At 40.5% G+C, this 1,153,433-nt stretch overlaps 1 protein-coding gene, 1 long non-coding RNA gene and 1 pseudogene across 4 annotated transcripts; 2 read left to right on the forward strand and 1 right to left on the reverse strand.

Annotated features, from left to right (window-relative positions):
- Positions 1–15,055: 15,055 nt before the first annotated feature.
- On the forward strand, positions 15,056–15,944 carry LOC112322921 (small ribosomal subunit protein uS2 pseudogene; annotated as a pseudogene).
- Positions 15,945–80,393: 64,449 nt separating this feature from the next.
- Positions 80,394–868,414, reverse strand: PTPRM (protein tyrosine phosphatase receptor type M). Of its 2 annotated transcripts, XM_045187759.2 has the most exons (32): positions 867,608–868,414; positions 674,555–674,677; positions 577,689–577,960; positions 552,740–552,818; positions 535,447–535,562; positions 504,294–504,468; positions 499,372–499,665; positions 400,663–400,971; positions 393,801–393,910; positions 386,821–387,022; positions 383,953–384,055; positions 359,386–359,659; positions 358,380–358,416; positions 351,876–351,950; positions 323,475–323,607; positions 236,634–236,785; positions 232,654–232,728; positions 227,565–227,752; positions 185,459–185,546; positions 170,707–170,783; positions 166,836–166,872; positions 139,071–139,168; positions 116,730–116,846; positions 109,787–109,941; positions 109,394–109,529; positions 107,590–107,739; positions 106,723–106,896; positions 105,577–105,708; positions 98,675–98,800; positions 96,914–97,077; positions 90,903–91,038; positions 80,394–81,143 (listed from the first exon to the last, which is right to left on the reverse strand). In XM_045187759.2, exons 1-32 carry the CDS (start codon positions 867,678–867,680, stop codon positions 81,090–81,092), a joined length of 4,434 nt encoding a protein of 1,477 aa, XP_045043694.1. In that variant the 5' UTR covers positions 867,681–868,414; the 3' UTR covers positions 80,394–81,089. The 2 variants fall into 2 exon arrangements, with proteins under 2 accessions (XP_045043694.1, XP_024436128.1); XM_024580360.4 differs by lacking the exon at positions 351,876–351,950 and having other exon boundaries at positions 867,608–868,172.
- Positions 868,415–1,083,021: 214,607 nt separating this feature from the next.
- Positions 1,083,022–1,094,001, forward strand: LOC128779442 (uncharacterized). Of its 2 annotated transcripts, XR_008425373.2 has the most exons (6): positions 1,083,022–1,083,200; positions 1,083,569–1,083,756; positions 1,086,273–1,086,341; positions 1,088,961–1,089,183; positions 1,092,806–1,092,989; positions 1,093,895–1,094,001. It is a non-coding gene; the product is annotated as an uncharacterized lncRNA (long non-coding RNA). The 2 variants fall into 2 exon arrangements; XR_011650516.1 differs by lacking the exons at positions 1,092,806–1,092,989; positions 1,093,895–1,094,001 and having other exon boundaries at positions 1,088,961–1,089,769.
- Positions 1,094,002–1,153,433: the final 59,432 nt, after the last annotated feature.

Genomic DNA, 1,153,433 nt, shown 5'->3' on the forward strand with positions numbered 1-1,153,433 from the left:
AACTCAAGGACAACAAAGATAACCCAGAGCAAGTACAAGGAAGGAAATAACCAAGATCAGAGCAGAATTAAATGACATAGAGACTAAAAGCACAATTCTAAGGATCAATGAATCCAGGAGCTGGTTCTTTGAAAAGATAAACAAAATCAACAACCCTTTAAGCAGATTCATCAAGAAAAAAGAAGAGGGGACCCAAATAAACACAATCAGAAATGAAAGAGGAGAGACTACAACTGATACCACCAAAATACATAGGATTGTGAGAAATTACTATGAAGAACTATATGCCAAGAAATGTGAAAACCTAGATGAAATGGACACATTTCTAGAAAAATATAACCTTCCAAAACTCAATGAAGGAGAAGCAGAATGCCTGAACAGACCAATAACGCCTGATGAAATTGAAACAGTAATCAAAAAACTTCCGATGCACAAAAGCTCTGGACCAGATGGTTTCACAGAAGAATTCTACAGAGCATTTAAGGGAGAGCTAACCCCCCATCCTCCACAGATTATTTCAAAAAATTCAAGAAGATGGAAGACTCCCAAACTCGTTTTATGAAGCCAACATCATACTAATCCCAAAACCAGATAAAGACATAACAAAGAAAGAAAACTTCAGGCCAATATCACTGATGAACATAGATGCTAAAATCCTCAAAAAAATATGGCAAACCACATACAGCAATACATTAAAAAGATCATACACCATGATCAAGTGGGATTCATCCCAGGGATGCAAGGGTGGTACAATATTTGCAAATCAATAAACATAGTACACCACATAAACAAAAACAAAGACAAAAATCACATGATCATATCAATAGATGTGGAAAAAGCATTTGATAAGGTACAGCACCCATTTTTGATAAAAATACTCAGCCAAGTGGGAATAGAGGGAGCATTCCTCAACATAATAAAGGCCACACACGAGAGACCTACAGCCAACATCATACTCAATGGACAACAACTTAGAGCTTTCCCACTAAGATCAGGAACAAGACAAGGATGTCTGCTTTCACCACTCCTATTCAACATAGTACTGGCAATCCTAGCCACAGCAATCAGACAAGAAAAAGAAATAAAAGCCATCCAAATTGGAAAGGAGGAAAGGAAACCATCATTGTTTGCAGATGACATGATAGTGTACATGGAAAATCCTATAGACTCCATCAAAAAACTACTTGACCTAATAAATGAATTTGGCAAAATAGCTATATACAAAGTCAATACTCAGAAATCAAAGGCATTCGTGTATACCAACAATGAATCATCAGAAACAGAAACCAGGAAAAAAAAATCCCATTTGATATAGCAACAAGAAAAATAAAGTACCTAGGAATCAACCTAACCAAGGAGGTAAAAGACCTGTACTCAGAAAACTACACAACATTGAAGAAAGAAATTAAGGAAGACACAAACAAATGGAAGCATGTACCATGCTCATGGATTGGAAGAATTAACATCATCAAAATGGCCATACTACCCAAAGCAATTTATAGATTCAATGCAATCCCTATTAGAGTACCCATGACATATTTCACAGATATAGAACAAACACTTCAGAAATTTATGTGGAATCATAAATGACCCTGAATAGCTGCAGCAATTTTGAGAAAGAAGAACAAAGCAGAAGGGATCACAACACCTGATATCAAACTATATTACAAGGCCACTGCAATCAAAACAGCCTGGTACTGGCATAAAAACAGGCACATAGACCAATGGAAAAGAATAGAGAGCCCAGAAATAAACCCAAGTCTCTACAGTCAATTAATATTTGACATTGGAGTCAGGAGCATAAAATGGAGCAAAAAATAGCCTCTTCAACAGATGGTGTTCGGAGATCTCAACAGCTATGTGCAGAAAAATGAAACTCAATCACCAACTTACGTCACATACAAAAATAAACTCAAGATGGATAAAAGACTTAAATATAAGTCCTAACATCATAAAAGTCCTGGAGGAAAACATTGGCAGGAAAATCTAAGACATTCCATGCAGCAACATCCTCACAGACATGTCCCCTAAAGCAAGAGACATAAAGGAAAGAATAAACAAATGGGACCTCATCAAAATTAAAAGCTTCTGCATGGCTAAAGAAAACAGCATTAAAATGAAACCCTAGTACATTGTTGGTGGGAATGCAGACTGGTGCGGCCACTGTGGAAAACAGTATGGAATTTCCTCAGACAACTAAAAATGGAACTGCATTCTGAACCAGCAATTCTGCTGCTGGGATTATACCCTAAGATCCCTGAAACACCAATCCAAAAGAACCTATGCACCCCAATGTTCATAGCAGAACAATTTACAATAGCCAAGTACTGGAAGCAACCTAAGTGCCCATCAGCAAACGAGTGGATCCAAAAACTATGGTATATTTACACAATGGAATTCTATGCAGCAGAGAGAAAGAAGGAGCTTATATCCTTTGTGACAGCATGGATGGAACTAGAGAGCATTATGCTAAGTGAAATAAGCCAGGCTTGAGGGACAAATATCATATGATCTCACCTTTAACTGGAACATAATCAACAGGAGAAAAAAGCAAACAAAATATAACCAGAGACATTGAAGTTAAGAGCAATCTAACAATAGCCAGAGGGGAGAGGGGAGGGGACAGTGGGAGAAGGGTTTTCAGGAACTACTATAAAGGACATATGGACAAAACCAAGGGGGAGGGTGGAATCAGGGGAGGGAGGTGGGTTTGTCTGGGGTGGGGGCATCAGTGGGGGGAAAATGTAGACAACTGTAATTGAACAACAATAAAATAATTAAAAAAAAAAGAAAAAAAAGGAAATATATTCCCCCGATTCATTTCGAAGGGGGAAAAAAATCATGAGCAGACTATTAGAACACAAAAGAAATTGTTCACACTATATTAAGGCAATACTCAAAGGGCAGTAATGACAATGTGATCTCACTGTGGGATGGAGTGTGCATGTGGTGTGGAGCACACAATAGTTACAGGAGGGATCTGGTCAGATCACTGGGCAGTAGGAAGGTAACTCTAAAGCCATGTGGGAGAGCTGCCTTCCCCCGAGTTGGGGAGGAGTCAGGAAGTGCTGGAGGCAGCTGGAGGGAAACAACATGATAGATTTTCAAAACCCTGGATAACAGTAGACAAGCTAGCACAGCTTGTGACACACCAAGTATGTGCCAGGCTAGTGAAATGTTCCGACAAGGAAAAAGACCCTTCTACTGGCTTCTGCAGCGTATAGGATTTGGGGCCTGGAGTTTTAAACAGATGGCACATGGAGGCTTGTGGCTTTTTTCCTTGCCCTTGCTCTCCTGGTAGGGAGCCAGCCTGTGGAAGCTGAGCCCTGCGCTGGGCCCCGTCCCTGGCTGGTAGCGGCCTCTGGGATGTTCCAGCCCAGGAGACGCTGCAGCTCCTGGCCCGGGCCCAGACAACACCCCTTTTCAGTGCTTGGATGCGTGGGCCAGAATGCTCACAGGCCCAGTGCAAGTAGCCTCAGGTGCTGAGGACCCTGCAAGTGGATCTCCCTTGCACGATTGGCTGCAGTGGTCTGGCAGCAGCCCTAGGCCCTGGGAGGGGGAAGAAGCTGTGGCAAGGCAGTGGTGACACTGGTCTCACAAGTGTGCACGCCAGGGAGAGAAAGCCTAAAGACGCAGAGCCATCACTGTTTGCACAAGGGCACTGGGCCCGAAGGAGGACAGATAAAAATGTGTTAGCGGAGTGTCTGGACACTGATTCTGGTTCTGAGGGTGACTGGCTTCTTTCTGTGTTTTGCTGAAAAAATTGGCCTGGAGCCAGGGAGTCCCCAGCTTCCCCAAACTGGGCAACGTCTTAATAAAGATCTTTTTCCTTCCCTATCCACCTTTGTGCTATGTCTGTGTACTGTGGCAGGCGACCAAATCCCACTTTGTTACGTAACACAAACACCACAGGAAAAAAATTTTGGAAATATGCCCAAGACATAGGAATTGTAGTCATCTCTAGCCAATACGATTGAAGATGATCTGTATTCCCTTTTGTCGTTTTCTGCATTGTTTACATTTTATTTTACAATATGCATGTAATATATTTTTCTCCTAAACTATAAAGCTAGGCAAATTATTTTCCATTGTATTAGTAATTTTTGTAGAACTTACAATATTCTAGTTTGCAAGAAACTAAAATAATGCTGGAAAGATGCTATACAATAGAGGTTGGATATTAATTTTTAAAAAAGAATATCTCAATTATTTATATTAAAATTACACTCTTATTTATACTGGTGTCTCATATATTGCTGGCAGGTCAGTTACCCTCATTCTGGAGAGAGAAACTATGTATTATTCTGATGGACATAATACAGCTGAAGTTACTTTTGGACAAAGACTAGCAGCAGCTCTCAGAGTCTGAAAAAAGCCCCTCGATTTTAAACCTGCATTTTTTCACAGTTACAAATGGTTGGTTGAGACTCATAGTAAGAAGATTTTCCTGAGCTGTAACCTACTGGGTTGTGTTTTTTAAAAACATGTAATTTGAAAATTAAAATTATCTTGTTCATTTTAGTCTGGCAGTTTCAGAAACTAGATTGTTTCAGATGAAAGTATGTGAGTAAGTACCATGTCTTCTTTTTAATCCTATGGTAGTTTCTAAATTTACTGCTAATATACAAAGAAGCTGGAAATTAGCCTAATACCAAATGGGGCAGAACACTTACTTATCTTGACGAGAAAAAGAAAGATACTGTGGGAGCTGCCCAATGTTACATTAAAAAATGAGCATATTGCTTACTGTATGAATTAATTTGGGATTATACTCCCTGTTGTTTGGATTTCCTGTTTTTATTCATACTTTCCACTTTTCAGTGTATGTGGGCAAGCTCACCATTAGCTGATGTGTGGTGCCTCCTGAAGAATTATTGAGGCACAAGTAACTCTCTGTAATTCCCTTCTCTAGAAACGATTATGCTTTCTATCATTAACTGTTTCCTTGTGCTTCACTAACATGTTCCATCATGGAATCAACTGTCAGACTATTTTATCTCATCTCTAGTTGCCAGTGTTTTTAATAGAAATTCCTTTCTTTCAAAAACCCTTTCCTTGGGGTTCGAAATCTGCTTACATTTTAACAACTTTTCTATTGCTTTGTTTACCTTCTTTCAGAACTGCTAAAAGGATTGAAATAAACAGGCCTTTTTTTTTTCTCCCAGACACTTAATGTGGGGTTCCCCAGGGCTCAGGCAGCCCTCAGCCATCTTCTCTTTTCCTTTCATGCTGTCTTTCCAGGTGGTCACGCAAGTTCTGAGTTTAAGTACCATCTGTGCTGCAGCCTTAGACTTCTCTGCCTTAGACTTCTCCTCTGAGATATGGACCAACAAGCCCAACTGCCAGCTTCTGCAGAGAGACAGCACCCTAGACCACAGTGTGGGAATGAAGGCTGTGGGGGCTGGGGGAGTAATGGAAATTATTTTACTCAATCTTTTCACTTCACAGAGGAGGAACCTGAGGGTAAAAAGGATTCAGGGTTATGTCTACTTGGCATTTTCAGAGAACTGTCAGTTACATTTGTCAGAAACATGGCAAAATTAACATGTCTGAACAATTTCTCCATTTGCCCCCCAAAACCAGCTCCCTATTCTTCAGCTTTTCTTGTGACAGTAGATGGCATCATGATCCCCCAATTACTTAAGCCAAAAACTAGGAATCATGCAGGGCTCCTCACTTTCATTACTAATCCCTCTGCAAGTCCTCTCAGTTCTGGTGAAACACATCTTGTGTGAGTCCACTTCTGTCCATGGCCACCATCCCCACCTTGTCTGGGCTGCTGTCAGTCGGTGCCTGGACCTCTACAGCAGCTCTCTTTCACTCCTGCCTGATTCCAGCCTATTTGCCAAAAAGCTGCAGAAGTGACCATGTTAAAGTGCAACTCAGAACCAAAGGGACTTAGAAGGGTGTCTCACAGGCTCAGAGAAGCAAAGGTGATGGCGAATATGAAGAACCAGGGGGACCCTGGGGCTGACATGTGGGTTGTGAGGAGCTGATGGAGCACAAAGTTACAGCGGGGGAGTCAGGCACCTGTGCGGGGCCTCACCAGCTCGCCTGTGCCTGAAGCCGGGCCAGTCAGTGCTGCCTCTGTGATGGGGGCTTCAATGCTGGGCCTCGTTGGTCATCGTGCCTGTCTAGGGTGCAGTCACCACTGTGTCACTCCCCAGTTATATGAACCTAGACATAGCCCTGAACCCTGAGTCTGGCAATGACATTGGATGAAGGATCACTGTGCTTCCTTCCAGCTTTGTCTCTTCACCAGCCTGTGACTCAGGTCACACTGGGGTTGTGTCTCTCTGTACTTTACACTCAAGGCCATTCCTGGTGGCCAGAACTAATGCTGTGTAGTTTCACTGAGGCCCTGGATGGCCTGATGTATACTTTTGAGGTAACAGTTTTTCTTTGACACTCTCTCACTTTCCCTCTCTACCCTTTTTTCTTCCCTGGCAGCCGTTATCCTCAGTGAGCCTGGGGTGTTCAGGCTGCTGCTTAGCTGTCAAGGACCCCCTGATTTCCGATGATGCTCCCAAGCCCTGTGTGGGCAAGAACCAACACTGCAAACTTTTCTCCTCCTGCTACCATTAAAACTCACTCTTCGTCATGAAAAGGACCTGACTGACTTCCCCATTGTATGTCTAGAGTACAAACAAATGAATCCCCCTCCCCCACCCAGAAGAAATCTACAAGGAGAAGAAATCAGGAGTGGAGAGGACAACAAAGCTCTGGGTGCTGGAAAATAGAAGGAAAAGTGGGAACTGGCTTAGCAGACTAGAGACAGTTGAAAACTATGCCACCCGTGGGGAATGTGCAGGGTAGCTTGATTCAGAAAACAAAACAAAAGAAAATAAGGAAAGCCTCAGGAATTGTGAGTGTCAGGAACTTTGCACAATGGAAGCAAGTAGAGCTGAGAATAGGGCTGTTTGGGAATCTGTGTAGGAAACAATCCTATATGCCGTGCCCACTCCACGTAACTGAGTGACTCCCTCTCCTCAGCAGACTGTAGTCTTACTTTCAGAGGAGTAGAACCAGGGGAAAAGAGGGTGATTAGACAAAAAGGTATATACCAGTTGATGAGAACCTAAGCTCCCTTCCCCCAAGTAACTTCAAGGTGTTCACAGCCAGACCCATACCTCCCAGGGTCCTCCTTGGTAATTGTGGCCCTCAAATGCAGTGGTTAACTCCACTCAATGCACAGTGGAGCCTAAGAGTCCATAAATAATCTCTCCTCCACATACACACACATATAGAACTGCTAGTGAAACTTTTTCAGTGCTTTACCTTTAAAGAAGGCAGCCAAAGATTGCTAGACATTTGAGAAACCTGTCTCCACATGAAAGACAGAAACTAAAACAAATAAAATAAGGAACTCAGAGGAGACAGTGACAACACAGGAAACAGAATATAAGTGTTTTTTTAAATTATAATTTAAATCTTCATAGTTCTATGAATCTAGGATAATGAGTTCATCCTTCATCAGGAGATGGTAAAACTCTGATAGAGGAATTAAAAATTGAATAGAAGAGTTGGATAACAAAGTGATGATAAATCTCCCAGAATGTAGAACAACAACAAAATATGTAATATAGGAGAAAAATAATAAGAAAATTAAATGGTCGTTCCCAGAGCTCCCACAAATAGACATTTCAGAACTATAGACTAGATAGAAGGTATGGGAGAAAAGGATCAGACAAATGATTTATCAGAACTGAAAGATAGGAGTATCGAGCTTAAAGGGTTCATTGACTATTCAACACAGTATATGAGGGACTTCCAGTCAAGATGGAGGCATAGGTAGTCACGCTTCACCTTCTTGCACAACCATAGAAAGGATTACAACTAGATCTCAAAACAAGTAACACCCTGAGCTGTCAGAAAATCGAGCTGTATGGAAATCTGACAACCAAGGATTTAAAGAAGACACATTCAACCAAATGTGTAAGAGGGGTGGAGTCATGAAGGTGGATGGAGAGGCACGGAGGGCAGTGGCAGTGGCAGAATGGATGGTCCCACATTTACATATAGTGGATAAAAATTGGGAGGGATACCTTTAGAGTGAGTGATCCCAGCCCCAGGCCAGACTGCGCAGTCCAGGGTTCCAGTGCCAGGAAGATAAATCCCCATAACTTCTAGTTGTAACAACCAGTGGGGGTTGGGGCAGTGGAAGAAACTGATGGATTTTCAAGAGACTTTGAAAATCCTTTAAAGGACCTGCACAGACTTAAAACATATGCAAACCCTCCTACTCTGGAATACACCATCAGGGCAATAGCTGGAAGGGCACCAGTCATATATGGTGGATAAAGTGACTGTAAACAGGGTGAGTGCCCAGCAAACCTCCAGAAACCAAGGCAGCGGCATTGTCCCCTCTCCAAGCCCTCCGCCCACACAGAGCCACAAAGTGGTGATGCGTGTTGCCCCTCCCTGGCGATTACCTAAGGCTCTACCCCACACTATTTACAGGTGCCTTTTCTACAGTAGGCCACTCTACTAAGACAGGAAGTCAAATCAGCTCTACCTAATACATAGAAACAAATACAGGGAGGCTGCCAGATGAGGAGACAAAGAAATATGGCTCAAATGAAAAAACAGAATAAAACCCAAGAAAAAGAACTAAATAACATGGAGATGACCAAACTATCACATGTAGAGTTCAAAACACTGGTGATCAGGATGCTCAAAGAACTCATTGAGTATGGCTACAACATAAAAGAAGTGAAGATTACATTAAATGAAATGAAGAAAACCGGGAGACAACAGTGGAGGGGATGAAGCTGGGATTCATATCAATGATTTGGAACATGAAGAAGAAATAAACATTCAACCAGAACAGAAAGAAGAAAAAGTAATTTAAGAAAAAAAAATGAGGACAGTGTAAGGAGCCTTTAGGACATCTCCAAACATACCAACATTCAAATCACGGATCTAGAAGGAGAAGAGGAGGAGCAAGAAATGAAAACTTATTTGAAAAAATAATGAAAGAAAACTTCCTTAATTTGGTGAAGGAAATAGACATACAAGTCCAGGAAGCACAGAGAGTCTCAAACAAGTTGAACACAAAGAGGACCACATCAGGACACATCATCATTAAAATGCCAAAGGTAAAAGATAAAGACAGAATCCTGAAAGCAGCAAGAGAAAAGTAGAGAGTTACCTACAAAGGAGTTCCCATAACACTATCAGCTGATTTCTCAAAATAAACTCTGCAGGCAAGAGGGGACTGGCAAGAAGTATTCAAAGTGATGAAAAGCAGGGACCTACAACTTGGATTACTCTATCCAGCAAAGCTATCATTTAGAATGGAAGGGCAGATAAAGTGCTTCCCAGACAAGGTAAAGCTAAAGGAGTTCATCATCACCAAGCCATTATTACATGAAATGTTAAGGGACTTATCTAAGAAAAAGAAGATCAAAACTATGAACATTAAAAAGGCAATGAATTCATAACTATCACGAACTCATTCTAAAAAAAAACAAACTAAGCAAACAAGCAGAATAGGAACAGAATCATAGAAAAGGAGATCATTTGGAGGGTTGTCAGCAGGGAACAGGAGTGGGGAGAGTGGGGGAAAAGGTACAGGGAATAAGAAGCATAATTGGTAGGTACAAAATAGACAGGGGGATGTTAAGAATAGTATAGGAAATAAAGCCAAAGAACTTATATGTAAGACCCACGGACATGAACTATGGGGGGGGATGATGGTGGGAATGGGGGTCACCAGACAGAGGGGGGCAAAAGGGAAAAAACTGGACAACTGTAATAGCATAACCAATAAAATATACTTTTAAAAAACAATGTGTGAAAAAAATCCATGCAAAGTCACTTAGCATTAAATTTCAGAACACTAGGAAAAAGAATAGATTCCTAAATCCTCTAAATAAAAATCTGGTAATAGAAAGAAGGATCAGGAATCATAGATGGCAACAGACTTCCCAAAAGCAACACTGGATATTAGAAAAACAATGAAGAATGCCTATTTGATTCATAGGGAAAATGATTCCCAGCCCAGAATTCTATTATCTACTCAAATTATTGATCAAAAATAAAGGTGGGGAAAAGACATATTAGATGTGCAAGGTCTCAAATTTTGTTCTCCATGTGTTCTTTTCTTGAAAGCCCCTGGAATAGGTCCTTCTTCAGATATGAAAGTGTGCCCAGAGGGGACGGCACGGGGCCACCGGGGTCCAGCAGGGCAGCACCGGGAAAGGCACGTGATGGGCAGGACCTCTGGTTAGAACAGGATAAGGGCTCCAAGAAGGAGGTCCTATGAAAAAGATGAAATTGATAAGATTATCTGAAGTATTGCAACATACTGAGAAATTATATACATATGAATGGTAGAGAATTTGAGGTTAAATGAAAAATAGATACAAAGGAAACAACAAGAGTCACAACAATAAAATGGTAAAAGAAAAATTAACTACTGTACATATATGGGTCAGCTGTGAATAGTATTTACCATAAGAATGTAAACCTTCGTGTGTGAGCGCACCTGCATACATATATATTTTTGTGGGGTTGGGGTAAAAAGGAGCTCTCTTCATTCTGTAACAGAAACTGATGAGCACTATCTAAAAGCTAAGAGAAAGATCCAGAAATCACAGCACCCACATTTTATTTAGAATTATGACTGATAAGAACAGAAGAAGCTAAAAGAGAGGTTGCCTTCGCGGAGTCAGAACTGGCAGTGGGGAAAGGCTGGGGAGGGGGACTTTTGTTTTGCTGTTGTTTAAGCCTTATAAACCACTTGGCTTAGAAAGTGTTTTGGCTTTTTAAAGTGTTTTATAAACTTTACTCAGAAGGGAGGAGAGGACAAGAGAAAGGAGGGAGGAGGGAAGGACGTGTAAATTAGTTTATGTTAAGATAATTATGATCTACAACAGTTTAACACATTACTGTTCCCAAGAGCACTTCTGTTTTAAAAAGTGACAAGAAAATATGTTTACACTGTAACCCAAGAAAATGAATCAGGCCCCATTAGAGGTAAACGGGGGATACCTGTGGGAGCCGTGTGAACTGAGGAGATTACCCAGCACCTTGTGAAGTACATGTGGAAGAATGGGCAGAACTTGGATGGCTGGAGGAAAAGGGAAGTGATTCCAGAAGTGAGGGAACTAAGGATTTGTTGATCTCCACACCTCTACAGCCTGGCGTACAGGGGGTGAGTGCAGGGAAGACGGAGCCGAGCCCCGGAGTGGGAGGTTCAGGGAGGTACCTGGCCTGACCGGGGAAGAGGATTGGGGTGTAGACAGGAAAAAGTTGGAAGTATGTTCGTTTGCTTGTGTATGCGTGTGTTTGTTTGGGGTTGGGTGTAGGTACCTATTATGAAGGGCCTGGGAGTTCAAATTCAGGAGCCAGAGGTTTTGCTGACTCACCAAGAATAGGATGGTGATGATCTGGGGGAAATTCCGAGTCCTTTCCTAACTCATGTGGCTCGTGCAGAAGATATGGGTAAGATAAGTATTCTCAGATATTATTTGTAAAATTGCCAATGGGCATATCATTTTGGAAAGTAATGTGGTAATAGAGGCCTATGAAAATGTTAACACCCTTTCGTGCAGCCATTGTATTTCTGGGTCTGTATCCTGAAGCAATAATTCCAAATCTAGACAGATTTTGGCACAAAGACTCGCCCTGCAGTGTTATTTATAATGCAAGGAATAAGAAATAATCTTGGTTTACATATTTGCTTCTTTTTTTGTGCATTTTTAATAACAATGTAAATGTATCTCTGTGCCTAAATTTTTCTCTATGTTACAGTTGTTGAGCTGCTATTAAAATGTTTATAAAGAATGTGGTAACATGGAAATACTGTGTTAAATCATAGGAAAAATTAAACAATATATCTATAATTATCACAGCCTATTTTTAAAAACTATGACAAACAGAAAAACTAAAAACAATACAATGAAATATTAACTGCAATAGATATATGAGTTGTTTTCTTTCTATTTTCATGCTCTTTTTCAAATTTATATAATAAACACAAATTGTTTTATAAGTGAAAGCATAATAAATGCTTGGAAGCAAAGGTCCTATAACACTGACAGATTTATATCATTGAAGTGAAGTAATATACAACCTCTACAGAAATATTCCAAGCTTTGAAGTCCTTTCTAACATATTTAGCTACTTTTGTTTCTGAGCAACTATATAAAATATTGAATTTAAAAATTAATCACATCTCTATCTACAGAATTATTGTGTATGTCAAGTTCCTCTGCATATTCTGGGCTAGTGAATAGCTTTTTCCAAGTGGTTCAAGAAATTACTATGCTATTCCTTTTAAGTCATTTGATAAAGATTTTTATTAGATTTTCTCCAGGCTATGCTGTGGTCATAACTAGCAAACCTAGCTGTCAATCAAACTGAAATACTCTGGATCCAAAGGCCACAGAGCATGTTCCCGGCAGTGCTCTGCGCATCTCCCTGGAAGCAAGGTAATGTCAGGCGAGAGGGAGGCCTGTAGATGGTGCATTCTAGAGCCGACACTGAGCTAGTCAGTCTGACAGAAACGTTAAAACGAGGAGAGATCTGACACATTTGACTGAAATTTCTTTTCCTAAAGGTAGCCAGGCTCCGGGCCTTGAGAACTGTTGGAAATTCTGAACTGTCTCGTATCTATTGTTACCATTTTCTTGTCACTCAGAAAAGGCTAGATGGCTTTTTCTCCTCGCCTCACCAGTAAATTGGTTGTGTAGGATTGTGGTAGACAGATGAATATGTTATTCCTAAGGCTTTAGAGATTTCCCAGAGCTCAGAGCCTTATCAGCTTTAAACCTGCCCTCCTCTGTACCTGGTCTTTACATATTATTCACATTACTCAGAAAGGTGCTACAGACACTTACCCAGTGCTGTGTGAAGAAATGGTTTTCACTGATTATAAACAAGTATTTGTCCCAAGGCGCATTTTAGCAGCGCCCATAGGTTGAGGAGATGGCTGGGCACCGCGCATTTCCATGTGACTAATACTGCACAGAACCACAAGGTGGCTCTATAGCTACAGCAAAGGTTCTGTTAAATCCCAGAAACTTTCCCGGCTAGGAATCTTCAGCTTGCAGCAAGCACTTGTCAGACCTGTATGTGGCACTGTTTGTGGTGACAACTACTCCAGTAATCTGGTAAAGTTCTGTGATTTTTCCTTTTTATTTAGTGATTTCTTAATTTGTTACTTAGGTGACTTTTGTTTTAACAATCAGGATACTGACAATATATAAAAGCATAATCTGTAAATAGATATTTTTATACAGCGATTTCAGGCACCATCTTTTTCTTACACACTTTGTTTAATGGGGGGAAGATAAGCTGTGCCTAAAAATCACAGAACATTTTTTTGTCCTATAAAACCCCAAGAAGATATTTCTCATTGCAATTTTCAAAATGGATTGGTTTCTGCTATTAATAGTCAAGAAACACACTGTTCCTTATAGCCCAACTCAACTGAACAGCACTTAATTCAAGGTCTCGAGGGTAAAGGCAATTTATGAGGGCTCAGGTAGCTCTCCGCTTCCCTCATGGAGAACAGCGTGCTCCTGAACAAACTGGGTGCAGTGCTGCGGTAACATAAGTGGTGGTGTTTGTGTGGGTTGTTCTAGGCAAAGTTGCCTTTGCTCCAAGACATGACAATGACATCTAAGACATTTTCACTCGGTTCAGGAGAGTTGCAGAGCATGAAGCATGAGCCTAGGAGACTTTCAGACTGAGGGGGTAGGTGGTCATCTCTCCAAGCAGATATGACATGAGAAATGCTGAAAGGACCCACCGTACCTTCTCCACAATCCTACCTTGGCAATGACCAGCAAGGTACTCAGAGCCAACTGAGACAGATGCAAGCTGGGGCACCTTAGAATCACATCACGTGGTTCTGATGTATGGGTTTATAGTGTAGGGTGGGCACGGACAGTGATGTTTGATGCCCCCCAGCCCCGCCATGGTGATATTCAGGTGCAGACAGGATAAAAAACCAATGAGCTAGTGACTTAAGTGGATAGAGGGTACTGGCGCAGGAGACATTCCTGTCACCCCCTTGCCACTTAGCACCTTGCCCGTATTTGAGAGATTGCCCCACAGCACCTTGACCGCCCAGAAGGCAGAGAGGGCAGGATTTGTAATAGCAGCTTGGGGCTATTGGAGACAGGCAAGGTAACTTCTACAGGAGGTGTTGGGCCCCCTCTAGCCCTGACTGTGGGGCAAGGAGAGAGAGAAATAACACCAGCCATCGGGATCCTCAGTGCATCGGATGCGTGCACCTGCGCTACTGCATTTAATCTCATCACTGCCCTGCAAGGTGGGCATCGCCCCATTTACCACAGTTGAAGATAAGCATCATTTGGTGATTCTCTATTTTGCCCAGAGTCACATAGGAACAAAGTGAAGAGGTGAGGCCTCCACAGAAAGCAAGCCCAGGATGAAAGGTAGAGGAAGCCTGGGAAGACAGGAGGCACAACAGTGACTGGCACCAGCCAGCAAAGGGGCGTCAGGCTCCAGTGACACCTGGCCTCAGTGCACAGACTTGGAGGCAGCTTCATCTGAGAGCAGCGGCCCCACTGTGCCTGGAGCCCTGGCCTAGGTCCTAGTGTCTAGGTTCCCATTTTACGATGGAGAGACTGGGCCTCCGAGATGTTAAACAACTCCCCCAGGCTGCCACAGGGAGAGCAATTGGGCCAGGATGTGGCTTCAGGCGCCCCACTGGACATCCTCACTCCCTCCCTGCAAGGCTCTGAGCTCCTTTCCTTCTGGAAGCCTTTCTCCTTCACCTTCTGGATCCTTTGTTTTGCAGGTGCTCTTAGCACCCTCAATCTCCGCCCCTCCACCGGCTGGCTATCTGAACCCTGACTCTCCCCAAAGCCTCTCAGAGGGGCACCTGCCCACTCTGTACCCCCAGAACTATAGGGCCCAGAGGTGGGGTCAGCATTCGCCTGCTCTCCAATCTGTTTCTGTGGCATTACCAACTTCCCCCTCTTCAAAAACCTTTGCTCACAGCTTTCTGTGCTACCAAGGGAAGGGCCCGTATGGCCTTGTTTTCAGTTCCCACGTAACTTATAGGGAAACTTTCACAATGTCCAGAGGCCCTGATGTCCTGCAAATGAAGGAGGAGGATGTCCTCAAATTCCTTGCCGCAGGAACCCACTTAGGTGGCACCGACCTTGACTTCCAAATGGAACAGGACATCTACAAAGGGAAAAGTAATGGCATCTACATCATCAATCTGCAGAGAACCTGGAAGACGTTTGCTGCCAGCCCATCCCGTTGTTGCCATTGAGAACCCCGCTGATGTCAGTGTCACACCGTCCAGAAACACTGGCCAGCAAGCTGTGCTGAAGTTTGCTGCTGCCACTGGAGCCACTCCCACTGCCTGCCACGTCACTCCTGGCACTTTCACTAACCAGATCCAGGCAGCATTCTGGGAGCCGAGACTTCTGGTGGTTACTGATCTCAGGGCTGACCAACAGCCTCTCACCGAGGCGTTGTATGTTAACCTGCCCACCATCGCTCTGTGTAACACAGACTCTCCTCTAGGCTATGTGGACATCGCCATCCTTTGCAACAACAAGGGGGGTCACTCAGGGGGTCTGATGTGGTGGATGGTGGCCTGGAAGTTCTGCACATGCGTGGAACCATCGCCTGCGAACACCCACAGGACGTTACACCTGATCACTACTTCTACAGAGATCCTGAAGAGATTGAGAAGGAAGAGCAGGCTGCTGCTGAAAAGGCTGTGACCAAGGAGGAATTTCAGAGTTAATGGATGGCTCCGGCGGCTCCCAGGTTCACTCAGTGGCTCAGCCCAAGGTCACTGACTGGTCCAAAGGCATGCAGGTGCCCTCTGTGACAACTCAGCAGTTCCCTACTGAAGGCTGGAGTGCTCAGCTGCCACTGCAGACTGGTCTGTAGCCCCCAGTGCACAGACCATGGAATGGGTAGGAACAACCACGGGGTGGTCTTAAGCTGGTCTTTCACAAACTTAACAGAACGGAAATAAGGTTGATGGAAAATAAACAGTTTCTATAAGTTGAAAAAAAAATCTCTGCTCACAGAATTTGCCATTCATTTTTTTTCACTTGCCTATACCCCTTCTGTGCTGTGGCTCCTGCACTCTCTGCCTATCAAAAGTCCCACATTCCCTGAGTGAGCTCACTGTCCCCAGTGCCCCTGTGCCCTGAACTCCAGTGACCTCAGTCTTGATTCCACATGAGGCACACGCAATATCCTGGACTTTTCTAATACCAGCTGGCTCCAACTCTACAGATCTTAAACTCCACTGGTCCCTCTCAGATCCTTTAAGCTGGTAGTTCTCAAACTTTAGGGTATATCAGAGTCTCCCAGAGGACAGTTAAACACAGCTAGCTAGGCCTTCCCCCCGAAGATTTTTATTCAGGAGGTCTGAGATGGAGCCTGTGAATTTTCAGGCTCCATCTGAATTCTGCTGCTGCTGCTGCTGACACTTGGGAAGCTCTGCTTTGAGCCCTTCTCAGCCCTGAGAGCATATTTGAATCACCTAGGGAGCCCTATAGACCAGCTATGCCCAGGCTCCACCCTAGGCTAATTACACCAGAATCTCTAGGGATGGGGCATTCCCATGCCTTTAAAACTCCCAGGTGATTCCCGGGTACAGTCAGCATGGAGATATACTGCTCTAAGTGTCTCCAGCCACATCTGTTTCCTCAGTCCTTGCCTTGCTTAGCAAAATTGCAGTCCCAGATCAATCCAACTTTGTGCTTCTAAGGCTGGGCTGCTGAACATGCACGATCACACAGATTCGGACCATTACAAGTGTAGAGCTTCTGCTCTCCGCTGGGTACTCAGTGCTGCTCAGCAATCTTTTGACGGGTCCCTCGTCAGCTCTCTCCCAGTCCCTGTGACAAGTCTTTCTCCTGCTGGCTCCTCAGATCCTCTGCCTCGGTAGCAGGACACCAGTAAGAGAACTTCTAAACCTCAGTTGTCCTATCTGTCAGAGGGTGTTCCTAGTGACACAGATGATGGTGCAGTGCCAGGCATACAAAGAACTCACCCACAGTCTCGTTAATGTTGGGTTATGGCAGTGTTGCTTATTCTCAATAAAGGGCCCCACCACCAACTGCATAAATAGCTATGAACCCCTCAATTTCCTATCTGCCTGCCTCCAAATTTTTATGGAAGTGTCAGAGTAAATATAATCTCTTCCTGTCATTTCTGCCTAGGTCTATTAAATATGAAATGTTATCATTCTGGAAAAATTCAGGAGTTGGGAAGAAGCTCTCTGCCCTTCTCTCCACCCCCTCACTCACTCCCACAGTGGGGAGGTTGGGAGAAGGAATGAGTCCAGGGGCCATTGCCCATTTCTTTCTCCATGGAGTTGCTGTCCCTGGAAGCCAAAGCTCTTCTCCTTGACCACACCATGTAAGTGGCTTTCTCTGACACAGGATGCTGTGATCAGCAGCTGGTTCCTGTGCCTGATGGGGGAAGACAAAATGCCACTTTCAGTGCTGAAGTCAGGAAGGTGTGTGTGGGGTGGGGTGTGGGGCAGAGTGAGAGGAAAGGCTCTGGGCCCCATATCTAAACAACGCTCTCTTAGCACAATAAATCAGGTTGCTAGGTCTCTGGTTCCTTATTTCTCCTTTGGTTCCTCATAGGGAGGGAAGGAACACAGGGCTGTGATTAATTATTTTCCCCAGTCCCCATCACAAGCTACATTTCCCAGGACCCCACCAATCTAATTTTTCCATCTGTGCCCTGGATCCTATCCCTTCTCCCTTCCTCAGTGACAAAACTCTCAATCATCCCTTCTCCTAAATGCATCTTCATCCTCTCCCTTTCTGCAGGTTCTTTTCCCACAGCATTTATATCCATAATATTTGTATATATAATATACATTTATTAAATATATAAAATGTATTTAGTGTTCGATAAATTTATATAATATATAATTAAAATATTACTTTTAGTCTTTTCCTCTTAGGAAAAAGAAACCCCAAACCAAAGCGTTTACTAGATGTGCCTCTCCTGCTCTCAGCCTGGCCAAGTGCACATGCTGTCTTTTCTACATTCACCCTCCCACCTTCCTCACCTCCCATCTCCTCTTTAACCTGCATCCTGCCTGTAGCTCCAACCATTCAGCTGAAACTGCTCTCACCAAGGCTACCCCTTCTTGTAGCTAAATTCAGTGCTCATTTTTCAGTGCTTATCTTAACTTATCAAGTCTGCAGCACTTGACACTGTTGACCCAACCCGTCTGCTTGATGGTCAATTCAATTGGTTTCTTTTTCTGATTTTCCGTTTGAGAACTACTTGACCATTCCTTCTGTCCACCTCTTGAAGCCTCCTTTTTCTTTTGTGACCCTCAAGTGCCGGTTTTCTCTGGAGTGGGGCCTGTCCTCTCTTCCTCCCACTCTTCAGCCTTTCTTCCCCATGGTCTGAGACCGTGGACAGCACCCTCTAATCTCTCTCTCCTGGATCACAACTCCTGCCACTGTGGACCACCCTGCCTGGGTATCACAGAGGCACCTCAACCAGAGTCTGAAACTGACCTTACTGTCTTTGGCCTCCCCCTCCCCCCACACCCCTACCTTCAAACACCAACAGAGAGGAAATGCTTCAGCACCTCCCCATCACTTACATCAGCGTAGGATGGGGCCTGAGGTGCATGACATTCAATCCAACTATCTGTGTGGCCTCTTCTCCAGCCACCTCCACTTGAGCTTTCATGCCCCAGGAAATGGGAGCTCCTGAGGTTCACCTACAGGCTGAGATTTTGGGCCTGCCATGCTTTGCTCAGGTGGTTGACCCTGCCCAGCATGGCCTTTTTCATGTGGCCTAAAGTCTCAGCCTGTCACCATTCCTTCTGCGAAGGAGTCCCAGGGCCCCATCTGGTTGGGTTGGGTAACTCCTTACTGATCCCCTAACACCAGGTATATGTGTCTAGCATGTTACTTAAAGCATTGCATTGTAAATTGTGTTTCCTCCTCCCCACCTCACCCCCCATAGATTCTATGAGCCCCTTGAGCTCCTTGGGGATTCTGCATCCCCAGTGCCTGACTCAGAGCTTAGTACCAGGTAAGTGCTCAACAAACAGCTCTACTCAGGGGACTGAAGGCCAGATGGGTGTATTGCATAACGGTGGCTCTGCAGTTTAGCAGTTGGGTGACTTTGGTCTTCATTTCTATATCCATAAAATGGGATGAGAAATTTAAATGAACTAGTGCTTGATGAGTGGTGGTTGGTGGCTGGCACTCAGTAAGCATTATAATTGATGTGGGTGTATTCTAGATTCTGTGGGGAAGGATATGTTTACCAGGCCACCAAGGGACAGGGGAAATGGTTGTTTTGCTCTATGGGAAGAGAAAGAAAGGCACAGGGAGAGAACAGTATGAGGTGAACTCTGGGAAAATGTGTGCGTAACATATGCTTGTTTAATCAAGAAAAGCAGAAGCTTCCATTTCTTTACCCTAATGCCATGTTGGTGTGTGCGTGTGTGTGTGTGTGCGCGCGCACTGTGTGTGTGAATACTCTGGGCTTTTTTATATCGGGAGTTTGAGCATGAGACTGTAGAAGGATATGGCTTAGTATTTAAGTACTTTAAATCCTAGATTCCTTGTTTATAAGTCAGAGATTATCATGCTTCTTTTATAGAGACACCATAAGAATTAAGTTATGGTTTTAAGACTTTTCTTAACCTTTTTTTGAAAGGTGTAACATAAGGATAGAGCATCATAGTGATGTTATCATGAGCCAGGCCTATAAACCTCAAACTATGCATCTTGTGAATTTTTTTCTATTTTTAAAGATTTTATTTATTTATTTTTAGAGAGAGGGGAAGGGAGGGAGAAACAGAGAGAGAGAAACATTGATGTGTGAGAGAAACATCGACTGGTTGCCTCTCGCACGCCCCCAAATGGGGACTTGGCCCGCAACCCAGGCATATACTCTAACTGGGAATTGAACTGGTGACCTTTTGGTTCATAGGCTGACCCTGAATCCACTGAGCTACACCAGCCAGGGCTTTAATGTATTCATTTCAAACCACACTTTTCTCACTAGCTGTCATAGATGTCCAGATAACTCTAAATATAATGAACAATGATAAGAATAAATGGAAACTGAGTCAAACCTCAAATCTTGAAACAAATGGTAAGAAGTCATTGTATATGACTCTGTTATAAAAGTAAATCAGAGATAACAAGTATATGAAAGTTATTTCAAATAATGATCACTTTGTGAATTATTTTTAAGATTAAGGACATTCCCAACAAGAACAACAACAAAAGTCAAGTGTTTTTTTTCTCTTAGATTTGCTAGATCACCTTTCAAAATACCTGCACAGAATTGAGGCGAGTCGTACTGAAATTACCGGAGACGCGATGGACTCACTTCCCTTTGCTAAATGGGACAATTACATCAGGACACATCACATTCTACTGCCTTCTCCATGAGACCGGGTTGTCCCCAACATTCCCAGAGTGGCTTGTCTTATCTCACCTGGAGAGGTAGGACTTAAGAAGCCAGATGGCCCATTACTACCAGTAACCACCCCTGAGAAGTTCTTGGATACGATCAAAGTCTTAAACTCTGTCGACTCTTCTTTTTAATTGCCAATAATCAAAAAAAAGTACTGTCTCTAATACTTAGCATTCATGTGTTTATCAGGGGGAAATTGATGATTATCTTACACTCTTTCTCAGGTCCTCAGTGTCATCTTTGCTAATAAGGAAGGGGAGATAGCAAGGGGGAATATACGGAGAAGAGTAACTTAAGCAAATGGCACAAGGATGCGAGGAAATGAGAGAGAAAGGGGGCTGGGAATTACACCCCAGGCCACTGGTATGGTTGACTAAAGACAACTGCCCTGGCCCGGGATTTGGCCCCTACTGGGTATGTGACATGAGGAACGACTGGGACATCGGAGGGCTTTGTTGTCACTAACAATGTTCATCAACAGTGAACTTCCTGTCTAGATCTGAGGGTCAATCCAGAGAGGCATTCATTATGTTTACTCATTCATTCCATCAACACTCTTGAGTACCACATTACAGGAATCATTTAGCAAAAAATAAAATAAAGTTCAAATTCACAGCCTGTTTTGGCTGAATCCAGATAATTCTTCTTTATCCTGGGGCTTTTGGTTTATTTCCCTGCTGCTTTGGCTCTTGCCCTCAAAACACTCAACCTGATTTTCCAAGGTGATGACAGTGGAACTGAAGATGCAAACAATCAGAATGAGGCTACCCTGGCTGACTAACTTGCATGTTTGAAGTTATAATATCACAGCCTCCAGCTCTGATTAGCTTAATGAATCTAGTCTTCTGATGACTGAAGGAAAATGTACTCCTGAGTGCAAAGGATGGTCAGGTTTTCATTAGCTCCTGGCAGCTGGGAGCCCGTTGAGGAAGGCTGCATCCAACGGAAGATTTCACCAATGAAGAAAAGAGATTTAAATGGCTTGACACTATATTTGTCATCAAAGTCTCTAGAAAAGAATCCATTACATAGCCCCATCCTCAAAATAAGTGCCCCAAACTTACCAGCTCATTCCTGCCCCCTCTTAGAAAGGCCCCTGAAAGAGGCTAGTAACTGCACTAGCCTCTTTCTCTCCTACTTATTCCACTGCTGCCATAGACCTATATGGCCAGATTTGAACAAATTCGAAGTACAAATATCATCAGTTCTAAGGTGAAGGCCAATTTCCTAATTTTCTACAGAGAACTCTGCAGATTTTGTATCAGGAAAAAAGTAATTTTTAATGTAAAACACTGAACAGTGTTTCCTGATGTATCAGAGCAGATCAGAACACACTATTTCAATAAGAAACACAAATGCCTCCTCCAAGAAACTTAAAAGGAGCTCCTGCCTTTAGTCAATCAGCAGCACCCAAGAGAACCATGCTGGGAAAGCCACATAGGCTGGCTGAGCGCGAGACCACAGGGAGGTGTCAGCTGAGCGGAGACCAAGTTTTTATAAAAGGGCACATTATAGGGCTTTCCTGTTGATCAGTCAGAGCATCAGTAGAGTGAGTTCCCCGAGGCTTCCAAGCACGCAGTGACTCACTTGATCTTTCAGTTCTGCTGATGGGAACTCTCAAGCTGCCAGCCTTGGTCATGGGAATTACTCATGTGGTTTCTTTGGATGTGGGAGGACTTCTCAAGCTTGGCATGTCCTAGAAGATGGCATGGGTCCACTAGAATAGTGGTATTTTTCCCTCTGGAGAGAATGGGGTTTTGAAAATCACTGTGCTCTGAAGCAATCCTCTTTAGACTGTGGGGAAGGATGGATCCCTTCATATAGTACACAGATCAACAGGCTACTACTTAGTGAGATCTGCCCACGTGCTGGCCACCATACTATGCATTTTCTCGCTTAAACCTCTTAACACACCTGTGAGATTGGTGTCATTATCTAGATTAACAGATAAGGAAACTGAGGCTTTGAGAAGCCACATGGCCAAACCAGTAATGTGCAGGCATAGAAAAGTATACAATAAAATAAGACACCTTGATGTTAGTCTTTGTGGATTTCTGTGGCATAATATCACCTTTCTGGTCAGTTTCAAGGTACCAAGGGTTTACCATTGGCTCACAAAACTGATGCGTATTTAACCATGAACTCCCCCAAGCAGATGGAGCCAGCTCCAGCACAACCCTGGCTGCGGCATGACGGCACTTCTGCGTAGTCCTTGAGGCCCACCACACTGTACGGCCCTTTACATAGACAGACGTGGGTTCAGTGTGGGCAAGACCAGTATCTAAAGCAGTTCCCCAGGATGTAGAAATGAAGGTTTAGTGATTCACTAATTTATACAACAGACATTTATTGTTTCTGTACATTCACCGAATAACCAAGGCTAACAGGATTTTACTTCTTCTGAAAGGATTTTGTGTCACGGAGGAGTGACAGATTTTACTGCCCCGCGGAGGTCATGGCTACTCTCTCCCCAGGTATTCTGTTTGGTTCATAACCCAGCAGACAGTAATGTGAGAAGGACAGGCATCAGGTTTGCCATTCATGTCGAGTCCTGTGGGAATTCAGCAAATAGAATGGAGAAATGGCTTTGGTGGCTCTTCCTTAGGAAAGAGTCAGGGCAAAGCAATTTAGAGCAAAGCAGAGCATTTCTTTTCTCCTATTTGCTCTTTTTAATGTTGTTAGCCCACCCTGATCCCAAGAGAGAACTAAACTGGATAAGAAGACATGTCAAATCTGGTACAAAGGGAAACCTAGCTGCAGCTCCGCCATGTGTCACCACCGGGACCCACGGTGTGCGTTGGTGCCCTGCCCACCTCTGCCAGGGAAGCTGACAGGGCACACAGGTCAGCCAGGTGAGTGTTCTCTTCTGCAAGCTTCTCATCCTTTCTGGAGAACCTTCAGGCTGTCTGTCAAAACTCTTATTACTCCACCTTTTTTTTGGTCAGTGTTTGGATCTCACAGAGAAACAAATCATCGAAGATCTTATTTCCGGCTTGTTTCATCCCCTCCATTCTGAACTGTGAAGAATGAGTTCTGTGAATAACTCATCAGCTCTTCCCACAATCTGGACTCACCTTAACAATGTTAACAGCAGTGCAGACCAGCTGCTGCGTGGTGCATCACTTCTAAGAATAAAATATAACTCTGCTCCCTGACGCAGGTTTCTAGGCCTGCAGCTTCGCTACTGGTGCCTGTGAGTGGAGAGCTGGGCACCCCCAACCAGTGACTGTCATGTTCCCCGCCCAGTTCCACGGCACTGTGTTCCTAACCTGCCCTGTTATCGAGAAGAGGCTATTCCAGCGCTAATGCTAATACCTAGTGTGCTGGGAGGGACCGTTTAGTCGTTTCCCTGCAGGGTCTCCTTTCACCTGCTGTTCTATTTTACAGTCCACTTACATCCTATTGCAATCAATAGACACATCAGCATGTTCTGCTGCAACCAGGCACGTCGGCAATCCAGGAGGTGGGCTCCCACAGGTCCCTGGCACGGCGCATTAGGCAGTGGGCCAGCAGGTTCACATCCGAGAAAGCTCTCCATCTCATTAGTTTCTCCCTGTACAGCAAAAAGCATGGTCATCTAGGTTATAGCAATCAGGGCAGAATTGCTCACGATTGTGATGGGAGATGCACTAGATTTCGGAGACTTTAGACAATGCTGTTCTGTGAACTGTAGCGTTTTAAAACAGAGTTAATGCGGGGATGGTAAATGAATTTATCCAGTCCAGAGGTTTTGGTTCTGGCTACCTTGTTCTGAAGGGGAAGCTGAGAAATGCTTCCAGGTGTCAGCATTAGATCATCAATAATTTCAAGGAAGCTCTTCTCTGGGCTTAACAGCAAAACATAACATGTTGCACAAAAAATCAGAAAATGTTTTTTGCTCTGCCAAGAATCCTAGCAGGAGCTTTAAAAGTCAAATAGGATTTGAAAGCCGAGAAATCTTTTTATCTGCAAAGTTAAACTGGGCCTGAGACTAACGCTGAAATGCCCACCTTGTCTGGACATCAGTGGATGGACAGGGATACGCTGTTTCACAAGGCTATTATTGATCCTGCCATTCATCTCGTTTTCAGTGGGTCATTCACTCGTTTTCACTGAGGGAAGCTAGGGAGCCAAATGGCCGGACGGCAGTCAGACTCAATGTTCGCGAACAGTCTTTGAGCTCAGTACAGTTCAGTTCGACACACAGAGAATCTGCTAAATTTCAGTCACTGTGCTGGGCCTCAGATTGGATTTTGAAACCTCCTGGTTTATAGGTTGATGGTGGAGGGGAGGGCAAACAGACACTTAAAAACATAATTTCAATAAAATGAGACACACGATTGTTGTGTGCACAAAGGGCCCCCGTCAGCCTGTAGTTTGCTCCGGGACTAGGAAAATCCTCCTGGGTAAAACGAGTCCTAAGCAGAATCTTGGTCTATACCCACAAAGACTCTGGGTCGCGGGCCGGCCTGGCCTGGCTGGCCTCGTCAGACCTCCTGGTGGCGGCAGGGACTCAACGCCCTGCGTGCTTAGCCCAGTTGGGTGGAGCCAGGTGTGCAGGTTTCCAGAACTGGCTGTGAGATCCTGGTCCTGGGGTTGGGTGAGAGAGTTCTGGAGAAATCTGGGGAAGATGGAACTACTGCTAGTTATGGGAGGAGGCAACACATCAAGATGAGATGCTGCTGTGCTACAATGAGTTTGTCTGCTTCCTGATCAGACCTTCTGACCTCGAGGACACACGTGAACAGCTTAGAACAGTTTAGCCACAATCAGAACTTTAGAAGCAGTTTGCCTTTGAGCTTTCGGAAAATGGCGGGGCTCCCTGGGCCTCCCTCGTCTGCCTTCCAGGCCCCTGGACAGGCTGAGTGTGAGCTGTGCAGTGGGGTCTGAGAACTCTCTGTGTGAGGTGGCTGGAAGGGGGGACACACTCCCTCACCTAGGCTGGTCCAGGCTTGGCTTCATTCTGCCTTCACTCATGATGGCTTTCCTGCAGAGACAGCTCCTGGGATGTGAACCACATCCCAGGGAGGCCTAAGGAAGGGGCCTGGGCCAGGGCAATGCCAGGGATCCAGACCTGACTCACTGCACAGGGCTGCAAAACTCAGCTGAATTGTCAAGGAGCAGCCAGAACCCTAGAGGCCTGCTTTCAGCTTATTCCTGCCCATCAGCCTCCAAACCCGAGGGATCACTGATGTCCCTCATTCCCCCCTGTACTACTTCTGTGGCTGTCTGGGCAGTGGGCACGCCAGAGCCCATGTGTTCCTTCCCAGAGCAGGCCAAGTTCTGTTTAAGTTTTTGCCCCTCCACCTGGCAGGCCACGTGCTTCAGGGAAAGCTGGCCTCATTGCTCTAAGGGTCCGTGAGGCCCCTTGCCTGGAACAGGCCAGGAACCCCACCATGGTCCAATGCCCAAGAAGACTCAGGGAAATTTTCCAGGGCACTTGAGGAAAAGCATCATCCTCGCTCTTAAGGGTGAGCCACAGGAAGAATATTCATTCTCCCCGGACATGTGGCTAGGGGCGAGGCCTGAAGCTACTGCAGCCTTCCAGCTGTCCAGCCTCCCAGATGAGTTCAGGTCCTAGTGAGGCTGCAGGGAGGGCGGAACCAGGAGAGCCCATAGGGTGGGGTGAAGCCAGAGTCTTCACAGGTTTCCCTTTCACTGATGTGGGCCAGTAAAATCCAGTTGTCGTTTAGGCTGATTCTAGTGGGATTTTTGTTTCTTGCCTCCAAAACATTCTGACAGAAGTCATCTTTTGCTTACTGAGCTTGCTAGAGATTCATTTAGGTATTGCCACCTGACTTACGTGAACCAGCCTGGCCTCCCATACACCCTCCACACAAGGGCAGAGGGAGGCACCAATATAACCACCCTGCCCCCCCTTTCCACAGTCTGCCTTGTACACCCAAAAAAGTGCGGGTTGTCCCAGTGTGTTTCCTACGTCCAGCACCACCTGCCTTCACTGGGCTTCTCCCAGTAAGGCTTGGGATGAACAGAGGCTGTGGGTTCACCCACTGCTCTTCCTGGAATCCTGTCCGCACTCCCCTGCTTGTGGGGTGACTAACAGTGCGGGCTCTCCCTGGCCTGAGCGCGTTGCATGGAAAAGTGCCTCTCAGTGCTATCACCCAGGAAGCCCCTGGCTGAGCAGGGTGACTTGGTTGCCCTACCTCTCTGTCCTTGGACTCCTAACACAAGGCCAACTCACATGTCCCCTCTTCCATGTAGCACAGACAGTGGCTGACCAAACATTTAAACACACATCTTTCTGCTGCCCAAAGCTCTGCTCTTTCTACTGTATTCTGCAGCTTCTGAGCAACTACCAGGCCCAGCTCTGTGGGCAGTAAGCATGAAGGGAGATGCTGGAAGTAAATACATGTTTAGAAGGTCTTATATATCGGGAGGTGTGTCTATGTGTTAAGGAAAAATGCTACATGTTACAACTAGCAAGAGACCAGTGGGGATGGTTCTGCAATTTATATACAGACAACTCCGTGGCTGTTTGGGAACAGGGCTGGCCCTGGAGTTCTAACACCCCCTATGCAGCAGAAAGGTCACGTCACACTGGCAAGTTCTGTTGGCAGGCCCCAGCGTGGTGCTGATGTGGGGACTGACGTATGGGCACAGGTCTGTTAAAGAGTGCCTAAGCTCTTGGCCAAGAAAATATAAGAACATAAATCACATGTTGCTTTACACAGAAATTGCATGTTAAAAATTTAATAACCACACAACCCTCCTTAGTTCTTTCATTACACTGTGAGAACATTCCCTCCTCCTGGCAAGCGGCTGCCTGCCCTAGAAGGGTCTGGAGATTTGTTTGTACCGTTCTTCCAAAGTGATGTAAAAATAGTAAAGGCCGTCAATAGTGACTGATTAATTTCAATAACATAAATAATGGTTGTAAGTGCAATTGAGAGAGAAATGCTTTCCTCTCTGATTAATCTGACCCACTGGGCCACCATTAGCACAAGCATATTAGAATGCTAATCAGGGAATAAACGAATGCAGTCTAGCTCTGCTGGTCTTCCCCAACACTGCCCACCCCCCTCCCCCACTCTCCATTCCAGTTCCAACCCTTTTTATCTTTTGCACTGTAACCCAGAACATCTCTCTGGCAAAGAGGAAACACACTTCATCTTCAAAGCAGGCTCCTCTCTCAGAGCTATCACCACCAGAGAAGCATCTTGTTGTAGTGCCTTGGATGTTGCTCTTGATGCTTTTAAAGCTCTGTGTGACTGTCGGCAGGTGGGTGAGTTGGTGAAATTGCTAGATGGTTATCCCCATTTCACAGATTACTGGGTGGAGGCACTGAGAGGTAAGCTGACATCCCTGAGCAGCCAGCAGGTGGGAGGCAATAACAGAAGCAAATGTGCCCCTCCCCATCCTACATTCCAGCTGTGTTTCTCCAATAAACTACTGAAAGACTTCCAGGGACATCCCTCCTGCTGGTTGACCCTGCTGTCCCTTCTTTGGATCATCCTCTGGGCTCCTGGGCCACTTGCTGCCTCCTCTCATGCTCTCTACCTGTCACACAACCATGCCTGCAGAGCCACTGCTTTTCATCAGCCATTTGGAGCTCTTCAAGTGCTTTCTTTTGTTGCAGTGGGCAGGTCTTAAGGCCTGGGGCAGAGTGCAGGGGACTGACTTAGAGGGCCAGCCACTTCTCATGGAGCCAGACCTGCTCTTCAAGCCTGTGTCATTGGAGAATGTGCATTTAGTGCTTCCTTCCCCATCAAGCCAGGTTCCAGCTCACGTCGCAGGGAGCTTACTTTCACAAGAACTGACTCTGCCTGGCGAAACTAGCCCCAGGCTGCCCTTTCCTGCACACTCACATGCACATGCGTGCCCTCTGGAAAAGTTCTCCAAATCAAAAAAGGACATTGTGTCCTTTACATCCATACCTCACACGTATAGAGGCTATCTCCAGAGTCTGTCCACTGTCATTCACTTCTGCTCTGAGGTCCGAGGTCCGAGGCTGCAAGATCCACACTCTTTGTCATGCCGCTGTTGGAGAGCCACAACTCCTACACCGGCCCCGAGAGGGGGCCATCTGATGGAAGAGTTTTCAAAGGCTGAAGTTATATCCAGAGATTGGTTCTAGTATTTGCACTGGTACATGAAAACTTTATATATAGTATATTTTATATATATTTCATATATAGTATATATTATATTATATTATATATACTATATTATATATAGTATATGTTATACTATATATAATATTCAAATGTTTTCACTATAACTCAGAGGACAGATGGATTCTTTTCAAAAACAAAACCAGAAAAAGAGCACTAATTGTGTAATTCTATAGTTTTCATAAAGAGGCAGCATTTTCAGTATGTCAGAATGTGTAATTCATCTTAAATTGAAAGCCATTTGAAATGATTTTCTTTCAGGAAGTGACAACCATGATCTGTCTTGCCCCTGGGCAGCATGGCCGTGCGGTCATTCCAGAGGTCAGCCTCGTTTCTCTCCTGTAACAACGCAGACGAGGTGCCGTGCGTTTTCTGCGGCAAAGGCCGAATTCTCACCGAACCATGGGGAAATGTGTATAGCACTGACATTTTTTTTTGTTACCATCAAGACAACAAAAGACAATTTTTCAAGATCACACTTATCTATGCCTTAGATTTCATGTGTCAAATTGCAGTAATTTCTTAGGAGAGTGAAAAATATTCACTGCTCAAAAATAACTTTTGAATGGTTTTTTCCCCCCTTTTTGAGCAATCACTAAACTTCAAATAGCCACTGATGAATAGCCTCCCTCCCCATCCTCCTGTCAGATTAAAAGAAAAAAACAAAAAAAACCACCTTCAACTAGCAGGAAATATGACAACATACACTGCATTTAAATTCAAGCAAAGAGAAAATCTAGATTGTATATTTTATTCTGCCCAGGGCTAAGGAAAATAACTCGGCAAAGAAGTGTCTTCTGTAAACAGAGCATTTTTTTCTTTTCCAATAGTCCATCTTCTTGAGAAAGCTGACATTTTCTGCAGGGTCTCCTCAGACCTCCACATCACACCCTCAGGCAGTCTAAACCAACCCCAGGCCAGGGATCACTGGAGCCAGGCCTACATCTAGACCTGGCCCTGGTCACAGGAAGCTGCTTCCCTAGCTCACCTCTTACTCGAGGACTTTAGTCCCGGGTGAGTGTAAGCTGAGTGTGGATGTGCAAGACTTGGTGAGGGAACAGGGCTTGATTTCAGCTCCCACTGACCTATTGGCCAGGTGTCCTCATACAGGGTCAGTCTGCACAACCCTAGAAGGCAGCCTTGAGGATTAAGCATTCTGAAGATTCTTCACAAAACCTCCTCACTAGATTTGAGAAAGGAAAGTACCCTCTCTCTTCCACAATGCAAGCAATGCATCTTTATGCTTCCTTTCCTCCAATCTTTACATTACAACAACTCTCACCTTTGAAGTGGGTATTGAGGTAAGGACTGCAAAGTATAGATTTCCCTTCACCTTCTTTTGGAATGAGGAAGTTACTGAGACAAACTCCCATTTTAAACTCATGCTCATTATCCGCTTGCTCTTTTCATTCTGAAGCTAGATCTTCAGGCTGACATTGTCTTGAATGCCTTTCTGCTCCTCCCTCTTCTCAGCTCTTGTTTGGAACCTTGGAGCTGGACCAGCCCTCATTGCTCTAGGGAAAGAAGCGCTGTCACAGCATGATGTAAGCAGGTCTCTACTGTGAGCCCAGAAAGGATGAGGAGGATGAGGTGGGTGTGCTGGCTTAGGGGTAAAAATCGTTGCTGAGGGGGTTCTACCGTCTTGAAGTAACAATGGGACAGTGGAGAAGTCATGGGCCATGACTAATGAATGACAGTCACCTAGGAGAGGAATGTAGAAGCAGCTTTTTCCTGGTGTTCAGGATTTTTAGAGATGAACCGAAGTGACAGTCTGTGTTCCAACCCCGCTGTTCTCACACCTGCACGCGAGAGGCAGACTTCTGAGACCTCCAACCAGGACTTAACAGAGGTGATGTCTACTTTACTGCCTCTGGGAGCTAAAAATGGTACAGAAAGTTGTTAAGATTATGCTTTGTTTTATAATTTAGTTTCTAGATAAATATCCACATTGTTTATAATCATCACCAAAAGTTACATCTTTCAGCAGCAACCACATTGGTCTTCAGGATATACCCGGGGTGGGGGGTGAAGTCTGCAGGACTCCAGTGGGAGGGAAGTGGGGAAGAGTGGCTTCCTGGGGGAGCAGAGTGTTCAGTTTCTCTGAGCCACTTTCAGCATATGCTTTGTTCTAGCTTCCGCCCAAAATGACACCAGGCTTCTATGCTGATGATGAGATCAGACAGCTATGGGGGTGGGGATCTCTATACATTTTTTTGACACCAAACACAACCAGCGCACTCAAGCAACCATGAGCATGAAATACAAGCCCCCAGAAGATGCCCAGAGCCATTGCCACTGATGGACAGAGTCTAAAAACACAAAATAGAACAAAGAAACTCTTACTGGGAAGCAGGTTGGGTGACCGTGTTGATTGTTTTGGCTGCTGCATTGGCAAACTTCAATCAAACAAAAAAGATTTGAACAAAATAATTAAAAGTGAACTTCAAGCCCTCTTAGTGGTTGAATCATACCTCACCAGGATTTCTGTAGATGTGGATTTCCTCCATAAACCAGTAGTTGGTGCAAAGAAAACAACCTCCTGACTGATAACTGTTTTTACCAAAAGGAGTTTTCCTTGTAGTTATGGTGCTCTTTTTTTTTTCAAAATTCTCAACCCAGTCTAGGAAGGTGTGTTTTGCTTATGTTTCATATATTATCAAGTCTGTGGTTGACAATGATAATTCTTTTGAATCATCGTATAATCCTCCCTCCCCAAAGAGTTACACTGAGTATGACACAGAATTAGGTTAGAATATAGTAACATAAGCAAGCATAAGAGATGTGTAGATCATCAAGTCATTGAAACTACCATTATTGAAGAGGGCCGATTAGGTTCTGCACAGAGCTACCAAGTGGCCTTTTATGGAAAGCAGACAGCCATGGTTGGAAGGTTAAGCCGAATACCACCCCCACCCTGAGAGGCAAGCCCAAATCCATCCATGCCAGTGTAGGTCCAGAGACTTCTGATCTGCAGAAACCCCGTGGTGGGTGGGTATAGACAAAGGAAAGTGGGGATCAGCCCTAACAGGGAGCACTAATGATGGCAGCAACTACATTACTGCCTTCAACAATGTAATTGTTGGGGTTAGGGCAGAATTTACAAAGTTCTCCTATGATTGGAAGGACCAAAACTTCAGCCCAAATATGGCCCAATTTCACCTGTGCAATATAGAAGTCCCAATTTCAGAAAGACCAAAGGAACTAAGTGATAAGACATCTCAGAGGCAAATGACCACATCAGATGTGACATATATTTCCATTTTGGCCAATTATCATTGCAAGTCCCAAAGGTCTTATACACAGTGACTTTGGAGTTTTCAGACACCCACAGAAAGTCTAGCCCTGGTGGGGTGGCTCAGCTGGTTGAAGCGCTATCCTGTACACCAGAAGGTTGCAGGTTCAATTTCTGGTCAGGGCACACACCTTGGATGCAGGATCAATCCCTGGTCATGGCACTTATGGGAGGAGGCCAATTGATGTTACTCTTACACACTGATTTCTCTCTCTCTCTCTTTCAAATCAATACACATATCCTCAGGTCAAGACTGAAAAAAAAAGTTCTGAAGCATCATGTCTCTCTGGAACCCTGGAGTAGGGAAGGGACCATGTTTGTCCCTAGGCCAGCATCATCCCCAAATTGGGAGCCACTGCTTTGGGGTGTCTTTTGGCCTGTAATGGAACCCCTTGTGTGGTTGATACTCTATGTAGGGGTGTCCAACCTGCGGCCCAAAGGCCGCACTCATCCCAGGATGGCTATGAATGCGGCCCAACACAAAATCATAAATCTACTTAAAACATTATGACATATTTTTGTGATTATGTGTCACAATGTATTTAATATGTGGCCCAAGGCAACTCTTCTTCTTCCAGTGTGACCCAGAGACGCCAAAAGGTTGGACACCCCTGCAAATCACTCTGGACGTTAACACATTTTTTCTCTTTTGACTTAAATTGTGCTTTCTTGAAAATTCTATTCTTTGTCCCTACTGAATAAACCCAAAATGTAGGTCTATTTTGTCTTCTTTTCAAATCTTTGAGGACAGCAATAATGTTTAAATATTTTCATTTGCAACCTTAACACATGGAGTTCTCTCAACTTCTCCGCATGGCATGGATTCTGCTTGCATTTTTGCATCAGACAGTCTTGAGTTTGAAAACCTTGGGCACATTACCAATCTTTCTGAGCCCAAGTTTTCTGCTTTGTAAAATGAGGAGAGGAACATTGTAATGATTATATATTACTGCAAAATATCATGGGTTAAGAATATTTATTTAGGCTCATGATTCTTCTGGATGGTTCTTCTAGTTTAGCCTGGGTTAGCCAGTCTCGGCTTGCGCCTGTGTGTGAGGTTAGCTGGCTGGCTGGCTGCATGCTGGCAGGTGCAGGGTGGCAGACCTGACAGTAAGACTGGGCCACGTTGTCTCCCAGGTTGGCCATGTTCATACGGTGCGAATGCTCTAGGAAGACGCAGTGAACACACCCTTTTAAAGCCCCTGCTTGCACCCCATTTGCTAACATTCCATTCACCAATTAAGTGACATGGTCAGCCAGGTTCAAGGAGTGGAGAAGTGGACTCAGCTTCTTTACAGGAAGGGTGGAGAATTGTGGGTGTCTTTTAAAAAAAATTAATTATTTTTTTCAGTTATAGTTGACATTCAATATTATTTTGTATTAGTTTCAGATGTACAGCATAGTGGTTAGACAATCATATAATTTACAAAGTGTTCCCCCTGATATTTCCAGTGGCACCATGCACAGTTATTACAATATTATTGACTACATTCCCTGTGCTGTATTTTACATCCCCATGACTATTTCATAACTGCCAATTTGTACATCTTTATCCCTTCACCTTTTAAGTAACAAGACTCACAGGGTATTGTCTACCCCGGTTAATAGGGTAATTGGTAAATACTTCGGTGTTCACCGGGGCGGGTAACGCTGGTCGCTGCGCTGTGACGCTGTACGTGGGGGAGGGACCAAGAGGGAGCAATGGTGCCCGCTCCCCTCTCCACTGGATTTCGTCACTCCCTCCGCTACCCACAATCAAATTGGGCCCCTCTGGTGCTGGCTCCTGAGTGGGTGGGCTTGTGCACACTCCAGGCCCCTGTGGGTCCCTCCGACGACCTCTCCTGTGAGGCTGGGAGTCTCTCCTGCTGCCGTCCCAACCCCCAGGGGTGTTTTCAATCAGAGGTCTGAGGCTTTATTTCCCCGCGCTGGAGCCCTGGGTTATGCCGGTCAGCTTCGTTCCCCGTCGTTCGTCCTGGTTTAGCTGTGCACGAGTGTGGGGCTGTGGGGTACTACCTGCCGCTCTGCCTGCCCCGTTCTCCGCCACTCTGAGTCCGGCCCTCTTGGTTTATCTGTGCGCGAATGTGGGACCACAGGGTCTGCTTGTGGTCCGACTGCCTGCCCCATTCGTCCCACACTCTGCCAGTCTCAGTCCCGCCACAGCCTCGCGAGTCCTCTCCACCCCGGCTGCCCATATCCGCCCCTCCTACTGGTCTGGATGAATGTTTATTTTTTATTTCCTTGGTGTCAGACTTCCTTGCCGTTTGATTTTCCGTCAGTTCTGGTTGTGCGAGGAGGCGCAGTGTGTCTACCTATGCCGCCATATTGGTTCTCTCTAAAGTTCTCTTCTTATCTGTAATTTTAAACCTGTTTCTGTTTTGTTTATTCATTTATATTGTTCCTTAGATTCCACCTGTAAGTGAGATCATATGGTATTTGTCTTTTTCTGACTGACTTAGTTCACTTAGCATAACACCCTCTAGGTCCATCCGTGCTGTCACAAATGGTAAGGGTATGTTCTTTTTTATGTCCTAGTAAACTCATTGCATGTATGTACTACTACTTGTCTACTGGTGGCACTTGGGCTGCTTCCATAGCTTGTTTCTGTAAATAATGCTGCAATGAACACAGGGATGCATAGAATCATTTGAATTTGTGTTTTGGATTTCTTTGAATGCATACCCAGAAGTGGAACCACTGGGTCATAAGGCAGTTCCATTTTGAAATTTTTGAGGAACCTCCATACTTTTTTCCACAGTGGCTGCACCAGTCTGCATTCCCACCAACAGTGCATAAGGGTTCCCTTTTCTCCACATCCTCACCAGCACTTGTTTGCTGATTTATTGATGACAGCCATTCTGACACGTGTGGGGTGATATCTCTGAGTTTTTTCCCTGGCCAGCTATCTCAGTGGTTAGACTGATAAGCCAAGGTTACAGGTTCGATCTCCAGCTAGGGCACATACAAGAAGCAATGAATGAATGTATAAATCAGTGGAACAACAGACTGACGTTTCTCTCTCTCTCTCTCTAAAAATCAATAAAAAAATAAAACATTTTATCTCACTGCGGTTTTAATTTGCATTTCTCTGATGATTTGTGACACTGAGCATAGGTCTCTCGGCCATCTGTATTTTCCCTCTGGAGAATTGTCTGTTTAGGTCCTTTGCCCATTTTTTAAATTGCATTGTCTGGTTTTTCTTGGTTTGGGGTTGTATGAGTTCTTTTTTTCCTATTTTCTTGTTTAATTTAATCATGTTAAGTCTTATAAAGATGCTTGAAGTAACGTGAACACCTTACTGTTCACTGTTTCTGCTATACTTAAGCAAAGGATACAATGCTTGTTTGAGTGAAACAAAACAAAACAGAAAAAGAGGATCTATTCCAGAACACTAAGACTGAAAGCAAACTGTCAAGTGTTTGGAAGACAGATGTCCAGCATGTGCTCTGAAGGCACTCTATCTAGGTGGAATGCCCGTCCTAATGAACACCCACATCACTCTGAATACTCTGCAGCTCACTCTTGGGTGGCAATATGACAGCTGGTAAAGGAAGTGTGGACAGATCCACATTCTAGATAAAGTTCCTTGTACAGAAGATCCACAGAAGCAAGTGCAGTCAGATATACAAACCTCCCCCAAACCCCTCAGTGATCACCACCAAATTCCTTCGTAGGAAGACTTCATAGAATATCAGGGGATTTCTAGGGTATGCTAAGATCAGGTTGAGAGACTCTGGTTTACCTACTCAATCTGAATAATTTAGGCAGGAAAGACAACTTTTCTGATGTTTTTCTTCAGACATTGACTGTACCTTTCCTACAAGGCCATCAATTAACACCTAAAGACTTTTGAAGAGAAAATTTCATTAATTGTTTTCTTTCGTGAGAGCTGTTTTTCTCCCTCCTTGTTTGGAAGATTTCCAGTACTTTGCTTCCATCTGAGCCATAAAATTGTCCATTACCTTTGGCCAATCCTTTTGTCTGGATTTATTTATCAGTTCTAGTAGTTTTTCTTTTTTAGTGGAATCTTTAAGGTTCTCTATGTACAGTATCATGTCATCTGCAAATAATGACAGTTTTACTTTTTCCTTTCCAATTTGGATGCCTTTTATTTCTTTGTCTTGTCTGATCTCTGTAGCTAGGACTTCTAGTACTATGTTGAATAGAGAGGTGAAAGTGACATCTCTGTCTTGTTCCTGATCTTAAGGAAAATGCTTTTATTTTTTCTCCATTGAGTATGATGTTAGCTGTGGGTTTGTCACATATGGCCTTTATTATGTTAAGGTGTGTTTCCTCTATTCCAACTTTTCTCTTTATGTGGGTTTTTATGATAAATAGATGCTGGATTTTGTCAAATGCTTTTACTGCATCTATGGATATGACCATATGATTTTTATCCTTTTTTTAATGTGGCATATCACACTAATTGATGTGCAGATTGTACAAACCTTGCATCCCAGCCATAAATCCCACTTGATCATGATGTATGATCTTTTTTAATGTATTGTTGAATTTAATTTGTTAATATTTTGCGAAGGATTTTTGTATCTATGTTCATCAGGGATATTGGCCTATGATTTTCTTTCTTTGTAGTGTCTTTATCTGGTTTTGGAATTAGGATAATTCTGGCCTTGTAAATGAGCTTGGGAGTCTTACCTCCTCTTGAATTTTTGGGAATAATTTGAGAAGGATAGTTGTTAATTCTTGTTAGAATGTTTGGTAAAATTTACCTGTGAAGTCATCCATTCCAAAATTTTGTTTGTTGGTAGTTATTTGATTACTGCTTTAATTTCATTAGTTGTAATTGATCTGTTCAGGTTTTCTGTTCTTGATTCAGTTCTGGGAGACTGTATGTTTCTAGGAATTTATTCATTTGTGGGTGTCTTTACAATCTATCCAAATCTCAACCATACAGTGATGGCACCATGATTAAATATGGGATAAATGCAAAGGGCTGAGCAGAGAGCTTGGCACATAGTAGGTATGCAATAAGTCTTGGCCTTCCTCATCCATGACATTTTGTCACCTGTTAGTGGAGGACCCTGTTGACCCCCAACTCCACAGGATCTTCCAGTCAGGGATGATGATGGGGTTACATTGAAAAATTGCCTGGTAAAATTCTGTTAGTTTTTAAGAGATATGCAGGATATAAATTTAAGGTGTTGTGACATTATTATAGTTTCTCCATTCTGGCTGGGGCTACAAAATTAAAACTATCAAGTATTATAGGACTTTCATTGTATTTTTCCTATCAAAGTACTGGATAGTAAATTTAAATGGGAGAGTCTGAAAGTAAGATGATCTGTACCACTTGAGAATTCAGGTCTAAACCCTGAGAAGTTTGTATCTTTTTGACAGGGGAAAATGACTTAGCAGTTTAGATTCATGCATAAGGGTTTTTGCAAAGGTGGTAAAAATAGTTTGTGGAAGTGATCCCTTCTTGGGAAATTTTATTGAATGAAATTCAATGGAGACCAGTCTTAGCTGAACTAGAATTGTTTTCCCTGTCTTTTACCATTGTTTCTAAGTCTATATCTTTCTTTTTCTCATTTATTTTAAAACATGATTTTAAAATATTAAAGTAATATTTCCCTTTCCCTTTAAAGATGCTTGTTCCAAGTGGAGAATCTAAGATTTTTTTCCACCCAGCATTTAATCTGTAATTTTGTAGGTTATACTCATTTGTAGATTTTAGAAAGTGCCTTTTATTCTTTTCTAAGTGTTAAAGCAATTTAGATTAATGGGCCTTGGACTCTTTGATATCCATTTTTAAGGCATTTCAAAATGTGTGGAAGACAATACCCTTTCATATGTGAGAAGTAAAAATCTTGGCAGATGAAAGACTTTTTTCTTTTTGTTTTTGCACAAAAGAAATCTTTGGAGTTGCAGAAAAACTGCAAAACAGAGAGGAAAGACTGTCCTTATTATAATTTTCTCTCCCCTGCCCCCCTCTTGAGAACTCAGCTGCTCACAGGAAATGGGAAAGGGTGCAGTATGAGGCTGGCTGGCTCCGTGGAAAGCCTGACAAGAGGAGAGCTAGGCCGGTATTCATCGTGAGCCACCCCCAAGCTCTGCACCTCATGCTCATCACTTGTTCCTGAAACAACATGTTTGCAGAGGCTAATATTCCATGCATGGTCCTTGTATCAGTGCATGGCAACTCTATGAGGATCGATGTTCTCTAATAAAGACTGTGGCTTAGGCCCCTGGAGGGTAAATTGGTTGTTAGAAGCCTGAGTGGTGCTGACAGACTGAGGTGCAGGGCCTTGTCCCCCTGATTCATTCAGGGCAGAAGCGGTGCCAGCAGTTGTCTGTCACTCCCTTTTGAATAAGGACTGTTAGGCCCCAGGTTTCCACCATACTTGAAGGGGGCTTACAGGAGGCCTGACTGACTTGCTGGCACAGCGTGGACCTGCTCTGCATCTGAGTCCCTGTGCATGCATTTCTGTCCATGTGTGTCTGGTGGAAAGGATGGTTCAGGGTGAGGAGAAAAAGACAAAGGAGTCACACAATTGTTTACTGCACTTGTTCACAGACTCACCCCTTTTCTTTTCTTTGATGGAGGAAAATGCCAGAATGTGGTGAGTTACAGTTTGGTGACTCGGAGCAGAAACACCCCAGCCACACCCCCAGGGAGGGCTGTAACCAGCAGAGACTGGGGGTTGGGAGGGGAAGGTATCTAAGGGGCCTTGCTTACTCCCTTTGGCTCAGGGCCTATGACATCCTTCACCAGCTTCACTGGGGTGTGATTAGAGTCATGGGGTTTTAGGCTCAGGAAAAGTCACTCCAGAGTTTCCTGATAGGAAAACTACCAGGACACAGCTTATTGTTTTTCACTCCAAGGACATCAGATTTTGAAAGATTTTGTTTATCAAATTGCAAAGAATTACTTCTAGCCAAGATGGAGGCATAAGTAGATACACTTTCCCACTTCACACAACCAAAAGGGGGACAACAAATTTAAAAACAAAACATAACCAGAACTGCCAGAAAATTGAACTGTATGGAAGTCCGACAACCAAGGAATTAAAGAAGAAACATTCATCCAGACTGGTAGGAGGGGCAGAGGTGGGCAGCTGGGGTGGAAAGGACTCATGGCAAGATGTCAGCCAGTGGACCAGGGTGGGCAAGGTGGTGGCTGGCAGAGCAGGCGGTTCCACATTTGCTTGCAGATAAACCAGGAGGAACAACTGGGGATTGAGACAGACCACACAACCCAGGATTCCAGAGTGGGGAAATAAAGTCTCAAAACCTCCGGCTATAAAAACCTATGAGGGTTGGGGCAACTCCCAGCCTCACAGGAGAGTTCATTGGTGAGACTCACAGGGTCCTAGAATGTACACAAGCCCACCTATCCAGGAATAAGCACCAGATGGGCCAAATTTGCTTGTGGGTAGTGGAGGAAGTGAATGAAAGCTGGTGGAGAGTCAAGTAAACTACATTGTTCCCTCTCTGACCCCTCCCCAACATACCAAGCCACAACAGAGTGACGTAGGTTGCCCTGCCCTGGTGAATACCTAAGGCTCTGCCTCTTACAAGTAACAGGCACTCCAAGACAAAGAAATATGGCATGAAAGAACAGATCAAAGCTCCAAAAATAGAACTAAATGATGAAGAGATAGCCAACCTGATGCAGAGTTCAGAACACTGGTAATCCAGATGCTCACAGAAATGATTGAGTATGGTTTCAAAATAGAGGAAAAAGTGAAAGCTGTGCAAAACAAAATAAAGAAAAATACACAGGGAACCAACACTGATGGGAAGAAAACTGGGACTCAAATCAATGGTTTGGAACAGATGGAAGAAGTAAACATTCAACTAGAACAGAATGCAAAAACAAGAATTCAAAAAAAATGAGGAGAGGCATAGGAACCTCTGGGGTAACATTAAACTCTTCAATGTCCAAATCCTTGTGGCACCAGAAGGAGAAGAGTAAGAGCAAGAAATTGAAAACTTATTTGAACAAATAATGAAGGAAAACTTTCCCAATCTGGTGAAGGAAATAGACTTCCAGGAAGTCCAGGAAGCTCAGAGAGTCCCAAAGAAGTTGGACCCAAGGAAGCACACACCAAGGCACATCATAAGTACATTACCCAAGATTAAAGGACAGAATCTTAAAAGCTGCAGAGAAAAGGAGACAGTGACCTACAAAGGAATTCCCATAAGACCATCAGCTGATTTCTCAAAAGAGACCTTACAGGCAAGAAGAGGCTGGAAAGAAGTATTCCAAGTCATGAAAGGCAAGGACCTACATCCAAGATTACTCTACCCAGCAAAGCTGTCATTTAGAATGGAAGGGCAGATCAAGTGCTTCTCAGATAAGGTCAAGTTAAAGGAGGTTTTTTTTTTTTTAAACATATTTATTGATTATGCTATTACAGTTGTCCCATCCCCCCCCACTCCACTCCATCCTGCCCACCCCCTCCCTCCCACATTCCCCCCCTATAGTTCATGTCCATGGGTCACACTGATAAGTTCTTTGGCTTCTACATTTCCTACACCATTTTTACCCTCCCCCTGTCTATTTTCCACCTAACATCTATGCTACTTATTCTCTGTACCTTTCTCCCCCTCTCCCCCTCCCACTCCCCTATTGACAACCCTCCATGTGATCTCCATCTCTATGGTTCTGTTCCTGTTCTAGTTGTTTGCCTAGTTTGCTCTTGTTTTTGTTTTAGGTGTGGTCGTTAATAACTGTGAGTTTGCTGTCATTTTTACTGTTCCTATTTTTTATCTTCTTTTTCTTAGGTAACTCCCTTTAACATTTCATATAATAAGGGCTTGGTGATGATGAACTTCTTTAACTTGACCTTATCTGAGAAGCACTTTATCTTCCCTTCCATTCTAAATGAAAGCTTTGCTGGATACAGTAATCTTGGATGTAGGTCCTTGCGTTTAATCTTGGGTAATGTAATTATCATGTGCCTTGGTGTGTTCCTCCTTGGGTCCAGCTTCTTTGGGACTCTCTGAGCTTCCTGGACTTCCTGGAAGTCTATTTCCTTTGCCAGATGGGGGAAGTGCTCCTTCATTATTTGTTCAAATAAGTTTTCAATTTTTTGTTCTTCCTCTTCTCCTTCTGCACCCCTATACTTCGGATGTTGGAATGTTTCAAGATGTCCTGGAGGTTCCTAATTCTCTCCTCATTTTTCCGAGTTCTTGTTTCTTCATTCTTTTCTGGTTGGATGTTTCTTTCTTCCTTCTGGTCCACACTGTTGATTTGAGTCCCAGTTTCCTTCCCATCACTATTGGTTCCCTGTACATTTTCCTTTGTTTCTCTTAGCATAGGCTTCATTTTTTCATCTGGTTTTCGAATAGATTCAACCAATTCTGTGAGCATCTTGATAACCAGTGTTTTGAACTGTGCATCCGATAGGTTGGCTATCTCTTCCTCGCTTAGTTGTATTTTTTCTGGAGCTTTGAAGTGTTCTGTCATTTGGGCCATTTTTTTTTTTGTCTTGGTGCATCTGTTACTTTAAGGGGCGGAGCCTTAGGTGTTGACCAGGGTGGGGTAATGCTGGTCACTGTGCTGTGACGCTGTACGTGGGGGAGGGGCCGAGAGGGAGCAATGGCGCCCGCCTCACTCTCCTCCTCTGGATTTCAGTCTTTCACTCCGATACCCACAATCAAACTGGGCCCCTCTGGTGCAGGTTCCCAAGTGGGTGAGCCTGTGCACACTCTAGGCCCCTGTGGGTCACTCCAATGACCTCTCCTGTGAGGCTGGGAGTCTCTCCTGCTGCCGCCCCAACCCCCACGGGCGTTTTCAATCTGAGGTTTGAGGCTTTATTTCCCTGAGCTGGAGCCCTGGGTTGCGCGGTCTGCTTCGCTCCCTGCCGTTGTCCGGTTTATCTGTGCGCGAATGTGGGGCTGCAGGGTGCTACCCACTGCTCTGCCTGCCCTGCTCTGTGCCACTCTGAGTCTGGCCCTCTCGGTTTATCTGTGCGCGAATGTGGGGTCGCAGGGTCTGCTAGTGCTCAGACTGCCTGCCCCGTTCCTCCCACACTCCGCCAGACTTGTTCCTGCCACAGCCACTCGAGTCCTCTCCACCCTGATGCCTGTCTCCGCCCCTCCTACTGGTCTGGATGAATGTTTATTTTTTATTTCCTTGGTGTCGGACCCCCTTGCCGTTTGATTCTCTGTCAGTTCTGGTTGTGGGAGGAGGCGCAGTGTGTCTACCTATGCCGCCATCTTGGTTCTCCAAGTTAAAGGAGTTTATCATCACCAAGCCCTTATTATATGAAATGTTAAAGGGACTTATTGAAGAAAAAGAAGATCAAAAGTATAAACAGTAAAATGACAAATTCACAAATATCAATTGAACCTAAAAAACAAAAACAAAAACAAACTAAGCAAACAACTAGAACAGGAACAGAACCACAGAAATGGAGATCACATGGAGGGTTATCAGTGGAGAGGGGGAAGGGTGAGAATTGAGAAAAGATACAGGGAATAAGAAGCATAATCAGTAGGTAGACAATAGACAGGGGGAGGTTAAGAATGGTATAGGAAATAGAGAAGTCAAAGAACTTATATGTATGACCCATGGACACGAACTAAGGGAGGGAATGGTAGAGGGAATGGAGGTACTGGACAGAAGGGGAGAAAGTGAAAATGGGCAACTGTAATAGCATAATCAATAAAATACATTAAAAAATATAAAAAGAAGAAAAATGATTGTACAGAATTAGGTTAGAACTGGAGATACTCCCAAGAACCCCCTAAATTTGAAATTTATTATAATGCATCTCATTTTGTTAGGTCATTGAAATTTTAAAGATATCAAATAAATCTTTTTCCTTTTATGTAACCAAAACATATCAATAACTCTCAGTAGATGAAGCAATGACAGCTGCATAAATCTGGGTCTCCCAACATATACTCCAAACCTCAAACAGCAGAAAGAGCCAGTGCAACCTTGTGTAGCCCCAACAGCGCAGGAGGACAGAGAACCCTGAACCTAAACCGCCAGTGAGCACAAAAATAAACGCCAAACCTCAGCAGGCTGTTTTTCACGTTCCTAAGTCAGGACGCTGGAAAGAAGGGAAGCCTGGGAAAAACAGAATGAAAGAGAAGTGATAACATTGTGGTAGGAGTAAGACTAAGCTGTGATCACTTAGACAAAAACATGCAGATTGAGGGGGCATGACTAGAGCAGGCAGTCTTCAGAAGAGGTCACTTTGCGGGGGAGAAGCTGTAAAGGAAGGAAGACGCACTCTCTTTGGAGAATGGGTATATGGAGCAAAGAAGCCAAAGCGAGAAAACTGTGGGGCTCTGTAGGGCAAAAGAGAAGCAAAAAACATCACCCATGCTCCCTCTCCCTGCCCCCAATTCCAGCAGTGAAAGAAACCGCACTTCCCTAGTGTGATGGAAGAGGTGCCCTGCAGGTGGCATCTTTAAGCCATTCAGTAAAATGAATAGGGAAACTACGAAAGATATACAAAACTGCTGTCACAAAGAGAACCCTTGAGCTGATAAAAATCTACTTCCCCCAATCACAAAGCAGAGCTAACTGCAACATAACACTCAGAACTGAAGCAAGATTTTAGGTTACAAAATCCCACCTTGACTCAGAAGTTCAAAAGTTAAACCCTCAACAGACAGGAAGGAGCACTGAAAAAAAGGTAGGAAGATGGTTAAAAAATTCAAGTGATATAAAGAAAGAATTAAAAAAATGGCTCAAAAAGAAAGCAATTGAAATGCATGAGAGGTCTTTCTCCCTTTCACAGGATGCTTTAAGGGTTCTGATTTAACAGTTTATCACAAACTAATGCAAAACAAACAAATAAAAATGTGTGCAGCCTTCAAAAAAAATGAAGGAAAAATTTCTTCAACAAAAGGACTTATATATAACTATAAATCCATTACTACAATAAGTCAGAAAAAGGGTGGAAGAATAATATTTTTATGCTATATGTCATAAATTATGTTTTGTATATTTTCACAAAAGAGAAATCAACCAACAGTGGGAGGAGAAGGGAACAGAAAAGCAGAATAATCCACATTGATTGTTTTGTGACTAATAGGAGACATGGTAAAAGATAAAACTGAAATAACTAGAGACTAGTAACAGTTACTGGTAGAACGTATGAGTATAAAGTTAATCACTACAATAAACTTTATTTATTTATTTTTATTTAATCTTTATTGTATTTTTTCCATTACCCTTTAGTCCCCTTATTCACCCCCAAGCAGCCACCACATTGTTGTCCATGTCCATGAGTCCTGTTTCCTTTTTGCTCAATCCCTCCACCCCCTAAACTTCTTCCCCCCACTAGCTGTCATCCTGCTCTCCCTTTATGAGTGTGTCCCCATTTTCCTTGTTAGTTCAGTTTGTTCAATAGATTCCACATATGAGTAAAATCATATGTTATCTGTCTTTCTCTCCTGGGCTTATTTCACTTAGCATAATGTTCTCCAGGTCTATCCATGCTGTTGCAAAGGGTAAAATTGTCTTCTTTTTAATGGCCAAGTAGTATTCCATTGTGTAAATATTCCATAGTTTTATCCACTCATCTACTCTTGGACCATTGAGCTGCTTCCATATATTGGTGACTGTAAATAATGCTGCAATGAACATAGGGGTGCTTATATCCTTTCTAAATAGTGTTTTGGGTTCCATCAGACATATTCCCAGAAGCAGGATTGCTGAATCAAAACGCAGAACCATTTTTTATTTTTTGATTTAACTCTATACTGCTTTATATAGTGGCTACACCAGTCTGCATTCCCACCAACAGTGCAAAAGAGTTTCCTTTTCTCCACATCATCAGTACTTGTTTGTTGATTTATTGAGGGTAGCTATTCTGACAGGTGTGAGCTGATATCTCACTGTGGTTTTAACGTGCATTTCTCCAATGGTTAGTGACATAGAGCATCTTTTTATATGTCTATTGGCCATCTGTATGTCCTCTTTGGAGAAGTGTCTATTCAGGTCCTTTGCCCATTTTTAATTGGGTTGTTTGTTTTTTTGGTGTTAAGTTTTGTAAGTAGTTTATAAATTTTGGATATTAACTCCTTATCAGATATATCGGTGAATGTTCTCCAATTCTGTGGGTGGTATTTTTGTTTTGTTGCTGATTTCCTTTGCTGTGCAAACACTTTTTAGTTTGATGTGGTCCCATTTGTTTTTATTTTTCCTTACCTGAGGAGATAATATCCAATAAAAAACTGCTACATGCAAGGTCTAAGATTTTGCTGCCTATGTTTTCTTCTAGGATTTTTATGGTTTCAGGTCTAACATTTAAGTCTTTGATTCACTTTGAATTTATTCTTGTGTGTGGTGTAAGAAGATGGTCTAATTTTTCTGCATGTATCTGTCCAACTTTCCCAACACAATTTATTGAATAAACTATCTTTAGCCCATAGTATGTGCTTGCTTCCTTAGTCAAATATTAATTGACTATAAATGTGGTGAATCACATTTACTGATTTGAGAATGTTGTACCAACCTTGCATTCCCAGACTAAATCCCATTTGATCGTGGTGTATGATCTTTTTATGCATTGCTGTATTTGGTTTGCTGACATTTTGTTGAGGATTTTAGCATCTTTGTTCATCAGGAATATTGGCCTATAATTTTCTTTCTTTGTAGTATATTTTTCTGCTTTGGAATTAGGATAATGCTGGCCTCATAAAATAAGCTTGGGAAGCTTCTATGCCCTTGAATTTTATGAAATAGTTTGAGGGGAAGGGTTAGCTCTTTTTAGAATGTTTGGCAAAATTCACCTGTGAAGCCGTCCAGTCCAGGGCTTTTATTTGTTGGGAGTTTTTGATTACTGCTTCAGTTTCATTAGGTATAATCTGTCTATTCAGATTCTCTGATTCTTCTTGATTTATTTTTGGATGATTATATTTTTCCCAGACTTTATCCATTTCATGTAGGTTTTCAGTTTGTTGGCATATAGTTGTTCATATTTTCTTACAATCCTTTGCATTTCTTTGGGGTCAGTTGTTATTTCTCCTCTTTCACTTCTGATTTTATTTATTTGGGTTTTTGACTTCTTTCTTGATGAGTCAGGTTAAAGTTTTGTCAATCTTGTTTATCTTTTCAAAGAACCAGTTCTTGGATTCACTGATCTTTTGCATTATTTTTGGAAACTATTTCACTTATTCCTGCTCTGATCTTTACTTCCTTCCATCAGCTCACTTTGGGTTATTTTGTTGTTCTTTTTCAAGTTCGTTTAAGTGTAAAATTAGATTGTTTATTTGAACTCTCCCTTGTTTTTTGAGATAGGCCTGTAATGCCATGAATTCCCCTCTTAGGATTGCTTTCCCAGTGTCCCACAGATTTATGGATTGTTATGTCCTCATTTTCACTGTATGAAGGCATCTTTTGATTCTTCTTTGATCTCATTGTTGACCCATTTATTGTTTAATAACATGTTATTCAGCTTACATGTTTTTGTGTGTTTTCCAGTGTTCTTGTGATTTCTAGTTTCATAGCATTGTAGTCAGAGAAGATGCTTGATGATTTCAATCTTCTTAAATTTACTGAGACTTGATTTGTGTCCTAACATGTGGCCTATCATAGAAAATGTTCTGAATGCACTTGAAAAGTATGTCTATTCTTCTGCTTTGGGGTGAAATGGTCTGAAGATATCAATTAAATCCATTTGATCTAGTGCGTTGATTAAGACAGCTATCTCCTTGTTGATTTTCTCCCTGGAAGATCTATCCATTAAAGTCAATGGGGTGTTAAGAATTTCTGACTATGACTATATTTCTGTTGATCTCTCCCTTCATGTCCATCAAGATTTGCTTTACATATTTAGGTGCTCCTGTGTTGGATATGTAAATGTTTATGCAGTAATATCCTCTTGTTGGATTGTTCCTGTTATCATTATATAGTGTTCTTCTTTGTCTCTTACTATAGCCTTGGTTTCAAAGTCTATTTTGTCAGATATAAGTATTGCTACCCCAGCTGCTTTTTCTTTTCTATTTGCATGAAATATCTTTTTCCAACCCTTTACTTTTAGCCTGGGTATATCTTTTCATCTGAGACAGGTCTGTTGGAGGCAGCATATATATAGGTCTTGTTTTCTTATCCATTCAGCTACCTATGTCTTTCTGTTGGAGCATTTGTCATGTACATTTAAGGTGATTATTGATAGATGTGTATGTAGTGTCATTTTATTATTAAACTGTTTTCCTCTGTTCTCTTCCTCCTCCAACTTCAGCAACTTCTTCTTCCCCTTCCCCTTCCTCCTCCTCCTCTTCTCCTTCTCCTTCTCCTTCTCCTACTCCTTCTCCTTCTCCTTCTCCTTCTCCTTCTCCTTCTCCTTCTCCTTCTCCTTCTCCTTCTCCTTCTCCTTCTCCTTCTCCTTCTCCTTCTCCTTCTCCTTCTCCTTCTCCTTCTCCTTCTCCTTCTCCTTCTCCTTCTCCTTCTCCTTCTCCTTCTCCTTCTCCTTCTTCTTCTTCTTCTTCTTCTTCTTCTTCTTCTTCTTCTTCTTCTTCTTCTTCTTCTTCTTCTTCCAAGCCCTTTAACATCTCTTGCAGTTCTAGCTCAGTATTAACAAACTCCTTTAGCTTTTTCTTGTCTGGGAAGCTCCTTATTTCTCCTTCTATTTTAAATGTTAGCCTTGCTGGGTAAAGTAGCTTTGGTTGTAGGTCCTTGCTTTTTATCACATTGAATATTTCATGCCACCCCCTCCTGGTCTGACCTGTTTCTGTTGAGTAATCAGATAGTCTAACTGATGCCCCCTTGTAGCTAAACTACCTTCTTTTCTATTGCAGCTTGTAGGATTCTCTCCTTGTCTTTAAGGCTTGTCATTTGAATGTTGATGTGACTTGGTGTAGCCCTCTTTCAGTCCAAATTGTTTGGGACTTTCTGAGTTTCCTGGACTTGTGTGCTTTTTTTCTTCACCAGACTAGAGAAGTTTTCAGTCATTATTTCTTTAAATAGGTTCTTGATCCCTTAAGCACCCTCTTCTCCTTCTGGTATTCCCATGATGGGGATGTTGTTACACTTCATGTTGTCCAAAACATTTCTTAAGCTCTCCTCATTTTTTAAGATTCCTTTTTCTTTTTGCTGATTTACATGGGGTTTTTTTGTACCTTGTCTTCCAAATGACTGATGTGATCCTCTGTGTCATCCAGCTTACTGTTTATCCCTTCCAGTGTATTTATTCCAGATACTGCATTCTTTGTTTCTGACTGATCCTTTCTTATGGTTACTATGTCTTTTTTCACGCTGTTCAGTACCCTTATAATCATTACTCTAAACTCTCTATCTGATAAGTTGCTTGCTTCCATTTCATCTAGTTCTTCTTTTGGAGAATTCTCTTGTTCTTTTACGGGGGGTCTGTTTCTTTGTCTTCCCATTTGTCCTGCTTCTTTGTATTTTCCCCCTGATAAAATAATGAGCCATTAGACCACAGGTGGCAAACACAAGGCCTGAGGCCCTAATCTAGCCCTCCACCTGGTTTTATCTGGGCTGGCACCTTGTTTCTACCCAACACCAGTGTCGAGCTCTCGCTTAACTGTTAAGGAGTAGTTACATTTATACAGTCCTAAAATTACATTTGGCCCTTTGAAGGCAACCCTGAGGCCGATGTGGCCCACAGTGAAAGTGAGTTTGACACCACTGCACTAGACAGATCAGTTGTTAAACTAGTCAGTCTGTAATCAGCAGCCTGTCTTAAGTACCACAGAGTGGGGAAGAGTAATTCCTATGGGCGTAGCTCTTGCTTCCTTTCAGGCTGATGCCCCTTGGAGAGGAGTACTCTGGCTTAGAAAGAAAGCTCCTGCAGTATGGGAAATGACTCAGCATACGGATCCTGTTCATTCAGTCCTCTCCCCAGAGCCACCAACCCCAGACTCTCCTCAAGCACCTCTAGTCCACTCTGCTCTCTCTCTGCTGAAGCCCAGGGTAAGAGACTACAAACAAAATTTTGTGCCTTAGCCCTTTAAGAGACTCTCTGCATATCCAGCAGACCCTGCTGCTTTTCACAGCTGGATATTATCTGGGTTCTTTCCTGTCTGTGGTTCTGTAGTCCAAGGAGCCCAGCTTGGTTTTAGACACCACACTTCTCAGAGGAATCCCACAGCCTCGGGAATATCTGTCCGCCACTTCAGCTGCTGCCCATGGGAACCCAGCCAGCCTTCTCATGTCTCCACACTCCCTACCAGTCACGTTGTGCTGAAGTGATTTTTTTCTGTCTGTCTATGGTTATAAGGCTTCTCTCCAGCTAGGTTCAGTTGGTTATTCAGGATGATTTCTCTACAGTTCAGTTTTAGTTCCAGATTGATCCTGGGAAGAAGTTAGTGTAGGTTCCACTTCTTCCTCCATCATCTTGGACCCTGATTTAGAATAATCTTTAAACTTTTCTAAAAACCAAAAGAAAATTAAAAACTAAAAGAACAAAGAAAACATATCTTTTTTAAAAGTATATTTTATTGATTATACTATTACAGTTGTCCCATTTTTTCTTCCCTTTATTCCCTGCCACCCTGCATCCCCCCTCCTTCCAGGCTTCCCCCACCCTTAGTTCATGTCCATGGGTCATGTTGGGAACCATCCTGCTTGGTTTCAGAAGCTGTAACCCCCCATGGCTAAGGCTGAGTAAAAAGACCTTGGGACCATAAGCCACTAAGGGAACAAAACTTATCCTTCTGGCAGGGGCACAGCCTCTGCCCCCCTTAGTTGGCCCCCTGCTTGGCCCCTGGAGGAATGGCTGGATAGTTAATGATGGGTAAGATTCCTCAAGGGAGGGACAACCTAAGACAGGCACTGTCACAAAGGGGCCATCAGGGAAGGACTTAGGGGACTGTGGAAAAGGCGTGATGGACCCTCATCCCTTAGCTTTGTCATAGTGTGAGTCCTCATTCTAAAAGGACTGTAAAAAGTCTAATCTCTTGGCTGCCCGCATCCCCCATCTGATTCAGGCCTGAAACAATGCTGGAGGGTGGTGCAGCCCTGTTCTGGAAAGGGCAATTCCTGGGGGGAAGGGGGGGGACGATCAGGCTTAAGAAAGAATGCATAAAATCCTGTGAAACCTGCTTTGCTAAGAATACCCTCAATTTAAATGATAAGCGTCCCAGCATAAAATGAGTTTGTTTCCCAAAGTTTTATGTCCCTTTGATGTCACTTTATATACCTGACCCTGACTCAGAATAAGCCCTCATAGTTCTTTGAATGTTATCTATTTCTTGATCATTACTGCCTGATGATGACTGATGGACTTTATGTATAAGCCCTGTATTCCTATGCAAACTAAACCAGATAAAAACCCATTGAGAAATAGGCTTAAGGCCTTTCTCTTCTGAGAGACTGGTTGGTCTTTTCTCCCCAAGCAGATTATGTCTTGGTAGACATTCTAATCCACAATATCCGGGGGAGCTTTGCTGGATGAAGCTCCTCCACAGGGTCGTACATATAAGTTCTTTGGCTGCTACAATTCTTATACTATTCTTAACTTCCCCATCTATTTTGTACCTACTATTTATGCTTCTTATTCCCTGAACCTTTTCCCCCATTCACATCCCTGCCTCTCTCCACTGTTAACCTTCCATGTAATCTCCATTTCTGTGATTCTATTCCTTTTCTAGTTGTTTGATTAGTTTGTTTTTGATTTTATTTTTTAGGTTCGGTTGTTGATAGTTCTGAGTTTGTTGTAATTTTACTGTTCATAGTTTTGATCTACTTTGATCTGAAGGAGTTTTCTTCAATAAGTCCCTTTAACATTTCATTGAATAAGGGCTTGGTGATGATAAACTCCTTTAACTTGACCTTATCTGAGAAGCACTTTATCTGTCCTTCCATTCTAAATGACAGTTTTGCTGGATAGACTAATCTTGGATGTAGGTCCTTGCCTTTCATGACTTGGAATACTTCTTTCCAGCCCCTTCTTGCCTGTAAGGTTTCTTTTGAGAAATCAGCTGATAGTCTTATGGGAATTCCTTTGTAGGTAGCTGCCTCCTTTTTTCTTGCAGCTTTTAAGATTCTGTCCTTATCTTTAATCTTGGGTAATGTAATTATGATGTGCCTTGGTGTGTTCCTTCTTGGGTCCAACATCTTTGGGACTCTCTGAACTTCCTTGACTTGCATGTCTATTTCCTTCACCAGATTGGGAAAGTTTTCCTTCATTATTTGTTCAAATAAGTTTTCAATTTCTTGCTCTTACTCTTCTCCTTCTGGTACCCCAATGATTTGGACATTGAAGAGTTTAATGTTGCCCCAGAGGTTCCTAATCCTCTCCTCATTATTTTGAATTCTTCTTTCTTCATTCTGTTCTGGTTAAATGTTTATTTTTTCCTTCTGTTCCAAATCATTGATTTGAGTCCCAGTTTCCTTCCCTTCACTGTTGGCTCCCTTTGTATTTTTCTTTCACTTTGCATAGCCTTCTTGTCTTCCTCTATTTTGCATCCATACTCAATCATTTCTGTAAGCAGCCTGATTACCAGTGTTTTGAACTCTGCATCAGATAGGTTGGCTATCTCTTCATCACTTAGTTCTTTTTCTATAGTTTTGATCTGTTCTTCCATCTGGGCCATAGTTCTTTGTCTCAGTGCTCCTGTTATGTTGTAAGGCATGGAACCTTATGTATTCACCAGGCAGGGCAACCTAGGTCACTCTGTTGTGGTGCTGTATGTGGGAGAGGGGTCAGAGAGGGAACCATGCTGCTTGCTTGGCTCTCACTCTGCTTTCAGTCACTTCCCCTGCTACTCACAAGCAAATTGGGCCTTTCTGGTGCTTATTCCAGGGTGGGTGGGCTTGTGTACATTCTAGGACTCTGTGGGTCTCTCCAATGGACTCTTCTGTAAGTCTGGGAGTTTCTTCCACTGCCTCAACCCCCACAGGATTTTACATCCAGAGGTTTTGAGGCTTTGTCTCCCCAGGCTAGAACCCTGGGTTTCATGGTCTGTCTTGCTCCCCAGTTGTTGTTCCTGGTTTATCCTCTCACAAATATAGGACCACTTGGTCTCCAACCACTGCTTAATCTGCCCAGTCCACTTGCCACCAACGTTCTGCATGTCCTCTCCACCCAAGCTATCTGTCTCTGCCCTTCCTACCAGTTTGGATAAATATTTCTTCTTTAACTTCTTGGTTGTCAGACTTCTATAAAGTTCAGTTCTTTGAAAGTTCTTTATTTTGTGTGTTTTAACTGACTTTTGTCCTTCTTTTGGTTGTGTGATGAAGCAAAACATATCTACCTATGCCTCCATCTTGACCAGAAGTCAAAAAACATATCTTAATATACAAAGAAATATAGTATCTTCAACAGAATGGTCTAATTTCAACATAAAAGACTCTGAAATACTTGAGACCAAACACAGACTTCTAGCATCCAGAACAAATATTAAGATATCCCTTGTTTTTGGATAGGACTACTCAGCAAGATAAAGATGTCAGTTATTTATATTTTAAATTTGTAAATTTAATGCAATATTAATAAAAATACCAACAAACTTTTAAAACCCAGACAAGTTGACACTAAAATTTATATGGAAAAATAAGGAGGCAGATATAGCAAGAACTTTTTTTTTAAATAAGGAGAACTAATCATATCAGACATTAAGACATGCTGTAAAACTTCTCTAAGTAGAGCTGTTACACTGGTGTATGAAAGACAAAAAATGCTGTGGAGTAGATGAGAAATATCAGAAGTAGACTCTATGACATATGAAATTTTAGTATGTGATAAAGGTGGCATTTTAAATCACTGGAGCAAAAATGAACTCCTTAATAAGTAATGGTTAACCATTTGGGAAAAGATAAATATTAGATCCACATCCACACCATACAAAAAAAATATCTGTGTTGGAGGCCCAACTCTAAAAATATTAAACCACACAATAATGATAAGAAAACATAGATGAATTTCTCTATAAGCTATAACCTGGGTATAGGGAAAAGCTGTCTGTTACTCAAAATCTAAATGAAATAAAAGATTGATAAGTTTGACTACATAAAAATAAATTTTGCATATCAAAAGAAAATGGAGATCTGGGAGAAAATATTTGCAATTATATGAGTAACACACACATATAAATATATAAACATATATAAAAATAAAAAATATATACAAAATGTACAAAAATGTTTCTTAAACATAAGAAAAAAGTTCAATATCACTCTTAATAAGAGGAAAGCAAAGTGAAACTAAAATATACTGTTTCTCGCCTATCAGATTGGCAAGTTAAAAAGTGTATGCTATGATCTGAATGTGTTTCTCCAAAATTCACATGTTGAAACCTAAGTTTCAAGGTGATAATCTTGGCGGTGGGGGAGAAGTTGCTTTGGGACATGATAAGTCATGAGAACAGAGAACTCTTGGATGGGATGAGTGCCTTTAACAAAAAGACTGAAGAGACCCAAAGAAATAACATCAAATGAAATAAGAGAAGTAACAACACTAACACCAAAAATAAAACTATATGTATATATACAAAGGATTGTAAGAAAATATTATGAACAACTATATGCCAACAGACTGGACAATCCTGATGAAATGGATAAATTCCTAGAAACATAAAATCTTCTAAAACTAAATCAGGAAGAATCAGATAATTTGAATAGACAGATTACACCTAGTGAAATTGAAGCAGTAGTCAGAAAAACTCCGAACAAACAAAAACACTGGATTAGATGGCTTTAGAGGTGAATTTTACCAAATGTTCCAAGAAGAACTAATAATGGCTATCCTTCTCAAAATTTCCCAAAAACTTCAAGAGGAAGGAGGACTCCTAAGCTCATTTTATGAGACTAGCACTATCATAATTCCAAAACCAGACACTACAAATAAATAAAATTATAGGCCAATATTCCTGATGAACATAGGTGCTAAAATTCTCAACTAAATATTAACAGACTGAATCCATCATCACATTAAAAAAATCATATACCATGATCAAATGAGATTTATTCCTGGGATGCAAGATGAATACAATATCTGCAAATCAATAAACATGATATAACATATAAAAAATGAAAGATAAAAATCACATGATCATATCAATAGATGCAAAAAAAGCATTTGATGAAATCCAGCACTGATTTATGATAAAAAATTTTCAGTAAAGTGGGAGTAGAGGGAACATATCTCACTGTAAAAAAGGCTTTACATGACAAACCCACAGCCAACATCATATGCAATAGGAAAAAGTACAAATGATCCCCTTAAGGGGGGAGCAAAACAGTGATTTCTGCTTTTACCACTCTTATTCAACATAGTATTGGAAGTCTTTGCCACAGCAATCAGACAAGAAGAAGAAATAAAGGCATCCAAATTGGAAAGGAAGAAGCCAAACTGTCTTATTTACATATGACATGATACTCTATAGAGAACCCTAAAGATTCCATCAAAAAAAAAACTACTAGAAATGATAAATAAATTCAGTGAAATAAGAGGATACGAAATACATATCCAAAAATCAGTTGCATTTTTATACACCAATTATGAGCTATCAGAAAAGGAAACTAAGAAAACAATCCCATTCATAATTACTTCAAAAAAGTTAAAGTACTTAGGAAAATTTAACCAAAAAAGTAAAAAACCTGTGCTAGGAAAATTATAAGACACTGAAGAAAGAAATTGAAAAAGATACAAATAAATGGAACCATATACCATGTTTATGGTTCAGAAGAATTAACATCATTAAAATGTCCATACTACTCAAAGCAATCTACAGATTTAATACAATTCTTAACAAGATACCAATGGCACATTTCAGAGAAGTAGAACAAATATTCCAAAAATTTATATGGAACCACAAAAGACCCCAAGAAACAAGAACAAAGTTGGGAAACAAGAACAAAGTTGGAGGAATCATGCTACTTGATATCAAACTATGCTGCAAGGCCATAGCAATCGAAACAGCATGGTACTGGCATAAAAACAGCCACATAGATCAATGGAACAGAATAGAGAGCCCAGAAATAAACACACACCTTTATAATATTTGACAAAGGAGGCAAAAACATACAATGGGAGAAAGACACTTTACTCAATAATTGGTATTTGGAAAATTGGATAGATAAGTGCAAAAAAATAAAACTTGACTATCTTCTTATTCCACACACAAGAGTAAACGCAAAATGGATTAAAGAATTAAATGCTAGACCAGAAACCATAAAAATCCTAGAAAACATGGGCAATAAATTTTCAGACATTTCTCTTAGCTGTATTTTTTCTGATATATCTTTATGCATAAGGGAAACAAAAGTAAAAATAAACAAATGGGACTTCATCAAACTAAAACGTTTTTGCACAGCAAAGGAAACCATCAACAAAATGAAAAGACTACCTATTGAATGGCAGACCATATTCATCAATATATCTGATAAGGGGTTAATATCCAAAATTTATAAAGAACTTATAGAACTCAACACCACACACACAAAAATAAAATCCCCAAACAACCCAATTAAACAATGGACAAAGGACCTGAATAGACATTTTTCCAAAGAGGACAACAGATGGCCAATAAACATATCAAAAGATGCTCAATGTCACTAATCATTAGAGAAATGCAAATTAAAACCACAATGAGATATCACCTCACACCTGTAAGAATAGCTATTATTAATAAATCAACAAACAGCAAGTGCTGGTGAGGATGTGGGGAAAGGGGAGCCCTTGTGCACTGTCAGTGGGGGTGCAGACTGGTGCAGCCACTGTGGAAAGCAGTATGGAGCTAAATCAAAACATTAAAAATAGACCTGCCTTATAACCCAGCAATTCTACCTCTGGGAATTTATCTGAAGAAACCCAAAACACTAATTTCAAAGAACATAAGTACCCTCATATTCATTGCAGCATTATTTACAATCACAAAGATACAGAAGCAGCCCAACTGTGCATCAGTAGATGAGTGGATAAAACAGGTATGCACATTTACATAATGGAATACTACTTGGCTATAAAAAACAAGAAAATTTCACCCTTTTTGACATTCTGGATGGACCTGGAGAGCATTATGCTAAGTGAAATAAGCCAGTCAGAGAAAGACAAGTACCATATGATTTCACTCATATGTGGAATCTAATGAACAAAGTGAAGTAGCAAGCAAAACACAGACTCACAGATAGGGAGCAGGCTGACAGCTCTGGGGTTGATGTTGAGGGGTGGATGGATGGGACAAAAAAGAAAAAAAGAGAAAGAAATCATGGACAATAGTATGGTAATTGTGGGGAGGGGGGTGGAGTGGGATGATGGAGAAAAATCAAATAAATAAATAAATATTTAGAAAATAGTCTGAGACAGCTCCCTCCCCTTCAACCTTGTAAGGATATGACAAGAAATCTGCAACCTGAAAGAGCCTCACCTAACCAGGCTGGTACCCTGATCTCAGACATCCTCCAGAATGGTGAGAAATCAGTTTCTGTTGTTTACAAGCCACACAGTCTGCGATGTTTTGTTATAACACTCCAAGTGGACTAAGACAGTGTAATGACATGTTCTGTTGGTAAGACCATGGGGCTGAAGGATTTGCTTCCTTTGTTCATGTGGTTGTTAGCAGGCTTCTGTTCTGAGAAGCTACTAGGCTAACGTATATAAGACTTTTTTATTCTATTGTTGCAACTTTCCGGGAATTGTGAAATTGTGCCAAACTTTTTTTTTTATTTAAAAAAAATTATTCCAGAACTACACAAAATCTACCAAAGTACCAGTGAAAGCCTTTGATCCCCATTGATAAGCAGAGCAGCCACACAGGCTTGGTGTATATCATCCCCCTGCTGGTTTACTGCTCCTAAATGCATAGTTTTATTACACTATGTTAAGATATTGAACACTGGCTGATTTCAGGAGAGCTAGGGATCTTAGACTGTGAGCCATGATTAGTCCCTTTGCTTTGCAGATGAAGACATGGAGGGGGTTTGCCGCTGTCCTAGAGACATAGGAGCAATAGCTCCCTGAGACTGGCTGACACCACTGGGGTGGGAGGAGAGGTCGGCACAAGGCTGGAGGGCACTGCTTTCACCACCTCCCCGGGAAGAATCCCCTGCCACATCTTCCCCTGCCCAGACCTGACCAATCTCAGTTTTATTGACATTGACAGCTTGAGAGGTTAAAATATAAGGTTTATCCTTTCCTGTCCTGTGCTGGTCTCACCTTTTATTGGCCTAATTCTAACACGTAGCTTGAGGTCAAGGCTATCAGATGCATAGCTTTCCTGAATGAAAAACAATGGATTACCGTTGTTTGTGGGGCCACGTGACAGCACTGCCGCATCATTAGGGAGCACGCGTAAGTTTCTAATATCAGCAGCGATAGTCAGTATTCATGTATTCATTTGTCACTTGCCCTGAAGTTTCTCTCCTTCTGCTCCCATGATATTTTACTCGTCATCTTCTTCATGTTTTCTTCTTTCTCTCTGAACTCTGCACAACAGAGGTGAAAAAAGAGTTGTTTACATCCATTTACCAAAAACTGGCAGAAAGCTCAATGGATTTGTTTGGATTAATCTCTTGCAAACATACAGGCATTTTTATATTCAGAGTCTGGACTTTTCCCAACTCCTTCCTCATCCTCCCACTGCTCCCCCCAGGGAATTTCTCAGGTGCTGGAAAGGAGCCAACTCTTAAAGCTGCCTGAGGGCAGCCTGAGGTGGGACTGCTCCTGTACTAAGACAATCATTCTGGAAAATAAGCCAGGGAAATCCAAAGCACCATCTTCCCCATTTTTAGAGAGCTGGTTCTGACATTTTTCCAGCTTGCAGAGGTGGTGTTTGGAGAATGTTTCAGTAAAATGTTCATGAGTCACACAGGCTCTGGAGTGAAGTACCAGGGTTCAAATCTCAGTTTACTGGGGAACTTGAGAACTTATACAACTTTAGCCTGTTTATCTGTAAATAGGCTAATTAATACTCACACCTAACTCGGAGTGGCGGTGAGGATTAACTGAAGTAATGAATTCAGACAGCTCAGACCCATAACAAAAGGCACATAAGGCAGGCTCTCCTCTCCTCAAGCAAAGTGTGTTTGGACCAGGCCCAGCCTACCACATGGAGAGCTGGGCTCCAGGAGCCTCCTTGCTGTGCTCCCCTTTTTATACGGCCTTTGTGGGGTGAGAGCACCAGACCAAGCAAGCCAGGACAGTGAGGGTCTTTGTGACAATGAGGGTGCCCTTGCTGGAGGAGATGTTAGCCGCCCAAGGGAGCTGCTGCCTATGCTGATGGCTTCCAGAGACCCTGTGCTTGTGGAAAGGAGAGACCTCATGCAGCCCCTCCTGTCTTCTGTGGGGAGAGGGAGCCCTTACTCCCAGATTAGTCCCCTGCCAGGTGAGGTCAGCAGAATTCTAAAGAGGTCCCCCCAGGATTCCCATCTGTGATTAACCAACTGAACACTAATCTAGATATGGCTCTATTAAGGCTTTGCAATTGCAATTAAATCAGCCGACTTTAAAACAGGAAGGTTATCCGGGATTTTTCACTAGGTCCAGTGTGATCACTTGGGCCCCTAAAAGTAGAGAAACTTCTCTGGCTGGAGTCCACGAGACACGGTGAGGCAGGACAGGAGGAGAGATGAGGTAGGTGGGGAGGTCAATGAGATTCCAAGCTTGGAAGAGACTCATTTGCTATTGCTGGTGTGAAAGGGGTCAGGAACCAGGGAATGTGGTGACCGCCGGAATCTGAGCATCTCCTCTGGTTGCAACCAAGGAAATGCCCCATGCCAGCAACGAAACAGTCCTACATTCCGTGGAATTGAGTCCTGCCAACAGACTAAGTGACCTTGGAAGTGTGTCCTCCTCTAGCCCCACTAGGAAAGGATCCCTGCCAGATGACACTTTGACTTTGGCCTTCTGAGAGCATCGGGGCACCTACACCATGCCTGGCATATGGTAGACACTCAAAGGTCATCCTGAAATGGACTCACTGCCAGTCCAACCCAGTTTATCTCTATTGTGGGTGGGGAGCCCAGTTCTGGAGCTGGAGATGGAGCTGGAGCTGGGTGGATACACCCAGCTCAGCCAAGTGGGAGAGTGACCACATGAGGCTTTGCTTGCTGATAGACCCAGTGAGGCCCCTGCTCCAATCCCACATTCTGTGCTTACCTTCTATTCCACCCATTGCCCCACTTTGAGTGCACAAGCCAGACCAAGTTCGACTAGCCCTTTAGGAAGTAACAGCTCTGGGAAGAGCATCCAGGTAAGATCACCAGAAAAGATGAAACAAGTGGAAGGAAAGTCAGTGAAGAACAGCTGTCAATGTCAGAAATGACAACAAGAAAAGAGTGAGAGGTAACAGAATGAGAGGAAATGAGGTGACAAAGAAGGGAGAGATGGGAGACCCAACAGGCAGCCAAGACAGCCAGTGCTGTGTGGGGGAAAGGGACAGGGGGAACAGTAGAATTCTAGAGCCCACCATGGGGCTGCGTGTTCTGTCTCATTAGGAGCTGCCATCAGGACCAGTTCTGTCCTGGGGGATGGGCCAAGTCTGTTCATTTTTCTTTGTTCCCTAACTGGCAATTGTCACTTCAGGGAGAACTTGTTGGCCGTGGGCTCTGCCTCACCAGGGAGTAAGGGTGTCCGTCTGTGCCTGCACTTGGGGAACCTGAAGCTCTGCTTTCCCTTCTGAGCAACATTCTGGAGGAGAAGGCTGGAAACAGGTTCTGGCCTTGTTCCTGACACTTGGGACTATATGCGAAGAAGTATTTTCCTTGCTCCCTTCTTTCTTTTGTGCCATTAAGATTATAATAATAAGTGCAAACATGTAATGTCAGCCAAGGTTCCAAACTCACTACACATGTTAGTACATTTGATCCTCTGCACAACCCTGTGAGTCAGCGTGAGGTTATACCCCTTCTGCAGAGGGGAAATAGAGGCCCAGCGAGATGAAGCAACAGGTTAAGGTCACTCAGAAAGGGCAGAGCTAGACTTCAAGTCTGCCACTGCCTCCCATGCCTGGCCTACCTGGCACTCTGTACTTGGAGGTGTGGTACCTTTGGCTTGGTTATTGTTGTTCTGTTTACATTGTGTTAGCAGCTCATTTATTTTACACCATAATAAATTGTGGCTACTTGATGAGGGAAGCGGAATTTCTGTGCTTCTGCTGTTTGGGATGTTTACTAGTTTGACTGAGATTTAATGAGTAGAAATAAAAAATGCTTTCAGTGCATATACATTATCAGGTAATATATATTCAAAGCAGGATATTCAAAAATTAAACATCTGCTAAGACACATTGATTTGTGTGGGAATGTTATTGCCTCATTCTGATATAAATTTCTTGGTAAAATCCATCAGTCTGTACTTACAAATTGGCTTTCAAGTTCTAAGGGGGAGCCTCCCCCCTGGATGAATGAAGTGTGTTACATGGCATCAGTAAGCTAACATGCCATTAACAACAAGGAAGATAGGAATCACAGCCGAGCCCTGGGCACAATGGTAAGTTATGGGCATGTTTTGTGCTTGTTGATGGAAGAATTTATATAACGGCAATCCCGCCTTCACGGTTGCTCTACTCAGTCAGGCTCCGGCTGTTGCCAGCCGAAGCCCCCACCCCGCTGACTCCCCCACCCTGAGGAATTGGATTTCAAGTCACACCAGTGACACTGTGACAAGTGGTGAACAGAGTGCACTGCTGTAATTCATCAAAGCAGGCAATTTCATGACTGTGAAGGGGGCCACCCATACGTCACCCCAGTACAGCAGGCTGGGACAGGAGGCGCCAGCTCCTGCCTTGGAAATGCGCCCCATACTCTGATTGGGGTCAGAGCACTCTGCCGCTGCAGCTTGGTTCAGCCTCCAAGCAGGAGGCATCAGCAGCCTGAGGGGAGTGAAAAGAAGAAGCTGAGGGCTCTTTCTCTGTCTGCCAGGCCAGGCAGGGGTAGCTAGGGAAGTAGGTCCTGAACCTCCTGCTCACTGGCGAGCATTCTTCCCTAGGAAGACAGACTTAAACCCTCCTCTTCTGGAACACCAATGCTGGGTGCCTGCTCAAGCAGCAAATGCACAGGGTGTCAGTTTTGAGTCTGTGAGGAGCCCTGGTGCCCTGGGCTTTTATGGAGGAGCAGAGAACTCTCTATTTCCTACATTTAATTCAGGGGAGAGACAAGGTTTGGAATCAATTTTTTATATTACTATCATATTACAACTTTGCCTCATTTAATGAGACACAATCTATTATCAAAAAGACACTGTGTGCTCATTATGTGCCTAGCATCCCTCGGGGCTCTATGGGAAATTGAAAATGAAGTCAATATGCCCCTAACTTTAAGGAGCCCCAAGACACACACATATGAACACCAAAGAAACAATGCCAGTGACGCACAGGGAAACGTGGAAGTAGCTGTCCAGTGGCCAGTGGTGTAACTTGAGAGGAGCAAGAGGTGATGGCCTGAGTGAGCTGGAGGGCCTCCTGGACGAGGTGGAACATAGTGCTCCTTGCCTTGTGAGGTGGGCAGGCTGTGTGTGGGGGGGGAGATCACCGCACGGGCCTTTTCTTCCTTCACCCCAATCTCTTGGAAAAGGGTTCGCCTGAGTGACTGACTTTGAATGTGGAGATTGAAGTATTCTGGTTGGTGGAGTGGAGGCTAAGGGCTGTGGGCAAAATCCCAGAACAGGGCACAGAACCTTATATGTTGCAACAGAACAGGAGGTCACTTTGAGTGACAGACATGTTGCTCCAGAAGAGTTAGGAGGGAGGGAAAAAGAGAGGGATGGAGGGCAGGACTTACACGATCTATTTAATGTACAGGTTTTATATGATCTCATTTACATGATTTTTTAAAAACTGTTGAGTTGATAACAGCAGCTATCATTTATTAAGTGCTTGTTAGATGCTTTTCATACTAAGTTAGAATGTTTTTGGTTGTAAATGACAGAAAACACACTTGAAATTTTTAAATAAAAACAATTTTCTGGGTCACATAACTAAAATAATATAGTGACTGAATGTGGCTTATTTGGGCTTTGGCTCAGTTTCTCTCAGCTCTTTCCCCTCTGCCCTATTCCATAGTTGGACTGCTTTTCAGCCTGGCTTCCTTGGTGGCCAATGGCTCACATGTCACAAGAGCAAAATTTCTCCTCCCCAAATCTTCTAAGTCCTGAACCTCACTCTGATTGGACCAACCCAGATCACATGCCCTAGGTCACATGATTACGATTAAGCCAGTCAAGCCTTAACCTGGTTAGTCTCACTCAAACCCCAGGGCTGCCACATTTGGAAAGGATGCCAGGGAGGCAACTCTCATTGACAGGGTCTACAACATACATATTATTTCATTTAATTTTCCTAACAACCCCATGGTATGGTCATTTGACTTTTATAGAGGATGAGACTAAGGCTGACAGACGAAGTAACGTGCAAGATCACTTCTCTTACTAGTGAAGAGCTTGACTTGAATCCATGTCTGCAACTCCCCAGCCCAGGCTTTAATCACCGTATCTCACTGCCTCTCACTTTAGAGATGGTTAAGTGCATAGCTGATTGGAAAAAGGCTGTAATTACACAGAAAAAGGCAAAGTGGTGGAGGCAAGAATGAGGGCTTGCCTCTGGGCAGGGTAGCTGCAAGACTCTCCTGAGGAGGGGTGAGGTGAGAAGGGCCTGCGAGCAGGGGCTGACTTCAGGGGATCTCTGTGAACACGAAAGGCCCGGGGAGAGGGTGCCTATTGGAGTCCAGACGAGAACCACGGTATCGGAGTCCCAGAGGCTGTACAATGGGCTGGTCAAACCTGAGACCTAGGAATTCATCCCTGGTAACAAAGTGTCCTATTTTACGGAAATGAGGAAACCGTCGATTCTAAGATGCACCCATTTTGTGGATCACTGAGTAAAAAAATTACTGCTAATAAGACTGACTGTGCTTTTTAGCACTGCAAAACCTTTTTTATATTCTTGAAAGAGCAATTTTGGATTTTATAGACATGCATTTTTATCACATGCCACTCTTGTACTTACTTAAAAATTAAACGAATCTGTGAAATACATCAGTTAGGGCCTTTAAAAAAACTTCTCCCCATTCAGCAGCTACATGAAACTATTAAGAATCTTGTTTGGGTTCTGGGCACGGACCTGTGTTCCCCATGGTGACTGGGCCATGAAAAGCTGTAGAGATGTGACATTTCCTATAAAGGTGTTTCGGGGTTTGGGGATTTTTTGTGTCCTTTGGTGGCATTTCTAACAGGGACAGGCAGTTCTGCCTCACATATCACACTTTGAGGGTATCTGCCTCTGGTAGGTCACTTAGCTATTGCTTTGCAAAAAAACATTAAATTACAGCAAGAAATACTTGCTTTGCTCACATCAGATTTATGCACTGTGGCTTTGTGTCCACCCTCATCCCAAACACAGTAGTTTTCATTTTAAGGCTGAATCATAGTGTGAAATTTTCGAGGATATTTTTAAGTAGCAATTGTCCTGGCCGGGTGGCTCAGCTGGTTGGGGTGTCATCCTATACAACAAAAGGTTTCAGGTTCAATTCCTGGTCGGGGCACGTATCGGAGGCAACCAATCGATGTTTCTCTCGCACATCGATGTTTCTCTCTCTGCCTTCCTCTCTCTCTAAAATCAATAAACGTATCCTTGGGTGAGGATTAAGATAAATAAATTAATAAGTAACAATTAAACTCACTGAGTACAGCCAGTAATGCCCATAACTGGATTAAAGGGATGACGACTATGCGAAGTACTTTAATGGAGTAAGCACATGCAGAGTTAATGATGGCCACAGCAGGCTGCCATACCTGTCTCCTGCCTGGCAGTATTGTAAGAAGTGTCCCTATCTGATTCCTAAAATGTGCATCTTAGAGTCTACTCAGTGTGACAGTTACTTAAGCTTGTAGATCCAGAGGCAGGAGAGGGCGCCGCCGAGGTGGAAGTGGAAGAGCAGGGCAGCAAATCTAGCCTGCACATTCAAATCCCTGGGGACTTTGACAATGACCCATGCCCAGACCACATTTCCAGAGATGCTTATACAATCATAGGTCTGGAATGGGGAATCCTGTATCAAAATGGTCTAGAAGCTCTCCAGGTGATTTTAATATGTCAGTTTGCCATGAGGTTCCCAAGGTTTCTAGGAATGGAGGAGAGTGGCTCCTATCAGGGCTGTCCCTGCTATCTGGAGCTGACTGAGTCCCTGCTCCAAAGCACAGACCCTGGAGGTGCGTGTGTGGCCGTGGCCCCTGTGGATGGCCCGGCCTAGGGAGAAGGCCGATGGTCCCTTTTTCTCACTCTGAGGAGCACAACAAGTGTGCCAGGACAAGATGTATTTAGGTTTTGTTTTGCAGCCCTACCCTCCAGGGGGAACCAGAGAGGAGACATTCTGAGGTTCTCATCTGTTGCCCCTTCCCATTTCTGTGTTAAGTCCAGTCAGACCTTGTATTTCCTGCTCAGAAGTGGCAGGTTTGCTGCAGCCACTCCCCTCCTCATTAGATGACGATACTGGCTGATCACAGTGCTCTACACTGAAGCCACGGGAGCCCAGCAGCCAGGCCGTCTGCGGGCACCGCCCAGCCCCACTGAGGCCCCTGCCAAGGCGCGCAGCGCAGATTGAAGTGGGGTTAGATTGGAAACCAGGCTCTCCGGCTCCCTAAGTGATTCCCTGGCCTGAGCAATTATTGATACTTAACAGGGGGTCAGAGTAAACTTGAGGCCAGAGCTTCCGGTGATCAGAACAGGAAAGAGTGAAGAGTTTCTGCCTCTCGCCCTGGCAAGCTTTCCTCTCCAGCCCTTTCCCCTCTGTACCTTTTGTCACCATCTCTTCTGCATCTGGGGCTCTTCCGCATCTCGGGTGGAAACTGTAAGTTCTGCTCCCGACCTCCCAGGTCCTTAATGCCCAAGGTCATCTTCCTGCTCCTGTGTTCCACATTAGGGAAGTTCCAATCCAGATGTTCAGCTTTCTACAATTGTCAAACCGGAGTGTTTACTTGCTTCACTCATGTATTTCTACCATGTTCTGTTTGGAAACCTTTCATTTACTGCTTTGGGGAAGAAATTAGTTATGTAGAGCAGAGATAACCCTAAGGACTAAAGATAGGCTTCAGGGTGTCCATGGAAATGGAAAATGTAATGTTTGTGGGAGTGCACACACTTTTTTAAGTGGGAGAGAGTTTGAAACTTTTTTAGATTCTCTAATGGGTTGGTGGTCCAAAAATGGCTAAGACCCTTTCTGTATTTTGAAATTTCATGTTTCATGTTGATGTTAGAACTCATCATGTTGCTTCGGAAGTTTACCAGAATTTACTGAAGAGCCATGATGGAATTTAGTGTCAGCCATAGGGAGGCATAAATCAGAAGTGGATGAGGAAGAAAAAGGAAAAAACAGGGATTGGAACATTAAAAGAACCTGAGACTCCTGAGGCCCATGCCAGCATGGTTTACAATGGCCAAGAGGGGGAAACAACCCGAGTGTCCATCACCAGCTGAGTGAATAAATAACATGTGGTCAGTACATTCAATGGAATATTACTCAGCTTTAAAAAGGAAGGAAATTCTGACACAAGCCACAACATGAACCTTGAAGACAAAAATACTAAGTGAAATAAGCCATACATAGAAGGAGAAATATTACATGAGTCCACTTACATGCCTGGAGCGGTGAGAGTCACAGAGACAGAAGGCAGATGTGGTCGCCATGGGCAGGGGGCAGGGGCTGGACAGTTACTGTTTAATGGGGGCAGAGTTTCAGTTTGGGAAGAAGAAAAAGTTCTGGAGATGGTGGTGATGGTGGTTGCTCAACAATGTGGATGTGTTTAATGCCACCGAACTGTACACTTAAAATGATTAAAATGATAAATTTTGTGTTATATATATTTTACCACAATTAAAAACTGGAAAAACAATAAAAATGCTCTTGAGGCCAGGGTCAAAGCACCAGCATCCCACATACCTGTTACCCTGTTACCGGCGGATCACGAATCTGGCTCTGAGCTCTTCTGCAGCCAAGTCTCAGGCACTTTTCCGGGGAGAGTTGGGGCTTACCTGACTTATGAAGCAAAACACTTTGTTATAACGGCCACTTAAGCACTGACAATTAAAACCAATACCTATTACACGGTCATTTGAACATGTGACAATTTGCTAATGCTTTTATAAGCTAATGGGATAGGAAAAAGAAGGTGAATTATGTTTAAGCTGATCTATATAATTTAAAATGAGGGTAATATCCGATAAATTGGTGCTTTACAAAATAAATGGAGCCACTGAGATAGTGTGAGGAAGGCGGGGAGACTTGGCTGCATGGACACGGACCCCTCATTAGACCAGCAGGTTTGCTGGAAACCAAGCATGCCACCTCGGGTTGGGAGGGAGAGCCGGTTCTTGGGTTCCAGCACCAGGAAAATCTCCCTTCAGCCCTGTGAGGATGCCACTAGCTTCCCCTCTTTGTTAACCGTCCAGGAGCTATTAGGCTGATGCCCAGGATCTAGCGATCCTGGGAGGATGTGGAAGCCCTAAGGCACAGCCCTCGAGCTGTGTGTTCTCTGCCAGGCTGCAGCAGACCCCCAGGAGCCCACAGCTGCCCTTGCTGGCCTAAGCTCTCTGTGGCCTGGCTCCAGCGCTGAGGTACCTGGAGTGTGGGATCCTCTGGGAGTCACTAGTCCTGCAGTCCTGGTTCCTGCTGGCAGAGTTCTAGGCTTGTTTCTCTTGTCACCAGCTCACAATCCTTGGAGGTGGCAAGTCGGCCCAAAAAGTCACCCTGAAGCAGTGGTCACCTGCTGTCCTAGCGAGGCCAGGGTACTCCCTCATGCCAGCTGCACTCTGGGTTGGACTCTTAGGAAAGGACCCCTTGCATCTCTTCCAAGAGATGGCTCCCCGCTCCCCATCTCTGTGCTGGGCCCACTGTGGTTCAGTGCATGCCTGGGGACCACTCTGTCACATTACCCATCTTCAGGTGCTATGACTGAGGCCACAGGGCTGGGTTTCCCTGACTCACAGGTGCTGTATTTGCTGGCCTGTGGGTAGGGCAGCCCTTCCCTGGGCTTCCTCCTAGGGAGCAGGATGCACCCCAATGCCTTGACTCAGCGGTGGGGCAGGTGAGGGAGGAGGCCTCAGCCCCAGCACCCCCCACAGGCCTCCACTTCTCCATCCTCCTGCCAGGTTAGTGGGGCAAGAGGATGTTGGGCTGGTGGGATGGGAGCCAAGGGTAGCCGGCCAGTGGGTATAGGAGTAGAGGTTGCCACTTGGCCTTCCAAGCCCAGGAGGCCTCTGTACGCTGCAGTGCTGTGTCCTCAGAGGACAAAGCTGGTGGCCCTGTGAAGCCTCCACATTTCAATGTTCATTCCAGATGGCCAGGGGCCCTGGACAGAGGCCCAGGAGAGTGTGGGGCCCAGTTGTGTGTCTGTCGTGTGTGTCGGGGACTGAGGTGGCCCTGAGAAGCCCAGAGCAGACATTGGCTCAGTGCCTACTCTGGGCGCCTCAGAGTCCTTGCATCACGGGTGTGGGTATCCCACCGGGGAACCCCAGTCCTCTCAGCAGTTTTTGTCCGGCCTGTTTTCCAAGGCCACTCCGAGCAATGCTACAGCAAAGGGATCTTCTGGCCTGCATTGTGTGTTCACAGGCTTGCCGGCTGGCTGTGTTCCCCTTCATGTTATGAATTAGCTGCAAACCTTCTGTCTCCCGTGTGGGAGTGAGTGAAAGGAGGCTCCTCAGTGGGAAAAGCCCTGGAGTAGGACTGCCAAGTCCAGACTAGTCAGAAGACAGTGGTTCATTTTCAGATTTTATCTATTTTTTTTTAGAGAGAGGGGAAGGAAGAGAGAAGGAGAGGGAGAGAGACATTGCGGTGTGAGAGAAACATCCATCAGAAACCGCAACCCAGGCGTGTGCAACCCAAATTGAATCGGCGACATTTTGGTTTGCAGGACGATGCCCCAACCCACTGAGCCACAGACCATTCAGGGCTTAGACAGCAGTTCATTTTCAATAAGGGAGAAAAAAGAAAGAAGAAAAGAACCCATGTATTGTCCAGAACTATGCCAGTTGTCAAAAAGTACCCAATTGAGGTGTCCAGGTGCAGAAATTAAGACAGAGATTTGATAAATTGCCCAAGATCCAACAGTGAGAGAGCCAGGTGGCTGTGACTTGCACCCAGGAGGTTGGCTTCTGAGCCCAGATCCTCTAGCAAGGGTTTGAGGGAGCTGTGGGTGCAGCTAGTTCTGAGGTCAAGTCCTGCAGATGCCCCTCTGTGATGGGCCTTTCAGGGGAGCCACATCCCCACTATCTCTACCCTTGTCAGTTTCTTTGCCTGAAAAATGGGGCTGATTAAGCAGCCTCCTGGGATGATTTTTGGGAAAAAAATGGTGCAGCTGGGGAGGACAAATGAGTCCAAATCATCTTTTCTACATCAGGAAGAAGGGGCAGCTGTCAGCATTGTTCTTAATTAAGTTAGCTGTGGTAATTACATTTTCACTTTATTATTTATATTAACATAGAGGGAAAAAGGGGCATCTTAATGTTGCTTTAATGAAACAAGAGACAGCCTCCACGGACTGCCAAGTTGAGCATCTGTGCCGGGTGGTGGCGTTATCTTTGTGTACAGCCCAGCGGGCTGCTCTCCCAGCTCAGAGCCTGGGGGCCCATCTCGTTCGCGAAAACAGCTGGAGGAGCCCGGAGTCCACACTGGCATTGCTGCCTAGCCGCAGCGATAAAGAGCAGTTTCTTTCTATGTCTGCCCATTGTAGTTATTTATACCAGTTGACACTTTATTTACCACAATTTTTACTTTATCCACGTGAAATCTGTTTTGATAGATAGGATTCTTTATGGCTGAAACCCATAGTGGCTGTGTTTTACATTTGTGTGGCTCTTTTAATATCCACCATATTACCGTGTCTTTGTGGGAAACAGAGGGAAACCCGGCCGTGTCAGCCGGGTGAGCGGAGCAAGGACAGGCAGGGCTGGCCAGGCAGGCCTCCTCACGGCCCGCTGTGGCTAGTTCAATTTTGTTTCCATCTGACAGGGGCACCAGGGCTTTGGAACAGTCTCTGTTCTTCAGAGAAAGTGGAGTGAATCTTTGTCCTGTTCTTTTTCCAAACACACTTGATTAATGTCCAATGAGGCCGGGTTTCCACAATCACCTGTGGCTTGAGTGGTGCATTGAGACTTCCACAAGCAGAGAGGCCTGAGGGGCTGCACTGTTCCTCTCACAGGAAAAAATGAGGGGGTTAGACAGTTGTGCTCCCCCTACGCATGATTAGGCAATCATGATAAAGTGGCTCTGAGAAGCTGTGTCTTTATTGAGTGGGTTCCAGCTCAGCACTAGCACAGTAAAAAGGAACAGGAAGTTCAAGGTGGGGTCAGAAACAGCGATCTGGTACAGCCTTTTCCTTGCAGAAGCTCCCCCAACCTTCCTAAAGAAAGGAGGCGTGGGACCCAAGGCCCCACAGAGATGGGAAGGGTTTGTCATAAGACCAATTATCCAGTCTCCTCTGGGCTGACGCTCCCATACTGCCTGACGCGGGTGTTTCCTGAAGGACGAGATCCCACTGAGACACAGTGAGGGGTGGGGGGGGATGGGCAGGGGGGTGGGGGTTCTGTGCGCTGCAGTGAGCTGGAAGCATCCAGAATTGGTCAGCGTGGCTTTGAGGTTTACACAAGCAAATGTTCTGTCATTGTTCTACAAGTGATCTGCCTCTGTCATTTCATGCTGCCAAGAAAAAAACAAACACTCTGATTCCCACTTGAAATCTTACAAAGGTAAACCTGAAACCCACAGGAGTTGCCTGTACGGAGGGAATCCAAGGCCAGGGATTTCTTCCTTTCTTCCTTTCTTGCAGGGCCAGGGTTTTCAAGGTGTTTTCCCAGTGCACTCAGGCCCCTGCGGAGGCAAAGGCTGAGCCTGGCTCGGGGCTGGGGGCCAGAGCAGAGGACGAGGCGGCCCGTGCACAGGTGCAGGCTCTGGTGGCTGGAAGATTTCTTCTTTACGCTGCGCGGTCTACTTCCTCTGGAAGGGAAGGAGGAGAGTTTTTTGTTTTGTTTTGTATTATTGTGTTAAAATCTACATGACAAAATTGACCATTTTAACCATTTTTTGCTTGGCTGATTTTTTTGGACTTTTTAAAATTCATGTTTAGAGAAATTTTAAAGTGACACGTAACATGATATTAGTGTGGGTGTATGGACATGCTGCCTCACGGCCGCCACGGTGAGTCTAGTCAATATCCCTCGACACAAAAGTTCCAAAAACTTCTTTCTTGTGTTGACAACTTTTATGATCAACTCTCTTAACAACTTTCAAATATACAGCACAGTATAACCCTTATTCAGCAGGCTATATCATGCCCCCAGGACTTATTTATTTTATAACTGGGAGTTGGTACCTTTGAGCCCCTTCCCCCCCTCCCACCCCTCCCCCACGACTCCCCCATAGTGGTGATGGTTGTACACAATGTGAATGTCATTAATGCTGCTGAACTACATTTAAACATGATTAAAGTGGTAACTTTTAAATGTAATGTGTATCTTACCACCAAAAAAGAGAAGAGAACTGATAAGCAACATGCACAAGGAAGCGAACATTTACTGGGCGCAGAGGAGGCTGTGGCACTAGAAATGGTAAAGATAAGGGAAAGCAGAGCTGTTGCAGAGCACGGTCCCCAGGGGGCCGTGGTAACGGCCTTACTCACAGGGCCGAAGTAACTCCCTGGAACAAAGTCGGGAAACCTCTGAATTAGCCCAACCTCCCCATTTTATAGTTGAGGAAACTTAAGTTAGTGATAAGGCTCTTCTCATTTCTTCCAAACTCCACTCCCATGTTTAATTCTGATCAAACTACCATGCCTCTGGTTGAGATTCTGCCCTGATGACCAAAAGCAGAAAGCAGGTTTGAGGTCTGTGTGGTGAGCCCAGAACTATAAGGGATGCGACATCCTTTACATTTGGAGCGTTGCTGCCTCCAGCCTCCCACAGCCTCTGCCCTCGGTCAGCTCAAGTGAAAGGCCAGGCTACAATGTCCATCAGGTCATGGCTGAGCTATGCTTCCTGACAGGCCTATTGTTAGGGTGTCCTCCGAAAGATGTGTTTGAGCTGGGACCCCCAGGGCCCGTGAATGTGGCCTTATTTAGAAATAGGGTCATTGCAGCTGTGATTAGTGAAGATGACATCATACTGGAGTGACGTAGGTCTTTAACCTAATATGAGTGGTACCCTTATAAGAGAAGAATCACAAAGACACATAGACACATTAGAGAAGACAGTCATGTGGTGACACATGCACTAATTGAAGTCCTACAACCGCAAGCGAAGGATCCCAAAGAATGGCCGCTGCTGCCAGAAGCTGGAGGAGGCTGAATCCTCCCCTGCGGGTTACTGAGGGATCATGGCCCTACCAACAACTTGATTTTGTACTTTGAGCTTCTGGCACCGAGGTAATACGTTTCTGTTGCTTTAAGCCCCCCAGTCTGTGGTGCTTTGCTTCAATGGGCCAGGAACCTAATCCACCTGTGCTGGTTAGGGCAGCCTCACGGGTGGGCGGGCCAGTGGGCAAGCTCAGAGGTTCAATCACTCACAGTCCACGCTCAGATGTTTGCCCTATCCCAGAACTGTAACTAACATGTATTTTTAAATTGCCTCACTTTTAAATGTTAAATAAATATATTTTCAAAGGAAGCTGTATGTCCCCATAGTACATCAACACTGGAGAGAAAGTCTTGTTGGTCTGTAATACTCTTCTCTCATTAAAAGAAAAAGACAAAATTGGGGATTGAATGCATATTTTGGAGCAAGAAAAGAATGTCAGGACAGGTAATATAAAGAATAAAATATTGGAGTTATTCAAAGAAAAGGTGGATTTCATAGACTTTTCCTCATCCTTGTTATTTGTGATAAACAGTTACATCTATGTTGTCTATGGACATCATGTCTCTTTGGTAAGCAGATACAGATATGGACCAGCAAAAGCACGAAGAAGTGGCTTGAAACTGGCAAGTCAGCTAAAATAATCTTAGTTTAAAAAGAAATTGTGCCGTGAGTGAGACAGCGTAGATGGCAAGTGCGCAGTGAAGCAGCCATCGGTGAGCTTTAGTGCTGTCACACAGAAGCCAATCAAGGACCATCCGAACCTGTGTTCCCTGATAACAAATTAGTCAGTTATGCTGAGAAGAAGACAGAGGGACTCCCAGACAGACTCCCTCTTTTCTCAAAATGAAACCCTTGAGTGCCTCCACCCATTATAATGAGATACTAATAAGACATATGTCCATGAGCTTCCGATATACTTATAGACCAGACTAACCAATCGTCAATATCGCTCAATAAGCAGAGGCCACATACAAAATTCAGAAACCACTTTATTCCTGGAAAAGACTCCAACACTCAGACTCCAACACTAAAGATAAGAACCTAAAGCCCCATGATATAACAACTGAAGCTTCCTCGTGACAAAAAGAAACTCACTCTGATGATCAGTGGCTCAGGTTTGAATCACCTTGGTCTGTTCAGTGACGTCCTGACCAAGAAGCAACAGAACCCAAGGCCTGCCATCTCCCAGTGGGATCAAGGCAATATTCTCTTACTTTGGAATCGAGTAAAATTCTAGAAAAGTGTAAAGTATCAGTTATTTTACACATCTGGAATCCTAGGACCATATAAAACACATGACAAGGGAAATGTGCAAGAATAAGAGTGACTATGAAAAATGGAAACACATTAAAGCCACAGTATCATTATCATTGTTACTTCGTTTGGTGGAATGGCATTAATCAATTTTGTAGTTTTTATATTTTTGGTGTGACCATTTTGCATTTAATGAATCTTAAAACATTGAAGGGAATTAATATGTTAGATTTGAGATTTTAATTAAATCCCTAAAAGTTGCATTAAAAGTTTAATATTATTTTGCATTGGTTTCAGATTAATAGCATAGTAGTTAGACAATCTTTTATTTTACAAAGTGTTCCCCCCAATATATTCAGTACCCACCTGACACCTACATAGTTATCAGAATATTATTGACTATATTCCCTGTGCTGTACTTTACATCCCCGTGACTATTCTGTAACTACCAATTTGTGCTTCTTAGTCTTTCACATAGTCCCCCAACCTGCCTCCCCCTTGGCAAACACATTTGCTCTCTGTGTCTATGAGGCTATTTCAATTTTTTTGTTCCTTAGATTCCACATATAAGTGAAATCATATGTTATTTATCTTTCTCTGACTGATTTTAATTCTCTTAGTATAATACCCTCTAAGTCCAGCCATGGTGTTGCAAATGGTAAGATTTCATTCTTTTTTATGGCCAAGTAATACTCACTGTATATATGTACCACCACTTTTCTATTAATTTATCTATTGACGGGAACTCAGGCTGCTTCCACATCTGGGCTATTGTAAATGGCTGCAATGAACATAGGGGTGCATATATTCTTTTGAATTAGTGTTATAGGTTTCTTCAGATAAATACCCAAAAGTGGAATCACTGGGTCATTTAAGAAGTTCCATTTTGAATTTTTAAGGAAACTCCATACTGTTTTCCACAATGTCTGCACCAATCTCCATTCCCACCAACAGCACAAAACTGTTCCCCTTTCTCCATGTCTTCACCAGCACTTGTTATTTGTTGATTTATTGATGATAGCCACTCTGAAGATGTAGATGGTATCTCATTTTGATTTAAATTTGCATTTCTCTGATGATCAGTGACATTGAGCATCTTTTCATATGTCTTCTGGCCACCTGTGTATACTCTTTGGAGAAGTGTCTATTCAGGTCCTCTGCCCATTTTTAAATTGTATTGTTTGTTGTTTTGATGTTGAGTAGCATGAGTTTTTCATAAATTGTAGATATTAATGCTTGATCAGATGTGTCATTGGTGAATATGTTCTCCCATTCAGTAGGTTGTTTTAAATTCCATTTAAAAAAATGGAATTTATCAAGTTGACATTGGTTAATAAAATTATATAGGTTTCAGGTGTGCCATTCTATAATGCATCATCTGTACATTATATTGTGTGTTCACTACCAGAAGTCAATCTTTCATCACCATTGGACTCCTCCATAGGGCATGAGCTCAACAATATGGGTTGACAGGGAGTTGGGTGGAGGGGGCTAATGCCGTCCTACAAGCTGATGCAATTTGGAGGATAGTGCTTGATGTAGAAAAGATAGTGTCTGTGAGTGATATGGGAGGACTCAGCACAGGTACCCTGGTGGCTGTCCCTTCAGTGTTCTCCTTGGAGCCACACAACTCAGTCTGTCCTTGCATGTCTCCAGTCCACCCCATTTGCATTCCTCCTGCTGTAGCCCAGGGTGAGTGGCTGGGAATGAGATTTTGTGTGCTGGCCCTTTAAAAGGGCACCTGGGTTTCTAGCAGACTTCCATCTCTCCATGGTAGAGAGAATCCCACTGATATAGCTAGATGTCATGTGGTTGCCTCTTCCTATCTCTGATTCTTCAGGCTGGGGAGCCCAGCATGGAGTTGAGACCTCAAGTTTCTCAGGGGGAACATTTGCAGCTGGGATATCCTTTTGATTCTTAGCCACCCTTTTTGCATCTCTACTCTTTCTACCAGTCTTGATGTGGCTACTTTTGTAAATCTTTGTTTATAAGACTTCTGTTCAGCTAGTCTTCAGATGGTTAGACAGGTGGATTGTTCTATAATTTAGCTGTAATACCCATTTGGACCTGGGAGGAGGTGAGTATAACTGCCACCTACTAAGTCTGCTGTAATTCTTATGTTTCTCTGCACACGTGTGTTTTTTTCCTCTGCCTGCTTTTAAGATTTCCTATGTGTCATTGGTTTAAGCAATTCAGTTATGTATCTTGGTGTAGTTTTCTTCATGATTCTGGTGATTGAGGTTTATTTAGCTTATTGAATCTGTAGATTTATAATTATATCAAGTTTCAAATATTTTTTTCTGTTATTTTCCCCTACTTTGGGGAGTCTCTAACAGTTCATGGATGCTCTGTTTATTTTTGTTCAATCTTTTCTCTGTGTTATTTTTGAATGATTTCTATTAGTGTCTTTAAGTTCACTAATTTTTTCTTCTGCAGTCTAATCTGCTGTTAACCCCGTTGTGTGTGTGTGTGTGTGTGTATACACATGTATCAAGCTTTGTAGTCTTCATCTCTTGAAGTTCTATTTGGGTATTTAAAATATCTTCCATGTCTTCACCTAAAAATGCTAAATCTTTTCTAGCTTATTTATCACTTGGCATGTGGTTATAAAATAACTGTTTTAATGTGTTTGTGTACTGATTCTACCATTCATGTTATTTCAGGGTCAAATTCAATTGATTTATTTTTCTCCTCACTCTGTCATATTTCCTGCTTCTTTGTGTGGATTGGACACCAGACATTGTTAATTTTACTCTTTTGGGTGGCTGGATATTTTTGTTATCCTATAAATGTCGAGTTTTGTTCTGTGATGCAGTCAAATTACTTGGAATAGGTTTGATCTTTTCAGTATTGCTTTGTAAGGCCAAACCACAGCTGTGTTTAGTTTAGAGATAATTTTGTCCCACTTACAGAGGCAACATTTTTCTGGCTTCTCTATCCATTGAGAATAGGAAGAGTTCTGGCCCCAGGTGAACTCCAAGTGCTGTTACCTGTAATCTTTTGGGGGTTCTTTGGCCTCAAGTAGTTTCCTTACATGTTTATCCTGATCAGCACTTAGCTGAAGACTCAAGGGGACACTGCAGACCTTCAGAACTCCTTCTCTATGCAGCTCTCTTATGTCTGTTACGCAGCTCTGCAAACTCTAGCCACCTTGGCTTTTTCAAATTCTCAGCTCAAATAAAGGAACAGTTATTTCAAACCAGGAAGACCTCTGGGCCTCAGCTGAACTTCCCCTGTCTGCACCCATAGTCTGGAAGTCTCTACAGGCTGTAAAGCTGGGGCAATTCTAGGGTTCACATAATTTGTTTCCTGTGTCCTTCATTACTTGATGTTCAGTTTCTTGAAAATCACTTTGAAAATATTTTCCCCAGTTTTTTTAGTTGATTCAGTTAGGAGGATAAATATGGTATTTATTAGTCCAGCTTGTCTGGGATTGTAAGTCACTCAGAGAATGGACCAGACATTTTCATAAATTTAAAGAACAAGAATGGCAGGAATAAGGCATAGAGAAAGCTAGCAGTTGAAGAGATTGAGGTCAGAATTTGGCATGTTTAAAAAAAAATATTTCAGAGGTGAGGGAGTTCAAGGTGATAGCTATAGGGTGGGACTGTCAGTTAGCTCAAGTGGAATATGAAAGGCACTTGTTGGAACTGAGGAAATATTTGGAATGTGAAAGAATGAGTTTTCTCTGCTTGAGAAAATTTCAGAGGGAGCCATTTCCTTGGGTGTGGAGGAAAAAAAGCCTCATGTTAATCAAGGCTGTGGGGAAAGTTTATTCACAACTGATAAAGTTTCCTTAGGGCATAGTAAAAATGACTGGAGGGTAATGTCAGCAGAAGCTGCTGGGACAAAAATCAATAGCAATATGGAGAGGACAGCATAGGAGAGGAGTGAGCCTTGACTGACAGGCTGTTTCAGCTAACCAGGTACCAGTTGATGTGGGAGGTCTGAAGTAGGATGGCAGGTGTAGCCAACCTCCCAGATGGCCTCCAGTGATCTTCCAGTGTGGGGATTTGTGCCCTCGTGTATTCTGTCACACACTGAATAGTTAAGACTTTTGTAGCCAAGGAGATATGGTGGAGATGACAGAATATGACCTTCATGGCTAGGCCTTAAGAGAAATGATGGCTTCGGACTTGTTTCTTTTTGAGTCACTGGGAGAACCAGGTCATCATGCTGTGAGGACACTTGAACCCCCATGGGCAAGCCCTCCTCACGTCTCAGGTGACTGTAGCCCTGACCTAACATTTTGAGTCATTTTCAGTGACCTTCAAGTCAGAATCATTTAGCTAAGCCACTCCTGAATGTCTGACCCACAGTAACTACATGAGATAATAAATGTTTATTGGTGTTTTTAGTATTTAACTTTTGGGGCAATTTGTTATTCAGCAGTAAATAACTAGCGCTGCTGTCTCCTCACCCAACACAATAGTCACAACCAAGCAACTGGGTCTTTTATTTTTGGGTTTTCCAGACTAATTAAATGCTGACTTGGCACAAGGAACTGGGTATCTCAACAAAACCTAAAACACAGTCATAGGTTTGGATCTAGACAGTGAGCAGAAGCTAGAAAGACTCTGAGGAGAACACTGGTGGGCAGCTCATGCACATTGTTGCTTACCTGCTGGTTCGCCTTGTTGGTGTGGGAGCAGCTGGGACTGCAGCTGCCCACCTTCTGAGTGTGAACACAATATAGCTGCCACTTCACTTGCCCTCTATATTTTCCATAAAATGACCGCTGGGGCCTGATTCACTGGACATAAACATCTATAGAATGGAATCTGGAAAATGTAGCTCAGCGACCCTAAGTTGACATAATGCAAAGCCACCACTGCACCCAAATGGAATGCTGTTAAGAAGTTTTCCATTTTCAAATGGGGTTGGGAGATCTGGACAGCTACGTGCAAAAAAAGGAAACTCAATCACCAACTTACACCATACACAAAAATAAATTGAAGACTTAAATATAAGTCGTGACAGCATAAAAGTCCTAGAGGAAAACATTGGCAGGAAAATCTCAGATATTCCACACAGCAATATCTTCACAGATATGTCCCCTAAAGCAAAGGACATAAAGGAAAGAATAAACAAATGGGACCTCATCAAAATAAAAAGCTTCTGCATGGCTAAAGAAAACAGCACCAAATTACAAAGAGAACCAACAGTATGGGAAAACATATTTGCCAATGATACCCCAGACAAGAGCCTGATCTCCAAAATATATAAAGAACTCACACAACTCCACTCCAGGAAGCCAAACAACCCAATGAAAAAATGGGCAAAGGACTTGAACAGACACTTCTCCAAGGAAGACATACAGAGGGCCCAGAGACATATGACAAGATGCTCAGCATCACTAGCCATCAGAGAAATGCAAATTAAAACCACAATGAGATACCACCTCACACCAGTCAGAGTGGCCAACATAAACAGATCAACATAAAAAATGTTGGAGAGGATGCGGAGACCAGGGAACTCCAGTACATTGTTGGTGGGAATGCAGACTGGTGCGGCCACTATGGAAAACAGTGTGGAATTTCCTCAGAAAACTAAAAATGGAACTGCCTTTTGACCCAGCAATTCCACTGCTGGGACTATACCCTATGAAACACCAATCCAAAAGAACCCATGCACCCCAATGTTCATAGCAGCACAATTTACAATAGCCAAGTACTGGAAGCAACCTAAGTGCCCATCAGCAAATGAGTGGATCCAAAAACTGGTACATTTACACAATGGAATTCTACACAGCAGAGAGAAAGAAGGAGCTTATAGTCTTTGCAACAGCATGGATGGAACTGGAGAGCATTATGCTAAGTGAAATAAGCCAGGAGGTAAGGGACAAATACCATATGATCTCACCTTTAACTGGAACATAATCAACAGGAGAAAAAAGCAAACAAAATATAACCAGAGACATTGAAGTGAAGAATAATCTAACAATAGCCAGAGGGGAGGGGGGAGGGAACAATGAGGGGAAGAGATTTCAGGAACTACTATAAAGGACACATGGACAAAACCAAGGGGGAGGGTTGAGGCGGGGGAGGGAGGTGGGTTTGGCTGGGGTGGGGGGATTGGTGGGGGGAAATGCAGACCAATGGAATTGAACAATAAAATAATTTTATAAAGTTATCATAAAAGTCAACAAAAACTTTCGATGGCTCTGATATCTGCACAGATGCCTCACACTCATTAATATATATAAAAAAGAGAAGGTATCCTAGTTCAGGGCCATGTCAGAAAGTCAGGGAGGGATTATCTGGTTTTCATAGCACAGACATGGAAGTGCCTATTGAGGATGCCACAATAGAGGGGAGCTCAAAGTATGGAGAGAATACAGAGAAGGGACACTTAGCTGAGAGTTTAGCTTCTTTTGTTTGCAAGGGGCAGCAACTTACTCTGTGTATTCAAAGTAATGAGATTCTCAACCATGCTGCAAGGAATCATGGGAAATCCCCAAAAGCAACAAAATGTCCCTTCTCTTCTATCACTATTTCCTCTAAGGAGTGGAACCAAGTGAAAGAAAGAAAAAAACCCAAGCAATCCAAGTCTGGAGGAAACTATGGGCTTCAATGTGATGCGGTGGGGGCGGCGTGTTGATAATGTAGGCATTGCCCAGAAATGGGTTGCACGGTCAGACTCGAAGCTGCTCTGACAGCGTGCTAAAATGGCTTCTCTTTCACCCCAGCTAAAGGAATGAAGACCAGAGCCACCTATGACCATGTAGAGAACTGAGGGCCCCCACCCTTCCCTGATGTCAAGGCCCAGCTGGCATACAGTGGGTATGGCTTTCCATCCCTGTGATGAGGTTCACAATAGCAGCTTTTAATGTTTTAGGAGCTTATCAAAGAGAACATGGTGAGACACCATTGTCCTAGAGAAGCTTGAGCAACAAGGCATTTAGCCCAGATTCAGCTCAGCAGCAGCCAACTCTTCCTGAGCATGTGTGGAGCTCCCCCAACCTGGGGTCGGAGGGCGGGGCGGGCAGCTGGGTCACTGACATCAGTGAGGACCGTGTGGACTGTATACTCAGTGCAGTGAAGCTGTGCAGGCCTAAGATGCAGACCACAGTTTTAGTCTCCTCGGTGGACAACCTCCACCCTTGGCATCTCTGCTCACCAAGATCCCCAGAGCAGGCAGGAACACCACCCTCAGGCCTCCCAGCTTTCCAGAGTGGGTGACAGGGCTGCTCTCCCTATCACAGCAGGAGTGGGATTTCCTACACCAGGTGTTGGAACAGCGGTGCCTGTGCTACTGCTGCTGTGCCTCTGCCTCCCCGGGTGCTGGAGGCACCTGGCACCAACCACCTGGGATGACTTTGGACAGGTTGTTTCCTCTCTACTGACCTGAGTTCCTCCAGCTGTAAGACTGCTTCATAGCTGTACCCAGATCATCCGGTGGCAGGGAGGATCTGCTACCACCTGCGGAAGCACTCTGCATGTTTCAGGCACAGAACTGGCATTTGATAAAGATTTGTCCCCCTCATCTACTGGGCATCACTTAACATAGCCCCGAAGTCAGTTTCAACTGATGTGGTAAGTCCACGGCGCAGCTTCTTCCTCCTTCAGAGTCAGGCGGAGCCCTCGAGGAGAGCAGAGCAAGCTGCCCTGCAGGATTTCCCTCCCCAGGGTCTGTTTAGCTTTGTGTTCTGCCTAAATGCACTCTGACCCCAGACCCTTTAAAAAGTGTTCTCTCAGCAAGTTTCGGGTTTGAATGAGGCTTGGAGAGGACAGATATTACCCGTTACCTGAGCTAAAACAGAAAAAGAAGAGAGGTGGCTTCTGGTCACAAACTTACGGTCCTGGTGTCTGGCCCAGTGCTCTCTGTCATTGTCTGTCCACCGGGTGAGAGTCCAGTGCCCATGCAGACTCTGTGGCTCGTGTTTCCTCAGCACCAGGGGAGGCTCCCCGGATGGGCCTAAGCTTCTCACTGGCAGAAGTTCTACCTCAAAAATTTCAACTCTACCTGTGCTGGGCCAAGAGTTCCCAGGTAGTGACCAGGAGAGACAGGAGCTGCTCCCTCTGCCTGGGACACTAGCAATACACCACGACTGGTCTTTTTGAGTTGAGTATTCACACAAGTTAACATTACACAGTAAACCATTTCCTGAGCTTAATAAAAATGATTGTCACTCACTGTGCTTCACAAAAATTTCCTTTAATGAATAAATAATTTGATGAAATCAAAAATATTTACAATATAAACAGAAGGAAAAGCTTTCAATCCACGGATCTGATCGTTGAGATTTGCATTTTTGAACTGAATTCCTGCCAAGCTTTCCCCTTGGAAACAATACAAATCTGATAGAAACAACAACTCATACAACGTATCTTTGTTCATTATATGTTTATCTGTTAGTCTTGGAAAGCTACATAAGCTTATATTATGCAACATGTTAAAATACAAATATTACCTAAAATAATATATTATCATAATGCCAGGTAGCATTCTCCACAGAACAAAAATGTACACTCAGTTGTAACAATAACAAAGGTTCACGGGCCACAAAATAATACCCCAAAGGTACAAATTCCTTCATAAGAATATAATTGTGCTCTTGAGTCGACCAGACGTCTCCGCGGCTCTGACCAGCCACTGCCGGCCGCTGTGCCGGCCGCTGTGCCAGCCGCTGTGCGGGCGGTGTTTCCGTCAGGCGGCGGCAATGCTGGGGACTGGGCAGCGCAAGCAGTTTTATACATACTTTCCTGGGCTCTTAAAAAGAGCCAATTATGCAAAGCAAAATAAGCATATTGAGAAGTCTTGATCTCATCTACACAAACCCAGGGAACATCTTGGCTTTGCGGGATGAAAGGGCTTGTTTGCGGAGTGTGGTGCCGTCAGCCAGAACTCAAGTATTCCAGGGCCACCTCGTAGCAGAACTTGTACTGGTCCTGGAAAACAGACGGGAGAAAATGTCAGCTCCGCGATGTCTAAAGGCTGTTTCTAGTAAAGCAATTATGCCCGATTGGGGGTTTAATTGGAAGAAATCAGACGGAGAAGAATTTGAATCAGAGATAAACAGAAAGTCATGGCTCTGAACTATAAATGTTCATTGTTTGCGGATGTTCCCCACAAAGCCTCGTGAAAGATATTCTGATATCTATGCTCATTGGAGTTCCTGGAAAGTTCCCGACAACCGAAACACACACATATGTTTGTCTACACACACATGCTCTCCTGCATATCAACACGCTGAGCACAAAGCATGGGAAAACCAAGAGGTAGAAGGGAAGATAATGAGTGCTGGAGGAAATGCCTTCCTGACTTGCCCATTTAGGGCCTGCAGTAAATAAATGTGGCTTCACTCCTGGCCCAGCTTTATCTTCGATGTTTGGTCATCAGGATTCCTCCATTTTATGAGAATTTTTGAAAGCCTCCTTGACCTGGGCTCTGACTTTGAGAAGTCCGTAGTCCAACGAGGAGGATGAGACAAGTGACCCACGACAACCCATGGGGCAGAGATAAGCAGGGCCCATGAACAGTCCTCCAACATGGGTGTGGTGGAAGAGACAGTGGGACTTCCTAGGGGAGGTCTGGAAAGAGGCAGGTAGGTAACAGGAGGGAGAGAAGGAAGGTGTGGAGCTGGGGTGGGTGGCCGTGTGCCTTGGTTTGCCCAGGACAGAACTGGTTTATGCTTGTCCCGGCAGAAGCATTGGCAGCCTCCTCTTTACCCTCAAGAGTGCCCCAGTTTGAATGGTTGAGTATATGGCCATCCTAACTGGCATTAAAACAGGCACTCCAGGTAGAGGCTGCAGGATAAAGAAAGGCACAGAGAGGCAGTATCTGAGCTCCTACTCAGGCAGTGACTTCAGTTTCTTTGAGCACAGCTTTCTTAGCTCACGGACCTTGGCCTTATCAAGCTCCGTGTGAAGTCCTGGTCCACCCACCTGGGGTCTCAGGTGGCAGGGGGGGGGCATTCTGCACCTGTGCTCGTGCACTGTGCTGGTGGATGCTCGTGGGTGTGGCCTCTGAACCAAGCAGAGGGACTCAGGGGCTGGGGATGCAGCAGCCCAGGGTCTGGGGCAGAGGGGCTCTAGCTCGGTAAGAGACGAACTTGTCTGAGTTGTGCGAGTCAGCGCTGCTGCCTCCTCACCCAACACAATGGTCACAACCAAGCAACTGGGTCTTTTATTTTGGGGTTTTCCAGACTAATTAAAAATAAATTTCTCCTTTTTTTTATGTGCATCCTAATTAGTCACAGCAGCTTCCTTTTCTTCACCTGTTAACCGCTCTCTAAATGCTCTGCTAGTCTAATCTATTTGTATGCAGACAAAGGCCTAGCTTACCTGTCTGTGTATAACACACCCGTCTTTGCTGCAGAACCTGACCTACAGTGGGAGAGTCAAATGTTGGTCACATATGTAAGTGATGGCAAAAGGTGTAGCAGCATTTGATTCAACCCAACCAGCACTAAAGGCTAGAGACTGGGATTTCAAGGGACAGCCCGAGTCCTCAGGGAGATCACCATTTAGAGGTGAGGACAGAGGGTAGGGTAAACAGCTCATTTCCATGTAGTGAAGGTGTCACAAGATCAAACACCGGTAACAGTAATACCGACCAGGATGGCTAAAATAAAAAGAGGCAATAACAAGCATTGGTGCAGATGTGGCGCAACCGGAGCCCTCAGGCCACTGCTGGCGGGAGTGGAAATGCCGCAGGCACTTTGGAAAACAGCCTGGCAGCTGCCCGAAAGGTTAGACACAGACTTACCCCACAGTCCAGCAATTTCATTCCCCGGTATATACCCAAGAGAACTGAAAATAATGTTCACACAAATACTTTGTGATTTACATTCCAGTATTTTTTATTTCAGCATTCGATACTTTTATTTTCAGAAATCACTTGAGTTTCACTGAGCTGACCTATTGGCTATGAAGCACTCCATTAATTTCTCCTGTTTTTATTATTATTATTTTTGTGAATCACAGAGACAACTTTTTTTTTTTTTTAAATGGAAATCTAAGAGATCTAATTCCTTACTGGATAAACATGATTTTGTACAAACCTAGTTGTGCAACTAATTTCAGTGCCTGCTATGAGCCCATCCTTTTGACACATGAAGAAGCTAAAATTTCATTTAGTGGGAGACATGGCTGCTGGCCCCAGGCCCCAGGCCCCAGCACTGGGAGGGAAGGGGTCCCGGCTTCGCTGAAGGGGCTGCTGTGCTGGTCACTGAGGCTGCTTTGTCGCGGGCGTGACTGTCATTTCCAAAATGAGTTCTCTCTCTCTCATCTCATCCTTCCTAAGCAAGCTGTCAGCCCCCACAGATTCTGTGATGACTAGTTTCTGAATCGGAAAAATAAAAGGAATGAGAAGAATGATCAGAAATTGTCATGTCCCCTCCCCCGAGCAACTCAGGAAATGCCCGGAATCTTCCTGCGTTGGAAACTCATCACATGTGATCACCTCACTCGTTCTTGCACTGAATAATTAAACCACATGAGCGATCCCCGTGCTTCATGGAAAAAGATGTTTTTGTCTCGGTCCCAAACTCTCGAGATTCGGGCAGCATTAGCTGGCTTCGGCGTGAAGAAGTGAGGGGACGAGGGCCTCATCCTTGTGTAGGATGGTACCCAGGGGGACTGGCTAGTCCTCTCCAAGACCTGACCCCCTTTCACTCCGGACCGCACTTCCTGTTCCCACAAAGAGGGAGACAGTGAAATCTGAAAGGGCACCTAGAAGCGAGGTTATGTTTGAAAAGCCCTTGCTCGCTCCGCTCCGTGAGGTGGCTTTGGGAGCCGCCTGAAGGGCTCCGGCTGTGCCTGTCACCGACCGCCGCGTGCTGCCGGGCCTCCAGGCAGCCTGGCACTTCAAACCCCAGGCCCCTGCCTGAGATGATTCAAAGAGAAGAATCTGCTGGCTCACCTGTGGCAAAGCTGCCCTGGGGCTGGTGTACCTGCTTTGTGAAACTAAGACGAGGATCACAGTTTTAGCTGGATCCTGTGCTGACAGATCCTTCCATGTGGGAAAAATCCTGACTGATGCCCCTGCCAGGAGGGGGAAGTGGCCCCCGCATTGGGTTCACGGTTGCCAGCCAGGTCAACTGGGCAACCAGTGCTGTGCCAGGAGACCCCCTGATAAGACAGCTGCGTGCCTCTGACAAGGAGCGGACTGGGTCATTATTCCACCCATACCTTTAAAAATGCACAGCAAACCTTCCTCCCTCAGAGACCATGCAGTCTGTGCCGGTTCCTGCTCATCCCTGTCGGCTGTAGCCACAGCCTCCAGGTTCCAGAGGGCAGCTGGGGAAGCTCAGGATGGATGTGGGTCTGGGTGCAGGAAGTAAAGTCCAGTCACTCAGCAGATATCTACCGGGCACCTCCTTGGAGCCAGGAGCCTGCTGGTGCTCAGCAGTTTTGCCATCCTCTGTCTCAGGAGATCAGAGTCTGGGGCAGAGAGATCACCCGATTTGCTGCCCTGATATGCAGGAAGACCAACCCTAGGGGTCCTAAGAGGAGTGCGTGGCCGGGGCTTCTCCTCGAGGGCTGTGAGCTCCAGGGGCCTGGTGGCAGTGGCAGGGCCAGGCCAGAGAGAAGTGGAATGCCACCTCAGATCGCCAGCTGCAGCTGGTGGGGGTGCAGCTCAGGGACCTGAGAGCACATCTCTGACTCCCCAATTGAGTCCTGTGCCCTTTACTCCAACATGCACACCCACACCTACACACGCCCACACACGCCTATACCCACCCCACAGCCACACCCACATACACATGCCCACAACCACACACATACATCTACACCCCTCACACCTAACCCCCCTACACCTACACCCCCCACATGTATACCTATACGCACCCCACAGCTATACTCAAACACACTCACCCACAACTACTCACGCCTACATATACACCTATATACACCCACAGCTACATACATACCTACACATCCACTTAAATACACACTCACACCTGGATACCTATACCTGCACACACACCTATACCTACACACACCCACACATATGCCTACACACCCTATAACTACACCCACAACCACACGCACACCTATACTTACACACATCCCCACACCTACACACAGGCACACACCCACACCCTTACACGCGCTCGCGCCCACCTGGGGGAGCTGGAGCCCTGTAGCACGTGCCATTTTGCACAGCTCACTGTACATGTGACACAAGGGGAAAGGGGCACTGAGTCGGGTGGCCAGCTCTGCCTCGCAGTGAGGGGACACTGGCAGAGATCGGAGCACAGGGCCCGGGAAGGTGGGGAGGTGACCCTGCTGAACCCCGATTCTTGCCTGCAGCACTTTAGAGTCACAGGCCCAGGTCAACCGGATCAGGGTCTCTGCAGTGGGCCGAGAGCCTGGAATTTTTTAAGGCTCCCATTAAAAAAAACCCAAGAAACCACCGCTGTCACAGAAACACAGACCAGAACGGCGGTTGCCAGAAGCTGAGGGGCCGGCCAAATGGGCGATGGTAGTCAAGTGCGTACATTTTCAGTGTTAAGAGGTTTGGGAGTGTCAGGAGCAGCGTGGTGGCCACAGTCAACAAGGAAGGACCACACACTCGAAAGCTGCTGGGACCGGGCACGTCGTGTCTCCTCGCTGCACATGTGCACACACATCAACTCTGTTAACTGCCTTGGCCTTGGCGACTTTGGCCATGGTTCCCACTACATCCCAGGGCGCTGAGCAGTTACACATGTATCTCTAGGCAAGATATGTCCCTGAAGACTGTCTCTCTGTCAAAGCAGAGCCCTTGAAACTTCAGAAGCCAAGTGAGGAGGACCAAGGAGAGAGGGGAGCTATTTGTCGAGGCAGCTGGTTTTCCTACGACTATCCCAGTTCAAAGGAGCTCAGGCTCTCAGACTGTGGGTCCCACCTGCCCCCTGGGACCCAGTCCTTTGATAAGGGCTGCAGGCTGGCTGAAGAGATGGATAACTTTGAAGCTGGGCTAAAACGGGTAAGGAAAGGGTACCCTGCCCCTGCTGGCTTAAAAAAAAATCTAGTTTGGTGTTACAAATTATTTTGTTTCCTAGCAATCAATTGGCTTTTCTCCAGAGCCCCCAAAACTAAAAAATTGAAGAAATAAATCTGTTAGGGCTTTCCAGATCTGTCTTGAAAGTGCCATCTTCAGAACGGATGGATGGATTTTCAAACTCAGAAGTAATTTAGAAACATCAGAGCCTGAAAGGGAGAGAGATGGACCCCTCTCTGCACACTCATCCCACTGTGGCCGGGAGGGGGTGGGGGGAGGCTCTTCACGTTTTGAATGAGGGGACTGCTGTGTGATTCAGCCTTTGCATGTGATACCTGGGCAGGTCCAGCGGGGCCCAGGCCAGGGCTCTCCCCACTGCATCCCATCTGGCTCCCCGGGCCAGCACAGAAGTGCACTCCAAAGCTTTCTGGCACACACTTCACTGTTCTATGAAGATGCAGCTAAGAAGATTCAGCGCTCTGCACTTCTCAGCAGCTGGCACAACATCGTGTGCTCAGGAGGAACTCAGGTCTCAGATGGCTTTTTATGCCCGACAGAATCGTACCAGACTTTATCACCCTGACCTGAATTAATCCCCTTTGCCAATAGACACATGAGTGAGTACATGAGTACCAACTAAACAGAAACTGTACTTAAAGGCAAAAACCAAACAAGTGACAAGAATCCTTATTTAATTCAGGAAGCTTGGAGCCCACTGCAAAGAGCACTGTGACTTTTTTTTCTCTGGTCATCAGGTATTATCTTGCTAATATTCTCTGTGACAAATTTATCAGACATTTTTCTCAGGAAATTGCAAAACTTTCCTACATTTCTCAGCCCCTGACCTTCCTCTAAAACTGGGGCTGACCCTCCAAGTTCTGGGCACCCAAAGATACTGTTTTCTTTGGTTGAATTACACTTAATGACAGAAGCCTCTAAGTACTGAGGTGGGACCAGAAGCTCCCTTCTGGTCCAGCCACCCAGGTCTCCATTCAGTTCACGGAGAACCGTCCTGTCCCACCGTCAGCACTACTGATGGGAAAAGCCGCGAGGGTCTATCCTAATTCACGATCTGTTAAATTTAGGCTGTGCTGAGGGCGAAACGACTTTTTTTTTCAAGGTTAGCTTTGCTCAGGTACAACTGAGGTTTGGAAGCTACACCTCTGTCTGTGAATCAGGGCAACACCAAATGAAGTAACAGAGTATTTTAATCTACATGTGTGCATTTTTTTTTCATCCTCTGCCAGCCTTCTTGTCAGCCTTACCCTCAGGTCGCCCTTTTCTCAGCTGCTCCCAGCCCCGGAGATGGAGAATGCTTTAAAATTCATGGTGGGTCCTGCCTCTGGGAGGCACGGGCTCTACGGACCACAGACACTCTCACCAGCCTCTCAGCCCATCCACGTGAGATTGGTGACATGTGACGGCACTTGGAGCGGAACTACTGGCTGCTAGCGGCCACCTCCTGCTGCAGGCCAGCGCCTGTGTATAACTACCTCAGACGGGATGCTGGCTGCCCGGTGCCCTGTGGACACCTACATTGTCAAGAACCAGCTTTCTGGGCGAGAACCAAGATGGTGGCGTAGGTAGACACACTGCGCCTCCTCGCACAACCAGAACTGACAGAGAATCGAACAGCAAGGGGGACCAACACCAAGGAAACAGAAAATAATCATTCATCCAGACTGGTAGGAGGGGCGGAGACGGCACTGGGGTGGAGAGGACTCGTGTGGCTGTGGCGGGACTGAGACTGGCGGAGTGTGGGACAAATGGCGCAGGCAGTCCGAGCACTAGCAGACCCTGCGGTCCCACATTTGCACAGATAAACCCAGAGGGCCGGACTCAGAGTGGCCGAGAGTGGGGCAGGCAGAGTGGCGGGTAGCACCCTGCGGCCCCACATTCGCCCACAGATAAATCGGACGAACGGCGGGCAGCGAAGCAGACCGCTGCGCAACCTAGGGCTCCAGCTCGGGGAAATAAAGCCTCAAACCTCTGATTGAAAGCGCCCCTGGGGGTTGGGGCGGCAGGAGAGACTCCCAGCCTCACAGGAGAGGTTGTTGGAGAGACCCACAGGGGCCTAGAGTGTGCACAGGCCCACTTACTCGGGAACCAGCACCAGAGGGGCCCAGTTTGATTGTGGGTAGCGGAGTGAAGGACTGAAATCCGGAGGAGAGTGAAGCGGGCGCCATTGCTCCCTCTCGGCCCCTCCCCCACGTACAGCGTCACAGCGCAGCCACCAGCATTACCCCGCCCCGGTGAACACCTAAGGCTCCGCCCCTTAAAGTAACAGACGCGCCAAGACAAACAAAAAAAAATGGCCCAAATGACAGAACACTTCAAAGCTCCTGAAAAAATACAACTAAGCGACGAAGAGATAGCCAACCTATCGGATGCACAGTTCAAAGCACTGGTTATCAATATGCTCACAGACTTGGTTGAATCTATTCGAAAAACAGATGAAAAAATGAAGCCTATGCTAAGAGAAACAAAGGAAAATGTACAGGGAACCAATAGTGATGAGAAGGAAACTGGGACTCAAATCAATGGTGTGGACCAGAAGGAAGAAACAAACATCCAAGCAGAAAAGAATGAAGAAACAAGAACTTGGAAAAATGAGGAGAGGCTTAGGAACCTCCAGGACACCTTGAAACGTTCCAACATCCGAATTATAGGGGTGCCAGAAGGAGAAGAGGAAGAACAAAAAATGGAAAACTTATTTGAACAAATAATGAAGGAGAACTTCCCTAATCTGGCAAAGGAAATAGACTTCTGGGAAGTCCAGGAAGCTCAGAGAGTCCCAAAGAAGCTGGACCCAAGGAGGAACACACCAAGGCACATCATAATTACATTACCCAAGATTAAACTCAAGGACCTACATCCAAGATTACTGTATCCAGCAAAGCTATCATTTAGAATGGAAGGGAGGATAAAGTGCTTCTCAGATAAGGTCAAGTTGAAGAGGCTCATCATCACCAAGCCCTTATTATATGAAATGTTAAAGGGAGTTACCTAAGAAAAAGAAGATCAAAAATAGGAACAGTAAAAATGACAGCAAACTCAGTTATTAACGACCACACATAAAACAAAAACGAGAGCAAACTAGGCAAACAACTAGAACATGAGGGTTGTCAATAAGGAAGTGGGAGCGGGAGAGGGGGGTAAAGGTACAGAGAATAAGTAGCATAGATGATAGGTGGAAAATAGACAGGGGGAGGGTAAAAATAGTGTAGGAAATGTAGAAGCCAAAGAACTTATAAGTATGACCCATGGACATGAACTATGGGGGGGGGAATGTGGGAGGGAGGGGGGTGGGCAGGATGGAGTGGAGTGGGGGGGAAATGGGACAACTATAATAGCATAATCAATAAATATATTAAAAAAAAAAAAAAAAAAAAAAAAAAAAAAAAAAAGAACCAGCTTTCTCACCTAGGCAGTTTCCAAAACACCTTCACAGACATCATCACATGGGGTTGCTACAATAAGCCAACACTACCCCCAGTTTACACAACTCAGACCCCAGAGAGTTAAGTGCCTTGCCCAAGGAGACCTCCATCGACAAGTCAACTTGTCTGAGGCCATACCTGAGGCAGTAGCAGAGCTGCCACTAGATTGGGTTTTCACCGGCTTCCCCTAGGGCAGGACGAGACAGGGGCAGTCTGGGGGGTACAGTCCTTTCCCTGCAGAAGCTGATGTGGTAAGTGCTGATGGCTACGGGAGTCTGCACCTGGCGAAACAGGTGCCCCTGTACCACACTCCCCAGCCTGCATGGAGCTTCTTGGAATGGAGCAGCTCACCAGACATGAGAAACCCATCTTGGGAGAGCAGATGCTTCTGCGGAGTGACCCGGGTGTGTCCCAGAGTCAGTATGGTTGGTCACCATCATCACTCACCCGAGCACTGCTGTAAAAACGACTTCCTCAACTGTATCTTGTATCCCAACTCTCTCTTTAGTCTCTCTGCGACGTTTTACGTTTCCCCCATGGCTGCAGTGCTGCGGCCCCCGGACCAGAGGCTCTCCGAACTTGTTGGCAGTGCGACCATGCTCGCTCTGGGCTGGCCGTTCCCCCCACCTTGAATTCGTCCCCTGTTCCCTTCAGATCCTTCCTCCACAGACAGAAGTACAGAAACCTAATCTAAAAGCGGTCCTCCTTTAAACCATTCGACTATTCTGAGTCACAGTGGTTGGCATTTCAACAGCTCCACACACACAAAAGGGAGTTCATGAAACGCTCCAAGAAAATAATTGCAGAGAGTCCTTTGTTTCTCAACTGCTCTAATCCTTTTCTCAGCTATGGCCACCATAATTAAGCGCAGTATTCCGGATGTCAAACTACATTCACAGATTTTATAAATATTAGGTGATTAAGCTATTTATAAGATACGTAACTTGAAAATCTGGCATTGCATGTGCTATGATTATTTCTTCTCCCTGAAGACTAAGTGCTTAGCCACGTGGAACGGAAACCTGTAAGATGTTCACTTGAGTTTCAACTATTTCCACACTTCAAATGCGCTGAGACAAAGTCTCCTTGTGACAAAGCAAAGGGGAGAAGAGGGAGAAAGACCCTCGCAAGCGAAGTGATTACATTATGTTTTTGAAAATGAGCTTCTTCCTCTGTGAATCAGTTTCCCTGCCAAACTGCCACGTGGGGTCTCCTGAGAACTGGGACAAAGCCTGGTTCACGGATCGGGATCGGGGGTCGCGGTGCGGGGGCACCTACCAGCAGGTCCACCATGTTGGGCTTGTTGTTCCGCAGCGTCTTCACCGCGTGGAAGACGTCCACCGTCCGCTGGTGCCGCAGCATCTCGCACACGATGCTGAGGGCGCAGAAGGTACCGCTGCGCCCGCCCCCGTTCCTGCCAGAAGAGGAGTTAGACGGTTGGACGGTGTCTGTCCTTACACTGCACACACCCTGCGGGGCTCGCCCCCTAACCGAGAGGAGCGGGGGGGGGGGGGGGCTGGTGAAGCCTCCCACGCCAGGTGCTCCCCCCCAGGGCCAGTCCTTGTCACGAAGCGGATGGAGCGCATGAGCCTCGGCGCTGGGCCCGTGGTTCACCTGGTTGGAGGCGCGATCTGGCACATCCTGTTCCCATGGCTTCGCCCCAGCCCTAGATTAACATTAACTTAACACAGTGCCTTATCAACTTTTATAGAGAGATCCCGCCTCGGGAAAATTTTCGATGAACAAACACCTCATTTAGTACCCGCCAGGAAAACTGGTGGTGGGTGTGAGCTCTGTTCAAAGACGGACTTGGCCTTAAAAATATCCAAGTTTAGACATACAGGACCCTTGCATACATGCCCACCTTGCCCTGACGGGCACATCTTCCACCACCATAGTGCGTCAGCAAAGCCAGGAAATTAGCACTGCTGCAACACTATCACCTACACCGCGACCTTAGCCAAGGTCATCAGTGTCCTTTTTCTGGTCCAGGATCCATTCCAGGATCTCACCTCGCACTCAGTGGTCTTTGTCTCCTTCGCCTCCTCCAGTCTGTGACAGTTCCTCAGTCTTGCCTTGTCTTTCTTGACCTTGACACTTCTGAAGAGTACGTTCAGTAATTTTTTGGAATACGAAGTAGAATATAGATGTGGAAAGTAACCATGATTCCTATCCATACTTTGAGAAATCGTTACAAAATACTAATTATAGAATGCCCCTTCACTTGGGTCTGTCTGGCGTTTTCTCAGGATTGGAAACGGGGTTACGCATTGGGCACAGAAACCACAGGAGGGCTGTCGCACCCTTCAAGGGGTTCACGGACCGTCTGTTGGTGGCGATGGTGACCTTGGTCATTGATTTAGATGGTGGGTGCCAGCAGATATTTTTCCCCGTGTAGATATTACCTTTCTCTTTGTAGTTAATAAATACCTTGGGAAAGATACTTTGGGATTATGCAAATATCTTATTTCTCCTCAAAGTCTCACCTACTGATTTTAGCATACATTGGTGGCGCCCTAATGATCGCTGTGGTGTTTGCCTAATTGATTTTCTACCTCCCTTTCTCCTTCAGCATTCTACTTTAAGAGAGAGCTGTCTCTTCTTCCCCATTTCAAATTTGAATTTGCTTGTTTATTTTTATATCACTTATGTCAATTTAGACTTATACATATTTTATTTTATGAGCTAAATTCCAGGAGTAAAGATATTTATTTTGTTGCTGAAATTGTTCCAGCTTAGGCCATGAGGTGCTCCGTCAGGCTGGTTCCCGTGTTCTTTGGAGAAGTCTTCCTCCTTTTCCGAGCTCATCCTTACCTTGTGGAACCACAAGATGTTCCAGGCCCATTCCGTCCCTATACCAGCTCTAGATTTACCAAGCTGGGAAACTTTTTTTAAAAACATAATTATCACCATCACACCTAAAATAAATAAACATTACTGTTTTAGTGTTTCCCCAGACAGAGTTCAAATTTCCTAGGTTGGTTCTTACATTTTCTTATGGCGGTCTATTTCCAATCCATATCCAAGCAAAGTCCATACATGGCATTTGGTTGAAATGTCTTGCAAGTTTATTTTAATCTATAAGTTCCTCTTTGCGCTCTCTCTCTCTTTTTTTTCCCTTTTGGCAATTTATTTCTTGAGGAAATGAGGTCACTTTTCCTGTAGAGAGCTCTGTATCATTGTGTCTCTGAATAATTTAACATGTTGCTTTCTGATCCTGTATTTCCTGAAAATTGGGAGTTAGCTCCAGAGCTTCGTTAAGAATTTTTTTTTTTTTTGGACAAAGATACCTTATAAGCATACTGTCATTACAAAGCAGGCACAGATATCAAATTGTTCCTTTTTTTGTGATGTTAAGATTAATCATTGTGTTCAAATGTCGGCTTGATCAGTTCCATTGTTAAGTTCCAAGTCAGTTTTTTAAACAAAGTACAATATACCTACAATTAAGTCCACAAATGATAAGTATATATCTCAGCTGTTACAAATGCATACGCCATGTAACTACCTCTCAGATAAAAATACAGAGCCCTGGACCCCCTTCCTTGTCGGCACCATTAGTACCCCAAAGATAATCTCTGTTCTCATGTCCAGCATCACAAATTCCTTGTCTGTTTTTGAGTTTTGTGTGAGGGGAATCATATACTACATGCTCTTCTGAGTTTTGCTTATTTCACTTAATATATGTGTGAGAATCATCCATGTTGTATCAATGTTCTTTTATCTTGCTGAAAATAATTCCATTGAATGGATATACTACTGTATAATTTATTTCTTTAACAGCTGATGAATGTTTGGGCTGTTTCTAGTTTCTGATATTATGAGTAAATCTGCTATAAACTTGGTCACAGTGCGTGCATGATTCATGTCCGTGGTTGTATGCCTAGGAGTGGAAAGCTCAGGGAATGGATTTACTTTTCTATTGAGTAGATGCTGTTAACAGTTCCAAAGTGGCTGTAGCGTATTTACCTCCTACTGGCAGCGTGTGGGAGTTCCAGTCACTCCACAGCTTCACCAACACTTGGTATCATTATCATTTGCTTGTCTTATACATTTCAGCCATTCCGGTGAGTATGCACTGCCATCGGATCCTGATTTCAATGTGTGTTTTCCTGAAAACCAATGGTACTGAGGACCTTTTCTAAGCTTATTAGCTACTTAGATATTCCTTCCTCCCTCCCTCCCTCCCTTCCTTCGTCCTTTCTTTCTTTCTTAAATGAAGTTCTTGTCAAGTGTTATGCCCAAACATTTCGGTTGTCTATCTTTTTTCCTAATGACTTGCAGTAGTTCTCAGGGATTCTGGCGACGAGTCCTTTGTCAGGAGTATGCATTGCAAAACTCTTCACGAGCTCTGTGTTTTGCTTTTTCACTCTGGTGTCTTTTGACGAACTAAAATATACTTAACTTTATTAAGTTTAATTTATCAATGTTTCCTTCATGGCCAATGTTCTTTGTCCTGCGTAACAAGCACGTCTGTGCTTACCTCATGGCCACAAAGATTTTCTCCTAGAAACGTCATTGTTTTCTTTTTCACATTCCGGTCTCCAGTCCATCTGGAATGACTTCTGTGTGTAGTCTGAGGAGGGACACCAGGCATGTGGGCGGTCTTTTCCCGCTGCCCTGCAGTAGGTGTGTTGCTGTGAGATTTTGTTGTAAGCAGGCGGCCCTGAGGTGTGCTGAGTTCCTGGATTTTCTCTTCTATGCCATCAGTCTATTTTCTGTCTTTTCACTGACACCCCACTGCTTTTCCTCCATTAGCTTTTCACCTCATGCTTTCAGCAGCTGTTGGAGACCATTGTCTACATCCATCACTTTCATCAAAGATCAAAAAAATGGTGATATCTAACATTTATTCTGGTTTTATTGGCTGAAAGATGTGTATAAAGAAAAAAAATCCCCTATTTGCTCATTCTGAGTGTATGTGGCTCAAGGAACCATTCAATTCATAGCACCTGGAGGTGTCTTGGGCCAGGACACTCTGCCCACAGCCATTAGGTGGCGCTACACTATGCTGAATAGATGTCCTTACCTGAGATGACCAGCAGGGAGCTGCTGTGGTTCAAAGCATTCCTTGCTGGCCTATACTGGAGGACACCGGTTTTATCTAACTTTGTTTCTCACAATTAAAAATCTTAGATTTAGATTTGTAAACCTAAACAACAATAAACACTCTTACCAGGCCTGGGTCTCATTGCCACCCGTATATGGAGAGAGCAAGAGGCAGCTGCACAGGAACCACAAGGACTTCATAATGGGAGAGAATGATTCTCAAAGAAAATCAATATTTTCTCACCAGAAGAAGGGGTGGAAACAACCAATACCCACTACTGTCCACTACAGTTAAATCACAGCCCTCTGTCTGAGGTGGCACCTTTGGGAAGGTGATGTGATTGTTTACTCTAGGGCCACTGCTGTGTCCTGGGAGATTGTAGTCGGTGGTTATCTATGAGGTACAGTGATGTAAGCCATCCTTGTATCTTCCCCTGAGGTTCGTCCTGGTGCCTCAACTCCTCTCACTGTGATTTAGTCCTTTGGGTTACAGCACTGGCCCTTGTCTGGCCCTTGTAAGGAACCTACTAACCAAATGGGGTACCATGCCTTATGCTCCTAGTTCTAGATGCTGGCGGACTCCGCCTGCAGACGTGGGTATCTGCAAGCCACTTTTAGTTTTTCAAAAAAACTTAATAGATATACTACAAACTCTAACTAAAATGTCAATTTTCTTTGCTAGGATTGTATCAGCTCCCACTGGTGACCCTCTGATCTTATTCTGATCAGAGTTTACATCCGAACTTAAAATTATAAATAAAAACGGGGATGGGAGCTGTTAATCATTCCTTCCTGGCGTTTTCTTGGTAGAGATGTTTTTAATGAACTGGGTCCAAGAAAAGGAAGGGGAAAGCAATCAAGGGGGAGAGGTTTATAAACCAGATTTTCCGGGGACAAAGAGGGTTTATAAACTAGCTTTTCTGGGGGAGGGTTAAGTCTGAGTAGGTTCACGAGATTCTTTCCAAGGGATTACCGGTTTCCTGCAGGATGACGTGCCGCGTTTCGGCTTGTTGAGAGGCAGGGCAGGGTTCAGGCTGCCAGGAAGGTGCCCCAGGGCTCTGAGTGGGGGTGGCACTGGTGAGATATGGGCACCAGGTGGACAGTAACCCGGCCCTTACCCAACTTGTCTTTTTAAGTAGGGTTAGTGGGCTCAGACTAAAACTTCATTTTTCCTTCAATTTGGAAGAGATCCCATTGTATACTTCTAATCACACTCCACTGAAAAGAGCCATAAGCTTAATACTTTAAATTTCTACAAATTCTCTAAACATCTTCCCTAATTGCCATGACTTTCTAATTGCCTGCTCCATTAAGCCAATTCCAGCTGGCTGATTAGCTACATATCATCATCACCAATGAGGAAATGCAGGTGAAAGTGCTTTGAAAAACCTGGAAGTCTCTTTTCAGTGGCTCTTCATCTAGGCTGAATGTTGAAATTACGTGGGAATTTTAAAAAGCACTGACCTGAGGGCCCTATCCCTGGCAATTTTGATTTAATTGGGCTTGTGTGTGGCCAGGGTATAGACTTTTTTGTTTTTAAACTTCCCGAATGACTCAGTGAGCAGCTAAGGCTGGGAGTCGCTGCTCCGCAGCAGAGCCTCTCCCACTTCAGCTCCTGCTAAAACTGGTGGCCGGGAGGACACCTCCGGAGACACAGGCTCTAACTAAATCTTCCCAATATGCACATTTCCAGGCCCCAAACAAAACAAAACAACAGAGAACTCTCTTTAACACCACAAAGGAAAAAAGAGATTGTTCCTTTGAAGCTTCTGGCATGATTTCCAATAGAATCGCCCACTGGTGTGATAGTACGCTAGCTTTGCTGGGTGGGAGGCAGCCCTGATTTGTGGTGTTTGCGATTTCTGTGATGTGAATACCTTTTACTATGGATGGTTTCTCAAGCTACCAACAGGTTAGAAAGTTCAACCAGCTCAGAAAATTCCCCACAGTGTTAACAGTTGGCCCTCAAGAGCTGGTAGGAGCCGACAGAGCCCACCCAGGTGTTTCCTTTGGGAGGGGAGGGGTTCCCAATCACAAGGTCAGGTTGTTTTTATAGCATGACAGCTCATCCAAATGCAAAATGTGCCTTTCTGCAAAGCGAACCCACCCTCATCAAGTAGACTGACCACCTCCTTTCACTCACACCTACTTATGTCTTTCCCATTTATAGTGAAATGAGATAGTGAACTAGAACGAGGGTCGGCGGCTGCTTCGGCGATGCACAGCTCTCTCACACTTACAAGCAGTGCACAACTGTGCGGCCTTCCCCGCCATTGTATTCCTCCTGCCACTTGTCCACCTGGCGAATGAGCTTCAGGAAGGAGCGCTTGGACACCGGTGTGTCCCTGTACATCGGCCAGCCCAGGAACTGGAACTGCTGCACCATCCGGTATCCGTCCTGGGGCTGGGGAGAGGAAACGGGCACTATTTACCGCACTGAATTCCCGAGGGCGGCCCCCACCCGCTGGGTCCTCTCTCAGGAGCAGGGCGTTGCCGAAGGGGAGGCTTGCCTGTAAATAACACAGGGCGCTCCTGCTGGCCTGGGAGTTATGAGTTTTAATATTAAGCTGTTATAAAAAACCAGGTGTTTTAAATGACAGGCCAGACAAATAAAAGTGAAGCAGAGGTCTTACAATTTTGCGAAAGCCACGTGAAAAATAACACACAACAGGAGCACGGACCACATTATGCAGTAACTGGCAACATGTCTTTAGTCCAATGACAGGTAAATTAAAGGCGAAGCATGAATTATAATCAGGATGTTTGTGAGCTTAGGGTGTTACAGACTGCACTTTTCCTGTGAGAATAATATGGTTTTTCTTCTTGGGGTGCATCTTACTAAGATATCAATAATTAATTTACCTTTAGTCCCAGTTAAATGGAACTGCAGTGTTCAAGAAAGTGTTAAAAAGGCAACAGTTTTAACCCTGCTCTGACTAAACCATCTGCACAGGTGATCACGCTTTTCTCGTTGACACACTTTCTTCATCGGGCTGTTCCTTCTCCTTCTCCACTTTCTCCCCTCCCTTGGCCTCTTCTTCTCCCAGACCTCTTGCTGATGGAAGCCCCAGGCTCAGTCCCTGGGTCTCTTTCTCTTTTGTCTCTCATTTGATGATTTCATGGCTTTAAATATTCCAGTAAGTCACCAATTTATACTTCAGATCAGACCTCTGTCCTGAATTTCACCTTCAAAGATTCAAATGCCAACGTGGTATTTCCACTTAGGCATCTAATAGTCATGTCAAACCTAGTATGTTTCCAGCTGAACTCTTGACCCTCCTTTCACGTGTGATTGTCCTGCCAGTGTCGTTTCTCACCTGGATTCTTGTAACAGCCTCCTGATGGGCCTCTCTTACAGTCTATTCTCAACACAGAAGCCGAAGTGCTCCTTTTAAAAGGTAAATTATAACATTTGATTCTTCTACTCAAACACTGTACTGGCTCCTTATTTCTTCTGAGCAAAAGCCCAAATCCTTGCAGTGGCCTTACAAGGCCCTGCATGATCTCTGCCACCCCAACCCCCTTTCCCTTCAGGTGACCTTAGCTTACTGTGCTCCAATCACATCAGCCTCTCCACTGTTGCAGGAACCGCTCCCCAGGGCCTTTGCACTGGCCACTACTTCTGCCTGGAGATCTGACTCCACAGAACAGTGGACGGCTATTCCCTCACTTCAGTCAGGTCTCTGCTCACACTGCACACCTACTTAAGTAGAGCCTTGCTCTCCCTCCTGTGGGTGCCCTCGCGTGTTCTACCTCCCCACTTTTTCCCTATATCATTTGTCAATTTCTAACATGTGTCATTATACCTGTTATATCTATTACTTATTGTCTGTCATCTCCCATTCGAATGCAAGTTCTGTAAGATCAGGGAGCTTTGTTTTCTTCACTGCTCTATTCCATACTCCTAGGGCAGTGACTGACACCGAGTGAGCGCACTGAACATTGAATGAATGAGGAAATAATGAAACGGCAATTTAAGTGTGGTTGGCCATGATTCTTACTCTGGATGCATTATAAATACGGAATATCCGGCTGATGATGTCTTCTTCCAAATCAGCAGAAACAAATTCTACTTGGATCGGGCCATGTCTGTGAACTCCATTCTCTGGCCAATACTGTGGACACAACTAAATTCAAAACGAAGAAACATGAGGTTATTTACAAGAATAAGTTTACTCTGAACAGTTTGGGTAAGGTCACTGCTGACATTCAGTAATTCTTAATACTTCCTTGATTCACTTAGTTTTCTTTCTCTTTTTTTCTTTCAAGAAAGTAGACCTGAGGACTTTCTTATGGGCTGATTCCTCAGCTCCACCTGTCCTCCTTCTAATACTCTTCCCTTCATTTTCTCCGAAAGCATCGTTAAGCCAGCCACAAGCAGCTCTGCTTTCCGAGGAGGTCACGTGGATGCTGTTTCACACACCTATTGTAAGATCCCTTTTGCTGCTGGCAGGAACTCTTACCAGGCCCTGGGGAGATGTCACTAGCTGCCATTACAAGAGCTGAGATACTTACGATGGCACACATACCTGCTAACACCCAAACCTCCACCCTCCCCTGGGCTTGCACTGGGATGTATAATCACTGTGGGGAACAGGGCTATTCTGTGACAAGATACTGACAAGTGCTGGGCTGCATTTTCATGCTCTGGTCCAAAGGCTCCCAGCTGTGATCTAGAAAACCTAGTGTAATAAGAGTACATGCTTTACCTGAAGGTGGTTTTAATAAAAAACACAATTTCCTAGAGTCTTGCACTCCAAGTACTGGTGATACTAGGTCATTAGGATTTTTGCACAAACGTAATGTGAAGCACAACTCGATGTTCAGCGCGGCAAGGTGACTTACAATACAGGCACTTGCATTTGCACCACCCCATGGAAATACTGAGTTCACAGACAGGGGAGAGAACACCCAAGATCTCTTCTTCTCACCAACCTATCAGCCCTAAGACCCAAAAGGCATTTAAAGTTGGAAATTAAACTTCTTTTGGACTTAATATTCCAGTGACACCTCGGGGAGTATCGTGCACCTTTTATCTTTCCAATTTACCTGAGGGACAAATAGCTGAGCTGAGGAAAACAGGAACGACTTTATTACTTTATAACTAGTTTCTGTTGGGCCAAGAACAGGTAGAAAACATATCACCTCATTTTAAGCAGAATGATGAACCACAGCAGAGTCCACTAGCTGGATTTCCTTTTCTTGATGACTTTTATTTTCCAAAGGATCTAAAATCTCATTGGCAAAGGTTGATTTATATGTAAGATTGCAAGACAGTTTGCAGTTACCAGTAGGTGAACCTAAAGAGCAATCTTCCTCTTTCTATTGTAAAGAAGTCAGGGGCTTGGACTTTATGATCAAGAATGAAACTAGGATAACTAAGGGTACTTTTTAAAACTAGTTTAGAAATTAATATTATTAAAAAATTGTATTAGTTTCAGGTGTACACCCCAATTGATTAGATATTTTATAACACACCAACTGATCATTCTGATAAATCGTGTACCCATCTGACACCACACATAGTTAATAGAATATTTCAGACAATATCCCCTGAGTTGTAATCTACATTCCTGTGACTGTTCTGTCACTACCAATTTGTACTTCTTAATCCCTTCACCTTTTTTCACCCAACCCCGCAACCCCCCTTTCACCTGGCAACCACCAAAATGTTCCCTGTATCTATGAGTCTGTTTCTGTTCTGCTTTTTTATTTTGTTTTTTTTTGATTCAATTATTGATATATATGTTTTTATTGCTATTCTGTTGTTCACATCCCTGACCTTGTTTTTCTTCTTTCTCCTTCTCCTCCTCCTTCTTCTTCCTCTTCTCTATTTCTCTTCTTCAACCTTTTTCTTCCTCTTCTTTACCCTTTTTCTTCCTCTTCTTTCTTAAAGAAGACCCTTTAACATTTTATATGTTACTGGTTTGGTAGTGATAAACTTCTTTAACTTTTTCTTGTCTGGGAAGCTCTGTATCTGTCCTTCCATTCTAAATGATAGCTTTGCTGGGAAGAGTAATGTTGTTTGTAGGTCCTTGCTTTTCATCACTTTGAATGTTTTTTGCCAGTCCTTTCTTGCCTGCTAAGTTTCTGTGGAGAAATCAGCTGACAGTCTTATGGGAACTCCCTTGTAGGTAACCAATTGCCTTTCTCTTACTGCTTTTAAGAGTCTCTCTTTGTCTTTAACCTTTGGAATTTTAATTATGATGTGCCATGGAGTGGGCCTTTTTGCATCCATCTTGTTTGGGACTCTCTGTGCTTCCTGGACTTGTACGTCTATTTCCTTTACCAGGTCAGGGAAGCCTTCTGTCATTCTTTTTAAAAACAGGTTTTTGATTTCTTGCTCTCTCTCTTCTCCTTCTGACACCCTCATGATGTGAGTGTCGGTATGCTTGAAGTTCCAGAGTCTCCTTACACTCTCCTCATTTTTTTAAATTCTTTTTTCTTTTTGCTGTTCAGATTGGGTGTTTCTTGATTCCTTATATTTCCAAATTGCTGCTTTGATTCTCAGCTTCATCTACTCTACTGTTGATTCCCTGTAAATTATTCTTCATTCCAGTTAGTGTATCCTTCATTTCTGACTGGTTCTTTTTTCTGGTTTCCATGACCTTTTTAATGCTGTGGCAGTTATCTCTTAAGTTCATCTATTCTTCCCTTAAGTTCCTTGAGCATCCTTAGAACCAGTGTTTTGAACTCTGCATCCAGTAGATTGCTTCTCTCCATTTTGTTTAGTTTTTTTTTTTTGGGGGGGGGGGAGTTTTGTTCTGTTCTTTCACTTGAGACATTAATTTTTTTAATCCTCACCAGAGGACATGCTTATTGATTTTATAACAGGGGAAGGGAGGGAGAGACAGAGAAAGAAACACTGATTGGTTACCTCTCAGAAATGCCCTGACCAGGGACTGAACCCACCACCCAGGCATGTGCCCTGACTGGGAATTGAACCTGTGATCTTTTGGTTCACAAGACCACATTCCAACCAACTGAGCCTCACTGGCCAGGGCAGGGGATATGCTTCTTTGCCTCCCCATTTTAGCTGCCTGCCTGTGTTTGTTTCTATATACCAGGCAGAGCTGCTATGTCTTCTGGGTTTGGAAGAGTGGCCTTATATAGTAGGTGTCCTGTAGGATCCAGCGGAACCACCTCCCCATTCACCCAAGCTGGACACTCCAGGTGTGCTCCTATCTTCCCTGTGGGCTGTGTACCCCTTCCTGTTGTAATTGAGCCTTGGTTGCTGGCATGTCGATGGGAGGGATTTACCCCCAGGACCACCGGTTTCAAGGACTGCTATGACCACTACGGAGGATCAGCTGTGTAGGGGCCTGCCCATGGAGCAGAACACACTTCAGCAGGGCTCTGGTGCCTGCTGAGTCCTCCCCTTGAGTGTGTCTCTTGTGGAAGTTACTAGGTGGTGCTTTAACATAGTCTGACACTGTCCACTCAGTTTTGCTGGCTCTGGGGCTCCCAGGAGGTACTGGCCAAGGTCAGCAACTGCCTGTGTTCTGCCCAGGGCCACCCAGCATGAGCTACAAAGTGATCTGCAGATGGCTGCTACTTGTTCTGGGCTTGGAGGTGCCCAGGAGAGGCCAAGCTGAGAATCAAGGCTGGCTGTAGCTAATGCCGGGCCTGGGGACCCTCAGCAGGAGGTATGGAGCATGCTGAGGCCATATGGCACTTGTTTGAGAGATTTTAGGAAAGTGTGAGGGATGAACCAAGACAGGCTGTTTGTATGAAAAAGGCACTGGAATCAGCTTGGGTGGGCCCACAAATTGGTGGGGCAAGGCATCAGAGAATCACTAGGGTGGGTCAAACAGTATGAGCCAGGTTGATGGAGTCTCTCATATGTTGCCTGCCTGCTGACGCTATTGCGGGAGGGCTCAGAAAAAGAACAGTAGCATCTGCCATCACTTGTGTGTGTGAGAAAGCTGCCTCTCCAGCACTTGCCCTGATGCCAGACACTTCAGTTCCTCCCTGTATGTCTTTGGTGCCTTTCAAGCTGCTGCCCCTGTCAGTGCTGGAGCTCAGAGCAACCGAGTCTGAGTAAATCCATGCATGGGCCCTTTAAGAGAAACTGCCTGGGCTCTGGCCGGATGGCTCAGTTGGTTAGAGTGTTGTCCATACACCAAAAGGTTGTGGGTTTGATCCACTGTTGGGGTGCATATGGGCGGCAACTGAGAGATGTACCTCAGTCACATCTGTGTTTCTCTCTCCCTTCCTCTCTCACTAAAATCAATAAAAAATATATTGTTGAGTGAGGATTTTAAAAAAAAGAGGAACTTCCTAGGACTCTGGTGGCCCTTGGTCTCACTCAGCCACAATTCTGGCTGGTTTTTACAGGCAGAAGTTATGGGGACTTCTCTTCCCAGCACTGGAACCCTGGGCTGGGTGGCCTTGTGTGGGGCTGGGACCCCTTGCTCCTCAGAAGGGAACTGTGCAGTTGAGATATCCCTCCCAATTTTTATCTATCACATGTGGATTCAGGGCCAGTCAGTTCTGGTGTCTCTGCCCTTCCTGCCAGTCTCCATGTGGCTTCTTTATATCCTTAGTTGTAGGACTTGCATTGAGTTAAGGTGGTTGTGAATGACGGTTGTTCTGCAATGCAGTTTAGTTGTACTTTTGATGTGGTTGTGGGGGGATTCAAATACTGTGTTTACCCATGCCGCCATCTTGACCAAACATTTATTTATTCTTAAATAATACTTTCATTAAATTTTTCCTTCCTCACCAGCACTTGCTGGTGACAAGTTATAAAACCAGCTTATCAAACTACAGCATGCTAATGTTTATTTTCTTTTTGATATCCAGGTGGACCTACTGTTAAAATTAATAGGCATTGGGATGGGAAGCTGAGATGGTAATAAAAACCCTAACGTGCACATTTGAACTTTCCTGCCCATTTTACTCCTGACTGAGCTAGCTTTGCTTTTTGCTTGCTCTCTCAGTTCAAGCCCTGATCTAAAGCTTGTCCCTTACACCAAAGAAATATGAATGGGCCTGGCTGGTGCTAGCTCTTGGCACAGTGCATTCTGCACTCTGCCCAAGTAAACCATGTAGAAAATGGCTTAAATGGTGCATAACACATCCATGAACTGGACCTATAAATACTTAAAATAGTTGAGTGCTATTCTTATGCAATTGCAAAGCCTTTAAGTTCAAATGCTCAGTTTAGTGTTCTCTAAAAGACTGACTCCCAGGAGCCTCTTTTCTCTCACTCTGAAAATCACTCTCCCTGCTGAATGGAATTGCGGTTTCTTTGTCTCTCCTACCACTGGCCAGGCGAGGCTTGGTTTGAGTCCAGAGAGTTTGGGTTTAGAATGCAGCTTTAGAATTCAAACACTGGTGTTCAAAAAGAACACACAGAAATCACTAACCTCTGGCTCACTAATATGAACAAAAGAGTATTATCACTACATTTCAGGATTCACATTAGGGGAAAAAGAATGATTCTGAAGAGGCAACAAGTCCCTTATTCTATAACTGTCTTTGACTAAGGAATCTTGAATTAGTGAAATTTAACCCAGGACTTTGCAAGTTAGAAAACCAGGATCCTTGGTTCTATTTCAAGTTGTGTCTTTGAAGCTCTCCGAGGTGTGGTATCTGCTGTCTTTAGAAACGGCTGCACCCTCCAGAGAGGATCAATGGGGAAGACTTCTAAAACATTTAAGCTTCTTAAGCAAAAAAGACTAGATAAGGACGAGGATTATCATTAATATTTCATTAACTTTCAGGCTAGAGCCTTAATAACATAATGTAGGTGTCAAACATAATTAAAAGCATTACAGAGTTGAAGTGAGTGTCCACGCCACTTATGGTAGATTGATGTCAATGAAATAGATTTTATGAAGAAAAAAATATTATCCAGTTTGAAAGCTAAAATACGTCAGACCTTTTTTTAAAAAATAATCTAAGAACTTATTTTAATGAAAATTTAAAATGACATGTTTATTCAAAGTTGTTTATAACTTTAGAAAAGTATTTTTAAAAAGTGATAGCCCTTAACACTGAAAAATTAAACTCATTTTTTAAAAATTGAAAATTAAAACTGTAAGTGAATGAAGTAAAGTAAAACCATTCATATTTTTTCAGGCCTTATTTTATTTTATTTTTTAAATAATTTAGGTTTCTAGTAGATAGGAAATGAATTCAGGTCCTGAACGAGTTTACCTTAGAGCATGCTAGGTTCGAACGCAGCGCGGCTGTCCTGGCCGTGAAGCCTCTGACTGCACGGCCGTGCCGAGAGCAGTAGGCTGAGCTCCTAAAGGGCCACTGTGCTCATGCTTGCCTGACGAGTCTCGTTAAGAAGGTGGTTTGTAACCCCATTACTAATATTGGGTCATTACCGTCCATTCTATCTCTTTATGTTTAAGAAGAAGAGCTATGAAAAAAACCCATTTATCATTCTGAGCTTCTATTTCTTTTTAATATCTTTATGAGAGAGTTGACAAAACTAATCGCTGTCCCTTAAATTCGCCTGTAGGGCTCCACTGTCACTTCGGCAGGACAATCTCCCCGATGGGACCAAGGGCTGGGTTAGATGCTGGCGTCCTTCCTGTTTTCCTGGTTTGCTGGTCAGTGACTTTGGCTTTGCGACATTCATGTATTCTGCTCAGCTCGGACTGGGCCCCTTCCCTGTCCCCCTCCAGTCAATATTTCCATCCTTTCTGACTCTCTCTTGTCCTCTTACTTCCACCATTTGTAATTCCAGCCTGTCATTATGGTTTCAGATTTTCTGCCCCAATCCCTAATTCCATCTGATTTTTAACATTCATATTTCATCATCTCTAGTTCTTAATCCTCACCTGGCTTTTGTGACCTGGTACAGAAGGCCACACTTCTCAAAGTGTAAGCAAACACAGATTTACCCTGGGCAAGAGCTCCGGCTGTAATAACTCATGAGTCTTACCTGGGCCGGATCTACGTCATTTAGCATAACTACAGACGTGCAGTGGTAATCCAGGACCAGTCTCCAGAAGTCTTTCACTGTGTTTGGCAAAGGATGCTGCGTGACTATAAAAGCTGAAGGCTGTTTATAGCTCTGCAAACACACAAGAAAGATCCAAATATACCAGGAAATGTGAAGGAAAGAAGCTAAGGTTATTCTGTACACATACACATTTGTGACATAAAACACTGAACGCATTAACAATGGTTGAATGCTATCGCCATTGTCAATGCCAAAATAGACTAAATGGAAACTTCTCTGCAGAATGGTATGATTTTCACATGGACACTAAGAAAACAATAGCATCTTATAAAATTGTTGCTACATCTGGTAGAAAAGCAACATTGGCCTTGCACATAATTATTTTAATAAAGAAAATTTAACTTTAATTAAAAAATGTGTACAATTAAAACAGTTCTGCTTTTCCTAACTATCTTCCCTAGTCATTTATATGCGTGACGGTGTTACTTATTTTTGCATTAAAAGGATACACATGCTTTTTATAGCTCTGGAGAGCTTCAAACAAGTGTAAGTACCCTTTTACTGATACTGCACCAACAGAATAAAATTTCCATATTAGCACTAAAAATACCCATTCACTTTTCCCATCAATTGAATAGCAAATGTTCATTCAATTAGGAGTAAATTGACTGACAGGAAGTAATGACTTGTGTACTATCCGTACTGACAGGCAATTTTCCCCCATGGTAATTACTGCCTAAATTAAGAGGAAAGGGGACTCAAGCAAAGCTGCCAACCATATTACCCCACTTCACTGCCTTAGTGACCTAATAGCTGTCTCTTGCTCTCTGGCCAGCAGGTTAAAAATTTAAGTGTTCAGAGAGTAAATGGAACATGTTTCATTTTTCAATACTTTGGGACTGGTGGTTTCCAAGAGACCAAGAATGTTGGTGCTGGCAAAAAAACACATATAGAATATGAAATGCACTTTGTTGAAAAAATAGTTTCTGTCTTAAAAAAAACACAATCCCAAACCAAGGGCAGATGAGTCGAAGAAGACCCAGGACGCACTTGGTCATCTTCCCAGTTGTTCCCCCTTGACAAAAATCTCCCCGTTGCCTTCTGAGGGAAGGTCAGTGGGCTTACGTCCATGAGGGCAGCATTGATGTAGTTGCTGCTCTCCCCGTCGATGGTGATGAGGAAAGGCAGACAGCGGTCTGGGGGCAGGATGTCCATGCAGCGGTTTTTCTCGTGGTTCCGGGGCAGGAGCGCAATGCTACAGTCTTCCACACGCAGCGTCGGCGTTACCATGTTCAGGGTCTACGTGACAGAGCACAGGCACGTGGGGAAGGGAATGCTGGGTAGCGTGTTGTCTCAATTCAGGCTTCACATCCAAGTTCCTTGCAGCCTGAGTACAAAATGGTCCCTTCCCCAACCTTCTCCATAGCCCCACTTACACAGTTACATATTAATTTCCATTTTATCTTTTTGGATTTTGTCTATAGACAGTGCCCACTATGGCTAGACACCTGGGCACTTGGGAGAAAGAGGTCGGGTAGGGTTTGGTCTAGTGCCAGGTGCATTTAGACTGAATGTGAGTATAAGGAACTCTTGCCAAGCAAGTGCTCTGAGTGTATCTTGCTTGTTTTGGCTGCACACACTTGGTGTTGTGGGACTGCCTGGTATCTGCTTTTAAAGTGGGGAAATGGTGTTGCTAGACCAGCAGTTCCCAGCCAGGCAACTGACCCTGTGGGGCACTGGCAGCGTCCACACATGTTTTTGGTGGTAACAACTGACGTGGTGGAGGTCTTCTGGTGTGCAGCTGGTAGAGGCCAGGGATGCTGCGAGAAATTCTATAGGACAGTCCCCACAGCAAAGAATTATCAAGCACCAGATACCAATATTGCTGAGGATGAGAAACCTGCATTGCCTCAATGGTTTTGGATCTGACTTAGACACATTTCTTGAGGAGCAAAGTCACAGGCACTTGCCTCTCCCGTTAGCATGACTTACCCGAAATTCCTCTTTAATCTGGCTTGAATTTGTCTGTGGATCCAGTTTGTTCATGTCATAATACAGAGACCTAACTTGAGAGGCAGGGATGGAGGTGTCTCCACAAAGACAGGCTTCTAGGATGGCGTCATGGATAAACACGTATTGCTCCTGGGGACACAGATGGGACATGCTGGTCATGGGGAAGCCAAGGTAACTGAGAGATCCAGAGAAGGCGGGAAGACAGCCCCTCATGGTCAAGGAGATGGAGCAGTGTTCCGACGGAGAGAAACCAACTGTGAGGGCCTGACTGCTAGGAGGGGGTGCTCCTCACAAGGCACAGCCAGCACATTATTGAGTGGGCACATGTGACAGTTTAACGGAGGAAGAGACAAGCGTCAAGTGGACTGGCTAAAACCAGTCGGACACTGATAGGTACTAGAGCAAGCACTGTAATGCTAGAGTAACTGTCGCTAAAACGCTTTTGTAATTCTGATCCCAAGAGTTTGAAACTCAATATTTTAGATGAGGAAATGAGCAGAATCTTATCTATGGTAAAAAGAGAATTGACCAACCAAATGAATAATGCAAAGAAGGTCCAGGCAAACTTGACATCACTGTGAAAAAACAGTTCTGAGCACTTAGAACTACTTATTTTGAAACATTAATTAATGTGATAATTACAAAAGTCCTTACATGTCCAGAGAAGAGCTCCTGTTTGTCCATACAGTAAGCCCACAGTTTAAAAACGGGTCCTCTGGTTTAGAAATGGCACTGATTTTCCCTACAATTAATTCCTGAAGTTTTACCATAGGTATTACTGACTTTTAATTATGTGAGATGTGAAAGAGTCTCATTACTTTTTATTTTAATTTCTATAAATAACCAGGACTCTTCATTCTCAGAAACAGCCCACTGCTATTAAACATCATCTCGAAGAAGAGGAGCAAGTGCGAAAGTGGATGAGGCAAAGCGTGATTAACTGTGAAGTATATTAAAAACACATTAATATCATTATTATACTTAAAACAAAGAATCCCTATTCCAAAGCAAAAAATGCCAGGAAAGCAGCATTTGTAGTTTCTGCTGTTTTTCTTTGTATTAGCTAAAGAACAAGAAATTAGGTTTCCCAGGGGCTTGTGTGAACTGTGCGCACAATCAAAATGCAATGGTTTCTTTCCATTCTTCTTCTACTTCATGAATCATACTTAAAACAATCAAATATTTGTAAAAATATGAATTTCCTAGGAGCAGGATGTAATATTTTTGCTCAAAAACTTAGATTCCTGAGACACCTTGAACTCTAGCTGATAGAAGGATTATACTAGCTGGCACAGAGCACTTCTACAAAACGGGTGAATTCCCACGATGCCGGCCACTGGGCAGAACTTTCAGGGACCAGGAGAAGAACAAACTGTACGGAGATTACCCTTTGGCCACTTGGCAAATGCCTGGCTACACTCAGGAGTCGTCTTGCTCTGGTTACCAGCTAGTTTAAGGACATAATAAAAAGAAAGGGCACTGGATACTCGAAGCCTAAACATAGAGACTCTACCGGGCTCCTTGACACAGAAACAGCAGATTTAGGCTCATGGCTGCAGATTCTGTTACCTGGGAGACTCGTGGCCTTTCTGTTTGTTTAGGAAAAGAAAACAAAAGGAAGAAGGGAGGAGGGAAAGAGAGGCTGCCAGGAATATCACTTCTTCTAGGCAGTTTTGGAGAGAGAACTGCCAGTGTTCCTTTCCCCCTTGGCTCTGGGGGCGGCGGTGCAGAAGCCCCGTGCACCAGTCCAAGAACTGACGGGGGCTGGCGGGGAGCACGGTACCTCTGTCTGCACCATGTTCACTCTCCGTGACCGCAGCTCCCTGACACAGTTGTAGATGTCCACCACCCCTTCCCGTTCCGCCATGTCCAACATGATGTCAATAACGATGAAACAGCCAGTCCTCCCGGCACCAGCACTAAACGGAGAGAGATGTCTGTTAGAGGAGGGAGAAGGACCCCTGTGCCACTGCTTTAAAAAAAAAATCTTACGATGGTGAAATCACACCATATAAAGTGAACCATTTCAAGTGTACCATTCAGTGGCATTTCACGCATTCACAGTGTTGTGCAACCATCGCCTCCATTGGATTCCAACGCATTCCCACCACCCAAAGGAGACCCACAACCACCGCCCACTGTGCTTCCTTCCAGAGGCCCCGGGTGTGCTACCTACCTGCAGTGCACCACCAAGGGGCCTGCGTTGGGTGGGCTCTTGGATTTGACCTGCCGGACGAATCCCAGCAGTCCTGTGGCATGGTAAGGGACCCCATGATCCGGCCAGCCAGTGAAGTGAAACTGTCTGATCTCTCGGATTTCATGAATGCCCCTCTGCGGTAACCGGTCGGCACAATGCAGGAAGAGAACAAAGGAAAATACGGATGAGCAACCGGGAGAGCATCAAGTCCCCTCCGCAGTCAGTAAGCCTAGGGTCAGCGCCTATGAGTGGCTGGGAACAAGGCCATTCTTAGATTTCACACACACTTTGAAAGCCTTATGGCAGGCAGGAAGATATTTGTGGGGTGACAGGGGAGGCGATGTTGGGGGAAATGCTAATTGACAGGCATAATTCCAGAAAATGGATGGATCTCTTTGATTCTTTGAAATTCCTTTCCAAAAACTAGATTCAGTTAACAGTTTATATATCACTCAGATCCTACTGAGTGAGGTGTGAGCTCGCAGAGAAGGAGGCACAGACCAGGGACCTGAGGAATTAAATACTATCTATGTGCTCAACAGATGAGCTACTAAAACGCAGGACCCTTGTTCTCTCCCTCCCATAGCCTGGTTCCTCTGTCCCAGGTCCGTGAGCAGAGCACACAGCGTGGGTGCACGGAGAATGCCACTGGAGGAATGGATGAGGGCTGCTTTCCAACTACATATATCAGAGAACTAATTTTCATTTGCAACTTGTTTTGTTAGATTTCTCTTTTTATTTATTTTTATTTAATTTTTTTACCAGTTCATTTTAATTATATTTTTTCTATAACCATTTATGCTCCTATACCCCGTTCCACCTCCACCCAGCCTCTCCGCCCCACAACCACCACACTGTTGTCTGTGTCCATGAGTTCTTTCTCTGTTTTTTTTGCTCTACCCCTCCACCCCCACAGCTCCCCATCCGCTCCTCATCCGCTCCCCACAGCTGTCAGCCTGCTCTCTATCTGTGAATCTGTCTCTACTTTGCTTGTTAGTTCAGTTTGTTCATTAGATTCCAAATGTGAGTGAAATCATGGTATTTGTCTTTCTCTGACTGGGTTATTTAAGTCAGCATAATGCTCTCCAGGTCCATCCATGTTGTCACGAGGGTAAAATTTTCTTTTTTAGTGCAGAGTAGTATTCCATCATGTAAATGTCCCACAGCTGTTTTACCTACTCATCTACTGATGGACACTTGGGCTGCTTCTGGATCTTGGCTATTGTAAATAATCTTGCAATGAACATAGGGGTGCATATAGTTTTTCAAATTAGTGTTTTAGATTTCTTCAGATAAATTCTAAGAAGTGGAATTATTAAAATGTCCATACTACCAAAGCAATCTATAAATTCAGTAATATTTCTATCAGAATACCAAGGGTGTATTTCAAAGCACTAGAATATCCCCAAAATTTGTATGGAACCACAAAAGACCCCGAATAGCTGCAGCAATTTTGAGAAAGAAGAACAAAGTTGGAGGGATCATGCTACCTGATATCAAACTACACTACAAGGCCAAAGTAATCAAAACAGCCTGGCACTGGCATAAGAACAGACACAGAGATCAATGGAACAGGATAGACAGCCCAGAAATAAACCCAAGTCTCTATGGTCAATTAATATTTGATGGAGGAGGCAAAAACATATAGTGAGCTAGAGATAGTTTATTCAATAAATGGTGTTGGAAAAATTGGACAGATACATGCAGAAAAATAAAACTAGACCACCTTCTTGTCACATACAAGAATAAATTCAAGATGGATTAAAGACTGAAGTGTTAGACTCAAAACCATAAAAATCCTAGAAGAAAACGCAGGTGGTAAAATCTTGGACATTGCTTGTAGCAATATTTTTTCTGAGATATCTCCTCAGGCAAGGGAAACAAAAGGGAAAGGAAACAAACAGGACGACATCAAACTAAAAAGGTTTTGCACAGCAAAGGAAACCACCAACAAAATGAAAAAAGAACCCACTGAATGGAAGAACATATTGGCCAATGATACATCTGATAAGGCAGCGGTCCCCAACCTTTTTGGCACAAGGGGCCAGTTACATGCAAGACAGTTTTTCCATGACCCGGGGTTGAGGGGGAGAGGGGTGCTGGAGACAGGGGTGCTGAGCTCAGGCGGTAAAGTGAATGAAGCTTCACCTGCTTGCCCTCTGCTCACCTCTTGCTGTGGGGCCTGGTTCCTAACTGACCACGGACTGGTACCAGTCCTCGGCCTGGGGGTTGGCAACCCCTGTGATAAGGTGTTAATATCCAAAATTTATAAAGAACTTATAACTCAATACCAAAAAAACCAATTAAAAATGGGCAAAGGACCTGAATAGACACTTCTCCAAAGAGGACATACAGGTGACCAGAAGACACATGAAAAGATGCTCAATGTCACTGACCATCAGAGATGCAAATTAAAACCACAGTGAGACACCAGCTCCCGCCTGTCAGAATGACTATCATCAATAAATCAATAAACAAGTGCTCGAGGGTGTGGAGAAAGGGGAACCCTTCTGCACTCTTGGTGGGAATGCAGACTGGTGCAGCCACTGTGAAAAGCAGTGCAGAGTTATCTCAAAAAATTAAAAATAGATTTCTCTCTTTAAATCAGGTAAACATTTAATCCATCCGCCGACCATCTGAGTGAATGCGATGCTTCCTTCAGGTATGATGCCAGGTGCCAGGACCACAGAGACAGTCAGACAGTGCCTCCTGTCCAAGAGGGTGTTGCAGCTGGCTTGTGGGAAGCAGGCATGTGGGCAAATACATACCATGGCAATCAGATTTGGTGGGAATTCTATGTTGGATCAGTAAGTTGAGGTGGGAGAGTTGTCTGCCACTGAAATGACGGGAAGGCAGAAGGAAAAAAGACCTTAAGTTTTGTTTTTAAAAAATTTACTCTTTTTGAGAATAATGAAGTTGATTTATGTCCATTATTTTTTTTCTAGCTATGAACCTGTCTGATAAGACTGAGTCTTAAAGCCAAAGTTTGTTTTGAAAACAAAAATTACTTCCAGGATCAAGGCTGGATGTAAATTTGAGACCAACTTAAATTTTCTCCCTTCCCTCATTTGATGACTGTTTACTGAACATCATTTCTGTGTTAGGGCCTAGGTTTGGTTTCAGTTATTTTAACATTAAATATACACTAAGCTTATCACCTTCACCATCAGTCATTGTTCACACAAACTTAGTGAGCAAAGAAGAAATTCAGAATTTGATGTGCTTTGAAAGACTAGAAGAGGCCAACAGTTAAAGGTTTTAAGATAAGGCTCGACTGCTGTAAGTGTATTAATATGTCTTAGTTTAATAAACCACAGCGTGGAAGCTTTATTACTTTGAAAATCATGCACTTCTTTCTTTTTAAATCCTCACTGGAGGACACGCCCATTAGTTTCAGAGAGAGGGGAAGGGAGGGAGAAAGAGAGGAAGAGAAACATCGATGTGAGAGGGGAACATCGATCAGTTGCCTTTTATATTCTGTATGTGGGATGACGCCCAAACAACTAAGCCACACCTGCCAGGGCAAAAACCACGCTATTCTTTAATAGAGTTTAAGCATCAAGGAATGAAGCCATCAGGTAGTCGCAAATGAAAATCAAACTGTTATCTGCTAAATATGTTCTGTGACCCCTGGGTAACATTGCAAGGTGGTTAGGAGCCCACATTTCTTTAAGTATATTTTATTGATTATGCTATTACAGTTGTCCCATTTTTTCTCCCCTTTATCCCTTTCTCCCCTGCATCCCCTGTCCCTCCAGCATCCATCCACCTTAGTTCATGTCCATGGTTTGTACTTTTAGGTTCTTTGGCTTCTCCATTTCCTATACTGTTCTTAGTCTCCCCCTGTCTGTTTTGTACCTACCAATTATGCTTCTTATTCCCTGTACCTTTGTCCCCATTCTCCCCTCTCCTGCTCCCTGCTTGTAACCCTCCATGTGATCTCCATTTCTGTGATTCTGTTCCTGTTCTAGTTGTTTGCTTAATTTGTTTTTGTTTTAGGTTCAGTAACCATGGCCACAATTGTCAATCCCAAAGTCTCCATCAGAAGACAAAGGGTTGAACTGGGTCACCTTCCTAATCCCTAGAGAGTTCCCCTGGCTTTATGTCTGATCACTGGCCAGTGGTGATCCCACACGATTATAGGGGAAGCCTATAATACATCTTTATTCCAAAGACCACCAGTGGACGTTTCCCTGATCCCCCCATATATTGTTTGTTTATTTTTATTTTTTGAGAACTTCCTGTTCTAGCTTTGCTAGATTTCCGCTCCAGCATCCTCAAGTCCCAAACTCCATTCCTCATGAGATGGGCCCCCAACTAATCTCTTTAATACTAACTTTCTGAGCAAGTTAAATGTCAGTTTCTAGGATGCAGAAAAACTTTTCCCAAAATAAACCTTCACCCTTTTATATGTTCAAGATTAGCAAAGGAAATTGCTTCTGTGATTAGTGATCACAGCACAAATACTTCCCAGTTTGGTATCATTATATTTTTGTTTATTTTTCATTGTAGTAAGTATTAATGTAATATAAAAAGTTATGTTCACTTCATCTTCCCATGTAATTTAATTGAAAGGAAGAATCGAAGACACACACTAGTGCCTAGCCCAAAGTGTGTTCTTAGCAAATATCTGCAGAAAGAATGAATCACTGAGTGCATGCGTCGTCCTGAGACGGCAGGTTCATATTCCCACTGCCTTCTTCGAGGCCCAACCACCTCCTAGGTAGAGAATTCAGTAGCCACTGCCAAACTTCCTTTCTGCCAGGATAGGAAAGGGAGAGATTCCCCAGACAGCCTAGATCCACGGAGACTTTTGAGCTCCCTCCTCCTGACACAATGGACACTATAGAGTATTTAATATCTGGTTAACTTGGAGTCATCAGCAACGTGGAAAAGGAAGGATGAGAAGCCAATGCAAAACAGGACTTTGTCAGTTTCAAACTGCAACATGTCTGCTTGTTTTGCAGAGTGGAGCCCAAATACATTTTTCACCTTAGGTCCCTTGGTGCAACATACTCTCAAAACAGTCCACTGTAGAACTCTTACAGTTTATGCTCGACTATTTTTCCCCCCTTCTAATGAAAAAGTTTGGAATCTACAAGAAGTGCTCCATGGAAGTGCTAATGATTTGTTTTCTTTAAAGATTCCAATTGCCCAGTTAGAAAATCACTAACTTGTCATTTTGATTTTCCCAAATGCCAGAATAAGCTCCTTGTCCTTCCCCTTCACCACCTCTTCACTATTAGTCTGATGACTAAAATAACTGGGTATTTCTAAAACATTTCTGTGCAACTGGCAATGTAGGACAGTACAAAAAGAAGTTAAAAAAAACCCCAAAGAAACAAATAAACCCTTCTGTTAGCATCAGAGATGCATTTTCACCCTATTAGAAAACAGCTGACTACTGTTCAAAGAACTTCATGTTTAAGTGATGGCTTTGGATGATTTTTTTAAAAATAAAAAATATCGAGGGTCTTTTATCGCTCTCTGTTGTAATGCAGTTATTCATTAAGTGCTCTTGCCAAGAGCCATACAGAAATCCTCCATATTTCTCCCTGCCCCAATCCTGCCTAAAAAGGAAAAAAACCGACATCAAAGTGTGAGGTTCAGAACTTGAAGAATTGAGGCAACTAGAACTCCACGTTCTTTGAAGTCCCCATGCCTCCTGCTTGCTTATTAAAAATGACAGGCTAAGAAAAAAAATGGTATGAGAAACAGAATAAAATAAAGTCTTTTCAGCCTTGTGATTCTGTGACAAATATGGATTTGAAACCCAAGATGGGTAGTTCAAAACATAAGGGTAAATTAGCCAGTAAGCAGATGCAATTTCCTTGATTCCCTAAACTGGCCTTGCTCATCCAAAAAGCGCACTTGGGTGCAGTGTGAATGTAGAGAACAGAAGGTGGCCAAGAGCCAACTGTCCAGCAGTCCCCTGAAACTCAAGTCCTGAAGGGAACCTGCTACTGTTAAATGAGCACAAGCGTTCACTGAACAAATTTGCAACAAAATTGCTATGTCAAGTGTAACAGGGCCGGCTCAGGTCTGGAGAATCAGCTCTTGATTGAAAAGTCTGTGGACCTCAGACACAAAATCATGTGTCCCCTTCACTGAAGGCAGGATGAGGATTGGAAGGCAGAGTTTCTCAGCCACATCACCTCCACTTTCCCCACAGCCTACCTGTGACACTTCTCTGGATGGACTGCAGTTTGCTTCACTTCCGGCCCCTCCCTATGTCAGCAGAAAGAGGGGGAATAAGGAAATTCCCTGTTATGCCCTACAGTGCTTCCCAGAGAAGAAGCCCCATCCATGCACATGGGATGAGGCAGAGGAGAGCCAAAGCAGAGCATTCACGACCCAACACCAGCAAGTACAAAAGGCTGAAACCAGCATGGGAGTGAGTATGAATGAAGGTGCTGGTTCATGCAAGAGTATCTTATGTTTCCAGATAAGTCACTGCTACCTGGAAAATCCACCAGTTTGTATGAAGCCAGAGAGGCCTGAAAAGCCTTAGAAGTAGAGGGATTCCAGGAGGAGTTAGGGCCTCAGTCTCAATACTGATACTAACTCACTGCTGGGAAACCCATACGCACATACAACATGAAAACACTTATCACACTGTGAACGAAGAGAGATAGTCGGCTGAACAATATCAACCAGGTTCAAAAGAAAAAGGAAATATACAGATAGGCATTTATTTTTTGGTTTAGTTGCAAAATATAGATTCTTATGAAATGGGAATGATTTGCTTCAAAGATGAAACTGAGCTCTTATAGAATCAGAGAGTGAGATGCAATCTTGAGAAATTACTGATAGAGCCTACCTGCGTGCAGGTGTGCCCATGTACAAAGTATCCTCATAAGTTAATGAGGCTAGTACCACTGTCTGACCATGGCTTTTCCAAGTACGTAGTGTGAAAACTCACCTTTTCAACAGCAAATGTTCTTATCACATATTCTGCCAGCAGCTCTGTTTCTATTAGGGTAACTTTAATATCTTTATATATCTCCGTGTCATCTGGCCAGTATTTGCAGCATTTGACCTTTAGAAAACACAAAGGAAATAAAGGGTTTAGGGTGTTTTTTTTAGTTCCCCAGATGATGGGTCACAGTATGATTTGTATGACAAAATTTGCACATAAAAACAGAATTTAAGCTGTATACTACAGAGCAAGGTTTATTTTTTTAGATCATGTATGCTTTTCTTCCCTCTCCAGAAAAAAACAAAATTTGAGTTATAGGAGGAGTAAAGCCTAGGAAAATGGTCTGAAGTTAACAAGTTGTATTTATACTGCAAATATCCCAGTTACAGTAACCATTCATTTCCTGTTTATCTCTACTTGGGGAATGGCCTGGAAAAATAAACTATGAAAGGTAGCTTGCAATATTTTAGCTCCTTAGAATTTTAAATTCCTTCTCGTTTCAGGAATCGATTGAACATTTTTGAGGAGTGAGCAGGAAATCAAAACCAACAGTAAGATTAGATTTTTTTTTTCCTGAAGAAGGAAGGAGCTCTGTGGTTTTCCCAAGTTAGAATTACAGATTCATTTTAATCTAGTAAAGTCAATATACAAAATTTGGTAAAAAGATGAATGCAGTCTTCTCATATTACTGAAAACCTCTAATCTAAGGATTTTTCAGGTGGAAGAAATTTGTTAGACTTGGCCCCTCCTAGGAGTCTTTTCCTTTTAGAGCAGCAGGAGGCTGGGCAGGGCGCTGGCCCAGGGTTCTGTCCTTAGCCTCTGCTGGTCTGTCTTGAATTCCTGCCGCCAATTCTCCATGGATTAACTTCTGTACCACTGGCCCCATTTTTCCAAGTGCTGAATTAGATTCTCACTTCTGTGGGCATTGCCCTTGCAGGTCCTGCTCATTCTTTGTCCCACATCAACTGCCCTCCTTCTAATTCCCTGTACTAACGATACTATAATCCCCCCAGTTACCGGGGCACAAAATCAGAGATTCTGTCTCCAAAACCTAACCAACTGCTAAGTGTAAGACATTTCTAAAATATCTCAAATATGTTTTCCAACTTTTCATTCCCTTTGCCACAATCTTAGTTCAGGCTCTGCATGTATGTTCTATGCATGAGTACCAGGAAAACCCTTCCACAGGGTAATGCCAATGGCATTTACTTGCTCTGCTCCATAAGCTTCTATTTCCAACTACTGCTCATGAAACTAAATAGAAATTACATTTGGCCCAGAGTGTAAGGATCTTTTTGATTTCTCCACAACTACCGTTTTTACCCTCATCTCTTATTACTTTTGTTTCTATCCACTTATGTTCAAAGACAAGTGGTTTGCGTGGTCCCCAAACAGACCTCACGATCCAGGCTCCTACTCATGCCCTTCCTTCTGGTTAGAATGTCCTCCTCACACCCGCTCATCTGCAGATGAGTTTTATCCTTTCATCAAAGTATGTCTCAAAAGCCACACCCCTTCAAAGTCTTTCCTTCACAGATGGGAGCCCTCTCTCTTTTTGATCCTCGATGAAATGTGCGTGTTCTGCTAGGATGCTTGATACCTGCCTATTACCTGCCAGAACGCACAGGCCATCGTATTGCGTATTTCTGCACACCCTGCAACATCCACCATCGTGTCCCATAGACACTAAATGTGCAATGGGTACATGTAGAAGTGAATCACAGAGAAAATCATAGGGTCAGTGTAGGAAGGAAAATCCCAGATTGGGAAAGTTTACAAAAAGAAATACCAACTGAGGTGACCTTTCTCAGGATGTCAAGTACCTTAGTACTCTAATGCTTCCAGTGTGGTACTGTCTGGCCATTGTCTTAGCCGCTTCCATCTGAATGTTTCTGGCAGCCGATTCAGTGAGGTTTTAGATAAGCCTCTCTACCTCAACTAGGCAAGACGGATGTAAGCCAGACACGTTAGGAATTGCAGCATAAGACAGAGACGGTCCCTATCCTCACTAAATTTTTAGTTTCCACTGGGAATCTTTTTTTTCTCATGAGAATATTACCTGTGATTTGACAAAGTATAAATACTTATACATATTATGGTTCATCCATAATATTTCAAAGATTTACATCATGGAGCTAAAATATTCCAGAATAAGAGAGAGCTCTAATTTCTTCACTTCCTTTCCTGGATGCGAAGTAAATCTGAGAAGAGCATGCGTATTTGTGGAGATGTCTAATTTCATTTATAGAAAGTCTAATTACTTTCACAATGCTAATTAACAAAGGTGCTTCTGTGGTCCTCTTTATTGGGGGACTTGTTTTGATCTTTTTGTGACTTCAATTATGGAAGCAGAATATAGTGGTTAGATACAAAAATTACAAATAGAGCATATATGTGCACTTCTAAAATTAAACATTCCCAATGGAATGAATATACAATTAAAAAACTTGTGTATTTCCCTGAAAATTCCAAGAAAACACACACAAACACACCTGCAACCTATGTTATACTAGGTGTATCTTATATAATAGAAGTACCTTATCAGGATGCAACCCATATAGGACATATATCACTTTCTAATTTATCTCCTTTCCTCCCTGCCCCCAATTTTCAATAAATATGCACGTGTGTGTGTGTGTGTGTGTGTGTGTGTGTGTGTAGTGGTGCTTCAACGTATTGGAGTCCAGGGAAAGCAAAATCCCCTGAAATTTATCTAAGTCTGAGTTCTCTTTGAGACTGTTCTTCCAAAGAGCTCGGGTTCCCAGGGAAAGCTGATTCTACAGAGCTCCCCTGCCCACCCCCCTCGCGCAGCCAGATGCAGCCAGACGCCCCCACATCAACAGCTGAAGTGGCCTCGAATCAAGAGGTTGCCAAAGGGCCAGCCAGGACCGCTCTTTCAACGAAGTGAATGAACCCTGGAAAGAAACCCTGTCTGCTCCGAGACGCTAGGTAAGATGCTAACTCCGCGCCGCCCGGTTGCCTAAAATGAGTGGTAATTAAGCAAACGGAAGCCTTGGGTTTACTTCCTTCCAGATCGTATTTATGGACAGAGACTTCCCCTCTGCAGAGCACCTGCGTAGGCGGACCCAGAAGAGGCAGCCGAGCCATTTCCAATCCTGCCCTCCCCATCTCATCTCCCGGAATATCCTGAAATGGTTTGCCACATCTGTTTTCAGCCTACTAAAAACCTTTCTAAGTTGGGTTCCTTTTAGTATCTTTTTAACTGCTTGGATTTGTGTCAAGTTATTATTTTGCTTAAAAAAGAAAAAAGAAAATGAGCAGGAGGAGGAGGAAGAATGCATGCTTCTTCTGGATGCAGACATTCTGTGCCTGGGGAGTTTGGGGCTTGAGTTGCCGCCCGGCTTCTAAGGTCTACATATAGAGAGATGTTAAGACCAGTGCTTTTGTGGCATCTCTGATGGTGGCCAGGCTTGGCTGCCTTCTGGAGCCCTGTGCTACCTGCACAACGTGTAGGAGAGGCTGTGCCTCCCACGAATCCTGATCCTAAGGCAGCAGCCTTTGGCCCAGAAAGGGAGGCCCTAAGCAGGTTCATTAGCTGGGTGCCCCAGCACTGGTTCCATCGGGCCATTGACCAGGCACCTACTACTGAGCCTGCGTGCCATACAGTGGAAGGCTGTGGGGTAGCGTGATGTGGCCCCTGCCTGCAAAGGGGGATCGTTGTTGGTTTTAAAATTCATAAAACAAAACACTACAGAAAGCAGAATGACCCCAGGATTTCTAACCGCCTGAAAAAATTCTTCGAGGTAGGTCATTTTGAACTGCAGCCCAGGTGACCCCCAAGTACAATAAAGTCAGAGGAGCCCAGGCAGGCTGGGACTGCAGCTCCCAGGCTGGCAGCACATTACTGTGACCTGCAGGGCATCCCAATGTCCCTAGAGCTGTGGTTGTCAAATTCCAGCGGCAGCAGGACCCCTGCAGGGCCTGTTACAACAGGTCTGAAGACGCAGGGCCCCAGAGTTTGCACTTCAACCCAGCTGCCAGGCGATGCTGCTGGCCTGCGTACCACACTTGCAGTAGCGGGGACTTAGACGGCCCACCTGACTGCAATCTGGTTCTCGTTAAGGCTGATGTGAGCTTGGGTAAGTGTCTCAAGTTTGCTTAAGTTTCTTTACCTGTAAAGAGGGAATGATTTTAGTTCCTATTTCAAAGTGATCTAAGATTAAGTTAGGGGTTACCAAATTTGTCTGTCCCTTAGAATCATTTTTGGGGGGTGGGGTATTAAATTCCAAAGCCCAAGACACACTCCAGGCCAAATGGATCATAATTTCTGGGGTGAGACAGAGGTATTTGTGGTTTTTCATTGCTTCTCAGGTGACTCCCAAAGACAGGTGAGTTTGGGAACTACTGGATGAAGTGATGTAACGCAATTAAAACATCTGCCCCAGTGTGGGCTCATTGTAAGTGCTCACAAAATGCATATTTTATTTCTAAGTGATAATTTTGTGATCTGGACTGTAGGCGACCACAGAAATGTAGAGGGCAAGGGGCACATTAAGGGGCAGGAGAGTTGAAGCAGGGTTTTCTGGAGAAGGAAGAAGGTAAGCTGAGCATCGCCAACTAAGCATGGTTTATGGCGGAGAAAAACACGGGTGAAAACAAAACAAAGTGCTTCCTTTGAACCTCTTTCCTGCCAACCTCATTCCAGGGACTGAGGAGACTTGAGAGAGTGGTCAGCAGGTGTGTTCTCCCACTAGGGTGGTCTGATGAACACCCAGCAGAAATTAGGAAATGGTGTCTGTGATTCGGGGGAGGAGATTCATATCAAAGGAAGCTATGAGGCATCACAGAAACAGCCAGTTTCCAAACACTCATTTTCAAGATCATTATAACTGCTGTACATAAGCCTTTCATGCTTGGATTTCACTGTTTGGAATCGCTGCCTTCTCACATCTGGGCCTCATTTGGTGGCTTAGAGAGGGCAAGTGACTGGCCTGAGAGGAGAGCCAGCTCTGGCCAGGGCTGCTCACCATCCTCTTCATTCCTTCCATTTCCTCGCATCCGCAAATGAAGAAACAAAGACAGGCCCAGGGAGGGCAAGTGACTTGCTTCAGGGAATAAGCTAGATGGTGTCGAAGGGGAGGCCATGGATCTAGGCTTGGCTCCAAGCACAGGGCATTTGGGGAGGATGAAACTCAAGGCGTATCATCCTTTCTTCAGTCTTGCCAAGTGTGGCTTCAGGAACAGATGCCAAGTAGAAAGCCTTAAAAATGACTTGAGCTTTTTTGCCTTTGTGTGGGTGAGAGACAGTATGTGGGATGGATGGGCACGAAGAACAGAAGCGCCCTCTGAGACCATCACTCATTTTTGTCACTGATCACGAATTGCTGTTCCTGCTGGTGCCCCCCACGTCAACTGCACCAGTTGTGGAGAAGAGCCTGGGGCAGAATGAGAAGGTCTGTTTATGTGCAGGGGTCCAAAGACTAAGAAACCCGTGATTAAGAAGGATTAATGAACTGCATATTAGCTCTTCAGTTGGGGCCACCATGGTGTGATCTAATAAACTTTACTTTAAAGGGGCAGAACAGAGAAGAGGGGGGCAATAAAAGGTGCTGGTAGGAGTTTTGATACCTCAAGGGGGTTTCAAAAATCTCAATCTCTCTCTCCTAAAGAGAGACATCCAAAAAGAGTGACGGCAGTTCTATTAATAGCTGTGTTCAGGGCCAGCTGAGCACAGCTCTGACAGTGACAGGGGATAGATAGCAAGAGCAAAAAGCTGCTTGCTAGGAAGTGAAGATACCAAAAGGAACCCCAGCCAAGAGCAGCTGCCAGAGGGGTTTCCAAGAGAACAGATTTATTGTATCCAAATTCTTTTTTTATTTACAGAGCTCTCACAGCAATAAAAACATTCACTCATTTAAATATCCTGAAAATACAGATTACTTTGGTCTCTGTGTGATGAAGAAGATGGAAGTGCATTTGCTCTTTTATTGTATTTGCTCGCTTGTGACTTATACCCCTGAGCCTCAGTTTTGTCATGCATGGTATGGGATGATGCCATTGAGTTCTTGGGAGGTTGTAGAGATTAAGTGAGATAATATGTAAAAAAACTTGGTGTAAGTACCTGGCTTAGAACAGGTTTTCCAGCATGTTCCTTCCAAACCTGTTCCATTTGGCCCTGCTGTGTCCCTTGGGCACCAACCTTGAAGCCAATTTCAAAACTGGCACAAAATCAAGAGCCTCTCTTTGGGTTAAAGAAAAAGAGTGACATGCAAAACAGTGTTTTCTGGGCAGTATACAAACATAAAAAGAAAATCAAGAGCTTCTGACGTGTGGATGGCTTGAATTTGGGAAAATCGCTGTATGGCCTGAGTAGGTCCAGCGTCCACACCACCGGGCTCCTGCCTGAAGTTCCTCCCATGGTTTCTGGTTTCCTACCCCATCTTCCAATTGCATCTAGTAATCAATATTATTAATTGATAGACATATAATACTTACAGTAAACACAAAGTAACATCCACATCTAGATATTTGTTTTATCAGCTGTAAAGAACCATGTGGCCTGATGCCTCTCATGGAATATTTTTTAATTTAAAAAAATCTGTTTATTGATTTGAGAGAGAGAGAGGGAGGAGGAGAGAGAAACAGAGAAACATCCATTGGTTGCCTCCCATATGCGCCCTGACTGGGAACTGGACCCGCAACCTAGGTATGTGCCCAGACATAGGTTGAACCCACAACCGTTTGGTGAACGGGATGATGCTTCACCAACTGAGCCAGGCAATCCAGTGACATCCTGGGTGGTTAACTCATGTTGTTACTATGCTCAGTATTAGCTGTGTGACCAGTTCACTTCTATAACCCGGCAGCACCCCCACAATTCTCTAATCATGTTACCCAAATGCTATTCCCTGATCCTCACTTTTACAGGATAAGGAAGCAATTTATGTGACATTTTCTTTTCGGGTGTGAAGGGGGTTCTTTAATTGGATTTTCCATCAAAGAAGTATCCTGAGCTGCCCCACACTGTCACTGTTAGAAACTGGGCCCCAGAGAAACCGGGCAGTGGCATAAGCTGCGACATGCTGCCCTACTCTGGTCTCCAACATATGGCAGATGTTCAGAGAACACATTCTGCGGCACTGAATTCTGTTGGTGTGTTAGCCTACTGAATTAAACTCTTCTTTACTTAAATCCCTTAATTAGTTTAACTAAAGTAGGACATGATGCCTTGCTGCTTGGCTAATCTGAAAGGACTGGTGTGCAGACTACAAGACCACTCACTGGATTACTCTGCCGCTTTGGCCCTCTTCTCCCGGGAAGCCCCTAGCATTTCCTCACATACTGACTTAACCAGATAACCTCAAGCCTTCAGGGACAGGCAGAAGATGAAGTTAGCAGATTTGGAAAGAAGAGAAGGGGAAATAGAATTCTGCACTCAAGATAGGACATTATTTACGTTTTTCCAACAAATTATTCAAGAATAGGATGTACCTGTAGTGTGCAAAGTAAAGGGAGAAAACCCCCAATTTTCAAGCACTCCTGTGAGCAGAACAGAGGAGGAGGGCTCCTGCAGCTTTCAGACCATCCCTCGTTGCATCCGATCACACCGCGAGAAACTACAGATCACACACTCGCTGCCCGAGCCGCTGCGAGTGTGACTGGGGCTATGCTGTAAAGACTCTCAAGCTGTTGTGCATTTGTCCCAGGTGCGCTTGTCCAGCTGTCCACATTCAGGGCCCCGACCCTCTTAAGTGCTTTAAAGACACTAGGGCAGGTGACCACCTCCATGCATCCCCAAGACAATGGCAGGTAACGTTAGAGGTGGCGAGACAGCCAAGGATCCAAGCTCAGGCCAGTAAAATCGTGAATACACAGGAAGGCCAGACACTGATGAACATGCGAATTTTTCCAGGGCCAGACAACTGCAGCACCGTAGCAAAAGTGTCTGCTGAGGGCAAGCACCAGGGCTTGACAGTGGTGACCACCATGGTGGTGACCACAAGAGTGGGCACCCCAACATGGTCATCTCCCTGGGTTTGACTAGAGAATGTTACAGAGCTGAGCTGCACGCAGCTTGTAGTTACCTGGGGCACCAGAAGAGTGTGTTCCAAGAAGCACCTGTCACTCAGACCTACATATTTGCTTTGACCCTGCAACACCCTGCCACTGTGGCACTATTCGGGATGGCTGGTACAAAAGCATCAGATGACTTGTGGCACACAAAGAATGGTCTCCACGCCTATTTAACAGGTCATCAATATCTGGTAAAAATGACGGCTTTTCAAAAAAGAGACCCAGTGAATTGCCAAGAACGTAATACAAAAGGGTTAACTAGGGAGGCTACATATAGATTCCTGTCACATCAAACGAAGCTGCGGTGAACTTCACTCACAGCATAATGGCTGTGTTATATGTGCACGTGTGCCTTCAGATCCCAGTCTGTTCACTCAGTGCATCAGAGGCCCGGGGCAGAGCAGCGCACAGCAACGATCCTTGTACGAAACAAGTTATGTTCCACCGCTTATGCGTCCCTTTGTTACCATTCTCCGACTCTTCAAAAAACATTCACTCGATACTCTCTAATACTTTCTAGGTGTCCAGCCTTCTGGGACTCACAGATGAAATAACCTAGTCTTTACTCACAGAGGCCTATGGTAAGGGAAGGCATAAAGGCACCCCAAAATGGTTTTTTTCTTTTTTTTTAAATATATTTTATTGATTATGCTATTACAGTTGTCCCATTTTCTCCCCTTTATTCCCCTCTGCCCTGCACCCTCCTCCCACCTGCATTCCCCACCTTTAGTTCATATCCATGGGTCGTACATATAACTTCTTTGGCTTCTACATTTCTTATACTGTTCTTAACACCCCCTGTCTATTTTCTACCTACCATTTATGCTTTTTAGTCCATGTATCTTTTCCCCCATTTCCCCCCCTCTCCCTCCCTGCTGATAACTCTCCATGTGATCTCCATTTCTGTGATTCTGTTCCTGTTCTAGTTGTTTGCTTAGTTTGTGTTTGGTTTTGTTTTTTTAGGTTTGGTTGTTGATAGTTATGAGTTGCTGTCTTTCTACTGTTCATATTTTTTGTCTTTGATAAGCCCCTTTAAGATTTCATATAATAAGGGGTGGTGATGATGAACTCCTTTAACTTGACCTTATCTAGGAAGCACTTTATCTGCCCTTCCATTCTAAAAGAAAGCTTTGCTGGATAGAGTAACCTTGAACGTAGGTTCTTGCCTTTCATGACTTTGAATACTTCTTTCCAGCCCCTTCTTCTATGCAAGGTCTCTTGAGAAATCAGCCGATAGTCTAATGGGAACTCCTTTGTGGGTAAACTCTCTCCTTTTCTCTTACTGCTTTTCAGATTCTGCACTTATCTTTAATCTTGGGTAATGTAATTATGATGTGCCTGGGTGTGTGCTTCCTTGGGTCCAACTTCTTTGGGACTCTCTGAGCTTCCTAGACTTCTTGAAAGTCTATTTCCTTTGCCAGATTGGGGAAGTTCTCCTTCATTATTTGTTCAAATAAGTTTTCAAATTCTTGCTCTTCCTCTTCTCCTTCTGGCATCCCTATGATTTGGATGTTGGAGCATTTAAAGTTGTCCCAGAGGTTCCTAAGCCTCTTCTGTTTTTTTTGAATTCTTGTTTCTTCATTCTGTTCTGGCTGAATGTTTATTTCTTCCTTCTGCTCCAAATCATTGATTTGAATCCCGGCTTCCTTCCCTTCACTGTAGGTTCCCTGCATATCTTTATTTCACGTTGCATAGCCTTCACGTTTTCCTCTATTTTGTGACCACACTCAACCATATCTATGAGCATCCTGATTACTAGTGTTTTGAACTGTGCACCTGATAGGTTGGCTGTCTCCTCATCACTTAGTTGTATTTTCTTCTGGAGCTTTGCTCTGTTCTTTCATTTGGGCCATATTTTTTGTCTCAGTGTGCCTGTTACTTGTAAGGGGCAGAGCCTTAGGTATTCACCAGGGTGGGGCAACTCACATTGCTGTGTTGTTGGGGAGGGGTCAGAGAGGGAAAAATGAGGTGCTTGCTTGGCTCTCAGCTGGCTTTCAGTCACCTCCCCCGCTACCCACAAGCAAATTGGGCCCTTCTGGTGCTGATTCCCAGATGGGTGGGCCGGTGTACATTTTAGGACCCTGTGGGTCTCTCCAACGAACTCTCCTGTGAGCCTAGGAGTTTCTCCTGCCACCACAACTCCCACAGGTTTTTTCAGTCAGAAGTTTTGAGGTGTTATTTCCCCGCACTGGAACCCTGGGTTGTGTGGTTTGTCTCACTCCCCAGTTTTTCTTCCTGGCTTTTCTGCATGCAAATGTGGGACTGCCCACTCTGCCAGCCACCACCATGCCCGGCCAGGTCCTCTAGCCACCACCTTGTCACTGATCCTCTCCACACCAGCTGCCTGTCTTCACCCCTCCTACCAGTCTGGATGGATGTTTCTTTTTTAACTCCTTGATTGGTGGATTTCCATACAGTTCAATTTTCTCGTGGTTCTGGTTGTTTTTTGTTTTTAATTTGTTGTTATCCTTCTTTTGGTTGTGTGAGGAGGCAGTGTATCTACCTACACCTCTGTCCACCCCCAAAATGTTTTGATCCTTCTTGTACACAGCTGTATGTCATACCTCTACATTTGGATTGTAAATATCTCAAAATCAGGGATCCTTGCTTCTGTTTTTCTGGCCCTAACTGATAGAAGGCCAAGAGGTCCTCTGATAACTAGGTAACTAGTTTCATGAGCCACAAAAGCTGTAGGAGAGAGAAACAGACTCCAGGGGGTTAAGGTCTCTGACACCGACAATAGCGGAGAAACAGGAGGTGTGAGAACAAGACATGAGGCTGACCCTGTCTTCCCCCAGGAAATTCATTAATTCATTGTGACAACTCATGCAGAATTCAGAAAAAAAAAGAGACAATGGTCTGCACTCAGAAAAATAGCAGTTTGCTGTTTCCAACAAGGCCAAGAACATTTCTAAAACTGTGCAAGGATGTGTGAGCAAGGGAGTGTGAGCGTGCATGTGTGTGATACATACATTTGGGAAGAACCTTTTTTCAGGTACAGGGGATGTACCTGAAAGGAAGTTGAAAGGAATCTAGTCTGATTACCCATGTAAGTAAATGTGAGCAAGGGGAACAACTAGCCTTAAAAAATGCATGTATGTACACACACACAGACACCACATTTATCTGCAGGGACAGTAACAGAATAAAGTTTACAGAAGTTGGGATTAGCATTAAAGATATGAAATTTTATATTAGGAGCCTCATTATCTTAAGCTTTAAAGTACAGTACATACTTGCTAATTTAAAATACTTAATAAGCCTTCAGTGAGATGAAAGAACAAAGTTATGTGGTTTTCTCCTTTTTTTATTTGCAAGTATTTGTTTTCCTTTAGTTTCACATTATTCAAAATCAGCACCCAATTTGTCATGACATCAGGGATGTGCTTCCTAGTTAAATCAATTTGTTTCACAATTGTACCTGTTTTTGCATGTCCTTTTCACCACAGTTTACCTTTCAATTAGATTTGCTATCCAAACTGGATTGAGGGACAGTAAGTGATAATGAAGACTCTCCCTTGATTTTTTGGGGGGTGGTGGTAAAAGAACTATTTCTGTGCACAGCAGATCTTCTTCTAGAAGCAAAAGTCCCACGTGCAGTTACAGGGACATGATGGGTGTGCACAGACATCTTTATTGAACGCCTGCAGGAGTTCTGCAAAGGAGCCGTGTCCTCCCCAAGGCCCCTCCCCGTGCAGGGAGGAAACAGCTGTGGCACCGCTGCTGATCATTGCTTTCAGAAACAGAATGTGCTTGGAAGGTAAGATTGCTTGATTGTGCCAGTTGCTAAACCAGTAAGTTGTTATGCGCAATTTTGAGAAATTTTGAAGAGAAGATATTTTCTCAAAATCATAATTTACTGTAGTCAGATTAGCTCATTTTCAAAGGAAGGTCTGTAAATTATAGACTGAGCATCTTTTACAGTCTGTATAAATTGAATATAGATAGCATGCTGAACGAATTCATCCCATTGGTACCTAATCACACACTGCAATATTCTCCTCTAGATTTTCTTCAAAATAGCACAGAAGAAATAAAAATGGACGGCTCTCTCCTCAGGAGGGGGCACGCATGTCCTTTTCCTGACTCATTCCCTTTTGAAAATCCAGACTCTGTACTCCTTTCCTAGGGCTGGTGTTCGGAGCAGACACAGTGAGAGCCAGGAGGGTCCAGCGGCCATGTGCCTGGTGGCACGTCTGGGCCGCAGATGCGTCTGTGATTTAAAGGGATCTCTGAGCCAAAATGGAAACAATGAATAGAAAAATTCTTCATAAAAACATGGAATTTTGGGTTTCATTCATCCAATTTCACTTCATTCCAGGGATGTGTAAATGAAGGCTGAGAGGTGAGAGTTCATTTAGACACCACACTCAGCCCTAGTTGTGGTTACTTGTCCTCATCAGTCAGTTCTGTGAGGACTCTGGTACTGGTGGTCCCAGGATCCCCAAGCACCTAGGTCCTGCTGCCATCGACTGAGTGTTGCCTGCCCCTTTCCCTAGTCTTATCTTCTCTCCGAGAGAGGAGCAGGCCAGCTCCTGCTCCGGGCTAACCCCTTCACCTGTGTCCCTGACACCTCCCAGCTAGCGCCATTCCCCCAAGTCTCAGCCCTGACCTGCTTTTATCTTCACCAGGAAAACTGGGGTTATAGGAGAGGGAGCCAGTCCATATTTGTTGTGCGTGGTGTGGTGACATTTACTTAACCCTCATCTGTCTCTGTTCTCCAGGCTCAGGAAGGATGTCCCTCACAAGGCTAAGCTGCAGACTTGCACTCTGGATCCCTCCTCTGCTGCCTCCCTGGGAAGCATGCTCCCTCAGCAGTCTGCTTTCTAATGTTGTAATCTCTCCCTTGCTCCTGATTCTTTCCATAACACATACAATTTTTGAAGGTCTTCCACCTTTAAAATAGCCTTAGATTGCAAATACTCCTGTTTATTCCTTTCCCCTCTAAGCTTCTGATAAGTTTAATGTCAGTCTATACATCTGTGTTTTCTGCTCTTGCCTTGACCCTACAGAGTGCCTTCAGTCCTCACCATTTATAGAGAATGTATGTTGTTTTTTGGTCACTCAACATCACTTCATCCATTCATCCTTCCTAATATAATATATCCTTGACTTCCTTTCGGGGAATTACTTTTTCTCCATGGTGTGTGGCTTGTCAAGTAGGGGCTCTGGATAGCAAGGGGTGAGCTCATGAACCAAGCTGGGGGAGTCAGATGCTCTGTCCTTATTCTTCGAATCCTGAGCACAGTGAAAAGGCTTGGAAATTGTTGGCACTCGGCACTCAGCGCCAGTGCCAGCACCAGGACCAGACTGTCTGGCCGTGAGGCCCCTCCGCTCCCTGGCACTCTGTGCCTTTTCCCCAGTCTGTTTTCAAGCCTTATTTTTCACACCAACACTCCGAGCTCCTAATTTCCTTCTAATAAATCTCCCTTGGCTTAAACTAGCCTGAGTCGATTTCTGTTGCACCCAGTCAAAGAACCTGGATAGGTCATTCCTCTCAAACTACTCAGGCAAAAGCTTACCAATGACATTTTCCCTGCAAAATCCAATGACTGTTAAGATTAGATTAGATCTGCCATTAGATTACGGACCGTCTCTCTGCAGCATCTCCCCTGCGTCCCTTTTCCACGTCAGTCCTCCACTCGGTCCTTCAGGGCCTCTCTGCTACAAGACGAAGCCCAGTTCCTCACGTGCCTGTCTAGCCCTCTGCGACAAAGCCGCCATTTCACCACACTTCCTCCTCTCTCCATGTCCGTTCTGAATATAACTGCCCTTTCACTGTGGGTCCTGTGGTTGCCTCTGCCTGGAACAAACACCCTTTCCTCCCTTCTTTGCTGGTTAAATCCTATTTGTTTCTCCATGCTGAGCCCATGCCCCACTTTCTCTGGGACCCATTCATGGACAAACGCCTCCAACCTCAACTCCCTTCTTTCACGAATCCATAGCACTCTACAAAACATGGTAAGTTCTATTTATCATAGAATTTAATCACCTGGCTTGATTCTCCATTCCTGTGGACAGAGATATGCTTAATTTACCTCTGTGCCCCAGACCTTTGTACCACACTCACTGACTTGTGCACTGTCCTGTGTAGCATGTTCCTTAACTGAAGGAATGTCCTCCTGCCTTAGCTGTGATGCTCTTCTGTTACCTTCCCCCTTCTCTTCTGTACTTTCAATCTCTTCTTTCAACCGCACCTTCTTTTCAGATTCTCAATTACGCTCACGTCTGCCTAACAATGCACACACACACACACATGCGCGCGCACGTGAACACATCAACCTCTATAACCACATCTTTGACCCTGCTCCCTTCCGGGGCTGCTGCATCTCCTTCCTTTGACTCACTTCTCCAAGGACAAGTTCACTATTGTCTCTACCACACACACACCCACTACTCCATTGCCCTCGGGTTTGTTGTTCCATCACATCACTGAGACCTTGTATGTACCGAAGGGCCTCTCAGTTGTTAACAGGGAGGCACTGTGGAACTGTGGAGAGAGCATGGGCTTTGGAACTAGCCAGACCAAGATTTAAACTCTTGCTCTGTGCCCTTGGCCCAATTATTTAACCTCACTGACTGAACCTTGCTTTCTTAATTTTTGAAAATAGGAATCTTTCTATGTATCTTATTGGGTAGCTGTGATAAGAGAAATACGGTTTGTTCAACCATTTATCAGAATGCCCAGCATAGAGTAGGCACGCAGTGTATTTTCCCTACCTTTCTCTCTTGAGTCCCGTGTACCAGCCTCCATGCAGCTGTTGTCACACTGCTTCCCTTCTATTTCCCGTGGAGACTCTGGCTCCTCATGATTCTGGTGCCTCAGCCTATTTCTTGTGCTCTTCTTTTTCACACTCCATTCCTAGCTGTGCCCTTACCTGCCCCTAGATACGTTGGGTTGGCCAAAAATCTGTATGGTTTTTTCTATAAAAGATATATTTTTCATTTTCACTAATAAATTTATGATTTGGATATTCTGAGCATGTCAGCTGTCTCCTGTGTGGCATAACACTGATCGTTCTCAATTAACGTCTCTATTCGATTGCTATCAACTTCAACTGGTCTACCTGACTGCGGAGCACCACCCAGTGAAAAGTCTCCAGTGTGAAACTTTGCAAAACACTTTTGACACGTTCGATCAGTCACAGCACCTTCTTCATATACTGAACAAATTTTTTTTGTGTTTCAGTTGCATTTTTACCTCTCTTGAATAATAAAGCACAACACGGTGAAAATGTTGCATATTTTCTTTGATCTTCAATATTAAAATGACTATACAAAAATTCACCAATTTTGATAAGTTTTTTTTAAACACATGCTGATATGACAGCTGTCACAATACAATGTAATGAAATTGTTTTGAATGAAGTTAAAGACAATTAAGTGCTACTAGAGCCACCTTATGGAAAAAACCAAATGAACTTTTTGGCCAGCCCAGGAGATTCTCCAGTGCTCTGCCTTCAGTCCTCTCTCCATGCTCCTGCTGCTGTGATTGTCACTGGTATTATGCATGTTTGTTTGCCTGTCTTTCTATGCCTTAGAATGTGCCAGGTGTTTTCATCTTGCTATCCCCCGTCTAGTCTAAAGCCTAGCACACAGTAGGTGCTCAGTAAACAAAGGGATAATCTCACATTTCATAGTTTGTTTTTATGTCTTCAGCTCATTATCCTCCCCAAGCCTTTTGGAAAGCTGCACATTATTGTTCATTCACCATCTCATACTCAGCATGTCAAAAATGAATCATACTGCCTTTTTCTGATGCCTGCTCTTCTTTTTGGAAGAGGTGGGGTGTGTGGGAAAGGATATTCATTCTTGGTTAATAGCCTTTACATCAATCCAAGTCACAGTGGTAGAAACCTTGGTTCATGTTCAAGTTCTTTCCCCTTATCAGCATCTTGCAATAACACCCAAATTATGTAGCCCCATAAGCTCCCAGGGTTACTGTACAAGTCTAGCCCATACCATCTCTCACCTAGAGTCTTGCTCTAACCTAACTTGTCTCCATGCCCTCTGTAACTTTTATAAACCTTTCTTTAGTGGCCACTGGAACTGACTTTTAGCAACACTAATTAGAAAATATGATTTACCAGCTCAATGCCTTCTGTTAGAAGAAACACACACACCATCCACTCCCTGCATCTACCTTTGCTTACTCTAAGGAAGACTCCCACAAGGAGTCTTGTCACTGGCGCGGCCACTCGCTCTTTCCCTGTCTTGCTATTTACTCTCCTTGCTCTGTTTTGTTTTTTCCCTAAAGTGATTATGGTCGCATTCTTGCCATTTAAAGCTTTCTCTTTTTAAGGTCCAGCTCCTCACCACATTCGCTGTGAGGTCCTCTGAGAGTCCCTCAAGCAGAGCTGGTCTCTTCCCTAGTGCTGCCAGCATTCTGAGCTACAGGCACTCTAGTTAACTGTTTAATGGTTACCCATTCCCACAGTCCATGTTCTTTAAGGGCAAGTGAATTATAAATATCTTTATATTTCTGTGCCAGGTATATAGTAAGTGTATCATTAAATGTTGGATATATTGCGCTAAAAAGGTATCAGAAAGCCTACTTTGAGTTAATTAGTGAGCAAGCCAAATCAGGCTCTTTGGTTGATTTTCTAACTTTTTACACAGGGAAACTGAGATCTTTGGGCAGGGAGAACCTCAAAGGTCATCTCTTCTGGAAGAGCCGGCTGCTGTGGAGGGCTCTGTAGAGGGACCCTCTCCTGCCTATGACAGCATGGTGAGCACCTTGTTTCCTGGGTGAAATGCTGGGGGGAGGTGACCTGAAGGGTGGCAGGGCCTGGGAGGGGGTTACGGAGGGAGGTGAGGCTTGGGTCAGCTACCTTAATATGCTCATTGAAATGGCTGACAGTAGATTGAAATGGAGAGGAATGTTTGTTGAACAAATATAAATTAACTGAAGTTAGGATTATAATTACGCAGGTCACAAAATATACATCTTAAATACCCAGTTCATTAAAAAAGATCAAGAAAGAAGAATTTCAGCAATGCCTATGAGAAGAATTCGTCTTCCCATTCATAGATGGGCTTGGTATCTTGGAAGAACTCGAGAGATTTTGCAGCATATATCATTATTGTTTTGTACCGTTAGGCACTGCCTACATTGTTCTTAGAATTAAGCAGTACCTCCCCATTTCATAAAGGGGCTGCTTGCTGCTTCTTGCTTCTTCCACTGGTCCTGCATCCAGTGGTGTCTGCAGAAAAGCAGACGTTCTTTGTGGCGTGTGAAAGGGGCACTGGAATCTGAATATACTTCCCTTGTGTGTGAATTAGAAAGTTAATTCTGAGGTCTAGTGTTGGACTTAAACTTTTCTTCCATTAGTTGTATGACAAATGTTGTGGAAGTAATTACAGGTCGACCCCTTTGGGTGGGCAGTAATCTTCAGAGCACCCACTTAGGTGGCTCCCTCCCATCCTCCGCATTGATAGAGGTGAGCCTTTGGGTCCCTGCTTCTTTTAGCTCCCCAACCCTTTCTCACCTGTTATAAGGACTATTCAGAGCAACTCCACAATAATTTTTCTGCATGACTATGAGGTCTCATTTGGATTTTTAATACACAGTCATATTCTAATGAGGTCTTCATAAAACTGACTAAATATGTTTAGGTATCATTAGTTTAAATTACCGGTGCAAAATCTCCTTTGGGAGTCCCACTGATTTTGTTATAAGACTTTCGGCAGATGGATTAGTTCAGCAACAGAACAGAGTTTGTGAATCTCCACACAAACGGTGTAAATGGGAATGCCTGGGGAACGGGCGACTGGATGTAAAGTTAAATGTCCCTCGGGTGGGTTCGTTAAAGAGGGAAAACAGTCACAACACATTCCAGAGCGATTTAAATGCCAGGTGTGCCGCCGTCGGGCAGGTGCCAGGAAAACTGACAAGGGTCCCTTCCCAGAACACTCGGCTGAAAGGGGGTGCTCAGCGGTGACAAGGAAGTCTTAGATAATGACAGGTCTTGGCAGATGTACCGGGGACCCCGCTGGAGGGAAGTGCAACGTCTGTGTCTTTTGCACCAGGTGCTGCAGCAGGGAAGGGCTCCCAGTGGCTCCAACCCTGGCAATTACAGCCGCCTGATGCAGAGTGCTTCGGGGCAAAAATCAGGGGAAGCGGTTCCCAGCACTGACTTAATGAATCGGCAGCAAGTCTGTGTAAACAAACCAGCATCCAGCTCGCTCATGCCTAATTCATGAAGGACACACCATGTGCAGTAAACATGTAAGTAGGTAGTTGTTGCCCTGAAAAACCATGTCATTTCGATGTTTTCGGTGGTTTGTTGTTGCCGTTTTTAAGCATGGAAAATGGGGAAGTCATCTCTAGACAAATGTGCAGCATTAATAATGGGAAACAGCCTGGAATAAGGTCAACACCTTGTCCTGGAGGGAATGTGACCTGTTGTGAAACCCCCCAAATCACACCAGACGTTTCAAGGACAGATGCCATTAAATTCATTACTAATTGAAGACAGGCCCATCCAAGGGGCTGATGGTAACACGGTGAGGACTCTTCAGAGTTTACTATTGTCCCCACAAACCTGGTAAGGATTTAGAGGGATTAAAAAAAAATCACCTAAAATTTCTGAGTTACTTTAAGCCTATGGGCATCCATTCATCGGTAAACATGAAACCTAGTCACCCTCTGCCATTCACTGCACAATTTTAGCTGGAGTCTCCATGGTTATTGTCGGAAGGAATAGTTTCCATCCAAAACTCAATAGTGACCACCCTGTATGGGCCAGGGCCAAGTGGGAGGAATAGAGACCGCCACTGCATGGCCTTTGTATTTTTGATGTTTCTAAACCCAGGGAACTCGGAATGAAACCTGGCTCTCTGCAGGGTGTGCTGTGTGCGAGAGACAGTGAGGTTTAGTGTGGAAGTGTTTGTTTTTTATTTGTTTTATTGCACAATCTGCTTTTTACTTTTTAGCCAAGTAGTCTAGGCCAGACTACTATGCTGTCCTCATCTTTCCTGAAAGAAAAAAGGCTTATCATATAAAAATAGTTTCCCTCCTAAGACACTGATTCTGGAGCATGTACACTTTGGCATTTCAACTAAGGAACAAAAATATGTTGTTGTTGTTTTTAATCCAGTGGTAGTTATTTTAAATGACTTTTTACTTTACAAAATAATTTACCCTGGGATTATTTTAAGTGAGCTCTTACGCAAATATATATCATTTTGAGTTGGTGACTAACTTTCGAGGAACACAGTTTTTCTGAAAGCGCAGTACTGAGAGAGCAGGCTCCGGGTATCTTTTTCTCCTTATCGTACGTGGGCAGTCAACAAGTATTTGTGAAATGAGTGACGGGTTCAGAATTAATAATACCTATGAGGGGAAGAAAGCCAAGTACATGAAAACAGACAAAATATTAAGCCTAGCTATTTCATAGTAAACCTAGCTTATGCTCTCTGACACGAAGTGGGATGAATTCTCATTCATTCATTTCCTTGGGCATTTGCTGAGTGCTAAGAGGGAGAGACCAAAAATTCATAAGCCCGTCTCTCTCCTTAAAGGAGCTTGCTTTCTGGGGAGTTGGTAATTTTTACTGCTTTCATAGCAAAAGAAGGTGGATTTGGATTGGGATGGAAGAATTGTCAACACCACTGTGGGTCTCAGGTTTGTTGGGGGGAAGATAAGGGTTACGTTAATACCTATATTTATTAAGTCTTCAGAATGGGGCAGGAACTATTCTAACCACCTGATATATGGAAATCTTTAATTTTTACAAGCACTTCATAAAGCAGGTGCTGACGTGACAGGTCGGTGGTGAAGAGGCTCGGCAACCTGGTAGGCTGGTCACACAGGGAGCGCCGGCTGCCCCAGGCTCCAGGCTGGCCGCCCTGTCTCGTCATCTCCCAGCAGAGAGAGAATTGAAAGACGTGGTTTTTACACTTTAAGTACATAAAATATTGCTTTGTAAGTTTCTATACATTACATAATGGTCTCATAGAATCACCTCTCTTGTCACTTTATTTAAATCCTTTATCATAGAGAAAATTTTATATTTTAATACAGTCATATTTTCCCATCCTTTTCTTTTTTCCTTTTTATTAAATTTACGGGGGTGACATTAGTTAATAAGATTATACAGGTTTCAAGTGTACATTAATACTTTGGTATCTTCGATGTATTCTTAGAAAATTCATAAATATTTTCCCCTCATATTTTTTTCCTAAAAGCTTTAGAGCTTGGTTATATTTTGGTTTTAATCTAGTATTCGTTCTTGGGTGGTCTGTGGGGATGGCTTTTTTTTTGGCCACATGGATAACCAAATTGATTGAAAAGCTCATGCTTTACCAGTACTCACACATTTTCCCACGTATGTCTGTTCTCAACATCCAGGCTCTCTGTCTTCACCTGTTGTCCTAGTTATCGCTTCCCAATTTGTGGTGCCCTTTCTTATGTCCTTGTCTGGTTTTGATATTAAGGTTGTACTAGCCTCTTAAAATATGGGGGAGCAGTCTTTCTCTCTTCTCTTAGAATAATTTTTATAAGATTTGAATTATTCACTCCTTGAATATTTAGTAGAACATACATGTAAATACATTTGGGACTGGTGTTTTTCTGTGGGTTGATTTTTAACCATAATTCACTTTTAAAATAATTTTTATCTATTCAGAATTTCTGTTTCTTTTTGAGTCAGTTTTGGAAAATCATATTTGTCAAGAAAATTGCCTAATGTATCTAAATTTTCAAATTTATTGTTAGTTATTCATATTATCCATTACGATAACAAATCTTTACCCTGTTCATAATATTGTTAGTTTTTGGTTTTCTTTCTCTTCTGATTGACAGATGTTTGTTTACTTTATCAGTGTTTTCACAAAGCCTGTTTGATTTTGTCGATTTTTATTATTTTTTCTTTGCTTTTATTTAATAATTTATGCTCTTCTGTTTATTTCCTCTTTTCCTTCTTTACTCTCTTCTTCATGTGCTTTCTTGAATTAGATGCTTAGTCTTCTAACAATAACATCTAAGAATATATATATATATCCTTTTAGGTACCACTTTATTTGCATCCTACAAGTTTACTATATGGTACTTTATTATTCGTGGTTCTAAATATTTTCTGATTTATGTTAGGGTGTTTTACTTTGGCCCATTAGTTAGTGGAAGTGCTTTCTCACTCATATCCTAAGTGAAGAAAGGTTTGCCTCCTTGTTATTTCCTTGATCTGGTGCCCAGCTGCCTTCCTTTTTCCGCATTCCCTCCTGCACCCTGTCTGCCCTTTCTGTGCAGGTTTAGGTTTTATGTGGCAGTCTCAGTTCTAATTCTTAGCACTCCACAGTTCCAAGACAGTCTCTCCCACTGAACAGCAACTCCAAACGTCCCCTCTTCCCAGCCCTTGGAACCACTGTTGTGTCCTCTGCTTCTATGAGCCTGATACTCTAGGTGACTCATGTAAGTGGAATCATGTAGTATTTGTCCTTCTGTGGCTGGTTTTTCCATTTAGAATAATGTCCTCCAGGTTCATCCATATTGTCATAAATGGCAAGATTCTCTTCTTTTTTTAAGGCTGATTGAGATTCTTAAGAAATGATACCTTTATGGTATCTGCCCCAATATGTCGATTCTAAGCTGATCTCTAGGCTGCCTTTGCTGAGGGTAAATCTCACATCAACTTCTCTAAGAAGTAATGGGTTTTTGAGTTGGGCAGAACCACGGAGCTGACCCTACTATAAAACAAAGGAATTGCCCTCTGTGCATTTTCTCATTGTTAAATTTCACTTTGGAAATAATCCTACAGCATGCCAGTCCCGGGATAAGAACTACTTAGTGTCCTGGTTAAACAAAACAGCACTCATCAACAGTTGATACCTTGGGGCAGATGTGATCTGCCCCATTTCCATTTTGCAGGCTGGAAAGTGGAGGCACAGGGAAGTGAAATCTAAGCAAGGGATGCTGGAATTCTAACCTAAGGATTGAACCCACTGGTGCAAACCATTGTTTCCAGGTCCGTTGTCCTGAATTAGGGAATGTAGTTATGTGTAATGTAGCACCCATTGAGTTTTGACACCCGACAAACAGCATTCACGCTTAGAGGTATTTTTATTTGCTCAATACAGCCAGTTGACAACTGCTTTTAAATCTTGAATGCCTTTCCTGTCTGTTGCTATCGCAACAAATGAAAGCAATTCAGACAATGTTTACTGATAATTTATAAGAAAGTGCAGCAAGCAGTAGGAAGAGCTGTAGTAATTAATGTTTTCTGGAGTACACAAAATACTACTTGAAAGCTTGCTCTTGCCTTGCTTCGTATTACAGCCAAGCACAGAACAGACAGGGAGTGTCTTACTCACCCTCCCCACTTCCACGAGGTTGGTCACCATCACTATGCTCGCGGTGTTTTCGTGCCACACCATCCTCCAGAAGTCGTAGATGGTCTCCTGCATCGGTCCTGGAGCAAAACAGGACAGAGATGTCATTTCCTTTCTGTGTCTGCAACTGGAAAACCTCTGGCCTTGCAAACAAATCACATGCAGTTCTCCCAATTTTATAGATGGACTCAGCTCTCCTTTCCAGTGTGGACGCAACAGGGTTCTCTTTCTGAAAGAGCTCCTGTAGAAATATTGAATTTTTCACTTACAGTTGGATTTTCTCATGTTATCAAACATATCTGCATTTGAGCTCTTTCTACCCCTTTTAAACTACTGCCATTAAGAATGTTACTTTTTTCCTCATTTAGCTATTTATCTCCGTAATACTCAAGAGTGAAATTTTAAAACATGGAAAACATTTCTCTTCCTGCTAACAACTGGCAGATATCCCAGGGAAATGGTATGTTTACGAATGAAATAAGCCTCTATAGGTAACATGTCCTTTTCTTGTTTCTAATAATTTTTTATTCTGTCAATCCATTTTGGGGGGGGCCTGACTTCCTAAAGTGAGAGAGAAGTTAAGAGTTTTAAGCAGTTGTACTTCCTGTCACTGAACATGGTTAGCCTCTCCTTTCTTAGCTGTTGGAAAATCTGAAAATTAAAAACTCTTTCTAATGGACTGGGATAAAAAAAGTGAAAAAATATGTATTATGAAATACCTGTGCTATACATACTAGCAGGTATAGAAAGTTGAAATTTAAAATTTATTTTAATCCATATTTTAGAAAATGCCAAAATTCTATTTGATGATCATAAATATTTGGGGCTTAAAAGTACAGTATAAGTCTTTATAATTTATAAGAAAAGCGGAAGTGCAAGGAAATGAGAGGAATACAACTTTGAAGGCATGGAGCGTCACATGCTGTACGTGGCATTAGACAAATATTCAGGTAGAGGCTGGGACCAGGACCCAGCTGTGCTGTAGCGTCTTGACATCACAGGCTACTGGATTTGGAGCTCAATATTGAAATTTGAGATTTGCCTCTGCCTTTTTAACTGACTGTGATTTGGGGCAAGTCACTTAGCCACGGTGAACTTCAGTGTCTTCATCTTTATCTACATGCTGATTTCAATAACACTTGTCAGGGTTATTCTGAGAATTCATGGACTTAATTCACACTCAGGAATTTTATAAATAGCAAAGCACTAGAACTCAAACAAGGTGCATTGAAAGATATTTATTAATGGTTGTTCCTTGGCTGAGGCTTGGCTATTGAGCAACGGTGGCCCAGGTGAGGGGTCTCTTCAGTCACCTCCCATTTCTCTTGACCAATTACCAATTGGTTCTTGTGTAATTTCTTTCTTCTTCCTCACTGTCCAAGCCTCCTTTCTTTCCACAATACAAACCTCCATCACTCCTCCTTGTGCTTCTGGCTCCGCACTCTTATCCTCCCCAAAAGGCTGCACTTCCTGATATTGCTGTGTCTACTCCCTGTATAGAACCTTATATACCACCTCCCAGGAAGCTGCACCTGCCATTTCTGCCCCTGTCCCTTGGCACGTGTATGCCATTCTCCTGATGTATAGGCTGAAGATTTTTGTGACTTAAATCTAAGGTCATGGAGGAGGCAAGTAAACATTGGACCCATCAATCACTACATTTCTAGTTTGAAGAGAGGTGCATCTATTGTGTACTTAACAGCTTGTTACTTACTCACAAGATATAAAATACCCCGAGTCCATCTTTGTGCAGATAGTCTTCCCAATGTGACCCATGAAATGACGGAGTGGCTCAGACACTTTCCAACTCCTTCATTAGATGCATGGGCCGATGCCACCTATTCTGAAACTGCCGGGAATAATTTTGATGACAATGGCTACAGTGGATGCATCAGATGTTTCGGCATCATGGATGACGGAGTTGTGCTGGCAGGAAGAAAAGCTATGTCTCCCCTCAGTGCCCCACAGGAGTCTTCCCAGAGACATTCTAGGCTATAGGGCCCAGAGTGCCCTATAAGTGCAACTCACTTGCTCTTTCTTAGGGTTAGACTCCCTTGTGATTACTTTCAAGTTCCCCCTGGAGGACAACATGGCTGTTGTTACTGCAATTTTCTGATGGCATACCTGGCCCATAGCCTGGCTCAATGAACAAATGAATGAATGGATATGTCTGTGAGCATATACCTAAATTGTATTATTTTTTATTAAAATGTTACACTAAATATATATAAGTATTAAATAATAGTATTAGTATATAATATTCACATGGTTCCCTTTCTTGACTTACATTTCAGAGGTTATCTGTAGAAACTTAAAAGCACATTACCTTTATTCCTTTCCAACCCATTAAAAGGGCGGAGGGTATCTTCTGTAAGATCTGAGTGTCCCAACTTAACTCAGTCCATTCCCCTAGGTCACCAGAGTGCCATCCTAGCCTTCCAGTGACTGTTCTCCACTGGGGGAAGTGGATCTCAGTCCGGGCTGCATATGACAATAACTGTGGAGTTTTGGAGAAATTCTGATGTCCTAATCCAAGAGACTCTGATTTAGTTGGCCGGGGTGGGGGTTGGGTTTGGGTGTATCTTCAAATCTCCCCTGGTGGAGAACCACAGATCTGCAGCATTAGGGCGTGTGACTCCACCTTCTGACTTAACTGCCTGGCGGTCTCCTGTGAGGTGTAATTGTGGAATACCAAGGGTTTGTTTGTTTTGAATCTACTGAATAGCCAAACCCTAATACAAGGTCTTTGAATCTAGGAATCCCATTTCTTTCAGAATTAGAAGGAACTTCACTCCTAAAATGTCATCTAGGAACACAGGTGTACCACCTCGCCATTGGGCTGAGCATCAGCTAAGGTGATACGGGTTTTTTTTTTTTTTTTTTTTTTTAATATTTACAAAGCTAAATTTGGGTTAGCTTTAAAATAAAGGCTATTTATAAGCATTATGGCTCCCATAGGAGAAGACATATGCTATAGTCTTTATGATTTTTACCCACTGACCTGGACTAAAAAAAAATTAGGCTACAAAAATGTATTATGTAGGTTCTTTTCAATCTAAGTTTAGGCACAGGTATCCAGAAAAACTACAACAGCTCGGGGTTAAAATCTGAAAATGAATTCGAACACAAAGCTTATTCTAAGTTGATCCCAGAAAGGCAAAATAAGTGCCAGGAAAGGGGTCCCCATCTCCCCTGGTGCAGTTTGGCCTTTTTCTTCCCTGCTTCTCCTCTCCTTCACCTGTGGGGCATGGTGCACAGTCGGCCTGCGAGAGGGCCCCCTTCTCCACACACAGGGCCTCACCCTGATCGGCCACTGTGGCACTTCAACAGTAAAACTTCTCAGGCCTGGGCCTGATTTCTTTTCTCTTTGACATATTTCAGATTATTTCCTGAGATCTGAATAAATTATAACTCAGAGATACATTTCTTCTGACATCAAAAACCACAATGCAGGTTGAGCAGGCAGACTTGACTGACATCAAGGCTACTCCATTTGATTTTAGCAACTCCTAGTGGGTCTGTCTGCGTGACTGGCAGTCAGAGCCAATGCCGCATCTGCCGTCGCATGCCTGGCACACAAGGTGGCGCACAACGTGGTTCCTGCCTGCAACCCACGCCCTCGCAGGGCAGAGACTGGGGAGGGAGACCAGGAGAGGGCCGGTTTTCCTCTGCCCCAACGTCCGTCTCCCAGGGCTGGTGGGGCAGGCGCCCTCGCCATGAGGAGAACAATCGATAGAGAGATCACTGGGAACTGCTCACAGAAAATAGACAACTAAACTCCCAAGACAAAGAATCCAAAACAGCAGGCAAAGGACTGAACTATCTCCCTCCCCCCAGGTGTGAACAGCTGCCATCCACAGACCCAGTATTTGGTTTCTGCAGTTTCTGGCTGGGTGGGAGCCGCCACAATTGCTACGCCTGTGCATTTACAGATGTTTGCACAGTAGGCAGGAAGGTTATTCTCAGCAGTCATTCCCCTATGGGATGGAAGCATTTGAAAGGTGAGGTCTTGAAATTTCAATAGTATCAGGCCAGTAATACATTCCATCTCCTTCACAATAGTTGGCACGCACAGACCTCTGCTGAGAAGGAAATGTGTGGAGCGGCCGTTCTTACCACCACCAAGGCCTGAAGGTACAGCCACAGAAAAGGGCAGACAGAACCAGAGCACAATAAAGAAAAATGTAAAGCAATGAAAAGCATAAGTGAGAGATATTCAAGGATGGACTCTATTGTGTAAGATGAATTCTCTAGTTCATGAGAAGTAACATATATTAAAAATTAAAATTTGAAACCTTGAACAGTTGACTTGTACCCCTTCTTTTCACACTCTGATTTCTATGCAGTATGTTTTGTGTGTTAACTAGAGCCTCAGGGAAGTCAAGGTCCTTTAAGCTCACAGTGGCATATTAGAGATTTTTTTTTAAGGGCAAGAAAGATAGCACAAATATGAACTGGTATTCAATCATAAATAGAATAATTCCTAACTCCTTTTGTGCACTTATTATTTCCCAGATTCTGTTTGAAGCATTTTACATGTATTAACTCTTTCAATTTAAACACCACAATCCTATGTAATAGGTGCTACTGTTTCCCCTCATTTTACCGAAAAGTCAGGTAAGTTACCCAAGGTCACAGGGCTGGTGAGGGAGGAGCAGGGCCCTGAGGTCTGACCCCAGTGGCACCCTGCTCCCCCACTGCCAGGCCTGCATGTACAGTCATCACATTCCCAGTGAGGATAAAATAGAAGAAAACCCATGCTAACCACTGAAAACAACCTCCTTAAAGGTGTTTTAGGATCGGGTTAGTTCCTTCCTTTAAACCTTTCAAGGTCCCACAGCTACAGAATAAAATGCACCTTCATGACCACACCTAGCTCCCCAGTCCCCTTCTCTGTCCACTCTGTAACCTCTCCACTCATCCAGAACACAGCATGTTGAGCTGCCTCCAGAGGCCTAGCCCAAACCACATAATCTGCATTCCAGACAAGCCTCACAAGCTGCCAGAGCTCTTCTCTGAAAAACAGCATTTTCCCACTTAAAGGTCTTCCAAGGGGTCCCCACTGCTCATAGAGTAAAACCTGTTTTCTTCACAAAGGCAGATGTGGCCCCACACACTCTCTGCCTGGATTGGGTTTCCAGCCTTGGCTGTTGCTGTCCCATGGGCCACACCTCCCTGGCCACCTTCCTCAGACCTCATCCCACTCATGCTTCGGTTCAAGCCCATGTGTCCTGCTGGTCTCAGCTTGGCAGACTCAATGCCACTCCCTCAGGCAAGTTTTCCAAGACCCAAGTCGTGACCCCTATTTCTTCATAACATTTGATGTGCTGCCCATGTTTTTCATGCACATTATCCTCGGTGGCCTGTGAATGTGGATGTGCCCATCCGGTCACACAGTTTCTCTGTGCCCTCTGGTCTCACGCCTACCTGACTTTGCTCATTCAAATTCCCTTCCTGGTCCCAGTGGAATTCGAGTGTGCAGCCCATATTTAGAGGTAAGCACTTAGCCTGCTCTGTGCCAGGATTCTGTGATGTACGGTGAGGGATGCAGAGGTGAGTAATAGGAATATAGCCCCTACTTTCAAGAAGCTTGTAGTTGTATGAAGTAGAGATAGGCAAGGACATAATAAAGTGCAGTAAGGTAAGCTTTGAGGACACTTGAACTTCGAACTCACATAAAGTGCAGTAAGGTAAGCTTTGAGGACACTTGAACTTCGAACTGAGATAGGCACAGCTCTGGAGACACATGGAGATTTTCCAAGGAGTACGGAGTAGTTTTAAAAGTTTTAATTTCCAGGTACGTCTACATAGATTCTGCCAAAATGGACCTCACTGAGGAGCCCCCATGCATGATGATCTTTCTTGCATTTGACAAAACCCACCTCAAATATTAACATGGGGCATGACCCAGGGGAAAAGAACCTACAATTCTGAAACTAAGAGATGGGCTGAAATATTGAAACTCACAGAGCTCCCTGCATTTTCTGTTGAAACATATTTCTGTTAAGGGTAAAACTTGGGTGTTAGGAATGGGGCATTTGGTTCAGGATGGGATGCTCTGAATTCAGAACACTCCAAGTGGTACAGGCTGGTAATGCTTCTGCTCGTACACGGGACTGGAATTTTTCGCAAGATGCCAAATTTTATCAGATAAAACCCATGGACATGGTTTCATGTGTTTTATTTCAGGTTTGATATACTTTAATCTGTAAGATAGTTAAAATGCCTTTATCGAATGTTATAAAATATTTATTCTAAATGTATCCATCCTCATCTTATCTCAGAAATATTTAATATAGTCTATCTCCTATTAACAAATGAACTTATATAAATATGTGATGAAAATTTTAGAGAGCATCTTAACATTTTCAGTATATGATTTTTTTCAAGCTCCTTTTGGGGATATGGAAGCAAAACCTTTTGAAGAGCACTGTCAGTAAGCGGTGTTCGAGCACCCCTGTGGTGGTCACAGTCAGGGAGAGGCTGTGTTTCACTGGAGAGGAGGCGGAAGGAAAAGCATTGCTGAGGACGGGCACATGCAATGGGCTCCAATGAGTGGATATGACTGACAGGTAGGAACGAGGGTGGAAGGTGGGTTGGCAGGTCCTCCAGGCAGAATATCCAGTAGGAGTGACTCAACGCTACCTGAGAGGGGAAGGGGACACACGTGGAGCCATCTTGTGAGAAAATGTGACATTTAAAAAAATCGCGGGTTTGTATTTTATGAGTAGAAGAAGAGATTAAAAACACAGCTAGGAAGAAATCTTTTAGATTGAAAGCTTGGGCAAGTCAGAGGAAGAAGGCAGAGGAAGGAGCATTTGGTGGTCTGAACAGGCACTGGGGAAGGCATGGGACCTGCAGAGGAAGTTTTCACAGGTGTGGGCTCATGTTTTACAGGTGTGACGAGGTGTCCGAAGCCAGAAGGAAGGAAGGAAGGAAGGAGAAGAAGGGAGGGAGGGAGGGAAGGAGGTGAGGGAGAGGGAACTGGTCCCAGTATGCAGGAACGCTGAGCCGAGTTGTCAAAAGGCCAAGTCAGAGGGAGCCTGAGCTCTCCTGTAGGATGCAAACAGATGTCAGTCTCCACAGTGGAAGGATCTACTCTAGTCATTGAACAAAAACTCCCAAGACATAGAAATGGGTTGAAAATGACAGTAAAGAGATCATGCTCCATATTGATTGAGAGGTAAAAGTTTTAAATATTTTGCTCCAGATATATTTAAAAATGTTAAAATAGCCTATTCTGAGGATGGCTCCCCGGGCATCCAACTGGCCAGTGGAGACCAGTGGTGGAAATGTCCAGGCTGAGATGTCGGGAATCCCAAGTGCAGCGGCCATGGGGGCCCGGGTAGTGAGTCTGTTTGAGAGGCACAGGGAGCCTGGGGGGTAGGTGCTGGGCAGGGTGACAGGCCCCAGCTGGCCTCACACAGATGGCACACCCAAAGCTCCCAAGTACAGGGATGAGGCTCAGGTGGGTCATGGACAGGCTTACATTGAGTCTGACTGGGGAAGGAGCTGCCCTTGGAGGGCAGTTTTGAATGAAACTAAGCAGGATTCTTGCTGTCCCTAGTGCATGACTGTTGCTTTGTCAGCAAAGGCTCTGGGCTGGAAAGTAAGGGGGACCGAGAGGAGGGGTGACAAGGATGGTGGACAAAAAAGGCACAATGTCGGTAAGGGCCAGATGCGTTTTACATGTCTGGCCTCATTTACTCACCCCCGCCACTGTGTATGTTGCCATCTTCAGACGAGAAAGCCTCGGGAGACTAAGAAACGTTAATGCTGGGATTCCAACCCAGGTGCCCTTTACAGTTTCTCAGGATGACCTGAACAGACTGGGGGTCTTGTTTGTGCACATAGGTCCTCTAACACCAGATGTGACTAGTTCTGTGAGTGCGTGGTGTGACTGTGTGCTGTGGGGTACACGCTTAGTGCCGAAGTGCAGACGGAAGGGGCCGTGACCCTGCAGGCAAAGTAGCTGTGGAAAACCTAGAAGTCCTTGCTACGGGCACTGGCCTGCCTTGGGCTCGGTCAGCTCCTTTGGCATCCAGTTCACTCCATTGGCACTGAAGACCACTGAAGGTGGAATATGGATGTGGAAAAAGATGAGCCTAAAATTTCTGAGTTTATTTTAAAGCTCTTGCTCATAAATAAAAATGACCCCATGTGCTCGATCTATTATGGTTGCTGTTGCTGCTGGCGATAATCTAGAATGAGTATTATGAATCAGTTATTCAGTATTCAGAGCATTAGATGTCCCTTCAGTGGTTTCTGAATAAGTTTTTACTAAAAAACTTTATGTGATTTATCAATACAATGCTTCCATAACACCTACATCTATAATTTCACATTAAGTGGCTTTTCATTTTTGCGGGAGTGAAATCTACGAGGTAAAATAATGCCACCTTGCTTTACAGACTGAATCTGCCTGCGTGTCACGAAAGGGATAATGGCGACACAGAAAACAGTTGGCTTCTGCACTGATAATCCTTAACAACACTTACTTGACAGGAGCATTTGCTCTCCCCTGAGGCTACTGATGTTAAAATCATGGAATTTTTATGAATAATTTTTGGTTTCAGCTGCAGAAAAAGAAAAAACCCAAGTTGAGATGACTGGGTACAGACTATGTGATTTGTTCATTTTCCTGAATTGCTAAGAATCCCCCCACTTGCCCCATTAAAGAAACAATAAAAATCAACTAATGAGTTAGAGGCAAACACTGAGAATTGTTCTATGATGGAAATAACTTGGGAATACCGTGTTTAACCTGCACTCAGAAGTGGGACAGGCAGCATGTTAAAGTGGCATTTTCCGGGGGTAGCTCTCACGTGAACGCCCTCCGTGTCTGGGCTTTCTGGGTTGGCAGTGTTCAACAGTCCACTGGAATTTTAATGTAGTGACAGTAAAAGAGGAGAGAATAGGCATTGGAGCCGTAATAAAATACACATTTTTATAGGAGCAGTGTCAAAAACGACTGAAATACCAATTTAAATAGTGTTTTCAGTTAATAAATTTCAGTGGTTCCCGCACTGAATGATACCTCTCTTCTTACTCTGGAGTCGCTTTTCCCACCGCCTGAGCCTTCTTCCTTCACCTGGCTCGCTCTGGTTAGCAGCTCCTTGCTGATTACCCTATTTCGTCTAAATTGGCTCACAGGTGTGTGCTCTTCTTATAACCTAAAACTAGGCATAGACTTTCTGCTCTGTCCATGAATAACATTTCCTCTCAAACATATAATCTGCATGCTGATGTTTACATTTCACTCATATCATTTCCTAAAATTTCCCTTTCGGGCTGAAATACGAAAGTGTCAATGTTAACTGCAAATATTCATGGGTTTCTCTAGGTAATTAGTTCCATGGACTGTGGGTTTCCAGGTGCATTAAAGAACATATGAAATGCTGACTGGACACCAAAAGGTCATGTCAGATTTAGTTAAAAGAAAATTGGTATAAAACAAACAGTAATGGATAGGCTGTATATAAATTCTAAAACAGCTTCACCAAACAACAAGTGTTGATGAGGATTTAGAGAAAATGAACCCTACCTAGTACACCGTTACTGGGAATGCAGACTGGTGCAGCCACTGTGGAAAGCAGTATGGAGTTGCCTAAAAAAACCCTGAAAATGGATCTGCCTTATGACCCAGTGATTCCCCTTCTGGGAATATATTTGAAGAAACCAGAAACACTAATTCACTGCAGCATTATTCACAATAGCCAAGATTTGGAAGCAGCCCAAGTGTCCATCAGTAGATGAGTGGATAAAAACGTGTGGTACATTTACACAATGGAATACTACTTGGCCACAAAAAAGAAGAAATCTTACCCATTTTGACAGCATGGATAGACCTGGAGAGCATTATGCTAAGGGAAATAAGCCAGTCAGAGAAAGACAGGTACCATATGATTTCACTCATATGTGGAATCTAATGAACAAAATAAAATAACAAAATAGAAACAGACTCAGAAAGAGAGCAGACTGACAGCTGTCAGAGGGGAGGTAGTTGTGGTGAGAAAGGTAAAGGGATTAAGCACAAAAACCCCTCATAGGCACAGACAACAGTATTGTGATCATCAGAGGGAAAGAGGGGGTTGGGGGGAGGTAACCCCCCTCTTATACCTCCTCCAAACCCCTCTTTCCCTCTGATGATCACACAGGGTAAAGGGCGGATAAATGGTGATGGAAGGAGACTTGACTTGGAGTGGTGAACACCATATAATGTACACATGATGTATTATAGAATGTACACCTGGAACTTGTATAATTTTATTAACTAATGTCACTCCAATAAATTCAATCAAAAAAAAGAAAGAATAGCTTAGGAAACCACTTTCTATAGTATAAGACATAACTCTTCAACCATTATCTCTTTTTTGGTTAATAATCTGATTTTTATCTTATTCATTTATTCAATTAAAATAATTATGAAATGTTTAAAAATAAAAAGAATAAAGAATAATATAGTAGGTATTATTTAATATGTCTTAATAAAGATGAATTTAATCAGTAGCCATTTTCTTCCCAGGAAATACAAGAAACTTAGTATCTTTCAGTTCTCATCTTCACTTTTCCAATTTTCATATCTGTATGTCTAGTATCTTAGTTCCAATGTGAGTCCATCCTACCTTGATTCTTTCCTGGTATACATTTTTATAGACCTTCATAGTTTTGATTGTGGTTTTTCTTTTTTAATTTTTTAACTTTAAATAATTTTTTAATTTTTCAATTACACTTGACATACATTATTATGTTAGTTTCAGGCATACACCCCAGTGATTAGACATTACATAACCTACTAAGTGATCATCCTGAAAAATCTCCCACCCATCTGACACCATACACAGTTATTAGAATATTATTGACTATATTTCCTAAACTGTGCATCCAAATGACTACTCTGTAACTACCAATCTGTACTTCTCATTCCTTCACCTTTTCCCCCCGTCCCCTCAACCCTCCTCCCATCTAGTAAAATATTCTCTGTATCTACGAGTCTGTTTTCTGTCCTGGTTGTTCATTTGTTTTTTAGACTCAATTGTTGATAGGTATGTATTTATTGCCATTTTGTTATTCATCTTTCTGACCTTTTTCTTATCCTTCTCCTTCTTAAGAAGACCCTTTTACATTTCATATAATACTGATGTGGTGGTGATGAACTCCCCTAGTTTTTTCTTGTCTGGGAAGCTCTTTATCTGTCCTTTGATTCTAAATACCAGTAATAGCTTTCCTGGGTAGTGTAGTTTTGGCTGTAGGTCCTTGGTTTTCATCACTTTTGATATTTGGTGCCAATTTCTTCTGGCCTGTGAAGTTTCTGTTGAGAAATCAGCTGACAGTCTTATGGGAGCTCCTTTGTAGGTCACTGCTTTTCTCTTGCTGCTTTTAAGATTTTCTCTTTGTCTTTAACCTTTGACATTTTAATTACGATATGTCTTAGTGTGGGCCTCTCTGGGTTCAGCTTGTTTGGGACTCTCTGCATTTCCTAAATGTGCATGTTCATTTCCTTCACCAAGTTAGGGGAGTTTTCTGTCATTTTTTTCACACACATTTTTAATACCTTGATTTCTCTCTTCTTCTTCTGGCACCCCCATAATGTGAATGTTGGTATGCTTGAGGCTGCCCCAGTGCTCCTTACACTATCCTCATTTTTTGTATTCTTTTTTACTTTTTGTTCCGATTGGGTGTTTTCTGCTTGCTTATCTTCTGAATCTCTGACTTGATCCTCTGCTTCATCTACGCCACTGTTGATTCCCGGTCACATACCCTTCATTTCAGTTAGTGGATTCTTCATTTCCGACTGGGCTCATTTATGTTCTCTGTCTCTGTTTTTATGTTTCCTATCTCTTTGTTGAAGTTCTCACTAAGTTCATCTACTCTTCCCCTAAGTTTATTGAGCATCCTTAAAACCAGTGTTTTGAATTCGGAATTTAGGAGATTGAATGTCTCCATTTTGTTTAGTTCTTTTTCTGGAGTTTTGTTGTTCTTTTATTTGGGACATGTTTCTTTGTCTCCTCATGTTGGCAGCCTCCCTGTGTTTGTGTTTATGTATTAGGTAGAGCTGCTACATCTCCTGGGCTTGGTAAAGGGGCCCTCTGTAGTAGGTGTCCCGTAGGGTCCAATGGCAGTCTCCGCAATCACCCAAGCTGCACGCTTGAGGTGTGCCCCCCATATGGGCTGTGTACACCCTCCTCTTGTGGTTGAGCCTTGACTGTTTTTGGCACATCAATGGGAGGGATTTACCTCCAGGCCAATTAGCTGCAAGGACTGGCTTTGACCATCGTGGAGGATCAGCTGTTCAGGACACAACCCCCCCGAGCAGAACTTACTTCAGCAGAGCTCTGGTGTGTTCCGAGTCTGTCCCTTGGGTGTGTCCCTTGTGGAGGTGATTCAATGTTCTAAGTTTCTTAGATGTGGTCTAAAGCTCTCCACCAGCTGCACTGGGCTCCTGGGGCCTCCTGGGAGGTGCAGGCTAAGTTCAGTTGCCATCTGTCCCCCTCTTTGGGGACATCTGGCATAAGGCACAAAGTGATCTGCAGATGGCTGCTACTTGTGTTGGCCTGGGAAGTGCCCAGGAGAGGCCAAGCTATGAAGCAAGTCTGGCTGTCACTAGTGCCAGGCCTGGGGCCACTGAGTGAGAGTATGCAGCACGTCAAAGTCCGATGTTGTTTGAGAGATTTTAGGAAGTCTAAAACATGATCCTAGACAGGCTGTCTGTATGAAGAAACCAGCAGAAATGGCTTGGGTTGGGCCCACAAATTGGGTGGGGCCTCATGGAATCACCACGGCTGGGCTAACAGTGTCATTCAGGTTGACAGAGTCTCAAATATGGTGCCCACCTGCTGGCTCTATAGGGGGAGGCTCAGAAAATAAATAATGGTCTCTGCCAGCACTTCTATCTGGCAGAAAGCTGCCCTCCAGCTCTTGCTCTGATGCCAGACCACTCAGTTCCTCCTTGTATGTCCCTGGTGCCCTAGCACTGGGACTCAGAGCAAGTGAGTTATGCTGACTTCTTTTCCTGCAATTGGAACTCTAAGCTTGAGGGCTGATGTGTGACTGGGACTCCTAGCTCCTCAGGGGGGATGTCTGTAGACAAAATATCCCTCCTGATTTTTATCCTCCACATGTGGGCATGGGACTAGCTCATTCCATCTCTACCTCTCCTGCCAGATTCGATGTGGCTTCTTTATATCCTTATGCATGTTCAGCTAGACTTCAGGCAGTTCTGAATAATGGTTGTTCTGTAGTTCAGTTGTAATTTTGATGTAGTTGTGGGAGGGCTTACTTACACTTTGACTGGAACCTTGTGGTTTTTCTTAATTTACATTTTCTAGAATAAGGTTCATGCATTTCCACACCATTCTTAAATATGTCTCAAATCACAGCAAAAATGGATAAAGAAGCACATTAAAAAAATAAACTGAAAATAAAATGATCCAAGCATTCTGAGTGCTTTCTTCCTTTCCCACACCTGGAGTTTTAAGATCTTTAAACAAGGAAATAAATGAAAATAGTGGCTTCGAGACATAAATTTGTCAAAATATTTTTAGAACTTTTCTTTTTTCTTAAACAGAAGTTACATGTGTTAAAATTAATTCAATTAAATATTTCAAAATAAAAGATCACCCTTGGGAGACTTAAAATGAATTATTTCTTATACAGAAACACACACATACTCCTAACCATTTAGATTACTTGTGTATTAATAAAATCCCCCCCCCAAAAATAAAAAAGACATTTAAAAGATAACTTTGGTTGCTGTCACACCACATATGCCATATGATGACTTAAATCACAGTCATGGGTTTTGTTAAAAAAAAACACACAACGTATTTTTATCTATAAAAACACTGGCATACAAACTCAAAACTGAGTTTCTTGAAAGTGATGAAAATATTCTAAGTGTTAAGAAAACTTAGAAAAAAATCTTTCTATTTGTAAAATAGAAATGGAATAAGATTGGTCTGATTGTGTTGCTAGAAAATTTGTTTTGGAAACTTGTTAATAAATTATTGATCATAATTCTTAATATCCTTTTTATTTTCTCCTGTGTGAGTAGTGAGGCTTTGGGTGTGGGTCAAGGTGGGGGTCACCTGAAAGTGTTTGAAGCCATGGGCATGATTACTCACAGTGCAGTGTTTATGTTTTATCGCCTGCATGTAAATATTTCACTGGGTATCTATTTTTAAGAACATAACCATGATGCTGTTATATCACTTTACAAAGAATAATAATAGTTGAAAATCACTGTATGTCCATCAACTATTACTCTGTGGTCCTTTTCCTAAGCTGACATGCAGTGATTGGGGGACATCTGTATTTGCTGGGACTCCATTGTGTGAAACTGATCTCAGAAGTGGTCTGTAGGAATTTCTTTCAAGTCAGATCTACTCTGTCCACTACTTCCTAGATACAGATCATGATTGGCAACTTTTAGGCATATGATCAACCACTAGCCAAGCAGAAGACCATGCCTGCCTAACCAGCCCCACCCAACACAAATTAGTTGCAGAAACAGGCCAAGAGCACACATATTTTTTGTTTACTTGTCCTGGTTCTGTCATTATTATTCTCTTTCCCATAAAATCATTTCTCAGCTCCATTTAGTTCTCCAATGGTTTCTTAGTCTTCCAAAGCTCCTCTCTAAAATATCCTTGTGTGATTCCTACAAATTGATTACAAAGCCCCTTGGGAAGGACCTGTCTGGTCAATGGAATTAAGCTGTTTCCATTTACGTGCAATACAACTTTGTGCATTAGGAAAGCTTCAGACACATGCAAAGGCTGGTGTCCTGTGCTGCTATCACAGGGGCCCAATTTCTACAAGACTCTCAAAACTGAAGGAAAATATGTTTCTCCCAGTTTATAATATAGTTTATTGTCTTTCTAATCTATGTTTGTTTTTTGTTGAAAAGTTTAGAATATGATAATTTTTATACTTTGGAGAAGGATGAAGTTTGTTGGTAAAAACATAGTGGTTCCCTTTGATACATCTTTCTGGAAGGAAGCATTAACCTGTGCAGAATGTATTAGCTTTTATGAAAGCTGTGAGTATATACTATACTTAGGTTAAAGCCTGAACTGCCTATGTGCTTTTGAAAGATAGGCCTCTTTTTTATTTTTAAATAAAGAAACTTTATTTTCCATCACCTTATTTCCATTTTTTAAATATATTTTATTGATTATGCTATTACAGTTGTCCCATTTCCCCCCATTTATTCTCCAGCCTGTACACTGCCGCCCACCTGCATTCCCCGCGCCCCCCCCCCTCCCCGCTTTAGTTCATCTCCATGAGTCATACATATAAGTTCTTTGGCTTCTACATTTCCTATACTATTCTTAACGTCCCCCTGTCTATTTTCTACCTACCATTTATGCTACTTATTCTCTGTACCTTTCCCCCCTCTCTCCCCTTGATATTCCTCTGCTGATAACCCTCCATGTGATCTCCATTTCTGTGATTCTGTTCCTATTCTAGGTTTTTGCTTAGTTTGCATTTGTTTTTGGTTTTTTTTAGGTTTGGTTGTTAATAGTTGTGAGTTTGCTGTCATTTTGCTGCTATTTTTTATCTTCTTTTTCTTCCATAAGTCCCTTTAACATTTCATATAGTAAGAGCTTGGTGATGAAGAACTCCTTTAACTTACCTTCATCTGGGAAGCACTTTATCTGCCTTTCCATTCTGAATGATAGATTTGCTGGATAGAGTAGCTTGGATGCAGGTCCTTGCCTTTCATGACTTCAAATACTTCTTTACAGCCCCTTCTTGCCTGCAAGGTTTCCTTTGAGAAATTAGCTGATAGTCTTATGGGAATTCCTTTATAGATAACTGTTTCCTATTATTTTGCTGCTTCTAAGATTCTCTCCTTATCTTTAATCTTGGGGAATGTAATTATGATGGGTTTCCTTGGGTCCAACTTCTTTGGGACTCTCTGAGCTTCCTGGACTTCCTGGAAGTCTATTTCCTTTGCCAGATTGGGGAAGTTCTCCTTCATTATTTGTTCAAATAAGTTTTCAATTTCTTGCTCTTCCTCTTCTCCTTCTGGCACCCATAAGATTCAGATGTTGGAACATTCAAAGTTGCCCTGGAGGTTCCCAAGCCTCTCCTCATTTTTTTGAATTCTTGTTTCTTCATTCTGTTCTGGTTGAATGTTTCTTTCTTCCTTCTGTTCCAAACCATTGATCTGAGTCCCAGTTTCCTTCCCTTCACTGTAGGTTCCCTATTTTTCTTTATTTCACTTTGAATAGCCTTCACTTTTTCCTCTATTTTGTGACCATACTTACCCATTTCTGTGAGAATCTTGATTACCAGTGTTTTGAACTGTGCATCTGATAGGTTGGCTATCTCTTCATTGCTTAGTTCTATTTTTGGAGATTTGATCTGTTCTTTCATTTGGGTGATATTTTTTTTTTTTTGTCTCAGCAGGCCTGTTACATTGTGAGGGGTGGAGCCTTAGGCATTTGCCATGGTGGGGCAACCTGCATCGCTGTGTTGTGGCACTGTATGTGGGAGAGGGGTCAGAGAGGGAACAATGGAGCTTGCTAGGCTCTTGGCCCAGCTCTTATTAATATGTGATTTTGCTTCAACACCATATTTGGGAACTACTTTAGGCCATTTCTCTCCCCATCTCTACCCTACTTAGCAGGTGAAAAAGTGAGACCTAATGAGACCTAGATCCACTTCCTGTATCTTAAGACAAATGGGCACAGTTTTGAATAAGTTTTCAAAGTGTTACTTTGGTTTCTTGCCTTCTCACCCAAAAGGATGCTTCTGAAAGTTTCCTGATGTAATGCCCCTCACTGCTATTGAAAATTGGAGATTGCATGCACTGAGCTATGTCTATGGAGTCCACATATCTCTATTTTATTCATTTATTCGATTTATTCTCTCTTTTCTTAAATAAAAGTGATCCCACTTGTATAGTGAGAAAATCTTAATTAAAGAAGATGGAGATTAATGAAAGCTTCTACTTCTCTGGCAGTGGCCCCCGAGGCATGTGAACATAGGCTTTTCCCTTCGCTTTCCTTCTCCTTGACAGAAGGCAACCAGATCCTACAAGTCACCAAACCCCGCCACTCCAAAGGCCGCCACTTTTTTCTCCTCGGTTGCTTTGTCTCTGTTCCCTTCTTTACAATATGAACAAGTACACAGGATGGGTTTATAAGCGTTTTCTTTGGAGACAGGCCTGATGAATGCTCTGTGACTCAGCCAGCAGGAGGCTCTTGTGGTGTGAACATCTGTCACATTCTTCTCTTCTGAAGTTACAAACATTTTCGTGTGCGCCTCTACCTAGATCTTCATGCAATACTGCTGTACAACCTTTCTCAGGGATCGAATACCGAAGGTCCCTGTGGTAGTGGTGTCTCTATGTCTGCATCATAGAGCAGATTGTTGCCACATACTGCCTACTAACCCTTTCATTGTTTTCTGTGTAAGACTTTCTCTCCAGAGGCCTAATCTTTAACCCTGTCACTCAGTCTGATTTGTCTGCCTTTATTATTCTGCTTTCCATGTCAAGCATAATAGCAGCCTTTGCATTGCCATTCACAGTGGTACCACTGAAAGCTGGAAATGTTTATTAACTTCCAGGGAGTGCTGAATATAGTCCAAAAAGAATGCAATCCACATAATGGTTCTTGTAGATAGATGGTGTTTCCAGAAATGCTTTGGAACATTTAGTTTCAAGTCCTCCTAGGAGTCAGTCACCCCCTAATTGTTTTTTATATACAAATGTGTCTTTGCTTATGCAACATGGTCACAATCAACTCTTTGAAACTTGGCCCTAAAATTTCCTTCCATATACAAACATGCTTTATGTCAGTAACTACGATAAGACGTTTTCCCTCCAAGAGGCAATAAAGCAGTGTGGTTAATTAGAGTGTAGACTCTAGAGTTAGACTGGCTGGGCTCCTATACTAGCTCTAAATACCCGCTCAATAAATATTAGCTACATTCTTATTATCATTGTGATTATATGGGTTCCAAAAGGCCCATCTCTCCGCTCCCACATTTGAGTGCAGATAAACTGGGAGAAAAAACTGGGGAGTGAGACAGACTGAGCAACCCAAAGTTCTAGCATGAGGAAATAAAGCCTTAAACTCTCTGACTAAAAAAACCTGTGAGGGTTCAGGTGGTGGGAGAAACACCCAGCCTCACAGGAGAGTTCATTGGAGAGACCCACAGGGTCCTAGAACATACACAAAACCACCCACCCAAGAATCAGCACCAGAAGGGCCCAATTTGCTTGTGGATAGCAGTGGGAGTGACTGAAAGGTGGCAGAGAGCAGAGCAAGTGGCATTGTTCCCTCCTAGGCCCTTCCCCCACATACAGTGTCACAACACAGCAGGGTGGGTTGCCCTGCTATGGCAAATGCCTTAGGCTCCACCCCTTACTACATAACAGGTGCGCTGAGACAAAAAAAAAAAAAAAGACTAAATGAAAGAACAGATAAAAGCTCCAGAAAAGATACAAGTAAGTGACAAAGAGATAGCCAACCTATCAGATGCATAGTACAAAACACTGGTAATCAAGATGCTCACAGAAATGGATAAGTATGGTCACAAAATAGAGGAAAAAGTGAAGGCTATTCAAAGTGAAATAAAGAAAAATAGACAGGGAACCTACAGTGAAGGGAAGGAAACTGGGACTCAAATCAATGGTTTGGAGCAGAAGGAAGAAATAAACATTCAACCAGAACAGAATGAAGAAACAAGAATTCAAAAAAAATGAGGAGAGGCTTAGGAACTTCTGGGGCAACTTTAAACATCCCAACATCCGAATCAGGGGTGCCAGAAGGAGAAGAGGAAGAGCAAGAAATTGAAAACTTATTTGAACAAATAATGAAGGAGAACTTCCCCAATCTGGCAAAGGAAATAGACTTCCAGGAAGTCCAGGAAGCTCAGAGACTCCAAAAGAAGTTGGACCCAAAGAAGCACACACTAAGGCACATTATAACCCAAAATTATGTTACCCCAAATTACCCAATTACATTACCCAAGATTAAAGATAAGGAGAGAATCTTAGAAGCAGCAAAAGAATAGGAACAGTTATCTAAAAAGGAGTTCCCATAAGACTGTTAGCTGATTTCTCAAAAGAAACCTTACATGCAAGAAGGGGCTGTAAAGAAGTATTTGAAGTCATGAAAGGCAAGGACCTGCATCCAAGATTACTCTGTCCAGCAAAGCTATCATTTAGAAGGGAAGGGCAGATAGAGTGTATCCTAGATGAGGTCAAGTTAAAGGACTTCATCATCACCAAGCCCTTACTATATGAAATGTTAAAGGGACTTATTGAAGAAAAAGAAGATCAAAAATACTAACAGTAAAATGACAACAAACTCACAACCATCAACAACTGAACCTAAAAAAAAGAAAACAAAACTAAGCAAACACCTAGAATAGGAACAGAATCACAGAAATGGAGATCACATGGAGGTTTATCAGTGGGCAGGAGGAGAACAGGGGGAAATGGAATAAGAAGCATAATTGGTAACCACAAAATAGACAGGGGGAGGTTAGGAATAGTATAGGAAATGGAGACACCAAAGAACTTATATGTATGACCCATGGACATGAAGGAAGAGTAGGGAATGCTGATGGAAGAGGGTTGCAGGGTGGAGGGGAATAAAGGGGAGAAAAAATAGGACAAATGTAATAGGATAATCAATAAAATATATTAAAAAAAATAAGAGCTGGTTGTTCACATAGGCACCAGCACTGTGTAATTCCTGAAGTTGCTGCTGTATTCCCAGCCCCGTACTGAGCCAGTCACCTGGTAGGTGCATAGAAATGTTTGATTAATTTTGGATGAACTAGGTCTGAAAAGAAATGGCTTTCTTTACAAGGGTCTATGGTGCAGGTGGCCTGGGGACGCCAGCACCAGGGAAACTACATGGGTACTTAGCTACAGCTCTATTCTTTCAAAGGGCTGAACCTGGAAGAAAGAAAGATGTGACCTCCTATATTTCCTCGCTCTAACAAAAGGCGCCCTAGGACACCAGAAACATCATGTTTCTCCTAAGTTGAACATTGCATACACTCTATTAAAATATAAATGTTAGTCCATACAGCTGACAAATACTTTTGTCTACATGACTCATTTGAACTTACATGAATGAAGATCACTTAAATCAATTTGTGCTTTAAATTTCAACTGTTTCAATTACAAAAGAGAAGAGTTGGGCTTTTGAGTTTTAAAGTTTCTGCCAGCTCAAAAGGATTTTATGCTTTTCTACTTCAAATGAGAAACACCTCTGAAATACTCTTAAAGATTTAAAAAGTATTTGTTTTAAGACAGTCTAAAACTAGGTAACTGCTTAACAGCAGGGCATCATTCATCTTCAAATTATTCTGTATTAATTTAGCTCCCACGGCTCCATGGGTATGCATTCCCGCTGTGGCCTCTGTAGCAACATGGGTGGATGTTACCTAATGTCACCTTTTTTTTGGTTTTATCTTTTAATTTGCAACCTGACTTTAAACATTCTCACTGTTAATAAGCAAGTTTACTAAGAGCACAGGGATGAGAGATGTCTATGATATGACCTTTTAGCAAATTGGCCAGTATCTTTTAAATTTAATTTGGTGAAGAGCAACTATTCTTTGAAAAGAAGTTTGTGGATATGCTGTTGATTGCAATTGTTCATTTTTCCTTGGAAAAATAGAGATGGAAAGTGAAGTGTGGGCTGGTCCTGCAGGGAGATGTTGGCACTGTAATTTGGAATACTTAAGACCTCATGAGGGTTGCTCTTTGCCTATGTATAAATCATACTCCCTCACAGCCTCCCTGGTTAAATTTGGACCCTAGAGAATACTTCACTTTACAAGGCAATACTTGTAAATCAGTCTCAAATAGGATTGAGTAAGCGAATCAAACATTCTCTGCCACTCCTGACAATGTGGGGACAACTTAGCCAGGAAGAGCAAATCCAGCTGACATAGAATTTGTACTTCCGTAGCGAGCTGCACTGGAGCTTGGAGGAGTAAAAACAAAAGGTGTTTATGGAAGGCTTAGCTTTTGACTTAAAAAACTTTTTTTCTTTCCATTCTACTGAGAGACAATTTCAAGTGTTCACCCCTATTTGGAGACCAGAACGCAGGAGACAAAAGCTTCTCTGCAGAGTGCGCAGAACTTGCCGAGTTGCTCTGAGGAGTCTTGGCTACAGGCGTGACTTACTGAGGAAAGTTGTGTCTTATTCTAAGCACTGTTATTTACTGCTTCAGATGCCTGAAGGGAATTCTGTGCTACAAAAATATAAACCATATTTATCTTTCTGAAAACCCTCATTAAAAATGTTAATAGTACACAGAGTATGTGGAAGAAGTGTGGAAGAAAAACAGATGAACAGCAAACAGAAGGAAGTCACTACAGGAAACTTTCAACTCTTGTGTGGAGTTGAGGTTCTGCAGGTATTTCCACTATAAGTCTTCACTCTCTGCATTTTTATTAGCTTCACATAAACGTTTGTTCCTAGGTGAAAGTGTCTGGAGGAAATTTCTTTTAGGTTTTTCTTTTCCAAATTATCAGCAAATTATAATTATGAACACATAGAACTGCTTTTATAAGGTGTGTATGGGGTTGGGGTTTACGTGCAAGGAGGTTGGAGACAAGCATTTAGTTTATCTCCAGTGTGGAGATAAGCATTCAGTTTAACGAGATGTAGTATCTTCAAAAACAGTGCCTCGATTTACTGACTTGTGTAAAGAAAAAGTGTTAGTAAGAATAGGAGATGACTAGCTCTTAACTTAGGAAAGAAATAGTCACAGGTGCTGGAGATAAAAATCCTCAAATCCACCCAGGTAAGTAGATGCTTTGTTGGGCCAATATGAGATATCCTTTTTGCCTAGTTGGACTCCTCTGTTGCTTAATTGGTGTCTGGCACACAGTAACTCACAATTCATTCATTCATTCATTCATTCGCTCTGTAATTCTTGTGTTCTCATTGAGCATCTGCTCCTAGCTAGCTCTCTACCAGGCAGTCGGCAGCTATTTGTTGAACCAATGAATGCACTCTGGTGTTCTTCTGGCGCCAGGTTATGAGGCAACATGCTGCTGAGGGCAGTCCTCTGTGATGGACAGTGACGTTTTGCATTGTAAATAACTGTCTCGTATCTGGTTTCCTATGTAGTTCCTGTGGTCTGTGCCAGTGTGACCTGAAGTCCTGAAAGATGACACTGAGCATCCAGAGGCTCTGAGCATCACAGTTGTTGTAATTTTCACTCCGCCTTGTTGAAATGCACACATTTTACTCTTCTTGAGCATAGGTGCCTTGGCATCCACTTCATTTCTTTTGTCTGAACAGCGCTAACTTGACAGCGTTGGCTGCTGCATTGGAGTTCTGAGCTTAGTCTTGAGATCTCCAAGTAGGGTCTCGTTTTGCCTCCATCAGTATTAGCCCTGTGCAGCACCCTTGTGGCGCCCCGGACTAGTGGGTGCCCACACTGGTGCCCGATGCCTGTGTAAGAACAAGGAGATTCCGGATGCTTAGTGTCATGCTTGAGGATATCTAAGACAATTTTAACTAAGAGGTATTTTCAGATATGACTATTATAGAAGATTTGCCTTTTTCAAGAAGCATCGTAACCAAGTAGGAAGGGGTTGCACCCTAGATTTCATTTTATCAAAGATTAACCATGTGATTTTGAGGGGTGTGCTTTGCAAAGCCCATGAAAGAGGCAGCATGCAACCCACAGGCAGCAACGCAAGCCTGCGCCTCTTCTTTAGGGCAAGAATCACACGTTCTCACGCATTACGCGTCCCTGTCCGCACACTGCAGGCACGCTGCTACATGTCACTTCTGTTTTCAAACCCTGCTTCTCTCCTCAGAGGTCTCAATTCTTCTACTTATGAAATAAGAGGAGTAAATAGCAAAATAGTCAGAGGATAGAAAATACATTAAATTGGTTATAGCACCACAACTAGTATATAATAGGCACGTAATATTTATTAAATGAATAGACAAATAAAAATGCTGAGTTTCAGAAAGAAAAGTGTTGTATCAACCCAAATTACTAATATGGAAAGAAAATGTATGTATCATTTTTTATTAAATGAGAAGGAAGCTCACTTAAAAATCAACATTTGGGGCACTATATTTAATATTAGGAAACATATTTTAGTCCTATGTCACCTAGATTATTGAATAAAATAAAACCTACACCTGGCCCACTGCTATTATTGTTGTCTGAATTATTCATTTCTATCCCAGATTTTTCTGGGTTTACTCTCTATTATGTTTGTTAGTTTTCTCTCCAGGATAATTCCATGCTAATTAATCTACTTAAAGCACTGTTTTCACCACTGTGTGGCTTAGAAACAGTCTTTTCTCTCCCTGCCTTTCTGCCTTTCTTTAAACAACACCCCTTATTCAGAGCCTTTGAACAAGTGTCCTCCTTTTACCTCTCAGTCCTCTGCTCTTGGCCCCTCTGACTCAGGGGCTTTAGCTGGGGCATATAGTTTTTCAGACTGGGCTTTATTAAGTCTGTAAATGCCCGAACATCTATGTAAAAGATGTGTGTGCACATAGGAATTTCTTGAGAGAAGATCCATTTCAAGAAGTGATTAAGAAGACTCAAAATGCCACAGAGGTGAAGAGTTTTCCCACCTCACACCCTCTGCAGGGGAGCGTGATCCTCCCCACCCCCGGCAATCTTCCCACTGGCCAGGCCTCTGACCAAGGAACCCATATTTCAAGGCTGGCTGAAGACGCGCCTTGCTCTCCTCACCTCCACCCCCAGCCCCATGCCTTCTACCCCTTCCTCGCCTCCTGGAAATCCCAGCCAAGTGCTTGGTCTCCACCACCTGACTGTGATGTGTCCTCCAGATTTCATGGGGCATGGCTGCTCCCCCTGAAGGAATTACAGGCAAGTTCCTCTGGCAGGACCCTCCAATATTTTTGTGCTCAACCCACAGATGAACTTGGAAGTGAGGAAGAGGGATTCGGTGCTGGGCAGGCTGTGCTCATCACAGACTTACACAACAACCTGTCCTTCCACAACGAACTTTCATCATCTTTCTTGAGTTCTCGAAACAGGAAGTTAGTTTCAAAGATAAAAAGAACACTTCTCCAGGGCCCCCTCATTTGCACACCATGTGGCTGGCAGGTGTTCTCCTGAGTCATTCTGGATGAGTGGTTCTAAATGTGTGCCTCCAGCTCGAGGCCTGCACAGTCCCTGTGGGGTGTCTGGGTATCTTGTCATTGTGAAATATGGTAAAGTCTGGGCAACCCGACCGACCTGCGTACTCATTTGCCTTCACTGTGAACCATGCTTTTGAAATCCCAGCTCTGCCCTTGGCTCTGAGGGTGGACATGGAGTAACAGACGTGCTTTTTCTCCTTTGATCCCTACTACACCAAATCATAAATCCTGAATGTTACATTTGTATTAATGGCTGGTTAGGCAGATGCGATGAAGTGAATACTGGGTCATCAGTGTATTAGCTGGCAGACGGAAAACAATTCAATGGAAGGGAGACAGGAAGAAAAAGCCACAGATCTGGCTTCAATGTGGTACCTTCAATTTGCAGAAACAGTACCATTATTATCACAGGTAAAATCAATTCCTGGTAGAGAACTCAATAAAGTCGAGGGAGGGGGAGAGATTGAATAGGTAAATTCATGACATGCCCTTGTATTGAAGGAACTTGGTGAAAATCTATGTATTTTGAAGTCTTGGGAATATAAGTGGTTGTCAGTAAATTGGACCATTCATATACTATCATGGGTTTCTGCTGTGAATAGATTTTAAAGAATTATATCAGTGCAAAAGAGAGGGGGGGAAAAGCAGAGATTTAAAAACTGCATTTGTCTATTAGTTTTATCACCTGTTTTGTTGGACTCTTAGAATCAGGTGTTTGCATTTTTACTTTAACGAAGGCAATCCATGAGCACGTAGTACCTGTCCATGCCAATAAGGGCAGAGGATCAGAAATCTTTGCTACTGGCAATCCAAGACCATCGGTTATGTTGGGCTTGGAGCATGCCGCACAGGTACACCTCATCGTATTGTGCTTTGCTTCACTGTACTTTGTGGGTGGTGTGTTTCTTACAAACTGAAAGTGTGTGGTAAGCCTCCATCAAGCATGTCTGGTGGCCTCATTTCTCCAACGGCATTTACTCACTTTGTGTCTGTGTCATATTTTGGTAATTCTCGCAATATTTTAAACCTTTTCATTGTTATATTTTTATGGTGAACTATGATCAGTGATCTTTGATGTTACAGCTGTTTTAGGGAGTTGTTACATCATCACCATCATCAGTATCATCATCAGTAGAGCCTGAAGATGTGACTGAATTGCTTCAATGTCATGAAGACTTCAGTGAATGAGGGGTTGCTTCTTATGATTAAGCCAAGAAAGTAGTTTTTTTTTTTTTGAGATGGAATCTACTAGTGAACATGCCATGAAGACTGTTAACATGATGTCAAAGGATTTAGAATTTTACATGAATTTAGTTGATAAATCACAGCAGGGTTGTGAGTGATTCCAATTTTGAAAGAAGTTCTACTATGTGTAAAATGCTATCAAACAGCATTGCACTCTACAGAGAAATTGTTCATGAAGGGAGAGTCAATTGATGTGGCAAACTTTATCGCTGTCTTATTTTAAGAAGTTGCCACAGACTCTTCAGCCTTTGGCAACCACCACCCTGGTCTGTCAGTGGTCATCGACATCAAAGCAAAACCCTCCATCAGCAAAAGATGACTCCCTGAAGACTCCGATGTCGGTTAGCATTTTTTAGTATGGATGTAAAAAACTAACAAAGGGTTTCTCCAAAGGCATCAATTGATTCAGTTCAGAGGTAGCAGAATATAAGAGAAGGCACCAGTGCTGGACTAGGCACATGTCTTTGTTGCATCTCAGATGTTAAGAGCTTGAACCAGAAAAGCTTGTGACCTGAAGACCTTAGCAACTCCTATGAAAGGACCTGTCTCAAGCTGGGTACTCTGCATGCCACATTTCTTCAGACTAGCAAAGCTACCTTGGAAGAGGCATTACTGACTTCATTTCAGAGGAGGAAGCACCTGGAGGTCAAGCAGGTTACCTAGACGCAGTCGTAGAGCCTGTCAGTGGTGACGTGTGACTGTGGACTCTACACTTGGTATAGAGGGGTGTCCAACCTTTTGGTGTCTCTGGGCCACACTGGAAGAAGAGCTGTCTTGGGCCACACATTAAATACACAAACACTAATGAAAACTGATGAGCAAAAAAAAAAAAGGGCTTAAGTAAATGATGACTTTGTGTTGGGCCGCATTCATAGCCATCCTGGGTCGCAGGTTGGACACCCCTGCTAGACTCTACACATGGTGCCACACAGGTGCTGGCTGGGGCTGTCAGACCTAGGAGGATAAGGCTCCACAGTAGCCCCATTTTAGCCACACTGAGAGTTTTCCACCCCATAGCATTGCTGTACAACATCACCAGTAGGGAATAGCCAAATGCATCTATTTAAATCAATATTAAAACTTACAATTCGGTTCCTCATTCATAGTAGATACTTTATGACTATCAGTAGCCACATGTGACTAGTGGCTACCAGATTGGGCAGCACAGAAAGAGAGAGTTTCTACCCCAGCAGGAAGTTCTACTGGGGTTCTGCTCTCTGGCTACAACTACCTCTTCTCCTATCTATGACTCTTTAACTGAACCTGGCTTCCTTCCCTCTCCTTGTCCATTGGATACCTCTGACCCCTCCACCACCAAGCTTACACATCCCGACCACAATTTGCTTGGCATCCTTGGCTCCCTTATTTCTTGACCTTCTGTGTACAGGCCCCTGCTAATCCCTAGCCATCAGCAGGTCACATCCTTTTGATTTTCCTGCTCCTGTTTCTAAGATATAATGCATTAATGGAAACAATGATAAAATGGAGAGAATGTGTGCCCTTTGACCCTAAGTGGGTCCTCTCTACTCCTCAGCACTTCTTTAATTCATTTTACATTGACTCACTAACTCATCCTTTATGATGCCTTGTTCCTGAAAATCTCAGAATTCCCATGATCCTTATTCTCCATAGATGACTCGCCTCATAGTTGGTGGGGGAGATGATACAAAAACCAGGCCATGAACTTCCTCAACATGTTTCTATAGCTTTACTTTGGTTTTTCTTTAGCCAAAGTGGTCTACCATCTGCTTTCCACCTACGAGTACAAATTTCCTGAACTCAGATCTTCGCTCATGGTGTCCCTGCCATTTAGAAGTTCTCCCAGTTTCACCTCTGCCACAAAGCTGTTTTCGGATCATTGCCTCTGATCCAAAATATATTTTCTTCTCCAAGTTCCCCTAACATTTTCTCTGTACCTCTCACAGAAGTTTTTAATTGGTATCATCCTTTCTGGTATATAGGTCATCTCACAACTTCCCCACTAAACCACAACCAGTGTGAGAAAGGCAGCTTGCTGATTCAGCTGCATCTCTGGCAGCAACCGACACTGGGCTTTGCAGAGAGGGAATTCAGTATGTATTTATTTAATAAATATATATGCATGTATTTTTGCAAATGTTAGATTAATTTCTAAGGTAGACAGATTTAATTCAATAATGAATTGATGAACACAATTCTTCTAATGTTCGCCACATGAAGTTCTAGCTCAGCCATTACATTACCAGAACTTCTGCTGATGAAACAGGGTGTATGTGTTGGTGGCTAGAGCTGCAATGAATGGTGCTATCACAGTATGCAAATGTTCTGAGGGAGGGTGGAGATGATAGAGACCAGGCAAATAACCAAAGAGACATCAAAACTGAAACAAACTTACCTTGAGTAGCAATATAATGATTGGGTCGATGATAGCCCTAAAAATAAATGAGAAAAAATATTTGACAAGCTTAAAATCGATAAGCAGCACATAAGTCACATGCTAGGTTTGCCAAAATGAATGGACTCACAAATACCAACATTTGCATCCCTTGAAAGTTAAATGATCAGACCAAGTACTACTAAGTTCCTCTTAATAAGCGAAGGTGCATCAAATCCAACAGTTCTGATGCTTGCAGAGGGGGTGTGGGTAACTGAACTGCACGCTGGTTAGGAGATAATAGATGAGTAATGAACACCAACAAATTACGGATTCTCCGAAATAATATGACCATGACTACTATTAGAGTACAAACAGGCTGGGAATGTACAACAGATTTTCATTTCTGTTTGGGTGTTATTGGCAATGTGCCAAGGTTTTAGCACATATTCTGTTATATTGGTATAGGCAGTTCTATCAATAGCACTTTCAACATCATTCTTAAACACTGCTAATGCCACGACATGATGCTGTGGCATTGGCCAGAAATTTAAAGAGACAGACATTCTATGAGGCCCCTTCCTTTTATCATGACCCTATAAGAAGAGGAAAGATGAAAACTGGCCACATAAAAAGGGAACAATGAACACCGTAGAATCAGCATTTGGGGAGGTAAAGTCAATTTAGAGAGAATTACACACAGGTAACACATAGTATCATCAAGGACCTTAGTACTTTCCATTTCTGTCCCCTGAGATGACCCAAAACACTGTGCCCAAAGCCACATGGAAAACAGAATGAGGAAACTTAAAGAGGAAATGAAGATTTTTTAAAAGACAATTTAAATGCGTATCTGTTAGACTTTTTTGCTCTTAAAAACAGTTTGATAATAATGAACAACAAAAGCAAACATGCTCTTTAGTACAACTGACTTGTGCAGGTCTCAAATATAGAATCATGGTACGTATAAAATAGGATTATTTAGATGATCCCTCATTTCCTGCTACAGCTGATCAGGTCCACAAGGCAAGACCCTGGTCTGACGCATTCACTCTACACATCAGTGCTAGCAAGGTGCTAGCGGACAGGAGGAACTTATTTGTTAAACTGAAATAGTCCACATAGTCCATGAATGACCTATATTGTGAAACACAATGGTCATTTTTCAGTCCTCTCCACTTGACCTACCAGCAGCATGAACTCATTAATCCTCTTGAAATACTTTCTTCATTGGCTTCCAGGATATAACACTCTCCTGGTCTTCTTTCTGCCTACTTCCCTGGCTGAGCTTGCTCAATCCTTTGTTGGTTCCTCCCCTTCACCTTGATGCTGAGGTTGGAGTGCTCAGTTCTTGGACTCTTTCCTCTGTCTACACTTGTTGATCTCATCTAGTCTCATGGCCTTCAATACTATCTGTACACGGGTGAGTCCAGCATTCTTACTTCCAGTCTGGGCCTTTCCCCTCGAATCTTGAGGTGATATCAGTTGCCTACTTAACACCACCACTTGGATGTCTAACATTTATTTAAAACTTAACACATATAAAACTGAACTCATTTCCTTCCTACCTTCCACCTGGATCAGCTCTTCCCACAGTCTTCTCAGATAATTGTAACTCGTTCTCTTGAAGGCATCCTGACCCCGCCCTTCCTCCTGTCCCCATGGCCAATCTGCCAGCAAATCCACTGTCTCTACCCTCAGCATAAATTCAGGGTCCCACCATTTCTCACCCTCCAGTGCCGCCACTTGGCCAAGACACCATCATCTCTCTCTGATCGCTTCCACAGCCATCTAGCAGGTCTCCTTGCTTCAACTCTCGCCCATCTACTGTTCATTCTCCTCTCAGCTGCCAGATCATGTTGCTTCCTGTTCAAATCCCTCTTATGCCTGCCCACCTCACAGTAAAATCCAAAATCCTTATGACTGTTTCCATTACCTGGCCCCGCAGCATCTCACATCTAATCACCTACAACTCTCCCCATTCACACTACTCCTTGCCAGCTTGTTTTTCTTCAAATTCACCAGATACCCTCCATACCACGGCCTTTGCACGGCTGCCTTTCAGCCTGGAATGCTCTTCTCAGGCATCTGCATGGCTCAGTCCTTCATCTCCTTTGCTCAAATGTACCTTCTCAGTGGAGCTCTGAGCCACTCTTTATTTTCTCTTTATGGCTTTCGTTTTTGACACAGCTCATACGCCCATCAATATACCTTATAAAATTAACTGACTCATTTCATTTATTGTCTCTTTCTTGTGATTGGCTCATCAGCTCCATTATGTCAGAGGCTTATTTTTTTTTGTTTTAACTATGAAGTGTTCACAGTTATAACTCTAGGACTTAAGACAATAACTGTCATATAATAGGTACTCAACAAAATCTTATTAACTAATAAACTAATTAACTTAATAAAGGAGCCCTGAATATTGACTCTTTTCTTTGTTAAAATTAAAAGTAATTAATCTGGTATTTTCATTACTTTCATGTCTTTCTTCCTCTGTTTTGCTACCCACTCATTTTTTTAAAGCTTAGTTCCAATTACTCCACTATAATGCTTAATCTAATCACATATACTTCTTCACTCAGATTCATCAAACACTTAAGTGCTTACAATATTTTGAACATGTACCATGTGCAGGGAAACAAAGATAAGCAGGACACTGTCCCCATGCTCAAAGGCCCAGTAGAGGTGGCAGGAGCTGACGCTGGAGCATGAAGAAGATTGCCTTGGAATATCCCAAAAGCAGGGGTGCTATTAAAAAGATGTTTCTTACTTTATCTTCTAAATTGTGAGGCTTGGGGACAAGGTGACGTGTCTTGCACACCTCTGAGTACTCATGTAAGGTACTCACTAAACACTCACTAAATAAAACAATGAGTGTGATGCGCTCCACTCAAAAAAAATGGAACTTGCATTGAGTATGTTTTTGGTCACTATCAAAATGGTATAGAGATCTTCACTGCAGGAACGAGATACGAATTATTGTGCAAATTATCTTCCAGGCTCCATACTCAAATCTCAAACCAAACTGTCACCTCTTCCAAGTAACAGAAAAAATAAAAATCTTATAGTTATTTTTAGGTGAATCCTAGAGAGTGTGATGTGAGGACTTTTAGTGGCATCTGAGTAATACCCAACTAAGAAAATAAAAGAAAAAACATATAAAATCTGTCCATGGAAGTACTGGTGGACTAGGGAGTAGTGTGACGGCCAAGCAGAGAATGGCTTGGGAACTGTAAGGTGGCTGAAATCTGTTTAATGTAAACACTTGGGCCATACAGTTAACAGCAACTTTCCCTTGATTTTTAGTCTACTTTTGATTTTATTCATTCTTTCAACTGGAAACATGCTGTCTCCTAAAGAATTTATTCTAATGTAAGACATTAAGTTAAGATGATGCGGAATGAACAAAGAAGCAGTCTTCAATAATTAAACCGCCTGCATATTTAATGGCTTGTCTTGCGTGCATTAGAAGTCCTGGTTAACAGCTGCAGACTACTTTGAAGGCAACTTGAAAGCGTGGTGATGACAAGAGATGTCAAATCATTGAATTAGGAATTAGAGAGTTTTGTCCTATTAATATGCAAACAGATTTTTTAACACGTCGAATAATCAAAGTTGTTGACAAAAAATGGAAATAGCATTTTCTGAGTCCACATAGAAAGGGATGGCAAAACGGCACTGAACATTACAGAGCAGTTACCAGTCAATAGGCTGGCATGGGAAAGAGTTGCCGAATCCTCGCCCTACAGTTCTGTGGTGTGTGTACGGGGCAATGCTAACGTGTTTGCTTCTGGTGCTAGACCGACATGTGTCCACCAGTCTTGTGGCAGACACACCATGTGGTCTGTGTCAGAATAGTGGGGCTTGCTGACAGTTTCTGGGTACATACATCGATATAATTTCCATTGATGTAGTCTGAGTTGGTGTCTCCTTCTATGGTCTGCAGCCTCACACGGGAATGGTCATCTGAAAAAGAAAAGAAAAACGATGGACAAAAGCTACCTGTGGAGATGCTCGGAGCCCCAGAATATAAGCACATTCCATGGAAATCATCCACATCCATTCTGCTTTACAGATAAAGAATTAAATACTACACAGTTTCCACACCTCCTATTTGTCTATCAAGACCGAAGAATTATAATTCTTTGCATTTCACAGTAAATCTCATTCACTTTTTCTTTGATCATCTACAGATGTGTAGAGCTGGCAGAGGTTTGAAACTTCTACATAAGAGTCCTGTGAATCACAGGAGAATTATTTCTTGGATTGAAAGTTTAGTAACTTCACTAAATCACATACATGCCCTGAGATTTTGAAGGTTGCCTGTGACATCCACCTTGACAAATGATGGTTATAAACCACAGCCCAGCCTTCTGGGAGGTGCGGACGTGGTTCTAACCTCAGTCATCATCTGTGATTTCTCTGAGCCCTCCCTCCGCACCTGAGGGCGTAGGCAGGTAGAGCAAGGCTGTCTCCCATCAGTCACGGGAATACCTGCCACTCAATTGTGCCAGCAAACCTGAGCAACACGTCTGGGGGAGGGAGTGACCACACAGGCTGTTTTGCGGATGACATGAAACACAGACTGTCAGGCACGCTGTCCGGCACGCAGCAAGGACTGCACAGGGCCACATCTGAAGTATTAGTTAGATATATTTACATTTTTTTCTGAATGAAAAATTTTCTCCATAAATACCGCCGAGATAGCTCAATTATTTCCTTGAAAATATATATTTTAGAAACAAAAGTTCAGAAAATCCTATGAAGGCAGGGGTTTTCCTGTTTTGCTTACTGCCCTACTCTGGACCTCTAAATTAAGACCTGGGATGTAGTTGGTCCCCTTCCCCACCCCCCAATTTTTAAAAAATGAATACAAAGTGAACCTTTTGTTTTTTGAAAAATTATGTGATTTAAAAATTATTTTCCTAAATTAATGCTGTTTTTAGCAGAGGAACACTTCCTTCCAATTAAAGCTTATACCCAAACTCAATATTTAGAACAGATAAAAGCTAGCTTCTCTGAAAGGGGAGCACTTCCAGTTTCTGAGGAGCAGCATGAAAAACAGTCAGCCAATCTTCACTTCCAGTGGTGCTGGGCCAGTGAAAGGCTCTGCCTCTCAGCTGCTAACTCTTTTCGACAATTTACTTGGGTTGGTGGGTGAGAAATTATACCCCAGCTGGAGGCAAGGGCCAGGAGGTTCGCAGGTGACAGACCATTTTATCCACAACCATTGGAGTAAAGGGTCGATTTGGACTTGTTCCTTGGCTTGACATGCTAATGCGTACAGGTCAACATTTCATATTCGTCCCTCAAGTTCACCCCCTGTGGATGAATGTTCTGTTTGTTTTCACGGAGGAAATTATGTGAAGTTTCTAACCTTCCTTCATTGATGGGACTTTTCACTTCAGTTCATGATTGATAGTCATATTATGTCATGTCAGTGCCTAATAATTAGTGAGGGCTCAATAATTTCACCTGGAATGTGGTGACAAAGTGGGTCAGACAAGGAGAAAACCCTGGAAGGAGCCATGACTTCCTGCTCTGCTCAAAGGATAATACAGGGAGTGGTTATATGCGTGAGCTCCGGGGTTGGTGTGCAGGTTAGAACCCCTCACTTGTGATTCTGCACAAGGTGTTTAATCTCTCTGTCTCTCTGTGTGTTAGTTTCCTTATCTATAAAGTGAGGGTGAAAAGTGCCTACCCCCTGGGATTATCGTGAGCATTAAAGTAAAACACAGACAGAGATTAGATAAAGGCCCAACGTGTAGTAAGTGATGGATAAAGGTCAGTTGTTGCTATTTTCATGTGCTGCGTAAGAGACACCACATTTTTCTTCTAACTACCTTTATAGTTGATGCCCAAACAGACAATAGTAACTCAGGAATGGATACGTATGTAGTCAGAATTTTTCTCCTGGTGACCTGCTTTAAGAACTAGTTTCCTAGAATATATTTTGCTTAAAACCTTAGGCTCCCTGTCCATAGATTGCTCGGGTTGTGGGGGAGGCGAGTCACTGAGGCACAGGGTGTGTGTGGATGCTTATGGCTTTTGTATTTGTTAGGAGAGCCGGTGCACACACACAGCTATTTCAGAGTGGAGCTATAAGCAATTCCACTGGTAAAACCACTTGAGCCTCCTGAATGAAGGATGCTACAATAGAACTGAATCATGGCCATTCTACACACACGAGGCTTTTAGTCAGCTCCTCTGGAGGGAGATTAGGTTTACCTCCCTGTACTCCCTGACTTTCCCTGGGCAGTTTTTTAAAAGGCAGGCGCCGCATTAGAGCCTCCCAATCTTTAGAAGCAGGGCTGTGTGAGGATCTATTGCACCTCCTTGTCAGAATCCCCTGTCACAGTTTATTTCTCTCAGACCTTCAGGATAAATGTCGCCCATTCCCTATGATTTACCATCCTTGGGCTTCTCAAATTGTTCAGGAATGTTCTCATTAGGGACTTCAATCTCTCACAAGACTGCTCTCTCATCTCCTGTAAACAGCGCCTTTGAAATAGAGTTTCCCCATCATCTCCTACCATTCATTCAGTTAACCCCCAATTTTTTAAAACTTGGCTGCTACTTCTCTGAATTTAATTGCTCTACTCCCTTGATGATGGAGCCAGACCCATGTACAGCATATTTCCTGAGCAGACTGAGATTGTTTTTATTTCTCTTTATATGCAGAGCAGTATATTCTCTTTATTTAAAGTTGATTCTACTAGTTTATAACCTCTTGTGGTCAGACCACAGAGCGCCCAATCTCAATTTCCACAAGAGCACCTCTCACCAGGCCGTGGAGCCCGATTCCGGCACAGCGGCACTGCCGTTCGCAGCGGTCCCGCCTAACACACAGCAAATGAGCACGAAGTACATAACTCTTCCCACGCTCGTGAATAGGGCGTCCTGACAGTCACCAATCCAGCGTTAGAAGGGGCAAGTAGGGATCAGGTGAGTTTCACCGGGGCTTCCCAGGGTGTCGGTAAGGGTCCTGCTGTGGACTTGGTTAGTGGTTCTATGAGTGTTTACTTTACAACAATCTATTAAACTGTATATGGATGTTATGTACCCCCCTTTGTACCAATATTTCCCTATTTAAAAATGAAAGAGCTCACATTGAGGACATTATGCTAAGTGAAGTAAGCGAGTCACAAAAGGACAAGTACTGTAATATCCCTCAGATGAGGTACCTAGAGTAATGACCTTTGCAGAGATAGGAAGCAGAATGGTGGGTGCCAAGGCTGGGAGGAGGGGGAACAGTGACTTGCTTAATGGGGGCAGAGTTTCAGTTTGGGAAGACGAAAAAGTTCTGGAGATGGTGGTGGCGGTGGTTGCTCAACAATGTGGATGAACTTAATGCCACTGAACTGTACACCTAAAAATACTTACGATGGTTAAGTTTTATGTGTCCTATATTTTACCACATTTTAAAAACACCAGGAGTCCACGCTCTCCCTCCCTTCCTTGTAGAACACCTCTTTGTGTTCCCCTCTAGCCCCAGATGTCCTAGGAAAAGTCACTTTCAAAGGTGGGAAGGGTATATCTCATGGACTTGCAGACTGACAGCGTCCCAGAGTTCCCTGCTGGTCCCCATTCCCCGATGAAAAAAGGGCAGAGGTGGCAATGGCCCAACAGCTTGCTACTAGAGGACAACTGTCCTACATTATTCATGCATACTTAGTAGATATGTTTAAGAATTACTGAAATGAGGTTTATGGGGTATTTTTTCTTTTGGTGATAAAATCATGGTACATGGTAAGAATTAAGGGAAAGTGAGCTGTCACTTGTATCATTACTGTCAATGACTTCATTCAAGACCTGATAATGTCTCACCTGGACTATTTCGGTCTTGCCTCTAGACTCCTCCCTCTCTAGGGTATCTGTGCTGAGATCTTCTTTTCTAAAACAAAATGTGTTCTATCCCCACCTCGTTTAAACCATTCACTATCAGTAGAGAACTGATCATCAGTGGTCTTACAAAACAAGGGTATGACACAGGCATTAAAAAGGATTACAAAGAATTACTCTGTCTTTACCTGGAAGGATCCCAGTGACATATTGCAGAGTGAAGCAGAGCAGGTTACAAAGCAGCAGGTCTCATGAGAGTCTGTTCACGTGAGATGCCCTGTGTGTGTGTGTGTGTGTGTGTAGGAGGGGTAACCGAAAGGGTGGGGTTCCCGCTGGGCGGTAAGGTTTGGAGTGACATCTAACTTTCATCTTTGTGACTATGTGCTACTTCAATTGTCTATACAGCTCACGCTAACGTTATAATCAGAAAGAAAAGCAAAGACCTATCTTTATTTAAAAAAAATAAAGCCATCAACTTCAAAGCATAGAACAAAAAGGGGATTTGAAGGAAACAGAAAAAAACATTAGCAGGGTTTGAATTTGGTTGGTGAGGTTCTGGGCAATTTTTCAGAAGTTTTCATTAGTGTACAATTTTTCTTTAATGTGCACGAATTGCTTTTATAATTGTGAAAAAAGAAACCTATTTATTCATGGATGAGTGGAACGTGATCAAAATCCCACCAAAGTTTATATTATAATCACAGCTCAATGTTACCCATGAAGAAAGGTAACAACAGTCTGACACGTCGAGAAACAATCTGCATCAAGGCCTTGTTGCCATTCCTCACATTTCTCTCAAAAAAGGCTTTACTGTATGAAATAGGACAAAATTGTATTTTGGGGGGTAAGAAACAGGCAAATAAAACATGTTACAAAGCATAACAAACCACTGCTCACTGTTGAAAGATTATAATCTGCTGGTGCTTTTCCCCATGTATGTTCGCACCCATGCATGCATGTGTTTACGTGTGCATGAGTCTATGCATGCATTTATGCAGCATGCATGTGTTTACATGTGCACGAGTGTATGCGTGCACTTATGCACACATGCAATTATGAATGAGCATGCACGTGTTACACATGTTTGTATTTATGAGTGTGCATGCGTGCATGTATTCTTGTGTGTGTGCATGAGTGCATGTTTGCTTCATACAATGGAAGTGAGGTAATTTGAGATTTCAAACAGGTTTCTATGCTCTAAGCCCCTAAAACATGTTACTTATGCCCTTTTCTTCAAGTAACACTATCTTTGAAATACCACTAAGTAGCTTCAAATATTTTAAGATTTTCATATTAAACATAACAGATACGGGCAACAGGCTGGCTTGCGTGTGATTCGATATTCCTACAGCAGCAGAAGTGCAGTGTGTCACTGATAATCTTTCCCCTCCTACTTATTCACTCTTTCTGCTAAATGTGGATGACGTATTTAAGGTAAACTGGAATCACAGTGATCTAAGTAACATTTGCCCACTGAGACGAGATTCAAAATTAACTTTAATTACAAATGATCTTCAAATAATGGTTTTGCTCTTCCTGTGGTCACATTCTTGCTGCTACACAGGTTTCCCTGTACAAGATGTAGAAAAACCACGTGACCTTTGGGAGTGCCTGGTGTCTTACTCCTTGCTGACCCCTACTCCAGCCTGACATCCCCGTTTGTGCCCACTGGTGCTCAGGCCATGTGTGTTCTGAGTATGAAGCAAAAAAGGAACCTTTGAGCATAGTGGTGGGTAGCTCGTGTGAAGCTTTATTCTTGCTGTCGGTTTTAGGTGTTCCTAATTCAGTCCTGCCTTGTGTCTCTTTTTCACCTGATGCTCGGTCAAAGATTCTTACTCATCATTCTTCAGAATCCTGGCAGAACCCCTGACTTTTATTTTGCCTGGTTTTTCTAGATTTACTTTTTGCCTTTCTAAACATTGTGTATCAATCTGTTTCTCCTTTAGTCTCATCCACCTAAATTTTAATGTCAAAAGCTCTCCCAGATGGCCTATTCTTATGTAACTAAACTCTGTTCACCCTCCCTCCCTTCACCTGCCTTTATACCTAAGCTGGGTCCAGAGGTAGATTCCTGAAAAGTGAAACTGTAGGAGTCACTCAATTAGCAGAGAGAAGCATGATGCTATTGAAACAAATTCCTGGAAATGTATCTTCAGCAGGGGCATCGAGACTGGGTTATTGATTAAAAGTATCGGGTGGGGCAGAGCTTTCAAGCTACCTCACAATTAGCCAGGGAAATGGAGTGGGAGGGCATGAGGGACCCAATCAAGATCAAAACCAAAGCTCAGAAGGTACCCCCTCTCTTCCCCTTAATGAAGCTGTCTATCCTCACTGTCTTCACTCATTTGCCTTCTCAGTCCTCACCCACTCCATTCAAAGCAGCTCTTGCTAAGTTCATGCATTACCCTCAGGTTGCTACATCATAGTCTTCTCTGCACTAATATTCCAGCAGAACAGCGACACGCCCTGTGCTCCCTGGCACAATGCTCCTCTGTACATGTTAGGTAGTTTTGTCTCAGCATGCCTCTTATTAAAGCCCCTCTAGACTCTCGATGCCCTCTACGTTCCCTGAGCAGATAATCTCACCCCGCCAATGGCTTCAACCACATCTAAATGCCCCAAATTTACTAATCTATATTCGGATCTAGACCTTCCTCTTTCGGGTTCCAGAGCTGTCTATGTAACTGCCTGCTTGACATCTCACTTGAATGTTTCAAAGGCATCTCAGTGTCCTCAGATTCCCCTCAGAAGTCTTCCCTGCTACCACCAACCTCCTACCCACCTACTTGTGAGCTCCCCTTCAAATATGGCTCCCTTCCAGGGTTACCCATCTGAGTAAACAGTCTGTCCATCCATCTGTCCGTCTATCCCCCACCCATCCATCCTCCTGCAAGTCAGAAACACCCCTGAGTCTTGACTTCTTTACCCCACATCCTATCCATTCAGTTTGGCCAATCACGTCTCTTGAATCCATCTACTTCTTTTCTTTGTAGTCCACATTATCATTGCTTCTTGCCTGGGCTACTGAATCTCTTAGCTAGTTTCCCCTTACAATTAGTATGTTTTACTTTACAGCTGGATTGAATTTTCCAAAGGCAAATTTAATTAACAACCCTCACCTCTTCTCAAAAATCCCTTTAATGAGGTTTTCCTTGTTCTCGTAATAAAGACTAAAATCCTTAATCTTCCCTAGAAGGCTCTGCAGGTCTGACTTGGACTTCCCTCCCTCTCTGGCCAGCTGCCCTCGCCCACCCCTTCCAGCTCCAGCCACTTGGTTTTCCTTCAGTTCCTCAAACTCAAGGGTTCCCGCATGTGAAGAGTCTGTTCACAGTGGACACGGTCTTCCATTTCTTGTCCTCGGGGCAGCCTTCATACCCCTGAGTAAGTCAACTGCCATTATGCAGTTTCATAGTTCCATGTACCTCTCGCTTTGTGGCTCTTAACTTTACTTCACTTATTGGTATAAGCATTTAGTCCAACACAATCACTTAATCTTCTCCTCCCACCCAAAGGGAACACCAGCTTCCTGAGGGCAGGGACTGTGTTCTGACTCACTGCAGTCGCCCCAGCATCTGCACATTTTCCACCTCTCCCTTTGGTCACGCTCACTCTGCCCCAGCCACATGGCTCCTTGGGACACTCTGCTGAGGCAGGGCCACCCCTCAGGGCCTCTACCTTCACCCAGCTCCCTTCCTCACCTGCGTCAGGTACTGCTTGCATCTTATGCGCTCAGGGAGACCCACCTTGACCACAAATTTGAAAGCCGCAACCTTTGTGCCACCACGTCCCTTCCCTGTTGTGTTTTCTGTTACACGTCTCACTTCCTACTGTACACACTATACAGTTTACCCAGTGGCTGTTTCACTGCCGGCCCCACGTGTGTGCTAAGTGCTATGTGGGCAAAGAATTCTGTTTTGTGTCCTGCTTTCTCTTTGACACCTGGGATAGTGCCTGGCATGTAACAGGCACTCATTAAATATCTGTTGAAAGACTTCCTTCAGCTTGGCATGGAACAGGGCACACATCAGACCAATATGTCTGTGCTGACTGGACCACAGAAAGGGGCAATGGAGCCTGGGAAAGTTCTGCAGGTTCTGGCTGTTATCTCTAATCACCTGCCCCTGGAGGAGAGGTCCCCCAATTTAAGGGGCTGCTGTTAGCTGGGAGATTTGGTGTATGTCTTAAGCTCTGAGTTAATTATAATTAGGAACTGCTGAGAGTATCAGGAGAGCTATCTTTGTGTGTGTGGTGTGCTAATGGTGGACTGGGTACTAGTTTATATTTGGAAAGGGCTAGCTCAGCAAATTTATAGTATAAATAAGAAAAAAGTTTTACTTAAGAGCAAAAGCCAATAAACAGTTTTTAAGCACCACTGAAAGCATTTTATATTCAAACACTGTTGCAAAACAGTGAATGTGATCATTAGTAGCTCTTCTTATGTTCTCTGAAAAGCACTATCAAGAATCTCTAAGATGTTGACTGAATCCCCCCATTGCTCATCCTAGTTAGTGATGTTATTCCCAAGGCCCAGGTGCTATGGAGCAGGCTTCCCAGTTAGTGAAATCTTCTTTCTACAATTATATACTTTTTTAGGGGGCAGGGGAGATGGTGATAGTACTCTTCTTCTCTATGACTTAAACAGCCGATGTGGGTATACACATAAGCGTGATTAAGATAAGTACTTTCACTTTTTTAATTCCTCAAACCCTTCCACAACTCTAACAATACTGAGGATATTTTTTCCACTGCCGTAACTAAAGACACGTAGACAGTCTCAAAGGAACCAGTTCCAAATGACGGTTCTCAGAGCAGCTCCAAGCACCGGGGGCTTCATCAGGGCCACCTGGGAGGCTCACACCAGACTGGGGCCAGTCCGCAGCGAAGTAACACTCGGCCTGGGTGGTGTGATGTGAAGATTGGTGCCAGAGAGTTCTGGTATGAAGCCAATAGTAGTGGTATTTCTGCAACCCATTTGTGGTATTAAACTCATCCTAGTTGGCTGGGGTGGAATAACAGTAATATCTAAGGATACCCTCTTTTAAAAGCAGGAATAATGGTTTGGGAGGTGGTCTGAGTGATATTTCAGTTTATGCCAGCAGACTTGTACAGACAGTCATATTAATAACCACAGGCAGCTCTAACAGGACTTCGGGAAACAGAAACTAGAGGAAAAGATAACCATTTGCAACAACGTGAATAAACCTAGAAGGACTTAGGCTAAGTGAAAGAAAACAGGCATAGGAAGGAAAAAGCACACTATCTCACTTACATGTGCAATTTAAAAAAATTAAATATACAGAAACAGATACAGAACAATGGTTTTGCCAGGGGCTGGGGTGTGGGAAGCGGGAGATGCTGGTCACAGGGCACAAAGTTGCAGTTACATGGGGCGAACGAACCTCGAGATCTACCGTGCAGCCTGATGACTGTGGTGGATAAACCTGGAAATAGGCTGCGGGAGTAGATTTCAGGAGCTCTTACCACACGCATGGCAGTTGCAACTATGTGCGGAGAAGATACATTAATTAGCTCGACTGCAGTAATCATTTCACTATGCACATTAAATCATCATGTTATGCACCTTAACTATATACAGCTTTTATTTTAAAAGTACGTGGAAAAAGAGAAGCACAAGTGTGTGCAGGGAAGGCATCCAGATGCTATGGAAGCAGAGAGGTCAGGTTGAGAAAATGGACAGTGCAACAGGCAGATAAGTTTCCCTCCCTCTTTCAGGACATTATCCCCAGAAAGGCACCGAAACAATGCAACCTGGGGGAGGAACACTGGCTGAGCCTGGGAGGGGTAGAATGGAGAGCAGGCGAGAGCTGGAAAATCAGCCCCAGAGATCAGGAGCGGAGGCCACAGCTGGGCAAACCACCCAGAAATGGAGCTTAGAGTCCCAGCTACGAGGGATCTGTCCTCCACCCGTGGGCTCAAACCAGCCATTTGCCTGATGTGAAAATAAAGGCTTATTGGAATGTGACAGTCCATCTGTTCACGCACTGTTGATGGTGGCTTTCAGAAGCGGGGCTGAGGAGCTGCGCCGAGAGCGGCAGGTCTGCAATGCCCATGCTATTTATTATTTGGCCCTTTGCAGAACGAGTGTGCCGGCCCTGCGCTTGGATGTATTAATAGGAGGGAGTGCCTGACTATATTTAATCATCTTTCTCTCACGGTGCCTAGCACGGCGTCTAGCACGGCGTCTGGCAAACAGTAAGTGATCAATAGATACTTGGGGAATGAGGGGATGAATTATTGGATCTACTTAACCACATACTCTTGGTCCAGCTGTGAGGAGAAATAAGGTAGAGTAATGAGATTAAACATTGCTGTGGAAAACAGCAGTACACACAGTCCCCAGAAGGCCCAGGTGGAGGGCAGGTGGGCAGGAGGTCTGGAGGCTGAATGGAACTTTATAGGAGAGAACCTGCTTGGAATGCCTCAGTGAGCTAGCTGGCAGACTCTCCACAGAAAGGAAGCAATCTATGTTTGCCTGGCAGCGATGCCTCTACCTGAGTCCATGAAAACAAGCTTCTCTAAATAATTAAACCAGAAAATCATTTTTTAAGTCACAAAGTGACTCCTACCTATTCATATGATAACAGGCAAGTCACTTCACCTCTCCATGCTTCAACTTGAAAATGAGGACAACCCTTAGAGAATTGAAGTAGTTTATATTTATATAGAATTTGTGGGTTTTAAAAGTCTTCATGAGAAAAGACAGTGTAAGTTTTGATTACAGTAGTGCTGGGAGGTAGGTTAGGCTATGCATATCTTTTGCTGGGGCCCCCTTCCTGCCCAGTACTCCAATGTGCTGGCCAGTGCCCTCCAGCCATCCCGCAGAACCAGACCACTGGGATGCAGGCCGCGCTGTCAGCTGCTGCCTTTCTCACATCCAGCCCATTACTAGATGTCCTCTGACATCTGGTTCCCCTGAGCGCCCATTCTGAGCTAGGTGACAATGAGTGATGATAGGTGAACAATTATTACAAATTAGACGCTGACCTCCTTATCTTTCTTCAACAATAGACATCAAAGAAGAACTTCTATAGAAGGCAACTCTCAAATTTCTGTACGGGGGACATGGGGCTCAGTCTGGGGCTAGAGGACTTAGCTAGAAGCTACCTTTCAACAGTGAGCGCACAGTTTTTACTTCCGTTTGTGTATTTATTTGGGTTGGCCGGGGGAGATGAAGGAAGGGAAGGGAGGGAGCTAAAGTCTCCTTAAGTCGTCTCTCATCACTGCCACTGGCCTATGAGGACTGCAGTGGTGACAGCAAAAAGTTCAGGCAGTGTAGCAAGCTGGTGGGGACCAACTGTTACTGGTTAGAAGAGCTTCTCTTGGGTTGAAATCCTGCCTCTGTATTTATGCCTTAATTTCCTTGCCTGTAAAATAGATATAATATCTCTTTCACGGTATTGTTATAGGGAGCAAGTAAGTTAATACGTATAAAGTGCTTAGAGTAGTATCTAGCATGTAGGAAATGCTCAGCAAACGGTGGCTTTTATTGTTTTCATTAATCATTCAAAAGTATTTCTCAAGTGTCTACCAAGTGCAGGCTTTAAACTATGCCTCGGGAAGAAGCAGATGCAAAGCTGTATTGAAAGAGGCCACTGGATCTCTGAGCACACCTCAACTCACACCCCGATGACGCTGCCTCCGTGCTCAGCTGCAGGCCCACATCCGGGATATAGCAACCTCAGGGCAAAGGCTCATCCACATCCCCTTCCACTTGGTGTGTGAGCGGGGCCAGGGCGCTGCTGTGAATTCCCCATTTCACCTCCATGAATCCCTTTGGAGTTTGTCACAGAACTGAGGGAACTCCTGGGAAGCATTCTCTAAGCCACAGGTGGCAAACACAAGGCCCAAGGGCTGAATCTGGTGAAAATGAGTTTGACACCCCTGCTCTAAGCCATTACATCAAGTCTGGAATCTTTTACCAGTGCAAACCTTCAGTGGGCTCCCAGAGAATATGAAGGAACTTGGAATATCTATATTGGTCAATTAATTCTTCCCACGACCACTCTCTGGCAAGAAATAACATTTTCCTTCGCTGAGCCTTGGTAGCATGGTACACATGGTTCCAACACAGAGCTGTGCTCTTCGCGTTGAACTAGAGTCACAGCACTCCTACGGCCCAGTCTGCTCTGTCTTGGGAGCAGGGACTTCATCTCCATCACCATGGAATCCTCAGTGTGGGCCAGAGTCTGGTGCTCCATAGTGTTGGCTGAATTCACGGAGGAGTGTTTAAGCCTTAGATCTCAGGGAACCATCTTCTATCTAAAAAGGATTCTCACATGACCAAACAAAGCATTCAGCTAACCGACAAACAAAATACTAGAAGTTAACACTTGTCGCCTGTAAAACCAGTGGTCTGGCTTTATGAGTGGCCAAAGGGAAAGCAGGGCGTGCTCATGCTCAACCAGGATGGTTCACAGATATTGTGTGTAAACCCTGCTCCCCCTTTTTAAAAAAATAAAATATACAAATACACTGCAGATTTTCACTGTCCAATTCGAGAGTCACTAGACTCATGTACTGTATAAATGCAAAATGACTAAATAAAATACAATTTAAAGTTCAGTTCCTACCTGGAAAAACTAAAAATAGAACTACTATATGACCCAGCAATTCCACTCTGGGTATCTATCTGAAAAAAAATGAAAACAATAATTCGTAAAGATATCTGCACTCCTACGTTCACTGTAGCATTATTCACAACAGAGAAGACATGAAAGCAACATAGGCATCATTGACAGACAAAGGGATAAAGATGTGGTGCATATTTGTATATATATGTATATACATATGTATACACATGGAATATTAGCTGTGAAAAGAATGAAATCCTGTCATTTGCAACAACTTGACAGACCTAGACTGTATGACGCCAAATGAAATAAGTCAGACAGAGAAGGACAAGTATCGTATGATTTCACTCATCTGTGGAATCTAAAGAACAAAAGGAACTGAACAAAACAAAAAAGAAACAGACTCACAGATACAGAGAACAAAGAGGTGGTTGCCAGATGGAAGGGGGTGGGGAGATGGGTGAGCACGGTGAAGGGGAATGAGAGGTACAGACTTCCAGTTGTAAAATCAGGAAGTCAGGGGATGTAAGGTACAACATAGGGCATATAGAGTCAGTAGTATAACAATTGTGGAGTGCTGGGTGATTACTATGTTTATCAGGGTGATCGCTTTGTGAGATAAAATGCTGAGTAACATTTTATCGTGCACTTTAAAGTCACATAATATTGTATGTCAACTACACTTCAATTAAAAAATAATAAACAATGGTACAGCCATACCAGGAATATTACTCAGTAATAAAAAGGAATGAATATGCACAACAACCTGGATACATCTCTAGAGAATTTTGCTGAGTGAAAACCAGCCCATTCCAGAAGGTTACATAATGTACAATTTACGCTGCGTGCTTGAAATGACAAACTTACAAGAATGAAGAAGAGATTAATGGTTTCTAGGGATTAAGGGAATGTGTGTGGTTATAAAAGAGCAATATCAGGGATTCTTGTGGGGCTAGATGCACTGTACCTTGACTGTTATCACAGTTAGTACCCCAATTATTAACTACATATTTTTTGCTATATACTATAGTTTTACAAGGTGTTCACATTGGGAGAAAGTGGGTAACACATATACATTGTCTCTGTATTATTTTTACAACTACATGTAGCTCTGCAGTTATCTCGAAGTAAAAAGCTTAATTAAAAATAAAAACCAAAACTCAGTTCCTCACTTGCACCAGCCACACTTGTGTGCTCACCTGGTGCGCGGACACAGGCCGTCCCCCGTCACGGCATCGCCGTGCTGTGCTGCCCAGAATCTCCATAGCCCTACTAGAAAATGTTACTCAGGCAAATACAATTTAATTGCACTTTCACTATCAATAAAGCTAATATATTGCTCCCTTGGACTATCCAAACCTTTCAAGTTTGTTCTTTTGTAAGTAAGAAGACATGATGAGCTAGATGCTTTCTGTGTCCATTTCCACATTTTTTTTGTTTTAATTTACATATATTTAGAAATAGTATTAATTCTGTTAGTAACTTGTGAGTACTTGGTGCAGACTGTGTGACTTAGAGCAATTCACTGCAGGGGATGGATGGCTTCAGCCCTGGGAGCAGGAGGCTCATCAATCCACCCCGTGTCTCAGCATCGTTACGGAACATTAATGAGGTTGGGCTCAATTTAAAAACCGTCCAAGGCATTATGGATTGGTAACATTCAGTTCCACAGGAACTGGGAATTTCTGAGATATAATCCTAGCTCTTTTGCTAATGAGTGTTGTGACGTGGGGACTATCATTTAACTTCTGAGTTCCAGTTTCCTGTCCTTAAAATGGGGCTATTACTGACCTACCTAACCCAAGTGTCTGGAGGATTAATGAGTTAATGTGTGCAGAGAACTCTGAGCTCCTTGCAGTAGGGCGTGCTGCACATCATCATTTCTGTTTATTCCCATGCAGCAGCTGGGTGACACTAGGACGGCTATGTTTACTCCTACAATGCATTTTCTTTCTCAGCATTTTAACATTACCCACGCTGCCCAAGCCTTAAATCTACAAGTAAAACTAGCCCTAAAGCAAGACACATTGACAGAGTGGGGGTATTTAGGTAGTTTTTCCTTCCTTTAATATGAACATGACACCAGCTTTTCCGGCAGGACGAAGGCAGTAATTGCACTGTAAATTCTCACCGCGTGAGGCTGGTGGTCAATCTGAGCAGATGCGAAATAAAGGTGTACCACAGCACAATTACACCGTCAATACTTACACGCAATGATATTCCCATATCTGTTCTTCATCCTGTTCTCATCTTTCTTAGCAGAGTCCCATGGTGCAGACTGCCCTTCAAAGAAGCTCTGGGAGAAGGAGAAAAGTGACAGGAAGAATTATAATTTGGTGCAGTAAACACAGATCTTAACAATGGGGGATGGTCTTCAAAAACATACAGGGGTCATGAAGGAAAAAGAATGTTTACAAAATGACACCGATTGATTACTCAAGTATTTTATATTTTAAATATTTCATTCAGCTTTTTGTTTACTTTTAGGTAAATGCTGCAAACACACATGGGGCTGAAGAGTGATCCCACAATTCATCTGCACCGTCCGTTATATGGCCCATTAAAAATGCTGTGTGGTTCATTCCTATCCTACTTCAATATTTAACACAGAAAATGGAATATTTTTTCAATTTATGAATTATATTACCATTTTTCAATATTCTCCTAAGAGATATAAAAATATCATTTTTCTTCCCAATTGCTAAATGAAAGAAGGTTATTTTTGGTTAAAACTGTGAAAGTAGGTAAGCTAAGACTTTATAACTTCAAGGCTAAAATATTTTAATAAATTCTGCTAGAGTTTTCCCTTCATTTTTAATGGAGCTTAGATGCCCATTTATTTAAGGATTTGGCATTATTATACCCTGGGCCTTTAATCTTCATGTTATTAGACAGATATGTATTTTTTTCTGTTGAAGTTATAATGAAAATGTTCCTCTGCTGGGACTTTTATTTCCACATTAGTCCACAATCCATTCACCTTCTTGTGGCCAACTACATAAGAAGGTGGTGAGAAGAAGGATGGTACAAGAAGCTTGATTATAAATCTGATTTCTTGTCTTTGCCACAGCTACTCTTATACTTCTTGGCACCAACTGGGAATGGAGAGAAGAGGAGAAAGGAGACATACAGACACAGCAGATAAATGAGCACCGTTCTGAAATGCTTAAAGAGCCAGGAACCCTCATCCTCAAACAGCCCCCAGATGGTTTTCCAAATACTCGCTTTAGAAATGGAACTTTTTTTACCCCCCTAATCTCCATTTGCCCTATGGTGTTTGGCCATCAAAGTCATTTCCACCAATTACCAAAATTCAGGGATTGGTCTCTGGTTATTATTCCTTTTTTATGGGTCCAATTATGCCTTATTAGTTCAGCTGCTCTCCAGTGCTGCTGCAGGAGGGAGGACTCCCCAGCTCCCAGACCCTGCGGTGAGCCCTGCCCACCTGCACGTCACACACACCGGACCACGCACATCTACTGTCTCTGCACACGACTGCGGACTCCCTGAGCACAGGGACTGCGTGCCATCACTTTGTTCGCACAGAGCCCAGGCTTCACAGTAGGAATCGGTCATTAGTTGTTAAACGAATTAGCACCTTTGGTGTTTGGTAACAGTTTGCGTGGCTTTGATCTCAAAATAAAACCTTCCTTCTGTGGCTTAAGTGTGAGAGGGATTTGAGTACTTGGACAGCCTGTATATGCACAGTTTGCAGATTTCATTCTGCCACAGTGTGTGAAGTCCACACCTTTTTCATGACCGGCTGTGTAACTCTGCTGTTGCCGTACAGCTCAGCCCTCATCAGAGACTGGCTGGAAAGGAGCAGTCCCACCGGAACCAGCACCTCCACACAACAAAACAGCAGGAGAGCACACCGTTGTATAGTAACGCTAGAGTGGAAAAGCTAATACCGCTCTTGGCTCAACACGACAGTTAGAGTTTTAAACTGTACATCTCAAAGTAAGGCACCTTAGTCGTAATCACCATTACCACCTTATTAGAATAATGATTTTCACATTATATTCATCATTTAGAAAAAGCATGGGGGCAGACCAGGATCCCATAAACTACATACCTACAGCTATATTAATAGATACACACCATACATTGCTAAATGAAGGGTAAAACACTACACAGGACAAATACAAGTTAAAACTTTTTCACATTATTAATACATTAAGTAAATAGAAATACTAGCATTAAAGCACTAGTTAATTCCATCTAGAACAGGACCATTATTTCATCAAGGGATTTACTGAAATATGTAACTTCTATTCTGCTATACAATATGCATTTAAAAATAGCTTTAGGGATTTTAAAATTATACTCTTTTTCTGAATAATGTCTTTGTTATTCTATGAATGACTTTTATAGTTGAGTAATAACTATTATTTGACTTTCCTTATAACAATTTAATTCTACTTTGAGTTTGTCATGATGTAATTACCAATTGCATTTCCCTCAGTCTTTTCTATCCATTTAAAATTTTTCAAATTTGGCTTTTTGGTGGAAAGATGAAGAAGATCAGTGACTTCGAGGGGGGATCCTGACATCTCCAGCAGATCCACGGCCACTAGTCAACAGCATGTGTGTGTAGGGGTGGAGGGGTCAGTGATGAATTAGGAAGAGTCACTCGTTCAACGAGTAAAAGAAAATGCTCCTAAGTCACCTGAGGCAAAGCCACACGGGTCCCTCCCCACTCCTGACACCCAGGTGCTCCTCTGTGGAGGACAGCGCTCACATCACAGCTGTGTTTCTTTAGCATTTATGGTAATGATAGGACTTCGATTAGCCCTGGTTTTTAAAACATTATTTTAATTTGATTGCTTTCATTTACCTGATGATCAGGAAACAGACACAGATCAACAACGACAAGAAAAGCAAACTCCTTACATTCGGGTACTCCATGTAGTTCCTGACATGCTCTCATAAGGGTGGGGCCCGAGTGCTCACTCCCAGCACTAGCTATGGTGAGCATCAGTAGGCGCTGGTGGAATGAGCAAGTCCATCGAGCAACAAACCCTCACAAGTAGTGAGAGACAGAGATGCAGACAGACCACTACCAGTCAAAAATAGGCTGACTTGGGTCAGACCTCAACACCTCCTGACTCTTAGGCCACTGCTCTTGGACTAAGAGCACCTCCCCTGACAAGGACTTTGAAAAGAACAGTGCTAAACCTTCTTAAATACACATGGCTAACAATCTCTTTCCGCACCTTGACCACATATCTCCTTGTTTCTTTTCTTTTTTAAATTTTTAAAAAAGATTTGTTTATTTACTTTTAGAGAGAGAGGAAGTGTGGGAGAAAGAAAGGGAGAGAAACACTGATGTGAGAGATATATCAATCGGTTGCCCCTCACATGCCCCGAGGCCTCAACCCAGGCCTGTGCCCTGACTGGGAATGGAAGTGGTGACCTGTCGGTTTGCAGGCTGGCAGTCAGTCCGCTGAGCCATGTCAATAGGTAATTGTTTCTAAATGAAGCTTTACAACAAAAGAATATAAAAGATGTCAAGTAAACTTTGTTTAGCTGTTGATTACTTTTACAAAATAGGAAAATTTCTTATCTCCTACGATAACGTGATCATCGCAGGGAAGCAGCCAGCGGCAGGGGAGCCCACAGAAGAGGTCGTTCTTGCCATGCACCTCCCCAGCTTCCCGTCCAGGTGTCGTGTGAATCATTTAAGTGACAAATGTATTCTTTTTCTTAAACAAAAGCAAAACAACAAACAGAAAGAGCTGATCCAAGAAAAAGATCAGATGGCTGGTGCCGTCGTAGTCTCCCGCCCCCTATGGACACCGGGGCCGGACTTCCACTGTCTGGAATGGTCCTGCTGCTGTTACACAGCCTATCTCCCCAGAGACACGTGTGAGTGATCAAGACTACATGTCCTTGTTCTCGGCTTAGAAAATAGGTGATAAGCCTATGGGGAGCCCAGAAAGAGAAAAAGTGAACTTCTAGATTGAGTAACTTGACCTTTGTTTCCTTTTGATATGGAGATTTAAAAATTTTTTATTTTTAAGATGGACCCAGTTTTAAATGTTATTGATTTCTGTTAGCATATTGTGAAAATATCTGAGGAAATATTCACCTTAGACTTTAGATTCCTTCTTGTCCCTGAAATAGTAAAAAAGTTAACGGTGTATATTTCTAGTTAGAAGACAAAACTTTATCTGTACCTCTAAGACCACTAGGCACGTGGTGAAGCTGTGACGTGACATGTGGGTCTTTCGCATTATAAGTGCCTAGTTGCTTTCCTGGCTTGGGAATTCTGAGCAAGGATAACCAGGGCGGGAACGCAGGTCATCAGTGCTATAGAACACGGCTTCCTGACTGGTCCAGTGAGGCCTGGGCGGGTGTGGCACGCCAGAGCGGGCTGGGGTACATCCACTCTTTGTCCTCCTGGGAGACCGAAGAGACTGAGCATTCTCTAACTATCCTGTGACCCACCTCCTGTTTTTTTTCTTTTTTTGGCAGACCATAAGATAAACAGTCACTAATAAACCCACAAGCAAAATATGCCTGAAATAAAATTAGTTAATTTTGCTAAGCAATCATTCTACTATGTCCTATTTTACATCCTTTTTAGCTTTTAAATACTGTTTAATAAATTAAATAATCAACACACATTTAAACAATTTTATCCTGTGCATCTTTGGAAAAGAACAAAAGGTTCTCTAGCTATTCTTATTCTTTTCCTTTTTTTAATTGAATTTATTGGTTAATAAAAGTATATAGGTTTCAGGTGTACAATTCTATAATACCTCTTCTGTGTGTTGTACTGTGTGTTCACCACCCCGGTCACGTCCCCTTCTGTCACCGTTCACCCCCTTTACCATCTCCTGCCTCCCCCACTCCCCTTTCCCTCCATTAATGACTTTGCTGTTATCTATCTGTGACAAGTTTTTTTTTTTGCTTAATTCCTTCACATTTTTCACCCAGTCCCCCTACCCGCTTCCCTCTGATAGCTATGAGTCTACTTCTATTTTGTGAGTTTATTTTGTACATTAAATTCCACATAGAAGTGAGATCATAAGGTTTTGTTTTTTTCTACTTGGCTTATTTCACTTAGCATAAAACTCTCTAGGTCCATCCATGCTGTTGCAAAGAGTAAGATTTTCTTATTTTTTATGGCTGAGTAGTATCCCATTCTGTGCATGTACCACAGGTTTTTTTTTTTTTTTTAATTGTTATGCAATTACAGTTGTATGCCTTTTCTCCCCATCCCTCTACCCCACCCCAGGTGAACCCACCTCCCTCCCCCCTCTCCACCCTCCCCCTTGGTTTTGTCCATGTGTCCTTTATAGTAGTTCCTGTAATACCCTCTTCCCACTATCCCCGCCCCCACCCCCCACCCCCGCCCTGGCTATTGTTAGATTGTTCTTAACTTCAATGTCTCTGGTTATATTTTGTTTGCTTTTTTCTTCTATTGCTTATGTTCCAGTTAAAGGTGAGATCATATGGTACTTGTCCCTCATTTCCTGGCTTATTTCACTTAGCATAATGCTCTCCAGTTTCATCCATGCTGTTGCAAAGGGTATAAGCTCCTTCTTTCTCTCTGCTGCGTAGAATTCCATTGTGTAAATATACCATAGTTTTTGGATCCACTCGTTTGCTGATGGGCACTTCGGTTGCTTCCAGTACTTGGCTATTGTAAATTGTGCTGCTATGAACATTGGGGTGCACAAATTCTTTTGGATTGGTGTTTCAGTGTTCTTAGGGTATAATCCCAGCAGCGGAATTACTGGGTCAAAGGGCAGTTCCATTTTTAGTTTTCTGAGGAAATTCCATATTGTTTTCCACAGTGGCCTCACCAGTCTGCATTCCCACCAACAGTGCACAAGGGTTCCCTTTTCTCCACATCCTCTCCAACATTTGTTTGTGGATTTGTTTATGTTGGCCATTCTGACTGGTGTGAGATGATACCTCATTGTGGTTTTAATTTGCATCTCTCTGATGGCTAGTGATGCTGAGCATCTTTTCATATGTCTCTGGGCCCTCTGTATGTCTTCCTTGGAGAAGTGTCTGTTCAAGTCCTTTGCCCATTTTTTAATTGGGTTGTTTGTCTTCCTGGAGTGGAGTCGAGTGAGTTCTTTATATATTTTGGAGATCAGGCCCTTGTCTGAGGTATCGTTGGCAAATATGTTTTCCCATACTGTTGGTACTCTTTGTAATTTGGTGCTGTTTTCTTTAGCCATGCAGAAGCTTTTTATTTGTACCACAGGTTTTTTATCCATTCATCTACTGATGGTCACTTGGGCTGTTTAGCTGTTATCTTCAAGAAAACCTAAAGTTGTATATGTTCCTTTAAAACTATGGACATTGAATTTCTTAATGCTGTTTTTTTTTAAAAACATTTATCATCCAAGTATACATTTTTATTGATTTTTGAGAAAAAGAAACATCGAGAGGTTGCCTCTCATGTGAGCCCCCACTGGGGTTTGATCCTGCAACCTAGGTATGTGCCCTGGCCCCTCGCCAGGAATCAAACCCACAACCTTTAGGTGTATGGGATGATGCTTCAACCACCTAAGCCACCCAGCCAGGGAGAATTTATGAATGCATTAACAATTTTATTCAGAACCAATTTTCTTGGGAAATAAGTTAACCGCCACAGATTTTATGAAGTATCTAGAGAAGAGCCCATCCTATCACATTTGTTGGAAGTAAAGCCAAGCAGGTTTCGAGTCCTTCTAGTGCTGGGAAGGAGAGAACTCCCTTCCTGAAAGGAATCAGAACACCTAGTCCCGAGCATGTGCCAATGGCTGGCTTTTGGCCACTGGGGATACTCTGCTTGTTTGCTCCTTCCTATCCCCCATGCCCGAAACAAACTTTTATGTTCAAGTTTAAGAACAATCTCTAATTCCTTAATTTTTCAGTTTTTGCTTGACAAGAGTATGAGTAGGTTCACTAAAATCAAATTCAACCAATGCCCAGGGGTGGCTTTGGAAAACAGGCCCCCGAGAGAGAGCGATGTGACGAACAGAAGCATGGCTAACCTCACCATGCGGCAGCTGGTGGCTTCCCATCCTCGGGCCACACAGGGACAAGCCTGGGAGACAGACCGTGATGTCCCACACTCCCAGCACACTTTTTATAGCAGGGGTTTTAAACATAATATGCACATTTAGTCAATATTTAGTGTTTAAGGCATATTTTTAATATGCAGGTACAATTTAACACACCAACTCTGGACTTTTTATTATTAAAAAACACTTTATGTATTTTGGGGATTTGAGTTAATGGTCTCACTGTACCTTCTGCTAGAATTTTCATAAATATACTTATGTTTGATTCTACTTAAAACGTAATTAAAGTGTTTCCTCTCACTACCTGAGCTCATACATACTGAGAAAAGGCCGCAAACCTGGGAACAACTCTGAAAGAGTAATAAGTCTCCGAAACAATAAAAATGAAACCAGGCAAGCTCCAGTGAATACCAATGACTCCTCCACTTGAGGAAGCTGCACTCTCCGTGGGCACAGAGCAGAAGGAAAACGCACATCCTGCACACTGGCATTTTTTTCTGAATACGAAACATGTTTTTGTGATTCAATAACCTCCTTCCCCACCCCTCACACCACCGTCATTTTCCACAGCATATAATTATACACCTCAGTTCCCCACCTCAAGAGAACCTTACTCCAAAATGATGTAGTCTGTTAAAAATGCCACAGCTCCCAGATATTAAAAAAGGAGGAAAAAAATTCTATTCAACAGAAAAGCTGCCAGGAAGCAGAGGCTACAGGTCAAGCCTGCACATAACATACCGTATACTTTGAGGCAGTGCAGGGTCAAGTTTTTTCAGAAGCTTCAGAAATGGAATTTTTCCTCCCTTTCTCATAGGACTAAAACTGTGCACATAAAGTAACTGAAATCTTCATCCTAAAAGGAGGGAGATGAACTCACTGGGGCATGCAAAGCCTCTGAACTGTCTCTGTTTTGCTCATCATTCTCTTCTGGTTCTCTCAAGCGCTGCATTTTATTATGTCCACAGAAACTCCTTATTGCTATCGTACTAAACAACTGAGGACACCTAAAATGGCCTGATGGGCCACCGAGTGGAGTGCCAAAGAGCAGGTGGCCCCAGAAGCTCAGGCCCAGTGGCAGCAGTGGTCACCAGTCATTATCCAATGTCCTGGAAGGAGGCAGCCAGAGGCAGCTTGTGATGCTTACGGGCAAAAGTGGTGGGGACTGGGTGAAAACAAGACTCTAGGCACACCAAAAGTGTGCGGCTACAAAAATTAAAATCTAAATGCGAACATTCTGACATATTTATGTTTTTAAACCCTCACCTGAGGGTGTTTAGAGAGTAAGGGAGGGGGGAGGCAGGGAAGGCGGAGAGGAAGGAGGGAGGGAGGGATAAAGAGAGAGAGAGAGAGAGAGAGAGAGAGAAACATTGATTGGCTGCTTCCTGTGTGCACCTGACCAGGGCTTGAACCGGAAACCTAGGCACGCACCCTCCCTGGCTGGGAACCAAACCCACAGCCCTTTGGTGCACGGGATGACGCTCCAAGTAGCAGAGCCACCGGCCAGGGTGTGAACACCGCAATATTTTTAAAAGTTGCTGTCCATCTCAGCACTCCAAATGGCCACGTTTTATTACAACTTAATTCAACTCCAAATTGTGCAGAATTTTTGTGTTTTGCAGGATCCAGGCAGGTGATGACCCTGGCAGTAGTTGTCACATTGCCTTCCTTCACCTAGCATCTCTTTCTTTTTGATGACTGAACTGAGGTTTGCAGCCTAAAAAATTACCTGATATTTTCATGCCCAGAAACATTACACCCCCTGGATGTTTTGGCTAAGCTTTAGAACATGTGCTTTTATTCTATTGACTACTACTGAGAATGAATGACTTTTCACAGCAGTATCATATTCTTCCTATTGAGTCATCTATCAAGTCAGGCTTTTTATTCCTCTTACACAGATAAGGAAATTCGGGATCAAAGGCATAAAGGGGCTTGCCTGAGATCATGCCAGCCATAAGCAGAGGAGCTGAGACCCAGAACCAAGGCTGTCCAGCTCTGAAATTAGTGCCCCTCAAGCTTGGCCACAAAACTGGCCGACGACACATGGCTTTGTGTCCACTGTACTGCACTGTGCACATGTGGCATTCTGAAGTCACCCTTGCCATGGGTCATAGGCCATTGAGCATTTCTGGTTTCCAAGTTTTATAGAATAAGCCCGCTCAACTACTGTCTGCACAGTGGTTTCCCAGGGGATGTGAAGCCATGTGCACCCTGGAAGGACCCTCTGTCCACCGGCTTTTCTTTAAGTTTGCCCAATTTCAACCTCCCCTTCTTTCTGCAGTGATAAAAAAATATATCGCTGAAGCAATAAGCTCCCACTGATGATGTGGCATATCCCTTAAGTGGATCGAAGCAGACAACATCTGCGAACCACTGATCAAGGGGCCAGAGAGAAAGAAGCCCTCTTTCACTGAGTGACAGAGGGCAAGTGATGAGGATGGTCACTGAGGAGCACTGGCTGTTGCTGTGCTCTCCTTGGACAAGGCCAATATTCTGTTGAATTGTTGAGATGGATGCACAGCAAGGTGGCTTTAAGAAGAGGGCTATTTTGATGTACTTGGGGTGAGATCTGGTCAAGCAGAATAGCTGTTCAGGGACAGTCAACCCTTTCCTGGCCTGCATTCCTCTTCCCTTTGTTCCCCGAAGACAGCTTAATGATGAAGGGCCCCAGTTCCAGCACTGACCAGCCTCCTTGTGTTTCTGATGCCTTCTCCGGGCTGCACACCTGTCTGCCGACACGTGGTGAAGTTCCCACCCCCTGGTGCTGCAGAGGCAGCTGAGAGTTTTGGGGAGTCCCTGGTTCCCTGGCACTTGCCCCTGAAGGGTGATTTCAAGGGCCCATCATGAGAAGGATATTCCTCAGTTTGAAACTTGAAGGCTGCATTTGCAAACTCCTTCTTCTAGAAGGTCCTGATAGAGTCTCTGCTGCTTCCTCTGCAGTGAAGACTGGGGTAGTGAAGGGGCTGGGCTGCAGGGATTTACGGCCATGTTAATATTCATTATCTGAAACTTGGTCTAAGTTTACTTTTTGGGCGTGGACACTGCCTATCTCATGATCGTGGTGTGTGCCAAGAGATTAACCAATTGTGTAAAGATGTGGGAACTTGGACTTGCCCTTTAACCTCGCATTACCCTGACAACTACAAGAGGCCACAGTAATTGGATGGGGTGTCAAAATAGTGATGTCAATGAGCAGCTTGTCACAAATGGTGCCGAAAGAGAGCTGCTCTGTTTACAAGGCCGGTGAAAATATCTGATTCCATTTCTCTGCGGTTTCTGTAAATCACTCTGGGTTGAGTCCTACCTCCGGGATTGCCACCCACATTGAGAGAGAGCGATTTTCATTTCCCTTCAGATACAGATATTGCCAGGGTTTGAGATGTTAATACCACTCAAGGACTGTAATTTCCTCCACCTCTGCACCTGCTTTGAAAGAGTGATTTTTTTCAGGGAGCTTGTGTTAAATGTGCCCAGATCTTCAGAGATGAACAAGTCTCTCCTTGGCAAAAAGCTCCCCGAAAACCCCTAGAGAACAAATGGGTGTTTTTGCAGAAATGTAGCTGCTCCTTTCCTTCTGAGAACAGCCAGAAAAGTTGAGTTCCTATTTATCATTATCGCAGTAGCTTCCTACCTGGTTGCTTTACCTCCCTCCATTTTACAAACTTCTCCCAGAGTGAGCTTTTAAACATACACGTGGGTACCTGCCACTTTCCTATTTGAAAACCTAGCAAGTCTCCCTGCTGACAACACGGCTGTCACAAGGACTGGGGGACTCAACACGTGCAACACACCCAGAGCCCACACAGTAAGTGTTCATCAGGACCAGCAATTACTGTTCTTGTTCCAACACTGAAGCACGAGACTTTGATGACAGGAAATCCTATTGACTTGCTTGCCATTTCTGTTATTGTTTCCTTGACAATAGTCCTTTTCAATTTTTTCCTCTGTGGCTCTATATTTTCCCTCCACTGATTCTACACAGTATTTAGAAGTGGGGTTATTGTTGTTTTGTTCTTGCCCCTCTCTTAAAAAAATCAAACATTCTTTCCAAGGTATTTTTTGGAGCGCTGTGAGTTTCTAAATGTCCTCACCTCAGAAATCACAGCCCATCACATGTGACGGAAGATCCAAGGATACTTTTTTAGACATGACAGACTTAGAAATGAGTTAAGTGTAGCAGAAAAAGAGATTTGAATGAGAGATTTGTGACTCTCTTTTTGACATCGATTAATTTATAAAACCTATCAGCATAACTACCAAGCTTTTTCTACAGAATTAAGTCATGACAATTAAAGATAAAAATTTAGATGGAAGAAGTATTTTAGAGATTTGGAAATCAAGGTTAGGAATGCTTTTCAAACAGTTCAGTGAAGAGTAACTGCATCTCAATTTACGGTGTCAGAAAGTTCAGTTTCTACTCTTAAAAGCAAACATTTTTATTGAAAATTAGAACCAATGATGAAATTAAAGTCACAGCTGCTCTCCTTTATTGACTGATGTTTAGCCAAACATGTCTTCTGGAAGGTTTTGGACACCTTCACTTTAGAGCAGGGGTATCAAACTCATTTTCACCAGGGGCCACATCAGCCTCACTGTTGCCTTCAAAGGGCCGAATGTAATTTTAGGACTGTATAAATGTAACTGCCCCTTAACAGTTAAGCGAGAGTTCAGCAGTTCCACCAGGTAGAAACAAGGTGCCAGTCCAGATAAAACAAGGTGGAGGGCCCGATTCGGCCCGCAGGCCTGTGTTTGCCATCTGTGCGTTAGAGGTCCACAGGCTACTTCTTGTAGGAAAGTCTTAGCTGGTAGCCTCAGCCTATGGGCATGAGGAGGAGATTCTGAACATGGTCAAAACCATGAGCCTGCACCAGGCACAGAGCAGAAGCCCTGGCACGGTGGGAGTTTCTAAGAGTTGCCCATCACCCCTCCAGAGAGACAGAGCCACTCACAGCCTTCGTGCGGAGTCCTGAAAGAGCTAATTCACCTCCAAAACAGATCAAACGTTAATGGTTAAAATCATCTTACTACAGACCTTGGGGGGAAGGCCTTATTCATCAGATGTGCTCCCTATAAACTGTCATCGCCTTATTAAGATAGTTTGAGATTGGGAAGTTGCAAGTAGGTGGGGGAAAAGATGAAACAAGAATCCTGAAGGCAGGCGATAAAGACTAAGGCCTCAGCAGTCACACACAAGTTCTTCCCAATATTTGTGTACCAACTTCACCATTTTCCACATCCCATTACTGTTTCTTTCTAATTTATTTAAGGATTTAAATTTAACTACTGTATATTTAAATACATTTAATTAGAAGACATTTCATATCATTGTAGTAAATTGAAAGCCAAAACATTTACCACAGGTAATGACAATAGAAAAGGTAAATAAAAACCAAAATAAAACAATGGGCTGTACTGCTTGTCTATGTGCTGAGCCCGAGGCCTCTTCTGCTGGGTGAGAGAGCCAAACCAAGGCTCACTGATGAATGAAAAGACTGAAAGAACTAACTGGACAGGCAATCACTTTCTTGCCCATGTAATTCAGTGCTGTGTATTATTCCTTGGGAGTGAATCTCCTAAAAAAATCACTTTGTACATCATAGGTTGGTTACTTAGCACACGTGGGGAGAACTATGAATTCATCATCAGTCTTGGCTCACAACAAAGGGTATAGAAGTGGGAAGAAGAGCAGGGGGTTATTTAGGACCAGAAGACTTGGGTTTAAATCCCAGCTCTGACTGATTCCCACGTGTGTGGCCACTGGTCAGTTACTGAATTTGTTTTTTAATTTATTCAATAGAAACACTATAATAACTTAAGTTACTTAATGGAATTGCCTTCAGTATTAAAACCAATGAATGTCAGCAAAGAACATGTGAGGAACTTATACACATGAAGTGCCACCCAACTGGCATGTTACCAGTATGATGTACGGAACCTGTAGAACCTCCACGGGAGCGCACAAGTGATGGCGCAGGAATGCCTGTCCCCTCCCTGAGCGCCAGTCCTGCAGGGGAGGAGCGGAGCTTCTGGCCTCCTTTGTTCCGAGCATCTACCTATCTCGTGGGAGGTGCTCTATAAGTATTAGTGAATAAATTGATGACAATTATAAATCAGCAGATCCTTAAATCATAAATGTACTTGAATTTTTGAGGTCTGGTTCTTAAAAAGGGTTCTAAAATTATATGATTGTATGTAGTTTTTAAGTAAATTGCCGCCATGACTGAGAGAGTAGTAACAAAAAGGCACAATTTACATGGAGTGCACTGTACTCAGAATTGTAAAAATTTCTCTGATGTTCTATAGTATAATTTTTGTTTTTTACAATCACAATCTGAAGGTAAGGATAACAATTAGTTTAAGTGAACTAAGGTCATATGCTAAAAGGAAATGGCCAAAAGTTGTATTTAGAATCTGCTGATGCTTTAAAAAATGAAGAGATGGCCCTAATTCAAGGAATCAGATATTAGATTAAAACTGTGGGGGCACATGGTTCAATTTTTTATTTAGAATTATAAGGTTTGGGACTAAACTAAGATAAGATACTTCATGCTATTAGAAGCACTGCCTTAAACCATTTTAGACCAGGCAAGAGAGATGAAAGGAAACTTGCGGGTCAACTTTGAAATGCGAACAACAAAGGTCTAGCGCCCTTGGAGGACCTTTGCCGCCATCTCCATCATAAAACAGAATGAACTTTCACACAGTATCCTGAGACTGTTGGTTCAGCAAAGAAGATTCCTGAGCAAAGATTTGAATTTTTGCCAAGAAATGTAATAAGGAAAAAACTTTGACTCAAAAGATTTTGATTACCTAAGAATTATTGTTGTGAAATCACAATAAGCTATCAGTTCAGTAGTATTAATAAGAACAGATAATATTAATAGATGACATTATTAATAACACAAGATAAGTGCAGCATACTCACCTTTTCTAAATATTACTCTAAATACAGATTCCAAATAATATTCTAACTATACTAAATACAAATGCTAAATACTATTATACACTATTGTATATCTGATATTTATAACACCGGTTGCATTGATGTTGTAACAGACATGAACTTCTCCATTTTTTCTTTGTTATAGTTGTAACCTATGCTCATGGTAAGTGACTCCAGCACATTTAAAGCATAGGTTAAACCATATGATTATTATCATCGTATCATCATCATCACCACAATGAGTTAAGACATCATTATGTTGGTAACTAATACATTTGAAATAAATTTTGAATTATGCCAAAGAGTAACTAAAAAAACCTTTTTATTTGGAAACATCATAGGTTCACAAGAAGTGGCAAAGGCAGTGCAGAAGGGTCCCAAGTACTCCTCAGTGTCCCCCAATGGCTCCCAATGGTTACTACATAACTGTAGTGCAGTATCAAAACCAGGAAACAAAAATCGGTCCAATGTGTTTAAGCAGTTCTATGCTCTTCTGTGGGAGGGGGGTGGGTGTTTGCATTTCTCTGGCATAAAAGTTGGAGAGTGGGATTGCTGTGGTGTATGGTAAGTACACATTTAGTTTTTTTAAGAAACTGCCAAACTACTTTCCAGAGTGGCTCTACATTTTACCTTCTCACTAGGAGTTTATGAGCAACCCCGTGTCCCCACGTTCTCACCGGAGTTTACTGCCGTCCCTGTGTTTTATTTTAGATGCTCTAATATTTGTGCAGTGATATCTCATTTTGGTCTTAGTTTGCATTTTCTTAATGGTTAATCATGTCGTGTATCTTTTCATGTGTTTATTTTCCCTCCCTACACCCTATCCTCTTTGGTGAAGTGTCTTCCATGTCTTTGTCCACTTTCTAATTGAATTATATGTATTTTTACTGCTGTGTTTTAAGAGTTTTTATATTTTCTACATATAAGTCCTTTGTCAGATATGTGGGTTGCAAATATTTTTCCCAGTTTAGAGCTTGTTTTTTTATCCTCTTAACACAATATTTTACATTTTTAATCTGATGAAGTCCAATTTCTTGATTTTTTTTATGGATCATGCTCTTGGTGAGATGTCTAAAAAGTCTTCACTAAGTATTAGGTTCCCCCAAAGTAACTTTAACTTAAAACACTGCAGAGGTCTTTAATGTCTTATAGTTAAGTTAATAAATTGGAGAGTAATTATAATTAAGTAATCAACATTGAATCAGTGACTGCAGTGTTACTATCAGTATTTAAGCCATTAGGAGATATGTTCATAAACACATCTGTGGACCCCCATGAGACAGACTTTCCAAGATGACTCTTAGGTGTTCTTCCTCCCTTACTCCACTTTTACCTTGGAATGAGTTGGGAGATCATCCCAATTTCCAGGGTTACTGAATGTGTCGTGCATCCTTTATAGAAAGGATGGGGTTGCTGAAAAGACTGAGGCAAAAGAAGCTACTGACTCAGTTCATGGCTCATTCAAGCTCCCTAAACAACCTCAAGGGGTTCCAGCCTGGATGCTCTCTCCCTCACTCACCTCAGCCACACTGAAAGTGCTCAGCAGCATACGTGGCTAGTGGCCATGGTATTACACAGTGCAGACTTCTGTCCTTAGAGGGGGACCATGCTCATTGGATCTGACAGTCATGACAGTAGACCCTGCAACAAGCATCTTACTGTAGGCTGAGGAACAGAGAGCAGGAACAAAACAGTTCTAGAGGCAGACAGTGGAATGAGGGAAATCTTCGTGGATCTTCCAGGATGCACAAGAGCCCAGGGTTGTACTAATGAATGACTAGGAAAGGCTGAGTGAAAAAGGAGCAGGAGAAGCTAAGAAGTAAAATGGAGAGAATGAAACCATCGACGTTAAGGTAAGTTCAAGAAAAAAATCATAATGACAGTTTTCTTCTGTGACTTTCTATGTTTCATTGTTTGTGGGATGGCCCTTCCTTCCCTTGCCTTGCCTTGCCAATTGATCTAACTATTGTAACTCAGCTCAAACCTATTTCTTGCACACGTTTTCTTCTCCAGTTTCCAATGATCATTTTTTTTCCTTCAAAATTCTAGTGTAGGTATGTGTACGTGCCACTTACATTTTCTTTACAGATCGGATATGTAACATTTTATGTTATTTTTATCACAATTACACTATGTACACTTGAAGGGAGGCCCACGTTCCCGTGCTACACCCACGCAGTAGAGAGCTGAGTACAAAGCGGGTGGCTGCAGAAGCCTCGTTTCAGGAACTACCTTAACGAGACAAAGCCATTGAACACGACCCTCCTAGAACATGAACAGTAATGGCAGTTCTATGATGACGGGCATGTTCTGCATCTGCACTATCCGAACAATGGCCACGTGCCACACGTGGCTACTGAGCACTTGAAATGAGGCTAGGTTGATGAACTCAATTTTTCCAAACTTTATTTAAATTAAATTAATTTAGATTGAGATAGCCACATGTGGCTAGTAGCTGCCACACTGGACAGCTTAGGTTATGATTTACAGGGAACACACCCACAGGGCTGATGGGTGGGAGCTGCTGGAGGATTGCCTAGCCCAATGTCTCCGGGAAATCTTGGCTCAAATTGGAAGATCTCTCAGCCTTCTTAAACGAGAAATATTTTTTTCTCAGTGTTAGCGGCTGAGTTCTCTCCCCTAACAGGGTGGGTTCATTCTCCCAATCCCCACCCCCTGCCAAGGTCATATGTTGAAGCCTTAACCCCCAGCACCTCAGAATGTGGCCTGTGACTGTATGTGGAGACAGGGCTGTTGAAGGAGCAATTAAGTTAAATGAGATCATACGTGTTGGCCCTAATCCAACATGACTGGTTTCCTCATATGAGGAGAATTGCCCAAGGGGATGACCATATGTAGTGGCACAAAGCGGGTGGCCGTCTGCAAGCCAAGGAAAGAGTCCTCAGAGGAAACTTACCCTCTGGGAGAAAATCTGTTATTAAAGCCACCCAGTCTGTGGTATTTTGTCGTGGCAGTCCTAGCAAACTAATACATTTAGCACACACAGAGATGAACAGTTTCTGGTCACGAATGCACAACCAAACTGAAATGAAATTAAACTGAAGTGACTGATGCATAATCGGAGGCTAATACGCTAATTTAAAATGGGGATATTTTCTTTCCAAGTGTCTGCTATGCCCGCGGTGCAGTGTGCAGTGGCACTGGCAGAAAGCCAAGGCTGATGCTAGCTGGTGAACACTGGGTTGTAGTAAGCTAAGTGGAATGTTTTGTGGGAGTGAGTCACCTAAGTGTGGAAACAGAAAACCGGACTCTGGCAGATGCAGCTCTCCTGCAGGCTGACAGTCAGTGCTGGATGTACACACACACGATGTGCTCCTCTAAACACCTTTTCCACGTGAACACTCATAGCCTTCATTTCTTGAGGTGTTATTATCACTGAATTCTTAGTCCAGCCACAGTTCACACAAGCGGGGAGACGTTCTGTCTCAATACTGTAGTGCTGTGATGTGGTGATAAGAGACCCACTCGCAGAGGCAGACATCCCCACTGCCAAAGCCTTCAGGACACAGCATCGGATGAAAGAAAATGTGGTTCAACAGGGCTTACCGTGGCCATTAACGCACTCCTCAGGTAGGACTTATTTTGTAATGATTTAGTGTGGGCAACCCCGGCAGCCAGAATTAATTAAGAACTACACGGGGATGCTGAAGAGCCAGCAGCAATCTGCAGAGTCTTGGCAGTTAATTAAGGGTCAGAAAAGGGTCTTCTGCTCTCGCCAGCTCTGCCTGCTCTGCTGGGCCTCAGAGCTATGAAGTCTTACGCACATGCCGACTTCATGCCTTTTCCACTTCACATTCCTTGTGGTAGAAGACGACCTCCAGAGAGGTCATTATTGCATTGCCATCCTTCCCAAATGCTCATATTTAGATCATCCTTGACAGAAGAGAATATTTTCCAGGATACAAGACCTTTGAAAAAGGGGATTTCACAAGCATCCTAGAGTCTGTCTGTTTAGGCTTGCTTTTAATGCAAGTTGCAAAACCACTTTGCCTTTAAACCAGTTACGAAAACCACTTTGAAAAAAAAAAAGTAAAAGGTGCATGTTACCTACATGAATATGTATCTGGGTGGAAAACCAGGTCAAGAAAAAGAGTGAACATTTCAATGGGCAGGAGCGTTTCAGGCTATGCAACACGTGCAGAGTAAAGACATCGGCCACAATGATGAATCTACTTCTTCCCTCCTACCCCTCTCACATCTGAGGGTGATATTCAGAGTTCACAAGGATGCCATTTGGCATGCCCCCTTTCCTAATTTTAGCAGCTACATGCAATTTTGCACATACCCAAGGACTTCAAGGAAACTGATAGGCAATTACACTTCCACTGAAGTGTATAATGTGATCAGGTCTTACATTTATTTATTTTTTCATTTTGCCTCTGCTCTCACTTGACTACAGCAGCAATCCCTCAATCAGAAGTGAAGGCTGAGGTTTAATGACTTTATGTATAATTTAGTTTCTTACAATATGCCTCTTCACTTTCTATTTTGCATAAGCTTAGGAAGTATGTTAGTTTATCAGATCTACAAGGACACCAAAGATATATATTTCAGCTCTACCTTGTTATCCTACAACATCATTTTCTTAAAGTATATTTTAGTGATTATGCTATTACAGTTGTACCATTTTCTTCTCCTGTTTATCACCCGCTGCCCTGAACTGCCCCATCCCTCCAGCATTTCCACCCCCCTCCCTAGATCCCCGGTCCCACCCTTAGTTCATATCCATGGCTCATACATACAAGTTCTTTGGCTTCTCCATTTCCCATACTACTCTTAACCTCCCTCTGTCTATTTTGTACCTATGATTTATGCTTCTTATTCCCTGTACCTTTTACCCCCATTCTTCCCGCTCCCTCCTCACTGTAATCTCTATTTCTGTGATTCTGTTCCTATTCTAGTCGTTTGCTTAATTTGCTTTTGTTTTTTAGATTAAGTTGTTGATAGTTGTGAATTTGCTGTCATTTTACTGTCCGTAGTTTTGATCTTATTTTTCTTCGATAAGGTCCTTTGACAGTTCATATAATAAAGGCTTGGTGATGATAAACTCCTTTACCTTTACCTTATCTGGGATGCACTTTATCTGCCCTTCCATTCTAAATGATAGCTTTGCTGGATACAGTAATCTTGGATGTAGGTCTTTGCTTTTCATGACTTGGAATACTTCTTTCCAGCCCCTTCTTGCCTGTAAGGTTTCTTTTGAGAAATCAGCTGACAGTCTTATGGGAACTCCTTTGTAGGCAACTGTCTTCTTTTCTCTTGCTGCTTTTAAGTTCTCTCCTTATCTTTAATCTTGGGTACTGTAATTATGATGTGTCTTGGTGTGTTCCTCCTTGAATCAAACTTCTTTGGGACTCTCTGAGCTTCCTGGACTTCCTGGAAGTCTATTTCCTTTGCCAGAGTGGGGAGATTTTCCTTTATTATTTTTCCAAACAAGTTTTCAATTTCTTGCTGTACCTCTTCCCCTTCTGGCACCCCTAGATTCAGATGTTGGAATGTTTAAAGTTGTCCCAGAGGTTCCTAAGCCTCTCCTCATTTTTTTGAATTCTTCTTTCTTTATTCTGTTCTGGTTGAATGTTTTTTTCTTTGCTTTGTTCCAAATCATTGATTTGAGTCCCAGTTTCCTCCCCTTCTCTGTTGGTTCCCTGTGTGTTTTTCTTGATTTCACTTTGCATAGCCTTCACTTCTTCCTTTATTTTGCATCTGTACTCAATCACTTCTGTGAGCATCCGGATTACCAGTGTTTTAAACTTTGCATCTGATAGGTTGGCTCTCTCCTCATTGCTTAGCTCTTTTTTTGGAGTTTTGATCTGTTCTTTCATTTGGGCCACATTTGTTTGTCTCAGCACGCCTGTTATGTTGTAAGGGATGAAGCCTTAGGTATTCACCAGGGTGGGGCAACCCAGGTCACTCTGTTATGGTGCTGCATGTGGGGGAGGGGTCAGAGAGGGAACAATGCTGCTTGCTTGGCTCTCGCCCCATTTTCAGTCACTGCCCCCGCTACCCACAAGCAAATTGGGCCCTTCTGGTGCTGATTCCTGGGTGGGTGGGCTTATGTACATTCTAGGACCCCATGGGCCCTTCCAATGTACTTTCCTGTGAGACCAGCAGTTTCTTCCCCCTGCTGCAACTCCCACAGGTTTTCACAGCCAGAGGTTTTGAGGCTTTAGTTTCCCACATTGGAACCCTGGGTTGCATGGTCTGTCTCACTCCCCAGTTGTTCCTCCCAGTTTGTCTGTACTTGGGTGTGGGACTGCCTGGATTGGTGCCTTGCTGCACGTCCTGTACTGCCTGTACTGCCCATCTCTGCCCCTCTTACGGGTCTGGATGAATGTTTCTTCTTTAATTCCTTGGTTGTTGAACTTCTATACAGTTCAATTTTCTGGCAGTTCTGGTTGTTGTTTGTTTTTAAATTTGTTGTTGTCCTTCATTTGGTTGGGTGAGGAGGCAAAGCGTATCTACCTATGTGTCCATCTTGGCCAGTAGTGTCATCCTACAACTTCTTTCATTAGAACTATGCCCTCAAGTTAAATTAGGTGCTGCAAAATATTACAAAAGCTCAGACCAGGAGATAGCAGATGCTTTTGTGTTTTGCATTTCTTCCTAAATAAGTTTTTTTAGGAAACTTTGTCTGCTATACAAATAATATCTTCACAAAGACTACAGGCCTTTAGTTTTCATTAGATCCATTATATTCAATACATTGATTTAGGTAATTTCTTAGATTTTTTCATTGGCTATTTTTATGGGGTATTAGGCAAAAAAAAAATAAAAAGAAGTGACAAAGTAACAGTGTGTGCCACCCATTCAGAATACTAAAATAAAATATTATATATTAGGAAACCAAAATCCTACTGTGCAGACCTGCTCATGTGTTTCCATAATCTTCTTCTATCCTACTTTGCTCTTACTTACATGAAGTTACAGACACACTAAATATATTGGCTCTTCCATTTAAATCATCATTATCTGAAGTCTTTAATAGCACCTACTGTGCTAGTAACAGAATTTGAAAATGTGCTACTCTTCTAGTAGCACACCTATGTGTCCAGCTCACCATGCCTCACGGACACAGAGACATGCACACACAGACTCAAACACACAAAAAATAAGAGGCTTTTAAAAATCTTGATCATGTTAAGCTTTGCCTTTCTTCTGGAGGATTTTAATTAGTTGGATTCTGAAAGTTTGTATAACTGGGAGATTGACTTTTTGAAACATGTTTATTTCTACATATTGAATATTGACAAATAATTTGTATCTCTTTTCTACTGCTCCTTTACTTGATCACATGTACTGCACTTATTGTAAAAAAATATTACATGTTTTAAGTGCAATATGGCATACCATTGGTGCCAGCGCCAAAGGACTAATGCACTTTGCTCTCTCCACCTCCTTCCGCCAAGCCTCTCCAGTGTTCTCTGCAGCACCTCTGCACTTAAGACTGACTCGACACTTTGAAATAAAGTGACAACTGTACACACAAAACACATAAAACAAAGTTTATAAGATTAAAGTTCTTACATTAAAACCACATACTTATGTTATCCATAAACTTAATTTCCAACATTACCACCATTTCTCATTATTTTGGAAAATTGTGATCTATCATTTACAGTTAGAGGTTGTCAAGCTTTCTGGGTATCCGATATATATGGGATCCCTCTTCTGATCATCTCATCTTTTCCAGCCCTTCAGGTTTCATAGGGTCAAAGCACAGGGTAATGATGGGAAATATTCTCCTTCTTTCTTGTACTCAGAAGGTGGCATGGGCCCTGGAGTCAGATGTCCTGGGTTCCAAATGCAGCACCCTTCATAAGCTTTTTGACACGTGTAAGAGATTGAACTCTCTAAGCCTCAGTTCCCTCCTGTGCATAGTGGGGTGGGTGTGCTGAGCTTCAAATGAGATAACGCATGGAAGTGTTTTGCCCAGTGCCTGGCCCATGGCTGATGATCAACCTATTATTATTACCACCATGAAGAGGTCCACTATATGGTTCTACTAATTTTCAAAAACATGAAATTATAATAATTGGTTGTTGGATTTCAGTATCTCTGTCCTTTGCTAACATATCACAAGACATCCAATAAAGAGTTTCGTGCCCAAAATAGTCAACCACTATTCCTTCTAGGTGCTAAGTATAGTGCTGGACATTGTGGAGACTATAACAAAAAACAGAAGGCCTCTTTCTTAGAGGAGAAACAATCCAGTTGTAACACTCACGAATCAGAAAGCAAACAGTAAAGAGCAGCACACAGAGGCTAAATCATGCAACATGGACTCTCATGCACTATAAAGGTTTGGAGAAAGGAGAGATCAGTGAGGGCTGAATGAGTGAATGGGGGAAGGCTTCATGGAGATAGGACTTGACCTGGTCCTTGAAGAACCAACAAAGAAAACTGAAAAGGGAGAGGGAGACAGAAATGGGCTCCCAGCACAGGCAAGTGATGCCTGCCACAAAGACAAAGGTATGGAAATGAGGGGAGGGAAGGGAAGGAGGTGATTTGACCCAAGTGAAAAAATTTTATGACGAAAGAAGGGGCCATAAGGAGAGGTGAGATGGAGCTCACCAATGGAGGGGCTCATAACCACCCAGTGTTTTAGACACAGGGTTTGTTAACAGGGGAGTGAATAAGATTTAAATGGGACTCAAAAAAACAAAGCCCGGGGATGGTATAGTAACTGATTTGATCAGAGATGTTGGCATGATGTCTCTGGCAGTGATCCAGTAATAGAGAGACCAATTCTGTAACAAAGTGGAAAAAATCTATTTATATATTTACACATAGACATAGATATATACACACACTATCAATCTCACAACAGCCCTATGAGGCAGACATCAATCCCCTTTTCTAAAGGAGTTGGAGGTTCTCAGAGGTGCATCAGAAGGGGCATCTTCAGCCAACTGCACCCTTACATCAGGCAGCACGAGGACACGGGAGATACCTCTTTTTAAATGTGCATGCCTCACATTTCATAACCACCATAGCAAAGTTGACTGAATGAGAGACTTGGATGACAACGGGCCTGAACACAAGTAACAGGGGTCTTCTTTCAAATGTTTTGAGATTTTAAGACTTTCTGTCCACATTCGTTTCATCTAAACAACAGAACAATTCCTTCACTTATTTGCTTTTATATTTGTTTTTCTGTAAAGGTCTGAATATAAGAGAGTCTCTTGGAACCACTAAAGTTTTTACTTTTTCTTTATCAGCCTTCTCATAAATCAAATGGACATATTTGAAAGAGGATGCTTTGATTTTTATTATCCATTTAATCACAATTTTAAAATTTTGTACTAATTTTTTATGCAGTCACTTTCTGACAGCACCTACCAGTTGCAGGTTGCAGAGAAACATGTTTTCCACAATGACTACAGGCTGAAGAATAATCAGATATGTCCCCAAAATTAAGGGGAGATCCCATCAGGGATCCTTCAACTTGTGATGCTAGAATGGTGTCTGATGTTAATCAAAATCCCAGGATCCCAGGATCTCTTCCTTGATTAATTATGTACGCAAGCTCTTGGCAATGACATTGCAGGAATATTCCTGTGGACAAATAACTCTGATTCTTATTCACCTTTGCTCAAAATTTTCTTTCCTTAGAGGGTGCTCTGGCACTCACAGTGGTGGACAGGCTTGGTTCGTAAGGCTCAAAATTGTCCAACAATACTTCTAGAGACCTTGTGGGAAAGCGCATATAGGTCTAATTATTTAACAAATGCTTACAGGAATGGCATTCTGAAAAATGGTCTTCCCAGAGCAATGCTAGCACAGCTCAAGCACTGATTAAATTGTTTTGACATAATTGCCAGTTCACAAGAATCATGACAGCCACAACTCAAACATTTTGGAGGCAGAAGTACTGGAAAGAGTCATATGGGACAAGCACTGGAAAAGCAATTATGAATAGTCATTTACTTTATGGGAACACTGATGTCACCTATTGGCATTAAAAAAAAAAAGCATTAAAGTTATCTGACCAAAGCAGTAATCATGGCTGGAACTCAAACAAATAAATTAAAAATTTTATTTAGGGAAAAATAGATCAAATTCCATGTTCTGCAACCCACCCAATGCTCTTTAGAATGGGTTAGGGGTCAATAATATTAATGAGATCTGTGCCAAGCTATAAACAAAAAGTTGGACAAATTGGACATCAAGATCCTCAACAAAGCATAAACCACGAAGACTCCGTGACAGATTTACTCCCTACAGCAAAGCAGGGAGCAGCACAACAATGAGCAAAGCCAGCCAGCTGCATCTACCAGTGCTGCCCGGCACTCCGAGCACAGTGACATGGTTTCAAGCACACCGGGAGCTGCGGGACTAGACGGGAAACATTATAGGACTGCACGCTCACAGTCAAAATTAATGTTCAGAGGAATTTTGAAAGGGCAGAGGAAAATGGGCTAACTATATGGGGCTTCTCAGCAAAGTACTTTCCTGTAAGTTTTAAATTGGATATCCAGTTCCATTTCCTCTTTCTTTCTGTTCATCAGACTTACAGTACAAGTTGCACTGTTTCTAAATACAGGCAGCCTTGAACTACAAGTACACTTATCAAAGACCTATATATCAATGATTACTATTGTACCTGCTGATTCCCAACCACTGACACTGGAGATGATGTTTCCACTGGGGCAATCTTGTTTAAAAAATTAGAGTTTTCAGACAAAGAATCAAAGGCTCATCAGTGGAAGGAAGGGAAGAAGAAATGGGAGCTGTGATGAGAGATGTGTGGGCCTAGCTGAAGTCCAGGCTCTGGGGCAGTGACAAGAGGGTAGAAGATCAGTGATGAGCCTAGGCAAGCATGAAATAAGAGGGAAATGAGCACTAGAACATAGAATCCGATTTTTCAAAACCATTACAATTCATTGAGGAAAATCAAATTAGCAAGGGCTTCACACCAATGATCAAGACTAGAGGGATCCACTTAGTAAGGGCAATTAGACAGGAATGTCCATTCCATTTTATACGTATAACCTATGTGGAAATGCAAAAACGCAAAAACCTGGAGGGCAAAGACAGAGGTAAATGGTCTGCTATTGGATGAGAGAAACGCAATAACTGGCTACTGCAGAAAGCATCTCCAATAATGGAAGGATGGTGGCTGAGTGTGACAACCGTGATGAGTATCAAGAGCAAAGGGTAGCAGAGGTCCATGTCGCAGCCATTGGGACTATGTGACAACCAGGTAGAAAGCATGGTTTTAGGATATAAGAAACAGATGGAGACTTTGGTAGATTCCTAATTCCTCCTGGAGAAGAAAAAAAAAATAGAGGAGGTCTTAAGGACAGAAATCAAGTGCCCATCAATAAATGAATGGATCAAAAAACTGTGGTACATTCATACAATGGAATACTACACAGCAAAGAGAAAGAAGGAGCTCCTACCCTTTGGGACAGTATGGATGGAACTGGAGAGCACTATGCTAAGTGAAATAAGCCAGGCAGTGACGGACAAATACCATATGGTCTCACCTTTAACAGGAACATAATCAACAAAACAAACAAGCCAGCAAAATATAACCAGAGACATAGAAATTAAGAACAATCTGACAGTAACCATAGGGGAGGTGGGAGGGGATAATGTGGGGGGTGGGGGGAAGGGCTTTCAGGAACAACTGTAAAGGACACAGGGACAAAACCAAGGAGGGGTGGAATCAGGGGAGGGAGGTAGGGATGGCTGGGGTGGGGGTGTGTGGTGGGGGGTAAATGCAGACAACTGTACTTGAACAACAATAAAATAATTAAAAAAAATAAATCCTAGGGCCTACCACTGAGAGTCCTCAGTAAACATCTGCTGAATGCATGAATGATCAAATGAAAGAAATACTACCTTGTAGATGCTATAAATTCTAAGGAAATTTTGTTATAAGGGAATCCCTTATCATGAGATATTTAGAGAGGGAGAAAGATACTTATGCGAAGAAGGTTATGCAATTAAATTATTTCTAGATTTTAAAATATGTGTGCTTATATTTCTATATTGACTAGTAAAACAGAGTGTCTAATTTCCAAATTAGTAGAGGAAAAAATAGAATGAAACAAACAAAAATTCAATTAATTAAAAATAGGCAAGAAAAGGTGGGTTTGGGAAAGAAGCATAAGAAAAAGTGAAACAAGCAACTATAAAATAAGGTTACATAAATGAATTTAAATATACAAGCAAAAAAAATTAAAAATATACTAAGTAGCAGATTAGTGGAATTTAAAGGTAAAAGCTCTAAGACTTAACAAATATAATAAAATCCAGCTACATGCTTATTTACAAGAGACATAATTAAAATGAGAGATTGAAAACATATTTCAGGAAAATACTAATAATTAGAAGCAATCTGGCATAGATAAATTAAGATTAGACAAAATAAACTGTAAGGCAAAAATATTGCTAAAGCCAACGGTATCACTGCCAAATGATGAAATGTTCAATCCAGTTGGAAGAGTGACAGTCTAAACTTGTATCACCTTAACAGCTCAACTTCAAAGTATGTGACCTCTTTTAACCTATCTCTTTTGGTAACTGATAGACAGACAAAAAGCTAGTAAGTATACAGAAAATCTGAACAACAAATTTTTTAAAAGCTTGATATAAAGAATACATAGAACAGTTCACTTGACGTTGTTAAGAATATGTAAAGTATTTAAGAAAATTGGCCACATGTAACACTTTGAATAGTGTTTACAAATTTCAATGAATATTTTCTGATCACAATGCAATTAAGTTAGAAATCATTAATAAAAAGCCTACAAAAAATTTTCCTATGCACTGATAAACAAAACCAACACTCATGTACTCATGCACTCTAAACAATTTATGGGTCAAAGAAGAAATTATAGTGAAAATTTAAAAATAATAGTCAATGATAGTAGTGCTCAACTGTTAGAGACAACATTAATAGTTTTAAATAAATATTTATATTAAAAAAGATTAAAAATTAATGTGTTTAACACCCACTTAAGAATTAGAACAGAATAAACTCAAAGAAAGTAGAAAGAAATTAATAAAGAACAGAAATAGAAAAAAAATTTAAATGTAGTATGAAAGATAAACAGAGCCAAAAGTTATTTTGTTGAAACAACTAATAAAACCAACAAACTGCTGGCAAGAATATTCAAGAAAAAAGCAAGCAGGCACAGGTAAACAATATTAATGATGATAAAGGAAAAAATAACATGAGTACAAATTGAAAAGATAATTTGCTTCTAAATTAAAAAATTCCTATGACTAGAGGAGAACCAAGATGGCGGCATAGGTAGACACACTGCGCCTCCTTGCACAACCAGAACTGACGTAGAATCGAACGGCAAGGAAGTCCGACACCAAGGAAATACAAAATAAACATTCATCCAGACCAGTAGGAGGGGCGGAGACGGGCACCGGGGCAGAGAGGACTCGCGTGGCCGTGGCAGGACCGAGACTGGCAGAGTGTGGGATGAACGGCGTAGGCAGTCTGACCACTAGCAGACCCTGCGGCCCCACATTCGTGTACAGATAAACCAAGAGGGCTGGACTCAGAGTGGCGGAGAACGGGGCAGGCAGAGAAGCCGGTAGCACCCTGCGGCCCCACATTCGCACACAGATAAACCCAACAAACGGCGGGGAGCGAAGCAGACCACGCAACCCAGGGCTCCAGTGCAGGGAAATAAAGCCTCAGACCTCTGATTGAAAATGCCCGTGGGGGTTGGGGCAGCAACGGGAGAGACTCCCAGCCTCACAGGAGAGGTCGTTGGAGAGACCCACAGGGGCCTAGAGCGTGCACAAGCCCACCCACTCGGGAACCAGCACCAGAGGGGCCCAGTTTGATTGTGGGTGGCGGAGTGAAAGACTGAAATCCAGAGGTGAGTGAGGCGGGCGCCAGTGCTGCCTCTCGGCCCCTCCCCCACGTACAGCGTCACAGCGCAGCAACCAGCATTACTCCCGCTCCCGGTGAACACCTAAGGCTCCGCCCCTTAAAGTAACAGACACGCCAAGACAAAAAAAAAAAAAAAAAAAAAAAAAAAAAAAGCCCAAATGACAGAACACTTCAAAGCTCCAGAAAAAATACGACTAAGTGAGGAAGAGATAGCCAATCTATCGCATGCACAGTTCAAAACACTGGTTATCAAGATGCTCACAGACTTGGTTGAATCTGTTCAAAACCAGATGAAAAAATGAAGCATATGCTAAGAGAAACATAGGAAAATGTACAGGGAACCAATAGTGATGCTAAGGAAACTGGGACTCAAATCAATGGTGTGGACCAGAAAGAAGAAAGAAACATCCAACCAGAAAAGAATGAAGAAACAAGAATTCAGAAAAATGAGGAGAGGCTTAGGAACCTCCAGGACATCTTGAAACGTTCCAACATCCGAATTATAGGGTTGCCAGAAGGAGAAGAGGAAGATCAAGAAATTGAAAACTTATTTGAACAAATAATGAAGGAGAACTTCCCCAATCTGGCAAAGGAAATAGACTTTCGGGGAGTCCAGGAAGCTCAGAGAGTCCCAAAGAAGCTGGACCCAAGGAGGAACACACCAAGGCACATCATAATTACATTACCCAAGATTAAACGCAAGGACCTACACCCAAGATTGCTCTATCCAGCAAAGCTATCATTTAGAATGGAAGGGAAGATAAAGTGCTTCTCAGATAAGGTCAAGTTAAAGAAGTTCATCATCACCAAGCCCTTATTATATGAAATGTTAAAGGGACTTACCTAAGAAAAAGAAGATCAAAAATATGAACAGTAAAAATGACAGCAAACTCACAGTTATTAATGACCACACCTAAAACAAAAACAAGAGCAAACTAGGCAAACAACTAGAACAGGAACAGAACCATAGAGATGGAGATCACATGGAGGGTTGTCAATAGGGGAGTGGGAGGGGGAGAGGGGGGAAAGGTACAGAGAATAAGTAGCATAGATGATAGGTGGAAAATAGACAGGGGGAGGGTAAAAATAGTGTAGGAAATGTAGAAGCCAAAGAACTTATAAGTATGACCCATGGACATGAACTATAGGGGGGGAATGTGGGAGGGAGGGGGTGGGCAGGATGGAGTGGAGTGAGGGGGGGGAAATGGGACAACTGTAATAGCATAATTAATAAATATATTTAAAAAAGAAAAAATTCCTATGACTATATTAACTAAAAATTAAGAAAAACTAGACATCCAGAATAGTCCTGCATTTATTAAAAATTAGTAATTAAAAATTTTATGATGGAACTGCCCGATCTAGCCAGTTTTACAGGCAAGTTCCAAAGATAATTTGAATTGCACATGAACTCTTTTGAGAGGTAAGAAAAAGTACAGAATGCTATTCATTCATTTTAAAAAGTAGATATACTTTTCATTCTAAAATGAGAAAATGGAAATGTGAAGATAATTAAGAGACTAGTCATTCATACGCATAGGTGCAAAGATCATTAGTGACCACTATTCAGCAACATCTGATGTATCCTATCTAAGTTAGGCTTATCTCAGGAATGAAGGCTTGGTTCAATATTAGAATATCGATTATATTAATTAACTGACCATGCCACCATATTAAGAAGAGAAATGAAATCACTAGTTTGTATAACAATAAATGCTGAAAATCATTCTATCATATTTATTATCTACCCATGGTAAATAATATTAATAAACCAGGAATGAAAGAGAATATCCTTAACCTAACAACAAGTAATTGTTAATCATTAAAGTCCTTTCTCTAAAAATCAAGAACAAAACAATGATGCTTGCCACTCTAAGGTTTATTCAGTGTTGTCCTGAAGGTTCCAGTCAGCTTTATAAACAAGAAAAAATAAATTGCACAAGGATTAAAAAGAAACAAAACAGTCATTAATGAGAATTGACATGATTGCTCCAGAGCAAATTCCAGAAAAATCTCCAGAAAAATGGTTGAGATAAAGACTGCTAAAAAATGGTCCTGGACAGAGGGGCAATACGTAAAAAATAATAGTGGGTATATATGTATACATACTCTATGTACCTGCAATAAAAAGAAAATATAACTTTAAAAGATTATTGCCATAACAAAAAAGTACACATAACTAAAGGATGTACAAGATTTTATGAAGAACATTTTGAAACTTTATTGAAAAATATAAAAGAAGGTCCAAATAAATGGAAGCAGGAACCATGAACAAATAGGAAGATCCAATATTACCAAGAAGTAATTCTCTCAAGTTTTATAAATGGATCCCATGCAATTCCAAACAAAATTACTCAGTTTTTCATGAAGCTGACTGTATGGAATGTACACATTTTCTGAGTAAACGGTGATTCTAAATTATGGAAGCATAAAGCCTAAGGACAGTCAACATATTTCTAAAGAGAAGCAGGGCAGGCTACAGAAGAGGTCATACAAGTACGTAAGAGACATTAATAACTAGTTAAAAAAAAGAGGCAAAGCACATGAACAATACAGAAAAGAAAATTTTCCCATGGCCAGTGTACATATGGAAACATGTCTAGTTTCAAATGGAACAATAATGAGATACTCTTTTTTCACCTATTAAACTAGCAAAGACTAAAAAAAACAAAACAAAACAATGCTGATTTTAGTACCAGTGTGTTGAGATGAGCATTCTCGGGGAGAGAGTTGATGGCAAATGTGAATTGGTATCTTTCTGGAAAGCAAGTGGTCAACATGCATAAAGAACCTTAAGCATCTTATACATTTTGAACCAGTAATTCCACCTCTTGAAATCCATCCATAGAAAATAATGAATGTAAATTCAAAGAATTATTCTTAGCAGTGTCCACAGCAAAGACATAGAAAACACTAATGATATAATATTATGAAGATGCTAATGCATTAACATATTGGATGGAAACTTACTGAAAATTGGTAACAAGTTTGTGGATGATTTTATTTTTCTTTATAGTTTGCTTAAAATTTTCAAGTTTCTTTAAAAAATTATGTATTGCTTTTAAAGTAAAACAACAATAAATCAGGACTTGCAAACCTTAAAAAGAATATTTTGTTACTTTCTATCCTTACAACTGTTTCTCATTATTAAAATAGAGAAAAAAATAAAAGCAAGCATTCTCATTAGGCAGATAAATTATGTTAATTGGATTTATAGTATATTCTCTTCATGTTTTAAGAAGTAAGCTTAAAATATACTTAGTAATCAGCCAAGTATAATATTTAGGCCATAAAATTGGCAAGGAACTCAAATGCATAACTACCTAAAGCTTATAAATACAATACATATAAAAATATATGCTATATATTTATAATTAGCAATGGATACATTGTAATTATTGAATATCTCTTACATAATTTCCCTGAAGTAAGCAGATAAAAGGTTTTCCATGTGTCCCTAAAGGGCGACAGTAGAAGATAAAGGGGATGAAGGAACTTTTTAAATTGTTAAGATATTGAATACTGATGAATTCCACTATGATATAAAACTACTTCTACTTCAGAAGATTCAATAGAAGAAACTGAAAAAGTCAGCATATTCTCTTTCTTTTCAGTGACACAACAGGTCAAAAAGATTATGGGCTCAGATTCAATATTATTTTCATCTGAATAATACATGTGACAATAATGTGAATTTATACACTATAAAATATTAAATAAATCAAGTAATTTGAAACATTTAACCCATATATTTCCTTATTATTTATGGTCCGTAAAAACTGGGACAGTGGGGATTAGAGAGGTAATGGAACTATGATCATAAACACATTTCAGACACTTGAGGGCTTGGTACAAATATGTATTAATTTCATTCCCATATCCTCTCGACTCAGAGTTCCCAGTGTTTGGAGATGGGGTGGGGGTTAGAAGGGAGAAAGGGATGGGTTGAAATGGGGAGGAGAGAGGAGGAAAAGATAAAAAGGACAGGAATCACCTCATTGAGAAATGCCGAACAAACTCAAAACTGCAAGAGGAAGCCAGAGAACTGCCTGTGGGTCTCAGCGACGGTCTCCACGCAGCAGTGCTCACCATCCACCAGAAAGCATCCCGTCCAGGGAACCATGTCAGCCAAACAGGGAGGCTGGCATCGCTGAGGTGACAGCACCACCAGTATCAGACACATTTAGTGAGCACGTGGTCCTCACGACTGACTGAGATGCTTCAGTGAAGTTGAGTGATTTGCTCAGGGGTCCAGTGTTAGGGTCTCAGCAGGGACTCTTTGGTGACACAACAGGTCAAAGACTTGGGATCCAAGTCCTCTGATTAATCTATTGTCCTTTCTACTATACAACACTATTGTTTGGGGAAAATAATCGACTTTTCAATTGGTTATTTTTTGTATCAGTTATTCGAAGTTTAAACATATTACCTTGGCTCTGCCAGGAGGCCAGAAATCTAGTTAACGCGATAAAATTAACAGAGGGTATCCTGTTATCATAGGTAACAGAGATCCAGGTAACATAACAGTCACCATTCCAGAGTGATCTTTTAGAAAACCTTGGCTTTCACCCACAACTCAAACTCACACATTCATTTTTCTCCCTTCTCCTCCTTTTCTCCCTAAACTGGGTCGCCTGGCAGTAGTAATCCAGGGACGTGGCATATAGAATCTACGCACTCAAGAGCTGTATCTTGATTTTAGCTTATAACTGGTCCTGGTGGGTTTTGATGAGTCAGGTTGGCGGATATCTGCAGAATGATTTTCCTTCATCTCTCGACAATGCAAAACCAGAGCAGGAGAAGAGCAATGTCGGAATGACCTTGCTTTCAGAGCTGGGGACTGAGCAAGGTTAATGGGCAGCACCTGCTGCAGCTGAGATGTTAAAACACACCAGAGCTGGCACTGTCAATGGGGCCACAAGGGCTGGGTGGGTCTTCTGCCAAAGGAGAGAACAATTCAAAGCAAACAAAACCACACAGAGGAAAAATAACACTCTCGCCATGAAATCACAAGTCAAATCAATAAAACACAAGGTTAATTTCTATAGGTCTATATCCCTGTGGTGTTGTATAGGAAATGATGTGTGTTGGAAGAACATGGACTTTAGAGTCAATATATTATGAAATAAATTCTACTATTCCATAGTGGGATGGCCTTGGACAAGTTACTTACATTTGGAGTCATTTCCTCATCTGCAAAATGGGTATGATGATAATGCAATAGCCTGTGGCTAGAAATACATCTCTGTGTGTGCGTGTATCCTTGTCCAGTGCTGACAGATTAGGTGTTAGACAAAGGTAGGTACCATCAACATCATCATCAAAATTGTAGGAGCCAATTAGGCGCAAAGTATTTAGTAGGAGCAAGGTATTCCTCAACACCTTGCTTCCCATTAAAATATGTCTGTGATAACACAAATTACCTTTGTGAGCCTTGAAACTGTATGATGATATACAGTCTCTCCCTTGGAATAGTGCACTGAGTTCCACCTAAATAATTCTCTATTATTTTTATTAGCAGTTACATAACAAATTTAAAGCAAACATGGATTACAAATATTTATCCTGAAATTTTTAAATATATGGTTGGCATTCAATGGGTAAAATGATCAGACAGAACCACATCCATTCTTGCTATTTTAAAATGATCAGCATTGGTAAGGTTCAAGTTGGTCAGCAGAGTTGCTTCTACTGCTTAGGTGCCACTAACTCACTTGAGCTCTCCCGTTCATCTGTACCATTCTGAACATACATATTTCCTAGCTCTACCTATCTTTAACTTCATTCCCATTTCTAGAGGGTATGTATGTTTAAATACACAGAAATCAATTCAGCAAATATAAAGTAACTTAACAGTGTTTGTCAAATATCTATTGAATCAGTTAATCAATATATATAGCCTACTATATTATCAGTTAATATACTGCCTACTGAATTATAAATTAATGCATTGCCCATTGTATTATCAATTAATATATTATCTACTGTATTATCAATTAATGTACTGTCCACTGTACCATCAATTAACATGTCTACTATATTATCATTAATATATTTATTGTCCACTGTATTGTCAATTAATATGTTGCCTACTATGTTATTCAAACACAGAGCTATGAAACTGTGAAGGGAATGGTGATTCCTGACTGGGAGATCAGGGAAAGCTTCAGGAGGAGGTGATATGTGAGTTGGATCTGAATGGACTTAGCAAGTGAAGAAGGAGCTAGAAGTCACCCTAGGCAGAGCCATAACATGAAGCACAGCTCAGAGACAATAAGGTGTTTGGAGTGTGAGAGATGGAGAGTAATTCAGAAGAGCTAGACCCCAAGGCACATGGTGGAAAGTAGCTGTAATTTAAACAAAAGCCCGGAATACGGGCTGAGCTCACATCACGGAGGACTGAGTATGCCATGCATAAGAGTTTCTTATTTTTGGAAGGATCCACAGCAGATATTTGAGCATGAGTCGAATGTGATAACGTCTGAGCTTTACAAAGAAAATTGGGTGCAGAGTGGAGGACAGATTTGAAGAGGGAGACTAAATGTCGAGAGATCAATTAGGGGACTCTTACAATGGTACAGGCCAGAGATGAGGGCTAGGCGAGTGGGATCTGAGAGGAAGGGATGGAACTAAAAATGGAGGGTAGAGAAAGTAGTTAGGACTTGTGACCTGCTGGTACAGAGGTGAGGGAGAGGGAATGACAACTCCTCCGAAACTTGCTAGACCACATTTGTGGGAGGTGACACCATCCAAGTGATTCCAGACACTTGTGAGGTCAGCAGGTGTTAGGACACTGGCACATTTACAGTCCCTTCTGGGCCGGGCCCTGTGGCTGATGGCATCTGACACTAAAACCCTGTGAGCAAATGGGAAAAGTGCTTAACTCCCCCAGTGCAGGAAAAATTCTAATAACCAGCTTCAAAATAAAAACCAGACAGTCGACTAGAAGTGTCTCGCACAAATTGGAAACTGTCTACCTCATCAGAACTGTCGTCATGAACTATCATCAGAACGAGGATGGAGAGTCACAGAAAATAACATTTTTGGATCAAATTTTCTGAAGTTTGAGCTTATACATGATATTATCAGGGTCATGGGCAAAAGGAAATTGGATTTAAAAAGAAACAGCTAACACCTAAGAGGTCCTGAAAGCTACCACGACAAAATGGAGCAAGTAACAAATTAAACAGACTCTTATATTTGTAGTTCAGAAAAAAGTAAACCGAGTATTCGTGGTATAATCAACCTTCTCTATTGCACTGTTTCAAAACATGCAGAAACTTTTATTTACAAGAAAGTATCACATACACTTGACTTGTCCCAAATAGCTTGAAGAAACCTCAAAATATCAGGAGTTTTTATCATTTTGTTATGGACCTGGCTCTGCATCACCATGATAGTTACAGGAAAAAACATGTCAAAACTCACTTGGCTGCTATGGCCATTGGAGGCGCAGCTGTTGTGATTCTTAATGCATTTACAGTGCTGCCAGTGCTCCCCCCAACTCCCCATCTTTAGCTTCAGTGGCTTTGTTTTGCGTCCTGTGGGACAGAAAATAACCTGCACTGATTGTGGCAATTGATCGACTCGGCTGGTGCCTGAGAATGTGAACTGGGAACTGAAAAGCACATCTGAAAAGTGTGTGGGCTGCAGGTGAGCTGAAGGTCCCTCTGCCCCGGCTGTGTCAGGCAGTGGTTCTGTAAGATATGAACCACAAAGTAACTTTTATTCTACCTACCCTGCCCCTTTTTTCAAAACTCAACAGAGGGGCTGACGTGCTCTGCTTTTAAAACTTTTCCAAAAGTACATGCAATTCTCCCCCTGCCAGCTAACCTCCCACAGGGCAGAGACAGGCGCCTGGGGCCTCTGCTCTGTGCTCTGCTGCCAGCCCGCTGAGATCGGGTCCTGTCTTCCCAGCCGAGGCCTGTCCTGTCCAAGGGCATCTGAAAGGGGAACTGTTAACGGCAACCTCCTCAGAGAAGAGGTGGTTTTCAGGGAGTGGGGTTTTTTTTTTTTTTTTTTAAGGTTTTACTGGCTTCCCCAGAGTGGGAGGCAAGTAAATAAAAAATACATTTTAGAGGCCAAGTGAGATGTTTTAACGATAATTCCTTCTTAACTTCACACAACTTTGTCAAATATATAGCAGTCCCTCCCTTATCCATGGTTTACTTTCCACAGTTTCAGTTACCTGTGGTCAACCATGGTCCAAAAATATTAAATGGGAAATTACAGAAATAAACAATTCATAAGTTTTAAGTTGCACGCTGTTCTCGGTAGTGTGCTGAAATCACACACATTCCGCCCCATCCCGCCTGGGCATGAGTCATTCCTTTGCGCAGCGTCTCCAGGCTGGGCACGCCCCTGCGCATTAGTCGCTTGGTAGCCACGTTGGTGATCACAGGCAGTACTGCTGTGCTGGTGTCCAAGCAACCCTTATTTTACTTAACGGTGGCCCCACAGACGTTCATATACTTTTTATTACAGTATATTTTAGAATTGTTCTATAGTTATTGTTGCTAATTTCTTACTGTGCCTAATTTATAAATTAAACTTTATCGTAGGTATGATGTATAGGAAAAAAACCTGGTATATAAAGTGGTACTCTCCACAGTATCAGGCATCCACTGGGGTCTCGGAATGTATCCCTTGTGGATAAGGGGGGACTCCTGTAGACAAAGGCATTGAATATAACATTGTGCTTCCATTTAACAAAATCAGCTGTTTTACTTAGAAAACAGGGGAAAGGATGAGAAGGCAAAATATATGTACAACTCATACATTACAAAAAAGATCTACAAGGAGCTGTAAAAGACATGTTTAAAGAAAATCAGATTCCTTAGAAAAAATGCACAGTTGTACTTAAGCCTGAAGATTTTGGCATAATGTCTTCAATTCCTCAGTTTAAATTTAGCTAAAAAACAATCTTCACATTCAATTACAAAGTTAATCACCATTGTTTGTACCATGGAGATATATTACACAGGATAAAAATAGGTGGGGTAGAAAAGATGATGTTTTTCTAAATATATTTATATAATACATATTTATATGTTATTTAGATACACACATACATACTTTTTGAGAGTAGAATGCCAAAAGTTACTTAGGTTTATAAGTTTCAGCTTTAGTAATTGGAAAATGAACTTTTGTGCCCCAGAGTGTTACTGATTATTAGCTAATGAAACAGTTACGTCTGTGTTTTTCTGGATCCCTACCTGTGAGTAGTTTTAAATTGTTGTCCTTCCTTTATCTTAATTTTACAATGATATCAAAGTACAGTCTTTCTGAATCACATGACTACTTTTGTACTGAAGGTTAATCTCTTTCTGCTTAGATCCCTAGAAATGTAGGATGAATTAAAACAAAACAAAACAAAACAAAACCCAAAACCAAGGACCAAAGAAGGCCTTAGGGGCCCTAGAGAGGGGGAAAAACTCACTCTCCAACCCTGCAGGGCCACCAGGGAGGTGGGGCCCGCTCCCGGCCCACTACCCATGGCAGTGTGGGGCATGTCAGCTCTAACGCTGCAGGAGCAGTGAGAAGTGGCGGGCTCAGGACACCCAGGACGGACTTGTGGGTTCAGGGCGGAGCTACGGTGTCATGGCAATCTCCCTTTTGATTTAGGCCCAGAAGTCTGTAAGGAAGGACAACTCAGTCGTACATGGTTCCCCTTGAGTGCAGCTACCTCCTTTTCTCATGTTTGGTAAACCCACAGATTTCCCCGCAGGAGTTACCCCAGACCACTCTGCTTGCTGGGAGAAAGAACCAGCTCCTCTTGTGCAGCAAGCTTGCCCTTTCTATTTGGTCTTTCTCCAGAGACCCTCATCTACTCTCCACAGACGACATGCCATTTTCTATTCAATTCAGCATGTTTATTTTTTTATTGTGATTCACGTTTGAGTTTCCTTTGAATCAAATTACGGCATTTCCCTGGTGAGAGGTGCCATGTGACGATCTTGTTAGAACAAAGTCAAATACAAAATATGCACTGAGGGCTGCTCTGTCTCATCCCCACCACATGTGTCCCCTTTGTTTGGACACACTTCTGTCACGTACTTGAGTGGTAATGAATCCTCCCAGTGTTTAAGCCAATTTTCAGACATATTGTCTTGAAAAAGATAAAGATGAATTGGTTTAAACCCTGTTGACAGAGAAAAAGTCACTGTTTCAAAACTATTTTACAACTAGATGGCTGGTTTCCCCAACATAACATACCTGGATTGAAGAAAACCAGAGAGACCGCCAGGATGATTACACGGAGTCACAGCAGCAACTGGGACTTTCTTGACATGTAACCCCAGATAAGGTTCAGTCTTCAGCCAGTGTCTAAGCCAAGCACCACGCCGCAGCGGTTTTGAACAAGCAGAGAGCAAGGCAGTTCACGGTATACTTCCTCAGTGGTACATTTGCCCTCTGCCCTTTTCTTTTTTGGGTACTGATTATTTTTTTTTTCAATCAATTAATTCCTCTGTGTCTTGTACAAATAATGTTTAAAAACTAAGCAGTTTCCACTAAACAGATCTGCATCCCAGTACAGGTACGAGACTCATGTTATCTGTGTCTTTCTTCCCTTCCTGTGGCTTCCAGAATGACGTCCTAACTCTTTGATAAGACATACAGGGCCCTTCGTGATGGAGCCCTGGCATCCGCACCTGCCAGCCCCTCCTAGGATTCAGGCTAATGTCCCAGTGCACCCTGCTCTCTTTTGTATCTATCTGAAATCTGCCCTCTTTCACCCTCTCATCAATTCCTGCCCATCCTTCAAGGAAAAAGTCATCCTTGCCCAGTACTGCACCTCAGGCTGGCTCAGGTGCCCCCAGTGGCCTTAAGGGCACCACTGCAAAGTTCTCTTGTGGGGTTTAACCCCCTTCAGGCACTATGTGGCTGCTTCCTCCTTCAGAGTGAGTTTCCCGAGGGCAGGGCACCCAGCAGTGCCAGACGCACGGCACACCGTTAATGCTGTCTGGTGGATTAAGTACAACTTATGAAATTAAACTTTCCCTAAAGCCTGCCTTGCTGAAAATACCAGTAGAACCTTTTCTTAAAAGAATACTGTGTGGTCTCCAGTTACACCACTCCTTAGGACTTTCCTAACAGATATGAAAATAGTGTTAGCAATGAAAGGTAATAGCATATATTTAAATATACTATTTTCTAACACCTTAAATCTCATCCACAGAATCAAACCTACCTACTTATGTAAGTTCCTTTGTAATGGGGACTTTTGATGACATATGATATGTAGTAAGGAAACTACCTAGCCCTAGAGCTAAAGTGAAAACGTACTGAGCCCTTTCCTCAGAGTGCTGAACACGAGAAGTGAGAGCTGTGCTGAACTGCAGCCGACACCGTTTCCCGATAAAGAACGCCCTGTAAACCTCCGTTCTCGGATCTTATACGGGCTGAGGCAAAAATAGGTTTACAATTGTGAGTAGATAAAACACAACTTATTATTGTACTAGTATTTATCATTGTATTATTTTCCATACGAACAACTGTAAGCCTACTTTTGCCCCACTCTGTATTAGTATTTTTCTCTTTTACTAGTTAACACTTCAACTGAATGTCAGATACAAGTCTAGCACTTAAGACGCATTAAGTGGGTTAATCCTCATGAGGTTGATACCATAGATATTCCATTTTACAGATGGCCCAGAGAGGTTAGATAACTTGTGCAAGGTCACACAGCAAGTGGTAGGAAGGAGAGTTGAGTTGCAATACAGGCAGTCTGGAGCCAGGGCCTGTGCTCGACACCACGGCTTCGCAGCATTTGCCCTGAGAGATTCACACTACGGCAGGGAGCACAGCACTCCTGACTCTTGGTGCAGGTTAGAGGGACAGATGCGTACCTCATGATTCAAAGAAGTACCTTCGGGTAGAGTTCTAAAAGCCATGCGAAGTTAAAAAACTAACTGTGCTATGACTTTCCAGATTCACACTAGAATAAATATTCCCTGGGGTTAGAGAACGTGGAGCAGAGTATATGTAGCCTGGGACCTATCAGTGCTCCTGTAATTCCCAGCAGCTTGGCTGTGCCTCTAGAAAAGATATGGGCATGTAGTTCAGCGACACACGCAGGCAAGGATGCCAAAGGTACGACCCAGGCTTGAGGCGACTCACAGCTTAATAGGCCTCCCCTTCTCCCTGCTGCCACTGCGGGGGTTTACCCACATACCAGCACCACTCCTCAGTCCCATCACTCGGTCCCACCACGGTCCTCCTGCCAAAAGCAGCACCCTACCCCCGGGGAGGGGCATTTCATTTTCTGAAAATTATTCAGTGCTGCGATTATTATTAAGAAAAGTTTCTATTTCATATTTTCCCCAATAGTACCTTCTTATTTGTTCCTACTTTCCTCTCTAGTATATGTTCTTTTTTTCATTCTTTCTTTTTCTTTTTTAAAAACTGATAATGGCTTTGGTGTTTAAAAGTACTAACTTTTCCCCCAGCTTTATGAAGATATAATTGGTATATAACATGTAAGTTTAAGGTGTATAATGTGATGATTACATACACTTATATATATTTCTTTTAAGTAGTCCTCTCTAATTCACTGAGTAGCTAGATGAGAAAAAGAGTATTTTGGTTCACAGCCCGTGCTCAATCCACTGAGCTACACCAGCCAGGGCAGAAAAAGAGCATTTTGAAATGTAATTAATTAACATTTTATTTCAAAGTATAACAACTCATTGAATCATCAATTATAATATGCTTAAAATGAGTATAAATTATTTCATTTTGCAACTACAGGTCATATTTCTGCAGGATACCACGAACAAGAAATATTTTATGCACACTTTCAAATATGTATCATCTAGAGTGTGTTACAGGAAGTTCCAAGGTAAGTATTTTGAAATAATCCATGGAAAATTAGAATCAGGTTATATTATGAATTGTTATTTAAGCCTATAACTAATCTTTCTGACATTAATATCTTTAATGAACATTTGAGCAATATCTGCATTCAGAATATTGGATAGAACTCAGACATCACCTCTATTCACTAGGCTTCTATTTTCTCAGTAACCTAATTTTGTCTTTCATAAGATATTAATGCTTTTGGAAGTCTTACTCTTAATCCTATTAATTCCTATGCTAGCTTTTTAAAGTGCATGAGGAAATATGGAAAGGCAGTCAATTTCACTGAGTTATAAAGTGCTAAAGGTAAATCTAAAATAATTGCTACATAAGAATTTCAGGGTTGCTAAAATGCAGAACTTCATCTGAAAATATTTCCATGGACTTAAATCAAACCCTTGGGCGCTGGTGTGAATTAGTTTCCTTGGCTTTGCTCTTCTGAAGAGAAGTCCATTGGCAACACAGGAGAATGCACATGTCAGCAACGGGTGTGTCTGTGTCTGTGTTGGACCAAAGATCTTGTCTTAAAAGAAGACTAGCCATCACAGTGCATGTCTCTCGCTGTTCTGATGAATCTGGCCATTAAGCTCAGAAATGGAACTAAACCTAAGACAACGCAGCATGTGGGACCTAAAATGAAGTATCATGAGTATTCCCTAGGAGGAGAAAGAAGCAGTTTGAAAGTTGTAGGCTTTGTAGATGGTAGGAACTGATTTCAAAAATACTCTTATTACAGACAAGATGTTTTCCACCTGTGAGCTAGTCGGGTAGATACACGACCAGAAATACATTCTAAGATTTAAAAAAGCCACATATCTATATAATCCTACTTTTACTATAAGCATGCTACTTTATCTTTAGCAATGACTGTGAACTAATTTTGATAAGGTAAAAAGAGAAACCTGCTCCTCCCACTCATACACTCACATCACGTGAGCTTCTTTGAATCAGATTTCTTTAAATGAATTCACTCTTTTCAGTTCTTGAATGACTTTCCAAAAGAATTAGCTAATGACAGGAAGTGAAAGAGATGAGCCCTACATTTTGCATAGGGTAAGAGAATATTGCCGTTCCTGGGATGCCCTGAAAGCTGTCTGCACGAGATCCCAGGACAATGACACACTCTCTGGTTTGGAAGGACATAACAGCTGTAACAACTATGACACTAGCCAGTCCCTCTGATCTCCATCCACCCCATGACATCACTGGTTGGTCTATAATTGTTTTAAGTGGATAGTCTCTTCCTGAGATAACTACTACAAAATTATTAGGATTTAACATCATACTTAATTACAGGAAAAGCCAACAAAGTGATCAACAGTGAGGAAGAGAGCCTGGTAGGGCTCTGTTTTCATTGCGTATTAAGCAGAATAAGGGAAAAGGTGAAGTGGCTCTCCTTTTTCCGTTTAACATATGTTAGCTTCCTGGTAATAGATCTTACCTCCAGATGACAATGGAGCCATGGCTGCAATGCCTGGTCTCTTTCTGGTGGCCCCCATGGGGCCCCACTGGCTGGCAGGGTCAGTTGTGAGTACAGTTCCTGGCATGATGCACAGGAAGGCTGAGAAGGGGCCCTGGAGCCAAGCCCATGCCTACCTCGTATTCCTCCTTGAAGCCGTAGCCCTCGGCACACTTCATCTGCGTGATGTGTTGAAGCAGGTCTGCTACCCGGATGGCGGGGTGAAGCTGCCCCGTCTGGTAGGGCACGTCGGCCGGCTCACGCTTCTTGTACGTGTGGGACTGCACCAAGCTGCTGGTGTCACTGGCCATCGTGTGGGTTTCGTCTAGGAAAAGAAAGCATGGAGAAAGTGAGGGCCAACCAGCAGGCTGTGTTGAAATCACTGAGAATGCTAAGACCTTGCTGCTGACATCCCCTCAACCTACAGCTGCAATAATCCCTATGATGGCTTAGCGGAAAAGAAGTTAAATGTTTAGAAATTTACATGGGATTGGCAATACTGATAGGAATGAGGCAGGGATCTTGGTTTTTACAAAGCAGTCCAAACGATATATTGCTTTCACAAAGCTGGTTGATAAGAATCCTTTAGCCTTTGGGTGCTAAAGTTCATAGAAGTTTCTGTCTGAAACTTCATCAAGGCCTGGTAGAAAACCAGTCTTGTATTTCTTCCAAAGAGTAGTTAACTAATTTTTATGATGAACTGAATAAACTGTACAAATGTTCTGTGAGCAAAACAAAAGTGCACAGGATGGTTTGGCTTGTGTAGCTAGCGATGGGAATGTGGACTCGATAGATAAAATCCAAGAAAAGAGGAAAAATAAAAGGGAACTTGGTTTGATGAGTCACTTTGCATGCTCCAGTATCAGAAAGCTTGACAAAATATTGTGGACTAACACATCACACATGGAATGTTCTACAGGAGCTAACATGCAGGCCAACACAGAGCAGAGCCAGCTGGCTTCGTCGGGATCTACAGAAGAGACACACACTCCCACTCCCTCCACACCTTCTCCATGGGGTGATGGGGGAACTTACCATTTATTGGCACTTTTAAGAAGATACATATCAGGAGAAAAGAGGAGAAAAAGGAAACAGGGCATAAGCAATAGTACTGTGTGAATAATTACAGGTAGTTTTTATTTTGTGCTTTAATTTTACGGTTAAAGTTTTCCATACAAAGGTGATCAGAGGACAAAGCCTCGATTTTCCCATCAGGTTGGGATGGAGGTGCTAAGTGCTCTATAACAAAAAGGAGGTTAAAATAGTGTCATAATTGTTTTTCACCCCTCATGAACCGAGTAATGACTAAATAAGTCTTATTTGTATTTGACACATCTTATTTGAATTTCTTGAACAAGTCAACCAAATTGTACTATAAAATTAATATTAAAATTTGGTCCAATAAACCTAAAGAGGCTGTCTTTTAATGGAAGACTACTAGTAAATTAGATTAATGAACTGCAGAAACCGTAGCTATTAAAAATGTCTTATGTAGTAAAGTGCTATTAGATTAAGAGTTCCACATTCTACAGCTTAACTCATTATCATGGTGAATCCCTTTAGCTGTTTTATGATTGAGGACATGTCTCATGAAAATATAATGTAAAGTCACTTAAAATGAAGATATTAAATCAAAATTGATTTCAGGTATAAAGAATTAAAACACATAAGGACAGATTTGTTCAATTTTTAAAAAAATTACCAGGTTGTTTATCAACAGGGGACTCAGCTCTGGGGTTTGTTTTTAAACTAAGAAGTTCAGGTCCAAAGGGAATTTACTTCAAGGGTGCTTGGTTAGCTGTGCCTGGTTCTGAAACCTCACTTGTATCTGCATCGCAAAGCACCTGGGGATGCATGGTATGAAAGGTGGCACACAAGTGTATAGCTATGTCGCTGTTGCTGAAATGGCACCTGGATCACTACAAGGTGGCTAAAGACACAAAGACAAAATAAAAAGGGTGGTAAGTTGATTTTTATGGTTTTTTTTTCATTTGGAATTGCTTTGAAATTTAGAAATCCTATGCTCCCATTTTATTAGAACAGTCACAAATAAACTGGGAAATTTTCACATCAGATGTGCTTGCTCGCAACCGTCCCACTCAGAAAGTGGGGTACAGGATCGCCACTGAAGGACTGAGTCCAGCGAGCTTGTGGCTACTCCAGTAGGAAGTTCTGTTCTTTGTACTAAAATAAATGGAACATTAATTAGTTTCCCCCCTGTGCCTCTCTGGTTCCCTTAGTTCTGTACCGTTTGGGATGAATGTAAGTAAATGCCCTCCATTGGGGACTGACTTTCTAAACTTCCCCTAAATGAAGCATCTGGGCCTGTTATACGGATACACTAGCACCTGAGCACGCTCCGATCCAGGGCTAGGCATTCCTGGAAGTTTTAACCACATGGAAGCTGCAACCACTGTCACCATTGTATGTATCATCTTCTGCTGCATTGTGACACCTTGGCCTCATTACTAGTGTGGACGTGTCCTAAAGCATTCAAACACTACTTAGACTAAGAAAAGAGTACTATTATCCAGCACTTAGGTTATCAAAGAGGGAACAGAAAGTTTCTTGTGCAGTACCTGTTATGAAATTGGGTCACCTTACTAGTAGAATTTCTTGATTCCACCCAAATTAGTAATTAATTAGTTTCCTCTAATTTCTTAAAAAAATAATTATTATGGATAAAACATATTATTATCATTAATTTGCTATATTTCTTAAAAATTACCCACCAACATTTTTGAATTAAAAATTATGCATCAGAGGAAATCAGAAATAATGCTTCTCATTAACAGTTCTGATGGTCTTCTAAGAACTGCAAATGAATTCTATCTTATTCTTTAATAAACTATCTTGACTTTAGCCAACTAAAAAACTCTTGAATTGGAATAAATGCCATGTTTTTGAGGCCAGGGAAGATCCATCCATCCATCCATCCATCCATCCATCCATCCATCCTCCCATTCATATATCTATTTTTTGCAAGAATATAATGTAAAGCCATACTAAAGCTCTGTACACTAGCACCTTAGCCTGTGAGAATAAAGGTGGAGGGATTAGAGTATTTAATTGTGCCAAGCTCTGAGTCACAATAAATATTTCTTCTTAAATTATAATAGCACTATTTTCAAAAAGTTCCAGAGGGGATATACAGCTTATTTTCTTTCCAGGTTCAAGTAATAACCTCACTAATCCTTAGTACACAATATATAGATTCACATTTGCACCAAATAATGGGGAAAGAACAGTTTCCAATCACCACCATTTGCTATGTTGGTACACATACAACAAGACATGATAACAGTTATTTGTTTATCTGGCTGACTTATTTTTCCACAATGTACATCATTTTTGCTCCTTGAATTGTCTGTTCAAATGATTCTCTCTCAGTAAAGAAGCCTAAACAACTTTAAAAGATGTCATTAGTGTTCATAATAACCAAGCAGCAACTTTAAAAAATGGTATTTGTTTAATAAGCTTGTCTAAATCCTGCTGTGAAACCTGAACATTTTGTTCCCTCTGACAATGCGCGCCTTGGCCCTCTCCACTCACAGCTCCCCCGAGGTCAGAACATCTACTAGAAGAACGAGGGAATGAATGCCATCGCACACAAAGGAATTGCAAATCTTTGCCTAGCAAAAGATTCTGCAAATGTCATCTGCAGGTAGATTGCATTGTTCAGGAGCCTGAGATTAGCCTGAGCTCCTCACTTATGAAAAGAATAAAAATGCACCTTTTTCTCCTTATAGTTAATATTAAAAGGTGAGAACTTTAGTGGGTTTTGTAAACCATCAAAATGGTACAAATTCAAAAATTTTGACTTATGTCCATTCTTAAATTTCTAAGTTCATTTTTTCCTCAAGCAATGAATTTGCTTAAGCTCAGACAACACCATAAGAAAAAAATCACCCTCTACAAAGATTGTAACAACTTAGAGAAAAGAGAAGCACAGGGGGAAAAATTATGTTGCAAAGATATAAACCCTTGTAAAGAGAATTAGAAGGCTGAAGTCATACAGCTGAGGATGGAGCTCTGGCTACAAGGAATTGTTATAGACCTCGAGGTCCTTTGTGTGAGGCTCCCTGTCGGAAAGGTTAGTGGCAGAAAGAACACAGCCGGGACACACTCAGGTTATATGTGCATCGCAAATGCAATAGCAGCTCATGCTTGTTTCGTGATGCCATTTCTCCCCACCTTCTTATACCAGACAAACAGGATTTTTTTTCTTTAACTCCCCACTGGGAACATTTAATACTTTCAATGCATTCTGCCCCACATTTTATTTCTAACTTTTTATTTCATTTCTAGTGACATCTGACACATAATTCACTATGTTATTATAAAGTGCCATCTTGTCATTTTGCTGTTGGAAACATCAGCTCCTTTGAGATTCTCCTGTGTCAACAGACACTTTGGAATGTGGGGGTGCCCTGAGTGTCTCCAAGGAGGGGTTAGGAGGGCAAAACTCCATTGTTATCATTTTTCTGCATAACATTAGGCATAATTAGAAAAATGCTATTTTCGAAAGTGAAGTTTTTAATGCCTAGCAGTAAGTGAAAATAACAAGCTATTTTCACTTTTACTACTGACACATTGGACAGAATTCAGCTCTTAGAAGCACACAGCTGAGTGATTACATACTGTGTTTTTTCCAGGGATCAGACCTGCCTTTAAATTTGGAACATAGAAAGGGAGAACACTGGAGCTGAGATTGTTCATTTGAACTTTCTGGTATCATTCCCAACATGCATGAGGCAAATCCTTCCTACCAATGGAGACTGTTTGGAGAAAGTCTTTTTATTACCTATGCCCCCAATTTCTAATCCCCGCCCCAGGCCACCCACTCCCCCAACCCCACGTCCTGCTTGCAATCACTGCATCATACAAAATTAAAACCTCAGTCTCCTGCAGAGTGGCTACTGACTCTCTAAATTACTCCTGCAATAAACTATGATAAAGGGAAATGTTCTCACCTAAAATTGCAGTTGGCACAAATGGGTCTGTCATACATCATAAGCAGGTCAGTGCAGAGAAAGTAAAAAGAGAAAGAACAGTAAATGATTGATGAAAGCCCCCCAGTATTCCCATAGAAAGCCATTGAAAGCATTGGGTTATAAGACGTCAAACACATTAAGCTCCGAAAGCATCATGGGCAGCAAAGTGAGCACTGATTGAATCAGATTGCTAAGGCTTGTGAAAAGGTGAAACAATGGAAAAATCTGTTACCTGGGTAATAGGAATTAGGCACTGACGTACTCAGTGTATTTGTTTTCATTGTAAAGGACGACGGTGAAGACACGGCTGCAAATAAGAGAAAGGCTAGTCAGTGGTTGTAGAGAGGCGACCGTACCTGCAGACGCGGCACTCGGAGATCTCCCCCAGGGCCCCCACGCTGGGTAGACTTGACTGAGGAGACATCAGAGGTTTCCTGAAGTCTACGTGGTAAACAGTACCACTCCCACCGTCTCTGGGGAGCTACTGACCCTTTTGAGAACGAGCACCTTTTTATCACTTAAAAGATTTTCTTATCCCACGAATGAAGGAAAAAACCAATAATCACAGTTGCCATTTTGGATCAAGAAATTCATGAGACTCTATTTTGACTTCTAGCCTTTACTTGTAAATTCTAGGATCCTGCTGAACTGATTTTTCACACCCTAGAGTATGATCATGTGTCTACACGTGCTTTCTGTAGTTTGCAAAATCCTCTCCTTCCTTATATTTTGGATACTCAGAGAATTTCCCACAATGCTATGACCTGGTTTATGAAAAATAAAGGCGATGTTTCATGTGTACTATATTTAAGATGAAATCTGCATGTCTACATATTGTTCTATTGCCCTTTCAATCCTTATCAAATGCTTATTATTATTTGAACTCTTCCTCTGAAAGACTCAGGGTTTAACTATCACATCTTCTCTTCCTCTCTGTTATTAAGAAGAAAGTTAATCCCATCCAATTTATCCAATTCCACTGAAAGTAGGTATTTCCAATTTTTAAAGTAATTTGTTGACTCTCTTCAACAACTTAATTGATTAGTGCTTTAAAAACACTCTAATTTCATTAAAGTGTACGAATAAATAATTTGAATGTGCTCAGGCAGATTTAATGTTAGTCTACATTTTAACTCCTCTGATGTAGGTACATGATTTATTCGATGCTGAGTTTCTGACCCAGTTACATCACTGTATTGTGGGAACCACTACCAAATCCCAATGGATATTGTATATTCTCTTATTCCGATGACATGTTAATATATTTAGCTCTCCTGGAGAAGTTCCTTTAGGACAGTGTGTTACCTGTGTTTATGTTTTTAGAGTGTAGAGTTAGTGAATAACAGAGCAAGAAACACAACCCAGGCTGCCTATTATTTATAAGCTGTTTTTCTAAAATACAAAAGTATTTATAATACATATTTATGGTAAGCTGCCAGGAAAAAAGAGAGCAATTGATGAAAATAAGAACAAAAAACCTGAATACCTATAAAATATGCCAAGATCAGCAAGAATACTACCCATTACCTGCAGATGTTTTTATGTGGTTGGTAAAAATGCGCAAAGCGGATATAAAATAACTACCATATTTTTCGGACCATAAGATGCACCTAGGTTTTAGAGGAGGAAAATAGGGGAAAAAACCCCCACTCCACCACATACCCCACCCCACCACCCCTGCGAGCCAGGTAAGCTACATTTGGACTATAAGATGCACCCCCATTTTCCTCCCAAATTTGAGGGGGGAAGTGCGTCTTATGGTCTGAAAAATATGGTATGTTTATTTTCACCTTTTAAAAAAAGGTATTTTTAATACTTGTTTTTTAATATAAAAATGGAACCCATTCCCACTATCGATACCTATTTTCCCCCTTTTTTATGTACAACTCCCATTTGCTTCGATGAGTAGATTCTATATGCTTGTGCTTATTTTAAAATTCTTCAACCTCACTTTTCGTTCTCTCATTTCTAAAAGCTACTCTACTCCCAACTGCTAGCACTTTCTTCCAACCCTAAAAGATCTCCAACATTCTCAGATTTGTAACAGGCTTGGGGCTGGAAGCTCGGTGGTGTAAGGAACATTTTCCCTCCCTCAGGAATTGCTCTCTTATTTCAGAGGCACTAAGAAAGCATTGTGATAGTTTACCACTGGGGCCACTGATAGATGGGATTTGATGAGACCTACTCGTTGTTCAAAGAGTGGGAAGCAAAAGGGATGCTCTGCGTCTCCTGTATTGGCTGCATTGGTGGGAGGCAAAAAGGAATGGCCCACAGTAGGACAGTCAGCCGGAAGCCGACGCTGGCCGCTGCAGCAGTCCTCCTTGCATGAGTGTTACTGGATTTCCGTAGATACATTCAGTTTTTTAAAAAGTAACTGTCAAATTAAATTTCTTGTCCAGAGGCAAATATCTCCCTGTTGTTCAAACTTCAAAAGCCCAGATACTACTAATGTAGGTCTCTGCTCTTTGGGCAGATAATTCCAAGCAAATTTATTTGTGAGGAATTTTACCATGAAATAGAAAATTTGGAACATTAATGGGTTATCCTGCAGAGTGAGAACATATATCTGCGTGGTCCTTTACATACTGCCATTCAAGAAATAACCGCAACGACAGAAATTCTAACCTGGTGCGTGGTGGGAAGGACTCCTCCCAGCCCAACCCACAGCAAATGCACCCTGAACTGAAAAATATAGTATGTAGTTTGTGGTGTCCCGAGGCACCACAGATTCTCTCACCTACATTGAAAATGAGAGGAAAGGGCTAAGAACAATGACCAAGGATGATGAGTGCTGGGCTGCCCACTGGGCTCACAGCTGTGTCTGCTGAACTGTTGCTCCACCCGGCTAGTTATGCATGCAGAATAAATAGATGTAGCACTTCTGGTAGGAACAGGTGGACAACGGTAGACTCTACAAACAGAAAGAAGTAGATAACTGAACTCTACGAACATTTGTGGAATGTAGGAGAAAAGCAAGGCACAGGAGAAGGCGCAGGCAGTGACCACGTGGTAGTTGGAGAGAGGAGGAGTGGATGGGGAGAGCTGCAGAATCAGAACAGGCCCAAGGGTGGTCAGGACACAAGCACACACTGTCCACTCTGGTATCTGCCCTCTCCCCACAGAGAGCAGATTTCTGTACTTCTCAGCCTTTACACTTTTTAAAAATCCTTACTTGAGGGTACAGTGTATTGATTTTAGAGAGAGAAGAAAGGAGAGAGAAAGAGAAAGAAACATCGATGTGAGAGAGGAATATCAATCAGCTATCTCTTACACATACACCAACCAGGGATTGAACCTGCAACCTACGTATGTGCCCTGAATGGGAATCGAACCCTTGACTTTTTGGTGTATGAGATGACACTCCAACCAGGGCTTTCACATTTTCTATTGGTAACTGTGAGAGTGAACTTTTATGCCATCCCTTGCTGTTCTACATCCTCTTTACGCAGCCAGGGTGAGCAGCAGTCTGTGGCATGAATGTCACATGATAAAGAAAACTCTGACCTTGAACCCAGCTGGGCTGTGAACCACAGAGTCAGACATACAGCATGGGATTTACTTCTGATCTCTGAGAAGATCACCAGGGACACAACAACTGCTCTTTTTGTATTTCATATAACTAGTGTGATTGTTAGTTTAAAATTATGCCTTGTACCTGGATCACGGGTGGTAGTATGGGAAGGTATCAGCTGAACTCGGTTTACCCACCTGGTGTGAAATATAAGACTTGTGAAGTGGAAGTACAGTTTAACTTATTAATTGCCACGGATAGCCCTGTAATAAAGGCAGAACCTGTCAGCTAGACAAATACACAATTAACTTGTTACTGCCATTTAGTGAACTGTTTTATAACAGGCTTCCCTTGTGTAATTCCACACCTGGCTAGCTTACAAACAGGATCTAAACAACAAAATGATGAGAGGCAGGTGCCTTCTTGGAGAGGGCAGAAGCCTTTGTGTTGTTGCTAAGTGTTACAGAAACATAACTGTGGCTTCCTGTCTTCTCTGACATGGCCCCATCAGCTTTACAATATCATCTCACCTAAACAACCTGTGCACATGGAGAAGTTCCCAGGACTGTTTGAAGGGACTGGAGAAACCAATGAGATGTAAGAATTCCCTAGGGAGTATTTTTGTTTTTACTTCCCCAGTACTACCTGGAATTCTGGAAAACCAGAGAGATGTATTAGAATCCAAGAAAACACGCACTTACATCTGCCATTCAGATTGTGCGTGTCCATGAATGAGAACGCCTCGTCGCAGTTTGTGCCTTGCTCGGCATAGCTCTTGTCCATGGAGTTCACCATCACAGTCATCTCCTGCCGGGTGCTGCTCATTGTCTCCTTCCGCTTCTTGGCTAGTTTCCTTGGGACAAAGAGTTCATTATGTAGGCATGCATATGAATAGAAAATTTGGCATTGACATGTGTATTGACAAATAATCAGGAATAACTTCTAATGAATTAATCGTATTCATCCATAACATTGATTTACTGTGATTGCAAGGTATCAGCTGCACAGACGGAGATGAAAATGATCCACTGTGTATCCTCACATATAGCCACAGCGATATTAGGAATGTACAGCCTAAAACATTAGCTTCTGTTCTTGCTCCTATCAGCTAAATTAAAAAGGACAATGATCATTTTAATTTAATACAAATAGAATCATTTTCTATTTACTGATATGCTTCTAGTTATTTTTACTAAAGTATTTTTCTATCTCCATAACCAGTGGCAAAGAGTAGATCCCCCTAGTAAATATTTGCCAAACAAAACTCTCACAATCTAACGAAGAATCTAAGAGGCACATGGCAGAACTAAAGAGGAAAGCGAGGAGAGGAGTGCATGAAGGGAGCATGCTGTGAAACGGAGCCTGCGCCGGACAGGGGAGCTCAGGTCTCGGGAGCACGGGAGGGGCATGTCCTGAATTCTTGGACGGCTATGACATGGAACCAAATCCCAAATGAACCCAAATTAGTTCCCTATGGAGGTCTATCCACAGAGCAGAAGATGAAAAAGAAACCTCAAGCTATTGGCTACCCTGGAAAGTTTAGCAGAGGAGTAAGTCTCCTCATTGCCCGACTCAGTAGGAAAGGATGTAAAAGGCGGAGAAAGGCAGAGATTTCCAGTTCTTTTGGAGACATGGTTTAACACTGGCATCTACACCGAAAGCTCATAAACCAAAAGCTCATAAACCAAAGTTACAGATACCTGGGCAAAAGCCATAAACCTAAGGGAAACTGACATTCAAATAAACAGATAAAACACATTTTTTTATAGCTGTTGCTACCGGGAGTAGTTTTATGCATGCAAGACAGACAAGAATAGAATTAGAGATGCTTAAGTAGAAGGTATAACGTAAGAAGGTTTAAGAGAACCGTGACATAATAATGCCTAAAATATTCTGTCCTAAAATATTCTAATTCTGCCTATGCACCTAGCAATATTTACAAAAGAAAATGGCAGGTATTTCAAGTAAATCATCTTGACTCTGATTGACTAGGTCATAGCAGAATTTAAAATAAACCACATAATCAAAATCACCCCCATATTAGGTGATAGCTAATGCAATGTAAGGCATTGACCATATTAGACCATATGGATAATCTTTATTATCATTTTCAAATGGCACATAATCCAAATGCTTTCTTGCCTGTAGTTATAATAATCTTTTAATATCAGAATGTGAAGGCAGGGCTATTTTTTTTTAAAATAAGTTGCCCTTTGTATGGCTAAAAGTTCCTGGAAAAAAGTTACATTTTTAAACAGAAAAATAAAAAGCATCTATATAGCTCCTATGACAGTGTTAAAGTTATAAAGATTTTGAAAAGTGAGCCAGTGTGATTGCTCTGGGCGCTGGCATTCGTCTCTCTCCAGCGTGCAGACCAAGGTCATCTTCCCCAGAGCCCCCTCTCACCCAGCCTCCGTGCTAGGCTGAGAGGCTTGGATGTTCTCAACAGGTGTTCTGGACGGAAGCAGCACCAGGCTCAGGCTCGACAGCTATGGTTACAATAATGCATCCTCTCTCCACCCCTGCATCTGCCAGCTCATTGGAAAAGCATTCTTAGGCCAGGTCTCCCCAGGAACATTGAAGTGGAGGACTGAGATAATTAGCTCCATAATTCAGGCAAAATATCCTCATTTGGCTGGAATTTCTTTGATTTGCTTTAGACTGATTTATGCTGATAATGCCTAAATATTTTCTTTTGTTCTGCCTATAAAGAAAGGCATAGACAAGTTCATCCAACTTCCTTTTTCATCCTCTTGCTTGTATTCCTCTGATACTCACAGGTTAGGAAACGACAGTGAATGTACTTGGGGTGTTGTTGGTGGGAGGTGGTGGTGGCTGGGGGGATGTGTGCACCAATAAGAGCTAAGTTTGTACTGGTAAAGCGCTTTCTCCTTCTACATCCTCCATGTATGTGACCTAACTTCCGTGATGTCACACCACACACTTCATTGGTGACCCCCTTTAAGGACAAAAGGAGCCTCTTAATGACTCAAGAGAAACTGTTCAAATCAAACAGAGGCCCAGTCAGAGACACACAGCTTTATGCTCATGTCCATTAGGCACATGCTCTATGTCCATGAACCTTCTTTAAAACCCAGCTCACAATGTGCTCAGGAAGCCTTCCTGCATTAATCTTACCGTCTCGCCACAGCTTTACTTGCATCAGATGTCACAAACACAGATACCTCACCAGGGCCAGGAAGGTCACGTAAGTGAGTGAAGTGCATGTAAGACAAGAAAGAGCAGTGGTGACTGGAGAAATGGAAGGGGGAGAGAGCCACTCAGCTCCAAAAGACTGATGTCCCATGGAGGCCCCATGGAGGTCCCAGACATTGGAAGTTTCAGGAGAAACCAGAAATCCAGACTTTATGTGAACTTTCAAAAGTTTTAAGTGTTGTCAAATAATTTAAATTAAAAGATTACTATGTGGTCCAAACACAGCATGTTTGTGAATACTTCTGCTCCTATTAGTAATGGCAGTTAGAAAACCGTATTGCAATGGAAGGCAGTGGAAACTAACCTATAGTGTACAACTACTGCATGATGGTACCCTATGAGTGGTATCTCATTTAACCCTCGTAACCTTGTAAGAGCTATGCTTCCTTCCTGCTTACAGATGAAGGAGCTGAGACTCAGAGTTAGGTAAATTGTCCAGATGGTGGAGCTGGAATTGCACCCCAGATCTCCCCGACCTCAAAGTATTCATTCTAGAACAATGCTCTATCTCTAGTAAAGGATTTCATTAATTTACATTTCCTTACAAGTTACATATAATTATCACCAAATTGCTTTCAAATATAAATACTCCATATCTAAATAATCCAATAGCACTCCATAATTAAATACTAGGTTTTGAAAGGGTAGGATTAATTTACTAGCACCTATCCAATGCTTTACACAAAGCACGTGGTATCCAATGTGCTTGTTAATTGAAGTAATCATTGTCATACTAAACCATTAATAAGGAGAGTTGTTCTATTACCTGCTTATCAAAAGTACCTTGTCTGGTTGTGAGGGTTTTAAGTTGTTGCTTGGAATTTCTGTATGTTCTTATACACAGCCGTATGCATTAGTCCATAATTACAGGTGGCTGAGAAAGGTTAGATTTGGAATTGAGGCTTGTGAATGACTCTGGAAAAATTGAACTTTTTCTCTTTTGCTCTGTTTCTCTTAGGGGCTTTCTGTTTCAGGTCTGTGAAAAGTTTTCACGTGAAAACTTTGAAAATTGTTAGGAAAACTTTGAGAACTTAATGAAATAAAGCATTTTGTGCAGGGAAACTCAAAAAATGAAAGCAGTTTTCTTTACAATCTTATCTAAAAACACAAATAAATTTATTTTCCATTTGATTTTTGCCAAATGGTTTGCCTGAAATATTTTAACCTCAAGTCTTCAAACTTGAAGTGCATAAATCTCAAAGGCCCTTAGTAACAATAAAAAAAGTTCCTATTAATACTAAAAATGAATCATAAAGAATCAGAGAGAGAATTTTCAGTTTACAGTCAAGCATTCAAGAAACTTGGAAGTCATCACTCCATCCTCACAACAAGGAAAAATTTCTGGAGGTTCAGAGAGAACAAGTGTGAAACTTATAAATTCAAGAGGGGTCCATTCTAAGTGGTCCCCCATACTTTTGTCAGTGTTACCTCTGGGAGCCCTAACAGAACCTCACAGAGAAGACAAAAGAAAAAAATCCCCTAAGCCTTCTGGCAGAAGAAGTAGGAAAATATCCATTTTGAACTACAGGACACCGAAAGATAGACTATGCTAACATTAATCAAAAGAAATCAGGAGTACCTATATTATTTTCCGATGGGGCAGATGTCAGAACAAGAAAAGTTATCAGGGCAAAGAAAGGCATTCCATAATGATAAAGGGGTCATTTCTCCAAGAAGACTTAACAATCTTAAACGTGTATGTGTATAACAACACAACATCAAACTATTCAATATGTGAGGCAAAAGCTGATAGCACTGTGAGGAGAAATAGATGAATCCAGTATAGTAGCTGACGACTTCAACACTCCTCTATCAGTAATAGACAGATCCATAAGGCAGAAAAATCAGTAAGAACACAGTTGATTTCAACAGCATCATCAATCAATTTGATATAACTGACATCTATAGAACACTTCATTTGACAATACTAGAATACACATTTTTCTCAAGTTCACAGAGGACATTCACAAAGATAGGCCAGATTCTGGACCATAAAACACACTTTAAAATAAAAATAAGAATAGAAATCATGCACTGTATGGTCTCAGACCACAATGGAATTAAACTACAAATTAGCTAGAAAAATATAGCAGGAAAACACCACAATATTTGGAAATTAAACTACACACTTCTTAACACATGAGTCAAAACTAAATCTCAGGAGAAATTTAAAAAATATTTTAAACTACTGGTACATGAAAATAAAAATACAACTTACTGAAATTTCAGAGATGCAGTAAAAACAGTGCTTAGAGAGAAATTTATAGTTTGAGTGAAAAATTTAAAAAGGAATACATAACTAAAACGAGGCCCTGGCTGGTGTAGCTCAGTGGATTGAGTGTGGGCTGTGAACCAAAGGGTAGCTGGTTTGATTCCCAGTCAGGGCACATGCCTGGGTTGTGGGCCTGGTCCCCGGGAGGGGCACATGAGAGGCAACCACACACTGATATTTCTCTCCCTTTCTTTCTCCTTCCCTTCCCCTCTCTCTAAAAAGAAATGGATAAAATCTTTTAAAAAAAGGGAATATATAACTAAAATGAATAATCTAATTTCATATTATGTAGACTGATTCCTCCAACTTTGTTAGTAATCAAAACAGCCTGGTACTGGCATAAAAACAGACACAGAGATCAATGGAACAGAATAGAGAGCCCGAAATAAACCCACACCATTATATTCAATTAATATTTAACCAAGGAAGCAAGCACATACAATGGGCTAAAGACAGTTTATTCAATAAATGGTGTTGGAAAAATTGGATAGATATGTGCAAAAAAATGAAACCAGACCATCTTCTTATGCCACACACATGAATACATTCAAAATGGATCAAAAATTTAAATGTTACACCTGAAACCATAAATGTTCCTGAAGAAAACATAGGCAACAAAACCTCAGACGTTGCTTAAGCAATATTTTATTGGATATAAAGCTAAGGAAATAAAAGAAAAAATAAACAAATGGGACCATATCAAGCTAAAAAGTTTTTGCATAGCAAAGGAAACCATCAACAACAACAAAAAGACAACCCACAGAATGGGAGACCATATTTGCCGATACATCTGATAAGGGGTTAATATCCAAAATGTATAAAGAACTTAAAAACTCAACACCAAAAAAAACAAATGACCAAATTAAAAAATGGGCAAAGGAGATGAATAGACACTTCTCCAAACAGGAGATTCAGATGGCCAATAGAAATATAAAAAGATACTTGATGTCACTCATCTTCAGAGAAATGTAAATGAAAACCACAATGAGATACCATCTCACACCTGTCAGAATGGCCATCATCAATAAATAAACAACAAGTGCTGGTGAGGATGTGGAGAAAGGGGAACACTTTTGCACTGTAGGTGGGAATGCAGGCTGGACCAGCCACTGTGGAAAACAGTATGGAGATACCTCAAAAAATTAAAAATGGATCTGCCTTTTGACCCAGTGATCTCACTTATGGGAATATATCCAAAGGAACCCAAAACACTAATTTGAAAGAACATAAGCACCCCCATGTTCATTGTAGTGTTATTTACAATCTCCAAGATATGGAAGCAGCTAAGTGCCCATTAGTAGATGAGTGGATAAAACAACTATGGGACATTTATACAATGGAATACTACTCGGCTATAAAAAAGAAAATTTTACCCTTTGTGACAGTATGGATGGACCTGGAGAACATTGTGCTAAGTGAAATAAGCCAGTCAGAGAAAAACAAATATTATATGATGTCACTCATACGTGGAATCTAATGAACAAACTGAACTAACATGGAAAATGGGGACAGACTCATAGATAGACAGCAGGATGACAGCTAGTCAGGGGGGGAATTTAGGGGATAGAAGGACTGAGCAAAAAGGAAAAAGGATATATGGACATAGACAATAGTGTGGTGATTGCTGGGAGTTATAAGTGGACTAAATGATAATGGAAAAATATAATAAAGATTAAGTTAAAAAATAAAATCAATAACCTAAGTGTCCATCTAGTAAAAAAGAGCAAACTAGATCCAAATTATACAGAATAAAATAAATAAAAATTAGAACACAAATCAATGAAATTAAAAACAGGAAATCAACAAAGAAAATCAATGAAACCAAAAGCTGGTTCTTTAAAAAGATCAATGAAATTGATAAGTCTCTAGCCAGACTATCTAAGAAAAAAGGGGAGAATACAAACATTACTAAAATCAGACATGGGTGAGAGGATATCACTACAGATCTCCTAGGCATCAAAAGAATAATAAGGAAATGCTATAGTGGAAGTCCTAGCCACAGCAATCAGACAAGAAGAAGAAATAAAAGGCAACAAGTTGGAAAGGAAGAAGTAAAACTCATTATTTGCAGATGACATGGTACTGTATATAGAGATCTTTAATGATTCCACCAAAAAACCACTAGAACTGATAGATGAATTCAGCAAAGTATCAGGATACAAAATAAATATCCAGAAATCAGTTGCATTTTTATACATCAATAATGAACTATCAGAAAGGGAAGCTAAGAAAGCAATCCATTCATAATTGCTTCAAAAAGAATAAACTCCCCAAGAATAAATTTAAGAATGTAACAGACCTGTACTCAGAAAATTATAAGACACTGAAGAAAGCAACTGAAAAAGATACAAATAAGTGGATACATATACTATGTTCATGGATAGGAAGAATTAACATAATTAAAATGTCCATGCTACTCAAAGCAATCTACAGATTCAACACAATTACTCTCAAGATACCCATGGCATACATTTCATAGAACTGAAATAAATATTTCAAAAATTTATATGGAACCACAACCGACCCCAAATAGCAACAGCAATCTTGAGAAAGAAGAACAAAGTTGGAGGAATCATGCTACCTAATATCAAAATATACTACAAGGCTATAGTAATCAAAACAGAATGGCACTGGCATAAAAACAAACATATAGACCAATGGAACAGAATAGAGAGTCCAGAAATAGACCCACACCTTTGTAGTCAATTAATATTTGACAAAGGAGACAAAAACATATAACAGGCTAAAAATAATCTATTCAGTAAATGGTGCTGGGAAGACTGGACAGATAAGTGGAAAAAAAAAAAAAAGACCTAGACTACCTTACACCATACACCAGAATAAAAATTAGGCAGTAAATCACAGACATTTCTCTTTGCAACATTTTTTTTTTCTTTCTGATATATCTCCATGGGCAAGGGAAATAAAAGACAAATTCAACAAATGGGACAAGGCAAAGATGTCTCCTCTCACTATTCCTTCTCAACATTATATGGAAAGTCCTAGCTAACACAGTGAGACAAGGATAGGAAATAAAAGGTATACCATTTGGGAACAAAGAAATAAAATTATCTTCATAGATGACATGATTATCTATTAGTAAAATATGAAAGAATTGACAAAAAAGCTCCTCAAATTGACAAGTGATTAAAGCAAGGTTGCATAATTAAGAGCGCATAGCGAGGCTAATATAAAAGTCCTATACACAAGCAATGATATGTAGGAGTGGAATTTTAAATAGAAAACACAATACCATTTACATTAGCACCCCAAAATGAACTATTCAGGTATAAATTTAACAAATACAGGGTGGGGCAATAGTAGGTTTATAGTTGTAAGTATGCGAAACAGAGCCTTTTCTTGTATTATTCCTTCTTATTTTCCTTAGGAACAATAGTAAACCTACTTTTGCCCTGCCCTGTATATATATAAGTCAGCGTGAGGAGACTATGAAACTCTAATGAAGAAACTCAAAGGAGAACTAAAACAGAGAGATAATCAGTGCATATGAGTTGGAAGCCAGTATTATCAAGATATTAGTTCTTCCGAACTTGATCTATGGATTCAGTGCAACCCAAATAAAAACTTCGGTGAGTTACTTCGTGCACATCGACACACTTACTCCAAAGTTTATATGCAGAGACAAAGTACCCAGACTAGCCAACACAATTTCAATGGAGGGAAATATGGTTGGAGGACTGATAAAGTACCACTAATCAGGACAGTATAGTACTGGTGAAAAAACAGTCAAATAGATCAATGGGACAGAAAAGAGAGCTCAGAGAGAGACATACAGAACAATCAGATGATTTTTGACAAAGCAGAAGCAACACAATGAAGAGAGTCTTTTCAACAAATGGCTGAAACAACTGCACAGCTCCTGAAAAAAAGTGAATCCAGCCACCAGACCTTACACCCTTCATAAAAATAATTCAAAATGAGTAATATACCTAAATGTAAATCATGTTAAGTAGAAGATAACAAAGAAGAATATCTAGATGACCTGGTATTTGGCAAAGACTTATTAGATAAGACATTAGTGCCATAAGTGAAATAATGTTATATTTTATTAAAATTTAAAAAATTCTGTTCTGTGAAAGACACAAGATAATGAGGAGACAAGACACAGACTGGCAAAAGACATACTTGATAAAGATTTGCTATCCAAAATATTTTAAAAAATCCTTAAAACTCAACAATAAGAAAACAAACAACCTGATTCAAAAATGGGCAAAAGACCTTAATAGATAACCTCACCAAAGAAGACACAGAGGTTTCAAATAAACCTATGAAAAGATGCTCCCCATCATATGTCATTAGGGAATGCAATTGAAATAATAAGATACCATTATGCACTTATTTAAAAGACCTAAAACCACATCACTGCCAATACCAGATGCCGGTGAGGATGTGAAGCAACAGGAACTCTCACTCACTGCTGGTGGGGAGGAAAGTGGTACAGCCACTCTGGAAGACAGTATGGCAGTTTCTGACAAAACCAAACGTACTCATACCATACAATCCAACAATCATGCCCTTCGGTGTTTACCCTAAAGAGATGAAAACTTATATTCACACAACAACCTGCCCATAAGTGTTTACAGCAGCTTTATTCATAACTGCCAAAACTTGGAAGCAACTAAGATGCCCTTCAGTAGGTGAATGGATAAATAATCTGTGGTATATCCAGACATTTGAATATTATTCGGCACTAAAAAAAGAGCTATCGAGCCACGAAAACACATGGAAGAAACTTAAATGCATATTGCTAAGCAAAAGAAGCCAGTGTGAAAAGGCACCATATTGTATGATTCCAACTATATGACATTCTGGAAAAGGCCAAACTGGATAAAGTGAAAGGGTCAGTGTTTACCAGGGAGGGAAGAGGGCACACCACCCAGGGCACAGAGGATTTTTAGAGCAGTGAAACTATTCTGCATTATCCCATAATAGTGGATACCTGTCATTATATAGTTGTTAAAAAAACATTATGTAAAACAGCAAGAGTGAATCCTAATGTAAATATGAAGTTTAAGTGGTAACAATGTGCCCGGGTAGGCCTATCACTTTGTTAACAAACGTACCATTGCGGCTGAGGCTGCTGACAGTAGCGAAAGCTGCCTTTGTGGCAAGAAGGTATATGGGAACTCTGTTCTCTTGTTGTACTTCCTGCTTATTTTTTTTCTCTAAACCTAAAACTTCTCTAAAAAGTAAAGCCCATTAAAAAAGTCTACTATACTGTCTGGAAAAAAATTAGAGGGAGAAAAAAGGTTACAGCTTTAAATTTCCAAACTAGAATAAAAGTGGAAAAGGAGAGAAATGTGGAATAAATTCAAATTAAAGTATGGTCCTTCATGCTTATTATACTCTAGTATCTCCCTTATATTTCTTTCCTCATCTAAAAATTTTTTTTAAAAAAGGCAGAAATTGGGATGAGAAAAATGGGAGAAAGCTTTTTGTCGAGTTACCTAAGTGACATAGGCATCGGAACAGGTAAAGAAATAATGGTGAAGAGGCAGCTCTGCAGGAATGCGTCTTACAGGAGGGGGAGCTGCAGGACAAATGGCTGCCATTCCGGTGCAACAGGGCTGGAAGGAAAATGAAGATAACTCCTCTCCTGCTTTCCTCTCTCAAACTACAGTGGGTGGCAACTGTGCGAGGATCAGAGTAAAAGGGCCCGTTTGTTGTGGGTACCGAGCAGATTCAAGGGGAAGGAATCTGAGGGTCAACCTCGGCACGGACCCCAGTCTCACCCCCTAGAATGAATGTGCCTGTTAAGGACGTCTGGTGGCTAACTGGGCTCAAATTTATAGTAGTCATTGTTAACACTTCTCACGCTTTCTGTGCTTGATGGTGAAGCTGCACGGAGCTAGCTGCATATTGTGCTGTGTTCCTGCCATCTAAGCTGACCCTTACCAAGCAGCTGCTAGGTGGCCTGGCTAGTGTGGCTCAGTTGGCTGGAGCACTGTCCCATAAGCTGACAGGTCATAGGTTTGATTCCCAGTGAGGGCACATAGCTAGGTTGCAGGTTTTGTTCCCAGTTGGGGTGCATACAAGAGGCAACAGATTGATGTTTCTCTCCCTCTTTTTCTCTCCCTTTTCCTCTCTCTAAAATCAATAAGCATGTCCCCAGGTGAGGATTAAAAAAAAAAAAAAAAAGGAACTTCTAGGCTCATAAATCAACCAATGGGCTGAAGACTTGCTTGGGCCAATAGGTGTGGTGCAGCTATATCCTCATTTGCATCTTCACCAACCAATCAGAGCAGCTCTATTCCAATGAATTAGGATGATGCTATTTGGACCAACTAAACTGTGAGGATTTGGAGTCCTCATTTGTATAGAAATGGGCCAATCAGGGACTGGGGGACCAGGGACAGGTACTCTTCTCTGTATAAGCCAGCTTCATTTCTGCCTCCATGGAGTGAACTTTTAGTTTCCAGTGAAGACTGAGTTTTCCTGGCTGGAGCTGTAACACCTGAACTGAGCTGCCTTGCCCCAGCCACTTCATCTGAGCTGTCTCACAGTTGAGCTGTTCCACAGCCAAGCAGCTCCACAGTTGAGCTGTATCACAACTGAGCTGTTTTCAGCCTAGCTGTTCCACGGCCCAGCTGTTTGGCCACTGTGCTGTCTCCACTGAAGAAAGTCTGTCCTACCTCACTACGCCCCTAATTAGTTACTCCCGTTGGTGTTGAATTTGCAATGATGACCTTTGATCGACACTAATCACATTCCTGGTTTTTGCAATTCAGGGTTATAGAACGTGGTTCACCACAAAGCATTACTGTCCCCCACCCCATCAGAGACCCTGATACATTGGGTTCTGTTAACAAAGGTTGTCTGAAAAATGACTTAGTTGCACTCAACTAAAGGTCAGTTGTTGATCTCAGAAAAGGTGTCTTCATTTTTAAGTATGTCATTTAAAATTCTGCAGAGACGGCAAAACTTGAGGATTTGTGAATCACGTGTAGACAAAGGTATAAAAAGGAAAATGGCTTTCTGGTCTTGGGTTCTAAAATTAAGTGCATGATAAGACTTATTTAAAGGACTGGAACAGATGCTGGAACCAAGAAGAAGTATTTAATTTTTCTCACAGTAGGGGCAAAATAGATACTGGTTGTGTCAAAGAATTTATACATTGTACCACATTGCCAAGATCCAGCCGAATAAACTTAAATGAATAAGGAAGGGGCTATAGCTTAAAGACGGATCTGTGAGAAATACCAGGTAATTGTTTTTAAAGGTGGGATTTTAAAGGAAAAAACTCCCAGTGGTCTGACATTTAATTATTTCAACTCAAAAGAACTAGCAGTATGAGAGTTGATCGAAAAACAAAGACAATAATAATTACAAAAACTGATGTAGGCAGATTAGCCAGACACTTTATGTTCATGAACTCTCTTCTTATGACAGCCCAGTGAGGAAATTACCATTATTTCCCCTGTCCTACACAGGGAGAGACTGAGGCACAGTGGCATTAATTGCCTAAGGCCATGTGGCTAAAGAACTCTTCACATCTGGCATTGTTTTCCTATGTTGATATAAAAACATCTCCATGAAATGGTTATTGGCCTAACTGACCAAACTTCGGTTGTGTAAGTCTGGACACTGAAAATAAAGGCTTGTCTGGTTTGGTGGCTGGGACTTTAGAGTTGCTGGCAGAGGCAAGAGTGTTTTTCTAACATTGCTGGTAGCTGGATCACCACTTAAGTAATCAGTTCAACTAGCCTCTTACAGACGCAGCACTACGGAGCAGAGTCGTTACCTACCCAGCTGCTTTCTGGTTTTCACTGACGAGTGAACACTGACTAGTAAGCATGGCATGTGTTTACCACAAAGAACATAGTTTCATGTTAAGACATAAGGATTTGATCTTTGTTGGGTGTGATCTTTCTTGACCACATGATGAGATAAAATGACAGGCTGATGTGGCCACCAGAAGACTGGGAGGAGGGCAACTGAGAGGTGATTTTATTAACATATAACCCCAGGTACAGCTTTATATCGGGTGGCAAGGGTGCCCTGGAATATGCTTCATTGGCAAGTGGGGTGTCTGCAAATGAACACGCACCAGGGCAGAAGCAAAGATCCATGTGGCCCTCTTAGGCAATTAGCTCTCTCTTTGTACACATGTACCCACACACATATGACCATGTGCATTTCGTGTTGAAAAGGCTGAAATAACTGTTATGTTATACAAATTTAATTGAAAAATAGTCTTTCTCAAGCGTAGAAGGTGAAAATAAGATATTTGGAAAAGGTTGACCTTCCTGTCAAACAAGGTGAAACCACCTGTAGCACACAGAATCACTTTGACACCATGGCACACGTCTTTTGTATGACCGCGATGGTGCTTATTATAATTGTGAGTTACAACAAATAAGGGCGTTGGGATTCTTATGTTATTTATTGCAACAAAGGTCGTGGGCTTATAGATTAAATCAACATGTGAGAACAAAAATAATTTCAATATCCTTACATATTAAAACACATATATATTTTTGAAATTAACAAAATTAAAAATAGAGCCTGCTATTTTCTGGAGGGATCCTAAGCATTTAAAGCTTAATAGTACAATGTTAGAGGAATTAAAAGGAAACTATTCCTCACTCTTGAATTTCAAAGGAACTTTTGATTAGAATACCCACGTGTGGTTTGAGAACCTCTGTCTTTATTCTCAGCCAACGGGCATTTGACTGTGCTTCTGCGCAAGTGCTAGTGTCAGCGGGACGAGGGCTGGGCATCGGCCTCTCGTTGGCCATGCGTCCTGTCCTAGAACTGTGTCTGGGACTTGGTAGGCACTTAAATATTTCTATTTTTCCATTATTCTGATTAATGATAACACCCCACTTCCTGGTCACAAAAAATACTCGATGGACACTGTTGTGTGAGAGAGACAGACAGGCGGTGACTGTGATCCACAGGTGCTGATTCTGAAGGTCGCTGAATCTGTGCTTGGAGGAGATGCACCCTTCTCATGGCTTAATCCCATGGCATAAACTTTTCAATTTGTGGAAAGAATGAAAAAGATCCTGGCAGTTGAAAACACATGACCTGTTCATGGGTATAGATATTCTGTCTTTGAATTTTTCTAAGTGATGAAGAAGAATTTTTTAAAAAAGCCCACATACCTTTTTTTGGTGTGTGTATGACTTGAATTTAACATCACTCATGTAATAGCCTTGGAGGAAAAGCCTTGGGATCAATCCCGAAATGCACTTAGTTGTATTACTCTCCTTCATTTCTACCTATGTGCTGGGGCACCTTCCCCACTTCCTTGGGTTATCTTTCCTACCAAGGAGAAATTCCTTGTGAGTCCCCCTTTTCCGAATTTCCCCCCATTCTACATTTTGCTCATGTACCCCAAGGATGGGAGCTATGTCTTATAACTGTTTTAAGCTGGGATCCTTCAAACACGTGCTGCAGAAAGAACCAAGAAATGCACACACAGCCTGCTCTCCAAGACCCACCTGCAGAGAGAGCTGTCCTGGCAAACATATCTTCTGCTCGAGAATAACTCACAGCTCACATTAGCACCTACGGTAATTGCCCAAACCAGCCAAAGATTTTTAAACAGTAAAAAAAAAGTCAGCAGTAAAAATAATAGGTGCAATATCTGTCATCCTTAGTGATATTTTGTTTAGTTTTATTTCTCACATCAGGGCAATATGAACCCAGAGGGACTGGAACCAGCGATGGCACAAAAAATATGAAACGGATGTAATCCACAACCGAGCAAAATGGGAATAAAGTGATATTAGTGATAGCAGTTCTCCACTCACAGTCAGCTTATGTTGCTGAATGCCATGTGTGCACATTATCTTGAAATTTAATGGTTTCAAAAATGTCACTCTGCAGCAAGACTAAATCGGTGGTATACTGTGGATCCTCTATCAGACTATAAATACAAGTGAGATAGGGAGGGCTCCTTAATGCATGTCATATTGAAGTAATATCTCCAGTTTCCTCTTGAAGAAGTTTGTTAAGCTCACTTAAAAACTGGACTTCCTCTGCCTACTAAAAACCGACTGGTGTCAGTACCTAGGGAGCATAATAAACAAGAAAATTGCATGTTCTGAGTTAAGCAGTGACATTATCATAAAATCCAGGTGACCCCTTGGATATGCAGAGCTGAAAGATTATCCAAAGATTTCATGAACACATAATATGAAGGTTAAAAAAATCATTTATTCCAAGTTTAAAATATAGCTGCTGATTAATTTATTCAGGAACAAATACAACCCATTTCTTTAGGGGCTCTAGCAACCTGCATGGAGCACAGCAACTAAAAGAGATCGCTCCTAAAGCACTAGCGTTATCCCAGGAAGGGGTGCACCTCGGTGCTTGGATGCAGATCTCATTCCTGAGGCAGAATGGCCCATCCATGATGTCTGCCTAATACTCTCAGGAACTGAGAATATATGTTAGGTTACATGGCAAAGGGAATTAAGGTGGAATGGATGCTGCTAATCAGCTGATCTTAAAGGAGGGAGATTATCCTAAATTACCAGGGTGGTCCAATGTAATCACAGGATATCTTTATAGAGAAGGTCAGTAGGTCAGAAAGAAGTGGTGTGAGAAGGACTCAATCCACCTTTGCTGGCCTTGAAGATGGAGGAGGGGGCCACTTGCCAAAGACTTGGGGCAGCCTCTAGAAGCCGAAAAAGGCAGGAAAATGGGCTCTCCAGAACGGAACACAGCCCTGCTGACACCTTTGAGCCCAGTGAGTCCTGTGCTGGACTTTGTGTGTAAGAAAATAACTTGTGTTATTTTAGCCACTAAACTTATAGAAATTGTTACAGCAGCAATAGGAAACTAATACAACTGCATTTAATCCAGAATTTTAATATTATAGCACTTAACAGGCATTCTTAAGGTAATTTGACTGATCTTTCTAAAACAACTATTTGTCAATCGATCACTCTCCCCAACACAGGACTACATTTTCTCATTAACTTATCCTCAATGTTTGTTACTTCACTGTCAAAAATACCATTTTCTCTGTGGAAAAATATAAAAATCATATTTTAAAAGACTTGACGTCTGATTTTGAATTTGTAGGTTTCTCTTTTTTACAGGTAAAGGTATCAAAGCATTAGATTTATTTTAGTTCTTTGGTACATGGGCGGTGAAAGCTTCTTACTTTTTAATAAAAATGTGAAAAGCAAGTAATTTGTCATATATGGTATTTATGTTTTACATATGTGTGTGTGAGGGGAAATGATGGAAAACAGAGGGATCTTTTTTTTCAAAAATCAAGCGAAATCTCAAAAATATCACCAAAGTTGTACTAAGGAAGCACATTTAACAAGTGTGTTTCCCACACACTCACCAGCACTTGAGATCAGTTACAGAAATGTTCACCAATCTGATGGGTGAAAGGTGGCATCTCACATTGTGTTAATTTGCATATACCTGATTATGTGTGAGGTTCAATAGCTTTTAAAATGTTACTTAGCCATACATTGTATCCTATAAATTGCTTAGGTATATTTTATATAATTTTTTTGATTTAGCTTATTTATCTTGTTGCTGTCTAGACAATTTTTATCTTTAGGTCACTAGTACTCTGGCATATAAGTATTAGAAATATTTTAAGCTAACCTATAGCTTGTTTAAAATTTTCTTTATGGTGTCTTTAGGTATACCAAAGTTTATAATTTTGATATGTTCAAATCTATCAGTTATGTCTATTAAGATTTTAGGGAGCTCTCTACCTTGAGGTTATAAAGATATTCTCTTATATTGTATGTTATTATTGTATACCAGTGGCCTTTCTCTTCCCAGTGACTGAGGCAAAGGGGAGGAGTTAGATGCTGGCTCGTCAGAACTGGCAGGCAGATAAGCAGACAACAGCGCTAAGCGCAGTGGTGGAAGGTCCAGACGCAGTGCCTGAGCTGGCTCTGTGATAACTCCTTGCAGCCAGAACATGGTCTCTAAATGCCATTTTCCCCTAAAAGAAACCAGAATTTCTTAGAGAAATGGTTAACTCTAGGCAAGGGGAAGACAGTGCACAAGCTGAGTTGAGACATGCTGTTGTATAAAAAATGGAAGAAATTTTCAGAGTTCTGGAGTCAAAACGAGAGAAAACATGAAGAGGCTCCCGTTAACCAAAGATGAGATACTCTGAAAATCCAAACATTAGTTACTGTGAAGTGTTCAAACATATCAAATACGTTAAAACCCTAAGTCCACAATGACACTATTGGTCATTGCATAAAGGTATCACAGCACCAATTCATTCTGAAATGGGAAAATACAGAAATAAAAATTTAAAAAAATTCCATTTATCTCTAGGTTTCAATATAAACTATTTCAGGGTAACTGAACATTTGACAAGAAAATGGCACTTACTAAATACAGAAGAATGACAGAATCAGGACATCACCACTTTGAAACCCCCAATAAAATAACAGAGCGAGGCTATCATCATCAGTAGCTTAACTACGCCATTAAGCGACAGGCTGATGTGGAACATTAGAATGGATGGATCCGGTTGGCAAAACCACCAGCCACCGATCAGTGTGAGCATTATGTGCTTCCTGCCACAAGGTAATAGGGAGTACCAAGCATCACCTATGAATTATTCTTACCAAAGTAAGAAACCTAAATTTGATTAAGCTTGCAGTTCTTGTCCTAGTTCACAGGAAGTACAGATAATGAAGGACACGGTACATGACATTATAAGAATGCATCACCCAAGTTCAGAATGTGGGAAATTCTGTAGGACGGTTTACTCAATAAATAAATGAAGTATGGATAGAATTCATTATTCCATGTTATGAACGAGCAATCATTTACAAAAGGTTAGGTTGTCACAGAATCAGAACAAAAACCCAGGTTTCCATGACTTTAATTCATTTTTTTCAAGACATTTTGACCAAACACTCCAGCCTGACAAGCTGATAGTGAGAACTAACTTTCACACGGGCAAGTTGGTTCTCCAGGTTCCGATGGAAAGTCATGGAAGAATGAATTGAGATGCACATGCTCTGTGAAGCCATTGTGAAGACTGTTCCAAATGTGTAGTTCAAAAAGCAACAATAGGGCAGATTTTCAAAACCAAAAATAATAGCTTTCTTTTTAATTGAGCGTTTCATACTGAAAAGGATTTCTTTTCCTCACTGATTGTCTTTACCCTCTTCTTGTGATTAAAGAGTCACATTATTTATTTTTTTCATTTATTGATTGACTTTGGAGGGAGGGAGAGAGAGAGAGAGAGAGAAGGGGAGAAATTGATTTGTTGCCCCACTTATCGATGCATTCATAGTGGATTCGGGTACGTGCCCTGACCAGGGATGGAGCTGCAACCCTGGTGTATCAGGACGATGCTCTCACAGGCTGACATCCTGCCAGGGCAAAGAGTCACATGATTTACATAACAAGAGAGAAACTGAGTCTGCTCAGCTGATAGCCCTGTGTTTCTTAGGAGCAAATAACAGACATGAAAGACATTTCCTACAATGTATGACAGATTTTAAAATTATCTTTCTCAAACTAATTAGCATTTTAGAAAAATTGGGTTTAATCATTAAAGAAGCCATCTGCCTATCTGGGAGCTGTCTGGTTAACCTCGCTGGCAAATTTCAGGGGATATGCACCAAGCAGGTACTATATTTTCTTTTGATTTCTGAAGCAAAGAGACAGACTCTACTATCCCCCTGCATACCACCAACTAATTCAAACAAAATGACCCGTTCGTGTCGTGCTATGGTGCCCTTCACTCACATCAAAGAGTTATGGGGGAACAGACACTGGGTAGAAGGTATGTGAAAGCTCCCCATTTGCTCTATACAGTCGTTCCTCAGGATCCAGGGAGGGTTGGTTTCAAGAATGCTCACGGATACTGAAATCCTCAGATGCTCAGGTCCCTCATAAAATGACGCAGTATTTGCGTACCCATGCACACCTTTCCATATACTTTAAATCATCTCTAGATTACTTTTAATACCCACTACAATGTAAATACTACATAATAGTTGTTACACTATATTGTTGAAGAAATAATGATAAGAACAAGATGTCTATACCTGTTTAGTACAGACACAGCTAATGTAGATATAACTACACAGTATATTTCAGCAACAGTACCAGTATTTTCTGAATGTTTTTGATCTGAGGTTGCTTGAAACTGGAATGTGGGTCTCATGGATATGGAAGGACTGTGTATACAGAGAAGATATTTATGGCTTTGTTTAATTTCTAAAACACCTGCTTTCTCCCCCATATTAAATGATATGACAGCAGACGTATATATTGACATTTAACATAAATCAACCTCTACATTGCACGAAGAGATGCCCTGAACAGCTGGAACAGCGAAGACTCCTGGGGATGAGGGAAACAGCAGAGATGGGCTCAAATCATCCTCAGTCACGTGGAGACGTTTTTTCAATTCTGTAACTTTGGATTACTTTGGTGACTGGGTAAGGGGATGTTCTGCTGTGAAGGGTCTGTTCCCTGGATCACAAGGAGAATGCTCAGCACATCATTCCACTAATGATGTTTAGAACTAAAAAAAAATTATGTAAGAAATGTCTAATATTTGAGACTGTCTTTTATTAAGATGAATAGAGTTGAAAATCTTTCACTAAACTATGCATTGGGAAATAGGCTGACTTTCTATCCACCCACTCTAGGCCACTGACTTGAAGCCCCCTTAACATTCTATTCTGACTAGGTACAATAATCAATTCTTACAATCACTATTATATGACTATACATTTCAGAGTTTGTTTATAATTAGTTAACCAACTTTTAGAAAAGCACGTAAGGTATGAGCTGCCTATAGGGAAGCCCCGGTGTCATTTTGTGGAAGGCTTCGGAGGTGAAGCTGAAACGTTGGGACGCAATGCTTAGATAAGAAGAGTTACACTGAGCAGTAAATAATATGATAGGGATAACACTTTAGGAAAACAAATTTTCCATTTTCTCTTATCTCCTTATACTCCCATCAGCCCCCTCCCTCTCCTCCGTTAGATGAATACTTCTTAGTTCACGGAGTAAAGAGCAGCAAGCAGAGAGTTCCCCCCACCCCAGTCAGTTCTTGCATTGTATGTGAAAAACAAAGAAACTCTCCTAAGTCTTGGTTTTGCTATATATATGAAGGGGAGAGCAAAGACCTACTTCGTAGGATGATATGAGGATTAAATGAGATACAGGTAAAGCACACTTCCTGATTTTGATAAGGACTCAATAGATAGGAGGGAAAAGTGAGACAGAACCCTTCTCTACCAGCTGAATGTTGCTTTCAACAACAGTGCTGTTTCATCTTGGATATTTGGGCATCCATAAAAGATGTCTTTTACTCTTCCAGTATTCGTTCTCTCAGCAGCCCAGCAACATGCTAGAAGCTGGGGATCCAGGATGAAGATGACGGCCCTTGCTTCTGAGAAACTCAGAGCTACTAGGATGGACGGGTGTGTAAAAACAACTACAGCAGTAACAACAGAGTGTGTCATTACACAGGTTCTGTAAAGTGCCAGGGAACACAGGCAGATGAGAAAAGAAACTCGATGATCATTTGGATAATGCTTTTCTTCTTGTCTGTTTCTATCTTACTCCTCTAATTATAGTTTGCAAAATAAACACCCTCTCAAATCAGCTGGGGGAGGGGGATAAACAGAAGAAAAAGAATTCATGTTCAAGTTAAGCAAACTGCTTCTATTTTTCAAGGGCAATCACTTGACTATTATTTCACCTGATTATTATCACTGTGTTCATTGGGATCTTATCTCCTAATGATTTTATGAAGTATTTAATGAGTAAATTGCCCTCAGTCCATGGTTCTCATTAATAATTATAAAGGGGATGTATCCATCAGCATATAAAGGCTTACATTTAGTCCAAAGTAAAATCAGGTATTAAAAAAAATCAATGATCTTTGGATAGGTGATTCAAGGGATGAGCAAAGAAAACACTCCTGTTATAAAGTCAGTCAACAATTATAGTCACAATTGTTAAGAGATACCCAAATGCTTTATTAAGACTTGGCTCTTTTCCCCAGAGTCTCATTAAGAAGAAACTATAGCTTTCCCAACTCAAAGTGATAATATGGATTTAGTGGATCCATCCACTACACATTGTGGGTTTTCCTGATTCTCTCTTGACAACTGCTTCTAGTAAGGCAGGTCAACATGGGAAATGGTCCAGCCTGGCCAAAGAGAGCATTGAGCATAAATTTCTTAGCTTTTCCAAATGAGAGGAAAAAAAAATAATTACGTGTGTGTGGTGTGTAATGAAAAGCTGTATGCAATATTTTATGATTGCTTTGTGCTACCTACAGGGATTCTGATAAATGGCTTACATTATATAATGTCTGCATGTAATGGGGTACAGCCAGGACCCCCCAAAGAGGGGTTTGTAATGGGGTCCAGAACTTGGGGTGTCCAAGATATATAAAAAGATAGGATATCCCTACCCCCAAGTCTTCACTGGGGGATGGGACACATGGAGAAGGGCCATTGAGAGTTCTTTTGAGTATCAACAGTTGGCCAGCTTCACACCTTATATGGAAAAACGGTTATTTTACATATCTATAATAGCTGACTAGCTTCATAGATACATTAAGTAGCTATGGCCATGCTTTGAGCCAGGGAGATGGGCGTGACTTTAACCCATTTTGTAACTGGGAGGCAGCTCCCCCTGGTTACAGCACCTGCGTGAGAGCTTGGAGATGGGTTGCTCCGTGTCATGGGGCCACACCTTCCCAGACTTACTATGGCAGCCCAGAAAGGCTGAAAACTGTGGGAATGCTGGCAGGTGTAGCCGACTGTGGGAAGAGTCAGAAATGGGGTTACAGAGGAAGATTCATGCTGGGATTTAAATCCAGGCAGCAGCCATGCAGGTTTGAACCCTGTGGTTTGGGGGTTCAAACCACATGGCCAAGATGTACCAGCCAGGCAGAGCTTTCTCTTAGCAGTTTGGAAGAATGCAGGAGAGACATAGCGGGAAGGAAAGGGGTGAAAGGACTTTTGCTGGTGGGCCATGGGAAGGTACCACATGGTTTCAGAGTAAGAACTGGAGATCCCGGCTGTGACACAGGAGGCCTGCCAGCCGAGCTCGGATTACTGTGAAGAACTGGGAGCTAGCTGAGCCACAGACTTCTATTTTTTTTTTCCCCCTGAGAAATGGTACCTCTGACTGGCCTGAGTGGGCAAAGGGCAGAAGGAAGGACTGTGTGTGTTTGTGGGTGTTTTAAGGGACTTTGAGATTTTAAACAGTGACATTGTGCCATTACTCTAAATCTGTATAACTTTTAAATAAATAATTCCTTTTCTTTTTACCAAACTCTGACATTGAAAGCCACAATACCTAAGGGCGATGGGCAAGGTGAACCCAGTACCCTAGGGCCCCAGGAGAGGGGAGCCATTTGGTAACAGTTATCTTGTCCCCACCATGGGCCTCTTCTGTAACATGCATGCCCCCCAAAAGCAAGTTGGTGTGCACATTTGAAGGACATAAATTCTGAACCACTAGAAGTACTTTAAAGTTACAAAAATCACACTCACAATTTCTACATTTTCTTGGTCTTGTTTTTTCCCTGCCTCTCTAAAGTTTTATCTCCTGCTTCTATTTTTTTTAATTTTTATTTTTTTAACAATTTTATTTATTTACTTTTAAAAAGAGGGGAAGAGAGGGACAAAGATGGAGAGAAACATCAATGTGTGGTTGCTTCTCACAAGCCCCCTACTGGGGACGTGGCCAGCAACCCAGGCCTGTGCCCTGACTGGGAATGGATCCAGCGACCCTGTGGTTCACAGGCTGGTACTCAATCCACTGAGCCACACCAGCCAGGACTCACGCTTTTCTTTAATTCTCACTATTTCTTTAATAATTTCATATTAAATGTAGCAGTTCTTCTTGATAATAATCTAGTCATCTTTGTATGCAATGCTTCCTCAATGTAGTACATGGTGAACATTAGGAGAGTAGAATTTGCATAAAAACTGAAATGAAAAATAATGCCTTCACCGGAAGCAAAAGTGACTTCAAACCTTGTGAGGTTAGTATTGCTGTGAATGAGGGAAGAAACTCCACTGCTCAGGACCCTTTCCACACTCTCAACTAAGGAAATCCTGGCTTTGATCATTTATGGAAAGTTTTTCTCTTCCTGAATCTTAAGAACCAAAAGTCAATTCCCTTCCCAAGGACAGATTCACACCGATCTGAATTCTACTTATTCTATGTAGGGCAGCACACCACTGTTCCATGCAAGAACAGCCAGGAGAAATGCCAGGCTGTATGCCACTCCTCAATGTTTTCCTTCAAACTCACAGAAGGCGGATAACCATTAGCATTTCTTCCAGTACAAAATGTGAAAGTGGAAGACAGAGAGAAATGAGAATCAGAAAAATTGTCTTTCCATTCAGTGGCACACTGCCCCATTGCCATGGGCTCCCCAGGCCCCCCACCAAACTACAAGTTAATCTGCTGTTTATTCAAAACCACCTACAGAAGTTAATAGACAGTTATAAACTAATTGAGTGCGGCTGTGATGGAGACTCCTCATTCATCTTGCTTATTCAATTTAACTCCTTTAGTCTTCCATAAGGCACAGTGTTCCTGCTGCTCAATCAAAACAGTTGCTTGCTACAAGAAAGGCCCTGGAACAACAGGAAGCTAATAGTTTAACTGTTCCTCTAAATTTGTTTGACAAAACTGACATTTAGTGCATTATGTCACGTTGTCGGTAATCTGCAATTTACCCCTGGGCGTGCAGTGGATGTTCATTTTATTTACCTCTCCCAGTTAAAAGCGTAATTAATATTCCACTCTGTAACAAAGATTAGAGATTTGACAAACATTGTAATTTAAATTCTCCATTATAGCAAACATTAAAATCAAACATCTTCCACACGCCCCATTGCATAAAGGACACGTGAAGCTGTAATTTAACTTTTTAGTTTTTAAAACCACAAACTAATTTCTGCTGTCAGTTTAATGAGCTGGAAAACACAAATCTTGCTGCTCTCTGTGTGGGCACTGTCTGTAAGAGATGAACCAAAGGGAGAGAGCACCAATGTTTTTTTCAAAACATATTTCTGAATGCACCAAACAAACTGTGTATGTGTAATCTAGTAAATGCCACATGATACTATGGATCCCTGAAAACAATTTAAAGCTTTAAATACACAGCAGCAAAAATAAAACATTTCAAGAGAGAAAAAAATTACTCTGTTTTTTTTTTTTTAGGTAATGGTGTGTATGTAATAGGGAATATATGAAATTATATGCAGATACTGACCACAAACAAAACAAACCATCAACAAAACCACATTCCTGAATATTGAGCTGAGCAAGGGGCTTTCAGAAGACTAAAGGTGTAACTAGGTGGCCAGGATTGCTGAAGAAGTTCTCAAAGAAGCATTATCACTATTTTAATACATGCTAATTTTCACTAGAATCTCAGGTTCATAAATTTTATGTGACTGATTAAAATTATTGCATGTAGAATACCTTCAGGCAGCTAAAATGGCTCATTAAACAAGGAAGCTAGCTGGGAATTATCAGTAATGTAACCAATTTGTATACTAAGAATGTGATGTCTTTAGAAAGAACATAGGAGGAATATTTAAGTCTCCCTCCTCCACTGGAGCTGGGCTCAGGAGGGATGGGAAGAAACGCCTTGATCTCAGAGCTGCTGGCTACTTCCACTCTGCTCTTCCTGATACGCAGAAACCCACTGACGGGTACACTTGTGCATGAGACTTCATTAGTCACTGTCAACTTCAATCTGTTTCAGTTATTTTACATTCATATCCCAGGAGGAAACATACTCTTTGCTGCAATTTCAGGTTAAACTAAAGATAAACTGATTCACTTTAGAAAACAACAAAGCAGCAAGTTACAACTTATGCTAATATCACACAACACAGAGAGAGTGTGTGTAAATATCATTAATCCCTTGCCACAGTATGAAATGAAAGAGAAATATACATATTACCAAGGCAGAGGTTTCTAAAGGCCCAAGAGTCAAACATACACAAAGCTGTTTCCATAACCAACACAACTCTAGAGTTAAGCACATCCATTTCCTTTCACCTGGGTATAGTCAAGAGCCCTTCAAGATCGATTTTCCAGAGAGGTCAGTTATTCTCCCAAGCATCCCATCTCAGCAACATTGGAGGAGTTATCTGATGATCCTTGATGAACATCAATGCTAACTTGGTTTCTAACATTTATTTACTTATTTTTAAAATTTAATCTTTATTGTATTTTTCCACTACCCTTTAGTCCTCTTATACTGTCCCCCCACCAGCAATCACCACACTGTTGACCATGTTCAAGAGTCCTTTTCTCCTTTTCATCAATCCCTCTACCCCTAACCTGCCACACCCCCACTAGCTGTCATCTGCTCTCCATCTATGAGTCTGTCTCTGTTTTGCTTGTTAGTTCAGTTTGTTCATTAGGTTCCATACATGAGTGAAATCATATGATATTTGTCTTTCTCTGACTGGCTTATTTCACTTAGCATAATGTTCTCCAGGTACATCCACACTGTTAGAAAGGGTAAAATTTTCTTCTTTTTTACAGCAGAGTAGAATTCCATAGTGTAAATGTCCCACAGTTGTTTTATGCACTCATCTACTGATGGGCACTTGGGCTGCTTCCACATCTACGTGATTGTAAATAACACTGCAATGAACATAGGGGTAACTCATGTTCTTCTGAATTAGTGTTTTGGATTCCTTTGGATATATTCCCAGAAGTGGCGTCGCTGAGTCAAAAGGCAGATCCATTTTTAATCTTTTGAGGTATCTCCCCACTGCTTTCTATCAACAGTGCAAAGGGTTCCCCTTTCTCCACATCCCCACCAGCACTTGTTGTTGATTTATTGATGATGGCCATTCTGACAGGTGTGAGATGGTATCTCAGTATGGTTTTCATTTGCACTTCTTCAAAGATTAATGACTTTAAGCATATTTTCATGTCTATTGGCCATCTGAATGTCCTATTTGGATAAGTGTCTATTCAGGTCCTTTGCCCATTTTTTAATTGGGTTGCTTTATTTGTTTGCTTGTTTTTTTGGTGGTGTTTTTAAGTTCTTAATAAATTTTGGATATTAACCAACCCCTTATCAGATTATTGGCAAATATGTTCTTCTGTAGGTTGTCTTTTTATTTTGTTTTTGGTTTTCTTTGTTGTGCAAAAACATTTAAGTCTTTGATCCATTTTGAATTTATTCTTGTGTGTGGTGTAAGAAGGTGGTTTAATTTCATTTTTCTGCATGTATCTGTCCAATTTTTCCAACACCATTTATGAATAAACTGTCTTTACTCATTGTATGTGCTTACTTCCTCAAATATTAATTGACTATAAAGGTGTGGGCTTATTTCTGGGCTGTCTATTCTGTTCCATTGCTCAATGTGTCTGTTTTAATGCCAGTACCATGCTGTTTTGATTACTTTAGCCTTGTAGTATAGTTGGATATTAGGTAGCATGATTCATGCAACTTTGTTTTTCTTTCTCAGGATTGCTGTTGCTATGTGGGGCCTTTTGTGGTTCCATGTAAATTTTTGAAATTTTTGTTCTGGTTCTGTGAAATACATCATTGGAAACTTGATAGGAATTGTGTTGAATCTATAGATTGCTTTGGGTAGCATGGATATTTTAATGAAGTTATCTTCGTACCCATGAACATAGTATGTGCTTCCACTTATTTGTTTCTTCTTGAACTTTTTCTTGTTTTTTGAGATAGGCCTGTGATGCTATGAATCTTCCTCTTAGGATTGCTTTTCCAGTGTCCCACAGACAGTGGCTTGATCTTGTTGTTGACCCATTCATTGTTTAATAACGTGTTGTTTAGCTTCCATGTCTTTGCGTGTTTTAAATGCTCTTCTTGTGATTGATTTCTAGTTTCATAGTATTGTGGTCTGAGAGATGCTTGATATGATTTCAATCTTAAACGTACTGAGACTTGTTTTGTGTCCTAAACATGTGGTCTATCCTAGGAAATGTTCCATGTGCACTTGAAAATTATGTAATTTTGCCCTGGCTGGTGTGGCTCAGTGGACTGGACACCAGCCTGTGACTGAATGGTCACTGGTTCAATTCCTGGTCAGGGCACATGCCTGGGTTAAGGGCCAGGGGTGCAAAGAGTAACCAATAGATATTTCTCCCACATGCTGATGTTTGTCTCACTCTCTTTCTCCCTCCTTCCCCCTCTATCTAAAAATAATAAATAAAACCTTAAAAAGAAAAGAAAAGGATGTATATTCTGGTGCTTTGGGGTGAAATGCTCTGAAGATACCAATTAAATCCATTTGACCTAGTGTGTCATTTAAGGCAGCTGTCTCCTTGTTAATTTTCTCCCTGGAAGATCTATCCAGTGAAGTCAACGGGATGTTAAAGTCCTTGACTATGACTACATTTCTGTTGACCTCCCCCTTTTGTCCATGAAGATTTGCTTTATATATGTAAGTACATATGTTGGGTGCATAAATTTATACTAGGGTTATATCCTCTTGTTGGATTGTCCCACTTATCATTATGTAGTGTCCTTCTTTGTCTTTTACTATAGACTTGGTTACAAAGTCTATTTTGTCAGATATAAGTATTCTAGCCCAGGTTTTTCTCCTTTCCATTTGCATGAAATATCTTTTTTCATCCCTTTACTTTTAGTCTGTATGTATCTTTTGATCTGAGATGGGTCTCTTAAAGGAAGCAAGTATATGGGTCTTGTTCTTATCCATTAAGCTACCCAATGTCTTTTTGTTGGAGCATTTAAACTATTTACACTTAAGGTGATTATTGACAGATGTATATGTAGTGCCATTTTATTGTTAAAAATCTTTTCCTCTGTTCTTTTATTTTCTTTTTCTTCTTCTGCTTAAAGCAAGCCCCCTAACATTTGTTACAATACTGGTTTGGTGTAAACAAAGTCCTTTAGCCTTTTCTTATCTGGGAAGCTCCTTATTTCTCCTTCCATTTTAAATGATAGTCTTGCTGGGTAATGTAGCCTTCACTGTAGGTCCTTGCTTTTCATCACCTTTAATATTCTATGCCACTCCCTTCTGGCCTGTAATGTTTGAGAAATCAGATGCCAGTCTAATTGGTGCTCCTTTGTAGGTTACTACCTGCTTTTCTCTTGCAGCTTTTAGGATTCTCTCCTTTTCTTTAAGTCTTGTCATTTTAATTGTGATGTGTCTTGGTGTAGACCTCTTTGAGTTCAACTTGTTTGGGACTCTATGAGCTTCCTGGAACTTTTTCCTCACCAGATTAGGGATGTTTTCCATCATTATTTCTTCAAATAGGTTCTTGATCCCTTGCTTGCTCTCTCTTCCTTCTGGTATTCCCATGATGCGGATGTTGTTACTTCATATTGTTCAAAATGTTTCTTACGCTCTCCTCATTTTTTTAAATTCTTTTTTCTTTTTGCTGCTCTGCCTGGGTGTTTATTTATACCTTGTCTTCCAAAACACTGATCTGATCCTCTGCTTCATCTAACTTTCTGTGTATTCCTTCCAGTGTATTATTTATCTCAGATAATGCCTTGTTTATTTCTGACTGGTCCGTTTTTATGGTTCCTATGTCTTTTTTCATGCTGTTCAGTATCCTTATAATCATTACTCTAAACTCTCTATATGATAAATTGCTTGCCTCCATTTCATCTAATTCTTCTGGAGAATCCTCTTGTTCTTTCATTTGTCGTCTGTTTACTTTTCTTCCCACTTTGGGTGCTTTGTATTTTCTGCCTAGCGGCTAAACTAATCAGCCATCAAACCGGTCAGCTGTTAATCTAATTAAGCTGTAATCAGCAGCCCTGCTTAAGCACCACATGGTGAGACAGAGTAATTCCTGTGGGTGGGGCTACTGCTTCCCCTCAGGCTGATGCCACTCGAAAAGGCATGCTCTGATTGAGAAAGATGGCTCTTGCAGTGCAGGGAATGACTAAGCACTTGGATCCTGGTGGCTGTTTCTTCAGTTCTCTCCCCAGAGCCACCAACCCCAGACTCACCTCAAGCATCTCTGGTCTACTCCTCCCTCCCTCTGCTAGAGCTCATGGTAAGTGGTTGCAAATGAAATTTTGTGCAATGGCCCTTTTTAAAAGGCTCTCTGCATCTACAGCTGTTACAGATATAATCCCTGCTGCTTTTCACAGCCGGATGTTATCTGGGTTCCTTTCCAGCTCTGGTGCTCTAGGCTGGGGAGCTCAGCTTGGGGTTTAGATCCCACACTTCTCAGGGTGAACCCCCTGGCTGATGATACATCCCTCCAGAACTATAGCTGCCACCCATGGAAGCCAGGCAGCCCTCTTGTGCCATCTCTGCACTGCCTACCAGTCTCATTGTGGTGGAGTGGTTTCTTCTGTCTGTCCTTGGTTATAAGGCTTCTCTCCAGCTAGTGTTCAGTTGGTTATTCAGGATGATTTCTCTACAATTTAGTTGTAAGTCCAGATTGGTCCTGGGTGGAGGTTAGTGTAGCTTCCACTTCCTCCTCCACTATGTTGGATCTCCTGGTTTCTAGTATTTAAAATAAAAACTTTACCAGCTCTTTGTACAGAAGAGCATCCATTTCTATGAAATGCCTGTTGTTTTCCACAGAATACTTACACAGGTATACTCCATAGAAATTCTATGTCGTCATGTGACTCAGAAATGTTTTGTTGTTGGACAGAAACTAGTTGGGCAAAAAGTTAAATCAAAACATACTTGGAATTTAAAAAAAATAGTTGGAAAAGAGTGACCAGATGAGAGGTTTGGCCTTCCATAAAATATCCTCCCAAACTGCTCCCCCCAAAAAAACAACAGGAAAAATTATTATGAACATTAATAATAGGTTTTAGAAATCTGAACTGTTATTACTTTAATTAGGATATGACTGTCTGTGGCTCTAGAAATAACTTATTTATGTATTGAAATCAGTTGAAATAGGATATAATGATCTCTTTTAATCACAATTCTGTTTATTCAAAATTTTAGTGTACATGAATTTATATCTCCAAATATTTGAAGTCATCAGGAGAACTTCAGATACAGAAGATATGAATCACAGACAATCCTATTGGGAATAAGTAAAAAGAAAGAGACCTGGGGTCTTACATAGAAAACCAAAAGCTAAAAATGAAGCAGAAAAAGAGGTTTTTACAATAAAACTTACCAACAGGAAGGCACAGCAGGGCCATAGAAATATACTCTTATGCGCGAAGGCCTCTAGACATGTGCTTTAGCTGAGGCTAAGCAAATGGCTATTGGGAGAGGGGGAGCGGTTATGTGAAATATGTTACGTTGGTCAAATAAAGGTAACTCCAAGCCTTTTTTATTCCAATCAGCCAAGTTTCTCTGTATCTCAGAGAAGTAGATTAAGAGGAAAGCTTAAGGAAAGCATTAAAGAAAAGAATAATTGAATCTTAAAATCTGAAAGACTTTGAAGAATTGTGTGTAATGCCAGACACATGGGAAAATGGCTCTTAATATGTGTATTTCCAAGAATAAGGGGAAATGCATTTACAAGTTATCTTCCTAAAATTTGGGGAATGGCAGGTCTTGAAAAGTTTTTACCAGGAGATGGTAAGTGACAATTATTGCAGGATGATGGTTATTACTATTTTAAAATATGTTTATGCAATTGATGGCCCATTTGTGTGGTGCTTCATCTTTATTGTATTATAGAATGGAGACAGAATGTTTTAGGGATGCCATAGTCCTTTCCTTCCCACTGCTTCCCAATCTGTTCCTCAACCATGAATTTTCCTAAAACACGATTTTTTAGAAACTCAGTTCTGGAGGTAGGGAAGTTACTTTTAAAGAGTATAACTTTCAAATTTCATCCTATTTGCTGGGGTTAATGAGGTGGTCGAAATGGCTTGATCTCACTGAAAATGTATCTATGTCATTAACAAGGATGTTCTGAATTTCATATGAAAAACACAAACCAACCCCTGAAAACCCAATTAAAGTCTGGATTTAAAATTGAAAGAGACAAAGTCACTGCGTTATGAATATATCAACTGATAAAGAAAACAGACAATGCTAAAAAATACAAAATTATCACTTAATGCTGTCTGAATTTTGTTTGCCATCATGGGTAATAACCAAACTTCCTAACAAAAGTTTAACAAATGAAATTGGAAACAATCATTGCTCAGATTTTTAAAGCTGTGGTTCAGAAACAGCTCCGGAACGTTATTGCTGAGTGATGTCAGTGTCATTACAAATACACCGCCTCACAGAAGCACACCCTTTGTTACAGGTACCAGGGGTCATAGCTTCGTCTAGTGACATGGTAAGACCTACTGTCTGCATTACTGAGTTTCTGCATGCATTTCACAAAGCTGTGCTCCTAGTATCCTGGCTCTTGTTGTACCAGCTGCCACTACCAGAAGCCCTCTGTTGGTGGGGCTGGTATTCCAAACGTGGGAGAATCCTAGGAGCTTTGGGGATTGTTTCAGTCTCCAATATTTTTTTGGGTCTCAACCTATAGTGTGATATGAGTAATTTCCACTTCAAATTTTAACCCAATTTAAAGTAATATCAATTTGGGTGAAAAATATCTGCATTGTAGAGCTCTTTTGTTGATGACCTCTACCATTCATGCAGTATCAAAAGAAGGATGAAATGAATCCATTTACTGAGATCTCCTGCCAGAGGCCTGCCACAGAACGTGTGCTCCGTGAACGCCAGGTGAACGTGACACTGGCCATCCTGAGTGTTTCATGTTGAACGCAGCCTCATAGATATTAAGGCTTTTTTGAGGCCAAGAGTAATCATCAAACATTCTCTATCCCATTGAAATCTTCTGCATAGCTACCTTATATTTCTTTTATACACTCATTTCTTTTAAGTTGTCTTCCCTTCACAGAATGCAAGTTTTCTCTCTTGTTTGCTACTCTAGTCCTAGTCACTACAACAATGGAGGCATTCAATAAGTAGTAGTTGAACAAATGAATGAAAAAGGTGTCACTTTGACAACCCTCTCCCTGTGTTTAATATTATCATCATATCCTTTACTACTGTCTTATTGATAGAGTCCTTCACACAGTGGTTGCAAACATGCCGCTATTAGAGAAGGTGCTCCAATAGAGCACCTGCTCTCTTCGCTGCCTCTCCTCCCACAGTATGCTTCTGCCCCAGTGACGTGTGTGTGTGTGTGTTCAGCCCCCGGTTCCAATAAACCTTCTCTGGTCCATAGGACTTTGGTAAGTGGAGTTTCTTTAGGTTGGAAATTAGTGAGGACACTGCTAACTGGGTACCAGTATCCTTCCCGTCTTGGCTGTGAGCACTGCAACCAGCGTGCTGTGGGGTCTGGAAAAGTGACTGGAGTTTGACTACATTCTGCAGCTGGCTGAGTTTTACCATGCTGAGGTGCCACCATATTAAGTCATGTTATTATTGCTTAAGCATTTAAGAAAACATTTATGTGGTTGAACTATCCTCACAGAATGTACTTGGCATAAGTGACCTCTGTTATCCTTGTGATTAAACAATCTACAACAAAACACTTCAAGCCCCAATTGAAATGTTCACGATTCACAGCCAAGGATGTCAAGTCCTATTAAGCTCTGTCATATTGTTCTTAATATTGGTGTGTGTTATTTGCTGGGAACCCAAACAAAACCCACTAGAGCCTGAGTTTTGTATTTAAATTGGCCTTCTGGGATATTGACAGAGTAGCATGAAGACTAGAAAAAAGGGGGTTGGCCTAAACGTGACTAGGAAGAATGTTCAGAAGGACAGAGAAAGGAATTTAGAATAAAGGTGGCTGATGGGCAGAAGCGGAAGTGAAGCAAGGTGTTTTGTGTTACATTTATCAGATGTACATGTTAGTTAAAAACCTTATATATAATAAATTTTTGTTATATATAAAAATTATATATACACACATACAAGTATACACATATATATTGGTGGGTGACAAAGAAGCATTAAGTTTATAATTAAGAAATATAATAATTACTATTCATAATCCTAGATAGTGAAGATTGTAGTTTTAGGTCTGTTAATAAAGGCAACAATTTCAGACCACACATTCATTGTCATCCCTGAGGTTCACATTTTCATATGATGTTCTCTCTTCTCTTTGTATCTGCCCATTCCTTACGTGCCCATCTGTCAACGTTCCATTCACTCCTCATGACTTTTGCTCTGAAGTCCCTACCCCTGGATAGGTGACGCTTCCTTCTCTGCGAAGCCTCCTTCTGCCTTTTCTGCAGTCTTCTGTTGTAGCCCCGATCACTTTGCTTTTATGACTCTTTTCTCTGCTCTACTGTGAATTGTGAGTTGTTTCAGATGACAGTTTCTTTCTTTGTTTTTAATCTTTTCCCATTCATTTAAGAGGATCTTTATATCTTCTCATGTCCTCACTTTTCTTCCTGCCCAGTGTCCACCCCATGGCCAGTCTTGACAATCACTCCTTTATGATACAATCAACTCCCCAGCTCCTCCATCACACCACAAAAACCTGCATTGAGTCCACCTCTCTGGTTTGCATGCACACTGGTGGACATGACCCAACAAGCATGCACAGCGATTCTGATGAATTCAGGATCGTTAACCTCCAGCTAGCTCTTAAGGCCACCTGTCAATCACTGTGTGTCTCCCTGGACTGTTTGCCTTCTCTCTCTGCTATAAAACAATTTCTACCTCAGCCTTTCTCCTAGAATCTTCATCTTCCCATTTGCATTCTCAGCTAATGACTTTGCTTCCTATTTCACTGAGAACAATGAGGCAACCAAAAGAAACCTATGTCATGCACCTCTTCCTTTAATTTCTACCTTCCATCCTGTTTATAGAGGGATAAAACATGCCTCTGAGGTGAACCCTCCCCCTTGTGTATCATGTCCCATCCTTTCCTATTGCTCAAGGACGTTGCCCTGGCAATTCTCGCCTCTTCCTCTGCATCCCCGATATTCCTTCAGTCATTCATCCCATCTTTACTCTGCATCCTACTCCAGCCTCATCCCATTGCTCCCCCTCCATTACAGTAAGGATTGTGCCCCTACCAGAAACCATTAGTCAGTATTCTTGTGACCACCATGTTGCTATATCCAATGGTATTTTTTTTTTTAGTCCTTATCTTATGTATCCTATCAGCAGCTTTTGATCAAGATGATCAGTCCTTTCCCCTTGTTTACTTGGGACCTATCTTTTTCTGGTTTTTCTTCTAAAAATATATAGAAAACACTTTCTATATATAGAAATTAGAATGTCACTCTTTCCCTCAAAATTGATAAAAGCCAAAGTTCTTATGAGAGCTGCTGGGCCCTATAGGATTTCCTTAGCTTTCCCACTGATGCTCAGACCTTGCTTCCCAGCATTCACTCTCTTGCTCATTTTGTTCCAGCCACATGGGATCCTCCCTGTCCCTTCGCACACCGGTTGTGTTTTCCTGCAAGTTCTACATTTGCTGTTCCCTCTGCCTGAAGTCTCTTCCCCCTGTCAGGGCTCGCTTCCTCTCTTTCTTTGATCACGAACTCAGAATTAAGTCTTCGCTGCCCACTCTATTTACAAGCCTAACTTCCAATTTCTATCCCCTCTCCTCCATTCTCTATTTACTTTCCCAGCTTTTTTTTTTCTTGATAGTAGAAATAAATTCCTAATTTCCTTATGGTCCATCTCTTCTCATCAGAAAGCAGGCTCCACAGGAAAAGAAATTTTGTTAATTTTGCTTTCCAGGAAAAAAAAAATTTGTTCTCTGGAGCTCAGAACACTGCTTAGCTCCTAACAGCTGCTCGTTTGGTATTTTTTAAATGAAAGAAGAAACATATTCAGCACCTCCATATGTACTAGCTTATGTGAGGGTGTTTATTATAGGGTTAAAATAACTCACCACTGTAAATGCATGAGGTGGCAGTACACTGGGTGCACAGGAGGTCTAGCCCAGTGTGAGTCTGAACAGCCCTCTGCCTGGGATGATGGTTGTTGACAGTGCCTATCATTTGTTGTTCCTCTAGGTTTTACCTCTGCTCATTTCCTCTGAACTTGGTACTTCCTGTTTTTCTTCCCATAGGTAATGCTTGTGGTTTTTAGACATAATATCACATTTGTGAATGTTGGCCAAATATATTTCTCTCAAATTGCCAAACATTTTTTAAAAGGTTATTATATTCTTTATTAAGGTTATTATATTCTTTATTATGGATTTCATTTATTTGCTGTGAAAGCTTGCAAACCAAACAATGGTACAGATATTAGAATTCCATTCTGCTATTCATTATCATTTAATTATTTATAAATATTTGCTAGAGCAAAATTTTAAGTTTTATCTTAAAGTTATTACTTTTCTCTAGCTTTTATCTATCTGAAAGTTTTAAATGTGTTTATACAGTTGACAATATTCACGGTAATCATTAGGATCATTTTTTACTTCTTTATTATAAACATGCAGGTTTATTTAAAGTAACTGGTAGAATTTCAAACAAAAGAGCCCCCAGAGAGATTTTCACTCATCTAGGATTTTGCCAATATTTGATAGTGACTATTTAGAAGCAACCAATATATCTGAAACATAAGGACAAATCCCTCACTAGTCAGTGATGTCACACTGATGAGAGGGGTGAGGACATGTTCACCTTTGGGCAGGTCAGACCAAGTATGGGGAGGCCAAAACAGCGCTAAAAAGGATACTTAGTTCTTAGGATTTAGATTTATTCGAGAGTATTTTGTTTCTTATTATAATTCCTACCCTTACAACACAAAATGGGTACCATTATACACCTTGCTTTCCTACATTATGTTTTAGTTATTTTAAACAATGCTCGTTCTCGCTAATCTTGTATATCGATTCCTACCCTATTCTGACCCCCATAACATTTTTGGCCCAGGTGTGTAAAGGTGTCTCTTTAGCCCCAGACTGTAGACAAATCCCAGGCTCTTCTCAACATAGGCTCCATTCAAACATTTTCCTTACAATATACCAGCATGCATGTGCACACACACACACACACACACATGCCTTTTATTAAGCAACTTCATTTCATTAGCTGATCTGGAAAAACACTGGCATTTACTGATTTATAAAACCCTCTCTTTGAGACTTTACTCTATTTTGTTTGTCCTATTTCAATAAACTTTGTTAAAATAAATAAAAAGTTAATATATTTCCAAAAAAGAATTTATTGTCATTAAAGAAAATCTAAAAAATAGAAGATTAAAAAAACTACTCATAATTTTACCACTCAGAATAATAATTGCTAACAGTTTACAATATTTTAATCCAGTCTTGTTTTAACACATACATATTTTAAATAACATTTGGATTTTATGGAACCACTTATTTCTATGACTTCCACATGTCACTACAATTTTATGAAAACATAGGTTTTCACAACTAAACAATACCTAATCAAATGATTATCTAATTTATTTAATTATGGCACTATTGGCAATTTCCAAATTTGCCAATAATTACTCCAAGTTTGGAGTAACTTCCAAATTTTTTACTGTCATTTGGAATCCTGTGATGACCGTCCTTATGTATAAATCTGAAAATTCCTTTGGAGGACATTCTAAGCAGTATTGGATTAAGTGACATGTCCATTTAAGGACAGTAGCAATGTCCTGGCCATTGGTTCAATTGGTTGGAGCACTGTCTTGCACACCAAAGGTTGCGGGTTTGATTCCTGGTCAGGGCACGTTATGGGAGGCAACGGATCGATGTTTTTCTCTCTCTCTCTCCCCCCATTTTCCTCTAATATCAATAAACATATCCTTAGGTGAGGACTGAAGAAAAAGGAGGGAGTCAGCAGTTTAAATAGAAGACTAAATAAAAAAACAAATTTAAATAACACTAAAGGGAGTTAAGCCAATACCAAACTGAAAAGAGTATACTGAAAAGAGAAAACTGAAAAGAGTATAAAAATAAAACAAAAACTAAAATAGTAGGGGTGCAAATTATAAATTGCTTCTATTTTTTTAGTTATCTTTTTATTTTTTCTCTTTGCTAAGTGAAATAAGCCAATCACAGAAAGACAAGTACCATATAATTTCACTCATACGTGGAATCTAATGACCAAACTGAACTAACAAGCAAAATACAGACAGGTTCATAGATAGAGAGTAGGCTGACAGCTCTAGGGGGAGGGACTGAGAGGGTGCAGGGATTGAGCAAAAAAGAAAAGAAGAGAAAGTACTCATAGATATGAACAACAGTGTGGTGACTGCGAGGGGCAGAGGGGTGGGTGGAGGTGAAAGAGGCTATAGGGGGTATAAAGGATGATGGAAACAAATAAAAATAAGTGGATGAAATGAATAACCTTGTAGAAACATACAATCTTGCAAAACTAAATTAGGAGGAATCAGACAATCTGAATAGACAGATTACAACTAGTGAAACTGAAGCAGTAATCAAGAAACTCCAACACATAAAAGCCCTGGACCCAATAGCTTCACAGGTGAATTTTACCAAATATTCAGAGACAAACTAATACCTCTCCTTCTCAAAACTATTCCAAAAAGTTCAAGAGAAGGGAAGACTCCCAAACTTATTTTATGAGGCTGGCATTATCATAATTCTAAATGGATAAAAGCATTACAAATAAAGAAAATTATTGGCCAATATCCCTGATGAACACAGATGCTAAAATCTTCAACAAAATATTAGGAAACTGAATCTGGCAATACATTAAAAAGATCATATATGGTGATCAAGTGGGGTTTATTCTGGGGATGAAAGGTTGGTACAATATCTGTACATCAATAAGTATGATTCACCATATAAACAAAATGAAGGATAAAAACCACATGATCATATCAATACACACAGAAAAAGCATTTGATAAAGTATAGCACTCATTTATGATAAAAATTCTCAGCAAATTGGGAATAGAGAGAACATATCTCAATGTAATAAAGGCTACATATGATAAACCCCCAGCCAACATCATACTCAATGGGCAAAAATTAAACATGTTCCCCTTAAAATCAGGAACAAGATGGGGATGTCTGCTTTCACCACTCTTGTTCAACATAGTGCTGGGAATCCTCGCCACAGCAATCAGACAAGAAGAAGAAATAAAAGGCACCCAAAGTGGAAAGAAAGAAGTAAAACTGTCTTTGCAGATGACATGATACTATATAGAGAGAATCCTAAAGATTCCACCAAAAAAACTACTAGAACTGATGAATTTGGTAAAGTAGCAGGATACAAATTCAGTATACAGAAATAAGTTTCATTTTTATAGGCTTATAAACTGCTTTTAACAATTTTGTTACCAATTTCTACTCTCGGAAAATGCATGAGGATACCCTTCTCATTATGCCCTAATGGATTTTAAAAGTAGTTGTTAATTTGATATGAAAAATTAAGGGTATTTTACTTTCTAAATTTGCATTCCATTGCTTATTAATGAAATTGAAGAGCTTTTAATATACATATTGATCATTTGCATTTCCCCTTCTATAAATCGACTGTTCATATCTTTTGTCCATTTTTCTACTAAAATCTTAGTGTGATATCCATTCATGGATATGAATGGATTAAATTAAGAATATCAGTATAACACTTGTTACAAAATGTCAAACTTGGATATAAGTTTCTTGTTGCCTCCACTGTTCTCTCTCCATTATCTCATCCTGCCTTTGCCCTCTTTTTCCACCACAGCTACATCTTTTCCATCTTTTGAGGCTCAGTTCCTTGCTACACCCAACATTTTGGTCAATGGTTACCTCACTTTTCTCTGCACTCCAAAGCAATCATTATCCTCACCTAATCCTGTATTATTTAATTCTCTCTCAATATCTATAATGTCTTATGAGATCCAGGAGGTAATAAGCCATTTCTCACACTTTTTGGCCTTAGCATGCCGCTATAAAACAACAGTGATCCTAATCACAGAGCACTCCAAATATACTGGAATGCCAAAAAAAAAAAAATTAGCATGGATTTTTCAAATGTTTGCAATTTGCTCCTCACTGAAATATATTTTCCTGAATAAGAAAAGTGTCATGAAATATAAACAACTCTTAGATAATAGAAGTCCATTATGCACCTAGACGAGATTATTTCATATTACATAGTACAAGCTGACAGTATGTCCTAAGATGAGTAAGTAATTATGTATGAAAACTGGTAGTGTTCAAATGGAAGTATTTTTGGCAGACATGCTATCCACTGAACATAGTGAATGTGTCATTATTTTTATAACTCAAGCATATCATATTCCAAATATAACTATATATGAATCACAGCAACACAACATATTGCTGTATTCTAAAATGCCAAAATATTGAAAGTTATAAAGTACATGACAAATTAAACATACAATAAATAATAAAGAAAGCAAATCCAAAGAACTTAGACTAGTCTATTCTTAGTAACAGAGACCATACGGATGTTTGGTAAACATTTCTAAAAATGATGTCATGTAGACATAACCTAAGGCCATACATGCATGTAATAATAATAGGGGTGTCTGAAGAACCCACAACGCAGCCAATTGGAAATTTTTTTTTGGTATCAAATCATTAAACTTGATGTGCAGGGTAAGGCAAAAGTAGGTTTGAAGTTGTGAGTATGTGAAATAAAGATTTTATTCTGGTACTATTATTTATTAATTATTGTATTATTTTCTATGTGAATAAATGTAAACCTACTTTTGCCCCGCCCTGTATTTTCCTTCTGTAAATAAAATCAGTGAGAAATGCTGGTTTCTTTGCATATTAAGTGCATTGTTCTTAAAGCTTTCTACTACCTAAATGGTATAATACTTTATCTTTGAATTTTAGATCACATCCTTAATTTTTTATGATGAACATATTTTGTTCCCAATGCTAAAATGGTTGTCTAATTGTCAAGCAAATTAGATAAATTGAAATCATTTAGCAATACAATATTTTGGTTAATAGCAATGTAAGAGCAACTCTGTAAAAAAAACCTAAGCACTTAGAAACAAAGTAAAGTATCATTTTAAGTTTGCAAATGCATATAAAACAAATAGAAATGGTGCATGCTGATAAAGCAAAGCTTTTCACATACTCTGACCAGAAAAATCAAAATCTGATACATTTGAGAAATTTTTTTTCAAAAAAATTCTGGTTTTATAATAGGAAATATTTGGTATTGATTTCTCATTTTTTTTTGTTTTTAGTTCCCATATAAAGAAAATTGTAAAAAGGTGTTCTCAATCCAGTCATTTTCTGTAGCAAGTCCAAATGCAGCTCTGGACAACTCCCAAGTAAAGCAAAGTACAGGCAAAGTGGTCACACTACTTTCACGCTGGCACGTTAATGCTGCCCAGCCATGGAGGCTGTGGGACTTTTCCCTCATTTCCTCCCCAAAGCTGTAACTACCATGAAGGCATAGGTTTCATATTTTTTTCCTTTCCTTTTTTTTGTATTTTCTACAATGGCATTATGCTTTTAAAACTAATCTTCCTTCTATTTATGTTATGTATCAATAAAAAAAAAACCCTCCTGAAGTATTCCACTAACTACTAGAGGGGTTTAAAAAGAAAACAAGCATACTTTATTTCAAAATGTCAAGACTCAATTCAAGTCCCCATGCAATTCAACGCACACATAAAGAAGAGGGTCAAATACATCCCTCAACCCCCATCCCCCAAGGGATGATAAATAAAAACTGTCGCGTTTGGGCCGGGGGAGGTTCTATTGCTGAAACAGTGCGAGAAGAAAAGAAGTGTACAGTGACTGAGATGCACCCCTCCCCCATCCCATTCCTCTTGCAAGAAAATAACACGCAAAACTTAGTAATCCTTTTGAGCTCATTTGACATCAAGTGATTTAAATGTCTTGGGTTCATTCTTTCAAGAAATTCCCAAGAATACCTTCTACAGTTAGCAGATGGTTTGGTTCAATCCTGCACATATGGAAGGAACGACTCCCCAGAGAATACTATTAGGGTGTGTCTTCCACCCCACAACCCGAAAGAAAAGGGTGTTCTGGCCTCTCCCCGCCCACATTCTTCAGTTCACCTCGCAGCGCATGAAAAAACATCTGTAATTACCAGTAGGAAAATAATGTAGAAGATAGGCTTTTACTCAGAAGAAATAAAGAGCGGAAAAAACGAATCTTTGCAACTTATATTTCTCTGTGTAAAGGTATGTGTGTGAAGCATTTTGCTGAACCATTTGAAAGTTGGTTGAACATTATGACAATTTATCCCTTAGCACCTATCACCTAAGAACAAGGAATTCTATATAACCCAATAATAACATTATTATTACTAACTTACTTAGGAAGTCTCATAATAATACAAAAGTATAATTTAATATCATATATGCATATTCCAGTCTTCCAAATTGTTATAGTGCTCTTCACAGGGTTTTGTTTTGTTCTGCTGAAGAATCAGTCAAGGATTATACACTACACTTACTTGTCGGGTTTCCTTAGTCTTTTTAATGTAGAACAGTGCTCTGAATTTTCTCCTTTCATGATATTGATCTTTTTGAGGAATACAGGCCAACTGTTTCATACAAGCTTCCCGAAACCTATGTGTATTTTTTGGAAATGACCTATACTGAGGAATTCACTTCACAGTCATTTGAACCATGCTTCTCTAAGTTCCAGTTATTTTAAAGTACACGGGAATTCTATAAATATTAATATATATAACATTAGTTACATCATATTACCTTCAAAACTTAAATGGTGCAATACCAGGGGCTGTACCAAGAATTGCATTCAGATAGGAGTGCTGTGCTGCATTTCCCAAGGGGAGTCTGAACTAGCATTACAGATGCACATTCAGTTTGATTCACTGTATACAAATACATATATTTTCTACCTGCCAATTGAAGTGCAAACTCACTTTCAGGGGCGGCGAATGGGAAAGCAATCACAGCCGTGCGCTGTCTGAGGAGAGCAGGGCCTTCACACAGGAAGAGGAGTCCTGCAGTGGACTCGTGTCCAGGGAAGGAGATAAGCTGCTGAGCTACACTGGGAGGCTTTGTAGGTCTAGAGGAAGGCCTGCTGGAATTATGTGCTGCCTTAATTTTATTTATTAAGGTAAGGTGATTGCCTAGAAGCAGGAGGAAGAGAAGGACAACTGAGACAGAGTCAAGAAAAGTACTTAACAGAATAGCCGGATGGCCTTGATCTGTGCAGAAGTAAAACGCTGTTATGGGACAAGAAGTAAAACGCTGTTATAGTAGGCATGGCTACGTGAATCACCAGCAGCATGCTAACGGCAGGGAGCTTGGGGAAAAGCCTCCTGATTTATCATGTCCAAAAAATTATGAGGAGAACAAATGAAAGATGGAAGGAAGAATTATAAACTTGACTGAAACCAGATATAGACATCTCAAAGGACAGGGTTATTCTAGATATATAGAGATTAGTGGGGTTTTTTTTTCATACAAATTCTAGGCATAAGCCAAAAAGTAGGCAAAAAAGGAGAGAAAGTACAGGTGTTTAATTACTAAATGCACATTATTCAGTCTTCTTTGGGGCCAAATACAATATAGAAAAAACAGAATATGATAAATGTAATATAGCATGGAGAGGCCCCTCCTTGTTCTAGGATCACTTCAAAATATGGCTGTTTATTGTAAAACTAGTTTGTATAATATTTTCAAATAGGACCACTTGGTGTTACCATGGGAGGGTTGGGAAAATGAAATTATTGTTATTGTTAATTTTTTAAAGATTTTATTTATTTATTTTTAGAGAAGGTAAGGGAGGGAGAAAGAAAGGGAGAGAAACATCAATGTGTGGCTGCCTCTTGTGTGCCGCCTACTGGGACCTGGCCCCCAACCCAGGCATGTACCCTGACTGCGAATCGAACTGGTGACCCCTTGCTTCACAGTCCGGTGCTCAACCCACTGAGCCACATCAGCCAGGGCAAATTACTCTTCTTATTATATTTAAAAAAATCAAAAGAGAATGGAGGTGGGTGTGGGACATGAGGTGGATGGGACTAGAGCAGGCGTGATTTGATCTTTACCTTGAAGCAGCCACACATCTGGAGAGGGCAGGGCTGGCATCCTGTTCCTCCAGGCAGGCTCAGATCCTGTTCTGCGGTCATCACTACACACCTCAATGGCATCGGTGGTTTGGACAAGTCTACTCAGCCAGCCCAGCCAAATACATCATTTAATGATCTGGAATCCAGCATTTTTAGGGAATGTCAGCATTTCAACTGGGCAGATTTATGTTCCACAGAGACGATGAGAAGATTGTCTAAGTGGTGACAGCCCCAAAGGCCAGGCGGAAAACTCTCGTTTCACTACCAGGACAACGGGTGTAACCCTTTGGACTACTGTAAATTGTTCCTCTCACCACTACTGAAGCAGCACTGAGCAGAGTGCCCAGCAAAAGCTGGCTGCTCAGTAAATACCCATTGAAGGAATGATTATTGCAGCTGATTTGTTATAAACCTGGGCGCATGTCTTTCAGAAGACATGACCTCAGTTTAAAATTATAATGCAGTTTCTAACAATCAAAGGCAAAGTTTTACTCTAGTGAAATGCATGCACCTATCTGGACAACTCCATCTGGCCGAAGGAACTGACCTCCCAACAGATGATTAGTTACAGCAAATTCCAAAGCACAGGGTACACGTAGGAAAATGTGGCCAAAGAGCAGGGACGACCTGTTTCCAGACCTTAGACTTGGAATGTTCTCATTCTACCTGGCTTCTTAGTGATTCCTTAGGGGCTGGAATTCCTGGAATGAGCTTCTAGCAATTGGTGAAGTTCTGTGTGAAGTTTCAGTGAGAATGTGTTTGGCAGCCAAATGCCTTGGCTTCCACTACTTTCCTACTGTACAGTTAAAGAACATTATCTTGGTCACCAACCAAAACGGAAAAGCTAAACTTCATCTTTAATTATGTCTGAACATTTGCCTGTTAGGACAGCTTACATACTGCTCTGTAAGGCCTTTTGTATGTGGTGTGGAAGAGAAAATGCTGATGTGACTGAGAACTGTATTAGTGAAACCACAGGACAGCATGTGGCCTGATTAATCTTATGAACTCAGCATTAACATATTGCTGAAACATAATGCAGATTATAAATTTATGAATGTACAATACCAACTCCCAATAAACAGAAAAGCTCACTCCTAAGCAACTTCTAATTCTATTTCTCTTAACCTTGTCATGAGAAAGAAACTACAGTGCCAAGGTAGGGACTCATGAAATGCCACAAAGTGATGAAAAGTAGCTTTTTTTAGTTTTCCCATTCTTTCATTGTAAATACATATTTTCAACAATTTAGGTGTTGATGACTACATTATAAGTAATAGTCAACTGAGTGATTATCAGTGATGCTCCATAGATGGCAGCCTATCAGTGACACAGCATCTGTGTAACTTATTTTCCATGAAAACATACACTGGGTAAATAGAAACATTGTGACCTAAAATAATTCATGATAAGAGCCTTGAAGGACTTGCCTCCTCACATAGATCACTGGCCTAAAGCTCATAAAGAAGACCTCGACTGCAGCATTATCAGATGCCTTGAAATTCACTCAAATACGCAACAGTTTTGAGCACTTACTATGTGTACAAGCTATGCTAGTTTCTCATACCAGAATCGAATATTGTCCTTACCTCAAAGTGCTTGAAATGCGTACTTATTTTGCTTTCTACATAATATACTCCTAATTAACCACTTGGAGATGATCAAAGCTTAGAATTATTAATGACCCTCCAGTTTGCCTTTTTCCACACCCTCAGGTCAGACACTCACCCAGGGTATGATCCAGATATACCGACTATTTCTGTCCCACCACACACCTCATGCAATTCTGAATCTGTGAGTGCCCAGAGAATTCCCTGAGAGGTCCTTTAGTGACGCCATGCTTCAGGACAGTGGCTTCGAAGCCAAGCTCATGACAGGGAAGGCTGGGGCCCGTATGGGAACGTGGCAGCATGGCACACCATTTGGGAACTCCAGTGCTGGAGTCCCCCCAACTGACAAATGTTTCTGCAAACTGCTTTTTGATGTTAATCTAAGATCTTTCTTAACATAGCTTCTGTCGAATGTGGAAAATAATAAGAAAGCCAAGTACAGCGAGAACTTTCCTCTCAGCTGCCATCCTGGGCACTAACCCTCAACAGTGGAACATGTAGGCCAACGCCGCCTGCACACAAGACAGTTTCTGAGGAGGCAGAACCGGGTGCTGAGGTACTGTCTGTCTGCACAGCTTTCCCTGTCTCAACACAGTACTATCTTCAAGGAACCAAACACTGCTTATCTAATTCCTACCCCATCTCTCTACAGTAATAGCACCAAGGAGCAGAGGTATAAGACTTTACCCCAAAAAGGAAGATGGTATCTGACAGCTTTTGTTACCTTTGTGGCAAAAAGCTGGACTGACCTAAGGTATTGTAAGGCAGGCTTACCTCCACACTGTAGAAAAGACTGAGGGGAAAGGCCCAGACCAGACTTCTCGAGACGTGCAAGGCAATCCTACCAGCCTCCCTGACTGCCAGGTGTACCCAACCCCAACTGTGGCTCAAATTCTAGAAGACAGCTATTGGAGGCAGAGGCTCAGTCGGTCTTGCTCTTGAAAACTTTCCTGAAGTCTCCCACCAGCTCGTCAAGCTGCTTAACTGAAAGGGAATACTAACCAGTAACAAGATATTATTCAAGTCTAGATAAGGATTCAAATGGACACTTATTTTTTTCTTGGACGTGTCAGATTGATTTTATATTTCTTTTTTACTGTCCCTTTGCCCACTCAAAATAGTCTAGCCATGACCGGTGTGAATCAGTTGGATGGACCATTGTCCCATAGACCAAAGTGACTGGGTTTGATTCCCAGTCAGGGTACAAGCCTGGGATGCAGGTTCAGTCTCTAGTCATGGAACGTGTGAGAGGCAACTGGTCAGTGTTTCTCTCCCACTCTCTCTAAAATCGTAAGTATGTCTTCGGGTGAGTGTAAAAGAAATGGATAGTCTAGGGTGGTACTGGCAGTTATAACAACTGCTGAGCTTTGTTAAAAGGCACTTATCACAACCTTATGCTGATTTCATTCGTGTTGGAACCACAAAGCAAATACGTACTGAGCCAGTGATCGGAATCTGCCAGTGGAGGCCGTGTGAAAGGCCCCAGCTTTGGCTGTCCTGGAACACACAAAAAGTTACATTCGAAGAGTTAAGAATTTGACTCATTTCTACCCTGGCAACGTCTCAGTACCCTTGGCCAATGTATGTGTAACAATTCTGCAGCTTCGGAGAGGTTTTTGTGCAGAAAGGTCAGTCAAGATGGAGTTTGTTCACAGGCTGAGTCCTGCCCTGGGTCGGCTGTGGTCTCAGGTGCCTGAAGGGCAGGTCCCAGGAGATCTTTGACTCCCAGAGGAAGGCTCTGTAGGCCTGATGTTCCCGGTAATAAAAAGGGCCCTGGCAGCTCTGATCTAACAAACCAGAGAAAGTGACCCACATCTTGGGCTGACTGAAACTATTTCACTCTAAGTACATGCATTCCAAACAGGAATGTCCAGAACAACACACTATTTCAAAAGCAAGAAAAATAAAAAAGCAGCACAAAAATGTCATTGAGAAGCGGGTTTCTACATTTCCTTTGGACAGACAGGCTATGCGGGACGAATGCAGCTGTGGCTGCACTGTTTCCAGAGGCCCACGTCACCGCCACTCTGATGCTGCCATCACCACAGTAAGTGAGGGCCTGTGAAGGCACGCCCAGTGCTGCCTCGGGTGAGTCCATAACGGGGCTGGTGTCTTTCTGATCCGGAGGCCCGCGTGCTCAGCTGTCGCTCACACAGGGCCTTGAGCGCAGTGTTCCTCTATGGATAACTTTCCACGGAAGAACTTTCTAGAGACAGAGCCTTGTTTTAATTTTTCTTGTTTTTCACGTGATCTCTTTGTTTTGAACAACTTTCTCATGCTTCTTCTCTCATTAATCTCAAAACTCTGCAGTTAAAACAACCTGGACACTTGATTACCATAGGATATCACATGGACTATGCAACAAGCTTTTAAATAATAGAAACAAATGTCTGGAAATATATATATGTTTGTTTGGTTTCAAAAATGGCCTTCATAATAAGGAGGATTCTTATAGGACTGTGACATTACAGAGAGTCATTAAGAGAAAATATTCAATGTTACTACAAACCATTTGTACCGTATCAATGTGACCTGATGCTTTTCTAAATACGGCATGCATCTACAGTAATTCAAAATGTAAGGCCTGCTGTGTCTGAAACAATTTTAAAAACCCCACAGCACTTTCATAAGCCAGGCCAAGGTACAGAGAGTGGGCCACAGGCCAAAAGCCTTGTCCTTATGGCCTCTGATCTTGAAACAGACACAGCTCAGTGCTTTCCCTTTAAACCTGGGCTGGCGTGCAGCCCTGGTCTTTGACCTCCCTGCCATTCTGCATCTTAATCAAAGCAGAGGTGCTGCTCTCTGCCTCCCAGCTCCCACAGGCTGAGCCCTCCTGACAAGAACATCCTGAGTCTGCAGAAGAGGATGCTCTGGGGAGGGCGCCTGGCCGCAGGCTGCAGGGTGGTAGCCTGGGCCGCTTACACTGCTTACAGCTGACCATAACTCACTGGGAGCAGGAAACCCTTATCCTGTCATCTAATCATATTTTTAAAAGAGCTTTGGGAGTTACGCACATTGTGTTGATGTAACTTTTATGCTGGAAAGTATAAAACTGGAAAGGAAGAGTAAAAATAACATGAAATCAATTTATAAGCATCTGGAAGAGAAAATGCAGCTGTGTTACTGTGCTACTTGGTAGCTTTCTTCCCCACAACTTTTTATCTTGAATATCTCAAGTCTGCAGTAAAGGCAAAAGGATAGAACAATATACATCCAAATACCCTTCACTTAGATCCAATAATTGTGAGCATTTGCTTTCTCTTGCTCTCTTTTTCGATGCCTCTATATATCTATCTTACATGTTTTTTTTTCCCCCCAGAAGAATATGGTCGTGAGTTTTAGATACTATTTTTATCCCTAAATACTACTTCAGCATGCATCTCCAACAATACTATTATCACAACTGAGAAAAATGATGATTGTATAACGTCACTGGGTATACACTCTACATTCACTCAATAGTACCAATATCCCCAATTGGTTTTTTTTTGTTTTTTTGTTTGTTTACCCTGCATTCAGGTTCAAACATTACTTCTGGTTATGTCTTATGTTTTTTTAGTCTCCTATAATCTACAATAGTCTACCTTTTTTTTTTTTTAAACAACATTGACTTTTTGAAGGGCCCAGGCTAGTTGTATTGCAGAACGTCTCACATGCTGGGTAGATATTTCTGACTGCTTCAGATTAAACACTTATGTCGCGACTACTGCAGGCTGATTGGCCGCAGTAGGAGGCACACAGTGTTAACTTGTGCACTATTGGCTTTGCTAAATTTGCTAAGGCTTTGACCACCAGACTCTTCCATTGTGAAGTCCCAGTGTGCAGCGGCAATTTAAGATTGAGTGAATATCCTGACTCCCAGACTAACTTGCACCTTTTAACAAACATGGATGATTCTTATCTAAATCAATGATTACATTGGGTTTTACAAAATGGTGATTTTTCTAATCTTCTCATTTCTACATTTTCTCATTGGTATTACTCTGTAAGGAAAAAATATCCCTTGTCCCCTTCTCTTTATTTCTTTTGAATTTTTTTGATTTCTTTACCATAGATGCATAAATTTTAAAAATTCAATGTGTTATAATAAATTACTGCCATTGCTCTTTTGGTTGATCAAATTGTCCCAAATTTGGCCTGTGACAGCCCCTTCAGGCTGGTCCCTGTGTCCTTTGATGTTATCCCATCGGATGCTGGTAACAACCTTGCTTTCTGGCATAAGATGCCACAGGCTCACCTGGATTTTCCCCCCGACTTAAATAAATATGCAAGTAGTTATTTCTTCAAGAAGTTGCTAGTTTCTTTATCGGGGAATGGCACTTGGGAAACAAAATCTTGGTGTTATATATCTCACTGCAACTAGAGTTTCACTAGTTCTAGCTCATTTGAGTAAACAGAGCTTAGGAAATTTTATATGAATTATATTATACAGGGGTGGGCAAAAGCAGGTTTACAGTTGTTTGTATAGAAAGTAATACAATAATTAATAAATAATAATACAAGAATAAACTTTGTATTTCACATACTACTGTGAACCTCCTTTTGCTAACACCTGTATATATTTAAATCTTGATTTACTTCATACTGATAGTTCCAATTTAAATTTGACATTACAAAGATTTTCCTTTTTAAAAAATTATTTGCATTTATTCACTTAGAATGAAAATTTTGGTCCCTAATTACATTAATATATTGACTAATTTGCTTTATCCTACTATATAGGTTATATAAAATAAATTTATAATTATATGTATAACTTTAGAATACCAATATTACTATGAAAAATAAATCTACTAATAAAAGTTTCATTTTAGTTCTTTTTGTCCTTAGAATATCTCCCACTAAGAATACGTTGTCAGAAACTTGTGTTCAAAAGTTACTTGAATTATTATTTTTTCTCTAGGTGGAAAAAATTTTAATTTGATACATACTTAGATTAATTTGTTCCCACCTGTATTCAACATTGGGATTAGCTTGCTTCATATTTTTAATTAATTTAATTTTTTGAATACGCAAAACATTTACAGGACACTTCCCCTCCCCCCCAATGGAGTTATCTTCTGGAGGGCAGGCCACTTCTAGTATAGGCTTTCCTAGATAGGTGAGTGTTCCAGCAACCCATCCGTACCAGTGTCCCAGCTGGCATCATGGTGAGAGGCTGCATCAGGCTTCAGTGATTTTTTTAAAGACTCTTTCACCATGTTTGCCTATTTCATGATGGGTAATTTACAAGCACACCTGCCCACACTGCACTGAGTGTTCAGCACTTTTTGACCAAAAAACAGTATGACCCTCAAGCCCCACCCTCCCTATTCACCTGATCTTGCCCAGGGCAACTTTTTTGTTTGTTTGTTTCCGTGGATGAAAAAGTCCTCAAAAGGGACTTTTGCTGAAACATTTTGCTGATGTGGAAGAGGTGAAACAAAAAAAGGGAGAAGCACTAAAAGACATCAAAATTGATGAGTCCAAAAACTGCTTTGAGCAGTGGAAAAAAGTCTCTCTGCATTGCATCAAATGGAGAGTACTTTGAAGGTGACTGAAGTTTAAACATGCAAGAATACACAATTTTTTATAAAGAAAATTCCAGGTCCCCCCTTGTATAAGAGCTACAAAAATCATACTCAGATAACTCTTTTGCTCGTCACCCTTTATTTCTTCCGCCCCCTTCCCACTTACCTATCCACAAAGGTAACCATTTTTGGGTATTTTGGACTTATCCTTTCTGGGTTCTCTTTGTAAAAATGTGTGTGTGTGTGGTAGGAAACAAACATGCACATATATTAGTTCCCTTTCTATCTTACTCAGAAGTTACCACTACATTTATAATTATTTGCATATTTTACTGGCCTTTTCAAAATGGTGGCATTCTAAGCCTACCCCCCATCCCATATTTATTAACTAGCATTCTTCCGTAAAGAAGAGATTTCCTTCTGCCTGTCTCCTTCTCTGGAAGCCACTGGACTTCTGCTCAGAGGTGTCTTTGCCATCTCTTTGCAGCTGTGCAGTGCTCCAGCACGTGTTCCCTAGTTTCTCATGGCTTTTCAATGAAATGGGCCATTCAGACGTGTCTCCTGTTTTCTACCAACCTCTACCTGTACTGAGCCTCCAGACCCGCTGGTTAATAAGTATCAAGTGACACAGCCTACATTAACAGTTAACAGCCTGAACAGCACCCTACCAAAGCTGAGACCACAGATGAACTCCAGGTGGCTACCTTCACTGGCCTGGCAAAGTTATAAATAGGCTTAGTCTCACTGTGGACTCTCACCAATCCTGCAACTTCCCTGGTACTTCCTTCCACAACAGATTCAGCCTTCTCTGGAGGCCCACCCAGTTTCCTACTTGTGCTCTTAGTAGGTTTCCACCTAATAAAATATTAAGTTATCTTTGCTATGCCAGCCTGTAACAGTTAAGGTATGACCTATCCCATGTAACATCTCCACCAACACAATTATTTTCATTAAGAGGAAATTTAGTTAAGTTATATTGTCAGAAAAAAATCTGTCATGACTAAGTAGTTTCCAATTTTTCCACATATATTCTCTGGAATTACAACTATCTGCACTTAATAAAGCAATCATCTTCTCTATTACTTTTAACTCTATATATTTGAAAACTAATTTATCTGGTAAATTAGCTTTATATGAAACTACTACAATTAAATGGTAGAACACGAATTTATTGTTTTCAAATAGGGTAGACTAAAATATAAGATATTCAAATAAAATTTATTTAGTTACTGCTTTTTAAACACAATTGTATTATCTCGGCCTTTTTAAAAGCCAAAGAACCAGAACAACCATTAGAAAAGCATGTTAGCAGCTGTAACTGTGCAACTGTGCATTTCGGAAAAATGAGATAAAATAACCCCGGTCTTAGACTTTTACTGCCTGTTTAAAATATGGCATTATTAACTTTGATTTTTAAGTAAATAATTAAAAGTAAAAACGCACCTTCAAAGATAGGCATATTCCTAACAATTTATAACACAACCAATTTATATGCTAATAAAATAAACTTACAATATCTTCTTGCATTATAAAAGGTAATTCTTTAAAGTATCAGGGTGATGGGCACTACCCTGGTCACTCTGGGGTCAGGTCTCCGGGATGAAAATTTCCCCTTGATATGCCTGGCCAGCTGAGGACGTGACCTGCCGGCAGCGGCAAGCCCGAACTGCTCATGCAGTGGGTTGCCTGTCCCTCCATCCCACACCAAGGAAGATGCAAGTGAAGACTTCACATATTAGCTCTGAAGGATGCCAATCTTGGGCAGATAAGTAGTTCTCCAAAATTTCTTTGTCATCATCTCACTTTGGGCTGAGGATGCATTAAGAAAGTCAGCTTACTTAGTAACAGGAATGCTTTAGCTTTTATAAGGAGAAATGGGCTGACAAGATACTGTCCACAGGGATGTCCTGTAGAGTAGGGTCACTGTGTCCTTGCCTTGACCACTTAGTAATCACAGTGACCACCCTGAACTGATCTCTCTCCAAAACATGAATGCTTTCTCCATTTACCTTTCAACCCTGAGACCTCTGAATGAATGAAACAAAAATAATTTATACCTAGCAATCTTCAGAAAGGCATTTTCTGAAAAATTGGTTGGATGTGGCCACTACTCTTATTTTATTAATCCAATGGCTTTTAGCTGGGAGTAGTGTAACTCTTTTTTTTTTTTGTAATGTTATATATTTTTAAAGCAAAAATATATATGTATTTGTACCTCATCATTGGAGATACTTAGTAGGCTTGAGATAAAGTCTGAACCTCTGCGTTAAAAATTAAAAACCTCTCCAGGTGCTTCTAATAGATACCTCTACATTTGAAGAAAATTATATTTTGTCCATTAAATTAGTTATAGTGAAACTAGGAAAATTTCATGGTAAAGACAATCAACTAAATGATCTTCACTGTTAAGTCATTTGTTGCTTACCAAATGTAAACAAATAGAATCTTACTTATTGTCCTTTAGGTGCTGAACGTAAACAATAAATGCAAACCAGGATGGCCTGAGCATCCTTAAGATAGCCGCTTTCTTTAATATTATGGTAATGCCCTGCCTGCTACATGCAGTAAGCATTGGGCACTCACTTCATTAGAGAGCAGCACTATTTACTTAAATCTTTCCTGCAGTTTGCTGCAAAATTATGAGTTGTTTCAGTGTTATAGCATGCAGAAAAATGTTGGCCGCTGCTACAGTGAAGGGCTGTAAAAACTCCAGCTGTGCATATCCTTTGTACAAAGCACAGGAGGAACCTTCCTCTGACTACACAGTATTCAAATTTTATGCACAACGGTGGCTAGCTTTATGCTGAACTGCATGCCTTCTGCATTTATTTTTGTTTTACCTCTTAAAAAGGAGACACTCTGCTCAACATTTCCTTTCCACCTCTCCATCAATATCTGAGCAATAATTAACGTTAGCGGGTTTTCTTTATTTTTTGGATTTAAGAACTTACACTTTCTGACAGAGTTTCTCCTGTTAATGAAATGGAATATATTTTTAGCTCATGGAATGAAAAGCTTGTATGCCTTTAAGAATGAATGAAAAGAAACAAAAAATATGATCTTAAATATAAGCCTCTAAAATTGCCATCTGCATGTAAATCTCCAAAAGGCAAATGGAGGAAAGCACGATGTGTTGTTCAATACACACGGGAGAGCAGCTCTTCGACAGTAAAGCAGCTCTCAGAGAAACACGTGAATCTTACGGCGGGCGACCTGAGTCCACCGCTCTCCAGATGGGCGCAGATCCCACCCCTGGTGTTCCGCTTCAGCACTGTACGTTGGCCAACTTGGTGAGGAGCACCGCCGTGCCTCCCGCACAGCTGCCTTGCCCTAACCTCCTAATGTCCAAGTCCTGCTCATTTCACCTCATAAGTCTGTCCACTCTTCTCCATCTACTTATTGCCAACTGGTCTAGGCTTCCACTTTCTCTTGTGATTGCCTCCCTGCAGGTCTCTGGAAGCCAGGCTGGCCCCATTCCAGTCAGCTCTCCACATCCCCATCACATCACCCTCTTACTTAAAACACAGTAGTGGTTTCCAGTTCTCTTCCAATGAGATTAGAACTCTTTCCCTGACCTAGAAGGCACCCTCTGGTCTGGTTCCAGCCATGTCTCCAGCCTCCTTGCTTGCCAGACTCTGCCTCCTGGCCCTCCCCTAGTCACTCGTACTGACTTCATTCCCTCCTGCCACAGGGCCCCTTGCAGCTGTTGCTCCCACCTCTTAGAATGCTCTCCCTTCAACTTCATCTCATTAACGGAACGTCACCTCGTTAACTCCTTTCACCCCGTAGGTCTCACTAGAGTCTCTTCCTAAGGGAAGTCTTCTTGGACCATGCTGAATCATTCGCCTATTATGGGCTTGTAGGTAGAACACCTTGTGCCCCACCTTCTGTCACACCTGCCACAGAGCATTTGCCCAGTCACCTTGTGATTATTCTCACCTTGTGAAAGGCCCACAAGGCAGGCACGAGGCTGCCTTAGGTTTTACTGTATTTCACCTAGCGCTGTGCTTGGCCCGTTAAGTGTAATATGGTGGCAAACAGATATTCTGGCTTCAGTGCAAATCTAGGCACCACCATTTGCTAAGTGTGTGACTTTGGGAAGTTAATTAATCTCCTTGCACCAAAGTTTCTCCATTTATGAAATGGAAAAAAAGGAGTTGTTGTGAGGGTCAAATGAAATAATTACACGAGGTACTTAGAACGGTGCCTGGTCTTAGGTGTGTTTGTTATTACTGTTGCTACCACCACTGCTCTACTACAGTTATTATTATTAAGGGCACTACAAATATTGAATGAATAAATGATTTTTTAAGATATTCTGAAAGACCACAAAATATACGTTGGTCCATATTCCTGCAGAGAGGGACAAATGTCACTGCTGTGGAGGTGGAGGGCAGAGCTGCCCACAGGGAGCAGATCTGAGGGCAGTTGTTGGTGCACAAGCAGAGAGACAGCAAACGGACGTTCTGGAAGTCACCTGCATTTACACCAATACAGGAATGCTAAAACACTGAGCAATGGTTTCAAAGAATGATGCAGATCAATATATCCTGCCTGATATGAAGAGCCCTAGGACATATTAAACTAAATAAGAAGTCATACACTATAAGCATGAGATGACTCAATTTATGACGAGTATAAAATAGTATATTACATTTTTCATGTTTAGGAACAAGATTCCTTCTCGGGGGAACAGATCCATGGACAAAGAAGTAGCTGAGGAGATGCTTTATATATTTTTACTTCATGCCTGTACTTGTTGATTACTTTAATTAAAATTGACTTGAATTATTATTATTATTACCTTATGAGTGAGCCCATATTTGTAAATTAGCTACAATTTAGCTCTTTTTTATGTTTGTGTGATCCCAAGTAGTTATGTGCCTCATTTTCCTCATCTAAGGAAAACAAAGCCAAACCAAAAAACCAACATTCAACTTCTTTAAAGTAAATGAGATGAATGAGATTCTTTAATATATTTATTAACTAAAAATATATTCATACCCTTGTTCAATTCTGCCCTACAGTGAACGATGTGAGGGATTTCCTTCCATGATGCAATCATGGCACATAAAATAATTAAGTTAGAATGCGAACTTAAAAATATCAAAGGCAGCTCATAAGGTGAGCCACAGACCCAGTATAATTAAAGCCCCCAAACTAATGCTACTCATTTTTATCCTAAAATTGAACCAAACAATTAAAGGAACAGGCTCCCTTTGATGTCCAGTGTTTCTTTTTTAGTTGTATTAAAAGGCTGAACTACTTTTGGAATGACCAACGACAGAGAAATTGTCGGCAGTGATGAAGGAAAATGGGTTCTGAATTATTAATCTGGGGAAAGCCTAACAGGTTTGCATTCCCTGAGAGGCCCTCAGTTTGTGTGACTGAACTGACTGTCAGAAGCAGCCAATGGAGCTATTTCACAGTAGAATTTTAGTCTTCAAAGATGCACAGCAGCAGAAAAGTACACTGAGTCAGGCAGAAGTCCAGCTGCCCAAGGCAGTCACTTTTCTTGTATCAGGCTACTTGCCTTCTCCACTTAGCCAAGTTCAGCCTCATTTGCTTTCACTGCCCCAGTACAGGCTTTTGTGCACTTGGGAAGGACAAACGTGTTCCAGTGGACAGCTCCTATCCTTTGTGAGGCCCCACACCTCTCTGAGGCTCCAGGTCACACTGAGCCTATGTCTTGTCCACAGTGGTTGCTGCCCTCTGGCATGGGCTGTGGGGACGGAGGGGCAGCACTGCAGGGAGGACCTGCCGCCCCTTGCTTCCCCCGTTCCTGGGCTCCTTCTCAGCCCCGCAGAAGCTCTGGTGCATATTGGCCTCTAGCAACTGCCATGTCTCTTATGGGCTAGTTTTACCAGGCTGGTCATTTACTCAACATTAACAAAATGAAGAAGAATGGGGTACACTAGGCCAAAGACCCCAAAGAAAGTATGCCAGCTCTCACTTTTCCTCCTTGATTTCTGCTCACAGAGTAAAATTGCTGAGGTAATTTTTAAATCTCCAGAAAGGTCAAGATTTGTTTATTTTGTTCATTTCTATATTCACAATATCTGGAACAGGGTCTGGCATGTGATAGGGCCTCAAAAATTTGTTGCATAAATATATAAATAAATAAAGAGGCATAGAAAACTTTGTAAAGAATTACTAAAGAAACTACTTACTTTGTTGGATGGATGATGAGCTGAGAAAGTATACACTGTGTAAGTTTAAGAAAAAGCTTCTCATATTTTTAAAAAGGTAAAACAGAACAAAGGAAAACACTTAAAATCATGTAGCTTCTTCCAAAGACTATCACTATTTGAGCGAGTAGTAACAAAACACATCTCCTTAGAAAGGCAAGAGAAAATGGAGTTCATAGAAAAAATGTAAAAAGAAGGAAGCAAAAAATAATTAAGAAATGAATGCATATACAAAGAGAAGGCAAAAAAGGGAGGAGGGGAGAGGAAGGGCAAAAGCATAGAAAAGAAACAGATGCATTTCTATTCAACCTGATCCACAAATAATTAGCAATGAAACTGTCAACAGGGCTGTCACGCCACAGAGAAGGATATTATTAATCAATTCTGCCTGGGTTTGGAATCCTGATACAGAGTGGCAGCCTTTGTTTATTATCGAGGTTGACTTCCCTTTCAGAAGGTTACTGGCCTTGATCTTTTCTCCCTGACTGGCTGTTGGTGCCTTGCTAATCAGAGCAAAACTCATCTTCGGCAACAACTGGGTATATTTGGAGCTGGTCTTCGGATGACCTTTGCCTCAGCCTTTCATGCAACACTCATTTGGACATTCAAAAGACATCGCAAATTACCATCCTGTTGGTGGTGATGTGCACTTTGGCTCCCTTTATTAACAGAGATAGTACTTTGGGGCTAAGCTGAATAATTGACAGCAATGTTCTGTAATGGGAGTGCTGAATTCTAGTTTTTTTACAATGAAAATTGGAAGAAAATCACATTGTCTGTATTTATATTTGTGTGAATAATCATGGGAATTACAAAGGTGGAAGGGACTTAACGAAGTCACCAGTTTCCACTCCCTGCCTCCAGGCACATCACTCTGAAACCTCTGAAGACAGATGGTTATTGGGCCTATTTTTAGAGACTGCAATGGATGGAGATTACACAGCCTCCCTTGTTAGCTCGTTTCCAAAAAGAACTTCAAGATTATGTCTAACTGTACTCTTTCTATTATACTGCCATACAACAAGCAATTCATTAGTAGCTCAAAATACTGGATGAATGTGCCCTCAGGAAACCATTAACCAAATAAGCTCATAAATTTTTAAATTTCCCAACTTGACCCTGGATGGACTAAATCTTTAATTTTTAATACTTTGTGAATATTACTTCTCTTAATTACCATGCAAAGCCCTTAACTCTTAAAAATGCTGCTACCTCCATTTTTAGTCATAAGAAGAACACGTGCTTGTCCTTTAGCATCACAGAAATGAGAAATAAGAAAACTTGGAGCAATAAGGGACAGACAGCCCACAAATAAATCTGTGTGTGTTCTCTTTTTTTCAGGGAGAAAATGCAATTCTCTGCCTGTGAAACAATGTTCATGCTAAACCATTTCAAAGTAGAAATCCTTCCAACTGTAATTCTAAACTATGTGCAATCAACAAAATTATCTTAAAGATACCTATTTGGCTCAGCACGCCTTTCCAGGCCACCCTTGCTTAAGGCTATTGTTCACGGAAGCTGCATATATATATATAACCAGTCACAGTTCACTGGCTTTAAACATTTGACCTAAGGTATTAATAGGTGCAGACCTTAAAACAAGAAAATTACATACTAATTAAACTTTGCAAAATGGTGCAAGTTGGTATGGGAAATGGGTATTTATAGATTGCTAGTGTGGTTACGCTCTAACATTGGCATAGTAAAAAACAGCACCTTCTGCAAAGAGAACAAAAATAAAAACAAAGGAAATATACATTAAAGCTTTTATAGGATTTTAAAGCCTTTTTTTTGTCTAAAATTTCACATGTACAGCTTTTATCTCTAATTTCCTCATGGGGAATATTTATTAACTTCAGTGTAGAAATCTGTCTTGAGCACGAACCATTTCTTCTTTATGGTAGATTTCTGGAAGTCATTGGAATGTTAAAAATATTATAAATTAATTTTTCTTGACTATGGTATAAAAACCAAAAGTAGCAGCAAATCCTTTCCCCCTATTTGCATGTGCTGAATCTTCCTTAATTGCCCCACAGTCTAATTATGAAGTTCCATCCAGAGAAGAACTCACGAAAGCCAGGGCTGCAGAGAGCAGAAGACCACTTAGTCCATCTCATGGATTTACTGCTTTGGAATCTGAGAGCAAACCAGTTGGAACAGACTCTATTTGTGAGGCATTAACATGTAAACAGCATCAGAGGGGAGACGCATGGCACCAACTGGCCATGCTAATGGAAAGTGATATTGAGTTTACTAATTCAGATAAGGGCACACAGATTGCCTTTTCTCCAAAGCACAGGGGCTGTCAGAGAAACAAATGTGTGGCCCATGTTGCAGTTAATTTGATTCTTGTTCTTTTAAGGCTTTGCTTGTAGATTTAATTAAAGCTTTCACACACTGGGCACATTCAGGAAGTACGTTGAGTTTAAGGCTTCTTTTGAATGAAAGCGGCAGTGGAAGTAATGACTCAAACAGTAGCAGGCAATCATAAGATATTTTTAATGAGAAAGTGTGCTCATTTTTACTCATGCAGCAATTCATTTTTTACTTTAATAAGAGACAGCAAATTGCACTTTTTCCATAGGTATTTCCCCCTAGCTTCTTACTGCTATACCATTTCTGAGCTAACTATTTCTCTGCACTTCCTCAGTACTAGACTTCTACATTAGGCTGATAATTTCTTTAATTAATCCAATTAACTCTAATATATTACCAATTCTTATGTTGTGAAACCTCAAACCCATCTGTCTTTGCTTTGATCTTTAAGATTACTTCCAAAGTCACACTTATTTGGCTTGCTTTGTAAACAGACCAATATCCTTTGTTGAAAAGCAGTCTTTTTCTGAGCTGACCTATTTGTACCACTCAGGACATACTGACGTGAAATAAGTAAGCTAGGTGCTCTGTTAGAGCACATGCCATGAAATATTATGAAAACAGTAATTATCGATAATGATGATACTTCCTCCAACACATTACCACCTGTTTTACATTTTTTATATCTGAAAATTTCAATATCACTGCCACCTACTCCTTGAAGTTCTCCTGATTCCTCCAGCTGAAAGCAAGTTTTCCCTCTCAACTTGCACAGCCCTTACCCACACATTCATGGTGTTTTACCATTTTCAACTTAATGTCGTCTTTATGTGCATGGCTTCTGTTTCCTACTAGACTATAATGCTCTGAGCTCCTTGGGCTAGTCTAGTATGTGTTGTCCCAACACCTAGCTTAGTGCCGTGAATAAGCAGGCACTCAAGCAGTCACTGAAGGGATCAATGTGTCACTGCGCCTCCTAACCCTGGAACTGAGCACAATCTTTTACTAAGAGTGACGAAATAAATACACTGTGAATTAAGCAAAAAGTATGTATTTGTGTGTATACAGACATACATGGACACACACACACAGAGTTTTGTTTCATCTACCATTACACTCTGGGAGCCTTTCAGGGCTAGTCAACGCCAGACCCAAAGGTGCTGGCTACAGAACGGTCTGTCACACAGGACCAGCAGAAGCAGGACCATAGAATGTGGTTCCCTTGAAATGTCCCTTTGTTCCAGTGGGTTATCCTGAGGTTAAGCATCTGGTTCTTGTGGTAATTAAGCCACCATTCTAGAGTTGAGAACATTCCTCACAATGAGGGTCCTGTCATACACCAGGAATGTCAGCAGCTGGCCCAACCCTCTAGGGCAGTGGTTCTGAACATCAGTAAGGTTCACTCTATCACCTAAAAACTTGTTATACACATTCTCCCCCCACCACTATGCCTGGGGGTATGACTCACAAGTACTCACTATCACAAGCACCCAAGGTGATTCTGAGGTAGTAGGTCCTTGGACTAAACCTTGAGGAACACATTTCTATGTTTTGAAGCAGCTCTGACTACACAACAATAAATTGCCCAGTGAGCTGAAGACGGAGCTACTAATTGGCTATATATAGTAGCAAGACTGTGAAACAGAGCTGGGATGTCTACATGTCACACACAAGTAGTGCTGCAGGGAGTGGGTTAGTCTATAAAGAAAGAAAGGGTCAAACTTGAACGTTTACATAGAACAGCCAGGTTTATTTGTACCACTTGCCGTCTTTCGTCCAACATAATCTGAGTGACACGAGGGAAAATGTCTGAAAGTATACTTGTAATCCTTTTTTATTTATTAATTCATGTTTCTGCTTTAAGCCAATGAAGTGATATGTATGATGCTGGGCAACAGTAAGTTCTTAAATGGAGTAGCTGAGGGTAAGATCATGTGCAGGGGAGAATACAATTAATAAGTTTAAAATTTTATTTGTAGCCATCACATGCAATAAATATAACAGGAAGCAAGTTTCCCTATTAACTTAAGCTATAGGTATGAGAGAGGAGAGTGACTGTCATAGAAATAAATAAATCCAATGATTGGACAAGAGTTCTCACAGAAGCAATCTGGTTTTTAGTTTATCCTATTTGTGTTTTTGTTGTAAAGCTCCGACTGTTAATATCAGAATCAGATAACAGTGGTGCTAAGGAACCTTATGCATTATCTGGCAGTCCTTGAAATGATCAAACAAGTGGGGTGTAGAGAGGTCCCCGGACTTGCCCAAGGTCACAGACAGGCTTAGTAGCCCTGCTAAGGCTATTATACAGGTCGCTGGACACAGCCAATGACTCCTCTTCCAAACCAGAATGAGCTTAATCTTTTTCAGAATCATCTAAACATTTTTACTCCACTAGGATTCCCCTGAATGGACTGCAAGAAGTAACTACGGTACTATAAAATGGGTACAAATCAACACGTATAAAGCAGTCACCATGGTTTTCACAGGGAACTTGACAAGAAGAGGTGTCTTCTTTCCTTTAGTTTTCAACCTCTTTTCTAGGATCAGTGACTATGGACTGGCCCAGGACCAGACAGAATTACATAAGCAACATTCCCAACTAAGTTGTCCACTTCTGCCCAGAAGTACTTACAGAAAACTGATGACTTTCAGTTGTACACTGTTAACAGCTAATCCAGGTTACATCAGACAGACATTTAGTTATTTAGACAGGGAATGTCCCCATGGACATGAATCTTTATGGACTTGACTATTTACCTTTAAATCTACACTTTTTTGCTCTGTTGGCAAGTAATTTGCATGTTAGACATAGAACCACGCAGGACACTTCTCATCGGATGCGGCCTCTGCTCAGTGCTCTTAGGCACTGGTTTAGGCTGGACCATGCAGAAACAAGAAGGCTCTCTAAAGTAAGACAACTAGAGGTACATTTTAATTGCCAACTTTCAAAATCTTAAGCAAAATAAACAGAATGATGCTCAAAAATGTGTTCGAAGTTGAAATAACTGCTTATAGAGAAGAGAAAATCTCTCTCAAATAATACTTGTCTTTGTTAAAGATAAAAGTCAAACTTTGAACTCACAAGTTGAATACATTTTTTTTTAAGTAGAGGAATGACTTCATGTCTTGAGGTTGGTAATAAAAAAAGGGAATAGTTCTAAAATGTTAGGGAAAGAGTCTAATTGCCAAGACTCTCACAATGGCATATAAGAATTTCATTCTGAAGAGACTGTTTTCTTTGCAAAAAAATCTTTTAATTCAATGCTGGTGTCAATTATCTAATAATATTGTTGAAAGTAGGAATACAGCAAAAGCGTATTATAGGGATATTCAGAGGGCTAACACAGGACAACAATACTGACACAGAAAAAAACTCTGTCCCATTACCTACCTCCAGATTTAGACAATTTTGCTGATAATCAAAGGGACCCCGAGCTAGACAGAACCTCTTACTCTAAATGAGCACAGGACATCAATGCAAACACATTTAAACAAAACCTGCCAACGCTTTCTCCTGGCTGTGAGTCTCTGTCACTAAGGCCCCACTGGTTTCACCTCACAGAGGTCTGAGCTGTTTACCAAGCAACGTTTCCTCATTTCTCACAGTCCCACGTCCATGCAGACTAGTGGCATCTGGTTCAATATTTCATTAAATCCTCCTGAAAACTAACAGTTCAATCTGTTAGAAAACTAAGGTCCCTAAGCAACATAAATTACCCAGCGGGCTGTGGCCGTAGCACACCGCACAGCCCATTTGCTGCAGACACTTACAGCGTAGACTTCCTACCCAGTCTAGATGCACGAAGCATAACCTTTCTACGCCTCCCTCAGACAGTAAACACTGAAACTTAACAAAAAATTTTTTTAGCAAGAAAAATCTGTTTAGGTCTAGAATGAATGATTTTTGTGTTTTGCCTTAATTATCCAGGAATTTAATATGCAATCTTTTATTGGGAATATGACTTTTTCCCCCCCGCTTCTGCAGCATGAGGACTTTCCACTCCTCTCATCACCCTTAGCAAATGACTGGAGAGCATTCACATGACGGCCCCATTGGTGGGCATCGCTTAACAGGAAATTTAGAGCTAATTTATTTTGGCTGCAGGGCATCTGCAAGTTATGTGACTCAGAAGTATGGACGAACAGTTTCATTCTGGACTAGTTTTGACAATCAGTGGTCAGTCCACACAAGCTTCAAATGCAATTGTCACTTTAGAAGTGACAGAAGCTTGGACACCTTTGATGGCTATCGGCAGGGATGGCAAGGTCTTCTTCTTCAGTTACAATAATAATGCCAGAGCAGACAGAAGGTGCCTGGACTGGCCCAGAGATCGATTCTCCAGGAAAATTCCTGTAATTTGCTCCTTTAACGAGTTTCTTGTCCTACCCCAGGCCATGAGTCTAAACTTTTATTTGTAATAATCAACAGAAAAGTGGGCAAATCTTTCTACATTACTTTTAAGCCCCCCCACTCCCCCTCCAAAACTAGTTATAGACCAAAGACTGCCTATATGTAATTTTCAGAACTGCTTTTTTTTCTTGAGTTTAATGTTAAATGTTTGTTGCATAGAGAAAACACTAAAATGAAGTTTTAATAACAACAAATGCTCAGCTCATTTACAGATTTACTGCTTGGTAGTTGGGGGAGCAAAGACTGTAACTGACTATAATTGGGTGGCTGGCACAGCAATCAATCACACCGCACTGGGGCCTCTTCTGGCTGAGCACTTTTCCCAAGCATCTGGGGACTGTCACGGATTAAGACTTCTTGCTTAGTGGAGCTCACCTAGCTGTACTAGAAAAATACAGACATTCTCAGATTAATCATGTGGTTCTTGCATTGTCAGTGACATGTTATGAAATTAGTATAGCTGACATCATTCAGTTAAGCAGTCACCAGAAAAGTCACATTAAAGCAATCTGTGCAGAAATCGAAAACTGGGATTCGCAGCTGTGGGCTCCTCCTCCCCCTACCAAAGCATTTGACTTATCTGGGCTTCTGTTTCTTTATCTATAAAATGAGAGGTTAGGACTAGATGAACTCTAAGGCTCCATGCAGCTCTTGAAATTCTATGCATCATTTAGTCTGAACAATCTTGTACATTAAATGCATTCCAGATCAGAGGGGTGTAAAGTGAACACGTGCATACTAAAGCATCTTTCCAAATTACTTACAACGTTGTTTCGGGAATATGTACCTACAGAAAACAAAAAAATGGATCCAACAGAAAAAAAGTCACATTTCAAGGAAATTTTCTCCACTCAGCCTATATATTCATATATGAATTATACAGGGTGGGTGGATAAAATTTGATAAAACATGAAAACATGTTTTGCAGAATAAAAGAAGATACATTAGTAATTAACATGTGATTCCTCAAGACTAAACAGAAGTACACACACACACCACACTAAGTTCCTGCCTTGGGTACAGTTCTTACTAATCCTATGTACCACATGGAATCTCATGATAGCTATAGATCAGACAGTTTTTTTTTTCCTCTGCTGTTGGTAATGTTTTTATGTCTAAATCACGGCTCTCTGAACAAGCTGCATGGAGGTACACTTTATAAAGTGTTCAGAGTGCACTCAGCGGTGGGGGAAGTACTTTTAAATAAATCTGTTACTTTCACCTTTCCTTTACCCTCTCCAAAAAACAAGCAAAAGTTTTTTGTCTTATTAATTCGAGAAACAATATTTGCCTTATTCAACATTATATATTTGGAGATGTAACTCTTGGGGCAGCCATTGCTACCATGTGTCTGTCATACACTGCAATAGGACTTCCTAAAGTAACTTTCTGCGGGGGGATGGGGAAGAATAACGAACGTAAAATGTTAGGAGAAAATGGGCATCTTGTCTTGTGTCTCTCACTGTGGCACATCAGTGACACTTACCCTTTTCAGTCTTCATTTTCCTTCCATATACTCACAATAGTTCTTTAAGGAAATGATTTCTAATGGGGTTGACATGATCTTTATAAAGGAATTTAATTCAAAAGTCAAACAGGGATGCGGTCTACTTTATTTAACGTCTTCCACTGAGTCTGGGCGGAACTCACATGTGCGTTAGAGTGAATGGGACTGCGGAGCAGCAAATGCTCCCGTTCACAAGCAGTCTGTGGTGACAGGGCTCTGTGCCACAGTGAAGTGGTGCGCAGGACTGTAAGACCTACTGAGGGGGGTCCAGTGTGACGGTGTCTGTCGGTACGGAGATTCCCACTGGCCACACCCTGCTCCATGAAAGTTAATGAGAGGAGGAAGCGGCCCCGGAATCAGCTCTGTTCCACAAAAGTCAGCACTTTCCCCGATATAAACACTTTGTGGTTACCTATTGTTTTATCTGGATCGTTCCTCTCTTCCATTAATGCAAATAATTGATTGTTGATTCTACTTATAAAGGGAACTTTAGAAAACAGTTATTTTAAGAAAAATGAATATGAAACTAACTTTTCTCACCAATAAAGAAAAGAAGAGTTTGCAAATTACCAAATTTAGCAAAATCTCTAGTGAGAAAAAAAAATTGAAACAACAGTATGGTAGGTATTAAGTGTAGTCCATGCATTATTTCTGCTAAGTTTAATTTAATATATTTATGATGACACTTATTTTGTAAGGATTATAAAAGATGTTATAAAGACCTTACCATAGTTTCTTATGACTTAAGTCTTAGCCATAAAGCAGTCTAGGGCTGTCAAATTTTATGTAAAAACCAAACAGTTTGGCATAGAATTGAGATTAGATGTGATCAGAAATGAAAATATGTCTTTGTCAAATTCATTTGAAAATATTTAATAGTTCTCAGGAACTACCTTTCAGATTAAAGCTAAAGATTAATACTATAAAATAATGTTAAAATGGATGAAAAAGACATACAGATGCCAGTGAGTATTTTTAGCTGAGTGCTAGAAACATCCTCAGTGCTGTCCACAGCTGAGAAGCTGAGACCACTGCTGTGTAGCAGAAGATAATATGAATGGGAAATGCTTACAACTGGGAATGAGCCAGGAAGGGTGGAAAGCTGGTATGAAAAGCAATCTACAGGCCTAATGCCAACCAGAATGGCAAGGTATAAATCACTTTATTTATTATTTAGTTATCTGTTTTTAGAGAGAGGGAAGGAGGAGAGAGAGAAACATTGATTTGTGTCATTCATTTATGCACTCACTGGTTGGTTCGCTGATGGGGATTAAGCCCACAACTTTGGCACATGGGGACGACGCTCCAAACAACTGAGCTACGCTGCCAGGGCCTGTATATCACTTTAAAGGCTTCACGTCCATTTTCCTACATCACTGGAAGGTAATTACTTACCTCAGTATAAGATGTCACACTATGTCAGCAGAGACAAAAAGAAGAGCTGTTGACCCAAATTTCTCTCCCCTCAATCTTTCAGACATCACAATCACATGCTAAACCCTGTGTGTTTCTGAAGGAAGGGCTTGCAGTTCCCCCCACTGAGAGCTGTATCTTGTTGCTGAAGTTCAAATCACATGCTGTACGGCATCTTTCCACTCTGCGCACTAGACTTCTCGCCTTTGAACCACAGATGCTCCCTGCAAAACAAGCAATCTCCTCCTCCTCCTTAGTCCCACGAAGGCGCAGCAATGACGGAATGCAGGGCGTGTGTTCCATGCAAAGACTGGCAGCCTTACATTCTCCTCTCAGACTCTGACAAGTGAGTGTGCAAGAAATGAGAACACAGCTGGAGTTCCAAGCTCCAGTCTTTTCTGTGGGTCGGAAATAGGGTATTACTTATGGACTTCTGAGTCACAAAGGTGAGCCCAGCTGATCAGGGCAATGTTGCGAAGCAGCAAGCCTGGCTTTGCGACAACAGGCTGTGTTTGTTGGAGTCATGGGCCTAATGCCATACCGTGCTAGGAGAGGAATGAAAATCAAGTATTCATTGCATTCTGGGTGACAGGGGCTGCCTAACTTGATTGTTACAATGTGTGTACATACCATACGGCTTGAAAATTATTTATGCATAAAGGGGGCCATTCATTAGAGATGCTTGGTTTGTCAGACTTCTAGGGAGCCGAGTTGCTCAGGGGCCCTCTCTGTTTCCTGCCCTTGAGGGAGCAGAGCTGACGTCCAACAGCAATTTGCAGACTGCCTGGCTGGCGTGGCAGGGTTCCTCTTTCACATGGGGTGAAGTTTTTCTTCCTTTGTAAAATGTGTGAGGTGAAGTCTATGGGAGTGCTGGTTACAGTATAGGTCATGGGGTTTTCTCGTGGCCTCTTTCCAGCTAACAGGTAGGTATTGTGTCCGTCTTTTTTTTTCTATTTCTATTACATTTCAACTAAGGAACCGTAATGGTCCAGAATGGTAGCTCTGGAGGTAAGCTGGCTCACCCTGGTTGTCACTTACTATGGGGTTTTTTAAAAAATATATTTTACTGATTATGATATTACACTTGTCCCATTTCCCCCCTTCACTCCCCTCCGCCCTGCATACCCCCTCTCGCCCACATTCCCCCCCTTTAGTTCATATCCATGAGTCATATGTATAAATTCTTTGGCTTCTACATTTCCTATACTATTCTTACCCTCCCCCAGTCTATTTTCTACCTACCATTTATGCTACCTATTCCCCTCTCTCCGCCTCCCACTCTCCTGTTGATAACCCTCCAGGTGATCTCCATTTCTATGAATCTGTTCCTGTTCCAGTTGTTTGCTTTTGTTTTTGTTTTAGGTGTGGTTGTTAATAACTGTGAGTTTACTGTCATTTTACTGTTCATATTTTTTATCTTCTTTTTCTTAGATAAATCCCCTTAACATTTCATAGAATAAGGGCTTGGTGATGATGAACTCCTTTAACTTGACCTTATCTGAGAAGCACTTTATCTGCCCTTTCATTCTAAATGATAGCTTTGCTGGATACAGTAATCTTGGATGTAGGCCCTTGCCTTTCATGACTTTGAATACTTCTTTCCAGTCCCTTCTTGCCTGAAAGGTTTCTTTTGAGAAGTCAGCTGACAGTCTTATGGGAACTCCTTTGTAGGTAACTGTCTCCTTTTCTCTTGCTGCTTCTAAGATCCTCTCCTTATCTTTAATCTTGGGTAATGTAATTATGATGTGCCTTAGTGTGTTCCTCCTTGGGTCCAGCTTCTTTGGGACTCTCTGAGCTTTCTGGACTTCCTGGAAGTCTATTTCCTTTGCCAGATTGGGGAAGTTCTCCTTCATTATTTGTTCAAATAAAATTTCAATTTCTTGCTCTTCTTCTCCTCCTTCTGGTACCCCTATAATTCGGATGTTGGAACGTTTAAAGATGTCTTGGAGGTTCCTAAGCATGTTCTCATTTTTTTGAATTCTTGTTTCTTCATTCTTTCCTGGTTGGATTTTTCTTTCTTCCTTCTGGTCACACTGTTGATTTGAGTCCTGGTTTCGTTCCCATCACTGTTGGTTCCCTGTACATTTTCCTTTATTTCACTTAGCATAGCTTTCATTTTTTCATCTAATTTGTGACCAAATTCAACCAATTCTGTGAGCATCCTGATTACCAGTGTTTTGAACTGTGCATCTGATAGGTTGCCTATCTCTTCATCATTTAGTTGTATGTTTTCTGGAGCTTTGATCTGTTCTTTCATTTGGGCCTTTTTTTTTTTTTTTTTGTCTTCATGCGCCTGTTACATAAAGGGGCAGAGCCTTAGGTGGTCACCAGAGTGGGAAACACACGTTGCTGCGCTGTGATGCTGTATGTGGGGGAGGGGTCTGAGAGGGAACAGAGCTGCTTGCTCTGGTTTTCAGTCACTTTCCCCGCTACCCACAAGCAAAGTGGGGCTTTGTGGTGCTGATTCCGATGTGGGTGGGTTTGTGTACATTCTAGGCCCTTGTGGTTCTCTCCAATGAACTGTCCTGCGAGGCTGGGAGTTTCTCCTGCTGCTGCTTCAACCCCCAAGGGGTTTTCAGTTGGTGGTTTGAGGTTTTATTTCCCTGCGCTGGAGCCCTAGGGTTGCGTGGTATGTTTCGCTCCCCCTTTGTTCCTCCAGGTTTATCTGCACGCAATTGTGGGACCACCGGGTCTGCCAGCCACTGCCTTGCGGGATCCACCAGCTACTCCTTGCTGGCCAGCTGCAGCCTTGCCTGCCCTGCTCCACAATCGCCCGCCTAGCTGGGTCCACCAGCTGCCATCTTGCTGCAATTCCTCTCTGTCCTGCTGCGAATCTCCGCCCTTCCTCCTGGTCTGGGTGAATGTGTTTTCTTTAACTCCTTGGTTGTCGGACTTCCATACAGTTTGATTTTCTGTCAGTTCTGGTTGTTTTTTGTTTTTAACTTGTTTTTGTCCTTTTGGTTGTGTGAGAAGACACAGTGTGTCTACCTATGCTTTCATCTTGGCCGGAAGTCCTGACTATGTTTTTTAAACAATTTACTTTTCTCTGTCTCAGCTGCCTTGATTGTAATAACAGGGTCTCAGTACATGTCATGAAGTTGTTACAAGGCCTAACTGTGATAATATTTGTAAAAAACTTAGAGCAGTGCCTAGTATGAGGCAAATACTTATATACAAGTTATCATCATCATCATCGCTATTAAAAAATAAACAATACAAATGGAAAGACCATTTAGAAGACTCAATTCACATTCATTAATGGATGTTTAATTAGCCATTTAGATTATTCTGGGTAAATCTTGCTTTATTTTTTTTAGTCATTATCATCCCTTTTGGTTAATAAACTGGTTTGGAGGAAAGATGGGCTCTGTAAGAAGCTTCTTACAGATGCTATACATAATATATATATACAAACACACAGTGCCTCAAATAGGATAGTGCAACAAACTTCTATTCATAGGATGCTGTCCTCCACCTGGTGACTCCAATTACAAGAAGAAGCTGCAGTTCAGGTGAAGAGGTTTGGCGAGAAGAGAAGGAAGCAAGAACAGGACGTGGTCCTTGCCTCAGTGCCGACACGAAGCCAACTAGTCTGGGGTCGGCCAAGCCTCTCTTAGCAGCTAAGGGGAAGAGCACAGGGACTCACATGTGGTCAGGCGGGCTGTTTACTCATTCATGTACTCAATGATCCACAAACAGCCATCTAGTTGGGGTTAGAAATGTGAGGGACAAAGATAATTAAGCCATGGTTCCTGCCCTCAAAGAGTTTCCAGTCAGCTCAGAGCCACCAAACCTGCTCTGTATAGAAAGGCCACTTAGAAACAGGCAGCCCAGAGAAAAAGTCAGAATCCACTAATTGAAGCTTCATTTAACATGAGAGAAACCCCAACCCCAACTTTTAGGGGGCATAGACTGAATTCATTTTTTTTAAATTAAAAGAAATCAAACCCGTAAGACTGTCGCTGCATACCCTCTGAGGCCTGCATGTGGATTTCATCTGACGCCTGCGATGCTGGACACATTTGTATTCTGTTTGTAGATGATCAGTTACTGTTCCTGGTAAAGAAAGTAAGAAATTGACAGCTGGGAAAGCCACTAGCTTCACATTACCGATGTTTCGCTCACTGATGTGTAAAAATAATGCAGCAGAACACACTGTTTCCTTCACTTATGACTGAAGTGCAGGCATCACCAGTACTGTGCGCACACGTGCCTCACCGGTTCCAGGCAGATGGCTGTCCTGCCTTGTTTCCGGGTATTATGGTAACAATTAAGGAGGAGCTTTTTGGAGTCAGTTTGGTTTTTGCACTGTCACCATTGTTGGTAATAATGCTGGAATACTTCAGACTGCAAGCTTCAGATGTGGTTTGATATATGTGTTGGCCAAAAAGTTAGTTCGGTCTTTAAGTAAAAATAAAAAAAACATTTTTCATTTTCACCAATAACTTGATTGGAGTACATATTCACTGTTTTGTTCCACTAACTTCTGCCATCTTTTAGGCAACTTCATAATTCCATCTTCCCAAAACTTTTTATCTTTTAGAGCAAATAATTGTTCCAGGTGCCTTTGGCAGTTTCCAGGGAATTGAAATGTTTTCCACTGAGAGAATTTTGTAATGACCGATATAAATGGCAATCTGAAGGTGCGATGTCTGGTGAATATGGTGGATGAAACAGAATTTCCCGGCCAAGCTGTAACAGTTTTTGCCTGGTCATCAAAGAAACACGAAGTCTTGCACTATCCTGATGGAAGATTATGCATTTTCTGTTGACTAGTTCCTGACGCTTTTCATCAAGTGCTGCTTTCAGTTGGTCTAATTGGGAGCAGTACTTATTGGAATTAATAGTTTGGTTTACCAGAAGGAGCTCATAATGGAGGACTCCCTTCCAATCCCACCATATACACAACATCACCTTCTTTGGATGAAGAGCAGCATTTGGTGGGGCTGGTGGTGGTTTATTTTACTTGCCCCATGACCTCCTCCATGCCACAATTTGTAAAGTATCCACTTTTTAATTTATAACCTGTCATAATTTGTTTTAACAACAGAATGTATTCATTATGTTTAAGAAGAGAAGTGCATGCGTAAATATGTTCAAGAAGGGTTTTTTCACTTAACTTACGTGGAACACAAACATCAAAGTGATGAACATGACCAAGCCGGTACAAATGATTTTCAATGCTTGATTTGGATATTCTGAGTGTGTCAGCTACCCCTGCATGGTATAATGTTGATTGTTCTCAATTAATGTCTCAGTGTGATTGGTATCAACTTTAACTGTCTGCCCGACCACGGAACATCACCCAGCAAGAAATCTTTAGCATGAAACTTCACAAACCACTTCTGACACATTCGATCAGTCAGAGAACTTTCTTCATACACTGTACAAATCTTTCTTCTGTGTTTCAGTTGTGTTTTGACCTTTCTTGAAATAATAAAGCACAATGCCAAAAAATGGTGCTGATTTTCTTCCATGTTCAATATTAAAATGGCTACACAAAAATTCACCAATTTTGATAAGTTTTAAAAAATGCATGCTGATATGACAGCTGTCACAATACAATCTAACAAAATTGTTTTGAATGAAGTTAAAGACAACTAAATGCGACTAGAGCCATCCTATGGACAAAATCAAACGCACCTTTAGGCCAATCCGTATTTCTGTAGCCCTCAGAGCCTCAGGTAAACATGTCCCAGTCTCATTAGTATCCCCTTGCTGTGAGCTGGACAGAGTAACTCTCCCATCCAGCCCAGGCCTGAGAGTCCGAAAGATAGACACTCCGCTACGAGGCAAGTCTACAGTTATCACAGGCTGGTCCAGCGCTCTGGGGCTGACCACTGATTAGAATGATGAGGGCAGTAATAAGCATTCGAACCTGTCTAAACATCCTTCTGCCCACCAATATTAACTCTTTTTTTAAACTGTAAAATATACATGACCAAATTTATTAACAACCAATTTTAGGTGTACAGTTCAGTGGCAATGATCACCACCATCCATCTCCAGAATGTCATGTTCCCACACTCTGCCCATATTAGAAACTCCCATCCCAACACTTCCCCAGCGTCTGGCGTTCATCATTCTACTTTCTGCATCGATGAATTTGACTGCTCTAGGTCCCTGATACATAGTATTTGTCCTTCTGTGACCGGCTTATTCCCTGTAGTATAATGTCCTCAAGGTTCATCCATGTTGTAGCATGTGTCAGAATTTCCTTCATTTTAAAGGCTCAGTAGTGTTCCAGTGCATATATAGACCCCGTTTTATCGATCCATGTTGTGGCCCCCACCTTTTGGTTACTGTGAGTGACGCTGCTGTGAACACTGGTGTGTACAATCTCTCTCCCAGACCCTGCTTTCAGTTCGTTTGGGTAGATACTGAGAAAGACATTTATGTAAATAAGCAGTAGTGTTGTATTTCTGGGTCCCAGTTTTGTATGTTTTTCACTTCATAAACACCTAAAAAAGGTACTGCATGTTGCCAGAGAAATAAATTTAACATATTGTGTTTGCCAAATCAGAAAAATTAACTAAGTAGGAGACTTCTGGACTAACAAAGCCTCCTCCAGTCGGCTCCTTAAGATGTCACAATAAACAACCAAAAAGTTCAGAAACCAAAAATCTACTTTAATTGGTTTTCCTATATTCTACTTAGTTTCTCTCTTAATTTACAGATCTTCCATATGGTTATTTCAATTACCTTAGCTTGGCCTGTTCATAATTTGTTCAGAGCTCTAGTTTAATTGTTGTAACTTCTTTACTTATTATCACTAAAATTAGCAGTGTAACATCTGAAAGAGAAATGATTGCTGAGTGCCTTCAATTTGAACTAAAAAATCATAAAGCTAATGCAGTGGTCAGAATAGTAATTAAAAGATATTTTGAGGATTCAAAATATTGTAAGTCATAGAACACGCAGTGTTAAAATAATTGTTGGTAATGTCCTTTCACTTTCCGGGTTAGGAAGAGGACCTGAACGTCCATGAAGAGTGTTGCATTATACAGAATTAGATCTACAATTCTGACCTTTGAAACTGTGAACTTATTAATGATGCTCATGAATCAATGACATTTTTCCTAGAGTTGGTTTCTCCCCTCGTACAATGAATTACCATTTTGCTTAATGACTTTTTAACTTCAGTGCAGTTGTGTTGCTGTTCTTTACATCAGTGTCAGGCATAAAAGTAATTACCTTCTTATCCGATGCACTGGCAAATATGTTCTCCCATTCTGCGGGTTGTCTTTTTATTTTGTTGATGGTTTTCCTTTGCTGTGCAAACTCTTTTCAGTTTGGTGTAGTCCCGTGTGTTTATTTTTATTTTGTTTCCCTCGCCTGAGGAGATATATCAAATAAAATGTCCCGGCAATGTCTGAGATTTTACTACCTAGGTTTTCTTCTAGAATTTTTATGGTTTTCAGGTCTAATATTTAAGTCTTTAATCCATTTTGAATTTATTCTTGTGTGTAGTGTTAGAAGGTGGTATAATTTAACTTTTCTGCATGTATCCATCCAAATTCCCCAACACCATTTATTGAATAAACTGTCTTTAGCTCATTGTATGTGCTTGCTTCCTTTGCAGAATACTAATTGACTATAAAGGTGTGGGTTTATTTCTGGGCTTTCTATTCTGTTGCATTGATCTATGTGTCTGGTTTTATGCCAGTACCATGTTGTTTTGATTAATATGGCCTTACAGTATAATTTCATATTAGGTAGTGGGATTCCTCCAACTTTGTTCTTTCTCAGGATCATGAGGTCCTGTTGCTATGTGGGGCCTTTTGTGGTTTCATATAAATTTTTGGAATATTTGTTCTAGTTCTGTGAAAATGCCATTGGTGTCCTGTTGGAATTGCACAGAATCTACAGATTGCTTTGGGTAGTGTGGATATTTTAATAATGTTAGTTCTTCCTATCCACGAACACAGTAAGTGCTTCTACTTATTTGTATCTTATTCAATTTATTTCTTCAGTGTCTTATAATTTTCTGAGTAAAGGTGTTTTTCACCCCTGGTTAGATTTATTCCTAGGTATTTTATTCTTTTTGTAGCAATTATGAATGGGTTTGTTTTCCTAATTTCCCTTTCTGATAGTTCATGATTGGCATATAAAAATGCAACTGATTTCTGGATATTAATTTTGTATACTGCTACTTTGCTGAATTCATTAATCAGTTCTAGTAGTTTCTTGGTGGAATCTTTAGGGATCTCTATATACAGTATTATGTAATTAGCAAATAAAGACAGTTTTACTTCTTCCTTTCCAATTTGGATGCCTTGTATTTCTTCTTCCTGTCTAATTGCTGCATCTAGGACTTCCAGTACTATTGTTTCTAATCTTAAGGGATAAAGAGCTTATAAAACACTAAAAAAGCAAACAATCCAATTAAAAAATAAGTAAATGACCTGAAGAGACACTTCTCCAAAGAGGACATACAGATGGCCCATAGACATATGAAATGATGCTCACTCACTAATCATCAGAAATGCAAATGAAAACCACGATGAGATACTATCTTACACCTGTCAGAATGGCCACCATCAATAAATCAACAAACAACAAGTGCTGGCAAGAATGTGGAGAAAGGGGGACCTTTTGCACTGTTGATGGGAATGCAGACTGGCGTAGCTACTGTGGAAAGCAGTATGGAGATAACTCAAAAGATTAAAAATGGAACTGCCTTTTGACACAGCAATCTCACTCCTGGGAATATATCCAAAGGAACCAAAAACCCTGATTTGAAAGAATTGCCCCTATGTTCATTGCAGCATTATTTACAATCCCCAAAATATGGAAGCAGCCCAAATGTCCAGCAGTAGATGAGTGGATAAAACAACTACGGGGCATTTACACAATGGAATACAACTCAGCTGCAAAAAGAAGAAATTTACCCTTTGTGACAGCATGGATGGACCTGAGGAACATTATGCTAAGTGAAATAAGTCAGAGCAAGACAAATACCATATGATTTCATGCTTATGTGGAATCTAATGAAAAACTGAACTAACAACCAAACTTGAGACAGACTCACAGGTAGAGAGCAGGATATCAGCTATGGGGGGTGGTTAGGGGGTGGAGGGTTTGTGCAAAAAAGAAAAAGGACTCATGGACATGGACAACAGTGTGGTGACTGCAGGGGCGAGAGGGTAAAAGGGGGATAAATGGTAATGGAAAAAATAAAATTAAAAACAAGTAAAAGGGTACACAGAATAAAAACCATTCACTTATGTTCTGTTCCTGGCTCAGTGTTTGGCCGGTTTCCCTTGGGAGAAATCACTAACACCCTGGGTATCACCTCTGAACAGCAGAGGGACACTCAGACTAATTATGGGGTGACAGTGCCTGGACCTTGCATTGCAACGAGGACAAGTCTCTAGCTACTTGAGGGAACATTCACTATGCTAGACTGACTCTAGAGTTAGGCAAGGTTTAGAGAATCAGGCTAGCACCTCAGAGTTCCAGGTTATAAAAATATCCCACAATTTTAGAATTTAGGATGAGTTTTGGGACAAGAGTTAGAAGCTGTTTGAAGATCCAAATGGGTGGGTCATTTAAGTCCAGGCGCCAGCCCAGCAACTAGGACAGCAGAAAATTAAATTGCTCTTGAAGGGAAGCCTGTGGAGCTCACGCACCTGAGCAATTTCCTGCCAAGGAATGAAAGTAGGTTGGCCTGGCCCTGGGGAGTGGGCTGCGGCGAGGCTGGGCAGTGGTTTCTGTGGGCTCCTAAGAGGATGCTAGATGCTGTTGAGAGGGTGGCAAGGCTGTGGTGTCTGGTCTGTTAGATGTGCTGATAGGGCTTCAGTATTCACTTCAGCAAAAGCAGCAGAACATTTTCATAACTGCAGCTGATGTCAAGACCAAGTCAGGTCACCAGGCCATGGATTAGACCCTGGGGGACTTCAGGAGATGGTTTAAATTTGAATTCTCATGAAGGTTGTGTGTGTGTGTGTTAGAGCGGAGGCTAAAGGATATATAGGGAAATATACTGTCTGCTTATTCTCAGATTATAGTAGATTGATAAATTTTTCTCCTTCTCAAAGCCAGCATGCAGAAATCAACAGCCATTGTGTTAGCAAAGAGCGTGTTCTCACACTACATCCAGGTTTCCTGGTTTTATGTCCTGCGCTGGACTAAGCAGCAGGAGAACCTGCAGCACTCAGGGCTGTGACTTGGTCAACAGGGCACCACCCATCAGCAAGTCACCTCAGGAAGGCTGGCCACGCTTTGGTGTGGGCCAGCGTCCACCCCTAAAGATGAGCATTGCCAGGGGGCAGCCTAGTATCCTTCTCCTACAGTGCGGGAACTGTCTTAAAAGACCAGAAATCTGATTAATGTAAACAGAATTTTATAAACCTAATGTTAATCTTATGAGGAAAGCACTCTTACAGATGTAGTTACTATCTGAGGCTCATCTGGAGTCCAGAGTTTCCAACTTGGATTAGGGAGAGATTCAGGAATCAATAGCGATTGTTGGTGTAGAAAGCAGGGTGGGCTCTACGTATGGACTGGAGGAACACATAACCCACACCACCTGGCAACATCAACACCAGCATAAATGAAGCTTGGGTTATCATGTATTTCAAAGTAGGAACTACCAATTCTTCAAGTAACTTGCAGGCCAGTTTTGCTATTCAATAGCATCATAGTACCAGTGAACACCTGGGTAGGAAGGAAGATTAGGCAAAAGAAAGTCTATTGTGTTTTCTGGTATGAGACAATATTTATAGCCAGAAACATGTAGGTGATAAAAGAATTTTAAAGTGTCATCATTTACATGTCTTCTGCTTGGTTTATTTTAAACTAGAATTAGGAATCACAAATTGGTCACTAGATACCCATTTTGTGTGGCCAACATACCATTTAAAAACTTATTAGTTGCCAGTGATAAAAACCAGACAATTTAATAAAATAAATCAAGGTCCCTTGCTTCCCTGTGTGGGTGGGGACAGGGAGAACAGTGATGTTGGAGTACACCTGACTGAACTTGAACAACAGATGCCTTCTCAAGACAGACTGTTCACCAGGACTTCCCCTTTACTCAGCGGGATCATCTTTACTGGACCCATAGAGAGCTCTGATTATGGCTCTTATGATGGCTTTTAGGGACAGAATTCTGAGTCAACCCTAGCTTGACAAATTAGAAAAGAAAAATCTTGACTATTGGGGCAACAAAACTATACAATCCACAGGCATAATTACAATAAAGCAATTCTTAGTCATATACCCTCAGGCATTCTCAAGTGCCCCCTAAGAGGGCAATACTGTTCCCAGATGACAGCCATTGATTTAAGAATTTCAGTTAACACTATGTCACTGCTTCATTTTTAAGATCGTGACATATTTCTGATATTTCCCCCCTCCCTTTGGTAAAGGGCAACACCGTACCTAAGGATTAGGCACTAATAGCTGACCATTCTCTTTGAGGAATTGCCAGTTTCTTCAAAGACTTATGCTGACTCCAAGCCCACAACCTGCAGGCTTTTAGACAAAGCAGGTAAAAAGACAAAGGATATTTTTGACAGCTCCCAATAACTATACACTTACACTAGGCTGTTCAGCATATAGCTTTTCCCGATTTTGTTTCTATTAATGTTTTCTTTCTGACAAAAGAACAATGAACTACTGTTTATCATAAATTCTTATCAAACACACACACTCAACAGAACAATTTCATGCAAGGATGCAGGGAGAGACCTATTAGCCGTCTGGCCTAGAAATGAGAAGACCTGGATGAATTACAGAGCCCCAGCACAGCCAGACGTCAGCCTGAACATTTCCATTGTAAACCAACTGAATGCAAGAGCTGAGAAACTGGATGTTTTAATTTACTTAGGACCAATGCTCATAGCATAAAGAAAATTTCATTCTGAGGCTATTCATTTTTTGAATATGACAATTTTTATCTAAATTGATGTTGCTTGTGAAAAACATGCAACAGAGTATATAAACAAGATTCGAAGGAGTTTTAAAAATAAATGATAATTTAAGTTAATGATAGTTATAAGCATATTTTTCTTTTAACTAAGCTGTATCTGAATTTAAATATATTTCTACTCATTTAAACGAGTCTAATATTTCAACTTAAAAACCTAAGGAGTACAAACTTTCAAAAATTATACTATTCGAGATAGAGAATCTGTCCATCAGAATTCCTGCACTTCAGAAAAATTAATAAGATATCCTATGATATTATAAAATTTATATCCCTCTATATAGACATCCAAAGTAATTTGAAGTGTAGTGGCCTAATGTTGCACCGAACGGCTTGTACTAAAGACGTATCTTGTGTCTTTAATTATTAAATATACTACACATCTACTCTGGGCAAAGCACTGAATTAGGTGTGGGAAGTTGGGAGTGAAAGATGATTAAAAAGAATGACGTTGTAGCCCTTAACATGCTATAATTTAACAGAAAATACAGGTGACAGTCAAATAATTCAAGAGCCTGAATGCAAGGAGAGTGTGCTGTGAGCTCTGTAATCAGGGGGTAAGTAAGGAAAGTACCAAATTTCTGGGTCCAAATTGGAATTCTGCTGTTCAGGCAGGTGCTGCCTCATGCCGCTTAAGAACATAATTAACTTTACAGAGTTGTATTCATGCCTATGTGTGCGCAGGGGAGATAAAATGGGCCATTCTTAAATAGGATACCCTGGGCTACATTTTTGCCCATTTTCTGTTTTGTGTTGTTTTTACAAACAATAGAAGTATGCCGAACTTAATAAATGAGTCCATTTTTACTTGTTTCAGTGAAACTCCACCGCAGCAGTGCCAATGAGGAAATAGCATATAGGAAAATAACAAAAGCGACATCCAGTAGATCTGGTGAAGCATTATCGACTTTTGAAGGTCAATAACGCCCTGGGGGGACACGGGGCAAAAAACGAGCCCTTCCTGGTCAAGTTGGTAAGTGAGTTGATGCAGTATTGCATCTTGTGATGAGGAGACCTGCCAAAACAAAGTATTCCTCCCTTAATTAACACAGTAGCTCCTGTCCCTTCTTTTTAAAAATTAATTTTATGTGGTTTTCTATGACTGAACCTAAGTTAGATTCCACATACGATTCCTTGTCTTGTTAGACAGAAACGTAGAGCTGCTAGGAGGAGGATCACGCACTTTGCCCAGGGAAGTCAGGGAGAAACTCGCACACACAGGGTCCGGCACAGGTAACGCTCTTTTTTATTACAAAATCTATTATTATAAAATCATGAGCATGTAATTCTGTAAATAGCACACTCAAGCACACCACCTGACATTTTAGGTGAAATGTTCAAATTAAAACTAAATTATTACACCCATATTATTACCCTACCAATGATGCTCAAGCAGGTGTTACTTCTGCCAGAAACTGTATCTATATTTTTCTTCCTATAATCTACGTATTTTTCATTAATGTTTTACACATAATATGAAGAAAAAATAGTAAGAACTGAAGAAGTTATACTGTTACATTTGAATTCCTGGATTCACTAAGATGACAGATTTAGACAATGATCCCAAGTAAAACAACACTGTTAGTTTTCATGCCCCGGGTATTTCCCACTCTATGAACTACAGGTGGGGCAAAAGGAGGTTTACAGTTGTTTGGATGGAAAATAATACAATAATTAATACATAATAATACAAGAATGGCCCTGGCTGGTGTGGCTGAGTGGACTGAGGGCTGGCCTGCGAACAGTCGCTGGTTCTATTCCCAGCCAGGGCACATGTCTGGGGTGTGGGCCAGGTCCCCAGTAGGGGGCACGCTAGAGGCAACCACACATTGATGTTTCTCTCCTCTCTTTCTTCTTCCCTTCCGCTCTCTAAAAATAAAAAAAAAAATATCTTAAAACATAAGTACTAGTACAAGAATAAACTCTGTTGTGTGTACTCACGACTGTAAACTGACTTTTGCCCCACCCTGTAGCAAGTGAAGCCATGTCAACATGAATAGAGATTTACACCCTTTAGAAAATAGGAACAGCCTGGGTGGGGCTAAGTTGGGAATGTCAACACACACCACCTGCAGACATCAAGTGTGGAGAACCAGTGATTTTAGTGGTAAATATGCAACCCCCTCTTAACACCTCTGTGCGTACTGTTAAGACTCGAACTTCAGAGGTAAGAAACACCAGAAGAATATTTCAACAAATTATGCTAACAGACATAGGATAAAAATGAACTGTGTTGGAAAGTTAAAGGGCATTAAAAACAGAAATCAGTAGGACAATTGTACCTTGAGTTGGCCGGTGACAACCAAGCATGTTCAGGGCTGGTGCCTGGTCTTATGGCAATAGGGTCCGTACTCCAGAGGCTCTGGAGGCCTCTTGGAGGTGGGATAGTTGGCGGAGCAGGATCTCAGACAGGCTCAGGGAGTCCGTACAAATGCATGAGACTATTAAGCATTCTGAAGAGAGTAATGCTGTCCTTTTGTTCTGACCACAGGGGTCAGACCACTTGCCCCTCACTGGGCCTGGGTTCGATGGGTTTTGATGCACCAAAGTATATATTTGAGGTGAATGCCAAGGCCATGCTCACTCAGAAAAATGGGGGCTTAGAGGAAGTCCCCATGGATGGTAGAAGAGTTTGGTTTACTTCTCTGCAGAGAATATTTTTCCATATTCCAGCCATCCCCTAGCCTGAGCAGGAGCCTCTGCCTCAGGAGCACTGCAGGGTGAGCGTGGCCAAAGAGCAGTTCTCCTTCAGCACCTTCCCAAGGTATGGCTGCATGTAATGGGGACAGTGAACTGTCTGACTCCAGGCAGCTGTGCTCCTAGCTGTTCTCATAATTACAGACCTCTGGTCTCCATGGTCAAGGAGAGTTGTACTCACTCTAGAGAAGCAGTTCCTTGGGCTTGCTCCTCTGAGTATGGAAACAAAGACACTGAGGCATGCATGCAATGGCCACTGAAACTGGAGTCAGCTACAGATCTATATTAAAGTAACATATTATGGATATTAATAATAGAGTTAATATCTACCAGGGTCAACACTTCAATGGTAATAACTTGTTTTACCTTCTAACACTCTTATGGGGTAAATACTATCATTATGCCCTAGTACACTTGGGGAAAATGAGGGACACAAAACTAAGTACCTTGCCCAAGGTCACACAGCTAGGAAGCCACAGAGCCAGGGTGTGCATGCCAGCATTGGTCTCTAGGCCCCCCTCTCTTACCTCCACGGTTCCCAGACTCTAGCATTTGTCTCTGAGGAGGAAGGGGAAGAGCAAAGCCTCCCTTGATTCAAAGCTCACTAGGAAATTTCACAAAGTTTTCTCATTCACTAAACCAGACAAGGATACAGTATCTTCACCACTGTAAATTATCAGAAATAAACTTACGATTCAAAGAATGCACACCATATACATATTTGAAAGGATTTTAAAAACACCTTTGTAAAGAGGGAAGTGGATAAACTTTTATTTAGCTAATTCTCCAATGAAAGCTCAAAAAGAAGACTGAAACATGCTGGCAGAGTTTCAAGTATTTGCAGACCTCCAGCAATAGTAAACTGAAACAAGCTGATGACTATATGGTGTTTCCTGCTTATGATTACAGAACATTTGAATGTTATGGAGCAACAGGCAGCTCTGGGTTTTAAGGCACAACTAGTGTAGCAAGGTGGTTAACAGTCAGACATACATGGATTTATCTTGGACTCTGCAAGTACTACCTGTGTCACCTTGAACTTCCCAACCCTCAATAATGCCCTTAAGCTATTATTTATCAAGCACCCACTATGTACATGAGTTATCTCATTTAATTTTCATGCTCGTCTCAGGAAGGACACATTATCAGAACATTTCACATTTGCAAACTGAGTTCAGAGAGGTTAAGTAGTAACTCATCTAGTGTAGAAGCTGGCGTTCTAACCTGGTTTGTAGGATTCGAAAGCCCAAGTGGCTGGCCCTTAGCATTCTCTAACATTTTTCTTCTATAAAATGAAAAAATTGGTGCCTATATGCCTTACACTCATTTTTTAAAGTAAAATCTTTCTCATAAAGAGTTTTCAAAGAACCTTTATAAAACATAAATAACCCATTAGGTTGAATCCAGAAATGGTGGCTCATGCAGGAGCTAATAGGGTAACCATAGGAAGTGAGGGGAGGCCTTAGAGGTCAGTTTGCTTCACTTACCCCCTTACAACAAGCCCGTCTTATCTCTAGAAAACTGAAAGGCATGAGCTAGTTCACAGATTAGGATGACGCATCCACACCCATTTGTGTGTGCATGTTTCCTGTCCCATTCACGGGTGCCACAGCCTGAGCTAGACTAGAAAAGTCTCAGCATCTGGCTAATGCGGATGCAGACTAAGTATACACTGTCTAAATAATAATCACAAAAAGAGTCTACTTTTCTTAATGTTGTTTCTGAAAATGTGACTTTGGAACAGGATTTTCAATACAGCTTCCAGACTTAAAAGGTTTTCCACATACACCTCGCACCGAGCTGCAGTGGAAAAGTCACTGCTGTCTCGTGGGCACACAGGTGTAACGGGGGACAACAGTGAATGTCAGCTTGCCTCCAGCCACACGCTGCGGGCATCTCTTTGAAAATAGGGATTTCATCAAATTTTCTCTTTTATCCTTTTTGTTTCATGATGTCTTCAGAAATACTTCCTGTTTTATTGAGATTTTCTTTCTTGGAGGTATTAGGATTGTTTAAATATAATTGAATATTTAATGACATGCTGCACTTGCATTTAATGACAAATGTGCATGTTAAAATGTGTTATAGAAGGGAGGTAGAGGTACAGTACTTCAGGACTGAAATAGTTGTATTTACCTACAAGTGTTCATGCAGTTGAATAGCTAACATTTGCTATTTTGATCAAGAATGCCTATCTCTTTACTTATTTCCATATAGCCACAACTTCTGTAATTCTGTTTAGCACGATGGCTGAGGCAGGAATTTTACTGTAATTAATATAAATTTTCTCAAATTTCTAAAAGATCTATAGTAATTTTAGAAACAATAGGAAATATAATTAATCAGGATAAAATTGATGGTGCTTATATGCTAAATTCTGTCAAACATGTTATTGAGATAAATTATTCCTTATGAAAAATGTTGAAAATGCAGGTATTTTAATTTAGACACTATGTTTAATATTGTATACAATATGCCATTAATTATACATGGATGAAACATGATAAATAGGTATCTCCTATTCAATTTATTTTACATTAGTTTTGAGAATATTCTGTCATGTACGGAACCTCTATTTTATAGGTGTCTCATCCCCTTTCTTAACACCTTGGCATCAAAACACTGCACCCTCAAAACTGCATTTTTTAGGAAAGAGAAAAATAATATGAAATTGCTTTAGTTAGGGAATAAAAAAGTGAATGTAAAGGTTTTTAACAGTTTTTAAGGAAAAGAAGATTTCAAATTAGCCCAGACAAGGCTCAAATGGATTAATATTCATAAATGAATAACTAGTCATTAACTTGTGAGAGGTTTATAACACATTCTAGCCAAATATAACTGACGGTCATTTCAGTTTTTAGTCATTATTGCCTAGATGTAAAAGAATTCCATGAGTTAGTATGAGTTGAATAGATTTGCCATGTTCCACTGCAGGCCTACATTCAGCAACTATTTCTCACAGAAGACAACACAATCTTAGTTAAGTAGTCATTGAAAATGCCTCTCAATAAAATTCGCTGTTCCTTTTCCCAAGGTCTGAGGCCTGCCTGGCCTGCTGAGACACACAGCCAGTAACTACTGACTATTCCTCAGCAGGGCGGACTTCCAATTGTATTTCAAGAAATATTAATGATTTGTTTCACCCACACTTTCTCTCGGGCCCAGTCTGTCTTTAAGACCAATGGCATATATTTGCATTGGCTGACTCAGTGCTCTGGGTAGAAGAAACCGGCCCTTACAGAACAGGAATTCGAAGCTGGATTAGCATTAGGTTCTAACCAGCAAAATGACTAATACTATACAGAACCCACACCTGAGGTAAGTCTTTTCCTTCCCTCTACCTTCTTCCCTTTTTTCCTTTCCCCATTGCTCCCTACTTTTAATTGAGTGCCTGCTATGTGGCAGTGGGAGACGTGGCTAAGAGATAAACCACTCATCAACTGACATTCTAGACTTGAATCGACTGAAAGAAGAGAGCCTTTGGAAGAAACACCGGGTATGTTTGCATAATGAAATACAGAAATACACTGTACTTCTAGAATAGCAAATGTATAGTGCTCTCACCATACCCTGCCACATAGTATTTTAAAGCCGGGAGGGACTTCACAGATCGTCTAGTGCAAATCTCTCAGTTTACAAATAGAGGGATTTCAGAGATCATGTAGTACAAATGTCTTGATTTACAAATAGGAACACTGAGGCCCAGAGAAATTCAGAATCACAAAGCTAGTTAAAATACAGATCTAGGAATTCCCAGGCTGAATTCAGTGTTTTCCTGGGGGTTTAGGGGGTGGCTAAAATGGGTGAGGAGGTCAAAAGGTATAATCTTCCGGCTACAAAAGAAGTCCTGGGGATGAGGTGTACAGCATGTTGACTTAGGTTAATAGTGTTGTGCTGCATATCTGAAAATTGCTGAGAGAGTAGATCTTAGAAGTCCTCATGACCAGACAAAATATTTCTGTAACTATGTAACTGGTAACAGATGTTAACTAGATAATCATTTCCCACTGTATGCTTTAGACCTGAAACTATAGAACGTTATATGTCAATTATACCTCAGTAAAAATATACTGTGTTCCTTGTAACCAAACAGCATAGCTCATTACATACCAAAACACTCCAGCAACTTATCCATGATTAATATCATGTTTTAACTATTCTGTTTAAAAATAAAACTTTAAAATATAGATTTAAATTTTGGGGAAAACCCCTGAAAATTATAAGTTTTAAGAATTTCCGTTAAATATGACAGGTATACCACGTTACTGTTCAGGTCTGAATCATAGAAGTTTTGTATTTATAGGCACAGCATATTGGCAAATTCGCCTTACAGAGAGCATATTCTATATTCTGAAAAAACTAAATACAGAAGTGGCACACGCTGTGAGATTATTATCTAGTAAATAATCATGTAAATTTTATGAGTTACTGGTATTTAGTCTAAAGTTGTATCGAGGCCATATGGTACCGTAAGCAATATCTTCAAATGCATACTTTATCACATAACCTCCGTGACTACCTGAGAGACCCAGGAAGAACAATGAATTAATCTAGCAGATTAGACCCTTGGAGGATGAGTTAATGTTTATCTAAGGTCACAGGGTAACTGCTTGCCAGATAACACAAAACTCCACATATTCCCACAACCTAAAATAAATGTCTCCAAAATGTTGTTTAGTTTTAGTATGCAGGTGTGGAAGGGTCTAATGTTGCTTAGAATTTATACAGAATTGTACTAAAACAACAACAACAGTATGGACCACTGGTACCAAAGATAAGACATCTATACCCATCAAGGTGAGCAGAGATGAAGTACATCCAGGAAAAAAATATATGAGAGGTGAGACAGAAGTAAAATAGAAAATGAAAAACAAAGATACATGGAGGAAGAAAGAAATAGAGATAAGTAGCTAAAAAAGAAGATAAAAGGGTAAAGATAAAAGATAAAGAAGATAAAAAGCAAAATGGAAAGGTACAAAATTAAAAACAAGAGCAATCAAATGGTGAGTAATAAGAGAGAGAGAGGAATAGAGGATGTACCTTTGACAAGTGGAAAGGAGCAGCTGAAATGATGGGGACCCATTAGTGATATATACAGTTGCGACAGAGCAGCAGTTTGTCCTGAGGCCTGACTACAACAATTATCAACTAAAGAAGAAAAGAATGTATATGTATGCATATTTGGGTACTAAGTTACCCCTTAAATACTGCTGTTACCCAACATTTTATCTTCATCCTTGACTTCCTTCTTCTCACTCTACACTAACTTTGACCTCATCCAACATGTGGCTTCCACTCTGGATATGTTAACGACTTTGACTACAGAAAATATTATTCCTAGTCCACACCAGCATGTCCAACTGCCTCATTGGCATCTCCACATAACTTTACAGGAATGGTGAACATAGAAAGTGCAAAGCTCAACTCTCCATTTTCAATCCCCAAATTTGTTCTACTTCCTATATTTCACATTTTGGTCAATGAGAGTATCTCCACTAAGTTGTCTAAGCCAGTGACTGATTTTTTCTATACTGTTCCATCTCCCTCAGCTTCTGCCTCCAAATGGCTGCTAAAACTTACCTCCTAATTTTTCTAAAGTTGCTCCCTCTCTTCCTTCAACTGCTGTTTATGACTCTAGTTCTTTTTCCTCCACACTGTGCTCAACCCGAACATCAGAGTGATCTTAAAGGCCACCAGCAGGGTGTAGGGCCATGTGTAGCCTCCTTAGACAACCAGACAAGGCTTTCAAGACCTCACTTTCCCAGTCTCTCCATCCTCACTCCCGATTATCCATGACTTTATTCCCACTCTACAATTGTTTTAAAACTAAAACTATAGAGAAAAGAAACATGACTTGAATATTACCAGTTTAGGAAAATGTATCCTATCATTCCATTACCATCTACATTTTTATGTTGATGACTGAACACTGCATAGTATGATTAAGCAAGTGTTTGCTTATTTTCATAACACAGAAGACACTGTATTTTTCAAGCATCAGAGGTAAGGACTGCTTATTATAATCATATCTGTTTTCCTCCTGCCCAGACCACCCCTTGGCTAGACAGGTGCAATTGTGTACCATGCAATGTGCTCTAGCTCTTGTCCTTAACCGGTCTATGCCCTGGGTTCTGTCTGGCTGTTCTTCGAAAGTCTCTTTCTCATGGGGTGTTGTGCTGATGAACCTCCTAGCACGGTGCCTGCATATACCACGGCCTCAATACTGCCATCTTCATTATCTTCATTATCACGAGAAGGCAGGCTTCCTTCTCGGATCACCAAGAACACCAAATGTGTTAGCATGTCAGTAATAAGTACTAAGAATTTCCTGGTGAATAAAATGTCTTTAAAGATTCTGCAGAGCTTTATGTACCGACTTGTGGAAAAACACACAATTTTTGTTATCTTGGATGACTTGCTCTGTATATTCATAGAAAATAAAACCATTTACTCTAAATTTGATCCCGTGACTCTGAGCGCTACATGATGAAAACATGTCGACATGTGTCTTGGTCATCAAAGCCAGTTCAATCACTGAGTATTTCACACACATGAAGCAACCTGGCAACAACAGGTAGAACCACATCTTTGTCAATAGTGAGGAGCTCACCTTTTCTTCATTACCAACACAACTCCAAGAAATATAATAACGAACAGCAGGATGCCAGCAAGGACTCCAGCAATTTTAACTGTATGGTCTGTTTGTTTCTCAGGTTCTGGGACAGGTTTTGGAGTAGCAGCTCCTAAAGATGAAAGGAAATGAAAAAGAAAATGGGTGAGTAAGAGAGAATAAAGATGTTACATTAAAATTTTTTTTTTGCTGCATGTAAGAGAGTAATGAGACTTATCAGAGCCCCCAGACAGACAAGCTTTGACTCTTTCTACAGCTCTCAGTGCACGGAAAGGAGTGTCATCGTTCACATTGTTCTTCAGTACTTTACTAAATTATAACATGAGTTGGAGAGCACACCCATAACTGACCCTTTTATAAGAGACTCTTCTCAAACACAGTTTTTTATATTTTTATTATCTCTACTGGCTCCCTGCTCTTTCTGCCATTTTAAAACTTGCTAACACAATAGCTATCCTAAGCCTTTATCCAAATTTGATTTGCTGGAACATTTTCCTCAATTATTTTTCATAAATGAAGCAGTAATTCCATAACACATTAACCCAACACCTGGAAAAGTGAGATAAGCTCATTTACCATGCATTTTACCAGCAACTGTTTTTTCACACAAAACATTTTTTCCCCCTGCCTTTGGAAATCTAAATCTAGGTCACATCTGGTAGGCAAAAGACTCCTTGTAAGCAATTTATACAAAGTAGGAAGCAGCTGATGATCACACTACTGGCACCACATTTAATATCTGTTTAAATGAGATAACCAGAGCCTGAGAGGGGTAGCTGTCTTAGCTCTCTGGCTTTCCCATTTCCAAAGCACTGTCTGTCCTGTTTACGGTGTAATGTGATGGAATGTCACATCAACGTCTGAGGAAATATCCATTTCCTCTGCTAAATGAGCTCAAGATAAAAAATACTAGGAAGGTAGTGTTCAATTCACTAAACAGAATCAATTTTTTAAAAGGGCTTCTACCTTTCTAATCAGAGTGTGATAGTGCTCAGCACCTGAGCCATCACGTCACCTGAAAGGAGGAAAACTGTACGTTTAAATTTCTCACCTTAAAATTTTCCTCTTGTTTTTTTTGGCAAAAATGTAATTAAAATTGAATGTTGGTACCACCCCTTTCTACCCTTTCATGCTTCATCTGGTTCTTGAAAAACTTCACCACCATTGTGTCTACGTGAGGTTTATTCTAAGACGAGCCATCTCAGAGAAACAGGGAGCATCAAGCTCTTAACTTTTCATCTGTTTCCATTGGGAACAAACTAACAGTGTTTCTTTCAAAAGGCATTCATACCACGACTGCAGAGGTGACTCTGCAGCCTGGACATAGCTGTGGCCATCACATGGGAGAAGGAGGTCCCACAGAGGGCCATGACTTCCTGCGTTTTTCCTCCGTGTGCACATTCCAATCAAAGTGACAATTGCAATGGAAGCGGTGACATAAAAATCACATCTTATTAATACAAACCCTTCTGGATGACCCTTCACAGGGCATTTTTATTTCTGACAACTTCAGGAGGATGTCCTATTTGGTTTCAATGAACATCCCTTACATCAATGATATTGTCCAGATAGATCTTGAAAATATTAATGTTTACTGCTTTTACTATAATTACATCTTAAGTATACTACTCCAATATGCCATTGGAACATACAACCAAGTGGTAGATTTGGAGGGCATTTTCACTTTAAATAAATTGCTAGGAAAAATTTAAAGATAATATGTGTATGTTATAAAAAATGAATGAAAATTTAAAAAAGAGCAATCCATGTAAAAATAACATATTTCAAATTTACAAAACTGAAGAAAGGTCCAATGTTTCTAATTTTGATTTTTCTATCTAATTTAAAAAAATCTTGACTTAAAAAATAAAATAAAATTGGCTCTATTTTTCTAAGTGTTGTCATATTGGGAGCAATTCCATATATTTCACTAGTTATAGGTTGTAAATTCTCCAAATAAATAAATGACACTAGTTTTTTTCATAACTAAATTATGCCAGTAAATACAATACTCGGGAAAAAACATTTTTAGAAAACCTAGTTTAGCTTAAAAACTTGAACATAAAAAAAAGAACATGGCCAAACCCACGCACTGTAAACGCCCAGTCAGAGTCCGTCCTGATCGTGGTCACGCGTTTGTTTCTGTGAGCCAGGCACCTAGGGACGCGTTCCCTCAGCCTTCCCTGCGCTGGGTGAGGGCTGGCGAATGGCTCTGCACCTCTCTGGGTTCGGAAAAGCGATCACCCCCACGGCCTTTCATTCCCCTTAGGAAGCAAGCAAGCACATTGCTATGCAGCCAATGTAACATCAGTATTATCATTCTTTAGCACTTACTTTTAACTCATTTCACATTGCAGGTCAAGAAAATGAAATGTTCTTCCTCTTCAGGACACAGTTGCAATGTAATTAGGGTAGCAGTCATACAAGATTGGGGGAGGACTCAAAAGGGCGAGAAGGGCTGCTTGGTGCTGTCTGTGAGCCACCCGCGCTTTGCCTGCAGCAGGGCGCAGCCACTAGATCACCGTGATGGGCCTGAATGAAGGGACTGATTCGATGTCTGGGTTGAGCGCTACTCTGGGGAAGCACGGACACCGCACGTGGGGGCTGAAACAAACCACGGCCCTGACAGAACCTCAGGGAGGTGTGCGTCATTGGTCCCAGGTTCACTAGATAAACATCATTTCCGTTCTCTGCCTGCTCTGCCCTCTGGCCCTTCCTGACACGGGTATCTTTACGTTCTGCTTCCACAGGATGCTCTTTTCTCCACTTTGTTTCTGTGGAAACATGTGCTTGTGAGCTGTCAGTCAGCCTCAGAGACAGGACAGTCTAGTGACAGAATATGGTTGCAAGTGATAGCTTGCCCCCCCCCCCCCAATCTCTCTAAATTTCACAGTATAATTTACAAATTGCTTGGCAAAAGAATTGTTTTCATAATATTTCCCCCTCTGTCTTGTTATTTTCTTGCCAGGTTTCTAAAGGCATGAACTTCATTCTTTAGGGGGGGAGGATTATATATTGTAGTTTTTCATGAAAAGGCATTTTTTTCCTCTTCCACTGTGTGTTCTGTTTAGAGTTTACTGCATATTTAAATCTATTTAAAGAAAATAAATTCAAATGTATACATTTAACAATAGGTTTTATCTAGGCTTAAACGTATTAAAATGATGAATAAACTAAGTATCCCCACAAGATTGAAGAAGAGATGCTGCTAAAATTACGGAACATAATCTTCACAGATACCCACTCTACTCACTCCTAGTATAGCTCTGGGGTTTTTGTTTTGTTTTGATGCTAAGAAAACAATATAAAAAAAGTGATATTCCAGTGAGCCTGAATTATTTAAGGTTCCAAAGTCTAATATGAAGAATCTTATAATGTCTAATGTGAAGAATCTCAAAAAAACCTGGTTATCCCACAAGTATTTGGTTAGTTTTTGATTTGGCAGGAAACAGTCAGTCTTGGCCCTTTGTTCGATGTTAAATTAAGTAACAGCAACATGCCAGGCTGAGAACATGAGGGACTTCGCCAGTGGCTTGAGGTTTGAGTCCAATTTTGACTACTGAACTGTCTGCACGAAATTTTCCAGAAGCTGTAAGGGTGCAAGCCCAGAAGGCCATGAAGTCATCACTGCAGCCTGGAACTAGTAACCCTCCCGCCCACAGCATTGGGACAGTATCACCTTGAGGAAACAGGAAGCCTTCCTAAAGGGAAGGGAGAGAAAGATGAAGAAGCATCAAGGAGACAGCTTGGGCGCTCAGAATCTCCGCTTAAGGCTGACTAGTGCAATGCTGTCCTTGGATATAGGGGAAAATGAACAATATTCTTCATTTATTCAACAAGTGTTTATTGAGTACCCAAGTATGTTCCGTGAACTCTTTTAGCAATATGGCAGTGAACTTATGGGTAAAACAAAAACCTCTGTCCTCACAGAAGTTATATTCTTGTGGGGAAAGACAGACTCAGATGTAAACAAATAGGCAGGATGCAAATGGGTGGTGGGTGCTACAGGGAAACAGGCGCGATGCGGTGGGGACTGTGAAGGCAGGCAGTTGCTACCATGATCTGAGATGGGGGACTACTGAGAAAATAGAGAGCAGAGACCTGACAGAGGAGTGCGAGCAAAACATACTGACATTCAGGAAGGAGCACTCTAGACAGCGGGAAGAAAAAGTCAAAGGTACAAGGTGAGACTGTGGAACTCTGAGGTGTGACTGGAGTGGAGTATGCAGGGGAAAGTGGTAGGAGAAGTGTCAGAGTGGGGGGTACTTCCAGAGATCACTAGAAAGACTTTGCTTTTTCTCTGCAGGAGATGGGAGCTATGGGAAGATTCTGAGTGGAGGAGTGTGTGATCTGGCTCATGTTTTAACAGGACCACAGTGGCAGCGGTGTTCAGAACAGACTGTGTGTGGGGGTCAATGGTAGAAACAGGAATATCAGTTGTAAGGCTACTGCAATAATCCATACAAGAGATGAAGATGCTTTGGGATAAGATGGTGGCAGCGGAGATGATAAGACACAAGATAGACTTGAGATACATTTGCCCATGAACTGGATGTAGGTATAATATCCAGGTTTCTGGAATGTATAACTAGGAAGATGGAGATGCCTTTTACTGAAATGTAGAGAACTGAGAAGTAGGTGGGGAAGTCAGGAGTTTGGTTTGAGATAAGTTACTTTTGAGATATGAGACATTCACAGGAGATAGCAAGTAGGCAGTTGGAAATAAAAGGGAGATACCAAAGTCCACAACGTATGTTTTGGGATTGTCAGCAAGAAGATGGTATTGAAAGCCATGAGACTGCATGAGGGCACTTTGGAAGTGAAGTGAGAGAGAGAGAGAGAGAGAGAGAGAGAGAGAGAGAGAGAGAGAGAGATTAGGATTGACCTTCATGAGGAGGAGCCAGTACATGAAAGGTGCTGCCAAATGAGGGAAATCAGCGAGGAGGAAGTCAATATGAATACTGACAAAGAGGGAGCATCAATATGGAGGGTCCAGAGAGGATTGTGGGGATAAAAGGAACTCCTTCCTTCCTTTCTTCTTAGAGATGGGAGAAATTAGGGCATCTTTGAATGCTATTGCTTATGATTCAATAGAGAAGGGAAAGTTGATGATGCAGGAAAGAAAGGAGATAACTACCGGAGCAATGTTCTTGAAGGGGCAGGCAGGAATGGGCCCCAGCACAAAACGATGGGGCTGGCTTCGGCCACAGGACAGATATTTTCATCCAGAGGAAAAGGAAGGACAAGCACGTGGGCACAAAGGCTTGAGAGTATATGTGGTGGTCTGGCAGAGGAACATTTGAATGACCTCTTTTGATTGCTCCATTTTCCAAGTGATAAAACAATCAAGATGATCAGGTGTGACTGTGGATGAGGGAGAAAGTGTGGGAAACTTAGAGATCCACCCACTGCCCTTGCTCCATTGTTTCTTTGTGTATTAATCACCCCCCCCATATGCCCCCAGCATGAGAGACACATTGCATGGTGCCTAGTGAGCTGTTGGTCTGCCTCTACTCAGATCTGACTTTTGCTTTTATAAAGGATCTCAGATGTTATTTACTATTCTTCAGAGTATAGCACATCCTCTGTTGGCCCATGCAAGGCCTCTCCTTTTCTTATTTCTTTTTACTTTAATTTTTTCCCCTTTGCTCTTCAATCCTGCTGCCTGCACCCTTTCCTCTCCCCAGTCCTTGTCCTGGGCCTGCACTTCATATTGGATATAGGTCCTTGAATATGTATGCATGCAGCCTTGTAAAATAAGTTTTGTATTAAATTACATAAATGACATTCTATAATTAAAAAAAGAGGAAAAGTTTTGAAATAGTTGCCTAGGACAGTTGGAAAGTGACCCAGTGAGGCTGCTGATGAATGGGATGCATAAGGCATGGCTGGTCTTGGTTGACAGCAGTCTTCAAATTAACAGCTCGTTACTGAGTACCTTTTATGCTCAGGGAGCTGTAACTAGGTTCCCCAGGAAAATTCAAGATAAGTGAGAAGACTTGACACCTCACCCTTCAGTACACAATACAAGAAGCCATGGGAAGTGCATGGAAGAGCTACAGAACCCAACTGGGGAAGAAGGGAGAGTGAGGTTAGGAAAGGCTCCTTGTCAGAGGTCACAACACGAATGCACTTGAAGGATGGCGAGGACCCTAATGGTGAAGGGTGGGAAGGACACTTCATGAGCCAAGACAGGGCGGTAGGAAGCACAAAGAGATCTTTGTGATAATGTTCTCGTTTGGCTTGGGGCAGGTGGGGAAGTAGTGGAGAGAGCTTGGGGAACTGAAGCTTTATGGGGTAATGGGCATTGCTTGCCAGCTAGAATAGCCTGTACCAGATTTAAGGAACGAGATGCCACAGAAGATAATGGAACAGTGTCTTGAGAATAAATGGGAATACAACCCAGGCTCACTGAAGAAAGGAGAGAAGGGACATCAGAGAACCATGGGATGGCTATTGCTCCTTCTAGGCCAGGAGCCTCCAATGTCTCATCTAAGGGGGTGATGGGAACTGAAAGGACAAAAAGGACTCACAGAAGGCACCCCACTGGCTGCACAAAGGTGTGCTCAGGTCTCAGTGTGAGGGGCTGGGTGGATATTGGTGCCATTTATAGAAATGCATGGCTGGCTTCCTGCCGGGGGCAACGTGTTTTGGTTCAATGCTTGAACTGAATCCAAGCAACAAAACAGTTCATATCACTGTGTGCAAAATGTTTCAGGGGCAAAACAAATACCAAAATATCACTCCTGGTACACGGAGGGAAAGAGAAAAAAGTTGGGGACAGTAACCACGGGTAATGCTGAAAAGAGAAACTGGAGGTTCAAGGAAATGAAACGAGACATGAGAGAAAAGTAGGAAATAGAGAGGAAGCTGTGGAAATGTATGAAAACATTGTTCTTTCAAGTGTGCCTCAAAGGGTCCTGCTCCCAAAGGATACTGTAAAATTTCATTTAAGGAAGCCTTAGACACAGTGTGAATCTTAATGCAGTGGTGGGTCAAGAGGTGACTCTGAGGGTGAGAAAGGGGAAGCCAGGGATGTAACAGACAGACAAAAAAAAAAAAGGAGGCTTAGATATTCTGTAATAGCATTTTTATGACTTCATAGAATAGCGAATTTATTTTCATAGGTTTTTATTTTTTACCTTTTCCAGAGGAAGATTTTTCTTTTTCTTAAGAATAGAAACACCTTGGTTTTAAAGATTACTGTGAGACAGTTCATTCACATCTTGATGCTCAGAGAATCTGAATTCTTTGCCATCTGTGCTGAGGTTTTTCACTTGGAACTTAACAATGTACATAATTGTGGAACATCTCCACAATTTTTCATTTAAATTATACATCATTGTTTTTCTTCCTGAGAATGCGAAGTCAATCACCACTGCTGGACTAATCTACATTCACAGTTTATGTATTATTTGTAACCTGATTATGCTTTTGAATTTATAACTTTTCCTTTGCCCCTAATTTCCACTGTAGGACATGCACAGCATGTATGACTTACAAGTAATAATCAGAAACTAAATTTTTCACATAAAACTGAGATACTGGATTGTTTGGTATATGCCATCTCTAAAAAATTAATCAACTTTTTAATTTTTGTTCTAATTTCATGACAGTTACTGCTCCCTTTCATTGCTGTGGCCAACACCCTGTGGGTAAAGGTGATGTGTCCAAGCCTTATCACTTACTATCTGGGCACTAAAAGTTTGAACAGAATTACTAGTGCTGTTACTATTCTGATCAAATAGCTTTATTTTTTCCATTTGCATTTTTTAAATCATGGTCAAGTAATAAAGTGAAGGAATAACTTGTCAGTAATAAGGTATCAACTGTGTTCACCTTTCATAGGAAGTGAATAATGAATAAAGGGATTGGGAGTAGATGTTTTCGAGGATGTACCAGCTAACAGGAGACATTTCTAACAGTTCATCTGAAAGTAAGTTTGAAGGCATTAAAATAAAAACTATTGCCCCTCAAATTTTCTTCCAGATTTTGTGCCTTTGGGTCATAGTCTAGCTTATGTTTAGCTCTTAAAAATCCTTCCTGTGGGAGAAAGAATCACCACAGCTTCCTGAACAAAGTAGTAGCTGTTTGCAAAAAACCCTGGTGGCTTTGTCTGCTGCCTGAAATTTGTCATTCACTATCTTACCAAAAAGTAAGTACATATACCTAATAAATTCTGTGCTTGCTAGAAGAATCAGTATTTCTGAGTTTCAACAAGAAAATGTATTGCAGTCTAGCAAAATGCATGCAGAAGTGTGACGTGTCTCCCAGGCCAATAAGCTACGTGCACAAAAGATGGCCCTTAGAAACGTATGGAGGGTTCCTGGGGTCTTAGGAGAGAGTGGGGCCATATCACCCCCAACTCTCATTTAGCAAACATACAATGTTTCTTCAATGAACTTCTTTAATAAACAAGGCTTAATCTGATTGTGACATTCTGTTCAACATATTCTAGAAGAGAGGTTCTCCAATGAAAGGACTTTAGGAATCATTTGGAGGGTTTTTGAAATAGCATATAGCTGGGTTTCTCACTGACTCCAGATCCAGGGTCTGAGGTAAGACCCAGGAATCTATGTATGACACCTTAGGTGATTCCCTACACATCGCAAAGAAAAGTCCAACTAAGAACCATTGCTCATATCAAAATTACAACTAAATTACAGAACAACCATCATTCGGAACTGCCTGAAATCGAGCTGAATGGAAGTTCTACAATTAGGAAATTAAAAAAGCAGCCACCCTGAGCCCTGGCCAAGTGGCTCAGTTGGTTGGAGTGTCACCCACATGTCAAAAAGTGGCATATTCTACATCCGGTTATAGATAACTTAGCATATACCTAGGTTATGGGTTCGATCCCCAGTTTGGGTGCATACAGTAAACACCCAATTGATGTTTTTCTCTCACATTAATGTTTCTCTCTATCTCTCTCCCTCTTTCTCTCTAAAATAAATTTCAAAAAAAATAAAAAAGAAGCCACATTGAGACTGGTAGGAGGGGTGAAGATGCTGAACGGTTTGGTCCCACATCCACATGTGGCGCATGAAGATTGGGAGGGATATCTTGGCTGCAAAGGTCACCCCTGAGGAGAGAGAGGCCCCAAACCCACACCAGGCCTCCCAACCCAGGGTTCCAGTGCCACGTAGAGAAGTCCCCATAAGTGCTGGATGTAAAAGCCAGCAGGGATTGTGGCTGGTTGAGCCCTGGGGCTGCTAGAGTCCAGGCAGTTCCTCTCATAGGGCCTGAGCACTGACTTACTCAGACTCACTCCCTCTGAGCTCTAGCACTGGGGCAGCAGTTTGAAAGGCACCTGAGACATATATGGAAGAACTGAATCATCTGGCACTAAGGTGAGAGCTTGGGGTGGGGCAGCTTTCTCCCAGACAGAAGTGCTGGCAGAGGCCATTATTTCTTTGATGAGTCCTCACCCAAAGAGCCAAAGCTGGCAGGCACCCACATCTGAGACTCCATCAACCTGGTTCATACTGTTTGCCCTGCCCTGGTGATTCCCTGAGGCTCTGCCCCACTAAACTTCTGGGCCCATCCAAGCTGTTTTCAGTGGCTTTTCCATACTAATGGCACATCTTGGATCATGCCTTAGATTTTCCTAAAATCTCTAACACAAGCAGTACCTGTATCATGCCCTGTACCTCCCACTAAGGGGCCACAGGCTAAGCACTAGCAGCAGCTGGCCTTGGTTCACAGGTTGGCCTCACCTGGGCATCTCTAAGCCCAGCACAAGTACCAGCCATCTGCAGATCACTTTGTAGCTCATGCCAGGTGGCCCTGGAAAGAGCACAGGTGGTGGCTGACTTTGGCCTGTACTTCCCAGGAGGACCCAGAGCCAGCACTGGGCATCTTCCATGTTAAAGCACCATCACCCAACCACCTCCGCAAGTGATACACTCAAGGGGCTGACTCAGCAGGCACCAGAGCCCTGTTGAAATAAATCCTGCTCTGTGGGGTAGCCCTGGCGCAGATGATCCTCCATGCTGGTTAGAGGTTGGTGGTAGCAGCCAGTTGTTGCCACTGATAGGCTTGAGGGTAAATCCCTCCAATTGATATGCCAACAGCGATCAAGGCTCAACTATAAGAGAAGGGTGTACACAGCCCACATGGGGTGGGTGCACCTCAAGTGTCCAGCTTGAGTGATAGGGGAGGATGTGCCACTGGAGGCTTTAGGACACAAACTACATTAGGCCACTCTATGAAGCCTGAGAGACATAGCAACTCTACCTAATAGAAAAAAACAAACAAACATAGAGAGGCTGCCAAAAGGTGAAAACAAAGACACATGGCCTGAATGAAAGAACAGAACAAATCCAAAATAAGAACTAAATAAAATGGAGTCAAGCAATCTACTAGATGCAGAGTTCAAAAGTCTGGTTATAAGGATCGTAAGTGAACTTAGGAAGAACTTTGACAGCATAAAAAAGGACCAGTCGGAAATGAAGGATACACTAACTGAAATAAAGAATGATTTCCATGGAATCAACAGTAGAGGAGGTGAAGCTGAGAATCAAATGAGTGATTTGGAATATAAGGAAGCAAAACCACTCAATCAAAATAGCAAGAAGAATAAAGAATCCAAAAACATGAGGGTAGTATGAGAAGCCTCTGGGACAACTTCAAGCAGCCAACATTTGCATCCTGGGGCTGCTGGAAGAAGAGAGACAGCAGGAAACTGAAAACCTATTTGAAAAATAATGACAGAAAACTTCCTTAACTTGGTGAAGAAAACAGACATACAAGTCCAGGAAGCATAGAGTCCCAACAAGATGAACCTAACAAGGCCCACACCAATACATATCATAATTAAAATGTCAAAGGTTAAAGACAAAGAGAGAACTGTAAAAGTAACAAGAGAAAAAGCAGTTACTTATCTACAAGGGAGCCAACTATCATCTGATTTCTCAATAGAAACTTTGCAGGCTAGGAGGGATTCACAAGAAATATTCAAAGTGATAAAAGCAAGGACCTAAAACCAAGATCACAGATAAAGAGATTCCCAAACAAGGAAAAGCTAAAGGAGTTGATCACCACCAAACCAATAGTATATGAAACGTTAAAGGGTCCTCTTTAAGAAGAAGAAGAAGAAAAAAGTAAAGAATATGACCAATAAAATGGTAATAAATACATATCTATCAACAATTGAACTTAAAAAACAAAATAAATGAACAAGCAGAACAGAAACAGACTCATAGACATAGAGAATGTTTTGATGGTTGCCAGATGGAAGGGGGCTTGTGAGGATGGGTGAAAAAGGGAGGGGGTTAAGAAGTACAAATTGGTTGTTATAGGACAGTCCTGGGGATGTAAATTACAGAATAGGGAATGCAGTCAACTACATTCTAATACCCATGTATGGTGTCAGATGGGTATGGGATTTACTGGGATGATCACTTAGTAAGTTATATAATATCTATAATCACAGGGGTGTACACCTGAAACTAATATAACAATGTATGCCAACTGTAACTGAACATTTAAAATGATTTACAAAAAGAACCATTGCTCCTAAAAATATGTGAGGTTTTTCTTTTCCAGACTATGGCAAATGGAGAAATAATATTTAATTGGGTTGTTGTTTTTTAAAACATGTTCCAATATATTAGTTACCCGGTTTATTTCACTGCACTATTTTAAAATATCCTTTTACACAAGTGAGAGGCAAACTGGTAGAATAAAACCCTAGTTTTATAATCACCCAGAATATGTGAAGATTGGAAGATTTATTTAATTGTAAAGGAATTTAAATCATATTGACCAATTGCCCAGATACCACTAAGTTATATAAGAACAAGGCTGATATTTTGGAAGTCCTACTTTATAAGCCAGATTTCTCATGCAACTTTTATTTAACACCATTTTACAAATGAGGAGACTGAGGCAGCAGAAGCAGTCAGGACAAGTAGGTTCCCTTCCCAGTCAGTGAGAAGGGAAGTGAGGGGCTGCACTCTGGGTCCAGCAATGGCCGTGAAGCCCGCTCTTGTATCAGTGTACCGCAACTTTCTCCGTAATTCAGTAAACTTGGGTGATTACTGTTGAGACTTTGGAAGACAAGGCTCACGTTTAAAATCATCTTGATCAGCTGTAAAGAGGAGAGCCTAACCAATCAACCGAACAGAAGTACAGAATAATGCAATAAGGAAATTAAAATCCTGAAAGAAAAATAAGGTAGACATAGGAGGACAAAGGACTTCCTGGGCCTAAGTGCAGAAAAGAAAGGCCTGGTAATACAGTCAATGTGATTCTGAAATGTACTAGAGGAGTGACATGCACGTAATAATCCTTCCAGGGTACAAAAGGCTGCTGAAAGTAGAAATGCTAAAAGGAATCAAAGAAAAGAAATACAAATGATCTACAGGGCAGGAAAAAAGAGCTATAGGGGAAAAAAAAAAGAAATTGAGGTCATTTATATATCCAAGGAAAAGGCCAGCAGGGGCCCTGATACTGTCTTCCACTGGAGCTTTTCAAGAGTCAGGACTATTTCCTGTCCACATTCGACATCCTGCAATTAACACAGTGCTTTGACATAGTGGTCACTCGGTAAATCTTTATTGAATGAATGTCTTAAGACATGTAGGAGGCATTTATAAAGAGGACAGTTATCATGAGTGATCTGTTTATGAACTTGGAATATTTTTGAACATATATACAGGGACATAAATGAACAGGAGTTCAAGTTCTTATTGAGAAAAGCTGCATCTTTTCCCTGTCTCCATAGTACTCAGAATACATGAGGTAGGCAATAAGAGCCAGAGCATGTAAATAAATTTTTCTTGTACATAAAGGACATTTTGACCCTCAGCATGTGAAAATGAAATATACTACTAAGGCGGTTTACTCATGCTATCCTTGGGGTTAGAGTAGTCACCTGACATTAGACAGATCAGTTTTCACCTCCCTGCCCAAACTCCAAAAAGTCAAAAAATGCTATTCTTTCTTCATCCCTTCTCCACTCCCACTGCCAGAGCCTATTTATTTCTCTTCAGGACGTTTGTACTTGACTCTCCAGTGGACATTACATCCAGTCTCTTTTACATACTGCAGCCCTGCTGATCTTAAAGAATAGCTCTAATCAGGTCACTCTTTCATTTAAAACAAACAAACAATAGTTTTCTAATGGTTATTTCAAAAGGCAATCAAGGTCTTCCATGAGCTGGTTCCACGCCCTTTCCTAACTTTATGCTTGTCCTCTTTCTACTTTCCTTCATCTACCTACGTTTCATCCCAATGGAAATGGTCAGTTTTCCTCATACATTCAACATTTCCCCCTCTCAGTGGGAGCAAATTGCCCTGGCCTTTGCTCCCACTGCTCCTTCTGCATGGAAGCATTCCTCTACTCACTTTTTTGTAGATTTAAGTACCACCCACCCTTCAAAGTGCACCTAGCTCAAGCACTGTTCCTGATTGTTTCTTAGAAGTATTCTCTTTCCTGCGGGAGTGCTACAGCACCCTGTTTCACCCCTCTTGCATAGAACTTACTATTTTCAGTCTTGAGTTCAGTTATTTTGGCGAACTCCTGATATCATATACTAACATAAGTCCCTCGGGAAAAAGCTGGCTTTACTTTTTGGCCCTCACACGACCAGGCTTAGTATCTGATAATGTGTCTACAGTACATGCAGAAACATGTTTGCTGAATCAAAGATTTCTCACAATAAATCTCATTTAAGTTTTTCTGTCTTTCTCACTTGCACGCTTTACAGAGCCTAACTATTCATTTTCCACTTATGTTAAGGATCTCAGACAGGGAAATGGGTATAAAAGGAAAGAAAAAGGAGAAGTGCAAAGACAACAGGTTCTATTTTGTGGTCTTTCCTCCAATGACCCCCAGTATTTAGCAAGGGGGTTATGAAGAAGAGAGGCCCCTGCAGCTGTTTTTGAGGGACCTCACGCGCATCAAGACAACACGCTGAGGAAGGAGGACAATGTCTGAGCGCTGGCCGCACTGAACACGCCAGAGACAGTGCACACAGGAGGGTTTCCTCCCTACGCTGAGGACACGTAAAAGTCTTCCCCAGTAAATGTACTGAGCAAGCTTTCACCAATGATAAAATGAGATTAATAGAAAGCAGGAACATGGAAATAAATACTAGTGGTGAATATTTTCGGCACCAAGTCAGTGTAATATCCATCTATCAATGACGAGAAAGTTAACTGGGCACCTATCAGAGAGACAGGAAATGAGCACCCGGCAAGAATAAAGTGTTATGAACTCAATGCCTGTAACGATCACGTGGCTAGAGACCAGCTTTCAGGACCACATGTGGAATCTGTCTTAGAAGTCTCTAAACCAGCCAGAGTTTTTGCTGCAGAGTAATGACAGTGATCTGGGGCTTTTGAGAAAGCAAAAAGGAGAAACTTCTAAGATAGTGCTAATAGGATTCAAATTATTTAGAATGATTTCATTTAATCAAATAATTACATCATTTCCAGGACCCTGCTTTGAAATCATTTTCTAACTTCCTTGTTACTCACAGAAGAAATAAGGTAGAAATCTGAAAAAGGCCTTTATTAACCTCTAAAGTAGCTAAAAGAGACATGTAACTCACTGTGACGTGATCTTTACCCATGTGCATGCACATTTATACATAAATATACACCATCAGGTAAAGAAATTTTTAAAAAACATAGAAGAACCCACCACACTGGTTAATAATCTTGAGTAAATATGACAGCAGATTCTCAGGCAAAAACTGGTCTGCTGAAATGTGTTTTTACTAGAGCTCCAACATGAAGAATACATTGTTATAATCAATAATAAACCACAATTAATAGTTGCATCATTAGCAATACCAATAAGTAAATTATACATATTAAACTGAACATCAATTATATGGCTGAAGTGATGGATTGCTTGGATCTTTACTAGAGTAGATGGGAAAGCTCATCAGAGATACTGATAGATGGACTGAGCAGATGCCATTTATTTGGCCTGGCAGGTGCCAGGCTCATTTTCAAAGATTGTTCTCAGAGATAGTTTTTACTCTTCCAAATGAAAACAGCATGTTGAAGAAAACATGTGATGCTTCTCATTCCCTCACAAACCACTCTGTATTTTCCAACTACATAACCAGTGTCTGAAAAAGTTAGTTAATGAGATAATGTATAATCTTTCTTAACAGAGTTCTATTAAGGTGCATCCTTTTCAGTTCCCTTGAGAAGTGATGTTACTGAAGGACCAACACAAAGATTGGTGTCCATGTGTAAGCCAAGGACAGTGAGAAACAAAGGAACCCCAAAGAGCCAGGACAACAAAGGGAGCCAGGCCTTTTATTCCGTGTCCTAGGCTACAGGAAGTATAGAATAGGTTATACACTGCTTCGAATAAAGTAGTTGTCTTTGAAAATACAGTAACTTTTTTCTTCATTATCATGACCATCACTGCCAGTAGCAAGATAACAGCCTGGGTCTTGCTGCTGCTGTTTATGTCCCAAAGACTGGCAAAGGGAAGATATCATCCGTGGGGGACTCATTACAGGCTCTGACATGAGACAGAATAATAATATTCCTCCCATGCTCCTGTGCTCCTGGAGACCATGCCATCCACGTTGTGTTCATGTAAATAACACCCTCCATAGTATCCAGAAATCTATTCATTTTCCCAGAAGTTCAACACTGCACCTCTCTGGAGGTCAGTGGCATTCAAACTTTGGACTGGCAGTGGCCCAGTACAAAACAATCCTCCATTAGAATAATAACAACAAAACCACAAAAAAGTTACCAGCAACTGCCATTTCCAATTTCTGCCTTTACCCTGGGCTAGCTTTGTGTGAGTTCGTTCATTTTGCCACTGTATTCATTCTCCCATTGCCCACTATGAAGTTAATAAATAGTATTTTCCCTATTGTACAGATCTGGGAGCTGAACTTGAGAGTTTAAGATATTTCCCCAAGAGCCTGGACTTGAACTCATTACCTTCTATCTAAAGTAAATGCTTTCTAAATTATGTGCACTGGGATCCAGCATCCATGTAAACCACCCTATTAAAATTTGGTGCAGAGAATCCTTAGGCCCAGATTCCTGTCTGACATTTGAAAACTACCCCAGGAAGTGTGCCATGTGGTTCCGGAAGTGATCTGGAACATGAACTTCACTTCCCCTAAGAGCTGGTCATTCGTCCCTCTAGGGCCAAAGAGAGGCCACATCAATCTAAGGCTTATCCCAAGTGGCCTACCTCTAGGTTGAAACTTAACTTTTAAGTCTTTTGTTTGAGCTTTTTAAATAAAGCAGGCAAATGCTGCAATTTATTCCACATTGATTTTTAATAAAAATAGTGTTTTAAATGATTTTCATCAAGGAAAGTGATACTCCCTTCTTGAAGGCCTGGATTCCAGTCTGACAAGCATAGGAATGGGGAAGCAGGTAGGTAGGAGCTACAGTTTGACAATGAAGAGCTACCTCTCTCGTCCCCTTGCCCATAGGACAGCCCTCCCAGGGATACAAAGGTCATTTGATGGAGAATACATGGTAGCTAAGCTACAAGCGCCATGGCTTGTGAACAAAGCAGACATCAAAAGCCAAATCCCAGATCCTCTCACGTTAAAAACAGTGATAATTATAAAAGTAGTATGCCTGTGAAGAATGTGGGTGGCAAGGAGAGAGAATGTGTAATTTGAATAGGCTAGAATTTTAGAAGTCAGTCTTTTAAAAATCTTTGGGCCCTCCTCTCGGCACACTGGAGACACTGATGAAAAAGTCTGGACTCTGATACTGTCAGAAGGGCAAACGAAATGAGGTATTTTCATCAAAATGACTGTTTTTTTCTCTTTTCACTCACTGGTCCTGACTTCTCCTTGATTCATTTATAAGTTTAATAATGTATTTGAGATAAGAATTCTTTTTTTTCAAAAGGGAATTTCATTTACTCTAGATCTATCCTTGATATTTTCTTGATCTCCTCCTTTTCGACATCCGGCTGAGTTAAGATAATGAGGAAAATTCTGACTTCCTTTCCATTTTGATTAAATGTACTAGATCCTACACATAAATACTTAAAAATAATTCTCACTAATATTAAGTATTTTATAGTATTTTAAAAATACTTATTTACAAGAGAGACTAGTTCAAATTCAACCAAATATCACAAAGTACAACATGGCCCTTTGCTTGCAAATTCACCTTATATACTAAATTGTAGTAACAGTTTTTTAAAGCAAGTAAAGGGATAAAAACCAAAATGTCATAATTGGTTATCTATCAACAGTTAGTTTGGAGTTTCAAACTAACCATTGGGGTAAAGAGAAAGACCTAGTGAAATGATATTGTCACTCAGTTTTAATAAATATTTAAAAAATATCCATGTCTTTTCCATGCTTACTAATATTGAAAATGCAAAAATTTAACTTCATTATAATATTGAAATAATGTACTGCCTTACAGAAAAGTCAAAATGATTAAACTCATTAACATAAATTCTTTCATACAAAAATCTTAAGCTATTTTTTAGATTATAGTCAGTTTCTTTTCCCAGTATTTTTCATCTTTTACTGAAATCTTGGTCTATTTTGAGGTCAGAACTTTATTTTGAGCATTATTTTTAGATATGCACCAGATTATTAACAAAAAAGGTGGATTTCCTACAATACAAAATTTCAATTTATGCTTTGCAAGCCACAAAGCTCTATGCTTAAATACCTCTTTCATTTTCCTTTACCACACTGCTGACAGAAAGGGAAAACACAAAAGAATATCGAACAATTACATTGTTGTCTTATATTGAAAAGTTTTACACAGAAATCCTGAAGTTTATGTATTAAAAATGGAAAACAATACTTGTTTGGTGGAGCACACATCTTTTAAGATACATTATTCCTGAAACCCAATGCTTGACACTTGACTCAGTATTTCTCCCCAAAAAGTGACAACAAGAGAGGGACAGAATCTCCTGTGGCATTCCTGTATCCTCTCACTGTTTTCTTGTACCTGTGCTGTTTTATGGACGACGCTGCCAGAGCAAAATGACAAATATAACACATAAAAGAACAAAAAAGGGCAATAAATCACCAGTGACACCACAGCCCATTAAAATGCACTCAGCTGGTGTTGCAGGAAGAATAAAAATTTCCCTTCACTTTACATTCTTTCTAGCTGAGAAGGAAATGTTAGAATCCTCAAGCAACCTTTCTAAGAAATTAAACCAAATTCTCCTCATACTAACTTTCTACACGGGCCTACATGACCAACATACACAGCACTGATACCTTCCTGTTCACGGCTTAATAAGAAATGCCCACGTCGGGGCACAGGAATCGTTAATTCTGGCTGTATATAATACTGCATTTGAAAAAACCAGGATACTTAGTTGGAAAATGGTAGTTCCAATTCAGCCACTATTTCCAGTAAACTGATTATCAGCTTAAATGAAGAGTTGGCCATTAGTACTTATAAGGAAGACTAAAGGAGGGATTTTCTTCCCTTATTTTTTTATATAAAATTCTCTCAAAAAGTCAAATCAAAGCTCCTGACACTGAAAATGAGTCTGGTGCCCTACGGACACGATATTTTAGAGCACAACTACATTCCTGCTACCTTCATTATGCACTTCTCACAAACAGTTTAAGACTCCAGCGCATTTGAGAAGTGAAATATTTATTGAACTCTTTGTGTTGGTCTTAACAAAGATGACAGATGTGAGTTCCTTGAGAGCTAAGAGCACAAGTTATACTTCTTTGGATTTTCATTTCTTAACACAGCTGATTATTATAATCAGAGGTCTTCAAGGACACGAGCAGCTCTTCAAACACAGGATGGCCGAGTGAACCCCGAACCCTCCCCACCTAGAGCAGGGACAATGGATCCTCCTGGAGCACTGCGGAGCATAGCTCCCTACAGCTAAATATTTGAAAGATTGTAACTGGCATTTCTATCAGAACTTGTCTTTCTACTTCCCAACACAGGACCTCTGCGCTTCCTAATGGTGTCCGATGGGCGGAGGACATCAGAGGTTGTGACACTGGGTCCTGCAGTCCCACTCTTCCTGAAGGCTGTCACACTTGCGAGCTCCTGTGTATTATTATTTTTTTTAAAAAAAGTGGTGTGGAAATTAGTCCATACCCTTAAGGCAATTTTAACTTTTTACAAATGAATTCATCCTATTGGAAAATTATAGCTGGCCTCTGAGTACCTTTCAAGTGCTAAGGGCTGAATGGCAGGTTGTGAAAAGTATAAAGACATGGAAAATATGATCCCTGTAGTAGTAGATAAAATATTTCCACGTATTTCATAGTAGACACAATTAACGACTTCTAATGCAAAACCTATGGGTCTAGTCACTGAACTACTGAAAGGGCGAAATAGAACTGCAGCTAAAGTGGTGAAACTTTACCTCAGTGCCCATATATTCAAGCAATATGGCTGAGTTTTACCACTTATGTTCTTTGTCATTTTTGATTCATATGTCTACTCCAGTAAGTAGCTCTCAAAATAAATGAAGTAGATATCTTAGGCAAGAGGTCGAATGAAGTCATTCCATCTCTAAGGTACTCAAAGTGGCCTTTGATATGTTGAACCTGTACCTTAAATTCCTTGTCATGTGCTCTTCCATGCTGATTGTACATTATTGATAACCCAGTGCCAGTACTTCAACTGTATTAGTTTCTTAGCATTCAGCTCTTCTCTTCTTATCCACTCACTCTGGGGGACCATCCTCTGTTTCTTAGTTTTACTTCTGTCTTTTGGCCTCTTTCACCTCCCCTCCAATGCTTCTGGCACGTCTGGAGTACATAGTGCATACTTGAACCTGTCTGCCGCTCTGGAAAACCCCTCAACTGCTACCTGCTGCTCTTGGGATCAAGATGATGTCCTTAGTGCCGGACTGTTTCTGCTTGCACACCCCGACCGCTCCCCATACATCCTTCTCGCCATGATGGCCTTTGTGTGGTTCTTTATTCTGCGGCATGCTACTTCCCACCGCAGGACCTCTGCATTTGCTGTTCCCGCCACCAACTGAGCTAAAGTCCAGTGAACAATCCTACCATCTTCAAACTATATCCAGTTGTCTGAGCTACTCATTGTCGCTAAGACCTCATTTAAGTTACGTGTTCATCTTACAAAGAGAGAGCCCGAGGCCCACAGAAGGACAAATATCACCTATCTGCTTTTAGCCCTGTCACAGCTTATGGCTCACAGGGAGTCCCAAAGGTCCCCTGCTGACTGGGTTTGACAGGTGTAGGATGAGGGGTGGGCAGACGCACTCTGGGAGTGGGGGCAGAACACAGATAAAGTTGGTGTAAGTGGGTGGGCCACTGTCTGGAACAATTAAATTAAAATTAATCTCCTCATAGTAATAAAAGCTATAAAATGTCTAAGAATAAATTTAGCAAGAAAGATAATCAAATATTCATTATTCAGTAAATAATGCTCCCTACCTGCTGGGTACCTAAGGGGCTACATTGGGAACAAGACAGACAAAGCCTCGTTCCAACCACATTCTGGGAGGGAAACATACAGTCATCGGGGAACTTCAAAAAGCAGCAGAGGGGTGGGCTGGACAGTGGCTGGGGAACTGACCAGGCCACCGCACTGCAAGCATTGTGGTCTAGGTAGTCCTCTCCGAGAATATGACCTCTGCGGGAAATCCTGACTGTTGGGAAGGAGCCGGTCGTGTGGAGTGCGGGGGCAGGAGGTTTTGGTCAGAGGGAACAGCAAAGGCAAGCATCTGGCGTATGAGCTGGTGTGGTGATTTGGAGACACGGCAAGAAGATCAGCACTGAGAGTGAGAGAGTGATTTGAGCTGAGGACCGAGTGCGAGAACAGGGATGGTACAGGCTCTTTCTGCTGTGATTGGAAGTTTGGGTTTATTCTAAGTGCAGTAGGAAGCTATGTGGGGGCTTTAAGAAGAGGAGTGAGGGGACCAGACCTCAGTTTCAGAAAGCTCAATCCAGCTGCTCTTTGGCAAATGAATTAATAGGGAGCCGTAAAAGTAAATCCGAAACCAGTTAAAATGTTTCTGCAGGGGTCTAGGCTGGGGTGGTGGCTGTGAGAGAGCGAGACGTCATTGAACCTGGAATATGTTTTGAAGGGAGACCTGACAAGACAGGCTTATATAAAAACTCTAACCTTGTATTAGAAGTCTTATGACAGAATAGGAATAAATGGAGAAATTTATCACGTTTTCCACGGTTATGATAGTGTATAAATTTTATTATCTCAGGGGCATTTTGGGGACTGGGCTGCCTAGTGTGCACTGACGGGGCTACCTTCCTGATGCCTGGATACATCAGAACACAGCAGATGAAGACTCCTGCCCTCGGGAGGCGTCTATTCTAGGAGGGGGAGAACGACAGTAGCATAAGTAACAAGCAAGCACAGAGGGTAAAAGTGCTATCAAAAAGGAGAAAGCGGCAGCAGAAGGGGACAGGCTGTGTGGAAGGGATGGCGAGGTGTCCTGGCAGGCTGCACTGTAAGAAGGGTGAGTTCTCAAGGCAGACTTCAGTGAGAAGGCAGATTTGAGTACAGACTGTAGGAGGAAGTCAGTGAAGTACATACCTGGGGAAGACCATTCCAAACAAGGGAAAAACAGGAGCAAAACCTTGAGATAGGAGCCTGGCTGATGTGTCCTGTCCAAAGAACAGGGAGGTCAGGGTGACTGGTGTGGAATGAGGCAGAGGGAGAGGAGAGGACTTAAAAAGGTAAGAGGGGGCCAGTCATTCAAGGCCACTATAAAGACTGATAAGTAGACCTGGAAACGTAAATGGTGAGGAATTTTTGACAAACAATTAGGAGAGAATTCTAGTTTTATCATGCAAATCAGTGTAATCAAAGATTATGATAACAGCCTAGGAAAAGACAAAGAGGACCATACAAATCTAAATCTGAGAACTTAAATGTGACAATATGGCATTTCAACTGTATGACAAAATAATTGTTTACTTAATAATTAGAGCCGCCCAACTCGTTGTTTGTGTGGAAAAAAGCTAGACCTCTCCCGGCAACATTCCATTCCATATCAGTGGTAACTTTGGACGGATTCCAGAGCAACAAACCAGGGTAATGGCTGAATAACCTGAAATATGTGAAGTACTTCTCCGATTAAAAACCTTGGAAAAAGAGAGGAAAATGGGAATATATTTGATTATCTAAAAATGAAAACATCTTTACGTCAAAAGATAATAAAGTCAAGAGAATAGTGATTGGCAGGTATACCTATGAAAAGGTACAGAAGAAGAAATGTAAATAGCTAATAAACACAGGCAAAGATCCTGACCTTCAGCAGAGGTCATGAGAGTATCATTTTCACCCTGTACAGGACACACCAGGCTGTAAACGTCCTGGGCAGGTGGAGCTGTGGGAAAGGGACACTTAACAGACACTAGTGGGAGGGTGAATTGTTGTGATTTCCCAGGAAGGTAATCTCCTCAGTCCCATAAAAAAAACGAACTTGCCCTTTAACTCATATTTGGGAATAATTTAGAAATAAAAGTTATAATAGAAAGAACATACACAGAAGGCTGTTTATTCCAGTTTGTCATTGTTAGTAGGAAAAAACCCCCGATGAAAACCCGAATGCCCATTAACAAAAGTCTGGGTAAACAGATCCTAATACGTATCCATACTTTACAGAGAAACAATAGTCAACTATTAAAATGAATGCCTCAGAGTGGTATGTGTTGGCTTGAAGGAGAATTCATGGCACAGTAAGTGAGAAATGTAAGTTGCATAGTTAAGCATATAAATGGTAGTGAAAAAATTGTGTATATATATATGATTGTATATTTTTATATACAGAGACAGAAAGTGTGGAAGGTTCAGAACAGGGATTAGGTTTGTGTGGATATAGGGTGAACTTTTTCAGTATTTCTAAGACACTCCACGAGCCAAGCGCAGCGTCTAGCACGCAGCAGGCACTCCGGTGGTAGGTGCTCAGTGAATCAATGAAGAAATGAAAGAGTCTGCATTCTTCCCGTAATTAAAAAATTATTGCGGTAAGAAAACAATAATATCTACAATTTATTGAGGGCTTACTAAGTACTTTATTTGTTCATTTTATCTTGACAACAACTTTTTGAGTGTAAAAATATAGTTCCCATTTCACAGATGAGCAGACTAAGGTGTGGAGAGGCAAAATAACTTGCCTAAAGGCATTCTGCTGGCCAGTGGCACAACTGGGATTTGAATGAAAAATAGCTCCTGAGGCTTTTTCATGGAACCCACCGAGCACTGTGTGCGAACCACTGGACCGGCCACTGTGCAGGATTCCCACTGCTGGTGGCCCGTATGACATGGCAACCGATGAATGAGCATTTGTGGAGTGAAGAGTTCAGAGCTCTTGCCTTCCCAAATACTACCGCCTCCTGCCCCACAGGGTTGAGACAGTACCTTGGGTGGGGGTGGGAGACAAAGCATGTCCTTCAGTAGAATTATCTGCCTGTTTCTGCCATTTCTCCAGCAGTCGAAGTCCGGCAACAGGAGCTCAGAAAGCAGGTGATGGGGTTTTCTCAGGGCTGAGGATCAGCAGGATGTGTGGTGGAGGGCAAGGGGGCAGGAGCCAAGGGGTCCAGGTGTTAGTGAGAACCCACCTGAAACGGCTGCACAGGGTGTCAGGGCTGGGTGGGCCTGGACGGCCCAGGAGGAGGGAGGAGACACTGAGGGCCAAGAGGGGGATGGATGCTCACACAGACACTGAGGTGGAAGGACCCTGGGGCTCAAGTCGAAAAGCCTGGGATCAAATTTCTATCTGTCGCTTAACTGAATATCAGATCTCTGGGCCCGTGGAGGTATCCTCTCCTTTTCCCAGGGGAAGTGTGTCTCTCTGGTGGCTGATGTGAAGAGTTTGTGAGAGAGCACACGTGGAAGTCTCTGGCACGGCACCTAGAACACGGAAGGTCTCTGCAAATACTGCAGTTGCTTGTCTTCCTCAGTGGGCTCTACTGCAGTGCCTTCCGTGTTTTATATTTTACACTAAAAAGCTCTGTATTTGTTTTAAGGTCCCATGAAGGAGAAAAAGACATTTCTTGGGATTTTTTTTTTTTTTCATAATAGCTTTGCCTACATACTGACAAAGCTTCTCTTTGTGATCAAACCAGTCAGGCTCTTCGGAGCCCTTTTTGACACAGAAGAAATTTTGTGTCCTGAGGACAATGACAAGAAGTTGATCAAATATCCTCGCTTTCTTTTTCAAATGTCATCAATCCAATTACTCACTGCTCTTCACAGTGAAGGAGTGAGAAGTGATGAAAATTCTCTCCTTGGCCAAACTCTAGCCAGGTTCCCCTGAGCCCTTTCTTAACTAGGCCTCAACCTGATCAATAAAGACTTTAACAAACATTAACATAATTTCTCACAGCTCAGTGTCGCATTCCTAGGTGACCCTAGTCTCCCTTAAAGTGTCTGCCTGAGTCCTTGCCGCCCCAAGAACTGCCTGTTCCCCTGTCTCCCAGCCTCTGTGGGACGTGGGAGCCTGTCTTCAGTAAGTGGCAGTTCGCAAACTCTGATGGATTTTACACACACCAACACGCCCTTTTAGCTCTCTGTGTATTTCACTTCCCTGACTCTGTGAAGTCCCTGTGAGCCACGCCCCTTCCCCTTCATTCTCCAGTGGAACTGCCCAGTCACTTCTATACAATTCAGAATGAAGCTCAGCTCCATCACCTACTGTCCACAGTTAATGAATAAAATCTTTTTCCCACTTTAACTAATGTCTGACTGTGTTTATCTTTGACAATACAGACATATGCTATTTGTATCTTTCTCCAAACTTGAAACTTTATATGGGAACAATAATTGTTGGCTATTTATTCATTTTTTAAAGTATTAATCATATCTAGCAAGTAATTCTACATGCTTTGATATATATCTGATTTGTGCTTGAATCCCAGGAGTAACTTTGTTTATACATCCTCTGGGATACAGATTTTATCAGATCAGATGTATAGGTTAACAGTAGCTGTATCATAAAACAGACGATAAGTTTGTTGAGGAAATCATTCTGCACAGCATCCCGGAGCTGGCTAGGTTATCAAATCATAAACAGAAATATCTTAATATAAAATAAATAGCCCAGACATATTTATAAAATTAACTATAAATCCTAAAGAGAAATTTCTAGCATGTACAGCTTTTAATTTTCTTCCCAATGCAGTTCTATATTATATGCAATTAATCACAAAATAAAAGGAATGAAGTAGAAACCAGAGCATCTCCAGTTTGTAGAATTTTCTCTGTTTGCTTTTGAGAGTTAGATTTTTGAGGTAGACAGGACTTTTATGCCAACTATATATTCTGTTCCCCTCATCATCTCTTAAATCTAGTGGTTTAGTAAGGCATTTTTTAAAAACTGTGGGTTATAACCCATTAGTGGGGAATGGATCAATTTAGTTGGCTGCTAGAATTTTTCTAAAGATGGATTAGAATAAGATGTAACAAAACAGAACAAATCGGAGTGCCTCTGTTCAGTGAGTAGGTAGTATAGTGTCTAAAGATTCTTCTTCAGCTAAATTTACCTGTGTGTGTGTGTGAACTGGGTGACGATGTGTTCTCACCATTGACCGAGACAAAATAGTTTAAGAAACACTCCCCAGTGCAATGACAAGACGGCTTACCAAACATCCCAGCATTCTGCAGTCTGAGCTGCATCCGTTCAGGGGATTCGGCCGATATTTAGAACACTTTTTGTTGTGTCCAGCAGGTCCTGCACTGAGGTCAGCATACCAGGGTGCTTATTTTTTTTGTTTGGCGTTAGACAGGAAAGGGAGGTCCCATCTATAGCAAGGTGAACCTAACCAACATGTACTGCATTGTGAGACAAAAGAACTACAGAGGGTTCGCTCTTACCAAAGTTTCCTAGTGTAAAGAAGTATAGCCCCAAATAGCATTTGTCAGAGCGAGATGTCAGCACAATTTAAAAAATAAACAAAAAAAACCTGCCGAAGGCACTTCTGAATCTATCTCTCCTGTACCTCCTGCTTGCGTCGGAAAGGGTCCCAACTGTTCCATGGGTGTCAAATACTCAGACCAATCCCACTAGCCATTTTTAAGCTGCTCGACACAATGAGAAAAATTTTGAAGTATGTCCTTTTCCCCCATTAGCTGCATAACTGTTGTCTTTTCTTAATTGCTAAATGACAAGTATTATAAAAATTACTCATTCATAAGAGCGGGTGTACGTGTAGGTTTTGATGTAACAGACACAAATATGCTTGATGTCAAGAGTCGGGGCAACCACAAAGTGGAACTCTTTATAAGAGTTAGAAGGCCTATACCTGGCACACAGGAGGTGCTCAATAAATGTCAAATCCGTGATTGAATGAATGAATTATCAAGTTTGCAGTATGACTCATAAATAAATCTATTAAAAAAGACAGTGTTCCTGCTATCCAAGTTGATGGCTGATGCAAATGGAAAATGCAAAAGAAATATTACTTGAGTTTGAATTTACCTGGGTAAGATTAACCACCATTAAAACCAGCAGTAAATACCGAAAAAAGAACAAAAGTAGTTTTTCCCTGGTCTTTGAGGCTTTTGCTGACACTCTATCATTTCAATTCCTAATAAACCAAAGTAAATGATGGAGCCGATCTGCAGCCTTTAAAGGAATGACAGCCATATACTTCAGCTATGTGTCCTTCACAGACTGGTTCCAAAATCACAACACACACTGAATTGGAAAGCCTTATGTAGGAGGCTAATTTACGAGGTATCTTCCTAATCATGCCAGTTTTAGAGAGCAAGCTATATTCAGAAGTTTCACTGCATGTCTCATAAACAGCAAGCTTAATCTGAAGGTAACAGATTAGATGTTAGGCCTGAGAAAGGGGCTATTTAACTGTACTTCCCATAAATACTCATTTATGACAGTGAGGGCAACCCATTTTTTAATGATTGCCTGGCAAAACTGGTGCTGGCTCAGACATAATGGGCTCAGATTTGTTGGAGGGTCCCAGATTACCTTCAAGGTCGACACCTAACTCTATACAGCTCCAGGGGCCAGTCCTGAAATGTAAAGGTTTTAAAGGGGATGATTTATGTAAGAAAGACTCTATCCCTTAAGTACCTCTGTTGGGAAAAACATTTCAGAAGTTCAGTATAAGAAAGGACCTGTAACAAGCAGAACTTCAATCAGTAAAAGAAATATGCTTAAAACAAACTTGAAAGCGACGGAATCAAAACTGTTAATAATATGTTTATAGCTTGTAGGCCTGAAACAGAGGGCTGAAAATATGTAGAGAATTGCAGCAGAGAAAGAAGTGGAATTAGCCTACATTTCTTTACCTTATAAAGATTAATTAGTCTATAATTTTTCTGAGTCTCAGTTGCATTACTTTCCAAAATAAGCCCATGGAACAACCTAAACACTTACGAAATTTTGCCATGAGTTAAGCTTTACTTTTTCCGCCTAAATGTCAGGGTATGTTCCTTAACTTCATACATACAAAACAACTGGAGTAGAAATTTTATGGAAAGCAGTTCTGTGTTTATTATTCATCTTTAATCACGCTTATACTGCATGCAACAGAACTATGACATCAATGATCCTTTGGAAACCTGAGTTTCAGTCATGCCCTTATAATTATGTCAGAAATCTTGACAATGACTTGTTTTTGTTGCAGGACAGAAGTTTGTCTTCTGGGGTTTTCTGACCACTCACCTTCAATCTGGAGTGATTTACTGGACTCTTTTCCTAGATGAGTTTATATAGATGGCCTTTAAGGGGCGTGTGAATGGACAAGCTACTTTCTCTTGGCATGAAGAAGCACACAGTTCAACTCCATGACTCTAAGCCATTTGTTTTTTTAAAAACTTCCCTAAATTATTCAATGCATTTGACTTGCAGATGTGCCACTGCTTCATATAAATACTTTGCTTTGGAACAAGGATCTAAAAGGAATGCAGTCAGCCTTGCTCCAGTTGTATGTACACGCAAAGCTATTAGAACAGCATCCCCCCAAACAGTGTTGAGCAGTTTCAATTTATAACACTGGCAGACAAGCTCGTGTATCGCTAACTGTCTGCAAACTGGATCCTACAAGGTGAAAAATAAACCTCTCTCACACTCAAACCACAACACCTTTTTAGCTTAATTTGGATTACTGTGAATCCATCTTTATGGATTTTGTTGGAAATCCTGTTTGATGTCATTGCCATTGCAAATCCAGCAAATTTCATTTCTATATAACATTCGGCTAGAAAGGAACACACCAACAGACAAACACACGATGGAAACATGCAGTGGGTTGTGCTTATGCATGGATATAAATGTGCACAGAGAAGAGGCCAAGCACATCACTTCATTTAATGCGGGCACGGGTCTGTACCAAGAATCTGAAACATTGTAAACAAGTCTTAAGCAAAGGAGGAAATGTAGAGGGGAAAGGAAGCTGAGAAAAAATGAGCAGGAAATGGGCAAGATGACTCATCTATACTTGAACATCTGACCTGTCAGTTGGTCGTCGCCTGCGGCAGGGGCGATGCGAATGTAAGGTGTTGTAAGCTGAGTCACGATTATCGCAGCTATGGCAAAGGAAGATTCCCAGGTCAGCATGCATGAGGGAAGAAAAAGCCAGACTGAAGCTAGGCTAGCAAGGAGAATCTCGGTCAGTATATTACATTGTCTCAACTTTGTTCCAACAACAACAAAAAGAGAAGGAAAAAAACCCCCATAGCAAGGTGTTGAATTTTCTGAATTCTTTTCCCTTAAACAAGCTTTAGTCAGGCAGTTAGATTTCTAACTATGACACAATTGTAAGCTTTAGCTGAGATTCTGGCTAGAACAACTGAAGAAAAAAGTGAAAACAAACACATTAGTCCTAGATAAGGCTCTAGACTGAACAATGTTTCCAATAGCTATTGAGTATGATGTATAAAGATTCATTGCTAATTCTGATTATCAAAACTATAGGCTTTTAAAATTTATTCAGTTAGTTAAAATTCTACTGCTCAAGTCACAATATTTTCTCTTCTTGCTAAAATCATCTTTTGTGAAGAACATTATCTTTTTTCACTAAAAATTTTTTATGCAGAGAAACCTCTCTGCTAACTAAATTTCATGTAGAACATTTCTATGAGGAACCTTATTTTGTCATATTAAGGGAATGAAAAAATGCATCTCAAAGCGTTGGTGAGAAAAATGAAAACTAACCGCTGCCTTTGCTACAGTTCTCATGGCCGACATGTGACCACAGACATAATTTAGATTTTTGAAGTGGACCAGGTGGGCTTCTGGTTTGCCTGTAGGGCTCAGTAGTTGTGTTTAAATGATTAACATTTATGACACACAGATATTTTTAAAAAAGAGAAAATTAAAACATCAGTTCTAACATGATACAGCTGGAAAATGATGCAAAGAAAATATACTGAAAAATTAAGGACAGGCTTACATGAAAGATTACTAATTTACATGGAACAGCCTGGGTGCTATTAGAAATGTGGCAGCGAGTAAGGAAAATAGATCATCTACCATCTGCAGACAATTAAACCCAAAACTGCTGCTGCATAATATTTTGAAATATGCCCCTGCACCGTTCCGACAGTGCTGCTCCTGGTAACTAGACAACTGCAACAACTGGGTTTAAAAGTGGTATGATCGCCTTTCCCACACTATTAATGAAAGCTTTCTAGTCTTGCTAAGTGAGATGAATAAGCTAACAGTTTGGTCAGAAAACAGAGAACTCCCAGGGTATTACAGAGATAATTTTCTTGATATGATATGGTATGCAATTTTGCATGCTGATATAACAAATTGTGAACAGTAAAATGCTATTTCTCAGACTTACTACAAAGTTGGTACCAACTTCAAGTTTATACATACATACATTTGCTTGGTCATAGACTGGTTATTCAACCAACAGTCCTATATGCTTTTTGTTTTAGGAAGATTGTACCTATCCTACTTTTGAAAACATTATATTGTCTTATGTAAAAACAGAGCAACTATACAATACTGAAAAATGTGAAACAATATGAACAAAATGTTACTTGAAAATGGTTAAGATGGGCAGACATGTATTCACAACTAAAAGGCAGGCTAAGTGAAATCTGAGGCTCAAAACTCCCATGAAAAAAAGCACATTACAGATATCAGGAAAGGTTTCTATATGATGTTTGTATTCTGTATTGTAAAGTGTTCAATTGTGATTATTATTTGTAGTTATGTGGAAAAAACTTGATTATGTTACAACTTATTTAAAAATAGCAGTCAGCTAGCCTACTGCCTGCTTTTACAAATAAAGTTTTATTGGAACAGTTGTGCTTGTTTGTTTATAGGCTGCTGACGGCTACTCTCGCACAGCCATGGCAGAGCTGAGTAGCTGTGAAAGAGACCATCTGGCTCACAAAGTCTAAAATATTTACAATGTAAAATTATTTGCTGTCTTCTCTCTTAAAATATCAGCAGAAATGCCTTAAAGAGAAAATCACTAAATTTGGTAAAATAAGGTCGGAAATTCCAATTCTATGCTTTATCAACTTCGGGTCTCCCTTAGGTACAAAGGATTGTATGCACGGAAGAGGAAACAGTGCATTCCGTGGTGTACCAGACTGCCCAAGTGCTGTTTGAGTTGCATGGAGTGGGATCTTCTGGAATTTGATGAACCAGTATTTGTTCAACTAAGTTTTACATGACTCTAGTGTTCCTTTAAAAATGAATTTGGGTCAAATAATTTGGGCCATTTGTATGGCTGAAAAAGCTAAAAAGGTCTTTTTTCTTTTTTTACTTAGGAGCTTCCCAGGGGCCCTAATATACTTATGAGGTACATTATAAAGACTATTTCAGATCAAGAAAAAAAAATATTGTCACTATAAAACGCTGAATGATAAATCTATATCATAGTTATGTTTCCATTTCTAAATCCATAGCTCAATGATAGCGGATTAGCATATGTGAGTGGTCTCACTCTGTAATTTGTTTTCTCCTACACTGAACATGAAAAATTAAGAGGAATTGTTAGTTTTATGTCGAGACATTGTTTTCCGTTGTTTTGTCAGAGACTTTCATTCTGTAGCATTGTAGCCTAGAAAGGATGCTATTTTTTAAAAAAACAAAATGGTGAACAGAAAAAAAAAAAGTTAAAGAAATGTCTCATAGAACATGGTGATTAAAAAAAGAAACACTCAATTCCTGAATATAGTTAGAAACTGTATCAGAGCAATGGAAATGCTTCAAAGTTTCCTGAAGATCTAGCAAAGCATATGCACATTCCAGTACAAATGTAAGTTAAATAAAATACTAAATGTAAAAATGGTGAAATTTTGTGCAGAAAATTCACCTTAAAATATGATATTAGAACAATGATTTGTTTTCTTTTTGTTTAAGGTTTAAGGTCTAACTACTGCAATACTTTTGAAAAGAATTTAGAATATGTTCTCATGCAGTTTTTGTTTTGATTTCTAGCTACAATGATATTAGCCAAATCTTAGCAAGGAAAGGAACAGATTATACGATTCTAACCCCCATTCACTAAAAATAAGTAAACAAAAACCAAAAAAATCCTCAAAACCTTTATGAACTAATAACCTCCACATGTAAAAGGTAATATATTTATGTATCTGTACTTGGAAATATTACAGAACACACTGTGACTAACATTAATTTTAAAAATAAATGTATAATAAGAAAATTCCCAAATGGCTATATTGTCAAGGAGAAACACAGCTGGCATTATAGTATGGAGAATATTAAGATTGATGAAAAGTAAACATTTTAAACTGATTGTTTATTATAATATTTAGAATGAATATATCTCATTTAATAAACAACATGGATTTTTAAGTGGACCCTGTCACTTTAGAATGGATCAACAACAAACTACTCCAAACCTGGCATAAAAAGCATTTCAACCCTACCAGTTACCCTAAGGCAGCCATAAGGTACGTCAGAGTTAGAGAGAGCACATGTACTGATTGCCAAGACACAGTCGGACCAAATGGTCTTGAAAAGAATCCAACTATAAAAATGTGAATGTGATTAAAAATAAAAGAAATTAGGAGAGTTTTGAAATAGCTAACCATTCCTATTTACTCCATTGTAGAGATAAAAAAGAACCCTATAATTGGGAGGGCGACAGGTAAGCATCATGTCTATTGTCACTGAATGGTGTCTTCATCTTTCACCTCAGGAGACAGAACTCTGTCATGAGCTTGCCTACAGCAAACAACAAAGTTACTGTAACGTACATCTATCAGGAACTAGATGTGTAAAGGAGGACACATAGAAATATAGGCAATCTCCCACACTAACGATATGAAATAACATATCTTAGGTTTTTTCTGGTGTCTATTTTTATGAGGCTTTATATTTGAGATGATTAGTGTCAAAATATACCCTTGGAATATGATTAAATAAGCAAAACATTAAATTTATAAATAATATGAAATACATCTTTAAGAGACATACTTGTACTTGGAATTATAAATTAGTTCCTCATGAAAAACATACCCACCTCCAAACATTTTATATAAAGACACTTGTCCATAGTTGTTTCATGAGAACACTGAAATCTTTATAAATTCAAAACATTACTTAGGAAAATGGTTCGGTATCTGAAAATTCAATTAAGCCACCACACTGTCAGCAATATGTGGCAAAAAAGTCAGGATGTTTGAATTCCTTTAAATTTCAAACCTCTGTACTATATGGCACCAGTAAAGTTATTAGACCTGACTATTCCTCTGTTATGACTAAGTAGTCAAAACGGAAATGCTTCCCCCACTGCAGAAAGAGCTTAGTGTGAGTGAGGAAAAACGTCGTGATTGTAAAGGCGGTAAAACATCCAACTGTGCCGGGGAGGGACGCCTCTGCCCCTGTACATGCACATGAAGAAATTAACAAAATAAAATAGTGCGCAACAGTGTAGTTTCCTCCTGTATTATGATTGTATGAATAGAAATTACCACGCTATGTAATGAATATTAAAATTTGTTCCCCTCTTACCTCTAAAGAGGTTATTTGGATAGAGTTTGTTGCTGTGTAAATGTTTGCAAATGACTCAGAAAATATGAGTGGGGAATACTCAGTCAGGTCATCTGATTGCTTAATCATCCTTTGGTGAATTAAAAAACAAATTACAATATTGATTAAATCTAGCTGCGGGAAGAAAATGATCCAAATCACTATCTAATTCATTCTATTGTGAAAACAGCGAACGTCAGATTTCCATATTTACTAGTGTGTTATTTATATTGTATAATTATTTGCGTATGTAAATGAACATGCTGACAGATATCTCACTGTTTTCAGAATAAACTGGGCAGTGACTTAATTCTAATGAAGAGGAAACAGACACCTATACTGTGCAATACTGCAGCTGGAGAGAGCTTCCGCTGGGTGACAGCCATGAGTGACAGACACGGGGGAGGAGTCTGAACGCTTGAGGTCAAGCCTGGGCCTGCTGATTATTAGCTGAGGGACCTTGGTAAGTCAGTCTGTCTCCCAAAATATGCATTTTCCTCACCTTAAGAATAACAATAGCAATACCTGTCTCCTTTCTCACATAATGTTAAAGAAATAAAGAGGAACATATGTATGAAAGTGATTTTCAGCTGTGATGTTAACCATAAGGCATTATAAATTAGGCACTCGGAACTGGATTTACTTTTGAGACTTCAACAATATGTAGAATTCAATAAAGCAATCTGAGCAAGGGTGATGACCTGGAGGTCTAAGAACATGAATATCTCACTCAAGGGCCTCATAATACTGTAATAATTAATAGTTAATAGCATATTACAGTTTACAAAGCTCATCAATATCTTTAATTTCATTTATTATTAATTTATCCCTATAAATAAAAGCACTGATCAGGTACAATATATGAAGATTGAGTGTTTTCAAATCAACATAAATTGATTCTTGGAAATAAAATTATGAGCCCATGAGGACAAAAGACAAATGAGGTGAGCGCCTCACAAAGTGCCTGGCATGTAACGTGAAACCGAGAAATATCTGTCAAGCAATCTGAATACAAAGTTCATGTATCTTCGTAAGTAAGCATTCAATGAGAATTTTGAAAATGCAGATGGTCATCCATGATATATTCAAATCCTGTCGCCTGACAGTTAAACAATGAAAACAAGGTATTTTCACCCAACAGATCCCATCAAGAGACTACCGCCTATGAGCTGATCAAGTCTAGTGCCACAGACCCCATGACCCCTCTTCACCATCACATCTAAATTAAATCACACAGAACTCGCCCCGTGCTCACACGGTGACTGCTGTGTCTGCAGGAGGGTATTTAACTACAAGTGTTAATTTATAATGCCTCGTTTCAACGCGGAATGTTACATCTCTCAACACTTTCTCCCACACACTTGCACACGCGGGGCTGAAACCGCGCTGCAAGGCTGCCAGGATGACACCACAGCCGGCGCACAGCGCACGTTCTTGCTTAGGGGCCGCTGTGCGGTGAGCCGAAGGTGGTTTGCCCAGCCACTTCCACAGCTCACTCTCGACTACACAGTCTCAGGGTTTGACCCAGGCCTGGGAGACAGGTTCCACAATAACATCCCCTGATTACGGGGTTCAAAAAGACACACACATCATTGTTTAAAAAACCCCCCAAAAACACGTGGATTACAGAACTACAGCAAAGTACTGGCTTTTTAAGGAAAAGCCAGTATTTGTATGTGAATGCTCACTTGATACAGTAGTGCTGTGTGTGGTACTATGGTTTAAAAAATCTGCACTGAGGTCATGTAAAATTTTATTTTAAAAGAATTTTTAAAAAGATAATTATTGAAAACTGCTTGGAACAGAGCAGTATGACTTATTTTTAAAAGCATTTCAAAGTTAATGCTCGCTGCCAAGGCTAGCTGCCATTAGACGCGCACACCATGCGTACACATCTGCACTCACATCAGCGGAGTTGATATCTCAAGAAGTTTCAAATACCCTCTAAAGTCTTAAAGGACAAATTAGGAGAGCATCCCACGGTTTCAACCTACCTTTTGTGGCCACTCGAACACAGTCTATTTTGGTTTCCTGTGTCAAATAAAGAGGGGGAAAATCACTATTCATGTTTTATTTAAAACAAAAGTATCTGCAGTTCTGTTTAAATACTGATAAGGGAAGGTCGCACTGTTCCAAGTGTGGCGTTAGTCACATGACGCTACTCCTTGAACTAAGCTCAGATACACCTTCCGGCTCCTGTACCAGTGGTGGTGGGCATTTCCCGAGCAGATTAGGAGTGGGGAGCTAAACACAAAATGTGCCTGCACAGGTAGCAAGGAAGGGTCGGTAGAAGGAGGCCAGGGGCCGCCAGACAGACACATTTTGTCCCAGATTTCCTCCCATTTCAACGGCAGAAGTCAAGTTAATGATGATACCCAGACACATGCCATGAAGGAGGCAAACCGGGGTTGTATCTGGAAAACCTGCCCTTCTAAGGAGACAAAGCTATCTTATCAGACTTCTGGGTTGGTCTGAACAGAAAAGGGAAAACAAATTCGTGAATGACTCGATAGTTTTTATTTTGTTAACATATTGTCTTTCTAAAGCTGTTTTCTCTTTGAAAAAAAAAAAACGATAGCTAATTTAGTCACAGCTATAGGAAGCATAAACTCTTGCGGAAACAAAGAAATGGGACAGAATATGCTGAAAAGACAGATGTTGCGAATCTCACAATATTTTAAATGAGCCGAATGTATGTGTTGTAGCTATACTGTTTTCCTGTAAAACAATAAGCCTAGCAGAATTACTAGCCAACTTTTGGTAACAATTAAAAACTGAAAATGAAAACCATCATACTGACAATATATTCTTTCCACCGAAACAGTTTCTTTCCATAAATTCCCCTAGGTTTATATAATTTTAAAAAGAGAAAAAAATACCACACTTGTTACAAGTAAAAAACACACAAAGCATGACCGTTTCTTACTACTTTCTTATTTAATCTATGTTCCCATTAATAACCCTACATAGACTAAGTAAACAGCCATCTATAAAACTTACCCCATTGGCTCTACTAGCAGCTTGAAAATAAATTCTGTAGCTCTTATGAGGGAGAAGGGGAGTATTCCAGTATCCATTGTACGTCTTGTTATCACCGATAGTAAAAGGCTGAGCAGCTTGCAGGCTGTTTGCTGGGAATTCGGCAGCGAAGTAGTACTGTGAGTTCAGGATGGAAGCGTTCTGGAAGTGTATTGGCACTGGGTAGCACTTTAAGATTTCTGTTGTCTTCTTTGTTCTTCGAGGACGTTCTTCCTCAACAACTATTTGGTAGACACTAGAAAAAAAAGAATTATCAGTGATATTTTCTGATAACTGAGCTGATGCCCGTTGCCTCCAATTGCGTGGGCACAAAGGATATCCAAAACAAAGAACACACTGGATTAGTCAATAGTAAGTGCTTAGTACGCAATACACACTCGCGCGACACTTGCTCAATGAGAGAGGAAAAAGTGCCGAATCTCTCATCCCCCAAAATACAATTTTTTTAGGAAATAATATTCACATAATTACAAAAGTTTTATATAACAATTTCTGCTGTTTATGGGAGGACACTAAAGTATTATTTTTCTCAAATGAAACTGAAGATGAATTTGTGGACAATTAACAGTGTACCTGATGAATAAAATTATACTAACTATAAGTTTATTTTAAAAAGGCAATATAAGCGTTAACTAATTTTTGACTTCAATGTTTTTTTTATATAATGGATTTTATTTTATTTTTTATTATTGTTTATGCTGTTACAGTTGTCCCATTTTTTTTTTCTCCCTTTGCTCCCTTCCACCCAGCCCTCCTCTCTTCCATAGTCAATCCCCACACCATTGTCAATGTCCACGGGTCCTTCTCATACGTCCTTTGACTATTTTCTTCATCCTCTTTCAAACAGTCCTCAATTCCCTCCTCCCCTCTTACCACTGTCAGTCTATTCCATGATTCTATGCCTCTGGATTGATTTTGCTCATTTTTTTGTTTTGTTGATTAGGTTCCACATATAGGTGAGATCATATGGTATTTTTCTTTCACCAACTGGCTTATTTCACTTAGCATAATAGTCTCCAGTTTCATCCATGCTGTTGCAAAAGGTAGGAATTCCTTCTTTTTCCTGCTGTGTAGTAGCACTCCAATTGTATAAAGGTACCACAGTTTTTTGATTCACTCATCTACTGATGGGCACTCAGGCTATTTCCAACTTTTGGTCATTGTACACAGCGCTGCTAAGAACATAGGGGTGCATAAGTTCTTTTGAATTGGTGTTTTGGGACTCTCTGGGATATTCCCAGCAGTGGTAATGCCAGGTCAAAAAGTAGTTCCATTTTTAGTTTTCTGAGGAAATCCCATGCTGTTTTCCACAGTGGCTGCACCAGTCTGCATTCCCACCAAAAGTGCACTTGGGTTTGTTTCCCTTTTATCCACAATCTCGTCAGCACTTGTTGTTTGTTGATTTATTAATGATGGCCATTTTGGTAGGCATAAGGTGATATCTCATTGAGGTTTTAATTTGCATGTCTCTGAGGGCTGGTGACATTGAGCATTTTTTCACATGTTTATGGGCCCTCTGTATGTCCTCCTTGGATAAGTGTTTATTCATGTCCTTTGCCCATTTTTTAATTGGACTCTTTGTCTTCCTGGTGTTAAGTTGTTTGAGTTCTTTATATATTTTGGAGATCAAACCCTTGTCCAATCTAGCATTTGCAAATATGTTTTCCCATACGATTGGTTCTCTTTTCATTTTGATAATGGTTTCTTTAGCCATGAAGAAGCTTTTTAATTTGATGTAGTCCCATTTGTTTTTTTCCTTTATTTTCCTTGTCCTAGGAGATATATCTCTAAAAATATTGCTACGTGAGCTATCTGAAATTTTACTGCCTATGTTTTCTGCTAATACTTTTATGACATTATGACTTATATTTAAGTCTTTTATCCATTTTGAGTTTCTTCTGGTGTATGGTGTAAGTGGATGTTCTATTTCAGTTTTTTGCATGTACCAGTCCAGTTCTACCAACACCATTTATTTGAAAAGGCTATTTTTACTCCATTGTATGCTCATGCCCTCTTCGTCAAATACTAATTGACCTTAGAGACATGGGTTTATTTCTGGTTTCTCTATTCTGTTCCATTGATCTAAGTGTCTGTTCTTAGGCCATATACCAAACTGCTTTGATTACAGTGGCCCTGTAGTATAGTTTGATATCAGGTATTGTGATCCCTCCAACTTCGTTCTTCTTTCTCAAGCTTGTTGAAGTTATTTGGGGTCTTTTTTGGTTCCATATAAATTTTTGCAGTATTTGTTCTAGATCTGTGAAATATACCATTAGTATTTTAATAGGAATTACATTGAATTCATTGATTGCTTTGGGTAGTACAGACATTTTATTGATATTAATTCTTCCAATCCACGAACATGGTGTATTTGATATTTTCTTATACTCCTTTCCCCTTCCCCATATTCAGTCAGTGGAAAGAGATGACATAAGAAAAGCAGAGGAACAGGATTGGAATTTCAAAAGCCAAGACCTTGGAGTTATAAGAAGTTTTTAAGAGTAAATCCTGCACAATTCTAATTAAATTACATATAAAGATAAGATGGGAAAATGATCATCCTTCAAAGATGCTGCATGGAACGACGTCCCTATGGAATGGACCTCCCACCTTCCTTCCCGCTCCTCCAATGTCTTTGAGTTCTGAAGTAACCTGAGGAGAATAAAAGAAACCTTGAAGGGACAGACTTTTTCTTTATTAAGATACATACATTTGCTAGAATGGTGACTATTTGTGCAGTTTTGTTTAAAAAAATCGTTTCTAATATTGAGAAAAAAAACCTTGACAACAGCTTTCAAAAACTGAATCCAGATTAGACTGAAAGTCCCAGCAAGGAGATGTATCTTTTTCTCACCCTATCAAAAAAGCACTGTTTTTCCTCCGAACAACGCCGTCATTCTAGAGCTGCTCAGTGTTGGGTACCAGGCCTACCGGCCTGGGGAAGGCCTGGAGAAGTCCCTCTCAGGGCTCCTATCTGTGTGTGCTCTGAATTTGCACTCTGTGAAATCAGCTAGTTCTAAGACTACCACCACCTAGTGCATTAGTGTAACGTAATCCTGCTGCTGCTCAGTTTGTATTGATAATTCTGTCTGAACAAAAATCAATTGTTGTAGAACATTGAAACGATTGCTCAGTAGACAGGTAGTCCAGCAGGTTTACAGTGTAATGATAAAGAGAATTCTGAGCAGTGACAAAAACTTAAAAAAAAAGAAATACAACTCTTACTTCCTAACATCAGAGACGTACTTTTTACGGTCACGTAAAAGGCTCTGCCAAATCTGGCAGAGTTCTTACTGTACGACAGAGCCAACGTGAAAGGAACACGATGGAGGTAACATGCACTTCGGTTTCCAGCCCCCGTCTTCCTGACTTCTTACAGCTACAGTCAGACTATTTTAAAGTATATCTGCAAAATTCTTGGAAATTTCTCCCCTTAAGAATGAGGTTGGCCTACCTTAATGACTACATTCTGCCAACAAAATGTAACGGAGGAACAATGTGTAAATCTCAAGGGTTTTGTCACAGAAGACCATGCATCTTCAGCCTCGTTCCCCAGGGAAGCTAGCTAGGAAGGAAGGTCTGAACCTGCCATGCTGGAGAGGCCACGTGCAAACGTCTCCTTTGCAGTACCGAATGGCTCCCAGCCCACAGCCGGCATCACTGACAGGCATGTACGTGTGCCATCCTGGAAGGCTACACAGCTGAGCCCTTAGGTGATGGCAGCCATTGAAGATGCCAGGCAAAACTTTCCAGCTAATCTTTTGCTGGTCCACAAAATCATGACAAAATAGAAAGGTTGTTTTAAGCTGCTAAATTTTGGATATGCAGCAAATATTAACAAGAGTATTGGGTCATAGAAGAGCATGAATACAGGGTCATGGTCAGAGCAAAAGACCATACATAGTACCACCACAGATGAGAGCTGACCCAGGAAGACTTTTGATCCGTATGCCAATGAATACAAACAACACTGAGGAAGTGTGACTTTTCTCGTGAAATGCCTGTAATAGGGGTGGGGGGCAGTAGGCATGTGCATCAGTCTAGGCTCTAATCCTAGTCCTTGAAAAACAGAGGTTCTAAATTAATTTCTTTGTTTCTTATTTTCTCCTTTGAAATGAGAGAATTAGATGGATCTCTTTAGTGCATTTTATATTTTTATTCATAATTTTATTTAGCACAGAAGAATTACTATCACAAAAGAGATACAGCAAAGGAATAAACTGCCTTGCAAAGTGACTCTCCATTAAATGAAATAATTTTTAACATTAGCTTCCTCCTATCACTCAGCTTCTCCAATTTGTTTGCTATACGACATGATTTCCAAAATTTCACTTTAAAAACAACTTTTGGAAAATCCATAAACTACACAAAGTGGAATATGAAGATACATGGGGAAAATTACAGGAATTACTCTATACAGGAAAGCTAGGCCAGGTGCCTTGCACATGCAGGTTTTATTTTTCCATTTTGCTGATGAGGAAACTAAGGTTCAGAGGTGAAATGCTCATTGTATCTGGGGCACAAAGCTAATTAAGTAGCAGATGTTGTCTCGGCCATCAGCAAGACAGTGCTATCATCATGCGTTAAGAATTCCTGGTTAAGACATTCACGTGAAATGTCTGCACCATAGGCATCTTCACTTGCTAATGCAAACACAACCAACACACAAAGCAGTCTCCATCTACTTCCCCATCATCAATTTATTTTGAGTATTGTGTAAAGATGCTTTCTCCTTTATCGCATCACGAGAGCTACAGATGGTAATTATATCTTTGACCTAAATCCCTTCTCCCATCTGTATTCATGTGACAATGATTTCCAGGTAGGACACTCCTGGATTCTGCAGTGACATTAGCAACTGGCTAGTGTCCTCTTCAACTCCTGATCCCTCCCAGAAGCCTCCTTACCAATGGCATGGAGGACAGTGATCACCCGCTTCTCACCCTGAAGGAGCTCCCTCCTGATTCTAACTCTGCTAGATAAAAGGTTAGCACAGCCACTTCTGGACTGTCCAACTACCAAGATCTTGAGTTCTCTTACCAAAAACATCTTTTCCTTTATTACTTCACCTTGGCCTGGACCCTAGCTTGTTATTTAAATGCTGTTCTCCCCAACACACCAACATTTTTTGTCACTCAAAGCAGAAGACCTTTCCTCATAAAAAAGACTGAGACCCTCTCAGGGGCTTAGAATCTGTTCCCCACTTTTGATGTACACTTGTTCTGCTCCAAACTCACAAAAATACGTTTTCTGTAAAGAGGAGGGCTATGATTTGGTCATTTCTTATGTCATGACGCTTAGAATGAGGTGGCCACGAAGCACATATTTTTGAAAGCATAATGTAATCCAGAAGTAATTTCTATTCTCTACATATTATATGTAGTAGTAGGGAGGAAATATACTGGTATTCACAAGTATATTTTGCTTTACTAAAATTTAATACTAAGATTATACTTTCAGGGATCATTTCTATAGTTTGTTAAAATTTAATACTAAGTTTATTTCGTATTCATTTCCTGAATACCCAAGAACTAATAGAGGAAGAAATTACCATGAAAAAATTTCTGTGGAAAGAGGATGCTGGCGTGACTGCAGATTTATCCTAGATAACCTACAATTAGATCATGAGCCTTGAGACCATCGGAAGCTGTGCATCTGTGTTCTGTGCCCTCTGCGCTCACCTCCAGCTCTCACTTTCCATCCTTCTTGCCCCCAACTTTGCTGTGGTGTGTGTTGTGTTGTGTGTCTGTTTACTAATTTATTACCTAATATGTTTTGGGCACCTGCTATGTGCCAGGCACTGCCCTATTTTAACTAGAGCAATATGATGTTTGATATTCTCTAATGCAAGAAAATGTTGTTTTGTAATTTAAATACCACTTGACTATGGATGAAAAATTAATTTCCCCAAACAACAGTTTCATGAGGATTAGATGAAAATTTGAGAATTAAATGATCCTGCAGTGGACCTCCATTTTAGCCAGCTGATATGTTATACTATACACTCTATTCCAGAAACATTACTTTTTAAATGGCTACCATCTACTCATCTTCAGATATATGAAAGGAAAATCTAAGCTGACTGGAGCAATTTCAAACTCAAAATGTCTTTTCATCTTTGCTCCACAAGACAAATTAGATTTGCAAGCATCCAGACCTCAAATCTATTTGCTCTTTAATAATTTAAGCACTGAAAGGTCAAGCAGCTCTTTTCTATTCCCCTTTATCAAAGTCCAAGTGCTAATGAAAAATAGCCAGGTTCTTCTGCTGACCAACTGCCACACACTGCTGCCGTCTCGATGGAAATTAACACATTATGGGCACCTAGGTCAACGGTACCTTACCAGAACTATGATGGACATGTGTTTCATTTGTTCAAATAACGTCATCTCACTAGTGAATTTCATATTATATTCCCAACCACAATTGTCATCTCAAAAGTAGCTTTCAAAATCTCACTGTTTGAGTATTTTTTCTTAAAAATGATTTTTAAAAATCCTCAAGAATGGAAAACCAAGCAGACATTTCTACCTTGGTGAGCTGAATTAAAATTCTACTATACTTTTAATGTATTACTTATTCTCCCATTGTTTATCAAAGTCACACCATTCGGAGCCTCGTTCCACTGTTCTGGAATTTAGAGTAACATAAAATCTTCCCAGGGCATTTGCAATAAGAAGGCACACTCCATCGTGAAGATGAATCTGCCAAAAATGTGACATCACTGTACCATAACTTTCTTATCAACTGAAATTTAATTCAAAGTTTAATTTATGCCACGCTTTCCTCCAACAAAACTCTCAGGCTTTTTACAAGGAGAAAAGGAAGTCTGCATTTATATAGAATGGCACATGAAGTATAACCTAGAAAAGAACATCTTTCATGTACTTTGTTAAACTTGAAAGTTCAAATGTGATAAAATGTTTTGGTCTTCTCAAACTTTGAAGACTTTGAGGTAAAGCCTATGGCAGATTTGAAGTTGACTTTAAAATTTTTGTCCTAGTCCATTTCCAGATTAAACCCTTAGTTGTACGTCCATTTTTTCTTATCTATTTATTCCACTTCTTATCAGCATAAACTACTGGAGGGTTACCCAACTGGATAACAGGACAAGGAGAGGAACGAAGGAGAAGAGTAACGATCATTTCATCGTTGCTTTTGCTAATCCTTTAATGCTGGCACTCCTGATTATTTCAAGTACTTAGAATATTGTTCAGTCCATGGTACCTAATAGTGACCATTATCGTGACTTGCAATTTTTGGTAGAAACCATGTATTCTAAATGTATAAAAAACAGACATTAGTGTCAATAGTTTCCTTCTTGAAGATTAATATTTGGGGATAAGAGAAAATTAAAGTATAAATTATATGGAAAGCATGTAAAATACATATGCAATTAAGGTTTATTGCCATGTAATAACAGAGAATTTATTTTCTTCTTGTTCTGTGTTCAGTCACATCCTTTTCCTAAACCTGTCAGCATTTACTGAAATGACACCCTATTAGTACATAAAACCTGGTACAACTGAACTAATTTTTTAAAGTTTTGCCACCAGTTTATATGTAGAAGTACAACAGTGTGGTGATTGTGTCGGTGGGGAGGGAGTATAAGGGGACTAAATGGTAGTGGAAAAATACAATAAAAAATTTTAAAAAGGGTAGTTCAATATGTTCACACGCTTGTCATCACAACTAGGACTCCTCAGATCCTTCACGTACCACGGGCACCGCGAGTCGCTGACCCGACACAGGCCCGCTCACTGAGGCACAAACGAGGACTGATAACTGGTGTTACACAGACCGTGGGCACTGCACGGCAACACCGTGTAAACGGGCCTGTGGGAGCGCATACCCTATGTTTGCAACTGTAATTTCTTTGTCCTGCTTTGTTCTAGCTGAGATTAGCCATTCATTGCTGTGGAATATTTACAGGGCACCACAAATATATTTTATGTTCTCTCAGCAATAGTGCATCACAAGGAGCTTGCCTAGCATCTGTAAATTACGATTGTTCTCTGTGTGCATATGTGTACATGCGTGTGCATGTGTGTATGCATGTGTACATGTATGTGCATATGAAGCATGCTGAGAATGCAGGCCGATATCCTGCTGCTAGGCTAGTTGGTGTTAAAATCTGGTACAATAAAGCATTAATTACAGCTGAAAGGTTGGGTGAGAAATATGAACTCAATTACAGCTCTGTATTGTGAACAAGGGCAGGAAGAACCAATCATTTACTTACGGAGGTTTGTGTTAATAAAAGAACTAGGACATTAGACACAGGCTGAGAAACTCTGTAAAAGTCCACCTGCTATTAATCTTCACAGCAGGGACCAAATTTCTAGTAAATTAGTCCTGGATGAAATATCTTTAAGAGTGATTTCTCCCCTTCTTAACAATTGAAGGCATTTTTCTTTGCATATTTTATTTTACTCATTTATCGTAATTTATTCATCACAATTTCATAACAAGCATGAGTATAAAATTATAATTCAAGGTCAGCTACTATTATTAAACTATTTTCTCTTAAATAGCTCTAGTGATTTGAAAAGAGAAATTGAATACTATGAAAGCCACATTAAATATCGTAATTATTGTATGTCTGTATTATATTCAATTGAGAATCTTTCAGTTCCTACAGGTAGGCGTACTGCAGACAGGGTAAGCTACAATGCAAACGCCACCATCAAAGAGGCAGGTGCACCAAAGCAGGTACCGTGGCCAGAATGCTGACCCAGGAGTCATATGCCACAGGCAACTGGTTCCAGCTTTGCCACCAAATCATCGACTGACCTTAAGGCCCTTTCCAGGTCTAATGTTTTATAACTGCTGGTATGAGATTAGGCAAGTTGTAAGATCAACAAATGAAAATTATGTCATTCATGTTTCCTCCATTATTCCATTCTACAATAAGTATTTATCCGGTATCAAGCCCTGTGCCAGTCTCAGGGGAAGAGTAAAAAGGAATTAGGCCTAGACTATCCTCACCCTTGAGGAGCCCAGCCCGAGGGAGTTAGAAACAGGTCACGCACACAAAGAACTGATGGGGACCTGGTAAGGGACTGTACAAAGTGTAAGGGACACAGGGGAGGAGTGTCAATGTCTACGCAAAACCTCTTGTAGCGTCTGCTTCTTGAAGGACATCTGTCCTGACCTTAGTGCCCATAGGACATTTCCTCTGGCCAGTAACATCTGAAGGATGCTCCTGCACTGCCTACAGCCACCAGTTGTCTCCCTAAATTAAAGATGTCTTTAGATTCCCAATGCAGCCTCTGCTGACTCCAACCGCTTGTGCAAACAAAACTCCACCCAAGTTCCCACAAGTTTTTCCAGAAGACTCACTAAAATAGCTGAGCTTCTAAGAACCCATGAGGACACTTTATCAATAGAGAAAGCTGAAGGTCACTGGTGGGGCCTCAGCTCAGGTACCTGAGGAAGTCCTGGCAGGTGGGCCCAAGAGTCCCCTGAGTGACTCTAAGAAGAACCTAGACCTGTGAGGTTCTTCTCCTGATTTCCCTAATGCGCCGCCCCTGGCAGAACTACAACGTGGGGCATGACAATGAGGGTGGGTTGTCTTGACTCCCATCGGCGCCTGTGAGCCTGAGGTGAGGAGCAAGCCTTGATGCAGAGTCCTGGTCTCTGTCCTCTGTCTCTCACCAAATCTGTCAGGTAAACTGAGAGCTATTCTTTCTACCTTCTGTGATCACTTCTCCATACAAAGATCCATAATTTCTCAATTGTAGCATTTCATTTGATGCCCATTGTAATTATTAAGGTCAAATCAAAATACTATAGATGTGTTTTGTAATTTCTTGGAAGTGTGGTGGTGGTGGTAGAATTTGGCCATTTCCTGTCTCCCCTGCCCACGGGCAGCCCCTCTACTCAGCTTTCTCCTGGCCGCATCCTGAGTAGAGGCCCGTGCTCCCTGTGAACCTGCCCTGGAGGCCCTGGGAATGAGACTGACACTCTGACCTTATACATCGAATCCTTCAGAAGACACTATGTTGAAAAAAAACTGTTTTTTTTTTTTTTTTTTTAAATCAGGGAAGAAAAGCTATGCACCATATTTTCAGGCACAAAAGCAAGTTTGAAATGGAGTTTGAGGAATAGTTAAATTAAGTTTCATTGTATGAAAGCTCAAATACATCTACTCTATTATTATTATCTTCCCCTGCCATTTTTAAAGCTTCTTTTGAAGGGTCTTGAAGAACAAACTTAGTTCCCAAAATGAAATTTCAAAGCGATGACTGACATTATCATCCTAGAAGCAACATTAATAAAAATGATCTTTGTTTCCTGGCAGTAAAGGAATCAGAGTATTATTTTTAATGCAATAAAATTCACCTAAAATTGGGTGGAGGAAGGGTGGTAGTGGTGGTAATAAGAAATTCAGCACCATTTGTTAATACGCGTTGTAGCAATTCAGCTACAATAAGTAATAAAAAACCCAAATCAATGTAGTAATGCAAAACTGAAATTTCACTACGGAATGACATTTTGGTTTTTGTGATTATGTGTACCCCAATGTAAAAGGAAAAATTTTAGGTTGGAAGTCAGACATTTAGAAATCCTTTTCTTAAACAATTTCATCCATGGAGAGAACCCTTCCAAATGGCTAAAGAACCATGACAAAGGAATATTTAGCCCAAAAGATTTAAGAGGTTCCCACAGTTTGCATTTGTTTGATAAGTAAGAGGGGACAATTAAAAAGCTGCTAATAAACATTTTAAAACAACTGGTTTTATCTTTCTTGCCTCGCTGGAGACTGTTGAAAAGGGTGAAGCAAAAAATAACATACATGTCAATAACTACAACAAAAATACTGATTTGATAAAAACAATCCAATATACTAAAACAACTTTGTTTAATCCAAGTTCTTCAAGTACTCATAATTTCACTCCTAAACATCAAGCAGACTCTGTGACGGACTTGGACTACCAAAGAAAGTCTTAGTTTAAAAATAGTAATGAGGAAATAAGGATTCAACAACAACAACAACAACAAAACCTGCTCTAATTTCTAAGAATTAAGTAATAGGAATAAATCCTAATAATCTAAAAAAAAAAGGTGTAAACTGTTTCCTCAACACTAAAAGAGACACTAAAGAAAGGATATTAATTTTCAGAATGGCCTACACCTGCAAAGGAAGGTGCAACTACCTTGGTTGCAAAGAGAGTCTGCAGAGAGATGTCTGTGGGCTGAGGGGGGCGTGCGGGCATCCCGGGGGGCACCACCTCGTGTTGCACAGGAGTGCACAGCGGTGGGGTCAGAGCAGGTGTGTCTGTTTACTTCCCAGACCTCAGTTCACTCATCTGTGCACAGGGATGCTGGCGTCTGACTAGGGGGTCGAATCTGTATGGCTACAAACCATTTCATAAAAAAACAAGCATGGGCCTGCCTGGCACAATATAGCTACTCAATCTAAGAAACAATGATTACCTTTTTTATTATCATAGTCATTATTCCTTTGTACTAGAACCTGGAAAACTTCCGCAGAGGTGGATGGAAGAAAAGAGACACCATGATATTACATGTCATTGTCATCACTACAGGACAGAATAATCAAATTCTGATATTAGTTTTGCCCTTTTTTGAACACTTGAGTTTACAAAGAACTTCCACTTGTGTCAGTCTTCCTGACAGCACTGTGAGGTAGGTGGACTGTATGTGGAACTCCAATTACAGAGATGAGGAAAGACTCAGAGTCCACAGCGTGGCCCCACATCACACAAGAGTCAACACACAGCCGAGCTGCCAACCCAAGCTTCTGGTCCATGATCACGGCTGACAGATGGCCTGAAGGACAGGCTGACCCAGGAAGTGACTAGATGGTGGACACCTTCACCACAGAGGAGGCAGCCTGGACTCACGCTGAGGGCAAGAGTAAAACTATTATTAAGTAGAATGAAAGATCCCTGCTGCCCCAGTGTGGAGCGTGGACTGGAGCGCTGAGAAGGCAAAAGCATGAACAGAGGCAGCAATGGAGGTGAGGAAAATTAAGGGACAAAGGGGGGGTGTAGTTAGTGACCCACAGAGGTGAGGAGTGAGGAAGGTCTTCAAATGAGTCCATACAAGTGTGCAAGATTCTAGTCCCCTTTCTGGGGGAATCTGCATTTGTAGCAATGGCTTATTTGAAGAAGTCTTTCTGAATTTATCTTCTCACTTAACAAAACAGACAAAGGCAGGGTATTCTTTTGTGCATATGAATTATATGGAAGGGTCAATGTATTTAACTTTTATTTAGGGATGAAAATATAAACTTAAAATCCTTCTTGTTCCTGATATTCTGACTAGTTAAAAGGCATTTATAGACCTTTAGCTTCTTATCTGTTAAAGTTTCAGTGATAATTACATTTGCTAAGAAAACGAACATTGAATTGAATAGGCTCAATTTAATAAACATTTATTGCACACTTAGTTAGGTTTGAGGTGCTGAATGATAATCAGACTAAATTATGAAAATCATTTTGCTTTTACTATTGTATTTACATACACTTTACAAAATTATTAACCCAGGAAATCCTCAGTTTCAGCATTAAACGGATAAATCTAATTAACATACTTGAGTGCTGGTCAAAACTCACTTATTATGTATGTGTTTTTTAATTGTATTTACTAGGATGACCACTGTTTACCTCTTTACTTTATTATCCTAGGCTTTTCTATAGGTTGCTGCTTTCCTTGGTGGACCTATCCCTGTCTTCCAGCTCCTGAGTGGCTACTTTCTACTTCTCCTTTGAATTTCAGCTCAAATAGCACAGCCTGATGCCCTTGTTGAGTTTGCTTTCACCCTTGTATTATATTCTGGTAGAGTGCCCTGGACTTTCCCGTGCAGCATTGATCTCTGTCCTAGCGCAGTGACCTGAACAGACAAGTGTTCAATAGATGTTAGGTGAATGAATGAAGAATGAATGAATAATAGCCAAATGTCAACCCTAAAATTTCCTATAACATTTTTCAAAACTATAAAGGAAAGAATTTTAATGAGATACTCATAACTGCATAGAGCTCTTAGCACTTCTCATTGAGCAGAAAAACCACTGATTCTGGAGAGGAAAACACTTTTAGGTGAAAGAGGAGAAGTGAGAGAACTGGGACATAGAGAGCAACTCAAAAGGGTTATGATTACATGACAAAAGCTGACATCCCCTCCTAACCTGTTTATTACTTACAGGTTGAAAGAGTATTAATTTAATTAAACGAGTGAGAAGTAAATACAGGTAACCATCACCCAGGTAATATAATAATTTATATTTGTATATTATATTTTATAATACAAACACAGATATATAACACTTAATTTCTGATGCAACTGAAGGCCAATCAGCATTTCTGTGTTCTCATCATAAATAATTACATTGTACGAGGTCTGCTTGGAAAAAGTCCAGCCATTGAACGAGAATAGTTTGTGTGACATCAGTGTAACCTGGCAGCCAAGGAGAGAGGACTGGAATGTGCATGTGTGAACAAGGATGACTTCACTGTACTAGTCAGTGGGGGTGGTAGACACCACTGAGTGAGCATGTGTACTGTGTGACCACCACATTCAAAGTGACTGTGTAGAGCAATGAATCTGCATCAAATGTTGCATTAAGCTTGAACACTCATCCACAGAAACTATTTGGATGATTCAGAAGGCCACAGCTATGGGCAACTGGTGATTGGCAGCTTCATCACTACAATACACCCCGTCATGCATCACATCTCATGTGGAGATTTTCTGGCAAAACATCCAGTCACCCAGGTGACTCAGCCCCCCTACAGCCCAAATTTGGTGCCCTGTGACTTCTGCCTTTTCCTGAAACTAGAATCACCTTTGAAAGGGAACGAAGTTAGACAGTCGATGAGACTCAGGAAAATATGACCAGGCAGCTGATGACGATTGGGAAAACTGTGTGAGGTCCCAAGGTGCCTATTTTGAAGGGGACTGAGACATTGTCCTATGTACAATGTTTCTTGTCAATAAATGTCTCTTTCATATTACATGGCTGGATACCTTTTGGACAGACCTCAAATGTATTTGTAGGTGCTGACTGAGAAAATGTTCTGCTGAAGAGAATGACATAAGACAGAGTTCATTATATGACTGTGCCCTCCACCCTAAACAGGATCAAGAAGCAGTGTAACCTGAGGCAAGGGGTCAAATCCTCTCTGAGTTGTTCCTTGGCTCTAAAAAGTTGTGCCTCTAGGCAGCACAGTGGGTTAGCTTTCACTACCTTCCCCATAAGTGACTTCATTGGTCTCTTAGAATTTTTAATCTTGTGTATATATATGATTTTAACACCTTAAAAAAGTGAAATGAGGTACCTATATAGTCAAATCAGTTAGTCTTTGTCAAAATTTCCAACATCCTTTCCCCCAAAGGCTACCAGTCTTAGCTTGGAACATCTCTAGAAACGAATCCCTTGAAGTCCCTGGAATCAATAATTGTGGTTAGGAAGACCCAGCAGTTCCTGAGAGAAAGTGGCAGAACAGCTGTGAGAGTCATGAGGCAATATGGTGTTCAGTTCAAGGCATTTGCAACGTTTCGGTGCTCTGGGTTTGAAGTGGAAACTACTTTGAAATTATTCCACTGTTAACCTTTACAGAGATACGGGGGCGGGGAAGAGACAGCCTGTAACTTCCTCTGTTGTCAAGGGAAAATGAAATCAACTCATACATCCACCTCCCCCCCCCCCCATGGGTGGCGTCTGGGCTGCTGGTCAGAGTGACGTGGGAATGCACTACCTGCTTGACCTCTAGGGAGGCAGCGTGCATAATGGATGGCCATTACTGTACATGACACTCACGGGCGCTCAATATAATCTCTAGTTCTTACTTCAGACATTTATCTTTTCAGCAACGAGCATGGGTTCCTTTGGGCATGGCAGGAATGAGAAATAGTATGACCAAAAATTTGGTTCTTCCCTGTTCCCAGTCAAGAATTAGCCACAATCACCCACTGAGTGTACCGGTGGCATTCCTTGAGGAGCTGAGAGAAGGATTTGCACTCTGGCCTTCAGTAAGTACACACCCTGCCACACCCATGCAAGAGGCATTGCAGACACACCCCGATACATGCGATAATCGAGACAAAAGTGACGGGCACAGGATCAAGGCAAAGTGGTGAGGGAATGCAGTAAAAGGAAGGCAGAGAGAAACAAAAAGAGAAAGATCCAGATGGGTCTTTTGAGCAAGAGGGACTAACAATGCCACATATTTACTGCAAATATTCACATAATTTGTGATTTCAAATAAATTGTCAGAGCCATTGATAAGTAGATTTTCAATTTCTAGTGTTCTAGTATTTATATTAACAGTACTTTAAACATTTAATATCAATTCCTTTGATTAGTAAATACATTCTCTTTTTGTCTTCTAAAAAGTGTAAATGGTTTTGATTTCTCTAAATCCTGCTTCTAATGAAAATTAGCATTTGGAATTTATAAGACCCTTCCCTTCAAGCCCCAAGAGTTAGCTATATCTTGACTGAGCCCAATGGAAAGGAAAGAAAGGGAGGAAAGCTGCAGGCTGTGCCTCCGGCACCCCGCCCCATGCCCTGCCCACTGTGATCCATCCTGCACCCTGCTACTGTGACCTTCTTCACGTTTTTTCCTTACCTAAATCCTTGGGGTGGATTATTCACAGCCGCAGCAAGATCGTCTGCATCCCTGGTGCTTAGAACAGTGCTCGGGCCCTACTGAGTATCCAGTAAATGTAATCCCAGGAACTTCATTACATAACATGGTATTACCCCTGCTTTGGAAAGATGAGGAACCTAAGGCTCAGAGACGTTAGGAAATCCGAACCAGTCATCGGTCCCATAGCGAGTGGTTGGGAGAGCTGGAATTTGAAATAAGGTTTAACTCCAAAGAGAATGTCTGCCCCTATATCATATGGCTCATTTTAAAGTTAAGTCCATGGGAGAGTCTGGATAAAAGAAGGTGGAGAGACTAGCTAAAGAACATACATGCACGGCCCGTGGACACAGACAACAATGTGGTGATGGGCGGTGCGGGGCTGGGTGGAGGTGGGAAAAGAGGGGGAAAATGGGGAACATCTGCACTAGTATCAACAATAAAAGTAAAAAATAAAATTAATAAATTAAAAAAATAAAGTTATGTTCACAAATTATGTTACTTAATTATTTGAATATTAAATTCGTTTCCTCCTTTTTTCTTCTGTTGAAGTTAAGAACAATCTAACAATAGAGGGGGGGAGTGGGGAGGGGACAGTGAGGAGAGGGGATTACAGGAACCACTATAAAGGACACACGGACAAAATCAAGGGGGAGGGTGGAGGTGGGGGAGGGAGGTGGGTTCAGCTGGGGTGGGGTGGAGGGATGGGGAGAAAAGGCATACAACTGTGATTGAATAACAATAAAATTTTTTTAAAAGGTCAAAAAAAGATTAAAAAAATTAGTTTCCTCCTTAGAATATGCCAAATAGTGATTCTGCCTGTCTAAAAGGTTACACGTGACACTATCTCTTAATTTAGGCCATGATGAGCTTGGTTATTAGATTCAGGAGTTTCTAATTAGTTTAGAGATGAGTACTGTTTAGGCCTAGAAATTATACATCAATTCTAATTTCTTTCATTTGGGACCTATTTCTTTGTCTCTGCATTTTGGTTGCTTCCCTATCTTTGATTCTATGTATTAGATGAGAGCTGCTACGTCTCCCAGACTTGGTAGAGTGGCTTTGTGTGGTAGGTGTCCTGTAAGGCCCAGTGGTGCAACCTCACCAATCACCTGATCTGGGTGCTCCAGGTGCAGCCCTCTGTGGGCAGAGTGCACTGTCCTGTTGTTGTTGAGCCCTGATTGCTGTTGGTGTCACCAGGAGGGATTAATCCCCAAACCAATTAGCTGAGGGTACTGGCTACAACTACAGCAGAGGAGTGGCTGTGCTGGATTTGACCCTATGGAGCAGGACTTGCTTTGATAGGGCTTTGGTGCTCACTGAGTCTGCCCCTGAGTGTGTGGCTTATGGTGGTCGTTGGGCTGTAATCTGGTGTGGTCTGAAGCTGTCCATTAGGTGCACTGGCCTGGGTCTCTGGAGGTGCAAGGTCGGCCACTGTCTGTGTCCTGCCTGGGGCCACCTGACACCAGCTACAGAGAGATCTGAAGATGACTGCTACATGTGCTGGGCTTGAAGGTGTCCAGGAGAGGACAAGGTGCAAAACAAGGATGTCTACTGCTACTGCTGGGCCTGGGGCCACTTCGCAGGAGGTATGGGTTATGCAGAGACCAGATGCTGCTTGTCTGAAAGATTTTAGGAAAGGCCTTGAGAGATTTTAGAAAAGTCTGAAGCATGAGCCAAGACAGGCCTTTAGTAAGGAAAAGCCATGGGAAACACCTTGGGTGGGCCTGCAAGTTTGGTGGGGAGGGGTCTCAGGAAATCACTAGGGAGGTGTAAACAGTGATAGCCAGGTTGATGGGGACTCAGATATGGTGCTTGCCTGCTACGGGAGAGGGCTCACCAAAAGAACAATGGACTCTGCCAGCATTTCTGCCTAGGAGAAAGCTACCTCCCCAGCTCTTGCCAATGCCAGACATTTCAGTTCCTCCCTGTGTGTCCTTGGTGCCTTTGGAGCTGCTGTCTCAGTGCTGGAGCTCAGAGGAAGTGAATCAGAGTAAGTCCACATGTGGACCCTTTAAGAGTTACTGCCTGGGGACTCCAGGAGCCCTCTATCTCACTCATCTTCAATTCCCTCTGGTTTTTACAGCCAGAAGTTACGGGGACTTTTCTTCCCAGCACTGGAACCCTAGGCATGGGGGCCCCATATGGGGCTGGGACCCCTTGATCCTTAGAGGGACCTTGGCAGCAGTGATATCCCTCCTGATTTTCATCTGACACCCACAGATGTGACACCAGCCCATTCCGTGTCTCTGCCCCTCCTATCAGTGTCAACGTGGCTTCCTTTTTATTATTGTAATTCTCTAGTTGTAGGACTTCCATGCAGCCAGATTTCAGGAGGTTCTTGAATGATGGTTGTTCTGTAGTTTAGCTGTAATTTTGATAAGGTTGTGGGAGGATGCAAGTATCATGTTTACCTATACCGCCATCTTGACCAGAAGTCTACAACTAACTTTTTCAAAGAGTGTTTTACAGAATTGAGGTCTTGAGACAATTCATTACCTACTTATAATACCAGTTCCTAAAACCTTGGAAATGCATAAGGAAAGGTACCCACATGCAATCAAAAATTAAAATGCACTGAAGATATCAGAATTTATAGGAATTCTATTTATGATTTTATTGATAGAAAAAAATTTAAATCATTAATTTATTTTTCACGATATCTGATCTGAGTAAAATAATAAAATGAGACACACAAAAGGGAAAAGTTAGAGGACCAGAGCTGGTCCTTTGAAAAGAAACAACATAAACCGCCTACTGACATGGTCTGAAGAAGGCTGCACGAGGCAAAACACTTACATAGTACTTGGTATGTGTGGAGTGTGGTTTAAAGTGTTTTTAAAAATATGACCTCATATGATCTTCACAAGAACCCTATAATGCTGATATACTCAGAGGCTCCTTGCACAAAGCAGAAGAGAATGGAATGTCCGAGAAGGTGGTGTTAATGGAGTGAACATGTCTTTCCTTGGACTTACAGGTGGTAGACAATATTAAAGATTGTTGCTGACTTAAGAAAAAAACTGGCCCATACTTTATAACATCAAACTTCCAAAACATATTCAATCATATGCCAACAATTATAATTCCTAATATAGGAAGCTTCTTAAGCCAGAATGTATGATTATCTCTACCTTTCATTAAAAATAATGATTTCTTTCCTTGCTTTTATTGCAAAAGATTTGTTTCACTGTCCCATCTGAGGTGCAACACTTCACAGACACCCTGGTTCCCAGTCTCATGCTGAGTCCTTTTAACAAAAACTGCTGTGTGATAACCAGGTAGGTACATGAGTGCAGGCTGATGGCCCACAAGGAGAAAAAGTTTTACTTCCCATACAGCTCCAGGATCAAAAAGTTTTAGGAAGCGTAACAAATCACCTTAAAGTAAATATAATTTCTTTTGTTATTTTTCTTATTTATTTATTTTTAGAGAGGGGGGAAGGAGGGAGAAAGAGAGGGAGAGAAACATCAACATGTGGTTGCCTCTCCTGCGCCCCGCCACCCAGGCATGTGCCCTGACTGGGAATCGAACTGGCAACGTGGCACTCAATCTACTGAGCCATACCAGCCAGGGCTAAATACAATTTCTTTACTGCCTATTTATCCTCAATGGAATGAAACCTTGTTCTTCACCTTGTTCTAAGAACACAGCATTGGATTTTTCTAGGCACAAAGAGCCTGATAATGAGAAAAAATAGTATCCTTTAACACATTTAAAATTTTCTAATTTGTTACAGAAATATTTGATTAGTACTTTGAGTAAATAAGGTATTAGAATTTAACAATGAGGCTTTAATAAGGGCTCACATTTTCCTAGTTAACTACATAAGGCAAAGCAGAATAAGGAAAAAAACGATATAGAGGGGTAAATGAAAACAGCAGGCATTTGCAAAGTCTATCACGATAATGAATTCAAGGCAAAATCATTTAATAAAATTCTGGACATATTATATAAAAATAATTCTTGATTTGTATATGAAACTGAATTTATTATAGGAGACAAGTTTTTTTTTTAATCAGAAGTGTTTTAGATGAATAAAATATTTTTTGCTTGACATAATAGGAAATATTTATCTCATTTGAAATCTTACTTAACTAGAACACAACCTTACAGAAGGCAAAATATTTCTTTCATTCCTTATGCCCTCATTTCTTCCCTATTCATAATGTAATAAGGTTCCTATTTGCTGTGCTGATTCTCAGCTACAAAAACTATTCAGAAATTGTTTTTGAAACAGCTGCTGAGGAAGCAAGCATTTGGTTGCAAGGACAACCATAGTATAGTAAGTTACCAATGACAATATAAGCACAATATTAAAATAATTGGGGCTACCTTTATTAGAAAAACAACAAAGTGGCTACCATAAATTAAGGTTACATTCACATGTTTAGGCATTGGTTTTAATGCCTGGCTTGTTGATGTGATTATTGCTCATCTTCCATCCCCAGGGACAGACAACTATAATAGATGCTCTCCCCATTTCATAATATCTCCTGTATGGATAAATCAAAAAATAAGAACTTACTCTTTTAACATTTCACTGAAATAAATATCAGAATGTTTAATTAATCAACATATTCAAGCAGAGTTTTAATTAAGAAGACATGTAGCCACAAAATATTTATCAACAAATTGAAACAATGTTGGTAGATCTAAAATGGGACTCATTTGAAAACACCATCACCTAAAGGCTGAAAAATGTGATTAAGCCTCAAGCTTACAGACCATTAGAAGGTGTAATACATTAGTAATGAGATATTGCAGACAGTAGAATGAATATATATATACACCAAGAATAAATTCACAGAGAGAATTTTTGTTTGATAAAGTTCGTGTAAAACTCACTCTTTATTTAAAGCTGCTCTTTTACTGGCAAATTACACGGGTTTTCACTGTTGTGTTGTGTCTGCATGTAATGAATAGTGGAAAGAAGAGAGAGAAAAGAGGTGATTCTAAATGAGTAAAATAAAATTAAGCTTTTATCTGTCTTATTAAAGAAAAAAATTGATCCTATGAACATATATTAAAATTCTGTCTTAGGTGCTACTTTACCAGCTGGAATGATGAAATTTGTGTTCTCCCTGGCCACCTTAGAATTTAAATAATTTCATGCGACAGAGCTGATGTGTCGATCAATAAAAAGACAACAATCATTTACAATAAATCACTTAAATTTACATTTAAACTTGTGCAACAATCATTTTATGAGTTTAGTGCAATTTCAAGAATCTGCATTAACCAAGCTGAGTGCTTGTAGTAGAATCAATACGCAGCCACCTTACTTAGTGAAGTGCATAAATGAAGTACGAGTGCATTTTCAACACCAATGAATATGTATTAAAGAAAAATCAAATCATTTGAAAGAATGGGTTTTGGAAATCACACGACAGTATTTCTGAACACAAAAAACTGTAAAAAAGAAAAACAGAAAAAGAATCCAAGAAAGCAAACAGATGTTCACTTCCATTTCCACTCTTTCTTTTAGCATTTATCTTATCATTTGGGAAAAGCTTTCTTGTACTGCAGTTTGATTACATGTGCATTTTGCAAACTTCCAGATGTATTCAAATGTTTTAATATACATTATGGCTTTATATTTTAGGTCTCTATGATTCCCTAATCAGTGTTCTTATTTCTCTAAACACCAAAAGAAACAGAAAATTTTCATACATCTTATTTAGTTTGGGAGTATTATAGACCTTTTTTTTTCCAAACTACTCTTTCTATATATATTGGTCTTCCATATACTCAACAGATAATCAGTCCCATTATGTTGTACTATAATCATTAATTCGTTGAAGAGAATACAAAGTTGCAAAAGTACGTTCACAGTTGTGAGTACGTGGAACAGAGTTACTAAAGCTACTGTAATAATCATAACCTATGTCTTTTTCCATACAAACAACTGTAAACCTCCTTTTGCCCTACCTTGTATTTACTTTTCTGTAAAAAAAAAATCTTTTGACAGCTGAGATTGAAATAATTTACTCTCTCAAATTTGTGTGTTTAAAATAAACATCCTTGCCCTGGCTGGTGTGGCTCAGTGGACTGAGTGCTGGTGTGTGAAGCAAATGGTCGCTGGTTCGATTCCTAGTCAGGGCACATGCTGGGTTGGGGGCCAGGTCCCCAGTAGGTGGCATGTGAGAGGCAACCACACATTGATGTTTCTCTCCCTTTCTTTCTCCTTCCTTACACCTCTAAAAATAAATAAATAACATCTTAAAAAAAAAGACAAAAAAGACGAGCATCCTTCCAGTACGGATGGTGTTCACAGTGGATTTCCCTGTAATGCTTACTGAATAGTGTCCCAGAAGAAATCAAATTGATTCTAGTATTGTGGATTTAGACAATGAACATAAATAGTAAATTTATTAACTTCAAGATGCAAACTTTGTGGATGAAAATACAAGAGAGGTAGACTGCGAAGTGACGCTGTCAAATTCAAGGAATGTTTAGCTAATAACAGATGATGTTTCATCAGAGCAGACCAGTGCTAACATGCTAACTTGAAACAGGGCACGATGACAATTGTGAAAGAAGATGTGACAACCTAAACTGAAATCTTAGGAGAGATAGAGAGTTGGCCCTGATGAAATGATGCAAGACCTGTGGTGAATGCTATGTAGTTTGGACACTCTGACAAGCATCTGAATCTGTATTTTTATGGACATAAGAGTGAGACGTCTGAGGATATTTATAACTAATGAACTAGTAAGGCTTCAAAGCCATTGAAAACAGCTAGAAAGGCTTAAATAAAAACAACGATAAAATCATGCTTTAGCAGCACCTGTGATAGAAAATACGAACAGTAGTTTGAAATACAAGTGACAGTTTAAGAAGACAAGGGAAAGAGGATCGGGAAGAGGGCTAATGTGGAGTGCCCAAAGGAATATTATTTGAAAACTTAGACTTGGAATGATCTAAACAAAGGTGTTGATGGAAACTGACAGAAAAGCTTTGAAGGAACAATGCAACAAGAAGAGAAAACTGTGTAATATGATTTTATATAAGAATAAAGTAGAATAGGGAATAACTGGCTCCTTGGAGAAAAGGTTAGGATTTCAGCATCCGTCACTGTGGAGGTACCGAACGTTGAGTGACCCCTGCCCTTTCACTCATCCTGGTGCTTCGACTGTAGAAAACCAACCCCTGTCCTAATGGCCCATTACTGCTGAGTCTGGGCAGCTGTTCCATTGGTCAGAAAAAAATGATGTTTTTTCCCAAGGCTGTGGTCAGAGCTTCAATTTTCATTTAACAATAACTGAGCCTTCTGGAGTGAGAAAAGAATGACCCACAGCTAGGCACACTCGGGCCTCGAACAGCCCTCTATCTAATGGTGTCATTCGGAGTAGTGCAGCCACCCAACACCACCCACGTGAACCCAAGGTTCTGGGTGGTGTTCCCAGCACCGCTTTTCTAACGGAAGTACTATCTGAAATCTGGAAGAGAGCTTTTACACATTTCACTGTGTTTTCACAAACTGCACTCATGAACGGCAATCCTAAATCCTTTACATGAGCCATCACGTTGAGGAGTCAATGGAGTAAATTAAAAATTGTTTCATGTAATTTTGTAGATTTTTCCAGTCTAAATTTCTGTGATTCCACCCTAATTTGACTTCACTGTCAACTAATGCTATTCTGTTTTCACTCTTCACTCTGTGGGCTAAACTTTGTGTACATCTTATCAGAGATACAGAAGTCCAGCTGAGCGCCACAGGATACTGCAGTGAAACATGATAAAAAAGAGCCAGGGTTCAAAAGGTTAATGAAACAAAACTCCACAAAAGAAATATGGAAACAAACCCTATATAGCCTTAATTGTGAATGTAAATGTTTCCTTTGAGTATGTTATTAAAAGTAATATATTATTTTGAAGGGAATCAATTCTGATGGCACACAATATCTAAGTCCCTCTGAAACAAGTAGAACTTTCATTTGTATAGATTAATGAGCTTATGACAAGTTCATATTCAAGAGTTATTCAGGCATTCCTTTGCTCCGTCTTAGGAAGAATAAATTTATTTTATTCATTCCCTGTAAATGTTACACTTTGTAATTTCTTAGCTATATAAATCATCACAGAATAAGAAATGAGACCTACATGTTGGCAATAAACTTAAATCTGTTCAAATAAAGACTTCACAATGCTCTTTCCAATCATGCATTGCAGCGATTTTCAACTTCTTCATCCCCTGGCACTCATAAACTAATTACAAAAATTCTACAGCACATCAAGAAACTATATATTTTTGCTGATCTGACAAGAAATAGGTATAATTTTAATTCATTTACACTTATGATGGCTATTGTTGTGTTGGCTGTTGTCATTTTTTAAAATTTGACAATCTAAGGGAAAAGAGGTCAGTGCCCCTGACTAAATAGTCATATACGGCATGTTCTAAAAATTTTTGTGGCACAGCAGTTGAAACTCAGTGGTCTATTTCTTTAAAAAAAAAAAAATGCACCACATATTCAACTGAGAAATTAGGCAATTGATGAAAGTTAACCAACCTTAAGCCCAAGGTACACAAACAAATGAACACAAGGTCCACTTAAAGAAGAGAGCTCAGGATAAAAATGTCAGGCGCCCGTGGGTAACTAAATTGCAGCAAGCGATTACCTTGGAGAAGTAAAGCCACCTCTCAACACACTGGGGCTTTTGTTCCTTATCTTCAAAGAACAACCCACTTACATTCAGAATCAAACTCTACATAATACTTGATCACCCCACATCAAAGCACTTTCCTTTTCCTTAATCATTTCTTTTCATTAGAACTAATAAAGAAATGAATTTACATGCTGACTGAGGTTTGTAGCAAATCCCTAGAAAACACAGTCAAGAAATTAATCAATCTGATTTTCGTTTTCATCTCAGTAGAGCCAGCCCACCCCTGCCTGCTCAGTACCTGACAGGTGCGCCTCGGCTGTGCGCAGGCTTCAGCATGACTGTCACTGTGTTGTCAGTTTGATTCAAAGGCGTCTCAAGTTCATACGTCGGCATAGAGGGTGCTGGGGAAAAATGCGTAAGATTGGAGACTCATTATTTCTGGTTTATCATTTCAGTTTTTCTGCCTACTTTCTTTTATAAAGAACATTAGGAAACAGTGCACTTCGATTAAATTGCAGATATCACCTGACCGTGAGCAGCCTTTATGTACCCACCCTACACATAACTGCTAAAACTAGTATATGTTGTCTTCTTTGATCTCAGAGATCAAAGTTGGGAGAGAGCAGGAGCAAGTCTTGTGAGGTGTTTGTAATATTCTGTTTTTCAAGTTTCTGTTTGGATTCTTGCTAAAGGCATGTAGTGAGCTTGTGAAAATCTATTGAGTTGTACATTTATAATTTGTGTTCTTTTCTTCAAAAGTATACTTTAAAGGTATATTTAAAAAATAATTGCTGGGATCATAAAACTGAACTTTACCGTTCTTCCATCTAGGTCAGTGTGTGTGTGTGTGTGTGTGTGTGTGTGTACCAAAGATCCATCAGGGCATTGAAGAGCATGGTAGGAGCCAGAGAGGCCTGTTGAAATTAGTGACCACTGGTGGGCTGTCAGGAAGAGCATGGAGTGGGAAAGATATGGGAATTGAAATAAGAAAGTCATGGGCTTGACTTTTTGTTGTGCTGTGTTTTAACCAGCATAAGAGCTTCAGCACATTATCTGAAGAACTTTAGTTTACTCATCTTTCAAAATAGGAGAATTTATCCTCTATGGCTATTATAAAAATTCAAAACAATATATAAAGAGAGCCCAGCAAATATAATTCTATAAATGTTAGTTTTCTTCCCAATGCGAATCCTATTTCCAAGGCCATTTCATGGCATTATCTGCTTTCTAGATTGTTACCTCTTCCTATGAGAAGACGACACAGAGCTCTCTGGTAATTCTGACACCACCATGGGTAAGGGGAGTCATTTAATAAAGGCTGGGCTGGGAGAGGGCACAGGGCCTCTTTAAGACCCACAGGTTACAGGCACCTGATGAGAATGCTAGAGATCTTTTTACAAATACAGTTTTTAAAATCTCTGATATATAAAAAGGTTTTATGTAAAAGACATGGGCTAGATCTCAGTTCCATTTATTGGATTTTTTCAGCATTAAAAATTAACTCCAATTCCATTAAAAATTAACTCAAATTCATAATACAGAATTACATTTTGTATAGAGAGTAGTTATCTGAGATCCATGAACACAGAAAGTAGGGGCCCATAAATTGTAATTTTTTTGAACTATAAAAATTACACATTTACTCTTGATGAGCCTGTTTAGGCCAATTAAAATGTCAACTACCTTTGCTTTTGGATAGAATTGTATAAACTTGGTGGACTAACAGTGCTCAGGCCTGTATCAACCAGAATTTTCATTTAATAAAAATGGTAGAAATGAATTATTTTTTCTAAAAGAACACATCCTTTAAGATAATAATCTTTTGAAATATGGTAATCATAGGGGAAAATTACAAATAAAGGGGGCTTGGAGGCGTAGTCATTGATATACGTTTCCTCTTTAAATCTCCACGATAAATCCTTGCACCAGATACTGTCATCTTAATACACATCTGGGAGTAAATCACTTGATCAAAATCAGAGAGGAAGTACATAGAAAATTTATAACTAGAACCTGTACTTTCAGATTGCAAGTCCAGTAGTCTCTCTAGTCACTCATCTACATCCTATGTCATTTTTCTAACCTCCCAAGGTCGCCTTCCTCCTTTCTAACTCTCCATATTGTTCTTATAACCTAATGCTTCATATCAAGTATCAGGTGTATATTAAACTTCAGGTCAAGTTTATGCTCATAAATCAAATCTTACACAATGAAAAAATTTCCTTTAAGTTACAATTGCTTAAAAACAAAATTCCAAGCCTTTGTCCTTCAAAACCTAGTAGAACATTTACATTACTTTAGTTTTATTTGCTTTCCTTCATTTCTAAACAAAACTTATAAAACTAGGAATGAGGGACAATATATATAAAATCAGGCTAAATATCACATAGCTTCCCCTGACTAAGTTACCTCCCTCACCCGCCTTCTGCTCATCTACCCCCAACCAAAACAATTAAGCCCAAACTCAAATACTTCCCCCACTCATACCCATGGGGGGAAAATGGAAAAAGAAAATGTCCGTGGAATGTGTTTAGTGCCGTTACATATCCCATACCAGATGGCAACTCCATTTCCCCGAGTCTAAAGCACAAAGAAATTTTCTGCACAGTTGCATATGCCCAGAAATATTTCTCAAATTATATCTTCTGTTGGATGGTGTAACTGAGTCTGTACAAGCAAAGAGCTAGAGGCTGTGTGTGCCTGGTGCAACTCTTCTGGAGTCGCCTTTCTCTTTGGAACAGGAAACTACTAATGGTGAAGGTCCCAAAGAAGGCTGGCTGATCCTTCTGGCACTGACCTCTATATCATGCTGTCTTTCTGTTGTACACACAATCATTTATGAATCATTCCAGAGATTTTTTCAACAATGTTGCTCTGGTAATTGGGACTGTGAAGGGGGTAACAGTGAGCAGAACAGAACCTTCTGCTCACGTCCAAGTGCTCCAATACAAACTGTTGGCTACTTCTCAATACAGAAGGGCCTTAAGCTCCCAGCTTATAAATATTTGTAATATTTCACTTAATTCCATAATTCTGATATTCAGACATCCAAAAGTATTCATCTGAATATAATGGATAAATTTGGGTGAGCTTTGCATACTGGACAATGGGAATGAAAAAGTACAAAACGCCACTTCTGGTAAAAGACATAACTCTGATGAAATACCTGATATTTTGGTGGTGAACTGATTTGTTGCTGGAGGTCCAAACCCCTTAGCTGTGCTAGCTCGGATGGTAAAGGAGTAAGTTGTCCCCGGGTACAGGCCAAAAAACAGAAAGTGGGTTTCATTTCCCAGCTTTGAAACTCTTCCACTTTGATTAGATAAGTCTATTTCTGGGTCAAAGGAACTGACTGCTTTGTAGGTGATCTGCAAGAGAATAAGAATGTGATTAAATATTTGGAGCAGGCAGTTCAAGACTGCATCTTTCTCCGGTAAAGCCCTCTGATGTCTGCACTGTTGCATACCTTACGATAAGCTCTCATGTCCACTTAGACTCTTCAAATCCTAGAGGCAGTGAAAGGGCACAGGAACTCAGCCCAAACCGTTATGAGTTGTTACCTTTGCAGACAGAGGAACTTAAAGCCAGTAGATTAGACCATAAAGGATGAGTTCAGGTTGAAGCTAGTACCTTGAAGTTGTTGATTTTCAAAATGTCATTTTGGAAAACCACATTACAGTTGGTTTCAAACAAAATAATAAAACATACAAGGAGCTCGAACAGAGAAGAACCTGACAAGGGTTAAGGCCTCATCTCTCATGCAGTGGCCACGGCCTGACTGAGCACTGAACAGATTACTGTCTCGCGGAAACGAGTGTTTCCACTCGTTTGCTTTTACGTGTTTTTACCAATGTGCACAAAGATATCTGCCCCCCAAATAAACCCTAGACAAGTGTCGCTGGTTCCCGATGCTATGACCAGTCCTCATGTTGAGTCATATTTACATGTTTTATTTATAGCTGTCCAATAGAACTTTCTGTCATGATGGGTATGTTCTGTTCTGCACTGTTGAATATGGCAGCCACTAGCCACAGGTGGCTTTGAGGCACTCAAAATGTGGCTAGTGAGACTGAGGAACTTCAAATGTAATTTAATATAACTTAAATTAACTAAAATTTAAATTGCCAAATTTAAATTTAAGGAGCTGCCACTTTGAACAGTGAGACTCCAGAAGCTTTCCCGCCTTATTCGCCACAGGACAGGTGTTCAAAGTGCACCGGGACAGTCTGGGATGTGTGAACACAAATATGATGTAGGTGCCTTTCAATTTTGCCCTTTCAAATGAATTTTAAAAGAATTTCACTATAAGTAGTTCATCAACTATTCAAGAGCATACAATTTTAGAGGTGATTACTAACTTCTACCAATTGTAGTGACATAATTTTTAAATGTGGAATATTCAAAAGTTTTAAATTATAAAACTGAACACTTCTCTTGTTTTTAAATAGGCAAACTTACATATAATTTACGTGCATGAACACTAACACTGTTATTATATGAAGTGATAATTGATATTCTTTCTTCTTTATTTATACCATATCATTATAATTAAGGAGACCTCTCTAAAAGAATATTTAGATCGAGTCAACTAAGGTTTGGCAAGAAAACGTTTGCTATATATATTAATCCCTGTGATGACTGGCACTCTCAGAGTCAGGCAGCGTATCTCTGGTTAACCCTCTAGCATATTCCCCCACAAGGTTACTCTGGGTCAAGAGACAAGACCATGAACTTGAGCACTGTCCTGCTGTGTGTGCAGTTCATTTACTCATGCAGGCACCGTGCTCTGAGCGGGGGTCTCATATGGTGATTCAGACATGATACCGGCCCTGGAGGAAGGAGGTAACAGTCTGGGGGGAAGGAGAAAAGCAATTCAACAATTATGATACAGTGTAATTCAAATAAGGACTAGCACTGCCCACCAGGGCTAGGTTAATCTTCTTGTTTATTTTACTGCCTTGTTAAACACTTCAATGAGCACACATGTACTTGTATTTCAGACAAAGTCCAAACTCCCTAATTTTGTGTTTAAGACGCCTACCTCTTCCCCAAAGTTATTGCTGAATACTTGATATGATGACATTATATTACCTTCTGTCCTGGTTACTGTGCTACAAACATGTACTGGGCTTTTCTGACTGCTTTTGCTCACTCATCTGCCTGCAACACCATAGGGTATCTCTGTCCTGTTTCCTTATGCAGATTCACTCCATTCACATTCTGACTCACTTAGCACATTCTGGGAACGCTGTGGTCAGCAGGTGGACACAGACCCTGCCCTCAGGTAACTAAGAATCTGGACTGGGGTGGGTGCAGATGGGTAGAAAGACAATAAGTATATTAATAATTTTAAAACACCAACTTCTACAGAAGAAAAGACACAGGTGCTAAATAAAGAATATTGGGGGGATGGGTAACAGAGGAGTTTTTCTTCCTGCAGTTTCATTACCCAAGGTCAAGCACAGTCTGAAAGTATTAAATGGAAAAATCCAGAAATAAACAATTCATAAGTTTTCAATTGCATGCTGTTCTAAGGAGCGTGATGAAATATAAACTGTCCTGCTTCATCTCGCCTGGGGATATGAATCATCCCTTCATGCAGGGCCTCCCCACTGTGCACACTCCCTACTGGTCAGTCACTTAGCCATCTCGGTTATCGGATCGACTGTTGTGGGACTGCAGTGCTTGTGTTCAAGCAATCACTACTCACAGCACAAGCTGGCAAGTGAGGTATGCCGGGAAGCCGTAAGGTGCGTCCTTTATGTGAAACGGTGTGTACGTATAGGAAAAAACACAGTATATGCAGGGTTCGGTGCTAACTATGCTTTTAGGCATTTGCTTGGGGGGGGGGGCTTGAAATGTATTCTTTGTAGATAAGGGGGGACTGCTGTATAAGTAAAAGCAGGATGCTGTGATAATTCTGAAGGTTTTTGGAGAAAAAAATCCCATAGACATGCTTATTAAATTCCAGGAGAAAAATAACGGGAATTGCACTAATAAATATAAATTGGGATTAGATCACAGAAGTCCTTGAATACTACAATGAAACTTCTTAACATGACCCCTAAATTCTACTTCTTTCCACACTACTTCCTGTCTCAGTCGCCAGTGATTAACTGAGCCCAGTTACCCAAGTGCTGGATCTTGAAGTGCCTGCCTTCAACTCTTGATCCATCAGGGCCCCACCCAGCTAACAAGTCCAGACAGACACTTCTGCTCTACTCTGTGCCCCCGCAACACTCCACTCTCTACTCTATTCACACGTTAGATTTGCATCTGGCACTCATTTCATTCTCTCTATAGTTAGTTGCTGTTAGAACTGTTACTTCTAGTAGAAAAGGGCGGTACTTACTATACTTTTGTCTTCTTCCAACACCTTACACATACTAAATTAAAAAAAACAAACAAACTGGTTGATGCTATTACTCCCATCACCAGGAGTTTGGAGTTTTCTCCCTAGTCAACCAAGAGCTGTATAAATTTAGTGAATTATAATTAAAGTGGTTGGATATATATCCCTGTACATTTGAGAGTATTACTGACTGGTAAACTTCTAGAAATAGGCTTGATGTGATATGCAACGTTTACATTTTGATAAGATACTATATAAGAGGTTGCAAAATATTATGTTCCCATCAACAGTTTATACAGACATACATTTCCCCAAGTCACTGCCTAATATTTGATCTTTACAGCTTAAACTTTCTGTAACACTTGTTTCATTAGTAAGGTTGAGTAGATATATTTTCATATGCTTACATGCCATGTGAATTTTTTCCTATGAGATTCCTCCTCTTACTCTTTATTTTTTCTAATGGAGTGTTTTGTCTATTGTTTCCTTAATCAGCAACAAGTCCATATATGATAGCCACCAGCCTGTTGACTGCTATAAATGTTGAAAATAATTTCCCCAAGTCTTCTGTTTGTGTTTAGACTTTCTTCATGCTATCTTTCATTACTCAGAAGTTTAAATTCTTATGTAAACAAATTTGTCAATCTTTTTTAAAGACTTAGGGGTTTTATGTCAAACTTAGGAAGATAAACGGTTGATCCCTGATAATGGGTTTGAACTGCATGGGTTCTCTTACATGTGGATTTTTGTCAATAAATATGTAGCTGGCCCACTGTATATCCAGGTTCTTCCTTCATGGATTCAGTCAACCAAAGATTAAAAACATTATTTTTGATCTGAGGTAGACTGTGAATCCGCAGATATAGAGGGCCCACTGTACACATTGTTTTATACCATTTTCTATAAGGGACTTGAGCATCTGAGGATTTTGGTGTCCACATGGTGCTCGAACCAATCCCCTGTGGATGCCAAGGGAGGACTTAAGTTTTGGGAGAGTCGAAGTTTACATGTGGATTTCTGACTGTGTGGGGGTTGGCGCCTCAACCCCGTGCTGTTCAAGGTTCAACTGTATTATGAAAATGTCATTCCTATTTTCTTACAGTTTAATTTTTGTGTTTAGATCATGAATCTATTTGGCATTTATTTTTGTATGATGTGAGGTGGGGTTCTTATACAGCATGTTATTCTTATAACGAAATGCTCGTTTACTAACATTCATTAAATTTTATCCATCTGTACATATAAATGAAAACTTGCCCTATAATTTCTACCTTGTATAGTTTGCAAGAGCATGCAGCTGTTAACAGCAGTTACCACTGAAAAGTGAAATTGGGAAGCAAGGCTATTTGATTTTCAATATCCTTTCAGAGAGCAACATTACAATTGTAATTTCATAAAAATTAAAATTTTGATAGCTATTGAGGAAGAATGTAATTATCAGTCCAGGTTTTAGAAAGATGATTGATAAAATTAAGTAGGTGATCAGGATATAAGGTATGAGAGGGGTTGGAGGTAGAAGAAAGGCAAGGAGAAGGGAAAGGAAAGCCTAGTTTGAGATGCTGAAGATGGACGTCAGAGGAATACAAAGGAGAGGCCAAAGAATAAGACCAGAAGAATGCTTAATGCTGTTAATTGCCCTAACTCCTGGCAAAAATGACAAGGTCAAGGTCAGCATTTTGCACTTACTAATAGTTGGTAAGTAAAGAGAGAACTCAACAATAAGGTAAATTTATAGCATATTCATTTATAACATCTATACCATTCAATCTGTTTTTCTTCTCCCCTTCAAACACTAAGTGGGCTCCCTGCCAAAGAAACACCTGTATTATTTATTGCTAAGCTTTTTTCCAACTATGATCATTTAGCTCTCCTTCCACTTTTTACCTGTAGTCAACAGTGTTTCTATGACATAATACAGTGTTCCTAAGGTCCCTGCTTCCCTTTGGGCAACTGTTCTATTTCCTTAACATGACGTCTGTCGCAGGAGTCCGTAGCCATCCAGAGAGGGAACCGAGTCTGGTTCAACATCAGAGCTTGGCTCCAGGAGGAAGCTCTGTGTATCGCTGACTCGGGCGCAGGCTGGGTGAATCACAGCAAGCAGTGCTTCCGCACTAAAGAAGAGCTCCCTCCTGACACCCCATCAAAGGCCGACCTTGAGAAATCTGGAATTCCCTCCTCTCTACTTCTCAAAAACATGGACAAAAGGGAGGGAAAAATTTGGTGGTCAGAAAACTTATACTTAATTGCTTAAGCCTGGTACACACACTTGACATTTTCTCTTTGGTATCTAGAAAAATGAAACAACCTGCTTTACTAGGCCACATCTGATTCTGAAAGCTCTGATTTATGACATTTCCACACATCCCTAAGTGCGCTGCCGGAGCACTTAGATCAGTGTTCAACGGGGAGGTCCTGGCTGCTGAAGCCAGAGAGATTAATGGGCTCTTCTTTTGAATTATTATTCCTATTGTTTCCACATTAAAGTTACTTTATTACACAAAGATGTATTTCAGTGGGATCAGAAAGAAAGAATCTGGATGCTATTGTCTGTCTGTCTAGATACCAACAACATGCGGCCCTTGGAGAGGTGAATTTATTTCTTGGAACTTCAGTTGATTTCAAAGACTGTATCTTTTCTGGTAAAAAAAAAAAAATCATCTGTTATTTTTGATGGCAAGAATCCCCAAAACTGAGACCAAAAAATGGTCATGGGCCAAAAATATTAACTAAAAGATTCTGTTCACTGAGAAAAAAAGTACAAACTTATTTGATTTAATTATAAAACATTATATAGTTAAGCCATGAATTTCCGTAACACTTGATTCTCTTACAATGAAGCATCCATAACTTAACATGGTAGTCCTTTGATCTCTTATCTTACTTTGTTTAGCTTTCAATTAATAATGGTTTTTTTTGCATTTCAATCCCAATTTTCAAAAGGTACGAGGCAACATCAATGTGAGGCTAGTTGGGGCAGGAAAGGGGGTAGCAGCGAGTACTGTCTGACAGCTGATCTGCTCAGGCTTTTGTCAGTAGCTCTGAAAGGTATTCAAGCAGAGATGCCATAGACGTAGCTGTCGTGAGTTTTAGAAACCTAACAACATATAATTTGTTGAATTTGCATTCAGATAAATGCTTGCTTAAAAAAATGCACCTGCTTGTTTCTATGACAATGGGCGTCGTAAAATGATGCTCACGCAGATGTGATGATGACTGTTACCCCGTTTTGCTGTTATTTTCTTCCTTGAACAATTCATCAAATTCTCTGTTATCTATCATTCAACCATTTGATATGCCTCAGTAGACAAATTATGTCACAGATGTCTAACATATGTTTTCCTAATACTAAGAAACCAAAAGACATTATTCTATTGTTACTTCTGAGACAACATCTATTGACTTTGCTAATTGAATAATCAGCATTCTTGTATAATTCAGTAGTAAACTATTTTATAGTCAGCAAGAACAGGATTCTGTGTTTGCCTCCTAATCAATGTATACTTCAAAATACTTGTTGTTTTTAATAAAGTTGATTCAAAAACATATTATCTTGTATCTTTATGTATAATATATAATCTGGAAACATCCAAATCATTATAAATACGCATCCTGAAAACATACATAATTCAAAAACTCACTTTTAATTTTTTCTCCTACATAGTAACCATTATAACTGTTCAAAGCATTAAACTTCTTAAAAGACATGATGCTATTATGAATTTTTAAATACTAGATAGTCTAGTTGTCATAAAAATTATAACAAAAATTAAATTATTAACAAATACAAAAAGTACCTCATATAAAGTGATGACACCATATGTTTGAATTGGTTCTCGCCACTGAAGAAATATCTTCTCTTCAAAGGTGCTTCCTTGAATGGATTCAGTAGGAACAGCACCTGGCACTAGAAGGGGAAAAAAGAAATCAATACATGTTCAAGGAACAAAGCAAAAAAAAAAAGATATTTCTAGGCTTGATAGGTTTTTAACTTTTTATTGAAGCATACAATTTTAATAATCCATAGATATACTCAATTTTCTTTTAAAAATCTAAAATTCAAAACCATTTTAACTACACTTTCCCTATAAAGAAACAAAATTCCCTCATTTTTTCTTTAAAGTTCGAATCAATTAGATGAAACTTAGTAATCAACTTTTAAATAAACTTTTTCATTCTTCATAAACAAATAAAGAAGGCTATAGAGCAATGAGAATTCCCACACCTTGCCTGTGAGCGCACAAATCAGTGCAGCCATTTTAGAAAATAATGGCGGTATTGAAGCAAAGTTGAAGAAGCATGTACCATACGATCCAATAACCCAACCTCCAGGAATATTCTCCAGTAATATTCTTGTAGATATATTCCAGGAAACATACACTACTAGGATGTCAATATAGCAGCATTTTAAAACAAAACTAATAAACTTGAGATAAACTAAACATTAATGAATTATTTCCTTTTCATATTCACACAGTAAAATACAAAAATGATTGAAAATAAATGGCAACTATAACACTGAGTGACAAAAGCATGTCAAAGAATATAGATGAACTACTCTACTTATATTAGTGTATCTATTAACATATACACTAACTAGAAGTTTTATAAATATTTGATATAGATATTTTAAATATTTATTTATTTATTTATTTATAATATAAGAGATATGGGAAAGTTTGATGCCATTTCTTTAAAACTTAAAATTGTAACACCTTTTGATTATTTGTAAGAAAATCTAATAAACATAAGGAAAGATAGAAATTTACTTGCCAACTTTCTAAAAGATAACATTTAATATTGTTTAAAAATACTGTTTATCTCATCTTTATATAAATTCAGTTTTAAGTATGCTTTATATTATATACAATTCAGTGTATTAGTGTGTACCCTATTTATAAACCAGTATAAAAATACTACTTACAAATGTACATCTATTTGGGGATCATGGTCAAAACTGTTTGTAATGGTGAGAGTAATGAAAAAGTAGTTGGGGAGGACTCACACTTCTGAGTTTCAAAAGTTACTATAAAGCTATAGTATCAAGACACTGTGTTATTAGCCTAAGGACTGACCTATAGATCAGTGGAATAGAATTGAAGGTACAGAAATAAAACCCCACTTTGCAGTCAATTGATTTTTATCAAGGGTGTGAGGAAAATTCAATGGGGACAGAATAATGTTTCAACAAGTGGTGTTTAACAACTGGATATCCACATGCAGAAGCATGAAGTTGGGTTCGTAACACATACCATGTATAAAAGATATATCAAAATAGATTAAAGAGCTAAATGTAAGAGTTATAACTACAAAACTCTTAGAAGAACACATAGGTATAAATCTTCATGATCTTGGATTAGGCAGTGGCTCTCAGGGAGAATATGGTGCCTCACAGGAACTTAGGTCTACTACCTGTTTTAGAAGTTCTAGGAATTCAGGATTTGGGATATTTAGTCTTAAGATCTAAGTTTGTGGAACTGAGCCTTATTCTGCCTAGTGATGTCCTAAACAGTAATAAAAATAAACTTATTCCACAAACTTTCTCATGAAATAAATACTATTTCAATAAAAATACTATACTACAATAAAATTCACAATGTTGGAAACTTCTGGCCAAGATGGAGGCGTAGGTAGATACACTTTTCCTCTTTGTACAACCAAAAGAAGGTCACCTACAAACTTAAAAACAAAAAGTAACCAGAACTGCCAGAAAATAGATGTGTATGGAAGTCCCACAATCAAGGAGTTAAAGAAGAAACATTCATCCAGATTGGTAGGAGGGGTGGAGACGGGCAGCCGGGCCAGAGAGGACTCACAGCAAGGTGGTAGCTGGTGAGGCAGTGGCTGGTAGACCAGGAGGTCCCACATCTGTGTGCAGATAAACCAGGAGGAACAACTGGGGAGCAAGACAGATTGCGCGACCCAGGATTCCAGCACAGGGAAATAAAACTTCAAAACTTTTGACTGTAAAAACCGGTTGGGGTTGTGGCAGTGGGAGAAACTCCTAGCTTCACAGGAGAGTTCATTGGAGAGACCCACAGGTTAGAGGTCTATAAGGTTATAAGGTACATAAGCCCACCCACCCAGGAATCAGCACCAGAAGGGCCCAATTTGCTTGTGGGTAGCAGGGGAAGTGACTGAAGCCAGCTGAAAGCCCAGCAAGTGGCATTGTTCCCTCTCTGACCCCTCCCCCACATACAGCACCACAAAACAGCCAAGTGGGTTGCCTGGCCCTGGCAAATACCTAAAGCTCTGCCCATTACAACATAACAGGTGCACTGAGACAAAAAAATATGGCCCAAAATGAAAGAACAGATCAAGCTCTAAAAATAGAAATAAGCGATGAAGAGATAGCCAACCTATCAGATGCAGAGATCAAAACACTGGTAATCAGGATGCTCACAGAAATGGTTCATTATGGTTGCAAAATAGAGGAAGAAGTGAAGGCTATGCAAAGTGAACTAAAGGAAAATGTACAGGAAACCAGCAGTGACAGGAAGGAAACCGGAACTCAAATCAATGGTTTGGAGCAGAAGGAAGAAAGAAACATTCAACCAGAACAGAATGAAGAAACAAGAATTCAAAAAAATGAGGAGAGGCTTAGGAACCTGTAGGACAACTTTAAACATTCCAACATCCGAATCATAGGGGTGTCAGAAGGAGAAAAGGAAGAGCAAGAGATTGAAAACTTATTTGATAACATAGTGAAGGACAGCTTCCCCAATCTAGCAAAGGAAATAGACTTCCAAGAAGTCCAGGAAGCTCAGAGAGTCCCATAGAAGTTGGATCCAGGAAGCACACACCAAGGTACATCATAATTACATTACCCAAGATTAAAGACAAGGAGGGAATCTTAAAGGCAGCAAGAGAAAAGGACACAGTTACATACAAAGGAGTTCCCATACGATTGTCAGCTGATTTCTCAAAAGAAATCTTGCAGGCAAGAAGGGGCTGGAAAGAGGTATTTGAAGTCATGAAAGGCAAGGACCTACATCCAAGATTACTCTATCCAGCAAAGCTATCATTTAGAATGGAAGGGCAGATAAAGTGCTTCCCAGATAAGGTCAAGTGAAAGGAGTTCATTTTCACCAAGCCCTTATTATATGAAATGTTAAAGGGACTTATCTAAGAAAAAGATGATGATCAAAAACATGAACAGTAAAATGACAATAAACTCAGAATTATCAACAACTGAACCTAAAACAAAAACAAAAAGAAAAACAAACTAAGTAAACAACTAGAACAGGAACAGATTCACAGAACTGGAGATAACATGGAGGGTTATCAGCAGGGAGAGAGAGGGGGAGAATAGGGGAAAAGGCACAGAGAATAAGAAGCATAAATGGTAGGTACAAAATAGACAGGGGGAGGGTAAGAATAGTATAGGAAATGGAGAAGACAAAGACCTTATATGTACGAACCATGGAGATGAACTAAGGTAGGGGAATGCTGGTAGGAGTGGGGTGCAGGGCAGAGGGGAATAAAGGGGGGAATGGGACAACTGTAATAGCATAATCAATAAAATATATTAAAAATAAAAAAATAAAATTCACAATGTTGGTAGATAAGTACTGTCCCCACCATTCTTTTCTCTTCAAATATAGTATCATTGGACAATTATTCTATTTATGTTTCTCTTTGCTCTATATTTTTTGAAGTACTTTTGTTGTGGTTGTTGTTAGGAAAAATAATTTGAAATAAAAGTTTTTCTATAGCCAGAGACATTGAAATAAAGAGCAAACTGAATGGAGTACTACGCAGCAGAAAGAAAGAAGGAGCTCCTACCCTTCCTGACAGCATAGATGGGTCTGGAGAGCATTATGCTAAGTGAAATAAGCCAGGCTGAGAAAGCAAAATACCATATGATTTCATCTATAAGTGGAACTTAATCAACAAAATAAACAAGCAAGCAAAATATAACCAGAGACATTGAAATAAAGAACAAACTGACAGTAGCCTGAGGGGAGGGGTGAGAGGATAATGGGAGGGGGGAAGGGGGATGTGTCGTCAAGGAACAGGTATAAAAAGGGGTGGGAGGTGGGGATGGCTGGGGTGGGGAGGAGTGGTGGGAGGAAAAACAACAGTAAAAAAAATAAAAATTTTTCTAATTAACTGGATGAAAAATAATATATTTTTATTTGGCAAATAATACATGCCCTAACTTCAGAGACTAGCAAGATCATTTAAACAAACAAAAAAATAAGTCATTCTATTTCTAGCTCATGTCTGTTCTCAATTTGAAACCTAAACATATTGAGTGGTTTCATGCTTCAGAAAGACATATCTGCTCATCTCTAGAAATGACTGCATATATAACCCTCTCTCATCGATTAAAACATTACTGTTGATTAAAATATAAATTAAATGATTATCAACAAACTTTATTGTTTTATTTAAAGACTAATAAAATACTTTTGAGTGTTTATTACATACTGAATGTTATGTATATTGCTATGTAACAACAGATAGCTTCTTCTCAAGTAGTTTATAGTTAAGAGAAAAATATTGTATGTAACAAGAAGAGAACAAGGAAGGGACATGACTAGTTGCTTCGAATTATTACAACAATAACTGTACTACTCACCTACTAACGAACCCTATCTGGCAGCTACAAATAGCTGTCTATGTAAATTCCTTCTAACCCTCATATGCCTGATTACTGTAGTTATTCTCAGCCTTCCAGATGAGGAAATGAAGGCTCAGAGATTTAAAGATCGAATCAAATGCAAAAAAGGTGTGAAGGATGAGAGAAAAGTGGGGCTGGAAGTGTTGGAGACAGCCTTATGAAGGACTTGAAACTTGAGAACTTTGGAGGGTAATGGAGGAGGTGGAACCAAAAGGCAGCCAGATAGGAAGGCAGGTGGTGCATGACAACAGGAGATGAGGAAGAGCCAGGGATATAGGAAGTGTGGCATAAAGGACGGATGCTGAGGTGACATTTTTGCAGAATGAGCTGCAGTGGAGAAAGTTACTAGTTTTAGAGTATAAGCCAAGAACACAGAAGACCTTGAAAGTCAAGACCTGGATAAAGAGAGTCATTGAAGATTCTTGTGGAGAGAGTGACATGATGCAAATATATTTTAATGATTAGTTTAGTGAGTGAGTAAGGTGACATTAGAATGGGGAAAAGCTGGAACCGCAAAGAAAGGGTAGGAACTATTACAGAAATTTCAGTATAAAATAATGAGAATCTGAGTATATGTTGTGGAAGTTAAGAGAAAAGAACAGACTAATATCACGGAAGTAGATATAACAGGAGTCAGAATCAAATTAAACATTGAAATGCAGGGGAGAAAGGGTCGAGGGATAACCTGTTGACAATGCTGACACCTTCATTCTTATTTCCTGCAAGATGAGGAAGAGTTGGAAGAAATAAAAATAGGGCTTCCAGTCTCAGCCTTAACTACTATAAAACTAATACTCTGAACAAAAATAATTGTAGTAAAACAACTATTTGATAATTGTAGCAACCAACTATTTTAAGTATGGCGGGACTTTAAAGGGGTACATAAAAAAAAGAGAGAAGGATGTGGGGTGAGTCCCTCATTTACTTTGGCTGTTTCCATGTTTTTCTTCTATAGCAATATGCATAGTATTGTATAAGCAACACAACAAATACTTAAAATAATTTGTTAGCTCTTTAAATGACATAATAAAGTATTACAAATATTTAATTTGTTATAATCAATGATCAAAGATCATAATCAGCTACATGAAGAAACAAAAAATTAAACATGTACATTTCCCCCCCAAAATAAGTAAGTACATTTACTTTATGAGCTTTCCAAGTTCATTTGAGACTTACTGGGATGCTGACAAATGAATTTTAGGTCAAATATATGACACATTATCACTGCATTTTACATGCTGTATGAGCACGATTGTGCATCCCCTGTATAGTCCATGTAAAAGCACATTTATATCCATGCTATTTGATTTGAGATGTAACTTCACTATTTTAAATTAGAGATTAATTGCAATTGTGTATTTACTTGTATCGATGAGTCACGGTAACATGTGTAGTTTATTCGTTAAATTCTTGTTTATTAAGGTAATGCCCAATTATAACACTGTTCCTATGGGAAAATATGATCTATTTCATGACCGTAAACCTAATGAGGTGATTTCGCAGCACTGCACTGAAAAGTAAGGGCAGCCTCTATTTTCGGCTGAATTTTTATCTGAACTATGAAAAATGTTTCAGATATCCCTTTAAATATATTTAAATAAACTTTTCATACAAATGATCTAGTACCCTAAATAGTAAGTCTTCAGCCCAACATAATAAAACTTGAACAAAATTTTTTTTACAGCAATATAGAATTATTATACACAGAAAAGTAACTTTATGACTCATAATATGAATTCAAATAAACTTCTACATCTTTATTCTCCATACTATTTTTAATCACTGTATACAAAAGCACAGATACATGTTTTTATTTTATTATTCAACATAGTAAATAATTCTTCCTTCCAGTTTCATTATAAAGATATCAATTTAAAAAGCTGCTTTTTTAAAAGGATATAGATTTCACATAAACACATTTTCAGTGGGGAAGGAGCATAAGGGGATTAAATGGTAGTGGAAAAAAATACAATAAATTTTTTTTAAAAAGAAATACAATCTGAAAAGAACTTAAAAAAAAAAGTACTCACGATCTTCATCCGTCTGTACTATGAGTTCTTGACTTTCCTTCCTCCCCTCAGGATTCATGAGGATGAGTTTCACACTAACATTGGTATACGGTGAGAGGTTAGTGATCGTATGTTGAGGGTGTGAATTATCTGTGTCCCAGCTTACTTCTTCTCGAACCTGTTCCTGTCCTCCAACCTGGTAACAGTAGTGGACTGTGAGATTGTAACTATGGCAACGAGTCACATTATAGCCAAATGGCTCCCAGCGGATAGTGATTTGTCGAGATTTGACTTCTACTACTTCCAGTTTTCTTGGCCCTCGCATGGGATCTATTTAGAAAAGAAAAGAAGAAAAAAGGAAACTTAAAAGAAAAGAATTTTAAAAGCTCTGGTAAAGCCCAGATGTCACAATGAGTCCTACTTGTCCCTCATATCTGGTCTCCTCATCTTCTGGAATAGTAAAATCTGTAAATTTTATCAGGGCATAAGGCTACCCAGAGTAAGGACTAAATAAAAATTCCAAGCTCTTCTGCAGTGAGATGTGGCCATGTGCCTAAGTTCTGGTGAAGGACAGAAAAGATGAGAAGTCAAGAACAGGTTCTGGCAGGTGTCCTTATAAAGAAGGCGTTCGCCATCTTTGTTGTCTTCTTTCCTATGAGCTAAATTGAGGATAGGATGTCTGTTGCTCATGCAGCCATGATGAAACATGAGACTCTTACCCATTAAGAATTCAAGGCAAAAATGAAGAAGGAGCTACAGTTCCTCATATCTGAGTTACCATACCAGCTTTGAATTGCCCACTTCCAAATTTTTCATTAGAGAGAAATAAAATGTTTTTATTTAAGCCTATTTTCCTCTGGGTCTCTGATGTAAAAAACCAATCTTTTTTTAAAATTAAATGTATTGGGGTGACATTGGTTCATAAAATTATATAGGTTTCAAGTATACAATTCTACGACACATCATCTGTATATTGCATTGTGTGCCCACCACGCAATGCATATATTTGACCCCCTCTATCCTTTACTATCCTCCATCCCCCTCTCCTCTGGTAACTATGGTTATGTGTCTATAAATTTTCGTTGGTTTCTTTTTCTTGTTTTTTCATTTGTTGCTTTCCATTTTATATCCCGCATATGAGTGAGAAAACCAATTTTAATGAGAAGATAGATATCTTTTTAAATTAATTTATAATTATATAGTTGGAAAACATAAAAGATTGAGAATCCACCATGAAATAATATAGTGATGAAAGAGCATAAACTTCTGAGCAGAACTCCAGGTCTTTTGAGATTTCATTTGTATACAATTCCATAAATCAATGCTAAAATAGTTCTTTCCTATCCCTCACAACATCTTAGTATTATTATCCCTTAGGCTGAGCTCTGGATACAGAGTTTCAAGCTTAGAAACTTAAATTACATTCAGGGAATATAAACATTTTGAATGGTTTAAAGGAAAGAATATATACAAAGAAAGCTTAAACTTGTTTATGAAATGATGATAAAAATACAATAACACTAAATACATAATGTTTATTGAGCACTACATGCTACACACTTTTCTAAAAAGTTTACTTTTCCTGGATTTTGGGAGGACCTAATCTAAAATGATCTGCTTTGGTATATTCGTAAATACATTTGATCCATATATTTTGGTTTTTCTTTTCCTGAATTGTGGTCATCATATATGAATTTAAAGTGATCTACAACTGGTAAGAGAAAATGAGCATGAAAACTTGAGAAATAATAACTACCATTTACTGTATGTGCACTTACAGAGTACATAAGCCTCTTTATGTATATTCTCTACTCCTCGAAACAATCCTGAGGATTAAGCACTATTTCCCCCAATATACAGATGAAAAAAGTTGTGGCCAACATTAGTTCAATAGTTTGATGAGGACCAAGATTTGACTGCGGCACTTGAATTCATATCCATCTGACAGCTAAACACATGTGGCCTCAACTCTACTGCATAGTCTCTACCAAAAACGAAGAAAACAAGATAAAAAGAAATCAGGGTGTTAAAGACACCTAAAATATGATCACAGAATGTACTAAATATCCCATGTATTTTACTCTTGGGTCAAAAATGCTGGAAACAATCCTTCTCCCTTCTCCTAATTCCAGAGAAGCGGGGTCCCTGGCCATGTTCCCCAGCTCAGCTTTCCCAGACAACCCTATCTATCTACACTTTGCAGTGGCTGGAAATTTGTCTGGACCATTATTGAGTTCATTTCTTGATTTGCATCTGCATAGTATACATTCCTTATTATCTCATCATTTAGGACCTAGAGAGAACTTAGAACCATCCTCTTTCCCTGAAACCTCCAAAAATTGAAAATGTTGAAAGTGAAATAATGTTTTGGTGTTTTACATGCTAGTTGGGATTAATCGGTCAGATATCTGCTAAAACCATAAAATGCAGTTAATCATGATTATTCACGCTACTCCATCTTGTAATAATTCTAGAAACCAAGGATGAGAGAGATGAAAACACCCCTAGAGAAACTTGAGTGGAATTCTCATGGAATATTCCTTTTTATAAAATTAATTTTTTATACTTAAGTTACTAGTGTTAGGGAACATATCATAAATAAGTTATTTAGAAATAACATTGAAAGTCTTTTTCCCAGTCTACAGACTTCACACTGTAGAGGAAATGTCTAATTTTGTATAATTCTTCATTAGTTTGTAAAAACTTTTAATAAGCTCCAGATCCCTAATACATAAACAGATTAGCATGCATCTCTTTGCCCCTTTCCTTATTAATCACAAGTCTCCACAAGGACTGTTCTTAAGCATTTCCCCAAGCTTTTCATCAATTTTACTTACTAATAAAATGACTAAGTGCTTCAAATATTAGTTTAAACAAGCAATGCAGTTCTAATTTGATTTCAATAGAAAACTACTTTTCACTGTATAAATAAGTCTATATCATTTCAGTATCTCTTAGTCGAGAGAATATACACATGAATTAAGAGCCAGGATTAAAAAAAAAAAAACAAAGATTCTACCTGTCCACTTACTGTTTTCTTGAAAAGCCTACTCCCTTTCTCTCTGTTATTACCTGTCGGAATTTCACCATGGTGAAACTATGTTTCACACTTCCCATAAATTTGCTGAGTATAACAGCTAAACTTAGCACAAAACAAGCATCTCTGTGACCAAGGCTCCAGAGCCCCTATTGTCATGAGTGGTAATTAAGATTTGAGAAAGAGGCTGTGTATATAAGGTTTACATCTCAGATGAAAAAAGGCTTGTGTTCACTGGCTTCCACTTTCTAACCAAAATTAACCATCTTACCGAGCTTTTCCAAACAGAGTATTTCCTTTGTGGCCTTTATGGGCCTTTGTCTACAATATAGTTCTATTCTATTTCCTAATATGTCAATTATCAACATGGTAGGGACAAATGAGTTCTACACTGACTCAGATTCCTAAACACTTCGCCCATTTGTCAAACACTTAACAGAGAACCAAGTACCTGTGATAATATCCTCCTTTGGTGATAGCATTGACAGGTTAAGTCCAATGACTAAGGGAATGCGACAATCATTTCAACTCATCCTTAGCAAATGGCCTGATTTCATTGTTTCTTTTTTCCTTTCTTCCGTCATTGTACAAAACTGAGCTCTGATCCAGCAATGGTTTATAATGGTTACATCCTAAATTAGCATTTTACAGTACTTGTATCTTTAGTGTTTCTGCCGGAACTGTTCTATTAGTATGCTGCTAAATGTGCGTGCGGCGTTCCACAGGGACATTTACTCTAGTGAGTTATACCAGTGATCACTGAAAACTCTGAGGGGCATTGTTGTAGAAGTATATTGTACTGTAGGAAGTGAATGGCAACTTCATAATCAGAATGTGTACTTTCAGTAGGCTGATTACAGCTCATACTCTGTTTCTGGGAGTAGAATAAATACTGCCAAAAAACCCCCCAAAACAGCTTGGTATACTGTTACTACTATTCTGTGTGTGCAAAATAAATCTTTTTGAGTTAGATAACAGGGTAACAAATTATATTCACAGGACCACTACTTGTAGAATATTTGCTTCTCTTTCCTCACAGTACTAAAGGTGCTAAAAGGGCGTGAGTCAATTCCAAGGCCCTGTCTGTTCACACTCACACCCTCGGCCCACACTGGAATGGGCTTAGTGACAGGCCCCACCCGCTGGGCCCAATGACTCAGAATAAGACTAGAACAGCCTTTTGAAGGAATACAATGGCTGTTGCTCCGGAAGCTTAGTCAGGTTGTTCTTACTGATTCCCCAGCTGGCTGGCAGCATTTTTCATTCTATTCTCTCTCTGCCAGTTTGAGCCAGGTTTCAAGCAGAGAAATCCGACAGTTGCAGTCCTGACCTGAGGGACCAGCAAGGCAGGTTCTAGCCTCTAGCCCTTTAGCATCCTTTTAAATCAGTGATCCTGGCTCCTACATTCATTCCTGTTTTTCTATGAATCAGAGAAGAAACTGACTGATAGGATCAATTTCCATTGCAGGTTCAATTCACAGCTCATTTCTCTGGAACTCTGCACTTTTACCTTCTATTACTACTAGAGTGCTTTTTTTCAAAAACTCAATTTTAGACCCTGTGAGACATTTGGGTGTAATTTTAGGATCCTGTCATTGATAATCAAAAACACAGATTACAACCAGTGCTCCTGCTAACAGTTTTCTCTTTCCTCTGTCTTCATGAATTATCTGGAGGTCTATTAACAATAATAGGAATACCCACCAGAATGGTGAACCCCCTTTGGCACCTGCAGCTACTATATTTCTGCTTTGCCAGTTGCATAAAAGAAGGTGACAAAATAATAAAGTAATAGCTCAGTTTACTTTACAATTCAGTTAATTCAAAGCAAGGACCTGATTAATTAATATTATGTTAGCCTACCCAAGAGTTCAATGTTCCTAAGCATTAAGGAATTAAATTCCAGGTACATGATGGCACTATTTTTAAGTGAAAAAATGATATTTTTTGATTTAGTCAATTTATTCCAGGGTTTAAAAAGTGCCCTTTGACAGTGAAGTTGAAAATTCTGAATATGCCAATTCTTAATTTATGCCACCCTATAGGCATCTATATACCTGTGACATAATTGAATACATTAAAACTTGTCATAAAAATTATGTGAACTTGAATAGTGCCTTACACCAAAATACTTTTCACAGATATTGCATTAATAGTTTTTATATTTTATCATAATTAGAATAAAAAATGTACTTGAAAAGTCTCTTTTCTCTTAACTATATCACACAATTCTATACCAAAGAATAATTTCTTCCTAAACAACACACTGAATTTCAAAAATAGTACCAGTTTAAAAGATGGAAAATGAAGCTGCAGCAATGCCAAGCCTTATAGAGAATCAGACATTCTACATTATTTTCTTGGGTTAGGATAGACATATTCTTCACAATGCCCTTCATGTTTTCCAAGAGCTGGTTTGAACTTGGTGTGAGTTCAACTTGGGTAGTAGGTAAATAACCTACCACCTCATGTTGCTGGGAAATGGAATATCCATAGGTCAATTATACTGATCATTTTAATTTGATCACAGGAGAGGCCAGAATTCCTATTCACATTTTATGGGAAGTGTAAAAGATTATTTTACATAACAAAATGTCTAAGACACACACTGTGGTGAGAACGCAAACCCTCTCAGGACAGAGGCTCAGGCTGCCCGTGCACTCTGAACAGGAGCAGCCAGTGCAGCCCTGCAGGAAGCATTCTGTAGCGGTGTTAGGTGACCCTGCAAGAGCAGTGTGTACAAAAGCTTTGTTTATTTTGGTCTGCACATTTAAGAAATATAATAAAAGAATACATTTTAGGTCTCAAGGTAGTCATCCAAGGTGCCTGGTTTCAGGATAATTTCACCAAGTCTTTTTTTTTTTTTTTAGGTTCCACTGATAGGTGAGGTCATATAGTATTTGTCCCTCACTGCCTGGCTTATTTCACTTAGCATAATGCTCTCCAGTTCCATCCATGCTGTTGTAAAGGGTAGGAGCTCCTTCTTTCTCTCTGCTGCATAGAATTCCATTGTGTAAATGTACCACAGTTTTTTGATCCACTCATTTGCTGATGGGCACTTAGGCTGCTTCCAGCACTTGGCTATTGTAAATTGTGCTGCTATGAACACTGGGGTGCATAGGTTCTTTTGGATTGGTGTTTCAGGGTTGCAGGGTCAAAAGGCAGTTCCATTTTTAGTTTTCTGAGGAAATTCCATACTGCTTTCTGCAGTGGCTGCACCACTTTGAATTCTCACCAACTCATCAAGTCTTCCGGAATAGTTTTCTAGTTAAACAAACATTCTTACATTAGGAGTTCACTGAATAGCAGTTGGAAAAAAGAGGCAATAACAATTTTACTACTGACACCTTCTGAAATAAAAAAGTAGGAGCACTGATAAGGTACTAACTGGTAATAACATTTGTCATATTGTATTAAGCCTGAATTGATTAACTGTACAAAGTAAAGCTAGGAGTCCCACAATAGTTGAAAGATATTATTCTGTTAAACATGGAGTTCTTCTCTGTTGGTTTTGATTTAAGGTTTTTGACATTTTAATTAATCCAACTTTAAAACACATTGAGATAGGCAGCAAGGTAGGTGGGAGCTGAACCCACTTGCTCATGCACCCAACTGGGACACCTGGCCGATCTTCTGAGGAACAGAGTAAACAGCCATCAGAATTCCAGCTGATATGAAGTTTGGAAGGTTTCAGAGTTTGTTTAAAAACGGATGCTAAGATTTTGCAAGGCCGATGGGAGGGTCCCTGGGCCCTGCGCTGTAGACTGAGGCTGCTGCAGCAGTTTTGAAGGAGAGCGGGTCAGAGATTGTGACTTGGAGTTCACAGACCTGAGCCAGGAGAGACCTGGACACTTAAAGTCATTGGGGGAATAAAGACATAAGAGACACAAAGCTGGTGGCATACCCCAGCTGGGACTGTGGTCTCTGGCTGGGACAGTACCAGAGGAATTGGAGAGCTGGGTGACACCTGGAGCTGGCAGAAGAGAGTGGCTGTGACTGGCCATGACCCAGATAGTCTTTGGAATGGTCAGAGGGATGGTCTGTGTGGCAACCCGGGTGTTTGTTAGGAACAGTCATCTGCAACCAAGGGAAATTGTCTCAAAAAAGGCTCTCAGCTGCTGTGCAAGGATTTCTTGCATGCAGTGGCCTGGCCAGTGAAGAAAGAGGAGGGATGTACAATTTGTTCCCACTCAGGACACCTCACTCAGGATTGATCAAAGGAGGGTAGCTGGGGCTCAGAGAGGTAGCAGTGCCCAGAGAGGCTTAATTCAGTAGGGGAACTAAACTGCCCCGAAGGGACTTTGCAGGCACACAGGCCCAGGCCAACAAAGAGGGTGAAGGAGAGGTGCAATTTGCTCCCACTCAGTGCATCTCACGGACTAATCAAAGGATTGCACAACCAGGTGGACTGTGGGCACCTGGCTGGCGCATGTGCAGTAGACAGTGCAGCCGCACAGGGTGTGGAATGGAAATTGGGCACCTGTGATTATTGCAGACCAGACTGAGCCCTATCCTGGAGGAATCACCGGAAAGGGAAGAAAACACAGTCCAGCCTGACTCTGCCAGGCAGCATCCAGGAAAACCAGCAAAACACACTTTGCTGGTTTAAGGTCAACAAAGGCTTTCCCCCTGCCCCCCTCCAAGTATAAGACAGTAAGAACTGGAGCTGTGAGAAGACCAAAGACAGATCCAGAAAGAAGTCAGAAGGCCAATAGCTGAGACAAACTTCACTTTGCTATCCTTCAGAACTTGTATTTTATATTATTTTGTTATTTTTATTTATTTGTTTGTTTTTACTTTAAAAAATATTTCTCTCCTTTCCGTTTAGTTTTTTGGTTTGGTTGGTTTGTTTGATTTCATTGATTGGTTTTATTCATTCTCCCTTTCATACTGCATTCTAATTTTTCTTCTTTCACTTCACTTATATTCCGGTAACACACTACTCCTGGTCTTTTACTTTTTATTATTTTTATTCAGATCATGTATTTCGTATCATATTATTGTTATTCCAAATCCCTCACAGCACCCTTCCCTGGTCTGAATTCATTTCATCATCTTCCTAAGCTTTATTACTGCTGTGGTCAACTTTATTTTTCCACACACTACGCCAAGTTTCTATTCCTTACTCTCACTATATCTCACCACCTAACCTCACAAAAGCACTCTGCTTTCTAAAGTCAGCTCACATTCTTTTTCTCTGCTAATAAGAGTCTTATCTCTTTTTCACCTTTTATAAAAAGTTGCTAGTTGGGTGAAATATTACAGTTATTGCTGTATTCTCCAAAGGACCTCCTATCTGTTCTCTACTTGTTAGTACTTTAAGTTCCATAGAATACTCACCTGCTGTCTTAGTCCATTTTGCCTTTGTCTTGCCCCTGATCACATACAAGACAAGGTGGGAGTTGTAAATAACCAGTAAATCCACTGAAGGGGAGAACCCACCAACAAAGGAACTACCAGCAACCCAAGTACAACAAGGGAGCCCACACAAACAGAAGAAAGGGCAACCCTAGAGCATCCAGACAAAAGATCAAAGAAGATCAAAGAGACCGCACCACTGAGTCCCACAGAACTCCTACCACAGAAGCTCACCATATGAAGACAGCTGGCAAAGCAAGGCATTAGGAATCACAGACACAAACAAAGAGTCACCTAAAATGGGTAAACAGAAAACGCACAATAGAAAGGAATGGAAAACTCCCCAGTAAAAGAGTTAAATGAAATGGAGGCAAGCAAACTACCAGATATAGAATTCCAAAGGATGGTTATAAGGACGCTCAAGGAACTCACAGACAACTACAAGGAACTGAGTGGGGACTACAACAGTATGAAAAAGGAAATAGAAACTATAAACAAGAACCGGGAAGAAATGAAGAATACGGTATCCGAAATAAAAACACACTAGAAGGGAATACAAGCAGGCTAGATGAGGCAAAGGACTGAATTAGTGAGCTGGAAGACAAAGTAGAAAGAAACACCCAGGTAAAGCAGATGCATGAAAAAAGACTAAAAATATATGAAGATAGCTGAAAGGAAATGCAGGACAACAAGAAATGCAACAACATTTGAATCACAGGAATAGCAGGAGAAGAAAAGGAATAAGGGGAGAGGCCCTATTTGAAAAAATAATGACAAAAATTTCCCAAACCTGGAGAGGGGAAAAGCCACACAAGTGCAGTAAGCACAGAGAGTCCCAATGAAGATGAGCCCAAAGAGGCCTACTCCAAGACACATCATACTTAAAATAACAAGTTTTAAAGACAAAGGGAGAATCTTAAAGGCACAAAGGGAGAAACAAGAAGTAACATAAAAGGGAACTCAGATAAGGCTAGCAGCTGATTTCTCAACTGAAACACTACAAGCCAGAAGGGGATGGCAAGAAATAGTTCGAGTAATGAAAAGCAAAGCCCTGCAACCAAGACTACTTGACCCAGTGAGGCTCTCAATTAAAATGGAAGGTGAAACAAGGAGTTTCCCAGAAAAAAGAAGGCTAAAATAAGGCTAAAAGAATACACTTCCACCAAACCAGCACTGCAATATAGGCTAATGGGGCTGATTTAAGAAGAGGAAGAAAAAACAGTGAGAGAGAGGAACACAGGTACGAAGGGGGGAAAATGAATAAGTACTGTCAATGATAACCTTAGATGTGAATGGATTAAGTGCTCCAATCAAAAGACATAGAGTAGCTAAATATATGCTGCCTACAAGAGACTTACCTCAGAACAAAAAGCCTACACAGATTGAAAGTGAAGGGTTGGAAAAAAATATTCCAAGCAAAGGGGAGGGAAATAAAAGCTGGTGTACCAATACTTGTATCAGACAAAACAGACTTCAAAACAAAGGCCATAAAAAGAGACACAGAAGGACACTTCATAATACTCAATGGAAGAATTTATCAAGAAGACAGAAAAATTGTAAACATATATGCACCCAACAAAGGAGCACCCAAACATATAAGGAAAAGCTTAGAGGACTTCAGGAAAATCTAGACAGGAACACACTTATACTAGGGAAATTCAACTCCCCACTGTCAAAAATGGATAGATCTTCCAAACAAAATATCAACAAGGATATTGCCGCACTGTACAATGCCCTAGATCAAATGGACTTAACTGATATATCTAAAACCTTTCATCCCAAACAATCAAAATAGACATTCTTTTCAAATGCACATCTATATTTTCAAAGATAGACCACATGATAGGACACAAAACAAGCCTCAACAAATTCATGAAAACTGAAATCATATCAAGATTTTCTCAGACCAAAAGGGCCTGAAACTAGAAACCAATCTCAAGGAAAATACTCAAAAACACTAAAATCATGGAGATTTAACAGCATGCTATTAAACAATGAATGGGTTAATAATGAGATCAAGGAAGAAAAAAATCAAAAAGTTTCTGGAAATAAATGAAAATGAACTCACAATAGTCCAAAACTAATGGGACACAGTGAAGGCAGTCCTGAGAGGGAAGTTCATAGCGATACAGGCCTACCTAAAAAAAGAAACATTTCAAATAAACAACCTAACCCTACATGTACAAGAACTGGAGGAACAATAGCAAATGAAGCCCAGCGCAAGTAGAAGGAAGGAAATAACCAAGATGAGAGCAGAATTAAATGACATAGAAACTAAAAGAACAATTCAAAGGATCAATAAATCCAGGAGCTGGTTCGACAAGCCTTTAAGCAGACTCATCAAGAAAAATACAGAAAACACCCAAGTAAATAAAATCAGAAATGAAAGAGGGGAAGTAACAACTGACACCACAGAAATACAAAGGATTGTAAGAAATTACTACGAAGAGCTGTATACCAAGAAATTTGAAAACCTGGATGAAATGGACAAATTTATAGAAAAATAAAACCTTCCAAAACTGAATGAAGAAGAAGCAGAAAGCCTGAAGAGAACAATATAACAGCTGGTGAAAAAGAAGCAGTAATCAAAAAACTCCCACCACACAAAAGCCCTGGACCAGAAGGTTTCACAGGAGAATTTTAGAAAACATTTTAGGAAGAGATAACCCCTATCCTTCACATACTATTCTGAAAATCTAAGAAGAGGGAAGACTCCCAAACTCTTTTTATGTGGCCAGCATCATCCTAATCCCAAAACCAGATAAAGACACAACAAAGAAAGAAAACTACAGGCCAATATCGCTGATGAACACAGATGCTAAAATCCTCAACAAAATATTGGCAAACTACATCCAGCAATGCATTAAAAAGATTATACACCATGATCAAGTGGGATTCATCTCAGGGATGCAAGGATGGTATAATATCCGCAAATCAATAAATGTAATAGATCACACAAACAAAGGGAAAGACAAAGTCACATGATCATATCAATAGATGCAGAAAAAACATTTGATAAGGTACAACACCCATTTATGATAAAAACATTCATCAAAGTGGGAGTAGAGGGAGCATTCCTCAACATAATAAAGGCTATATATGAGAAACCTAAGCCAACATCATACTCAATGGGCAAAAACTAGAAAACTCTATAGACTCCACAAAAAAACCCCTCTTGACCTAACAAGTGAGTTTGGCAAAACAGCAGGGTACAAAGTCAATATTCAGAAATTGAAGGCATTTTTATACACCAGCAACAGAATTCAGGAAAAAAATCCCATTTGATATAGCAAGAAGAAATGTAAAGTACCTAGGAATAAACCTAACCAAGGAGGTAAATGACCTGTACTCAGAAAACAACACAACAATGAAGACAGAAATTAAGGAAGACACAAATAAATGGAAGAACATACTATGTTCATGGATTTGAAGAATTAACATAATCAAAATGTCCATACTACCCAAATCAATTTATAGATTCAATGCAATACCTAATAAAATACCAATGACATATTTCACAGATATAGAACAAACATTTCAAAAATTTATATGGAACCATAAAAGACCCCAAATAGCTACGGCAATTTTGAAAGAGAAGAACAAAGTAGGAGGGATCACAATACCTGACTCAAACTATGATACAAGCCCACAGTAATCAAAATAGTCTGGTACTGGTATAAGAACAGACACATAGATCAATGGAACAGAATAGAGAGCCCAGAAATAAATCTAAGTCTCTATGGTCAATTAATATTCAACAAAGGGGGCAGCAGCATAAAATGGAGTATAAATAGCCTCTTTAACAAATGGTGTTGGGAGATCTGGACAGCTACATGCAAAAAAATGAAGCTCAACCACCAACTTACACCATACACAAAAATAAACTGAAGGTGGATAAAAGACTTAAAGATAAGTCGTGACACCATAAAAATCCTAGAGGAAGGCAGGGAAATCTCATATTTCCACATAGCAATATTTTCACCCATATGTCCCTTAGATCAAGGGACATAAAGGAAAGAATAAATAAATGGGACTTCATCAAAATAAAAAGCTTCTGCATGGGTAAAGAAAACATCACCATAATGAAAAGGGAGTTAGCCATATGGGAAAATATATTTGAAAGTGATACCTCACACAAGGGTTTGATTTCCAAAATATATGAAGAACTCACATGACTCCACTCCAGCAAGACAAACAATCCAATTAATAAATGGGCAAAGGACTTGAACAGACACTTCTCCAAGGAGGACATACAGAGGGCCCAGAGACATATGAAAGAGTGCTCAGCATCACTAGCCATCAGAGAGATGCAAATTAAAGAGATGCAATGAAACACCACTTCACACTGGTCAGAATGGCCATCATAACCAAATCAACAAACAACAAGTGCTGGCGAGGTTGTGGATAAAAGGGAACCCTAGTGCACTGTTGGTGGGAATGCAGACTGGTGCAGTCACTGTGGAAAATAGCATGGGATTTCCTCAAAAATCTAAAAATGGAACTGCCTTTAGATCCAGTGGTTCCACTGCTCGGATTATACCCTAAGAATCCTGAAACACTATTTCAAAAGAACCCATGCACCCCAATGTTCATAGCAGCACAATTTACAACAGCCAAGTGCTGGAAGCAACCTAAATGCCCATCAGTAAATGAGTGGATCAAAAAACTGTACATTTATACAATAGAATACTATGCAGCAGAAAGAAAGGTTCTGGAGAGCACTATGCTAAGTGAAATAAGCCAGGCAGTGAAAGACAAATAACATGTGATCTCACCTATAAGTGGAACCTAATCAACAAAATGAACAAGCAAGCAAATTATAACCAGAGACATTAAAATAATGAACTAAGTGACAGTCACCAGAGGGAATTGGGGAAAGAGATAATGGAGGTTAATAGGGGAAGAGTTGTCAAGGACCATATATAAAAGACACATGGACAAGGCTGAAGAGGGCAGCATTGTGGGTGGGAGGTGGGGATGGATGGATTGGGGGGAAATAGAAACAACTGTACTTCAACAACAATAAAAAAAAATAAATAAAACACAATGAAAAGTAGAAAATCAATCAATCATTGTTGTACCTACTAATAACAAATAATGACATTTTGTGTTTTGCTGCAGATCACTTTTTATTAAATAAATAAAATATTACTGATATAAACCCTCCCCACATTCCTGAAGCCTATTCAAGGTTATTATGTATCCTTCCCAGACATGTTTTTGTACTTTTATTTATCTGGGATATTTAATAGTTTAGATAAACGCTATCATTCTTTGCAACTTGAGGCTTCATTCAACATTTGCCAAGCGGAATCACATAGAACTAGTTTATTTATTTATTTACTTATTTATTTGGGGGGATTTATTTTTTTTATTGTTGTTCAATTACAGTGGTCCTATATTTTTCTGCATTGCTCTCCCTACACTACCCGCTCCCTAAAACCTCAGTCCCACAGTTAATCCCCACCCTTTGGTCCCTGCTCAGGGGTTCTCTACACATGTTCCTTACTTGCCCCTCCCCCTTAATCCCGTTATCCTGCTCCCCACTTCCCGCTTGTCACTCTGGTTTGTTCCTTATTTCCATGTCTCTGGATCTATTTAGCTCCTTTGCTTGTTTTGTTCATTACATTCCACTTAAAGGTGAGATAATAAAGTATGTGCCTTTCACTGACTGCTTTATTTCACTTACAATGCTCTCCAGTTCCATCCATGCTGTCACAGAGGGTAGGAGCTCCTTCTTTCACTCTGCGGCATGGTATTCCATCATGTAAATGTACCACAGTTTTTTGATCCACTCATTTACTGATGGGCACTTAGGCCGCTTCTATCACTTGGCTATTGTAAATTGTGCTGCTATGAACATTGGGGTGCATGCGTTCTTTTGAATTGGTGTTTCTGGATCCTTAGGGTATAATCCCAGCTGTGGGATCACTGGATCAAAAGGCAGTTCCATTTTTAGATTTTTGAGGAAATCCCATGCTGTTTTCCACAGTGGCTGCATCAGTCTGCATTCCCACCAACAGTGCACTAGGGTTCCCTTTTATCCACAACCTTACCAGCACTTGTTTGTTGATTTAGTTATGATGGCCATTCTGACCAGTGTAAAGTGGTGTTTCATTGTGGTTTTAATTTGCATTTGTCTGATAGCTAGTGATGCTGAACATTTTAATATGTCTCTGGGCCCTCTGTATGTCTTCCTTAGAGAAGTGTCTGTTCAGCTGTTCAGGTCCTTTGCCCAGTATTTAATTGGATTGTTTGTCTTGCTGGAGTGGAGTCATGTGAGTTTTTCATATATTTCAGGATCAAACTTTTGTCTGAGATATCATTGGCATATAAGTTTTCCCATACAGTTGGTTCTCTTTTCGTTTGGTTGATGTTTTCTCTAGCTATGAAAAGGCTGTTTTATTTGATGTAGTTCCATTTCTTTATTCTTTCTTTTATATTTCTTGCCCTAGGGGAGGTATTGGTAAAAATATTGTTGCACGGAATATCTGAGATTTTCCTGCCTATGTTCTCCTCTAGGATTTTTATGGTGTCGAGTTACATTTAAGTCTTTTATCAACCTTGAATTTATTTTTGTGTATGGTGTAAGTTGGTGGTTGAGCTTCATTTTTTTGCATGGAGCTGTCCAGCTATCCCAAAACCATTTGTTGAAGGGACTATGTTTACTCCATTTTATGTTCCTGCCCCCTTTATCAAATATTAATTGACCACAATGACATGGGTTTATTTCTGGGCTCTTATTCTGTTCCATCCAGTTTAGATCAACAGAGAGATCATATCATTTTAACTGGTATACAGAATGCCATTCATACATCAACCATAATTTACTCTTTCATTCCACTACTGAGAAACAGGGTGAGTCTACTTTTTCTCTATTACAAATAGTATACAATGAGTATATTAGTATACATCATCTTGGCTACAGCTTCCCTTGGATAAATACAAAAAGTAAGGCTGCTGGCTTTTACAGTTTGTATACCTTTAAATACTCTAGATAATATTAGATTGCTCTGCAAAAGGAAAGCAATGTTCAGATGTTCCTTTTTCCCTAATGAGATTTTATTTTGAGATTCTAAGCTAATAGCAGTTTCTGAGGGCAGATCTTTTATTTTGGTACTGGTTTCAGCAAAATGAAAATGAATAAAGTCTAATGTGGTATCATTTTATGAACTGCATCATTTATTTGACATAACTTTTGAAATAAAAATGTACTGTGTACACACCTATTTCTTTCCTTGGCCATAGCAACTCTATTTAACAAGTGTTTACATTAACAATCTGCCCTGGCTGGTGTGGCTGAGTGGATTGAACGTCAGCCTGCAAACCAAAGGGTTCGATTCCCAGTCAGGGCACGTGGCTGGCTTGCGGCCTAAGTCCCTAGTTGGGGTGCATGAGATGCAACCACACATTAATGTTTCTCTTCCTCTTTTTCTCCATCCCTTTCTCTAAAAATAAATAAATAAAATCTTAAATAAAAAAGAATCTCTGCCAATAACCACTCATCATATCACATCATTACCTGTCATTATCAAAGCAAAATAAAATAGAAAATTCACTTATCAAAAAGAATTAGATAAATTAAGAAATTGGTTAATATATCTCCAGAATAATCATTAAGATTGCTGGTTACAACAAAACAGCATACATATCATTTACCATGAAGGACTGACTCTCCACTTCAAAAGAACTAGCTCTTGCCTACGATAATTATTTTATTGCACAAGATGGGGTATCTTCCCAGTGGTACCTTATACCTTACTCCTTGTCTAAAACAAAGTACAAGCTCACTTGATAGCTGTCCAATCTAAACACTAACCTTTGGGCCAGGGGCAGCATGGGGAAGCTAAACCTCATGTTCCCAGGTTAATACCAGATGTTGTACTTGAAGTGTCTAAGTATCCATAGTCGGTACTGTCCTTTTTCCTAAATCTCAGCAGACAAAAACAGAAACCTCAAACAAAATCATTCCTAAATTAGGAGACCTGCTTTTAAAAATAAAGACAAACAAAATATAAACTCATTAGCAGAGATCACCAAAACCACCAGAAAACAAATTACTATGAATAAGAGTAAGCAGAAATACGAAAGAAAGAGCAGATTTAGATACCCAAATCATCAGATGCAGAATATATAATTTAAAAATGTATCACAGAATGGTGTATACCAGTATGAAAAATAACCAGGTCTATTAAAAACTAAATTTAACCTGTAGAATTAAAAATTTTTAATGTAACAAAAACTCAGTGGATGGACAAAGATGGCAAAATTAGACACAGCTTAGGAGAGAATGAATAAACTAGAAGATAGAACAGAGGAAATTATCTAGAATGCAGCACAGAGAACTAGCAAGAAGAAAGCAAAAAATAAAGAAAAGAGAGACAGAGGACAGAGTTTGAGGATCTAACTCATTTCTAATTGGCATTCCAGGAGAACAAAGATAATAGAGGTGAGGCACTACCTGAAGACATAATGTCTGAGAAATCTCCAGAAGTGACAAAGATGTCAATTAAAGATACAAAGAGCATAACATATACAAAGAAGGATAAGTGAAATTGAGGCCATACTTGGATATAGCGTGGCTAACAAGAGATAGCAAAACCAAAGAGATATAAAAAGCATCTGGACAGAAAAAATGTATCACTGACAAAGTGACGGCAATTAGATTAAAAGATTTCTCATCAGCAACCATGGAATGCAGAGAACAGGGGAATATCATATCAAAAGTGCTGAGAGAAAACATGTATAACAAATAAGAATTGTACATCCAGGAAAACAATCTTTCAATAAATAAAGGTGAAAGAAAGTTGGTTTCAAGGAACTAAAACTGAGTGAGTTTACTATTAATAACCTACAATAAAGGAGAAACCTCAAAAAGAAAAAAAGATATTTGAAGGAAGATCTCAGATACTAGGAGAAATGATAAGCAAAAAATATTTGTAAAATATTAATAATGTATAAATTGAGAGGCTTTAAAAATAATACAAAATTAAACTATTGACAATAAAAGTAATATATGCAGAGCAGGCTATACATGGAAAGTTGAAAGTAAAAAATTTAAAAAGACAATAGACAAAAATTAACTAGAAGAAACAGAATAGTTACATGAAGGAACACAGAGAATCATTAAAGTATGTAAAATTTTCAATTTATCAAGAAGTTACAATAATTGTAAATTTTTATGCACCATTAACTTAGTGCTAGAATATATAAAGCAATTTATATCTTAATACAAAGTCAAACAAAAATAATGTGTAAACAACATATTTCATTCATAAGCATCAATGAGTAAATTACAAATAAAATAGTCAAATCCAGCCATGTATATATGAAAGTGATACCACTGCATGACCAAGTTAACTTAATTAGGATGGTTTAACATTAAAAGATGTCTAAATGTAATTCATCACAGTAATAAATTTAAAAAGAAAAACGTGACTGTTTCAATAGATGCAGAAAGAGCATTTGTTAACATGTCCATTCCTAATATAAAAACTTCTGGGAAATTAAGAATAGAATGAAATTTCCCAAACTTTATCAGCAAACATTGTTTTTAATGGTGACACATTAAGAAACGACACAAGCATGTGAACTATCACTGTGTCTCCTGAATATCTTCCTGGAGGTCCTAGCCAGTGTAGCAGGATGCAAAAGTTATAAGAAGCAAAAATAAAGAAAAGAACTCTAATTATACACAGACGATGTGAATGTCTTAGCACACCTTCAGGGTCTACAAATGATAAGAAACAGTAAATGTTTAGCAAGGTGGTTGAGTATGAGATTGGTATTAAAATCCTTTGTATTTCTATACATATGAATAGTAAACTAAAACTCTAATTTAAAAAAATACTATTCACAATATGACCAAATGTATAAGGTTCTCAGGAATAAATCTTACAAGAGAATAAAAATAAAATTTAAAAATTTATTGAAAAGCATTATGAGGATCGACATAACTGGCGAGGCATACCATGGTCATGAACAGGAAGATTCAATATTGTGAAGGTGTCAGTTCTCCCCAAGGTAATCTAGGGAATCAACACAATGCCAATCAAATCTAATTAAAGTTTTGAAAAAAAATGGTAAGTTGATTCTAAAATAAATAAAGAACAGAGGCTAGTCATAATACTCCTAAAGGACTCATGGACAAAGATAATGGGGTGGGGGGGATTGAATGTGGAAGGTGGGGGTGGGTAGAGCAGGGGAGAGTAATGGGTGGAAAATGGGGACTACTGTAATTGAACAATAAAAATATAAATTAAAAAAATGGACTGCAGAAACGTGTCCTATCAGAAAGCAAGAGTTATTTAAAAACTATAGTAACTAGACTGTGCAGTATTGTTGAAAAGAATAAACGCAGAGCAGAACGGAAAGCCGGTATGCGACAGAAGTGGAAATTCAGACTCTGACTCTTGGAGAAAACACAAACGGTGCTGGGGGCACTGTGCATTCAGATGGAAAAGAGAGAAGGCAAGTGGATCTTACGCTGTGCTTCACACAAAAATCAATTCCTACTGAATTAAAATATAAACATGAAAAACAAATTTAAAACTTTTACTAAAGCATGTGGGGGATTATCTTTCTGATTTTAGGGCGAGGAAATATTTAAAAAAAGAAGAAACAAAAAGCACTGAGTATCCATGAAAAGCTTGATGATTTATACTACATTAAAATTAAGGAGATACATTTATTAAGTTCACTAGAAATAAAGTGAAAAATTAAGACATAAGTTTATTTTTGGAAAGGAAAAGCAAAGTAACCAAGTAGAATAAGGACACAAGATATAAACTAACATTTATTGAAAAGTAAAAAGGCAAGTGACAGGGCATGAGACACCAGCAACCATTTAACAAAGGAGAGGTATCTAGAATATACAAGAGGTCTGTCCTGGAAAAGTCCAGCCATTATTAACACAATGAGGACAGTTTTTGTGACCTCAATGTAACTTGGCAGCCAAGGTAAGTGGACTGGAATGTGCATGTGTGAACAATGACTTCACTGTACTTAGTTAGAGGGGGTGGTAGACACCACGGAGTGAGCGTGTATACTGTGTGGCCCTCTCATTCAAAATGACTGAGTGAGAAGAACAACAAATCTGCATCAAATTTTGCATTAAGCTTGAACATTCCTCTGCGGAAACTATTCGAATGATTCAGAAGGCTGCAGCTATGGGCAACTGGTGATAGGCAGTTTCATCAGGACACATTCCTGCTTCTACATCATGTCTCGTGCAGAGTTTTTTGTGGAAACATCAAAGAACTCAGGTGACTCAGCCCCCTTACAACCCAGATTTGGCACCCTGTGACTTCTGGCTTTTCCAAAACTAAAAGTCTCTTCACCTTTAAAAGGGAAGTGATTTTGGACTGTCGATGAGATTTCAGGAAAATATGACAGGGCAGCTGATGGTGACTGGAAGAACTGTGTGAGGTCCCAAGGTGCCTACTTTGAAGGGGTCTGAGGTGTCATTGTCCTATGTACAATGTTTCTTGTATCTTGTATCTTCTTCAATAAATGTCTCTATTTTTCACAGTACATGGCTGGACAGACCTTGTATATATACACTGTCTACAAATCACAAGAAAAAGATGAGAATTCAAAAGAAAAATGGGTGAAATCTAAGAACAGGCATTTCACAGAAGAGGAGAAATAGACACTAAACATATGAAAATATGCTTTTGGTTAACATTAATGTGGGGAATGCAACTTAAGGTCACAGTTGTCTTCATTTTATACAAATCAAATTAGCAAAAGAAGTCTGACATACCATCTGTTGGCAAGATGTAGGTGAATGCAAAGTATTACATATATACTTCTCTAATGAGAGTGTGAACTGGTACAGCCACAAAAGGAAACATTTTCGTATCATCTTGTAAGGTAAACATTTGAATGCCCTACAACCCAGCAGTTATACATATCCTTGAACAGTGCTTTCAAAATTTAATCATAAGAATAATCTGGAAGACTTTCTAAATATTAAGCACCCTGGGCCTTTTCCAAAGAGATTCTGATTTGTTGGTCCTCTATTGATGCCACAGAATTTATATTTCTAAGAAGCAATCTAAGTGATTCTTACCATCAGGGAAGTTTGGGAAAGAAAGCCTAAAACCTGCTACTCAAAGCAAGGTTCTCTCTCACATCACCAGGAAGCTCATTAGAAATGCAGAATTCCAGGTACCATCTCTGATCTCCTGAAGCAGAACCTGCATTTGCACATTAATGTTTGAGACAATGACTCAGAGGAGTGTTTCCACCCCCCCCAACCCCACCCCAGAGTGCAGATTGGGCCTTAGACTAGCACTATTTCAAAGAAAAAGAATAGAAAGAAAACATTAGAATGCAACTTTAGGTCAAAATGTGAAAGGTATGTTGTGCATTTTTTTGTTTTAGGATACATAAATACTCATAATTATGTCACAATATAAAATATATTTCCTGCTGCAGTATAAGAGTTTGAAAACACCTTTCTAGAGAAATTCTTCCCTGGGGGCATAAGGACATACTATTGGGAACCGCCCTGCCTGGTTTCAGAAGCTGTAACCCCCATGGCTAAGGCTGAGTGAGAGACCTTGGGACCCTAAGCCACTAAGGAGACAAAGCTTATCTCCCTGGCAGGAGCACCGCCTCTGCCCACTTCACCCTGATTGGCCCCCAGTGCATGACTGGTTAGCCAATGCCGGGTAAGATTCCTCAAGGGAGGGACAACCTAAGACAGGCATGGTCACGAGGGGGGCCCTCAGGGAAGGGCTTGGGGGCCTATGGAGAAAGGGGGTGATGGACCCTTGCCCCCTGGTTTTAACATAGCCTAAGTCCTCATTCTATCTGCAAGAAGTCTCCTAATCTCTTGGCTGCCTTACTTCCCCTGCTCGACCTAAGCCTGAAACAATGCTGGAGGTGGGCACAGCCTTGTGCTGGAAAGGGCAGGTTCCCCAGCGTGATCAGGCCTAAGAAAGATTGCATAGAATCCTGTGAAACCTGCTTTGCTAATACCCTCAATTTAAATGATAAGGGTCCAAGCATGAAATGAGTCTGTTTCCCCAAAGTTTTATGGCCCTTTAGCTATTTGACCCTGACTCTAAATAAGCCCTCAGAGTTCTTTGAATGTTATCTATTGTTTGATCATTACTGCCTGACAATGATTGATGAGCTTTCCATATACGCCCTGTATTCCTATGCAAATTAAGCCAATAAAAGCCTGTCAAGGCAAGGGTCAGCGTACTCTCCTCTGGAGAGAGTGGCCAAGGGGCTCCGAGGTGCTCTCCCCTTGACAGAGCAGCTGTGCCATCCCTCTTCCTCCACAGGACTCGGTAGACCATGTGAATTTGTCTAGTCTCAGCCACAACGCCGCAGACACTGCTTGCCGGTGACCACGTCAACATACAGAAGTGTTGTTAGCAGCATTGTTGACAAAAGAAGAAGAAAGAAATATGTGGAGCCTACCCAAATATTTGCTGACCAGAAAATATAGTCCAAAAATTATTCTATAGTGAAAATGAATAAAGCAACAATGAATCTTAGAATCACAGAATTAAATGAAAAACTCAAGTCAAAGACTACTATGACACAATTAAAAAAACTGAGAACCAAGCAAAAGGAAATTGTTTAAGAATATCTACATATGTGATAAAACTATTTCAAGAACAAACTGAGAGAAGTGCAAAAGAAAATTTAGATGAAAACTCAGGACACTGGTTACCTCTGTCCTAGAGGGAGAGGAATACAGGGTAAGAAGCATGTACTTAGATGCAAAATTTTTAAGAATGTTCTATTTTTAAGCTGAGGAGTCAATTATTGTTATGCTGCACAATTTATGTACAGTATATATAACCATGTATTCTTCTGTTTAATGCAAATATTACACAATAACTTCAAAAAAGATTATTACAGGAAAGGCATGAATGTCCCAGAAACACTGTTGGCACTTTGCAATTTCCTTGCTGAAGAACAGTCCACCTTCAGTTCTTATAAGAGAAACACGATGCTCACTACCAGCCAGGTTTAAGGGAAGCAAATAATATCTCATTAAAGATTTAATTGCCTGGATCTACACCCATAGATGGGACCTCTGACTTTAAAAAGCATTAGAAAGCCCTCTTTCACCAGGTGTAATGGGCTTTACACTAGCAATGTTCTCATTCCTGAAATAGATCCACTGGGATCCTGAGGGTGGAGTCAGGGCCTGGTGCGCGGCCTGGCTCTGACACTCGGACACGTTATTGCCCCCCACCACAGTCCAAAGTTCTGAACCTCATTTTCTTCCATTCTTGAATGCCTACAGCAAGGTCCAAAATGGAACTCAGGGTGGTCATGCCAGGAGGGGAAGGGCACAAGGAAGGCAATTGCCAAGGCCATGGCAAGCCCATGTGGTATCTGTACATATGTTAGAAAGAGTGCCCCTTATCATCTCCTGGAAAAATACCACAATACAAGAGAAAATCTATGAGGCTTATGCTATGAATGGGCACCACATGTGTCCACAATGCATGATCCAGGTAGATCAGGTAGAAAGTATATCATATACACACAGACACACACTCATATATCAGGAACATGTACAAGAGGGGACACAAAAACCCCCGGAATACTTACAGAAAGTTGTGTATTTATTCTTACACGTTTAAACTTCAGTCCCCATCAAAGTACTCTCCATTTCATGCAATACACCTATCAAGACATTTTTCCCTCTACTCAAAACAGTTTTTGAGCCCACTGATTTTGATGCCTTTTTGTGCTTCTGCCGTTTTTTGTTTCACCTCTTCCATATTGGCAAAACTTTTCCCTTTGAGGATTTTTTTTTTCATTCAGAGAAACAAAAGAAGCTGTTTGGGGTGAGATCAGGTGAATGGGGGTTTTGGGCACAGGGGTCATGCCATTTTTGTCAAAAGCTGCTGAACACTCAGTGCAATGCAGGCAGGTGTGCTCGTAAATCACCCATCATGAAATGGGCAAATGTGTTGGAAGACTCTTCCAAAAAAATTCACTGAAGCCAAATGCAACCTCTCACAACAATGCCAGCTGGTACACTGATACAGACGGGTTCCCAGAACACTCAACTAGTGGGGAAAGCCTGTACTACAAGGAGCCCACCTTCCAGAAGATAATTCTGTTTTGGGGGGTCCCCCTCATATATATATCAGGTGGAAATATATATATATCTAGTATATAATACTTATGTAACATAATATGTATATAATAATATATAATATATATGTTTACACACACTAAAAAGTCTTAGAGAAGACATTTTTAATGAACACTTTCAAAACTTAGGATAAATCAGTTCAGAAGTAAATGTGCTGTGAGGTAAGCATGCTGACAGAGGTGGAAGGATGTTTTTTTTAGCAACCTAACGCCATTTACTGATTTACCAGACTTCACTATTCATACATACATGTAAAGTACTTAAATTGCATTTTCCTGAAAGTGCCCATTCTAGCTACTCCTCCCTAGTGCTGCTGTCAGAAATCATCTTATGTGACATTCATTTGAATCAAAGGACTTTTAATTGTTGTCTCCTTTTCTAAAAAATCGTTGCCTCCTTATACAAACCAAATAAAAATATTTCCACTAGTAAATCACAACTGTCAAGCAGATCACAACCATTCTTACTTTTTGCCCCAATCAGGTGACTCTATCTGCTGTGTCCCAAATACAGTTGGCCCTCCAAAAGTAATCCCTCTGCTCTCACAGATCCACACACGTGCAGAAAGAGCCACCTTTCATCTGCCCAAAAGTAGCCTTTAATTTCTGTTCATATTGGTTCAAAATCAATCTCTCTTATGACCGTTTCTTCTTAGTTAAAATAAAAACTCAGAGAGGCTTTTATAGACCCACACGGTCAAAATCCTGATGCTCATATTTTGATTATGTTTCTATATGATTTATTGTGTCAGTAATAATCAAGTTCATTGAATAGTAATACCATACCTAATATGAATGCTTTAGAAGATGTCTACATCTGCTAATCAACACATTTACTAAAAAGGACAGTAACACGGAATAATAAATATCAAGCATGTAGCTCAATTCCTTTGTTTTCCTAAGTCAATTCAGGAAATATCTCATATTCTCCAGTATTTACCCATTTTCTATGGAAAGCATTTCCAAATTCTGTGTTGTAACTTGCATCTCTTTTACTTATCTCTTTAACGAAGTCACACTATACATGTGGCTTCCACTAACTACTGGAATGGTCTGTTTTGCCTGAGTTCCTTGGTGACATTTCCAAAATGTAAAGGTCATCACTGTAGAAGGAACACTACTGCTATCCAGCAAAATTAGAACCTTCAATTGTTCCAGTGCACTGGGATGAACAAACTGCAATTCATCCTATAGATGAGCTTTACAAGAAAACTGTTGTATGAAATAAAAATGAGTCTGCAGTAAAAGACTTCCTCGGTATTTATTTCAGACCATGTAACATAGGAAGAGGCAAAATGATTTCCACGGAGTCGTTCAGAAGTGTCAGAAATTGGATTGGAATGGGTTTTGACCTTTTCTAACCCTCATAGAGCTGTGATACCCACAAAAACCTTGGAAGTTTGGATCTGATATTTTACCCGAAGCAAAAGAGCATTCAAACCATTCACTCTTTGTTAGAGAAATCATGTGATCAGTGTTGGATAAAAGCAAATCAAATACAATTTAGCTTTACCTATAGTAACCATTCTCTCTAATTAACACTAAACAGATAAATCTTATTTAATTTTTTAAATCTGTTTAGAGACTCCTACTTTGATATTTACAATCATCTTATTATTGCATAATTTCTGTTTTAAGTTGACTATGAGTCTGCGCAAATGGTTTCACGAAAGACCACACTCAACTATGTTAGATCAATCACTATACTATAATTACTCTTCTGTGTGTTCAACAATTTGTTTTACAAAGACCTTTCCTTAATTTAAAATTGCACATGATTGATGTTTGTATTTAAAAGCCCAAGTTTTCCATCCTTCATGTCTTCCAGGTAAATGGAAGAAGGAAAGGGTAGAAAATGCACTTCTAGAGGGACAGGCAGCATGTAGCTAGCACCCACCGAGAATTTTAATATCAGGAGACAAATGGCTATTATGAGCGGGTTTCTTTTATTTCAAAAAGATAAAGAAAAAAACAAAGGTACTAACTTGATATTTTTTGTTTCCCCAAACAATAAGCAATTAAAAAAGAAAGCTTGCTCTTTTGTCAAGAGTAGTTTACCTCTCTATTGAATTAGCTCCATATTTTGCTATTAAATTAGTACTGGTGTAGAGTCAGTTTACCCTAAAAGTAGTTTGGTGTGGGATTAACTCCATTTTCCCACCTTTCTGATTTTGCTATATTACTTTTCTAACCCTCTCTAATATTAAGCCTAAGGTAATATGAGAACGCTCAATTTTCTGATTTAAGAAATAGAAGGGCAATATGAATTTTTTGTTGTTCTCCCAGGCTCCAGAAAATCAATCAATTATTTATTGAAGATATATTGATTCACAGTCATTTTTATTCCAACACTCTTGGAGGCCTGTCATCTATCTGCTCCATATCCCTTGAAGAGTAGTTTATTATATTTATTTATGAATAAATACCCCAATCTTCTCTTTCAAATGAACTGTTGTCTCCAGATTTCATAACATTCAATTGGCAAAAGTTCTAGACATCCTCATCTCTGCAGCCACAAACATGTGGAGGGGGTGGGGCTACAAGCCCCCCAGGGAACCCTTGCCATTTCATGCACTCACCTCACTGCTCCCACCTCCCTGGATCCTGACAATCAGCTTATCTGTGGGGAGGGTTATGGGTGGGGGTTGGGAATCAGGGTAAAGCAGAGTTTTATAAAGCTCCCCAAGTGATCTGGAGACCACCCTCCTCTCACCTAGTAAAGACTCCCTGAATTACAAACATGTACACAAATAGGCTATTAATTTGCCACCTGGAAAAGTGCACTAAGTGATTGGTAGTAATACAGCACATTTTTGTTCTTAGGTTGTTTGGTACTAACTTTTGTTTTTTTTCAAACTTGCTATATTTTCCAGATATCACTTTCTTGAATAAGAGAACTATCACAAATAAGGATTATAACAGCTAACTACTTACTCAACTTGTGAAAATAAATTGCAGTTCATTGATACATATTTCTTCCATTTTTAATTCTGTTTGTTTGCCATAGAAACTTAAAAAATTTCCAACAAGTACACTTCATTAAATATTGCTTAGAAGTGACTTAAAAATTATGGAATATATTGAATAATCTTAATAAGGTATACACATATCCTTCATATGCCACCTAGTGCTCAGTTCAGTTTAAAATACTCATAATTTGGACTTCCAGCCAAGATGGAGGTGTAGGTAGACACACTTTGCCCACTCACACAACCAAAAGAAGGACAACAACAAATTTAAAACCAAAAACAACCAGAACTGCCAGAAAATTGAACTGTATGGAAGTCTGACAACCAAGCAGTTAAAGAAGAAACATTCATCCAGACCAGTAGGAGGGGTGGAGATGGGCAGCCGGCAAGAGAGGACTTGCAGCAAGGCGGTGGCTGGAGAACCCGGGCAGGTGAGGAGGCGCTGACAGAGTGGGTGATCCCACATTTGCAAGCAGATAAACTGGGAAGAACAACTGGGGATCGAGACAGACTGCCCAGCCCAGGGTTTCAGTTCAGGGAAATAAAGCCTCAAACCTCTGACTGAAAAACCTGTGGGGATTGAGGTGGCAGGAGAAACTCCCAGCTTCACAGGATAGTTCGTTAGAAAGACTCACAGGGTCCTATAATGTACACAAAACCACCCACCTAGGAATCAGCACCAGAAGGGCCCAATTTGCTTGTGGGTAGCAGAGGAAGTGACTGAAAGCCGACAGAGAGCGGAGCAAGTGGCACTCTTCCCTCTCGGACAGCTCCCCCACATACAGCTATCAACACAGCCTCATGGGTTGCTCTGCCCTGGCGAATACCTAAGTCTCCACCCCTTGCTATGTAACTGGTGCACTGAGACAAAAAAAATATGGTCCCAAATGAAAGAACATATCAAGCTCTAAAAATAGAACTAAGAGATGAAGAGATAGCTAACCTATCAGATGCAGAGATCAAAACACTGGTAACCAGGATGCTCACAGAAATGGTTCATTATGGTCACAAAACAGAGGAAAAAGTGAAGGCTATGCAAAGTGAAATAAAGGAAAATGTACAGGGAACCAGCAGTGACAGAAAGGATCCTGGAACTTAAATCAACGGTTTGGAGCAGAAGGAAGAAAGAAACATCCAACCAGAAAAGAATGAAGAAAAAAGAATTCAAAAAAGAAAATGAGGAGAGGCTTAGGAACTTCTGCAACAACTTTAAACGTTCCAACATCTGAATCATAGGGGTGCCAGAACTAGCAGAGTAAGAGCAAGAGATTATTCGAATAAGTTTGAACAATCAATGTTCAAACAACATTGAACAAACAATGAAGGAGAACTTCCCCAATCTGGCAAAGGAAATAGACTTCCAGGAAGTCCAGGAAGCTCAGAGAGTCCCAAAGAAGCTGGACCCAAGGAAGCACACACCAAGGCACATCATAAGTACATTACCCAAGATTAAAGAGAAGGAGAGAATCTTAGAAGCAGCAAGAGAAAAAAAGACAGTTACCTACAAAGGAGTGTCCATAAGACTATGAGCTGATTTCTCAAAGGAAATCTTGCAGGCAAGAAGGGGCTGGAAAGAAGTATTCCAAGTCATGAAAAGCAAGGACCTACATTCAAGATTACTCTATCCAGCAAAGCTATCACTTAGAATGGAAGGGCAGATAAAGTGCTTTCCATGTAAGGTAAAGCTAAAGGGGTTCATCATTACCAAGCCCTTATTATATGAAATGCTAAAGGGACTTATCTGAGAAAAAGAAGATCAAAAATATGAATAGTAAATTCACAACAAACTTACAACTATCAACAACTGAGCCCAAAAACCAAAAACGAACCAGGCAAACAACTAGAACAGGAACAGATTCAGAGAAATAGAGATCATATGGATGGTTATCAGCAGGGAGGGGGTGGGGGAAGAATGGGGGGAAGGTCCAGGGAATAAGACGCATAAATGTTAGGTACCAAATAGACAGGAGAGGTCAAGAACAGTATGGGAAATGGAGAAGCCAAAGAACTTACATGTATGACCCATGGACATGAACTAAGGTTGGGGAATGCTGGTGGGAGGGTGGTGCAAGGTGGAAGGGAATAAAGGGGAGAAAAAAAGTGGAGACAGAATATCATAATCAATAAAATATATTTAAAAAAATAAAATACTCATAATTTATGTATTTTGAAAGTTAGACATTTTCATGAGGGTCCACAGATAATTCTAATGGGTTTTTGATATAATAAACAGGAAAACATAGTTTTATCATCCTTTCTGAAGATGAATTCTTCATGGAGAATTGAGTCTTTCAAAATTAAAAACAACCTGTCTTTCATCTAGTGCTCATTTCTGTGCATTTCCAGACACTTTTTCAGTTCCTACTAGCCTGTAGCAGGAACACATAGTGGGTCTGAGGTACCCGGACAGGGTAAGGACTAGGTGATATTTAGCTTTGATGTGGTGCCCAGGAAGCTCGATTTTGAGCACAGCTGTTTAATATTATCATATCAATGCTGTGACTGTAACAACTTAACAAAGTCAATTGACCTCACTGGGAATACTGGGAAGTTCTGGGTCCTGAAACTAGATTTGTCTGTGGGGTAGGTTAAAAAAAATACAATAAATGGTATCTATGGAAAAACATAGATTGAAGCAAGGAAATGACATCATGGAGGACCAACAGCTACATAGATTGGGGGTCTTGGGGAGGGGTGGTAATAAATAATCATACTTCCCAACTGCTTCCCCCACAGCAACTTAGGAACCAAGTTAAAAAAAAACACACACACATCTAGATACAAAGTGGATGAAATAGAAAATATAGATGCAAGATAGAGACAAGACTGAGATAAGGTATGAGATAAGGTAGTCTCAGCTATACATAAATTTGTCTGAGGTTTTGGAAGGCCAACACCTAATACTCTGCCTTCCCTTCCCAGTTTTCAAATGAGACGTAGAGTGTAGACAAGTAAAGATCATACTGTCAGGTTCATTACTGATAAAAATGATTGAAGAAAAAGACTTGTATCAGTGGCTTTCTGTTGCATTCATTCTTACTGTTTCTTATTTAAACTCTTTTTTTTAACATCCTTTTTTGAGCTCTAATTCACGTCATAAAATTTAACCATTTTGATTATACAATTCCATGTTTTTAGTACAATCGCAGAGTTGTGCAACCACAATCTACGTTTAAAAGATTTCCATTCCTCCTAAACGAGCCTCCATGTGCTTTAGCATTCACCCCCCACTTCCCATCAGTAACACAACCTCCAGCCCCGGGTGACCATTAATCTTCTCCTGTCTCTACTGCTTTGCCTATTCTGAACATTTCACATAACTGAAAATGTACAATATGTGGTCTTTTTTTAAAAAAAGATTTTATTTATTTATTTTTAGGGAGAGGGGAAGGGAGGGAGAAAGAGAGGAAGAGAAACATCGAAGGGTTGCCTCTTGCACATGCTGTGACCAGGGGGACTGAACCCATAACCCATGCATGTGCCCCTATGGAGAATCGAACTGATGACCCTTTGCTTCGCAGAATGAAGCCCAAGCAACTGAGCCCCACCGGTCAGGGCAAATACGTGGTCGTTAGTAACTGGCTTCCTTTTACTTAGCAAGATATTTCCAAAGCTCATCCAGGCTGTAGCATATATCAGTACTTCACTCCTTTTTATTGCCAAGTAATAATCCATGGTATAGATATATCGCCTTTTTTAAAAAAATAAACTTATTAATCAGTTGATAGGAACAGTAGGAACTGTAGGATGTTTCCACTTTTTGGCTATTGTGAATAAAGCTTCCCTGAACACTCACGGACAAGTTTTCATCTGTCTATCTAACTGGGGGGAAGAGAGAAAGAAACACAGGGAGTGAATCATTGATGTGAGAGAGAAATATTGATTGGTTGCCTCTCATAAGTGCCCTGATCTGGGACTGAGCCCATAACCTAGGTATGTGCCCTGACCCGGGAATCGAACCCGGGACCTTTTCCTTTGCAGGATGATGCCCAAACAACTGAACCACACAGGTCAGGGTAGTTTAGGTATATTCTTGGTTCTAACACTAGGAGGGGGAATTACTGGGTCATTTGGCAACTCTATGTCTAACCATCTGAGAGCTGTGAGACCGTTTCCGAGGTGTCTATACCATTTTACATTCCCACTAGCAGTATAGGGTGGGGCAAAAGTAGTTCTACAGTTGTATGTGAAACACGATTTATTTTTCTATTATCATTTGTTATTGTATTATTTTTCCATATGAATAACTGTAAACCTACTTTGCCTCACCATGTATATTAGGAATCCAATTTCTCTACATCCCTGGCAGCACTTGTTACCTTATTTGGGTTTTTAAAAATGTTTTATTTTATGTTTTTGTTACAGCAATCCTAGTGGGTGTGAAGTAGTATCACACTGTGGTTTTGGTTTTCAGTTTTCTAATACTTAATGATGTTAAGCATCTTTTCCTGTGCTTATTAGTCATTTGTATGAGACTGCTTTAGAGAAATATCTACTCAAATCCTTTGCCCATTTTTAACTGGGTTATTCGCCTTTTCATTATTAAGTTGTAAGAGTTCTTTATATATTCTAGATGCCAGTCCTTTATCAGATATATGATTTGAAAAAACTTTCTCCAATTCTGTGCACTGTCTTCTCATTTCCTTAACGGTGTTCTTTGAAGCACAAATACCTTTAATTATGTTCAGTTTACCTGCTGTTTTCACCTGTACTTCTAGTGTCATATCTACAAACACCATTGCCTAATTCAAACTCACAAAGATTTATACCAAGTTTTATTCTGAGAGTTTTATAATTTTAGCCCTTACACTTAGGTATATTATCCACTTTGAAGAAATTTTTTGCAAATAAAGTAACAGGAAAGGTGTACAACTTTATTCTCTTGCATGTGGATGTCCAGTTGCCCCAGCACCGTATGTTGAAAATAGTATTCTTTCCCCATTGAATGGTTTTGGCATTCTTTTTAAACATCAAGTGACCATAAACGTAATAAAAGTTTATTTCTAAAATTTCTATTCCCCTGATATGCCTACCATCATGCCAATACCACACCATCTTGACCACTGCAGTTGTGTAGTGAATTCATTCTTTCTTTCTTTTTTAAAAAATATTTTATTTATTTATTTTTAGAGAGAGAGGAAGGGAAGGAGAAAGAGAGGGAGAGAAACATCAGTGTGTGGTTGCCTCTTGCACAGCCCCTACTGGAGGCCTGGCCCAGACCCCAACCATGTGTACTGACTGGGAATCGAACTGGTGACCCTTTGCTTTGCGGTCTGGCACTCTATCCACTGAGCCATACCAGCCAGGGCTGAATCCATTCTTTAAAAATTAAATTTACACCTCACCCTTTATTCACTGTGAGATATAAGCACTCTCCACCCTCACCTAGGGGAGGTCAACTTATCTGTGGTTGTAGAAAAGAACATTCATGTCCTGAGGTCAGTGACAAGAAGTTAATCAAATACCCCCACTTCCTTTTTCAAATATCATCAATCCAATAACTCACTGCTCTTCACAGTGAAGGAGTGAGAAATGATGAAAATTCTCTCCTTGGCCAAACTCTAGCCAGGCTCCTCTGAGCCCTTTCTCAACTAGGCCTCAACCTGATCAATAAAGACTTTAACAAACATTAACATAGTTTCTAACAGCTCAATGTCGCATCCCTAGGTGACCCTAGTCTCCCTTAAAGTGTCTGCCTGAGAAAAGTCCTTGCTGCCCAAAGAACAGTTTCAGCAAGTAGCACCCTTGTCTCCCAGCCTCTGTGGGAGGGGAGGAGCCTAAATTTCATGAGCACCAGTTAGCAACTCATCTGGATTTCATTTGGACCAACACACCCTTCCAGCTTTCTCTGATTTTCACCTCCCTAACTCTACTGAGCACCCCACTTGCCCCTTCCTTACTCCCTCATTCTTCTTTAAAATGCCCAGTCACCTCTACACAAATAAAAGTTGAGTTCAGTTCACACTGAATTCTTTTCCCTATTTCAATAATTACTACTGATTAAAATCTGTCCTTACCACTGTAACTAGTGTCTGGCTTTGTTTAGCTTTGAAAGAGGGCAACAGAGGACGGGGCTGGGGAGAAGGTCCTTTACTAGTCATGGAAGCATAAAGAGTAGAGAAGAAGCATTCCCCCAACACAGATGATGTGAAAAAAACTTTTAAAAAAACCCCTCCAAAACTAAATATATAATAAAAAATCAACATAACTTATTTCTAATATAAACAAGAATAGTAAGTATATATTATAAAAAACATTACCATGGAAGCAAATAACAGAGAGACAGGAGAGCTAACCCAGGAGGAGTGAACCAAATCAATGAAGTCACAGTGTCAGGCAATCACACCGTGTGTCTGTTCAGCAGACTGAACCAGTGGTGTCAGGTTAGCATTAGGAAATGCTACCAGCAACTAGCAAGGTCCTATAAGGCACAATACTAGGCATATTAATAAGGGAAAAGGTCAGGTATTGCAATAGATAGGCACCTAGTTGTTTACCATGGTCTATAAATTGGCATTTAATCCTCTCAGTTATCAGTGGGGTAAAACAAAATTACAAGGCAGCCAGAAGCAAAGCGACTACGTACTGAGTCTCATGCCCCCTTCAAATCTCCCCTGCATGAGGTCAGTAAAGGTTCTGGAAACGGTATAGGATTAGGCATATACATGGGCTCAAGTGGCCCTAGCAATGGGGAGAGGGATCTGATGAGCTGGCGAGGCAGACACGGGGGACAGACGGGAAAGGAGAAAGCCTGGAGGAAAGGTCTCAGAGCTGGAGGTTCTCGCAGGATGACTGTGCTGGTGATGGCAAACTCAGCCTGTGCCAGGAAAATGGCAGTGTGAGAAATACCTTAGAAACACTAATCATGGGGTGGGGCGGATTAGATGGTCAGTGGAGGGCAGGGCAAAGGACAGGAAAAGGATGAAAACATGACTCAAACTGAAGACAGTCTTGCCAAGCCAGAGCACAAAGGGAGAAGACTTGGACAGAGACGTACTGGACTGCATGCTGCTGTGCAGTATCTGTAATGGGATACCCGGCATGTCACTTAAAATAAATCTGAAGCTCAAGGTCAGGGTGGAAGATGTGGAGGTTAGGTGACTGTTCAACCCACTGACACAGATGGTGGTTTCAAGGAAAAACATTTTAAAAGAAGAGAGGAATAATGAAAAAGACCACATTAGCTGAACTTCATTTACTTTGATTTTATGTGTTTTTTTAAAGATTCTTCAAGGCATCTGCCCTCCCATATGAAACTGACAGTAATAAGATATTAAGAGTTATCATTTTTAAGCCATTCATTCTTTGATGTATGCCATTTTCAATACATTATTTTGTAATAGATTTTCCTTGAATTTTAAAAGAAGATAAATAAGTTTTTAGTCAAGTGAAGAATTTTCAGCTATGAACAAGAACAGCCAACTGGTATTTGGATTTTTATATTTGATACATATTAATAGTTATACATTTTAAAGAATGCCTCATTTAAATTCTAATGTATTTTAATAAGGAATGAAAGAAAATATCATCCAGCATATTTTTTTCTTAAATTACTCCTAGTGCTTGATTACTCCTCCACAATCAAAATCATGTCTTAAATATGAATGATACAAAACAAGACTGCAGCCTGAATGTCTAGGAGAGAGATTTTAGCTGCTTGTTTAAAATGACATACCTAGCTATTCAGTAATCACTTTATAATAACCCCTTTCATTTCCAAGTCTACTTCGCCATCAGGCAGCAGTGAGGAAAAGCTGGCAGCGGTTTTTACAACTGCACATTAGTTTTGCATTTCATGACAAGCTAATTCTAGAGACTTCTAACGAGAGACAAGCATGGGTTCTTGTGATTTTCTTTCCTGTGCGTGAGGGGAACATGTGTCTTGCTGTTAAATGAAAGATAAAAGAGTACAGACATATATTTTTCACTTCACCCTATGTCAGTGACAATTTGCCCCATATGCACCCTAAGTGCTATATTATGTATCTAAGTCAACAAAAAGTAACTAGGCTGACAATACTCTTCAACCCAGGCCAAGCAGCTGCAATGCAGAGGGTCAGGATCCCAACCACAATTGGGCTTAAAGATAGTGTGATGATGGGATCTTCATAAGAGGTCTTGGGTTCAAGTGCCGTGTAAACACAATGCAGAACTTCAGCTTACACATTCTGTGAGGCAGAATATAACCACGCTGTCTCAGGAGTGACAAATATGCTTGGCTATGTTGATTTGTTCACACAAAGGGCATTCCGATGCAGACAAACTCAAGGTCATGACTTAGATGCCTGTTATTAAATGCAAAACCCTACCAAGTGTCAAATGCGTCTCTGTATAGCACCAAAGAGCTGAAAGAGCAAACTGATTTTCAAGGCATTATTTAAGCCAATCCATGGTTCATACCTGAGCAATGCTTTAATCTCTTAGTTTAAGTTTTTAAAGTTGCCACGAAAATCAACTGGTAAGATGATAAACCATGGTATAAATCTGCTCAGGTTTTAGCAGCTCTGTCCTTCCCAGGAAAGCACAGGCACACATGTTGTTTATAATGCTTTACAAAAATGAATGGGGGCTGCTCTTTCATACATCAGTCTGAAGAAGATGTAGCAGGACGTCCTTGCTACCACTACAGTCTATTGCTGCTAACAAACAGCATTAATTCTAAGTCATTATCTCCCAAAATGTTAGCTAAATCAAGAATTTAAGACAGGACTGAACCAAAGTGACAAGACTGCATGGCCATATAAATCTATGCTAAAGGTGCTATCAATTAATGCCACACGGCTATATAGCAGAGTTAATTTTTTTCAAAATGGATACAGTCTGATACGTGTAATCATCCTGAACTAAGGAATGTAGAATGAAATCAACTTTGCAAAATTAACTCTCAAATGCAAGAACTGACAAATGAACAACATCCTCCAGACCAACTGGTGAAACGAACTTCGAGCTGCTCAGTGTGTTCTGGCCTAGAAGGAGCAGAAGCAGCTCTCTCGCCAAGTAGTTACGCATTGACTGTTTCAGATACATGCAAACAAGGCAGAATAGAGGATGATGTGAAAAGGGAGAAACCTGAGATTAAAAGGTAACAAATGAAAAGAAATTTTCTTTTAATTTTTGACTGAATCATATTCTTTCTACACTTCCCTGTACAAATAATATATATCATTGTTTAAAAAAACTCTATGATTCTCCTACATCCTATCACAACCAATCACCTTGACCTATATCTTATTCCTTCAAATCCAAGTCAGCCTTTGGGTGACTAGATATTTTAATAATAGCAAACATACTGCTAGCCCATCGCAACCATAATACTTAATTGTACCCAACTACAATACAGCGTTCGGGAGTAGCTGGCTCTGGAACTATGGAATCACCCAAGTACAAAAATAATTCTGAATGAGAATGTTATTTGGGTAAGAATGAGGGCAGCAAGGTGCTGTCAGAGAAAGCATGCCGGCCAGCACCTGCCCACTCTTCATAAGCTGAAACACACTGTCCTGAGTTATTGCTGAAATCTGGAAGCTTGGGATGGGTCATTGATGAGCCTGAAATTCAAAGACATGACAGCTGTGAGTAGCAAAGACACCACTTCATCACTGATTAGGGCCCTTAGGGCGAGAGGACATGGAATCGTGTTGGGGAGATGCGAGAGGTATCAGAGCCTGAGAAAGCTGTGGGGGGGGGCGAGTGGTCAGGTTGGGAAGATGGATCCATGACACATGGATCCAACTCTCAGCTTCCGGGGGAATTTCCCACCAAAGGTTTCACTGGTTTCATCTCATGAAAATTTTTACTTCTTCTGTAAAGCTATGAATGAAAAAGATTTAAAGTATTAACCCTAAAGTTCTATCAATTTGTAACATATTCACTTTGAAATCACCCAAGAAGTTTTTCTTTAATTGAGGCCTTCAATTGTTATTTCTGACTGGTATGGGTGTCCACACTATAGGAAAAGTCATCTGAATCATCTGAAAACCTCAAAACCTTCTTTAGCTTCATCTCAATTGCCTGCTCTTTCTGCATATCTTCTATCCTGGAAAAAATAAATATGGCTCTAGCCATGTGTCAAATACCACATTTTAAATCATAATATTAAAGACAATAGCTTCCACTTTGCATACGTATGTTCCAAGTAGTATTCTAAGTATGCATACATATTTTTGGCAAAATTATTAATTAAGTACACAAGGAATGATTATAAAATTACACTTAAAACTTTGTGGAAATACAAGATAAGATTAATTGTCCTTTAATTTAAATAAGGAGGCAGCATTAAATAAGTATCAAATTATTATGGAGAGAAATACCGTAATCTTAAAAGTTCTCACAACTTCTTAGGAGGCTTCAGCCTCATGATGGTTTATATGCATACAAAATAACATACAAGATATAATGGGTATTTTCAACACTGACAACTGCATTTTATTAACTTCAAAGGCTGGCGTCTAGACAATAAATCTGGTGTGTTCTCATAATGTAGGTATTAAAAATATGCTACTTACAGAGTTATGAATTTGGTAATTACTTCTAAGTTGCATGAAATCATAAAATGTATCTGGCTTTCTCTAACATAATTCTAGTAAAAAATAAACTTCAAAAAGTAGTTCCAGGTATTTATTAATATTAAGACTTTTTTAAGACACTATAAGGACATGTTTTTAACCATGCATATGTTCCTAGAAATAACTCTAGCGAAGGCCCTAATTCTGGCTACGTGCTTAACTTTAGTCACTTTGCAGTTTCTCAGAACTCAAATGAGAGAGGGAGACTTGCCTGACACAAACCAGGGCTGTAAACGGCTACCAAACACTACTAACACTGTGGCAATATTGTGATTAGAAATATGGCTACCTACTAAACATGCAAGGAGCTAATGGCACAGGGGGGAAAAGCAGAAAGCTACTGTGTATTTTCAGAACCGTTTGGGCTCCTTCCTTCCTTCTATCCACACAGCTGTTTCCCTTCTGCTAAAACCAATGAAAATTTGATTAACATGACAAATTAAACTTATTTTAAATTCCAGAGATGTTATCAGAGTTTGGTAGGAGACAGAGGTAGACATACCCGTCATTCTATTCTAAAGATTCCCAAGTGGTATTTGGGGAAAATCTTCAGTCATTCAATGAATGGTGAATGAGCATGTATTGTATCATTGAATTATGAGGAATATAAGGAGCTCAGAGTCTATGACATCAGTCAGAATGGAGTAAGAACTTCAGAAGGAGAATCATGCTCTTTCAGTGGTGATACATAATAGGGGAAAAGGAAACCAAAAGTATTAACAGGCAAATGTCAATGACCTTGAGCCAACAACGCAGTTCTGGCATCAGGACCATCCCAGGCACTTCCGGGGGCCAGTCACTATTCCAGACACCCTCTTCCTCAGACTAGAAGGGCACCACTGCCAAGTTCACATCCAGCTTTTAAAAAGCCCTCCCCATAATGGACTGAAGAAAATATAACCTATTTTAAAGTTTTATAAATCTGAACTGGATTGAGAAAAAAAGTAACCAGAGAATTAGAACCTAAAAATATTTGTGAAACTATTATATTAGAGAAGGTGTACTTACAAGAGTGGAGGATTCAAACTGCTTTTTTCACATATACATTTAACTCATTTCTCAAAATGAGAAATTTAAAACCTCAAGGGAATGGTTATTTTTCAATAACTGCAGTTAACTAAATATAGACTTCTTACACTTACAATGTTGAGTCATCAGTAGAAAAATGACCGTATACCGCTTCAGTAATTAAACAGTGAAAACGTACCTAAAAAGCAAAGAAGCAATTTTCAAACACCTAAAGAAGCCATTATCTGAGGCACAAAACATTTTTCCTCATAAGAACCTTCTGAGAGCCTTGGAAATCAGTAAAGATGTAAGAAATTTATTTTCCGTTAAGCAGATGAGAGAGTAAGGTGGTGATTCTAACTAGTGAAGGTACTGAATGTGGGAGAGGGACAAAGCGCCTGCGCGCAAAAGCACGCCAACTTTGAACAATCTTTTATCTATTCTCAGAAGACTCTAAAAATGGGACTTTTCCCTTATCCTAGGAGGGTTTTATTCAATTTCGTTTTTTCACTTATACACGATGTCCATATTTTTGCAGATCACTTATCTGGCTGGAAGCCTCACTCTCTTTTGAAGATATGTGCTCTTTAATACAACACGGAGTTCACCATGCCAGTTCAGAGGAGGATCATGGAGCTCAAACCCCAGCACTGATTAACACCCCATAAAGGGCAACTTAACTTCCTCGGGACTATGGAGTCACAGCACTGCAGACAGAGGGGACAGGGAAAACTGTAGCAGACAAGGAGAACCATAATTACGTTATCAGTTACAAATATGGAAGTCTTTGAAACAGGACAGTGCATATTCAATTTAGATATACCCAGGCGCAACGTGCCCTCTCGTGAGCCACCCAATGTCTCTTCGGTGTTGCTGAGGCTCAGGGACAGTGGAAGAAATAAACAAAGGTCGGACAGTGCCTGAGAGAAGTGACCAATTCTTCCATGTGAACCAGTGTTCCATCTTTCCACAGTTAACAAAAACTCTGACAAAGTGTAACTTTTAATTTCTGTATATCTGAGTGGTGACAAACCACGTACATTCTGTCCACAAAAATTAATTGCATGAAGCACTCAGAATAATAAAGTCACTTTGAAACTGTTTTTCATTTACCATTTTCACACCTTTGCTATTTCCTCCATCCTATAGGCAAGCACAAAGTTAGAGAAACTAGTTACAAAAGGAAGTCTTCCACTTAGAGCCTGGCTTCCCACTGTTTAGCATTGAAAAGCAATTAGGGACAGTTTAGTACAACTTCCTACCCAACGCAGGAATGCCTCTTAAAAATCGTTCTGTCTCAGCATTCACTGCCTCAAGGCAGCCAGTTTGTTTGGGACAAATGTTAAGTATAGCATATTTTCTCCATTGCGTCAGAGAGCCTCCTTGAATCAACCCGCTTTTTCCCTTTGAAGTCAATGGAAATGACTTTTATCCTTCTGCCACCCAGAGGTATCCTGCCATCTGCGAAGGGCTATGAAGTCCTGCAAGTTTCATTTTTAAAATTTGAATGGGTTGAGACTGTTGAGGATGTTGAGTGAAGACAAATGTATTTTGCACCTGGGATGGGTGTGAATGTTGTGGGACCAGGTGGTGTGCTGTGTTGGATTGAAAGGTAAGCCCTAAAATATATATGCCTATGTCCCCAAACCTGTGAACATGACCTAACTTGGAAAAAGGGTCTTTACGGATCAGTTACACATCCAAAACAAGAAATCACCCTGGATTTGTGGGTCCACCCTAAATCCAATAATCAGGGTCTCTGTAGCAGATACCAGCAAAGATTCGGCAAACATATCAGCGGGACACTTTTTGCAGTCCCTCTGAGCGCAAGGCCACCTGTCGCTCCTTTGCCTACGTTTCCTCTTGGTTCGGGGGCTACAGCACCGCAAAAGTGGCTCCTCTGCAACCGCACCGCAGTCTTTCTGTAATGCGCTCACTTCAGAGGCCAGGGGGAGACTCGTTCCTCTGCCCTGACTTTTTCTGCAGAACTGGCTTGCTGTCCAGACTGTTTTGTTTCTGGCATTTTCATTAATTCCACGCATATTGCATCTGACAGAATTACTGCTATGTTTGTTGACAGAACCCTCTGGTCTCCAAACATCAAACGCATGATGTTGCTATCAAACTTGACACCTGTTTTTCATTCCCAGGCATTGATTTTCCACTCACAGGCCAACATATTTCATAGAAAAAACTGGTAACACTATCTGCAAAGTATTGATTGCAGTAACACTGAAATCCCTACCTGAAAATTTACAGCCTTAATTTCTAGCAGGTTATGTCAGTTATCTCTGAGTGGGTGAAGATGTAAGAGTGTGGTCAGCATATATTACATATATTAACTAAAATGTTAACTACTGAACAGTCTACACAACTTGCAACTTATGAGAACATTTTAAGAGACATAAACATTAATTGCTTGATAAAGTCTCTCAACGATCAGGTGAAATAGCCACTGTTTCCCAGGGAAAGAATCCAAAGTAAAGAGATCCAAACCAGAAAGAAACTGCAGGTATTCCAGGTTGCAATTTAGGAACAAGAGGCCGGGTAGTTCATAGGTCATTTATTCAAAGCTCAAGGATAAAAATTCTGTTGCAAAATGTTACGACACAGAATTTATCACTTTATGTGTAAAACATATAGAGTGTTACCTAGATTTAACTATCTCATTCATCATTCAACAATAACATATTGAGGAATTACATGCTAGTTACTAGATTAAGAATTTCACTTGAGTCACCTCACATTGTCCTTACATTATTTGTAAGGTGGATATTATTATCCACACTTTTTGAGAAGGAAGACCTCATGCTGGAATTCCCTCTGTTCCACACAGAAGAGACACAGAGAAAAAAGTTTTTGGCAATGAAATGGAAAGATGTAATATTTCAAAATTTATTATATTAAAATAGGCAAATAAGCTTTAAGAGAACCCCAGGGTCGGCATGCTAACCTATTACTCTAAGAATGTGGACTACGGAAACATCACTAACACATACAAAGTGGTTCTGAGTAAATTCTCACTTTAAGGCAACATGACATGGGAAGAATTATTGGGCACTTACTTACTCAGAAGTGACTTTGGGAAGCTAGAGTATCAGGTTCTAGGCTCCAAAATCACTTTCCACTCTATTTTCCTATAAAACAATTACTGATTGCTCATACAATTAAGCCCAATACTGTGCTCAGTACTGCTGGGAATAAAACAAAAGATAAGGTATAACACTTATGTTCAACAAGTTTGTTATTTCTGTGGTGGCTATGAATCTAACGAAGATGGCACATAACAGCCACACTGTGTTGTACGAAGCTGATACGATTTCTTCTTTGAGGCTCTGAGAAGAGACATAACGCAGGCTGATGTTGGCTACATACTTTTTGAATGTGGTGGTACCTGGGCTCTTAAAGCGAGAGACTGGTCTGAATTGTTTAATAAGTGGGGAGAAAGAAGAAAGGCATTTGAGGCAAGGAGACCTCATTAGCAAAAGCTTCATGTGGAATGAATGTATCTGGATCAAGGACCAAGGCCATGTGGACAGGCTGGCTCAGCAACAGGTGAGACCAGATCACCCAAGGCTGTAGCAGAGTTTGAACTTCATCCCTTGGACATCAGGAAGACACAAAAAGAAAAATACTCAATTCAACAAATACTTACTGAGGGTCTACTGTGCGCCAGGCACTATTCTGATGCTGGGGATACAAACTGAAGGAGAAATAACCCTTACCCTCCAGAAGCTTACATTCGGTGGTGAAGGCTTCCACAGACACTGACAAGAATTATAAACCAGACTATCAGGATAATAATAAAAGTATACTCAAGGTCTGAGAGAACACAGGGAAGAAATGAGTAACTTCTTAATTCGGGCACGAGGAGACAGTGGTAGGGACCCAGTGCAAGGGGGGCTCCCCAGAGTAGGTGGTGGTGATACCACAGCAGACAGATGATGGCCGGACACGCAAGGCTGAGATGGGCCCTCCAAGCAGGGCAAACGTGTCAGGAAGGGAGAGGTGACCTAGAACTGAAGGAAACTGTATGCATGGGACCAGACAAGAAGTTACTTCGTACTCCATTTGGGAAATACATGCTAATCCTCCATATAATGAAGGCCCAGTCCAGGGCATTGGGGAAAATAAGAAAACAGGACTTCACTCTCATTTCCTGCAGGATGTAGCTGGATTACAATGTTCTACAGATCGAAGGTCATGAGCTGAATTGTACTGACCTTGCCAGCATTTGATGTGTAACTGCCAAACCACAAAAGGTGGAATGGTGACGGGAGCTCACTTTCAGACCACGCTCACGATCGCTTTTGCACACGGCGTGTTCCTCTGTCATAACCTCTTGGTAAAGTTTACTGCCATTTAACCAGTTGAATATGTTAGAAATGGAGAAGCTAGTTTTGATACCTTAATTGTGTCCCTCTTCTCTGTCCCTTGTAGGCAGGACCTCATCAAGTTCTGCGTTTTGTCTCCTAAATATCTTTTGAATTAATCAACTTTTCACCATGTCCATATCCAACACCACAGACCAAGCTACCATCTTTTGCCTAGATTATTGCAATGACTCTTAACTCCAGTATTTGATATAGAAAGTTCTTAATAAATATTAGTTTAATTCAAGAATAATTTAGTGATTAGGGGAACTGCTAAGTAGGGCTGTAGGAGGTAGCATGGAAAATAGTGTATGTATGGATTTTAGGGGCAAGTTCAGGACAGTAAGCCGTACTGATCATGCCTATGAATTAAAAACACGTTGAAGGTGCTACTTATAAATATAAAATGCACATGTTGTAGCTACATTTATTTAATAAGTTTTCCTGTAGTGATACTAAGGTCCAAGCATTATGCTAGAATCTACTTGGTCCTCGTTAAGAAGAAAAAATAGGTTAACAGATGAGGGATCTATGCATCTAAGACTGGTAGTCAGGATGGATAATCAGCTGTAAGGTGTTTAGAAAGAGCGAACGGCCCTGCCAAAGCAGCATAAAGACAACCAACTGCAGAGCAGCAGTAAAAGGTCAGAGGAAGGGAGGGTGCAAAGGGAAAGAGAAGAGACAGCCGGGGCTTGAGGTAAAGGCAGTGATAAACAGAGGGAAAGGAACCCCAAGATAAATGCCATTTTTTATTTGCAATTTTTAAAAACAGAAGACTTGTTTTTGTGTCTAGCCAATAGTTCTAAAAGTGGAGCAAACCTATCACTTTATCCTTGGTTCTACTTTGTTGATTCTTCTATACTAATTCAAAATTAGGTTCCCCTTTTAAAATCAAACTTTCATAGGTTAAGTTCCTTCTTGTTTAGGTTGCTTTAATTTTGTTGTTGTTTTGTTTTATTTTGCTATGTGGGAAATCTCTTCAGTGTTTGACTAATAAATAGATATTTTATAGACATCTATTTGACTATGAAGTGTTAGCAGAAATGTACAGAATCCGATTAAAGAGAAATTTCAAAATGATTTACAAAGGTAATTGCCTCACAAGATTACACATTTCCATACAAAATATATTCCAGAGGAATGTAAAACCCTAATAACGCTAATCTGTCAAAGCTTCAGGGACTTCCATTTCCTTAAGAGAGAAATTTTCTCATTCTAGAATATAAGAGAATTAATTATCAAGCCATCTCTCAAGTAAAAATTGATGTAACTAGGAACACAATATAATTGTCTCATTTATATTAAGATAATAAAAAGACTGAATTATGTGTCAGTCAAATATTTAAAGACTAATGCTTAAATGTGTAGATCAAAACTTAATCAACTTTAATAAACTTCATAGTGATTTGTTAGAAGTAAATTTTTTTTGGACAAAGAAATGAGTATTAGCGACCTCAGGCAAAGGCTCTTTGTTTCATACACACACTACAGAAGGCTATAAATTGATACCAATGAGTATCTATTTCTCACTAATAACCAGCAATAGTTTGGGGCCTTTGGTACCTATATTTTAAGGAGTTCCTTTGACAGGGGAAATAGTTTGTTTATGAATATGTTACCAGCGTCAGGAGTTTAGTACCTTATGATATAAGACACTCAACAGACTGTAAGTTGTATTTTTAAATGGCATGCTTTGACTTTAAGTATGCCCAAATTTGGAAATTTGAAATACTGGTTATATATACTCCATATATTAGGAAGTTAGAATGAAATTAAGTAAACATAATTATTATTATTGTTTCCTTTACTTCCCTTGAGACTCTTAATGTATGAATTTGTATCCTTTTTTTGTACTTAATATATTCATGTATCATTACACTATACTCACAAGAGTTACTTTAATTCATACACACCGTTCAGTTTAGAGTTCTGACACACATCAAGTAAAGGGAAAGGGTTTGAGGCCTTGCATAGGGCTACGCAAACAGAAAAAGGAGTTGGTGTTCCATAGCATCTGCACTGCCTTCTCTCCCCGCCCCCCACAACGATGGCCATGCTGTTCTCAGACTGCACCTACCATCCAAGGGGGCAAAAACATCGTATGGACTTGTAACTCAGAAGTGAGCTGAGATACCCTGCCTCTTCATTGCCAAGGAAATTGTCTTCAACCCCGTGCTTTAGTCCAAGGGTGCCCTGTGTCTGTGGCTGGCAGTTTCTCTAAGAATTCTGGAGGAAGGAGTGATGTATTTTCCTTTCAGCTCTGAGCTCTTGGTAAATTCCTTCTGTTGATGAATCTTGTGACTGTTTCCAAGTGCACTAGTGCTGCACAGCCATTCACTGACCACACTTTTCTCCTTGTACCCCCCGAAAATCCCTCACACAGGCATTTACACGTGCAGCCGATCTTACTGAAGTTCTCGGGAAGTGAACAGGAAGGACTTTAGAACAGGTCCAGGCAGTAGATAACTAAAGATTAAAAGAGGGTTTTTGAAGAAAAAAAGGGTCTTTGGCCCTTTTTTACCCTGAAGCTTATCCCTATCTCCTCTCACTCCTCTCATCTTCCATTCCCTGTCTTTGTTTGGAATGGTTTAGCTACCTTTGTTTCCTTGGGACCTGAAAACCCACGGTCTTAAGTTCTATTGTCATACCAAGCAGCGTACCAAGGCATTCTCCCAAACAACGTGCCTTTCCTAAACTAGTACCGGTTGGTGAAATAACTCATTGCCAATGTTTATGTGATTGTAAAGTACTGCATATGACATGAAATACCAACATAGCAAATGAATACAAAATGTTTGTTAAATGAATATCCTCCTTTATTTGCCTCATATTATGGAAGCCAACAGGAGATGGCAATGATTAACACAAGACCAACGAAACCTGCCACTTCTACCCCATAGTTTTCTATGGAAAGTAGAATAAAGATTTCCTGTTTTGAGAAGTACAGAAACATGGACAATTAAAGACTTCGCACAGAAAGATTATTATCTATAAGTAGAGTGCTGTAAGTAGAGTGTCCTGTTACAGTGGGTAGTCATGGGAGTAAGCCTGTTCTTCTGGTATTATTATTATTATTATTGGCCAAACATGCTGGGGTTTGGATGACAAAGAAGGTGACTACTTTGCCCGCCAGCCATGAAACTGCCACCATACTCGAGACTGACAGTCGGCTCTGGCAGACATGCCCACAGCCCTGGGACAATTAGAGTGACAGCCAAAATTGTGGACAATCTGATCAGCCCCGACTGAAACTAATCAATGGAGATCAACCAAAAGGTAAGACTGTCAGACATTTGACATTTAAATTTTTCATTAAAGTATCTACCTGAAATGAAAGGAAACATCAGCAATGCTGAAATCAATGAATTCAGATCACTAATGCTAAACAGAGGCAGAATAAAGACAGAAATAAACAAAAAGAGCTCATCTCCTATCAGATATGAAAAATCATTTCTGCCCTTAAAACACACAAGACTGGCATGAGATTTCCTAAGGGCAAAGTACAGTGTCTTCCACATTTTTTAAAATATGGATCCGCAGTGCCAACATAAAGGCATGCATCCAGGCCAGCGATTTTTAACCATTTTCATTTCATGGCATGCATAAACCGATTACGAAAATTCTGAAGCATTCTGATTCATTCACACCAGATGGCTATTGTTATGTTGGCTGTTGTCATTTTTTTAATTTGACAATCTAAGGGAAAAGAGGTCAGTGCCTCTGACTAAATAGTCAGGTACTGCATATTTAACAATTCTCGCAGCACACCGGTGTGCCCCTTGGGGGTTGGAAGTCACTAATCTACCTCATTTATCCATAACATATAATAAGCTGAAGCAGTCGTGTTGATGGCTTGGCTCTCAATCTCTTGATGGAAAGAGTTAGAAAACAGTTCACTTGTAGATGTGGACATGTGTGCATATGGGTGTATATATTCTGATAATTTACCATTACAAATTGGTAAATAATTAATTATCAATTATTCACTTTATTCATTACCCATTAAAGTTTTTTAAATGCAGTGCCAATGACTAGGGGCAGGGCTGCCAGCTTGACTCCTTGCCTGGATGGGTCAGACTTAGGATATACTTCGTGACTGCTATGGTGCATTGGCTGGGCATCCAAATCAGGCAGCACTGAGCTACCTGGCCAGATAAGGCCACCAACTCATCTCTGCAGGTGGGTGTAGCCACTGGCTGGCATCTCTGCCCAGGTGCCACTGTAAGCAGGAATGCAGACTGCTGTTTGCTATTACTCCAGCCCCTTTCTCCATGTCTATCTGACACCCAGGGGTCAAGCTCCACTCACTGCCCCAATGATCTTTGGGAGATGAGACTCCAGTGGGTCTCCCGGAAAGCATCCCATCATACTGGGGAAGCTGGATGTCCACCCTGGCTCTGTTTATCCCACTGTAGAAACTGTGGTGCAGGGAGGGCCCTCTGGATATAGCAGGTGCTGGCCTGGGGAGGGGGGTTCCAGCCAGAGTGGAGTCACTCCCCTTAGCTTTCTCATGCGGTCCTCTGGGTCTCTCTTGCCCACGGGTTACGTCAGCCTCACCGCTGGGGTTCTGGGATTGGGATTTTCACAGTGATGTCTTGTCTACCGATAGTGGCTAGTTGGTCTTTTTTGCGAGGGGCACTGAACTTGGGAATGACCTATTCGCCATCTTTATTATATTATTTCCCTTGAGTTTCTCATTTAATTGAATAAGACTCCCCTCACATCACTTAGTTCAATTCTGAGAAAAATACCAGAATGCTCTAAAACTACTCATTTATATACCAATTTACTGCAATGAACTATAAAGAAATTTAGTCGTTTCTTAGAATAAAATCCTTTGAGTCAAATTATGAATGCAAACTTATACACCAGCTTTGCTTAAAATAAAACTACACCTATTATTATCATTAGCTAAATATAGATAATAATACAGTCTGCCTTGTAACCAACCAGAAGATACTGTATGTCTTTTACATTAGCGCATGATTTCAACAATCCGTGCTCCTGAGTTCATATAGTACTTTATTATTACCTGGAATTAATGTCCCTTCCAAATTGAAACTTGACAGAATTTCCAGTTCCGTCAATTTATCCATTTCTCCCAGGCCAGCTGTCCCTTTCCTTTCTTCCTTTTCCTTCCTTCCCCCTCAGCTGGGGTGTCCTGCCGGATCCCGTAAAGAGTCTCACTTTCACGACACCTGGCCCTAGTCTTTCCATTACCTCACAGAGCAGACTCTACATTCCCGTGTTAGACTTTCATATTCTGGCTCCTGTTCCTTTGTCAAGGACTTTGTAAGTTGCTGGCTAACTCTGAGTAAGAGGATGGTTCTGTTAGAGATTAAAGATGTCCAATCTTCCTGGGACTGAGACACTGCTGGAAAACTACCACTTATCTTCTGCATCTCCTACTCCCTCAGGAACTTGTCAGTTTCTTTTCTGAATGTTTGCCCTATATTTTACATCCAAGCATGTATACAATACCCAGTAAACTATAGGCATTTAAATACCTGTAAGTGACCAACAGTAACTTCTTCCATATTAAGGGATTTGAAGGTCATTCATGTAACTGAAGGGCATGACTGATTTCATATTGTCCCCGAGAGAAAGTACTGGCCATGGGAGGAAGCTACAGAGAAATGAACTTAGAAAGAGCTGCCTAAGAGGTCCTGGCCAAGTGGCTCAGTTGGCTGGAGCATTGTACCATACATCAAGAGGCTGTGGGTTTGGTTCCCAGTCAGGGCATATACCTAAGTTGTGTGTTCGATCCCTGGTCAGGGCATGTATGGGGGGCAACCGAACAATGTTTCTCTTTCACTTCTCTCTTTCTCTCCCCACCTCACCCTTTCCTCCTTCTTCTCTCTAAAATCAACAAACATTCCTTGGGAGGGGATATGAAAAATAAAAAAGAGTTGCCTAAGTGTTACTAACTTCATAAGGTGTGAACTTCCTACTCATACACACATGTCCTTCAGTAGCGGTGGGTGAACACTTGCTACGGGTTTCGGCAGGTGGCTGAGATGAGAAGATGATCTCTAAAGGTACCTTCAAGATTCAGATTCAAGAGATATGCCGTGAGCTGTGAAATGATAAGGATTATGTATGGAGAGCTATGAGCAAAAGTTAGAAACAGAAAAGAATTCTATGCTTTCTCTGAATTGCTGCCCCAAATAGCTCAGTACGCAGCTCCTGCTTATGTGTAGTGGAAGTGGGGTGGAAGAATGAGAAATATCAGGAGCAACCTATCAGCATATGAGGATGGCTGTAGGAGTTTTTGCCGAAGTCACAATTAGTCTTTTTACTGGTCCTTTCATCCACAGAAGTAAGTCCCAGAAGTAATTTTACTTAAAACTTCCCTGTCCCTGGGAACACAACTTGGGAGCTCTGGATAGCCTTTCAACCTTTCACCAGACCCACAGGGCAGGAGAGGGTGGCTTTAGAGAGAGAGGAGGAAGAATGGAGATGGGAAGCACGAATGCAAGGCAGAGAGTTCTGGTTACATTTCAGACAGGGTTACAGTCTTCCTTACCATGTCTGTAGGCAGGACTGTAATCTTACCATCTCGATTTCTTTTATGCTTAAGCATGTATCACTTTGGTTCTATCATAGAAACAAAGCAGCTTAACTATGACACCACAGCTCTGCTTGAAGCAGCCTCTTCCCATCAACCAAGGCCTAGGTCAGAAATGCTAAGCTGTCACCATGCACAGAAAGTAAGCGTTTCTTATTGCCCAATGCAATATTCCAACCAGCATGTGGCAGGACAGTCACCAGGTATTGCTTCTTGGAAGACTGCTGGCCTCTAACCACCTTCCTCTGAGACCTACTGAGAGGTGTTTCTGGCCAGGATCTCCATACATTTATTATCAGAATATATCTAACTACAACCAAGTCCATTACCGCACTGCCAACAAAAGGCTCAGAGAATGCCACTGGAACTGTGCCCAGGAAGCTTCGGTGATCACAAGTGCCAGCGCTTTAAACAAACCAGTCCTATAGAGAAGTATTCCAAATAGCACTTTGTTGAGCACATTCAGATTCCGCGCTTATCTGCTGCACAGAAACGATATGCAGAATGGCTGTTTACTGTGCTGGCTGATTGTCATCTTTTTCTTTTAATACCACCGCTATACAAAAAGTCTAGCAAGAGTGGAGGAAAAACTCTGACAGAATAGTGCACAGCACAGTATAAATATACCATAATTGGGCTGTCAACACACCAAGTACTAGGAGACCAAGAATTCAGCTGATGAGGCAAAGCCACCCAAAACTCTGTGTAGCTCCACATTCTAAAATATTTTTAAAAATCCTCATGGGATCTATAAATATTTTTGAAAGTATTTTCATCCTGCTAAAATGTCATTTTTTAAAAAAAGCATAACGTGGAGCATAGTGTAAGTCAGACTTCCCCCCTCTCGAATTTTGAATATTCACGGGACTGGGAAAATTCTTTTAATCACATGCATTAGCCTTGAGACACACAGTTTATAATAACACTGAGAAGACTCTCTCCTTTTTCATTCCATAAAGACGTGTAAACCGTCAACAACGAGAATCCCACTAGTGTTTTGCAAATCAAATGGAGGTTTTTTGGACAGGGGATTGGGATGCCTTTGTCATATGCGTGAAACAAACGATGGGCATGGTGGGCTTTTATTAACTGGAGAGTAATGAGCACAGATACATCGGGTACATTTTGCCACAGATGCTTCCATAAAAATAGCTAATGAGGATCAGTGTCAACATATATATTAAAACTTATCTTCAAGACTTTTTCTTGATCAGGTGTTTTAAGGTATTAATTCCTGTTACCCTAGATTATTGGAACAAGGAATAATGGCTCCTTAGAAAACAATCACCAAGTCTCTTAGGACGATCTTTTCTTCAGTTACTCCGAATTTCAGAGATTTAACTCATGAGAACAATCTCAACAGCTCGACATTTAGATCTATAATGAACTTTAAGTCTATTTTACAAAAATAAGGCATGACCTCTAACCCTCATTCAATTCTATTGGCAATCAACGAGCGACAAGAAACAGGAGGTAGGACAAAAGGTGCTTTCTTTTCCACTGCCGCATAGTTTAAAAATGTTGAATGACTAGAGATGGTGAAATTATTAGAAATAATGACCAAATTAGAAATATGAGCAAAGCATCCTCTCATCTACTATACCATTTTCTCAACGATATAGGGTAATAATGCTTTTTATTCTACTTGGGCCAAAACTTGAGAAATTTAGACAGACTTTTCTGATTGTGAAGGCTACTAAACAGTATAATAAATCAACACATTTAATTCTTACAAGTCTGAACAATGTATGGAATCTCTAATTATAAATCACGAAACAGATTCAGTTAGATTAAGTAACTTGCCCAAAGTCACACAAATAATGAGTAGCAAAATCAATCCACTTTGCCTTCCACTGCACTTCCTCCTTCACTAACTCATCTTTGCAAATGGGATTTACACTGTATAGTAGGGTTTACATGTGCTCCTCCTAAGAAGAATGAAGAGAAGTGATAATATGTTCTCTGGAAGCCTCTTCTGTTGTGTTTTTATTCAGTACTTTTCTAAGAAGCTTAAAGCCTGTCATAGATATTACAATCTTCATCTTTACCATTTATCTGGGCACATTGGTTTTGATGTTATTACCATTGTTATTACGGATGGGAAAATTAAAGTCAGCATTGGTGAGCAGGAATGTCAGCAAGTGAGTGGCAGCTGTGACTAGAAGTCTTGCCACCTAATACATAATCCAGAGACCTAGCCACTAAATCTTGCTTTTTGGGATATGGTAAAACACATGAGGCCATGCTGCTATCAATCTTTAATGAAACCAAATGTCAACTATGCTATTCTGAATCATCGTTCAGTTTCTAGCCTAATATTTGGTATATATTCAATCTTCAGACCACACATCCATATATAAATGTTAAAAGGAAATCCAATTTCCTTCTGTAATTACACAAATTATTTTTAACACGTCACAACAATTTTACATGAGAAAAAAATGAATTTCTCAATCAATTTACATGCAAACATTTTTACTCTCTTTAAGGAGTCAATCCCCTAATAATGTAGGTTAATTATTTTTCCTTAAAGAATTCTTTAAAAACAATGTCATTCTGATAAATGTTTCCTTTCCTATTCATCAGTAGCAGATGCCTACTTCTGCCCAGAGGACAAGTCTAATGCTCTGTGACAACAGGGGAGCACAACACAACCATAAAACAAACTGCGTCTCTGCTCAGACTGGGTTCAAAATACCATTTCTCCCTTGTACAAAGGCAAAGCACATACAAAAGCTGCCATTTAAAAAGGCACCTATAGATTTCTCAATAATCCCTATTAATAATTAATGATATTATTAATTATCAGGCTCCTATTTTAGTTTTATTTTCATCAAAAAGTTATTTTTAAACTGGTCTCTTAGCAAAAATAAAAATGACTTCAGAAACACACACACATGAAGGTCAGGGTGTAAACTCTCAGCATATGACACATCCATTTCATTTAACGGAGCCACCTGACCAGTTCAAAGTCAAAATAAAATTTAAAAAGTATGTTAACCCCTGTGTGTCTCCATGAATGCCCTTCCTTCAGCCCCCACATCCCCTGCTCTCTCCTCTACCAAGACCGATCTTAGTTCTCCTTTAAGGATGGACAGATGTACAACTTCTGAGGTCCGCCTTTGTTGGCACACTTTGGGCTAGAATGTCTCCTCCTCTTGGGTTCGATAGCATTTTGGTGCTTCCTTTATTAATCTAGCATTTCCAATTTCCTACCGAAGAGCTTATATGCCCGTTCTTTCTAAGGTTGTGAACTCCTTGGGAGGTGGGACCAAGCTTGCTTTAGCTCTGTACTTACGTGTGTACATTTCCATGTTTCTTTCTAATAGCTGAGCCATGAATGTTTGGCAAATGTAATGCAGAAACCCCTTGAGCTATAAAATGTTTGGGTCTAATCTCGAAAAGGTGATACCATCCACTTCAGGTACTTCACTATAAAATGGATCAATAACCCCTGTAGCTAGGAACCTGTCTTCCCTACCCTGGAACATAATTGAAAATACGCTTTGTAAATTGTGTTTTGCTATATAAGAATAAAGTAGCATACCTATATGCGTATATACTTTTGTAATATTAAATGGCATATACTATGTAAAACATCTGAGATAATGAATCATTGTCAATCTGATAACATACATAGTCTCTCCAGAAAGTATCCAGCCATGTAATATGAGAGATAGAGACATTTACTGAAGATACAAAATACAAGAAACATTGTACTTAGGACAATGATGCCTCAGTCCCCTTCAAAGTTATGACCTCTTGAGGAAATCTGGTTGATTGGTAGGAGGTTTGAATCGTGTTATTAGCAACTGCAGCACGATGTTCCTTTTGCTCTGGTAGCAGAAGCCACAGAACAAACTTTGCCACAACATGTTTTGCGCCAGGATTCTGCACCAAAGTCTCAGACACAGTAGTTTTTGGTATCCCCAGATCAGCTCCTAGTTCCCCCACTGCCAGTCACCAATCTTTGTTGATTGCAGCCCGTACACTTTCAATATTCTCAGGCGTTTTGGGCCTTCCAGAACATGGATCACTTTCAACAGATTCTTGACCATCTTTGAAGTGTTTGTGCCACATTTTTATTTGTGCTGCACTCACTGCATCGTCCCTGATAGCCTTCTGAGTCATCCAAATAGTTTCCGCGGAGAAATGTTCAAGCTTAATGCAAAATTTGATGCAGATTCATTGCTCTACTTGCGCATTTTGAATGTGATGGCCACACAGTACACATGTTCCCTCAACAGCATCTACTGCCCCCGCTGACTAGTACAGTGAATTCGTCATTGTTCACGCGTGCACATTCCAGTCCACTCTCCTTGACTGCCAGGTTACATGGATATTGTGTAAACTGTTCTACTAATGTTAACAATGGCTGGACTTTGCCTGGACAGACCTTAGTATTTGATTCATCTCAATTAAAAACATGCTTAAAGAGAATACTCCAGAAATCAGTAGGAAGTAGAGCTATGCAACTGGTATATAACTAATAGATGAATGTAACAAAAATATCTGTATATATGAGTTTATTCAATGAACATCCAAGCACTGTACCACAACTACTATGGTGACTGTGTAAATGCTGGGAACAGAAAGTAACCATATCTACAAACTCATGAATACTAGATAGCAACACAGACAGAAGAAAATGAAGAGAGGCAGAATCATTACTTAAAGCTCTCACATACACTCTTTTTAAAATGTGTGATTATCTTCACATTATTTATATGGATAGAAATATTCTTTTAAAAATGAGTGTACATTTCTAGTGATCAAATACTATCAACAGCTACAGTAATTACATGCTCTTTGTCCAAGTAACCCTGTTGTCAATTTTCTTCTTGTTCTCTAGCTTCTGTGACTACGTCCTTAGTTTCTGTTTTACCCTAGACCCACCAAAGGCAGAAATCAGTACCTTTTCGATGCACCAGAAAGAATCTGCCTATAGAAGGAATTGTTTTCTTTCATCCATCACTATAGTTCTAGTTTTCTTTCCCTGTCTTTCCACCCCACCCACAATTATTTCTTTTCCTAATAACAGCATCTCAGGACCATCTCAGTTTATTTCAAAATCTCATTTCAGTGTTTACACTACATGAAAAAAGGGATCTCAGTTAACAGGCCATATTTCTTAGATGGCATTCTAGGTACCATCTTAAGTTACTTGATTATACTTTCAGGTCTCATCCACCTCAGCAGCTTTTCCACCTAATGTTAGCATTCATTATGGGATTAATTCTAGTATATTCAAAACTTTTCCTATCTCTAGGCTCCTAAAACTTTGTGAGGTTTTGTTTAGGGGGAGGGGTGGCATTTTCTATTATAATTCCAATTTAAAAGGCCTTAAATTCTGCTCAATTCTATACTTATCTTTAAAATAATAGGTAATGATCCTTTCAAAGCTTAGAGACATCTATAGAAAGATAATTTCCTTCTCTGTCACTTAATCATTCAAGCATTCTTGTCACAGATCCCATGGGAAAGTTTTGTTTTAAATTGATTTTAAAACGATCATACTACATGAAGTAAACTACCAAACTAAGCTACGTTGTCAATTACAGTGGTCAGAAGGCCAGAGACTTAAGTCCTACTGTGTGACTCAAAGGGTTAGGGACTTTTATCTGTTGAATTTGAATTTATGCTTCATATTTTGAATTGAGTATGAAGAACTTTAAATGAGAGGAGGACTTCCTTAAAAAATAGAAGTTTTAGGAGCATATTTGTTCTCTGTCATCTTCAAAATAAGAAGAAATAAATAACCTCACTGCAGAACTACTGGAAGAGCGACTTTTCCATTTTGTGTTACACCGGTTCTCTGGAGCGCCGTCGCGCTCGGGCAGACACCGGGGCCAGTGCTGGACAGCCTGTGCCCCTTGTGCTTGTCGTCACTAGAACTGCGAAGCACTTCGTGCTAAGATGAGTCAGTGATAGGCTCCCTCAACTACTTGCATAAGTGTGGATTCATTGAAAAGGATAACTTCTGAAATTCGGGGAGTTTATCAAGAATCAGTTGAGCTGATGAGCCCCAAGAACACTCCCAGAGATCAAAGTGAAGGGCAGGGATGAGCAAGATCTCTTCTCTGAGGCACCATATAAATACCGGAGCAGGAAAAATAAATTCTGTAGTTGATAAACCTTCTCTGGATTCTTAGTAATGCATTACTAGAATGCAACTGAAAGGAAGAGGATAAATCCCTATTTTTCACCACAAATTTTGACACTATGTATGGACTTGTTTCAGTGTGCTGGGTGTGTATGTAATAAGCCTATGTGTGTGTGGGTGGTGTACATACACACACCTCTCCCTCTCTCACAGAGTGTGTGCATATAGGTGTGTGCATACATATTCTTCTCAATTCATTCTTAATGTAGACCTATCTACAACTTTCCAGATAAAACGTAATTTCCCTTGTATTTAGATCCATTTTGTACATTATCTTTAGTTTAATATACAGTTTTACATTTCATTTAGCACTAAACAACTGAAGAATAATGTGCCCATAAAGGCGATTACCCTAACAATTCTAATTATCCCATAACGCTTGTTCTTTGTTCCTTAGGCATGTGGATACACAAGTGGTTCCTTTCTTTAAGAAAGAAAAAAACATACAAAAAATGGTGTTCTTTTTAACAATTCACTAATCCAGGAGAATATCATCTCTTCAGGAAAACAAAAGTCTTTGCTATGACAAAATATAAAAAATAAAATTTCTAGTCAAAAGATTACTTAATTACCCTAAATAATTGAATCCCTGGACTTTTACATATTTTTAAAAACTTTATCTAAATTCCTGGTGACAGGTAAGTTTTTTTTTATTCAAAAAAGTTGGTCCAATACTAATTTCTTATATTCTAATAGTCAGGAAAAAAGGTACCTAATTTCTTCAAAATCTAATGAAATAATCTACACCAAAAAAAAAAAAATCTCATTCTTACATTGCCTATGTTAAAGAAGAAAAACTGGAAGTGATACTGAAAACCTTAGGTTTTTTTTTCCATTTTAACTTGAATTTGTTTATGATGAAATCTTGAATTTCAGCATGACATGTTTAGATGTAATTTTCACTAATGGGACTCTGAGCCTGAAACATATATTTGTATTCTTTTCTAGAAAGGCCTACATTTTTAAAGCTAAGTATAGTATCCATAAGTGGATTGATATAACTCCTACAGTTTGGTATTTTTGGAACTGTATAAAAACTATTAGAAGCCCAAATGTGTTTTCTCCTTCAAATGAACATGTACCCATTTCATGTAGTCCGTTATTCCTGAACTAAGGTCACCCGTCTGTCAGAGGGGCTGACAAAGAGAGGTGCCACAGGGGACCGTATTTTCTAAATTAAAAGGGACTGAAATCTAGGATTCTGGTTGCTACAAACTAAAGCATTCTATTATTTAATACTACTTTAATACTGCTTTCTAAAGGTGCTCATGCTGTTGAAAACCGAACCAGTCCTTACAAACATAAATACAGTAAGAATGGAGTGTACACCTTCATGCTCCCCATCCCTAAGGAACCCCCCATTCATCCTTGAGTGGTCCAGCTCTTTCATGTGTTTCCACTCACCCACACTCTGGGCAAAACAACAACAAAAAAAACCACACTTAATTTGAGAGATACAACATTCCATGAGTCATGATTTCCTCTGTTAACTGAGCACATTTCCAAATATGACAGAGGTGCTCGCACAAAAAACAAAGATGTAATTGGAAGGCTGTGGGATGCCAGAGGGACAGCTAGTAGGGGCGAAGTACCCATTCTAGACACCAGTCAATCTATCGCAGAAATGGATATCCTTTAGAGTTTCAGGAAACAAACCAAAAAACGGTACTTCTGAAATAACTCTTAAGTTTGAAATAAAAGCAGATGTACTATTTCTTGGAGTTGTATGCAATCAATAAAGAAAACTAAGTGTCTAAACAAATTAACTACCAGAGGTCTAACTACTATTTTGAAGGAGGTGAGAACTCACTACAGTGCTGTAAATTGCACAGACTGCTGTTACCTCCCAGTCCTGTCTCCTCACCCAGGGCAACCCTGACCTTACTAGACGGATCCACCAGAGAGTAGCAGAAGTACAGAAAAGGAAACCAGAGCAACAGTAAATCCTGATTTTCTTCTCCAAGGAAGGGAGGACTGAAATATGAAAAACATACCAGAAAACACTACATTTTATACCAATTCCTATACTTATAATTTGGTCATTTTACTACAAAAGCCTTTAAATGCTAATACATATATATTCTTCCTTTTAAAAGTGCAGGAGGTATCTCTTTGAAAACCAAGAGTTAATGTTAATTTGCAGTTGTGTTACGATACGGTACTTTAAATTTGTAACTAATATTCCAGTTGAGATCATTAGCCACCAAAAATCCTGTGCATCACCTGGAGTAATTTTCTGATAGCTAAAGCTTGCCTTTGCATTTGGAAGTAAAGATGGAAGAACCATCTACCTTCCAGGCTGAGCACACATGATCCGATCTCCAATCCACTCCCTCCTCTCTCTCCTTGAACAATTTCAACCCAGATCAAGCCTGGTCGGCTCTACAGGCCCCAATACCCCCTCCTCTTTTCTGGAAAGCCAGTTCTATTGGGAGCAGACACTCCTTTTATTTCGATCTGGATATTCCTAAATCAAAATACATTTTCCTCCTAATATTCTGAAATATCGAAACGGATCTCCCATTGGGCTCTTCAAAGCCTCTTGTGGAGGGTTTTTCTTTTTCTTTTTTTTAAACCCATTTAATTTGAGGTACTGTGGCCAAATTACCTCCATGGCATCCAAACATCTTCCCACAGCCTCGCCTTTAGCTCACAGCTTTCTCCTGCCCTTCACCTCCTCTAGTCTGTAACACACACACTTGTATCTCTACGAGCTACATTAGGAGATAATCCGGCTCTAAGAACTCCAAGCCCCTTTCTGCCCCTTCTTTTTGACCTTCCACTTCAGGGACAATTTCTGCCTCAAAGTATGTTACCACCAACTTCTTCAATTTAGATCTAACCCCCTCTGGTCTTAGGCTCTCTCTGTCTTTGATGAATCTTTAAGTTCTCTGAGCCCCTGTGTTTGTCTGCCCTGTTCACATGCTGCCACCAACCTAGTGAGGCTCATAATACAGACATGTTGGTTTGTCTTCCCAGTTGCTGCTCTTACCATGGTGAGTCTACTTTCTTGAGCTCAGTCTTCTGTGAAGAAGAGAGCTTGGCTAGGCCGTGAGATGGCTGACGGCAAAATCGGAATGGCATGAAAAAATGGGACATATTTGAGGTCAGTGAGTTAATTACGCTAGTAGGAACAGAAATTCTATAAAGGGAAATAGTAAAAGATAACACTGAAAAAAAAGGTGAACACAGACAAGAAAGACTAATACTTTTTTATTTAGCCTGGACAACAGTCACTAAAGGCTTTGGGGCAGGAAATAACTTGACCAAAGAAAACTAATTTGGTAATAGGATAGAGAAAAAGAAAAATAGGAATCATGAATGAAATAATGAAGTGACCTAAAAAGTCACTTAGTAGGGAATGCCCTCCTGTCTCTGCGTAACATGTTATTACAGATGTGACATCCGCCATAGAAGTGGACATTCTCTGATTTCCTACTTTGTTTGTTTCAGGATGTGACAGATACTCACAGATAAGAAACACCCAGGGAACTCTGATCTACCTGTTCTTAACACTTAACTCCCAAATAGTTTAGTATTTTACTATTAGTAGGAAGGTAAAGTAAGTTTGTATTCAAATAAAAATTACAGTTTAAATGAAAAAATGTAAATCAGAAAAAGAATTGACAAAATAGTTTAATTCTATTATCTCCTGTACCAGTTTCCCTCACTTATTACAGCAAAGTAAGTTTGCTATATTTTAAATTGAAGTCACAGTATGTATCATTTAGTTCAACTGACACACTTTACACAGAAGAAAAAGTGATGCTTCGAGCATTGTTTAAACACTTTGCAACAAAATCAGGATTCTAACTGGAGTAGGAACTGACTCAGGCTCCAGGATTTAAAAATAAAAAAGGTAATACAATTGCTTCATTCATTATCTGCTAATACCTCATCTTGACACCACTATTCTTCGAAGCAACAGTTAATATTTATTGCACACATCTCACCATGAAGTGTCATCTAGTGCATGAGATGGGTATATGAATAAGGAAGGCCACCGTAGACATTTCTTGTTTGAAATACCCTGGCTTCCTCCCCTCCATTTACCCTGCCCATACCTCTCCACGTATTGCCTGCCTTTCACAATTCAGCCTAAGTTCCACATCCTCTGGGAAGCCTTCTCCTGAGGCTGTTGGTGACCTAAGCATGTCTTGTGAAGGGCTGGTGCCCAAACCCATGTGTGGACCACCATTCATCCGTTTGATGTGAACCCTCCTTCCATTCTTATTAAGCACTTAATTTTTACTCTTTGCCTTTCCTCTGGACTCTAAAGTCTGGGTGGGCAGGATTTAGCTCTGGTGTCTTCTCCTATTCCCAGTGCCTGCTGAATAATACAAGCACAGAAACTACGGCAGGGAAGGCAGTGATGTCAGTGCAGATGTCCAAGCATTTGGTCCTTTCTACGGAGTTGAGCATGAAGTGGCTTCTAGCAACAGCACTTCTTTGTGGAGCCTCCAAAACTTCAGAGGAAAGAAAAACAACATTCACATTCAAAGCTTTGTGGAGTCAAAGACAAAAATCCATTAGATTTTTTTCTCCGTTAACCAACCACATTATTAAACCCTAAAACACCCAAAATGCAAAGAAATAACAATACTAGTTATTTAAGTTTTGAACCAAGGTATTCAAATGCTAGGATAGAAAAGACTTTCTTCTCTGACTCTTTAATGGTCTACTTCTAAAAACAATAAGTAACGGCGTTTTATTTTAAAATACAAAACAAAAAGGGGGGTTTTCTTTTAAGATTTTTAAGCTGAAAGATCTAATCTTTCATCCACCTTCTTTGTCAGCCTTTAATTTTCCCATAGTTAGTCTTGTCAGCTGCTACTTACTGATATTCAGAAATTTATTCTGTGTAGCACGGGCCCGAACTGCTGACCTCCCACTGTACACATCCGATACGCTGCAATTTCATGGGGTGGGGGTACTGAGACTGGCTGCTAGCAGGGCAGCTGCATTAGCACGTGACTAGGCAGGCAATGTGTCTAACTCAGTGCCACTTCAGTTGATATTCCATTCTTCAAACAACAGTTCAACTGCAAATACTTCATATGTAGTTCAGGGATAATTTCCATCAAAATATTTCTTAGGTATTAAATGGGCCCTAAAGAATAGGCAAAAATGTGCTGTCACTTTAAAAGTGAGGACAGCCATACAAGAGGAAGGCACCTGGCATCCCAGGCATTGAAGGCAGTTAGTTACCTAGAAGAATTCAAATGAATAAAAAGGATCGGGATCAATTATTCTCCTGACACCATTAACTATTAGATAAGAATCTACCACAGGAAATAATCACAATGCATAAAGTAATTTAATATATAGTTTTCCACTCAATGTTAACATTTCAATTTTTAGAACTAAGACTCTTGGTGGCCAAGGCAGATTTACTACTGAATCTCCAACACTGGGTCCACACCACTATTTTATCCTGTTAGGTTGTTTCACCCTCCACAATAGTGGGTCTCAACCATAGGGTCTCAAATATTTGACCAGTTGCAGTTTTGTTCCTACTTGTTAAATCAGGATGAATACTGGTCAAGAAGTGACCTTTGGAAATTGTTCTCACCTGATGGCTTTCTGGTGGCACCCACAGGCAAGTTACTCAAATTTGCTGTTGTTTTTTTGAATTTTTGTGCAGCCATTTAAAAAATATATTTTATTGATTATGCTATTATTGTGGCCCCATTTTTTCTCCCTTTTATTCCCCTCTGCCCTGTACCCACCCTCCCACCAGCATTCCCCCACCTTAGTTTATATCCATGGGTCGCACATATAAGTTCTTCAGCTTCTACATTTCCTATACTATTCTTACCCTCCCCCTGACTATTTTCTACCTCCATTTATGCTTCTTATTCCCTGTAGCTTCTCACTTCATTCTCCCCTTGCCCCTCCCTGCTGATAACCCTCCATGTGATCTCCATTTTTGTGCTTCTGTTCCTGTCCTAGTTGTTTGCTTAGTTTGTGTTTGTTTGTTTTTTTTTTTTTTTTAGGTTCAGTTGTTGATAGTGGTCAGTTTGTTGTCATTTGACTGTTTATATTTTTTATCTTTTTCTTAGATAAGTCCCTTTAACATTTCATATAATAAGGGCTTGGTGATGATGAACTCATTTAACTTGACCTTATCTGGGAAGCACTTTATCTGCCCTTCCATTCTAAATGATAGCTTTGCTGAACAGAGTCATCTTGGATGTAGGTCCTTGCCTTTCATGACTTTGAATACTTTTTTCCCCGCCCCTTCTTGCCTGTAAGGTTTCTTTTGAGAAATCAACTGATAGTCTAATGGGAACTCCTTTGTAGGTAACTGTCTCCGTTTCTCTTGATGCTTTTAAGATTCTCTCCTTATCTTTAATTTTGGGTAATGTTCTCTGGGACTCTCTGAGATTCCTGGACTTTGTAGAAGTCTATCTACTTTGCCATATTAGAGAAGTTCTCCATTATTTGTTCAAATAAGTTTTCAATTTCTTGCTGCTCTGGATGAATGTTTCTTTAACTCCTTGGTTGCCACACTTTGATTTTCTGGCAGTTCCAGTTATTTTTTGTTTTTAAATTTGTTGCTGTCCTTCTTTTGGTTGTGCGAGGAGGCAAAGTGTATCTACCTATGCCTCTATCTTGGCCAGAAGTCTGAATTTGCTGTTTTTTAATATCATTTGAAAAAGAGGTTGACTACCGTATTTTGGCATGTATAATGCACACTCACGTTTTGGCCCAAACTTTCAGGAAGAGTCTTTTATTTTAATTTTTAAATTCAATTATTTATTTATTTTTATTTAGATACTTATTTTTTGTATTATAGAGGAATTTCAGTACTTAGTTTTGAACATATCATGGTACAATAAATTTTATGTACCAAATAATTACAAAACAGAGTAACAGATATAAGATATTTCGGGTGCTACCCATATATAACATGTATCCTTATTTTTCCCTGAAAAATTTGGGCAAAAAGAGTGCATTATGAGTGGCAGAATATGGTAATTATTTGATTTATTCAAGAATGTTCCAGTATTAGAGACAAGTGCTTAGAGAGGCATAAGTTAGTAGGTAAAATGAAAGGTATTATTTAGGTAATAAATGTCTGTTCAAGAAACGAGTTCCATTATCCAAACCTCATCATGAAGTTCACTCCCACTCGTGATCATGCAGATCCTGGATCCGACCCCTGAGATTCAGAACACGCGAGTCAGACTCTGACTACGGTGACTATAAAGGAGATAGACGGACAAACACACTTTTGACCAGCTCACTGGGTCCTACGGAATTTAATACACAGTCATTCATTTGGAGTGATATTGTTTAATTGGGGGATGGAGAGATTAGGATCCAGTTTGTGTAAAGTTGAAAAGTACCTGATAGAGAAGTGAAATGGAAAAAATTGTGTATACACACACACACACACGCACATACATTATATATATACACACACATAATATATAAAATACTGCTACTATTAATATATAATATATGGTATTATATATATATTTGTTACCTGAGGTGAGTTCCCTTCAATAAGACTTCAAACAACCTCAAATAGTGTCAGATAACTTTTCAGAGAATACATACATTAAAATCCACACTAAGAATCAAGAACTGATATGAAAAACACTTTTTCCCAAATACCATTTCTGGCCCTTCTCTTGAGGACATGACTGGGTGTTTTGGATGACAATAAGGAAGATCAAGAACCAGAACTGGGACACTGTTTGGTGTGATTCAGGAGGACTGGTACTTCCCTGCAGAGGACTCAGAACCCCAGAGTGGTCCTAAAGACCCAACTTTGTCCAGGGCTGCTATGATTTTAGGGGAAAAAAAGACCCTTCTAGATTTAGCTCTCATCTTGTGGAAAGAGGGCTAGAAAGATACCAGCTTCCATCCTCAGGAAGAATAACAGATGAGAGAGAGAAGTAGGAGGGAAATTGTCTTTGGACCTATATTAACAATGATGTTTTTGATGCAAGGACTCTCCAAAATGCTTTGTAATTAATCAAGTATAGGAAGGACAGACAGGAAAACTCATAATGCAATATGCAAATGTTTCCTGTTAAATATTTATTATGCCAACAGGCCCATGGCAACTCATGTGTCCCTCACTCACACAATCACTGATCCTGGCTATGAGTTTCCTTTTCTTTTTTCTTTTTTTGCATGACTTGTACACCTATTATCCTTAAGATGAAGTTTTATAAGTAAGTTTAAACTTCCCTGACATCTTTTCAAAATATTTATGAATGTTTGCTTGAGAAAAAGGACATGAGCTAGTAATTCACACGGCAGTAGCTATTAGCAACGTAAAACTAGATATTTCTAATTGGCAATCAAAACACACATACACCTATGCTGGCTGGCAGTAGGCCTAGCAGGAGCTACTCTGAATGATCTCCAATTCATCTGCTCCCACAAACCATCAGCTGGGCCTTCCACAGGCAACCATCGGAAGGAGATCACAAATCCTTTTACTTCACATTCCTCTAAGTCACCCTAACACCAAATAAATTAGGTGAAGCTCCACAGATCCAGAGTGATTCTAGGGACTCTCTGAAGAATATCCCCATCTCCAATACAGGCTGATGCAGTGTCACTCATAAAATAACTTTTAATAAGGAAAAAAAAAAGCTGCTTATTCCATAATTAGAACTTAAAAGGTTTAAAAGACTGATTGAGGCAGTGTTTAAGTATAAATGAGTTTCAGCTGCCAAATAACAATAACACAATATAATAAAATTATTGGGAACTGTAATTAGAGGGCAGGAAGGAAGAGAACACCGTGGGAAGTACCAGTCTCCTGAAATGGGAGAGGCAACCCCTGAGGTGACAAAACAGCACTTGTCTACAAAGACAAATGGCAGTGGAGGAGGGGCAGGAGTCTTGGACACAAACATGTGCCCTGCTGTCCACTTGCTATAAAATTCCAGTAGAGTCTTAAATTTGCTGAACCACAGTTTCCGCGTCTATAAAATGGAAATGATGTAACTTCAACCACTGCTCTGGCTTAGATAGGATTACTTACACAAAAGCATTTTAACGTATTATAGCCATGTATCAAAATGAAGCCATATTTGTGCATCAGAAGCCTAGGGCCAGGAAAGAAAAACCTCCCAGAGACCTGACTTTGTCCAAAGTAAAACTGTTCCCTTTTTTAACGGGATAAAAACAAAGAGACATGGTACATGAAGCTGTTCTGGTGACGCAGCTATGAAATCAGGTAGTTCTCCGGGAGAGGATTTCTGAATCGTTTGGATTGTTTATGACACAATTGACTTGATTACCAATGGGGATTCCTAGGTTGAGATATGCCTTTTCCACAGCTATGTTTCCCTGCCTTTAGGTATCATATTTCCATGCAACAGTTCACCAGCCACGCCCAAAGGACCATTCTTTAAACAAGCTCAGGAATAAATTTAACACTCAGCCATACAAGCTACAAAAACACTTTTGGAAAATACACTATAGGGTATGCTTATCATTTACATAACCAGACAGCTGGAGTCTACAGAAATGCAAATTTTGTCATCACTTAAATGCATTGAAAAACATTCTTCACTGAAATGCCAGGATGAGTGGGAACCATTTGAGAGAAGAGAGATATCAACAAATCCAAACCTTAAGTAAATAAAAACCAAATTCAAGTTTTCTATAAAAGTAGAATGGGGACTGATTTTCTTTATATGTTTCTATTTATTCTGACTTAAGCCCTAAGCCATGAGCTCTCCTTACGGGTCTTTCCAGTTTTGTGAAATCCATGGTAATGAGCTGTCCGAGTGTCTTTTCTTTCCCTGGTGCTACAGGCTTTTGCTTGTTAAAACTTTCTTCCGTCACGCCGGGGGTCAGCCATTTCCTGAACTGAATCGTCAGGGGCTGCAAAGGCTGCTAACTCAGGCCCACACCCATCTTATCTTTGCGTCACTCAGTTCCAAGCCTGTTAAATTATCTTTTCTTTCTCTTCTTTCTTTAAAGTCCACTGGCAGGCAAACAGCCAGTCAAAATATGCTAACTAGTGCCAAATATTATCAATAGGGATGTCTAAGCAATTTTTCTATCCAATTCCCTACAAGATAGACGACTCAAATGGCAGGCGCACACATACACAATTTACATAAAAACAGAAAAAAATCCATAAACTGCAAATTTACAGCTTTCTGGATCTCTTTCATTATTTTAAAACAAGGGGCTTAACCAATATGCAACTTCTCAACCCTCAATCTGAATGAAGGTTGCTTTCATTTTAAAGCCCAAATCACTATTAGCCTTCAAATCAATCCTCAATTCACCCTCAAAGCTAAGAAAATGATCAGGATTAGAGAAATTCAGTGCACAGCTGAGATTTCCCTTCTGTCACTTTCTCTCCCAGCCACAAGGGTTTATGGAGGCTAATAGGTAGGTCAGTCCATGAAGAAAGAATTTCCATTTCTTTCAAGAAGTCTGCACCTTCTGTACTGGCAACACCCAACCATCAGGAAAGTTAAAACAAGTGCCTTTTGAGGCTGGAAGAATTCACTCAGCTCCCATTTGCCAGACTATTACTGTACTCTTGGAGCGTCTTGCAGGAAATGGTGCTCCTATAGAGAAGAAAAGGAAAGGGGATATTTCTCCTCCATCTTCTCCAACTTTCTTTAAATAGAATGGTCACAGGCACAAGGCCAGTGGCAGCACAGGGGAGCCTAATTGAGAAATGCCGCCTCCTACGCAGTGTTGAATGAAGCTGTTAAACAGTGCAATTGTATAAAACAAAGAAATATATGATCTCTTGAAATCTTTAATGTATATAATGTAATTAATTTCCAAAGATTCAGTTTAGGGCTTTGAGGCACAGTTATACTATTTTGCAAAGTTAAAAGCTTGCTTTGCCCTGGCAACTTCAAGATGGCATGAGGGAAGGGGCTGACCCCTTCTTCATTCAGCAGATGTAAGAAGGCTTGGAAAGCATCCTCTGCAAGAGTGGAAACCATGTGCTCTGAGAAGCATCCTTCTCTCTTTACGATCTACAGAACGTTCTGTCACCTGCACCTGAAATGGGATGCCCACTTTGCCAACTCTCTCTCCCCACCATGGCAAAGTGAGAAGCACTCCGGGTAATACAGCACAAAAACAATCATCAGACTGTTCCGTATATTTCATTTTATTTTTGGTCCCAAGAGAGAATGTTTAGAGGATTCTTTAATATTTCAGTTTTTAATAGAAGAGGAAAATTTGGAATTTTAAAATAACTGCTTCTCAAAACTCTTAGTCTCTTTAGTTGCATGTCACGTTGGTGAGCAGAGCTGTATCAGCATTTCTCACCCCTCTCAGCCTGAGGACTGTGACCATGGGAAGATAGAAAAGAAATTCACTTTACGCCTTTTGGGAGATGATTAGTTATTGGTTCTGAAACTTTAAAACACATCAGAATCACCTTAAGGGCTTGCTAAAACGTGATTGTTGGGTCCTACTACCTGGAGTTTCTGATTCAACATATCTGAGCTGGGGCCTGAGAACTTGCATTTCCAGCAAGTTCTAACACATTGCTGATGCTGCTGGTCTAGACATCAGACTTTGAGAACCCCTGACGTACAGCTAGCTGGTCCTCACAAGCACTGAGAAACAAGTATGCCTAGCTCCTCACTGATCTTTCTTACCAGCATTTTTCACCCCACACCAAGCATCCAATGGTGATGTTGTATATTTTCTGCCAGTGGCTCTGACTTCTCCTTAATCAATAGTGGGTGCTGACAGCTGCTAATGAGCTAGCACATGTTTAGGTAAAATCATAACTGGTAAGGAATTACTCACCGTGCCACCTAAATGTATCACCCTGAGAGCAGGATATTAATTCCTGAATATCTGCTTTTCAATGTTATCAAGGTTTTTAGAAACCAAGCTCAAATAAAGAAAAGAGGACAGAAACTATATATATATATATATCTATACTCAGCATCCAGACACCCAAATGTCGCTTAGCCACCTATTGCAGGTGTGCGGTTTTTCTGCCTTGGGGTAGGGCTTCATAAATCTAAATGCAGTTTGAATGTGAGTAAATAGATTAGCCTGCAATTCTTCTACTATCTCATCCCATGTGGTCTATTGATGGCCAAATAATCAGTAGCAGTTCCAACATTTAACAATAACCGTTTAAATTCTGAATTTTAATGACATTAGCTGATGCAGAACTGCCCAAGGAAACCAAAGGAAAGCATCAATTACATGTGCAGGAGATGCTGACAGTAAACTTTGTGCTAAAGAGACATAAATATGTGTTAACATTAGCAGAATATTATTTGATGAGTAAGGCCAGTCTTAAAGCCTTCTGCCTGTAGGTTTTCCAAATGCCTGACAGGGCCACTTGACGGTGGCCAACTTCATCGGGCCAACCTCAGCAAAGAAGGCCAATCAACAGGGACACTGACCACTTTTCACTGAAAAAGAATGGGTAGTAAGTTTTTTTTAAACAACATATAAGCGTGATTTATTAAATTTTTTTCAATTACACTTAGATTCAATATTATCTGGTACTTGTGTCAGATGTGCTGCATAGTGGTTAGACAATCTTATACTTTATGAAGTTTTCCCCTGGTATTTCCAGTATCTGCCAGGCACCATACACAGTTATTACAGTGTTACTGACTGTATCTCCTATGTTGTGCTTTAAATCCCCATGACTATTTTGTAACTGCCAATATATACTTCTGAATCCCTTCATGCTTTTCATTGAGTCCCGCAAACCCCTTCCCCTCTAGCATCCATCAGTCAGTTCTCTGTATCTATCAGTCTGTTTCTGTTTTGTTCATTTATACTATTCTTTAGATTCCACATGCAAATGAGGTGATATGAATTTGTCTTTCCCTGACTGGCTTATTCCACTTAACATAATACCCTCCAGGTCCAGAATGGGTCATAAGGTTTATGATCAAGGAGGACTCGATGACTGGATTCTTGGTATCATTCTATAATTATTCCTAATCTTAGAATATATATCTGATGATAGCCCTCTGAAGTAAGGAAAAGGTCAAGTGTGTATAAAAACTGGTAGAGAGGCAAATCAAACCCCACACCTTTCAACCAGGCTTCTCACCAGGAAACTGTTAGCCTGAGTCCAATGTCTCAGTAGCTTTCGTTCATCTCCAGCAGAACTTCCTGCAAAGCTTTCAGGCCAGCCACACACACACAATTTCGCTATGGTTTTTGGTCAATGATGAGGACTACTCAAAACTGAGAAGGTGGTAGAAATTATTCAAGCAGTTTCAGCAGCAAAGGCACCCCCACTGGAGGCATAAGCAGAGAGCTCCATGCAGGGGATTCTGAGAGGTCCAGAACTGTATCCCCTAGAGGAGGACACAGGTTAAAAGTGCCAGCCCTGCTAGCAGAGAGTTTTGATGATTCATCCACACAGAAGTCCTGTCACAGGTAGTGAGCGATGGACGTAACTGCCTGGCGGATTATTTGAAGCACGTGCTGGACCAAGTACATTAGTCTGCTCTCTTTCAAAGCTTTGGCTGCTCATGCTTCTGCCTCAGAACAGACATTTTCAGTTTGCTCTAAAATGCCATTTTTCACTAAACATTTTGGAAATGCTGTTCTTTTTCCTAGGTGCCCACAATGTTTCACCAATTTATCCCAACCACCATTTTTCATATGTCTTGAAGTCATTTGCTGTGTTCCAACTTGAATAGTTTATTCAAGTGCCTGCCACAACTGGAGAAGGTAAATAAGTCTTTGGAAAAGCACAAAGAAACATTAACAATTGTGAAAGCCAACTCCGTTGACTTCCTATATGCGAACATTTAGCTTATACTGCCATCTGGAACTGACTGCTTTCTTCTCTTTTCTTGTCACTTCACGGTGCATAGACTGCAACGGATGAGACAGCCTGCATAAGGAACACCTCTGTTTCTAGCAAACTTGGTCTAAGACCCCACAATAGACTAATGTCCATAAACACGAGTGTTCATTCCTAAGGATCCTATTCCCAGCTCAATTATAAAGGGCGATCATGTCTTTGCTTCAAAAGGTTTTGTACATTTTTGCATAAAAATGTGAAGTGAGGTGAAGATCTCCCAAGAAATGAGTATTCTGTTGGTCAAATATACCTGTAAAACTCTAACTGTGTTATTTCTTAATGATACACAGTAAGACCATAATAAACCAAAGACAGTGGTATAAACAAATGAACTTGATTAATAACATACATATGTCACTTTAATAAATATATTTGCTAGTAGTTTATCTCATGGACTTTTGTATACATACAGAACATTTTCAGCTATCTGCAAACTAAATTTAAATTTCTGGCATTTGCAATTATGTTTAATTTTTAAAAATTCTTACCTGAGGATATGTTTATGCAGTTGAGAGAGAGAGAGAGAGGAAGAGAGAAACATTGATATGAGAGAGAAACACTGACTGGTTGCCTTCCTTGTGTGTCCTGACTGGGGATCAAACCTGCAACCTTTTGGTGTATAGGATGATGCCCCAACCAACTGATCCACTTGGCCAGGGCTTGTGATGATTAATTTTGTTTCAACTTGACTGGGCCTGGGATGACCATACATTTGGCCAAACATTAGACTTAGAAAAAGGAGATTATTATGCTAAGCAAAATAAGCCAGTTGGAGAAAGACCAGTACCATACGATCTCACTTATATGTGGAATTTAATGGACAAAATAAGCTGATGAACAAAATAGAACCAGAAGCATGGGTACATGGAACAGACTGACAGATCTCAGAGGGAAAGGGCGGTAGGGGGCAGATGATGAGAGAAGGTGAAGAGATTAGCAAAAGAACATGTATCCATAGCCCATGGACAAAAACAATAGTTTGGTGCTAGCCTTGGGGCAGGTGCTGGGATGGCAGCTGGATGGAGGTGAGCTAACTGGGGGAAAATGGGGGACATCTGTAATGTCGTGAACTGATAGATAGATAGATAGATAGATAGATAAAACTTGTTGATCCTGAGAATCTAAAACATCACCCATACATACCATGTGGGTTCTCTCCTATTAACCCCTACAGTTATGAACTTCCTACACACATCCCTTAAGTTAGGAGCCTTTTTAACATTCACTAGTCATGTTTTCCTGGGAATCAGGAACCACAAGGGCTATTAACAAAAGCTTTAACGTCAAAACAGTTAATAGAAATAAACTCTCCTAAACCAGGCATCTGATATTTTATTAGTTTAAAACTGAGCCAAACCAAAGATGTTTCCCATAAAGTTGCTAGAATGGGTTGCTACTAAAAAATATAGATCTCCTGGTACAGCTGCCTTTTTTTATCCTTTAAGGAAAATTATTTGCTTCAAAGATGTTAATGAAATTAAGGCCCTGGGATTCAATTATGTGTGACTGCCTTGCAAACAAATATTTGTTTTCCTTTAATAATTACTTGTGTGGTTTGCCTTAGATTTGTCTGTCCCCTTCCTCCCTCCCTTGCTTCCTCCCATCCTTCCCTTCCTCCCTCCCACCCAGTCATGGGCCATTTTCCAGTCACAAAGAATAGTCATTCCATTAACATTACTGCCAATGTCACCACAATCCTCAGGTGGCTAAAAGCACCGTGTTACTAGAATAAAACCTACATCCTCTATTTTACATAATTCCTCACTTAAGAATGGTGACGACTGAACATGGTATTTAACTTTAATAGTGGGTGACGTGAGAAGGGTTTTTGAAGAGGATTAAAAAAAAATTCCCCGATGCTTTCATGATATTCTCCCTGAGGTCAGGGCACAAGTAGAAAAGTAAATTAGGAACCTCATTCATTCATTATTTTTCACTCTCAAGAACGTATTAACTGTAAGAATATAAATTCACTGATTCTGCTGAATTACACTCAATTATACTGGGCTGGTAAGCTTCAAGCAAACCAGAAGCTTAATCTTAATCATTTCCACAAGGCCTCCATTAGCTACAAAAATCATTCATGTAAGAAACCATTAAACACACCCTGTCACCTGTAAAACCTAGTACACTGAGACAAGCTTCCTGCAATCTACCCATCCCCCTGGCCCCAAGGTCCCACCATCATTTATATACATGGAACTGGGCTGACATGAACACAGGGCATACTCTTGAGGGGATGAACAACTTATACGGAGGCGGTGTGAAGGGAGAAGGCACTCCTCCGTCTGGGTGATCAGTACAGTCTGTCTGCACGGGAGCCTCCAGGGCTTTTCTTCAAGGGCAGAAGGATAACGTTTCCTATCTGTGAATCACCCTCTACAAGAATTACTGAATCCTAAAAATAAATAACCCAACTGAAGCTTTTAACCCTAAAATATTTTAGATGTATATTAATTTTTATATTAATTTTAATGATTATAAATAGTTTATCACAAAAAATACCATCATTGAAACCATTTACCAGACAGAAATCTATAGGTGACATTATTGAAAGAAAATCAATATTCCCCCTCCTTAGTAGGAGACTATAATCTCAATTAAACTGGCTGCAAATAAATAGATCTAAAAACCAATCAATAAAACACATGTACCATATATAAAATCACACACGTACACAATACTTTGCACTGTTAAAATGCGAAGGCAATGGTGCATTTGGAATGATGGTTAGTGTCAGGATAAATGTGAAAGGTACATATTCAGAAAAGGTCAGATCAGAAGAAAGTATAATCTTGAAAGCCAGAGAAGACTTAGAAGAGCTGCATGGAGGAAGAGAGAGTAGTGAGCCTGCGGGAGGAAAAGTGAAGACTAAGAGTAGAGAGTGGCAGGTACATAATGTAGAAATGTGGCTTACATATTCAGGGCATAAAATATAACCTTATAGAAAGGTGAAAGTGAATGAATTCAACATTAAAATTGTGGAACGACATACAAATGGCCAACAGATAAATCAAAAGGTGTTCAACATCACTAATCATCAGGGAAATGCAAGTCAAAATCACAGTGAGGTACCACCTTACATGTGTTAAGTAGCCAGTATCAAAAAGATAAGAGGAAGTGTTGGCATTATTGGTAGAAATGTAAATCAGTGTAGCCACAATGGAAAACAGTATGGAATTTCCTCAAAAAGTTAAAAACAGAACTACCATTTGATCCAGCAGTTCCGCTTCAGGGTACCCATCCAAAGGAAATACACACAGGACATCAAAGGGATGTCTGCACTCTTGTGTGCGCTGCAGTGTCATTCCCAACAGTCAAGACAAGGAACAACCTAAGTGTCCGTCAACAAGTTGTTAGAGAAAGAAGATGTGCTGTGTACACACACAAGTAAATGTTATCATGCCATTGGAAAGGCCGTTCTCCCATGCAATGTGAGTGGGATTGAGGGAACTATGCTCAGTGAAAAAAGCCATACAGAAAGACAAATACTGCATGGTATCACTTACATGAGGATCCTAAAAAAAAAAAAAAAAGTCAAACTCACAGAAACAGAGTAAAAAAAGTGGTTTCCAGGGGGTGGGGGATGGGGAAATCAGGGAGAAGCATAAAAAATTTCAGCTCTCTGAGGATTCAGATCTGAGGGTCTAACTAAAACACGGTGGCTATAGTTGATAACACTGCACTGAATAATTGAAATTTGCTAACAGTAAAATTGAAATGTTCTAACTGGGAAAAAAAGGTAAATTCATGAGGTAATGACTGTGTTAACCAACTAGGTGGAGGGAATACTTTCACAATATATACACATAGCAAATTATCACAATGTATACTTTAAATATAAATTTTTATGTCAATTATACCTCAACAAACTGAAGTTTAAAGAAATGTTGACCAAGAAGAATTGAGTGAATATGGTGGGAAGGTTGAGTCAACAAGATGACAGGAGATGATCCAGTAGGATGCAGTGAAGGGCCACATGTGCATAATGGGAGGAGGGAAACCCTGCCCCTTCTCCCAGGAGGTAGGAAGAGAGAGGAGTGCTTCTTAGGGCTTGAAGTCAGGCACAAGGAGGGTGTTTCACTTCTTAAGCTTTAAGAAGTGAACATTGATATGCATTGTAAAAATAAGATGGATCAAGATGGGTTCATTTAGGGAGAAGAGTAGTAAGTAAGCAAGACGAGCACAGCTTTCAGGCGAGCCCCCTGGCCTGTGGCATACTGCCCACAGCCCAGCACAATCATGCTGTTTACTAGAGGCATTCATTTCTTTGTTCCCATTACTTTGCTGCAATTGGGATAAGTTAGCTACATTAATCACATTGGTCTCTCAGGTTTGTGTTAATAATCACTGTAACAATAAACTCAAAAACCACAAAGCAGAATTCCTCTTACGGGTAGTTGTGTGTCTGCTATGATCCAGACCCCACCGGCGCCCTGCATTCACCATCTTATCAGGCTCTGCAGCATCCCGATGAGGAGCAATGACTCTTACTTCTATTTGATGGATTAGGAAACTAAGACCTAGACTGGTTTAACAACTTGTTGAAGGTCCGGGCTTGGTAAACTTTTTCTGCATATGGCCAGTGAGTAAATATTTTAGGCTTTGCAGGCCAGTCTCCATTAAAACAACTTTGCAAATGCAAAAACAGTCAGACAAAAGTAAAGGAACGAGTGGGATTATGCTGGAACAAAGCTCTGTATATGAGAACTGAAGTTGACTTTATATAATTTCATGTGTCACAAAATGTCATTTTCCTTTTGAATTTTTTTAACCATTATATGGTTCTTAGGCCTTATAGAATGAGGAGGCAGCCTGGCTTTGGCCCAAGAATCATCGTTTACTGACCTTTGCTCAAGGTTGTCCATGAAGGTGAGGGGCAGAGCCAGAATCCAAAGCAGGTTTCCCAGTCCACAGAAACTGTGCCACCTCCTTCACATTTAAACATTTACTCCACTTGGTCTATGAGACCAATTACTTTATGAAATTGGCTCACCCAAACATTAATACTATTAAAATATATAATAATAACTGATAAACAATACCAAGTAAACTTTCAACTTATTTAAATCTAAAAATATTTATTGAATATATATTAATATAATAGGTGAAGTATATATAAACATCTAAGAAAAGTTGCCATTTTCTCTAACCTATAGGTGTTAGCAATAGTTATTTCTTCTGTGGTTGATTTTCTCCATGCTTCCACTGAACTTCACCTCCAACCTAAGATTTGGTGGCGCCCAAATCCAACTTGTATTAAAATCCCTTAGAATTTTAATGGATATTACTATATGAATCTTCATAGCAGCTTTGGAAATAGCTCAGATGTCCATCAACAGATGAATGAATAACAAAATATGGTCTATATATACAATGAAATATTTAGCCATGAAGACGAATGAAACTTTGACATACACTACAACATGGATGGATTTTTAAACATTCAAATACAAAATGACAAATATTGTATGGCTCCACTTATATGAGGTATCTGGAAGAGGCAAATTCACAGAGATAGAAAATATAGGGTCTAGTACAAATAACGACCCATTTTTATTACAAAGTCTTTTATTACAAAATCATAAGCAAGTAATTCTATAACATAACAATATCACACTCAAGCACACTATGACATTTTAGATGAAATGTTCAAATTAAAAATATTAAATATTAAATTATTAAATATTAAATTATTAAACGCATATTATGACCCTACCACACTCAAGCAGGTGTTACTCCTGCCCAACTCTGGAGAACAGACGTTGCCAGGGGTTGGGGTGGATAGGAGTTCTTGTTCAATAGGTACAGCATTTTATTTGCAGGGCGATGAAAATGCTTTCGCCACAGACAGTGGCGATGCTCATACAACACTGTGAGTATATATAATGACACTGAATTGTACTTACGAATAGTTCGGATGATAACTATTGCTATGCATACTTAACACATTTAAAAATTTAAGACCTCACTAGGGACTCCTATGACTTTTCTTTTAATCAAAAATAAAAAAGGTCTATTCATTCTTTTCAAGTAATAAATTAATGAAAGGATTACATTTATTTTACCCAAAATTTCAGATTGTTGTAAATCATTTTTATTTTATTTTGAAGTATTGATACATACTTGCTTTGTAAGGCTATCAAGGAAAACTTTTTGTTTACTTAAAATTCCAAAATAAATCAATAAGCACTATGAACAAAAACAAATGAATCATAACAATGTTGGCTCTGAAAATTTTGTTTTCAATATTTAACATGTTTTACAATTACATGGCATATTAATGAGAGCTTTAAATGTATTCACTTTTCATAGATTTTTATAAGCCACTCAAAACAGAAATCAAAACATCGCCCCCCCATCTGAACGTCAGCCCTCACTGTGTCCTGGAGCCCAGGTCCCCACCACTGCTCACCCTCTGCTCCCCAGAGAGTCGCTGGCAGCTTCTGGCTGTTGGTCTGCCCTCCACTCACTGCACATCAGTTGTGACATGGTGGAAGGACCGCTCTTCCCCAAACCCTGATTCTGACATCTATTATACAGTAAGTATTTTGATGAGAGATATTGTGCTATTAATAGTTTAACAATTAGACAGTAAAGATTTCTCTACTTGTTCCTTTGCCAATGGCTAAGCCAGCTTCAACTTACATAAACTCAACTGAGTTAGCCTGCTTCTAATAATATAAAAATAATCCCTATAAAATCATATTTGAACCCAACCTAACAAGTGTTAATGTAAATTTTAACACATTTCTCAAGAAATATACTGTGGGTAGTAGAGGAATAAAGACAGATTTGGGGTACAGTCATAGCTTGAAGAGCTGTGGTTAGCTGTCACTTGTATGTTGGTGTTTTCAACTGCTGTATCAGTTTCCTAGGGCTGCCGGAGCAAAGTACCACGGCCTGGGTGGCCTGAACAACAGCACTGCACTTTACCACGGCCCAGAAGGCGGTAAAGTCTAAGATCATGGTAATAGCAGGGTTGCTTCCTTCTGCGGCCTCTCTCCTTGACTTGCAGAGGGCCATCTTCCCGTGTCCTCACACTGTCTTCTCTCCGTTTGTGTCCTCATCTCCAGTTTTTACAAGGACATAAGTCATATTGGATCAGGTCTCAACCTACTAGACTCATTTTACCTTAATTACTTCTTTCAGGACCCCATCTCCAATACAGTCATTTTTGAGGACTGGTGGTTAGAATTTCAATATATGAGTTTTGGGAGAATACAGTTCTGCCCCAAACACTAATTCAGAACACCACTACAAATTACTGTGTTCAAAGATATTTTCCAAGGTTAAAATGTTTGCTCAATTTGGACTATCCCAGTATCCACTTAGTTTACTGATGCTGAGTTAATTCCAGCACCTGCCCACTGCTGAATCTCAACAGACCACAGCACCTTCGTGCAGGGACCTCGGCCGGGGGTGTGTGCCCACCGTTCGCAGGGTTGGGCCTGAACCTCCTACCTCCCCTGGAACAGTGCTCACTCTTTCCGGCACATGGAGGCGATGTGAAACACTGCCCAGGGGATGGCTGGCCAATCACAGATTTGAGTAAGTGCTACTGTGTTTCTCTGTGTTGTTCTAAGAATGGACCTGAACCACAGAATAGAAAATGTTCCTCAGCGACCAGGTACACATAAAAGTAAGAAATCTGTTTTTATCTTCTCTGGGAAAATGAAAACACATTTCAAAAACCCTAGAAAAGTCTTTGATTTGTGTGTTTATACCCTGTTAGACAGAACTGAAGACCTGAACTATAGGGGACCTGTTATCACATTCATTTCAAATTCTGTTAAGCTCTCTAGAATTTTTAAAAAATGTTCTTAGTCCATGTATTTGAGCACTGGGTCTTAGATACCTTTCCTTTTATCTTTTAAGTTCAAAATGTGATTTTGAAATGAAGGTTTTCTTTCTTGTGAATCTGAAAGGTTTATCCTGTCAGGAACATTGGGTCTAAGGCTTTGGACATGCATCCCCCACTCTGAAGGAACTTCATTGGCCTTCCACGTCTTCCCCCTTACAGGGTGGTCAGCACGACAACCATTCAGAGTCCACTCAGCCCCTGAACACATCACGAATTTACTCTTTGATTAGTAATTATGGTGGTAGATTTTCTAAATATACTCTACATTTGTATCAACTTGAATTGGTCCAAAAGCTGTACCACTTTTAGTTGCCTAGCAATGAAGTAAGAGGCCGTAACAGAAGGAACCGGACTTGGAATCAGACACACGTGGAATTGTACCTCAGTTCTGTGTGGCCTTTGAATGTTCCTCAACACCTTAGAGCCTCACCTTGCTGATTTGGAAATGAGGACACTGTTATCTGTCTCCCAAACACTTTGGAGATTAGGCGAGAAAATGGATGTGGCAGTACTTTATAAATTATATGTACTAATGATGGTGTCACTGGGGACACTGCTCATTTTTCTTGATTCTTCAATGACTAAGTGCTGGTCAGCAGTCATCTCTGCTGTTTCTTTGTTTAAAAACACTAGGTGGCTGTGTGGCCTGAGGCTACTTCATATTCAGACCTTATTTGGGAGCCATTCCATATGGAACACTGAAACACACTGCTTTTGAGACTATACTATATTCTAACAATTTAATTTTTATTCATCAAGTTAATAATATTTCAAGGCAAACTGACTGCCTACCAACCTTGATAATGCCAATTTACTATTATGGATGAAAGTCTGAAATGTCTTTTGCTCTTTAGCATTAAATATGGAGTAAAAGTGGAACTTTTATTGACAGTTTTATTACTTTATTTTACTACTACACGTTTTTATGTGACAGGAAAGCAGCTAAACACATATTAAATAAGTGCTGAGATAACTTGATAGTGACCTTCCACACATTATTTTCTCCAAGAAGGCTGGTGGCAAAGATGTCTGGAAAATGTGTTAAAGGGAGAAAGTAGCGTGACCCAGACAGAACTAGGAGCAATTCTCTAAATGTCCAAAACACATCTGACCCTTAGCATGCTCCTGGCACTGGTGCACATGAAATGCAGAGTATCTGTGTTTTTGTTTCCTTATCTTGTAGACTAATGATGGAGCCAGAGACAGAAACCGTAGTTGGAGTACACGAGACAAACTCCATCAAAAAGATCTGTTCACGGTGATGGCAGGACAGGAGACAGGGCGTTAAGTTTGTGTGGTGAATAAGACAAAGCCTCACAGTTCCTTTACACGCAGGAGGTGTTAAGCGTTTGACAAACAGAAAAGAGGAGGAAAGAAGTCTTTGAGAAAGGGAAGAGCGTGTGAAAAGGCATGGAGGTATGACAGAGAATGCCAGAATAATGTGCCCAGGAAAACGGAAGAGGTCCCACGTGACTGAAATATAAACTGGTGGAGCAGGAACTGGCCAGGAGTGTTGAGTACTGAATGGCATGACCCTGACAGGCCTTCCTAAAGCCCCTGATTCTAACGACTGCCGGAGAGCTACCTGTATACTTAGTACTTGTTTGGGCTTCAGTACTGCTCCCGACACTGCTCAGGAGCACGCCTCGAAGGTGGAGGCTTCCAGCTGGCCTATCAGGTGGGTGAGTCAAGGATTCTGGGAGGTACATATTAGACTAACTGTTTCACAATGGCTCCTTTGAGGAAAAAAAAAAGACATCATTCACTGCTTGTTGGAGACTAATACAGACTCTGAATGGCATGGTTTCATTCACTAAATATTTGTCAAGAGCCCATATTGGGCAGACGCTCATGTACATCTATGAATGAGACAGACATTATTCCTGAAGACTTGAGGCTTCCAGTGTAGCAAAGAGATCTGACATTTAAAAGTAACTACAAGGGAACACATGGTTCTCTTGCTTTGTGTTCAAGGAACAGCATGTGAAAAGGCATGGAGGTATGACAGAGAATGCCAGAATAACGTGCCTTGCGTTCATGGTAGTTTAGGGAAACCTCCATGGGGAAGGGATATTTCAGCAGGGGTACAAGGATGAGGAACACAGGGTCAAGAATGGGAGTGTGTGGTGGCAGGGAGACACGGCCTTCAGCGTGTTTCTTAGTCAGGAAGAAGCTGGGGTTGAGGAAAGTGAAAGAAATGCAATAAAGTTGAAGCTAAGACAGCAAAGGCACCTGTGTGGAGAGCTGATGGAGAGGGAGGCCTTCCATGGCCCTGGCACTGCAAACAAGATACACAAAAGCTCTTTCCCCCTGCAACTTACGTTCCACTGGAGGGAGACAGATTAACACGCCCAGTCCACAGCTGGTATGTCAGACCGTGAGAACATCGGTGCTGGAAAGGGAAGCAAGGGAGGGGACACCAAGTGTCGAGGCAGCTGCACTGAAGGAGTCTGTGTTTTGTGGTCTTTTTGCTTGATTTGCATTGTAAAAAGATCTCTCTGTAGGACAGCGAAACTCTGGAGGGGAGCAAGAGGAATTTGGGGTGATGAGCTAGAAGGATGCACAGTGAACCATGGTGGGTGGCTGAGGCTAAGGCATGGCACTGCAGATACACTCATTAAACACCCAGGCATCAGGGAAACAGCATGGGCAGGATGCAGCGATTGATGCAGTAGGGAGTGGAGTAGTGGAAAGAGTCAAGGGTGAGTCATGTGTTTTTGGCTGGAAGGACTGGGAAGTTTGTGGAAATATTTATTTAGCTAAGGGACACTAGAAGACAAATGCTTTTCTTGGGGGACGGGGCAGGGAAGGCTAGCAGGAGAAGATGAAGAGTTAGATACACCCAAGTGATCTAAATAAAGATGTCCAGGAGACAGCATGCTTAAGGCAGCAGTAGGCCTAGTGGACAACACCTGGTGCCCCTGTGAGCTGGGCTGAGGACAGAGCGTGGAAAAGAAGGCACACACCCTGGGCGTAGTCAGACCCAGGGCGTGGTTGGGCCTGCGGCTTACCCCACAGTCCTCCCCAGTCAGAAGGAGGAAATGGATCCAAAGCTGCTTCCACTGAAAGGCCAGGGCAGCCCATCACAGCCTCCCTGCATGCCCTCCACACTGGCAGTAGACTTCAAGGTGACAAGGGGACATTAACCACAACACCAAGACACCAGAGCCCATGGTTTCCCATTCTGATTTCTTAATTTATATTTCAATTCTGCTATTAATTATTAAAAAATATATCAGTTTCTGAGCATTAACTGCTGGATAAAGAAAAGTAATGTGAATATATTATGTGCTCTATACTCTCTTTAGGAAAAGAAAGTTTAACTTAAGTATTTTTAATTTGGACTAATATATACAACACATAACATGTTAACAATGTGTGTCAACTGAAACATCTTAGATTCATAATCTGTCCAAAAAATAGCTTTGGCCCACCTCCAAACCTATTGTTAAAATGTTTCCAAAGGCACTCAACTGATGAACTCGTCAGGAGGAATTATACATCGCTAACTTGGAAATTCTGCTGCCTAAACCCTCAATACTTTTATATACAGATTAAACTACATTGCCGCTTTCTTTAAAAATCATCCTTAGAAATCCAGTATTCTACCCCAGAATGGGATACTTGTGTGTTTTATTTACTCAGACAGGGTTAGACAAAGGTGGCCAGAAAAGGAACCTACATTGGAAGGTCAATGATTTCCTCTGCTGGCTGGATACAGATCATCTGTAGAAATCATTTCTCTGCCCTCACTTCCTTTTTCACTTTGACTGCAGTGAGAGCTCCAATAGCCACAATGAAATTAAAGGCCCAGCTTACAGATAGGTCACCTAGGTAACATTCAATTTTCTTTGACATGGGCGTATGGCTGAGTGAAAACACAGGTGTGGAGTTAGAACCATGTTCTGTTAGTTTCCATGCCAAAGCACTATTTTTCAAAAATTGCTATAGGCAATTCTGAGGGTGAAAAGAAGTGTTTTTGTTTTCAAAAACTTATGAAATAGTATTGGAATTGATATGAGAGAATATTCTGTCACCTGCTCACAAACCCTTCATAACAGCTATTATCTGAACATTACTACTATGATATAAACCTTTTTAATAATTAAAGCTGATATGTGATCAGTATGCTATATATGGGTCAGCTATATATGGATAAAATACAGAAGAGTTACAATTTCATATGGTCAAGATGGAGGCGTAGGTAAACACATTTTGCCACCATGAACAACTACAACAAAAATTACAACTAGACTACAAAACAAATATCACCGAGACTCATCAGAAAATTGAGCTGTATGGAGGTTCAACAACCAAGGATTTAAATAAGTTGCATTTATCCAGATGGGTAGGAGGGGCAGAGATGCAGAGAGGCATAGAGAGGCAGGGAGAGGCACAGAGAGGAATATGGAGTGGGAAGTCCCACATTCACATGTGGTGGATAAAAATCAGGAGGGTTACCTTGGGAGTAAGTGATCCCGGCCCCAAACCAGACCACCCAACCAAGGGTTCCAGTGACAGGAAGATATGTCCCCATATCTTCTGGCTATAAAAACCAGTGGGGGGTGGGGTGCTGGAAGAAACCATGGGATTCTCAAGAGGCTCCTCTTAAAGGTCCCTCAATGGACTTAGGACTCATGCAGACCCACCCCCTCTGGCATTTAGCTCTAGGGCAACAGCTAGAAGGCCACAAGTGGCATATGACAAGAAAGTGAGGTGACTGGCAACAGGGCAAGTGCCAGGAGACAGCTTCCTCCAGGGCAATTTCCAGAGGACAGGCAGCAGCACTGTCCACTCTCTGAGCCCTCTCCCATACAGAGCCACAGCACTGAAATGGGTTGCCCTGCACTGCTGATTACGGAAGGCTCCAACCCACACAATTTACAGGTGCCTCTTCTACAATAGGCCACACTACTAAGACAGGGATTCAAAGCAGCTCTACCTAATACACAGAAACAAACACAGGGAGGCTGCTAAATTGAGGACAAATAGACTAGCGCTGTAACTCACTCCAGTTATCGAGGTCTCAACTTCTCAGTCAACAAAATGTAGGAGTCAGGTGAAATTATAAAGAACTCAATTTCTTCCTTGTAAGTATATTCTGTCACGAACTGCGAAGGGTCTGAGATTTTACCCAACTTTCAAATTAACTAGTTACCTGCTCTAGCTTCAAGGATATTGGCAGGAGACGTGGGACTGAAGTCAGAGACAAAGGACTTCAATACTAACAACACAGCAAGTAGCATGAGTTGCAGCTGTTGTTGGTTTCCTTTGCCCCTAAAATCCCATGGGGGCAACACAGACGGTCCAAGTCATGTGGCACATGAAGTAGGCTTGTGTCACGTATGAAGAACTGTGCATCTAGGAAATCCAAATCTTTTACTGTGGGCGTAAGCAAACCTGTCTGCCTTTTGCTCAAGAGAGAGATGCTATCTTTATTCTATCACACCAAACTCTAAGACAGCTTGTCCTCTGCTCCGGTGGGAGGCACTATTCCTGTTTTCCAAGGCTGTTCACTATACAAGCACTCTTGAAAAGACAGCCCAGAACCAAGGCCATCAGTGCCTCTGCGGGCAAGATGTGCCAAAGTGTGAGAGGCCCATGGAGAACCATGCCCCAACGTTCTCTAACAATTCAGGCATTATATATTTCTCTCACTGTAACTGCATTCAAGGTTATATCCATACTGAATACAAAGAATGGACTTCCAATTAATCCCTATAGTAAATTTTCTAGTATCTCTACTAAAATCAAGGTTTTTTCAAAATGAAAACTAATGTTCTTTGCAGATCTCAGTTCTGATTCATAGTATGTAAGTACTTAATCGCGAACATGTTTACTCAAAATTAGAAAAAGACTTTATCTAATTTCTCAATAATAATTTGACTACAAGTATTTCATTCAATTCGTATCAACAATAGGAGAAACTGTTCATTCTTATCCAGCATTTATTTTCCTCTCTTCTTTCCCAGTAGCTCCCCAAATCCCTGATTTCATTCAGCTATTTAGTTCTTCAGACCTTGTAGGTCAGAGGCAGCTGATCCCATCTGTAGGCACAAGCGTACACTATTTTTAAAGAGCAGGTTCAGGTTCACAGCAAAATTGAGCAGAAAGTACAAAGATTTCCTTCATACCCTTGTCCCCTTAAAAAATCTCCCCCATTATCGACACCCCCCATCAGAGTGGTACATGTGTTACAACTGAGGAACCTACATTGATACACCATCATCACCCAGTGCCCACAGTTTACATTAGGGTTCACTCTGGGTGATGTACCATCTATGCGTTTGCTTAAATGTATAATGACACGTATCCATCATTAAATCATAGAGAGTATTTTCACTGCCCTAAAAGTCCTCTGTGTTCTGCCTATTTATCCTTCCTGCCCTCCCCTGTAGCAACCACTGATCTTTTTCACTGCCTGTATAGTTTTGCCTTTTCCAGAATCTCATACAGCTGTAATTACACAGACATAGCCTTTTCAGATTGACTTCTTTCACTTGTTAATATGCCAAGCTGTCTCGATAAGTGAATGTACTGCTTCACATGCCTGTGGGCAATGAATAAGAGTTCCGGTGCTACACATACTCACCAGCAACTGATGTTGCTAGAGTTCTGGATTTTGGCCACTCTAATAGGTTTGTAGTGCAAGGCTTCATCGTCATTACTCCAAATTAGGAATTTAACCAGCAATGTCAGCATCACTTGGAAACCTTTTAGAAATATAAATTCCTGAGCCCAACCCCAAACCTATTAAATCACGAATTCTGCGTGGGACCCAGCAATCCATCACTTAGCAAGCCTCGCAGGGGATTCTGATGTAAACTGACATCACGGCAATACAGTAAAGTTAGAGAATAAGGGCACTGAGTCAATCAGTTCATAAACATTTTCCAGTTATTATTACTGGTACTTAATTGGCCTAACAAATTGAAAGAAAGGAGTTACATTCTAGGATTGAGAAAATGTTTCTCTCTCCCTTCAGTCAGGTTTGAGCAAAGTATGTTTTTCTAGTTGCATCTAAAGGCCACCTTATGACTATGAAGAGGGTCAGCCTTGGGGTAAAGCCAATGCAGGAGAGATTTAGAAAGAACTCATGTCTCTGATACTATAATGGAGCCACTAAAATGGATCGACAAACTGCAAATTGTGACTGATCTGTGAAGTTCCTGTTACTACAAGTAATACATTTCCTTATTGTTTAGTCTGTACAAACTGGTTTTATGTTACTTGCAGTCTAAAACATCCTGGTTAAAACAATTTATTTGTAAAGCTTGCCCTAATGTTTATGCTTACTTTTAAAACTTCCTCCCTTATGCTCTTTTACAAAACTCTTCAAGCTTTGCTTCATGTAAATATGTACCCACATTGCAAAACAACGGAGAAATGTAAACTAGAACGCGATGTCCACGAGGCCAGGATACATACTCATTTGTTTTACTCACCACCGTATTCCCAAAGCCTAGGAGAGAAACTCTCAAATGATAGTCTCAATAAATATCTGTTGACTAGATTAATCAATGAATAAATAAATGAAGTAAACCAAAAGTAGGTGTGAAGGTATTTTAATTCAGTTATATCTAATCAGCTCTTACACAGTTGTCCTTTTAAATGGCTTCCCCGTGGGCACTGGATGCCTGTGCATTCCCGGACACCACGTCACATACTGCCCCATAACAGAGCTGAGGAAGGGCCATTTTTCTTTGTTCATCTTTAAAGAATGAACAAAACCTTTCCCAGAGGGCTTCCCAGCCCTGTAAGACTGTTGACCAAAATTTCACTGACTAAAGACCTAAGGGAAAAAAAAATAAACTCTTTAGAAATATTCAAAGAAAATGTTGAAAAATACCTTCAAATACAAGACTGGAAAGTGAGAAGCCACAAGGAAGGACCAAGGTTTAACTAGCAAATGCTACTGCATATCTGGCCATCTACCTAGAATAGATTGAGTTAAATTCTCATGAAACTTTTATCATATATTAATATATATGGGTAGCCCTAAAGGATATGATTGATATATTTAACTCTATGAAATGTAACCATTTCTTTTTTAAAAAGTGTACCATTAATAAAAATATCAAAAGGCAAATGGTAAAATGATGGAAAATATTTATAAAACATATGACAGACAAATAACCCTACTAATGTAAACTACTCCTAGAAATTGAAAAGGAAAAAAATTGAAAAGGCATCCTAAGGATAAAAACATAATCTGATGGTGAAAAAATATGAAAAGTCAATGAACACATGAAAAAAAGTCAAATACAAATTAAAGAAAGTAACATAGCAGTTCTAAACCAATAAACTGGCAACAATTTTAAATAAGCATTAATATTCAATACTCAAAAAACATGTTTGGGAGAGAACCAAGATGGCAGCGTAGGTAGACACACTGCGCCTCCTCGCACAACCAGAACTGACAGAAAATCGAATGGCAAGGAAGTCCGACACCAAGGAAATAAAAAATAAACATTCATCCAGACCAGTAGGAGGGGCACAGACGGGCACTGGGGTGGAGAGGACTCGTGTTGCCATGGCAGGAACGGAGACTGGCGGAGTGTGGGATGAACGGGGCAGGCAGTCTGACCACTAGCAGACCCTGCGGCCCCACACTCGCGCAGATAAACCGAGAGGGACAGACTCAGAGTGGCAGAGAGCAGGGCAGGAAGAGCGACGGGTAGCACACCGTGGCCCCACACTTGCGCACAGATAAACCGGGCAAATGGCAGGGAGTGAAGCAGACCGAGCAACCCAGGGTTCCAGCGCAGGGAAATAAAGCCTCAAACCTCTGATTGAAAACGCCCGTGGGGGTTGGGGCAGCAGCAGGAGAGACTCCCAGCCTCACAGGAGAGGTCGTTGGAGAGACCCATGGGGGCCTAGGGTGTGCACAAGCCCACCCACTCGGGAACCAGCACCAGAGGGTCCCAATTTGATTGTGGGTAGCGGAGTGAAAGATTGAGGTCCAGTGGAGAGTGGAGCAGGCACCATTGCTCCTTCTTGGCCCCTCTCCCACGCACAGCGTCACAGCACAGCCACCAGCATTACCTCGCCCTGGGGAACACCTAAGGTTCCGTCCCTTTAAGTAACAGACAGGCCAAGACCAAAAAAAAAAAAAAAAAAAAAGGCCCAAATGACAGAACACTTCAAAGCTCCAGAAAAAATACAACTAAGTGAGGAAGAGATAGCCAACCTATCAGATGCACAGTTCAAAACACTGGTTATTAAGACGCTCGCAGAATTGGTTGAATTTTTTCAAAAACCAGATGAAAAAATGAAGCCTATGCTAAGAGAAACAAAGGAAAATGTTCAGGGAACCAATAGGGATGAGAAGGAAACTGGGACTCAAATCAATGGTGTGGACCAGAAGGAAGAAAGAAACATCCAACCAGAAAAGAATGAAGAAACAAGAATTCAGAAAAATGAGGAGAGGCTTAGGAACTACCTCCAGGACATCTTGAAACGTCCCAACATCCAAATTATAGGGGTGCCAGAAGGAGAAGGGGAAGAACAAAAAATTGAAAACTTATTTGAACAAATAATGAAGGAGAACTTCCCCAGTCTGGCAAAGGAAATAGACTTCCAGGAAGTCCAGGAAGCTCAGAGAGTCCCAAAGAAGCTGGACCCAAGGAGGAACACACCAAGGCACATCATAATTACATTAGCCAAGATGAAACAGAAGGAGAGAATCTTAGAAGCAGCAAGAGAAAAGGACACAGTTACCTACAAAGGACTTCCCACAAGACTGTCAGCTGATTTCTCCAAAGAGACCTTACAGGCAAGAAAGGGCTGGCAAGAAGTATTCCAAGCCATGAAAGGCAAGGGCCTACATCCAAGATTACTGTATCCAGCAAAGCTATCATTTAGAATGGAAGGGAAGATAAAGAGCTTCTCAGATAAGGTCAAGTTAAAGAAGTTCATCATCACCAAGCCCTTATTATATGAAATGTTAAAGGGACTTACCTAAGAAAAAGAAGATAAAAAATATGAACAGTAAAATGACAGCAAACTCACAGTTATTAACGACCACACCTAAAACAAAAACAAGAGCAAACTAGGCAAACAACTAGAACAGGAACAGAACCATAGAGATGGAGATCACATAGAGGGTTGTCAATAGGGGAGTGGGATGGGGAGAGCGGGGGAAAGGTACAGAGAATAAGTAGCATCGATGATAGGTGGAAAACAGACAGGGGGAGGGTAAGAATAGTGTAGGAAATGTAGAAGCCAAAGAACTTATAAGTATGACCCATGGACATGAACTATAGGGGGGAATGTGGGAGGGAGGGGGTGGGCAAGATGGAGTGGAGTGAGGGGGGTGGGAAATGGGACAACTGTAATAGCATAATCAATAAATATATTTTAAAAAATTACTAAAATCAGAAATGAAAGAGGGGACCATCACTACTGACCTTACCAGAAAAAATAAATAAATATACACATATACACAGTTGTTTGTATGGAAAAATACAAATTAAATAATAATACAAGACTAAAGAAAAAACATGTTTAGAAGCTAATGTTCTCATATCTTGCTGATGGAATTTAACTTGCTAGCCTTCTGGAAAGCAATATAACATCTACTAAAGTCTTAAATGTGGCCCTGGCCAGACAGCTAGGTTGGTTGGAGTAATCCCAATACCCAAGGTTGTGGGTTTGACCTCACTCAGGGCATATACATGAATGAACCAATAAATATACAAATAAGTGAAACAACCAAAGATGTTTCTCTGTCTCTCTCTCTCTGCTCCCCCTTTTCTCTCTCTCCCTCCCTTCATCCCTCCCTCTAAAATCAATCCATTAAATTTTTTAAAAAATTAAAAAATAACATTAAATGTGCTTCCCTTTGGCTCACCAATTCTACTTCAAAACTATAACCTATAGAAATAAACTATTTTAATATAAAGAGGTATATTTATAGATATTTATTGATATATTACTTTCAATAGAAAATAACAAGAACCTATCCATCAAAAAAAAGGAGGGCTGAATAATTAGGGTATAGATACTCCACAATAATAAACAGCTACTGCTAAGAAGGAGTTAAATCTGTATATTTTGCACTAGACTGTAGCAAAATATACAGATTTGTAGAGAGATGTTGAGAGAATATCAACAGATGTAAAATAAATTTGCAGAATAGTATATACAATATGACCTCATTTTGTTATAATTAGTTAGGACCAGGTCTGGGACATATGCTGACAGTTCTATATCTAAATGGGCATAGAGAGACGCAGAAGGATACATGCCTGTGTATTATCTCCAGGAAAGAAACTGAAAGAAAGACGAGGGAGTCTTCTAATAAGTATTTCATCATATATTTCTGGGGTTTTTTGCCTCATATAGTATCTATGGTTTCAGTAATTAAAATGGATCATTAACAAGAAATAAAGATTAACAAATCAAATTTTATGATAAATTCATGATTTAGATTAAGAGCAATATATCCTATCTAAAGAACAGTGAAGTAACAATATATAATATTTAAGGGAAATATGTTTTAACACCTGTATCTTTTCTGCTGATTATTTACACTAGAAAGGGTTTTCAATGCCAATTACAGTATAAACATGATTTATTGTCTCTTATCTAGATCTATATGATAGAAATACTTCTATTTGGTCAATAGAAATGTTTTACCTGGATCGTTATAGTATTTATACTACTCATTCTACAAAGGTAATAACAGGGATGGAAAATCAGCAATTTTTATATCAAACAGTGCTACTATCTTTCTTATTTTAATAATAGGAATAACCATACTTCAAAATAAAGTTTCTTGTATTTGTAGTTTTAATTTCATTTATATGCATGATTCATTTTTAAAGCTTTCTGTTCATTATAATTTATTCTAATACATAATATAGTTACCAGTTCTTTATATTTTTAAATTAATTTATAAAAAAATATTACACAAACCAAGGAACATGGTTAATCTTTATAAACTAAAATTTTGACATATCAAGCTTTTATAATCTGTTGTGACTACTGTGGAGGCTTTAGCTCTCATCTGTTTTACTTCTTATAAATTTAGTTTTAAGAACATGAGCATTATCCTTACCCATGAAGTAGGCAAGTTCTGCTTGGAGGCCACATGTCCCTACATGTGTTCAGATGAGTTCTCTGTCCACGTAATGGGGACAAATAAGCTGAGAGAAGGTCCTGATACCAGAATAAATCTGAGTGTGCTTATGGAGCAATGGACGGAAGCACACAGGATGTGTGAGGTCAACACTAAAAATTCATGTACTTCCCAATTCATACAATTGGTTTTGGACATACTGCATTGAGATTCCAGGTACAAACAATAGCATACCTTGTTGGTTAAGAGCGAGTGAATTTTTCCTAATATGTTCTGAAGACAAAGGCCATTCAGAAACCAGTTCTTCTGCTCTTGGGTCAGGGGCACAGAATATGAGCCCGCCTCAGAAGCAGCCCTCATAGTGGCAGATTTTACCTGTGTATTTCAATCCCTTAGGTCTATTGCATCACCACCTCATTATCCATCTCGTGCAGCAAGAGTCCTCTCCCTTCTTGAGGTCTGTAGGTAAATGAGCAAAGGGAAAGATGTGCCCCAAGACATCTTGGTCTTATCCTATAGGCTGCCTTGCTGCTCAAATCGAACTGTGGTTGTCAAGCTTTGTATGTTCTGAACAGACTTAGAGGTGTTAGGGTCTGGGGCAGCACTCTTCACTCTTCAAAGCATTAAACTGTCAAAAATATTCACCAAGTTGCTAATATTTGTAATATGTCCTCTGTCACAGAATAACAAGGTCACACAGGTAAAGAACACATTCACATTCTGTTTTCTTTGCCACCTACTTCTCCCAGGTTCTAAACTTGTAACAGTTTTCTTGACATTAGCTCTATCAGATATATCTCTTTTTTTTAAATTTTATGATTTAGGACAAACTGCAACTTGATGTGTGTGTGTTGAACAAAACCCAATCTACTCAGCTTAACAGTTCTCTTGGGAGATTATGCCATAGTAGTATCCTCAGCTGTAACAAGTTTATTAATTTTATAAAGGAATCCGAATTTTCTAGCAAGCCTATTTGGAATTCAGTGTCCATGAGATGAACAAAGTAGTCTGCTAACCATTTTTCATGGCTTAGCACATTTACTTCTCCCAGCAGTGCTATAAAGAAGGTGCTAGTATTGTAGGAAACTGATTAGAATTATTAGAAAAGTTAGATTCAGGACACTTAAGTAATTTGTTGAGGTATTTTCTAGATATTAATGTCAGAACCAGCATTCAACCCAAGAGAATCAGACTTGAAAGTGAAGGAAGTTAGCCATTTGTCTTTTTGAAATATGTCCAAAGTATTCACAAAGGCCATGATAAAATTACAACCCTCTATGATAGTTTAGAATGGTCGATCGTACTACAAGTTTGATCACAAGTATGCAGTACATATTGATTATACAGGGGACCCCAGTGTATTGTAAATGCCTACATAGAGACCATAAAATATAACTTTACTGCTTCACACATTTGATAAGCAATGAGGGCATTTGGTCTAATAAAAATTAATAATTTCATTAATAATACTTTTTTTTGCTAAGTATATGAGATTTGGGGGAAAATTTAGATGATCCGGGGACTCTTTAAAAACTGCAAAGATTTAGTGGGTGTTGTCCTTTTTCTAGGAAACCCTGCTATGGGAGACAGGGGCATCCCTAAGCGTGCCAGTGGCCTTCGGGCCACTCTAAACACACTGTAGTTGGTACTCAATGAGGGACTAATACTGGTAACGGTGACGTTTCACTGTGATGGAAAACCCCCTCTGACAGAGAGTGACAGCATCACAGCACTAGAACAAGGGATTTGCTCAGGCTCCCAACTGATAGATGCATAGGGTGGGGCAAAAATAGGTTTACAGTTGTGAGTATGCGAAACAGAGTGCATCTTTGTATTATTTATTAATTACTGTATTATTTTCCATATGAGCAACTGTAAACCTACTTTTGCCTCATACTGTATAAAATGTGGCCCAGAGCAGTTTTGTGATTTTTTTCCCCAGCATTAAATGTCCCATCAGAGGCCACTGATAATCTCTAGACCTTGCTCTTAATTTTCTCAAACTCCTCGGCTTATTCATAATTATACAGAAAGCTGCCTCCAGGCTTCGAAACCAGGCCTAGCACGACTGTTAGTATGCTTATTGTTCAAAGACGAAGACCCTGCTTGACACCTTTTTGAGAACTATGTCGGCACTCTAAGAGTCAATGGGCAACTCTAAAAGCAACTGTGTCCATTTGGCTGGTCTTTTTAATTTTAAGTGTTTTACCTTTTATTGAATGTACTGGGGTGACCCTGGCTCAGGCACTTCTAAGCCTCTCACGCAGGATTTCTCCGTGTGACCTATGGGTGTGGACAGGGGAAGGTGCTGACCCAATAATTAAAGGCAGCTGGATTTGAGGTTCAGGTATTACTACAAAGCCTCTGGGGCATGAGGAACGTGTATTACAATGAAAAAAGTGCCCCATTGCTACTATGTTCTTATCCTCTGCCCAAACGCAATGCTACCCAATGGGATGTCTTTACCTGGGCAGTATAGTAGGGAAGATACTTTTCATGCCCTTCTAATGTTTATACTTTTAAAAGGTTCTGAATGGTTTGATGTATTGGAAATGCATTGAAAACATACTGTGCTTTGGCAGAGCTATTTTAGAATTAGGTCACGTTAATTTTTTCCCTGGTAAACAAAGTTGTATCAAAAATAAATTACCCTGTATTTTGCTGTGTATAATGCATGCATTTTTGGTAAAATTTTTGAGGGAAAAATAAGGATGCACATTATACATAGGTAGTACCTGAAATACCTTATATTTGTTCTTGTGTTTTGTAATTATTCATTATATAAAATTTCTTATACCATAATATGTTAAAAAATAAATGCTAAAATTCCTTTATAATACAAAAAAATACCAAATATAAAAAAACTTAATTCAAAATTAAAACAAAAGTTTTTTTTTTCTGAAAGGTGGGGCCAAAAATGTGGGCATGCATGATACACAGCAACATACAGTATGTTCCATTCAGTGAGGCCCTCGACCTGCACTCATTCTGAATGACAGCCATTGTTGGATCTCAGACCAGTTCCCAGCTGCCCAAGCGCATGTGGGCCGGCCGTGTAAGTCCAAATACATATTGTATTGCTGGCAGCAGATTTGTACAGAAAAGATACATCTGACTCTTTGATTTAGGGAGAAAACAAATCTGGTTTTGGTGGTGATTAATTTCAGATCAGCCCCATTCCAACCAGACTGTTTCTTTTTCTCCCACAAGAGGAACTAAAAATAATAAACAGACACAGGCCAGCCTTCAGTGGAACGCAGGCATCATGCAGTTTGGGTTCCATGTAAGGCCCCCTTGCCAAGAAACCTACTCACTACTCATTTCCCATATGTGACTCACAGTCAGGCATATTTAAAATGAGTCACTCCAGTGTCACATTTCAAAAACAGGGTGAATTAAAATTTAAAAATCAATATTAAACTAAATCTCATGAGATTTAGACTAGACCTGGTAGGAAAGAGTACGCTACTATATAAACCATACTAAGAGACATTAGCAGGGTATGTGGTAAGACAACATAGAACTTTAACCTTGTAGTTAGTACAACCTTTCCACAGGCGAGGATGCTGGGCCTCTGCCCTGAAGGACCGCTGATCTGCTGATCCCCTGCTCATATACGTATGTGTTCATCAAAGTGCATGGCAAAGATGTAAGAGGGCCACACAGATATACCTGTTGTAGCTAAACAGTACAACTACCACACTGGATACAAGAACTGATGATACATGAAAATACACACAACAGGTTGGCACAAACTCAGTCTCTCTCAGGCCAAGGAGCATTGGAAGCTGGACTGGTTGGAAGTAGATGAAAAATATGTCCCATCTCTTGTGTCACTGAAAGTGCCACAGATGAAATGTCTATAACTGCATGTTATCAAACAACTGAGGACAAAACTGAATTTTAATGTAACACACATTTGAAGTTGTTATTACAGTTATGTACGTAAAAGGTTCTAACTAGGCATATATAAAAAATACATACCTCTGCAAACAGGTATTAAATTCACTCACCCTTACTAGTTAAAAAGAATGGTATATTATTTACAAAATCCTCTAATTTCTCACATCACTCTTTATACTTGACAACTAGACGCTGACTGTTGGTGGGATGGCTATCCACTCTGACACAGGACTTCTAGGTCTGTACCTGTACTTTGGCGCTCTGGCAACACAGGAGTACTGCCTGCTTCAGTAGGCAAGATTTCCGTAAGTCATAAAGGTAAAGGACTTCTAAACTGTGAGAATTGTTAATTTAATTGAAAGCTAAAGCTGGTGCTTCAAAGTCTCAATATAGTTTACAAAGAATCCCATAAACTAAGTATATATAACACAATTTTAAAAGTAATTAAAAAGGTGCAATCACACATACTATAATATGAATGAACCTTGAGGACATAATGCTAACTAGAATATGCCTGACACAAAAGGACACCTTCTGTATGACCCCACTTATTTGTGGCACCTAGAGCAGTTACCCTTACAGAGTCAGGAAACAAGTGGTGGGCACAGAGCCTGGGGAAGGGAACACGGGAGTCAGCATGGGTGCAGAGTTTCAGTTCTGCAACATAAAAAAAAGTTCTAGAGATCAGTTGAATGTACTTAACATTATTGAACTTTACACTTAGAAATTGCTAAGACAGTACATTTTATTTTACTACAATTAAAATTTTAAAAATAATCTTGAAAAAGTCTCCTGCCTGCCCACTCTCTATCTCTGTATTTTTCTTCATAGCATTATTCATATTATATATCCATGTATACATTTCTGTTTATTGCCTGTGAATTTCCTCCCTCCAATACTCCCAAATTTATCAGTTCTGAATGCAGGATCTTGTCTTCTTGTTGTACCCTTAGGGCCTAGAAATGTATCCTGCAAATATGGGTGTTCAATAAATATTTTATGAATAAATTTTAAAAAGGTACAATCGTTTTTTCCAAAGATTTTTAGTTATAGTAATTCTAAAGAACACATTTCAGTCTAGCTTTTTTTCACTCTCACCAGTCTTAATCGTTAAGTCATTAGTTTATCATCATCCTTCTTTAACTCCTGGGGCCAGTTATTAGCAAGCCACTTAGCCACAGTTAAACAATAACTAGGATACATAAAAAGCAATATCCCAAAATAAAACACATAAAAAGTCCACTGTGAAAATTAATCTAACTGCACCTCCCGTTTCTCTTTTTCAAGTAGCTACCAGTTAATGGCTTGTGATACACAGGCTGCACATAATTATAAGAATATAAGATATAATAGAAAACACAAACTAAATTGCATTTTGCTTAACTGAATACTGAAGTAATTCCAACTCTCTGAGGTTACTCAACTATAGCTGAACTGCAAAGTTGGAAAATAACTGGATATGTGTTTAATTCCTGAAACGAGATCCTGACTCTAAAAAAAAAATACCCCATATAGGCAGAGCACTTTTATAATTTGTAAAACACCTTTACAGATAATATCTAATCTAATCTTCAAAAACACTCTGACAGGGTAGTTGTCACTACCCTTATTTAAAGATGAGGAGGTAGAACGAGAAAAGCTAAGTGATTTGATCAAGGTTGAATGGGGGAAGCTTGTGCATATATTTGAAAATAATTTTCAGATGCATAAGAAGCAAGAACTCCGGAGGTATGCCACAATAAAATTCTTGAATGAAATCAGAGCAGGTAATGAGATTGTGTCTACTAGCTACACATGAAAACCAGTTCCACTGTACAGAGAAGAACAATAAATAGTGATTTTGCCATTTTAATGTAAAAAGTGAAATACATTTTCATAGGTGTCACTAAAAACATGATAGGACAGATCTCATTGGTTCAGCACAGAAATGAAAAGAAAGCTTGTCCAAAAGAGACGGATTTAATTTAAAAAGACCCACAAGAGAATAACATCTCTCATGAATGGGATACTTAATTGCCAGAAATTCTGGGAGCCCATATTATAAAACAGTGGTCCTCAGATTTGCAGACAGGTAATATTTCTAAAACATCTAGGGCAATGAAATCAGGTCACCAACACCTAAGTCTTTTGATTAAAAATGTTAAAGAATTTTTAAAAAATTTAAATGAGTTAACCTTTATTGACCACTTGCTATATGTAAGGGTCTCTTCTAGGCACCTTATTTCCATTAGCTTATTAAGGTGTCATGGCCACACTACAGGACACATATTATTGTCACCACCCCTGTTTTATAGATAAGACAACAGAAGTCCAGAAAAGGTATGCAGTTTTCCCAGGCCACATACATAGCTCCAGCCGGCCAGAACTCAATCTGGGAAGCCTGTGTTCTCGCCTGCTGACTCTGGTGCTAGTACTCTGACATCACCATTTCATAAAAGAATATTTTCACACAAATCCCAGGCAGGATATCTCGGAATAAAAGTCATTTCTTAAAATTTAATCTATTTAGCAGTATTAAAAACTCACTACTTTTCCCCATTTGCTCAGCTGTTTGTAAACCTCCACTGGCCTGCAAAGCAGGAATTGACAAGCACAATTTTGAAGTACTTGGACAAGGATAACATAAAGTGAAACTCAGACTATCAGGGAAGAAACATACGATGGATCATCACATTAGAGAGAACAACACATTAATCATAGAATCTTCATGCTGAGATTCCTCAGGTTCAACCAGCTCAATCCTCTGCTGAGTACAGAAATCCCCTTCCATACTGTCAGGCTCTGCTGGAATGAATAAGCTATCGGAAACTCACTATTCACAATTCAGCTCTTGACAAATTTGCATAGACAATGCTCTTCTCCATTACCTTTCTCATTTCTTTCCATCGCTGCTCACTGGTTGAGCAAGTTTCCAGAACCTTTGCTCTTCTGGGTGCTATCCCTTGAGCACAGTCTATTTTGTACTTTCTCTCTTAAAATGCAGAAATAGAAATAAATGCAATAGTTGTAGGGAGGCTAACTAGCACTCACAGAATAAAACTATCACCTCCTTCAACAGAGCATTTTACTTTTTTTAATGCAACCTAGGGTTATATTAGATTTTTTCGGGGGGGTGGGTGAGGCAAATAGCATTACAGAATAATTAATACAATATGAATAATATCATAGATTCATATACATTTAAGCAAGCCCTCAATCGTTTTTTTTTATATATGTTGTTGCTAGATTTTATTACTCTAATTCCATACTAGTACTTGTGGCTTTTTAAACCATACCAGATGGATGTGGAATTATTCCTCCTACATATCACCCTAATAGATTCATCCACTGGTTCAAACTGGCCAAAGACATTTTCCATCAATTTTGCAAGAATGCCTAGAGTCCCTCCCAGTTTATGAAACCCATGACTTGCTCTTTATGAACGCTTAGGGCTCACAAACCATCTGAGTAATAGTCTGGACTACTATCCAATTTTTCAGTCTCCACTTTGCAGCAACTGTCTTCTCCCTTGTAACTGAGTCTGCTCTCCACAGCATCCCACTGCTCACCAACAGCAGTCACCTGTCTTAGCTTCACATTTTCTCAAAAGCCTCAGGTCAAGAGAGAGTGAAATTATATTTCTCCCAACAGTAAAAACTCTTCTTGGACTTCACTTTCCTCACCCACATACCATGACTCCCCCTCTTATTTCTTGCTTTGATTCACTTACCTAACATTCCCCAAGACTGACTTGTTCAACTACAGCGATTTCAAAAACGTTTAATGCCAGTGCATGACACACTGTCAAAGGCAGGTTGCAAATGGTAAGGGGAAGAGAGTGCCTTACCCCTGGGCTCTGTGCTTAAGTGAGGCTTAATCCTTTAAAACATAGTGCTGGCATGCAAATATCAATTCAGAATTGGTTTCAATGTTTAAAAAAAAAGACTATCAAGCTATTATAAAGGCTCACTGTCTCTTTGAGATTAATATAGTTACACATGGTGCAACAATAACAGAGGATTCTGGAAAACAAGAAATATATGCACTGTATTCAGGGAAAATGTATAGAGTAATTGCATCAACAGCTGAAATGTATAGGCAACAAACCAAGAGAAAAGACAAAATATATAAAAAGAACAACTAGAAACATAAAAGTAGGTGGGGTTGTTAGTGACTAGAATGAAACACTATATGCTCTCTACAGTTTACAATATTTTTTTCTAACCTTTTGGGGACAGAGTGGGGGGAAGAGAGAGAATGTGAGTGTGTGCATGCCCATGGGCGCGCCTATATATTGGCAGGCCCCAGACAGGATTCCTCAAAGTAACACTGGAGTAAAATAACACTAAATGTGTTGCTTACAGAGCATGCTCAGAGGCAGAGATCATATAGGCTTCCATCCCACCAGTCAGGGGATCACAATATCTGCCCTGGAGACTCCACACGACAGTTATGAAATAAGTCACAGATTTGAAAGCAATCCTTAGATTGTAAAATGATACGTGCGGTGTTCCCCTTACCTATTGTTTGCATTACAACAGATGATAATATAAATTATTTCACAAGAAGGAAGAGAAATTTATTCAACTAGAGAGAGCAAGGAAATGACATGGCTTACAGAAGTGAGGAGGAGAAAGGGTTGTCAAACTCCTTCCTCCTTGGAACCGCCAATGAGGACTGTGGGGACCACCAGTCTGAACAGCAGTCTGTGTTCCAGAGACCCTGCATGGGCAGTGACCTGTGCGTGCAGGTGTGGGCGTGGAAAACACACGCAGTGACCTGTGCGTGCAGGTGTGGGCGTGGGCAACACATGCAGGCTGGCTAAAACAGGCCCGCCACGTGTCCCCAGAAGAAAACACTACTTGTTCCCCTTTCTAACAAAAACTTTTTAAAAAAAACAAACTAAACAGATTTTTTCCCATGAGTTTTGAACTTGTGAAAGCAGTACACTCCCAATTATGAAGAAAAAAATGAAACATCTCCAACTGTTGATGGTTAATCATTTCTCCTACCTAACAGGGTCAGGCTGCACTCAGTACTTTTAAAACTTAAAAAAAGAAATGAAACATTGACATGTACCTTCTTAAATAATGCTATCTGAAGAATCAATTAACTCCATAAAAAGTTATGGAACCTCTTCACCTGAACCCACAATTCAATAAAGGATTCTTTATTTAAATGGTAAAAGAATACTTCAGTATCCCAATATACTATTCTTCTCTAATTCTGGCCAGAAAGTAGTCATATAGAAACAACACTACACTCTCTAGTGGGGGCTAAGGTCAGGTTTTGATTTTTATGAGACTCACCATTTCTCTCCGTATTTTTATTTAAGCTGCAGACTGAGTTCAGCAAAGTCAATTAGAACTATATAATCTGAACTTAAAGACTGCATGCAGTCCACAAATCACCCTTGCTTATTTTACAAATGGGCTCCATGTCATTGGTAAGCAGCCCTCCATTAAATATCCATCAATAGAAATACAGCTTTAGAGCTATCTCTTAGATGAAATCCATTATTCCGAAGCTCCTCCAGGCGATGAGCACATTGACTGTGAGCTAAAACAAAGGGACCAGGATGAAAGGATCTGACCTGTGAACAGACATCATTAAAACAGATCGTTCTGCCAAATTTGGGGGTAATTCCCACTTGAACTCTGTGATACTCACGGGAAGGAGTAAATAAAGAATAGGGAAAAAAAGGGGTGGGAGCTGCCTGAGAGACACCAAACCTTGAGGTACCAAAGTACACAGGCTGTTGGGCTACTGTTCACAGGCGAAGGGAATGAATTGCTCCTGTACAGGATGCTGCCAGAGCTGGGGGAGCGTGTTAGCCACCTGATGAACACCAGTGCGCAGGTCAACGCCCAGAGAGACAATGACAAGCAGTCCCAAGTCGCCCACACTCACCGGCACACTTCGTTCTCGTTCTGAGTGCTGGCCCAGGAGATCCAGTGCCACCCTCCCCTGGCCTGGTGAGGAGCACACTGATCTCATACTCCGTATCTGGGTCGAGGTGCCCAATCTTATAACTCGTGGAATCCACTGGCTGCCGGTCATTCCAGCTCCCACTTGCTGTGCAGTACTCCACCTCTCGGGCGACAATGGGTCCGTCCCCATTGATGGAGTTGGCGTTGAGTTGTATCCACAGGTAGGTCGCCCCCACTGAGGCCAGCTGAGGTGGGGCAATTGGTACAGGTGGTTCTGAAAAGCAAACCCAGGAACCGTCTGTCAGACACTCTGGTCTTCAGTTTTGAAAGAGCTAAGTGCAAACCAATTAGTAAAATATAGAAGACATTAACATTTCTGGAATAAATGGATGAGAATGGTTTGTTTAGGTTATTAATAAAAATATACTGATACAGGTGTTCACAATGTTCAAATGCGTGAAATAAACCATTTAAAAAACCTAAGCTTACTCAAGTAGGTGTACCTCCAATTGTTTTAGAATACCACTCGTTCTTCTCAGACAGCTACGCAGACTTCAAAGGACTTTTTTTCACTAAAAGTAACTTTTTAAAACTCTCTCAAGGGGTAGTGTTTAAGCTCTAGGAGGCATTCTATTGTCAATCTATTTATTGAAAAAATGTCTTTGAAATCATCAAAGGTGCTAGTTACCTATATCGTTAAATTTAGTTTCCTTATATTTATACCCCAAGGATATCATCACTTCAAACACATGGCCAAAATTATACTTTATCTCATAAATGCATATCCAGGAAGACTCATTTCCCAAAAAACTACCACAATGGACTCATTTAGCTTCAGGAGAAGTGAAGAGTCTGGATAATCAAGTCCACCACTGCGGCTGTTCAGGGCACTTCCATTAACAAGTCGTATCAAATTAGTGAATAGAAAGAAAAGCTCTGAAGGGAAAGCACAGGCTATGTCCAGCTTGATAAAACTCTCAGTAATCAATAGCAAACACTCTTTACAACCCAAGAAAGTCTCTCATTGTTTAAAACCTGAGACCAACTCTTTTTCCAGACCATTGGGAAGAGAAGGGAGAGATAATGTTGTTTTAAATAGTATTCCCAATATACTTTTGAGGAGCTAGTTGAATGGCTCTTCAGGCAGCAAATGAAGCGTTTCATATGCCAATGTCACTGTGAGCGGTGCGACGCATTATAGCAGGAAAGGGGATAAGCGTACAAAATAACATGTGTCTATCTTAAGGAATCTCTGTCTGAAAAGAAAAGTAAGATCCAATGAACTTTTTTCAAGAATATTTCTGCAGTGGTTTGTGCCTATTTGTTGTTTATTTTTTAAACTCCTTATTTAGCTCATGTGAATGCATGGCAAATAGAGCCTGCTATGTTCCACTATGCTTACACTCGCTTACATGATACAATTTCTGTTCAGTGGCACATGCAACTAATTGGAGATGGTCACGTTTCCTGCTGAACAGGACCTCAGGGCAGCCAGTACCATCTGACCCTGGCCCTGATATCAGGTGATTCCCAGTCTGGCTAAAATGCCAGCAACATCAGTTCCCTTTGCTGGGATGGGGGGGTCTTTGGTCTTTTCTCTATGCAAGGTAAGATAAGTCATACTGACTTTCTAAAATAGCTTGGGAATCAAAATAAAACACTAAAGGATTAATTTTATTTAGGGGAATACAAATTTAGTGTAATTTACTAAAATATTGTTCCTATTGTTTATAAACTACAACTTTGTGCTGACTGTTCATTTTTTAAATAGTTCTGACTCAACTCATAATGATTCAACATTAATTTATTTCATTAGGGTGATCCCTTGAACCAAGACGTGAAATGGGCCTTTTATGGTGCATCCTAAGGCGCTCATGCAGCTAGACTGAAAGAGCAGTTAATTACACAGAAGCTGCAAAATGCTAGCAAGGACTGTTAAACTGCCATTCAAAATACAGCTCAGGGGCAAGGGCACAAAGGTTAGTGAGTACACCAGTTCATTTGGGATATTATTATCCATATCCTAAAACAGATATATCTTTAGTGCTTGTTTGTCCTGAGAATTAATTCCCTATTAAGAAAAGTACCATATATGTTAAATCAAGTCAGAGATTCAACTAGAACCTGCAAATAGCTGAGACAGATATTCAAAAGAAATTGTGGGTTGCTAGAAGCACAAGTAAAAAAATAAGTCAATATTTAAATTTAGATACATTTTTCCAAAAGGAAAGAAGGAAGGGAGAGAAATTTATGCTAAGTGATAAAAAGCAATTTAAAATATTTAATTCAAGTGAAAAGAAAAGGACATTGGGGGAGGTTAAAGAGGGTATGGGAGGGTAAATGGTGATGGAAGGAGACTTGACTTGGGGTGTTGAACACACAGTACAATATACAGATGATACATTATAGAATTACACACCTGAAACATACACAATTTTATTAACCAATGTCACCCCAATACATTCAATAAAAAAGAAGGGGAAGAAAGCAATGATAGACATCAATAAGATAAGAGTAATAGTTGAAAAAATGACCTGGGTTTCATTTGGAAAGCTGGCACCAAATCAGTGTGTATCTAGCTGTAAGAAAGCTATAAACTTTATGGAGTTTAGTTTTTCCCATTGAAAAAAATAGAACTCTAAATAATACATGCATATAACAAACTCTTAAATATATACAGGTGGCCTAAAAATGTCATTGTATATTTTACAGCAATCATCTCAAGGTAATTCTTTATTGAACGAGTAGGAATATAGTATGTTATCTCATTTTAAAAATAAAATGTATGCAAAATATGGCTATAAAATTGTAAATGGAGGAAAAGTCAAGATTCGTATTTGGGCCGTGACTTCAAGCCCACTGTCACTGGCTCTGGCGGGGTGCAGCGGCGGAAAGGAGAGCCTGGATACTTTCAACACAGTGAGCCGCGGCACCTCTACGCTGTCATAAGAAAGTAAAACACGTTGCATATGGGTGAGCAAGAAACCACTCACTCTTGTGTTTATGTTTGTTCTGTCAGACAAGACATTTGTAATTCACTTGTCACTCCCAACAAATTAACTTTTCCACAGAGGCAATTTTTAGAGAAATGACTTGATTTGCATCATACTGATCACGAAGCACGATGCCTCAAGAACCCAGGCACTGGCTGGTTACAGCGAAGCTAATGTAGCAAACATAAATCAGAAAAACCACAGGGAACTACACCAGGATGGAGATTATGCAATAACGATGATAATAAGGGACTCAGCTGTGGGAACACTGAGGCTGCTCTCCTGGGTTTGTTGGTAAATGGTGTCCATTTTCTACATGGATACTCCTCTCTTCTCAGAGAGCTTCGGCAGAATCTGCTGAGCACACCTATGAAAAGTTTCAGGTTCCTTACAGATATCAAACCTAAACTCAAACACTAGCTAGACAAGCTGAAGATTCACTAGAAAAATTCATATGGATCTGATACGGCAAATAGATTTTCAAGCCGATATTTGGACGTGCACTTTCTGACACAGAACACCCTTGCTGCAGATTAATATTGCTTGCGGAAGGCTCACCAATAAACATCTTTTATAAGCCAGATGTGCCTGGTATTGGCAGCAGTGGTTCCATGATGGAAGCACATGCCCAAGTTACCGATAGATCTGGTAACAGGCTATGTCCCCCAAGCTTCTGATTCAATTTGGGTGTGGTGGGGGAGGGGAGAATAGGTAGGCAGGCGTTTACATTTTTTAAAATTTGGAGAGGTTGTGCTGACATGCATTCCCAAATAAAGACCACTAAGGAACTGGAGCAAAGAGTAGGAATCACCATGTCCACTCCCTCCTTCCCATCACAGCATGAACAGGTGCTGGCTGCTTACTAGGTATACTGTTCACTGTGCTATTCATACACTTTTCACATTTGATCCTCCTGATAGACCTATAGGATAGGTAATACTATTACTTCTACCTTGTACATGGGGAAACAGAAGCACAGAGAGGGTAAGCTACTGGCCCTCACCCACATAGCTAGGGCTGGGGTTTGAACCCTGCAGTATTTAAAACTGCCTACACAGAGAAGTTTGCCGACAAAAGAAATAGCTCATCTAAAAGAGATCACTTTTATGTCCCATAATTAGCAAATGCAGGGGAAAGAGTTAAAAAACTGGCATCATTCTGTTCTGCTAAGACAAAAGAGCAGTGGCCTGCCACAAGTTGTCTAAAAATTCCTTATGGTACATCTAAAAGTCCAAATTATTCTGTCTGGGACTGAGACCTGCTTTGGCAGTTTAATACGATAAACTCCTCAGCTCACACACACAACCCCTCCCACTCCCCCAAAACACACAATGAAACAGGTAAGGAAAACTTACTTCCCCCTCTTTTTCCCTATCCCCAACCTTCCTTAACATAATGGCTCAATTTTTTGGTCATGCCAAATCCAGTAATAGAACTTTAACCACAACAGTATAAATATTAACTCAGAATTATCGATATGGCTTGTGTGATATGACTGAGCACTTTTACACTGACGGTGCCTCATTTTATTAAGCGCCCTGCTATCATAAACACCCTGGCTGGGGAATATTTGCATTTTAAGTGATTTTCTATCAGTAAAAAATTTTCATTCCTTAAAAAAATTTATAGGTTGTAATCTCTGTATATATAGTTGGAAGAAGAACTTGCCAAGAGCACATTTGTTGCTTTGTATGCAACTAAACCAGCATAAACAAAATACATTTTTCAAAAATAATGCTCACATACAAAATTTGTACTTAAAATGCAATCCATCAATGTAGACTGCCACCAAACTACGGTTCAGAAACACACAAGGATGAGTTTGAGCTTTAAACAAGTAATGAACTCATAATCGTGTCACATATCTATTTTAATAGACTAGTTTGGGGTATAAAAATACATTAAATACCTTTAACTACCAACTCTGCATAGTTTGATATTCCAACACCTCCTTCCGTGCGAATCATGCAGCGGTACTTGCCAGCATCGCGTTTTGTCGTATTCACGACATTGAATGAAGCTATGAATCGCCGGGAACTAGTCACCTTTATTTCCTTCAGAGGAGCATCTCGTACATCAATACCCTGCATAAATGGGGGCAGGGAAGACAAAACAAAAGCAAAACAATATCAGCTGTCACAGGGTAACAGTAAGACACCTGACAATATCTCATCAATGTTATTTCCATACAGATCTTGGTTTAGTTGTTTATTACACATGGGCAGTTGTTCCAGGAGAACAGCTGTCCAGGAAACTGAAATTCTGCTGTAATCAACAATTTCAAGATTGAGGGATGCAAAATTAAGTGTGCAGAAATGTCTTGTTTTTTCCCCTTCAAGATATTAATTATATTACATTAGCTTAACAGAAAAGGCATATGGAAAAATTCTTTATTTTGCTCCCAAACTATCAATATTTGATCTTTTCATAACATTTTATCCTTGTTTTCATGCTTGAGTAGGAAATAAAATTAACTCACACGCTACTGTATTACTGACTTTATTTTATATATGAACAAATAAACACCTTATCAAGAATTACATTAAAAATGTAAGTAGACATTAGCATATTCCCTACTGAGTAGGTTTGAAGGACAAATCCAAGCTTTATGGTATTCCTCCTGAATACACGAGTTACAAATTCCAAGCAGAATATATGCTTAGCATTACATGATACTGAAATGCAACAAGAGCAGTCCCTTTCCCCATACCACAGCCCAGGAGCACAGAAAGCAGGTTCCACAGCTGGGGCAGCTTTGTCTTATACTAACTACCCCTGATACATGAAGTAAGTATTTAGCTTGCACACCTGGAAACCGATTCTACGCTTTCTATAGTTTAAAGCCCAAAAAGAAACTTACAGATTTGAGTTCTATATTTTTTTACAAATATCAGTAAAGAGGCTATCTTTAAAATGTTACTTGCAAGTATTAAGTAGAAAACAATGAGCAAAGACCTTAAGGCCAATGCACGATGCCAAACAGAGTATCTGTTTACTTACCTAGCAACCATTTTGGGGTGCCAACCCCGAGCTGTCACTGTGTTAGGACAAAAGGCTCACGACAGCGAACAAAAGAAAAGTTCACTGTGGTCGATCTGCTCATGGGGCTTCACTTAGTGAGACGTACAGGCCACCAATGCAGGCTAGAGTGGTGAATGGACAGATCAAGTGGCTGGTAGAAGTCACAATGTGGACCAACTTTAGAGATGGTGGTGACATGAGGTTAGTGAGAGGATGTGACATTGGAAGTAAGATCTGAAAAGTAGAAGCTAACCAGGTAAAGGGGGAGGGTGGGAAAGGAGCATTCTCGTCAGAGGAAACAGGACAGAAAGCCCAAGTGTTAGAAAGAGCTGAAGGCCTTGGATGCTTAAGGCAGCTGGCGGAACGGAGGAGGGAGGCAAGCACCTGTGTGTTCATGGACGTGCAGGCTATATTACAATGCTTTTATTTATAGTTACTAAAACACTAGTCTATAAAACAATAAATCTCATCTGTATTACTTGGTGATTTATATCATGCAAAACCCATAAAAGCTTTTATCTGTGATATTTTCTTTGACAGTATATCCTAATGGACACGAGTTTAGGAGTAAGAATGACCAGGTTTCAAACCTACCTTCAAAGTGATTTACCTTCACTTTGCTCATGTGCAGTGAGAAAATGATACACCTCACTTTTATGGCTGTTGCCAGAAGTTAAAGATGTACGCAAGGACACTGGCATAATGACTGGCACCACACATGAGTTTGAGGAGAAAGGCAGATAGACTGTCAAAATATCACCTTTTTTACTGATGCTGCAGAATATGGCTGATGTGCAGTAACAATGTTTTGGCTAATACTGAAGCACAGAATTAAAAAGACTCACCCACACAGTCACAGGTCACACTAGAAAATCGCAAGGCCTCCTGTATGTTGGGAGCTGCTGTAAAACTCACAGGATGGAGGAACAGGGTTTATATAGGGAATTAGCTCCCAAAAAAGGGGTTGGACTATGCATGCTCAGGGCTTCCTTCCCAGGCAGCTCCTGCTTGGCAGAGAAAAGGCATCAGGAGTGCTGCACTGGTATAGTTCCTGCCACAGGGAAGGAAACATCAGGAGTGGGAAAGAAGAGTTCCACTAACATCATCTTTAGTATTATCTGTCAAAACAGCTTTGTTAATAGCTTAAAAAGTCATAAATCAGAATCTGAAGTTATACATATGCCTTATATATCTCATGTCTGTCCCCTAAATTTGGCTTGAAGAGGGCACCAAGAAGTTAGAAAAACAAAACAATATCAATCTAGCATTATTAATTACATCATTCCTCTCTGTATTCTATACATTCGGTCTCCCATCCTCTCCCCCAGATAAATAAATAATCTAATTCTACCAGATGTGTAACAGAGAGTTCTGGCCAGAACACTGAGCACAGGGGAGGGACACCCAAGAGGGGGGTTGGGAAGTGCCAAAGGTGGCAAATGAAATTGTAACCCACACCACGTGACAGGCTTCCAAACCCTGGGGAAGGGTAAGCTCATGACACAGCCTGCACAGAGCCTGCACGGGCTGAAAAGGTCACAACACAGGTGTATTGTAAAGGTGAGCATGGCAATGCTGTCCCCTGGGCAGAGACACTGTGCCCCTTACCAGCTACTGGATCATGGCAGCCAGAGGAGGGGCAAAGACGCTGTGCAGGCTGATGCCTGCGGTGGACACCAGCCGAGACTGGCTGGGAATTTGGACACTTCTGTCTCATGCGGGATTTGGGGGTGAAAGATTTAAAATGTAAGGCACACAGAAACTTGACCCTTTTTGCATTCCCTTCACCCCACCCAGTCAGAGGCGGGTGACTGGGCCTTCACAGGACCCAGCAGATGCAGGCCACGCTCACAGCTCTTGCCTTGCCCTTCTAGCATAGTCAGGAGCAGATCTGTGGGGGACACGCACCTCGTGGAAGCCTGCAGGTCCCTGAGACCCACGCTGCACAGTGCTCGGATCCTGGAGTGCTCCCGTTCTCTCCCTGTGAGACCAGCACACAGACACGCAGCCGGGGACACAGGCAGCACGGACACCGAAGCCCCACAAACAGGGCCCCTACCGTGACCCGCTGCAGTGATCTGGCCCGGGGAGAGGGAGGAAGCTGCAGCGGGACAGTGGCAGTGTTGGCCCCACAAGTGCACACTCCAGAGGTAGAGAGAGCCTGGAGCCGGAGAGATGGACACAACTCCGAAAAGGCAGGTAAGAGTGGAGGGAGTGTCTCTAGGCACGGATTTGAATTTCAGTCTTTTTTGGGAACAAGGGGATTTCTGTGTTTTGCAGAAGAGAATGGCTTGGAGCTGGATAGTCCTCCCCTTCCCCAAACTGAGCAACCTGTTAATGAAAACCTTTTTCCTTCCCCACCAATTATGGTGTTGCGCTTGTGTGTGACAGCAAGCAGCTGAATCCTACTTTGTTTGGTAACAGCAGGAGTAATATTAGACCTACTACTCAAAAAAAAATTAAATTTGTCTGTTTTCAAACTGGAAAAAAACTAATCTCCAGTTTTGAGGAAAAAAATTAAGCCCTAAAGAAAGGCAGATTTCATGTCTGTATTTTTTTTGTTTGTTAATGACAACAACAATAACAAACAGGGCGATCTGCGTACTGATGTACTAACTGGTGGCATGAGTCTTGTAAGAATATACTTCTACAGTAATCCTCTAACATTGTTTTATAATAGAATAAGCCTATCTCGAAAAATGCTTACTCAAAAGAACTTTAAATTATGTACTTATTAATCACTTGCAAATGTTCCAGGCTCTGCTGAGGGCACTCAAGTTTAAGAAAACCTCTGTTTTGAATTTATACATATGTTGAAAGGAGTATTACTTCATACTTTTTATCTTTGTGCCACAAGTTTCTCCTTTAAAATAAAAAAAAACCCTTCAAACTAAATACTCTACACTATTCTAATAAGTCACATGAACTCTCAGGAATAAATTTTTTTTAATCTCATGTATTTAATCACAGAGAAAGTTCGATTCAGCTTCCTAAAGAGAAATTAGTACATAGGAAAGAGAAGCCATGTGCTAACTGGCAATCATTTTAATTTAGGATCCATACCAACTCATAAATCTTGCTCAAATGACCTTGCTCTGCAGGTCATTTTCTATTAAATCATTCTGATGTACATGGATCCAAGCACTCATTCAACCAACACTTGGTAAAAAATTTTTAAGCGGCACACAGTCAGTTACCACAGGGAGCATGGAGTGAAAGAACAATCCCTTACCTAACTGAATGTAGAGACTTGTTAGAAAAACAGACGAGTAAGGCAATTGTTAGAACACACAGCAATGAACTGCCTAACAGAGTAAACCCTGGAAAGGGGGGCCTTGCAAAAGGGGTATGAGGATTGGTTTTGCAGAAAAGCTACTTGAGGCCAGGCTTGAAGATTAACAGGAGATTCTCAGGCACTGACAGAGGAGAAATGAAGCCCAGTGAGCAAGAAGAACTCTGCAACAGTCAAGAGCCAAGACAGCAAGGAACTATAGGGAAAGGAAAATTTATTCCACGTGGCTAGACAAAAGCATTTCTAGGAATGGCAGATGATGAGGCTAGAACGATAAGCACAACATAGACCACACCAAGTAATATGACATATTGATCATTATCATTTATATTGATGCCAGGAAGGGAAGAATTTTAGGCAAAAGGGTGACATGCACACATCTATGGATACGGTAACGGACTGAAGGAAAGACTGTGGGAGCCCAACTGATATCAAGGGACACTGGTTATGTATTTTTCTGAAATCATAGTAACAAATGACCAAAAGAAAGACAAGACAGGAGAAGGAAAGAATTCTAAAGATATTCACAAAATGAAATCAACAAAAAATCACTATCTTTCTCTTCTAGCACACTATAACGTCCACAAGTCAAGAAACATAGCTTGCTCACTACATAGGTGCACAAGAAATAGAACTCAATAATTATTTGTTGAGTCTAGGAAGAACAGACTCAGTGTAAACAATGTTCCATAGGTAGAACAGAAATATGAGGTTGTTAAATTGACAGATTTATACCCAAGACCCTAAAACTGGACAACTAATCTTTATTTACAAGGGAGAACAATGGGGGGGGGGAAGGTATTTTATTTTTTTATGTTTAACAATATGTTTATTTTATTTTTTAATTATATTTTATTGATTATTCTATTACAGTTGTCCTGATTTTTCCCTCTTTGTCCCCTTCCTCCCTCAGGCAATCCACCCATCATTGTTCATGTCCATGGGTCATCCATATAAGTTTTTTGGCTACTCCATTTCCTATACTGTTGCTAACATCCCCATGGCTATTCTGTGCCTACCTATTTGTACTTCTTAATCCCTTTTCCTCTTCACCCATTCTCTCCCTGACCCCCCATCTGGCAACCTTCCAGTACCTAACTTCTCTTCTCTTGCTTTTAAGAATCTGTCTTTATCTTAACCTTTGGCCTTTTAATAATGATGTGTCTTGGAGTGGGCCTCTTTGCATCCATCATAATTGGGACTTTATGTGCTTCCTGGACTTGTGTGTCTATTTCCTTCACCAAATTAGGGAAGTTTTCTTTCACTGTTTTCTTAGATAGATTTCCAATTTCTTATTCTTTCTCTTCTCCATCTGGCACCCCTATGAGGCTGTTAAAGTTGCCCCGGAAGCTGTTTATAGTACTCTCATTGTTTTGGATTCTTTTTACTTCTTCTTGTTTTATGTGGTTGTTTTTTGGTTCCTTATGTTCCAAATTATTGATTTCATTCTTGGCTTCATCCATTCTACTGTTGTTTTCCTGTAAATTGTTCTTTTTTTTTGTCCGTTTTAAAAAAAATTCTTACTGCTGTTCAATTACAGTTGTCCCCATTTTCCCCTCATTACTCTCCCCTCCCCTACCCAATGTAAATTATTCTTTATTTCAATTAGTGTATCCTTCATTTCTGACTGGGTCTTTTTTATGCTGCTGAGGTCCTCACTAAGTTCCTTGAGCATCCTTATAACCAGTGTTTTGAACTCTGCATCTGATAGATTGCTTATCTCAATTTCATTTAGCTCTGTTTCTGGAGTTTTGATCTGTTCTTTCACTTCAGCCTAGTTTCTTGGTCTCCTTGTTTTGGCAGCCTCCCTGTGTTTGTTTCTGTGTATTAGGTAGAGCTGCTTTGACTCTGTGTCTTGGTAGTATGGCCTAATATAGTAGGTGTTCTGTAGTTTCCAGTGGCACAACCTCCCCTATCACCTAAGCTGGGTATTTGAGGTGTGCCCTTTGTATGGGCTGAGTACACCCTCCTCTTGTACCTGAGCATTGGTTGCTGTTGGCAGATCAGTAGGAGGGATTTACCCAGGCCAGTCAGCTGCAAGGACTGGCTATGACCACTGACCACCAACCTCCACCCTCTGCGGAGGATCAGCTGTGTGGGGGCAGGGTGGTGGTTCTCTGACAGCGTCTGTAGCTGGCCACTGGGTGCACCGGCCCTTGGGTTTCCCAGGTGGTGCAGGCCAAGGTCTGCCCTAAAAGGATATTTTAGGAGTTCTGTCTTGTCCCTCAGTCAGCAACATTGCCCACTCACTGTGCTTGTGTTAGGCAGAATAATGGCCCTCAAAGATGTCTGTTCCTTAGTTCCCAGAACCTGTGAATGTGTTCCATTACACAGCAAAAGGGAGCTTGTAGAGGTCATTAAAATAAGGATCTGGAGATGGGAAGATTAAGCTAGGTTAGCTGGGGGGAGGGGTCCAACAATAATGTAAGAGGAAGGTAGGAGGGTCAGATACAGAAGAAGACGTGACCACAGAAACATAGGTTGAAGTGATCAGTTTGAAGACAGAGAAACAGACCCTGAGCAAAGTTATGAAGAAGGTCTCTAGAAACTGTAAAAGTCATGGAACAGGCTCTCCTCTACAGCTTCCAGAAGAAACCAGCCCTACCATCACCTTATTTTAGTACTTCTCACCTGTAGATCTGTAAGATAATAAAGTTACTAAGTCTGTGGTAATTTGTTATAGCACCAATAGGACACTAATACAATGACCATCAGGTTAATGAAAAAGCCCAGGAGTTTACAAAAATGTAAAATTAAGTGCATTAAGAGCATTACTTAATAGCAGGGATACATTCTGAGAAATGCCTCACAAGGCAATTTCATCTTTGTGAGAACATCATACGAAGGAGGACCCCCTCAAAAAAAACCCCAGAATTATCTTCTGGAGGGCAGGCCCCTTGTAGTACAGGCTTCCCCCATTAGGTGAGTATTCTAGGAACCCATCTGTATCAGTGTATCAGCTAGTGTTGTTGTGAGAGGCTGCATTCGGCTTCAGTGAAATTTTTCTGAAGACTCTTTCAATGCATTTGCCCACTACATGTTGGGTGATTTACAAATGCACCTGCCCACACCACGCTGAGTGTTCAGCAGTTTTGGACCAAAAATGGCATGACCACCATGCCCCACCTTCCCTATTCACAGATCTCTCCCTGAGCGACTTTTTTGTTTGTTTCCCCAGGTGAAAAAATTCTTTGAAGATAAACATTTTGCAGATGTGGAACATGTGAAATAAAAAACAGCAGAAGCACTAAAAGGCATCAAAATCAACACATTCAAAAAATGTTTTGAGCAGTGGGAAAAAATGTCTCAATAGGTGTATTGCATCACATGGAGAGTACTTTGAAGGTGACTGAAATTTTAAAATGTAAGAGTAAATAAACAATTTTTTATAAATACATTCTGTTTCTTTGGGGGGGCTCCCCCATAGAGTGCACTTACACAAACCTAGATGGTATAGTCTACTACACACCTAGGCTACACTGTACAGCCTTTGCTCCTACATACAAGCCTGCACAGCATGTTACTGTACTGAATGCTGTATGCCATTGTAACACAATGGTGATATTTGTGTATCTAAATATAGAAAAGGCACAGTAAAAACATGGGGGAGAAGTTCACAAGTGATGCACCTATATAGGGTACTTTCCCTGAATGGAGCTTATAGGACTAGAAGTTGCTTTTGGTGAGTCAGCTGAGTGAGTAATGAGTGAATGCAAAGGCCTGGGACAACACTGCACACTATTGTGGACTTTATAAACACTTTACCCTTAGGTTACTCTAAATTTATACAGCGTCACGGGATTAAACTGGGCATAAAAGAGAATGATGCAACCAAGAGACACAGGAAACTCATGATGTATGCGGCAGCTACTGGTGTAACACCACAGACCATTATACTGCAGACCTTTTTGTTATGAGTATAAAGAATACACTCTAAAATAATGATTAAAAATAGAGTAGTAAATACATAAACCAGTAACATAGGCATTTATTGTCATTATCAAATGTATACTGTACGTAATTGTATGTGCTATACTTTCAAAGACTGGCAGAGCACAAGGTCTGTTTATACCAGTACCACCACAAACACGTGCGTAATGTATAAAGCTATGACATTATGGTGGCTATGACATCACTAAGTGATAGGAGTTTCTCAGTTCCATGATATTTCACGGAACCACTGTGTTATATGTAGTCTGTTTTTTACTGAAATGTCTTTTTGCAGTGTTGCAGTCACGCATCCTGATTTGTCAGACCTACAGTGCAAATATTCAAGGCCAGTCTAGGTCTTATTGGTAGCAAGAGTTCTGTTCCAAAGCTATCACTGTGGCCAACACAAAAGTTGGAAGACTCACTTCTCAACTTCAAAACTTACCAGGAAGCTATAGTAAACAAAAGTATACCGTGCTACTGGCATAAGGACAGACACAGACCAGTGTAACAGAATAAAAACCCCAAAACAAACCCCAGATGTATGGTCAGTGGGTTTCCAACAAGGGTGCCAGGCCATTCAGTGAGGAAACATAGGCATTTCAACAAGTGGTGGTGGGAAAACAATACATCCACATGCAAAAGGATGAAGCTGGACCCTTATCTTTTACCACATACAAAACGTAACTCAAAATGGATCACATGCATAAAATTACAGTCTAAAACTAAAAATTTCTTAGAAGAAAACAGAGGGGAGAAATCTTCATGACCTTGAATTTGTAATTGATTTCTTAAATTTAATACCAAAATCACAGGCAACAAAAGAAAAAAGATATAAACTAGACTCATCAAAATTAAAAAAAACCAAACTATTGTGCATCAAAGGACACTATTCAGAGAGTAGAAAGACAAAAGAGTAGGATACTTACAAATTATGTATCTGACAAAGGATTAATATCCCAAATACATAAATAAGTCCTACAACTCAATAATAACAATAAAAACAAACAAAAACTCCCTAAACATTCCAATTTTAAAATGGGCAAAAGACTGAAATAGACATTTCCCCTAAAGAAAATAACAAATGGCCAATAAGCACATGAAAAGATGCTCCGCATCATTAATCAACAGGGAAATGCAAATGAAAATCACAGTGAGATACCACTTCATGTCCAGTAGGATGGCTATTATGAAAAAATGAAAGAAGGAAAGAAAGAAAAGAAAAATAGCAAGTGTTGGCAAGAACATACAGCAATTGGAACCTTTGTGTGTTCCTGGTGGAGATGTAAAGTGATGCAGTTACCATAGGGAAAAGTTTAGCAATTCCTCAAAAAGTTAAACATAGAATTATCATATTAGTCAGTAATTTTACTCCTAGATATGACGCAAAAGAATTAAAAACAGAGACTCAAACAGAATGTCAATGTTCACAGAAGCGTTACTCACAGGAGCCACAAGATGGTCAAGAGCCCAAGTGCCCACGGAGGAATCAATGGATAGACAAAATGTGGCTTATACATACAATGGAATGTCATTTAGCCTTAAAAAGGAAGGATGTCATGACATAGGTCACAACGTGGATGAGCCTTGACAATGTTAAGTGAAATAAACTAGTCACAAAAAGACAAATATAGTATGATTCTCCTTATATGAGGTATCTAGAATTGGCAAATTCGTAGAGACAGAGAGTAGAATGGAGGTTACCAGGGCCCAGGGAAGAGGAGGAAGGGGAGTTATTTCTTAATGGTTTTTGTTTCATGTGATGAAAAGTTTCATAAATAATAGTGAAAACAGTTTAGAACTTTGGGAATGTACTTAATGCCAATGAATTGTACACTTAAAAAGATCAAAGTGGGAAATTTCATGTTATGTATATTAATATAGTTCAACAGCATAAATCCAGCTTTTGCACCTACATTTGAAGACTGCCCTAAAATAAACTGGAGTGCAGAAGAAAAATTTTGGAAAGAGGGAAAATGTACTTGGTGAGTTGACTGGAAAATACCACGAGAGACACAAAGCAAATGTGGTATGTCCAAGCAGGCACGAAAGCGAAACGCAAGGGAGAAAGGCTCTAGTCAACCAGGTGGAGTGGAACAAACACAGAACCCAGACGGCAGAGTGTTGCAGACCTCTACGAGATCACAGGTGCACCTCACACAGTGAGAACACACACAGAGTAAGTGCTCAGGGAAATAAAGAGTGAATTGTAAATTCAAATATTTACTACAGAAACTTGTTTTTTAAATACAGAAAATAAAAATGTGGACATGTAAAAAAACTATATAAGCTCATCTTTCAGAAATAAAAACTTTAAGGTATTTTAGTTTCCTTTTTCTGTTACACATTATTTTTTTTAAGATTGTATTTATTTATTTTCATACAGAGGGGAGGGAGGGAGAGAGAGTGGGAGAGAAACATCAATGTGTGGTTGCCTCTCACACGCCCCTTGCCGGGGACCTGGACTGCAACCCAGGCCTGTGCCCTGATTGAGAATTCCTCAGGTCGGTATTAAACAGGGAAGTATGGAGAACACTGGCCAGCCAGTTTCCTCTGATGCAAGGAGGTATGGAAGACACATGGGTCTCTTTCCCTGTGTGCCTTTTCACGTGACAGTGATGACCAGATAGGGCAATGTGTTCACAATCTCCAGTATACTCTTGAGCATCTAGGAACCTATGGGGAAATGTTGTGTTATTCTTGCAGAACAAAATGAGGAAGATGTACACTTAGGTAGAGAAAGCAAATTTGTCAACCAGTTTTCTTTCACTTTTTACAGAGTTAGAACAGTCCTGCCAAGGACTGGAGCTCTATGTTCTTTTTAAAAAAAATTTTTTTTATTTATTTATTTTCAGACAGAGGGGAAAGGAAGGAGAAAGAGAGGGAGAGAAACATCAATGTGCGGTTGCCTCTTTCACACTCCCTACTGGGGACCTGGCCTGCCACCCAGGCCTGTGCCCTTACTGGGAATCGAACTGGCAACTCTTTGGTTCACAAGCCAGTGCTCAATCCACTGAGCCACACCAGCCAGGGTTACATTACTTTACTTTAAATAAAACTTGAAACAGTAGTACAAAATATACATGAGGTTTTGTCTTCTTGTTTAAATTTCTTGTGACATATGTAGAATTTTCCATAGCATGGAAAATGTTTTCAAAAACATGTCTTTTAATGTTTCCTACTTTAGGGCTATAGCCATTATTTATGTAACTATTTCCCTATTGCTATGCATTTAAATTATTTATATTTCCTCCATTATAAATGATTTTAGGACAATCCCTATTTCCTAAAATTATTAAGTAAAAGAGAATATGTTTAAAGTTTTTTGATGAATAATATAAAAGGCTCTATAATAAGTTACTAGCTATTATAAGAATTATGTCTTTTTAAGCCTTTGATTTTTTTTTTATTTTTAAGTATATCTTATTGATTATGCTATGACAGTTGTCCTTTTTTCTCCTGCATCCTCCTCCTCCCTGTACCACCCCCTATCCTCCAGCATCCCCCTCCTTAGTTCATGTCCATGGGTTGAACGTATAAGTTCTTTGGTTTCTACATTTCCTATCGTATTCTTAATCACCCCCTGTCTATTTTGTGCCCACCTATTATGCTTCTTATTCCCTGTACCTTTTACCCCCATTCTTCACCCTCCCCCCAGCACTGATAACCCTCCATGGACCTCCATTTCTGTGATCTGTTCCTCTTCTAGTTGTTTAGTTTTTGTTTTTATATTTTAGGCTCAGTTGTTGGTAGCTGTGAGTTTGTTGTCATTTTATTGTTCATAGTTTTTGATCTTATATTTCTTAGATAAGTTCTTTTAACATTTCATATAATAAGGGCTTGGTGATGATAAACTCTTTTAACTTTATCTGGGAAGCACTTTATCTGCCCTTCCATTCTAAATGATAGCTTTGCTGGATACAGTAATCTTGGATGTAGGTCCTTGCCTTTCATGACTTGGAATACTTCTTTCCAGCCCCTTCTTGCCTGTAAGGTTTCTTCTGAAAAATCAGCTGACAATCTTATGGGAACTCCTTTGTATGTAACTGTCTCCTTTTCTCTTGCTGCTTCTATGATTCTCTCCTTATCTTTAATCTTGGGTAGTGTAATTATGATGTGCCTTGGTGTGTTCCTCCTTGGGTCCAATTTCTTTGGGATTCTCCGAGCTTCCTGGACTTCCTGGAAGTCTATTTCCTTTGTCAGATTGGGGAAGTTTTCCTTGATCATTTGTTGAAATAAGTTTTGAATTTCTTGCTCTACCTGCTCCTTCCCACAACCCCATGATTGGGATGTTGGAACCTGTAAAGTTGTCCCAGAGGTTCCTAAGCCTCTCCTCATTTTTTGAATTCTTGTTTCCTCATTCTGTTCTGGTTGGATGCTTATTTCTTCCTTTTGTTCCAAATCATTGATTTGAGTCCCAGTTTCCTGCCCTTCACTGTAGGTTCCCTGAATTTTTTCCTTTATTTCACTTTGTGTAGCCTTCATTTCTTTCTTCGTTTTGTGACCGGACTCAGTCAATTCTGTGAGCATCCTGATTACCAGTGTTTTGAACTCTGTATTGGATAGGTTGTCTGTCTCCTTGTTGGTTAGTTATTTTTCTGGAGTTTTGGTCTGTTCTTTCATTTGGGCCACATTTCTTTGTCTCAGCACACCTGCTATGTGGTAAGGGGTGGGGCCTTAGCTATTCACTATGGCGGGGCAACCCTCTTTGCTGTGTTGTGGCGCTGTCTTTGTGGAGGGGTCAGAGAGGGAACAATGCCTCTTGCTCCAGTCTCGTCCCACTTTCTATCACTTCCTTCGCTTCCCACAAGTGGAGTGTACCCTTTCAGGTGCTGATTTGCAGGTGGGTGAGTTTGAGTATGTTTTAGGACCCTGTGGGCCTCTCCAACAAACTCCCCTGTGAGGCTGGGAGTTTATCCTGCTGCCATGACTACCATAGATTTTTGATAGCCAGAGTTTTATGTCTTTAGTTTCCCACGCTGAAACCCTGGGTTTTGCGGTCAGTCTCACTCCCCCACTGTTCCTTCCTGCTTATCTGCGCCAAAATGTGGGATCTCCCTGTGCTGTCCACTGCCTTGCCTTGCCACGCATCTTGTCTGCCCTGGTTGCCCATCTCTGCCCCTCCTACCAGTCTGGATGAAGGTTTCTTCAACACCTTGGTTATTGGACATCCATGTGAATGATTTTCTGACAGCTCTGTTTGTTCTTTGTTTTTAATTGGTTGTTATCCTTCTTTTGGTTATGTGAGGAGGTGAAGCATTTCTGGCTACATGTCCATCTTGGCTGGAACCAAATTGTGTTTTTTAATGAGAGTTCAAATAGCTCCTAAAATGAATTTATTTTCCAAATCTTTTTAAATATTACAAACTGATCAAACAAGACAGAAAATTGGTCTAAATCATTGACCTTTTCTTACTAATCTTTCCCAAACAGTATACAATAGGAAGGAAAAGTCACCTCATCTTGGGTAAAAGATCAAATATTGAGAAGAATTTTCCTTCTCTGGTGGCACTGCATTGTTTCTATATTATAAAGGGGTCAGTTACTATCTTGTCACAGTTTAAAATTAAATGAACTCATTTTTAACACTTTCAAGAATGATAAATTCCCTATAATTTTCTTAGAAGCAGTCTACACTGACCTCTTCCCACAAGACAAGGATATTCCTTGAAATTCACATCGTGAATATCCATAAGTGAATACTTCTAAAAAAGGAATATACAAACCAAACTAAATGTGCGGAGATAATTAACTGAAAAGCATATAGCACTACTAAATGTATACTTAGAATTAGGGATGCATGACAATATTTAAATATCTGTGAGATTAATCAATCTAATGCATATCATTTAAATTTGTGTCATTACCAGCAATTTCAGACAAGTAGACTCCCACTTTGAAAATGAGATCTAGCATAGCTGCCGAAAGACTGGCAATCACTGAGGCCTCGTGTAAGATGAATGAAATGAGTGGAGGACAAACCACAAAACTATAAAAGAGCAAGGGAGCAGCAGGAGAGCAGTTGGAATAATGAAAGAATAAAAGGAAAAGGGAGGAAAAAGTAAAACATACAAAGTAGAAAGAAGGGGGAAACAGTACAGAAACAAAATCACAAAGGAATGGAGATGTTCTGGACAAACCATAGGAGAAAGGAGGAGCAGAGAAGAGTAAAGATTCAAAGACAGAAGAGACACAGGTGGGGAGAGGCACAGGTACGGAAGCAGACCAACAGCCCAAACACTAGAGAAAGACCTAAATTACATGAGGAGAGACGGTCCTTGAACAATATTTATTCTTTTCCTTTGAAATCCTGACATTCGTACTTTCAAAATAGTCCCCTTATTTCTTGATGCTGAAAAATGTGTCAGGTCCAAAAGTAACTTTGTGTTCTATATCAGTTCGAATGTCATTATCAGATAACATGTATAATGAAGCATCCATAGGTGGGTTAATGGAGAAGAAATAAGAGAATGTCCTCACAGCACTGGGTGGGGAGAGAGATCTCACCCTTCACTTGCTTAGTGTCAAATCCTATTTCTTGGGCATTTAGGAAAGGAGGAAGACACTGCATTTAGGACCATTGTCAAGGCATCAGGCAGATCCCCTATGATATCACTGTGGACAAGAGGAGAGCAATAGGGTACAAATGCCAGGCAAGTCAGACGCACCAGAAGAAACCTATGAACCACCTGATCACATGGCTGCTTGTCAGCGTGGGGGTGGGAGTGTGTTTCTGGAGCTTGGGTACAGGTTATTTCCTTGATTCCTTCAAAATATCTATCAGTGCCTTTGACAAAGTCTTTGATGTGTCTTTGAAAGGTACAGGTAACAATGAACCAGCCCATCAATGAATAAAACAGAATAAAAGAAAAAGACTTCAACAAAGCCTAACAATGAATTAAATTAACAAGATAAACATCATCCTAAGTAAATGTAAATCAATCCTGTACTTCCTCCTTATAAAATCAGATTTTACAACTAGGTAACTGGAGAGGTGACTTAGAAGTACCTTCATCATGTAAAGATATATGAAGGTTGGAAAGTGGATATTTTAAAAACCTAATTCAATTTTGTTTTATTAATAGAAATAAATTATCTAGAGAGATGGTGCTAGGAGACACCCCCGGAGACAGCAGTATGCTCCTGGCACCCCACATTCTAAGGAGCACACAAGAAGAAGCCTTGCTCAGAGGAACATGAACAGGACGCTGCAACACTCATCTTCTCCGCAGGTGAAGAGATGCTAAGTGCCCAGAAACAGCTGACTCAAGAGGGAGAGGATGGCTGTCTTCCAATATTAAAACACCAGGAACGTAAAATGAGAACTGCACTTGAATGTCACGGCCATGGGGCCCTATCACTTATCTGAAACTCTTGGGGTGAAATGTGGCTCAGAATTCAGATATGTTTTTAATTATTAAGTTATGTATACTGTTTATTATGTGATTCCCTCATGAGAGACTGAATCAGCATCCTATTACCAAACATATTGATATTTCTGCATCAAAAGATATGAATATTTACTATAAGGAGGAAAAATCAAAGGTCATCAATAGCTTCGTATCAGTTCAGTGCATGATTTGTCAATAAATAAATTATAAAAAAGGGCAGGTTTTGCTATAAATTATACATGAAAAATTTTCAGTTTTTAGCTTTGGGAATAAAAGAGTGACCTCCAAGAGTGTACACAACCAGTCTCACCCACCGGCACACACCACCATTGTTTCCCCCATACACACACTCTGACGTCACTCTGCCATGAGCCCCCACCACTCCTCTCCTTATCTCAGCTCCAGCCATACCCCACTCCTCTCTTTACCACCCAGGCATACTCCTCTTTCTCCTCCTCTTCCTCCTCCATGAATGTTCTCCCTATCTTATCCCCACAGTTAACTCCTTCATCTCCTTCCAGTCAGTGAAGCCTACCCAGACCCCAGATTTAAAATTGAAACAAGCTCCTTTGTGGTGTTGCTTGTCCCCTATCTCCTGAATAGCTTCTCCTAAATGCAACTGATCACTGGCTAACATTGAATACTATGTGCTTCCTTGTCATGGCATCTTTATTTCCCCTCACTAGAACAAGTCCCACAAAGGCAGGGATCACTGCCAGGTTTTTTACTGCTGTTTCTCTAGCATGGTGGTAATATTAAAACAGATTTAGGCACTGAATGGATGACTGAGCAAGATGATTTTTAAGATGCCTTTTGGTCCCCAGATACATTTCCTCAGGTCAGAATTAAACAGGGAAGTATGGAGAACACTGGCCAGCCAGTTTCCTCTGATGCAAGGAGGTATGGAAGACACATGGGTCTCTTTCCCTGTGTGCTTTTCCACGTGACAGTGATGACCAGAGAGGGCAATGTGTTCACAACCTCCCATATACTCTTGAGCATCTAGGAAACTACGGGGAAATGTTGTGTTATTCTTGCAGAACAAAATGAGGAAGATGTACACTTAGGTAGAGAAAGCAAATTTGTCAACCAGTTTTCTCTCACTTTTTACAGAGTTAGAACAGTCCTGCCAAGGACTGGAGCTCTATGTTCTTTCCCTTTTAAAAAAATATTTTATTATTTATTTTCAGACAGAGGGGAAAGGAAGGAGAAAGAGAGGGAGAGAAACATCAATGTGTGGTTGCCTCTTTCACACTCCCTACTGGGGACCTGGCCTGCCACCCAGGCCTGTGTCCTTACTGGGAATCGAACTGGCAACCCTTTGGTTCACAGGCCAGTGCTCAATCCACTGAGCCACACCAGCCAGGGCAAAGAGTTCTATGTTCTTAATACCATGACAGCAGGACAATGAAAAATCACCACGGAGGGGCATTCCTGTTGTTCTTTACAATCTTAGTCCACTGGGAGAGAGAGCCTAAGACCCCCCAATTGTCAAGAAAGAAAAAAACACCCATGCTCAATGAAGAGCATGGCATTTGAATGTCCATGGTTCTTAAAAAAATTGCTGACCCATCTTTTGTTAACTTAATGAGACCACCATAATGGCCATATCTGAGAGGAAATGACCTTGGTGGGTTAAATATAGCTTTTTATAAACAAGAGTATCTTTAAACATGCATGTATTTCAATTCGAGCAAGCTAGAAAAATACTTAAAAGGTATTTAACTCAGACTTAGAACCTTCTTTATGCAGTGGACTAATGCTAAGACTTCTAAATGAACAGTAATTTATTAGCAAAAAGATGCACATTAAGTCTTTCAGAAATAGTTTCACAATAATCAGAGCAATGATTGAAAAAAAATTGAGGTCTAGGAAGTTACCAGCAATTGGAGCAAATTAATCAATTCCAAGCATTCCGTAGCCCTTCTGAGTGCACAAGCTTAGAGGAGGTATGGGCCAGTCACCCTTCCTCGGCCATACAGATGGGGATTGAACTGAGCTCTCATTTATTCAATAGGGGAAATAGCCTCTATTATCTCACTTTCAAATATGCTCATTTGTAAGGTACTGATTGAAATTCTTAACACTGGGGTCACTAATAACAGCAGCAGGGCCTGGGATAATTTTGTTTAAAACATTTTATGTAATCTAAATCCAATAATTACTGAATACCTCAACAAATCTACTTTCTGGAGCCCATATATATTTATTTTAATAAAAAATAAGATAATGCCAACCTTGGATTTCTAGGCTACAGCCAAGCTAACACAAATATTTATTAATTTGGAATACTAGAACCAGAAGTTCTTACTAATATCATTTCTATAAATACACAGAGTCTGGCACAAATAACACCCCTATTTTATTATACAATCTTTTATTACAAAATCATAAGCATATAATTCTGTAGCATAACAATATCACACTCAAGTATACCATATGACATTTTAGGTGAAATGTTCAAATTAAAAACTGTAAGTTATACACCTATATTATTACCCTACCAACCACCCTCAAGCTGGTGTTACTTCTGCTGGACCCTGAATATTCCCAAGTATACATCGATTAGCTAGTGGATATACAGCTAGCCAACTAATATGCCGCTATCCAAAATGATAAATTATTTGAACATATAATAGTCTTATAGGAGCGTCTGAGTAAAAAATTTAGAACTTCATTCTGATATTTAGACACAGTTCATTTAATTATATATTTGTAATATTTGAGTATTATTTAAGCAACTTATGTTTCAATTTTATTTAGCAGTTCATCCAAAAATATAGTATATACATAATAAATGTCATTGTAAATACCAATGAAGTTAGAAGTTCTTTAGTCTTAAAATCAAATATCCGACTGTTGACTGAATTAACCCAGGCACATCAAACTGAGGGGCCTAATACTGACATTTCCTTTAGGGCTAACGGTTTGGGTGTGGAAGGCAAGGACTTGACCCTATTTATTTCAAAACTGCAATGATGGCACTCCAACATGAGGAAGATGCTAGTGCCTGTGTAATCATTCATGATCTAAGAGACTAAGCTAGTCATAAACATGGCCCGCTAAGAACATCACTTTTCCCCAGTCTGTATGTCCTAAAATATACAATTCTTTCTGAAAACATAGTTGAAAAAGGATAAAGATGCAAGATAACGAAGGCTGAAATAAAAGCCCTGTAGTTCAGAATTTGTATTGTAATCGTCAGAATGATCTCAGGACATACATTTTATTCTTAAATCTATGTGGGTGTACATATGTATATATCCTAGCTCTGTCTCATGGAAAGATCCGGAAACATTAAATAGCAGTAATGAGTACCTCTGTGGTCAGAATGTAATTCCTAATTACTAGTTCCCACTAAAAAACAATCAAGACTCCATGAAGAAATGGCTGATTCTAGGTCATTAAAGTGGAAAATCTGAAAATATAAGCCTGGAATATATTGTCACACCAGAAAGCGAGAAAGCCATCTGAGATGGCCCAGAGCAGAGGTCACCGTCCTGAGTAAGCCCCACTGTTTAGGGGCAGGAGATGTGAGCAGCAGTGAAGATAATATATATGATGGGTCAAAACACATCAAATGTGTTTAAATCTTCAACTTGATGATGATGACGACAATAAAAACAACACCACTAACTCTAATATACCCTTGGTCACTTTTAGGTCACTTTTAGGTCAGTGAACTATGTCATTATTTTGGAAACTTGCTAAAAAAGACCTTTAAAGTATCAAATATTTATGCCATCTTGTCTTTATGATTTAAGTGTCAGGGTACCAAACAGTTGATATGAAAGAGCTCTTCTTTTTTAAAAGTACCCCAGGTACTACGCAAAGAAGGACTGACATAACTGAGCCAGTCTGCAACCCAACCCTTAATGAATGAATAAACCTAGGAATAATCATCAATGGCTGACAGGGTCACAGAAACACAATTTGCTAGAAACACAATACCAGCCAAAAGAACACATTAAATGATACTGCTGGAAGGTAATGAGCAAAACTCAAGATATGCACAGGACAAACACAGTTTCAGCACAAAGAGCCACCGTAAATAGAGGGAAACGGGTGGAGATACTAAGATAATAAGGACTTAGGGGATCAGTATCCAGTTGTAAAGTATAAACTTTATTGCAATGACAATTCAAACAATCTGCTAAAATAAATAAATTTATAAGACAGTCAAGTAAATGTGAACACTGACTTTTTCAGGGCTTACATAGTGACTATTACTATTATTTTAAGGGCTCTTATTTTTTACAGCAGGGCCTGAGGCTAAATCTACCTCCCACCCCCGTTTTGTACAACTTGCAAGCTAAGAGCAATTTTTACATTTTTAACTAGTAGGAAAAAATCAAAATAATAATAATATTTTGTGACAATCAAACTTATAGGAAATTTGGGCTTCAGTGTCCATAGATAAAGCTGTATTGAACACAGTTACACTCTCTTTATAGGTTGTCTGTGGCTTCTTTCCTGCTATGTGGAAGGAAGGATTGAAGAATTGAGACATAGTCGACTGGCCTGCAAAAATTTGCTATCTGGCCCTTTACAGAAAAAGTTTGCCAACCCATGTTTTACAGAAACATTTACAAGTTAAATGATAAGATGAATGAGACTGTTCCAAAATAATCAGAGGGGAAACAGGTGGAAATATAGATGAAGCAATTGGCCACATAGTTAGTTGTTGAAGTTGGATGCTTAATATGTTAAGTTCATTATATTATTCTTCTACCTCTGAATGAATTTATGGTTTCTATAATAAAAGTAAAATGAAGCTTTTCTTCAAAGAAGCAATTAGAAAGTAATCTCACATTTTTGTATTATTGAATGACTATTTTAACCATGATGATTTCTCTAGGAAAAGAGATGGTTTTGCTGCTGGCTTATACATAGTCCAGTGCTATATGAATCAAAGAATCATTTTGTCAAGGTATCCACTTCCTGCAAAAGAGTCAAGCCATTTATATGGTAAAGGTACCACCAGAGTAGAAGAGAAAATACAGTTTGGTAAAGCGACCATATCCCAGGGGTAGCAGCCTTATTCTGTAGCAACATTTTTAATAATAAGTAACAATCACATACCCAGCATACCGAATGTGTATAATATACATTTGTTGAATGAAAGTAATAATCAGTTTTCAGATGTTAAGAATAAACAAAAACAATATCAATTTGTCACTTTTCCTTTGTGCTTAATGGACATCACTTTGTATAACAGAGACAAATACAATTTTATTACACTTGGGCAACAGCCAATTTCCTTTCCTTTGAATGAAGGGAATGGAGGATGGCACTTTTATAAACAGGAGAGATGCAGAAGAGAACACTGGTCTGCCCCATGATTTCAAAGTTCACCCACTGTGGAAATGTCCTGGCTGTCGCTGTATGCCACACAGAGATGTCTATGCCCCTGTCTCAAACTGGGTCACACTGGGACAAAAAGCAGCATGGTTTTTTATTCTACTTGTACAGTCCTGAGCACAGTTTTGAAATTAAAACCCATCAAAAGTTGTCAAACTTTCTTTCCATATCAAAGCAGGACCTAAGTAAAGTTTCCTCACTCTATTCTTGGTACATAATTCCAGAGTAGCAGTGGAATGAAAATCATCTAGGACTTTTCAACTGTGCCTGAGGCAGATACACAAACCTCCCAGCTAAAACATTTTCCATTTTTCCCTCTGATTCCAGAAAGAAGAGACAGAGAGGAAAACCCTAGAGACTCTAACAGTGTCCAAACTCTCCAGGACCCTTTCTGCAAGGCCTGGGGACTAAAAGGAGACGCCGGAACAGGCAGAGCGTTAGGATCCTCAGCCTCAATACGGAGTTCTGAAGCACCCATTCCATCTTCCCTTCTTAGGGTAGAGCTGTGGATGCTTGGAAGCAAGAAAAACAAATGAATCTTTTGATAAAACAAGAAAAGAAACAGAACAAATGCTTTGGTGGTTCTTGGTCCAAAGAAAGCAGTCCTTAAAATTAGTAGTTGATACGTTTCCCTTCTGCCCTCCAAACTGAACCATCCTGACCTGCGATTTTCCCAGAGAAATTCAGGTTCCTGTGGAGGAGCAATCCCACTGCTGCTCCAGCTTTACCTAGTACATCCTGCTCGAAACACCAGCTGCTTATATCTTCTTTGACTAAATCAGGTAATGTCACAAAGTAAAATACATTAATTTCTCCAAGAATCTCCCTAGGCATGTCATACTGTTTCGTCAATGTACAATAAGTCTGTACCTTTAAATGTAGGTAATTCAAAATCATACCAAATTAAAATACATAATATATGCTTCAAGGCTTTTGATGGCATTAGGATGAATGTTCAATATTGTTATATATATATATATATATACACACACACACAACACACACACATATATATGTATTTAACAGACTAAAACAATAATGGATGTGATTTCAACAACTCAATTTTAAGGAGCAAATGGTTCCTATAGCAACTGTAGACAGTCCTTTTTATACATTCCTGGTATTTTTTATGATGGTAAGTGATGTTAAATTTATGCTTTAATATATATGGTGTAAAATACTCAAGTTAAGCTTGCCCAGGGAACCATAATTTTACTCCTTTCCAAATCATTTTGTAGCTTTTATATATAATAGCAAAATTGTTCTCATATACAGTTGTGATTTTTTTCCCTCTCATTATCTACAAATGAAACTAAAAGTCACCATGAAAAGTTGACTAAATATACACATTCCTTAAAACAAAGCTAAGGAAAAACTCCACACATGTGAATATAACTTTAATTTTAAATTCTGACAAAAATTATCACTTAAATCAATACATGAGGTTTATGAATCTATGAGGAAATACCTGTGTCTTTCTACCATGCAAGAGGTGTGTGGTTAAGAATGTAGATTCTGGACTTAATGGCCTGGTTCAAATCCCAGCTCCTATTACTAACAATGGGCTACTGGAAAAAAAAATCACTGAAACCTCTTGAGCCTCAGTTTCTTCTCTAAATGGGCGTATAAGAAAGAGAGTTCTTCTAAGGATCAGTTCAGAAAAAAAAAATTGCTCCCTGGCTGGTGTGGCTCAGTGGACTGAGTGCCGGCCTGTGAATCCAAGGGTCTCTGGTTCAATTCCCAGTCTAGGGCACATGCCTGGGTTGCAGGCCAGGTCCCTAGTAGGGGGTGCATGAGAGGCAGCCACACATTGATGTTTCTCTCCCTCTCCCCCTCCCTTCCCCTCTCTCTAAAAATAAATAAATAAAATCTTTAAAAAAAATGCCTGAATTATAATATAATCTAGTAGAGTACCTGGCACACAGCAGTATCCAGAAAATGCAGTTATAATTATTTTATTTCAAATATATCTGTTGAAGTCAGTAATGTAAATGATATTAAAAAATTATAATTTATTCATTTATGTGCAATATTCAGAAGACCTATTCTTATGAAAATCATTTTAATTTACAAAAATATCAAGATTTTCCCTTTGCTCCCAAAACTCAGCTCTAAAATTATCTGAGCTCAGAAAAAATATAAGAAATTTATTAGGCTGGTAAAAAATACTATTTTCACAATTGGGTAACTTAATACTATTAAGTAGAATTATATATCAAATTCTCAAAAGAAAAAAAAGAATCTCTGAACCAACGATCAAAAACTTTTGATCCCAAGTGAATATTATTTTAAAAAATGAGCTTCCCAAATTAACAGCTCATACTGAATTACACGTCACACAAACAAAGTGAGTGCGGTAGGTTTCATTCATTAATTGCTGCGACATAGGCCTGTTATCATGGTGAGAACTCAAGTGGATTATGCTTCATAGAGGTGTGTGGCAAGAGGTCCTATGGCAAGAAAGTTTTTTTTAAAGGGGAAATTAAAGAACAAAATTTTACAACAGAGAATGAAAGTGCCTAGGAAAGGGGTACATGAAATGAAGGCCTTGGAAAGACAGTATGTTGATTGCATTTGCTTCTAAAATTCCTCTAACTTTGAGGAAAAGTTGCTATATATTCTGAAATAGCACGAGCGCCGCTAGGTTCTATATGTCCCTCTTCTCCTCAAAGACCATCCCCCTGAAAATGAACCTAAAACAAGCATCCCAGAAAAACAGAGTTTGTGCCTGTTTTCCTGGTCTAATACGGGCCTTTGAGCTTCACCTGAAGGAGACACATGATTTTTTCGGTCAGTCAGTAGGCCAAGTGCCGCGAACAGGTATTTACTGAGTGTTTGTTACGTGGCAGGCAGTATTCTGATGCTGTGTTGCAACCGTTGTTTTTAATGGTACTTCACAGTAATGTCATCTGACTTCCTTTTCTATTCCACAAACGGATGCATGTTATGAAATCAACTCTGATGCCTTACTTCTAATAAATAGCAAGCTGTCTTCTAAAACAGTATAACTGAAATGTATTTTATTATGATGATTCTCAAGTTGTCACATACTTTCACAGTAAATCTGAGAATATGTGGCCCAAAGGCCAATTTTACTTGAAATACAAGGTTAATCAGTAGAAAAAAGGTTAATCAGAAGAAAACTGTCCAAGTGACAAAATTTACTAATTTGTAAATAAGCAAAAATATTTATACTTATAATTTATGTTCACTAGCAAGTAAGTATCATGATAAATACATAATGTATGACTGTGTTAAAGTTCCCTATTTTTTCTGGGCTTCTGTCTTCTCATTAATAAAATGAGGAATTTAGTTTAAAGACTGTCCAAAACTCAGATGTTACATAATTTTGTGATTCTAAAAAGTAAGCCATTTAATAGTAATAGGGCTTTATAATCAAGAGAAAATGGTTATTTTCCAGGTTTCCTTCACCAGCTGCTATTTACCCAACGTGCACATGTAAATCCCTGGCTTGAGCAAAGAGGACATTCATCTACTGTTAAAAGGCATTTCCCCCTCCATTGCTTCCTTGCTTTCTGCCGTTTGTCCTGGAGGCTGAACCGCTTTCATTTCTCACCCAATTCTGAGTTTGATGTTGTAGCTGCAGGCCGTAAACCAAGTACTTGTATTCCCCCCAAATTCATATGATGATGAACCCTAATGCCCAATACAACGGCACTGGAGGTCAGGCATTTGGGAGATAATTAGGTTTAGATTAGAGTGGAGCTCTCCCATGAAGGGATTGGTGTACTTATGTGGCATGACAAGTCCAGATATCTCTCTCTCTCTCTCCCCCCCCCCCACTCCTCCCTCTCTCTCTCTGTAAGAATACAGCCAGAATAAGGCTTCCTGCAAACCAGGAAGTGGCCCTCACCTAGAATCCCATCATGCATGCTGGTACCTTGATCTTGCACTTTCAGTCTCCCAAAGTGTAAGAAATAAATGCCTGTTGTTTAAGTCGCCCAGTCTACGGTAGTTTGTTACAGCAGCCCAAGATGACTAAGACACTGAGAGTAATGAATGGAGGAGCCTCTGCAATGTATCAAAAATTAATTAAATGGTATAAGTTTAAAAAATGCCCACAAGGTACCTACAATCCCTGCTAAAGAATGTGCACAGGCCATCTTCAGATTTATTTACAAACATGATCACTGTCTTTGGAGATCATCTCTGCTTACTGAAAGACTGAAAGAGGTATCATAAATATTAATTCTCAAGGAAAAAAGGTATGGGGAGGCCTGTCCAGTAAATATCCATCCACACAATATGAAAAATAGAGACATTTGTTCAAGATATAAGCTACAAGAAACACTGTACGCAGGAAAATGATGCCTCGGTCCCCTTCAAAGTAGGTACCTAGGGACCTCACACAGTTCTCCCAATTGTCATTAGCTGCCCTGTCATACTTTCCTGAATCTCATCAATGGTCTAAAATCTCTTCCCTTTCAAAGGTGATTTTAATTTTGGGAAAAGTCAGGAGTCACAGGGTGCCCCATCTGGACTGTAGCGGGGCTAAATCACCTGGATGATTTGATGTTTCACCAAAAATTTCTGCATGAGACATGATGCATGAGCTGGTGCGTTGTCATGACGAAACTGCCAATCACCAGATGCCCATAACTATGGTCATTTTCATCCTATTGCATCTCTCAACCAAGGAAGAACATTGAGGTAGTTAGTACTCTGTACTAATTGTTTGGCCTGAAAGTGGCACACTCTTGATGGACAATACCTTCCCAATCAAAAAACATAGTTAATATGATTAACATGGTTGAGATCTTGCTGAGACTTTGCTGCGCCTTCTTTGGGTGTGGAGAACCAGGTGACTTCCATTGGGACGACTGGGTCTTCATTTCAGGATAATGGCTGTAGACCCACCATTAATCTCTGGTTATGACCTTCTTGAGTTAATCTTGTTCATTAGTAGTGGCTTGAATCAAATCATTAGTGACTGTAGCACAATGTTCCTTCTGCTCTGGTAACATAAGCTGCAGAATGATTTTGCCACAACACATTTCATGCAAGATCCTGCGTCAAAATCCCAGACACAGTTTTTGGAATCCCCACATCAGCTTCTAGTTCTTGCACTCCCGGACGCCTTTCTCTGTTGATTGCAGCCATACATGTTCAACATTGTAGGAGTTCTGCTTGTTGCAGGCCTTCTAGGACGTGGGTCACTTTCAACAGATTCTCAACCAGCTTTGAAACATTTGTGCTGCACTTTTATTTGTGCTGTGCTCGTTGCATCACCTGTGAAATCCTTCTGAATCATCCAAATAGTTTCTGCAGAGGATTGTTCAAGCTTAATGCAAAATTTGATGCAGATTCATTGCTGTACTCGCTCAGTCATTTTGAATGTGATGACCACACAGTACACATGCTCACTCAGTAATGTCTGCCACCCTCAGTGACTAGTGCAGTGAAGTCATCATTGTTCACATATGCACATTCCAGTTCACTCTCCTTGCCTGTCAAGTTACATTGATGTCACACAAACCATTATGGTTATATTACCAATGGCTAGACTTTTTCTGGACAGATCTTGTATGTAGGAAAATAAAATTTAAATACTCTGTGAAACCATCACCTGCTGCAAATCTTCATTACTAGTGGAATTCCTGCCTCACATACAGGTTAACAGAAACCATTATTGCAAGTGCAGGACGTTAGTCTTATTTCATCTTAAATCCCATTTTCTCTTCTCAGTAATATATATATATACATATACATACATGCATCTATACTCTAAAATATTTTCAAAATGTAAGCTCCACAAGTGATAGAAAGTTGATATATCAAAAAATATGGTCATGTTTTGGGTGCTTGAATGAGTTTACAAACACAACTCATTTGACTGTCTCCCCTGGTTACGTCAATGTTCTATGCATAGACTGCCAATCTGACGGCATATAGCAAGGATCTTCAACAAATCTGTTTCCCATCAGTTTTGTACAATAAAAAGTTTTGTAGATGCTGTTTTCTACTGTACATTGTCTGCAAGGTGTTTGAAGTACTTTGCAGCTATAACAATAGATGTTCATGAACTGTGTTTTATTTTCTTGTCTAGAAAAACTGATTCTGCATTGGCAATAACCTGTGTGGCCGTAGACGCAATGAAGAAAATGTAAGCAGATGGGACACATCTGTTAATCATAAACATTTCTTCATTAGTGTCATCATCAGATTTATTTGTGTTATATTTCTGTGAAAGACTCTGACAGTGCTGACAGAGATCATATTTAATCTATATTTTAAAACAATCAAAACAGGCCCTGGACAGTTAGCGCAGTTGGTTAGAATGCTGTCCCGAAATGCCAAGGTTGCAGCACATACAAGAATCAACAAATGAATGCATCAATAAGTAGAATAACAAATCAATGTTTCCTCTCTAATCAATAAATAAAATTAAAAAACAATCAAAGCATTGGCCATTTCTCTTAGGTGTGGATCCCTATGTACATGAAATACATATGGACTTTTTAGTTTTGTTCAGGACAGCTCCTTGGTGTTAATCACGTAATGTCAGTCACATCCAAATTTTTGTAACAAAGTGGCAAGAGCATATTGTCTACTCACTCAGCACTGGGGTATGAGAAGATGGCAAAGTAGAGTGGAATTAATCAGCAGTAAAGAAAAAGTGAAGACACAGAGGTGTACTATTACCAGCTATGCTATTCACCTTCGTGACCTTTGACAATGCTGCCCCTCAACCTCCTCATCTGTGGAAGAATTATAAGACCATATGATATACACATGAAACCCTATACAAAATGCACGTAGTAGGTAGAATTCAAAAGATGGTAACACAAGTAACACAAATTATTGCAAATGATGGTGCTCCAAAACACTGATGTTCCCCAAATGAAGATGTATTAGTAATTTCTAAATCTTGACTTACTCTTGGGAAGATTCAAATTATAGACAAATCTAAAAATTTTTTAAAATTCTATTTTCTGCCTGGATTTCAGAATTATTTTGAGGATCCAAATGAGTTTATATGCAAGAAAGAATTTCTGAAACTGCTAGAGCATTAGTATAATAAGGAAGATGTGTCCATAGTTATACCTCTAGACTAGACAGAACTGCTCCTTGATTCCAGGTTTGCTTCTCTCTACAACATACACAGAATAGCCTGAGGCAAAGGGCTTGGCCATAGCCCGAGAGGAGAGGAGGGCTCTGCAAAACTGTCACCTGCTGCAAATCTTCATTACTGCTGGAAGTCTCTCCTCACATACAGGTTAATAGAAACCATTATTGCAAGTAAAGGATGCTAGTCTTATTTCATCAGCTACTAAAAAATCTCTCTCCACAAAATGACTATTCAACCACAGGAAACACAACAATTAACAGTAAAGTTATTTTAACCTCAGAAAGATTCACAAACCAAATAGCATACAAAGTCCCGGACAAACCAAGTTTCACTCAGAATTTCAAAGTCACAACAGTTCTATCTTTGTCATCCCATTCTGGGCACAGCCATGTGGAAATCTGCAGGGTACAAAGCAGTCCATGACGGTAACAAGGGAAAAAGAAAGGACTGGGAAACAGACAAAGAACCACATTAATGAATGGATTATAAAAACAATTTACCAGCCCTGGTTGGTGTGGCTCATTTGGTTCCTCATCCCATTCACCAAAAGGACACAGGTTCCATTCCCAGTCAGGGCATGTCCCTGGGTTGTAGGTTTGGTACCAGATGGGGGCATGTACAAGAGGCAACCAATCAATATTTCTCTTTCACAGTGATGTTTTTTTCTCTCTCTCTCTCCCTTGCTTCCCCTCGCTCTACAGTCAATAAGCATGTTCTTGGGTGAGGACAAAAAAATTACCAACACAATAATCAAATTTGACAGAACAAAAGCAAGAGAGACCCCATGCATGAGAAATTCAGAAGGAGGCTACTGAACACAGGTGCCAGCTGTAACTTACGTCTGCCTTTTACTTTCCTAGCTTGGAACACGTGTTGCACGTTGCTTCATACTAATGACTGTCAACCCTGGACACACACTGGAGTCACCTGGGAATCATTTAACAAAACATTGAAGGCAGGGCCCTGACCGAGACCAATTACATCAGAATCCTGGTGCAGACCAGACTTTAAAAAACAAGCAAAACTCTCCATGTGGAGTAGTGGAGTCAGGATGGAGAACTCTGCACTTAGACCCCATTTTGTTTTTTTTCAAAGTAGCAGCTTTCTCCCTACAACACGACAGATTTTCTTTAAAATAGTCTCTCACTTTGTAAGAAGAAGTCAAGATCTCCAACACCCAAGGAAATGCTCAAGTTTAAGCATGAGTATCCTAAGTCCAAGATATTTGCAAAAATGTAAAGAACAAATTGAATCCTCAACTTGCCTATAAATTCTTGGGAATATCTAAGACTCTGTTGAGGAGAGAGCTTGGACTTAATATTGTATTTTTTCAAGTAACTTAATACAAAATCAGGAACAAAAAAATTTTCCATGAAAAATTAAGATTTCTAGAGATAAATCAAAGATGACAAGGATAGTTTAATTTTTAAAAGGTCATTAATGCATTGTGAAAAATGACAATTAAAATGTCTCATCAATTACCATAGACAGCTAATCTTGATGGAATTTAATACCAAATGACCATGAAGAAAATAATTCTCAATCACTAACATCAAACATCTGAAATAATTGGAAAGTGGGATAAAAAGAAAAAAGTCAAATACTGAAGAATAGAGTCACACACAGTTTTCACACACTGAAAGAGCTTTTAAAGTAGCAATTATACAATTTTTAGAAAAAAGGGAACAGTAAAGTTGGATTTGGTAGATACTATTTCAGTCCTCTGCATACATACATTCCTCCTTCCTGGCTAGAGGACACGCACAGGGACAGTAGGACATGGGTAAAGAGAGTGACATCAAAGTAGAAGGTGAGGAGTTGTGCAGAGGCCCAATTCTGTTTAAGAAGCCTCCTCCAGAGTGTGTTCCTCATTTGCCAACACCTCACTGACTCATCTGTACAGCACATTTGGCTACTTTCCTTTTTCTCCAGAAACGGCGGATGAAAAAGGCCATTTATTTCAGTTGCAATGATTACAGGAGATAAGGGATTTGAAAATTGTAGAGTGTCATGCCAATGCGACACCTCACAATCATTACTGCACAGCAGCAGCAGAGGTGCAGTAGAGGGTTGGAGAGGTGATGTGTACGGAGGAAAAGTTAGCATGCAGGAAGTGCGAACTAAGGTGAAATGGAAAAGATACACAGAAAGGTTAAAACGCGGAGCAGCTCAGTAGCAAATGTGGTAAGTAAATAATTAACCAAACCAAAATAAAACCAACTATAGGATCTATAAGGAGATGGGGGGGCGGGGATCAACAGTACTCAAGGTGAAGAATGAGCAGGCTGCAGATCAATGCTTGAAATGAAGAAACAAGAACGAAATTGGAGAATTCTGTGGGAGAGGAAATGAAACCTAGAGGCTAAAGAAGTGGGTAGCACTCTGGTTAGAGCAGGCAGGTCACTCATTCTGTCAGAATTATTCAGACCATGGATCTAACTGTGAAATTGTTCGCCATGCAAAATACATATGGAGATATTTGAAAGACTGTAAAACACACAAATTACGATCACCCTAAAAATGTCTACTTAAAATTCTCAAAGGTAAAAGATGTGTTATTAATTTTCTAAGTTTAAGCTTATTGCTGTGTAAATTCAAATTACAGAAAGGCCTATAAGCATGTGTATGTGAAAGAGAGAGAGAGAATCTTTGGATTTTTCTCTAAAAGAAGAGTAGGGGAAGAGTACTATTTTGTGTTTTCATATATTGCTCTTAAAGTAATTTGACAGTCAGCTATTCAAAGCAAAATGCCTAAGCAGAAGTACAGGGGAAAAACCAAATTCAAAACAAGGTCTGTAACGAACAATAATGAGGTTATCTAAGAGCTCTCAGTAATCTGGCCACTCAGTAAACAAGGAACCAGGAAAACTGCCCACAGCATCCACCTTCCACTGACCCATGGCCCTGGGCCCCTCCCTGGGGACACACACTCTTCCTACTGGAGTTTCAACAAACTGATGAAAATGAGTTACTGTACCTGCAGCCAGAGCCTGTCGCCTACCATGGTCCGGCCGATGGCACTGCACTGGAAGGTGGCAAACTGGCCGGCATTCACTTCCACATTCTGAATTCGCAGGAAGTGGGGGGTCCTGGCTACATGGAGAAAAACAAAGAAAGATATTAAAAGTGGGGACCTCTACCTAATATGTGTTGTTTTGACTCTATTTGTAATTTCAGGCCTTTCCATTTTGTTTACCTTTGAAGAAAATAATGCTTTTGCTCATCAGGGCTTTAAAGATTTCATTATGACTGTAAAAGAGATCATGGAAGGCTTTGGTGTTCTCTATAAAAGAATAATAAAAAACCAAGTGTTCTGGGACGGAACCAAACAGAAAGAAGATATTTTATTGTTCCTGCTGTGCAAATTATCACAGCTCAGCAGTCTCCTTGTAATAACAGATCTGTATTAATAAAGACTATACTGAAGCCTAATTGATGTTTTGAACAAAAACATATTACATATTTATACTAGCAACATGAAAAGAACAGTAAGAAGTTAAATGATGTTGTCAAGGAAACTTTTTAAGCCAAGTATAGAATTGTGCAAAAATATATATTTCAATACAACTAATTGGTATGCAGCATTACTGGTATAATATTTCCCAGCTACCCAAAATACTATCCCTATAGACAGACTCTGAAATTGTGCTGGGACTGCCATACCATGGCAGTTTTTGCTGACTGCATTTCCAATTCAGGAAGAAAGAACGATTCCAAATGCTGAACAGCATTAAGTCTCGTACATACATTGTCCACAAAGAAAGGTGTTTAAATAAAGGTGAATTCTGAGAAGCACAGACCAGTTTCTGAAGCACATTGAGAACATGTGTCAAGGAACTAGAACGACAGGTCAGGAATTAAATTGTTGGGTAACTTTTACTTTTAGGGAAAAAATTATCTTAACACAGTGATGATAGCGTGAAGAGTAGTAAGGGGTGGGGATAGGAAAGGTTAGGGAGTATAACATGGAGATAACAGGATGATAGTATTTTCTGGGAGTTATGGATAAAGCTGGACAATAACTAGAATGAATATTTTTATGGCATGCCAGCTTTCCCTCACAGCCAACATGTCTTTAGGTCATGTGTAGGCACTTTCAAAGAATGATGCCCAGTTACTGGGTACCCAAAGATGATAAATAAGCACTAATATCAGCCTGTGAAGAACATAGATAATTAGGAATGGAAGTGGGTTACTAACCAAGAACAAAGAAAAAATGAATTTTCATATGAACAACACATAGGAAAACCCCATTACTAATTTGGAGATCACTAATAATTCAGACAATGTATTCTTGATGCTTAGCATGCAAAATACCCCATAGAACTATTAAAAAAGCCGCATAACAATGGGTCACTGTTTGTAATACTAATATACTAATTTAAAACCTTATGAACTATTTTTCACTAACTTAATCAAATTACCCTTGGGCAAGAATAACATGATTCTATGGTTTTTACAGATCTCTGTAAAAAGTCCCTTAATCAAATTTCTTTTCTATTTTCTGTTCTCAAAAAGCTAAAATACCAATTGTTTTTAGAAAAAGAGCATCTTTTAAAAAATATTTTATTTATGCTATTAAAGTTATCCCATTTTTCTTCCTTTGCCACCTTCCACCCAGCCCACCCCCAAATTCCAAAATCAGTCCCCTCACCATTATCCTTGTCTACGGGTCCTTCATATATGTTCTTTGACTGATCCCTTCATCTTCTTTCAGTCAGTCCCCGCCTCCCCCCTCCTGTCTGGCAGTGGTCAGTCTGGTTCATGGTTTTATGTCTCTGGTTCTATTTTGCTCATTAGTTAATTTTTTTCATTAAATTCTTCTTAGAAGTGAGATCATATGGTATTTGTCTTTCACCAACTAGCTTATTTCACTTAGCATAATAGTATCCAGTTCCATCCACGCTGTTGAAAAAGGTAGGATTTCCTTCTTTCTGCTGTGTAGTATTCCATTGTGTAAATGCACAGTTTTTTCATCCACTCATCCACTGATGGGCACTTAGGCTGTTTTCAAATCTTGGCTATCGTATGCTATGAACATGGGATATATAAATGCTTTTGAATTGGTGTTTCAGGATTCTTAGGGTATATTCCCAGGAGTGGAATCGCTGGATCAAAAGGCAGAATAGGCATTTCTCCAAGGAGGAAATACAGAGGGCCCAGAGACATATGAAAAGATGCTCAGCATCACTAGCCATCAGAGAGACGCAAACTAAAACCACAATGAGATATCACATCACACCAGTCAGAATGGCCATCATAAACAAATCAACAAACAACAAGTGCTGGTGAGAATGTGGAGAAAAGGGAGCCCTAGTGCACTGTTGGTGGGAATGCAGACTGGTGCAGCCACTGTGGAAAACAGTATGGAATTTCCTCAAAAAGTAAAACTGGGACATTTCTGAACATTTCTATGCCAGAAACTTTTCCATTGAATAATCACAAGTGTCCTAGGAGGTAGGTATTTTTTCTATTTTACAGATGGGGACAGGGAACTTGTAGGTACTTGGCTAGTAAGTGTCAGAAACAGAGTGTAGATTCTGGTTCACCCAGTTCCACAGCCCACGCGTGGCCCCCAGAGTCACCCTGCCTCAGCGAGGCTCACTACCCAGGTCGGCCACTCCCACACCCTTCAGCCCACTGCCAGTGGCTCCCTGTCTGATGGCTGGGGTTTTAACTTTTTTCAAGGCCCTTTGCAAATGCTATTTCTTCATGAAGCCTCCATGGGTTCTCTTATCTTGTTGGTAGACCTTTCCAGTATCACATATCCTCTGTCTCACATACAGAAGTTCCCCTCATCGGTCAAGGGTACATTCCTAGACACCCAGTGGATTCCTGATACCGTAGACACTACTGAATCGTATGCATTCTATGTTTTTCTTATACATACCTACCTAGGATAAAGTTCAATTTATAAGCTAGGCACAGTAAGATTAACAACAACCATAATAATATAGGATAATTATAACAATATACTGTAATAAGTAAAAGTTTTGTGGATGTGGTCTTTCTCTCTCTCAAAATATGCGATAACTGATCTGATGAGATGGCTGCTAAGTGACTACAGAGCAGCAGGATGTGCAGTGTGGTTACCATGAGCACCCCAGGTGGGGCAGAGGGGAGCTGTGAGAGACTCTGTCGTGCTACTCAGAATGGCACACAATTTAAAACTTATGAATGGTTTATTTCTGGAATTTTCCATTTAATATTTTTGGACCACATTTGACCACAGGTAACTGAAACTGCAGGAAGTAAAACTGTGGATAAGGGGGGACTGCTGTGTTACAGTTCCTGGGGTGACACTCACTGCTGTTTGAATCACTTGCATGTGCAGTCAATAGCACTTGGTATTAACGTCTCTATATAGCCGTCGCTCAGTGTCATAATTCAACTGAATTCATATTATTTAACATCAATAAACTGACACATATATCCATGAAACTTGTTTACAGTTGATCCTTGAACACAGATTTAGGGGTGCTGACCCCTCACTCAGTCAAAAATCCACAGGTTTTTTAGTTATTAAATTCATTGGGGTGACATTGGTTGAAAATCCACTATAGCTTTTTAAAAACTTTTATTTACTTATTTTTAGAGAGGGGGAAGGAAAGGAGAAAGAGAGGGAAACACTGATGTGAGAGAGAAACATTGATCAGTTGCCCTTCTCAGATGCCTCGTCTGGGGACCAAACCCACAACCTAGGCTTGTGTGCTGACTGGGAATCGAACTGGTGACCCTTTGCTCTGCGGGATGATGCCCAACCGAGTCACACTGATCAGGACCACATACAGCTTTTGATTCCCCCATGACTTAACTACTAATAGCCTACTGTTGACAAGAAAGCTTACCAATAATGTAAACAGTGCATTAACACATATTTTGTATGTTATATGTATTATATATATACTCTTACAATAAAGTAAGCTACAGAATAGAAAATATTAAGAAAATCATGAGAAAATACCTTAATAATATTTATTGCATAAAATCTGTGTATAAGTGGACCTGCACGGTTCAAACCCCCACTGTTCAAGGGTCACTGCACTTGCGGTTTCAGTTTCTGTAGAATTCTACTCTCCTGCATCACCTCTGATAAAAATGAGCAAACTTCATTACACAAAAACTTGTGACAACTACTACTGTACACTTACTTACATCACAGATTCCCCAACATTGATAGAAATCATTAAGAATTTGAGGTTTGACTAAGTTAATAGGAGTACATCAGAATCTGAAAAGCTCTTCTTTTGTCCAGGAAATTTATGCAAAATTTAGTATTCTTTTTCTTCTAATTCATCTATAATGAACAATATGTTCATTATAGTACAAATGTCATCAATTGGAAACTTTTTCAAATGTTTCCCCCCATAATTTAAGCACATTACCCCTAGCCACACAGACACTGAACTACAGTATGTATACACCGTTAGAAAAAAAGAAAAAGCGAAACGATGGAAGTGGAAACCCCTGTGTTCACCAGTGCACTTGTGCAAAGGTAGGTTTTAGCTACCTCACGTGAATTCTAAGGAGCTGACTGGAGTGGTGTACGCTCTGCAGTCTTTCAGGACACACACACCTCTCATTGTGACTCCTCAAGGAGCTACTAGGTCCATTTCCTGCCAACCATCCTGAGCCACCAGCGGCCTGCTTCTTAAGGGATATCCCACTTACTATCATAGCTTCCACCCCTCCATGAAAACTGCTCTCCTCATTTCTCATTTCCCAATGATGCTTTCAGAGTGGCTCATTGGCATCCCTTCTCTGTCCCTCAGTTGTGGTCAGAGAGTGATAAATACTACAGGGTACTGTTGTCCTGTGAAGAGCAGGTTTTTTTAAAAGCAGACCTTTCAGTCTAATGAAGGAAAAACCGGGACACAGGGTAAGGGTAGGAGCGAATGGGAGCTGACTTCCAATTTGTGAGATGGACCCAGCCTGCAGAAACTATGGAGAGGCATGTTCCCATAGAGGTAACGAAGGGCTTCCTAACACTTCGACTGGCAGACATGGTATGAGCTAACTAGTGAGGGAGCCTGCTCATGCCTGTGGCGTAGATTATCCCGCACACTCAGCAAACATCTCACCCATGTTGCCCTCTCCTGTCCATCTCACAGTCTCCTAATTCTTCTTGCCTCTTGCTGCAGGTGAAGGTGCATCTCTAACACAGGTGTCTGGGTGTGCGGCCATCTTCATTATAACTTGGGTTAAAGGGATGTCACATCTGAGGCTGCTGTTCTGCAGTTTCACCCCCATTTAGCTAAGCCCAGGTTAAGCCTGTGCTGAAGGGTTGTTGAATATTTTCAGCATCGACTCTAGTATGTCCCTCATAGTTAAGTTACTAAAAATTAAAAATTAAAAGTCTTTTCTAAAAATCTATTGCAAAATCTCCATGTGCTCTTCATGTATGTCTTAGACCTTGACTTCTTACCCTGTACCCCACCTATGCACTCCTTCTCCTTCCTCCTCCCCCCCGCCCCAACTCTCAGGCTGCCATAATTCTCAAAATGCCTCCTGTTTTCCTTATGCGTTACAAATGAGTTCTCTGAACTTCTCTCCACCAGAAGGATCACCAAGGTGCTGTGCAAACAACAGAACTCTGCACCCACCTCTTTTCCTACAGATGTAGATGCGCAAGGATGGTTTTCTTTCCTGTAGTTACCTTTCCTTCCTGCTATTTCAGATTTCCACCCCTCGAAAACCTGCCACACTTTCTGAGGGGCACATGGGAAAAGCTAAAATAACTTAAGTTACTTTGTAACATCAAGAGTAAGCTTCTCATGGACTAAAATCATTGAAAGAAAATGAACTAATTTCTTGAAAATGTTAAGTTCACTGCTTATCAAGTATGTCAGGAGACTTATTTGGGAAGAGCAAAAGCGACTACCCATATAGTTTCTTTTCCTTTAAAAAAAATATTATATGGAAGGTTTCTGAACTGTCTGAGAAATTATTTACTTTCCCCAAAATCTAAATGGCTTCCTGAAACAGCTTACCTAGACTATCTTCATGTACATATTCCTCCTACTGACAGGACTAACATATTAAAAGCTGTCCACGATATTTCAAATCAATTTAATTCCTTTTCCTAAGATTTGTGATTTAAATGATTTTTTCTCTTTGAAAATATTTTCAATAGTAAACATTAAAAATAGACAAGACTTAATTTTTTTAATCCTCATTGAGGATCTGTTCATTGATTGGAGAGAAAGAGGAAGGGGGGGGGGGGAGAGAGAGAGAGAGAGAGAGAGAGAGAGAGAGAGAGAGAGAGAGAGAGAGAGAGAGAGAGAGAGAAATGTTGATCGGTTGCCTCCCGTACATGCCCTGGTCAGGGATTGAACCTACAACCTAGGTCTGTTCCTGCTGACGAGGAATCAAACCCACAGCTTTTGGCTGTATGGGACAACACTCCAGCTGACTGAGCCATCAGGCCAGGGTAACAAGTACTTAATTTTTTAATCATATATAAATTTATTTCTAAGAAGCAACTTCTAAAATATACATGAATTTCTGCACTCTTTTTTTTTTTAATGGAAAGCATCCTAAACCTGTTAACCAGTTGAGATGACACATAGCATGTTGACCTAAAGCTTGGGCCTCTTGAGGGAGGTTGGGAAATTAAAATTTGATGTGTCTAGGCTCAGAGTGAATTCAGAAATATATATTATAATAAAATAATACATATTATTTATTTGCACTAGGTGAGGAGGCAGATAAAAAGCCAAATCCTGAGAACAGCTGAAAATGGGGTAGGAATGGAGGGGAGGGTGAACGTAAAAATAATTCCTAAATTCTTATGGGAACCAAAAAGGAGAGCTTCCCGCACCTGGTAGAACCCTCTCGTGTGGAACTATTATGGGCGGCTGTGTTACTCACAACTGTTTTGAGAGATCTGATGGGAGTGTCTGGCTTTGCAGAGAACCATCAGAGCAATCTTTTGCCATTAAAAAACTTTACATCCTCTAAATTGGTCTATTGATATCTTTTTAATATTTTTGTGGCTACACACCTTTTTAAAAGATTTAACAAGATATTCAGTATTTTCCCTTGTTACATGTTCATTTAATACTGTTTTGAAAATCTGCCTGATGTACATCAATGGTCCTCAATCAGGAGCCGTGTTGCCCCGCAGGGGACATTTGGCTGTGTCTGGAGGTATTTTTGGTTGTCACAACCAGGGTGGGGAAGGCAGGAGCTCCACTGGTATCTAGTGGCCAGAGGCCAGGGATGGTGTTAAACACCCTGCAGAGCACAGGCAGCACCCACGAAAAGGAATCGCCAGGCTCCAGACGTCACCAATGTCAAGGCTGAGCAACCCTGATCTACATCATATGGACATGGAGATGTTTACTGACACATTCCTCTACCGCTGAACACAGAGTTTCTTACACATAATGCCAAGATAAAAGTTTTCATAATTAGATCGTCGGGTAGACTTTTTGTTTTTTCCTTTGGATAAAACTTAGAAAACAAATTACTAAAACAAAAAATACGTATTTTTAAAAGACTTTTGACACAAGTTGCTAAACTGATTTCCTTAAATCATGTAACAATTTGCATGTCTACCAGCAGGGTATATAAGAGGGCTCTTCTCACCACCTGCTCAATAATGTTATGAATTAATTTCTGTAACTGTTTTATTTGTATTTTTATTTATTTTGTGGCGGGAGGACAAACTTTATTGATCCCCCAGCCCTAGTTCTCCTTCTCCTGAGTTTGGCCGAAAGAGGCTGTAACCGTTTTTGGTAAACGTATGAAGTATATACACTCTATCAGCTAAGTTCATGGTAGTAGATAATGTGATTTCAGGATTGTCACTGGTTCTGCTGTCGGTCTGTTCATGCACTGAACGCCTGCCCTGGAGAGACTGCTTCCCAAGGGTCCTGTTTCTAACAACAGCTCCCTGGACCACAAGAGAAAGACACAGCAAAACTCATTTATCAATGTAATTTCCTAACACTTACTGTTTTCAGGGGGGTTGTGTTAGGATGTAACCAGCATTTTTAATTTGGAGGCCAAAGATATGATTGTGTTATAGTCTTTCTGTATTCACCTCATTCTTAATAAAGACATTGCACAGAATGAAAGTTATCACTTTTCCTTTGGACCTTTGATATGGCTTTCTCAAAAAATGCAAATGCATATTCCTTGTACAGTGAGGGTCACGGCCTGAGGCACTTATATCTATGTCCAAACTGTATTTTGGGCCTCCTTTTGTGCAAACGACCAGCTGTTTTGCTTTGGAAAATGGTGTTGCTTAGTTGAGAAAAAACTGCTGGAAAAAAATTATCTGGTTAAGATAAAAAAGCTCTACCTCAAATGGAAACCAGATGAAGGCATACAAACATATTAAGCATAAACACTTATAGAATCAAATTATCCTTTTCAAATGAAAGAGTATTATTTGACCTGAATGGGAGCTGGTAACTCATCCGCCAGGATGAATAAGACAAAGGAGCTGTAGGATTCTATTTTCCAGATCAGTTTCCTTCAAGAATATGAAAGTCAAAATTTCTACTAATGGAATTTTAAGTATTTTTAAAATAAATATTAAAGGCTATATAATCTTTCCAGTTTTAGAATGCCTGGATCCTCCCTGTCTAGCACAGTAAATCCCACAATTGTTTTCAGTTGGGAAGCAGATTAAGACTGACAATGTTTTAAATTTGGATTTTAGCACATGTATGTTCAGCCCCTCACTACCTCTGAATAAAAGCAAAAGTTCCTAAGCCCACACATTAGTGGATTTCCTAAAATTTGTAAAATAGCAATTCAAACAGTACCTATTCAAAGAGTTGGGATAAAGATTACATGAGATGATGTAGGGAAGGCATATGCTATGCCTGGTACTTACCCTAAAAAATATTCATTACTATTTAAAAGAATTGATTTATCACTGGAAACTGGAAAAGATCCCAAGAAAAAGAGCTCTACAGCCAGAAAAGTTTCAATCCCATGCTGAGCTGTATGCTCTGAACCTTGCCAAACTACCTTAATTGTAACACCAGGTAGAGCACTGTTAAGAGTAGAAAATTTCAATCTGTCCCATATTCAAGAAGAAAAGTGCTCTTTCCAAATTTATAGGCCCATTTGTCTCCTGGATACCCTTTCAAAATGCTATGACAGCTTTTTTTTCGAAAATCTGCAGGAATTCTAAAAACTGTCTTCCATGAATTTCAAATAGTTTTTTAGTATACCTCTCCTACTTTCTCTTTTCTGACATATTTTGTTGCTTGTCACTAAGAAAATAGTTTTTCAAACAATAGATGTTTTGAGGTATTAAGTGATCTTAAATCAGCCTTTGATCCCAAAGTCAGGAATTTTCATTGAACAAAATGCAAATCTTTTGCTAAATGTTTCATATTATTGATTCTTCAAAGCCTGCATCAAAACACTGACAACAAAAATCTGAGCCCTGGCCAAGCTGCTCAGCTGGTTAGAGAGTCGTCTGGATACGCCAACATTGTGGTTTCGATCCCCAGTCAGGGCACATACAAGAAACAACCAATGGATGCATAAAGAAGTGGGACAACAAATCTCTCTCAATCAATCCCTCCCCCCGCCACTTCCTCTCTCTCTTTAGAATCAATTACAAAAATCAAAGAACAGTCATTTGTGACATCAAAGTGCAAACTGAAGTGAAACAAAAGAGGGCTGTGTGCTAACTCCTTTTTATTTCCATTTCCATTTTGATGTGATGGCATAGGTTGAAACGAACTGGAGACATGCCCAAATGTCTCCAGAATAAACAGCCAATGTTTCTATTTTGTAGCATATCATCACAAACAAGAAAAACGACTGCTGCCAAAAAACTTTTTTTTTTTAAATTTTAAAATGGACACTGATCAGCTACTCCATTTAATAAATCAATCAATTTTGCTACTTAGGCTTACAATCTACAGCTGACTCATTCTAATAGGCCTGTCAAGATGTAGTGCCAAAAATAATAATAATAATAATAATAATAACAACAACAGGTAATGAGCTCTTAGAATGTGTTAAGGAGTGCTCTAAATTCTTTATTATGCATTAATTCATTTAATCCCTACATTTACCCTGTGAGGAAAGTGTTATTATTATTACCCCATTATGTGAATAAGGGTATGGAGCCAAAAAAGTACAGAAGATTTAAGTTTTGCTCTTAACATGTTTCAGGACAAAAAAATATATTATTTTTTGCTTGAAATTTAAAATGGATCTTAATGGAACAATTTTTCAAGAGGAAAAATAGATTCAACATTTTTATCATAGAAAAATAACTTAGCGACAATATACAAACAAGTTTTATAAGTTACCCGTGTATTAACGAAGAATGATATTTCTTTGGAGAAAAATCCAAGCTTCTACATTTTTTAAATGAAATGTCAGTTCTGAGTCCTATGCATCTCTCAACCAAAGCACATGGATCTATACTTATTCAACAGAACAAATTCATAAAACATTTCTAATTTTTATTTGTCACCATTATTCTTATTTTAGTTACACTGTTTAATGCCTGTAACACAATCTAAATTTGGGAGTAGGCAAGCAATGTTTGGGCATGCAAATAAATGAATGAATAAAAAATTAATTTTGTTTTATAAAATAAAAATTATTTTGAACATTTTAAGTCAACATTTCTTAAATTTTAAGAAACGGCTGACATTTCATATTGCAAACTAGCAATACAGAATAGTTTTGCATTTTGTCCTCACTTTGTATAATATGGCACAAAGGTTTTTTTCAATCCTTTTTATTATATTATGTTTTTTAATTTTTATTACATTTATTGTGGTAACATTGGTTAATAAAATTATATAGGTTTCAGGTGTACATTCTGTAATACATCATCTGTACACTGTATTGTGTGTCCACCACCTCAAATCAAGTCTTCTTTCACCACCATTTTATATTAATATGTTTTTAAATTGGCAGAAAAATAATAAAGTATGATTCTGTATAATCTTTATATTTCAGAATTCAAGGCATCATATATGCAAATAATTTTTTATTTAGTGTGTTATATTACAACATATAAAAAGATTATATACCATAACCAAGTGGGATTCATCCAAGGAATACTGGGTTGATTAAACATCCCCAAATCAATCAATATAATATGCCTCACCAATAGAATAAAAGACAAAACCATGTGATACTCCAATAGATGATGGTATTCAGGATACACTACCCCCAAATATGGCACCTTGGTATACTGAACATTTTAAGCTGAAGGTGTTTGAGTAAAATAGAAGCAAAAAGGTCACTCTGACCTTCCCCTACCCTTCTCTCCTGAAACAAGCTATAAAACTCTCAGTGGAAAAGTGTTCTTCCTTATCTCCAAAGACAAACGGACTAGGAAAAGAGTCTAAACAGGCATGCCTTGTCCGGTTTCCTTCAGTTTACTACACTTACCTCATATTTTTTAACCTATCATATTTCTCCTTGACTCTCCACTTTTCATCAAACCTAGCATAAAAATACTCAGGTGTAATTGTCTCTTCAGGTCTTCATTCCATAGTAAGGCTCCAGAATCATGAAAATGGTATATTAAATAAATTTGCATGTTTATTCTTCTGTTAATCTGTTTTTGTCAATTTAATTTTCATACCTAGCCAGGGACCCTAAGAGGGTTGAGGAAAACTTTTTCCTCTCTTACATATGCAGTTTTGAGGGTACAAGCTGTGTGTTTTTTTGCTAAGGAAAATAAGTTTTCTAAAATCCAATACTTTCTCATGATAAACAAAACAAAATAACAAGAACAAAAAACACAACCATGGGAAAAAAAAAAGAGAATGTCCTTCCTGATAATGAGCATCTACAAATAATCCAAACCCACAGCTAACAACACACTTAACAGTAAAAGATTGGAAGGTTTCCTCCTAAGATCAAGAACAAGACAGGGATATTTATTCTTTCCACTTCTACTTAGGATTATACTAGAGATTCTAGCCATAGCAATTAGGCGAGAAAAAGAATAAAAGACACTTGGATTGAAAAAATAGAATGTAAGACTATCTCTCCTTGAAGATGAGAAGGTCTTATATATAGAAATTCCTAAGGATCCACAAAAAACAATTAGATTACATAATAATCTAATCTAAGTTCAACAAGATCTCAGGATATACGATCAATATAAAAAATAAATTGTATTTCTACACATTTGCAATAAACAATCCAAAAATGAAATTAAGAAAACATTTCCATTTATAATAGTGTCAAAATAAACTACTTAGAAATAAATTTAAGAAAAACAGTACACAACCTGTACCCTGAAAACTAGATATTTTTAAAAGACCACAATAAAAGGAAAGACAGTCCATGTTCATGGATAAGAACAGCTACTATTTTTAATTCTGGGCTCTCTGTTCTGTTCCATTGATCTATGTGTCTTTAATTATGCCAGGACCAGACTGGTTTGATTACTGTGGACTTGTAATATAGTTTGATGTCAGGTATGGTAATCCCTCCTACTTAGTTCTTTCTCAAAATTGCTGCAGCTATTTGGGGTCGTTTATAGTTCCATATACATTTTTGAAATGTTTGTTCTATATCTGTGAAATATGTCATTGGTATTTTAATAGAGATAGTACATTGTTGGTGGGAATGCAGACTGGTACAACCATTGTGGAATACAGTATGGAATTTCCTCAAAAAAGTAAAAATGGAACCGCCTTTTGATCCAGTAATTCCACTACTAGGACTATAACCTAAGAGTCCTGAAACACTAATTCAAAAGAACATATGCACCCTAATGTTCATAGCAGCACAATTTACAACAGCCAAGTGTTGGAAGTGGCCTAGGTGCCCATCAGTAAATGAGTGGATCAAAAAACTGTGGTACATCGCTTCTTGGCCTTTTGGCCAAGAATATGAAGAAACTGGAACCCTCATACTCTGCTCTTCAGAATGTAAAAGGGTACAGGTGATTTGAAAAGCAATATGCATTTCCTTAAAATCCTGAACACAAAAGTTACCAGGTGATCTCTTCGTGACCCCCAACCCCTTCCCCCCCACGATCTGTCAGTCTGTTCCATGTATTCATGTCTCTGGTTTTACTTTGCTCACGGGTTTATTTTGTTAATTAGATTGCACATATGAGTGGGATCATATGGTATTGTCTTTTTTGGACTGGCTTTTTTGGCTTAGCACAATAATCTCCAAGTATGCATATATGCATAGCCCATGCACACAGACAACAATGTGGTAAAAGCCAAGGGGGTGGGGGCAAAGTGGAAGGAAATAGGGGATATCTGTAGTAGTGTCTACAGTAAAATAAACAAATAAATAAAGGGACTTCAAAGTTTTTTTTTAAAAAGTTACCAGGTAACCCAGTAATTCTATTCCTAAGTATACAAAAGAGAACTAAGAACCAATGTCACGCAAAAGCCTGCACATAAATGCTCGTAGCAGCATTATTTATAATAGCAAAAAGTTGGAAACAACTGGAATGACAATCAATTCATAAATGAATAAATAAAAGGTGGTATATCATACAAAAGAATATTGCCCAGCTTTGAGAAAGAATGATGTACTGACACGCTCCATAGCATGGATGAAACATGAAATGTTATGTAAATGAAAGCAGACAGATAAAGGGGCCGCATATTGTCTGACTGCACTTACATGAAACAGGAGGACAGACAGAAGTAGATTGGTGGTTGGCTCGGGCTGGGGGTGGGGCCAGGGGAAGGGGAGAATGACTGTTAATGGGTATCGGGGTTCTTTTTGGGTGATGAAAATGTTCAAAAATTGATCATGGGACTGGTTACACAACTCTGCAAATATACTAAAAACCACTAAATAGATTACTTTAAATTAGTAAATTGTATGATATATGAATTACATCTCAATAAACCTGTTAAAATTTTGAATGGCTTATAAGACAAAAATATATATATCAGCACCACAAGGTAACAATAGGAATACCCATATATTTATAGTTTATAACCTACTTAAAAATAGGAAACAGCATTATGAAGCTGATAAAATGCTTCTTCAGTTTCTCCTACCAGGATTATTGACCCAAATTCAAAACATATTTTTAGTGTGCATACCAAACACGAAGATTATCTGTGTTCTTAGAAGTGGTCTGAAGCCAGAGAGCTGCTGTTTGCAGGGCTATTTCTACATTTCCAAGCTGATCCTGCATCTGTCACTAGACTAAAATCAATTTAATGAGCGACATATTCATAACAGAACAGCTACTTTTAAAAAAATGTTGTAATGTTTACTCATAAACCTATATGGATCTAAACAGGAGTCCTTAGAGTGAAATAAATAAAGTTCAGCAGTTTGTACCTTCTGAAAAGGAAAGTTTTGGATATGAAATAGGATTATTATTTATAAACCTTGATAGGAAATCTCTTAAAATATTACCTATAAAGTATTCCATTTAATGACCGAACTATTGCCTTCTTTAAAATCTTTATTTGCATGTTTTCCCCATAAACTTAGAGATTGTAAAAAAAAATAACTACAGAAGGGCTATCATGAAAGCCATTTTAAGCTCACAGTTCAAAATGCTATTGTAGAGTATTTCACCTCGGTACAGAGCCTGTTTTGCAATTCTGTGTCTCCTAACAGCAGTGTGCAAACCCAATTAGGTATTAGCACCAGTATTCTCCAAAGGAGAGATCATAAACACCTTTGTATGAACATAAGCAGCTGGGCTTGGAAGGAATGAACAAAACTGCAGGAGACGCATTTCAGGAAGGCTCTGATAGAAGGGCAGGGATTAAATCTTTTCACATGACTGAAGGGAGAGACTCAAACCCTACAGAATGGGAGAGGCTACACTTAGGAGTTATTTTGTTGGCCAGCGGCCAGATGTAGAAGGAACTCAGGATACATCATCAAAAAGACCGGTGCAAACTTGACCTTGGCTACTGCATCTGCACCCTGGGCAGCAATAACACCTGCCTTGTGGCTAGATTTGCTCTGAGAAACAGGGAGCACTCAGCACATAGTAGGCACTCACTATTACCGTCTTGGATTTTTATTTCCTGGGAAGAGGTGAGTCAGAGGCAATGTTTTTGCACATCAGAACACCTCATGTGTTGTTCTCTAAGCCCAAGGCTATTACTCTGAGGATTTGGCCATCAACTCAGGTAATTACGAGCAACTAAATTTGCCCTGGTGTTTTAATTTCGTACAGCACTGTTTATTTTCTTTTTAAAAAAGGCAGGGGGGGCAGAGATTCTTCTTGAACTCACTGGTCGTGGTGACACAAGAAAAGGCAAATGCAATGTGCTACAGAAGTAACGTCTGCTACAGCAACGAGCAAGATGCTTTCTGTGCTTGAACTTCAGTGATGTAACCAGGCGAAGGTCAGTCAGAGAGAGCAAACCCCTGTGGATGGAATCAGCTGACGACCATGATACCCACACTAGATGACAACCACACAGGGCTTCTCAGTAACTGGTACGAGGAATGGTCTCAGGATCTAGTCAATCCGTGCAGGAAAAGCAGTGCTTATATTTCTAATACCATTTAGATATAATCTCTCTTTTGTGAATTTGGGTTGGACCATCATCAGAGATTCGGGGATATATGGACTAGCCAGTTTCTCTTTAATGCCAGGGACCCTAAAAATAAAGTAAGCTTCTATCTCTCAGCTGGTCAAAGACTTAAAGTCTGACAACATCAATTTTGAGCAAGGATATTGGGAAAATAAAGTTTCCATTCATTGCTGGTGGGACTATAACTGGCTCAGACACTTTTCTTAGCAATTTTGCAGCATCTAGTAAAACTAAAACTGCTTCTGCCCTACACCCCAGCCATTCTGCTTCTAAGAACACACCCTGCTCTCACCCACGGCACCCAGACATGCACACGTGGATGTTCGCTGCAGCAGTGTTGGTCGTGGAGAAAAACTGGGGGGAAACAAATGTTTGTAGAAGAATAAAAAAATAAAATGTAGTACATTCACATGATAGAATATCAGAGATTAATCTAAAACATGTAATGCCAAATGGGGGGAAAAGAATACAGAGTAATTTGTACAGTTGGATACCATTCACTGGAATTTACAAAAGGTAAACAGAACTTTCTTTCTTTTTACGAATACATAGTGGTTGTGAGAGACACAGTGCGTGTGCACGCATGCACACACGTGCGCACATGCAGCTTGCTGGTTGCTCAGCTCTCAAACCTCTGTTCTGGGACTGGGAAATTCCCCCCTGTATGTTTCTTGGTAGATGCTAGGCATGGCTCCCATGACAGAAGCTCTGAAAGCCATAGTTTCTGTTTCTAGATCACCGCAGGAGGATGAGCACATGATTTAGCTTGTCTGCCCTGACATTCCCACTAAGGATTTTGTGCCAAAGACTGAGGGTGAAAAGGCACAGAGACAGTGACAAATGTTCAGGCAGGTGGCAAGGGACACTCTCCAAAGGTCAGGGGGCCAGGAGAGCAGGCTGAAGCACCCCTGTCCTCGTGGGCGGCTATCTGGCATATAGGTCACCACGGTTGTACCTGCAGAGCCTCCCTCCAGTTCCTGCCCATTATCTGAGCGTAGATCACCAATGTTCCCAGTGATATTTTTGCCATCCAACTCCCTGTCAATGCAAAGCTTTTCTGCTAAAATCAGCCACATCTGTTTCTGCTGCTTGTGGAGTAGAAACCTTCCAGACAGAGAAGGGCAGCAGCAAGCTCACTGCTGTGGTGGCCCCTGGGGACGTGAGGGAGAAACAGGACTGGCAGTCTGCAACATTTTACTGATTTAAGGACATGAGTTCGGGTGCAAATATAACAAACTATTAATAATTGTTCATTCATATGGGGTGGTAAAAACAATAGTGTGTGTTATCACTCATTGGACCTTCTTTTAAAGAACTAACTTGTAAAAGCTGAAGAGCAGGCCATTGCTGGGGTCCCCAGGTGGTTTAGGTCGATTTCCCACATTCACCAGGTCCCAGGCCTGTTTAGGCTATGTTTGGAACTATGCCAGAATCATACTAGAATTAGGACAAAAATGCACAGATTCTCAACGTTCAAAGTATGCTACTATTCAAAAAAGGAAATCCAAAAATCTTCGTAAGGGTGTTTGAACATACAAAGTATTCTAGTAGTCTGTGTTCCTGACTTTCATTCTAAAGACACTGAGATACATTTGATGACATCCACATAGAATACATGTTTCTGGGCTTCTGGGCTGGCAAAGCAAGACCTTGGGACTGGTCAGGGAACTCTCTCAGCAGGACTACTGCTCCCAGGTTATTGCGCCTTCTCTTAGTCTGTAATGTAAGCATTCCCCCAACAATGTACCCGAATGTTTAAAAGTTAAGACAACTTACTACATGGATGTCCTAACACCTTCACTTCATCAATAGCAAGGTAGCCTTGATGTCCAGAAGTTATTACTTCAAAAATCACCTGGAAAATTAAGAAAAAAAATTATATTATTCACTTATTTTGTCACACTTTTACCAAATGTCTCCAAAAGAGAGATAGGTAGTTTCACTCATTCATTCATGTTTCCAACAAACATTAAGGGAACACCTAATATCTTCCAGACAATGCTCTAGGTTCTAAGATTACCAAGATAAATAAGACCCACACCCAGTTTTCAGGGGGGTAAATGTGAACGGGGGGGTCAGACAGTACCCCACCTGAAGAACCCAGCCAGTAAGGAGGGAATACCAAGGTTTAGAGCTGATTATTGGCAGACATAGGCTTAAAGTCATTACTGCAGACTTCCAGATCACATACTTTCTGGTCAACTCCTTTGAGTGGATTCTATGACCAGATGCTCTGACCAGGCTGTAGAGGCTCTACTCACAGGGAAGATTCCAGAAAAGACACTGTTATTAATAATATAGAGAAAAGGCAATGTTAACTGAAGTTCAGATGGCAGAGGAGAACGATATACAAATCTCTGCAGTGGTGAAATCAGGTGGACTGTAGCAACTGCTTGACTGTGGGAAAAGCTGGCCAAGAGAAGAGGGGCAACATGCTCTGGGGATCTTAGAATGAATGGCATTTTTGGGATGGTGGAGCGATTTCAGAGAAACTGAGGCTAAAGGAGAAAAAAGTAAGAAGGTAGCAATTTTCTGAACATGACTATCTAAAGGTGTTCGCTGTTAGGCTACTAGTAAAAAAGTCCATATGACATTATTTTAACCCCCATACGCGCACAGAAGAAAACCACGTCACTGGGAAGACCATGGCCCATGCAATATGAACGTGGTGAGTCTTAAAATATGACCCAGCAATTGCACTCCCGGAGAAATGGAATTTTCATTCACATAAAACCTGCACACAGATGTTTACAGGAGTTTTATTCATAAGAGTCCTAAACTGGAAGCAGCCAGGATGTCACCCAAATGGAAAATGATTAAACAGACTGTGGCACATCCGTAGCATGGAACACTACTCAGCAATGAAAGGAACTACTGATATACCCAAACACTTGGATGAATCTCCGGAGAATTATGCTGAATGAAAAAGCCAATCATAAAAGATTACATACTATATGATTCCATTTGTGTAACATCATGTAACGTCAACATTTTAGAAAGGAAGGACGGATCAGTGATGGCTAGGGGCGAGGGATGGAGGGAGAAAGTACAGGTGGGACATGAGAACAAAAGAACGAATCAGACCATCTTCATGATGTTGGAAGATCTTCACTGTGGTGGTGGTTACATACCCACTCAGTAATAAGATTGTACAGTTCACATCAGCATGGCTCACAATAGATAAAACATGGGAACAGCCGAGTGTCCATCAGAGGATAATGAATAAGGAAAATATGGTACATACATACAATGGGATATTGTTCAGTTTTAAAAAAAGAAGGAAATTCTGACACACGCTGCAACATGAATGAATCTTGAGGACATTATGCTGAGTGAAATAAGCCAGTCACAGAAGGGCAATTACTGTATGATCCCATTTATATGAGGGACCCAGAGAAGTCAAATTCATAAACACAAAAATAGAATGGTGTTTGCCAGGAACTAAGGGAAAGGGGGAGCAGGACGTTACCATTTAATGGGGTGCAGAGCTTCAGTTTATAAGATGAAAAGAGTTGTGGAGAAGGATGGTGGCAATGGTTGCACGACATTGTGCATGAATGTATTTAATACAACTTAAAAATAATTAACATATTTTATGTTATTTGTATTCTACCACAAAAAAAGAGTGAAAACAAGTGTATAAAACTAAATACGCACACATGGGCATGTACAAATACAGGCAAAACTGGAGAAATTTGAAAAAGTTCTGTAGATTTCAACACTGTCAGTATTTCTGGTTGTGATATTACACGCATTAAGTTAGCATATTGTTACCATTATAGGAAACCGGGCAAAAGTATACATGGGAACCTATCCCATTGTACCAGACTCCACGATTATCTGCATAAAAAGTGCAATTTAAAAAATAACTATAAGCTACTACTTACATAATATGTTATATACACCAGACAGTTACCACACCATTATTTTATTTATTAGTTCATGCAAAAATCCTCCAGCGATTAACTATTTCAAGAACAAAGAGATTTAAATACAAATAATTAATTGTTCAAGAACATGCAGTGAGTGTATTGTAGATATAACTTTAAAACCCAATCTTTCTGATTCCAAATTTCATGGTGTTTTTGCTAGTATTTGTTGACTGAACAAACACGTCAATCCTAGCACTATTTGTTCGTGCAGCAGATGAAGAGTTAGAGAAAGCAATCAGCAGAGCCACAAATGGAAGGGCTCCAGTGGCCTCCTAGATGAGAAGTCACTGCAGATACACCTGTTAGACTGGATGACACCGTGCCACAATATATCCACACTGAAATACAAAACACACTAGAAGACAACCAGTGGGAGAACCGAAATAAAACTCTGTCCTGTTCATAAATTTAGTATCCATTTTTTCACAGATGATACCCAGAAAGAAAGACATGCAGGGGTATTCCTAATGTGAGATATTCCTACAAATTTATTTAGTCTATAAGAGGACAGCTGTGGGGACAAACAGCTGATGAACACTGAGAGCAGCAGAGAGTAAAAACTTTCTGAAAACAGGGCCCTCTGGAAACAGTCACAGGCTGCCTGGACGGGGTCGGCAACAGCAGGCAGTGCAGGAACAGGCCCGCTGGTAGTGTCCGAATGGCCACTTCGCAGAACTGATGTCCACGACTACCAGCTACCCAAGAACAGCATCGCCCTGGTCATGAAAAAGGTATTTTGAAAGCTGAACCAGGAAACATTTACCCATCATTCCTTCCTCTCAACTTTCTTCCTTTCATTCTTCCCACCCTCCCTCCCATTCATTCATTCAAACCATGGCTCCACCAAGTATCATCCCCATTCTAGGCACTGAGACAAGCACTTGGAATGGATCATAAACAGAACAGATGAAGACCCCTTTCCCCATTGAAGTTGTCCTTCTTACAGAAAGTTATATTTTTACTTTATCAACTATAAGGGCTGAAGCTTCTCATAAAAATGGAATAATCTTTATAGTGTACATGTAAACATGCTCTTGTGGATCTATTTTTGAAGCTGATATGTGTACATTTAATGAACATTATTTTATTTAAACCAGCATGGGCCATGGCCCTACCAAAGAAACAGAGAGAGAAAGGAGGGAGGGGAAGAAATTAGAGACCAAGAAAAGCCACCTTAAAATCTCTAAATCTGTTTTTTCATCCATCACTAAATGTCAAAGATTCTGAGTCTTATTATCCAAATATTTATAGAATATTTACTATATGCTCTAGGAAGATTCAAAATATTAGGCAATTTTATGAAATTTAAGCTTTAGTAGGTGAAAAAGTAAGGAATACTTTAGTTGGTGAATAAATGAAAGACCAGAAAAAGAAAACAATAGCCAAATGAGAGATAGAAACAATTAAAAACTCACATGACTATGCTCCCTCTCCACCACAGGACTGTGCCCTCCTCCTTACCAAACCAACCAGGAAGTCTATGACATAGCCAATACAACCTTCAGCCCAATTTCCCAACCTGTTAGCATAGACTCATACATGCCAGAGCAAGGACTTAAGCAGTGTCCCTACTAGAGTAGAGACAGACTTTGCAACAAGCACTCCCAATTTCTCAGCAAGATACTCACCAATGAGGCCTCATTGAAAGAATTGAACTCATGCAGAATTTATGCACCCTACTGTTCATAGCAGCGTTGTTTACAATAGCCAAGTGCTGGAAAGAGCCTAAGTGCCCATCAGTACATGAACGGATCAAAAAACTATGGTACCTTTACACAATGGAATACTACACAGCACAAAGAAAGAAGAGCTCCTGCCCTTCATGACAGCATGGATGGAACTGGAGAGTATTTTGCTAAGTGAAATAAGCCAGGTGGTGAAAGGCAAATATCATATGATCTTACATATAAGCGGAACCTAATCAACAGAACAAACAAGTGAGCAAAATAGAACCAGAGACATGGAGATAAAGAACAAACTGACAGTGACCAGAGGGGTGGGGGAAGGGGGATAAAAGGGGAAAGAAGGGGAAGGGTCAAGTCAAGGAACATGTATAAAGGACCCATGGACAAAGACAATGAGGATGGAGGGAGGATTGAAGGTAGAAGGCTGGGGGTGGGTAGGGCAGGGGAGAGTAATGGAAGAGAAATGAGGACAACTGTAATTGAACAACAATAAAAAAATTAATAAATAAAATTAATCACATGCTTATTTCTAAGACTGTTTGAGCTCCCCTTAGTCCTCCAACAGAAATACCAAGAAGCAAAAAGAGACAGCATCTGATTACAAATGCACTAAGAGAATAATGGACTGCACCTTTTAGTTCTTTAAAGTCTTTCAAATGTAAACTTCTGCAACTTGAGTTGCTATCACTAACTTACAGCTAAATGTAGAAACAAAAATAGGGAAACAATTTTTATAGGCATGTTTGTGTGTGTGTGTACATATAAGCAGGATGTATATACTTATATATAACATGAAACTTTGCATGACACACTTAGGTGTTTTTACATAAGAAAGTTACAAGTTTGAAGAAATAATTTCAATATTTCTTTCAAAAATTAAAGCAAGGTTTTCAAAAGACCATTTCCTAGCTCCTTCTTAGCAATTTCAATTAGGGAATTATTAGTACAAGTTTTACTAGCTGCCTCATCAAGTTAGTAATTTAGTATATAAATGTTTCAACACATACTACAAAAAGTACATTTGTAATGAAAAGTTTGCTATTTTGAAATAAAGATGATTAAATAAAGATATCTGAATTTAAGTGCTATAGAACAATCTTAGATTGACTACTAACGTGATTTTAACATCTCGCCATTAAGAAATTTACTCTGTTGTTTTCAACAAACAAGAGGATTAAAACATGCAGCTCAAAGATGAGGCCTATCTGAAGTAGGTTTCTTAAAAACAGATTTTAGCATCCCATAAAAAGGTTTCCATGTTGTGAACTCTTGTTATATGGCACATTTTCCATTTTGTACTTTTTTCTAGCCAGTGTACTTACTAAGAAAGCTTCAAAAGCAAAAAATATTTTTGTCTTTGGTCAAATAAGAGACTACTCTATTGAAAGCACAGGTATTGCTCTAGTGAAGTATAACAAGTATATGCAGAACCCAGTGGGAGTCCTTGGAATGGCTGAAAATGCCAGCATCCAGGGACAAACAGATTGAGGTCAGAGGAAACAGTAACACTAGAACACTGATGGAAAAAGAAAAAAGAAAGGTTTAACAAAGTGATTGGGGATGTGGCCATGCTTATCAAACAGAACAGAATACACTGAAAATCTGTATTAGAAGTGAGGCTTGGGTCTCCTGAGGGTGCTGCACAAAGTATTTTCTTTTGAAAAAATTCAATTCAAAAAACATTGATATATTGTCTACATCCATGTCCCAACTATCTCTTGTATATGTGATCTGATTTTTCCCAGTCAACCATATGAGGCAGGTAATATTAACTCCCTTTTAAGGATGAATAGGCTGATTCGGAAAGGTTGAGTAATTTTTCTGAGGTCATACAATTAGTACATTACAGTCAGGGTGTAATTCCTGGTCTATTTTCTTCCAAGTCTGGACTTTTAATGTTACCAAAGTGTCTGACCTAGGACGTGTAAGAGGATCTAGATATGCAGAATATATATACATATACACACACATACACGCACACATATATGTAAAATACACAACCATGCATATACCCACATATACATTCTTTAATGCATACATATGTGTGTATGTGTATATGTATATATGTTCATATTCTACATATTTCACTTTCAGATTTTAGTAAGAAATGTAGTAGCCATCTGTATGACCTAGAAATGTAGATGCAAGGAACAGTTATATGACAATAGTTTTAACATAAATTGTAAGACAAGGGTCAGCAAACAATAGCCAATGGGCCAAATCTGCCTCAACCTCTGTTTTTTATTGCCCACTAAAAATGGTTTTTATACTTTGCAATTGCTAGGAGAACATTAAAAAAAAGAATAATACTTTGTGATACATGTGAATTTTACGAAATTCAAATTCCATGAACATAAATAAAGTTCCATTGGAACACAGCCACGCTCATTCATTACCCATTGTCGACGGTGACACGCGCACAACAGTGGAGCTGAGGGCTGACGCGGAGCCCATGTGGCCCACAAAGCCTGAAATATTTACTATTCAGACTCCTGCTTTAAGAGAAAGCTTTCCTGCTTGGCTCACCAACAAAGTGCCATTACTCCGGACAACAAGAAAGTATTTATCAATAGCAATAGTCTGTCCCAGCCAAAAATAACATGCCTGTCACTGCGTGTGAGAATCATGGATCCAGCAATGGCAGGGAGAAGAAACCCTGGCTCGCACGACTCATTTCCACTGCATTACACAGGCTGTATTTTAAATGCCCACTTAAGTGGGCATTTTTTAAAAAGCATAATTGCAATGTACCAAAACAAAACCATAGGAACAAATTATCTTATAAACCTCAAAACACTGTGTAAAATAAATTAAATATAAATTAAACAAAACCCACTCATTTAGCAGTCAAATCTTCTAGAATAACCTAGACTACTAAAAATTTATAACACTTGACAATTGAAACCTGACCCTTGCTTAGATCTCATCTACACAATATTATCTGGCATTAGCAAGATTCTAGCTAAATAGTGTTGTTTTTACTAAAATACAAACATTTTTGGAAAAAATGTCTCTGCTCTCTAGCCCAGCCTAACTTGTGATTACAGTAGTCCCCCTCCTCCTAAAGGACCCCCAGGGGATGCCTGAATCTCTGGATAATACCGAACACCGCATGCCTTTTTTCCTATACATACACACCTATGATAAAGTTTAATTTATAAATGAGGCACAGCAAGTGGTTAACAACAATAATAAAAGATAAGAAAGCTGACTGTGGTCTCTCTCTGATAACCCAGCTAACAGCTGAGGCGGCTACTCGGTGACTGGCAGGGAGCCGGTCCATGTCCCAGGTGGGGCAGAGCGGCACATTTGCAGATTTCATCCCGCTACTCGGAAGTGTACACTATTTAAAACTTATAAATTGTTTGGTTCTGGAAGATCTCATTTGATATTTTCAAAACACAGTTCACCATGGGTAATGGGTGTCTTAGAAAGTGAAACTGCAGATAAGGGGGAACTAACTACTATGTTAGAAAGTTGAAAACTGGAGGAGAACCAAGATGGCGGCGTAGGTGGACACACTGCGCCTCCTCACACAACCAGAACTGACGGAAAATCGAATAGCAAGGAAGTCCAACACCAAGTAAATAAAAAAATAAACATACATCCAGACCGGTAGGAGGGGCGGAGACGGGCAGCTGGGGTGGAGAGGACTCAAGTTGCTGTGGCGGGACTGAGACTGGCGGAGTGTGGGACAAATGGCGCAGGCAGTCCGAGCACTAGCAGACCCCGCAGCCCCACATTCACGCAGATAAACCCAGAGGGCTGGACTCAGAGTGGCGGAGAACAGGGCAGGCAGAGTGGCGGGTAGCACCCAGCGGCCCCACATTCACACACAGATAAACCTGACAAACGGCGGGGACCAAAGCAGACCCTGCAACCCAGGGCTCCAGCGTGGGGGGGTGGGGGGAATAAAGCCTCAAACCTCTGATTGAAAACGCTCCTGGGGGTTGGGGCGGCAGCAGGACAGACCCCCGGACTCACGGGAGAGGTCGTTGGAGAGACCCAGAGGGGCCTAGGGCGTGCACAAGCCCACCTACTCAGGAACCAGCACCAGAGGGGCCCAATTTGATTGTGGGAAGCAGAGGGAGTGGCTAAAACCGGGTGGAGAGTGGAGCAGGCGCCATTGCTCCCTCTTGGCCCCTCCCCCACATACAGTGTCACAGCGCAGCATCACAGCTCAGCAACCAGCACAGCAACCAGCCTTACCCCGCCCCGGTGAACACCTAAGGCTCCGCCCCTTAAAGTAACAGACAAGCCAAGACAAAAAAAAAATGGCCCAAATAAAAGAACAGAGAACAGATCAAAGCTCCAGAAAAAATACAACTAAGCAAAAAAGAGATAGCCAACCTAGCAGATGCACAGTTCAAAACACTGGTTATTAAGCTCACAGAATTGGTTGAATTCGTTCAAAAAGTAGATGAAAAAATGAAGCCTATGCCAAGAGAAACAAAGGAAAATGTACAGGGAACCAATAGTGATGAGAAGGAAACTGGGACTCAAATCAATGGTGTGGACCAGAAGGAAGAAAGAAACATCCAACCAGAAAAGAATGAAGAAACAAGAACTTGGAAAAATGAGGAGAAGCTTAGGAACCTCCAGGACATCTTTAAACATTACAACATCCTAATTATAGGGGTGCCAGAAGGAGAAGAGAAAGAACAAAAAATTGAAAACTTATTTGAACAAATAATGAAGGAGAACTTCCCCGATCTGGCAAAGGAAATAGACTTCCAGGAAGTCCAGGAAGCTCAGAGAGTCCCAAAGAAGCTGGACCCAAGGAGGAACACACCAAGGCACATCATCATTACATTACCCAAGATTAAAAATAAGGAGAGAATCTTAGAAGCAGCAAGAGAAAAGGACACAGTTACCTACAAAGGGGTTCCCATAAGACTGTCAGCTGATTTCTCCAAAGAGACCTTACAGGCAAGAAGGGGCTGGCAAGAAGTATTCCCAAGTCATGAAAGGCAAGGGCCTACATCCAAGATTACTGTATCCAGCAAAGCTATCATTTAGAATGAAAGGGTAGATAAAGTGCTTCTCAGATAAGGTCAAGTTCAAGGAGTTCATCATCACCAAGCCATTATTATATGAAATGTTAAAGGGACTTACCTAAGAAAAAGAAGATAAAAAATATGAACAGTAAAAATGACAGCAAACTCACAGTTATAAACAACCACACCTAAACCCAAAACAAAAGAAAACTAAGCCAACAACTAGAACAGAAACAGAACCACAGAAATGGAGATCACATGGAGGGTTATCAATAGGGGATTGAGAGGGGGAGAGAGGGGGGAAAGGTACAGAGAATAAATAGCATAAATGATAGGTGGAAAATAGACAGGGGGAAGGTAAGAATAGTGTAGGAAATGTAGAAGCCAAAGAACTTATGAGTATGACCCATGGACATGAACTATAGGGGGGGAATGTGGGAGGGAGGGGGTGGGCAGGATGGAGTTGAGTGAAGGGGTGGAAAAGGGACAACTGTAATAGCATAATCAATAAAAAAAAAAAAAAACATTGTAACAATAGCCAGAGGGGAGTGGGGAGGGGACAGTGGGGAGAGGGGTCTACAGGAGCTACTATAAAGGACACAAGGACAAAATCAAGGGGGAGGGTAGAGGTGGGGAGGGAGGTTGGGACTGGCTGGGGTGGGGTGGAGGGATGGGGAGAAAATGCAGACAATTGTAACTGAATATAATTAAATAAATTAATTTTAAAGAAAAAAAAAAAAAGAAAGTTGAAAACTAAAGCAGTGGCTCCGTACGACAGAATCACAAAGTCATCCATCTTATTCTGGACTGATTTTGCCACAACACAATATTCAATCTTACAAAACCATTTTGTACATCTGGTTTGACAGGAAATATAATTAATCCTCATTATTTGAAGATTTTGTATTTGTGAATTTGCCTACTCACTAATATATCTGACACTCCCAAACAACACTTGTAAAGCTTTCACGGTCATTTGTGAATGCGCACATAGTGGCATAAATTTGAGCTGTGCAACATACTCCTCCCAACTGAGGTTGAACAAGGCAATGCTCTGCCTTCTTGTTTCAGCTCTTGTAAACAAGTGTCCTTATTCCGGTCTGTGTAATGCCACATTGTTCACATTTTCTGCCTTTTATGGGTCATGTGGCTGTTTACAATGGCCCCAAGTGCAGTGTTGAAGTGCTGTTCAGCATTCCTAAGTGAAAGAATACTGTAATGTGCTTTAGGGAGAAAATGTGTTAGATAAGCTTCATTCAGGCATGAGCCATAGTGTTGTTGGCTGTATTCAATGGTAAGAATAAACAATATGTATTCATTAAATAAGGTGTCTTTAAGAGAACCTCGTATAAAATAAGGTTATGTATTGATCAGTTGATGAAAATGTTTGACTGGATGTTTGCGGAACTAGTCCCATATTTCCCACAGAAGCAACACTTTAGTATTTGTTAGTCCAGTGGTTGCTGGGATACAGAACATAACAACTGAGGATAATGAGAACCTATGGTATAAGCATGTTTTAGTTCACTGAATCCTTGTTTCTATCAAAGTACTTGAACACAGGAAGGACTCAAGGAAGAACTCAATACTTATTTTTGCTGATGGTTCCCAGATAGTGTTTGTAGCTATCAGACATAAAGAAATGTAGAATTGAGAGGATCAATATTCATTCACTCACTCAACAAATAACATCTCAGGAGACAAGATGCTGTATCCATATGGCATTTGGGAAAAGCCATTTGCTCTCAGGTAGGAAATGTGAATTAAAATGGGGCTATGTAATAAACCCAACAAGCCCGGGGGAAGAGGGGGACATGGCAGGCCTGACAAGCTCAGTGAATAAAATTAACCACACAGGACAGTCCAATCACAAATTCCCAACTGGGCAGCCATCCCAGGCCTACAGCTTCCTTAGCAATGTCCGCCTTTACCTTCAGCAAGCCTTGTCCACTATTCTTACGCATCTAAAAAAACATGCCTTTGAAATATCAAAATACTTTTCTTTCCTAGACCTCTCAAAGGCACAACCACACGCACACGAGCACAAGACCACGAACCCCTTTTTTTTTGCTTGTTGCCCGCATTTAACACCTCTATGTGCTATAAATGTTAATTACTGCTCTGTACTCACCAATGTAAAAGAAGTATGTGTTTCTCCATTTCTCTTTTTATTCAGTCCTAGAGATTTTCCGCTTTGCTCTCTCCTACCTCCTTAATCTACCCCCAGTGAACTTCAGGTACCCTCCTTACAGTTTCTCCTTTGATTCTAAATACATGAAAGGAACTACAAAACTGTCATTCTCCAGAGCACCTTCTCAATCCATTGAGATCTTGTTTCCAGGCATATCCTTAAACATTTGGCTCAAATAAAACTCTTATAAAGCTTTCTAAATGGACATTCTTTTGTCGACAGAAACAACCAGTTAACCACTGACTCTCATTGCTCAGGAGAAGCCATGCTGGATGCTAGCCCGTGAGGGCTTTGACACCAGGCTATCCTCAGATGCCTGCCCAACAGGAGACAGGAAGCTGTTTAACACTGCAGCATCTCCGGTCCTCCCTGCTTCAGTGAGGAGTAAAATTAGCTTTCTTTGCTGCCACTTTCCCTTGCTATGTGTGAGCAAAGGAGTCAGCTTACCAATACAAAGACTCACCATGGAAAATGTGTTGGTGGAAGTCTTGTGTCAATTCTTTAGAACAAAGGGGATTAAATGGTATATGTCTGCCCTCCCATATATAACCTAGTGTATCCTTCCTGGTTTTGATTTAAATAAACAGTTAAAGTAGATCATACCCTTTTGTAAAAACCATTGCTTTTTCTTCCAAATGAGTTAAATAAAAGCCAAAAACATATACAGTAAAAGAAATGTTTCTATAATGATAAATAGCCAAAGCAAAACCACAAACTGTGTGACCTTAAAAAATCAGGAATAAAATATTGAATCATTGGTTTATAAGGACATGTTACCAAAGTAAAGCAAAAACCTACCACTTTCCCAAAGGTAAAGGCATTCTTCAATGACTTCATCTTTTTTTTTCTTTTTGACCAACAAACATGACTTTCTCACTTTTATTTTTTGTTTTCCCTTTGAATTTTGAAAAGCACTAATGTTCTTTTCAAGTTTTTCCAATCATAGCTTAACTACCCATTCTATAAAATGGAACATGGAATAAAATTAAGGTAGAGTGGAGGAAAAAATAGCAAAAGTGCTGACAAGCCAGAAGTAACAGACCATAAAGAAGTGTAACCAGAAGACATACTTATCTTTGATCATCAAATAAATACAAGCTGAGAATAAAACTTAGAGATGAGGTTAAATTTTAAATACATACATTTTTAGAAGTATTATCTTTGAAGATGAAAAACCATCATGTGAATCATTCTACTTTCTAAATGCAGCTCTGGGTCCATGCTAATGGACAGCTTGCTGTGTCCCCACTGAGTTTTTAAAACATACTGTTTATCTTTTTTTAAGCACAACAATGCAGAGCACAGGAGCAACTGCTTAGAATAGCTTTCCTGCTTGAGACAGAGTTATATTTCACTGCCACATCTAATTCCCCATGTCAGTCTCGAGGAAGGAGGCAATTCAATTGTCTTGCACTTGGAATAAGGGCCATAAACTAAGAAATTTATGGAGTCGGGGAATGTTCTGTTTTTCCATTTGTATATATCAGTATTTCCCAAGTGTACTCCAGGGAACACTGGACTCAAGAGATGTTCTGTAAAAGCCTAAATTGATGCCCAAAATTCTACCTGGGCACTTGTACTTGCCATTTGTCCCTCCTGGAGATTTGGAAACACACCCCAGCTCCAAAATGGCTTGCAGTACAGAGTGTGTTCAGCTTTGTTAAAATCAGTGCTTCTTTCCATTTTGTCAACTAACATGCTTCAACACTGCTTGGATTTGTGGCACACAACTTGGAAAACACTCACCTATTCAGATCTAAAATAGTCTCTGAGCAGTAAATGTGTGAGGAGCTGCTTTCTGTCAGGGTGGCTTTAGTGATGCTTAGAAAAATAAATGAGCTACAGGCAAACACAGCAGAGAAACCAAGGTGGCTACTCAGGGAGTAAAGGTTGAAGCTAAATGTGAAGAGATGGGTAAGGTCAAGTCATTACTATTCCCTCAACCCCTCATTTACCAGGAAGGATGTCAGACTGGTAAAGGGTAAATCTGGGTTTAGCCTCCCCCAAAGGGCATGTTCTCCCTGCACAAAGAATTTGAGCAGGGCTCAGCTGGAATGCACTCCTCATCTTCTCCCAGCACCTTCAGTACATCTAAGAAATTTGTTTTAACAGGGAGGTTCTAGAGAAACAAGACTCTCATCATTCCATGACTTTATCTTCACATTCCCTCTTGTCACTGCCCACCCGCCCAAAGCCCAGCTCCTTTACTGAGAGGCATGTGGGAGGAGATTTCAAGGCCACCTATGCACTATTCTCTTTGTACAGCAGCTATTTTATATTAAAGGTCACTGCCTTCCTAGCCTGAGTGGATTCAGAATAACTGCATTCCAAGGCGGAGAGAAAGACAGGGACTGTGGGATTCCAGTAGCCTCTCCGAGTGCATTCAGGAATCGGAACCCAGACAAGTTGACGGGTGGCTGGCCTCTGGAAAATTGTGGGGCCCAGGGTAAAGAGGAAAGGAAGAAGCAGAATCCTTTTTTAAAAATAAAGGAACACAATAAAGTAGGAGGGTGCTTATGAGAGTAAAATGCTATTGTTAAAATGGTAGGAAGTCAACGTCTAAACCAAAGGAAGCAGGTGCTACAGCCCAGGTGCCTGTTGTAAGCAGGTAGCAGGTACTTCTCACTTCCCACTGCTGCCACCCAACAGAGGGGCAGGTTGTAAGTAGCAGTAATTAGGACAAACATTAATTAAGGAATTAAATATGTGTTAATCACCAGGTAGTTGACAATTTATGTTTTAATGAATAGTAATTAACCTGCAATTAGCTGTATTCTCTTCAGGTTACCATTGTGACTTGTACCTGTAGAATACTCTCATATAAATAAGGAAAGCTACATAAAATGACGACTGCACCAAGAACACTTTAAGAAATGTTTTGAAACTGTAACTGCATAATGAAGATAGCATCGGGGGAAAGACTACAAAATGAAGAGATGCCCAAAACATCCTACTGAGATTATCGCAAGTACACAGGGTGGTTTTGTCTAGTTTCACTGAAGGCATTCCTAAATCAACCAACCACGAAACTCATCTTCTGGCCAAGATAAAAACCACTCAGTATTTTGCAGCCAAAACTGAGAGAGAAATGACTATTTTTGACAAAAACACAGGCAGGTGAGGGGCAGTAGAGAGGGAAGAATCCAGAACAGAAATTCCTGTGTTCCCTGGAGCACTTCCTCCTCAAGGTGAAGTCAGAGTCCAGAGAGGCTGACGCTACGAACCCTCAGAAACTGCACCTCACGTTTTTGCATGATAGTACTTCTGGAATGTTGTGGGGGAAAGGAACTTGGTTTACCTCACTCCACTCCGTGTTTCACTAAACGATTTGTTCCTGACACTCTTTTGCATTGAACACCTTTTCTCATTCCATGAAACACACTTAAGGTGTGACATAGCAGGGATATACCACTCAACTAATAGTTGATTCCTTTTTACTGTCTTCTACAAATCTTAATCTCAATAAATGACCACCACTTATTGAGAGGCTAACTTTTTCTTTCATCTTCATGCCCTGCACAGCCTTTATATTTAGTCCCGTGATTAGGGAAGTCCCTGTAAGTTTGTATCAGCTGCCTGCGTTTATAAGCAAGCAGGGCCAAAACTGAAATCCCGGTCTGTCTGACCTAAAGCATACGTGCCTTATTACACTGTGCTGCTGCCCATTTCCAAACAACATGAAATTCCTTCAAAAGAGTTAATTCATCAATCATATCAAAACTATTTTAAAAAGTGCAAAGCACATGTTTTAGAAAAATACTGTATGAGTATAAATTAACATACTAGTATTTCAAGTATCTATTCATTTTATTTTAATTTTTAGAGCTCTATAATGTATATTACAGCCTAAATGTTAATGTATGGGTGATGTCTGGATGAAGCTGAGTCCCTGTGCAATGGGAGAAGGTTTCTCAAGGGTACTGCCTCTTTTAGACGTCGTGCCCTCCGACTCTGGGCTCCGAAACAGCCTATCTATGTCCTAAGAGTGTGCCATTTGGATACTAGCTGTCATGAGCCATGCTCACAAGGGAAAATGTCACACACACACACACACGGACATGTGATACCAGAAAACTAGTATTTTTATATTTTGCAATTAGATATATAACAGTCATATAAAATAGACTCACTTCCTCAGGCTAGTGCAGAACTCCTTATGGAAAAATCTATATGTGGAATTAATTCAAACGCAGACAGACAGACTCATGCATGTTCACACTTGTCTCCTCGGTAAGGGTGCTCTAGCCCCACAGGCTGGGGACTGAGGGGTCCAGCAGGGGAGCCCCTCCCAAGGGCAGTGCTTTTAAACACAGAAAACTTATGTTTCTGAGTTTTTTTCTAATAATTTCCTGTTTGGGTGATATGTTAGGCCAGGGGTGGAAATTGGATTTGGTAGGTGTTTTCCTTTTTCACCTCTGTTGTTACTGGGAAAAATAGCTTCTCATCCCAACTGGGAAAAATCATTCAGGTCTCATATGGTGATTTTAAGACCTATTGCTCAGAGTTTTTAAGTTTCCTGCTGACTCTCTTTTATCATCTACAGTGCCATTTCCATTTACCTAACAGCTTACATTACTATTAGGGTAATGACTTCAGTATGTTTACTACTCAGCAGATAAAGGGAAAATCCAAGGTAAGTACTACCTTAACTATGCCTTTAAAATTTTAATGGCTGATGCTTGGTTGAAGTGCTCAGAAATTAAATGAACAAGTGCATTTTTTGTGGATCCAAACCTTTTACAAATGTTGATCACCAAGTTCTTCAACACTTAGCAACATTATATTAAAGAGTCTCTACAAATCCACCTTTAAATTCAAAGCATGAAGCTATTTCTAATGAATCACCCACTGAAACAAAAACCTAGAATGAGAATTAAGTTCCAGTTCAATATGATAAATCATGGACTGCTCAGCAAGGTGACAGAGCTAGAGGGAAGTGGGAGGGCTTGCAGGTTAGGGTCACAGTTCACAATTAGGAGGCAGAATACTTTATTCAAAGGAGATCAATAACCTTTCATCCCAAAGAAGCAAAACACACATTCTTTTCAAATGTACATGGAACATTTTCAAAGATAGACCACATGATAGGACACAAAACTAGACATCAAATTCAAGAAAATTAAAATCATATTAAGCAATTTCTCAGACAAGGTCTTGAAACTAGAAATCAACCTCAAGGAAAACACTCAAAAACATTCAAATTCATGGAGACTGAATAGCATGCTATTAAACAATGAATGTATTAATAATGAGATCAAGGAAGAAATCAGAAAGTTTCTGGAAACAAATGAAAATGAACTCACAACAGTCTAAAACCTATGGGACAAAGCGAAGGCAGTCCTGAGGGGAAGTTCACAGTGATACAGCCTGCCTAAAAAAGATAGAAACATTTCAAATAAACAACCTAACCCTACATGTACAAGAACTGGAGAAACAACAACAAACAAAGCCCAGAGTGAGTAGACATAAGGAAATAATCAAGATCAGAGCAGAATTAAGACATAGGGACTAAAAAAACCATTCAAAAGATCAAAAAATCAAAAAATTCTCTGAAAAGATAAACAAAACTGTTAAGCCTTTAACCAGACTCATCAAGAAAAAAAGAGAGAGGACCCAAGTAAATAAAATCAGAAATGAGAGAGGAGAAATTACAGCTGATACCACAGAAATACAAAGGATTGTAAGAAATTACTATGAACAACTATATGCCAAGAAATTTGAAAACCTGCAGAAAATGGACAAATTCCTAGAAACATATAATCTTTCAAAACTGAATAAAGAAGCAGAAAGCCTGAACAGACTGGTAACAGCTAGTAAAATTGAAACAGTAATCAAAAAACTCCTGGCACACAAAAGCTCTAGACTGGATGGTTGCACAGGAGAATTTTATAAAACATTTTAGAAAGAGCTAACCCCTATCCTTCTCAAACTATTTGAAAAAAATTCAACATGGAGGACTCCAAAACTCTTTTTATGAGGACAGCATCATCCTAATCCCAAAACCAGATAAAGACACACAAAGAAAGAAAACAACAGGCCGATATCATTGATGAACATAAGACAAAATTGTTCAATAAAATGTTCATAGACTATAATCCTCAACAAAATATTGGCAAACCACATCCAGCAATACATTAAAAAGGTCATACACCATGATCAAGTGGGACTCATGCCAGGGATGCAAGGATGGTGCAATATTCCCAAATCAAGAAACATAATACATTACATAAACAAAAAGCAACATAAAAGTCACATGATCATATCAATACATGCAGAAAAAGCATTTGATAAGGTACAACACCCATTTATAAGAAAAACACTCAGCAAAGTGAGAGTAGAGGGAGCATTCCTCAACATAATAGAGGCCATATACAAGAAACCTACAGCCAACATCATACTCAACAGGCAAAAACTAAAAGCTTTCCCACTAAGATCAGGAACAAGTCAAGCGTGTTTGCTTTCACCAATTCTATTCAATATAGAATTGCAAGTTCTAGCCACAGAGATGAGACAAGAAAAAGAAATAGAAGTCACCCAAATTGGAAAGGAGGAAGTAAAGGTGTCACTATTTACAGATGAGATGATAGTACATATAGAAAACCATATAGACTCCACCAAAAAACTATTCAACCTAATAAGTAAATTTGGCAAAACAGCGGGGTACAAAGTCAATATTCAGAAATTGAAGGCATTTTTGTGCACTTGGAATGGAATATCGGGAACAGAAATCAGGTAAAAATCCCATTTGCTATAGCAACAAGAAAAATAAAGTACCTAGGAATAAACCTAACCAAGAAGGTAAAAGAGCTGTGCTCAGAAAACTACACAACACTGAAGAAAGAAATTAAGGAAGACAAACAAATGGAAGGGTGTACTGTGTTTATGGATTGGAAGAACTAATATCATCAAAATGTACATACTACCCAAAGCAATTTATAGATTCGATGCAATCCCTATTACAATATCAATGACATTCCACAGATATAGAATAAACATTTAAAAAATTTATATGGAACCATGAATGACCCCAAATACCCTCAACAATTTTGAGAAAGAAGAAGAAAGTAGGAGGAAGACATACAGAGGGCCCAGAGACATATGAAAAGATGCTCAGCATCACTAGCCATCAGAGAGATGCAAATTAAAACCACAATGAGGTACCATCTTACACCAGTCAGAGTGACCAACATAAACAAATCCACAAACAAATGTTGGAGAGGATGAGGAGAAAAGGGAACCCTAGTGCACTGTTGGTGGGAATGCAGACTGGTGAGGCCACTGTGGAAAACAGTATGGACTTTCCTCAGAAAACTAAAAATGGAACTGCCCTTTGACCCAGCAATTCCACTGCTGGGATTATACCCTAAGAACCCTGAAACACCAAAGCAAAAGAACCTATGCACCCCAATGTACATAGCAGCGCAATTTACAATAGCCAAGTACTGGAAGCAACCTAAGTGTCCATCAGCAAATGAGTGGATCCAAAAACTGTGGTACATTTACACAATGGAATTCTATGCAGCAGAGAGAAAGAAGGAGCTTATAGTCTTTGCAACAGCATGGATGGACCTGGAGAGCATTATGCTAAGGGAAATAAGCCAGGCGGTGAGGGACAAATACCATATGATCTCACCTTTAACTGGAACGTAATCAACAAAAGAAAAAAACAAATAAAATATAACCAGAGACATTGAAGTTAAGAACAATCTAACAATAGCCAGAGGGGAGTGGGGAGGGGACAGTGGGGAGAGGGGATTACAGGAACTACCATAAAGGACACATGGACAAAATCAAGGGGGAGGGTGGAGGTGGGGGAGGGAGGTGGGTTCGGCGGGGGTCGGGTGGAGGGATGGGAAGAAAAGGCATACAACTGTAATTGAATAACAATAAAAATTTTAAAACATTTCCTAATAAAATTGTTACTGTGGGAAAAAAAAAAAGAACAAAGTAGGGGGGATTCCAATATTGACATGAAACTATATTACAAAGCCATGGTGATCAAAACAGTCTGGTACTGGCATAAGAATAGACACATAGATTAATGGAACAGAATACAGAGCCCAGAAATAAACCTATTTCTCTATGGTCAATTAATATTCAACAAAGGAGGAAGGAGCATAAAATAGAATAAAAATAGCCTCTTCAACAAATGGTGTTGGGAGATCCAGACAGCTACATGTAAAAAAGTGAAACTCGACCACCAACTTACACTATACACAAAAATAAACTCAAGATGGATAAAAAGACTTAAATATAAGTCATGACAACATAAAAATCCTAGAGGACAACACAGGCAGTAAAATCTCAGATATTCAATTCAGCAATAATTTTACCAATATATCTCCAAAAACAAGTGATATAAAGGAAAGAATAAAGAAATGGGACTTCATCAAATTAAAAGCTTCCACACAGCTAAAGAAAACACTAGTAAGGTGAAAAGGGAACCAACCGTATGGGAAACATATTTGCGAATGATAGCTCAGACAAAGGTTTGATCTCCAAAATACATAAAGAACTTACACAACTCCACTCCAGGAAGACAAGTAACCCAATTAAAAATGGGCAAAGGACCTGAACAGACACTTCAAGGAGGACATACATAGGGCCCAGAGACATATGAAAAGTTGCTCAGCATCACTAGCCATCAGAGAGATGCATATTAAAACCACAATGAGATACCACTTCACACCGATCAGAATGGCCAACATTAACAAATCAACAAACAGCAAGTGCTGGTGAGGTTGTGGAGAAAAGGCACCCCTAGTGCACTGATGGTGGGAATGCAGACTGGTACAGCCACCATGGAAAACAGTATAGAATTTCCTCAAAGAAGTAAAAATGGAACTGCCTTTTGACACAGTAATTCCACTGCTGCGATTATACCCTAAGAATCCTGAAACACCAATTCAAAAAAACCTATGTATCCCAATATTCAAATCTGCATTATTTACAATAGCCAAGTGCTGGAAACAACCTAAGTGTCCATCAGTAAATGAGTGCATCAATAAACTGTAGTACTTTTACACAATGGAGTACTATGCAGCAGAAGGAAAGAAAGAACTCCTACCCTTTGTGACAGCATGGATGGAACCGGAGAGTATTATGCTAAATGAAATAAGCCAGGCGGTAAAAGACAAATACCATATGATCTTACCTATAAGTGGAACCTAATCAACAAAACAAACAAGTTAGCAAAATATAACCAGAGACATTGAAATAAAGAGCAAACTGACAATAACCAGAGGGGAGAGGGATAGCCAGGGAAAGAAGGGGAAGGGTCAAGTCAAGGAACGTGTATAAAGGACCCATGGATAAAGACAAGGGGGGGAGTACTGAATGTGGGAGGTAGAGGGTGAGTAGGGCAGGGGAGAGTAATAGGGGAAAAATGGGGATAACTGTAAGGAAAAACAATAAAAAAGAGATCAATAAAAAAGATTTCATTGAAAATGACAATGGTTTGCTATACAGTACTACTTTATTTTAATATAGTTGATAATTCCTTTTGAAAGGCTAATCTAAGACTTTATAAATTAAATCATTCCTTTAATTTTGGTGGTCTGAGTTAGGTGTATGAAAGGCTGCTATGGACTGCATGTGGTAACCACCTCCCCAAATTTATATGTTAAAACCATAAACCCCAATGTGATGGTATTTTGAGATGGAGCCTTAGGAAGTAATTAAGTTTATAAGAGGTCATGAACATGGAGCCCTCCTAATGAGATTAGTGTAGTATAATAAGAGAAAAAGAGACCAGGGCACACTCTCTCTTTCCACATGTGGAGGAAAGACCATATGAGCACACATATGGTCTGAAGATGAGGAAGCAGCCACCTGTAAGTCAGAAAGAGGGCCCTCACCAAAAAGAAAGAGGAGCAAATCAGGGCACAGGCGAGCAGGACATACCCTCTGATATCGTCTAGAATTGTGTCCTACTGGCCTCTACCCAGCACAGCCTAAGAAAGAGTTTATTACAAGTTCCAGTGGGCTAGTGGTAGGGAATGTCACAGTACTATGCCTTATCTACTTTTGGAAAGTTTCCTCCAAAAGAAGTTACTAAAAACATTCAGCTGCTTAGCCTAGTCTACCATACAAAAGCCCTTTAAAGCCTAGCCTCACCAAACCCACCTCCCCTGCTTCCATTTTAATCTATCAAAGACGAAACTTTACCCCAGGGGCCGTATTTTTGAATTATACTACAGACATATAAAAATAAGGTTATTCATTAAATAGCATATTTTCCTCTGGGAGAAAAAATAGTTTTTACTCTTTTTTATTTTATAAGTAAAAACAAGACATGTACATTGGGGAAATTTTAGAATATGGCAGATGAAAGAAAGAAAAAAAATCAGATCATTAGCTGGGGAGATACCATTTTTACACTTGATCTTAGCCAAAAGGCCGAGAAGTGATGGGAGATACCATTTTTAAATATATTTATTTCAGCATATACTGTAGAATATGTATACTTAATTTAAAGAATGGGATTTAACATATGGCTTTATACAGATTTTTTTCACTTAACAACATAAGCTTAAATTCATCATTAAATGGTTCTCCACAACATTATTCTTAATAGTTGCAAAATAAATTTCTTTATTGAGGTAGCAATATATTAACTAATCATCTACTGTTAGAAATAATACTCTTTCTAATTTTTCAATTATTATAAATAAACTGCCATGAATATCCTTGCAGTTAATTATTTGCAACCACTCTTCATTGTTTCCACAGGATGAATTCCTAACAACAGATTACTAAACTTAGACATGTCTAAAATTTAACACCTTTAAAATATATTGCCAAAGTATACTCTATTAAATAAAGATTTATAACAATTCACATGAGAATTACAGCTTTCACTACCCCTTCATTTCCACTTAAGAAACATTTATCACTCATTAGAGACTTTCATCCAATATGTAGGTGCAGGTAGACACACTGTGCCTCCTCGTACAACCAAAAGAAGGACAACAACAATTTAAAAACAAAAAACAACCAGAACTGACATAAAATAGAACTGCATGGAAGTCCGCAACAACCAAGGAGATAAAGAAGAAACATTCATCCAGACCAGTAGGAGGGACAGAGACAGGCAGCTGGGACAGACAACACTCGCGGCAAGACGGCGGCTGGAGGACCCAGCGAGGTGGTAGGATTGTGGAGCAGGGTGGGCAAGGCCGTGGCTGGCCAGTGAGGCAGCAGCTGGTGGACCAGGTGACAGACCCACAACCCAGGGCTCCAGCACCCTCAAACCACTGGTTGAAAACACCTGTGGGGGTTGAGGCGGCAGCAGGAGAAGCTCCCAGCCTCACAGGAGAGTTTGTTGGAGAGACCCACAGGGGCCTAGAATGTGCACAAGCCCACCCACTTGGTGGGAAGCAGCACCAGAAGGGCACAATTTGATTGTGGGTAGTGGAGAGAGTGACTGAACTCTGGCAGAGAGTGGAGTAAGCACTATTGCTTCCTCTCGGCCCCTCCCCCACATACAGCCTCACAGCACAGCGACCAGCATCACCCTGGTGAACACCTAAGGCTCCTCCCCTTTACACAACTGGTGCACCAAGACAAAAAAAAAGGCCCAAGTGAAAGAACAGAGAACAGATCAAAGCTCCAGAAAAAATACAACTAAGCAAAGAAGAGATAGCCAACCTAGCAGATGCACAGTTCAAAACACTGGTAATCTGGATGCTCACAGAATTGGTTGAATTTGGTCACAAATTAGATGAAAAAATGAAGGCTATGCTAAGAGAAACAAAGGAAAATGTACAGGGAACCAATAGTGATGGGAAGAAAACTGGGACTCAAATCAACGGTGTGGACCAGAAAGAAGAAAGAAACATCCAACCAGAAAAGAATGAAGAAACAAGAATTGAAAAAAATGAGGAAAGGCTTAGGAACCTCCAGGACATCTTGAAACATTACAACATCCAAATTATAGGGGTGCCAGGAGAAGAGGAAGAACAAAATTTGAAAACTTATTTGAACAAATGATGAAGGAGAACTTCCCTAATCTGGCAAAGGAAATAGACTTCTGGGAAGTCCAGGAAGCTCAGAGAGTCCCAAAGAAGCTGGACCCAAGGAGGAACACACCAAGGCACATCATCATTACATTATCCAAGACTAAAAATAAGGAGAGAATCTTAGAAGCAGCAAGAGAAAAGGAGAGAGTTTCCTACAAAGGAGTTCCCATAACATTGTCAGATGATTTCTCAAAAGAGACCTTACAGGCAAGAAGGGGATGGAAAGAAGTATTCCACATCATGAAAGGCAAGGACCTACATCCAAGATTGCTCTATCAAACAAAGCTATCATTTAGAATGGAAGGGCAGATAAAGTGCTTCTCAGATAAGGTCAAGTTAAAGGAGTTCATCATCACCAAGCCCTTATTATATGAAATGTTAACGGGATTCATTGAAGAAAAAGAAGATAAAAAATATGAACAGTAAAATGACAGCAAACTCACAGTTATTAACAACCACACCTAAAACAAAAACAAAAGCAAACTAAACAAACAACTAGAACAGGAAAAGAATCACAGAAATGGAGATCACATGGAGGGTTATCAACAGGGGAGTGGGAGGGGGAGAGAGGGGGGAAAGGTACATAGAGTAAGTAGCATAAATGGTAGGTAGAAAATAGACAGGGGGAGGGTAAGAATAGTATAGGAAATGTAGAAGCCAAGGAACTTATAAGTATGACCCATGGACATGAACTATAGGGGGGAATGTGGGTGGGAGGGGGTGTGCAAGATGGAGGGGAGTGAAGGGGGGGAAATGGGACAATTGTAATAGCATAATCAATAAATTATATTTAAAAAAAGAAACATTTAACACTCATTATATACCAGCCGTTGTATAGGTATGAGGGTACAAAAATAAATAAAGCAAGGAATTTACAGCCCATATACTCCCATTGATGCTTCTTCCTAATAAACATCAAACCTGTAGACTGGATTCCTGGGTGCCATTCACACCTTCAGGGGGCAAGCAGTCCTGAAGAAGACCCACTTTTCCCTCCTGAGTCTAGCTGAGCACGTCAATTAAACACAAGAGGTAGATGACCTTGGTTCGAAACATGTTCCATTTGGCTCCTGAGTGAGCCAAAGGAATTAAGAGAAAGCAAACTATCACAATCCTCTTAATGCATCCTTTTAGCTACAAATTGAGTTGTTTTTAAAAATAAAGTTATTTTTAAAGGTGCTGTAGACAAAAGGAGAAAGAGCACCAAATGCCATTGTCACTAATTTCCCACTTTGCCCCAAGTCAGGATGCTTTTGCATTACAGAAACTCTGCAACAACCAGGATGTGACAGGAAGATTTCTTTTGCACCACTTCTTAATTCTCTTGGACCTTCTCCTTTGTTACTTTAAATGAGGACTCAGAGTGGGCAGTGTGGGCAGTGTGGGTCTCAAGAGAACATTCCCAATGACAGCAGCAAGGACAGCAGCCCTTGCATGGCGAGGACTTGGGCTACACAGGGTATCTCTTCCCATTGCTTGTGCAGTGGGAGCTGACTCCACTTCTCAATGACTCATCTACTCCTGAGATCCACTGATGGAAGAAGGGGCTTTTTCTTTTAGAATGGAGTGCCAGGACTCCCTGGGTGAGACTTGTGCTTACTTAATATAGAAAGTAAAATACCCTTGCAGATAGCACTTCCTGCCCCACAGCAAGGTTACTGCTTTCTTTTTTCTAATAACAACATACACATAAACACGTTTGAATTGTGTCTTTTACTCCTTTCTAAGGGTAAAATTACAAACAAAGCCTAAAAACACTTGCTTTCAAATAGCCTAAACATTCCTTACATTGGTATAAAAAATACCAACACTTCTTACACATTCTGTTTATGCAATAGGAAACTAGATCTTTAGAAGTTAGAGGGTGCATCACAACATGAAATGAAAACAAAGAGCATACCTGATAGAAGTTAGGCCAAAAAGTACTAATGGCCAGTTCTGCCCTGTTCCATGTACGTGTTGGGTCTCCAGATACATTCCAGATAGGATTCCCCAAAGGCCCGTTATTGACCTTCACGTAGACATTGAGTAACCCAGGAGCAGAATTACTCTTGCTGGACACAAAATAGTGAAAATCGATGCAGTGAGTATCATTTTCTTTAAGTTGAGGTAGGAGGAGTTGGGCTCTCTGCCCCTCAGGTCTCCCGGATGTGTTCACCAACATGAAAGAACCTGTGAAAAGAAGAAGAAGAGTCACTGTCTGAAACAAGCTTTCTGGTCACTTCTGAAAAGGCACCGTCATTATATGGGTTGACCTTGAAATTCCACAGATACTTAGGCTTTGAAAATCCCATCGCTTTCATACACTTGCACCCCAAAATATTCTCAAGATCAGTGAATGGGAAATTCCTTTGGTGTTACTGCGATTGTTCTCCTAAGTAACAGAAATATGCAAAATTGGCAGGCAAGCACTGAACACTCTGGTAGTCACTAGCCAAAGGTGGCTATTTAAATTAAAATTAATTAAAATTCCGTAACATTAAAAGTTTAGTTCCTCAGTCACACTGACCACATTTCAAGTCTTCAATAGCCGCATGTGGCCAGTTGTCCCATACTGGGCAGCAGAACTATTGAACCTTTCCATTATCTCAAAAAGTTCTACTGAAGAGCACTGTGTTATAATGGTACCGCCATTTGGCAATCAGATCCACTTTCAGATTTTCACATGACCTAGAGAAAGATAACAGATTGGTCTGATAAGGGGAATCTCAGAAAGCTTTATTAGCCCTATGATGTTCCTCATCGTCGATGTAATAGAACTCTTGCAGTTCAGCCCAATCACTCCTCCCCCATTGCTATGACAGCTGACTTCTTGATAGTGGGAGTGTTCTCCCGACGGGGCACACTGAGGAAGCTTTGCTCCAACTGCGGGATGGTCATTTTCAAAAGCGTCCAGGAGCTTTTTTCCTGTCTTTACGTCCATGCCACTAACCCACCCATGGAAATGTTCCCACGTGGAGTCAAGCTTAGCAGATACTCTAACATTAACTGTGCCTCCTGGGTCATCCCCAAGTTTAAGATCCACAGAAATGGCAACTAAAATAACTATATGAATTTTATATATCATGTAAAGAAAGATAAAATCAAAATGTTCCAAAATGAAAGGGAAAATATGTCATTATAAGTCCTCTTTAGCAGAGGGAAAAACGTACTGACTCTCTTGAGGGAAACAGCTAAACTTGGAGTAAAAATATGACAAGTAATATACTACTCAGGTTAAGCTAATGATTTCTAGTAGGTGAGGAGACTATTACCCTTGACTATTCCTTTTAAAACTCTCCTCTTGTGAACCGTAATTTTCAAGGAGCTATATGTATGTACATTTGTATGTGTATGTGTGTGTGTATACACACATATTTATATTTAGTTTACATCAAGCACATGTATAAACATACATACATAATACTAGAAAAAGTGTGGAATTTTTATCCTGCCTACAAGCTGTGATTTCCTAAACAGCAAAATGAGAAGACTACCTTTCCCAGAGGGTTATCAGGACCAAGTAAGAAAACAAATGTAGATAATTTCTTTATAAATTAATAGGCTATTATAAAGGAAGCAGTATTAGAAAATGTTTGCTTATGGCTGTTCTCCTCACAGTGTCCCTACATGAGGTGAGCTAGTGTTAGCACCATTTAAGATAAATAGGAATTGTCTCACAGAGCGATTAGGAAGCAGCTTATCCAGACTTTAGGATGAGTTAGTGGCAAAACCAGAACTTGGAGCCTTGGAGTTTCAGCCCGTTTCTCATCCTGCCACACTCCAACCACCCCGCGCTTCTCTGTGTGCGGTTTGAGCATATATGAAAACAACCCCCTTCACAACAGTACAGGGAAAGTACGGCAGCTATTTGAAAATGGAGCGATTTTTCAAGAGATGAATGTTATGCACCTGTAAATATGAAAGCCAAGCCAGAAGGGAAGGGTTATCTGTGGAACATACATTCCAGTAATAAGGAAAAACTGAAATGTGATTTAAGAAAGAGTTGGGAACAGAGAAATGGAACAAGTGGCAAGAGAATGCCATTGAAATGATTTGGGTTAGCTGTATACTACAAAATGTGGGGAAAAAAAAAAAAGCTTCAAAATTACACAGGGTTGACCAACTCCATAAGAAATCTAAAGCAGGCTTTTGGTGTTTATAACATTAGTTAAAATTGTACTCTACTGCTCTTAGTAAAACATAAGCAGTTTCCCCCCCATATATAATCATTTGGGACTATTACCTGCAATATAGCTACCGTGTATACTGAGGCATGACACGGCCTTGAGGCCAACTCTGAATCCCCGAGACCTGAATTCATGTATGTGAAGGATGGCAAAAGTCTGTGTTTCCCGAGTCCTGTGAAGTCTAGTTTGGATGCTTGGGTGAAGCTGAAACACATGAGTCCCTTTTCACAGGCTGGTATAAACTTGGTAACTTCCCACCACACTCTTCAGGAAATGATCAAAATTCCATAAAATACTGTTTATCTATCCTCTAATACTTCAATGCTCCATCCCAGCACAAAATGCTCTGTCAGCTTTCTGAGCTGTTAAAAATATATGGAATTCTTTTTTAAAAAAAGATTTTATTTATTTATTTTTAGAGAGGGGTAAAAGAAGGAGAAAGAGAGGTACAGAAACATCAGTGTGTGGTTGCCTCTTGTGTGACCCCAACTGAGGACCTGGCCCGCAACCCAGCCATGTGCCCTGACTGGGAATTGAACCAGCGACCCCTTGCTTCACAAGCCAGCAGCACTCAATCCACTGAACCAGGTGGGGCAAAATATACAGAATTATTTATGTTGAGGTCAAAGAGACATTCTAAGTTACATATGTAAATGATTCTAATTTTTATACTCCATTTTCCTTTTTTCCCCCTTCTTGAGGCAGAATTCGGTCTGTTTTGTTGCATGGCATGCTTCTGTAATACTGATCAGCTCAAACAGGATTAGCAAAACGGGGAGTGACATCCAGATAACACAGTAGTCTCTTTGGCTCATGTGTGATTTTATTTTTTTGGACATTAAAGTTTTAGAATGATGGGGCGACTTTTTTTCTTAAACAAAAGGCTACATGATAGCTATTAAACAAAGCTCAAGATCCTGCAGATGTGTCTTTGCTTAGTCTAAGAAGTGGCAAGAAGTTGTTCCGTGTTTTCAGAGCCGTTCCTCTTTCTCCCTTCTTAAGCTGTCTGGGACACTGCAGGAACAGATAAAGGAACTATGGAGCTTCTGCCCTAGTCCTGAGTGGAAAAGGAAAGAACATGCACTGAGGAAGACAAGCCCCAGATCATGTTTTTAAGTTGGCAGAGAAAGTGGTCTCCATTAGAAGGGAATGACGTTGAGGACCAGCTAGTGAGGAACAGGAGGCGGGAGCCCTGGGGTACAGGGCTAAGATGGATTCACAGGGATTGTAAATGCCAAGTGGGAGTTACGGCGTCAGTGTTTTGATTTGAGTAGGGTTGTCACTGTTTTTATTGGTTCTCTGGCTACAGAAGTGCTTAGACTGTGAGTGGTCTGCCTCAACCCCATTTTTCAAACAAGATCTATCATTGTGTGTGATTTTGTGAAATTAGTCAAAGATGTTCCAATTACACATGTGTAGTATTGGTGGAAATGTCTGCTCTATGTACACTGTCTTCCTCTTTCACTTGTTCTGGCCCTCCGAAAGCAATCCATCTGGGCTGCCTCCACAGTCACAGGCAAGTTATCCTTCTTCCCACTGTCCAGAAACCAACTGAGCATCATTCTGATGTCCACACACACAATGTTTTAGAGGAAAAGTCTCTCTTCACTGTAAACCTGTTCCTTGGGATGTTCCCCTGAGAGGTCCCCCTTTTTTATTCCTCCGAAGTCTCCCAACTGGTATTTCTATGCAGTTCCCACAATCAATGCTTATAAAGGTACCTGGACAATGCCCACCATGCAGCATAAGCTCAAATACCATTTGTGACTATCATTATGATTATTTTGTTTCCTCATATCTCCTAAGTGCACGACTTCTCTAAATTTTCTGCAATTCCTCAGCAGTTAGCTCTATAGATGGCCATCTATCCACTTCCCAACCTTCCTGATCCTATCCCATTTCACCCAAGTGATAATTTTTAAGTTCCCTTTCTCGATAAGAGAGACCACTAGTATTAAAGTATTACAAAACTGAATGAAATGAGTATTGATCTCAATCTCATCCCTACATTTAAGCTTTGGGAAGGGAAGCTTTATTTCTGCGTGACCACGAGAATTTACTTCATAGTTTTAAAGTATGGGAGGTAACATTTCAGCCAACATTTTCTGATGTCAGTGAACATTCTCTTGTACTGAGTTTACAGAAGAAAGTGTGAACGTTTATGGTTAGCATAGTCTAGCAACCCAGAATCCTCGGGAAAATTCATAGTTGTACATACAGAATAGGAGGTGGGAGGGAAGCGATGTCTTTTAATTATTTGAATTTATCACCTATTTGCTATGAAAGTAAAGTCAACTCACCAGCTGGATGTTTTAAAAATTCAAAACATTCATATTCTATATTAGACAGCCTGTTTTTTTAAAATATCCCTATATGGCTGAATGTTTAATTTTCACCTTCTACTTCAATGTTTTGACTGTGAAGAAATGAATTCTCAAAGAGTAATTGGATCTCCCTTGGTAAGTATTTCCTTACCTCAACTTCCCGCCCCCTACAAAGAACATTCCAACTGGGCAAAGAAATAAAAAAAATCAGAATTCAAATTACCACAGGAATTCTGTTTGTGTTTAGATAACAATTCTCTTAAATCACTAGTATGGAAGAAGAGAAGATAACATCGCTGGCAAATGAGAAAGGTGCACGTAATGGAGTTGGCTTCCAAAAGGGCAGTCTTTCCATGAAAACTGGGAAGGTTGTTAAGAATAATTATTTTCATCTTTTTGAAAAGGAAAACTCTGCTATGACAGCATGCAATATTCGCATTCTTCAATCTTTGGGTGAATTAAATTCAGCTTAATCATGTCTATTGGCAAGTGCTTTTGATTAGACTACTTCTGTCACTGTTTGCAACAGCAGCAACCACTACACATAGTTATTCCCTTCTACCCCATCACTGATGTTCGCATTGGTGTGGTAGAGGCTCCAGCTTTTTAAAGGCTGAGGAAACCGTACGAATTCTCTTCTTACACTGGAGAAACTTTGTGCAAACAACAACAGCAAAGGGAGTGTTTGCCATCCTCCAGCAGGAAGAGAGAATTATGTGTGTTGTTAAATACTTTGGCTGACAGAGAAGAAGCATTTTATGAACTTTAAGGTCATTATAAAACTCACCGTTTAAGCCTCTTAGTTTTGATAAAAGCACACAGATCATTTCACTCCCTTTGGCTGTTTCATCTTCATCTTTCCCTCTATAACCTTCACATTTATGAACTCAAGATCCAAAAGCCACACACAAAGTTTGCAAGTTACATCTTTGTCAGCAGATATCCTGACTCTAGTTTACATGTTCATCTGTGCTTCTTCTAACCCAGCAAAACACACCGCTCATATCTAGAGTAGTGCTTCTCAAACAATCTATGATGAAGGAGCAGTTTTTAAAATTTCTGATGCATCTCAGACCAAGCTTATATAAAGCACAATAAACACAGTTTTTTAGAAAAAGGAAATAAAAAACATGCAAAATGCAAGCACAAATTTGTTACTAGATTAAATAAACATAAAACTACTCTGTCAAATTCCTCTAAAAATTTCTAAAGAGTTGCTCTCAATTTCTGTACTGGTCATGGACCACTTCTCATCTGCACACCACACTGAGTGGCACAGTCTTAAAGTTACAGGGGTATGGCATTCTTGGCACTCAAAAACATACTTTTTTCTTAGCAGTGTAAGAGAAACACTCGACAGGTTAATTGAAAGAAAGAAATGGGGGGGGGGGGAGAACTCTCCATTTCTTAACCAAATGCTAATGGCTATAAAGCCAAGCCCTTTGGCTGTGATAGAAAGTGGTAGAGGAAAAGGAAGATGAAGTGTAGGAGGCAAGTGGACAAAGAGAGAAGAGGCAAACTCGATCATGACGAGTGAGTGCAATGATAGCACTGAGACTCTGAGTTCAGCAAAGAACTGGCTTCCAGGCAAGGAGAAAAGGAAGAGAGCTCAGTGGGTCAGGGCACGCGGAATCACAGCATAGCTTGGCTGTTTTTAAGGGGAAGGGAAAACGTAGGAAAGTAAACTGTGTCACCCAGGGGCTAGGCCAGGTGCTCCATATACTCCATCTCATTAAGTCTCCCAAACAAGAATGACCTGAAGAAACACAGAGAAAAATTGACTCGCCAAAGGGTCCCGATGACAGTATCTGATAGAGCAAAGGGGGTTTGAATTTTTTACATTTAAGCTCCAAACGCAATTCTCTAAAACCAGTATTTTTCAAGTATTTTGTCCATATAATACCAAATATATTGTATCGTGCAAGTCAGTATATATGTATGATGTTATATGTGCACACATAACACTCACATACACACATATGCAGACATGAACTTTCATGAAAGAAATGTGTTACTGTACTTCTTACCACGTGCACCTGTGTGACAGTCACATTTCCTATTCTACCCTACTTCATTCTGCAACGTTAATAAGTAAATGAATGCTGGGTGCAACCCCCAATTTGACTCCACATCCCACGAGTGCTTTAAGGCCATACTGCAACTCCTCCCCAATAACCCAAACCAGCGAGATCTAAAGTGTGCTCTGCCTTCTTAGTAAGAAAGCTTTTCATTTTTAATCTGTAATTTCAAACTGATCTCATCCCTCAAACAACATGATACCAGGTTTCAACCCTCCTCCTGCTTCCTCAGGCAGTAGTAACAATGGTCCTAAAAATATGTATTTTCTGATGTGAGACCTCATGGAACAGGGAAGATGAAACCTGTGGAGAAATAAATGAACTCAGGCACCAAAGCTCAAAGGGAACAAAGCCTCTGCAGGGAGGTGCCACTCTCACTTTAAAAATACTTATTAGCACCCATTTCAGCCTGAACAAACAGCTGTCTCCATGGCCACATTTATGTCTGCGGACCAGATGTCATACATCCTTCCTAAGCTAATGCCTCTTCTGTGTCCCTTTCGAAAATGTCACCCTAGTACAAACAATGCTTATTTTGCAATCACTAGAGAAAAAACTCTAATAAAAATTTTGTCTCTTCACCTAAATGTCTTATGTCCCTTTCTATTTTGCCCTATGGCTTCTTGTCTTTCTTGTGCATTCTCAAGGATTACTGGGCAAGGCCATTTGTTAGCTGCGCTAATTTCTGCCTTGCTCCTACTATGCTCATGAAAATACAGTAGGAGGCCAAAGAATTGACATCATTCTCTACCACTTCACTCCTAAAGAGCCCAACTGGGGCTCTCACTGGGAGAGAGTTGATGGGCTCACCTGAGATAGGACTTTTTACAAGTCATACTAGTCAGTACACGCACTCTGTTCTTCCGGAGGGAATTCTACATCAATCTAAGTGCTGTAAAATTATTAATAAGCACAGTTCGTATACCTGAAATGTTCATAAAATACTTGCTGTAAGACATTCACATTAAATAACTACTGTCAATTTAGTGACTCACAGCATAACTGAATGGGTATTTTCATTATTTATTATTCACAAAAATACTGAGCTGATCAATAGATTCACCCACCTAACTCGTCACTTTTGGCCACGGCAGGGCTCATGTGAGCACCCCCATGTGCTGGGCATTTTGAGAACAAAGTAAAACTTGGACCGATTCCTCCAGCAAGAACCTCACAGACTAGCTGGATTTCACATATTCTGTATTCAGCACAGATAGAAAATATCAGAAAACTAACAAATCAGATCCATTAAATTTAGCAACATTTACATAACTACAACCTGAAGTGTTATAAAATTTGTGATTTTAGAACTGTCAACTAATAACTCTTCAAAGAAGAGTTTTGTGACACAGTTATATGAGAAAGATGAAATGAAGAGACTCACGGAAAACTGAAGAAACCCTGGGGGTTCTATTGGGAAACGTAACGTGCTCTCCTTTCATGGGAAAAATGAGGCTTTAGTGAGAACCGACTATATTCCAGTGACTCATCTCAACAAATAGCTTCAGTGACTTAGCTGAAGAATACTAGGTGTGTGTTTTATAATTTATAAGTGAAGAATAAACAGAGTAAAGCAAACATGCTCTTTTAACTGTCTGATGACACTAATGACTGTATTTTAGGAAATGAGCCACAAGTACAACAATGGAGAGTGACAGAATTTTTAAAACATTCTTAAGAGACTGATTAATTTCCTATGTCAGAATTTTTATTGCTCGGCATCTTTAGAAACTAGTTCGTTTTTGTTCTAAATCTCAGAATGACACAAGTCATCACAACATAAGCTTCCACTTATTTTTTTTCCTAAATTACTGTTGATTTAGAGATGATTTCTTTTTTCACGTATATAACTGGTGATAGTCTACCAGCTAAACTATGTCTTGCTTTGAAAAATTATACAGTTAGTTTCTATATAAAGTATAAACCAAACTTAAACGTTTTAATAGTGTATCATTTAGACATTTTTCAGCTTAGCAAAAACATAACAGTGGTGCTCTGTTATGTTAAGTGAAATAAGCCAGGCGGTGAAAGACAAATACCATATGATCTCACCTATAAGTTGAAACTAATCAACAAAACAAACAAGCCAGCAAAATATAACCAGAGACATTGAAATTAAGAACAAACTGACAGGGAGAACCAAGATGGCGGCGTAGGTAGACACACTGCGCCTCCTCGCACAACCAGAACTGACAGAGAATCGAACAGCAAGGGGGACCAACACCAAGGAAACAGAAAATAATCATTCATCCAGACTGATAAACCGGACGAACGGCGGGCAGAGAAGCAGACCGCTGCGCAACCCAGGGCTCCAGCTCGGGGAAATAAAGCCTCAAACCTCTGATTGAAAGCGCCCCTGGGGGTTGGGGCGGCAGCAGGAGAGACTCCCAGCCTCACAGGAGAGGTCATTGGAGTGACCCACAGGGGCCTAGAGTGTGCACAGGCCCACCCACTCGGGAACCTGCACCAGAGGGGCCCAGTTTGATTGTGGGTATCGGAGTGAAAGACTGAAATCCGGAGGAGGAGAGTGAGGCGGGCGCCATTGCTCCCTCTCGGCCCCTCCCCCACGTACAGCGTCACAGCACAGGGACCAGCATTACCCCACCCTGGTCAACACCTAAGGCTCCGCCCCTTAAAGTAACAGATGCACCAAGACAAAAAAAAAAAATGGCCCAAATGACAGAACACTTCAAAGCTCCAGAAAAAATACAACTAAGCGACGAAGAGATAGCCAACCTATCGGATGCACAGTTCAAAGCACTGGTTATCAATATGCTCACAGACTTGGTTGAATCTATTCGAAAAACAGATGAAAAAATGAAGCCTATGCTAAGAGAAACGAAGGAAAATGTACAGGGAACCAATAGTGATGAGAAGGAAACTGGGACTCAAATCAATGGTGTGGACCAGAAGGAAGAAACAAACATCCAAGCAGAAAAGAATGAAGAAACAAGAACTTGGAAAAATGAGGAGAGGCTTAGGAACCTCCCGGACGCCTTGAAACGTTCCCACATCCGAATTATAGGGGTGCCAGAAGGAGAAGAGGAAGAACAAAAAATTGAAAACTTATTTGAACAAATAATGAAGGAGAACTTCCCTAATCTGGCAAAGGAAATAGACTTCCGGGAAGTCCAGGAAGCTCAGAGAGTCCCAAAGAAGCTGGACCCAAGGAGGAACACACCAAGGCACATCATAATGACATTACCCAAGATTAAACGCAAGGACCTACATCCAAGATTACTGTATCCAGCAAAGCTATCACTTAGAATGGAAGGGAAGATAAAGTGCTTCTCAGATAAGGTCAAGTTAAAGAAGCTCATCATCACCAAGCCCTTATTATATGAAATGTTAAAGGGAGTTACCTAAGAAAAAGAAGATCAAAAATATGAACAGTAAAAATGACAGCAAACTCACAGTTATTAATGGCCACACATAAAACAAAAATGAGAGCAAACTAGGCAAACAACTAGAACATGACGGTTGTCATTAAGGGAGTGGGAGGGGGAGAGAGGGGGAAAGGTACAGAGAATAAGTAGCATAGATGATAGGTGGAAAAGAGACAGGGGGAGGGTAAAAATAGTGTAGGAAATGTAGAAGCCAAAGAACTTATAAGTATGACCTATGGACATGAACTATAGGGGGGGAATGTGGGAGGGACGGGGGTGGGCAGGATGGAGTGGAGTGGGGGGGGAAATGGGACAACTGTAATAGCATAATCAATAAATATATTAAAAAAAAAAAAGAAAAAAAAAAACAACAACAACAAAGTGAAAAAAAAAAAAAAAAAAAAAAAAAGAACAAACTGACAGTAACCAGAGAGGAGGGTGGGGGGCACCCTGGACACTCTGCAGTAGGCTGGGAGAAAAATCTCACCTACACAAATTACTTAGGCCATGACCAGAACAAAATCACTCTAAAACTTATCAATTCACCTATAAAATAATAAAAGAAGAATGCATACTTTGAAAGATGTTCTGAGGGCTACAAGGACTATAGTGGGCAAGCCCTGGTGTGAGACAGGACACAGGCTCCCAGAGCCCGGTGAGGAGGGCTGGGCTCTGCAGCCAGGCAGCCTGTTTTTGTACCTTGACAAAGATATTTATTGGAAGTGGGTATAAAATTGCACCCATTTCAAAGAGGCTACTGCAGAACGCTTCTTAGAAGACTGCCTGCCTGGTACATTGTGAGCGTGTGTCAAAGTTAGGACTTAACCCTGGTTTTTATCCAAATGTATTTGGCCTTAGCTTTAGAAATGTGAAATAGTTGAATGCCCACGTTCAGGTAATTTCTAGCATCCCTGTAGTTATATGTATCAATAATAGTGTGATTACATAGGCTACTGATATCCATATCTATTCAGCATAATAAGGTCGGTAATCCAAACTATGTATGTCATTTGCATTTATTTAAATATATAAAGACTAATTTTCAGATACTATACATAATCATTCTAGATTCAACTAAGGGTGAAAAATCTAATGTGATTAAATGTTAAAAATGTACCAAGTCCATTGAATTATGAATGTACTTTTTTATTACAAGGGTAAAATGTTACAATAATTAATGGTGATTGTGAAAGCTGTTAATTATAGTTACAAAATTATTTAAAACTTTCAAGTAGTTTAATAGATGAATATACTGAGTATTAATATGAGGAGTAATGCCACTTCTGGCCAAGATGGAGGCACATTAATGATAAACGGTTAGTGGTTCACACGAAGCGGCCGAGTGACTTCAGATAATAGCAGATGGGGGAGTGCGAAAGTGGATTTGAGCTCAGAGGAAGCTGTCGCTCCACCTTCTCTGCCCTAAGCACGGACAACCATCATGACTTCCTGTTCGTGTTATTACTGCTGCTGTTGTCACTGCGTATTTATTGACTATTTGCTACATGCCACCCTCTATTAAGCGCTTTGTATCTCTTATTTGATCCCCCTCAAGGACCCATTGAGAAATGTATTATGATCATTTCAAAGAAGGGTTAAAAATCTTCCCCAAAGTCGCACAAGAAACTAGAATTTTAATCCAATCAGCCTCATTCTAGGGTTAATGTTTTAACCCAACATATAATCAAGATTTCATAATACATCACTAAGGCAGATAATCAAATATTTGTGGTATATGCTCTCTGGAGAACATTAAAAATAGAGGAACAAAAAATACTAGAAGCTATTAGGGTCATCTTCAGCTTTGAATTACAACTTCTTAAAAAATTCGTTTTTTCTCAATCACAGAGCTATTCTCTTAAGAATAAAAAATTAAAACCCACCATGCTTAAGACAAGAGCGTGGAGCCAAAATTAGTTTTGTTATTTTATCTCAAGTAAACAAAATAGTGACAACATGCAAGATAAGGAGATTTGAATAAGTCTATTTCTTTAAAAACTACCAAGGTCACTGAAAAACATGAATTTGAAATGAGACATTTAATATAGTATAAACAGTTAGATCAACTCCTGGATCTCTTCAGAAGCCCAGAGGATACTGTTTATTCTTGTTGCTTCCTAATGCAGTAAAATGATGTAACACTCATGTGGCTTTTCTTTAAAAAATGCAATTTAAGGTCAAATTATTACAAAACAGATGTCCTATTTCCTTAGCTTACTCAACCCTAGAGAAGACAAACGTCACCCTCTAAGTGCTAATGTAACCTGGGGGTTGGCAACGTTTGTGATGAATTACAGAGGTACTCGATGATGCTAAGCACACTGCGTTTTCTTTCTCAGCAAGGAGTACTCCTTTCATACGGTTTTGTCAAGCGTCACCACAAGAATCGTTCCCAACATTCATGACTGTACAATCAAAACATTCATGGCTGCCACTAATGAAATGGGAGGAAATGTAGAAAAGAAAAATACTGATTATTGCAGGTATTTTTAATAAAGACTAATTTCTCTTTCCTGTAATCAATATTTTTGTCAATAACTCATACAAGGCACTGCTCTCAATCCTCATGGAGAAACAGACCATGTAGCCAAAAACATACTGAATAGAATTACAAAGCAATATAAGTATAAATGCACAATCATATAGTTGTTGATGTTAACACACAGGGGAATTATTAGGACTTGTAGACCAATCTAGGGACGTGATCCTGGAGAAGGGAGGAAGGATAAAATGGAGATGTCGAGTTACGATAGAATAATTTTATGTCTAAATAGATCATGAGAGGCTAGGAAGCTGGTGGTGTCCAATATGATTTTTAGCCCAAATGATGCAGAACAGTGATTCCATATTATTCTGGCAACTGAATCCTACCTGACAAAAAAGCAACACAGTAAATGTTGTACTTCTGTATCCCCAACCTGGCATGCTACTTGGCATATGGCAGGCGCTCCCTTAGCTACTGAATAAAGTACCCGAATGCATTAGAAACAAGAAATGGCAAAAAATGTATCTTAAAATCACTTTATATATCTTAGTAGTAGGGTTATTTTTTTCATTAATTCTTCTTTTCCATTTATATAATTAACACATTAGGAAGAAAGAGCAACTGTATGTATTTTGCAAATACCTCCATGATTCATTCCAAATTTATGAGCAAGGCATTCAAGGTCTTATCAGCCTATAATTACATCCTGATCTTCTTTCGCACCTTAAATCTCTAAACATGTATGGAGTAACTACTGCCATTCCTAATTCTAGCGAGGTAGGCCAATAATTACACTGCGATGGTGGGAGCAGTGACAGAGCTGTTCCAGCGGTCATTCAGGGCGTGGAGAAGGGGCACTAAAAGCTAGCTCAGGGAGGCGGACGTTACTGATGACCCTTTGGAGGAAGTGATCGCTAGGCTGAGTCTCCCAGAATGAGTAATGAGCCAGGCCAGCAGTGGAAGGAAAATGGATTAGGGGTTTGTCACTTGTTTATTCAGAAAACATTTATGAGGTGGTAAAAGACACATTGGGCATGAAGTAGACAAGTTCATGGCCCTTTGGATGCTTCAAGTCTAACAGGGTAGGCACCATATAATCAAAAAATTAGAATACAAAGTTACAATATATGCCAGAGATCTATAGAAGCACTAAGAGAAGCACTGTAGAAAAGAGAGGCTAATGCAACTTCAGCATTATTGTCAGGGTAAATTAAAAAATAAACTAGTCTGTCGCTGAGAAATTTTAAAGCCCCACACAAATACAAGGATGGAGGAACACTTGTGCTTCGCTTTATTCACTGTGCAAACTTCAGAAGGAGTAACCAGTGCTCAACAACTGAAATCAAGATGTGATTTGACTGCACGGAGAGCAAGCAGCATTTCCACAGATGCTTTAGGAATCACAGTATGTCTAGGAGAGCAACTGAGCTTTCCAGAACTATTAAAATGCTTTATACTTTACAGCTTGATGATTTGCTTTTATAAAACTTCTTTCAAGAGCTTCACTGCTGCCATAAGTGGTCTTCCAGGGAGTTGAACTCCCACTTGGCACACAAACAGGTCAGATACTTTAAAACTAACCATAACTGTGAGGGGTTTGAAAGCTACTTTACCCCCATGAGAGTTAACTGCCAGAGAGGCCGTTCTTCAGAGAGCATTATAGAGAGTATCTTTAAACCTTTTCATTAGGCAGAATTACTTCCATACCCAGAGGAGAAAACTGAACTAGAGACAAAGAATACTTAAAAGTTCTTCATAAAAAAACAATATTTTTGTAATATTTTTAAATAAAAATCACTCAGTTTGTTTAATACTTAGTTATCTATCAGATTGGATATTTGTAGGCAGTGAAATAAAGAGATAAGAGGATGGGGTACTATCTGTTTAGAATTCAGTTATTTATCAGCAACACGAAGAGTTAAGTCCTAGAGAGTAAGTACACAGAAAAAACCCAAATAAACCAAAAACAAAACATAACAAACAAACAGAAATCTCCTGAACAGCCAAACAGAATTCCCCAAGTCCATTAACTTAATGACTCTAAGCCTGTACTTCATATTTACACAAAAATTAAGTTATCTGTTTTCTGAATCTTCAAAAATTTACAAGAAAGGAAGAGACTGCTAAAAGTAGACAACATTGAGGAAATTGAGCTGCCAAAAGGTAAGATGCTATAAAATATAAAAGACAGTCGAGACAAGTCAAGCACCACAGCTGTGGGTATGTGCACACCACTACTCTGCAGCAGAACTAAGAAAATCTTTGTAATTCTTCACGAGGACCTTCACTTACTACCAACACATCAGCTTATGCTCTGCAAAGCATAAGAGTTCAGAATGATTGTCATCCAGTAGGGATCAGGATGATTTTCATCTACAAGTGGTCAAACAGCTCCTGGTACTAAAGGAGGTCCATTGACAGTCATCTTGAAAATTCAGCTCTCCAGACAACTTCACACTAAGGACAGCCACGCTCTATTGCAATTTCAACTTCGGTTTCACTTTCAATTTCAGGACTTTAGCTTTCATGATGACATGGCAAAGATTAACCTGCACATGGCCCAATCTCTCGTCCATGGGGAGACACTAGAATCTTCCTGATGTTCTAGCTAGGAGCTTAGAGAACAACCGCACATGGTCAGATAGCAAGTCAGCTGATACTCATGAGCCCATAGGTCCTCCAGCTGCTCGTGAGTCCTCTCAGTTCTTGGACTCACCCAAACAAACAACCTCACAAAGGTGTCCAGAGAGTTTTCTACTGAAAATTAATTTACTAAATAGAATATGGAGTATTAACTAGTTCCATCATGCTTTGACTACCTCTAGACAAAAGGCTCAAAGTAAAAGGGTATTCTCCCTTCTAGATTGCTGCAAGTCATCTGGTCCCAGGAGTTGCCTATAAATGCTCCATTACTGATACCAAAAGGCTGGAGGCTGCTAAAATCTGACATTTAAAAGAGTCCCAGGCACAGGGCAAAAACTCCTGATGAAAAACAACTTACTTCCTATCACCAAATTAAAGAATGCCAGACAGGGTGGCTGCTTTATTCTGTAAGGAGATAAAGTCATAAATCCAATCTTAAACTGGATTTAGAGTATATATGACTTTTATTTAAAAAGAATGCCAAGAAATACCATTTGCTTTTTCCATCAAAACTTTTGACTGGAAAGGTTTTATTGAAAGACTTAGCACATCTTATTTTGGAGTAATCTCTTAACCACTGACATATAAAATGTTAATATTTTTGTTGACAAATGCACAGACCATCTTTACAGTGAGCACATAGACTGTTATAGGTTGGCACCTACAGGTCCTCACTGGTATGATAAAATAACATATCTGGTCTCTGTCCCCAGTTCCTGGTACAGAGCTTCAAAAACTTAGAATTTCCTGAGTGACAGCAGTGTATTTGTGATATTAATGAGTTGACTCAGGGAGGGACCCCTAGATAGTTTCTAGATGGAGGCTGGTCACCAGAAAGACAAACCACCTGACTAAAGGGTTGATGTTTTCAGAGGCATTGGCAATTGAGTTCAATCTCACAATCAATGGTTTGATCAGTCGTTCAGACGTAACAAAACCTCCACTGAAGGTCTGGACATCAAAGCTCAGCGGAGCTTCCCAGTTGCTGAACACAGTGATGTGCTTGGAGGTGGCATGCTGGACCCTACGAGGACAGGGCATGGAAACTCTGTGCCCCGCCACACTGCCCAACGTTGCCACAGCACTTTATCTTTTGGCTTTTCCTGAGTTATATCCTTCATAACAAAACTAGATAAGAATAAGTGTGTGTGTATGTGTGTGTTCTGTGAGTCATTCTAGGAATTACTGAACCTAAAGTGGGATCATGGGAATCCTCAAATTTATAGCCAAGTCGAACACAAATGTAGTGACCTGGGGACCCTCCTTACAGCTAGCATCTGAGTTAAAGGTAGTCTTTTAGGGGGTGGGCTTGTTCTTTTACTTGTGGGATCTGATGTTAAAACTGTGGGTCATTAGTGTCAGAATCAAAGGATTTTGCCCCTAATTTGTGAGTCTGCGCTAACTTGGGGAAGTCAGAGCCAGTGTGAACTTAATTGTAGGACACCCAGCTGGTGTTAGAGAGTTGGTGTTAGTATGTAATCAGCAGGCCCTCCTTCCTAGCTCCTATTTTGTCTGTGGCCATTCACTCTTCTCTAGTTACAATCAAACCACTGCAGTATTCCCCAAGCGTCCTGCTCACACATGTCTACAAGATTTTGCAAGTATCGTTCTGGAACATTCTTCTTGTTCTACGTGAGGCAAATTATTTCCCTTCAAAACTGAGTCAAAGGGCCATAACATACATTTCCATTTCATACAGACAGAAAAGTTATTCATTCTTGAGATGAATGAACAAAGAAAAAAGAACCACCTTTTGTACATTATTCTACTTTCCCAACCCAGCTCCAGCTTCTGCTAGTCCTCCTTTAAATGTTATGTTCCCCCAACAAAAATTAGTCGTCATTGCCTAACATGCTACACCTCCAAGGCCATGTGCATCTTGTTCCTTCTTCCAGCTCCACCCTAATCCTACTGAAGAACGCCTATTGTTTCCCCACAGCACCCTCTGGATGATTCTCATGGAGTCTTATGGGTCATCTGTTCTTCCCACCTGGCACCACACAGTTCCCACAGCAGCCCTCGCCAGCAGTTACTGCCTCACATCGCTTGTCTGTATGCCTTAGGGGCAGGGGACTTGTCTTCCACCACCTATCTCTGTTACATTGGCCACAGTGCCAAGAATATAGCACAGGTGGAGAAATCACTGGATGAACGACATCAGAGTCTCTTAGCTTGTTCCCTAGCCATGGGTAGTCCTAAAAGCATACGTGGCTGAAACCCACAGCCCTCTGTTCCAGGTCCAGCTTGTCACAAAACTATCATACAACCCTGAACAAATCTGGGCCTGGATATTAGGATAATAATCTGAAGTCTCCCTCAAGTCTGTATGTACGGATATATACAACTAGTAGAGAAGGAGACAAATAATTATGACATAAGTAAATCAACAGTTAGAAACAATTTATCTGAAGTATCTGTGAGATTTTAACTAAAAGAATTCATAAAATCATAGCCATGAAATGCTACCAGTTGTAGGATAACAAAAATATCAGCTGTACTTAAACCATAGAATGCATTCAATAAATAGTTGCATTAGAACATGCTCAGAGAAATCGGAACTCCTAAAAAAGCCATTGGTTTAACAATTGCCCCTTACTGGCCATTTCAGGAAGGAAATATAACTTCTTACCTAGGGTAGCTTAAAAATCTAAAACAACATAAAGCCTCATCATATATCTACCCACATGAAACCATCTCAAACACACAAGCACTTACACAAAAGGATGGTGCGATTCTGATGCCTAATGCTGTTGCCAAACTTTTCCCCATTACAAACCGAGTGACAAAAAGATAAGTATGATTGTAGGAAGCTGAACGGTTTCCATAGAAATCTCCCTGAACAGGTACACATACATGTGCATGATTCATTTTTTCTGGTCAGTTTCTACTTTGGCGATTTTTGATAAGCTAATATACTCAGGGAGGTCATAGGTCTCCCTAAGCCCCAGGTAATTTATCCAGGCCAGTTGTACACCAAGGCCTGTGGCGAGGCATATCCTGTTTCTATATTTGATGAAAGAGGAATCTTTTCCTCTTATAGCCAAATGAACATGAAATTATTCAGAGACTTAGTCACATTTACTGAGTAAGTGCACTTAGCCCGTTCAGTATCTTAAGGAAAGCGTTAATAGTCTTAGCAGATCTAGACCCAGCACATAAGTGCCAAGTTCATCTCACACAGACACACACACACACACGAAACAGTCTCCATCCATCCTACCATCTCCTCTGTGGAAGAAGGCTGTGCGGGGTTGTAAGTGAAAGATAGAAGACCTTTATGTGTAGATTCTCTGTCCATTAGAAAAGGGGTCCCCACCCCCAGGGCCATGGACCAGGACCGGTCTGGGCCTGTTAGGAACTGGGCCTCACAGCAAGAGGTGAGCTTGAATGTAACGTGCTCGAATCACCCCAAACCATCCTCCCCCTACCTCATCCATGGAAAAATTACCTTCCATGAAAACGGTCCCTGGTGCCAGAAAGGTTGGAGACGGCTGCACCAGAGGATCCAGGTGTGTATGCCTCGTTGTGTTGCGACCTCGCCAAAATGGACCACATCCTCAGAAAGAGAATCCCGCCTCTCCTCAACGTATGAGTTAGTTTAGCAGAAGGCTCCATAGTGTGATGGTTTTAGATTTGTTTTGTGGATGTTTTGCAGAGTGTTTAGTCTCACTCAATTTATCCAAAATAAGGTGTAGAAAATGCTTATTAGGTGCAAGTATAAATATTTAAAAATATTACACTGTCACTTGCAAGCTCTGCTGCAGCACGCCAGATTGCACTCAAATATTAAAGACATGAAAATTCTCAGTGAATAACTGCTAATCCCACCAAGTTTTCATATTACTATAAATACTGAGTATGTTTCATTTTAGTCATTATTCTATATTCTATTTACTTTGTAAGCAGAAACTTAAAAGCACAAAGCATAAAATTTTTAGGGGATTTACACAACTGCAAACCTCCAGTGTAAGAAAAGTTTGCAGGGAAGGCTGAAAGTCTAAGAAACCATACATTCAGACACTCAGAATGCACTTCTTAATGGTCTAGACAAAAAGTAGGGACCTGGGCCTGAGTCGTGTCCTATCAGGCAATGCAGGTGTGTTTAAGGCATAACTAAGAAACCACTGTGAATGTAAAATGCATAGGGAAGCACATAGGAAGGAGTGATTAAGGAGGGATGAAATTGGAAGGTCAGATCAGAAATGGCTTCTTTCTCAGAGGAGATATTTGTAAAGCACGTGTTTGCTGCCTGAGCCAGACATTAGCAAGGAAAAGATTCAAGTGGAACACAACTCAGAGCCCTGGGCAGCTTAATTCCTTTGAAGTAGCAAGGGTAGGCACCAGAGACAGCCTGTAAAATAAAGAATGGCCATTGAGATAGAGTAAAGAGTAGGCCTCTACCATGCTTAAACGCATCACAATCCATTTGCAAATTTGGTACAAATCACAGATCCTTATGTGTCAAATGCAATTATTCTTCTATAGACTATGTCTCAGATAATTTCCCTGAATATTGAGTAAACCTTGTTCCTGCTAAACTACAGGTATTCCAGAGGGACAAAATGGATAACTGGATGGTGAAAGAGGCTGAGCAGGTCTGATGCCGGTCTGGACAGGCTCACAAGCGGTACAACTTTGGCAGTTGGGTTTCCCAAGTCACATATACTATTTACTTTGCCTAGAGTCTGAGGCTGGATGAGACAGACACCTCTTCTGCCCTCACTGAGCACTTAAAATCATCTGTGCATCTGAATCTGCTTTATCTCTTCCAAACTAAAAGAAAAAACCTGCCCTGGCTGCTGTGGCTCAATGGATTGAGTGCAGGCCTATGAAGCAAGGGGTCGCTGGTTTGATTCCCAATCAGGGCATGTGCCTAGGTAAGAGAACTCCCACTCTTTCTCCCTCCCTTCCCCTTTAAAACTGAATAAATAAAATCTTAAAAAAGAAGAAAACCTAAGATATATGGTAGAAATGCTCACAGTTCAACAAGAATGAGAAAACTCTCCATAAATTTCTCAAAAGTGAACCTCAACTCCACTAGTCCTCCACCTGCACTTTGTCCAGGGTTCTCTCAAAAACAGGGCATTAGAAAAAGGCTTAGGAAGCCAGGAAGGCTTCCATGGGAAGGGTAGTGAGAAGGCAGGTGTACGGGGAAAGGCAAGGCGAGTGAGAGTGAAGAGGAGGGAGCTGTTGCTGACCTAGAAAGAGTTCTCATGAGCACAGTGTAGCGGAGAGTCTGCCACGGAGGAAGAATTTATTCACTAGCTCTTGTCTCCTCCAATGGGCAAGGGTCCCCTCACGGGCGGCCCCCCTATATTTCTGATTGGCCCTCAGCTCCCCTGTTGGCCGAGTCCCACCACAGGAGTGGCCAGGATCAAGGGTACAAGGAGTGTCAGGGGGTTCCAGGAGCGCTGACTCTCAGTGACACAGGCAAGCCCTGGTGTGTGACTTAAGTAAGCTGGCTCGCCATCACAAGTGATATCAGAGTGTGGACAGGCATACTAGCAGGCCTAGCTGGCTGAGCAGTGTCACCATAGTGACATGGCTGCCACCTCTTGAAGAATCACAATAGAAACCTGTTCTCCACGTCTAGAGACTGAAGCAGGCACAAAGCAAAGCAGAAAAACTACGTATGGCCAGGAAGTTCCTGGAGGACGCATCAGCTACTGGGTCCAGCACACTGTGCACATGAACGCATGTATCACATATATCTACGCATATATGTAGATCTAACAGACGTGAAACACTTGGCTTCACCTTTACACGGAATTCCTTTTCAAGGTTTACACAACGGAGAACTCCGTGGAGGTGTTCTGTCTCGATCAGCGTCATTAGAATTGTGAACCAAGTGAAACTGCTCAAACCTTATCTGTATGCCTGCATTTCACATTCCCTGCAGTTTGGGGCAAGACTTCAAAATCCACTAACTGCTCAGGGACTCCCTTCTGTAAACCAAGGATGCAGGATTTTTATGCAGTCATATGATTAGAGTAAACAAGTAAATTCAACCATGAGTCGTTCCTCTCTTGATTGAAGATTGATTGGCCAGCTGTCCACTGGGATGCCAGCTCCAGGAGGACTGTGCATGGATATCCTCACCATCTCAACACCCCATGTAGCACCCGATAGTGCTCAGAAACAAGGGCACATTCTTCAGTGTGGCACACACGGAGCTGACCTACGAGGATCATGTGACTCCCCTTTATGATAGCTGTGGTTCTTATTCGTACTTCAAGATTTCTCTCCAAAAGACTTCCAGACATTGTGCTAAGTATTTTAAACAGATATTACATCGGTAACTCCCATCACAGTAAAAATAGATTTTGCTGCCAGAATTTAATTCTGCAGTTTCTAAGTGCTGCATTTCAAATTAGCATTGGTGATGGAATCCTGCACTTCTTTGAAATGTTACCTACCCTTATACAACACCTTTATTTAACCTATTTGATAAGAAAAGTAAAGTCTACATCAAGATTTAAATCCTTAATATGATCTAAGATGAATTTAAGCTCAGTTGGCTTTGAATTAATTGCTGGAATACTCAGGAACAAGCAAAATCAGCCTTATACCATGAGAAGTTAAAAAGATTCAAAAGAAAGATTCATCTACTCTTCCGCTTCTACTAGCAGTTAGAAGTCCCACTTTCGTGAGGGTCTCATCATCTGCTTCTCCGTCTCTGTCCGTAGCTCTAAGGAATGAGCATTCTGAAGTAATCTTAGATTTATTCTGGTCCATGCCTCCAACGGCGACATTGCAGGGCACTGTTCTAGGGCTATATTGGAACAGAAAAGCTAACTGTAGCAACAGCTACCAATAAGCCAATTATCAATCCTCCTGCTGGAGGTCATGTGATGAACACCCCACAGGAGGGAGGGCAGGGAGGATGAGACAGAGCCTTGCTGTCAAAGGACCCTTTTTCTAGCCACAGAAACCCCAACTGAAATGTAAACACAGGTAGAGTCTCACTTCTCTTTCAGCGTATTAATCATGTATTTGTTGTAATCATTCTTTCCCATAATATTCAACTGTTGCATGAAGATTTATTTTAGGCAAGACTCTTGAAGCTGGTGTCCCAGTCATAAGTGTACCTGTTAGTACGATTATTATGTCACAGTGCCTGGCAGACCCAGGCTACTGTTTTAACAAAAATTTTAACTCAATTTTTAAAAATTCAATTTGGTTAGTTTATTTTGAGGTTTAAAAATCTAGTTTCCCAGTAGCTTACAGGATGGAGTCCAATGTATTAGACATGACACAGGAGACCCTTCAAATTGGGCTCGGCCTGACTATTAAGTGTTAGCATCTGTCAGCCGTCCACCTTGGGTCTCTGCACCACTCCGCAGCAGGGAGACCTTCGCTGATCTCCCACAGCAGAGAGAAGCCAGCCACTAATTCTCGCAGTAGGAGTCAAGAAGGGTTTCCCAGAAAGACATGGCACCTGAGCTTGAAAGATGAGAAGGAAGTACAGAGGAACTATGAAAGTAACCTGAATCCACAGGCTCTCCAAAGAACAGGATTAGGAGCAAAGTCAAGGAAAGTCTGACTGGAGATAATGCTATAATACACCTGCTTTGCAGAAGCTGAGAAGTAGTGAGTAACTTACTCTTACTCACCAAGGCCAGTAGTACCCAAACCCAGGTGCATCTGATTTCCACGTCTGTGACCTACTCACTGTGGGGGTGCTGCTTTTGGCCACATTCCTAGACAATGTTAAATATTTGAATTATGTCACTAATTCTCCTTACTATGATTGGTGTTCCTAAATTACATAAATCTCTCTCCCAGTAGTTAATCTGTTAGCCACACAAACCTAGTATTTTGACTGATGGTTACATTTTTTTCATTGCAAAATAATAAATTGGAATTTAACTTTACATAAGTCTTTTGGGAGCTTGTTTACTAATAAGCTGACCTATTCTCACTTTACTGACAAAAACTCACAGGAAACTTCAAGGTGAGTTCAGTATTATTATTTCCATTTTATAAACGATACAGTGAGGAAGTGTGTTGCCTCACGTTATTTGGCCATGAAAGCATGGACGTGGGATACGCAGGAAAGCCAGTTTTCAGAAACTAGGCTCTCTGTGACTAGGACCACATCACGGCCACCTTCCTTCCTTGTGTGGGTCTCACCTCACCCCCAAGTATAAAAGCCACAAAAATAAAAGAAGTGAGGGGACCCTTGTACATAGGGAGTAATCCCGTAAGATAAAGGGGTGCTAAGTGGAGGTGTGGATGAGGCAGAATTTCCCAAGCTGCTAGGCCTGAGCCCCATGCCTGCAGCACTACAGGAGACCACGTCTCATTAATTATCGTCTGCTGAGCGAATCACACAGTGTCTAGAACATTGCTCAGTGCGGTTGAACTTTAAGTGAGAACCTTAATGCACAGCATTCTAATACTTTAAGAGGCTATGTACACAGAGGCAAGTAACCAGATCTCCTCCTTCTTCACTAAGAGAAGAAGGAATAAAATGGCTTATATTATAGCACGAGAATACCCCAGAATATCCTCATAGCAGACAATGCTATAAACTCTCCCCTGAAAACTTTTCAGCATACAATGCTCACCTGCCTAGGGCAGTTGGTGGGTATACTTGTGCTTGAAGGCAAGAGATATTGCTGTGTTACCTCCAAGGACATGTATGTAAAATGGTTACTTATGAAAAATTATTTCCTTGGAAACAAATCTGTCAAACAAAGATCAAAAGTCTGCTGAATGAAGCAGTAAGAAATGATGCTTCTCCTCCATGCTCCTTATTCAATAATATAATGTTTACAAAGAAAACTTCTAGGTCATTAAAAAATCCCCTCTGAAAAATTACTTATCAGCGTAAACAATTCTATCATTTCCAAAGTTTAAAGAATAAAAATGAAAAGTCTCCCACTCTTGCAAACCTTTAATTCCATGTCTCAGAGGTAATCAAAGGCTAACAATCTCACATGTGCACTCCTAGATATTAGATTCATCTTTAAATAGTATTTCAAGTTCAGCAAGTGAATCCAAGATTATTTCTGTTCTGATACCTGCTGTGTCACAGAGTTACCAGTATCTTCTACTACTAACTTTTCTTCTATAGTTAATTTCTAGTAAAATGAAATTAGGCTCCATTACAGTTTTCACACCAAATTTTTCTGACAAGACCTGGCAAGATATTACACGGAAAATTCACTTGATTTTTACAAAAGTGAAGAAGAACCTTTGCTGAAGAATAAAGGGGTAACATACTAGATCCTCATTATTTCTACTTTAGCCAAGAGAGGGAAAAGGAAGCATGAGACCAGAATTGAAAGTTCATAGAATTCTTTCCCTAATATGCTCTTATTTCTCCTATATGTCGGCAATAAAAACCAGAGGTCACATAATAAAAGAAGAATGACAATTACTGAAAAATTGCAGACAACCGATTCTTTAAAAGCAACTATATGCATTACTTTCTTTAGCTAAAGGAATTATTTTCCTTCATTCTTTCATGGTACATAAAATCTAATACTGCTGTTTATATTTCGGTTTTGTGGAATGTCAGGGGGAAATCCTGAAATGCGTCCTAACGAATGGCCAATTCAGCAGTCTAGGTCCAACAGACAGAGAGAGACAATTTTACGGCTCATTTTCTCTCCAACACCTGCTCTCATTAGCTACGCTTCTTCGAATGAAAAGACAACCAGACTGAAAACATAATCCCACTAACAATTTACAAAATCAGTTCTCATTGACGTTCAAAGCTGTAAACCTGATTAGAAAAAACTGCTCCCTGATTGAAGTTGTTTTATCTTGGTGGACAACAGCAGTTCTAATGAGAATCATCTTGGTAAAGAATATTATTTTAATCTCTTTCAAGAATACTTGTTTTTCAAGTTCTATTTTCCCTTCCAAAGGCCATGCATGTCGCCATCACGTCTAGTAAGATGTTTCGTTAGGCAGTGAGTAACTGGAATATGGGAAACAAAATGAAGGAAAGATTCAGAAATCCAGTGCTATTTTCTTGACATATTTTTGCTGCATTGTGTGAAATACCAAAGAAAGAAGGAAAGTGGGATTCTCACTCACCTTGGATGCTTGGGCTTTTTACTTCTAGACTCAGTGTACTTCTGGTGAGACTTCCACTAAAGGTGCAGAAGCAAACAGCCTTATTACTAATTCATGACTTTACCTGAAGCTCCCAGGTGTGTCTCACCCCAGCATCAACTTCACCCCCTGCGAAAGGCAGACCAAGTCTGTTCTCTCCCACCATGTAGGTGGGAGCCCTATGCTCCATTCCCTCAGCTACACAAGTGAGGCGACAGAACACACCACTCTCCTTTGGGAGGGAGTGTGGAAGGGAATGACACCGGCAAGGGCTGAATTTGAAAGCTACAGAACGATGGATCAGTACCAATATTTTCTCTGCCCTGACAGCTATCTATTCTGCCTTTGGCAAATTCTATTCTTACCAGTCAAGCTGCTGGAGTATTAGGTAATAGGCTGTCTCTCGCGAATTTTGAAGTTATGCTTTTAGGTAGGTAACATTTAGAAGAGTACTACTTTCCTGTTATATGGAATCTTTAGTAGTATGAAGCTCCCTATTGGTACCAATACTCTTGCCTTAACTTTTTTGATTTCAGTTTAGTATGACAGATTTTCTTAGACTTAGGGACTGCAACTGTTTATCTGCACTGTTTCTTTATCTTTATCTTTAAGATTCATAGCACCAAATAGGCTTTCCCCGCCCTGCCCTTCTTATCCAATCTGACAATCTTTGTCTCGGAAGTGAAGCTCTACTTTGTGTATACATAGGAGAATTACAGCTCTATTTGGGCTTAAACGTTCTATCAAGCCACCTGTTCTTTGTTTCTTCTTCTCCCCTCTATTGTTCCCTCCTGGACTGAGTGTTTGTATTATTTGAATTTTCATGCCAATAGCTTATTATTTACACATTTTCTTCTGTATTCTTTGCATGAGTACCCTGGAGATTACGATATGGCTCCCTGAATTACTGAAGTTAAAGATCAACTTGTACTTAAACCACTTCCTAAAAACTCAAGAAACTTAAAACACTTTTAACTCCTGACTTATGTGCCACTGCTGTCACGCATGTTAAATTTCTAGGCGAGGCCCAACAGAGACTACTATTTTTGTTTTTCACAGTCAGTTTTTATCCAGATTTCTCCTTGCCATTATTTCTCCTTGCTTCTTGCTCCTTCATGCTTTATCCAGGATCATTTTTCTTTTGCTTAAAGTACTCCCTTTAGCATTCCTTTAGTGCAATTGTGCTGGTAATTAATTTCCTAGGCCTTTTCTTGTTTAAAAATACCTTTGTTTTATCATCATTGTAAGTTGGTAAATATTTTCCATACTTTGAATATATCAATCTACTGACTTTTAGCTTCTATCACTTTTTTAAAGATTTTATTTATTTATTTTTAGAAAGAGAGGAAGGGAGGGAGAAAGAGAAGGAGAGAAACATCAGTGCGTGGTTGCCTTTTGTGTGCCCCTAACTGGGGACCTGGCCCACAACCCAGGCATGTGCCCTGACTGAGAATCAAACCAGCGACCCTTTGGTTCACAGGTCAGCACTCAGTCCACTGAGCCACAGCAACCAGGGCTAGCTTCTGTCATTTTTGTTGGGAGGCAGCCATCCATCATATTATTGCTCTTTTGAAGGTGACATGTCTTTCCTCTCTGGCTGCTTTTAAGACTTTCTCTTGTCTTTGGTCTTTAGCACTTTGACTGCAGTGTGCTTACACTTTCCGTGCGTGTGTCTTGCTTAGGTTCATAAATCACCTTCACGTTTGTAGCTTGATGCTGTTTGTCAGGTTTGGACAAATTTCCATCATTAGTTCTTCAACTATTACATCTGCCGCCTTTATTTGTCTTCTTTCTGGAATTTCAATTATGTAAGCTAGACCTTCCACCTCTTAAGTCTTGTGTTTTCCATCCTTTTTTTCCTTTCTGAATTTCAGAATATATTAAAGTTCTTTGATTAACATCATACTGAAGTTAAAATACTCCAATGTCTGAATCACCTAAGGATTACTATTGTTGTTTTTCTTATCCTATTGATTTTCAGTTAAGTCCTGTGTTTTTGGAGTACCTAGTTACTTTTAATTACATAATACTGTAAATGACAAACTGTAGAGAAAATCTGAGGCTGCAGTTGATGTTACTTTCCTCCAGAGAGGATCTGCTTTTGTTTCTGGGAGATGAATGGGTTAAGGAGAGATTATTCCAGGGTTTCAACCACTGTGAGAACTGGTCTCTTTCAGGTTAGTTCTTATTCCTTCTGTGTAACTTTTTGAGTTCCTAATGGAAAGCTTGAGTTGTTTCCTAGGAATCCTCGGCTCAGGATCCTAGATGATACTTCTGACTTAGCAAATGCCTGAAGGAGAAAAGCTGCACCAAAGACTGAGCTCCTCTTTTTGGGCTGCCTTCTGTCTGGGATATTAACACAAATTCGTGCTGTCTTATAAAGCTTAACACTTTCAAACTGCTATCCCTCATACCTTCCAGACTATCTAGTTGTTCTAAATGAACAATGACCCTAAACAAGCTATTGGCCACTGCTGGAAATGGAATCCCTACACTCTTATTTAACAGCTCATGAACAAACCTCAAAATCTTATGTTCCCAAATTACATATAATTTTAAATGTATCTTGGAGCAAAGTTATTATAAATATGCATATATAATGCAAGTTCTTATTCAAGATGATGCAAGGGTGGATGAACTGTCCACAGACGAAGGGTTCAAATCCCAGCTGTCAGACCTTAGAAAGTAACTCAACCACAGTGAGCTACTTTCTATGGTTTCATAGTAATAACTCAACCAAGTGAAGTGCATCAATTTCACTATTTGTCAAATGGGGATAATTTTACTACTTATGCCATAGGTAGCTGTGAGGATATAAATAAAACACATGAAAGTACAATATTTAGGAGAGTATAATCTACTATATGTGGTAAAACCTCAATAAACTTTAGCAAACTTTTATGATGATGCTTATGAAAATAAATATTAATGTTAGTAGTATTTTGCATACCATGTCCTCCTAAAGCCAGCCCCGTGGCTTATACTGGAAGTTTCTGTCTTGAGCCTATCACTTCTCATTCTCACACTTGCTTTCAATCTTTGCCAAGGAAAGACACATTTCAGTGCTGATTTCTGAAGCATGGCCAGTCTGTTCTTTTAAGTTATTTCTCCATATTTTTCACTGGCACTTCATTATTTTAAGGTGCTTCAAAAAAGTCTACATATCATAGCCACAAAGAAATATAGTAAAAGACCACTCAATGCAATTCATTTCATTTATACGAAGACAGACTGAAAGCTCAAAAACCACCTTGTAGTTGGTACCAGCACGCCTAGAAGCATGAATCAGACACACGGACTTTTATTTCCTATGTAAGACTAGGAGCTAGAGTATATTTATACTGAATCTGGACATTTTGACTACTTATGTCTAAAACAGACAAATCTAGGATTTACTCTGTTTCCTTAATAAAGACTGCATGGGCAGAAAGTGAGCATGGGAGTACATGAGGGAGGCAGGGAAAGAATTTCATTAAAACACACACCAGACTTACCCGTGAGCAAAGCACTTTCTTGATAACCTGAAATACTCTGTATCCTTACTGAAATCTATGAGACTTTCTGTCTGCAATCATAGACATATGGTTTTCACCCAAAATGAAATGAGCAAACCACAACAACTGGCCACTGGAGGAAAACTCATTTCACAGGGGAAAAAAAGGGAAAGTCAAAATCATTCTGGGTGCCATAAAAATATATATATTAATAAGGCAGATGCCATCTCATATCAAGCGAACCAGCCACATGTTCCCCTGTGGCACTGGAGAGGAAAAGAACTTTCAAATTTCTAAACCAGAATCAAGGCTGAATCATACTTGACAATTTATTTATTGAATATAAGGAAATTACCACATAAATAAATGAAAGTTATTTAACTTCCAGGAGTTAATGTGCTCCTTCACACAATAAATCACCACAGTTTTAAAAGAAAATGAAAACATTTCATTTTAGAAACAGCGTGTTTATTCCTATGGTATAAGGTGGGAACACTCTAAAGCATATTTTATTTGTAAGTAATTCCCTGTCATTCAGAACTTAATGAAAATAAAGACAGTAAACCACATCTTTTTCCCATGTGCAGTATGATGGTTTGCCTCTTACTGCATGAGTAAGTTTATCAGTAGCGTGATAGCCTACATAGTTAAATTAAAAAAATAAAACTAACTAAACTAAAATAACTAGTTAAACTAAATAAACTAAAATATTTTCATACTGTTTCATCTGACTACAGAAAGACAAAATCTCTCAGAGATGCCTGGCCAATCTCATTCTGAAATATTCTACTTATTTAAGCAAGGACGCAAATAAAAGCCTTGATACTCCGGCTCCAATGTACTCCAGCAGCCCATTATGTAACGCCTCCTATAGGCTGGGCGTGTTGCCAAGAGGAGAGGGAATAGAAGGAAACCAACTCACATGAAAGATAAATACAATATGACTATGAAGCAACCCTGAGTGAACATATTTAGAAAATTAATGTATTTGGGGTGCAAATTCTGACTCATTCAGTCATTGATCTTATGGGCCTGTGATATGAAGCTTTTGTCTATTTCGTGCTTTGTCCATTTCTTTCTTGAACTCTCTCTCTATACATGACTAGCCACTATACCTCTTCAGTGACACGGGATACTTGTGTTTGCCCAGAGTCCCCTCCTTTGAGGAGACTCTCCACCTGCACAGAGTATGGGTCAATCTGCCAATCACGTGAGTAGATGCCTGAGGCTGGCAGATGAGAATTCCTTACCCCCTAATGGTAATCAGTGGTGAGTGCATCATTTAGATTTGGGTACATGACCCCTCCCGTGAAAAGTGTAAGATGGATGCTGAAGGGAAGAAAGGAGGTCCTTCTTCCGTTTCGATCCTGAGTTGTAGAGAGCTAAACTTGAGGTTGTCATTAGTCGTCTCTCATGCTATAGGGAGCACCTTGCCTGAGAATGAAGCCACAGCACAGGGGGGAGTAAGCCGAGGTACTGAAAGGCAGACAAAGCCTGGCTGGCAGACCCTGGATCCAGCTGTCGCCCTCTACCAACTATTCAAGCCAGTAAATTATTTTTTATGATTAAGCTAAATTTGAGTTTTGGAAACTACAACCAAGCTAGTAGATTAGAACACCCTTCTATGTCCCACCCTAAATAGCACTCTGTCAATCAAGAAGCACCTAGTGGATAACCAGCTACAAATTAAATTCTAAGGGGCCTTCCAAAGACCCATAGTTTAGACCTGCTTCACTGCTCCATCCTAGAAAAGAAAGTGATACTCTGAAATAGGCAGAGAGATCGAATGGAGGGCAGGTTATCCAGAAAGTCCCAGAGGTCAGATAAAATATGGTAGAAATAAGGAAAACTAAAAGTGTTTGGAAGAGGGACCATTATCGGTACAGGTCCATAAAGCCAGGTAAGATTAGGGATGAGATTTAGGGGCAAACAACTACTCAGAAGAGCTGAGTGGGGAGTCCCAAAGACAAGAAGAAAGATAAAACTTTATCAAGGGAACAGCAGGCAAGAGTCAGTCACTAAGCATTTAGTGAGTGCCTTCGAGTATCTCACATTTTGTTATGCAAATAACATAGGATTAATAAAAGGTGGGCCCAGCCTTAAAGTCCACTGTGGGACAAGGACGTAAAAACCAGTAGCGACCTCTAAGACTAATAATCATACCGGACACAGGTCACTGCTGCAGACTACAGGCACCTGGGGGAGGCCCACAGTCCCAGACTGGAGCATGAGGCCCAACAAAGGGCAGAGGTTGCTACAAATGATACACTCATGTCCTAGACAGAAGTTTTTTCTAGTTTTGGAAAATACAGAAAAACAGTTAAAAGCATATCTAGTTATATTATGATTCTTGTGGAAAAGTCATTGTTTTATTCACTGCATGATGATATAAAATAATTATTCCTTCATTTATTAATGTAAACAAGTCAACCAGAAAAATCATGTGTTCTATTTCATGAGAGATCTATCACATCACATACAAATAATTGTCTTGTCTTCCTCCAACTTATGCCTCTTTAGGTGGGCGTAGTGAATACTATGATATGCTATGCAGATCCCTTCCCACCTTTGGGACTGAAGGACATACTGCCCCAGTTGCCCAAACACTGCTGCCCATCAGCTGTCAGCCTCTAGAATTGCCTTGGATGAAGAGCTACCTCATGTAGGGCAAACCACACCCAGTGACAGGTCAACACCGGGGTATGAAGACAGCCTCCTCACCCCAGCTCACGACAACTATGAAAGGCCATCAGATCCTCAGATATTTCAGGAGGGATGGCAGAGGCTTCAGAGCTTCAGATGAAGTCAGCTGAGGACTTTGTTGAGACTGTATCTTAGGACTGGACACAGACAGAAGTAGAACGACTTCCTTCCCTCCCCTTCCCCAGACTTTGACTGCAAGAGCACCCCTAAGAGACATCCTACAACTAATGTGGGTCCCAGCAAACCCTACCAGCAATAATGTGCTACATCTATGGATACTGGGAACCCCACAGGGAGTCCAGAAAGAAGGAAAAAACCTCTTGTTTCTAAATTTCCACTATTGAAAGATGAAGAACAAAAGTAAAAAGATATTTGTATATAACTATAAAGTGGAGTAATCAACAGCAATAGAAAAATATTGTTAATCAATTAAGCTGGTTTTATTTATCCCGCATATATTTAGGCTTCAGCATATTGAAAATTTTTCACAAAATAAAAGCTTTAATCATAAGAAAATCCTGCAGGACCTGTGTGGTCATGAGAAGGTAAGATGCTTTTCATGTGAGCAAGAAAATTGCTTGATAAAAAATTGAACACCTAACCTAACTTACGTAAAGTACATAGCTATGGATATTTTTCACATTTTCATAAAGTTCTCAGAAGTGTTGCTCATCCACCTGAGACCTATCCAATGCAAGCTCATGAAATACAGTTTGAACATGATTGATCATATTCTAATTGTTGTTTCAGAAAAAGTAATTTCAGAAGCTCATTTTTTTTTAGTTTAACATTCTTCTAAGATAGATAGTAATGAATTCTACCCAGAAAACAACTTTTGGCAATGAAGAAAGGGTACACTATAAAATCCTTTAATAAAATCTCAGAACGACATAAGCCAGTGCCTCAGAGAACTGTGCCATCAGCCAAACCCTAAGGATCTTAAGGACATACATTATAGATCCTGTCTCCAAAGATCTTAAGGGTGACTTGCCTTAGTAGGTGGATATGACTGTCTGAAGGGGTGGACCTCAATTAGATTCAGGTGAAAGCTGGCAGGTTTTTCAGAGAGCTGGGCTGATAGAAACACTGTTAGCGCTAACCAAAACGGACAGGCAGTTTTAATGAAAGGAGACCTTCGAATGCCCAAACTACTACAAGAAAAAAACAGGCTGGGAAAACTACTCCATGAAATTGGCCGTTTCTTATGGGAGAGGAAGAATGAGGCAGTATGAAGCCAAGAAAGATGGAGAATCATTTCTAGGCAGTAGGACTGAGTGCTAATCAAGTAGTCACATCACGTGCAAGCCATGTTTCTGAATTTCTATGCACCAGTGAGTGACTCCTGCATGCCTCCCATTCCAGCCACTTCGGAACAGGAGGCTCTATGTAACAGTTCTCCTATGCCTGTCCCACTACTGTACGTTGGGTGGGGATGGAGAGGTAGATAATTTGTCTCTTTAGTTCACAGGTTTTCAGTCTTACCTCAGCAGTTGTACAAAACCACACCAGAGGTGTCGCTTCTGCACCTGAACCTTATGGAGATGGTGAAATCCTACACTTTGAGCTGATGCTTCTGTGAGATGAGCATTACAGTTCTTGAAGGAAGAGGTGAGTGTATTTTGCATGTGGGAGGAATGCGATGTGAAATGTGGTCAAAAGATGCTGGGCAGACAGTATTTTCCAATGATGGCCACACCAATATATACTCTGTTTCACACGCTCTCCTAAAAAGTGATGTCAGCATGCCTTCACTGAAAGACGGGGTCTATGTTCCCTCCACTTGAACTTGGGGGGACCTCTGCAACTACAGTGGAAATCATGCTGTGTGACACTGAGGCTCAGTCATAAAATACAATGCAGCACCCAGCTCTCCCCGCAAGATGCTTGTCTTGGAACCTGGTCGCCAGGTCATGACAAATCCCAGGCCATGTGAAGACACACTACCTGGGTGCTCCAGCCAGCGGCCCCCTCAAAGCCCCCATATTGCAGCCGACACTAACTGCTAGACTTGTGAGGGGACAATCTTCAGATGATTCCAAGCCCTGACATTTAGGACTTCCAAATGAAGCCCCAGAGGTCGTGGAGCAGAACTAAGCTGCTCCCACCTTCCCCTGTTCAATTTCATGGCACGTAGAAACTGACAGCAGTAATAACAATTGTCGTTTGAGCCATGTATATTTATGTGCCTCGAAATGTTAATCGTGATTACAAATCCCACACAGGAATTTACCTCTCAGAGTAATGTAAAAATGGAAGTTTAAATGTTTCTTATGCCTTACACAGTATTAAGTTCAGAAAGTTACCTATTCCAGCAGGTTTGGGAAACACCAGTTCATTACATTGTGTCCAAATTAGTGCTAATGATGACACTGATAATCTATTGGTAGGCTTGGAGTAGGTCTTCCCCTGAAACACCTATAATAAATTCTAAAAATGCCCAGGAATATCTATTCATATGTCCTAAAGAAACTTTGTGTAAGAGAATCAAAGAATGCACAGTCTAACGAGAAGTACCCACGACCCACTGTAATACCAATCATCAAAAAGGCTTCGGCTGGGCTCAGTAACAGCAGAAACTGTCGGTAATGAAGAGACTCAGAAAAAGAGAAAGCCAGTTGAAACAAAAGCCACATTAGGATTTTTAATAATAATTGGTGGTGTTGTTTTTCATTTATTTTTATTGCATTGTTTCCATTACCACTGTTTGTTTTTAAGAGGCAAGAATGCTTAATAGTAAAAAGTTTGAGACCTAGAGTCTGAAAATCTAGGTTTCAATCTCAAGGTTTTCATTTATGAACTGTGGTTGTATGAGTCAGAGTTCTCCAGAGAAGCAAAACCAGCACTATATATTGGTTTCATAATATATTTTGGAGAGAGATTTTAAGAAATTGCCTCATGCAACCGTGCGGACTGGCAAGCCCAAATCCCGAAGGGCAGCAGGCTGGAAACTCACACAGGGTTTCTCTGAGGCAGTCGTGAGGACAATTCCTTATTTGGGACAGCTCAGTTTTTTAAGGCCTTCAACTGATTAAATGAGGCCCACCACACTGTGGAAGGTAATTTGTTTAACTCAAGGTCTACTGATTTAAATGGTAATCTTTACTCAAAGTCCCCTGATTTAAATGTTAACCACTTCTAAAATTATCTTCACAGCAGAATCTAGATTGGTGTTTGACCAAACAACTGGGCATTGCCACCCAGCCAAGCTGACATTAGCCAAGCTGACCTAGTATCAGGTCATTGTGTGTCTTAAGTGAAACAATACCTGTAAGTGCTTAGCACAATGCTGGACTAAGAGTTCCAGATACGCTAATTATTAATTGTTAAACACTCATTATAGTGACTCCTTTCTCAGGTTCTAGAAAGCTTAAGTAGTATAAACTTTGGTAACATCAGAAACAGTTTAAATTAACCTAGGACAGTAAAGAGGGGAAAAAACAGTGCAAATGTCATCCTTCTATGTCCAAAGGATAAGAATTTCAAAGTGCAAGTTAAATAGATTTTTGGTCTACTCTTTTCCCAATTCCCACTCCTAAGTCAAGGGACTCATCTTACAAACGTTCTGAACCTACAGTTCAATCTGGCATCCTACGGAATTCTCAACTCACCCAGCAAAAGCCATTCATAGCATCAACAGCATTAAGTCACTTCCCTTTCTAGGCAACTGGCTATTTTCATGATTATACTAATGCCAGAGTATTTTAAGCAACTACGGTGCTAGACAATCTACAAACTGCTCTCTGACTAATCAAGTGCTGACCATGCCTTTCATTAGACAATGATTTGAGCCCCAAATGCCCTACTCTGTCTGACCCAAAGTAAGAAATACACCCATTTTGTTCTTGTAATGAAGCATTAAGCAGAATAGAAGCTTCGGAATAGCCCCTATACCTCTTCTGAATTATACAATTTTGGTTACATTATGACCACTTACAATTTGCCAGTAGCTTCAGTGTTGACAGAAATTCCTTCTCTATGAAAGAATTCGGCTCAAGGAACTTAATAATGCCACGTGACTATAAAATAATGAGCCTGACTTCTGTAAGTAGCTTCTCCAATTACTTTCATTGTGATACATTACAAATTGCATCCTGTCCTTTCATCTCAGCTCAATTTGAAATGTAAAAAAGAAGTGAAAGCCAGTCTTATATGACAAAAGTCCCAATAAAATTTATATTAAGTTCAACATGACAAACGCATCTTGGACTTTCAAGGGCATGTCAAAGTCAAAGAGTAGCAGCTTCTGGAATTCCAACAAAACAAATTCTGCAGCCAACTATTACACCATATGCTTCTCATGTCTTTCCTACTACATAAAGTCAATTTTTCGTTTGAACAAAACATAACATCACAGAGGCATGTCACTAAAGGCACAATTCTGACCATTTGTCAATTTCTTGCCACAGCAAGATCTGCAGTTTGAACAGAAAGCTAAATCCTGCCTGAAAATAATGGACACATTGCCAATGGTTTTGCTAGCACACGGCCCGGCAGACAGTAATCTGGATTACTTTCCTTGAGAACTTTCAGAGAAAGATCTACACAGTGATTCTCACTGCCCCCGGGCATCTTCCCCAAGAGCTTCAAGATTTGAAACCATCAAAGGAATTATTTCCCTAATGACCGTATGTGGATATGTATCTTCTAATAAGAAATTTAATTTATTTCTTCGATCACATGTATAATTTTTCCTTGCAAATTATCTGGAACAAAATTTAAAACTCAGGAAGCTTTTCTCTGTCAGTCAGTGATCCTGCCTGGACTGTGAATTAAAATATTCAGAAAATAAACATAATTTTGTGTTGGTATAAAATCGGCATGACAAGGAAAGCAGAACAGTAAATATAAATAAAATAAATATTTTAATATTTATTTTAATATTTATAAATAAAATAACCTTTTATTTCTGAAGTAAAACAAGTAAAATATAAATAACCTTTGACAATAATTAAGAGCATTGTTCACTTCCCAGTGCAGATAATCAATAGTTGACAATTGCAATCCAGCCCTTGCTGAAAATGAAAGGAATATGTATTTTCCTCAAAACAAAGTGCAGTAACATTGAAGATTGTGATTGTCCAGAACTTTCAAGAAACTTGAATTCTCCCCACCTTATATCACAAGTCTACCTTCATTCTATTCTGGAACTTCATAAAATATATTCAAGCAAATTCCTTATAATTCCTATTACTATACTTTAAAGTACTGAGATGAGAGATTCAAAATAAACTCCAAAACCTGTCTCATAAGCAAACAAAATTCAGAGTCTACTCTGTTCCATAGTGAAAGAAAACTCAATCAAACTAGGCTAATCCGAAAGGGAAATATATTGGCTTATATAACTAAAAGATCCAGGATGAAAATGCTCTCGGGTGCAGAGTGAAAGAAGGCCTCAGACGATGCCTTGACTCAAATCTCCATCCATCAGCACTGCCCTCCAATGGCCGCCTTCGTCTCAGCCAGGACAACTGGCAGCTGCAATGGGCCCGCATCCTGCCTATTCAAGGCCCATGGGAAACAGAGCATACCTCCTCCTAGCAACTACCACGTAAGTCTCATGATTCACTCTTACTGGATGAACTCTGTCTAAATACATAGTGATGGCCAGGGATATGGGACTACATGAACTTGCAATATCAAAGTCAGGTTCCCGCTCTGAACCAATCATTACGGCTAGGGGAAACTGAGGCAGCCCGGTGTGACACGTCCTACTCCCACTGTCAGAACGGAGGCCCAGCTGAAGCAAATGATCTGCAATAAGAAAGGTGGGGCCCAAAGGAAATGTGGGTTTTATTACTGAAAAAAAAAAAGAGGAATGGATATGGGGGAGCAAAACACAACATTTGCCACATTCCATTTAATTTAATAAAAACAACAAAGTGTTTAGAACCATATTTGTGAGATTGAACTCACAACAGTCAAAGAAAGGAGGCAGTCCACTTAGGTCCAAGTTAACCAGAACATTTCTTCCATAAAGTATAATAAAGACAATATTTGTTAAACAATTTAATTACCACCTGAACATAAAAAATGAAGATAATGAATACTCAATTATTAAAATCATCAACACCAATATGAAGGGAAAAAGTGAAGAGGTAAATAAGTAAGCAAATAAATATATAGAAAGAAAAGACAAAAAAGAAGAAAAATGCACATGTTAAGGTGGGGAAGGACCCTGGTTAGGCAGTCTCTTCCCAAGAAGGAGCAGTCCGGTTTTCACTAAGCACAGAAAACTTGTAGAAGTGTCACATGGAAGTCTCTATTCTTCCTTTCTGTGACCAAATGGGAGAGCTCTACCTCATGAGACCCACAGTTACATCTGCTAAAGAGCCTCGCAGGTGATCTTGCAGGTTCTTTCTGACACTCTGAGATTTAAATGTCACATTCACTTAAGATATCTTGAAGCGTGATGTCATAGCCACGATTTTAAAATTTCAATAAAATAACACAAACACATGTTTTGGTTACTTATACATATAATTAGTCAATTGCTATTCTACATATCTACAAACCTATGACATGAAAATGCCACTTTACATTAGCAATCTAGTTTCAGCCACCTATCTCTGGAATACAAATACCTTGGTAGCTAAGGCAGAATATACTAGTATTTTCCTGGAAATGAAATATGTATCTATTGTTATCTTGAATGTGAAAAGAGTATCATCTTGAATTTTAAGGCAGGCAAATATATAATTATTATGTATTCAGGCTTTCAGATTTCCTGAAAATATTATGCACAAAAATAAATGTCTCTAACATTTATATATGTTATTTTGTTTGTTCCTCTCAGCATAGAAGTGATTTGAACCATACATATACATTGCCACAAAGATATCACTATTATTATCATCTATATTCAGGTTTTCATTATTTATGATAAAAATGGTACAGATAATCCAAATGGCAGGCAATCTGAAAATCACTTCATTTTGGTTTCAAGATATAATTTGGTCTTCACAGTCGCTGCAAGTCCCTGATATTATGGGACTCAGCAGCACTGCAGGAGAACTGCTGGGACTCACTAGAGGCCAGGCAACAAAGAGACGAAAAGTGGCTCTGTATGGAAATACTTAGAGAATGCCATCATTCATTTGTGCAACTACTTTTTCTTTTACATCGATTACTTCATTTATCCTTTGAAGAATACGATGTAGAATTAGCACACATGTTACATCAACTGTAGTATCAGCAGGGCCGGTTCCACAATCCAGTTTTCCTATATGGCTTTCAAAACAGTTTCTCCATTATATTGGAATGATCCCTTTCACTGCAGTCTTTCCAATTTCTTATTCAGTCTAGAAAAATGGCATCCTTGCCAACAGATGCGTGGCATGGAGCATTTCTGTCACTGTCAGCCCAGTTCAATGGCATTCATGACCAAATGCCTTTCCAGCGCAAGAATGATGGGACCTAGACCAGACCCTGTGCTTAGTGGGAGAGTAAGACTTGGCCCTGCTTTAAAGGCTTTACAGTTTTGTGCTTTCAGGTTTCTATACCCCTTCTGACAAACTTTTCTTGGTGTTAAGAATTCTAACTCAGTAGTTTGTAAACCTGGTTACTATCAGATCCATGCACGAAGCTTTAAAAACTCCAGATTCCTACACATATTAGATTTTAGTGTGAGGTGGGACCAAGTGTACACATTATACACATGTGCACATATTTATACACACAGTATTTTTAAAAATTCCCAAATTGATTCCGATCTTCCTGCAGGACGTGCCAGCCACTAGCACCCTGCTGAATTATAAACTGCCGGTGGACGTGGGCTCTATCTGGCTGCTCTCTAAAACTCCTGAAGCATCTGGTAAGGCCCCTTGAACCATACAAGCAGATATTTCTCCTGACTTTTTGACAGGTAATTGATGATGTCCATAATCGGGAGAAAACCATGGTTCCTGAGAATCTCGGGACACACGTGTCCACTATGGATATGTGTGCACTGACGTGGGCACGTGTTCGTGGGGAAAATGAGAACTGCACCAGCACGACAATGCAGAGGGGCCCTGATAGAGAGGCAAGCAGATTCCCCGAATGCTCTGTGGGGGGCTGAGAGGATCCCCCTTTATCCACTGTCGTTAAAGTTTAGGTGAACTTGGCACTCAGACATTATGCCTGACCAAAATCACCGATGCCCTGGAGCAAGGTTCTAACAGGAAGGAGCTGCAAACACGTGTTGATCACTTACTACTTTCCAAGGGTAAAAAGATGGATAGACCATAGTCCCTAACCTCAAAGAATCCTTTTCCAGAGAAGAGAGACTTGCAAACCAGAGCACAGCTGAGGGGAGTGCCACAGCAAAGGGGTAAAAATGTTGACACATTTTCTTTTGCCTCTTCCATTAGATGAGTTTTAATAAAAAATTCAGAAGGGCTATAAGACACAGCTATCTTTAATGAAATCAATTCCACAGCTGTGAGAAGAAAAACAAGGGGGAATGTATGGTTGAGGGGAAGTAACGGCTTTGTTTGCTTTTGAGATTAGGCGGATAATAATTTGCCTTTCTTTACATGTGTATTAATGGGGAACATATGTTTATTCTATTTTGCACTGAACGGTAACCACAATGTCATGCACACAGGCAATGAACAACAGAGTTTTGCTAAAGAAGCATATCTTTGTCCAGAGAAAGACTAAAACAAATATGCCCAAAAGTAAAGAGCTGTTTTCCTTGGATGATATGGTTAAATTTACTTTTATTTTGTTAAACAATTTTCTGTATTTTCCATGATGAGCAAGTATTACTTTCATTTTTGGGAAAGAGAATAACAATATAAGTTTTTTTTTTATTAAGTGGAAATTTCACTTGATATAACCACCAACTATTCAACATCTTCAATTTCATGAGTTTCTACTGACTTCTGCTTTGCAAGGAAACAACTGAGCCCCGCAACAAATGGAGAGAGGTCGTTCAGTACGTCCGGTTTATATTTCTGAAGTCACAGCAGTAGACTTCCCTCGACAGCACAGCTGGCAAGTGAGCCCCTCTTCGTTATAATCAGGAAAGGGCTTGGGTGGCACTGCCATTTTTAATCTACCACAGCACGCTGTGTTGAGAACAAGTCCTCGAAAGGCACATTAATAGGGGCCATGCCCATAGAAAGGCTTAACATTTTGCTAATGGAGTTTCCATTAAGTCTGAAATATAACTCTTACACATAGAGATGAGGAAACATGCAGACAATGCAAAGTACACAGTTTGCTGGGGGGAATACAGAACGGGCTCACATCACCTATCAGAGCATCACCCAGTGAAGCATGTGTCTGGACGAAGGGAGCCAGGTTTTATCTAGGTTCTAAATGCTGCTCTTATGCCTGACTGATATCAACTTCATGAGGATCTAGTGAGTAGGAGCAGCAAGGTGGTCTGACAGTCACCATATGTCAGACACATGTAGATGGCAATAACAATTACACTTATGGAACAAGTTTTGTGAGGATTAAATGAATTAATAAAAGCAGAACTTTTGGAACCTGGTACATAGTGAGTACAAACTATAACCTACTTGACATTATTCCAGAAAAATATAAGCTTTAAGACATGAGGAACTTCCATCTGTTCTACTGCTATATCACCAGCTTCTGCACACAGGTGGTGTCCAATACATATTTGTGAATGAACAAATATTCGGGTAAGAATAAAGAGGCAAAATGCTCCATGCGTTGGGTTTAGGGTACTGATGACTAGGAGGGGATAGGACATCAGGGCCTGCATATCAAATAAAATGCAAAAGTCTCCCATTCAGAGTGCTGTAGAGATCAGTGGCTGCTAGCCAACCTGGGAGTCTTTTTAAATTAGAGTCATTTTGGTCCAATTATCCAATTTCTAAATCTGCATTTTCTTATCTTTTCTTGCCTTCTTTCCTACCACTCCACCATCCCTCACAAACTTCTAGTTCTAAAGGACGCTAAAGAGCAGAAGCTCCCAAGCTCTCTCTGGCCATGGTACTCTTAGTGTTTCCGTGTTTCACCCCTCCCAACCCCCATGGTATCTGCAGGCCAAAGGAATAGGTAACCGTTCTGTTTAGTAAACAGCTGAGTCTAGACAACTTAGCAGTAGTTGTTTGCCTGCTGTCCAGCTGATATCACTGCGTTTCCTTTGAAAATATAAACAACCCACCACAGCCCTGGGAGACTGCTTCAGAGCACTTCGGCACAGTTTGGGAACCTGGACTTTGACTTTTCGCTTCTATTCTCTTCAGGATAAAATACAACTAAACTAGGAATGCCATTTAGTGAAGCATCCTGGCTCCTAGCCAATTTCCTCCTTTAATAGCTGGGCAGAGACTCTAGTCCCAGCAGTACTAAATCACGTGATATGCATGTGATATGACAGCAAGCCTCATACCAAAGGAAGCAAGAGAAAGACCAATATCATCAAATCTCAGAAACAAAGAGACAGACACTTTTCCTAAAGTTTGGAAAGCACAGTAGCAATCCCGTTTCACCTAGGAGACCCAGTAAGTAGCCGGAGCCATGCTGAGCAGCTGAACCCTCGCCACCCCACCCCCCCCACCCCCCCCCCCGCCCCCTGCCCCGAGTCAGAGCCCACTCCCCTGACAGCAGATGCCTATCACGCTCTAAGACAGTGTGGAGAGAGCATTCTGGGCAATGAGGTTCTTCTCCTTTCACCGCATCCCGAGAGGGAGAGAGTATTAGAGGTTAAGTTTTATTATAAATGGCAAGGCAAAGCTTTTAACCTTAGTAATTGGAGAGAAAAATAAAAAGTACAACTATATTTTGAAAGGTACCTTCATGATAGGACTATTTTACCAATTACAGAAAGAAAAATATAAGATAATATAATAGAGAGAGGGTGAAGAGAAAAGAAGAAAATCCTGAAAGTTATGGAGAAAAATATGAGCAATAAAAGTGATTAAAAAGAACATACTAAAGGATCTCATCTCTCAAAGACAGAGAATGTTATTCAGCAAAATCAAAGCAAAAGAACCATGACCACAAAAATACAACAGCTTCCAAATGCTCTTGGGCTGGTTGGTGACGACCATTAAGCCAATGGGGGGTTGCTCGAATGCCTCCACCATGCCTGGGAAGCGACTCTCCAAATGCCCCTGCCCTGTGGAACAGTCAGAATCCTGCTTCGCCTATCGGGGTGTGTGCGACCTTTCAGCGTCTCTGGGCCACACTGGAAGAAGAAGAGTTGTCTTGAGTCATGCATTAAATATGCTGCAACACATAATCACACAAAAAATCTTGTAATATTTTAAGTAAATTTATGATTTTGTGTTGGGCCACATTCATAGCCATCCTGGGCCACCGGGAGCCGCAGGTTGGACACCCTGCAAGAGCTTATTCTGACAAGTGACAGCACACACACAAATGCTCACAGGAAAGTGGGCCAGACCCTCAGCAGGGTCTAGGTAACACTCAGGGAAGAACCACAGCCGGGCCTCAGGGAAACAGAATGAGGAACCACACGAGGCCTGCATAGGAGAAGGGGATTTGTCTAAGAGGTAAAGTGGAAGCGGCCCAGGAGTGGGGACAGAGGTTGTCAGAGAGGGAAGGACTTTATGGGTGTAGTTCTGGGGTGGCCCAGTGCAAGAGGCGACACAAACTAATCCACCTAGCAGGCTGGACTGGAGCGTCAAGGATTAGAGCCCCTTTAGTCCAGGCTTGAATTCACAACTGCCTGCTGGGTATCACCCCATGAGTATCCGTCTCAAGTCGCTTTAACAAAAACATCACAGACTGGGTGGCTTAACCAAAAAGCATTTATCTCTCACAGTTCTGAAGGCTTGAGGTCCAAGATTAAGGTGCCAGCCAATTCAGTTCCTAATGAGACTCTCTTCCTGGTATGCAGAGGGACCAAAGACTTCTTGCTGCATCCTCACATGACAGAAAAAGGGAAGGAGGCAGGGAGAGGGAGGGAGGAGTGGGGGGTGAGGAGGGGAGAGAGAGAGAGAGAGAGAGAGAGGGAACTCCTGAGCAAGCTCTTCTCCTTTCATCTTCTTATAGAGGCAGAAATCCCATTACCGGGGCTCCAATTCAGGAACTCACTCGAAAGTGACTACATTCCAGAGGTCCTACCTTCAAATACCATCAGATTGGTGCTTGGGCTTCAAAATATGAATTTTGGGAGAACTTTCAGTCCAAGCGCCAATCTGACGACGTTTGAAGGTAGGACCTGACAGGCTGTGCGATTTCCACATTGCACTTCCCTCCACTGCAGCTGAGCCTCTGGCAAAGGCAGGTTGTAAACAGGTCTCTCTGCTGCCAAAACTCAGTGGGAAGGGCCTGACTGACACTTGAGACAAAGGGAAAGCACTTGCCCTTCCCTGCAGGCCACAGTGGGCCTCACAGCAGAAGTCACTGATGGCAGCTACGCCCAAAGGACTAGCAGCCTGGCAGTGTGAGACGTCTGGAGTCTTTGGAGGGAAATTCTCTGCACAGAGGTAGCAGGGCTCCCCAGGGTAGGAACTCTTGGACCAGGCGGATGCCTTACAGGAGCGTTTCCACCAGGAAGCCTGGGGACTCTGTCGTCATAATTTCCTCTACATTCAATATCAGTGTTGCAGACAGTTTCTATGTGTTATTTCCTCAGGAATCACACGGAAATACAAGCAAAGCACATTTAACTGTGTAGAGTGCATAGCTTTCGGGTTACTGTCTGAAAAAGCAGAGAGGCTGAATTCTGAGATAACTACCTTTGCTTTAGTCAGTGATAACAACTAAAGACTGGCAGGAGTGAACTGGAACAGCTTAAACCCAGGTATGTCATTACCAGCCATGCAGGCCTGCATCAGACAGGCGCTGGCAGCACAGCAGAGAGCTCACCCAGAGAGAGACAGCAGGAGGGACACAGAGGGACAGCTGGAGACACACTGCCTGCCACAGGGCTCCAAGAGGTCTTCGTAGAAGAGGATGCTTCCTGCTACCGTGCAGCACAGAGACTGGATGACCATGGATGTGGCCAGCTTCGTGGGTTTAGTGGGGGCAGGCGAACATACCAGAGGATCCTAGAGGAAACCCACCAGTTCTCTTGCAGAAAGATCCTGCAGAGTCTCACCCTAATTTAAGGCAGAGTGGTAAGCATAAACTGGCAATGTACTTCATCAACAGAGATGGGTACACACCTGTTATTTGTTCTCACAATTTAATATTTGATTATGACCCTCTACTTTATAGAACCCTTCAAGGACTAGAGCCACTGCCTTTTGTGGAGGGGCTTCTCTCTCTAATCCCCTCTTCCAGCATTTGCAGTCTCTGTCCCCTTCTCAATGTCACACCTCAGAAGCACTAAACCACTTGAAATCCTTCAAACATACTATCTCTATTTACCTTACTGTCTAGAAAACTTTGGTATTCTTCCCACATATTGCTGCCCAGGCCTTATCTCTCCTGAGACACTTCCTCAACCCTAATATTAAAATAAATTAGAGGGGTAAATGCAGACAACTGTACTTGAACAACAATAAAATAATTACAAAAAAATAAATTAAACCATTAACACCTGAATCTTCCTGGGTTCCTAACAGAAGCCTCTCACCCTGCAGTACTTTTGCCACGAGTTCCCGGGTGTCACTGCACTAGAACATGACTTCCTTGTGGGCAGGAGGTCTGCTTACTGGCCTCATATTCTAGCACGACGAGAGCAACGATACACATGCACATGCCTGCAATCATTCCGTCCAAAAGAGCAACAACGGCAGTTAACGTTAATCAAGCGTGCGTGGGCACGGGCACCAAGTAAGTACTTCAAAGACATTTAATTTTGGCCACAATTCTGTGTGTAGAGCTTATAATTATTTCCATTTTGGGGTACAGAAAGTCAGACCAGAGAGGTAGATAACTGGCTCCAAGATATCATAGCTACTAAGGATAAGCAAGGTTTCAGAAGACCTTAGAGCAAGTCTTTATTCTCTCCGAGAATGCACTGTGTGCCAGGTTCTCTGGGGGATACAAAGAGGAATAGAACCCAGAGTCCAGTGGATGAAGACAACATGTGTAATGGTTCAATTAAGTGTCATAAGGACTAGGACAAGGGACCCAACCCCCAGCCACAGACTGGTGCTATGGCCCGTTAGGAACTGGGTGTATAGGTGAGTGGCGGGCAACTAAGTGAAGCTTCACTTGCCTTACCGCCTGAGCTCCACCTCGTGTCTTCCCTCACCCACCCCGTTTCCTTGGAAAAACTGTCTTCCGTAAAACCAGTCCCTGATGCCAAAAAGGTTGGGGATTCCTGGACTAGGATGTCATTCTGTGCTAGAAGGATAAGGCACAAAAAATTTTATCTGAGGGTGAAGTAAAAACTGGTCTTGAATGACTGAATAAAGTAGAGGAAGTGAAGGTGCTTAGGTGAATTTTAAAGCTTTCACCTGGAAGCAATAATACCCAGATCTAGTCAATTGATAATGCTTTCTTTACTCTTTCTGCTACTTTTCACCCCGTCTCTTAAAAAATATCTAAGTTAGAAGAAACAGTGTTGTTGCATGAAATCATATTCCCTAGAAATTAAGTTACATCTTTCCCTGACACCTTTAGTTAAAAGCTCCCTCCAAAGACGGTATCGGCCAAGATAAAAGCAAACAAATTTCGCTCCAGGGAAAGGAGTAAAATCCAGGGGAACTTGTAAAATCCCTCAGCCTATTTGACGGGCGGTGTGAGGTTAAGGACAAACACCATTTTCTACACATACCACCTGCCTGGCAGAGCATTCCTTTCTGGCATGAAGCCTTTTTCATTCTTAAAGTACTCAGATCTGTAGCCTCTGTCCCTCCTGGCTTCCTGGCATCTCACTCCAAGTGAAAACCAGCACTGTGACTAACACTGCTCAGAGGAGCGCAGGACAGGCCACCCTGGGCCTGAGCCCAAATTCCACGACTTCTGAGAATCGCATGGTGCAAGGACAAGTCCCATCTTACAGTGTGACCCCCATTATCCTACCAGGGATGTTTCTATCCGTCATCCTGTCCTAGGACGACAGGGCAGACAGAGTGTCCCTGTGCAGGTATGTATTGTTTCACAGAGTGGATGTGAAAAGCAGCAGAGAAATCATTTCACAAATTGAATCAATTAAAATCCTTCACAAAACTAGGAATACTTTTGTTATAATAAAAAACGTATCTATATTTTATCCACTGTACAAGTTTAGGCTCAATGTTAAAATGTTCCGTTGTCTATCCACCCCATGCAAAAAGTGCAGTTGCCTCTGAAATTCATAAAACTTAAACTAAATTAAGTACAGAAGTCAGATGTCATTATTTCACAGATATAGAACAAACATTGCAGAAATTCATATGGAACCATAAACGACCTCGAATAGCTGCAGCAATTTTGAGAAAGAAGAACAAAGCAGGAGGGATCACAATACCTGATATCAAACTGTATTACAAGGCCACTGTAATCAAAACAGCCTGGTACTGGCATAAAAACAGGCACATAGACCAATGGAACAGAATAGAGAGCCCAGAAATAAACTCAAGTCTATACGATCAATTAATATTTGACAAAGGAGGCAGGAGCATAAAATGGAGCAAAAACAGCCTCTTCAACAGATGGTGTTGGGAGATCTGGACAGCTACGTGCAAAAAAATGAAACTCGATCACCAACTTACGCCATACACGAAAATAAACTCAAGATGGATAAAAGACTTAAATATAAGCCGTAACACCATAAAAGTCCTTGAGGAAAACATTGGCAGGAAAATCTCAGACATTCCACGCAGCAACATCCTCACAGACACATCCCCTAAAGCAAGGGACATAAAGGAAAGAATAAACAAATGGGACCTCATCAAAATAAAAAGCTTCTGCATGGCTAAAGAAAACAGCACCAAATTACAAAGAGTACCAACAGTATGGGAAAACATATTTGCCAACGATACCTCAGACAAGGGCCTGATCTCCAAAATATATAAAGAACTCACTCGACTCCACTCCAGGAAGACAAACAACCCAATTAAAAAATGGGCAAAGGACTTGAACAGACACTTCTCCAAGGAAGACATACAGAGGGCCCAGAGACATATGAAAAGATGCTCAGCATCACTAGCCATCAGAGAGATGCAAATTAAAACCACAATGAGGTATCATCTCACACCAGTCAGAATGGCCAACATAAACAAATCCACAAACAAATGTTGGAGAGGATGCGGAGAAAAGGGAACCCTTGTGCACTGTTGGTGGGAATGCAGACTGGTGAGGCCACTGTGGAAAACAATATGGAATTTCCTCAGAAAACTAAAAATGGAACTGCCCTTTGACCCAGTAATTCCGCTGCTGGGATTATACCCTAAGAACACTGAAACACCAATCCAAAAGAATCTGTGCACCCCAATGTTCATAGCAGCGCAATTTACAATAGCCAAGTACTGGAAGCAACCGAAGTGCCCATCAGCAAACGAGTGGATCCAAAAACTATGGTATATTTACACAATGGAATTCTACGCAGCAGAGAGAAAGAAGGAGCTTATACCCTTTGCAACAGCATGGATGAAACTGGAGAGCATTATGCTAAGTGAAATAAGCCAGGAAGTGAGGGACAAGTACCATATGATCTCACCTTTAACTGGAACATAAGCAATAGAAGAAAAAAGCAAACAAAATATAACCAGAGACATTGAAGTTAAGAACAATCTAACAATAGCCAGGGCGGGGGTGGGGGGTGGGGGCGGGGATAGTGGGAAGAGGGTATTACAGGAACTACTATAAAGGACACATGGACAAAACCAAGGGGGAGGGTGGAGAGGGGGGAGGGAGGTGGGTTCACCTGGGGTGGGGTAGAGGGATGGGGAGAAAAGGCATACAACTGTAATTGCATAACAATAAAAAAAAAAAAAAAAAAAAAAAGAAGTCAGATGTCATTATATTTACATTAAGTAATATCACATAATGCATAACTTTTTTAGGTAGTACCATTGAGTGATTCCTTAACGCCAAATTTACCTTGCATTATCAATATGATCTATTCATTTGGTTTTATTCTCGCAATAAATAATTATCACCCACAGGTAAATAGACTAACCAGAAAAAAATAAAATACCCTTTCTTCTCAAAGAGATGTATTTCAAATAAAATTTCAATCATTCCGCTGAAACATTATTTACCAGTCCTTTATATATTTATGTTGTTTGGATCCACTGTGTCCTACTGATAACTACAATGCTAACTCAATCCAGAAAAACTTGATATTAAAATATGAAAAAATTGTTAAAGCATTAAGCAGAAAAAGTTAAGAGGTGAAGGTGGCTATAGCTTGCAGGACAGAGTGCTGAAGAAGAGTGGTCTGCAAAGGCACAGAGCTCTGGAGATCTCCAGAGCTTTCCCCTTGGGCGTGACGCCCTCGTCAGCACACACATGTAAGAGAACTACCTAAGTCTGGAAAAGGAATTACCCAAAAGGATTAGAGATGGCAATGTCCACATGGGGCCAGGAATAGCACATGTTCCCACCAGCCGTTCTGAAAAAAACTCTTAATGCACAGAGTATCCTGAGTACTCCAGAGAGTCTTGCTTCCCTGGTGGGGAATAATCAGCCCTGGATGGTGCACTGCTCAGGTCTGCCCTACTCATCTTAAAAACAAAACGTAAAAAGATCAACTTGTTTCGAAATAACACATCCAGATGATGTCTGGCATCTGATCAAAAGTTACCAACCATACAAACAAACAAAATAGGACCCATAATGAGGAGATAAATCAATCAATTCATGTGAACCTAGAACTTACATAGATAATGGAACTGGTTGACAAGGATATTAAAATAGTTATTGTAACTATACATGTTAAAAAAGTTAAGTAGAGACATGGAAGACATTTAAAGAAAATAAGGAGACCTTTTGGAGCTAAATCCCACAATGTGTAAGATGAAAACTGCACTGGACTAGAATAATTACAATATAGACACTGCAGAATAAAAGATCAGTGAACTCGAAAACATAACAACAGACATTATCCAAAACAAAACATAGCCAGAAAAGAGATTTTAAAAAGTTAACAGAGCATCAATGACAAGTGGAACAACTCCAAGAGGCATATAAATATATATGTGGGCTCCCCAAGGAAGAAGAGAAAGAGGGGCAGCCAGAAAATTTATTTCAAAAAAAATGGCAAAAGTTTTGAAATTTAATGAAAACTAAAAACTCACAGACCCCAAAAAACTCATGAACCTCAAGCACAAGAAATCTGGAAAAAGGAAAAACCATGCTAAGGTACATCATAATCAAGCTGCATCAAATAAGTGGTTAGCAGGAAAAATCTTAAAAGCAGCCAGAGGAAAAGATCAGATAATACTTATGGAGGACTAAAGATAAAGATGAAAGCTGACTTCCCATCAAACACACTACAAGAGAGAGACAGTAGAGCAGCATATTTAAAATACTGAGAAAAAAAACCTGTCAAACTAGAATTCCACATCCAGCAAAAACAGTTTTCAAAAATAATGAAGGCAAAATAAAACACTTTCAGACGTACAAAAGCTGTAAGTACTCATCACCCACAAATATGAACTATGAAAGATAAAGTACTTTTGGCAGAGAAAAAAAGACACCAGATGGAAAAATGAATCTTCATATAGGACAGAATAGCAGCAGAAATGGTAACTGCAAGAGTAAATATTAAAGACTTTTCCTATTATTTAAATCTCTTTAAGAGAACACTGTATAATACAAGTAATAACAATGTACTCTGGAGCTGACAAAAGATGTAAAAGTAAAAGGTTATGACGATAACAGTAAAAGGCTGCGGGTGGAGAAGTGGAGAATCACCACTGAAGGTTCTATTTCTGTGCTTAAATTGCTGTAATATCACTTGAAGGCAGCCTATAATAATTATGTATCTCAGTCCTATGAAAGTGATAGCTGATTAGGCCAAAGAAGAGTAAAAGAATACTCAGTGTAATAGAATGCAAAAAAAGAATTTTTTTACAAAAAATACATGCACCAAAGAGAAATCAACCAGATGATAAATTTAAATCTAACCATATCGATAATTACATTAAATGTAAATGGTTTAAATATATCCATTAAAAAAACAGACAGTACCAGATTTGATTTTTTTAAAAAAAGCAATTACCAACTACATGACGCCTACAAGAAATGTACCTCAAATACGAAGATAGAAGTAGGTTAAAATAAAAGGGTGAAAAATATATAACTATGTAATTAGTTATATTAGTAACTAATACTAATCAAAAGAAAGCTACAGTGGCTATAAAACAGATTTCAGAGTATGAAATATTATTAGCAAGGATAAAGGAAGTTATTTCATAATGATAAAATGGCCAACTCATCAAGAGAATACAGCAAACTTAAACATTTTTGCACACCGTAACAGAGCTTCCAAATATATAAAGCAAAAGCTGGTAGACCTACAAGGAGAAATGAACAAGCCCACATTAGCAATCATAATTTCAATATCCCTTCCCCAATAATTAACAAAACAAGTAGGCAGAAAATCAGTACTAATAAATAAGATTTTCAAAACATTATTAATCAACTTGACCTAATTGACATATTTACAGGGCACTACACCCAATAACATCAAAATACATGTTCTTTCCAAGTACAAACAGAACATTTGCCAAAATAGCACATATTCCAGGTTATAAATAAATCTAGATAAATTTAAAGAGGACTCAGAAATACCAAAATATTTTCTGACCACCATGTAGTTAAATTTGCAATCAATAATATAAAGATACCTGGAAAATAATTAAATATTTGTATGTTTCTAACACACTAATACACTTCGAAATAACCTAGTGTTAAAAAAATCAAAAGGGAAATTATAAAATGTTTTGAACTGAGCAAAAATCAAAATGCACATCAAAATTTGCAAGATGCCACCAACAGGATGCCACTAAGTTAGCAGTTCTTTGAGAGGGGCAGAAACATTGTATATATTCAGATGAATTAACTTTGGGAAATCCTAGAGTAAAGAAACTGTCCAACTATTTTGTCACAAAATGCTCTGGTTTTGATGAAGCTATTAAATCTTGTAGAACATAACTTCGGACCCAAAAGTACGTATCTCTCACTGTGCACTAGTCAGTGTTAATGAAGTTTTCATTCAGGCATGTCTTATATTCCCTGGTAAATTAGAACTCCTTCAGAGGAAGAGAAGCCACCATACACTGACACTTCAAACAGTGTAGCTCAGTCCGCAATGCAGATGCTCCCTTATATCTAGGAGCTTTCTTTGGTTTTGTACAAAAACTTCATTTTACCTCTCTTCATTGATTTTCCCTCCAAGCATTAGGTCTATTCCCACACTTTAAACTCTAATCTCTTCTATACACACTACCTTTGCTCTTAAGTTTTTCTCAGATACTAGGCCTCTATTTCTAACCACACACTGGTCATCACTATGAAGAAAACTCACTATCGATAAAATAGAAATATGACCCCAACCAAATGTATTACTTTACCCCACAATCTACTTTCCTGTCTTCACAGAACAAAAGGATAATTTAGTAACTATTCCATTAATGACTGAGACAAGCATGGTAGAAATGAGGATAGAGAAAAGTGAATAGATGTGAAGTATATTTAGGAAGAAGAAAGTATAGGAACTGCTATCTACCTGGATGAGGGGAGAGAAGCAGCTGGGAGTACTCGCTGGTTTCTGTCTTCAGTGATTAGATAAATGGTGGAACAGTGTGTGAACTAGGAAAGCTTGTCTGTGCTGGACACACATCTCAACTGATTTCACTTGTCATCATCACCACTACATTATTATTATTATTATTATTATTATTATTATCATCATTATTATTATTACCCCTCTCTGGCAAACTGGATGATGCAGGTTTTGCTTCTGTCCATTTAGTTGCCTACACTTAAATCACACTCCCTCATCATCCATTTTTCAAGGCCTGTCTCTGGATCCCCCAAAAGGAGTCCCCTCGTTCTGATGTAACACAAAACCATAATTTTAATGTGGTACTTATTCTACTGGGGGGCACATTCAAGGATGTGAAGCCCCCCAGGCACACTGCATGCACATGGCAGGTCTCAGCAAGTTTGCCACAGGAGGCTGCCCACACCCTAGAGGAACAGGGATCTGCGCAGCAGCTACCGAATGCCCTTCCCAGTACCCGTCCCCACGATCTCTGGAGAAAAGTAGCTGAAAACAAATATTGCTTTATGAACTGGATAGTATCAAACTTCAAGTATAGAGATGCACAGAAACCCACAAATTATTAAAACATTTGAAGAAAACAAACACCAAGGCAGAGAAGCAGTGAACAAAAACAAACAGAAGTAGCACTAAAAAAGTGCTAAATATTTTGAAAATATTTAAGCAAATATTTTTGAAATAAAAAACACAATATTTCATCTAAATAGGAAAAAGGGATACAGCTGAAGAATATACTAGTGATCTACAAGGCAGAGCCAAAGAATTATCCTACAAGCTACCATATTTTGCCCTATATAATGTACTCGTATAGCAGTGTACACCCATGTTTTTGGCCCAAATTTTCAGGAAAAATATCTTTTGTTTTAATTTTTTAACTCAATTATTTATTTATTTTTATTTAGAAACAAAACCAATTATCATATTCCAGGGTATTATTTTGCATTCAGATATCATTACTGCTTTCTAGTAGTATTTTGCATATAGATATCATTACTGCTTTTATTTAATGCATACGCATAAATAAAAGAATTAAAAACATTTATATAGATATGGAATTAGTATTACCCATGTATAATGTTCATTCTTATTCTTCCCTCAAATACTTGGACAAAAAAGTGCACATTATACACAGCAAAATATGGTAACTCACCCTCACTGGAGAGAGAGACAGAGGGAGGGAGAGAGGGAGGAAGGGAGAGAAATTTTAAAATGTGATAGAAAAATTATGACAAGCAAGAAGTTTTAAAATGTCTAATATAAATTTTGAAAGAAGAAAATAAAAGACCAAAGAAATAATAGAAGAAAAATGTGCAGAGTTGAAGGTTCAGTCAAGAGGGATAATGAAGGTCCAAGCCGAATGAAGGGAAATATGCCCCATACCTGGATAAGAAGCTCCTTGGAGCCAGGTCTTCTTTCTTAAACACTTGACTATTTCTTTTGTGGCTACCAGAAATGTTGCATTTAAAGGATTCTCACACCCATAAATGACTGACTCTGGCTACTGAAACCAAGCTTTTGATCTTTGCAAATTTCAGCAAAGTTTTTGATGCAAAATTACAATGCCATATCATAACCCACTAATGTGTACCTACTGTACCCTTACATATCCTTACACTCACTTTCATTCTCATTCTTTCTTTCTCTCTCTCCTTCTTCTCTCTTTGCCCTTACTCCCTGCTACTTTCATGCCCAGGCAAAACCATGGGAACCTGGTCTTGGCACATGATTACTTTATGGGGAAGTCGAGTAAGAGACCCTCTTACAGGGAACTCTCAACAAAATAGGCATAATCTACAATCACACGTAAGTCACAGGGGTTAATTCATCAGTATAATGTCCCATAGAAAGAGGTGGCTAAAACATTTTTAGCTGTATTCTACATGAACAGCACAAACAAAACAATTTTTTTCTCAATTTACTCTATTGCAGTGTTATCCTGAGTAAATCCTATGCCAAAATCTTGTACAATCTTTGGAAGATTAAATTTTACTCTTGTGTGGTAGGACTGTGCGGTTATTGACTTTCTGGTTGGAATGTAGTATTCCAGCGCAGAGTCCACAATGTATTCAGAAATCCAAGTTGGTGTCATGCATTTCATTTGGATGTAAACATTGCTTTCTTTTGTTTTAAAATTACATTTCACAATAAACATTTTCACAATTAAAAAAAGAAAGATCCATGAAGTTTTCGAAACACGCTTCTCTCTGCTTCAGTCCAACCTCAGGCTGACAAGTTTTAGCGTGCACCTCTGTGCTCCTGCTGTGCTTTATCATTTCACACCCCGTTCACACTCTGTCAGTGATACTTAAACTCCCTCTTCAAAGAGCTAGACCATCCAGACCCAATTTTTCCTTTATAAGCAAGTATACTTTGAACAAGTATCACTGTAAAAGGAAAAAAAAACTTTTCAAGTCTCAGTTTTGAACATTCAGTAGTAGGTTGGTAACTGGGTATTTCAAATTCTGGATAGATTACACAGCTCTCCCATACTGCTCTGCAGGTTTCAGTTTCATACGCTGCCAGGACAGTCCATCGCGTTCCGTCCTCTAAGGGAAGAAGAAGAGCCCGCCATTTCATAAATAGCTGCAGGAGATTCCTGGGGCAGACCATGCCTCTCTTGCATTAAACCCATGGAGTGTAAGATCTAAGAGGCTCACTTCCCACTGTGAATGGTCTTTCTTCACCTTTGGTCCCACAAACATTAATGGGCCACCTCTAGCTACCTTAACTGGAAAGAGAAAAAGTGGCTGATAAGAAATGCTCCTGCTTATGGAAAAGGAGCAGTAAAAGAAAGAGCAATAGCAGCACACAATGGACTGAACAGAACCTATAACCTCATTAAAATATTTTTTTAAAAGGTGAAAAGTCACTAGAAAAGCTGAAGTAAGAAAAAAGCAAGCCTTAAAGAAAGGGAAAGATGACCATAGAGGAGCTAGGATTGAAGAAATCTCAGTCACTCAATAGTGCCTCATTTACCTCATTATGTTATCACAGAGATAAGACTGCTAATGAAAATACATTAAGTTGAATCTGGACTTAATTCATTTTTTTTTTGTTTAGGAATCAGTGAGTGAGGGCCAGGATGGACACAAACAATCATACAGAATCTGTAAGAACCAGGGTTGACATTTACCCAAATGACTTACACTGGAACTTTATTTTATAAAAAGTAATCCCAGATATTAATCTATCTGGGGTCTCTCATACAACAGACTCTGCCACGTATGTGCAAAAATTACCCGGAAGCCCTGGTTATAGGCACTCTTTCAAGTGTTCAAAATGCAGATTATACCTGATGGACGGTACTTCCCACATGAAGTTCCACAGTAGGCCTGGCTGATGTAACAGCACCACAGAGAAGCCAGCCCCTGTGCCCCTGCCTTTGGCTCTGGGCCCCCATTTTGCAGCGGTGGCTTGTTCTGCAGCCAGGGCACAGACATCATGACCTTTGAGTCTTCCCTGCATCCTCTGCAAAGCCAATGCAACGTCCCTCTCTGAATATGTACAATCAGGGCCAATCGCTCCTGCTGCAGGAGGATGGGAGGCCAGGGAGACATTTCCTGTGCTCTGAAAGAGGGTGGCTTTCATGGACACCACTTCAGGGCTTGCTATCACCGGTGGTGGCCCTTTATCGAGTTACACTTGCCTCTCCTCTGCTCCTTGCAAACACGGTTCCAGGAAACCTCACTGATGTCTGCATACTGCATTTTCCTGATGGTCGTTACAGGACACACACTGGTTGCCTATGCTGCAACATGACTTGTGGCAACTGGCCCAATATTGACTGAGAAAAAATCACTGCACGAAATATACACTAGAGCAAGTAAGCATTCAATTTTTCAGGAAAAAAAAATATATAAACCACAGATAACTGTTCATTTTATTAATTTAAAATGAAGTGAAATTAATATCAACTCAAAAAGCAGACACTATTGTGGGTACTGAAAAATGGAGTGTGATTTGGTAAAAAACCTATACATTTTAAATTGGAAAAAACCTGCTAAATAAAATAAACCCTCTAATTGAAGCCTATCTCATGTAAGATAGGCTTGACAAGTACAATGCATTTTGTTAAGGTACGAACTTTAGCAATTTTGCTAGTCAGTCCACAAGATTAATGCCGTCCACCGAACTCCAGAGACAGTACCTTCCAAATGTCTGTTCAAATCACAATCTCTCCCTTGATCCCTCTGCCTCTTTCTCTCTCTCTTTCACACTTATGTGCACACACACTATTAAATAGATGTCTTTCAGGCTAGTAAGTCACTTAGTTCACACTTTTTCCATTGCATCTCTAATGCTTTTTGAGTCAAATGCAACAAACCAGCTGTGCTCAAGAAATTTATTTGTAAGCAGGCTACCTAGAATCATAATGAATGTTCTTGTAGAAACTATGTACTTCCAAGTAATTTGCATCCCCAGGCTATTCATAATGAGTCAACATAGCGTACTGTGTGTCCCTGGTTAGTGCTGTAACAAGCATACTCCTGAACCTAACTACTACAATAGGTTGCAATTCCACCAGGGGAAATGCAGTTTGTCTTACATTCTGGGGGCCTATCCATACCTCTACTCCAACTTTCCAAAGGGCAGTGTTTGAGACCCAGAGGAATAGGGACCAGAGCCAAGGAAAGCCAGATGGGGTAAGAAAAGCCAGAGGTATAGGGACCAGAGCCAAAGAAAGCCAGATGGGGTACACGGTGGGGTCTTTTGCTCCTACAGATCCTGAAGAATAGATATTTCTGATTCCAGTTACTCCGACTCCACCTACCTTCCATAATTCCAAAGTCACCATGTCCAAAGCCCAGGAGTACTGACTTTCTCTGGAAAACTTGCTGCCAAAAATGTACTGTCGCAGGTCTACACCTAAAGGCAGCCCACAGCCTTGAGGTTTTCGTAGGAAATGCATGGCTAGTAGCCCCAGTCTGCTTCCCTCTTCTGTTCTAACCCTCATCCTTCCCTCCGCACGGTGCCACTCCCCACCACCATCCTGAACGCTAAGGGAAAGACAAAAATCCTACCAAGGGCTCTAGTAAAACTTATCTTCATTGCAAAACTAACATGCACTCACCTTTTCCACAGTATTTAGTCACAAAAGGGATGGTTTATGATGGGAAGAATGACAGGGATGGTGAAGAAGGGAAGGATTTGGGACCGGAGGCAAGGAACTGTGGACTGTGGGCACAAGGACATGGCTGTGGAACAATGGAAATAAAGTGACTGCATCTAGAATAGAGGAGCTCCAGACAAAAACCCGCTTTTGTGCACCCTGCACCCTGCCTGACCCAGGGGTGGTGCCAGTGGGGCCACGGGCCAGTGGGTGCTAGCAGCTGGCCACAGAAGAGAGTGTTTCCTAGGTGCCTGGTTACCCTTTACAGCTCATTTTGACTCACTGCTCTCTAATTAAGAGGCAGGCACTATTATTTAGAGATGGTAAATGAGCACAGAGAAGCTTAGTAACACGCCCGAGCACCAGAGCAGAAACTTGAATCCAGGCCTACTCGGGAGCGAGTTTGCTCTCTCACCCACCCCCATCTCACAGGTACCCCAGAGAATACAGATGATTCCAGGAGGCTGAACTCAGAGAAAGTTAGAAGCCTTGCCATATGTTTGCCAGCTCTGTGGACTGAAGACTACTGGTTCACCTCCTAAGTCCCAGGTCTCTTTCCTGTCCATTAGTAGTCCATTAACTGGGTAATGATTACTAAGAAGTAAATGCAAGGGCAAAGCTTAACACCAGTCAGACTCAGAGCAGATACCCACAACTGGTAGCTATTATTGTTATTATTACCATTATTATTTAAATCTAGGAGTCTCAGTATTGTTTCCATTTCTTCCAATTAGGAAAATACTACGAATCAGAAGTGCATATCCTTATACTCAGTTTATATTCACGTCTAATATTATAGAATATTAGAGATTTACATTCTGAAGAAAACTTAGGAGATGGTTACAGCATAGTACTAACAAAGCTAAAAAAATACCCTGTATTCAAACGAATTCTCCTTTTTCATATTTTGAGTTTAATTGCATATCCTACTGATCGAAAATTTTAAGATTAGCTGAAATCTTATGATACTACACATATAATTTCAATAATTCAGTCCTTTGTCCAACAATAAGATTGAGCAGAGTAGGAAAAATATCTGAAGCACATCACCAAATTCAGGCTCATTTTCTACTCTATGAATCCAAAGAAACATCATAAAGGTAGAGTTTCCTTGAAAGACGCAGGCTGTATTTTCTACACGTGGTTAGATTTTTGTCCAGGAATCACTGCTCAGCATCTCCCAATGAAGAAGATCTATTTCGTCACTGGCACTGTTACTATAGATAGTTAGCTAATTATTAATAAGGAGGGAGGCAAAGGGAATTGGACATTATTGAGCATAATCAACCAGGGAGCATAATTTTGTTTGCTTCACTCCAGGGCACCACAGCATTGCCCTTCCAAGGATTAACCCCCTCCCCTCCCCACACTGGTAATGGATTACTGGGGGGAGAGGTAAGTACAAGTACAACAGAAGCCAAAATGGGGCAGGGGGATGGTGGTGCTTGATCATGGAGGCCTGTCAGTCTAACTAATGGGCAGACCCATCAGAAGCCTGCAAAAGCTTCGGAAGTTGATTGGTTACTTTGAAAAAGCTCCTGGTCCTTGGTCCTTCTCAAGATAATATAATCCCAGGCACTAAAGAAGCTCTCTCTCTTGCTCTGTGACCACTGCTCGCCCCTTGCATTCACCCCTTGCATTCATACATTTTCTCTCCACAACCACATGGCCCTAGCGAACTCCAAACGCTGGCTCCAGGTGGGAGCCTGGACACTGCAGCACAGCAACATAGTGCAGCCTGGAATACAAGCTAAGCAACTTGAATGGGGACTGAGACCATTCGACAGCCGCCTGTGGGCTCCAAAGAACTAAGCTTTAATATGTCACAGAAACTCTGAACACTGGCCTTTGTTTTGGCCTTGCTGAAGACATGGTTGGACCTTTTCCATGGATGGATGAATGGAGATGGGACACAGGGGCAGCCTTCCATCCAAATAAACCTTACCATATGACCATGCTTCCCATATGGGTCCCTGGAACGCTTTCCTTGGGATCCTGTGGAAGAGCTCCACTTCCTCTCGAAGCAGTACCAAATCCCTTTCTGGGGTCAAGGCTGGCAGCCTCCCCGGCCAGCACACCTACTCTAGGCTTCTCCTCTCTGCCTTCTGTTGTCTGCTTTTGAACTACTTCATCACACGTCTCTAATTCTTTCAGGGAGTGTGAAAAGACATAAAAAAGGAAAATTAAATTCCACTCTGTCAATTTTGTTTCTAGTTCATAGATTTAATGGAACAGAAATGAAGGAAGAAATACTAGCAAATATGAGGTTTTGGAAATGCCTTTGCTCCAGCTCCTTCCAGGCCGCATGACACACAGATTTCAGTATGTTATGAATATGCATGAGGTGCTGGGACGCACGACAACACATCTTTTCCTGGGGTAGCTGGAAAGACTTACTACTTTAATCTTCCTTTTTTATCTTTTTGAAATTTTTATTATTTATTACGGAAAAGCATATATAACACAAAAATTCCCATCTTGGCCATTTTCACTATGGTCAAGTATATTCACATTGTTGTGTAACCAATCTTGAAACTTACAAAAAATGTCAAAAATCTGAGATAAAAAAATACAAGGCCATGTCGGCACCTCCAGTGTAGTTATGGGAGACAAGACCTCCCCTGCCCATCTAACAAACAGTAAAACTGCAGACACCACCCACACGCAGTCAAATGTAAAAATTAAGTTAAGAAATTACATATACTTAAATATTTATACCTATTTCCCTAAACATAAAACCACTGAAAATCAATGTTCAGAATCTCAGCAGATTATGCTGTTTGCTTTCATCTCTCAATGTACACTTTTTGTTCACTTGGGGGGTTTTCTTGTCTATTAAAATTACAAAAATAACTAGAATTACAATGAAAACAAAAACAAATGTGAGTAACTCCTCTGCAGGCACAGATGCCCTTTTTTCCAGATGCTTTTTAATATATAAATTATCACTTTAATCAGATACCCAGAAATTGTTGATGGTGGGATGAATTAAATGTGTGGGGATATCAGATATGTGGGGTGGTAGCAAACAAGCATTTAAGAGCCTACAGTATCAGGGGGGTTGGTTTGTTTGTTTAAGTTTAAGGTGAGGAAATGTTAAAGGGCTGCCTGATATCCTGTGTTTTACTAAAACTTTAGTTAACTTACAAAAGTTTGATTTTTCAGCTTCTCGTTTGCTGCCAATGTTCCGTGAGCTGTATAAAAGGAAACAATCTTTCCTAAAAAGACACGTCAGCAGATATTGTTTACAAAATCTACTGTGTTAGCACTACAAGAGAAATAATGACATTATCAACAATTTCTACTTTGAAAATTGGAAGCTGTGAAGAGACAAACACCTGGTAGCAGACGTGAGTTCACCAAAGGAGAAAAAGTTGAGACGGCTGGAAGAAGAGTGTTTACCTCCTGATGGGCACACCTGCCATGCCACTCCCGACAGGGGCACTGCCTAGGTACCTAAGATAAAGTAGTTACCACCTGCAGCCATCTCCAGTGAAGGAGGAAAGACTTGTAAGGGCAGGAAACACCTGGCAAAGAATAGTGCAGTCAAGGAAAAAGAAAAAATAATGGAAAGAAAATAACGTTCAGTCCTCTGGAAAGCCCCTTGTTTTCCGTCTCATCTCTCCATCCCTGGACCAATTCTGGGTGCCGTATCATCTTACCAACATGGTACCCCTTATTCCTTATGAACAAGCTTTACAACTTTACCTCCACAGGAAATAAAAATAATGTCACCTACATTTAAAGGAAAAGGGGCAAAAAAAGTCTATCTGAATCTTGCCTATCAAATAAATGCCTTCGGTCCTCTGAAAAGGGAGCGAATAAATGAAGAATGAATACTCCCAAGCAGCATCATTTACCTATTGCGTAGCCCCGTCTCTGGGCACAGCCCAGTTCTGCACAGACCAACACTAATGTGGACTCAAATCCATCTTGAGATACACCAATCCCCTTCTTTGCTGTGTTTGGACTGCTCTTGAATCAAAATATTAAGTATTTAAAAATGTTTAATAGTTTTATTTTTGTTTCTAGATTCTCCTTCCCTGAATATTACTCTGTAACTTATTTTTAATGCCCGTATTGTTCTGTGTAGATTGTGTTCTTTACTTTTTATTATCCCTAACTGATTAGTTTGATCTTATTTGTCGTCTCTGCTGAGTATACCTCATGACAGTGGATTTTCAGATGTGTTCATAATTCGGAATCTGTTTCTCTCTTGGAGGTCTCATGAGTGATTTGGGGGTATGGAGGCATCCCTGATGAGGTCCTGGGGCACACCAATTGGCAGACCAAAGTTTATGTTAGTTTCTAACCTTGGAGCTTCTACACAATGAAATTCTGCTCATCAGACATGAAAGGGCAAGTTGGGGGTCCAATCTCCAACACGGATTGAGTTAAGAGTTTTCCCAGAGGGACTTCCCTGCCCGAGCTTAAGCGCATTGCCAGTGTGCCACTAGGCATGCAGCTGCAGCCCAGGGTTTAAACTCTAGACCCTGAATCACATATCTGCTCGAGTCATCCCCTGGTTTTTCTTTTCACTTGTGGCAAATCTTTATTTGAAGATTTCACTTTCTTGGTTCTGAGCCTGAGTATGTATTTTTAAAATACTTTTAATATTAAAGTTTTGACATTTTTCTCGTATTTCCTTTATTTAGGAATGAAGGGGCCACTCACATCAACTGGTTCTGCCATCTTGAAGAAAGGACAAGTTTCTCACCTAACCTTAAAACTCTTTTATCATCCTCATACCAAATTTACTGAGCACCTACCTTTTATAAAGATTAGCACTTGGTTCTATACGTGCTTTGTACAGTGAATATAAGCCACACTTTCTTCCCACCAAGAATTTATAGTCCACCCGAAAGAGACAGTTGCTTAAGAGAAGAATGTGATCTAAAAAAAAAAAGAATGATTTTATTTCATTTTGATATGAAGTCTAACTAAATATTTCCACTTTCAAATCAAGCAAATGGTATTAAGTACCAAAAACCTTTATGCTTATTTTAAATGATAATTTTGCAGAATATACATGTACATTCTAAGATTGCAAATCTAGGTCCATCTGTAGAGACCAATCACAAACCAGAATAACATGATAGAGTTCGGATCCATACTGATGATGACGTATAACAAAGAAATTTAGACAATGCAACCAATCTGTGCAGTTTTAACTGAAATTTGGTTACAAAGCTCAGCCCAACTCTCATAACAAACTGTTATTTTCAGAAGCAAGTTTTCTAAATATCGTTTCCTAAATACCAAATTAAACAACTATTACTCTGGCCTGTCCGATTCATATATCACACGTCCTTGGCCACAATGGCTATTTCAGGAATGAAAATGGGATTCCATGGGTCTCAATCCTAGAACTTCTACTTGAACTCCTGGCCCCTCTTGGTGCTGAGGTGACCGATCCAGGGGGTTTACAGCCAAGAGTTCTAGTTGGACTAGTTTCCTTATTGTTTTCACAATGAGGGAAGCCTACTTGGACAGATGATGAAGGCAACATAGAGAGAAGCAGGACTGCCATTATTTGAACCCCTGGTCCCAGCTATTTCAGAAGGATTACCGTTAGAATTTTCACTTACATAAACCAAAAAATCCTTCTGCTTAGTTTGGGTCCATCTGTGATAAGTATTCACAAGACGGGAGAGTCCTAATTTAAATATTGATCAATATTCCTAATAGCCTGCCATGAAATTCTTTTTCAGAACTGCATTTTGGTGTTCTGCCTATATATAAGAATATTCATTTTTTCCTCAATATGTCATAGTTCAAATTAAGTTCTGATAATTCTAAATTTATAAACTTCAATTTATAGTTAATAAAGTACACTGTGTTATCAGTTAAGAGTTCCAAGTGCAGGTAGAGGAAATTTTCAATAACTCATATCTAATTATTTCATTTTTAATGGTGCCCCATTTCCTTATGATGAAATTCAATTACATTTTAATGGATTCCCCCTTCAGTCCCTTATCTTGTATTGTTCCTCCATGTGCTATGCTTTTAGCCTTTCTGAATTTTAGCTTTTCAAATATGCTATGTCCTTTTCTGTGGTAGGCAAAATAATGCTCCCTTCATCCCCCAATTATGTCCTTGATCTAGTCCCAAGAACCACTAATCCCTAGACTGTGTGAATTTGTTAAATTACACAGAAAAAAGGAATTAAGGTTGCAGATTGAGTTAAGGTTGCTCAGCTGACCTTGAGACAGAAGATTATCCTGGATTATTGGGTGGGCCCAATGCCCTCATAAGAGCCCTTACGAGTGGCAGAGGAGGAAGGAGGTCAGAGTTAAAGATGTGAAGATGCCAGTCTACTAGCTTTGATGATGGAGGAAGAAATCACAAGCCAAAGAAAGAAGTCAATCTCTAGAAGATAGGGAAAGCAAGGAAATGGATTCTCCTCTAGGGCCTCCATAACTTATGTCGCCCTGCTCCCACTCTGACTTTATCCTAGTGAAGTAAGTCTATTTGGGATTTCTGACCTCCACAACTGTAAGATAAGTTTTCTTATTTTAAACCACTAAATCTACAGTAATTTGTTACAGCAACTACAGGAAACTAATATATCTGTCTAAAATATTCTTCCCCCCCACCCTCTCACCATGGATCCTAACCATCCTTCAGATCTCAGATTAGATATCATTCCCTCTCCCAAGCATTGTATGAGCCCCCTACAGTAAGTTTCTTTCATACCACCCCGCACTCCTGCTATTTGTTTTCAGTAATTCTAACTGCTATTACACAATTGGAATTACCTCTATACTTGTCTATAAATTGTAACTTCCTCGAGGGTTTGTTTATTCTTGAATATGCATTACCTAGCAGAGTGCCTGATACATAATAGTTTGTCAATAATTATTTGAGTGAATGAATGACATAATCAATGAATGAATCAATGAACCAATAAAGAGATGTAGTCTGTAGAACTCAAATAGACTAGCTTTCTTATGATAGGCAGAACTCAATTTACAAAGTGCCTGGGTTCAGAAATGACATCAATGGCAATCAAGGACTCAGATTGGTTTAGTCTTTACAAATTGAAGTAAAGATTAAATATTGCACATCTGTAATAATAGCAGTGGGCTGTCACACAGATGTCTGAACACAAGCAGAAATGGGTGGCCAGGTAAGGCCACCCATGGTGAGAGTCCTCAGGAGACAGGGGCTAACAAATGAAGTTCGGGAGAACTGAAAAAGGTTGAAGAAAGCATCGTCCTGAAAGTCAAGTAGAAAGAACAGCTGTCCGACTTAAAAGAAGGAGAGAAAAAGAATAGAAAAAGAATATTTCTAAATGTCGGTTCTCTATTATGCCTTCAGTACAGTAACCATTAGCCACATCTAGCTATATACATTTAAACTTTAATGAATTAAAATAAAAAATTAGTTTCTCAGTTTCACTAGCCAGATTTCAAGTGCTTAGAAACCACGTGTGGCTAGTGGCTGCCACATTCAACAGCACAGAGAGCAAACATTTCCACCATCACAGCCCAATGGAAGGTTCTATTGGGTGGCACCGTAATAGGTTTGGTACATGCTTTTAGGCTATCCTGCCTATTGAATGTAACTACTAGCAACTAGGGATGGGGGAATTTAATGTTTTAAATATTGGATTTAAATAGTTTATCATCATATTGATAATATGCACAACTGAAGAGCTTTAGGTAATTGGGACAATTTTATTGATTAGGATCTAGTTAGACTCGTATCTGTAAAATGTCCTAATCCCAATGTGCCACACACTTTTGATTTAGAGCCGGGCAGCCTTATCTCACACTCACAGACAATGCCATGGCCCATTTCCTCATCACAGGCGAGCTGACCTCATGATCGCCACTGACTTCAACAATGGTTAATGAAGAGACGTCGCAATCTTTCCTTTTAAAATCATGAGCAAGATAAGGTTACTGTGAATATAGAAAATATTTTTTAAAAAATACAGAAAAACTCTAGAATTAATAAGTGAATTTAACAAGGTAAGTGGAAACAAGGTCAACATATGAAAAGGAACATATTTCTATGTATCAGAAATAATTAAAAAGTAAACTTTTAAAATATAACATTGATAACAGCATTAAAAATATCAAGTACCTAGAACCAAAGATGTTCGAGGCTTGTTTCTCCAAGGAACATTATAAAACTTTATGGAGCAAAAATAGACAAGGTCTAAATAAGTGGAGGTATCATATAGTATTCGATGATTAAAAGACATGAGATATTTAAGATTTTAAGTATTTCCCAAACTGACGTATAGCTTTAAAACAATCCTAATCAAAATCTCAACAGGTATTTTTATAGAACTTGATAAGCTGGCTTAAGAAATACGAATGGAAATGCCAATAATATCTAAGATACTCTTTAAGTACTTGAAAAAGGACAAGGCGGGACTTGCAGCGAATATAAAAATGAACACATAATTGTGAGGGTCAGGACTGTTGTTACTGGTGCAGGGACGGACAGGCTGACCAATATACACAATAGGGAGCCCGGTACGTAACTACGTGTGTGAGCATACAGTTACATGCTCATGCGGATTCACGGCAAAGCAGCACTGCAGAACAGGGGGAAAAGAGCGGCCTTTCAAATAATGGGGCACACTAGAAGTTCCAGGAAGGAAAGAAGGAAAAGAGAAAAGGGAGGGAGAGAGGAAGAGAGAAAGGGAGGGGGAAAATACCCCTTAAGTCACATCAAGCAGAAAAATAAAGTGTAAGTAAACTAAACAACAAAATTGAGAGAAAAATGTAAAAACGTTCGATAAGATAAAATAGAATATCTACCAGACCTTGGTATATAGAAGGGTTTCTTAAGTGATATACAAAACATTAAACCATTAAGAGAAAACATTAATATTTGACTAAGATAAGACTTCTATTCATTAAAAGACACCATGAAGAGAGTGGAAAACAAGACACGAAATGGTAATTAACACACAACCAACAAAAGACTTATGGAAAACATTAAAAGAACTAGTATAAACCAATGAAAAAGGGAATCACAAAAAAGGAACTACAAATGGCTGTAAGCATCAAATTGCATGCAACTTAATTAGTAATAAAAGAAATGCAAATTTCAACCACAATGAAATTCTACGGCACACCTACCATTTTCGTAATTTATGTTGACAAATTTAATTGACAGTACCCAGCAGTAAAAAGATGAGGCACTACAGCAACTCTCATACGTTGTTACTGGGAGCATAAATCAGTATAACCATCTTTAAAACTATTTGTTAGTGCCGGTATAAGATAGCAGTCACACATACTCAATACTCATTTCCAATCTTTACATGATATATTCATGAGGATACATACATAAGAATATCATAAGCAGCATTGTTCCATGGCAAAATATAAACAGAAAGAATCTGCATGTCCAACAAGAGTAAATGGATAAACAAAATGAAGTGTATTCATACAGAAAAATCACTAAACAATGTAAATTAACTATAGTTAGTCACAATGTTTTTGAAACTTAAAACCAGATTGAGAAAAAGAACTAAGATACAAGCTAATATAGGACTATGATTCCGATCAAGTTCAAAAGCAGGCAAAACTAAAATTGACTGTAGTGTATGAATAGGTATTAAAATTATTTTTACAAAAGCAATGAAGTTATTAGTATAAAAGTCAAAATACTGGTTACCTCTGGGGAGAGGAAGCCAGTTACGACTGGAAAAAGATAGCTGGGGTTTCTTCAATATGGGCGAGGTTCTCTTTCTTGACCTGGATGATGGCTAAACAGAGGTTAGCATCACAATTATTTAATTGTGTACTGATATTTTACTCACCTTATCCTAAGTGTACTTCACAATATAAATGCCTTACAAAGCCAAAACTTCCATGAGTGACGTAAATATGTAGGCTCTGTCGGTGAGATCCTACACCAAGGCACCTTGGAGAGTGCATACTTTTTTTTTTTCAAATATACCTAGACATTTAAAATAGTTAAAATATGCATAAAATATTATTGAGTGATCATCAAGTGTGATCATGGGCAGCACGTGGCTACAAAGTAGCTGATGCGCCGCTCTCAGTAGGCAAACCAGGCACAGAATGTGAAGATACGGAAATCATGAAGTATATCTGATCTTACTATCGTCATTGCCAAATATTATATGGTGCAAATAGTTCACATCAGAATGCAGCAATTTAAATTAGCCTAAGAAGGCATGGTTAGTATTTATTCAATACTAAGACCGTCATGAATCTGAGAATATATGTAATAAGCTTAAAGACAGATAATGAACATAAGAAGTTCCAGACTAAAATGGATTTTTCATCTTAAATACATCTCTGAAAATATGTTGGATTTGCATTATGGCAACATAAAGGGATCATTTAATAGTTCTGTAGACTAGTTTTTCTTTTAATTTAATCATTTTTGGCACGTTTATGAACTGTGATACAAGGCACACATTTAGATGCCTTTTTTATAGTCAGAAAAAATAGGTAACATAAGCATTAAAATTACTATGCCACATCACTAAAGAATTAAAGATGTTTAAATATCTGATCCAACTCCCCTATTTTACTGCTTGGTTGAGTTGTCTGCCCTTTTCTAAGAATTGTATTATTCAAGTTAATCTATACATCAATTTTAAGAACATTCCTAAAAATTCAAACACTGCTTTTGCCACCACTGCATTCTGTGAGGATGGACTGAGGAGGTTCGGTGCTAACGTACTTGCAATGTTTTCATTCTCAAGCTTGTGTGGGCAATGAAGTTTTGTCTAACATAATTAACTAGAAGAATATTAATAGACTTTTGTTAGATTTCTAAAATACCATGAAGTTTTACATTGATCATTTTAGTGATGATTAAGGCAAGAGATAAGTCTTTTTTCTCATTTGAGCAAATGTTTTCTCAAATTGGAAAATAGGGATGTATAAAAAGATCATAAAGAAAACTCAACTGCCTTAACTAGCTTTCTAGATACTGTCTATGCGCCTGTATTTTTGCAGGATGCAATCATGCCGCGTATTTTTGTAATCTGATTTTGTAATCTGACCTTCCCCTTAGTTAATATTATAGACAGTTTAAAAGTCAATAAAAAAGCCCATTTAATGGCTTTCAAGTCTTCTAAAATACAGAGTATAACTAACCCAAGGTTGCTGGACATTAAGATTTTGTAAAAATATCACAACCACAAAATATGCACAAGTTTAACTGTCTGAAGACTAAATTTTGTTTCAAAAGTAATACTATTTATTTGTATGAAATGTACAAAATAGGCAAATCCATACACACGGAAAGGAGCTGGGGGTGGGGTAGAGAAGGGAGGAAGTGAGTGCTTAGTAAATACAAGGTTTCCATTTGGGGTGATAAGAATGTTCTGGAACTAGATAGTTCCAGACAGATGGTGAGGATTGCAAAACACTGTTAATATAGTTTGCCCAATAAAAAAGTAATACTAGAATTTAAACACAAGAAAAAAATTCCTTTAAAAAAACCCACTATAAGAAAATAGTTCCAAATGCTCTTATCCACATTCTTCCAGTTTCATAAATTGAAACCAAAAATGAATACTTGAAATATTAATTTTTAACTATTTTGTTGCCTTGGACCTCAGGTGTTTTCAGCAAATTTACTAGAGACTGGCAAAATCAAGACATGAACTTAAGTGCAATATCGAACATCTTGAGTTTTGATTATCTGTCTAGTTGGCTGCTAAAGATATGCAGCCAACTGATTGCAAAAGGAAATACTCATTTAGCCTAAGTACTTATAAGTGAAAACCAGAAGCTTACTGGTGATAAAGAACAGTGAAAAATATTTATGGAATACTACCTTATCTATTACATTATCTCATAAATCCTTACCCATAAACTATCAACATTATTGAGAAAATGGTAGAAAAATGAACTTTTAAAATGCATATTGATTGACTGGTTGGAGAACCACCTTTTAGCCTACTGAGATGGTTAATAAATGTGTTTCTGAATTCTAATGCATCGCTAACCATGAGAAGCCTAGAAGAGACTTTGAGGCGATTTTTTAAAATATAAAATTATAAAAACATAAAATGTACCATCGTAACCACTTCGAAGTATACAGCCCAGTGGTGTTAAATGTATCTACATTGTTGCTGTGCAACCAACCCCCATGATCTTTCTAACTACCAACCTTCAGAGGTATTTTATTTCACCTTGAATGTGTGCTAGAAGCACATCACAAACTCATGCATTTCTGTCACTCAAGGAAGAGATTTCTAACCCTGGGGTAAATATAAGCAGCAGACAACAGGACGACCTATTTATGAATCTAATTGGAGCCCTAAACTGAATGGGGCAGTCCATACCTGCTTCAGTGACAGCAGCATCAGACTTCTGCAGCTAAGGCAGACAGCAATGTCAAAATGAAGCCCCCGTGGCAATGCCAAGATTACTCAGTCAGAGGGAGTTCTTGTCAATGGCAGTACTGACAGCTGTGGCAACAGCAGCTGTTGACCCTGTTGGAATTACCACTTCCAAGACTTTGGTTAACAAACCCACTGGGCTGCCCAGAATATTGCAGGAGCCACTAGGCACTTGCCAGGAAAAAAGCAGGCTTCTAGAGGCTTAAGTCCCAGGGATTCTGCTGAACTTGAGATTGCATGCATTCACCTTGGTGGTGCTCCCTCAGGTCTGGAGGCCAAAGGAACTGAGGGCTGTGCTCCATTCAGTACTTTCCAAGGCACCAGACAAGAGCCTAAAACCTACCATAGTTCACATACATCTAAGAAGCTGATGAGCCACTGTGGATAATCTGCATAATTAACTCTTCTCAAAGCTGTCATCTTCAATTACAGAGGACCACTGTATGTTAAACAAACAAAACCAAAGGCCAAAGATGAGGCTTCTCTGAGTGGAAGGGCACCCTGGATCCTAGGTAAAGACCACATCAGATGTGGGAACATCACAGACAACAAAGAAAGAAGGACAGCACCATAGAAATCTCCAGAAGAAGCAGCAGGAGCACAGAACACACAAAGCAAACATCTATGGGCATCATGAGAGGAGAGGGGACTTCGCAGGAGAGGTGTCTTGAGTAGCAAAGGTTTTGGAAACAGGCCAAGGCCAGGTACCTGCAAGCACTTTAGGCCAACCAGGAGGGAGCGGAGGGAGGAGGCCACCTGCAGTGCTTAAAGCCCAGCCTCTTGGACATTCAACAGGAGTATGAGGCATTCTATATTCTTTTTAAAGAACCTAAAACCCAGTGATTCAGGTCAGAAAAAGGTCAAGGAGATGAATGATAGCACTTCTGTCCTTGACAGTTGGCCTCATGAAGCACTGATCTCCATCTGGAGATCCCCAGTGAGTGACCCACCAAAGTGACCCATGGGTGATATGTCAATAGCAGAGGAAAGGGGCCTGAAGCCATTTATTTATGTACATTTCACATATTTGAAATAAAAGAATAATGATGTTCTTTACAGTTTATCCTGTTAGGACACTAATAACTGGTTCCTGAAAGTAATATATGTGCTCTGTAAGTACATCCAGAGGGGAATCACAGGAACACAGCCCTTGGGGGTGGCATTCTCAGGCTCAGTAACAACAATCCCTCGAGATGGTCACCAGGTGGGAAACCGTGGCCACTGTTTTATGGTAACACTGACGTGGGTCTGGATTTGGATACTCTGGTTTGACAGGAAGGTGAAAACAGCATCCAGCATCATCTGGACACTGCTGAAACTAGAACAGCTGCACACATTAGCTCCATGAAAGGCAGTGGCCTTTGGTCTGACACCCTCTCTTGTGAATGGTCCAGGGCATCAGAGAAACTCCACTGGTGGGTGACACCACTGTTCTTGATAGGACTTCCTGTAAGAAGTGCAGTGAGCTCTGACTTCCCTTCACCTAGATTGGTTAGCTCCCACCCACCCTTTCTAAACTTGGTGGTCCAAGTACACATAGGCATGGACAACTTTGCTTAATCCGAAAGGTTATGCATGTGTATGTTCTTCCTCCTTCTAAACTCAAAGACCTGAATCTGATCTGCAGTCCTGTCTCAGACTTGAACGACTACCACATGTACCTGCCACCCACAAGCACTAAGACAGATCATCTCTGCCAAGTTCAGGGAAGTCTGCAGTTCCTATCAGTTAATGTGCAATTACATTATCATCATGCTACTAATCACATCCGTTAAATCTATCATCTCTGTTACTACTGTGTGGTACTTTAGACCAATTTGCAACAATACAACCAGGTTTCAAAGTGTTTATTAAGGTCAAAAGTAGTGACAAAAACAGTAACAAAATTTATAGTTGAAAATAGTAATATCTTGGTGAACAAAACCATAATACAAATGTACAATGTAAGTTAGAATGTGCTGGTAGAAGAGCATCTAAAAGAATGATGGTTTTATACAATTTGTCAAAACAGATTAAGCCCAGACAGGAAGAAAGATGGCGAGTATCTGAAAGTCAGGTTTGACTTGTCCTGTGTGCAATGCACTTACCTCTACTTCCCAGTAGGTGAACTATCATCAAACTTTAAAAGTAGCACAACAAAAACTTTGCAAAATTTCGAACTGGCATCTTTGAGTAATCTAATAGGTATTTTCCAGAACAAATACATTAATTTCTTCTATAAACCTAAAAAGTGTTGTCACAAAAGAAAAAGAGGGCCCTCACAGAAGCATCATTCAAAATTCTTCTCCAAGGAAAAAAAGAACATACAAATCATACTTTGAGACCCTCCTGAAGCCAGCGGCAAGGTTGATGAACCACATTAAGCACAGGAAGAATGAAGACTCTTCTGGAAGAATTCCTACCTCAATGGCATTCTGGCCATCAATCTAATACCAAAACACAATGTCAATGAAAAACTGAGCCCTATAATTTTATTAACCAATATCACCCCAATAAATTCAATAAAAAATTAAAAAAAGAAAAAGTCATGTGATAAGGAATGAAATACGCTTTCCACAATACCTGCCAGATAACCACTGAATGCAATCTGGGAATCAGGTGGGGTTAGAAGGGAGAATTGCTCTACGGCTTTTGGTGTTTTGACAGGAACAGAGAATTTTCCTTAAGGCATCTGAGGCTTGTTTAGAAGGCATGACATAGACGTGGAAAAGTGCTCTGAGGCTGTCATGCTGGCGCCCTGGCCAGGCTTTTATCAAAGGAGTTCAGAGCTGCATCTGGCTACCACCCCACTCCCTGATTTACTCATGGGCAACAGTTGGCACACAGAGCACGTCAGGATCAAACAGTTCGATGCCAATGCTATTTTTGAGATCTCTGGTATTACATTACATTACTACATTAAAAATGCAGAGATTCCAAGACATACGTTTTAAATGGTGTTATATTACATATTTAACATATGAACAATATTATAATGCATTATAAAATGTTATAATGCATTGTAGTTATGTTATTCATAAGGTAATAAAATAGATTAAGTATACTAATTTCTGATACACTATAAGCAGTGTGATCCAGCAATGAGACATAAATTTGGCCATATGATGAACACATTCTACTTTCAATATTGGTCAGGTATCTCTATGCCATAAAGTTTATTTTTTTAAGATAATGTTGACAGTCTAAGTGGGAGGCAGGCTTGGGCCCATGACCCTGTAAATCGCCACCCTCACCCCATGATACACTGTGCAGACTCAACATCGTAAGTCTCCTGATCTTGATTCACTGTTAAACAAAACAGTGATGATGGGGGAAATTACCAAATTCTAGCTAAATCTCAGCACACTGGGCATGGAGAAACAGAACTGCCTGCCGTCAAGAAATGTTCTGGCTGGTCAGAGAGAATGCCAGTAAAGACACTCTATGACTTCATGAGGCCAGTTCAACTCATGTATTTCAGTAACATGCTCAGTATATTGGTTGTCACTCTACAACTGGGAGATAAAAAAACCCCACATAGGTGCCATGATAGTTCAGTGGGAAAAAGATGGTGTATTAGTTTGCTAGAACTGCCATTAAAAACACCATGAACTGGGAGGCTTCAACAACAGAAATACATTTTCTTGCAGTCTGAGTTTGGAAGTCTGAGATGAAGGTGCCGGCAGGGCTGCTTTATCCTGAGTCCTCTCTATTTGGCGAGCAGATGGCCGTCTTCTCCCCACGTCTTCAGGTGGCCTTGCCTCTGTGCATGCACACTGCTGGTGTCTCTTCCTCTTCTTTTGAAGACACCAGTCACATTGGACAACAGCTCACCCTGATGACCTCAACTGAACTTAAGCACCTCCTTAAAGGCCTAATCTCCAAATACAGTTACAATTGGGGGTTCGGAGTTTAACATATGGCTTTGTGGGTGGGCAAAATAATTCACTGCGCAAGAGGTGGTCTTTTCAACACAGGGGACTGGGACTTTTGGGTAAAAATGTGCAAAATGACAGTAATAATAAACTTAGACCCTTACCTCAGGGTCTAATTTATGTAACCATGCATAACAGTTAATTTGAATGGATCCTGAACCTAAATGTCAGACATTTAGGACAAAAGCAAATGTAAAACTTTCAGCAGAAAAACATTTGAAAAATCTTTCTAATCCTGAATCCATCACCAAAAGCACACCCCAGAAAAGGAGACAGTGAGTAACTGAACTCTGCATCAGACATTGTTATAAGCTCTGTACACATTCTCTCTCATTTAATTCTTACAGCAACATTATGACACAAATAATGTTCTCAACATTCTACAAATGACACTGAGGCTCAAGGGGTCAACTAACTTGAAAAAGGCCCCACAGGTAGGAGGTGCTGGAGACAGGAATCTCTTAGTAAGTACGCCAATAGCTTAACTTCCTACTGGACATATACTCAGAGCTCATACCCTAGTACTTGAATAGAATAAAAAAGTGTTTTCTAAAGCTAAAGAATGCAACCAAAGTTTGGTTTGGGAATCTATTTAGTACTATCTCCAAGTTGAAATAAACGAGCTTCCAGGTCTCAAATGCGAGATGTTCCCTGATGTGGCCCTCGCGTACTCTGCAGGAAGAAACCTCATGGGTCAGCTATGCAGATAACTTCAAAATAAAAATTAAAACAATTATTTCATGGTAAAGAAACCTTTTCCATTTTTGTTGATTTCAAAAACAACCCTTCAAATTTTATTTAAAAGTATGTGATTGACCTTTAAAAAAAAAATGTATCGTGTGTCAGTCGTATAATCAGTGGGCACCAACAGTCTGAGAAATACAGGCCCATAGAATGAGAGGTAGGGGCCCCAGAGGCTGAGCACAGATGTTGTCAGAGGGCTGGCAGACAGGAGGGCAGCAAACTAAAGAGCACTGAACAGGAAAAAGAAGGCAAGAAAACAGGAGTGTCAAGGACTCAGCACCCTCTGGAGTTTTCCTCTGTAGAAAGAGAAGCCCAAACGGTCTTTGCACACCTCTACAATAAACCACTCTGCCAGGCCCAAGGTTAAAACTGAAGTTGATATATCACATCAGACCACTGTGAAGAATCATCTACAAAAATTATGATGAAGTCATCTGTAAATACCTACTGGTATCAATAGTTTTAACTCATGGGTTGGCATATTGGTTTATCAGGAAGTTCCCTCAGTTGTATTAAAAATCTGTTTACTCTTAGTATTGATTTTTTAACAAATATATTATCCACAGAGGTTATATGCAGTGATTTGCCTGGAAAAGCTGACATTTATTCAATAATATTTACTTTACTAAATTAAGTAGAAACATATACTCATATATCTCTGCTATATCTGGGAAATTATCTTCTCAGAGTTAAGGTAAGAGACTACCTGTTTTATAGAAATATTAGGACATAGTTTAATAATATAAAACTTGAGAAAGGCTCTAGGTGTGTAAGATTTACCAGCTATGGATTAGTTCTTCACTGACTTTTATATCAAAATACCATTAAGTTAAAGTTAACTCTCAAAACTTATTTTAGTTAAATAACTGGACTTTTTAAAGATGGCACTCTTTAAGGACAAAAAGTCATGATCATATTCAATTTCAAGTATCTTTTTCTTACAATAATTTAGGAGGACTGCAACCTAATCTTAAATATTCCTCTAAAGCCAAGTGTGGCAGAGGCGACAAGCTAGTCATGAAATGTTCTTTTATTCTTCTTCCTGTGCATCCAAGTAAACTACCCCGAGGCCCTTGCAAGTTGCAGGGATCACATGACTCTGTTCTCTCTGCTTGCAAATCTGGCAGAAACCTCCCACACCATTCTCCACAGACTTTCTCCTTTACCTTATGTACGTCCACATGAGGACACTCTTGGAGAACGCATGCTAAAGATGGCAGGGCTCTTTCAAACTGGGTGTCTGTGTGGAGAGGGGTGCCAACCCCCAAACCTCCAACCCCTCTAGACCATTATATGAATAAAAAGAAAATGTCTACAGTGTTAAAGCACTGAAATTTTGGAATTTGTCATAGTATTTAGTATATTTTTGTATTTTATAAATTCTTAGCAGAAAATGAAGACTTCATTTCCTTTAGAAAGCCCTTAAATCAAAAAGGTCTAGATCACAGGACCTATTGAATTTGGATGTATCCTATTCTCAAAATCCATTCAGCAGTTCAATAGACATTTGTGGAATAATTATTTCATTTGCTGTTACAAAGACTTACAAAGTAGGTGAAAATGCCTCCCGTGAATGTAATTATTACAAAACAACCTATTTTTATACTGTATCTTCAAATGACAGAGAAAGCCAAATAATAAAAAATATGATAAACTACCTTCTCAAAGAATAATTCCTTTGGTCAAAATTGCCTTTTAATGAATTTTTATTGTGTATTTTTCCATTACCATTTATCCCACTTATACCCCTCTCTCCCAGAAATCACCACACTGTTGTCCATGTCCATGAGTCCTTTTTCCTTTTTGCTCAATTCCTCCATCCCCTAACCTCCCCCCACCAATAGCTGTCATCCTGCTCTCTATAAGTGTGTCTCTATTTTGCTTGTTAGTTCAGTTTGTTCATTAGATTCCACATATGAGTGAAATCATATGGTATTTTTCTTTCTCTGACTGGCTGATTTAGCTTAGGATAATGCTCTCCAGTTCTATCCATGCTGTTACAAATGGTAAAACTCTTCTTTTTTACAGCCGAGTAGTATTCCATTGTGTAAATGTCCCATAGTTGTTTTTTATGTATTTGTTTGGCTGGTGAGTTACATTCTGTGTTTATTTTTGTTAACCAATTTTCATTTCCAATTCTTAAGTGTTAGCACTTTTCCCATGTATTACCTCAGGGAATTATCTTTCTTTTCTTTTTAATGTATTAGAGAAAAGTTCATCAGCTTAGAAAGCACTGGGCTTAAAATTTTGAAAACTAATCATTTTCCCCCACTGATTAATAGAAATAGCAAGGAAGGCAAGAAATACAAACGGCATGCCTCTAAAGGGTTTTGCAACAATTAATGTTTTGAAAAATGTTGTTGAATCTGTCAAGGACGAAGTGTTAGAGCGCTCTTCTCTACCTCACTTGAACTGAATGGTATAAGTTAACCAAGGAAGAAAAAAAATCACTTGTATCAGAAGACATGTTGAAACTAAAACTGTTTTAAAATCCTCCTCTTGGGTTCATGGATAGGAAGAATTAGCATCATTAAAATGTCCACACTACTCAAAGCAATCTACAGATTCAATGCAATTCCTGTCAAGATACTGACAGTGTATTTCACAGAAATAGAATAAACATTCCAAAAATTTATATGTAACCACAAAAGACCCCAAACAGCCATGGCAATTTTGATAAATAAGGACGAAGTGGAGAAATCATGCTATCAGATATCAAACTATGATACAAGGCCATACTAATCAAAACAGCATGGCACTGGCATCAAAACTGACACATAGATCACTGAAACAGAACAGAGAGCCCAGAAATAAACCTGTGCCTCTATGGTCAGTTAATATTTGACAAAGGAGGCAAGAAATAATAATTTACCTATTATTAATATTAGGGTAAAGATAGTGCATTTATAAATGGTGTTAGAAAATTGGAATTATATACCTGTAAAAAATAAATTAGACCACTTTCCTGCACCACACACAAGAATAAACTAAAAAATGGATTAAAGACTTAAATGTTAGACTCAAAGCCATAAAATCCTAGAAGAAAATGTAGGCAGTAAAATCTCAGACAATTCTCCTAGCAATATTTTTCTGATACATCTACTCGGGCAAAGAAAATAAAAGAAAAAAATAAACAAATGGGACTACATCAAACTAAAAAGCTTTTGCACAGCAAAGGAAACCATCAACAAAATGAAAAGACAACCCACAGAATGGGAGAACATATTTACCAATGATATATCTGATAAGGGGTTATTAGCCAAAATTTATGAAGAACTTATGCAACTAAACACCAAAAGAAACAAATAATCCAATTAAAAATGGGCAAAGGGCATGAATACACACTTGTCCAAAGAGGATGTACACATATGAATAGACACATGAAAAGATGCTCGATGCCATTAAAGATCAGAGAAATGCAAAATAAAACCACAATAATATATCACCACACCTGTCAGAATGGCTGTCATCAATAAATCAACAAACGACAACCACTGGCAAGGATGTGGAGAAAAGGCAACCCTCATGCACTGTTGGTGGGAATGCACACTGTGCAGCCACTGTGGAAAACAGTACGGAATTACCTCAAAAAAACTAAAAATGGAACTGCCTTATGACCCAGTGACTTCACTTCTGGAAATATATCCTAAGAAATCTGAAACACGAACTTGAAAGAATGTATGTACCCCTATGTTCACTGCAGTGTTATTTAAAATAGTCAAGCTATAGAAGCAACCCAAGTTCCTATCAGTTGATGAGTGGATAAAAAAGCTGTGGTATATTTATTTACACAATGGAATACTACTCAGCTATAAAAAAATAACAAAGAAGGAAATCTTACCTTTTACAATGGCATGGATGCACCTGGAGAACACTATGCTAAGTGAAGTAAGCCAGTCAGAGAAAGACAAATACCATATGTTTTCACTCATATGTGGAATCTAATGAACAAAATAAACTAATAGACAAAATAGAAACAGACTCATAGACACAGAGAACACATTGGCAGCTGTCAAAAAGGAGGGCGGTTGGGGTGAAAAAAAAAAGTGAAGGGATTAATAAGCAAAATGAGAAACCTCATAGACACAGACAACAGTGTGGGGATTACCAGAAGGAAAGAGGGGTGGGGAAAGGCAGACGAGGGTAAAGAGGGATAAATGTGATGGAAGGAGACTTAACATGGAGTTGTGAACACACAATGCAATGTCCTGATGGTGTATTATAGAACTGGACACCTGAAACCTATATAGTTTTATTAGCCAATACCACCCCAATAAATTAAGCTAAAGAAAAAGAAAAGAAAATTTCCTTCTTTGTGTGAGTGGTCATGTAAACAGGCAAATGAGGATAGACAGCCTCTCTCTACTCCTTCCACTGACCTCCGAAAATCTGTGGCTGAAAAAGATCTGACCTCTGGGATTTACTCCGAATCAAAACACGGGCAGGTTCTGGCCTGTGAAATGATCATATTGGACTGAAATCTGCTTCCCTTGGAGCTCAGGAGGTTCTCTGCTCTTTGCTTTGTAGTGGATATGTCATTAAAGAAAATATTGTTCTTACCTACTAGGGAAGGTCACTAATGATAAAGACCTCATGAAATGCAAGAATAAATAAGAACCCTTAAACAGGCCACAGGGGAGGAGGAAGAGAGTGCGGAGAGCGTATTTATTCGGTCATCTGCAAAAACTTGACACTGCATCGTAACTAAAGTAAAGCAATGTCACTTGGGGCGAGAAGCCCACCATCCAATAAAACAGCAAATCTGGGGGACTGAAGGAATTACCTGAATTAGAAATTTAGCTTAATGTTTGTTAAAAATAATATTAAAGCCCTGGCTGGTGTGGCTCAGTGGATTGAGTGCCGGCCTGCAAACTAAAGGGTCACGGGTTCAATTCCCAGTCAGGGCATATACCTGGGTTGCAGACCAGGTCCCCCAGGCAGGGTACTCAAGAGGCAACCACACATTGATGTTTCGCTCCCTCTCTCCCTCCCTTCCCTTCTCTCTAAAAATAAAATAAATAAGACCTTAAAAATATAGATATTTTAAAATAATATTAAAGATAAATAAGAGAAGAAAATGCTATCTCATTTAAAGAAAATTTGACTGGCCATACCAGTCACAACTATATACTTTTGTTACTTAAAAGTTGAAATAAGCCCAATTACATGCCATTTCTCTTTCCAGGCTCAGTGTAAAAATGTATGAACCAAGTAGAGGTGTTTTAAAAAGACATACTCTAAATGGTAATGGGAAAAAAAACAATAAAGATTAAATCAATGTTTTAAAAATGACATACTCTCTTTCTCTCTCTCTCAGTGAAGGCAGCCCCTTGTTCCATACAGTTCTACTTGAGAAAGGAGAAGGATGCATCTTTAGCCTCTTGGGGAAGCTATGGATGTCAGCAACAGCCAATGGGCAGGTGGTTACTTCAGACTCTCGATTACATCTATCAAATCTTCTTAGGAAGCTGAAGTGTTTTCAGCTAGCGGGGGTCTGCAAATAACAAGGACTTTCTAAAGTGAGCCCCAGGCTTCAAAAGCCACCATAATGGATAGGCAATTAGTAGATGAAATTAAGCCTTAGTGAATCTGTCACTTCATGAATTTCATTTTCTTTTTTTCCTTTCAGTGCATTATTCTATTTTAATGCTTGTTCTATCAAGTAAGCATCACCTCTTTGTACTTAGGTTGTCTGTGATGTTCTTTATCTCTCAGGATAAAAAACTGCCTGCCCACAGCAGGTGCTTCATAAGTGTTTACTGAAAAAGGAGAAAAGTTCCTAGCGCTAGAAAGAGCTAGAAAGGTCATATGCTTCTTTCTTCTTCCTCAAGCTTGCGTATTAACTATCTATGATAGTTGGACAAATTTACAAAGCTTGCCAGATTTCCCTGGTAACCCTTTCCATGGCTATAGTTACATCAGACTCAGAAAATGTTTAGCTAGCATGTCTTTCAAATCCTAGCAAATTCTGTTGGAACTCATATCTTTAGAAATAAATGTATCTCACATAATAGGGCTACTGAAGGAAGATAATATGAATGGTAAGTTCATCTACAGGGTTTGTTATCACTTCATATGCAATTTCAATCAAGCACAATTTCCAAGTCTCCCTGAATAGGGTTCAGTCATCTTTATGTCATTTTGTACTATACACTTCATAATAAAAGGGTTTGAAATTATTTTATCATGATAATATATATGACAGTTCCACAGTTCAAAATCTCAGAAGCAACACTAGTGAATGAATTTATAAAGGCTCAACCATATATGAATAAGTTTAGATGATTTACTGTGTCCAAACCCCTGCTGTCCAAAACGCCTATCCCCAAACAATTTCACATACATGACTAGGAATCCTACTTTCAGTTTTTTCTGGAGCATGAAATTTAATAAACTCAACCTCCACAGAGTTAGTAATATTCAGTTATCTGACTTTATACAAGTAACTTTATGCATATTATTTCATTTAAAATGGGTGTTATTAGTATAAAAAAGAAATAGCTTTCAACAATAGGAATGTATTATTTACACTGTCTTTATGCAAAAATAAAAGTGAATTATAACACTCAGACATATCCTTTTGCAATATTTCTGAAATCTTCATCCCTTCTTTATTTTTTTCTTGACTCCTCCAAGCCTTTGATTGTAAATCATCAACGTAGACTATCATTTAAGAGGGTCTAGGTCAGTGGTTTTCACAGTGTCTTCTAAGAACCTCTGAAATCCCCAAGACTTTTCAGGGAGTGTACAAGGTCAAAACTATTTTCATGGTAACAGTATGGCATGATCTGACTTCATTATTCCCATTTCACTATCAATTACTAATAGGTATATACCACTGCTCTGATGGCTAATGGAAAGAATGCTTACGTATTCTCTTCTAAAATTTTGTTTTAATTAATTAATTAATTTTTATCATTGTTCAAGTACAGTTGTTTCCATTTTCCTGCCACTACTTTCTCCCACCCCACCTACCCCCATCTCCCACTGTCAATCATTTCCTCCTTTGGCTTTGTCCATGGGTCCTTTATACATGGTCCATGATGTCCCATTTTAATTTCTAATCCAGAATATACAAAGAGACATTACCCACATGAACAAAAGTTCTTAGGATGTTTCAAAATATGTTTCAAGAGTGTAACAGAATCCTAAGACCAAAGTGCTTGAGAACCATTCACCAAACAACCCCCACCTCCAACCTGGCACAACACAAAGAGCTTTCTCTCTCACTCATTCAGGCACATACATGCCTCCGCAGTCAGCGGGGTGTGTTGTGTGTGTGCGCAGGGGGCAGGGTCTAGAGAAGTAAGTTCAACTTCCCCCACTCGAGTAATTAGGCTAAATAAAAGCATCTCAGTGCTTCCACAACTAACAATGCAGGAAAAAGGGAAGAGAACATGGGGACCGGGCCATAGCAGCTGCTGCCTGACAGTGGCACACGCTGCTTCCACTCACATTTCTCCAGCCAAATCAGGAATGGCCACATCTCTGTCAAAAAGGACAGAGACACACAATCCTCCCATGTTTCTAGAAGGCGAAAGCTTAGAGCAGTTCCTCACCACCACTGCTAACTAACACAAAGGCCATCTCCTTGGTCAGCTAATCCCTTCCCAGCATCTTTTCCAAAAGTCATTCCCCCTCATGACAATATATTCATGGGGCCTCACAATACACATTTTTGGAAACATGTGGAGAGATGGTATTTAAATATGACATGTGCAAAATCACATATTTAAAATTTGTTTTCAAAACAATTAAGACTCATCAAATATGAACAAAATATATTATGGTAAACTCTTGTCAAAGCTAGTATATAGTACTATTGTTTAAAATGGGATTTCTAAAAGCCTTTGTTTGACTGATGGGAAAAACCAATTATTTCTAATAATTTACAAATTAACAAATGTCCAATACCTTTTTATAAGAGCAAGAACCGGATCAATTCAAAAAAATTAATATTCCTGTCAGAACTGAGTCATCCAGCCCAAGTAGCAAATTCACGTGTCAATGATGGGCTGACCCCAACCCAATGACCTATCTGCTAAAAAATACAAACTGTATCATTTTGTTTTCCAAATAACAAGCATTGATCGCAGTGTCAGAAAGGTCACTTGTCTTGCACTCAGTATCTGACCTGCTTGCAAACTGCAGCCTCTCATTCCACAGAGCCAGGGCCATCAGGAGGAACTAAGGCACCCCGTGTTTATAGAATACAATTGAGGAGGTGACACCCTTTTCATAAAATGTGTGCTTAACAGAACAGGTGTCACATTCAACAGAGATGAAAAGAGGGAGCACCATGAAAAGGAATGACTAAAGAGAAATTTCATAATTTCCAGAATGACTACCAGAAGCTTCATTGATTGATATCTGCTTTAAATAGTAATGGATCAAACCCTGTCTCCAAGTCTTATGCCAAGGATTTTAATATTTAGTACATTTTCTATGGGTAACAAAATAAATACAAATGATGTCTCAAGTTCCCTAAAAGGAACCAGAAAAATGAAATTAAAAAACAACCCAATATTAGACAACCTCATGTATACAAATGAGGACAGGTCAGCTGAAAAACAAACGCTCGGTAGCACCCTCTCTAAGAGTGCCCCTACCGTCACGCACTACCCCGCACATCCGAGTCGGGCACTCACCTGCAGCGTGATCCGTTGTCTCCGTTTGTCTGCCCCCCACAGACAGGCACTATGACTGTCCAGCCGACAATTAACCAAATACACATATTTATTTCTCTTTCAACCACTTAACCTTTTAAATATCACTTTGAGATATAATTTATCACAAATCTCCTAGAATAAAATATCAGTCTATGCATTAGAGGCCAATTACTTAAAATAACAACCTGCACAATCATTTCATGGAGGTTGCCAAGAAAGTCTGTATGATTTTTTTCTATATTCATTTACACTGAATACAAATGAATACAAGCATGGATCCAAATATAAAATTTGATAATTCCTTATGCATCTTCTTATAAAGTTTCAGTCAGTCACCAAAATATCTACCAACACATAAAGATCTTTATACTTGATACACCCACTGAGGCATAAGACCACAGCGTGAAGCATTTGTCCTATTTTAGAAAGTCCTAAAATTATATCCCTGAAGTTAGTCCTTGTAAATCGGTCCACTGGCTCCACTAAAGCTCTCCAGTAAAGACCAGGGAATCATCCCGATGTGCTCAGAAAGGAAAGACATGGGTCGACCCAAGTTTTTAAATATAAATATTTTCAATGTGATTTGACAGGATGACGTTTTGCCTAAAATGCACCCATAGATAAGAATCGCATTGCCATGGCATCAAGTTGGTGCACCTCAGTCATGTCTTTTGTTTTCCTACCTATATAGCAAATTTTGCTTAGTTTCAAAACTATAGAGAAGTTGAAAAACTAGTATAATAAATATTATACATACTTCACCTAGACTTAACAACTGTTAACATCACATTTGTACACACACACTTTCAACACACACACACACTTTTTTTTTCTCTACAATCATCCAGGCACTTACCACTAAATAACTGAGCACTAATCTCCTAAGAACAAGGGCATTCTCCTACATATTCATATGCTTTGTGGTATTTATTTACTAACCGAATTTCCTTATATCTCTTTTCCTGATACCCTTTTACAAGAAACTTTGAGTTTTCCTTTATGCATACACAGTCAAATAATTTCTTTTTTTCCTCTCTTTGCCAGATATCAACAGTCAAATTACCTCCTGCCTTCGCATCCTTCATCAGCTCCACAGGGCCTAGGGAGAGTCTCTCCTCCAGCTTGTCTCTCCACCTCGCCCCCTCCCCCATTTGCGCTGTTTGCAGCTCCTGATCTCAGCCGCTTCCTGAGCAGCCTTGTGGAGCATGTGCTCTACCACCCCCCACTCACTGCCTCAGAACACAGGACGCGCCCCCCTGCTCTGGCTCTACCCTCACACTCTCATGGGTCCTACCAGGAGCCCCCTTCTCTGAGAGGCCTTCCACTTGCCCCCACCCACTAGTCTGCACCTGGGCAGCAGGCTGGCCCCCCAGAGCAATGGCCACACCACTTGTATGTCTCCAGGAAGACTGAACGCAGTTCACTGCCACATCGCCAGCGCCTGGAACACATGTCTCCAGTGCCTCACAACTGCTGGTGCTCGCAAAAAGGACTTCGAGTTCTTCCCCGACTTAAGGTGAAAAAATAACCCAGAATCAACCATTTCTTACTTCAAGTTATTCAGCTCTTCCACTTCTTGGAACATGGAAAGTCCTGAAGGTGCTTAAAGGGGAGCCTGGGCCTGTGGTGATTTGGCCCGACTCCAGCGGGAGGAGAATGGGGGAGCAGGAGCCTGGAGCCACACAGTATTTCCAAGGCCTTCCCCATGTGGGTGTCTGTGCAAGGGCAACTTTAATGCCCCCATTAATCTGCCAGTGGCCATGTAAGCTGGTGTATCTGTGGTCACCCAAAACTCATCTGACCCTGGGATCCTGCCCTCCATAAAGACAGGCTGCTACTGGGCAGCCCCAGACCCAAGCGGCAAGTCTTCTTCATCCTTAGGCTCTGTGGTCTTTAAAGAAATCGTTTTCAATTCATTGGACCCCAACCCCTCTGCAGTCCAATAAGGAATTCATGTTTAGGAGACTGCAAGACTGTTTCCAAGGTTTACCTCAAAACCCAGTGTTCCCTCTCTTAACTTTTATTGCCAAATGGGGTTTCTCCATTCCAACAACTTGACCAGGTCCAGGCAGCTCGAGGTGCCTTTCACTAGGGGACCAATAGACAGAATGCAGGACAGAATGCTGACCACCTCCGCTGTGCCACTTTCTCCAGCTCACTATAATAACCACCACATCATCCCAGTGCCCTGGACCTTGCCTCTGTACCTCTCACCCGCTCCTCAACTCGGATTCTGAGAGATTTACAACGCTGTCAGGATTGACCTGCCTGTTTATTCCATTACTGGACCTCACGTAACTCTTATGATGTCACCTTGTGCAATTCTATGGGAAATTAAGCAAGAAATAAACCCATTTTAAAAACACATATTTATATATACAGGCTCATTTGTATACTTTTTAGCAAATATTTAAAAATAGCTTAGCCACTGTTCCTACTTTTTGTAACAGTTTTCAATCAGCCAAGACAGGAAATAAGAACAAATTTAAGAGTATTTGTTGGACACTGAATATAAACTATTGAAATAAGTGGTCACACATAATATACTGGCCCCATTGAAACACTTAACTATTGAAAATCAAGATGCTTTAAAAAATGCCATGATCTTGAAAGTTTTTGCTGTAAAAGCTGAATCACTGAAAACATGCCAAGTGAAATGAGCCAGATACAAAAGGACAAACACCGTACAAACCCACTTATATTGGGGACCGAGAGAGGTCAGATGCAGAGACAGGAAGTAGAGTGGTGGTTACCAGAGGATGGTGTAACACGGTAGGTCAGAGCATGGGCTCATGGAAAGCAGGGGAACCCCACCATCCCTCCCAAATCCTGCAAGAAGGCAGAGGGGGGCAGGGAAGGGTTCCCACAGAGCAGGAAGCAAAGTGTTTGAGGCACACTGCATAGGAAAGGAAGATTAACTGCTGGTCTCAGCAAGATTAACTTCCTGAAGGGGAGAGCTACAGGAGAAGGCCACTCACTGCCTGGGGCAAATTGCGTATGTGACTGTGAGAAAGTGCTCCGGCAGAGTGACTCACACCATAGCCAGGGGTAAGCTCACATAGCGCCTTGTGCATGAACTGTGAGGGCTGCATGCCCACCCTCGATGCCTGTGCCCTGACTAAAGATGGCAGCAGAAAGAGGGTCAAAGACTCTGGGGAGCTGACAAAAAATGGCAGACACTAATGCACCATAGGGAAGAGCCGGATGCCCAGCCGAGCAGGAAGTTCTGAGCCAAGCCTTTAAAACTGGAGCATACCAAAAAACACGAGGTCTGTCTTTGGGTCTGTCTGAAGGGCTGGAGGTCTTGGAAGCCTGCTGGAAACATCCTCAGAGCCCCTCCCACACAGAAGACAGTGACAGAGTTGGCAGCGCTGCCAGGGACCTGCCTGGCCAAGCACACAGTCTCACTGGTGAGCAGACGGCTGGGGTAAAGGCAGCTTCAGAGGAAAGAAACTGACGCTGTGAGAAGGGCTCAGGCTGGTGCATACAGACTTGTGAGAGATGGTTAGAGCTGAACTGTGACCAGGAATGCTGAGCTGCAGACTTCTGCATTTCTGAAGGACATCAGTCTTTTGGTACAGGGGCTCTTGATACGGGAATTTGGAGCTTGGTGCAAGCTCCTTCCCTCTGGGCTTTTGGCATTTGGAAGTTCTGGGCCACTGGCCCTACTTCCCACATGAATGGGAGTGCTTGTGAGACCAGGAGATGCAGGGTCCACCAGAGGCTTAGAGCCCGCAGAGGATGGAAGCCCACTACTGGATGGAAGCCCACTCCTGGAAGCCCAAACCCTGGATCACGGTGTCCAGCATCTGAGACACCATGTTCCAGCGTAGCACAGCACATGGTCCCCGGACCACTACGTGGAGAAGCTGATAACAGAGCACCCCAGATCCTGAAGGAGAAGGCTGCTCTGAGAGGATGGTGACTCTGAAACCCACAAGTGCACATTCCAGAGAGGATGGAGATCCGTTTGTGTGACTGGCCTAAGGACAGATAAGGACATGGGGAACTTCTGGGACTAATTTTGGCTTGTAGCCTTTTGGGGAGCAAGGGAAGTTCTGGGCCTCATGGGAGAGAAAGGCTGTGAGCAGGAGTGCCCTCAGCACCCCCAAGGTTGGAACCCTGTTAATAGAAACCTGTTTCCTTCAACAAAAATCATTGATTCATATAAGATTCATGTGTACGCATATAAGAGCATCAAGCGGCTGAAATCCAGTTGCCGGGTTATAAAGGGAAAAATGGGGAATGGGTAATTAGTATTTAATGGGTACAGAGTTTCAGGTTGGGAAGAGAAAAAGTTCTGGAGATGGATGGTAGAGATGGTTGCACAACAATATGAATGTACTGAATGTCACTGAACTGTACATTTAAAAATGGGTAAAAAGGGTACATTTTGTCATGTTTTTACCTTAGAATGGAACAAACTGTTTACACTTGTGTTGAAGTGAGGCTATCCAGAGCCACGTGCTGTTTCATTAAGAACTATTCTCATCCAAAATGGATCTTTCATTATCATCTGTAGTTATTTTTCTAAATTTGTTAACAAGAAGCTGCTGACAGAATACAATTCTAGTTGCATTTTTTTCACTGTGTCTCATCATCCACTGTTTAAAAGCTAACTGGAAACCCAGTTTGAGCCCCAGCAAAGTTCCGTGAGGGAGATGCAGTGAGGGGGAGTGTCCATCAAGGACTGTCTCATAGCTGCGTGTCTGGTAGCACCTCACTGTGGGACACCTGAATGAGATACTCAAGGACAATTAAACTGTTTTCCATTCCTGATTTCAGTTACTGGAAATACTGAAAATAAACTAAAATCATGCCAAATTCAACGACCCCCTCAAAAAAAAATTTTAAGTGTTAGTTTTCATTATAAAATTGTACTTTATCATAAAAATATTTAAAATAGAAATGATAAGACAGTTATCCCAAATCCTACTGTGATGACAAAAATTGTTGGTATTTTAATGGACTTCTTTCAGCTTGCTTTTTTAATCCATTCAAATATTATGTGAAGGTCTGTATCTTCTGTTTCTTATTTGGTATCATTTAAAAGAGAAAATAATTAGACCTCACAGAGGGTACAAATTAAGCTAAAAGATGAACTCATACCAAATTACTCTGCAAATTACTCGGTAATAAAAGGAGGACACTTCCTGAACACTGGGCCAGGTCCAAGGCTAAGTTCCTAAAGTGGATTCTTTTGTCTCACCTGGTCACAACCCTATGAGGCAGGTTCTAACACGGTTCTACAGCTTTCGCTGACCACCACCCCACTCCCTCAGGAGATCTCATCCCTGCCTCAGTCTTTGCACCTACCCTTCCCTCCACCCAGATAACTCAGCCTCCATGGCCAACTTGTCCCTGACTGGATTCCAGTCTCTGCTCAGAGAGCCTGTTCCTGTCCACCGCTCCCATCGCTCACTTGGAAAGCCCTTATCCTGATTCAGGTTTTCTTCACAGCCCTTAGCCTGTCCACAACCACGTTACATGTCTCTCTGCTTATTACCTGACTGCCTGTCTCCTCTACGGGACGGAAATGGCAGGCAGGCAGAGACTCTACTACTGCAGCTCCGTCACTCCACAAACATACATTGCTAACATTACATACATTGATGGGTTACGGACGAGGAGCCTGAGAAAGTGAGAGGTTCAGAACTTGCCCAAGGTCAGTATCGGTGAAACAAGAGAGCAGGCCTCTGGCCCGGGCCAGGCCAGCAGCCCCCACTAGTGTTCCTGTGCATTGCAAGATCCAAAGAGTTGCCACCTGGGATGAAGACTAACCCCCTTCCCAGATGATGTGCTCACATGGGAAGATCACTCTATGGCTCTCAGAGGAGCAACAGATGGGGGCAAGCCTGGGACAAGTTTAATCCCCCTGATCTTCAGTCTCCTACCGTATAAAAGAGGTGACGCCACCAGTCTCCCAGAGTCGTCATGAGGATCAAAAGATATGGAGCAAAAAAGCAAATTCTGTCAACTGCTAGGAGCCATTCACATGTGCGCGATTACTTTGGTTTATAAAGGAGCATGATCATAAGGGGCTATACTGCAATCTAGATGTTTTTGCTCTTTTTTTAAAAGGTAAAGCATACAGGAAAACTGAATTTGATACTATAATGTACTGAGTTTGAACTAAATTTTGTATTACTTTTTAAGTATTCATTTCCAGAAAGTCATTAATAAATGATGGAAAACATGGTCTTAAAGGATATAATTTTTTGGCAATCAGAAAACAATCTTACCATACTGAGAACATGCAGTGCGCCAGGGAGGGGATCCTATCTGCTTTACTCAGTGATGAGTCCTAAGCATCTCCAACAGTGCCTATCACACAGCAGGTGTTTAATAAATATTTGTCGAATGTTGACAAAATTCTAAGAATGAATGAGATAATTAGACAACTGTCTGAATATTCTGTGCCAAAAATGTTACTCACTAGTTACACAGTGAAATTTAAGTAGGGAAACTATCTTTTCAAGCCTTTTTTATTAGTCTTTTCTTTAGTCACTAAGCCCTGTATGAGCCCCAAAGTGTAAATAAGTAGGGAAACCTTCCCTAGAAGGAGGAGTATGCATGATGAATGCTCCCAAAGAGAAAACTTCAATTCCTCGGTCTGTCAATCCATCATTTTCCCAAATGTGAAACTGACTCTACACAAACACAGACAGTCACTTTTTTCTATTTTCTGGGTCATCACACTAAGCATGCACAGTGCTCTTCTACCCCAGCACTTCCCTCTCTCTGCCTTTCACACGGCCTCCCGGAGAGATGATCTAATCCTTAGTCATACCATTTCCATAAAGATCAGAAACAACACCATTCCCAATTTGCAATATGTAAAGCTCAAATGTGGGAGGCTAGATGAGCTTCCCCTAGACACATGCTATGCTAGCAGAAAAGCAGTAAGCATAATGTTTCATTTTCCCAGCACTAGGATCCAAATTCACTTAATTATAGTCTTTTTAGAGGCATGATATCTTAAGGGGACCATGTAGGCAGAAATAAATATCAATTTTATGAATATCAAATGCGTCTGGCCATAAGCTATCTTTATATTTTTATATTATAAATAAACTTATTGTTTATTTTTTAAATATAAAACAGGGTCACAAATTCTTATACATAAGCCATGGGACTTGTAAAATATCCCTTTTATAGAGCCAAACACTAGGTTACCATTATAGTTTAGTAAAATATAAAATCATCAATCATACCATAACAAATAAGCGATATCCCCATAGTTTAATAAAATAGAAAAACATCAACCATATCATAACAAACTTATTATCTTAGATTTCTATAGGTTAGAAGCCTGAAGGGGGTCTCACTGGGCTAACATCCATCTTTCTCACTGGACTGTAAGCTCCCTGGATGCAGGTCCTGTGCACTTTCTGTTCTCATTCTGGAAACATATTGTGAAAACATACTAAGTTCTACAAATCATGCTGTGTGTTGAGGATACAAAGATGCCCTTTGTACCAGACAGTAAGTTTCCTATAGTCTGGCACAAATCGGAAGTATCAGAACTTCTCAGTACATGGGCATGGAGTTAAGTTATGTCAAAGGTTCAGGAATGTCAATACAACAGTAAAGTTTCGAGTAACGTGATTTTGAATTCTGCCTTCTTTTCCATACATCATGTAGAGTAAGGTGACAGGCCTTATTATTGTAGAAAACTATATTGATTTTATTATATTAGGTTTTGAATTTGGAAGTATCTATAATTTTATAAGATAAAAATCTTTTAACTGATCTAAGTAAATAACTTGAGAACATTAAAAAAAAATCAACTATTGTCAAAGTGTGCAGGTGTTTTTGTATCACGAAACCCTTCTTAATCTAATCTGATAATTAATATATGTAGCATAGTATATGAAGTGCCAGCATGAACCAGTGCTAACAAAATGTACCTGGTTGTTAACTGATTACTACATTAAGGGTTCTTGTGCTCAAAGTGGTAATCCTTAAGACAAAATTTAAGTTCCCCACTGCTGATGGAGATCAATTGATCGGAAATTAACCTTGTGTGGCATAGTTTCACCATCAGAAGAACTGTATGATTCAAAGCTAGCTGCGAAAGTATAACCTATTATAACATAAATGTTGACTTCAAATACAGAAATGTAAATGACTTGGCGTTTATCTGCCCTGTACATTCATTTCCAGAGCCAACGTCACAGCCTCAGAGTAGTTATCCAGTCAGCTTGTAGAAAGCTCCAGACTGCATTTAAATTTGTAAAATGTGGCTAAAACTAACCTCACACATGATAATAAACAAAAACAAACCCTACACACTGGAGCACCTATTTCAAAGTAGACAGTAAAAGTAAAATTTTAATTAGAATAAATTTAAAAGTTAGTATAAAAATTTTAGTCTCTCACTGTCATAATTTTTAAATTCATCTTGACAGATTATTTGATTCTTAGAATCACAATAGTTTCAACAAGAATTTTGTTACTAAAACAATAAAGAAAATCACAATGCTTTTAATAGATAGCAAATTTATGCAAAAGGGAAAATCCTAATCATGTTTTTTTCTTACTGATTTTAATAGTCCAATGTTTGCAAAACATACAATCTGAAAGTGAAGCAAAATGTGAAATAATGTTTGCATGTTAATAATCATAATATAAGTACAGAAAACATAACCATATAAATGAAGAGTCCAAAGCCACATACATGTGCTGGTGCCAAAATGGTTTAAGACAGAGGTTAACAGTGTTTCTGTAAAGAGCAGACAGAAAATACCCCGGCGATGCGGACACTGGCGCAGCTGCTGCAACTACGCGCTCTGCTGCGGTAGCTCAGAACCAGCCACAGACAGTATTTACCAAGTGGCCATGGCTGTGTGCCAATAAAATTTTGTTTATGGGTACTGAAATCTAAACTTCATGTGTCACAAAATATTATCCTTATTTAGATTTTTCAACCATTCAAAAATGTAAATACCATGCTTAATTTGCAAGCCATACATGAACGGGCAGCAGGCTGGATTTACTCTGTGGAACACAGCTCGCCAACCCTTGGCCTAAGGCATCACAGAACCAGCCTACACATGTGAGACCAAGTACAAATACACATGCAAGAACAAACCCAGTAATATTTTACATAAAGGTTTAAAATATTAAACTCAAAGAGCTATATGGTAGTATCTGATTTTGCCTGAAAAATTCATAAAACTAGTTTCTGTTTTCATGTAAAAGGACCACCTTTGGAATGTGTTTTGGAAAAGAATAAACTATGTTATATATATTTGTATATTAATGGAAAGGAAGGAGGAAGAAGATGAGAAGAAAGAAGAAAAACAAAGAAGAGAAAACATTTGAATCTAAATATTATTATTTTTTGATATATTTATTGATTATGCTATTACAGTTGTCCCATTTCCGCCCCTTCACTCAACTCCATCCTACCCACCCCCGCCCTCCCACATTCCCCCCCTATAGTTCATGTCCATGGGTCATACTTATAAGTTCTTTGGCTTCTACATTTCCTACACTATTCTTACCCTCCCCCTGTCTATTTTCCATCTATCATTTATGCTATTTGTTCTCTGTACCTTTCCCCCCTCTCTCCCCCTCCCAATCCCCTATTGATAACCCTCCATGTGATCTCCATTTCTGTGGTTCTCTTTCTGTTCTAGTTGTTTGCTTAGTTTTCTTTTGTTTTGGGTTTAGGTGTGGTTGTTAATAACTGTGAGTTTGCTGTCATTTTACTGTTCATATTTTTTATCTTCTTTTTCTTAGATAAGTCCCTTTAACATTTCATATAATAATGGCTTGGTAATGATGAACTCCTTTAACTTGACCTTATCTGAGAAGCACTTTATCTGCCCTTCCATTCTAAATGATAGCTTTGCTGGATACAGTAATCTTGGATGTAGGCCCTTGCCTTTCATGACTTGGAATACTTCTTCCCAGCCCCTTCTTGCCTGTAAGGTCTCTTTTAAGAAATCAGCTGACAGTCTTATGGGAACCCCTTTGTAGGTAACTGTGTCCTTTTCTCTTGCTGCTTCTAAGATTCTCTCCTTATTTTTAATCTTGGGTAATGTAATGATAATGTGCCTTGGTGTGTTCCTCCTTGGGTCCAGCTTCTTTGGGACTCTGAGCTTCCTGGACTTCCTGGAAGTCTATTTCCTTTGCCAGATGAGGGAAGTTCTCCTTCATTATTTGTTCAAATAAGTTTTCAATATTTTGTTCTTCCTTTTCTCCTTCTGGCACCCCTATAATTCGGATGTTGGAACGTTTCAAGATGTCCTGGAGGTTCCTAAGCCTCTCCTCATTTTTCCAAATTCTTGTTTCTTCATTCTTTTCTGGTTGGATGTTTCTTTCTTCCTTCTGGTCCACACCGTTGATTTGAGTCCCAGTTTCCTTCTCATCCCTATTGGTTCCCTGTACATTTTCCTTTGTTTTTCTTGGCATAGGCTTCATTTTTTCATCTGGTTTTCAAACAAATTCAACCAATTCTGTGAGCGTCTTAATAACCAGTGTTTTGAACTGTGCATCCGATAGGTTGGCTATCTCTTCCTCGCTTAGTTGTATTTTTTCTGGAGCTTTGAAGTGTTCTGTCATTTGGGCCTTTTTTTTTTTTTTTTTGGTCTTGGCCTGTCTGTTACTTCAAGGGGCGGAGCCTTAGGTGTTCCCCGGGGTTGGGTAACGCTGGTGGCTGCGCTGTGACACTGTACGTGGGGGAGGGGCCGAGAGGGAGCAATGGCGCCAGCTCCACTCTCCACCGGATTTCAGTCTTTCACTCTGCTACCCACAATCAAATTGGGCCCCTCTGGTGCTGGTTCCCGAGTGGGTGGGCTTGTGCACGCTCTAGGCCCCTGTGGGTCTCTCCAACGACCTCTCCTGTGAGGCTGGGAGTCTCTCCTGCTGCCGCCCCAACCCCCAGGGGCTCTTTCAATCAGAGGTTTGAGGCTTTATTTCCCTGTGCTGGAGCCCTGGGTTACGTGGTCTGCTTCGCTCCCCGCCATTCATCCGGGTTTATCTGTGCGTGAGTGTGGGGCCGCGGGGTCTGCTAGTGGTCAGACTGCCTGCCCTGTTTGTCCCACACTCCGCCAGTCTCGGTCCCACCACAGCCACGCAAGTCCTCTTCGCCCGGCTGCCCGTCTCTGCCCCTCCTACAGGTCTGGATGTATGTTTCTTTTTTATCTACTTGGTGTCGGACTTCCTTGCTGTTCGATTCTCTGTCAGTTCTGGTTGTGCGAGGAGGCGCAGTGTGTCTACCTACGCCGCCATCTTGGTTCTCTCAAATCTAAATATTATTTAAAACTCAAGGCTATATATACGCTTTGAAAACTCAGTTTGAAATTCATACCTTAGGATACAATATGCTAATTTATAAGATGATATTTACTTGCTTCTAACAGTGATATTTCACTGAGAATTTAACTTCTCATTTGAGGTGCATAGGTCAGCTGGGCACTAGTCCATATCCTTTACAGTATATTGGGCTTACGGTAAAAAGACAGCTCTTAGAACACTTTTGGCCATATATATAATATATATAGCATGTATATATAATATATACCATGTACAATATATAAAACTATATACCACTTCAGATGGTTCACTAATTGCATTTTTGTAACTTTCTTTCCCAAGTAGGTAAGTTCTGAGGGAGAAAGAATAATTTCTTTAACCCTTCATCCTCCACAGTAATTAGCATCATGATTACCTAATACTAGGGCTCAAAAAAATTTATGTCTAAAATTTGTTTAAAACATAGTAGGAAAAAAATGCTAGCATTTGAAGTTCTATATTAAGGCAAAAATTTAATCCTATGGAATAATTTAATCAATGGAACAATTATCACATTTCAACTAAAGTGTGTTTTATTTGGGCCATGCCCACAGGCGTAGAGAGGTAGAGAAGCTGGACTGCTCACCTTTCCCCATCTTCCTGCTGAGATCCAAACCACCTGCACATCCCAACAATGACTTATAACCTGTTTGGGAGTGGGGTTGAAGGCACACCATTTGTAACTACCAGAAATCATATGGAACTGGAAGAGTGTTAGAATATGTAACATTCAGAGATATTAAGCTACAAAAGCCTGAAATTCATCACCAAGTATTCTATAGTCAACAGGTAAGAGTAAATTCAAGTATAACATCTAAATACCCTTACTTCATTCTTCCAAAAGCCAGAGAGCCTTCAAAAACCAGGTATTTGGAAAGTTGCTCCCCCTCTGTTCCCTCAATTACCCAACTGATTGTTTCAGAATACAGTTGGTTTTTGATCGTTAATACCATTTTTGTAATGGTCTCTGCTAGGGTCCCACCTGTTCTGTTTTCAAAACTTGGACAACTTGGTCTGAGATTGCATTATGGGACATCATAGGAAGAAAAGGGCAAGATAGTGACAAGAAGCGATTCTTCCCCTTCCTTTATAAGGGGAATTTTGTAATCGTCTAACAAAAATAGAACCAGTGGGAGCTGAAGAAGATATTGCAATATTGGGGTACTGTGTAAAAGTCAATTTTTCCAAGTCAGGCTGCAATCTAAAGGACCACAGTAATAAAATCAATTACCTAATGTAAAAAATTACAAATTGTTCATCAAATTAAAAGATATAAAGAAAGCCTGTGTGAACTCTTGTGGAGAAATCTACAAGGACTAAATCCGAGTACCCTTCTCAGTAGCACAGCCTCATCCATCTCCAGCCTCTCTAGGCGCAGGCTGGATCTTCCCAAGAGAACAGGTGACACTGACCAAAAGGCCTTCAGGGTGCAAAGCCTGTTTGGAAAAGCAGAGCTCCATGGAGGAGCACTGTTCTGCTCTTCTTCTTCCCTTTCCCCACAGCCAACAAGAACAAAAAGCAGGAGCTGGAATCTGAGAAAAAACAACTGAACTACCACTGGTTCAAACACAAGTCATATTCAAAAAGCACACATGCACAAGAAGAAAAGAGAGACAAAAAAAGGAGACTGTCAACTATGGGTAAGTAACCAAGAGGTAGAAAGGTTTTGGAGTTCAGTAAATCCATAAGGAGCTCAAGGTCCCTTTCTTTAAAGTTTTAAGGAACTGAACGTGGGAAAGAGATGGCAAGAACATGGTGGGCATCATAACTGTTAAAGCTTAGTCAAGAAAAACAGTGGACTCTATTTCATATTTAAAGCTACCTTTACAAGATTACTGAATGTAATTATTGCTACATTTAGGTGAAGTAATAAAGAACTTCACAGTCACTAAAAAGTACAAAAAATGTTTTACCTGAAATCCAAATCAGAATAACATATTTTACAGTCTGAATCCAGAATGGGGCTCATTCTTCACCCCATTTATAAAATGGATCTGCAAATCTAAAATTTTAAAAATGTCCAACACTACATCCCGAACAGGTTGTCCATTAAAATGATCAAACTCCAATGTGATTAGAAATCACTGACCATCGTCTTCTTATTCTTCCTTCTGAATATAAGGTAGAATCCTTGCTGGTCTTCAGTGGAACAAAATGTCTTTTATTCATCAGAAAACTTACTAAGCACTTATACAGGGGTAAGAGTATCCTATCCACATGTGTGCATCACCATTTTGTCTGTAAAATGCTTTCAAGATCACTGGCATCCTCCCAGATCTGCCAGGTGTCAGGTGAGCCCCTGACGACAGTTTAAGTTACCCCCCAAGGTCTCCAATTTGTGACTGAGATTTTGTAATTTCAATTGCTCACCTAGAGTTCCATTAACTAGACACACCTGCCAGAAGAGACATCCATCTATTTCCCATATCTACTGTTTAGAAAAGGATTACTTGGGCAATACCCACTAATCTAGCTCAGGTGTATCCAAACATAAACGAAGTAAACTTTAATTAGTCTCTAAAGAAAGAGAGACAAAGTAAACTTTGTAACTGGTCCTCTTAATGGTAGTAGCATTTTCTTTAATCTGCCCTTGACCGCCACACTCAAAAACCAACACCCTTACTCATTCATCCAATATCCAGTGAATATTTACTGTGATTAAGACTTTTGTGAACCTTTGATTAAACAACGACAACAAAAACCTTAGAACTAAATGCAAACCTGATGGCATCCATGGATCAAAAGTTGGTTTGGTCAAGGTGTTCACCTGCTCCCAGTTGAAGTCATCATCTTCAGCTTGAGTATATCCACACGTGCTATACGGCTCATCAAAGAGGCAACCTCCTAAAATGAACCAGAATGAAGCGTAATGTAAATAACATCAGATCTCTGGAAAAATCGACGATGATTACAAGTAACCCATAAACTTACTTGATGCTAACTAAATTTGATTTGACCTTTGTTCTGGAAATGTGGATCTGAAGCCTACTGCACCTTTGCACACTAGCCTAGTATTAACCATGTCTTGACTGTTATACTGTTCCCCCCAAAGAACCAATATTTGTAAAATCCAATTCAATGTAAGACCTAGGCAAATTTATAACTCATATTTTCCAGATTCAAAGGAATTTGAAATAATTCATCTTGTGTTCAAAACTTTAATAGAACCACCCAAAATGTTCAATGTATTTTCAATAAAAAACCATCATAATTTGTCCCCCCAAATTAAAAGAGAAATGTTTTCACCACAACCCTTGCACAACTGGAGAGAAACACAATGCAGAGACCAAGGACATAAGTTGCAAAATATTTTTCTAAGGATTATTCTAAATCTAACTTAGAAACTGGTTTTACATTAATACTTTAGATATTTGAGGTCTCAAAATTAAGAGATTATAAATTTGCTTATAGTCCACACTTTTTAAAGGCAAAAATAAATTATAAATTAAAAACTAAACATGCGGTAAACATCTGCTAAATTTTGGTGCTAGAAATGAGGCTACTTAATTTTTTTTTAAGAATAAAACGAAATGCAGTATATACAAAGAAATTCAGCTATTTCAGCATCCTGAGGCACCCTAATGATTTTGAGTCCCAACCTACATCCTTAAATGCCTCCTGTTTCCCTGAATTATTATAGTATTAAATCTTTCCTCCAATGTTTCACATTTCAAAAATAAATGATTAAACTGTCTATATCAATTACAGTGTATTATGAAAATTCTGCTACCCATTATGTAATGCTATTAATTATATGAATTATAATTACTTGCCAATGGTAAAAATTAACAGTTTTGATAAAGAACACACAAACATATGAGTATTATTACACTACACCTGCAATGTATGCCCTGGCAGCAAGAAGATAAGAGCAAGTGCACAACCTCAGATGTGAAACAGATGTGACCTGGCCAAATGCCATCCAAATGTTTATGTCAGTTCTACAACCTTCCAGACAAACAGACAGCTATGAACAGGTGAGGCACTAGAATTTTAAAAAGCATCTCTACCACGTAGACCATCCCCTTTATGAAGGCCCAAACTCTGCTTTTTGAAATGTCTACTCCTTTATCTTAGCTCTACCCTCTGAAGAAATAGCAAAAAAAAAAAACCTCAGCTCTTACACAGGAAAGCTGATTATTTGAAAAGAGTTGTCATGTTCTAAGTCTTCACTCTGCCAGGCAACACGTGCTTTGCTCCCCCCGTTTCTTCCTACCGCAAGGCAGGAAGACTTCCACCATCCTGGCAGGCATTCTCTGAACACTCACAGGTTTATCAGCACTGTTCCAGAAGAAGGACTCCCAGAACTAAATTCCCCTGGACCCCGTGCTCTTCCAGCATCTGAGGAGAGCGCTGGTACCTTTTGAGCTTCTAGGAGCTTGAAACCCCACACGAGCCTAAAATTCCAGTCACTGCCATTGAGCCACTTCTCTCCTGTGTAGGTAAGTGACTTTCTGAGTGCAGACACAGGACATGCATTTATCTTCACTAAACCCCATCTCCTGTTTTCGGCATCGCTCCATCCTGTTGAGAGTTTTTGAATCCTGATTTTGTCATTCAGGTGTTAGCCATCCTCCCTAGGATTTGGGTCATCTGCTAATTTGATAAGCATGCTTCCTGTATCTTCCTCCAAATCACTGATAAATGTTAAAGAGGGCTGAGTCAAGGGACCTCTGACCTTTCAAAAGGCCTCTTCCCACTTTCTAACTTTCTCTTAGTTGTTAGCTCCAGGCATGATGGTGAAATTAGCAGCCTTGGATACTGTCTTCTGTAACACACTTAACAGAACCGGTCAATTAAACAATCCACTGGGAACAGAAACACACTACAAAAATACAGCATCAACTCAACATTTCAGCTTGACAGTAAGTGGTAATTTAAACTTCCCTTTCGCTCGGTTTTAACAAGTTCAAAGAAACATAGTGGATTTGTTTAAAGGACATAATACTAACAACTTTCTAATTTGGGGTAAGAAATGTTAGAAGACTATGTAAACATGTATGAAAAATATTTTCCTTTGGTTGCAAACCCTAAATTTGATGTAGAAAACAGCTTCTGTACTGCAGCAATAAGTCCAAACAGCGGGTAACACTAGTAATGTTCAAAAAAATAACAAGGAATTTTGACAGAGAAGGAGCCCCCTCGATGAAAACACAGATAACATGTTGATGGAAGTCCTGCAGTGCAATCTTCAACAGAGAAACAGCTGTAGGCACCCACAAAACAACTCAAGGCTGGTCAAAACTGTGGTTTATGAAGCGACTATTGGCACTGCAGATACAACCCAATATAAAGGGAAGAAAATGCACAGCTGACAGCAACTCCAAAGACTAAGCAATGCTGGTGCAGGGATATAATTTTCCAATTACATTCATCTATTTTTATCACTCGAAAGGAAACATAAAAAGACGATATTGTCCTTTCTGGACCCATGTATGATTATCAAACCGCTAGAAAATGGGACAGACTATGAATTTCCTATTGCCGTAAGATAGAGCCCCCTGTATACCAATTTTCAGATCTACTGGCATTCATCCAACAGATGAGAGACCCTAAAATAGCAAAGGTGGTTTATTGAGCTAAAATGAGATGAGATTAAGGTAAAAGATATCAGAATTGAAATAACCAATTTGAGAGTGAGCAAATTAAACTTTTGGTTTTTAAGGCAGCTGTGTGTGGTGGTGGAAGCGAATGGGTTCCAGGGGCAAATGTCTGGCACATCCCCATCCTTCCTCTCCTAGCTCGGTGACTGTAGACAAATCACTTGGCAGTCTGAACTCTGATTTCTCTACCTGTAAAATGAAGATAACATGTATCTCATGTGGTATTTCTAATCCTTCAGTTACGCAGCAAATGTAAAGTTACTGCAACACAGTGTCAAGCATATTCAACCATATCACTTATCATTAGTTCTTAAATCCTTTTTACCACATACACCTCTGCAGAAATTACTCTCATGAGTTCATTTCATTGCAAATAGTTGGAATATATAATTGGAAATTTCAAAGTGTATTTCATACAAAGGTAAAGAGAGCCAAGCATTCCTGCAGGCACGCTCCTGTGGGCTCCTCTGTGGAGCACGTGGGAGCAAAGAACAGAGTGCTGGCCAGGTTTTTATAAATGCTGTCGGGCCAGTGAGAGTATGATAAGGAAGCAATGTCTGCTGAAACTCACTGAAATGAATGAGTATTTCCAAAAGTAACTCTCCCTGGTTTTCAGAATAACACAGACAGTTTGCCATCATACAGAGGAATGTGTCAGCAGCAGGCTTGTCAAGGTTTACACAAAATTGTCTTACTTGGACTGATGCCCAACAGCTCATGGATGGACTATATTCCTCTGTCAAATTAAAGTAAATTATTTCTCTTTTGTGGAGGGAAATCAAGCCTAAATCAAGTCATACATAAGGTGGAGAAAAGGTGATGAAAGAGGGGTGGGGCAGTGGCTGCATCATTCATATTCTCTCTCTCTCACACACTCCCACATGTGTATGTACTCACATGCCTCCATCAGTCCTTGAGAAAGAAAGGCTTTTCCTTAGCAAAATGTGAATGCAACACACCACAATGTGCTGAGTGAACACTGAATTGTTATGCAAAAAGAAGTATCAATGAATGTCAAATTCTCAGGCAGTCAACAACAATGGTGACTTCTGTACTGGATGATGACTGCATAGCCTATTCCAGGACGTTCTCTACTACACAATGACATAAAATTAAATTAACAAATATAAAAAAAAGTTGAAGTTAAAAAGCACGAAAGATGAGCAAATAAAAAAATAAGAATGACATTATACCAGGAATATAGTGAGGACTCAACCATCACAACCAAGTAATAAAAAATGTTACCAGGTTCATTAACTGGAAGTTGGCCACAAATTTCACTTTGAGTTCGGGGTAGCCAGGGCAAAGACAAAAATATGATCAATTACATAATTCGCAGTATCTATTAGATAATAATATTAATATAAAAACCACTATTAGGGGCTAATATTTACTGAGGACTTGTTTAATCCTGATGTCAACCATAGAAAGTAGATTCTATGATCTTCATTTTACAGATACAGAAACTCAGACACATACAATGGAGCAAAAACAGTCTCTTCAATAAATGGTGTTGGGAAAATCAGACAGATATATACAAAAAAAATGAAACTAGACTACCAACTTACACTATACACAAGAATAAACTCAAAATGGGTAAAAGATTGAAATGTAAGTTGAAAAACCATAAAAATCCTAGACGAGCCCTTGCTAGTATGGCTTAATGGATTGAGTGCTTGCCTGCGAACCAAAGGGTCGCCAGTTGATTCCCAGTCAGGGCACATGCCTGGGTTGTGGGCCAGGTCCCCAGTAGGAGGCGTGTGAGAGGCAACCACACATGATGTTTTGTCCTTATCCTGCCCCCCTCTCTAAAAATAAATAAAATCTTTAAAAAAAAGGTTTTTTTAAATCCTAGAAAAAAACATAGACAGTAAAACTTCAGGCAGCAAAATCCCAGACATCTCTTTTAGAAATATTTTTGCTGATTTATCCCCTCAAGGAAGGGAAACAAAAGAAAAAAAAAATAAACAAATTGGACTACATAAAACCGAAAAGCTTTTGAACAGCAAAAGAAACCATCAACAAAATGAAAAGGGAACCCACTGAATGGAAAAACATATTTGCCAGTGACATATCTAATAAGGAGTTACTTTCCAAAATGTATGAAGAACTTACACTACTCAACACCAGGAAGACAAACAATCTAATTAAGAAATGGACAAAGGACCTGAATAGACACTTGTCCAAAGAGGACATACAGAGGGCCAATAGAAATATGAAAAGATGCTCAATGTCACTAATCATCAGAGAGATGCAAATTAAAACCATAATGAGATAACACCCCACACCTGTCAGAATAGCCATCATTAATAAATCAACAAACAACAAGTGATGGTGAGGATATGGAAAAAAGGGAACCCTCATGCACTGTGGGTGGGAATGCAGACTGGTGCAGCCACTGTGGAAAACAATATGGAGTTTCCTCAAAAAATTAAAAATATAACTGCCTTATGACCCAGCAATCCCACTTCTGGGAATATATCCTAAGAATACCAAAATACTAATTCAAAAGAATATATGCACCCCCATGTTCACTGCAGGGTTATTTACAATAGCCAAGATTTGGTGACAGCCCAAGTGCCCATCATTAGATGAGTGGATAAAAAACAGTGGTACATTTACACAATGGAATAACTTGGCCATAAAAATGAAGGAAATCTTACCCTTTGCAACAGCATGGACGGAACTGGAGATTATTATACTAAAAGAAATAAGCCAGTCAGAGAAAGACAAATACCATATGATCTCACTTATATGTGGTATCTAATGAACAAATAAACTGATGAACAAAACAGAAACAGGCATGGATACATGGAACAGACTGACAGCTGTCAAATGAGACGGGGGAGGAGGGACTGGATAAAAGAAGGTGAAGGGATTAGCAAAGAAAGAACATAAACATAACACGAACACACATCAACCATGTGGTGATAGCCAGAGGGAAAGAGGACAGGCATTGGTGGAGGTTGGAAAAGCGTGGGAAAATGGTGATGGAAAGCAACTTTGCTTGGGGTAATGGGCACCTAATGCAGTGTGCAGATGATGTTTTAATGAGTTGTACAGTTGAAACCTGTATGGTTTTGCAAACCACTGTCACCCCAATAAATTCAATCAATAAAATAATAAAATACATGATGAAGATACAGTAAAAGAAGAAAAAAGGGGAGAAACCTATTTGCAACAGAACATGACAATAATTCTGCATGACTTATAATGAAGATGCCTATTTCATCTTGGGATTAAGGGTCCTCTTATTCAGCAAAGTATCTTGATGGACCAGGCCTAAGCAGAAGAAAGTTTGCTAATAAATTAACAAGATTTAGGGTTTTACTCTTGGCAGGTGAAGGACATAGGAGCTCTGAGGGCACTAGTGCTCTTAAAAGAACAAAAACTAGAATCAAAATGTCATTTGGTAATAATCACAAGTATTTAACAAACACTATTTGAAGCAAAAATATAAAGAAAGAAATGAAATGAAAGAAAAGAAACTAAGGCACAGAAATTACACAGCCTACACAGGGTCTTAAAGCTAGAAGATAATAAGCAGAAATTAAAACCCAGGCATCGTGTTTTGAAAGCCTATATTCCTACCACTGTGTGATAGTGTGTTCCAAGCTGAAAGTCCAAAAGACACAACCACCCTGGCCCGTGTGGCTCAGTTCGTGGGAGCATCGTCCCATAACCAAAATGTTCAGGCTTCGATTCCAGTCCGGGCATATATCTAGGTTGTGGGTTTGATTCCCAGTCCAGGCATGCATGATCCCTGGTTGGGGTGCATGCGGTAGGCAACCAATCAATGTTCCTCTCATTCTCTTTCTGTATCTCTGAAAACAATGAAAAAAAAATGTCCTCGGGTAAGGACAAAAACAATAAGAAAGAAAAGAAACATAACTACTCCTAATCCAGAGAGAACTATCTTCCCAGAACCCTGGTAAGAAACAATCAACATCAGTTACTGCACAGAGCCCTCGAGCCCTCCACAGCATCCACCCGAACAGAGCAATAGGTTTTAGGGTCTATTTAGTAACATGATATGATAGCGCATCATCCACGTTTGATTCAATAAACTTGATTTTGTGAGAGCTCAGTGCATTCTAAGATTAAAACTGTAATATCCCTCCAAATGGCATTTATGAATATTGTTTCTCCCAACAAAGTCTTAGTGGGCTGCTACAGTTTGTGTATTTACTCCCCAACTAAAAATGCACCTAGTCTGTGCTACTGCTGAAGCATAGAGCCATGTGCTTTTGAAAGTAAATGAAATGGTGGGAGGCTGGATATTTTTTCATGAAAACTGAAGAATTTCAAAGGAACAGGTACATGTAAACCTATAGGCAGGATAGGAATTCTGCTCAGAGGTAATTTTGATTATAACTGTTTCTTAGTCATCTTGGTATTCCCTAGAATTGGTACACGATAGGCTCCCAATAAATGCTTTTTAGAAAAATGAGTAATGAATTCCCAAAAATTTTATGCAGAATTTGTCTGCAATTTGGCCTGAAATTTTTTTAAAGAAATATAATGTAATATCCATCTAACAATGAAAACAATTTTAATATAGCCTCACAAAACATCCAGCCCTGCCCTGGTATATTCCAAAACGAATCAGCTACAAATGTAACTAAATCACTGAACGTGTTAATTTTTTCTTACGGTTGAAAAGTATAAGCCACTTAAATCTTAATGAAGTCCTCACAAATTATAGCTTTCACTTTAGAAAAGTTGAACTCTTTTTTTTTCTGGCAATAGCGAGATAGCAAGGCTAGATGTCCATAAAGGTCTTTCTTGATTTATGAAAATAAAATATTGTCATTTGCATATTGGATGGAATTTATCTTTCTTCTTGCTTTAGAGTAGCAGAGAATTATTCAGTAGATCTAAGAATAGGATGACATAATTACCATAGAAGCTATAAAGGAGAGGATGGTCCACATTTTCCCCAAAGAAAACCTTTAAGATCTTTCTTAAGACCATTCTATATCCTACTGAAGTCCCAGGCATGAAGAGAAGATAAAGAAAAATAAATAGACAAGATTAGAGACCACCATTTAGAGCAGTACTTAAAAATTTTCTGATTATGACCCACTGCCTTGACCCAGGAAATGCATATGTACATTTTACAAACCAAATTTATCTGTACTGGCATAGCATACACTGATCTTTTCTTTTTTTCATTTCTGTCTGATTGATGTTTGTAAACGGAGAGTCTAGAGCTACTCAACTGACTTCGCAATCCTTCAAATACCTGTGGTCTCTAAGATTTGTGGCTAGATCCATTACCTGGGACTTTTTATTCACCTTGAAGTTACCAACCAACACTACTATGTGAGAGCCCCGCCAAGGCAGTCAGGGTGCCATCTGCAATCTACAAGGTTCTCTGGCATTAACAGCTACCACTTCGTGAACATCTGCCATGTGCCAGCCAGATTCTGATTAAGGCAATATATAGTAATCATTTCATTTATTACTCACAACCAGTATGTCTGATTCAAAGAATGTGTTACATAACAAAAACCATGCCAATGTTCACATATATTATTTAATCTTAAAAACTCTAAAGGCAAGAATCAATATTCTGCCCTGGCTGGTGTGTGGCTCAGTGGATTGCGTGCTGATCTGTGAACCAAGGGGTCACCAGTTCGATTCCCAGACAGGGCGCATGCCCCCAGGGGACACACAAGAGGCAACCACACATTGATGTCTTCTCTTTCACTCTCTTTCTCCCTCCCTTCCCCTCTCTCTTAAAATAAATAAATACAATCTTTAAAAAACAATCAATATTCTTTGTGCCAGTTATCAACATATTCCCTCAGCTCTAAATTCACATTTCATTGCTTGCTCTGCAAAAAATGTGTCCAGGTCCTCTATTTTCCTGTCCCAGTCGTTAGGATGTTAAACTTTGACAGGAGACAGTTCTGGAGAGGCACTGCAGGGAGGAGGAGTGGGCTGTCAGGCCTCCCCTGAAGTCTCCTCAGCACTCGAGGCTTCTCCAGCACAAGGCTCGCAACGCACAGGTCTTCCCAGTGCTCCGCCGCTCTGGTGTGTGGTGGCCAGCAGAGAGCAGCTTGCTCAGCACCCACTCAGTGGTGGACGCAGTAGCACCTCCAAAAGGACACCTTTCAAGAACAGCTTTCCCAGCCACCCTAGAGGGCACGTTTCTTCCATACTGTTATCGGTGTGTCCCCACAGTGACCTGTGTGTCACCCACTGAGCCACGGTCATGCCCAGGATCCCAGCTGTAGAAGGATCTCCTCCTCTGAGCTCTACTTCTGTACTGAAGCAGTAGCTGCTCCTCACATCTGCTCTTCCTTTACTCTTTAGAGCTCAGGTCACTTCATACTAGCCAATTTCTTGTGTTCTAACCCACTGTTAATTATTATTTGTAATGAACTTTTCCTGTTCAAATTAACATGTGGTTTCTGTCTTCTAACTGGACCTGGATTGACACGCCCTATTTTCACAAATGGCTACTTGGAGTGGTCGAATACCTGCCCAAAGTCACACAGAATTAGGCGTAGAGCCAGCAGGTGAACTGAGGTCTGTGTCGAAAGTTCATACTCTTTCCCACCTTTATAACGTGAGTAAACAACAACGTGCACTATTTACGTACTGGTTGCCACATGACTTGCATTGCAAATAAGGCCCTGATTCTACAAAGCTAGTGGAGGACAATCAAATGTAATTTCACAAACTTATTTATAAGATACAACACATTTTGAGTTCCAACTTCAACAGGTTAAATTGACTTATATTCTCCAGCAATGGTTCTTCCTGCTGTAATTACAGTCCATTTAAGGCTATTTTGTAAAAAGACAGTAATACTCCTTGAGGAGATTTCTGGAACATATTTCTCATTTGTTCTAAATACAGAATGACCCCATTTAAGACAGCCTTTATCAAATGCATGAAGTATTAAATATGTCTCTCTACAGACAGGGCAGATCAAAAACTAGTGCTAAAGTACCCCCCAAAAGAATTGATGTTATTATATGTTCTATTTTCCTAAAATACATGTAATCTCAGGTGGCCCTATCCATTTATTTCAATTTTAAAACAGTGAGATAAAAGGCAATAATCTACACATTTCAAAGGGTAAACAGAAAGTGAGCTATAATATACATAATTGTTTTAAGAGTTAAAAAATACAAACCAGCACCAATATAGCAAAGCCACTGCTTTCTTCTTGTAAATCAATCACAGTGACATTCACATTTAATTGCCTGCCAAACAATGGAAGTATATAATGCCTCTTAAACTTTGAGTACCTCAGTGATGGTTAGTGAATCAGACACTAAGCATTATAGAAATGCTCTTCTACATAATTTAATCTAGCAAGCAGTTTTTACACACTGCACAGGCATTTAAATGCCTAATGTTATGCACTATTGTAAAAGTGCTATTTGCCAGTGCACATATTTTATATAATTCAAAGGAAATGAGTTGTCTTGTTCTTAAAGTTTCTGTGGCTTTTATACTGGGCACTTCATTTTATATCAATCTATTCATTCCTGATTTAAAAAAAGACCTGATTGTAGCAAATAACCATATTTTCATTGACTTAAAATCTACTTTTTAAATGGATAATATTGTTACTTCTATTCCTAAACATTACACGGATACAGCAAAATGATTAGGGACCTGACTCCGTTTTCCACATACAAATAAGTACCTCATAGTGTTGCCACAGGATTGATTTGAACCACTCATTCCCTGTAAGTCTGACTCTGCTTGAATATAACACCCGTGCTCTTACTCTCCACACCGATGTTCAAAACTACAGTGTGAAAAACAGATGTTTGCCTCTGTCATAACAAGAGAAGTAAAAGCGGAAAACAAAATGACAGAATATCTGCAAGAACCGTGGAGGGGAGTAGGTCAGCAAATCCAGGTCCGTATTTACCAGCTGATCTCAGAGACAGGACTGTATCCTGAGTCTCACAACGGACCAGTGGCTCTCAAAGTGAACCAGCAGCATGACCTAGGAACATTCCAGAAATGCACATTCTCAGGACCCACCCCTGAACTACTGCATCAGAGACTCTGGGCTGGTGTTCAGCAGTCTGAGTTTTGACAGCCAGACCTCCAGGTGATTCTGCAGTGCTTACTGACATTTGATGGGTACTGTTCTAGACCAACCCATTTAACCAGAAACTTCTGGGAGCAGCTCCAGGAACCCGTGGTTTTAAAATGTTCCCAGAATAATCCAATCATTGACCTATTTTTAGAAGTGCTCTAGATTGGTAGTTTCAAACATTTTAAAGAAGGAATCAGGTTTTTTAAAAGGTACAACCATACTATGTTTAATTATTTATAAACTATATAATGTAGTACTCTACACGTGCAGATTATTACAGATACACATAAAATTGACCTTTAAAAGGACAAACTAGAAAGTAAATATGAATTGATGCTCATATATTTTTCCATACATCAATAGATTGTATTATACTCCTAAAAGGGTGCGGAGAAAGCCTTTGGAGGTCACTGCTCTAAACCAGGGGTCCCCAACCTCCCGGCCTCAGACCAGTATTGGTCCGGGCCTGTTAGGAGCCCGGCCTCACAGCAGGAGGTGAGCTTGAATGTAATGCACTTGAATCATCCCTAAATCATGCCCCAACCCCAGGGCTGTGGAAAAATTGTCTTCTATGAAACCGGTCCCTGGCGCCAAAAAGGTTGGAGACCGCTGCTCTAAATAACTTTTTTAGTCATAAATATCTCTCAGGTGAATAAGGGCAACAGAATAATACTGCCTGATCAGAGTGTTCCATGATGTAATTTCATTCTAGGCAACTCTCAAACTGTAATTTTTATCCAAGTGGAACTACTTAACAAGGAGAGATACCCTGGGTAGAAAACACTCCTGGTTGTGAGTCAGAATACCCCAAAAATTAATTAAAAAATAGAATTTCATTTTATGCCCAGTAGCACACCCGCCAGCTTGGTATGATTTACAGAAATCCATCTTTTGATGAATTTATTAGCATAAAACCATTATCTGCGACAGCTGATAAAATAAACTCGTGAACCAACCAATATGCCATAGAGCCAAGCCATGCTATTCAGCTTATAACAGCCAGCCAATTGTTTGTTTTCACTGGATGCTGATTAACCTAAACTCAACTTAAGTGCATTTCCCTCAATGAACAATTTTTCTACATATCACATTCACTGATAGAATCAAATTATAAAAAAAATTAAACGTAATTTTCTATATCCTCTTGGTAAAACATTCATTCTAATTTCCCATCATTAGGAGTTCTTATTCTAAAACAAAAATTGGAAACTTGTAAGGCTGACTGTACTCAATTGGAATCTGAGAACTAGGTACATTAAGTCCTAGATCTGTCAGCTAACTATTCTATCTTTGGACGAGTCACAGATTGTGTGTCTTGCTCCCTGTATGAAAAGGGAATATGCATGTATCATATCATTGGTGCAATTAATATACATGATGTCAACAATGACAATGGAGGGTCATGACAGGGAAGTCTTTCGTTTACTCCAGGAGCCTAACAACCAAATGCTCCAACGAGCTGCAACTGAGAAACAAACGGGATGAACTGGTGCCTCCCACTCCAACCCGCCGGCCACTGCTCCTTCTCCCTTTGTGCCTCTCTTAGTTGCACATCTCGTTGGGCTCAGCACGCTTCTCAAGTTTAAAGATCTGAATTTTTTTGAGAAACAGTGTGCTGGTATTCAACACAATAGTTCCTTAAACCATTTTCAGGGGGAAATTTTGAACAAAAGCAAATACCTGAGAATTAATGCCCTATAAAAGATATGACTCTTTTGTAATGCTTATTACCTATTTCCCAGGTTGGTGGTGAAGGCTGAACTTGGTGGTGAAGGTAAAGGTGTACTCACTTTTTCAAGATGATGAACTTCAAATAGAGCTACACCTGTGTGTGGCACATACTATCTAAAATGGGAAATTAAAGTGATAGGATCTCTTTATCAATGTTGCCTATATTGGGTGACAGCATCACAAACCAGAGGCTCAAGCCAAAAACCTGGGAGTTCACCACCTCTCCGTTCAACATCTTACTCCCCCCACCAACAACTTCCTAAGTGGGTCTCCTATCAGTTTCCTATTCCCACCAATACCACAGTTGGAGTCTCATCTCATGTCCTCATTGAACTTGACCCACCCACGTCACTCTACATTCTGCTCTCTCCAGTATATCCCACACACTAATAAAAATTGACTTTTTACAAAACACACAGCTGAAAATAGTTTCTCCCTACTTAAGACTATTATTCATCAGCTCCTCACTGCCCATGGGATAATGTTCAAATATTATCCGGTGACATGAAGTTTTCCTGATTCGATCCCTGTCTACCTCTTTAATTTCTTGGCACCACTGCCCTCTTATAGTATATTTTGGTACTTCCTGACCATCTGCAGATTCACCCAATGACCATGCTGCCCACACACCACCTGTCTGCCTATGCTGTCCCTGCATCCCCACCCCAGACTCTGGCTGGCAAACTCCTGATCACTGTTCAAATCCCAGCTCACATGCCACCTCTCCTGGGTACCTGTTGCTAATTCCTTTTCACAGGAAATGTCAATCACTCCTTCCTTTGTACTATCACTGCAAAATACATAGGGCTTCTAGATGTTCTTACCACCTCATACCTCACTATAAGTGTGAGCATGTTTGTCTTTTCTGCTGCACCGTGAACTCCTGGGGCCTGGACAACGTTCCTTTCACCTACCTATCCCCAGCCCTAGAAAGGTGCTGCTGCTCATTAAGTACCTACTGTAAAGTGTTTCGTATGCAGATAACAAAAACCATGTACCACTCTATCTTTGTTAGAAAAAAAAGCACTGAATAAAAAGGACTAATGAACTCTATTCACTAACCACTCTGGCTATACCAAGGGAAAAAGAAATTCTGATTCTAGAGTAAATCTTGCCTTTCTCATCTGACTCCCAGGCATCACCTTTCCTCCCCCCTTCTCATTTAGTGCCAGGCATTGTGCCTGGCACTGAGGGGACAGGGGGAGGGAGTTAGAGGAGACACTGAGGGGGAAAGGAAGAAGTTAAAAAGAAGATGCATGAAAAATGATGTAGGCGCCAAGAAGAAAAACCCCTGAAGATCTGTCCCTAAATGGTCCAGATTAAAAAAAAAACAAAACAAACAAACAAAAACGCAGCCTGTCAGCAACTAGAGGCAAGAATCTAAGATATCCGTGGACTGTTATTCTAAGAATCTGCATAATAAGGCTGTTATGCTGGCAGACCTCAGCATAAGTCAACAAAAGCATACATATTTTCTGTGTATCATACTAGAACTCTGTTTTAATGTCTCAGTTGTTTGTGTTTGATTTTATGTTCCAAATGTGAAAAGAATGTTAATGATTACATATTATATATCTTTCAAATTTATGAAACATAAAAATAGTGAATACTTATCAGTGTCAAACTTCAATTCTCAGGTCATAAAGAAAGTATACTTTGAGGAAAAATATGATATTTTGAATTAGGAAGCTGGGTTTCAGGCAAAATTCTCCAAGCTAAGAGCAATATTTATATAGCACAAAATTATTATAAATTGGCTTTCCCTCCAATCACCTTACATGACCAATTAGTTATTAAAAGATAGGGAACTGAGAACATTAACCCTTCTCAAGGTCAATACAACTAGAATGTCCTTCCTTTTCTAATTGAGTGTTTTCTCAGTTTTTTAGAAAGTACTATGTTGTCACTTACTAAACAGAATGTGTGGTCTGAGGGAACAACCCTGAGCCAGGAAGCAGATGGTCTGGGTCCCAGTCCTGCCCCCCTTCCCATGTGTAGTGTAGGGCAAGGCAACCAGCTGACATTCTGAAGGTATGATGGAAAGAATGCAGATTTGCCATCAAAAAGACCGACAGTGAGTCCCCACTCTATCAACTTAAAAGCTTTCCTCATCCATTTATCGGTAAAACCATCTGCCTTCTAGAATATTATAAGGATTAATGACTTGCATATGTGTGTGTTTATACATATACATATATTAAATATTAATATATTATACTACCCACCTATCTACCTACCTACATACCTACCTATTTATCTACTACCTATCTAGTAAATAGGTAAATGTTGGTGCCCTTTTCTTTCTGATCTTCAGTTCCTGATTTATATAAAAGAGCACGAATGAATGAGATAGATCATTGGTTTTTCAAACTGAGATGTTCAGAGTGATCCTTAGAACCCTCAGATGCCCCCAGATTGTAAAGGTGAGCCCCCTGCCGGCCTTCCTAAAACCCTACTTCAATCTGATGGATTCAACTCTCATTTACTTTAAATGTTGGGGTTCCTTGGGCAAAAAAAAAAGACTTGTACCACAAAAAGTTATTATTTAACAATGTTTGACAACTTCAGGTCTTGATGATCTCTAAGGTAGTATTTCCATTCTAAGATTATACATTCTGTTATATTTTCCTTCTCTTAAGTACAATACTTGTTTATAAGGAATATAATGAAGGTTAAAATGTGTTGAGTATCAAATATATGGTTGGGGGAGACTGATTATAATGTAAAACTTAAAGAAAATAATGCTGAAACAAGCAATAATGATGGTTGAGCTCAATGTCACAGAGAGGACAGAAGGTTCGGGAAGACACAGCGAGGAGGTAGAAGAAACCCTATTGACAGGAACACTGGTACAACGGCTGCTCACCTAGAAGGAGCAGACAACACAAAATCACAAGCCCGGGCACCCACTGTTATCAGTCCTGTGTAAGTTGGGGCTGATTTGGGGCAATCAGGCCTAATTCAATCCAATGTTACTTCAAATTTTCCAGAACACTCTTTTGAGAACATGTAATATAATTTCAGATGGACTTTTCTCAAACCCACCACCCTCCTCAGCATCTGCTTACTAATATCAGCAATCATTTGAATTAGTTTACATTTTTCAGTCTACAACAAAGAGGATCGAAATATAAAACTCAAAAAAACTCTATATTAATATGGATTCATACAATCAGTCCTCTAGCCACTTCCACTCCAAAACATATTTATTTAGACCTATAATGTACAGACCCATGCAAGCAATCCATAAGTACAAATAACTAGATATGAGATAGTTCTTATTTTAGTGAAAATAACTTAAAGACAGCAGGACTAGGAAAGGTTGATGGGAAACAGTTTCAAAACAAGAAAATACCAAATTCAGTGATTTCATAATATGCCTGGCATGAGCCTTATTTGCTTCAGAAACAATTCATTGATGTCTTTTAAACATAAATCCAGGAGAGTAGACAGCATTGCTTCTCATGAAGCTGTTTCTCCCCGTATGGCTGACTTTTTATAAGAAGCTGCAGTTACTGGGGTTAATCAAAAGTGTCACCATAAGTTGGTTTTAATCATCTGAGTGTATAACTGTACACTTGATTATACAAGGCCTGGATCCCTCTTTCATATAGAACGGTCCTTTGGTGAGCTTATTTTTGGCCCTTGGCCATGTTGGATACTTACTTTTAACAATATCTAACCTAGCACTGGGTACCTGTGAATTGAGAATAAACCCTTGTGGGTCAATATAATGTTGACTGGGCTTATGAAATAGTAACAACTCATGGGCCCAGAAATTTGTCTAGGGGAAACTTCATAGACCGGGTTAATTCTGTAATGTTTAAGCCAAAAAACAAATGCGGAACTCTGGGAGCCGAACCCCACTGTTGAACAAGCCACAGTTCCCAAAGGGTTGCTCCGCCTCAGCCATGCTGGGAGACACATCTCTGACCAGTGCCCTCCTCCAGAGGCACTGCATCCCATTTGTGGTGCTGAGTTTGCCAGTATAAAAAATATGCCATCTTTTTCCTGGGTTTAGGGGAGAAAAGAGGGAGCAGGCACCACTTTTCAGCAGTATACTTGACTGACATGAAAGTTCTTCAGCTGGGAGCAAAAGCCAAGTTGCGGCAATACCATTTTTTCCTCCATAAATTTCATAAAATATCTATCATAGAAATGCAGACATGGCCTTAACCACAGGAGAGCAAAATGTGACACCATTACTGATAATTCTCAATATAGACCTTCATTATACTGAACTTTTATATATTGCTAACTTCAAAATTAAAAAATGAAACCCAGGGGAAATCAGAAGATTTAATTAGGTCAGAAGAAAAACTTGTTTAAAAAAAAACTACAGAAGATAAATTGTCAAATCTCTAGATCCACCAAACATCACACTATCTCCTTTAAACATTGAGACATTAACACAAACATAAATCCTGATACATAAACTGAGCGGCGAGACTTCACTTCTCTAAAAGCGTTTACAGCAGGGCTCCTGAAAACACCAACTGTCCCTTCATCGCAAAATGGTTCTTTAAAGATTACTGCTCTCCAGTACTCCTGCCGCAGCACTGTCCTCATTCTGTTTTACATACTTTTCTTCTACTCAGTGATTTATAAACTTTTGACAATTTATGGATCCTTTTGAGACTCTGAACAGAGCATCCATGATATGTCTCCCCAGGACACATGGAAAACATACGCATTTTATAATTCCTTGGGTTTACAAAAGTCTTAGGGATAATCCAGCATTTATTCAAAGGGCAGTTCACTGACCACCTGTGCCAGAATCACACAGATGATTTCTTAAGGCAGGCCCTGGGCCCTACTCTACCATATGGAATCAGAGTTGTAGGAAATGGGGTTGTGGTTCTGAATTGTAGATTGCTTCCTGGTGGTTCTGCTGCTGGGCAGGTAAGATCCTTTGTTATGGCCGTATTCCTATCCTTTCAAGGCATCAGCTGGTTCTGAAACAAATGCTCCTCTGGCACCCGCTTCCCTCTCTCCTGAGGAAACCAAGCTCTCCAAGGTCACTTCCACATGATCAGAGGGCATCTCCACCTGCATTCTCACCTGCTCTGCACATGGAGTTCCAAACATCACAACCACTCTGGGCTCACTTGCAAAGCAGGCTCTTGGACTCCTCCCTGCATTAACTGGAGGCATTTCCCACTCAACTCCCCAGCAAATTCTGGCTCACTCATCCATTAAGACCCATTTTCACAGAATGTACTCACTCTCCTCTTTACTCCTGGGTTATTAGTTCTCCCCTGAATGCCCATGATCCTCACTTGAGTAAGATTATCCCTCTTCTACCTCTGTGCAGTGTGTGTTGGTGCACCGGTCTTCCTGACTGCATGGTAAGAATCCAGATTTTATTGCAGAAGCAATGCCTGGTGCCCGGCTGCCCAGGGTGGCCATTCTTTTACTGTTTTAATAAGACTGAATGATATCCAATTGGCATTTGTACATGGGAACAGAGATTACCCAAAGTAGTATGCAAATTGAAAAACTGAGGCTGGGGCATTTGCCTGATTGATCGAAGGCATGTCAGTCAGCATCCAGTAACTCCAGACCTACACAAGGACAGCCAAATCTACAGAACTACAGATCTACACAGGCGCCAAAACACAGGCTTTTAATCTAGTTAGCAATTTGGGACACATATGGGACCAACTATAATTCAGCCTTGTGATGACAAGGTGATGCAGTACCAGAGATTACTAAGGGGCCCCAGCATATTAGAAAGGACACAGGAGAATTCCTAGGGGAGAAGGAGTTTAAGGTGTGGCTGGGGACACAGGTCAAGTCTTAAGGGGCAGACACAAAGATTCCAGAGAGCATAAGCACGGAGGGGAGAGTGCACATTGTGAGAAAGCTACTATGTGTGCATGGAATCAAACGCACTGCAGTTAGGAATGATACAAAGGAGGGCTGAAGACCAGATGCAAAGGCAAACCAGAGCAATATAATGCCAGGCGGGGGCCCATCCTGGGCAAGAGTGGGATTACCCCACTACCACATTCATGATTCCATATGGCCATCCGAAACAGTCTGGTGAAAAAGTAGGGCAAAAATGTCATTCTGTCTTATAGACAAGGAGAACAGTCAAAAAACTGGTCAGAGTTGCTTACAGTACAAAGGCAGATGACAGCAGAGGTGGAACCTGACCCTATGTTTCCTCACGCTTTCCTTACAATCTAATTGTTATATATAAGTACAGTAAGATGACTATTCTGTAGATACTCCTTGCATGTCTACTACTTAAGTGAATTGGATCTTTACTAAAATGGGCAGGTTAGAGGTCATCCTTGAATTTTATCCCCAAGCAGCATTGATATCTTAACACTACTGTGTAGAAAAGCACAAATATTAAATAAAGATTTGATGACAACAAAAATAAGTTAACTTTAAAAAAGCATGGATGAAATTTATTTTCTCAAATAGATACCAGAGAAAATGCACTCCTAGAATCAACTACCAATAATTCTGCCGAACAAATCAATCCTTTACAAATGAAAGCATGCTAAGCAAAAGCGCTGAGAGAGAATACTGCGGTGGGCCTATGTACAGGAAAACAGACGGATGCAATGAATTAACTGCTTGTTCGCTTTTTTATTTGCAGCAGAAACCTGACCTTACACGGAAAGCAGCCACAATGATTCATCAAGAAAACACTGACACGGTGGCAGGGTGCTGAGAGATCAAATTTCCTTTCAAAATTGAAAAGAAATGCTAATGCACTCCAGCTCAGAACCACTGTACTAGAAAGGAAATTAGTATCTAAGCTGGAACAGCATCTACTGTTCCACCCAGTAAGATGAAAACAAAGGTGTTTGGCCAAATAGTACAAGGAAATACAGGGGTCTGATAGGAACAGAGGAAATGAAGACAGCTCTTACAAAGAATCCAAAGTGAACCAAATCCTGCAAAAGTGAAATCTGAGAGGGAGAGCAAGGTTTGCACTGAAAAGAATGTGACCATAGCAGCCTCTCAGCTTAAAACTCAGTACTCTTTAAACCCTTACCTCAGTCTCCCACACGGAGGGCGGCAGATAATCGGAAAGAAACCAGTGCAAAGTTTTTAAAAAATGTGTAGAGGAGCACAAATATAATTATTGTATCCTATCTTTTTTTGGAAGCAGGATTTCTATACGGAAGTCTTGGTCACACACTGGGCCAACAATATTTAAGAAAAGAAACCAGGAGATGGAGGCAGATTATTTTCATCTCATTTTATTTTGAGTCACTTGAAAAACCGAATGACACACACTGCACAGAATAAAATTCTTGCACTGTCTTCAAATCCTATTTTTGCTTTGGACCCAAATTCAATCAGCTGCTAAGCAGTTCAGTTACCCCTCCGTGCGGGCCATGCCTGCTCTTCTGGGCAGCAGCAGGAAGGCTATCCTTAACCGTACTCTGAAAGGATGTGCTGCTGCTGTCCTCCTCCTCTTTTCCCTTCTGGTCCTCCTCCTCACTAGGAAAAATAGCCATGCTGATTGCACATATCACAACACCCAACTCCTCAAAAGAAAAACCAAGCTTGTTCTCTTCTTTGTATGTCCTCTGACTTCCAGCCCTGACCTTCCATTCTTACCCCGAGTAGATCTACCTTGGCTCTTCCTGGTTGGTCTTTTTTCCCAGGCCCATCTCTGGTTTGTCTGTTTCTTTTTCACTGATAATTCTCCCCCTTCCTGTAGTGGTGTATGTCCCTGCTACTAGTTGTCTGATTTGTCTGATTATTATTATCTTCAGATTTCTGGCTCCAAATATCACAGAGTGTGCGGTGGTGTATTTACAAAGAAGAACAATTCATCAGGAGGGTAGCTAATAAGTGGTGGACGAGAGAACCACGCTCTGGCAGTGACCTAGAGAGGACAGATACAGACAGGGTGAGGCCACAGGAGTAGTCTGCTTAGGAACACTGGGTGCTCTTGTCACCCTGCCCTCTGCCAAAGCCACACAGTGAATCTCTAACCCCACTGGTCATTCGCTCAAGGTTCACATTTCGAGCATTAAGCCTCTAGTTCTGACTACTTGTAGTCACAGATCCACATTACAGCTGCCATGAAGAAGACAGAGGGATTCCCCAGCTCTCTTTGGCCTTCACAGAGAAAGGGAGGTCTCCTACCTCCCACTTGTCCCAAGATTCCCTGAAGCATGTGCGCTGTCCACTCCTGCTGATTATTTCTCAGGAGAATGGACTGTGGAAAGAATAAAGCAACAGTGCTGCAAAAATGTGATCGCAGGTAGTGCCACTGCCAGTCCAATTAAAGGACTTGCTGCCTCAGGTTCAAGTGGCACAACGGCCTAGCAATTATTTCAGGCAATGTGGAAAGGAGCCTGACCATTTCAACACTTCAAGAAAATGAAACAGTAAAGAGAGGTAACATCTTGAGAGCCAAAAGTCTAATCTATGGTAAAGGATGCTCATGTCTATTTGTTTACTATTTATACTGCCTCATTCAAATATTTGCCTGGACTATGTGTCCATGTTTGTTTTAGATTCAAGCACCTAGAAATGATAAGTTGAATTCTATAAAATTCTGCCTGAAATATGCGCACAGAATGTGGTGAGTGTGGGGGGAGGGGGGTGATTGCACAGGGTCTCTTTAAACTGATCCATGCAAGATCCAACACAGTGCTATGCAAATTAGGACCTTTAATAATCATTCATTGATCACAAAAACTATAAAGGGTATGATAAAAAGGATAAAGAAAAATAGAAAACTAAACACAACTACACAGCCCTCATTAAGATTTAAAATGTTAACTAATATATATCCAACAGGAAGTTCTAAGGCATTTTCATATATTTGAAATATAAGCTTGTAATTTAAAAAAATAAAGAATACTGCATCATTAAAGACGTATTGAGTAGACTTATACTACCCACATTAAGTTATGTAAGTAATGCCAACACAAAATAGGAGGCGGTGGGCCAAAAAGAAGAAAGAAAAAAGGGTTAGTAAAGCCAAAAATCCAACAGTGTAACGGGTCTCAAAAATGAAACAGCAGGCATACGGCCAAAAAGAAAATAGAATTATAAAGGAAGCCAACAGAAAATGGTATGATTCCACCAAAAACATTAGCAAACACAGCCAAAACAAAATGACATGAACATGATTAAAATGGAGTTTTAATTTTTTTAATTATATTTTATCGTTTATGCTATTACAGTTGTCCCAGTTTGTCCCCATTTGCCCCCCCATTCCCTCAGGCAACCCCCACACCATTGTCCATGTCCATGGCTCATGCACATATGTTCTTTGGCTACTATATTTCCTATGTTGTATTGCTGTATTTAACATCCTCATGACTATTCTGTAACTACTAAGTTGTACTTCTTAATCTCTTCACCATTTTTGCCCATTCCCCACCTCACCCCTAAACTGGCAACCATCTATGGTTCTTTCTATCTATGATTCTGTTCCTGTTCTCTTTGTTAATTTTGTTTTTTAGAATCAATTGTTGATTGACATGTATTTATTGGCATTTTATTATTCATATTTTAGGTCTTCTTCTTCTTAAAGAAGACCCTTTAACATTTCCTGTAATACTGATTTGATGGTGATGAACTCCTTTAGCTTTTTCTTGTCTGGGAAGCACTTTATCTGCCCTTTGATTCTAAATGATAGCTTTGCTGGGTAGAATAATCTTGGCTGTAGGTCCTTGATTTTCATCATTTTGAATATTTCTTGCCAATCCCTTCTAGCCTGCAAAGTTTCTTTTGATAAATCAGCCAACAGTCTTAGGGAAGCTCCCTTGTAGGTAACTAACTGCTCTTCTCTTGCTGCTTTTAAGATTCTCTCTTTGTATTTAACCTTTGGCATTTTAATCAGATGTGTCTTGGTGTGGACCTCTTTTGGTTCATCTTGTTTGGGACTCTCTGCACTTTTTGGACTTGGCAGTCTCTTATCTTTACCAAGTTAGGGAAGTTTTCTGTCATTTTTTCAAATAGGTTTCCAATTTCTTGCTTTCTCTCTTCTCCTTCTGGCACCCCAAAGCTGTGAATGTTGGTACACTTTAAGTTGGCCCAGAGACTCCTTACACTATCCTTATTTTTTTGGATTCTTTTTTCTTCTTGCTGTTCTGAATGGTTGTTTTCTGCTTCCTCATAATTCAGATTGCTGATTTTATTTTCAGCATTATCTATCTACTGTTGATTCCCTGTAAATTGTTATTTATTTCAATCAGTGTATCCTTTGTATCTTTATGGATCTTCTTTAGGCTGTTGAGGTCCTCACTTAATTCATTGAGCATCCTTATAACCAGTGTTTTGAACTCTGCATCTAGTAGATTGCTTGTCTCCATTTTGTTTAGTTCTTTTTCTGGAGTTTTATTATGTTCTTTCACTTGAGCCATGCTTCCTCATTTTGACAGCCTCCCTATGTTTATTTCTATGTATTAGGTAGAGCTGCTATGTCTCCTAGGCTTGGTAGAGTAGCCTAATGTAATAGGTGTCCTATAGGGTCCAGTGGCACAGCCACCCCTATTACCCAAGCTGGGTAATCCAGGCATGCCCATCATGTGGGCTGAGTACACACTCCTCTTGATTTTTGTTGGCACATCCAAGGTCAGACACTGACTGTGTTCTGTCCTAGGTCACACAGCATAAGCTACAAAGTAAGCTGCAGATGGTTGCTACTTGTGCTGGGCTTGGAGGTACACAGGCAAGGCCAAGCTGCAAACTAAGGTGGCTGCTGCTAGTGCCAAGCCTGGGGCAACTTAGCAAGAGGTACAGGCCTCACTAAAGCCAGATGCTGCTTGTTTGAGATGATTTCGGAAAACCTGAAGCATGGGCCAAGACAAGCCATTTGTATGGAAAAGCCACTGGAAACAGTTTAGGTGGACCCAAAAGTTGGGTGGGGCTGAGCCAGGGAATCATCCGGGTGGGGCAAACAGTGTGAGCCAGGTTGATAGAGCGTCATACATGGCACCCCCTAGCCAGCTCTGTGTGTGTATGTGGGGACGGCTCAGGAAAAAAACTGTGGCCTGTGCCTGACCCCAGCTCTCACCCTGACACTAGACAATTCAATTCCTCCCCATACATCTCTGGTGCCTTTCAATCTGCTGCCCCGCACTGGAGCTCAGAGGGAGTGAGTCTTAAGTCTGTGCGTGGGCCCTTTAATAGAAACTGCCTGAGACTCCGGAGGTTTCTGTCTTCCACAGCCTCAATCCCCACTGGTTTTACAGCGAGAAGTTATGGGTACTTATCTTCCTGGCAATGTAATCCTGGGCTGGGAAGACTAGTGTGGGGCCGAGACCCCTTGCTCCTGAGATATCCTTCCTGATTTCTATCTGACATATGTGGGTATGTACAGACCCATTCTGTGTCTCAGCCCCCTCTACCAGTTTCGATGTGGTTTCTCCTTTAATTCCATAGTTGTAGGACTTCCATTTACCTCAATTTCTGATAGTTTTACATGATGATTTTTCTGTGGTTTAGTTGTAATTTTGATTGGTGTGCAAAGAGGTGAGCCGTATTTACCTATGCCACTATCTTGACTAGAAGTCCCACCAAAATGGTATTTTTAAAGAGAAGCAAATGTAACCATTTGAATCTTCTTAAAGGCAGAGTGGCAAATCTACTCTGTTGTAGTATGTGAACAGTATGTTGATTTAAACTCTGGTTATATTACTTACAGGGAATGAGAAGAGAATTTGATTCTTATTAATCATCAGCTATGTAGCAGTCACTTAACATACCTCACTTAATACTCATACACAAAACCTGATCATGTAGGAAGTACTGTGCTCATTTAACTGATGAGCAAACTTGCAGAGATAAGTTTCTCAAGATTATAGAAGCAAGGTAATAACAGTAACTAGCACTCAATTCAGATGTTGCCTGCTTTCAAAACATATCCACCTCAATAATTTTTTCCCTTTCACAGATAATGGATAAGATACAGAGATCACTGTCTACTTCTTAATGGATGTTTGACAAAATTACTAATTTTGTCAAACATGCTCAATCACATTTACACAGCTACAAAAAGATGTGAATCCCCTTCCCAACTGGCTTCAATAATCCACTACACCAAAGACTGTAAGACTGCTCTCCATGTCTCGTCCATCATAAAGAACCTTTCCAGATTCTACTCCTTCCCAATCATTACACTCTTAAATGACGTTTTACTTTAAAGAGAGGTTAGACAGTTAAGAACACATACAAAAATAAACATAACAGATTATAAACCAAGAGCATCAAAGTAATTAATAAAATTATAAAACAAATTATTTTTCAAGTGGCCACAACTAAGAAGCTAAAGGACATCTGAGTGGAGTCGTTTTCACTGAGTATCTTTTCCATGGCTCACAAGTGCATGTCTGGCACACATAAAATCTAAAATTAACTGTTACTGTCATGTTCTTCCTTGCAGAAATTACAGAAATATTTAAAAAGAAAGTACTCAAGGCCTATAATATGTACTTTTCTAAAACATCATACAGTCCAAGCATAAACTGCTAGAATTACAGCAGATTGTAAGATCCAGAAAAAAACAGAAATGTATTCAGCATAATTTGCCTTGATTTATTAATTCAGGCAGGAAACTTAGCTAATCCTCGCAGGATGAGATGTTCATTAAGAGTTGAAAACAAAAAAAAACCCATTTAACTCATTTCATTGTAAATGTATATGTGTGAAGGCTGGAGGGGGAGCATGAAGGAGGAGAATAAGTTTTAAATGGGCTATCGGGCTTTGGTAAATGCAGCGTCTGCTGTCACGGAGCTCACTACCTAGACAGGACGGGACTGCTATGAAGCACACTTCATCAGTCTCTATTTGAGAGGTTGATAATCTCATGAAGAAACAAGATATGACAGAGATGTGGTGCTCTATTCAAAGAATAATATAGGACAAACAAGTTCAAGAAGTGAGAGAACACCACCACTTCTGGAGGCAACCATACTTGGCTGTGATTTAGTGTGTCAGCCTCACTGGTTCTCAGGGTGCCCAGATATCTGGCTAACCACTCTTCTGGAGGCAACTACACTTGGCTGTGATGGTTCATGTAACGTATCATCCTCACTGGATCACAAGGTGCCCAGCTATTTGGCTAAACATTACCTACAGGTGCACCTATGAGTGTGCTTCTGGAACAGACTAGCATTTGAATTGGTAGACTGAGTAGAGAAGATGTGAGTGGGCATCATCCAACCCACTGAGGGCCTGAATAGGACAACGAAGTGGAGGAACAAAGAATCTGCTGTCTGTGCCTTACTGCTGAGCTAGAACTTCAATCTTTTCATGCCTACAGAATAGGATTTACACATTTGGCTCTCCTGTTTTCAGAAATACACCACCAGTTTTCCTAGGTCGCCAGTTTGCAGACGGCAGATCATGGAGTTTGTCAGACTCTGTAATTATGTGGGGCAATTCCTTATAATAAATCTCTAGATAGACAGACAGACAGACATACAGACTGGAGAACCCTGACAAATACAGTGGCCTTTTGCTGTCCTGGCCTACGTCACAATTGTTACTCTAAGGGTTTGCACATTCCTTTGCACGCCCCTCCTCCTGGAATACTCTTCAAACATGTTATCACAGATCATACTCCTACAACCCTAAGGTCTCAGTTCGGAAACTACCTCCTCAGTGATGGTGTCACTGATCAGCCCAGCCCACCCCAACCAATTAAGGTTCCTGGACGCTCCCACCGAAACTATACTTCACATGGGTGGCACACAATAAACTTGTGATTATTTATTCAGTGTAAAGTATAAAAAATTTAAGTAAAGGTGACTAGTAGCTGGAGAGGCAGTTGTGAGGAAGTTCTTCACAGAGGAAGAATCATGTACTAGGGAGGGAAACAACCAGGTTGGGGGCTTTTGCGATAGTTGGTGATCTACCAGAGGTGCCCTTGGTGCTTAGCACTGTGTAAGTCACACTGCAAAGACAGATATCTCATTTCATGCTCACAGCAACTCTATCAGGGAAAAAGTACATATGCACCTTCACAAATGAAGAAACTGTGGTTTGGAACAAATATGCTTTCTACCCAAAGAACTTATAAATAAAGAGTTGTCTTTTCAGACACTGGTTTGATTGCAAAATTACATGTGAAAAAACTTATTCCTAATTCCCTTTACTTTTAAATGAGAAAATCAAGACCCCAAGCCATAAAATCACTTACCTGGAGTAGCAGAGCCAATAAGGGCATATGATGGCAGTGGCAATGTGTAGAAAGAAGTGAGTATCAATGGGAATGAAGACCCCACCATGTTAAATCTAGGGCTGGAGGTATAATGGAAAGTCCAATCTAACTCTAATATTTCAGGCTATTCACAAGACTAAATGAGTCAGGAGAGGTGCTCGTGGGAAATGACGTTAGATACATCCAGCGGACAATTAGCAATGTTGGATGCATCCCCAAAGTGTAAGGACGAGTGTAAGCCGAGGAACAAAGACGTTCTTGGAGTACACAGATCAATTTGGAAAGGTAAGCTGAAGACAAACTGATATTAGCCTTCAGTGCCAGGCATCCAGCCTTCCTCACCTCACATAACAGAACATACAGAAAACAAATATCTATACATGTCACTGCGGTCAAGGGTAACAAGCCCAGTGGCTGCCCTCCCGGGGTGGGGTGGGGGGTTAAAGTAACACCTGGAACCCATTAGGGCACACAGGCTGGCGAGTCTGCTTCACCAAGAAGAAACTATCTTTGCTCCTATTCTGAGGAGACGTGCTTCCATCTTATCATTTCAGGCCTTGGATGCTCAACCCTGGATATTTAAAGTCTCAGTGACGCCAGGAGTTCAGTTTTGCTGGGGGACAGAGGCTTAGAGGAGGCAATTCTAGGTAGATAAACACTTGTCTAAAACGAAGAAATCAGATGAAATAAAGTGGTCATGAGATGGCACAATATCATCCAGATCTGTGCGGAAAAGACCTGTGTGAGAAGTGACCAACGAGCGGGTAGGATAAGGTGGGGTGTGGCACAGGCGAGATAAGAATACCAGGCATTAGAGTGTCAGAGGGTCTAAAATGTCAAACAGAAAAAGTTTTATTTGCTATAGTGGCCCATAAAGACCCATTCTAGAGCAAAGAACAGTGTTAAATTTGCAGCTGCACAGTATGAACCAGAAGAAGAAAATGACTAGCTATCACGAATGAACACATAGGAAGCTTCAAAATCAGGAGAAAGGGTTAAACCCACAAAGTATTTTTGAGGAAAACTTGGCAAAATAAAAGATGTTATGTTTAGCCCTGGCTGGTGTGGCTCAGTGGACTGAGCACCAGCCTGCGAACCAAAGGGTTGCCAGTTTGATACCCAGTCAGGGCACATGTATGGGGCACAGGTCCCCAGTACGGGGCATATGAGAAGCAACCGCACACTGATATTTCTCTCCCTCTCTCTCTCCTTCCCTTCCACTCTGTCTACAAATAAAATAAATAAAATCTTTTTTTTAAAAAAAATGTTATGTTTAAAAATAGCCTGTAACAAGCAGGCTTAGAAATCATTTCAATGTTCTATGAATGAATGAATGAATGACTGAATCAGAATGTAAAAGTGAACAAAGGATAAATTTAAATTTAGCTTCATCAGAACAAAACTTAGGCTCATGGTATTTCCTTTTATAGTTATTAAAATGATAACTGAGAAAAATATCCTGTAGTTACAAAACTATCCTGTAATTCCAATTTTCTTAGCATAACCTAGAAAGATATTATGTATTTGGGAATATATATGGAAACCCTTATCAAGTAGAATACCAGGTCTTAAAACCTAAAGTGGATAAGGAATCTTGCTTAAGAAGTCAAAAAAGCAACAGTTAACCAACATTAACTGTCATTTTAACACTAAATAGCAGGCTTCTTAAGCTATCTGCAAACACAGGCTTTCATCCAACTTGCTTTAAATGAATTTTTTAAATGCTTGACAAAGCAAAGAATATCTGGCCTTACAAAGCAAACAACTTCACTTAAAAACAGAATAGTTTAACCCTGGGGATTCCTGCAAATAGTTTTTTTAATATCCCTAACATGGGAATTGAGAATATATATCCATGCTTTATAAATGACAAAGTGCTTGATTCAGGTAAATCATCCTTAAAGTCAGTGAATCTCCCAGCAAGCCCATCTTTCTGCCAGTGACCCTGTAAGCACAAACCACATGCAACCTCATTAGGAGGGCTCAGGCTATTACGAGCAAATGGGGTCAGACTATAGTTACACTGAATAGGGCTCCAAGTCCAACTGCAGCCGTGCATTTTTCCCACATAGTCCCAAAGAAGTTTATTTTATTTTATTTTATTTTATTTTATTTATTTTATTTTATTTTATTTTATTATTTTTTATTTTATTTTATTTTATTTTATTTTATTTTATTTTATTTTATTATTTTATTTTATTTTATTTTATTTTATTTTATTTTATTTTATTTTATTATTTTTATGTAACACACCCATAGTCTCACTAAAAAATAAAAAATGTATTGGTTTACATCTCTGGATATTCTGAAGTATACAAGGAGACCAGGCAGGTTTGGGGTTGTAGGGAGAAATGCAATTAATGAGCAATTACTATTTAAAGACCAAATCCCTGTCAAAACAGCTTGACAAAAAAATGGTGGTTTTTAACACACACAGCTTGCAGCAGTGCTGCCAACAGAAACAGTAGGTGGTGACTCTGCCAGCTAAAAGGGTGTGCAGTGAGGGTAGGGTGAGGAGAACCACTCTGCTCCTCCCACAGATTCCCTTCCCAAAGCAACTGACCACATCCCAGTGCTGTTCCTGCAGAGTTCCCTGGTTCTTACCAAGGCCACTTGGGGGGCCTATTGCAGCGAGAAACCCCCAAAGCAAATATGGAATGGCTAGCAGGACTTCAAAGCGTGTCACACTAAGTGAAACTGCTCCTCAAAGGCAAGTGGTCTCATCCTAAGCAAACTTAGACCAACTGAGGAATTCTAAAATTAACCCAGAGAGAAACACTGGCAAATTGCCTCTGAACTTTTTACTGAAGAGACATTTCCAGGACATCCCATCAGTGTTGAGGGTTGCTTCCAGTGGGGGGTGGAGAAAAAGGGCTTCCTTCACGGCACTGTCTCCAATCACTGGACTAGGAGGCTGGGGCTCCCTAAGTCAGGAAGTCTGCCCCTGCTTGCAAAGTGGTTCACTTTAATGGTGACAGCAAGGATTTGTGTGCTAATAAGTATTAATGTATCATCATCACTAATGATGCTGGCAAATTATGTTTGGCTTTTGCCTCCTGTATTACTTAGGATTAAATTAGTCAAAAAAGGGCAGGAAAACCCAAATGTCAGTGGGTTAAACAAGACATGGGAGTATTTCTTTCCCCAAAACATGAAGTTTGTGTAAGTAGCCTGGGGCTCGTATGGCAGCTGTATTTCACAATATCCCCAGAGAACTCAAATTGCTCCAGCCCTTGGTTCCACAGTCCAAAGGGTAGCCTTGATCCTCACTGTTGATTTGGGGCTCCCTCCAGCATATTCGAATTCCATACAGAAGAATGGAGTGGGGAGGTAGGTGAGTGTCCCTCCTCTGAAGACACTTGGTGAAAGTTGTGCACAGCACTTACACACACAGCACGTTGGCTGGATCCAGGCTGTTCAATTCCGCACTACTAGCCACATGAGGCTATGTCAGCTGAAGGCCCATGTCTGCCTGTAAGAGACCCTGGAGCCATAGAGGTCTTCATTACCTTCCCTCTCTCCCTTGAGTATACATATACAGCCCCTAGTGCCTTTGTACCTCCTTCTACCCTCACTCGCTACAGTGCGGCAATGAAAATAGTCCAGACATTCACCAGGAAGCTGGTAAAAGAAATGTGGAAAGGGACTTTCATCCTACTGTCAAGGTTATCATAGGGTGAAAAGGTAGTGGGAAGAGATGTTCTGGGTATACTTAGAACTCTGAGCGCGTAAGTTTACAGAAAGATCACCGTACACGATGGTCAGGTTCTACTGACTTAAACTATGGTTCTTTGGGTATTCTATTGAGAGCTCTAAAGAATTTGGTGGGGTAATAAAATTGTAGATATTCGAATATATCTGAATTATGTCTTCATGATCCTCACTGGATGTAGAATTCAAAATTGGCAGAATTCCTACAGAACTTCAAAATATCATGTCACTGTCTTCTGGATGCCATTGTTTCTGTTGAGAAATCAACTCAAAATCTTACTATTGCTTCTTTGAATATCATATTCTTTTTCTCTCTGACTGCTTCCATCACTTTCCCTTTGTCTTTGATTTTCAGCAATTTGACCATGATGTGCCTAGGTACAGTACCCTTTGAGTTTATCTTGTTGAGGTTTGTGATTTTCCCAAATCTCTGCCTGATATCTTCTATCAATTTTGGAAAGTCTCAGGTTCCATTGCTTCAGACATTTCCGGGCCTCTACATTCATGGTAATTTATATGCACCCACCAAGACCACATTCCTCTTAGGCTCTTTTCCATATTTTTCACCTTTTTTCTCTTTTAGCATTGGTCTGGATATTTTACACTGCATTCTCTTCATATGTTTAAATCATCTATTGAGTTTTTAGTTTTAGCTACTGTACTGTTAAGCTTTAGAATCTCTACTAACAAATATCAAAATTATCAAACTTGTCTTTTAATTCCTCTAACATATAAATCATAGTTATTTTAAAGCACATACATCTCAACTCCTTTTTCAAGATAACCTTGTAGATCATTTTACTGTCCGTATTTCCCTTGGTTTTCAGTTATAGTTTTGCCATCTCTCCATAAGCCTGGTTATTTCTGATGGGTTTCTGGTAAGCAGATGGTCTTGGGATACTGGCAATTCCAGACTGTCTTAATCCAATCAGAGACTGAGGTGATCTGAGCTGGCTTACTTCCTATTCACCCTAACACCTAAGACATAACCGTTTTGGTTCCGAAGCCTGGGGTATTTACCTTCTCTTTGTCAGACCCAGAGATCAATCTAGTTACCCTACCTCCAGCCCAGTGAGCTTATTGAAAGTTCTGCTTTTTAATATCTACCGCCCATTACCAAAGCACAAGCTGGGGGCTGAGACAGTGTCGTGGCTCTGGGCTTTCTGGATCATGCAACTACTCATTAGCAGGTCTCTGATGATTTCAAATAGTTTTGTAATTGTTCTCAGCAAAAGGGTTGGCCTAAAATAATTTAGTCTTATTGTCATTGACTGATGAACTAGTAAACTTTTATTTCAATCCAACAACCCTAAGAAATGCAACTTAGTAATGACAATGTATAGCAGAGAAGATGGAAATTCAGAGAATTTTGACAATTTACTTTGGTTCATCAGCTACCAAAATACTAAGTCAGGATTTGAGCCCGGTTTAATAGAATTTCAGAGCTGAGTCTCTTCATCGCTATTGATTATAGTTTCTCTGATTTGATCCTTAATACAATCTAAGTGATAGAAAGACAAAAAACGGCATGCTGAGGTTTAGAGCTAGTATTCTGACTTCAAAGTCCCATCATTCCAATGGTCTTTCTACTGGAGTTTGGAATCAAAATACACTTAGCTTTTGTTTTTTTCCTATGGGAAAGTAAATAAATTTGAACTTCAAACAAATGATATTTGTAGATGTACTAACATCTTAATTAAAAATAAGATAATGTCTATGATCACAATTATCCTTATAGTTGCTCTGGGAGAATGTTGGGGGAGTGTTTAATATAGTACTTATTTTTTAGGCAAATAATCTGAAGATCACAAAGATAAAAACCCTGACTTTTGGTTCATTTACTCATTCAAAAAGTATTTATCTATTACCTACTACACACCAGGTACTGTTCTAGGCACTTGAGATATATTTTAATAGGTGAAAGAGAATATAAACATAAACATCATAAATAAGCCAGTTATATACGTCTAAGTTTTATGGAGGTAAATAGAACTGTAATGGGATATAGAGAGTAACCCCCAGAATCCTTAATTAGGGGAATGGAAGAGTGGATGATACAGCATTCAAGATACACTGTACAATGACAAGTTAATAGCTGTGTCTTCCTGAAGGGAGGAGGGCTGCTTCCCAGGGCAAATTGTGTACCTGACTGAAAACGTTCAGTGGCTGGTCCCCATGCATCGCTGGGGATTTTTGCCTTGCCTAAAGGTGGCAGTCAAAAGAAGGTAAAAGACACTGGGGAACTGGCAAAAATGGTGAACACTAACACACTACAGGAAGGGCCGGATATGAGGTCATGCAGGAAATTCTGGACCAAGCATTTAAAATTGGGGCAGGCTAAAAGAGAAGATAGAAGAGCTACGAGGTCTGGAGTGAGAGAGGAGGTCTATCAGGAGGTCTGAAAGCCAAAGAGGGAGCCACCAGGTCTGCAGTGAAAGAGGAAGTCTGCCTGAGAAGACAGTAGAGCTGATGGAGGTGCAGGGACCTGCCTGGTCACCCAAATTCGTGAGACATGCTTGGAGCTGAACTGTGACCAGGAGTGCGAAGTTGAACACTTCTGCTTCTCTGAAGGACATACGGAGAAGCTACTCTCTTGGGACATGTGCCTCTCTGGACTCCACCATGACCCAGTGTAACACAGCACATGTTTTCCTGAACCAGTACATGGAGGCTGAGAATAGTACACCCCAGATCCTGAAGGAGAGAGCTGCTGCGAGAGGATGGCGACTCTGAAACCCAAAAGTGCACATTCCAGAGAGGATGGAAATCTGTTTCTGTGACTGGCTGATGGAAAGAGAAGGACATGGGGAACTTCTGGGCATGGTTTTGGCCTGTAGCCTTCCCGGAAGCAAGGGAAGTTTTGGGTCTTGTGGGAGACTGGAAGAGGAGGGTTCTGAGCAGGGGAGCTCTCAGCCCCCACTCCAAGGTTGGAACCCTATTAATAAAAACCTGTTTCCTTCAATACTAATTGTTGGGTCATATGTAAAGGCACCAGGTGGCTGAGCTCCAGTTTGCTCAGTCATAGAACTGTGTAAAAGCATTGGGAGGACAGGGCAGGGGATAAAGGGCAGGATGCAAGATTTTACTTTCATGTAAGATTTTCTAAAAAATATGTTTGATAATGACTCCACCTCACACCTACTGTATTCATCACAAAGGCATGCTTCTTTATAGAATAAATGAACTTTTTTTTTCACCTGCCACTTCATTTTTCTACCAGCCTTAAATGCCCTAAGACAAAAACCTTAGCATGTGATATTCATTCTGAGTAACAGTTATAACTTTATGTCTTATAGGAAAACAAATACACTGATTACTCTTTTGCAACAGAATCTGGTATTCTCCACACTATGGCCTTTCTGAGGCTAAAATCTACACACAAACAGGGTCTGATAATTTTCAAACCTGATTTTACTTATTTTTCACAAGACCTTTTAAAGAGGCTCTATTGAGTAATTCTTCAAAGTAGATAGTCTGGTTTAGGCTTTAAAACGGATTTTCCCAGTCAATCTAAATAACATAAATCCAAGAGTGATGCTTTCATGCTAATTGCAGAAAAATCTAAATCAGAGCCTGATTTCATGGTAATCATTCCCATTTGTCTGACGAGTTTTACAGTTATTTCAAAATACTCATGAAGCCGCTCAGATAAGAACATACTAAGCCCAGAATAAGAGCTATTGAATAATGTATTCTTGCTTTTATATAAACAAAACTATTATTCATTTTGATAGTTTCTATGGATATTCTTAATCCACAATTTAAGTGAAGAGCATGAGTTTCTATGTAAACCAGCTTGCAAATAAAAACATATATAAGGGATAATTTAGACATATACATTCCCCCTTTTCTGTTTTATGTCCAAAATATTCAAGGTAAAATTCATTGACATTAACCAGCTACATACTTAGTCCTATAGTGATAAAGACCTACATCTACTTTTAAATAAGGCAAGAATTTCATTTTTCTAGTTTGTTAAAATACCAGGTTTTAGCCAGGCTTTTCCTTTTTTTAAAGAATATAGTATTCAAAATATTTCAAGCAATTGTCTCTATCACTCTCGCATTCCACAGTAATCACCCTACAAACACTAAGGAACAAACTGACAACTCACTGACATTAGCTAGGACAAAAGAATGTCTTAGACTGTTGTGAAAGAGTCCATTTAAAAATGTGACAAAGTAAGTGTAAGAATATTAACTTTCACTTAAGAGCATAAAACATTGCACCATGTATTTTTACATGCATTCTTCTATGACATTTTCACATAGTGTATTAAATTTGATAAGACAAGTGTAACAATCCCCATCATTCTAGGTAATAAAATAAGGCAAAGAAAACTTAGGAGACAATCAGTGGCCCCACGAGGTGGTAATTTAGAATCAGGTATTTCTACCCTTTACCTTTCTGCTCAGAACAACTTAAGGCTTAACTAAGCACTGGGCTCTAATAATTCCGACCTAGGTTTGAATGCTTATGGTTAGGTGATAGTTGGACATATTACTTCCTGTATGAGAAGTCTGTCCGGAAAAAATCCAGCCATTGTTAATACAACAAGAACCATTTGCGTGACGTCGATGTAACCCGGCAGCCATGGAGAGTGGACTGGAATGTGCATGTGTGGACAATCATGTGTGGACAATTCACTGTGCTAGTCAGTGGGAGCAGGAGACACCGATAAGTGAGCATGTGTTCTGTGTAGTTGTTGCATTCAAAATGACTGAGCAAGTTAAGCAGTGTATCTACATCAAATTTTGTGATAAGCTTGAACATTTCTTAGTGGAAACTATTAGAATAATTAAGAAGGCTGCAGCTATGGGCAACTACTGATTGGCAGCTTCATCATGACTACCACCTGCTCATGCATCACGTCTTGTGCAGAGTTTTTTGGCAAAACATCAAATCACCAAGCTGACTCAGCCCCCCCCTACAGCCCAGATTTGAGGCACTCTGCAAGTAATGACTTTTCCCGAAACTAAAATCCCTTTGAAAGGGAAGAGATTTCAGACTGTCGATAAGATTCAGGAAAATATCATGGGGTGGCCGATGTCAAGTGGGAGAACTATGTGAGGACACAACGTGCCTAATTTGAAGGAGACTGAAGCATCATTGTCCTATGTACAATGTTTCTTGTATCTTGTATCTTATTTAATAAATGCCTGTTTTTCATAATACATAGCTGGATACCTTCTGGACAGAGCTAGTATTTGACCCCCTTTGCTTATTAGTACAATGGGAATATGATCACTGGTTTTATAATGGTGTGCAGAGTGAGGGTCCCCTGAAAATAGAGAATATTCCCCACAAACCTGGATTGGGGAAAGGGGTAAGTGGACGATCCAGCATTTAAGATACTTTGCATAACCATGGCAAGTTAATAGCTGTGCTGCCTCCCCGGACAAAAGATGTATGTGACTTTAAGGGTGCATCGTAACTCATAAGATAGCCAGGAGAGATGGATGCCTACCCTGGATGCCCCTGAGTCACAGCAACTCTTGCCCTGACTAAACATGGCAGCCAAAAGAAGGTATAAGATATGGGGGGAACTGGCCAAAACAGCACATTATAGGAGAGGCCAGATATGAGGTCACATAGAAGTTTTGGGACAAGCATTTATAATGAGAGTGGGCTGAGAGAGATGGGGATTCCGCCATGCGGCCGGGGGTAGTAAGGAAGAATTCTATCATGAGGGCTGACAGAGAGGAGGAAGCATCCATGCAGGAGGAAAGGGTGTGAGGAGAGAGCTGATGGAGCTGCGCGGGGATCTGTCTAACCAAGCACAGATTCGTGAGAGGTGTTTGGAGCTGAACTGAACTGTGACCAGGAATACTGAGCTACAGACTTCTGCTTCTGTGAAGGACATACAGAGAAGTCACTGTCTTGGGACATGTGTCTTCCTGGACTCCACCACGATCCAGGGTAACATAGCACATGTCTTCTTGATCCACTACATGGAGGTTGAGTACAATGTACCCCAGATCCTGAAACCTGAAGGAGAGAGCTGCTATGAGAGGATGGCAACTCTGAAACCCACAAGTGCACCTTCCAAAGGGGATGGAGACCTGTTTGCACAGCCGGCTTGAGAACAGATAAGGAAATGGGGAACTTCTGCATGTGGTTTTGGCTTATAGCCTGGTGGGGACCAAGGGAAGTGCTGGGTCTCATGGGAGAGTGGAAGAGGAGGGTTGTGAATAGGAGTGCTCTCAGCACCCCCTCCCAAGGTTGGAAACCTATTAATAAAAACCTGTTACTTTCAACACTAATTGTTGGGTCATGCATCAAGGCACCAAGTGGATGAGCCTCAGTTTGACTGGTTTCAGCTTCAGCACATTTTTAGCAGAGTTAAATCAAGAAAAGCACACAAAACCATTGTGACTAGTGCCCATGTAATGGGCCAATATTCTTCTATATAAAGCAATGCAGTTTAATTTCAAATTTTAAACTTAAATTTCAAAATTCAGTAGAAATTAACAATTTTATAAATTTAGGCTTACTATAATCTACTTCTGGCTATTTCCCATGTCTCTCTTATAAAATTCAAGTATGCTTCAGAATCTTATTAAGTGACTGAACTTTGACCTGCTAGACAGTATCTCAGGGTCTCCTTCAAACCAAAAAGTTCTTTAAAAAGACAGAACTACATTTCTCAAATATACGAATACATCTTCTTATCCACCTAATTTTTAATACAGTACCTTAAGTATAAATGGTGAATAGACAGTTGGAATAGATGAACTGATGAATGGAAAGATATATCACTGGATAGGAAAAATACAGTCACTCAACGACTTTCCACAATCTGACTGAGAAAACTGCAGGAGCCTATGCACCATATAAGAAACGGAATTAAAAGCCCACTTCTGCATCCATATATCCAAAATTCTGCATGGGAATTTTTCCTTAAAGTTATTGAAAATAGCCAACATGATTTTCACTCACTGCAACTAAAAATAAATTCTGCCTTAAATGTCTACAGTTCCTTAAAAACAAGAAAATGAAAATTGTATGAAGGATTCCCTTAATTTTAGATATTTAAAGATATCTACCCATTGCTTTCAAACTCTAGGAAACTTCAGTGGGGAACAATGTGTTAATGACATAGGTAATTAGGTTCTGAAAGATGTCATGATTTTTATAGAACTGGGAGGAATGGAAGGTAGTGCATCAGAATAACAATTGCTCTTGATAAATGGGTGCACAGTCATTCCTGTAAACAGGAACTTCCCTGCAGGAAAACTTCCTCCCCTGGGATTTATAATTTGGCTGTTGCCTTAGAGAACTGAGGAAAGCAATTATGGGACAAAAAGGCTGATTTCCCCTGCATCTGTAGAGGCTAAGCCAAAGAGAAGGTTTCATTAGACTTAAGGAATTGTTGGTTACTTTCAGAATAGAACCCTGAAAGATGAAACCAATCTCATCAGAGGCATAGGCAATTTATGAGATGAAAACCCTTAAGATTTAGTTTCCTCAGCTTTAAAGGTCAAGCCACTTATTAAGAGTTATAACAGTTTTGTCAAAAATGCCCACCTTCCGTGCTTCACAGAAGCCATATGGGAAACACAAAGCTATTCCTGTGCATTTTCATTAACTGAAAATATTAGTGACTGACAAATATAACATTTCATTAAAAACCACAAGGGAAACTGGGCACAAGAAAATTAATTTCTCGAAGTGAATGTTTTAAAATGCTCCAGTCTGGGAGCCCTTTCTCAGTGGCAATGAAAAACATTTGCTACACATACCTGAAGTTAAGTATGGCAGCTGCAGAATTCCCCCCAATAAAACTGAGTCCCACCCTTGGGCTACAGACCCAGATGGCTGCCCACCTCCTTGTGCCAGCCTGAGTACAACCAAGGTGGGGAGGTGTGCCCTCTCAGAAGTGATGCCCACTGAACACCTAGTGTATGCAAATAACATTCACTAAAATACCTATCGTATGGCCACCACTATGCCATGACCTTTTCATGAAACATCTCATTTTATACTCATAATACTGCAGGGCATTATATATATTATGATTACTCCCATTTACTAATGAAAACTGAGGCTAAGAGAGGTTGGTGACTTGCTCCAGTTCACAGAGCTAGGCAGCTAGGCATGTACTTCTACCCCATCTTCTGCAGTCCCACTAAATATAGGGATGGCCATGGGCATGATACTTCATTCGTGGAGCTCGGGATGAGGTGGAGAAACCAATCAAAGCCTTCACAGACCTAAGAGTAGCCCTGTTTGATAGAACCTTCTCCAATGATGGAAATGTTCAGAGTTGTCCGATACTGTATCAACCAGCCACGCGGCACTATTGAACACAAGAAACATGTCTAGTGTGACTGAGGAACTAAATTTTTAACTTTACTTAATTTTTTATTTGTTTAAACTTGAATAGCCAAATGTATTAACAGCTACTATATCAGAAAATACAGCCTTAGAGTTTAAGAGAGAAAAGACTTTTTCTCATTTGTGTCAGTAACAGGAGAGGCAATATAAAAATTCTCTGAAAGACATTCAGATGGAGACTCTTCCTTTAAAAATTCAAGGAGGAAGCCTTTACCCATGGTTATAGAAAACCAATGTTGATTTGACCAGACTAGCACATAGGTAGTGGAAGCAGGAAGAACTTTCTAAACAGAGGAAGCAACAGAAGCAAAGCCCAGGACACTGCAGGCAAGGGAGGGAGAACTGTCCCAAGCACCCTGTGGCTGGACTAGAAAGCGTGGTAAGATCACAATGGGGAGGACATGGGAAAATAACATATGAGACAAATGAGGAAAATCTAGTTAGTTGTTAAGATGATAAGTTGTGCATTCCCCACTAATTCATAAGGATGAAGTGTGAGAAAGCAAAAGGAAAATGGTCTACTAATCAACAGAAAGGCATCATTAATGCAAACAAACAAAAACAGAACTGTGAGTCCACAGAAAAGGATTTTCCTAAGTAAAGGGCAAAATTCAGGGTCCGACAGAAGTAGCCTGCTTGAGTGTGGTTGGTAGGGTAGTAATATGTGTATAATAATTTATAGTTTTAATTTGAACATTTCACCTAAAATGGCATATGGTGTGCTTCAGTGTGACAGTGTTATGTTACAGAATTACATGCTTATGATTTTGTAATAAAAAGGGGGTGTTATTTGTGCCAGACCCTGTATATTGAGAGTAATTTTTAGAAGCATGCATTGAAGAAAGCAGAGCGAAACCCAAAAAATTTTATGCACATGGTTACTGGGGACACTACAGTGCCTACAACTGGCCATTCAAGGGTCACACTGACATATGCCGATGGCCAGCCACAGCCATCCTCTGGGGTTGGGGGAGCAGAAGACCTATCGGGCACCAGATATTTGCCTTTTGATGAATCTGACCACCATCCCACTGGGAAAGCCGTGTCCCTGTCAGGGTGTGGGTCCAAATTAACCAAATGGGTACTCGGGATGGGGGCTGGCAGAGAAGGGACTGGCACAGGCCCCAGCGTCAATCACACACAAGCCCCTGAGGAGCACCAGAACCAGGCAGTGGCTGCTTACCAACAAATCCACAGGTATGTTAACATTTTAAAAACCAGGTGCGTACTGGTTGAATATGAGGTCTGGAATCTTGTCTAATCTGTGGGGTCAAACTAAACTTTATAACACAAGACAGAGAAACAGGAAACAGGGGGCCTAAAGGCCACATTCCAGTTTCATTTTACTCACATAGTGCTGAACACCCAATGATCTGTATTTTATTTCATTTGAATTATTGGCAGCAAAAAGAGATTGGAAAACTTCTATTTAAAACTCCCAGACTTGGGGCTTTTATGAAAACTCAGAAGATCTGGCAAAGCTGGGCCCACATTCCCACCTGAGCAGCAGCAGCCCCTCTTGTACTTGGCCTGCTTCGCTCCCTAACGGCACTTGTCCCTCACCCAGGAAGTCATTTTGAGATGCAACAGTGGGTGTCTGCGCTACACGGTGACGCTGCAGCTCAGACGGCCTTCGCCGAAGCAGAAATAAATACCCAGAGGAAGATAGTAATTTCTGTCCTAACTGATTTGCAACCATCACACTTCAGAGAATTTTTTTCCCGAGGATACCAATGGGGCTCCCACAGACTGATTTCAACTGAACTTGAACAATATCTTAATACCTCCTAGAACACTAATGCCAATAAGGCTTTTTCAAGCAGTAGTAAAATCCCATACCATCTCCTCGCCTTTTCTAATTAATGCATTTGATAGATCTGCAGTCTGTATCACTTCTTAAGAAAACTACATTTCCGATCAATTTTAAATATTATCTCTATGAGAATCCAGATTTGCCTGCCCTCTCCCCCAAATTTTTATCTGTTCACAGGATTACAATGGTACTCTGACTTAGAACTTAGAACACTAGTAGTGACTTATAAAATTAAACACTTAAGTATATATAAAAATTACAATTATATAAACATATCACAGACTTATATAAGCCAACACCTAATTAAAGTTGAAATATCACAGAACATGAGCAAATGCACTGCATTTATACTGCAACCTCATTTGCACACCCTGTTCCTACTTTTCCTATGGAAGCCTTTCAATCCCCTCCCCAAACCACACTGCCCCCGACACAACTGATTCAGGGGCACCCAGCATCTGTCCTCCATGGTACTTGAAATTAACACTAATCATTCATTCTCTGGGCCCATTTGCACAGATGGCTCACGGGAGACGTTGGTAGGATTAATACAAAGCTGAACTGGGCCTCATTTGGCTTTGGATGTTGGTATGGGACATAAGATCGAGAGTTTTGAGCCTTCAGGTGTGAACTGTTTAGTGTAGAAAGCTTTTTTCTTTTTTTGGGGGGGGAGGTCTTATCTAACTCCTATATTACAGCGCAAAGATTCCTAAATGCAGCAGGAAACCGGCTGCCTGAGGAGCTCTGGAAAAGCTTGTTGGAAACCAGCCTACAACATTTATACCCAGATTCTGATTCAGTGCTTCAGGTATGGGACACAAGAATCTATGCTGTGAATATGTTCCCAGGAGTTTCCAAGGATTAGGGAGATTAAAGAAGTAATGTTCCCTATTGGTTTGAGCTGCTCTGAACCACCTCTTTCAAGGATGCAGCTGGGTTAAGGGTAACACAGAGGCCAAAGGTATATTCGAAAGGCCATGTGTGAAAAGAGAGGAAGAGGAAACAAGGGTCTGTTTGGGGAGAAGAGAAGCCTGAGGATACACTTTATAACAACCAAGGCCTCAAAGAGATTCGTCCTCTACTCTATTGATAGCCCTTATCTTGTGTACAAAAGTCTATTTAGTAATGGGCTATGAGCAGAGAGCGCAGACCTAGAAATTCTTCCCAAAGCGACATCTCACTAAATTCTACCATTCATTTCAAATAACAGACATCAAAGACAACTGAAAAATGCAGGTGCTCAAAAAACATATGTCCTTGATAGAAGCTTCTAGGGGCATTTGCAAAGTACTTTTCATTCTTTAAGCTCACAAGAAAAGCAAAAGAGTGGTCAAGGAAGAATGCATTGATTGGAGACACGGACTTTAGAGAGAGAATGTGAGATGGAGAGGGTGGTTACGGGAAGATCTTTGATGGAATACTGCACACGAACAGCAACATCTCTACATGGCGGCCCGAACCTATGCCAATATGAAAAGGGGCACACCTATATAATTTTTACCAATATCACCAATTAAATTCAATTTAAACTTTTTTAAAACCTCAAATGTTAAAAAAAAACAAAGAAGCACTACATTTATAAAAGTCATAAGGGAGTAGGTGTGTATTTGTGTTATGTTGTAACTAAAACAGGGGCTTCTCTTCTAAAGAAAACCCCCATCTTAATTATTAAGCCATCAGCTAGGTCTAGGATAAAGCTTCTACTAATTATAATTATTCTGGATACCACATATTTCTCTACATATGAGGGGGACCCAAAAAAACAGAATTATCTTCTGGAGGGTGGGACCCTTGTGGTATAGGCTTTCCCTGCTAGGTGAGTGTTCTAGGAATCCATTTGTATCAGTGCACCAGCTGGCATTGTTGTGAGAGGCTGCATTAGGTTTCAGTGATTTTTTTTCTGAAAACTCTTTCAATGTGTTTGCTCATTTCATGATGGGTGATTTACAAGTGCACCTACTCACAATGCACTGCGTGTTCAGCAGTTTTTGACCAAAAGCAGCGTGACCCCCATGCCCCACCCTCCCTATTCACCCAATCTCACCCTAGAGACTCTTTTTTTGTTTCTGCAGATGAAAAATGTCCTCAGAGGGAAACATCTTGCTGATGTAGAAGAGGTGAAACAAAAAATGGTAGAAGCACTAAAAAGCATCAAAATCAATGAGTTCAAAAACTGTTTTGAACAGCAGAAAAAACGTCTTGAAAGGCATATTGCATCAAGTGGAGAGTACTGTGAAGGTGACCGAAATTTAAGTAATGGGGCAACAATGGGGACAACTGTAATTGAACAACAATAAAAAATAGGAAAAAAATAAAGGTGACTGAAATTTAAGAATATGCATTTTTTTATAAATAAATTCCAGGGGTTTTTCGGTCCCCCCCTTATATATCACTTCAAATTTAAGTCTCTCTCTTATCCTGATTTGCTTACCAATTTTAATTGTCACACCTATAATCATAGAGATGTATTTGAGGAGATTTTGTGGTCTACCTTAGATAAATAAATGCATTTCAACTTAAAAAATGCCCGACTAAACCTTCAAATTCACGTACTGCAATTTATCAAAATCAAATATAGCAATGGGATCTCAATTTAGCTGAACTCCTTGACACCTAAAATATAAACTACATTTTCCAAAATCAGTATACATTTTCCGGTCTTCCTTGCAGCAAGAAGTATTCTCATAACTAAATATTGAGCAAGAAAAATGAAATATAAGTGAAAGTATCATGCGGTTGCTTCTAGAAAACACCTTATACACCAGATCAAACAAGACGTTTCTCCCTCTCCCTGCTGCTCTTCTTCAGCACTTACTCCTTCATGTTAGCTGAAATTAGAATGTGATGGCTGAATCTTGAACAGTCATATTTAACCTTGAGTTACCACACTAGAATGGTAGAGAGAAGAAAGAAAAAAAGAAAGAACCCACCACATTAGTTGTGATCTACTTATTTCTTCAGTCATTTTACTTGAGAGAAAGAAATAAAATTCTACTTACATTCATTCTTATTTTGTTTTCTACCACTGTGGGCTGAATCCAATCATAACTAATACATAACATTTTATAACAATAATTTCCATGAAGATGTTATAAAACATTTTCTTCCTGAATTTTCTTGTTCTTCAAAAAGAAAACTTAAGTATTTAGTCTTTGCCTCTGCTGATATAGAAATTATCCAAGAAATTATGGCAAAGCGTAGCAACTCTATTAGCAAAATTCATGGACAAATTTTTCATCAGCTTACAAGTATTGAGAAAGCTTAACCGAAGCAAGAAAAGACAGTAATCTCTTTCCCTTACTTTACCCCAGATACTTCCTCTCTTAACTCAAAATTGATGACATTAAATTCTAAGAGTCACTTACATTATTTCTCTCACCATGATCATTTGTCCCCTTGCCCTCAAATCCCCCCAAATACTGACACGACTTGAGGTTCCAGAATCCAAACCATGTAGATTAGAATCAACATGTGAAGATGTACCGTGGGGATGAAAAGAAAAGCTGTTTCTGGGGGTCAGGGAGCCTGCATTCTCAAACTAGCATAACAGCAGTCCCTGCTTACCCACAGGGGAAATGGTCGAAGACCCCAGTGGATGCCTGAAAGAGCACACAAGTACCCGAACCGTATGTAATCTTTATTTTTTCTGAATACATGCATACTTATGATGAAGCTTAATTTATGTTAGGCACAGAAAACAACAACAGTAATAAAAAATACAAGTATGACAACTTACTGTAATAAAAGTTATGTGGATATGGCCTCTCTCTCTCTCAAAATATCTTACAGTGACCCTCCCTTACTTGCAATAAATGGCTTCATTTCACCAGTTCCAGGGGATGCCTTGCTGAAGTCTCCCTACAGGCTCAGTGTTTTCTGGCACAAGACAATGCCCTCAATCAAAACACATTTTCTGTTCATGTCTTCCACCTACAAATTTAATGCCTTTTCCATCTTAACTAAACACTTAGGAGGCACTCCTGCTGTAATCTTTGCAGTTTGAAGTGCAACAACAAAACTAGTAAAAAACAAATTTCTTTTTCCTTTTTCACAATTTCAGATAGAAGATTTGTTCTTACCTTAGATCCTAGCAGTCTCAGCATATGATCATTTTTCTTTCCACATTAAGCTGAGAATTTCACCTTTACCCTTAAAGGAAGCACTTTAAGGCTTCTACTTGGTATATCCGAATCGCCAGCAATCACTAACCTTGGGCTTTGGGGCCATTATTGTTATTATTATTATTATTTACTTGTTTTTATCTTCATCCAAGGATATTTTTACTAATTTTAGAGAGACATGGGGGGGAGGAGGAGAGAGAGAGAAACATCAATCGGTTGCCTCCCACATGCACCCCCACCAGGGATTGAATCAGCAATCTTTTGGTGCCTGGGACAACACTGCAACCAACTAAGCCACCGGGGCCATTATTAAATAAAATATGCATTACCTGAATGCAACACTAAGATACGTGCCAACCGAGATGGCTACTAAGTGAGTAAGGAGCCAGGAGCGTGTACACTGTAGGGACAGTGGACAAACGGATGATTCATGTCCTGGGTGGAATGGAGCAATGGCACAGATTTCATCACACTTCTCAGAATGCAACTGAAACTTACAAATTGTTTATTTCTGGAATTTTCCATTTCATATTTTTGTGAACCGAGGTAAATCACAGAAAGTGAAACCGCAAATAAGGGGCACTACTGTACTACGGAAAATCTAGATAACCTTTTTGTGACAGTCAATTATGTCTTAGGGACCAGTTTTCTTAGTTTTCAGCTGTAAACTTTAGCAGCTTTTCTAACTCTAGGATTCCATAGTCCTAAGACAATATCACATAAACTTCATTAAAAGGCTCCAAATTCATACTTTTAATGCCAACCAAGTTTATTTCAATTCAGAAAATTTATATTTAAAAATAAGCTACTATTTTTATACCACTGTATCATAAGAAGACATTTTCATTGCTATTCTACTGAGTTGATACTCATTGTTACTGTTAAAAAATTGGGGGGAAATTAAGGATCATAAAGACTTTGAAAAGAATGTACTAAATACTGAATGTTTTGGAACATACTTCAAAATCTGAAATTGATAAACAGAAAGCAAAATCTTGATGAAGAAATGTTACTCCATTTTAAAATGTAAGTCCTGTAAGATAAGAGTTGTGGAATACAATTTAATCCACTCTGGAGTACAGTAAAATAGATACGATGGATGGCAGGTTGCCTCAATCTTTTCCATTTGTTAAATTATGATAGATGAGTGATGTTCACTGCTGAACTTCCCGGCAGAGTGTGTGTCTGAACTCCCTGTCTTTATCGAGAGCTTCCAGCCACAACTGTTCAAGCCTGTCTCCACCGGGCCAATACGACACTCCACAATTGCGACAAAGGGGACGGGCAGAAACCTTACAGAGTGAGCCCCTCAGTGCTGTGCAGAACGTGAAGCGCAACCAACATGTCAGGGAGGCAAAAAGCTCTCAACAAATCTGGATTGCTTGGGACTTTCAGTAAGCTTTCTCAGCAACCCTCTCCCCACCCCACCCCAGGAAATAAATGCTTCTGGATCCATAATCACTTGCCTGTAGGGAAAGAATTTATTTGCTCTGACGCACTGATACAGTAATTTTACACACCCTGTTTCCTGAGTAATACAATCACAGATAATTTAAGTAATTGGTCTAAATGTGAATGAAGAGTGACACAAAACAGCTAAATCGTAGGTAATCCAAAAATAATCATTTGGACTTTGGGTAACAGTAAAGGTTTTTGTTTAGTCTGTGTTTATGTTTTTAATTATGTGTGGTTTAAGATAACATAGATGCCTGTTTACTTCCCCATGAAAATAAACATTTATAACTTGGGAGGTAATGTAACTAACGTAGAAATGACTGGCAGTTAAATACTCAAATGGCTAAGAAAATGATTTGTGCATCGCATTTCTAAGTAAACAGGCTGTAAATACATGCTCAGAAGGGAACGAGTGGACAGGACACGGCGCGCTGCCAGTCGGCATCCATCACGTCGCAGCGACGCACTCTCAATCACCTGGCAAAGCAGTTTCTTTAAAGTTACATGTTTGGGCACTTTAACTGGGAGTTCGCGTTTATTTACACAAGTCCATCTTGGTCCTCACAAAACAGGTCTTATTAAATAAGTGCCGAGTAGTTATAATAATGAGGCCCCCCACACATATATAACCTAAAGACAATGTTACTGTAAGATTTCAGACATAATAAAGACTTTGGGTCAAAGCAGATTTTTTTCCATGAATATTATAAACTTGGGAGGTATTTAATATAGGCATTCAAGTATATTTAGAGTATACATTTCTCACTCGTGGAGTATATACATTTCATTATATACTAGAGAAAACTTCAACAACACAGAATGCCTAAAAGTTTTATTTACAATCATTGTTATCTCTAAGAGAAAATTGAGACTAGGATTTAAATTTACCTTAGCTTTATATGGTTCTATAGGGTTAGAGGTTTTAAAAACCCTTGAAGTTAGAGGTGTTTAAGACATTGAAGCCGCTAATAAGGACAATAACTTAAGTAATTTTCAATTGTGTACTTTGGGATAATAAAGAAAAAAATACCTAAGAGCAGTTTTAAAACAGAGAGCATTAAAAGAAAAACTAAGAGTCCCAAGACTATTATTAATTTCTTTAACTTCAGTGAATGCTACAACTTCCTTCTGACAAGAACTCTGCCTTGACTGTATTCTTTTGAATATCTTTTATATTTGTTTTTTAAGATTTTCTTTATTTGTTTTCAGAGAGAGGGTAAGGGAGAGAAAAAGAGAGGGAGAGAAACACTGATGCGAGAGAGAAACATTGATCAGTTGGCCCTCACATGTGCTCAGACCGGGGACCAAACCCACAACCCAGGCATGTACCCTAACCAGGAATCGAACCGAGGACCTTTAGCTTTGTGGGGTAACACCCAACCAACTGAGCCACACTGGTCAGGGCTACAACTGGTTTACTTTTAGACTTACTACAAAATAAATGTTGTTTTGAAATACAATAGAAGTTCTGCTTGGAGCAGAAAATTAAAGTATAAGGGGAAGACAGGCTCTGTCTGGGGTGGCTCAGTGGATTGAGCACTGGCCTGTGAACCAGAGTCCCTGGACAGATTCCCAGTCAGGGCACAGGCCTGGGTTGCCGGACAGGTCTCCAGTAGGGGGCATGTGAGAGGCAACCACACATTGATGCTTCTCTCCCTTTCTCTGTCCCTCCTTTCCCTTCTCTCTAAAAATAAATAAATAAATAATCTTTAAAAATAAAAAATAAAGTATAAAGGGAAAACAGGGAAAGAGACGATATTCCACCCAGGGACTGGCCTCAAGCAGGATTCTGTATTCTGTCCCGATGATCTTCACGTCACTCCTCATTCCCCAGGGACACACTAACATCCTTGCAAAATCTTCTGAAAACAAAAATTAAGCCATAAGTGGGGAACATTTCTCAGTTTCTCTGATGTACAACAAAAGTTAAAGCATTTCATTCAGGAATACCTCATAGAGAGAGTTGGAGGTAAATCAATTTTCAAAGTGATTAAGGGTTTCTTGATGATGCTTCAGTTTTTGTCATTCTATGAATATATATTAAAATTCAGGTAGGGTTCACAAATAGTACAGGACAGAGGTCAATTATTCCTGTTTTTATCAACTAAAATACAGAAGTGCTGCTATTTTATACTTGATATCCATGAGAAACTACAATAATTAAACGTACTAAAATACTGTAATATAAGCTGGAAATAATATTCTTTAATATCAAAATATCTGAATGTTAAGTAGCATCTCATATTATGGAATAAAATAATTGAAACTAAGAGAACTTGCAGACACCTTTAAAAGGAAAGGCTTGAGGCTGAAGACAAGATTTGAGTTCTAATCCCAAATTTGTTATTCGTCCTTAACTAATGTCTCTACCTTGACTGAAATCACCTGAACTCTGATGCCCTTGCTTTTAGTGCCTCTAACATAGAAATGATTATAATACTCACAGTGCTATTTGGGGGATTAAGTGAGAAAACATTTGTAAAACACCTGGCACACGAAAGATGATCCTAAGTAACAGATATTTTTCAACCACTTAACATAACTCTTTGGGGTTAAATTTCTCACATTTGGATTTGCTGCAAAATTGTCAATGTCTAACATAGCACACAGGAAAACCTATTTATCCATTCTCAAATTATCTAGAAACAAAAGCCAAATACATACTTTCTTATATCCAAATTGGGGAGAAATGGTAATTTGGCTGTTTATTTGGACTTCTATGACTGCAAAACAGCTTTCCAACATAAATTAAAATCTGACATGCCATAGACTTCCAAAAAAACCCCAGCTACTTGGCTGTCTTTCAAAAGACTTTACTAAATACAGCTGTGAAACTTAACAACCAAAAAATGTGAGAATACACAACTAAGCAAAAATTTATCTGATTATACTCTTAAATTCATAAAGGACTAATACTAAAGACTGCGTATTTTCCTTATACAGCACAATCCTTAAGTAAGGAACACAAGCAATATTTTAAAGTTAAAAGTATCTGATTAAAAAACTAAGTTGAAAATACAATCTCAGAACGAATGCAAACACAGAAAGAACTGATTTTTCTCGTATGTATCTTTGGCATATAAAAGAATCAGAGGAGAGAGAGGTCGATCTTAAGATTTACTTGGTCATTTCCAGTCGAGAGTCCCTTCTATCATATCCCAGTGTTCGTCCAGCCTGTACTTACATACTACCAATGGTAAGGAAGTCAGTACTTTGCGAGTCACCCATTCCACTGTTTCACCTCTCTAACTGATAGGAAGCTTTTCATGAAAAATAAAACCATCAAATAGGTGCATGAACCATAGACATGAACAAAGGTATAGGGATTGCCTAAGGGAGAGGCAGGAGGAGAGCAGGGCCTGGGTGGAGGTGGGCAAAGGGGGAAAAATGGGGGGACAACTGAAATAACATAAACAATAAAAAATAAGTAAAATAAAACCACCAAAAAACCCAAACAAGAAAATCAAAACAAAATGAAAAAATAAACCATTTTATCCTACTTGTGAACTATTTATAACAAGGTAACTGAAAAGCTTAGGTCTTCTAATATGAACCATAGTCAAGACTGATGTCCTCTGTTCTTCACTTGTGTACAGATTCTCCTTAAACTAAAGGCACAATTATGTGTTGCTTAGATCTGCTATTCTAAGATAGAATATTACAGCTCACTTATTTGAAAACAATAACAGAGTTGCTTTAAAGAGTCATGAAACCTCAGGCTGAGCAAACAGAAAAGTAGTGTCGAGTTAAAGGAGGGGATGGCCCCAGCGTGCCCCCGTCCGTGGTGCTGCATTAGACCCAGGTCAGAGCGTCACTCTTCAGTAAGGCACAATGGCAAATGAGCAGACTTCCTGAGAAAGGCCATCCCCACTCTTAGTGAGAGATTAACAGATGGCAGGATATAAGACTCAACTGAGAAATAAGATATACTGACTATGATTGGCAGGCTGAGAATGCAGGTGAAGATACATAATTCATTTACTTATAAAGCCTCTACTGTAGACCTTTTAGGTACCAGGCAACTACCAGTATGTTCTAGACACTATGCAAGTCCCATATTAGTAATCCTTAAATATTTGGGCTATGTGGGCTAAAAAACTGAATTTATATGATACTTTCAACAACCCATGGAATAAAAGTATTTTCATTCTGATGAGAGACTTATAACCATAATATATAAAGAATTCTTAAAACTCAGGAAGAAGTAAATAATTCAAAATGGGCAAAAGATATAAAGAAACAATCCTTAGAAGATTACAAATGGCCAAAAAACATACGCAAGATACTCAACATCATTAGTCATTAGGGATATACAAGTCAAATCCATAGTAAGTATCCCTTCACACCCATTAGGGTAGACAATAACAAGAATTGTCAAGGGTGTGGAGAAAGTGGAACCCTTACCAATGCTAGTGGGAATGCAAATGACATAGCTTCTTTGGACAAGTCTGGCAGTCCATCAAAAACTTAAGCGTGGAGTTACCATATGACCTAGGCATTCAACTCCTGTGTATATAACTAAGAGAAATAAAAACATACATCCACACAAAATCCTGTGCACAGATGTTCATAATATTATTCACAAATAGACAAAAAGAGGCAACAATCTAGATTTCCATTAATTGACGAGTGGATATATAAATGTGGTATATCCATGCAAAGGACTACTATAGAGCTATAAAAAGGACTGAAGTACTGACACATGCTACAACATGGATGAACCTTGAAAACACAGGCCATGTGAAAAAAATCCAGTCACGAAAGACCCTGTGGTTCCAATTATATAAACTTTCCAGAATAAGCAAATCGAAAGAGACAGAATAAAGATTAGTAATTGCCTCAGGCTAGAGTTAGGCGTGAAAATGGGATTGCTTGCTCATGGATTCAGAAATGGGTAATGAAAATACTCTAAAATTAGATTGTAGTAATGGTTGTACAACAGTGGATATATAAAAACCACTGAATTGTACATTGTAAGTCAGTAAATTGTGTCGTGTGTGATTTAAATATCAATTAAGTTGTTAAAAATAAGAAAAAAACTGACACTATCATTTCAGAAGGCAGACCTAAACATCAATGCTTAAAAGAATGAGAGAGGTAAATCTGTGGGCAGCGAAAAGTGTCACCATCCATCACTTAGATGAGGCCAATAACCAGAATGAGCTGTCTCACTGCTGAAGGCTGCAAGTTCAGGGAGAAGCTGAATAAGCTTCTGAACTAGCTGCCACTGCCATAGATGGAATGCCTACAGTAGAGATAAATCTTCGCATCCTTTGAAATTCAGGGTCAAATGCAGCTCTAAAATACTACCAGTCTATGTAACTGGTAAATGTATGAAGAATAAGAACCTGCACATTTTAATTCAATACTTATTCTTCAATAGCAATACTATAATTATCTGTAATTTAAAATAAAAATTCTATTAAGAGCCAGAGTCCCACAAATTTTCAAGTTTATTCTGAATATACGTATACACCAGTAGCATCCAACAAACTTTTAGGCTGTTTTCCTTATCTTTGCTAATCTCCCGGTCTTGAATTGAATGCTAAGCTGCCTTCAGTCTTACTATTAAGATTATCTGAGTGTGTATGGCTGACCACTAGAAATTACATGTGTCCGATGTATCCATAATGAAGTTAAAGAAATAACAAAATTTCACAGCTAGATTCTGAAGTATCTTTGCAGTGAAGGTCAAGAAATTGATCCTTGTGGAAAATCACGTTGCAGGAAAAACACAATGCAGGTCTACAGGTATGATGATGGTGTAAATGATCAGTCTTCTTTTTATGACAGTCACTGCTTGTCAAGGGCCAGGTTTTTCACAGGCTTGATCTAATTGAAATCAGGTTTTACTGGGATATTGTTGCTTTCAATTTTTTTGTTTTAAAATTAGAAGTGGGAAAAATAGTAAAGTCACTTTTTCAACAACAGAAACCATCATGGTTATCTTTTTATCAGAAACTCCTACACCATGGTTGATTAAAACAGAAAATATGTAAGAAGAAGAAACCTTTATAAATATCACACTACTGTACAGAAGAAAGAAGTAAGAAAAAGCAGAACAGTGTTACTACTTCCCACTCAGCAGATACGTACTGAGTAACAGCTATGTGCACAGGCCAGTACCAGATCCTTGGAGGGTCACACTCTTTGTCTTCCAGAAATTTATACCACCCATTACAAATTTTTTAAATTAAAAAAGAAATTACTGTAGTATAATAAATAGAGGGTACATTAGAGTAAGTTTCACAAAAATAAACAGGCAATCAATAAAAATATTTTATTGATTTTACTGAAAATAAACAGGAAATATATAGGTAAATCAATGGGAATTCAGAAACAGATCACTTGGAGATGGGAGTAGAGCCTTGAGTCACAGAACACTCATTTCAATTTCAATCACTAGAAGGTGTATATAAGGAAGCTCTAATGAACACTGCTTTAGACAATCCAAAGTTCCTCAATATTTTCATACTATGCATTGTTTCAATAATCTCAGAGTAGCTCTCTAAACATACCAGGCTCTACCCATCCCACGTTTTTATCTCCCCTATCCTGAAGTAACAACCCTAGTCCTCAACAACATCGATGTAAGTGCTCATTTACTCCACCCAACAGCACACAAGAGTAGTTCAGAATGTCTCCATAAATACCAATAAGGAGAGGTCAAGCATCCTTAGCAGGTGTATGGTGTATGAAGCCAAAAAATTACCTGATTTAGCCTTTTCTTCTGTGTATTTATGTTATCATCAGGTTCATTTCCTTGATTCCAATTTTCTGGTTTGCTTTTCTCATTCCTCTTAATTTAACTTTAAAGCTGAATACTTAAAATATCAAAAATCAAAACTGTATAAATGTTCCCATAAACCTTCTGTTCTGGAACACGGTTAAGTTACTTGGAAAGTTTGACCCTTTCATATTTTGCTTGATTGATTTGTTAAGGGGTCTGAAATCCAGAGGGGCTTAGGGTTAATGATTCCCCACGTCTGAGTCTAGATGGTTTCTCAGTCTGGTTGATGGGAACGGTCCTATTTGTGCACTTCAGGCACTGGTCCCTCCAGTGCTTCCTGCTGGTTCCTTTCCCAGGCTAGTTTTCTCACCCCCACGTGCTGAACTGCTGCATATTCCAGGCACACTGTGCATCTCTAGGGTCCTCCTTCCGGGCGGCTCTCTCCTGTCCGGTCCACTGTGCTAGGAGCCGTAGCCACCTTAAGTGTTCTCAGACTCTGTCTCTTAACTCGGGGACTCCACCGTGCTCTACTTAGGCTGCCCTTACTTGCACTGTGGTCTGGAAATTCTCCCCAGGAAGAAGCAGAAGCAATCATAAGGCTTGTCATCTTTGTTTGCTCTTTCCCTCAGGGATCACTGTGCTTTGTTGCTATATGTCCATGTCTTGAAACTGTTGTTTATTCTGTTATTTTCTGGTATTTTTGTGTTATTTTGTTGCACTTTTCTATTTTGTCTTTTTTGAGGGTAGTGGGTGTTTCAAGTAGAAGGGTAAATCCAGTTTCTGTTATTTCATCTTGGCCAGGAGCAGAATACATACTAAGAGAAACCTGAATCCCATTCTGATTCTTCCCACCTACCTTCCAAAGTAATCATGTGTAATAATTAATGGTTTTACTCTTCCAGTGTTTATGATAAAAAAAGAAGATAGATAGATATTTTCTCTTCCTTTGTCTTTCCTGCATACTAGGTAGAAAATACGTATTCTCTTTAATAACTTTCTCTTATCACTATAACCTGGAAACCACACCATAGCAGTCCAAAGAGACCTTTAGATTTACTTCTAACACCTACACAATATTCTGTTTTGTAGGTGCACCATGGTTTACTCAGCCAGTCTTCTAGGGTTGAGCATTTAATTTGACCCCATTTTGTTGTTTTGAATAATGCTACAATGAGTAATCTTGAGTATATGTTTTCTATTTTGGGAGAGATGCATTTTCAGGGTACACTTTAGGACTCACATGGCATGGTCTTAGTTTGGTTTCTTCAAAAGGAGATCTTGTGACCAGGATGCAATCGCAAGTGTCTACTTGAGAAATGCAGGGAGCACTGGTGACACAGGGAGAAAATCCAGGCAAGAAAGGATGCTGTACCTAGCCCGCTGCCCTAGTGGAGACAGGAGCTTCATGCTGAAGGGTAATGCTAAGCAATGGTACAAAGAACAAGCCTTTGAGGAATTATGTCAGTTATTCCATTTGAGGAACTACACCAATGCTCAAGAGCCATTGGTTGAGAGCTTCACCCAGGTAACGTTAATTCCCGGGCATTTCCAGCTTGCCATGATGGTGGACAGAGGAAATTTCCAAGGTTCGAGGCAGGAAACCCCAGAGCACACTGAAAGATTACAGGGAAGTGAGGGGTACGGACAGAGCCAGCCACAGCGACTCTCTTAAACTTTGTCAAAGTCTCTCTCCACAAGGTGGGGGTCATCTTGCACCCCCCACACCAGCAACATGAGGGCCTGTTTTGCCTCAGCTTTGCCAACAAAATGTGTCAATATTTTGAATTCTTACCAATCTGTTGGGTGATAAATGCTGCTTTGATATAGGTGCTGTCCTAATTTGCATTTCTCTTACTCAAGAATGTCTTCACATAGGTCTAAGAGCCTCTGTAACCATTTAAATGAACTGTTTGTTCATGTATTTTATCCATTTTTCTTCTGAATTCCTGCTCTTTAACTTTTAAGAATTCTTTAACATTTGGAAGCCTCTACCTTTATTTCTGACATGTTGCAAGTATTTTTTCTTAGTGTGTCATTTCTCTTTTGATTTTGCATAGAAATTTATTTTTCTAATTTTTTATACTGTGTAAGACAAATTTATCTATTGTTTCTTTTATTCCATTTGGCTTTTGAGTCATAGGAAAGCTTTTTTTTTTATATGCAGTTGGTAAGTGAATTCACCCATGTTTTACTTAAGTTTTTGTCTGGCTTCATTTTTTTCCTTGATTTTTCTCCCCACTCAAAGTTAGCTCTCTGATACACCTGAAGTTTTTCCTGGTGTATATCGTGTGAGGTATGAATCCTATTTTATATTTTCCAAATTATTATGCAGCTGTAACACTACCACATACTAAAAGTTATCTCTTCCAATAAAAAGAAATGAACTATCAATCCCCCCAAAAAAGATGTGGAAAATATTAAATGCATACTAAATGAAACAAACCACTTCAAAAAGGCTACACACTGTATGTTTCCAACTATATGACATTCTATTCTTTTTGGAAAAGGCAAAAGTATGAAACAAGAAAAGAATGAGAGGATGCCAAGAGTTCAGAGGCAAGGGGAAATGGAGGGATAGATAAATGGAGCAAAGAGATTTTTAGGGTGAAGAAACTATTATTCTATATGATACCATAATGGTGGATGCGTCTCATACATTTGTCAAAACCAATAGAATACACACCATAAAAAGTGAATCCTAATGTAAACTATGAACTTACATTAATAGTAATCTGTCAGTACTGGCTCATCAATTGTAATATATGCACCACACAAATGCCAGATGTCAAAAATAGGGGAAATGTGGGAGGAGAAAGAGTATATGGAAACCCTTTGCACTTTGCTTATTTTTTCTATAAATCTAAAACTACTCAAAAAATAAGTTAAATTAAAACAGTGTGGAACTGGCATAAAGAGAGATATATGGGATAGAATAAACAGGCCAGAAATAAACTCAAATATATCATCAAATAATTTGTCAATAGTGCCAAGATCATTCAATGGGGAAAGGACAGTCTTTTCAACAAATAATATTAGGAAAACCATACACACACATGCAAAAATGAATGAAATTTGACCCGTATGTCAAACCATATACACAAATTATCTCAAAATGTATCAAAGATCTAAACATAAGAACTAAAATATAAAACTCCTAAAAGAAAACACAGGGGCAAAACTTCCTAATATTATATTTGGTAATGACTTCTTGGATAGGACATCAAAAGCATAGGAAACAAAAGAAAAAATAGATAAACTATACTGCTTCAATATTTAAAATTTCTGTGGATTAAGGCACAGTCAACAGAATGAAAAATCAACCCAAAAAATGAAAAAAAAATTTTCGAATCATAAATCTAATAAGCGGTTAATATATAGACTATATAAAGAATTCATAAAACAAAAAAAACCCAACTTGAATAGACATTTCCCCAGAGAAAATATACCAATAGCCTATAAGCACATGAAAAGATGCCAAACATCTCTAGTTAGGGAAATGCAAGTCAAACCACAATGAGATACTACCTCATGCCCATCAGGATGCCTACTCTTAAAAATTTAACAAGTATTGGTGATGAGGTAGAGAAATCAGAACATTTGTCCATTGCTGGTGGAAATGTAAAATGGCGTGGCTACTGTGGAAAACAGTATGGTGGATTCTAAAAAAATAAAAATAGAATTTACCATTTGATTCAGCAATTCTATTTCTAGGCATATACCCTCAAAAACTGAAATCGAAGTTTTAGAGAGAGATTCTTTTTTCCATTCGTGTTCACTGCAGCATTACTCACAATAGCCAATGGGCAGACACGATCCTAGTTATGGATAAATGGATAAACAAAATGTGGTATATAAATACAATAGAGTATTATTCGGCCTTAAAAAGGAAGGAAATTCTGATATGTGCTACAACATGTATCATGAATGAACCTTGGGCATATTATGCCAAGTGAAATAAGCCAGACACAGAAGCACAAATATTGCATGATTCCACCCACATGAAGTACCTAGACTGGTCAAATTCACAGAGACAGAAAGTTGCAAGTTGAGAGCCGGGGGCTGGGGGACGGATGGGAGGAATGGGGCGTTAAAGTTTAATGGTTACAGAGTTTCAGTTTCGAAAGATGAAAGGAGTTCTGGAGGTTGGTTGTTCAACAATGTAAAAGTACTTAACACTACTAAACTGTATACCTAAAATGGTTAAAGTGGTAAATTTTATGTTTTATACATTTTACCACTATAAAAAATAAAACAAAATAAAGTCAACTAATTTTTTTAAACATCTATCTTTTCCCACTGATTTGAAAGTCCCCTTTCATTATACTGAATTCCCATGTGTGCTCAGGTCTATTTCCAGATTTATTTCCCCCCAAGGGACAACTGGTGTCTTAGTCACATTATGTCACCACTGAGGTTCTAGAGTGTGAATATCAGAAAAATGAAGTACCCTATGATGCTTCTCTACTCAGGTTTTCCTAGACATTCTTGTTTATTTTTATATGAACATTAGAATCAAACTGCCAAGGTCAAAGTAAAAACTTGTCACTTTTACTAGTGCATTAAATTAACTTGAAGACAAATGACATCTTGATGACGTTGAGTCATCCTATCCAAGAACAGGCTACCACTATCCATTCGTTCAAGTCTGCTTTTGGATTTTCCAGGAAAGGTTTAGAATTTTTCTTACACAGATTTGGTACATATATGCTTAATTTTACTCCCAAGTATTTTATTTTCTTGTTGTTATTGTTGTTGCTGCTATAAATAGGATTTTTCATTCAATTTTATTTTGTTTGATTTTCTAAGTTAATTTTATATCCTAGTACTTTACTAAATTCTTTTATTGTTTTAGTTTCCTCAATGGTTCTTTGGATTCTCCAGGTATCACCTGCAGAGAGATTGTTTCACTTCCTCTTGTACAATTCTTACGTTTCTAATTATCTTTCCTTGTCTGATTTCATTGATGCACACCTCCAATATAAAGTTAAACAGAAGTGAGAATGGTGTCATCCCTGCCTCATTTTGGGACTAGTGGGAATCTTCTCATATTTCAGCATTAAGTAAAATGCTGACCTTATTTCTGCAGTCTAAATATTTCAGCTAATGTTGAAGAACTGACCACTAATTCCTGTTCTATTGGGTGTTTTTTGAAAAGTCAGGAATAGGTGCTAAATTTTGTTAAAGGCCTTCTGAGCATCTATAAAGAGAATTACAATAAAGGTCTAGATCGTAATTCCATACACTCCACAAAGGCAAGAACCTTGGCTGCATTTTTCAACACTCTATCTCCAGAATGTTAATATATACAGTTTAGTATTATTTTTCATAAATCAATAAATGAGCAATTTTAAGTTGCTAATTCTTCTATATAACAATGTTATTACATTGTTTTTTAGTGTTTATAATACATAACGGTCATAAAAATGCAAATTTTACTTGCTCATCTAATAAGCGCTCCCAACAAATAAAGAAAAACTAGCAGTGAAAGACTATAGACTTCACATGCACAATTTAGCTTTAATGCATTTGATAAAATTTTTTTCTCTGTACTAAGGAACTTGTTTCTCTTCTCTCTCTGGAGGTCAAAGCATCAATGGAGAGCTAATCTGAGTCTATTTTAAATAATCTATACAAGTTTCAACATTCATTATGCTCTCATTATAAAAATGTTCAGGTGAAAAGCTCAGGGCATCTAACAGCAGGTTGAAAGCTTTAATTCAGTAGGAGAAGGGGACACTGTAAGCCAATAATAGAAAAGCCTGTTTTAACAAAGGATGTTATTCTCTTAAAGTAGTAATCTATAGCAAATTACACAGAAAGAACTTGATTATAGTTTTCAGTCTTTTAGAAAGGGATAATTTAATATGAAGTTAAAAGCTGATTCATTTTTGTAAGGGTTTTACTAGCTGTCAATTGTACTCTTTATGAATCATCCACTGAGTTGATGCATAGTTAAATACAGACTGGAAAACATTATTTGGTTATAATTAAGGCTCTCAATATGATATTGTAGAAGTTGGATATACTACCAAAAATATATATTCTGGATCCACTGTTTAATTTATATTTCCTTAGCCCAGATATTTACTCTATGTAAAAATCTACTGTACAACTGTGCTTTCTGAAAGCCAACTCAAGAGCTGAATAAAGTAGTTGGATATAAATAATCAAAACCACTTTTAAACAGCATATTCTACAATATTTTAGTACTAAAGTAATTCTTGATAGAATACTGGAAAAGTCAATAGATAGATAGGGTATTAACTTTGGGGATCATTATGTCTGAACACACAAATAGAATATTGTAGTGGCAATGACTCTGAAGTTCACCTACTAATAAATTCAACCCTCTCCCATAACAGAGATAAATTGAACTAAAAAAGGTTAAGTGATTTTCCAAGCCACATGTCCGGTTATTGCTAAAGACAGAAGTAGTTGTAGGTTTTCCAATCAAATATGAACTCCACTTTTTCTGTTTTTCTCTAAACCAGAGTTAACACAGAGAATATGGGACACATCCTATAAAGCACTGCACAGTATATTTCTAGGTATAACTAGAAACAGGAAAGACAGAATATGAACATATTTTCCACCAAAGTTCTACAGTTGACTTCTAAACATCAACAAAGCAGGATATTCAGATAATTCAAAAGTCCCTGTTTTATTCTCAGCCATCCCAGGCAACATCTTGCTCCAGCCACCTCATGGAACTACCTACTTATAACTACGAGGGATATACTAAGTAAGCAGTGTTTTTGTAAGAAAGCCTGATGTTCTTTCTTTTACTAAAATCAAAGCAGCCACACAGAAAATGGGCAAAAGACATTAAAATAAGAAATACAAATAAGCAAAAGGTTAGATGATGTTCAAACTCACTGTTAATGCAAAAACAAACAAACAAAAAACAAATAAACCCCCTTCCACAAACCAACCTACTCCAAGAACAAACATTCAGTGGTAGATACAGTCTAATTTGGTGTTCTGGTTTCCCTGGGCACATTCCAACGTTCCACAGTTATTGATCTGTATGTCCATAAGTAGTCAGTAAGTGAGCCTTCTGAAGTCCTCCTGCAAGTAGCATTGTTTCTGGTCAGACTTGATTGCTGACCGAGAGTCCTCTCAGCTATCATCTTACTAGGAATCAGCAGACAACATGAGGAATGGGCAGACCACTGGCAGGGTCAAGTGGAGGAGAGAGAAGGGGTGGGGGGAAGGGAAAGGAAAGAGCAGGAAGTACAAAAGGCAGCAGAAAAGATGCCATTGTTGGGTATTGCAAAATGCCCATAACTTCTTATGCCCCAATTCAGTTCCTCTTTAATTGTGCACTTCTGTCTTCAGGGTGACACCTGGGGTCAGATGATCTTAGCAAACTTCGCCTGCATAGAGTTACATACCAAAAGCATGACAATCTTTATGTACGCTTTTACTGACTATGAACCCCTGTACACACACACACATGCACATATGTGTATGTGCATGGAAACCACTAAGGTGTTGATGATTGATACATTCTAAAACAGCAAAATAGAAATTCAAAAATAAAAAATGTCTGGAAATCAAATAAGCCAAATACCCAAGAATGGGTAAAAAGCTTCAAATCAACACTTACATAACTGATTTTTTTAAAAAACTGCATGGATTTAAGACAGAGACTTGTATTTTTCACGGACACAACAGTGGCAAACCTCCCATCTCTCCCTTCAGGGATAACCCATGACCCACTTTTCAAGCTACTGGCAGGAAGTCTATTCTGCTAAAACACCTTTTTAAAAGTGAGGGATCTTACTGAATTTGTCTTATGGTGAATGCAGATTCATCACTGATAAATCTTTTTCCTCCTTCAAGGGCAAGTTGAATCAGCACCTCAGCCTTACATTTACTCTACACACACTGGCTGCACACCTACAACATGTGAAGCACATCCCTGTCCTGAAGGAGCTCACAGAATACCATGGGAGGCAGAAAGTACTAGACTATAAAGGAGGGGAATCTGTCACCTAGAAGCTAAAACGTGCAGCCCTGGCCTTCATTTTGAAGGCTAACAAGGAATTCACCAGCTGAAGGGGAAGAGCCCTCCGGGTGAATGAAAGGCTTCAGGCAAGTCACAGAAGGATGAACGTCAATGGCCTGTTGTGAGAATGTGAAAGGAATGGCAGAAAGTCAATGGGTCTTCCCAAGAAGCGGGTTTTCTGTACGGGGTGACATGCACTGCACACATGATAGCAGTGTGGCAGACAGCCTGGAACAAAGGCAGACTGAACGCGAAAGACCAGGCAGAGAGGACTTCAAAGGCCCAGGCCGCAGGGGGCTGCCCTAACCTGCAGCTGGAAGGGAGTGGCCACGAGGAAATGAGGAGAGAGGCAGAGGTACTCCTGGGGGAAGTGGGACTTGTTCTCAGTTCTGACTTTGTAAAGGGAGTATCGGCACAGGTTGAAGGAACAACAGACTGCCAGAGGGGATTGGGAGAGAGTTTGCTGCCCTTGTTTCCAGGGGAAATAATGGGGTTTTGTGGTAGACAACTTAAATTTGTCCAACAAGCACATTAAGTCACATGTCAGTGTTCCCACTGTACCTGTATGTACCTCCACCACACACCTCATGAACCATTTGCAACTATTATTTATTAACACAATCAGTCACTCACATTTCAACAGAACTAAAGGATAATGATGTTCTTACTTATTTTGTCTTCAGCACCTGGCAGGGACTGGCACACAGAAGAAATCGGGTGCATTTCTGGAGGTCCCTTTTTTCTCCATTCCATCCAAGACTACTCAAGTACGATTTCTGAAGATCTACATCTTTGCCCCCTATTCCTATGTTTAGGATGCAGAAGGGCCTGCTACCCTCTACTCCTGCCTAAGGAGAACAACATGCCAGGGTAGGGTAGCTGTCTAGATTACTGTTTAAATAAACTGAATTGTAACCTTATTAGAACTACAGTATTCCTAAGAATAGAAACTCATATTTTATGAGGACCAATCTGCTGACTTAATACCCTCTGTTCAACTGCAGAGCTGTCTGCTAAGGAAAACGGTGAACGGTAATTCAGTATTACTCCAGGAAATTTGCAAATGGCACCCTAGTGTTCTTTAATCACCCTACTGGACACGATCCCTATTAAACTCAACAGTGTGTACCAAGCTTTCAACAAGATTGAACACATAGTAGGCCCTCAGAATCTATTATCCTTTTATTTGTTAACAATTGTCTTTTAATTTCTAGGATTTGGAGAACATTAAAAAAAAAAAAAAAAAAAAACAAGAACTCCGCAGGAATTTAATGAAGGGTGCATTTTAATTCTGGCACGACCAAGTAACCAGGTACCTTTCTATCTAGAAACCCTCCAGATGGGTGAGTTCGGGATCTTGAAAATCTGTAGCAAACTGCTCTGTGGAGCTAAACAAAAGTCAGCTCTAGAAAGACAATGTGTCAGTGGTGATCCTTTGCTAGACTGGATTCATTCCCTTCACACTAAAACACCCTGACATTCAGTAGTGATAAAACAGCACATATGGATAATGCTGTTTGGTACATGCTAACAATCTTGGCAGGATTCCCTTTAATAAACCACTCCAGATGTTAGTCTCAGTAATTATGCCTGCCATCACTCAGCTTTAGGAATGAAATACTGATGCTACATTCCTTGTTTGTGTTTCCATGGATCATCTGCAAACATAAAGCCTGCTCAGTTAAGACAGCCCCACGGACAGCCACTGCATAGAAATGTGCATGAACAGAGACCCAGAAATAAGATGACCAGCGTGAACTGGTAACTATGAAAATAGAGGTGCTGTTAGAATTTTTCAAATGATTCTTATACGATGCATTTGCACCTCTACTGTTAATGAAACATTTACACATTCCTGTGCACTATTACTTCAAATCATGCCAGAAAAATGGCAGATCTGAGTCAAACAACTATCTGTGTTGCAGGTACAACAGACTCCTGTGTATGAAAAGAAATCTACTCTGGAAACCTTTTCCTAGGAAAAGTATAAATGAGATGCTATGTACTAAACCTTTAACAGTATTGTCAGAATCAGAAAAAAACATGTGAATGTTTTCATTTTCCAAAGACCTAATTTGCTAAAATACTTCTGTGTGATCCCATTAAGAAATGAAGTCATAATAGATCTGTAACTATCAGAATGAGTTACGACAACTTGATTTTAAGAAAAACCCTGAAAAGTCGTAACGAATGATACAAATAATGCAATTTTCTTGACAATAAAATGAACCTATTTGGGGAGGAATAATCAACCCAATCTTGGGGGGTGTTTAAACGATCATGCTAAAAAGCCAACAGTAACCAGGAAAATGCTTAAACTGATAGCATGTGATTGCTGACCTCAGAATACGTAAAGTATGAGTAATGCTGTCAGTGCTACCGCGGCACCGAGAAAGGAACATTTTTAAGAACTAGTTTTATATTAAGGAGCATAAGCAATATATTTACTTGCTCATCTTTAAGCCATCATGAGAGCAATGTCAATATTCCTGTCAAAACCCATTTGCTCCACTGAAGGTATAAAGTGGAGGCTACACTTTGATGGGTGGTTGGCCGCAAGCTGGGTCAGGCAACTTAACTGCCCTAATAAGCAGCATGGCACTGACCCCGCTCTCCTATTAACTTGCCAGAACCCAAATGTCAGAGCAGCTAATTCTACACAAAACTCCTCAGAGATAAATGAAATCTAACCAAGAAATGTCAAGTAAATAAAAAATAAACAATTACACATCAAAGACAGAGAAGGGTTTAAAATCGCATGGTGACGCACAGAAAGATCAAGTAAATTGCTGTGCACTTACTGAGTAGCACGCGTTGCTGAGTGCACTCCGAGTTCGGAAACAGCCGCACGGCAGTGCAGCCCCCCAGCGGCGTCTGCACGCCCCACCCAAGCATAAAGAGCCACCGACGGGCACATGTTGCAGTAGCATGAATGACTGAGTGGCAGCCCACTCGTGTGGGCTGAAGGGAATCCATGCCACGTGCTTCCTCACACTCATGTAAACATAAAACCACCTGACGCTAAAATTACATTTTTATGTCAAGAATAACCAAAAAGACCCACAAGTCCTTTTTGGTGTGTATGTCTTGCTAATGCATTTTACTGACATGATGAGCTCTGACTCCACATTGACATAAGGGGAAGTTGAACAGAGCAGCAGCCTCTGGAGAGAGGCTGACCTGGGTGCAAACCTCCACTCTGCCATCTAGCAGCAGTGACTTCACACTGGTGAAGTCACTCAAACAGTCGAAGCCTCTGTCTCCTCCTCTGCAAAATGGGGATAACAACCCGTCCAACTCAGGCTACTGTCAGGATTAAATGAGATGATATTTAGGAAAAGCAGCACAAAGGCTGCTCTCAGTAAGGCTTCAATAAAGCTTCGTTGCTGCTTCCATTAAGGGTTTATTTTTTAACCTCAATTTAAAAAATACTGTTGTAAACTTATTTATCCATATTCTGTAAAAGAACTGTAACCTTTCATGAATACATTCTTGTATCCTATTCCTTCTCTTTATATTTAATATTATTGCTTTGAAACAAAGGACTTCCCTGCACTTGCAACTGTCCACAACTGATCAAAGTGTTTTCCAGAGCATTCTCTTTTTTTATAAGAAGAATCATCGTTACACATCATCGATAATTTCTCACAACATTTTACAGAATGGAAAATGATTTCAGAAACATGAGGCACATGAAATTTACTAAGACTAGAATGCGCATACCCCGCCCCCATGCTCCAGGGCACAGGAGTGCTTGAATTTTAGGGAAGCTGACAACACAAAGGCTATTACAAGCCTGGGGAAGACCTCACTTCCAGAATGCAAACTACCACGCTTCTGTGATCACTGCGCTGTGCTTGACCACCAGATTGGTGCAGCAGAAACCAGTCAAGCCTAAAACGACTTAACCCCAAGGAGTTCTGTGACACCCCACTGCCTAATGCTTTCTAAGACCTGGCCCCATCAAACGTCTCTCTGTAACACATTATTATTCAAACTACACTTCTCATTTTTAAAAACAGCAATTCCATTTCTTCCTTCCTCTATATGTATTCATACTTGTCCCATCTCCTTAAGCCCAAGCTCCATCCCCACCCCGACCTAGAGTCTGCATCTCTGATAGCGTCTGGTCTTCCAGAGCCCAGTACAAATGCCACTTACTCATGACTCCTTCCTACATGGTCCTTAGGTATAGTTACTTTCTTCTTTACAAAGCACCTATTTTCCATGTTGAATTAGAGTTCATTACTGATATTTCAAATTGCCTCTATTATCCCCTACTCACTCCCTGAGCAAAAAGTCTTGTGTGGGACTCAACCTTATATTTGCCATGAAGCATTTCACATGGTAGATAATATATCTTTTTGGCAGGAGTGAATTTAGTTAAATATTTTCAAATTTTAAAGTTATATATTTCTGTTTATTCCTATTCATTGGCTTTTTAATATTTCTAGAACAGAAGGGCACTATAAAATAGTAGGAAGGTTAGTCTTTGCGATCAGACTGCCTGGTTTTCAATCCTAGCTCTGCCCCATATTAACTAGGAGTCTGTGGACAAGTTACCCCCCAAAATGGGGCATTTGTAATAGTGGATGGGAACAGCTCCTACCTCCACAGGGTCCGTGGGACGTGGAACAAGACCATGCATGTGGAGGGTACCCCCCAATGTCAGCTATTAAAACTTTTATGAAAACACATTCATGCAGAGCACTAGTTTCCCTCACACAAAAATAAAATAAGCAACGTCAAAGCAAGCTAGTCTGCAGCTCGCCTCTGCCTGCCAGCACAGTCCTCCTAGACTATGCTCAGAGTGAATGTTCACAGATTCGCACTAGTTCTGGAATTTACACTAGGCAATGTATATTTGATAAGATGTTGGTACAAACTCAATACTACAGAAAAACTAATCCCAAAATATAAGCAAACTAATTCCAGAAAATCATATTTTTTCAGATTACTCTTTAACTTTCAAGGTTTTGTTCGGCAACTCTCTTTCTTATTGGCAAGTTAATCAAGGAAGGATAACTGTATCTCCTCCCACCCAAACCTCTCATGTATGTGTACTATGCATACTGACATATCTAGAGTCACCGCATTTCTTTCTAATCATCCAGTAACCTGTGTATTTTGGTGGACACAGTGAAAGCTTGTTCCTGATATCATTAGAATATCAAGATGATTTGGTTTTAATCAGCAAAAATAGAGGAAGATAGAGCTGTATAACTAGCTGCTCTCATCCAGGAAACCCACGCATGGAACACAAGAATAAGTATGGTTGAACTCACAAATCACCTATAAGTTTCTAATTACCCAACTGTTCCCACGTTATCATTCAAAATGAAAATGTTGGTGGTCTTGAAACCAGACCACCTTCTTACGCCATACACAAAAATAAATTCAAAATGTATCAAAGACTTAAACGTTAGATGTAAAGTGTTAAAAATCCTAGAAGAAAACATAGACAGCAAAATCCCAGACACTGCTCATAGAAATTTTTTATTGGATATATCTCCCCAGGCAAGGGAAATAAAAGAAAAAGTAAATAAATGGGACTACATCAAACTAAAAAGTTTTGCACAGCAAAGGAAATCATCAACAAAATAAAAAGACAACACACAGAACGGGAGAACATAGTCTTGGATACATCTGATAAAGGGTAAAATACCCAAAATTTATAAAGTACTTACAAAACTCAACACCAAAACAAACTAACAATCCAATTAAAAAATGGGCAAAGGACCTGAATAGATGCTTCTCTAAAGAGGACAGAGGGCCAATAGACATATGAAAAGATGCTCAACATCACTACTCATCAGAGAAATGAAAATTAAAACCACAATGAGATAACATCTCACACCTGTCAGAATGGCTGTTATCAATAAATCAACGAACAACAACTGCTGGCAAGAACCTGGAGAACAGGGACCCCTTCTGCACTGTTGGAGGGTATACAGACTGGTGCAGCCACTGTGGAAAGCAGTATGGAGATACCTCAAAAAATTAAAAATGTCTGTCTTTTGACCCAGTGGTCCCACTTACGGGAATATAACCAAAGGAACTCAAAACACTAATTTGAAAGAAGACAGCATAAACACCCCTATGTTCGCTGCCGCATTATATACAATTGCCAGTATATGGAAGCAGCCCACGTGTCCATCAATACATGAGCGGATAAAACAACTATGGGACATTTACACAATGGAATTCTACTTGGCTGTAAAGAAGAAAATTTTACTCTTTGCAACAGTATAGATGGACCTGAATAACATTATGCTACATGAAATAAGCCATTCAGAGAAAGACAAATACCATGTGATTTCACTCCTATTTGGAATCTAATGAACTACTGAGATAACAAGCAAAATAGAGAGACCCACAGATAGAGAACAGATGACAGTTAGTGGGCAAGGAGAGGATAGGGGGGTGAAGGGATCAAGCAAAAAGGAAAAAGGACTCATGGAGATGGACAACGGCGTGGTGATTGCTGGGGGGAAGGGCAATATAACGGGACTAAATGGTAATGGAAAAAATATAAAAAAACAAGAAAAAATAAAGTGATGAGTTACACACAAAAATAAGTTAATAATATTAATAAAAAATAAAATGCCATTACAGCAATAGATTTTCTGCTCTCATAAAAATGTTCAACTATTAACAATCTGATTTTTAAAAACTACTTAATACCCTTCAAGCTTAATCAAAGCTACTATGATGGACTTTAATACAGGCATCCCTCATTTCACTGCACTTTACGTTACTGTGCTCCAAAGACACGGGTTTTTTTTAAAACAAATTGAAGGTAAGATCCTCCACCACCAAAGGATTATAACTTGCAGAAGGCTCAGATGATAGCTGGCATTTTTTAGCAATGAAATATTCACTTAGTGAGTTAAATAATGTGTAATTACTGGGGTGTACACCTAAAACTAGTATAATATTGCATGTCAACTGAAACTGAAAACTAACAATTCATTTAAAAATAATAAAAAAGACAAGCATGTTGTTTTTTAGACCTAATGCTATCTTACTTATTAGACTACAGTGTAGACATAAATTTTATTTGCACTGGGAAACCAACAAATTTGTGTGAGTGACTTCATTGTGATGCTCGCTTTATTGTGGTCATCCAGAACTGACCCTACAGTATCTCTGAGGTTTGCCTACATAGTTAGGCTGCGTGAGGGACAGTATCGCAGAAAGAGAAGGCAAAATTACTTAACATGGTCTTCAACACACCTGAACCAGTTTTTCATAATTCACTCATCCCACAAACATCAGCAGTGTGTATTATTGCGCACGCAAGTCCCTGTGAAAGTCACATGGGTTAAAAAAATTAGGACATGGTCTCTCCTTAAGGGGTTTGCAGTGCAGTCAAAAAGGCGTCCAGTCTAACAGACTCAAATCTCTAAATGTAAACATATAACCCGATTCAAGTTTCCACTGAGAGCACTGCTCAAAAAGGTCCCCATATTGTTTCCCGTACGTTCTGTGCAAACATTTTAGAACTTCTGCTTCCAGTAGGTCTAAACAAAATCACATACACTGACTTTGTATTTCCCCTATACAGAAGTTGGAGAAGTAATTAGAGGGCTTAAAAATACAAAAATATGTAATGAAAACATTTACTGGACAATTTTATTTTTAAGTGAATTAATCATATTACAGCCTTAAAATAATAAAAAGCAAGATGCAGAAAAATTGCATTTGTATAAATATTCAAAAAACTTTACATTTTCTATAAAAAATTTGATTGTTATTCCTTAATGCCAACAACTACTTCTTTGTGTCTGAACCATCATTATACATTTTCCATAGTGTAAATGTTTCTTAAGCAGAGGACAGCATGCACACTGGTGTGCCTGGAATGGTCCTATAGTCCTGCTGGAATTGGTAATGGGGTCCACTTTCTCAAACAGGGGAATTGCATAGAAAATTATGATCTGGGTATAATTCTGATTTCTATTATAAATATTTGTCAACATTATAAAATTCACTGCTATCTAAATTGATACTGATGATGTATCATGGAAAAGTACACCTGAAACAGACTATGTATTACAGAATTATACACCTGAAACTTATGTTATTAACAAATGTCACCTCAATAACTTAATTTAAAAATTAGAATTACAAAGAAAAAAAGAAATCAAGGAGTGTTGAGGAAATTTCCAAATTAAACAAAAATATCACAGGTTTATACCAATGATATATATTATCTAACTTAACTTTTTGTCGAATAAAAAAAAATTTAGACCAATATAGAATAGAATAAAATAAAATAAAATAAAATAATCAGTTGAGATGTGGCATCTAAGAAATATTTTTTTCCAAAGTAAAAAAGGGTAAATATTTGTCTGGGTCATAGGACTAGACCTTTGAGAGCCACTGTAATAGCATTATTCACATTCCATTAAAATTCCAGAAAACAAAGAACTTAACATATAATCATAATTCAATTTCTCTTTGGATTAGAAAAAAAACTGTAGACTTGAAGAAGGCCTGTCCTGAAGCCCAGTACAAACACTTTATTTCTGATCCCCGTGCAGCTGAAGAAGTGGCAGGTTTTTCCTAAAGGGTTTACCGAGGCCAGAAGAATTAATGAAGCTTAGGTACAAAACATAATTTTAAAATTCTGAGTTACACTGCTTGTAGACATTCCTCAATTTACCTATTCTGGAGTATTTCCTGGTATCCTGACTTGGAATTCTGAATAGATTTCTCTCTTGAAAGCACTTAGACATGGAGTTGCCTAGAACCAATTAAAGCTTATACTTTCATTCACCAACACAAAACCAAAAAGAAAAAAACTCATAATAAATCACCTGTGCCCAAACAGGCCGGAGCGCTTTCACAGACACACCATCCCTGTACACAGGGAACTCTCAGCGCAGTAAGAAACACCAACAAACAAAAGCAGGTATAATGTGATGCCCAAAATACAGTAAGATAATAACAGACAAGGCAGAGCAATGGAAGAATACGCAGTGGTTTAATAGGCGCTTTGGAAGCTGGCCTCAGAACCTAACCACGGTTTAAAATATGATTTTCTACATAAGTCAGTACAAACAACTAAAAAACAAATTATTCACAAAAACGCCGTCTTCTGCTTCACACTGAGGGCTGCCTGTGACCAGAAGGCCACTTAAACCTATGTGTACTCACATTGTGCTTTTCCAGACAGGAACACAGAGAGGTCTAGCCTCCCCCAGCTTTTGTCACTACAGTCCATCCATCACAATTCAGGGTTTGCTACTGAATGACATTAATTTCTATGGCTATTAATAAAGATCTTTATCCATTTGGCACATGACTCCCTCCCTTTGATTTCTGCTGAAATTTGACCAACAAAGTGTCAATACAATAGTCTCTTCATATAGTGCAAAAACCTAACATACCTGAATGTTAAAGATAGCTAACAATTAGATATTTGTTAAAGATATTTGACAATTACTTAACAGGGCTCTTTGCAGTGTGACGATTTACTGCCTTCAGGGTAAAGAAACCCTCTTTAGGAAGGCACATTTTTCAGTAAAAATGCTGACTAAGGATGCACCACCAATATGAACTAAAATGTTACTTTAAAAATTAAAAGGTACTTAGTACTAATTAAAACTTTAATAAGTACAATAAGAATAAAGCCAGAAACATCAATTGATAAAGAAAGTAAATTCATGCAGCAAGAATCACAGGTTGCTTGTTTTCTGATATTGGTCCATAAAGTTTCCGTAGATCATTAAATTTTGACTTCACATGTGTGCAGCTCACTCAGTTCCCTCAAGTGAGAACAGTGCACATCAGCGTTGCTGGTCCGTGTCAGTCCCCTTTGGGGAAACAACACGCAGAGTGCATTCCCAGAGTGCACGGAGAGGCACTAAGCTATGTGCGTGCTGTGAGCGTGGGGTGCAGAGTGGGACCATCTGGGTCGAGTGCAGATTTCCCATGCTTTTTAACCCAGGGCAAATTGTTTCCTTATCTATAAAACATGGGCTGTTATGCAGATTGGGTAAGTATATAAGCCATTTGCTCAACTCAAAGCCTAGTGCCTACACATGCAATTAAACTTTGCTTATATTTCACCATTCCTGCTTCATAAGTTCTCCGTCATGACCTCTCAGGTTCTTGCACTTCTTAAGATATATTATTTAGTTTCCTGTGTATACCCCAGTAATTAGACATTATATACCTTACTAAGTGATCACCCCAATAAATCTTGTATCCATCTGACACCATGCGTAGTAGTTATCAGAATAATGACTACATTTCCTACGCTGTACTTTACATCCCCACGACTATTCTTTAACTACCTATTTGTACTTTTTATTCCCTTCACCTTTTTCACTCATCCCCTCAAGCTCTTGCACTTTGCACAACTGCTGCTTCATCCCTTGGTAATAATAAAAGATGGAAACTGGTCAGCGTCTAGTCAGCAAACGTAGTAGTTTCCGAATCCCACTGAAAGTAGAACTGAGTTCAGTCGTGCTGGGTCCATCGGTGGAACGAATAGGGGAAACATTGTTTCCCTCTACAAACTGAATAAATTTGTATTAAATTTATTTTGCTGTTAAATTTATTTGTATTTCTTTTAATTTGCTGTTCTCTTTTTGGCATCTATTATTTCTCCATGAGCAGTACTCCCCGAAACTCAACATATATAGCAAAATTTAAATAAAATGAGACAGAGATTAATTTAATAACATATTAATTTAATAACACATTGGCTCACTAAAGCCTAATTCATGTAAACATATTAAGTTGGTCAAAAGGTTCATTTATTTTTCCCCCCATAAGATGGCTCTAGGAGCACTTAGTTGTCTTTAACTTCATTGAAACAATTTTGGTAGACTGTGCTGTGACAGCTGTCATATCAGTGTGCATTTTTAAAAAACATCAAAATTGATGATTTTTTGTGTAACCATTTTAACACTGGAGATGGAAGAAAATACACATTTTCAGCATATCATGCTTTATTATTTCAAGAAAGGTAAAACCACAACCGAAACACACACAGAAAAGATGTGTGCAGTGTGTGGAGATGGTGCTGTGACCGATCAAACATGCCAGAAGTGGTCTGCGAAGTTTTGTGCTGGAGATTTCTCGCTGAACGGTTCTCCACGGTCAGGCAGACCAGTTGAAGTTGATAGCGATCAAACCGAGACACTAACTGAGAATGATCAACATTCTACCACACAGGCGACAGCTGACATACTCAAACTGTCCAAATCAGTAAAGTATTGGTGAAAATGAAAAAATGTGTCTTTTATTTTATGGGAAAAACTAAACGAATTTTTTGGCCAGCTCAATAATAGTTATATAAAAATCTATACCATGTCAATTGCTTACCTTTAAACAGGAAAGTTACTCTGATCATTTTATTTAATTCACACTGAGAATTATAAAATAGTGCTCTAGGCTTACAGAAGATGACAACATGAACAATTAAAAAAGAGAGGCTGGTGTCATATTTTCCTCTGAAATGTTTTCCTGTTTTACGATCTGCACTGTATGAGTTAGATGACCACGGTCCTCAGTGCACTTAACAAGCACCCTCCATTCACCGGGACCTTCCTGGGGGAGTAAAACGGGCCCAAGAAAATATGAGACCCCGTGTATGTCTTCATGTCTAGATTTATCAAGAAGATTGTAGAAAAAGCAGTCAAAGTACAAGCACTATTATTGATGGAAGTCAGAAAATACTCCAAGGAGATCATATTGGGCTTACTTTGTTGGAACATACACACACACAGAATTTTTTTAAATAATTATTTACCAACTTATCTGACAAGTATGCACAAGTTTGTGTCCCTTAATATATTTTATATACTTTTCTCAGCAAAGGAAGATTAATAGACCTGAGATGTTATACACACTTTACTTTGTATTAAGTCTACACAATGCAACAATTATTTCAGCTTCAAATTATCAACATTTAAGAAGCTAAACATCATATGTTTTCTGTTTTAAAATTTCTCTATTTAAATATCTGACGAGTAAATACATTTTATTTAAGTTTAATTAAAGTCATATTTTATAACGTTTTCTTTATAGAATAAAGTGTCTGCCTTCCTCTGTACCAGTCTTCCTTACCCCTAAAACAAATCAAGTATTTTCATCATACCCTCCTGGAATCAGCATTTATTGGATTCATTCCACTTGGAAGTATAAGGCTTTCCTCCATGATTCCTCACTAGCATTATTCTCTTTGTAATACATTATTAGGGTCATATTTTTATTACCATGTACTTAAAAGATACATTATTCAAGAATTATTCTGAATAACGAAAATGTTCTTCTAGAACCTTAATACCATTCTATCATGTCCTCAAATGTTTCTAGAATACTTAACCTACCTAACAACATTTCTCCCTTGTGTTATATTGGGTGCATTTTACATCTTGTTTCTTAAATTAAAAAAAATGGTTTACTGTAGCACCTCAGAAATGTTAAGTAACCCATTATATTCTACTAATATACTGAAACTCTGAGTTAAAAGTGTGCCTATAAATACTAGAAGTAAAGGGGGGAAATCTCTATTATGAACAGTCTATGAGTAGACAAACTGAGTCGCGACACACAAAGTTATAACCTTCCTAAGCTTGGGGTCTGTATCTCTCTGTCTCCGTGTTAACAGCTTCGGTTCTCCATTCAAATGTCCCATGTTATATGGTCCTACTTTGTTTACAAGATCCCTTTGCATTTTAAAGTTTAACACGGCAAGTTTCTGGTAACTTCACACCTTTTGAAAGTACAATACAATGCCAAAAATGGATGAGGAAAAGTTACCATAGCTCAATGTCTCCATAGCTAGTTCATTCAGTAGCCTTTCCTTTTCCCTACACAAAGGGGTATCAACAGAATTCCACCCTTGTGTTGGATGCTGTATGTGGTCAGTATCCATACCCTTCTCAAAGGGCTTTGGGGTGTGAGGAAAAACATCAGGTGATAAATTCCTCTGATTACCTAGCTAGCCCATGCAAAAAAAAAGAGAGAGAGAGACAAGATTAAGGTTTTATGAACTAAATATTATCTGTAAACTTTATGTATAATTCATCATGCTTTAAACTACTCATCACAACATGGAATGATATGTAAATTTGTACACTTCCAACTTTTATTTGATATTCTCCACTGGCTCCACTCTCCACCTTCCTCCATGACAGGAAGGCCAAATTATAGGACTCTGCTTCTGGTTGAGTTCCATCAACAGGGGGCACCAGCCGGAAGTCAGAAGGCTCAGGGAAGGAGCGGTCTAGCATTTTAATCCACAGCCTCTGTGCCTGTCCCAAAAGGCTGATTTGGCACCAGCTGAATTCAACCACAAAAGTCACAGTTCCTGTGGGTGGCTCCCTTTAACGGCCGTTGCCAGTCCAAATGGGTGCTTCGCCATCCCCTATTAGGGTATCTTAACCCTGGCTCTGCCTTTGTAATTAGTGCCTCTAATGAATCTTCTTCAATCACCCATTTAAGGATACTTCTGTTTCCTGCAGAAAACCTGGTCGTTTTTGCTTTTTCCAACTCACCTCAACCAGAAAATAGCTCTTTCATTTGAATTCTATTGACTTGATATTCTATTTACATTAACATGTATATTGGAGTTACCTAAAAATATTTTTTTCATATAACTGATGTATTTGAGGACAGGGATATGTCATACTACTGGTTTGAATCTTATTTAGACTATGGGTATGCAACAAATATTTAACAAATAACTCCTGAAATTACTTTACACTGAAAGGTTGAGTAGTAAGCTGATCTGCATTTAGCCACTGAGACCTCCCTCATGGTAACCAGAACTGAGGGGTTCTTCCTGTCCTGGACAAGCACGAAACACCATGGCCTGCTAGGAGCACCATCCCCTTCTGCCCGATTTCTGCCCCAGCAGCTCTCTCTGCACACATTTGCTCTGCTCTATAAAGTCAAGTTTCCAGAATAAATATTCTCTACCAACTTGGCCTCAATCAGCTGGACTGGATGCTGCAACCAAAGTAAAAAGAACAGGGTTAGGGACAGCTAAGGGACAGCTGTTATCACCCTAAAGCAAATCCCCATGACCTGGAAGTACCTGTGCTCTTTTCCCAACTTCATGAACCACCTACTGTTGACACCTTGGGCATGAAGTCTTACGAGTGTTCCTCCACAGCTCTCATGGCTCCAACACATGACGGCCTTAGAGTCTGCTGAATGCCATCATCTGGGATAAAGTTTCCCTCAACACCTATTCCTTGCCCTCAACACTTGGAGGAAATAGAGGAAGAAGCTTAGTTCTACAATGATTAGCAGAGGATACTCAGTAAGCATCCTCAGAAGCTTGGGGTAACATTCTCCCCAGAGACTTCTGGAAGGATTTCCACTGTATTTCTACTCCCATCTTTCCTTTGAAGATTTTCCATCATTTCCTCTCCTTTTTCCTAATGAGGGTACACCTGAGGATTTCTCTGAAGCCACAGTCATAGGCAGGAGAGGGCTTATCTCTCATGTGTGAGGCTCAGATTCAGAAACACAACATCATGGATTCTCAGAAAAAAAAACCAAAAAAACAATCCTGCCCACCTTCCCCAGAAAAAGGTCAAACAGAGCTCTTCCATGATGCTGTGCTGGAGAAGTAGCTCAGACTGGGGCACATGCGAGAGCTAACAAAATATGATGTCAATCTCAGTGTGCCCCCATGAAGGCAGTTCTAGGGAATATTTTTATGTTTTAAATTCTTACATCTCCTTGTTTATACTAAACACAAACACAGAAGGCACATGTAGTAAAAGTAATTCCAGTCCATCTTCATAACCATAAAATGTCAAACGCAGTACTGATGTCCATTAAGGAAATTATCGTGCTACATGAACACAAACATCTTCCTCGGCCAATACACACTTTGTCACGTTTAGATGTGCATTTTAAATGGAAAATTAAATTATTCTAGGGAATAAAATTATCACTAGGAAAATCTCCTAAAGCAATTGCAGCAAATTTTTAAATTATCATCTAACAGGCAGCTGGTATCAAAAAAATCAGAGTAAATCAAAATAAGATTAAATGTGTAAATAATGTGTGGCTTCGATTCCACTATAGGTGCAAGTCATTACAAGGAAAGGTTCGTATTTAAAATGGAGAACATTTGCTGAAAGTATGATTTTTTATTTTTTATTTCCCCTGGTAGTTGTATACCATTATTTTATTTCCTTGCCAAAATATAATTAAATCTTAGATTTTATCGAACTCACTCACAAATCCACTTTTCCCTATATATCCATTAAATCTCATGTTTTAAGAATAAAAATTCTATGCTATCAAAAGTAATGATTTACTCTTGTCAAAATTATGTCATTAATATTTAAGACACTTTTTATAATCTAATTATAAAACTGGTCAGTGTTATTTCCAATGCACACATTGAAATTTTACTTTAAAATATTTATTACAAGATTACTTGAGGTTAAAAATGACAAAAAGTCATTTTAATAAGTCAAAAGCAATTAATTTTATTTTATACCAATTCTTTCTAGAGCAGCTTGTATTTGTTTTATAAAAATGGTTAAAATCTTTTTGAAACTATTACTTCTTTCAAGAGCTTTCTCTTTGATGTCATTAACTTTGGCCTCTTTTTTTCTTTTTATTTTTATCTTCAATCTTAAATTAATTCCCAGGGAAGCATGAAGCTTGTTGGCTGGTTGGAGGGATTAAATATAGGGGTTTATAAAGAAAAGCAGCTTTTGATACAATGTTATTACAACATGATCACTTACCCATAAATTTTCAGATACAGAGGGTTTTTCATGTTAGACACAAATGTTTGTTTTAAAAGCTATTATCGTGCAACAAATAAAATGGAGATTATTTTTGTAGTTTGTATTCATTTTACGAATAATCAGTTAACATGACTGCAGGACAACAAACAATGCTTTTTACTCCTGCGTTATTTGCTGGCAGATTTTTTTTTTTTTGGCCACAGGTTTCATTGTGATATGCTAATGGGCCCTTTTTATCCATCTAGTCAAAGGATTTCATTGATATTATGCAAATAAGGGGATATGCCCAAAATATCCCAATTTAACTTTCATACCTGGGGACTACTGGATTGCTACGATTTGAGCAACTGTGTAACATAAAAGACTATTTTGTTTAAGGCAGAAGTGTGTTTTGTAAATCGCCACCCAATACATTTCTTTAGAATAGATTTTAAGAAAGCATTTTAAGCAAACAGATTCTAGGGTGAAGGTTTTAGGGTTTCTCCCAGCTTTGACTGCCTTCTTGCTTTGAAACTGTACCCTGAGTCCTTTGAAGGTATGTATGTATGTATTCCTCTATCAGAGGGTACAGATTTGGGGTTCCTGCCTTTCTGTAGAAAGGTCCCTGGGATAGTGTCTTCTGGGCCTTGAGTCTTGATTAGTATATGTTGCCAGCAAGAGGAAAGGAACTGCCTTGCTCCTGCAGCACATGCTGAAAAGACGGGGCTGTAGGTAGGTAATAAACCCTGCGCTCTGAAAGTATGCTGATCTCTCCTGATTTTTATCATGAGCCCAGCTTTCTGGCCTGCCAGTGGATTCTGTGTGCTTTCTGATGTCTTTACAATAAATTCCATTTCTGCTTTAAATTAACTGTATTCCAATTTTATTGCTTGCATCCAAAGAACTCTAACTGATACAAGTGCCCTTTTGTGAAATTATCTCTACGATAAAGTAATGAACGTCAGGGCCTCTTCCCAGAAATGAACAATGACCTGACCTGGACTGGTGGTCCTGAGGAATCCTTAGCAGGTAAACTAAAAAATATCAACATCCTTAGGAGAATTACTTTTTGTTTTGATGTTGCTATGTCTCCCTAGGACTTGGTAACTGATCAACATAACAATGCTACATTTGTCCATTGATATAATAAACCTCCTAATTTATGACCTATAATTTCAATAATATTTGTAGAAACCCCAAGTGACCCAATTTCACAGACTCACTCACACAATAAAATGAGCAGTAAGACACATTAAGAGTCTAGATAAAAACAGTTCTAAAAACCCTGAATACTTTCTCCTTCTCTAGTATGTTTACTATAATCTTTAGGAACCTCTAACGCCCTTTGAAGCATCAAGCTATGATGATCACACTACAGCTAAAACATCTGCCCACAAATTTCTTGAAATCAAATGAAATTAGCCATCCCTACTAATATAAGATGTTTGCTGGGCCACTGAATAATGGTGTAGGCTTGAGCTTGTCTAGCAGGGTTCACACGGAGCCAGGGATGCTTGGAGGTATTCTGGAATATCCCTTATGGTTGATGGAATTCTAAAAATGTATCACTCCTGTAATTATGTTCATTATTATGCTTATCATTATATGCATAATTATGATTACGAAAGAATGATTTTGCCACGTTGTTATATGGCAGAGTTGACCTTAAGAGTGGGCATTCTAATCTCTGGATCCGGTATCTCTTGAGCTCTCCAAAGTAGAGAGCAGTTTCAGGCTAGTGGCAAAAGGAGAAGGCAAAAGGAGATTCCACTGAATGAGCCATTGCTGACCCTGAAGAGGGAGGGGACAGAAGAAGCAGTGCCTAAAAGAAGCTGCGTGGGACCACCTGCTGAACACCAGCAAGGATATGGGGAACTCAGAGGATAGCCACAAGCAACTGGGCTCTCCCAGCAACCAGAATGAGTCTGGAAATGAATCCTTCCCCAAAAGCCTCCATACAAGTACTCAGCCAAGGCACACCTTGATTTTGGCCTTGTGATTTTATCCCTGAGCATAACAAGTCAGCCCTGCCTTCTAACTTACAGAACTCTGAGTGTTGTCTTAATCTGCTAAATCTGTGGGGACCAGTTAGGCAACAATAAAAAGCAAATACATCCCTCAGTCAAGAAACTGAGCTAAAATTACTTCTCACACCAAGAAATCTACGTCTCTTCCCATGGAAAAGAGGGTGTCTTTCGGACATTATTCTCCAAGTTCCACTACCAACCTCACCTGCCCAATAGGATCTTCTTAGTTGTCACTGAAGGGAAAGAAAGGTGAAAGGAAAGGATAGAAACAATTAATGAAGATTCAGTGCCAGGGATGTCACCAGGGTTTTCATTAAACATGCTGACAACCCTGGTGGCAAAGTGCATCCTCATTTCACAGAAGGAGAAATTAACCCCTACAGACATTAGGCTACATAGGAGCTCAAAGTTACACAGCGGCAGGAAAAAGCAAACGAGGAACAAGCAGTTACCTAAACTGGGCTTTTACTGTTAAACTTACTCCAAATTACACGTAGCCAAAAAGTCCTGCACAGGCACTAAGCCCCAGGGATGCTAAAGAAATCCAGAGTAGGCCTGAGTCCCAGGGCACTCTGGCCCACAGTTTTCACACCTCACCATGCCTGAGACAGGAGAAAAAGGTAGCTTGCAGTGCCATTTAAAATGAAAGATCCTAACCAACTTCCCCAAAGCCCCTTAAGCAAGTTATATGTGAATATTAAAAACTTGTGATTTCTTATAAATAAATAAAGAAATGTATAATTGTAAGCTACATTTTAAAACTAACTTGAAGAGATCTGTATTTCTACCCTGCACTCACACAGCAATGGGTCTTGTTGTTTTGGCGTCTCTCACAGAGCTGTTGCAATGCTTTCTACCATCAAGGGCAAACCACGTAGACACTGTGCCAATCATATAACGATTGGCCATTAATCCTGAGAAAGCTAGAATAAATCGGATATAGACTAACACAAGTCAGGGAACAGAACTAGAGAAATTTAAGGCTATTCTTTTTTAATATCTTTTTTCCAAGAATATTTATAATCTTAATAGCATAGAACCCAGAGTCCAATGATTCTAAATAAAATTGCCAGTTAGTATGTTTTTAAATGCTAGTTTCTCAATCAAGATGTTTCATATACCTTATCAGACATTCCCTCAAAATAGCACTAGCTGCGACACCCTCCAACCAGACTATTTAAATACACATGAACCAGAATAAGGTTAAAATCTAGCCTACAGATTACAAACTGGGACTCAAGAATCTGGCCACCTGGACCGGAACCCCATCTCTGCCATTTATGGACTACCTGGCCCGGAGAACCATGCATAATCTCAGCTTCCCCTTCCAGACAATACCAGTAACCACCTGGAGTGGCAGAGATGAAATGAAGGAACACACATAATGTGTTTCCATAATACTAACTAGGTGCCAGGCACAGTTGGAAGTACCAGCTCTAACAAATGTTTTGCTGTTATATTCACAAACTCTCCTGCACATCCATTATCAACGCATGTGGAACAAGCAAGGGAGGTTTCTGGGAGCTTCTCTTCCAGCTCCTCCATCCCTACACATCTGCTCAATTAAACCACAAATATACTCATCTCCAGCCACTGGTATGAGAGGACCCCTTTTTTAGTACATAAATGAAAATTTTAGAATACTGTAAAATAAATGTGAAATCTTCAGGGTTGTTATTAAGGGAAAAGTACCAGTAATCTAGAATCGAGTAGGCAATGTGGCTGCAACTATCTAGCAGGCAGTGCAAATTAGCAACATTCTAGTAGTTAAACCAGCAGAACGCAAATAAGGATTCTTCTTAGGAATGTAACAGTATTTTAATTCCAAAACACAGGGAGTGAGAGAGTAGGGGGCAGAGATATGCATCATCAAACTGATGCTAAAAACAAAATTATAAGGAGATAACTTAATGGCATATGCCAGTGGGTTCCACGTGCCCATTAATCAACAATTAAAAATTTGCTCATTAAGAGAAACTGCTTTAAGCAAAGTCCTATAAATGTGGGCTTTATAGGCAGACAGACCCTTTACTTTCTAGCTATGCTTAACCTTGGCCAGCTACTTTAAACATGCTAAATCTCAATTTCTTCAATAACAAAAAGGATAATATGAGTACCTCCTTCTAGTTATCTGAGGATTAAATGAGATAATGTACTACAGTTGATAAGAAAAGTTCTTTAAGTTCATCCATTATCATTATTCAGACCATTCCAAGATTCACGTCAAAAAAAAAGCCTATGTCACAAAAGTGGGAAGAATAAAAAAAAAACCTCAAGCTAAATTACTTTTTCTACATAATAACTTCAAGAAAGTTAAGGGGTTTCTAAAGCACAGGGTCCAACCACTGCTCTGAGCTCAAAGATGACCTCTGCACTCTGCTCACACATCTTCCCACTTGACCCCATCAAGCCTCCCATGGTGGATTCCAGGACCCAAATATGCCTGCCTGCACCCAGTAGACAACAGGGGAAACAGTTACCTCCCCAGGGGCCAGGCAGATTCTGTATGGACTGAGCCAGTCACCCAAGTCAGACTTGAAATCAAGGGTGGCTATTTTTAGGGGGTGGCAGGTGAAAGAGTGATACCCTGCACAGCACCCAGTGAGACGAGGTTATGGTGAGTGTAGGGTGTGAGGACCAAAGAGAGTGATACATGTCCTTGTTTTCAGATAGTACTCACACTACGAAGTTGTAAAAGAAATGGTATCTTCAGCATCCCCTATGCAAGCAAAAATGGAAATTCCCCGGGTAAAGCAGTACAGAAACATCTGCCCCCCACATTAGGCCCTTGCCTATGCACATCTGGACCAAGTACACAACAGTTCTAACACATGGGAACATTTTTCCTACGTATACTTGAAAATGTCATCCTCACAAGTATGAGGTTCAGTAACACAATTCTCTTCATGGCTACCAGACAACAATGTATTTTCACTTTGTGCTGCAACACTTTGAGCATCGGTCAATGAAGCTTCCACAATACGCTAAGGCCCATGAAGGTGGAAGCCTGCCACCATCAATACAGCACATTGCTGTAAGCAAGCTGCTATGTATATAGCTGCCTTTGGCATCAGGGACAGAAATGCCACTGTCACAGCACAGAATCACACGTGGCCGTAGTGCACCCTGCTCATTAATGTGCCTCTCTCCATCACGTTTGCTCCATTCGGAGTTGAAATATTTAGAATTTATAGCTTCCACTGAATTATACTTCAACAATGTGTAAAAAAAAGTCTATTCCCAAAGTTAACTATTAACTTAAAAATTACATAACAAATTAATGGATCACAGTCTTCCACACTGTTGTGTTTTTTAACCAAAGACTTTATTTCTTCAGAGCAGCTTTAGGTTTACAGCAAAATGAGAACAAGGTACAGAGGTTTTCCATATATGCCCTGCCCTCGCCCATTCACAGCCTGGCGCATTATCGACACCCCCACCAGAGTGGCACAGGTGTCACAACTGAGGAACTACATTGACACGCCGTCACCACCCAGAGTCCACAGTTTACATTAGGGTCCAATCTTGGTCTTGCACATTCTCTGGGTTTGAACAGAAGTACAGTAACATGCACCCATCATTATATCACACAGAATAGGTTCACTGCCCTAAAAAGCCTCTGAGCTCTGCCTATTCATCCCTCCCTCCACCCACCCTGGAAACCACTATAATTATTTCACTGACTTCATAGTTTTGCCTTTACCAAAATGTCATATAGTTGAAGTCATACAGTAAGTAGCTTTTTCATATTGGCTTCTTTCATTAAGTAATATAAATTTAAGTTTCCTCTATGTCTCTTCGTGGCGTGAAAACTCATTTCTTTTCAGCCCTGAGTAACAGCCCAGTGTCTGGATGGCAGAGTTCCAGAGTTTACCCAGTCACCTAGTGTTCACCTACTGAAGATGCGATATCTTGGTTGCCTTCAAGTTTTGGTAAGTATGAGTACAGCTGCTATAAATATACATGTATAGGTTTTGGATTGAACGTAAGTATTCAGCTCCTTTGAGTATATGCAAAGGAGCGTTATTGCTAGATCATACGGTAAGAGTATGTTTAGGTTTGTAAGAAATCACACCACTTTGCTTTCCCATCACCAATCAGTGAGAGCTGCTGTTGCTCCACATCTTCACCAGCACTTGGTGGTGTCAGTGTTTTGGATTTTGGCCATTGTAACAAGTGCACAGTGGTAGTTCAGGTTTTTTTAAATGTGCATTTCCCTCATGACAATATGATGTTAAGAGTCTTTTCATATGCTTATTTGTCATCTCCGTATCTTCTTTGGTGGAATGTCTATTAAGGTCTTTGACCCTTTCATATCACTTCTAGGCACACAAATCTTCCTAGACAGTTAACTCACTATAAAGCTCTGGATGCTACAATTTTACACAGAGACCTCTGAGAAAATGAAAATAGTCATAATTATGAACCCTGATCTGAAAGCTCCTTATTAGCCACACTTAGAAATGAAACCTGGAAGTATACAAAAATACCTCACGTATGAAACAAGTAACAGAAAATAGCATAGAACGATGGAATCAATTTTTGAAAAATTTGAACAGTATATATTCCTAACTGTCTGAATTTTATTTTGTGAATAGCAGCAGTTAGTAAATGCTACATATGTTGGGGGTGCTGACTACAACTGATACATGATAAAATACATACCCCAAAATAAAGGGCAAATGAAAAGTAGCCTCATTTTTTTACCTAAAGGATTAGAAAAAATTTTAAACTTGGAGCACCCACTGCTGCAGAGGTGGGAGGAAACGGGCGTGCCACGTACTGCCCCGGGGGGAGGGGGAGGGGCCGTGAACTGTGCGTCCTTTGGGGAGAGTATCTGGTGATGACACTTCAAATTTAAAATGCACATACCCTTTGATTCAGCAGTCCTGCTCTCCGGAGTCTGTTCCTTAGGGGGAAAGGCATCAGCATTTATGGGGTGATACATACAAATATTTTTTGTTTAAAAAGTATTTGTAATAATAAAAAAGGTGAGAATAGCCTGGAAGTACTATGGGGGACATGGCTGAATAAATGATGGCATACCCACCTATAGAATATCACTCTGCAATTAAAAAAATGAAGGAGATCAATACGTATTGACCAGCAAAGATGTTTTGAAGTGCCAAGTGAAAACAACACTCGTAATTATTGGGTATGACATAATACCATATCTGTAAAATAAAACAGGAGAGGTGGACTTCATGTATAGGTACCTATTTATATACTTTTGCATAAGCTTAGAAAATACGTAGAAGACATAAACCTCAAGAAGGCTAGGTTAAAAAGAAAAGAAGTCTTAACACTTCTAGCAGCAAGCTTAAATTATTTTTGTAATAAAAATAAGGAGAGGAGTTGAAAGCTATAGGATAAAGTTTAGATTGACTTACTATATTTACTACACATGAGTATACACAGATATAATTTTTAGTTAAATATCATTAACTGCTGCCTGTAAAAAATATGGTCCGTTTGATATTCTTTTTAAATATCACCTGATATTAACTGTTCCTCAAACTCAGGATATACTCCTAGTCATATCTTCTTAGTTTCTTCACTTAGTGTCACAGCGTCCTATCAGCAAGCCTACACCACCACCAAATTACCCCAGGCCCCAGAGCAGAAGCTGGCAGGGCAGAGGCTTGCAGGATGGAGTAAAGTGAGGAAGCTTGGGGTGGGGGGGGGGGTTCCATGGGCCATGTAGACAGACTGGAATCTCCCCAGATCACTATCTTTCTTGAGTCACTATTGAGTCCACTTCGAAAGGACCTGACAGACAGTACGATCACATTAGCTGGTCCGGAAGCGCACATGCTCAGTGGTTCTCTGGAGGACCGTCCCACTTCCCTACAGCCATGTCCAGCAGAGCATGCACCATGCTTGTGTGCCCAAAGTTGCTTCTCTTAGTGCTTCCCACTTTCAGGTCTCATACGCAGAATTACATCGCTGAATGCACTCAAATCTCTTAAGTAGGATGACCATACATTTTCACATATTTTATTATTCAACCAGGGAAAATTTTGAGAATGAAAGAGGATGCTACTAAATACTAGGCTGAGGGAAAAGGTGTATGCCAAGACTATCCCAATGAAACAGACACAGAGTGACCCCATCCATGAGCACTGAGCCACGACTGGCTAACCACCCCCTTTCCTCACGGTGGCCCCTTGTCAGGAATGAGTGTCTTCCTTTATCCACTGTAATCACCACCTGCTTTCTAAGGGACAGTGCCTTCAGTCATTCTACGTGTAGACACCACAGTACCACATCCTCTCTAGGGCATCTCACAAATACATCTGAGTACTTCTGCTCCTTCATTTACTCCTTCAGCTCCTACGCAAGTGCCTGCCATGCACTCGGGCACCAGGGATACAACAGCAAGGAGCAGAGAGATCCTTTGTGGAGGTCACATTCTGCTCGGGGTGAACAGAAAATAAATAAATAGATAGATACATAACAGGTTGAGTGAAAAGTCCCACTGAGAAAAATAAGACAGGTTAGGGACATAGGAAGTGCGAGGCGAAGCATTCAAGCAGAGACCTAGGAGTAAGAAGCAGAGCGTTTGGGGCAGGAGAAGGGGCAGGAAAGGACTCCGAAGGGAGAACATAGTGCTCAAGGACAGAGCGCACAGGCAGCAGTGGGCCTGACCATCTGGGGGTGCACCTGGGGTTTACTTTGAGAAATGGGCCAGTGGCACGTGCCAACAACTCTACCACACCAGAAACCAAGCTGGCTCTGTCTTAATGGGATTAATGTCTAAGGGGCCATAGTAAGACATTAATCAACCAGAGATATAAAGGCCATCTTAGGAAGGCAGCTCTCATCAACTCACTTTGAAATTGTGGTCCATCTGCTTCTCTTGCTAAAGATATGAGTGAAAAAAACAAGTTCTGGTGGATTGCCGGCCCTACCCCCAGATATTGAAACTTCCTGTTCGGCTACAGCTGCTGAAACGCAGTTGTTAAACCAGTATCACTCGTCATTTTTAGCTGCAAATATCCAATATTACCACTGAAAAAGTAAAGTGGTTCCCTCATACAATTCATTTATTAATTTCCAAACAGTTCTAAAAGCTCACGTTCAGAGAAGTGTCTGGTGGGTTTTTATACACTATAAGGAATGTGTAGTGTAATCACTGGCTGCTTCAAAGCAATTCTAGAACAAACTGTAGGTTTTACACAACTGCTTTAAAAGATTGGAAACAATATGATCATAAGAGGAAAAGAGAAGGGCATTTGGAATGAATAGGCTGTTAGGTGTAGTCTGCCTAGAAAGTGTTGTTTATAATAAAATTAAGAGAAAATGCCACTCTTTAAATCCCAAATTAAGTTCCCAAATAATTTATATGGCTGGCCCTAGACATGGCTTATCAGTGACTTCAGAGGCAAACTGTGCAAATCACAGAAAATTAATATTAAAGACTTATAAGTGTCTCTCAGAGAACTAAAAATGTACTTTTTAGAAAGTATTTTCATAGTCTCGGGACTTAACAAAAATCATCTCTTTTACACTGTTCTAGCTTTTAAATAATCTGCCACATTCAAATCAGTAAATCGACTGTCAATGTAATCTGCACAGTAAAATCTTTAGGTTTCAGTGGTCTCTTAACACTAATCCTTCACAGACTCTAGGCTAGAATAATCATCTTCCAGCTGATGGAAAATTTTCCCAGATGAGACATCAATCAACTGTTTTTGGGACATGAAATTGTAGTGAGGGGGCATGATAATTTAGTTATAAAAATAAATAATACTGATTTTGGCTACATATTAATCCTTTACAGTTGACCTTTGTAAGCTAGATACAGTGTAAGCCAGGCTCAAGGACAAGGATGAGGTAGGAAGTTCAAGCTCAGCAAAGCATTAGAAACAGGTGGCTACTTCACCACAGTTGAAACTGATCATCAGTCACCAAACTTTTTTCCCTAATGCCAGGTCTCCAAGTTGACCAAGAGGTTATCATTCTACTCACCTGTCACTGAAGAAGCTAATCAGGTGACTAAAGAATTTTTCCAACAATTGCAACACTAATTTCTGTTTGTTAATAGACAAGAACGCTATGGAAATACTGAAAAAGTCAGTCAAAAAAATGTCTCCCACACTGAGCTTATAAAGTCTTAGAATATGCTTCTTAAGAACAAGAGCCAAGTCTGAATTATGCCTTTATTCCTTGATGCCTAGCGCAGTGCCACATGAATAGCAATTTCACATTTAAAAATATGTTGAGTGAAACAGTAAACAATTACTTCCCCCATCAACTGCCAAGTTTCACATACCACTGACTAATCTGCAAAGGTTAGCGTGTGAACAAGGGTCGAACGTAGGGTGTCGTGCCAGTAACTCCTCACCAAGTAGAAGAGGGTCAGGAAACAGTCCTGAAAACTTGTCCAAGCAGTCGGTGTTCATCCCATCCTCAGTGACGGAACAAAAGGAACTTTTGACATTAGTAAACTTCCAGAGATGACTTACACTGGGCACTTAGGATTTAATTTTTATGTATATTTTTGTTCTCTCAATAGGCTCTTCCTGAATTGAAGCCCCAGTGTCCTTCCAGAGCACCCCTCTGGGTGAGGGTCCTCACACACTGTCCAGTTTCCCCGTAAAACATCACAGTGCGCTTAGCACTGATTTCAGCTTTCAGCAAGTTACGTGAGATATTTAAAACACAAACTATTCGCACAACCGAAATAGGGTTTTTAAAACACTAAAAGAATCAAGGCCCTAACCTATAATACAAACCTCTAATCCAAGGACCTCACCAATAACACCCAAAAAGAAGAAACTTCTACTTGCAGTATTTACAAAGTGAAATCATTTTGTTAAAACTGATTTAGTGTATATTTTCCTCCAAGTTGATTAAATTGCATTTCAAGATGCAAGCTGAGCATGCACATTGTTTCAACACTTAATGATAACCATGCCAACATACAACTCCCTTTACTGCAAACCCACACCAGGTCGAGAACAAATGTGTCACTTTAGGGCAGTGATTTTCAGCTGGTGACTGTTACAAGACGCACACCAGTGTGCCACAAGAATTTTTAAAACATTCATTACCCGACTATTTAGTCAGTGGCACTGACCTCTTTTCTCTCATACTGTCATATAAAAAATGGCAATAGCCAACAGAAAAATAGCCATCCAGTGTGAACAAATCAAAATTGTACCTATTTTTTGTCAGATCAGCAAAAATATATACATTTTTGGAGTGCTGCAGAATCTTAGTACTTAGTTATGTGTGCCATGAGGCGAAAAAGGTTGAAAATCGCTGCTTTAGGGAGACAGCTAAGGCCTTTAGCACTTTCTACTTGTGTTTGTAACTACTAAGAGTCATCTCTTTTCCACTTAACTAAGCAAAATAACCATGTTTGGCTTCATTTCTCCATCTCCACAAAAAAACCAGAATGAAGAGTCTACCCTGCAGATGAAGACAGAATTTAATCTAATGATTTTTATTAACTTATTTTACTTCTACCAGTGTCTGACTCTCTACGATGTGTACAAGAACTTCACAAGTAACTAACTTCTCTACTCTTGCCGGAAAACTTCATATCCCCCTCATCTATACTTAGTAAGGAAAAGAACTGCCTCTATAAAATTAGGATCTCGAACTTCAGCCCCCTCAACACTGCCCAGCCTTCCTCTTGTTTCCCCCTTAGTGTTCTCTCTCCTTCTCGATGAAGAGTGCCACATATTTGCTCCTCTCCTCTCTGTGCCTTCCCATCTTCCTCCCAAACTCCCACACACTTTCCCACCTCCCACTCCTGCTCAGGAGAAACAGAAGCCACAGCAGGGAACCCCTTCGGGTCCCATCTTCAAATGTACGCCTCTCTCTGAAAATGCTTCTACCATTTCCTCCAGCTGGGGATGATCCCTCTACCTGTGTTTGGCATCAAATTCCTTCCCATCTTCTTGAATTTGTTTCAACTTTTCTGTAATGCATGACAGATTTGAGACAGAAAGTCACTGTCATTTCAGTGAAGCCATTTAATTTCTATAGGCCTGACCACCTGAGAAATCAGTATCCATCCCAATTTTGAGCACTGTGTACACTCCAGCATCTTCTCTCCTTTGGTCCCAAAATAACATTTGGCAGATATTCCTTATAGTTTGTGGTTTGAGGATATAGCTATTTAACAGAGGCACATTTTCTTCTTTGTTTTTCATTCTTTTTATTCCTTTTGGGGGCTTCAGGGCAGAAAAACTCAATGAAAATGCCTTTACTCCACCATCTTTAAATAGGTCTTTGTTTAATTTTTAAACAGTTTAAACTAAGGCCAATAAACATTGTTTTTCTGTAAAGACTAAAGACTATCCCACAAGTCTTACTAAGTTGATTAAACTATGAGACAAATGGCTTACCCTTCAAGTTACCACTCTGAATATATCTGAAGACCGGACTCATTTATAAAAGACTAATTATTATTTTTGCCTAGGCTTCACTGTTCCCTTATGCAAAAATCACAAATATGTATTTTGCTTTCTACTTATTAACAATCCCCGTAAGGAAGTGGTTTGCCCATTTCAGTAACCATGGAGTCCAACACTCGCTGAGCTTGTGAACTGCCATTTAAAAAATAGGTGTTTGAAAGACATACCTGAAAAAAATTATAATTCTTACCAATGCCAAGGATTAATTTTCATTTAAATTAGTCCTGAATAAATTCAGGTTGAGTGCTATAAGGAGGGAGGTTTTTCCCTGAGAAATTACATTAAAAAACTAACAATGTTTGTTATAGCTGACCACCTTCCTCTCTTAACCTTGCTAAGTATGAATGAAGCTTTTATAAACTCTACCACTTGTGTAGCAGCCAAAGAAGAGGTTACTATATAAAATTCTAATCTTGTCTCCATTTATGGTTTTTTTTACTGTTGTTCAAGTACAGTTGTCTCCATTTTCCCCTCTCCACTCTCCATTTATGTTATAAGTGTTTTATTTGCTTATTTCCTTTTCAAAACAAGGAAAAAGAATTAAAACTGAATCAAGTATATGGGCTTTTAAAAGACTTAAAAGCCTTGGCCAGTGTAGCTCAGTTCGTTGAGAATTATCCCATGAACCAAGGGTCACGGGTTTGATTCCCAGTCAGTGCACATGCCTAGGTGGTGGGTTCGGTCCTCAGTAGGGGCGCATGTGAAAGGCAACTGATTGATGTTTCTGTCCCCCTCTCTCTCCCTCCCTTCCCCCTCTAAAGTCAATGAGCATGTCCCAGGGGAAGGATAAAAAATATAATAATAAAAGACTTTTAAAAAGTCTAGCCTTCTCTTCCACCCCCACATCTTGTGCCCCTCTCCACACCCCAGCTATTACACCCTCAAATGCAAACCAAGATCAACTGTGATGGCCAATTACACATTTCTGTGACTTACAAATGACAAATGATCACTGGTTTTCTCCAATTCCATTTACTTTATTTTGGGAGAATATTTTAGAAATGATCATTGTTTTATATTCCATATTATTATCTGTTCCTTAACACAACAAATAAAAACACTCCTCTATTTTATAATGAACTTGCTTCATAAAAAAAAAAAAAAACAGTTGTCTGGGAGTAAAACAAATACAAATTTTAGTTAGGTTAAATTTTTTTTTTTTCTGAGAGTGGCAAAATGAAGAACTGCTAGACTGTCAGCCCTGCAGAGCTGCAGGCAGGAGGAGGAGAGGAGAGGCAGGGCAAAGCCTCTTTCTGGACCACAGCACGCGTCCCGCTAGCACAGGATGGGCAGGAAATGCAACCCGACAAGTCGTCGAAGACTGGAGCAATGTCCCATCAAGTATTTTTAAATTCAGTTCCACACAAGTCAACTCAGTTTTGCCCTGAGATTTTGCCAGGCATTTAACTGGTGTGTATATAATTACTTGTCTCTCTGAATTGGGATGGGGGTGGGGTGTGGAAAACATCACAAGGGATGGATGGCAAAGTGTTTACACAAGAGAATGAACTAAAAGACCTGATGTTAAAGACAGCTGAGCCTAGGGGATTCATTCTATCATTAAAAAGTTTTAATTTTATTGTAACATCTTTAAGCAACATTTTTGTTTGTTTGTTTTAAATCTAAAGGTTGTTACCTTTGTTTTGCTTGGGAATTTAGGAACAAAAATGTAATGCTACTTATTTCTGAGTTGAAGAGCTACCATCTTCATCTTATTAATCACTTCCAGTCATCTTTCATAATCAATCAAGTTACCTACCATATCACAAACATCCTTAGAATATTCAGAATTTATTTGAAATGGTCAGTAGTTAAAATTCCTTGGAAGAGATCCAAGATATATAACTACTTTGCATGAACCTTAGCTAAGTTCTGAAAAAAATAATACTGTGATATACAAAAGAGCAACAGCACATAAATTCTTAAGCCAGACTAAGTCTCATGTAGCAAAAGCATCAATGTAAGAAATGTCCAAACCCTAGAGAATTTTTATGTTTCATTGAGGCAAACTAGCAACAATTCCTGGGAAGCAAAATCTCAACGGACTGAGAAAATGCTCCAGAACATGGCAATTTTGCAGCTTATTTTATACATTAGATTAGAATCAAAGGAGGAAACATAAGGAGGGTTACATGAAATCCATTGGCGGTAGATTAAGGGGGCGGGAGAAAGCAAAGAGGGGAAAGGTCTGGGACTGGATAAGAAGTAAAACTGAGAGACACATACTTCTCTTACATTGGTGGGTACAGGATAGTCAATATTTAAAGTACACAGAGATATTATTTGAGGGAGCAACATAACAATGAGGGGTTCTGTGGCCTGGGGCTCTGGGGCGATGGCCATGAGGGGGCTGGAAAAACAGATTACTCTGACATTTCGAAGGTACGCATGGTGTCAGATGAGTACGAGATTAATCAGAATGATGACTTAGTAAGTTATATGATGTCTAGTCACTGGGGTGTACACCTGAAACTAATATAATATTGTATGTCAACTGTACTTGAAAAATAAAAAATTATTTAAAGTCAAAAATAAATAAATAAAAATGGTTTGGGGAAAAAGAGTTAGGTTAGGTACAAAAAGACAATAGACAGGCTCACTTAAAGACTGACCTTTGTCAAGAAAGCTATAGGCCTACAACGTAACTACTCATCGTGACCTGCTTTTAGTTAGGCATTTTTTGTTCAGACCATCCTATGTGATTGCCTTAGGTCTGAGTTGGTGAGGCCCAGCACGCAGGTCTCCATGAGTCTGTCAGGTCTAGTGTGTGGCCCCTTTTTCATCCACAATGGAAACTTTATCAGACTGTTCCATGAATGTTTATATAGAGCCCAGTTCTTTTCTTCTGTTCGATATATCTTTGCTACTTGATTCATGAATTATTATGAAAAAATATTATTGTCATAACTAATAACTATGTTCATGATCATCTTAGAGTAATACACATTTTCTTTCTGTGTTCCACAGTCTCACTTTATAACATCAAGCATGCTACCACATAATTTATAGATTAAAAATATACTTTGAATCAAAGTAAACTTTAACAGAGAGGGAAGGACAAAGGGAAGGAGGGAGAAAATCTATACACTGTAAGCGTTTTATCATATCGCCAACTTTGTATAAATTAGCTGCACTGTCCAGTACAGTAGCCACCGGACACACGTATGGCTACTGAGCAACTGAAAGGCGGCCGCTCCAAACTGCGATGTAAGGGTAAAATACGTAACACATTTTGAAAGCATAGTTTTTAAAAAAAAGAATGTAAAATGTCTCATTAAAGGATTTTATATTGATGACAGGTTGAACTAATACTTTTTGGATATTTAGGTTAAATAAAATACATTAAATATATAATTAAATTATATTAAAATATTTTGCTTTTAAAATGTGGCTACTTGAAAATGTTAAATTACAAGTATGGTTCACATTTGTATTTCTATTGGACAGTGTGGTGTTAGAGACTAATGCTGACGTGGTCTACGAGGCAACTCAGCCACCCATTAGATCAACTAAGGATGCATGGCAGCCTGCGCTCTCCCCGACTCTCTCCTGCGAGTGTGGCAGTGAGAGGGAGCAGCAAAGCGTTCCATCAGGAAGGCTGCTGAAACAAAAGATTCAGCTCTTTGCATTTAGCCTGATCTCTGACATTTAACTCTTCCCAAAATTTCCTCTACTTCACTGCTTCTCCCTGTGAAAAGTTTCCAAGCAAACCATGACCTGGTCTCTCAAGAAGCGATCATACACTTCGATCAGTTAAGCTCTAGAAATTCTGAGATCCAAACAGGTACTTGAATGGACAGATACCTATAGGAATTCATGAAATTCTCTCAGGTTAAACACACAGCAGGACTTCAACACAAATCAGGCTGCCCACGTGCGTGCGCTCCCTGTTAGCACTACCACCGGACAGAGGAATGGTCACCATTATGGGGCTGGAGAATGGTTTGTGGTCACCATGCTGAATTCGAGCCCTAAACCTACTAAAGCTCTCCACTGCTTCGATTGCTTCCCATCTTCCTGCCCTTGCTTCCCTGAATTTCTGCAATAATTGGAAACTCGTGCTGGTCATTGAACATGCACAACATGGCACATGGGCAATCTCTAACATACCTCGGGGGAAGCAGACATAGCATTTCATGGAACAGTTTCAGGATACACGTACATTCTTTCATCCATTCAACAAATATTTGCAGAGCTCCTGCTATGTGCCAGGTGTTGTTATAAGGTATTTGGCACACACTGTTGAACCAAAAACACAGAAAAAAGAAGATCCCCTGTTCAAGCAGGTAGACAGACAAAAAACAAGGAACATAACAGAAAGGTGAATTACACTGTGTTCTTAAAGATGGCACGTGCTGAGCAAAGAAAAGCAGAGCCAGGAAAGGGAAGGGAAGGCCTGGGACTGAGGGTGCACAGAGCAAGCAGTTACTTGGGGCACCCAGTAGAGCCTCACTGACAGGGCGGGGAGACCTTCCGGAATGAGGAAGTGGGCAGGCCAGCATCCTGCAGCGGGGCTGTGGCAGCAAGGGCCTACGGAAGGAGCACGGCTGGGTGAGGGGGAAACTGACAAGCGGGCACGGAGGTAACAGGGCCAGACCAGGCAGGACTCAAGGCCACTATGAGGATTTCAGTTTTCACTCTGAGATGAGAACCTGATGGAAGATTTTAAGCAGAAGAATGATTTGCTCTGACGTCTGCTTTGAAAGAATCACCCTGCCTCTCATTGTAGACACTGTGGGGGTCAAGGGTAGAAGCAGGAACTATTTAACTAAAATGTGTTAAAAACTGTTGGAATTGAAAGCAAAACAATAACAATGAAATCAAAAAAGACTAGGAATCACGGTTTCCGATCTGGAGTGAGGTTACCAGCAGTAAAGTGGGAGAAGAGGGGCAAACACACGTTGCCAGGACACAAAAAGGTGTCTTTCTAATTGTTCACTAAAGACCCGTGTGGGGGTTCCGCGTCTGCACACTCTTGTGTTGAATTCCTTACTGCTCTCGTCCTTTGAAAAAGGACTGCTTTCACAAGCGTTTGGCTTTCCTTTTTATGTGAAAGAAACACTTTCTCTAAAAGCAAACAAATTACAACAGAAAGAGAAAAGAATGAACAAAACTGACCCTGGAAATTCCAACCTGATTCAACATTTTGTGTGGATTGCCTTTAGGTTACCTATGAGCGGGAAAATGTGAGCATGTAAAGGAAAAAAATTAACAGTAGAAATAAACATTAATACAGAACTAATTTTCTTAGTTCTCATTTCACTGAATAATTATACCTCTGGGCTGCCATGAATAATTTATTAAGTAGCATCCAGTTTATATGTAGTCCCGCAACTTTTGCCCTCATTATGCAATTATTTGAAATCATTCCAGGGCAAACCATGGCTTAAAAAGGACTTCTATGCAAATGTGTTTCCTATTAGTCTGTGGATAGTTAACCAAATGTCTCTCAGGTTAACAAGAGCTATTGAAAATGCTACATATAAATCTGCCTGAAATATGTTCAATAATTCACTAAAGTTCTAAAATGCCAAAAGTCCTTTTATTTTTAGATTATACATATTGATCCTTAACTCGAGCTTTTAAGGCATATAAAACCATATATTTGCTTCTTACGTTGGTCACAGTTGACAGAAATGGTCTATACTTCAACTAGAATCATTGTTACAATATTATCCTCTTAAAACGACTCAGTTTGGTGGTTTGGGACTAAAGGCCGTAGAAGAGTTCCTCTTCACATTAAAATTGTCTTCATTGTTAGCCATTATCGTAAACCAATACACAAAGCATCAATCCATTAGTCCTTAGAGGTGACCTGTTTTGGTAAGTCTCACATCGTGGAGAACCCTGATTACACAGAATAAGTGGTCCTCCTCATTTTTCTTGCTGTTTCATGTTCTCTGTTACATTGCAGATCATTATAAAATGGCAATCTAATTACTACAACTATTAATTATGCTTGTGATTAATTTGAAATACCTGACAACATGTAAATGGTATGGTGAGAGACAACACATAGTCTTAATGAATCCTAGCACCTGAAACTGTTTGGCATCATTATCAGTCAAGTAACTGTTCTTAATTTCCTCTCAGCTGAGCATATTAATAGAGTTGGTCCCTAGTATTATTTACTGAAAATGTCTTCAATATGAAGCAATTAGTATGCACTTGAACTATGGCCTAGCACTGCAAACCAGGTTCCCCTATCAGCCTCCCAGGCCAATCCTAAAATAAAACCATTTGGCTTCCCTTTAATACCTTCCTATCCACCCCGCCCAATGTCTGCTGATTGCCTTGGAACCTCGAAATACAGTAAGATTTACAAGCGTTTTGTGTACTGTTATGCAAATTGTTTACGTTGGAAATAGTGGGGAAGTTTGACGGGGGTGATGAATAAAACAAGCATTCTTTGCCAAAAACACCAGGGTCCTCATCTGAAGGCTGTGTTCCTGAGAAATGGGACTGAGGCGTGGTAAGACCGGGACCAGCCGACCTGGTGGGCTGCAGAAGACAGCCTACAACTACAGGGATTGGAATTAGATCTGTGTGATAGCCTGCGTGCTGGCACAAAGTGTTGTGAAGACTCTCTGGGCACTGGAGCCTTTCCCTTCATTAAACTAAAATGGAACTGATAACCAAAGCATAAGGCTGCTCGGTGGCTATCCTAACCAAAGCACCCTGGTAACTCTGCTCTCTTCAGGTTCAGTTATGGTAAAGGCGAGAGTAACACAGATGTGAGTGTTACTACTGATCTAGCTTGGGTTTTCCTTTCCATCTGCTTTTCGATTTCCCCCTTGCAAACAAGAATCCAGGTTTTTGCTCTGGGGAAGGAAGGGAAGAGAAGGTAAAGGAACAAAAGGGAAGACAGGAATAAATAGGGAGATAAAGCATGTATACAAGGGGCTAAGGGGAAAAGAGTAAAGGGAGGAGAAGAAATGTTAAACCCAGGAATAAATGTTTTTTTTAAACCAAAACTTTCATTAATAGCTTTACCTCTTGTTTTTTCTTAATTAAAACATTTCATAAAATGTATTTTAATAATATGTCTTTAAAATATTTTGTGGCTTGTCTTTCTCCTACGATCAGAACACATCCTGTCATTTTGCCATAAATCAATATATCTCATTGTTTAAAACTAACAATATTTGCCACCTACGAGTCATAGAATGTTAACAAAATTTAAATGCATCTATTCTATAAACCCTGATTCAAGCATTTGTAGAATAAGCATACTGATCCAAGGAAATAGCTCCAAATATCCTAATTTAAGTGCTCTTTTAAATCGCGACACCTTCAAAAAGCAGCAGATCACTGGAAGACAGCACGGGCATAATTTGGTCTCCCAATTTTGAAACACTATTGAAACTGGAATGGAGTTCTACTATGAAATGCCTGAACAAATGTGCAAGTTAATAAATAAAGCACACATCGAACACCCATTTAAATGAAAATCTGAACATCTTAAAAATATGGATAAGCTAAAATAAACCATAAATTATACAATATCTCAAAAACAGATCATGCCTGAGATTTCTAGAAAGCAATACATACACTTTACTCCTTAGAAGGAAAATTGGTTGGCTGACTGATAGAGGTGGAGAAAATGTGATAATAACACCTACTTAATTGTCAGCCTAAATGTAAAAGGAATGTTCACCTTCAGTGGCAAATTATACATGTGCGGACTCCTACCAGTAAATATATTCACTCTCTTATTAATGTCTTGATGACAATGTCAAAATTGCTATCTCTGAGCTAGAGCTCTTCCGCAGCCATCCGCCTACATATCCAATTTCACCCTTAACATCTTGATTCAGGTATCTTCGACACCTCAAACTTGGAATGTCCAAGACAAGCTTGAAATTCCTCATCACACCCCATGTCCCAGACCTGTTCCTCCCACAGTCTTCAACATCTCTGTTAATGGCAACATCATCAATCCAGTTGCTCAGGCCAGAAACTTTGTAGTCAGTCTTGACCTGTCCCCTCCTAACTCAAATGTAACCTGTCACCAAATCCCACTGATTCTATCTTTAAAAAATATATCCAGAGACTCATTGGTCCTCATCACCTACCACCAGGCCCAAACCAACTAAAACTCTTACATGGAATATTTCAGTAACTTCCCAATGGGCCACCCTGCTTCCACCTTGTCTGGTACAGTCTAGTCCATAAAATGCAGTTAGAGCGATCTTTTAAAAAAGTGAGTCAGACCATGTGACACTATGGCTCAGAAACTTTCAATGGCTCCCCACAGTCAGGTAGAAGCCTCCCAGCACCCTACTAAACTTGAGCCCTGTTCCTTTTCTGAAGCCTTCTCCCATGACTCTCGCTTTGCTTCCGCAGCTCTGCTTTCACAACTCACTCTAGACAGGCTCACTCTCCTGACTAGAACACTCTTTTCCCAACTGTCTACATGGTCCGTTTCTAACTTTCATCAAATGTCAGGAGGCACGACCTGACCTCAGCATCTCATGTCTGAAACCACCTCATCCTCACCAGCGTTCCTTTCCTGCCTTTCTCTGCTTTATTTATTCCCACAGCACTTGTCCCCATCTCTATGCTAACTTATGGTGGCGGATTATGTTTTCTAAAACTACAGCTCCAGCAATCTGTCCCGACCCACATGTTCCTCTAGAAGCCTGCCACTCTCAAAACAAAAGGGGGAGTCTATACCCTCTCCCCCTGAACCTGGGTGGGCCTTTGTGATCGCCTCCACTAATAAAGTATGGCGGAAGTGACTCCATGCAATTGCCAAGTGAGAGCATGAATGCAATGCAGCTTCTGCCTGGCTCTCTGGGGACACTCATTCTTAGAACCAAGCCTCGATGCTACAGGGAAAGCCAGGCCACATGAACAGGCCCAAAGAGAGGAAAACCAATTCTCTCTCCACCCATCTTAGCGTGGACTGACCTCCCAACTCAGAGCCAACATCAACCTGCTTGCAACAGGAGTGAGTCACCTGGGAGCACCTCCTCCACCACAGGGACCTATATGTGGGGCCAGGGCGGCCACATAAGGCCCTGTGCTCACAAAGGGTTAATTTGGGGTTTAGAGCTGTGGTCGAAGTCTTGAAATTCCTAACAATTTTACCTTTGAAGCTGTATTCTGTACCTGAAGCCTGATGAGACAATGCAACAGGCACCAGGGACTTGGAGCCTTGGTTCCTGTATGATCCCACATCCCCAATGCCTAGCTTCCCTGCCCCCCTCGATCAGTGACCACTGCTTCCTCTGTCCCAGGCAGGGGCCTGGGTGCAAACACGGGGAGGGAATCCTGTGATGTTTTAGGGTACAGTGTGGCTTTCCCCATCCTGAGCTGGCAGCAATGGCACAAGTGACTCCATGTGGACAAGCCCTCATCCACCCCAGGTACCAAGCATGTCCATCATGAAGGTTACTCTTCCTTGAGAGTTTCAAGTCCTGCAGGTTGGGGTGGCAGGCCCAAGAGCACCCCTGCCCAGGGCACAGAGAGACTGTTTTGGGGCTGACAGCTGGTGGGCTACTTGTGTGGAGTTGTAAGGCAGGACCCCAGGTGCCAGTGGTGATCTGCACTGCCTAGCAAATATCCCCAAGCCCAAGGGAACCCATCAATACAAAGCAAATAAAGATATATGACATATTAGAAAGAGACTGCAGAAAGAATAAAAAATGTCCTGTATTTTAATACCTTTAACGGCACTTTTTTCTACTTTTCAAACAAGAGGCCTCTTACTTTCACTGTGCATTGGGCATGCTCCATCCAGCCTTCCCATGAACTGCCCCAGCTAGTGCCACATAAAACCAAGATGAGCCTTCCCCCACTGAGCCCTGTCCTAACAGCAGATTCCTGAGTGTTGGGAACCGCCCTGCCTGGTTTCAGAAGCTGTAAATCCCCATGGTTAAGGCTGAATGAGAGACCTTGACACCATAAGCCACTAAGGAGACAAAGCTTATCTCCCTGGCAGGGGCACTGCCTCTGCCCCCTTTACTTTACCCTGCTTGGCCCTGAGCTTCACCAGTTAGCCAAAGACGGGTAAGATTCCTCAAGGGAGGAATGACCTAAGGCAGGCATGGTCACGAAAAAGGCCCACAGGGAAGGACTTGGGGGGCTATAGAAAAAGGGGGTGATGGACCCTCGCCCCTTGGCTTTGACATAGCCTGAGTCCTCATTCTGTCTGCAAGAAGTCTCCTAATCTCTTGGCTGCCTTACTTCCCCTGCCTGACTTAAGCCTGAAACAATGACAGAGGGTGGTGCAGTCCTGGTTTGGAAAGGGTGGATTCCCCCGGGGAGATCAGGCCTAAGAAAGAATGCATAAAATCCTGTGAAACCTGCTTTGTTTATACCCTCAATTTAAATGATAAGGGTCCAAGCCTGAAATGAGTTTGTTTCCCAAAATCTTATAGCCCTTTAACTAACTGACCCTAACTCAGAATAAGCCCTCAGAGTTCTTTGTATGTTATCTATTGTTTGATCCTTACTGCCTGACAATGATTGATGAGCTTTACCTGTATTCCTGTGCAGAATGAACCCTATAAAAGTCCATTGAGGAAAAGGCTCTTGGTCCTTCTCCTTTGAAAGATCAGCCACCTTTCCTCCCCAAGCAGATCCTGTCTTGGTAGACTTATTCTCATCCCTGGCGGCCGGAGGAGGGGGTGGGGGGGCCTGCGGGCAGAGCCCCCCCACACCTGAGCAAAAGCAATAGTTACTATGCTTTTAATTTGCTCAGTTTGGGGGTGGCTAGCTGTTCAGCAAAAAATAACTAACACACTTACTTAGCTCTTTATCTTTTGACTCTTCCCCTGGCCATATACCCACATAAGAGTACATGCATGACCTGTGAAGACAGTGATTTTGAGGGTGTTTTGCTCATTGTTGTATCCCCAGCACCTAGAATAGTATCTCACACACAACCGTTGCCCAGTAAATATTGACTCAATGAACTGAAAGGTCCCATTCTGATAAAATGTTATCTTTAGATGGAGCTACAAATAAGTAGTCACCAGTACAGGAAAATTTTACTAGTTTAAAATACAGAGGGGTAGCCCTGGTTGGTGTGGCTCAGTTGGTTGGGCATCGTGCTGCAAACTGAAAGGTCGCATGTCGGTTTCCGGGCCAGGGTACCTGCCTGGGCTGCAGGCTCTATGCTGTGCTCCCGCTGGGTGCTTGCAGAAGGCAGAAGGCCATCAGTCAATGTTTCTCTCCCTCTCTTTCTCCTTCCCTTCCCCTCTCTCTAAAATACAATAAAATTTTTATATAATAACAACAAAATACTGAGGGGTAAATAGTTGGAGAGTGTGCAGTGTAAACCTGCTGGCAGCCAGTGTGCTCTGGAAGGGTGGGCTTCTCCCCCACAGCCATTAGTGGTCTGGTCATTCTGGAAAGATAGCACCGTGCAGACAGGACTGCCCTCCCCACCCTGGCCAGCCAATTACCCCTCAGAAAACAATGTCGTGACCTGTGACCACCATGCTTGTCACATTGGCCTCCTGTGAGAAGCAGAGGGCATAATGCACTTATTTTGCAAAGATGGGCATAGTATCTACTAGATGCAAAGACATATTCCAGGTCATTAAAAGAGATGCAAATATGAACAAGACATGGTCCTTAGCATTAATATTTTATTAAGATTATATACATGAACATGCTTGGCAAACTATCCTGCCACTTGCAAAAAAACCCATTCATGTTAGTAAAGACTATTATTCAGGCTCTTCCCATGATACCTCAGATGTCACTCCGTACTTACTCAATCAGGACTAAGAAGGTATAAACCAGGAGTCTACCAGGAGTACCACATGCTGGCAGTGTAAGTGGCTTTCCATGTAGTAGGAGCTACAGTTCTGTAGTAGAAACATGCTCACCTTTCTGCAGCATCACTGGATCTTTCTGAACCACCCAGCTTGTTTTTATCTATGACTTCATTTTTATGAATGGTTGGGTGAAAGATATTCTCCTGACCAAGGGTGGATTATGTTTCTATTGACTAGCCTAGAGACTGGCTAGAGACAGATTTCTTCTTTCCTTGGCACATTCTTTATCACTACCTTCCCCAAGACTCTTCGCAATTTTTCCCTACCGAGAACTCAGGGCCACGACCTTTACAGCAGCAAACTCACTGGCAAGAATCCCACATGAGCAGGGTAAATGGCCCACAGATGCAGCGGATGCAAGAGACAGAACCAACTGCCAATCTCGGGTCTCTTGTCTCTTAGTGGAATTCAGAAACTGACCCACATCTGTAATGGGAGCTTCTGAAAGCCACATTGGTGCCGCATTAGCCAGTATTATGAATATTCTGAGTGTCAGAAAACTAAATGAAGATGGATACTAAATGTCATTTCTCATGAAAAGAAAAATCGCTTTTTAAAAATAAAATTTTGTTGCCAAGCATCAATGCTTTCTTAAAGAGATCTTTCACTTCGCCTGCCCATCCCTCTGCCCTGAGCAGAGACTCTCTCATTCTGCCGTACACACTCCTCCTGCTGCCCAGCGACTCCTCCTGCCAGCAAGCCGACAGGAGCATGTTACAAAGTGTGTCTAGTGGTGGACTCAGAACACCAGTGGGCACTCCCTGAGGGGAGGACAGAGCTGAGACTCTCCTCAAGTCCTGCCCCTGGTGAGGACAGATCTCCGGGTGTTTAGGGAAGCTGATCTAAGTAAGTGTTGTGTTTAAGAATTCTGCTGTCCCTGTACAGTCCTGCTGTTTACTGAGCATCTGCCTGCCCGGCATTAAGTTGTAGGTTCTGGAATGTCAGTTAAGGTGAATAAGACCTTTCCTCACTTGGAGCTTCCTTTTAACATGGAGAAAGGAGACAAGGGATAATTAAGGAAACAAATAAATGAACAAGATAACTTCAGATTGTAGTGAAGGGCTTATGCAGAAAATAAATATGGGTGGGGAAGGTTACGCTGTGGATAGGGTGTGGATAGGACGGCCGCCCTGGCACCCTATCCACAGCGTAACCTTCAATATTCATAACCTTCACTTATTCAATAAGCGTTTATTAATTTCCCTAAGTTCACGCATTGTTGTAGACACTGGGAGTACAGAAGTGAGTTCAGAGGAGAGAATATACATCAAAAAGATTCATGAATTTATGGACTTACATTCTAGGAGAAGACAAACAAGCCAAAAATTTAGTAAAATGGAGTAGATTCTGTTGAAAAAAGTAATGCAGATGGATGGGAAATGCAAAGACCCCGAGGCAGAAACAAGAGTGGAAATGTCATCAGGGCAACTGAAGCACAGAGAGTGAGGAGAAGGGAAGGCAATGAGGCCAGAGAGGAGACCGACACAACAGCTCTCCTGGAAGCCAAAGCACAGCGGCCAATAGAGAAAGGAGATTCAGCGTCTGCTAATATTCACCGTTCAGTCTATTTAACAGGAAAACAGCAATTCTTTTTTTTTTTGGTTTGTCTTTTTTTTGATATATTTATTGATTATGCTATTACAGTTGTCCCATCTCCACCCCTTCACTCAACCCCATCCTGCCCACCCCCCTCCCTCCCACATTCCCCCCCTATAGTTCATGTCCATGGGTCATACTTATAAGTTCTTTGGCTTCTACATTTCCTACACTATTCTTACCCTCCCCCTGTCTATTTTCCACCTATCATTTATGCTATTTATTCTCGAAAACAGCAATTCTTATGCCCTCAGCTGGTCACTAAGTCAACCGAATATTACACTGAGCACCTACTATATAAGTAAGACATTGTGCAGAGCCCTTTCTCTATAAGCCAGGTCATGGCTTCATGTCTCAACTCCTATCCCATCAACAAAAACTCTTCATAAGGAGCAGAAAGCTAGCATTCAAAATAGATTAAACAGCCTAAGTATGCAATTCCTAATGTAACTGGAGGTTACAAAAGTGAAAACAGAAAGTAAAGAAGCCAGCTGGTTCAAACTCAGTCTGAAGGTGAAATGCTTACAAAGTATCTGTATCAATCACTGAGCATTCTGCTACCCTCTGCACTTAATTTGTTCACTTAAGTAAATATAGAGGGTGGGGGAAAGTAGGTTTACAGTTGTTCATATGGAAATAATACCAGAATAAACTGTGTTTCATATATAACTGTAAACCGACTTTTGCCCTACTTTGTCTTATAAAAGGAAGCTACCTTTTTTGAAGGAGATCTCAAGACTTTAAATAGATCCTCAGAACTCCTACAGATGGTCCTGGAGATAAAGAGGAAAAGTCTGTGTGGCTACATTTGAGCTGTCCCACAGCCCAGAATAGCATTCGACAATGAACAGCAAACTTCAGGGTACCCTTCCCGAAGGGACTAAAAATCCTCACTGTTCTTTCTGGGAAAGAGGCTTCCTGATACACAGGGCAAGCCCAAGCCAGCATGGGTAAATCATGAATGAAATACCTTTCACTTTGCCACTGCTTTTGAGCAGTAACTCCATGAAAATTTCAGTCCATCTCGAACAATGCCTGCACAAGGCCTGAGCACAATTAAAATCCTAATGCCCCTCTCCTGGCTCAGCACGTGTAAAACTCACTGTGTAATCTGACTAGAATAGAGCATATGAGATGAATAATGGAGCTCAGATGTGTAGTCTGTCATTTTGTATTACTGTGGTGTAGAGAAAAAAAGATGCTAACAGTTAGTGATGAGCAAGGTGAAGGAGGGAAATGAAAATGTCAAGAGCGCAAGGAAACTGTTAAATGGCACCAACTGCCTGGACAGGGAGTGTGTCTGCCCATGTGCTGCTTGTCTCCCTCAATCTATCATCAGAAAGGACACGCCACCTCAGGAGGAATGAATGTCCTAAGTCAGGAGGCGGGAGAGGCCTGCAGTCCCTGACTGCCTGCGGCGATAGCAAGCCTGACCTAAACTGTCAGTTTACGGGCTTCACTGTAATCTGGCTGCTGTCACCGGGAGATCCAGAAATAGCAGCACGCAGGACTCCTGGCCTCCACACCCTGCTCACGATTTGGCAAACGTGAAAATCAGAGGGGAAGTATGATGATTTTAAGCAGCTTTTAAAGGACAAGTAGATAGATAGGGACATAGCTATCTCCTCTCAATCGTTTGTTCAATTAAGAATCAAAACTTTAGCAAGAAGACTCACCCCTCATCTGCAAATAGGTGGCTAACAAGAAGCAGAGGGATTCCCAAGGGAAATGGAAGAAAAATTGAGTTGTCTCTGCTAGGAAGCACCCACAGTCCACACCCACCTCAGAGTAGTGAAAGCTGGGAAAAGCCAATGAAAACAAGCTTGAAACACTCGCCAAGATAAATTTGTTGCTACTACAAGCTGACTCCCCTCAGGAAGACAAGTTTTAAGGTTTCAGAGAAGAGAAAACTATTAGCACAAACGAATCCCCTCCATGAACAAAGAAACAGGAAAGCAAGGAAGTGTTTTCCTAGTTCTCTCAGAAGAACCACAGAAGTGCCACCAATCACCCCTGAAAAAAAAAAAGGCAAGAAAGAGATGGGGCCCCTCAAGCGAACCTACCTCCAAAAACGTTCTTAATGTATTGTCACCAATATATGTTCATCAATATATGTTCATCAATATATGCCCCTGTTTAACACTTCAGCTAAAAACAGGGCCTTTGTCCTTGTTCCAGTGTGACATTGAACTCTTTAATAGGGATGTATGTAGTGGTGGCGAAGGCAGGAAGGGGAAGGGGAAGAGAGAATATTTATTAAGTATTAATGATTCAATTACCCCAGGTAGTTGATACTAGTGATACTACTTCCATCCCAGTTGAAATACAGAGTTCTTTAGCCCCATATGTTTTATCAGTGTGTTTGTTTGTTTGTTTTAACTAATAGACTTTTTTTTAACTAATGGCCCCTTCATCATCAGAACAGAGAAACAGTTCTCACTGCTGAGACACCGCAGCTGAGACGTGCCTCCTGGTTCAATCCCCCTCTCACTCATGGCCAAATTCTATGCAGAGAAAGCTCAAACCTGAAAGCAAAGACCGTGTCACTGATGACTCTGGCTACGAACATGTCTGATTTGGAACCCCCCTAATGAAAAGGGGCATTAGAAGGACAGCAGCCCTTGGCTGGGCACATGGGCAGCCAATGAAATGAGTACCAAGCAGGCAAGGCAGGGCACAGGGACGTCCAGGTGGGCAATGGACACTGGCTTGCCTCTGCAGCCCTGCCCATCTCCCTCACTTCAGTCTTGGCACTGGCCTTCTCCCATCCTCAGAAATCTTCTCCTCCTCACCTCAGGGCCTCTACACACAGGGATCTCTCCCTGCACGGCTCTTTGCCCCTCATTCCATGTGAGTAACCCCGATCTTTCTTCTGGTCTCCAATGGGTGTTAAGTCCTCAAGGATCCCAGACCTGATCTGACCCCCCATCTCATGCTCTTATAGAGCCTCAGCATGTGTCCAAGACGCCTCCTCTCTAGACTTTAAGCTCTGTAAGAACAGGACTGGTGCCTGCAGTGCTGACCATATGTACAGGACATAGGCAGGGACAAGAATGCATCTCTGTTAATGTTAACATAGCCCAAGTTTAAAAACTGGGCTTACTTTTACAAAAGACACTGAAATCTTCCAGTACAATCCATCCCTGCTCCCAGGCCTATCAAGAACAGTGTGATTTTATAAAGGGTTCTCCAAGAACCTGCCAACAACGAAAAGCTATTCTGGCCAAAGGTTGCAGGCACCCAGTTCTTTTACGTCTATCTTATTTTCTCATTATAAATAGAATACCAATATGATTCTTATTTGGGAGAGACCCATTCCCAGTAAACTGACAAAACCTAGCTTCTGCTTCTTCAAACCTAAGGCCAGACTCTGGATCTAGCAAATTCATAAAGGAGACACCCCCCTCTTAGGATTATGTGAGTAGCTAAACAGTCTATTCCTCCACATTGACTAGATGGACTTGTCTTCCAATTTCCACAGGTGTTACGCATCCAGAAGAGAAGAGCACCACGGGATAGTCATATCTCTGCTGTATAGTGAATTATTGGTCTGATGGCCTAAATAAGCCCCATTTCATGGTGGCAGAGAAGACAGCTCAAGCAATCAGTGCCTTTGAGACTATGTGGTTTCTATTAGCATTTGTGCTTACAATGCTTTGCAACAATGAAGAGGCCTTTCAGTATTCTACCACTAAAAATGGCTTTATTTCTACACAACTTCTCAAGAAGTCCTTTATTTTTTTCATGATTAGAAGTGATCCAAACAAAAGAAAAACAAAGCTGACCATTTTGATAAAACAGGTGGGTCATGAGTCAATTTCATCTCTAAACAGGATTTTCCTGGAATTGTTAACACGGTTACCTGAGCAGAACTGCAACAGGGTTAGACACAGGCCCACAAATGCACCTGGCACGGAACCGTCCCCCGGTAAAGACTGTGGAATAGGTGGGCTTTAAAATTAGGTTTTACATAACTAAGTTAAAAACTGCCTTTTATTTCAATTAAATATTTAATGTTTAATTACTCATTGAGTTTTACTAAAAACTATTATTTATGCAGAACTACTCTAACGTCTGACCCCACAAATTTTTTAAGAGTTTCAGGGAAAAACAAAATCCTTTTTCTATTTACTTTCATAGGACAGAAGATACATATCTGTTTGAAAAAGCTGGCAAAAGTTTTACATAGACATACACTATATAAACTGAAATGAAATCTATGAAGCAAATATATACTGTAGTAATTAATAATTAATAATAATTACTAGAGTAGAAAGCTTCATTCAACCTTAAGGAACAGTTTTCTGGTTAATTGAAAATAAGTTTCAAAATAAGAGTTAAAGAAAAATAAATGAATGAAATAATTTATTTTGAATGTAAGTGATATATGTATATATATATATCATTCTCTAATCTAATGTTTGGCCGAAGTCTTTTCTCAGAAAAATAGGTCTGCTGATTAGCACTCGCACTCATTTGTCTCGAATAAACCGCAACCATTTCTGCTTTTGTTCAGCTTCACAGTTTAAGGTTTCCAGTAATTTTTTTCTAATATTTTTTTCCAGCTGGTTTGTTTACCTTAGTGCAATAGCATTTTTTCCAGTACAGCAGCTCACCTTTAATCTTTCCAAAGGATTCATCTAAGTTTTTATAGGACAACTCTTTTATCCCCTACTCACTATCATTAATTTCCTTGTAGGGTAATTTTTTTAATTAATTGAAGTACAAATACAATCAGCATAAACATGGTTGAGGACATATACAACTGACTCTTCTAGACATGCAATTCTACTGTGTTTAGCATGGAGTAGACATTAATCAAGAAGTAATGTAATTAGAGTATTAGTTGATCAACTGTGTCAGTTAAAAATGTTTGCACATTTAATAAAGATTGTCTGATTTGACAATAAAATAAATGCAAGTTCTTTCTAAGAAAGAATAATACTGTATACAACAAATAAGTTATAAACATAAAGAACAGTGCTAATTTTTAACACTCACTCCTCATCTTACAAAAAAAATTAATATCATAAAGTCTTTAGTAAGTAGAAACCCTCAAAGTATTATGAAATAATATGTTAATGGAATTTCAATTAATATGCTACTTTTAAGAGAAAAATAGTCCTATTATAATACCAGTATACATGAAATTTGTTTAAAACAAATTATAACAGAATTATTATGTTTCAATATGTGCTGCCTGATTATTACAAGTTTTCTTGCCTTTTAACGTTTTAATTGATTTCATTGGTATTAAGTTGTTTTAATAGAATATTTTGAAATTAATCAATGGATTACCTATTGAAGAATTGTGTTTATATGTACCATGCAATAAGAGAAAACAAAAGATAATTGAGTAAAAATTAGCAACTTTTCTTTGCGCTGCTTTAAAAAGAAGGGCAAGGTTATTTTAAATTGCATATTTGCTTTACTATTTAAAGAATGTAATTTCGATTTCACAGTCCAATGACATAACCTAAAAAACATGGATTCACACTAAAAATAAAGAAATGTGGCTTCGAGCCTTATTAAGAAACAAATTTCCAATAATGGCTTTTATTTCATGCCGTGTCAGCATAGAAAGTTCTACTTTATGAAGAATTAAACTACGAGAAACAAAACAAAAGTCAGTGACAGCGAGCACCCAGCCAGCACTCCTGAGACACACGCACGTCCTGTCGTGAGTGTGGCCGTCTCATAAATCCATAAAGGAGTCTCATGTCTTTGCTCCGGTGGCCTAGCGTAACGAGTAGCTGTGTTAAAAAAAAACCCAAAAAACTACATTTAAATTTTCTAAAATACTATACTATATTCCTATATTGTGAATTTCACAATACTTATATGTTATATGAAATATGTTACATATTTATATGTGTTATATAAAACCAGCAAGTGAAGTTTATTCCCTACATGCTATCAGGTTTCCAAGTAGGGAAAATTTATTATGGTATCAGTATTAAAACATAATACAAGGATTACAAATTTTTAAAGTAATAAAATAATGAGAGGCTGTCACTGAAGTCTCAGGCCCCTTTACCTTTTAAATGTTTTCAGGTTGATGTGGCCTCAGGTAGTTGAACCAGAGGGTAAAATGCGCCCACAATTTTTGTGATAAATGTTCAAATAAACATACCAGGTGACAATGTAAACATTATCACAGCTTCTCACCAAGAGAGTTACCACTCAAGCTTTCTGTATTCAGGACATGATCGAACTGGAAAAAGGAAAACACAGGACAGGGGCTCACTGCAGTCTTTTATTTCCTACCCTGTAGAATGATTTTTTCCATTCCCAAGATGATTCAAGTTGACAAACTGGTTCTTCTGGTTTCTTGGCTTTCTAACCTTGAAAGTCCATTTTCTAACTTCTGTCTCATCCAGCTGTGGACAGGCTAATGCCACCAACCAATTTAATAAAATCTCTGAGGGGATTAGGATTAGGGTAGGAAATTCTAATGAGAGAAGAATTAGATGTGAAGTCCACCAATGTTTAAGACCAGATTTCCAAAGGAGAACAAACAGTTCTCTGAGGGGAAGTTAATGTACATTCTGTTCTTCCCGGGGAAAATGCTATGGAGCATTTCTTAGGGAAAAAACTGGAAACTCTTCTTGCCTAAAACACTTCTTGAAAGTCAATAAAATTTAAGGGCACTTTGTATTTTGGTTCAATTTTTCTGAGAAACGAGTGTTCAGTTTTCTTCACAGAACCATGAGTCAACAGCCTAGCATAGCTATAATCTTCTTTATCTGTGGGGATACATTCCAGGACCCCCACTGAAACCACAGATAGTACCAAACCCCATACATACTATATTTTTCCCTATATATACATACGCACACACGTTTTCACTTAAAGAAAGCACTTTATGGCTTCTATTTGGCATATCTGGATTGCCACTATTTTTGTGCTTTGCGTTCATTATTAAGTAAACTAAGGGTTACTTGAACACAAGCACTGTAACACCACCTCAGTCGATCTGATAACCTAGAGGGTTAACTAAGTGACAAATGGGCAGAGGATACATACAGGCTGGAGATGCTGTACAAAAGGATGATTTACAATCCAAGGCAGATGGAGCAGGACAGTGCAAAATTTCATCATGCTACTTAGAAAGGTGCACAATTTAAAACTTATGAATCATTTGTTTTTGGAATTTTCCATTTAATATTTTCCGGCCATAATTGACTGCAGGTAACTGAGACCATGGAAAGCAAAACCACAGATAAGGGGGGCTACTGTACTTGTTTTTAGATCCTAAGACATCTGGGGGTAGTGTCTACTATGGATGCAGGCAGAATGGATGGTTGGAAAATCAGAGGCCTGCCTGTCCGCACGCACCTCATGTGGACAGTGAGTGCTCCACACCCCGCACAGTGTCCACAGGCCTGGGTCAGACCCAGATGTGCCTTAGATTATTACTGACCCTTCAAAGGCGCAGTTTCCTCGTCTGTAAAATAGAATAGCTACAACCGCATTCACCTCATGTACGGAAGTAAAGATTAATGAGGATGCACATAAAGAGTAGTGCTTGACCCAGAGTAAGTAGTCGATAAAATTTTCACCCATTCTTTACTGCACTGTTCTCTGATTCCAACAAATTACTGCCTATAAATAAAAGTCTTTCATCTTTAAATTACCTTTGATTAACCCCTGTGTTCTCAGTATCATATCAAATCCTGTAAGTAAGCTTCCTGATTGCAGTTATCCATCAGATATGGAAATACAGCTTTGTAATCACCCTCTTCTCAGGACTCATGTTCTCCCTGTGTTTATATATAGGGATGATGAAAAGTATATACATTTGTGTTGTTAATATCTGGAAAATCTGTGTCTGTACATTTTTTATACATAATAAAAAATACAGGTAAAAATACACTTTTTATTTTTTATTTATTGATTTCAGAGAGAGAGAGAAAGGGAGAGAGAGAGAGAGAGAGAGAAACATCGGTTAGTCATTCCATGCATTTATGCATTCATTGGTTGCCTCTGGTATGTGCCCTGATGGGAGATCACACCTGCAACCCTGGCATATGGTGGATGGCACTCTAACACCCTGAGCTACCCAGCCAGGGCCGTGTACAAGTTATTGATTGGGAGAACTTAAACATGCTGTTGTTCTGTGATAGCAATCATATCATGGTATACCCATACAGAGTTTTTAGATTAACTAAGCCTTTCCTTGTTTCTTCCTTTCTTTCCTGATACTATACGATATTTTTTATCACATTTATAACAAGTCACGAAGGATAATTAGTAAAAATCAAATGTCAAACTTAAATACACACTCATACATGCATACGCACACTAGTAATTAGACAAATTAAATGTACTGAGGTAAAACATACTTCAGGCAACCTCTCTCCTTCGTAATACATACTTCATTGTAGGTTAACAGTGTAGGAATTTTGATATGAAGGAAATGGAGAACTAGTTACATGTAATTGAGCCTACCATAAGCCTTTGAATACAAAATATGCTTCTGAGAGCAAATAAAGAACACAATATTTATAAGACTTCTAGTATATACTCACCACCTTACTTGAAAAAATGAGGAATACAGAAAAACTTAAGGTGGCCCTGCTCTCAAGGAACTTAAACTCTAGTGCGGGAAATGGGAGCATCTGCTGAAACGAACAGAAAGTGGTTCAGAAGACAACAAATGGCTCCCGGGAGGGAAAGCGAGAGTTGGCTGGAGCATGTGGGGACGTGTCCCACCAAAGGGCCAGCACTAGCAGCCCCACGTAGGATGCACAGGGCCAGGGCCCGGGCCAGCTCTGGGACAGGGAGGAAAAGGCTGAAGAGACCTTCATGTTGAACAGATCACAATATACATGCTCTCAGGAGTTATTTCTACTCCTAACACACACACACACACACCCCTTCCAAGTTTGTTAGCAGGTTCATGCTTTATTCTGGTCTCTGTTTATCACATCTCTGACACTGATTCTCCAAAAGACTGTAGCTGTAAACTTTTACTGGTTTCAAGTCACGGCCTTGTAACCCAAATTTCTGGGCACCCTAAGGTGAGAACACGTTCTCAACTAAGAGTAAGGCATCCTCCTAATTAATCTGTCTCAGAATGTATTAAGATCTTGATGAAAATGACATTAGCTTGGGAGTCTAAAGACCAGACTACACCAGCAATTGGACCACTATATTAGAAGAGTTGGCTTCCTTTTTCAGAGACCTGCTTCTCCCCTTCCAGGTGGTCCTAGTGGAGATGCCATCACAGTCTCAGAAATGAGAACATGGCCTAAATTGATATCCAACCCCCAGCCACAGCAATTGGTGTGGAGATCTGCACGTGACCCACAACAGGAAAATCAGGTTATTTCCTAATATTTTAAATATAGCCACAATATATAGGAGAAAGCTGACTCTCTTAATGGGATCACTAATCTGGAACAGGTTCAACTACCATTATTAATAAAACTCATAATTGCCTCAGGGACCTGGTGTAAGAGACGCCGAGAAGATGCACAGTTGCTGTAGTGTAATTTTCTTTTGAGCAAACACTGTAAGAGATGGAGAAACGTGTCCCAGCAATACTTCAGTACCTCTTTGTTTCTAAGTTTGCTTCAACTAGTTTCTTTTTTTATCTCCACATTAAAAAAAATTTTTCCAACTGGTTTCTATTGGGGATTCTTTCAGTTGTGACTGAAAGCATCCTGACTAATACACAATGACCTGTGAAATGTAATGTTCTATGTACCTCAATTTCCTCATTATCACAAAATTCCTTGCAATAAGATAATCTCTAAAGCTCTTCTGGATAATTATTTGTCTCAAATTATGTAACTGTCAAATAATTTGGAATGCCATAATACTTTCTGCAGGGAGTTCTGGTTTCCAAACTGTACTGGTGCAGAAGACAGACCCCAAATGTTAACCATCAATATAAAAGTATATAATATAAAGTATGTAATATTTTTCTTAACTTTCTAAGATATAGAAAACACACTGTAAGTGCCATTCTCCTTTTTTAGGTCAGTATCTGTCCCTGCCAATTATTTTCCCATTCCATCATTCATCTTTATCTATAGACCACCTGCACCACCACTATTCCCACCAAGTAAGTTACCTGCAAAATACCGTTCACTTCCTTTGAATGACTTAGGAAGTTGAATCTGGTTACAAGTAAAATATAGCATGAAACAAAGTCTGTTTCCTATGTTACTAATGTACTTATTAAGATATGGCAGCGCTCTCTGGGTAATTTTCAAGCACATATACAGTATAGTCTAACTGGAAAAGAAAACTAATATACATTCTAAAGACATACATTAAAGACATTCTATTTGTTCAAAGAAAAAGACTCAATGAAACAGCAAGAAGCATACTCTACAACACAGGACAGTATCAGCTCCCTCAACATGTACAAGAAATAAAAAGCATTTAGAGCAATACAAGCTAATCAAATCAGGGGAAAAAATGTTTTAAAAGTAGAAATGAGATACCTAATTTAAATGCATTACCTGGAAACCAAGAAAACTTATATGATAAAATACTAGATTTATATAAACAAACATGGTTATGTTTATTTAAGAAGAACAACTTTTCCACTGTGAGGAAAGAGTTTGTAATGATTATTGCCTAAGGAATAATTTAATATTTAATTAAATTTAAAAGTGCTATTAATGAAATGTCTTGTACCGAGTGATTAAATGAAGAGAAAGTCATTTTCTAAAAGACCATAAGCAATACATCTGCATTCTGAACTATAAAAATTAATGCTGAATCAAGAGTAAAATTAATAATTGGCGGACTATTATTAAAACATGTCTGTTAATAAATCTAAAATTACCATAAGAATCAACCTAATAATACTCAAGTAACGAATGCATTCAAACTGCAATTCTAATTTAAATACCCTAACACTGTAATGTAATACTTCATGACTTTGCCTCAGAAGACAGTCTACATAACAATCTCAACAAATGAAAATGAACTTAAAATCATTAAAAGAATGGAGTAGACACAAAAGGTAGATGCTTCCAAGAGGCTGTAACTAGATCAATGTTTAAAAAACATTATAAGCCACAGTGAAGTTTATACAATGATGGGAAGACAGAAACATTGATAGTTATTTTTATAACAGAGTTTGAAACTTTAATTATATTCTCACACTATCTTTCTCCATTTCCAAAAACTTGAGCTCCAGACCACAATATGAAGAAGCATAAATTTAAAAATGAAACAAATTAGATTAATCACATAAAGTCAAAATTATTTATCTTCAAGTTCTGTAATCCGAAAGACTTTCCTCTTATAGACACAATGCTCTTCATCAGACATTTTATTCTGAACCTCTTTCTACTAATCTGGCTTTGACAGATCACTCCACGAAACGTGATGAATTGGTATTTCAGGATAGGGTAGAGAGGTTGCATACACTATGAGGCTTTAACTAATTAATTGTTAGTTTCAGTTAGGTTCATAGAATGGATTTTTGCTTACCTTCAAATCAAAGAAAAGCTGAAATAGGCTAAAGAAATTTTAGTACTAATAAGTGTATAAAGAACTTTATCTATTCTCCTGGCCAAAGTCAAGAAAAAAGTCTTTCATACTTAAATTACTACCAAAACCCAATTAGATGGTAAGGTCAGTCAAAATGCAAAATTAGATTTTTGAACACTGATCTGATTCACCTTTGGAATTATCTGTTAAAGTAGTGAAAAACACCAGGAAATTTTCCAAAGTACTAAATAATTAAACACAGTCTATTCTAATGAAACACTTATATTTTACATTTGTACTCAAGTCCAAAACTGTAATGGCATTTCCAACAAGTTCATCTTGCTCCTCAATACCCTAATTCCCTTCTGAGATTTTTCAGTCTGCACTCATTTGATGATTATTAACAACTTACTATATTCCCCAAAGATATTTTTAATAGAGGGGGAGAAATAAAAAGAATGTAAAACATCCCATAAGTCACACAAGCACAATTTAGAGACATTAAACAGTGCCTGGCACATAGCAGGTGCCTAATAAATACTGTTGAGTGAGTTGAGTAAGGGGGCTCCAATGTCAGTGGGAAAGAGGCAGCATGTTATCATTACCAAGTAAACTTCAACTTCCCTATTTCAACCAGTAATGCTGTCCAATAAAACTTCAAAGGAGAGCACAACATGTGATTATATTTTTTTATTTTGATTACAAAGCATTCTGCTACTTAAACAAATAAAACAATAAAAGAACAAAAAAACTAAACAAAACTTTATTCTAAAATGTCATGTACTAGAAGGAGATAAAAGAAAAAATCAGACTTCCAGTCAAGATGGAGGTGTATGTAGACATACTCCGCCTCCTCACTCAACCATAAAAAAGAAGTGCAACCAAATCTCGAAACAAATAACACCCAGAACTGTTAGAAAATCAAACTGTATGGAAGTCCAACAACCAAGGATTTAAAGAAGGTACATCCATCCAGATGGGTAGGAGGGGCAAAGTCACAGAGAGGAGGAGAAGTGCAGAGACAAGTTGTGGCACAGAGAGGTGGCAGTGGCAGCGGAACAGGCACTGACAGTCACATTCACAGGTGGTAGATACAAATTGTGAGGCATACCTTGGGAACAAGGGATCCCAGCCCCAAGCCAGACTGCACAGTCCAGAGTTCCAGTGCTGGGAAAATAAATCTCTATAACTTCTGGCTGGAAAAACCAGTGGGGGTTCAGGCGGTGGAAGAAATTGACAGATTTTCAGAAAACTTTGCCTAAAGCACCCACATGGTCTTAGAACTTACACAAACCCACCCACTCTGAAATTCAACACCAGGCCAACTGCTGAAAGGGCGCCAGTCACATACAGGGAGTGGGTGAAGTGACTGGAAATGGGGTGAGTGCCCAGCAAACGCCTAGAAGCCAGGCAGTGGCAGAGTCCCCTCTCCAAGCCCTCCCCTCACACAGAGCCACAAAGCACTGAAGCAGGTTGCCCCACCCTGACAATTATCTATGGGTTTTACAGGGAGTCAAAGCAGCTCTACCTAATATACAGAAACAAACACAGGGTGGCTGCCAAATTGAGAATACAGAGAAATATGGCCCAAATGAAGGAACAGAACAAAACCCCAGAGAAAGAACTAAACAAAATGGAGATAGCCAACCTATCAGATGCAGAGTTTAAAACACTGGTGATCAGGATGTTCAAAGAATTCATTGAGTATGCAACAACATGAAGGAAGAAATGAAGGTTACACTAAGTGAAATAAAGAAAACTCTACAGGAAACCACAGTGAAGGGAAGGAAGTCAGGATTCAAATCAACAATCTGTAACATAAGGAAAAAATAAACAGTCAACTAGAACAGAAAGAAGAAACGAGAATTCAAAAAAATGAGGACAGTATAAGAAAACTCTGGGACATCTCCAAATGTGTCAACATCTGAACCATAGGGATGCCAGAAGGAGAAGAGGAAGAGCCAGAAATTAAAAACTAATTTGAAAAAATAATGAAAGAAAACTTCCCTAATTTGGTGAAGGAAATAGACATACAAGTCCAGGAAGCACAGAGTCCCAAACAAGTTGGACCCAAAGAGGACCACACTGAGATGCATAATAATGAAAATGTCAAAGGTCAAAGATAAAGAGCGAATCTTAAAAGCAGCAAGAGAAATGCTGAGAGTTACCTACAAAGGAGTTCCCATAAGACTATGAGCTGATTTCTCAAAAGAAACTTTGCAGGCAAGAAGGGAGTGGCAAGAAGTAATCAAAGTGATGAAAAACAAGGACCTACAACCTAGATTATTCTATCCAGCAAAGCTATCATTTAGAATGGAAGGACAGATAAAGTGCTTCCCAGACAAGCTGAAGCTAAAGGAGTTCATCATCACCAAGCCCTTATTACATGAAATGTTAAAGGGATTTACTTAAGAAAAAGAAGATTGAAACTATGAACATTAAAAAGGCAACAAATGCACAACTATCAACAACTGAATCTAATACAAACTAAGCAAACAACCAGAAGAGGAACAGAATCATAGGTATGGAGATCATTTGGAAGGTTACCAGTTGGGAGGGGGAAGAGGGGAAAGTTGCAGGGATTAAAAAGCATAATCGGCAGGTACAAAATAGTCAGGGAGATGTTAAGAATAGTATAGGAAATGGAGAAGCCAAAGAACTTACACATACAAACCATAAACATGAACCTGGGAGGGAGGCATGATTCCTGGAGGGAAGCAGGGTACAGGCCAGAGGGGTGCAAATGGGGAAAAGTGGGACAACTGTAATAACATAATCAATAAAATATACAAAAAAGATAAAAATCAAATTTGCCTTAAATTTGACAAATGCATCATTTTACTTAGATACATACACATGTATGAATAAATTCAACTTTTAATTACCATAACTTCATTGATTTGGCTATGCAATTACTAATTACCATGAATGCTACTTTCTCTTATTGTAATGTCTTCACTAAATCTCCCACTAATCCATTGCTTGAAATCCAAAGTAGTCTTCAAAGCCTTGTTCAAATGTAACTTCTTCTCTGAAGTCCTTTGGATTTCTCCAGTTATACACAAAACTTCCTTTCTTTTAAGTCTCTCAGCAAATGACAGGCCTTTTGGTCTCAATTCCTGCAAGGCTACAAGCACCTCCAGAAGATGCATGCATCTTACATATACGTTAGCTTCACTATTGCCCAGTAGAGTGACTTACAATTCTGAGATACCAGGTCTGTTCAGAACGTATCCAGCCATGTGCTATGAAAAGTACAAACATGTATTGAAGAAGATACAAGATACAAGAAACATGGTACATAGGACAATGTCACCTCAGTTCCTTTCAAAGTAAGCACCTTGGGACTTCACACGGTTCTCCCAATTGCTATCAGTTGCCTCATCATATTTTCTTGAATCTCATCAATGGTCTGAAATCTGTTCCCTTTCAAAGATGATTTAACTTTAGGGAAAAGCCAGAAGTCACAGGGCACCAAGTCTGGGCTGTAGAGCAGCTGAGTCACCTGGATGATTTGATGTTACACCAAAATCCTCTCCACAAGATGTGATACATGAGCAGTACTGTTGTCATGATGAAGCTGCCAATCACCAGCTACCTATAGTTGCAGCCTTCTGAATTATCTGAACAGTTTCCACAGAGAAATGTTCAAATTTAATGCAAAATTTGATGCAGATTTATTGTTCTACTTGCTCAGTCATTTTGAATGCGACAGTCACACAGTACACATGCTCACTCAACTGTCTACTGCCCCCACTGACTAGTACACTGAAGTCATTATTGTTCACGCATACACATTCTAGTCTATTCTCTTTGGCTGCCAGGTTACATCCGTGTCATGCAAACCGTTCTCATTATATTAACAATGGTGGACTTTTTCTGGATAGACCTCATGCAAGGTATTTCACATAGTTTAAAAAAAAAAATTAAATAATAGGATCGAGGCAAGAATGATTGTAAATGGAATAACACAATGATAATGTAATGATTAATTCCACCCCTTGATCTGAAAATTATTTAATGTCAGGCAAACACAGAGCCTTGGGAGAACCAAATGAGGCTTAGAAATGCATTATCTCCAACAACTGAGTTATTTCCTTTACTTGGAATAGTTGCCTCCAGTTCGTCATCTAGCCCTCCAAGTACTCATTGAGTGACTGCTATAAACCAGGTGCTTCAATGGTTAAATGTTATGAACAAGGTCCCAGCTCTCAAAGATCAACTCTAATCTTAAATGTGAAGCACCCAAACACATGCATTTAGAGAGGATTTCTTTCATGTGACTATAGTCAGAAAACAGAAGCAGTTGTCTGCTGTGCAGCCTGTGACATTCTCTCCATTGCTTTCCTACCTATCTCTGATGAATGGAAGCCAAATGAGACATTAACCATAAATAAACTGAGTAACTAATCTTAACCAAACAGGTAACTCTATCAAATTTAGTTGAAGTGGGCATTCTGTGGGTTTTATAGTACCTTAGAGGTCTCTGAACACTGTAACATATCCCCTGTTAATTTAGTCAAGCTGCCTTAACCAGGAAGCTAAGGCAGGCAATGTGACTTCGGGTTAGTCCCCAGGGGCTCCTGCTGTCTCCAGTGGCTTTTCTGGGATCATTTAGGCATTAACTTGTCTGTGCTCAGGCGTTTCCACTATGTTTGGGCTCAGTGTTATGGAACATCAAATAATCAAAGCTACTTAAATTTTAAAAGAATGTTCACAAGTTCATTATTTATTCAGTGCATAAATAATTTATTAATCTTATGAAATGTATAAAATTTTCTACAATCTTAAAATACAGTGAGCTAGAAGAGATATATAAAAATAAGTATAAGGCAATATATGATGAATGATAAGTCAAGAAGGAGTCTAAAAAGTGAAAGTTACTTCTTTATGAATAATAAAAATTAATATTTATTGAGTGCTTACTATGTATTAAGCACAGAGTACTACACTAAGCACTTTACACAAAATACTGTACATGAAGTACTATTTATCTGATGGGAGGATAAATAAGAAGAAAATGAGATTTGGGCCCTGGATTATAAATTGCCTTAGCCATTAAAATTAGATTTTAAAATTGGGAATAGAAAATAAATGTTGATTTAAAAATGAACAAAAGTCAACTTTTCCTATGTTTCTATACTTTTGTAAGAATATTTAAATCCTAACATGCATGAAATATTCATTCCAAAAACATTTGGAGAGTATGTTTCAAATGCATGGCATAATTTTAGAAAACTCAATGCAAACTTAAGTGTTTTTCTTTTTAGCTAGTAATTTCTTTTTAAGTAAAAATATTCATTTCCCCAGAAATCCTAAAAACAATCTATTGAGATCAATTTAGTAACCAATCTATAAAACAAAAAGTGAAATAAGATGTATGCTTATTGCTATATTAATAATTCATTCTTTATTATCTTAGGCACATTTAATATTAAAATAACACATTCTGATTTATTATATGCCTGTTATTTCTTGCTCATGTAAATAATTCATACAACTTCCACACTAATTAAGATCATTTGAAATATGAACTTAAAGCTGTTTCTATCAGTAAGTTGGGTAAACACAACTCAAGGTGATAACTAAGGACACAATAATCAAAAATAAAGTCAAAATAAATCCATCATCGAGGAGTTTTCAAAGAAAAGGAAGAAAAAGATATTCACAAATAACATATGAGGCCAAATGTAACTGATGCTATATATAATGGTGACAAATTCACTACGGATGTGGGTGGCAAATTGAGTTGGGGATTAAAGATAAGGAACAGGCATTCAACCAGTAAAATGAGGAGAGAATTTTTCTCATGTACTACCTCCACAGCCAGGGTAACAAAGACACAGCCAAGGCAAACCTGAGGTCAAGTAAACACTTGGTGTAGCTAGGGTACTAATTGCAATGGCCTACACTGTGGAGAAGATCAGATGTTATGGCAATACGTTTGAACTTTATTTCATAGGTACGCATTTCTCAAATTGCAGATAGGAGATAGGGAGAAGGGAAGGAGATGGATGTAGCAGTGAACAAAATGGAAATAAAATCCTGCTCTTTATGGGGTGAACATTCTTGTGGTGGTTATAGACAACTAAAAATTAAACATAAAAAGTAAAAATACGGTATTTTAAGTATAATACAAAGGTAGGTATTTTCATTTGGGGTGACATTTGACCTGAAAGAACTGAGAGAAGCTGTAAGAGATACTGGGATGTGTATACCAGGCATGAGAAGCAGCAAGAACAAGCCTTCAAGGAGGAAGAGTATGATGTGTGTGAAGTACGGTAAGACCATGTGATGGGGAAAAGGATTAAGGGGAGAGCAGTAGGGGGTGAAATCAGAGAAGTGTTGGAAGCAGATCATACAGCAACTGGAGGGCTTGACAAGAATCCTATATTTTGCCAAGTGAAATGGTGAGCCACTGAAGGTTCCATGATCTGTCCATACATTCAAAGTATCTGAGTGGATCATCACAGGGCAATGTGGAAAGCAGGAAGGCCAGTTCATAATGCCAACGAAGACCCACATAATGGCAAGGAAGGTGGTTGTAAATATTCTGAAGGTAGAATCAACAGGATTTGCTAACAGGTTGATAGTGGGCACTAAAGAAAGAGAGAAAGCAAGGATGACACTACCTTGTTTAGCCCGAGAATTAGAAAAAAGGCACTATCCTTTACTGAGACAGGAAAGATCACAAGGAGCATTTTGAAAGAAAGATGGGAGAATCCAGAGTTTCAGGAGAGAGGTGCCTGGTCACTCTGCCAGGGTGATATACAGAGCAGGGCAGATTTGAAACTGGATTGATCACACTCAACAATTACACATTCCCCTTCAGCTTGGATAAAGGTGAGATGCAGGAAAAAATGGATGACAACAGCAGAAATTCTGAGTGGAGCGAAGAGAAGGTGGGAGAGTTGAAAAGAATGGTGAAGTAAACAGAGGGCAGAATGCCAGGAACAGAAAGAGGGGAAGGCATCTGGGGACTTGAAGTCACCACAAAAGATATGCAATATTTGCTGAGTGATTCTGATACAGATTCAACAAAAGATGAATTAATAGAAGAGCAAGAACATGCACACTTCTGCTCAGATTAGGTGACATGGTCATGGAGTATGTGAAGGAAAGCCCGTTTCAGCAAGCAATGCTCGCACAATCCAAACCCGCTGAATTTAGCAGCAATATTCCTTTCCAGGAGGCCCTTGGAATATCCTGTTTTTACAACAAGGTCTTTTTTAAAAAATTTTATTTATTTCTAGAGAGAGGGGAAGGGAGGAAGAGAGGGAGAAAGACATTAATGTATGGTTGCCTCTCACGTACCCCCTATGGGGGACCTGGCCCACAACTCAGGCATGTGCCCTGACCAGGAATCAAACCAGTGACCCTTTGGTTCACAGTCCGTCACTCAATCCACTGAGCCACACCAGCCAGGGCACAACAAGGATTTATTAATCCAATAACTACAAGACCCACTTACCCCCAAAGAGTATAAGAGGTCACGATACAGACCACTGCTCAGTAATGTGCCCATGTCACATAGTACCCTGAACTGAACGAAGAAAAGGGACACACTGCCACTTTTAGAGCATTACTGCTCTAGCATTTTCTGCTTCTGTGTGCTGTCTCAACACCACTGCTGTAATGGCATTCTGTAGTGTGATGCATGGGTGGCTAATCCTGAGGATTCTCTATTATCTCCTGCTTTAGGATGTGCAGCATCAGAAATCCGATGGATTAATGAAAGACTGTTAATGCTAATTGCTGACATAAGACTATTAAAGGCACTGAGGCAATTGCTGCATTTTTTTTAGATATTTTCACAGCTTTCCAGAGCACTATACTAATCAGTCATGCTAATTCCAACAGTAAGCAGCACATAGCTTTGATAAGAGACCATTAAAACCCCCCTTCATTTCATCTCTACAACTCCTTCCCAAACACCATCCGTAAATCCAGATAATTTGCCTTAGATCATTTATCAGCTGCAACATTCACTCTACCAGACTCCAGGCACAATGGATAACTAGAATTTTACACGCCCTTGATTAGATGAAACGGGGCCCCAGCGGCAGCCAGGGAGCCTTTCTCAGCCAAGTGGGCCAGATGCTCTGCCCATGGAAAGGCCATCTAGTGCTGCAGCACTGAGGCTCCTTGCAGATGATTTGTACCACCTGTGAAAACCTGTGAACCACCAAATCTTAACATATGGCACAGCGAATAGAAACACAGCCTTTAGAATTGAACATGAGCTCCCATTCTAATCCTGACCCTTATTATCCGTGCAACTTCTGGCCAATTACACAACCTCTCTGAGCCTCACTTTCCTCATCTACAGAATGAGGATACCACTCTAAGTCAGTGCTTATAAAATGTGTACTAGAGCACTGCTAGAAAAACGGCACAGCCACTGAGTCAGGAAACATCATGGTCTTGTTTTTGCCATAAGTGTGTCGCTACAGTGGACATAGATACACTAGGCCAACAACCTGATGGCAACTGGCCGTCCACATCACCCCCTTGTGCTCATTCCCCAGGCAGCTAACTCACTAACTTGGCTTCCCCTTAGATTGTTCCCCTTAGATCTGGGCACAATGTGTCTGTTACAGAATATTATTTCACATTCTGGACGTAAACTTAAAAACTAGCATATGCCACGTGTGTTGTTTTCACATCTACACCTTGTAATTGTGTTGAACTTAAGTACAATCAACACAGGATATAGTGACAATCAAATTTCATTCACATCCAGAACCTGGAGGACATTATGCTGATTGCAATAAGCCAGACATAAAAAGACAAACATTGCATGATCTCACTTACATACAGAATCTAAAGAAGTCAAACTCAGAAGCAGAAAGTCGAATAGTGGTTTCCAGGGGCCAGGGGCAGGGGAGATGGGGAGATGCGGGTAAAGGGTACTAAGTTTTAGTTATACAGGATGGAGGTCTAATATACAGCATGGTGACTATGGTTATTAATACTCAATCGTATACTTGAAATTTGCTAAGAGTAAATCTTTAATGTTCTCACCACAAAAAAGTAACTATATGTGGTAATGGACTATGGTAATCATTTTACAATGTATACATATATCAAATGCACATGAATACTCGTATGTACACCTTAAATATATAATTTTTATTTGTCAATTATACCTCAATATATCCAGAAAGATATTTATTAAGCCTCATAGCTAGTATTACTGCCTCATCTCTGATTGATATGTGGCGCTAGAACAATTGAAAGGAAAAGCCCAGACTCAGGAGAAAGGGGCAGCATCAGGGAACCATCCATCTACTCAGGAAATAGTTCTGTGTCTCGGAAACATTATCTAACTCCCAAAATGGACTCTGCCATCCTCAGGAGCAGCCCAGTGAATCCCCTGGTCTTTTATGAAAATAAAAAGTCAGCCTTCTATTAGTTATCTCCCTCTCACTTTGAATACAAATATGTTATTACAGTCAAGCTAATGGGAATAAATATTTCTTATCACAGTTACTAAAGCTGAGAATCGCTCCTGTAGAAAATCAAGTATATTGATTATCTGAAAAAGAAAGGGTAAAAAACAAAGAAGGAAATTAACATGGGTTTTGATGAGACTGGGTAATATTTTCTCAGTGGGATTCAGTTTCAATTTAAAGTTGAAAGGACTCTTTGAGCTTAACGATATTGGGTGATTTGGTTAAAATTCCAGACGATCAGATTTAAGATTACTTGGTAATCTCATGACTTTAAAACCTTCTTAATTAAAGACTTACATTTGTTTTAAGTAAAACAGGACATAGATTTGCAGACCAAAAAAGCAGATCAGTGTAAGAAAAAATGGTTCTGAACGTTAGTCCCCAAGGCTCCCGAAATTAATGTGATACTCGATTAGAGGAAAATTAGATCCTGGATGCAGGCTATCACCTTCACATGGCACGTAAAGTGAGCTGACCTCAGGCACCCAGAACAGAACTACTGGCTCATATTAATACTACAATATCCGTCTGGAACTATCCTCCCCTTCTTAAGTAACAAGGCAAAACATAGAATTAATGGTGTGTTTTCTCATCTCAAGGAGAGAAAAACAAAGCTTTGGTCTGCCTTTACAACGGTTTGCTTCTGTCAGACACTGGCCATGGAAATCCATCATCAAAGTGAAGATTTCCTCAAGTTTCAAATAAAAAAATTTTTAAATAACAAATACGAAACTTTGAAAGCATTACTCCAATTTTTTCTTTATTTCTCTCACAAGCTAGTCTAAAATAAATCAGCAAGCAGGTTAAAAGTCTATTCCATTTTTTAAAAATGTTTCAAAACCTCCCCTTCACCTTTTTTGGGAGCAAATGTCCTACTTCTCTGCTCGTCATAACCCAGTTTCTCAGGAGCGTTATCTGTATTTGCTCTCCCAGTCCCTAGCCCTCCCACTGACTGCAGCCTTCACCGCTACACTTAATGTGCTCCCACTAAAGTCCCAGTGATCTCCAGGCCAGGGAATCAAAGGCCAGTCTTCTTGGCTCATCTTTCCTCTTGCCTTGGCAACGTCCCCATCTTGAAATACTCTGTCCTCCCCTGACTTCCATGAGGCCACCACCTGGTTGTCCTCGCCCACCAGGCATTCAATATCAGCGGTCTCTGCACCCATCGTGGTCTTCTTCTAACACTTTCCTTGCTTCCTGACAGTGTCATCTACCCTCTCGACTTCCATTGCCTGACTTCTCTTTCTGAGCTCCCACTAGCCTTCTCAGAGTGGCTGTCTCAGAGCCTCTTGATCCCTGGATAAGTAAATGACATCATCCTGCACCCTTTCCCTCACCCATATTACCCAATCTATCATCAAGTCCTACTGACATTAGCTCCCAAACACCTCCTCATTTCCCACTGTCGTTCACCTGGAATATTTCAGTAGTCTGTGAACCCACCTACCATCACCTGCCTTGCCCCTCTTCAACCACACTTTAAATCCATTCTCTTCACAGCCTGAGTGATCCTTAAAAATATCCTGTGTGTGTGTGTGTGTGTATACTACACAAATACTCACACACACATATATAATCTTGTTATTCTGTGTTGTTCTAGGCTAAGATTGTTTCCATTTGCACTTAGGATCCTTCACATGGTTCAGCAAACTCTCACATTTCTGGTCCCCATCTCCATCTCTGCTTTTTTTCCTAATACAACTCTCCTTTTACTCTTTGTGTACGGTTTCAAGAACATTCTATATACTCTTCTTAAAAAGGGGGGGGGGGACTTTGGTATATCTGGGATCTCTGCTATACCGTCCCCACCACTACCCTGCAGATGGATCCCCTATTATGTTCATTAAAAACTATGGAGGATCCTCAAAAAAATAAAAATAGATTAATATCCAGCAATTCCACCTCTCAGAATATATCTAAATGAAACACTAAAACATTAACTCAAATAACTGATTATTTACAACAGCCAAAACATGGAAACAACCTAAGTGCTCATCAGTGGGCAAATGGATAAATAAGTTGTGATACACACACACACTGGAACATGTATTATTCAGCCTTATAAAAAGGAGAAATTCTGCCATTTGTGACATGGGTGGACCTTGAAGGCATTATGCTAAGAGAAATAAGTCAGACAAAAATAAAAATTCTATGATCTCACTTATACCTGTATGTGAAATAAAATTTAAATTAAATTAAAAAATTAAAAAAAAAAACCCTCATAGAAAAACAGATCAGACTTGTCAGATTTGTGATTATTGGGGAGAGGGGAATTGGAAGAAGGTTTTCAAAAGGTACAAACGTCAAGTTATAAAGTAAATAAGTACTAGGGATGCAATGTACAACATAATGACTAGAGTTAACACTGCTGTATGATATGTACATATATATGTGTATATGTACATATATATATGAAAATTGTTAAGAGTTCTCATCACAAGGACTCTTTTTCCTTTTTTTCTTATCATTTTATTTATACAAAATGGATGTTAGCTAAACCAATTATGGTAAACCTTTCACAATATATGTAAATCATACACTAGGGAATCATCATGCTGTGTGCCTTATACTTATTCTGTAATGCATGTCAATTATTTTTCAAAAAATGGAATAAATCTATATGATCACTGATAAATACAATGGAATATTATTCACCCATAAAAAGGAAATCTTGCCATTTGTAACAAGAAGGCTATACCTCAAGGGAATTATGCTAAATTAAATAAGTCAGACAGAGAAAGACAAATAATGAATGATCTCTTGTATGTAGAATTTTAAAAATATAAAGCTCATTGATATAGAAAATAGATGGTAATTGCCAAAGGCAAGAGTTGGGGGATGAGAGGAATGGGTGAAGGAGGTCAAAAAGTAAAAGTAGTAAAATAGCACCAAAAAATCATATGCTCAGTCTCCACCCTAATTACACCTAATATAAATCAAAACATCTCAAGGTAGCAGAACTTCCTCACAAAAAAGGTATACATCCTTTCAACACATGGACAATTCATATGAGCAGGTGTGGGGGGACCTAATATAAATGATCATCCATCTGAACACTTGAATCCTAACCCTCTTGACCACATGCATAAGCCCATGATCTCCAGTCACCACTCATCGCTAATGAGGCAATCCATTCCTCCTGAGGATAGGTTGGACAGCTCCACCTTATATTGACATGGAACCTGGCTCCCAGAATCTTGTACCCATCGATTCTAGTTCAGTCATCCTTTTATATCCTCCTCAAAAGACATGGTTGGCATACCTACCATCTGAGCCCACTTCTATATGTCTACACCAATTTTTTTAAAAGACTGTTTTTTTTAGCGCAGTTTTAGGTTTATAGCAAAATTGAGGGGAAGGTACAGACTCCATACACCCCTGCCTCCGAACATGGACAGCCTCCCTGTATCAGCATTCACCACCACAGGGTACATTTGTTACAACTGGCAAACTTGCATTGACACATCATTATTACTCAGAGTCCTTAGTCTACCACCATTTTTATTAAGCAAAGTCCCTAATGCCAAATTTAAATGGTTCTAGGCCAATTCCTCATTAAAGCTAATTCAATGGTTCAAAAGGACTCTTTCCACTGCACTGTGGTCATAAGCCAGCATTGGGTTAAATGGAGCTGGGCTGGAAACCTAGCCAGTCACTTATGAGGCCAGAGATTGCAAACCACACTGAAGCCTCAACTTCCTCATTTGTTAAATTTAGATAATAATGCCTTCCTATTTGGGCTGATATAAAAATTAAAATAGCTCATGCAAGGAAAGCTCACAGCCTGGCACTTGGTATTTAGAAATACACAAAAATAAAATGGGAGCTCTCTGATGACACGGATGGCTTCATGTCACTTTTGTTCAGCACTGCTAGCATTTGGACCAGTGCCTGACAAGGAGTGGCATTCGATTATTTGTTAAATGACTGAATTATTAACATTCCTGCACAAAACTAGAATTTAAATAAAGTTTTTTTATTTTGAATGTATTTTAAAAAACAGGGGCAAGATGAAAATAAATTCTAATTTAGTTTTCCTTTTGGTTCAAATTAAAATGTATTCTTTAAATGACTTAAAATTCCAACACTAATGGTTTTGACATCGTACAGTGATTTAAATGTTTCATCCTTTTAAACAAAATGAAGTAAAAATGCCTGATCTAAAATCAAGTTTTGTATAATATTTGCAATATTTAGAAAGCTTCATTATCTTTTTCAACTCTCATTTCAAAGATAGTAACTATCATGTAATAATAGTACACTAGGGAATAACAGAAATACATTAATTTTAAGTAGAATCATTAAACTATATAACATTTTGTTTCTAAGTTATTTTAATGTTTTGATATTAAAGTGAAAAACAGTGAATGCCTCAGACAAAAAATCCAGTCTGGTATACAACCTAATTAGTGGCTCATAGAATATCTATCCTGACACATACATTACTATGGAAATATACACTAAATATACTTAGTATACCTATCATAAGACTGCTTGAAAATTCTTCAAATTTTTTTAGAAAAAAATAAGATGACCGTTTTTATTTTTCAAATAGAGGTCCAAGGGGAGCTACACACAGGAGAAGTCTATTTTCTCAGGGCAGCTTATTTGGCATAAATGGAACTCTGCTCACTTTAGCATCCCAGAAACAACCTGTTTCCTAACTAAACTGCATTGTTGGTTCCCTTACTGTTCCTTTTAGAGGGAAAATAACTGGGTTAAAGTTCAGTTCCATTCTCTACCACAAAAACTCCCCATCTGAAATGTTTAAGATGGCATTTAAGGTAAGCATTGCCCAAGCACTCAGTACCCAACCTCCTCTTTATATTCCCTTAGAATCCAGCATGGAGCCCCTAGCAGAGACCAGGTACATCCTAAATAGCTGCTGGAATAAACTGAGCATTACCATAGTCCCCTGGGCACTCTGTATCCCAAAAACTCCCTTCCATGGTACCCCAAGACCTGGAGTCCAGCCTTAAAACACTTGAGTAAAGATCTTCACCCACTGGGTGCACTGGGAGGGGCTGGTGTTCTGGGAAGGTAGGATCTCACTCCCAGTGGCCAGGCAGCCAACAAGAGGATGCAGGACACAATTATTAAAAAGTAAACTACTTCCCTGACTGCATTCTGAACTTAATCAGGCCCTCAAGGGAAGGAGCAATCACCCAAGGGAAAGACCAATGTCTGAGGCCCAAAAGGACTGTGATATTTGGTGTCCAAAAATAAAAAAGGGGAAAAAAATGTCCTGCCCAAAATGAGGAGAGAACTGATTGTGCAAGTCACTAGAGTCAGGAGGAGATGGGAAATAGTGTGGGATGGGGTGACAGCTTCCCGAAGGAGTCCTAATCCCATCAATATTTTAGTGTAGGTCATCAAGAACCTTGGGAAGCAGAGGAGACCAGAGGAATCCCTCTGCAGAGAGGAAGAATACTAAGGCACCTGCATAGGGTGATAAGGCCTGGAGGCTGGTGTCCAAGTGAAGGGCAGCCAAGTACAATTAGTTCCAATGGGGGATATAATCAGACCAACAGAGTATGTCAAGTACCTCACAACTATAATCCAAGCAACTCCTAACCTGGAGTAACAAAGGTTAGACTTAGACTCGGAGCAAGGGTACTGGGATTGTACATATTACAACTTCATAACAGGCAGGTCTTTTATGTCCATGAACCCACTAGCTTAATTACAGGGTTGGGGTACAGTGAGAGGCTATGCTAGTAGAAGTTATCAGTGTGCTCCCTTTCATTCCACACACAGATTTTATTCTCCCCGCTCCCACATGTTCTGGTCATTCACCACCAGGTTGACAGCTGGAGTTGACAGCAGTTTGTATTCCCTATGAATGAGGTTGAGGAATAAAACAGGTTTTCTCTGCCTCAGCTCTGTGTATCACGTATACACTATGTGAACCCAGCTAAAGTCCAGATTGTTAAGCCATTTTAAGTGGGGAAGGGAACAATAATCTTTTACAAAGTGGAGTGCTGTGTCACACCACTTCATTGGATAGTGTAAGCAAATAACCTAGTTCAAAAATAAACCTAAAGCATGGTCCTAGTTGTTTTGTTTTTCAATTTTTAAATTATTTTATTGTTGTTCAATTACAGTTGTCTGCATTTTCTCCCCACCCTCTACCCCACCCCAGCCAAACTCACCTCCCTCTCCTGCTTCCACCCTCCCCCTTGGTTTTGTCCATGTGTCCTTTATATTAGTTCCTGAAAACCCTTCTCCCCACTATCCCTTCCCCGCTCCCCACTGGCTATTGTTAGATTGTTCTTAACTTCAAGGTTATATAACCTCTGGTTATATTTTGTTTTTTTCTTCTGTTGATTATGTTCCAGTTAAAGGTGAGATCATATGGTATTTGTCCCTCACCGCCTGGCTTATTTCGCTTAGCACAATGCTCTCCAGTTCCATCCATGCTGTTGCAAAAGGTATAAACTCCTTCTTTCTCTCTGCTGTGTAGAATTCCATTGTGTAAATGTAACATATTTTTTTGATCCACTCATTTGCTGATGGGCATTTAGGTTGCTTCCAGTACTTAGCTATTGTAAATTGTGCTGCTATGAACATTGGGGTGTATAGGTTCCTTTGGATTGGTGTTTCAGGGTTCTTAGGGTATAATCCCAGCAGTGGAATTGCTGGGTCAAAGGGCAGTTCCATTTTTAGTTTTCTGAGGAAATTCCATACTGTTTTCCACAATGGCCTCACCAGTCTGCATTCCCACCAACAGTGCACTAGGGTTCCCCTTTCTCCACATCCTCTCCAACATTTGTTTGTTGATTTGTTTGTGATGGCCACTCTAACTGGTGTGAGATGGTATCTCATTGTGGTTTTAATTTGCATCTCTCTGATGGCTAGAGATGCTGAGCATCTTTTCATATGTCTCTGGGCCCTCTGTATGTCTTCCTTGGAGAAGTGCCTGTTCAAGTCCTTTGCCCATTTTTTAATTGGGTTCTTTGTCTTCCTGGAGTGGAGTTGTGTGAGTTCTTTATATATTTTGGAGATCAGGCCCTTGTCTGAGGTATCATTGGCAAATATGTTTCCCATACTGTTGGTTCTCCTTTCGTTTCATAGTCCTAGTTTGAAGAACTAAAGTCTGATGATCCATCTCCTTTCTCCACTGAACGTTGTCATCACCGGAGAAAAAGGTGCGAAATCACCAGCACCTTGCATTAGAGGCTTTCTTTTCCTTTTTTAACTTGAATTTGAGATTTATTCTTTTTTTTCACATTGTGTTATTGCTGTTCAAGTACAATTGTCTCCATTTTCTCCCACCACTCCACCCCACTCCAGCCATCCCCACTTCCCACCCTTGATCCTACCCACCTTTGGCTTTGTCCATATGTCCTTTATACATGTTCCTTTTTGTATGCTCTTCTTCCTTTTCCCCATTATGCCCTCCCTCCTCCCATCTGGCTACTGTCAGTTTGTTCTTAATTTCAATGTCTCTGGTTATATTTTGCTTGCTTGTTTATTTTGTTGATTAGGTTCCACATATAGGTGAGAGGTTTTCATGAACGTTCATGAAATCATTCAATGCTCACAGAAGGAACTATTATCTCTATTCTACAGGAAAATGGAGCTGGGAGGCATGGGTGTGACCCATTTTGGGTCACTCAGCTGCACGCTGTGGACCTGAGTTTCAAATCCATGCCTGTGACTGCCAATGTCACATACTGACCACTATTACTAGTCTTCCTATGACTTCACTGGTGACTGACAAAGACAGAGGAAGTGCACCTTGATGACACTCCCTCCCCCCACCCCACCTCGGCTTTCTCCCAGTGTTTTCACGCCAGAAGGAGTGGAGGAGTTCCAATGAAAGCTTTATTTTCTATTCTCTTACCTCACAATATAAGTTTACCATAGAGCAAAAATTAGGCCATATTCCTTATTCATTTTTAAGCCAAAAATAGCAAACTGATTCAAATTGTGTGGAAACTAGACTTTTAAAACATCTATTTACAAGGAAGACATACAGAGGGCCCAGAGACATATGAAAAGATGCTCAGCATCACTAGCCATCAGAGAGATGCAAATTAAAACCACAATGAGGTACCATCTCACACCAGTTAGAAGGGCCAACATGAACAAATCAACAAACAAATATTGGAAAGGATGCGGAGAAAAGAGAACCCTAGTGCACTGTTGGTGGGAATGCAGAGTGGTGTGGCCACTGTGGAAAACAGTATGGAATTTCCTCAGAAAACTAAAAATGGAACTGCCCTTTGACCCAGCAGTTCCACTGCTGGGATTATACCCTAAGAACCCTGAAACAACAATCCAAAAGAACCTATGCACCCCAATGTTCATAGGTTCAAATGCACAATTTACAATAGCCAAGTACTGGGAGCAACCTAAGTGCCCATCAGCAAATGAGTGGATCCAAAAATTATGGTACATTTACACAATGGAATTCTACACAGCAGAGAGAAAGAAGGAGCTTATACCCTTTGCAATGGCATGGATGGAACTGGAGAGCATTATGCTAAGTGAAATAAGCCAGGCGGTGAGGGACAAATACCATATGATCTCACCTTTAACTGGAACATAATCAACAAAAGAAAAAAGCAAACAAAATATAACCAGAGACATTGAAATTAAGAACATTGTAACAATAGCCACAGGGGAGTGGGAAAGGGACAGTGGGGAGAGGGGTGTATAGGAGCTACTATAAAGGACACAAGGACAAAATCAACGGGGAGGGTAGAGGTGGGGGAGGGAGGTGGGACTGGCTGGGGTTGGGTGGAGGGAAGGGGAGAAAATGCAGACAATTATAACTGAATAAAAATTAATTAATTAATTTAAAAAAACATCTATTTACAATCATTGTGATGAGAGCTGAAAAAGTATTGTTAGGTGAAACCAATTCAGGAAATCTCTGACTTACTGACATGCTATTTTGTTTTGTTTTTATTTATTTGTTTGTTTTTGTTTTGTTATGTTTGTTTTCAAAAACGTTCATATCAGAAAACAAAGGAAACACATTTGGAATGACATTCTAAATACCTATTTAAAAAGATATTTGAACTTGGAGTTTTCTTAGCCTTCTAAAAGCTTTTTTCTCAAACACTTTTATCTTACTACTTTCTTTAAACATATACTCAATGACAGCTATAGGTGTATTTCAAGCACTTACAGAATTTCTATAAATTTTGTAGAAGGCAAAATATGATTCCTTTAAGGTTCCTGAAATTCTTAGCTGTAGGAAAGAATTGGCAAAGGTATCATGGCTGGTTCCTCAGACAGCAGCCACACACACACACAGTACTCGCTACACGCCAAGCACTGTTCTAGGAGCCTTGCGTAGCATACACTCACTCCTGTCTTCACAACAGCCCCATGTAGCAGGTACTGTTGTTTTCCCCACTTTACAGAAGAGGAAACTGAGGCACAAAGAAGTTAATTAGCTTGCCCAGGCCACACAGGTAAGAAAAGGTAGAGCTGGGGTTCAAATCTAGCCAGTGTACAGTGCTGTCATCCTTGTACTTCAGGTAAGACTGACTTCAAGCCAGGTAACTTGGGGAGACCCTCTTCATAGTGTCAATTTAAAGTGTCAAAGCTGGAAAAAGAGGGCTTGTATGACAGTTTCCAGTATATTCATATCTGTTCTTGTTTCAGATCTACCAGTATTAGCAGGTTTTATTTAAACACAATAGCTTTTTCCCATACAATTTTCAATAGTCCTTTCATAATTTGGTCTCGGCGTTCTCCAAGTGTGACCAAGCCAGAGAGTGGAGCAGTGAAGAGCTGGGGCTTTATCCAGAACGTCCTGAGTTTACATCCCAGCTCCATGGCCTACCTACCAGCTGGCAAGGACTAGGCTGGTTTGTCTGTTTCTCTAGGGGCTCACATGTTTGCTCTCAGGTTACATAAAGGGTCCAGTGCCCGTCATATGAAAGGTACTTGTGAATAGGAGTTATTTTTATTACTTTAGACCAACAATTTTCAATTGGTGTGCCACAAGAATTTTTAAAACATGCAATACGTGACTATTTAGTCAGGGGCACTGACCTCTTTTCCCTAAGGTTGTCAAATAAAAAATGACAAATTCCAACACAATAGCTGTCTGGTATGAATGAATCAAAATTACACCTATTTTCTGTCAGATCAGCAAAACTGTATTTTTTGGTGTGCCACAGAATTTTTGTAATTAGTTTATGTGTGCCATAAGATGAAAAAGGTTGAAAATCGCTGCACTAGACCTTAATCATTTCTCATCTAAACTACTAAGCCTCATAAAAACTTGGAAACAAAGACACGCACTGTGGCACTATTAATAGTGAGACATTGCTACAACCTAAATGCCAACACTGCAAAAAATATATACACATAAATTATGGAGTAGTATGAAATCATATGCAGCTATTAAAGATCATATTTTCCAAGATTATTTCTCAGCATGGAAAAATAATGATCCTGATCACTGAAAAAGGCAAGCTGTAAAAGTTGCACATGTAGCATGTTCACTATCATACACAGCAGTACACATGTATAATGCATATATGCGCACATGGAAATCTGGAAAAAATACAACAAACTGTTAACAGTGCTTCTTTGAGTGATTAGGTTATTTTTTATTTTCTTTTTGATATTTTCTGGCATTTTCTAGTTTTTCCTACAATGATGATACAGGACTCATATAATCAGAAAAGGGATTAAAAATATAAAGTAATTTTTGACAAAGAACAAATATATTTTTTCAAATAAAGGTAAGATTTACACTAAAAGCAAAACCTTTCTTATGTAACTAAATTGTAAACTATTGCTCCAAAAAGAAATCACCTTTCATCGAAAACAAAAATAGAAAAATGATATTTTCCAGAAATTCAAATTGCATTAAAATCAGCAAGATTAATATACTGAGGGTTTAAAACTAAAAAAGGTACAATAAAAATTTTATACAAGTGCCTGCCTAGAATCACAGAAAAATCAGAAATGGAAAGTCTTAGAAAGTGATTTTTCCTCTTTTGCCTGGAAAAAATATCTTGGAGGAATTACAGGTTCAGCAGAGAACTTGGCCGAACTTTGGCTTGTTTCAACAACCCCATTTTTTTGTTCTCTTTATTTCTCCCTCAACTCAGATACATACACAAAGCCAGGCCTAGTCAAGTATTTAACTGGGCTCTCAAATTTAGAGTTAAATTCCCTTCCCCCACCAGAGCCTCACCCACAGCAGAGGAGCTTTCTGTCCTCCTCAACACTGAAGCTGACACAGGTGGCCTGTTCTTTGCTCCTGTCCCCACCTCACTGATTGTCTCCCAAACCATCAGGAGGGCTGCAGACCCACCCTGGGGCATGCCTCTGGGTAACCATCCCATTAATCCGGAGCTTTGCCAGAGCACAGCCCACAGGGGACCTGTCATCAGGTCTGCCGCTGCTGCTTTTATGCTCCCTAAGGTTCCACGTGACACCACCTTTGGAAGATGAACAAATCTCAGGCATAGTCCCCAGACAGTTCACTAGGTACTTCCCTCTAATTGTTTTCATCCTGCAAAAAATATTCACAGTTTTTGACAGCTTTTTTTTTGAAATGACAAAACTGTTAGGTCAGAGTCACTCAAGAAACCAGACCGACCCAGAGAGCTAAGGAGAGCAGGGTTTATTAGTGGGAATAAGAGGGAAAGGGGAGATTAAGAGGAAAGTGGGGCCAACCAAGGGAGGTTGAGACTCACTGTTCTTATATCAGGATTTTTAAACGCAAACACCTGTGGTTGGGGTATTAAGAATCTGATTGGCTAGAGCCGGTTGCTGGGTAAAAGCTGCATCCTGTTATGTCGAATAGGCCGACCCCAGACCCTAATCTTCATCTATTTTTCCTGGGTAGGGTCTGCAGGCAGGGTCCCATGGTGTCATTTTCTCGCCTGGTGATTTTCATTCCTCGTAGGCCTGCCCCAGATCCAACAAAAATGGATAAACCAGGGAACGTGGCAGAGACCGTAGGGAATCCAGTATAGTTCCTCTCACATGAGAGTCCTGACCCCTACCAGGTAGGTGCAGGTGGAAGCCTAAAAGATAAAGTAATACTGTATATATAACCTACATACTTCAGAAAATGCAGGTCAAAAATTATTTATAAAAATTCAAGAATGCTTTTCTTCATTTTATAGTAAAATGTAGTTATTTAAACCATGGTTTCTAGAACCTGGCTTCAAATTCCAGTTTACCAGTTTTTAGCTGTGTGACCTTGGGCAAGTTTCACAGCCTTTCTATTTGAAGCATTTGAACAGTGCATCATATAGTAAACACTATGTAACTTTTAGCTGCCATGATTATTTTATTATTGTATTTTATTTTAATTATTAAAACTGGCATATATACATCGGCCAAGATGGAGATGTAGGTAGACACACTGTGCCTCCTCGCACAGCCAAAAGAAGGACAACAAATATAAAATCAAAAAACAACCAGAACTGACAGAAAATCAAACTGTATGGAAGTCCAACAACCAAGGAGTTAAAGAGGAAACATTCGTCCAGACCAGTAGGAGGGGTGGAGACTGGCAGCCAGGCAGAGAGGACCTGTGGCAAGGAGGCTGCTAACGGAGGGGGCGGTCCCACATTTGCGTGCAGATAAATGGGGAGGAACAACTGGGAAGTAAGACAGATCACGCAACCCAGGGTTCCAGCTCAGGGAAATAAAGCCTCAACCCTCTGACTTCAAAAACCTGTGGTGGTTGAGGCAGCGGGAGAAACTCCCTGCCTCACAGGAAAGTTTGTTAGAGAGACCGATGGGGACCTAGAACGTACACAAAACTACCCACCTGGGAATCAGCACCAGAAGGGCTCAATTTGCTTGTGAGTAGCAGAGGGAGTGATTGAAAACCGGTGGAGAGCTGAACAAGCGGCATTGTTCCCTCTTGGACCCCTCCCCTCAACACAGCACCACAACACGGTCACCTCGGTTTCGCCACCCTGGAGAATACCTAAGGCTCTGCCCCTTACTATGTAACAGGTACACCAGGACAAAAAAATAAAAGAGGCCAAAATGAAAGAACAGATAAAAGCTCCAGAAAAAAATACAACTAAGGGACAAACAGAAAGCCAACCTCACACATGCACAGTTTAAAACACAAAGGCATGCTCACAAAATTGGTTGAGTATGGTCGCAAAATAGAAGAAAAAGTGAAGGCTATGAAAAGTGAAATAAAGGAAAATGTACAGGGAACCAACACTGAAGGGAAGGAAACCACTCAAATCAGTGGTTTGGACCAGAAGGAAGAAATAAACATTCAACCAGAACAGAATGAAGAAACAAGAATTCAAAAAAATGAGGAGAGTCTTAGGAACCTCCAGGACAACTTTAAACGTTCCAATATCCAAATCATAGGGGTGCCAGAAGGATAACAGGAAGAGCAAGAAATCGAAAATTTCTTCGAAAAAACAATGGAGAAATCCCCCAATCTGGCAAAGGATATAGACTTCCAAGAAGTACAGGAAGTTCAGCGAGTCCCAAAGAAATTAGACCCAAGGAAGCACACACCAAGGCACATCATAATTACATTACCTAAGTTAAAGATAAGGAGAGAATCTTAAAAGCAGCAAGAGAAAAGGAGACAGTTGCCTACAAAGGAGTTCCCATCAGACTATCAGCTGATTTCTCAAAAGAAACCTTACAGGCAAGAAGGAGCTGGAAAGAAGTATTCCAAGTCATGAAAAGGAAGGACCTACATCCAAGATTACTCTATCCAGCAAAGCTATCATTTAGAATGGAAGGGCAGATAAAGTGCTTCCTAGATAAGGTCAAGTTAAAGGAGTTCATCATCACCCAGCCCCTATTATATCTAAGGGACTTATCTAAGAAAAAGAAGATCAAAAATATGAACAGTAAAAAGACAACAAACTATTAACAACTGAACCTAAAAAAAAACAACAAAAAAAATGAACTAAGCAAACAACTAGAACAGGAACAGAACCTCAGAAATGGAGATCACATGGAGGGTTAGCAGCATGGGAGTGGGAGGGGGAGAGAGGGGGAAAAGGTACAGAAAATGAGTAGCATAAATGGTAGGTATAAAATAGACAGGGGGAGGAGGTTAAGAATAGTATAGGAAATGTAGAAGCCAAAGAACTTACATGTATGATCCATGGGCATGAACTAAGGGGGGAATACAGGTTGGAGGGGGAAATGGGACAACTGTAATAGCATAATCAATAAAATATATTAAAAATAAAATAAATGAAATAAAACTGGTACACAGTTTCAGTTCTGACTCTTTAAACCATGTCTATTTAATTATACTCAAAAGCCATGTGTCTGTTATAAAGAGTGTCTGTTTTGAAATCAGGATATTTTGAAGTTAGTTCAACTATATAATGGTCATGTGTATGTTCTAAGTACATTATCACCATCTGTGAGCCTCAATTTCCCGTCTATAAAATGTATAATATATCACCAAGCTCCCGGAATTTTGTGAAGAGCGAAGAACTTTTGTTGAAAAGCAGATTTTTCATAAAGCACTGAGATGTACCCTAACGAAAACAGATCTAGAATGTCCCTCTGTCAACAGCTCCGGTTCTGCCTTTATATGTGAAAGTAAGTAATTCTCACCACTAGGCAATTATGGCGATCACTTTCATCAACTCTGAGACACAGTTGTTCTTCTGTGGCAGGTAAGAGGGTGCCTAGAATCCCATTGCTCAGGGTTAGATATCTAGAAGAGAGAAGTCGCTGTCTACTTCGGGGTTGGCATAGAATTGAGAATTCCTGCCAATAAACCATCCAAAGGAAAAAAGAAGGAGAGAGAGAAACTTACTTGGAGGAAGGAAAAACAGACAAACGGTGTTAGAGGCAACCTATGAGATAAAAAGAAAAGGAACTAAAGACAAAGTCCAACCCCCCCTAGATTAGGAGCCATGGGTTGTCCACCCGTCACTTAAGTACTCACCGTATGGGCACAGGAACTGCTCCACTCGGCCAGAAGTAAGGAAATACCAAGGCACCTCCTAAGCACAGTTCTTTACCTCAAGAAGAATCTGGCACCTTATTGGTACATCACTCAGGGTAGACCATTATGCTGCAGTAACAATCACAAAGTAGCAGCAAATAGATCATTTCTCATTCATACTCCATGCCTACTGCAGGAAGCTGAGGCTTCCTTCCAAGTCGTCCTCACATGGGAGCCAAATTATGGCAAGAGGCCACGGCAGGGGGCACAGAAGGTGTGAAACACACACTGGCTCTGAATGCTTCTGCCCAAAATTGACATGTAATTGGCTAAAGATGTCATATGGCCACATGTGTTCACATAAAAAAGAAGTACAGTCCTACTCCACGCCAAGAAAGACTCAGAAATTTTGTGGATATTCATGCATGCATTCGAGCAGGTCTACCAAGAAATGCTTTCCCACCTGCTCATTAGAGAATATTTGGCAAACATCTCCGCCATGATTCAAACAGACTGACTAGAGAGTGTGAAGCAGAAGCTTCAACCAGCTAGCAGCAGACAAACCATGACTACTGCTCTCCCACCTCTTCAACAAGCGTTTTCTTAAAACCTATTAAATAGCATAGAGCTTAAATGGTTACTTAAGACTCTAAGTAATCACTATTCTGTATTTTAAACACACACTCACAGTCATAGATAAACAAGCAGTAATTGCCAACCATCTATACTGAAAATAAAATATTATTATTATTTTTTAATGAATAACACTTTTCCAGGATTGAAGTCACGAATGACAAGTTTCACAAAGCTCAGTCAATCTCAAGTGAAAATTCTTTTTTTAAAAAAATGTCATTCTCTGCAAACGTTCCCCAGGGCCAAGATCAAGAAGGCCCTCCAGAGTTCCCCCCAGAACTGAACCTGCTGTGAATCAAGCTTTTAGATAGTCTCCACACGTCTGGCATCCAGACATTAGTACAACCCTGAATTATTTATTCACCTGTCTTTGCACAACTTCCTAAACACCAGTGGAGACCAGGATGGTTTCAGCTATTTGATGTTACATCTTCTCAAGTGGCTAAAGAGGCTATAAAGCACCCCATTGCTTAAGCCCGCCATCTCAGTTCCATTAGCAGTAAAGACCTCTCTATTCAAACTGCTAAGTAAATCCTCCTGAGAGCCCAGGGACTGTTTCATGCTTGAAAGCAACTGTTAAGAATTTGACAACAACCAAACTGTTCCTATTTAATCCCTCTCCCAAGGTAAAAAGAATTATAGGTAAACATATGCCTTCATTATTTGCTTTGCTGCATTTCAATACCCAATCCCACACAAAATTGCCAGCCAAGGATTTAACGCAATCACTTCTGTATTTCAGAGCTATTGCTTTTGCAAAATGGAAAAAGCTTAACAAGGGCTACGAAGCTGGTTAGCCAGCTACTATATTTTGTGTAGCATACATCTTAAATGTCACAGAGGTGAAATCTGATCATAGCGAGGCTTTTCACAAGTTTTTTTTTTTAAAGGTGATTCAAAATAACAGTCCCAGGTGTTTTCTTTTTCTTCTTTTTTTAAAGCTGGAACTAAACATTTAAGTTTTGAACTCAAATCACAGGTTACACCAAAGTATGAAAAGAATGAACAGAAATTCTTATTATTTGGTTTTAAAAGATAGTAGACATGGCATCCTTTGGGATTTATTTTTGGATGTTTTTTCTTTCAAGTTATTCTGTTTTGTATTGTTTTTAGCCTTTAGTAATTTATATACTTGTAAAATTTCTCAGAAGCAACCAGGGTTAGGTAGGCAATACTCTCCAGTACAGGACTCTAGAAAACCAGTGCATTAAGGCAATTTTTCCAACTGCTCTATGACCTCCAATACTTCCCCCACCATGACCATGACCATGACCCACTAATACATGTGCAAACTGTTGTCAAGATACTAGTTCCTTCGCAGGAAACCATGGAGCAAGATTATCAAGTGAACCACCAATAATGACTATCCCAAGTTATGTTCCTACATTTGATGAATACGACATTTCTTTACACACCTGCTAACCAGGCTCTTCTCTAACTCCTGAAGAGGCTATCTAGCCAGGCATCACACTCCATAAAAGCAGTTCTTGCTGTCGATCATTCTGAGGAAAGGCTTCTATGTTACTTCTACTGTGAAGTAAAAAAGAGTTGGTACCTACTGGGATCTTCACTTAAAAAACAATGATAACACATTGCCTATTTTAATAATACCTTCTCCTGTACACAGCTCCCTAAATTAAAGAGTCGTTGTATTTCCTATGACACTGGGACATTATTTTCCCCAAATGTACACCCTCTATTCTATACTTGTATTTTTACTGGGTTAGAAATTAAGGCACACTCTATAGACCAACCACCAGTTGGAGGACATCCTTTGTAAGTCCATATAGATCAATCTGGAAAAAAAGCATTTTCAAATCATGTCACAACAATTACTTTTCCATCTTTTACTTGTAGGTATTCTATAGGTCAACAATCAAGTACACATTACAATTTCCTTTTTCTTTCGCAGAATTTCACATTAGGTTTGCTTCTAAAAATATAATAGTTTATTATAGAAGGCCACTTTCTAGCTTTGTTATTATGTGCAGTGAAAATATGGCACTGAGTGCTTATCATACCTGACCAGAAAATTCAGAAGCACTGTAGTAAAGATCTTGAGATTTTCTCAATAATATCCAAACTATAAAGATTTCATATTTGATAAGGTCACCTCATTATTCAAGATATAAACTTTTAATCTCAACCTGTTTTTCCTGCTAATTTAAGACATATGGGGACTATTCTCTCATTCACCCATTTTAATTTGGCAAACTGATTTGAACAGTAGGCTAAAATGAAATAGTTAAGAAGGTAAGCAAACTTCTAATGTTAAAGAGCCTTCTCTCAGCCAGCCAGCCCCATCCTGTGCACTCTTTGGCGTTCGACACGCCGCACAGAAGACAAAGGGTGAAGGCCTGGGCACAGGTGCGGTGCAGGGCACAGGTGCCAGTGAAGAAGGCTTGTTTTCAGGTATAAGATCCTGAGAAGTATAATCAAAAGTAACAACCACACCGACTCTTTAGGCACCATACTTAGCCAATTTGTTTCTCCGTCTAACTGCTGCATCCTAGATTTATGACTCCTATTAAAGCTAATTTTATTAACAAATCAAACAGGAGTTCTAAGATGTGTTAAGTCAGAGTAAAAGTGAGAGGGAAAATATACTTTGAATAATGTAGTATTCGAGGAGAATAAATAATCAATAAATCAGAAAAAGGAGAGTAGCAGTGAAGAAAAGAAGGAAAGACAGAGGCATGAAAACTTACTGAACTATACTGATAGGTACCTTTATAAATTTTATAAGGTACCTTTATATATTTAAGCTTGTTAACCCACCTCATTTTCCTCAGGGATGGAAAGACAACATTTTCTTTATTTAGTCAACTGTCTATGAAATGTGCACTACTAAGTAATCACTTCCAGAAAAGTTTTTGTGGGTTTTTTAGGGGGTGGGGTTGTTTTGTTTCAGGATTTTGCAAGTTGTGTGTGAAAATAAAACATTTTTACCAACAGTGGAAGAATAGTTCCAATATGGGGCTGTCATCAACAAGTCAGACACAAAGCAACATCTTAGGGAACAGATTCCAGTCCATTCACTTCTCATGATCCCAGGCCCTGAAGCTCATAATTCCAACAGCTACTTCTAGCATTCCTCCTCCTCAGAGCCAATTCCCACAGAACCGAAAGTCCAGGGCAGCGTTCCAGATCTTCCAGACTACGAGTAGGTAAACCAAATTAAAACCAGAAATGTTCACAATTTATTCAGTGATGCAGCATTCCTGAACCTCACTTCCCAGATATTCCACCACACTAAATCAGGCAGTTAACAGTTACTGTCTTTGAAAGACTTAGAGTGAAAAAATATACACACACATGTGTATATATATACACACACACACACACACACACAGGTGGGCAAAAGTTGGATTACAGTTGTGAGTATACAAAACAGTTTACTATTGCATTATTAATTTATTAATTATTGTATTACTTTTCAACACTCAGGAGATTATACCCAAGTGTACTTTGTCATTGTGACATTCTTTTGAGTTACTAAAGTTATTGTAATATTCATGACCTATATGTCTTTAAATTTTTTAATTAAAGCTTATGTTTTTTCAGTTAAGCAAATAACTTCTAAATTCACTCAGGAAAACAATATTTTTACCTCAAACAGAAAGAGAAATACTATTTTATGTATTTTAATTCAATTTAATAAATATTTATTGAGTATGTAATTTTGCTCCAGGGAAACAGACTGGAAAAGGAGAGGTTATGCCTTCAAAGAGCTTACATATTAATAGATGAGAAAGTAGTTTTGTAACTGGACAGGAACTTCATTTCTTTAATATAATTTTCTGCCCAATTCAAGCTGGCCTTGTCCGGTGTAACACTACCGTAGCTCCCTTGCCTCCTTTCAACCAGATCCTTCCACCTTTGCGTATGTTGCATGTCCACTCCCTTAATCCTTAAGCCCTTAGGACACTGGGTCTGGTCAGCATCAAACTACCTTAAGGCTCTGGCTGGTGTGGCTCAGTGGCCTGAGTGCCGGCCTGTGAACCGAAAGGTTGCCAGTTCAATTCTGGTCAGGGCACATGCCTGGGTTGTGGGGCTAGGTACCCAGCTGGATGTGCACAAGAGGCAACTGATCAATGTTTCTCTCACATATAAATGTTTCTCTCCCTCTTCTTCTCCCTCCCTTCCCCTCTCTCTAAAAATAAATAAAATCTTAAAAAAAAACTGTCTTAAGAATAAAGCCCCAGCTTCACTGACCATGAGAACCCAGTTTCAGCTAAACTAAAAATAACATCTTGACCTCACTTATGTTTCAGCCCCAGACTCATGAAACCAAGTGACCCTACCAACCAGCCTCATGAACCCGGACAGGACAACACCATGGCTGACATCAGGACCTGATGCAATGATTAAGTACTGCCTGCTCCAGCTCTGACCAATCAGTACAGCCATGACCCCAACTCCCTTAGCTACCGTGTTTAAAGACTTTTTTCACTATATAATCTCCCAGAGGCCATCAGGGAGCCAGGTTTTAGAGCACTAGCTCACCTGTATCTCTGGGCTTGGCACCAATTCCTTAAATAAAACATTACTTTCTTTGCTGCAAGGTCCTGTTCATGTCTTACTGGGCTTTGGTGCATGCAGGTAAAAAAAAAAAAAAAAAAAACCCTTTAGTTTGTTAACAATTTAAACAAATAACAGTAATTTCTGTGATGTATAATGGTCACATATTCTGGGAACGAGAAAATCATCAAATGGTAACATTAGTTCTAGTCAAGAAGAACCTGGGGAGGCTTGAAAGAATAGGTGACAATGAAGCAAGGACTTGAAAGCTGAGGAGGACTTTGATTATTCAACCTACAAGTAAAAATGTCTGTCCTATCACTCCAAGTTCCCCAAGCTTCCCTTTCCCAACTCACCTCGAAACTATAAAATCCCCTTAGGAGATCCGGTTGTCAGAATCATGATGTCCACGCATCCACTGGCAGGCTTGGGGGCCCCTCGTACATGCCATACCCTGATGCGATATAAAGCCCTAGATATTTTGTACTGAAAAGAATCTCATTTGGCTGTGAACTCTGTATTTCTAAGGCATCTACTCAAATATATTATTTTAAATTCCCTTCTGCTTTTAGTGAATGCAGAACACCTCCCTCTCTGCACTTCTTTTGATCAAAGAGGTGGTGATGGTAAGAACAATGTCAAATGACCCAGCCACAGACCAGCCACTTACGTGTGGAAACACTAAGGAACCCACATCTTGGACATGGGCCAGGAAAGCAGGCCAGACAAATGAGAGACACCAGGATCAACTTGGCTTTGTGAGTGGTGCAGATGGGAGGGTCTCCTTGGGTCTCCTTAGGTATCCCGTAAATCCTCACCCTAGAGGCCAGCAGCTCTGCTCTCGTGGGAGGGCAGGCAGGAAGGGAAAGAGGGGGAGACTCTGACCACCACATACTTTCAAGCACAACTGGCTGTGGGCCCTTGGAGGAGTCCTTTAGGAAGCCAGCACTGAGACAAGGGAAAAGGGGAAAGAAGGCCCAAAGACGGGGGGAGGCACTAGAGCTGGCCACTCCTCCACTGCCTGGGCTGGAATCTGGTGAATGGACAAAAAACTCTGCAGAGCAACTCACGGCCTTTCTGAGAACCAGAGCCAGGGCAGCTAAACTCAGCTAAAGAGTCTCAACAACCAAAAGAAATCAGCAAGTAATCCATGTGGCTCTGGAGCTGCTACTTTGAGACAAGTCTGTAGAATTTGGTATCTGCACAGGAATCCAGGTACCCGCCGAATCCTTTAAAAGGAGAGGGGAAGGCTTCCTCAAGAGCACCTCGGGGGAGAAGACTGGCACCACCACCTTCCTCCCCCTGCTGCACACCAGACCCAAAGCGGCAGAAAGAAGCCTTCTGCACTCTTTCCTGTCACCTCTGATGTGACACATACGGCCCCTCAGTCAAATGGAGCCTACACTTCTGTCAAGGTTTCCCTTCACTGAGGTGGTAAGACACAACACCCATGACGTGACTTCTGGCCCTGCTCAAAACTTAGCTACTTTTGATTACATAAAATCTTTCTTCCTTTGTCTCCCAGTGTCATCAAAGCAGATATCTCACTTAAGAAAGGGTCCTGAGCTCATCCCTCTCAGGCACTAAACACAAGAGCCCACCAGCCTGCCAGCGGCAGCACCTATTAAAGGGCCCCAACCACTGAAGCGGCTCCATGGGCGAATACATTTAGGATATTCTGCAAACCATCACAATCTTGGCCTTTAATAAAGAAACCCGTTTAGCTCTGTTAAACTCAAGTTCCAAAAACATCTTTAACAGTAACAATCAATGGCCTTCTCATGTAAAATCTATTACAATATCCCACCTAAGGTATTAGGGAGACAAGCCCATTCCACTGATGGAATGTACTGCAAGCAAATTCCTTGCTGCCCTGAGCACAACCTCCCTTTCTCCCTTTCCCCTGTGAAACCAAGTGTCCCTCTGAAGCCACACAGAACAGACTCCCCCTTCTCTCTTTTTTTTTTAATTTTAATTGTTATTCAATTACAGTTGTATGCCTTTTCTCCCCATCCCTCCACCCCACCCCAGGTGAACCCACCTCCCTCCCACCTCCACCCTCCCCCTTGGTTTTGTCCATGTGTCCTTCATAGTAGTTCCTGTAATCCCCTCTCCCCACTGTCCCCGCCCTCCCCCCCCCCTCCGCCCTGGCTATTGTTAGATTGTTCTTAACTTCAATGTCTCTGATTATATTTTGTTTGCTTTTTTCTTCTATTGATTATGTTCCAGTTAAAGGTGAGATCATATGGTATTTGTCCCTCACCGCCTGGCTTATTTCACTTAGCATAATGCTCTCCAGTTTCATCCATGCTGTTGCAAAGGGTATAAGCTCCTTCTTTCTCTCTGCTGCGTAGAATTCCATTGTGTAAATATACCATAGTTTTTGGATCCACTCGTTTGCTGATGGGCACTTAGGTTGCTTCCAGTACTTGGCTATTGTAAATTGTGCTGCTATGAACATTGGGGTGCACGGGTTCTTTTGGATTGGTGTTTTAGGGTTCTTAGGGTATAATCCCAGCAGCGGAATTGCTGGGTCAAAGGGCAGTTCCATTTTTAGTTTTCTGAGGAAATTCCATATTGTTTTCCACAGTGGCCTCACCAGTCTGCATTCCCACCAACAGTGCACTAGGGTTCCCTTTTCTCCGCATCCTCTCCAACATCTGTTTGTGGATTTGTTTATGTTGGCCACTCTGACTGGTGTGAGATGATACATCATTGTGGTTTTAATTTGCATCTCTCTGATGGCTAGTGACGCTGAGCATCTTTTCATATGTCTCTGGGCCCTCTGTATGTCTTCCTTGGAGAAGTGTCTGTTTAAGTCCTTTGCCCATTTTTTAATTGGGTTGTTTGTCTTCCTGTAGTGGAGTTGTGTGAGTTCTTTATATATTTTGGAGATCAGGCCCTTGTCTGAGGTATCATTGGCAAATATGTTTTCCCATACTGTTGGTTCTCTTTGTAATTTGGTGCTGTTTTCTTTAGCCCTGCAGAAGCTTTTTATTTTGATGAGGTCCCATTTGTCTATTCTTTCCTTTATGTCCCTTGCTTTATGGGATGTGTCTATGAGGATGTTGCTGCGTGGAATGTCTGAGATTTTCCTGCCAATGTTTTCCTCAAGGACTTTTATGGTGTTACGACTTATATTTAAGTCTTTTATCCATCTTGAGTTTATTTTCGTGTATGGCATAAGTTGGTGATCGAGTTTCATTTTTTTGCACGTAGTTTGTCCAGATCTCCCAACACCATCTGTTGAAGAGGCTGTTTTTGCTCCATTTTATGCTCCTGCCTCCTTTGTCAAATATTAATTGACCGTATAGACTTGAGTTTATTTCTGGGCTCTCTGTTCTGTTCCATTGGTCTATGTGCCTGTTTTTATGCCAGTACCAGGCTGTTTTGATTACCGTGGCCTTGTAATAGACTCCCCCTTCTCAATGTGTGCCTTGAAATCTCTAAAGGACAGCCATGTGACCTCTTAAATTTGGTTGTGGTGAGGTGTTGCTGATGGTAGTTTTTAATGTGTGCTATAAGTAACTTAAATGAATAGAAGCTTCTCAAGGACAGAGACTTTCCTGGAATATTTATGTCAAGTCTTCCATGAACTACACTTTTAGAATGCTAGTGAAATAAAGGGATGAGGGTTTAAGAATAAAGGTTGACTCTAAGACCAGATCATCTCAAACTATGTCCAACTCCCAAAATAAGCAACATGTGGAGAGTTTATTTATCAGGGAAGCACAGAGGTCTTTCAAAGAGAGGGCCCTGTATTTTGGGGGAGGGGACCAATCAAAACCTTTTTGATCAAAGTCTTTTGGGAAAGTGCTCAGCTGCAGCTGTGTCTTCTGGCTACTGCCTGGAAGGCACGTCTGTCCTTGGTCCGCACTGCCCCACGCCCTTCCCACAATCCTGTGTGCACCTTCTCTCACTGCATCCCCAACCCCTATCCCAAAGAGATTCACATGCATCCCTAATCTTACAGTGGGCCTGTCCCCTCAGAGCCCCCATCCACGGCCTTTGGCAGTGGGACTTCACTGGAGTGCAAAGGAAAGAGATACTTAGAGAAAGATACAAGAAGCAGAAAACCCCCTTAGAATGCAAACATGAGAGGGCTGCCAGAGAGACACGTAATAACACATAGATATGATTTGGAAAATGAGGTCAGACCTTTTCTGAAAAGTAATTAAGCCTTAGTTGAACACTTGGGGTATGATGGGGAGGCCTGGCTATGCCAATTAGGTTGTGCAGCTCCAAAGTTTTCACAGAAATCATATGTACAGCAAATGTTAATACACAGGTAGCTTTTTAGACATATAGTGGTAAATCTTACAAGTTGAGATTATTTTATGCAAAGGGAAATTTCTGAAGAGCACTACCATAGGATACACAATCTTTCCGAGCATCTGCTACAAAGCATGATGGCATCTTAGGTAAGTGAGGACCGAGCATTCCCAGTGGTCCTGCACTGCCGCACCTCATCTCTCAGCATTAGAGGGAAGGGCTCTCTCCCACAGTCAGATCCTGACCCTGAACACCAAGCCAGTGACCCCTGTAAAACAGTCACAGATAATCCACAAGGCCAGGGTCATCTCTCTGCACTTGACATCCAGCTGTTGAGTGTTTTATAGCTACACTAAGAACTAATAAAGCCAGAGAGCAGAATATATAAAATAAAGCATGCTCCTAAAAAAAATGTAAATTTACAAATGATGGCAGTGATTTTATTTGTGATAAGATCATTAGTAATTTCCCCCTTAGAGTTCTCAAATTTTCTTTTTACATTAAAATTATAATTTAAAATAACTGTATTTAAATGAGGAGGACTTTGTTTTGTTTTTACCTGTTTTAAGCAAAATCAAACCAGTTGCCTCCCCAAATTGAAAAATTATCAGAATAAAGCATCAAGGGATATTGAAGATAACCTTCCTTAAAATTCTCAATGTTAACCTCTTAGAACATCAACTTAACATTTTTTAAAAAGTGAAAGAAGCTACTTGTTGAATCTTTATGTTCTGTGGTGCATGTTAGTGAGGGGAGGGACAAGTAGGGTCACAATGAAATTCTCAACTGCGGTCTCGTCCTAATGTGTAAAACAGTTAAAAACTGATCATCCACTGAAAAATTTGATGACACTTCTAAAACTGGCTTTTACAATGAAGTTTATTTATATGTCCCCTGGAGAAGACAACTCTTCAAGCCCGTGTAAGAAGCCACTGTACAGATAAACACGTGTCAGCGCTAAAGGCTGATGGCAGTAAGGACCCTGTGTCAAACTCATCTGTTTGTCAACGGCAGCAGACGGTTTCTGAACCCATAGTTCACGTTATGCAGGGGAAGCAAGAAAAATTCATCCATGTAATTTGGCTAGAACTGATAAAAATCAGATTATTAACTGGATCAACTGCCTATAAACTGCCTGTAAGTGATTCAATTTTCTCTAAAGAAAAAGACATCCCTTCAGAGTGACAGTAAACCGTTCTGTTCTTTTTTAGAATCACCATTCACTCCCTCATTCTAAGCTTCCATGAAGCTCCAATCACCTCAAATGGGAACATTTGAACATTCCTTTGGTTTCTTCGCTTCCAAATGATTTTTGATCACCCAAAATCAAACTTCTAGCATCTTTTTTTGTTTCTGAACCCAGCATTTCAGAGGGACTCTAACTATGGCTTAAATATACCACAGGCCCGTAGCCCGTGTGTACTTTACGACTGGCAACACCAGCTCCGCCTCATGTTTGTTCCACTCTACGCTGAGTTAGCGGTTTAAGTAAATGTCCACGATAACCCTTAAATCATTTGCACAAATAGTAGGTTTGATTTGGATTCCATTTAACACATGTCCTCTGGTTCTGCCTCTTACCCTAAACTATTTATTCTTTGGAGGATGGAAGTGTTTCTCCACGGTGACGCATTCACCACCAGCACACCCTATTGCCTCGGGAAGCTGAATCTATCCATCTCTCGCTAAAGCATCCATGTGTTGTCTTCTTGTTTCTAACGACTATCTAGCAGCCCGAATAAAGTTATCAATGGTACCAGGGAAAATTCAGATTTCCACTCAACAGGGTCATTTCCATCTAAGTAACATTACAACTTACTCGGTCCAAACGAAAAAATTATGAGTTAGCCCTGCTGGAGCTGCCAATAATAATCGCTGATCCCAGGAGATCCATCAAACAGAGGCACCGACCATCAACCAAGCATGTGTGTCCTGATCAACAACTGCACAGGCAACAGGGTACCCATACTCAGGGGAATTTCATTTTCTTGGAAAAGACAAGGTAGACAGGTCAGCATCCGCTGCAAGCATTATTTACTGAGCGCCTACTATATAAAACAAACGTGACTGAGGCAATATATACTAAAGAGGCAAATTGTGTTTAACACTTAAAGGTTTATCTTAATTTAAAGGTTATCACATGGAATTGTCATAGAGACCCAAATTTGAGAACCCCATAATTTTCCTTAGAGGCCATTAGCAAGACTATCTTCTTATGGATATAGCTGATGACAACTCCCCCAAAGAGGATAAATATTACAGGGAGAAAAGGGTAAAGTCGCACATGGGATACTGGTTTTCTTAGCCAGGTAGGAAGGTAATGTCCGTCACTCTCTAGGTCCTGTTCTCTTGAGGAGAGACATGGAGGCAGGCTGGGAGCCTGAGCAGAAAACACTTAAAGGGAACCCTCTCACTGGCACTGAGTAAATTCTACTTTGTTAACCCAGCTATCTGGCTGCATGTTATTTTACGAAGCCTTGTGGAGGTGGTACAGCCTCATCGCTACCATGCTGAAAGAAGTAAGGTTCGTGGTCAAAATGGAAGGGGCAATGGAACGGAGGAGAACTCTAAGTAAAGGGTCAAGTCAGCATCTGCTCCTCACATATCCAATTTTGGAAGACTGTGTTAGAATTTGTAATTTCATTATAGCTTCAGCCCCATTCACTGAAGAATTATGATGTGGTACAAACATTAAGGTATAACTGGGATTTAAATGGACAGAAGAGGAGACATTGTAAATAAGGAGTTTAATATGAACCAAGGTTCCAAGGCAGATAGAATCACAGTGAATTTGTGAAACAGATTTGACAAGCATGGTTAGGAGATGCTGGGAAAGGGGAAAGGGGAAAGGACTAGTAAGTTGAAATCAGTCTAAGGGAAGCCCAGAACACAGACGTAAAATAGCTGATGCAGTTAAAAGGTAACCAGTGAAGACTCTTCAAGCAAAATAAGGATCACTTTTCCTTAAGGTATCTGTAATGTGACCAGCACTTCCACTATAGAATCCAAATACATTTTAGGTATTTACTCAGAACAGTGAACGAAAGTAAATTATATAGCATGGTAACAGCAGACCACTCTATGCCACACACACGCACAATTTGCACATTAGTTTAGTTTTTCTCTCTTCTAAAAACAAAGAGACAAAGAAAGAAATATGTTAAACCAACAGATGTGAAAAAATTCACCTGTGAAAATTCATCTGTGGTCATAGTTACCTAATATCCCCCTCTACGTTAAGTGTTTCTCAAATTTGAATAAGGTTCAGAAACCTTTTGAAGAAAAAGAATTATCAAGGATGACCCAAAGAATGTCTCACTAAAGGGTCTTGGAAACTTGGCTTGAGAAACAGTGACTTAACTAGAAAAACTTTAAGAAAGACTTTATAAGTGATAAAATACATCAAGACAAAGTGTATAAATTATGTGGAACATAGGCTGACTGAGAATTATTACAGGAACTCAAGTTTGATAACCCCACTTAGAACTATTGTGTGAAGCCCAGTGATTTCTATGCAACAAGCTATTCTTGTCAGCCTGCCCTAATTTCAAGGTTAGTATAAGAAATTTCCCAGTTCAGGAAGTCTGTAGGAGACATTTCTGAAATGGCCGTTCACCTTATCAAGTTTTTAAACTGCCCAATGGAGTTTATCTTGTGTCTCTTACATCCTCTTATAACTATCCATTGGTTCTCCCTATTGATGTCTGTAATGTAATTACTCTTTCATTAAAATGTCCCCCAATCCCCAATACTAGCAGTTTAAGTCATTTGTATAGAGCCATCCCAGGGAAATAAATCTGGCATAACTCTCATCACCAAAAACCTCACTCATTAGCAGTTGTCATTAGTAAAATTCTCACCGTCTGGTGATGCCAGTTCCCCCTCAACCATGAGAAATCCGCTGGAACTGCCTGAGTTCACTCTGAGGAAATATTTTGCTAACTTAAGGCTAATAGCCACAACTGTGCAACAATCAGAAATCCCAGAGCTGACAGGGTTTGGGGGATTCTCTCGTTCCAGTAGATCAAAAAATGATTTTTTCCACAGTAGGGGGTGGTGCCCACAAGGTGTCACAAAAGTAACCAGGGGGAGGTAAAAGGGGGTGGTATTCAGTTCCATGATCTAAACTGAGCTTCCACATAAAACTGTTTGAGATAGGACTTCCCTGCTGTTGAAAAGGGCGGGGAAGTTTTGAGAATGCCATGCTATTCATGATGATCCCCTTCTATGTGAGATGATTTGGAGTCTCTTTAAGGTGAGAGGATGTCCCAAGGAAACAGGCATCAATGGAAACAACTGGGGCAGAACAACCAAGACTGTCCCCAGACCAACCCTTCAGGACCTACCTGTGCACCTGTCCTTACACAGGCTGGGCCTCTTTAACGAACTGACAACTCAGTCTCATCGTCAGGAATCTCCCATCATTTATAGCAATGCAAAAAAAGAAAAAAAAAAGAATGTGTGGGCAAATGCACTATGACTTTAGATGACTAATATCTCAGAAGAAGAAAGAGGGCTAAGCAGAAAAATCTCAGGAACTCTAGGGATTACAAAATGGTTTTTAGTTTTAAATAATATTAGCTAGAAGTATACACTAACAAGGAGTGAACTAGTATGGGTAATCATTTAAAATAGCATAAATGTATCTTGAGGAAAAAAACAAGAATTACAAAAAGCATCCCAAACAGCTAACCTAGACATCTGCCTCCCTAGCCTCTGATCACTTGACCTTCTGGAGTGCACGGGGACTCTGCACTTCCAAAGTTTTCCAGATGTTCCTGCAATTGCTCTTCCTTTTCTTCTTACATCTGTCCTCAGACTGTCCTCACCCCTACACCCGAACCCCAGTTCCCAAGAGAATTCTTCTGAAAGTTCTCTAAGCTGTTTCAGAGCTTCCAACACTACTACAATTTTTGAAGGTCTATTTCATCCCCAAATCTGCAGGGCTCAAAAATGGGACCCAAGAATGGAAATATCATTACATGATAAAATTCAGTCCCTTTACCCCAAGCGGTTCAATGAAAAATCCAAGGAAAATTTGGACTCTACAGATACCTATACTCCAACTTCCATCACCTTCACAGGGATGAAAAAGAGCCAAGTCCTTTCCATTCTCATTTTAGAGACCTCAAATGCTCACCAACATTAATTCCAGAGATCAATGTGGACCTTCAAAGGGAAAAAAAAAAAAACGCTCAGAAAACCAATGTACTAGTTTCTTAATTTAATCTCACAAATCAACATGAATTTCTTTTACCTGGAACCGTGAGATTTTTCATTAAAATGGAACATAAAAAATTAGTAGGAACTTTTCTTATCTTGGCCAAGCTGTATTTAGATTGGTGTGATGTCAGGAGTGTGCAGAAGCATGCCAGCCTGCAATGAAACCTGAATCAGGAAAAATGATTGCTCTTCTCTCAAGACTATGTTGGCCTCCCTTTCCATTTAATGTCAATATTCTCACAGCATGTCTGTCCTCTCATCTCTAAAGGAGCCTGCTCAGAGCAAGGGAATATCCTTCCTTTGATGTGAGTCCCAGCTGATGTGAGGCCTCTCCCAGGAGCTCTGACCCTTACAGACTCTTCTCTAACTAGGGAATGGAAAGTTTCATGGTTTCACTCATTACTGAAACAGGTGGGACAGAGATCCTGCAGCGCAAACCTAAAAGGCCAGCCTGGGCAGCTGGTAAGGCTAGAATGGCAATAAGCCAGTTATGAGTTGCTCTGCACCTCTTAGCCCCACAGTATTTGGGATTAAATATCAGACAATGGAGCAGAAGTAAATCACTTTTCAAGGTGGGAGGGCTGGAGGGCCCACATGACTGATATATGTAGAGAGGAAGATCAGTTCTCTGAGGATGGCAGAGAGGAATGAGTAGCTTACCTATGGCATCCAGGATTCTTATTTTAGGAAAGTGACATCTCAGCATTCAGCAGGCAGTCAGCAACTTGAAACTTAACAGCCTAGAGCCTAACCCTATCCCTGAACAGATTAAGCTGGCACATGCACCATGAATCTTTGCTCATTTTTTGGTTAAAAAAAACCTGTTAGAATCATACTCAAATAAGAACAGCAAAGCACAGAGAGGTGGAATAACTTGCCCAAGGTCACACAAGTCATAAAGCCAGAAATCTGGCTCCAGAGTATAAGCTCTGGTCTAAACCCTGCACTAGGCTACCTCTCTCAGGCATGTAGAGGCGAGAACTTAACACAGCCAAGCTTATCACTGTGACCAGAATCCATCTACAGGCCTCTTCATATGCAATGAGTGAGCAAAGAAGCATCAGCTGGTTTCAGTGAGAATTTCTGTAGTGAATACATGTAAGATAGCTCCATTCCTTGCAGATGAATCTCAGTTTCTGCATCACTTAAATGGTGAGAATGGCAGCGTCACCCTTTAGAAGCAGGTGTGGACACTTAATGAAGCAACGCCTGCACAACACTGCACCCAGGACCTGGCATACACCCAGCTCTCTTCTCTACCTTTCAGAAGACATTTGTAAAGTTTGAACAGAAGGCTTCAAGTGTGTGTTAGGAACCCCCAAGGCAAGATGTAAACAGTAGAAATGAAAGTCAATGACAGAGAAGGCTGGATGAGCTGCTGGATCAGGGGGCTTCAGTAGAGCAGTTTCAATCAAAACGGGGTGGTGGAAGTACACAGAGAAACCAAGGCCAAGAACGTCAGGAAAAACTGCTTCTGGGAGAATCCAGGGACCTGAAACTATCATGAGAGCTTCCCACAGCATCTGTAAAGCAGACTAAAAATAGCAATAGACACTTCTTCCCTCCCATTCAACCAAAACCAGGGTGTGTATATGGAGAAAAATCTTAGGAACTAGGAAAGTAATTAAAGGCAGAAGAGCCCAAACAGTCCCTTCATGCTTTAAGCCAATATAAACTAGATGAGTAATATAGCACTACCTTGCTCAACTCCACAAAGCAGGAACTGTAAAATACCATCACACTCTGCTAGCACATGGCATGCATGACTATGCACATAGGACATGCACAGGAATTTGAACCCTTGGGTCAATTCAACAATTTAAAGTCAGCCATGAAAGAAAAACATCAAAAATGATTTTTGCATTTTCTGAAGTTGATGTGTTCTCCAAAAAAGAAGGGTGTTGGGCACCAGAAGCAACCACAGAGTTGGTCTGGAGTTGTACAGACTCAAGGGGCCTCCTAAAGCACCTGCGCCCAGAGAACTCGAGGTGGTGATCACTTAATTCTCCAGCTTCGACACCATTAGCCAGAGGGGCCACTAAACCCTTAGGAGTTTTGAAGATGACCTCTGTCTTCAGTTCAGGAAGAGGGCAGCTAGCAAGGCGCTGGACAGCCACCTGCATTTCAGTGGTGGCAAGAGCTAAGGACCCTCCCCTCCCCGCCCTGCTCTACCCAGAGGACAGGTGAAGGGAATGGCTGCTCTGAGGGGGACCGGAAGAACTTCTAGCTTTCCCCATTAGGCCCTGCTCACACCCAGACACATTTCTGCAGGTCCAAACTGCAGCCTCTCTCCATCTATTCTGCTCTGCAAAGGCTTATCCCAGGATTAGAACTAGACCCCCCAACACACACGCACACACACACACCACACAAACCCATAATTATCTGTCTGTACCCAAATAGGTCCTGGAGAGCCAGACTGGGCAGGCTGGGTTGCCAGCACAGCAGACTCCTCCCCAGTTCATAACCACAGGCCTCAGGTGGCCTTTAGCTCACAACCTAAACAAAACTGAAGTTGTCTAGAAGAGGAAACATCAGAATAAGCTGTACATAGATAGCCTCAGCTCACTCCATACAATCCATCTCTGCAAAGTAACCAACAAACTAATCCTTAAAAAACCTAGAAGGCCTGGCTTGATCCACTGCAAGGTCTTGAAAAGACAAGTGATTTTCACCTTGCCTTCCTTACATTTCTATTGGAGAAAACAATGTTGACGTATTAGGTAGAAGCAAGAATATTTTTTCATTCCTAAACCTTTTAGTATGAACCATGCTACCAAAAAGGGAGGGGAGGTATTTGTGACATTTTTGCTGATTTCTAAAAAAAAAAAAAAAAAAAATAGATAAAATGACAAATGCAGCTGATTTCTAAGACTTTAACATTGAAATTTAATATGAGCACAACCTTTTTGCTATACAATACTTATTAATATTTGAGTAAAACTGACTTATTTGATCACATTAAAATTCACATTAAAAATTCATCTGTGTTACACTGAAAGTTTTTTTCAGTATTTCAAATTGTACCAAAGTGTCAGCACCAAAAGAGAAAAGACAAAACCCCAACTTGGGCTACTATGACAGCTTACATGTAATGTAAATGGAAACTTACTGGGCAATACCACCGAGAAATACAAGAGTATTAGAACCGTTTCACCATTCCAGCTGAAAGTAAATTGGAAGGACTATTCTCCCCTGACCACAGCTGAAGGAATCCTTGACTGGCTGCTGTGCTCTCTCCGGCATTTCCGAGAAAATGAATGTGGCACTAGGTGAACAAGACGCCTCCGAGGCATCTTTCAGGAACCAAACTCTACGCTTATATCTTTGTTTACAGTTTCTGGTAGATCATGCGCTTCACAGACAGTAATGTCAGAATAAAACTTTAAATTTATTTTAATTCCTTCTCCTGAGTCCACGCATTCCTTCGATATTCATACATTTGGCGTCATCATCAACACGTAACATTCCCGAAACAAACACCACTTGCAAACTTCCCCCAGTATCCTCTACAAGGCCTACTTCAGACTAATTTGTATTGCAGTTACAATTTCCAGGTGCCACCACTAGTGCTGGGAACTCCATCACGAGATTTCCCATACCAGAGAATCTCGGTTTTCCAGATTTTTAGCACACATCCCACGTGAGCCAAATTGGTGTTTTTTGTTCTGCTTTGCTGTTTTGTTCTGTTTGCACGGGGCAGTAGTTATGTCCAAACCCTGTCATGAAGATCCAGCATTACCTCCTGGCATGTGGCATGTGGCCAGGCAGCCACTGTGTCTCACTCTTAACTCTCCAGATCCTAACACTGTCTCCCGAAGTGCCAAATTTAGCACAGGGACTGACTTGGCATGAAAAGAATTGGAACAATTCATTCAAAATATGGATCATTTTCGGTCTCCAAAGAGAGAGATAATTTTAGTAAATCTCAAGTAAAGGAATAAATGGATCAGGCTCAATTTGCAGCAACTATACCCATCCACTGAATGTGCAGCAACCAATACATCACCTGAAAATTTCTTGTATGGGGGGAAAATCAGCACATCTGATGTAATCTGATGATTTCATAAAGGATCGTGTGTGCATCAAAAGTCTGTGAGGTGGCAGATCCCCACTTTCTAAAGGGTGGAGATGAAGGGGAAGCATGCCCCTGATTTAACTATAACAAAAGCCAATGTGTCAGATCTAAACACCCACTGTAATATGTTCTGACTGGAGCTCACGCTGAGCTGCACAAGCCCGGTGCCCTCAGCCACAAGGATCAATGCTCCATTGTGGACTCGCGGCCTCAGCAGAAACTCAACAGGCTACTGTGTGTTTCACAGCAAGATCCCTGAAAGCATAAAAATCACTAATTCTGAACCATGGAACAGGAGGTTTGTCCACTTTTAAGCCAAATCTACCAACTGGCAGTAGAAAGAAATGAAGGTGGAACAACAAAGATAACAGGCAGGCCTCAAACAAACAGTCCTAGAGCAAAACTGAGGGGTGGAGGGAAATGGGAGGTTCTGTCGCCCTCACAACCTGTCCACCAGACTCTGCTTGTGGCAGCATCTGGCCTCACATTGATTTCACAGACCCTGAGCCTTGGTTACGAGCAAACGCCATGCCATACAGGTAAAAGCCTGGCAGACGCTAAGATGATTGATTCCTAATCAAAAGGTATCTTAACATCCAAACCAGACCCAACCAGAAAGATTCAAAATTACTCTCCTAAAATGGAGTTCCAAGAAGGTATTTTTGGAGTTTTGCAATGAAATCTCAAAAAAACAAATCCTACAGCTAAGGAGAAATCCAATTATTTCTTTATCATAAAGTTAAAGGATAGCATGAACAAAAATTATGAAAATGATTCTAAAAATTATTCTTAGATGTTCTATACTTTTTCTCCTAATATTTTTAATGACTGCATCATTAAATATATGCATCAAATATTGATGCATATAGTTAAACTCATTAAGGTATTAAAAGCATTTTTAAAACCTCACTAACAGGTTTATTTTTAAGGACCATAGTCATACAGTACAAGGGCAAATGGGACTAACTGAATAATAGTATCATTTAACATTTGTATAGTACTTAACAGTTTACCCAGTGGTTTTTTTTTTTTTTAAGATTTCATTTATTTTTAGAGAGAAGGGAAGGTGGGGAAAAGAGAGGGAGAGAAACATCAATTTGTGGTTGCCTCCCATGCAGCCCCTATTAGGGACCTGGTCCTGTAACCCAGGCATGTGCCCTGACTGGGAATCTAACTGGAAACACTTTAGTTTGCAGGCCAGCACTCAATCCATTGAGCCACACCAGCCAGGGCTACCCAGAGCTTTTTATAGAAGCGTTGTGGTAATTAAATTTTCCAGATAACCCAAACACCTAACATTAAATTCAACCTAAGCCAAACTAACTTGCCAATGGTCTTACCACAATGTTAATGGAACATGGGACACCAACACCCCAGCCCCGCCCTGACTTGCAGCCACCTCTTTGAAGCCCTGAGTCTTTAAGAGCACAGGCTCTGAAGGGGACCACCAGGAATGCACTGCTGACTCTGCCACCAATTCGCCAAGCAGACCTTGGCAAGTTAATGAAATGCTCCATGCCTCTCAGTCACCTCATCAGGAAAATGGGGATAACCTTTCTTCCAGGGAAGTGTGAGCTGGTACATGCTACAGTACTTGGCGCATACTAAGAGCTCAAAAAATTGTTTCCTGTAAACAATTTTTGTAAAAATTGTACTTATTATTCTGTTTCCCTCCAATATGGAAAATTCCAGGCATCAACCAGATTACAAAAGTTAACCTACACAACTAACTTATGAAATTCATATGCTAAAACAATATATGATCGCATAAGCTCTTATCACCCATATATAATAGGCTGAATAATGGCCATGCAAAGATATCAAATCCTAATCCCTGGGAAGTTGTAAATGTTACTGTACTTGGGGAAAGGGTCATTGCAAACACAATGAAAGATCTTGAGATGAGGAGATCATCCTGGATTATCCAGGTGGCCCCCAAATCCAAGAATAAGGATCCTTAAAAGAAACACACAGAGAAGCACAGAGAAGGAGGCCACGTGAAAACTAAGGCAGCGACTAGAGTGATGTGGCCACAAACAGAACTGCTGCTGCCACTTCGAACTAGGGGATTGTCCCCCAGAGCCTCTGGAGGAAGGGTGGCCCTGATGACACCCTGAATTCAGACCTCCAGCCTCCAGAACTCAGAGATTAAATTTCTGTTGTTTTAAGTCACCAAGTTTGTGGTACTCAGTTATGGCAGCCCCAGGAAACGACTACACCATGGAAAACAAACATAGTGATTTGCCAAGCAAGAAATAAAAGGGGGGAGGGAAAATTCCACAGCTGAGATTATACTTCTTGCAGAAACTATTAAGGAGGAGAAAAATCTGTGTTCTGTTTTGTTTTTATAGTTCAACTTGGATTTAAGATCGGTGAAACTGTTCAGAAACTGTACAGTCTGGAAAAATGATCACTTGGATACTTTCGTCAGTTTTCTGTCTTCTACAAGGTAGGAATGTAGACACTTGTCCCCATGCAGGACAGAGCCCTGTAACCTAGGAGTGGTGGCTCTATGAATACACCGGTACATTCACAGGCTTGCTACCTTTGAAGGCCGGCTGTCTTTTCCAAATGCGAAATCAGGCTGTTTCCAAGGAGAGGAGCTTGTTCCCAGGCAAGCAGTGCTCACTGTAAATGAAGGAGCAGTTTCCTCTGAGGCAGCACAAGGAGGTCCAGGGAGACCCAAGTGCAGCTCACGGAAGCTACAGGCATTTCGGGGAGATCAGGAGGGACATCCTGGTACAGATGTCAACAGCCCACAGTGCACACAGCCAACACCACTACAGGTACGTCTTCCTGCAGCTCATGAGGACCCAGAGGAAGGGCAGAACCAAGCGTGGAGACTGCCTCAGGAGCAAGAAAAGTACAGTAGTCACCACTTATTTGCAGGGGATATTGTCCAGGACCCCCATAGATGCCTGAAACCACAGATAGTACTGACAGCTGTATGTAATATATTTTTCCTATATATACACACCTGTGATAAAGTTTAATTTTAAATAAGACACAGTAAGAGATTAACAATGATAATGATTAAACAGAACAATTATAATAATATACTGTAATAAAAGTTACATTATATGTGGTCTCTATCTCCCCCAAAATATTTTATTGTACTATACTCATCTTTTCACTTAAAGGAAGCTCTTTACGGCTTTGCTTTGGCACATCCGAATTGCGGCATCACTACTCTTGCACTCTGGGTCCATGATTAAAAAAAATACGGGCGACCTGAACACAAGCACTGTGGCACCACCTCAGTTGATCTGACCACCTAGAGGGCTACTAAGTGACTAACAGGTGTGGAGGCGCTGGACAAAGGGATATCCAGAGTGGGGTGTAGCCAGAAGGTCCCACATTTCATTATGCTACTCAGAACAGCAGGCAATTTAAAATTTATAAATTATTTATTTCTGGAATCTTCCATTTAATATTTTCAGACCATGGGTTTGACTGTGGGTAACTGAAACCTCAGAAAGCGAAGCTGCAGATAAGGAGGTCTGCATGTCTACTGCATGTCTTTGGGGGGGGGCTCCGAGGCAAGCAATGTAGAGATGTGTTCTATAGCCACAGACCTGTGTGAGGTCTGGCAACATCCAAGTCAGGAAATATTTGCAACTAAAGTCAATTCAATTCAATCAACATTTGCAGGACTCTCCGGGGAGTGAGTGGTGTGTTAGGTGTTGGAAATGGAAGGGAAAATAAGATTCCTACCCTCCAGGTTTCTGGATGTGCGGGAGCTCTGCAGGGTAATGGTGAGAATGGCAGTATTAGGGATAATAAAGACAAAGGCTGACCTTCGCTGCATGCTTACTACTTAACAGTCATTGTCCTAAATCCTATATATTTACTTTATCATTTCATTCGTCTTTGCAACAGACAGTGAGACATTCACTATTCTCCCACTTTGAACATGAGGAATCTGAGGCCCAGAGAGGTTAAGTAACTTATCCTTCATCAAACAGCTAGAAAGGAGGAACTAGGTTTCAAATCCAGTCAGTTGAGCTCCAGATTCCTACTCTTAACAACTGTAATAAGTCTGAAAAGGGATAAGAGGTTTGGGTAAAGCATAGTGAGAGCAACTGACTTTACACCTAAGTAGGATATGTTGTAGGAAAAAGTTCAGTGAAGAGGTGGCATGAAATTTAGACTATGAAAGATGAGAATATTGTCACGAGGAAGGTGAGGGTGGACCTCACACTGGAACTTAGGCAAGATAACAAGGGTGAGAGGTGAGAGCCGACCCTGCTTCAGAAGCAGAATCGCCATCTGTTAGGGATCCCCCATGAAATGGACCAAGTACAATGGGAAAGGAGGACAAGATCAGCTTCTGACCATGAAAAGGCCTTTGGTTTCTCCCAAGAGGGCTTTACAATCACCCAAGTTGCTTTTTAAATTGCAGATTCTCCTAGGCCCCATTCCAGCCTTCTGAATAAAAATTATTCAGCATGTTCCAGGCAAAATAATGTGCTTTAGCAAGCACCCCAGATGATGGTGTGAACCCCAAGCTGGAGAAACTCTGATGTGGTAAATGGGACACGGTAGCAATGGCCCAGGCAAAAGATGGGTCCTGATTAGACGGTGGAATTTTCATATAGCACTTCTCATTAAACTTGAAATTGTACAGACAAATTGAAGAATCATTTGAAACTAATTAGACCTTCATTTAATTCTCATAATACAATCTACACGCTAACTTTAGTAGTTCAGCTCTTAATTACAAATTCAATCTGTCTAGGAGTAGAGCCATTTTTTATTCAAGTTTGAACACTGCCCTACAGCAATTAAAAATATGTATTTTAGCTATATCTCATAAAAAATAAAGCACAATGAGTATGTTATTTTCTAATCAAGACTTCAAAGTTCTTTCTTCTTTAACAGCGCTTAACAATAATATACTTGGAAAAGCTTAGCAGTGACTGAAGAATGGCCTCTTCTCCATAATAGCTGAGTTAAACTCCTCTAAACCAGGTTGCAGCCAAGAAATTCTAAACATTTGATTAAACTACTCAAGCCACAGAAGGCCTCTGTGTTCTGGAATGGCAAAAATTAGAATGATACAGAATATTTTTATTTGGTCTAAAACTGGATAATAATGCTTTAATATGCACACAGTTCTGACAACTCGAGGGTCCTTACAAGGAATATAGAGTTTATGTCCTTTAGGAATGAGACTTTCCTGCTAAGTAAATGGGTATAAATAATTTTAAATTGGCTACTATACCAAGGGATACACAGTTGTTTGATTATTTTATGTTGCTTTAAAAAAAACAAAGGTTCAAAACTGAATTCTTAGACCAAAGAGCCAGGTAAAAATAACAAAACAAATGCTAAGATAACAGCAATGTTTAGATGTTTAGCAGAAAAAAAATCTAACATGAGGCAAAAGTTGAATAAGCAAAAACCTTCTTCCAAGAAAATGCTGACATCAACAATGCTATCAATAGAGCAAAACTAAACTAAGGTTGGGAACCCTGTTATAAAAAGATGCCAGATTAGCACTATTTTATATTTGCCTAAAAGATAACGGTACTTAATTCTGGAAAATTCCCTCTAAGTACGTAACTTCCTCCCCCTTTCCCCAAAGAACTAAGCACTGAATTAAGCACATAGTGGATGATCAAAAAACACACGTAGACCTGATCGATAGAGTTTAATAAATACTAAACAGTTTCATCTTAACCCCAGAATTACATTTGTGTTCACTTGTATCAAGTACATATAACTTCAAATACAATCATAAATGCTTAGCTCGGATTTCAGTTAGCTAAACACAGGACCATAATTTTGAACCACACTGTTTACCAGAAGATATTACTTGGCTATTGGCAACAAATTTTGAGGTTTGGGAAACTAAAGATTTTCTTAGTAACTCTGATCTCAGAAACAAGAATATCAACCCATTTTAATTCAGATTTTGTTTTTGTATTATATAAGTAGACTTTTTAAAAATGCAGGTCTTTGTTTAATTCAAGAACCTGATCTAATGTTATACCTAAAACTTCTCATTAATTTCAGAAGGGCTCTTTCTATACAGGCCATTTTTGAAAATGCAAAACATCCCACTTTGGAAATGCATTGTTTCACATTTGAACATTTCAGTGTTCGTTGTGCTAGTACGGGTTAATTATAAATGTTCTGACACTTGATCCTGAACGGCCCAGGTTGGCAGGGTTTTAGGCAAGACTCTCTTCACCTATCAGTTACGTTTCTAGTCTTTGCAAACGTGCATTCTCTTTAGAATCGCATGGTTTCTGAAATCTCCACAGAAAGCCTAATGCTTTTATACATCTAAATTAGCATTTTACATAAAATCTGTAATACGGGTTACTAGTGGATACTTTAATTCCACATCATCCAGGTACACTGGAGGTATCATAATCCACTATGATTCTCCTCTCCTTCCTGCCTGCCCAGCGTGGTGTAGCAAAAAAAGAAGGGGAAGGAATTCGGGGAGAAAGGCAGAAACTTCAGTACAAAATAACTTTTTTAAAGACCTCAGCTGGCTACAGGATTATGCCAGAGGCTAACCACCTGTATGTAATTTCCCTCTACCTGCATTTTCCCACTAAAACACAGAAATTCCCATACAAAAGACAGTAACAAGTAACTAGGGTAAATCAATAATCTGCCTTTCGGGGGCAAGAATTACCTCTAATTACAACATTGATTGAATGAGTAAAGAAATGATTAGCATCCTAATCTAAGACAAAAAAGGAAAGGGCCGCTTCCACCCACTTAGCATCTCTCCATCAGTGATTCAAGTCCTCTACTTCCGATCTGAAAATCAGCCACATGTGTTTATACACAGAAACACACACGGTTAAGTTTCTGTACATTAAGAAAATGCTATCAATTAAAAATAAATGAAGTGAGAAAAATACTTTGAAGAGGATTAGTGACATTCCTAAAGTGAATTTTATAAACAACAAATAAATGACAACTTCAATAGGAAAAAATAGACAAATCAATAAATAACCACAAATGGCCAATAAACCTTACCAATACATTTCCACAGAAAACTGTCTCTCATCAAACAATCTGGCAAAGACTAAAATATTTCTACTGTATTTTGGGAATATGAGTATATTTAAATGGATATACCTTTTTGGAGGGCAGTTTTTTAGAAAAGTGTATTCTCTAATACACTTTTGGTGATTTGTCCTATGTAAATAATCAGAGATGTGCAAAAAGCTGATATATATAGAAAATGCTAATTGTAGCACAATTTAGCATTTAGCATAATAGCCATAGATTGGAAACAATATCCAGCCCAAGGGACAGTTGCATAAAAGACCTATGCTTGTGAACCTAAGAAAAAAAAAACTAAGCAAACAACTAGAACAGGAACAGAATCACAGAAATGGACATCACATGGAGGGTTGTCAGTGGGGAGGGGGAAGAGGAGAATGATAAAGAAAAGGTACAGGGAATAATAAGCATAAATGGCAGGTATAAAATAGACAGAGGGAGGTTAAGAATAGTATAGGAAATGGAGAAGCCAAAGAACTTATATGTACAACCCATAGACATGAACTAAGCAGGGGCAGGATGCTGGAGGATGGGGGCAGTACAAAGCGGAGAGGGATTAAAGGGGAGAAAAAGATTGGGACAACTGAACAATCAATAAAATATACTTTCAAAAAAACCTGTGCTTCTATAGCAAGGAGCATTATATAGCCAAGAAAATCATGCTCCGCAATGGCTTCCTCAATTTTAAGAATATATGAGAAAATAATTTAATATTATTTAAGATCACAATTTCAGCTTGTTTAAAAGAGAAAATATAAAATTACACATGTATGGTTCTAATTTTTAAAAACACACACATAAGTTGCAAACAAAGTGAAAGGAAATATATTGAACTACAATAATGACAATGAGTAGCAACATTATAAACTTTTTTCTTTATATTTTCACTATTTTACAAACTTGTTCTATGGAAAAAAATTACTTTTAACACAAAAAAAGAATTAAAGGGGAAGCTATAATGTATAAAAAGTAAGTAAATTAACTATAAAGAAATGTTTCTACTAAATTATTCCTAGAGATCTGAATTTAAAATATATGTTCAAAACTAGTTTTACAAGGGTATCTACAAAATGGAATTTCTGCTAAAGATATTTTAGGGTAAAAGGCAAATTACACAATGCAGTTAATTTATGAAACTCATTCACTTATTGAAAAAAGTGAGTGTCTAATATGTGCCACACACCATTCTAGGCACCAGGAACACTTAGTGATCAATTTCAATGAGAAATAATTAATAGAATGAGGCACGTGTGGTGAGAACCTTCATTAAGATGGTTGAGGAGCATCCTCCTATTTATCTAGGGAGGAGACATAACACTTTGGAAAAAGTATATGGATGGAAAGAAATAACAGAATAATCTAGTGGTTCCAAAATAAGAATGAAAAGTTAGGTCATTTTCTAAAAATGGCAAATGGGAAGGGTGGGGCGTGGCTTTAACTGAGCAACCTTTATCAGTTTAGGGGGGCGGGGTTTGTTTTTTTAAACAAACTTACCCACCCTAAAACAAGTTTATTTAGTCCCAATTTGGGGTAAAATATTTAGTGTAAAGTATTCAATAATTACAAATCAAGAAAGAAAATACAATAAGATATTTTTTTAAATGAGTCTGAAAATAATTTATTACATTTCAATATGCTTTGATTACTTTTGGTTACTCCATTTGATTACCATTTCAATGTTTTTAATACTTTCAAAGTAAAACAGTTGAATTTGACATTTTAATATGCGAGTATTTATTCTCCTAGTCTCTATCAAGAATACACAACGGGGAAATTTTTCTGTAATTTTTTTTTCATATATTTTTCTTGTGACAACAAGAATGAGTGGCTCAAAAGTTACTTCTTCAGGGAAGCCGCCTCGGATCAGCTCAAGTCTTCCCCCCTTACGTGTGCTTCCAGTTCACAGTGTGCCCTGGCCACTAGAATGCAAGCCCATGAAGGCAGGGGCCAGGCCTGTTTATTCATTGCTCAATGCCTAACACCTAGCACAGTATTAGCATTCACAAAGGTAAAAGCCACCATGGTCTTGGTGCAAGAAGACTCAGATATAGCTTATTAACACATAAAGATGATTAGTTCCCAAGTTTTTTCGTGAGTTAGATTAACTTCAATTAAAGCAAAACATGTTCCTTTGCTCCATCCAGGCAAACTGGGGAAAGGGCATTAAAAATCACATATCCTACTGCACTGGAGGTGGGGGAGACTGTGGGGCCATGGGGAAAATGTCTAGTATGAACTGTGATGGTTAATGCTCACATCCTAGGCTCTGCTAGCTACTAGCCAAGCCAGGCCTAGTTATGTTTCCCTATTTCTGAAATGGGAGTGCTATTACCCATGTCATGGGATTATTTTTTAAGACAAAATAAACTTTTTGAGAAAGGACAAAACAAAAACTGCAAAACTATGTAAATGCTAGGTTTTATTATCTTGATAAGTGAAAACTACTGCTTCAGCCTCAAGTGGCCTCACTCAGCACAGATATGCATCAAGTTCAAATATTTCCAAACAAATAGCAGCAAAACAGGGCAAAGAGACCCAAGAATGAGACCAGAACTATTCATTATACAGGGCTGTGGCAAAATACAGTTGTTTGCATGGAAAATAATACAATTAATAAGTAAAATACAAGAATAAACTCTGTGTTTCACGTAAAACTGTAAACCTACTTTTGCCCTGCCCTGTATAATCAACAGGAGGATCTTCATCTATTACTGACAATGAACATATTAAAAATGCAGATAGAGTAACATTACCCACTTACTTCTTTGCAATGACCTGAGGCTTCACAGCAGGACAAAATACATCTGACATATTGAGCCTTCCTTGCAATGCTGCACCTCCTCGGATGACACTAGAATGAACCAGTATTACCAAACAACCTCCGCCTAATGATGGCCCCACAAAAAGTGGCTGAACATAACTATATCAAAACAAAAATCACTATAGGACAGGCATATGCTGCAATAAAAAACGCCACTGCGTAATCAGGTCAACCTGTTTCATTCCTAGAGGCGCTTTTCTGCAGCCAATTGCTCCTCAGAGGCACAACCGGATGACACCACAAATGTCGCTTAGGTTTTGATACTTCACGGGTTTCTTCCAGAGGTTTTCCTAGAGCCATGGATGGTGATTTCCTGGGTACTACTGGCTCCGAGATACTCCAGGAAAAAACCATCTCAGCCATTATCACTGGTGGGGATCTGGGACCACTGCCAAGCCCTGTCTGAGCCTGAAGAGTACCCTGGCTCCTGCCCACAACCAGCCTGGCAGACGTCACTGAATGAGCCATTCAGAGAGACCTCAACTCCAAGGTACTGACAGAGCACTGCTGAGGTCCCAACTGTCAAAACGCCGCACAAAAGTGGGCTTTGAGGGTGATAATTTAAGGAACAAGTCATTTTTTACTCAGCTAGGTACACTGATTCCTATCCCTAAATCAAATCAGCTCTACATAATCTTTGCCTCCCATAGAGTTGGCTGAGCTGTTTTCAAATTATTCTTTCAATTTGGAGGTCAGGTTTTTCAAAATAAGCTACTTGCACTCTGTTGCTACAATGACACCAACACTGTTCAGGAGAAGAACATCACTTGTTGCATCGCTCAACCTGCCGTCTAAGAGCACTTGATACAAACAGCAACCAGGAAAAACTGTTTCTGTCTCTGGGAGAAAGACTTCCTGCACTTCCCTTTCCCATCCCTGTCAGGGAGCTTAAAACCAGTATTTAATCTACCCCTTTCATTTCACTCTCATGTTAATAATTTTCTTATTCCTCTGTGGCTGTTTCAAATAAATTAAATGGAACTGACTACTATTTCTTCTATAAATTTGATTACTTTTTCTTTTGCCAAACAAAAATGTCTGTTGCTTGCCTAACACCCACAGGACCTACATTGGGGAAGGAGTTGGGCGGGGTGGATGTATATAGAGAAAAAGTTAAGACTTAATTCTACCCTCAAAAAGCTCTCTAGGAAAAAGCATTTATGAAAAAGATCATTATAGCTGACTGAAAAGTTCTGGGTTCAAATCCCAGCTCCACCACTAGGATACCAAGAAACCTTAGATAACCCACGCAGGTTTTCTAAATCTTAGTCTCCGCATTTGTAACCTGTGGGCATATGGCCTTTCTCACCAAGCTGTTGAGATTCACAACTAGTGAAGTAGGTACAGGCAACTTATATTCTGTAAAGCATGATATCTAAGTAAGCTCTTTATGTTATGAATACAGAGGTTCAAGGTCAAAGGCTTGCAAAGTAAAATTCCTGCAATGCTATTTCCTCTAGCTGGGAGCTAGCAGGTAGAAAACAGACTTAAGTGATTGCTAATGCATTAATGACTGACGTGTGGCTGCAACAATGAGACACACAGATGCAATTGGACATTAATGGAGAGACTTGCCTGTGGTCATGTACATGGTGGGGGGGGCACGCCCACCGCCTCTTGCCTTTAACTTGGGCATGAAATCAAACGTCAGCCAAGATTAATTAGAAGCCTGGAGTTTCATTCTCTGCTGTTGATAGGAAAAGTACATTTCCATAATGTGAGGAAACGTTTATGTGGGACAAAAATCTGGCTGACATTGAGGGAAGGGCTGCTTCATTGTGAATGCTGCCTGTGCTGTGCTTGTCAGGGCAATTACTTTCCACTCAAGTGGCCTGCTTTTTAACATTTTATTATCTTAACAACAAAAAACCCTGGAAGCAATAATTATTTATTATGTTAATTCTTTAGCTTTCTTCCTGAAATTTCAGTAAGACCATTAAAAACTAGCTGTGCCCTTGAAGCAAACCATGAGTTTATTAATACTCAACCAATTAAGGGGAAAAAAGCAAAGTAACAGAATGCTCTACACCGGCAATTATTAACTAAGCAGTCGGTTTGCACACTTCCCTTGCCACAGATTTTATTCCAAAAAGCATCCTATATATTTAACTGACTGGAGCACAATGCAAAATGTGTTTACATCATTTCAAGGACTTAAAAAATCTCAAGGGATGTCAAGGGAATGGAAGAAACCCGCTGTACACCTCTAGAAAATGTTCAAATCCACGTTGTAATGGAAGCCCTATTCCTCTTCCACCTCTCGCAAAAATGGAAGGAACCTCCAGAGTCTTTTTTCAGACCACTATGGAGGCCCCCAAAGCAAAGAGCAATTTTATCTTCTCAGTTCAATTCCCTTTCCCATCAAGCAAGTGCACACACAGGCACACACCACCTTAGTATTTATTAAACCTTAGCAATGTATCTCCGGGACTCTTTATCAACATCACCTCTTTTTTAACACACACATGCCATCTTTTAACTCCCCAATTCTGGGACCCCAATGACTAAAATGGCCAGGCTGATTCACTAAGAGCTCCAAAGCAGAGCCACGAAAGAAGCCACTTCGAATGCCACAGGAAGATGGGAGCAGTACCTGTGTGTCTGCTCCCCTCTTCCGGTGGGCAGCAGCCCACCAGCTCAAGAGCAGGGAAAGTCCAAAAGGTGTGGGCAGCAGCCCACAAGGCCAAAAGACTGGTCCATGCTTATGGGAATAAGAGTCAGGGCCCTGCTGTGGCATTAGGAGCAGAAGACCCTGTCTGGTCGAGGGGAGGAAAGCTTTGGGGAACACCCCACCACAGCTTTCCGGAGCCAGTAGGTAAAACACATGATGATGAGCTGGAGCTCCCAGAGACCTGAGAAGGCAACAACATCGCTGACTCCCCTTCTTACTGTTCTCCTGCCAAGTCCGTGTCACCTGGACAAGCACAATTATGTAAACCTTCCAAAGTTAATTATAACCTTTATTTTTCTGTTTTCCAGATGACTTTTAAAACCTATGGTACCATCCAATTTAAAACAATGATGACAAGAAAAACACTCTTAGTAAAATACAGTGGAACTATTAAGCAAAAATTCTGACTACTTCTAGTTTTGAATCAGTTTTCATCCTCAATGGTACTTCCGTATTTCTTACTTGGAAAGTACTACAATACATAATACAAATAATCAATAATTTTAAATGAAACAACAGGCTGCTGGAAATTTTTATGTGTGAGCAATGAGACACATGGTCAAAACACCCAGAGGTCACCGTTCATGCTTCCATCCATTCTCCCTGAGCCCACTTCTCCAAGGCGGGGATGACATTCTCAGGGGCTGAATTCATCTCCCTTACTTACAGAAAGCAGCTGCCAACCATGGTTTTTAAATATCAGTTATTTCAGGCTATTATCTTGAGTTTTCAAAATAGACATGGTTCAGTTATGTTTTCTGAAATTGTTTTTCTCTTTCTTTAAGCACAGAATACTTTTCCTGTCGTCTGGCATCTAAATATAAACACAGGCGACCGGAATTAAAAATCAACCACTTGAGATTTTGTTAATTCTCGTTCATTTCTCCCAAATAAAAGTAAATCCTAACAGATCTAAATAAAAAGAACAAACTGGCTCTCATTCATATTCTCTCTCTCTCTCTCTCTCTCTCTGTAATGGTGCTTAAACATATAGCAAGGAAGCTGTTTCATGTCCTTTAGAAAACTTACGAATTGTCAGCCATAGGGTTTCAGTTTGTTTTGTTTTCTGTTGTGGGGGCAGAGAGGACTCAATGAGAGCACAGACTCACTTGTTAGCCTCATTCACCCTCCCTCGCTCGCTCCCACCGTCCACCAGCACACTGCTCCCCCAAGCTCTCTGATCTAATTCTGCACAAATGCTTAATAAGGTAGTAGAGATTTAATACAATTAGGAGTGTTGCTCACAAATTAACCAATCCATTAACACTCTAGCAAAGAAACAATTCCAGAGGAGAAGCAGCCAAATGAGGTTTAGAAGACAACTGGCTCGGAGTACAATCTGTTTAAAAAATCACATTGTGAAGCATTTTCACTCCCACGTTTATGTTTTGCGTTTGACGCATTTCAGAGCAAAGAAAAAAGGAAGTAAATGGTGTCACCTGACAATTTTCCTCTTTCCACTGTTGTTTCTAAAAGTAAGGGGTGATCATCATCAGTCTTTTCCAATCTACACCAAATCCTCACAACTCTGCACTGAGTTAAATACTCACGGAGTCAGCTCTTATTCAGTCACTATTTTAAATAACTTTCCTTGTAAGATGGATATATAAATGCATTAAAGTTAATCTGGTAAGCACAGGAAAGTTAAAAGAAAGCAAAAAAAAATCAATAAATCCACTTTCTTAAAATAACCACTATTAATATTTTGGCTTGCATTTCATACATTTCCACAGTTTTTTAAGTAAACATTTTAAATTAAATAAAATTGCCATTGCTCTATACACGATTCTGTCACTAATTTTTGTCCCGCATCACTCTACTGTGCTCATCTCACATCTTTAAATATTCTTCCTTGTCATCACTCGCACTGGCTGCATGGCATTCTATTACACGAATACACCACGACTTGATAATCTACTCTTTAATTTAATCTGTTGAATATTTAGGTTTCCCCAATTTTTTACTACTCTAAATAATGCTTTAGTGAATATGCTTCCAGGTTATTCTCTGTGTATTTCCACTCTTATTTCCTTGCCATGAACTTGTCATATTTGGATAGAGTCCCACTCTTGTGGCATCCCAGTGCACCATCTTTCTAGGCTCTAGCGTGTACCCTCTCCGTTACAGAGCTGAGCCTTAGAAGGTCCCTCACTCTGGAAACAACCACTGGCCACGGCACCTTGCCAACTTCCTCAGTCTCCCTCAAAACACATTGTAATATCGTTAGTATGAAAATTACTGAAATTCTTACTAGATGCTAGTGTTGTATTTTCTAAAATTTAAAAGAAGAATTTGACTTAATATTAATAAAGGGATAATAGGTCTCATCATCTTCCTAAGTAGTACGTTACAAAAGATTTGCTGCCTCCCTTTAGAATTTATATGCAATCTGAAACCTCGAGCTCTGGCTTTCTCTAGGGCCTGAACAAACCATTTAACTTTGTTTCCAGATCCATGTAATAATTCCCACCCACTTCCCACTGAAGAAATGTCAGGGAGACGACAGGAATTGAAGGAGGAAATCTCAATTTATGAAGTGCTTTGGCAATGCAGAGCCCATGTTACCTATCCATTTGGCTCCCTGTGCTTCTTGTTCCCTCAAAGTTCTGCTTTCTGGAAGGAGATGAGAATTCAACTGGACACTGTCAATTTCCCGGAAGATCTAGTTGCATATCCAGAAACTATTTTTTGTAAGATTCTTTCAGATCAAATGAGGAATTTATACCATTCTTTAGTTTTCATATAATTAATGATGATGCATTAAGCTAAACTTCTAACATCAAAATTATTTTTAAGTTATGATAACACGTTTTGATTTCTGAAGGGGTAGTTGAGACAAAATATTTGCTAAAGTCACAGAGTAAGCCAAGACCAGAAATGAATTGAGTTTACCCACCTCTTCTTATTGGGGGACAAGGAAAATGAACAGGCTGAGCACAGAGGATTTCTAGGACAAGGAAAACACGCTGTATGATCATATAGTGGTAGATACATGTCTTCATACTTTTGTGCAAATCCATACACTGTACAACAAGGAGAGAGTGCTCTAATTTAAACTACGGACTTTGGGTGATAATGTGTAGATGTAGGTTCAGTCATTGTAACAAATATACCACTCTATAATGGGGGAGGCCATGCATGTGTGGAAGCAGGGGGTACATGGGAAACCCCTTTAACTTTGCTGTGAAGCTGAAACTGGTCCAGCAATTAAATCTTTTTTTTACATAAATTAAGGTCTCTATCTGGAAAGATAAAGGCTACAGAGCCCCACTCACAAGCCCTGATCCATTATTTCAGGCATCAGTGTGAAAATCCAAACAAAACACCGAACAGGGGACCTGACCTCTGCAGCTACAGGAAAATTAAGAGGAACACAGGACTGAAAGGGAAAGACCATCAATTAATTTCCACTCATGCATCAGGTACGGTCTCCTTTCCTGTCTGCCCTTCTCAACAGACCTCACACTCTACAAAGGAAGGCACACCTCTCAAGTACAAAACACCCATGGCATCAAAGAAACACTGTGAGTTATGGCTCCCAAGAAAGCCTTCTTTAATGATTAATTGAACACCAGACACTCACTGTAGGGCTTCACGCCTTTCCCTGTCATATCCATATGTCATTTAAGGGCAAAACAATGTTCTAGACATGGAGTATTTTAGCCCTGTGGAACGTTGTAAAATCAGATATATTATGCAATTTAATGACCATACATCATCATTCCCTTGACCATAAAGAATGCATTTCATAGAGTAAGAATTGGTAATTTTTTTTAAATGACATTAATATTAAATGCAAAAAAAATACTTTTAAATGCATCCAAATGTATTGATTATTTTTAGCATATATACTCACACTCAAACATGACATAGTTATTTTAAAAAAGGACTTTCAAATAACTAAAAGTGTAGATGTCCCTGACACTGATTTTTAAAAATATAATCACAATGCTTTCCAATTTTTCAAATTATACAGGAAAAATTCATAAATAAAATATATGACATTTAGTTTTGACTGTCAGGCAAAACTAAATGTCTTTTAGAGTAAGACAGTTAAAATCCACTTTATCAAACATTTATTTATGATGTAATTTTTTTCCATTGAAAGTTAATCCTCATAAAACCTTTAATGTATTCTACCTTTTAACAAAAATATCCCATGCCAATTTGCTATGTCAATTTATTTTGAGTATTAATAAATACCTCTTTTATGAAATATATAGGAAAAGTTGAATACTGATATCTTTGGAAATTGATACTTATTTCTGAAAGCATGTCCATGATTTTAAAATTATTCCCAGAAGTCACCCACCAGAATTCAGTACACAGTCAGTCACACACATTTATCAGAAAAAGTGTGCTTTTTAATTGGAATTCTCACTTTACAATCCTCATAATTTAGGAGTCCATTATATATTCCTATAAACTAATAAAAAACAATAGATTTGCTATGGTTTTATAACATTACAAAATATAATTAATTCTATTAAATCTACATTATTTTAAACTTGAGTAAATTTTTAATAATATTTCTCTTTACTTGTTAAAAAAACTTTTCCTCAAAATACAAATTAATGCTTATTTGAAATTAAAAACGAAGTTAGACCTTTTCTGATAGAAAGTATAACTGATTTGACTGACAGCTTCAATAAGAACTGCTGTGCTAACGATCATATGATATTTTTCAATCACTGATTAGCCTAAATCCGTCTCTAAGGTTTTACAGAACCACACACACACGTACGTGTATAAACTTAAATAGAATTTATATATACAAATTTACATTTATATAAAATTTATATAAATTTTGTATATATTATATATAAATGTATATATATACTTATATATATAAAATGCATGCATTGGCTGAAGTGCATTAAAATTAATATAATTTTCATTTTATCAGCCATTTCTGTTTATTTCTGGGATAAACAAGTGCCTTTAAGTTAAAGAATAACAGGTGTAATTAACAGTTATTGATGAAGCTCGGTTTACTTGGTCTACCTGGCTTATTTCCCAGCAAAGGCGAAAGTGCATGACTGGATGACAAAGCTTTAGAGACCAGCTGTTTTCCAATTTTTGCTTTGAACAACTCTGAAAACGAAACTAATCAAACTCTCAGCTTATAGCCATTAAAAATAATTGCTGATGCTAGATCTCAATGTAAATCCTCACATGTAATTTGAAAACAATTTAAAGTTGCACCGCTACAAAAAAAAATCCTCTACTCCTGTCTGGTTTTATAAACATATTCTCATCACATATTTATGAAAATGAAAAATGAAAACGGAATTAGAGTTTTACCTGTTTAGCAGTAAGTTATTTCTATCCACAGAATCATAGACTAATTTTTTAAAGCCCAGTTCATTTGTGAACTACTTTCCCCAATAAATTTTAACAATGATGCAATCATATACTAATAATTTTAGTGAGAATTCAATTAGATAAAATGTAGCACTTAGAGCTTTCTAGTCCCATAAAGATAGAACTAAAATTTCAATTTAGGCATATTTTTTGCACAGAAATTTGATAAGTAATCAGTAAAAAATTTTCAAGCTTAAATATGAGGTAATAAGATAAGATTCTATGGGAAAATAAAATGTAAATACCAGTCAAAAGAGAAAAATTAAGGAAACAAAATTTCAACTGAATAAAAGCTTTTTCATGTAATTTTGAATGGACAATGAAGGGTATCAAATCCTTTTGATATTTGAATTCTGTTTCTGATGGATGCTTTTTAAATAATTTTATAAAAGTTTTATTTTTGCCCTGACTGGTATGGCTCATTGGGTTGGGCATCATCCTGCGAACCAAAAGGTGAGTCACCAGTTGGGCTCCTGGCCAGGACATATACCTGGGTTGTGGGCCAGGTCCATGACTGGAGTCATGCAAAAGGCAACCAATCAATGTTTCTCTGTTTCTCCCTCACATCAGTGTTTCTCTCCCTTTCTCCCTCCCTTCCCTTCTCTCTAAACATAAATAAGTAATCTTTTTAAAGAAAAGTTTTATTTAAAAATGTCAACATTTACCATACAGCATATATTTTTCCTCCTTGTCAACTAAATACATGTTGCAATGTTTCAGATGTAAACATCAATATCCAAGGAAGTGTTCAATTTTTTAAAATTCTTTAACTGGATACACAAGCATAAAAGACAACTACCCAGAGTCAATGCCTCAAGACCCTGGAACTTACAAGCATTAGCTCCTTGCTCAGGGAGACCAATTCACTCGACTAGAGCAAGATATATCCTTCGTTTTGTTCTTCGGCTTAACAGTTTTGATGGTTATGTCACAACACAGTCTCCAGAATGAGTAAACTCATCTGTTGACTCTGTTTTGAAAATCATCCTGCAAAGTGAAAACACTAGCCTGGTAAGTGTCCTGAGAGTCAGTGCTCTCCTCCATTCCTTCATCCTGTAATTGAGGGGCCACGGTCCTTTACAACTGAACCATCTGTACAACCCTCCCTGGACTCCTAGCTACCCAGTCAAAAGGATACATACACAAAGATCCAGAGTTTTGAAACACAAGCAGGTTAAGTTCATGTGCAGAATGAGTCCAACTGTGTCTGATATAGACAAAGAACTGACAGGAACAATGTGTTAGTGGCTTCAGATTCAGGCTGGTCAAGTTCAACTCTCAGCTTTCCCCTTACAACTTACCTGAGCTTGGTCACTTTGCTTAGTCTGGGAGCTTATTTCCAAGTGTGTAGAATAGAAATAATGTAGGTGGTTATTAGTATTAAATAAGGTAATGCATATTAAAAAGCACTTAGAATAATGCCCAGACATTTTAAGCATCCAAAAAGCATTAGTGGTCATCCTTTGGTTATACTGTGATACTTAGACCCTTTAGTAGTCTGTGCTGATTAGAAATAAGGCAGATAAAGCATCAGCCAGTGCCCAACACAGACATGGCAGTGGTTACACTTCACTTAGCATTTCTCTCCATTTGGACCAACACTCACTGTCCTGTCCACACCCTTCAGAGGAGAAACAGAATGCCAAGTAGCCTGTCCACTGATAATTCCACTGGGAGAGGAATGGTGATGGTCTAGTAGGATACAGATGCCTGTTTGGTTCACCGCTTTCTTTCAAAACACACTTATTGCTCAAATGCAGGAAGGGGAAAAATAAAAGGAAAAAGAGAAAGTTTAGGACCGTGATAGCAGTCATGAGAATAAAATAGCCAAGATTTTGATTCCTGAATCTGCCCTAACCCCCCACACTTTTCCAGCTTCTGGCCATATTCCCCTCCGGCACAGTCATCCTTAAATACAGCAGCAAAAACAAGCTACTGCAAGGACACAGAAGGGAAAGAAGCCAAGTCACTAACATGATCTTCTAATTAAAAGAAAAAAGAACTATTAAAAGTTTGTCCCTCTCTTCAGTTTCCCAGGCCTTTTCCCTTCAGCATCCACTCTAAGTAGATGACAGGACCTTCAAAAACTAGCTTGCTTAGGAGGCATTCCATTTTTTTTTTGGGGGGGGGGGCACATTCAAAGGAAATATTATTTGGAGGTCCCTTCTCTCCTTCCCTCTGAATGGCACCCGGATACTTCCCACATGCCTCATGGGCAGCTCCTAATTTCCACTGGCATGCTGCAACCCAGCACCCTGCCACTGTGAGCTGACCCCTGCAGAGCCCTGCCTCAGCATCTTCATTCCTGCAGACTCGGCTTCAAGCTCTCTTACCAGGCCAGCCCTCAGCTTACCTGTGTGCCCCTCGAGATTTTCTGTGAGCTAACCCTTATCTTGGCCACCTTCATGTCCTGAGTAGCCAACCCAGCCTGGCCCCCATGGCCTCAACACAGAGCTCCTCCAGGAGTCCTTCCCCACAGAAGGTGCAGCCTCTTCCTAAGGCAGGAGGACTCCATGCTGCTTCATTTCACTCTGGTCCTACATAATTAGTTAGGTTTGGAAAAGACTACCCCTTGCAAACAACACTTGACTGTTCTAATCATTCAGGATCCCTCACTGCTGTGTTCAATGTAGTCTATGGAACGGAGGCACGAAAGAAATCCTTGGGTGTGAGGGGTGGCTCAAAACAGAAAAGACTGTATGCATTCAGAAAGCATCCAAAGAGGAAAAAAAGTGCCAACTGAATTCCCACTTATAAAGAGAGAGAGGAATCACCCGGTGGCCAGCAGCTTTGTTGTTTTCACTAAAAGAGGCCTAGGAGGAGCGCAGCAGGGGCAGAGCGAGGAGCACAGGTTAGCTCCACAAACCGAAACCCTGCGAACAACGCCAAGACAGGGTGTGTGACAGCAACACAGCTCACGTGTGGCGAGGACTTCATAGCTAAGACAGCAATTTTTTTGAATTATTTAATCTGATACCCATAATCCTTTTAGGTATTCAAAGTATTTATAATATATCTATTATATTCTTCAGGGACTTGAGTCACAATTAGAAGACCTGACCCAAATGACATGCAAGATGGGAACAGGGCCAAACATTAGAACCTCAAGGTCCAGTTCTGGCATCCTCCTCATCCTTAACAACAAGCAAACCACCTCATCTTATCTCCAGCTGCTCAGGAGTCTTTCCAAAAAAATTCTTATATATAAATTTGCACCTGTTAAGTGGCCATTATCTCATAAATTATTTTGGCAAAAGAATCTAAATCCATGTTTTAAAAATCACTTTGAAAGATACTAATATTTTCTTAATATTCACTTATTCTATTTTTCTTAATGCATAGTTTATTTTGGGATGAGTCTCCCCAATAACATTGCAAAAATGTGATTTAAGTAACAAAGTATATAACCTATGAACTGTAGACTGTTATATACCAAATAGTTCTTTTCCATTGTGATTACAGTTAGACCCGACTCTTTGGATTGTTTTAAATCCTCCAAATATGGATCTACATACTTTCTTTGCCTTTGTCCAACCTCAAAAGAAAAAGCAATTTGTTCTAAAAAAGGTGATTAACATCGATCTCCAAAGGCGCGCCTACTTCCACCTGAAGCGAGTCTTAGATTATCTGACCTTAGTGGCATTTTGCCCCTGAGATCACTAAGGCCCACAGATCAGAGATTTACAAAGGATTTTACACTTTTTACCTCAATCACATGCTAAGCACAAGAAATTACAGAAACAATTCTATCCAGGGGTTTTGAAGTGAAACAGAAGACAACATTCTGCCCTCTTCTGCTCGTAAAAAATATGGGTAATGTTTCTAATCAATTAATTTCATTCAAGATACTTGGAAGCCAAATACTTTTCCTTTTAACTTACTATTTCAAAGGGCTGTGAAATAGCAGTACTTACATTGCACTGCTGGGATTCACCAAATTGACAATGTTTTTAACATCAAAATGAGAAACTGTATGAAATACTGAAGCACACTTGAAAATTATTACGTGTGCTTTGGACCCAACAAGCAGGAACACGAACACAGGCTTTGGTCCCAAAAGGCACTAGAGGAAAGGAACTCTTTGGGGTTCATAAAGAGCTGTACCCACTACCTGTGTGACATCCAAAAATGTGTCGGGGCCTCAGTTCCATTAAGCATAAAATGACAGTGCCACCATTTTCACGTTATAAAATTGCTTTGGCAGTAAATAATAGGTGAAGGACCCAACCCCTAGATGGCTCTATTTCCTCTTCCCTTGCTCCTCGGAAACCAGAGGAAACTGAGGTAAGTTTATTAATAAGATTACAGATGGAAGAAAACCTGGGACTGGGGAACCACACCCTATGGGGTTTGAGACATAAAACACACAAGGCAACGCTCAAGGTTACTCCATGGTCAAAGGGCTCTAACAATGACAGCAGCTATCACAGACCAGGCACCATGTTTTCACTGGATACCCAAGGAGATGAACACCATCCCCTTTTCACAGATGGAGAAACTGGCCTCAGAGAGGCTATGTGATTTTCACAGCTGATAAGTGACACAGCTAGGAGAAAAACTCAGTTAAATCAGGCTGTAACCACCTTCAGAATACACCTAGAGACACATGAGTTTATAAAAACTTACTGATTGATTGATTGATTGATTGATTGGTTTTCAGTTATCTATGTGACCTCTGAAGCAAACCCATGAATCAAAATGCCACTGAATGACCCTATTTACAGATTAGGAACTGAGTTCACTGAAGTTAAACAACTTCCCTCTCAGTGACAGTAAGTGGCAGGCTGGACCCCTGAATGCGGTTCTTTCAACCCTAAATTCCTTTTTTTCATGCTGCCAGTGACTTTTCAACTGTGTTCTGTAAAGCAGAGGCATCCCAGAGCACGGGCACTGGGTTCTGGCAGACCCCTGTGTGGGACCCAATCCCCACCTCTCTTAGTATCCTTTACAATGTGGCCCTGCAGCCCCACGTAGAAAGGAGTGAGGTCTGCTTCCCCACCCTGATTGTAGGCTGGCCTTCTGACTGGCTTTGACCAGAAGAATGAAGTGGAACTAACAATGTGCCTTCCTGTGTGTAAGCCAAGAAACCTCGGTGCACTCTGCCCTCTCGCTGGAAACTCTACCTGCTGGATAATGAAGGACCACATGGAGGAGAGCCCAGTTGTCTAGAGGCCATCCTAGACCAATCTATAGCCAGGAAACCCCAAAATATCAGAAGAGCCCAGCCAAGATCAGTTGCACAGAGACTTATACATAAAGTGCACCAAGCTCAGCTTAAATCCACAGACCACCCATGGGACATTAAAATAGTAAGTGGTGTTGTTTTAAGCCACCGAGTTCTGTGAGGTCTGTTTCATAGCAATAGCTAACCATCACACATTGTTCCCTGATCTGGAGTGTCAGTTTTTAAATTTGCCCACAAAAACTTTAGCCAAAAGGTATTTATGCTTTCTTACCTATATAAAAGTTTGCTTAATCAAGAGGTTCTAAGGCTTTAAAAAACAACTTGAGAACAACTGAACAAGGCTATAATAGCCTCTATACTCTCTTTCTACTCCTGTGAATGCATTCCATGGTGTCACCAGAAAGTAAACAGAATGCGTGTGTGTGCGCGCGCACCCACACACACACACAAGTTACATTTAGGACACTGGTAAGATTGGAAACTAGTTTATTTTCTGCTACCACCATCCACTTCTAAAAAACTTAATACACTTTTAATGATATATAAAATACAGCAAGGCAAATTAGAACGAGGTGAGAAAAGTGAAGAGGAGACTCAGAATCAAGCCAGAAAAAGGAACCAAAAGGAAAGTTCCACTTCACAGATTGTCGTTCTGGGTGTCATGTGCTTTTTGTCCAGCCAGCATCCACTCTCTTCAGCTGGTAACAGGACCCATTTGTCTGTGCAGAATGTCCACTTCCTCACTCTTACTCCATACGGTTAGGTGTGCTGACCACAGCCCCGGCCCACAGTGAGTGGGCCAGCAGAGGGTGAGGTTAAAGCAAAAGCAGGTGATGTGAACTGACGCAGTGAGCCCAGCAGTAGGAGTGACTTGTACTGTTGCAGGAATCTCTCTTTCCACTGGTCTTGGAGCTGGAGGATTCCACCTACAACTACTTACAAACATCAGACAGAGGGAAAGATGCTTAGAGAGGAAGACTGAGAACCCTGATGACTGAGCTGAGCCCCTGGGACAGTCATGCCCACCCACAGCCTTTTCTGTTACTCACAAGAGCCCACAACTTTCCTGTTTTCATGAAGACAGGCTTTGAGTTGTTCTGTTCTATTCAGAACACACATTTGAATCTGGCTTTCTAACAACTAACATAAAGAGGAAATTTTAACGGGTTATACAATTCACTTTGTCTACAAGAAGAAACTAACTGCACAGGAGAATCATACCTTTTCCTAGAACTAAGACCCAGAAGGAAATCTTCTTCCCAGAGGTCATTGTAAAGATTCAGTATTGTGTAATATAACACACCTCAGTATCTTTCCAACAGACAATACACTCTATTTGAAATACTTTCTCATAGGGCACACATCAACACAGGTGGATGGCATCAAATGAAAGCATAACTCAGCAAAAGGCATTCTGTATCTGTGTGTATGGGGAAGGCAGATATAACACAGTGTGCACACCCCATGCTCAGAGGACCTGCCTTTGTTAGGAAGGGAGACAGCTTTACCTCCCAAAGCTTCCATCGATTCTCTCAGCCAAGCTTTTGTAAGTTTCTGGGCAGCAATAAGTTTGAGAATATCATATCCTCTCGGCATAGTACCCAGCACATAATTAGTGCTCAACATAAGATTTTTCACTTACAACTATCAATTGTAAGCTGCTGAAATAAGGCTTTTATCTGTGTTGCCAAAATTAAAGTAGAAAATCACAGCCTAAACAGTCTAGTTGCTGCAGAGCCTGTGGTGGCACCTGTGAATGGCAACTACATCCTCAAGTACATAGAAAAAGAGTGAGTTTCCTTTGTGCATATCTTCCTTTGTGCAGAGGCAGCCGATGGCAAGTGTGGGAAGCATCTAAAATGCTTCAGACATCCCTTCAACACCCACTACCTCTTAACAAGGAAATGCATGCTGTATCAGGCATACTTTCAGATCTGACCCCGTGTTCTAGACATTTCTCCTATCCTCATCTATCAAAAATGACCCACTGATCCAGGTCCCATTCTCTTACACCAAGATATCCGACAAACTAGTTTGAGCTAAGATATAGTAGATGACAAGCATCAGACTTTTTAAGTGATTGGAGAGACCTCATAGATCCTTGAATTAAATGTCTTCATATCACGGATGAGAAATCTGACATCTAAGGATGTCAACTTACTGAGGTGACAGCTACTTGAGGATGTCATATTTAAGATGACTTAATAAGCCACCTCTCCCAGAGATGACATTTCAACAAGTACCTTTCTTTCTTGGTCAAAATGATGAGCTAGTGGAAATTTCAAGTGCTTTCACAGACCGGTATGCCCATTTTTAGGTTTGTGAGTATTTGAAGCATTACTACAATCAAAATGCCAAGTTTCTGGCCCATGCTTATGGGGTCCCTAAGGACAATAACGCTACAGTGTCCATATGTTTCAGTGAACATGAGATCAAGGAATAAGTGATGGAAAATAATCTTCTTAATATCATCTTGTCTCATAATCTTTGAATGAGACATCTCAAAATGCAGCTCATCTCTATAAATTCAAAGGTCTAGCACTAGCTGGTGCTAGCTGTTTGATTCAAAGATCAAACCACTAGCTCAGCCGTTTGGAGCATCATCCCATAAACAAAAAGGTCATAGGTTTGATCCCAGGTCAGGGCACACACCTATGTAGCAGATTCAGTCCCTGGTTGGGGCGCATACAAGAGGCAACCGACCGATGTTTCTCTCTCACATCCATGGTTCTCTCCCTCTTTCTCTCCCTCCCGTCCCCTCTCTCTAATCAACAAGTATGTCCTCAGGTAAGTGTTAATAAAAGATCTAAACTCATCTGTGTTATTATTATTCTAAAATACCTTTATTCTTTCACTATAATATACTAAAAATTCCAGACTGATATCACACTTACTAGAGGCTACCAAGTTAAAGATGGGTATGCAGCAGATAAGTTCTTATAAAGTACCTTGTTTCATGATTCATTTTCTCTTCTGACACCAGAAAGCCTCTGCTTCCTAAAAGAAATACTCTGCGCTAAATTGCAGCTTGGTATGTAAAATTTCATGTAATGATCCCCAGATGCTTTCTTAACAGTAGTCAGAGAAAAAATTCTCCAAAGGCAGGGTCTGAGTCATTGCTAATTTCAGTAGTCTTTCAACTTTAATGAGCATCAGACCCATCTGAGGTGTTTCTTTACCAGTTTCTGTCACCTGGCTCCAGAAATTTTTGACTCAGTAGCTCCAAGGGGCCAGGAATATGCATTTTTAACAAGAGCCTCAGGTGACTCCAACGCAGGTGCCCCACACTGCTTTCCATGGCACTGACCAGTGTATCTCAATTCTGAGGTGATCATTTCATTATTTTCAGTTATTTTTCTCTTAAAACATAATATTGGCCATATATTAATGACAGATGGGTGTATATAACTGCATCTACATACATATCATCTATAAAGCCTGCCAGTATAATTATCAAAGCCTTAGACCAAGGAAGGGGATCTCTTAGTTTAAATCATATGAAGTTGCCAAAATCCAACCCTTTCTGACTTATGCAAACAATAGGTTCATGCAATTAAACCTACAATGGCATGGATGATGGCGAAACAGACCGACCCCCTCTTTTCCTCACAACGGAACTGGCACAACTCTGTCATCTCAAGAGGCCTCCTAACATCATGGCACTGGTTCTCTTGTTTAGTCTTTATTATGATACAACAACGTATGTTTCCAGAAAAGAAAACTGAGGCTCAGAAATTTTAAATAACACATCCAAGGCCACATGGTATTCAGTGGTAAAAACAGAATTCAAAATCTGGAATACCTGATCTGCACCAGGAGGTAAAAGGAAGGATGGGAGGGAACTCTGACCTTCTTTCCATACCCCAGGGACCCCAGAGCTGATGCCCGGGCCTTAACACCCTCCATTTGCCCAAGTCCCTCTGTGACTGGGCAGGCCTTGGCTCCAAATCTTCCAAGAGTCAGTAACAGGACTGTCAACAAGCTGCCCACAGTGGCTCCCAGCCCACTGAGCAGCCCTGGAAAGAACAGGAGGTGCTTTGTGAAAAGCCACACAAACCACAAATAGAATGAAGATGGTAACTGACAAACAGAAAATAGAGCAAGAACCCCCTTAACATACACACAGGACTTGATGCCAGTAGGTAACAACTGTGAAGATTTACACCGCATTCAGTGGTCCACACTTCAAAAGTCAAGGAAGTGAAGGCCACAGTTCTTGCAATTGTTGTTAAAGGAGCCTCTTTTTATTAAGTTTCACTGCCTGCAAGTGTACCTCATAGATGAAAAAGGAACAAGACCATGCCTGCGGTACTACAGATGAACCAATGTTAACAGGAAGAAGTCTGAGCTCTGTGTAGGTATAATTAACTTCATTCTATATCAGATACAAAAACTGCAGAGATAATATCTATTATCCTCTGTCACAGCACCTTCTTACTAGCGAACCATGGTTCTTTTAATATATCAGTGCCTAAATCAAATTCTCCCCAGAGTCGTGATAAATCCACCACATAATAAATTTCTTTTTTTGTGATCAGTATAATATCAAAATTCTACATTCTGGCAATAACTGAATTATAAATTTTTATTATATATGGTAAAATTACAGTCTTACTTTTACATATTTAATTAATGAAAGATAATACTTTTTCCATTAAATTTAGCAACTGAATCTCTACAGGCTTATAAATTGCTAAGGATACCAAGCACAAAACCTACCACTCGAGCCTATAGTTAAGGTTATTACAAATGCTTAAAAAAGTCAAAACTCAATAGAAAGAAAAGGAAGAAAGAAACAGCGATAAACGTAAGTAGTTTGATATTTTTTCTTCCCTAAGGGAACTTCATTCAATCATTTATTTATTGATTCATTCATTCAACAAACATTACTAAATGATTATTACATGCTAAGCATTGTCCAGTGACTTCATTTATACATTATCAGTATTTATTTTAAAAGGAACGCTTTAGAGTGCTTTATAATTTTGTATCTAGAGAGAAAACAGTAAGTCAATTTCAAGCATGTGGTTATGACAGGATTTAAAGTACCTCAAACTATTCCAACTGAGAAGAGAGATCGAAATAGGATCCATCAAAACTGGATTGTAAAACAGGCGTGGTCCAGTGAGTTCCCTTTCACCAGCTGTCAAAAGCCCATATTGGAACCTGTTCTGATTTTACCTCTGGAAGCAGGGGAGAAGTAATGGACCCTCAGTAACCCAAACTAAAACATTCTTTTCATTGTACGCAATAAATCTGCTTTCTGCATAGTGAATAGGAATGAGATTAAAATGAACAGTCACCCATCTGAAAACAAACTGATGCTCTGTAAACTTTTACGTTTTGCAGCCCATAAAACGTAGACGCTTTGCTTTCTGCTTAGGCTGCTGTGTTTGGAAATAAATCATTCCGTTAAACAGTGGTCTTTTCCTGCAAGAGAGATTCTAAAATCTTACCCATTTTAACAAGTCTGTGACAGCTCTAACTCTCATTCACTCTCTCCTGTACACCCTGTAATCATTGCTCCTTGGCCTCCCCCATTCACCCCAGTTCTTAAGGTTAAGTGCCACAGCCGCCTTCTAGCACATCCTCCATCCTCTCCTTGCTTTCAACTCGAGGCTCAGCACTTGTGTTTCACATGAAAAGTTTGTAATGACTCATTAGTCTTCTGAGTTGTAAAGAGTCAAACTTACTGAATCAGATTTCCATGCAAATTTTAATGACTTCCTGACACTATATATATTTTATATATATATAATTTATATAGTACTTATATATACATATACATCAGCCATATATATACTATAATTATAGTATATAATAGCAGTCACGTATATACTATACATGCGATATACCATATCACATATATGACTGAGATATATGTCAGTCACATACACTGTAGGTATGTAAATTATATATCAGTCATAATATATAACATTATATATATATATATCAGTCTCACATATATACTGTAGGGGGGGGTGTATATATATAGATACCCACAGTGTTGAGAAGTAATCTCTTGCAGCTGTAAGCACAGCACACAAGCCACTTCATAGGAATGCTACACACCTACACGTGGCCATTCACTCCTACCTTTTCTGGTCGACTACTAAAAGGTCTGATGGAGAAGGCCCTAAAGGTTAACATGAACTCTCACTTAGTTGGCAGATATACACGACTTCTTCTAATTTCACCGCTATATATATATATAGTAGAGCAGCAATATATCTTAAAGCAAAAAAAAAAATGAGGATTTCATCACAGATGAGTCTAAAGTTGTCTTGGGGGAGGTGTTTAAACAACCACAAACTAAACTACTACTAGTGGAACTACAACTTCCACTAAAGAATTTAATTTCACCATAAAGAGTCAGAGACACACATATAGGCAGATGAAGATCCATTAAGTAGCGTGCCTTCCTTCAGCTGTGAGTCCAGGAAGCCTGCCACCAGGAAGGCTGGGCATTCTGTCTCAGGCAGGTGGGGTTAGGGATGCAGCTACACCTAGTGATCAGCTGCAGATCGCAGCAGCAGGAGAAGGAGGGAGGAGGCTAGGCTGCCCTGCGAAAAGTACTCTGCCACTGATGCTCTCCAAGTCTGGTGACATTTTCAAGATAAATCTGTTAAATGACATCACAATCATTCTTATTTGCCTGGATGTTACATGACAAAGGTGCAATGATTGTCTTTTGTGGATAACAGGAAAACAAGGCTTGATTTTAGGAATACACACTGTCAGTACTTTAAAGAGATGTATAATGAAAACCTTTCATTTTCCATTTGAAAGTTGAGTTCATTTCCAAACGCAAAGTTTCACATTTCCACAATACAATTCCAAAGGCTATTATATTAATTCCCAGTTCTCTCCTAAGAAAGTTCTGGTTTCTCTCCATTTCAGAAGATTTTGAAACTTTTAATAGATGGACGACTTGCCAAAGTATGGTAAAAGTATATCTTCCTTAACTTGCCTTAGCTCACCGCCACCCTAATGCTCCCCCACCAAAAATGGGCCTACATACTATAAGGGCTCAATAAATATTGAACCCTTGAATTAGCGGCATTATTTTAATCATTTTAAGGCACACTGGGCTCTGTGCTTATTTATAAGCAAACAGATATCTTCTGTATATGATATCAACCCAGAAAAATTTCCAATGGCTAATCATCACTGCAAAATTTAATTAAAACTTTATATTGTGGCAAGTAAAATTACAGAAAACTTTTTTTACAACCGGCTGGATTCAATACCTTCCCCAGATCAGACTATTATTTGAAATGTCACGCTGGCAGCTTCACCCAACAATCACATCAGTCTGTTTATCATTCTGGCAGTGTTCATCAAGACGCTAATAAGTACATGAATGTAAATTATATTTTCACCCCCAGCTCCCTTCCAGCTCTTGTCAAGAGAGGCTAAAAACGCAGAATGAGGATCTCAGCGCCTTTAGAACAGTAGTTGTTACACTTCAGCAAGTACCAGAGTCCCCTGGAGGGCTTGTTCCGACAGACTGCTGCCAGCCGCCCGGAGTTTCTGATCCAGTAGGTCCGGGCCTGGCCCAGGAGTCTGCGTGTTTAACAAGTTCCCAGGTGCTGATGCTGCTGGTCCAAGGACAACACGCAAAAGAACTACTCTTTTAGAACAACCTTTCTCAAAATGTGGCCACAAACCAGGATCACCTGGAGATGCAGTAGCATACTCCAGGGCCCTTCCACTTCAGAATCACCATGGCTCACTATAAAAATCAATGTTGGGAAGGACCATTCTACATGATCCTGGGCACACTAAGTTTTGAGAGGCACAGGTTTAAACACAGGTCACTGTCTACCCAGGCTCAACACCCACAGGCCTCCTCAAGGTCACGGAAGCTGTGAGGTACAGGATGTACACTTGATCTACCTGCACATTTTGGCACTCTTGGTTACCCTCCCTTAACTTTCCATAGGTTCCACCCTTAAAAGCAAAGAGGGTGTAAGGACAGCAACCCTTCCCCTCTAGAATCTCCAGAACTAATGTTGCTTACACCTGAGCACACAACCCTTTCCTTCTCATGCCTGTTTCCTTTTATTTTTTCTCAAACTGTCCCACCCTTAATTATGCCCTGGCCTTGCCAGCTGCCCCACCGATGGTGGTGAGGGCTGGGGGGAAACTACAGACTACTAAGGTTGATGACTAAGGCTTTCCTACTCCCCACCCAACACCAGCCTTACTTATTTTTCTCTCTCTAGTTTTTTTGGAGCTACAGCGTACACTCAGGCTTTCTGATGACTAAACTGAAAACCACCGCAGTGTTTTAGGAACCTGAGAAGCTAAATATTCCTATGATAGGAAGTTTCTATTATTTTGTATCTTTCTAAAATTTTTCATTAGTTACTTTGAAAAACTTTAATAATTAAACTTTCTATTACTTATAAAACAAACTTATTAATATGTTGACACATAAAGATAAGCACACAAAGATAGGAAACTGTAAGGAAGTTTATGGGAAAGTTGGACTTCAAAGAGAAGAATCTTAGAATTAAACTTAAAAGCACAATGGACACCACCCTGAGGAAAAACGTTACACTGTTGAAAAAGACGTAACTACTTATTCAAACTCCTGACCTTCTCTCTAGCTGAAAACTATGTCTTAGGATACTTCTATAATAACACTCGCTCTACAAGGCTTAATAAAACCTAAAACAAAAACTGAAGGGAAACTATACTTAACCAAAAAGAGGCCCTCTACCAAAATGGATATATACAGCTTACTGATTTCCAGAATGTATTACCATTGTTATGGAACTATGAAAAATTTAATAAAGTCATCAGCTTTTATAGAACTGTCACAGAAATACATATTAAAACTTACTTTTCCCCAAACTAAAGATTATGCTTGATTCATATAGGGTTTATATAATCTGAACACATAATGCAAATTACTTGTTCATTAAGTTCATCTATAATTATTCCAGCCTAGTTTTATATATGTTCACTTATCCACACATCACTATATGTAAGTAACTTCTCTTCTGAAAACCCGTAAAATAACCCTTAGTCAACAGAAGAGACTAAATCCTTTAATTTTCCAGATCAGAGCAATTTATTACACTCAAGCAATACTTCTTTACATTCACATAACACTAAAAATGTTCAGTAATTTCTTGCATATTTCTTTCATGCTCACTGATTTCAATTTGAAGCATTTTCATCATATCAATTATCAGTCTAGTTAAAGCACCATGAAAATGTGGCTGTCGTGCCTCTGCGCATTCCAGAGTCAAACTGCTAATCTGTGCCCGCTCTTGTAAACCTACACAGTTTAAATCTTTGTATTCTGAAATAATTTTAGACTTACAGAAAAGCAGCAAAAAGCACTACAAAGATTTCAAATACACTCTTCACCTGCCTTCCCCAAATGGTTACATTTGACCAAAACTACGACATGAAACATTGATACAGTAGTACTAACTAAATTTGACTCTTTCCTCAGATCTGTCCTTAAAAGAGTATTTTGAAAAATGAATTTCTCACCAAGAATCCCAAATTCACAGGTTATGTTAAGATTTAATCTATTCCAAATACTGTAGTGAAACAATGGCCTGATCTGTTTGCATTTCTAGTAATGCAGACCAAAAGCTTGCTTCACAGAACTGAACACATCAGCCCCATTATAATGTAAAACTAAACATCTTGTTGTTTAGTATATACTACACCTTGGCTTTTTGAGAAACTGAGTCAAAGAGGAATTACTTGACAGCTGTTTGGCTTCTCACTATGGAAAAAAATTTCAAGCAAAAGTAAAATGATTTAACTTTCTTCTTCACAGCTTACTTGTTTAGCTGTTTACAAAATTATTTTTAATGATCATTCAAAGCCTAGAAGACAGAAAGTCTTCAATATTTTGCCAAATATTATGATATTTAACCAATTTTTTTGCCTAACACATTAAATATTATAAAATGGATAGTATTATTTAAACGGAATAATTATAGTAAATATAGTCCTCATGGACAAAAAATCTAATTCTTTTTTTTCTTACGATAAGGATAGCACTCTATTTCTGATGTCTGACATTCAGATTACGTGTAGTACACTTCCAGAAATAATTAATTAACAATCATATAAATTCCAAACCCATTCTGAAAGAGGATATGAGAATAAGGAGTACTGCATAAGAGGAATAGCAAAGTACCTTGTGTGTAAACCTTGGCTACATAAAAATACCTCCACTGATTACATAAAACCTCCTGATGTAGTCCACTGGATGGCCTAAAGAGGACCCCTGAAGAAACAGTTCAATTCAAATGAAGGAAAAATGCAAGCCGATTCTAATTTCTAAAAATCACTTCTCTCCCTCCCTTTTGTGTCAGTCAATTCATGCACAGTTTAAATGGTTGCAAATGATCAGGATTCACATTAGTAATTTATTCATAAAATAATGAATGCCTGTTAGGTCTAAAGCTCTATGCTCAGTGTTTTATGGAGAACCAAGAGGGAAAAAATGGACTTTGCCCTCAAGAAGCTTACGGTCTACCTTCTCTATCTTTAAAACTGATTCCCATGTCAGCTGAGAAGTAGCCAGTTAATACATTTTCCAAAAGAATCATTTTAAAAATGTGTCAGTGTTGCTCAGAATATCATAATTAACTTTCTCAACATACCAAAAACCAGACTTTTCCAAACCATTAAGTGCCTCATACCTGTACTACCTAAAATGCAAAGTAGAGGAGGGCGGGGAGGTGGGCTGCAACACAGCTGACCCTTGCACACACAAAATTTGCCAACTTTGAATTTTTTAAATTTCAACATTTCTCAGCAATCTCTCAGATACTGTATTTCATTTCCCTCTTGCCCACAGATATACTAAGATAACTCTGGCTTTCCAAATAGAAAGAAAGCACACTTGAAGTAACGGTGTGGTAGTTGAAAACAGAGTAATATATTTCCTCTGTCAATTTTAGTAAAGGTCTCTTTTGGTTTGACTGCTAATTTAAATCATCCTTAACAAAGACACAGATCAGTACTACCCAGGCTAAAATACTTCTTAATGATGAGGGACTAATTACATAAATAACCTATATAAATATTTGTTGCCGCCCTCTTGCTCACAATTTAAAAATCCACCCAAATGCTATTTGACACAGCCTAACTTCAAATAGATCCCAGGCAGGGAGTTATAGTTCTAAAGTCCTCACACTTGCCTTCTAATACTAGTTGAGTTATAAAGCTCTAAAACTGGCAGTCTAGTCCGTATTTCACTAATGAGAAAGAACACAGGCTAAAATCTCCATCAATTCTATATCATACGGAAGTGCATCATTTTGTTAAATCCTCTAGAGCAAGTGCAATTACCAGTTAAGAAAATATTAAAGTTAGGAAAAGGGTATTTCTCTATTGAAGTTGATGGTTTGGGTTTCACAGCGCGGAGCCAATCAGTCAACTAACTACAGGCTCAACTTCATCTCTGCGGCCAACTGTTCAAGGGATCTGCAGCTCAGCAACACGGGAGACAGCCAGCCTTTCGTGCCAGTACGAACCTGGGACTCCGAGAAGTAAAAATGTGCGTCTCCACAGGCCTGACTGCCAAATGCCTTCAATGTTTAAAATACGCGTTTACTGCCAGTGGACGTCTCCATCAAATTACCAAAAGAGAAAAAAAAAAAATCCAACTTCTTCATTCCTCCAGAATGGAAACCTACTTTACAACCCAAGTTTAAGGTTAAAAAGCGGGCTTTATATTGAAAGAAAAACAAGGAGCCCAGTGCCATCACTGTACCTGGCCCTTCATGAAACTAATACACATGAGAAAGAAAGTGTGCAAATGTGCAAGCGTTTGTTGTTTATCCACGAAAATGCTCCAGGTCTAACGGCATTATAGGGGCGATACAGGGGTACTCCCTGTAATTACAGGAGGGGACCCGCCGCTCGACCCCTCGCCTGACCCCGGACTCGCCTCCACAGGTCGGGTCGGCCAGAGGCTCCTCCGGGCTCGGAACGCCCCTCGCGCGCAAGCTGGCACACAGGCTTCTACACACACACACACACACACACACACACACACACACTCTCTCTCTCTCTCCAGCACGCACTGCCAGCCGCTTTTCTGCCCACCTGGGACCCCCGGGGCGGCGCGGCCGGGCTAAGAAAGTTGCCACTAGCCAGCGGCGCTCCGCTGGGGGTCGAGGATGGGAAAGTGGAGTCCGGCGGGCGCAGGGGCAACGCGGCGCGGGGCCTGGGGTCCAGGCTACTGCCTCCCGGGTCGCCGTGTCCTCCCGCTAAGACCGAGAAACGCCCGCCTTGGCTTTCCGGAGCTGCGGCGCGACCGCCGGGATGAGCCCCGGTCACCGGCGACGACCGGCCAGGAGCGGCGGCAGGAAGGGCAGGGTGCAGAGCGACCATCGCAGTCGCTGGAGCTGCTGCCGGGTCGGGGCGATCGCCGCGGCCGCAGCTGAGCACCGGAGAACGCTCCCGGCCGCGGCTCGGGGTCCGAAGGACCGCGCAGCGCCCACGCCAGGCGGCGGGGCGGCTGCAGCTCCGAACTTCAGGCAAAGTTTTCTGCTGTTCCTCTTCGAACCGGCCGGGGACTCGAAGTGGTGGCCGTCCGCCCCGAACAGGAGCCCAGGCCGCGGAGGAGCGGGGGCCAAGATGGGGGCCTTGTCTCCAACGTTAGTGCTCAAGCAAGGTCTGTTCCCCCAGCTCGAGTTCTCGCCTTCCCCATCGGCCCATCGCCCAGCGCCAGCAAACGGGCAGGCAAGGTGCCCGGCCCGCCGCGCCCCCTCTCCGGACCCGCCGCCCGCCTTAGACTCTCCACTCGGGAAGTTGCCGGCCGTCCCGGGCTCCCGCTCCAGCTCGCGTGCCCCAGGCGACGGCAAAAGTGGCCCCGCTTACCTGAAAACGCCTCCCCAGCTGCAGTTAGCAAAAGTCCGACCAAAGTCGCCAGGCAGGTCCCAAGCCCCCTCATGTTGCAGAGTGCGTGCCGGGCCGCTCCCCCGAGGCGGTGGGTGGGCGCGCGAGGGTGGAGGGCGGACGGGAGCCCGGGGTTCGAGGCAGCTAGAAGAGAAGGGGAAACAGCCAGAAACGGAGCCAGTACTCCAAAGTGCGAGCAGTTGCGGAAGTCCGAACTCCAGAGGCTCCGGGGGCGACGGGAGAGGGTCGTGGGTCGTCTTCCCGGCCGCTGACCCCAGTCCGCGCCTGGCGCTGCTGCGAGAGGGAACGGAGGGCGCGTCGGCACAGCCAAAATCCTCCCTGGGTTCCGGCGGCTGCACCCGCCGCCTCTCTCCTTCCCCCCGCTCGGGACCCGAGCCGTGCGTGCTGCCCGCTGCCCGTCCGCCGGCCGCCCCGAGCCCAGCCCCCGGGAGGCGGCGCGCCAGTGGCCGAGCCCGCGCCGGCTGCGCGCGGGGCTCCTGCTCCCGGACTGACTGGCGGTGCCCCGCAGGCCGGCTGAAGGGAGAGCCCACGTCACGGCCGGCAGCTGCCGCGGCGGTCCGCTAGAGGGCGTGAGCGTCCAGCCCCGCCGGCTCGCGTCCCGGAGCTGGGCGGCCGCGGCGCCTCCGGGAGGGAGCTCGGCTAGGGGCCGCCACCGCCGCGGCTGCGGCGTCACCCGAGCCTGGAGGGACGGCGAGGCGGCTTTCCACCCCGTCCCCTCCCTGGCCCCAGGCGCGTCTGCTGTTTGGGGGCTGACCTGGCGAGGAGCTGCGCCTCAGCCAGAAGTTTGTCCCGGGTCAGGAGCCGCTAGTAGTTAGCGAGAGCGGCGGGCGGGACCAGGGGCCTGCGGCCCCGCGAGAGCGGCGAGGCAGCTCTGTTCCCGCTCCCGGACTCCAGTGTTACGGAGCGGGGCCAGCTTCACGCCAGAGTCGCAAGGTCCCCCGTCCCCGGCGGCTGCGGGAAAGGCGAGCCCCGGGCGGAACGAAGTTGGCGGGAGCCCGGGGAAGGAGCGGCAGCCCGGAGCGCCCCGAGGCGGCAGCGCTCCAGCGGGCCCCGCGGACTGATGGGTCCCTGTCTCCGAGCCCCCGAACCCCAGAGGCAGGACGCGCTCTGCTGCTTCATCGTGCCTCTTCCGTCCCAAGTGGGCCGAAGAGGCCGTAGGCAGTGCACGCACGGAAAGCGGCTTCGCACCGAAACGAGGGTTTGGACCTAACCAGTGATTTCTGTATCTGGTGCAAAGTGTCGGGAAAGGGGAGAGGAGGAGGTGTGGGAAATGAATCAAATAATGTCTTGAAATTTACCATTTGGGGTATGGGATGACTATTTGAACAAGTGAATAAAAAAGCTTCAAATGTTTCAGAAAAGAGGTCCACTTTGTAAAACTACCAAAAACAAACAACCCCCAAACCCTGTCTCCCTGGGGATATTCATAATGAGCAAGCACCAAACAGCTATGGACGCCAGGCCTAGCTAAGGGAACACAATAGCAGGCCTGGGAAGAGGTTAATTGGACACCAGGAGTAACAAGGTGTTGTAGCACAGGGGATGACCTGGGAAAGAAGGCAAATCCCTGATACAGCTGTGCCCCCGGGCTCCTCTACACTACTTTCCCCTAGTGCTTATACAGGTCCTTAAAGTACGTCGATCCCACACTCATTGATCCCATACTCCTTGGGTGTTTCCAGTGGACTCCTCTTAGTTACTAGTCAACTTTGCCTCCGATGTCCTAACAAGCATGCTCCTCTTTCTTTAGGAATTCCACTTACTAGATCCTTTTCAGAAGTGCTCTTTAAAAGACTCTATGTTAATCATTTACTTCATAGTATAATTTTACATCATCCTGTTACTTCCCCCAAATATGTATTTGTTGAGCCTTATCTTTAACTAGAAAATGAACATGTGAAGTATCAGAGAGGAAGGGGAGTTGCACGACTGTGTAAGATGTGAGGATGGTCCAATCTGTTACCTGGGTTTTCATTTTGGTGATGTTCTGTGTGCACTATGATGGAGCCCAAATCTACCTTTTCTGAGTGGTAATGTGCTTTCCTTTGGAGCTTTTATGCTAGCAGATGCGTGGAGGATCAGGAAGGAGAAGTCAATCTAGTCACTTCTGAGTAACTTCTTTACATTGCATGAAGAAGTTAATATTAGGGTAGGATTTAATTTGCAAAGTATGTTAATTTGTTAGCCAGTATCTATTAGGGCTATGCTATATGGTAGGCACTGTGCTATGTGCTAGAGGTTGTCTTAGACTGGGCTCCCCAGAAACAAAACTGAACGTGAGGATTCAATGTCAAGTGGGTTTTAGTGGGAAAATAATTCCAGAAAGCAGTACAAGAGAAATGGGAAAGTGAGACACATGGGGAAAAAGTCAATATAAGGTGTATTAATGAGCAGGTTACCACTGTGGAAAACTGGGACTCAATCCCCTGGTGACCTCCCTCAGTGGAAAAGTATGGAAAAGCCTTAGAAATGGAGCTTGCAGGGCCATGGAAAGGTATAAGGTGACTTGGTGGTGGGATGGGAAGCAGCTGTATTTACAGCATGTTCCTGCATCAGTGGAGAGAAAGCTCAGCAGGGTCTCCAACTGCTGGTACCCTGGTAACCTGAAGATACCCTTTCCCTTCCTTCCGTTACTTAAAGCTTAGTGGGAGAGAATGCATTTCCATCATCTCTGCTCTCTGACGTTACAATGTTAAACTGACTCTATCCTTATTAACTTCTAATCCACATTGCAAACAGAGGTGGGGTTTTGCCAGCAGCTCCTTCCCTTGAAAGTCATGACAAATACTGTTTCATCACTCCCTCTTAGAGCTAACTGGCCAACGCAGTGTTGAGCTCAAATGGAAGGCCTCTTCTGAAAATAAATTGATTGGGCTAACTCTGAGTGAAAATGAATGTATTGGAATTCCTGTTGGAATCCTTTTAGTGGGACATTTGCTTTAACTTCTTTTTCCCAGGGTGGAGCATTGTTTGTTTTTTTTAAATTTTAGTCCAACCATGTGACACTCCTGCCTCTGTAAGGACAATGGCAACATTACAGAGTGGCTGGTCAGAATTGGGGTGCTGTCAGGCCAACCCCTAACATTGGTGGGCTTGGAGTATGGGTACAAATGAAGACTAATCATATGTCTAAACATGACAAAGTTATTGATCAAGCTACCAAGCTATTATATCTTCCTACCTTGACAAATGTAACAAAAATATTGAAAGATAAAAAAAATCTATAGTTTTGACATGACAAAAGTCAGCAAAATATCAAAGGCAACTGAATATATCATTTTGAGTATCTGCATTTTCTGTTGGTAGTTTGTATGGATTAGTGATAAAGACACACATAATTCATTCATTATATATTTATTCCATAAAATTGATTTTCCCTTTATTTCACTAAAATCACTAACTATAATGAAGATTGTCACAAATTTGTGTTCCAGTGACAGCTGTGGTCTGAAGCTGTGCTATTCTGTATGGCATACCTAGCCGCATTTCACATTTGTTTCTCAGCAGTGTTAACTATATTGTGAATGCTCAGTAGCCACATGTAGCTCATAGCCACTGCATTGGAAACCGTAAATATAGAACATTCCCATTACCATAGGAAGTTCTATTGGACAACACTGAGAAAGGATGTGTGTATTCAAATTATTCCAAATTTGTGTATATGTTTCCATCAAAACTGTAAATTAAAATTTTAAAATCAGAAAATTTAGGAACTACTGGGCAAAATGGAGGCGTAGGTAGATACACTTTGACTCCTCGCACAACCAAAATAAGGTCAACAACAAATTTAAAAACAAAAAAATAACCAGAACTGCCAGAAAACTGAACTGTATAGAAATCTGACAACCAAGAAGTTAAAGAAGAAACATTCAGCCAGACTGGTGGGAGGGGCAGAGATGGGCAGTTGGGGCGAAGAGGACTCCTGGCAAGGCAGAGGCTGGAGGACCGGGCAGTCCCACGTTTGCGTATGGATAAACTAGGAGAAACAACTGGGGAGCAAGACAGACTGCGCTACCCAGGGTTCCAGCATGGGGAAATAAAGCTTCAAACCTCTGACTTCAAAAATCTGTGGGGGGTTGTGGCAGCGGGAGAAACTCCCAGCCTCACAGGAGAGTTCATTGGAGAGACCCATGGGGTCCTAGAATGTACACAAACCTACCCACCTGGGAATCAGCACCAGAAGGGCCCAGTTTTCTTGTGAGTAGCAGGAGAAGTGACTGAAAGCCAGCAGAGCAAGCAGCATTGTTCCCTCTCAGACTCCTCCCCCACATATAGCGCCACAACCCAGTGATGTGTCATCCTGGTGAATACCTAAGGCCCGACCCCTTACTATATAACATGCACATGGAGACAAAAAATATGGCCAACATTAAAGAACAGATCAAAGCTCCAAAAATAGAACTAAGCAATGAAGAGAGAGAGAGCCAACCTATCAGATGCAGAATTCAAAACACTGGTAATCAGGATGCTCACAGAAATGGTTGAATATGGCCACAAAATAGAGGAAGAAGCAAAGGCTATGCAAAGTGAAATAAAGGAAAATGTACAGGGAACCAATAGTGAAGGGAAAGAAAAAGGGACTCAAATCAACAATTTGGAGCAGAGGGAAGAAAGAAACATTCAACCAGAACAGAAAAAAGAAACAATTCAAAAAAATGAGGAGAGGTTTAGGAACCTCTGGGACAACTTTAAAGATTACAACATCCAAATCATAGGGGTGCCAGAAGGAGAAGAGTAAGAGCAAGAAATTGAAAACTTATTTGGACAAATAATGAAGGAAAACTTCCCCAATCTGGCAAAAGAAATAGACTTCCAGGAATTCCAGGAAGCTCAGAGAGTCCCAAAGAAGTTAGACCCAAGGAAGCTCTCACCAAGGCACATCATAATTACATTACTCAAGATGAAAGATAAGGAGAGAATCTTAAAAGCAGCAAGAGAAAAGAAGACAGTTATCTACAAAGGAGTTCCCATCAGACTATCATCTGATTTTTCAAAAGAAACCTTGCAGGCAAGAAGGGGCTGGAAAGAAGTATTTGAAGTCATGAAAGGCAAGGACCTACATCCAAGACTACTGTATCCAGCAAAGCTATCATTTAGAATGAAAGGGAAGATAAAGTGCTTCTCAGATAAGGTCAAGTTAAAGGAGTTCATCATCACCAAGCCCTTATTATATGAAATGTTAAAGGGACTTATCTAAGAAAAAGGAGATGAAAACTATGAACAGTAAAATGACAACAAACTCACCACTATCAACAACTGAACCTAAAAAGAAACAAAAACTAAGCAAACAACTAGAACAGGAACAGAATCGCAGAAATGGAGATCACATGGAGGGTTATCAGTGGGGAGGAGGAGAGGGGAGAATGGAGGAAAAGGTACAGGGGATAAGAAGTATAAATGGTAGGTACAAAATAGACAGGGGGAGGTTAAGAATAGTATGGGAAATGGAGAAGTCAAAGAACTTACATGTACGACCCATGGACATGAACTAAGGTGAGGGAATGCTGGTGGGAGGAGGAGTACAGGGTGGAGGGAAATAAAGGGGAGGAAAAGATTGGGACAATTGTAATAGCATAATCAGTAAAATATATTAAGAAAAAGAAAATTTAAATTACCTTCCAATAGTTGTTGAAAGTTATTTTCTTCTAAATGATTCAGTTATCTATTAGAATTAAAATATAAGGTATAAATTATGATTATGAATATCAACATTTGAATGAAATTATTCATAAAGTTATAATTTTTATTATATGAAAATAAACATTTAATTTTGCCTTAATTTTTAATAAAATGGAAACCCATTGGCAAGTCTGGCATTCAAAGTTTACCTGGTTGTCAATGTAAATAACCAGTATTATGTTTCACATATGTTAAAACTAACACCTATTATTTTAACAGTAATATTAGTTATTTAACTTTGCAAAATATTCCTCAATCACCATGTTCAACTACATGTAAATACCATCCTAATGTGCTATTTCCAGCAGAACCACAGATTGGAATGTGAAGAGAAGCAAGAAAATTGACTGTTGACGCTACTAGAACCCTAATCATTTTTTAAGACTCTTTAATATTTTTGTTATCGGAAAGGAAGGATTTGATTTTTATATAATTTGGCTCTTTTTTTAAACCAAGTTCTTCTGCCACCATATTATCCACACACCTAGGAGGGCCCATGTGCCTTGCCAGCAGCACTCCCCAGTAACATCCTCGGGGCTGTTTCAAGGACAGACGTTACCCTGAAGCATTTTTCTGGGGCCTGAACAGAGACAGTCTTCAGACCAGGTGTTTTGGGTTCTGTTTCATGGGCTCTCAGCACTCAGCACCAGATCCCTCATGACAGAGGTGACCATGTGTCCCTTAATAAATTTATTTTTATATGTTTGTGGGACTCAGGTCCCTGTTAGACCACAGGGCCGGGGCAGGAGCCCCCCTTGCCAGGTGTGTGGGCTGACTGTCAGTATGCAGTTGACGGTATCGTTGGCAGCAGCTAACTCTATGGAACTTGTCCAGAGTCCATTAAAGTCCAATGTAAATTAAAAAGAAGAAAACTGATCCGATCATAACCCATTCCTACGTATTTGGAATATTATGTTGAATTTGGAGATTAACCACGTTCAGAAAGTTCCTAATTTAGCCAAAGTATCACCACACCTGCCAAAAAGCATAGATAACAAGACCCTTTAAACACCCACCCCAAGATTGCTTAATTGGGACTTTCCTGACGGAGCAGAAAGGATTGTCATTATTTTGTTGCTCACATTTTCTTCTCTAGGCCTTGCTGCAGTGATAGAGGCACGTTGAGGACATGAAAGTGTATTTGGAGGTAATAAATGGAAAATGTAAATAAGCACCCTTGTATAGGTTTCCCTAATGATATATCTCTTCAGGGGAGCAAAGTTGTCCTTGAAAAGGAAGGAAAAAAGGAAGGAAATGTGGTGAGAGGGATAAAGAAGGAAGGAGAAGGAGGAGTTAGAGACAGCTAGCTAGGACTTTGGAGTCCAACTTGACTAAGTCTCCACTGTGTAAGTTACATTAGTTAATTTCCATTTCCTGGCTTGTAGAAATAGTGTTGCATGTGAGCTCTGTGTGAATTCGGAGGCACTGAGCAAACCTGATTATGTATCATATCACATTGATCTCTGATTAAGCAAAGCCTTAAGTGAGCAGTGCATTGTTTTCTTTACCTGAGAGATGTGTGTGAGCCGCGGGCAGCGGTGGGGAACTTGGACACGATGGTACGCAGGTCCCTGCACTGCACACACACTCACCATTGGAGTCTACTGTACTTAGGTTCAGACGTGAGAACTTTTCATCCAGGACTTCACTTCACAGCTTCACTCACTTTTTGAAGGTGTATACATCAAACCGGGTGAGTGAGATGAAAATGAAAAACTCATCATTAGTTGTTAACGGGGGCCAGAAGAAACCAGGTCATTTTAAACTTTTACCAGTGAAGCCCTGTTCTCACAGGAACAGAAGAAAGAATTCAGGACAGGTGCACTTTTTTGTAGCTTTTCATATCTTATCTAAGGTCAGAACCTGTCACTGACAAAAGGCAAAGCTCATCCAGGCATAGTTCAAAGCTGCTTTTATAGAAAGGCTTAAATCACTAGGATAAATTTTTAGGTGCCCCAGGAATTTCTTCTCATGGTATAATTAAAAAGGTTAGAGGTAATAGATTTTAGTTTTATTCCTTTGCTCACATTACCCTCAGAATATTCATTTGACTTCTAATATATTGATACTAGGGTAATGCATTTGTATATTCTTTTTAAAAACCCTAACACTGTTAGTCTGTGTGACATTGGCAAGTCACTTAACCTCTCTGTTTTTCAGTTTCCTTCTCTGTAACATGAAGGTAATAATTATACCCACCTTACAGAGTTGTTATGAGGATTAAATGAGATAATTAATATAAAGGGTTTAGAACAGTTTCTGGTGCAACTTACACATCATATAATAATATCTAAATTGTTGTTATTAACCACTGATTTTAAAATCAAATACTAAAGAGGGTCCACTTCTATGTACAAAGTTCCAGGCTTAGGTTCTACACAGGTGGAAATGGGATAGAACTATCTAATTGGGCCCACCATTCAGATGGGAAGACCTTCGACAGATGTTTCTGTCCTTTCTTATGAGACTTTTCTTTCAGTTGCCAGACCCAACACCAGATGATATCCAGTAAAACCACTTGGCTTATCGTGGCAAGCCTTCCTTTTGCTCATCTGCAAAATGAAAATAATAATTTTTGGCCTGTTATACCATTGCATTGTAAAAGAATAAATGACAGTGTGCATGAAAGTTCTTTATAACGGACCCTCACTAGATGCTGAGTTCATTATGTAGCTCTTCTATTTTACGAGATAGGAGTAAAAGTTCACAACTTGCTAATAGGTTATATTTTAATAAAAACGTTTTTTTTTCTAATTGGAACTTGTAGCTTTTTGCTATTTTAAGTAAAATCTTTAGGGAGATTGACATTCCAGGAAAAAAAAAAATCTGTATTTAGTCACGGGGTCAGTTAGCAAGGTTCATCCTACATGGCCATCTCAATATACTAGAAAATATCATTATTACCGCTGTGTATGAACCTGTGTCCCCAGGAGCAGTAATTCTAGGAAGTGACCTGCTGGAAAGTCCCCAGCAATAGTCTGATCTCCAGAATGTCTGTCTCCTCTGTGGGTTGTTATGTATGCTCTGCAGGGAAGGATACAGATCTTTGGGTGACTTCCCTGCCCTGTGTGGGCAGGACACCAGGGCTGCTTCACACTCAGGGCCCTCTGGGGACACAGGTGACGCTTACCCTTTCCTTCCGCTCCTGCATCCTGGACTAGGGGAAGCAACTGCCTACACAAAAGCTCTCCTCTGACCAGAATAGCCTCTCTGCCCTGCTCCCCTGGGACAGTAGAGCCAGCAGCAGGCTTTTTCCTGTCCGAAGCAGAGCTCCATCTACGTGACCAGCGGATGTGGCAACATTATAGGCAGTCACCACCCTCCCACACATGCATCAGTGGCAGTTTTCAGGCTGGTTTACTGAATATGAAAAACAACAAAGAAGAATAACTCATTTATGAAGATTTTATCAGAGCCCTCTGGTGGCCCATCACTTTAAAGTCACTCCACTTCTTTTGTTTGAGTCACGACAAGTCCTAGCAGAGAATGCTTCCTGCAGTCTCTTTGGAGCAGGGAAGCTTTAGAGATCTGCTGGCTCACTCACGGAGAGTGTGAAATGACACTTCACTGTCTGAATCACAGTCAGTACAAAGGCACAGGCACCAGCTCACCAGCGGCAGCTACTTTCCACGTGGGGGCTCATGAAAGGAGAGAGGGACTGTCTTTGTGGCCCTCTTTCTCTCCCAGATGCTTTGAACTATTTTATATTAGTTCTTGTGCCTTTGTAGGAGACAACTTTTTCTCAGAACACAGTTTGCAGGTTAGTCATATTTTCCAAAACTAGGGGTGGAAATCATGGTACTGTATCATGTTCCCATGGATACTTACTTCCTTTTTATTTCACTTAAAAAAAAATCCTTTGAAGTCAATAGGTGTGTTCCTTAAAGCTCTACTTGACTAATACTATTAAGAAGCATTACGCTTACAATGTCAGTCCTGCCTCCGATTAAATTACAGCAACAGTGGTGTCCTAGGTCCTGTGATCTGTAGTAAGGCTGGGCTTCCAAAAGAATATGAAAAATGATATTTCGCTGTACCATCAAAGGAAAGGTCGTCTTTACTTTCCATCTTTCATATGTTAAAGTTCTCAAATGTTGCATTCTGAATTAGCGATTTGTAGACAATCGTTCTGTCAACATGGGACACGCGGAGAAGAAAACATTCAAACTTGTTGCAGTCTGTGTTTGTACTAACTTTTACTGAAGCCTCCCCATGGGCAAAGCCTTTTGCTAGGGCAGTGAAACTCTGAGAGACGTGAATGGTTACTATGCCCATTTTAGAGCTGAGGAAAATGAGGCTTAAAGATAGAATGATTTAAATCCCATAAGAAGCTCCTTTTCTTGATAACTGCTATATTTCTTATCTTCATCTTTGCCTCATTTCTTACCATAAGTTTGTCAAATTGTTGTCTAACTTGCCATTTTCTGCCCACACACTGCATTAGTCTTTGCTTATATGATAATCTAAAAGCTCTCATTTAAATTTTATTCACCCCTCAAGGATGTACTAGTTAGGATTGCAATCACCTGTGGGGAACAGAAAACCCAACCAACACTGGCATTTAGAACAGTGATTAGGAGCCCAGGATCAGGTAGCATGGTACCTGGGTTCAAAACCCAGCTTCCCCACTTACTACTAGCTGAGTAACTTCATGCCTCCACTTCCTCATCTGAAAATTGAGATAATAACGATACTCACTTTGAAATGAGATCTTCTTTTTGAAGATCTTCTGAGGATTAACTATGAATTCAAATAAGCTGTCTAGAAAGTGCTAAAAATTAAGTTACCATTATATAGTTTCTCACTTGGAGGTAGGCAGCCACTCATGCCGCCAAGGACCCAGGTTGCTCACTGCTCATTCTCAGCTTTTAAAACCAAAGTGCACCTTCTGCATTCCAGGCAGACGAAAAAAAAGAGGAAAGGCAAGGACACGATGACTTCTTGTGGACTTTTGCCTTTTAGTTGGGAAGGGAAGGCCCCCTAAAGGGATTGTTCCTACATCTCAACAACAAAAATGGTGTCATATGGACAGGCCTCACTTCCGTGGTGACTGGGAATTTTGTCCCTCTGCTTTCCAGCCTCTGTAGTGGAGGAAGGAAGGGGAGCATGTGGTTGGGAACCACTTGAGTGAGGGAGGTCTTTTGGATAGGTCTCCAGTACCATGCAAAAGACCCAGCTCATATGCCACATGTTTGTCTTTGCTAATTACCAAACTAAAGGACATGAACTATACTATTTCTTTGGAACTAATTTATGGTTCTCTCTGTCTGCGATCCATACTTTTGCATGTTTTTTTTTTTTTTTCCTTCAGGTTCCAGTTTATTCCTTCTCCTTGGAAATGAATCTCAAACCACCACGATGAATACAGGACTCTCCTCCTATTCTCTGTTTTAGCACTCTATTTATTTCCTTCATAAAGCCTAATGTAGTTGGCAAGGCAAGAAGGACAATATTTTTTATATCTCCGATAAGCAAGGTTTTATTTCTATCCTCGTTACACCACTATGTCCCTACTAGGAGAGGACAGAATGCTGTCACCTTAGGAGGGAGGAGGATATATTGTTAAGTTTACATCAAAGAGAGCAAGAGGTGCACAGCTAGTCCCTACATGCTGTCGTGGAACACGGGTGAGCAAAAGGAAATGAAAGCAGACCTAAGAAGCCAGACATCAGGGCAGCGTGGGCCAAGAACATTGGGGTCAGAGGACAATCTCAGAGAACAGGCTGGAAGATGGCACGCCTCTCGGCAAAACCCCAGGTCTAACATGGCACTCATCTTGCCAGCTCCACCGCCATCACGCAACAGCTGCACAGGAGAGTAGCTGGGCTTTTTGAATGAATGAATGAATGAATGAATGATTTTAAATAATGTATTTTGACGGGATGGAATATCCCATAGTTTGATAGGATCTGAGATCTTGGCTTCACTAAATTGTAGCTGTAATGGATAGTTTGCCCCCTAAAGAAATGAAGACTTCTTAAGGACAACGATTGCCTTTTTCTTCTTTACATCTCCTTCGGATCCTCCTTCCAAAATACTCCATGCATATTTGTTGATTAATTAAATAAGGTACTGAAGATAAAAATGACAGAATTAAGAAGAAACAAATGATCGTGAGTCCCAAAGTTACCTTTATTTTTCTTCAGAATGGGCCTTATAACTCAGCAGAAAAATGGAATGACAGACACCACTCACTTCTGTGTTTCAGTGCTACTTTAACACAGAAGAATGGCCATGAAGATAATAACATTCCCAGAGGACATCTGCGATAAGAAGATCAGTATTTAACCTTAAGAAATAGGGCTCTCTGCTTCAATAATGACTTGTGTCATACACATCCTTACCTGGGAATCTAATTTGATGTTTGAAATCTTAATTGAATTTCCAGGTTTCATTCTGTTTTCCTAACCATAAATGTACCTCATTCTTTTTTTTAACTGTTTGCTTGGTAGAAACTGGGATCTTTTATTCTTGCTTAATACTTTCATTTGTGTCAAACTATGTGGACATTCAATCAGCTTCCAGAATCAACTCTAGTGCTTTCTTGTTCTCCCTGTCCGATGTTTGTTTAAATAGCTTCTCCAGGCCACATGGACAGAACAGCGCTTTAGTTCCATTTCCACCCCTGGCTAACAGAGTGACCTCTGGGCGCACGAACGTCTGTGATCCTCAGTTTCCGCTTAACAAACTGACAATACCTGCCCTGACTGATTTAGACAAGTATCAGGAGGATGAAGTGAGACCTGTGCGAAACACTTTGTAAAATGTCAGTGATATACAGACGAAAGTTATTATATTTTATAAATAGTATCATAAGCCTAAATTTCATTCTCTGTTTATAGGTAAACACACTGATAGCAGAAAGGCCAACAAATTTATCAGTGCTTTGGGTTAAAAGGTGTATTGAATCACACTTCTACCTTTGTCTCTGCCTCCTCCTGAAAGCCCGAAGTAATGATAACAAAGAGATAAGGCAAAAAAAAAAAAAAAAAGGAGTTAGGCCACAAGGATGATAAATGAAAGACAAAACAACAGCAACAAATTTTGAAAGTGGAAAAGCAGAAAGAAGAGTGGCAATTTGCTGAGCAGAACAAGGGAAAAGAAATCCTAACCTGGCTTTTGCGAAACCTGAAAAGGTTTATGGGACAACCTGTACCACTGAAGTCCCAAAGGCTTCAGGAAGGGGAAGTCTAGGTGGGCTTCAAACAGGAGGATTGGTTAAAACATTTGTTTAAATGTAGTTAACAACCCCCTGGCTAAGCCATCCTTTTCCCATTTAGCCAAGGTGACTGCCAATCATTTGCTCTTGCTAAAGATTACAGGTCAACTGTCTGGCAAAGCCATGACATTCAGTGTCGGCACTGCTTGGGGACAACGGGCACAGCTGAGGTCGAGAATAGCATGTTGCAGATGGTGCTTAAGTGACAGTATAATAATGAGTTTTGAAACACCTCAACCCTCTCTTCCCACTAAGCTTCCAGAACATTAACAACCAGGCTTTCCCCCTTGAAATAGTAGAAGAGGGGAATGTTCTTCTCTAAGGAATATGACCAGCCCAAGAGATAAGACATAGATTCTAACAATGGGATTCCCCCAATAAAACCATCCAGTGGCACCCTGACTGGGAGGCTCAGCTAGTTGGAGCATCGTCCAGTACACCAAACAATCACACATTCAGTCCCCAGTCAGGCACATACCTAGGTCGTGGGTTTGATCCTAGGTGCATGTGGGAGGCAATGCATCTCTCTCTCTCTCTCTCTCATTCTATCTCTCTCAATTTCACATGCCTCACCCATATGCTTGGACCTTACCATCAGCTTCATAATGCCCCATTTTTTCCTTTTATCTGTTTAGAGCTCTACTGAGGTATAACTTACAACCATAAAATAATGCCCCAATTTTAAATATGAATAAAGAACCAGAGACCACCAGAAAGCTAAGGAAAATCTTTAATATGAAACACATAAATAATAAAAAGAAAAAACAACACTAGATATGGGGCAGAGATATAAAAACTTCAAAAAAATCCATCAATAATATTCTTAGAGCAATGAGATAGAGGCTCTTTAGAATAAGAACAGGATGCTGTAGAAAAGGAATATTCAGAGGACAAAAATGAATTCTTAGAGATTAAAAGTATAATTGCAGAGATTAAAGATTAAATTATAAAAGATTAAAATAAAGGTAATGAATTTATTCATTAAAGTAGAATGACTTTAATTTTGCTTAAAGTTGAACAAAAAGATAAGGTGAAATACAGGAGAGGAAAAAAATGAGAATATCAGATTAGACCAAGAACATTTATCATCCAGAAAATAAAGTCCAATGGGAAAGAAAAAACAGTGGGAAAGAAATAATCAGGAAATAAACCAAGAAAATTTCCCATAAGTGAAAGACATGAGTCTCTAGTTTGAAAGGGCCATTTGAGTGATCAACACAATAGACGGAAACAGACCCAGACTGTGGCATATCATTGTGAAATCTCAGAACAGTGGAACGACAACAACAAAAAGATAACCCAAATGTCGAGAGAGAAAAAAATGGTTTCAGAAAATGTGAAGCAGAATGACTTTAGATTTCTCAACAGCGCCCAGAAGGCTGGAAAATAATAGAGCAAAGCCTCAACGTTCTAAAAAAATTTCTATCTGGAATTGTATTCTCAGCCACACTATAATAAAACGTGAAGGTGAAAGAAAAACATGTTCAAATGTATAGTTAGAGAAATAGTAACTCTTTCTAAGTAAAATACAGATATGCTCCACCTAAATGAGAGAGTAAACCAGGAATTTACAAGGCATAGAACTTGAGACATAACTTTCAACACAGGGAAGACAGAGAGAACTCTTAGTATTGGAGCATAGGGAGGTCGTTATGTAGAATGAAGCTGTGCAGGAGACCCAGAGAAGACTGGGTGGAGTCAGAAGGTCCATGAGACATATCTTCAAGAAGATGAAACTGATAGAATACTTAATATGTTTAAACTTACTGAGAGGATAATTTATATATTGGTAGGCACAGTTTGGAATGAATTTGTGATAGAATTATATGAAATGAAGGTAGAAATTAAGCTAAAATTAGATAGAAATTAAGCCAGAACAACAAATTTAACATTAACTCCAAAAAGTTGTAAAGAAAATGTGATCATAGGATACACTATGTCTCAGCTGTGAACAGCATTTGGTTGTTATAATAAAGTTAACGATGAATATTTATTTGACCAAATTGTGACATAACTGTATGGAGAAGATAGAAGCACAGAAGGGGGTTGCTTCTGCTGTGTGAGGGTAGGGGGTGGTGGTGGAGAGGGGTGATAGTAAAAGAGAGCAGAATCTTCATCTTCCAGGGTGGGAACTCAATACCAACATCTTATATTAGCGGTATGTAAACATGATGTTAAGAAATGCAAAGGTAAGTATCAAAAGAAATGGCCAACAGATTTGATAGCAATTGTCCCGAAGAACAGGAAATGTGTATGTGTGTGTTTGGGGTGTTATAATGTGCTCATTGTGACAGACTTTGTGCATCCGTACCTATAACACAACTATTAAATAAATTTCTCAAAAAGTCAAACAATACAAACTATATTTTTGGCACAGGGGACAAAATTATAGTTTCTCATACCTAATTTTTTCTTTATTCATTGGATTATGCAACTTGCCCCATTTGTAAGCACTTGAGAAACTGAACTTACAAATGGAAAATGGCCAGATCAAACATAAAAATAGAACTCTGACCCGAAATCTACAGCAACTAGCCCAGGAAACCAACCCATTATCTATGGTAAACAGCCCAGCAACCCAAACTGCTAGAAATCAGAGTTGTAAGTAATCAGATCGCAACCCCTTGTAACAATCAGCCCCCAAATGGAAGGAATTTGATTAATAACTGACAGCTTCCCTAATCTTTGCCTTTGTTTCCAATTTAAGACCAACCAGTGAAGACCAAATATAGATACTTAACTGTTGGGAACTGCCCTACCTGGTTTCAGAAGCTGTAACCCCCCATGGCTAAGGCTGAGTGAGAGACCTTGGGACCCTAAGCCACGAAGGAGACAAAGCTTATCTCCCTGGCAGGGGCACCGCCTCTGCCCCCTTTACTTTACCCTTCTTGACCCTGAGCCTGACCGGTTAGCCAATGACAGGTAACATTCCTCAAGGGAGGGACAACCTGAGACAGGCACTATCACGAAGAGGCCCACAGGACCTGGGGGGACTTGGGGGAACTATAGAAAAATGGGATAATGGACCCTGCCCCTCAGCTTTGACATAGCCTGAGTCCTCATTCTGTCTGCAAGAAGTCTCCTAATCTCTTGGCTGCCTTACTTCCCTTGCCTGACTTAAGCCTGAAACAATGACAGAGGGTGGTGCAGTCCTGTGCTGGAAAGGGCAGATTCCCTGGGGCGATCAGGCCTAAGAAAGAATACATAAAACCCTGTGAAACCTGCTTTGCTAAGAATGTCCTCAGTTTTCTGATAAGGGTCCAAGCATGAAATGAGTTTGTTTCCCAAAGTTTTATAGCCCTTTAGCTAACTGATCCTGACTCAGAATAAGCCCTCAGAGTTCTTTGTATGTTATCTATTGTTTGATCCTTACTGCCTGATAATGATTGATGAGCTTTATCTGTATTCCTATGCAAACTGAACCCAATAAAAGCCCATTGAGGAAAAGGCTCTTGGCCCTTCTCCTTTGAGAGATTGGCCACCTTTCCTCCCCAAGCAGATCTTGTCTTGGTAGACTTATTCTCATCCTTGGTGGCTGGGGAGAGGGGGGGTGCCTGCAGGCAGAGCCCCCCCATACTTAACCAATCACGTAAAATGCACCTGCCCTAGTTAGCTTGCTTACACCACCCCAGTGCCCCTATCCTACAAGTAGGGCACACCTGAAGCCTTCTCTTTTTCTCACCATAGAGCTTTCCTCTGCGTTCCTTTGAGTCATGGCCAAATAGGTAATGGCACCTGACTCCCTTTCTACAGTGAGCTCTTCATTAATACCCTTTTCTTGTTCCCATTTGATTGGTCTTCATTTATTTCCACCCACTATTTGGAGGCATTGCAAATTTTCAGAGATAGAAAACCATCTGATTGGTCAAAAATTAAAATTAGCTAAATCAACAATCCAAGTTCAAGAGAAAATAATTTCTTGGCAAATCCTTATATTTATTCACTCATATACTGTTCTCCATTCCCACATGCCAAGCACTACACAGGGTGTTATGGAAAGACACAAAGATAAATTCTGTTAGTTGAGTATTTCATGTAATTGGATTTAATAATTTTAGAGTTTCTTAAGTTCAGATGTTCAAACTTATCTTAAGTTTAGTTAACAATTAAAGCTATATTCATACTTCTAAGAAAATGGACATAATTTTAAAAAGCCAGTTTCCAAAAAGAAAGATCAAGTTGGTGTCATACTTTTATATTTTTTATATTACATTTTTTCTCAAATTGCCCAATTTAAATTTTCTTACGTAACTATCTTGGCATATGTCTAAAACATGCTTTTTTTTACTCCCTTGAAATCTCTTATGTTTACTACTGCAACTATAAATTTTAAATGTATATTTTATTTATGCACATTTTGCTCTTTGTGCTTAGAACTGAATTGCAGATGTCCTATGAAGGGGCACATATGTGATTATAGAAAATTATTCTATTGAAAATAAGTAGTTTTTATAACAATGGAAATCAAAGAAAGAAATTGAGGTTGGCAAAACAGATGTATTCATAAAAAAACTACTGTGTGCATGTGATGAACTAGTTTTCAGCAAGATTCGAATAATGCAATCAGTGGGGATTTAGCTAGTCCATGCGGTTGTCAAAGGCATGTGGGATGTATGAATAATAGCTGGAAATTTGTTGTGGACACGAGGCTATTAAGCTTGTCTCCGGCTGCATTCAATATGGTAGTAAAAACTATTATTAAATAACTGATTTTATAGCAACTGTTAAAATTATTAGGCCAAAGTATAAATTAAAGTTTATGATTGAAGCAAATGTATGCCTTAAAATGTATAATACTAATTTAAGTTCCTTTCCCATTTAAAAAACACTCATATGAAAGAATAGCGATTACCAAAATAATACCAAATTTATAAGGCTGCAAGGAAGGCTTCACAAAAGTAAGGACCATTAAGTGTGACTTTGCTTTTCAAACACAGAATCTCACAGTTACCAGTGATCTCTTCCCTAGCTGGGCACCCACAGTCGGCATGCGCAGCGATGAGGGTGACACACGTGAAGCGCTGAGGGCCGATGAAGGAGAACAAATGACCAGTCTGATCTCCGGAGCCTTCTGTGTTACATGCAGATGTGGGGAGTGTTAGTCAACACCCAGCACATTTGGAATGTTTCTACCTGTATTGTTTCTTCACTCGCAGTCCCTAAAGTAGAACTTGTCAATTTATAAAAGGCAAAAATTTTTTTAGCAAATAAAGTGATTTATTCAATGTATCATTGAAGCTTTTTATTTACAGTCTCTGAGGCTGGATGTTGGGGTGTGTTATTTCCAGACGCTCCTCAAGCGATTGGGAGTTGGGGGGCTGGGCAAGGTTTGAGAGACAGTAGCGCTACTCTGTAATTATATTTATTTATTTTTAATTTTAATGTATATTTTATTGATTATGCTATTACAGTTGTCCTAATTTTTCATCCTTTATATCCCCTCTGCCCTGCACCCCCAACCCTCCAGCATTGCCCCCCTTAGTTCATGTCCATGGGTTGTACATTTAAGTTCTTTGAGTTCTATTTCCTATACCATTTTTGACCTCTCCCCGTCTATCTTATGCATACCAGTTATGCTTCTTATTCCCTGTACCTTTCCCCCACTATTCCTCCCTTTCCACTCCCCACTGAAATCCCTCCATGTGATTTCCATTTCTCTGATTCTGTTCCTGTTCTAGTTGTTTGCTTAGTTTTTGTTTTCATTGTTTTTCTTTTCTTTTGACTTCATTTGTTGATAGTTGTGAGTTTGTTGTCATTTAACTGTTCATAGTTTTTGATCTTCTCCTTTTTCTTAGATAAGTCCCTTTAACATTTCACATAATAATGGCTTGGTGATGATGAACTCCTTTAACTTGACCTTATCTGGGAAGCACTTTATCTGCCCTTCCATTCTAAATGATAGCTTTGCTGGATAGAGTCATCTTGGATGTAGGTCCTTGCCTTTCATGACTTCAAATACTTCTTTCCAGCCCCTTCTTGCTTGCAAGGTTTTCTTTGAGAAATCAGCTGATAGCCTTATGGGCACTCCTTTGTAGGTAACTGTCTCCTTTTCTCTTGCTGCTTTTAAGATTCTCTCTTTATCTTTAATCTTGAGTAACTTAATGATGATGTGCCTTGGTGTGTTTCTCTTTGGGTCCCACTTCTTTGGGACTCTCTGGGCTTCCTGGACTTCCTAGAAGTCTATGTCCTTCACCAGATTGGGGAATTTTTCCTTCATTATTTGTTCAAATAAGTTTTCAATTTCTTTCTGTTGTTCTCTTTCTGGCACCCCTATAATTCGGATATTGGAACATTTCAAGTTGTCCCAGAGGTTCCTAAGCCTCTCATCATTTTTTTGAATTCTTGTTTCTTCATTCTGTTCCAGTTTTATGATTCCTTCTTCCTTTTGTTCCAAATCATTGATATGAGTCCTGGTTTCCTTCCTGTGACTGTTGGTTCTCTGAATATTTTGCTTTATTTCACTTTGGGTATCTTTCATTTGCTTTTTCATTTTTCAATCAAGCTCAATCAGTTCTGTGAGCATTTTGATTACCAAGGCTTTGAACTCTCCATCAGATAGGTTGGCTATCTCCTCATCGCTGAGCTCTCTTTCTGCAGTTTTGCTCTGTTCTTTCATTTGGGCCCTATTTCCTTCGCTCAGCACACCTGTTAAATTGTAAGGGGGTGAGACCTTGGGTGTTCACCAGGGTGGGGCAACCCTCCTTGCTGTGCTGCAGTGCTGCCTGTGGGGGAGGGGCCAGAGAGAGAACAGTGCTGCTCGCCTGCTCAGCTCTAGCCCACTTTCCCACGAACCCTTATGTGAGACTGGGAGTTTCTCCCACAGCGGCAAACCCCGCCATAGTCCACTGTCTACTCTGAGTCTCACTTTCACCTTCAGCCAGCCCTGCCTGCACAGTCCCCAGTCTCACCGAAGGTTCTCTGTTTCCACCTGTCTTACCAGTCTGGTTGGGCTGGTTGACTGTTTCTTTGATTCCTTGGTTGTTTAGAGTTCCATGCAGTTTGATTTTCTGGCATTCTTGTTGTTTATTGATTTTAGATTGGTTGTTATCCTCCTTTTGGTTGTGCGAGGAAGGGTTTCTTCCTACACCTCCATTTTGGCTGGAACTTACTCTGTAATATTTAACTTGATATTTGACACAAACTGAATACCTAATACATACTTGAGGGTAGATCAATTTTCAAAAATATTTTAAAATAATGTATAGTTTGGAAAGCAAAAAATCTTAGGACCATAAAATAAGTCAAAAGCTGCTCTAGAAGTCATTTAATCCAAAGTTTTAAAATTTAATCTGTCTAATCATCTCCTGGAGAGGTTTGTAAAACCTCCTAAAGTCTTCTGCCTAACTATTGAATCTAAATTTCTAAAACTATAACCTGGGACTGCGCATGGTTTGAAATTCTGAGAACACATCCATGACTTAGGAAACATACCTTTCTCACTACCCATCCTTGTTCTTTTAGCACTTTCTCAGGTGGCATGGCTTCCTGCCAGTCACCACCTAATCACTGCTGCTAGTGCCAAACTCAGCTTCCCTACCTCTCACTGAAAGTATAATGACTGAGACGGAGCTGAGAGGCCTCATCTTTCACCCAGTTCTGAATTCTATTGATCAGCCAGACAACCAAAATTCAGTTAACACATTTTTGGCTCATGTTGATCCAGTAGTTAACAAAAAAATAAATCAGAAGAGCCATTAAGCCATAGGTTCCCCATCTTAGATTTGGGATGTTGAATATTAAGCTAATATAGAGGCCACTTAAATTTGGTCTCCATAGAGTTAGTTCAAGGTCCAGCTTGTCATGTTTGTTTTGGGTACCATCATTCAATATTTTAATTTCTGTCTCTCCCAGCCCATGTCACACTTGAATTTGATAAACATGCCATTTATGGGCCTGATTAGAGTTATTAATAAAGACATCAAAGGAAAGAGAGCCCCTGGCAGATCTTCTAACGACCTCCCTCTGAATAAACATATACCATCACCCCTTCGATCTAGTTTTCACCTGGTGACACGCCTGCTACGTGCCTAACTGCTAAGTCCAGGTTTCCCCATGCTGTTAATTAGAAACACCATAAAAAAACTTAAAACAAAAACCTTCTTAATAAATCTTAAAAGCTACATTGTTTCACATTACCTCAAGTCTCTATATCTACAACATATATTTTACTTTATATGCTCAGAGTATTTCATATCAAAAACATTGTCCATAAATACAGTATCCATTTTACAAGTTAACTTTAAAAATTTTTTTCCTCCATAGGAAGAACTTTACCAATATGAAATTTCTTATGATTTTTTCTAAACTTCCACCAATATGCACTGTATCCTCTCACAAGATTCTAGCTGGTCCAAAGGTTACAGTGTCTGTCAGCAATTCACTGAGGTACCACATTTCAATAGCTTTGGCACATTTCATTTAGGAGACCTTTGAAGTGAGAAAGAAAAAGAAATAGAGTGGGAGTCAGTTGATGAGAAAAGAAAACAGTATGAAGGAAGAGGATAAGAAATATCTCTGGACAGTGGAAAAAGGAAAAAAAACAGCAGGAATTCTCAGGAAACACTTGACTTTACCTTTGTCTCAAAGTAAGATTCATAAAATGCACATAAGAATATTCCAAATTATTGGATTTAGGTAGAAAATTTCCAAACCCCTAAGATTATGAAACGGGCTTAATGTGAGATTCTTTTCTGGAAGATATACTCTAATAGTAGAGATACCTAGTCTTTCTCTAGACAAAAAAGAAAAAAAACCTAGTTTTAAAAAAAGGAAGTTTACTGGGTTAAATGATTTGTAACCCAGAGGCTGGCTCAGTTGTGGGTCCGGCTGAACCCTATAAAGATGTCATCAGGGCACCATCTCTCTCTGGGTTCCACTGGTCCCATTCTCAGGCAGGTATTCTCCGCTAGCTGGCAAGGTATCTGCAGGCTCACACACTCAAAGCCCAAGTTCAGACAAAAAGTGATAATGTTTCCTCTCATTAATTCGGGTCAAGTGTAGTAGGCTGAATAATGGCCACCCAAAGATATAAGATTCTAATCCCTGGAACCAATAAATGTTATAAAGAAAAAAATGTCTCTGAAGATATGATTGCATTAAGAATCTTGACATGAGAAGATTATCCTGGATTTTCCAGATGAACCTCCAATGCAATCACAATATCCTTTTCTTAATTAAATTTATTGAGATGACATTGGTTAATATATAAGTTCCAAGTGTGCAATTCTATGACACATCATCAATCAATCTTCTTCCATCACAATATACTTGACCCTCTTTATCCTTTACTACCCCCACCCTCATCCCTCTGATAACCACCATACTGTTGTCTGTGTCTAAGTTTTTTTGTTTGTTTTTCTTATTCATGTGCTGCTTTCAGTTTTATATCCCACATATGAGTGATATTATATGGTTCTTAACTTTTTCTCTCTGATTTGTTTCTCTTACCATGATATCTCAAAATCCATCCATGTTGTCACAAATGGCAGTGTTTCATTCTATTATGGCTGAGTAGTATTCCATTGTATATATGTACCATTTCTTCCTTATCCAATCATCTATTGAAAGACACTTCGGTTCACTCAGATTCCCTCCTGGAGGCCATGAGCCATGTGACTGACGTGAGTAGTCACATGGCCCAGGCCAGTGCAGGTCTGAGTGCAGGTCCTGAGCAGCGAATGATGGGCAAGTGAGAGTTTCATCATTTCTCTGGGTTTGTATTAGTTTTGGGTGTGGGGCAGACTAGGGGCTTCCTCCAAATAACCAATTAACTTCCCAAACTTCTGCATACAATGGGTGGGTCCACCTCCTTACCTACCCCTTCTTTTCCCTAGGCTTCACTGACAGGCCTCTGGTCCAGCACTTTCCCCTACCACTATTCTGATGACCACCACAGGGCATGTGCCTACTCTCCCGGAGTCCCACCCCCCATCTGGTACCAAAAGGGGGTAGGAGGGCTTTTCCCCCTATCCAATTATCTTACTATCTTGCACATGCTCAGTGGAAGGTTCTTCCCCAGCTGCCATCTTGCATGGAGGTAGGGGAGATTCCTGTGGTACTCTATTACCTCTGTGCTCCCCCACACCCTAGTTCCTGAATGCAATGAGTTGCCTATACTTGGAGCCTGCAGAGTAAAGGGACCCTGTAAAACCTGCCCAGCCTCTTAGGAAGTGCCAAGAATGGCCTCTCAGGCAGCACCAAGAGTGGCCTCAGTGGGAGGGACAGGGGATCTGCCACCAGAAGCAGGACACTCTGCACCTGGCAGAGCATCGGCAAGGCATTAAAGCCTCACAGTCTCCCAGAAGTGCTGCAAAACTCAATGTCCTTGCCATGCCCCTGGGCAGTTCCCAAAGGTTGTCTGCGTTCACACCATGCCCTCAGTGCCCTGAGGAGCATGACTCAGTGCAGGAGAGGCTCCCAGTGTCAATCCCAGGGTCTACCTCCATCTCCCCCTGCAGCCCCTCCTTTCCCTGTGCTCAGCCTGCTCCCAGCAGTCTGGACAGGCATTATCGGTATCAATGGCAGTGACATGGACGTAAGCCTAGGAATGCAGGCAGCCACCAGAACCTGGAAGAGGAAGGAATAGATTATCTCCTAGAGCCTCCATAGGGTGCAAGGCCCTGCTGACACCTTGATTTTGACCCAGTGAAACAGATTTCAGACTCTGGCCTCCAGAACACTGAGGGAATATGGTTCTGTAAACACTGAGGGAATATGGTTCTGTTGTTTCAAGCCACCAAGTTGTGGTAATTTGTAATTTGTTACAGTAATCACAGGAAACTAATACACAGATAACATGGTTCACTCTGATTTGACCACCCTGTGTCACATGACCAACACATGACCAACTCTGAACCAGTCAGGGAACACTTTTTTTTAAAGATTTTTAGAAAGGGGGGGAAGGAAGGAGAAAGAGGGAGAGAAATATCAATGTGTGGTTGCCTCTCGCACGCCCCCTACTGGAGACCTGGAGGCATGTGCCCCACCTGGGAATTGAACCCGTGACCATTTGGTTGGTAGGCCATGCTCAATGCATTAAGCTACACCAGCCAGGTTTGAGTTACTTGTTTTATCCTTGGAGCTTGGGCAAACCTTTCACAAGGTAAACAAACTCCAAGTACAGGAGGGGGACGTGCCCAAAAGCAAAGCATTACTGGAAATAGAAGCTGGCTGGGGAGAAGAGGCAAAAAACAGCAGATACCCCTTTCATGTTTGAAAGGAGAACACAAAGTTAACATTTATATGCCAAACTACAACATTAGTGCACTTGAACTTGTTTTGTTGCTGCGGTGATGCTGTTAAGCACCATATTACCAGGGATATGCTGAGCTGAATAGACACCACTTGCTAAGAACATATTTGCTTTTATTGCTGATCACAGCACCTTCTCCATCTCTGACACATCTCCTTTCTGAAAAATTGCACATTAAGATCGTATATATTATTCCAAATAGAAACATATTATGATATTAAGATAAAACTGTCTTTGTATTTATTTTCTAATATCTTTCTGATTATGTCTAAAATATGGTGTTTACAATGTGTAGTAAGAGCTTGTGCCAGGACCTGCAGTGTGATGTCTATCGTAACTTCCACATCTTCTTGAATTATAACTACGAACTAACCTGTAAAGACTGTTCAAGGATGCTCTAGCTCTGCCTTTTATGAATTGTTGCACTTTGGATAAGTTACTAACACCTTCCTACTATCAGTATCTTCATATGTAAAATGAGGATACATACTTTCACGGGATTTGTTTGAAGGATTATCTAAAAGAATTTGTGTGAAAGATTACAGCAGGGTGCACAGTGCAAAGACACCGATAACACTCCATGATGAACCTGATATCCAATAAGCACAATTAAACCATCATGCCTGTAATTATTCCTATAATTTGTTCTCTTTACCCACACTCGAGCTCTTCTAATGACACATTTCAGCTTCAAAAGATCTACATGTGGTTTCCATTTGGCTTAGCATGTCAGTTCTCAGAAGAGTCTGATGTCAAATGCATATTCTCCCCCTTGTAAAACTTTGTAAAATTTAAAATAAGATCAGTTTCAGTGCTAAAGCATGCAGAGCTGTACCTGCTTATTTATTTCTAAACTCTTTTTGATGCTAACACAATTCCTTTGGTGGGAAAGAATATCACAGCCTAATTCTCCAAACTGAGATGGCTCATTTGCCTTTGTTTTGAAACTGTCAGATTTTAGTTTGAAGTGTTAAATTAATTGGTTCTATTAGTTTTCCCTTAGCTTTTTCATTATTTACTCTCAAAAACCCTAGTAGATAAGTCAGGCATAATTTCCCTTTATGTACATTTTGCTAGAGGGAAGAGAAAAACTGACACTGTTTGATTGGGGGGAAGTCCCCAGTTAGAGCACAGATTAGCCCCTGGATTCCTATGCCTCTCCTGGTGAGCAGTGCCGCAGCCGCTCTGAGCTCCTGGGGGCGTTGGGAAACCTATGGCCAGGCTGAACAGGTGTAGGGGGTTTGTATTACTCCATCATTGCCCAGGAAATTTAAGAACACAGTTGCAGGGCCCTCCTAAGCATTTGATTGACAGCCAGTGTTATTTCATGAATATCTCCTTATACTCAGGATAGTTGTCATTCCAAACATAAGCCACATCTAAAAAACCTAAATTTTACTAGGCTTCGGGGTCTTAGAGAGAGGTATAGAGATGAAATACAAAGAGATGACTTTTATAGATATAATTTAAGTATTTGATAAAATTTAAATAATGAGAACTTATTATTTAATGAGGAATTTTATCTACTTTGTATTTATAACTTATATCTTGTTGAGTACCACAAAATTTCACCGGTGAATACCACACACTCTGGAAATGGGTATGCCAGGTGGGAATATGTGCAATTTTTAATTTTTTCTTTTTTGCTAGTTTCATTTCCTAGGAAAATAAAAATTTCTATATTTAAGAAATGTCACATTCACAATATGAAATATTTTGATTAATATCTTTAAAAGAACTTTTACATTTATTTTTAATTAAATTAATTGGGGTGGGTGGGTCAATGAGATTATGCACATTTCAAGTGTACAATCCTATAACACATCATCTGTATATTGCATTGTGTACCGACCAACCAAAGTCAAATTTTCTTCCATCGCCATGTGTTTGACCCCCTTTACTACTCCACAGCCTCTTTTCCTCTGGTGACCAGAATGCTGTTGTCTGTGCCTATGAGTTTTTGTTTGATTGTTTGTTTTGTTTGTTCATGTGCTGCTTTCAGTTTTATATCCCACATGAGTAAAATCACATGGTTCTTAACTTTCTCTGTCTGACATATTTCGTTTAGCATGAGATGTGGTACGTATACACAGTGGAATACTACCCAGCCATTTGCAACAACATGGAAGGCTCTTAGGAAAGAACTTTTAAAAGAAACAAGTTTATGAATATCCATCACAGTGTTAGTTTTACAAATTAAAGCTTTAAATATATCTAATACCAGAAATTAATTAATAGAGTTTCATAATTATACAGTACAATGCACTTATTTCTTACTTAACAAACATTTGATTACACTTGGGGAGGTTTGTGAGGGACATGAACTGAAACATTTATACCCATTCCCCCAATTATCTATTTTTTTTCATTGTTTGGCCAACAAGCCCTCTCCCCTAACCCAATTCCAGTCTTCACCAAGAACCATTGTATTCTAGCCCTCAGATGGAAGGCTTGTATCAGTGAGAAGCAAGAGAAGCAAGAATGACATTTATTAAAAGAACACTGATTTATATTTTCACTTGGCTCTTCTGAATGTCCGACTTACTACTAGTGGCCACTCAAGGCTGAGATGAAAGGGTCCTTTAAATGGTGAAGAACCAATAACATGGACATAGGGACATTTAGAATATAGACAAAAGTGTCTGGATTTCACAAATTAATGTAAATATGAGAGAGAATATTCACAAGCATTTTATCTCTAAGGTTGGATAGTAAAAATATGGTTCAAATTAAGAAAAAGCAAAACTCCCTTAGGATAGAAAGTCATTGTATAAAACATTGTGGATGGTTGTAAAATATGGAACTCAGAATTCAGTGAAGAAATTCCAATGGATAAGTACATCTAGTGAATGAGGGTACACTGGTGTGGTTTCCAAGTTAGCAACCCAATTAGAAGGAGAGTATCGTTTTCACAGAGGGGGTCTCCTTGTGTTGGTGCCCTCTTAACTGGGCAGATGAACCCCTGGTCCTAGAAAAAAAAAGACGTGGTGTTTTCCAAGTGTCATTTGGTGTCATCCAACACCATGACTAGAGGGACAGGATCAGCCAGTTACAAGGCACAGATAAGGACCTTTCCACTGTAGTTAAAGTTAACAAATAGTACAGGCTTTGTCACTTGAAGGCAGAATAGACCAAAGTGACAAATGTTTATATCCCACTTCTCTAAAGTCTTCTAACACTGTGCATAGTAAGTGAGCAGGACCAAAAAGTTTCTGAGCATAGAGACGCAAACAGAGTGGAATAGTTGTTTTCTATTTAGCCCAGATGAGAAAAATAAATTTGTATTAACTGCACTGATGGTGTAGTAGGCAGTTAGACAAGCATAAGCAGAGTAGGACTGATAAGCCAGGTATGGAATGTCACCAGGGAGGAAAGCCCTGGGTGCCTAGCAACAGACAATTGAGGGATAGGACCTCACCCTCAGGGTGAACTTTCCTTTCCTAGCATATGATTAGTCATGCAGTTTAGACCTCCTGACCTTTCATATCTCTGGTAATGTGGTTCGGACCTTCCCCTGACCTTTCCTCCCCTGCTGTGTTGCAGTCATGTGGTAGACCTCCTCAGAGGAGGAAAAGGGGGCTGGAGAGTAGCCTCATACAACCCCTATATAAGCCCTCACATGACCATTCCCTTAAGCATTAAGTCCGAGAGATACATCTAGGCCTCAAGTGTGTTTCAGCTACTGGCCCAGAAAAGCAGCAAGGCTAGCTGGGGTGGTGCCCTGGCTGACATCAGGACCACCTGCTGTAAATAATGACCCCCTGCCCTGGCACTGACCAATTAGTAGAGACCATGACCCTGAAAATACACATCTGAAAAGCTGATGAATATTCTACTGAGATCCTCCCCTGAACTAAAAACCCTCAACAAAGGACTCACTGAAAGTCTCCTCTCTCCCTACCCCACCTCACACACCTGAGCGTTTCCCCCTCTCCTTTTTCCCAGGTGCTCATATCCTTGCTTTTTTTCCTCCTAAACTTCAAGGGCCCTTCTTTTGCCTCTATAACTTTTATTCCTGAGCATGCAGCCCAGCTGGCTCGCTTCTTCCATGGCTCACTTCTTCTACCTCTGAGACGTTCTGAATAAACTTTTGCTTGTATTTGAGTTGTCTCTAAATTCCTTCGTAGCCAGAACTCAGGTACCGAGGTTGCTGAATGGAGGAAACATTCTGGTGCTGTTTCACTGCTAACAACGGCAGTCAAAATTTAATGATTAGAAACTTTACTTTGCCTTGGTGTATTTTTTTTAATTTCCCCAAATTTAATCCCATTTTTATACCAAGAAATTAAAGATAATGTATACATATTTATGCCATTATTTCACTGGTTATATGTATAAAGAAAGATCACAATTAGATACATCATGTTCTGTATTCTAGTTTTTTCTTATAGTAGTTATATCTTATTCATGGGAGATATATTCCAAGACACCCAGTGGATGTCTGAGGCCAAGGGTAGTAATGAACACTATATGTACTACATTTTCTCCTATACCTACTTACCCATAATAAAGCTTAATTTATAAATTGGGTGTAAGAGATTAATCACAATAACTAAGTGTCACAATAGCTAAGTTATGTGTTTAAGACACATAACTACTCCACCCTGACTGGCGAGGGTCAGTGGGTTGAGCATTGTCCTACAAACCAACAGGTCAGCAGTTCGATTCCCAGTTAGGGCCCATGCCTAGGCTGTAGGCCAGGTCCCCGGTTGAGGGCATTTAGAGCTAACTGATTGATGTTTCTCTTGCACATCGATGTTCCTCTCCCTCTCTTTCTCTCTCCCTTCCCCTCTCTCTAGATAAGTAAATAATAACATCTTTTTAAAAAAGATACATACTCCATTATTTTAACAAATGGAAATTAAAGAAAATCTCAAAGAATTAAGCCAAGATCACTCATAATGGCTAACACCTGGAGACATAGCTATTATTACTATTATGGGGTATCTACTTCCAATCCTTTCTCTGTTCATGTTATATGTAGAAATCTCTGCTATGTTAGAAATGTAATTTTGTTTTCCATAATTCACCAAAACTTGTATTTCTAATTCTCAGTGTATTGGTAGCAGAAACCAATCTTGGTCAGTTCATGATTACCCCTGTCCTAGGGTTGCATCTACAAGTTCCAGGAACTTGCATAAATTCGCACTCCTGTGTGCCAGGTTCTCAGTCACTAGTCCTTGGAGGAGTCTTGACCGCTTGGTCTCTCCAGGTCTGGCTCTCTCTCAGGAACTGTGGGCAGGTTGCTTGTGTTGTTCTGAAGTTATGGAAACTTCTTGTAGTCTAGGGTCTTTCTCCACACTTATGTTGCGCCCAGGGACAGGGGAAATTAAGCTCCCTGCTCTACGCTGGGACTTGGCCTGGAATCACCACCGAGATGTTTCTTCCGTTCTTGCGTTTACTTGGCACGGAAAATCTGAGCCCTTTCTAGCCTTCCCAGGTTTGGCTCTGACCTGGGACACTGATTTCCTATCAGATAGTTCTCCAAGCCTGTCTAGAAGTTTTATCATAAAATATTATATCATGGTATGAAAGAAGTATAATTTATTTAAACATTTTCTTGTATATTCAGATTACATTAATCCTTTATTAACATATGTCATGTTGTATAAATATATTTGTAGTGAAAGCATTATCCACACCCATTATTATATCTTTAAAAAAATTCCTAGAAGGACAATTTGTGTATCAAAGAATACACACATTTTAACACTTTTTCTGTAAGTTGCCAAATCACCATCCAGAAATTTACCTCTCAGCAGGAGTTTGTGAGAATTCTCCCTTCCCTACTGGTAGAAGATTTAGCAATAAATTAGTTACACAGGTCATAACCTTGCTGTTTATTTGTGTTCAGTTTCTGTATGCTATTCATGATTCCATAATTTTTTTTAATGCAGTTTGATTATTTGTAAAGTAACCAGTAGAGAACCACTGGTATAGTTAACATTGGAAATGATTTTTTAAGGCTAAAAAATGAGGTTATTCATGAAACATGTGACTAAGAGATTACTTCTTGGCAGGGCTTCAAGAAGGTTAATGGCCAGTTTTTTTTCCCTTTCTATTTACTGAGTAAAGAATTTAATTAAAATTAAAAGTCCATAATAACAATAATTATAGTTGGCTGTAGTACACAGAGTGGCCCACTAAAGAAGTTCGTGCCGAGAAACCTGGATCCTGTGAATGTGTTATATTACATGGCAAAGGGACTTTGCAGATGGAATGAAAGTTATGGACCTTAAGAAAGTGTGGGTCTTGTCCTGAATTATTTTGATAATAGGAAGTCAGCTTCCAAGTATAAAACATATTAATGCCGTGTTGCTGGCTCTTACATGTAGAAGCTCATATGCAAGAACCAGAGAGAGGCATTTAAGAGCTAAGGGCAGCCCCCAGCTGGCAGCCAAAAAGGAAATGAGGACCTCATCCAATTATCTCTAAGGCACTAGATTCTGCCAACACCCCAAATGGGCTCACAAGTGGATGCGTTTCTGAGCTTCTAGGTAAGAGTCAAGCTGGTGGATACACTGATTTTCACCTGTACCTCTGACCTATGTAACTGTAAAATAATACATTTTTGTTGTATTAAGCTGCTAAATTTGTTGTATTGGTTAGCATAGAGGTAGAAAACTCTAAATATGTTAGCTGAATAAATAAATAACAAATAAATGAATAAAAATGAATGAACGGAAGAATGGAAGAATCAAATGTGGTTTAAGAGTGAAAATTGTTATATACGTATGTTTCCCAAAAAATTGAAGAATGAGAGGTCCATTTTACTTTCAAGGTCCTTTGAAGCTTCCTTCCACTTTGCTGATCCATGTCAACGCTATGTACCATTTACAGCTCCGAGAGGATATCATTACGTGCTGAACCACCATCTCTCCTCCGCAGTGATAAGATTTATTATCATTTTTAGTGTGTACTAACTATTTTGTGCTGTGATTCCTCAAAGTTATTGCTTTAAGACTGGGAGCATTTTCCATCTAGCACACAAACTATTACTCTTCTTACCCAGTGAATTCAGATTTAAGTAACTGCATACACTTATTATTTTTCCAAAAGGTATTTACTAGATTTCTGTTCTGAGTTTACTTTTCTGCTCAGCTCTGAAACTATTGCAAAAAAATACAGATAGTTTCCAAATTAAAAACTGATATATGTCCTAGAAGTTTATGTCTAAGTTAGGGCTTTGCCACTCAGAATACATTTGCATGTGAAACAATATTAAAACATTGACTCTGTATCTAAACCAGCTCACAAAAGCCCATTTAACTCAAAAATTATTTGAACTAATCTTAAAAAATTTAACTGAATTTAAACACTATATATTTTTTCTATGAAAAAATTTCAGTTCTCCAATTTGTTATGTTGGAAGTTCAACTTCCTACCTAGAAAAACTGGCTCTTTCAGCAGTAATATTGGGATCAAAGGCTTCTTTGAGTAATGGAGCATATAGTTCTGAATTTGAGAATATTTTTGGCATGTGCTTGAACCATCTTATTTTGTTCTAGTTCTTTGTATCAGAAATACCAGTTACCCTTTTGTTGCATTATCTTATTCTCTCTTTCATGTCTACTATCTTCTCTGTAGTTGCTTTTATTTTATCCAGATTCTTTAACCACCATTAACTCTAAGCTTCTGTACATCTTATATGTTTCATTTCCTAGAAACACTAAATAAATGGCAATTAGCTTCAGAGGGGAGTCGGTGCTCAGATCTACAATCTATTCCCTTAACTTTCCATATATTGCCATTAATAAAAAAAATCTGTGCTCTTTAAGACATGCCACTCACACCCAGGCAATGTTTTTTTACTTGAAGGCAAGTCATATACATGAACCATTCCAATAGGTAGGTTGATAGATAGCATGTGAAGTAGTGTAGACACAGAGATGATATGGTGTAGCTTTAGATATCAGTTACATACAAAAGAAAGTGGTAGAGACAACAAATAATTTAGGAGTTAAGAAAATGAACTCACTTTATGCTTGATTCAACAATTTAGCAATACCCAAATATATGGGTAATTTCCTTGCTCATGGTTTTATCTCTTGTAGAGTCCTCTTCCAGTGTCTTCTCCCTGTCTCTATATCTAAATCTTCATGGTCCACCACCTGTGCACACTTTCTACGAAGCCTTCCCTGACAGCCCCGTCGGAGGTAATCAGCCTTTCTTCTCATTTCCCCTGTCAACTCCTCACTGTTTTTCTTATGACATAGTGGAATAAAAATGGATTGATGTATTTTAAAAACTACAAGCACAGACGTTAAAAACAATTTGTTAAGCAAATGACAGGTAAGTTGAGATTTATATAAGAGAATGAAAAGAAGCAGGGAGAATACTTCAGATACGGTGAAGGTGACTAGAGAAGTTGATGAACAAAGGCAGAGAAGCTGGAGGTCAGGAGGATGGCTCTCTAGAAGCAAAGGATTCCTATTGAAAATGGCAGAAGGTAAATGTTAAAAGGTAGCTGGGGAGCGGATGGTGTAGGGCCTTGGACAATGCTTCAGGGATGAAGAGTTTGGACTTTATCCTGAAGGCGACAGGAAGCCATCAAATGCACTGTTAAAGTGGGTATTTAGGAAGATTAATTTGGCAGCCATACGTAAGATAGATGCAGGAAGCTTATTAAAATGTATATTTTAGTAAGATAAGAGCAGCAGGTATAAATTTTAAAGGCCCTAGTCAAGTGCGTAACAATATTAACAAAACCTGTAACTGTTCTCATTTTCTATAATGCACTTCAATTTCTGGTGCTAAGTCTCCATTCTACTTGCTGCAGGAAATTTATTCTAGTCACTTCGAGGTAAAATAAGTCCAATTCTGTGTTTTCTCATTGAACCTGCATCATTTCAGGAGTGGGTGGAAGGAATGAGAAGGCAGAAGTGAGAGACATTCAGTTTAAACTTCTCCTCGCTGTGTTGGAGTCTATTCCCAATGTTGCTCGTCCCACCTGTCCTCTCAGACAACAGGTGGATGGTCACTGGGAGCTCAGTTTGTCCACACAGAGTTCCTCCGTATGAGCAGTTTCCTCATTCTGACTGTGAAACCCCTTACAGACACCTCTCTTAGGTAACTCTAGTCTCCAGAATTGGAAGGCCATGAGAGAGCATTCAGACATTATCCACACCACTCCAGCCCATAAGGCACTAGGTGAATTGTCTCCAGCTGTCATCCACATATGAGTCTCACCATCAGTTTGACCTCGCAGCTTGTTCTCAATGATGGCGAGACGGTGGGGAAGGGAAAGGGGATTTCTCTCCCAGGGATGCTATCTTCTGTCTGTCTCACAGCCCCACTGTCTGTCCATCGGATCCCCAAACTTAACTAAGAGGATTTATTACGTCCTCTCTCAGGAGTCATCACATTCATGTTTAACCTATTTCTTTTTCTCTGCCAACCTCTCACCTCATTTCCTTCTTTTCTGGCTTGAGTTTTGTTTGTTTGTGTTTTAGTTTTTTTCTTTTAGTCTATGTATGGGAGTTGTATACATGAAGCTGAATCTTTGAGTATTACCTCAAGACCAAGGAATTTTGAACTTAGCAATCAAGCATTTTCTGTCTTTCCTGCCTTTTGTCTTTAACTGGTTCTTTGGCGAGTCCCACAGTGACCATGGTGTCTCCTGTCAAACTGTGATCTAGAAGGGGGCTCTCAGGGAAAAAATGAATGACAGGTCGATTAGGATGGGCATGGGTAATCACACCAATTAGGACTTTAAAAATTTTGCCACCACATAATTATGATGTCCTGAAGGGCTAGATTGAGGTGAAAAAATTATTTAAAAAATCCATTGGACATATTTAGTGTTAAAATATGATGTAGATTAAGGATTTTGAAAGAGTTTTAAGATTTTTGAGACTCAGTGAATGGAAAATGAAAGAAGTTGAGGGAATTTAAAAAAGAATTACAGAGACAAACTAGTCATTTATACCCCATGTTTTGATATAACTGAATCTGAATGAGAGCAACGCTTACAGAATACACATTAATTTTGTTAGTTATCCGAGGAAAGCATAGTTCTAGAGGATCAGTTCCCTTGATCCAACTCACTAAGAGTGGTTTGGAAGTGAGCATATCATTCATTTATTTACCTTGGGAATTATATCTAATAATGTGATTATTGTGGTCATTTGTACATGATTACCTGACCACTGAGGTGGGAGTTGGCACTTGGTGACAATTGGGTCAACAGGTAATTAGTAAACATAGAGTAAGAATAGATAGACCTGGTAATAATTAGAGGCTACCGAACTGCTGAACAGATGAATAGCTCCTGTTGGCTCTAGGACTATCTATTTCTGTCTGAGATACCCCAGTAATCTTTGGTAGCATCGTGTCTCCTTCCCTAGAAGTTGTGAGGACACACTGACAAATCCCACTATACTATTCACTTTCTATATTCTTTATCCGTCATTTAAAACCACTATCATTTCCTTACGACAGTTTGCAATTTCTTAAATTACTACTAATCTTCTACCAGTTACATTTTAAATTGATGACTTCCCTTTTAGGGAAGCATGCTAGACCCCTGGTGCGACTTAGAAAGCACCCTCAAATTGCTAGCAATATGTTCATGAATCATCTTTTGGGTGACTTATTTCCTGTGATGATTTTGCAGATGGCTAATCTTACCCATTTTATTTTGATTCCTGTCAGTGCTAACCTCTAAGCATTATAATATCTGACTCTGTCCTAATTTTAGCTCATGCTTTCCTTTTTTGTTATCCTTTAGCTTTCCTTCCTAAATTTCCATATTTCTTGCATTTGCCAACATTTGTAAAGGAAAATGGTCAGGAAGGACTGACTTTTGCTTAAAGTATACTGAGAATTTGACATGTATTCCACATTGAGCTAATTAGAATAAGTATATATTAATTGTAGAGATTTAAGCAGGTCAATACACAATGTTCTCTTTCTTTCCTGAACAAAGCATTAAAACCCAGGATTTGGGCACACAGAAATAAAAGCAATAGCTTCATTACTTTTTCCCCAGGTGCTTAGAAGAGTGACTGGAACACATAGTGACTCAATAAGTGTTTGTACGCATGAATGAAAACAAGATTGAGAGCCATAGCTTAATGTACCACTGCACTGGCTTCCTGATCCATTTCTGGATTAAAGTAACCCATCCAGTTCCAGGAAGATCTGGACAACCCAAAACCTGTGCTGACGGGATGCAAAGGCTTCCTTCCATGGCAGTCTCCTCCAGGCAGGCTGTTGTAAGACACCAAGTGAGAGCTCGGTAGTAGGGCAAGTCACTTTCCTCTCAAGGAAAGGAAGGCGTGAGAAAGTGGGGAGAGGCCAGAATGTTATTCTCAGGGGAAGTCCCCTCTTAGAACAAAAGACCATGAGGTGAAATTTCTTTTATAACATTTCCTTCTTATGGCTCCTTTAAGTTATTGAAACTACCAGTTAAATGTATGATCAGAAAAAACCTGTCTAGCCTGGGGGAACACAAGCATAGGAATTAGAAGATTTTTTTCTAAATTTTTTATTGTGGTAAAATACAGATAACAAAATTTACCATATTAACCATCTTTAAGTATATAGTTCAGTGGTATTAAGTACATAGTATATTCATTTTGTTGTGTAATCATCATCACCATCCATCTCCTGGACCCACTTCATCTTGCAAACCTGAAACTATACCCCTTAAGTAATAACTCTGTACCCTCCCATCCCCCAGGCCCTAGCCTCCATCATTCTACTCCCTGTCTCACAAATTTGACTATGGCAGAAGGAGATGTTTAAAAAATCACCATTAGCACAAATAAATGCTGGATTGGAAGATGACACTTAGATTTGTGGTCACAATAAGCTTCCTATTTAGAGGAAAGCCAAAGCTAGGAAAAGCTGGGAGGACAACAGCCATTAGTTGAAAGTTATATCACCCTATCATCAAGTCATGTTTATCCATCTAAAATTAAAAGTAAAAGAAACTGCCCTGGACGGGTAGCTCAGTTGGTTAGAGCATTGTCCCTAAGCCAAGGTTGTGGGGTTCCATCCCCAGGCAGGACACACACAGTAATCCACCAATGAATGTACGAATAGGCAGAAAAACAAATCTATGCTTCTCTCTCTTTCTCTCCTCCTCCTCTCTCTCTAAAAGAATCGATAAATTAAAAATTTTAAAGTAAAAGAAATCAACTATCTTAGAAATTTTTTACTGACTATATTCATATATGTTTGTTTATGTTGATTTTTTTGTATTACAAAAAGAGTGAATAACAATTCCACAATTACAGGCTAAGATTGTTATCCTCAAGAGATCATTTTTTTCAACCCAAAGTGAATCAGTGGCCTATGTCAGCTGCTGTCTAGATAAGCTATGTTAAAACATTTGCAGAAAACAGAGCTGGAAGAGAGAGAGGAAATGAGCCAAGTAGGTTTCTCTTTCACTGTTAGAGTTTGCAGGCATTCCTTGCCCAGCAAGAATGGTTCCTGTCTTGTCTCAGAGTAATGGATACCTGAAATGCTTCCTAGCACATCCTTTCTCTCAGTTATTCAAAATTGTGCCTGAAGCTGAAGCCAAAAAAGGTGTCTAGTGAAGGGCACTCTGTGTGAGCTCTAATGAAGCAGGCATTTGCACTGCAAGAAGCATTGGCCCTTTGCTCTAGAAAAAACTCTGCTTGCTTCTTTTACCAATCCTCTGAGAAGAGCAGAACAGGTAGCCCAGGCATTTGGGTTTTGCTTCATTTAACTGGAGGTGACTTTTCTTATGAACGCTTTCAGGGTCTTAAAGATTTTTTATCCTTGCTTAAGTTGGAATTGAGGGAGAATCTAAAGTTGGAAATCTGACAAGCCAGAAGTTGAAGGATTGACTTTTCTGGGAAAATGCCAAATGACCTTAAATCTCTCAAGCAGTACTTGTACAAGTATTTAATCAGCTCTCCTGAGGTTTTTCTCCCCTCTTCTCCGAAGATCATATTACATTTGGCATGCCAAGAATGTTAAGAATAGGTACCTTGCTGAGGCAATGATCTCAAAAAACATATTTTGCATATAAGGAAAGCTACTCCCATGAAATCTGCTCTTGCAGGCCACCCGTAGTGTCAAAAAAAGATTTGTCTCGCTGGTGGCCCTTAAAAATATTCCTTATACTCTTCTATAGAAAGATATGATATTTAAATAGAAAGCAACTCTTTATACCTTGAACACTAACTAACCTGGGACAATGATAAGAGTGCTTGCCCAAGACCTACTGTAGGAAGATTCAAGTGGAATTTGCACTTTCTCTGCTCTTAAATGCAGGTTTTGCTCTCTTCCCGGAAGATGATCTTCTGTCTGTCTTGTTGTTATTTCTCAGGATGAGGAGGGAGGAGAGAGCATAATAAGATACTGAAGGCCCCTCTGGGTTAGCTTCCTTCTGCTCATTACCCCCATTGACTTTCCCAGTCTTAGGATCCGCTTATTGTTCTTTGAGTTGTTCTTAGGAAAACTCTAGAAAGCTTCAAGGGAACTGACTTGGTGGATCCCGCCAACAGATGTGCATTGCCAGAATTCCAGAAATCTCTGAAGACAAATTTTCTCAATAAGCATTTTATTTTCTATAAAAGTCCTGACACGTTTTGTACAATTGCCCTTCTGAAAAAGGTTATTTCACTGTTAATGGGCTTTTTAAGTTAATCTGCAATTCAGCTAAATAAATCAGTGGTGATACAATGAAGGCTCAAAACCCATTACTCTTGAGTTAAATTAATTGAAAAATTTGGCCTATAGAAGGGTGGTCCTTGCATTTTTGTGGTCTAAGCTAAGACCAAAAATTGTAAATAAATTGAAGTAATGCATTGATGAGATCGTTTCAACGGCAAAAGTATTTTCTAGACTTGGGCCTACCTTCCTTGTGCATGTAGTTAAAAGTCTCCATTTAGTATGAGTATTACACTCTACGTGTCTGGGTAGGTGTGGACTACTTTCTGCTGACCTCTGTGGAGGCAGCCGACATTTAGCTCTGGTGAGGTGGTGGAGTAAGCATGGGACTTTTGGTAAAAAGAACGGCTTTTAAATTTTGCCAGTTTACATTATTTGGGTGAATATCAGTTTCCTTATTTCTAAAGTGAGATAAGTGATATCTACATATCAGCAGGTGTTTCAAGAATTAAATGGTACAATACATGGAAAAGCAGTTAGTTTACTACCTATTCAAATCCAACAAATATATCTGACAGTGATTTGGGAGTAAGTATTTCTGCTCTAGTGCCAGCTCTGCTACTTCCTCAGAACATGACTGGGGAATAGCTACCTAAATCTGTTAAGCCTCAGTTTCCTCACCTGCAAAATGGGAACATAGAAATGAGATATTGTTATATAAAATGTTTAGTTCCGTGTTAAGCTCATGACAGGTTTTCACTTAAAAAGTAGCTGTATTGAAATATAATTCATGTACCATACAATTCCCTCAGTAAAGTGTAAACTTCAGTGATTTATAGTATATTACAGATATGTGCAACCATCAGAATGGTCAATTTTAGAACATTTTTACCACCTCAAAAAGAAACCCTGTGCCCTTAGTTATCAGCCCTCAGTTTCCCTTTCACTAATCCCCAGTTCTAAGCAACCCGCAATCTACTTTGTGTCTCTCTAGATTTTCCTGTTCTGGACATTTCATATAAGTAGAATCACATACTATGTTGTTGTTTGTGTCTGTGTGTTCTTCACTTCACATAATTTTATCAAGATTCATCCATGTTATAACATATATAAGTACTTTAATCTTTTTTTCTGGGCGAATCACATTCTATTGTCTGGGTATAGCACATTTGTTTATCCATTCTCCATGTATCCATTCAAATGTTGATTGACATTTGGTTGTTTCCACCTTTTGGCTATGAGGAATACTACTACTATAAACATTCACATTTTGTGTGAATACTTTTTTATTTCTCTTAGGCATATACCTAGAAGTGAGAGGATGGTAACTCTATGTTTAACAGGTAAAATAACTCAGAATGTTTTCCAAAGAGGTTTCCTCATTTCACATTCTCATTGACAATGTTCAAGGGTTCCAATTTCTCCACATCTTTGCCATCAATTGTTATCTGACTTTTTGATTTTAGCCATGCTAGTGGGTATAATGTGTTATCTCATTTTGTACTCCTAATTTTTATTTCCCTGATGATGAATGATAGTGAACATCTTTTCATGTGCTTATTGGCCATTCTTCCCTGAAGAAATGTCTATTCAGATACTTTGTCCATTAAAAAAATTAGGTTCTTTGTCTTACTGTTATTGAATTGTAAGAGTTCTTTATATATTATGGGTACAAGTCTTTTATTGGATATATACTTTGTAAACATTTTCTTTCACTCTATTGAGTGTGTTTTTGCTTTCTTGGTAATAACCTTTGAAGCACAAAATTTTTAATTTTGATAAAGCCCAGTTGATCTGGTTTTTATTTGTTGCTCATATTTTTGGTGTCATATGTAAGAATGCTTTGCCAAATCCAAGGTCATGTAGATGTCTCCCTATATTTTCTTCTAAGAGTTTTATATTTTTAGATCTTATACTTAGGGCTTTTATCTATTTTGATTTAATTTTTGTATGTAGTGTAATGCAAAGGTCCAACTTTATTCTTTTCCATATGATTATCAGGTGTTTCTAGCATCATTGTTGAAAAGACTATGCTTTATTCATTGGATGATCTTGGCACCCTTGTTGAAAATCAATTGATAATAGATGTATGAATTTGTTTCTGGACACTAATCTCTACTCCATTAATCTACATGTGTACTCTTGTGTTAATACCACACTTGCTCAATTAATGTTGCTTTGTAGTAAGTTTTGAAATTGTGAAGTGTGAGTCCTTCTACTTTTTTTTTTAAAGATTGTTTTGCTATTCTGCATCCCTTGTAATTCCATATGAATTTCAGACTCAACTTGTCAGTTTCTACAAAGATGTAAATTGGGATTCTGGTTGAAATTGTATTGGATCTTTAGATCAATTTGAAGAATGTTATCATCCTAACAATATTAAATCTTCCAATCCATAAACACAAGATGTTTTCCAATTATTTATCTTTAATTTCTGTCAACAACATTTTGTAGTTTTCAGCATGTAACCTTTGTATGTCTTTTGTTCATTTTATTTTTAGGATGTTATTATAAGTGGAATTGTTTTCTTAATTTAATTTTCAGATAGTTTATTTCAAGTGTATAGAAATACAATTGATGTTTATAATAGATCTCATATCCTGAAACCTGCAGATTAGAGTAATAGTTTATTTTTTAATAGATTCCTTAGGATATTATATATATAAGATCATATCAAATACAAATATAGATAGTTGTATTCCTGCCTTTCAAATCTAAAGGTTTTTATTTCTTTCCCATGCCTAATTGCCTTGGTAAGAGCCTCGAGTACAATGTTGAATGAAAGTGGTGAGTATAGACATCCTGGTTTTATTCCTGACATAGGCAGACAATATCCCATCTTTCACCATTAAGTATGATGTTAGCTGTGGATTTTTTCATATGTGTTCTTTATATGTTGAGAAAACTCCCTGTTATTTCTAGTTTATCAAGTACTTTTCTTTTTTACCATGAAAGGATGTTAGATTTTGTCAAATGCTTTTTCTGCACCTGTTGAAACAATCATGTGCTTTTAAAAGTTCTACTGATATAATGTATCATGCCAATTAATTTTCAGATGTTGAACCAACCTCATATTTTTGAGTTAAATCCCACTTGGTCATGGTGTGTAATTCTTTTTATATGCTGCTGTATTTAGTTTGCTAGTATTTTGTTGAGGATATCTATGTCCATATTCAAAAGGTATATTGGTCTTTCGTTTTCTTTTCTTGCGATGTTTTTGTCTGTTTTTGGTATCAGGATAATACTGACCTCATAAAATGGGTTGGAAAGTTTTCCTCTTCTACTTTTTGGAAGAGTTTGTGGATAACTGGTATTCATTCTTTAAATGTTTGTTTGAATTCAGTAGTGGGACTATCTGGGCCTGAGATTTGGATTGTGGGTTATTTTTGATTATCAATTCAATACCATCATTTTTGTAGATTTATTCAGATTGTCTATATATTTTTTGGCAGTTTTAGTAGTTTGTACTTTTCAGGAATATTGTCTGTTTCTCTTAGTTTATCTAAGTTGTTGGTGTACAACTGTTTTTAGTGTTCCTTTATAATTCTCTAAAAAATATTCGGTAAAGGAAGAAGTAATGTCCTCTGTTTTATTTCTGATTCTAGTAATTAAGGTCTTTTCTCTTTTTTCCTTGCTTTATCTACCTAAAGGTTTGTCAGTTATGTTGACCTTTTCAAAGAACCAGCTTTTGGTCTCACTAATTTTCTCTATTATTTTTCTATTCTCTATTTTGTTAATTTATGTTTTAATCTTTAGTATTTCCTGCTTGCATTAGGTTTTATTTGTTATCCTTTTTTCTGGTGTCTTGAGGTGAAGTTAAGGTTATTGATTTGAGATTTTTTTTAATATATGCACTTACAATGAAATATTTCTTTCTAAGCTCTGCTTTTGCTTTTGTCTTCACTTTCATTAATCTCAAGATGTTTTGTGTTTTTCCTTGTGATTTTTGTCTTTGACCCATTGGCTATTTAAGAGTGTGTTGTTTAATTTCCACATATTTATAAGTTTACCTTTTTTTTCTTCAATTGCTTCCTAATCTTATTTTATTGTGGTTACAGAACATACTTTGTATTATTTTTATCCTTTAAAATTTACTAGGTCTGTTTTATGGCCTTGCATATAGCTTATTTTGGAGAACATCCCATGTGCACTTGAGAAGAATGTATATTGTATGGAGTTTTCTATAAATGTCCATTACATAAAGTTAGTATTGTTCAAGTCTTCTATTTCCCTGTTGATCTCCTAGTTGTTCTATCCATTATTGAAAGTAGATATTAATGTCTCCAGATATTGTTGTTGTATTTCATTTTCTCCCTTCAATTGTGTCAGTTTTTGCTTCATGTATTTTGGGTCTTTGTTTAAGATATATGAGTGAGGTCTGTCCAGAAGGTATCCAGCCATGTAATATGAAAAATAGAGACATTTATTGAAGAAGACACAAGATACAAGAAACATTGTACACAGGACAATTATGCCTCAGTCCCCTTCAAAATAGGCATGTTGGGACCTCACACAGTTTTCCCAGTCACCATCAGCTGCCCAGTCATATTTTCCTGAATCTCATCGAAGGTCTAAAATCTCTTCCCTTTCAAAGGTGATTTTAGTTTGGGGAAAAGCCAGAAGTTGCTGTATCTAGACTGTAGGGGGCCTGAGTCACCAGGGTTATTTGATGTTTCACCAAAAATCTCTGCATAAGATGTAATGCATGAGTGGGTACATTGTTGTGATGAAGCTGCTATTCAACAGTTGCCCATAGCTGTGGTCTTCTGAATAATCCAAATAGTTTCCTTGGAGGAATGTTCAAGCTTAATGCAAAATTTGATGCAGATTCATTACTCTACTTTCTCAGTCATTTTGAATGTGATGGTCACACAGTACACATGCTCACTCAATGGTGTCTACTGCCCCCACTGAATAGTACAGTGAAGTTGTCATTGTTCACACATTCACATTCCAGTACACTCTCCTTGGCTGCCAGGTTACGTTGATGTCATGCCAATGGTCCTCGTCATATCAACAATAGCTGGACATACCTTGTGTGTGTGTGTGTGTGTGTGTGTGATTGATGTATCTTCCTGATATACATATATATATACATACGCACACATATATGTGTGCGTATATATACATAGTCATTATAAATATCTGCATGTATCTCCAGCAATATTTTTTTATTTTAAATTTCATTTTGTTTTCTATCAATATAGCCACTCCATCTTTCTTGTGGTTGCTGTTTGCATGATATATCTTTTCCATTCTTTTACTTCTATTTGTATCTTTGAGCCTAACATATATCTCCTGTAGACAGTATACAGATTGGTCTTGCTTTTAAAAATCATGTCTGACAGTCTCTGCATTTGATTGGATTATTTAATCCATGCACATTTGATGTTATTGTTGACTGGCATTTTTCTTTCTTTCTTTTTTAATGTCTTATGTCTTTTCCTCTATCTCTTCTGTACTGCTTCCTTTTATAATAAATCAATATTTTCTAGAGTAGCACTTTAATTTTTGTAATGATTTTATTACTATATTTTTTAGTTATTTTGATGGTTGCTCTAGAGTTTACCATATACGTCTTAATTTATAAAATGACACGGGTTTTTGTAGGGCTCTGTTTCTTTTTCTTTTTTTTTTAGACTATACTCAGTTGTTGAATTCTAGTAATTGATGATTTATTGCTCTAGTATTTTCAACAATGTTCTGAGCATAGTAATTTACCTAGCGTCTTGAATATCCTCTTAATTGCCTTTGATCATAATCTCTACTGTTCTTGAGAGCTCTTTAGGTTTAAATTTATCCATGCTTTTTTTGTGACTGGAGGCAATATATTCGGCAACAGATTGAGAGCTATGGGTTTTACAACTGCTTCTTTCCCCAGACAAAATTTCTAAGGTTATGGAGCTGGAAGTGGTGTTAAAGGCAACCTTCTCTCTGATACTGATGCTCTAGGAGCTGAATGCTTGGTAGACTGTGCGGTGTGGGGAGAGGCAGCAGCCTGAGGTTTTCTTGGCTTATTTCTCCAAGCACAAAACCATGAGGTAGGGCAAGGATTATCATGGTCCCAGTATTCTCAGTGAGCTGTGCCGGAGGCAGAGACTCCATCCCATGAGTCAGAGCTGTGAAGAGGAAGAGAGCCTCCACTTTTCAACCACAGGGGACAGTGTGAGAAATACTGTGGCCCTATTCTTTTGGGGAAGAAACCCTTCTATTGGGAGCTGGAGGAAATACCCCAGACCCTCAACTTTCTTACCAAATTTTCATAGATTTTATTGAATGAATGTTTTTTTTTATTTGCTCTTTGCCTGTAGGACCATTTGAAGAGGCTTTAAGTGATTGTCTTTTTAAGGTAAGTATTTAATAAATATCAGTTAGCCTTCTTTTTACCTCATAAAAGACCACGAAAATCTTGAAAGCCTATTCTAGCCAATAATTTTTATTTTAGTGTTTTGTAATCATTAATTGCCTTAAAGACTTCTTTAATTACACCCATTTTTTATGATGCAATGAGGCATCAGCTTTTTATATACCAGGTAGAATCACAAAACACTATAACATGAGGGGAAGGGATAATTTAATACCATCTCTTTCCCATGGTACAGAATCCTCACTATCCTCTTAGCTTTTATATTTTACTCAGTTCCTGAGGGTATTTCTAAATAAATAATAGCTCAGTATTGCTTCTGGGTCCTCTCAAGAGCAATGTTGGTAAGTTGTTTATTCATAACTGCATATTTTCAAGAATCTTTGTGAACTATAAAACATTCCATAAGCACCTTTTGCTTACTCCACTCTCAGATTTTTTCCAACATTATAATTAGTACAATGCCTTCCCCACCATTCAAGAATTCTGGTGACATTATAGCAACATATCAAAGTTTATACTTTGGTGTATTCAAGCTCCTGATATAATTTTCCTGCACTCTGGTTCAGTGGTTTTGGGTCCTTGTATCTGCTTTCTGCATAAGCACAGGGCCCTATTGTTATGGGATCAAGCCATAACTTTGAGCAACAGTGTAGCACATTTAAAATCACACCAGTGATTTTATACCACACCAGAGAGCTTCTTCTGGTGTCTCCAAGCACTTTAAAGTCTAGAAGAGCTCAAACTGCGCTGTTGTGATTATCACCTTTCTCACTTCCATATCTGTGTTACTTTAGAATATCATGAAGACTAACTGGTTTATGGACTTATGAAACTTATTTCGCATAAGGTTACAATTCAAGGGTCCATTATGACTGAAAATGGGGAAAAACGTAGAAATTAGAATTATGTAACACTCATAGAGATGCAGTCTCAGAAAACAAATGTGATACAGAGAATAAAAATGAGAAAGAAAAGTTGTGCCAGAAGAAAGAAAATACTACATCAGCTAAAGAGTTACAATTAAAAACAAACAGCCTCAGAAATTTTACAATAAATTTTAAAATATTGCAAAGCAATACTTTTTGCCAGATCAAAATGAAATCCCTTGTGATACTGAAGATGGTGGAGGAGGAAGTGGACGCTACACTAACTTCCTCCCAGGACCAATCTGGAATTACAACTAAATTGTAGATAAATCATCTTGAAAAACCAACTGAACACTACAAACCTAGAGACAAACCTTATATCCATAGACAGACAATAGATGCCACATTACCACAGTGTGACTGGTAGGGAATGCAGAGGAGGCATGAGAATGCTAAGGTGCTGGAAAGATATTTCAGTGGCTGGGGGCCCACCCCCCTGAGAAGTATGGAGTATAAACCCCAAGCTAGGCTCCCCAGCCTATAGCAGCAGAGTCCAAAAGGTACCCAGATAACATCCAGCTGTGAAAAGCTGCAGGGTTTCTGTTTGCCAGAGAGACACAGCTGGAGACTCAAAGAGCCTCTTAAAGGGCCAATGCACAAAACCTCATTTGCAGCCACTTACCCTGGGCTCTGGCAGACAGAGGGAAGAGTGGACTAGAAATGCTTGAGGAGAGCCTGGAGTTGGTGGATCTGGCGAGTGAACTGAAGGAAGAGCTGCCAGTATCCCTGAGCTGAGTCATCCCCCATACTGCAGAAGCCATCTTTCTCAGACAGAGCACTCCCCTCCAAGTGGCATCAGCCTAAGGGGAAGCAATATCCCTGCCCAAAAGAATTACTCTGCCCAACCCTGTGGAGCTTAAGCCCTGGTGCTGAGTATAGCCTGAAGCTATATCACTGTCTAGTTTAATGACTAAGGCCGATCTCTGGGAACGAAAAGATTTCAGCTGACCCTCCCCTGGCCTGGTGCTGATAAAAGCCAGCCTTGGTGTGCAGCCTTATTCTCTCTGCTCACACCCAGGCTGAGCAGAAGAAGCCACAAGCTGTGGATCACTAATAGCTCTGAACAGGTTTCCCAGGGCCAGCCAGATGAGCATTTGACAAAGGCCTACACAGGAATCTTTGCAGATCTACCTAAGACATAGAAACAAACACGAAGAAGCAGCCAAAATTGGAAGACAAAGAAACAGACCCCAAATGAAAGAACAAGAGAATTTTCCAGGAGAAGTAGATGAAATGGAGGCAAGCTACGTATCAGAGAGTTTAGAGTAATGATTATAAGGATACTAAACAGCATAAAAAAAGACATAGGAACCATAAAAAAAGGACCAGTCAGAAATAAAGAATGTAATAACTGAAATAAATAATATACTGGAAGGAATAAACCATAGGTTAGATGAAGCAGAGGACTGAATCAGTGATTTGGAAGACAAGGTATAAAAAAAACAACAACACCCAAGCAGAGCATCAAAAATAAATAAATAAATAAATAAATAAATAAATAAATAATGAGGAGAGCTAAAGAAACATCTTGGACAACATGAAACATAACATCTGCATTATGGGAATATCAAAAGGAGAAGAGAATGTGCAAAGGATTGAGAATCTATTTGAAGACGTAATGACCAAAAACTGTCCTAATCTGGTGAAAGAAAAAGTCACGCAAGCCAAGGAAGCCCAGAGAGTCCCAAACAAGTTGGACCCAAAGAGGCCTACACTGTAACACATCATAATTAAAAGGTCAAGGCTTAAAGACAAGGAGAGAATCCTAAAAACTACAAGAGAAAAGCAAGTAGTTACATATAAGAGAGAACCATTTAGACTGTAATCCAATTTCTCAACAGAAACATTTTAGGCCAGAAGGGAGTAGCGTGAAATATTCAAGGTGATGAAAAGCAAGGACCTAAAACCAAGGCTACTTTACCCAGTAAGGCTATCATTTAAAAGTCAAAAGAGAAATAAGGAGCTTCCTAGGCAAGAAAAAGCTAAAGGAGTTTGTTAACAACAAACCAGTACTGCAACAAATATTAAAGGGCTTGCTTGAAGATGAAAAAAATAGAAAGAAAAAGAGAGTAAAATAGTGTAATAATAAAATGGCACTATATATGCATTTATCAATAACCACCTTAAATGTAAATGGCTTAAATGCTCCAACAAAAAGACATAGGATAGCTGAATGGATAATAAAACAAGACCCATGTATATGCTGCCTCCAAGAGACCCACCCCGATCAAAAGAAATACACAGATTAAAGAGATAGAAAAAGATATTTCATGCCAATGGAAAGGAAGGAAAAGCTGTGGTAGCAGTACTTATATCTGACAAAATAGGCTTTAAAACCAAGGCTATAGTCAGAGACAAAGGACACTACATAATTATAAAGGGAACAATCCAACAAGAGGATATAACCCTAGTAAACATTTACACACTCAACATAGGAGCAAGTGAAGCAAATCTTGATGGACATAAGGGGAGAGATCGACAGAAATGCAGTCATAGTCAGAAATTTTAACATCCCATTGACTTAATTGGATAGATCTTCCAGGCAGAAAATCAACAAGGAGAGAGCAGCCTTAAATGACACACTAGATCAAATGGATTTAATTGGTATCTTCAGAGCATTTCACCCCAAAGCAGCAGAATAGACATACTTTTCAAGTGGACATGGAACGTTTTCTAGTATAGACCACATGTTAGGTAGGACACAAAACAAGTCTCAATAAATTTAAGAAGACTGAAATCATATCAAAATGAAATCCCTTGTAATATATACTTTATGATTGCTGATCTTTGTTAATGACACTTATCTTTATGAATTGATTGAGTTTAATAGGGACAAAGGCTAAACCAATATTGCTGTTATCTTGCCTTTCTTCACGAAGAGAAATGTCAGTTTCAAAATAAAGATGAGGTATCTTTTGTAAATTTATAATCCTTCATATTATATTATGAAATCATATGTTTTTAAAGATCAGCCTAGTTTTTTATATGTCTCAATTAATAAAAGCATGAAGAATATATTCACTTTTATTGAAAGATACTTAAAATTATTTCTATTTGTCTTTGGAAAATAAATTTTGGACTCCAATATGAATTTGGATATGTTTATTATTTGGGGAATCCATAGCAAATAAAATACGGAGGCCATGTTGTGAGGATTCACTTAGGAGGAATTAATATCATCACCATATTTTACCCCTAGTTCTCTGATCAGCCCCGGTCTTCAATTCCATAATTGCAGCAGTTGCTATCACCTTTAAGTCTTAGGCAAAGCATATTTGCCTTTCTAAACTTGCTTGTCTGTCAAGCTCTCAGCTTTCCCTGGGGTTGGATGAGATAAAGACGTTTTGTTTTGTTTTGTTTTTTAAATACCCTTTCTGGTAGTTGGGTGCAAGCAAGAACTTGGAATATCTTTCCTTCCAGGTTCTGCAAGCTGCATATGTAATCAGGGAAGGTGACAAGTCGATTAAAAAAAGTTCAAAAGAGAACAGAGGACCTCTGGGAGAGAGCTTAATGCTTTTCTAAGAATAAATAGTGGATCATTGTAGCCTGTACTGGTTTGCAACATTTGTTAAGCTGCTATTATATGTAGACTCAAATCCACATTTCTGGTTATAAGTCCATTCCTGTTTATCCCAGCTATGTCATAGATGCTCCTCATAACAATGAAAGAAGCAGATGGATATAGACACTGTGACTTGCATAGCATAGCAGGATCTTTCACCTTGGGACCGACTTTCTAGAGGCTATGTTGCTGTAGTACCATTCTGACTTGAGGGAGCTGAATCTCACATTGTTTGTTAATGACCAAAATATTTGACCAAATATACTTTTCATTTGTGCGAGAAACACTCAAAATTAATGCATAAATCCAAAATTATTGTATCAAGGACACAGTCTAGTGTTCTGGGAAAGCTAAACATTGTTATAATATCAAAACAATGAGAATACCACTGTTTAGTTTGATTTTCCTGCTGATGGGTAACTTACCAGGTTTTTTCAGGCTGTTTTTCACAAGCATATGCTTTTCATTTGCATCAGAAGTTCCCTCATTAAGATGCTCATGTCCAGCATTTGCTCCAGCTGGTGTTGAGCAACAGACCCACTGACTAACTGCATGAATAAGGCTTCACTCAGGCAGAAAGATAGTTTCCTTGATTTTATTTTTTTGCTTTTGTGACTTAAAGAGGGAAACAGTGATATACAGGTTATGTTCCTGATGATTTGAAATTGAAGCACAAAACGCAGAGAGAAGCTCAGTATGAGAACAGAGAGAAATGGTCTATAAAACATAAAAGGATCAAAGGAAAATGTCAGCATGAAGTAGATTGACAAAAAAGAAAAAAAGGAGACAAGTAGGAAGAAGAGAGAAAGCAACCTGCCTTTAGCAGCGGAGGGCAAAAATGAGGGGGGCAGTGGGTGGTGCAGATAGGAGGGAGGCAGAGGACTTAGAGCAATTAGAGGCTTAGGGCAACAGGCCATTCTTCTATTTTAATGGCCCACTGAGCAAATAGTTCATTGGATTAGACTTGCAAAATGAACACCATATATCATATTATAATAAGGGAGAAAATGTATTAAAACTAAGACTAGATCATGAGATGAGAGGAGAAATATTTGAGATTGTAAAGCTCTAGATAGCTCAGAGAGACACAGCAAGAATCAGTGTTTCCTGACTTTATCACTTTCAGAACTTGTCCACATGAAGTGAAGATGGTAAATGTGTTATTCTATAACCAATGTGGGGAAGTGATTTACCATCTTCAGTTCCTGAGAACAGATGGTCATAGATCATACAGCAGGCGTTACAGGAACATAACATAAGGGGTACCTGCATAGCTCAATTTGAGGAACCTAATGGGTTCAAAACACCAAAATTACTTGAAGTCATTCCATTCTCAACACTTTGCCACTCTGGTGCATGACATAGTTTCCATTTCTGTAATCAGGAATTGGTGGACAGTCTATTAGAATCAAGTACTAAGTAGCAGGGAAGGGGAGGGAGGAGAAAAAAGGAGGAAGCCACTTACAAAAGTGCACGAAGTTTCTTAGGACTTGGGAAGAATTCCAGGTGTTAAACATTTTCCTTCTTTTCTTGACCTGAGTTAGATCATTGCCACTATCCTTTTCTTAATTTATATGTTATAGGAAAACTGAGGAAGTTACTGCTCAAGTGTCTCAACCAAGGTTATCTCCTCTAACCCCTAAGGGGTATTTGGTAATCTGAAGACATTTTCTGGTTGTCTCGCTCAGACAGTGGTGCTACTAGCGTCTACTGAGCAGAGGCCAGGGATGCAGCTAAACATCCAAAAATGCACAGGACAGCCTCTACCACAAAGAATTATCTGGACTAAAATGTCAGAAGTGCCAAGGTTGAGAAACACAGTCATAAAAATTTCTATATCAGCACACATTCAGTGAGTGTGTTCGAGGCAGTGTGCCAGTTGCTAGGATGTAAAGATGAGAAGCTCACAGTTCTTTAAGAATTTGCCACTTTCAATAAGAATGACATCACATGTGATACAAACATTCAAAGCAAAGAGACTATTCCCAGGTGTGCCATCAGAGAAGCCTTTGGGAAATGTCAGTATTTAAAGGAACCAGTGGTAGACATGAGAGGAGGAGGGGCACACACTCTCTGAAGGAAAGAAAGCAAGAAGCAACTAGGCAGAGCAGGAAGAACGCGCATGGACAGGATCAAAAATAACTGGAGTGTGAAAAGGGAAAGAGTGCTGGAAGGACAGTTGGGGTCTGACCTCACACACTGAGGCTAAGAAGGTTTTGTTGGTGCTTGTTCCTCTATTTTTTGTTACTGCATCTTATAGAAATTGAATCCATTATAGTTTTTATAATAGGAATATGCCATAATCAGAGATCTGAAGTTGAAAGATTTTCCTAGCAGCAGTGTGTGAGTGGTGACCTTTAAAAGCCACCACGTCTTCACTGCTCCCTGCACCAGTCTGTCACCTAGGGAAAGACTCAGTGCGTGCTCTGCTCATGGCCTTGAATCTGACAGTCCTCCCTAACCTGTTCTGTAAACCTCAGGCTGCCTTTCCCAGACACTGATCTTGCTTTCCCCTTTCCTTCCTTTCTTCACTGTTAGCACTTGATTTTTATCACTATTTTTTTGAACCTAGGTCCTCTTAATGGCAGAATTTGTTTCAAGACCCCAGTGGTTCTCATGCATTAACATCAGACTCACTTGGGAATGGTGGTGGTGGGGAGGCAGGAGGGAGGAATTACCAAGGGGTGACAAATATGTTGACTGTGGTGATAGTTTTATGGTGTGTGCTTGTGTCAGAACTTACCAAATTGTACATTTTAAATAGATGCAATTTACTATATGTCCATTATATTTCAACAAAACTGTTTAAAAGAAGAATCAACTGGAGGGCTTGAGATTTTGCATTTCTAGCATCCTGAGAGAAGCACTGCTCTATACTGACCTTGGATAAACCAATTTCCTTCTCCTTTCTAAATGATTTCCAGATTTTTTTGGTCAGGATCCCTCTTGAAGGGCTATCGGGCACATGCTGACCTTATTTCATCAAGTTCTATTTATCACTGCAGCCTGGCTTCTGTCTTCTACCACTCCAACAAAATTGCTTCTTCAAGGATCATAGATGATAATGATAATTAGCATTTGTGTAGTTCTTATCTGCCAGTTTTGTTCTAAATACTTTATGTGTATATTAACTCATGAATCCTCAGAACAAGCCAATGAAATACATACTATTATATTTTTCATTCTAAGCTGAGAAAACTAAAATACAGGGAAGTTAACCAATGGGCCCAGGTCACAGAGCTGGTTAGTGATGGAGTCAGGACTTGAATCCAAGCAGTCTGGCTCCAGTGTCATGTTCTTAGGCGCTACTTGTCTTCATTACACTATCAATGCCTCTTTTAACTTGCCACTGAGAAATAAAAATGAGCAGGCCCTTAGATTCTGAATGAAGTTGGCCTGGAGCTCATGGCTAGGTCATATTATCTATTAGACATAAACAGCCCCAGAGAACAACCACCTAAGCCAAGACTACCCTTAGATTGTGGCAAATGAGCCACAGTAATGGCCACTTCATAATTTTATCTAAGAATAGACAAAAGCATGGTCCCTGTGTTACCAAACAAAAGTGGGGTCTGACTGCTGGCCATCAAACACAGGCATAAAACAAAGGTTGGTGGGGAAGGAAAAAGGGCTTTATTAAAATGTTGCACAATTTGGTGGGGGGCTGGAGGGGGGGTGTTGTGGGGATGGGGAGATACTTGAGCTCCAGGCTCTTTTCTTCCGCAAAACATAGACATACCCGTTTGTTCCGAAAAAGGCTGAAACCCAAAGCCAAGCCCAGAGATCTCCCTCCATTCTTACCTGCCCAGCAGTTAAGAGCACAAGGCTGCTTAGCAGACGGCTCTCCAGCTTCAGGCTCCCTCCTTGGAGTGCACACTTGTGGGGCCAGAGCCTGCCAAGGCTATACCACAGCTGCTTTCCACTCTGGGGGCCTGGGGCTGCTGCCAATTGCTTCAGCTCATTGTGCGAGGGCTCCGTCTCTGGGGCCCGGTACCCAAGGCTGCCCTAGCTCCTGTGGGGGCTGACAGCTGCCCTGGTCTGCGTGTCCTTGTGCTGATCTCAGAGGGGAAGAAGGAGTGCAGTCTGGGACCATCTGTGCAGTGCAGAGCTGCAGCATCCCACAGGGCTCTGCCAGGGCACACGTCCCCTGGGAGTGGCCCAGTGCATGGGACAGCCTCCATGTGAGCTGCCCTCCTGACTGAGCAAGCAAGAGGAAGGAGAAGGGCCCAATCTCTGCCCTCCCTCCATTTAAGAATCTGGGCCCAAAATTCCATTCACCCTGGAAGCATCCAGCTTCCCTAGCCAATCAGTTCTTTTGCCAGGCTAGACCGGCAAGTCTGCACATTCCCCTGCTGCTATGTTCTGGAAGGGAATAGGAGGGTTTTTCCTCCATCAATCACCCTCACCATCATTGCACAAACTCCATGCAAAGTCTCCTCCTACCCCGTCTCCACCTGGGGTAGGAATCTACCATCATGCATGGGGCTGACTTGGTTGCCAGGGCAATATGATGCTGCCACCCAACTTGTTTACCCTTTACTTGGGGGAAGGAAAATCTGTCAGGCCCCAGGCTGCAGGTTCAGTCCTGCCACCTCTGGTGTTTTCTGCGACACCTCCCTCACTCCAGGGAAGCAGTCTCTCCCAAGTTGCCTCAGGGCACCTCCACTCCTCCCAGATATCCACTCCAGAATTCTCTGTATCACCTGTGCCACCACAAAATACCAAGCACCCCCTTTCTAAGCCAAAATGAATGACTGCTTCTTCTTAACCAATTATAAGTATTCTTTTTCTAATTCTCCCTCCATTGAGATACCCAATCATAGAACTGTCCCTGCTCACTGACAGCAACCACTTTAGGTGAACCTCTGCTTCCTTAGACTCCCCCCAAATCACTCAATCAAAGCCCAAATCTTATTTTGGGTTCTAACGCCGTCTTTTTTCCTTTTAAGTATATTTTATTGACCATGCTACCACAGTTGTCCCAATTTTTTTATTCCCTTTATCCCCCTCCTCCCTGCACCCTACCAACCTCCAGCATTCTCCTCACCCACTTAGTTTATGTCCAAGGGTTGTATATACAAGTTCTCCGGATTCTGCATTTCCTATATATGATTCTTAACCTCCCCCTGTCTATCTTGTGCCTACGTATTATTTCTTCTTAATCCCTGTACCATTTCCTGCCACTCTCCCCTTTCCCCTCCCCACTGACAATCCTCCACGTGATCTCCATTTCTCTGATTCTGTTCCTGTTCTAGTCGTCTGCCCAGTTCCTGTTTTTGTTGTTTAGGTTCAGTTGTTGATAGTTGTAAGCTTGTTGTCATTTTACTGTTCATATTCTTGATCATCTTCTATTTCCCAGACAAGTCCTTCTAACATTTCATATAATAAGGGCTTGGTGATGATAAACTCCTTTAACGTGACCCTATCTGGGAAGCACTCTATCTATGCCTCCATTCCAAATGATAGGCTTGCTGGATAGAGTAATCCTGGGTGAGGTCCCTGCTTTTCACGACTTTGAACACTTCTTTCCAGCCCCCTCTTGCCTGCAAGATTTCCTCTGAGAAATCAGCTGATAGCCTTATGTGTGCTCCTTTGTAGGTAACTGTCTCCTTTTCTCTTGCTGCCTTTAGTATTTTCTCCTTATCTTTAATCTTGGGTAACTTAATTATGATGTGCCTTGGTGTGTTCCTCCCTGGGTCCAATTTCCTTGGGACCCTCTGGGCCTCCTGGACGTCCTGGAAGTCTATTTCCTTTGCCAGATTGGGGAAGTTCTCCTTCATCATTTGTTCAAATAAGTTTTCAATTTCTTGCTGTTGTTCTTCTCCTTCTGGCACCCCTATGATTCAGATGCTGGAACGTGTAAAGTTGTCCCAGAGCTTTCTTAGCCTCTCCTCATTTTTTTGAATTCTTGTTTCTCCATTCTGTTCTGGTTGGATGTTTATTTCTTCATCCTGTTTCAAATCCTTGTTTTGAGTCCCAGTTTCCTTCCCCTCACCGTTGGTTCCCTGTATATTTTCCTTTATTTCACTTTGTATAGCCTTCATTTCTTCCTTTATTTTGCAACTGAACTCAATAATTTCTGTGAGCATCCTGATTACTAGTGTTTTGAACTCTGCATTAGATAAGTTGGCTATCTCCTCATCGCTTAGTTCTTTTTCTGGAGTTTTGATCTGTTCTTTCATTTGGGCCATATTTGTTTGTCTTGGTGCACCTGTTATGTTGTAAGGAGCAGAGCCTTAGGTATTCACCAGGGTGGGGCAACCCTTTTTGCTGTGTTAAGGCACTGTCTGTGGGGGAGGGGTCAGAGAGGGAACAATGCCACTTGCTGGCTCTGCTCTAGCTCCACTTTCTGTCACTTCCCACAAGCAGATTGTGCTCTTTCAGATGCTGAATCATGGGTAGGTGGGTTTGTGTATGTTCTAGGACCGTGTAGACCTCTCCACTTACTCTCTTGTGAGTCTAAGAGTTTCTTCTACTGCCAGCAGATTTTTAATAACTCCAGCAGATTTTTACATCCAGAGGTTTTGAGTCTTTAGTTTCCCAAGCTGAAACCCTGGGTTCTGCAGTCTGGCTTGCTTTCTAATTGTCCTTCCCAGCTTATTGGCGCACAAATGTGGGACCAACTGGTCCACCAGCCACCTCCTTGGCTGTGTGTCCTCTCTGCCCCAGCTGCCTGTCTCTGTCCCTAATACCAGTCTGGATGAATGTTTCTTTAACTCCTTGGTTGTCAGACTTCCATGAAGTTTGAATTTCTGTCAGTTCTGGTAGTTTTTTGTTTTTAAATTTGTTGTTGTCCTTCTTTTGGTTGTGCAAGGAAGTGAAGCATTTTCACCTATGCCTCCATCTTGGCTGGAACTCCTGGGCTGCTTTCTCCAAATCCTTAGCATATCAGTACATGAGCAGATCCATGTATTATCTAACACTATCTTACTAGACACCCTGAGGTTCCCTGTGGTGTGTGCCTTCACACCTGCAACAAGTAATATGCGCAACTTGTTCAACTACTAGTAGGTTCCTGGCAGGCTTTGGCTGAAGTGCATTGCCATCTCTGTGCATGTGTGACTTCCCACTCCTTGAAATCTTCTTCTTCCCTACCTTCTAGATACCATTCATTGTCTTCTGATTCCCCTCCTTTTTTTTTTTTTTTTTTTCGGATGACTTCCAGTGATTTTTCTCCTCTTGGTATTCATGTCCTTGTTTTAATCCCTTCTTCTTGAGTGTGGGCTGGACCTGATAACTTCCTTCAAATGAATAGAACACACCAAAAACAATAGTATGTCCCCTATGAGATTAGGTTACAGAAACGCTAGCTTTCATGTTGTTGGCCCTCCCTTGCTCTATCATCTGCTCACTCTGATGGAGCCAGTTGCCGTATTGTGAGCTGCTGTGTGGAGAAGCCCAGAGGAAGTGGGATTCACATGGAGAAATCTAAAGAAAAGTGCTGAGGAACTAAGGTAGGCCTGCAGGAAATAGCCAGTGAGGAACTGAGTCCTGACAACAACCACTTGAGTTGCTTTGGACCTGGATCCTCGTCTAGTCAGCCTTGAGAGTACTGCCATCCTGGCTGACTCCTTAATTGCAGCCTCAGGGAGACTTTGAAGAGTAGTATTTAGCTAAGTCATTCCTCACCCACGGACACTATAAGATAGTACATTTTTATTGTCTTTAAACTTTGGGATAATTTGTTATACAGCTGTAGATAACTATTATAGACTTCCATAATACAAAGATTAATTATTCTACAGCATAGAACTTATATCACTGGCATAGACTCCTGTATGGTTGACAACTGCCTCTAGAATAAAGGTTTCCAATCCAACCAAAGCTTTTACATATCTTTTGCCTTAGCCACAATAAACTCCTCATAGGTCCCAGGACACACCATGTGACTTTGTACTGTTTCCTTTACCCAAAGTGGTTGAGACATTCCATGAACTCTTCTTAAGAACACCAATATTAGAATTAATTTTTCTTTCTCTGGAATCTCAAAACCCAAAGAAACAGGTATGAATGGAGGCAGGAAAAGCAGAGAAAGCACATAGAAATGAGGAAGTAAAGAACAGTAAATATAATAACACAAGAGACAGCAGTTGGAAGAATGATAACACATTCATTGGCTCCAAAGAGAACGGACTGTGCACTGCAGCAAAATACAGACTCGCTATGATGGAAGACATTCTTTGTAAGTGAATCAGTCTAATTTTTAGGTTGGGAGTTTCATTTGTAGCTATAGGGAATGATGGTAGAAGTGTTAGGTGAAAGCTTGCTGTTGCTATTTTTGGCCAATCAACATAAGCAGCCTGAGGCATAAGCAAATGCCTAGGGCCCTGCTGCTGTGGGTGCCCATCATGAAATAGCCTCTGGGTACATTTACAAATATTATTTTTAGATGTCATTTCTGGATCTCAGAACTTTTGGTTATCAGAGTTACTTCACTCTCCACCCTTAAATTAGGTTTCTTCCCTGTGGAATGTCTGGGATTCTATGATGAAACGAGATCAACTTGGCTCAGAATTGCTATTAAATCTTTTGAGAATCTTGTTTTTATTTTTCCTGTTAGGGATAGCCATTTGGTCTAAGAAAGTTTATAAGGAAAAATGTTTTCTAAAGGAGCAAAGCTGAGAAATACTTAACAGTATGCAAATCTGGTAGGCAGCTCTTAGACTAAAAGAAAAGGAAGGGGGGCTGTCCTACTCTTATGAAAAGGATATGTATTAAAATGCAGTCATTAACTGATGGAGTGTTCTAGAATTGACAATTACCTACCAGAAATTTGGGTTAAGTTTCTCTGGGGGTATAACAAAGCTTTACATCCTCATGGGAAGCCAGAAAAGAGGATGATTTGAAGTAGAACATGGATCTTAGCCAAGTAGAGCTGAGATGGGAGAAGAAATGCCTTCCCCTTTTTTATTCTGCTGGAAGGTAGGAAAGGTTGGCTGACACAAGTAGAAATTGTTAACTGTGGGAAAGCAGTCCTGCCAGGGATACCCAGTGGCCATGTGTTACTTATTTACCCTGCTAGAGTTTCAACACAAGTTAAAAGTCTAAATAAACTTAAAAGAAGCACCCTAATCACTGTTTAGAGCTGTAGGTAGTTGATTAGAAAGAGAATAAATTGAAGGAGAATAAAATACACAGTGTAGCTTGCTGTCACTGAACTGTGGAGTTCTTAGGACCTGGAAGAGGACTCAGCACTGATAATAAGATTTCTTACTTTGATTGTCTAAGGTCATAGAAAGACTTTTTAATGTGGAAAGTATGCTAATATTTTACCTGGTTTATGATTTTCTAGAACTAATGTATGTAACCCAGAGCTGTCATTTGAACTCTTGTTTATGTAGCTTGTCTGTTTACCTCTCTCTCTCTCTCTTCTTCCCTCCCCTTCCTTTATATTCCAGGAACTTCTCCAGGAATCCAGCAGCATATGATTCAAGGAGCTGCCCAAGACCAGATGCTGGCAAGACTAGTCCCCTGAGATATTCATTGCTGAATGTTCCTGTGCATTAGGCAAGGGCAAACCAACCTTCCAAGATCTTCAGTTGCTGTAAGCTCCTCCAACTACCTCAGCACTTCCACCCACATGGGGCTCCCCCAACCTGGAGGGTCAAGCCCATTAAGCTTCTCACCACCCAGGCTGCCTCAGTCACCATTAGAAGTGTAAGTCTCAAGATCACCATCATTTGCCAGGTTGTCCCAAATATGCCCTCATCTGATCTCATCATCCAACCTTCTCCACCCTCTCAAATTCCAAAAGGTCCCTTTGAAATTCATAGACCATTATGAACAAAGTCCCAAGGTACCTTTAACCTCTTGCCTGAATATGTCATTCCCCTTCTTGCTCTAAATCAGGAGTCGGCAAATGTTTTGTGTGTAGGAATAAGAGTATATATTTTAGGCATTGTGGGCCATCTAGTCACTGTCTGAGGTACATAACTGCCATGCAAGCACAAAAGTGGCCACAGGAAGTACACAAACAAGTGAGCATGGCTAGTTCCAGTAAAACTTTATTCACATAGTCAGGGGTCAGACTTGGCCCAGGAGTGGTAGTTTTCTGACAGTTGCTTCAACAGAAAGCTGGCTACCCCTATGCAGATTCACTTTCCTCAGGTTTCAGGTGAAGGATGTGTATTCCCTCTTCAACCTCCCAGCTCAAGGCTGTCAATTGCCAATCTCCCAGTTATGTTTTGCCAATCTCTCCTTATTCTTAGATTTGAACACCTGACTCACTTCACTCTCAATGCTGTCATCATTCTTGGAGACTTCAGAATTTAATAAATGGTTCACCCAATACTCTGGCCTCTCAGTTCCTTAATGTTTTAGAGCCAATAATCTCTTATTTCACCTCACCTCAGCCACCCATTCACAAAGCCATATCCCAACCCTTGTTATCTCCAATCACAATTTCAAGATCTCAATTTCAAATATCTCCTTTCCAACCTCTTATTCCCATCAACAGTGCACAAGTGCTCCTTCTTTTCTACATCCTCACCAGTCCTTGTTTTGGTATTGGCCAATCTAACAGCTGTGAGGTGGTAACTTGCAGTTTCATTTCCATTATTTTCCCTGATGATTAGTGATGTTGAGCGTCTTTTCATGTATCTGTTGATCATTTGTATGTCTCCTTTGGAAAAGTGTTTAATTCCTCTGCCCATTTTAAAATAAAATTGTTTTTTATTTATTATGGAGTCATATTTCTTTATACATTTTGAATATTAACTGCTTATGAGATATTTGCAAATATTTTCTCCGATTTAGCAGGTTGCCTGTTCATTTTGTTTATGGTTCCTTTGCTGTGTCTTTTTGCTTTATGTAGCCATGCTTGCTTAGTTTTGTTTTTGTTTTCTTTGCTTCTGGTGTCAAATCCAAAAAATCATTGCCAAGAGTAATGTCAAGGATATTACTTCCTATGTTTCCCTCTAAGAATTTTATGGTTTTAGGTCTTGTATTCAAGTCTTTAATACATTTTGAGTTCATTCTTGTATATGGTAGATGGTCTAACTTCATTCTTGTGCATGTCACTATCCAGTTTTCTAGAAACCATTTCTTGAAGAGACTGTTATTTCCCCATTGTATATTCTTGGCATTTCTGTCCTAAATTAATTAAACAGCCTCCCAATTGTTTTGTTTGGTAGGGCTGAGCCTCAGATGTCCAGAGCAGTAACCAGCTCAGTAATGCACATTATAGTCACTTTTACTTCTCCCATCCCTCCAGCAACTTCTCCTTTACTTCTACTTCTGAGGGCCACCTCCAAAGTCAACTATTGTGCCCAAATCCAGTTTAAGACATTAGCCCCCAATAGCCCCCTACCACCAATGCATGCTGTCCAGCTGGCCCTGTGGTTAGGAGCCTGTGCTATACGAATCTGCACTAAAGGAGGGAGGCCTTCAGACCCTGGGTCTGTAAGTTCAGGTCAGGCAAATACCTCAAGGGCAAATCTCAGGCCTCTGTGGGTGACAGCACAGGGCTCTGGCCTTCACTAAGTTCTAGACATGTCCTTATTTCCAAGAGGCTTAGGAACCTCTGGGATAACTTTAGATGTTCCAACACCTGAATCATTGGGGTGCCAGGAGGAGAAGAGTAAAAGCAAGAAATTGAAAACTTATTTTAAAAAATAATGAAGGAAAACTTCCCCAATCTGGTGAAGGAAATAGACTTCTAGGAAGTCCAGGAAGCCCAGAGAGTCCCAAAGGAATTGGACCCAAGGAGGGGTCCAATTATGGCAGTTGGTTACTGCTCTGGACATTAAGGCACATTATAATTAAGTTACCCAAGGTTAAAGATAAAGAGAGAATCTTAAAAGCAGTAAGAGGAAAGGAGAGAGTTACCTACAAAGGGGTTCCCATAAGGCTATCAGCTGATTTCTCAAAAAAAACCTTACAGACAAGAAGGGCCTGGAAAGAAGTATTCCAAATCATGAAAGGCAAGTACCTACATCCAAGGTTACTCTATCCAACAAAGCTATCATTTAGAATGGATGGGTAGATAAAGTTTTTCCCAGATAAGGTCAAGTTAAAGGAGTTCATCATCACCAAGCCCTTATATGAAATGTTAAAGGGACTTATCTAAGAAATAGAAGGTCAAAAACTATGAATAGTAGAATGAAAACAAACTTAAAATTATCATAACTGAACCTATAAAACAAAAACAGGAACTGGGCAGACAACTAGAACAGGAACAGAATCACAGAAATGGAGATCACATGGAGGGTTATCAGTGGGAGGGGAAGGGGGAGAATTCAGGGGCGGGGGGGAGAAAGCACAGGGAATAAGAAGCATAACTGGTAGGTATAAAATAGGTAGGGGGAGGTTAAGAATAGTATAGGAGGAGAACCAAGATGGCGGCGTAGGTAGACACACTGCGCCTCCTCACACAACCAGAACTGACAGAGAATCGAACAGCAAGGGGGACCAACACCAAGGAAACAGAAAATAATCATTCATCCAGACTGGTAGGAGGGGCGGAGACGGGCACCGGGGTGGAGAGGACTCGCGTGGCTGTGGCGGGACTGAGACTGGCGGAGTGTGGGACAAATGGCGCAGGCAGTCTGAGCACTAGCAGACCCTGCGGTCCCACATTTGCACAGATAAACCCAGAGGGCCGGACCCAGAGTGGCAGAGAGTGGGGCAGGCAGAGTGGCGGATAGCACCCTGCAGCACATTCGCCCACAGATAAACCGGACGAACGGCAGGCAGAGAAGCAGACCGCTGCGCAACCCAGGGCTCCAGCTCAGCTCGGGGAAAATAAAGCCTCAAACCTCTGATTAAAAGCGCCCCTGGGGGTTGGGGCGGCAGGAGAGACTCCCAGCCTCACAGGAGAGGTTGTTGGAGAGACCCACAGGGGCCTAGAGTGTGCACAGGCCCACTTACTCGGGAACCAGCACCAGAGGGGCCCAGTTTGATTGTGGGTAGCCGAGTGAAAGACTGAAATCCGGAGGAGAGTGAAGCGGGCGCCATTGCTCCCTCTCGGCCCCGCCCCCACGTACAGCATCACAGCGCAGCGACCAGCATTACCCCGCCCCGGTGAACACCTAAGGCTCCGCCCCTTAAAGTAACAGACGCACCAAGACAAACAAACAAAAAAAATGGCCCAAATGACAGAACACTTCAAAGCTCCAGAAAAAATACAACTAAGCGACGAAGAGATAGCCAACCTATCAGATGCACAGTTCAAAGCACTGGTTATCAATATGCTCACAGACTTGGTTGAATCTATTCGAAAAACAGATGAAAAAATGAAGCCTATGCTAAGAGAAACAAAGGAAAATGTACAGGGAACCAATAGTGATGAGAAGGAAACTGGGACTCAAATCAATGGTATGGACCAGAAGGAAGAAACAAACATTCAACCAGAAAAGAATGAAGAAACAAGAACTTGGAAAAATGAGGAGAGGCTTAGGAACCTCCAGGACACCTTGAAACGTTCCAACATCCGAATTATAGGGGTGCCAGAAGGAGAAGAGGAAGAACAAAAAATTGAAAACTTATTTGAACAAATAATGGAGAACTTCCCCGATCTGGCAAAGGAAATAGACTTCCGGGAAGTCCAGGAAGCTCAGAGAGTCCCAAAGAAGCTGGACCCAAGGAGGAACACACCAAGACACATCATAATTACATTACCCAAGATTAAACGCAAGGACCTACGTCCAAGATTACTGTATCCAGCAAAGCTATCATTTAGAATGGAAGGGAGGATAAAGTGCTTCTCAGATAAGGTCAAGTTGAAGAGGCTCATCATCACCAAGCCCTTATTATATGAAATGTTAAAGGGAGTTACCTAAGAAAAAGATCAAAAATAGGAACAGTAAAAATGACAGCAAACTCACAGTTATTAACGACCACACATAAAACAAAAACGAGAGCAAACTAGGCAAACAACTAGAACATGAGGGTTGTCAATAAGGGAGTGGGAGGGGGAGAGGGGGGTAAAGGTGCAGAGAATAAGTAGCATAGATGATAGGTGGAAAATAGACAGGGGGAGGGTAAGAATAGTGTGGGAAATGTAGAAGCCAAAGAACTTATAAGTATGACCCATGGACATGAACTATGGGGGGGGAATGTGGGAGGGAGGGGGGTGGGCAGGATGGAGTGGAGTGGGGGGGGAAATGGGACAACTGTAATAGCATAATCAATAAATATATTAAAAAAAAAAAAAAAGAATAGTATAGGAGACAGAAAAGCCAAAGAACTTACACGTACGACCCATGGACATGAACTAAGTGGGGGGATGCTAGAGGGTAGGGGGGTGCTGGGTGGAGGGGAATAAAGGGGAGAAAAAAATGGGACCACTGTAATAGTATAATCAATAAAATATACTTAAAAATGAAAAAAGTCAATGATGACTCTTTTTCTCAGGTGGTCATTTCAAATTTAGCTGCTTGTTTTAGGCACCAGGTAGGAAAAATTGTGTACTGATTAGAAGAGTTTAAAACTTCTTCCTCCTCTACCACATGATCTCACTCATATGTAGAATCAAGTGAACAAAATAAACTGGTGAACAAAATAGAACCAGAGGCACATCTCAGAAGGGAGGGGGTGGGGGGACTGCCTCCACCCAAATAACATATATGCATAGCCCGTGAACACAGATAACAATGTGGTGAAGGCAGTGGAGGGGCAGGGGTTGGGTGGAGGAGGGCAAAGAGGGGGAATTCGGGATGTCTATAATAGTGTCAACAATAAAACAAAACCTTTCCCCTCCTGTCTAGAATTGAAATTGTATCCCCAGCCTCCCCAGTCCTATCCCAGATAGACTCTTTTTCACAATCCCTATCTTTAAATAATTTTGACTTGAATTTGATATAAAGAAGGCACTGCATATTCGTGCATTGGTTTATTGCTTTCATGCTGAAGTTGCTGTTTCATTTACATGATTTCAACTTGAAATGGAAAGCTTCTGAAAGACAGGATAAGACTGTGTAAGTCTACTTGATATGCAGTAGTTAGGTGCCATATGTGTGTGTGTGTGTGTGTGTGTATAATTATCCAGAAGGTATCCAGCCATGTAATATGAAAAATAGAGACATTTACTGAAGAAGATACAAGAAACATTGTATGTAGGACAATGATGCCTCAGTCTCCTTCAAAGTAGGCACCTTGGGACCTCACACAGTTCTCCCAACTGCCATCACCTGCCCCATCATATTTTTCTGAATTTAATCGACAATCTGAAATCTCTTCCCTTTTAGAAATAATTTTACTTTTGGGAAAAGCCAGAAGTCACAGGGTGCCAGATCTGGGCTGTAGAGGGTTAGAGTCACCTGAGTGATTTGATGTTTTCCCAAAAAACTGTGCATGAAATGTGATGCATGAACAGGCGTGTTGTTGTGATGAAGCTGCCAGTCACCAGTTGTTGATAGCTGTGGCCTTCTGAATCATCGGAATAGTTTCCATGCAGGAATGTTCAAGCTTGATATAAAATTTGATGCAGAGTTGTTGCTCTACTTTCTCAGTCATTTTGAGTGTGATGGTCACACAGTACACACGCTCACTCAATGGTGTCTACTGTCCCCACTGACTGGTGCAGTGAAGTTGTCATTGTTCACACATGTGCATTCCAGTCCACTCTTCTTGGCTGCCAGCTTGCATTGATGTCATGCTAACTGCTCTTGTTATATTAATATTGGCTGGACTTTTTCCGGAGAGATATTTTTTTGCTAATAGGAAGTGTTTCTTCACCTGAGGATGAATGTTCCTTCTGGTCACTGAGTTATGACTATGCTTAGGTATATCATCCATGGAAAATAAATATTTTAAAGTTCTATGTGACTTTTCTTACCTAAATCAGTTCAGAACTATCATTTGGAGAAATGTCCAAAAGTATTAACAGACCTAATTTTCCAGAGGTCAAAATGTGACAGAAAGAGGAATGACATGGGGGACATTTGGTTAGTGGCTTCCCAGGCTTTGGTGGGAAAATGGAGCACATCATATACAGAGATGACAAAGAGGTGCCCGTCTTCCTACACTTCATCTCAGCTCACATACTATAAAAATGCCAACTTTTATTAGATTTCTAATGGATTGTTATTAGTTCAAGTAAGGAGGTGTTCCTTCTCATGATCTTCCTTTCAGAGAGCACATTTATTTTCTTCCTAAGTAAGATCACTTCCTTGTAAGAGTGGAAGCAGTGGTCCGCAGGGCAGTGCATCTCCTGAGCAAATGAAATCAATAAAGAATCAGAAGAATCCCCCAGGCATTCCAATAGCCTCAGCAACTAAAACTGCCCTTCTGATAACTGACAGTGATTGTACAAATTACAAGCAAAAGCCTCCATTCTCGCTCTGAGCTTCTTCTCATGTCTTTGAGATGTCACGCTGAGTTGTGAGAAGTGAAAATAGCACTGGGCATCCTATCCAGACGGTCCTTCTGTCCACTTGCAAGCCCTGACTCTCTGAACTAAAAATGCTATGCAGCTGTCAGGAATGTATTTTCCTTATTATGCAACACCCCAATTGGGATAATTAAAAGACAGCTATGAAAAGTATTGTTTATGTGTCTGCTTTTTTTTCTAACTTAATGATACAGATTTATTATTTAGCAGCTATATATGTATAATAAATATGAGGTTCATTTATTAATCATATAAGAATGTGCTCTCGGACTTTTCTTAGCTTTGGATGTTACTTACATTTAAAAAACAATAGAGACTAAGTCAATAAAAAAGGCACTGTGTGTTATTATTATAAATGTCAGGGTAAACTAATGAAGTGAGTTTTTCTGACTGCACAAACGAGGAGAATCTTATTAGAGATGAGAGGCTCTATAGCCTTGCTGAGATTAGGTCATATTTGTGCTGGATAGAAGCTCTCATATGCAGAGCTGGGGGCTGGAAAATAACAAGAATTCCACAGTAGATGTTTGAATGGATGAATGAATGAAGAAGGAATGAACGCATGAGAAAAACTGAGAAATAGGTGTCGTAGTTTTGTAGTGATCTGGCCAATTTTAGAACTTTCTTGAGTTACCCTGGGAAGAGATGGCTTAGAGGGCTCTGTGCGCTGAGGCCATTGACAATTAGGAAGATACTACACAACAGATGCCTTATCGTCTTATTATTTTGTTAAAGGGACCTACATTTAGTATGCTGTTAAAATGAAATCTAAGTAATCATTAAAGGAAACAGACTGATTAATTTTTTGCAATTTTGAAAATACAAACAATATGCATCATATTTTTCCTCTTATATTCTTCATCATTTTAAAAAGGATGAAATAAAATTCAGAAGAGCAAGAGTTCAGATATGAGCACTAACTTTCTCCCAAGCCATCACAGCACCCTGGGAGATAGTCAGTGTGTGGTCCTGCCATTCTATTACTTGCAGTTTTAGTAAGGTTGGCTCATGAATTCGAAGTGTCTAGTTTTTGGGAGTCACATTGGTCTAAAAGTTCAGTCCTTTAAAGATTAGTTCCCAAGCTCAAATTCAAATTCCTGTGCTCTCTTTTCTTGCCCTAGTGAAATAAATTTGACTTAAAGTGCATACATCCTCCTAATTATATGTCAACATTTTAATTATTATTTTATGAAAAATGAAAAAAGATTTTCAGTAAGTAAACATTAAATAAAATATTTACATAGCAGTTACTAATAATAACCTCTGGATTTTTGTTTGTAAAACATGATATGAATTTTTAATTAAGTCTTGGTATCTTTCATCCCTGGTGCTGGCTCCATTAAATCCAACACTCCTGATTAAAACATTAAGAGTTTAAAAGTTATTTATACACATTCCTAGTGAATATTACATATTTTGAGGTTTGGTTATTTGGGCAGGAGCATTAAGTATTCATATTATTATGATTGAAACTCGTCTTGAAAGACAGCACTTTGCTATATCACTCCTCATTCGGTCAGGGCTCCCCAGGATTCAGCCGTCACACTCACTGTGCCTCAGCGAGCCGCGGACCGTGGGCAATGGGCCGGCTCATGGTCTGTTTCTGTGTGCCTTGTGAGGTAGGGACCATTTTTACCCTTTTAAATGGTTTTTAAAAATCCAAAGAATAATATTTTGTGAAGCACAGAACTTATATACAATTCAAGGTTCAGTGTCCACAAATAAAGTTTTATTGGAACATAGCCATGCTCATCCATTTATATTAAATATATTGTCTATGGCTGCTTTCAAATTACAACAGCAGAGTTAAGTAATTGCAACAGACACTATACGACCCACAAAGCCTGAAATATTTATTATTTGGCCCTGTCCGAAAGAAATTTGACCCCTTCTGCTCTATTCTGTTTACCTGTTTCACGTAGATAACCCTGCCCACTTCCCTTCATTTGCTAGCTCCTAGCAGTAGTTACCTCTGGCCTGACCTGACTCCTAACACCCTGTGAAATTTGGGTTCATAGTAAAAGTCCACAGCGAGTTTTCATTTCCTTAACAATAAAAAAAGCCATCCCAAAACAGATGGGCTACAAAATGGGACTTGCAGTCGCCAGCCCTTAAAGATGGTCCCAGGGATCCTGGCTGTCACAACACTGTGCGGTCTCCTGTCACAATGTACTAGGGCTGGTGTGTGTGACCAGAAGAATATGGTGCAGGTGACTGAGTGCCATTGCCAGGCTTTCACTATTAAGGACATTGTTTCATACTGATCTTTCTTTCCCTCTCACTGTCAGACCTCTTGGCTTGGGAAAATCATGTTATAAGCGACTCTATGGAGAAGCCAGCGTGGAGAGAAAGCCTCCTGCCATTGCCATGTAAGTGGACTTGGAAGTGTGTCCACCAGCCCTACTCAAGAATTCGGAAGCTGTAGCCTCAACCAACAGCTTGATTGCAACCTCACGACAGACCCTGAGCCAGACCACCCAGCTAAGCCATTCCCATCTTCCTGACCCTCAGTAATTGTATGAGAAAATAAATGCTTGTTGTTTTAAGCAGCTAACTTTGGAATAATTTGTTATGCAGCAATAGATAACCAATATGAAACTCGAAAAGCTTTATATTGTCTACCATAGCACTACATTTCCCTAACTCTTATATTTAGACTATTTATGGTCTTTTTTGAAATGTGATTCTCTTTCTCCTTTATGGCCGTACCTCATTGGTGGAACTTGATTTTTGAAAAAATTTTCTTGACTTTGAACTTTTGCTTCTCTCCCCAAACTAGAATCCAGACTCCCTTCTTGGCTGTTGCCCTCCCAGGGACTTTGTAATTCAGTGCCTATTCCTTGGTTCCCTCCAATGACAGAATGGGAATCATTCCTCAGCTGTTAATGTCAAGGTCCCTCAACCAATATTTTAAATAGGAAAATAAGGAGAAAAAATCCCCAGTGAAAAATACTTGCTAAGTCTTTTTGGAATATTTTTGCGAAGATCATCATCTTAACTTTCGCCTCTCATTTGAAGAAAATAAAAGATGTAAGAGAATTTAGAAGCAGGCAGAAAATTTAGAAATGACCTAATCTGACTACCTGACTTATACATGATAGAATGAGGCCCCTGAGGCTATGTGATGTTCCCAAGGTCACTCAGCTAGTTACAGGTCCTTTAATGCCATGAAAGACCATTTAAAGGTAATAGGTCTGTGAAAGGTAACTGCAGCTAAATTGGGCTTTTGTGGGGAGGTGGGGGTTGCTGAGTTTATCCGTCAAGTTCCCTGCCTGAGTGAGTCCTAGTTCAATTACCAGAGACTGGACACTGAATAAAATGGACATCAGTGTGACTCAAGGTGGCTGGGTCAGAAAGCAGCTGCTAGATCGGAACATCCAGCTTGTAGAAGAGGACACAATGATCTCTTTTCCTACTGATTATTGATGCATTTTGATTCAATCAATCTGTACTTCTTCTTTTATGTAACATAGAAAATAAGTCCCAACTGAGTCTTGGGGAAAAATTAAAAGAGGCTGACAGAATGGCTAGGGACTAACTGAAAGTGTAGACAGTTAAAAATGTTGGACATGAAATTTGTGGGGAGAGAGGTGAGAGGAAGTGCTAGTGTTTTACTTTGCATACTTCCATGTTTTGAATCTTTTACAATAGGAATGTATTTGGCATTTCTTGTATAATTTTCACAAGGTTTTACACATTTTACCAAAGAATGTAATCCCACTGGTCATAATGCTTAAAGAAATTGAGTTTGAAAGTAGAATTTGAGATTGTGTTGCTTGTGCAAAACTCAAACAGGTATCTCTGTCACACAACTAAGCACAAGTGGATTATAGGCAAGACAAAGTCAAAACGGCCTAGAAATAAAGACATATGCCTGGATAGAAGGGAAAGTCTCAGGCAATAGATTCAAACACAATTGATCCCATGAGAAGAAATGAGGTTAAGTAATGGCTTTAGAGATTTGAATGAACTGAAACGAAGAGGTTCTTTATGGTAGAGCTGTTCAGAGCAGGAAGGAAATTTAGTAACAGATTATTCATACAAACTGGGAATCTTTTCCCTTGTATATTTCACAAATGTAATTAAAAAGCACTTGTTTCTGACTAGTTAGGTGTAGTTCAGCTTGTGGGTTGAATTAGTCAACATCCCTATTTCGTAGAGAAAAGCGCTCACAGCAACTTTCATAGTCACAGTCAACTTGCAATCATTTCTAAATAAAATAAAGGTGGGTGATAAATCTGAGTGTCCTAAGTACCCAACTAAACCTCAGAAAATCAACTCACACCTAATTTTAACATTTCTTATAAATATCTGCACTTTATTATTCAACTATTGTTCAAGATCAGACCTTCAATTTTTTAACTGTTAAGACTTAAGCTATATTTCCTATTTTTTTGTATAGTAGACACATTTTTGTATAATTGAATATATATAAAAACTGCAAAGAAAAAAATGTGAATTCCTGGAAAACTTATTACAGTAAAATCCCACTATTTTGTACTTGTAAGAAAAGAAGTATTTCATTTTAAATTATTTTTAGTACATTAAGATTAGTATTATGCATGTTATAAACTAGGATAAAACTCTTAATAAATAAGAGTTATTGACTTTTTAATAACTTTTATTAATGATATAAAATAACTTAATGACTTTTTACTGGCTTTTTAATAAATAAGAGTTATTGACTCCAAAAAGTATGTAAGGTAAACTTGTTATTACAAATATTTTAAACATTGTATCTTGACTAAGCTATTAATTTATACTAGCAGTAAGAGGAGATTGACTTGTTTGGAAAATCAGCTCCTGTCTACATTTAATCACAGTTTTCAAACAGAATCTGTGTCATTTTGTTGGTGGCAAAAAAGACACCAGGTGTTAGACTGGTGGAATCAGATGGGACCTTGGTCCAGCCACCTCAGTGTTTGAGTTCTGGCTAAGAAAAAAATTCAGAGCCAACACTCAAACTATAACAGAATATTTATTTGGAAAGTCATAGAAGTAGAAGTGAGCCATAGAGGAAATGGCCTCAGGAAACAAGTTACAGAAGCAAAAGGAGGGCTCTTTGAGCCTAGAAGAGAGAAGCGAGGAAGACACGCCCTGGGGGAGGGGGTGGGGAAAGGCAGAGGGGCTCCCTAGAGAGAGCAGCACTGGGTCCTCTGTCTTCAGGGTATTTATGTGGAAATCTCAGTGGACGATCTCAATAGAATATTTATCAGTTTTACAGGGGTGTCCTTTAGTGGTCATAGTCTCTACTGATTGGTTGGTGACAGGACAGGAGGTCATTAGTCAATGCAGCTGGTCCTGATGTCAGCCATGGGCCCTCTCTTCCTCCCCCCACACGCTTGTCTGGTTTGCTGTTTTTCTGGGCCTGGAGCTGAAACACAAATGAGGCCTAGATGTATCTGATGTAGGTCAGAACCTCATTCTCCTGGGGAATTAATGCTTAAGGGTTATTCTTTGGCCCCCTTGTTCATTCCCCATTAAGGGGATCTAACCCACATGACTAGCAACATGCCAGGGGAGGAAAGGCCAGCTGAGGGTCCAAACCATATAACGAGCAATATGAAAGGTCAGGGCATCTAAACTGCAGGACCATCAATATGCTCCTGGAGAAAATGTTACCCTGGAGGCAGGGTCCTTATTTTCGCAGTTTTGCTTGTCACTAGGCACCAGGGGCTTTCTGCCCTGGTGACCTTCTGTACCTGGCCCATTGTCCTTGCTCTGCTCATGTCTGTCTAGCTGCCTACTGCAGTTTTAGTTCCTCGTCTTCTTTCTCTCTGTGAAGTGACAATCTTAGTTTCAGATTGATAAATGAGAACAGACCAACACAAATGAGGGAACCCAGAGTAGACACTGAGCATAACTCCTGGAGATGAGAGCAGCGAGCCCAAAAGCAAGCAATTAAATATCGAGACTAGTCTTCACACATGATAAATTATTTGGCATAACTGATTTGCTTTAAAATTTACCCCTTAAGGAGTATATTTATCACTCCCAAATGCTTACATCTTGGTCACGAAAAGATGAAGGGTAAGGGAGACTTAAGTTAATCCAAATATGTCAAAATCCTGCTTATTAAGAAATGTTAGAAATTCTTAAAATAATGACTCTTTCATTAGAGACATTTTCAACTCCCTTTATTGTATTGTAGTTTCTAGATGTAATAATAACTTTCCTGTTTAATTTGCTTTCATTTATTTCCAATTATTAGCTCAGTAGCCATATTAATATTTGAGGATTAAACAATTATATAAATCACAGAATTACAATTATCTAAAATTTTATTTTTGTCTGTAATACTTTTATATGTTTTCTGCTTTTTTATGCTAATGAGCATGTATTACTTTTACACTGAGAGAGACACTCCATGGTATGAGTTAGTAAACAAACAATTCAGAACCTTGAATTTTTCAGGGGAGGGAGTTCACTAGCTGTGCCACTCTGAAATCCTGTCTGGAGAGAGATTTGGAGGAGAATTCTCTCCAGCGATCTCCCCAAAATTACAAGGTCTGGGGAGCCCCTAGACTGGAGTGAGCCCCCCACCCCTTTTTAGGGTCTGCCTGGGAAAGCCAGAGACCAGCCTGCATTTCTCAAAGACTCCATGAGCCAGGAAGAGGAAAGAGCTGGTTAGATATTGTTCTCCCCTCCCCCACCTTCTCCCTTCCTCTTCCCCTCCTCTTCCTTCTTAATAAGGAAATGAGTATAATTAATTTTTTTCATTAGGAAAGTATTATAAGCAAAAAAAAGTGTATGTGTGCATTCGTTCATTCATTCCTTCATTCATTCATATTGATTATTTGCGGGGAGGGGAACTTGGTGGTGGCTGGGGAGAAGAGAGAGACTTACTTTCCAGTCTAGAAGTTACTTTGGTAACTTTTGACTTTTCATTCATGTGCATGTAATACCTATTCTAAAAACTAGTTACCAAAGGAAAATTAGGTATCTATATATTCTTTTTCCTAAATGCTACTCCTAAGGTATTTACATGGTTTGCTTCCCCACTTTATTCAGATTCTGCTTAATTGCAGCCTTATCAGTGAAGCCTTCTGCCCATTTCCCCAATCTCTGTCTTTCATTACCCCCATGCCCAGTCCTTTTTCCTTCGCCTGTTTGTTTACTGTGTGTCTCTCCTGACCAGTAGCTATGAGAACAGGGACTTTGTTTCATTTGCTGCTATGTTCCAGGAGCCTAGGATAGCGTCTGGCATGTGGTGGGTACATAATATGTATTTGCTGATGAATGAAAGAATGAATGAATGAATGAATAACTTGATAGTAATCTCTCCCCTTTGCTTTCTGAGTCTACTCAATCACTAATATCTGTAATTCTCTGTAATGCCTTTCATGCTTTCCTTTCCTTTTCATTACCAGCACTTCAGTGAATCTTCTGTCTGGAGACACATCTCCCAACTTCTACTCAGCCTGCTCCTCAAATCTACCCTGAACACTGATGTCACTTAATATTCCTAAAACCACTTTCACTTACAGCTGACACATTTACATATATATATGTGTATATATATATATATATATATATATATATATATATACACATATATATATATTCAGGCTAATATTAGAAAATCCAGGTTACTCTCTATAGCCTCTAATATATCAATAAGTACAAAATCCCTAGCTTGATTTTCAATGTACTTCACATCATGGTATTAAAATATTTTCAATCTTTATTTCAAATTATTCTAAATTAGTCTCTCCACTCTCTTTGGACTACTCCAGGTCCATTATTTTTTTTAAATATATTTTATCGATTATGCTATTACAGTTGTCCCATTTCCCCCCCTTTATGCCCCTCTGCCCTGCACACCCCCCCCACCCGCATACCCCCCTTTAGTTCATGTCCATGCGTCGTACATATAAGTTCCTTGGTTTCTATATTTTCTATACTATTCTTAACCTCCCCCAGTCTATTGTCTACCTACCATTTTTGCTACTTATTCTGTACCTTTCCCCTTTCTGTCCCTCTCCCCCACTAATACCCCTCCATGTGATCTCCATTTCTGTGATTCTGTTCCTGTTCTAGTTGTTTGCTTAGTTATTTTTTCTTTTTTAGGTTCAGTTGTTGATAGTTGTGAGTTTGTTGTCATTTTACTGTTTATAGTTTTTGGTCTTCATCAATTTTTTAGATAAACCTTTCAACATTTCATATAATAAGGGCTTAGTGATGATGAACTCCTTTAACTTGACCTTATCTGGGGAACACTTTCTCTGCCCTTCCATTCTAAATGATAGCTTTGCTGGATAGATTAGTCTTGGATGTAGGTCTGTGCCTTTCATGACTTCAAATACTTCTTTCCAGCCCCTTCTTGCCTGTGAGGTTTCTTTTGAGAAATCAGCTGGTAGTCTAATGGGAATTCCTTTGTAGGTAACTATCTCCTTTCCTCTTGCTGCTTTTAAGATTCTCTCCATATCTTTCATTTTGGGTAATGTAATTATGATGTGCCTTGGTGTATGCTTCCTTGGGTCCGACTTCTTTGGGATTCTGAGCTTCCTGGACTTCCTGAAAGCCTATTTCCTTTGACAGATTAGGGAAGTTCTCCTTCATTATTTGTTCAAATGAGATTTCAATTTCTTGCTCTTACTCTTCTCCTTCTGGCACTCCTATTATTCAGATATTGGAATGCTTAAAGTTGTCCCGGAGGTTCCTAAGACTCTCCTCAATTTTTTGAATTCTTGTTTCTTCATTCTGTTCTAGTTGACTGTTTATTTCTTCCTTCTGGTCCAAACCATTTATGTGAGTCCCAGTTTCCTTCCCTTCACTTTTGGTTCCCTATACATTTTCCTTTATTTCACTTTTCATAGTCTTCATTTTTTTCCTATATTTTTCAACCATACTCAAACCAGTTTTGTGAACTTCCTGATTACCAGTGTTTTGAACTGTGTATCAGTTGGCAAGAGATAGGTTGGCTATCTCTTTGTTGCTTAGTGGTATTTTTTCTGGAGCTCTGATCTGTTCTTTCATTTGGACTTTTTTTTTTTTTTACTCTGGGTACACCTGTTAAGTAATAAGGGGCAGAGCCTTGGGTGTTCACCAGGGAGGGGCAACCCAGGTTGCTGTGTTCTGACACTGTCAGTGGAGAAGGGGTACAAGAGGGAACAGTGCTGCTTGCTCAGCTCTCTGCTGGCTTTCAGTCACTTCCCCTACTACCTGCAAGCAAATTGGGCCCTTCTGGTGCTGATTCCTTGGTAGGTGGGTTTGTGAACATTCTAGTACCCTATGAGTCTCTCCAACGAACTCTCCTGTGAGGCTGGGAGTTTTTCCCACTGCCTCCTCAACCCCCACAGGTTTTTTCAGAGGTTTTGAGGCTTTATTTCCCTGCACTGGAACCCTGGGTTGTGAGGTCTGTCTCACTCCCCAGTTGTTCCTCCTGGTTTATCTGCACACAAATGTGGGACTGCCTGCTCTGCCAGCCACTGCCTCTCCTGCTCCACCAGCTGCCACCTTGCTGCATGTCCTCTCCACCTGGCTGCCCGTCTCTGCCCCTCCTACCGGTCTGGATGAATGTTTCTTCTTTAACTCCTTGGTTGTTGGACTTCCATACAGTTCTGTTCTCTGGCAGCTCTGGTTGTTTTTTGTTTTTAAATTTGTTGTTGTCCTTCTTTTGGTTGTGTGAAGAGGCACAGTGTGTCTACCTAGGCCTCCATCTTGGCTGGAGGTCGCAATGTCCAGGTCCATTCTTAATTACAGTTCCTTGCATTCTTGCTCCAGCCTCTTTGAGTTTGGCTTAAATTACAAGGATTGTGTTAACTTTTATTCCAGCCCCACAGTCCAGATACCCCTGCTGAATCTGGAGCACTTTCTTTCTGTATCACCTAATTACATGATATATTCTCAAGAAATTTTTCTCCTGAGAGCTCTGGCCAAAATGGAGGCATAGGTAGAAACACTCTGTTTCCTCACACAACCAAAAGGAGGATAACAACCAATGTAAAATCAATAAACAGCCAGAATGCGAGAAAATCAAACTGCATGGAACTCCAACAACCAAGGAATTAAAGAAAAAGTCAACCAGAACAACCAGACTAGTAAGAACCCACAGCAAGGCTGCGTGTGGACCACAGGCAGGGCCAGCTGAGGAAAACTGCAGCGAGGTGGTGGACCATGCGGGTGGGGCTGGTTGAAGGTGAAACTGAGACTCAGAGTTGACTGTGGACTAGGCAGTTGCCATGGTGAGAGAAACTCCCAGTCTCACACAAGAGTCCATTGAAAAGTGGACTAGAGACCAGCAGACAAGCTTCATTCTTCCCTCTCTGGCCCCTCCCCGACAGGCAGTGCTGCAGCACAGCAAGGAGGGTTGCCCCGCCCTGGAGAATACCTAAGGCTCCACCCCCTTAATAGGTACACCAAGGCAAAGAAATATGGCCAAAATGAAAGAACAGAGCAAAACTTCAGAAAGAGAGCTAAGCAATAAGGAGTTAGCCAACCTATCTGATGGAGAATTTAAAGCCCTGGAAATTAAAATGCTTACAGAACTGATTGAGCTTAGTTGAAAAATGAAAAAACAAATGAAAGATACCCAAAATGAAATAAAGCAAAATATTCAGGGAACCAACAGTGACAGGAAGGAAACCAGGACTCACATCAACGATTTGGAACCAGAAGGAAAATAAACATCCAACCAGATCAGAATGAAGAAACAAGAATTCAAAAAAGTGAAGAGAAACTTACAAACTTCAGGGTCAGACTGAAACGTTCCAATATCCGAATTAAAGGGGTGCCAAAAGGAGAAGAACAACAGCAAGAAATTGAAAACTCATTTGAGCAAATAATGAAGGAAAACTTCCCCAATCTGGCAAAGGAAATAGACTTCTAGGAAGTCCAGGAAGCCCAGAGAGTCCCAAAGAAGTTGGACCCAAAGAGGAACACACCAAAGCACATCATCATTAAGTTACCCAAGATGAAAGATAAGGAGAGAATCCTAAAACCAACAAGAGAAACGGAAACAGTTACCTACAAAGGAGTACCCATAAGGCTTTCAGTTGATTTCTCAAAAGAAACCTTACAGGCAAGAAGGGGCTGAGAGAACTATTTGAAGTCATAAAAGGCACAGACCTACATCCAAGACTAATCTATCCAGCAAAGCTTTCATTTAGAATGGAAGGGCAGAGAAAGTGCTCCCCAGAAAAGGTCAAGTTAAAGGAGTTCATCATCACCAAGCCCTTGTTATATGAAATGTTAAAGGGACTTATCTAAGAAAAAGAAGATAAAAAATCTGAACAATAAAATATCAACGAACTCACAAGTATCAACAAATGAAGCCAAAAGAAAAGAAAACCAATGAAAGCAAAAACTAAGCAAACAGCCAGAACAGGAACAGAGTCAGAGAAATGGACATCACATGGAGGGTTTTCAGTGGGGAGGGGGTAGGGAGGAATGGTGGGGGGAAGATACAGGGAAGAAGTATAATTAGTAGGCATAAAATAATGGGGAGAGATAAAAAATGGTGTAAGAAACAGACAACACAAAGAACTTATATGTACAACCCATGGACATGAACTAAGGGGGGGATGCTGGAGGGTTAGCAGGTGCAGGGAGGAGGAGGAAGAAAGGGGGAAAAGTTGGGAAAAATGTAATAGTATAATCAATAAAAAATACTTAAAAATTATTTTTCTTCTGTTTTTTAAATTGTTGTTTAACTTTCCAGTGCCAGTTATGTTCAATATTTTTGTTGTTTTCATCCCAGGATATGATAAATTAAGTTAATTAAATCATTCAATATGAATATTAGTCAGTGTAGATTAGGTTATGCTGCAGTAACCAAGTAGCCCTCAGATTTCAGTGGTTTAGTGGAGGTTTCTTTCTCATCCATGCAACTTACCCAGTGCAGGTCAGTGAGGAGCTTGTCCGTCAGAGGCTCTTAGAGAGCCCAGCTGACAGACACTGCAACACCTCACAGATAAGCCCTATGGTCACTGCAGTGTGGGAGTTGAGAGGGTGGGGAACTTACCACAGGTCTTAAGTGCCTCAGATCACATGTGAAACTCATCATTCCTTCTCACAGCCTCCTAAGTGGAGATACTGACATGACTTCACCTAACTGCAAGACGGCTGCAAAATGTGGGAGGGCACATAAATATTGAAGCAAAACATTTGTTATCATGAATAACTAATCACAGATGGTTACACAAATTGGTTGACTTTACCTAGGACGGACCAGAGAGTAGATAAGTTTTAAGAGAGTAGCTATTTCATACAGCTCAGGGATGTCATATAATTTATTTGCATATTGAAAATATGTACCTTATCACTGTGATTTAACTTAACGTCAAAGTTCAACTCAGTACCAAACCATAACAAGCTTTATTTTATGCGTTGGAGTTCAGGACCTGTTGGTGATGGTGTTGACTCTTGTGTACACAAAGCCACTATTTTTAAAACTTATTTGCTAAGTCTCTCAGGGGTGTCCGACCCACGGCCTGTGGGCCACATGTGGTCCAGGACGACTATGCATGTGGCTCAACGCAAAATCATAAGTTTACTTAAAACCTTATTTTTGCTCATCAGTTTTCATTAGTATTTGTGTATTTAATGTGTGGCCCAAGACAATTTTTTTTCTTCCAGCATAGCCCAGAGTTGCCAAAAGGTTGGACACCCCTTTCGTATAGGATTTGTAGGATTTTCGTATATCTGAGGATGGCTATGGAAACCACCTCTTTCTTTAATATGTGGTGGATGCCTGGTTAGAAAGAAATGTCACTTTCTCTTATTAGCATCTCTTACTGGCAATTGGATGGGGAATTGTTCCATTTGGTGTGTCACTCAATCTCTACTGAAGGATTTTCAGGTCAGGAGTGCACTTCTCAGTTCCCCTACTGAAGCGACAAGATCTATAATCAGTTAATGAAATGTTTTTATGAATCATGACTAGAGTATTTCACTCAAATGTAACTGAAATAACATAGCATGTTCTGTCTTGAAAATATAAAGCAATATGCAAACTTATTATGCAATCAAGATAGGTTCATGTTCATTACTTTCAAATCACACTTGGTAGACTTGCATTTGGGTAAGTCAGAGTAATGACTGGGTTACTTTTTAAGATGTAGATTTGTGCGATATAAGGCAGGCTTTTGGTAGGTACTGCAGATTTCCTAACAGCTATTCCTTACTCTGTACCAAATAATATTCCTGTTGCTTTTTAAAGCCAGATTTCCTGATTGCAACTTTGAAAATACTTGTTTCCATCATGTGAAATAAGATTTTTAAAAGAATCTTTATAATTTGCACATGTGGTAGATACCTGTAGTATCCAGCACTCCTTTTCTTCCCTCTTCCCTCCTTCCTTCTCTTCTCATCCTCCCCTTCTCTTTTTTTCTCTCTCTCTCTCTCTCCCCCTCCCCCAGCCCCCGGGTGCAGAGGGTTGACTTCAGTATTCATGAAGCATTGATGCCCATAGACATTATTATCGTTGGTCCACATAGAGCTTTTCTTTCATTTGTTATTGAGGGAGTGAGTTTGGTTGATTTTATATTTGGTCTCTTTTATCACCATACTTTACTACCCTTTCTGTCTCTTTGTCACAGGCAAATATGTTAATTTAACATGCATCTTTGTGTTTGCATGCCTTTTTGCAAAATGTATGTTGTTTTTGGTAGGTATCTTTAGTTTATGTGAATGGTAGTTTAAACCTCATTCTGGTTATTAGCATGTTTCTTAGGTCCAAATAGGTTGATATGTGAACTTTCATTGTCTTAGTTGTTGTGTGGTAAGCCACAAGTCACAAGTCACTTCCCAGTGATGGGAGCATATCACCTCCAAGCCCCTGCTACCACAGACAGTGCTTTGGTGAACATCCTCATGCATGTCTCCTGACGGGCGTGCATCAGAGTTCCCATGGCATTTACAGCAGCATTGAAAGGTTGGGTCATATGAGACTTAGCCATGTCATTTACTCTCTGAAATGGGTGCCCCGCACTGTACTGGGAACTCCCCTCCCCATCCTCACAAATGCCAGGGTAGCCATCATATTAGCACCATTAGATCATGCCTTGTGGCCTCAGTTGGTTTGACCAGGGGTCAACACTGACTTCAGGCTGGGACAGTGAGTTCAATCCTAGGGCTTTGAAGCTCAGTTAAAGAGGGATTGATTTCGGGAAAGAAGGAAGTTAAGTGCAAGTCAGGTCAATGAGATGAAAGCCCAGCTATCTTGAGAGAATAATCTTGTTGAAAATGCCAGGGAAGCTGAAATGTGATGGATGTGAGGGCGCCTAGGGCTCAGTGCATTCCTAGCTTCGGGGGCTGCAGGCAGGCCACCCCACTTAGAATTGCCTTGTGCCTCAGCAGTTGGTGCCAGAGTCATGTGGCGAGCAATGATCCAGTTTCAGCAAAACATCATCATCTCTCACATTAAATTAATGATGTTAATTTCAAAGTTATTGCTTTTGTAGGTCTGCTTGTAATTAATTTGTAAATTTGTTTTGGTTTTATAACTGTAAATGAGCCCTGATCATAAGGAGTTTATACTTAATTTTATGTTTCTTTATATTTGAGTAGAAATGTGATAAAAAAAATTAAAATCAACCCTGAGGGGGTCCTTTTGTTTTTTAAAAGTGTCTGTATTTTCCAACTCAGACTGGAGAAGTGTTGCTCAAGTCTTATCCCATGGAGTTGACTCCTGGGCCCTACTTTAGGCGCGTACACACACACACACACACACACACACACACACCCCTGCTTCACCTCTCCTGTTAGGTTCCAGTCCTGACGATCTTTTTCATCTCAATTCTGTCATCCAATGGATTGCCTCCCTGCCCGCTTCATGCCTTGGTAGACATGAAAAGCATGCCACCAGTCAATGTTCTTAGTTGCAAGCAGCCACATCACAACTTGGGGCAGGGGGTGTGGCTCGTAGGCTCTGGGGAAGGCCTCAGATCCATGGACTGAGGCAGCGACAGAGCAGTATGAGCTGCAGGAAAGACACCATCACAAAGCAGTTTACAAATCCTGATTGTGAAGGATGCCATTGCCCCTTGTGCCTGGATGGCACAGCCTACCAGGCCTCTCGCCCTGGCCCACAGACACAGTCCCTGCTGAGTGCCAGCACTGCCCAGAAACCCAGAGCTGTTGCCTTGGCCTATCTCCCGCTGCCAGAGTGATTTGCCCCAGTCACTTCTCTGAGTCCCCATCCTCTGGGTCAGAATTGGAGGTGTGTAAGCCTGAGTGGCCGGGCCAAGGTAACCTACCCACACCTGAGCTGCAAGGAAGGCTGGGAACGGACTAGTGGTGGAGGTGAGCTTTGCCTCGCATCACGGCTTGTTTTGTCAGAAATTCTTTAAACACAAGAAGAAGGTTCAGGTGCCAGGCAGGGTGTAAAAAGACAAATCCTCCTCATCCATGCCTTCAAAGGTGTAGAATAAGACCAGGGTGGGAATGGCTGGGGTTGGTAAGAGGCCTTCCTGCCACTCAAGCTGAGATGCTCTAGTTCCCAAGTGAGAAAGTAAGAGAACAGGTCTGCCCCTTCCTCTTTCCACCACATCCAGTTCTACTCCACCGGGAAGGGAGCATGAGTGAACATGTGTTCATGGATAAACTAGGGCAAACTTCTAATATGAAATGAACCACGATCTTTAAAGAGATGTCTTACCGGTTATTAGTATTTAATTACTTGTGAGTGTTAAAATGTTAGCCCTAAAATATAATTTCTTAATTATTTTATATAGAAACGGTATTTGGATTAGGCCTTTTAACGTTAGTAGAAGCTTCACTGGAAAATGCCTGGCCTTGTAAGCTGGATATCAAGGCAGCTCCGCATTCGTTTGTTGCACTCATCATCAAATAGTAAGGCCCTTTGATAAGAAAGCTGTTTATCCATTCTTTTTAATGGAATTGGAAGCAGAGAGATAGGAGAGCTGAGCTCACTCAGGGTTACAACTATCTGGTATCCCAAAACTTGGATAATTAGAATGATTATTATTAAACACACTATAAGAAAATTAATCATGTGTAAGTGAAAACACATTTGTTATCTCTTCAGGGAGAAGCAAAATGAAAAAGCTTGACATTAGATGATAAGAAGCCAAGCCAGAAATTTTTCTCCTACTCATTTGGGCAGCCGTCTGGCCTGGGCCTCTGTGGGTGCCTTTTGTTCAGGCTCATTCATTCTAGTCAGTGGAGGTGGAGCTCAGAAGGACCCTTCCGGTGCAGGGTTGGTGAGGCCTGGGTCCCTCTCCCTGGGTTTCTCCTGAACTCTGCCTTGGGCTCACAGTCAGGTCATTTTTCCTCTGCAGAGGACTTACGGTGTCCTACCTAAGCAGCAGTCTCAGATTGGAGACCCATCTGCTACTGAGCGGCTGTGGACCCTGGAAAAGTTAGCTGCCAAGTTTTCTATTGTATTATGAGAACAGAAACGGTACCTACCCCACAGTGTGTTAATAAAGGAATCCATCTAGAACACTGCTCAGAGTGTGGCACATACTAAATTCCTAATAAATACGATTTACTGTTATTTAAATAATCCTCCTTATTGTGTCCTTTACTTGGCAACATGATTGAGAAGACATAGGTATATTAATAGGCACTCACTGGTGTTGCACGTGACTCTCAGACATTTGATAAAAGGAATATTCAATGATATGTTTTTATGCCTCAATAGAGGGATGAATAGCATATTCTCCGGGAAAGCGATGCATGTTTTATGATCACTGCAGAGCATGTATTCAGGATGTAACTCAGTGTTGCTTAGGAAACTTTTGTGGGGGCTCTGTTACCTCAGTGAAGCAAAAATTCAGTAATTTCCAGATAATTCTTATGTATTATTTCTGGTTATACGCTTGTCTAGATCTTCAAATTTTGATTTCAAAACATTTATCTTTCCCTCTTTATCAAGCCTGGTTCCATAACATTAAAATTCTGATTGGAAAGTTTTCTTATTTATAGTTTTTCCAGAACACTTTTATTTTATATGATAAATATCCTTTTACCACAAAGGTACACTTTGACCATGATCAAAACAAAGAAAATAAGGGTGAAAGTGTTTTAAGGGGCACGATGCTTTTACTTATACTAATTTACTCCTCAATTTAGGGGTCATTTTCAATTATAAAGATCATACTTAGTGTGGAAATGATAAGAACTCAGTCAATGTGATGGTTTTAGGAACTTGCATTATTTTTTTAAAACAATCACAACAACAACAGAACCCTCTCCTTAAAAACAAAGTGCTGGGTTCTCATTTTTCAGCCGTTAGGACACTAATTTCTCTTAGTCTTTTACTCTACTCCAGAAACATGTGTCTACCAGATTTCCAAATCTAGGGTCAAGTTTGTTTAGCACAGATCTTTGCAGGGGAATTGTCCCAAAAGATGGACTCGCTTAGCATGGATTTTAGGTTGTGCGTTTTCATAATGTATTCAGAGTTGGAGGTTCTGAGCATGCATTTCGCCCAATTAATAAAATAATTAATTCCAATTCCAATTCATTCCCTAAAAGTACTTTGGATGGCTTCTAAAAATCTTTTATTAGAGATGCAATTAGGAAAGACAAATGAATACCCTAAGATCCAGTCTAACAGCTTCTAATGCTATTGGTCTGAGCTTCCTTGCAGTGAAAACAAAGAGGAAAAAAAAATTAGTTACAATGTTCACATTGGTTTAAAACCTAAACCCCCAGATTTGTTTATGAGGAGCACATTTTGCCCTGGCCCTGAGGTCTGAAAGAAATTTCTCCCACTGAGTCTCATAAAGAGAAAACTATGTAATATAATTTTTGAAATGTTCAAAAAATCCCTAAAATGAATGCAATATTGGATTTTAATTGTCCTCACATAAGTAGAAAATATGATGCAAAATCACAATTCAATAAAAACAATTCTATAAAAGGCCAAAGTAGAGATGAGTAATCTAAGACCCATGGGCCATGTGAGGCCTGTCCTTCTTCCATTATAGACCAAAATCTAACTCCACAAAGCCCTCACAAGTAAGGGGATGACTTCCCCCGGCCCGGAGCAGGTTGGCACCAAAGTCAGATAAGACAGAGCTTTCTTCCATTCAGACTGGCCTAGTGGAACTGCTTGCCCTGACACATCAGTTGCAAGAAATACACTTTCTAGAGCAGCACCGGCCAGAGCACTTGCTACAGGACGAAGATCTATGCTCGGTGCCGTCCAGTATAGTAGTCATTAGTGACGTGAGGCTCCTGAGTGTGCGCCGTAGTGAAACTGATGAATTTAGTTTTACATTTGTTTATGTGTAATTACTTTACATATGAGAAGACGAAGGGACTAGTGGCTGCTTTATCAGACAATGTGGCTCTAAAGTGCCACGGGGCGGGCACCAAACTCAGCTCATCCCGGCTCTGACTCTGGGCCTGTGTCGCTACAGCACTTCTATTGGCCAGGCCTGGCAAAGAGAGGAAGACTCAAATACTGCATTAGTCTGGAGGGCGGTTCTGAGCATGACATGACCATTGCCCCAGGCGGAGACCGCGGGGAACAAGAGATGTCAGGGCACGTGGGTAAGATGCCCTACCTGACCCAAATGCCTGCAGTGGCCATTGAGTGCTAGAGCACTCGCGGCCCTCAAAGCCTTCAAACATAGTCAGCTACTCCCGTTACACTCATCTTCATGGCTGCATGTGGGGAGAAGTGACGTGGAGACTCGTCTGGGACTGAGGGGCCTGAGGAGAGCCAGGCTGGAGTCCAAAATGGTGGCTCTGGTGACTCGTTCAGGCTCAGTTGTGCATCTGTGTCCCTGTACCCTTCTCAGGCAGCTGAGGAGCCATGGTGCAAATGAGTAACACTATCTTAACTCATTTCGGTTATGCTGCGTATAATACAATTCATAAGCTTAAAATATAAAAACTGTTTAAAGAATACAATGGTAAGAAGTAATAAGAAACAAACTTCATTTCACAATACAGGTCCACTTAAGAAGAGTAAAAATAAACTGGATTCCATAGAGTCTTACTCAACAATAAAATGTGTTTAAAGGGCAACATTGTGACAAGTTGCTCCAGCATGTTACAGGACTTTCCGGCTTTCAACGTCCAAAAAAATACTCTTTGGTGATACAGAAATAATGAGATAACATTTTGGAACAATAGCAGATGTTGAATCCACTATTTGAAAATATATACATTTAAAATAAAAAAGAATAAAGCTTGTAATATTTTATTGTTTTCTTCAATTTTTTTTCTTGTGCAGGAAAAATTAGGACCTCTGAAATGGACTGGTACAGCGCAGTTCAAGTAGAAAGTTTCTTATCCACTGGCTTAAACCAGGGTTTTCCCTAAATCTTATTACGTGTTTTTATATAGTGGTCATAAATATTAAGGTAAATGAAAAACCATTACTCTCTCTTTTGCACTAATACATTGTGTTAGCCATATAAAATGATTTCAGATTCAAGTCTAATTACTTCTCTTTCATATCTGCTATTTTTCTATTCTCTTTATTGTTTTGTTGTCTGAGCTTTCAACCATTTCTTAAAAGATACAATATTTCTTTATCAAGTAGCAACAGAAAGGATGTAAATAAATAATTCCTTACAAATTAAATGAAGCCGGCCATAACGGTAGTGTGAAACAAATTATTGCTCTGCTCTGACAGCAAGCTCATGGGGTAAATAAAATGATGTGTTAAATAATAAGATTTACACTCAGGCCTTTCTGACTAAGTCCTCCTACTGATGATCACCTTCTCACATGAAACAATATTTTTAGGGCACTAGATTCCTCAAAGGGTCCAAACAGTTTGAGTCTATTTACATTTCTTACCACTCTCACTTTTGGTAAGAGTTGTACAGGTTTATCTTAGAGTGTAAAGAGCCCTGCCTCTTATTTTTTCTTATATCAAATATAATTGATATATAACATCGTGTAAGGTTAAGGTGTGGGACGTGGTGCTTTGATATATGTACACATTGCAACACAATTACCACCATAACATTAGCTAACACTCTGTCACATCACTTAATGATCACTTCTTTTTTTGTGGTGGTAACAATTAAGATCTAGTCTCTTAGCAACTTTGAAGTTGCTAATGGAGCATCGTTGTCTGTAATCACTATCTTGTGTGTTGGCTCTCCAGGCCTTATTTATCAACCAGTTCCAAGTTCGTACCCTTAACACCTTCCCAATTCCTCCAACCTGTATCCCCAGGCTCTAATAACCACCCGTGTACTACATCCACGGCACTCACCGTACTAAAGATTGTATTCATGAAGTCTTTTATTCATGTTTTCTTTTCCAGGTGGAAAGTCCTAATCTTTTTTTGTATTAATTCGGGGAGAATACTTTGCTTTCTGATATTTCCTGAGTGGTTTGAACATTGAAGAAATAAAGATTTGGAAATTATTTTTGCATGATGAAGGTCTCAGTCCTAAGAGAAGGCCAGTAGGTACAGGGAGCCCAGTAGTTTGATAGGCACCAGGCTAATATTTGTAAAGCCATGTAGTGCAAGCCTTGCTTCTGGGCAGGCCTGGACCTGAGTTCTGGTTCTGTCACTGTATGCTCTGAGGAGTAGCTTAACTTTGCTCCCCTTCTGATTTCTCATGTATAAAACGGGGCTATGAATCTCATAAATGAAAGTGTGAGGTTTTCACTGGGTAGGGCATGAAAAGCCCTGGCCCATAGCGATCGATCACTCACTAAATGACAGCCCTGTGGTCCCGGGCTGAAGTGATGCTGTGATCATTCTAGGTGAACAGAGTGGGCGCACAGCGAGCAATGCAGCCTCTCCTTCCGAAGTGCGGTTCTGAGCAGACCAGTTCAGAAAGTGGTGGCTGGGCAGCTCTGGTTTCCTTGGGGTTCTGCGTGATTGAGACAGTCCATTGCCTTTATACATGAAGAACAACTTGGCTTCTTAGACAATGCTGGCATCATGCTCTTTTCCCCAGAGTGCCTCAGGCCGTGCCCACTGCAACCTGGCACTGAGGGCAGAGGACAAGTCAATGCTAGCCTGGTTTCTTCTCCTCCCCTTCCCCATGTAATGTATTCTCTTCTTTTGCCTGGATCCCAATGGGATTCTGTAGCTGAAATTCAGGTCTGTGAATTTACCCAAGTGAGTCTTGGTATTGACCATTCTCTATCACACAGATGTGTTGAATGAATTCATTCATACAACAAAAATCAGGAGGGAGACTCATAAAAACCTGAAACTATCTTCTGGAGGGTGGGCCCCTCACAGTACAGGCTTCCCCCTCTAGGTTTGTGTTTAAAGAACCCATCTGTATCAGTGTACCAGCTGGCATTGTTGTGAGAGGCTACGTTCAACTTAAGTGAAGTTTTTTTGAAGACCCAATGCGTTTGCTCATTTCATGATGGGTGATTTACGAGCACACCTGCCTACACCATACTGAGTGTTCAGCAGTTTTTGACCAAAAATGGCACGACCCCTATGGCCCACCCTCCCCATTCACCCGATCTCACCCAGAATGACTTTTTTTGTTAGTTTCCCCTGATGAAATAAGTCATTAAAGGGAAACATTTTGCTGATGTGGAAGAAGAGGTGAAACAAAAAAATGGCAGAAGCACTAAAAGCCATCAAAATCATTGAGTTCAAGAACTGCTTTGAGCAGTGGATTAAACATGCAAGAATAAATACATAATTTTTAATAAATAAATTCTGATTTGGGGGGGATTTCCCCTTTTATATATTAAATACCTGCCATGGGCCAGACAGTATTTTGGGTGCTGTGAATGTCAGTGAACAAAATAAACAAAAGCCTTGCCCTGACAGGGATTATATTCTCATGGAGGGAGAGGATCAGTAAACAGAATATAAAGAGTAAGTTATAAAATGCTTTGAGAGACAGTCTGTGTTCTAGAATGGGGTACAGCACCTGCAGAATAGAGGTGAGTGCAATTTTCTCTCTTTGTTCTTTCTCTATTTTTAATCCTCACTGGAAGACATGCTTATTGATTTTAGAGAGAAGGGAAGGGAGGGAGAGAGAGACAGAGAGAAAGATCGATGGGAGAGAGAAACATCAATGGGCTGCCTCACATATGCTCCCTGACCAGGGACAAAACCAGCAACCTAGATTTGTGCCCTGACCCTGACCAGAATCGAGCCTGCAACCCTTTGGTTTAAGGGATGACCTTCCAACTGACTGAGCCACACTGACCAGGGCAGAATTTTAAATAGGTTGGTTTGGGTAAGTCTGAATTAGAAGCAACATGGAGCAGAGCTGAAGGAGCAGGAAGGGCTGAGGAGAAGCACAAGGAGGTGGGTGCAGTGGGGACCTGCAGAGTGAGAGGGAAAGGAGAAGGAGATCGGAGAGCGATGGGTTTGGTCCGGCAGGCCCCTGGAACCACTGCGGGCCTCTGCATTCTCTCTGAGCAACATGGGAGCCACTACAGGGCTTGGAGCAGGGGAGAGATCTGATCTGACTTACAGAGTAAGAGAAACGTCCTGGCAGCTATATTAAGAATAGACTAGGGTGGGGAAAAGTCCCGTTTTTTTTTTTCCTTCAGAAACACTTTAAAAAGAAACAAATAAGTCCATTATGTATTTGGTTGTTTTTGTTGACTTTATCCTACTATTTTCTTCAGAGATGAGAATTACACATGTCTGGGACCTCTTGGTCAGTACCTCACATGCTTCATCCATCACGTGGACAGATCTCTGCTTCCCCATTATTTTGGTAAGATTTCGTCAAACATGTTCTCTGTTTATTTATTCACTCAACAGATAGTTAAGTGTTTTTGAGTGTGTCAGTCACTGCTCCACAGTTGAAGGTACAGAGGTGAGCAGGTGGGAAAGCCCCTACTTCGTAGACACTTAGTGGAGGAGACAGATAACACACCAATTACACCAATAAGCACACATGATGATTTCATATAGCAACAGTGCTATAAAGAATATAAAATGGGTCTGTTCTAGAAAGGGAGGGGGCGGAGCACCAGATACTTGGGCCAAAGGAGGTCGCCCTGAGGTGATCTCTGCACTGAGACCTAAGTGATGAAAAGAAACCAGCCCTGTTCCTGGTCAGGCAGAGATCCACTCAGAGTGAAGGAAGTGCCAAGACCTGAGAGATGGGAATGGGCTGGGCATGTTTGAGGAACAGAGCGAAGGCACCTTGGAGTGAGCGAGGGAGCGGTGTGGGCAGCAAGGTCAGAGAAGAAGGCTAGGAGGGAAATCAGATTTCATATTCAGGGCAGAGAGAGTCATCTGAGGATTTTGAGCAGGACGTGGATGTGGTCTGATTTACATTGGCGAAAGGACAAGGTAGGGCAGGATTTCTTAAACAAGACCTAAAAAGCACTCATAAAGGAGATTTATAAATCTTTCATTGAAATTAAAAATTCTATTATAAAAACACATGATTTAAAGAGTAAGGCTACATACAATCATAAAACCAACCAATGATTGGTATCCATAAGATATATTTCCCTATACATCGATAAGAAAGAAAAAAGTCAATAGAAAAAATGAATTGTAGATATGACTAGAAAAATAGAAGTCACACACGTAAAAGATGCTCATTATGACTGGTATTCAAACTAAAAAAGTTACCAGATACTATTTCACATCCATCGGGTTAGTAAAAATTATTAGACTTACAATATAAAGTGTTGGAAAGTATGCAGAGCAACAGCAGCTCAAACACTACTGGGGGATGGCAAGCCCGTAAAAATATTTTGGTGAGTGTTTTGGTTAAAGTTGCTCACTCTCTTCACCCAGAAATTCCACCACAGGCTACATACCTTAGACTAATTCTTGCACATGTATGCAAAGAAATTTCTCAAAAACGTTCATAGTAGTTGTCTCAGTCTGTTCAGCCTGCTATCACAAAGTACCATAGACTACATGGCTTGTAAAGAACAGACGTTAATTTCTCAGAGTTCTGGAGGCTGGGAAGCCAGAGATCAGGGTGCCCCGTGGTCTGATTCTACTGACAGCCCTGTTCCAGGTTGCAGTCTTGCTGTGCTGTCACATAGCAGAAGGGCCAGGGGAGATCTCTGGGGTCTTATTTATAAGAACATTAATCACATTAATGATGGCTCCATCCTCATAACTTAATCATGCCCAAAGGCTCCACCTCCAAGTGCAATCACATTGGGGATTAGGTTTCAACATATGAATTTTATGAGGACATAAACATTTAGTCAACTGGAGTAGGTAGCATTGCTTGTAATAACAAAAAGAAACAAACTAAATGTCAACAAGGAAATGAATAAATTTTATATATTTGGAATATCATGCAGCAGTAAAAATGAAGGAGTAAGAGTCATAGTTATCACAATGGATTAATCTCACAAACTAGTGTGGAGTGAAGGACAATTGTAGAAAATATGATACTCATAAATAAATTTTAAAAGTACAAAAACTATGTATTATTTAGAAAATTGAACAAAAGGATAAAATATATAGAAATACATGTTCATGATAAACAAAATTCAATTTAATGTTTACCTTTGATGAGGAGGAAAGGAGACATAATGAGGGAAGACTATCCAAGGGCTTCAAATAGTTTGTGATATTTTATTTTTTAAGCTGTATAATGGATATATAAGTATATATTTGGGTGTTTTGGGTCACTATCATTTTTACATTATACAATGTTATTATAAACTATTTAAGATGTAGTAGCAGGCATAAAGAAAAAAAAGAACGTTTCATCTACTTATAGAAAATGACAAACAAAAATGAAAACAGAGATCCCCAGCGCAGGGTTGGCAAGTTCGTTAATCCAGACAAGAAATGGTGGATGTGGGGGAATGGCAAGGTGGTGTCAACCAGACTGGGTGAAGAATTAATGGAGTGAGTTGAAGAGAGGAATCAAGTATGACTCCTAGAATATTGGCTTGAGGAGTGTAATGGATGTAGGACCACTTATGAGATGAAGAAGACCTGGAGACAGATGTTTTGGGGGTGGGAGGGCATCATGAAATTTAGTTCAGAATATACTAAATTTGAGATGCTTAGTAGATGCCTAAGTGAAAATGTCAAGTTGACAGTTAGATACGAGTAAATTGGTCAAGAAAAGAGATGTGGATTTAGGAGTCAATAACGTAAATAGCATGAGAATACCTGGAGAGGAAAGGTAGGTAAAATAGACAAAGACCAGGAATGACTGATGGACATTCTACTATTGGCTGAGGAGGATCTAAGACAGAAACCTCAAAAGGAGTCAAGTGACATCGGAAGTCAAGTGACAGAATAATATCAAGAAGCAGGGAGGGTTTAATCCCGCTGAAGTCAAGTAAAATGTGAGCAGAAGAGTGTCCATACAGGAGTTGTTGGATATCATGATGAGAGGTGTTTTAGTGCTGCAGTCAGGGCAAAACACAGATTTAGTGAGCTCAAGAGTAAATGGGAGGAAATAGGAATGAATTAATGAACCTTTAAAAATAGACATAATATAAATACACTTGAGGTCTTTTAAAAAAAGATTTTGTTTATTTGTAGAGAAAGGGGAAGGGAGGGAGGAATCGTGAGAGAGAAGACTTGATTGGTTGCCTCTCGCACATGCCCCAGCAGAGGTCCAGGCCAACAACCCAGGCATGTGCCCTGACTGGCGACCATTCATTTTGTGGGACGACACCCAACCAACTGAGCCACGTTGGCCAGAGCGAAGCCCTTTTTTATACCCCTGACCTTTCTCATTTCCTTCCCATCTCAAAGTGAATCACAGTTTTGATGTTGGTGAACATCCTTTCCACCATGTTTGTATTTCCACTACATATGTGTATTTGCATATTTAAATGTGTTATGTTTCTAAAGTTTGCACAAATGCTATCACATGTGATATGTCAATGGTTTCAAACTGACACAGATGACAGAGCAAGAGATTTGAAACGGAGAAGAACAGAAACAGTAGGATGCAGAGTGCGGTCCATCTTCAAGAAGGTGAGGCAGCAAAGTCAATGGCATCAGGCAGATCTGTGGAGGGAGGGGTCCCTGCCACTGCTGGGGCTCAGGAATGGTTTAAAGACCCAGGCCTCAGAAATGGAGGTGGAAAGTAAGCTGGAGCTCCTGAACTAAGACGAGCTGAGACAGCTTACCAGGATCCCAATCCTAAGTTTAAGAGTAGGAGGCACAGGGAGATCCTTGGGGCCTGGGCTGAGCTGGACCGCAGTGTTAGAGCCACAGCACCCTGACAGCAGTGTGATTCGTGTGTAGCCCTCCCAAACTGACATAACTTTTTTGGGTTTGGACTGATCCTGGGAAGATGAGGATGGCCTTTCCTGCAGGTGGGAATCAGCAGGGCGCAGCTGTGCCCAGGAAGGGATACTGTGGCTGACATGAGTCAAGTGATACAATGGAGAACGACCCAGTTCTGGGCCTCCCAGCTCTACATCCCAATCCTCTGTCCTGACCATGAAGGAAGGAATTTTTGGAGTTGAGAGAAGCAGTAAAAGGAGAGAGATGTGAGCAAGAAGAGCAAGTATGTTGGTAAATATGATTAAAGTTAGCTAAATAGATAATGTTGGAAGGCAAATTATTTTTTAAAATAGTTTGCAATATGTATGTATGCTGCCACATCTTGTGGTTGTTTTCCAAATGTTGTGCTCTGACCAGTGTAGATCTAAGGATGAATCATATGTTGAACTTCTTAAAATATCAAAAAGGGACATTATGTAGGATCTGTTGACAACTGTCCAATGTGGTGATATTCTGACAGTTACTTTGCTCGTGACAGCACACCATGCTCCTTGCGTAGTCATTTCAAGAATTTAATTGACCTGAGAGTAAACAAAACTGAGAGCACTTAATAGAAAGAAAAAGCTTACTAAAGAAATACCGTCTGTGGGTTGTATCAGCCACAGGCTTCTTAGAGATTCTGGCATCTTCTTTTACCATCAACCCCCTAAAGGCTGGAATAGGTGCCATATCAAACAGGGACGTGTTTACTGGAGATTATAACAGGGCTTTTGGCATATATGAGCTCTTTTACTTCTTTCTGCAACTCAGGCATTTCAGTGACTTTAAATAATAATAGTAATTATAGTCTATGTCTAGACAGCAATGTTTCCCCTTTGTGTAATAATAGTTATGAAAGTTTTTTGGCTCAAAATTTTTCCAAAAATAAGAGGAATTATCCGTTGCCATGCAAAGGCTCTCATGTCCTTGGGGGTAGGGATGGGCAGGGAGGCAGATTTTCACCCTGACTGCACAGCTTTGTTGGGGTCTTAAAGCTTTATACCAGTGATATGAGGTGCTGTGCCTTTGCCAACATATTTTGCATTTACAAAGTTGATGTATTTTATTAAACCTAGGATGCCATCAATTGTAGAATGCACCATTATTTTATGAACAACTAACTTAAAAAGTTGCTGTCAGTTCTAATTGTAAAGAACTATCAACACTAAGGCACACCCCGCTTTCAGAGGTGTGACCATGTGAAAATGGGAAGAAGTGGAAATGCATCTCAGAACAGATGAAAAATAGTACTTATGCTACTCTGTCAAGCCTCCTGGAAGAAAATGGGCAAGGAACCTTAGCGCAGCTTGAGCAATCAAAAAAAATTGCTGGAAAAGGTGCATTTCTGTATAAGCCCATTGGAACCCCAAGAATGAACCCTCCAGGTGGGATGGAGTCTGGCAAAGTGATCTAAGAAGGCTTGAGGGTCAGGGCAGGGCCTGGTGCCCCCCAGCGCACATGGGGCAGATAAAGCTGCATGAACTGAAAGGGATGCAGTGCTGGGACTGTGGGATGTGACCAGAGCGCCTTCAGCCTCTCTCCATGATGTGGAAGAACGGCCTTCAAGAGGCTCGGTGGGGCGGAAGCTCGACCATATGCCTGGCCTGGTGGCACAGTTTGCCACTTCCTGGGCAGGGGTGAGAGGCCACATGTTGGAGAACCTGGGATTTATTTAGCTAGCATTAGTCCCGACTGGGATTCTTGCTGGAGGCAGATACAGACTTGGCCATTTGAGGCCACATATAAAAAGCAGCCTCATCTATGCTTACAAGAGGTAAGGATGAAACCAACCAGTCACATTCTGATAAAGGAGGGACCATATAAATATTGGAATAAACCAAAGTACGTAAACGATGATATTAGTAACAGATTTGGCCAGCAGCAACAGTCTACCAGGACTCCAGTTGCTGAGAAGGGGTGGTCTAGCTTCCCTCAGTGGCTTGCTCCAGTGTCTAGAATCCTGGTTAGTTGTAAATTCACTCACACTCATGCTTGTGTGGGGAGGGCAGAACTTTACAGACATGACAACAATGACTGGTGGTTAGTGCTGGGCCAGTGATGACTAGTGATTACTATTGGGACTTCTCAGTAGAGTTCAAGAGACATTGAGGGGGGAGGAAGAAGTCTGGTATACCTCTCAGTGGAATTCCAGAAGGAGTTAATGGATGAAATGGGGGAAAGGAAATATATGAAAAATCAACGATAGAAAATTTTCCAAAAATAATAAAGCTAAATAGAAATAAGAATGTATAATCTCTTAACTAATAGAAGAGCTAAAATGAGAGGGAAGGAAGAATACTCTAACACAATGAAAAAGGAGGTCAGAAGAAAAAAGCAATCTAGAAAGTTGAGACAAATAGGATGTACAAAATAAAATAGTAGCAATGCATCCAAATATATAAATATTCACCATTAATGTGAATGTACTAAATTTCTGCCAGACTGAATTTTTAAAAGTCCCCAGCTACAGGTTACTTATAAGTCCATTCCTGTGAGACAAGACTTGAGAAAGATTCAGTGAATGAGGGTGGTCAGAGTACCCTAGGGATGCCCGTTTGTACTGAGTCAACTTCATCATACTGGCATTATTTCCCAGAAGATTTTTTTTTATCCTAGACTATGGCTTCAAATTTTTAGATACCCTATTTTTTTCTGTAGTCAGTGTTAATTTTCCCCACTAGCTTAAATTAGTAGCTGAGCAGCATGAGATCTCAGATTTCTAATTTCTAGACAGCATTGTGTTCTGTCTGAGATTTCTGCTCCCCAGGAAGGACTTGAGCAAGCAAGCCCCCCACCGCCATAGAGGGACAGGAAAAGATGTGCAACTTTTCCAAGGTCAAGCATGGAGTTTAAGGTGAATAGTACACATATCTCCTTCGAGCTTTTAGTCCAAGAGGGTGAAGCTCAATGGTCAAGGGCTACATGATGTCACAGGTACCACTGACAACCTTATTCTGGAAGTCCGCCTGCCTGTTTCATGGCCCCTTGTACTTGCCTCCACATGCAGCTCCTGCAGCTGTTACCCTAGCTTTCTTCTTTTATTTAGCTTTTATTTAGTCGCTCTTATTTCTCTCTCTCGAGTTTGGGCAAGATGTGAACTGTTAAAGGGGTAAACTCCAAATAAATCATAATTTTCTTAAAGGAGACAATATTTCTCCAACTTTTAGAAAAGGACAATTCAATAAATTTTGGTTGAAAATCTACTATGTACAAAACATCATACCAGATATTGATAACCGAAAAATAAATGAGACTCTCTTGCCTCTGTTATTGAGGCCCTGGTGCCTAGGGGACGAGATAAACAAGCAAATGCCTGATTTCACTGTTATCCTGTCATCCTAACTGTAAAGCAGACACAGGCATCCCTGACTCAGCAGGGCTCAGGGAAGGTTTATGGAAGAAATGCGCCTGAGAAGGATTCTGAAGAATGAGGGAGAATTAAATGGAGATGAAGGGCATTTCACACAGATCTGAACAAAGTACCGATGAGGAGAACAATGTGCGCGGTTTGGGGAAGTGCATGCACTTTGGTATCACTTTGCATGAAATACCAAGGAGGCATCTGAGAACTGGTTTAGCAGCTCTTGAACTTTACCCTCTTTAGAGTGTGAAAAGTTCGCAGTAAAAATAACCAAGAGCTGGCAGGTGAAGACTGATTCCCTTTCAAGGATGTGGAGGTGTCCTGAGTCCTTAACACTCCCTTGGAAAGGACATGAGGTGCTTGCTCCTCACTTCAAACCCAGAGTACGATGCTTACTGAAATCCTCCAGAGAACTTGTGAGTGATGGCAGGACTTGGGTATTTAGTCCATTGGTGTCTAAGTCAGGCCTGGAAAACCTAAAGGATGAGAGGCTTTGACTGGCCAACTGCCATGATAGCGGAGCCAGGTGGGGTGAATTCACCGCATATGTCCCCATGGAGCTGCAAGCCCAGGGGTTGCCAGAGTTGGGGGTGCCTGAGGTTTTCCTTGGATTAGATGTGGGAAGAGAAAAAGCAGGGAAGAGAGAGGGGAGGGAGGGAGAGAGAGAGCACTCGAGAGAGAGCGAGCGCTAAACTAGGTTTGTCAGGTTCAGATTCCTGGAGAGGTGACAGCCCAGCAGAGAAACTGGAGATGGCTGGAGTGCGTTGCTGCTGAGAGACCCCCCAGCAATGCTGGAGGAGTAGGTTCTCTCTAAAGAATATGAAAATGCCCCATGAAAGAGCATCAAGCCAGAACAGCAAGGAGATTGGCTCATCCTAGTAGTCATCAAGTAAGATCACTCTCGTCTCCTCACTTCTTTCTCCCTCTGCCTACTCTCTAATCCTAGGAGGGGAGCTATGAACAAATTTTGGTTAGCTGATGAGGGGAGGAGGGATGGAAGTGCAGGGTGGGAAAGAGAAAAGGCCCACCAAGGCCCCCTTCTCACTGAAGGGGACCAGCTGCAGCAGGTCTAGGTTGGCCTCAGGGAGAAACTCCCACAGAGGCAGGTCCAGGACATTTGAAATACTGACACATACCGCTTCCTGTGTGTGACTCCAGGTAACTGAAGGATAGTCACGCTGTAAGAATGAGCAAAGAAGTCACAGAACTTGCTCTAGACTTTATCCTATAGGCAAGAAGAAACCCTCGCCTTTACCAAAGAGACTAGAATGGGAAATGGGGAGAAAGACTACTGTTTTTGATCATGTTCATTTAAAGGTTATATTTGCATCTCACTACTAAAACTGCCTTATCTTAGCACCGTGTTAGGTTATGGGGTCTCCAGCTGGATCCAATTTTTTTTCGTTCTTGCGCATACTCATAATGTGACCTCTGGCAAGTTACTTGATTCCTCTAAACCCAATTTCATACATAAATCAAGATAAAATGAAGTTTTGCTTGTAACAGGCTTACATTTGGCTTTCCAATACAGCAGCCATTAGTCACATGTGGCCGCTGACACTCGAACTGTGACTAGGCTGAACTGAGACGGGCCGTGATCCTGACACACACGCCCAACTTCAAAACCTTAGTACGCTGCAGGGACTGTGCTTTAGACATACTGGGTTAAACAGAATATGTTATTAAAATTAATTTCACCTGTTTCCTTTTCCTTACTATGTCTATTAGAAAACTAAAATTACATATGTGGCTTACATGATATTTCAGCGGTGGACAGCAATGCCTTAGTAGACAATGCTTGACTCTTAAATGTCGGGTAAATATTGTATCTGGTTATGTTTTAAGAAACTTCCTGAAGGCAAGGAATGCATATTGTCTAGAATTGTATCCTAAGTAACTAAGAATGTCTGGCACACAGGAGGAGTTCAATAAACTTGTTGGCCGGTCAAATACAGAACTGGTGGTGGGTGCCAGTCCTCACAGGACGATTGCACAGCTTGTTTCTGGCCAGTGTGTGTCCGTTCTGTTGGCGGGGCCTATGTTGTACAGGTTCTTAAATATCCTCAATCTGCCCTGGCTGGAGTGGCTCAGTGGATTGAGTGCCTGCCTGCAAACCAACGGGTCACCAGTTCGATTCCTCATCAGGGCACACGGTTGGGTTGCAGGCCAGTAGAGGGTGCATGAGAGGCAACCGCACATTGATGTTTCTCTCCTGCTTTTTCTCCCTCCCTTCCCCTCTCTCTAAAAATAAATAAATAAAATCTTTAAGAAAATAAATAAATATCCTCAATCTTACTCTTAGCTGTTTGAATCTTTCTGGTCCAACTCAGGCCATGTATCACTCTCTCCAGGAACCTATACCCAGTCCCTACTCCCTGGTATCTCTTCAATCAGAAACCATCTCTCCTTCTAATAAATTCATAGAATTTTGAAAAATTATTTCTGACAGCCTTTGGCTGCTTACAGGTCTTATCTCTTCTGATATATTAATTTAGGTTCCTTATGAGCTTGCTCACTCTGAGGTACCTCTGTCCTTACTGCTTTGCACAGAGCAGGGGCTCAATATGGGTTGGCTGAATTGAATTCATGTTTTCTTTGTGTCCTTATTATATCCTGCTTTACTTAGCATCAGGCTGGCCATTAAAGAGTCCAATGAATGAATAAACCAACAGGACTGACCTGAATAGGGAAGGAATGGGGAAACCTCTCTCAGTGTCAAGGGCAATATTAATGGTGGCCTTGGGGATCTTCCTTCTCCATGGTTAGAGTCATTGGTGTTTTTGGTCAAGGCCAGGAAGAGAAAAAGGCAGGTCTCTGCGGACTAGTGGGAAAGGTGGGGCTGTTCCAGTGTTTTAATCTCACCCCTAGGGCACTGCCAATTTACAGACACAGTGTTTGTGCTGGAGCAATGAAACCTGTTGACTGCCCCCCCACTGCCAGTGATAAACCTCACATGCAGAACATCATCTTATCAGGTGACCTTCTTCACAGCCTTTTCAGAACAGAGGCCATGTGCTCTCATCTGGCACCAGGCCCTGGCGATGGCTTACTACTCAGTCAAGGTAAAAATAAACATCAAACCTCCAACAACAAACCCCTCACTCCAAAATGAAAATCCTTGGCCCCTATCTCCACAGGGTCCCATTAGTTCTTTCTCAAGGAGACAGTGCTCTGAGCCTGGCAAATGGCTGTGTGAGCTCCTGGGAAAAGAATGAAAAAGGGCCGTAGCTACAGAGAGCCAGGCAGGGGCCCAGTAGTTTGAGCACTGGTTTTAGAGTCAGAAAGGCTTGGCTTTAGATCTGAACTCTGCTACCTCCTGGCTGAGCAGTCCTAGGCCAGTAACTTTAGTCTCTCTGAACCTCCATTTCCCCTACTGTAGTGATAATACTAGATAACTTGTTCTGAGGGCTGACTGTGGCCAGGCCCTATGCTACAAGGTAAATATCAATATCATCATTGCTCTCATTTTCCAGAGGAGGAACTGAGGCACAGAGAAAGTCAGAAACTACTCAAGTCACACTGCCTCCAATATGTGCTTCGGAGGGTTATAGCATCCACCACGTGAAATGGATTCTAAAGTACCTGGTACCTAGCAGGTACCCGAGAGAGGGTGGCTATGACCCCGTACCTAAAGCTGTCCCCACTCCCACCAGTAGCTGGTCCCTTCCTTTGACTTAGGTGGTATTTGAGGGAAATGAGGAGCTATGAATCTGTTAGCACTGATAATCAGAAGAGTTTCCTCTTGATTATCTGTAATGAATCAAAGGTGTCATTGATTTATAGCACGCAGTTTAGATTCCATTTACACTGCTGAGAAACTAGGTATTGTGAAGCCGTTCACAGTCACATTCTCTCTTGTATGGATAAAAAGTTATTAATTTCCTAATCCTGTCTGGTACTTCAAACAATGGATGCAGCTACTGTGGCCATATAGGAAGCAGCCTTGGGAGACAGGTATTTCTGTCTTCTGATATAAGATGACACTCTATTTTTTCTTCAAAGATGATCTTCCTGGTGAGCAGCTCTAAGAGTGTAATGTAAAATGAAGCCAGGTAGCAGTGAGACTGGCAGCCCAGATGTCTGTGGAAAATTAACTTGTCAAAATATAATCCAATTATTAGACACACTCCTTTTGTTTTCCTCTTTTGTCTTTAAACCATTCCAAATTTAGGCCGAATCAGGACACGAAAGGGAGATGAGGGGTGGTATGAAGTCAGTAAATGAAACTCCAGCCTATCCATTGGTGAGCATTGGAAGCTCTTCTCTCTCTTTTTTTTTTTTTTGAATAAATCACTAAAATAAAACAGTCACTTTTATTTTGGGTATATGTTCTGTCACATGTGTGAGAACAAAACAAAATAATACAAGTACATAGAAAGCCTTTGACACCAGCTGTATATTGGTGTTCATTCTTTGGACTGTTTTGACAACACAAAAAGGGATATTACCTGAATTTTAAAAATCATAACTGACTATGTTAATATGATTATATCTTCAAGCTGTGAGGTTAAGAACTTTCTTTTTAAAGATTTTACTTATTTATTTTTGGAGAGAAGGGAAGAGAAGGAGAAAGAGAGGGACAGGGACAGAAACATCAATGTGTGGTTGCCTCTCGCACGCCCTGTACTGGGGGCCTGGCCCGCAACCCAGGCATGTGCCCTGACTGGGAATTGAACTGCTGACCCTTTGGTTCACAGCCCATGCTCAATCCACTGAGCCACACCAGCCAGGGCAGGTTAAAAACTTCTTTCATCAGCTTTCAGATGTTTGTTCCTGTAAGTCAAACATCACATACTGTTTACATATTCCTATCAATATATTCTGTTAAAATTTTTATGGAGGTATAATTGACATGTAACGAAACTCTTTAAATATTGCTGCAAATTGTGCATTGGCCACCTCTGAGCCCCTCCTGCCTCCAGCCACCTGACAGAGACCCAGGGTTAAGCAGGGAGAGCTGCCACCCATTCTCCACAGCGAGCGCTTGTTTCTGAGCTCTGAGTGGGGAGTCCAGTTCACTGCCGGGGCCCCTGCTGAATGCGCTGGGCCAGAGAGTCACCAGTGCTCAACCACATCTCCACTGGTTGTGAATGACTGTGATTTCCCAAGCCAGAAACGGTGCATTTTTTAAAAATCCTCACCCAAAGATATGTTTATTGATTTGAAAAAGGGAGAGAGAGAGAGGATTGCCTCCTGTACAAACCCCGACCAGTGATCAAACCCACAACTTTTGCGTGGGTTTTTTTTAGCGTATGGGGGCAACGCTGCAACCCCCTGAGCACCCGGCTGGGATGAAATAACTCATTTTACTAAATAGCCTACAGGAAACCACATTTATGTAACCACATGTCTTTCATCTGACAAAATATGTACCACCAATTTCAGCTAATTACTTAAATATTAATCATTTGTTGAATTTGAAAAATTTAAAACCACTCCTAAAAAGTGATACCATTCTCCGACACATTTTTTATTAATATGATATAGAGAGAAAAATTTAAAAAATGGAATATGTTATAATCATGGAGCTCATCACGACCACATAGTTTCAGAAATTGTGTTTGGAGTGTGTGGTTTTGGTTTTGTTTTTTTATTCAAACCCTTTGTCCAAAATTCAAGTCCCTGCTCTACTTCCTGGAGGCACGGACCTGTATTTCCTCAGCGCTGCTTCCTCAGGAGCCTGAACACTAGTCAGTGTCCAAGCAAAACGTAAACTAGTAAGGGTGTCAGATCAAACACTCACATGGACCAGCCTGGTTGTATGTTAAAGATGACAACCTTAAGGCACTAACAGGAGGCACAAAGCACTGGCGAGCCCCTCCTCCTTGGCAAAGGTGCCTGCAAAAACCTTTGCTTCTCCGTTCCCCCCAAAAAACAAATAAAAATTATTTTGCATAGCAAGGCTGACAAACAAGCGCGCTCCAGAGAAGAAGGCTTCCTCCTGCAATCCAGCTTTTACTTAGTCTTCCTCCCCGAGCATAGAATGGGGAACAGAATGTTTCAGCGCACACCTCCCCAGGAAGGGCATTCTCCCTCTTCCCTGCCCCAGCTCACTCCCTGGTATCGCCTGGTTTTATCACAGCCTGTTTGGATGAAAGGTGCTCTGTTTCCATGTGCGAGAGACTTTCCACGCATGCTGCAGATGAATACCTGAGATTTCTTTGAGCACATAGTTTCTTTCAAAGGAGACAGAGAAACGAGCCTTATACAGATTTGGGAGATCCACCCCCTTTTGTTCACGTGGGAGATTGATGGCCTGTTTACAACTGAAATTCGTGCGGAACATTTTTCATTATGGAACAGGCAGCTGACTTACTGCTGGTGTCTGCACAGTGAAACAAGCAGGTAACAAAGAAAGAGACTGTCACATCAGAGAGAAGATACCATCTTGCTCTCACTTTTTTCTCTTGGCAAAATGTACACATTCTATAAGCAGGGCAAAGTGTTGCTAAAAGCCTTCTCCATGCTGCTTTAGAAACTCTGAATAATGGTATAGCTGGGTATTTTGGTACCATTTTCTGTAGCTGAATCCAGTTTGTATTATCTTTCAATCCATTCAAAATACAAGTAAAAACTGACTTTGTGAAGATCTAACTTCCACTCTTGCAAAGTGTTCCAAAACTTGTATTTATTTCTCTAATTTCTAAAACACAGTTTGAATGTCTTTGTAGGAGCTTTAGTATTTGGGGTCTGGCTAAAGTAGTATGAAATTGCATCATGCTGGCTAGAGTTCAGCATTTAACATTTTAGAAAAAGTCTTTAGAGAGAGCACAGCTGAAACAGACAGGAATCTACATTCACATGGCCATCAAAGGAACAGAGCGAGCTGCCAGGCTGGGAGGGCCCCAGGGTGCTGCAGCGGGCCTCAGAAGAAATACTGCTGATCCACAGGAATATTGGCAGGGGCCAGGAAAAAGAAAAGCTTTCTTGGAGCTACTGGTCCAGAATTTTGCACCGGTGTATAAAGGCACAAGAGAAGCTAATCACCGTTAGGGACATTGCTACATCAAACCCAGCTTCTGGAGCCTGCTGCTCCTTGTGGCCTGATTTACTTGCAGTGTGGTGGGAGAGGAGCATGGAGATGGCTCCAGCCCAGACCTGGCCCTGCAGGGCTGAATCAGAACAAGCAGTAGATAGATGTCTAGGGTCTCAGAAAGGAAAATTGTGCATGTGAGGCCTATGCCAGTGAAACGCCAGGATGGCCTGGCGCACATACGGACCAGTGGAACAGTGCAGGGCACTCTACCCAGGTGCTGCAGCTGCTGCAGGCTGCGAGGCCCTTTCGCCTGTTGCCTCTCCAGGAAAGGACGGCTCTGAGAAGGCTAACGAGGCGTGAACCTCCCTGCAGCTGTGCTCTCACGTCTCTCCCAGGCCTGCGGCTGCCACGCTAAGGAAGGACACGGAGGCTGCAGGCTGACTACACGGGGAACTTTCAGCTCTCGCACACGTAGGAGGGGAGTCAAGTGAGGCCGCAGCACACACAACCCGGTGCCAAAAGAATGAAACACGGGGGCTGCAGGGAGGGGAAGGGCCCCATCTCCCCCGGGATGACACAGGACGGTTGCCTCCTCACAATAGATGAGGACATTTTTTTTACTGATGTGCTCGATAAGAGATTTGACCATTCTTGGCAAGTAACTAAATATTAAAGAAAGTGGATTTAAATATCAATGACTTTAAAAGGTAAAATTAGCTGACCTCTTAAAAATGAATTGAGATAGGAAGATGCCTACCTATTTAGAGAATTTACTGGAAAAGATTTCAAAGAGTTATTGTTGTGTTTTTGTTTCCAGTAATAACAGCTCTAGCAAAAGCAATGTAGAGCATGAATAGAAGTAATCATCATATGTAGTAATCCAGTCACAAGGAGAATGTTGAAAGCTCATAGTCCCATTTCTTTTTCTGTACAATTTTAGATTTCCCATAAAAGAGAAATAACAGGGATTGTGGTAAAAAACTTCTTTCTCTCCTCTTTTTAAAAACATTTACTCGATAATTAAAATTTTTGATCCATGCTAATGAAGTGATATGGATGCAGGGATATTTGAAATTCACAGCTTATTCATAAATACTATCTTGCCAAGAATTTCCGCCTCTCCCCTAGTAAGCCTTTCTATATAGAGCACTGGGAGTAAGCAAACCATTTCGGGTTTGGGTGATTTAGCTTTTGGTGCCTAATTTTGGGTGAACTGACACAGAGACAAATTCAGCAGGGTCACAGCTGGAGGCAGGCCCAGTTAGGGGCTGTTCAGGTGTCACAGACTTCGGTGGGCATTACTAGAAGCTGAGGCCTGGTGCCAGCTGGGGAATCTGGAGTGTGGAGCTACAGTCAAGTCTGGGGAGGTTGGCAACATTCTGATTCAATCTAGTAAATGCCTATTTCCAAAGGAGGTTGTAGTTGAAGGGGAAACGGGGAGGTGGCCTGAAGAGTTCTGAGGGGGGGCTCAGTGTGGACAGGTGCACTGACTGCGTTTTTCTTCTTTTCTCTATTCTCTGTGCGCCGGCGTTTGGCGGGTTGCTCCCGCAGGGGCCGCCTTTCCCAGGGTCCGCCCATTGTCAGAGGGAGCGAACAACTTCCTGGCATGCTCGCCTCTGCTTTGTAAACTAACACATGCAGAGACTGCATCCCCCAACTATCTCTTTTTTTTATCAGACTCTCACCAGTACAATACTTCAAGCCAGTATCCTTCCTCCTTCCCTAAATCACCTCCGGGCAAATACAAGGAGGGACCACACTATAGCTCAGGACCCACGAGAATTATTTATACTCACTCTGCATGCCTACCCTGCTTTGCGTCTTTCCCCAAGAAAACCCCTACACAGGCTTTGAGCCATGTCCCTTTTTTCCTCTCCTGTCCCGACCACGCCAGACTGAGTAGTGAGTGGCTCATGACTTTCCTGTCCCTGAGCAATATTTGTGGAGAGGGTCAGGTATGCGGGCCCTTGAGCTGCAGCCCCAGGGATGGGGGCGGGGCAACCAGGAAGCTGCCTGTAATTCTGCTGTGGGGGTCTGGTGTCAGAACTGACAAACACAGACTAAGGAAACCTCGCCTCGGGCAGCAGAACTGGTGGAACCAGGTAAGAAGAGAGCTCACACTCTAAAACGTACTTACTTGTCGATGCAGCAACTCCAATTCCGGAAATGTGTTACCAGACAAAAACAAGATATTCGCAAGCATCCTTGGAAATCTTTTTATAGTGCACATTATTTATAATAAAAAAAGAAACACTCTAAGTAGGAGCGTGAGAAGATTTAAGTGTGTAATGATACACTCGTATGATGCATCGCTTAGCTGTCATGTCATGTAAAATAATGAGATATTAACTTAAAGATTAGTAAAACAGCATTATGATATAAATACAATAGACATGTGCACAGAGATTAAAAACTGGGGTAATCTCTTGGTCATGCCATTACACTTGTTTTGTGTGTGTGCTTATTTTTCTGCATTTTCCAAATTCTGTACAGTGAACACGTATTAATCATTTAACTTGATTCTTCGGCACACAGTCTGGTTGCTCCTACAGCAGGACAGAGAAACCCTGAGTAACCATGAGATTCCTGTGGAAAGTGAGTTACACCTCCCACAAAGACTGGAGAAGTTCTACACTGAGGGCTTTGTAAACTCTGAGGGTTCAATAAGCCCCTGGCAGCTTGGCCTTAGGACAAAGTGTTGTAAACTCTGAGGGTTCAATAAGCCCCCGACAGTTTGGCCTTAGGACAAAGTGTGGGAGAATTTATTTCCACGCCCCAACTGCTAGTGTGTCAGAGGTCCTGATACTGAGCTCCCTGGCTCCCCGATGAGGTGCGGTGGCTCCAGGTGACAGAAGGCTCCCCAGACACAGGGGTGTTATTAAACCTGGGCTGGGACAGGTGATGCTGTGGTGATGCTCCAGTTGGTGTAGAGAACTCATAATTAGCAACAGCAGGGCTACAAAGCAAGGAGCCTGAATGAGAAAGAAAGTAGGAGAGATAACCTACCAGCAAAGGGCAAGAATAATTCACTCATGAGATCATCAATCCCTTAATAACCGAGGGGTGATAGTAATTACATTAAATACACTCAAAAAGAATGAATACAAAGACTATGATAACAATACAATAATGTGCAAAAAGGGTAAACATAAGAGCGAGCATACAGTAGTTAATCCATCTACAAGGAAAGAAAATCGATATTGATCAATTCATTTCAAGATCTCTCTTTTTATTAGGAAACCATTATTTCTCAAATTTAAGGATGAGGGTGGCAGCGCCTGTCACTTTTCAACCTCTCAGGGATGCCCAGAGGACAAACAAAAGCTGGGAAACTCACATGCATTTGAAAATGAATGCTCAGAAAATAGTTGTTGCATATAACTGAAATCAATAGTATTTCTATAATTATAAGGAATTATTATTAAAACGTACACACCTCAAATTTTAAGCCTGCAATATTCACAAGGCAGCCTCTTTCTGACAAAGAAGCTGTGACAATTTCATAACATAGGGTTCAGAAACCTCATTAGACCACACGCGTGGTGCAGCTGAAGCACTCACCAGTTTCCAAGGGTTTGTCAAAATGTAATTAGGCAAACCACAGGCATCTGCAAATGTGGCACTTTTGCTCCAGATGGGTGGAATCTCAGGGCGCTCTAGAGCTTTCACGGGGACGATTTACTCTCAGTGTCAGTGACTCGAACATACACCTAAGATGATCTTTTTGCACTTGCAGGAGAAAGTGTTGCCAAATGCATGTATTAAATGAGGTATAGCCTCCAGGTTTGGTTATAGCCCTATCGGTGCTACCAAACGTGGATGAGAGATGGAGCACTTTTTGAGCTACAGAATAGGTGCGTGGTCCTGGTCACTGTATCTCATGAGGGCCCTGAACCATGCACCCATTCTGTAGCTGAAAAAGATATGTCTACAGGATTGGCTACAGGTCCTCAGCGGAAAATACCACCTGTTCGTCATAAATCCAGTTCCCACTGCTCCACCCCGTGCTTCTCCTCCCTGGAAGCAGTGAGTTGGCCACTCTGACAGCATCAGTAGAGAGCCCTTCGGTGGGTGTTAGATATACAAGCTGGTGAAGCAAATGGTGATGGGAGGAGGCAGGGGAGAGCTGCACAGTATTTTAGGGAAGAAAAACATCCCATCAAGGAAACCAGTGGAATGGGCTATGGTGGAAAAAAACCATTTGGAATCTGGCAGATTGGGGCCCAGGCTCTGGGTATCAACCTACACCGTGTGATCTTTAACATGCTGTTTATTAACGGTATCCCTAAGCTGCAGCTTTCTCTTCTGAAAAATTGGAGTAATGATATTTTTCTCATAGGGTTTTATTGAGAATTAAGTAATATATGGCAAAATTATTTTTTGAAGTATTAGTTAATGTGTACCTCCAAATTCTCTCTCTCTCTCACACACACCCTGAAATTCATCCATCCTTTAAGTGATCTGCTACCATTGGAGTCCCTTAGCCTAAATGAAAATTGAACCGGAAGAAAATTGTGAATTAAAATCTTGGTTTTTAATGGAAACAAATCAACTGTCATTGAAGGAGTAAGACAGGAAAACTTGAGACTTCTTGTTCTGTCAGATCTGCCTCTCTCTCAGCCCTGACCCTGAACGCTCTCCGAACACTGTGCTGCAGAGGTAGAGCAGGCTTAGGGGCGTTTAGAAACTGCAGAGGGTCCACTGGTCCACTAGGAACCTAGCTCAGGGGGCAGAGTTTCCCTTCCCACACCCAGAGGCCAGGCAATAAGTGTAAAAGTACATGCTCTTTTATTATTACTAGTTACTGTGAATAATGCTGATATAAACATGGGTGTACAAATATCTCTTCAAGACCCTGCTCTCGATTCTTTTGAGCAGATGCCTGGGAGTGGAATTGCTGGTTAGTATAGTAATTCTCTGTTTGACTTCTGGAGGCACCACCAGGTTGTTTCCCACGGCAGCTGCACCGTTCTTACCAACGTCCTCACCACGTACGCTCTCACCCATGACACACGAGGGTCTCAACCCTGTAGAGAACCCTGGAGGGGGGTGAAAGGTCAGCAAACATCCAGATCACCCACCAGGCTCGGGAAGGACTGAGAGAAACTCAGCACCCTTTGTGCAATGATAAACATTGATAAACGTCCGTTGATAAAGGACATTTGCGACACTTGTTTACAAGTGTTCATTCATTTCCCTAACATGCACTTCCTATTAAAAACCCTGAATCACACATATTTCATGTATTCAGGCCCTGGAATATGAGGTCTCCGGTGCCCTCGGAGAATATGGCACTAGAGAACAACAAAGTCAAGTTCGTGGCTTTTAGGTTAAAAAACAAATTAATATCTTGGTACAAAGACAGTTTTTAGAAAATTACTACAATACCTTCTCCCACCACCAGGTAAAACTCCTTTGAAGTTAAGAGTGTATGTGTGGAGGGTGGAGGGGGACAAGTGTCAGGAAAAAACCAAGAAGATTAGATGTTGGGGTTATGTTGGTGGAACCGCTGATGTAACATGGGTGGTGATGGGAATGGCAGAGCCTAAGGTTGCGGACCTATGGGCAGAGGGACCTTGGGCTCCCAGTATGGACAGGGCTGGAGAAAGCAATCAAGGCCCTAGTCCCCTCCACACCTTCCCTGTATGGGCATGTACGTGAGGCAGCTGTGGAGGTTACATTGTGTCAGGGCAGTTCTGGGAGCAGAGGACCCAGGGCAGGCTCCTGAGGCTTCTGTGTCCTAAGAAACAGAAATGCTGTGTAGAAAGTGGTGGGGGCTTGGAAAGATGTATTGAAGAGGTTTTTCAACATGGAGGCATGTCTGTGGCCACACGCCACCCCAGAGGGAGAGGCAGACCGGGAGGAAATGTTGTGCCTGCGATGATGGAGAACAGCTGTAACTGCCTAAGACTGCATTTTCTGCCATTATGTAGAATAGGGCTAGTTCCTTTTTAGTTCAGTTCTAGAAAAATGAAACATGCTATTAATGTCTTACATAAATGAATAAAAGGCAAGAAGATATAAACCTTCTACATCTTAAGAGTGGACGGTGCTTAGTAGGACCTCAACAAATTGTGGCTTCCGTTGAAATGCAAACCAAATTACTATGGCACCAGCCCTATCAGTTTGATTGCTAAAAATTAGCTTCTCAAAGTGTCCCAACAGGGATGTGAGGGGTCCCTGGGACATGGATCAAGAACTGCCACTGACCTTCTGTGTCCACTGGCGCTCTGTACATTGTGGTCAGCACGGGTGCCACTGACCCATAGGAGCTGTGCTTCAACCCAAACCTTTGTCTCTTCAGCTTCTCTCTTCGAAGCATGGGACAGGGTCCGCCTCTTCGGTTCTGCACAGCACAGCGCACACAAGAGGATGTAAGTTTCATAGTCATAAAGTGAAGTGTGTGCGTCTGAAACTTTATTTCTCTTTAAATGAACTTAGTTCTTGAACTCCCATTTCTGCTAAAAGCAGAGAACTTGTTATTGCCAATTTAATTATAAACTATGTTACTAAGTATTTCTCACTCTATTTTGGATAAATAGTTCAGGATGTTTTCCTTTCTCTTCTCAGTACCTCTCCCCATGGGTAATCTAAGAATCAACTAGGCATCCGTGGGAGGGAGCATCTATTTTTTTTTATACAGCTAAGTTCAATATTGTATATACTGCCAATTTTCATTGAATTCAACCATCTCTTACTTACTGCTTAATGTCCCATGTTCCTGCTGTGTTTTTGTCTTCAGGTCTTCCGAGGTCACTCTGTTCCCCTTAGTCCTTTCTATAACCATGACCTCTTCAAGGGCCCCTGCCCATTAGTCCTTCCCTGACTTTCTTGGGGGCTTGGAATACTTTTGGATGGGCATTCTCTAATAGCACTTGACAACCTTTCTCCCCAAATCTCAATGGCTTACAGTAATATAGGTTTAATCTCACATTACACATCAGTTGTGGTTTTGCTCAGTGTCCTGTTATTATTGAAATCCAGACAGAAGCAGCAACTTCCATGGGAACAAATATTTTGAACAAATAATACAATCTACCGTACTTATCATTCAGGAGTTGGAAGAGACTTGAAGCAGAGAAAAAGTAGGTGTCTGGTTTCTCTCTGCTCAAAACACCCTACTCCCATTTCTACAAGCCACCACACTTTCTTGGCAGGCTGGTAGGTGGGTGGTCCTTAACTCCTGGACCAGCTGCCTTCTCAGGCTCTACCTCTGTGCTCCCCCCTCTTCCCTGTTGGGGTTGGCTCATTCTCTCTTCTGGAGCTTAGCCCAGAGGTTTCAGAGTAGGGACCTTCCCTGGGCACTCACAACCATATGTGCTCTGGTCATGCTTTCCCTAGAACTTTTCTCCCTATCAGCTCCTTGAGCTTTTATTTTCTTTTTGGTGAGAACACTGCAGAGATGTCATCATGCATTTTGTCCCACTTGTCTCAGCCTTTGGGGCTCAAAAACCCTTCTCTACTTCAAAAAACCTAACTCTTGCAATAGAATTCCTCAGTTTTCAGCATCCCAGTTATCAGTTTAAAAAACCATATTCGAACATTCAATGATACCTTTCTTTTTGGTGTGTCTGCCCTCCCCTGAAGAGGTAGGCATCTGTGATGTAATGGGTAGAGGGTAAATACAGCAGAAGGTGAGGTGGGAAAACCAGTTCTTATTTTCTCAGGATGCGATCCTGCCACAGTTTCTCTCAGGTTTTATTGAAGTTTCAAAAATAACAGAAGAGAATGAAATGGAGGGAGTAACTTTACACCAGACTCCCACTTCCTCTGCCCTTACTGGCCAGTCTTACCCCCTGGCTTGCCTCCCCCACCCCAGGTGTCCACGCTGCGGCCCACTTCATCACCACATCAGATCACTCCTGGCTCCAGAGAGATGAAGAGTTTTATCTTTTCCTTCTAGTCTTGTGTTTACTTCTCCAGGTCACATTTCCTGCCCCGGGATGGGACAGGCCCCCTTTCAGGGTGAATAACAACGGGACCATCAATTTGCATTCCATGCTGCCCTCCCCCTCCCACCCTGAGCTTGCTCTCCCCTGTGGTTCCAACGACACACTCGCACTGATCTGACTGAGGGCCTGACATCAAAGTCTGGGTTGTCATCTTCAATGAGTAGCAACGTATGGGACACCTACAGCCCAGTCGACTGACCGCGCAAAGCTCAGCCCAGTTCCCTTTAGTGTTTCTCCATCAGCGTTTCAATAAGACCCAGAATCTAGCCTCTCCTAGGGGTGTTTGGTCATTTTAAAAAGCTTCATAGTCATCTCTGGACCAAGTTCACCTACTGTCACCTCAGTCATCCCTCATCCAAAAGGTCTTGTCTTTTTAAAAATTATATTGTGGATGTGGTGTGGTCTTGACTAATTTCCATGTACGGTGTGATGACCCTGTTAGGTGCCCTGGTCCTATGGACCCTGCTGTCTTGTGAAGGCCCCTAACCATTCTTCATAAAACCCTGGTAGAAAATATTCTTTCCTCTTCTGAGGAAAAAAAGTAGCTAAGAAATAATTAGTGAAAAATTAGCCAAGCAAGTGACCTCTGGGGCTGAGCATAATTTTTCTGTCCTCATGAGCTCCAAAACAGCGATTGAATGAAAATTATCCTAATTACCATTCCGGAGAGGCCAAAGCGCTCGGATGGGGAATCAGAAGATGTTGTCTGATGGCCGGACTGCTGCCGACGCCCTGTGTGGCACTTCCCCCCCAAAGCGAACGAACCACAGACGTGATTGCCTCTGACTCCTGCCCGCCCGCGGGTTTCAGGAGGAGTAACCGATCGCCTTTGTAATGGGGTGACTGTCACTGACTTGCTCAGTTGCAAGGGGTTGATCCTCAACTACCAGTTTCTCTTCCTTTACACCCGTTTTACAGAGTCACGCGGACGTTCGTTTTTAATCACAACTGACATGTCACTCATCTCTAATTCTTCACAGATTCTCATCAGTCTTTTTATTCTACTCAAAGAGTGTCCTCAGTTTACTGAAAATCCAAGGAAGGCTTTGGAAAGGGACAAAAAATAGTCTATTACTGTTTCTGTTAGCTTATTTTATTTCTTCTTAGAGTGACTTCTTTTTGGAACACAGAATGACTGGTTTTGAATATGCCGGCTCTACTGGACCGTGTAAAAGAAAATTAATGTCAAGTGTGACAGCCAATCTCTAGGCCATTTCAGGTTTTAATATTCTACAAGTGTAATCATTTTTCAAGATTCTATTCATAAAGAAGATTTTAGAGTGCTGATGTCCATGTAACACTTATAGACTAATGGATAATTTCCAGTTTAATAGTACCTTACATTTACACCCATGTGGGCAGCCTTTAAAGTGCCACTCAGTAGCCTCTCATCCACTCCTCCAGCTTCCTGTGAAACAGGTAGAGCTACCCTTCCTGTCACACAGCTGAGTCACCCAGAGCAGACTCGCAGACAATTCAAGGTCTAATGAAGGGCCAGAACCCCAGCTGGAGCTCAGGTGTTCAAATTATAGTCCAATTACCTTATCACACTTGCTGGGAAGAGCATTGGATTTGGTGTCAGGTTGGCTTTCTACTTGGATTTACACATGTGGCTGCTAATTTCACCGGGTGGTTGTGCCATTAAGTGAGCACACAAATGTCACAACGTCCCACAAGTGTGGACTTCTGTTCTACTTGTGAGCCTACACAGTCTGGCCACACGGGGGGCGGGGGGGTGTGTGAAAAAACCTCCTTCCACGTGGGAGATGATTTCATAAAGTTCTGCTATAGTGTCTCTGCCCCAGTGGTTCCCAACTGGGAGGGCAATGTCTGGAGGCCCTTCTGGTTGTCTTAAACAGAGAGGGTAAGTGCTACTGGCATCCAGTGAGCAGAGGCCAAGACGCTACTAAACATCCTGCAATTCACAGGACAGCTCCACAGCACAGAATTCTCCAGCCGCTCGGTCAGCAGTGCCAATGTTGAGAACTCCTGCTCAGAGTAGGGCTTCTTAACCTGATGTTCACGGACTCACAGCTGAGCTGTGAGGATCCAGGAACCCACCCTGGTCTACTTGGGGCAAGTGTGCATATTTCTGGGAAAGGTCCAGGGCTGTCAGTCAAGAGATTCTCATAGAGGTCTATAGTTTCAGTGGGGCTATGATCTTTGCTCCCACTGTGCCTTAACACCCAGTGAAACTGCTGCTCACACAAAGTTTTAGGTCTTCAAATCCTTTGGGGAGCATAAAAAAATAAAATGTAATGTCGTATTGACCTGAAATGAGTAACAAATGAGACAAAGAGAGGTGCACTGGGAGATCCAGCAGAGGATGGGCCATCAAAGCTGGGACCAGGCAGAGCGTGGGCAGTGCTGGGAGGAGAACATCCTTCCCACTCTCGGCTTCTTTGTACTTTGTCCGGGGACAGTCAGAATGAGACTGGGAGCTACCTCCGAGAGTGAACTGCTCATCGGGCAAGAGAAATAAACTTTTTTCAGGGCAACAAAGGCTACTTTTCAGGACATTTTTTTCTGTGTGCTTCACAATACACCCAAAAGTTCACTAATGTTGCCTCATTTGAGATTATTTTATGCCCACAGTATAACCTATTCACCTCAGATCCAGAGCTGAGCCTCTTCCTAGAAGAAGTTGGAAACTCTACTGGAATCTAAACATCACATTCCGACACCCTGGCTGAGTGGCCGCCGGGCAGGTGTTGTCATAGTGTGAAACACTTTGCTGGAGCAATGATGCATGACCAAATAAATTATAACTGTTGATGTGAGCCTGTCGAAGCCACGAACCCTCTCCATAGAAAACTACTCATGTGCCTCAAACACAGCTGACACTGACTTTTTAAAGTGACAAGGGTTCCTATTCCCTCTGATACACTAATGATTACTACATCTGGGTTAGAGCTCACAAATACTTCTTTGTCCCTGTATCCTATAATATTTATTTCATAAGTTCTTGAATCAACTTTAGCCCTCCTCTAGCTTAACTTTCTAAATACCCTCCTCGATTTTTTGTCAGTTGTGGGAAATAAGATAGAAAAGAGTAGTTCAGGCTGACTTTCAGACAGAATACTTTATTTTAATGGCTATTAACTGCTAAATTGTAATATATTTTCCTTCTCTAATATCTATGCATTGAACATGTCCCAAATACAGATAGTTATTACTGGTGTTATTGCCCGGCTCATATTGCTTCCAGCGGGCACAAATTCTGTGGGTGAAAACAACCTGTGCATCTTTCTCTGTCTTGGCTACGACTCAGGAAAGTCCGGCTGGTAGATTATAATCCTTACTGTCCATTTCATTCTGGATTATTTTGCTCTAAATCCAAATGTCATTTCCAGAACATAAATGAAGTTTACTACAAATCAGTTAAAATTTTTTTTAAAAGACAATCTTAATGTGAAGGTAATCCTTTAAGAAAAAAAGCAAAAAGGTAATCATACTCTGGAAAATGGATAAAATCAAGAAATACTAACAGTTATAGAATTTATCACCTGGCTCACATGGTCTAATTCTATCATAGCTGAAAGTAATCACATTGTTTTATTGCCATTCGGCTGCCTGTGCGGTCTCAGCCCAGCTCCTAATTCAAGTGCCCGTGTTATAAAGGCTATTGTGAACTGCCATTGGCTCAGGAGGGAGCGGTCACGGAAGCTGAGCTATTCTCCCTTTCTCTGAGTGAGCACTTCAGGGTAGGGTTTTGGCTCATTAGTTGTAGCAGAGTGTGGCTCAAGCCACACAGTCCCCTTGTAAGCATAAACTGAAGAAACTTGTTTCTCCAGAGGTTTTAATACAGCATCTATCTTTGGTGCCAAACTCATTCACAGGCTCGGGAAAAAAGCAAGCCATCTTTCATTAGTACGAGTCGGTAATCCAGGCCCATGCTGGTTTCCCACAGCATGAAAAATATGACCATAGCCTGAAATGTATTGTTAGTTGCCTCTTACAGGCTAACTTCTTCATATTGATCAATTCAGACTTTGCTGGAGACTCAGACAAAGACAGTTAAGGAGCAGACAGAGAGGAGCTGCCATTCTGAAAGGTAATTTTTCCAAAGGGTCAGAGCATTTACAGTAAACATTCTAGGATCAGGGAAACCAGTCTGGTCATGAAACATGTGGAACAGAGTAAGTTTGTTATGTTTTAGTACCAAATGAATATGAAGCATTGACTTTCTGCGATGAGAGTCCGTGTGCATGTGAGTAAGCACACATACTCTGCAGACACACCCTAGGGTTTGAATTCTGAGCCTTTCCCCTCTGGACATGTGATCTAGGGCAAAGTACTCAACTTCTTTCTCTATGACTAGATTCTCACCTGTACTCTGGTTTGTGCTCAGTATCTGTGTTGAAAATTCAGTGAAATAGTACAGGGCCCAGCAGAAGTAATGCCTGCTTGAGTGTAGTCAGTAGAATAATACTATGGGTGTAATAATTTATAGTTTTAATTTGAACCATTTCACCTAAAATGTCATATGGTATGCTTGAAGGTGATATTGTTATGTTACAGAATTATATGCTTATGATTTTGTAATTAAAAAGAGGTATTATTTGTGCCAGGCCCTGCATATAAGAAGTATTAGAACCTGTGAAGAGTGTTTGAAACAACCAGCAAATATTTACTGAGTGTGGGTTATGGGCCAGGGGCTATTCTTGGCACTTGGCAAATAGCAATGGACCAAAAAGACAGAAATTCCACACACATGCACCACCCCCAAACTCATGGAGGTCACATTTTATAGCAAATGTTCAGTAATTAGTTAGTGATGTGAAAAGTCTAATACATTGTTTTCATCATAAGTGGAACATGCATTTCAGGAAGCCAAAACCCTGTTTATCTAGGTACGGTGCTCAGAGGATGTGGCCACCTCAGGAGAATTTTCCTGGTTTTCCAATGAACCCCTGTCCTCCTTGACATTTTTAATGCTGCTTAAAGTATGGCCTCAGCAATGGCCAAGGAGCTGAGATTGTGCCTAGAGCTTCTGAGCTGTCCCTCTGAGCATGGAGCCCGTCTCTGTCGGGCACGGAGGCCCTGCCAGCATCGAGATCTGCCCTGATCACTCTAGTTGTAGCAGGTACAAGCTTTTGGCTTCGGTGTGACACTTGAGCCTGTCTGTGTTGATAGCCACAGCCCCTGTTGACCTTTAGCATGCTTTCACCCCCTATTTAGTGGGTGGAAGCCATGAATAAGGCATTGTTGGTGCTTCTGTTTGTCTGACTTGGAGCACGCTGGCTGGTACCGGCTTAGCCCATTGTCTGTCTCCAACAAATCACAGAGGTAAGAGGTGTTAAAGAGATCTGACACCTGAGACTTTGCCATCCCTTGTCCCCTGGGTAATGCACCAACCAAAGTTGCTGACCTCTCTTTCAGTATGTTCCAATTCACTACTGTTAATCTCTTTCATATTTAAGATTGCATGTACAACGATGCAAATTAGCAGAGGCTTATAAGCTCAGGATCTGAAAGAAATTGAGCTGATTTAAAATTGAGGGACAAGTAAGAACATAACTAAAAATTTAGAACACACTCCACAGCCCTGGAGGAATACTACTGCCTACCGTCAGGTACAGCCCCATTAAACAAAGGTAGGTAGACAGATACCTAGACATGTACACACACATGAGATATACCTGTGTCTAGTATAAAAGATAGTTTTTACGTTCCCTCCATAGTATAGCAAAATTACATTATAGTATACGTTATATTACATTATATCTGTATCTACATACACATATACATTATACATATATGTATATACATGCACATACATATATATACACACATCTGTGTAAATTACCAAAATGTTACACAACTTTGCTACCTTTTATGAACCTTTTAAAATAAAATCCACATAGCTAGCTTTTGGGAATGATATATTCATGATACATTTGAAATGAGATAATAAATAAAATTATAGATTTGTAGATCTGGGATATAAATCAAATAATTATCAGTTTGTTTCAGGTTCAGAAATTATTTCCATGTTCCAAAATTATGTTATAAAATATTCAACTTTGTTTGCAGATAAAATATATTTTCTCATTGTCTTAGTTTGCTGAATGGGTAAAATTTTTTAAAAAGTCATATAGATTTGGTTTAGATAGAGGCTCTGAAAAACTCATGTGACTTTTTTGGTTCTATTACAAAATGTCAAAAACCCACAAGTTTCATTATAATGAAAAGACTCAAATGTTCTCCCATTTCATATTTTACAATAATAAGCTGTAAAATGGACTTACTGGGTCTTCATTTGCAGCGTCAGAGGGTAATCACAAAGGGGAAAGACGATGTAATCAAACGCTGGGCCAGAAACCCCCAAACGGCTGAACCGAATATTTCCAAGATCCAAGTCTCCAAAGTTAGAAGAATTATCTCTTTAAAAGCAGAGAAGCGCTTTGGACTTACTTTTCCTCTGAGTATTTTTCTTATTAAAAGAAAGTAGATAGTCCTAGCTGGGTGGCTCAGTTGGTTGGGGTGTTGTCCAGCACACCAATAGGTTACAGGTTCCATCCCCATCAGGGCACATACCTAGGTTGAGAGTTTGTCTCTTGTCAGGGTGCATACGGGGAGCAACCGATCGATGTCTCTCTCTGTCTCTCTGTGTGTGTCTCTCTCTCCCTCCCTCCTGCCTCTATAAGAAATCATTAAACATCCTTAGGTGAGAATTTTTAAAAAGTAGATGTTACCTTAGTTATAACTTCAATTATAACTCAACTTGAAATGGTACTACAATTGCCTGTATGGGAAATCTGTTTGGAATAAGATATGGAGAAAGAGCTCAGATTTCTTTCTACTTTTCTAGTTGCTACAATAAGTATTAGAAAATTATAAGGTGTGTATTAATTGATTTCAAAAGCCTTTTGAAATAAAAGTGACCCAGAAGCTGAGTTAAAATATTGCAGTCTTAAAGTAAATGTAACTCTTCCTCCAGGAAAACACTATTTTTCTGTGAAGTACAGAGACATTGATGTTGTTTACTTTTTATGTATTTCCTTCTTTATTCTCAAAGTAAGGTCACATGATAGAATCATTAAGATGAAGGTTATAAACAGCCAAGAAAGACAATTGAACTAATACTTGTGCCATACAATTAAGGTTATAGGGTCATTTCTGCAAGATATATGGAATGTTATGAAATATTTCTTTTACATATTTTTGGCTGTCTGTGTTCATTCCAATTGCCTAACTTGATTTATAACAACCCACAGTCACTTGTTTATGGTTCAACATGGGTTTGCAGACCTTGGAGAGAGTTTAATAGAGATCAGTTAGTCCTGCCTTCTCGCTTTACTGGAGAAATGAGGGAGACTGGGAAAGCAGAATCACTTACCCGAAACCACGCAGGTAGAAAGCGCCTGGCTCGGCCCAGTATTCTCCCCCTCCTGCTCAGTACTCACACTTACACTAACACTTTCACTCTCAAATGTGCACTGTCCGATGTACAAGAGAGGAGGGATAGGGTGTACCTGGTTTCCCTTCGCACCTCTTCTCAGCTCAGAACTATCTGTTTAGCTTCAGCCCTGTCTGTCCCTATCTGGCATTAGGAAAACGAAGAGAGAAAGTATGCCTTCTGTGAATTAGTACGTGTGAATGACATAGGTACTGAAAGGTCTTTCAAAAATGCTCCCAAAGTTCTTTAACCCTGTGGCTATCTTTTATTCATCACCAGAAGAGAAAACAATCAAATTTCTGGCTTAAAAATTGTGAGGAAAACAGGTGAGTGAGTCACCTGTGGCTGTGGGAGGAGGGAGGTATGGACTATAGGCAGGAAGAGTCTTGTGAGAGTGATGGAAATGTTCTGTATCTCAGTTGTGGTGGTGGTTTCTCAGGTGTACGTAATTGTCAGAACTCATAGGATTGCACATTTTAAAAGGATTCAGTTTTTATACATAAATAATTTCTCCATGACGCTGACTTTAAGAAAAATGTGTCAGGGATCCAATGATAAACATGTCTAAATTATTATTTCTCTTGATATCGAAGGAATAAAATAGACTCTTAATTGTTTTATAAGATTATAATAAGATAATTTGAAGAAAGCAAAACCACCTACCTATACAACATGGGAAATCGAAGATTTCTAAGTATCAAGACAATTTAAAATATAAGACTATGTAAGAAAGGTGACTTTCATCCAAGATTCTTCCCTTTCCTATGCAGGAAAGGACTGGAAACTGATCTCCTCGGATGTGAGAAGGAAGAAGCCCTATCTTTAAGTCCTGTCTTTTTTTACCTCTTTGCTGACCAGAGTGTGCACCTCAGTTTACAGGCCAAGAAGAAATACCTTTTAAAAGCTTACTCCTTGCCTTTACTTATTTTCCATTTGACCTGATATCTAAAAATATACAAGTATGCAATAGGCTCCCTCTCTCCATCACGGCAGACAATTAATCTACAATTCTGGTCAACTATCTCAAGTCTGTCAATTAACTTCTGTCTTAAGCATGCCACTTCGAATTGCCTCTCTCGGAGTCTCCAGGGAAAAGGTCTAAATGCGGTGCCCTATTTTCATGCAACCTAATGCTCTTAAACCTGATACTATCACTTGGATCTTGAATTAGGGTTGGTGTAGAAGGCCCAGAGTTACAGCAGCTGAAAAGGCCTAAATACTTTCCTGTAATGCCATGGGAAGTGTATGGTGCTATCTCTGCTCCTGTGATAAATGAGAGAACTAGAGGTGTAATGCATTAACTGGGTGAAATTTTGAACAGCATCGAGTAAGGCAATTAGGCCCTTTGCCAATGCTGTTGTGTCTTTAAATAACAGGACAGAATGCCCTCTGGGGAAGATACCGTCTATATGCAGAGATAGCTCTGAAATGGGCAAGGAAGAGGGTCTCACTCCCCTGGCACACACTGACCAGGGTACTCTCCCCTTACGCCCTGGCTTCCTCAGCTCCTCTGTTGTCCAGAGAGGCCTTTCCTTCTGCCCCTGATCACTTTCCTTTTCTTGTAGAAACTCACCTATTTATACAATAAATACGACTCATGAGAATTCAGGATGCTAAGTAATTTAATGATCAGAAATTAGGAAAACAAACTGGATATTTTTCTCTCAGAAGCCCTTTCCCTAAGGTTATTGATTTTTTTGTATAGTAGTTTTATTTTTTCCTTTGATCTTGTATGTTTCCAATGGAGCTTGGAGTAAACAGGGTGGCTTTGGAGTCAAAAGACCTGATTATGGGGAGATGTACCACTGCATTAGTGGGACGACAATGGAAAAGAGGTTTTCTGTTTTGTTTTTAATAATACGGTTATATGTTGTTAACCCTTCTTGTATAAAAACAGAATTTTGATGTACAGGCTTGGTTTTTAAGAAACCGTGAATGCCAAACTAAACAGTAACAGCTGCTTACAATTCAGTGACACCTCAGTTGACAACAAATTTGAATTAGAAGCTAACATCTAAATGTGGAAAGAGGGATGAAAATGTCATAGGAGGAGCATCAGAGATTTCATCTGGAGGAAAAGAGAAGAAGTGGGACGATGCACACCACTGAAAAAGAAAAGCAACTGCGAGTGAGGCATTTGTAACAAAAGACTGGCTGTGAGTAAACAAGGGTTCTGCAAGGGAAGAAGAAGCAAGGCGCGGGGCCGACATGGGGCAGCAGTGAAGCCTGGGGTGCTGGGCCCAGGGACACTGCTTGTACAATTCCTGACTGGGGAACGCATTAGCTGAATGTTTGGGGTTTAAATTTTGGCTTTATGATTGAAAACCCAAACCCCAACAACATTTAGTGGTTGTAAATAGGTCCCTGGGGACATGAAACCAAGGAACAGTGGAGAGATGTGGTGGAAAAACTCAGAAAACAGCCACTCAGGCTAACAAGCGTGGCTTTCCTCAGTGAGCCTTTGTGTTCAAGGTTGTAGTTTCATGCTAACTGCGTACTGGATAGTCACATTTTCTGGTGCAAGGACTATAGTAGTTAACATAGGTAGAATGCTTACAATGTGCCCAGCACCAGGCTAAGTCCTTTCCATGCAAACCTCATTTAATCCTCACGAGCATCCAAAGATATACATACGAGCTTGATTCCCATTTACGAGAGGAAGACCTTGAATGGCTCAGAGGTCAAGCAATGTGCACGAGTCACGTGACTGGCAGGTACCTGCGGTGTGAGCCGGTGCCTCTCGCTCCAGGGGCTGGGCTCTTCCTTTTTCTCTGTCCAGCCCCTCACATCCAGTCTCCTCTAACTCACGGGGGTGTTTTGGCAGAAGTAAAAGGACGTGCGTGAAAACACGACGCAACGAATGACCTGCCCACTGTGTATCACAAGCTGACTAGTGCTAATTGTATGCTGACTGAAATAATTTAAAAGCTTTTTGGAGATTCAAACACATTATCACTTTAAAATATTAATTAAAATATTTTTAATACATTTGTACGGCCCTAAGGTAGCTTATTTAAATCAAACAAATAATTAACATTGATAAAGTGTGAACATTTACTAATGTGGATAAATCTCAAAGATATAATGGTGAGGGGGAAAATGAGTTGTGGAATGCTGCATGCTATTTTTTAAACATTTGTTCAAATTCTTGAAATATAAAGTGGTACTATGTATTACACATAGGTAAATACTCATTTGGTAAAATTATAAAATTGTGGGTCATGTTGAAAATCATATAACACCAGCTGCTTAAAACATAAGCCCTGATATTTAATGACTTTAACGCAGTGCATACTTATTTCCTCTCATTTACATCACAGTCTCATGTCAGTTCTTGGCATTGGTTCTTTTACATGGGCCACTCAGGGAACCTGGCCATTTCCATCATGTGGTCCTTGGCCCCCCTTCTCTGCAGGTGGCAGATGGAGAGAAGGACCACATGCAAGGCTTACCTTCAAGTCACTACCTGGGCATAGAAGTGATATATGATTGCTTCAGTCACACACCCACACCTAAATGCTCAGACATCTGGGAAGTGTAGTTTTACCTCCGCCCGAGAAGAAAGAGAACTGATTTTGATGAGTGGCTGCAGGTGGGAAGGGTGCACAATAACTTCTGGATAGTTGCTATGTGTAGTCAGAAAAAGAGGAAAACTAAAGTAGGTATGAAAAATTTAGCAGTTTCGTAGCCGGGTGAAAGGTACATGACTATTGTATCACTCTCCATGCTTTTCTTTATGTTTCCATTTTTCATCAAGGGAAACAAACAAAGTCACTTAGGGCAGGATCAGGTGAATAGGGAGTGTGAAAGCTGGGGTTCATGCCATTTTTGGTCAAACACTGCTGAACACTCAGTGTGGTGTGGGCAGGTGTTCTTGTAAATCACCCAGCACGAAATGGGCAAACGCGTTGAAAGAGTCTTCAAAACAAATTCACTGAAGCTCAGTGCAGCCTCTCACAACAATGCCAGCTGGTACACTGATACAGATGGGTTCCTAGAACACTCACCCAGGGGGGAAAGCCTGTGCTGCAAGGGGCCCACCCTCCAGAAGATAATTCTGGTTTATTTTGGGTCCCCCCTTGTGTAGTTACATTTTTTAGCAAATGAGACTTCTGGAGTCTCATTTGCTGAAATGAGTCCTATTGTGCCACTTCAGGATAGTAACTAGGGCATTATGAAATACCGACTATAAAAGAGGTGTCCATCTGCTGCATTGGGAACCACTGCTGTGGAGTGGGAGAGAGAACTGAGTTTGCCACTCCAGGAAACACTAAGAATTAAAGGATGGGAAACAGGAGCAGAATGTAGTGACAAGGAAATCAAGGGAGCAGAGATTTGCAAGGCACAAGGCATCCTGGTTTGTTCCCTAGAAACAGCCTGAGAGGGAGGTTCTTGAGCAGATGATTTATTGAGAAAGTGCTTTTAAGAAAAACCTATAAAGATGTGAGGGGCAAAGGACAGAAATGGGGAGGAAGCTAAGTGAAGATGTGGCTTTAGTTGGCACCTGGCTTCAGCCTGTCCCCACAGGACACTCTGGAGCATAGCAGCCCCAGAGCACTGAGGCACCCTCATCAGCCAGGTGTCACCTGTGGGCTCCATTAGCTGAGGGGTGTTCTCTGGGGAGAGGTTGTGCTTTGAGCCCTTGGCAGTCAGTCTTTGAAGCACCTAGAAGCTGGGTGAATGGTCTGATGGAGGGTGTCTGGGAGGGGCTTGAATAAGATTACCGTGGCTTCTGCTGCAGCCCCAACAATTGGTAAGGTAGGGACTGCGCACTGTTCACTGGGGTAAGCAAACATAAGGGCGTGCTGAGAATGGCCTGAGCAGGTTCTTTGGGGGCTGACTGAACTGGGTGGAAGGATGGAGGTGGGAGCAGCAAGTTTAGACCTCTTATTTGAAAAACTTAAATCAAAGAGAGAATCTGAAAAATAGAGTGTCAGCTAGAGGCAAACGTGAAGATAAATGTATTAAGTTCTAAATACCTCCCAAGCCACAGCCTCTTCTGAGCTGCCATTTACCTGTAAGTCACCATATCCTGTCCCAGCTCTGACCACACATGAGTGGATCTGAAATGAGTTGGCATCTATTCTATATAAGCTGTCAATAGCCTGGCAAAATAGTTTTGCTGATGGCAAGCTGATGAATGGCCAAACCAATCTGATCTTTTCTTTTAGGGAGCTGGAATGTGAGGCTGGCTTTGCAGGAGCAGACATGGGGCAGCTGAGTCATGAGCTGGCACCAGAGTTGCTCCTGGGCCGTCAGCACTGTGTGGAATCATTAGAGCTCCTGCTGTTCACCAATGAGCCACGGCCTTACCGTTCCGCTGGCGGGGCACTGCTGAGACCGTTTCCTCTCTGTCTGTGGCAGCTAGACTCAATCTTGATCAACTAACATGTCCAAAGTGATCCTGTTTTTCTGAGAATCTCAAAGAGCCTACCCCAAGGCAGGTGGTTTGGGGGGGGTAGGGGAGGGGCAAAGAGGGGCTTTGCCGCACATTGTGTCTGATCTCAGATGTCATCCGCTGTAAGACACACACCATTTTATGTCCCGAGAAGGAAGAGAAAAACTTTCAGTAGAATTGTAAAGGACCTTCATTGTAAGACATCCTGATTTTAGAGATGTCAAATGTGAAAAATGTAAGTGTTAGAACTGATGAAAAACAGTATATTCGGACAGCTGGAGTTGGAGAGTTGGAGATGTTGATAGGTTGAGTGGAAGGGCCTATTCAGCAGACAGAAGATGAAGATACATCAGGAGGGAGAGTGGGATGATAATGGAGCAAGGTCCCCGCAGAGGCCGGAGGGACAAGCTCGAGCACAGGGTGGAAAGCTTCATCCTCCTGAAATGCACAGTGGACACGCTCATGCAGATAAACGTGCACATGTCGGTGCGAGAAGAGACGCGTAGAAAGCTCAGGCCTTGGGCCTCGCTTTTCTTAGTTGTTAGGTGGCAAGTTTTCACTTCATTTTGGAATTATTTCAGGAGTTTTTAAAATGAATTCTCTTGTAAGCTCACACTTGTGTTTCTGCATTTTACCAATGATTTGAAGAGATGGCTGAGGACATAAAGAAGTAGAATTCAGTGTTTAATAAAAGGACAAACGAGAGTGCTGCTTCTGTGATCACGCTGTACTTCAGCAGAATTGCAGACAATACATTTCTTATGATATTATCAAAAGATGTAATCTCAGATTATGATGTGTATTGAAAATATGGCCAGCTTGAAAGTATAATGCTAGGAAAGCCTGAGCACAGGTAAAGTGTTCATTTTACAGAGGCCCAAGTTGATCTACAAAGGCCTTAAAGTTCAGGTGACGTCCCTCGCCCAGAGTCACACACAGTGTATGCAACCGGGACCTCAGAGCTTCTCCACATGGATGAGGCAGCTCCTCCACCCACTGCATCACTCACTGGGCAGTTTCACACATCCTCTCCCCAGATTAAATATCTTCATTCATTTTGGAACAAAGTTATGTGTGTTCACGCTTTGCTTTCCACAAAGACAGCCATTTTACCAACATTCAACACAAGATGAAGTGATCCTCGAGTTTGGGATTTGGCATTCATTGCTATGCTAATAGATGATTTTTAGTTATTCTCCGTAGACATAATAAGCTCATCAAGGGCAGAGGTTGTTCTGTGCAGCTGTTATCTGTGTTCTGTGTAGGGTCTTAACTCAGGGCCCCATCTACACTGAGACCTCAGCTTAGTGCTACTTTACTCATGGCTGAGCATTCAGGTGTTCCACCATCTCAGGTGTGACCAGCCTTCCCAAACCAGCTTTGGAGGACCTCAGTATCAGCCTGGGTTGGAGCTTCCAGCCATGTTCTCCACCAGCTGTACCCGCTGCTCAGGTTACTGTGATTGTTTGCTGTTACATCGACCTCTCTGTCTTTGTCCATGCTAAACTCTCAGCAAGGAAGCATTGTTACCTGTCAACCTTTTCAAACACGTCTCCAGCCACAGAACCGCTCAGTACTTAGTGCCTGCAGTGTGCAGGTGCTGGGGCAGGCCTGGGTCTCCAGTGGTGGCCCAAAGTGACCTGGTCTTCACTGTCATAGGCTTCACAGTCCAGTGGGAGAGAAGTACACCAGACACAACACACAGAGATGGGTACATCATCACAAATAATAGAAACTGATGCTGTGAGATTAGAAAGGAGGAGAACCAGCTTTAGATGGCTTGGTGGTCTGGAAAGGCTCTTCTCAGGAAGCAGCACTCAGGATGAGACCTGAACATACTTTATGCTCCACCAACATTGATATGTTCACCATTCCCAGAAAATACTGTGCCGTGTCCAGCTGGGTCCTTCTGCTTGTGTTTCCTTAATCTAGAAGCTTCTTATTCACCCATGCTACCCCCTTTTAGTGTTTCCTTCATCCCCTGACCTGTTCCTATTATACTCCAACGTTCAGTTTAGATGTCACCTCCTCAGAACAACTCCATGAGCCTCGCTCACTCATCAGTTGGGTCTGGTGCCTCCTTCTGTGATGCAGGGCACCCTGCATGAACCACTACCACAGCACCTGTTACGTTGTGCTGGCATCATCGGTCCAGCCACCATCTCTCCAGCTGTGTTCTTCAAGGGTAGGGACTACATCACCCTTGTAAGCCCAGACTCTGGAACAGTACGTGGTACATAGTAGGCCCTTTGCAAGTGTTCTTGAAGGTCCATAATTTATTGCCCAAGTGTCTGAAGCATACTGGAAAGTTACAGTTCTCATTTGTTGAAACTTACAACTATACAAGAACATATATTGTGGGTGGAAGTTAGCGCTGATATCATATTTGTTTAACCAAAGTTCATTTATCTATGTTAAAGATTTCAAGACTCAGAAAACGTGTCTGAACTTGGGAAATCAGATTGTGAACCAGGAAGCAAATGGTGTAGGAAGAAGGTCGCCACTGTGCAGTCATACAGTCTCAGCTCAGGGTCTAGCTCCTGTCCTTTCCACCTGGGGCCCCGGCAAGCAACCCCACTCCTCAGTGCCTCACAATTGGCATCTGTGACACAGGAACTATATGAATACCTACCTTATCCAGCTGTTTGAGGACTGGAGGAGACAGCATATGCAGTAGTTGCTTACCATGGTGATATCAATTAGAGTTGGTGAGGAAGTAATATTGCAAAGACTGTGAAAGTAAGTTTTCTCAAAAGCCATGAACACTCAGAACCTTTTTGTTTTACTTCCTCCAAGATGCAAAGACTAAAATGTATTTGACTTGATTTTTAGCATCTGACTTGATTTTTGATAGCCATTAGGCAAATAATCAGGTGTATCAATCGAGCCTAGGTTATGTATTTATGGGAAAACATTAGAGGGTTATGCCATTCATTTAGAGGTTGTTCCTTTTAAAATGTTAATACACCCAAGAACTGTGTTTAATAACCAGAAAGCACTACTTAAATTGTTCACAATGCAGAGACAGCTAGAAGGACCACTAGAGAGGACCTACCAAGGGGGTTTCAACCTAGTTCCTTAGAGCCACGGTTCTGTGGCCACGACTCAGGGGCTGTGGCGGGGCAGGGATTTCCGTGTCATGGCTGTGGTCCCACCTAAGCTCTTCCATTTTTCTGGGTGCTGTAAGCACCCCAGGCCCCATAATAAACTAAATTGGGACTGGCCTCTTTCGTGTGTTAAAGCCCTCATGATTTATGTATGCCTATGCATTTCCTCGACATTCCAATTAATTTAATCAGGGGTCTGGCTTGAATATGCGCTGCAAAATGTTGATTGCTTACTTAGCTTATTAACCTCATCTATACCTATCAGACTCTGCCTGGCCCTCTCTAGCCAGGCCCCGCTGTGCCCCTGTTGTAGGCATAGTGGTCTCTGCTGGATCAAAGTTCTGGAGGATCGGAAGACTTTTGGAACTCCGCTTTGGGAAAGTGCCGCTGCTGAACTGGAGTCTAAGCTGAACACGACCAGGGCATGGGTCCAGGGGTATCCACTGTGATAGCCTGGTACAGGGTGGTTCCCGTGAAACTACATTGCACCCAGTATCCAGGAGGCCACTGGGAGATTTATGACCATTGTTTTACCCACACAGTGAAAATGTGGCTATATTTATTTTCCTGAAATTAATACAGCTGGGTTGAGAGTTTTAGTAAATGTTAAGTATGTGTAATTAATGGCAAATATTTTGCTCAGAGACTTTCAACAGATCATTTGCAATTCATCAGTTGATTCTGAAGGTTAATCAAATAAAAGAGTTAGCCAAATTTTCCTAGACTACACCCTCAACACACACACACACACACTCACTCACTCACTCACTCTTGGGCACATGCTGGCATTTCACAAACTGTACCCCAAAGAGAATAATGGCTTCCAACTTTGCTACTGCAAGTGTTTCTTGAAATTGTAGTTTATTTCCACTTTCTCCATTCCCTATAACCAAATTCCCATTTTCTACTCTTATCAAACATCAAATATCAATAAATTTGAAAATGCTGTTTTATGTTAGAAATAGCTTTTACTTACAACTTGCACATCCCCATCACTCTGTGTCAGATGTCAGGGCAGAGATGTCTTTGGCCACGGCGGCTGTTGCTCTCGTCTAGGTTAAAAGCAGGTTGTGTGGGCTCAAGAGGATGAAACGCACCAACCGAACTCAAGCACCAACCGAACTCAAGTATTTGGATGATCAAAATAATAGGATCCATTTTAAGCCAACTGTTTTGTCTAATCCGTGGACATATCCATAAACTCACATCCCTGAAATTATTTTACAAATACATTAGACTCAGAAAGAAAAATGACTAAATTGGTCTTTTAACTTTAATTTTCCACACTGAAGAAAGTTCACAAAAGTCCTTTATAAAAAGTAGTCTCATAAATTTTAGAAAGTGTGTCCTCTCCTATTGTAGGACATCTATAAAATAAAACAAAGTGGGGGCAGAACCTGAGCCTACTTGGGACCTTTAGGGAGAGCCTCAGAGCTCTGGCGCTGGGGGTTGGCAGATCTGGGAAGGTCTGTCTCACAGCAGCAGCGTGGCAAACCCTGCTCCCCGTCTGCACTTCCACCTCCAGCCTGGTCCCCAAAGCAGGTCCTCCAAGTCACGTGCTGCTTATAAACTGAGTGCTCTCAGACGTCCAATTGTCTTTAAAGTTTCTGTAAAGCACCTTAGAGTTTGTGGCTGATTTCAAAAAGTCTACTTTTAAAATAAGCAGAAAATAATTTTCTTTGAAGCTTTTAGATAGCTTTGAAATCAAACAAATTCTTGGCTTTGAACTTAACTATGACAAAAATGACAACTACAAAGTTCTCCATCCTTATCTAATTGTTCTGGAAAAATTTTGAAGCATTGTCAACCATGTTTACCTTATATAATATCCTTTCAGTATAATTTGACCTCTTTTAATATTGGAGCCAAAATAAAAATTAGAATAGCAATAAAAATGCATAGCTTCATGGTTAAAAGTAGGCTTTTTAATCCACTGAATAGTTGTCTGCCTAACTTACGGATTCTTTATAAGGATTCAATGAGATAATGGAGAGACAAATACTAGTAAATTATGAAATGGTACACAAATGTAAGGGACTAATTTCATTATAGTTATTTTATTATTGTCATGGCTAGGAGTTCGGGGGGCCTGTAATCAGAGAGAGAACTTTAAAAAATTTTTTAAACTTTTTAATGCAGTTGACCTACAATATTATGTTAGTTTTAAGTGTATGGCATAGTGATCAGACATTTATATAACGTACAAAGTGATCACCCCAGCAAGTCTAGAAACCATGTGACACCACACAAAATTATTACAATATTATTGACCATATTCCTTATGCTATACTTTACATCCCCATGACTGACAATTTGCACATATTAATCCCTTCCTCTTTTTTAACCCCCTCCCATCTGGCAACTGTCAAAATGTCCTTGGTCCTTAGAAGTTTGTTTCTGTTTCCTTTGTTCATTTATTTTTGTTTTTTTAGTTTCTGCTTATAAGTGAAATCATATGATGTTTGTCTTGTTTTGCCTGACTTATTTCACTTAGCACAGTGCCCTCTATGCCCATGTCCATCTATGTTGTTGCAAATTTCATTCTTTTTTAATTTTGGGGGTTAAAGAAGAGAACTTTGTTTTCCTGAAATTGTAGATGCTGGATGTCCAAGATCAAGGCAGGGTTGGTTTCTCCTGAAGCCTATCACTGGTTTACAGATGGTCTTCTCCGGTCCCCTCAGTGTACGGGCACCAGTGTCTCTCTGGGTGTCCTCATCTCCTGTTCCTCTCCTAAGGGCACCAGTCAGACTGGACTAGGACCCCCACTAACAGGCTTATTTAACTTAATTACTTTTTAACTTTTTCCTTTTTATTGAACTAACAAAATTCTACACGTTTCAGGTGCACACATCTACAACACATCATCTGTACACTGTATTGTGTGTTCACCACCCAAAGTCAAGTCTCCCTCCAACACCATTTATCCCCTATTACCTCTGCCACCTCCCTGCTGCTCAATCACCGCACTGTTGTTAGTGTCCACGAGTTTTGTCTCTGTTTTTCATTTTAGTCTATTCCTCCCAACCCCTTACCCAGCTGCCACACCAATAGCTGTCAGCCTGCTCTCTATCTATGAGTATGTCTCTATTTTGCTTGTGAGTGCATTTTGTTCATTAGATTCTACATATAAATGAAATCACATGGTACTTGTCTTTCTGTGACTGGCTTATTTCACTTAGCATAATGTTCTCCTGGTCTGTTCATGCTGTTACAAAGGGTAACATTTCCTTTATTACAGCTGAGTAGTATTCCATTGTGTAAATGTGACATAGCTTTTTTAATCCACTCATCTACCTTTGGATACATGTTCTGCTTGCAAATCTTGGCTATTGTAAATAATGCTGCAATGAATATGGGGTACAAATATTCTTTTGAATTATTTTTTGGGTTTCTTCAGGAAAATTCCCAGAAATGGAATCCCTGGTTTATAAGGTAGTTCCATTTTAATTTTTTAAATTAATTAATTAATTTATTTATTAATTTATTTATTTATTCCTCACCTGAGGACATGCACATTGATTTTAGAGAGGAGGGAAAGGAGGGAGAGAGAGGGGGAAAGAAACACGGATGTGATCTAGAAATATGGATAGGTTGCCTCTCTTTTGCCCCCCAGAAGGGGACTGAACTTGCAACCTAGACTTTTTACCTGACCAAGAATCAAACCCATGGCTTTTAGGTTTACTAGATAATGTTCCAACCAACCGAGCCATAAAGCTAGGGCCTATTTTTAATTTTTTGAGGTAACTATACACTGCTTTCCATAGTGGCTGTACCAACAGTGTGCAAGGGTTCCCTTTTCTCCACATCCTCACCAACACTTCTTGTTTGTTGATTTACTGATGATGGCCATTCTGACAGTTGTGAGGTGATAGATATTTCATTGTGGTTTTAATTGGCATTTGTCTAATGATTAGTGACATTGAGCATCTTTTCATATGCCTATTGCCCATCTGTATGTTCTCTTTGGAGAAGTATCTATTCAGGTCCTTTGACCATTTTTTAATTGGATTGTTTGTTTTTTTTGGTGTTGAGTTTTGTAAGTACTTCATAAATTTTGGATATTAACTCCTTATCAGATGTATTGGTGAATGTGTTCTCCCATTCTGTAGGTTGTCTTTTTATTTTGTTCATGGTTTCCTTTGCTGAGCAAAAACTTTTTAGTTTGATGTAGTCCTATGTGTTTATTTATTTATTTTTTGTTGCCTGGGGAGATATATCCAATGAAAATTTCTATGAGCAATGTCTGAGATTTTGCTGCCTATGTTTTCTTCTAGGATTTTTATGGTTTTGGTTCTAATTTAAGTCTTTGATCCATTTTGAATTTATTCTTTTGAATGGTGTAAATTGGTGGTCTAGTTTCATTTTGCATGTATTTTATTCTTTTTGAAGCAATTGTGAATGGGATTGTTTTCTTAGTTTCCATTTCTGATAGTTCATTATTGGAGTATAAAAATGTAATTCATTTCTGGATATTTATTTTGTATGCTGTTACCTTACTGAATTCATTTATCAGTTTAGTAGATTTTTGGTGGAATCTTGAGGGTTCTCTGTATACAGTATCATGTCATCTGCAAATAATGACAGTTTTACTTCTTCCTTTCCACTTTGGATGCCTTTTATTTCTCTTCTTTTTTGTCTTATTGATGTGGCTGAGACTTCTAGTACTATGTTGAATAAGAGTGGTAAAAGTGAATATCCCTTTCTTATTCCTGAACTGAAGGAAAATGTTTTAGTTTTTGCCTGTTGAGAATGATGTTGGCTGTGGCTTTGTCATATATGGCCTTTATTATGTTCAGGTATATTCCCTCTATTCCCACTTTGCTGAGAGGTATTTTTTAAAATCATATATGGGTGCTCAATTTTATCAAATGATTTTTTTCTGCATCTCTTGATATGATCATGTGATTTTTGTCCTTTATTTTGGTTATGTGGTGTATCACATTTTTTGACTGGTGGATATTGTACCAACCCTGCATCTAAGGAACAAATTCCACTTGATCATGGTGTATAATCTTTTTAATGTATTGCTGGATCTGATTTGCTAGTATTTTCTTGAGAATGTTGACATGTATGTTCATCAGTCATATGAACTACAACTTCCTTTCTTTCTAGTGTCTTTATCTGGTTTTGGGATTAGGATAATGCTGGCCTTGTAAAATGAGCTTGGGAGTCTTCCTTCTTCTTGAATTTTTTAGAATAGTTTGACGAGGGTAGGTATTAGTTCTTCTTTGAATGTTTGGTAAAATTTACCTGTGAAGCCATCCAGTCCAGGACGTTTGTTTGTTGGAAGGTTTTGATTACTGTTTCAATTCCACTAGTTCACTTTCAGATTCTCTGATTCTTCCCGATTCAGTTTTGGAATGTTGTTTATTTCTAGGAATTTATGCATTTCATCTAGATTGTCCCATTTGTTGGCATAGAGATGATTGTAATATTTTTTATACTCCTTTATATTTCTGTGGAGCAGCCTTATGGGAGCTCCTTTGTAAGTAACTAACTGTCTTTCTCTTACAGCTTTTAAGTCTCTTTTTGTCCTTAACCTTTGACATTTTAATTATGATATGTTACTTTTCCTTTTTAATTTCTAATTTTATTTATTTGGGTCCACTTTCTTTTTTTCTTTATGAGTCTGCCTACAGGTTTGTCAATCTTTTTTTACCTTTTCAAAGAACCACCCTTGGGTTCATTGATCATTGTATTCCTTATTAGAGTCTACTTTATTTATTTCTGCTCAGATCTTTATTATTTCCTTTATTCTACTCACTTTGGGGTTTGTTTATTGTTATTTTTCAAGTTCCTTTAAATATAAACCTTCCAGTACTTGGCTATTGTAAATTGTGCTGCAAATTAAAAAAAATATATATAAAGCTACATTGCTTATTTGAGATTTTTCTTGTTTCTTGAGATAAGCCTGTAATGCTATGAATTTCCCTCATAGGACTGCTTTTCCTGTGTCCCACAGATTTTGGGATGTTGTGTTTCCATTTGCCTTTGTTTGAAGGTATCTTGACTTATTCCTTGATCTCACTGTTAACTCATTCATTGTTTAGTAACATGTTTTTTAGCCTCCATGTACCTGTGTGTTTTTCAGTATTTTTCTTGTGATTGATTTCTAATTTCATAGCGTTAAGGTCAGAGAAGATGCTTGATAGGATTTTAATATTCTTAAATTTATTGAGACTTCTTTTGTGTCCTAACATGCGGTCTATCCTAGAAAATGTTCCAGGTGATGGTTTGGTGTTAATAAAATTACCTGTCCACGTAACTTTCCTTTAGTATTTTTCTTTGTCTGGGAAACTATTTGTTTCTCCTTCAATTTTAAATGACTGCCTTGCTGGGTAGTACAGTCTTGATTGTAGGTCCTTGTTTTCTATAACTTCGAATAATTCATGCCAGTCTCTTCTGTCATGAAATGTTTCTGTTGAGAAATCAGTGGACAGCCTTATGGGAACTTCCTTGTAGGTAACTAACTGTCTTTCTCTTGCAGCTTTTAAGTCTCTCTTTGTTTTTAACTTTTAGCATTTTAATTATGATGTGTCTTTGGCATGGGCCTGTTTGAGTCCATCTTATTTGGGACTTTGCACTTCCTGGGCTTATGTGTCTTTTTTCTTTTGGGAAATTTTCAGTCATTATTTCTTCAAATAGGTTTTTAATCCCTTGCTCTTTTTCTTCTCTTTCTGGAATCCTTATGATGCGAATATTGTTATGCTCCCATTGTCCCAAAGGTCCCTTAAAATATTCTCATGTTTCTTATTTCTTTCTGATTTTTTTCTTCTCTGAGTGTTTTTTTTTCACCTTGTCTTCGAAATCACTGATTTGATCCTCTGCTTTATCCAACCTACTGTTTTTTCCTTCAGTGAATTCTTCATTTCAGATATTGTATTCTTCATTTATGACTGGTCATTTTTTTATGGTTTTATGTCCTTTTTCATGCTGTTGAGCATTTTTATAACCATTACTTTGAACTCTGTATTTGATAAATTGCTTTCCTCAATTTCACTTAGCTTTTTTTCTGGAGATTTCTCCTGTTCTTTTATTTGGGACCTGTTACTTGGTCTCCCAATTTTGAGAGCCTCTTTGTGTTTGAGTCTATGTTTTATGTAGATCTGCTATGACACCCAATCTTCATGGGATGGCCTTATGTAGTTGGTGTCCTGTAGGGTACAGTGGTGCATTCTTCTTGATCACCTGAGCTGGATGCTCCAGGAAAGCTTCTTGTGTAAGTTATGTGGGCCTTCCTGTTGTAGTCTTAATTGCTTTTGGCCTGTTCATATGTGAAATCGATCTCAGGCTACATGAGTGTGAAGCAACCTTACCATGGCATGTGAGCTGCTGTGCAGATGCTGACCACATGAAGCAGAATTCACCTCTGCAGGTTTTGGTGTCTGCTGAGATCTCCCTTTGGAAATGCTTCTTGTGCAGTTTATTGGAACCTGCTTTGATGTTGTCTGAAGCTGGCCCCTGGGTGTGTTCTGAGCCTTTTGGGAGAGATCCTGTGCAGGCCAATGTAAGATGCTGCCCATGACTGGTTCTCAGGAACCTGTTTGGAACTAGAAGCAATCCACAGTTTGTGGCTACCTCTGCTGGGTCTGGGTGCATGTGGGAAAAACCAAGCTGCACACCAAGGCTGACTTTTACCAGTAAATGGCCTGGGGGCATGTCAGCAAAAATCCCAAGGCACCACAAGATCTACCTCTACCTGCCTCCACCTGCTGGCTGCTATTTAGGTTCAGTCACTGAAAGAGCTTCTGGCCATATTCCTCAGCAGGGCATCAGCCCCACAGGGTAAAGCAAGGGCAAGTTTAGAGGATGAGGTTATTGCTTTGCCCCCTGCTGAGACACATGGAGGGGAGTGCTACACCCAGAAAGGTGGTGTCTGTGGTATTGGAGAATGATTCAGCATGAGGATCCTGGTGGCTGACCCCTCAGCTCTCTCCTCAGAGCCACACAACCCATACTTTCCTCACATGACTAGTATACTTCTCTCTCTTTCTGCTGGAGCCCATGGTCAGTGTCTTCAAAAGAAATTTTGTGCATTGGCTTTTTAAGAGGATGGCTGTGTCTCTAGTGAACTCCTATCTCTTTCTGGGAAAGAGAAACCCCGCTACTTTTCATAGACAAGTGTTATGTGGGCATCTCTCCCTGGCTCTGTAGCTCTAGGCTGGGGAGGCTGGCCTGGAGTTTAGACCCCACACTTCTCAGGGGGACCTCTGAGCACCTGAGATAGCCCTTCAGAACCTCAGCAGTTGCCTATGGGGATGGGGCCACCCCTTTTCACATCTCAACCCTTCTTACCAGTTTCAATGTGGCTTCTTATGTAAATCATTAGTTGTAAGACTTCTCTTCAGCTAGTCTTCAGTTAGTTATTCTTAATTATTTCTTTAAAAGCTGCATCTCCAAACACAATCACATTTCAAGTTACTGGGGGGTTAGGACTTCAGCATATGAATGGGAGGGCACAATTCAGGCTATAAGTCCATAGTATCCAATTTTGGGTCAAACACTCATCTAGGTGTTGCTGTGAAGATCAACATTTAATTATTTTTTGTGGCTGAGTAATATTCTATTGTATGTATTTACCACATCTTCTTTATCTGTTAGTCTATTGATGGATACCGGGGTCGCTTCCATATATTGATTGGCTGTAGTAAATAATGCTGCAATGAACATAGGGGTACTTATGTCTTTTGAATTAATGTTTTGGGTTTCTTTAGATAAATACCCAGAATTAGAATTTCTGGGTACTTCCTTATCTCTTGTTATAGCCTTTATTTTGAATTCTATTTTGTCTGATATAAGTATTATTTTCCCAGCTTTTTTCCCCCCATTTTCATGAAATCTCTTTTTCCATGTCTTAACTCTTGGTCTCTGTGTGTCTTTCAATCTGAGTGGGTCTCTTATAGGCATAATGGTAAGAATATTTTTTTCTTTCCCATTTGACATCTCTTCGTCTTTTGATTCTGGAGCATTTAATCCATTGACATTTAAAGTAATTATTGATTAGAATGTAGTTATTGTCATTTTATTATTCATATTTTATCTCATTTTTTCTTGTCTCCTTAACATTTCTTGTAATATTGGTTTTTGTGATGAACTCCTTTATTTTTTTTCTCATCTAGGAAGCTCTTTATTTGTCCTTAGATTCTAAATAATAGCCTTTGGGGTAGCGTAATCTTGGTGTAGGTTCTTGTTTTTTATCCCTTTGAGTATTTCTTAATAATCCCTTCTGGCTTACAAAATTTCTTTTGACAAATCAGCTGACAGTCTTATGGGAACTTTCTAGTAGGTAACTAACTGCTTTTCTTTTGCTGCTTTTAAGATTCCCTCATTGTCTTTAACCTTTGGCATTTTAATTATTTTGTGTCTTGGTATGGGCCTATGTGGGTTCATCTAGTTTGGGAGTCTCTGCATTTCCTGGAATTGTATGTCTATTTCTCACCAGGTTGAGGAAGTCTTCTGTCATTATTTCTTTAAGTAGGTTCTCAATTTCTTTCTACAAGTGGATATTTTGAAAGAAGATAATAGATGATCATGTATAACTAAATATTAAAATATCACCAATTTTCTTAATCTCTTTCTGAGTTTTCCTAGGCCACGACTGTCAGACAGCACTGTATTTTCATGAGTTCCATTTGATTATTAGAGTGCTTTACTTAAATCTTACCAGGCAGAGAGGCTTAGGGCAGATATTGTTCAGCAATTCATGCAACAAATATACCTGGTGGCTTGCCTGGGTGCTCGGCATAGATCTATGTGAACAAAAGAGATAAAATTCTCTACCACTGTGACTCTTACAATACTGGAGACAGACTGTAATCAACACAGATTGAAACTAAGTGAATTAAGTAGTCAGAAAATGAAAGCTAGGTGTAAAAAAAAGAAAAACACAGAACAGGTTCTGCAGGACTGGGAGAATTGGGGGTGCGGAGTGAGGGTGGTGCACTATCATTTAAAAAGGATGACCCGGATATGCCTAATTGAGCTGGTAGCACTTGGTCAAAAATTTGGAAGGAGATGAGGAGGAAACCACACTGATTCCTAGCAAAGGCACAGCCAGTGCACAACCAGTGCAAAGGGCCTGAGGTGATCACCTCCACAGACTGCTTTTAGAGCAGCAACAAGGCCAATTGGGCTGGAACAAAGTAAGTGAGAATGTGAGTAGAAGGAGATAAAATGTTATAGAGGTTGCGCTACATTAGCTTGGGGTGGTTACCAAATAGTGAGGGCCTTATAAGCCATCAGAGATACTTATTTTTCTCTCTTAGTGAATTGAGATATTTCAGAGTATGGACAGCAGAAATATTGTAATCTAATTTCTCCTTTGAAAGTATCCTCCTTGTCATAGTGCTGAAAATAAATATGGTTGTGTGTGTGTGTGCAAATTTGGAAACACAGTGACCAACTAGATGGAAATGTATTGCAATCATCCAAGTGAGAAATAATGGTATCTGGACCAGTGTGGTAGAGGAGGAGGTGGCGAGAAGTGGTAAGATTCTAAATAGAATTGGAAGTTAGAACTGGCTTTCAGATTGGGTTTTGCATGTTCTACAGGAGTCAGGGACCACTCCAAGCTGATATGACATTGTCCTTTTACCATGTGCAACTTCTTAGGAAGTAAGATACAGTTATCGAACTCTTAGAGCATTTCATTAAAGTGCCCCTTAGAAAACTGTATCGGTTTACATTCTCAACTGTTTTAATTTGTATTTCTTTAATTAGTATAAAGTTTGAACTTTCTTTCATGTATTTATTGAACATTGTTGTTTTTCTTTATTGTATAATCAGATTTTCTCCTATCACAAATATCAGCTTGATAATATACTAAATTCCTACATCTCCTGGTTATTTCATATATTTTTCTCTCAGATAAAATATGGGATTGTTTTGTTCAGTAATGTCATCCTGTTTGAAATTATACAAAGAGTGTTGAATTTAGAGATTAAATTAAGAACATTGACAGTTTTCCTTTCAATGTTATTTTTCAATTGTTTACTTTATAAGTGGTCACTTTATAAGCTTTCCTATTGTTCCTAATTTTTGTTCATTTGTTAGGCTTAGGTTTTCAATATGTAAAAGTGTCATCAGAAAATAACAATAATTCTTCCTCTTTCTTTCCTTTGTTAATAATACCTCTTATTTCATTTTTGTTGTCTAATTACATCTGTCAGCATGTCCAAAATTAACTTAAACTTATGTTAAGTGAAACATAAACTGATTCTAACCATAATTCAAGGGACTGGATTTTTTTATTTGTTTTCTGTTTTTTTACCATTACGCTTGCTGTTTCCAATTTATGCATATGTACATAGAACAATAATGTTTCTGAAAAGATAAAGAGTTTAGAAGATGACTTTTTGGCATTTGTTTAATGTAACCATTTTTCTCTTTTGAGTAACATGGTAAATTATTTTAGTATTTTTCATTGCATTGAACATCTTTGTATTTCAGGACTTTAGGAAAGAATCCCACTTGGTTAATTATTAGTTTTAAGGTATAATTAATATCTTTTAATTAATGCTATAAGTCTTTCACCAAATCATTGCAACAACACATGATTTTAGTATTGCTTCCAGTGCTTCCTGTGTGTTAAATTAATTATGAAAAGTAACCACAGATAAAATGTAAGGGAGGATGTTCATAATACCATGGGCTAAGTTTAATTTCACATTTTGGATAATTCTGAAGACATAAGTCACAACTGGAAGAAAAAGCTTAATGTTTCAATTTTACAATATAAACTAAGAAACAAATGAAATCCACTTTGGGCTTTAGATGTAGTAGCAAATAATTGCAAAATTCCTGGTAAAATTATGAAAATAAGGGCATTTTTCACTCTAATTCCATATTAGAAAAGGCCAGAAGCCGGAAGACTCTTGACATGTCTTCCCTTCCCAAATACACATGTAATCAGAAAATTCAACATACGTTTGGCATTATATTGCTTTATCTTCCAACCTTCAAGAAAAATAAATCTCTGGGAGACATACTTCTGTGGGGGACAAACCAAATGAAATTTACTTTCTCTCATTGTGTGATTAATTCTGTCAACTTTCAGACTCCAGTTTTGATTTAAAAGAGCAAACAAGGTTGGATGTGAGAGGTGGAGAAGCGGGATTTTTAGGGTAGTGTAAATACACTATATGATACCATAATGAGGGATACAGATCAATGCACATTTGCACAAACCCACAGAAGGTGTAAGGCCAACATGGAACTCTACCGTAAACTATGGGCTCTGAGTGATAGTAGCGGTCAGTGAAGGTTCATTGATTGTAACAACTGTATCACTCTGGTGGAGTTGTTGATAACCGGGGAGGCTGTGCACCAGGGGGCAGAGAGTATATGGAAAATCTTGTTTTGCTCTGAATCTAAAATTGCTCTTTAAAAAGTCTTAAAAAAAAAAAAACCCAAACAAACAAAAACTGGCAAAGCCGGCGTGCAGTTCATCTCCCTCCGGCCTGTTGGATTCTGACTTCTGCAGCCTCACTCTCAGCTTCTTTTGGGCCAAATTCTCCCTTAGCATCTCAAAGCAGCGTGCTCAAGTTTCCACCTTGTCCTTGTAAGATTCTCCAACCTTTAAACCCGCCTCCCTTTTCCTAGAAACTCTTGTTTGTGCGTGTACTTGCGTACCCCCTTCGGAACCTACCGAACTCCACAGAAGAAACCGGGGACGGTACTTAACTAGAACCGCACAGGCCAGCCGGAGAGGAACAAAGGGGAAAGGAGCTCTCAGAGCACTTTTAAAATGCTAAAATCTGCATTTTAATATTTATAAGGCAAGGAAACGAATTCAGTGTTTCAACCCTGAGTCCTACGTACCATGGAGACAAAGCGGCAGCGCGGGGCTCCCCTCTTTGGCCTGCTCCTCCTGCACACGCGCAGGCCCGTCCCTCGTGGCAGCCTTCCTGCCAAGTGGGCTACCTATCCCACAATCACAGTGCATATCACAGCAAACCAGTTTTACCAGATAGCATTAAATTATTTCCCCTCAGAACATGTATTTATTTATCTTCTAATTCTAAATAATCTCTGTAAAGGCTCCTGATGAGGATTTCCTCAGCACTTTAGTAAATAACTTCATCTCTATGCCACCTGACATTTTCCGGTAAGAACTTCCCATAGGCCTCAAGATGACTTTCCTGGTGAGAAGTCGAGATGTATCTATTCATCTTCTGTCTTCCCAGAGTCTCAGAGACAGCAGACTTGCTGTAAAGGGGTGCATGTCTTGTACTTCTGTCCCAACCAAAAATGATATGAGGGAAGGGCTTGGAAATGCCACCAGCACAATATAGTAGTTGCATCTCTGAGAGTTTACACAGCGAAAGAGACAAACCTCTGTAAGCCTTTGGCCTCAGGCAGGGAGTGTTTCCACAGTGGACATGTAAAAAAGATGCTTTGCATGAAGTTTGGGTGATGCTGTGGTGCCTTGGGCACTCTTTCTAGGGATAGATGCTTTGTTTTTCTTTATTCTTCCCTCCCCCCCCCCCATGGCTATTCCCCTCACTCTCCCTTCTTCTTTCTCTTTCTTGGTACTTCCGAGATACTTCACCAGGTACTTCCAGAGTGGCAGCCACCATGGGAGCATGTGCCAGCCACCGTGCCAGCCAGGCTCATTAGATGCAATGGTGAGTAAAACATCAAAATAAAAACTTTTGTGCAGTGAAAAACCTTGTTAAAAGGAGAAGAAGATAAGCTATAGGCCTGAGAAAAACATTCAGAAACCACTTATCTGGCAAAGGACTTATAGACAGAACACGTAAAGAATACTCAAAATTTTCCAATAAAAAAGCAAGCAGTCCAGTTAGAAAATGGACAAAAGATATGAACATGCACTATACCAAAGAGAATATTCAGATAGTAAAAGGTCACATGAAAATATGTTCCACATGATTAATCACTAGGGAAATGCAAATTAAAGCCAAGATGAGATACTAGAACAGCTAAAATAAGAATAGTGGCAATCCCAAATGCTGGCGAGGGGGCAGGGAAACTGGTTCTCGCGTGCCTTGCTGGTGGGAGGGTGAACTATTACCACCACTCGGCAAAGTAGTTTGGCATTTTCTTTAAAAACTTAACATGCAACATGAACCCAAAATCAAATGTCTGAGACTTTATCCCAGACAAATGAAAAGGTATGTGCACAAAAAATGTATATATGAATATTCCCAGTATCTTTATTTGCAATAAAGACTACAGATTTGAAAGTAATACACATGTCCTTCAATGGGTGAATGGCAAAATGAACTGTGGCTCAGCCACACACATGGAATGCTATTCAGCAATAAAAAGGAACAATTTGTGAACACAATTTGGATGGAACTCAAGGGAATTATGCCCAGTGAAAAAAATCCAGTCTCAAAGGCCTCATGCTATTATTCCCATATATAACATTCTTGAAATGATCACATTACAGAGATGGAAATAGAAAACTGATTTTGTGGTTACCAGGGGTTGGGGACAGGGCTGGGGGAGGTGACTATCAAAATAGAGTGTGTGGGATCTTTGTGGTGATGAAATTGTTCTACAGTTAATTTTTGTAGTGGTGATAAAACCATAGAACTTGGTGCACACCCACACACCCAAACAAGTGTCTGTGACATTGGAGACCTCTGAATAAGGTCTGTGAGTTCTACCAGTGTTAATTTTCCAGTTTTGATATCTTACTACAGTTACGTTACTATTCATGTTACCATTGGAGGAATGGTGTGAAGTGTACACAGACCTCTCCGTGCTGTTTTTGCAACTTCTTGTGAATTTAGAATTATTTCAAAACAAAAAGTTAAAAAAAATTAAGATGCAAACAATTAAAGTATCTTACTTCCCAATACTATGCTCTCAATATAATTTAGTTTTTTATTTAATCATCTGTGCATGTGTGTAAAAATGAGCATATTTGCAAAAAGGGCTTATGTTTATACTTTGTTGTTACCATTTGTTAATTTAAAGGCATGTCAAATAGGTTTCCATGTTTTAATTTTTTTTCTATAACATTCTTTAATGTCTTATTGGTATTAAGTAGATGAAAATAACTTAGTTTTTTGCAAGCTCATTTAAATAGCGGAACGCTTCTTTCTGGGCTTAGAGAGAAGTAGACATGGAACTGCTCCTTTTAGAGCACGCAGCAGCAGCAGGCTCAGCAGCATTTCGTGTGGCCTCCCCACTCCTGTGCTGTACTGTACTGATCCCTGATCCCTGACACGTTTCCAGCAGATCTTAAGGCTCTGCAGGTGGAAAATTGTGTCTATAAAAAACAATGACAAAAATGCTGTACCAAATATACTCATTGCTAAATTTTTACTTGCACTCAACTCTGTCCCTACCCTTTATCAGATAGGGTAACTTCACAATTTGACTTTATAAGGAAATGAAAAATATAAGTATTTGAGAGGTTCATCTTGGTGGGAAACAGAGTGAAGGGAATGGGCTACTGGACCTTTTGCATGTCTTCCAGAACTTTTCATTTAAAATTTCTACTTTTCTACTTGTCACTATAGACCCAAACCACCCATATTGACAGCTGATATATCTGTATTTTGTACAGTCCTATATCTGCATCTTCAGGAATCAGTTATTGGCATAACACTCCTAGCAATGCTGAGTTTTCTGACTGAAGTTGAAAATACACCAAGACCTCCAAAATCTTTCTGGCAGTAATTAACCTAAGTATGCCCTATATGGGTTTTGCTAGTATAGATAATTTGTAAGTAGGACACAATGTCTTTAAAAGTTTAAGCAATTAATAAAATAGCTAACTATGATATATAAATTCAGCTACACAAAACGCCTCTTACAAAGGAACATATAAGATTATATTTACTCTGCAGCTTCCTAAGAAAACAATTAATGCTTTGCATCAAGTAACACATACTTCTGCTAAAATTGAATGCAAGGCAATGTTATCTCAGTGAGACATGCCTTTGGCAATTCACCCCATTTGCAAAAGTCTCAGGAGCCAAATTTGCTGCTAATCAGGTGTTCTATCTCAGCCGACAGACCTGGTGGAGTGCCACGCTTTTATTTTCTTGTTCTATTTAATATTATGATTCAGAGCTTCAGAGAAAGTGGGATTGTCCCAGTCCCAGTGTACAATGTAAAAGGACAAGGTTTTGATGTCCCCCATTTTCTGTGGAAAACAGTTATTGATACAAATCTTAATCTCTCCCAGAGGACCTTAGCAATCAGGAAAATTTTAGGGTGATCACAGCAGCCTGAGCCCATAGTCGTCGTGAGAAGCTCCATTCCTTTGCTGCCTGCGCTGAAGTGCAGCTCTTTGGGGATCCCAGAGTTCCAAGATGGATGCAGAGGCATTTTGACCTCATTAATGTTTCTTGTGAATTTCCATTAATCATGTTCCATTTCAAGGGCTATCACTAATGCTTTCTGAAAAGCAGCCCAATGAAGTGATTAACAAAACTTAAGCTTTAACTCAACGTATTTCTATGAGATCTTGATTAGTGAAAACAAGTGAACTAGGGAAAGGAGCCTGAATGAAGAGAATAACAGTTGGGCTTTGCTGGACTTGCAGTTGACCTCGTTGCTTCTTAATGAAAATGATGCATTTATTTTTCTGTGAAGATGCTGGAAAAAAAACCTGTACCCTTCTTTATGGAGTCAAAGTTTATTCAGGTATCGTTGGAAGTTTACCTCTTAATGCATAGGGACCTTCATTTCCCCATAAGGCAGACAGATAATGGAGCAATTTTTCATTTGCGAGATAAGGTTTCCTAGTGCATAGTTTGATTCATAAACAAGACTCACGACAAAGTGATAGAGGGCCTGCGTGTTCTTAGTCAGATCGAGAAATGGATGTCGCTGTCTTGCTGGGTAATCTGGATTGCACTATGATGCCCTGACCACCAAGCTGGGAATTGCTTGTTGGGGTCAGGCCATATTGTATGAATTTGATTCACATTATTGCCTCCTTCTTTTGAGCTCTCCATGATCTACAACATATGGTTATCAATTTACAACCAGCACATCATGTATTCTGAGCAGTTCACACTGGCTGCAACGCAAAGCACATACTTATTAGTGACATAAATCAAGAGTTGCTATGCCTGAATAAAGATTAATCTGCATCCACACCAGAAAAAAGGAGAATTGGGAAGCAGTGCTGGCTATCCCTATGGTAAACATTAATAACTCCCTTCCCTGAACACTGGTCATGGAGTGCGGATTCTGTTTCCATGGCGAGAAAGGGCAAACAGAAAAGTTGGATGGGTTTAAATCAGGACCTCAGAAGACTCCAGATGTGGGAGCTTTTTTTAATCTTAACTATGATATATTTTCACGAGGGAGAAGGAGGCCTGAAGAAAAAAAGAGTTGTGAAAAGCATAAAAGATAACACAGGAGCCTTCTCTACAAATAAAACCCTTCTGTCTGCCAGATATTTTCTGGTGATAGGACTAACTATGATCAGCTCTGACCCAGACAGGCATGACCCAGGTGAGAAAGTTTGGCTTGAAAATGGCTGCCTCCTGGGCAGTCAATGGGTTAATTAGAAGTTAAATGACTTTTAAGGCCCAAGTGAGTCAACTAAGGCCCGGTGTTCACTCCAGGGAAGCGATAAATGCTCACGGCATCAGAGAAGCATGTAGGTTCTTGGAAATGGTCGGGGATTCATTCAGTGAGGGAATGAATTGCCCACGTTACTATGTGTAGGCCCTGCATTGGGTGAGTTTGGGTGTGTTGGGCCCTGTTTTGATGAGGCCCCGGACCTCAGGAGATCTCCAGGAGAATCCTCCAGCAGTGCTGTGGTTCACGGTGCCCAGGGCCTGCTTTTGGCCCCAGCTGAGCATTGGATGGCCAACCCTCAGAGATGATCTTTACCTGCAGTGGGAGCACATTATGACTTCTCTTCAGGCTCAGAATCCCATCAGGTCTGGGAGGTCCACCCCACCCACTCTGCAGATTAAGTTAGGAACGTGAAAAAAATGTAGGTGTACTCCAGCACTGCTTGACAGCTGATGAGTAAATGGCCCTTATTTACAAGAGAAGAGCAGGGGACATGCCATTGTGACTGGCATATAACAACTGCAAAGTCAAAAGAATAATCTGCCTGAATAAAGGCATCACAGCCCCAGCAACATAACTCCCAAGATGGCAATCTGTCAGGGATGGGAGGGGATAAGCATGGTAAGTGTAGAGGGTGTGATGCGGGCACACGTCTTCCTCCTGAACCACTTGCTTAAGGAGGTCCCTTGGAGGCTATTAAGCTTTTCTCAGTGTAGTCAAATGCTGAATCCACTGTTCGCTCCCCCACCCCCTCTTTTACCTTTAGAATACTCTGGGAAGTAACTAACATTTTACTTATTGGAAAAAGCATTAAAATGTTTACTGTCATCACATTCAGTTCTTTCTCTTCCTCCATTCATTTGTTCACAAGATGGAATAAGCCACTTAATCAAGATCGTACTCTTCTAGTTTATGTTTCTGTATTTGTAGATTTACATTTCTTTCTTCAAAGGAGATGGGGTAGTCTCTTTCACTTTCATGTGAGTCAGATTGTTGTCTCACATCCAGTTAAGTGCATAAAATCAGCATCAGTTAAAAGAAAGCTTCGGGCTGATTGTGATTGCACTGAGAAAGCAGAAGCCGGTGGAAGCACGTCCCCCTGCTGCCACTACATCTTCTCATGTGTACCACGCACCCCTCCTGCCCGTTAAACTGCTGAATGGCCCAGCATCCTGTCTAAAGCTAGACCTTCCTCTTGGACCCATCTTGTTTTCTCATAGACATCTCTCCAGGTTTTTCCTTCTCCTTTCCTTTGATCACACACAGTTTTGCCTCCATCTTTAAAAAAATAGAATCTCTATTTGAGGCAGGACAGAAAGAAGTTAGGGAAAGCTCCCAACAAGTAGAATAAGGAAGTAGGATCAAAGATCACCAGCTGATAAGCCATGGGGTCCTCTCACCAGAGGCCCCACCTCTACCCATTCTCCAAGGGGGACAGTTTATGGCAGGAAATTCCAGCAGTGGTCACAGAAGTCAACAACAAGAACTGGCTAAAACCAGATCAATCCAAGATGGAAGAAAATTTAACTGAAAAAAGACCCCAAAGCTCATTATACCATCATTATCATGAAAACTGACAGCACAAGTAGAAGGGGAGCCCAGGGAGATGAATGCCATGACACTTGGGGAACAGGCAATATTAGGAACGAGAAGCCCTCCCGACCAAAAGGCAGATACAGAATGTGGCACCACAAAGTCCAGGAACAACCCACCCTTGGAAACACATGAAGTACTAAGAACTGACTGACTGTGGTGTACAACTCACTCGCGTTCACTTGCATCCACTGGAACGTGTACCTTTAATTCTTTCACAGCAGCGCCCTGTGGGACTTGCCACCAGCGGAGCAGGGGCAGCAGCAACTCACCCGGAACTCACCCGGACTCACCCCTGATCCTGTCTCCAGGAACCAATGTCCTGGCCTCTTTTTCTCTACCGAAATAAAACTTGCTTTTGCTCTCACTCAGATTTGTTCTCGTGCATTCTTTCCTGCACGAAGTCAAGAACCCCGCAGTCCCAGAGCGCAGTGAAAACTCAGCTAATTCAGCCTCCGGTAACATATTCACCCCACTCCAGATTCACCTTCATCTCTGTGCTCCCTTTACAGCAAAACACCTGAAAGGAGTGACTGCCCCTTTGTCCCACGTCTTTCCTCCTATTCTCTCTTAATCTCGTTCATTTGAACTTTGGCCCCTAGCACTATACCGAAAATTACTCTTGCAAAGGTCACCAATGACCAAAATGTTGTTTACTTGGCCTGTCGAGTTACATCTGGCACCGTTTTCCTCCTGGAAAACATTCACTTGACTCTTTGGATAACACATTCTACCAGTTTGCCTTCAAATTCTTGGCTGGCTTTTTTTTTTTTTTTCCTTTTTATCAGTTTTCTTTGTTGGATCCTTTCCATCTTGCTGACCTCTTGCTAAAAGTGCCTAGGGCTCCAACACTTTGTGATCTCATCTATGCTCATGACTTCAAATACTTTTATAATAACTGTGTCTTTTATTTCCTCCATGCTCATGCTTTGACATTTGGGGCCTCGCTGACCCTGGAGGGACTGCCCCTGCCAGGGCTAGATAATTCCTAGAGATAGTAAACAACTTGCCTGCCTGTGAGCCTGCCTTTCAAATGCAAACTAACCTCTCCAGAGCCACTTCGCACCTGCGCTCATCATTCCTCATCTGCCTGGTACCAGCTAAACAGATACAACCCCTGGCCCCCAGAGCTTGTTAAGATTGCTCCAGTTAGCCAGCTCTTCAACTAGCCTGTTTACCCTGCCTTGCTCGTTCCTTGCTATGGAAACCACAATAAAGGCTCTTGCCCACAATTTCCCTCTCTTTCTGTATGCTTGCCCATCTCACCTTGGCACTTCCCTGTGTGGCCCTACATGCCACGACTCTTGTTTCTGGGGATTGTGAGTTTAATAAACTTCTTTCTTCATGATAGCCATTTCCATGTCTGTGTGTCTTCCCAACCCTAATTAAAGCAAATCTTAGTTACCCTTAAAACAACTATAATCACACCACACACACACACTCCAAATTTATGTATCTACTCCAGACTTGCCCTGTAAACTCCTGACTCACATACTCATCTGCCTTCTGAACGTCTCCAGAAGATGTCAAATAGTGCTTCACATTTAACATACCCAGCATCTAATGTACTATTTCTCTCAAACGTGCCCCTGCCACAGTCTCCCCCATATCAACGACAATTCAGTCCTTCCTGTTACTCGGGACAAAAACTGTAATGCCAGTTTTGCTCCCCTTTTCTCTTGAATTTCACATCTAATCCATCAGCAAATTCTTTTGGCACTATCTGTAGGTGATACCTAGAACCTACTCCTCTTTTACAATCATACAAAAGTAAAACCCACTGCGACTACCTGTCTTCAGGTCATAAAAATACCTGAAACACAGTATATGTTCAATAAATGTACTGAATGACTGTCACGGTAAGTGAATTATACTTATTTTTGACTTGATTAATTGATAAGTAATGTATGCCCTACATTGTTACAAATGGGATAATACAACACTTTATGTCAATCTTCTTAGACCCCGAGGAAAGATTAAAATGTATTGCCCCAATGTAGGTTGAGCCCTCGAGATCAAGATGAGATTGCTTCAAGTCCAATTTCATTCTCTGTAGAAGTTCAAACCCTTTTCAAAGGTTTCCATGGTTGTCCAAGGAACTTGATTCTCATGATTACCTATGACTCCGGCTTCCATGGAAATGGGTAAATTTGTGGATTTTGTTGCTATCCTATACCTTTGACTCTCCTACAGCATGGAAGTTGACACCTGACTTGCTTTCCACTTTCACAATTGTGTCTCACAAAAGAGGGGATTATATCTCAGAAACACAGCAGTTTCGGATGGAACAACATGAGGCACTGGCCACTTAACACTGGGGATTTTTCCATGGCCAGTTCACTCCACACGGTCTTCAGTATCACACTTTTTCTCTCCCTGCCCCCTCCAGCTTATTCCTCCTAGATCGTTACTCCCCCTTTTCCGTCCTTTAAAATTCTTCTCATCATTTCCAGGAGCAGAAAACATAGGCCTTCCACATCACAACATCTTCCTCCTAAGATGATAGTTGTAGGATTATTTGTTTATTTTTATTCTGGATTACTTTTTATTATGAGACATTTAAGACATATAAAACATATAAAGAATAAGACAGTGAACATCCATATATCACACCATCCAGATATAATAATTGTTAATATTTTGTCTTACTTGCTTAACCTATAGTTTTTGCTGAACGATTATAAAGTAATTTAGAGAAATTATGGCACTTCGTGCCTTTAGCCTGACCTGCAAAAATGAGGACGTTCTTGTACATAACCACAACGCACTGTCACTCTGACATGTGAACAATACTCTTCAAAAGCATCAGCTGCTTAGTTCATTTTCAAATTTCCCCACTTGCTCCCAACACTTGTGTTTTCACAGAACAATTTTATTTATTTAATTATTTGCTCAGTTAAATCTGTATTTAAAACAGCATTCAATTGCTATGAAACATTTTAATATTGTTGCATGCTTTTCCGAACACTTCTCTTTGTATGAAGTGGAGACAAATACCAGTAGCCAAATGCTTTTTACTAAATTACCTGGTAGAATGAACCCATACCATTAAAATGGGGTCTCCACTTTATACAGCTGGTTAATGGCAGAAGATGTATGAACTCATTTGTTAAATTGGGATCTGTAAACAAAAACAAATGGGAGGAAGAGCAACAGAGACAATGAGTAATGAAGACAGTTTCCAGACTGCAGAAGCTGGGGCTTCAGTAGAAAATATGTGCAGCCAAAGGAAAGACTTTCTGGAGTCCCTTTGTCTGTTACCTAGCAACAAGCCCATCACACAGGGACACACCAGAGTCCAGTTAACAGGTCTCAGGTAGAGCACGTGGTAAGAAGACCAAATTTCTTCTTCAATACTATGTTAATAAGTCAGGCCTCAGCAGTCTCTGACAGAGGTGCATGCCTAAAGAAATCATCCCTGTATAATGCTTCCCCCACATTAAATCCCTTAAGGAAGAAAATGGCTTTAGCTTAATTTACTGTGCACATGTCATTACTTATTGTCCATATATCCATCAGATCAGAGGTAAATATACTATATGAAAAAGAAAATCACCCAAATTCAAATTATTTTTGACTCATAGTATAAGGCTCCAAGGCCCATCCAAATTCATCCCTAATAGCAAATGAAATCTGTGTCACAGATTTACTATCATTATTTTTATTATTTTTTGCTTTTAAATAAATTACTGCATTTTTCAGGTTTGCCCTTTCTTCTATTAGGGAGTTAATATGAGCTGACAGGAGAGCTTCTCTGTCATCTGTTTTTGCCTAAAATTTGTCAGGGGAAATGTTTATTTCATAGAATAGCATTTTAATAATGTAATTATGCCAATAGTCATTAATAAGAATACCATCCTTTTAAAAAATGTTCATAGTGCTGATTCTCATTTATCTGTTAGGTAAGTCAAGCTAAGATACACACTAACCAAAGTTAGGATAGAAACTCCATCTACCGTTCCCTGCTGTAGCTTTATACCAATAAAGCTGTGTTTTTAAATTTTGTGTACGTGTGTCTTCAAGTTTTTAATTGTGGCGAAATATACATAACATAATACATGCCATCATCATAAGTGTGCCATTCAACAGGATTATGTACATTCACATATTGTCCAACCAATGTCTGCAATTTTTTCATATTCCCAAACTGAAACTCTGAACCCATTAAAAAGCAGCATCCCATTCCCTCCTCCTCCTAACCCCTGGCAATCACCATTCTACTTTCTGACTCTATGAAGTTGACTACTCTAGGTACCTCATATAAGTGTAATGACACAGTATTCATCTTTTTGTAATTGGCTTGTTTCACTTAGCACAATGCCCTCCAATTTTGTTTATGTGGTAACATGTGTTAGCCTTTTTAAGGCTGGGTAACATTCCACTGTATGTACAAACCACATTTTGTTTATTCATTCACTAACCGATGGACTAACCAAGTGGTCACTTCCCTTCCACTTTTTAAGTATTGTGAATCATTCTTCAATGAACATACATGTATAAATATCTCTTCAAGACTGTTTTCAATTCTTTTGAGTATATACCCAGAAGTGAAATTGCTGGATCATATGATAATTCTGTTTAATTTTTTTAGGAACCACCTTACTATTTTCTGTAGTGGCTATACCATTTCACATTCCCGCTAGTAGTGCACAAGGGTTTCAATTTCTCCACGCCCATGTCAGCACTTGCTACTCTCTGTTTCTGTTTATTTGTTTGTTTATATTAGACCCTCCAAAGTGTATAAGGTGACATCTCATGGTGGTTTTGATTTGTATTTCCTTGATGATTAGTGATGCTGAACATCTTTTCATGTATTTATTGGGTATATGTATATCTTATTTGGAGAAATGTCTATTTAAGTTCTTTGCCTGTTTATGAATCAGGTTGTTTATTTTCATTGTTGGATTGTAGGAGTTCCTTATAGATTCTGGATATTATTTATAAATATTTTCTGCCAGTCTGTGGGTTGCCTCTTCACTTTGCTTATTGTTTCCCTTGATGCCCAGAAGTTTCTAATTTTGATGTAGTCCAATTATCTTTTTAGTTTGGTTGACTGTGCTTTTGGTGTCATATCCAAGATATCTGTGAAATCCAATGTCATAAAACTTTTATCCTATATTTTCTTCTAAGAGATATATAGTTTTAACTCTTCGATTTATTTGGAGTTAATTTTTGTATTTGTTATAAGGCAAGGGTTCAATTTTATCCATTTACATGTGAATATCCAGCTTTCCCAGCATTAGTTGTTGAAAAGACTGTCATTTCTCCATTTGACCATGTGCTTAAGAGTTTATTTCATTGGTCTCTATGGCTTTCTTTATGCCAGTACCACACCATTTTGATTACTGTAGCTTTATAGAAAGTTTTAAAATTGAGAAATGTGAGACCTTCAATTCTGTTCTTCAAGATGGTATCAGCAATTCAAGTCCCTTAAAATTTCATATTAATCTTAGGATAAATGTTTCTTTTTGTAAAATGTATTTTATTGATTATGCTATTACAGTTGTCCCAATTTTTCTCCTTTTACATTCATCCAGCCAGTACCAACCATTCCCTCTGGCAATCCCTGCCCCTGCTTTAGCTCATGTCCATGAGTCATGTATATAAGTTCTTTGGCTACTCCATTTCCTATACTGTTCTTAACATCCCCCTGCCTATTCTGCACCTACCAATTTTTATTTAATCCCTGCACCTTTTCCTCATTTGCCCCTCTCCCTCCCAACTGGTAACCATCCAAATGAGCTCCATATCTATGATTCTGTTTCTGTTCTGCTTGTTTGCTTAGTTTGTTTTTTAGATTCAATTGTTAAGAGTTGCAAATTTATTGCAATGTTAATGTTCATAGTTTTGATCTTCTTCTTTTTCTTAAATAAGTCACTTTAATGTTTAATATAATAAGGGCTTAGTGATGATGAACTCCTTTAGTTTTACCTTGTCTGGGAAGCACTTTATCTGCCCTTCTATTCTAAATGACAACTTTGCTGGATAGAGTGACCTAGGTTGTAGGTCCTTGCTTTTCATCATTTTGGATACTTCTTGCCAGTCCCTTCCTGCCTGCAAAGTTTCTTTTGAGAAATCAGCTGAGAGTCTCATGGGAACTCCTTTGTAAGTAACTGTCTGCTTTCCTCTTGCTGCTTTTAAGATTCTTTCCTAATCTTTAGCCTTTGGCATTTTAATTATGATGTGTCTTGGTGTGGTCCTGATTGTGTCCATCTTGCTTGGGACTCTCTGTACTTCTTGGATTTATATATCTATTTCCTTTGTCAAATTAGGGAAGTTTTCTTTCATTATTTTTTCAAATAAGTTTTCAATCTCTTGATTGTTCTCTTCTCCTTCCAGCACCTCTATAATTTGAATGTTGGTACGTTTGAAGTTGTCCCAGAGGCTCCTTATTCTATCTCTATTTTGGGAAGATTCTTTTCTCTTTTTGCTGTTCTGATTGATTTTTTTTCCTTCCTTGTATTCCAAATCATTGATTTGATTCTTGGCTTCATTCACTCCACTGTTGATTCCCTATAAACTTTATGTCACTTAGTGTAACCTTCATTTATGCCTGGGTCTTTTTTATACTGTTGAAGTACCCAATGAGTTCCTTGAACATTCTAATAACCAGTTATTTAAATTCTGCATATGACAGATTGCTTATCTCTATTTTGTTTAGTTCTCTTTCTGGAGTTTTATTCTGTTCTTTCATGTGGGTCATATTTCTTTGTCTCCTCATTTTGGCAGCCTCCCTGTGTTTGTTTTTATGTGTTAGGTAGAGCTGCTTTGACTCCCTGTCTTAGTAGTATGGCCTAATGTAGAAAAGTTCACCCATAACTTGGATGGGGCCTTAGGTAATCACCAGGGTGGGGCAACCTATGTGAACTAGGTTGATAGTGTCTGGATGTGGTGCGGTTGCTCTGCGGTTCTGTGTGGGAGAGCTCAGAAAAGTGACAATGGCTGCTGCCTGGTCTCTGGGGGTTTATACAGGAGGAAACTGTCCCCCATCACTTGCCCTGATTCCAGACACTTCAGTTTCTCCCCATATGCCACTGATGCCCTTCAAGCTACTGCCCTGGTGCTGGAGCCCAGAGGGAATGAATCTGAGTAAGTCCTAAGTCCACTGCAGACCCTTTAAGAGGAGATGGCTGAGAATCCTGAAGTTTTTTCCACTACCCCAACCCCCACTGGTTTTTACAGCCAGAAGTTATAGGGATTTATCTTCCTGGCAGTCGAACCCTAGGCTGGGTGGTCTGGTGTGGGGCTGGGATGCCTCACTCCCCAGATATCATTCCTAATTTTTATCCACCACATGTGGGTATGGGACTGTGTGTTCTATGTCTCCACATCTCTGCATCTTGGTGCTCCTAGCTGTCTGAATGAATACAGCTTCTTTAATTCCTTCATTGTTGGACTTCCATACAACTTGATTTTCTGATGATTATGGATGATAGTTGTTTTGTAGTTTAGTTATAATTTTTGCAGTGGAGTGCAAGGATGCAAGCCATATTTACCTACACCTGCATCTTGACAGAAGTCCAGGATAAATTTTCATATTTTGCAAAAAACATCTTTCAAATTTTAGTAGTGATTTCATTTTTAAAAAATTTTGAGGTTGCAGAAACTCATTTGCAAAGCATTATGTCTTGGTATCTTAAAGTTCTACAGACAATGAAAATGAGACTTAGAATTTACTTAAAAGGCAATAGCCATATTTTTACTTTTGGGAAAAATAGTTCTCCTTGATGTTCAGGAGACTCTGAGATTCCATGATAACAGTAAACTTTTATGTAAGGCTTACTAGTCTCTAGGCACTGCTCTAAATGCTTTAGCTTTAAATTCATTAAGTCATTTAGTCCTCACAACAGTCCTGTGGAATAGATACTATTATAGACCCCATTTTATAGATGGAGAAACCAATGCAGAAAATGTTTAGATAACTTGCTCCAAGTCACAAAGCTAGTAACGGACAGAGTTGGAATTTAAACCCAAACAACATAACACCCAAGTCTATGCTCTCAGCAATTATACAATCCTGTCCCGTTATACTGGTTGTTCATTCATTCACTCATTCATCCGTCCATCCATCCATCCAATAAAACTTGTTACAAGGCCCTGGAATTTCAATGGTGAGCAAGACAGACATTGTCCGTCCACTCGGGCTTGTCCTCATGACTGATAGATGCAAAAGCCAAATGCTTATGGCTATTGCTATCCTATGTCACCCTGGTTATACTGAATTATCGTAAACCTTCAGGTAAGTTACTGCCAAATTGTCAAACACCAGGCTTTTTGCTACAGAGATATGACAAATTATCCTTTCATTGATTCACTTATCTGACATTTATTGAGTACACTTACCATGTGCAAAATGCTGGGTCAAAGTATGTATGTAGAGAAAACAGGGATGCACAAGAAGGAGCCAGTGTGTTAAAGACTGACATTTAAAAAAAGAATGGTCAGGGTATTTGGGGAACATAGAGAATAGTCCAGCTGGTGGTTTATAGAGTAGGGTTGTTGTAAGGAAAGACCCCAATTCTCCTCTGCTTCTCTGCCTATGTAGGAATATGTATGTGATTAATATATGACTTTTTCATTTTATGCAGAACCAATAGGAATATTTTACTCAAAGTTCCTCTCAGGTGAGGATCTCCCCTCCATGGAACACTCAACTACTAAATCTTTTGAATCTTTAGTACTGCCCATCTACAAAACTCCAGGCCACCATTTGCAATCATTGCTAACCAGAGAGCCATGAGACTATAAATTTCATTGAATATGTGTTTTCCTTTCTTATTAAATTTATTGGTATGACACTGGTAACAAAATTATACAGGTTTCAGGTGCACAGTTCCACAACACATCATCTGTACACTATATTGTCTGTTCACCACCCCAAGTCAAGTCTCCTTCCATCACCATTTATCCCCCACAAGCCATCTTCTACCTCCCTCCCACCCTTTCTCCCCTCGGCAACCACCACACTGTTGTCCAAGTCCATGAGTATTTTTTTCTTTTCTTTCTTTTATGCTCAATCCCTCCACATACCCCTCCCAGCCCCCCAACCTCCTCCCCAACATCTGTAGCCTGCTCTCTTTTGTAATATAGAAATTGGAAGCCATGAGGAGCCATCACAGGCTGTGGCAGGGCTGTCAGCACCCTGCTCATCCCCATGGCCCTCCCCACTCTGGCACACCAGATTTCCAGCTGCAGGCCCCTCCATTTATTTTTCCTGAAGAATTTCACTGGCCTCCAGAGTGAACTTTGTCCACCCACAATAGAAGTCAATGTGCCATGGGATCCACAGCAGGATGGAGAGCCAGGCATCTGTCATGGGAACTACCTTGCCCTTTCTCGGCTACCATTCCTTTTCTTTCCTGCTCACTGTCTTTTAAGTGCTTCTGAGATGTCATCCTTAGTAAATGAACTCACTTGAATCTTTGTCCTGGACAGAGGTTCTGTTGTGCCCAAGCTGAGACAGAGTGCAGTCTGAGAACTCTTCTCCTAGAGGCTGGTCAGGGTCCTGGCACTGTTCCCATCAGGTCCACATGTGCATCCCCATGTGCATTGTGGATGAAAGGTCTTCATGCACAAGATATCATGTCGTCCTTTAAGCAGAGATCAAGAATCTCAAATGGATGTAGATTTACTTTTCAGGTGCTTTCATTCTGAATTGCTCTCACCAGTACTTGGCCGTCTTATTTATTTTGTATCTCATTTCTTTCTGGCTGCATTGTCTTCAGAGACAAGTATGTGCTGGTCAGGAAGGTAGATGCCCAGCGGATCTTCCAGTGCTTCAGGCAATAAAGACTTGGGAGGCAAGGCTACTTATACTGTCATTAATCTGAGATTTTATCATAAAAAAGTCTGTGCTTCCCGTTACCTTCCTGGGGTGCCAGTGATCTGCAGATGCCTTCCCCTCCATGTCTCCATATCTTGTTCTAGGTTTACGGAGTGACATCATAATATTCCAGCACACACCGAAATATGTTTTTTAGCCAGAAATACATCAGTTTAGAGAAGAACTGATATGCATTGTATTCATAATTGAGGAAAAAAGCAAACAGCTGAATATAGAAGTGGCTGAAAGGCTATGAGAGAGGCAAAGTATACAGGGAGTAAAAGGGAAATTGGCAAAAGTAGGGGGAAAGACCAAGACAAGCAGGCGAGAGACCAAAAAAAAAACACAACCAAGCGTGGTTTCTGTCTGCGTTGCTACTCTACATTTGACCTCTCTGCATGGAAACCAAAAGAGGAAGAGAGGAAAACATAGACACTCGAACAGCTCTGATGCCTCGGTGGTGGCAGTCCCGGTCCCCTCACAGGGCCTTCTGAATCATTCCTGCAGCACTTCAAGTCCTCTGAAACTTACTGCTTAATAGTCACACCCTGATTTTTGTTTCTTATCACATTTCACACGAACCTACAGTGTCAAAATCAGAGTGTGTTTTAAAGTCTGGGTTTACTAAGCGGCTGCTTGGTTTTCCTAGGAAATGGGAGGTAGCCAAGGCCAGCATTTCAGCTTTATCTTACAATTGCATGGTTTTCTATATTTTGCTACTACCCCTTTCTCCACACCCATCTGACGCTCCCTGGGCTGAAAGATGACAAAAATGAGTTTTATCCCTGTACCTCTTCAAATACTATTTAACCAAAAAGTGAGTTGTAGCCAAGCAAGATGCTTTCCTGTTTTCAAATTTGCAAGTATCTACCATCAAAGGAAGTCAATTTTATCAGGCTGTTAGGAAAACATGGTGTCCTTTTTAAATGGAATCATCCCCTCTGAAACCAAAGTTCTGCTGAAGTGCGTTATCAACGGCGCTGGCACTGGATTAAACAGGAGGATCCTATCTCCTGTTTCTGCTGCCCCGGTCGACACACACAAACAGCAAACTGCTTGATCTGCTTCTCATCCGAGTCTTTCCAGGGGTGGGAGAGTAACAGCCAGGAACACAAGTAATGTGCAGCCCCTGCGAATCTGTGAGAGGAGCACCCAGCCCAGCGACTGAGATAAACTTTGCTCTGTGGAAATTGCCCTGGGTTATTAAATGCCCACAAAGAGCAGATGGAAGATCTGCTTCTCAGAGGTCTTGTTCCACAGGCCCCTCCACACGCAGAAGCTCCACATTAGTCCTAACTCCATGGAAGGAGGAGAGGCTGAGTTGATGTGGCTTCTGTTCCAGCCTGAGGTTTTGGCTTAAACTCTAAGGCAGAAGGAGGGAAGCAGCCCAGGTGGAGAAAAGGTCCTATTCATAGCTCTCCTGCTGGGTGGGCAGCTCTTGTCAAGTGCTGGACCTCTCCCCGCTCTGTAAAATGGGGCGAGGAAGCTGACCTCTAATGAATGTCTGAGATTTATGTGGGTAGGGCTTTGAAATCAAGAACAAAAGGTGTAATTTGAACATAAAGCGTTGTTATTATTTCTCCCCCACTCTACCAGCGCTCTGTTGTTCCTCCTCAGAAACTGTGGCTGCTTATCTGAAAACGCCCACACCACCAAGCTTCTGGCTGCCCTTCCAGCAGGCGGACAGCCTTGCCAGCAGCTCTGACTTTTTTCTCATCAATTAAAACTTTAAAATACATACAAAGATGATGATTTCCCACAAGCAGTGGGAAAGTTTCTGCTTTAAATGAAAGTAAAGACCTCTTTCACCTCCTGTCCCAACACAGTGTATGCGCACCGGTTCACATTTCTTTAAGGAACCCAAGTCAAGGAGGAGGAGCAGGAGGTGCTTGGAGTTTGTGAGGACGAAGGTTGCCAGTTATTCAGGACCACAGAGCTCAGGGATTGCCGAGGGGATGGGCGTCTCTTTACTATTATCTCTCATGCATTGCCTCCAGGAATATTTTCTTTTTTATTATTACTTTTGCTGTTTTTAGACTTAGTTTGTGGGTGCAGTTAATGCTATATCTGAATGTTAAAGGTATTACTGTCCTTGTTAAAATTCTGGCCACGTGGGGAAATTTTCTTTGGCTTTTTTCCCCCCATGCACTAAACACATCTGGTGGATGGCAAGGGGTTTATTTTTTCCTGGACTCCCTGGTTATGTGTTTGGTGGGAGTGAGTTTTAAGTCCCAAAGGGAACATTCCCTTCAACATTTAACATGCTTTAGTGTTGGCCAAGGAAGGTGATCATCCTGTCCATAGTCATCGGGGAAAGTACGAGAGCCCTGCTTGCAGCAGCCAGGCTGAGTCTGGTGAAGGTGCAGTGAAGACAAACCGATAGGGGGCCAATCCCGCGGCGCGGTGCACCCACTGTCAGAGCACATCCGCTGCTGAGCACTAGCTATGTCCCCGTCCTGGCCCAGAAGGGTAGGCTTCTGCTTGGAAGGGTGACTGCCTGTGGAGTGAGCGATTACTAACTGTGGACTGTCAGTCAGTGTGTGGGGTAAGGTGTGGGGATCAAAAACTGGACTCCTGAGGCTGATCCAATCCTTTGGACTGTTGGTCATCTTGAAGAGGTGCTTTGGAAGGGAGAGGTTTTTACTCAGAATCAAAATCCCAACTGACTGCCCTCAATGCCCTTGGTAACAATATTCCATAGAGTCATGTGAACAGAGCCAGGTGTGTGTGTGTGTGTGTGTGTGTGTGTGTTTTCCCAGCCAGGACTCTTTCCTGCACTTCTGAACCATATATCCAATGGCCTACAGTTCATCTCTACTTGGATATCCATAAGCACCTTTAGTTCAACATCTTCCAAACCCATCCCAGGTTGTTTCCCTCCAAGTCCATTCTTTCTCTTTCCTTATTTAAGAAAACCATCTGCCCATCTGCCCAAACCAGAAACATGGATGTTCACCTTACCTCTTTTCCTTTGCCCCAGTTCAGATCCATTCAATTGCCAAGTACTTCTGATTCTGACTTATTATATTTTTTCAAATCTCTCTGCTGTTCTCTATTCCAATTGCCACCATCATGTCTCAGGCTACCATTCTCTGCTAATCTGGATGATTCCAACAAGCCTCCAGCTGGCCCATTCAACCCATTCTCCTAGTGCAATAAAGAGTGGCATTTAAATGCCATACCACCTTCCCTGGCTCCCTATCACCTCCAAATAAGGGGCAGGCCACATAACATAACTCAGAAGAGCCTCAGAAGGTCTGATTCCTCTCACCATCCCTCAGCAGCTCCAATGCCCTGGCCACATTAAATTACTGGTAGTTACCCAAATCACACTTGTCTCTTAGTGGGCTTTTGTATGTTTTTCTTCCTACCCAGAGCAATCTTTCCCTCTTCACACCTAATTCTAACTTCGCCTTCAGTTCTTCACTTGGATGTTACTTCTTTCAAGAAGCTCTTTCTGTTCAGAGATTGGGTCAAATAGCCTTGCAATATATTGAGCGTATAATGCTCACACAGCACTCCTGAGCCAGAGATAAGGCCAATCAGAACAATAATGGATAGAGGGCAAGACCTCCTACAAGTGAAGACTTTTCTAAAGCCCATCTCACCACAGCTGATCCCCCATCCTGAAAGCACCCGAGAAGTTTTTGTTCGCAAGCTGGCACCTCATACTTTCCACCACATACCAGCAACGCTGTGTTGAGCTGTACTGGAATGTTCTGTTCAGCCCTGAGTCCCCTAGACAAGGTCATGAGCTCCCCATTTTATTAATTTTTTATTCCCAGCATAAAGTATAGTGTCAAGCACCTACTCAGCCTTTACACATTTGTTCTATTAAAAAATTCTTTCTACACCCATTTAATGGTTTTCAACTATATGATGGTTTCCTTTCTGCATTTTTTTTCCTTTTTTAAACTTTACATTTTAAAAAAGTCAAGTCAATGGCTGTCCAAGTCAATACATCTACACAGACCTACTGTTTTGTACTCTATGCAAGACTACGGTTCATCTTACCCAGCTGGAAGATAGGGTGCCGGACCACTTGGAGTAGCAGCAGCAAAAACAGGGGTAGACAACACTTACTCAGCACTTGCTACGTGGTGGGCACTGTCCTGAGCTCACATTTCTTATTTTACTTAATTATCACCAGAACCTTACGGAAGGGTACTATTAATGTCTTCATTCCAAAGATAACATAACCAAGGTATAAAGGAGCAAATTTTATTTAATAATTTAAAAACGTTGTAGAGTCAGGATACAAACCTGGTCAAGCAGATTTAAAATTCAGCCTTTGCATATGTGTAAACTATGCACTAAAGAGTTGAAATTGAGTCAAAATGTGATGTTGTGAATGTTTACTCCTTGGAGTTTTTTCCCATTAGAATTAAATAGTCCCACTGGATTTACGTTAATAATACATAAGAGTGCCTGAATTTTAGGGGTTCCTTCTCTTCATGGAAATTTTCCCTTTCCTCTGATGATCTGGAACTGGAGAGGCAATTGTGTCTTGTGCGCAGAGACCTCTCGGGTCCTTTTAGGATGGGGAGGTTAGCATGGTGGGAAGGGCAAAAGAAAAGTCCTCACTTACAGGAGATCCCTCACTCTTTCCAGCCTACTCTGAGTTTTCTCTGTGGAGTACTGTGCAAACACTGTAAGTATAGACTATTGAGTGAAGATTAGAAGCACCTTAAAGAACTTTACCTCTGTTTACTATCAAACATGCTGGCAGAGAAAGGCATTATTAGCTCATGATGTTAAGCGTAAGTTGGGGCCCGAGACAGTGCTCACAGGCAACTGCCTGTAGCACTGAGGACCGGGCACAGCCAGGATGGATGGAGTGACCCCATGGGAAGAAGGAGAAGGCATAACATTAATACGGTTTTCTGCCTGCCATTGTCCTCATCAAATCATACCCATGTGAGTGTAGGGAGGCTTCGAGAAGGCCACTCCAAGGTGGAGCTGCTCCAGTACGGCTTCCACCCAGGGCTGACGAGTGCTGCTGCCTGCCTGCTCTTCTTCTCATGGGCTTGAAGCCTTACTCAGAGATGCCCTGCCTCCTGTAACAATTCCTTCCTTCACCAACTTCAAGCCACCTGGTTCCTAATGAGTCACTTCTCTCTCTTCTCCCCTCCTTCTACCTTTCCTTAGTTCTCAGAGGCAAAAGATGTGAAGAAAAGGAGATGCGATATGGCTTCTTAAAGAAGCCACTATCTTCAGTCTGTGCTCAATGTTCAGACCTATCAACTAGGGTGACAACGTCAACTGCTATGAAGGAAAGATTAAAAGCCTTGATTAGAGCATCAAGATTTTTACTGGTAGGTCAGACTCGAACAGGAATTAATAGGCTGATTTCTGGTGCTTTTAATGCCAAAGTGTTGAGCCAACATTTCTACTAGAGAAAGATGGCTTCCAGATGAGGCATTTAAGCCCCATGAACATATGTGTTTACTGTGTCTGGATAAGTCAACATATTTATTGGGAACCTGCCCCGTGCCCAGAACTGGACTGAATCAACCCTGTGTTTGGCAGCAGCAATGCACATGCTTGCCTTTAGCCCAGTGAGAGCAGAGTGACAGAAGGGAAGAGAAGGCAGTCTTCTTGGGAAGCGTGAGTTCTGAAAATTTCTTCCAGTGTGTACATTTGTCTCACTCATTGGTATAGTTTCTTCCTTCAGTAAATTTTTAGTTGAAAATCTTATTTCTGCCTCCTTTATAGATTAGCCAGATGAGCCTCACAGAACAATGCAAATGGGTACCATGAAGCCTGGGATGACAAGGAGGTCAAAACTAGGCAGCCCCCGGACATGTGGCTGGCAGAAATTTACTTATTTATTTTCCAATCATCAACACACATAGTTCTTATTATGTGTCCAGTCCCTGTTAAACACTAAACATATACTGATATAGCCCATAGCAGCCCTGTGAAGTGGTATTATTATTATCCCCATTTGATTGATAAGAAAATGGGGGCATAGAGGGGTTAAGCAACTGCCCAAGGTTACACAGATGTGGGTTTTATTAGTCCAACAACATGGGCCAAGTTCACTTACCAACAATTAAAAACTGGGAGACGTTGCACAAAAGTATTCAGATCTGTGGTGTTTCTTTCTAAAGTGGAAGATCTGATGACACTGGACATTATAGGCAAGCAGAATTAAGCTACAAAATGTCAACATTAATTAGAAATATGCATAAAATGTCATATCTGTTTAGTAACATCTGCAAAGCCCCCATTCCTGTCTCTGCCGGTAATCTAAAAACAATGTTTCTGAAAGAGTCACTCCGAGACCAAAATGAGACAGTGTTCTGATAGAAGAAGATTCTACTCCCCTCTGTGAGATGAGGCAATATTATCATTTAATACATTCTGAGCCAAAAGACCAGAGGTGCCACTCCCAAGATGTTGGGCTTCTACAATTCTCAAACCTCATTTATGCAAGAATGGAAGTGTATGAATAAAATGAGCTCATTACATCTATAAGAAATTATTTCTGAGAACAATTATGATCAAGATGACTATATAATCTACTGTCCAAACCAGGACACTTGTAAGTATAAAAGTGGTTGTTCCATTTCTCAGTTTATTGCATCACATCTCCAAGTCTGTCCTCCATGGCCAGCTCTGCTGTAACACAGATGAAGCTCGCGAATATTTTGCCTTGGCCAGTTGGAATGTGGTGATGCTTTGTCAGCACAGAACACTGGAGGGGCATTGCAGGAGGTGGGGTTTCCCATCCTGATTCTGGTATGCTCCTCTCCAGGCTTCCGCAGCACCTGGGTCTGGCAGCACCTGGTGGCCAGCAGTGTCAAGTGGCCAGCAGGTTCCCCTATAACTGTTTTTAACAGCTTTGCAGCCCAGTGCCACCAGGGAGACACTTCTCTTTACATGGCTTCCCTGGAATCTCCTCATGACTTAGTAGCAAAGTTCCGAGGCATGCCACCTCCTAGAGTACAGCTTCCCCGCAGTCCTCTAGAAGGCAGAATTATGGTAAGTTCCACCTGTGTGGCACTACAAAGATTGATTTCCCCAGTGAACCACAATCATGATCTTTCCACAGAGGCCTGGAACTCCAGCCTTGCAGGTGAGAGAGTATGTCTCTTCCATGGGTTTTATATCCTGGCCTTAGGGACAAGGCTGTCCCTTGTATCTGCAATTCTATAATTTAGAGTTCCTTTTAACTCTCACCAGTCTGTTCCTCACATCCCACTCTCCCGTAATAAACCCGTTATACTAAACATTCCCTATACAAATTAGTGTGCGTTTCCTGTTCTCTGATTAGACACACAGAGTGTCCAGTTGGTACACAGAGTGGTCCCAGAAGACAGACCTGCAAAAGACACATTTGGGGATTGGTTTGGTGCTACCTTTGGTTTGAGCACAATGCCGAGCTCATTAACAATAGGAGATGGGATACTAGTATGCCATGGCACATGTGATATCACTGTTAATCAAGTCATTACCTGTGGTGGATTGAAATGAAGTGCCTTGGGAATCCGAGTGACTGGTGCACTTGGCTGTTATTACAATTACTAAAGGTCTGTGATGTGGGATGGATCCTTTTGAGTGAACTGGAGAATTTCTTTCTTTTTTTCTAAAAGATTTTATTTATTTATTTTTACAGAGAGGGGAAAGGAGGAAGAGAAACAATGATGTGTGGTTGCTGTGGTTGACTCTCACACACCCCGCACTGGGGACCCAGCTTGCAACCAAGGCATGTGTCCCGACTGAGAATTGAACTGGTGCCTCTTTGTTTCTCAGGCTGGAGCTCAATCCACTGAGCCGCACCAGCCAGGGCAGAATTCCTTAGATCTTGTTGCCATAGAACTCACATTGCTGAAAATTGAACACAAAATTTAATTGTATTTGTTGATTATGATGGATTCATAATCTCACCAAGTTTCTCATGTAAAGGCCAGCACATTGAATGGAAGAAAACAGACCCTTGAAATGTAGAATGGGAACACCTGGTTGGATAGATTGCCACCTAAAACTGACATGCGAGTCTCACCTATCAGAAGTGGCTAGCCAGCCCAGTTCTGGGGAGACTAGATGTGCTTGCTTGAAAACCTTGCGATTACCTCACCCCAGTGGGGCTGATGCCCATTCTCCTCAACACCATTCAGAAACACCTGTGGTGGCACTAACCCATACCTTGGCTCAAATCTCAGTATGCTCCAGGGGTATAGGCACACACTATGGCCCAGGGAGAAATAGGCTACACGCCAAAAGGATTGCAAGACTTTTCAAATATAAATCCATAGAAACCTGAGGACCACACGTAGGGGTTGTATTCTAAGGGTGATAGACTAGGGAGGGAGGAATATAATAGTGGCTAGGATCACATTCCTCAACATCAATGCATTTACTAGTTTTTGGATTTCGCGTGTCAGCTCCTGCCACTGGAGGTGGCTGTAACAATAAACTTGTTTGGTTAACTGAAGCTGTGACTCAACAGTGGCCTACATATAATGAAGCTGAGATGCCAGAGTATCCCTGGCATAATGCACAGGAGGAAATCCAAAGACTTAGGAAGAAAGAAATTTGAAATAGGGTTCATCATGTGTGATCTATACATCCACCCCCCCATGACTACCACAGGAGACACTGAAAAATATGTCAATGAGAGGGCTCTGGCTTCCTTGAAAAGCTCTGGAGTCACTTTCGTTTGTAGGCCAAGTATGACTGTAGGGAACTGGTCATTCAAATGGGCTCCCTGATTTCAATGATGCTGATGGGATCTTGGAGTGGCAGAGGGCCACTGTATGTGATTATTTATGAGCCATTCAGGGCAGACTTACATAGCAATATTTGAAGTGGTTGTGTCTGAAATGTAGACCTTTGATTAGGTTCTTTGGAATAGTAACTAACCACCCTGGAGTGTGGGCTTCTAATTTGGAGGGTACTTCAACTGTTAACTGCACCTAGGGCACAGATTATCATTCAATGGTTTACACCTATGTATAACACTGAACGTGCTGGAGTATTTTAAAATGAATCATAGCCAATATAATCAACAGTGTTTCTCATGTGACAATAATCAGCTTCGGCTGACTGCAGCCCCTCTGGTGGATGGGCCGTGCATGCCCCCGTTCTCCCTGTGCGTCAAGTGCCTGCTACTCCCTAGAATCTCCTTGTGATGATATGAGCTCCTGTTAGTCATCATGTTTGTACTGTCGTTGTTTTCATAGAAGCATTAAAAGGGAATTGGAATTTTTATTGTACTGTGTTTCCATCAAAAGCAGGAAAATAAGAAATAGACCTGGGAGGGTTGTGTAGGTCAAGAAAAATAGAAGAGAGTATAGGTATTATTTACAAAGAGTATGTCTATATGTAATAACTGTGCAAAGCAAAGTGAATTCATTTGGAAAGAATGTTTTTCCAAAGATGGCAGTGGCATCGTCTCTCATCTCCTATGCTTTCCTGTAATGTGACTGGCCACCCCCAACAACAGCTAAGATTTGCAGATGAGGGAACACAGGTGCAGCGTCATGTTCTGAGTTTGTCTGCAGTACAGTCGGGTCCCAGGTCCGGCTCTCCTGACTCCCAGAACAGTGCTCATGGAAAAGTAAACGTTAGTTGAATAACAGGGAGTCCTGGAAATTGGCTCAGTTTTTTCAATGAGGTGTCTGCTGGGTGAATGCAAGTTTGGAGAGAAAGGGAGAGAGAGAGAAATGGAGATAACGGCCACAAGGTCAGATGCAAGAATGTAGAAAGTAAGAAACAAATAGACTTGAATCTGGGCTAACAGTGATTTCCTTGACTGGTAAAATGGGAAGTAACGTGCTAGGACTTCTGAAGCTGTGTCCCCCCATGGAAACACAAACAATAACAAACTGTTGTTTTAGGCATGAAGTGTGGGCATGGTTGTTAGACAGCAATTGATAACCCAAATAGATGCCTTACGAAATAACCTTGTTTTGTACTTAAACTTTTCTGCCTGGACCCTGTAGGCATGTAAGTTGAGACCTTCCATTTTAGAGTTTTGTCATTGTTGGAGGCTGATGTCAAACACCTATGTCAACTAGCATTGGCCCATCCTGAATATTCATGGTACATAAACATGTATTCGGCTGGATTCTGTTGAACAAATGTTCTCCCCACCTCCCGGGGTGAAAAAAGGAGGATCTCCAGCCCTTCCTAATAATGTTCCACCTCAGAGATAGGTTCCTGTTCTTGGGCCCTATAGGTGCCCTTCACACGGGTATAGAATTTACACTTAGAAATAGTAGTTGAATTGTTTTTCACTTTAACAACAAGGTTTGCTCCCTTTCTCCAGGAGACTTTAAAGAGAAGTTAAACAATGCTATTTTGTGGTAAGGTATAGAGGCCTCACCGTGGCTGCACTGTAGTAGAGTAGAATGTAAGCCTTGACGCTGTGACCTTGGGTGACCCACTCTGAATCATCATGCTGCTAGAACCTCCTCCCAGCCCTGCACCCTCTCTGACATCTCCTGGCTTTGCTCTTTACCCTATATATTCTTGCATTTGACCTTCCTGTACTCTTCTCCAACCTTCCCTCTTTAATTTGACCATCAATTGAGTTTCTTTCTTTCCTTTTTCCCTCTCTTTCTTTCTTCTTCCTTCCTTCCTTCCTTCCTTTCTTTCTTTCTTTCTTTCTTTCTTTCTTTCTTTCTTTCTTTCTTTCTTTCTTTCTTTCTTTCTTTCTTTCCTTCTTTCCTTCTTTCCTTCTTTCCTTCTTTCCTTTTCTCCCTCTCTCTCTCTCTCTCTCCCTCCCCTTTCTCTCCAAGATTGTCCTCACCTACCAGGCACCTCCCTGAGAACATGGTGAGTCTCCAGAAGCCCCTGTTGCTCATCCTAGTTTTCCATGAGCACTGTACTGGGAGTCAGAAAACTGGGCCTGGGGCATCGTTATGTCTGAATAGGCTGTTTGGCCTCCAAGCAAAACACTTCACCCCTGTTTCCTCATCTGGAAAAAATGAAGGAGTGAGCTCCTTCTAGCTCCATGTTCTTACTCTCGTATTCAAATTCCTGGTCAACTTTTGGACTTCCTGAGGAGGCAAAGTGTTTCTCTTTCAAACACTTGCAGGGTATTTGAACACTTCCTTAAGTATAGGGATGGGGTGTGGCCACTAATACATTTTATCCCTCTTTCTTTAATATATTATTTTGCACTTTGCCCTTAACTGTTTTAGAAACCCCAATGAATATCTGCAAGATTAAATCCAAGCTTATTGTGATTTTTGTATTTCAGAAAAGCAATTGCATCATCCATCATTTAGCTCAGCTACACAATAATCAGATGGAGATCACATAATAACATTTTTCATAATGCAACAAAACAGTTGAGTTCAAATAACGCCTTTACCCTAGACCCTAATCTATTGTTCCAAACAATTAAACAGCATTCCTATCAGAGAGGCCATCTTTTTCCTGCCTAGGCCAGTGGCCCCTACTTGGGAAAGATACACACAGACAGGAAACCACTCCTCTTCCTCTTCTTGCACCTGGCCTCAATGCCAGGACCTGGCTCCGGAAAAGGCCTTGGTGGTCCCAGCTGCTCTGGCCCCTCCACTCAGAGGGACCTTGGGGCAACCTGAAGCTGTGGGTGTCATCTGAGGTCTGGCCTGTGCACAGGGTCCGGTCGCTGAAAAGGGCCTCCCACTCAGGCCTTTATCTCATTCCATTTCCTGAGGCCCAGCACGGCCAGCACAGCTCACAAATGCTATCAGCATTCTGCTCCTTCCCCTGCAGATTTGCTTGGGAACAGCTTCTGAATATAAAGGCGTTAAACAATGAACAGCATTTTAGATGGAATTAGGGCTAAGTTCTGAGCAAACAGCTGGATGAAATATGTCTTTATCTGTGACTGTCTCTAATTTAAACAACCCATAAGATGTTTGTTCAAAACACTGGCCAGATCTGGCTGTGCTGCCTTTATGAATCCACCCTCCGCCCTCCCTCCCCTTCAGCTTCTGGGAGAAAATGACATCTTTTCCTGAAAGTCGATTACTTTTCCCTCCTCTCAGGATGCACTCCCACTGGAGTCGGCACTGGGTCGGTTTCTGAAGACGGTTGTGTGCCTTGCTCAAGGTTGCCGTGGCAGCTGATCCTGGCACTCAAAGGCCAGCACCCTTGAGGTGGCATGGTGTGGGGGATGCTGCTTCCCCCCATCAGGAGTATTTGGCATTCAGCTGCTTGTCTGCCCAGGCCTTTCTGATCTACAGTTCAGTTTTTATTGAATCCTTTGCAGAATGTGCCAGGGAACAAAAAAGTTACACAGAGAAAGTCATCAGTGTGAAATACACATGTCATTAAGGAGGTGAGTGAGGGATGCCAGTGGAAAGCCGTAGGAGGGGCCGAGAGGAGGGTGGCACTGTTGCACAGACAAGGACTGGGGAGCAGCCCAGGGCAGGTGTGAACTTGACCCTCGGGTTTACATGTGCAGTGGCTTCCATACACCCCCGAGGAGGGTGATGGCTCTCGGATGCTATGATTCCTGTTGACCCCTCCCCTCTTTGTATCACTTCACCCTCGGTATCAGGAGATTCTTAGAGCTCTCTGGCCCACCTTCATTTCGTTGCATCTCCCAGATAAAGGGATGAGCTGCGTTTGTCAGTCAGCATGTGTGTACCTGTTGTCCTCATAGCCTCCCTTTAGGCACCCACATCCATGCGTCCCTAGGAAGGTGTGCTCACAGTGTCTGTCCACACTGTCTGGCCCTAGTGGAATCCATTCCCAAGGACTGTCTATAAACTCCCCCCCAGGGACCAGGAGGAAAAGTGCTGATGAGCTGATGGCCCTTCAAGCCAGGGGTGACTCAAGCAAATGAGGGGTTACTGGCAGGCATCCTTTTCCACTAACTCTAGTAGTCTTGTTCTCACACTCCCCCTACTTTAAGGCTAGTGTGTAAGGCTAGTGTGTAAGACCAGAGGGGTGTCCTGACTTGGACACCCCTCTGGCCCCCTCACACTGGGAGATAAGAGGAGTGCAAACTTTTCAGGGGCTTTCTTTCACCAGAAAAGCACCCAGCTGTGCTTCAGCTTATTCTCCCCCTGCCCCCACTACCCCCAGCTTCCAAAATATTTTAAGGAAATGGATTTTGCCGGGTGGTACAGAATAACAAGTGCATAAATTAAAGGGACCTAAGATAAGGTGTTAGAAATACACCAAGTTGCCTTTCATACATGTCGTATGGGCCTGCCTGTCCCAATGACTCCACTCCACTCTCTGAGCAAGCTGGGCAGGACGCCTCTTTTGCTTTCCTAATAGGAGTAGGTGCTTGACTCTGTACAATCAGCTGCGATTATCAGGCGCTGGATCACAATATAGCAGCGCAGCACACATATTCACGTTCCGTTCACAGCACCCTGAGAAATCGTCACACGGCTAACTATAAATGCGGCCGCCAAGACCCCAGCTTCCTTCTATTCTTCTTACATCCTGCAGATGGCCAAACTTAGGAACTAATCATCAGAGTCCCCTGGAATGGCAGCTGGTGGCTTGATAAGGCAGTGTTGGGGGTTTGGGCTGTGGCAGAATCCGGGAGAGACTACGCCTCTATCACAATGTGCATTCCATCTCTAAGGGGTCAGGAGTCCACGAGAGCACAGCCCTGTGCCTTGGCTTGGAGCCCACAATGGAGCACTCGAGGGGGGTACACTTGCTGCCTTCTTGATCCCCGGGCAGTGATCCCTAGCTCAGCTCTATTTTGTCCAAAGGACCTGCCCCACTTAGGGTGGCGTGGAAAGCGTGCCATTTCATCAGCCCAGAGGCAGGATTAGATATAGCGTGTACATTGCTCTACAACAACCTTTGCTAAAAGCAGAGCTTGGGATCACCTTTCAAGAGATACAGTGCTCGCCTCCGTCTACTGCACACAGTGACAACTCGGCCTCTCCCTCCTCGCTGGGTACAGAGCATCGTCACTGTGTGCATCCAGCCCTGAGGCCCATAGGTGGTTAATGATTCTGGGTTTTTTCTGCTTTATTATTTTTATATGGCTGCAATCTGCTTGGCTATGTGTATGCAGCAGAATCAACAAGAACATGTGTGCTGCTGCCAGTCCCGGTTTCTGAGAGCAGTGGAGAGATCAAAGGGCTTGGAGTCCAAGCCCTGGATTAGAAGCACCTCAACCCCTCCCTGGCTGTGTGACCTTGGACAGGTCACTTCATCTCTCTGGGCTCCAGCTCTTTATTCCTGTAAAATGAAAGATGTACTAGGAGCTTTTCCAATTGCTGATATTAAATATTAAAACATTTAACAGCTATTTGTTGTTCTCTTGTGCCAGGCAATGTGCTGGCTGCTGGAAACCAGGTCTCTGCCCTTGAGAGGCTCTCCCTACACACTGGGGTACAGACAAGGCCAGAACAAGCAGCACCATTCCACAGTGGAGCAGACCTAGAGGTTGGGTCTCCATGTAGGGGAGAACTTGCTGCCCAGTGACAGAGAGCTCTGAGTGCCCTTCCTGGGCAGCCAGGGCAGTCCAGTGATGCAGAGAGGCCAAGGGACAAAGGCCCAGCACAGGACGACTTAGTGCCATGTTCGTTCCACGGGCCGAGGCTTTGTAGAACCTGAGTTGCATTTGACTTCTTGTTCCCGATCCTGCTTTGCCTTCCTTTTCACAGATGCCTATCTCTAATCCTCATCTTGTCCTCCAAACTCCATCTCAGCGTCACTCCCATAGAACAGGCTGCAGTACATCCAGGAGGTGGCTCGGTCATCAAGATGACTGGGAGGGTGGAGGAGCGCAGGGAGAGGCTCGGACCCCACTCTTGTTATCTTCCCCTTGCTGTCATGGCCGTGAGAGGGATGCCCCCCGAATACCTCCTGTCTTAGTTTCGTTTCCCCCAAATTAGAGCCTGAGACAAGGCCTTAGGTGCAGGGGCCCGTGAGGTGACACCAGGAGGCAGAAGTAAGAAGTGAGGAATGTAAGGTAGAGGACGAGGGAAAGCCACATGGTGGGCACTGTTGAGATGCCTAAGCCTGGAGATAATTGGGCTCAGTTTTTCTGGGGACCCTCTAAGGGACATATAAAATGTGCCTCAGAATTTCCTTCTATTCACTGACTTTCAGTCTTGTTGGTTGAAGGCTGTCTGTCCTTCCACACCCTTCTCCAACTGGCTAGGTTGCCTTGTCTTTGGACTGAACGAGCTGCGAGGGCTTTGGACAAAGACCTAAGGCTGAAAAGATGAAAGTTGCAGTGGACACATGAAGTGGCCCCACTGGCAGAATCACAATGGCCATCTCCTGCAGCAGCAGCTGAAATGAGGTGGCCAAGGGTGTGTCAGGGGCCCTGAGGTTGTCACAGCCTATTTTCTAATGTCCCTATATTGTGTGGCTGCCATTCCCTCCCTGAAGGCCACCCTAATATTCCCATGGGCCACAAATGAGAGACTGAGGCCAAGCTGGGCCATAAGCAGATTGTTTTGACTCGCTATAGGGAGCAGCAGCAGTGCCAGCCCTCAGTTCCTGGGTCTCGCAGCACAGAGCCGACAGTCTGTGCTTGGGCTCAGCAGCCAAATGACATGGGCTTTGTCACTTAGGAGCTGTGAGAGTTTATGTAAGCTTCATACTGTTTCCTCCTTATGTGTGAGGCGGAATCATCAAAGTGTTTGCCCGGGAGGACGGTCACAAGGCTCACGTACATGGGGCCCAGCACTGAGACTAAGGTCAATACTTGTTAGTGGTCAGTGTTACTAGATCTTTAACTGAGTGTCTTTCTTGCAATGGGAGTCTGAACACCGCTTTCTCAACCCATGGCACCGATGTGGGATATTGCTCTATTGCCCATTACAATAACACCTACGACTTCGAGCACAGGAATGCAGACACTTTTCCCCAGTCATGTGAGAAGTAGCCCTAGAAGTGTTTCCTTCTCTTCTAGTGTGCAAACGAGCAAAAAAGGCATTGTTGACATAAAAAATAGACTTCGCTCCTTCCCCACTTCAAGCTTCTTGGCCAAGGTCTGTTGCTAACTCAGAGCTTCTCTGAGGGTCACTTACATCTATAATTGCTTCAGGATAGATGTTTTAATGCTTGCACCCGAATCACCCTTTATGCTTCATGAAACAAACGGCTTTAAAGTCATTTTTCAGCAGCTTTGTTTTGTGTTGACTAAATTGTTTATTCTACAATAAACCTGATGAGATGCATGCTTCATTATTCTTGAGTTCTACCCCAGCAGAAATATAATAATTGTGAATTCAAGCACTTCTGGTTTGCTTGAGTTTCATTCATTCTTTAATTCCTTCCCTCCCTTTCAGCATCTTGTGGACATCGGCACACCCTGTCCTGCCGTGACTGGGGTCAGTTTACAAAGGGGGAGCCCTCCTTGGTCTCAATGGCTTTCATCAAATCTCTGAAGGATATAAAATCAGGACAACAGAAGAGCAAATGGTAGCACAAGGGTTCTGAATTCCGGCTAAGGTTCCAGGACTGACCCTGCCACTTGGGGAAGAATTTCTTTGGGGTTAGTAATATTCACCCAACCATAGCACAATAACACTTAGCACACTTAAACACTTAGCACAATGCTTGGCACATACAAAGCTGAAGGCAAGTCCTGCTCGTACCATAGCATGGTATATTGGAACTAAGGAAGGTTTTGAATTTGGATGCATATGGTTAAAATCCTGGATGGAACCTATCTAGCATGCCTTAGGTTTAAATTTCAAAACCCTAATTAAAGCTTTTAAACTTTTCTTCATAACAAATATGTTTTCCCTGAGGCATTTAAAGGTAAATCTGGAACAGGATCAAAGGCCTCTTAAAATATTTTTAAATATTTACTATTATAATCATTCATTACTTCATCCAGGCACAACAAGGAAGGGAAAAAGAGAAATGTGTGTGTTGGACTGGGAGTGGGGGGTTGGGAAGGAGGAGGGGCCCACAGCCTCTTTGCTGGCCCTGGCTCAGTGTGAACATGGAAAGAACCTCCTCCGGTGGGGCGGGGGGGGGGGGGGGGGGGGGGCACTCTGGGCAGGCCTCTGAGCCCAGACCAGATGCATGGAGATGCTCCTCACAAACAAAGCAAAACACTCAAGCAAAAAACAAGTTTGGAAGTAGTTTGTGAAGAGGCTTCATCTCAGAGTGGCTTGCTCAAAGTGGGCATCCGCTTAGTTGTGCTTAATCATTATCAATTAAGTAAGTGCCGGAAGTGTGGAGTATTGATCCTGGGTGTCGGTCCCTAGGCCTTGATGGCGTCCCCACGCTCCCCATTTAATCATGGACCCTCCCAGGCTAACTTCTCCTTATGTAGGGTCTGCTGCCTTGACATGATTCTTACTTGGCGTATTATTTAGGGTAGACAGGCTATGCTGTGTGGGTCAGGTGATTTTCCAGGACAGCAATCCTTCAAGTTTCTCCTGAAATGTAACTCAGGAATTGGGTTCCTGTCACTGTAGTCTCCATAATCATTGAGTCCTTTGCTCTTAACCTCACAAATGGGAAAGAGAGGGAAAAGCAAGGAAGATCATGTGGATATTTTATGACGAGGCCAGAAGGCAAGCATACCATTCTGCCCATACCCCCCCAGCCTTCTCCAGGCATGCTGGGAAATGTAGTTTCTTCAGTGCCAGGACATGTAAATGGTATCAGTGAGCATCCAGCTGGTGTCTGACAACCATGGATACTATTTCAGGTGATCACTTCCACTAAGATTTAGTTAATGCTCTTCTCTGCAACGATCTTATGCAGTTTGCAAAAATGAATTTTGGTTCAGAGGAGTTAAGTGCAATGTTCAAGTTCAGAGTTCATTGAAATGGTAGAATTACTTGGTTTTTCAACACCCAATTGCATTAGTTGGGATAGGTTAGGCAATGCTGCAGTAACAACACCCAAATCTCAATGACTTGAGACCCAAAGTTTATTTCTCACTCCAAATCCCATTGTGACCTGAAAAACCATCAGGGCACCACCCTTCCTGCAATAGCTTCTTTTTTTTATGCTACTTAAATCTCTGGCTCCTTCTTTTCCCCCTAAGAATTCCTTCATGATTATGGCTGCAAGGGAGGAAAGTGTGGAAAATTGCACAGTGACTATTACATTCTTCCACTTGTAAGTTACCCACATCACTTCTGCTTCCATTTCATTGCTCAGAGCAAACCACATGGCTATAGCTCATTCAAAGGGGCAGGAAGTGTGATCTCCCCAGGGTCCAGGAATGGAGAAGAACAGGAAATCTTGAGCACTAATAATGTCTCCTATCCCTGTAGATACTGAGAAAGGGGCTCATGAATGCTTGTTGGGCTTGATTTCAGGTGGTCACTCATACTGCTTCTTATTTCTATCACTATCAGAATGTAGAACCTTGGAATTCTCTTGGGCCCTAGGACATCTAATGCTTTTCATCCACCCAGCACCCTTCTTTCTGTACTAGATCCTCCTCTCTTTCAATCCCTGTGGTTCTGATGAGATTGTCTGTCATGAGATCTTGTATTTGTGTTAAAATGTGACACCCCTTTAGATTTTAAGGCAGGGCAGCCTTCCATTTCTATAGGATTATGAACTGAAAGGAAAGAATTTTCAGCTGACAAGAGCCCTTTTTCCGATTCCTGTCTGTGCTGGGAAAGGATGAAAACAATGGGAAAAAGAGAGCAAAGGTAAGTTAGACAGATAGACACACACATACAAGGTAGGTGTGGGTGGTGTGTTCTGATGACATATTTGGGGCCATGATCCAGCCATGTCTGACCCAGCTCACCCTTGGCCTTAGGGGAAGAAAGAAAATGAGACAACTAACAATTTTTTAGTATTTGCTCTCTCTCGATGCTTCTTCTGCATATGTAATATGTTTAATCCTATGTAATCCTGAAAATAAGCTTACTTTTTATTTTTATTTATTTATTTTTAATTTTTTTAAATTATTTTTTCCCCTCCCAGAAGTTTACCTTTTAAATGAGGATGTGCAGGCTGAGAGAGGGAAAGTAATTTGCACTGTCTCAGAGTCAGCACTTAGCAAAGCTGGGTTGGGAGCGAACTTTCTCTCATTCCAGCAGCCATGCATTTCCGGGGGCCAGTGTTGCCAGGGCAGACATCCCCACACCTCTGACCTCCACTCCCATTTGCAGATACCTGAAGTTCTATGACACAAACTCAAACACTAAAGGCTTTCATTTACAATAAAAAGCAAAACTCCATTAGATTTGGAATGAAAGAAAGAGACCAAAAATCAGGAAGGCTTGTGTTTCAGGTGACATGTTTCCTCATTTCATAACTTTGTGGCTGATGGCAGCAAGTCATGAGGTCAAGGGCCGGGTATCAGTGCTGCTGAAGTGGGAGTAAAGTACGAGCCAGCCCTGGGACTCCACAGCCCTTCTGGTAGGTAAACAATGGGCTGAATACAAATGAAGGACCCTGATAAAAGTCAGGGTTTGCAGAAAAAACAGTTTCCATTTCATTTCTACTTCTATGTATACAATGATAGAAAATGAAGAAGGGAGAACAGCAGATAAAACAAAAGGGTAATATAGCAACAAAACCAACAAGAACTAAACAATATTTTGCAAGTTAACGTTGGAGAAGGTATTTCCTCTCTTGACATGCTCTGGAATTATGGGGATGGAAATGAGTGGGAGATATTGAATACCTCCTGGCTTGTGGAAAATAAATGTGAGAGATGAATTTCAAGTGATGGGAAATTGTACAATGGGATACTATACAGCAGTGCAAATACATTAGCTAGAGCTACAAGTAGCTGGATGGGAAAATCTCAAAAACATAATGTTGAGTAAAGGTTACATGTTGTATTGTATTATTTACACAGGCTTTAAGATCATGCAAACTAGTTAGTTCCATATATTGTTTAAAGGTAAATTGCACATCTAAGCAAGTATAGTCATGGATGGGACTGATAAATACTAAATCCAGAATGGCAGTTACTCTGAGCAGGGAGGGAGCGGGATATTTGGGATAACGAACAATATAGGGAGTGCTTATGGTTTTTATGATGTTAAGTGGTTAAGCTGTGTAGCGACAAATTAATATATGATAAATTAGTTTCTGCATGTTTTTGATGTGTGAAATATGTCCTAACAAATAAGAGAGAACTAGGTGACAAAGATTAATTTAGCACAGGAAAATAAAGGGCAAGAGGGCCATATGTCTGGGGAAAGATTCTAAGACCCCTTGAGAAAGGTATGAACAAATGTAGGGTCCTATTTCATTACATATTTGGTTAACTGTAAAAGACAGCTTAAATGTGACATTTGGAAATTGTCTTTACTTATGAATCAAACACTTCATGTGTCCTAACCTCTCACTTTACGTAAATATACTGCCAGGTACACAGAAAAATCTCTTGTGGGTGATTCATTATAGGAAACTGATATGTTTTTTTAATAGTCTTTTTATCCTAGCCAAATTTTAAATATTTTAAATGTCAAAAATGAGAAAGAACAATGCCATGAGCTGTGCTTTGGGGGTGAGAGAGCTAATGCAACCACAGAAGGCAGCATTCAGGGCGAACAGAGGTATCACATTCAGTTGCAGCCAATCCCCATCCCTGCAAATGTATAAAACCAGAAACTTGTGCTATTATAAAACAAGAAAATTAAACTCCTTTTATTTATATTTTGGACTTTTATTGATTAAAATATCATAATAACCTCTACCGTATAAATAGTTTTTATAAATCTAAAGGAAGGCAAACACTCTTTAAAAAGTAGAAAAGGGATCTGAAAACACAATTTATAGGAATAAACATAGATGACCAAAGACATAAAAATTTTCTATTCCATTATAATTCAAAAATAAGCAAGGTAAAATATTGAGGTTTCACTTTCATTTTTAACCTATCAAATTGTAAAACACTAGAAAAATTGGCAATCCCACCTTCTTATTATGAGTTTGGTTCAGTGGCATGCTGTGGATATTGTTTTTCTTAGGATAAGAACCATTTCTGTACAGAGAGGGAAATATGTCTGCCTTCTGAATTGCCATTGTAATATGACTTAAAGTATACTAAGAAGTCTATTCAAAACATCTCAAAATTATCCTAGTATAGGTAATTATATATTTTCCTGATCAATTTTTAGATAAGATGCTCAAGGAGTTTATTAAAATGAAGCATATTGTAGTTTTGAGCAAAAAATACAATTGCAACAGCAAAACTCATGATACATATACAATAAACTATGCCAAGAATGTTTATATACATAGATACTTATATATTTATATTACACATATATAATGCAACAGTGTAGAAATTTATTAACTTTAGGTCTCTCTCCATAATAAATACTCCTTTATTTTCTTTTGTAGTGTAGTAAAACTTATAAGTTAATTTGGCATATTCAAATTTGTGTGCTATGCAGTAGTTAAGCATAAGTCGTGGAAAGCCCATTGAAAAGAAAATAAACTTCAAAATTTTAGTTTTATGCTTTCTTATTTTACCAGTTTCAAATATCCACAATCAGAATCAAGTTAACATTATTTCTAAAGGAATTAGTCATAGAATATTTGCCCTTCGTACATATTATATCACTTGTTCTTGTTAGGAAAAGTAGGTTTTCAACAAGGCTTCCCATCCCTACCAGTTCCCTGACTTCTTACAAAAGCCTGGAAGCAGGTACTTAACATGACCAGGTGTCTCAGGTATGGAGCAGCTTGATATGAAAGTAATTTTGGTGTACACAGTTGTAGATTGTAGACTTAGGGCTGAGAGGGAGGATCTAATTAAGAACTGGTGGCATGGTGAAAGAGGACTGCAGGGAGAACAGAGGCTGAATCTTCCAAAATAATGAATGTTGATAGGTATGAAAGATGGGGCACAACAAACTAAGAAAGGGGAGAGAAAGATGGACTTTCAGAAGCATCCTCTCGTTCCTGCTGACTTGGCATTGAAAGGTACCCTAGAACGCCTAAAACATGTTTACAGGCAAGCCTGGGCTCAGATGTCTCCCTGTATTAAGGCAAGCCAAAACCAGGTTCTGCTGACTCCACATTTCTCCTTATCTACTCCCTTAGCCAGCTTTTCTTCAGCTTTAGACAAAGCCAGATATAGAATTAAATATGTAAATAAATGAAAGAATATACAGCTTATGAGAATGTCATGAAGTTAAACGACAACTCATGCAAAGTGATATGTCCTGCTGGAAGAGCGGGAGGAGGGTTTACAGCAGTGAGGGAGGTGGTCAAGAAGGAGCAAGTTCCGGCAGAAACACACAGATTCCATTTCAAACACAAGGCTGGGATAAGCAAAATTATTTTTAAATGCACATTTGCTTATTTTAAAAGACTCAATTAAAATAAACACTCAGTGCTAAAGAACCAACATGCTCATTTACATGGACCAGAAATAAAATGGGAACACAGAATGGCGAGGAGGAACCATGTCTCAAGCCTGCTGGAAACCCGGAGCAGAGACAGGCTGGGGCAGCTAGGAGCTTTACTCCAAAGAAAATAAAGGGATAGAAAAACTTCTCCTGAACAACCAGGTGGGATGATCTGGGACTCCCTAAAAAGGAACATTGGCTGAAATGAGTTATAACTACTTACTAGGGCTGTGGTAGAAAGCTTCCTTCTAACTATATAAATAGCTCTTCAATATGAAATTAGGTCTAACTCTATAGTGGTAAAAAATTGGGTTTATATGTAAGGACTCATGCTGTCCACATAAAACTTGATTATAACAAGGGATAGTATAATGCTGGGGGTGGCAACCTCAAAAAGAAAAGACATGAAAGGTTGGACATGAAGCCAGGAGATGAAGGACAAAGAACTCACATTCAAAATTTCAAAACACATGAGAAAATTTAAAGCTATAAAATGTAGCCAAAACATTCAACAACTGGAGAATTCATTCCTGAAGAAATGAAAATAATAATCCCCAATTGAGTAAAAGAAGGATAAACTTTATTTAAAAATACAAAGACTGACAGATATTAAGCACCAACAGGTAGATTTAAAAAAAAAAAAGTATGATAGGAACCTGGGCATGAAAATCATAGTTATTGAAATTAAAAAAAAAATCTCAACAGGTGTGATCAAATCTGTACACAAGATCTGTCTGGAAAAAGTCCAGCCATTGTTAATATAATGAGAACACAGCCAAAATGGAGGCATAGGTAGATCCACTTTGCCTCCCTGGACAACCAAAAGAAGGACAACGACAAATTTAGAAACAAAAAACAACCAGAACTGCCAGAAATTCAAATCATATAGAAATCTAACAACCAAGGAGTCAAAGAAGAAATATTCATCCAGACTGTTAGAAGAGGCAGAGACAGGCAGCTGGGGCTGAGAAGACACATGGCAAGGCAGTGGCTGGAGGACTGGGTGAGTGAGGCGTCAGCTGGCAGACCGAGAAGTCCCACACTTGCCTGAGGATAAACCAGGAGGAACGACTGGGGAGCAAGACAGACCACACAACCCAGGGTCCCAGTACTGGAAAAGAAAGCCTCAAAACCTTTGTAAAAACCTGTGAGGGTTGTAGTGGTGGGAGAAACTCCGAGCCTCACAGGAGAGTTCACTGGAGAGACCCATAGGGTTATAGAATGTACACAAACTCCCCACCTGGAAATCAGCACCGAAAGGATCCAATTTGCTTGTGGATAGTGGAGAAGTGACTGAAAACTAGCTGAGAGCTCAGTGAGCCACATTATTTTCTCTCTGACCTCTCCCCCACAGACAGCGTCACAATGCATCGAAGTGGGTAGCCTCTCCCTAGTGCATACCTAAGGCTCTGCCCCTTACAACATCACAGGTACCCCAAGAAAAAGAAATATGGCCCAAATGAAAGAACAGATCAAAGCTCAAAAAACAGAACTCAGTGATGAAGAGATAGCCAGCCTATCAAATGCAGAGTTCAAAACACTGGCAATGAGAATGTTCACAGAAATGGTTGAGTATGGTCACAAAATAGAGGAAGAAGTGAAGGCTATGCAAAGTGAAATAAAGAAAAATGTACAGGGAACCAACAGTGACGGGAAGGAAACTGGGACTCAAATAATGATTTGGAGCAGAAGGAAGAAATAAACATTTAACCAAAACAGAATGAAGAAACAAGAATTCAAAAAAAATGAGGAGAGGCTTAGAAACCTCTGGGACAACTTTAAATGTTCCAACATCCGGATCGTAGGGGTACCAGAAGGAGAAGAGAAAGAGCAAGAAAATGAAAACTTATTTGAAAAATAATGGAGAACTTCCCAAATATGGCAAAGGAAATAGACTTCCAAGAAGTCTAGGAAACTCAGAGAGTCCCAAAGAACTTGGACCCAAGGAAGCACACACCAAGACACATTATAATTACATTACCCTGGATGAAAGATAAGGAGAGAATTTAAAAGCAGCAAGAGAAAAGGAGACAGTTATCTACAAAGGAATTCCCATAAGACTATCAGCTGTTTTCTCAAAAGAAACCTTGTAGGCAAGAAGGGGCTGGAAAGAAGTATTTGAAGTCATGAAAGGCAAGGACCTACATCCAAGATGACTCTATCCAGCAAAGTTATCATTTAGAATGGAAGGGCAGATAAAGGCTTCCCAGATAAGGTCAAGTTAAAGGAGCTCATCATCACCAAGCCCTTATTACATGACATGTTAAAGGAACTTATTGAAGAAAAAGAAGATGATCAAAAATATGAACAGTCAAATGACAACAAACTCACAACTATCAACAACTGAACCTAAAAAAAACAAAAACAAAAATAAACTAAGTGAACAACTAGAATAGGAACAGAATCACAGAATTGGTGATCACATAGAGGGTTATCAGCAGGGAGGGGGAGAATGGGGGAAAAGGTACAAGGACCAAGAAGGATAAATGGTAGGTACAAAATAGAAAGGGGGAGGTTAAGAATAGTATAGGAAATTGAGAAGCCAAAAAGCCTATATGTACAACCCATGGGCATGAACTAAGGTGGTGGTGGAGGGGGTGGAATGCTGGTGGGAAGGCAAGTGCAGGGAGGAGGGGAATAAAAGGGAGAAAAAATGGGACAACTGTAATAGCATAATCAATAAAATATACTTAAAAATATAATGAAAACAGTTTGCACTACATCAATGTGACCTGGCAACCAAGGAGAGTAGACTGGAATGTGAATATGCGAACAATGATGACTTCACTGTACTAGTTAGTGGGGGGTGGTAGACGCCATGGAGTGAGCATGTGTACTGTGTGGCTGTTGCATTCAAAATGACTGAGTAGAGCAAAGACTCTGCATCAAATTTTGTGTTAAGCTTGAATATCCCTCCATGGAAACTATTGGGATGATTTTGAAGGCCACAGCTATGGGCAACTGGTGGTTTGTAGCTTCATCATGAGAAAGTGCCCACTAATGCATCGTGTCTCCTGCTGAGTTTTTTGGTGAATCATCAAATCAGCCTGGTGAATCATCCCCCCAAAGACCAGATTTGGTGCCCTGCAACTTCTGGCTTTTCCCAAAACTAAAATCACCCTTGAAAGGAAAGAGATTTCAGATTGTCAATGAAATGTAGGAAAATATGACAGGGTAGCTGATGGTGATTGGGAGAATTGTGTGAGGTCCCAATGTGCCTACTTTGAAGGGGACTGAGACATCATTGTCCTGTGCACAATGTTTCGTGTATCTTGTGTCTTCTTCAATAAATGTCTCTATTTTTCATACTATGTGGCTGGATACTTTCTGAACAGACCTCATAAGACACAGCCAAAGAGAAGATGTAGTGAACTGAATTGAGTATTGAGGAATTCCCTCAGAAGACAACACAGGAGATCAAAAAATGAAAGAGAAGTGTATAATGTGATATATTAAAGAGAGAGGCATCATCATACATGTATTTTTATTCCAGAAGGAGAGGAAATGGTGGCAAAGAAATATTCAAAGAGGTAATGGTTGAGAATTTTCAGAATAAATAAATATACAAGTCTTCAGATTGAAAGAAAACAGTTTTGAAAACACAGATTAACTCTAGATGATCAAGAAAGAGAGAATTTAAGATACCAGAAAGGGGAAAATTCCTAAACCCAGATTATCCACAAAAGGTAACAATTGGATTGAGAGCATAATTTTGTAAGGAGTTCTAGGGATTAGAAGATCATGGAGAAATATCACCCATGGGCAGAAGAAAAACACTGTCAGCCCAGAATTCCTCATGGAGCTAAATTATCATTCAAGAATGAGGGCACAATAACTTCCAAGCTACAAAGACAAAGAATGTACCTCATCAAAAATATAAGTAAATCCATAAGGAAACAGCAAGATGCACTAAGCAATGGTCACTATAAATAATGCAACAAAGACCAAACTCTGACATTGACAATGCCCATATGCCAGGAAAATGTTCAACGCCTGACACAGACCACTGGGATTACATTAGACATTGGAAACAAGGGAATTAAAAGCAAAAACCAACTTCTAATTAAGCAAACTTCATTTCTCTGTAAAGAAAGAAGGGAAGCAGAAAGAAATAAGGAAAAGGAAATAAAAAGGCAGGGAGTGAGAAGGAAGGGAGGAAGTTTGTCCTCCTGTTTCTAGATTTCTCGAGGAGAGGAGGAGAAATGCTATGCTCCTGAAGAGATGTGATTGGAAATGTCAGCAGAAGGGAGTGTAAGCCTATTGAGTTCACCTCTACCCCTGAGGTACTGGGGATGGGGATTGGGGACACACAGAAAGCGTGAGCCCAAGCTTTCCTGACCAGCGGGCAGGTGTCCACTCCCCTTCACGAGAACCCTACCCAGAGACAGCAGCAGGCAATTGGGGTCTATGGAAAGGGTAGCCTGGAGCACAGGGTAGCCCCCCACCAGGTTGAAGGTCAGGCAGAGATTTCCCAGAACAGAAGGAGAGCATAAAAATCACAGGCTCCTGTTCTGTATCAAGCCAGGTTGCATAAAGCACATCCCTTAGGCTTGGTGAGAATTTCAAATGCAGCTCTCTGCCTCCACCACATCTCTGTTAGGAACTTGAGAAGCCAATTGAGGTAGCTGCTGGGTTATAATCAGTGGGGCTCTGGGGAGGTATATGGTAAAGAAGATTTTTAACAACTTTGCTCAAAGTTATGAATGAATTTCCTTCTTGGTCCCTTTTGAAAATGCATTAAGATTTTAAAATTGCTTTTAATTGCATCTTGAGATATGTGACTGGTGTTTCTTTTATGTGATGCTATATTAAAAACTTGGGAGGTTCAGCTTTATTTGTGTTACACACATCAAAAGTAACTTCTATCCCTCTGGTGGAGGAGAAATAAACCAGACTTTCTTCCTGCCTCTTGGTTCTGATCTGCCCATGGAAATGCTTAGAGTTGCCTCGTATGACTGGGCTTGGGGAGTCAGGTGCTGGGCCAACCCTGACTACAGAACTGTTAAAGTGACTCAAAATTTCATGTATTCTAGACTTTCTCCTCAGTAGGTCCTGCACATGATGGGCCTTTCCTCTGTGGGACCACATCCCTCAGTGGGCAAGAGTACAGGACGCTGACAAATTAGATCAGAGGCTTGGCCTTACATGTCATGTGGCACTAAAAGTCATTTCCCATGCCTGGAATTGTGCCTGAATATTTGTTGAATGAAACGACATTCATGGTGGATATCCCTTAGTATGACCAGCTTTTACACTGGCTCTTTCATAAATACCCTTTCAGAATGTGCATCGTATCACAATAAAGTTGGTGTTGAATATCACGTAGGATCTAATGGGCCAGGAGAATGTGGTTTAGAGAATAGACAGGTTCCTGAGTGCATTGTAAGTGGAGGGAAAAAGAAATCCATGCTGTCTGCTGCCTAAGAGATTTAGTACAAGAAATATCGCCATGCTATGAAATTAATTGCTATCAAAACAGAAAGCCTCCAGTGATTTAAAATTATATTGCATATATCTATGTAGTATATTACAGTACATTAACTAACTCAAAGTAAATTAAAAGCTCTAAAACAATCCACATATTATTTCAAGATCCCAGTGGCATATTAATTATGCCTTCTGCTCTGTTCATTTTGTCTCTTTTGTAAATATAGGCAGTCTCAGTATTAAACCACTTGACTAATAAAAGGCCCTTGCACAGAAACATCCATTGATCCTCTGTCTTCTTATAATTTCACAGAGGCTGCAGCCACCAAAGTTCCTGGCCGCCACTGACCCAAACAATGCCTTAGAGCTATTATTGCTCGTGGAGGTCCCCATGCTAATTTCCATTCCAACTTCTCTTTATGCCTTAAGGCTTCCTTCACTCTGTTCTTTTTTTGTGCTTCAAGAATGACATTCTTTTTTTTATTATTATAATTTTATTGTTGTTCTATTACAGTTGTCTTAATGTTTCCCCCGTTGCTCTCCCCTACCTCGCCCACCCCCACCCCCATTCGCACAGTCAATCCCCACCCTGCTGTCCATGTCCTTTTGGGGTACCCTGAGCAGTATTCCAACTGTGTTGATTCCACTTTAGATGAATTAGGCTGTGGGGGTAGACTGACACTCTGGCAACCACTGAGAACGTGTGGGTCAATTGTGAGTCCTTATAACATAATAATCTAGAATGCACTTCTGGAGTGTTCAGACTCCTTGTTTCAGTTTCCAGGCTCCTACGTTTGTTAAAGATGGAGCCTTTGACATTTTGGCTGCTCTTTGCCTTGTTTTTCTCATCTACAAAATGAGAGCAATAATTATAACTGAACTTATAGCTACTATTATAGGCTGAATGTGACTATATTTGGAAATAGAGTTTTTAATAGGGTGATTGAGTCAAAATGAGATCCCATGGGTGAGCCCTTTTGCAATATGACTGGTGTCTTTATAAGAAGAGCGAATTAGGACACAGGTACGCACAGAGGGAAAACCCCGTGATGACAGACGGAGAAGACGCCACCTGTAAGCCAATGAGACAGATTTCGGAAGAAAATAACCCTGCCGATGCCTTGGTAGTGGACTTCTAGCACCTAGAATTGTGTGAAATAAGTGCCTGCTGTTCCAGCCTCCCAGACTGTGGTGCCTTGTTGTGGTAGACCTGGCAAACTAATACCTCGTTTGAGGATTCCAAGGGACAGCGCATGAGTGGCGTGCTTAGAAAAGTGCCTTACATAGTAGGCATGTTGTAAATGTCAGCTATCATTATTCTGTAGGCAAATGGGTTGCTAATTCTAAATAACTTTCTTAAGAATTAAAATTTACATCACAAACTATAAATACTGTATTATTACATATTAAGATTACCTTGAAAATTGTCTTCTTTTTACATTAAACATTCATTTGTTCATTTGTTCATAAAATAAACATGTATTCACTGACAATTTTGGTCTAGGAACTATGTTTGGTGTTAGGAGTGCAAGATGGATAGGACACAGCTCGTGACCCTTCCTTGAAGAGCTTATGGCATCTGGCGATGGTCCAACATGGTGCTTGGCATCATTAGAGTGAAGGTGTGGTGGCTGGAGGCCAGTAAGGTCGAACATAGCAATAAAGGAGAACAACTGCCTGTCTGCAGGGCAGGCAGAAGAGGGGGTCTCTGGACCAGTTGAAAACCAACCCGGCTCTATAATGCTGTGGGTTTTCTCGGGAAGTTCTGCAGTCGCCTGGTGCTGACCTTCCGCATACAGAGAAAGATGGTTCAGTCTGAGTGAAGTTTCCATTCTGGGCTGGAGGTTAAAAGGTTGCAAACAAAGGCCAGCTCTGCTGGTGCAATTGTAGTCAGTGCACAAGTGCATAGCAGGTGCATAAACTAACGGGGGAAAATGCTGATGCCGCCCCTTCTACCCGCCACACTTTCTGGAAGAGAAAGACTGGAATAACTTATGTATTCCTTAGGGAGGCTGCTTACGTCGCTAAGATCAGATTTCTCTGAAACTATAATGTCACTAATGAGTTTCACCATTTGTTTATCTTAAACCACTTTATTCAGGTATAATTGACACACACTCCAATGCATACATTTAAATTGTAATATTTGATGTTTTGACATATGGATATGCCCGTGGAAAATTTGCCATGATCAAGATAGTAAACATATCCATCACGTCCCCAAGTCCCCTGCTGCCCCTTAGCGATCCTGCCTGCTCACTCCTCCTCCCCGCTGCCTGCAGGCAACCACTGATATACTTTCTTCACTATAAATTAGATGGTATTTCCATAATATTATATAAATAGAAGCAGACAGTCTATACTCTTTCTATATGTTTTTTTATCATCCAGCACAATTATTTTGAGATTTGCCAGTGTTGTTGGTATGTAGCAGTAGTTTCTTCCTTTCTTGTTGCTAAGTCGTATTTCATTGTTAGAATATGCTGCATTTCTGTTTATCCGTATACCTGATGAGGAACATGTGGTTTTTTTTCCTGGCTTGGGCTTTTGCAAATAAAGCTACTGTGTATATTTGTGTACAAGTCTTTGTGTGGATATATCTTTTCTCTTGGGTAAATATAGAGTAGAATGGTTGCATCACGTGTTAGGTGTATGAACACCTTTTAAAGAAACTGAAAACTGTTTTCCAAAGTGTTTGTATTATTTTATATTCCCACCAGCAGTGAATGAGATTTCTAGTTCCTCCATATCCTCCTTAATATGTCCAGTTTCCGCTTAGGTTTGCAATCTATAAACAGTTTGCAGTCTATAGGCTTTACATATAGATGTATGATCTATTCTGAATCAATATCACCTAGGTCAAGTCAGTTCATAAACGTGTTCCAGTCTTCTGTATCCTTACTGGTTTTCTCTCTAATTGTTCTATCAGTTACTGAGAGAGGGATCCTGAAATATGTGACTATAACTGTTAATTTGTTTATTTTTCCCTGTACTTCTACCAGCTGTTGCTTCATAAATTTGAAACTCTAATATTAGGTGCATATTGAAGATTGTTATGTCTTATTGATGAATTGACCTCTTTATCATTAAGAAATGAACTTCTTTATCCTGGTAATATTCTCTGCTCTGAAATCAACTTTGCTCAAAATTAATTTAGGTACTACAACTTTCTTTTGATTAATGTTAGCATGAAATATATATTTTTTATTTTTCATCTCTCTGTGCCTTTATATTTAAATTGTGTTCTTTGTAGACAGCATAAAACTGTGTTGCTTCTTTATATAATGACAATTTTATTCTTTTAATTGAAATGTTTAGACCATTAATGTTTACTATGACTATGGATATGTTCAGGTTTATATTTACAATATTACTATTTATTTTATACTTTACTCAATTTTTCTTCTTGTTCTTCTCATTTTTGAACTAATTACAATATGTTTATTGTTCCATTTTATCTCCATTGTTGGCTTATCAACTCTAACTGCTCATTTTGATATTTGACTGGTTCCTTTAGGGTTTATAGTAAACATCAGTAACTTATCCTAACTGACCTTCAAGTGATATTACACCACTTCATATTTTGTCTTAGGTGGTTTGGGCTACTATAACAGAACACCATAGGCTGAGGGGCTGAAACAACACACATTCATTTCTTACAGTTCTGGAGCCATTTTCCTGTGAAGGCCAAGATCAAGGGGCTAGCAGATTCAGTGCCTGATGAAGACCCATTTCCTTGTTTGTAAATGGCCTTCATGTTGTGTTCCCACATGGTGGACAGGAGAGACCAAGAACAAACTCTCCTGTGTCTTCTTATAAGAGTATGAATCCCATTCATGAGGATGAACCCTCATTACCTAATTACCTCTCACAGGCCTTATCTCCTGATGCAATGTATGAATTCAGGGCAGGACGTGACATTCAGTCCATAAAATATAAAAAAGTCATACAACAGTATACTTATTTCTTCATGCCAGCCTGTGTGCCATCGTTGTCATGTATTTTACCTCTTTTTGTTATAAAACCTACACTACATTGTTATTATGTTTGTGGAAACAATTATCTTTGAAAAATATTTAAATAATAAGAAAAATCAATAATTTAGTTAATCATTTGTTGCCTTTTATAGTGCTCCTCATTTCTGTGTGGATCCAGATTTTCATTTGGCATCCTTTTCCTTCTACCTGAAGGACTTCTTTTAACATTTCTTACAGTGCGGGTCTCCTGGGGTGACGAATTGGTTCAGCTTTGTATGTCTAAAAGTATCATTATTTTGCCTTTGCTTTTTAAAGATATTTTGCTGGGCCTAGAATTTAGTTTGACTTTTTTTTCTTTAAAGATGTTTCTTCACTGTTTTCTCTCTTACATTGCCCCCAACAAGAAATCTGCTGTCATCCTATGTGCCTCTGTATATACGTCTGTTTTCTCTGGCTTCTTTTCAAATTCTCTTTATTACTGGTTTCGAACAATTTTATTTTGATTTGCACTGGTGTAGCTTTATTCATGTTTATTGTGCTTAGATTTCATTGAACTTCTTGGGATTCTACGTTTATAGTTTTCATCAATTTTTAACATTCTTTATTAAATCCTTCTTATTAAATCATTTTTATTGTTATTCTATTACAGTTGTCCCAATTTTTCCACTTTGCCCACCTCTGCCCATCCCACCACCTGCTCCCACAGTCTATTCCATACTATTGTCCATGTCTGTGGGTCATTCATACATGTTCTTTGACTAGTCCCTTCCCCTTCTTTCCAGCGTTATCCTCCTCTACCATCCCCTCCACTCACCTTCAGTCTGCTCCATGTTTCCATGTCTGTGGTTGTATTTTGTTCATTAGTTTATTTTGGAACTGGAGAATATTATGCTAACAGAAATAAACCACGTGGTGAAAGACAAATACCATATAATCTCACCTATAAGAGGAATCTAATGAACAAAATAAATGAACATTCATTCTTTAAAATATTTTTTCTCCCTTGCTTTTCCTCCTTTGGAAACTCCAATGTCTTCCATTTTAAGGTCCTTGAAGTTGTCTCAAATCTTACTGATGATCTTTTCATTTTTTAAAAAATACTTGTTTCTGTGCTTGTATGGATAATTTCTACTGTTATGCCTTCAGGTTCACTGACATTTTCTTGTGCAATAGCTAACCTGCCACTAATTCCATTCAATGTATTTTCATCACAGACATGTTAGTCTTCATCTCTAGAAGTTGTATTTAGTAATTTTTATATCTTGGAAGACTACTTAACTTTTTGAACTGAGGAAATATATTTAATAATAGCTGATTGTCCTTGCCTGACACTCATTTCAATCTGGGTCAGTTTTGATTGAGTGTTTTTATACCTATTATAAGTAATATCTCCTTGCTTTTTTGCATGCTTTTGTATTTTTTTATCGGATGCCAGAAATTGTAAATTTTATGTTTGGGGGGTATTGGATAGTTTTGTATTACTATCAGCATTTTCTTGAGTTTTGTTCTTATATAATTAAGTTACTTGGAAATATTTTGGTCGTTTCAGGCCTTGCATTTAAGATTTGTTGTGTGGGACCAAAGCAACTCCCATTATCATTCACTATAAGACCCCTTTCAATGATTTACACAGTGCTCTGTGCATTGTGCAGTTTTCCAATCCTTATAATTGGGAGCAGACACTGTTCTGTCTCTGTGTGAGTGTCCAGTACTATTCCCTCTTATCCTTTAAGATAAGAGAGTGTGGTTCCTTCACCATGCTTGGGGCTTTTTTCCTCCCCTACAAGTACTAATTAGTTCTCAGCTGAACGCTCAAGGGTGGCCTTCTGCAGATCTCTGGAGTTCTCTCTCCACTCTAATACTCTGTACTGCAAACTCCAGCCACCTTCTCCTTACATTCTCAGCTCTGTATCCTCAACTCAGTGAGTCTGCTCCTCCTCATCTCTCCCTTCCTGTGCTGTGCCCTGGAAACTCTCCCAGAGAAATAAAATCAGAAAGTCATAGGGCTCACATCATTTGCTTTCTACCTTTCAGCAATTACTGCCCTCCATGACTGATGCCCAATATGTTGAAAACCAGGGTGTCATTAGTCACAGAAAGTACAAGGTCTATGACCTAGCCCAGAACTTACACTTCATCATTTCACAATATCCTACCGGTTAGAGAAAGTATCCCTCTCCAATATGTGTGTGTTGGGGATAGGGGAACGGAGAGACTACACTGAGCATGAATATTTGGATTCAAGGATCACTGCATGCTGGTTACTACCCACAGAGAGGGAATATACTATCTTGGGGATTGAGAAAATTAAATTGGATGAGCTGGGTGGAGCCAGATGATAGTACATCAGAACAAGCTGATATCTCTCAGAAAGGGTCTTGACAGAAATAATTCCTTTCTACTACTCATTCTGTAAACACCACTGTCTCAAATGAGCTTTCATCACACTGTTTCATGATTATTGAAGTACCAGTCTTTTCTACTAAATTGAGAATTCCTAGAAGGCAGAGACTATCTCTTATTCATACTGGATCCCCAAGATCCTAGTGTTGTGCCTGGATTATGGTTTCTTAAATGGAATCAAGTTGAATGGACTGGGACAATAAGTTTATGACACGGCTGTATACTTTGAGATATGCTAAGCTGGAAAATAGCATAATGAAAATGATCCTTTAGAGAAGCTGTTTAGAACCAAGGAGTTAGGGACAGAGGCCAAGAAGATCTCTTCCAAGGCTGATGTGGCAATTGAGGCATAAAACAGTAAGACTTGGAATAGATAAAAGTAAGAAGTAGCAATAAAGTAGAAGGCTTGAACCCCAGGGTCGAATGGAGAAAATAATAGATAAGATTTCCTGACAGTTGAGATTGAAGTGAAGAAAGGGCCAAGATGATTCTAGGGTGTCAAGCCAAGGACACATGAAAATTGTGATGTCTCCAACAAATTAAGAAAATGCTCAGACTGGATGCAGTCCTCCCTTTCCAAAACTGTTGTTTTCTTTTATTTCCTATCTGAGTGACCTAAGCTAGAAACCTTGGAATTGTTCCTGACTTTTCCTCTTTCTTACCTATGAATCAAATTACAGCTTGAGTTCCCCGGAAAGCAGACTCAGACAGAGATTAATGTGTAGAATGTTTATTAGGGTGTGCTCCTGTGATCAGCCCTGTTGTAGGGGGAAGGAATAAGCAGGAGTGGACAGAGGGAGACGTCCAGCAGTCCACAACCTTGTGTCAGTCCACAGGAAGTGGTGAGGCTAGAAAAACCCTTCAGGGTGGCCCCAAATTAGACCAGTTGGCTAAGCCTTCATGCCTTCACATCACTCAGTCATTGGACTGCACTGAGAAGGGAAGTGACCTCAGGTAAAGAATTTTATGCAGCTCCAGCAATCCCTGGAGGGGTTGGCAGCTGAATATGGTCTGCTCACTGCATTCCTAATAACTGGGGCAGCAAGTGTTTTATTGATGGGGCGTTTGGGTGGCACATCACAGTGTCCAAATCATTACCACCCCAAGACTTCATTCCCATCTTTGCATGCTAGTTATTTGGGGTTCCCATTACTTTTTTCCTGAATTGTTATAACAAGGTCCTAGTTTATCTCTCTGCTTATTGTCTTGACCTCTCTCCAGCCCATTTTCCACACAGATATAATCATGCTGTTCTTTATCCTAAAACCATTCATTGCTTTCTCGTCACCTGTACTTCCAGCCAAGTGGCACTCTAGCCCTGACAAGGCTTTTGTGTGTCTTCTGGTTATTTTATTTGCCAGATATCTTCCTTCTCTGACCTGATTTTTTTGCTTAGCTAACTCCTGTCCTGTCCTTCGGGACTCGCCTACTTTATGTACCCTCCATGGTTTTGTGAGCCTCGGTTCAGTGTCATTTCAGTATGTTATTATAGCCCTCATTATTCGCCTTTGGAATATTTATCACATGATACTCCAATTGTTTGTTACCAGATTTTCATCTCATTGAGAGCACAAGTGACTTGATCTTTAAAAAAAAAGAGATATTTTATTTATTTATTTTTAAACAGAGGGGAAGGGAGGGAGAAGGAGAGGGAAACGTCAATATATGGTTGCCTCTCATGTGCCTCCTACTGAGGACCTGGTCCACAACCCAGGCATGTGCTCAGACTGGGAATCGAACCAGCAACCCTTTGGTTCACAGTCCAGTGCTCAATCCACTGAGCAACACCAGCCAGGGCATGACTTGCTCTTTTTAACTCAGCACCTAGCACATGGCCTGGCATACAGGGGGCTTTCAAATGTTTAAGTAAGTGAATTAATCAGAGAGTATTTTTAAGAATACACTTATATTCCTGATTACTAACCATGCTCTTTTGAACATCTGGGACAGTTTTCAAAAGCAGGAATCAATCTATAAACTGAGGCTTATTATTGATTAGCTCTGAACTTCCCAGTAAAAACACTATTGTCTATGAAGTTTAACCAAGGGGCTACTTCAGTTCATTATTAAAGGTCTTCCCGGAGAACCAAGATGGCGGCGTAGGTAGACACACTGCGCCTCCTCGCACAACCAGAACTGACAGAGAATCGAACAGCAAGGGGGACCAACACCAAGGAAACAGAAAATAATCATTCATCCAGACTGGTAGGAGGGGCGGAGACGGCACTGGGGTGGAGAGGACTCGAGTGGCTGTGGCGGGACTGAGACTGGCGGAGTGTGGGACAAATGGCGCAGGCAGTCCGAGCACTAGCAGACTCTGCGGTCCCACATTTGCACAGATAAACCCAGAGGGCCGGACTCAGAGTGGCGGAGAGTGGGGCAGGCAGAGCGGCGGGTAGCACCTTGCGGCACCACATTCGCCCACAGATAAACCGGACGAACGGCCGGCAGAGAAGCAGACCGCTGCACAACCCAGGGCTCCAGCTCGGGGAAATAAAGCCTCAAACCTCTGATTGAAAGCGCCCCTGGGAGTTGGGGTGGCAGGAGAGACTCCCAGCCTCACAGGAGAGGTTGTTGGAGAGACCCACAGGGGCCTAGAGTGTGCACAGGCCCACTTACTCGGGAACCAGCACCAGAGGGGCCCAGTTTGATTGTGGGTAGCGGAGTGAAAGACTGAAATCCGGAGGAGAGTGAAGCGGGCGCCACTGCTCCCTCTCGGCCCCGCCCCCACGTACAGCATCACATCGCAGCGACCAGCATTACCCCGCCCCGTGAACACCTAAGGCTCCGCCCCTTAAAGTAACAGACGTGCCAAGACAAAAAAAAAAAAAAAAAAAAAGGCCCAAATGACAGAACACTTCAAAGCTCCAGAAAAAATACAACTAAGTGATGAAGAGATAGCCAACCTATCGGATGCACAGTTCAAAGCACTGGTTATAAATATGCTCACAGACTTGGTTGAATCTATTCGAAAAACAGATGAAAAAATGAAGCCTATGCTAAGAGAAACAAAGGAAAATGTACAGGGAACCAATAGTGATGAGAAGGAAACTGGGACTCAAATCAATGGTATGGACCAGAAGGAAGAAACAAACATCCAACCAGAAAAGAATGAAGAAACAAGAACTTGGAAAAATGAGGAGAGGCTTGGGAACCTCCAGGACACCTTGAAACGTTCCAACATCCGAATTATAGGGGTGCCAGAAGGAGAAGAGGAAGAACAAAAAATTGAAAACTTATTTGAACAAATAATGGAGAACTTCCCCGATCTGGCAAAGGAAATAGACTTCCAGGAAGTCCAGGAAGCTCAGAGAATCCCAAAGAAGCTGGACCCAAGGAGGAACACACCAAGGCACATCATAATTACATTACCCAAGATTAAACGCAAGGACCTACATCCAAGATTACTGTATACAGCAAAGCTATCATTTAGAATGGAAGGGAGGATAAAGTGCTTTTCAGATAAGGTCAAGTTGAAGAGGCTCATCATCACCAAGCCCTTATTATATGAAATGTTAAAGGGAGTTACCTAAGAAAAAGAAGATCAAAAATAGGAACAGTAAATATGACAGCAAACTCACAGTTATTAACGACCACACATAAAACAAAAACGAGAGCAAACTAGGCAAACAACTAGAACATGAGGGTTGTCAATAAGGGAGTGGGAGGGGGAGAGGGGGGTAAAGGTACAGAGAATAAGTAGCATAGATGATAGGTGGAAAATAGACAGGGGGAGGGTAAAAATAGTGTAGGAAATGTAGAAGCCAAAGAACTTATAAGTATGACCCATGGACATGAACTATGGGGGGGGAATGTGGGAGGGAGGGGGGTGGGCAGGATGGAGTGGAGTGGGGGGGGAAATGGGACAACTGTAATAGCATAATCAATAAATATATTTAAAAAAAAATAAATAAAGGTCTTCCCTGGAGCAGTTGATTAAGTTATTGTAAGGAAGGAAATTGCTAACTGCTCTAATCCCACTCTCTAACTTTCCCTCTACTCTCTTCTCATAACCCATGGAGTAAACCCAGGAACAGAAGAAGGAGGGAGGGTGTCCCTCCTTTCCTCAGGGGATGTAGAGCTGCATTGATGTCTTCTCTTGCCACTGGTTTCTTGTTTCTAGCTCTCTGGACTGGATGAGACAAGATGGTGACTCTTAAAGAATCCCTCCTGCTCCATCCCCAGCCCAGTGTTGTCCAGACTCCACCCTCTCAGTTCAATCCTTCCCTGAGGTGAGAGAAAATCTTGAATCCTCCAAGTCACTAATTGTTAACAGACATCTGGTGGCTGTGTTACTTACATATCACTGAGCTTTAGGTGAGATTCACACTGCTGAACAGAGACAATCCTGTTCTCATGGAATCTTCTAGATTTCCCAAGAGACCTACATGCAGGTGCTTAAAAATGGTTGTATGGATGACAGTGATGTTTCAATAAATTCTCATACCTTATTCATTTGTATTAGTTTAAGATTATTTCTGAAAGAAACTTTAAACAAAATCCCATGTTTTTTTGGATAACATTGGCTTTTTTGGGAATCACAGAGACACTTTGGGAAACTTTAATTTATTTTACAAAGCCATTCCCTGTCCTGGAAGGTTTTCATGTTGAATTCTATTAACAGCTTTTATCTTTTGTTATGCTGCATATATTAACAATTAAATGCATTTAAAATAATTATTCAATTCACTAACAGCAACAAATTAATTAACTGATGCATAATTAATCAGAGCAGCAAGGCATCCCTTCTTAAGGGTCCAGATAGGGAAGCTGTGGTCTGAGTGTTCACGAACAGAGTAGATAACAGTCAGCTGTGCCCTTGAACCAGATACTGACACAATCAGGGTCATAATTTAAGAGCCAAAGGCTGTTCAGACCACAGGAGGAGCACTTGGCCCTGGGCTGCTGCTCAGCATGAAGAGGTACTCTATGCTTAGGCTGATACATAGACACAGGACCTTGGATGTCAAAACAGGGAGCAGCCTTATCCATTGCTCAACACATGCAGCACATTCAAACTGCATTCTGAGGAGAGTGCTCATACACAATTGTTTCAGGTCCATGAGGAGATGAGTCCAGAAGCTGAGAGTAAGCATTTAGGAATTGGACAGTCATTATATATCTGCTGAATCTAATTTTAATTTCAGGTTTATATTTTTATGTCCTTTCATCTAGTTTTCTAATAATTAATTTTTATTGTACTTAAAATATGTATCAGTATGTAATAGATTATAAATTGTAAAAAAACAAAACAAAACAAAACCATAAAATGGTCCTTTTATACAAATATTTCTAGGACCACTGCTTTGGATCATTCCAGTGATCCTTAAACCCAAACCTTGCAAAAAACTGTTTGGCCTAAATATGTTCTAGGGAAGATAACTTGAGCTCTAATATCCCTTTGCAACTGAGTTGAAAAACGGGATTTGAGATGTTTGCATTTGTCTCTCTGGAGGAGCTCCTGTGCTCTGCAGAGCCAGAAAAAGAGATGAACAAAGATGAATAAAAGCCATGGAAGCCATAAATAATATAGCTGAGCCGATATTTATTGTGAACATGTGCCTACTGAGAGGGTCACGAGTTAACTGTGAGGAGTAATATTACTGTACAATCACCAGCCACAGCTGAGCATTGGCATGCATCACAGTGAATTAATGGTCCCACCTCCCATAAGAAGGGTGCTGAGAACTGAGGGCCTGCCTCATGGCGCGTTTAGTAAGTAAATAATAGAAATGAAACTGAAGAACTGTCCTTTGGGAGAATCGGATTTAAATGAACTGGTTAAAAGAGAGGTAGTTTGAGGCAGACACCAGCCTGCAGTGTACGCAGCATTATGGATGAGACAAGACAGATTCATGCGGACTACAGAAATCCTGTGGAGGAAAAGGGATGACACAGAGGCTCTCTCAGTGAAAGAGGGGGCTGGCCCTGTCCCTTGCCTGGACAGGCTTTTATTGGGTTTAATTTGCATAAGAATACAGGGCATATACATAAAGCTCATCAATCACTGTCAGGCAGAAATGATCAAACAATAGATAACACTCAAAGAACTGTGAGGGCTTATTTAGAGTCAGGGTCAGATAGCTAAAGGGCTATAAAACTTTGGGGAACAAACTCATTTCATGCTTGGACGCTTATCATTTAAATTGAGGGCATTAGCAAAGCAGGTTTCACAGGATTTTATGCATTCTTTCTCAGGCCTGATCAATCCATGGGACCCACCCTTTCCAGCACAGGCCCTTACCCACCTCCAGCATTGTTTCAGGCTTAGGTTGAGCAGGGGAAGTAAGGCAGCCAAGAGATAGGAGACTTCTTGCAGACAGAATGAGGACTCAAGCTACATCAGAGCTGAGGGGTGAGGGTCCATCACCCCCTTTTTCTATAGCCCCCCCAAGTCCTTCCCTGAGGGCCCCTTTGTGACCATGCCTGTCTTAGGTTGTCCCTTCTTTGAAGAATCTTACTCATCATTGGCTAACCAGTCATCCACCCAGGGCCAAGCAGGGTGAAGCCAAAGGGGACAGAGGCAGCACCCCTGCCAGGGAGATAAGCTTTGTCTGCTTAGTGGCTTATGGTCCCAAGGTCTTTTTACTTAGCCTTAGCCACAAGGGGTTACAGTTTCTGAAACCAGGCAGGGAGGTTCCTAACAGTAGTTAGCCATTCCCAGACTTTACTAATAGGAATAAGATGAGTATAGCCACTTATGAAGTGGAGCAGACACTTGCTGGGGCCTTTAAATTGCCCTTGGGTGTGGTAATGAGAATACCTTCTAGAAAGCTGGCCTGAAGCCTCTGTGTGTGTGTGTGTGTGTGTTGAAGAAGCTGTAATACCTTTTGTAGCCCCTTTGATAGGATTCTAGGTGGGCCTGTCTTGGTACTTTATGGGTTGTTGTATATACACATACAGAGCACAAGGGATGACTCCCCACGAACCCATGTGTCAGTCTCTCTTCTTGGACTCCTACCATAAACAAGAGCCCTGACCTGGAAATGAAGGGGGCTTGTGGTTTGGCTTAGGTGCATGAGTCATCTTGGAAATATAATCTCGATATTTTAAAAACTGAAATTGCTATTCTGAAAATAAAAGTTGTTTATTGTAAGACAACTACCATATAACCGTATCTAATAGGAAGGTTCCTCACCTGAGATTATATATGGGACCCATTTATTCATGTGAATGAGAATAAATGTAATGTACTAAGTCAGGAACATTATGCTTCCAAAACCAGTGATGCATTCAATGTAATACACCTTGTATTTTCAGTGCCATCTAAATAGCAATGGAGAAACCAGTAGTGAAGAAAATGAGGAAGATCTAGATTTAAATCCTAACTTCTATGCTTTCTAGTTACATAATTTTGAACACTTTACTTAACTTCTCTTAGCCTTAGGTTCCAAATTTGTAAATGGGAGATAGTGAAACCTACCTGAAACTTATAGAAAACTTCTTGTATGCTAGTTTCTGTACTAAGTAGTCCCATATATTTTTTCACTTATCCTCATAGCATATCTTTAAAGTCACATGCTATGATAACCTAACACCCAAATCCAAACACTTAATGATCACAGCTTCAGAAATAAAGTCTATAAAGGACTGAGCATAGTGCTGGCACATTGTAGGTACTGAGTATTCGAGTCATTAGTCTATTATTATTGCTGCAACTGTCTGGACGACAAGGGCAACACGAGCAATGAAAATGCGTACTGGTGCTTGCTCTAAATTCTCTCCTCCCCTCTGCTTTGCTCTAATGGTGCTGGGAGGTGGCCAGGCTCTGGGTTTCTCAGGCCCCAGACACATCAGTAAGGAAAGCAGGTTTACCTCAGGGCAAGCATTAGGCAAAATATAATTTTAGGGACACCTAGAAGGCCCCATGACCTTCCAAGTCTCTCCCTTAAGGCCTGGATGTTGCCTAAAACTCACTTCAGTGAAGTTACGCCATTCATTCTTCTGGAATACCAAGAAAGCTCAAATATGCAAATTCCCAGGAGACGTTACACAAAAGTATGAATAAATTTCTGGCAAACAGCATAAAATGACATCAGGTCTTAATAGCTGCAACAGAAGAAAATACAGAAAATCAATGGTCACCTGGCATGGTTTGGAAGGAGATGTTATGGGAAAAAAGGGTGGTCAGAAACAACTTTGGGAGTATCTCAGTTTTATATCTGGCTGGCCCTGCTTATCCTCATTTGAGTGCAGACAAACCGCATATTGTGAGCAAAGGGAAGAAGCTTCTGGAAGAAGTGTGTCTGCACTTCAATGCACCTCTCTGAGGACACTACACTGGCCACTTTGGCCTGGGTGTGTGCTGTTACAGAACTTCCCCTACACTTCTCTCCTCCTCAAGTTTTTACTGCATATGACAGAGTGGTTATTAAAATTAGGTTGCCCGGGTTCAAATCCCAACTCCCCACTTACCTAACTTTGGACAAGTACTCAATCCCTGTGAACAGGTAGGTCACAAAGATGTGTGAGGATATAAAATGAGGCACTGAGCTAAAGCGCTCTGTTCTGTGCCTGGTACGTGGTAAGCAACTCCCCCATTCCAGTCTGTGACTCAAAGGAAGCAACCAGTAAGTCAGGCAAGTGCCAGGTCACCCAGTCTTCTCAGACCAACTATGCCATTGGCGGCTGCACACATTTTACTACATGGGAAAATTATTCATTTGCAGAAATCACAGTTTCAAAATGCTTCCTTTTTGCATCGCAAGGTACAAACCAGTGACTCATCTCTTGCACGTGAATGTAAATCTTTAAAGACACAACCATCGAGGGCAGGAGATAAGAGCTCTGACTATCACATATTCTCTGTGACACTGGTGGGAGTGATGGGAAAGTCACCTCTCCTCACTTCTCAGGGTCACGACTTCCCCTGAGGTAAAGGGAGAGGGTGGCTGAGACAACTCTCAGCAATAACTCTATCTGGCTGTTGCTGGTCAGGACTGCTTTGTAAAGCCATTTTGTATTTCCTGAGCCTCAGTTTGCCTACCTGCACATGCACCCAAATTGCCACTGCCACTGTTAGTTTACTTAATATAAATATTTTTAATTTTTTTAATTATTGATTTGAGAGAGAAAAAGAGAGAGAGAGAGAGGGAGGGAGGGAGACATTGATTTGTTGTTCCACTCATCTATGTATTCATTGGTTGATTCTTGTATGTGCCCTGACCGGGAATGGAACCCACAACCTTGGCATGTTGGGATGACTCTAACCAACTGAGCTATCTGGCCAGGGCAAATATTAATGAGCTTCAAATTTTCTTCCCAGCTCTCTCTAAGCATCCCTCATGCCACGGCCCCTCGCGCTCCCCCACTGACATACACACAAAATGAGAGCTTTAGCTAGCTTCTGAGTACTGTACATTGGCTAAAACCATCTAAAGACAACACCAGTAGGGAAACTCATTAATGTACTTCCATATGCAGTTAGTAAAAAATATTCAAAAGAAGGTCACAAGATGGCAGTGGAGTAGGACCTTTCTCACACCTCCTCCTAGAACCAAACTGGAAATAAAACTAGGTAGGGGAACAGTCATCTGGAATTACCAGCCTAGACTACCTGAAGAGGAAACTTCCAAGAATGGGAAGAAACTACCTCAAGACCAGTAGGATGGGCAAGGTTGTGAAAGAGTCTGGCCCCACTCCCATGGGCAGCAGGCCTAGGTTATAGAGGGATAGCACGGCTGTGGGAGCTTCCCTCCAAGAGGAGTGAAGCCTAAACCCCAGACTGGGTTCCCCAGCATGGTTGCCAGAGCTGAGATCAGCTGTCCACATACCATCCATTGGTGAAAGGCAGCAAGATTTTTGTTTGCCAGGGAGAGACAGAGCCCACTGGAGACAAACGCACATTCTTTTAGGGGGCCAAAGCACAAAATTTTTCCTTTGCAGCCAATCACCTGGGGCTCCCACAAAGGGAAGGCAGTGAAGACTGGACTTTCCTGAGGAGAGTCTGGAGTGAGAGGCATTGGGGAGAGACGTAGGGGAGCAGGTCTTGGGATCCTTGTGCAGGGTCATTCCCTGATACCACAGCAGTCATTTTTCTTGAGGAGAGCAAGCCCCTCCTAGGGGAATCAGCCTGGGAACTACCTTGTTTCATCCTCTGTAATCCTCCTCACCTCACCCTGCATGATTTTTTTTCTTCACCCTTCATCTTAACCCCTGATGAGGAGAGAGCAACACAGGCAGACTCAGGGGGTGTCAGAGACTGGCTTTGGGAACTGGATTGGCACTTTCTCAACACAGGAGAGCTGATACCACCCAATAGAAACACCCTCCTGATTTCCAGCAGACCCAAACTCTGGGCACTGAAGGCCTCACCTGTCTGCCTACTAGGGGCTCTGTCCTGCTGAGTTCAGGGGAATAGCCTAGGAAAGACTCAAACATATGGCTCTAGGATGGGAGAACACACCCACTATCTTCCCTGAAGTCTGAATGGCACCTCTCCCTTATGGTAGATTCAAGGGTTCCATCCTCCTTATTATACCATAAGCCCTTTCAGAAACAGTTGATTCAGTATCTAAGACTGACAGCAGGCTGGCAGACTGAGCAAGCAGAGGCAGATCCTGTGACACCTTGGAACATTTGCTGATTTACCCCTGGGCCCTGTGCTTGTAAAAGCTAGCCTTGCAGTGCAGCTTGGCCTCTCCCATGCACAGCCAAGCCTGGTAGAAGCAGCCACAAAGTATGGATCGTTTGTAGCACCCAACAGGCTGCTGAGGGCAAGACATGGACAACATCTTGACCTTGGCTTACACTAGTTCAGACAACATTGGAACAGTGTTGAAAAGGAGATCCCAGCAGGTAGGCACTAAACTCTGCTGAGAGGAATTCCACTTTGTTGTTTTTCATTAATTTTGTTATTTTTTCTTTTTCATAGTCTGTTTATTATTTTTCTTCTATTTTCTTTTTTCTCTATTTTTTCTTTCATAACTCTTATTTTACTCTTTCCTTTACTTATTTTTTATTCTTTCCTCTTGCTTTTTGTTTTTTTTTTGCCATTTATCTTTGTATTTTTTATTCTTATTTTCCTCTTCCTTCTCCCCTCTCATAAGCTTTTTTCTTTCCTTTTCTCTTATTCTTCATTTTCTTATGCTATTATTTTTCTCTTTTCTTATGCTTCATATTTTGTTTTTGTTGGATTTTTTTTGCTAGTTTTCTGTTGCATATTTTCTGTGTTGTATTGTTTTTTGTTTTGTTCTGTCAGCACCTGTATAAAAGCTTGCAAGATGTGGTTGGGGTTGAGCTTCTCAGTCAGCCAGCTGGAGTGGAGATCTCACCAAGAAATGGGCCAACAGCAATCAAGACCCAATTACAACAGGAGACCCACATAACCCACACAAGGGACATTCCTAGAGCATCCAGTCTAGGAGATCAATAAGACTGCACCACTGGATCCCATAGGATGCTACCACATAAGGTCAGACCATGAAGACTTGGAGTCAAAGCAGATCTATCTGATACATAGAAACAAGCACAAAGAGACGACTAGAATGGGTGGCAAAGAGACAACTAAAATGGTTGACAAAGAAACAACTCCCAAATGTAAGAAAAGGAGGAATCTCCAGAAAAAGAGCTAAATGAAATTGAGGCAAGCAATTTATTAGACATATAATTCAAAGTAATGGTTATAAGGATACTCAAGGAACTTAGTGAGAAATACAAGAAACTTTATGGGAACTTTAGGAACTCAGTTGGAACTACATCAGCATGAAAGAGAACATAGAAACTATGAATAAGAACCAGTAAGAAATGAATAATACCCTAGAAGGAATTAAAAGCAGGCTAGATGAAGCAGGGATTGAATCAGTTATTTGGAAGATGAGGTAGAAAAATATCCAATGAGACCACCAAAAATAAAAAGACTTAAAAAGAATGAGGATAGTTTAAGGGAGCTTTGGGACAACATGAAACATAACAATACCTGCATCATGGGAATACCAGAAGGAGAAGAGAGTGAGCAAGGAATAGAAAACCTGTTTGAAGAACTAATGACAGAAAATTTCCCTAACCTGGTGAAGAAAAAAATCATACAAATTCAGGAAGCAGAGTACTAATTAAGATGAACCCAAAAAGACCCACACCAAGTCACATCATAATTAAAGTAGCAAAGTTTAAAGACAAAGAGAGAATCTTAAAAAAGATTCCCTCCAAGAAAGAAACAGCTAGTTACCTACAAGGGAGCTACCATAGGCTCTCAGCTGATTTCTCAACAGAAACACTTCAGGCCAGAAGGGGTTGGCAGGAAGTATTCAAAGTAATGAAAAGCAAGGAACGGCAGCCAATACTACTTTATCCAGCAAGGATATCATTTAAAATTAAAGGCAAAATAAAGAGCTCCCCAGACCAAAGAAAAAAAAGAAACTAAAGGAGTACATTTCCAGCAAACCAGTATTGCAAGAGATGTTAAAGGAACTGCTTTAAGAAGAAGAAGAAATATAGAGAGGAACGTAGGTATAAATTTAATAAATGGCAATGAATAAGTATCTATCAATAATAACATTAAGCAGTGGCTGGTGTAGCTCAGTAGATTGAGTGCAGGCTTTGGAACCAAAGGGTTGTTGGTTTGACTCCCGATCAGGACACATGCCTGGGTTGAAGGCCAGGTCCCCAGTAGGGGATGCATGAGAGGTGACCACACAATGGTGTTTCTCTCCCTCTCTTTCTCTTTCCCTTCCCCTCTCTCTAAATATAAATAAATAAAATCTTAAAAAACAAAACATGACCCATAGATATGCTATCTACAAAAGACCTACCTCAGAACAAAAGATTTACACAAGCTATGAGTGAAGGGGTGGAAAAAATTATTCCATGCACATGGAGATGAAAAAAGGTGGGGGAGCAATACTTATATCTAACAAAATAGACTTCAAAACAAAGCCCATAGCAAGAGACAAGAAAGGTCACTACATGATAATAAAGGGATCAATCCAACAAGAGGTTATAACCTTTGTACACGTATATGCACCCAATATAGAAGCACCTACATATATAAAGATCTTGGTGGATTTTAAGGAAGAGATTGACAACAATAGTCATTGTAGGGGATTATAACACCTCACTGTCACCAATGAATATATCATCCACATACAAAAATATCAACAAGGAAACAGCAACCTTAAATGACACTGTAGATCAAATGAAGTTAATTGATATGTACAGAACATTTCATCCCAAAACAGCAGAATACACATTCTTCTCAAATGCATATGGATCACTCTCAAAGACAAACCACATGGTAGGACACAAAATAGTCTTAAATTCAAGAAGATTGAAGACTTATCAAGCATTTTCTTCTACCTCAATGGCACGAAATTAGAAATATGCCTCAATTTAAAAAAAAAAAGCTCAAAACATCCAAATAGATGGAGGCTAAATAGTATGTTATTAAATAACAAATGGGTTATCAATGAGATCAAGGAAGAAATCAAAAGTACCTGGAAACAAGTGAAAATGAACACACAACAACCCCAAACCTATGGGAAGCAACCAAAAACCGCCATGAGAGGGAGGTTTAATGCATTACAGGTCTACCTCAAGACACAAGAAAAATCTCAATCATACAATCTAACCTTACATGTACTAGAAAACAACAACAAATGAAGCCCAGATTGAGTAGAAGGAAGGAAATAATCAAGATCAAAGTGGAAATAAATGACATAGAAACTAAAAATACAGTTCAAGAGTTCTATGAATCCAGAAGCTGGTTCTTTAAAAAGCTAAACAAAATTGACAAATTTTTAACTGAACTTATCAAGAAAAAAAGAGAGAGGACCCAAATAAATAACATCAGAAAAGAAAGAGAAGAAACAACCGATATTACAGAAATATTAATACAAAGGACTGTAAGAAAATACTATGAACAACTACATGCCAAGAAATTGGACAGCCTAGTGAAATGGATACATTTCTAGAACATGCAATCTTCCAAAACTGAATCAGGAAGAAGCAGAAAACCTGAATAGACCAATCAATAGCAACTAATAAAATCAAAGCAGTAATGAAAAAAAACTCCCAGCAAACAAAAGTCCTGGACCAGAAGGCTTCACAGGCAAACTTTACCAATCATTCAAAGAAGAATTAACATCTATCCTTCTCAAAGTATTAAAAAAAAAAATTCAGTAGGAGAGAAGACTTCCAAGCTCTTTTTTTACAAGGCCAGTATTCTCCTAATTCCAAAACCAGATAAAGACTCTACATCAGGAAGACAAAAAATCCAATTAAAAAATGGGAAAAGCACCTAAATACACACATCTCCAAGGAGGACAATAGACACAAGCAATAGACATAAGAAAAAATGCTCAAGTTCACTAATCATCAGAGAAATGCAAAGTAAAACCACAATGAGATATTGCCTCACACCTGCCAAAATGGTTATCATTAATAAATCAATAAACAACAAGTGCTGGCCAGGATGGGGAGAAAAGGGAACCCTAGTGCACTGTTGATTGGATTGTACACTGGTGTAGCCACTGTAGAAAACAGTATGGAGTTTTCAAAAAATTAAAAATGGAACTGCTTTTTAACCCAACAATTCTACTGCTTGGAATATATTCTAAGAATCCCAAAACATCAATTCAAGAAAATATATGCACCCCCATGTTCATAGCAGCATTATTTACCATAGTTAAGATCTGGAAATAACCTAAGTGTCCATTAGTAGATGAGTGCATAAAAAAGCTGTGGTACATTTACACAATGGAATACTATGCAGCAGAAAGAAAGAAGGAACTCTTACCTTTTGCGACAGCATGATGGAACTGGAGACTATTATTCTAAGTGAAATAAGCCAGTCAGTGAAAGACAAATACCATATGATCTCATTTATATGTGGAATTTAATGAACAAAATTTACTAATGTAGTAAATTTAGAACTAATGTAGAACAAAATCTACAAAATAGAATCAGAGGCTTAGAGTCACAGAATAGACTGACAGCTGGAAGAGGGGAGGAGAGAGGTGGTGACTTGTTGAAAGAAGGTGAAGGGATTAACCAAAGAACATAAATGCATCACCAGTGGACAAGGACAATGGCGTGGGAATTGCCTGAGGGAGTGGTGGGGCTGGGTGGAGGGTGGTAAAGGGGGAAAAATCAGGACATAGTAGTAATACAAATAATAAAATATAATTTAAAAATAAAGTAAATAAAAGGCAAAAGATATTTAAAAGAGCCTATGGAAGTGTTACTCAGTCAACAAATATCTACTGAACATCTACCAAGTGCTAAAACTTAAGTTCCTTGGATAAATTATTGAATTCACATCCTTGTTTTGAAGGAATTTATAGTATGTTATGAGATAATAAATGCATGAATCCAAGTAACTAATTTTAGGTTGGGAGGATGAGAGCCATAGAGAGATACAAATTAAATATGATATGAGTTCAAGGGAGAAAATGTTATAGTTAGGAAATCAGGCCCCTTTACACTCTAAATGCTTTTAGGAAGGGTTTGTAGAGAGAGTTGGGGAGATGAGCTCTGAAGGTAGGTAGGATATGTATCTATATGGATCTATGAGGACAGGATGGGGATGGGAGTTCTTGAGGAAAAGAAGAAAAAAGAACATTCCAGAGCAAAGTCAAGGAGGAAGAAGGTGAAGTCCAGGATGAATCTGTGGGCAGTGAATGGTGCGCTCAATTGGCCGGTTCTGATCAATGAATGTTATAAATGTTGTCTGAGATCTTAGAAAGCCTAGAACTTTGGGTAAATAATTATGCCCTATTCCCTAAGGTATTAGGAAACTGAAAGTTTTGAAGCAGGGGAAGATACATAGGTAAAACAGAAGAGGAAAGGTAGGAGAGAGGGAGTTCTGCAAGGAGGATGGGGCACTAATCCAAATTAGAGGCAATGGGAGTCAGAGCCTGCCACTAGTGACAGGAAGAGAAGAGGTTTAAAGGCAGAAGGACCACACATCTCTCCAGTTTTCCAGGGACTTTTGTGGCTTCAGCTTGCTCTGGTGTAATGATTATTACTGTTCTCTTTACAAGTACACTCATTTGGACAATAAATTATATGATCACCTTAATTAAAAGTGATGTTGAGTTGAGTAACTAGAAGGGTGACACAGTGAAAAAGAAACAGATTTTGGAGGAAGGTGAGTGTGGTTGTGAACATAAGCTTGAGGTAATTTTTGAGCTGCTAAGTGAACAAAAATAGCAATAATAATAATAATAGCCAACATTTCTTGAATGCTGATTCTACATCAAGCATAGTATTACCTCATTTCTTCTTCATGATAACCTTGTGAAATAGACACTACTATTATCTTCATTGTATAGGTGAGGTCACTGGGAACAGAGAGTCATATGACTAGTAAACTTCTGAAAACTTCAGGCTATGACCTCAGGAGAGAATTCAGAATAGACACAAGCATCTGGTGGAGAAAGCCAAAAGGTCCAGGTGAGTTGCCAAAATTGAGATTGAAGCAAAGGATGAGGGGAAAGAACAAAAATGGAAATGGTAGGAGGAAAAGAAGGTCAGGAAAACCCAAAAGGAGCAATCTGTTAGAGAGGGAAAGAGACCAAAATGGCAGCAGCCTCCCAAAAACTATGGCAGGAATAGAGTGACCGGCCCAGTAGTGCAGAACGCTACAGAGAAATGGGGAGAGGAGGAAAGGGGAAGTATGTTGCGATGGTGACTTCTGACCCAACAACAGCCATGATAATTTCTTCATTGTCAAAACTGTTTCACTTGTACCAGATGGTTGTGCAAATACCTAAGGACAGATGTCAAGCTCCTCCTCATGTTCTGTATGGTGTGGAGATTGCCTCATGTTCTTAGGGGCAGGAAGCCCATTTGGATGCCACTGTAGTCTTTGGGAGGCAGGATGACTGAAGCAAGGAGTGAGAAAGACTGGGTGTGTGTGTCAAAGGTCATGTCTGCCTGAAGCCACCAGTAAGAGGCTTTTTAAAAGAAAAGCGATTAAGCAATTCCCTCAGAACAGGAGGAGTATATAAAAGTAGAGGAGAAAAAGCTGTAAGGCTTGTATTGCCCTTGACTATTGAAAGAAGCTCACTAACCTCCAAGGATAGAATTTCACTAATCTGTAAGCCTAACTTGGCCTGAATCTCACCAAACTTTATGTGGGAAGTGTTAGTTATGCATGCCAGGTGGTAATGAAATAAAATCTTAGTGTTTTTGCTGTATTGTGTGGCTGTTAGTATTCTGAGTGTTTGCTTTGAGTACTATTGGAAGTAGGATGCAATTAGCTTGACGTTCCTTTTCTCTGGGTGTTAGGTATCATAAATTACCATGCTAAAACTACTGGTACTTCAAAATCTGTAGTAGGCTAGAATTTATTTTCTCTCTGTTTCAATTTATATTCTTTCACCATCTGTACCACCTTCCTCCCTGAGGAATTTTGTTCTTTTATGATGAACATATTTTTTGATTCAGGAGAGAAATTAAAGGTTTTTAAACCTCAGTACTATTGACATTAGGAGCTGGAAAATTCTCTGCTGTGGAGGTCCGATCTGTGCATTGTTTGTTGTCCAACAGCCTTCCTGGGATCTTCCCACTAGGTGCCAGCGGCGACCAACCCCCTCCCCAAACTGTGACAGTCAAAAATTTCTCCAGACATTGTCAAATATCCCTGAGGAGCAAAATCTTCCACTTTTGAGACCTACTGTGATAACATCATTCATACTAAGATTTTAGTGACTTAAGATGTTATTTCTCCAAGGAATATTCCCATTTTGCAAGTGGTACTAAGGAGAAGCAACACAGATGAGTAGAAATGTCAATTTCTCTTTTTCTGTATCCCAGTTAATCTCTAATTTAAGCTTCGTGATGGCAGTAATACAATTCATGTAACGGATAGACTTGATCATCTTCAGGATTGGATTCAAGCTGTTCCATTCAGGGTTTCTCACTCAGTCCTGGGGTGTTTACATAGCACTGCAGTGTTAGGAAGGACGGACATTAGATGATGAGGGTTGGCCTGCCTTGTGCTGGCACTTGCAGCATTGCGCAAGTGTCCTCTCCGATCCTCTGGTGGAGTCATTCCTGCTGTAGGCACTGGAATTCTGCCAGCACTTCCAATGGGCCGTCTCCAACTTGCGTCCTCCTTGTCCTGACCACAGGCTCCTCTAGGACCCAGGGAACTTGAGAAAGCTTTCCTTGAGTTCTCTGAGATTGAGGCAGACTCTCTCTGCCCTGGACCCATCTTGCTATATTCTTTTTTCTTTGCTATCAATAAGTGCTGGTGTGATTTCCTTTTGTCACTGGGTCCTCAGACATTTGGGCTTCTACTCCTTTTTACCACCCCAAATACAACTAGATGTGGGGACAGCCACCAGCATCCACATCTTTTGTTTGGGGGAGGGAAAGGGAAAAGAGAAGTGTCTTGAACTTAAAAGCCAAGAATTTATTGCCTCTGTTTGATTCTGCAAAGGTGACTTCCCCCTAAGACAGTGATGAATCATTGCTAGCTGCCAGAGCTGGAGGGAAGTCCCTGGGGCCTGTGAAGAAATTGACTGGAAAGAGAACACATGGCTTAATATCCTCCCTACTCTCCTCACTTGGCAATCCTCCGTCTACAGGCACTACGGCTCTGGATGTACATACAAGGCATCATTTTCCAGGCACATCCTCCAACACTGCATGACATTGCGCAGGAAGACTTAATTTATCTCATTCCACCCGGCTTTTTGATGGGGAACTATAGGATGGAGGTACGAACCCATTTCTCATCTTTAGTCATCAAAACTGCATTAAAGCACACATTATAAAGCAGTGTCTCCTCCACATCTCATAGCCCTGAGGATTACAGTGGGAAATCTGGGAGGGTGTCAATAGGAAGACATACATTACTAAGTGTGTGCATTCGACCAATAGAAAATAATAATACCCTTTATATTGGGGACACATAAGACACAGTGAAAAATAGCATTGCCTTCCCACATTTACAGTTAATAAACAGCATCAAGCATTTGTCCAGAACTGAAGACCATTTCACATGGTCTTACAACTAACCTACCATGACATAAGTCATCTATTCTTTTTCGTTAAGTTCCATCTCCTCTTGCTCTAGCCTTACTCTCAATAATTCACTTGCTTCCAGTTTCACTGAGGAAATAGAAGCGGAGGGAAGGGAACTTGCTTATGATCCACCCCCCTGCACCTGCGTCCATGTTCTCTGTCTCCCTCCTGTCCCCTCTGGGCAAGGACCACTCCTCTACTTCTCTAGACCCTAAGAATTCCTTTATACAGTTAATGCCCCTGGCTCTTTTCTGTCTTGTCAAAGCATACTTTTCTACTCTTTTTTTTCTGGGTAACTACTCAAAAATTTTGAAAATACTTATTCATAAAGATGTATATACCCCTATGTTCATTGCAACATTTGTCACAGTAGCCAAGACATGGAAACAACCTAACTGTCCCCCAGAGGATGATTGGATAAAGAAGATGTGGTATATATGTACAATGGAATACTACTCAGCCAAAAAATATGAAACAGCCATTTGCGACAACACAGATGGATCTGGACAACATCCTGCTAAGTGAAATAAGCCAGATGGAAAAAGACAAAAACCATGTAATTTCACTCATATGTGAGATATAAAACAAAAATCAACAAATGAGCAAATAAAACAAGCATATAAACATAAAAAAGCAAATTCACAGACACAGAAAACTGAACGACAGTTACCAGAGGAGAGGGGTTGAGGGGAGGACAGAGGGTAAAGGAGGTCAAACATATGGCAATGGAAGGAGACCAGACTTCAGGTGGTGGGCAAACAATGGAGTATACAGATGTTTGCTTATATGTTGTATGCCTGAAATTTATGTGATGTTATTAACCAGTGGTACCCCAGTAAATTTAATAACAATTAAAAAACAAGAATAAAAATCCTTTTCCTCTTCTCCATCAAAGGAAAAATAAAACTAAATTAAAAGTGCTGTCTGAACTTTGCTCTCCCTCCACTAAATTTCTTTCCTTCCCATCACAGCAAACATTTGCACGTTCCATCTCTGCAGCCCAGAATACTCTTCCTTCTCATGTCTTCACGGCTCATTCCCTCGTCTCCTCCGGGATTTCATGCACGTGTCCTCTTTTCAAAGATAGCTGTCTCTCTACAGCTGGAGCTGTCCCCTCTCTCGCTGACCCTCCTATACTCCCTATCACCATCTCCCACTTAGTTTTTTCTGTAGCATCACATCCACTTAAATTTCTACTTATTTTACCATTTATTTTTGTTTAATTCCTCTCCTCTACCCCTAACCACACTCTATAGCTGTTTATGACCATAGAAATAGGAAATACTCTAAATATCTAACAATGAGGTATAAGACAAATAAGTGATGTTACATCTGATCTACGTGTCCCCACTTACATGCAGGCAGGGATTTGGTTGTTCTGTTCATGGCAGTGTTCTCAGCAACTAGGGCAGTCCATTGTAGGCGCTCAGTAGGATTTGAAGAATGAGTGGAATGACTGAGCAAATAAATGACTGAATAACCTGGGATGTAGGCATTATTACATCTAAGTTCCAGTCGGGGAAACAGAAACTTAGTGAGGGTGAGACTTTCTCTGAGTCACGGACTTAGTGAATAATGAATAATGAGCCTTGAATAATGCGGGTCGGCTAACTGTAAAGCCTGTGCTCTTTCAATCACACAGCCCCAAATGCTGATGAAGGTTTGTATATGTGATCACAGTCAGGTTCAAGTCAACCTGGAGGTTGGGGTGTTCTAATCTAACTGTGCCTTCTTCACTGGAATAGTGGAATCCAATGTCTTCATTGCACAGGCGAGGACAGTAGGTCCAGGAATTCGACGTGACTTGCCTGGAGTCCTAGGTCCCTGAGCAAGAATTAGAAGCCCATATGGTGCTCCACCAAGGAAATGCAAGTCATGGATGACTCAGTATCACCACCTATAGTTTGGTTAAACAATGTACATTTGGAGCAATTCATAGCTAACTTCCCCACTTGTCTTGGATTGATGATGTCAACGTTACAACTGACTGTCATAGAGATAAGCAACAGAGTATTTATTTTCATGCCTTGGTGACAAGTCAGGACACATACTAGTGCTGCAGAGCCACCTTCCTTAAGGTCAAAGCTTGGCTGCTGGACTCACGTGCCTGAAGTCTCTGCTTGACCTGTTCTCCTACGGGCAGGAGATTAACATGGACCATGTGTTTTTCCCTCTGTGCCAGGCATTGTGTGTCAGTGTTTTGCCCACGTTCGTGATCTCATTCACCTCTCAGCTCAGCCTTATGAGCTGGATAGTATTGTTATTCCAACTCTAGGGCTCAGAAAGGCTAAGTAATTTGATTAAATTCAGAAAGCCGGTGACTGAGAAAAGCAAGAGCAGCACATATATCTTTCTGATTACAATTCATGCTACTGCTACCTTATAAGACAGGTGTACTACAAGCCTGCCACTCTAACTTCACAGGGAAAGCGGGGAGATAGCGTGTGGCCTCCCCGGACCCCGATCCAGGGACCCTCAGAGAGGCTGGAGTGAAGCAGAGGAGAGGACATAGGTCCTATTTGGTAGCCTTTCTTACAGCTTTCCTCTCTTGTAGAAAGAATATAGGAAGTGTCAGATTTGTTTTAAAATATTCTAGAAAAAAAGCTGTGCATGTAAGTATGTGTGTGTGTGTGTTGGGGAGGGGAGATAAATGAAAGAAGATTTACAAAATAGTGATAATTTTGAAGTCAAGTGATAGAGATGTGGGGTTTCATTATACTATTGTCTTTATTTTGTGTGTTTGAAATTTTCTGAAATAAAAAGGGAAGATTCAGCTAAAAGAATGCTCATCTTATAATAGTTTTTGATGGTAAAATACAGGAAACATTCTAAATATGTAACAACGATGCACTAAATAAATGCTGTTACATCTGATCTATACACATTTACAATGATGTAGACATGATTTGTTGATGTGGAATATATTCATAATGTGCTAAATAAAAATAAAATGTTTTCCAGGAAACAATGCATATTACATTTTTACTTTGATTTTTAAGTATGTATTTATATTTTAATGCTTGCATTTACATCTGTGTTGAATGTAATCTAGAAATACTCTTCAAAGGCTTCACTTTGCATACTTAGGTAATGTATGAACTTTCAAAGTAAAGAGGTAGCACCATGGCAATTAAAGTCTTTCACATTTTTGAAAAGCAGGTCATAAAATAGCACGTATAATATGATCATATTTTCTGTAAAAGGAAAGAAAGGAAGGGAAAAGGAAACACAGAGAAGCAGAACCTAGACATAGAACACCGACTGTATTTCAAAATCACAGGACCAGAGCGAAGCAGCTGGAGGGTGGGTGTGTTTGGGAGCAAATCATGGCCCAGACACACTGACGGTAGCTCAGAACACAAACACTGTCACCCGAAGTGCCCAGTGCAATGCAGGCCTCAGCCAATACTCACTAAATTTCAAAAGCTCCCCTCTGCTCTGCGCTGGGAGTGTGCTTTCCTTGAACAGAGAGGGAGAATTGAGTTCATTATTCTTTAGATTGGAAAGTTCTGATGAAAGAAAGTCTCCTTTGAAGAGAGAAAGGCAGCAGTGAACAGAGTAGCAGGGGAAGGCACTCCTAAGAGTGTCACTGGCACCTGTCTGGTGACAACTCTGCCAAGAGACAGGTGCAGTGCCTCCAGGGGCGAGGAGCGGGCACTGCGGTGTGAACTCCAAGGAAAAGCCGGAGGGTAAAGTAAACAAGCGCGTTAGAATGCTGTGGGTGCTCAAAGGGGCTGTAATTGTAGCAGCGGATTCACGTTGTCTGGCTAAGTGGAAAATCCATAATTCAGATCATGCATTAGGCAGCTGGGTTTGTTGCTTTAGATAACATAAATCTAAGGTCAGAAATCTTCCCCTGGATGTGCTGCAGTGCGAGACGCTCATCTGTATCCTTTAGCCATCGAGTACAAAGATAAGCTAATATGTCAATGCAATACTAATGGGACTCCATGGATTCTATTACCCAAGTATCTCCAATCAATTAGAGGTTTTAACTTAGTCATCCCAACATAAATAACCTTTAATGCCAATTAAGGCCACTGTTCATCATCATGACGGCTTTATCACGGTATGTGGGGTGTTTTCCTTTCTTTCTTTCATTCTTTTTTTTTTTTTTGCTGCTGGAATTTTTAACAGGGAAGAAGACAAGACACTCGGGACTGAGTAGAAGACTTCCTAGCCCCTTGACCCATACTGGTGTCAGGGAACAAAGTTCACGCCTGAATAATAGGTGTCCCATGTCCAAGGGCTCCTTGAGCTCAGGGGAGGGCAGGCATTCAATGGAACATGTATTTTTCAACAGTGTATATTGAGTGAGAAACTCTGTTAAAGACTATTTGTCACACTGGATAAATAAATACATTGAAGCCCAGCATCTTCTGACAAGGTTTTCAAAGTTAAACAATATCAGTAAATATGTAAAGGCTAAAGAAATGTTAATTAGTATTAAACATTACCACCTCTGATTTAGGATTGAATTGCATTTATGGCAAAGGGGAAAAAACCCCAATTCTATAATCATTTTCATGTTGTTTCTACTGCCTCACTCCTTTCTCATCTTCCCCATATAAAAATCTACAGTAGGGGCCTTTTCTCTTCCAATTTCCCTCCCATGGCGTAATCTTGTCACATGAACCATTATAATCTGGTTCATTATAATCTGGACCTGGAGAATAAAAAGTTTTTAAGCATCTTGGATTGCATTATGTCATAAAATTTCTCTAAAAATTTTCCCCAATTTTTAACCTTAATCTTTTAGGGGTGTGTTTTTGCAGCTTTAGGAGGTTCTCCGAGTATTGACACCCATGCAAGGACCCCCCTTAAAGTAAGTATGAGCAAGCACTGTCTGCCTTTCCATCCCTTGGCCCACCCACCTGCTTGTTCATCTTGACATTGGTGTTCACTCATCTTAAGAAGGGAAAACTACCCTGAGCCTGGGAAGAACCATTAGCAAATCCCAGCTGACATTGTATATGTACTTAAATATTAACTAATACTCATTCAGAAGTCATACACAACTCAAGCGCTATACAGAAATAGTCAGATCAACGCTTTCCAAACATTTCTATTGTACCCCTCTCTACAACAAATTTTAAGCATTTTCAATATATTCTACATATTTGCATGTATCATTGTGCTAATGTATTACATGCATTGTAAAGTATACATAAAATATAAATTTTAAAAGCTACCATTAAATTAAACATAAGTTCTGATATTTTCTTCCCTCACCCAGTGATCACATTGTATGGTTGTGCGTACGTACATACTCCGCCTTAGAGGCACTGGGGTAGAAGTTACTTTGTGTCACCTGCTTGCATGAGTGGAAGTCCCATATTCCATCTACACTTGAGCAGATATAAGAAATAAACACTGGCAGGTCCATTTTCTTGTGGGATCTTTTTTGGGGAAGTAATGTTTCCTTTGTCTTTTCTTATAAGCCAAAAGATTTCTTGAAAGGTATGGGCATGGCCTACCTCTTTTTCTTCGTATATTCAGTGTAATAGGCACTGGGGCTATCATGACCAATAGGACCTGTCCTGTACCCATGGGCTCAGATGCTTATCCCAGGGCAGGCGTAGGCCTGGGTCACTACTGCTGTGTGTGCTCGGGGACACGGAGGAGGGTGCTGCAGGCCTACCGCCACTGTCCTTCCCCAAGATCGCTGACAAGTTCCGAGACCACCCTAGATGTTCATTCAACATACCTGGATGACTGTTGCTTCTTCATAAACCTCAGTTAAATCACAAATTAGGCTTCAACATCAGAACTCCCATATTGCATTCTTCAACCGTGGCGAGAGAAAAACAGGCATAAACACAGAATGACACACCCCCCGAGTTACAGCCCTACACTGCTTCTGTCTAGTCATGTTTTTTTCACCATCATTAGTGTTTTACAATCAACAGCTCACCTCTTTCCCCCGTGGATGATGGCAGTTCCATACCATTACATCAATCAAACAAAATGAGAAAGGAACAGAGACCTCTGGCGACTTGTGATAAAGCAAGCAGTGTGGGAGAGCTGTTATCTCCGAGGATATAAGCTCGTGTACTTCACCTCACCTGGCACAGCACCTGGCACATAATGGAATGTCTACAAATGTTGAATGAAGGCACATAGACATTGGCAGATCTCCTGGATGTAAATTAGCTTGTAGGACAGTAGTGAAAAATTTGGTTGGGGACATCTAGAGACTGTGATACAGCTTGGCATGCTGTACTTCTGAATGTAGGCCTAGCGATGATGGTAAATTTTTGAAGCCCAAGTGGGAAATAATGAAAATTGCTTTTGAGAAAGATAATAATGGTAATGTTATTACCTACCTCTACAGAATGTTTACCATGCCCCAAGCACTGTCTAAAGGCTTCATCTTGGACTCTCACCCCTATCACCTGTACTCGCACCCTCTCCATGGGCTGCAACCAAGTGTCCTAGAGCCACATGGGCGCTGGCACCACTGCTCCATGCATGGGGTGCGCCGCTATGGCTGGCAGCCGGGCCTGGATGCTCACCCTCCTGCACACCAACGATGTGCACAGCTGGCTGGAGCAGACCAGCGAGGACTCAAGCAAATGTGTGAACGCAAGCTGCTGAGTGGGTGGCGTGGCCAGGCTCTGCCCCATGTGCTGGGGGGCAGTTCCAGGTCCTCTTGCCTGCCCTGTACAAGGGAGCTGCGGTCATGCACTTCAAGAGCACCCTGAGCTACAATGCCAGGCACTGGGAAATTGTGAATTTGATTAACAGTGCAGAAGGTTTGATTGGTCCATTCCTCAGGCCAAATTTCCAGCTCTGAGTGCAAACATTAAAGCAAAGGGGCCACAAGCATCTCAAATAGCAAATCTTCACATGCCATATAAAAACGTTTCTGTTGGTGGTGAAATTGTGGGAATTGTTGTATACACCTGGAAAGAAACTCCTATTCTCTCAAATCTGGAGAAACAGGGAAACTAGGAGCTAGCAGAAACAAGGATTTTCATTAACAATTAACTGTACTCACACCTGTCAGATGGCCATCATCAATAAATCAACAAACAACAAGTGCCGGTGAGGATGTGGAGAAAGGGGAACCCTCATGCACTGTTGGTGGCAATGCAGACTGGTTCACCCATGGTGGAAAGCAGTATGGAGATAACCTCAAAAAATTAAAAATGGAACTGCCTTATGACCCAGTTATTCCACTTCTGGAAACATATCTGAAGAAACCTGAAACTAATTTCAAAGAATATTGCACCCCTATGTTCATTGCAGCGTTATTTACAATAGCCCAGATTTAGAAGCAGCCCAAGTGCCCATCAGTAGAAGAGTGGATAAAAAGGCTGTGCTACATTTACACAATGGAATACTACTCAGCTGTGAATAAAAGGAAATTTTACCTTTTACAAGAGCATGGATGGACCTGTAGAGTATTATGCAAGTGAAATAAGCCAGTCAGATAGACAAATACCATCTGATTTTTCTTCTATGTGGAATCTAATGAACAAAATAAACTAACAAACAAAATAGGAACAGATACAGAGAACAGACTGAGAGCTGTCAGAGGGAGGGGAGTTGGAAGGCTGGGTGAAAAAGATGAAGGGATTAAGCAAAATTTAAAAAGACAACAACTCATAGACACAGACACCAGTATGGTGATTACCAGAAAGAAGAGGAAGAATAGGGGAAGATTGAAGAGGGTACAGGGGGTATAAATGGTGATGAAAGGAGACTTGATCTGCGGTGGTGAACACACACTACAACATATAGATGATGTATTATAGAATGTACATCTGAAACCTACATAATTTTATTAACCAATGTTAGCCCAATAAACTTAATAAAAATAAAATTTAAAAAGAAAATAAAGGTTTCATCTTGATTAGCTTAATCCATCTTCATAGCAGCCTTGTTAAGTGGGTATTTCATTTTCATTATTTTATAGATGGGGAAACTGAGGCACAAAAACATGAGCAACTTGGACACTAATGTAGGGGCAGAGCAGCCTTCCGCACCAGTTCTCAAAACCTGCCTGTCACATTTAACCATCGTAGCTGGGATGGAGGAAGTCAGGGAAGAGTTAAAGTTTCAGGAAATTTTGAGCAAACATGAGAGAGAGCCCTGAGCTCCTGAGTCATTATGATGGCAAGGATTAGAGAATGCTGGGAGGGAAGCGGTGAGAAAACTGCAAAAGAGACAAACAGCTTCCCTTTCTGCCGAGACCGTCTCTGCCGTCTGCTTATGCAGCCTTGTGCAGATTTTCCTGGATTCTCTACACATCGGCAGGGAGAGAGGATGGCATAAACACACAGCAAATTCCCCTCCATTCAGCATGCACGCCAAGTACACCTGCATATCCAGGCCCATTGCATTTCCATACAATGCGGCAGCCACAGGGGAGAGAGCAATATCTCTTCTGAAGGTATTTTGAATACAAAATGATCTGTATGTATCTGAATATGTTTTATCCAGTTTGACCTTTGCGATGTTCAATGGTGGAAATATCCATGGCTGTTAAATGACAGGGCAATCAGCTTGCTTAGAGAGGAAGCCAATCATTTCTTTCCGACTTTATTCTCCTTCAATTTTTCTGGAGTGGATCAACATGGATTTTTATAGCTGCTGATGGATTGATTTGTGACTGCCTTTGAATGTCAGTTTAGACACAAATAATGACTTTTTTTTATTTTTGAGAAAATGAAAACCTAAATCTGTTTGCCTCCTTTTCATGGGCTCTTAGGTCTGAAACCAAGCTTCTTTTTGTTTTATTTCTTTACTTCATGTTCCCAGGGTATGATACATAAGTGATCGTTTCAGACAGCTGAGCCTTGTCATCCATCCTTGGGCAACGGTGTTCGCCACACCTGGAAACAATCGAGACCGGGCCAGCGAGGCACTTCAGCACCTTTTTCCAGCCCACGGAAGCCCCAGTGCACACTGCTTAGAGAAAGGCTTAGCGGGCACTTTGAAAGAACCAGGCGAGTCTAGCCTCCTCTTGTAATCCATGTCATTTGAGATCCTGGGTGCTGGCAGAATCTTCTTTCCCACAATTGTTTCCCACCCTCATCCCTCCTCTCCCCTCCAATGTGCCTCAGATCTTTTTATTCACCAGCTGTGCAGGGTAGAGAACTTTTCCTGCAGAACCGATGTGACGCAGTGGGACAGAGGGGAACACTGGGAGTTGTCGCGGGAGACTCAGACACCACGGTGTTGAGAGCAGGGGCTGTGGGCAAAGACCCAGTCCCAGTCTCAGCTCTGACTGTACCAGTGTCACCTCTCTGAACTGCAGTGTCTTCATCTGTAAAATCAGAATCATACCAGCTCTGTGAACATCGGGTCCTCTTGTGTTGCAAGGGACTCGCTCAAATTTGCTTAAGCAGAAATGGGGTACTGTCTCACACACTAGAGGGCAGAGGTACAGCTGAGGACACATGGACTCTGGTTTGAATCTTTGTCCTTTCTGTCCTCTCTTCATGATTTTGTTTCTCTGATGGGGCCTTGCATACTGAAGGGCCAAGGCCAAAGAGAGCTCCATACCCTGACAGTTCTGGGCCTGGGTAGCAGGGTGGTCTTCTGCCAGTGACAGACCCAAGTGCCCAGAGCAAGGCTCTGACTGGGCTAGCTTGGGCCCCAAGGGCACCCCTAGCCCAAGCACTGGTCAGGGTGGTGACAACATTTTACCATATTTTTGGACTATAAGACGCATATTTCCTCCCCAAATTTGGGAGGAAAGTGGGGGTGCATCTTATAGTACGAATGTAGCTTACCTGGCTCATTGTGAGGGGGGTGGCGGTGGAGCAGTTTTTTTTTTTTTCCTATTTCCCAGTCTCTAAAACCTAGGTGTGTCTTATGGTCCAGTGTGTCTTATAGTCTGAAAAACACAGTAGGTCACATGGTGTCCACCATGGGCCCCCTGCTCTGGCCAGGCGGCCATGGGAGGGAGGTGTGCTGGGTCCCCAGAGCCAAGCGCCATCATATTACCTCACTGCATCCTGATGATGCAGAATGGCAGATATGCAGAAAGCACTGGGCATATTATCCTGGAACAGAGTAATCACCTGGGGTTGATTATGGTGATTAAAAGGGGAGGTGCAGGCCTAAGGCTGCTGCTGCCGGGCAGTGCTGGGAGGCAGGGGAGAGGGTTTTCAGTTGGCAGGAGTGGGCCAAGAGTCTAGGCAACCTGATGAAGCTCTGCCTGAGGCTTTCCAGACCTGCACTGAAATCCTACCTGACCCCACTCACACACTCAAACTTACACACACTCACATGCTGGCACACAGGCATTTGCACACACACACACATGCTCACACAGGCTCACACTCATGCACACACTTACACACTCACACCCAGCACTCCCTGGTGCTGCACTGGGCTGCTGAGACAGGAAATTGTCTCCTGGGAGCCAGGAGCATCCTCCTGAAGGCATCTCAGAATATAGGTGAGAACCTGTCAGCATTTTGCTGGGAGAGTGGCAGCATACTCTGAAGGACCAACAGGACTCATCATGATTGCATGACTTAAAACGGGGCGGGGGGCAATCTAGGGAAACCAGAGAGAGGTGCTGGAGCACCAGGGATAGTAACAGCAGAGCAGGGGCCACCCTACACCCGAAGAACACAGGAGGGTGTGGGCCCCCAGCTGCAGGAATGGGTTGGCAGACAGGAAATGCATCTTTAGTAAAATAATCAAGAAATGAGGCCCCCTTGTTCTCATTTTCCTTCCACCCACTGATCTCCTATCACTGCCACCCACTGGTCCAAACCAGTCGGCAGCCAGTTTGGGTAGCCCCCACAGGTCAGCCCCAGAGCCCAGAGCAGGTGGGGAAAGCGGAGAAGGATCCAAAGGACGAAGGGACTCTAGCCAGCACCAGACCTACAGAGAGTGCTTCAGGGAATGGAGCTTTTCCCTGCAAGTCCCCCAGATCAGAGGGACAACCAACCTGATGCCAACAGAATTCTCAAGACCCCAGATATGTGGGTCACTCATGAGACTGCTCAGCCCCATCACCTCTGAAGCTGGGTCAGGGGTCAGGGCCCATCCTATCTCCACCCATCTGGAAGGCAGCAGTTAAGGCTTAGAGACTTGAGACCAACCAGGCTGGAATCCTCCTTTTTTGTGTGCCTTTGGGCAAGCCAAATAACTTGAAGGAGCTTCATTTTCTTCTTCATGCAATGGAATGCCCTACCTCACAGGATTATTGTAAAGATTTAGACAACACAGGTGAGGCTCCTGTGACAGTGCTGGTGGATGTGCACCGTACTGTAGCCATTGCTAAGTAGGTTTAAAGGGAAGAGTTACTTGACTGGTAAAACCCAGTTGAACATTTTTATGACTTCAAAGGTACACAAGGAACCTTCCTCTGTAGTATAATGTACATGAGTTTCCACTTAACATGTTGACTATGCAGTTAGTGCCTTGATAGGGCACTAACTTTTCCTTGCACCTAACAGGGAAACTATCCAGCTAACTTTATTCCCTTCTGTGTCCACCGTAGGCATGAAACTCTTTGGTGTTTTTGTATTCTAACATGGAGCACTAACTTGTAGTTCATCCCAAATATAATGTAAGTATTTCTACCTCTATAGAGAATCACATGGTCATAGAATTGAGAGCTGGAAGGAATGCTAGATATTACTGTATGTCTCCCAATTTGTGAGGGACCGGCGGGCTGATGGGAATGAAAGGGGAGCACAGAGAGTTCAGCAAGGCCCTCTGTTCTCTCCAGCCCTCCACGCTCATCCTCTCCCTTGCCAGACCTCTTCTTGGCCATAGCTCCTCTGAAATGGCCCTCATGTTGCAAGGACCTTCGTACCTGACTGACCATTGGGATCACCTGGGAACCTTGTTAAGTAAGGATCCCTGGGCTCCCCTGTGAATATCCAGATTCTCTAGGTCTAGGATGCAGCCCAGGAAGCTGGATTTTGGATAATCACCCTGTGTGTTTCTAAAGTGCTTGTGACAACCATAACATAATGATGCACACTTAGGACATAGAAGGACGATGTCAACATGGTATAATGGAATGGATACTCATATTCTCATTGATTCAGACCAGAGGGACTCACTGGTGTTTCAGATGGCTTTGTGTTTTATCGTCTTTTCTTGCTCCAAACTGAGGGCATTTTGGTTCATGGTCTTGTGTTCCCAGCATTCTTTGGTTTGACTTTTCACCTTTTCTAGAGCAATGTCCTGGGCCAGTCGACCATGAAGAATAATTGTGGTGATATGACTGACATTAAACTGGAGGTTAAGTTACTCTGAATTGTGGCCACAAGGTTACCTCACAAACTAAAGGTTACCTAACTTAGGAAATTGTGTTACCATCCTTTATTTCAGTAGTTCTACCCTCTTTGGAGAAGTTGGGAGGTTTCCCCCTATTGTGGTGTATGTTAAATCCACTCTTTTCCTTGCTCCTAACAGGGAAGTGTCACATGTGCATCTGACCCTGGTCTCTACCTTCTCCTTGGCCTCCAGACTGCTCTCCTGACGCAGCTTGGGGAGCATGTTGAGGAACCACTTTCTAAAGTGAAAATTAGAATATATGGCCCCACTGTTTACACCCTGGGATATCTTCCCCTACAGGTTTCTATGTAATTTGTGCTATAAATTCACCACCCCTGCCCTGCCCCCTCACTCATTGGGCCCTCTTCAGTTCCTTGAACATGCCAAGTGTGCACTTCCCTAGAGCAGAGAGTTCATAGATTCCCCAACATCCATTTCTATGGGGTTATTCCAGAACATGAACAGTATTTCTACTCCTGTTGTCAGGCATTGGCTCAGGAATGGACAAGCTAAACCAAATTTGGCAAATGAGAAGGGAGGGGAATTCAGCAGGGGAACATCCTCACTACTAGGAGCTGGGGAGAGATGGGCATGGATAAAGCGGCTGGAGCACTTGTAAGGTCTTGTAGGACAGCAGGCTTGGGATGAAGTGGCCAAGTACAGAGAAAGGACTTCTTCATATTGTTGAACTGATGAATCAACCAACCCTGATTCGGGGCATATTTCTGGACTTCTTATGTGACAGGATGAATTTCCTTATTACTTAAGGTTTCTTTTTTTCTGGGTAGAGATTTTTACTTATAACCCAAAGCATCCTAAGTGTTTGATGCTGTTCTCTCTACCTTGGATCTTCCTATCACTCATTTATTATCATGATCCAAACTCTCTAAGACAGGTTATCTCCATTGGCCTTATTTAAAATAGCATCTCCCACCTGCCACAGGAATTACTCTGTGACTTCTCTTTGTGCCCTTCAGGGCACCTAGTGCCATCTTAAATTACATTATTTATTGTTTACTGAGTGTTTCACTCAGATATAAACTCCATAAAGATCGATACTTTCTTCTGTGTACCACTAAAACAGTAACTGGAACATAGTAGGTGCTCAATAAATATTTGTTGAATGCTCTAGAAATAAACAGCATTCTGCCCAGTGCTGCACTGTAGGCCAGGGCCAGAAGACATTCAGAAAGTATAGGAGGTATTTCTTTTAAATTTTGGAGGGTATTCAGAAGATTGATTGAATGTTTAATACATATTTGTGAAAAAGAAATAAAAGTTGAGAGCAGTGCATTGTAAAATGTTGTCAATGTATGTAATAATTAGTGCTTCTCAAACTTCAACACCATGCTTTTTTTTTATTTTTACTTTTTTTAATTTTTATTGTTATTCAATTACAGTTGTCTGCATTTTCTCCTCATCCCTCCAACCTACCCCAGCCAATCCCACCTCCCTCTCCCACCTCTACCCTCCCCCTTGATTTTGTCCATGTGTCCTTAACAGTAGCTCCTGTAACCCCCTCTCCCCACTATCCCCTCCCCACTCCCCTCTGGCTATTGTTACATACACCTGACGACCACCCCCAACATCCCTACTCCGGGGGTATGCGTGCCAGACGTTTCCCAGAGGGGGTAGTGCTGGGAGGTTAGTATTTTAATTAAAGAAAGCATGGTGTTACAAACCTCCCAGCACTACCCCCTCTGGGAAACGTCTGGCACGCGTACCCCCGGAGTAGGGATGTTGGGGGTGGTCGTCAGGTGTTTGGGTCCTTCCTGGGAATCTCTGTCTTCTGCACATTCAGCCAGGAGGCAGGAAGAGTTAGTTGAGGTTTGCTTTTGTCGTTTGTATTCTGAATCTAATAGAGGTCTCCTTCTCTCTCTCTTTCCTTCCCCTGCTTTAGATACATAACTGGAGAATCACGGTTTTTCAAGCAAGCCAAGGTTTGGGTGCATTTTAGGAAGAATATGGCTTTCCAGCTTGGATCAGGACCAAGACCGCCTTTGACTCACAGGGGACATTGTCATCAGGGGGCTAGAATGAGAAAGATCCTTTGTGGACTGTTTACGAAGTTCTTGGCTCTGTAGCTGCTTGATCTGATTTCACCCTTTTATGAATCAAATGAGGTAGGTAGTAATATTCTAGATGTGGATGAATGTCAGGACAGACAGACGCTAACTCAATTAGCCAAGGCCAGGCCTGCCCCAGTCCTGAACCCACACTCTGAGCCATTTCTCTGTTGCTCAGCGGAGCCCAAGCGGCCTCAGTGTCCACTGGGGTGGAGCAGAAGCACTCCCTGGAGGGGCAGGAATGACCGAGGCCTCTGCTCTCCATCTCACACCTGACACAGGGCCCATCTCAGGAGGCAGCTGCAGCGGGCAGAGCAGGCTTGCAGTGGGGAGACCTCCAGGGAGCCTCCTGCAGGCCCACTTTGAGAGTGACAGCAGTGTCGTTGAGATAAGAAATAATGCAATTCTCCAGGAGAACCGCAGCCTTCCAGCCCATATAAATGATTCCTCTAGTAATTTTGCCAAGGATTATGTGTTATGTGTGCCTGGGGAACCAACACAGCCTGAAAATCCGTCAATATTTCTAGAGAATGGTGTGTGTAATCAGTCAAGCATTTTGGAAAAAATGTAGTTGATTTTAAATAGCAAGTGGTTTTAAAAGCAAGTGCTTTTGAATGAAAAGATTCAACCATAGTTTTTAATTTTGTTTTCTTTTTCCCCAAGAATCACCCTGAGCAATTTCTTAAAGAATTAAAATGAAATGTTTCTGTGGTAACAAATCATTCAGTCGTATGGCTTGGAGCTTTCCTACTCGCCAGCTAATGGGTCTGAAGAGAGATTCCAGAAGATACTTCGTCTGCCATTGAGACCTTGCAGCCGGAAGCAAACACAGGGAGCTGCTGCCAGGACATAATTGTCTGCAGTATCGCTTCATAACGCCCTGGGAGCAACCAGGAGAAGGGGCCTGCAGGGAAGGGGCAGTGCAGACCGAGGCTTCCCGGGGGGCCCCATGAGTAGGGGCTAGTGTGGCAGGCACTCTGTTCAGGTCATTCACTAATCTCTCCCTCAGTCACACATCTAGATCTGGTTTGGTTTATATAATGGCTGTCTTAGTATAGGGCCATTTGTCACTTTGTGAAGAACCAAAAGTGGATATCGGTCCTGGAAGTGACATTTTCTTTGGAGAAGCAGGTATAATGATTTATAACCAGGTTATGTATTGCAGAGACTGGCTCAAATTTGCAGTCCTGCAGGAAATATTACTGACAGGTAGAGCCTTACCGGTTTCTGAAAAGTATCCATTAATGCCTTTGCAAAGGGAATTATCTTTGAGGGGAAAAGAAGGGTAGCCAAAGTCTAAGAACAGGGCCAAATGACAACCTCTGGGGCTGACATGAAGTTATTACAAACCCACCAAGTTTTGAAAGGAGAGAAGAGATGGCTTTGATCTTAACTGAACTGTCTCAGGCATCCCTGAGAAAGTAACCCACTGTGATCCCTGCTGGGAGTGGCTTCTGGCTTCCACAGCTTCTCAATAACTGTGTCTGTTCTCCATTTATCAGGAAACCAGTGGACAGGTCCAAGTTCCAGTCCTCCCACAGTGTCTGGGCCTTCACCCACTAAGTGTGCTGACTCCTCTGTGTCTTTGACCCACCACTCCCCCAGCTTTCTGGCTCTCTCTGGGCCTCTCCTCCTTCTCTCTCCAGTGCAGACCCCATAGCTGATTACACAACTACTCTCTCATCCCTAGAACCCTGCACCGTGCATCCCTGCACCCCTAGTATTCTGTCCTGCAGAGCTCCAATCCTGGAGCAGTCCCACATTCTGTTTTCCCTCCTGCATCAGTTGAGATTGTATTGGGTTGTGTGTGATAAAACCTAACATCGGTGGCGTAATCAAATAGAGGTTTTCCCCCAAGCCCCCATTTTAAAGAGCTGCAGGGCTGTGTGTGCATGTACAATGCTCACAACAGGCTCTTTCTCTCTCCTCATTCAGTCATGCTAACGTGGTTTTTGTCCTCATGTCTATTGTCTTATGGTCCAAACATGGCTGCTTGACATCTAGCATTCTGTCTGCATTCCAGGAAGGAAAAGGGTGAAAGGGTCAAGGGCATGTGCCAGCTGAATGTACCTATAAACAAACAAATAATTACAAACAAAACAAAACAAAGAAACAAACAAAAAACATCTTCCTGAAAGGACTCCTTGTGAACTTTGGCTTTTATCTCATTGGCCATTCACAGGCCACCCCTGCATACAAGGGAGGCTGATAGGTGTGTTTTCACTGTCACATCGCCTCTCTAAACAGAATAGGGCTCTGTTTGTAAGGAAACTGGGGAGTGGGTCGGGGCTCAACAGCCAGCTCTCTCTGCGGCCCTCCACCCCCACGCCACAGACACGTGGTCCCCTGCCCAGTGTGTCCCTCTGTCTTCAGAGGCTTCCCCACACCTCACCACTGTCCTCAGTCCCTCTGCCCACCCAGCTTGTTGTCCTCTTTTCACATGGACATGCCATCCATCAGGCAAGTCTTCATAAGTGCAAATACACCGATGTATTTCCTAAGTCTCAGCACACGGGTTGTCCTCACTGCCCCCTCTTTTCTGTGCTTCTGTGTTCTACTTCCTTGTCGACTTTGCCTCACTCATGATCCACTGGCACTCAGCCTCTCAACGTGAGAGTACATTATATGTCTTCTTGAGATGACCACTGAGTTGTTTGTGCAAAGCACTTAGAATGGTGGCTGACTTATAGAAATAGTTCTACACAAATTAGCTGTTATGATGATTATTCCAAAAGAACAGGAAAAAACAATACAAAGCCCCCTTTATGCATTATATATTCATCTGCTTATGGAGCCCACTTACTTGGGTACCACAGATATACCAGCTTCAACACGTTCTAAAGAAAGATCATCTTTCTCCTCAGGCTTCTTCACTGTTTCAGTGAATGAGACAAACTTCCAGTTACCCAACCAGAACCCAGGGGCTGTCTTCAGTTCTCCCCTCTCCCACTCTGTCCCAATCACAGAAATCATAAACAGTCAAGCACACCTCCCCAATATTTTTGCACCTTCCTCTCCGTCCTACGCTCACAGCCTAGGTCAACCAGCAGTTGACCTCCCTGGGCAACTGGGGGGTCCTAATCAATCTCCCTGGGCTTGGGACATAGTCCCCTCAAAGCTCTCCTCCACATGACCCCCTGTGCACCACATAAAATGCAGACCTCCTCTTGGCACTCTGCAAAGCTGTGCTGACAGCTCAGAGTAGCAGGGCTCATGCACATTTCTTGTAAAATTTTACTTTCATGCAGTTAAGAAAAATTTAAGTAAGAATTTTGTTTTTAAATACTGCTTTTGTTCATGGAGAAATAAAAGTAGAACACAGCTCCCATATAGTTCGAAGGGCTGAATCTAGTTCTAAAATGCCTGGTCTGGTTGGGGTAAGAGATAGTATTCGCCTGGGAAGCGGTTCTATGGTTACTTCCCTTCTCTGTCCTTTCTACCATTTGCCACAGTTGTCCTGTCCCTCATCTGGACTAAAGTCAGGATGATAATAAGCATTCCTTCCCCTCTGGATTGTCAGCACAGAGCTATAGAGTCCAGCTCTGTAGCTCATGATATGTAAAAACCTTTGTTAAGCCATAAATCATCCTTGTAGGAACAATGAGAGAGTCTTGACTTTAAATGGGAAGGTTTTGACAAAGAGCTTAAAGCATTCTGATCCCCTGTCACTTTTCTAAAGTCTGTGCTAGGTCAGAAAGGGGCCAAGATCATCACGGCCATGGACGACATGAGCAGGAGCTGAAAGGTACCAGACAGAGGAGTTAGCAGCAAGTGCTCCTGGTGGTGGATGAGTCGGGTTTGAGCTGGATTTTAGCTGGATTTGATCCCCACACAATGTTCTCTTCACAGCTCACGCTTCTCAGGTAAAATGCAGTTTGTCATAAATCTGTAGGTTTGGATTGTTTGGTGTTGGAGAGTGAAGAGTCAGAGTGGATAGTGTCAAAGTAAGTGAGAGTATCATGCTGTCAAATTAACAAGGTTTTTAGAACTAGCAGGGAAAAAATAAAAAGAGAAGTCAGCTCATTTCAGTTCTGAAACACTCTCTAATGAGTCCCTACCTTTCTGGGGTCTTGGGGTTTTTTTGGTTTTGTTTATTGATTTGAGAGAGAGAGAGGAAGGAGAAAGAGAGAGGGAGAGAAATGTGAAAGAGAAACATTGATTGGTTGCCTCCCATAGGCCCCCTGACCATGAATTGAACCCGCAACCTTTTGGTTTATGGGATGATGCTCTAACCAACTGAGCCACCTGGCCACCTGGCCACCTGGCCAGGGTCTTATCTTTCTGTTTTTCAGATTTGGAGACTGAAAAGTTGCCTACTGGGCTAGAGGGCACCTTCTTATCTTTCTCTTTTTAATCATATTGTTTCCATTAACATACTTAATGTAAAATCTATGTTTACCCTGAGAAAGCACATGCTGGTTTTAGGCAGAAGTGGCATTCTGAGCCTAGGGCTCAGTGTTGTATTCCTTTAGTAGTCAACCCAGGGCTGCATGGCCCAGGCCCATGTGGTGCTCCCTTGGCCCTGGGGAGGAGGAAAGAGAGAGTGGGTGGCAGGTTGTGGTGAACAAAGCCCAAGAACTGGGGAGCAGTCAGGCAATGAAGACATATGACTAACTAAGGGAGTAATTATTTCAGAACCACAATTTTCCCCATTATGATATAAAATACTGACTTTAAAAAGCCAGAGGGAAATAATCTGCATATAAGGCCACTTACAGTGTAGTCACTGCTTAAATTCTCATTCTCATCTTTCCAATTCTTTCCCAAGGGAAACCACCACAAGCTACCCTTGGTGGACCAGCCTCTCTTATGCTGCAGGCCTCTATGCAGCTATCCCAGTTCCTGGAACACTCTTCAGCAACATTCTCTACATGCTTGACTTCTACTTGCATTGGAAGATTCTATTTTCAAGACAGTGGAGTAAAAGCTTCTGTAAATCCATTCCTCCATAAAAGCAATGAAAACACTAGCAAGAGCTGTCAAATTCAACTTTATCAGAATTCTGGGAATTCAGTAGAGGCTTGCAATAGTCTGAGGAGAGTTTATTAAAGAAAACTGAATCTTAGTGAAAACAACAAGATATGTACCATTTTTACATGCTCTAATCCCATCCCCTCTCATCAGCTCCATGGTAATCTTGAAAACCAACAGCTTCACTGTTGTAGCTAAAAAAAACAGCATCCCAGCACCCACTGAAGGAGGCAGAATGGATTTGGAGCTCCCCTAAACCCCATCCTTAGAGAACTACTACTATTTGACCTGTCTGGTCAGTCACTGAAAAGTGGCATTTTTAGGACTTGACTGTATTTTGCCTGACTCAGAATTCCACCTGTATGAACTACAATTTTAAACAAGTACTGGCAACAATCAGCATCACTTGTTTAACATTGTAGTTTCCTGTGACAGTGTTAGCCGTTGGGGCTAATAAGTAGCTGACAAGATGTTTAAAAACAAAACTGGGTATGGGGGGACTGTAATAGTCTTTGAAAAGTTCCAGCATATTCCTGGGAATCTAAAAGGCAATGGACATGTGCAGGGCTGGGTGCCTGCCCTTAAATATAGAAGATCCTAAAATCTCACCTCTGGCTGACCTTGTGGCTCGACATGAGCAGGAAATAAAGGCTAAGACATAGTTGTAAACACCATATCACTGAAGGCATGACTCAACATGCACACAGAGTTGCTCAGCAAAAGCTGTGGGAACATATTAGTTCAAGGTACTTCAGGAAGCCTCTCTCCAATCAGGTGAACAGTAAGATAACCAAGCAGAATTCAGTAGCCACACATAACAGAGTACAAACTTTACAGAATTAGTCCAGAAAAAACACCAGGCAAACAAATAGCAACAGCAACAACAAAACCTGGGGAAGGAAGAAGGATCTGATTTCCAGAGTTGCCACATGGTAGTATTTAAAATGGTTATTTTTCAACAATAACTATAACAAAAATGAGACAGGAAAAGAAATAGGACTCTATGGTCCATAAAAAAAGTAAAAAGAAAAAAAAGCAGTCAATACAAACTTTCCCTGAGGAAGCCCAAACAACAGTTACTACAAAAAGACTTTAAATGAGTTGCCATAAATATGTTTTAAAAACATAGAAAACCATATTTAAATAATTAAATTGGTGAGAATGATGTCTCACCAAATATAGAATATCAATAAAGAGAAAGAAATGATTAAAAAATGAACCATTTAGAAATTCTGGAGTTAAACAGTAAAATAATTGAAATGAAAAATCCACCATTGCATTCATGCTATATTTGAACTCACAGAAAAAAAAAAAAAAATCAGTGAACTTGAAGACAGATCAATTGAGATTACCAGCCTGAGAAGAAAAACAGAAATAACAATGGGGAAAAAAATGAACAGGCTCAGAGACCTATAGTATACCATTGCATAAACCAGCAATTTTTAAACAGTGTGCCACGAGAATTTTTAAAACATGCAAAACCTGACTATTTAGCCAGGAGCACTGACCTCTTTTCCCTTAGGTGGTCAAATAAAAAAATTGACGACATCCAATACGACAATAGCCATCTGGTGTGAATGATTAAATCACACCTATTTTTTGTCAGATCAGCAAAAATATATATTTTTAGTGTGCAACAGAATTTTAGTAATTAGTTTCTGTGTGCCGTCAGATGACAGGATGAAAATTGCTGGCACATACCAACATATGTATAACGGGATTCCCAGAAGGAGAAGATAGAAAAGGGGCAGAAAGGATATTTGAATAAATAATGACTGAAAACTTCCCAAATTTGATTAAAAAAGTAATCTACACATTAAAGAAATTTAGTGAACTCCAAAGAGGATAAATCCAAAGAGTTCCTCACCTGATCAAATCATAGTCAAACTTTCAAAACCAAGGAAGGACATCAGTGTTCATATCAGCACTATTAACATAAGCACAGGATGGAAACAAGCCAAATGTCCATTGACAGATATATGGATAAACTAAATGAGGTATGCACATAAAATGAACAGTACTTTAGTGTTAAAACTAATAACATCCTGACACATATCGTGGCACGGATAACCTTGAAGACATTATGCTAAAGGAAATAAGCCATACACAGAATGATAAATGTTGAATGATTCCATTATGACATATATGAGGTATATGTAATAGTCATATTTATAGAGAAAGACAGAGTAGAATGCTGGTTTCCAGGGGGAGTGGGGAAATGGGGATTATTATTTAATGGTGCGGTTTCAGTTTAGGAAGATGAAAAAGGTCTGGAGATGGATGGTGGCGATTGCTGCACAACAATGTGAGTGTACTTAACGCCAGAGAACTATGCTCTTAACAACTGTTAAAATGATAAATTGTATGTTGTGTATATTTTATCACCATTGTAGAAAAGACAAAGAGAAAATCTTGAATGCAGCAGGACAGAAGTGGTTCATGACAAACATGTGAGTTTAAAGTTTAAGAGCTGACTTCTCATCAGAAAGCATGCAGACCAAACGTCAATACAATAATATACTCAAGTACTAAAAGAAATAGGAAGCTGTCAACAAAGAATTCAATATCCAGCAAAACTATTCATTTAAGACAAATGATAAATTAAGACAGTCCTGAAAGCAAAAGCAGAGAACTTGTTACTAGACAGAGGAATGGTTTGGACTAGAATGAAAGAACACTAGAAAGAAACTTGAATCTACACAAAGAAAGTAAAACTCACCGGTGAAGATAAATGATAAATGTATAGTTAAATATACATGAAACTATAAATGTATTTTTATTTATTGTTGGGAACCACCCTGCCTGGTTTCAGAAGCTGTAACCCCCCATGGCTAAGGCTGAGTGAGAGACCTTGAGACCCTAAGCCACTAAGGAGACAAAGATTATTTCCCTGGCAGGGGTACCACCTCTGCCTCCTTTATTTTACCCTACTTGGCCCCCAGTGCATGACTGGTTAGCCAATGATGGGTAAGGTTCCTCAAGGGAAGGATAACCTAACACAGGCATGGTCACGAGTGGGCCCTCTGGGAAGGACTTGGGGAGCTATGGAGAAAGGGGGTGATGGACCCTAGTCCCTCAGCTTTGACATAGCCTGGGTCCTCATTCTGTCTGCAAGATGTCTCCTAATCTCTTGGCTGCCTTACTTCCCCTGCTTGACCTAAGCCTGAAACAATGCTGGAGGTGGGTGTGGCCCTGTGCTGGAAACATCGGGTTCCCAGGGGCGATCAGGCCTAAGAAATAATGCATAAAATCCAGTGAAAACTGCTTTGCTAATACCCTCAATTTAAATGACAAGGGTCTGATGCAGATCTCGTCCCGCAAGATCTGCTGTTGAGGTTTCAGTATTCAAACACACATACACACGGACTATAGAAATCCGGTGGGGGAAAAGGGGCTACGTGGCCACTCTCCAAGTTAGAGAGAGACCTCTTCACCCTGCCCGGACAGGCTTTATTGTTTTTCTAGGCCTCCTACATCAAAGATGGTCCTCATTTATTATTCATAGGTTTGTTTGGGGTGGTTATCTTCGCAGACACAGGAGAGGAAGTCAAAGGGGGATGTTTGCAATGTAAAAGGAGAAATGGTCGAAAAGGCTTTGTCCCATACCTGGAGGGTCTAGCCCAGATTCTGGGAAGATAAAGATACTCAGTAAACATTTGCTTCCTCAATTCAGGGTGAGGGAGTTTTTTAGCAAGAGCAAGTCTCATAGCAGTCTAGGTACAATGCAGGCCTGATTTCCCACTGGAGAGCTTATCCATGGACGTGGGTCCTGCCCGCCTACTTCGCTCCCCACTGGTTTTCCAAGTGGGGGCTGAGCCACATATCCCACACTTGGAACGGTTCCCCACAAGGGTCCAAACATGAAATGAGTTTGTTTCCCCAAAGTTTTGTGGTCCTTTAGCTATCTGACCCTGCCTCAAAATAAGCCCTCAAAGTTCTTTGAATGTTATCTATTTGATTATTACTGCCTGACAATGATTGATGAGCTTTCCATACACGCCCTGTATTCCTGTGCAAATTAAGCCAATAAAAGCTTGTCAAGGCAAGGGTCTGTGTGCTCTCCCCTTGAGAGAGTGGCCGTGCTGTCCCTTTTCCTCCACAGGATTTGGTAGTCTGTGTGCATTTGTCTTGTCTCAGCCACAACGCCGTGGACACTGCTTGCCGGTGACTGCATCAGTTTATAACACTTTTTTCTCCTATCTGATATAAAAGACAACTACTTAAAGCAATAATTATAAAATGTCTGAATAGGCTGTAAGGTATAAGCATGTAATTTGTATGACAGTAATAAAAAGTATTGGGGAAAGGAATGGAGTTATATTGGAGCAAATTTTGTATACTACTGAAATTTAAGTTGGTATTAGTTTGAAATAGACTGTTTTGAGTAAATATAGATGCAAAAGTCCCTAACAAATATTAGCAGATCTGATCTAGCAACATATAAGATGATTATATACCTTAACCAAAAGGAATTTATCCCAGGAACGCAGGCTCATTCAAGATATAAAAATCAATAAGTGTAATGTACCATATGAATAGAATAAAAAGCAACAAAATATATGATTATTTTAATAGATGCTAAAGAAGCATTCTTCAAAATCCAACACCCTTTCACATTAAAAACGTCATCCAATTAAGAATATAAAAGAACTTCCTCAATCTGATAAAACCCATAACTAACATAATTATGAAATCATAGTCATAGGGATTATGCTGAATGCTTCCTCTAAGATTAGGAAAATGTCATGATTGTCCACTCTCGTCCCTCCTATTCAACATTGTACTTCAGGCCCTAGACAGAGAAAGTAAGTGAGAACAAGAAATAAGCATCAACATTGGATAGGAAAAAGTAAAACTATCTTTATTCACTGATGACACAATCTTATATACAGAAAATACTAAAGAATCCACACACAAAAAACCTGTTAAAACTAATAAATATATTTGGCAAGATTGCTGGATACAAGATGAATACACAGAAATCAGCTGTATTTCTAGACACTAGCAATGAGCAATTCAAAAGTGAAATTAAGAAAACTGCTTTTTGATCCATTGTTTCCGCTGCTGGAATTATACCCTAAGAATCCTGAAACACCAATTCAAATAACCTATGTACCCCAATGCTCATAGCAGTGTTATTTACAATAGCCAAGTGCTAGAAACAACCTAAGTGTCCATCAGTAAATGAATGGATGAAAAAACTGTGGTATATTTACACTATGCAATACTACCCACAGAAAGAAAGTAGGAACTCCTACCCTTCATGACAGCATGGATGAAACTAGAGAGTATCATGCTAAGTGAAATAAATCAGGAGATAAAAGACAAATACCATATGATATGATCTCACCTATATATGGAACCTAATCAACAAAACAAATGAGCAAAATAAAACCAGAGACACTGAAATAAAGAACAAATTTACAGTAACCAGAGGGAAGGGAGGAGGGAGGATAATGGGAGAAAGAAAGGGAAGGGGAAAGTCAAGGAATATGTGTAGAGGCTCCATGGGCACAGACAGTGGGGTGGCGATTGACTTTGGGAGCAGAAGGGGGAAGGGTTGGGCAGGGCAGGGTAGAACTACAGGGAAAAATGTGGGGCAACTATAACTGAACAACAATAAATTTTTTTAATAAAATAAAACGAAAACAATCTCATTTACCATAGTGTCAAAAAGAATACATTTAACTAAAGAAGTGCAAGGCTTCTACATACATTGAAAATTACAAAATATCATTTAAAGAAATTAAGAATGTCTAAATATTTAGAAAGAATCCCTTGTTTTTAAATTAGAAAATAATATTGAGAAGATAACAATACTCCTCAAAATGACCTACAGATTCAAGCAATCCCCATCAAAATTCCAACTAACTTTCTGCAGAAATTGACAAATTTAATTTATAATTTTTGTGTAGATACAAGGAACTCAGAATTACCAAAACAATCTGGAAAAAAACAAAGTTGGAGGACTCACACTTCTCAATTTCAAACTTACAAGTTACAGTAATCAAGACACGTGGTATTGACACAATGACAAACCTGGAGATAAATGGATAGAATCGGGAGTCCAGAAATAAACCCACAAGTCCACGGTCAATTGATTTTTGATGAGGTTTAGGAGGATACAAAAGAATGAAGTTGGATGACTACCTTACACTATACATGAAATTTAACTTAAAAAGGAATCATCGACCAAAATTTAATAGCTAAGACTATAAAACTCTTAGAAGAAACATAGGCATAAATCACTGTGACCTTGCATTAGGCAATGGTTTCTTAGGCATGATACTGAAAGCATAAGCAATGAGAGAAAATGTGGATAAATTGGACATCAGAAAGATTTAAAACTTTTAGCTTCAAAGGGTATCATCGAGAAAATGAAAAGACAACCCATAAAATGAGAAAAAATACTTTAAGTCATATATCTGATAAGGAATTACATGTGAAATGCAAATTAAAATCATAATGAGATACTATTTCATACCCACTAGGATGGCTATAATCAAAAAGTTAGACAATAGCAAGTGCTGACAAGGATGTGGAAATATTGAAACACCGACGTTGCTGCTGGAAACATAAAATGGTGTGGCAGCAATGGAACACAATTTGGTAGTTCCTCAGAAAGTTCAAAGTGATATCGTATAACTCAGCAATTCTACTCCCAGACGATTTGAGAACATATATCCACACAAAACCACCAGTGTTTATAGAAGCATCACTCATAACAGTCAAAAAGTATAAACAATCCAAATGGATAATGAATGGATAATGGATAAACAAAACATGGTAGATCCATACAATTGGGTAAAAGAATGAAGTACTGATGTATGCTACTACACGAATGAATCTTGAAAACATTGTACTGAGTGAAAGCCAGATACAAAAGGCCACTTATTGTAGGATTATATTTACATGAACTGACCAGAAAAGGCAGACACAGAGACAAAAATAGAACAGTGGTTGAGGGCCATGCGGATTGGAGAGTGACAGTTCATGGATAGGCATTTCTTTTCAGGGTGATGAAATTGTTCTGGGACTAAAGAGTGATGATGGTTATTCAACTTTGTGAATATACTAAACATACTGTTATACCCACATTTTTTAAAAGAGTCAATTCAAACTTCATCTTCTTCCAACTCTCCTTCACAGTTGACCCAGGCCTAATCAATTATCTTCCCTCCTGCAGGGTCCTGTGCTCTATGTCTTCCCTATTCCAACGAGTTGTAATTAAGTCACTTCCCTGCCTTATTTCTAAGTCACCAACATTTAGTACTATGACTAGCACAGCAAATAGAAATGTGGGGACATGTGAGTGACCCTTACACTACTAAGTGCTCAGAATGTATCCAGGGTGAGAGAACCAGCTCTGCCAGTATCTGGGCAAACTAAGGAACACCTCGCAGATTCTTTGAGCAGAAATTGTCTTATCTTCAAATAATAATATGCACTCTGGTTGTCTCTCCCTCCTACCCACACTGGAAAAATTGGGTCCTGGGATCATGGGTTTGAGCTGGGATTTGGGCATCTGGGCTGGCTGAAGAAACAAGGATGACTCCTTCCAGGATCAAAGAGTATGCTACAAGGAGCAGCCAGAGGTGAAACCAGAACAGAACCCCCCCGCTAGGCAGACTGGGCAGAGACACAGAATGCTCAGACTGGCAACAGGGTGTGTGTAGCATCCAGTCCCAGACCAATAGGGAAAGAAGGTTGAGTGAAGGGCAGCAAGTGGCACCCAGAGAGACTTCCTGAGCTGCTGGATGTCATCTGGAGGACTGAAATATCAGCTGGGAAGGGGGAAGAAACCATCAAGGGCTCAGATCTAACTGAATTATGAATGTCTTAAAGGCCAGTGGATCCCTCATGGGTGAGAAGAGGGAGGGTAGTCTTCAAGTAATGGCCCATGCACCTGTAGGAAATAAGGTTAAGAAACTGAAGGAGGTGGAGTAGCTATGTTGGCTGCTGGAGGCCAGGAAAGACTGGAGTGGGAAGCAATGGTAGGCAAGAGATGCAGATTTAAGCATCACTGTGTTTCATGGGAGGAGGAACCTGGGGGGATGATGGATGATGTGAGCATGCTGGCATGGGTCTGGCTGATGTTAGACATGTTCCTGGGTTCTTTGTTTAATTCCCATAACCCTATAAGATAGTACATTATATTACCACTTTAGAAATGAGAAAATTGAGGTGGAGAGAAGTTGCTTACCCTGCTTCAACTCAACTGGTAGGCACAGGCCAAGTGCTGCTCAAGGAGGAAGGAGTCTGCAGGGAGGCCTGAGGCAGAGGTGCCCTCTTCTGACCTGAGAGGCACGGGTGTGGATGAAGGCTGCACATAAACAACCACAGCACTGCGCGTCTTTCTGGGCCTTTATTAGTTTAGGTTTTGAGTCTCAGTCTTGTATGTCCAGACACAAGCTCTGGATTTGGTAGGGGCACAGGGAAAACAGGGTTGGAGTGGGTGTGGCACCAAGTCCATGTCTCATTTCACTGTGATTGAGGACAGAAAAATGGTAGCCTGTAAAAAGTATTGTGAAAAATCAGAGGGCTTGCCCATGTAGAAACACTGAGCTTTAAAATCCAAAACAAGATGAATTAAATGTGTTTTAGAGCCCAAATGGAGGAAATTAATACACTATATATTGTATTAGATACTAAGGCACCTGCAGGGTGAAAAGGAAGGGGAAAAGCCCACAGATAGAACTGACCTACAATTCCTGTGATTCTGATAGATGTATCTAAAAGGAATTATTTGGAATCTGTTTTGCCTTTTTTGGGGAGAGGGGACGAGTGAGAAAGAGAGAGAGTCAGAGAGAGACCATAGTCATAAACGTGCCCAAAACTCTTCAGGATGATGGGAGCTGGGGGTCCATTTTCCTTGTGCTCTGTGTATGTCTCCCTAGAGCCTATGTGGCCGATGTGGCAGGGGCTGCGGGAGATCTGTGATGCTTAAGTGACGTCTTTATAATCTTTCCCAAAGCACGTATCAGTGTTCATGATATCAAACTGAAAGCAGGTAATCCATTCCATATTGATATTTATATTAAAGATAGCACAGTATGGGGAAAACGTGGACAGGATACGTAATTTGATGATTAAATGACACAAATTTCACAGTGGAGAATTTATTTTCAGATTCTAATTAGAATCAAAATAAGCTGTGTGGATTCTTGTTAACTCACATGGATTACCTTGTACATTATAATATTAATAAAACTCTTTCCTTGTGTCATTTCTAAAGGAGCTAAGCAGCCAAAATGGGCAATCAGAGAAAAAGGCTGTCTTCCATGAATGTAGTTCTGAGGCCTGTGGACAGGCCTGTGTGTGATGCAAACAAGGAACGCTCACCGGTGCTCACCAGAGATGCCCACTGGACGCTGGGGATCAGTCCTCAGCCAGGAACTGGAGAGATGAGCTTGAATAGCTTTACAGTTGGCCCACGAGCCTAGAAGCCTATTGTTCTTGAAGAGTTTACTCTGTGACCCTCCTCCCAGGGCAACTCCCTGCTCCACAAGGAGGGAAGAGACAGGACTTGCTGTTTCTGCTGAAAGAGAGGATCTCTTCCTGGCATTGAAAATGTTCAACCATCAGAATTGCTATTTGCTTAGGTAATCTTCAGCCCAGCCACAGGGATTTTCTGGCTTAATATTCATACAATTTTATTTAAGTTCTTAGAAAAAGTACCCTTGTGCTAAAACAAACCAGAGCCTTAGCTAACTGAGTGTGAAGATTTAATCAATTTACCTGAGTCATTAGCACTAACCAGTCTCATTTCCTCTTAGTCGCCTGCTTGTGAGGAAGAGAGAGACTTCCTTAGCTGTGCGTATGAGTCAGAAAGATGGGTTGGCCTCATCCACCTGACTCTTGGACTTTGGCTAAGACATACGTCTTCACTTCAGCCAGGGAAAGAAGAAGAGAGAACTAGTAGTTATTTTGTTGTTGTTGTTTACTAGCGAGGCCCTACACCTCTTGTACATATGTGTTCTCATTTAGTTCTCATGAAATGCCGAAAGGTGAGCATTGCTATCTTCACTTTACAAATGAAGAAACTAAGCCCAAAGAAGTAACAGGACCATGATTACACAGCTCTAATTCAGAGCCGAATTAGAGAATGGGACCTCTGTTTTGTATAGCCCTTTAGCGAAGTGATGTAGCTCTCTGCAGTCATCATCTTCTCCCATCTCTCCTGAGGAAGGCAGCTCCCCAGCTTCTGAAAGAGCAGGCTCCTCACACTGTGCTGGAGAAAGAAGCTCCAGCGAAAAGCACCCGTCATGGTTGGCCCAGAACGAGAAAGCTGGCAGGCCTGTAATGTGGACCTTCCAGTTCCCCCTGTCCTTCCCTCCTCCTTCCCCATCATTGCCCACCTCATCTAGATGTAAATAAATACTTTAGGAAACAAACATACCTCCTGAAGTTTGCTTAGTTTCCTGTCTCTGCAGATTATGAGAGAATGTGCACTTTTCCTCTCTGCTGAAGATAGTATTCACATAAATAAGGGATTCAGTGTGACTCCTTTCACCAAAGTTAAAATTCCATTTAACAGTAAATTGACTTCGTGAAATATATGTATTGGCAACAGTGTCCACCACAGCTGGTGTTACATTTCACATTTAACATAGTGCTGTTTGCCTTGATAGATACTATATTTTTCATACGTGAATCAATAGAGTGATGTTTGAAGAGCTCAAATCTTTCATTATTCCCCCCACTCCAATTCTGCCTTTGAAACCATAAAGAAATAACTTTCCAGAAGGTGTCATTTAGTTGGAGAGTGTTATTTACATCATTTGAATACAATGCCATCCACTGGAAACTCAAACAGGAAATGCTAGGAGGAAGAGCCAGGAGTGGAGTTTGCTTCTAAAAAGAATAATTCTGATAATTTTTTAAATCCTCACCAAAGGATATGTTTTATTAATTTGAGAGGGAGGGAGAGGGAGAGAGAGAGAGGTCAACATAAGAGAGAAACATTGATCAATTGCCTCCCATATGCACCTAGACGGAGGATCGAACCCGTAACCTAGGTATGTGCCCTGACAGGGCATCGAATCTGCAAACTTTTGTTGTATGGGACAATGCTCCAACCAATTGAGCCACCCGGCTCAGATATATTTTTAAAAGTTCATCTGTGTGCGTACAGGTGTGATGTGTGTGCTCACACAACTGTGTAAGTATATAGGGTATGTGCACACATGTTTTGTGTGTTGTACAGTCACATATATACACATATTCACACACACACACATGCACATTTACGTATACGTGTGTGTGTGTTCACTACCATCTGAAGTAACATTAGACTGAGGGGCTGGGAGAAGCAGCGAATGAGCAGTGGTGAGAAATCGGTGAGTGGGTGGAAGTCAGAGTACATGTGAGTTTGCCTTGTTTGTTGAGCTGCACACTTTGAGATTATTAACATTAGGCCTTAAAAAGGCAGAAAGCCACTTAGGCCTCTAACCTCTACTTTAGCTCCTTCAATCAACCCTCAAGAGGGTTGATCAGATAATCACATTTTACGCTTGAGATTTGGTTTCTTTTCCAGAGGATAAGAGCTTAGAACTACTATACAGAAGCTGTGCAGACAAATAAAAGTCTCACCGGCTCCTTTTTCTTTCTTTCTTTTGTTTTGAATGTAGGAGGAAAGTAGAGCTTTGGCTAGAATCCCCCCTCCACCTTTAAGACTAGTAGCCCCATAATTTGTTGTTACCATAGAATGACAGGACTCAAAGGTTATTTTCAGTAATTGATCGATCGATCTAAAACAAAGAATAAATCAAGAACTTTCTGGGATCTTTCACCGTTGCCCATTTTGGACAAAGCCAGAGGCGCTGAGTCCTGATGGTGGTAGATGCAGGCTGAAAGTTAAAGTGAAGGTACGAAGGGTATACAGTTGGCGTTTCCAGCCAGGAGCTCACCCAGCTGTCTGTACTGGGATGGCCCAAAGTGTTAATGTAGGCAACTAGGAGTTAACAAAAGAGAAGTCAAAAAAAGACCCGGCCTGATTGATTCCGGAAGTTACACTTAATCAGGCTTAAGTGTGGAAATTACAGCGTCAGACTCCCCAGGAGAAAGTCCACTCCCTGCCAAGGGGATTAACGCCCCTCCGTCCCCTGTGTAGAGGAAGGAGGACCAGCTTTCAAATCTCCCGGGTGTGCAACTGGTCCACTCGCCCTGAATACGGAGGGGAGGAAAAAGCACTAAAGGGAAAATTCCTCTGCTAGGCGCATGCACAGTAGAAACAAAAATGGAACGGGGGAGGTAAGGACATGTGCAATAGAAACTAGATGACAGCAGCAAAACTTTGGAGCATACACTGTAGGAGTCAAACTGGATGACCTAGAGGGGAGGAGTCTAATCCGGGAAAAAAATTAGATTGGATAAGGGCGTGGAACCCCGGGCCGCCCGAGAAAGGGATTGGTTGGGGGGAGAGCACAGCACAAGCCCAGGAAAATCCAGTAAGTAGGTTGAATAGTTTGGAGGCAAGCCTGCTTATTCCCCAAAACCAAGGAAAGCATGAATAATTGATTATCAAGAATCGTCCAGCAGTTGTTAGAGCCTCTATATCCCAAGGTGTATTATTTTCCTTTGCCACTACACTTAAACTTCTCCCACATGTGTGCCTTTTGAAATTCCTTTTTCACTACACTGCAAGAACCCATTTTCACTAGCAGCAAAAGGGTGCCAGGTACAGAGCTGCTGTAATAATTCTGATATATCAGGAACAATGGAGATTCTTTCCCTCCCCAACTTCTTTTGAAGAAAAAGTTTTTACTTTTATTTTAATCTGGAACATTCTGATTGTTTAAATACATGTTTATGTTTTACTTTTATTTTAATCTGGAACATTCTGATTGTTTATACACACACACACACACATATATATATATTCAGAGAATATTTACCTCTTTCTCTGGTCTTATAGCTCCTAGATTTTCTATTCTTTTCAATATTTATTAGAAAAAGAATCATATGCAATTTAAGTTTTATTCCTTTGCCAGCCCAATGTAGTCTAATTTTTGGGTCAGAAATAAGCGTCACTCTTGCGAGTCTCTGGGAGGGAGTTGTGTCTGTCTTCTTGACTCCACTGTCAAAGAAGAGACCAGCTGGCCCAACTGATAAGGCCACCTTTTCAGGTAAGTTGAGCTTGATGATAGGCATAAGCTTTTAACAGGAAATGAGAACTCTTTGTTTAGTTCTTTTCAGTCAAGACTGCATATATTTGACCTTTCTTTATGGAGCAGTATAATCTGAAATTTAGGTTTGAGCAGAGAGAAAAGTGGCTACGTGGCCTCAATCCTGGACAAATGACTTTGGCCAGGACCAAGCCCAGTCTATTGGAGTCCTGCAGTGGGATTTGGGTCAAACTAATAGGCAACACAAACATTTCTTAACTCTTGATTTGCTAATCATTGTCCTAATCCTCAGAGACTTAGGAGGAAATTGTGATCGAGGGTGAGTTTTAATAGTCCTGTCTCCTTGAGCAATTGCTCTTAAAATACCAAGGAGTATTTTCCAATATCACCATATAACAGCTCTAGATCCCATGATACTGGTAGTTGGGGAATAAAGAGAATCCAATTAACCAGGACTCATGGCTAATTGGGTTAGAAGAACCTCATTTAGAATCAGTGGCCAGAAGACCCTGAGAGAAGCAATCTGGTGAAGGCAGAAGAAACTGAACTAGTCTACTCACTGTCCCTTTGATTCTCCAGCCATTTTCTGTAACGGAGCTTGGATGGGAGTGGATAAGCAACCAGCTGGCACCAGCTCTCAGATGTATTTTCCCATCAGAGCACTTCACTCTTCCTCTCCTAGTGGAGTGCAGAACCCCCCCGCCACTGCCCAGATCTTACCCATTCCTCCAGGTACAGTTCAAGTCCAAAGTTTCCCCTATGGTGCCAGGCCATAGTGATCCTTCCAGAATCACTTGGAACATAACACAGGATGGGGCAAAAGACGGTTTACAGTTGTGAGTATGTGAAACACAGAGTTTATTCTTATATTGTGATTTATTAATTTTTATATTTTTCCATATGAACAACTATAAACCTACTTTTCCCACACCATGTATAATGACTTTCTCTGTTAAATTTTTATTTTATATAATTTCTTCTCTCAACTAAATTATAAACATCTTAGGAGTTGTTACCACCATTCACATTTATCTGTACTCTCCACAGAGCCACACCCACCAATTTGTATGTAGTATGTTCTCATACACAATTAGTGGATTTTTTGAATGAACAGCTTAAAAGGCCCAGGAATGGGAAAATCTGCTTGGATTTTTAGGAAAAAAAGAAAAACTACTTTTCGAATCTTTACCTGCAAGGCTATTCCTGAACTGAAATGAGAGATTCCTTTGATACCTTCTTGATATATGATTACCTACTCATTTTAAAGTGCAGCTAAATTAGAGAATAATCTAATTTTGTAAAGAATATATATGCTGTATCCATCAACTCTACAAGGCACATTTTTTATTTCATTTTTAACACTGATGGCTCTTATAATTGGCAGTATTTTTTCCCTTCCTCATGTTATATAAAATAATACTGTTTCTCATAATGGATGATGACTTATAGCTAGTGGAACACTGTGTGTTTGTATCTATCATTTGTCACATATCTATCTAGTAATTCATCTATAACTCTATGCAGTGACCTTTACTTGATAGATGCATGTGCAAGGAGTCCATAACTTACATCAAAATGTGACAGTCCCCTACTCTGTTCTTTCCCCCTGCTGCCATTGTCAAAAATGTTCTCAGGTATCCCCTTAGAGCTTGTAGGGTGTCAGTGGACTCAAAATTAGGGAAAGAGAAGGCCGCATAAATAGAAATAGTAAGGAAGGTGTATCTAGAGAAAGACACCTAGACATAGCTAGACCCAGGTACATCTAGTTTGTTTGTCATCACTATTTCCAATTCATTCTTCCATTATTATTTCTTTATGTTTATGCAGCCTGAAATTTCACTGGCCTGTGGTTTATTGGGGTAGAAATAATCATCTACTTTAAAAATACAAATATCTGAGTTAGTGAATTATCACTTCAGCGTGTCTAGCTTCTATCTAGCTTCTTCTTACTAGTCAACTGAGGACAACAACACCAATGGGGGTTGGAGAAATGGATGACGTGAAGAATCCATGGGAATTGAATGGGTTCTTCTTTTTTTTTATTGATTGATTTTGGAGAAGGGAAGAGAGAGCGAGAGAGACGTCTATTTGTTGTTTCACTTATTTATGCACTCATTGGTAGCTTCTTGTTTGTGCCCTGACTGGAGATCAAACCCTCAACCTCAGTGTATGGAGATAATGCTCTGACCCACTGAGCTACCCGGCCAGGGCTGGGTTACTCTTTTGATGTGGACTACTTTAGCTTCAGTAACAGCTTGGGTGTGCTGAAAAGAGGGATCTAGTGAGGACAGAAAAAGTTGAAGATTTTTAGCCTGACCTTGTACAAGGAGCTGGAGAAAAGACACTTCTTCTTCTTGCCTCTTTCTGTAGCACATGTGTAGTGAATAGGGTGCTGGGTTTGGCTGTCTGGAATCCTCCCTTCATTTTCCTTTTTCATTCAGTTTTTGGTCCTTTTACCTTCCAGCCCAGGAATTTCAAGGACACCTGACATCACTCCTACCCTCAAATGGGTAAAGTCAGTGAACACATATTATCTCCAAGAAAGTGTTTAGAAATGGACATATGACCCAGTTTGAAGCAAGGAGTGTTTCTGAGAAAGAATCTTCCCTCTGCTTCTGAGAAGGCTAGTAAAAGAAATACTTTCACTTGCTTTGGACAGCGTGGTATAAGGCTGTGGTGTCCCATTGTTTTTTTATTTTTAAAATATTTATTGATTTTAGAGAGGAGGATGGAGGGAGAAAGAGAGGAAGAGAAACATCAATGTGAGAGGGAAACATCAATCAGTTGCCTCTCCTACATGCCCTGACCAGTGACTGAACCCACAGTCCAGGCATGTGCACCAACCAGGAATCGAACCAGCAACCTTTCACTCTGTGGAATGATGAGCAACCAGCTGAGCCACACTGGCCAGGGCCCCATTCTCTTTAGAGTCAACTATTAAAAAGTTATAAACATTTTTGTAAGTTTACCTGGAAACGTAATCAACATGTATATAATTTTTGTAATAGAACATTCCTATCTTGGGAAAAATAGTTGACTTCAAACAAACTTGGAAACCAACCTGTTCATCAATCCAAGAGTAATAGTGGAAATTTTTAAACGTAAGAGTCATTGATATGTACCAAGGAAGTGAAGCATCTTTTCTATATTTCAAAAGTTTTAGAATGATATTGTGTCCTGAAGTAATACATTAGATTAGAAGGAAACATAACAACCTGATATAAAAATGCAAGAAACTAAAGTAATTTATGAAGTGTGAGCAGCTAACTTCATGTCGACTCTCACTGTGTGGGCACTGAATTACTCAGGATGCTGTGGTAAGATGTTTCAGTGCTTCATGCTATGGAAGTACCAGGATCAAGGTGGGAAGCTTTTGGGAGAAGGGGTCTGCCCAGCATATTGAAGAATAGGTCTACTTCATCCCAATCTGGTCCATAGAGGGGGTCCCAGAACATCTGAAGGTTGAGATCCATTTAGATCCAAGGTGGTTCTAAAGGGTCTGCTTTATTTGTGGGTAATCTTCACATTCATAATAAATAAATACAATAATAATAACAGACCATGATTTTAGAAGATTTTTCAGTTTGAAAAATGTTTTCACAGTCATATCTCAGCTCTGCTCAAGGAAGGTAGCTTTTCTGACTTAGCAGCAAACAGCAGAGCTGGGGCTCCAACAGCTTTTCTGACTCCCAAACATAAAACTCAAGTTTAGTAACTAATCCAGATGTTTCTGCTGCATCTCGCCTCAAGCTTTACCAAGAAAATTGAGATCACCAGGTGTGAGTTTCCTTATTTTCCATCTACATTTTAATGTGTCTTTGCAATCATCTGCACTCTCTCCGTTTTCTCTTGTCTTAACTAAAAGATTACCCCTCTCATATCTAGAAGAAATTGCTTTGCCAGAGTTAAGCCCTCCTCTGTGCTTCCCTGAATCATCTTTGGTTTCTGTCTTTGCCTCCTTCCCCCTTGTCCCTAAGTGTGTGGGACTCCACTCTATACAAAAAATAAAACTTTTATCTGTGGTTACTATATTTATTCTTTTTCTTCCTTCCCTTTCATCCCTTACCTTTTATAAATAGCAACCTTTGCCTACAGCCTCACCCGGTATCTTTCTCCCTTCCCACGTATCCAATCTTTCACCAAGAGTTGTTCCAAGAACCCCATCATTTGCCTGAAACCATGGATAGTACAAAACCCTGTATAAACTGTATTTTTCTATGCATACATATTTTTTCACTTAAAGGAAGCACTTTATGGCTTCTCGTTGTCCTACCCAAATCACCAGTATCACTGCTCTCCAACTTGGGACCATAGTTAAATAAATTAAGAGTTAATTGAACAACACAAGCATTGTGACATCATCACAAGTGATCTGCTAACCTAGCTGGCTACCAAGCATATACAGAAAGCATATACATTGCGGAGAAGCTGAACAAAGGGACGTTTCACATCCCGGGTGGGATGGAGCAGGACGACATGATATTTCATCATGCTACTCAGAACAGCATGCAATTTAAAACTTAAGAATTGCTTCTGGATTTTTCCATTAAATATTATCAGGCTGTGGTTGGCCATAGGTAACTGAAATCACAGAAAGCAAACTACAGATAAGGAGGGACTACTGTCCTACAGAACGTAACCATATTTGGAGATGGGACCTTTACAGGGGTAATTAGGGGAAAACAAAGTCATATGTGTGGGCCCTAATCCTATATGACTGGTCGTGTTATAGGAAGACGCATAAGGAAAGACCATGCAAGACAGAGAGAAGAGATAGCCATCTACAAGCCAATGAGAGCGGCCTCAGAAGAAACTAACCCTGCTGACACCTTAATCTCAGGTTTCTAGTCTTTAAAACTGTGAACATAAATGTCTGTTGTCTGAGCTGCTGGTTTGTGATAACTTTGTTATGGGAGGCCTCAAAGACCAAAGCAACCCCCAAGCTCTAATCAGCTTGCCCATTTCCACGTTCCCAGTTTCTTTGCTTCCAATGACTGTCCTTCTGCATGACCAAGGACAAGAAAGCTTCCCTAAATCACCAGGTTCACTAGTGCACTCCCCTTCTCAAAAAATTCCAATAGCCTCCTTTACCAGTGTAGTAGGTTTGAAAAGCTTTGTTCTAGCACTCAAGGCTCCCAAATTTTGTTACCATCTCCCTTTCCAGCTGCCTTAACTTCCTACCTGAATTTTTTATTCTTTTGAGCTCAACTATTTGCCACACCCCACCATGTTTTGCCAGTGTGCATCCTTCCCGGTACCCCTCAGCATCTCCCTGTATGGAATTCCACATTTCAAGGCCGAGGACAAATGACCCCTCCAAAAGGTTTTGCCCTAATTTCTCTTTCCTTCTAAATTCCAGGAGAAAATAGCATGCATTCTATTCCTAGGACACATTACCCACCTCACCTAATTTTGTAGCTTTGTGTGCACTGGATATAACTTAACTCCCCAACTAGGCTCGAATCTCCTAGAAGACAACGATCAGTGTTTTATGCTTCTTTGGTATTCTCTATGTTCTTGCAAGAATGTCTTATACATAGCAAGTGATCAGCAACTATTAGTAATAAATTAATAAAGTAGAGGTTAAAGTGAGTATTTATTGTTTCCTCATTCTTAGGTAAAAAAAATATTTTGAAGGGTATAGAAGTGTGGGATCTAGCTTAATGTTCAAAGGTAATCTTATTTATTTTTGCATATCTATTGTCTTCCTTTTTATTTATCTTTCTCCTATGTCTTTCCTGTGGATTGTTTTTTCTTTTTAAATCTGGTTATGAAGAAGTGTTGGTATAGAATTCGGCTCTACTTCACTTGAGTTCTCACTTAATTACTTTTGTAATGTATTTGTTGCTTTACTTGAAGTGAGCAGCTCCCCTACAACCTCCATGATTGAGTGTATTCATTTCATGAAGATTAAAAATGGATAGCAAGCCATTTTTATTACCATACATGTGTTATTAAGGAAAGTATCCAATTGTTTTGTAACTTTTGATTCAGAGAGAATTTCCTTTTGTTTACTGTGTTACTGAATAATTCCCCTGCTCCCCACCCTAACTCCTCTCCAGAATAGCTCTGGCTTTGGCAGTGCTTGCTGGCTAGACAAATATATCACTGCGATTGGAAAAATATCACAAGAGGGACAGTTCCAGGTTTGAAAATAGGGCAATTAGCTCTCAGCAGGAAAAGGTGTGTCAGATGTTCCTGAAACTGAGTGACAGATAATGTTGGCTTGAGCCAGGCATAATACCCAGAAAGGCCATGTCGGATGCCTCCCTGCGTATTTCTGTCAGAAAAGATGACTTCTGAACTGAATTCCACTGCTCACCCGAAGAGAACTTGCCAGTGGGTACTTGTGCCAGGGTGTATATATGCAGGGTCAAATATTCATTTTCCTTATTGTCTTCTTTATTAGATGGAGGGATTCGCTGCACAAATGATATACTGACTCTTCAAAAAAATCACCATAGTGGACACTCAGTGTGGGTAAGACAGCTTCCCTTTTTGGGGGGAGAGCTGCGTTTGCTCAGCTCTGTTCGGTTCCTGATGGCCTGCTGGAGATTGACAGCAGCAGCCCCGTAGTCACTGACAGGCCACAGCAGGGAGTGTGGCCCCTTGCTGGGAGAGTGAGAGACCTTCCCTGGGAATCCTACACACTGAAGCAGAAGGGGGAGGTTCCCTTCCTCTGGGGTTGCTTGCCTGACATGATGTACCCTGGTTTTAGCAGTGCCCTTTGCCTGGTGGATATAATCTGTTTCAATTAGAAGGGAAAGAAGAACCCAACTGACCAAGAAAAGCAAAGACAAGCTGGAGAGAGAGAAAAAGGAAGAGAGAGAATGATGACATCATTTGCATCTCTGTATCTACCCTTCCCCGAGGCCATTTCTCTACTGTCTTCCCAATTCCATGAGTTCACAATCTTCTCTTATTCATGTATGTACTAGGCTGAAGAGCCAGCTCTTGAAGAAGAGGGTGGGTGTAAAAATGCGGGACACTGCCCTACAGGGAGGATTGCCTCTTTGCCTTCCCTGTGCAGGAGTTGTCAGCTGCCAGCGGGTCAGAAGTAGCCACATGGTGTCCTGGGTCAACCTCATGTGAGCTGGGCTGCCCTGTAGGCGAGCCACAGCGCTGTGTGTGGCTCTCCGGCACATAGTTTTCGTCCAGACTCTTTCAATCTAGTCAACAGATAAGACAAGACACTGAGAGACAGAGAACCATCTGGGGTGCCATGTGTCAGCTCACCAACATTCATGGCATGTTCACCGGAGCTGTAGGTCTGTGAAGAGGAGTGTACACGTGGGGCTTGCAGGGTCTCTGAGGGGGTCTTGGTGGCTGTGGTCCTTGATCAAGGGTTTGGAAGGCCAGCTAGGGATTGTAGTCAAATAGAATGAATCCCAGCTCTTTGAGTGACAGGATAAAATTGCTCTCTGCACCCTTTAGGGTTTTAGAATAGCTGGAATGGTTTGATTTCTATTTTTCTCGAAATTTTTAGGTTTTTCTTTTACTCTCTAAATGGCCCAAGGATTACCAGGACCATGCCAAAAGTGGAGGGCAGACTCTTCACTAATTCTGCCTTGGCCACACCGGGGCACCAAGCTCCCATGGCTGTAAAGTGTGTCTCTTTCCAGTGTGGTCCAATGGGAGCATGCTACGACTTGTTGCACCCTCTTCGCAGCGCCACTGTGACCAACCCATAGGACAATCTGTGTGATAACACTCATGAGAGCAAATACTAAGTATTATCAACCCTCATCTCTCAGCCCTGCCACCAAATATGTTCCCCAAATGAACAGACCATAGTGTTGCAGAGTTCAGCATGGCCCCTTCTCAGAAATGCCGTGACCAGAGGGTCTGGGTAGCTCCATCGAGATCACTCTTCTGGCCAATGAACGATCCTTCTACTTTTCAGTATTTCCAAGGAAAGAACTTATTCAAGAAATTATGAGTGAGAAATAATTATAAAGTATTTAACCACCTGGAATTTATAATATTTTTATAATTACACATTCATAAGATAATGCATATTTAAGACAGATTTTTTAAAAGATAAAGAGTGGGAACTACAGCAAAACCAAAAGGTATATTTGGGACAAGTACAACTCAAAAGAATTTAATTTCGGGAACTAAATTCTGTTCCTGCAGATCAAGAACCCCTGGGAAGTAGAATTGATGTGGCTTCTCAGTGCCTCCCGTGTGAGCACTAACCCCCGGTGAGACGGTGAGCAGCTTTAAAGAAATGAATCTTCATTCCAGGGACGAACATAAATCTCACGTTTCATAAAGGACTTGAGTCAGATGCTGCATGGAAAGTGACTCTCAGTCCACGTCGTCTCCAGGAAGGTGGGTTCCCTCTCCTTGCTTCTGATTCGGATCGCCTGGCTCAGACCAGCAAACAAGGTAGTCATTTCCTCAGCTGTCCCTTGTATATTAAAGATGCTATAAGGATATTTTAATTCAGGACTGAAGCCAAGAGATTTTTGAATCTCCCAAGATCTGCCCAAATCTAAGTTTGGTTGTCAAGATATGTAGAGAATAAAGCCTCTTGAGCTTCTCAAAACTTGTGTAGCTGGTGAACATGGTGGAATAAGACTCACTTATCAGAGAAAATGACTTTATGATGGAATGTACCTTTTTGAGTTGACCCCTCCCCGCCCCCCCCCCCCCCCCCCCGGGCTCCATACCTCGGAATCAGTGGGGATTTGCTCAGGAAAGAAGCAACCTCTCTTAGCAGGTCAAGCAGGAAGGGATTGGACAGAGGGATTGAGGTGCTTATAAAACCACTGGAAGCCTGAAGAAGGGAAGACCTTACCTTTGGGGTGTGCTGCTGTGAAGATGAGAAGAAATGTAGCTCTGAGTCAGGAACCTACAGACAATCGCTGCAGGTCGCACAGATGATCCTCTGTAGGCTGGAGGCAAACAAGACCTCGGGCTCCGGCTGCTGGATAAGCCGTCTGGCAAGGCCACAGCTGTGACTTCCAGAGGAAGAAACAAAATGGCTTCTGTTCCCATTTCACTTGCCAGGTATCACGTGAACTCAATTTATTGATGGAATTTAAAATGTGTGCAGAACATTCCTGGCAAGGGAGAAGGAGAAATGTAGTTTCCAAGTTTCTGGCCTGTGAAACATGAGAGAAAACATAGAAAGAGATATATTGCCAACAGATAGCACCCAGCCCAACATCCCTTAGTATTTCTAGTCTGGTGTCTTTCCTTCAACAACCGCCTAGCTCACTCTCAGCCGTGCACAGTTCTGCCTGGGGCAGACCCACTTTTCTTATTGTCCCCAGGCAACTGCATTTCCTAAATAAAGAGCAATGGCCGAGTGGTCTTCAAAATAATTATCCATTCACTTCTGTTTTCACTCCTTGGAATCCAAACCTCCCTGATCTCTTCCACTTCCACTTTTCTTGATTTTTTTTTTAAAGCACATGCCAACATCCTAACAAAGAATGGGAAAGCCAATATGTGTCAAATTTATTAGGTCTGACAAGAGGTGTTAGCATTATAATGAAAGCTATTGAAAGTGTTGTCTCTGTCTAGTTTTAAAGTGCATTAATTCAATTCACCTTGTCCGTCTACATTTAACAAAAGACACAGGATGACATTTTGACATACTTTTCCTCCTCTTGGATCTGATTTGTGTGAAAAGTAAATCCATGCTAAGAAAATATGAGGATGTAATGGGGGGAGGGGGAAAAGATAAAATGAGAAAATTTTATTTGCAAACTAAAAAGAGAGGAAATAAGTTCTACTACTTTGAATGAAATTAAGTCACATCGAGGCAATAAAAGGAAATGAATGAGTCAGCTGACCACATTCTCCCTTCTAGGTGGAGCCACATAACATAAGAAAGGATCAATTCTCCAGTCCCGGGGCCTGTGGTCCTGGGTCGAGGTCCGTGGGGATGGGGGAAGTTCTGTGAGTGTGTCACTCGCGACTCATCTATTGTCTCCACACTCTGCCCTGAAACGCCTGCAGGGGCACTGTAAGCCACATCACCGCTGTGGCCCCAGCACTCCTCAGGCTTTGCCAGTGGGAGGCGCTAGAGGGAGGAGGAAGGAGGAACTTGATTTTCCTGTTGGCTCCCCATTTCTCTGAGTGTCCCCTTAGCCACAGTTCTTCATCCCAACATGGCAAGTCCTCTCCACAGCAGCAGCCTAATGCAGTTTGCAGATTTTCCAACATCCACAGCAGCACTCTCATCCCATAGGCTCAGAGACCGGCACTGGATGAACGGAGCCTTCTTCTCAGAGACCGAGACCCACCACCAGGTACTCTGGAGCTTCAGGAAAGGCATCCCAGCCACAGGGGGGCAACTGCTTCTCCTGTCCCCACCCCTGGATAACTTGTTTTTGTCTTTTTGTCTATTTAGTTACCTAGTTAACAACTTTATGCATAGTTTACAATTCTGTATATTAAATTCTCTCTCTTAAAATAATTAGTGTGGTTTCTGTCTCCTGACTGACACCACTAGAAAAGAGCACTTTTGGTATGTAGGAGGCCTGCCTTTGCCGAATGGGTGGCTGAATGGGTGAACCGATGCTCACAGTGCTGTTGGTCGCTGCCCAAAGGCCATGCTCATTGCATACTCAGCGGTCCTGAACAAAGACGCTTGCTGGGAGGCCAGCAAGGATGAACTGCAGCACACTCCCTCGCCGGTCACCGAGACCATCACCAGGCTTCCTAGGCAAGCCCGTCCCTGACTCCTTCCCATGGGCTCCCTTGCCTCAGACAGGGAAAGGCAGCCCACGGTCTCCACACCCAGGATGGACATGCCCGCTGCCAAGTGGGTGTCCGCATGAGACCACTTGGAGTTGTGGGAGGGACACCCAGATCTGCATGTAAATACAGCATTTCTGTCGTCTGCCGGCTCTGCACTTACAGCTGAGGCCCAAACTCGGGCAAATCTAAAACCTCAAACCCGGCTCTAGGAAAGAACAGGCCGGGGGAGAAGTGGGGTTGACTATTACCCAATTGAAGTAACACAGTAGGAAGCAAATGAACCTGATTGGAGAAAATGGAGCGCATTTTTGACTTGGCCGACAAAATATATATACATAAATAAATTTTTAAATGCACCTGAAAATTTCCCTCATTATTGCCTTACTTAGGAGCAGGAATCATAAGACGACAGTGCCACCTGCTGTCTATTGTCAGACCTGAAAGTCGTGGTTACTTCAAAGCTGATTCTCCAAGTGGTACAATTGTGAAAAAAACGTTCTATGTTAACGTTGTGTGAAGGCCCAAGTCATTCAGTTTCCACAAGATGTTTGGCCCCGCCCAGAGTCACCTGCACACATTCAGAGCTATTCCAGGCAGGCATGCTCTCAAAAAACTAGCTCTTTGAAAAAATAATGCATCCAAAGATTGGAGGTATGCCACAATTTCTGGCAAAATTCTTGGCAGATGAAACCAAAACTGAACTGTTAATGTATGGGATGTAATGGTTGAAACTGTGGGTTAGGTAAAATAATCGGTTTACAGGTAACCGTTCCATGGAATCAGTGAACCATAGGATGTTAAAACTAGAAAGGGTCTTTGATGGTTTTACCAGAGCCAGAGCAAGCCAGAGAGGAGGTGAAGGGGTGGGCAGGTTGCAGGTGGCATTTTAGGACGTTGGAGAGGATGGCGCCCGTGGAAGGGCTTTGAAGGTATGCGTGGCAGCGATGATGATGATGATAAATATTATCTGTTACCACGCTCCCCGGATGCACGGGGGAGTTTAACTTTCCCAATCATTTTATGAAACTGTAACAACGGACACAGCTCTTCTAGATGAAATTAAAAATGAATATTAAAAGCAAATGCCATGAAAAAGAAGAAAACACAAACTCACTTATGTTGCTTCAAAAAATAAAGGGTTTTAAATTAAATTCTCTCTGGAAAAAGTTTGGGAGTGTGCTGGGGACAAAATAAACCAAAACAGACTGGCAATGGCAACCAAGACCAGGAGCAGAAGGGAGCAGTGGAGACAGGCGGGCTCAGACCACACACACTTGTGAGGGTGTGGCCGGGACAGGTGATCTTAGATACGCATAGTCTAAAGGGCAGGCACACCTCCTCCTCTTCTGGCCGATGCAACCCCTGCACCCACAGCCTGGGGAGGTGTGGGGCAGGTGTGGGCTGGCTGCCACCCTGCTCACAAGGCCAACACCATAACTTCCAGGATGGCTTGATGCTACGTTTCCAATGTGAGAGCATCTAATTTTCTCTTTTCAACTTTTTACTACTTCATTTTTATTTCCTGTGGAACTTATTTCACAGCTTTGTGAGAGATATGTGATTTATCCCCTGTCCTACCACCAATAAAATTTCCCATTATGGTCTGAATGTATTCATGCCATCTCTGTCTGCTACCTACTCTATAATTCCTCATGAATCAATGAGAGTCACAGGAGACACCACAAGACCTTAAGGTGCTTCTCTAAATCATCAACGATTGGATTATGTTCAGTGAAATTTTAGTGTCAAGTATATTTTCCTGTGGCCCAGTTTCCTAAAATTGAACATCCACATTGCTAAATGTGACATCTGGTGACTCACCATTAGCGGGGATGTGAATGACCAGACTTCCCTTCCAAGTGTGCACACACGTCATTTGCCATAGAAGCCGATAAAGGCAAATTAGTTTCTAGGGCGATACAACATTTTCATTTCAATGATAATTGAAGGCTTCCTGGGCAAGGGAGAAATATCTTAAAATAAATCTCAAAAAATTATTAAAGAATATCAAATCATGTCAGTCATATGAGATACTTTCATGATATCGATGACATTGACTTAGTAAAACGTTTGGAGAGCCTGCAGGGTCTCAGACTCTGTCCTCGGCACCAGGGGGAGAAAGAGTGAGTCGGATGTCCTCTCCCGACTCCTCTGAACACTTGTTCAGAGCTCACCTCCCCTGCAATGCCTCCACCCCATATTACTGCCTATACCGTTAGCCTGGTTTTTATCCTCCATAGCATTTAACCCTATGTGAAATAATGTATGATGGTTATGAGGCAAATGATGTAATGAACTCTCAGGAACACACCACTGATATGCAATTTCCTTGTTGGTTTTCCCCTCTTCCAGAAGTTAAGACCCATGAGGAGAGAGATTTTGACGTACTCTCTAATGAATCCTCAGTGACTAGAAGCACAAAGTGTTTGATAATTTTATCTGTGGATCCAGAAGTAATGTTTGAACAAATCTATGTCTGCATATGTTTTTTTATATACTGACTTATTTTTTAGATATTATGTAAACCCATATGTTTTGGGTCTGTGCCAAATCATTATTGAATTTTAGTAGGTGATTTCATTGCTATGCATGATACATTTATAAACATGAACATTTTTAAGCTAAATATATCTTCCTAACTCATTACTTTCCTACCAAAGTTTGAGTCTCACATTATTAAACACACCCTTTGGACAAGTGTCTTACTTTCTAGTCATTACAGCCTTTCCCATTAAACTAGACAAACTGCAGAAATATCACCCACCGGACACTGGTCAGGGCCTGGGCGTTGCTATTAAGTGATCTGCTGTGCAAGCATTTATTGAGTGCCACTGTTTGCCCAGGGAGTGCCAGCACTTTGCATTTCTTTCATACTAACTGCATGAAAACTCTAAAAATAAACGTTACCCACATTTAGCAGATTGGAAACCGAGCCTCAGGCCAGTTAAGTAAAACCCATAAGGTTCGATATCTATTAGATGTTAGATCCTGGGTCAAACTCTCCTGACTCGGAAATCCAGGCTTTCCCACAGCCACTCACATGTGTACTTTGTTCTGTGTACGGCAGTGTAAAGTACAACAGAAAGTGTCAGGATGTGAGGGCGATCTGGCTGTGACATCTGTCACCCCAGGGGCGATTCCACTGATCTGGCTGGCTACACAGGTGTCCCCTTCCTCCCTCACCGATCCATGTGCTTCCCTCCCGAAGCTGCGCTCTAGGTCGAGGAGGACCACCTTCCCAACTAGAACAGAGGGCCGGTCTTCGGTCAAGAGTACAGGAGTAGCTGCACTCCCCTGCTAGAACCTCCAAACAAGCTCTCAAGGTCCATTTGTAGGAGAACGTAGGGTAGTCAAGCTTCCAAGAATCCAGACACACCCAAATGAGGCACTGCACATAGCAGTCTCCCTTTCTTAAAAAAAAGAAAGAAATGAAAAAAATACTAAAATCTTTTCTCACATAAAAATAGAACACAAACAACATTGTTCGTATAGATGAGTAACATCAATTTGCCAGTAAACGTGACATTTTCTGCCATTGATTGGGTATTTGAATAATAACTTATGACAGGGGTACCTCATACGCTAGGGTGATTCAGGCATGACAGGATGCAGTGGGGTGCTCCAAGTCAGGGGTGAAACAAGCAGGGGGTGCTGTGAGATGAACATGGTGCTCTAGGGGTGATATGAGTTCATAAATGCTATGAGCTCTGGGGTGCTATAATTTCAAGGGTGCTATGAGTGTAGGGGGCAATGAGCTCAGGGATGCTATGAGCTCAGATGTGCTAAGAGTTCAGGGGGCCGTGAGCTCAGAGGGGGTGAGTTCAGAGGTGTTATGAGATCAGGAGCTCTGATTGATGGGGCTATGACTTCAAGGATGCTGAGAGCTGAGAGGTGCCATGAGCTCCGGATGCGCTGGGTTCAGTGGTCTATGAGCTGAGAGGTGCTATCGGTTCAGGGGTGTGAGGAGCTCAGTGTGCTATGAATTCAGGGCAGACTGCATTGTGACCTTCATGAACCCCAGGCATTTTTGCCTTCATGTGCCTCTTCTCCCATAAAAATATTAAGATTTATATTGTATGACTCTATTGGTATAGGAGAAACATAATACAGGCTGAATTCATTATTTTATGTTTGTTTTCATATACAGTTTTTCTTCTGATTTTAAAATAATTCATAATTCAATCATTTTAATGGGCCCATAGAGCTATCGTGGACCTGGGCACTGCGCCTGCTGTGCCACATGGATAAATCAGTCCTGGTTCAGAGGGTTAAGCAACATGCCCCCCCCTCAAATGTATTTCTTCTACTTCTTGAATTCCCACCATTACAAAATTATTTATTTAAATCATATACCTATTGAGGTATAAATGCCATTGGAAGAGTAGATGTTAAGTTACACCTTACATACATTTTAAATGAACAAGAGTAAACACCTGAGTCCATGTTCTCTGATGAGATGCTGGGATTGGAGGAGGCTGTGCTCAGCGAGGAGCCTGCCGAAGGAATTCTTGGAGCTGACCCCACACTCCCCGGCTTCCGGCAGCTGACCAAGGGCCTGTCCCAGTGATATCCTGAATGGCTGTCTGCTGTTGTGTGGTTGTCGTATTGTTTGTTTGCTTTGAATATAAAAGCGACATGTTTTATAGAAGCCAACAAACATTGGCCTATTTGGGGGTCTATTTTTCTAACCTCCCTGTTCACCTGCATGCGCGCATACACATATTACAATATGATACAAAATACACAATTTTGAATCATATTGTATATAGAGTGTTCTGCATGTTGTCCCTTGTCATTAAAATTTTACTGTTTTTTATGGCTCTTCACTAAGGCTATATTTTAACTTTTTTTGTTAAAATACTAGGTTTTACCTGCTTATATCTTTTCCAAAGATTTGGAAGTAGTATCCTATTTTAAATCTATAAAGTCTTAAGCTGTAAAGGTCGAACTTCACATATATCTCCCTAACTACCAGAGGAAAACCATGACATGGCAGATTTTGTGTACCCACATAAGAGGAGGCATTTAGCATTGCCTTCATTTAATATCACCTCTTACATACTGAACTTTACTAATAAATAAAACCTAGGGCTTGAGGCCAATTTGCTCTTGTTAAATTACTTTTCTAGGAGGAAATGAAACTGTCACTGTTTGTAGATGACATGATAGTGTACATGGAAAATCCTATAGACTCCATCAAAAACTACTTGACCTAATAAACGAATTTGGCAAAACAGCTGGATACAAAGTCAATACTCAGAAATCAAAGGCATTCCTGTATAACAACAACGAAACAGCATAAACAGAATTCAGGAAAAACATCCCATTTGATATAGCAACAAGAAAAATAAAGTACCTAGGAATAAACCTAACTAAGCAGGTAAAAGACCTGTACTCAGAAAAGTACACAACATTGAAGAAAGAAATTAAGGAAGACACAAACAAATGGAAGCATGTACCATGCTCATGGATTGGAAGAATTAACATCATCAAAATGGCCATACTACCCAAAGCAATTTATAGATTCAATGCAATCCCTATTAGAGTACCCATGACATATTTCACAGATATAGAACAAACATTTCAGAAATTCATATGGAACCATAAATGACCCTGAATAGCTGCAGCAATTTTGAGAAAGAAGAACAAAGCAGGAGGGATCACAATACCTGATATCAAACTGTATTACAAGGCCACTGTAATCAAAACAGCCTGGTACTGGCATAAAAACAGGCACATAGACCAATAGAACAGAAGAGAGAGCCCAGAAATAAACTCAAGTCTTTATGGTCAATTAATATTTGACAAAGGAGGCAGGAGCATAAAATGGAGCAAAAACAGCCTCTTCAACAGATGGTGTTGGGAGATCTGGACAGCTACGGGCAAAAAAATGAAACTCAATCACCAACTTACACCATACACAAAAATAAATTCAAGGTGGGTAAAAGACTTAAATATAAGTCATAACACCACATAAAAGTCCTATAGGAGAACATAGGCAGGAAGATCTCAGGCATTCCACGCAGCCACATCCTCACAGACACATCCCCTAAAGCAAGGGACATAAAGGAAAAGATAAACAAATGGGACATCATCAAAATAAAAAGCTTCTACATGGCTAAAGAAAACAGCATTAAAATAAAAAGAGAACCAACAGTACAGGAAAACATATTTGCCAATGATACCTCAGACAAGGGCCTGATCTCCAAAGTATATAAAGAACTCACATGACTGCACTCCAGGAAGACAAACAACCCAATTAAAAAATGGGCAAAGGACTTGAACAGACACTTCTCCAAGGAAGACATACAGAGGGCCCAGAGACATATAAAAAGATGCTCAGCATCACTAGCCATCAGAGAGATGAAAATTAAAATCACAATGAGGTACCATCTCACACCAGTCAGAGTGGCCAACATAAACAAATCAACAAACAAATGTTGGAGAGGATGCAGAGAAAAGGGAACCCTAGTACACTGTTGGTGGGAATGCAGACTGGTTCGGCCACTGTGGAAAACAGTATGGAATTTCCTCAGAAAACTAAAAATGAAACTGCCCTTTGACCCAGCAATTCCACTGCTGGGATTATACCCTAAGAACCCTGAAACAACAATCCAAAAGAACCTATGCACCCCAATGTTCATAGCAGTGCTATTTATAATAGCCAAGTACTGGAAGCAACCGAAGTGCCCATCAGCAAATGAGTGGATCCAAAAATTATGGTACATTTACACAATGGAATTCTACGCAGCAGAGAGAAAGAAGGAGCTTATACCCTTTGCAATGGCATGGATGGAACTGGAGAGCATTATGCTAAGTGAAATAAGCCAGGCGGTGAGGGACAAATACCATATGATCTCACCTTTAACTGGAACATAATCAACAGAAGAAAAAAGCAAACAAAATATAACCAGAGACAGTGAAGTTAAGAACAATCTAACAATAGCCAGAGGGGAGTGGGGAGGGGACAGTGAAGAGAGGGGATTACAGGAACTACTATAAAGGACACATGGACAAAATCAAGGGGGAGGGGGTGGGGGAGGGAGGGGGGTTTGGCTGGGGTGGAGGGATGGGGAGAAAAAGCATACAACTGTAATTGAATAACAATAAAAATTAAAAAAAATTATTTTTCTATCAAATATAATTTGACATGAAATTTGAAATTTTCAGTATGTTTTCAAGTTAAATTTGTAACAGATTTAAAGGTTTTATGCTATATTTTAAGCAGATTTCATTGTTCAGCATTAGTCCTTTTATATCATAATTATTCATTCACTAATAGTTCATTTCTTGGTTGGTTAAAGGAATAGTACATTAATTTTTACTAGAACCAGTTGTCATAATAACCTGCTATGTAGAAATCAATAGGATTTTATTGCCAGTTTCAGCAACTTCTGCTAACCTTCTGGATACTTAAAGCCAAATAACATGGCCTGTGCAGTCGACCTTAGTCCCTGCTTGGCCACTTTGTTCTTCCCTCACTGGGGTTGGAGCTTCCCCGTAGGCCCCTTATGCCTGTCTCTGTGGGCTGTCATCTCAGCTCTTTCCTGTTTGTCTGGGGGGTGAGGCAACCCTCCTGGCATGGCCAACAGGATGAATGCCTGCAGACACTTCTAAGACGCTGACTTGAAACCCCAGCGATGACCAAGTTCTGTTTCACTGTGCCCTGTGCCTTTGGGACCTGGATTCTTGACATGTTGGGCCACAGACACTGGAAAGAAAGATGTTGGAGCAAACAATCCTGAGTTAAAATCTCTGCTCTGGCATTTACTCATAACCAGCAAGGGATATAATCACTGTCAGCCTCCATTTCCCCATCTAAAAGCTGGGGTCATTGTGACAATTCAGTGAAAAGATATAAAGCATCCACTATGCTGGCAAAGAATAGAAGTGCCAGCTTCACTGTTTTTCCCTCTCTGCTCATCTTTTGACCTAAGAACTAGGTCTCCAAGTCAACAAAAAAAGTGGATAGAAATTATGACTACATTCTTTCTCTACCACCAAAAAAAAATCTTCTGGCAGAGAAAAAAAAAAAGCTATCAAACATAGCCACCAATCACAGCCACCTGGACACTTTACTCCCCTCATTGTGTTTGGTGATGGTGAGCTAGGGGGTGCTTGAAAGACAATGAGATATCATCGTGTCTTTGAGAGATCTCCTTTCCCAAATAGCATGGTGAGCAGGCCACTGTTGGCCTGTGCAGGTGACTCTGGTTAATAAAGGGCTTTGGAGCTGTCTTGGGACTGTAAATATGGTGGCAGTTTTATCTGTGTGGCCTGTTGGAACCAAGGATGCCACTTCACTTCCCTGCCTCTCGCCTCACCTCAGTAGAGCAGCCTCCCTGAAGAAGAGCCCACCGGTCCCTTACCTGCAGGACACAGAGACCTCTCAAAAATCAAGGGCTCCATCCCTCTGAATCCAGAGAGATGAATATTTACTGACTCTTTTTTCAACTAGATACCACTAGTGTGTTATTGTATAGGAATGTTTCAAAGTTTTCATTTTTCCTATTAGAATTTTCCTTGACAATTTTCTATATTTTTTTGAGATGTGGTTGAGATAAGATCAAATACTGGAGGAGATATAAAGAAAGAGAGAAGACATCTACCAAGAGGACTCCTGGTGGCTTATCTGGATTCAAAAACAAAAACAAAACAAAACAAAAAGCCTAGCAGCCATTTCTACACAGGGCCTCTTACGCAAACCGCACTTCAGGGAGAAGCCTGAACTAAGATGCCTGCCTCTGGCACAGAACTTCCTGCCTGCACTGCCTTACTGCCGTGGGAGGCAGCCCTCATAATGGAGTTCCTGGAATTATATTTCAACCAATAGGACTGAGGCTTTCCCCATCCAATTGGAGCTGTACAGTTATATCCCCATCAGCAATTTTTTACTGACCAATCAGAGCAGCTCCATTGTGACCATTCAGGACAATGCTTATTGGACCAAACTGTGAGGATGTGAAGTCCTTATTTGCATCAGGACAGACCAATCAGGGAACGGGGTGGGTACTTCTGACTGTGTAACTTAGCTTCCTTTTGGCTCAGACAGTACACTTTCTCTCTCTCCACCAAAGACTGAAGGTTGTGTTCCCTCAGCTGGAGCTGAAACATTGAAGATGAATCACCAAAGATGTCTTGCCTGAGCAGATCAGAGCAGACCAGCACAGGAGCAGAGAGAAGCGGATGGGTGCCGGGCAGAGTGGAGTGGACTGGAGCAGGGGGAGAAGACCAGCGCAAAGCTAGGTGTCTAGCCAGAGAGGTGCCTTGCCCTAAGACCAGCTCGCCCCAAGGCCATCTCACAGCCATGCTGTCCCACAGCTGTGTGCTTCCAAACTGAACAGCAACACTACTGAGCTGTCACACAGCTGTGCTGTTCTCACAGCCATGCTGCTTCACAGTCGAGCTGTTGGCACTTTCCTCATCACACCCCAAATTGGGGATTCCTGTTGGTGTCGAATTGAGGCTAAGGACATCAGTTGACAAGGGGAACCACTAGAAGGAGGATGGTGAATAGGCAATAAGGTTTCTGGGGACGTGGGGGTTCAGAAACAGGATGGGGTAACATCCTATAGGAAGGAGCCAAAAGTAAGAGAAATTGAGAGATTAGGAGAAATCAGAGCAAAATAAGCAGGAAAGCAGGGGCCACTCCATGGGGCCAGGAGCACTGCCCTGCATACCCAGGGGGCACTAGGGGTCAGGTACTGGAATCAGGGATGAATTGGGCATCAGAAATAAAGATGCTCCAGAAGTCTGTGTGTAGTAGCTCAGACTCTCCCTAAGAGAGTTTTATTTTTAAAACCGTTTTTATTTTGTTTGGGGATCTTGAAACAAACCAACAGACACACAATCAAGCATCCGAGGGGATACCTGTGCACACGCGTACTTGTTTCACAACTTTCCCAGCTCCAGAACGCCCTGAGGGCCCAGGAACAAGGCAGCTGATAATTTGCCATCATCTGCCATTCCAGGAGAACATCTTAAAACAGCTGTTTTAGCCACATGCAAAGTAAGGGAATGTAGTTCTTGCCAGCTCCTTGGCAAAACAGAAACATTTCCGTGATGAAGCCAATAAAATTGTTAGCTTTTAACCTCTGGAGGCTGAGACAAAACCCTGCGTTGCTTGCAAATATCAGAGCTGACTATTTGCCAGCCTTTGGTAGATACTTGGCCACTGCCCCAAACAAAACTGGCATCTCCTATTTCTATCAACCAGAAATACCGCAGATGAAGCTCTGGAACTACCACATGGGGAGACATATGCTGTCTGGGCCTGGTTAATTAAATCATATCATAACCTAAATGCATTGACCAATAACCCCAAATTTCATCCCAGGCTTGAAAGAACTAATCAATGAATTATTTGTACCAAGAGACATTTCTCTGGCCTCCCATCTGGTTTCCAGCTTTCTTTGACAAGTGGGAGGCATATGTGGTGAGTTCAGAGGGGCGGTGGGGGGCTGGCAGAGGTACCCAAGAGTGGCTGCCGGAGGCAGGAGCCACACCCCTCCAGGTCGCACACAGTGATTAGGCCTCAGTGAGTCTGCAGTTGTTCTGCGGAAGGACTTAACCAGCCAGCGCAGGAGCCCACTGCCATAGCGACAATTCGATCATCGTTGTCTCCTTAGAGGTAGTAATGTTTAATCATTGACTGAAAATAATCTAGAAACGGATACCAGTCACTTACTACACAAATTCATAACAGCGCTGTGAGTTGATTATCTAAGTAGTTTGGTTTTGAAATAACAACTCTATTTTATGTGAGCCTGGGAATTCTGAATAAAGGCTTATTTTTTCTTTTCCTTTTTTTTTTTCTTTTTTACCTCTAAATAGAAACCTGAAAGTTGGCAAAGCAGCTAATCCCAGTTTTGTGAACAAATAAACCAACCACCAGGCTGGGAAATGTCTGTTGTGTCTCCTCTGTTCGGATGCGAATTTTCAAGGTGGAAGACAAGCAGAGGGGCTTCACCAACCCTTTCCACCTGAGCATGTGCGCATGTGCAAATTCTGTCCACAGGGGAGATGGCAAGAGAGTACTTTACTAGTCATCCTTAAACTCATTATTTTTTAATTAGAGGAAAACGTTCTGGATTGAGGGGTAAATCCCACCACCCCAAGAAGACCAGGAAAGAGGATCACCCCCTGATTCCAGGGGATCCCATGATTTGGAGAGAAGACTAAATGTTCAGCCATTCAGCTGTCTCATCAAGAAGTACTTTAGAATAATAAATGCAAGCATTCTAACATTACTGGTGGGATTATTACATTGTGTTAAATATTTTATTTACCTAACATCACCCTACTTACTCATTACTATAATTTATTAAATTTGCCTCCTAGTAACACAATTTGATCATTTTTCACTGCAGGGCTCAACTTTCAATATCCTTTCTGCCATACTTGCAAACACGCTTCCTCTCTTCTGCTTCCACCCGATTCCTATTTTCCACGAGTACATGTGGGAGGAGGTGAATCCTGGCTACATGAGTGGAGCAGGTGGAGAGGCTGAGAAGTCAGTGAGAAGAGGGCAAAAGGAGGTGGGAGGCATCAAAGCTGGTATAGATGGACATCTTGTCAGCCTCTGAGGCAGAGTTAGGGATCAGGCAATAAGCATGGAAAAAAGGGCCCATCACTGTCTGGATGCCTGAGGCTGCAGCAGGCAGAGAAGTGATAACTTTCATCCTTGGAGTAGTTAGAACTCCCTATCTGAAATCATCAGAAAGGTTGGTCCCACTGAAAGCTTGTTGATAGGACAGCAGTGCTGCTGCCTCTCTCTTCCAAGATTGATTTATTCTGTGCCAGATTATTTTATCCATTCACTCAGGGACTATTTGTAGGGTAACTACTACATGATAGCTATTTAAAAGCCATGATCATCAAGGAATGGTGCTAGAAATCATGGACTTACATGGTCAGGTGGAATCACTGACTTTTACCTTGTGCCAGGGGCGTGAGAGACATCATTTTCAATCTCTCCAGCAACCTTGCAATGATAGTTATTATCATCACTATGTTGTAGATGAGATGTTAAATACCTCCTGTGAGTACACACAGCCAGGAAGTTACCGACCCACCATTTAGACTCAGATCTTGGTGACACCAGAGCCTGTGCTTTTGTAATAAAAGGAGATCCCACACATCCTAAGTAAGGCGTCAAAGGGCTTTTTGTTGAATGAGTTTTTAAAAATGGCATTTTATTTTCTGGCTCATTGAGGTCTAAAGGGAGGGGTTCAAAGTTTTCTTGCCTTGTTGACATCTATATGCTTAGGTTCTTTTGTTGGAATCCTTTTTCACTGTGTTTTGCATCCCTTACACCTTCACTGATTGCGTCTCTTCCAGCCTTTAGTGGAGAGGTAGGCATGTTTATGGACCGAATATTTCAGATCAATTGGAGATTTTTTGTCCTTTTTCAGAGATTTTAGTAGCTCGGACATAAAGTCCCCATCTACCACAGGTAATCAAGGTGGGCGTGGTCAGATCTTTGCATGGGGTGGGAGACGGGTACAATTCTATCTCTGCCTCAGGGACGAGCCCACAGACATTTGAGCTAATGTGCAACTTCGTAATCGTACTTGGGTTTTTCTACTGAAGCACTTTTATTTGTAAAATACAGATGATCCTTTCAATCCCAATCCTAATTTCATCACATGGCCCGTTTATGTGAAATGGAGCCCAAGCACTGCCTGCAGCTGCGTTTAAATGATGGCAACCTCGTTGCTGCTCAGCCTTGTTCTGTTACAGCCAGACACATTACCAGCCCTCACCTAGTGGCACTGTTTCTTCAATTACGACTCCCTCGTGGTTTTCTGAGTGAATTATTTTGATTACATCTAGCAGGACAGATTACACTGAGGAATGCAGACTGTCTTACAAGCAGTTAACTGATCTGCTCTGACCTCGGAATAGAAAGGGAGAGAAATAATACTATCTTGTAGTTTACATCTCAAAAAAGAATGATCATCTTCCAATTAAATAAATCCATTTAAAGCAATATGCTCTGAACTATTTAAACACAGGATAGCATACCAAAACCTAGATGAAAGTAGATATAATAAAATGTGAGTAGCGATTTCTTCTGGATGGTGGGAGTAGGGGTAATTTCACTTTCTTACTGATGTTTTTCTGTTTCATTTAGTATCTGTAGTGAGCATGTAATAATATTATAATCAGAACAAACACCATAAACATTGTGTTAAAGCTTAATTTATGAAATGTTACCAAAAAACATTCCATTTAAATGTATTTTATGCCCACAGGAAGTTACTTAAAAGCTAAATAGAGATGTAACTGGATGTTCTCATAAAGTCTCAATTCCAGGCTTTTGTCTCTAGCATAATCCCACATTAAAAAAATAAACATTCTGGGCATCATATTTTAAAAAAGTATTTTAGATACATGCAGCAGTGACCTGGCAGGTAGGAATTCTGAAAAGGAAGAGAACAAATGAGGCAGGTATTTTCCAAACCAGAGTATTTGCCAAACCTAGATAAACCTGAGCTTAACTTTCTGTAGTTTGTCAGGACATGAGAAAAAGGAGACAAAGCCTGGGGTCTGCCCTAGTAAGAAGTATGCCCCTCGTCCTGAAAAAAACACCTCAGCTGCAACCAAAGAGATAACCATCAAGATAAATGGGAAACTGGAGTAAACCCACATTCCTTTCTTCAGGGGAGAGCTACAGAAATGTCCTGTCTTAAAGATTTGGGCTGGGCAAAAGAAAAAAGTCTCCACCTAGAATTTACACAAAACTCTGGGCCTCAAGCAGGTGTGCAGCCCAATTTCTCACCAAGCGGGTGGTCCAAAGCTTTAATCCTATACATTAGCTCGAAGCCCTTGCAGGTAGGTGAGTGACCCAAGAACTAGTGGGAGCAGGTGCAGATCCTCTCTGGATAAATCCCCTCTTTACCTTCATCCTAGGTGTCAAAGGGATCCTTCAGTTCTTTCACACAATCAAAAAAGCCCCACAATCAAAAACTGTAATGACAACGATCCTCTTTGTTGCAAAAGGCAACAAAAACAAAAATTATCAGATCAGGGATAAGAAATTAGATGTTAGAGTTATCAGACAATGAATTATAAAATAAGTATGTTTATTAGGTTAAAAGACATGGATAGAAAAATAGTCAAAAATAGTAAAGAGAAAAACATTAGAAAGAAAGGCCTAGGAGATTGAACTAAAAACCAAGTAAAATTTCTAGAAATTAAAAGCATAACTATTGTAATTTAAAATTCAATGAATGTGATCAAAACTTAGTGGAAGAAAAATTATTGAGCTAGGAGATACACCTGAAGAAATTTTCTAGACTTCAGCCTACAAAGAAAAGGTGATTTAAAAAATAAGAAAAAAAAAGGTTAAGATGTATGATAGAGTGAGAAAGATATAACACTGAGTTGAAGTTGGAGCGGGTGTGGCTAGAATTGAGAGAAACAATCAAACAACTGCTGAGAATTTGACAGAACTGAGGAAAAGCATCAACATACAAATTTAAGTTGCTAGTGAATATCAATCACGTTCGATAAATAAGACATACCGTAATGAAAGTTAAGAACAACAGAAGCAAAGGAGGAAAAATCATGAAATCAGCCATAGATAATATATGAGTTGCCTAAAAAGATAGCAATTGGACTAACAGCTGATTTTTCAAAGACAGCAATGGAAGACAACACATAGTGGATGAAAGACTAAAATGTGCTAAAAGAAAATGTCAGCATAGAGTTGTATTCCTGGCAAAATTACAATTCAATAATGAGGACAAAACAAAGATATGTTTTTTAGATAAATAAAAACTGACAGCATTGTTCAATAATATACTTTAACCAAAAGAAATTCAAAAGGATGTACACTGGCTGAAGAAGAAATGTGATTCACAGATGGGACATCTAAGCTAGAAGATAGATTGATAAGACAAAAATGGACTAAATATGTAACAGTGATCGAAGTAAACATAATATACTAACCAGGTGGTAATTACAGAATGGGCTGTACTAAAAAACTCATAGAAGATTTGTGTATTAAAGTTTCTCTATAAGTATTTTATAGACATCAGTAGTTGTAGCTGCTGATTGACCAGGGAATGACCCTGACCGCAAGAAATTGAGCAAGCGTCAGCAACTCATATCAGAACCAGCAGAAATGCCGCCTGCATGTCCTGTTCCCAGACATCAGCAGTGAAAGTGCAGATGGAGCAACGAGACTACATGATGACGCATGTAGGAGACAACATTGAATGACCAAGAGCAGAGCTGAGAATGTGCACATCGCCAGAACTTCCTTAGTTCCCCTCTTCCCGTGGTTCCCCTATATAAACTAGCCAGGATGCCTGAGATGCTGAGACAAGCTTTGAGACAAGGGTCCCCCTTCTTCCAGGTCGCCTGCACCTGAATAAAACCACTTGCCTTTACATCAGCACCTGCCTCTCAAAGATTGGCTTTCAAAGCATCAGGCAGCTGGAGCTGCGTTCGGTTACAAATATGTGGGTAAAACTAAAGAAACATAAATTGTAGTAAATGATAATAATAATAGTGTCTTGTGTGATTTATTTTAAAAAGAAAGAACACAGTCACACAGTGTAACATGCATATGTGAACTAAAATGTGAAAAAATGTGTCGTAACTCATAGGGAAAGAGGAAATTGTAATTATTTTAAAGACCTTGTATAGAACTGTAGAGATATAGATTAACTTTAGACTTTGACAAGCACACACTAGAACAATATATTGCATAACTTCCCAATCAGCAGGGGGAAAGGGAAATGAGAAAAAATTAAATACAATAGAGAGCAAGAAAGGAAAAAAGAACCTTATAGAAGGCAGGGCAAATGGGACCAAACAGCAGAAAAAATAATCTCAATTCCATATAGAATTTCGAGCACCAGCTCTGGAACACTATGATTATTAACCTCGGATATGTAAGCAAAAGGAAAAATCAGAAGTTGATTAGCTTCTTTCCTCAAGCCACTGATGTGATAGTTAAAATATCTATCTCTTTGGGACAACTTCTTCTTCATGATCACCCTATGAACTGTAGTCTACTGAAGGGAAGATAACATGCTGTGAATACACTCGCAAACACCGAGGAAGCCCTGTGTTCACAAAGGAACAAACCTCAGAATCAATGATACAGTCCAAGGGTCTGTATTCCAAGAAAACTGTGTTTACACAAACAAGCAGCAAGCCAGATTCGGTGTGCAGAGTAGTTTAAAATAAACAATAAGAGGAGATGCTTCACTTCATCTAACAGTATTAATTCCAGCTTTTAAACAGTTTTGGAAAAATACCTCCTGTAATATGGTCTCTGTGACAACTGACCCTGCTGACCACATGTAAGGAATGGTTTCAGGCAGTAGGGGGCTGAGCCAGGACAGTCACACATTGTCATGTGGCCTCCACAGAGCTACTGTTGCCAACGGAAAGCATGGAAAGATCTGGTCACTCAATTAGGTGCCATCTTTAGACAAGCGTCCATCACAGGTACACACTTACAACTGCTCTGGGGCAATGCTGTAAGGTCACCCCAGTGGTCATGGATACCCCAGTACAGCAGAGGGATTAGCCTCATCTAAATATATTGATAGTTGTAGTGGAGGACAGGTGGCTATATCCCATGACTCTTGAAGTGAGAGGCATAGCAAGAGGATAAGAGGCAAGTGACACCAACCCCCTTCAATCAGTTAAGGAATGCCAGAACAGCATTGCAAACTTGCCACTGGTGGAGATATATTATCCCAGATCCGCATCCCCGGAAGAAGGCAAGGGAATCTTATGTAGAGTCCTGGGATCAGAGCAGGCAGTGGCTATTCTGGATCTCGACAGTAAAGCTTTCACATAGCAGAGTGAAATAACTTCAGAGGAATCAGAATAGAAACTAGAGCCAGAAAGAGAACTGGGAAACACTGCAGTGGGCAAATGAAACCCCACAGAAGGGGACTTTTAGGAAACATGAATACAAGGCTTGGAAGAAAAGGGCCCCAAGCTTGAGAAAAATCTGCTGGTAAATGAGGCTCTTAAAAAACAACAGTAAGGGATGGAGTCTGTCTCTGAGAATTGGGGTTGGCACAGGAGGAGTCCACATGGGGCCACCCCGGGCGCCCTGGTAGAGCTGTGGACCTCTTCCTTCTTCACTGTTGCCGTCTCCCAGTGTGGGACAAACTGCGGCATGGCATGTCTGGACTTGCCCTCTTACAGAGATATCCCAAGGCGTGGAGGTTCCCATGGGATGAGACTAACTTTGTCATACATTTATTTTTTTTTCTTTTACTTAAAATACATAGTGCAAAAAGCATGTTCTATGTCACCAGCCAAAGCAACTCATCTGGGACGTGCAAGCATCATCCATCACAATTGGCATTTTGATCCAGCACTCCGTCTGAGACTTGAAATAGCAGAACTGCCTCCATATGTGAAATCTGCCTTCGCTCTGTTTACTATTTCATTTCATCCTTGATTTACCGTCACTTTTAGAAGTATTGAACGCATTATTGAAGGGCGGAAGTGATGTCTACAACACTTCTTAAACTGTCTTCGATTTTCACAGCTAAATATTTTAACAGAGTTTCTGCAAGTGAAACCAGAGTGTAAAAACATTTGTATTTGTTTATTGGAAAAGATAATCAGTAGAATATTACTACCATGCTCGAAGACCTGTTTGAGTCAGAAATGGTAGGTTTTACATTGGAACAGGGTGGTGTGTCTGAAACCATGGAGCCTGGGGTGCAATGGGCTTAATGGAATTAACTACACTGAGGACCAGAAACGTGTCACAGCCTGTTCAACTTGCAGAGACAGGCTTCCAGCCTCAGCCAATGAGTCAGAGGGAAGATGCCTGTGGGAGAGAGAGATGAGGAGAGGGTAGTCTGCCTGGTCAGTGGCAGAGATCTCTCTGCCAGCATGTACCCAGAAGAGAATTTCCTTCCCAGCAAACAACCAAGTCTGGAAATGTGTTCTCAAGAGCAGTGGCAGCTCTGGAGCCTGACGTGGGAGGCTCTCATCAGAATCACCCTGATTCCTGAGTGGTCTGAGTTTGGGCACCCACCACTAGGAGCTCAAAGGTCATGCTGGGAGAAATATGACCAGCAGGTGGGACAGGTGTGCTCGGTACATCTTAAGTGCAAAGGCTGCTGTTCCCGGAGGATTTAACTGCAGGTTATCATGACTCTTCCCAAGGGTCCCTGCCTTAGATGCCACCTCCTCTTCAAGTGGGCTGTGACATCTCCATATGGCAATGCCACAGTGTGGTGCCCAGAGATGCACACACCGCTGTCCCTGGAGGGCTAGGAGGGACACTCTCTCCCAGGTTGCTGCCCCTGACATGTAACTATGGGCACCCTGTGTGTTCCACTCTCCACATTCATGGAAAATAACCAGATAGCAGGGTTCTTGTAGAGGTTGATTGGGAGACAGAAATCGCTCTATAGTTACTCAGTGTAGATCAGCTCTTGTTTGAGGATTCACCAATACCCATTCTGGGGGAATTGGTGGTAATGCCAAAGTCCATCATGGTCATGACTGAATATTAATGATCTGTTTCTTAAATACACACTCAGGTGTACAAACTGAATTTAGTCACCAATAAACTACAAAGCTCTCTTTACGTCAACTTTTTTTGTATAAAGTTCTGAGTTGAATCTTTTGTGTGCTATTACAGGGAGATATCTAAGCTAAATGAGGGGGTCTCCTGTAATGCCCTCCCTGGGTAGATCAGGAAAAGATACCCAGGAGACCACACAGAACAGTGGAATCAGACAGACTTATGATCAGTGCCAAGCTCCTTCCATTACTAGATTGACCAGAAATGTAAGCTCTCCAAGGCTCAGTTTTCCAACCTGTAAAATAGGGTAATAATAATATCTTATAAGAATTAAATACATCCAACTCATGGTAAGTATTTAATAAATGGTATCTGTATTTGTGTTGTCATCATATTTAATCATTATTTTTATTTATTCCACATATCACTAAGTAGGAAACATAGTAGCTAAATTGCAGCAATTAGATAATGTCCTCTGCCAAAGAGTAAATGAGGTGATACTGCCAACGGTGACCATCCTGTCCCCGAGCTAATTATGTCTTTTTGTGACCCATGACTGTGAGTTTAAATATGTACGCACTGTTAATGTGAAAGTTAACCTAAATAAGTGCTTTCATATTTTTTACTTCGCAAGTACAATATAGTTTAATAAATGCAACTTTGTTTTATACTAAAAGGTACTTCTTACTAGAGATTCACATATATCAGTTGATTGATAAAACAAATTTCAACTATGGCACAACTTCCAAATTAACAATTTTTAAACTTTTTTTATTTTTAATTTTTCTATTACAGTTGTCCCAGTTTTCCCCCACTGCTCTCCCCTGCCCTACCCATGCCCCGACTCCCACAGTCAGTCCCCGCCCTGTTGTCCATGTCCATGGGTCATTTATACCTGTTCCTTACTAGTCCCTTTCCCTTCTTTCCTCCCTTATCCCCCTCCCCGAACCCTCTGGTTGCTGGCAGTCTGTTTCTTGTTTCCATGCCTCTGGTTCCATTTTGCTTGTTTGTTTTGTTCATTAGGTTCCTCTTATAGGTGAGATCACATGGTATTTGTCCTTCGCCACCTGGTCCATTTCGCCTAGCACAACACTCTCCAGTTCCATCCATGCAGTTGCGAAAGGTAGGAGCTCCTTCTTTCTTTCTGCAGCATAGGTTTCTACTATGTAGATGTACCACAGTTTTCTGATCCGCTCACCTACTGATGGGCACTTAGGCCACTTCCGGCAGTTGGCCATTGTAAATAATGCTGCTGTGAACACACAGGTGCGTAGGTTCTTTTGAACTGGTGTCTAATGATTTCTAGTAATTAGAAATGAGGGCATTCTGTACAATGTATTAAGTATTTAATGTTGATCAGAAAAAAGTTATATGCGGGGTAATGCAGCAGTGAAATAAGCCAGCTGTGCTGCTTACTGTCATGAGATAGGGAGTAGATATCATACAAGTTATTCATCTATATGGCTATATGTGTAATTACACATGTTAATTGTATGTGTACACAACCACATGCACATACAATTTAAGTGGCGGTAAGTACTGTGAAGGAAAAGTGAAAGGTCGGAGAAAGTTTTTCTGAGGCAGTATATTTGGACTGAACCCGGAAGGGTGAGTAGGCTTTCACCGTGCAAGACCACTCCAGGGAGAGGGAGCAGTGTGTGTGAAAGTCCTGTGGTAGCACAGTGTTCAGAAAATCTTCAGGAACCATAGAAGTCTGCTGTGGGCGCACATCCTTGAGAGAGCAGGGTGGCGGGCAGTGGGGCTGACAAAGGAGAGCTCGAGCTTGAAAGGCCATGCAGAGCGTGCTGAGGATTTTGGATTTTACTGCAAGTAAATATTGAGGGGCTTCAAGCATGAGTTGCAACACAATCCCATTTATATTTTTTAAAATCCCACTTTGTGCCTGTGTGGAGAATGGATGAAAATGGGCTGAGAGGGGGAATGAGGGTGATGTAATAGTGGCTTAGACAGGCTGATAGAAGAGATGAAAAGGAGGTAGAATCTCAGAAGTGGGTGACAGATTAGATGGAAGGATTAAGAGAGGGAGGTGGCCAGAGTGAATCCCAGGTTTCTGGGTGGATGGAGGTGTAATTTTGAGATGGAAAATAAGGAGGAAAGATAATATTTAAGAGAAAATTATCAAGGAATTGATGGAATGGACTGTTTTCACATGGGTGAACCCCTGTTACGGAAAGTGAGCGTATATGTTTTTTAAAAAAAAACTTATGTATGGGGAAATTTAGAAATTTAGATGAGATTAATTTTAAGGTTGCTCTGTTCTAATTCTAAAGTTTGCAACCATTGCATGGACGTTAGCCTAATAACATTAAGAAGGAAAAAAAAAACCCCAAATGTTTAGCCGTCAGTTGACCTACAGAACTGGGTATAGCATATGATTTTTATTACCTTCATTATCAAATTAATTGCCTCTTCTCTACATTACATAATATTGTTATATTATGTGAAAATTTAGCTTTGAAAAGATATGAAATAATGTGGTAACATTATCATAAAGCCTTAGTCTTGCACACAATTCAAAATAATATCAATCCCTTAAGTTAAAAAAAATTAGAAATTTTGACTTCAAAGCTGATAAATCCTGTGAATTTAGAATTGTGTTTATGCTGCTTTGCTACAGCTGTGTTTCATTTTAGCAGGTAAATGTAAATACTGATCACTCTTTTCTCAAATTAATTATGAATTATGATAATTTTGAATTAAGAAATGCATACAGGACAGCTAGGTAGGGGAAGGTAGGGGCAGAAGTTGTGAGCAAAAAGGAAAAAGGACTCATGGACATGGACAACAGTGTGGTGATTGCAGGAGGGGACACTGTATAAGAGGACTAAATGTTAACAGAAAAAATACAATTCAAAAGTAAAAAAATTTTAAATGTATAGAGGAAAATACACTCAGAGTAGGACTTCCTATGTAGCTGAGTTACAGGACTTTAACTTAGAAATTATTCTGTTTAGCTTCCATAGATGTAGCTTTATACAATATTACCTATCCAGTAAAAACAGTAAATGATCTTTTTCTCCAAATATTTCATATATATTCTCAAATGCATTATTTTTAAAGGCTCTTACTTTTCTTACTCTTTGTCTCTCATTTTCCCAAGGTATAGATTTAAAGTAAGCTGTTAGCAAGTTTGTAGACAGTTTTTAAACTGCAGCGATACGTGGGTAGAACAGCAAGTATCAAATCAGATATTATTCCTTACATTTCTATTCCCCCAAGGAGGAAGAACTGCAAGATGGAAAAAGCCTGTCATCATCAAAACACATGTGGAGAAAATAATTTCCCAGTGAGAAGATAAAATTCTGTGAGCTGTCTCTGTGGTTTGAGGTAGGAGTTATAGGATCTATTCAAAAGCCTTGTATTAGCAAGATATAAATGAGAATTGGATTATTTGACCAATATGCAGGAGAAATACATGCACACACATGCCAGTAGAACTTCCACTTTGTTTTTCAAAACTATTCAGCATTGTGTAACCACTTTCTTTCAAATGCCCTGTGGGGAAAAGAAAGAAAAAAGGAAAAAAGAAAAGAAAAGAAGGAAACAACGGATCACATCCTGCACTGATCCCTAGAAGGGCGACCCTCTCTCTGAGACTTGTGTAAAAACACATCATCATTCATAATGTATGGGGCAGTTTCTGGCCCCCATGTAAAAATAAGGATGTGAAGCACCGCAGTTCCTCCTTGTGAATGAGTGTATGATGTTTCCATGCCTTTGGAAAGAAGGAGATGAAGCCAAATAAAGGACAATAGCTAGAGTTTTGAGAAAAAGCTGTTTGCTTCTGCTTAAAGAGGAGAGAAATTAGTTATTCATACCAAGAAAAGCAGTAGCATAAATTCACATTCAACAGAGAGGAACAGAGAAGCCTCTGGCCTCCTTGCCTTGCGGATTCACCCAGATGTCACGGGGTTCTGAAGCAGGAATCTCTAGTGCGTGGTGTGGAGAAACTGCAGGGCCAGCTCTTACACTGTATGTGTCAAATTTTGCATTCTAAAATATATTTATTAGAATGATGAGTTTGAGGGAAATTTTCCTTTCTGAAGTTCGAAGAAGAAAACTAGTGGGAATATTGATGTTGCTATCCCTCATTCTCATTTGAAATGTAGTTTATGAACAAAATGATGTTCCTTAAGACCCAAACAAATTAAACTATATAGAAAAGAAAAAAGAGACGGGGCATGAATGGAGATTTGTTTAACTATCTCAGTGTATCTTGACCAATACCAACATATATCGCTGCTTGATGACTGATTAGCATCACCTGTCAGACGGTAGGGCGGGTTCATTGAACAGACAAAGGCAGGTGGGGCCCACGTGCCCACTTGGGGCACGTGCTCTTCTGTGTTCCAATTTCTAACTTCTTTGTGACTAGAGAGTGCCTCTCTTCCCATCAACCAATAATTCCAAGGGTTTTCACAAATACAGGTCTGAGATGTAGACAGGGTAATATCCCATTGATCCAGCGTCTGGAAAAAACAAGCATTGCCACATACGGGAATTTTCCAGCCGAGCATAGCACTTTGAATGCCAAAACGTAAAGGAAAAAAAATCACTGGTTTTGATTGAGGCCTTTCACAATGGACACATCTCTTTATGACTTCTTCCTATTTTGCTGGTGATTTCCAAATTTGTATCTGCAATCAACATCACTGCTCTGAACCCTAGATTGTTTACCGAAATGCCTGCTCAGCAGACCTATTTGAAAATCTATTTATCACCTCAAAATTAGGTCTTTGATATTTTTTTTCCTAAACTCTTCCTCTTACAATGTATGACGACTTTATCCTTTCACTTGCTCTGGTTAAACACATTGAAATCATTCTGGATTCTCTCCACACCATCCAATCCATAAGCAATTTTTATTGGAGCTAACATCAGAGTATCTCCACAGTCCGATCACACGCACCATTTCGACCCTGGTTGAAGCCACCATCACTCATCACCTGAAAAATTGTAACAATTTTTTTTTAATTTTTATTGTTATTCAATTACAGTTGTATGCTTTTTTTCCCCATCCCTCCACCCCACCCCAGCCAAACCGCCCTCCCTCCCCTGCTTCCACCCTCCCCCTTGATTTTGTCCATGTGTCCTTTATAGTAGTTCCTATAAACCCCTCTCCCCACTGCCCCCTCCCCACTTCCCCCTGGCTATTGTTAGATTGTTCTTAACTTCAATGTCTCTGGTTATATTCTGTTTGCTTTTTTCTTTTGTTGATTATGTTCCAGTTAAAGGTGAGATCATATGGTATTTGTCCCTCACCGCCTGACTTATTTCACTTAGCATAATTAGCAAATTCTTAGCTAGTTTCGTGCTTTTATTTTTACTCCTGTTCTCAATCCAGTAATCAAAGTAACTCCACTAAAATGCAAGTTAGCATGTGTTTCTTCCCTAGCGAAAAATTTCCAATGGCTTCTCACCTCACTCAGAGCAAAAGCCAGAGTCCTTCCAATGACTTGAAGCCTTGCAAGAGTCACCCCAAACACTGATATGACCTCAGTGCTGTCCTCTGCACCCACTCCATGCCATGGACATGGCAGACACATTTCTGCCTTTCCATACACTTTCTCTTCCGTTTGGAATATTTTCTCCTAAAATACTTCCAAGGCTAGCTCCCTCACTGTCTGTAGGTCTCTGTTCCAAAATGACTTCTGGGCAACTTTCCTGACCACCTATAACAAATATCCTTCCAGCCCTATTTCCCCCTCACTGCTTTATTTTTCTCCATGTATTTATCATTATCTATGTATATATATGTACATAGATATGTACATATATATACATATCTATAGATATATATCTATATCTATAGATATATATAGATATATACATATATACATATATATCCATATATATGCATATATATATACATATATATCCATGTATATATATGTATGTATACATTTATTTATTTATTATCTCTTGTCTTAAAGGTCTCACCTATGAATAAATGAATAAAACTTAATGACATTTATTCTGGGATCTCAGCTATGTTTTGAGTAACTGAGATCGACATATAAATAACCTCGTAACAGAGTAGCATTATATCATTTGGGAAGAAATTGTGATGTGCCTAACATCTTGTCAAAGAGTTGTTTGAGGAGCAAGAATGCCCAAAAGAGACATGGGGACTCCCTCTAGGTTCCTGAACAATGCGTTCATAGGACCAGGGCTTTACCTTTTTTCCAGAGAAGAAAGTGGCACTATAGGTCATCTCCTCTGGGACTGGCGACAATCATCCCTGAGGCAAGTCCATGAACCCCGAGGGTTTTGGTGCTCTGAAGCTGGCTTTCTTAGACAACTCTCAGCATCAAAGTGAGACAGGCAGGCACCAAAGGGGGCTGATTATTGTGCTCAAGACTTCACTATAGAAAGAGAGAACCATTGGGGAGGTGAGCTCTCTCCCAGAAAGACATACTTGCCACACGTGATCAGCATGGAGGGGGAATCTGAGGTTGTGTATCTTCTCTTCTCTTGCTTTTTAAATAAAGTCTACTCTTTAACCCATGCTTTTGGGAGATCTCCAAGATCGATTTGCTAGACAAAATCACAGAATTCAGAAAATATACTATACCCATCACTATAGTTTCTTGCAAGAAAAGTACACAAGTCAAAATCAGCAAAAATAAAAGGAGCATATGGAAGAATCCAGGAGAGCCCAGGCACATGTTTTCCACTGTCCTCTCTTAATGGAGTTGTTTGATGGTACTTAATTCTCCCTGCAATGATATGTGATATCTATGAAGTATTGCCAACCAGGGAAGCTCACCTGAGTCTCTGCAGGGTTTTTATTGGACACTGGTCACATGGGCACTGATCTCCCATGTGGCCAACCCGAGCTCCGCGGTCTCTAGACTCTCCAGAGGTTGGACTGAAACTGTGCTGCCAAGGCCCCTCTCCACAAATCACACTGTGAGCACAGACTGTCTGGTGTGACCCAGGTATACGAGGACACTCTTATCAGGCAATATGTTTCAAGGAATTAGAGGTCATTTCCCAGGAGCCAGTCAAAGGTGAAATGTACAGTTTGAACACCCCAGACCTGCTGAGCCAACCCTTTACTGCATACATGCCGTGTGATTTTTTTCAAATTCATCCCTGGTTATTGCATAATAGATGATGACTAAGAAGGAACCGACTTCACATAGCATAGAAAAGTAACCTGTTCATTCTGCTCTATCAGAAACAGAGGCACTTTCCTTCTTAAGCTATAGAAGAGAGTCACCTAAAGAGATATGTGTGGTAGTAGAGTCATAGTAAGCACCTGGAAATTTCATTTGCAAACTAAGTGAGTGAACTCAGTTTTATATAACCAGCATAGTATATGGACAGGTCAACAATTAGATTTTTCCTTTTTTAATATATTTTACTGATTATGCTATTACGGTTGTCCCATTTTTTCTCCCCTTTATTCCCCTCCACCCTGCACACCCCCTCCCACCATCATTCCCCCACCTTATTTTGTGTCCATGGGTCATACCTATAAGTTTTTGTCTTCATTTCCCATACTATTCTTAACCTCCCCCTGTCTGTTTTGTACCTACAATTTATGCTTCTTATTCCCTGTACCTTTGCCCCCACTCTCCCCCTCCACACTGATAACCCTCCATTTCTGTGATTCTGTTCCTCTTCTAGTTGTTTGCTTAGTTTGGCTTTGCTTTTGTTTTTTTAGGTTTGGTTGTTGATAGTTGTGAGTTTGTTGTCATTTTTCTGTTCATATTTTTGGTCTTCTTTTTCTTAGATAAGTCCCTTTAACGTTTCATGTAATAAGGGCTTGGTGATAATAAACTCCTTTAATTTGACTTTATCTGGGAAGCCTTTATCTGCCCTTCCATTCTAAATGATAGCTTTGCTGGATAGACTAATCTTGGAGGTAGGTCCTTGCCTTTCAGGACTTCGAATACTTCTTTCCAGCCCCTTCTTGCCTGCAAGGTTTCTTTTGAGAAATCAACTGATAGTCTAATGAGAACTCCTTTGTAGATAACTATCTCCTTTTCTCCTGCTGCTTTTAAGATTCTCTCCTTATCTTTCATTTGGGGTAATGTAATTATGATGTGCCTTAGTGTGTGCTTCCTTGGGCTCAACTTCTTTGGGATTCTCTGAGCTTCCTGGAATTCCTGGAAGTCTATTTTCTTTGCCAGATTGGGGAAGTTCACCTTCATTATTTGTTCAAGTAAGTTTTCAATGTTTTGTCTTCCTCTTCTCCTTCTGGCACCCTTGTGATTCAGATGTTGGAACATTTAAAGTTGTTCTGGAGGTTCATAAGCCTCTCATCATTTTTTTAAATTCTTGTTTCTTCATTCTGTTCTGGTTGAATGTTTATTTCTTCCTTCTGCTCCAAATCGTTCATTTGAGTCCCTGTTTTCTTCCTTTCAGTGTTGGTTCCCTGTACATTTTCCTTTATTTCACTTTGCATAGCCTTCACTTCTTCCTCTATTTTGTGACCATACTCAACCATTTCTGTGAGCATCCTGATTATCAGTGTTTTGAACTCTGCATCAGATAGGTTGGCTATCTCTTCATCGCTTAGTTCTGTTTTTGGAGCTTTGATCTGTTCTTTCATTTGGGCCATATTTTTTTGTTTCATTGCACCTGTTATGTAGTAAGGGGCAGAGCCTTAAGTATTCGCCAGGGTCGGGCAACCCATGTAGCTGCATTGTGGTGCTGTATGTAGTGGAGGGGTCCAAGAGGGAACAATGCCACTTGCTCAGCTCTTGGCTGGCTTTCAGTCACTTCCTCCACTACCCATAAGCAAATTGGGCCCTTCTGGTGCTGATTCAGGGTGGATGGATTTGTGTAAATTCTAGGACACTGTGGGTCTCTCCAAGGAACTCCTGTGAGGCTGGGCGTTTCTCCCGCTGCTGCAACCCCCACAGGTTTTTACAGCCAGAGGTTTTGAGGATTTGTTTCCCTGGGCTGAAATCCTGGATTGCGTAGTCTGTCTCTCTCTGCAGTTGTTCCCCCTGATTTATCCGCATGCAAATTTGGAACTGCCCAGTCCTTTAACCACCATTTTGCTAGAGTCCTCTCCACCCCAGCTGCCCATCTCCAACCCTCCCAATGATCTGCATGAATGTTTCTTCTTTAACTCCTTGGTTGTTGGACTTCCATACAGTTCGATTTTCTGGCAGTTCTGGTTATGTTTTGTTTTAAAATTTCTTTTTGTCCTTCTTTTGGTTGTGCGAGGAGGCAAAGTGTGTGTACCTACACCTCCATCTTAGCTGGAAGTCTGTTAGTCTAGATTTTCCTATAACAAACATTATATCCATTTCTGGGAGATTAAACAGATTTCTAGATTTATTTATGATAGTTTAATCATAATAATAAGAAAGTATAAGAGATTGAACACACAAAATATTTTTTTTTCCTTCTTGGCTAGATTCTTTATTTATACTACTCCTGTAATTTCAAGAATGAAAATATTCCTAAACTTCTCTTATACAAGGTTTGTCCAGAAGGTAACCAGCCACGTAATATGAAAAATGGAGACATTTATTGGAGAAGATACAAGACACATTGTACATAGGTGACACCTCAGTCTCCTTCATAGTAGGCACCTTACACAGTTCTCCCAGTGTCTCTTCCACTGTTCAAAACACTCTCCAAAATCCTTTGTTGGAATCATCATCAGCTGCCCCATCTTATTTTCCTGAATCTCATTGACTGTCTGAAATCTCTTCCCTTTCAAAGGTGATTTTAGTTTTGGGAAAAGCCAGAAGTTGCAGAGCACCAAAGCTGGGCTGTAGGGGAGTTGAGTCATGTGGGTGATTTGATATTTTGCCAAAAATTCTGCACAAGACATGATACTTGAGTGGGCACATTGATGCAGATTCATTCATGCAGTCATTTTGAATGCAATGACCACACAGTACACACGCTCACTCAACAGAATCTACCGCCCCCACTGCCTAGTACAGTGAAGTCGTTGTTGTTCACATATGTGCATTCCAGTCCACTCTCTTTCTCCTTGGCTGCCATGTTACATCCATATTGCAGAAACCATTCTCATTATATTAACAATGGCTGACTTTTTCTGGACAGACCTTGCATATCTTGGCTGAGGAGGCTAATACCAGAACTGTACTTTGAGTTCTTAAAGTACTTATGGCAACAAAATTATTCAAGAATTCTTTTTTAAAAAATATATGTTATTGATTATGCTATTACAGTTGTCCCATTCCCCCCCCCTTTATTCCCCTCTGCACTACACCCACCTCCCACCCACATTCTCCCCCCTCTAGTTCATGTCCATGGGTCATACATACAAGTTCTTTGGCTTCTACATTTCCTATATACTATTCTTAACCTCCCCCTGTCTATTTTGTACCTACTATTTATGCTTCTTAATTCTTGTCGAATACAATTGTAACTTACCAACTCTTATAAATAAGGTTAGTCAAAAGCAAATTAAAGTAATAAATTTCTAATTTTTTCCCATAATGTAGATATTATTGATTTGTGGCTTTGACTAAAACAGTGGAGGCAAAGAGAGGAGCAATATTGTTAAGAATCAAAGAAACCAAAGGAAGTGCTATTTTGCAGCTTTATGTGTATTAATTTACAGAAGTTGTTTTTGAAAATTTATAGCAAAATTCATGTTTGACTCATTGCATATAGAAGGGGAAGTGCTGTGGAGGAGGCGTGAATTTCATTACAGTTGTATCATTCTTTGGAACAGATTATCCTTTTACATATATATTTTTTAACAGCATATGCTCTTTTTTGTTAAACAGGAAAGATTTCAGCTCTAAGTGCCCAAATGATAATATTGAATCAAATCCAATGAGTTTTTTTCATGGAAAACAGATCATTAGGAATTCCTTCTCCTCCAGAAACATAGGAGGAGTTTTAAATCAATCAATCAACAAAGTCAAACAGAAATATTCCCTTGGAGCCTCCAATGCAGTAAAAAGTTAGAGATGGAATCCAGACAATTTAGAGGCCTGCAAACTTCTAGATTTGCCCTTAATAAATGCTTAGTTCTTCATATGTTTTTGGAAGTCAACCAAAATTAAGTTATATTTTTATGGTACTACAAGGGGATATTAAAACACATATTGAACTTGACCCATCTCCTCATTTTTTGCTTTTCTTGAATAATCAGGATAATCATAATAAGCTCAGGTATCTATTTAATGAGACATTAAATAAGGGGAAGACAAAGCAAAAAATACACACACACAGTCTGAATTTCAAACTTGAAAGAAGCTTAAAGAGAGTTCACTTTAAAGTCAGTTCAATTTATAGAGAACAGAGGCCCAGAGAGGCTAAGTCATCTGTGTAAAATGGTTTACTTTTTTATTCATTCATTTATTCATTCATAGAATATAATATTATTGAATATCTTCCCTAGGCTGGATGCAAAGAGGAAAGTCAGCAGCTTTCAAAGCCTGGGACAGAGCTGGTCAGGAAAAGCCACAGCACAAGGTAGCAGCTGAGTCTAGAATGCAGTGCTTTACCATTTTCCAGTGGGAACACATTCAGCTATAGCCCAGATTTTCTCCAGTCTGCTTTCGGATAGGAAACACCTGTATTGCTGGTTGGATCTAAGAATGCCAAGCACTGCCCTAACCTCCTGACTCTGAAAGTATATCAAAGGGACCTGGGATTCTAAATTCCTAACAAGTGCCAGATGACTATAATCATGGGGCACTAGCAGAGTTCACCTGCTGGCCAAGTTCAGTGATCACCCACCTTTTACTGCCCCCTTTCAGTTGGTAAGCTCCTGACTCAATTGGCTTAAAAGTTTCATGTCTGAATTTTTAGGTAGGAGCCCATAGCAACATTTCTCAGTTCAGAGTCAACAACAGAATTACCTACTGAGCTTTAAAAGCAAATTAAAGAAGTCCTGGCCTCACTGAGACCACCCAATCAGAATACCTCAAATTCAGGCCCAGGCTTTCTGTTTAAAGTTCTACAGGGGATTCTGATGAGCAGCAGCTTTGAGGACACTGCCAACGGGGTCCTTTCAGAACCCTCAGGAAAGACCTTCCCGCACAGTGAGGTAGGGGAGGCTCAGGAGTGCCTCTGGAGCCCATGATATGTGGCGTTGCCATTATCATCATATGCAGTCTTTCTGGTCACGTGCCTGCCCATCATCTCGGATTCAGGTAGAGGGGGAAATTCCACAAAGTTGTTATAAAGCCAACTGCTCTGAGAGAGTGAGATTCACAAATTTTCCATCGAGACAAACAACAAAGGAACTGCTGAATCAATAATTGTCATGTCAGATTGTGTGTTCTCCACACCATTTTAGTCACATCACACTTCTGTCCCTCCTGCCATCTCACCCACGTGCCTTTGTACTCATTTATGCAACTGTTAATGCGGTTGTCCTCACAGGATTGCTTATGTTTAGCTAAGCCTCATCTTTTCTGTCCATGGACTTGGGACCCCATGGAGGGCAGGAAGCTTGTTCTCAAGTGAAGTCCCCAACATCTGCACAGTCTTCAGATGCACAGATGCTCGGTAAGTGCTGTACGATTGACATGGCCAGCTCTCAGTCCAGAGTTTTTCCCAACACCCCCCAGGGCCTGTTACCTCTCACATGCATACAGTGATGGGCATCACATTCTGGAGACAGAAGAAAATAGACATCCCAAAGTGGCATGTCCTGGCACACTGACTTCTCGGGAACTCAAATCACTCGAGACCAAATGAAATATGGGTGATTGTGTGGTGTTCAACCGGCAGCTCTAACTCATGCCATGAAAGCCAACAGTCTTCTAGCTTTCATAATGTGTGTTCCTCTTGAGGGTATCAGGAAATACTTTGACACTCTTCAAATGGACTCCGGGTTATATTTTATTTTTATTTTCTGACCTGTGTTGAAATAAGGAATAAGTCTAGAAGCAGTAGAAAATAAGCTGTCTCCTTGCAAGTAGATTCCTACGACACTACTAAAAAAAAAAATGCATAGCAAGCTTCATGCTAATAGCTTTTAGTTATACTTGCCTAAAGATACCCAAGCTCTTACAGATTTGTGATGAGCCCTCTTTGCTTCCCATTTATTACTCTGCTATCATTTTTTGTTGGTAATTAGTAATGCTTTGAATTCAATGTATAACTTGACAGGTAACTTAAAACAATTGTAAAGAGTTCTTTTCTCAATGAGGTCAAGACTATTCCCATTATCATTTATCATAGCTTTGCTGTTTCTCTGTATTTTATTTTGCTTTCTTAAGCTATATGATGGGGTTGTATTTTGGTGTTCTTGGATGACTTGTAACTGGTACTGGCACTTAGTTGCACACGTAATAGAGGCTGGGCATTTTGTGTTTCTCAAGAATATCTTTCATAGCATGGAAAGTCACTTTTCGGTGGAGGAAGAAAATAGAGCACGCGTGACTATGTAAGTAGATATTGATGGAATAATTGAGTATTTAGTATCTTCATATTGGCTAAATCTAGCAGCTCAAATTTTTGCTTTTTTTGTTTGCTTTTCTCTTTTAAGACCATTTTCTGAACACATTTTCTATTTTTCACCATTCATAACAGAATCTCAGTGACTTCCCTCCGGCTCCCCCAGTCCATGTTGATACCTTCATGTGTCTTCCAGCAACCAAGCCCACAGTTCTTCTATCTTCCTCTGTTTTTAATGCATAACTATCAAATGCATGCTCTGTATGTACTCTGAGGCATATGAATTTTAAAATGCAATAACCCATTAGCAAAAGAAAAGGATGAGTTTAATGTATCCCTACAAATAAAGACAGCATTCCCTCTTTATCTCTTTTCAGCTCAAATATGACATCATTGTGAAGTACAGGTGTGGGGTCCTGAAGTCATTCTGTCTTTGGTTACTACAGAAAGGCAGTTTATTAACTAAAGCCTGAGAATAGAGTGCATTTCTTCTATTATCCATTTATTAAGTCAACAAGCTAAGTAATGACTATGTTTTTTTCCTAATATGCAGCAGTTTCACACACTTAGCAGTATTATTCCTGGAACAGATGTGTCTTTTCAAAGTCATCTTTCTTTCCTATGAACATAGAATTTCTTCTTAATTGTATGCTTGTTAGGTGCAACTGCTTCAAAAGATGTTTGTGAACACACCACTGAGATTGCTCCATGCTGAGAGCCAAGTGACATGAAAACCACAATATCATCAAGAATGTGAGCAGCCAGCTCCCACAACAAGCACCCAATTAGCAAATATTCTTTGGCTAAATATACTCAGCAGCCAATGCAGTCATCCCAGGGCTTTGATTTCATAAGCCTCAGAAATACCTGGGAGTCATTTGAATGTGGCAATATTAGAAGTACAAAAAGATAAGCAGGAAGCACTTCTCATTCAGTCAGCAAACTGTAGAGTTTGAGAGCAAAACACTGACGGTTGTATCAAATTCCCTCCATGTTACTGTTTTGAATAACTAAGCACATTAACCGGTATTTTACTCAGCACTTCCCTTTATCAATAAAAAGCATTAACAAAGAATCAATATCTAAAGCACATTGGGCAACTACTATTACTTTTATGATTTCCTCAATGCAGCAAAGAACACCTTGCTAGTGTACTTTTGAAAGGCACGGAGGGAAGCCTGCAACCAAACTGATACCACCTTTTTTCATGTAAAAAGTATAAATAAGTTCTTGGGTCACCTTTGAAATATGGTTAGGTTCTTTCCCTGGAGTAGAGTTACTCTGGGATCAAGTGACTGCAAAAGCATGGAGAGGAAATACAACGATTGCTCAGCAGGAATAACATGGTGCTGTTGTCCTGGCCTGCCTCTCTGCCCATAGCAAGGTCATGGACATTCAGCACGAGCCCAAGTGGTTCTTCAGCAGCAATGACAGGCGTGAGCCTGGCACCCACGGCATTTGCCTGACAGCTGCATATGCTTCAGCCAGCGCTCAGCAAGTAATCTGCCTGGTTCTGCTCCGCAGAGGAAGGCTCGCCCTGCAATTTCCCACTGAGTCATGAGGTCAAGTAAAAATTCCACTGATGTCTTTAAATAGTCTTGGCTCCAGCAAGCCAACATGAGTGAGGATAGTGGAGTGTGCCTGTGTGTGCCTGGCAGGGAGAGCAGGTCTCAGTTGCTGCTGGAGGGGGAATTTAAGAGGGATTTCAGCTGCTGCCCAGCGACACTGGTAAGATCTCTTGCAATGGTTTGACCAAGAGAGAGCTCAGGCACAAATGTGCTGATGAAAATGTGGTATCTGATGATAACAGTAGGAATTAGCTCTCGTCTTTTATGAGTGGAAACTTTGACTGTGAAGTCTGTTTAGAATGCACCTGTCCTATTAATAAATTATATGGATCCCCTTTAAGTGGGTCTTAGAAGGTGGCAGCTCCATACAAAAACTGGCCATGCTCAGCACACACTGCCCCAGCACTTTGCTGCTCTTCCCCACACAGGGCGAAGTGGGGAGGAGAGGAATTAGGGTGTGGTGGCTGCAGTGAATAAGGCTTTGGCTGATTTCTCCCAGTCCTGTTCTTTGCTCACTGTTCTTTGTTTGTTGAGACCTCGGGGCTCCATCAAGTCAACACAACCCAGTGTGTCACCCTTACTGCAGCCTGTCATGTACATTTCTCTCGAGAGGGATCGCAACTTGCTGCAGACTGCAAGAGCCCACTGCGCTCCTGTCCCTTCACCACATTGTGAGCTTCTCGGTGGACGAAGGGCTTTACTCCCCGCAGGTTCCCAGCCCAGTGCAATAGAGAAGATACTAACCAATATAAGTTTAACTGAATTAAGCCAAGGGTATTTAGAAGTTAGATAAGTCTTGGCAGCAAACACAAATTCTCTCTCGATATTGCATTGTCAGCTGTATTCTGTAGACAAAAGTGCCAAGACACCTGAGCAATTGGCTCTCCCCTGATCTGTGGGTACTGTACGCTCTTCACCGCCACCTTTTCATTCTAATTCTTTAATTCTCAATGAATAGTAACGTCTTAGGAGCTCTCGACAGCAGTAACATCCAATGACCTTTGTGGCAGAAACTCTGAAATTGGCACATTTAACTAACAGTGTACTGTGTACTTTTATAGTTAAAAAACAAAATAAATTTAATATTTTACAGCGTTTTGTCCAAAAAGCTTCTAAATGTCACTAAAGTCATGTTTAAAATGCCCATATGTGAAAGCCAAGTGGCAAATATTAGTCTTCCCTGAATGTTAGAAAGGTAATTAGTGTTAATGCTTGTCTACACTTACCTCCTCTTTCCTGCCTTTTGGCCATTGTTTTTCTCAATTGTTATCCCATCCCTGAGAGGGCAGACCTAGTCGGGGGAGAAGTGAAGTCAGGAAGGATGGCAAGCACTGGCTGGCGTCTTTAGAAAAGCTCAGGGGTGTGACTGTGGGTGCAGGAGCACTGGGAAGAAGGCTGAAACGCACATTGAAATTGGTTTGTATTTATTATCTGAAAGCCATCATGCTGTGCCGTGCACTCACCACCACACATGCACAGGAGCAGCCTGCTTGTTACTCTACAGTCATTTTAGAGACAGATTTCCTGGGACTGTCCCCCAGAACTCGGGGGGAAAGCTCTGGCTGATTTGATCATCACCAGGAGAGCAGGGCTCCAGCTTGCTGTTTGGTCCCAAGTAATGCTTGCTCGAGGCTGATGCAGGAGCACGTCGTGTTGTTGCTTCCCGGCTACAGGTTGCCAATTCAGAGGCTGAAACCAGATGTTGCCAACGCCTCATACCATACTTGGCACATGCTTAGTAAATATTTAACTTTTGAATTCCATTGAATCAGACCTGCTGACCAGCAGTTATTCTCTTTGGAGAAAACCAAAGTCCTGTTTCAATTTATGTTTATAGTGAGATAAACATGATATTCTGGGGGTTATTAGGAACATACAGAGTTAAAAGCAAACACCTCTCTAGAATGGCATTCAACTACGACTTAGCTAATATTAACATGAGCCTTGACCAACATGAACAGTACGAGGAGAAAGCTTAGACTAGAGAAGTACCCAGTGGATGGAGCCTCGGTGAGTTGG

This window comes from Desmodus rotundus, chromosome 10, assembly GCF_022682495.2.
Source record: "Desmodus rotundus isolate HL8 chromosome 10, HLdesRot8A.1, whole genome shotgun sequence".
Lineage (NCBI taxonomy): Eukaryota > Metazoa > Chordata > Mammalia > Chiroptera > Phyllostomidae > Desmodus > Desmodus rotundus.

Bases quoted from the DNA above. Each gene is read 5' to 3' on its own strand.
- PTPRM (XM_045187759.2), bottom strand. From the start codon at position 867,680: ATGAGGGGGCTTGGGACCTGCCTGGCGACTTTGGTCGGACTTTTGCTA. The intron at 323,608-351,875 runs GTCAGATGTTCA...TTTCATCTTTAG, and splicing joins AGGCGACGACCAACTGACAG to GAGCTGCTACTCCAAAACCT. The intron at 116,847-139,070 runs GTGAGTAAGACA...TGTTTTCTAAAG, and splicing joins ACCTCGTGGAAGTGGGGAGG to GTCAAATGCTGCAAATACTG.